Genomic DNA, 1,100,196 nt, shown 5'->3' with positions numbered 1-1,100,196 from the left:
TAAGGTGTGAGCGAACTGATGGGATGAGCTCTGGCAGTTTAGTCCAGACCCCAGTACGGGGACAGGTGAAAAACCAGATGAACAGCTGAGATCCTTCTTCTCACCAACGGCTGGCCTGGAGTAAGATGTAAGAACCAAGGGCCTCTATATTTTCCCTGGCTACCCAGATAGTAAGATACGAAGGCTGAACCCAATGCTTATTGTGTGTGTGTGTGCTGGGGAGTTACAGGGGTGTTGCCAGAGGACTGAATCTCTCCGAGGCATCCCAGGAATGAAAACACAAACACTGTCCAGAATCTCAGTATATGCCCTGCACAGAATAGATGCTCAACGGATATGTTCTTCAAAATCTGATGTGTTTAAGGAAGATTACACTGGAGGTGATCCTCAGGTTGGCTGATTAAACATGGCAGATTAATGTAGGTAGTTACCTACTTTCTAAGATTATAATAAAGGAATGAAAGAGCACATAAACTTTCCAGTACAAAGAGAAAGGAGGAGAAAATCACATTTAGGAAGCTGAATGAGGATACCTGAGCCTTAACTGACTTCAGCAGAACTAAGTGAAACAAGAAGGAAGCTGTTTTTGTGTTACTACCCCTGGGGAAGCTGCAAAATTGAAGGCACCAGGGCCAGGTACCTCTGGAGGACAGAGTGAGTGGATGACATTTGAGAATGACATTTGAGGAGGTGGGGGGGGTGCTGAAAACACAAGGACTGGCTGCAAGTTAGAATTGCCTGATTTAGCAACCCTACTGAAAGTGCATGGAAGCAGTAGTTATAACTCCAGAACTCAACCAAGAAACTGCCCCTCCCCACACCTAGTGGAAAACAGGAGCTTTATTTTCTGGACAGGGCATCTCTGGATTCAAGAACACCTGTCATAGCTGAATATAAGCTCCAAAAAGTAGAGATTTTAGTCTGTTTTTTTCACTGATGAATCTCAAGTATCTAGAACAGTGTCTGGTATTTAATAGTCACTTGGTAAATATTTGTCAAATGAATGAATGAATGAAACTCATTAAACAAAGGGAAATTAATTAAAAGCTTGCACACTGAAAACATTCAGCCACCTTCGTGGGCCGAGCTTCCAAAATGCTGGTAGTCAAGCTCTTATCCTCTAGGCAGGAGACTGAAGGATTCATAGGGTGAGGGATGGGAACCCACTTTCTAAGAGAAAGGCTTACAGCCATTGACATTTAGGGGTTTCCTCATCAAAATAAGTAGATCCCTGCCCAATCACTTCCTGTGGAGACCACCCACCAAGTCCTACCAATGGGAATAAAAATTCCATCATTCATTCACTCATTCAGCCATTCTACAATTATTTAGCATCTATGATGAGAACGTCAATTATTGAGCACCTATAATGGTCCAGGCACTAGGGATAGAAAAAAAATGAACAAAATAAGTCTCTGCTCTCATAGAGCTTACATTCCAGAGGACAGACACAGAAAATAAGCAGGTTGTTGAGTAAGCTCAGTATATAGTATGTCGGAGGGTGTTAAGTGCTAAAGACAAGCATAGAACAGGGTAAGGGGACAGGAAGTGTGGGGCTTGAGGTGTTATATTGAGTGTTCAGGGATGTAGTGGACTTTGAGCAGAGATGTAAAGGCAGTGAGGGAGCAAGTCAGGAGCCTATTTGGGCAAAGTGTTCCAGGAATTAAAAAGAAGCAAGTACAAAGTCCCTGAAGTGGGAAAACACTTGGCATATTTAAAGAACACCAAGTCTTTTAAAAGTGGTCAGGCTCTGGACATATTTTAAAGAAAGATGGAACATTTGCTGAGAGGCAGAAGACTGGGACGGATCAGGATTGGTGGGGGAAGGAATCAAGAACCAGAAATTTTGGACATATTTGATTTTGGAATTTTATTTGCCTATTGATAGCTAAGTGACAATATCAGGCGGACACTGGAATGCAGTCTGGGATTCACGGCAGAAGTCAGAGCTGGAGCTGTTCATTTGTGAGTCATCATCTCATCACAGAGATGGTAGTTAAAGCCACGAGACTGGATGAGATCATCAAGATTTGAACATGATTGAGCCCTGGGAGCACTCCAGCACAGAGATATCAGGAAGATGAGAAGGAGTCAGCAGAAGAGATGGAAAAGTGAGGTGGCAGAGTAGGGAAAGGGGACCCATAGAGGATGGCATCCTGTGACCAAGTGAAGAAAGAATGGCTCGGAGGAGGGGTGATCATTAGGTTAAGGTTAAGATATGATCAGTTGTGTCAAAGCGGCAGCTAGATCAAGTAAGATGAAGACTGAAAATGGACCATTGGATTTGGCAGCACGAGTAGACAGCCAAAGATTGCTGAGAGTTCAGGAAAGTTTCCAACACCAAAGACAGAGCTCAACACAGGCAGGGAGGAAGGTACTTGGAAGAAACCCAACATCACTGGGAGGTGAACAAAACTTAATCTGAAAGAGAAGAAAAGATATTGCATGCATGACACAAAAATAGAATTCTATTTTTTGAAAAAGGAAGAAATAGGTCATTCCCTGGTGGTCCAGTCGTTAGGACTCTGCACTTTCACTGTCATTGCCTGGGTTCAACCCCTGGTTGGGGAACTAAGATCCCGCAAGCCATGCAGTGCAGCCAAAAAAATAAAAATTAAAAATTAAAAAAAATGAAAAAGGAAGAAACATCCAGAGAAGTAGACTGGGCTAGATAGAGAGAATCTTGAGTCTGGGAGGTCAGTTAGGAGACTATTTATAATAAGTTAGAAATGAGGGCCAAGGACAGGATTGGAGCTCAAAATGGGGAAGAGAGGGTAATTAGAGAAAACTTTAAAAAATATTTTTTCTAAAAAATGTAGTATATGCTCCCTTGTAGAAAATTTCAAAATAGAGAAAAATGTATTTATAGGAATAAAAATTAATATTGCCGCACATTTAACTACTCAACATTTCAGCACATGTGCCTCCAGTCTTTTCACATATATATTTTTGAACATGGGATCATACTGTAATATATAGTTTCATGTCCTTCTTTTTGCAGTTAACCTCATATAATAAATTCCCATGTTTTAAATATTCTTTGGGAGCTTGATTTTAAAATAATTACTGAGATATAATTTACATAAAGTAAATTAAAAAGTAATTTAATTTAAAAGTAAAAGTAAAAAGCACAAATCTTAGGTTTATACATCAATTGATTTTTACTTGTGTGTGCATATAGTTGCATACCTCTCCCTAATGGTAACCACTATTCTGATTTCTATTATGTGGATTAACTTTGCCCATTTTTGAGCTTCATATAAATGGAATCATACAGAACAAACTCTTTTGAATCCTACTTCTTTCCCTGAGTATAATATTTAAAAAATTGGTCTTTGCTATTGTGTTTATCCCTAGTTCCTTTTTTTTTTTTTTTTTTTTTTTTCCGGTATGCGGGCCTGTCACTGCTGTGGCCTCTCCCGTTGCAAAGGCTCCGGACATGCAGGCTCAGCGGCCATGGCTCACGGGCCCAGCCGCTCCGCAGCATGTGGGATCTTCCCGGACCGGGGCACGAACCCGTGTCCCCTGCATCGGCAGGCAGACTCTCAACCACTGTGCCACCAGGGAAGCCCCCTAGTTCCTTTTTTTATTGGTATGTGATATTACGTTGTATGGCTGTATCAAAATGTGTTCTCCTGTTTATGGCCATTGGATTGTTTCCAATTTGGGGGGAAGAGGACTAGTGTGAATAAAGCTGCTGTAAACACTCTTGTCTTTTTGTGGACATATGTGTTTACTTCTCTAGAAGTAAATTGCTGGGTCATAGGGAAGGTGTACATGTACTTTTGTGAGAAGCTACCAAACACTTTTCCACAGTGGTTCTGCCATTTTAGTTTCCCACTACCTATGAATATGAGTTCCCATTGCTCCACATTCAAACCAATGAGAATATGATTTTTTTAAATGGCTGAATGGTATTATTTCATATTATGTGCCTAGACCAGTTGTTAGACATTTTAGGCAATTTTTAATTTTTCACTATTATAAACAGGAGTTCTTTTTTTTTTTAATTTTTATTTTTTTATTTTTTGCTTTATAACAAATTAAATCAGTTATACATATACATATGTTCCCATATCCCCTCCCTTTTGCGTCTCCCTCCCATCCTCCCTATCCCACCCCTCCAGGCGGTCACAAAGCACCGAGCTGATCTCCCTGTGCTATGCGGCTGCTTCCCACTAGCTATCTACCTTACGTTTGGTAGTGTATATATGTCCATGCCGCTCTTTCACTTTGTCACAGCTTACCCTTCCCCCTCCCCATATCCTCAAGTCCATTCTCTAGTAGGTCTTAAACAGGAGTTCTTGATTATAAATCCTTGACTTCATCTGTAAGAAATGTTTTCAAGGGAAAATTCACCTGACTTACCATTTCTATTTCATTTATCATTCAGTTAGTACCTGGTTAGTTAAATTCATTAGCAACAATAACAGAGCAGATAATGCAGAACTGTGGCCACATTTCAAGGTGGCTTTGAAATGCATTTCTTTAAAAGTTACATTTGGGGCTTCCCTGGTGGTGCAGTGGTTGGGAGTCGGCCTGCCAATGCAGGGGATACGGGTTCATGCCCCGGTCCAGGAGGATCCCACATGTCGTGGAGTGGCTGGGCCCGTGGGCCATGGCCACTGAGCCTGCGCGTCTGGAGCCTGTGCTCCGCGATGGGAGAGGCCACAGCGGTGAGAGGCCCGCGTACCGAGAAAAAAAAAAAAAAAAGTTACATTTGAAGTGGATAGGTGACTACAATTCCACAACTTGAAAGCACTTCAAACACAGAACTAGCACAAAGTAATATCATCTCTTTCTTCTCTCTCTCCTTTTGTCCCTTCCCCTCTCCCCCTTCTCCCCCTCCCCACTCCCCATCAAATGACAAAACTGAAACAGTTTAGTAACAACTTTGATGTCCTTTATTCAAGGGAAAACAACCCATGGATTGCAGGGGAGTTCAATGCTCACTAGCAGCGAAGCAATCTTCCAAGGGATTTGGGGCAAGAGAGAATTTTACAGAATGTTAGAACAGGCAACTGGGAAGCAGGGTGAGCTTGGCTAGGAGGTCGGGGATTTCCCAATAAGGCCTGCAGGTCCTATTTTCTAGAGTGAGGTGAGCTCGCTAAAGCTGAGTTGGAGGATTGATTGGGATTAGGTTTCTTTGACAGGTGTGTCCTGTTAAGTGCAGACTGACAGGTTTGGGTTTGTGGTATGGGTGGGGTCCCTGGGGTGGCCTCCATTTTGAGGTCCTGATAAATGAATTAACTTTATCACTCCACATATACATATCTACTCATAATGTCTGGATTCTGAAATAAAGTTCAAGTGAAGTCAAATAACTTAGATATACCATGGATGTGAGATACCTTTGACCCTTTCAGCCATCTGTATAGTAACATTTGTAGAATCCGGGCAAACAAGCTGGAGGGTTGCTGCCAGGTGGATCCACTTCCCTTTCCTCCTCAACTTTCTCGGGTGGGGGTGGATGGAGCCACCTTTTAGTCAGGCTTATGGCTGAGCAGAACTAAACTCCCGAATCAAAACTGGGAGAGGAGGCCGAGCCTTTGCTGGTGAAGCTCTAACTTTGCCACAGATGCCGTACGGAGAGAATATTACAGGAAAGGAGGAGCGATTAAAGTCAGATCCTGAAGCCGGTAAAGCCACTACTGTTTTGGATTGTGTTGGTGTGATGTAGCTACCCGAGACCTGCAGACTTCTCAGCTTGGGGTCCACAAACACCCCCAGAAAATATGAACTAAATGGTAAGTTGTATATGTTCACTTTCATCTGGAGAGAAGACTTATCTATAATCTTCTATAACTGTTGTCATATTCTCAAAGGTGTCCATGATCCAAAGGAGGTGAAGATTTGCCAGAATGACCTACCGGTGCTAAATTGAAAGAAACCTCATAATTTGTAGTCATTGCCTGAGATGTCCTTTGTAGAAGCCTAATTCTGTAGCTCAAGCACCTGGCCTTCTCATATTCCCTTTTTTCCCTCATCTAACTTCTTTTGTTTATTTTCTATCTATTTCCCATCTCCTTCCTTCCTTTGGATTCTTCTCTCTTCTTTCTGGTCCTTTTCCATACCCCCTTTCTTCTTCTTTCTCTACTGTAATAGACCCACTGGGGAAGCTTGGCTTGGAGTGCTGGGGCAGTCATGTAGGCAGGAACTTCTCCAATTTATTTCTCTACCATCTTTTCCCACTGTTCCCAGTAGTGATTATAAGATATTGGCATTAAGTAGATGAACTCATTTTGAAAGTACTTGCTTAGTGTTCTTTCAAGCCATGTAACATTTGACCATGATATGTACTAAAGCATGATGATGAGCACCCCAGGAAGATAATGTTGACATCCTTGAGAAATTAATGGAAAATACTATGAGGTACTGCGAATAAATAGCCATAAAGGCTGGTTGAATATCATCACTTAAAGAACCATTAAAAATAATGCTATTTATATAACCAAAGTGAATCCCATTTCTCTGCAGATCAAATAATTATGCACAGCAAGAGCAAGCATCTTGGCTTTCACTAATTACAGAATTTTTTTTTTCACAAATAGCTTTTTATATTTTGACAGTGCTGGTTGTTTTAAAGTTGTTCCCAAGAATGCATGTTCAAAAATCATCTTTCAGTCTTTCACATTTTTAAGAATGATGTAGTGCTTCCTTGATTATTTCAACATCACATGGAATTGAAACTCCATGGTTTGGGTTTTGCAGATTCTTCCTTTTTAATCTTCTTTAGGAACACATTTCATAATGAGTTCTGGTCTAAAATGTGATCCTGGTTTTCATCAGAATTTCTCTCATTCTATTTTTGGCTGAAATGGGGTAAAGAATCAAATGACTTTTGGCTCTTTTTTGTCCAGTGTTTGTGGTTTCACACGGTTTTAATATGCTTGAGGATAAGATTTCATTTTGTAGAGAAGGGTTTAAGGCCCCAGTGGTCCAACATAGCCCTGTGAGCTGCACTCTCTCTAATGAAGGCCATAATATTTTTATCTTCTTACAGAAATTGAAGACCATAGCTTTTGTGGATGGATTCATCAATGTATTTGGGATGAAATTGGTCTTTAAAACATACAAATGTTATTTCACTCCTTATTTAAAACTCCAGAGATTTCTGCATTACTTGTCTATCACTGCAGAACAAACCACCACTAAATTTTCATGATTTTGAAACACAAAACTATGTACTGGCTCACAGCTCTATGTGTCAGTGACTTTGTTTGGGCTCAGCCAGGCTGTTCTGTTGGTCTCCCCTGGGGTCACCCTTGTGACTACAGTCATCTTGTGCTTGACTTGGTTTAGATGACCTACATGGCCTTACTGGCCGTTGGTGCTAGCTGTTGCCTGTGGTGCCCAGGTTCTCCACCACATGGCCTCGCATTCTCCAGTTGGCTAGACCAGGCTTCTTTATACGGTGGGGGCAGGGCAGCATTATAAAAAGGAGAGAATGGAAGCTGTAGGGGTCTCTCGAGGCCAAGTCTCAGATACCCCACACTGTCACTTCTTCCAGATTCTCTTGGTTCCAGAGCCAGTCCCAGTTCAAGGAGAGGGAAGATAGCCTTCACGTCTTGATGGAAGGAGCCTCAAAATCACCTTGCAAAGGGACATCCATGTAGGGTTGCAAGGATTATAGTGATCATCTTTGCAGGCAATCTTATTATCACAATTAAATAAAAACAAAATTTTCACTATGGCCCCCAAGTCCCTACATCATCTGACTTCCTTTTCAATCTTGTATTGTTCCACGCTTCCCTTTGTTCATTGCCCTCCTTTCTGTCACTCAAACAACCTCACCTTGTCCTCTCTGTCTCAAATGCTCCTTCCTCATATCTTGGCTCCTTGTCACTCAGGTCTTAGTTAAATGTCACTAAGAATATATATTTTTAGAAAAATACTTTATTGAGGTATGATTGGCATATTAAAAAGCTATACATATTTAATGTATACAGCTCTATGAGTCTGGGGAGAAGTACACACCCTTGAAACCATCACCAACATCAGTGTCACAGACACAACCATCACCTCCCAAAGTTTTCTCCCACCCCTATTATTATTATTATTATTATTATTATTGTGGTATGTGGGCCTCTCACTGTTGTGGCCTCTCCTGTCGCGGAACACAGGCTCTGGACACGCAGGCTCAATGGCCATGGCTCACGGGCCCAGCCGCTTCGCAGCATGTGGGATCCTCCTGGACTGGGGCACGAACCCGTGTCCCCTGCATCGGCAGGCGGACTCTCAACCGCTGCGCCACCAGGGAAGCCCCACCCCTATTATTATTATTAGTGTGTGGTGAGAACACTTAACATAAGATCTATACTTAGTAAATGTTGAGTATACAATACAATATAGTTGGCTAGACACTATGCTGTATAGTAGATCTCCAGAATTTATCTTGCATAACTGAAATTTTGTATCCTTTAACCATCACCTGCTCATCCCCCTCCACCCCCCGCAATCAGCCCCTGGTAACCACCATTCCACTCCGGTTCTACGAGTTTGACTATTTTATATTCTACATATGAGAACCCTCAGAATGTCTTAAGTTACCTCTTCTACTTTCTTAGCAACTCTTTATTACTTATATGCTTTTATCTATTTTATTTATCACTCTCTGAAATTACCTTATTTTTTAAAAATATGCTTATTGCTTATTTTCCCACTGGAGTATTAAGTTCTACGGGAGCTAAGGCTTTGTCTGTCTTGTTTATTCCTATATGTTCAGGGATGAGAGTATGTCTACCATAATGGTCCTCAACCTTGGCAACACTTTAGAACCACCTGGAGGTTGTGGGGTGATGCCCAGGCTGCACTCCAGACAACTGGAAAAGCCAAGGGATCCCAAAGAGCAGCCAAAGGGAAGGACCACTGGCCTAGCCTGAAAAACCTCAGAGAAGAGCAGGAACCAGGGCTGGGTATTAAAGAGAAGGCAAGATTCAGAGATGTGGAGGAAAGAAGACGGCCTCCCTGTCAGAGTGGACCTAGGAGGAGCAACAGGGAAAGGAAATGGGTATTGCCAAATGAGTAATGCCAGGAATAGGCTTGTAAACTTGATTCGTTAAGTGGTTGGTACATCGGCCATTCTTCCTGAATTTTCCAAACTAGCTGATTTGAAATACTGTATTCTCTTTTCCATGTAAATCAGCAAGGCATCTTCTAACATTTCAGCATCTAAAGTCCACTTCAAAGGCAGCAGCAACACAGTATCATAGTAAAATGATGAATCTTTTTTTTTATCAGCAAATATATACTCTGATATGAGAAATCTTATCATTTAAGAAAGCAACTTTATATTCTTAAGAGGGGCACAGGAGTGATAAAGGTGATGTCTTAGGATTGTTCTGTAAGAAAGGATTGGAGATTAGAGGCAGGAAAAGGAAAGAGATAGGTACCATAGCCATGCTGGCGCATTTATCCAGGTGAAGTGGATAAGGGTCATAGTGATGGGGACATAAAGTCAAGGGTAGATGTGAAAGGCATTTGGAAAAAGAGAAGCAAGACACAACTCATGATGATGGGTCAATAGTGTCCCAGCTGGAAGAGAAGGGTGGCCTTATTCTCCTGGGTTAAATTATTCCGGTGAGCATTTATATTGACCAATTTCACAGAATTAAATTCACATAGTGCTGTGTGTTACCTGAGTGACAGGGCAAAGAGCAGAGAGCAAAAGACATTTACCTGGTACCAGTTTCCAAAAGCCTAAATCCTTTATTTTTTAAATTGAGATATAATTCATGTACTATAAAATTCACTCTTTTAATGTATACAGCTCAGTGGCCTTTCATATATTCAAAAGATTGTGGGACCAACATCACTGTCTAATCCAGAACATTTCTATCACTCCAAAACAACCCTGTACCCATTCAGTTACTCCTCATTCCCCCCTCCCCGTCTCTTGGCAACCACTAATCTAGTTTCTGTCTCTATGGATTTGCCTGTTGTTAACATTTCATATACATGGGGTCATATAATATATGACTTTTTGTGATGGACCTCTTTCATTTCACATAATTTTTTCAAGGTTTATCCATGTTGTAGCATATATCGGTACGTTATTCCTTTTCATGGTTGAATAATATTATATGGATATACCACATTTTGTTTATCTATTCATCAGTTATTTGGATTATTTCTACTTTTTGCCTTTTATGAATAGTGCCTAAGCCCTGCAGTTTTGAGATTGCCTTTACTACGTTCATGAGCCATCTTCAATATTTCAAGGATACTACTGGAAACATCCCTTTGGCTCACACAAGTGTTAGAATGATGCCATTAAAATGGAAGATCAGGCCATTCCTTTTCTCAAAATGCTCCAGTGGCTCCCTTCTCACTCATAGTAAAAGACAATCCTGAGCACAAACTCTGAGACTTTCTTCAGTCTATTCTGTGTCTCCTGGTTCCATCCTCTGTCTCAGCTGCCCTGCCTTCCGTTGATATTCAACCACGCTGGGCATGCTGTCTCCTCGGGGCCTGTTCTCCTTGCTTGCCCCTCTTCTCCCAGGGATCTCAATGGATCACTCTCTCCTCTCCTCCAGATCTTTGCTCCAATATCAACTTCTTGGGAAAAGAACACCCCTGTACCCACACTGTGCTTTTCACATCCCATCTCCCTCCTTGCTTTGTTTCCCTTAGAACTTATTCTATCTATATATTTCATTTATTTATCTTGCTTATTATCTATCTTCATTAAAATGCAAACTCCAAGAGGGTAAGAACTTTGATGTGTTGTGTTCACTGCCATATCTCCAGCACCTAGAATTGCGTCTGCCAGATAACAGATGTTCATTAAATATATGCAGAATGAATATACTTCAAATTAGGCTGCTCAGGCTATCTAAAATATCATATTTCTTTGTTTTTGACTGGAAGGATACCCATGCAGTATGAAAGTATGTCTAACTCATGCTGACCGAAAGTTCTAATGAGCATAAGTCTTTGACTATACTTATTAGTTTGACTAATGTAAAAAAAATACAGGCATTATCACTTAGATGCATCAGTTTATTTGGTAGAAAAAAAATTCAGAAACTTTGGTTTATGTGGGGGGAGGTTATGGGGAAAGGGGGGTGCCTCGTGGTAAGAAGTTTGGGAACAACTACCCTAAACAGCTGTCTCAAAGGATCTTGGTTAATGCAGTTGGTTAATTACCGAGACATTCCAGGAAAAATAAAAAAGCTTCATTCTAAACACATGTTTATCAGCACATACCATGTGACTGGACTACTGTTCAAAGGTTCCTGTTGCGACTCTGTTTGGCCGCACTTGTGTAAAACTGAGGCGGCAGTAAGTGACAAAGGTTTTATTTATCTCCTGTTCTTACCTGTTGACTTTCAAAAGGCTCAGGAAGGAACAGCGGCGGATTAGCTAACCCATCAGGAAGAGTGAAGCAATGTCTTGTGAGGCCCAGTGTTCCCACCAGACCCCTTGGAACCTCTCAATGAACTTTTTATCACATAGTTGTGTGAAATGAGGCTCCAAAAGGGGAAGTAAGCCACACTGTTAAATAAGAATCTGCCAAAGTAAAACAAAACTAGCACTAATTTGAGAGAGTTCACATTCATTGTACTCTGATGACACTGGACATTTTCTAGACATATATTACATCGCTTCATCAGTAGTGTGACCTTTGAGATAGATATTATTTTTTCCTTCTACATTCAAGAGACCTGAGACTCACAGAGGCTAACTTGCCCCAAACTTTAATGGCAGAGCTAGGATTCAAATCTCATTATTTGGACCATGAAAATCTTTGATCTCTTTCTCTGAAGTCTAGTATCTCCAGGTGGGAAAACCTCTTTCTCTAAAAGTCTCTTAGTTCCTGCCCCTTGACATTCACAAATAATAATGATGATGATAATAATAATGATAAGGATAATGCATATTTACTGGGTGCCTACATGAGTCTAACCTCTGGGATATGTTAAAAAAAGGAAGAGGGCTTCCCTGGTGGCGCAGTGGTTGAGAGTCCGCCTGCCGATGCAGAGGACACGGGTTCGTGCCCCGGTCTGAGAAGATCCCACATGCCGCGGAGCGGCTGGACCCGTGAGCCATGGCCGCTGAGCCTGCGCGTCCAAAGCCTGTGCTCCGCAACGGGAGAGGCCACAACAGTGAGAGGCCCGCGTACCGCAAAAAAAAAAAAAAAAAAGGAAGAAAAATTCCTGCCTTTGTGGGAGAAGAAAGACAATGAACATAATATAGAAACAATTTATGTAGTTTTTAAAGAAAGTGATATTTGTGATGAGGGAAATAAATAGAACAAGCTAAGGGGCAAGATGAAATAGAGTGGTCAGGGCAAGCTTCATTAAGATAATACTTGAACAAAGACTTGAAGGAGCTGAAGATGCAGATATCTGCGGTGAAATGTTTGAGGCAGAGAGAAGAGCTAGTGCAAAGGCTCTGAGGTGGAAACATGCCCTATGAGTTTGAGAGACAGTGAGAAGGTCAGTATGATGACAATGGCTGGAGTGACAGCAGAGAATGGTGGGAGGTGAGGTCAGGTGAAACAGGGGCCAGACTGTGCAGGGCCTTGTAAGGTTACTGTAAAGACATTGGTTGGCTTTTACTCTCAGTGAAATGGGGGTTCTTTGTAGGATTTGGGGTAGAGGAGTGACAGGATCAGATTTACACGTTAGAAGTATCCCTTTGGCTGTTGTGGTGAGGAAAGCGAGGGGGAGAAGGATGGCCACCCCAGATGGGCGCCTCCTTCAATGATCTAGACAAGAGGTGATGACGGCTTAGACCAGAGTGGTAGCAGTGGAGGGCGAGGGAAGTGACTGGGTTCTGGGTAAGATTTGCTGAGGGATTTGATAGAGAGAGAGGAATCAAGGATGCCCATGGCTTTGTAGTGGGCATCTCCCCATTAAACCTTCTAAGCAACACGGCCACAGGGGAATGCAGGGTTCAAGAATCTTCACAATGTGCGTGCGACACATGGCAAAATATTTTACAGCCTGAGGAGGAACCAAAATACTTTAAACTATTTCATCAGAACAATCACTCTATACCAGACACAATATTTAAAATTCTAAGTATCAAGGATCAGACTCTAGTGCTGTTATCTCTCCATTTGATCAGGGTCAGAGTTACTTCATCTCTCTGAGCCCCAAGTTCATTTCCTGTGAGATGGGGATTACTGTTCTGCTGTCTCAGGTGTGAGACAATGGGATCTCTATGGGAGCAGTGACTGTGTTTGGATGATTGCTCTACTCAGGCACTTAGAATGGTGCCTGGCACATAGTAGGTGCTCAATAAACTCAAATGACTAAATGGAAGAGAATGTACTCAAGACTTTTTGGGGAAAAAATATAAGTAGGTTAGGTTTATTATTAGTGAACTAAGACAACTGCCAAGACAAGCAGCTTTGGGGGAGGCCTAAATTAACAGGGTAATTACTTTGCTTTGACTTAGCCTGTCACTTCTAGTTGTTCATATAATGGAATAACGAGGACATCCCCTCAGAGTTTCTAGCCTCTTGTGCTCATGTGCATTTTCATAAGCCAGCAGCACCTGGACAACTTATGTAAGAACAGCTTTGATGAGCATCCTCCTTTTAATTAAGGACATCTGCTTTTTTTATTGGTCTCATTAGAGAGTTTCTTTGCACCATGAATCTGATCACTGGTGAAGCTGATAACAAAAATAGACGCGGTACATAAAGCCCGGGGGAATTGAATTCTACTCTCAAGTCAATGAATTAATACATGAAAGCACTTAGAATAGTACATGGTAAGAAAATGCTCCAGAAGTACTAGTTATTCTTATTGTTATCTGTTCATTCACTCATTCATTCATTCATTTTCCTCCTCTCTCCCTCTCTCCCTCCCTCTCTTCCTTCCTTCCTTCCTTCCTTCCCAATTCACTAGTCCATTCATCTTATGGCTGTTTCCTGAGACCTGTTTTGTGGCGGGTCCTGTGGTAGGTGTAGGGCATATGAAGATGAGTGAGATAACTACCTCTACTTATGAGATATTCACACGAAGCCAATTAGAAAACAAAGCAGAAATGGCATCTGTCCAGCCCATCTTTTTCCTGACATTATATTAATGTAACATAAATGCCTGAGTGGGTGTCCTTAAGTTCCCCAGACTTTTGAGGTCCCCTTTTCTGTTCATTTAGGAATAAAATGTCTCCAGACCCATTGCATGGGATGTAGGAAATTCAGCACCCTACCCAAGCTTTCTGAGGATTCCTGTTGGTCACTTCTTACTCCAGTTTCTTCCCTGCTCTTCATTTGTCATCTTGTCTCCTACTTTTTCTGTGCTAGATCTGAACGGATTGACCACAAGCAACCCAAAGTACCACTACTCAAGGTTACTATGGATAAGAGATTTTTGCTATGTGTTTTGTGTGGATAATGGGAGATGGGGTGCTTAATTTAAGCACAGAGTAGGACTATAACTTCATATGTGATGTCAGAGTGCCTTCAAATTATGTCTTTCCTGCAATTCCCCCATTAGAAATGCTCCTCTTTTATACTTTAGCTTGTTGCTCTAAATGGACTCTGTTTTACTCCCTGTAATTTTCTCTTATAACCCCTCCTTCTGGTCCTTCTGGAGACTGGGGTGGGGGTGGGGGGGAAGTATGGAAACAGGAAGACCAGAAAGAAGGTTGTGGTAGAAATCCAGGCGGCCAGTGATGATGATGTGGACCATCATAAGGGGAGGAGGTTAGTGAACAAATAGATTCAGAACTTCTTTGAAGGTAGGGTTGACAGGTTTGCTGATGGAGTGGATATGGGATTTTAGAGAAAAAAGGTCAAGATGGCTCTAGGATCATTGGCTTGAGCAATAGGAAACTTAGAATTAGTAAAAGTAACTCATGTTTCATGCAGGATATCTGGGAAATATCTAAAATATAAATAAGAAAATAATTATCCACAGTTTCTATTACCTAAAGATAATCATTTTTATCTTTAATATTTCCCTGTATTTCCATCTAGTCATTTTTTTCTTCCTTGTTCTAGGCTTTTTTTCTATGAGTGTATATATGTACATATATAAAAAAGATATAAATATACATATAGAGCAATGTATATGTATATATACACACACACATATATTGCTTTAACTGTACAGAATACATATTCTGCTTTTTTAAACAGCCCAACGTAATGATAATACCTCTGAGCTATTGATACCCAGCATTTCTCTGTTAGCAAGCAGCATAATACCACCAAACTTCCTTGTAGCATTATTTTTCTAATATTCTGAGTATTTCCCCATATCATTAAATGGCTTTGGAAGACATTTTTAATTGATGCATAATGTACCACAGTATAGCTACAGCATAATGTCTTTAGTTATTGCTCTATTGTGTATATCATTTCTATTTTCATGCTATGAAAAATAATGCTGCAATCTTTGTACTTAAATATTTGTGTGTGACTGATGATTTCCTCAAGAGAAATCACTAAACAGGAAATCAGCAGGTCAGTATTTTTTAAAGGTTAAAAAAAATGACTTCTTGATTATTGATCATTTCTCAGCATTATACCTAACACATTATGATGATAAGCTGAGAGTTGAAGGTCCCCAACGGTGAGTCACTGAAACACTCACTTATTCAGTTTCTCACCAGGCTTTTAAAACCTGTGCCTGCTTCTCTTCTAACTTTGATTAAACTGAAAAGGCTAACTATAATTAATCTGTGTTAATGAGCATGAAGAGCATTTGAAAGTCATGTAGAAACTGATGATTATGAAATCTTTTCATCCACCTCAGTGCCCTTTATTTCGTAGAAGAATTTCCTTTTCCACCCACCCTATGTCCGTCTCTTTCCTTCTCTGCCCCCAGTTTGGCAGGGCATGGTCCTGGGCCCAATAGTAGATATTTCTAAAACTAAGAGCCAAATCTAAAAATAATGAACGTTTTCTTAAACTTTCAGCTTCTCCAGATGCTAACTAAGGATGTCACTTAGGACGATTACAAATAACTGAAACCCAGTAAAACTATTGGAGAGCTCCAGGCGTTCAGGCACAGAAAGGCATGAGGACAAAGTTAGGTCTCTGGCTAAAAGGCAGTCTTAGGCTTGAACAGTAAATCTTTGCTGTATGGTTTGGATTCTGATTTGGCTTCACAGGGGTGCAGCAAGTGTGGCTATATTATTCACTTATAATACAGGTTCACTTGTTACTATTGTATTCCATTTTGGGTGCCACCCCCGACCACTGCCCCCCTGCTCTCATTCATACACTCATCTTATGATGAGTTGATGTTAATTGATTATTTTTGTCATATGAAACATTACCATGATTCTAAGAGTCAAGGCTATCCAAAAGGTATGTCCTAAGATTCAAGGCTGTCCAAAGGAAGTATTACTACCTACCTCATCCCTACTACCCCAAACCCCTTCCCCCATTCTTTCCACCTCATCCCACCCACTCCTCACAGGTAACAATCTCATGAGTTTCTGGTTTATCTTTCCTGTATTTCTTTTGCACAGCAGCATGTATGTCTTCTCATACAATTCTTTCTTACAAGAAAGGTAGCACACTATATACATTCTTTTGTACTTGGCTTCTTTTTCATTTAGCAATATATACCGGAGACTACTCACAGTAGTATTAGCTCATAGAAACCTTCCCCTTCTTTTTTTTTTTTTTTGCTGTACACGGGCCTCTTACTGTTGTGGCCTCTCCCGTTGCGGAGCACAGGCTCCGGATGTGCAGGCTCAGCGGCCATGGCTCACGGGCTCAGCCGCTCCACGGCATGTGGGATCTTCCCAGACCGGGGCACGAACCCGTGTCCCCTGCATCGGCAGGCGGACTCTCAATCACTGCGCCACCAGGGAAGCCCCCCTTCTTTTTTATAGCAGCATAACATTTCGTTGTGTGAATGTGTCATAGTTCATCCAACTAGTCTCCTATGTTTGAGCATTTAGGTTGTTCAGTATTTTGCGGTTGTAAACAACGATGCAATGGATAACAAAATGAGTATATATATATATATATATTTTATTGTTGAAGGTGTATCTTCAAGGTAGATTTCTAGAATTGGGATTGTTGGTTCAAAAGATAAGCACATATGTAGTTATTGTAATGTGTTGCCAAATTTTACCATTTGTATCCCCACCAGAGGGTATGAGAGTACCAGTTTTTCAACAGTCTTCTTAAGAGAAAATGTGGTCATAATTTTTAATTTTTATCAGTCTGATAGCTGAGGAATAGTACCTCCCCAAACTCTGACTTCTGTCTCCTCAACTCAGCCAGATTGCTAAGTGAGCTCTGTTTGGTTATATCCTCCCTGCACTGTGGCCTGGAAACTGCCTCCCTGAAGAAGTTTGGCCAATCATAAGGCTCACCTCATTTCTTTCACTTTTCTCAGGGATGATAGTCCTGAATTCTATTATCCATGTCTAAAAAAGAAAAACCTTTGTTTCATATATTTTGTCTAGTTTTCTAGTTGTTTAGGGCAAGAGCATATATTCAGTCTCTGTTACTCCATCAGTGGTGGTAGCAGAAGTTGATCCAATATTCATAGGATAAGATTTCCAGACACAGAGAGGAAATTACCAAAGATTATCAAAGCAATTGGAAAAAAACTCTAAAACTGAATAAACACTTTGTCTTACACTGAAAGGGCTCAAAGACTTACAAGCAGAATGAATGCAACCAAATCCACTCTGTGAAAATTCTTAACTCTAAAAGAATAAAGAAAAAATGGAAAACTTCTACAAAGGGAGAAAAGAGAAAGGGAAGCTCTCTCTACAAAAGAAAGAGAAGCTGAGTGGTAACAGACCTCTCATTGGCAGAATGCTAAAAGACAGCTGACCAAATTTTCAGAGACCTGAAAGAATTTGATTTTGCAAATTAGAATATAAGTGATAATAAAATTTTAAGAGAACACTGTGAACAGCTTAATAGGAACAAATTTGAAAATAAAGTTGAAATGGATGATTTTCTTGGAAAATATAGATTAACAGAATTGATTCAAGAAGATATAGATTGCATTGAAACTGTAGATTGCTTTGGGTAGTAGAGTCATTTTCACAATGTTGATTCTTCCAATCCAAGAACATGGTATATCTCTCCATCTATTTGTATCATCTTTAATTTCTTTTATCAGTGTCTTATAATTTTCTGCATACAGGTCTTTTGTCTCATTAGGTTGGTTTATTACAGATATTTTGTTCTTTTTGTTGAAATGGTAAATGGGAGTGTTTTCTTAATTTCACTTTCAGATTTTTCATCATTAGTGTATAGGAATGCCAGAGATTTCTGTGCATTAATTTTGTATCCTGCTACTTTACCAAATTCATTGATCAGCTCTAATAGTTTTCTGGTAGCATCTTTAGGATTCTCTATGTATAGTGTCATGCCATCTGCAAACAGTGACAGCTTTACTTCTTCTTTTCCGATTTGGATTCCTTTTATATCCTTTTTCTTCTCTTATTGCTGTGGCTAAAACTTCCAAAACTATGTTGAATAAGAGTGGTGAGAAATGGAAATAAAAACAAAAATAAACAAATGGGACCTAATGAAACTTCAAAGCTTCTGCCCAGCAAAGGAAACCATAAACAAGACCAAGAGACAACCCTCAGAATGGGAGAAAATATTTGCAAATGAAGCAACTGACAAAGGATTAATCTCCAAAATTTATAAGCAGCTCATGCAGCTCAATAACAAAAAAACAAAAAACCCAATCCAAAAATGGGCAGAAGACCTAAATAGACATTTCTCCAAAGAAGATATACAGACTGCCAACAAACACGTGAAAGAATGCTTAACATCATTAATCATTAGAGAAATGCAAATCAAAACTACAATGAGATATCATCTCACACCAGTCAGAATGGCCATCATCAAAAAATCTAGAAACAATAAGTGTTGGAGAGGGTGTGGAGAAAAGGGAACACTCTTGCACTGTTGGTGGGAATGTAAACTGATACAGCCACTATGGAGAACAGTATGGAGGTTCCTTAAAAAACTACAAATAGAACTACCATACGACCCAGCAGTCCCACTACTGGGCATATACCCTGAGAAAACCATACTTCAAAAAGAGTCATGTACTAAAATGTTCATTGCATCTCTATTTACAACAGCCCAGAGATGGAAACAACCTAAGTGTCCATCATCGGATGAATAGATAAAAAAGATGTGGCACATATATACAATGGAATATTACTCAGCCATAAAAAGAAACGAAATTGAGCTATTTGTAATGAGGTGGATAGACCTAGAGTCTGTCATACAGAGTGAAGTAAGTCAGAAAGAGAAAGACAAATACTGTATGCTAACACATATATATGGAATTGAAGAAAAAAAAATGTCATGAAGAACCTAGGGGTAAAACAGGAATAAAGACACAGACCTACTTGAGAATGGACTTGAGGATATGGGGAGGGGGAAGGGTAAGCTGTGACAAAGCGAGAGAGAGGCATGGACATATATACACTACCAAACGTAAGGTAGATAGCTAGTGGGAAGCAGCCGCATAGCACAGGGAGATCAGCTCGGTGCTTTGTGACTGCCTGGAGGGGTGGGATAGGGAGGGTGGGAGGGAGGGAGATGCAAGAGGGAAGGGATATGGGAACAGATGTATATGTATAACTGATTCACTTTGTTATAAAGCAGAAACTAACACACCATTGTAAAGCAATTATACTCCAATAAAGTTGTAAAAAAAAAAAGAAGATATAGAAAAATCAAATAGACTGATATTCATAGAAGAAATTGAAAATTAACTTCAATATATACCTATTAAAAGGCACCAGGCCCAGAAATACCTATAGGAAAGTTTTATTGAACTTCAAACTACAGATGGAAAAAATATGAAAAGCTTTCTAATTCATTCAAAGAGGATACCAGACCCAAAGCCAGACAAGCATAGCGGACCAATGAAGGTCCAGCCAGAGACAGAAACCTTGCCAATTGTTGAAAATGATGGAAGGAATTGATAAGTAGATGTACAGTTGTTACCCGGGTAACCAAAAGGATAGAAAGAGAAGTCTAAGGTATCAGAATTGTAGCAGCTGCAGAAAGCAGTTTACACACTAGGGTGTGAAGGAATAAAGAAAGGCAGTTGAATGTATTAAAATATAGAAGTATAAAGAAGGGTCCCCATGAACGGAAACTCGTACCTCTGAAGAGAGGCTGCTGCCACACCTGGGCTGGTGTATCTGAGTGGTGGGGAAGGAGGGGCGTGGTGGATACTGAGGCTGGTTCTGCAAGTGTTAGAAACACAACAAAGTGGATTCAGCTGTTGGTATGGGAAGAAACTGCCGTGGCTGAGTGAAGAAGTGTTGCCAGGATACTACACACAGGAAAAGGAAGCAGACAGGAAGATCACAGCAAGCTGTTGGAAGGAGCAAGTCCCTTCTTCCTCTCTTAGCCTTTGTTAGTCAGAGACTAAGAAGAAACCACTTGGCAAAGCAGAAATGTGGTTTGTGGGGTTCCAGCCCCAGCATCACAAATCAAAGTATAAAAGAGTGGGCTTGGAGCTAAGAGAGCTCAGAGAGCATAAACACAAAAGAAAATTTACACCCACCCCATTTATAAATGGATGAAAAAAATCTTAACTAAAACATCAGTATATTAAATCTAGCAATGTAGAAAAAAGTATATATCACAACAAAGTAGGGTTTATCCCAGGAATACAAGGATGCTTCGACATTCAGAAAGCTATTTATTAGCAGATGGAAGTCGATAGATCCTGGAAAAGCATTTGATGAAAGCCAATGCCTGTTCCTGATAAAATCTCTTAGCAAAACTAGAGTTAGAAAAAAATCATTATATGTAATGGTGATACATCAGAAGAATTCCTACCAAAGTCAGAAAAAAGACAAGGAGGCATATTATCACTGCTTCATTTCAACATTAAACTGGAGGGCTTAAAAAATACAATTAAATGAGAAAAAGAAGAAGGTATAAATATCTGAGTGGAAGAGATGAAATTGTCATTTTTAGTAAAAAGCTGATGTACTATTTTTAAAAATCCAAGAAAAACAATGGAAAAGCTAGTAAGACATATAAAAATTCAGAAGGTCACATACATGAGCATACAAAAAACTAGAAACCATGTCTTTCCTGTGTATCAGTGATGACCAATTAGAAAATATAAAACTCCTGTTTATCTTACAATAAAACTATAAAATGTGTATCAAAAAAACTAACAAGATTTGTACAGAGCAATAAAAACTATAAAATATATATGAATGAAATTAACAAGAAATGTACAGAAAGCTCTATTAAAGGACACAAAAGAAGGTCTGAAAAAATAGATCTGGATGGGAAGGCTGAATTTCATAAAAATATCAATTTAATTCAATCCCAATAACAATTACAGCTGGATGTTTTTAAAAGGAAAACTAATAAACTGATTTTAAAGTTCATCTGATTGAAAAAATTGGGCCAGAATAAAAAAGTTTTTAAGAAAGAAGAATAACGAAGTTCTCACTTCACCACATATCTAAACATATTATAAGGCAATTTAAGTAAAATAATGTGACACTTATGTGGAAATAGATTATTTGGTCAATGAAACAGAAGACAACATTTGGAAAGACAGGCATACATTTATGGAATTTAATCTATGGTAAAATTATCATTTCAATAATGTTGGAGGGCTTCCCTGGTGGTGCAGTGCTTGAGAGTCCGCCTGCCGATGCAGGGGACGCGGGTTCGAGCCCAGTCTGGGAAGATCCCACATGCCGCGGAGCGGCTGGGCCCATGAGCCATGGCCACTGAGCCTGCGCATCCGGAGCCTGTGCTCCGCAACGGGAGAGACCACAACTGTGAGAGGCCCGCGTACCGAAAAAAAAAAAAGAAATAGTGGTGGAAAAGAGAGATTATTGAATATTGATTTGGAAAAAAATAAGAAGTTTAGATCATAATTTAACACCAAGTCTCAGATTAATGGGATATGTTTAACTAAGAAATCATTAGCAAAAACACATGACAACATATTTAAATCTTGAAAATTAGAACAGCTTTCCTAAGCAAAACATAAACACAGGAGCCATAAGGAGAAAGAATGGGTAGGCTTGACTACAGAAAAATGGAAATTATTTTACCCAAAGAAAGACACTATATTTAAGTTAAGAAATGTATGACTGCTTAGCAGAATGTTTTTGCAACGTAGTTAACAGACATTTAGCCTCAATAACCTTTTCCAGTATTAAAAGCAATCTATGAATGTGCTGATTTAGAACTTTTAGTTATTTATCAAAAATGTACTTATAAGCCAGGCACTGCGCTAGCTCTTTGCAGACATGGTTTAGTCCTCAGAACAAGAGGACTAATTGGAGTTGATATTATTGTCCCCATCTGGCAGAGAGAAAACTGAGATTCAGAAAGTATAAGCAACTTGCTTCTCACAGTTTCTAAACTGTGGAGCCAAAATTTCCTACCAATTCTGTTTGACTTCAGAGCTCTTTCCCATGACCTTTTCTTTTCCTAGCGCTAACTTAGTTTACCTTTAACATTTCTAAAATTGCACTATTATCTCATATGAAGTATTCTCTGACCTCATCTTTTATGCTATGGTCCTGCAGAGTATTAGCCCCTTAAATCACCCATAGCACAATGAAAGAATAAATGGATTATATAGATAGTGGAAAGTCAGAGAGTCTACAAATATTTATTCTAAGAGAAGGGAGAGGGATAACCTTATCATCTCCATTCACAATTAAAAACTTGGCAAAAACAGGAGCTAGTAGGGAAATTTGAATTTGGCCCGTTCTCTGATTTGTTGTGTGGTGTTGTCAAAATTATTCATTAGCCTAGCTTCATGCTGACAAGCGATAATTTCTGCAGGGCCAAGTGAATTTCATGACCCAAACGCATAGGAAACTCTTAAGCATGGAATCTGAAGATGCTCACTTTATCTATCAATGAATGACCCCAAACAAATTCTTGATTGGGATAATGTGGTGAAAAAAAGAATGAAGTTCCCAGAATTTGAAAAAAAAATTTATTTAGATAAAAACCTACAGCTCCCATTTTCTACCTTATCTTTGGCCAAATATTTGAACAGAGTTGCAATAAAGGAGCTAAACTGGAAGTTTTCAGTTACATTTCTTTTCATCTATTTCCTTGTGGTGTTGCTAGATTATGACTACTGTTACCTTTGTTATATGGGACTGTTAACATTTCCTGGGCTAATCTTTCTCACACCCCTTGGCAGTTTCCCTTCTTCTCTGTCTGTCCTTTTAACATTGGTAGTTTTTAGGCCTCTACCCAAGGCCTTTTCTGCTGGTCTCATCCACCCTATAGCTCCAATTACCAGGATGTGCAGGTGATATCTGTATTATTTAGGGAGATTTTGGTGGCAAATATCAGAGGACCCAGTAATGACCTAATGATGATATTAAGTACCTCATAGAAGTGAAATCTGGAGATAGTGTGTTCCATGGTTGGTTCAGGGGTTCAGAGATGTCATCAGGTACCAAGGTTCTTTACACCTTTCAGCTCTGGCATTCACAGAGCCATGTCACCAGTTTCTAGATGGCAGCTGAAGCTCCAAACCTCAGGTTCTCATATAACACATTTAAAGTGGGAAGGAAGGGGTTTTGAAGGCAGAAGTGAGCTTTCTTCTCATGTTGCTCTCTGCTTTATCAGGGAGGAAAAGTTTTCCTAGAAGTTCCTCAGTGGATTTCACTTGCCTCAGAAATGAGTCACATATCATACCAGTGACAAAGAGAAATGGAGTTACCAGGGTTGACTTAACAAAAATTTTTTTTTCATAAATCAGGTTCCTCTGTGTTTGCTTAATATGAATTAGTTCCTCAAAGTTGTTTATTAATTAATTTATTTATTTTTGCTGTGTTGGGTCTTCGTTTCTGTGCGAGGGCTTTCTCTAGTTGTGGCAAGCAGGGGCCACTCTTCATCGCGGTGCATGGGTCTCTCACTATCGTGGCCTCTCTTGCTGCGGAGCACAGGCTCCAGACGCGCAGGCTCAGTAGTTGTGGCTCACGGGCCTAGTTGCTCTGCGGCACGTGGGATCCTCCCAGGCCAGGGCTCAAACCCATGTCCCCTGCATTAGCAGGCAGATTCTCAACCACTGCACCACCAGGGAAGCCCCTGACTTAACAAATTTTCATTCCATCTTTTGTGAACTGGGTGCATCAGTGCCTGAACAAAATTGAAGTTCTGTTAGCAAGGAAGATGGGAGGGTATGGTTGGTGGTCAGTTAATAAATAATGTCAAGCATAGCACCCCAAAATCAATGTCTTCAACCCAGATCTTCTACATGAAGTTTAGCCCCATTTATGCAAATGCCTGCAAAACATCTCAGACTTCTCAGATTCCATAAACTTGTCACTTTCCCTGACAGTCCTCTGCCTAAACCCTGATATCCTGTCCTATTGCATGCACAGACCTCCTCCTGCTTTAATGAAGTGAATGGCATTGCTGTTCATTCAGTTGTCCAGAACAGAAACTTAGGTGTAATCCTTAACATCTCTTATCCCTTAACCTTCACATTTTAGTCAATCACAGATTCTTATCCAATGTATCTTCTAAATATGGCTCAGATCTTGTATTTCTCTTTATCTTCCTTTCCATGGAAGCAAGCAAAATCACCAAATGATTGATCTGCCAACAAACCAACTCATTATACAATAGTTACAAAATTTACAAATTGTGTTTTTAGCATTTTAATAGGCCTGTTTACCAGTTTTAATAAAAATTTTGAATTTTAGTTACTGATGGATAACACATGTTTTTTTTTTCAATTTTCAAGTAAACTCTGTTAGTGTAGGATCCCTAGAAAAGAGAGTATGAAGCAAAATTTACATACCAATGCTTATTGGAGAAGAGGATGCAATCCTGAGGACACAGGAGGGAGGGAAAAGAAGGAATAAGGTAGAAGGAATAAGGAATAAGGTAGAGAAGGAAGGAAAACAATATAAGTTGGTATATTGGCAAGCTTAGGCACACCTTCTAAAGAAAACACTGCTAGCTAATGTGGGGCATCTCCTGAGTGCTCACGTGGCTTCACTACTTTTCAGAACTGTCCACTCTGGAACAAGAATAAGGACATGATATTTATCTGCAGTCTTGTTTCCATCTTCCGGCTCATTGGTGAAAACCCGCCTACAAGGCATTGAGTCTCCCTCACTTGCCTCTTTATTACCCAGTCCTTTTAGGCAACCACTGCCTGGGAAAACCAGAGTCTCCATGGAGGTCAGCCAGGTTTGGCCTTACACCAGACTTGCTGCCGCTCCTGTGCAGCTGGCTCAGAGGAGTCCATGCCTCAGCCCGGTCCTTGTCCCTGGGGAGGCTGAGAAGATTGGAGATGTTAGGATGTGAGGTGATGGTGGCAACAGCCGGGACGTGAGCCATCTCTGAGAACAGCCTGGGAAGAAGGGCAAGTAGCCAGGGCTGAAGAGTACATGAGGATGAGCAGATCTGGCATGGTGCATGGACTAGACATCACATGCTGCATGAGAAATGGATGAAAGGATCCTAAAGCTATTTAAAAAGTGACAAAAAGGGAAATAAGTACACATGACAGAATTCTTTCAGCTACTCTTGATATTTTTCTGGATGCTTTTGGATGTCATTTCCACCTTTTCAAACTATGATCATGTTTTTTTCACTTACCCCTTAAATGTCAGAAATCCATGATTTGGTATTCTCAGACTACCAAATTTAAGTTTATATTTATTTTTCCATGGATTAAAGACCCGTATTTGAAAAGCAAAACTTCAAAATTATTGGAATAAGATATTAAAGAATATTTTTATGATTTCAGACAGGAAAGGATTTCTTAATCAGAAGACAAAAGCACAATTCATAGAGAAAAAGAATTGACATTAAGATGTTTAAATTCTGTGTATCAAAATTAAAAGGTAGCCCATAAACTGGGAGAAGATATTTCCAATACATATAACCAGAAAGGTTTAAGATCCCAAATATATAAAGAATAGTTTAAAATCAGCAAAAAATCGAGACAACCAATGCTAAAATGGGCAAAGAATATAAAGAGACAAGTTACAGAACTGCAAAACTGAATGGCAAATAAACCTAATCAGTAATCAGAGAAATGCAAAAAAATGAGTTACCATCACACCCTCATCATATTGGCAAAAAGTAAAAAAAAATCTGACTATATCATATACTAGTGAAGATACAGGGAAATAAGTATAAATTGATAGAGCAAGTTTGTAGAGCAATTAAACAGTCTATTAAAGTTGAAACACTGCAACACTACAATTTTATTTCTACTTACCTATCCTAGAAAACATTTGAACCTGTGTGCCTGGAGTTAGATATAAGAATGCTCATTGCAGCACTGATTGAAATAGTGAAAAATTTAAAACAACCTTCATGTCTGTCTATGGGAGAATGAAGACATTGCAAAATAATTATAAGATAGAATTAAAACAAATGAATTAGAGCCTAGTGTTGAATGAAAAAGCAAGCTGCAGAATGATGTGCATAAAATTTATTTCAAGTCTGAAAGCACACAGAAGAGTACTGTGTACCATTTGTGATTTGGTATATTATAAAAATGTAAAAATATGCGTAGGAATGATAACACACAAAGCTCATTATAGTGACAAACTTCAGAGAAGAAGGAAGGAGAATGGGATTGGGGGTTGACAGGGCCTTCAACTACATGTAAGGTTTTATTTCTTTCAAATAAAAAAATGAACCAAATGTGACAAAATCTAAAGATCTCTTGACTTTGATTGATTAGTGATTTCTAGGGGTTTTTAAAAAGATATTCTGTTTTTCTGTATGGTTGAAGACTTCATGCTAAAAACATTTATAAAAGATAAAAATCTAAAAGAAATTAAAATTGTAAGCTTATGCAATTTGAACAGAAAATTTTAATTTAAATGTAAACTAAATTTATATTCAGAAGCATTCATTGGAAATGGTTGGAAAAAATCTTACCCCATATAAAATGCTAAAATTTTTATTTATAACCCAAAACAATAGAGATCCATCAACTTGATAAGAGTCTGAAGAATGATTCTACATGAAAAAGGAAAACAAAAAAGCAACAGAAAGGAAATGAGCAGGGCTTACTCTAATGGATAATCTGATTAGAATGCCTGTCACAGTGTTTATTGATGCTGCTGATGTTTGCCAATATCTGTGTAAAGAGGAGTATTAAGCAGGATACAGTTTTAGTGGCTGACACAAAGAACCAAAATAAAAGTAGCTTAAACAAGGGAAAAGTCTGTTTCTCTCTCATAAATAGTCTGGGTGTAAGTAGTTCAGGACTGAAACAGTAGCAAGACAGTGTCAGGGACTTGGACCCCTTCTATCTTTTTTTAAATTTTTTAATTTTTTAATAAATCACAAATACAGAGTCAAAGGGACATTCCATTATACCACAGTACAATACTTCTTTTATTTATTTATTTATTTTTGGCTGCATTGGGTCTTCATTGTCGCACGTGGGCTTTCTCTAGTTGCGGCGAGCGGGAGCTACACTTCTTTGCGGTGTGCGGGCCTCTCATTGTGGCGGCTTCTCTTGTTTCAGAGCATGGGCTTTAGGCGCATGGGCTTCAGTAGTTGTGGCTCACAAGCTCTAGAGCACAGGCTCAGTAGTTGTGGCACACGGGTCTAGTTGCTCCACGGAATATGGGATCTTCCCAGACCAGGGCTCGAACCCATGTCCCCTGCACTGGCAGGCGGATTCCTAACTACTGCGCCACCAGGGAAGCCCATACCCCTTCTATCTTTTTGCTCTGTCATTCTCAACACACAGCCTCTTCTTATGGTCCAAGATGGCTGCTCCAACTTTCACCATCAGGGCCACATTTCTCCAATAGGAAGAAGGTGCAAAGAAAGTGGAGGGCATGCTCCTTCCTTGTAAGGACATGACTAATAAGTTACTCCATCAGTTCTGCTCTTATTCCATGGCTACACCTGGCAGCAAGGGAGGCTGAGAAAGATAGTCTTTTTCTGGGTGTCGTGTACACAGCTAAAAGTCAGGAGTTCTCATTGGCAGCACATAAAGGGAGAACGGATAGTAGGAAATAATTAGGAATCTCAGATCAAGTGGCAAAAATCATTCCTTAACAGCTAGTACAAAATTCTTCTTAGGGTGGGAAATGCCTTGTTTAAGGAAATATCTTTGAGTTGTTTGGGTGTGAAAATATATGCAGGGCAGAGACTAGAAAGAGAAGATAGAATAAAAGGAGATTGACTGTTTCTCTGCATAGGTAAATTTGGATTTTTTTTCCTACAAAGAGAAGAGAGGGAGGGGTACCAAGTTACTTGACAGAAGTCTGGACTTCCCAGACTTTTATCAAGTCTGTCACTTAAAGAAAGGCTCTGTGAAGTTGGGTTTTATATATGGGTATGTGTGGAAATCCAGGAAGGAGCTGAGTTTCTGTATGAGCAAGTATTGTGCATGACAGGGAGACCACTTGAGAAAGCAAACAGTTCACGAATAGAAGTATTCAGAATCACCCCTCAGCTTTCCATTGGCTTGTTGTCCTTGAACCCAATTTTGGAAGAGTTATTTCCCAAGAGCCTTCTAGGTTTTCATAGTGAATGAAGCCCTGGCAGTTCTCTTTCATGTCTCCAGATATGCCCGAGTTCTAGGAAGAGCACAGCACAGGCTCCAGCTGCAGGCTTTGCTAATCTCAGTCTGATCTTGGGGGAATCCATTCACCCCCTGCCCAAACTTCTCCTATCACTGAGAGACAATGTGCAACATCAAGACTCCACATCGGAACTCTGTATGAACTCATTAAGATTTTTTTTTTTTTACTTTCAACATATCCCCATTATTATTATTTTTTAACATCTTTATTGGAGTATAATTGCTTTACAATGGTGTGTTAGTTTCTGCTTTATAACAAAATGAATCAGCTATACATATACATATATCCCCATATCTCCTCCGTTTTGTGTCTCCCTCCCACCCTCCCTGCCCCACCCCTCTAGGTGGTCACAAAGCACAGAGCTGATTTCCCTGTGCTATGCGGCTGCTTCCCACTAGCTATCTATTTTAATTTTTTTTTTTTTTTTTTTTTTTTTTGCGGTACACAGGCCTCTCACTTCCGTGGCCTCTCCCGTTGCGGAGCACAGGCTCCGGACGCGCAGGCTCAGCGGCCATGGCTCACGGGCCCAGCTGCTCCGCAGCATGTGGGATCTTCCCGGACCGGGGCACGAACCCGTGTCCCCTGCATCGGCAGGCGGACTCTCAACCACTGCGCCACCAGGGAAGCCCTATTTTACATTTTGAACTCATTAAGATTTGTTTGCGAATTGTTTGTGAACATAGTCACAAAGAAGTCCAAACTCTTAAGTGCTGGCCATGACTTTGAAAGTTCTCTAAAAAAAAGTCAATATTTTGTGGTATAAAGTTAAAACTTGTATTTAAATTGTTATTATTTAAAAAGTTATTTGTATTCTAAGACTCAGCTAAACGATATTCATTCATTCATTCACCATAACAGGTGTTGTGGAAGATAACACAATGTATTAAATATGGTCCTTGCCCTCATGTAGCCTTTCATGAATTGATTGATTCATCAAATATTTATGGAGCATCTGCTATATGCCTGCCACTGGGTAAAAAGTCCAGTGGGGAATAAGATATACGGCCAGCTCTCAAAGAGTTTCCTATGAATGAGGCAGACAAGGAAATAAATAATTACATGATGGTGGGATGTATGCTATCAAAGAGGAAAGCTTAAGGTGCTGTGCTTGTCAATAGCAAATATACAACTTTTAAAGCCAGTCATTTGTGGGATCTTTAAGATGAAAAAACCCTGCAGATTGGGAGAGCCTTCCCAGTTTTCAAAGCATCTGTGATTTCTCTGATATTGTTTACAGAACAGAGCCTGAGAAAATCTTTCCTGCTAACAAGCCAGAATTTAGTTTATAATTAGACAAGAGGGCTCAACAACCAGGGGTGATGGAACATTGCCGAGAATCTTGGAGAGGACCAAGGGAAACAGCTTAAAATTATTTTAAATTTTGAGGTTTTAAAAATGTCCATTAATTTTCCATGGAAACCAAGATCAACCCACCTCAGAGTGGAATTATTAAAGGTGTAATTACTTGTTGTATCATTTACCTGCTTTAATCACAAGTAGTGATTGTTAAACACTTACTATGTGCCAGGCAGTGCTGGATGCTTTATATACATTATCTTATTATTTTCTAAGGAGGATAGAGGGAAAGAGGATGCAAGTGTGGGATTCAAGATTTTGCCTGAATCAGTCTCTGAGAAACCATCTCATCAAAAGGATTTGTGGTAACTTAAATGTATTGATTTGTAGCCCCACTGAGAAGTAGCACTAACTGGCATCATTTCCGTTATGTAATTAAGAATGCATTTGAACCAAACCTTCTTGCTGACCATCTATCTATGCAGAATGGAAACAACAGATAACTGTGGGAGAGAAATTGGCTATATAGGTATTTTTAAATCTAATCTGGGCTTTGTGAACTGTAGTCAAACAATTTATTAAAGAAACTGTTTTACCTTGCTGTTCTTTCTTGTCAATCAAAAATGGGAAAAAAGGTAAAAGAAATAGAAAGTAGCTTCTGGACTTAGAAGGGGATGAGAAAAAATATTTGTAGCATTATTAAGGCTGTTGGAGCTATTTCCTCTGCCACATTGTGTATTGTTTTGTAAATTCCCTCATCTTGCTCTCTTAGCTCATGAAACACAGTTATACTGCTGTCCTTGAGTCAAACTTTCTTGAGGAAATCCTTCTTTTATTTATTTTTAATTTCAATTTATTTCAACTAAAACCAAAAAAAACCCCTCAAACCACAATTCACCCATTTCTCCTACTCCCCACCCTCTGCCTCTGGCAAATACCAATATGTTCTATGTGTCTATGAACTTGTGCCCCCCACAAGGTGTGTGTGTGTGTGTGTGTGTGTGTGTATATATATATATGTATATATATATATATATATTTAATTTATTGAGTTATGTTTGATTTACAATATTTACAATATTATATTGGTTTCACAACATAGTGATTCAAAAATTTTATAGATTATACTTCTCTGAATGTTACTATAAAATACTTGCTATATCCCCTGTGCTATACAACATATCCTTGTATTTTATTTACTTTACAGACAGTAGTTTGTACCTCCTAATGCCCGACTCCTATCTTGTTCCTCCCCACTTCCCTCTCCCCATTGGTAACCACTTGTATGTTCTCTATCTCTGTTTCATTTTTGTTACAGTCACTAGTTTGTTTTATTTTTAGATTCCACATATAAGTGATAACATATACTGTCTTTCTCTTTCTGAATTACTACCCTTAGCCTAACACCCTTCATCCATGTTGTCACAAATGGCAAAATCTCATTCTTTTTTATGGCAGAGTAATATTCCATTGTATATGTATACCACATATTCTTAATCCATTCATCCATTGATAAACACTTAGGTTGCCTCCATATCTTGGCTGTTGTAAAAAAAATGCTGCTATGAACATTGGGGTGCATATATCCTTTTGAATTAGTGTTTTCATTTTCTTCAGACATATACCTATGAGTGAAAGTGCTGGATCATATAATAGTTCTATTTTTAGTTTTTTGAGGAATCTCCAAACTATTTTCCACAGTGGCTGGACCCATTTACATTCCCACCAACAGTGTGTGAGTGTTCCCTTTTCTCCACATCCTTGCCAACACTTGTTATTTCCAGTCTTTTTTATAATAGCTATTCTAACACGTGTAAGGTAATATCTCATTGTGGTTTTCATTTGCCTTTTCCTGATGATTAATGATGTAGAGCATCTTTTTTATGTACCTGTTGGTCATCTGTATGTCTTCTTTGGAAAAATGTCTATTCAGATCTCCTATTTATTTTTTAATCAAATTATAGTTGATATAGTTGCACTTATTTATTTTTGCTTTTATTGCTTTTGCGTTTCATGTCAGATTCAAAAAAAACATTGCCAAGACCTATGTCAAGGAGCTTACCACCTATGTTTTCTTCTAGGACTTTTATAGTCCTAGAAGTTTTTTAGTTTCAGGTTTTACACTTAAGTCTTTAATCCATTTTGAGTTAATTTTTGTGTGTGCTTTAAGAAAGTAGTCTAGTTTTGTTCTTTTGCATGTGGCTGTCCAATTTTCCCAACACCATTTATTGAAGAGACTGTTCTTTCCCCATTGTGTGTTCTTGGCTCCTTTGTCAATATATTATTTGACCATATATGCATGGGTTTATTTCTGGGCTCTTTTTTCTGTTTCATTGATGTATGTGTCTGTTTTAATGCTGACATCACACTGTTTTAATTATTATAGCTTTGTAATATGGTTTGAAGTCAGGGAGTGTAATGCCTCCAGTTTTGTTCTTCTTTCTCAAGATTGCTTTGGCTATTCAGGATGTTTTATGGTTTCATACAAATTTTAGGACTGTTTGTTCTATTTCTGTGAAAAATTCCATTGGAATTTTGATACGGATTTCATTGAAGTTGTATATTGCTTTGGGTAAATGTACATTTTAACAATATTAATCTTCTAATCCATTAGCATAGACTATCTTTCCACTTATTTGTGTCTTCTTCAATTTCTTTCATTAACACCTTGTAGTTTTCAATATACGGGTCTTTTACCTCCTTGGTTAAATCTATTTCTAGGTATTTTATTCTTTTTGATGCAATTATAAATGAGATTGTTTTCTTAGCTTCTCTTTCTGATAGTTCATTATTAGTGTATAGAAACATAACAGATTTTTGTATATTGATTTTGTATCCTGCAAATTTACTGAATTCATTTATTAGTTCTAACAATTTCCTGATGGATTTTTGGGGTTTTCTATATATAATATCATGTCATCTGCAAATAATGACAGTTTTACCTCTTTCTTTCCTATTTTGATGCCTTTTATTTATTTTTTTTCTTGCCTAATTGCTCTGGTTAGGACTTCCAATACTATGTTAAATAAAAGTGGCAAGAGTGGGCATCCTTGTCTTGTTTCTGATCAAGATTTCAGCTTTCCATTGATGAGTATTATGTTAGCTTTATGTTTGTCATATATGGCCTTTACTATGTTGGATATGTTCCCTCTATGCTCACTCTGTTGAGAGTTTTCTTTGATTATAAATGAATATCGAGTTTTGTCAAATGCTTTTTCTGCATGTATTGAGATGATCTTATGATTTTTATTCTTCATTTTGTTAAAGTGGTGTATCTTATTTAATATTTATGAACATATTGTGTGGAAATTCTTAGGTCCCATTTTACAAATGGATAAACTGAGGCTCAAAGTATAAATTGTCTCCATTTACACTGTGAGTGGGTAAAGCTGAGATTTAAACTCAGAATCTGTGAAATTCCAAGCCCTGTTCTCTTAGTCCCTAAGATGCAGTGTGTCCCAGATGCTATCAGTTTTTACAATAAAACATTTTCGTTTTCTCCCATTTATGTTTTATACTCTCCTACTTTTAAAAAACATATAATAAAAAATATAACAATAAACATGTAATAGAAAAGCAGTTACAATAAAGATAAAAAAGAAACCAAAAGCCCTTCGAGGCAGGGACAATATCACACTAAAATAATCACACTAAAGTAGTCATTTTCCATAAATGTTTGTTGAATAAGCAAATAAATGAATTAAACTAAAATCAAAGATTTTAAGCTTAGAAATTCCTAGAAGCTAGAGCATGAGGAGAAACATGATGAGTTATATGTCTAATATAAGAAAGCATATAACCTTCATGAAACAAGTTATTGTGTGGACATTAATAACAGGGTGACATAAATGATGATATTGTTTACTGCAGTATTTCAGAAGAACCAGAAATGATCTATATATTAAAGTTATTTTTCTAATGGTTGTTAAAAAAACAGATGATTAATCCTTATGAAGCATTTCTATGAGGAGCTAAGCTAATATACTCTAGATAGGTCTCCTTCTGTTAGCTAATGTGATGATTCTGATTCTTAGTTGGAAGGAAAAGCCCTCTTCCCAGAGTTGTTCCAGTATAGAGAAAGAGTGTGGTGCTGGAAGGCTGATTAGTCTTGGTTCAAACCCCACTGCTTGAACTTTCTAACCTTTGGCCTTAGGCAAGCCCCTTAACCAGCTTCAGCTTCCTCAGCTGTAAAAAGGAGAACAGGATCTACTTTGGAAAGCTTTTGTAAACATATTAGAGTAATTATATGCAAAATGGCAGACCACAATATAACAAGAATGATGATGATTATCTAATTTTCTTTGATTCCTCTCTTTGCAGTCATGGAGGTCTAAATTAAGACTTACTTCAATTCTCTTCAGTTGTTTTTTACTTTTGTACATTTTCCCCCCATTTTGTTTCATTTATGTGAGGTAGATTTGGAGTTTACTACATAATATGCTTCATAAAGATAGAAAAGGCATCAATCTTGCGCACTGTTGTTCACCCGGTAACTGGCCCAGAGCAGGGGCTCAATAAATATGCATTAAGTGAAAGACTGAATGAATGAATTAGGGTAAAGTGGGAGGGCTGTTGCTTAAAATTACACTCTTCCTCATCATACCGTGTGCCAAATATTAGAAATATTTGGAAATATTAGGAGTACATTGTACCCAAGGATACAATGTCATATTACATTGTAATATATTCTTCTAATATTATATTGCACTTGAGTATGAGGTCTTCTATTTTTGAAGAGGCCGAGGGGTCTGGACCCTCCCCACACCCTCACTGGTCTGATTGACATTCACAGGCTCTATTTTCTGCAACTGCTGAAAATCTGTTTGATTTTCATAATCTCCTTCTCCACCTTACTTTCTTTTATATCTCAGAGGAAGAAGATAAACTCCAGATATGATTATAATTTTATACTTTATATGTTGTTTGCTATAGACACATTTTGCTCATTTTATCAGATAGATAGTAGTTTTGCTTTTTCAGTATAGTTTACTCAGCAATTAAGCCCAGAGAAGCCCACATTTGCAAATAGATGGTTTAATATTATGCTAAAGAGCAATATTTTAACAAACTATCCATTAATGGATAAGCCCACAATTAGTTGTATTTAATCATTGGTGATGGATTCACAGAGACAATACTACCAAAGTGATTCATAGAGACTGGTGTTTAGAACTTCATTTTTTTAATCAATTGAGAAAAAATGTTAACAAAACAGGTATTCAGTACTCATAGACAGGGAATAATAAAATCACAAAGAATGGGAGAAATTTCCAAAATTTTTCTTCAGAGGAAGAGAATGGAAGGAGGTGGCATTGATGAAATTAAACCCAGTAGTTAAAACCTAATGAGTAGGGAGTCAAGATGGCATGCCAGGAGGATGGAGAATTCATGTCTCCTCACAACTAGGGCACCCACCAGACACCAGTGGGGGACCACAGACACCTAAGGGGATGGGAGGAACCCCAAGTGACTGGGTAGAACATGGGACATGGGGGGAGTGAAGGGGGAGGAGAAGTGGAGGTGGGATGGGACTGGCAACCCTGGCAGCTGGGGGAGGGGAAGGGATCCCATGCCTGAAGGAGGAAGTTGGGGAACCATTGGGAGGACAGAGGATAAAAAGGGAGCATGGCCAGGTTTCCCCTGCCCACTTGAGCCCCCAGGAATCTGTTGAGATCCTGGGCCTGATCCTCTGTCCACCTAGGGCCCCTCCAGCCACACAGGTCCTGAGGGAGGGGGAAGGAGGGAAGGGGGAGCAAAAGTAATGGCCCAACCTATGGGACTGGCACCCCTGAGGGGTGGCTTGGGGAGGGGAGGAGTTCCTACACCCAGTGGGACCCACCCATGGTTAGGGGTCCAGCATCATCGGGGGAGACCGTGGGGGAGACAGTGGGGGAGGAGCATGAAGGAAGGAAGGAAACGGAGCCAGTGCTTTCCCTGTCCACTTAGGCACTGGGAAGCCTGTTGGGTGCCCGGGCCTAATCCTCTGCCCTCGGAGCCTCCCTCCTGCCACTCAGAACCCAAGCTCTGTCCCTACAACCCCACCCAGGCCCCCATCTCTACACTCGGAGACCCACTCCAACTGCGCTGGGCCTAAACCCCACCCACACACCCTCACCCAGGACCCTACCTCTAAACTGCAGAACTCCACACTCCAGAGGCCTTCCTTTCAATGTGCTGCCTCTCCCCTACCATGCAGGTCCTAAGCAGAGGCCTTGTCCCATGCTTGAACATCTCCGCACCTAGGACCCACCCCACACTCAAACATCACCCGCCCACCCGCCTAGGTCCTGCCCCACCCTAAACCCCACCCCTGCCTAATTTCCACCCTGCCTTAAACTCCACCCCCATAGCCAGGACTTTTTTTCCTTTTATTTTTTCTTTTCTTTTTTCCTCTTTTAGATTGGGGTTCTGTTTTACCTTGTTGATTCATTGTTGTTGATTCTTTATATTTTTATTTTTCCTATTCTTTTATTTTTCTAATTTTATTTTATTCTTTATACTTTGCTAGTGATTTCACCTTTTGGCTTGTTGCACCCCCCCACCCCATTTTTTTTCTTTTTTCTAATGTGGTTTTTTTTTAACATCTTTATTGGAGTATAATTGCTTTACAATGTTAGTTTCTATATTATAACAAAGTGAATCAGTTATACATATATGTATATCCACATATCTCTTCCCTCTTGCATCTCCCTCCCTCCCACCCTCCCTATCCCACCCCTCTAGGTGGTCACAAAGCACCAAGCTGATTTCCCTGTGCTGTGTGGCTGCTTCCCACTAGCTATCTATTTTACATTTGGTAGTGTATATACGTCCATGCCAATCTCTCACTTTGTGCCAGCTTAACATTCCCCCTCCTCGTATCCTCAAGTCCATTCTCTAGTAGGTCTGTGTCTTTATGCCCATCTTGCCCCTAGGTTCTTCATGACCATTTTTTGGTTTGTTTCTTAGATTCCATATATATGTGTTAGCATATGGTATTTCTGTTTCTCTTTCTGACTTACTTGACTCTGTGTGACAGACTCTAGGTCCATCCACCTCACTACAAATAACTCAATTTCGTTTCTTTTTATGGCTGAGTAATATTCCATTGTATATATGTGCCACATCTTCTTTATCCATTCATCTGTTGATGGACACTTAGGTTGCTTGTATGTCCTGGCTATTGTAAATAGAGCTGCAATGAACATTGTGGTACATGACTCTTTTTGAAGTATGGTTTTCTCAGGGTATATGCCCAGTAGTGGGATTGCTGGGTCATATGGTACTTCTAGTTTTAGTTTTTTAAGGAACCTCCATACTGTTCTCCATAGTGGCTGTATCAATTTACATTCCCACCAACAGTACAAGAGGGTTCCCTTTTCTCCACACCCTCTCCAGCATTTATTGTTTCTAGATTTTTTGAGGATGGCCATTCTGACTGGTGTGGGATGATATCTCATTGTAGGTTTGATTTGCATTTCTCTAATGATAAATGATGTTGAGCATTCTTTCATGTGTTTGTTGGCAATCTGTGTATCTTCTTTGGAGAAATGTCTATTTAGGTCTTCTGCCCATTTATGGATTGGGTTGTTTGTTTTTTTGATATTGAGCTGCATGTGCTGCTTGTAAAGTTTGGAGATTAATCCTTCATCAGTTGTTTCATTTTACCTTGTTGCAATTGTTTCAATTATAGTTTTATTTTTCCTAACATATTTTTTATATTTCTAATTTTATTTTGTTTTTTTATCCTCGATATTGTACTGCTCCTTGTTTGCTTTCTTTCTTCCTTTTTTTTCTTCTTACCGTACCACAAAGCTTGCGGGATCTTGGTTCCCAGGCCAGAGGTTGGGCCCGAGCTCCTGTGGTGGGAGTTCTGAATCAAAACCGCTGGACTAACAGAGAACCTCAGACCCCAGGGAACATCAGTTGGAGTGAGGCCTCCCAGAGGTTCTCATCTTAGCACCAAGACCCAGCTCTATCTAACTGCCTGCAAACTCCAGTGCTAGATGTCTCAGGCTAAACAACCAGTAAGACAGGAATACAGCACCACCCATGGAAAAAAAAAAAAAAGAAATGACAATAAAACATGTTACAGATGAAGGAACAAGGTAAAAACCTACAAGACCAAACAAATGAAGATGAAATAGGCAACCTACCTGAAAAAGAATTCAGAGTAATGATAGTAAAGATGATCCAAAATCTTGGAAACAGAATGGAGAAAATACAGGAAACATTTAACAAGGATCTAGAAGAACTAAAGTGCAAACAAACAGTGATGAACAACACAATTACTGAAATTAAAAATGCTCTAGAAGGAATCAATAACAGAATAACTGGGGCAGAAGAATGGATAAGTGAGCTGGAAGATAAAATGGTGGAAATAACTTTCAGGAATCAGTATAAAGAAAAAAGAATGAAAAGAATTGAGGACAGTCTCAGAGACCTCTGGGACAACATTAAACACACCAACATTCAAATTATAGAGGTCCCATAAGAAGAAGAGAAAAAGAAAGGGACTGAGAAAATATTTGAAGAGATTGTAGTCAAAAACTTCCCTAACATGGGAAAGGAAATGGTCAATCCAGTCCAGGAGGCACAGAGAGTACAATACAGGATAAACCCAAAGAAAAACATGCTGAGACACATATTAATCAAACTATCAAAAATTAAAAACAAAGAAAAAATATTAAAATCAATGAGGGAAAAGCAACAAATAACATACAAGGGAATCCCCATAAGGTTAACATCTGATCTTTCAGCAGAAACTCTGAAAGCCAGAAGGGAGTGGCAGGACATATTTAAAGTGATGAAAGGGAAAAACCTACAACCAAGATTACTCTACCCAGCAAGGATCTCATCCAGATTTGATGGAGAAATAAAACCCTTACAGACAAGCAAAAGCTAAGAGAATTCAGCACCACCAAACCAGCTTTACAACTAATGCTAAAGGAACTTCTCTAGGCAGGAAACACAAGAGAAGAAAAAGACCTACAATAACAAACCCAAAATAGTTAAGAAAATGGTAATAAGAACATATATATCAATAATTACCTTAAATGTAAATGGATTAAATGCTCCAACCAAAAGACACAGACTGGTTGAACGGATCCAAAAACAAGACCCGTATATATGCTGTCTACAAGAGACCCACTTCAGACCTAGGGACACGTACAGACTGAAAGTGAGGGGATGGAAAAAGATATTCCATGCAAATGGAAATCAAAAGAAAGCAGGAGTAGCAATTCTCATATCAGACAAAATAGACTTTAAAATAAAGACTATTACAAGACACAGAGAAGGACACTACATAATGAGCAAGGGATCGATCCAAGAAGGAGATATAACAATTGTAAATATTTATGTACCCAACATAGGAGCACCTCAATACATAAGGCAAATGCTAACAGCCATAAAAGGGGAAATCGACAGTAACACATACATAGTAGGGGACTTTAACACCCCACTTTCGTCAATGGACAGATCTTCCAAAATCAAAATAAATAAGGAAACACAAGCTTTAAATGATACATTAAACAAGATGGACTTAATTGATATTTATAGGACATTCCATCTGAAAATAACAGAATACAATTTCTTCTCAATTGCTCATGGAACATTCTACAAGATGGGTCATATCTTGGGTCACAAATCAAGCCTTGGTAAAGTTAAGAAAATTGAAATTGTATCAAGTATCGTTTCCGACCAGAACGCTATGAGACTAGATATCAATTACAGGAAAAATTCTGTAAGAAATACAAACACATGGAGACTAAACAATACACTACTTAATAACCAAGAGATCACTGAAGAAATCAAAGAGGAAATCAAAAAAAACCAAGAAACAAATGACAATGAAAACACGACGACCCAAACCCTATGGGATGCAGCAAAAGCAGTTCTAAGAGGGATGTTTATAGCAATACAATCCTACCTCAAGAAACAAGAAACATCTCAAACAAACAACCTAACCTTACACCTAAAACAATTAAAAAAAGAAGAACAAAAAAACCGCCAAAGTTAGCAGAAGGAAAGAAATCAAAGTTCAGATCAGACATAAATGAAAAAGAAATTAAGGAAATGATAGCGAAGATCAATAAACTTAAAGCTGGTTCTTTGAGAAGATAAACAAAATTGATAAACCATTAGCCAGACTCATCAAGAAAAAAGGGAGAAGACTCAAATCAACAGAATTAGAATGAAAAAGGAGAAGTAACAACTGACACTGGAGAAATACAAAGGATCATGAGATTACTACAAGCAACTCTATGCCAATAAAATGGACCACCTGGAAGAAATGGACAAATTCTTAGAAAAGCACAACTTTCCAAGAAAACCAGGAAGAAATGGAAAATATAAACAGACCAATCACAAGCACTGAAATTGAAACTGTGATTAAAAATCTTCCAACGAACAAAAGCCCAGGACCAGATGGCTTCACGGGCAAATTCTATCAAACATTTAGAGAAGAGCTAACACCTATCCTTCTCAAACTCTTCCAACACATAGCAGAGGGAGGAAAGCACGCAAACTCATTCTACGAGGCCACCATCACCCTGATACAAAAACCAGACAAGGATGTCACAAAAAAAGAAAACTACAGGCCAAAACCTCTGATGAACATAGGTGCAGACATCCTCAACAAATATTAGCAAACAGAATCCAACAGCACATTAAAAGGATCATACACCATGATCAAGTAGGGTTTATCCCAGGAATGCAAAGATTCTTCAATATACACAAACCAATCAATGTGATACAGCATATTAACAAATTGAAGGAGAAAAGCCATATGATCATCTCAATAGATGCAGAAAAAACTTTTGACAAAATTCAACACCCACTTATGATAAAAACCCTCCAGAAAGTAGGCATAGAGGAACCTACCTCAACCTAATAAAGACCATATATGACAAACCCACAGCCAACATCATTTTCAATGGTGAAAAACTGACACCATTTCCTTTAAGTTCAGGAACAAGACAAGGTTGTCCACTCTCACCACTATTATTCAACATAGTTTTGGAAGTTTTAGCCACAGCAATCAGAGAAGAAAAAGAAATAAAAGGAATCTAAATCAGAAAAGAAGAAGTAAAACTGTCACTGTTTGCAGATGACATAATACCTTACATAGAGAATTCTAAAAATGCTACCAGAAAACTACTAGAGCTAATCAATGAATTTGGTAAAGCAGCAGGATACAAAATTAATGCACAGAAATCTCTGCCATTCCTATACACTAATGTTGAAAAGTATGAAAGAAAAATTAAGGAAACACTCCCATTTACCATTGCAACAAAACGAATAAAATACCTAGGAATAAACCTACCTAAGGAGAAAAGAGACCTGTATGTAGAAAACTATAAGACAGTGATGAAAGAAATTAAAGGTGATACAAACAGATGGAGAGATATACCATATTCTTCGATTGGAAGAATCAACATTGTGAAAATGACTCTACTACCCAAAGCAATCTACAGATTCAATGCAATCCCTATCAAACTACCAATAACATTTTTCACAGAACCTGAACAAAAAATTTCACAATTTGTATGGAAACACAAAAGACCCCAAATAGCCAAAGCAATCTTGAGAAAGAAAAACAGAGCTGGAGGAATCAGGCTCCTGGACTTCAGACTATACTACAAAGCTACAGTAATCAAGACAATATGGTACTGGCACAAAAATAGAAATATGGATCAGTGGAACAGGATAGAAAGCCCAGAGATAAACCCATGCACATATGGTCAACTAATCTATGACAAAGGAGGCAAGAATATACAATGGAGAAAAGACAGCCTCTTCAATAAGTGGTGCTAGGAAAACTGGACAGCTACATGTAAAAGAATGAAATTAGAACACTTCCTAACACCATACACAAAAATAAGCTCAAAATAGTTTAAAGACCTATATGTAAGGCCAAACAGTATAAAACTCTTAGAGGAAAACATAGGCAGAACACTCCATCACATAAATCACAGCAAGATCCTTTTTGACCCACCTCCTAGAGAAATGGAAATAAAAAGGAAAACAAACAAATGGGACCTAATGAAACTTAAAAGGTTTTGCACAGCAAAGGAAACCATAAACAAGATGAAAAGACAACCCTCAGAATAGGAGAAAATATTTGCAAACAAAGCAACTGACAAATGATTAATCTCCAAAATATACAAGCAGCTCATGCAGCTCAATATCAAAAAACAAACCACCCAATCCATAAATGGGCAGAAGACCTAAATGGACATTTCTCCAAAGAAGATCTACAGATTACCAACCAACACATGAAAAGATGCTCAACATCACTAATCATTAGAGAAATGCAAATCAAAACTACAATGAGAGGGCTTCCCTGGTGGCGCAGTGGTTGAGCGTCCGCCTGCTGATGCAGGGGACATGGGTTCGTGCCTCGGTCTGGGAAGATCCCACATGCTGCGGAGCGTTTAGGCCCGTGAGCCATGGCCCCTGAGCCTGTGTGTCCGGAGCCTGTGCTCCACAACGGGAGAGGCCACAACAGTGAGAGGACCGCGTACCACAAAAAAAAAAAAAAAAAAAAAAAAACTACAATGAGGTATCACTCACACCGGTCAGAATGGCCATCATCAAAAAAATCTACAAACTATCAATGTTGGAGAGGGTGTGGAGAAAAGGGAACCCTCTTGCACTGTTGATGGGAATGTAAATTAATACAGACACTATGGAAAACAATATGGAGGGTCCTTAAAAAACTAAAACTAGAAGTACCATATGACCCAGCAATCCCACTACTGGGCATATATCCTGAGAAAACCATAATTCAAAAAGAGCCATGTACCACAATGTTCATTGCAGCTCTATTTACAATAGCCAGGACAAACAAGCAACCTAAGTGTCCATCCACAGGTGAATGGATAAAGAAGATGTGGCACATATATACAATGGAGTGTTACTCAGCCATAAAAAAAACGAAATTGAACTATTTGTAGTGAGGTGGATGGACATAGAGTCTGTCATACAGAGTGAAATTAGTTAGAAAGAGAAAAAGATATACTGTATGCTAATACATATATATGGAATCTAAAAAAAAAAAAAGGTTCTGACGAACCTAGGGGCAGGACTGAATAAAGACACAGACGTAGAGAATGGACTTGAGGACATGGGGAAGGGGAAGGGTAACCTGGGAGAAGTGAGAGAGTAGCATTGACATACATACACTACCAAACGTAAAATATATAGCTAGTGGGAAGCAGCTGCAGGGCACAGGGAGATCAGCTCAGTGCTTTGTGACCACCTAGCGGGGTGGGAGGGAGACACAAAGAGGAGATATGGGGATATATGTATATGTATAGCTGATTCACTTTGTTATACAGCAGAAACTAACACAACACTGTAAAGAGATTGTACTCCAATAAAGATGTTAAAAAAAAATAAACCTAGTGAGTAATGATCTAGTTTTCTCTTTAAAATAATACTGGACCTTGTTCTGATGATAATCTGATCTCTTTGATAAGCATAGGAGCAGAAAGCGATAATGCTTTGAAAACGGGCTTTGTTGAATACAAAGCATTCACTGTTTTCAGCTTCATCTGTGATACCTGATCCCCAAATCTGATACAGACACACTCCCTTTGCCTGGAGACAGGAAAAAGGGGGCTGGGCTGACAACATCTTAAGTCTAAAGTAATTCATCATTCTGCAGTGAGATGTGTCTCCTTAAAGTGTCACCTTGTCTTACATCCTCCCAATATAATAGATGATGATGAATCATTGTAGTAGGAGTATGACTTTATTTGTGAAACGTAAGCTCCAGAGATCAGTATAGTGAGTCTGCTCATCTTTTGCATATTGCCCCAGTCCTGCTTTAAAGACACCAACCTGAGGGCTTATATCCAAGGGGTAGAGTCTGATTAGTTGGGCTGGATCAGGGGAGAAATTTGCCAGACATGTTAAAAGCAATGCTCTCAAAAGCTATAGGCTGCATGGTCCGGGAAGGAAGATTTCAGCCACACCTGTAGACATACCACGGAGGTTTCATATCCAGAAATGAGCAGGTTTAAATCTCAGGCCAGAAACTCAAGTGTGTGAAAAATAGTTCTGTTTTCCATTCTGCCCCATTGCCAAGAAGTTAAATTTTGGTCATCACTGGGACTCTACCCCAGTGTTGTGTCAAGATCTCACACATAGTCAAAGCTTCACAAACCATGGAACATCACCTGCAGTGTTCACCGTTGAGCTGCCCTTTGTTTCAGCCTGCAGGGAGCCTACAGCTCAGTTGCGTTTGTGCCATATTCAGGGTACCTGAATCTTTGGCAAGGTTTGCACTGCTGGGCCCAGAGCCCAAACTTTCTAGAAACCCCTTGAAGCTATACCTCAGAAGTCCTCCCCACTACCCAAGACCAAGTGGGGCATGAGTTCTCACTAATTTTCCCCCACTTTCCCGTCTTTGGAATAGCTTCCCTCGTAAGCACTCAGCACTAGAAGAACCCATAGACAGAATAGCAGCCAATCAGGTTACTAGTAGGGCAGGGGTGCACATGTGCACACCCCTCCACACACACACACACAGAGAGACACACAGAAACCTTGAAAAGAATGGATATTATTAAAAATCATTAATCAAAAGGAAAAATCCAAATTTAATTGGATTTCTTTGTTTTTGATGTTATGGATCAGTATTATTTCTATTTTGAATTATTTTCAGAAGACAGTGGTATTGGCACCATATTCCTCTCAGTACGGGTCTCTAAAAGTCTTAATCTTACCTAGAAGGCACTTCTCTTCTTTCTCCATTCTCAGATTACCTTTAAAATCCCCTTGAAGAGGGCTATTCTCCAGCAGCTTCTGCTTTCTTCTCAGTTGGATGACGTGTGTGCGGCAAAGAAAGGAAACACACAAGATCTACCTGCTGCTTAGAGTGGTGGCCTTTTTGGAGGGAAATTGGAGAGCAGGGGGACGACACATGCAAATCATCATTCCATTAATATCCTGTTGCCCTGGTCATGGTTAGAAGTGATAAACATGATAGAAGTCAAATTTGAAAACCATTTGTATTTAGTTCGTTCGGGACCAAGGGAAGGAATTATAACTGCCAGGTTAAAGGGGGCCTGTGGGATACATGTTTATGGACGAAATGCCCAACTATTTTTTTCTGCCAGTTTATTTCAAACAACAGTGATATTTCTTTCGTTTGCCTTAATTATATAAAGAGCTCTGTCACATTAACTTTTCAACAGCTAAGATGTATTCCTTTAAGAAACAAAATATTTAGTTAATTTTTGTACTTTTGCCACTTGGACCAGGTTTTTTATTTTTTTTCCTATAGATATATTGTGTTCTACCCTGTCTTTTTTTTTTTTTTTTTCTTTGCTGTACGCGGGCCTCTCACTGTTGTGGCCTCTCCCGTTGCGGAGCACAGGCTCCGGACGTGCAGGCTCAGCGGCCATGGCTTACGGGCCCAGCCACTCCGTGGCATGTGGGATCTTCCCGGACCGGGGCACGAACCCGTGTCCCCTGCATCAGCAGGCGGACTCTCAACCACTGCGCCACCAGGGAAGCCCTACCCTGCCTTTTAAATGGAGAAGGCAAGACATAATTTACCTGTCTTTGCAGCTCTTGAACACAATTTCTTACCTGGGCTGTAATACTAATGCACTTTTCTCGTATTTTAAGGAGTGCTTTGGTCTCTTGCATTGCTGCTGCCTTTTACTTTGCTCTTACGTTCTTTTCTGGTTTGCTGGTGAGCAGATGCTCTTAGTGGGAAAACCAGGTGACCACAACTGGTGAGGATACTTACCTAATAATAGCGAATAAAGCTCTGGCCTGGGACCTGTGCCCAGCTTTGGTGCAGGGGCTTTGTGGCAGCCATTTTAATGACATAATCAACTTTTACTGAGGATGAGCTATTAAATAAATCCTAGGCACAATGTACTTGGTGTCCTAACTAAAACTTCTTGAGACACTAGGAGATAGATACTCTAATCCCCTTTTTATTGAGGAGCAAGTAGACCCCAGAGTAGTTAAGAAAGTTGCCCAGTGATGCCCAATGCAGTCAGGCGTCACAGATCTAAGACTTTACACAAGCTTTGCAAACTATGGGTCACAATCCACTGGTGGGTCATGAAATCAATCTAGTGGATCAAAACCAGTATTTTTAAAAATTAGAGCAAAATAAGATAGAAGATATCAAAATAGATGACACATAGAAAGCCTAAGAATTTTCCCACAAACTTCATTTCAGTTACACATCGATGAGTGTGTGTGTGTGTGAGTACTGTGTTGTGATATGAAATTTATTTACTACTGTGGGTCACAGTCCAAAAGATCTGAAAAGCTCTGTTCTGTACAGCCCCCCTCCATGGAGAGGCTGTTAGAAATGTGATTTTTGGGAACATGGCTGACAGTAGAACTCTTTACAATCAAAGCCGATAGGATGAATAGTCTAATACTTATTCCAGAAAAGCTAGCATTTCATTATAAAACTGTGTACATAAAACTATTGATGAAGCATCTGGGATGTTTGCTTGAATCAAAGAGACCTTCAGGGACCATCCCAGGTAACCATCTAAATCACTTAAGACCTTCATGTTTAATAAACACCATTTTACCGTAAAGGACAAGAGCTGCAATTTATTCAGAATTTACTATATGTTAGGCCCTGTTCTAACTTTTTTTATACACAGGATCTCTTTTAATCTTTATAACAACTTTGTGAGGTTGGCATTATTACCCACAGCTTAAGATGAAGACACTGGGATGCAGAAAACATGACTGATTCGAACCCAAGTTGATTTCTGCAGCGTCAAGTCTAATTTAGAGGGAGGGCTAGCAATACCCTACCTTCCCTCAGAATCTTTTAGCAACTTAATTTTTTCCTGATGGAAAGTTTTTCTCTGAATCTAATTTAAATTGCTCATGCTACAGTTGAAGCCCTTTTCTTCTTGTCTCCTTTGTGGCTGCAGAGAACAGCTGGTCACCATCCCACTGACAACGATGCGTCATCAAGGAGGGGACAGTAATTGTTCTCCTTCAGAACAGACAATCTCAGCTCCTTGAACTGTTTTCCCTTGGCCCTATTTCCCCCAACCCTTCAATTACATCTTTGTTTCTTGCCGGTCCTTTGCGGATGGCTCCACAGCTTAACTCTTTTCCCGCACTAGATGTGTGACAGGGCGAGGTTCAGGCACTTTGAGTTTATGTTCCTCTGAATTTCCTTAAAATGAGCACCACTGGGCTGACTTCTAATCTGCAGTCAGCCTCAGGGGCCCCTTACAGCCCCTCCCAGGTCCCTCCACACCCAAATCTTAGCTTCCTGTGCATCTGCTTCCAACTGCAGAGGGCACACAGACCTCCAGTGAAACTTCCCCTCATTTTGTGTTGTCAAAGTCTCAGTCACAGTCTCCATATCTCTGCCTCTTCCCTTGGAATGCCCTTCCCCCACTCTCCAAATATCCTCACAACTTCCTCATCTTCAAAGGTTCTGCTCAGAGGCTCAGCACTCCCTGATGACCAGGAGGATGGATTCTCTCCAATCTCCAGCCAGCTGCATGCCTTTTCTATTTCTCTGTAAGCTCTTTTGACTTTCTGCCTCAGAATCTTTGTGTACATATCATTCATTTAAAAAATTAATTTGAAGTTTAATTTTTAAAATAGGCAGTATGTACACATAGTATTCAGTCCAGAAGGTACAAAAAGCACACACAGCAAACATTTTTCCTAATACCTTGTCCCCCTAAAGACTGGCAACCAATGTTATCAGTCTCGTATGTATAATTCCAGACATAGCCTGTGTATCCAATTTGTGATTTTATATATGTATATATATATATTTAACAACTACACACATTTTTCTATACTTTCTTTTCAATTAGTAATATAGCTTGGATACTATTCCATTGTGAGCTCATAAAGAGCTTCCTCATCTTCATGGCTGTATAATATTCCATTCCATGGCTATACTGTAATTGATTTCACCAATCCCTACTAAAGGACATTTTGTTTTAAGAGGAGAGGACTTAGAATCAGATTACCTTGATAGAATTCCTCTCATCACTTATTAGCTATATGACCTTGAGCAAATTACTTAACTTCTCTGTGCCTCTGTTTTTGCATCTGTAAAATGGTAATTACAATAGTACCTCCTTCCTAGGGTTGTTGTGAGGATTAAATATGTTAATCAATGTAAAGTACTTAGAGTAATGTATGGCACATAGTAAGCTCTTAATAAATGTTAGTTTTTGCTCGGGTTGTTTCCCAAGTTTTGCTATTGCGTTCTATGCTACAGTGCATAACCTTGAACACAGGAGTGATATCCAAATATTTAACAACACTAACAGCACAAGAACCCACCAATCAGAATGAGGCTGGCCATAGTGCTGAGCATGATCCTGGGGCCCCTGCAATATCAAGCATTACCTCTTGAGTTGCTGGGTTGCAGCAAGGTCTGGGAATTTTGGGGTAGGGGCTGGATGACAGGGCACCAGTAGGATGCCAGGTGGACTCAGGTCAGCAGTATTTACCAATGGGCAGGTAACAATTTCAATATTTTAACAATTGGTACAGCAGTTCTGGAGCATACTGGTGAATTCAGCTGTGTTCACACATCATTTCACACATCTGTGCACATATCTTTTCAGTGTGCTTTTAATTTGCATTTTTAAAATTATGATTGAGTTTGAACATCTTTTTATATGTTTATTGGTTATTTGTATTTCCTTTTTTGTGTTTCATCTTCTGTGTGCTTTACCCATTTTTCTTTCGTGTTGTTGATCCTTTTCTTATTGATTTGTAGGAGCTCTTCATATATCATAGGACACTCATTCATTTACTTGACTGTAGAGATTCATTGCTCACCTACAGCAGGCTTGGTGCTGTGCTAGGACTAGGGATACAGATATTAAAAACAATCACAGAACTTCTCTTCAAAGAGCTTACAGACTAGTGAAGGAAACAGATAAGGAGATAAACCATTGCAATAAAGAATAAAAAGTGCTTTGAGAGGGGTGAGCCTCGGATGCTTTGAGAGCACAGAGGAGAGAGAACATTTATGTTGACCATGTCTGATTAGGAATTGCAAAGGATGTACAAATCATCTGAGTAACAAATACTTAAATGCTGTCCTTTCTATTACATCTTTTATTTGCTTTATTGTGAACCTGCTGCAAATATTTCACATCTAATTAACCCGTATAGCAGCACATGGCATTAAATGGGTCATCCTATATTAAGACCTTTTTTTTTTTTTAATGAGTTGAATGCAGTTTGGGCAATCTACTCCAGCTGTGGCTGGAACAATGGAACACAAGCCTTGGGCAGAACAAAAGTTCTAAACAGTTTCTCTTACGAATTGTTCTAGTGCAGAGTAGAATTTTGAGATGCTGTGTGTCATAAACCCTCTAAGCGGATTGTCCTTCATCCACTGAGGTGGAGAGTCACTGCTTCAGCTCTCAGCAGTGCCAAAGAAAAGAATTCCACATTCTTTCTTTTTTTTTTTTAACATCTTTATTGGAGTATAATTGCTTTACAGTGGTGTGTTAGTTTCTGCTTTATAACAAAGTGAATCAGTTATACATATACATATGTTACCATATCTCTTCCCTCTTGCATCTCCCTCCCTCCCACCCTCCCTATCCCACCCCTCTAGGTGGTCACAAAGCACCAAACTGATCTCCCTGTGCTATGAGGCTGCTTCCCACTAGCTATCTACCTTATGTTTGGTAGTGTATAATGTCCATGCCACTCTCACTTTGTCACAGCTTACCCTTCCCCCTCCCCATGTCCTCAAGTTCATTCTCTAGTAAGTCTGTGTCTTTATTCCCATCTTACCTCTAGGTTCTTCATGACATTTGTTTTTTCTTCTTAGATGCCATATATATGTGTTAGCATACGGTATTTGTCTTTCTCTCTCTGACTCACTTCACTCTGTATGACAGACTCCAGGTCCATCCACCTCACTACAAATAACTCAATTTCATTTCTTTTTATGGCTGAGTAATATTCCACTGTGTATATGTGCCACACTTCTTTATCCATTCATCCGATGATGGACACATAGGTTGCTTCCATATCCTGGCTATTGTAAATAGAGCTGCAATGAATATTTTGGTACATGACTCTTTTTGAAGTATGGTTTTCTCAGGGTATATGCCCAGGAATGGGATTGCTGGGTCATATGGTAGTTCTATTTGTAGTTTTTTAAGGAACCTCCATACTGTTCTCTATAGTGGCTGTACCAATTCACATTCCCACCAACAGTGCAAGAGTGTTCCCTTTTCTCCACAACCTCTCTGGCATTTATTGTTTCTAGGTTTTTTGATGATGGCCATTCTGACTGGTGTGAGATGATATCTCATTGTAGTTTAATTTGCATTTCTCTAATGATTAATGATGTTGAGCATTCTTTCATGTGTCTGTTGGCAATCTGTATACCTTCTTTGAAGAAATGTCTATTTAGGTCTTCTGCACATTTTTGGATTGGGTTTTTTGTTTTTTTGTTATAGAGCTGCATGAGCTACTTGTAAATTTTGGAGATTAATCCTCTGTCAGTTGCTTCATTTGCAAATATTTTCTCTCATTCTGAGGGTAGTCTTTTGGTCTTGTTTATGGTTTCCTTTGCTGTGTAAAAGCTTTAAAGTTTCATTAGGTCACATTTGTTTATTTTTGTTTTTATTTCCATTTCTCTAGGAGGTGGGTCAGAAAGGATCTTGCTGTGATTTATGTCATAGAATGTTCTGCCTATGTTTCCTCTAAGAGTTTGATAGTGTCTGGCCTTACATTTAGGTCTTTAATCCATTGTGAGCTTATTTTTGTGTATGGTGTTAGGGAGTGTTCTAATCTCATGCTTTTACATGTACCTGTCCAGTTTTCCCAGCACCATTTATTGCAGAGGCTGTCCTTTCTCCACTGTACATTCCTGCCTCCTTTATCAAAGATAAGGTGACCATATGTGTGTGGATTTATCTCTGGGCTTTCTATCCTGTTCCATTGATCTATCTTTCTGTTTTTGTACCAGTACCATACTGTCTTGATTACTGTAGCTTTGTAGTATAGTCTGAAGTCAAGGAGCATGATTCCTCCAGCTCCATTTTCCATTCTCAAGATTGTTTTGGCTATTCGGGGTCCTTTGTGTTTCCATACAAATTGTGAAACTTTTTGTTCTAGTTCTGTGAAAAATGCCAGTGGTAGTTTGATAGGGATTGCATTGAATCTGTAGATTGCTTTGGGTAGTAGAGTCATTTTCACAATGTTGATTCTTCCAATCCAAGAACATGGTATATCTCACCATCTATTTGTATCATCTTTAATTTCTGTTATTAGTGTCTTATAATTTTCTGCATACAGGTCTTTTGTCTCCTTAGGTAGGTTTATTCCTAGATATTTTATTATTTTTGTTGCAATGATAAATGGGAGTGTTTTCTTAATTTCACTTTCAGATTGTTCATCATTAGTGTATAGGAATGCCAGAGATTTCTGTGTATTAATTTTGTATCCTGCTACTTTACTAAATTCATTGATTAGCTATAGTAGTTTTCTGGTAGCATCTTTAGGATTCTCTATGTAAAGTATCATGTCATCTGCAAACAGTGACAGCTTTACTTCTTCTTTTCTGATTTGGATTCCTTTTATTTCCTTTTCTTCTCTGATTGCTGTGGCTAAAACTTCCAAAACTATGTTGAATAATAGTGGTGAGAGTGGGCAACCTTGTCTTGTTCCTGATCTTAGTGGACATGGTTTCAGCTTTTCACCATTGACGACGATGTTGGCTGTGGGTTTGTCATACATGACCTTTATTATGTTGAGGATAGCTCCCTCTATGCCTACTTTCTGGAGGGTTTTTATCATAAATGGGTGTTGAATTTTGGCGAAAGCTTTCTCTGCATCTATTGAGATGATCATATGGTTTTTCTCCTTCAATTTGTTAATATGGTGTATTACATTGATTGATTTATGTGTATTGAAGAATCCTTGCATTCCTGGAATAAATCCCGCTTTATCGTGGTGGATGATCCTTTTAATCTGCTGTTGGATTCAGTTTGCTAGTATTTTGTTGAGGATTTTTTTTTATTTTTTTTTGCTTTATAACAAATTTAATCCGTTATACATATACATGTTTCCATATCCCCTCCCTTTTGCGTCTCCCTCCCGCCCTCCCTATCCCACCCCTCCAGGCGGTCACAAAGCACCGAGCTGATCTCCCTGTGCTATGCGGCTGCTTCCCACTAGCTATCTACCTTACGTTTGGTAGTGTATATATGTCCATGCCGCTCTTTCACTTTGTCACAGCTTACCCTTCCCCCTCCCCATATCCTCAAGTCCATTCTCTAGTAGGTCTGTGTCTTTATTCCTGTCTTACCCCTATGTTCTTCATGACATTTTTTTTTCTTCAATTCCATATATATGTGTTAGCATACAGTATTTGTCTTTCTCTTTCTGACTTACTTCACTCTGTATGACACACTCTAGGTCTATCCACCTCATTACAAATAGCTCAATTTCATTTCTTTTTATGGCTGAGTAATATTCCATTGTATATATGTGCCACATCTTCTTTACCCATTCATCTGATGATGGACACTTAGGTTGTTTCCATCTCCGGGCTATTGTAAATAGGGCTGCTATGAACATTTTGGTACATGTCTCTTTTTGAATTATGGTTTTCTCAGGGTATATGCCCAGTAGTGGGATTGCTGTGTCATATGGTAGTTCTATTTGTAGTTTTTTAAGGAACCTCCATACCGTTCTCCATAGCGGCTGTACCAATTCACATTCCCACCAGCAGTGCAAGAGTGTTCCCTTTTTTCCACACCCTCTCCAGCATTTATTGTTTCTAGATTTTTTGATAATGGCCATTCTGACTGGTGTGAGATGATATCTCATTGTAGTTTTGATTTGCATTTCTCTAATGAGTAAAGATGTTAAGCATCCTTTCATTTGTTTGTTGGCACTCTGTATATCTTCTGTGGAGAAATGTCTATTTAGGTCTTCTGCACATTTTTGGATTGGGTTGTTTGTTTTTTTGTTATTGAGCTGCATGAGCTGCTTATAAATTTTGGAGATTAATCCTTTGTCAGTTGCTTCATTTGCAAATATTTTCTCCCATTCTGAGGGTTGTCTTTTGGTCTTGTTTATGGTTTCCCTTGCTGCGCAAAAGCTTTTAAGTTTCATTAGGTCCCATGTGTTTATTTTTGTCTTTATTTCCATTTCTCTAGGAGGTGGGTCAAAAAGGATCTTGCTCTGATTTATGTCATTGAGTGTTCTGCCTATGTTTTCCTCTAAGAGTTTGATAGTGTCTGGCCTTACATTTAGGTCTTTAATCCATTGTGAGCTTATTTTTGTGTATGGTGTTAGGGAGTGATCTAATCTCATACTTTTACATGTCCCTATCCAGTTTTCCCAGCACCACTTATTGAAGAGACTGTCCTTTCTCCACTGTACATTCCTGCCTCCTTTATCAAAGATAAGGTGACCATATGTCCGTGGGTTTAACTCTGGGCTTTCTATCCTGTTCCATTGATCTATCTTTCTGTTTTTGTACCAGTACCATACTGTCTTGATTACTGTAGCTTTGTAGTATAGTCTGAAGTCAGGGAGCCTGATTCCTCCAGCTCCATTTTTCGTTCTCAAGATTGCTTTTGCTATTCGGGGTCTTTTGTGTTTCCATACAAATTGTGAAATTTTTGTTCTAGTTCTGTGAAAAATGCCAGTGGTAGTTTGATAGGGATTGCATTGAATCTGTAGATTGCTTTGGGTAGTAGAGTCATTTTCACAATGTGGATTCTTCCAATCCAAGAACATGGTACATCTCTCCATCTATTTGTATCATCTTTAATTTCTTTCATCAGTGTCTTATAATTTTCTGCATACAGGTCTTTTGTCTCCTTAGGTAGGTTTATTCCTAGATATTTTATTCTTTTTGTTGCAATGGTAAATGGGAGTGTTTCCTTGATTTCACTTTCAGATTCTTCATCATTAGTATATAGGAATGCCAGAGATTTCTGTGCATTAATTTTGTATCCTGCAACTTTACCAAATTCATTGATTAACTCTAGTAGTTTTCTGGTAGCATCTTTAGGATTCTCTATGTATAGTATCATGTCATCTGCAAACAGTGACAGCTTTACTTCTTCTTTTCCGATTTGGATTCCTTTTATTTCCTTTTCTTCTCTGATTGCTGTGGCTAAAACTTCCAAAACTATGTTGAATAAGAGTGGTGAGAGTGGGCAACCTTGTCTTGTTCCTGATCTTAGTGGACATGGTTTCAGTTTTTCACCATTGAGGACGATGCTGGCTGTGGGTTTGTCATATATGGCCTTTATTATGTTGAGGAAAGTTCCCTCTATGCCTACTTTCTGCAGGGTTTTTATCATAAATGGGTGTTGAATTTTGTTGAAAGCTTTCTCTGCATCTATTGAGATGATCATATGGTTTTTCTCCTTCAATTTGTTAATATGGTGTATCACGTTGATTGATTTGCGTATATTGAAGAATCCTTGCATTCCTGGAATAAACCCCACTTGATCATGGTGTATGATCCTTTTAATGTGCTGTTGGATTCTGTTTGCTAGTATTTTGTTGAGGATTTTTGCATCTATGTTCATCAGTGATACTGGCCTGTAGTTTTCTTTCTTTGTGACATCCTTGTCTGGTTTTGGTATCAAGGTGATGGTGGCCTCGTAGAATGAGTTTGGGAGTGTTCCTCCCTCTGCTATATTTTGGAAGAGTTTGAGAAGGATAGGTGTTAGCTCTTCTCTAAATGCTTGATAGAGTTCGCCTGTGAAGCCATCTGGTCCTGGGCTTTTGTTTGTTGGAAGATTTTTGATCACAGTTTCAATTTCAGTGCTTGTGATTGGTCTGTTCATATTTTCTATTTCTTCCTGATTCAGTCTTGGCAGGTTGTGCATTTCTAAGAATTTGTCCATTTCTTCCAGGTTGTCCATTTTATTGGCATAGAGTTGCTTATAGTAATCTCTCATGATCTTTTGTATTTCTGCAGTGTCAGTTGTTACTTCTCCTTTTTCATTTCTAATTCTATTGATTTGAGTCTTCTCCCTTTTTTTCTTGATGAGTCTGGCTAATGGTTTATCAATTTTGTTTATCTTCTCGAAGAACCAGCATTTAGTTTTATTGATCTTTGCTATCGTTTCCTTCATTTCTTTTTCATTTATTTCTGATCTGATTTTTATGATTTCTTTCCTTCTGCTAACTTTGGGATGTTTTTGTTCTTCTTTCTCTAATTGCTTTAGGTGCAAGGTTAGGTTGTTTATTCGAGATGTTTCCTGTTTCTTAAGGTGGGATTGTATTGCTATAAACTTCCCTCTTAGAACTGCTTTTGCTGCATCCCATAGGTTTTGGGTCGTCGTGTCTCCATTGTCATTTGTTTCTAGGTATTTTTTAATTTCCTCTTTGATTTATTCAGTGATCACTTCGTTATTAAGTAGTGTATTGTTTAGCCTCCATGTGTTTGTATTTTTTACAGCTCTTTTCCTGTAATTGATATCTAGTCTCATAGCATTGTGGTCGGAAAAGATACTTGATACAATTTCAATTTTCTTAAATTTACCAAGGCTTGATTTGTGACCCAAGATATGATCTATCCTGGAGAATGTTCCATGAGCACTTGAGAAAAATGTGTATTCTGTTGTTTTTGGATGGAATGTCCTATAAATATCAATTAAGTCCATCTTGTTTAATGTATCATTTAAAGCTTGTGTTTCCTTATTTATTTTCATTTTGGATGATCTGTCCATTGGTGAAAGTGGGGTGTTAAAGTCCCCTACTATGAGTGTGTTACTGTCGATTTCCCCTTTTATGGCTGTTAGTATTTGCCTTATGTATTGAGGTGCTCCTATGTTGGGTGCATAAATATTTACAATTGTTATATCTTCTTCTTGGATCGATCCCTTGATCATAATGTAGTGTCCTTCTTTGTCTCTTCTAGTAGTCTTTATTTTAAAGTCTATTTTGTCTGATATGAGAATTGCTACTCCAGCTTTCTTTTGGTTTCCATTTGCATGGAATCTTTTTCCATCCCCTTACTTTCAGTCTGTATGTGTCTCTAGGTCTGAAGTGGGTCTCTTGTAGACAGCATATATATGGGTCTTGTTTTTGTATCCATTCAGCCACTCTGTGTCTTTTGGTGGGAGCATTTAGTCCATTTACATTGAAGGTATTTATCGATATGTATGTTCCTATTCCCATTTTCTTAATTGTTTTGGGTTCGTTATTGTAGGTCTTTTCCTTCTGTTGTGTTTCTTGCCTAGAGAAGTTCCTTTAGCATTTGTTGTAAAGCTGGTTTGGTGGTGCTGAACTCTCTCAGCTTTTGCTTGTCTGTAAACGTTTTAATTTCTCCATCAAATCTGAATGAGATCCTTGCTGCACAGAGTAATCTTGGTTGTAGGTTTTTCTCCTTCATCACTTTAATTATGTCCTGCCACTCCCTTCTGGCTTGTAGAGTTTCTGCTGAGAGATCAGCTGTTATCCTGATGGGGATTCCCTTGTGTGTTATTTGTTGTTTTTGCCTTGCTGCTTTTAATATGATTTCTTTGTGTTTAATTTTTGACAGTTTGATTAATATGTGTCTTGGCGTATTTCTCCTTGGATTTATTCTGTATGGGACTCTCTGTGCCTCCTGGACTTGATTAACTATTTCCTTTCCCATATTAGGGAAGTTTTCAACTATAATCTCTTCAAATATTTTCTCAGTCCCTTTCTTTTTCTCTTCTTCTTCTGGAACCCCTATAATTCGAATGTTGGTGCGTTTAATGTTGTCCCAGAGGTCTCTGAGACTGTCCTCTGTTCTTTTCATACTTTTTTCTTTATTTTGCTCTGCAGCAGTTATTTCCACTATTTTATCTTCCACCTCACTTATCCGTTCTTCTGCCTCAGTTATTCTGCTATTGATCCCATCTAGAGTATTTTTTATTTCATGTATTGTGTTTTTAATGGATGCTTGATTCATCTTTAGTTCTTCTAGGTCCTTGTTAACTGTTTCTTGCATTTTGTCTATTCTATTTCCAAGATCTTGGATCTGGGAAATAGAATCTTGGATCATCTTTACCATCATTATTCTGAATTCTTTTTCAGGTAGACTGCCTATTACCTCTTCATTTGTTAGATCTGGTGGGTTTTTATCTTGCTCCTTCTCCTGCTGTGTGTTTTTCTGTCTTCTCATTTTGCTTATGTTACTGTGTTTGGGGTCTCCTTTTTGCAGGCTGCCGTTTCGTAGTTCCCGTTGTTTTTGGTGTCTGTCCCCAGTGCCTAAGGTTGGTTTAGTGGGCTGTGTAGGCTTCCTGGTGGAGGGGACTAGTGCCTGTGTTCTGGTGGATGAGGCTGGATCTTGTCTTTCTGGTGGGCAGGTCCACATCTGGTGGTGTGTTTTGGGGTGTCTGCGGACTTTTTATGATTTTAGGCCACCTCTCTGCTAATGGGTGGCGTTGTGTTCCTGTCTTGCTAGTTGTTTGGCTTAGGGTGTCCAGCACTGTAGCTTGCTGGTCGTTGAGTGAAGCTGGGTGCTGGTGTTGAGATGGAGATCTCTGGAAGATTTTTGCCGTTTGATATTATGTGGAGCTGGGAGGTCTCTTGTGGACCAGTGTCCTGAAGTTGGCTCTCCCACCTCAGAGGCACAGCACTGACTCCGGGCTTCTCAATTTGGGATGATGTGTTGTCTATTCATGTATTCCACAGATGCAGGGTACATCAAGTTGATTGTGGAGCTTTAATCCGCTGCTTCTGAGGCTGCTGGGAGAGGTTTCCCTTTCTTTTCTTTGTTCTCACAGCTCCTGGGTCTCAGCTTTGGATTTGGCCCCGCCTCTGCGTGTAGGTCGCTGGAGGGCGTCTGTTCTTCGCTCAGACAGGACAGGGTTAAAGGAGCAGCCTCTTCGGGGACTCTGGCTCACTCAGGCTGGGGGGGAGGGAGGGGCACAGAGTGCGGGGCGAGCCTGCAGCGGCAGAGGTCGGCGTGACGTTGCACCAGCCCGAGGCGCGCCCGTGCGTTCTCCCAGGGAAGCCGCCCCTGGATCCCGGGACCCCGGCAGTGGCGGGCTGCACAGGCTCCCGGAAGGGCGGTGTGGGCAGTGACCTGCGCTCGCACACAGGTTTCTTGGCGGCGGCAGCAGCAGCCCCAGCGTCCCACGCCCGTCGCTGGGCTCCGCGCTTTCAGTCGCGACTCGCGCCCGTCTGTGGAGCCCCTTTAAGCAGCGCTCTTAATCCCCTCTCCTCGTGCACCAGGAAACCAAGAGGGAAGAAAAAGTCTCTTGCCTCTACGGCAGCTCCAGAGTTTTCCCGGACTCCCTCCCGGCTAGCTGTGTCACATTAGCCCCCTTCAGGCTGAGTTCTCGCCGCCAGCCCCAGTCCTCTCCCTGCGCTCTGACCGAAGCCCGAGCCTCAGCTTCCAGCGCTGCGCGCCCCGGCGGGCGAGCAGACAAGCCTCTCGGGCTGGTGAGTGCCGCTCGGCACCGATCCTCTGTGTGGGGATCTCTCCGCTTTGCCCTACCCAGGTATGTGGGGAGTTTCTTGCCTTTTGGGAGGTCTGGGGTCTTCTGCCAGCGTTCAGTAGGTGTTGTGTAGGAGTTGTTCCACGTGTAGCTGTATTTCTGGTGTATCCGTGGGGAGGAAGGTGATCTCCACGTCTTACTCTTCCGCCATCTTACCCGGAAGTCTGTTGAGGATTTTTGCATCTATGTTCATCAGTGATGTTGGACTGTAGTTTTCTTTCTTTGTGACATCCTTGTCAGGTTTTGGTATCAGGGTGATGGTGGCCTCGTAGAATGAGTTTGGGAGTGTTCCTCCCTCTGCTGTATATTGGAAGAGTTTGAGAAGGATAGGTGTTAGCTCTTCTCTAAATGTTTGATAGAATTCGCCTGTGAAGCCATCTGGTCTTGGGCTTTTGTTTGTTGGAAGATTTTTGATCACAGTTTCAATTTCAGTGCTTGTGATTGGTCTGTTCATATTTTGTATTTCTTCCTGATTCAGTCTTGGCAGGTTGTGCATTTCTAAGAATTTGTCCATTTCTCCAGGTTGTCCATTTTATTGGCATAGAGTTGTTTGTAGTAATCTCTCATGATCTTCTGTATTTCTGCAGTGTCAGTTGTTACTTCTCCTTTTTCAATTCTAATTCTATTAATTTGAGTCTTCTTCCTTTTTTTCTTCATGAGTCTGTCTAATGGTTTATCTATTTTGTTTATCTTCTCAAAGCACCAGCTTTTAGTTTTATTGATCTTTGCTATCGTTTCCTTCATTTCTTTTTCATTTATTTCTGATCTGATCTTTATGATTTCTTTCCTTCTGCTAACTTTGGGGATTTTTTGTTCTTCGTTGTCTAATTGCTTTAGGTGCAAGTTTAGGTTGTTTATTTGAGATTTTTCTTGTTTCTTGAGGTAGGATTGTATTGCTATAAACTTCCCCCTTAGAACTGCTTTTGCTGCATCCCATAGGTTTTGGGTTGTCGTGTTTTCATTGTCATTTGTTTCTAGGTATTTTTTGATTTCCCCTTTGATTTCTTCAGTGATCTCTTGGTTATTTAGTAGTATATTGTTTAGTCTCCATGTGTTAGTAGTTTTTACAGATCTTTTCCTGTAATTGATATCTAGCCTCATAGCATTGTGGTCGGAAAAGATACTTGATACAATTTCAATTTTCTTAAATTTACCGAGGCTTGATTTGTGACCCAAGATATGATCTATCCTGGAGAATGTTCCATGAGAACTTGAGAAGAATGTGTATTCTGTTGTTTTTGGATGGAATGTCCTATAAATATCAATTAAGTCCATCTTGTTTAATATATCATTTAAAGCTTGTGTTTCCTTATTTATTTTCATTTTGGATGATCTGTCCACTGGTCAAAGTGGGATGTAAAAGTCCGCTACTATGAATGTGTTACTGTCGATTTCCCCTTTTATGGCTGTTAAAATTTGCCTTATGTATTGAGGTGCTCCTATGTTGGGTGCATAAATATTTACAATTTTATATCTTCTTCTTGGATCGATCCCTTGATCATCATGTAGTGTCCTTCTTTGTCTCTTGTAATAGTCTTTATTTTAAAGTCTATTTTGTCTGATATGAGAATTGCTACTCCTGCTTTCTTTTGATTTCCATTTGCATGGAATATCTTTTTCCATCCCCTCACTTTCAGTCTGTATGTATCCCTAAGTCTGAAGTGGATCTCTTGTAGACAGCATATATATATATGGGTCTTGTTTTTGTATCCATTCAGCCAGTCTGTGTCTTTTGGTGGGAGCATTTAATCTATTTACATTTAAGGTAATTATCGATATGTATGTTCCTTTTCCCATTTGCTTAATTGTTTGGGGGTTGTTATTGTAGGTCTTTTCCTTCTCTTGTGTTTCTTGCCTAGAGCAGTTCCTTTAGCATTTGTTGTAAAGCTGGTTTGGTGGTGCTGAACTCTCTCAGCTTTTGCTTGTCTGTAAAGGTTTTAATTTCTCCATCAAATCTGAATGAGATCCTTGCTGCACAGAGTAATCTTGGTTGTAGGTTTTTCTCCTTCATCACTTTAAATATGTCCTGCCACTCCCTTCTGGCTTGCAGAGTTTCTGCTGAAAGATCAGCTGTTAACCTTATGGGGATTCCCTTGTGTGTTATTTGTTGTTTTTCCCTTGCTCCTTTTATTATGTTTTCTTTGTATTTAATTTTTGATAGTTTGATTAATATGTGTCTTGGCGTGTTTTTTCTTGGATTTGTCCTGTATGGGACTCTCTGTGCTTCCTGGACTTGATTAAGTATTTCCTTTCCCATATTAGGGAAGTTTTCAACTATAATCTCTTCAAATATTTTCTCAGTCCCTTTCTTTTTCTCTTCTTCTTTTGGGACCCCTATAATTTGAATGTTGGTGCATTTAATGTTGTCCCAGAGGTCTTGGAGACTGTCCTCAGTTCTTTTCATTCTTTTTTCTTTATTCTGCTCTGCAGTAGTTATTTCCACTATTTTATCTTCCAGGTCACTGATCCGTTCTTCTGCCTCAGTTATTCTGCTATTGATCCCTTCTAGAGTATTTTTTATTTCATTTATTTTGTTGTTAATTGTTGCTTGTTTCCTCTTTAGTTCTTCTAGGTCCTTGTTAAATGTTTCTTGCATTTTCCCTATTCTATTTCCAAGATTTTGGATCATCTTTGCTATCATTATTCTGAATTCTTTTTCAGGTAGGCTGCCTATTTCCTCTTCATTTGTTAGGTCTGGTGGGTTTTTATCTTGCTCCTTCATCTGCTGTGTGTTTTTCTGTCTTCTCATTTTGCTTATCTTACTGTGTTTGGGGTCTCCTTTTTGCAGGCTTCAGGTTCATAGTTCCCGTTGTTTTTGGTATCTGTCCCCAGTGGCTAAAGTTGGTTCAGTGGGTTGTGTAGGTTTCCTAGTGGAGGGGACTAGTGCCTGTGTTCTGGTGGATGAGGCTGGATCTTGTCTTTCTGGTGGGCAGGTCCACATCTGGTGGTGTGTTTTGGGGTGTCTGTGGCCTTATTATGATTTTCGGCAGCCTCTCTGCTAATGGGTGGGGTTGTGTTCCTGTCTTGCTAGTTGTTTGTCATAGGGTGTCCAGCACTGTAGCTTGCTCGTCGTTGAGTGAAGCTGGGTGCTGGTGTTGAGATGGAGATCCCTGGGAGATTTTCGCCATTTGATATTATGTGGAGCTGGGCATTCTCTTGTGGACCAGTGTCCTGAAGTTGGCTCTCCCACCTCAGAGGCACAGCACTGACCCCTGGCTGTAGCACCAAGAGACTTTCATCCACACGGCTCAGGATAAAAGTGAGAAAAAGTAGAAAGAAAGAAAGAAAGAAAGAAAGAAAGAAAGAAAGAAAGAAAGAAAGAAAGAAAGAAAGAAAGAAAGGGGATAAAATAAAATAAAGTTATTAAAATAAAAAATAAAGAATAATTATTAAGAAAAGAATATTTTTTAAGTTAAAAAAAAAAACGGACGGACAGAACCCTAGGACAAATGGTGAAAGCAAAGCTATACAGACAAAATCTCACATAGAAGCATATACATACACACTCACAAAAAGAGGAAGAGGGGAAAAAATAATATATCTTGCTCTCAAAGTCCACCTCCTCAATTTGGGATGATTCGTTGTCTATTCAGGTATTCCACCAATGCAGGGTACATCAAGTTGACTATTGAGATTTAATCCGCTGCTCCTGAGGCTGCTGGGAGAAATTTCCCTTTCTCTTCTTTGTTTGCACAGCTCCCAGGGTTCAGTTTTGGATTTGGCCCCGCCTCTGCGTGTAGGTCGCCGGAGGGCGTCTGTTCTTTGCTCAGACAGGAGGGGGTTAAAGGAGCAGCTGATTCGGGGGCTCCGGCTCACTCAGGCCGGGGTGAGGGAGGGGTATGGATGCGGCATGAGCCTGCGGCGGCAGAGGCCGGCCTGACATTGCACCAGACTGAGGGCGCCGTGCATTCTCCCGGGGAAGTTGTCCCTGGATCCCGGGACCCTGGCAGTGGTGGGCTGCACAGGCTTCCAGAAGGGGAGGTGTGGATAGTGACCTGTGCTCGCACACAGGCTTCTTGGTGGTGGCAGCAGCGGCCTTAGCCTCTCATGCCCATCTCTGGGGTCCGCGCTGTTAGCCACGGCTCGTGCCCGTCTCTTGAGCTCCTTTAAGCAGCGCTCTGAATCCCCTCTCCTCGCGCACCAGGAAACAAAGAGGGAAGAAAAAGTCTCTTGCCTCTTCGGCAGCTCCAGACTTTTCCCCGGACTCCCTCCCGGCCAGCTGTGGTGCACTAGCCCCCTTCAAGCTGTGTTCACGCCGCCAACTCCAGTCCTCTCCCTGTGCTCCGACCGATGCCCGAGCCTCAGCTCCCAGCCCCGCCCACCCCGGCGGGTGAGCACACAAGCTTCTCGGCCTGGTGAGTGCCGGTCGGCACCGACCCTCTGTGCGGGAATCTCTCCTTTTTGCCCTCCGCACGCCTGTTGCTGCGCTCTCCTCCGAGGCCCCGAAGCTCCCCCCTCCGCCACCCGCAGTCTCCACCCGCGAAGGGGCTCCTAGTATGTGGAAACCTTTCCTCCTTCATGGCTCCCTCCCGCTGGTGCAGGTCCGTCCCTATTCTTTTGTTTCTGTTTTTTCTTTTTCCTTTGGCCCTACCTAGGTATGTGGGGAGTTTGTTGCCTTTTGGGAGGTCTGAATTCTTCTGCCAGAGTTCAGTAGGTGTTCTGTAGGAGTTGTTCCACATGTAGATGTATTTCTGATGTATCTGTGGGGAGGAAGGTGATCTCTGCGTCATACTCTTCTGCCATCTTCCTCCTCCAAGAATTCCACTTTCTTATCAGGAAGACTTCATGTTGTCTGAATTAATACACTGGACCAACTGTATACTGTGTGGGACTTAGTGGAAAATGAAAATATGGAGACCTTTGTTGAAAAATTAAGAATTTCAAAAGAATGACAGCAGAGTATTAAATCAAACATAGGGTCTTCTAAGTGAGGGACCCTGTGGACTGAACAGGTCACTTGCTCATGAAGCATCCCTGTGAATGGGATGCAGGAAACTACAATGGATCAGCATAGCACAGCTGACCCCCCCATCAGACTCTTGGCACCACAGATGGAAGGAACCTTGACTATCATCTGGTTGAACATCCTCATCTTCCAGGTAGGGAAACTGAGGCTTGGAGAGATTGGGTTGATAAGTTCCAAACACAGCTGGGCAGAGGCAGAGTCAGAGCTATAACCATAGACATAATGTGACTAAAATATATGGAGAAGATAGCTCCAGACTACCTGTCACACCCTGAAATTGATCATATCTCCTATCGTATGACCATGACTTAGGTTATGTGTACCTTTGAGAATTTTATCACATTTCTATCAACATTTTTCTACCGGAGAAAGTAAATGGGATGTGTGCCCTTTCTCTTTGCCCTTGGTTTCCTTCTCCACCTAAGTATGTCCAGAATCCAAGTCCATGGGCACTGATTCAATGATCTTTTGACTGATCCCCTGCCTTTCAAACTTTCTAAACTTTGACCTTACAACCGTGTTATACTGAAATCTAGGTCGCGTCAACACACACATATATAAGCGAACAGCTCCATTAAGCAGTACTTACCTTTCTACTTGCAAAGGAAATATTTGCTATGCTATTTAAAAATACTATTTCATTGAAAACAAACAAATGCTGGTCATGACCCCCTAAATTGATTTTGGGAACCACAGTGGGTTATATCACACAGTTCAAAAACCCTGCTTGAATGTCCATGTTGATTCTCTACTAGGAGGGGTAGGTGAGGACTGGAGGCATCTCTTAAGAAAGCTCTTCTGAAGAAAAGAATCGCCAAGGCCCCCACATGCTGGCAAAGGGGCAAGAAATAGACACATTTGGATCCTACGGGGGGGATATAAATTGCCACCACCTTTCTAAAGGCAGTTTACTATAGCATCTTAGAAACGTGTTCACTCTGACCAAGTAATTCTACCTCTAGAAAACAAGGCCAAGGTCATAATCACCGATATAGCCAAAGATTTAGCTACAAAGGATGACCAATGCAATATCATTTATAATAGAGGGAAATTAGAAACAATTAGAAGGTTCAACAGTAGGGAATTGGTCAAATGAGGGCATATCCCTATGAATTCAATAGTATACCTCCATTAAATTATTTTGTATATGTAATGAAATATTTAGTAATATCAAAATAGTTATGATACATTAAATGAGAAAAGCAGATTCAGAGCCGTATATACCACATGATCCCATTTTCTTATGAAAAGAGAAGACTTGGGTGTATCTATTTTTCCTTAAAAGTCTGGAAGAAAATATATCGCAGCTTTGATAGTGTATTCTATGAATATGTGGGTTGTAGGAATATAGGTGAATTTTATTTTCTTTAAGATTATCTATTTTTTCTACATGACAATAACCACTTGTGTAATTAACAACACAACAACAACAAAGGACTCCTCAAAAAAATAGAGGGGCAGGGAAGATACAGAAAGCAAAGTGCATTTGATCTAGGATGAGTGGAGAAACTCATTTGAATCTTCCTAAGTAAAATATAGTAATGTTTTCTCTTATGGGTTATATATTCCACAAAACAGGTTGTAAGTATTTTCTTTTTAAAAAGTTTGAGCATTAGGACTGGCCATCCAGGTTCAGATGAAGGTTCAGCTGTATTCTTCAACATTTACAGGAGGGTTCTCTCTCCATTGTAGACCCAATGATTTCAATGAGTCACTTAGAAGCTTTTTTTTTTTCTGGGGTGCCATGTGGCATGTGGGATCTTAGTTTCCCAACCAGGGATCAAACCCATTCCCCCTGCAGTGGAAGCACGGAGTCCTAACCACTGGACCACCAGGGAATCCCCCAGTGAGTCACTTAGAGTAGCTGAATACAGAAGTGGGTGGAGTCCCTATAGAGCTTCTAGTTTCTGGAAAATTTCACATCTAATGGGGCCTGCCAGATGCTTCCCTTTGATTTTTGTACCACACATATTCATGTGACATTTAATGTTGATCTTCACAATAACCCTATAAGATAGGCATTCTTTTCTTGTTATTATTAGGGGTGGGGGAGAAAATTAATACCCAGATACTGGCTTGCTCAAGGTCATATGGCAAGACCAGTCAAGGTCATATGGCAGGACCAGTCAGGACTCAAACCCAAGCCCCTGACACTAACACCCATTCTTTCGGCACTGCCCCTCCCTCGTTGTCCTACGTCTTGAAAACGTTTTCTGTTTCTGAAAGCACAGCTTCTTGAAGGTTGTGGTGCCTTACTAGGGAAAAGCGGTTACTCAAAGCTATAGTGTAAGGACCACTGCAGACACACTGATAGATTCAAAGTTGGGGCAGAGATTTATGCTCACAGCCAGGTCTGAGCCAGTAGGAAAAGAGGCCAGCTTGATTATCCAAGCTCTCCCTCCTTTCCTTCCTCGGTGCATTTCAGTGTCCCCCTGTGGTCACCACCCTGTGAAGTTGAGTGCCCTGGCTCTGTTCTCTGTCTCTGGTGATTACTCAGACTTCCTAGGTGGGGTTGCACCCTCACTACACCAATATCCAAAGTTCACCCATTCTACTTCCCTTTCGCTTCAGGATCTTTTACAGTCCCTGATCTGGGGTGAACTCAATCATTAAGGTTGGAGGGAGAAATTTTCAAAAAAAGGAGGAATCCTGGAGAAGATAAGGAAGCCAACATATTAACCAAGAAATAACATCTATGAACGGAGATCATTTTTTTTGGCAGAATGACTTTTCTACTATATACTCAATACCATTCCAGAGTTGGTCACTAACAATATGTTAATGACTTCCTTCATCTTTATTCTATTCAGCAATTAATTAAAATAAGCCAGTATTGAGAAGCATTTCATAGAATAAATATTTTGATCTCACTTTGCCTAGGTTGATAGTGGAACAAAATATAGAAGAAAATATAGCAGCTTTGGAGAAAACAAACTTAAATTTAAAGCCCAGCTTTCTTGCTTTGATGAGTTGTTGAATGTCTGAGTCTTACTTTCCTCATTTGAAAAATGGAGATAGTACTTGGTAGCTCCTAACTTGTAAGGACAACACGTAAGAAGCCCTCATTCCCCCAATGGTGTGCTGAGTCAGCTTGCCCTGGCTCAGAGAGCCAATGGTTAATTTAAATTTTCAGGTTTTTCTGAACTGGTTGTTAAACATAGTCACCATTAAAAGTTAAATTACATAAACTTATAATTAAATACATTTTAAATCAAAGGTAATAAATACTTAAAACTCATCACATTCTAATTATTTTACTATATTTCACAACTGTCTATGCTCTCATAGCTATTCACATCTATTGTATCTGAACAGTGGAAACCCTAAGTAACAGTGCGCCTCTGTACATCTCTTCCCAAGTCTGTTCAGTGACATCACACTAATAGTTTGAAATTGGCCACAATGAGAATATTTACACCATGGATATGAGCAAAATCCACAAGTCAGTACTCCATTTACTGCTTTGGTGATTGTCTAACACAGTGTTTCTCAACCTCAGCACTATCGACATTTGGGGCACAATAATTCCTTGTTCTAGAGGGATGTGCTGTACGTTGTAGGATGTTTAGCAGCATCTCTGGTCTCTACCTACGAGATGCCACTAGCATTCCCTCCAAGTTGTGACAATCACCACTGTCTCCAGATACTGCCAGATATCCCCTGGTGGGCAAGATTGCCCCCTCTTTTCCCCATTGAGAGCCACTGGTCTAAAGGGTTGGCAACCTAAGGCCGGTGCACAAAATTTGGCCTGTGGATGTTTTTGTACAGTCTGTAGGCTAAGAAGAGGTTTTAAATTTTTAAAAGGTTGAAAAATATGACAGAGACCAGATGAGGCCACAAAGCCTATAGTATTTACTTTTGGCCCTTTAGAGAAAAAGTTTGCTGACCTCTGGTCTAAGTTGTGGAGATGTTAATAATACAGATTATTTACATTGTGAAGAGCACACACAAAAAAATGAAGAAATGTTCTTCCAGTATTTGAAAACTGTTATTTAATTCAGCAAAGAAGCTGTTTATGTTTCTGATAAATGAGTGAATTTCCAACCTATGTAGTATTGGAGCTGAAAGAGGGTCCGGTTTAATGAATGCAATTTGTGTAAGACTAAGAGTTTAACAGTACATCGCATGTGTGATTTCAGGAAAATAAGTGTATTGGGAAGGAATTAGTGGAATGGAATGCAATTCCATTTGTCAAATCATGCTTGAACGGTAGCCAAAAATTGGCTACCGATACAAGAGTTCAGCAAAACTCAATGAAAGCATGCTGTGAGAATCAGTTGGCCACCTGGAATTTATAATTCACAAAATTGTATATTTTATTATTATTTGTAAAACGTGTGTTAAACATCTGCTATATCAGAAAATGTTTAAATAAGTGAGTGTATATGTATGTGTGAGTGTGTGTGTGTGTGTGTGTGTGTATCCCCAACTCTGAGAGCTTATTGTTAAACACTTCCCAACACATCACTGCCCCTACCTGTCCTACCCCTATTTCTTCAAGTCTCCTCCATACTCTTAGTTGAGAAACATTGGCCTTCTCTTTGCTTCATGGGATCCTCTAAGCTACCTCCTGCCTCAGAGCCTTTCCTTAGCCTGAAATGCTCCCTTTTCTCCTCCTCAATACCTTTCACTCTAGATCTTTTAGATCTAGTCCAATCATGCAAATATGATTGTGTGAAATGCTCAGAGAAAACAATAGCAGCTAATGCTTATATAGCACTTCTGTGTATCAGATACTCTATATGTACCAGCACTTTGCATATATTCATTCATTTAATCCTTACAGTAACACCACGAAATGGGTAGTATTTATATTACCATTTCACAGATGAGAAAATTGAGAGATGGAAATGTTAAGTAAAAGGTCTAAGGTCACAGAGCTCATAAGTGACAGAGCTGGGATTTGAACCCAGGTGGTAGGCTCCAGAGTCCGTGTCCTCAACCCATACCTTCCACTGCTGATGAAGAGAATGAGATCATAACACAGTCTCTCACCATCCAAGAAGAATTTGTCTGGGAGTCTTGCAGGAGCCTCTCGGGCAGCCCAGAGCTGCAGAGCCCAGTGAATGTCATGGCAAAGACTCTTCAAATGGGCAAGGGAGAGTTTACAAGGGCTGGGCTCCCCCTCTTCCTTGTGAGAAAGGGTGTGGATGGAGTGCTCAGTATAGAGGGAGCCCACGGGGGTAGGGAGTCTGAGCCTGCAGGACCTATACATGCTATTTAATAAGAGAAGTAAAAAACAGCTTTCCTAACAAATTTGACCATAGGCCTTCCACTAACTTTACAATGGGGGACATTGGTGCACACACACACACACCCCAAGTGTGTGCACAGGCTTACTACTTTGGAAAGTTATCATTTTCTCAGCTCACTCATTGATTCAATTAAAAAATAGTTATACAATACTTTGTCCATGAGAAGCACTGTGCTAAGACCAGGGATTGATACAGAGGCAAGTCTGCTACTGTGCTTGTCCTCCAGAAATTTTGTTCTTGTCAAAGAGCTAAGTAGGTAACTATAATGTACAAAGCCAGAGGAATTAAGGGACAATGAGAGAATTATAAATAAAGGATGAGGGGCGTTTGGTGGGCACCATAGGGGCAGATGAGAAACAAGGTTGGCTTCAGGGGAGACTCAGCATTTGAGATGGGTCTGTGTATATGAAAGGAAGGCTATTCAGGTAAAGGGAAGAACATATGCAAAGGCATGGAGGGAGGAGAGCTTGGCATAGGTGGGCAAAAGGTTGGGGTCTCTGAAGAGACAGGATGTGAGAAAATGCTAGATAGATAGACTAGGGCCATCAGGGTGGAGGGGGCTCTATAGATCAGGCCATAGCATTTAGAGTATATTTTTTAGACCATGGGAATCCATTGGAGATTTTTGATTAGGAGACCGTCTACCAAGCTGCTGGGTACCTAGTGTGCAGACAACCAGTATTTGTTCAATTGATAAACAATAGTGCCTAAAATTATTCGGTGCTCGCTGTATGCCAGGCACTTTTCTAAACATGTTATGTATTTTAAACTATGCATGTAATTTTCACCACAGCATGTAAGATAGTTACACTATTCCCATCTTATAGACAAAGAAACCAAGTCTCAGAGAGGCTGAGTGTCTTTCCCAAGGTTTCAACAAATGGGTAGGTATCTGACCAGAGCCCTACGCTTTACACTGCTGTGCAGTTTGGAAAACAGAAAAAGAAAAGGAGAGACAAGTTATGGGGCCAACCAACAGTGTTCTTTAGAATGGAAGCTGCAGTAGGCCCAAATTAGCAGAGGAACACAGTGGGCTGGAAATAAGAGACAGTCCAAAGATAGAATCCACACGAATCTGTTATTACTTGTTATAGAAAGCCCGGGAGAGGGAAGGGTCAAGAAGGCTCAGAGTTGCTAACTTCAGTCCCTGGGAGGTGGTGGAGCTATTAAAAGCAATTGGAGAGAGGGAGGGAAGATGACAATTCAGTTTTAGATGATGTGTGCAGAAATCTGGGTACTCAGGACCCTAAAAAGCAGCCTACGGAGAAGTGTTTTAAAAGGCGAGCTTCAGGGCTCCCCTGCTTTGTCACAGTCCCTACCCAGGGGCTCTGGGAGTTCGTCCTGGGAATCTCGAGGCTGTCCCAAGGTTCCTTTCTATGTTTATATCATTTAGCAGGGGAAGGATTGTTAATGACTAATCTCTGTCCATGAGGAACAGAGCCAAGGCAGAGATGCGGGTGCTGGGTGGGAAGGCCGCCTGTGATCGGCCACAGCTCCTGCTGGAACTCCCTCCTCCTCACCCCACTGTCTCCTGGACTCGCCCCAATGCAAAATCAGATTCTGAGCATTTGTAGCAAAATCACTGGGTTTTGGAGAGGAAGACTGGACTCAGAATCCTCCCAGGGCTTTGACAGTTCATCGCCAACCTAAGACAATCCGAGTGAGTATCTAATTCCTCTGGGAGTGCGGTATCCATCTCAAGGCAGCAGAGGAGAAACTGTCATTGGAAGTTTCTCTTTAGCATCAGGAAGTTTGGTCGATGAATGAATTCTAAGTTGGTAGAGTTTGATGTAAATCCTGATAATTTTTTAAAAGTAAAAGAAACTCAAAAACAAAGAAGCAGATGTTAATGGGTCAAAATTAATTGAAAAATAAGTTGGTTTCCTTATTGAAAAATTACTTAGGAATATCTTTTTAACACTGTGGTTGCCCAGGAGAATCACTGGTGTCCGTAAATTTCGGAAATGTCTCTGTTCTGATTCCATAGGCAATTTCACCTGTATAGCGTGCTGTGATTTATCAAATCCTGATGTGAGTTGAGAAATATTACTAATGGCAGATGACTTCAGATCTAGAGCTAGGATGACATTTAAGCTATGCTTTATTGAAATGAAATTTTTTCCTAGGAGGAGAGTGGGTTTAAAAAGCTTTCTCTTTTGACTTCTACTGTAAATGTTTCTATTGTTTTCCATTTCTTATGTTAGTATCAGATGGAAATATTAAAATAAGATGGAAAATGTTAGGAAGAACTTTATTATTAAAATTGTCCAAGGTCTGAATGTCAGATTCAGATGAGGCATCTCTTTGTCTGCTTACTGCCAAGGAAGTAGACAACTATTAGGGAAGCCTGGGTCATTTCTCTTAACTGAGTTTTATTTAGAAGGGAGGAGCTGGGGAAGGGGATGCAAATGACTCATGCTGGATTTTTTGTCTGAGAAACTCACCTGAGCTTTAAAGAAATCGGATGATGCCACTGATGCTGCCTTAGAACCACTCAGTGGTATCGACAAGAGAGATAGAGAAAGCCAACGCTGGGTTTTTAGCTGTGATTTTATAAAATGATAGACGTCTTGATCTCCCCCACCCTCCAAATGGTGGACCTGTGCCATTTGCACCGTGAACTTATCTGTTTTGCTGAGCATGTTGCAATATGGCTGATGCAACTCCGAGTTAGCTGATAAAGTACTGGCCAGACTCTCTTGTCCTGAGACCCTTCATCAGGATTTGCATCATTGTTTTCCACCACACACCTCTGCCCTCTCCCCCAAGCTGGAGAAGGAAAGTAATGTAATCCCTGTCCTTCCTCTTATTTCCACACCTCCAAAATCTGGCCATATGTTCATGGAATACTCAATAGTTGTGCTTGGAAGGAAAAGAAAAGAACTGTGTATGTGCAAGAGTGTGTACCAACATGTCACAGGCTTTGCCTAAATAGCCTGTTTCCTTCTCACAATAACCCTGAATGGAAGTTCTTATACTCATTTTACAGATGAGGAAACTGAGGCTCAAAGAGAACAAGTAACCTGTCTGCGGTCACACAGTTAGGAAGTAGCAGGACCTGAATATGAGGACAGGTCCTTCTGACTCCAAAGTCTTCTCCTTGCTACCCCAATATTGTTGGAGGCTAGGAGAACTTGAAATCTAGAATGATGGGAGAGCAGGTGAACCAGTCCACAAATGTCTCAGCTTGACAGGGGCAATTTGTTAAGACCCAGCACAATTGTGAAGATTCCCAAAAGCTCTTAGGGTATTGTCTAATAACTATACCGGGAGGAGAGGGAGTGGAGAGTTTTCAGCACTAACCCAAAGGTCAGTCTAGGAAAGCTGATTGGAGACTTCAGTTATCAGCATCTTAAAGACTTGGTGAACCCTCCCTGGTTGTTGTGATCTGCTGCTTGTATTTCCCTTTTGGTGAATTTCCTCTTTATATCCTTTGCCAGTTTCTCCCTTGGATTGTTTATCTTTTCTGCTTTTATTTATAGGACTTATTTATATATTGTTTGTACTAATTTTTGGCTGTTATTTATGTTGTAAACATTTTCTCCCAGTTTGTTTCATATATTTAGTTTTGTTTATGGTGTCTTGATTTCTGTCTTCTTGATTTTAGTGTAGTCAAATTGATTCTTTCCTATTTGTTTCTTGTTTAATGAGTCTTTCTCAGTCTCTAAATTCATAGAGATCATAAAGGTGTTTTCCTATATTTTCTCCCAATAATTTTTTATCATTTTAAAAATCTTTGATCCACTTGAGACTTATTTTTCAAGAATGATACGAGATAGGACCCTTTAATGTTTTTCCCCCAAAGGAATAGTCATTTTTCTTGACATTGTTTCTTGAATAGGCCATCCTTCCTCCACTGATTTGAGCTGAATCCACTCACTGCAGCACAGAGGACAATGTATGGTCGCTCGGAACACAGCATGTTATTTTCCTCCCATAACCATCCCCACTGCATGCCTTTTGCTTAGTCTAATGCCTACTCCTTTGAGATTAAATTCAAGAACCAGCCCTCCACCCTCAGGAAGACTTCCCTTATTCTCCTAGTCACATCCGTGCTTAACACCCACCAGTGATTCCCACTGAGAACACACCAGAACTCCTTGCCATAGTTGACAGGCCCTAGGGAGCCGCTTACTCTCATACCTCATCTCCTACGCTGCCTGTGTGCTCGCTCAGCTGCAGCCTCATTGGGCTTTGGCTGTTCCTTCCATGCCCCAAGTCCAGGCCCTTAGCGCTTGCTGACCACTCTGCCTGGACTTATTTCCCCCTTGTATGGCTCACTCCTCCTTCTCCTCCACATCTCCGGTCAAATGTCCTCTCTTTAGAGAGCTCTTCTAGGATCACCCTCTCTGAAAGAGTGTCCAGCCACATCACTTTATCCCTTATCTCCTTTATTTTCTTAGTAGCACCCCTGGAAGTCATATTACTTGTTTACTTGCAAATTATCCATCTCTCTCATTAGAATGTAATCCCCATGAAGATAGGATTTTTTTTTTCTGTTTCATCCATCCTCTATTTCCAAGACCTAGATCAAAGCCTGATACACAGTGAAGAATTAATGCATGTTCAATGAATGAATGCCCTTGCTCGTGCTCCTGAAGGGACTTGTGCTTACCTCTATCATAGCAATCCCCATACCATTTTTTAAAAACATCTTTACTGGAGTATAATTGCTTTACATTATTGTGTTAGTTTCTGCCAAAATGAATCAGCTGTACGTATACTTATATCCCCATATCCCCTCCCTCTTGCGTCTCCCTCCCACCCTCCCTATCCCACCCTTCTAGGTGGTCAGAAAGCACCGAGTTGATCTCCCTGTGCTATGCGGCTGCTTCCCACTAACTATCTATTTTACATTTGGTAGTGTATATATGTCCATGCCAATCTCTCACTTCCCATACCATTTTAATTGGGTTGCCCTTACCTGACTTTTCTACTAAGCTTCTTGAAGGATCATGATTTTTTTTTTTGCCTTTATCTGTCCAGTACCTGACAGAGTCAATAAATGTATATTGACTGAATAAATAGGTGAGTGAATGAATTTACTTGGCATTGCTATTGGAAATTGACATTGAAATGCCATTTTTTAAAGAGTAAATGTAGTATTTTTTTTTTCCGGTACGCGGGCCTCTCACCGCTGTGGCCTCTCCCGCTGCAGAGCACAGGCCCTGGACGTGCAGGCTCAGCGGCCATGGCTCACGGGCCCAGCTGCTCCGCGGCACGTGGGATCTTCCCGGACCGGGGCACAAACCCGCATCCCCTGCATCGGCAGGCGGACTCAACCACTGCGCCACCAGGGAAGCCCTAAATGTAGTATTTTTAAGCAAGTGCTCTCTTTTTGAGACCCAGTAGGACAAAAGACCACATGCCATACTGTTCATTTTGGGAGATGGTATCAGTTATCTAGTACTATGTAACAAGCCACCCCAAAAGTTAATGGCTTAAAATATAATGATTTATTATTTCTTATAATTCTGTGGGTTGGCTAGGTGGCTCTTTACTGGTTTTTCCTGGGCTCATTCACATAACTGATGCCAAATGGAGGGTCAAGTAGGTCTCACTCTCATGACTGGGGCCTTGATGCTGGCTGTCAGTGGGGCTAATGGGAACGGCCCAGTCTCTTTCTCCTAGAGTACTTCATTCCTGGCTTCTTCCTGGCATGGTGGTCTCAAGACATCATTCCAAGAGGGTGAAAGCAGAAGTCACAAGGTTCTCTTAAGGTTTACCCTCGGAAGTAGAACAATTCTATTGGTCAAAGCAAGTCATCATAACAGCTCGTTCGAGGGTGGGAAAATAGACTTTACTTACTTATGAGAGGGATTGCAAACTCAGCTTTTATTTTGAGATGGCATTGCTGTCACTAAAGCAATTTGCTCAAACACTTTGTGGATTTTTTTATGAGTCCTTCTGGGACTCACTCCATGCCTGGAAACTTACATCCATAATTTTTGTTTGTTTGTTTGAGACAGACTTTCTACTCTGGACATGTTAAACTACTGCGAAATAATGCTGTGAGATAATGCCCCGACATTCTTAGAAGTTCTTTTACCTGGATGAGAGGGTCTCCTAGGTACCTCCTTACTTTTTGTGAGCTCTTAGCAAAGGATCTTACAGCTGCACCCATGATTTGATATTTACCATGGAGTCATTTCTGACTTTGAGACTCTTATGCCAGATGGCGAGACCAAAAATGCAAAACAGTCTTATTTTTTGACCCAGCACATCCTGAACCTTTCATATTTACTCCAAATTCTGCTTTCAAAATGAACAGCTCCTTCCATAATCCATCTCTCTCTTCATTACCTTATCATGAACAGTTAAAAATACCACCTGACACATTCACCATACTACTTGGAAATCCCCTTAATCTCAAACTGAGCCACAGAGTTACCTGGAGTTCAGTCGGAAAGAGGCTCTGCCACTCCTGAAACCAAACCAAACCAGAGAGAAACAAACAAACAAAAACCCACAGGTACATTAGGAAATTTTGTATCTTCCAAGTTACCACATGTTGGACAGTTTTGCCAATTGTTTTGTGACTGCAAAATATGACCCATTCCTTTTCCAGCTTCCTATAGTGATTTCCTCACTGCTCTTCCAATTCTCACTATCACTGTCCTCACTGCCCTTCCAGGCTCTGCCCACCTCCCAATCCCCAAGCCAAAGCCATATGTTTTAGTTTCCTTTTTTTTTTTTAAACAGCATCCCCCTTCTAAGTGCCAATTTCTGTAGCAATTATTTATTTCTTTGTAATAGCTACCACAAAGCTTAGTGACTTAAAAGGGTAATGATTCATTAATTCTCATATTTCTGTGAGTCAGCAGATCAGTTCCTCTGCTGGTTTTGCCTGGGCTCACTCATGGGACTCTTTCTGATGGATGATCAAATGGAACAGAAGGTCCAAGGTGGACTCACTCATGTCTGGAGTCTTGGTGTGGCTGTCAACTGGGACAGTTTGGGTAGCTGACTTCTCTCTCCATTAGGTTTTGTATCTGGGGCATCTAGTTGTATTGATTTTTTCCCCTAAATGTGTTATTTTAATAACTATCTCATGAATGAGTTTGAAGTTTCAAAAAAAAAAAAAATGTTGCCCTGAGACTGTCATTGTAGTGTGACAGTCTCAGGGCAGCATTCCTAGACTGAGAGAACAGAAGCTGCAAGGCCTCTTAAGGCCTAGCTCAGAAATCTCACAACATCACTTCCACCATTCTATTGGTCAAGGAAGTCACCAGACCAGTTCAAGGGCTGGGGAAATAGCCTTCACCTATCGATGGGTAGTGGCAAACTCTCATTGCAAAAGGGCACGTGGAATGGAAGAAGTTGTGGTGGCTGCTTTTGCAAATAACAAATAATTTATGTAAATAATAGTCATAAAATTTCAGAAGATCTAATGAATTATTTGAAAAAAGATGACAGGTCAGTCATGGAGAAAGTATAACTTTTTCCAAATTCTTGACCATTTTGACTACAGCAGATAATGGGGAAAAACTTTCCTGACTATGAAGAGTGAATGTTAAGAAGATAAAAAAACTATTCCTGGTAGTTCTCAAGGAAGAGCAATTAACAAAAGGAGATTTGGGAGGATTATTAAAACTATTTCCTGGGTGGTCAATTCACTTATAAAATGTGCGGGGCTTACTGCTTAAGAGATTTCCAACAAGAATAAATTCAGTTCACTAATTAGGGCTACATTGTGGGGAAGCAGCCTTAGTTGTCAGGTTTTTTGTGTGATTAAAAAAAAAAAGTCCTTCTTCAGCTTTTATGTGCGCTGTCCTTCTACATCTCTATTTACTATTTATCCTATGGCTAAACAAGACTGATTCTAAAAATGGGTATCTAGTAAGGTATATTATTCATTCATTCATTCATTTATGTATTTAGTTATTCATTCATCCATTTATTCATTCAATCAATAAGTATTAACTCTGTATCTAATATGTACTTGGCAGTGGACTAGGAACTGGAGATCCAGAGTGAGCTCTCCTGGAGCTGATGGTCCAATGGGGAGACAGACAGCCAAATCACCAAAAAACAAAGGGAGAGTTACAACCGGACACACACTCAAAGAGGTACCCAGTGCTATGAAAGTCTTGCTGGAGTCTTGACTGCTAGTGCTGGTCAAGAAGGCTGAGAAGCAAGGGGACTTGAGTGAGACAAATGAGTTGCCTAGGGTACAAAATGTAAGGAGCCCTTACTTTCAGGTTCATGGCCCTGGGGGCCTCTACTGCAAGTGCTTCTTTTACATCAAGTTAAAAAATAAAGGTCAGCCACTCTTTGTGCCCCATTGCGTAACCTCCAGAGAACAGAAGTGCAAAAAGCTGTAGAGGTCTGTTGGGTTAAAAGCATTTTTATTGTACATCACCTGAAGGAAGTATACCTTTAAATGGAGACTTCAGAAACAGCAAAAGAAGTTTGAAAAGAAACAAAATAATATAACAGGCAAACGCTGGAGAGTCTTACTTAATTGTGCATGCGATCAGCTAATGTTGAAATGCTTTAGGCAGACGTGACCTTGCAGAAATGCCAATTCACCCTCACTAGGCATTGGTGAGCAGTGAGTGACAGTCTCAGTGGGAGCATTGTGTGAGAAAGCATGAATTTAGAGTCAGCTGGTGGGTTTACATCCCTACTCTGCTTCTTACTAGTGGCGTGACCTTGGAAAAGTTGCTTAATCTCTTTGAGCCTCAGTTTTCTCATTTATAATGTGTGTATATGAATACCTGCTTAGTTTATTATAGATTAAATGAGATAACATAGCATGAAAGCTGCCACATAGTAAGCACTCATAAAATGGTAGATCTTATTTTAATCTATCCACATAGTAAGCACTCATAAAATGGTAGATATTATTTTAATCTATCTCCACAAAAAATGTAAAGTTTACTATGATAGCAGTAAAGGCCATCTAGTTCCTATAGGGTACCACCCTCAGAATAATGCAATCAAAATGACCATATTATTTGGAGGACATCACGTCTGACATGTGGTCACTACTGGCCACACGTTGTCCTTTAAATCTCTCTGCACATCAGAAAGGATCTATTTTCTTAAATCTGTATTTTTGCCCTGTAAAGAATTATTGGGTTGGCCAAAAATTTCATAACATCGTACAGAAAACCCGAATGAACTTTTTGGCCACCCCGATACTTCAGTTTGATTGCTTCTGGGAAGACCAAATCCCTGGAAAGGTAAAACTGTTTTTTCTAGCGCTCCTTTCTCTTTTCCCTTAGGAACATTCTTCCAGCCTTGGGCTGGATCCAGGGCTTCCCCTGGGCATGAAATTATGATGGCTAGAAAAAGTTTACTTTTTTCCTGCCCTATATAAATGGACTACATAGATATCCAACAAAATGTATGCTTTGCCACCAACAACTGGGTTCATCTGAGAAAAATGTCACCAAGAATGGTGACTTTGGGCGTGGAGAGTTCATAGGGTACCAGTGCAAGTAACTGGTTTTTATCTTCATCTTCTGAGAGCTGAGATTCTTCAAAATCAGTCAAGGCTATTTAATTGGAGCAGGGTCTTTCCAAGGTCTCTTGCAAATGGTTTGTGCTAAATCAGAGGAACTCCATACACCATGAACTCCCTGTGACACACAGTATCTAAACAAGTACAAATTGATAACCAGAGAGTAGGAGTCCAAGCTACCAGTCACTCTGTGTCTTATCACATTAAAAACAAACAGTGCTTACCACTTCTGAAATTAATCCTGGGTCTTAAGTTATGGCTTATATTACACCATAGTACAAATAAACAAAAGTAAAATAAACATTTTGTCGCTGCTTCCACCCATACTCAAGGCTTAAACTTCATATCATCAGCCTGCTTTCTCCCCTTCCTCCTCCTCTTTGTACACTGTACTCAGGTCTCTTCCTTTCCATCTCTACAGAAACCACCCTGCTATGTACCTAATCATCTCACTTCCTGAATGAGAATTTCCTGAATCTTCCTCCTCTTTCACTGCTTGCCCTCCTCATCCTGCCTTCTCATAATAGTAATCTTCCTGAACATAGATTTCATTGTGCCACTCAAAATTTCCAACAGCACCTCACTGACCACAGTTTGAGTCCCCAGACATTTTATGGGAAGGAATTACTTCCTCTTCAAAGCCTCAAGAGTGTGTGTGTGTGTGTGTGTGTGTAAGAGTATGGAAGAAACAGAGAATTCCTGTAGGAGTTTGCATATCTTTATAGATGAGGAACATTTTCACATATAGAATTTCATTCAATCTTTTTTATTATGAAATATTTCCAACACGCAAAACTGAGTAATATCATCAGCTTTGTTGTAATTACCCCTAGTTTAAGGATAGCATTACAGATGCTATGGAAATTCCCTGTGTACCCGCCCAGTCATTCTGGACCACTGTTCTGAATGTGGGTTCAACACTTCCATGCATGTCTCTATAGGTTAGACAGGGATCACAAGCTTTTTTAAAATTTTATTTATTTATTTATTTATTTTTGGCTGTGTCGGGATTTAGTTGCTGCATGCGGGATCTAGGTTGAGGCATGCGGGATCTTTCGTTGTGGTGCGTGGGCTTCTCTCTACTTGTGGCGCACAGGTTTTCTTTAGTTGTGGCACACAGGCTCCAGGGTGCATGGGCTCTGTAGCTGTGGTGCGTGGGCTTAGTTGCCCCGTGGCATGTGGGATCTTAGTTCCCTGGCCAGGGACCGAACCCCCGTCCCCTGCATTGGAAGGCGGATTTTTTACCACTGGACCACCAGGGAAGTCCCACAAGCTTTTTCTATAAAGGCCACAGAGTGAACATTTTAGGCTTTGCAGACCACATGGACTGTGTTGCAACTACCTAACTCTGCCACTGTTGAGTGAAAACAGCCATAGACAATATGTAAACAAAAGGGCAAATTTGGTCCTGGGTGGGCTGGATTTGGCCTGTGGATCATAGTTTGCTGACCCTTGCATTAGGGTATCAGTAGTAATATGTAGCATTGTTTTGCATATCTTTAAATTTATATACATTTTATCAAACTGTCTGTATTATTCTGCAACCTAATTCTTTTGCTCAATATGAAGTTTCTCAGTTTATCCATATGAATACTTAGTTCATTCATTTTAAGTGCTGTATAACACTTATGAATATAATATACTTACAGCATAATGCATATATTATTTCTTTATTGTACCCAACCTCTTGTTGATTGACATTTATGATGTTTCCAGCTTTTTACTATTGGAAACAATGCAGTAAAAATTTTGTACATGTCACCCTATATATATGAACATTTATGAAGTGTTACTTTTTAATCTTTACAGCAGTCCTATTATTTAGATTTTTAAACATGCAGCTGAGGCTCAGGGTGCAGTATGGGGGCAGGATGTTAAGTGAATAGTTGCAGGTCATACGTAAAGCTATGAAAGGTCAGCACTTGTTCTCCATTCTAATGTTCCTTTTTTAAAAAAAATTTTATTGAAGTATAGTTGATTTACAATGTTGTGTTCATTTCTTCTGTACAGCAAAGTGACTCAGTTACACACACACACAAACACACACACATATTCTTTTTCATATTCTTTTCCATTATGGTTTGTCACAGGATATTGAATATAGTTCCCTGTGCTGTACAGTAGGACCTTGTTGTTAACCCATTCTATATAAATAGTTTGCCTCTGCTAATCCCAAATTCCCATTCTTTCCCTCTCCTTTCTAATCTTCTCATGCCTCATTGCCTCCCCACCCCGAATTTTTTTGGCCATGCCATGTGACATGTGGGATCTTAGTTCCCCGATCAGGGATTGAACCTGCACCTCCTGCATTGGAAATGCGGAGTCTTAACCACTGGACCACCAGGGAAGTCCCATGCTTCATCCCCCTTGACATCTGTACTAGATCACAGCTATTATTTCTGCATATGCATAACACTGCTAGCTGCGATGGGGGGATACAAAAGTAATGTAAGCTATGATTCCTGCCTTCTAGGAATTTACAATATAGTGGAGAAGACAACAGATGAAGTTAAATCATTAATGACCACATGAGGAGGGGGAAGATAAATGACAGGGGATGCATCCATGGAGAAGTTGGGAAATAAATGGAAAAAAATCTACAAAATTGAGTTATAAAAATATATTTGAATAAATGGAGACATACCTTGCCCCTGAAAGGCAAAACTGAATGTTATAAAGATATAAATCTTCCTACCTAAATATATAGGGGTTTGGTACCATATCAAACTCCCAAAGAAACCTTTTTTTTTTTAAATGTGATACAAGATGTGATAGTTTATCACAGAGAATGAGAAGGTGAGAATACCTTAGAAAATGTTGAAAAAGAATGAACAATAACAGGAAAACATGATGTTGAAACAGATGTAACTGTATGATCAATGGAAAACTAAATTCAGTCTCAATAAAAGAAAAATTATAAATCAATGGGAAAGGGGGAAAGTATTCAACAAGCAATTCTGACAAAATTCACCCTGTACTAAAAACTAAAAATAAAAAACAATAAAAGTAAGCTTTAAAAAAATCTAATATATTTAACTATATACAATGCAAATCTTTTCAAGTAAAGATAATTAAAAGACAAATGAAAATGTTTGTAGTAAATATACCAGAATGCTAATACATTCAATATACAAAGAACTCCTCTAAGTCAATTAAAAAAAAAGAACAGTTCCATAGAAAAATGGCAAAGGACATAAAAAATGGAAAGAAATTATCACATATAGACAATATAAAAATTTTTTTTCAATTTCACTCATATTCAAGGAAATGCAATTTAATACAGTGAGATAGGATTTGTCACTGGCAAATTAGAAAAGATTTTTGAAAGTGGGAGTAGGTAACGCCAATGAAGTTGTGGTGAGACAGGCACTCTTATCCACTGCTGGTGGGAGTGTAAATTGGAACAAAATTACAGAATGCCATCTGGCATTTTGTAAATGTTTTTCTGTATTGTCTGAATTTTCTGCAATGACCCTTTTATTTTAAAAATACTTTCATTTGGAAAATAAATTTTAACAAATTTTCAGGAAAACAGTGCATGAAGTTAGAGAAGGTATTTTTCTTTATCTGCTCTGATTCCAAACTTAATACTTTGTGTGTTAACACATACATGAATTCACCTGAATAGAAATGATGGCTTCCTGCTAGCTAGGCTTTTATTACTAACTCCAGAGAATTTTTAGGCTCTCTGTCTGCAGTTGCTCAAAGTTCATTATTTAGTCAGAACCTTTACCTGTATTTCTAAGAAGGTGTTCTTCACCTAGTGCGTGTGCTCTGCCAGTGCTGGCTAGGGCTGTTGCCCAACAATCCTGTCTTCTGTCTGCACGCTCTTTCCTCCATACCAAACTGCTTTCTTCACTTGTGCTGTGGCGTGGGACAGAGTGAACCACCCTATATGTAGAGAAAGTCTAATAAGCATTAATAATAATAGCTAATAATAAACTTAATCCAGAAAAATTTTTATCTAAACACTTAAAATCTTAAAGTCATTAGAAATTTTTAAAATCCAAATTTATATACAAAATTTAGTCATAGAAAAGTATGATAGAATGATCAATAATAGACATTCAACCATTAAAATGTGCTACATTAGGGTAAAATTCTGCAGTGAAGTGGAATGAAATGGGAACTCAAAAAAGGGCAGGAATGGTTAAAAATTTTTCCAAATTTTAAAGGACATTTTCTTGTATTTCTTAGAAGGATGAAAAAGGATATTAAGTTGCTGTGGTATTTAGATTTAATTGAATAGATCTGAGTAATGTAATGACATGTAAAAATGCCAATTTTTGCAATATGTCAGAAATTACATTTTTTGCAACTATTTTATTTTTCAGTGAAATACTTTTAGATGTCAACCCAAAAATGTGTTGAGGGAGCATAGTGTTTTTTAAAACTTTGTTTAGAGGGGAAACGAAAAAATTCAAAGGCCACTAGAGTAGAGAATACCCATTGCTTATTCTGAACCTATAAAATGACTCCTTATATGAAAGGGAGGATTCAAAGGGGAAAAAAAGACTCCAGAGCTAAGATCTTCCTTAGAACTTGCAGGGAGTTATTCTCCTATTGCATTTCTTCCCCTAAACAGAGGGTGAAGAGTATTAGAGAAAGGACACAGAAGTAACCCTCATGAAAGAAATAACATAAGTGGAAACACTTGCCAAATGCTTGGGACATAGTAGGTGCTCATTTAAATCACTTAAGGCAATTAAGGCTAAAGCTGCCAAACCCAGGAAGGAGCTGTTAAGAGGTAAAGAAGACCCTACTATCATGGGATGTATATAATTAAGTTGATTTATATCTCCAAGGTACTCATTACAGTTATTCATAGTTTACCTATGATGTTACTTTGTTTTGTTTTGTTTTTGAATTTCTTCTGTTATTTGTTTAAGGCAGGAATTAAACTTTTTCTGCAAAGGCTAGATGGTATATCTTGGCTTTGTGGGTCATACAGTGTGTGTTGCAACTACTCAACTCTGCCACTGAGAAAGAAGCCATAGATAGTCCAGAAAGAAATGGCTGTGGCTGTGGGCCAATAAAACTTTATTTATAAACAAATGTGAATTTCATGTAATTTTCACATGTCATGAAATATTTTTCTTCTGATTTTTTCCGAACTATTTGAAAATGTAAAACCATTCTTAGCTCACAGGCTTTACAAAACCAGGTGGCAGGCCAGCTTTGGCCTGCAGGCAATAGTGTGCCAGACTCCAGTTTAAGGTATGGGGCCCTTTATGCTAAGAGAGGGCATAGTATCAGAAGGATACACAAGAAACCAGCTATGGCGGTTGGTAAGGGAAATGCATGACAGAGCTAAAAGGAAGACTTATTTTTCAGTGTACTGTTTGAATTGCTTACCATGTGCTTGTGTTACCATTTCAAAAATGAAAGAGTTTCCTTTTTATTAAACCCCTTCAGCAATCATAAACCAACAGACCTGATTTGAACAGACTCGGTCAAATGTCTGAATTCTGGAGGGCTTTTTGTTATTGGCTAATCAGGGACACCCACATAGGGGATCTCCAGCCAGGGGTAATAACCCAAATGATGCAGAATTAGGAGAATTGGACTTTCATTCAGGCGAGAAACTGGTACATTTTGTCCCTTTTGCCAATAGGAGAATGAAATCCTAGTCTTGTGCCATTTCTCCAGGAAGAGCATGCCGAGTGTCAGAGAGTTTGGCAGAACTAAGCAGTAGAAACAATACAGATCATTTGATTGAGCCAACATTTCTTAGGGGCCTATTGTGTGCCAGTTACTTGAATTAAAGATGCCAAGTTTATATGAATATATAGAGGAAAATATAAGAATCCAGAATGAAAATGAGCATACATGGAAAATATTAGAGAGTTGTAATGTGCTGTGGAAGTGTGGGGGAGCTTGGTGACCAGGATGGAAAGTTAAAAAAGACAAATGTGAGAAAAAGCACAGAGGGAAACCCGAAGTAAGAGTCACAGAGCTGAAATCTCCTATTGTTTTTTAAAGACCAGAGCAAATATGTCTTAAATGACAGAGGGTAACTTTGGATTGAATATTAGGAAAAATTCCTGACTTTGCTCATTTGTGGATTCCTGGAAATTATTATTATGGGAAACTGTTGAATTTTCTACTCTAAAGATAAGGGTAACTATTTAAAACAATAATTGCCTAAGTTTGGGGGAGCTTTTCAACCTACTTATTATATGATATGCAGACACATATACACAATTGTTATACATAATTCATATATATATTAAAATATACACATTGAATAGATACCTATACAATTCATATGCACATTGTGAAAGTTGAATTTCCCTAGTTCTCAGCTAGCTTATAAGTATGAATGAGGTCCCATCAATAGTGACAACTGAACTTTTACTGGCTTGTTCCTCAGGACCTCCAGTTCCCTATCAGAGGCTTCCTCCCCCTGCAGGTATTTCAGGAATGCCCTGGGGTCTCTTTATGTTTTTTCATAATCAAGTCTACTCTGGCCACTTCTTCCACTACTTTTTGTGTCCATGGGGGAGAGCAGTGCCCAACCAGTGGTCACGGTTCCTCTGCTGGGCACATCTCCACAGGTTATGGTGATACCTGGAGTGGTACTGCTGTTTCACAATTGCCCCAGAAAGGCCTGGAGTCCTCTTGGAGTCAAAGCTCCACTGTGATACATGGCAGAGTTGTTTGAGGGTGAGGGTGGAGTTGAAATGAGCTCTCTCCCACTTGTTGCATTCTTTTGGGAGATCTATCTTACACTTCAGTACTTCCAGACTCATATTTATTTATAGCCCTTTCCCTCCTCACCTCAGGGTGGCAAGAAGGCCTCTTGAATCTTGTTTGGGTCGGTCAAACACTGTGCCACATTGAGAATTACACATTCCTCTAAGGACTGAGGCTTTACTTCGAGGTGAAGATCATGGTTCCTGGTTCCTTCTGACTTTAGGATGGGTTTTCTCCTAAAAAGCCCCTTGGCTTACTGGACAGTAGACTTTGGTAGGGCCAGGCCATTGGTTCCCAGATGGACCCAGATATGTTTGCATTCCCACAGTGGACACAGCTTGTATCGTTTCACAGGAGCTGCTCTCTCTGTCATTTCTTCAACTTCTCTGGTGTATTCTAGATGTGACCTAGTATTGCCTACCTTTAAAAATTGCCCTCAAAACCACATTTTCCTCCAGCTACTTCTCTACCTCAACTCCTTTTCACACCCAGCCTCTCCCCATCAGAGCATCCTCATCTTTGCCTTCATCAACAGCTTTTAAGTTAATACGTAATCATCTATGTATTCCTGTGATTGTTTTTTAATGTCTTTATTCCTCATTAAGCTTGATGTCATAGATTTTGGATGATTTTCTTTCCTTTAACCATTTTATTTCCAAAGATCCAACACAGAGGTTAGTTCAGAGTAAGTCCTCAATAAATATTTGTTGAAAACATGAATAAATGAATGAACGCAGCAAATGTAGTCTGGTGTATTACCTTACCATCAGCCAGATGTCTGCTTGAGCTGTCACTTCTGCTTGAGCTGGAACATTTTGCTGAGTGAGGGAGAAAGAAATAGAGACATGAATAGTAGGGAAGTTCTAATGAAATAAATATTTGTCCAAAAAAAACCCTGTATTCTTTTTCTGAGTAGCAAGTATAAGTAGGCATTTGTAAACGAAATGATTTCTTGGTGGAGATAGGATGAAAGGTTTAAAAAATCATCCTCAGAAAACAGCCTTGGAAAAAGGTTCTGATAGCATACATTTTCATTATTCAACTTTTCTCATTACTTTTTCAGGGAGGTAGGAGACATTGGAAGGAAGGAAGAAAGGAAGGAAGGAAGGAGGGAGGGAAGGAAGGAAAGAAGGAAGGAAGGAAGGAAAGAAGAAAACAAGACCTAGAGATATAGCTAGAAGTGAACACTGCATCTCTTGGATTTTTGGATGCATTCTGGACATCTCCTCAGGATGAAACTTCAGACATTTTGGTGAGATTTACCACATTTTTTTTTACCATAATTTCTTTTACCCTAGTTAAATATATGACCAAGGTAGACCATGAGAGTGAAAATGCAAACCCCTGAAATTTTCTCTAAAAGGCGAAATTAAAGATGATCTTGGGTGAACACTTTTTGAATTTTTTATCTGCTAATATGATGCCTGCTCGACTTAAGAAAGAAGGAAGGAAGGAAGTTGTCTTGAACCACTGTTGTGTCTTTGCAAAGACCTGTTCAACTTTAGAATAAAATTTAAGATAAGAAATCATCAACTCATCCCATTTTAATCAAGGCTTTTATATCTGTTTCTGTTTTTTCTACATGTAAAAGAATTAAAGACATAACTAAAATATCATCATATCTTGCCCAAATCTCCCAAGTGCTGAAACAAATGAAAACATATGGTGTTTTCCCAGATAAATTAGAGAGTATCTATTCTGAAAGCATATATCTTAGATATTTGTAAGTCCAAATGAGGTTTAAAAATGGTAAATGTTGAGGAAAGATATGTACAGAAAAGCTATGATAAAATGTCTACAAAGGGAGCCATATGTGCTTTTTAAAATTAGCTTGCTCTCTCTCTCTCCCTCTCTTTCATAATCACCTCCCTACCCTCCCCAAACACTCTATGTATTTATTTACCTTTCAGGGGATTTTTTTGAAGACCACCATAACGAAGATACATTCTCAAACAGAAAAGTTTGGATGGGATCAAAAATGAATCTCATTGAACACTCCCACTTACCTGCCACAGATGAATTTTCTCTTTCTGACAATTTATTTGGTAAGTTGTCAAGTTCATTTGAATATTAGCAAAAACAAACTGCAGTTTGGACATACATAAGAAAAAAAAAAACCTGACTAAGTCCAACAGAGAGTCCAGAAAATTTTTTTGTTCCTTCTAAGTACTCAATAGATGTTAACTACTATGCAGGGTTAGAGGTAAATCGGACCTTGGATTCATTGAACCTAATGGTTTTCTTTTTTATAGATGAGGACTGCAAGACTCAGGGAGCTTTGTGACTTGTCCAAGGCCATGAGGCTAGATAATTAACAGAGCTGGGAGTAGAAATGCATTCCTGTTCTAGGGCTAATTCTCATATTATTATAGCCTGTACTAAATTATGAAATCAAGATTCTTATGGTTTAATATTATACCTATTAAAGTCTGAGCTTACTTAGGTTATAGCTCTGCAATAGGTTTCCTTTCCACCATTCTTCTGGTGCTGGGGGAAATATGGCACAGTGTCAGGATTAGTCATTTAAGCTGGATTGAGGACAAATTGTACTAAGTTGTTTTCAGTAGATCTGTAACTAGATGATACCATAAAATGATCTATTGCTCCACTTTATGCATTTATAAAATAACATCTCATTATAAAGAGTCTGAAGTGAGAACATCAGCAAAATGCCAGCAGGGGCAATATTTTGGGTGGGGCAGGGAAGCTTTCTGCCACGCTTAAATAATTCCCTTCTGCCTTATAACTCTGCTGGGAGCCTTGGATGCTCCCAGTTTTTCACTCTATATTAATATATCAACCATGATTGATGATGATAGTGAAAATGCAAACACTTGAAATTCACAAAATTCAATGTGTTAAGGCACGATCCCCTATTTGCTTGCAGAAATCCCTGGGAGACATTAATCAATAGGTTATATTATTACCTACTAGTCATTAGCATTAGTGTGCAATGGTTTATCAGGTCATTTCCAAGGAGGGGTCATTATTTTATTATCTATTTACATGTCTACCAGCCGCCATTCAGTATAAGAGTATCTAAGGACAGTGACTGTATTTCATTAATCCTAGTATGTACTTGATAAATAAGAATCAAATAATAAATAATAGAGGGAAGGAGAAAAGAGGCTTAGGGGGAAAAGAGATGTTTATCAGTAACTCTCAGAGAGATCAAAGGCAGCAGTTATTATTTTTGCAATGCTAGTTCTCAGACATACTTGCTACATCTTATTCCTTCCAGTTGGCTTCTCTTCATCCTGTGGATACAGTCAGGGGCAGTGGGACACCTACCTCCATGTCTGGACACTTGACCATTTGCTCCTGGCCTACCCTTCTATGGGTCCTTAAAAAAATCAATGTATGGACATCTTTATAATTTGTGATCTACTCATCAGAATTCATAGGATGATTAGGACTGTAGGTGCATATCACAGACCAAAGAAAATTACACTTGAGATGATTTTTTTCACATATAAACTCCATTTCCTGCTCTGAAATTTTACGACTGCATCTTAAGATCTCCAAATCTAAACTCTGGTGTCATCATTATTAAACAAATCCATTCAGCTCTAATTTGTATATACATCAAGAGCAAAGGGTAAGATCTTTCTTACAAACTAGCCCACTTTAAGCAAGCCCATCAGGTTGAAAGTTGACCTCAGTTGTCATGAGGTGAAATAGATGTAAGTAGATAGAGAAAAAATTGTGAAGGAGCTGTCAAGTTAGAAGCATCTGAAAATGATTGCTAAGGAAGCACCGTGGTCCATGCTTTCTTTCAGTGGTGCTGTTCCCTCATCCCTCCTTTGCTGGACCACATTCTTATACAGTTTCCTAACACTTCTTTTAAGGTTTCTTAGAATATATAGCACAAGATGCATAAGCTGCAATGCATAGCTGTTATTCCCAGCTGGAGCAGTTTCTTCAAATCTTCATCTGGTCCACCTCTCTTGGGAAACTAATCAGAGCCATGTGACCATTGGGACTCCTTTTCTTCTTCCCCATTAAGTTCTAGAGCCAGGCCTAAGCACTTTTTTCCCCATGCCTCTTTCCCCCAGGGGAAAACATACCTGCGCTAAAGGTCCACCAAAGGGGAGGACAAAGAGTATTTTGACCCCTTTATTCCTCCTCCCCACCTTCTTTTATGTCCTGATGACACTGATGGATTCTATGGACCTCCCACCCTGAGCTTAGGGCACAGAGCACCAGGGAAAGGACTGTGGCTCATGGATGAGTAGCCCACGGTGCCTAACTCACCACTCCTAGATCCTGAGATGTGCCCGAGAGTCAGAAGTGTTAACTCATGGACTCAATTAGCCAGAGAGCTGTACTCTTTTCCAGTGGTCTAACTGTAATCAAAAATAGCCATCATGTTGTTATAACAAGGGCAAGTGAGGTTTACTGTATTGCATATGGATGGCTATAATTTCTTCCAACCAAACATTGAACACTGACCATATGCTGGATGTTGGAATAAAGCAGGGAAGAAGACAGGAAAAGAAACAGGCAAAGCAATGAGTAAATGAAATAATATCAGGTAGTGGTAAGTACTATGGAAACAACAAAACAGGGTGATGTCATAGTGACTGGAAGAATGAGGCTGCTCTAACTGGTGTGGTCAGGGGAGGCCTCTGGGGAGTTGACAACTGAGCGGAGAAAGACAGAGCCAAAGAGAACATTCTAGGTGGAAGAAATAGCAAATGCAAAGGCCCAAAGTCTAGAATGACTTGGAAGGGGCTTGTCTTCTCGTTTTTATTTAGGCAAGTCGAAAGAGTCTAGAGAACTGGCTCTGGACCCCATATTTCCATTAATCAGCGCTGGTAAAAGGAGATTATTAGGCTGGGAATTCTAGGACAACCTAGAATTAGCATTTGAGTCCACAAATTGCTACAGTTTTCGTGTCAGGAGGTGGTGACTTGGACCCAGTGGTACTCACCTGACATGACATGACTTTCAAGGTGGTCCTGGGCATGGTCCCCCTTCCTGCAGGTTACTCTAAAGGCCATAATTAAATCCCAAGACACTGGGATTTAATTTAAGACATGGAGAAGGTGACATAAAGATTACTCAACAAATACTGATGGGCACTCACTAATGGGCTGTGGAGACACTAATGACCTCTTGAGTGAGGCCTTTCAGCTGCTTCTAGAGAGGGCTGTGGACCCCTCACTCTCTAAAGGCTTTGCTCGAGAAGGGGAAGCAGCTCCACCCATAGAAATGGTTACCCTGAAAAGCAGAGTCTGAGGCAATGACTTGTGTGCAGGCAGTTTATGTGAGAGGTCATTCCAGGGAGCAGAAGCAAAGGACTGGTGTGATGAGACAGGGAAGGAGGGAAAACCAAGACGAGAAGAATTATGAAGATCGCTGCTGTGGGCAAGGGGAGCTTGATTCCACTGGGAGAAGCTGAAAGAAGTGTCCACTGAGGCACCGGGCATGGGGGCAGTTATTAACCGACCTCTGGCTCCCATTGGTTGAGGGTCGCCCTTGGGGGCATTAACTTCCCTGCACTTCTGGGCTGTGCTTCTGCTGCTCCCAATGGAATCAAGCCAAGTGGTCTCCTGTGGCATTGGAGAAGCTCTGGGGAGAAAGCAAAGAGATGTGCAGCAGAGTGCCAATGGGAAGTGAGTCTGAGCTTGCACGTGATTATCTGCTACAGCTGCAGCTGACATGAGAGGTGGGTCCAAGGATGTGCATCATCACCAGAGGGGCTGCCACACAGTATTAATGTGATTTTCCCCCAAAATCAATTGGAATGTTTAAAGGAAAGCTAAGATGGGTGGGGTGGTAGGTGAGGGGAAAAGGTGGAGATTTGCTCTATAGCTCTGTTTTCTTAGGCTGGCCCTTGTAGAAAAGAAGGAAAGAAACTTAGAATAGAATTACAGAGATGATGGGCTTCCCTGGTGGCGCAGTGGTTGGGAGTCCGCCTGCCGGTGCAGGGGACACGGGTTCCTGCCCCGGTCCGGGAGGATCCCACGTGCCGCGGAGCGGCTGGGCCCGTGAGCCATGGCCGCTGAGCCTGCGCGTCCGGAGCCTGTGCTCCGCAACGGGAGAGGCCACAGCAGTGAGAGGCCCACGTACTGCCAAAAAAAAAAAAAAAAAAGAAAGAATTACAGAGATGGGGCTGGAGTCACCTTGTGAGGTCCTTTTAACTTATTCTGCTGCCACATCCCTAACAAATCCAGATGGGAATCTAGCTCATTGGTAACTCAGTCCACATGCAGAACGCAGGATGGAAGGACGTGGTGACCTAAGAGAGACAAGTCTGCTTTCCTTTGGGAGATCCTGAAAGCCGGGAAACTTGGTCAAAGATTAATTTAGTGGGTTAATAAAGGCTTCTCTGATGAATGAAGAAGGCAGGTTCTTATGCAATTAGCGCATAATAAAAGGTAATAATGACAAAGTCCACAGCTTCCCATGGTTTAACATAGTGAATAGGTAGAATGTGGCATGTTAATTAAAATCTATGTATCCTTTAAGCAAACTGTGGTTTAAGAACTAAAGAAAAAAAATCACAGAATTTTAAAGACTCAGTAAATAGAAAAGCATTCTAATAATAGCACAGAATAAGCAAGAAAAGGTACAATCTTAGGTTCCCGTACCAAATGTTTCCAGTACAATGGGTCCAGTTCCTTTAGCTTGGTGATACTGGGAAACGTTCAATGAATGTGAGTGGAAATAAGCAAGGAAATTGAAAGAAATAAAGTCTCAGAGGCAGCTGAGACTCTCTGAACTTCAGTTTTCTCCCCTGTAAAATGGGAATAATAATGACATTCACTTCACAGTTTGTTGGAGGATTGAATGGCTGTGTGGAAAGTGTTCTGTAAATCTCAAGGCATCATAAAGCAGTATCGCTACTCCAGGGTTTGAAATGTAGTTGTTATTATTTAAATTGTTAGAATGATAAACACCACTCTACTTATTAAAGGGAGGAAGTTCTGTTAATCTTATCATTGTTGAGTGCTAAGAATTTTCAAGGAGCCAACAAAACCCAACAATATGGAACTAAATTTCTGGGTGCTCTAAGAAAAAAACACATGTTCTATCTCATCTTGGCATTACAGCATTGCTAACAACAGCTATGGAATCCACATTTTTGTATAATTTTTATTATTGTTTCTAGTAGTCTTTCCAAAGCCCCATTCTGAATGAGGCCTAGCAAGGGGCAGGAGGGCAGATTCTATATAATCCTATTCACTCCCACTTCATTTCCTTTAGCTACTTCTCATAACGTTATGCTTTTCTCAGCTGTTGATGCTCATTTTCTCTGGGTAGCTTTATTTTTATTGGAATCTGGTTCTTCCCTATGTCTTTTGCTTAAATTAAAAGAATCTTTCAGATGGTACAGAATCAGCTGGATGTTTTAAAATACAATTAAAGGTCTTGAGCTGCAGTGTTGTGTAATATTTCTGACATTTGATTTCAAGTCTTTTCCCATCTCACTGAGTTTAGCACAAGTGAATGTAGTTCTGACTTGATGGGTCAATCAAAGCCAAAAGTTTCCAGAAGATGGAAAGATACCACTGTCTCAGACAAAATGGAAGGTTGCTTTAGCATAATTTAAATATTTTGTCATGGGCTTCCCTGGTGGCGCAGCGGTTGAGAGTCCGCCTGCCGATGCAGGGGACACGGGTTTGTGCCCTGGTCCGGGAAGATCCCACATGCCGCGGAGCATCTGGGCCCATGAGCCATGGCTGCTGAGCCTGTGTGTCCAGAGTCTGTGCTCCGTAACGGGAGAGGCCACAGCAGTGAGAGGCCCGCAAAAAAAAAAAAAATAATAATAATAATATATTTTGTCACTACCATTTCTTATCCATATCTCTTCCACAGATTGAAGCAGTCTCTAAGATTTTTTACCAATTACCTGTGGCTTTGGTTTTTGATCTCCCAGGATTCTCAGATCTGGTGCTCTTGTTAGTGAGGTTAAGAAATGGGAGAAGGAAAAGAAATATCAGAAGAGCCTTTCCTTATGACAACATAAATTACTGCTTCTTTTAGATAGGGCATGCATAGTTTGGAAAATGCATGCAATGAGATGCATGTTGGCCAGCTAGTGGGCAAATCCATTGCCATCCAGAGCCTGGTTCTCAACCTTGCAGGTTAAGAAACAGGTCTCAGGGGCTCTCAGAATAACCAAAACTGAGAAAGGTTGACTATGAAAACAGACTGCAAATTTATACATTTACAGTGATAAAAAATATTTGTGATCATAACAGCTACCATTTCTTGAGTGCTTTCTATATGTCAGGCATCATGCTAAGCACATTTTACATTTGTTAGTGGACTCTCATTCAATCCCATCTCTGCCATTTACTGGTATGTGATCTTAGGCAAATTCTTTAACTTTGTGCAAGTTACTTGTCTTATTTAATAGAATTCTCAGAAGAATGCCTGGCACATTGTAAGTACTCTGTAACTATTTGCCATTAATATTAATTCTCATAACAGTCCTATAAGGTAGATACCATTACTATTCCCCTTTTACTGCTGAGAAAATGGAGATTTAAAAATGTTAAAGAATCTGCTGAATTTCCATAGATAGTAAATAGACAACCAAAATATAGTCAGGACAAGGAATCGGAATTGGATGATTATGGATTCAGGTTAAGAGAACACTCCTGTTCACCTTCTCAGTGGAGAAGGTCTTTCCAGTGAGATTATTTCACTCAAAGTCTGTTAGCCAAGTCTATTCTCAGGGATAGTTCTCAGAACAGCATTGCCAGCATTTGCGCTGGGACTTCCCTATTTTTTATACTAACATATCTAATGCCCCTCCTTGCTGTGACTGGCATTTTATTCACATTGCCCCAAGTACCGTCTACAACAGTGCTGTCCAATAGAACTTTCTGTGGTGATAAAAATGTTCTAGATTTCCTTTGTCTAATGCAGTAACCACTAATCACACATGGCTACTGATGCTTAAAATGGGACTAGTGTAACTGAGGAACTGATTCTAATTTTACATAATTTAAATTAACTTAAATTTAAGTAGCCATATATGGTTAGTGGCTACTGTTTCAAATAGCACAGACCTGTAGGGGAAAAATGTACCTTGGGAAAAAAAAAATAGCACGAAGCAGTTGGTCCTCACTGCAAAAGAAGCAAAGGGATTCAATCAGTCTTGTTATGAGAACATCCTGTGTGAATTTCACTCAGCAACAAGGGTTTCCTGGATCAGCTAAATGATCCTGCTCATTTCGTTTTTAGTATTGAAGTTTCTGAGGGCAACAGACAGGCTCATCTGTTTGACCAGTGAAAACCTCAGTAGAGAATTCTTGACATATAAAATTCAGAGGTAGTTTGTCCTGGTTCTTAGCCTTTGGGTAGCTCTTCCAGCTTAGAGTCCCTCAAGGCAAGTCTAGCTCTTGGGTTGTGAGGAGCGGAGAATGAGGTCAGAAGTAAACTGAGGACTGAGAACAGCTTTGCAAAGGCTGATTCTTGGTTGAGCAATCAAAGCTGAAATACACCTAGGAACCAGCACTCTTTCCTTTTTCTTGACCATTAGGGCAAGTGTACTTCAGTTTTTCCACCACAAGGTTTTGAGTGAGAAGACCTTGGTTAAAGCCTTTGCTTCATCCCTTAATAGCTGGGTGACTTTAGACAAATCATTTAACTTCACTGAGTTGACCTTCCATGTCTGTAAAATAGGGTAAAAGATAGTGGGCATCATAAATTATACCTTCCTCAAAGGGTGCAAGTAAGGATCCGATGAGATCATGCATGTAGAACCACCTTGTAAACCCGTAAAGGCTGTAGAAATGGCTTAGCAGTGATGATCACGTTTATATAGATCACATTTGCCTTTTAAAACTGCTTTCACACTTATTATGTTATTTTATCTTCACAACGGGTCCATGAGGGGAGTGGAGCAGGAATTATGATCTCCGTTTTACCATCTGTTGATGTAGACAAATGAAGTCCGCAGAAGCTGAGAGACGGTCCTAAGGTGACACAGTGTGTCTGGTTGCATTATCCCTAAGCTCAACCCTGGACCTCCTGAGTCCTATTCTGAAGCCCTCCCTTCCAAAAAATACCCAACAGTCACAAGCTTGGTATCCACAAGTTATGCTGCAGAAATTATTCCTGCTCAGGAAGCAAGCCACCCTACAACAAGAGTCCAAGGCTAAATAATTATAATATCAGTATAATGATGATGAGTAGCCACACACTCTGCTAAGCATTTAATAAATATTATTTTATTTAATCCTCATAATAACTCTGAGGTTGCATGATTATCAGTCCCATTTTACAGATGAGGAAATTGAGGCAGAAAATGGTTCAGCTAGGGGCAGGACAGCAATAAAGCGCATAGAGAATGGACTTGAGGACATGGGGAGGGGGAAGGGTAAGCTGAGATGAAGTGAGAGTGGCGTGGACATATATACACTACCAGATGTAAAATAGACAGCTTTTGGGAAGCAGCCGCATAGCACAGGGAGATCAGCTTGTGCTCTGTGACCACCTAGAGGGGTGGGATAAGAAGGGTGGGAGGGAGACACAAGAGGAAGGGGTTATGCGGATATATGTATATGTATAGCTGATTCACTTTGTTATATAGCAGCAACTAACACAACAGTGTAAAGCAATTACACTCCAATAAAGATGTTAAAAAAAGAAAAGAAAATGGTTCAGGAATTTGTCCATGGTCCACAGAGCTAGTGAGTGCCAAGGGAGCCTACATGTATTAGTTTGCTAAGGCTGCTGTAATAAAATACCACAGACTGGGTGGCTTAAATGACAGAAATGTATTGTTTTACCATTCTGGAGGCTAGAAGTCCAAAATCAAGGTGTTAGCTGGGCGGGTTCTTTCTGAAGGCTGAGAGGGAATGATCTGTTCCTGGCCTCTCTTCCTGGCTTGTAGATGACTTTTTCCTTGTGTATCTTCACATTGTCTTTTCTCTATGAGTTTCTGTCTCTGAAATACAAATTTCCCACTTGTATAACGACATCCGTCCTATGGGATTAGGAGGGGACACATTTCCACCCATAACACTGGATATAAACCCAAATTAGTTTACCTCACGCTGTTAAGTATTATGCTTTAATGCTTCCTGACATTACAAAATTATACCAATCTGTATCCTTTTGAGAGGAACGAATGTCAAGACGTAGAACATGGCATTTGACCCCCAAATCCACTTTTAGAGCCACTGAACAAAAATCTGTCCTCTAAAAATTCCTAAATTGGAACGTGCTCCCCAAAAATGTTTATCTAAGAGACTGGTTTCCAGCTTACTAGGCAATTTGGCATCGAGGACTTTTCTCATAAACATTTACAAATATTCTGCTCGGTAATGAAGTTAATCAGTAAACCCCACAACCTCTGGCCTCTGTCACTCCTTACCTAGTCTCATTTTCAGTTGCTGTGAGTAAGCTAAGAATGGTAATGCAGTTTCTGGAGTTAGAAAATCCAGGTCAAATTAGTCCTTGTCACAGCTGCACGTCGTTGGGATTTGCCATGGAAATTATGAGCATGAAGCCTGCTAAAGGTAGGCGGAGGTTCGCAGATGCTGGCGGTGGGGCTTCTGTAACTGGACTGAGGAAACATGGGGCACTTTTGCTTGAGATTCCAGTAACTTGAGATTCCAGTAACAGATCTCTGTCAAAGATGACTCAGTCAGAACCAGAAGACTGGGGTGAGAAGCTGGGGTGGTGTGATTTCTGTAGGGTTCCAGGCAGGTGTGTATCTCACTGAGACTAAATCTAAGTGTGTTTTCCCTATAATTCTTCACTGGATAGTGTGTAAAATTAGCACCATTCTTCCAAGTTAAACAGTAGGCAGTTCTAGCATTAATGCCTTGGACACTTGAAAAAACCTTTTAAAGTACATGATTTCATGCAGTGTTTTTAAAATGGCAAGTCTCAGATCCCAGTGGGTCATGATATCTATTTTGTGACTTGTGACCAGCATTAAAAATTTAGAATAGAATAGAAAAGGAATACAATAGAAATGTCAGAGTGCCCGTCAAGAGGTAAGGATAAGTGTTATTTCACGGAAATTTTGTTTCAATTATTTATACATATGTATAAGTGTATATGGGGTAATGATATAAGATTTATTTCATACTATGCATTATGATGAGAAAAATAAAAAGAGATCAAAAAACATTAATTTACTGAACTAATTTCACAGTAGATTTCTCCCAATAGTCAATGGAAAATCAGATAAGTAAAGAGTTTACCTTTAAGCCCGCTTTGTTTTCTCTGAAGTAAAATATAGATTATAATTAAAACATAAACAGTATAATATAATGTTGTCTGTTTTAATATTTTTTTCAGAATAGAATCTTACCTTTTGAATTTCCAGCTAAAAGAGAAGCTCAAATCATTTTTATAATAATTACAATTTTGAACATATTTCTGGTTGTAGACTTGGCAGCATGTTATTTTGTTTAAATGTGTTGTTTAAAAATGACTGACACTGTATTTTTTTTAAATAAATTTATTTATTTTGGCTGCATTGGGTCTTTGTTGCTGCATGCGGGCTTTCTCTAGTTGTGGCGGGCGGGGGCTACTCTTCCTTACGGTGCGTGGGCTTCTCATTTTCTCATTGCAGTGGTTTCTCTTGTTGCAGAGCACGGGCTCTAGGTGAGCGGGCTTCAGAAGTTGTGGCACGCAGGCTCAGTAGTTGTGGCTCGCGGGCTCTAGAGCGCCGGCTCTGTAGTTGTGGTTCACGGGCTTATTTGCTCTGCAGCATGTGGGATCCTCCCGGACCGGGGTTCGAACCCGTGTCCCTTGCATTGGCAGGTGGATTCTTAACCACTGCGCCACCAGGGAAGCCCCTGACACTGTATTTAGAGATGGAAATTAGTTGGAAGGCTGCGGCAGTAAATTTTCCATCGTTTCAATTTAATAAACATTTATTAAAGATTTACACTGTGTCAGGCTTTTTGTAAGGTGCCAGGAATGAAGGAGAAAAGGGAATGTAATATATAGTAATCTAATGTATTCCCCAGGAGTTCACAGACTAACCACAACAACAAAAATGTATTGAATGTTTATGCTTAGGCACTATGCAGTTTACATTCTTTGTCTTAGTTTATCTTTATTGCAACCTTTCATCTAGATACTATATTTTGTTTCAATTACTATATTATCCCAGCTTTTCTTTAAAAAATTTTTATTGAAGTATAGCTGATTTACAATGTTGTGTTAGTTTCTGCTGTACAGCAGTGAATCAGCTATAAGTGTGCATATAGCCCCTCTTTTTTGGATTTCCTTTCCATTTAGGTCACCACAGAGCATTGAGTAGAGTTCCCTGTGCTGTACAGTAGGTTCTCATTAGTTATCTATTTTATACATAGTAGTGTATTATATTATCCCGGCTTTATAGAGGAAGGAACAGAAGCTTAAAGAAGTTCAATGTCTTTCCCAAGTTCATACATCTAGCAAGTTGCAGGCGAACTGAATCCAGGTTTGTCTACACAGAAGTGCTCGTGACGAGTATGTCCTACCACCTCAAATGATATAGTATGAAAGAGAAGCCTGGAAACCAACAAAAATGATGGTACATGTTTCTGAGTGCTGCAGTAGAAGTGTGTACAGAGGGTAGGAGGGATTAATTCTACCTAGGAAAACTGGGACAGGCCTCACAGAGGAGGTGATGGGTTGACAAACCAGGTGGGGAGAGGCACCAACATTACAAAGGCCTGGCACCAGGAATGGCACACAACTTCATAAACCAAGTCATATCATCTGTTAAGAAACCATGGATTGGGAAATAAAGGAAGGCCGAGAAGGCAATTTTTCCATTCATGAAACATTTCAACAAACATTCATGAAACATTTACTAGAATCAGTGTTGTGCCAGGGCTGAAAAACTGGATATAATCTGAACCCTTTATCGGGCTCATCAGAAACTAACTGTGGGTTTATGAAGAAGTGCCATCCTTTGTACATGAAACTGATTCTCCCATTTGGGTACACAGTGGTTCTGGTCACAAACTCCTTAGAGCTGCGCTGTCAGATATGGCAGTCATTAGCCACATGTAGCTATTTAATTTTAAATTTTAATTATTTAAAGTTATATAAAATGAAAAATTCATTTCTTCATTATTACTAGCCGTGTTTCAAATGTTCAATATTCCATTTGGTTAGCGGCTACCATGTTGAAAGGTATAGAATGCTTGCATCTCAGAAATTTCCCTTTGATGGTACTCCTTTAGAGAAACTATTAAATGCTGCCAAATGACCCTCTACCCTGAAAAATGTTGCTTCCCTTTACAGGGGGTCTCAGCCTCTCCTGGAGTCCATTCAAGTGTTCGCATTTAAGAACTCTTCCCTGAACTCCCATGGAGAATTTCTGTTATAAAGAAATCCAAATTCTCCTATTTCTTGATAAACTGATTCTTAAAAAAATCACTCATAAACTGTATTAAAATAGAAATGAATTTACCTTTTCCGAAAGTGCACTCTAAAGTTGACCTACCTTTGCCCTCTCCACATCTTATGCTCTGTCAGAAAATTCTGTATTCGTTTACTTGGTTTTATCCCAGCCCTTGACATACTCCCACCCCTCCCCACCCCAAACACACAAACAAGAGAAAGTCTGGGGCCTCTTCTATCTGTTTTCTATCTGTCTTGTTCACTGTTGTGTCCTCGGAACCTAGGACAGTGTCAGGAAAATTGTAAGTGTTCAATATATTTATAAGTGAAAGTAGTATCCTATAACTTATAGCATCAAGACTGATGTGTATTAATATTTACTAATTAACTAACTATCATTACAATCAAGATTTTGCTAGGTTCTTTAGGAAACAAACATGTCTTTTTATGGCACTCCACTTATCAAAACTTTTTCTCAGAAACTGTATCTTATACTCAGAATTACCTTATGAGATAGCAAGGCTGGGTGTTAGTATCCCCATTTTACAGAAGAAACAGAAAAATGTTAGGCAGTTGTTCAAGGTCTCACAGTCAGTTCATGGAAGTTATTCTTGTCCCACCATTTTGGAGGATGTTGTCCATGCTGGGGCTTTTTATTGTAAGTTGCCTGTATATTTATTGCCTCTACTCTGTGGAAATTTGGTGGGAACACTGTGAAATACTAGAAGTGGATGTGCTTTGGGAATAGAGGCATTATTTAATAATATTGTGTACTGATCTCATATTCTTACCCTGTTTTGTGTTGTTTTCATATAGTAGAATTGATGTCTTTGTGAAAGCGTTCCATTTTAATTGAGATGATTCCAGATATTGATAACATGATTTGACTTGAGTTGAGACTCCATTGTGTCTCTTGATTATTAAAAGATTTGTTGAAATAATGCTCAGAGATCTTGGAATTGTCTTGTGAGGAGAAAACAACTACACATTTCCTTAGATTCTACAGAATCCAGATTCTGTCTTTAATTGATTATGTGACTTCAGGCAAGTTGCTTAACTTTACTAGACCTGTAGATGGAGAGAAACTGGGGCTGGGGGTGGGGATGGGAAATTGAGTGAGGGTAAGATGGGTTGGAGGATAAAATCTAGATGAAACTAATGATTTTAACGCTTTTAGCTCTTTTCAGTTGTATTCACTCCAGAAATTTTAACCATATTTAGTTATTAAATAGATCAAGATTTTGCTCATATTTTAGCTTCTGTTTTTTCTGTAATAATTCCATATTTTTATATTTTTCCATTTTGCAGTCATAAGACAAAGCCCCATTGCCAAAATTTTTGACTGTCAAATATACTGACTCAGTGCTGGTTTTATATGGATAAGTTGGGCATGAAAGAAACAAAATTGATTTTGCAGATATTGTATCCTTTGTGTTCCATCAGTGATTTCCCGTATCAATGCAGAAAGCATTTTATTTTAAGCAAACATTTAACATACATATTTTCCACTTTGTGTTGTAGAAAGGCCCTGAATTCTAATGCCCATAAACTGTTGGTCATACACTTATAAAGGTTTTAGACATAAAGAAGCACTATAACATCATGCAGCATGGAGTCTTCTCTTTACAGATTAGTAAAGGGAGGCCCATGAAGGGTAGGTAAGTACTATACAACTGGGTACAGACACCCAGGGACCTACGTTTAGGAAAGACTTCCCAAGAGAAGCTAGACTTAAAGGGAAATTTAGAGATAAGTGGAGAATAGTGAGATAATGTTCTTGGAGGGGATGGCTGTTGAGGAAAGTTCCAGGCTCAGGAAGCAGCATGTGGGAAAGGTCCTGAGTCTGGAAGCAGCAAGGCATATTTAAGGAATATGGAAGTCGGAACATGGGAAATGGCTGGAAAAGAAAGAAAGGGTAAGATCACGCAGAGTCTTGCAGGCCTAGCTATAGGTTACCTGAAAGCGTAGGCATTGGAGGAACTAACAAACTCAAGTACAGAGGGAGGAAGAGGAAAGCTTTAAAGCATCACACATTTGAAATTATCGCAGAGAGGAGCAATTCAGCACATGGGCTTTGAAGTCAGACTCAAAGTCCAAATCTCAGCTACTTAGGTGTGTAGGAATAAAGTTGCCTAATTACTCTGTGCCTCTGACTACTCAATTTTAAGTGGGGATAATACAGTTACCCACTTTATAGGATTTTGTAAGACAGAAATGACAAAAGATAGCATTTGTATATATGCCTGTCCTTTATCTTTGTTTTCTGTGGATTGTTGAATGTTTTCCATGTTGAATAGTTTTTTTAACTTTCCTTTTTTTCTTTTCCTTTTAAACATTCTTGTTTGTTTTCCTTTTCTCCATGTTGAATGTTTTTTATTGGTTTGCGAAAGCTCTTTACATATGAATGACACGAATGTTTTGTCTGTCCTCTATGTTGCAGATATCTTTCTGAGCATTTAATTTTGTCATTTAATCTGTTAATAGTTCTTTTACTGTAAAAAAGTTAATTTTATATTAAAATTTTAATGTAAATATTCAAATATTTCAATCTTTCCCTAGAGCCTGTACTCCTAACCATATGCTAAACTGCCTCTCTTATTTATAGAATGATGACATTAATTCCAGTTTTGTTATCACTTTTGTTCAGGTGTACTAACAGAACAAGCAGCAGGTCCTCTGGGACAGAATCTAGAAGTGGAACCATACTCACAATACAACAACATTCAGTTTCCCCAAGTTCAACCACAGATTTCCTCATCTTCCTATTATTCCAACCTGGGTTTCTATCCCCAGCAGCCTGAAGAGTGGTACTCTCCTGGAATATATGAACTCAGGCGAATGCCTGCTGAGACTCTCTACCAGGGGGAGACTGAGGTAGTGGAGATTCCTGTGACAAAGAAGGCCCGACTGGGTGCATCAGCAGGGAGAATAAAAGGGGATGAGCTATGTGTTGTTTGTGGAGACAGAGCATCCGGTTACCACTATAATGCACTGACCTGTGAGGGGTGCAAAGGTAAGCCTCTTTTGGTTGGCAATTTTCTCCTTATTAAAGTTTTTCTCTACTGGTTGTTGAAATCCCTCAAACTGGATTCTTCCCTTTTCCCAAATAACTTCCCATTTTCTCCTCCTCTGCTCTTACTTCTTCCTACATCTTCTCCTTCATTGGGATGTCATAGATTTCTAGGGAAAGCTTATTAGAGTATTTAGCTTGGATATAAGTAAACTTTTTCCTATTCACAACCTCACACATAGTTAGAAGGAATTTATGATTGTGGGTTTTGTTTGTTTGTGTTGTTTTTTAAAAGAAAGAGAAATTGCTGAACTCATCTCTTTTAAAATTAAGGTCAAGGAGAATAAGATTTTATTCAATAAATATTTTAATATACACTTTCATGTACTCTAGTTAATTGAGAAAGAGACAGAGGAAGAAAAACAAACAAAAGAAAACAAAAAGGAAGTAATGATAGCCTATATTCAACAAATATTTCACTTAGCAGGAAAATAGATCTGTGAGCAATTCTGTAGGGGAAATCAATGAAATTGTAATCCATTTAGGATGGATAAGGTATAACACATGAAACATGAAAATGACTCAATATAAAGCCCTATGTGATCATTCTCCCGATAAGGACACAGATGATAAGTTTATAAAATTTCAGAGGAAAGAACATAATGGACTAGTAGGTTCATCTATTTATTTTTGCATTTGTTCTTTCAACAAATATTCATGGGATGCCTACCATGTATTAGGCACTCTGTTAGCTTCCAGGACTTTGAAAGCTGATAAAGAACTGTCCCCGGAGCAGAATCTGTTGAATGGCGAGCCAGTTTGGTGTTCTCAGATGCCAATGATTGCCATAAAAATAAACAGAGGACCCAGCCACATAAGAATGGCTCTAGGACATTTCAAACCTTTGAAAGTTCAAGTGATCAGATTGTCTAAAATTATATTAGTCAGCTCTTTAAAACTTGGTGTGATTTCATTAGATTTTTAAAAAACAAAGTAGTATTTATGCCGCAAATTTAAAAATTAAAACAGATCTATAAAGAAAATTTCAAAGATCTCGTTTATGGCCTTTAAAATACTCTTATCCTTTTTGTGGAGAGCCAAGTCCATATGGGTAAAAGTTAACGTATAAATTCTTTGAAGACATAGATTGTGTCTTCTTCAGCTCTGTTAATACTCATAGCATCTAACACAGTGTCTGGTACATAGTAAATGTGTAAATAAATAAAAGCATAGTAAATTTGGAATGCCATAATGAAAATCCATGCTCATCGCTTCCTAGCTAAGAAGGGGTGTAGCTTCAAATCTCCTACTTCTAAATCTAACCCCAGAGACTCTATTATTAACCACCAAGTGATCATTCTGCTCTCTGAGCTATTTGTTCAAGGCTAATATTGACTGACTTGGTGGCCAAAGGAAGAGAATCAAGCGCTCCATTTAGATGTCAAGGTATCGGTATTATCCAAGCCAATGGGATAAAACCTTAAAGTTAGTAACCTGGGCCAGCTCACCTCCTTACAGGCGAACGCTGGAGTGAAACCTGGTCCTCCTGAGAATTCCGGGGCGTGGCCAGGTGAGTAGAGGGAGACCAGAGTGCCACTGACAATGCTAAGAAACGGCAACCCAAAGACAGGCAGAGGATGAGAAGCCCATAAAAGATAGAAAATAGAAGCCAAAGCTAGGACGCTACTAGGCAAGTGCAGGGTCAGGAGACCAGGGGATAGAAAACTGGTCTAAGGAGAACTGGTCCTCTGGGGAGCTCAGGGAGGAAAAGCTGGATCTGAATGTAAGTATATTTTTTTAAGAGCAGAGAAAGGCAGAGCTTTTTCTTTGATTTTGATTTGAGACTTTGCTCCCATGATGACAGCAGAAGGACAAGAGTGCAAGAGCAGATGAGATAGAGCCAGGCAGGTCCCATGTTCTACATCAGGGTTTGGCAATTTTTTTCTGTAAAGAGACGGATAGTAAATACTGTAGGCTTTGCACCATAGCGGCCTTGTTGCGATTACGCAACTCTGCAAACTCAGCCACGTAAGAGTGGCTTTACTTAGCCTACAAAACTAGGCAGGACAATAAAAAACAGGCAGTGGGCCGAATTTGGCCCAGGGCCTAGCTGTAATTTGCTGACCCCTGTTCTAGACCAATAACTCTCGATGGTCAGTATCAGAATTAACTGGAAACTATGCAGTGAGAGAGCACAGCACTCAGGGTATATATGCAAGAAAAATAACCTTTTTTGTACAAATGGATTTAATCCAATTTCAAGCCCTGGTGGAAACTTTATTTCATCAATTCAGGATGAATCTACTGAGTTTTTTGGGCCCTGGAGGTGGGGCTCTGGTTCTTGGTGCTGTTAACATAGTCCAGCATCTGTTGAGGGCTGTTCTCTCTGGTCTTCGCTCACCAGTGGGGAAGGTCTTTGAGGTGCTATCCTGGCATCCTGAGCACACTCCTGCTTCCCATCTGGCCCCACCTGCTTCCCAGCTGCTCAGATGGGAGGGCTCCTGATGCTCCTGCATTGTCACCTGGAATGCCTGACTGCCCAGGGAAACCACATGGCCATGTCATCCGTTCCTGTGCCTTGTGGGATGCAAGGAACCCCAAGGGCCTCCTCTGACTCTCCCCAGGAAAGAGCACAAGAATCCCTCTGTTCTAGGATTTCCCAATGATGTGGAGTTCCCATAAACTTTCTGCAAACCCAATCCCAGGACTCAGTCTGAGGATTAGGGGGTGGGAGAGACAGAGTTCAGGACCTTCTCATGTACTTAACAAACTTAACTCTTTGGTTGTCTGCCTCTCACAATTTGGGGAAATTTTGTTAGTGTCTGGGATCTTGGGGCTTAGGCTTTGGTGACTGAAAAGCCAATAATTGGCTCCTTTGTGCTTTTTAGATGTTCTCTCGAGAAAACAAATGAAAATCATTCTGGCTTAGTAAATGGGGAGGAAGCGCACAGAATAGGGTAGAGTTCAAGCCAAAGAACCAGTGCCTCTGGGCCAGGCAGGCCTAAAAGCTTGGCCAACTTCATCCCCCCCACCCACCACACCCCTTGGGTATCTACGCTTACCAGATACAAAATGAATTTCACGCCATAACTTTCCATCAGAGGGAGTATGAGCTCTGGGATTTGACAGGCATGAATTGAATCTAGGCACTATACCTCTTGGCTGACTAAGCAAGTTCTTTAATATATTGATTAGTCAAAGTTCAACAAAGTAAAGCAGAAACCAAATTTCAAGCAGAGAAGAATCAGTACAGGAGAACTTGGAAGGGCAGAGGAACAGGTTCTATGCTGAGTCTCCAAGACAGTGCTCCAAGCCACACTGCAGAACTCATTTGCCGGGGCAGTTGTTATTCAAGAAGATGGGGGATCAGGAAGCTAACATAAGAGTTATTGACTCCAGGAAGACGGCACCTTAGTTGACCTTTAGGGATCAGGAAGTTGCCTTCACTGCAATTACTGGCTCCAGAGCCATGGTGTACCTGCTAAATCTGTACATACAGAAGATGAATACCCTGTGTCTAGTCTCTCAGTGCCCTGGAAACTAACAACTGGAAAACAAGATGCTGCCACAGCAAAACCATGATCCTGCTTGCCAGCAGAAACAACAGAAACAACAGAAGCACAGCTCTTTCTTCACTTCCACTTTTCAAATATCTTACAAGAGCATCTGTTTGGCAGAGCTTAAATTGTATCCACATTTAGCAGCAAGGGAGTCTGGGAAAGATTGTGTTCAACTGTCCTGCCTTCACGGTAGAGGACGCACGAATCCAACTAGCCAACCTCAGTTGACAGAATATGTAACTTCTCTAAGCCTCCAATCTGTGAATTAGGAATAATATCTATTTTTTACAGGGTTCTTGTGAGGATTAAATTAGATTTTTTTATGTAAAGATCCTGGTAGTTCTCTTGCCTTAGGACTTCACTGCAGATCTTTCATGAATGTAATACTTTAAACACACACAGACACACTCATACATACCCACGAGAAATTTTTTTTTTTTGGTTGCTCCGTGTCTTAGTTGCGGCAGGCAGGCTCCTAGTTGCAGCTGGCAGTTTCCTTAGTTGTGGCATGCGAACTCTTACTTGAGGCATGCATGTGGTATCTAGTTCCCTGACCAGGAATTGAACCCGTGTCCCCTGCTTTGGGAGGCAGATTCTTAACCACTGCGGCACCAGGGAAGTCCCAATTTTTTTAAACTTAAAAATAAAACAAAGATCACGGTTAAACTTCCTGATTTCACTGGTGTTATATATGTTTCTGTTAGAAATACTTTAATTTTTCTTAAGGTTTTATTTGATATAGGTATTTATGGCATCAATGAAATAAATTTTGATTTTAAAAAAAAATAACAACTGCCGAACACAAGCATAATGCCAAGTGACACATGATAACCATTTGCTCGGTACTAGATTAAATCGAGAGCTGTCCCTCCCCCTCAGTTATCAGTGTGGAGCATATGGAAATATGCTAAGGTCCGGATGAATTTTGATTCAAACCTCAAAGCTCAGCTGACAAAACTGATCTGCATCTGACTGGATATTTCAAATGGCTGCATTCCCAAATAGGTCAATGTCAATGCCACTCACAACCGTCTCCATGCCAGGAGAGAATGGTGGAACGTTTAAAAGGCATCTTATGAGCAAATGGGGGACTTTTCATCCTTTGGAACATATTTTTATATAAGATAGTGAACCAGCATTAGACTTAGTTCTGAAGTTTTAGAAAAGATTCTAGAATTATTGAAACAATTGTGACATGTAGGATAGATGTAGAGAGTTTCCAACGGGCCTTTGGTTTATGGGTTACAGCTGAGGTGCCCTGACTTACTTATAAACTTACTGAAATCCTATTTGATTTTGAGGTCTGATTTTATAAAATTTAATAATGATCCCAATGAACTCTATAGGTCAAATTATCTTAGAGTGTGATTCAAGGGGTGGGGATTAAACGATTTCACTGCATTGGAAGACTTTTGTTATAAACGTCTTTGGAAGAGTAGGACTCTGAAGGCAGATAACCTAGATTCCAACCCCAGCTGATTCTCTTCCAAGTTACTTAATGTCTCTGGACTTCAGACTTCTTACCTATAAAATGAGGATAATAATAATAAAGATGAGGAGGAGGAGGGTGAGATGATGGCAATGTGATGATGATAGACAGATAGATAGCATACATCAAGTGATTATTTTGTGCAGGCTTTATAAGGAGACTTTACATGTACTAACTCATTTCATCTTCAAGAAAACCCTTTGAGGTAGATTTAAATAAGGTAATGTGTGTAAAGCGATTAACATAGTCTTTGCCAATAGGAAGACCTCAATAAATGTCTGCTATTATTACTATTATGACTGGGTTGTCATGAAGAAAAAATGAGACATTGGTGTTTTTTTTTGTTGTTCTTTTATTTTTTTTGTTTCCTTTTTTTTTCACAACTCACACACATACACACTGTATTTTATTTTTACAAGAGATAAATAAACTGACTCCAAGCATTGTAAATGAACAATGATTGCAACTACCAAACACGAAACACACTCATACTATGTCATAATATTGACATTCATTCCAGTAATCCTCCACTGTAACAGCTCCTTTACTTTTCAGTGAAAATTGAGTTGTATATTTTTTGCCTCTGAGTCCTTGTGAGATTTTTTTTTATTTATTCAAACAGAAAGTCACAAAAATTATAATCATCCTCATCAGTTCACTCAGTCCCATGTAATTAATTTTTTTATCTTGATCTTTTGTTAGCACTTTTATGAATTCATCAGTTTTCCATTAGAGTTCTGAAAATGCTTATTCATTCAGTTCAGCAGTATAGTCAGTTACCAGAAACCTGTAGTTGTCAGAGTCTTTTCCATGAATTCCTTGAAGATGAAACCCTTTTATAGGAATATTTTTGTGAAAGCATCAGAGTACACCCAGAACTGTCTCTAAATGACAAAAGACTTAAAAATGACCACGGTTAAAGATTTGATGAAAGTTCATAATAATGCAATTGACAAGGAAATTTAGTTATTTCTGAGATATACATTTTAAAGTAATAACTAGAATTATGACTTATAATATTATACCAGAACATATAAGATTTTTAGAAATTTCATGTAATGTCTGAAACATTTATATTAACATATTTCCATACAAATAACCCAAAGAAAGTTTAGTATTAGTTGTTTTTTTGTTTGGTTGTTTGTTTTTTTATACTGCAGGTTCTTATTAGTCATCAATTTTATACACATCAGTGTATACATGTCAATCCCAATCGCCCAATTCAGCATACCACCATCCCCACCCCACCGTGGTTTTCCTCCCTTGGTGTCCATATGTTTATTCTCTACATCTGTGTCTCAACTTCTGCCCTGTAAACCGGTTCATCTGTACCATTTTTCTAGGTTCCACATACATGCGTTAATATACGATATTTGTTTTTCTCTTTCTGACTTACTTCACTCTGTATGACAGTCACTAGATCCATCCACATCTCAACAAATGACTCAATTTCATTCCTTTTTATGGCTGAGTAATATTCCATTGTATATATGTACCACCTCTTCTTTATCCATTCATCTGTCAATGGGCATTTAGGTTGCTTCCATGACCTGGCTTATTATAAATAGTGCCGCAATGAACATGGGGTGCATGTGTCTTTTTGAATTATGGTTTTCTCAGGGTATATGCCCAGGAGTGGGATTGCTGGATCATATGGTAATTCTATTTTTAGTTTTTTAAGGAACCTCCATACTGTTCTCCATAGTGGCTGTATCAATTTACATTCCCACCAACAGTGCAAGAGGGTTCCCTTTTCTCCACACCCTCTCCAGCATTTGTTGTTTGTAGATTTTCTGATGATGCCCATTCTAACTGGTGTGAGGTGATACCTCATTGTAGTTTTGACTTGCATTTCTCTAATAATTAGTGATGTTGACCAGCTTTTCATGTGCTTCTTGGCCATCTGTATGTCTTCTTTGGAGAAATCTCTATTTAGGTCTTCTGCCCATTTTTGGATTGTGTTGTTTGTTTCTTTACTATTGAGCTGCATGAGCTGTTTATATATTTTGGAGATTAATCCTTTGTCCGTTGATTCGTTTGTGAATAGAGACATTGTTTTTAAAACCTCCAGCTCTGTACCTGGCACACCTTGAGTGCTCATAAAACATTTGCTATTGTTGTTTTGTTGATGAATTCCTATTATTTTATCATTGTTATTGTTCTCTTCATCCAGCCCCCTTAATTTGGATCATACACTATTTTCAAAACTATCTCTCTTCCTATTAGTTAACTAATTAAGTCTCTAGCTGCTGGGAGTTTGAATTAATTAATTCAATTTTTTCCAGTAAATATTATTAAGTACCAACTATATGCCAGCCACTATTCTAAGCCTACGCGATACAGTGGTGAACAAAACAAAATTCCTGCTCTCACTTTCACCATTTTAAAGCAAAGTAGGAAAACAGTTTACATAATTGAGCTAAAATAGACAAAAAGAGAAACCAGTAAAACAAACAAACAAAAAAGATTTAAAATACAAAAGCAATAAAATGGTATCTAAAAGAACATGCAGAAAAAGGAAGCAATAGAAGGGTGATTTCCAATAAATGAAAGTTGATATTTCAAATAAATATAGAGCAATGATATAAGACAAACTGAAGACAATAGAAATTAGATTTAAATAAGAAAAAATGTTTAAACTAAATATATAAGCAATATATAAATAGGAAAGTAGTGACTAGAGGCCACTAGTCAGTATAAGCCTCCAGCTCCTGGGAGTTTGCCTACCTGGGAGTTTAAACAGCTGTTAAAGGCCTGAAAAGCCCAACCCCTGCAGATGTTACCCTTGCCCTCAATCTCCCAAGGATACCCAGTAGGGGTGAGGGTGTCCACAGATTTTTGCTTTCAACTCCTTTAGACGACTTCGTCACTTGAACATTTTGTCAAAGTAATGAGTACATGTCATTCAAAAGTCAAATGGTCTGGACATATATACAGTACCAAACGTAAGGTAGATAGATAGTGGGAAGCAGCCGCATAGCACAGGGAGATCAGCTGGGTGCTTTGTGACTGCCTGGAGGGGTGGGATAGGGAGGGTGGGAGGGAGGGAGACGCAAGAGGGAAGGGATGTGGGAACAGATGTATATGTATGACTGATTCACTTTGTTATAAAGCAGAAACTAAAAAAAAAAAAATGTCAAATGGTAGAAAAGCCCCTGCCCAACCATTTCTGCCCCAAGTCCTGCTCCCCAGAGGCAACCACTGATAACCACTACTGGTTTTGTGTTTTTGTGTTTTGCATTTTGTTTTTTGATCATTTGGATAGGCTTTATTTCCACAGAACCATCTCCCCTCCTTACAAACACAGAATTAAAGATATAGAGAAAGCATACAATTTTTAAAATAATATTCCTTTATTATGCTTTTCATATCCATGGAATTAGTAGTAATGGCTCTCTTTTAGTTCTGATACTAGTAATTTGTGTCTTCTCTCTTTTTATTGGTTAGCCTTGCTAGATATTTTTCAATTTTATTGATCTTTTTGGAGAACCAGCTTTGGTTTCATTGATTTTCTCTTTTGTATTCCTATTTTCAATTTCATTGATCCTGCTCTAACTTTTATTATTTCTCCTCTTCAGCTTACTTTAGATTTAATTTGCTCTCTTTTCTATTTTCCTAAGGTGGAAGTTTAGATTATTGGATTTTATGTATTTCTTTTCTAATGTATTCAGTTAATGCTATGAATTTTTCCTCTGAGTACTGCTTTTGCTATATCCCACAAATTTTGATGAGTTGTATTTTCATTTTCATTTAGTTCATTTCTACATTTTTCCTTTGATAGCCACCTCTGTATTTTAGATGTACTTTATGTGTAGCATTGCAGAAACACTTTGTTACTGAAACAGGTAGGACTAAGTGTAAGACATATCATATTTCTATATTTCTGTAATCAAATTTAATCTTTCCCAGGCTCATAATCCCCCTGGCTGATGAGAAATTCCACTGGGGATATATTTGGGGATGCTCTTTTCCCCAGGAACATGCACAAATCTCAGGGGTCTTACACAGGGTAGAATATTTTGGTATTAGTTGATATGCTCCTTGTTCACCTTTGAATTGATCCCTTGAGAGTGGACAACTCAGCCACCTTTTGATATGGTTATTTTATCTCAGGGTTTCCAAGGTCATGGTTATTAGTACCTTCCTGTCCTCAGCTCAGAGCTATCCCATTAGAGATTTGTCACCTCTCTAGAAGCTCTTTATGGGTGCTGGTCCAATACTCAGAGAACCTGTGAGACTCATCCCATCCTCAGGCTCTGGTGAAGTTCCCCAAACCTCTTTCCAGCTAATCTGCCTCTGCTCCCCCAACTCTAAAAGCATTGACCTCCACCTCCATCATCTTTGATATGATGCAGTATAACCGTTTCAATGAGGGGTTGAAAACAAAAGCCCTATCCTAGAGTTATCTTTATCTAGAGGTAAAGAACTTCAGCTTTTGTCGTAGCAAGTGAGCATAAAAAGATGGCTACCCTCTTGGGGTGGGATAGAAAAGCAAAAGACAACAAAACAACACCCCCAAACCCCAAAACAATAGGACCAAGTATAAATCACACATGAATCACTTGATAAATCATCCTTTACATTAAAATTCCTAAAATTGTTGAAAAAATACACATTTATGGACTCAGACAAACTGGGGAAAATAATGATTCTCAGTTATGGGCTGGACAGTTTCCACTGGAGACTCTTTATTTCATTTATCCTTATAGTGGCTCCTTGAGATAGTATTATCATCTCCTTTTTCCAAATAAAAATACCAACACTCAGAAATTCACCCAGATCTCACAGCTATGAAAGAATGCATTAGAACTGGTACTCAAATCTGCAGGACTCTTGAACTACACTTTTTCCTCTGTACCATCCTGCCCTTTATCCTGCTGTCAGTGGCTTTCCAAAGACAGTCAGCACTAAAGTACATACAAGGAAAGTCAGTGTTTTAAAAGTCAGTTCTTTTGGGAAAAACACTAACACAGAAAAAACAAACAAAGCCTAGATGATGGCAAATCCAAACCCATTGGTTGTTTGACAGAATGGTCTCCTGGTGTTTTCCACCAACATACTTTCCAAAAGCAGTCGTAACTATAAATTAGTGAACAACATTCACTGTGTACAAAATAAAACATCGTCTAATAACTAAGGTTATCAGTTCCTTCCACACATAGAAATGAGAAACATCTGTCATATTTTTAAAAATAAAGAACAGCATCAAATATAGAAATTTATACATTTACAGACAAGATCTTGTTTGTTCATTATCACACATTTTAACAAAATATGAATAAACATGGAAAAAAATTTAAACCTCAAATATGAAATAAAGTCAGTCTATTATACTGACTTTTAATTTTGCTCAGGCTTAGATGAACTGTGTCTATAACCATTCTGGGAAATATAGGATACACATTGTCAACTAATATAATATTTTTTTATTATAAAATGTCAGGTAAGTGTAAAGGAGAATGTAGGTTCTGGATTTTTTTTTTTTTTTTTTTTTTTTGCGGTACGCGGGCCTCTCACTGTTGTGGCCTCTCCCGTTGTGGAGCACAGGCTCCGGACACGCAGGCTCAGCGGCCATGGCTCATGGGCCCAGCCGCTCCGCGGCATATGGGATCTTCCCAGACCGGGGCACGAACCCGTGTCCCCTGCATCGGCAGGCGGACTCTCAACCACTGCGCCACCAGGGAAGCCCGGTTCTGGATTTTTATTTGCAAAATACAAACCATTAAACATTGGATACCTCAAATCATATAGTTAATCAGAGAGAAAAACAAGGCATCTAGATATCTTCATTTCTAATTGTGTTACATATGAGATTTAAAAGATATACTTCGAGAACCTCATTTGAAAGATGCAGGGAGAGGCTAAGAAGCAGTTATGTTTTTGTTTGTTTGTTTGTTTTTAACTTCTTTATTGAAATATAATTGCTTTATAATGGTGTGTTCATTTCTGCTTTATGACAAAGTGAGTCAGTTATACATATACATATGTTCCCATATCTCCTCCCTCTTGCGTCTCCCTCCCATCCTCCCTATCCCACCCCTCTAGGTGGACACAAAGCACCGAGCTGATCTCCCTGTGCTATGCGGCTGCTTCCCACTAGCTATCTATTTTACATTTGGTAGTGTATATATGTCCGTGCCACTCTCTCACTTCGTCCCAGCCAAAGGTATGTTTTGATTGGTGATCTATTTAAAGTTTAGAAAACTGTTCACCTCAGAGGTACACCATACAATCATGTGTTATTATTGAACATTTAATTTTTAACCTACTTAAGCTAATGAGATAACTGTTAATAGTGTGTAGACTCTCTCCCTTCATTCATTCAACAACTATTCATTGGGTGCCTGGTAGGTACAGGACCACTCTTGGCCTAAGTGTATAACAGTGAATAAAACAAAGTTTGACAGAAGAAAATAAAATGTGACTTGCTGATGGTTTGGATGTGGAATGGGAGAGAAAGAGAAGATACAAAAATGACTCCAAGAATTTTGGTCCTAGCAACAGGGAGATGGGTGTGAGATCTACTGAAAGGGGAAAACTGGGGAGGAGCAGGATTGGGGATGTAAAAGCAGAAGATCCGTTCTAGACAGGTTAAGGTTAAGGTGCCTGTGAGATATCCAAGCAGAGAAGATGAATAGGTGGTTAGGTTTGTGCATCAGAGTTCATTAAAGAGACCTGGGCTAGAGATATAAATTTGAGAGGTCTCAGTATATCAATGTGTTTAAGCTACATTTAAAGCCAAAGGGGTTGATGAGATCACATAAGGATTCAATTTAGTTAGAGGACTGAGGACTTAGCCCTGGAGTGCTGGAATATTTAGAGGTTGGGAAGATGAAGATGACCTAAAAAGGAGAATGAGAAAGAGGGGCCAGTGAGGAAGAAGGAGAACCAAGAGAGTGGACTCATGGAGGCCAGTGAAAGAGATTGACTCAAGAGGGGAGAAGCACATAACTGTGTCAAACACTGATGGTGGTTCAATGAAGGGAAGCACTGAGAATTGAAGCAAAGTGGAGGATCCTTTTCGGTGGCATGGTGTGGGTAGAGCCTGATCAGCATGGGTTTAAGAGAAAAGGGAGGAGATCAAGTAGAGACAGCCAATATGGACTACTCTTTCAAGAAGTCTTATCATGAAGAGGAGCAGAGAAGCAGGGCAATGGATGGAAGGGTGGGGGTCAAGGGAGAGCTTTATTTTAAGGTGGGGTTTGTTTAGAAGGGGACCAGTCCATCTTTAGTAAAAGGAAGGAAGGCAGATTATGTGGTGCAGATACAGATAGACTGATGGAGTTCATGATGGTGCACGTGGGAATTCTCTTCTGATATGTTCGATTTTCTCAGTCAAATAAAAAGCTCAGTTGCTAGCTGAGAGTCAGAGGTGGAGAAGTGGTGTTGAGAGGTTGAGACGGAAAAGTTGTAACAAAGTCCAGGACGGGAGAGGGTGCTGACTAGGGACATGACATGATTGCCTGCAGTATGGAAACCCCACCCCAGATTTGCTGTCAGGAACACATAAAACTATTAGTATGGTTGTGTGTTTCTTCCTGGCACATTGAGGCTACTCAAGTGTAGGCCTGGAGTAGGTGAAGTGTTGGGTTTAATCAAATTCAACAGAATCAAAAGAATTAAAGGAGATAGATGCGATACATATACACAATGAAATATTACTCAGTCATTAAAAGGAACAAAATTGTGCCATTTGCAGAGACGTCGATGGACCTAGAGACTGTCATACAGAGTGAAGTAAGTCAAAAAGAGAGAAAAAACTATCGTATAATATTACTTATATGTGCAATCTAAAAAATGATTCAGATAAACTTATTTTCAAAGCAGAAATAGAGACACAGATGTAGAGAACAAACGTATGGATACCAAGGGGGGAAGTGGGGGTGGGATGAACTGGGAGATTGGGATTGACATATATGCACTACTATGTATAAAATAGATAACTAATGAGAACCTACTGTATAGCACAGGGAACTCTACTCAGTGCCCTGTGGTGACCTAAATGGGAAGGAAACCCAAAAAAGAGGGGATATATGTATATGTATAGCTGATTCACTTTGCTGCACAGCAGAAACTAACACAACATTGTAAAGCAGCTATACTCCAATAAAAAGTAACAACAAAAAAAAAGAATTAAAGGAGATAATTTTAAAATTAAAAAGCAAATAAGATTGGTTGTCAGTGGGAAGGATGACTGGGTGTCCTGGGGACAAATGTGGGAAGGAGATATTTTACTCTCTATTCTTTTATATCTATTGAATTTTGATCCATAGAAAAGAATGAACTCTTCAATAAGTTATAAGACAATTTTAGATACAGATAAGTGATGTGAAGAATGTAAAACAGAATGGAAAAAACATGGCTAGAGCACATGAAGGGTATGCTATAGATAAAGTGGTGATACTTGAGCTGACATAGAGGATGAGAGGGGTTCTGTCTTCTTTATTACTATCATCATCATTATGATTAATTACAGCTAACTACAATGCCTTTAATTCTGAGCTTGAGTGGGAGGTGATTTATTTTTTGGTTATTCAAAATCATTAGGCCAAATAATCAAACTGACCTTTTAAAAATTGTTAAAAGTTTATTTATGTTTATTTATGTTGCTAAAATGAGGTAGATTTGTTTTCTTTCCCAGTTCAGTTATGTGGTTGAGCTGATAAATAATTTTTTATCTTTGTAAGAAAGATGTTAAAAACCATTAACCTGTAGCTTGTACCAATCAACTTATCCACATGGTACCTGGCAATGTCTTACACCTTGATCCTGTACTTTCTGTTAATAGGTTAAGGCAAAAGGAGAAACAGACTCAGAGCTGCCTCCAGGGCACATGCCTGCAAAGGCAATTCCCAAATGAGTCTAGAAAGAGTAATCTCATTGAGTAGACAAGGAGATTCCTTGCCCACCTCTCTAAGGATGCTCTTTGTGTTTCTGAAGCCTGCTTTTACCCATCAGGAGGGAGGACAAGATGTGTTGTTAGACAGAATGTTCTGGTCCGTGTCTTCTGGGCTTGGGGACTCCCTGTTCCTCCTGGGCATTTCCCTCCCTCACTGGCTCATATTCATTGTTTGAGACTGCATGCTATCCCTGGCTTAGCACAGGGGTTGGCAAACTTTTCCTGTAAAGGACCAGAGAGTCAATATTTCAGGCTTTGCAAGTATTAATGTCTCTGTCTCAGCTCTTTGACTCTGCCATTGTAGTGCAAAAGCAGATATGTAAATGAAGATCTTGGTTTTGTTTCAATAAAACTTTATTTATGGATGCTGACATTTAAATGTCATGTAATTTTTACATATCACAAATATTCTTTTGATTTTTTGAAAACATTAAAATATGTAAAACCCACTCTCAGGTTGTGGGCCATACAGAAATATGCAGGGAGCCAAATTTGTCCTTAGGCTGTAGTTAGCCAACTCCTGGCTTAACAGGATGCTCCCTCTCAGTGCTTCAGGGCCACCTGCATCTCCTTGTATCTGAACTTGGAACTTCCCCATTGCTCCTACTCCTGCATTCTTCTGCACCTGTCTTGGGCCATGTTTCTTCATAAATTTACTCTGATATCTGTCTCTCTGAGATTCATCAACATTTTTGATACACTGACAGAGTAGCATTCAAACATTTTTATAGACTATGTTTTGTTTTGTTTTGTTTTGTTTTGCGGTACGCAGGCCTCTCACTGTTGTGGCCTCTCCCGTTGCGGAGCACAGGCTCCGGACGTGCAGGCTCAGCGGCCATGGCTCACGGGCCCAGCTGCTCCGCGGCACGTGGGATCCTCCCGGACTGGGGCACGAACCAGTGTCCCCTGCACTGGCAGGCGGACGCTCAACCACTGCGCCACCAGGGAAGCCCAGACTATGTTATTTTAATTAAGTTTTATTTCACAGTATTTTTTTTTTTTTTCCAGAGGGAGGATAGAAGTTTGATGAATGCCCTTTGACTACTAAGTTGTTTGTTGATTTGCCTACTTTGGAGTGACATTAGGCAACTTCCAAAAATAATTCAAAGTCAGTTCTTTTTAAATTTATTTAAGAAAAAAAATTAGAAATTATAGTGATAATAGTAAGTGTTGGAAAATCAGGTAGACATTTTTTTGTGGCTCCCTAATAGATAAAGGGGGAAAAAACCTTAAAAGCAACATTAACAAGAACTAAATAGTCAAGAATAATTTTTATCAACTGCATCTCAAAAGTTTGAGAATTTGCTTTTTCAAAAACAACGATCTAAAACAGCTCCTGCCAGGTGATCAGGAGTCTATTATTGAGTTCTAAAAATTTCAGCAAGCAACTCAAAGAGAGGAATTGAGATCCTAAAGTCTAAGAAATTGTGTGATGGAGACCAAAGCTTACCTGGTTTAGTATTGGCAGCTGTTCTCTCTAGTTTGTGCTACTTTGCAGTTTTCTACCAGTGAGACAGAGGTGGAGCAGACATCTGGAGTGGGGAGGGAGAACAGGATGTTTCTGAAGAAGTTTTGGAGATAGGGATGAAACTGTGGAGCACTTCACATGCAAAATGGGATTTGAGGAGATTAATGTCAAAAGACAATTTTTAGGAATGTAATCTCCTAACTAGAAGGACAGCATAATATAGTGGTTAAGAGCATAGAGTATGGAACTGAGCCTATCAGCGTTCAAATCTGAGCTCTATCATTTACTATCTGTAGGACCTTGAGCAAATTACTTAATTTCTGTGTAACTCAGTCTCCTTTCCTATAAGAGAGAGATAAGAATAGGTCTACCTCGGGCTTCCATGGTGGCGCAGTGGTTGGGAGTCCACCTGCCGATGCACGGGACGCGGGTTCATGCCCCGGTCTGGGAAGATCCCACATGCTGCGGAGCGGCTGAGCCCGTGAGCCATGGCCGCTGAGCCTGCACGTCCGGAGCCTGTGCTCCGCAACGGAAGAGGCCGCAACAGTGAGAGGCCCGCGTACCGCAAAAAAAAAAAGAATAGGTCTACCTCATAGGATTGTTATTAGTGTTAAGTGAAACGCCATATGCCAAGTGTTTAAAAGTGCCTACTACAAAATAAGTCCTGTAAAAGTGGGTGGTGGAGTCCTTCTTATTCTGTGGTCTGCTGAGGCAGAACTAAAAGCTGACTTTCTTTAGGCCATGTTGGATGTTAAGATAACTAATTCCTCAGTCCTATGTATTTGTTGCTGTTTAAAAAGTCAGGAGACACTTAGAGGTTTAAACATCAACCAACATTTTATTGATTTCGAAGTAATGTGTGGCCTACTGTCAGTCCCTGGAGTCCAGTATGTGCATGTGTGTCTGTGTGGGCACGTATGTATGTATGAGTTGGGAGTAGGGTATGGTATGGGTTCTATCTGTATAAAGAAGCAGAAAAGCAGGATGTCCAATATTCTGCATAACTGAGGGATCCATTTTACCATCCTATAGCTTATTCACCTGCCACCCCAGGAAGCCCCCTAGCGCTACACAGTCCCCTGAGTGCAATGCCAGCCCTGTCTATTCATCTTCAGTTACCAGGGAGCCTCTGTTCCTCAGTGAATTTCCTTTCCATTCATTTTCAAATGACTTTTCTGATATGGGCATTGTTGAATATGCACAAGATAGAGGCAGAGGTATGTGTATGGATTGATTTGCATAAATATAAATACAGTATACGTAGCCTTATTTAAATGATAGAATGATAATATTGTGTTGCCACCTCACAGTGAAAGCTAATTAATTCAGCTATTGAGATGATAACGATTCCTTTCTCAGTTAATACCAGAGCAAAAAAACCTGCAGAATTGTCCTAACACTGTTCCTTTGACTCATCCTGGAATAAGGAATTTTATTTCAGTTCATTATTGAGCTATCAATATCTATCATGGTTTTAGAGGGAATTGTTCCTGGGAGGGGCTGAAATTAGTGGGAAGATTGACTCAAGTAAGCTAAAGTGGTCATTGAGATCAATCATTTGGTATCAGGAAAAAATTCTTTTTTCTTTTCTTTTCTTTCTTTCTTTTTTTGTCTGTAGTTTCTTTTGAATTGCATGATGTGGTGTTTGCACTCCCAATATCAACACTGATCTGAAGCACAGTCTTTTTTTAGACTTTATGTGGTTGGATTTGACATTTAGGAAAATGGTAATACCATTCCTACTGAAAGTTATACCAGCTCACAAATTCAAAAGCAAGTCTATGACTTTTTTAACCTTGACATCTCTAACTTTTTCTTCAGCCTGTTTTCTTATTGAGTTAGTTATCAAGTTCTGAATGTTCCTCTGTTTCCTCCCCCCCCACCCCCCATATAGGTCAGGCATCAGTCACCCTCTGGCCATAACAGCCTCTTGCCTCCAGTCTCTGGTCTCCCTGTCCCACCTTTCTTGACCTTGCCCCAAGGAGTCTTCCCAACATGCAGGTTAGGTTAGAGCCTCCCCTGCCAAAACCCTTTAAAGGCTTCTCTCTCTCTCTACTTGATATAAAGATTCAACTTCTTTGCTTGGAGTTCAATGGCATTTAACCATATTCTGTCCCACTGCATGCCCTCATCAAGCTCCCACTAATTCTCCCCACACTCTACCCTCCCATCAAGATGGATTATCTACCCTTCCTTGGAATTTCCATAACTTCGTGCATTTGCTCATTTCCCAGACTGTCCTTCCTCCCTCAAAGTCCATGTTTCAAAATCCTACTTATTCTCTGAGGTCCAGCTCAAATTCTACTTCCTTCATGAGTTCTTCTGTGATTCCCCCTACTTGGAATTAATCAGGGCCATTCCCAGCCCATATAATGCCTTTTCCTCGAGACACTAGACTTTTAGCTGTTGGGAAATTGTCATATTATACTTATTTTACTAGGACAATTTTTATTGCCTTCTGCTTGGAAAATTGTCATAACAAATGTGCAAATCTCCAAGTCTATGATGGAATTGCTGTCTCCCTTTAATGTGGCACATCCTTCACAAGCATTTAGTGTGGCCATGAAATGATCACTTTTCGGTCTACATTCCAATAATTTATAACTTAATTAGCTATCCTATCACTCTACATTTTTATTGTGTTGTGATTTTACTTCTTTGTCTTCCCCCTAAGTTGGAAGCTCTGAGGGACAAGGGATGTTTTCTTCATCTTGGTATCTCCCTTGCATTCTCTGATGCAGCTTTCAGATAGTAGGTATTTAAGATTAACTTATTCTACTCTCTTGTGATGCAAGGGGGGCAATTATAGCATAGTGGTTAAGAGCGTGGGCTTTGGTGCATGACTGCCTGGATCTGAATCCTTTTAGTCCAATTATTAACCATGTTATCATGGCCAAAATACTTAACCTCTCTGTACCTTTTTTTTCATCTGTAACATGGGGACACATAATATTATCTTCATCATAAAATTGATATGGAGATTAGATAACTAAATGCAGGTGAAGTGGTTAGAACAACAGGGAGTGGGTGCTTAGTAAATGTCAGCTATTATTCCAACAGGCGGTTAAAATAGGAAGGACACTGCTGTCTCGATTTTGGCAAAGGCATGAAGACAATAGATGCTACATTCCAAAGTGAGTTCATCTTGCAGTGGGTAGTTAAGAACTAGTTAAATACCTCGCTTACTTTGAGGGTATGAAGTGAGTAGGAGGTGGAAATTAGAGAGTGATCTTTAAAGCTTTTGGAACATGTGATTAGTGTGCTAGGAATCCCACATTCCCATTGCAAAGGGGTGGGGTGGGGTGTGGCTGTCTGCCCCTGGGGGCCACCGCTGGAAAGTATGGGACTTTTGTGAGGATTAGAAAAAGGTGTCCCCCTTCCCCAGATAAAATCTGTACACTAAGGAGGCTCTGCTGCCCCAGGCCCAATGGAAGGGTCTTCAATAGGATCACTCAAGGAGATTGACATGTATTCCCTGCAGCTGAGGGACACTGAAGATTGGCGTCTGACTTTCACCTGAGAAGTTGAAAGGGCAAGAGGGTGGGTGGCTGACTGCTCATGGGTAGGTGGGAGCAATTTTCTCTGAGTTTGTTGGAGCAGAGAAAACTAGCATGGGGTTGAGTCCATGGAGTGGAGGGACCTCAGAAGAAAGAGGATGCGGGTGAATTGCCAAATTCCAAGATGCTGAAGGAGATGCAAGCCATGGGCTAGAAGAGAGACATATTTGCCCTCAACAAGGAACTGCAGAGGAAAGTATCCCAGTGATGGGAGGAGTTCTCAAAAGAACCCAAACCAAGGGAGAAAGAGTCCGTTTCCAAAACTTGCTAGATACAAACCAGCTTCTAACAACACCAGGCAAGTAAGCTCTTTCCTGTCACTTCTTCCCCTGCCTCCCCCAGCCCAATCCTTATTCACCACTCCACCTCGACTCCGGAAGTGTCAGGAACCATGGTCATCCAGGTCTATGGGTGGAGGAGGAAGAGGAGAAGCAGAAAGGAGGCCAGTCAGTCCCCTCCCCACCTCCAGGCAGCTGAACTGTAGTGGCTGTAGCTGTGGCTGCATCCTCTCCAGGGAGATGTTTATTTTAAAGGAAGGTTGGCATGTTTATTATTATGCCAAGCTGCGTATATTAAGTACTGAATTGAAACCTCAATGCTCACTTCCGAGTCTGACCTCTGCATCCAGAACTGATCATTCAGTCAGCCTCTCTGCCTCAGCACAGCCCAGGAACACGGAATTTCACTAGTTTGGTTGTTTGCCTCTCTTTGTTCTCAACCAGCGTGTAAACTGTAAGAGGGCATTGATAACTTATTCACCCCTGTACCACCAGCACCTAGAGCTCATTAGTACATAATGGTCTCCCAGCAAAGATACACTAATGAAAGTAATCTATCTTTTAAAACAAACAAAGATTTTTCCAAAGAGAGGCTATAATTCAAATGTGTCTTTATTTTTGAGAAATAAATAATTAACAACAGCTGCCATCTGGACCGCGCAGCACAGCCAAAAGTACATTTGTCACCGATATGGTCAAGGATGGCCTGGGTGCCCCGCAGGGGTTCATGAGAAAAATGCTCTGGAATCTCTCAATCCAAGTGTGTTGTTAGGAGCCTCTTACTTCTTTCTGTGTTTCTTCCCCAGGTTTCTTCAGGAGAAGCATTACCAAAAATGCTGTGTACAAGTGTAAAAACGGGGGCAACTGTGTGATGGACATGTACATGCGAAGGAAGTGCCAGGAGTGTCGACTAAGGAAATGCAAAGAGATGGGAATGTTGGCTGAATGTATGTATACAGGTATTCGCAACAAGCAAGTAAATTCCACTAAAAATCTCTTAAGGAGGCAGATGTCAGGTAACTCACATGATTAGAGTTGTACGTCACATATTAAAGAAGAGACTTACTAAGCCGTCTAAGTTCTTGAAAAGGGTAATGAACCACTGAAATTGTCGAAACTGTCGGCTAAAGAGCATCTTATGCACCTGAAAGAAACAGCTGTGCTTTGGTGTCCATTGTTGCCCTGAATTATACGTGAAGTGAAATGGCGTTAACATACAGTCAAAATAACATGTTTTAATAAGCTACAAAGAATGACAGTCTAAATGTTTCCTCCAAATATGATTTAATATCCTTCTTATTTATTGTTTAATCAGCATAAAAATTCAGTTGTGGGGAAAATTAAGAATGTTCTATAAGGTGTAACTGCCTGTGAATTGTCTAAATAGAGTTTTAAACCTAGTCATTTTATTAAGACTCCTTTTTCTCTTAGTGCGGCTTTGAACCAATTTGTATAGGTTTACACAGGAAATTAACTACTCCGAGTTTTAATATAATTCGGCCCTTCAATCAGATAAAGAGACACTGTATTAACTGCTGGCTTTGTGAGAAACCATAATCTTCATCAAAATTTGGAATGCATGTTCGTACATAACATATTAATTTTTCATTCTGCAAATTCTACAGACCACTCAGATTCTGAGATATGTCCTATTCCTGCTCAAAACACAAATAGACAAGCGAACGTCACCAAGGGGATGATAACATTCAGAGAGGGAATGCCACATGAAATAAAAGCCTTTGGAAGGTGACTCCAGTTCTATTGTTCCCCAACTGCAGGCAACTGGGATGGACCCAAAGAAAAAACGCGTGCAGGAGGGGGGGAAAAATAGGTCAGTGTAAATAATCCAGCTCTGGATGGATGAAAATTTTATAGTGCCCGATCACAATCTCTTCTTAGTGTATATGAAACAAGAGACTGCGGTAGGGGCTGTGGCTGGAATCCAATCTTGCAGTGGAAACACTTACTTCGATCCTGGGTGGTTCATGTTCCTCATCACTTAAATATGAACCTCTTCCAGCAAAGTCCTGAGGACATTTTTCATGACTCCACCTACAAGAGTCTATAATGTTATTTATGAAAACACAAACTTATCTAGTAACAGATATAAGAGCTTTTGTATGATCCTATAAAATAAATGCCCTGGACAAAGAAACTCTTGGAACTTCGTTTCATTAACATTGAGAGAATAAGGAAGTTAAATAGGAGCATGGGAGATTGTTCTTCATTATTTTAGTAGTTCTGTTTAAGTGTAAATTTATGATGATATTGTATGATTATTCAAAAGAAAATTTCAAAGTCCCCTGGAGTTATTTTCATCTGTAACTATATTCTTAATAATTTATACAGTTCTGAAAATTAACAGGACTTTAAAATTTTTCCCTAAAGGATGTTGACATCATTTTACTCAACACATTTACATTTGTGTTTAATGTGAAATTGGATCTACTTCTTACAGTACAGTTATGTAAACATCGATGGAAAACAATATTAATCCTATGTTTTGAAACACTAGCTTTCAAGGCCCCCTAGGCCAGGAAGAGGGTGAGTGTCATTCACCTTTTTTATTGAATACCTTACATTTGTACAATGCTCTGGTGTTACAAATTCTTTGCAGAAAGCTCATTTTAAAAAATGACCTAATGATATTTAATCTACAGATAACTCTGTGGGTTAAACATTATTCTCATTTTACCAAGGAAGAAACTGAGGCTCACAGGAGATACATTTCTTGTTCAAGACCAAGTCTTAAAGTGTCAGTGGGGCTAGAATTAGCTCTGTGCTAAATGGCAAAGGAGACCTTTTAAGCCGACCACACCTCAGCTGCCTTGGGACCACAAACCCAACAGGACTTTCCTTGGATGGCGAAGACTCTCTGTTTATGTTTTCAGGCTTGTTAACTGACATTCAGTGTAAATCTAAAAGACTGAGGAAAAACGTGAAGCAGCACGCAGATCAGACCATTAATGAAGACAGTGAAGGACGTGACTTGCGACAAGTGACCTCGACAACTAAGTCATGCAGGGTAATGACGGGCCAGCGCGTCCACCATAGCCGGCGGCCACTGAGCTTCTAGGATGTTGTGACTTGGGCGGGGAGCTTTCACACCAGGGCCACAGCCACAAGCAGAATTTCATTTCAAGTGTGCATCAAGTGCTTTTTAGTCAAGAGAGTAATACATGCTTCCATGTAAAAATTCAAAGGATAGCAGTTACGTAAACATGGATGAAGTAAAATAAGTGAAAGTTCTCCATCTCCCTGATCCCATTCTCCTCCTGCTTCCCAGAGGTAACCAGTGGGAATGGTTTGGGCTTTAAAATGAGTATCGATGACATTTTTTTCCCTGTCAATGAGAAGGAAGGCTCAGACTCAATGTGGACTCAATAGGGGTTTGTGGATTAGTCCTTATCAAGGGGTAAAACAGGGTGAATACACATCTGTGGGTCAATAGAGAAAGGCCCTTCTCCCTGAGGTCACAAATTACTCAAGAAATCCTTTGAGTGACTCAGGACAAAATAGAGGAACAGCATCTTGGATGCTTAGCCAAACATGTGATAATTCACAGAACATTTGGAGGAATTTTAATTTGCCATTAGTTGAAAAACCAATAATCCATGATTGATTGTCACACCCTTCTCAATATTTATTATACTACTGACAAAGAAAATTTCATCCATGTTTAGTTTTGCAAATATGTTATTTTGTGTTCATTTCAGAAAAAATAATTTTATGTAAAAAGTACAGTTGACCTTTGAACAACTTGGGGGTGTAGTTAGGGATGTCCACCCTCAGGCAGTCGAAAATCCACATATAATTTCACAGTCTGGCCCTCCCATAACCTCAGTTCTGCCCCTGTGAATTCAACCAACCACAGATTCTGTAGTGCCGTAGAACATGTTTAGTAAAAGAAATCTGTGTATAAGTGGACCCGTGCAGTTCAAACCTTGTGTTGTTCAAGGGTCAGCTGTATTACTTTGTCATAGTGCTTCATCAATAACACTTTGGTAAAGGAAGCAACAAGTCGACACTATTATTCACACTCACCAAAAGATGCTAATCAGGGGGAAAGAGGTGTTTGTGGTCTGAATTGTCCAGATTGATGACTCACTACTTTGGGGTTGGCAACATTTCTGTAAAGGGCCAGATATTTTAGGCCTTGGCCACATGGTCTCTATGAGAACTACTCAACTCTGCTATGGTAGTAGGCCTGATAGCCTTCATATCCTGATTATTATTTATTTGCAAGAAATACATGAAAGGAATATTTTGTTATCCCTGTTTTATAGATAGGAAAATTACCCACTTGGGACAAATTTAGTGAAATGTGATGTGGCTTGCCCAAGGAACTAGAGAAAGCAATTACACATTATAACAGAGTGCATGCACAGTTTCTGCCATATTTAGGGCTTTTTTCAACAATTTCTGCTAGTGGTTTACTCCAGATGAGAGTACACATGGGAAACATGCCTTATAACCAGCTTCCCTGACACCTTTCATTTTTTTGCCAGTGTAGGAGAAAACTGAACTCACCCCAGATCAACAGAATCTTCTTCATTATATTATGGATTCATACAGCAAGCAGAGGATGCCTCAGGAAATAACAAATAAAATTGTATGTACAATATCTGAAAATACATGGGTTTAAAGTTAATATTTTCTGGAGCTTTTACTACCTTGGGGGTCAAATTTATATATGAATATGTTATTTAAAATGATTAGGGCTTATAATTTAAGTTGTACATTTAAATTTTTGCAGCATTAAACAAAGAGTAAGGAGTCTCATACCTAGCTTGGTAATAGTAATTGTTCTCCAAGGATCTGAAAAATTTGAGCTGGGTCTTAAAAGTTATTATCTAAATATGGTTCTATAGTATAACAATATTATATTGATTTCTCCTTCTATCTACTTATCGTTTGCTTTTTTCTTAAAATTCAGTTAAAAGAAGAATTCAGTGCAGAAGAAAATTTTCTCATTTTAACTGAAATGGCTACCAGTCATGTACAGATTCTCGTAGAATTCACAAAAAAACTTCCAGGTATTTTTAAATGTAGTTACTTTTCTACTACACTGTACAATATTCTTGTGACATTGAGAGGCAGGTCTGTTCATTGTAAAAAGGGAATAATGCCACATCTGCTTTATAGCTTTTTATTTATTTACTTATTTTTTAAATTTTATTTATTTATTTATTTTATTTTTGGCTGCGTTGGGTCTTCATTACCGTGCACGGGCTTTCTCTAGCTGTGGCAGTCCTGGGCTACTCTTCTGTGTGGTGCACGGGCTTCTCATTGTGGTGGCTTCTCTTGTTGCGGAGCACGGGCTCTAGGCGTGTGGGCTTCAGTAGTTGTGGTACGTGGGCTCAGTAGTTGTGGCGCACAGGTTTAGTTGCTCTGTGGCATGTGGGATCTTCCCAGGCCAGGGCTTGAACCCATTTTCCCTGCATTGGCAGGCGGATTCTTAACCACTGCACCACCAGGGAAGTCCCCCACATCTGCTTTAAATTAATGTGTCTAATTACTATAGACACGAAATATTAGAGCCAGATAGGATATTTTAAATTATAATAATTCTCCAAATTGATAGATTAAAAAATTGAGACTTTCCAAAGTTGTCATTCATCCATTTATTCATTTAATAAGCATTTTTTGAAATGTACTCTATGCTAAGTACCTAGCAATTACCATCAAGGAGAGTGATTAAAGGTTAAAATTTAAAAAAACCCCAAAAAACCATGTATACAAAGTGCTGTTGGACAGAGAGAAAATGATTCCTAATTGTATCTGAGAAAGACAGGGAGGCTTCAGAAAGAATCATATTTGAGTGTAAAAGAAAAAATGATTTTTCCCAGTGGTATGAAAGAGAAGGGGCATTCCAAGTCGAGAGATCTGCTTGTGAAAAGGTAATGAGGCATGAACAAGAATAGGATTATTAGAAATGGAAGAGAAGATTCAGTGTAGCTATAGAATAATGTCTGTGGTGGGCTCCTTGGCTAGACATAAGGCAAGTTGGTACCAGACTGATAAGGATGCCCTGGATTGTAAGAAGTTTTTGGTGGCTTTTTTTTTTCTTTTTGAGAGGAACATAATGAGATTTATGTTATAGATATATGGCTTTATTGTGTTTGTATAAGATGGATTTGAATGAGGAGGGACTGCAGGCGGGGAGGATCAGTTAGTATGCTACTGCACCAGTCCAGGTAGAGGGCTTGAAATAAAGCAATAGCAGTGGGAGAGAGAAGAGGAAACAAAATGAAGAGACATTCAAAGGTTGGTAGGGCTTGATGAACAAGTGTATGTATGGGATCGGGGAGAGGGACTTATCCATAGTCATTTAGATGGTGCCAGTACAGAAAGTAGAATTCAAGGTTCTTGTCTCCCAGTGCCACTCCTCCCCCATTCTTTCAGCCGCATTATCATTGCTCTATAAGCCAATAGGTTTAAGTTGTTTCAGTGTTTTTAAAATATTTTAGTACATTAGAATCCATGATCTAGTAGAGTTTAATAAATATCTTGTATAGCAGCATAACACTGTAATATTAAATTACAGAAGGTGACTTCTGATGTAGGATTTTAATTAGACAGTTTAATTTGCTTTCTTTTGTCAGCATTATGCTATTATTTTATTAAATGTGTCATGGATAGACATAAGCTTATATAAAAGTCATAAGATGTGTGGAGAAAGTTCTTATTATCATTGAAACATTAATATTCTCTCATTTATTTATTAACAATGGAAGAGAAACTTAATTTGTTATATGCTAATTTGGCTGAAGACAATCATGATTAATAAAAGATTACACAAGAGTGATAACTGTGGGGGGAGAACTGGGAAAGGGAGAATATCATGTTCTTGGTTGTTTATGGGAAAAGGTTTTTCAGTTCAAATGGTCAGTTGGTATTGAATCAGGAAATAATTGAAGGCGAAAAAGTATCTTATTCATAAGAAGGTAACTTATCTGAAAGCAATGGCAATATCTTACACACTTCTTCATTTCCAGTGTCTAACCTATTTCCCGAGGGAGAGGAAGAGTACAATGAATGCATGTTTAACGAGTAAAGTAGAAGGAAAAAAAATTTAATGCAACAGGAAATAAAAGGCAAGAAAACCTTGAGAAAGAAAAAAATGTCTTTTAACAATAATTATAGAAATGACAACATCATTATATATAGTAATAATAGTGATATATAATACCAATATGAAAGGGTGTTTTGTGAAAGACCCAGCTGAGTCACTCCTTTCAGCAGTTCATTGAGCATAACCTGTGCCAGGCACTGTCCAGGGTGCTGGAGACTCAGCATGGCTCCTGCCCTCAAAGGAGCTCTTAGGTTCTCTAAGGTAGTGACTTTTTGAAGAGTCATAAAAAAAGACTCAAGTTCTCAGAACAGGGGAAGGTTATTCATTATCAACAGGAAAAGAGATGGTCAATGCAGAGCTGCTACTTAGAGAAGATGTTCTGCTGCTCTCATTAATCAGGCATTTGTGACACTGAGGTGAAAATAAGACTAGGACTGATTTAAGTTTCTAGGTTATATTTTAGGAAGAGAAACAAAGGGGCATACCTTCTAAGAGAGCAATTCAGAATCTTGGGTAGAGGGAGACAGGGAGTATAGATTGAAAAAGCCTGTTCTTTACTCTCACGATCTGATTTTATACTTGGGGAAAAATGCAAATTATAGAAAGGGACTTAAATATTTGCTTATCAACATAGGGGTTGAATTTAGAAGATCAATGGACTTTGATAAAAAGTCCTACCAGATACTGCTGAACTGAATGAATAAGCATTTTCAGAACTCTAATGGAAAACTGATGAATTCATAAAAGTGCTAACAAAAGATCAAGATAAAAAATTAATTACATGGGACTGAGTGAACTGATGAGGATGATTATAATTTTGGTGACTTTCTGTTTGAATAATAAAAAAAAAAAGTCCTACCAGAGGCCTTTCCAAACAAACATCCTTAAAATCATGCCTCAGAGAGCTGGACCATCTCGGAAGGCAGGCTCAGCAGGCAGGAAAAGAAGGAAATTTTCACCCCATTTTTAAAGTTTTGTATACAAAAACTCCAAATAAATTGGTACCCACTGTAAGTAATTCAGTCATGCAATTCAAACAATGCAGAAATTTATGGACCAGAAAGTTAAAGTCCCCTTCACAGCCATCCGTATCATCTTTATTATAGGCAACTATTGACAGAAGCCTGGTTTGATTTCTTTCATATATTTTGATCTATACACACATACACATACATAGATTGTTTTTAAACATGTAAGTGAGATTATATAGTACATATTTGTTTTGGGGTATCTTTTTTTCTTTAACACCTTCCCATATATGTAAATCAGCCTCATGCTTTTAACAGTTGCATAGTATTACATTGTAATAATAATAGTTAACATTATTTAAGTATTTGCTGTATGTCAAGAACTGTATAAGCATTTAATATGATTGCCTCATTAATATTTCTGCCAATCCTAAGGGGTGGGTGCTCTTATAATCCCTATTTTGGAGATGAGGAAACTGAGACACTAAGAGATTGAGTACGTTTCCCAAGACCACAAAGATAGTAAGTGTCAGAGACAGAATTTTATTCTAGGCAATCTGATTTTAGAGACCTTATTTTATACTGCCCTCCTATGGATCTACCATAATTTATTTAAGTAATCACCATTAATGGACTCTTGCTATGTTTTCAGTTCTTCAATTCATTCATTTATTCATTGAGCAAGTATTTTTGAATGCCTACCATCAAGGTAGTGACTTTTAATCCTTAGCATTGCTCTCTTCTCTGAACTCCATTGTTATTTAATGTTTTTCTAGGGCATTTAGACCCTGATGGCATTAGTTTATCTCTATTTGTGTTTTGTGTGTCTATGTGTCTGTGTGTACATATATGCATGTAAATTTGTGTTTGTTTCCCATTCATTCATTTAGTTATTATTAACTTGCTGAATAGTCATTATTCAACAAATAATTCTTGGATACCTATTATATGTCAGGCACTTGGGATACAAAAGTGAAAAACAGGCAACGTCTCTGTCCCCAAGAAGTTTATACTCCAGGAGAAGTGGCAGATAATTAACAAATAAGCAACTAAACTTATAATATCATGTCAGGCAGTAGTAAGGTTTTTTTTGTTTGTTTGTTTGTTTGTTTGCGGTTCGCGGGCCTCTCACTGTTGTGGCCTCTCCCGTTGCGGAGCACAGGCTCCAGACGCGCAAGCTCAGCGGCCATGGCTCACGGGCCCAGCCGCTCCGTGGCATGTGGGATCTTCCCGGACCGGGGCACGAACCTGTGTCCCCTGCATCGGCAGGCGGACTCTCAACCACTGAGCCACCAGGGAAGCCCAGTAGTAAGTTTTATGAATGAAAATAAAGCAGGTAGGGACTAGTGAGTGCTGGGGAGTGCTATTTTAGGTAGGGTCGCCTTGAAGCAGAGGCCTGCATACACTGAGGGAGTGGGGCATGGGGATAGCTGGGGAAGAGAATACACCCTGAGGCAAAATCAGACTTGTGTGTTCACCACAGAGCCAGAGGTCTGTGTGGCTGGAGCACAATAACTGAGGAGGAGGTGATGAAGGAGAAAGCGAGGTCAGAGAGGCCGCTGGGGACTATAGCATATAAGCCTGCATAAGGACTTTGGATCTTCTGGGAAGTGTTATATTTCTTCAGGTCATCAGTTTTTCCCCATATGTCTCTGATTTTCCCTACCCCACATGCACAGCGCTGAGCTCAGAGCAGATACCTCAGCATGACCCTGATTGGTTTTTTGGCGGGCAGGGTGGAATGCTACCCATTCTTCACATTGATTAAAGACTCACGAGTTGGCCAAATATTCATTTAAACCTCTGAATACATGTAAAATGTTTTCTGGCTTGTGGATGCTTCCATTGTGCAGAGTTGACCCTCTCTGACCCTCTCTGATGTGACAAGATATGACTAAAATAATGGCTCAAAGAGAATCTACTTTATCTCCAATATTTCATCTGAATCAGCCTGTCTCTTCCATAGTATATAAGTATACATATTCAGTATGGACTTGATATCCTCTTTAGCCTGGACTTGTTAAATAAATCCTGCTCAATGAAGATAAAAGTCAGCTTCTATTTGGGGGAGTACAGTAGATACTTATTGACTCAGTTTAACTGCTCAATCTTAAAACAATTACAAAATCACTTTATGGAAAGGTTTTATCAATGGGGATGATGGTGATGATGAAATATTGTTATACAACATTCACAACTTTTGATACTGATTTGATTATCATCTTCACTCAGGGTTTCAGACATTGGACCATGAAGATCAGATTGCTTTGCTGAAAGGGTCTGCAGTTGAAGCTATGTTTCTCCGTTCAGCTGAGATTTTCAGTAAGAAACTTCCAGCTGGACATGCTGACCTATTGGAAGAGAGAATTCGAAAGAGCGGTAAGTAATTTGGCTAATGGTAAAAAGTTTGTTCCTGCAAGTAAGAATTTGTACATCCCATGAAGGCAGGCCTCTTGCCTATCTTATGCAGTTATATGCCCACTGTGACTAGAAATGGCACTAAAAATGACACTGTCTAATGCAGTTATATGCCCATTGTGACTAGCATAGAGAATGACACTAAAAAGAATAGATGAGAATCTAGTGACTTGGTTCAAAAATTCTTGTTGTAATAGCAAAATACCAAAAATACTCTTTCACTGCATTAAGATGAAGGACCAAGGGAGAAATTTTTTAAAGATTGGAATATTAGTCTGATTTTTAAAATAGCATAAAGGAGCTGGGATTATTCAGTCTAGAAAAAGATTCATTTATTCAAAATCTTCAGGTATGTATGACTATGTATCAAACTATTATCCATCTCGATGCAAAGCAAAATAAGAAATAATACTAATAGCAACATTTATACATAATTTATTAGGTTTCAGACACTGTTCTGAATACTTTATATGTATTAGTTCATCAAATCCTCACAAAAATCCTATAAGTTCTGGTATTATTCCCATTTTATAGATGAGAAAACTGAGACAGAGAGTGGTTAAATAACTTTTCCAGAGACAGACATGAAGCCTGACTTCAGAAGCCATATACATTAACCACTATACTCTACTGCCTCTCAAGAGATAAAAATGAAATAATGAATGAATAACACAATTTAACTTACTATGGAGGAATACAGTGACAGGGAGGGTATGGAGATGACAATGTATGGTCTTTGTCCTCCAGGAACTCACAGACTAGTGGGGAAGGTGTACAAGCAAGTGATTCTAAATCAATGTGCAGTGTAATAGGGACTATAAGGAATGTGTATATAAAATGAAATTGAAGCATAAAGATGTGCCTGCCTTCCTGTGAATCTACTTGGTGAGTCACAAAAGGCATACAAAGTTGACAATCGAACCATGGAACTTGTCAAGAACAAGTTAAGAACTTGTCAAGCCACAAAACTCTGAGAAAGGCATTCCAAGAGATGTAGCCATTATAACATAATAATATAGAAATTGCAGGTGCAAAGATGTGGAGAAATGAGAGAGCATCTCTGTATAGGACTCACAGATACCTTGATATTGCTGGAAAATAATATTTGTGGAGCTGAAAATGTAGTGAGTACTAGATTATTAAAGACGGCAAATGCCACAAAAGTAGCTTTAGTTCTTATATAATGGGGATTCTTGGTAATATTCTGAGCAAATATGATATGACCATAGCCGTACTGTGGAAGATCTTTCTAGCAGTAATGTGAAGGAAGGTTTGGAGGAATTGAGACAAGAGGCACGTCTCTATAAAGAGACCAATGCAATAACTAGGTGAGAAAACATGAGGGTCTTGCAGGTTAAAAATATGTAGTGATCAAAAAGAAAAAACCTTGCTTGAGAACATAAGTTTCAGAACTTGTGATACTGCAAGTTTCAGAAGAGTTCAAGAATGAAGTTTTCCAGAACACAATCTGTATGAATAAAATGCATGCCTCCAGCTCATAATAAGATACTTTACCCAAACATCAACCACATATTGTGACAATAAAAACCATCCAAACTCACATGCTGCTTCGTATTTTATTATCTATAATGATGCTTCCATTTATTAATATTTACTAATTTGCTTCTCCCAGTGGATTTTCAGAACATTGCCTCTTCCCCACACCACAGAAAAACCTGACCTTGCAAGATGACCCTTAAGAATAACTTTTTATTTTTATATAAATATAACACATTCTTATTTCTACTGTACATTTAATTCCAGAATAACATAACATTTCAAAGTTACCCTGTTTAAGCCTACAGAACTCTTTAAAGAAAATCATGTGAAATTTCTTTCTTGTTCTTCAAATTCATACTCTTTTGTTTGCTTTTATCAAATCCCATCGTATCTACAAAGATACTGTCTCCTGAGACACATTTACTTAGTGAGGGTTACAGGGTTTATTTATATTAATTGAGGCTTCAGAACACATATCTGATACAACCTGTGGCTGAGTTGTCTCTACATAATTCTAGTGCATCAATTTTTTTATTCCTAATGTATTATGCAAAATTCATTTATAAGCTGGAATTTTTAATAAATATAGGAATAATCATACGATACCATAAAATATGATAGAACTGAAAAGGGCTTGCTAACACTGAATGATCTTACATTTTAGCATTAAGGAAATTAGCAATAACTTCTCACAGACTTAACAGAACAACTTGTTCTATGTTCACTTCAAATACAAATAACCTCTGAAATTTATAGTATTTTTCGGCCTTTTTTGATTCCCCGCAACAGACATGAGTGACATATTCAATTCAGTAAGTGTTTATCAGGATGAAAGTACACCTTGTGATTTCACAATGGTTTGCTTTTACATGCATCATCTCCTCAGTATTTCCAATGGCCCCTAAGTGAGAGCGCTCTGCTCCTATCTTATAGATGGGGAAACAGGCTTAGATAGGCTAGGTGACCTGCCCAAGGTCATACAGCTAATCAGTAGACTGCCAGGAGGTGAACACAGGTGTTCCACTCAAAGCCCAGTACTATTTCTACACATTGCACCTGTCACTCGCTAAGATATAATATTTGCCCAACTGTCAGCTGGTAGGGAATATTAAGACCCAGTAAGACATGGTTCCTGCCTTTTGGTTGAGTGAGAAAGCATAAGCAGCAGCTAGCAATTTGAAATTGCTTTTAAGCAAATGATAAAATGAATAAAGACAATGAGGTCAGAGGAAGGAGAGATGCTTATTAGAGTGATGAAGTTGTAGTAGATAGTAAAATATACTGTACATAGTACATTGGGCTTATTTTTTCTGCTCTTTAAATATATATGATTTTGCTGCTTTAACCTTGGCAACCTGCTTATTAGAGTGATGAAGTTGTAGTAGATAGTAAAATATACTGTACATAGTATATTGGGCTTATTTTTTCTGCTCTTTAAATATATATGATTTTGCTGCTTTAACCTTGGCAACTTGTGCAAAATGAAAATAAGAACTAAATTCTCTAATGAAGCCCATATAAGCTGATTATCAGTTCATAGACAGTCTTTGAAAGAAAGGTTGGAAATGTACAGAAACAAATGACAATATTTATGAGAAAGTTTAATTTAAGAATTAGAATTCTTACCAACTCTCATGTTGCTTTACTAAAGTTGTCACACAGTAATTTTGGCATGGACAAATTTGGGAGTCAAATTATAGGAAGAAACCTCTTCAAAGTAAAAGAGATTATTAAAGTAATAAAAGCGACAGTATTTCCATTGCCCCTCAGCTGTATTCCCCAAGGCTTCTGTACTGGTCCAGTTTAGGACATTATGTATTTATTTATGTATCTGCCTTATCCATTAATCTGTAAACTGTTTGAGGACTATTCCCAGCACCATCACAGTGCCTGGCACAGATGAGGCACACAAAAATTGGTGAATTTGGGGGCTTCTCTGGTGGCGCAGTGGTTGGGAGTCTGCCTGCCGATGCAGGGGACACGGGTTTGCGCCCTGGTCCGGGAGGATCCCACATGCCGCGGAGTGGCTGGGCCCGTGAGCCATGGCCGCTGGGCCTGCGCGTCCGGAGCCTATGCTCCGCAATGGGAGAGGCCACAACAGTGAGAGGCCCGCGTACAGCAAAAAAAAAAAAAAATTGGTGAATTTGGTTGAGATGAATCTGAAACCTGACAGTCCAAATCCTGGCAACTCTTAAGCATCATTATCCTAAGATAAATTTTAGCCAGTAGGACTACTGGAAAGTATGTTATTTATTAAATATCTTAAATATTTTACATTGAAAGCAGTTATTTTTTGAATTGCTAATGTGATGGCAGCTTTTTACTCAAGGCCAACAGTATGGTACAAATGACTCACTGAGTGGAGGTTAGCAATTGAAACAGAGGCCAAGGTCCAATCTCTTAGCACCAAGAGAATGTGTCCATTGTCTGAATGGCATCCTTTCCCCTAGCACATCTCACAGCTATGTAACCTTCATCACTAGGAACAAACAAAACATAACATTGCCTAATTTAACAAGCATTTATTAATCTCCTACTCTGTCTCCAGCAGGACGCTAGTTACTAAGGATACAGAGAGGAATAAGAAACATCTTTATTGGTCAGGCAGTCTGCCAGGCATTGGGAATACCGCAGTTGACTCCTGCTCTCATAAACTGTATGTGGTATTTCACACTCTAATGGGAGGGAGAGATATGAATTGTGAGACGTGCAATAGAATTGAACATAGAGAAGGGAGCAACTAATTCTGCTTCACCGTGACAGGTAAAGCTCCACAGAGATAGCAAAATTTGAACTTGGCCTTGAAACATGGGTAGGGTATCCTAGCCGAACAAGGATGCCTTGTATATGTGCACTTGTGTATAATACACACACATACACACCTTGGCTTTATTTTTGTCCCCAATTAAAATAATGTAAAAGAGCATAGTGTTAATTCTATCACTTGGTTATTCTCTCAGAGAATATTTCTTATCACTGGACAATTAATTTATCAATCACAGACCTCTTTTTTTTTTTTTTTTAAGGCAAACAAGAAACAGAGGGGCAGAAACAATGGTTTTTTACAACTGAACATTTCCATGGTAGTCTTTGTGATTAAGTTAGAAAATAGCCCCCTCTTGTGACCAAAAATCAACTAATTGGACTTAAGAGTAAGTTTCAGAAAGGAGGAGTAAACAGGAAAACAGGAAAAGACTGCCCCTTCAGGATGATACTATTGTTACATTTCTTATGTTAGAAATTGCTGGCTCATAAACACTTAAAACACCCTTTGTTTATGTTGGTGTGATTAATTCTGATTATTGACTCTAATTCCAAAAGCAGGTTTATATTTTATCTATCCTGTAGGAAAATTTTTTTTAACTCTTCTATTACTTATTTTCTACATTTTCTCTATATTCACTGTTGTTCTTTACAATGTGCACAAGACAAACAGTTGTAATAAACATTTTAACCTGTTTTTTTTTTTCCAAAAATTATCAATTGCAGTTAGATAGCTAATGGAGGTACCATCTTTGGAGGGTGAGAGAGGATTTAGAAAAACAAATAAAATAGAAAATTAGGTAGTCAAGATAATTTCATAAATATTTTCAAATCTGTTGCCTTTAATCTTATCTCCAAACCCTTATATACTATTTAAAATAATGACACAGTCGTGAATTATTATTTTAGGTAACCACAATTAATGGGTGTAATACCCAACTATTGAAGACTGCCATTTTTTGAAGATGAAAAAGAATAGCTTTATTAACAAATACAGATCTTAGCTTAGCTTTAATACTTAGAAAAATACTGAGGCAAATCACTGATCAGCCAATTTGTATTCATCCCTAGCAAACTGCAGAATGCAAAAACAAAACAAAAACAAAAATGTAGCTTTGTAAACACAAAAGTACATGAGCTTAATCGAAGGTTAAGATGGAACTAATGTGTTGACCCAATTCTCCTGAATAACAACATTAATAGTTCTTTTTATGATTATTTGCTCTAACATTTATTGAGGGTTTACTATGAGCCAGGAATGGTGCTAAGAACTCTACATATATTATCTCATATTATACTATTGATATAACTCACATTTCACAGATGAGGAAACTGAGGCTTAAAGAATTTAAGTAATGTGCCCGAGATCAAGTCATAGGTCAGCTTTTAAACTCAGGCTTACTACCTCTTAACCACTATGTTTGTTGGAAACCGGGACTAGTAGTCCTAGCCTCACATACTCCAACCCTCTGCATTTTAAGTTGTATCTAGTTTGGTCGTGGGTATTCAGTTCAGTCTGTAACAGTTGGATAGAGGGCAATCTTCCACATGGTGTCATCCCCAAGTTGCTCAACAAAGACACTGTCGTTAAGAGAGCCAACTGGGGTTGATTAAACATCAAAGGAGAAGAAAGTGTGTTACTTTGACTAAAGAGAGAAAGGCCAAGGATTCTGTTTGAGAAGATTCTTTAGATTCATCTAAAGGTGAGGATTCAGGCTTTCTGATCCTGTGAAGTATAATATTAGATGATAATTATACTCTTTAGCATCTGGAATCCAACTTTATTCTGGTGTGTTTCAACTGAAGCTCTAAGGCTTTTAGGTCGGGTTTGGGATGGAATAGAGTAGTCTATTCTAGTGTGGACCAATCCTGGTAAACTCATTCTCATCTTAATTCATCCATAAGTCACAACACACCTTTTTTTTTTTTTTTTTCTGTCTGCACAATTTCCCAGTCAAAGCTTTTCTGGAGTGGAGCCATGCACAGAACAGGCACCAAACTAATAGCTGTTGAATGATTGGAGGAAGTGGCACAAAGGAATCTTAAATTATGAAGAGGAGTAAGTTATAAAGGAGAAGGAAGATATTCCAAGTAGAGAGAACATGTACAAAACTGGGCAAAAAGAATTGTTTAGGGAAGTCCAAGTGCCTGAACATGGCTGGAGTGTAGGCTGTGTGATAGAAAGATAGTACCCCTTAGTCACAACTAAAAGCCAGGACCCTGGAGCCTACTAGCTTTGGTTGGAATCCTGGTTCCACTTCTCACCAGCAGTGTGTCTTTGGTCAAGTTACATAACCTCTCTGTACCTATCTCATGGGGCGTTAGAAAGATTAAATGAGTTCTAGCATAAGAAGTGCTTAGAACAGTGCCTAGTACATAATGAGTACTCAGTAAATGTGAACTCCTATTGCTATCATGTGGGTGAGTATTGGGTGGTGGGAGAGGCAGGGGACGGGTCCAGGAGTTTCCTACGTAAAAAGGAAGAACATTTATGCCAAAAGCCATGGAGAGTTTTTGAAGGTTTGTAAGAACTGGGGAGACAGGGTGTGGTTTGAATTTTAGAAAGGTGATTCTAGAATGGTTTAAAGAGGACCGCACTGAAGACAGGAAGACCAGTAAGGAGGCAATTGGAGTTATCCAGATGAAAAGAAAGAAAGACTTAAACTATGTCAACCAGATGCAGTGAAGAGGGGAGGGAGCACCAAGTGAGAGTTAGCTGGTCAAATACGCAGGACTTGACTCAATCCAGGCACTGGACTGAGTTAGAGGAAGGCTGAATCTTGGTTGTCAGGTGGCGACAATTGGATGGGTGAGGATACCAATAACTGCAAATGGGAACATCAGGAAAGGAGTGGATTTGGAGGAAGATGGGGAATTTAGTTCTATACATGGTGTCTTTGACTTTGGACACACTGAGTTTGAAGAGAAGGGCCAAGTACCATTGCCTAATAGGCAATGGATAAACAGGTTTGGTACTTCAGAGAGAGATCAGAACTCTGATAAGAATTCTAGCCAATGTATTAAGTAGAGTTTATATTTCTGGACTGAAGAACAATAATTTTTTGTTGGTTAAGATGCTGTCTTTGTCTTGATTATAGATAGTAATGTTAAAAAGATTAACTAAAGCCCATCTAGAACATGGTGAAGTTCAGAGATTCTTTTGGCAATTCGAGAACATTATCATTTATTGTTACACAGTAGTGACTAAAACAAAGGCACTGCCAAAATCAAAGACATACAAATCACTGATTAGGTTATATTTTGAGGATTTTAACTGATCTTCTTTGCAATGCCTCACCTTTGGCTGGGACATTTAATATATAGTCATTATTTAAATGTGGCTGGGACGTTTATCAAATGTCTGCATATGGGTATAAATATTAACATGTATGTAAATATATATAATGTTGTAATTTTACACTTTTCAGTCATTCAAAAATTTTACTATGCCTCTGCAATTTTTCAACTTTCCCCCATAGGTATCTCTGATGAATATATAACACCTATGTTTAGTTTTTATAAAAGTGTTGCAGAATTGAAAATGACTCAAGAAGAGTATGCTCTGCTCACAGCAATTGTTATTCTCTCTCCAGGTAATTTCAATGTTACATTTTTATTTTTATGCCATTTGTTGGTTTTCCCCTCAAGTATAGTAGTAATATTAAGGAAAATCTTGGATAAAAAACATAAAGAGAAAGTAAAATGGCATATAATTCCACCAGTCAAATTGAACCATTGTTAACATTTCAGTGTAGTTGTTCTCAGCCTTTTTCTAAACATCATATTCATTCAGTGATTTCATTTTGAACACCTTATATGCACTAAACATGTCTCTAGACATTGTGGGATATAGCAGCAAAGAAACAGGCAGGATACAGCTACATGGAGCTTACATTCTAGTAGGGTGAGAAAGACAGTAAATAAAGAAATGAATACAAATAATTTTCAGGAGGTGGTAATACTACAAAAAATATAAAGATATGGGTATAAGGAAAGAAAGTGGCAGCAAAATGCTGTTATAATCAGTGGTCAGGGAAGGATTTTTTAAGGGGTTGAAGTTTGAGCAAGGACATAAATTATATACTTTTAACATAATAAAGAACATACTGTCTTTAAGTGTACTTTTCCCATGTCATTAAATAATTATATTGGTAAAAGTTTGTTGTAACATGTACATCATATTCTATTGTTTGATGTACAGTTACATCAAAACATGTTAACATGTTTTGATATTCAGGATGTTTCCAGATTTGTTGTTGCTGTTGTTTTAAACAACGTTGAAATGAATACCTTTGTACATAAAATTTGTCTATATTTTTGATTAATTATTTGGGAGTAAGTGATGCCATGTTTATGATTTGTAAAGCTTAATTACAATGATAGCCTTAAACCACTTTTTTTTTTTTTTTTTTTTTTTTTTTTTTTGCGGTACGCGGGCCTCTCACTGTTGTGGCCTCTCCCGTTGCGGAGCACAGGCTGTGGACACACAGGCTCAGCGGCCATGGTTCACGGGCCCAGCCGCTCCGCGGCATGTGGGATCTTCCCGGACCGGGGCACGAACCCGTGTCCCCTGCATCGGCAGGCGGACTCTCAACCACTGCGCCACCAGGGAAGCCCAGCCTTACACCACTTTTATACATGATATTGAGGCAGAAGCTAGGTGTTAGTTTGTTTTACCATAAGAAATTATAATTTAAAAAAGAAAAACTTTTCAGTGGTACATACTAAAGTTACACACATTTATACCCTATAACCCAGCAATTCCAGAATATACCCACCAGAAATGATATTTATGCCCATCATAGAGTTTACCTTGAGTGAGTTCATTACCTAGTCTGACCTCGTACTGCTCCCTGCATGATGGGCCAATAAATCAAGAGGTGAGGTGTTGGCACAAGGAATAGCAACTTTATTTGGAAAGCCAGCAGACTAAGAAGATGGCGGACTAGTGTCCCAAAGAACCATCTTACCCGAGTTAGAATTCAGGCTTCTTTTCTACTAAAAGGGGAGAGGATATGGCTGGTTGCTGCAAACTTCTTGATGCTGGAATCCTTCGTTCTTGCAGCTGTCCATGTATGTGTGGTCACAATGTTCCTATAAACCTCCAACGAGATAAATGTTATTCTCTGTTCTGCAACTTTTTATCTCTATATGAATGGAAAAGTGTTATACCTTTAAAGGTCAGAACCTTGAGAATGGGATATCTTGTACATTTCAGGCTCTAGGCAACATTCTTTCACAAAAGGCACAGAGCCAGCATGACTAAGCACAAGCAACAGAACACAAGGGTTAGAGCTAAAGGAATAGATTCAGTATGGAGTCTTTCTGGTACACATTGATTGGAAGGAGAATTTAGGGAGGCCTCTGGGGGGCAGTAAAGGTCTTATAGCTTGATCTAGTTGTGATTACATGAGTCTAAGTACGTGTGTGTAAAAATTCATCAATTTGAATACTTAATTTGTACATTTTAAGTGTACATTTATAACTTACACTTCAAAAACGTTAACATAACTGCAATTATGCCAAATTATTACTCTTCCACTTTTTTTGTCATTTTATTTTAAACTTCTAAACAGACAGACAATACATAAAGGACAGAGAGGCAGTAGAGAAGCTTCAGGAACCACTGCTTGATGTGCTACAAAAGTTGTGTAAGATTCATCAGCCTGAAAATCCTCAACATTTTGCCTGTCTTCTGGGTCGCCTGACTGAGTTGCGGACATTCAACCATCACCACGCAGAGATGCTTATGTCATGGAGAGTGAATGACCACAAGTTTACCCCGCTTCTCTGTGAAATCTGGGATGTGCAGTGATGGGCATTGCAGGGGCAGGGTCTAGCTCTTCATTCTCCTCATAATATAAATCCTATATATAACTTTCCTTTATTTCATTTGTACCTGGTTTTATGCAAGAATTCTCATCAATATTTATGTGGTAGTTATATAACCTCCACAATTGTAAATGTGGGGCTAGGTTGAAATACTTTCTCTACATTGTATTCTACAAGGCTTCAGGGAATCTTTCATTCAAATTGGTATGCCCTGTTTGCCTAATTAAATTAATCATTACTTCAAGTCTATCTGTTGAAATAGGGAAAATCTCATTTTGCTCTTCATCTTAGCTTACTGCATATATTTTATTAAAAGGTTGTGTTCAATTTGGGCAATAAACTGAACATAATGGCAACAGGCTTTTCTTTGGGAACAAAATTTGAAAAATATACAACTTATTTCTTTAAATGATGAATAGCATCCTATTGAATCTGAGGGGGTAATTTCCAAAAAGGTAAACTCTTAGGACATAAATTGTGCTTTTCTCATCCCTGGAAGCCCTGGTGAATATTCATTCATTTTCCATAGCTCCCTGATCATTTCATATTCTTTGAAGTTCAAAGAGAATAGCATACAGAAAAGTTAATTATTCTCACATAAAACATTCCCTCAAGCAATCTCTTTCCTTAGTTAGGGTCTTGTGGCAGCATTTACAAATTCAGAGTACGCAGATAACTCCAGTGATGAGACATTCCATTTAGTCTCTTAAAAGTGCTCACTATTGGCTTTAGTGCATATAATTAATCATTTTTTGTTTGTTTTGTTTTTGGGAAACACTCCTTCAGCTGGGTGCACAGCTGTTGTATACTTCCCCCAAGGCAGGAATTAGTTCATTTCCTTCCTTCATTGTTATACTGTTGCATTCTTCTCCCTATTTTCCTTTGGTGAATACAATAAAACACCTATAAGTAATGGGCTTATATGTCCCTTTCTCCTGAAATCAGCCAAAATGGAGCTTGCTTAGCAAGCAAAGAGGTTTTCGTATTAAAATATTAGGGCAACTCTGAAGTCCTAAAAATGGCTAGTCAGTAGAAAATGGAGTGAGTTGGGGCTAACATTAGCTGGATTCCATTTGCTACAACAAAAAAGACTTGAGTCCCCGCTAGGTAAGATATTGTTGCTAATCTCCATAGGAGATACAAAGATGATTAAGACACAGTAACTGCCTGGAGGGGCTTACAAAGAAGAGCAAAGTGCTGTGGGCTCACCTGGGAAAATCTCAAGGAGGAGGTGGCATTTCCCCTGGGCTTGGAAGGATAGTCAGGACTCCATGGGTCAGGGTAAGAGGGGAGGGGATTCAAGGTGAAAGGGGTGGCAGGAGCAAAAGAAGGGAGAAAAGGGAGTTGTGCAGATGTTAAAAGACCACAAGTAACCTGGGCAAAAGAGGGAGGGTGCACGTACCTTTGTAAGCCACAGTTTCACCACTGCAAAATGAAGATCTCAGTACCCACCAATGAAAGGGATTTAGCTGATGAATGAAGAGCAAATGGGAAATTGCAGACCCACCAGGGAAGAGGGTGGTAAGGAAAGGACATTTAAGACAGAGAAGTAAATTTCTGAATGCCTGAGGAAGTAGGTCCAGTTTGGGGAACTGAGTGTAGTTTGGGGTTTCCAGGTCATAAGACATCTGTGGGGAAGGTGGTGGGAAATGAGCGGGAACAAAGGGGGCACTGTAGACAGAGCTAGGAGTTAATCCTCTAGGTCTGGATTTATGCAAGTGGTTAAGACCTTATAATAGCAAGTAATAATGCTTCTTATGTGGAAAATGAATTGTGATATAATGAGAAATATATATTTGGTCTTTGTCCCCAGTTTCTGACAGAGAGCTTCTAAATCGCTTGGCATTTCCTGAGCAATAGGAGCATCTTTCATTATTCATAACAAGACCCTTTCAACCACACCTGAGTTTATGCTAATAAGGTGACTCTTGGGAATTCCCTGGTGGTCCAGTGGTTAGGGCTCTGCGTTTCCACTGCAGGGGGCATGGGTTTGATCTCTGTTTGGGGAACTAAGATAACACATGCCACTTAGCGCGGCCAAAAAAAAAAAAAGTGACTCTTGGTGGGCCCCTAGATGCTTCAGGATGGGGGATGGCTGCCAGAGGAACCAACCATGTGATTAGAGGGTTAGAACTCTCAGTCCCATTCCTCAACCTCCAGAGAGGGGAGAGGAACCCAGAGATCGAGGTCAATTAGCAATGGCCGATGATTTAATCATTCATGTCTAGGTAATGGAACTTCCAATTAAAAAAAAAAACCCTAAATGATGAGATTTGGAGAGCTTCTGGGTTGGTGAACACATCAGGGTACTAGGAGGGTGATGTGCCAGAGCATGGAAGCTCCGTGCCCTCCTCTCTATGTCCTATGTCTCTTTCATTTGACTGTTCCTGAGATGTAACCTTTATAATAAACTGGTAATGGTAAGTGAACTGCTTTCCTGAGTCCTGTGAGCCATACTAGGAAATTAACAAACCTGAAGAGAGAATCATCTGCAAATATCTTATTTCCAAATAAGGGCACATTCTGAGGTTCCAGGTGGACATGAATTTTGGAGGGAACACTATTCAACTCACTATATAGATATAATATTTTAGTATTGATCACAACTGTTATCATACAATTTTATATCATTGAATTACAGATATTTGTTAATGTAAATCAATAACATTCCTTTATAATAGAACTTAATCTTGTTTTAAATGTAGTTGGCTCTCAGATCATCTGCTTAATGAGTAGTTTAATTGTGAATGAATCAAGATCTCTATTGTCCCAAAATTTCATCCAGCAGTTCATACAAGGCACAATCCACAGATAGATAGTCAATAATGTCAAAGCATTAAAAACAACAGCAGTAACTACAAAATGCAGGACAAAACAACTAATAAACCAATCAAAAGAAAAAAATTCTCCAACAACTACAGTAAACTTCAAGCAATAGAGAATTCTTGAAGAGCTGTGGGGAAAAAAATCATATTTCAATATTCAAAGGTTATATAAGAGACTCTTTTGTATTCGGTAGAGATGTTTAGTCCGATGAACGAATAGCCCTAATGTAATAACTTGAAAAATTTAGATCTCCATTCATGGTGCTTTCTTAAAGAGGGCACATAATCACAATCTCGGGAAAGTCAGAACTAAAATACTTTATTATCTGATGGAAGCAAACTGGTGAGTCTTGCTTTGCATGTTACAATCATGCCAATTTCAAGTGAGAACATCTAAAACATTGCTATTAACCTAACCAATTAGAAAATGTACACATGAAAGTAGATTGCAGCTCATTAGGTGAAACCTCAATTACTAATTGCAGTGTTAAAATAAAGGTAGGTAAGATGGTGAGTGTGCTTAGGGGGCAGGGTACTAACTGGGAATTCATGTAAAAGTGAGGTTGAGGGAGCAACAAGGGGAACTTTTCTCTTTTTCACACATAAGGGAAAAGCAACAAGAATCAAAGACTCTAGAAGGGAGCTCCTTACCCAATCCCCACATTTAACCAGTGAGGAAGACGGGCTTAGAGAAGAGAAGTGATTTGCACAGATTTCCTGACTTCGGATTCACTTTCCATCACAATGTCTTGTATCTTTTAGAGGAGTTACCAAGACAAACCGAACAGACAATGAAAATAAAAAGAAAGCAACCATAAAAATACCCTGCTGCCAAAGTTTCAGCAAATGGCTTAGAGAAATATTAAGTGGTGTGTGTGTGTATTTGAATGAGAATGTGTACATACTTCAAATAGCATAGTTTCCATTTTTAATAAGTGGTATTCAAATGTTTAGTTACACAGTATGCATGTAAGAAAAAATAAAAGAAATGTTAACTACAGGCTCATCAAACAAGATCCGTGTGACACAATATACTTATTCTTAAGGTTCTGTAGAGAAGTGTACATATTTTGATATCAGGGCTCAACAAATCCAATTTAAAACCAGAACTCCACTTGAAATTTGGCTAAATGAAATGGTATGGAAAATTGTCCTTTAGTTTTTTTTTTTTTTAATAATTTTTGCTGCGTTGGGTCTTTGTTGCTGTGCTGGCTTTCTCTAGTTGCGGCGAGTGGGGCCTACTCTTCATTGCGGTGCATGGGCTTCTCATTGTGGTGGCTTCTCTTGTTGCGGAGCACGGGCTCTAGGCGTGTGGGTTCAGTAGTTGCGGCACGTGGGCTTAGTGGCTCCATGGCATGTGGGATCTTCCCGGACCAGGGCTTGAACCCATGTCCCCTGCAATGGCAGGCGGATTCTTAACCACTGCACCACCAGGGAAGTCCTGCCCTTTAGTTTTAAATAGAAACACTATAAAACATAGGTTGATTTGAACAACTATTCCTGTGAAAAGGAATCTATAGCAGTCATGGGCGGCAAAGGGTTCTGGGATAGACTTCAGTAAAAAAATGGAGCAACCACTCTTGGGCATCAGGTTTAATGACCACTTAAATGTCAACTTTTGGATGACCATCTTCACCTGCTTAACCCAGAAGGTAAGCTCTGTGAGAGCAGGACCCCAGTGCTTAGGATGGAGTCTGGTGCAGAGAAAGTGCTTAACAGTATTTGTTGAATTGATTTCTCAAATCTGTATCTCTTTCACAAACTAATTTAACCAACTTCAGACCTAACTTTCCAACCATCTTCTGAACACCTCAACCTGCACGTTCCTCTCACATTTCAAAGTGAACACAACCCCACACCAAAATGCATTATTCTTCTCCCACAGTTGTTTTCCCTGTGTTCCTTAGAGCGCATCGCTGTCACATGATACCAAGTCCAGATAAATCAGCCTCTTGAATATCTCCAGACACCTTTCTCACCCTCCCTTCTGAGCTAGTTTATGTAATTATCATCTTTTAATTTTTAGAATTGCTGCCAGTCTTACTCCTTTCTTCAAAAATCCTCAAAAATGAATTCTTTTTCTTTTCCTGAAACACAAATCAATCACAATTGCCTGCAAGAAAGAATCTAAATTCCTTAGTACCTATGAGGGTTTTCATCTGTGCTTTTACTCCTCCAGCCTGATCTACCTCTGAATCCCTAAACTTTAATCATTCAGAACTACTATTCCTAGAACAACTGCCCTCACATCCCTGGAAGCTTGTTGTTCTCTCTGCCTAGAAAGCACTCCTTACTCCAAATTATCCTCTCTCTTGGCAGATTCTTATTCTTCCTTCAAAATTCAAGTCCTTTCAAACCTCTGACCATCACCCTCCAAGACTGTTAGGTGTTCCCTCTTTTCGCAGACTTCCACTGGTTTCCACTGAGTCTTTACCACGCTTCTGGGCACTTGAAGGCAGGGGCTGTCGTCTTCACTTTTGTCTCTTCAGCGAGCAACAGTACCTCCTCATTGTTTTTGATAGGTGAATGAAGGAATAAATGCTGGGGAACATCATTCCAGGCAATTCCACTTTACAGATGGGAAACTGAGGCCCAGAGAGGCAACATGATGTGACAAAATAAAACTAAGAAGAGGGGAAAGGCCTGGCCTTCCAGGCTTTCGGCACCGATTTTGCCCCCCATAATAAGCCACAATTAGTGATCACAGACCTACCTCTTGTTACATTCAAGACCAGTCTCCATACTTCAACTCTGGGAGCTAGTCCGCAGCTCTCATTGCGTTGAGGTTACGCCTTCTCCTCCCCTCCCCCAGACCCTGCTCCGGAGTTTCCTCAAGGAAAAGCCAACATCCTCTTTCCGCTTTCAGTTGTGGCCTGCAGCTACAGGATTTCTCTCCATCCCTCTCCCCACACCCCTCACAGGACTCCCATTCCTGCAGGGTGACAGTTTGTATCCGGAAACCGTAGCGCCCTCAGTACAGCCATATCGCGGGTGGATTTAGAATTGGGATGGGGCTCTTAACAGAACAGGATAAAACTCAGAGCAACTCTACCGCGCACTGTTCCGGGATGCTTGGAGAAGTTGATTCACCTCTCCTGCTAATCGGGACAAAAAGGGTTTGTTGCTGTCGCTGAGGGGCCAGATGAGAGGACGTACTCTGTGACCAAGCCATTTTCTGTGAGAAAAGGAGCTTGGCCCCCCCAGAGTTGTGAGACGCCAGGCGGAGAAAGGCGAGGCGCCCCACGACCGAGAGGCGCGCGGGTCTCCGGCTCCCCGGCGGCCTGGGGGCGGGGCCTCCAGCCACGCCCCCTCTCCGCCTTCTGATTGGTTCCTTTGAAACAGGCGGCGGCGAACCGCTGCGAAAGCTCGAGGCAGAGGCGGCGGCTGCGGCGGCGGTTGGGCAGGGGCGTGCAGGCCAGGCACAGATTGAGCGAGATGGTGCCCCACAGGGAGCGGTGAGCCTCCTGCGCCTGGGCGAGTGAGTATTTCCCTGTTTGCCTCCTCTTTCCTCGCGAACTCTTACTTGCCTTCTCGGGGCTGCCGCGCCTCAGCTTGCGCTTGAGGAGCCCCGAGCGCTCCGCGGAGGGGAAGCGGTGGTTCGGTTGGGGCCCCGAGCTGCGGGATCCAAGACGCTGTGCGATTGGCCCGCTGCGGGAGTCTCGTGCTCTGATTGGTCCCCGGGGCCGTCAAGGTGAAGTTATGCCTGCCTTCCCATGCCCACCCGGGTGCGGTGCGAGGGGCCACAGGTGTGCTGGGGCCGGGGACGGCAGGTGTGGGTGTGCTAGGTTAGGGGAGAGGTAGCGACCCGCTGCCGCTCTGCTTTAGACTCCAAGGAGGGATCAGAGCCTGGGGCTAGTTTAGGCTCTCAAGGGGCACCTTCATTTCCAAGCACCTAGCACATATAGGGTCACTTGATTCCTTAGTGTCTCCCTCAGGAAGAAGTGATGAAGTCACTGACCTTGGAAGGAGAGTGACACTTAGTCATTTTGCGCTCTGACACAGTTTACAGTTTCTTCCCTATTTGTTCCCTCCAGTCGTTGCAAGGCCCATGTCCCGAATAACTGGAGGCTCTGTTCGATGCTTTCCCCACCCACACGTCTCGGTTTGAAAGGCTGCGTAACGGGGAGGTTTGTAGATTGCCTTGGAAGTCGGAGGAAAGTTTTGGAGAGAGTGCTTGACCTTGCAGTCATTCCTGGTTCCTAGCTAATCTTTTCGAACCACGGGATTGAGTCTTATGGATTTAGAGTGCTTTGTGGTACGTCTGGTGAAGTTGAGTCGTTATTAAGTGAAGAGATTTTTTTTTTTTTGCAGGCCCAGTCTAGGTCAGAGTTTGGGTTTTGCTTCCTATGTGTGGAGAGTGCTCATACCTACTCTCTCAGAAGATAAGCAGTTTGTGAACTGCTGTCTGATTACCTCATTGGGACTTAATTAGAAATTAGAATTCTCACCACCTCAGATTCCCTTTGGGAGGAGATTGGAATGGATTTGAATGAAAAAGTGGAAACTGGTGATAGTCGTCTGGTGTAGAATCCTGATACATGTTGCCTGTCTGACTCATCTCTTTCAAAAATTCATTAAAAACCCACAGATTTTGAATAGTGGGGGTCTCTGCTATTTTGATATTAATGAATTATAAGTAATATTTCTTTTAATGTAGCAGAATTTCTAAACATGGGGGCTCTGAAGTCACACTTTACTATGTGTGTGACCTTAGGCAAGTTACTTAATCTTTCTAAGCCTAATTTTCATACTGTGCAAACGAAGGTTAATAATAAATAGTTCCTACCTTATTGATGTGAAGGTCGTTGTGAAGATCAAGTGAAATAATCCATAGTACAGTGCCTGACACATGGCTTGTATTATTTCTATGCTGTTTAATTTGGATTAAAAGTTTCAAGCGATCCCCAAAGGGCAGAGAGGAGCAGAAGGTGAAGGCAGTGCCAGAGGTCATGGTAACAATCATTCGTTGATTAGGTTAGTCCATGTAAAGCACTTAAAATTATTTCTGGCACATACTAAACACTCACTACTGTTTATAACGCATTATTACCTAGAATGTGTCAGGTACTGTTCTAGGTGCTTTACTTATATTATTGTTAAACCTCTTAATAACCCTGCAGTCTCCTTGGTGTTTTCTCCATGTTATAGATTAAACTGAAGCTCAGAGAAAGGAATTAAGCTACTAAGGTCCACCCAGAATTCAGTCTAGACTGTCTCCAGTGTCCAGCCTCTTCTTTTTTTTTTAAATCACACTACTCTTGCATTTATATTCCCAGCTATAAGCAATTTCTCTGCAGAGTTGTATGTGTGGCCCAGGTTCATTTCTGCTCTGGGTATCAGTTTATTTTGAATACTTCATTAAAAAATAGAAGTAACTTGTGATGGTAAATCGAAGTGTGTGATAAGGGAATAATGTCAACAGTATACCTGCTATTATACTAAAAAAACTAAATGAGTCCAGTGATGTTTGGATGATTGGTCAGATCAGAAGTAATGTTTCCTAATTTATATTTTCCCATTTAGTTTTTGCTCATTTACTGTACTTTTTACTAAGCAGCACTCTTTTTTTTTCTTTCCTGTCAATCTCAATTTAAGTTTGGAGATAAGAATGAAAGTTCAGTCATTTCAATAAGTTTTTTCAATCTGGCTGTTGATGAGGAAAGTAAAGGATTAAGGTTAATGTGTATTGTTATGTTTTGCTTTCTTAACATGGCTGTGTATGTATGTCTATGTATGTGTGTTTTACTTTCTTCCTATTATTTGTTGCTTCCTATACTTTGATATCAGATATACCTTTACATCCTTAATGAACCATGCAGTGAGAGACTAGGAAACTTGAGTCTGTCAGTCTGTTGTCTCACTTTGAATTTCCCTATTTTAGTTGAAATGTAACTGCCATAGAGAAATGCCTAAGGAGTAATGTTTATAAGATGCAGGCAATAATTATAATTGTATCTCTTTAGTGTTTCTCCTTCTAAAAACCCATAAAGTTTTATCATGTTTTTACGTTGTTACAGAGTAGGTGGTTTTAACAGAATGTTGCCATGTATTTCATAAGTGAATTACTAATGTACAAAGACCTAGCATGTATGAAATGTACCAGAGACATTAAATGCAGTTTTGTTTTTGCTGCTGAAAGTGTCACGGGGATTTACAGTATTAAAACCATCAGTTATATGTTAGATATTGCTGAAGTGCTGATAGAGACTTCTGCCTACTCTCACAAAACATAAACTTTTTTGTAAGAAAGTATAAGCTATGGTGAAGGACTCACTTTATATGGAATTTTAAACATTATGACTTTTGTTTTCCCTTGATGGATGACTTGTTAATATTTTTGATCCCCAAAATAAAATTTGCTCTTGGGGCTTCCCTGGTGGCGCAGTGGTTGAGAGTCCGCCTGCCGATGCAGGGGACACGGGTTCGTGCCCCGGTCCGGGAAGATCCCACATGCTGCGGAGCGGCTGGGCCCGTGAGCCATGGCCGCTGAGCCTGCGCGTCCGGAGCCTGTTCTCCGCAACGGGAGCGGCCACAACAGTGAGAGGCCCGTGTACCGCAAAAAAAAAAAAAAAAAAAAAAATGGCTCTTGAAAAAAATTATTTAACTTTGTTCAGGAGTTCTTCTTTTTCACACACACACACACACACACACACACACACACAGAGTTTAGAAAACACTGTGATCCCAGTAACATACTTAAATATTGTACTGCAGATTGCTTTTGGTTGCATGACATATAATAGACATCTTTTCACATCAGTACATACAGCTCTTATTCTTTTTTTAATGTTGTTTTTACATTTCTTTGTTACTGTATATGTATGTTTTCCAGAGTCTTTTAGTCTATCATATATAAAGGCAAACGGATTTTAAGTTTTTAAAAAAATTTTTGTATCCCACAAAATTTTATGACAAATAATTCTGTCTAATACAAAATAAAATTATTCAGGTTGGATCTCTGCCAAACATTGCAAAAGGAAATTTTCAAATAAAAAAGTAAAGACTCCCAACAAATGAAGAGCCTTTATATTTTGCAGATAACATGTGATGTTTTATTACATAGTAAGAATCTTATTTCTTTCTCTTAAAAATCTTCATCTGCTTTGGAAGCTACCTTTACCTTAAAGGAATATACCACAGATTTATTACATTATTGTTTCATATTTCCTTTAGTAATAAATACAACACTTATTGTTTAGGAGTAATTCCAGGGCTAAATTTAGCACTGAGTTCTCCATACAAGTGGAAGAGATGGAGAAGATTACCCCCTTACAAATCTTATTTTTTTTTTAAGTATAGAGTACCGCAAAATAGAAGCCTATATTGCTGTACAACCTAAACAGGGGAGGAGGTTCACAGAGGCTTTTTAGAGCAGTTGAATCTGAAGGGTAGGAGTGAGTCTGAAAGAGAGGGGCGGGGGAGCGTTCCATGTAGACGGATCACAGAGATGAGAGAGCAGCGTACTCCATGGGCCAAAAGAAGTTCAACATGGCTGGAGTGTAAGGGTCAGAGGTGGCCGAGGGGGTCCTGTAAGGCTTTGATGGCTTCTTCAAGGAGTTTAGGCTTCATCCTGAAGGCACTGGAGAGCCATTAAGGGTTTTAAGCAGGGAAGTGGTAACATCCTTAGATGAGAGTTTGTGAAGGCTCATTCTGGCTGCAGTACATGAAGAACAGGTTGGAGGCATGAAAGGGTAGAGAGAGGGCGACTGGTTGGAGGCTGTTTCAGTAAACCTGGAAAAGGATGGTGGTGGCTTGAACTAAAGGAGTGGCCATGGGTATTGAAGAGAAAATGTAAAGGTAGAAACAACGAGATATGGCCACTGATTGCTCTGGCTGAGGTAGGGTAGGAGCCTGGGGCGGAGCTGTGAGAGAGGAAGGAGTCCACATGACCTGGAACTTGGTGAGTGTGGGTGCTGTTCCCTGAGACAGTAAGCGCTAGGAGCCTTTGTAAATATTTAAATGAATGAGTGAATGAATGATCTCAGATGTGCAAAGGCAGGGCCATTGTTGATGACGATAGCACACACAATGGCTTTTACCTGTAAATTTTGCATCTTTTTTTTTTTTTTTTAAGTATACTATATGCAGCTGGTGTCCTTTACTCGTTGCTTCAATGCATTGGCCTTGCTACGTCTTCTAACCATGTTTGGATACATATCGCTTTCTCTAGGTCAAATGTCTTGACCCTTTGGGAATATCTTCCTTTCTTCACTTAAGATGTGTATTAGTTTCCTATTACTGCTAGAACAAATAACCGCAAAGTTGGTTGTTTAAAACAACATAAATGTATTTTATGGGAGTTGGGAGTTCAAAATTCTGAAATGAGCTAAAAAAAAGAAAAAGACATTAGTAGGGCTGCATCCATTTTAAGGGTTGGGGGTGGGGGGGTAGCTCTCTTCTTCCCCTTTTCCAGCTTCTAGCGGGCACCTGCGTTTCCTGGCTCCTTCCTCTCCAAGCCAGCAGCATAACAGCTCCAGCCTCTCTCTTTCTCTGCCTCTTGTGTCATGACATCTCTTTCACTCTCTCTGCTTCTCTTCTCACATCCCCTTCTCTGGCTGTGACCTTTCTCCATCCCTCTTATAAGGACTCTGGTGATTTCATTGGGCTCACCAGGATAATCTCCCATCTCCTTAGGCCCTTAATTTACTCAATCGGCAAGATCCATTTTGCCCACGAAGGGAGTATATTCACAGGTTTTGGGGTTTAGTAATAGACATCTTTGGGGACCATTATGTGGTCTACCACAGCGGAATTTATTTAAAAGCCGTAATAAAAATGTACCTGTCCAGTAGGGCAACCCTATGAATTCCTGAGTAGCACATTGCTCCCAGAGTCCTTGCACACTGGCACAGCTCTTCTGTCCCGTTCACTTGGACCCTCTGCCAAATACACCAGTTTTAGTCATTTTTTTCTTAGTGATTCCTCTGGTATATCAGGCAACTCACTTAACCTGCTGGTACCTTGACTAGTAACCACTCCACATATTTCACCTTGGACATTTTTGGTGAGAGGCAAAATTATTTATCGGGTCACATAATAAATAAAAGTGAAAAATAATACCCCAAAAAAGTCTCCTGTAAGACATGTGTCTGCTGTATGGCTATTTCCAAGCTTTGCTGTCACATTTCACCTACCTGGTTTTTCCTAGAGATGTTCACATATCTCCCACCAGAAGTGTTTCCTAAACTTTCAGCTTGAATACTTCTCTCAACACTACTTCCGACAGCAATCCAGGAACTTAAAATATACTTGGTCAAGCAATGTACAGAAACAACGAAAAAATAGTATAAAGCACTGTAAGGACAGGTAGTTGAGAGAAATGCTATGTGAATTCAAGAGCTACAGATATAGGCAGAATTAATTCAGGCCAATCAGGAAGGGCTCCTGGGAGGAGGTAAATCAGAAGAGTTGTAAACCTGGATTAGTCGAGGTGAGGACTCTATCTCCTTTGCTGACTCTTTCTCTCTTGTCTAAATGTTGGTTTTTTCCAGGACTTGTTCCTAGATCCTTGTCACTGCTTTCTCCATTTCTTTCTTGGATGATCTCATTCTTTCCAGTGGTTTTATCCCTCAAGGATTGCTGGCAATTTCTATCTCCTCCTGATCTTTCTTCTTAGCTCTAGGTTAGTATTTCCAACTGCCAACCTGACATTTCCGCTTGAATGTCTTTAAAGGCTTCTCAAATTAGACATGACCAAAACATAGCACTTTTGCCCTGTCTCTGCTGGGTTCCCCGCTTCAGTCTGTTCAGACTCCCATCATCTTCATCGCAGTAAATGCTGCCACTATCCATTTGCTCAACTGCTTAAGCCAGAAACCCAAGAGTTGTTCCTGACGCTTCACTCTGCCCTTACCTCCCTCGCCTTCACCCTCCATCTCTAACCATTATCAAGTCTTGATTCTAACTCCAAAATAGATGTCAAAGCCATCCACTTTTCTCCGGTGGATACTTTGTCAGCATCCCTGCCCAGTCACCATCATTGGTCACTGAACTGCTGCAGTGGATCCCCTCCTCTTCCCCTTCCAGGCTACTCTCCATCTCACTTCCTGTGTGCTCAGTTTCCTTTGCTCTCACTGTTTCTACCCCTCTATGCTTCCCCTTCTCTCAGTGTTTCCGCTAATTCTTTTTCCCACATCTCTACCCACTTCTCCTTCTGTTTTCTTCCCCCTTTCTCTGTTAAACTCATCACTATTTCACTCCCATGTTTCTCTCTCCCCCGCAGGGAGCTCTGTTAAACTATGAAATACATTATGTCTCTCCCTTGGTTAAAACTCTTCCATGGCTTCCCACTGCAATTAGAATAAAATCTACTTTCCTCAGTATGGCGTCACGTGGTGTGACTACTGCCTGACTTTCCAACCCTATCCTAAGCCACACCTGCTCCACGCTTCAGCCATACTGGCTTCTTTCAGTTCTCGGAATGCACCAAACTCTCTCCCCTTCTGTACAGAGTCTTTGCAAAAATTATTCTCTATGCATAGAACTCTTCCCTGTCTCTCTCCCTGGCTAATTCCCACCATTCTTCAAGTTCATGTTTTTCCTCCAGCAAAACCATTTGTAAATCACTCAAAGTCTTAAAGTAGGCCCCTGCTGTCTCTCTCTGTTTTTTCTTTCAAAACAATTACCATGATTTAACCTTGTGTATTCACTACATACACAAATGAGTGTAGTAGCTCCATGAGAGTATCACGTCTGTTATGTTCATCACTGCGTCTGTTGCCTGCGGTGCCCAGTTTAATAAAGGGTGTGAATAAATGATTGTTTAATAAATGAAGGAGTGGACACTGCTTGGACAAACATATAGCTTGAACAGTGATAGAGCCACAGAAATGAGTGAAACCAATAGAGTGGATGGTGAGGAGACAGCCTGAATGGAGCAAAAGGCCTATGTGTGACACAATCTTAAGACTTATTCTAGCAAGAGACTTCTATGTTACAAATTCATATTTGAGTATGGATGTTGGTATTTTAAAGTTTTTATGTTCACTTACAACCGTATTTATTTTATCTTAGTAAAAGAAGCTTTCCAAATTACATTTAATGATTTCTCAGTATTAGCTTTTTCTTACCTCTTTTTAGTTTGATGAATTATGTTAAATGAACTATAATTATGTCCTATCATAGTATCATCATAACAACTCATTTGTTAAGTGCTAGCTACGTGTCAGGTACTTTATTTGTATCACCTCATTTAATTTTTACAACAAGCAGACAAGGGAGGTGGTGGTATCCCATTTTACAAATGAGAACACACGAGGCTCAGAGAAGTGAACTATCCCAAGATCATCTGGAACTCAAAGCAGATGGGTCTGCTACTTTCTACTACCCCAGTGGTGCCTTTATGGTGATTTATTTTAGTATACATTAAAAAATATGAAATATGTTTGGTATGGATACAGCATTTCTATTTTTTCTTCTAGGCAATTAGGAAATATTTAACTCAAAATTTTAAAGCTGAGAAAGTTGTTTTTTATTCCCCTGAACAAATCAGGATATCTTCTTTAACTGCTTTTCTAAATGAAACATTAAAAATGATGAAATGCTTTTTTGACACACAGAAGGGCATACAGACCAGTATAATAGTACCTGTGTTCTCACTGCTTATCTTGAACTAAAATCTTACCGGTTCAGTTGAAAGGCCTCTGTGCATTCCATCCTAATCTCATCTCCTTCCCCTCCTCAGCAGTAACCACTGCGCCAACTGGGGCATTTATCATATCCCTGCAGCGTATGTGTCTTGGCAGTAATCTGTCGGCTGGGTGCTGAATGTATATGTGTTGCAGTGGCAGGTAATGTTGTTATTTTTCTGAGGAAACTTACTTTATTTCTTTGCTTTTTTGCCATTCTTTTCCAAGTCGGCCCCCAATTTGTACCAGGACTGAGACATGCCACCTTGTGCTCTCCCCACCACATTTTATAATGTGAGTGAGGAATTAAAATATACTCAGTTTCAGAACCTACAGCTGTGGAACAAAGGAGCAGCTCCACGGGCTGGCATTTTTTTCCCATCATGATCTGAAGTCAAACTGGTATGAAGAGCCTTACCATAAATAATCTTGAGGACCTCATGGCTGAAACTGTTTCTAAGTGGGCTAGGCCCAAATTCTGTTTAAGTTTCAGGTGGATAACTGCACTCTGTGCTTCTAACATTTTCTCCAGATTTAAAAAATTAAGTATAGTATTCACTTGTGATCTCTGCCTAAGCTGTTTGTCTTGTTAAAGCAGGGTTAGCAAATAGTTTGGACTTGGTCATTTGAGAGCTCTTTTTTTTTTCCCCAAATCCAAGGGAAAAGACTTCCTCAAGATGGCACAGAATTAAAGTAGTCTTCTCCAAAAAGACAGACAAAAACCAGAAAGCAAAAAAAGCCAATAAATTGCTAATCAAGGTGCAGATCCAGAAATGAAGAGTTGCTGATTCAGTATAATTGGTTTATGTGGAAAAAAAAAATGTAGAGACTGAGACTTTTAGGGAAAGACAGATAAGAGGAAAGCAGGTAATAAACTGAGTAAGAAGCAAGAATTGGGATTGTGATGCAGATTGGGGACTGGGCCAACTGTAGACAAGAAGCTGCTTTTGGGATTCAATGCTTGAGACAAAAATGATTTGGAAAGAGAATAGTGAATGACTAGAAAGTATGAATAACTGGCTCTTAGGATCTGGAACACAGTAAATACTCAGGAGTTAATGATGATTCACTGATACAATCTCATCAGTTTATAAAAGTTTTCCAATAAAAGCATATATTTGTGTACCTGATAGTTTTTCACATATGAAGATATATTATAACTTATCTGAGTACCATTTATTAAATAACTTCTTTTTAAAGGTAATCCAGATGGTTAATATTTTGTTATCTTTAAAGTAGTTCTTTCTATTACGTAAGAATGATGTGGGGGAAGATATATATATATATATATATATATATATATATATATATAAAATAGACTCTGCTAAAGTTCAGTGATTGAAGGTTGTGCACAAATTCTTCATTTCTTTCATAAAAGTAATTTTGTTGAATTTTCCATAAAAACTGCAACTACTAAACATTCTTGTGATAGCTTCTTTGTGACTGTGTCACTGTTCTTGATTTGCACACGCCTTATAATTCAGGCCTTCTTTTGTTTGGGGTTGGCAGTTCCAGCTGTTCAAGCTCTTGTCTGATTATGTGAGACTCCTTATTTTAATGGGAGCAGCTTCTTTGCTGTATTTTTAAAAAATGGTCTCGGAAGCTTCTTACTGTGGATCTTTGTTGGGGACAAAGGATTATTTATGCTAAAGGAAAACGTATTCCCCACTGAGTTAGCTCGTGGGAAGCATAACAAACTCATTAGTAATGCTCAATTGTACTTTGGCCTTTTGCTAGGGTAGAGAGAAAGAAAAATGACATCAAGGACATTCTGCTGTCCTTTGCCTTCTTGCGAAGACAATGTGATGTGTAACATCAGACTTTTCAGTTAGGTTTAGCTCCAGTTCAGCTTTGGTACTGGAAGAAATGTTCCTGAGAGGAAAGTGGGATGTGTAGTTGGCACTGTACCTGAGGTATGTTTGGTATAACTTAGGGGAGAAAGTAACTTTTCCTTGGAAATTGATAGCCTTATAAGCCATTTTCTATTTTTTCTTAGAATACTTTAATGGTGGTTTACAATAAAAAATAGACTAGTATATTATGCTGCTATAAGCAATCTAAAATCCTAGGTTTTATATAGTCTATTATTCTGAGTGTTTTCAAACTCTTCACTTTCTTTCCTCTGAAAGTACATTAAAGAATTGTATTAATCTAACTTAAAGTTGTGGTTTTTTTCCTTGTATGTTTCAAGAATAGTCCTTTAGAGTTCAAATTCCTTTTTTTTTTTGGTCTTTAGCACCTCATGGAGAAAATAACTTATGGAAAATTATTAAGGAAAGGCATTGAGTATTGTTTCATAGTTAAAATTGATATTTTTCTTTATTACCTTGTCATCTGGTGGAAGAAGCTTATGGTTAAACTTGAGAATTTATACAAAGTTCGGATGAACTTATCTCTTTGTAAGGATCAGATGAGAGATACTTGACTTTCAGTATCAGTTGTTGTGATATTTGTATTTACATTATATTTACAGTGTGTTTACAGGGGAAAATTCTGGGGCACTTTTAAGGTAAGCTAAGTTTTATTGTTAGTTTTATTTTACTAGTCAGATGCTTCAAGAATTACTTTGATATTAGTGCCAGAAACTACATATTAAAGTGTGTTTCAGATTTTCCTCTTTCAAATGAGGAGTACTTTTATGAAGTAAGAAACTAGGAGTATGATTGCCTTCTCCTATGGTCAAATTATTCCAAATAGAAAAGTATTAGGTTTTCAGTCAGATAGGAGAATAAAGCAGATTCCTTGTAATTTGAGGGTTTGGGGGAGTAGGAAAGCTACCATTGTCTGCATATTAATGTTTTGTTTTATTTTCAGAGCAGCAATATCATTTCAGCATAGATGACCATGCTGCCTGCAATTCAAGTAAGTGGTTTTCTTGGGAAAATATATATTTAAGTTAATGAGATTAATATAATAAGATTACAATAGTTAGAAAAAAACTAAAATTATCACAAAAATTTTCTATTTTACTGTTTTTTTAAACATCAAATTTAATAACAGGAATACTATATTTTCACTTTCTAGTTCTGAAAAGACTTTAATATTAAGCTTTCATTTATACTGCGTATTTGTAAGATCAAAAATATCTTAAGATTGGTGGGTTCATCGTATTTGTACTACCCTGGGAAAAGAATTGGAATAGTTTGTGATTTTCTTCTCATTACAATTTAGTATATGTTTATAGTTAAAAGAGCTTTCAATGGAAACAAATATAAATTCTTAATTTTAGATAATTGTACACATGCCCTGTAATGCCTGTAAATAATGTGGCATTAAAACTTAAAATTTAGAGTGGTTTTTTTTGTTAGTATTTTGGTGAGGGGAAGCAAGATGGAGGTAATAAGACAAACCAGAATAATCTTACATTTGAATGATTTCCAGAGTTGGTATTTATTCTTAGATCCTTTAAAAGTTTTCTTTCTTTTGACATAAATAGAACATGACTGAATTTTAACTTAAAGATAAAAATCACCTTGAAGGTCTACCTAGGAAGACGTAAGCAGCTGATAATAAATTTGCCTTTGAAAGTGAGAATTTTAGAGTCAGTCAGATCTTGTGTCTGATTTTTGTTCTGCCACTCTGCTTGTGAGATCCTGGCAAGTTATTTTACCTCTCTGAGTCCCCGCTCCCTTGCCTCTGAGGTGAGGATAATAGCGTGTATTTTTCAGGGTAGTTGTGAGGAATCAATGAGATAACATGAGCCAAGTTCCTCCTGGAATGTGTTGTTACATAGTAGGCACTTCAGAACTTTGGTTGTATCATTGATACAACAAAATTATCCGGATGTAAAGCTGGAGATTATAACTGTGTCGTGAAAGTTTTTTTTTTTTAATTAAGAAAGAAGGCTTATCAAGATAGCAGTGTGTGATAGCCTAGAGAAGATAACTTATTTATAAAATGGTTAAGAACAATTCTGAATGGGATGCTGCTTTCTCCCTCCTATGCTGTGCAGCTATATCCTCCTACTCTACTAATAAAGAGTTCTTTTGTACTGTTTTCCTTTGGGGACTTGGGAGTCCATGGCAGTCTCCCAAAAGGTCTTATTCTTCCCCTTTGGGTCCTCTCTAATCCACATTGAGTATGCTCAGAACTCCTTATTTCTCAGCCATTTTTCATCTGATTACTTCTATTCATCTCTTTTTATCCAAGTCTCAGAAATGTCATCAGTTTCATGTTGATTATATTTTCTCTATTCCTTATAAATTTAATCATTGCCACATTGACCATGTTTTTCTCATTTCTCTCCTAATGGCCATTAATACTTTCTTAAATTGGTGATTTTTTTTCATAGGGTTGTCTTATAGTTCCATGAACCCGTCTCTGACCTAGATTCCACAGATCTGTCCCTATTGATTCTTCTCCAAGAGTACCCTTGACATCCCTCACAGAAGTTTTTGCTTTTCTCCCTGGTGAATGTGAGAACTTCCTCGGATTTTCACCTCTTTGCTAATAAGGCTTCGTTTTTCATAAGTGCCTTGCAGAGAGGAGACACCCAGTAGATAGCTGGGGGTTTCTTATTCGTTTAATCCATGAAGGTCTTCCTTGCCCCTTTTTTATGTCCCTGATTCTGATTAGTAAATAAACTTACAGTCTAAAAATCAATGAACTAGATAGTTCCTACTCTCTTTTGGGTCACAGACCCTTTCCAGAATCTAACAGAAACTATGAACGCTCTCTCTCTGAGAAAAGGCCCATTTGTACGTAGGCCTAAATTTTTGCCTAAATGTAAGTTAAGTTTATATACTGATTCAAGTTCTTCTGTAGACTGCCTATGGTTAGGAATCTCTGCAATATGACAGCTTTCAGCATGATTGAGAACAATCTTTGTGCATTCAGGTTTTGTTATTAACATCTAGCTTTTAACAACATCAATATGCTACTGACTAGCCCAGGTTTTTATAGTTTTCTGCTTGCAATAATAGGAAAATCCAAGTACTCTTCTCCCTAATGTGGCAAGAACTTAGAATGACTTTTGTTAATTTTAGCTTCTCCATTTTCATAATGATATTTTCAAAACCACCTTCCTAGATAATGTACATCTTTCCTTGACAAACATTTGCATCATCTCTGCCTTTTGTCAGCTCAGCCAAATGGTTAAAGGACAAATAACATTCTGTTGACTGTAAAATACCATTTATTGTAAGATGCATCTTGATTTTGATGGTACAAAGAGTCATTTGCTAGTATCTGTTCCTCAAGTATTCAACTAATATTTTTGACTGCTTATCATGAGGTAGGTCTTATACTGAGTCCTGGGATTACAGAAGCACAACATGCTTATTGAAGGGAAGATTTAGATATTATATCTTTGCTATACTCCCTTTGAAGTAATTCTAAGAGAATTTGGGTAAATAACATCTTGGTTTTTTCCAAAAACTTTATGGGATCCTCATGTATTTAGGAGTTCATTCCCCAGTCTCTACCCTCAGTTTCTGAAATGATGCCCCTCGAATAACAATGTTTTTCTTAGTCTTTGGGTATTTTTATTAAGTTTTGCTACTCCTGCTTGCCTCTTGTGGTATATATTCATTGTCTTTCTTTGCCTGTGAGATTTTTAAAAAATGTGTTTATTTCTCATCATAGGAGATTGGAAGCAGCTCTTTTTTTTCCCCTCTATGTTTGTCTGGATTAACAATGGTGTTGTTATGGCTTTTGATTTGGTATAGTAACACTTGCCTCAAATAAACCTCAGTAAGTTTAATATATTTCAGGGGGAGAAATTATCTACATTGAAAAATCAAGACAGAACTAGATTCACTTGGTATTACCTATACTTATGCCTCTTTTTTAAAAAACTTTTTAAAATTTTATTTTAAAGCAATCACAAACTTGCAAAGTGGTTGTTAAGTGTAGAGTAGAGATATTTGTTTGCTGAACCATTTGAGAGTAGGTTGCAAATCTAATGTCCCGTTACCTCTGGTACTTTAGTGCATTTATCGCGTGCAAGGACTCCCTCCTATACAGCCACAATGAAATCATCAGAATCAGGATATTAGCGTTGGTACGGAACTACTATCTAATACTCAGACCACATTCAACTATTTGTCAGTTGTCCCAATAATGTCCAGTTCAGAATCACCTGTTGCGTTTAGTTGTCGTGTCCCTTAGTCTTTATTAGTATTTGCTTTCTTTAATGACCTTGACACTTTTGAGTATTACAGACCAATTATTTTGTAGAATGTCCCTCAATTTAGATTTGCCTGATGTTTTCTCACGACTAGATTCAGGTTATGCACCTTGGCAGGACTATCACAGAGGGATGTTGTGTTGTCTCCTTGTATTCTGTCAGGTGCATATGATTTTGATTCATCCCGTTGTTGATCATGTTCACCTGTGTCACTTGGTTAAGTTGCTGCCTGATGAGTTTCTCTACTGCGAAATTACTCTTTTTTTCTCTTTGTAGTAGGTATTTCTGGGGAAGTACTTTGAAAGTATATGGAAATCTCATTCCTCATCAAAATTCCAGTTTATTGATTTATTTGTATCTATGTGGACTCAGAGTTGTCCATTTTATTCAGTGTGTTATAATCCACTTATGTCATTATTTTGATGCTCAAATTCTTCTTGATTTAGCCAGCAGAAGTCCCTTCAAGCTGACTTCTGTGTCCTTTGCATGTCCCCATCATTCTTTGAGCACTTCTTTGCTTTCTGGTAAAACTTACTCGATTCCAGCACCATAGGGTTCATTCTAGTTTTCTCTCAGTCCATAGTTGTACCTCTTTTCTTTGGCAGTGAGAAACCTGGCTCCCATTGGATAAATCCCCGTGTCTGTAACCCGTCTCCCTTTGTTGCTGCCACCCCTCCCTGAGCTGATGCCCTTCTCTGCTAGGTTGGGTTCTGACACCCTGCACTGGGATGTTCCCCCGTTGTCCCCAGTGGACACCCTCTTTATCCTGCTCAGGGTCTGATGCTGCACAGGGCCGTTGCCATGCGTGGATGCCCGGTCACCTCACTCAAGCTCTGACCCTCCATTTCAAGCTGCCCTCCTGTGAGGACCCCTTTATCACTTCACTTGGGCTCTGATACCCCTTCCTGAGTTGAGATTTGACACAGTCTTTTCTCTAACTAATCTTATATTAAAAGTATATCTACTTGTATTTCAGAATTTTGCAAGTGTTGGTTTGATAGCATGTTTCTGTCAGTTTTTATTCTTAACCAGGGATTGACCAGGTAGTAAACATTTTTAGCTTAGTGAGTCAGTAGGCAGAATCAAAGCTATTATGTAGGTACTTGCATAACTACCATTTTAAAATGTGAAAACCATTCTTAGCTCGTGGGCCATGCAAAATCAAGTGACAGACCAGATTATTTAGAATTTTTTTTTAGATAACACTGTTATTATGATTTAAAGTTTATAAAATGCCAACTATGCATTCATTCATTTATCCATTATTCAACAAATATTGTTAGGTCCAATGCTAGATTCTACAAAGATGTATCTTATAAGGCAGGTATTATTAATTCATTTTACAGCCAAGATGCTGATACTCTGGTCAAGTAACTTGTTAAACTTATGCAGCTAACAAGTGAAAGAAAAAAATTATTTGTTGACTTTCATCCCCTCGGTTTGATGGTAGAATCCATTCATTAATTAGGGATTCACTTACATTTATCACAGAATTGAATACGGAAAGTGTCAAGTATCTAGGCTAATAGTTTGCTTCTAGTTTAATAACTTTCTGTGAGCTGCTGCAGCTCTGTATGTGTGTATATTAAATATGGTCTGTAATTCATTATTTAAATATAAATGTTAGGCATGCTGACTTTTAACAGGGTTGCACGCATTCAGTTGGTTGGTGTTTTCTCTAGGTGTGGTTTGGAGAAGACCTGCCTCTAAGTCCACGGAGTCCTCTGACTCCCAGACACGGGCCAGGTTTGGCTGATGTTTGTCAGTATGATGAGTGGATAGCTGTGAGGCACGAAGCTACCCTGTTGCCCATGCAAGAAGATCTGTCAATCTGGTTATCTGGTTTATTAGGTAAGGCTTGCAAAGATGCTCAAAATTGTAATCTCTTATTCAGTAAATGTTTATTGAGAATCTTACTCTTTGTCAAGGAATGATAGTTCCAGAGGCTGGGGATCCTCTAGTGAAGGAAATATTTGATGTCATTGTTCTCACCAAGCTTACATTCTAGTTGGGAAGATATTCTGATTCACCCTGACCCTCGGGGCTTGAATAGTAAAGCAAGTTTGAGGCTTAATGGAAGAGGTCAGTAGTAAGAGCTGTGAATAATCAACGTTTTAATTGTTAATGTTAAAAAAATTTTTAAGTGTATAGGTCTAATTTGGGGGTCTGTATTTTTTTGATTTTTTTTTTCCTCCTTAAACTTGTGTAGGGCATGAGATTCTGGGTGGAATATATGCTGTAGTTAAAATGATTCCTGTTTCTGAGGCTTCGAGGGGCAGAGGTATATGAAACCTAGGAGGAAATGTCAGCTTGGAGAATGCACGGCATCATATTTCTTTACTCAGTTAGAGGACATGAGTGCTCTGAACTTTCTCCCTAGAAAAAAATTCTCTTTTAAATAACAGAATTTCATGTAGCATTGTAAGGTTTTCGTGAAAAGGAATATATATGTATAAAGCTCATCTATGGTCTTTGAAGAGAATTAAAAACGCACTAAACACTCACTCTTATATCAGTTTGAAGATTTGGATAATTTCTTAAAAGTTTATTATGTAATAATGCTTCCAAATAAGGGATTTTAGAGGTGAAAAGTTGGTATTTTCTGAGTGCTTGTTACATTGTTATCTGTAATTTTTAAATTGCAACAAAGACCATCTTACTTATAGAGAATCTTTCTTGTGCAAGCAGTTGTAATGTGCAGTGAATCAAAACTTAACCTTAATAGTGGATCTTGAAATATAAAACACTTCGGTGTTTTTAAATGAAATAAAGTAGATGTCATTTATTTTTTCTGTGCGTCTTCACCACAGATATTTTTTCAGTTGACTTTCTCTTAATTTGATATTATCTGCTGTTTTAACTGTACCTTCTAAGAGTGAATGCTCGGTGTCTGATCTAATATTTGTCTAGTGTTTCAGTTATAATCCGATTACATTTAATTAAACTTTAACCATATTATTTGAATTTACTGTTTCTAGAAGGCTCTTAGCTTTGAAATATGTTTTTAGGTATTGAAGTTAAGGCAGAAAGGTTATTGGAAGAACTTGATAATGGAGTACTGTTATGCCAACTGATTGATGTTCTTCAAAACACGGTGAAAACATGCAACTCTGAAGAACCAGTGGTAAGAAAATGTTTGACAGTAGTGATTTAATACCTTGGTACATATTGATTTGCTTATGTACATTTCTTATCATCTCTACAAGGTTGTAAACTTCCAATGCAACTATATGTAAAATCTTGGATAATTTACTTAATCTTTTTGAGCATCTGAAAAAATATTCTCACTTGTAAAATGGAGATATTAACATTTACCTTGTAGGATATATTTTTGAGGATTCAGCAGCATTAAATGAGATAATATATAGATAGTGGTTCGCTTATATAGATAATGCCTGGTGCATAGTAAATATCTAAATAGCTAGTTCTTCTTGAGAACAATAATAGTACCTTCCTTATAGGATTCCTGTGAGAGTTAAATGAAAAAAGAAAAAAGAGGTTGTGATGGTTCCTGGCACACAGTTAAGAGCTATTATCATCATCTTTTTATTCTTTATATATTGTCTTCATGGTAAATTCATAAATATTGGTTGAATGAATAATACTTTTTTTAGACACTTTTCTACCGTTGACCCTGAAGTTGGGATTTGAGGTAGATAAGGTTTCCTCTCTTTTCATCAAATATGGGTATTTTCACTCATGGGATCTGGTGTCTGTGAGTGTGTATTCTAGATATTAACATAGTGCTGGTGGAAATATAAAGTAGTACAATCTTTCTTGGGGGACAATGGGTAACATATATCACATTGAAAATAAAGCACATCCTTTGATACGTAACATAATTCTAATTCCAGGAATTTATTCTAAGAAAATAACCACAAATTCACAAAAACAACTATGCAAAAAAAATTAAGAACAATCTAAATGCTCATCAGTAGAGAAGTTGTTTAAAATTAATTATGGTACCTAAACAGAGTAGAATATTATTTATTCATTAGAAATGACTATTTTAAATTTTTTTTTTAACCCCCAAAGATGCCTGCAACCTATCATTAAGTGTGCATGCACACATACACAAATCAGATTGCAGAATAGCCTGTTTATGTAGCATTCTGTAGGTACAGATACACTTGTGTATGGAGATGTCTTACTGAAATGTGGATGAGAAGATTTCAGTTGATACTAACCATCTTTGTATTTGGCTGTGTTGATTTTTTTTCCTATATACAACTAGAAAAACTCACAAGGTTATTGTAATCCTAGAAAATAATAGCAACAGGAAGGAAACATAAGGAACTGGTAATAGTGTGGTTCTCTCCAGGGAGAGAAAGGAACTGAGGGGTAGTGGTAGGAGAAAGACTTATACTCTACTGTGCCCATTGCATTTTAAAAAATCATATGTGTGAATTTCTTATTCAAGTAAAAATTTGAAACAAAACTAAAAACCCCTCAGCCGGGCTTCCCTGGTGGTGCAGTGGTTAAGAATGTGCCTGCCAGTGCAGGGGACGCAGGTTTGAGCCCTGGTCCGGGAAGATCCCCCATGCCGCAGAGCAACTAAGCCTGTGTGCCACAACTACTGAGCCTGCGCTCTAGAGCCCGCAAGCCACAACTACTGAGCCCACGTGCCACAAGTACTGAAGCCTGCACGCCTAGAGCCCGTGCTCCACAACAAGAGAAGCCACTGCAATGAGAAGCCCGCGCACCACAACGAAGAGTAGCCCCCGCTGGCCACAACTAGAGAAAGCCCATGCACAGCAATGAAGAACCAATGCAGCCAAAAAAAAAGAGATGAATAATTTCTAAAAAAAAAAAAAACAAACAAACCCTCAGCCTCAGCAGGATTATCTGAATACTTTTGGTCCAGGAAATAAAAAATTAGGATTCTTTAAAACTTAGCTTGTCAATTTTCAAAGAACTTTAATTAAGAATGGGCTACTACTTCCTTGTTTGAAAGTCTCCTCAAGAAACTCAGAACCATATTTATGAATCTGCAAATGAGGAAGTTAGCAAAATTGAGACTGTGTAAACCTTTAACATAGCAATAATTTTGTGTTTGTATTGAACTGTGTTTGGAGAGATATACTATACAGATGTGCTTTGGAATTATTAGACTGTCATTTTTTATCTTAACTAAGACTCTCATGTCATTTTAAAAAGAAAAGTTAGAGTTGTGTGATCTTACTGCTAATTTTGACCTGACTGTTTTCCTAGGAATCATTTTCTAGAATATGCTTAATGAAAAGCAAAATAAAATGATTTTTGAAGATGCCTTTTTCCTCTAGTGCTATGCACTTTTTAGTTACATTCAATGCACTGAACATTTATTTAGTAATATTAAAATGGATATTTAATGAAAATATCCTTGATGCATGTTTGAAATTATTCTTTTGTCTTTTCCAGAATTTTCCAATGAGAAAAGTGCCCTGTAAGAAGGATGCTGCATCAGGTTCGTTCTTTGCTAGAGACAATACTGCGAACTTCCTTCACTGGTGCAGGCACATCGGGGTTGATGAGACTTACCTCTTTGAATCTGAAGGTTTAGGTAAGTGTTGTTGTTGTGTTTAATGTTTATTAGGATATTTTTGTATGCCTCACTTCTAATTTTTCTTTCCAAATAAGGACTCAAATGCCACATCGCATTTTACTAGAAACATTTATACTCTAAATATATGTAAACAATTGGAGAATCAGATTCCAGATCAAATGTATGATAAAAGCTTTTCATTTATGTTTTAGATCCTATATATCTAGAATGGCCTGGACATATTTTACTTCCTAAATGAGTTGGCTATGGGAAGGTTTTGGACTGATGCTTAACTAATTAATGTTTTCATCAAGAATTACTCTATCAAGTCTAAGTTACTAGTAATTTCTCTTTAACTAGATAATTACAGAAATAACAGAAGGCCAAATGATGTATGTTCATGGTGTTTAGATTTACCTCGTAAACAGTAGCTGCCAATTTGGTTATCTAAATGGGCTAATGCTTTTTAAAAGTCATGCTCTATTGAAGAATTATTGATGTATTTTCTCATTTCATTTAAGTCAACAGAAACATCTGTGCAGTGACCAAAGTGAAAGCTATCTAAGTTTTAGACTATATATTTCCTCAAAGTATTTATGTGTGTGTGCGCGTGTGCATGCACACGCGCACACACACACACACACACACACACAGAGAATTTATAATGTTTTGATAAGAGCAGTAGCATACCAAGGGCGGGGGTCATGGGAATAGTATTCGGCCCTGGTAGAGAGAAGTATTTTGTCACTGACGTTGCTTAGATTTGCTGGTTCATGGTGATAATAAAAAGCAAACCAACTTTTTAGTTGGTTTCATTATTGTTTTAAGTTATTAATATTGTAAATATTTCTATTGACCATGCACACCCTGTTGCCTGCAGACAGGTAGCTGTTCCCCACTGTTACCTGTTTAGTATGCCTCTGGATATTCTTATCCAGTGTAGAATTAAAACTAATGGATTGCTCTTTTACCCCCCAGTTTGCACCCTGCTTTAATCCAGGTGTGCTGATCATTAAGAATATTAGGTTTCTTTTTATTCATAGCATTTAGAAAAATTGAGGTATGTTCACATAACATAAAATTTATCATTTCAAAATGTAGATTTCAGTGGTTTATAGTATACTCACGATTTGTGCAGATATCACCACTTATTAATTCCAGAACATTTCCATCACTCCAAAAAGAAAACCCATACCTGTTAGCAGTTGGACCCAGTTACTCCCTATCTCCATCCTCTGGCAACCACCAGTCTACTTTCTTTCTCTATAGATTTGCATACTCTGGACTTTTCATATAAATAAAATCATGCAATATGTAGCTTTTGTGTCTGGCTATTTTCAGTTAGCATTATGGGTCATTTATGTTGTAGCATCTAACAGTACTTCATTCCTTTTTATGGCTGAACGATATTTCGTTGTATGGATATACCACACTTTTTAAATCTACTATCAGCTGATGGACACTTTGATTGTTTCTGTTTTGGGGTTATTATTAATAATGCTGCTATGAACATTTGTATGCAAGTTTTTGAGTGAACATATGTTTTAAATTCAGGGATATACCTAGGAGTGGAATTATTGGGTCATATGGTAATTCTGTGTTTATCTGTTTGAGGAACTACCAAACTGTTTTCACAGTGGCCACACCATTTTACATTCCCACTAGCAATGCGCAAAGGTTCCAATTTCTTCACATAGTTGTCAACACTTGTTATTATTTTTTAAAATTACAGCTGACCCTTGAACAATCCAGGAGCTAGGGGTAGCGGTCCCCTAACCCTGCAGTCAAAAATCGGGATATAACTTTACAGTCAGCCCTTTGTATCCACGGTTCTGAATCCACAGATTCAACCAACCACAGATCTTATAGTACTGTAGTATGTATTTATTGAAAAAAATCCATGTGTAAGTGGACCCACACAGTTCAAACCATGTTGTTCAAGGGTCAACTGTATAACCATCCTAGTGGGTGTGAAGTGGTATCTCATTGTGGTTTTGATTTGCATTTCCCTAATGACTAATGATGTTGAGCATCTTTACATGGGCTTATTGGCCATTTGTATATCTTCTTTACAGAAATGTCCATTCAAATCTGCTCATTTTTGGGGGAGTCAATTGTCTTTTTTTTGTAGACTTGTAAGAGTTCTTTCTTTATTCTGGATATTAGGCCCTTATTAGATATATGATTTGCAAATATGTTCTTCTGGTCTTTGGGTTGCCTTTTCACTTTCTTGATAGTGTCCTTTGATGCATAAGAGTTTTTAATTTTGATGAAGTTCAGTTTATCTTTTCTTTGATTGCTTGTGCTTTTGGTGTCATATCTAAAAAACCATTGCCTAATCCAAGATCACACAGATTTTCACCTATTTTTCCTTCTAGGATTTTTATAGGTTTAGCTTTTACATTTTGAGTTATTTTTTGTATACGGTGTGAAGAAGGAGCCTAAATTCATTCTTTTGCATGTAGATATCCAGTTGTCTTAGCACCATTTGTTGAAAAGACTGTTTTTTCCCCTTTGAGTTGTCTTGGCACCCTTGTTGAAAATCAATTGGACATAAACATATGAGTTTATTTCTGGACACTTTCATTCCACTGCTCTGTATGTCTATCCTTAAGCCAGTAAACACTGTCCTGATTACTGTAGTTTTCAAATTGGGTAGTATGAGTCTTCCAACTTTGTGCATTTTAAAAGTTGTTTTGGCTATTCTATATTTCTTACAGTTCTTTATGAATTTTATCATCAGCTTGTCCATTTCTGGAAAAAAAAAGGCTTTTGGAATTTTGATAGGGATTGCACTGAATCTGTAGGTCAGTTTGGAGAGTATTACAATAACAATATATGTCTTCCAATCCATGAACATAGGATGTCTTTCAATTTATTTATATCTTATTTAATTTCTTTCAACAATATTTTATAGTTTTCAGTGTACAAGTCTTACAATTCTTTTGTTAAATTTATTCCTAAGTACTTTATTCTTCTTGAAGCTATTGTGAATGTAATCATTTCCTTAATTACATTTCAGATTGTTTATTGCTAATGTATAAAGTGCAATGACTTTTGTATATTGATCTCATATCCTGCAACTTTGCTGAACTTGCTTATTAGCTCTATTAGTTTTTTTGTAGATTCTTTAGGGTTTTCTAAACAAAGGACCATATCACCTGTAAATATAGTTTTCCTTCTTCCTTTCCAATCTAGATGGCTTTTATTTATTTTTCTTGCCCAAATGCCCTGGCTAGAACCTCAAGTACAATGTGGTAAGAGTGGACATCCTTCTTTTCCCCGGTCTTAGCCTCGAGGAAGACATTCAGTCTTTCACCATTAATAATGATGTTAGCTATGGGTTTTCCAGAGATGTCTATTTTCATATTCATAAAGTTCTCTTCTGTTTCTAGTTTGTTGAGTCTTTTTTTGTCATGAAAGGGTGTTTGATTGTCAAAAGCGTTTTCTGTGTCTACTGAGATAATTGTATATTTCTTTTCCTTTATTTTATCAATATGGTGAATTATATTGATTGATTTTCATACGTTGAACCAACCTTGCATCTCTGGGATAAATCTCACTTGCTGCTGGATTCAGTTTGCCAGTATTTCATTGAGAATTTTTTACATCTGTGTTCATAAAGGATATTTGTCTTTAGTTTTCTTGTGATGTCTTTTTCTGACTTTGATATCAGGGTAATATAGGCCTCATAGAATGAGTAGAGAAGTGCTCTCTCCTCTTCTATTTTTGGAAGAGTTGAAGAAGGCTGTTAACACATAGTCCTGTGCTAAAGATAGTTTAGAATAAAATTGAAGTGATACGTTTCTTCAATAATATCTCCTGTTAAGAGATCTGAAATATTAATAATTTAATGTTACTAAGCTCTTAGTTTTTTAGACTTAAAATACTACACAGGTAAGCATCCATGGTAAATTTTAATCTTCTTGTTAACTATTTTCTTTTTAATTTCGGGAAGATGATAATATGTAGAAAAAGTAAAAGTCTTTTCTAAGTTTCCAAATAAGTAACACTACTGTCTTTTCTTTTACTTTACTTCTTTCATGCCATAAATATATTTGCCTATTTAATTTGCCCCCTAAAATATGTGGTCTTATTTTTCACAGTTTTGCACAAAGATCCAAGACAGGTGTATCTTTGTCTTCTTGAAATTGGTCGAATTGTGTCAAGGTATGTATTCCACAATATTTCAGAATTTCAATGTCATAAACATTTTTTAAGCTGCTTTATTTTATCTAGAACACTTTTCTATAAATGAAAATAATTTTTGATTGGAATAAAGGTAACTTAATTTACTATTTTTCTTTCTTTTTGTTTCTTTATTAACTTTGTTCTGTTCACGTGAGCCATGTCATGTGTCAACATCTGCTTGCTCATGTAGCTTGCCTTCATTTAGTATTAAACTGTACAAGTGGGTACTTACATTTTTCAGATCAAAAGTAGAGTAAGAGCATGCAATCTTTAAGCAGTTCAAGGCAAGGCAAGTCCTTTGGACCCAAAGAGGGTCTGACCAGAAGGCTGAAACCTGGTATCCTCCATACCTAGCTCGACCCCATCTTCACTCACGAGATGACTTGGTTTTTGGTTTTTGTTCTTTTTAACAAGCTGATTTTTAAAGGTATGCTTAGGATCCCTGATTGAATATTGGGAGCATCCAGTAACCCAAATATATATATGCTATGATGTAAAGATGATAATCTGAATTTGTGGCAATCTGTGGGACATTATAAAGCATTTCCAGATGTCCCAGTGAAACAACTGGTAGAAGAGAGTCATACAGACTCTATTTAAAAATAAAAGATAACCTATTGTGATATACATGGAAGTACTTGGCTCAGACTTCACTTGTTTGATGAGATCTCATGATTGGTTTTCAGCTATGGGGTTGAGCCACCAGTATTAGTAAAATTTGAGAAAGAAATTGAGCTAGAAGAGACCTTACTTAATACTTCTGGGCCTGAAGATTCCATCAGCATTCCAAAATCATGCTGTCAGCATGAAGAGCTGCACGAAGCTGTAAGTAATTGCACACTTTGTTTCAACTATGATGCGTCAGAATCTCAGAGTTCGTCAGAAGTGTTCCTCTTTCATTTTTATTGTACTTGAAGAGGGAAAAAAAAGTAGCATGAATGAAAGTATTTACTGCAGTACTATTTATAAGGCTGAAAAATTGGAAGCAATGTAAATACTCTCAAATTGGGCAATGGTTAGGTAAATTAGGAGTTACTATTTTAGCAGAATAATCATTTTTTGTAATCATTATGAAGACTATATAGCAACAAGAAAAATGTTAATTTTGTGAAAAGTATGTATCAGAACAAGGAGAATGAAAATAATTGATATTAGGGTAGTACCTTTACAGATGATTTTAATTTATTTAGCTGTTTCCTTTAATGTTAAAATGTTAATTACACAATAGCTAAAACCAGAAGAGAACACTTTTTATTCACAGCACTTACTCCTTTTAGGCTCACCAACTTATTTAGATTGTGGGTTAGTGCTGATTTGTACTGCTGAATATAAGTGGTATTTGGATATTTTAAACAAAGAAAATAAGTGACCTTTCATGCCTGCAAGCTTGTTATGAAAACTAAAAGGAACACATTTCTTTAAATATATATGTGCTATATGAATATATTCAGAATCCACCTATACATATGTGACCTGCTGAGATCTTATGGTCGTGTTTAAAATTAAGGAACAATTATCTGATTCATTATTTTGAGTGCTGTTAAGAAATATACAACTGCAATTCTGTGTACCTAAGAAACCTTAATGGATAGAAAATAATGACTGATATAATTACCTCCTTTCAAATTACTTTGTTATCTAACTTGTAAATGGTTCAAATAAATGTAAATTCTTTACCCAAGTTCAGAATGTTTTTTAGCCATCTTATGCATGTGGTATGTATGTGTGTGTATGCATGTGTGTACATATGTGCTCATATAACCAGACTGTGAACAAGATAAACTTCATTGAATGGCTTATGAAAATCAGTTCCGTTTATGATCATGTTATTTTGTTAAATGAATGATGTAGGGAGATAAATCAGGATCCTTCTGATCAGGGCTGGGTGAATCCACATGTGTCCATTTTGTGTAGATAATTAAGACACTCATAAATTTCTGTTAGTGCTCAGGTAAGTTGGGTATATCTGAAGAGACTTTCTTTAACATCATGCCTAAGTGTAATTAAGTGAATTTGTTTAGATATACTCTGTGTGACAAGTAGTTGAGAAAAATATACATGGCCTTGCTTTTTCAAAAATATAATTTTAGGAAAACAAAATGGTTTCCATAGTGGCTGATATGTGACTTTTTTTCAAATCAAACATATCTCAGCAAATATTTTCATTTAATCAATTTATATTAATTTCCATGTTTTAAATAAAGAATTCCTGAATTTTAATTTTTATTCCAGTTTTTACCATTTTTAAGATATTTACTGCAGTTAAAAATTCTGTAAGCCCCTTGAGGAGTAGAGGTAGGATTTTCGCCTCAGTTCTCATCTCCTTAGCAGACTATTGAAACAAAGTGAGTGCTTTTAGAAAAATGCCTCTTTAGTTGAAATTTTTAGAATTTACCTAGTCTTGGGTGAATATTGGATTGGCCAAAAAGTTCGCTTGGGTTTTTCGTAAGATGTTACGGAAAAACCCGAATGAACTTTTTGCCCAGCCCAATAGCTATAAATGCATCTCTGCCTATTTTAACAGTAACTTTGGAACAAATCTGGATATTCCCCCATACATACAGTATTACTTTCACATGGTGTTAAGGGACAAGTGAAAATTCCTGGTTAAACTTTATCTAACTGGTCCATCTTTGATTTGACAGATATATTAATCCAAGTCTTAAAACAATTCAAGCTTAGTAACGAACTGTTTCCTATGACTGAATGAATGTGTTTTGAATTGACTTCACTGTGTACACATTCACAGACCTCCTCCGGTGATCAGTGAGTACGAGACGGGCCTGATTGCACTTGGGCAGAGAGAGAGAGAGACTCCAGACTTCCTCACTGTTAGGTTTTATTAGATTAGCTAATGTCTAGTCTCAATATATGACAACAAGTAAAAGAGAAGAGATAATAAATAGTTGAACTGTCTTTAAATATTTATCTTTGAGTTTGATTTTCCCAACTATCAAATAACCTTGCATTTTAACATTAAACAAAATAGTATTTGTCACAAGCACTAAATCTTGTTTATTTTTAATCTTAGGTTAAACACATTGCTGAAGACCCTCCTTGTAGTTGTTCTCATCGATTTTCTATTGAGTACTTATCTGAAGGACGGTATCGACTAGGAGATAAAATACTTTTTATAAGAGTAAGTCCACCGTTTACATCCTGTTTAATCTTGTTTTGAAATTGAATTTATTGCTTGACCAACCTTCTTTTGTTCCCCTTTTACTTTTTAAAAAATTGGAATAGAGGATGTTATTAATGGAAGAATTTCACTGTATAGGAGGAAATATATGGAATATTTTCAAGAGTGTATAATGTGTTTAGGTAAACACGCTTAACATAGCAAACAACTAATTAAGCTAAGACTATTTGGACATTGAATATAATTGGGGGAAAAAATCTTTGAATACCTCAGGTAACTTATTCCATTTTTTAGATTTCCTAAAGAGGAATAATTTTCTATCATCATAAGAAGAAAAAAGCAAAACCAGAACATCTAATAAGATTAAATGTCAGTAAGAAGAAAAAGAAATAGAAACATTGCAGTTGATAATAATATAGACTTTGGGTCTTAAGTATGAAGCCTTTTTTTCACTGACACAGCATCAGCATCTATACTAATATGCTAATATACATGCTTATTTTCTTCCTTTGTCCCATCTGCAATCTGCAATTGATTAATTGTCCCCTTTGCTGATAAGGAGATTGAAGTTTACCTGTTCATCATTCTGTCCACTTATAGATACAAGAGCTGTTTTATTCCCAATTTAGGAATGTAATATAAAAGTATGTAAAAAATATAATTTTACCGGGCTTCCCTGGTGGCGCGGTGGTTGAGAGTCCGCCTGCCGATGCAGGGGACACGGGTTCGTGCCCCGGTCCGGGAAGATCCCATATGCTGTGGAGCGGCTGGGCCCGTGAGCCATGGCCACTGAGCCTGCGCATCTGGAGCCTGTGCTCTGCAACAGGAGAGGCCACAACAGTGAGAGGCCCACGTACCGCAAAAAAAAAAAAAAAAAAAAAAAAATCTATCTATCTATATATAGATATATATATATCTATATATATATATATAATTTTACCACCTATATTTTCTTTTATTTCATATATTATCATTAGTTCCCCATACCCTGTTCAACTCATACAGAAACAGGTATATGCATTTTGTCTTTTAATTAGCTTTCTTTTTTTAAGCAGTATGATATAGTGATAGTGCACAGAGCATGGGATTTAGAGTTAAAATTTGCAGAGCAGTCACATACAACTGTGCAGATTTGTCTGCTGAATGAATAGGGGCCTGAATCCGTCCAGCTTGGGCTGCGCTGGCAGACCCAGGATATATCTTGTCAACACAAAAACAGCTTTTGGGTTGGGCAGCCTGGTGCATTTGGGGCCAGGCCAAGCTGTGTGGTTTGGGACAGTTTCCTTAATCTCTCAAAGCCATAATTTTCTCATCTGCAAAGAAGAACTAGTAATAAATTATATCAAAGTTTTTGAAAGATTAAATTGATATGATACATATGAAAGTAATTTGTTAAATTCTAACATACAAGTTTTGGTAGTTTTTATGTTTCTTCTGTAATTATGTTTTTCTTTAGTATGAGACTGTTTCTCTCCTCCCCTCCTTTACTCTCCCTTTTCCTTTCTTCCTTCAATATTCAGTCCTTGCAGTTTTGCGTATTAGTAATTTGGATTTTTAGGATGTGTAAATATCTTCCTTACAAACTGGAGGATTCTCTGTTGTTAGTTGCATGATTCAATATGAATTAAATTTGTTACTTTAGTAATACAAGGAAGAGACTGGCAATTTATAGTGAAGCTGTTGGCAAATACACTGAATTTCATAGTCACAGACATCACAGACTATGACTGCTAATGAACCGTAACTGCACCTTACAGTTTTACAGCTTTATTTTTTACTTTCTTTTGGGGGAAAGATGCTTCATGGAAAACATGTCATGGTCCGTGTCGGTGGAGGCTGGGATACTCTTCAAGGATTTTTGCTTAAATATGACCCCTGTCGAATATTACAGTTTGCTACACTAGAACAGAAAATTCTAGCATTTCAAAAAGGAGTTTCTAATGAAAGTGTGCCTGATTCGTCCGCCAGAACACCTCAGCCTCCTGAAATGAATCCTTTGTCAGCAGTTAGCATGTTTCAGAAACAAAATTCAAAACCTGGCACACCAGTTGGTATTCCAAGGAGCAAAGAGAAGCAGATACGTCTGCCAGGTGTGTTGCCACCAGCATCTTCCCTGAAAGGAGGCAATCTGGCCTGTGGGTCAGTCCGTTCTAAATTTCCAAATTCTCCAGCAGTGTCCTCTCATCTCAAACTCACATCTTCAAAGGGCGTAACAAAGAAACCTCAGTCTCCTTCAAACGATGCATCGTCTTCATCTGCTTCTTTAAATCCAGTAGGTAAAAGCACTTTTTCACCAGCTTTATTAAGAACTGCGCCTTGTGTATCTGAGTCGTTGAGAAAATGTATCTCATCACCCAGTACTGCTAAGGCCAAGCTTATTCCAGCCCAGAAGTTAAGAGATGTGCCTGAGTCTACACTTTTGCCAAATAAGTGTTCTGGAAAAATTGAACCAAAGCATTTGAAACACCATCATGTGTCTTCCAGGGATTATGCAGTCTCTCACTCAGCTGCACATTTAAATTCATCATCAAAGTGTCCAAAGCCACCTAAGGCAAATCTGCACGTAAGGCCTAACCCTTCTCCTTCTTTCCAGTCTCCTGCAAAAGTGACAACATCCAGTTCTAAAACGATAACCACGGGTCTGAGAACACAGTCTCAGCCACGTGTTGGAGCTCCGCAAGCGGGGGCAATGCCAGCACAGAAACTTAAGTCAGCCTTGAATTTAAACCAGCCACTTTCTGTATCCTCAGTTGCTCCTGCAAAAGCTGCAGAGAAGTCAAAAGATAATATGGTTTCAGTTGCCAAAAAGCAGCCTCAGAATAAAAGCATGTCCCAGAAGACAGGACCCAGCTCCTCTAGGTCCCCAGGCCGTACCCCGCTGTCCATTGTGAGTCTTCCCCAGTCTTCTGTCAAAGCACAACCTGAACCAAAGTCAGCACAGACTGCCACCAAGAACCAGTGCTTAGCCAAAGGTCCTCCCAAAAGTGGCAAAGCCCCAGTTGCAACCAGGAAGCCACCCTCATCTGGCAAGGAGGCAGTTAGTGGAGATAAAAAACCTTCTGCAAAGAAGAAGGAAGACGATGATCATTATTTTGTTATGACTGGAAGTAAGAAACCTAGAAAATAAACATAATGTGTCATTCTAAGAGAACAGAGGAAGGAAAGAGAGTGAATGTGTTAGCTGCACACCTTAAAAGTTTCTTCTATTTGTGTTTATCCAAATAGGTTCAGACATTAAGTACAATAAGATGGGGGTAGAGGTTGGGGCGAGGAGGGGACTCGTCAGAATTCACACACCTGAATTCACCAGAAAGTACCCTTTTAAGGTGAACAGTGGTAAAATCACTGGGAGATTCTTATTAGTTATAGACATTTATATGATTTTCAGTCCATGACATCTTTGTTAATGTCTGCCCATTAATGGAAATGTAAAGCCAAATAACACTACTAGGTTTATAACTATAGTTGCTGTATTTTGAATATGTGTTAAATATGGAGGTTATTACCTGCTAATAGAAACAGAGGTGCTCTTAATATAAGTTATTGCATTTTAGTTAAAAAGCAACGGTTTGGCACTTGTCTTACAAAAGACATCTTGTTTTGCTTCCTGATCAGGATTGCCTGATGGAACAATACTAAGTACCAATGGCTGCTGCTGATTAGCTTACTGTTACTCTGGGTTTGGTAGAATTGCTATTATTTAAAATTTTTTTAAGCTTTCCAAATCAGAAGGAACTGATTTTTGTAACTGACTTCTATTAACCTTGGTAATATTTTGTTACCAATATTTTTGGTAAAAAAAATAAAATTAAGGTATTGAAATATAAATTGAAACTTGGAAAAAAATTTTTTCACATATTATTTATAAGAACTTATACCTTATATTTTAGATGGACATTGTGCAATGATTTAGTAGCTTTTAGCATATTAGAAATATTTTTTAATAATGTAATTTTCTGTGAGTGCAGATATCAATTTTTACATTAAAATAATGTTTAACATCAGAATTATGTTTTAACAATCTTAAAATTAAGGTGATATTAAAGAATATTAAAGTGGTGCTACATAAAAATTCTGTCATGTGATTACTGTTTTTCTTTAGCACAATAATACAAATTTTAATTAGAGTTTTCCAATTATGTTAATTTTCTTCAATAAAGTCATGCTGCCTTCAGTTTTCCAATGGCAAATGGACAGTATGTATGCAGCGTTTTCTGTTCTGTAGGCAGATTCTCCAAGGAACTTACCCAGATCATGTAGTGACTATATAGACTCTATCGATCTGGGATGATATTTATAAATAATATGTTTTTTAATAGATTATGACTATTTAAAAAATTGTTAATGTACTTTCAGAAGTTTTAGGGGTGTGTTTAATAACTTTACAGTATTATCAGCTATCATAGGTTATTATATTCAGTATTGAGGTCTGTGTTTCCCTATTTTAAACTAAACTGTTTTTTCTAAAGAAAAATAATGGTTCACACAAATGTGCAATCGTAGAATAAGCATCTTAAGCTGACTACTGATGTTTGTAGATTTTAAAGCAAGAAACTTTTGTATAAAACTAAGCTATCTTTTGTCTGAGAAATACAGTTAAAATCAAAGCTGTGTGCAGGCTAGTTTTTGAAATAATTGATGCTTCTCTTCTTAAAAGAGACAGTCACCAAATATTTAGTTGAGTTCCACTGTTGATCTGGGCATTGAGGGAGATAATATTTACATCTCTGGAAAGTGAAGTCAGTGTTCAAGAAGTACCAGAAGCTTTACATTTTTAGTGATGAGAAATATTTAATGCATCTTTCAAAGAGGAATAATTTTACCTTTAAGAAGGAGTTTATTCCTTTGTAAGACCAAACAATTCTGTATCAGTAACTTCAGGAATAAAAGTATCATCTGGCAGTTCCAAGAACTGGTTTTATTTTTTTGAAAAATTGTAAGTTAATTCATAAATAGCCCTATCTTCATCAGGCTACTGATGGTAGGAATTTCCATCTCCTATAGCTCTGTTATAATTTCACGCTTTGATACAGTGAGAATATTCTTGAAATACACATTTTATCCAGTATTCATGATCAGGGAACTTCTCCAATTATATTCACATTGGATGAATTTTTATTTATATATGGCTTACTCTTCCAAAATAAATTTTTTTTTAAGTAAGCAGTGGCTGAAAGATACTTTTTTCAAATATATTTTGAAATGCCCTTAAAGACCTAGTGTTTCTAATTGTTTTCACAATTTTAAAAGTACATTGTTGAAGTTAGAAAGAAATTATCATTTCTTCTTAATAGTAGTGCAAGATTTTAAGTTCCTTTTTGTTTAATATTTAGTAAAATGAATATTAAGCTTAAATTACTGACGTACCTGGAAGAAGAAATAATGTGTACTTTCAAAAAATAATGAAATATTTTAATTTTTCATTTCTATAATTTATTAACGTGACTAACATATCAAATAAATCTTCAGAGGAAAATGAAATGCTGATTACTTTTGCATTATTTGAGCTTACAGTAGATGTTTAAGGCTTATATCTTTAAAATGCTTTGATAAATTAGATGATCTCTAACTTTCCTCTCCACACTGAGTTAACAATTCTTAATAGATAAGGGAAATTTTTTGAAAAAAGAAATTACTGTTCCTTCTGCAATATATATCTGATACAAAAATCTGTTACTTCTTTAAAAGGCTTTATTTACAAGTTGTCATGATACAGTCATATCTAGGTTTATGTACTGACTCCATTTGAATCCAGATTTGTGTATATTTTCTTGTGTCAGCAGTGTTTGTATCAGATTTTAACTTATATTTTCTCAAGTATTAAAGTTTAAACATATATACCAAGTCCTCAGTTTACATTTTTGTGTGTTCTGAATACATTCTGATCACTTGGTTCATGTCAGAAATTGCATATATGAAGCATTCATAATTTGAGGATAGTTTTAATTTTATTACTATTTAAAATGCCCTTCTGATACCTGTGGAATTTATTTCACTGCTCCTAGGAGATTATCAAGGTTTTGCCATTAATAACGGTATTTGTTCCGCAAGTTGTTGTATTTGCTAGAAGTTTGTCTCAGTAAGGCTAGACTCATATTTAATAATCTCTGATGACAGAAATAATTTATAAGTTATGAAAGCAGAATTCTATAGATCACATAAGTATTGTGTTCACAGAAGGCTACTGACAGTAGGAATTTCCAATTCCTGCAATTCTGTTTTAATTTCACACTTTGATACAGTGAGAATATTCTTGAAATATTCATTTTATCCTATATTCATGATCAGAGCAATTATAAAAAGCAGTTAATTAAATATGTATTTTCTGTGATGTTTCCAAATGAAAACAAAAACACCACTTAGACAAAATCAAAATTCTTATTATATTTTCCTAATCATTTGTGAATGTAAAAATTTTAAACAAGTTCATTTTATGAAATTTTGGGGAATATTAGGAAAATATTAAACACTTGCCAGTAAATCTGAAAATATAAAGACACATATTTTATTCAATTAGCTATTTTCCTATAAATATACTGTTTTCTTGTAGAAAAACACAATATGACTCGATCTTGAAAAAATAATACATGCAAAGATTTAGCTATAAGGATGTTAGTCATAGCACATCATTAATATTGTTATGACCATAAAATAGAACACCATACAGACATTAAAAAATGATGTAGGTGTTGATTCTTTTTCTTCTTTCCTCTTTTTTTTTAAACCTTTTGGTTTATTTATCTTCATGTAGGTTATGTAACAAAGTGTATTTCAGTAGTCACTTAAAACTAAATTCCTGAATTCTCACATTGTTTAGAAATATCACAGGAATCCTTTATGGGTTGAGCAAGACTTTTGTATCAGTTCATGAGGTATAGTGATATATTCTTGAAGTTGGCTGTGGCTATAGCCAGTTTGCATATCTGAATATGATGACACTACTTTTGATTAGTCACAGCCACTGGTGAGGATAATTGACTAATTTAAAAAATGCTCGGCAAACACCTGGGATTTATCTTAAAAGATGTATGTATGGTGATGAAGTGATTTGTTTTGAGAGATAGCAATGATAAAACAATATATAATATTTCTGAATTGTCTGTGTTCTGCCAGGCACAATACTTATTGCATGGTGTGTGAAAGGATTTTTTCCTGAGGAAATGTTGTGGTAGAGTTTGAAGAAGCCTGCAGATATGACCTGCTTATTTCTGGAGGGGAATGGACAGGAGAGGGGAAGAGGGCAGTAATAAGAGAGGCCTTGAAGTTATGGATTTCTTCCATTACATTAAATAACAGAGAGTGCTGCACTTTTACAGAAGAAAAATGTTAGGAACTTTCCAACTTACTATCCAGGTTTTTGTTTTAAAATATTTATTTTCGGGGTTTGAGAAGATACTCAGAGCATCATGTATAGACTTAGATTAGCAAGGGTCCTGCTACTGCCTTATTCAATCCTCACATTGAACAGATGAGGAAACTCAGCCCAGGGAGTTTGTTGATAGAGCATGTTAGCTACTGAAGTCACACCAACCTGTGAGCATCAGAGTGAAGTCAAGGCAGTGGTCCCAGGGAGCTATGTGAGTTACCCTGAGTGCTGGCCCCTTCAGTGGGTCCTAAATGCATTGGGTCTAGCCCAGCAGATTCCTTGTATTACCTGTATTGATGATTATTCCAAAACAATCTACTCAACCACAAGGCACTGAAACACCAACTCACTCATTTGCTCATTTAGCAAACAATTTTTCTGAGTGTCTGTGGCAGACACTAAGCTAGATGCTAGGGATACAGTAGTAAGACTGGTCACTGCTCTCCAGGAGAGGACAGTCTTCATTCAAGTGGTTAAAAAAAAAAAAAAAGTATGATGTTCTTTTTGACCGTAGCCCACTCGGTTCTTTCTGGGATAAGATACCTTGGTGAAAACTGCCTGTCTTTTCTCATACTGCTTCGGATCAGGAGCCCATAGAAAAAAGTGAAAAACTTGTATTTGTATCTGAGCCTTAAGAACAAGAGTCATTCACCACCAACTGTTTCTCCGAAAATAGAGCAGAAAGAATCAAGTCCTAAACAAGGGATGGGAAACAAAGAAATCTGAGCTTTCTCTGGATAAGCCATCAAGAAGCACACATCTCTAATACAAGGATGCTCTTCTAACTCTAGAATGTTTCCTGTGACAGTGGGGATTGACTCCCACCCTGACCCCTCCACAAGCTCCACCTTGGCCTTAACAAGTGTGCCACAGACTGAGGTGGGATCTCAAACCAGCTGCCTGTGGGAAGGCTGGTCTCCCTCCAGCCACCTCAGTCATGTTGGAGGAACACAGCTTCGAGCAGATGCTCCCTGGGATTTGACATCTCAGTGCCCCCTCCTACCGCCTCAGCAGTTGACAGGAAAATTGTCCTGTAAAATGCATTGCTATGACTCAGAACAGCACCTTCTGGGCCTTTGCAGCATCTTCCTGGCTGGCCTGTAGCCCCAAGGGACCCATAGGTGTCCTGGGAAGACCTGGTGTGTTAGGTCAGCTCTTTTGGTTGCAAGAAACAGATTCACTTCAGTTCTCTTTAGTACTGTGTTGTTTAATGGATACACAGAACCTAAAAAGGACAATAGGAATCCGGCAGCAACCCAGAAATATCTGTTTAGTGAGCCTCACAGAAATCGGAACTGGAGTCATTGAGAAACATAGGGAGCTCTAGAGATAGGTAATCTCATCTCCCTTCTGCAGCCCGAGTTCCCCCCTTCACTGTGGTGTTCTGCCAGGAACATACTCTAGCCAACCTCCAACCTTCTGATCCTCTTTGTGGGTTTTCTTGCATCTTTGAAAAAACCCAGCCAACCAACCAACCAAACAAACAAAAACTACCTGATACCATTTACCCGTTAAAAGTCTCCAGAGAGAATCTGATTGGTTTAGTTAATTACCATTGTTCTATTTGGGGCAGTATTTTGCTCCAGGCCACTGCACAGGTCACTAGTCAACCAATGGTTGGCTGCCCTCCATATACCCATCCCCCTGATGAACCAGCATGGTGAACAGATAGGTCACGTGGTCTAGAGCTCGGCTACCTTGATGTAAGGAATAGCTTGGTTCACTTGTCTTAGCAGAAGCTGCAGCCAGTTTCCCTTAAAAGGCTAGGCATGACTGATTTGTCCAGTTCTCTTGGTAAAGAAGCCCAGAGTTGGGTTGAATTTGGCCTGAGCTACCTAGGGAGGTCTCTTTGCATCAAGGAGCCTTCAATTTCCAGCACTGACCTTTTCTTTCAAGGTTATTGAGGCCAATATGACCTCCGAAATCCAAATCTGCACTTTTCATGGCTGGAAATGCTCAAGTACATGGATGTTACTGAGGACAGGTATAAATAATGTTCAAATCAGCAATGTTTGTTTTATCCCTGGATCTTGGAGACTCACCAGCTTTCCCTGAATTGGCCCACTCTGGGATATTTCAAAGCCTTTTTCTGAGTGGGAGAGAGAATGTTCTAGACCCTCGCTTCCCAATTTCTAAAGAAGCCTCTCCAGCCCTTACACTACAGTGTCAAAACAATCAATTGATTTATCAATTTTTAAAAACTATCAGTGAAACCAGTGCTTGGGAATCATGTTAAAAAACAACAGATCTTTTGACTTTTTCTGTTGGTGGTTTTGGTATTTTATAGATACCGTCTGAGATGCCCAGAATGTATTTTCTCAGCCAGAATCATTTCTAACCCTGAAATTCTGTCCCAGTATGATTTTCAATGACTCTTTGAAAGTATTCAAGGGCTTTTACCTGTGCTGAGTCTTTGATTTTTCCCTAAGAAATTCCTATTAGGTGAAATGTCACAGCTGCATAAGATAAATTAAGATTGATTTTTATTTAATAACACTAGTTTTGAAGCTGGTAGAGATGTTAAATATATTCATCAATGCCTGTTTGCCTCCTTGGAAACCAGAACTTTGCTGTTCCTTATAATTCTTCCTTGCTGTTTAAGTGATTGCAGGAAAAAAAAAAAAAAACTATTAGTAGATTTCACCACCATATTTAGAGCTTATCCTAAAACCTGAAGGGGTTCTGAAATCATACTTAAATAGAGCTCACTTTGTGCCAGATGCTGTTCTAAATGCTTTATGTGTAGTAACTTATTTAATTTTTACAACTCTGTGAGGTAGACTCTATTACTATCCCCATTTTATAGATGAGAAAACTGAGGCACTGAGATGTTTCTTCCATTCCTCTGTGTGTTAAATTAGAAGGCCTGACACTTAATCATCTCAGCAAATACTTGATCATCAGCTCTTTAGCTTTCTCCAGAAGTGATTCAGTGGGCAGAGAAGTGTGCTGGTCACAAATTGCCTGTCACAAGTGTCTCCTAGTTAGGTGTGTTGGCAGTGTATCTAGTGTGTCTGATCTGTGGTATGCTGGTGTGCACAGCAGTAATACAGCCCTTGGCCTCCTCCAGAGCCAAGGCTAACCAGCTCTACCTTCTCTTACATCCAATTTCTCTCTTTTCCCCAGCCTTTCCCCCTTAATCCTACAAACATGCTCAAGTCTCTAATCACACTTTCTCTCTTCTTTGTCTCCCACATCCCCAAGTGGCCACATGTTGGTCAGGATGGGCTAGGCTTTGCTGCAAAAAAGAAAACACTCTTCCTGGCTTATAGAAACAAAGGTTTTACTTCTCAGTCATGCTAGATGTCCCTCAGGGACATCTAGGGCTCTGCTCATCTTAGTTGCTTGGGGACCCAGGTTGATGGAAGCTCCATCTTGACAAACACTTCAGGGATTACTGTGGCAGGGAGGAGGGGCATGGGAATGGCCAGCCCCTCCTTTTTGAAATTCCTCCCTTGGTCCTCGTGACGCGATTCTGATTTTGCTCATGATTCTCTGATCCCTCACTCCTGTGTTCTGACTTGTGTTCCCTCTCTGCCCTTTTGATGTAGCTACTCCTTAAGGACCATTTATTCCTTGGCCCTCTTCTAACAAAAAAATACTTCCCTCCTTCTCTTCCTTCCTTCCTTCTTTCCTTCCTTCCTTTTTCTTTCTTCCTTCCTTCCTCCCTCTCTCCCTTCCCTTCTCTTTCTCTTTCTCTTCTCTTTCTTTCCCCTTCCTTCCTCCTTCTTCCTTCCCTCCTTCCTTCCTTCCTTCCTTCCTTTCTTTCTCTTTCCTTCTTTCTTCCTTTCTTCTTCCCTTCCTCCCCCCCTCCCTCCCTCCCTCCCACCCTTCCTTCCAGTTCCGTGTGAATGATTTCCAGATCTTTATTTTCAGCCCAGTTTCCCTGAGTCCCACTTCCACTGTCAGTAGCCATCAGCCTTCTCCCATTACTACCTCAAAACCTCTTACCTAAAAAGAAAATTTCCATTTCCACCAAATCTACTCTTCCTCCCAACTCCCCTATTTCTGTTGACATCCCTTCCTCTCCTCACATTGAATCTTTCAAATAATTTTAGAATATGTCTCAAATCCATCCCCCTCCCTGTGGTACTTCCCAAGTTCACGGCCTTCTCACCTCTCTCCTGGAAGACAATAGCCTCCCAATAGCTCTTTGACCACGCTTTCAGCCTCTCTGCATGGCTCAAGGCTGCACATTGTACAGCTCTAGGAGCATCATTCATTGTGTATTCTAGGTCAATGGCTCCCCCTGGAGTTGTGCAGTTGCCCTGCAGGCCCACACTGAGCCCACAGTAATCTGCCTACAGCTCAACTTGAATCCTGACACACCACTGCTCAAAAACCTTCCTGGGCTTCCATTCCAACCTGAATAAAGGCCAAATGCCTTGGCTCTATTCCCCCCACAGGCCCCAATGGGAGTCACCCTCTCTCTTCTGTCTCCTACAGCAAATGGCATTTTCTACCCTGCTTTATAGTGATTTAAGAATAGTTTTCTTCACTTACTTTATGAGTGAGAAGGTAAATTAATTGAGGGATTAAATTAATAAAGATTATTTGTTGCTAATGGTAGAAAAACTCAAGCCAAAATGGCCTAAGTTTTAAAAGAGAATATCTTGGCTTGCATAAATGAGAATTGCAGCTGATGTGTCTTACTGCTTCAGGAATAGCAGGGTGCGGGGCTCAGCAGAGATCCTCGGGACTCCTTCCCTCTCTTTCCACCTTAGGAAGCTGAAACCACAGCAGGCCAGTCTGGCGGGAGCTACAGCCAAGGAGGAGAGGGAGCTGCTGCCAGAGATGCTGCCCACTGCACTGAGAAGAGGACAAACACTCTGGCTTCCCCCTTCTCCTGTCCTCTAGTGGCCCACTGCTGCCTTCCATTGGCTGACGCTGGAGTCTAGGAAACACAGCCTGAAGGGGAAAGGGAAGAGGTGGGTCTGAGAGCAAACAGGTGAGTCACCAGCCCAAGTACCTCACTCAAAGTCAAACAACAGTAAGTGGTGGAGTCTGTCTTGAGCCATAGCTGAAGTTCTGAATCCTGCCACTCCGGCTGCAGCCAGCACAAAAGAGTATTCCAGCCGGAGGCATCTGTGTGAGCAAAGGTAGCAAAGTCTGGAACATGTATGGAAATAGCAGAGGGTTCCTTTGGGCTACAGTGTAAGGTGCTTGCAGAGGAACAGCAGGGAATAGGATCCATACTATGTAAAATCTAAAGGCCTGGCTCAAGAATTTGACCTTGGTTCAGGAAGCAAAAGGAAAGTTATCAAAGGAAAAGAAAGAGTTAAGGTAATTTAGTTATAGCTATAACGGTGTCAGAGAGAGCAAGGAAATGCTTGGACTCTCTTCAAACAAAATCAAGATACAAAGTGAAATAATTCTCAAGAATAAAAATTACAAACATAGGGCTTCCCTGGTGGTTCAGTGGTTGAGAGTCCGCCTGCTGATGCAGGGGACACAGGTTCGTGCCCTGGTCTGGGAAGATCCCACATGCCACGGAGTGGCTAGGCCCATGAGCCATGGCCATTGAGCCTGCACGTCCGGAGCCTGTGCTCCGCAACGGGAGAGGCCACAACAGTGAGAGGCCTGTGTACCGCAAAAAAAAAAAAAAAAAAAAAAAAATTACAAACATAATAAAGAGTTGCTTTTTTCCTAATTTTTGTATAGTTGCCATCTTTGATACTGGTAATAGAAATTAGGAAACCAAAAGCAACAAAAACAAAAATAAACAAGTGGGACTACATCAAAGTAAAAACTGCACAGCAAAGGAAACCATTAACGAAATGAAAAGGCAACCTATTGAATGGGAGAAAATATTTGCAAATCATGTATTTGATAAGGGGTTAACAGCCAAAATATATGAAGCGCTCATACAACTCAATAGCAAAAAATGGGCAGAAGAGCTGAATAGATGTTTCTCAAAAGAAGACATGTAGATGACCAACAGACACATGAAAAGATGCTCAACATCACTAATCATCAGGGAAATGCAAATCAAGATCAAGATGAGATATCACTTCACACCTGTTAGAATGGCTATTATCAAAAAGACAAGAAATAAGTGTTGGCCATGATGTGGAGAAAAGGGAACCCTTGTACATGGTTGGTAGGAATGTAAATTGGTGTAGCCACTATGGAAAACAGTATGGAGGTTCCTCAAAAAATTAAAAATAGAGTTACCATATGATCCAGCAATTCTATTTCTGAGTATATAACTGAAAAAAATGAAAGTAGTAACTTGAAAAGATATATGCACCCCAACTTTCATAGCAGCATTATTTATAATAGCCCATATATGGAAGCAACCTAAGTGCCCATCAATGGACGAATGGATAAAGAAGTGCCATATAAATACATGATTTATAATTATGGAATATTATTCAGCCATAAAATAGATGGAAATTTTGCCATTTGCAACAACATGGATGGATCTTGAGGGCATTATGATAAGTGAAATAAGACAGACAAGTACCATCTGATCTCTCTTATATATGGAAGCTAAAAAAAAAAAAGTGAAAAACAAACAAAAAAAAACAACAAGAAAACGAGTCTCCACTCTCTTTGCAGTATCTAACAAAGTACTTAGCACCTAACAGATGCTCAATAAATATTTGTGGAAAATATGAATTTAAAAAAAGTGTGGTAATGGTAGATCAAATGCAGAGAATTTAGAAATAGATCTACACAAATACACCCAATTAATTTTTGACAAATGTGCAAAAGAAATCCAATGGAGGAGAGATAGCTTTTTAACAAGTGGATTAATTGTGGTATATTCTTAAAATTGAGTAGTACAAAAGCAATAGCTACTGCTACACACAACAACATAATGAATCTTACAGATACAGTAATTGTCAAAAGTAGCCATATACAAGAGCTTAATAACAACAAATAGCAATGAACATTCATTCAGTCAAGTGAGGACCTACTATGAGCTGGGCACTGAGTCAAGGCTTTAGAGCATGTCAACATTAATAATTTGTTGGGCTCTTCTAATGTTTCCCTTTCCTTTTGAAGTTGCAGGAGAACACCCCATGTAATGACGTTTGATCTGAAAAGAGATCTGTGGTATCCAGAAAGTACACAAAATGATTGTTCACTTTGTTCTCATTTTGTGGTTTTAAATCTCAAGGTCATATGCTCTGGCTGGCTTTATTTGAAGTTAAATGGCTTGACCTCGCTTGCAAATGAATGGAATGTGCACAAAAAAAGAAATGTCAGCTAAGAAGGAAAATGTCTCTGGGTGAGGGCAGTAAACTGGGAGATTTTACATCTTTTTTTAAATTTAATATTTATTTATTTATTTGGCTGCGCTGGGTCTTAGTTGTGGCACATGGGATCTTCGTTGCCGCGTGCGAGATCTTCATTGTGGCATGGGGAATCTTTAGTTATGGGATGAGACTGAGTTAGTGATTAAGCCCCTTGATACTGCCATTTGTTTAATCACAAACTGAGGATACTTGTTATTTAATAATAAGTATATCATCATCATCTTCAACAGCACAGATACGCCAACTAAAGGTCTGGCTGTGAGCCATACAACATTAGGCATGTCACAAAGGGGACACTAAATATTATATAAACTGGGTTCCTGAAGGTGGCTAGCTTTACAAATTTTAATCAATAGGCAGTGAGTCAAAAAATATGAATCCCTAGGTGGTTGTAAAATTTAGTTCAGCTTCCCTGCCATGACCTTACACTTGCAACCTGTTCAGTCATGCATTCATTCAACATTTATTAAGTACTTTCTATCTTCCATGATTTCAACAAAGATTTATTACTGGCACATATGTGCTCAGCTTTGGGTAATGGTGAATAAAATAGATATGAGTCGACCCTAATAGAAGTACTGTTTATGCCCACGGTTTGACAGAGATCGTGCTGTCAAAAAACTCACTCTTTAGCAGGAAGACAAACTGGTAAGCAAACCTGCAGACACAATGTCATGAGTGTATGGAGATGTTCATTGGGAATGAGTGGTAAACTCTCCATGTGTCATGGGAAGGCTTCTCTAAGAAGCTAATGCAGTAGCTGGACCTTGAAAGAAAAACAAGAGATTTCAGACATTTGAGGAAACATGGTTTTTTAAATAATTAAATAATTAATTAATTTATTATTATTATTTTTTGGCGGTACGTGGGCCTCTCGCCGCTGTGGCCTCTCCCGTTGCGGAGCACAGGCTCCGGACGCACAGGCTCAGCGGCCATGGCTCATGGGCCCAGCCGCTCCGCGGCATGTAGAATCTTCCCAGACCGGGGCACAAACCAGCGTTCTCTGCATCAGCAGGCGGACTCTTAACCACTGCGCCACCAGGGAAGCCCTCAAACAGAATTTTGTTAAAAAAAAAAAACACAGAATTTTATATCCCTTAGATTTCAAAGTCTTATTTTCAAAGACTTATTTTCAAAGTCTGATAATACCAAACTTTGGTAAAGATGTGGAGAAATAGCCACCCTCAAACACAGCTAATGGGGAGGAAAATTAGTCCAATCATGTTGGTGGGCAGTTTTCCAGTTATCTAGTAAAAGTGAAGATGGGTGTATAAGACAGTCCAGTAATTCTACTCCTACACAGGAAAGTTCTCAGACATGTGCTTGGAGACAGAAACAATAGTGCTAAATGGTAGCACAGTTTGAAACAAACAGCTAGAAACAACCAAAATGTCTCACCAGCAGCAGAATGGATAAATAAATTGTGGTTGTATCCCGGTGGTGGAATCTTCTGGAGCTGTGACATGAATGAACTTGAGCTATAATTATCCACATGACTCAATCTCACAAATGTTATATTGAATATTTTAAAAAAGCAAGGTGTAGAATAATAATGCATAAGGATCCTCTTTACATAAAGTTTAAACATAGAATATAATACAATATATTATTTGTGAATTGATATAAATGTAGTAAAAGTATAAAATATGCCTGTTAAGGTGACCAACCATCTCAGTTTGCCTAGAAATTTGTTCTACGACTGAAAGTTCCATATCCTGGAAACCCTCCAGTTTCAGGCACACCAAGACAATTGGTTGTCTTACCTGAAGAAAAGAAACATCAGGCTTAGAATGGGGGTTACTTCTTCAGGCAGGGAAGGAAATGGGATTGTATAAAGCTACGCTAGGTATAATTCAGCTGAATTTGTAATGTTCTGTTTCATAAACTGGATTATGGGTATGTGGGTATTTGTTATATTATTCTCCATTTGTACATCTTAAATATTTCATAATTAAGAAACAACCCCCCCTCCCAAACCTCCTATAATGGATGCACCCCCAGCTTTCAGGACTGAAGCACTCACTCCTTCAGCTGCCTGGAGTGCTGGCAGGTTCAGCATCTTACTCTCACCTGAGTTTTGAACTTCCCCCATTCCTAACTGGCTTTGTTAGAATGGATACACTTCATTTCTGGGGGCAGCCTGCAGTCAATGACTGCTTGATACATGGGTGTAAAGGCTCATTCCTCGTTCCTCATTTCGGGACCCCTCTGAAGGGCCACCCAGGCTTCAGAGCTCCCTGCAGGGTCAGCTGAAGTGTCTGTTGTGATAGCATCACAGCCCACCTTCTTCTGCCCAGTCCTGCCTCTTCCCTTCCCTTCCAGGTGTTGACCTGAGAGCACTCCCCGGTAGACAGGATGCATGCAGACCTCCATCTCAGAGTCCTTTTTCCAGGAGAACTTGACCTGTGACACTGTCCTTCCAAGAAAAAGTGAAAGAGAGAGGGAGAGACACTGAGATCACAATTAAATTGTAAAATGACTCCCCTGCCTCTTTTTTTCTTTAGCACCTGCCTACCCCGCCTTGTATCCCAGTTAATTTTTAAATCTCAGGCCTATATGTTACACAGAATTCTAGGTCTGGATGTAAAAAAGAAACAGAGAAACACTGATTATTTTTTAATGAACAATAACAAAATGATATAATTTTTCTTTCCCACAGAGGGGTTTTGTGGGTTAGAGAACATTCTAGCACCTGGTTTTGCTGTTCCCACCAAATGAGTCATTGAGAGGGATCAGGTGATTCCATCTGAGCAGAGGTGTATGACTGAAAAAAAATAAACAGAGGGGCTTCCCTGGTGGCGCAGTGGTTGAGAGTCCGCCTGCCGATGTAGGGGACACGGGTTCGTGCCCCGGTCCGGGAAGATGCCACATGCCGCGGAGCGGCTGGGCCTGTGAGCCATGGCCGCTGAGCCTGCGCGTCCGGAGCCTGTGCTCCGCAATGGGAGAGGCCACAACAGTGAGAGGCCCGCGTACCACAAAAAATAAAAAATAAAAAAAATAAACAGAGTCTAAAACAATACATAATGAACCACTGACTTGTGTCATGTGGATAATAAATCCTCTCAGAACAGAGAGGATGGGAAAGTCAGTGAGGTAAAGCAATGGGATCAGGTTCAGAACACTGATACAGAATAAAAATAAATGAGAAAAAGAAGGAGCATCTCAAAGCAGTCATCTTTCCACAAGCCTAGCAGATCTAGGAGAAAGGTCAGTCATTTGATCTTGGACCCTAACCTAAAATCTGCCAAGACCACTCTCACCACTATCCCCTCCCAGTCCAGATCCCCATAACCTTCCAAACTCCAAGACTGCAGGGCTCCCTCCCCCAGAAAAACACACACTCACACACACACACAGCCAAAATTCCTACCATGTTTCCTAAGGCCCCTGATGTCTCGTGTCTTCCTCGCCAAGTTCCCTAATGGGAGGAGGGACGGTTTTGTACTGCTTTCTAAATTCTGCTGGCAGGAAAGGGCTCTGGAAGTCAGCTAGATTTAAATCACAGCTCCACCACTCACTAGCTATGTGACCTTGGTCAAGTAACCACACCTCAATTTCCTCAACTATGAATTGAGAATAACCCTCCTAACATAGGTAGGAGGACTAAGCAAGAAAATGTTTCCTAAGCATTAAGGGCAATGCTTGGAAAATCTGTGTACGGTTTAATAAATGATGGATTAGTTGAATAGTTTTAAATGTAAAAATAATGATTCTAAGAAGGTGCAGGAACAAAACACATACATATTTCAATACTATGCAAATTATTTTAAACTGACTGTGATGTAGGATTAAAATAAATCTAGTGAGGAAAGAAGGGAGGACTAAACTTCACGTTCCTACCAAACCATCTGTAGAAATGTTAAAATTAGAACATTCTTGAGACAGAATTGTCATGTACATTGAACTGAATTGTCAGGGGGAAAAAATGGTCAGGTTCTGTTTAATGTTACAATTCCTATGAGAGTAATTAAAATCTGAAGTTCTGTTTCTTTATTTAGAAATAATGTCTGCTTGAAAAAAGAGCTCTAATTGTCCCTATTTACACACTGGCTGCAAGAACCCATTCTAGGCAGACAGACAACTCTGTAATTAGCCCCCTTCAAGAACAAAGCAGTGACCATCTTTCAGCTGCTTTCTGGCTTTTGAGCTTAGGAAGCAAAGGAGAGTTTTTGGCTCGCTTGCAAAATGGAATTTAAATCTGCCCCAAGCAGTCAGTTGCAAGAATGATAATTGCACAGTTTGTTACAATTGATTTACACAGGCCCCAGGAAAGAATGAAGAGCTTCTAGCTAAAATTGTCAAATGAATAATCAGTGATATGTGAAATTTTCTCTAAGATTTTAATGGCTGTTATTTAGAATAAAATGGTAATGTTGACCTATTTCTCATGCAGTGAATAAACCAGCTGATATTTTGGAGTCTATATGTCTATAATCATGCTTATAGACACCACCCTTTCGAATATCCACTATGATCTGCTTTATATTAGTATTTTGCACATTTCAGATGAACTTTCGATGAAACAAATTTCAATTAATTGAATTACGCCTTGTAAAAGAACGTATGCAAAAGTTAAAATTGTGCTACTTGGACCAACAAAAACTTTTATGTGCCACCAGAATCTTCTGCAAAGAGCGTATAGACTGAATTAACCTACCCTCTCTCCCTTGCAAAACACACATATAATACACACACGCATATATACACACTCAGCTCAAAAGCAATGGAATGATTCCACTTTGGTGTGTCACATGCAAATATTTTGCTTGTTTCATTCAATCTAGAAGTCTATTATGTGAATTTAATCTAGCTACATTTATTGTGATTACTGATGTAATTTGGACTATCTCTGCTATTTTACTCTCTGCTATTTTATTTTATTAGTAGTTTTTCATAATTCTTTGCTCTTGATTACAGCCTCCATCCTTTATCTCTTTTAAGATTTTAACATCAGTAAAAATCCTTTGGGGATTGCTATATTTCTATTTCTTTGGCTAATAAACTTTTCTATTTGTTTGGTTTGTTAGTATCTTTCCTGAGTTTGGGTTACTGCATGAGTTTGTAAGCTTGTGGCCTCATCCCTCGCTCATTACTCTGGATGACTCTTCCTGTTCTACAATGACTTTTTTTTTTTTTTTTTTTTGCGGTACGTGGGCCTCTCACTGTTGTGGCCTCTCCCGTTAAGGAGCACAGGCTCCGGACGCGCAGACTCAGTGGCCATGGCTCACGGGCCCAGTCACTCCACGGCATGTGGGATCTTCCCGGACCGGGGCACGAACCTGTGTCCCCTGCATCGGCAGGTGGACTCTCAACCACTGCGCCACCAGGGAAGCCCCACAATAACTTTTTAAAAAATTGTGAGTATAGGTTTTTAAATTTGAGACTATATAAGCTATCATTTTAATGTATCTGGGCTGGAATGAAAAGATTCCATGTACTCTTACTTCTCTATTGTGACTGGAAACCAATTTATTTGACTTTTAAAAATCAAATATTGAAAGAAAAGATAAAGCAGAAAAATATATCAAAACATGTTTATAGAGTTAAATAGGACACTGGAGGAACCAGCAATGAAGCCCAGATCAGATTTTCAGCTTAGCAACCAAGAACTTGCTGCTGCTACTTATGAAGATAAGGGCCTTGGAGGAGGAACAAGTTCGCCTCCGATTTCCTGCCTGTATATTAGGGAGAATCAAGCTATTGTGAGGGACCAGGTATAACAAGCCTCTTAGGAACTAGTCGTGTGCTTCACTAGACGAACCAGTTCCGAGCTCTCCTCTGCAGGGGCTCCGGGGGAAAGCAGAGGGCCCACACAGTATGGGGAGTGGGATGGGGGCCTGAGGCAGAAATGTGCAGGAGGTCCCTGGGGGATTTCTTGTCACCTTAGAGTGACAGTAAGAACTGCACAGAAGGAAGGTGAAGGAACTTAGAAGCCTTTTAAGAAACATAACAGTAGCCACACGCTGCTTGAGAGCTGAGAGAAAGAAACCATCCACAAAGAGGTCTAACTCTTGACCTATGATTTTTGGTTAGGATTTTGTGTAAGTTTTTATCTGCTAATACCATAACATCATGCTTAACAGTTTTTAATGCTGCATTATTTTATGTCATCTTGTAAAAACTTTGGAGGGTAAGAAGAACAGATATTATCTCCATTTTACAGATGAGAAAGCTGAGGCTCAGGGAGATGGTCTTATTTGTTTAAGTTTTCATGGCTAGAAAATATGAAAATCAGGATTAATGCCAAATATTTTGATGTTTATTTCCTTGCTCTTCCCATTTCTTGTTATTGCCTCTCAACGTGCATCTTGTTAGTGGGGAAGCCTTTTTCTCGTCTCCTGATGTTTCCTTCCCATGAAGGACACTCCATCAGTTTAACTCCTGACCTCTCTCCCTTTCCTCACTCCACCCCGGGGAGGTAGTAATTTACTTGACAGGTAAATTTAGGAAGAATTCTCCCCTTATTCCTTTTGTGAAGGAGTTTGCCTGCCCAGAGAGAATATCTACTCTACTCTGCAATTCTAAGAGGTATGGGGGAGATGGGTGGTTGAGTGGGAGTCGGGAAGATTTTCTAGTTCATTTCTGCCCAGAATTTGGTACTTAAATTTGCCTAATCCAGTCAACAGGCCCATTTGGTTAATACCCTAAACTCTACCCTCCCATCTAGCTTCTATTTTGAATCACATTGGTATTTTGGCTTCTATCCTTACTCATTATTTTAGTTCTCATCTTGCTCAGAGCCTGGACAAAGAATAGGGTTACTATTTATTGGAGACCTCCCATATAGTCTGCAACACCCTAGGGAGTTTGAAAATAAGAATGAGGTATGGGAGCAAACAGTCATGACCAAATACTACAATAACCACAGGAATATTGCATAACTCAGAAAATATATTAGGGACTTGCTTGGCAGTCTATTGGTTAAGACTCCGCGCTTCCACTGCAGGGGCCATGTGTTTGATCCCTGGTCGGGGAACTAAGATCACCCCGCAGGCCATGCGGCACGGCCAAAAAAAAATTATAAAAAAAAGAAAATATATTAGACATCAACAGAAGTTAGCTAGGAGAATCCATTTAAGTATGAGTAGCAATTGATAGATGGAAATGCTGAAAATGAAACCCATTCTCTTAGGAGAAAAATCAGTGGACCAGATAACAAATTAACCTCTATTCACGGCTTAAAGTTTCTAGGAGCAGAAGTAAAATCAATGCATACCAAGTATGCAGTGGTTCAAAGAAATAGCATCAGAAATGAACACTAAGGTGAAGCATTAAGCTTATGGCAAAAATCAATTTTATAAAATAGCCTTATACATGAGCTTCTTTCCTTAAAAAGCACCTTGATAGTCACTTCTTCAGTGCAGCCTGCCTGGATTAACCTTACCCAAACAACCTTTTTTTAAAGTGCTTACTATATACTAGACACCTTTTTATACATAAAACGTACACAAATACATGGGTAAAAGCAGAATGTGGCTCCTTACTGAAGAAAGAAGTTTAGCAAACTTCTGAGTGGGGAATGAAGATGAGTTTACCATGAGAAGCCCTTCCACTTTGGACCAGGGCTGGCAAGCCCTATGAAAGTGTATTTTCAGATCTTGGTTCTTGTGGATAGTGGATTCATGTGTTAAAACACCAAACACATCCCTGCTCAGGTCAGAACAGATATCACACAGCTAATCCCAGAGGGAAAGGAGAGGTTCAGTATCTCTCTGCATCTTCCCACCTCTCCTGCTTCTCTCCTGGAACTGCCAGTGTGTGTGGTCCATGTGTGTGGGGTCACCTTTTGCTCACCACCTCTGAGCCTCTGACGAGGACGTTCACCTCAGGATGCTTATCTCTACGGAGTTTCTGTTGCTTTTTCACTTACTAATGAAGTAATATGAGATTAGCACTGTATGTCATTCTTGAAACCTGCATTGAAGATGGTGTGATGTGCATACAGTAGATATCTCAAAACAGAAGTGTTGTAAAGCATTTGGTACTTTTCATAGTGATTTTTTTCTTTTCTACTTTGGATTTTTGCCTGGATGCTCCTGAAATGACATATACACTCCTCTGCCAGGCTCCAAACTTCCTGCGGGCACGAATTGAGTCTTACTAATCTATGTAACCCCTCCCCAGTGTGTGCATACAGATCGTGCTCAATAAATACTCGTCAGATGAAAGACTGGTCACATTACTGAGGGAAGAAAGAATTCTAAGCCACCTTGAGATTTACTAGTTACTCTAACTTAACATCAGGCTCAGGATACTCCGCAAATGCATTCATAATGGAGAACAAAGATGTCGGGCTGTAGGGAAGAGTGGTTCTGGCAGTGGGAATTTTTTCTTGATATCTAAAAAGTTTGTGCATCAACTTTAATTATGTGCTAGTAGCTTCAAACAAAAGAAAAACACTTTAGTGCAACTAATCTAAAAATATTTTTATTTGTTAGAAATAAAATTAATTTTATTAGGATTACTAATCAGTGTTAACATGTTTTTATATTTATTGGTAAATATCACCAACTGCTTTTCAAACAACTTTTCTCGGTTTCCTGCGCCACCAGAGGGATCAGAGCACACCTTCCACATCACTTCTCTCCCTTCCCCAACTCTGGGTAGTAACCTGTTTTCCCTAAAGTTTTACTCACTTAGTGAAAAATGCTAATTTGCGGTTCTTTTCCTTCTTATTTCTTTGACTACACTACTGAGGCTGAACAATTTCTCCTTTTAATGTCCTTTGCTCATTTTTATCCCCAGCAATCATAGTGGTCTTCATGCTAATGTGCATAAATGTTATTACCTAAAGGTAAAAAATATTAACTGCTGCCTATGTCCTTGTTGTATAGATAGTTTTTCCAGTTGACCTGTCTTTTCCTTGGTTATATTTTTTATGTGAAGAAGTTTCAAAATTGTGTGCAGTAAAATCTCTCCCACTCATGACTTCTTCAATCACTCCCAAGCTTGGAAAGTTGCACTGCCCCCAGAAGTCTGATAAATTTTAATTTAATTTAATTTTACTTTTAAAAAAATGGTCTGAGTTTTGTATTTAAAGACTTAATCCTTTTGAAACTTACTGGGGTACATGTGTAACATAAAAATCTAAATAATTATTTTTCTGCCAAATTGATAGTCACGTATCTTAGTACCATTTGTTGAATTATTCTCTCCTCTACGTTATTTGGTGATGGCTTTGTGAAAAATCATTTAACTTCTTATATGTAATAGGATCTCCATCTTCTATGTTTATTCTAGTCCAATGATCTGTTGTTGAAAGATTACCACACTATTTCAAATTTTGCTTTAGAATCTTCTACCATGTAAGACTTTTTACCACCAATGACATTACTACTGCTTTTTGAAAGTTATTCTATATTTACCTTTGTTTACTGCTTCACATGAACTTTAAACTATTTTCCTTTTTTTCCCACGAAGGTGATTCTCTTGGAATTCATCTGTGAATGAATCTGCAAAGAATTGACATGCTATTTAGTTTTCCAGTATGGTATACCTTTCCATTAATCAAGTATTTTAACTCTTTAAGCAAAATTTTGTATTATCTTTGAAGAGGTCATACACATTTCTCATAGAAATTACTCCCAAGTATGTTTTTTTCTTGCGACTGCAACTGGAATCTCTTTCTCATTATATTTCTTAATAACTTCTCAGTGGTTTGCAGAAATGCTATTAATTCTCACAAAATGCATTTAGCTCTTATCCAGCCTTTTCAAAACCATGGGTCCTATCTTTTGTAGAGGAGTATTAGGAGAAGCATTCATGGAAGAACATTTCTGTGCCATTTATAGAAAATCCAGAGTCGCCGTGTGACTCAAATGCCCTTTATATGAAAGATGAACATAGGTTTCTTTTATGGGGTGAAGAGATATCTCTATGCCCTCTGCATCCCTGGTCTTAAAAATACTGCTTTCCCTCCCAAACCATGGGAACAATCCCAGCTGTTCTTCAGGAATGCTCTTGCCTAGTCTCGTTGGTGTTCCAATCCTTGCTCTGGGCCTCTTGGCTTGGGTGGCCCATTCACAGCGCTCTTGTGGCTTTTAGAGTGTGGCCTCTCACCATGCCCTCACAATGCTACTCCTCTAGTATTGTTGTCACCAGCTGCTACCACTGAGCGACTCCTTGTCTCCATTTGTCCTGCTCACCTGGGAGTCCTTCCAGCCAGACTAGACCCTGGTGCAGAGCCAGAAGCAACAGCCCATCTTGTTTCCTTTTTGTTCCCCAAGAAATCCAAAGCTAAACTTGGATGATTTAGCTTACCCCATGCTCTTCTCTTCTTTTGATGGTTTTTCAGTCTTCTAAATATTTTTCATTGTCTTCTTTTATGTGATTTAGCATAATAAATCACATCAAGTCTTTTCTAAAAATAGGCAAGATATAAATCTTAGCAAATTTTGCTAAGATTTATGGTTTTATGGTTAAGATTTTATGATTTATTAAATAAACTACACCATGTATGCTATTAAGATTAACAGCATTAAAAAAAAAAAAGAATGAAGCAGTGGGGAAAGGGTACATGTATTACTATGTAACCAATTTTCCATTCAGAAAACAAGCTAGAATACTTCCTGGGTGTCTATGTATGTATATATGTGTGTGTTTATTTTTTATATATACCCATGTGTATGTACATATATAGGTTATTCAAAACATACCTGTGCACACACGTGATATTAAAAATAGTTTAAAACAACAGTCACCTAAATTCGCATATAAATAAAAATTTAAAAATACATTCCCTTTTGTTCTGTAATAAAACTGCTTTAAACAATGTAAGTTATAGTGAAAACGATGCATCAAATAATTTCTAAATTGTTTGTTGATTTTTAGAAATTGCTGGTGTGACATTCTATATGACCTAGCTGTCACTGGCTAAATGATACCCCCTTCTGAGCCCGGAGCTGTGTCAAACCCTTCCAGCTACTTCCCTACTGCGTGGATGGACATTAGGTTCCCATAACCAGGGACTTTGTTGCAGGCAGAGAGCAGCTAAGCCTGCTGTTCACTGTCACAGCCAGGCAGCCTCCGGGCGCCAGCGCTTCCCACATAGACTGGACCCAGACTGCCTTCACCTCGACCCCTGCCCACGAAATGGTCTCCTTGTTTCCAGAATACTCCTGGCCACTCTCCCGAATCGGGTCAAGGAAATGGGTGCTACTTCCTAGTGATTCCTGGAATCACCACTGATACAGGACCCAGAACAGTCCCCATCCTTATTTAAGCTGAAGCAGACAACTGCCACCAGGTGGCGCCAACCTCAGCGGCCTGGACGTGAACAGATATGGCTCTTGCAGCTCTGGCTGTTAAAACTGGCCTGTCATTTAACTAACCTGGCAATAATGACCCCGCATTTACACGGTGAGTTTTTCGGGCTTCACTTACTGTATTATGGGTGAGGGAGTTAGATTTTAGATTGTTATGAGGCTGTACCTAAATTTTTTTCCCCTTTCTCAACAATATTTGATTTGGAAAAATTTGAAACCTAGAGAAAAAGTATAAGAATAGAATATATTTAATGACACCCATATACCTTTCACCTAGATTCACCAATTCTTAACATTTGGCCACATGCTCACCCTCTCGCACTCTATCATCTCTCTCACCTCTATCTCTCCCTGTCTATGTGTACATTTTTTCCCCCTGAACTATTTGAAAATTAGCTGCATTATCCTGACTCTTTATCCCTAAATACTTCAGCTTGTTCTCCCAAGACCAAGGACATTCTTCTACATAACCACAATCACACTCAGAAAATGCAACATTGAAAACGATATCATTACCTAATATATAGATCTTAGTACTGAACTTCCTAAATTGTCTTAATAATGCCACTTATAATTTTTTTTTAAATCCAGGATCTAATCAAAGATCTCACACTGTATTTAATTATTTAATTGTCATGACTCTTGAGTCACTTTAACCTGGTGTGGTTCCTCAGCCTTTTAGAGTGTGTGTGTGTGTGTGTGTGTGTGTGTGTGTGTGTGTGTGTGTGTGTGGTCTTTTATGAAATTGACTTTTTTGGAGAGTCCAAGCCAGTTTTTTGCACTTGTCTGATTCTTCCTTCATGATTAAATTTGGGTTAAACATTTTTGGCAAGAACACCACAAGGTGATGCTGCATTCTCTTAAAACAGTTTTTAAAAGATTTCAGCAACTCTATTTTAACAACATACTTTTTGTTCTAGAAAGAAAACCGGTAATCACTGGCTCTTTAATTTTAAAACACATACGCAAACCTTGGGGCTTCCTCCTTTGTCATTCTGATCCCATTTCCATGAGTATACCACAGATAATGGAGAGCATGTAAAACAAAAGGAAATTACACCATGAAACCCAGCAGATCCAAGTTCATAAGGGATTACATCTAACTAAAGTCCCTAGTAGTTCTATTAACACATGGGTTGTCTGTACAGCAACCTTCCTTTCAGTGGGCCACCAAACTTCCCTCTCCATGTGGCCTTGGTTGGCTGTCAGTCATGGGACTTAACCTCTCCACCATAGTGATTGGTTTAAGGATAAGCAGGACGTGACCTGAACAGAGCCAGCCTCTTCTTGGAGAGATTACACATGGATTCTGAAAGGGAAGTCTCTCTCTTCCTCTGGAATTGTGAGAGAAATGGTAATGTTGGCTGGAACCATTTATGGTCATCTTCCTGGTTTTATGGAGGAAACTCTGCAGGAGAAGAAAGTTCACATACACAAAATGAAGCAGTGGCAAGTGGAGATAGAAAAGATCAATAAAAAGAGACAGAGTTAGTCCATGTGACATATGTTAGTCCCTGGATCTAGCCATGCCTGAAGTTGGGTCATCTATAAATTCCTCCCCTCACCACCCCCGTAAGCTAGTTTGAGTTGAGTTTCTGTCTCTTGCAACTGAGTTTTGAGTAATGCAGTCATGATTTAAGGACTTGGTCAGAATCTCAAGGATCTTTTTCTTTGCCATTGGCAAAGCCATGGCCAGTCACCAAAGAGCCCCAGTTTCCTGGGCTATAAGTAGGGATGATAATTCACACTTCAGGGTACCTGCTGTGCAGATTAAGAGGGGACCTGGGTAAGCACTTCACAGCACCTGGCTCATATTAGGGAATCGATGGTTGCTAGAACTGTGTACAAAAGTCTAGGGCATCTCTCAAGGCTTCTGCCGTTTGCTCTGTGCCCTTGAATTTCCCCTCACTCTACCCAGACTAAACCAGACTGCGCTGAGAACAGTGCTTGCTCAGGCAGTAATCATTGCTCACTGTCAACATCTTGGTTATATTCTCCCCATTTGTCCTATAAGTGCAACAACATGAACAGAGCATTGAATATGTGTTGAGGGTATTCCGTGTTTGTCAGGTTATTATTTTTCCAGGTGAGAGAGAAGCCAAGGGTGAGGCTAACAGATAGCAACTGCACTGACATTTTTGTCAGCAGGCACTCCCCGCATGAGCTGGAGTTGAAACTCGAGGGTCAGGGAAATACAAACATTGGAGTTGGTATGTTTTGGGGGGCTACCATGTGTATTTGTTTTGGCCTCATTTATCCTCTTTCTGCAACTGTTTCCAGGAGGAAGTTTGTCCTATCAGAGCCCACGGTATTTGTTGCTGTCAAAGGGGCCAGTTGCAAACAGTCTTTCAGAAAAGCAAAATTTCCAAGAAGGAATCATGAGGTTTATTTATGTAAGTACCATCACAACGCAGGCATATTGCAGGGATTCCAGAATTGCAAAGATTCTCACAATTGCTGCATTCTTCTGGATTCTTGCTCTAAAGTACCTTAGCAACTGATAAGAAGGGGGCACCTCAAGCAGGAGCTAACAGATGTCCTGGCTGATTTCAGGCCTGGAAGATCAGTGGAGGTGACACAGAATGGCTGTCCCTGGCATGAGTTTGTGGCCAGCGTGAACTTTCCACCCAGTCCATGGTGTATTTAGAGTGGGGATAAGGGTGCAGCAGTGACCTCTCATGCCTGAAAATTTCAGTGTCAAGTGGGAAGAATCTGCTGGACTTGCTTTGTGGAATTCAACCAACCCAGTACCCCAACAAGTTCTTGTATGTTTTGGAGTTGAGTGCTGGTAACCCCAGGGCTGGAAGCAGGTGTTTTGAGCACACCTCTTTTTGCTACTTGGATTCACCTGTACCGGGAAAAGGCTGGTGGGTGGACCCAGCAGGATCCTCTTTTTTTTGCGGTAGGCGGGCCTCTCACGTTGCCGAGCACAGGCTCCGGACGCGCAGGCTCAGCACAGGCTCCGGACGCGCAGGCTCAGTGGCCGTGGCACACGGGCTTAGTTGCTCTGAGGCATGTGGGAACCTCCCGGACCGGGGCACGAACCGGTGTCCCCTGCATCGCCAGGCAGACCCTCAACCACTGCGCCACCAGGGAAGCCCCAGCAGGATCCTCTTTGCTTGAAGGGCCATTAGATCCTCCTGGGGAAGAACTGGTGCTAAGGACAGAGGTGCAGGCACACAAATTCAGCCCAAGAACAATGTCCCCGCGGCCTGAGGCAGGAGTGGTTTGAGTACAGGGCAGGCCACCTCCCAGTGAGAGGAGAAGCCACCGTAGAAACCCAAGAGCTGCTCTCACACGTCTCTGAGTGTCTGGAACACAAGTTGGCCCTGCTTTGGGCCATGCCCTGGGGAGGGTCCAAAAGGCACAGAAAGAGCGCTTCCTCCTTCTAGCGAAGCAGCTGGGGCATCATGGTGAGACCTGAAGGGCCAGCGCAGAGACTGTGAAGGATGGCGGCAGCTGTGGTCGCCACAGGGAGGGGCCTGCAGACAGCTCTCCTGGACCCCAGTGCCTCAGGAGCAAAGGCAGGCAGTGGTGTGGTGGGAAACAGTGCCCTCTACTGGGCACCAGAGGGAGTACCACACTGGGCCTGCTCCCTGGGGTTCGACCTGGGCAGAGACTTCAACAATGGGGCTGAAATGGTGGCTGGTAGGAAGATGCCCAGGATCCTGTACTGGTGAGTCCATGAGGCCCCACCCCAGGCTTTCCAGAACTAATTGGGGGAAACAAGGTGGGACAGGGGAGTGGGAGAGATGTAGAGAAATATGATTTGTTACTGTAAATGTAATCCCATTATTACCCTTTAACTCCCAAGAAGTGTGGCCTGGGGTGGAAGGGAGAGAGGAGACCATGGGCTCCACCTATAATTTCAAGTCTGCTTATTCTTTTTTTAAAAAATAGATTTATTTAATTAATCAATTTGTTTGTTTTAGTTTTTGGCTCCGTTGGGTCTTCATTGCTGTGCGCGGGCTTTCTCTAGTTGTGCCGAGCAGGGGCTACTCTTCGTTGCGTTGCGCGGGCTTCTCACTGCGGTGGCCTCTCCCGTTGTGGAGCACGGGCTCTAGGCGCGCGGGCTTCAGTAGTTGTGGCTTGCAGGCTATAGAGCACAGGCTCAGTAGTTGTGGTGCATGGACTTAGTTGCTCCGCGGCATGTGGGATCTTCCCAGACCAGGGCTTGAACCCGTGTTCCCTGCATTGGCAGGCAGATTCTTAACCACTGCGCCACCAGGGAAGCCCAAGTCTGCTTATTCTGATGATAAACAGCTTGTGCCACAGAAGAGTAGAAACGAGTATGACATGGGGTTGTTTCACTTGATTGGCAGAGAAGCAGAATTAGGAGGAAGCCTGATCCGGTGCCCTGGTGCCCCAGACAGCATCAGGAACTCACAAAGGGACTTCTGATGACCAACTTATAGCTTTCCTTTAAATTCCTCTGAGGACCAAGAGTCTCACATTAGCTCTAGAAATGTCTAGGGATTTATAAGCAAACATTCTCGGGAGAAGGTTTGAGCTGAAATATTAACGAAAGAGATGATCCCATCTAAATCAACATAAGATTTCAGGGCATCATCTACTCACCAGTTGCAGCAGAGGGGAAATTCCATAATTAAAATAAAGCAAAGTAAATGAAAGGGAGTAATACTTCCATAGGTCCAATACAGACTCTTTGGAATGACTACTTGCAGAAATATTGACTACTTTGGATCATGTCAATCTATCATTCTCTAGTGAGACTAATTTGCATGCAGAAGTGTAAATCTTTAACAGGATTGCTGAAGCCATGAAGTCTAGTTTTATGATTTGGTTCTTGGGAGATTCAGTATGGACAAAGGACATTTACTTGTAATCATAACTCGGTTTGCTCTACTTTTTACTAGCTTGTGTGATCTTAAGGAGATCACACCTCTCAGATTCAGTTTCCATACAGGTAAAATATGGATAATAACTAATTTGCTGAGTTCCTGTTAATTGTATGTAAGAAGCAAACATCTCTAAGTTTCAGCATGGGTTATTAACACAATATAATATTTATTGTGATCTGATTTTAACAAAGTCTGTATAAGCAGAAATAGATCTGATAAACACACGTTGCAAATTAAGCTAACCACTGAAATGATCATGACAGGTGTTGGCATTTAGGGCCTCAGGTTAGGTCAACACTGTTTGCTCTCACTTTTCTATTGGCTGCAACTGTGGGGACGCTGAATCTAAGGCTCAGCCACTGAAACCTGAATCAGAGCAATTATAGTGTTAAATCCTTTGAACCTTGGTCTATCTAGAGCTGAAATGGTTTGATACTTTAGAAAAATAAAACACCAACACTTGGATTAAACATTAAGTTTTAAAGGGCTATGATTATGCTACACTGAGTATCCAGAAAACCCAAAACTCAAAGAGGAAATGAAGTTAAGGTCTCGTTGCCCTGTTTAATTTGAGCTTCTACCCTGGAAGTCATTCTCCTTGACTGTACCTTGTAGTTCAGGCCCCGCAAAATCTGGATCCACCCCTGAGTAGGATAAATAGAGCACCATGAGGGCACAGAGATGGGACACAATGTCAGGCTAGGAAAACTTCCAGGAGGAGGTGAAATTTAAAAATGAGACTTGAGGGTTGAGATGGGGGATAGCTCCACAGTTATGGGGCGATCAGAGCAACATTCCAGTCAAAAGGAATAGTCTGTGTGAGGAAATGTATGGAGGGATGGATGGATGGATGAGTGGATGGGTGGGTAGGTGAATGGATGCACTTTGCCTAGAAATAAAGATATCTCCTAAATATGACTAGATGCACTTTGCCTAGAAATAAAGATATCTCCTAAATATGACTAGAGCTTACATTAGTTAATGGCGAATACCGACTCTTCTCCCACTGGAGGTGTCATAGTGGCTCAGGGTATCCATTGTATGATTGGTGAGACCCCAGTTTGAATCCTGGTTGTGCTGGTTACTTATTACCTGTGTGGTTTAGAACTAGTTATTTTCTGCAACTTCTTAGGCCTCAAGCATCTCAGTTAAAAAATGAAGACATTGGGCTTCCCTGGTGGTGCAGTGATTGGGAGTCCGCCTGCCGATGCGGGGGATGTGGGTTCGTGCCCCAGTCCGGGAAGATCCCACATGCCGCGGAGTGGCTGGGCCCGTGAGCCATGGCCGCTGAGCTTGCGCGTCCGGAGCCTGTGCTCCGCAAAGGGAGAGGCCACAACAGTGAGAGGCCTGACTACTGCAAAAAAAAAAAAAAAAAAAAAATGAAGACATTAACATCCACCTCAGAGTTTTTCTAAGAATTAAATGACGTTTTGCAAAGTTGTCAGCACAGTCCTTGGCATGTAATAAGTACTGGGTTAATCATAGCTTTAACCATCATCATCATCAACAACAGGTGATTTCCATCCAAGAAAAAGCAGTGACTGACTGTAACAGCCACCTGAATAACATTTAGCAAACACCAAGGTGAGCTAGGTCATCTCAAAAGCAGAGATTTTGAAAAGAAATGCACAGGACTGTCATCTGAAGATCTTCATTAGTCCGAACACACGACTCAGCCTTAGAGACCACAGACGGGTTTGGGATGCCGGCTGTTGACCCGGGGACAGGGAATGAGATGTGATGCATGGTATAATAAATTCTTGGTTCTATCCAGGCAGTACAGAGAAGCAGAATGGCTCATCTGGAAAGAAATCCCAGGGATTGTTGTCCTTTATAAGAGCTGACAGTTATAAAGTGGACTGTAATTCTTCCCCCGCACAGAGAGTAGAGGTGTGCCCGAAAGAGACCAGTTACAATACTGTCTCCTGGACTTACAGGCTCTGTACACTTATTTAATAACTCTTGTGTTTCTTCATCTTTAAAATGGAGACACTCTTCCTAACTCCCAAGGTTGCTTTGAGCAGTAGACAAATGATGGAAAGCAACAGAGTCTATGATTACTGGAGCCGCTGGTACCCAACAGCATCCAATTCTTAGACAAGTTGCTTTTCTCAGAGAGCAGAATGCTACCTGCCTATAATAAATGTTTCAGGGATGCTGAATTATTTATTTATTATATACTTGGGTTTACAAGGAAGGAAATTGGTTCCTTTAAAACAATAACATTGATTGGCTTAAATAGCAGAAACAGCACTCTCCCTTCCTTATTTACGGACCCTGGACTGAGTTCAAGTGCACTGTGGCACATTATGGATGTTCCTGCTGACCTGCAGACAAGTAGGAGGGTTAAAAGATCAATTAAATAATCTTAACTCATGAGCGGCAGGGAAAATATTTCAGCTGCAACACTGATTGTCGTTCTGAAAGGTAATACAGCGGAGCTAAACAAGTTCATGTATTCACAGAGAGTGTGTCCCATTTCCTGGCTTGTATCCCAGCCCTGGGGGCCTGTGACTGATGGAAGGGAAACAGAACCCAAGGGTAGGAAAAGAGGAGAAACAAGTATTTATTAAGCGCCTCTTCTGGCCAGGCAGTCTACCTAGCCATTTCACACAGGTAGGTCACCCAATGGCTTTTAATATCTGGGAGGTTAAGTTCCTTGTTCCTTGTCCTCAGGTGATACAACTGGTCATTGGCAGGTGTCACTAAAACCAGGATCTGACTCACAGACCAGTGTTCTTTGTCACCACCAGCCTGACCGTTCATTTTGGCAGTCAACAAACATCCATTGAGCTGCTTCCACATACCAGGCACTTGGGATGCAAAGACATAGCAGGTAAGTTATCTGCCCCCAGGGGTCTCACAGTCTAGGGAGGGAGATAGACAAGGGAACCTCCAATTCTCCACACGGGGTGGAAGGAGTGGGATCAGAGGGCAATTTACTGCAACGCCTCAGGACTCCTCATTTGTATGTGTCCCTTCTAAGTAAATATTCACTCTTATACCTAAATCTGTATTTGAAATCTTGTGTTATTTTTCTTTTTTTTTTTTTTCACGGTACGTGGGCCTCTCACTGTTGTGGCCTCCCCTGTTGCGGAGCACAGGCTCCGGACACGCAGGCTCAGCGGCCATGGCTCACGGGCCCAGCCGCTCCGCGGCATGTGGGATCTTCCCGGACCGGGGCACGAACCTGCATCCCCTGCATCGGCAGGTGGACTCTCAACCACTGCGCCACCAGGGAAGCCCATGTATTATTTTTCTTAAAGAGTATCCTCAAATTAGTTAAGATTTGGGACCCACCACACCTGGATTCAGCCCTTAGCAGGATACAGCGAGCCCCATGGACGTGCAGATACAATATCTATATCACCCTGCAAGGCTTCCAGGAGGTAGCCCTTGAAATGAGACTTAAGCAAGAGAAGTATTTTAGCGACACGGAGAAGTGGAGGCGGGGATAGGATGGGCAAAGAGAACGGATGTATGAAAGCCAGTGGTGGGCGATTTAAAATATCTCATCTTATTCAGGAAGCAATGATGCCGTAGTGCTGGATGGTTGTTGAGAAAGATGTGTTGGCTGTGAGGGCAGCTGGTAGATAATGGGTTGCTGGTGCAGGAGGGGCAGGAGAGACCCTGAGGCCAGTGTGGGAGGGACTTTTTTGCTGAGTTCTACAGAACTTTAACTTTGATCCTTCATGCTAGAAGGAAAAACTGAAGGATTTTTAGGATCTGTTTTTTAGGATTATATTTTAGAAGCATCCCTCTGACAGAAAGATGCAGGATGACCTGGAATTAGGGTGAACAACTGTTTGCACCCAGGACTGTCCTGCTTTTAGCACTGAAAGTTCTGTGTCCTGGAAAACCCTTCAGTCCCAGGGAAACCAGGACAGTTGGTCACCTTACCTGGAAGAGGGTGAGCCCAAAGCCAAGAGAACCACTGAGAAAGTCTTCTCCATAATATGCATCCAGCTACCTACTTGACAGCTCCACTTTGATGTCTAATTGGCGTCACAAAATCAGTGTGCTTAAACCCTCAGGGCCTTTGCACTTGTTTCCTCTGCTGTTCCCCAGGATAACCACGCGGTTCACTCCTTCAGGTCTTTATTCCGATCTTATCTTCTCAGCAAGGACTTCCTGAAACCCTCTTTTATAATTGCAGTCCCTACTCCTGACATTCCCTATCCTTGTTTTGGTTTTGTTAGCATGTCACCACCATCCAGAATACCTAACATACTGAATATTTGCATTTTTTATGGTCAGTTTCCCCCACTAGAGAAAACCCTTCATGAAGGCAGAAATTTTTTTTTGTTGCATTTGCAGCGTCCAGGACAGTGTCTGGCATGTAGTACAGGTTGTTTTACTGAGTAAGTTGAGACTCCCTTGATGCCTCTCTACTCTCTCATACCCCACATCCAATTCATCTGCAAATTCTGTTGACCCTCTCTGTTCACAGTAGATCCAGAATATGAATAGCTCTTACCACCACCATGACCACCCTGGTCCAAGCCACATCATCACTCACCTGGATTATTACAACCAAGGACAGAGGATGACCCTGCCTGAAAAAGTGTCAGGGTTACACCCCCTACCAGACTCTTACGTGCCCTCCCCGCCATGTTGCGATGGTTACGAAATTCCTGAGCCCACCTGGGTGATGCCCACCTGGGCAACGGGACCTGTCCCAAATAAGGAAAGGCATCTGGCCTGTCCCACTCCCACCCTATAGAAGGAAGGTGTATGTGCCTCGACCAATCAGTAAACGAAATTTTCACCTCGGACCATTCCTTTGTTTTCTGTCTATAAAAACTGATCAGTAGCACGTGTTCGGGCTGGACTCTCCCAGACTACTAGGAAGTCGGACCGATGTTCTAACAGCGACCCCTCCCTCTAATAAGTTCCATCTTCTTTACATTCTGCCTTGTGTCTGGAAATTCTTTTCCAACCTGCTTTCAGACCAAGACACCTCCCTCCCTGGGCTTCCTGTGTCCACCCTTGCTTCTGGACAGCCTGTTCTCAAATCAGCAGCCAGGGGGATCCTGCTAAGATGTGAGTGTGATCATGTCATTCGTCTTGCTCACTGTCCTCCCCTCCCCTCCCCCACTTCCCTCCCCTCCCCTCCGCTCCCCTCCCCTCCCCTCCCCTCCACTTCCCTCCCCTCCCCTCCCCTCCCCTCCCCTCCCCTCCCCTCCCCTCCCCTCCCCTCCCCTCCCCTCCCCTCCACTTCCCTCCCTGCCCTTTCCTTCCCTCAGGCCCACCTCAGCCTCTGGGAAGGCATCTTCAGGTGTGTCCAGGTTCTATCCATTCCAGCCACAGAGGCTTCCTTTGTGTGCTTCAAACACACTAGGCACTTTCCTGCCTCAGGGCCTTTGTACTTGCCATTTAATACTCTTCTCCAGGCGTTTGCATGGCTGATTGATTTCTTTCAGGTCTCAGCTCAAAAGTCTCCTTAGCCTTCTCTCCCACACCCAAAGAAAATAACAAACCCACCTCCACACAGCTGAAGGCCCTTTGTTTTCTCTCCAGCACTTTGTACCTCCCGAGGCACAAATGGCGAATTGTCTCCTGTTTCTCTTCTCCCCCTACCCAACCCTCCCCTCACCTATGGACGTGGAGCTACAGGACTTGCTGGAAAGAAAGAAATGCCTTTATGAACTAATTTTCTTTCCTTCTTAGAAAAGGCAGAAACGTGTGTGCTTGTCATATTGAAAGAACTGATTACCCTCCTCATGGATAAAGAGAGTAAGGTAGAAGCAAAGTTTCAGAAAAAACAGATCCTTTCCCTTTTTTCCTCTTTCCAGCCTCTGTATTTACCAGCCTTCAGGGAATGGTGGGTTTTGCTGTTCAAACTTTCTTCCTGACTCTCAAGAAGCAAATCTCTTGAAAATTCTTTGCAGAAAGCCTGTTTGCTGCTGGAATGTGCTGAGAATATTGCTTCTTTCACAAAGTCTGTTTTGTATGTTTTAATTCATAAAAGTTTTTTTTTTTTTTTTCCCATTCACCACCGCCCATTTCTCCCTGCTCATTCCTCTTGGGCTTTCCATGTGCTTCCCTCTTTGTCTCCTTCATGATGTTCTACATGTACAAGCTCTCTGTGTACTCATGTGCCACGCAGTTACACACACATCATCTCATTTAATCTTCATACCCACCCTGTGAGGTGCTATTATTATTATGCTATGTTACACATGGGGAACCTGTTGCTTACAGAGCTAAGTAGTGTAGTGGGAGCGGTCAGTACTCCCTCCCGTGTCACCATTTCAGTGGACACTGGCTGGCTCTCCACTGCCAGGGTCTGCATCTGTTTCCCTGGCCGCTGGAGGAGGCCAGAAGTGCTGGGGAATATGTCCATTCCGATCCCAACAAACCCCCGCCCCCCCAGCACCCTTTAACCAATGACTGATGGAGTTGGTGTCTAAATACCCCAGCTCCCCTGCTCCTTGGGTGGGAGAGAACTGAGGGGCATTTTCTGTGCTGGCTCTCAGAGACTCCTCATAGGATTGTACCCGGTGGCCCATAGTTCCCTGTATTGATAAAGAACCTTCTATTGGCGGCCTCCCCTTCCCTCTCTCTTCCCCTACTGGTGTTTCCTGTGATCACTTCCGAGACATATATTTGCACTAGAGTCCTGTCTCAGGGTTTGCTTCTAGGGGAACCAAAGATAAATCTTTGCCTAAGATTGAATAGCTGCCACATGGCAGAGCTGAGCTGCAGACTCAAGCTGTGTGATTCCAGAGTTTGTGTGTTTCATTGTGATGTTCTAATCCCTTCCTTCTCTTTAAGAATTTATTTATTTTTATCCTATCCCTTGTAGTGGTGGTAACTTCTTCTTCCTAATGTGTCAAATCATAGCAAACAGTGGTTTTGCTTAAAGAAACAACTATCCTGATAAATCAGTTGGAAAATGCTAACATTTTCTTCAGACTGAAAATTTAGTGTTATAATGACAGATTATTTTAGCTATGAAAGGACAAATTCCCACAAGTCCACAACTTAGCATTAATGGGGACCATATGATATGAGTCATGACAAGAAGAAGAGCCAGGGTGGTTGATGATAAGTTAGGGGTGCTTTGTTAAGTTAAAAATAAATTTACTGGAAAGTCTTGGTGAGATTATGGAATTGAAAGAAGAGCTAGATAGTCAAGATCCAGAAAGGACAGACACCAGGGCAGCTTTGGGGAACCAGGGACCAGAAGCTACTGGACAGTCTTTTTGAGGAGCCCTAGTCAAGTTGATTCAGCCTCAGTTCATCTTGGTGAAGACTAATTCTAGGGACAGACAGTGTGATTGGTTGAGCTGAGGCAGCCGTGGGGAGCACTTTGATTGACAGAAGCAAGGGGAGAGATGCTCTTTCCAAAAAAAAAAAAAAAATCACCTTGCTGCTTTAGAAAAGGAGGCGTGGGATTCTGGGCAGTAAAAAGGACAAATATTCCTGAGGAAGAGAAAGGACAATGTCTGCTGAGTAAAGGTAAGAGAAGCAGGAAATGACAACACACAGAGGAGGCACATAAGGTGACTGACTACAAAGACACAAATTGCGAATATTCCCAGCTCCCGACAGGGACCTTGCATTGTCTGTTCCCTTTTGATGTAATCTCCTGTTATTGTCCCTTTTCGTCTTTCTGCCCTGGACACACTGGGTTTCTGGCCTTCCTCTATCACACCAGATACATTCCTCCTCAAGACATCTGTGCTTGCTGCTGCAGTTTCTGGAACAGTCTTCCCTCAACGATCAGCATGGCTGTTCCCTTATATCCTTCAGGTCTTTGTTCAGATTTCATCTTCAAAGGGATGCCTTCCCTGATCACCCATTTCCTGCTCCCCTGTCCCTCCATCTCTGCCTATATGTATTGGATAGTATTACCATCTCACATTATGTATTTATTTGCTTAATATGTGTCTCCCTTCATGAGAATAAAAACTCCATGAGGGCAGAGATTCTGTAACCCCAGTTTCTAGAATGTTCCTGACATGTTGTAGGTTCTTGATAGATATTTATCGAATTAACAGTGAATGGTTTCTCCTCTCTCCCTCCATTAAGGCTATCAAGTGTGAACATAAGGCTTCAAAATGACTGAGAGAGACAAACCCAAAACTGAGGTTCTGAGGCAGGCGAGAGGGGGACCAAGAACATCCCATAGAGGCCTCTGTGGGAAATATGCCCAGAGAATTCTCTGCCCCCCCCAACCACTGCACACGACGAGGAAGCCACAGGCAGATGGGGATTCTGGCTAGGGATGGAATTCCAATTTCTTTACACCATTACTCTTTCAATGTTTTTTGTTTTTGTTTTTGTTTGTTTGTTTGTTTGTTTTGCCGTACGCGGGCCTCTCACTGTTGTGGCCTCTCCTGTTGCGGAGCACAGGCTCCGGACGCGCAGGCTCAACGGCCATGGCTCACGGGCCCAGCCGCTCCGTGGCATGTGGGATCTTCCCGGACCGGGGCTCGAACCTGTGTCCCCTGCATCGGCAGGCGGACTCTCAACCACTGCGCCATCAGAGAAGCCCTCTTTCAATGTTTTAATTGATTCTTTTTGACATCTAGTTTCATAACCTTGTGGTTATTATATATATACAATAATAATAACCCCAAGAGGAGTGGTTGGCATGATCATCTGTTATTTTATAGATTCCTAGGGGCTCTGGGAAAGTGGGAAGACTAGCCAGCAAAGAAATGAGATTAATTGAGAAACTCATCAAAGGGTGAACTGACCTTGTCTAACTCAAATGAAAAATAATCCTTACCGATCTTGCAGACCCACTCTCTATGTGGTGTTGGTGGATCCCTTTTATCTTACAGTTTTCAAATACAAAAGTTGACTTATATTTCTTATTTTCTAAGTAACCAGACAGCAGTATAAGTTTTTGTTGTTGTTGCTGATTTAGGTACAAGTCTGCAAAATAATGTTTCTGAGTTAAAGGCATCTCCAACTCTAATTTCAAGTTTTCTGAGAATTAAGTAACAGTAAATTAGCTAAAGTCTGAGGAATGATGAAAGCTAAGCATATATCATCAAAAATTGACTTAATGACCTTGAAGACATAACCGCTAATGCTTATTGAGCACTTAAAATGTACCAGCACTATGCTATGTGGGTAGGGTGGAGAGAAATGATCTTATTTAGCTCAGAAGACATTTCATTTCAGATCTATAAACATTTACTGGGCCCATATGTTCCAGGCAATGGATATACAAAGAGAAATTATCATTTCAGTCTTCAGTTTTCTTTTGTGTTAGATTCATTTCTTTAATGTCAATGAAATAGCATGGAAAAATCTCCTTAAGTGTGAAGATACGCGTGCCCGAATTATCTTCGTTTGGGCACACAAAGACCTTCACGCTGGCTTCACGCTTGCCCATCTTCCCTGCCGCACTGTTTTCTCCTCAAGTCATATCCTAACCCTACTCATTTCCTCTAAATAAGCCACGTGGTCTCACATGCTTAGGTCTGTATACACAGTCTTCCCTTTGCTTTGAAATCCCTGATCTGTCAGCTGAATTCCAAAGGCCCTTCAAACCCGATTTCACGCATCAACTCTTCCCTGAGGCTTTCTTTCAAGCCACCTCCCCTACCTCATGTCTAGGTTCAAGAGCTGACCTCTAGTTGTGTGTGCCTTCTGCTTTTGCCTTCCCAGTGTCCAGCCTCCCTTCTTTTGGTATTAGCACCCCACTCTTCATTAAGGAAGTCACTCCTCCCACTCTTCATCCATAAGGCTTGGGTGGGACTGATCCCACCTCCACCTCCACCAGGGAGTGGGTGCTTGAGCTTGAAGTCCCAGTTCGGAGGCACACGAGTGGCTCAGGGATGGACACATGACTCACCCGGACCGCTGAGGACCAGCCTCAGCACTTTTGCCAGAGTTGTTGAGAAAGAGGCTCCCTATTTCAGCTGAGGTTGCTAAGCTAGCAGACAAAGCCGGGGGCTGTCTTTGGCCCATGTGAAAAGAGCCTGTCAGAGGAAAGTGGAGCTAAGGGTGGGAGAGAGAGAGAGAGAGAGAGAGAGAGAGAGTTCTAAACATGCAGACCCAGCTTTGAAATGTTTGAAAAATTTACCTCTAGATAGTTCAGCAATTTATTGTTGAATAAATGAATGAATGAGCCAATAAATGCTCCCTGTCCTTTAAACTAGTCTGAGTTGGGTTGCAGTCATTTGCAACAGGAAGGATTCTACAAAATGGACCCTTTCTCACTGTTACATGATTACTAGATAGAGAGATGAGAGAGAGAGAGAGAGAGAGAGAGAGAGAGAGAGAGAGAGACAGCGATAGATAGATGGATAGATAATGTAAACTGAGGTTCTTAAGGAAGGAGAATGTCTTGTTCCTCAGCATATCTTTAATACTAGCATAGTGTTTGTTGAATGAACAAAGGAATGAATTTTCTTTATATAAAGACATAGTAGAATGCTACAGAATTTTAAATGGACATAGGTAATCCCAGGAACTTTCTGAGTCATGCTTAGCGCATTTATGTCATATTGGTGATGACTTATACAAGAATAACCCTCAAAATCTCCTGGGAGAAAGTATTAAGATGGCCACTCCTATCATTTTGTTACCATTCTTTTGATAAAAGACAAAAATCCCGCTTTAGAAAATTATAGTACCGTGTGATATGGGCCAGAGTTAAGTATAATAATAAAAAAATGTATATGGTACTTGCTGTGTACCAGGCTCTGTTTCAAGTGTTTTGCATGTTCTAACTCATTTAATCCTCACAACAACTTTATAAGTTAGATAAAATGATTACCTCCATTTACATCTTGGAAACAGAGGTATAAAGAGGTTTACAACCCCAGTTCTCACAAATAGCACATGGCCGGCCCTCCCTGCAGTAAAGGATCCAGTAGAGGCTGGTAGGCGGTGAGTCAAGAAAGGCACCTAGAAAATGTCCTAGTGGAAAAGAAGGAGAGGAATATGAGGGAAAGCTTCATTTTATAGGAAGAACGATGCAAAGGTCCAGATTCTTAAAAATTCAGTGCCAGCTTTTTGCAAAATAAGGAATTAGAAGAAGTTTGTAATTAGCACTTCCCCTTTCAACATCGAGCCCTTATGGTGACTGCTTACTGTGAACAAAGCTGTGTCTAATGTTTATATGGTGTGGCAGAGATGATTAACTTCCTCCCAATATCTGTTATTCATTTCTTCCATATTACAAGAAATCCTGGGTTTTAGCTGTGCCTGTGGCTGGCTGGAATAAAAAAAATTCCCAGCTTTCTTTGCAGTTGGGATGGCCATATGGTTAAGTTCTGGCCAATGGGATGTATACATGTGTCATGTGTAATGTTTAGGAAGCATCCTGAAAGGAAGGAGGCATGCCCATCTCGCTGCCTGCCTTCCTCTCATTGGCTGTGCTGTGTACATGATAGGGATGCTGTGATATTGTGATTTATAATAAGAAATATATACTTGGTCTTTGTTCTTGCTTCTGGCAAAGAGCTCCTAAAGCCCTTGGTATTTCCTAAGTGATGAGAGCAATAAAAAAAGTCCTTTGTTACATTAATGAGGTGAGTTTTAGAGGCACCTATGGATGGGGGGCAAGGGTTGGAACTTCCAGTCCCACTTCCCTGACCTCAGGAGAGGGGAGAGGGGCTGGAGGTTGGAATCAATCACCAATGTCCAATGATTTAATCAGTCGTGCCTATGTAATGAAGGCTCCATAAAAAACCCAAAAGGACAGGGCTCGGAGAGCTTCCAGGTTGGTGAATATGTGGAGGTTCTGGGAGAGTAGCGTGCTTGGATAGAGCATGGAAGCTCTGATCCCCCTTCCCCATACCTTGCCCTGATATCTTATATTAGGCTGTTCCTAAGTTACATCCTTTTATTTTATTTTTTAAGATTTTTTCATGTGGACCATGTTTAAAGTCTTTATTGAATTTGTTACAATATTGCTTCTGGGTTTTTTTTTTTTTTATGTTTTGGTTTTTTGACCTTGAGGCATGTGGGATCTTAACTCCCCGACCAGGTATCGAGCCCATACCCCCTGCATTGGAAGGCAAAGTCTTAACCACTGGACCACCGGGGAAGTCCCCTATATCCTTTTATAATGAACTGGTTATCTAGTAAGTAAAATGTTTCTCTGAGTTCTGTGAACAGATTAATTGAGCCCAAGGAGGAGGTTGTGGGAACCTCTGGTTTACAGCCAGTCAGTCAGAAGCACTGGTGTGGATCTGGACTTGGCTATTGGCATTGGATGTGGAGGGCGGTCCTGTGGGATGGAGCCGTTAACCTGTGGAATCTGACGCTCTCTCTGGTAGATAGTGTCAGAACTGAGCTGGATTGTAGGCCACTCAGCTGGTGCCCAAGGACTGCTCTGTGGTGTGGGGACACCTCCCCCTGCCCCCCCATTGGAATTTGGTGCAGGACCTTTAGATGCTCAAGCAACTATCTTGGCCCATGACGTTTGGTGCCATTTGCTAGAACGGCAGTCACACATGCTGAGCTTCTTCTATTAAATTCACCATTATGTAAGTCACTCCTCCTCCCTTGGGGATCAGAGAAGAACCAGGAGTGTGACTCTAATGGAAGTTTTCCAAGTGGAAACATGAAGAATGGGAAATCAGTGTTACATGACGTAGTATTTTTTTTTTAATCTCAATTTTACTTTGGGAAACTAGAGTTAAATAATATAAGTGTGAGGCTAGGACTCTAGTTCAAATCAGCCTGATTCTAAAACCGGTGTGCTTATCTACTATATAGACTGCATAGGTTACTATTACTGATAGTAGTGTGCTGGTAAAGATTTAACCAGCTGGGGCTGAGAGGAAGGACACTGATTTTTAGTGTTTTCCAATTTCTTTGGTGTAAATATTCCCACCAGGCCAATTTCAAGCTACCAATTGTTCAACAATTGACCTGCGAAATTCCTGAAAATTTAACAGGCTGCCCTTGTGAACGCATATGAGCCAGCTCCAGTGCGCTTCTGAAATATACTTAGCTGAGCCTGAGAGAAGACACTCCAGGCAAACTGCAGGATGTCTCCAACTGTCTTTCCTAACCTCCGGGTTGTAGGACTTTGGGTCTAATTAGGATAACAGCATTCCAGAGCAAGCAGAACACCTGGGGAGCCCAGAAGATGACCTTGGGCAAGAAGTGATTGAAGAGTAACCGCTTGACCTATGGCCTCTGAGGGATGTTAGTGGAGCTTCATCAGAAGTGTTGTGGCTGCCCTGTTTCTTTCTTTTTTTTTTTTGTGGTACGCGGGCCTCTCATTGTTGTGGCCTCTCCCCTTGTGGAGCACAGGCTCCGGACGCGCAGGCTCAGCGGCCATGGCTCACGGGCCCAGCCGCTCCGCGACATGTGGCATCTTCCCGGACCGGGGCGCAAACCCGTGTCCCCTGCATCGGCAGGAGGACTCTCAACCACTGCACCACCAAGGAAGCCCTGCCCTGTTTCTTTTTGATGGGCGATCCATTTTCAGAGAGATCTTCTGGCCAAAAAGATTTTCAAATTCTCCTCCAGCTGACAGAACGCTTACAATACCATCACTGGAGTAGAGGGAGTATAGTTCTGCAGAGAGAAGCAGGACCAGAGCACATGGGTGTGAGAGAGAGAAAGCTCCATTGTCACAAATCTGCAAGCAGCATCTTGCAAGGCAAGTTAGAGGGACACTGATGTTTCCTCCTGTAATCAGTGGATACAGTGAGGGCTATAATTTGAGCAAGTGCTGGAGGGAAGACTGAGAGGCTTTAATGGGGTGTCTGTGGTGACAAGGGCAATGCAGGACGCACAGACGAGGATTTGGACAAAACCTGCCCCGAGAATGTTCTCTTCCCACATCCTTAGGAGGAAGGCTGGAAACTTATTGGAACCCACTGTACATCCTTTGTAGTGTGTGGACGGTGAATTTATGCCACAACTATTAATAGTTCTCCTGACAGAGTGGGTTCAGTTACACTCAATAAATCATTTTGTTAACTACACAAATTCCTGAGCTAAAGAAGCTCTTTGGCTTTATGGAATAAGGACGCCCGTCCTGGAGGGCCCTGTGTGAGAATGAGAGTCAAAGTTCTCCACGTGAGCAAAAGTAGGCCATCAGCCCCCTCCCAGAGTTCTCGCTGGACCGAGCCCTAACCCTGTCATTACGTAAGGGGGACATTTTGACCTAGCTCTGTTCTCCTTTGCATCTCTCTGCTCTCTGAGAGAATCTGTTCCAAGGTCCTAATGTTTGTGATCCAGCTCACTTGTTTTGAATCTGTTTTATTCCTCCCAAGGTCTCTGTGTGGATTCTCTTTTTCTGGTGGTAGCATAGTGCTTCTCCAGGGACAGAATTGTGGACATTTCACATGGAGGTATTGGAGAGTGAGGGTCCTTCCCCATCCTCGAGTATCACTGTTGTATGGTCAGGCCACCCAAGGTGGCTATTCTCTTGTTCTCTGTACATCTCCTGCCCCACCAGTGCCTGCTTCACCTATACCCTACTTACCTGACTGACCTTCCTACATACTTGCTCCTGGCCCCAGCTAGTGACTGTTCTAACTTTAGATTAGAGCATCTCCACTATGATAGCTTATCAAAGGGAAAGTGAGGGGCGTGCCCCTCGGCTGGTTTCCCTGGTAACTGATGAGTTCCCCCTATAACTGGTAATCTCCCCCTGCCACCGGGAGCAAAGACTGCCTCCATGTCCTGCCCCCCCTCTGCTGCACACAGCGGGATGTCACTCCAGGACCTTGCTTCAGACATGTAAGGTCCCCCATCCTTTAAACCACTGATGTCTCTTTTGCTGAATCCGGCTCTTTCTTTGGTCTTGAGGCTAAGTAAGTAAGGCTTTGCAGACCTGTAGAATACAGCCCAACAAATATGGACTCATTATTTCTTTTAATTCAATGCTTCTTTGTCCTTTTGACATAGCCACATCCATCTTTGAGCACTTCCTTGCTGTCTGGCACAAGATGTTTCCATATCACCTTTTACTTTCCCTGCCCCAGACTAGGAGCCAGCCGTGTTCATAAGAAGCCCTGGTTTCTTTGAGTGGGAAATGTTATTTGGAAACAAAGTACTGAGTGTGAGGTATGCTTATTACTACTGGAGTATCATTGCTTCTGGCCCTTTTTATAGACAGAGCTAGAAAAAAAAATTAAATGATGAATTCATAATGCTTCCTTAATTCGAACAAAAAACGGCCCCAAACCTTAATTCTCCCATTCCATATATGTCTTTTCCTTATCCCACAGTGAAAACCTCGGTTTCTGACATCAATATTTTTACTTGTTTATACTATTATACATTAAACACAATTTAGTTGCAGAAACATAATCAATAACACTATCAATTATGAATCTTAAGTAAAGTTCATACTTTATAATTCTTTAAAATTATAAAGATGTCTTTATAATTCTTTTGACCTTAAGATATATTCTATTAATGGTATACAATCTTAGTATTATATTTAAAAGTTATTTGAATTAATTCATTTTTCTGTGTGGCTATGTTATCTATGTAGTATACAGTAACATTCACTTCTTCCTGTATTTAATGTTAAGGTTTTATCTTATCTTTCTTTTTATTGAATTTTATGTTTGAATATGTAAAAAATGCATAGCTTAAAAGTAAAAACTAGTAAAAAAGTTCTAATCAGGGAAATTGTGCTTGCACCCTTATTCCCTATACCCCACTCATCCACCCCTACAGGCAGCTGTATTCATTAGTTTTAGATTTATTGTTCTTGACTTTCTTTTTGCAAAAATAAGGGAATATATACACATATGTTTTTATTTCCTCTTCTTTCTTATACTAAAGAGCATACCATGAGCATTCTTTTGCACTTTGCTTTTTATCACTTGACAATATAGTCTGCAAATTATTCCATATTAGTTCATAGAGATCTTCCTCATTCTTTTTTTATGTGTTTTTTCTATTTTTATAATAATGAAATAAACCTGCTTCCTCATTCTTTTGACGGCTGTATAGTATTCTGTTGTACGGATGCACCATAATTTATTTGTAATGCCCTATGGATGGGCATATGGGTTGTTCCTAATACTTTATTACAAATAATATAATGAATAACTTGTAATGAATAACTTTTTTTTGTATTTGAGAAGGTATATTTTCAGGGTAAATTTCTAGCAGTGGGATTGATGGGTCAAAGAGTTAATGCATATGTAATTTTGCTAGAAAATGCCAAATTTCCCTCCATATGGGTTGTACCATTTTGCCTTCCCACCAGCAATATATGAAAGTCCTTTTTTCCCCATAGTCTGGCCATAAAGTATATCATCAAAGTCTTGACTTTTTTGTCAGATAGTTGAGAAATTGTATCTCAGTATAATTTTAATTTGCATTTCTCTTATTATGAGTGAAATTGAGCATTATTAATATATTTAAAAGGCCACACATATATCTTTTTCCATGAACTACCCGCTCATGTCTTTTGCTTTCTAGTAGGTTTTTAATGCATATTCTAAAAATCATCAAATTATATTTATCACATTGGAGTTTACAAAAGACTTTCACAAATCATCTTTTTGATCCTAAAAGATTTTGAAAACCTCAGAAAGAATAAGGACAGCACTGCTGAACTAGAACAGTTTCAAAGGTAGTCTTATTAATCTGGAAAATACAGAGTACCTGAAATTATATGCATGGACTATCTTGTCTGATGGTGTTAGAAACTTTGAACAGAATATTTCACGTAGAAGATTATTAACACTGGCTGAGGGAGGGTTGTCACATCTTCATAATCATTTAATAAATATTCTCAGAAGTCTAAATTTGTCACAGAAAGCCTGACTTGTTTCCTGCTTACAGTTGCACCTAAAAGGAGCCTTGAGATGGAAATGGGGGGGGGCGTGGCAGAATAGCAGGTACACCTATGAAATCTCACAGTCTGATGAGTTTGTTCCCTTGTCTACTTCTGCGGTTTGTTTTTGAATTTTTGCTTTTATTCCTGTTTTTATTCAGAAAGTAACTTGAACTCTCCCCAATATGTGTAATGATTGCTAAGTCCAGCCATTTTCCTTAACAGGTTCCCTGCTAGGAATCTTTCATTTAGCAAAACCAAACCTCTAAAGGCAAGAGGGGTTGAACTATTGGAGTTACTGCTTGGCAAATGCCGAAGAGTCAACCCTGCCACACTGTGACCCAGAGAAAGATTTTTGGAAAATAAGGATCATTCTCTTCAGTTGGAATAAAACTGCTCTGCAAGGAATCAAATTGGCCTTCTGTCAGCATGATCTTCATAAGTCAAGAGAAAGATGAATGTGCTCTGTCCACAAATGAAGTTGGCCAAGCAAACTGGGGAAGGATGGGGGTTGGAAAGAACCTCACCAGCTTCCCCATTGATCTGAAAATCACCTCGAAGAGGTATGGTGAGAGAGAGCACCCATCTCTAGTCTACAAACTGCTTTCACTCACGGGCAGGAAGAAGGAAAGAATATCGTGTCTCGTTAGTACAATCCTTAGAAATCATGCCAAAAATGTACACACAGTTGAAATGGAGGGAAATGAATGACTCAGAATTTCTCATGAAGGATGCAAAACAGTTACCCTCTGGGGCATTTCCTTGACTAAAGCTGAGGTCAGAAAAGACAAACCATAGTTACCATGTGAAGGTAAAGCACTGACCACAGGGAATGAAGTGCTTGAGACCTCAGAATTTCTATAGAACAGGTTTGAAGGTTACAAGGGTAACCGACAGTGCCTATAATAAATACGAGAGAGAAGTTATAGATTACAGGGAGATTATAGGAGATTAAGAGTTGGATGCAGGAGAATTCATATATTTTTAAATCAACTTGATTAAGTATAATTTATAAACAATAAAATGCACACATTTTAAAGGTACAGTTTGAAGAATTTTGACAAAAGGTTATGTGCATGCCACCACCACTATCCAGATATAGGCACTTCCATCATCCTCAAAGTTTCTCTTTTTGCCCCTTCCTATTCCTGGGCTAAGGTAACCACTGATGTGCATTTTGTCACCAGAGATTAAATTGAACTTTACTGTGAGTTTCATGTGCATGGAATCATGCAGTATTTGTGTCATGCATTTGTGTCATGCTTCCTTCACTCAGCACAACAATTTGGGATTCATTCTTGCTGCTACTTATATCAGCAGTTAGTTCTTTTTATTTATCCTTTGTCTGGGTGTACAACAATTTGTTTATCCATTCACATATTGATGGACATTTGAGCTGTTTATAGTTTGGAGCTACTATAATAAAGTTGCTGTGAATATTTAGGTACAAGTCTTTGTGCAGGCATGTTTTCATTTCTCTTCGATGAACACCTAGGAGTGGAGTTTCAGTGTCGTACGGTAGACATATGTTTATCTTTATAAGAAGCTGCCCAAGAATTCTCTGAAATGGTTGTACTATTCTACATTCCCACCAGCGACGAATGAGAGTTCTGGTCACTCCAATCCTCCCCATCGCTTGGTATCTGTAGTCTTTTAATTTTAGATATTCTGATGGTATCTTGATTTGCATTTCCTTGATAACTAATGTTTCTCTAGCACCTTTTAATGTAATTATTGGCTATTTATATATGTCCTTTTCATATTTTTTGCCCATTAAAAATGGATTCTTTGCCTTGTTATTGTTGTAAATTGCTTTATAAATATTCTTGTTACAAATGCTTTGTCAGATACGTGTAGTGCTAATATTTTCTCCTAGTCTGTGTCTTGCACAGGGTGCTATTGGTGGACCAAAAAAAATGAACCCAAACTAGAGACATGAAGAAACACATTTTCCAAGAGAACGTGGCTCTTGAATTTAGACTTTAAAGAAGAAGTTAGTAGGTAGGTAAGTAGAATGGTGTTAAGGCCCCCATGGTGGGACTTTCTACTTCTTTAATTTTTAAAAAGTTTTTTACAATTTTTAAAGCTTACTTTCCATTTACAGTTATTACAAAATATTGGCTGTCTTCCCTGTGTTGTACAATATATCCTTGAGCCTCTCTTACACCCAATAGTTGGTACCTTCCACTACCTCACCCCTATGTTGCCCCTCCCCCTCCACCGGTAACCACTAGTTTGTTCTCTATATCTGTGAGTCTGCTTCTTTTTTTTAGGTATTCACTTGTTTGTTGTATTTTTTAGATTCCACATATAAGCGGTATCATACAGTATTTGTCTTTCTCTGACGTATTTCACTTAGCATAATGCCCTCAAAGTCTATCCATATTGCTGCAAATGGCAAAATTTCATTCTTTTTTATGGCTGAGTAGTATTCCATTATATATATATGCCACATCTTCTTTGTCAATTCATCTGTTGATGGACACTTAGGTTGCTTCCATACCTTGGCAATTTAAATAATGCTGCTGTGAATGTTGTGGTGCATGTATCTTTTCCAATTTTTTTGTTTGTTTGTTTCTTTTGGATATATAAATAAATATAGGGAGTTCCCTGGTGGTCCAGTGGTTAAGACTCTGTGCTTCCATTGCAGGGGGCACGGGTTCGATCCCTGGTCGGGGGACTAAGACCTCTGCGTGCCACATGGCGCGGCCAAAAAATAAATTAAAAAGATTGTTTAAATGTATATGTAAATTGGTTCATCCACTGTGGAAGACAGTATGGAGGTTTCTTCAAAAACTAAAAATAGAACTACCATATGACCGAGCAATTCCACTCCTGAGTGTATATCCAAAAGAAACGTGGTAGACTTTCTTTCTTCTCTCATAGATAAAGCTTCAATCCAGGCTGATTATATCCAGGTGTGGATATCATTAAATTAATTGATACTAATATTTGAATCACTAATAAATATATCCTTCCAAAGGGCTATTTGAAACTAGAAATAACAATTTGCTTACCAAATTACTTTCTATTTACTTTTTTCCATAAATCTGCAACTGGTGAAGTTATAGAGGAGGAATTTGGAGGTAGGTTACTTCTGGTTTTGCCTATAAATATTTGTCAATAAGTGTCTGTCAATTAACTTAAATTCATAGGTTAGGCCAACCCTAAGCAACACTTAAGCAATTTGTTTCAACTTCCTTCATCACCATATTAACAATGAACTAACCATGCTCTGTAAACAGTTATTGTCAAAGTGCTAAAATAATGTATCTATGAGTCAGCTGGACAGACCATGGCCTTGATGAACTGTCGCTTCGTTCCCTTTACTGTAGTAGCAGCTAGAAATATGAAGTGAAGAAACTCACTAGTTCCTGGTCACAGAAGCTGGGACATAATAGTGGCTCTTTCTTTGGAGGAGTTGTTTTTCTGTTGGTGTTGCCAGGAAGTGAGCCCTTTCCTTCCAAAATGATGGGGATTTCTGAGGTAGATAATGGATAGATGTATAGATGGGTAAATAAGTGGATAGAAGGCTAACCAGCCAGCCAGAGGGGCTTTTATCTATCTCTCTTGTAAGATCATTAGATGAAGGAGACATGGAATGAGTATGCATTGAATGGGAAGGAGTGAAAAGCGAAATCAAGAGATAATAGATAATTGTTGTTAGCAGATAAGAAAAGGAGAAATAAAAGCACACAGAAGAAGCTATTTACAGCAGAGGATCATGTGCCTCTTTCAACATATACAGCCACAGAGACTATGAAAGGGTAAAGTTGTTGAGAGCTGGTTTAGCAGCCAGCCTTGCTGTACAGTCTCTGATGAGAGGGTGATGGGCAAGGTCCTAAGGCAGGAGAGACAAATACCTTTGCTGGTTCTCTTCCTTCTGTACTCCACTGTCCTGTATTGTATCCAGTGGTCTCCTGGTCAAAAGAAAAGAGGTGAGATCTTCATTATACTCAGTACATGTTTCTTTTTTTTTTCTTTCTTTCTTTTTTTTTTTTTTTTTTTTTTGCAGTACGCTGGTCTCTCACTGTTGTGGCCTCTTCTGTTGCGGAGCACAGGCTCCAGACGCGCAGGCTCAGCGGCCATGGCTCACGGGCCTAGCCGCTCCACGGCATGTGGGATCTTCCCGGACCGGGGCATGAACCCGTGTCCCCTGCATCGGCAGGCGGACTCTCAACCACTGCGCCACCAGGGAAGCCCTAGTGTTAGTTTTTTAAGGAACCTCCATACTGTTCTCCATAGTGGCTGTATCAATTCACATTCCCACCAACAGGGCAAGAGGGTTCCCTTTTCTCCACACCCTCTCCAGCACTTATTGTTTGTAGATTTTTTGATGATGGCCATTCTGACCGGTGTGAGGTGATACCTCATTGTAGTTTTGATTTGCACTTCTTTAATGATTAGTGATGTTGAGCATCCTTTCATGTATTTATTGGCAATCTGTATATCTTCTTTGGAGAAATGTCTATTTAGGTCTTCTGCCCATTTTTGGACTGGGTTGTTTGTTTTTTTGATATTGAGCTGCATGAGCTGCTTGTATATTTTGGAGATTAATCCTTTGTCAGTTACTTCATTTGTAAATATTTTCTCCCATTCTGAGGGTCGTCTTTTCATCTTGTTTATGGTTTCCTTTGCTGTGCAAAAGCTTTGAAGTTTCATTAGGTCCCATTTGTTTATTTTTGTTTTTATTTCCATTTCTCTAGGAGGTGGGTCCAAAAGGATCTTGCTGTGATTTATGTCAAAGAGTGTTCTTCTTATGTTTTCCCGTAGGAGTTTTATAGTGTCTGGCCTTACATTGAGGTCTTTAATCCATTTTGAGTTTATTTTTGTGTGTGGTTTTAGGACGTGTTCTAAGTTAGTTCTTTTACATGTAGCTGTCCAGATATAACATTGTATAAGTTTAAAGCATACAAAGTATTGATTTGATACATTTATATTGCAATATGATTGCCATTGTAGCATTAGCTAAGACCTCTATCACTTCACACAATTATCATTTCTTCTTGTGGTGGGAACAATTGAAGATCTAGTCTCTTAGTAAGTTTAATGTTTATAATATAGTTTTGGTGTCTATACTCACTGTATTGTGTTTTAGTTCTGCAGGACGTATTTATCTACTGGTTACAAGCATATACCCTTAAACAACATCTCTTTAGGAAGGCAATGAAGCTAAGAGAGATTAAAGCACTTGCCCAGATCCCCCATTTTGCAGGTGAATTTAACCCCAGAGTCAAAGTATTCAAGCACTCTGCTGACCTGGGAGTTGGATCCAGTAAGTTCTCATCCTGATTAAGTGACTTATGTAATTGGGCCTCATTTGCCTCGTCTGTATAATGAGGATATTGGACCATATCCATGATTTCTAACCTTTGGCTGCCTTGGAGATGTGCTGCCCCATCTCCTTTAAAACAAGCTACCGTGGGGAACTTGGTTAACTGACAGCCCCAAGCTACTGCCCCTGTGAATCTGAGGCAACGTTTATACCAGGCTGCACCGAGCCAGTGACTGAGCATGGCAAGGGTCCTGGTGCTGGCCCAGTGGGAGCTTCCTCTAATGGGCAGATTTGGCTCAGGGACTCCCCATCAGCTGGCAAGGACTGCACTGAATGCAGTCTGAGACTCTTCCTATCCAATCCTTCCCTCCCGATCTCCTTCCCAGGACCTGCATTGTGATGTGAGAGCTCTCCCTGCCTCCTCTTGCCCACATCCCATTTAACCCTCACAGAAATTTCCCTCAATAAGTCTTTTGCACATCTAATCCTGTCTTGGCATCTGCTACTCAGAGGACCAGAACTGACAACTTCCAACTTGAGTGGGAGGGTCAGGAAAATATTTCAAAGGGTCCAGAAATTCCAAGTTCAGCAAGAAATGTCTTTAGACTCTATAAATCCTAGGTCTCACATTTATATGAACTACTACCTTCCAAATGAATGTGGATGATTAATATAATGTAGAGTCATTTAAGAGACAGATACTTTTGTATCTGTATTTACAGACACTTTTGTCACTAAGTATGTTTTCAACCAGTAAATTTTGAAAACATGATTGATAAAAGGGGTCTCCATGCTTGAAAATATTGGGAGCCACTGGGCTGGGTGCCCACTCAGGGTCTGTCAGGCCTGACATCCTTTGATCCATGGCAACGGCGGTACAGCACAACGGTTAAGGAGCGGTGCTGAGAGCGTGGCCTTTGGCATCAGACGGCCCTGGGTTTGAGTCCTTACTTTTCTTCTCACTAGTTACATAATCTCAGGCAAGATGCGAAACCTCTCCAAGTCTTTGTTTCCTCTTCTAAAATGGAGATACTAAAAGTGACTTCTGGATGGTATGGTTGTGAGAGTTACATAAGAAAAATGACTGTAAAATACTTTGCATCATAAAAGTTCATTGGAATTATTATCATTACTCATCCTTAGTTTCATTCTGTGTATTCATCTTCAGCTCTAACCAAAAGATTGTTTATAGTGTTTTGGTTTTTTTTTTTTATAGTTTTTTAACTCTTACTTTATGAGAACGGGAGATAGTATTTCTTATCTTCCTTAATTACTTGGGTCATCCTTCCAAAGAAATTGCATCTCATGTTTAATACACCTCTATTCCTTTGAGCTTAGACCTTTGTAACCAACTGAGCTTTCATTTAATCATCTGGAATAATCTTGCCCTTAGAGTTTTCCTTGCTGTGTAATTTCCTTTCACAGCCAATTTGTCCTTAATGCTCAGACTAGAGCCATAACAGCAACATGAAGAATTGAGGACAATCTTCTGTCAATCACACAACCCCATCTCAAATAGAGGATGATTTCAGGCAGATGTAGGGGTGTGAGGTTTGTGAGTAGGGCAGTTTTTTGAATAATGTGAATAATTGCTTTTTTGAGTGCTGATTTTGTAGTTGACAGCAAAAAGTCTTCTGGGGTGGCTCATTAGTGGCACAGGTGCAAGAGCAGCTGTTCTAATTAATGTATTAGGAATCCCCATTCTTGATTTCTGTTAAGGATTAGAGAAAAGCTTTGTTATCCACCTGATTACACAAAAAGACTGGACAGAGGAGGGGTAACCAACAGGAATGTTTTTAGCTGAAGGTAATAAAATACATGACTTCAGTGTTAAACAAACTGGAGTTTATTTTTCTCACATAAAATGAAGTCAGGAAACAGATGGTTGCTGGTGTTGGTTTATCAGTTCAACAATGTTTAGGATTATCTCCCTGAGATAATTTTGGCCTTTCTTTCATTGTCCCAGAATGGTTACAGGAATTCCAATCATCTTGCTCACAATCAAGGCAAGAAGAAGGAGGAAGAAGCAGAGAGTAAGTTCCGGGGGATCCCCAGCAGACCATCAGTATGAGCAAACCCTGTGTGTATGTTTCATTGGCTAGCACGGTGCGTGCAGCCCTCACCTAGCCGCAGAGGAGCTGGGAAATCAGAATTTAGCTGGGCCCCTTGCCATCCTGGACACAATCAGGATTGTATTAGTCAGAGAAAGTAGAGAAAGTACATTGGGAAGGCAAGCAACACAGTCTGCTCTCGGAGGCAAGCCTAGGGATGTTATTGATGTTTATGTCTTGGTTCCAATTTTTTCCTCATGGGAAGAATGAGAGGAGTAATAAATGTTATAGTGAATATATTGGAGATCAAAATACATCACAATCAACTTCAAAGAGGTGTCCACAATGTTCTTTCTCTGTAAGCTTACACTATACTGAGAAATACTTGTGGGAAAACTTAGAAGTCATCTTCTTAGTCACAAAGAAATTTTTTTCTTTAACAATGTCGTGGTAATATGCTTTACTTGAAATTACAGAATGTAGCAAAGATTCTTAGGAAATTGCCTTGATTTCTCTGAAACAACATGTTATATGTAGGGAAAAGTACATCCTGGAATCTATTTGAGAATTCAGTAGTAATTTGCTGAAATTAGTTGTCCCCAAATTCACAATTTAATTTTAAGTTTTAAAAAAGATTCAAACTACATCAGGAACTTAAGCAGAATATAAATAGATCTTAGAGTCCTGAAGCATGCAGTATAAAATAGGCCACGCCTCAAGAGTTTCTCATGAAGATGCCCGCAACATGAACTTTTGGACCCTGATTCTGCAAAAATTATCTTCAGAACTAGGTAAAATTGTGAAAGCTGGGCAAGTATCTGAGCTTTTTCGCATTTGTATGGTATGTAACTACCTTTGTCAGAAATTACAATCTAAGTATGTAGTTTTCATTTCATTTTTATTTTAAATACTACCTGAAAGTTAATCAATTATATGTTTGTCATGGGTAAATAAATATAGCTATTTGACTTGTAGCATATTTCTGTTACTTATATAATTCTCCTCTTTCCTGATATCTTTGCTCTAATATCTTAAAATCATTTAGCCATCATATTTTCCCTTTAAAAATTTAGTGATATTTTCAAATTATGTTTTTCATGGAAAACTTGAAAACCATAGAAAAGTGAAAAAGAAAACCTCAATTATTTATGACACATTTATATGCATTTATTTGTTTCACCCCTGATGACCACATGTGTGGTGTCCAAGATGGGATGTATATATACAAAGAGATATGCAGGGCTGGTGTGTGCCTGGAACAAACTAGCACCTCCCTAAATATGGACAAATAAAATCATATTCCGACTTCAATTGATGCATTTGGTGAGAGCAGTGAGTTTTCAGGCCAGTTTGATAATGGGGAGTAAGAAGAAGCATTTGATCATTTATCACATTGTGAGTAGGCCTGGTACCTTATTAGTTTGAAAATCTATGTAAATACATATTATAACCAGAGAAACTGTGATGTAACAGGACACAGAGACAGAGAATCAGAACTAGAATTTGGGCTTTCTCATCCTTGCACTAATGAGTTCTCCCAGAATGGATGTCCAGGTCACACAAGTAAACTGCAAACTCTTGCAGCTAAAAGGCCCCCTTTTTGTATTTTCATAGTTTGTGTGTATGTACTCGAGAATAGGTTGAGGAGACAGAGCTGCTTTAAAATGATGCCCTTATTTCTTGCTTTGCTATTCTATCTTCCTCCGTCCATCCCTTCCTTCCTTGGAGGTTAGGGGCAAGGAGATTCAGTGCATGGACTTTGCAATCAGACAGACCTGGATTGGAATCTTGGGCCTGCCCCTCACTGGATATGGGACTCTAGGCAGTTGGTGTAAACTTTCTGTGCCTCATTTTCCTCATCTATAAAATCGTCTCATAGTATTATTTACTGTGTTTAGGCCCAATTAGGTTTGATTCTACTACTGTAACAAATAACTCCAAAAATTTCAGTGGCCCCCATAACGCAAGTTTATTTCTCACTCACTCAAGCAAAGTTTGCTCTGTGTCCGGGTGACTCTCCAGGGCTCAGCATTTCATGTTGCCTCAATTTTATGGCACCTGCACATTAACATGTTCTTATATGATCACCATGGCAACTAAATACTTCAGCCTAGAAGTGGCACATATAATTTCTGCTCACAGTTTTTTGTTTGTTTGTTTTTTACTAATAAACAGTTTCATGGAAATGCCTAACTTCAACAAGCTGGGAAAATGCAATGCTTCTATGTACCCAGAATGGAAGGAGAACTGGAAATGTTGGTAAGCAGCATTAATATCTACCTCACTCTACTTTCCTTATCACCAAATTTTCAATGTGCTCTTTCTCACACACAGAATCCACTCATGCTTTTCCAGGGAAACAACCCAGTAGTTCCACCTCTCTCAGAGTCCAGGATGAAGCGTACTTTGGATCCACATTTTACCTTTCTTGGTCTGGAGCACTATAATGTAAAGTTCACGAAGTGCCAGTGCTTGGCACAGAGCAAATTCATTATGATTAGTAATCAGAGTAGGTTAACAACAGCAGCACCAGTAGTATCTTGCCAGTCATGTTATAACATAGCATCTTCTTCATTAGGACATTTTTACAGCTAAGACACCCATTGTTTTGGCAGTTGAGCATCCAGTCCCCCATCTTAGGGAATTCACCCCTTCTCATCTGTTTATGTGATCCAGGAGGAAGTATTCCTGTCCTACTGCTAAGGGTGGGTATGTGAACAAGTCCTAAAGAATCAATTTATTCCATCTTACTGGCCACTAAGATAGGTTCAGAGAGGCATGTTCTGCTTTCATTGGTCAAGGAAGATCGTTGGTCAAGGAAGACTCAATCCTTTCCACTGGAAAGGGGGAGAAAACCCACTTTTTCTCTATTAGGGTTGTTGAAAGCATAAGATGAAAGTCTGTACCTATCAAAGGTCCCCTTGTGACCAAAGTGAGAACCTTCCAGGAGTGAAGTCAAAAAAGAAGGAATGCCAAGAAGTGATGAAAATGAGATTGAGTTCTGCTAATAGCGTTTGAATCCCTGGATTCAGCCATGGTTGGTTGTCTGGAGTTTTCAGTAACTTGAACCAATAATTGCCCCTTTTGCTTAGCTCGGGTTGATTTGAATTGTGTTACTTGTAGTGGTAGATTGCAAAAATGGCCACAAATTCTTCTCCTCCATGTATTCCTACCCACTTGCCGTACACCTTTGAGGACCCTCCCACACTGACTCTGGGCCTAGTCATGTGATTTGCTTTGGAAAAAAGATGCCCACAATCATGACATAGAAGAGGTTTGAAAACCATGTGTGCACTACCATGTGTAAAATAGATAGCTAGTGGGAACTGTGGTATGGCACAGGGAGCTCAGCTTCATGCTCTGTGATGACCTAGATGGGTGGGATGGGAGGGTGGTGGGAAGGAGGCCCAAGAGGGAGGGGATATACGTATACATATAACTGATTCACTTTGTTGTACAGGAGAAATTAACACATTGTAAAGCAATTATACTCCAAAAAAAAAAATACAAGAACCCATATGTGTAGCAGAGCTTGTCCTCTCTAGGCGCTCTTCAGGCTCCTCATCACTGCTTCCATGTGAATAAGTGCATGTCACCTCCTTGCTGAATAACAGAGCAGAGAAGAGTTGTCTCAGCTGAGCCATCTTAGATTAGCCAACCCCAGCCAATCCACTAACTCATCTTAGACACATGAAAAAGCCCAACAGAAATCAGCCAAACTTTTTCCAGACCTGAAAAACTTCCCAGAAGAATCATGAGCCAAATAAATGATTGCTATTTTAAATTACTAAGATTTGGGGTGGTTTGTTATGCAGCAAAAGCCAACTGATGCATTTTCCAATGAAAGAGTTCTACCTGCTACAACCATGTTATGGTAGTTCTTTTATATCTCTCTACCCATCTTTAAAATATACTAGTTTTGTGATAGCTTAATGAGCATGTAAGTAGGTACTCAACAACTATTCCCTAAATAAGTGCTTGAAATGAATAGGGGAACGAGAGAGACAATGTAGCAGTCCACTGAACTGATTGCAGTGCTGAATATTTTAGGCATCAAGGAAGAAGTACCAAGAAAATGAGTGTCTACTCGTACACTTATTGACTATTTGCAGCCTTCTTTTGGGAAATGTCTTTTCAAATATTTTGCCCCCTCCCCCGCACTTTTTTTTTGGCAGGAGGAATTGTTTGTCTCATTGAGTTGTGAGAATTCTTTGTATATTCTAGATACAAGTCTTCCCTCAGATATAAGTATTGTGAATATTTTCTTTCATTCTGGGGCTTGCCTTTCTCCTTTTCTTAATGGTGTCTTTTGAATAGCAAATTTTATAATTTTGATGAAGTCTAATTTATCAATATTTTAAATGGTTCATGATTTTTGTTTCATTTTAGAAATTTTTACTTAACTCGAGATCACAAAGATTATCTCCTATACTTTTTACTGGAAATGTTAATGTCAAATTAAAATTTGTATTTGGTGTGAAATAAAGGTCAGGGTTCTTTCTTTCTATTTTCTCTCTTCTTCCTTCCCTTCCTTCCTTTCTTCTTCTTCTTTTTTTTATATGGGTGCCCAACCATGCCAGCATAATTTGTTGACAAGACCATCCTTTCCTCATTGAATTACCTTGGCATCTTTGTTGAAGGTCAATTGACCATATAAGTGTGGACCTATTTCTGGATGCTCTATTCTGTCCCATTGATCTATATGTCTATGCTTATGCCAATACCACACTGTCTTGATTCTGTAGCTTTAGAATTAGTCTTGAATCAGGTAGTGTAAATCTTCCAAGGTGGTTTTTCTCTTTCAAAATTGTTTTGGTTCTTCTAGTAGTAGTTTTATAAAAATCTTAGAAATAGCTTTTTAATTTCTTAAAAAAAAAAATCCCTGCTGGGATTTTCACACAGACTACAATGAAACTACAGTTCAATTAGGGGAAAATTGATATCTCAACAACTGAGCCTTCCAATCCACAGAATAATATATCCTACTACGTATTTAGATCCCCTTTACTTCCTTTCAGCAATGTTTTCTAGTTTTAAGAATACAGATTTTGTATAACTTTCATTAAATATATTCTTAAGTGTTTTTATGCTATTGTAAATGGAAATAGTTGCTGGTATATAGACATAGAATTAATTTTTGTTCAGTTTTGATAATTTGTATCTCTAAAGGAATTTGTATAATTTATTTCAGTTGTCAAATTTACTGGCATGAAGTCATCATAATATTCCCTTAAAATCCTTTTAATATCTGTAAGATCTATAGTAATGTCCCTCCTTTCGTTCCTAATATTGGTAATTTGTTTCTTCTCCCATTTTTTCTTGGTCAGTTTAGCTAGATGATTTCAACTGCATTAATCTTTTCAAAGAAACAGCTTTTGGCTTTATTGACTTTCTTTACTGCTTTTATGGTTTCTATTTCTTTGGTTTCAATTGTTATCTTTATTATTTCCTCCTGTCTACTTGCTTTGAGTGTAATTTATTCTTCTTTTGTAGTATCTTAAAGTGGAAACTTAGGTTATTATTATCATTATTATTATTATTATTTTTTTGCAGTATGCGGGCCTCTCACTGTTGTGGCCTCTCCCGTTGCGGAGCACAGGCTCCGGACGCGCAGGCTCAGCAGCCATGGGCCCAGCTGCTCCATGGCATGTGGGATCTTCCCAGACCGGGGCACGAACCCATGTCCCCTGCATTGGCAGGCGGACTCTCAACCACTGAGCCACCAGGGAAGCCCGGAAACTTAGGTTATTGATTTGAGACCTTTCTTATTTTCTAATATAAGCAGGTAAAGCTATAAGTTTCCCTTTACATGCTGATTTAGCTGTACCCTACAAATTTTGATGTGATTTTTTTCATTTTTATTCAGTTCAAAATATTTTGTAATGCCTCTTGTTATTTGTCTTTGATCCAAGAGTTATTTAGAAGTGTATGTTTCATTTCCAAGTATTTTGGGATTTTTCCAGAAAAAAAAATCACATGATCTTATCAAGAGATGCAGAAAAAGCATTTGATAAAATCCATCACCTATTCAAACAAAACTCTCAGTAAACTGTGAATACAGGGGAACTTCTTAATAAACTTAATAAAGAATATATACAAAAAGCTTAGAGCTAATATCACACTAAATGGTGAGAAATTCAAAGCTTTTCCATTCAAATCAGATACAAGGAAAGGATATTCCCTCTCACCATTCCTTTTCAGCAACATACTGAAAGTTTTGGCTAATGCAGTAAGAGAAGAAAAGGAAACAAAATGTATACAGATTGTGAAGGAAGAAATAAAACTCTCTTTGTTCACAGATGACATGATCATCTATGTAGAAAATTCAAAAGAATCAACAAGAACAACAACAAAGCACTCCTGGAATTAATACGTGATTATAGCAAGGTTGCAAAGTATAAGGTTAGCATACAAAAATCAGTTGCTTTCCTATATATCATCAGTGAACAAGTAAAATTTGAAATTAGAAACATAATACCATTTACATCAGCACGCCCAAAAGTAAATTACTTAGGTATAAATTTAACAAAATATGTACAAGAACAGTATGAGGAAAAGTATAAGACTCTGAAGAACAAAACCAAAGAAGAAATAAATAAATGGAGAGATATTCCATGCTCATAGATAGCAAGACTCAATACTGTCAATATGTCAGTTTTCCCCAATTGGATCTATAGTTTCAATGCAATCCCAATCCCAGAAAGTTATTTTGTGGATATTGACAAACTAATTCTAAAGTTTATTTGGAGAGACAGAAGACCCAGAAGAGCTAATACAATATTAAAGGAGAAGAACAAAGTTGGAGAACTGATGCAACCTTATTTCAAGATTTACTGTAAAGCTATAATAGTCGAGACAGTGTGACAGTGTGATACTGGTGAAGGAATAGACTAAGATATCAATGTAACAGAACAGAGAGCCCAGAAATAGGCCCACATAAATACAGCAAACTGATTTTTTACAAAGGAGCAAAGGCAGTATAATGGAGCAAAGAAAGTCCCTTAAACAAATGGTGCTGGAACAACTGGACATCCATATGCAAAAAAGAAAAAAAATCTATACACAGACATTACACCCTTCACAAAAACTAACTCAAACTGGATCACATAGCTAAACATAAAATGCAAAACTATAAACCTTCTAGAATGTGACATAAGAGAAAACCTAGATAACATTGGGTATGCTGGTGGATTTTTAGATATAACACCAAAGGTATGATTGATGAAGGAAATAACTGGTAAGCTGGACTTCATTAAAATTAAAAACTTCTGCTCTGTGAAAGAAAATGTCAAGAGAATGGGAAGACAAACCACAAATGGGGAGAGAATACCTGCAAAAGACACATTGATAAAGGGCTGTTATCCAAAATATACAAAGAGCACTTAAGATTCAACAATAAGAAAACAAACAACCTAATTAAAAAATGGGCCAAAGACCTTAACAAACCTCACCAAAGAAGATAAACAGGTGCAAATAAGCATATGATAAGATGCTCCATATCATATGTCATCAGGGAAATGTTAATTAAAACAAAATGAGATACTACTACATAACTATTAGAATTCTAGGCCAAAATCCAGAACACTGACAACACAAAATGCTGGCAAGCATGTGGGGCATCAGGAACTCTCATTCATTGCTCCTGGGAGTGCAAAATTGTACAGCCACTTTGAAAGACAATTTGTCAGTTTCCTACAAAACTGAACACACTCTTCCCATACAATCCAGCAATTTTGCTCTTTGGTGTTTCAATTCCAAAGTAGTTGAAAACTTATGTCCACACAAAAACCTGCACATGGATGTTTATAGCAGCGTTATTCATAATTGCCACAACTTGGAAGCAATCAAGATGTCCTTCAGTAGGTGAATGGGTAAATAAACTTTAGTATATCTAGACAATGGAATATTATTCAGCACTAAAAATAAATGAGCTAACAAAAGACATGGAGAAGATTTAAATGCATATTACTAAGTGAAAGAAGCCAACCTGAAAAGGCTACATACTGTATGAGTCCAACTATATAATATTCTAGAAAAGGCAAAACTATGGAGACAATAAAAAGATCAGTGGTTGCTAGGGGTTGGATTGGGGAGGCACAAATAGACAGAGCACAGAGGATTTTTAGGGCAGCGAAAATACTCTGTATGATACTATAATGATGGATACTTGTCGTTATATATTTGTCCAAACTCAGAATGTACAATACCAAGAGTAGACCTTAATGTAAACTATGGATTTTGAGTGATTATGATGTGTCAGTGTAGGTTCATCAGTTGTAACAACTATACCACTCTGTGGGGGATGTTGATCACGTGGTGGGCGCAAGAGTCAGGGCCGGGGGTATATGGGAAATCTTTATACTTTCCCCTCAATTTTGCTGTGACCCTAAAACTGCTCTAAGGAAAGTCTTATTTAAAAAAAAGAAATTCTTTCTGATTCTTTCTTCAATTTTTTTTTTTTTTTTTTTTTTTTTTTGCGGATGCCCCAAAAGGCCAAAAGCAAAATGTGTAGAAAATATCTCATTCCAAAATAAGATGTTACACTCCTCACAGAACTTACAAATGAGGTGGTCAGACACGGGTTTCACAACCCCCAGCACACACCTACCTTAGGGGTATATTGTTGAAAATGAGAAGGGTGAACTACGAGACTCCTGGGGGCTGAGAGAATCACAAGCAGCCAGCAGAGGAGATGCACTGCCTGTGTCATGGACATTCAGATGGATGTTCTCTGAGGAACCTACAAAAGTGCCCCATGAGAGAGGAAGATCTATCCTGACATGAAAGACTAAATTCGCTGTGATCCAGTGTTCACTCTTTGGACTTTAGATTGTTTGACCAAATGGAGAAAACTCAGTTCAAGTCAGTGAATGGAGGATTGGTGATTTCTTTCATTAACATGATCTTTTCCCTTCAGGACTTTGCTGCCACTGGTTTTTAAATCTTCTCTGGGTTTTGTTTGCCTTTTATTTCTTAGTCTGCTTTTCTGCAGTGGAGGCAAATATTTTCCTCCCTAATGATCGTATTCTTCTTGCATGAAATTTATTCTCGGTAGGCAGCTAATAAAAATCCATTCAGCATTTCTCTTTGTTATTATTAATTTATTTATTTTGGATTATTTGGTTGATGTTATTTTAAAATCCCTTGGCTCTTACCACCCCATATATGTCCTATTAAACAGATATTTAAAATCTCTTATTAAGAAGTGCTCATAAATAGAGGATTTACATGTGTCTCCTAAATATCAATTATTATGTATATTCTGATTATTCCATTATGTTTGCTTTCACCTCTCTCAGTAGGGAATTGCTCTGTGGAGTGATTAGAAAGTTCAGTGGTTTGGATGTCTAGGGTGGGAAGGTGGGAAGCAGAACTGATGTTCAGCCAGGACATGGTGCCAGTCTTAAAGTCCTGAAATCCTCCATTCTTGTTATAATAAACAGCACTGCCCCAAGACCCCTATTGCCTGGCACCTTGTTTCCCCGGGACTTCCCCACAACCCAGCAGCTAAAGGGTTAAGCCTGGCACACCTGGGGTCCCTGTTTAGGGCTGTATGTGCAGTATTGGCTGTTCAGTATTATGAACATCATTAACCCTTATGAAAGGGATTACTACTTGGTTGGGATTCCTAAGAGAATCCCGGAAAACTGCGTATAATAAATAATAGGGGTTAACATCTATTGAGAACTGTTCTAAAGGCTTTGTACCTATTAACTTGTTCGACACCCTCAACAACCCTATGCTGTAGCTATTATTATTACCCCATTTTGCAGATGAGGAACTGAGGCCCAGGTCATACAATGAATACGTGGTGCAGTTTGGAATTTGAATTCAGGCTGACCCCAGAACCAGTGCTCTTTTCTAAGTCTCCTCTTGGATCTGACCTTCCATGATTCTCTGAGCAATACACATTTATTTGCCCATTGACTGTGGGCAAAATAAAGAAAAATAAGATATAATCCAGTCTTTTGCATAGTTTATCATCTAGTGAATTTGGTCAAGCTCCCCTTCTCCTGTTCTGGACAACACAAGTCCCACACAAATTCCTTTCTATGTCAGAGAAACTATTTAATGAACAAACTCCAGAGGAAATATTTTTTACATAAGACCCTTGTTTAATGGTGTTCGTTGCAGATTAGAAAGGTGATATTTTCATATGTTGCTTTCTAGGAGATGGGAAATAGGTTTTTTTTTTTTTTTTTTTTTTTTTTTTAGCTGCGTTGGGTCTTCGTTGCTGCACACGGGCTTTCTCTAGTTGTGGCGAGTGGGGGCTGCTCTTCATTGCGGTGCACGGGCTTCTCATTGCGGTGGCTTCTCTTGTTGTGGAGCACGGGCTGTAGGCACACGGGCTTCAGTAGTTGTGGTGCATGGACTTAGTTGCTCCGCAGCATGTGGGATCTTCCCGGACCAGGACTTGAACCCATGTCCCCTGCATTAGCAGGTGAATTCTTTTTTTTTTTTTTTTTTGAGGTATGCGGGCCTCTCACTGTTGTGGCCTCTCCCGTTGAGGAGCAGAGGCTCCGGACGCACAGGCTCAGCGGCCATGGCTCACGGGCCCAGCCGCTCCGCGGCATGTGGGATCTTCCCGGACTGGGGCACGAACCCGTGTCCCCTGCATCGGCAGGCGGACTCTCAACCACTGCGCCACCAGGGAAGCCCGGCAGGTGGATTCTTAACCACTGCGCCACCAGGGAAGTCCCAAATAGGGAATAGTTTTTTAATATAGAAATTTTTGCTTTTCACATTGAGATGGAAGTTATGGTAATTTTTTCATCAATATGAATTCAGAATAATTCAAATCCAAATGAATCTGAATATAAAACATTTTCACCCGTACAGTCATTGCAACACTCATAGTTTCAGGATGAGATACACATGTCTGTTTTCAGAAGGGAGTCATATGGCATTTATATAACAAAATAAAGCATATTTAAGGTAAATATTATTGGATCCTCTAATAAAATTTCCTTGTTATTAATGCATAGGATTTAATAACAAGATAACGTCCCTCCAAAGCAAATTCTATTTTATGCTAAATTCAGTTAAGTTGGCTGGAGAATGATTAGTGAAATATGTTATAAAAGGCATTCATACAAGGAAAGAATGCATGAAGCAGTCTCCAAACACATTTAACTGTGAGGGGCTAACTGCTTTATATAATTTGAATGTATTTAATTTTGGAATTTTGAAAAACAAAAGTTGTCATTTCATTTTATCTACATTTATTTCTTGCAGGTGTAGCAAATTATAGCAGAGCTCCAAGGGAGCCCTTATTGTTATAGAAACGGAACTGTTATGTAGCTATAATGCTCCATTGTTGAAATTAGTTATTTTAAAACATTCAATTTGTTAAATCTTTAATAATGGATCACATTCTAAGTCAAGCTGATGGTGGTCATATGAAAGCTAAATTAGTTTTCAGCTGCAATAGTTTTAAAGAATGAGTATTTGCAGAGTAGTTACTAAACTAAAAACTTAAAATAAGTTATTAAAAATGTTAATCACCAAAAAATGTTAATCACAGAGAGGTGGCCACTCCCAGTGTCAAATGCAATATAATCACGTTCAGAGCAGTTAATAACACCTCAAATAGGTCAGGTTCAGAGCGTGCTGAAAAGTGAAGGAAACTAGTTTTCTTCAGTCTATCATCTGAAAAAGGCATTTTCCTGGAAAGATTTCGAATACAGCTTTCATCAAGGTTGTGACAGTTCATGTTTTACTCCTGAAGACATGGTGAATGAATAAAACATAAGAAAATCTGAATGACAAGCTTGTCTTTAAGAAATTTTACCGACAACAACACAAATCCTGGACCTCATCTTTCAAACGTCGTTTCCTCAGTGAAGTCATCTGTGAACACTGCGAAGAAAGACCCCTCTCGCTCCTTGCAAGGTGTCTTTACCACCCCATGCTTCATCAGAGTATCATAATTTTTTTGGCCTGTTCTTCTCAAGAATGAGCCAGGGTGAGGCTAGCCCTCCTGCTGCAGACCAGGAGACAGGGAGGCTGCTTCAAGACCTCAGCCCCACCTGACAGCGCAGGGCCTGAGCACAAGGGAAGGCTCTCGGCAAACCTGACAATGAAAGAATGAGGTGTATTTGTCCATTGATTCCCCAACCAAGAGGCCCAGGATTCTCAACCTTAATTCTGTTGAGGAGACCGAATATCTCAAGGACTTGGAGTGGTATTATGTGGACAGAAGTTCAGGTGGCCTTCAGGTAGGTTAATTAATTAGACACTACTTTTAAGTTCCTGCTGATTAGAAAGAGCTGCCAAGAAGAATTAAAGTGCAATTTGTAACACATTTTGATCGTCCTTCCTCATGACCCTACCTGACCTAAAATGTGGAGGCAGAGGGAGAAGAAAGGCCGGGACCTGGATGGCAGAAGACAACTTGCAGATGGACTTGGGTTCCAGCGGAGGCACGAAGGGGAAGCCAGGGAGCAGCTCCAGGCTCCGGCCCCAGGGCTGGCACAGGAGTGGGCACCAGAGGTGGGACAGGCTGACAAGAGCACCCAGCCCAGAGTGTTGAGGAGTTGGATCCCTGCCACCCGGGCCCTGCCACCGTCCTGTGGGGTGGGCACAGTGCTAACTAGCAACGGTGACCGCCACTTTAGAGATGGGGAAAATGAAGGGTCACACAGGGCGTCTTGACTAAGGGTCACCTGCTGGTAGTTGGCGGACCCAGCAGGAATAAACTGTCAGATCACGTGATCTCACTACCCAGGGCGGCCGCGCCCTTCTCCCGGCCTGGCTCCACCGACCACAAAGTGCCATTTCATGCTAGAGCCTCGCCCACCGGTCCCCCTCTGCCGCCTCGCCGCCCTCCCAGAAGAGCCGGAGCGCGGGAAGGGGAGGGGAGGGGACGGGAGGGGAGGAAGGTCGCAAGCGCGAAACCACCTGGGATGGGCCGGCGAGCACCAAGGACAGTGGCGGTGGCTAGAGGGGCGCTCGGAGACCTTGCTAAAGAAACGCCCTGTTTTGCCTGAGCCAGATTTCTCTGCCCTCCCTGTGCCTCCACCAGGGTGGGCACAGCCCACACGCGGTTAAATAGCCTCGACAGCATCGCCCCACAATTCGTTGGGCGCTGGAGTTTTTTAAGACCGAGATACCCCGGTGACCAGGACAGTCAGCCCCGCGCCAGGAAGCCCCGAGGGCCCTCACTGTGTCTTCGCGACTCTGCACTTGGGACTTGCAAAGCCTCGGGTGCTCCTGAACCCGAAGGGGACGTTAGGCGGCCTCCCCTTTTCTCTTGTCCCCATCCCCATGGATACTACTGGCTTCTTGGATCTCTTTCTCGTTCCCCGTTTTCCAGACCCTGATTCAAAACAAAGAACTCTCACAATAGGATGGGTAGGCTTCCAGCGAGGGCGAGCAAGGGGCTCAGACATTCAGTCATTTCGACAAATAATGTTTGAGTTCGTGCCCTGATCGAGGCGCAGGGCAGTCAGAGTGGAATAGGACACTGGTCACAGCCTCGTGGGGAGACAGACGCACGAATAAAGGTGACAGGATGCTGCTGCTGCTGCTGGGACAGGTATGAACTGTTGGGGTCAGAACTCGGTACTTAGCGGTCATTAATAAAAGTCCTCAAGGCAGAGCTGCCACTCGCCCCTGGGCTTTGGCCTCGGAGGCAAAGCCTTCTCGAGACTGCCGCCTGGGCTGGGAACCGCACCCTAAAGTCACAGGCGGCCGGACCCAGCCCCCCATCCCCAGGCACGCTCTCCAGGGGAACTTCCCTAGCAAGGGAGCTGAAGGCTCGAGGTCCCGGAAGCCGTGGCGCGCTCGGGACTTCCCGATCCCGCGTCTGCCCGCGTCACCCCTGTCGCCCCCACCCCGAGGGCCACCAGGCTTGGCGTGGACTCAGCCGGGGTCCCGCCCGCCGCCGGCCGACTGGGGCCGCAGCAGCCTCGCGCTTCCGCCCGGCCCCTCCCACCGCCTGTTTCGCCCCTCCTCTCTCCGGGTCGCGCGTCCTCCGGCGCAGGTTCAATCCCCGCCGGGACCCGGAGCGCCGCGGCCCGTTTGCGCCCTCGCTCCCCGCGCCCTGGCAGCCGAGACCCGGCCCCGGGTGTCTGCGCGCCGCTGGCACCTCTCCGGGGCGGCCGCGGCGGGCTGACTGGGCGTGCTCGGGAGCTGGGCGGCCGGGCGCCGCGGGAGCCGAGCGCATGCCTTCGCGGGGCGGGACGCCCGCCGTCCAGGGGCGCCACGCGCAGGCGGCCGCTGTCGCCGACGCCCTGGCCAGCCTGGGCAGGACGCGGGCCAGGATGGCCTCCCTCACGGCATACGGTAACGGCGGGCGGTCGCGGGCTCTCGGGGCTCCTGGGGCGGGCAGACTCGGGAGCCGTCTGATCACCCCGGGAAACTTCGGGGTTCGGCTCCCGGGAGGGTCTGGAAGGGAGGGAGCCGGCTGCAGCGCGCGCTGGCCTGCGGCTGGGGGACCGATGCGCTGTGCAGTTGGAGGCTGCCTGGAACCTGGGAAGGGGGGCGGGGGTTGTAGAAAGAGTCGGTGGAGTAAAATCGCCTAAAATTTAGGTGTTTTCGAGCTTTGGCACTCCAGTAAAATTCCGTTCACTTCAGACCACCGAGGGGAAGGTATACGGGTGTTGAGTCCTTTTCTAGCGGTGTGAGGCTTGGAGTTAGATCTGCGTTCAGTCCTTGCTTATCTTGTCCCTGACTGACCTTGGGCAAGTTATTTAAACTTTTCTGTTCTTGCATATCTCCATCTGTAAATTAGAGATGAGAACATCTCTCTGACAGATGCTATGGGGTTAAATTATATGCACCAAAATATGTTTTTAATACAAAAATAATCAGCTTGGAAATAAAAGTTGCGAAGACATTCCTTTCCCCCCTTTTTTGTTAAAGAAATATATTTTTTAATCATTATTTTTAAGGCATTGTACAGTTCTGAAGGAAAATGAAATCACAGTGTGAAGGTTTCAGACTCAGCTAGAAATGCCAGACACTTGGGAAGCCAACAAGCCTTTTTTTATCAACATTTCTGCTTGCGTGGAAAAAGCAATTCTCTTTAGTCCTTTATCAGAGATGCTGCCGAGACTGGGTTATAGGAGGCGGAAACTCAAGTAGACCTCCCTCCCTTACCCTGGCTTGCAAGCAGTTGCTGTGATAACATCTAGTTTTGGCGTTTTAAACGCGGAGGTACTGAGCAATTGTTGGGGAATGTTCTGCGGGGACATCTCTGAGCCAGGGCTTGATGGGAGGGAAATTGCTGCCCTTTGGCATGGAGGCTTCATTCTCCAGACCAGTGATGTCCCCTGCTCATTTTCCCAAGGTTAAAGGGGTCAGTCTCTTTTTCTTAAAATTTAAACTGTGTAAAATGATCACTCAGGTGGCTCTGAGGGTTTGCAGTTGATGCTTGGGAACCTAACAAATTGTGAGCAGATTACAAATTGCATACTAGTGGGCTTTTTTTTTTTTTTTTTAACTCGGGGCATTTTCTGCTGGGATTTGGGTTGTTCTTGCCCCTGCTGTACATTTAATACATAACGTTGTCATTCTTGGGTTACCATTTGGGGATAATTCAACATTCTGACGGTTTTTTAGTCATATTCATTGGCAGAAACCTATTTTTACACCTTTTTCTATCAGAGGGATCTAACTTCTGGTTTTTACATGATGTTGGATTTCACATGCCATCCTGTGGATACTGGCAGTAAGAGGTTTACATAATAATCAGTTCCATAAATTTCTAGGCGCTTTAAAAGCTTAATTGGGCACCCAGGTGGAGAAAATGAAGTCAGAAGAAGTGAATTGTTTTTGAAAAGCAAGTATATTTCAGTAATTAAACGAAAAAAGGTGGCAGATCATTTTTTTTGGCAACTAAGAATTACGTGGGTTTCTCTTTAGAATCTTAAAGGGAACTGAGACAGATTTAAGTAAATATCTCAATTAGAATTTGTGCTATTTTCAATATATTTTTGACACACTCTTCTCCCTCCCCCACCCCTAAAGTGGTGAATACACTTGGCCGCTAAATGCACATTAGTTTCTTGGTCTGTAGCGATGTGACCCAAGACACGACAAGGTAAATTAGTCCATCAGGGTTTTCAACCTGGTGAAAACAAAACCAAGCACATTCAATATATTCCTCATCCACTGGATGCTGAGATTATTTTCTGATGAGAGTTTGGTCCAGCTCTGGAACCTTCATCTCTCTGAAAATCGAACTGCTTTAAAAAAAGTCTCCTTTCAATTCTGTTGGATTTGGGTTTAGATATCATGATGGGGATGATCTAAGTTTCTTGCCTGGGATTTAGAGGGTTCAATTTTTATATTCATTTGACTGATTTAATAAATGCCTTAGTCCTGTCTTTAGCACAGGGGCTGCCAAGAGAATGAACAGTTACAGTGTAGACCGTGTGTTTTAGGTTCCTAAGAAGAGAGAGAAATTTGGCTTATGTATGCATTTCATTAGCAGCAGCCTCCGGTTAAACCTCATTAGCTTCCCATCCAAATATGCATTTTTTGATCCTATGTTGGAACTTGTTTTTTCTGTATTTTGGCATGAACTTTTACTTTCGGGCAACCATCTAGACATGTATCCTCTGGAAATGTGGAATGAGATTAGGATAATCGATAACTGTGATATGTCGTCTAATAAATATATGTTCAATGGATGATGCACTTTTAAAAAATTCTGGATTTTAAATGTCTCAGCCTTTCGTACTCACCAGTTATCTTTCTTTCCTCGTCCTTTACATGGTTTAGGTTCTTAAACGCTTTTAGCTCATTATGTAACCACGTGCATGAGACCAAGGAGGGTGACAAGAGAGAAGGGACCGAGACGATTTATTCTTGGCCGTGCAAAAGAAGGCACAGGGGGCCATGTCCCAGGCTGCACCAGGAAGGGACTTGTGGTTGGACCTGCCAGCCTGGCATCGAGCTGTCAGCGGGGGCTCTGAGGAGCTTATGGGACACAGTAGGGGCTCTTCCAGATAAGGAAATCCTCTCTGAGGAGATATTTGAGGGAAGGGCTAAATGAAGGAAAGGAACAAGCCATGTCATTATGAGGGGAAAGCGCATTCCTGGCAAAGGGAACAGTAAGTACAAAGGCCCTGGGACAGGAATGAGCTTGTCATGTTCAAGGCTAGCTGGAAGGTCAGTGTGTCGAGAGCAGAGACAGCAAGTAGAAGATGAAGGAAATGCAGTTAGAGCCAGTTTTGTTGTTATAACTATTCTCCCCTCATTTCCCTTCTGCCTCTTAAAAGGCTTCTTCTTTGTGGACTCCTGCATCTGTTTATTGTTGGTGTTTGCCTGGGTTCTGTCCTTGGCTTTATAATCTCACTCTCAAACATTTGGATGACATTGATTAGATATCTACTAAACGAGAGACAATGGCCCTGAGGGCAGAGTCAGTCTCTTAGCAGGAGGCCTGTAAACTGGGGTGACAAAGTTGTAAGTAGAAGTGTGGGCTATGTTGGGACACAAACAATAACAACAGCACTTTATGCGAATTAGCTCATTTAAATCTCTCAACCATCTCTTTTTTTAAATTTATTTAATTTATTTTTTGTTGCATTAGGTCTTCATTGCTGTGCGTGGGCTTTCTCTAGTTGCGGCAAGCGGGGGCTACTCTTTGTTGCGGTGCGTGGGCTTCTCATTGCGATGGCTTCTCTTGTTGCAGAGCACGGGCTCTAGGCACGTGGGCTTTAGTAGTTGTGGCATGCAGGCTCAGTAGTTGTGGCTTGCGGGCTCTAGAGCACAGGCTCAGTAGTTGTGGCACATGGGCTTAGTTGCTCCGCGGCATGTAGGATCTTCCTGGGCCAGGGCTCAAACTCGTGTTCCCTGCATTGGCAGGCAGATTCTCAACCACTGCACCACCAGGGAAGCCCCTCGCAACCATCTTTAAGAAACTAGTCCAATGTAGCGCTGTATTCACTTGAAGAGCTTGAGGCCCAGACAGGTTGAAGAATTTACTTAGTCTCACCTAATGAGTGGGGGGCCTGAAGGCAGGCTGGAGAGTTTGGCTGAAGAGCCTGGGGCTAGGGGCAGTTAGGAAGAGGAGAAAATGTGCTCGTTCATGCAGACATTCACCATATATGGACAGCTATGTGGGTAATCCCAGGGTGAAGGCATGGCTTGAGCAAAGGCTAAAGGGCAGTGTGTGAACAGGAGTTCAGGACTTCTGACTGGAAGGGGGTATAGGAGACGGGTGTAATGAGAGCCAAGCCTAACCAGGCAACACAGAATGGAGCGAAGCAAAGAGATGAGAGCCTAGGACATAACTGCCTCACCTGTCATTTTGTCTTTATTCGGGTGACTCCTGAATAAATAGAAATCACCAACTCAGAACTTCTTTCTTGTATGTGCTATGCTTGTCTACCCAGCTGTCTGCTAGACTTCTTTACCTGTATACTCCTCTGGCATTGCAAACTCATTGTGTCCAAAACAGAATTCCTCTCCCATACCTGTGTCCTACAGAATCACTCCAGCTACTGAGCTCCAGCTACTGGACCATGGAGTACCAGAATAAATGAGATCTCACTCTTTCTCTCAGGATAGCACAGTCAGCTGGAGGAAATAGGCTCCTAACGAGATTTATAATGCAGTGCTGCGGGAGAGGGGATGGGGGGAGTGAGGGATAGGTCAGGAAGAGTTACCTGGAGGAGACGATGTTAAAAGGACAATTGGGAGAAGAAGGACATTCCAGGGAGGGGCAACAGCGTGAACAAAGATGAAAGGGATAGATGGCAGGGGGCATAAAGGCAGCTGCCAGCAGCATGGTGTTGGTGGAGCATGACATCCAAGACAGGAGACATTGGCAGGGGCCAGCATGCTCTATGCAGTCACCTAGACTAGAATCCTGGGAGTTGTCTTTGAGTCCTCCCTTACCAGAATATACTAACAGTGACCTTGGGCAAACCAATTCACCTCCTGTGCCTCAATTTTCTTATCTGTAAAATGGGGTCACTCTGAGGTTTAAATGCAACAGTACTTGTAAGCGCATATGAGTGACACATAGTGAGTACTCAGTAAGCACAGCTGTTACTGTCAACTGCCTCTCCCAGCCCATATACTCTCAACTACCAAGTCCCATTGGTTCTTCTTCCTTAAAGTCTTTCTACTCTGTTTTCTCCTTTCCCTGCCCCCTCCTCTTATGCTGGTCGAGGCCACCGTCACTGCCTAGTTTGACTGCAGCAGCAGCCTCCCAGCTGTCTCTCTGCCTCTTTCCCCGCCTCTCTGATCCCAGTTGCAAATCTGATCCTGTTATTCCTCTGCTTAAAACTCTCCGAGGGCTCCCCTCTGCTTACAGGTCAAAGTCTAAGCTCCCTAGGTTGGCAAACAAGGCCCTTCCGAAGCTGACCATCCTGCTTTCCTGCTGCCCTCGGCCCCAGCATCCCACCTTTTAGGGAGGGAGGTGGCTGGGCGTGGCTGATTGCACCTGGTTTTCTCAGGTGTCTGAACCTTGGCCCCTGCTCTGAAACACAGCCCCTTCCTCCTTTATGAGACTCACTCCCCCTCTCCTTTGACCTCCCCATCCTACTGGGTTCCTCTCTTGGAACCTTTCAGGGTACTCCTCTCCCCAACAGCTTTTCATTTTGTACTGTAATGAGGACTCCTCTCTGTGGGTTGTAAAATCCCAAAGGCCAAGGACTACATCTTTATCTTTATATTCCTGGTGCTTAGCCCAGCACCTGGCATATACTGGGTGAGCAATCCTTGGCTGTCTGATCGACTGAAGGACTGAATGGATTCTAGCAAGGGGTAGTACACCACACACACATTTTTAAAACTTCATTTTCCTATTGCAAATAAGCAATAGAAATTTTACTCTTCAGAAAGTAAGAATGAACAAAAGAGCAAAAGTGTCCACACTACGTGGTGAAATCAGATGTTTGCTAACGGGCTGGAAGTCACACTTTAGCTGCAAAATAAATGCAAGGAGCTGTTTGAGGACTTCTCTTGTTTTTGCCCTCTACCACCTGGCATGCTTGTCATTAAGCAATCCAGACACTCATGGTCAACATTGATTTAGGATCCTTTTTGATTAAGGAGCTGCAGCAAAGCCTACACAGATTAGTTTCTGACCTTCAGCCCTTCTCACTTTAAAAGTTTCTTTCTGGGGCAAAATTAAAATTTTATTTTGATCCTGTGAAGGAGCACTTTAATCTTTTCCTTTAAAATGTGATGTTCTTTGTAATAGGCGTGTGGATTTTTCTATTAGAACTTAGTCCTAGACAAACAGTCCGTAGCTACCAAGGAAGTTTCTAGAACAAACAATTCAACATATGTTTTGTGAGTGCTTACTATGTGTCAGGTACTGTTGTGGGTTCTGGAAGTAAAAACAAAATTAAAAACTGTTCTCATGAATCTTACATTGTAATGATGAGGCATAGATCTTTACCTTCCGGAAAAAATGAAAAAGAATGTGGGATTTTCAACACTGAATCAAATAGGTACAAGGAGGAAAGAAAGGAAAGGAAGGGCTTTTCTCTAATTAGGGTTCCTGCAGGGTCTTTTTGCCACTGTGCCTGCAAGGGTGGAATCAAAGGGAAGCTGAGATAATGAGTATCAGGCCCAGTGTTTGAAATGCAGGAATGGTGGCTATAGTATTTGAAAGCTTACTAGAATCTTTGGCAAACATTTCTTGTGCTTTTTATGCATTAGGCAGAGCTAGGCACTGTGGACAGAAGGTGAGTAAGGGACAGCCTTGCCCTCCAGGGGTTTGGGTCTAGCTCAGGCCCAGTGGGAGACGCAGAGGAGGGAACAACTAGTACTATCACAGCTGGTCCCTGCCCTGCTTGTCTCCTAATGCTGCTGCAGAGTTACATGAAAGAGCAAAGGTGAAAATGTTATGAAAACCTAGAAAGTCCTAGAGCAATGTAGTACACAGCACTCTGGTGTGTTTATTGTCATTACTGTAGGGAAAGCTCTGTGGAGTGACGCATACTCTCTACACTTTGATTAATTCATCAACACCCTAGGGGAGACCTTCCAAGGGACCAGTTCCTACCTGGTGCCAGCCTGCATCTACTGTATGTACTAGGCACTCAATGTTTTTTAAATGAATGAATTTCAGTCACAATGTAAAGGAGGAATTGGAGGCCCAGGGAGCTTAGGTGATGAGATACAGGCTACACAGCTAGGAGGAGAGGGTTGGACTTGAATATTAACTTTTCTGTAATCCTATAAAATACACAGCAGACATAGAATAAATCACACCAATATTTCTGAGGGACGTACATATGCACACACATACACACGCACACACACACACATCCCACACTGTTTTGTTTTCTTACCAGTGGATTCTCTAGAGCCTTTTATAAACAATTTTAAGTGATTTACAAAAAGACAAAAAAAAAAAAACCCAACCAGATGTGGTAAACAGTTGTAGCTCACTCTGCACAATAAATATGTATTTTGTAAATTAAATGGTATTTCCAGTACACTTGTGTAGGGTAGTAATTAAAGGAATCATATGGTGAATTTTTTGGTAAAGTCAATAGTTATGCATCATTTATCTGTTTGGTAATTCTTGAGTTTCATCTGTCCATATGTATAAGCAGACTTCTAATATGTTTTTAAGGGTTTAATGAAAACATTTTCTTTTCCTTTTTTAATTTGTCCTTCCTTTCTTGCCGGTGAGATGTTCTCCCAGGCTTTGTGGATTGTGGATTCCAGGGGAGAATTTTACCAGGACCTGGAGGTCCTAGACCAGTAGCATTGCCACCACCTGGGAGTCTATTAGAAATGCAGTTGTCAGTTATATCTCAATAAAATGGAAAAAAAATGCAGAATTCCAGGCCCACCCCAGAGGTAGTAAATCAAGCTCTTCACTTTAACAAGATACGCAAGTGATTTGCAGTCTCAAATTTTCTGTATTTTTCCAAACATTTCTTGCTCAACCAATCAGTTATTGTGTTAAAATCTCCCCCTCTGATGATGGATTTGTCAGTTTCTCCTTGTAGCTGTATTAATTTTTGCTTCATATATTTTGAGGTTATTTTATCTCAAATAACTCAGATGTAACATTTTTTAATATCTTCCTGAAGAATCAGACCTGAACCTTTTATCATTATTTATTGACTGTCTTTATCCTTAATAATTGCTTTTTGTCTTAAAGCCTTTTTCATCTAAAACTAATATAGCTACTCTAGCTTTATTTTGATTAATGCTTGCTGTATCTTTTTATATCTTTTACTTTCAACATTTCTGTGTCCTTATGTTTTAAGTGTTTCTCTTATAAATAGCATTTAGTTGATTTTCTTTTTGCTTTCCAAATCCATCTCACAATCTCTTAAATAAGAAATTTAGACCATTTATATATATTGTTATTACTAGTGTAATTGAACTTAATTCTACCATTTTACTTCAGATTTTCTCTGTCTTGTTTTTTTCCTATGCTCTAATTCTCATTTATTTCTCTTATCTAAGTAGAATTTTTTTTTGTTAAACTTCTTCTCCCGTTCTTCCCCACCATCTTTCTCCCACCCCCTCCAGCATAGTAAACTGGTTTGGAAATATAGTTTATTTCTGTTATTTTAATAATTACCCTTCTACTTGTGGTTAAATCTTACCTAACAAATTCTACACATATTCATTACATTTTGTTTCGCTAACTCTAAATTTAATATGCTAACCTCTCCCCTGAATAATACTTTGATTTTGAGCACCCAGCTCCTGGCTTTGTATACTATGATTATTTTGCATTTTAGTTATATTTCTTTTAAAAATTTTCCCAAATTAGATATTATAATTATCATTTTATATTGACAATTTTTGTTACTTTTGCCTACATATCTACCAGAATTCTGCATTCGGTGGAAAAATGAAAATAGGCATGGTACCTGCTTTTTTTGCTGTGGTTAAGATGAAGGATAGGTTGAATGTTGAGATGGGCCTGATTTTATTTGGTTATAAGATCATCCTGTTTATAAGTATACCCAAAATAATTTGAGACAAAGAAAATTGGGTTAATTTTGTCACATGTTTCTGTTAAGTGGGCCTCTGAAAACAGAATCCCCGAGATGATGTCTATCTCATTCCCTGCAGAACCTCATCAAATAAATGACTGTCAAAGATGTAGCACCAGATACAACAGGAATCCACCTAACACAGCTTATGATGTTAATCTGTCCTCCTCTGTCTTTGCCTTTGTTCTCAAATATTGGTCTAGTGTAAGACAAACCTAGGTTTTAATTCCAGCTTTGTGACTTCCCTGAAGTGTGACTCTGGGCAAGTTCCCTGATTTTGTGAGCCTCTAGTTCCTCATCTGGATAGTGGGATAATCACATCTACCTTAAAAGAGTTGTTTTGGAGCATAAATGAAATAATGATGTAAATGAAATAATGAATGTTTAGCATAGTGCCTGGCAAGGAGTTAAGTACTCGATGACTATTGTTGTATGAATCCACCACCATCTCATTTTCTTAGACATGTTTTGCAGAATTTGCATTCCTAATTTGCCCTACTGTGATTTCTGCCCCCTTTGCTTCTTTTGAAAAGCTATTGTACATACAGACAGGTGGGCAAGACAAATTTATAATTTAACAAATAGTTATAAAATGAATACTGTGTTACCACCACCTAGGTCAAGAATAGAACATTCCCAGCACCATAGAACCTACCCCCACTCCCTGTACTTTTTCACAATTTCAAACTGCTTTCTTCCTCACCAAATGGAATCACCATGCTGACTTTTGTGCTAATTATTTTGTTACTTTTCTTTACTGTTTTACCATTTATATATGCATCTATAAACAATACAATTTAGTTTTGTTGTTGAAATTTTCATAAATATAATCATATATCATTTGGGTGTTGCTTCTTTCATTAAACATTATGTTTGTGAGATCCATTGATAGTATTTTGTGTAGCTTTGCTTCATTCTTTTCCTTTGCTATATGGTATTCCATTTTATGGGTATCTTTGTTCTTTTTAAGTATAAAATAAAAATAATAGCTAACACTAATTGGACACTTTCTATGTACTACTTTATAAAGTAAGTGCCTTTATTATTTGCGTTGTACATACAAGGAAACAGAGCCCCGTAGAGATAAAGTATTGTGCCCAAGGGTTGGAACCAGGTATCTAATCTGGATACTGACTTCAGAACCCACGAAGTTTATTAACCTCATTCATAGTCTCAAGTTTTTTCACTAGGTACCTGATTTTTTTTTTTTTTAACTACAGTTGGTTCCTAAAGGATTAAATGGATAGTCAGGCCCTCCCACAAAAATCTAACATTTTTGTTTTAATTCTTATATAGGAAAACACCTTCCTTTACAGAGTCACTTTGTACCAAAACTACCACAGGTCTTTGTACTTCTGCTCTTTGAGTCTTTTCAAAATATTGCCACCCAACCTATGCCCTAGTTTTACCATTCAGATTCAAGCCAAATTTCAGTAATTCTTCCTATTCAAATGTATGCACAGCCTCTTCCCAAGCATTCATTCCTAATTCAAGCATTCTGCTTCTTTATTGATTACTGATTTCTCAATGTGCTTTTCTTCTTCATTCCTTTTCTCTCCATTCAGAGACATTTCTGTGGCTCTTGAATCTCTCCCTCCACCCTCCTCCTCCCTTTGATGCCATTGACATTGTCCGTGGGAGGTCTCCTCCCTTCCAAAATCTTTTAAGGACAGATCATTAGTGAAGGGTTTAAAAAAAATTAGGAATGACAAGTTTAGAAAAGTTAGTTTGATATGTTTTAGGTCTGGGTTTTGTTGATTCAGCTGATTCCACAAATATATACGGAATGACTTGCTAACATTTTGTGTAGCTGACTTATTTTTATTAGCCATGCCTCATCCTCTTCCACCTCCCAACCCCTAGCCCAGAAAAAGTGAGATAAGCATTATTGTCACCATTTTCAGATGGAAAGACCAATACTAAAGGAAGTCAACAGCTTGACCAAGTTCAAGGAGTTCATGTGCAGCAAAGCTGGGGCTTCCAACCCTAGGTGTGTGTGCTGACTCCAAGCCCAGTGCTCTTTCTTTTTGATCACGGCAACCTCTACTGAAGTTATAACTAATAGGAAGGGGAAATGGTCATTTGTTATCCTTTCTTTAATTTCATGCATTCCTTTGTTCTTTCAACCAACGAACATATATTGAGGATTCACCTTATGCCAGGCAAAGCACTAAGCTCTGGAGATAACAAACTGAAAAACGTGTGGATCTGCCCTTGACAAGCACATGGTTTGGGATAGCCATAAAACGAGTGCAATCTCGCATGCGCAGTGCTGTTGGACGTGTGTCTACTGTTCCCGGAAGCCCCCTAGAGAGGCGGGATGGTCTGGGAATATTTCTTAGAGAAGTTGGCCACATGCACTTGCTCAAATTAATTTTCCCCACAATAAAAATAGTCTTAAAATATTTTTTTACCTCCCTGTTTGTGGACCTACAGTGGCCTTGATGTGACCTCTAAGGGCCCCCACTACTTCCCCGCCCTCTGGCTCACTACCTGCTTTTGTCAATACTTTCCAGCTGCTTTCAAACCACAAGCATATCCGGACACCCCGGCGGATGACTCCCATTTCCTGCCCTCTCTGTCCAGGTACCTGCGGTTCTTTCCTCCTAGAATGTTCATCTGCAAAGCCATCTTCTCTAAAAATCCGCATTTCTCTCTCATTGAAATATGACTCAGTACGTTTATAGAAACCCTTTCTCTTTGACTACATTTGACATTCTTTTTTTTTTTTTGCGATATGCAGACCTCTCACTATTGTGAGCTCTCCCGTTGCGGAGCACAGGCTCCGGACGCGCAGGCTCAGCGGCCATGGCTCACGGGCCCAGCCGCTCCGCAGCATGTGGGATCTTCCCGGACCGGGGCACGAACCCGTGTCCCCTGCATCGGCAGGCGGACTCTCAACCACTGCACCACCAGGGAAGACCCTGATATTCTTAATTATTTCTTTCCCTCGGACTTCTAATTTTCATCATTATAGATCAGAGTTTCAAAGTTTTCCTGGTATCACATAACATGTAATATTCAAATATTTCCTTCAGGTCAGTTTCGCAACCATTCTTATAGTAACTCTGTGTGAACTGTAGCGTTTTATATTAGACAATATGTATTTATTTTGATATTTTAAATCACGTATGCCCTGCCTTCTTCATAAACAATTTGAAGCAGTTCTGATCTCGATTTGAGCTCTGTTCTGCCACATGCTGTCGTGTGACCTCGGGCAAGGTGCTTGGCTGCCTGGAGCCTCAGCTTTTCCATCAGAGACGTGGGGTGACGCTCGCCCAATTTCACGCCGTGCATGAGACGATGTGGCTGAAAATGCTAAGGTGCTGTGTGAATGGGAGGTTTTGGTGTCTTTGCCCCTCTGTCGGGAACATGGTCTGCTCACGGTAGTGAGGACTGCAGTGCAGCTGGCTGCACTCGAGCCTTGCAGGGAATTGCACCCACTTCTCTGTCTCCATGGCTGCTCCTTCCATGGTTTGGTCACCACCATCTCTCATCAGGATGACTGCAGTGGCCTCATAAAGGCGTCTTTCTGCCTCTCCTTTCATCCTCCTCCTGACTGTTCTCCTTGCTGCCTCAAAGTGATCTTTCTGAAATGAAAATGGGATCCTGCTCTCTTGGCAACATCCAAACTTGTTAACGTGGTTTATAAGACCCCCTCGTAGTCCAGCGGCTGTGCACCTCTCTTGTACTGTGTTCAGCTGCTAACTCATGAAGCAGAGGCTTCTGAGTCTCCAGACAAGATGATAGCACTCTGCCTGGATCCTTCCCCTCAATTCATCCCCCTTTTGCCTAGTTCACTTCCCTCAGGAAGCCTTACCTGATACCCTCTGATCTGGGTCAGGTGTTTTCTCACCTTCCCTTGTAACCCTCCCCCAGCACCCTCCCTCCATTATAATAAAGTGACACCAAACTGAAATTGCCTGTGTGACAGTCTGGGTTGTTTGTTGAAATGTTCCAAGTGCCTGGCACCTAGCATTCCCTAAATGTCAATGAATGAACCAATGCATAAGTATGAGATACTCAGACACAGCTGGTTTATTTACCAGCAGTCATATATTTACTTTGTGGTCATGGTGTTTACCAGGATGTAATTAACCTTCTCCTCTTTTGTTTTCTTAAACAGACAAAGATATAAGCAGTGGGAGTTATAACCTTTCCTCCGCAACGACCGGCAGCTACTACAGTTGTGTCAGCCAGATCACCATAGGTGAGCAACTGTGCCAGTTTTTAATGAAAACTATTATTGCCTATAAAGGTTGGGGGTGCAGGGCTATGGAAGGAGTGAGTAGAAAGGGTAAGCGCATCAAATTTATTTTCAGAATCAGGGCAAATACTTGTGGACTCACCTTGTTGGGGTGCCCTCTTGTGGATCCTTATTGCTTTTGCATAGAGATGGATGGAGGAAATGTGATCCAGAGAGATTAACAAAACAAAACAAAACAAAACAAAACACAGGTTTCCCAACTTTTCTTCATTTGCTTTCTCTTTCATTTGTGTATCACCTATATTATTATGTACTTAATATTAAAACTGACTCTTTAAGATTTATTTTCATTTATTTTAAAAAGAAAATTTATATCACAACTGCAAATAGAAAATGTACATTTCCCATAAGTATAAGTTAATGCATACATGCATAAAATAACAAATCAGTGTTACTGAATGCTAGCTATGCTTTGGGGGATTCTGTGTGTGCCAGCTGTCCTGTTCCCTGACTTCACAGAAATAAAATTCCATGTCATAGCACATGGCCTTCTCAGAAACTTGAAGTCTGCATTTTGGGGTGTGTGGTTCTCTATCCCTTCCCCCCTGGATGAGGGACCCCCCTATGGAGACGGTAGGATCCTGGCAGAATATACTGTGTTCACCTAGCACTCTCCCAGCCGCCTTCCTGCTCACCCTTAAACGTGTTTTATTTTGGTCAAAAAGGGAAGAGTGACCATGATTATTTTTCTGTCTGCTGAATCTTTCCTTTCCTTTCCACTTCCTTTCAAACTTTTCTTGATTTAAGAATCTTGGCTATGACTTAGAAACAAAAGAATAATGGTGATACTTGCAGCTAACATTTATTTTGCACTTATCATTTGTCAGCTGCTCTTGGCCCTTGACATACATTATTTTACTTAATCGGGACTCTATGAGGAAGGTACTGTCATTTCCCCATCTTACAGATGAGGAAACTTGCTGTTTGCCTCACAACCAGAAATGGATGTGCCTAGGATTCCAATCCAGGTCTGTTTGACACAAGCTTATGCTTTGAAACACAGTGTCATGGTTTCTCAGACTCCAGCAATGTGGACCCTTGTAAAAAGAAGTAATAATTATGAGCCTCTAAAATGGATTTAAATTATTTTTATTATAAGGATACCTAAGTATGTTCCAACATAAAATGTAACTATAGACACCTTATTTTCCAAATAGCTATAAAAATCAAATCAAATTTATAAATGAAATTTAAAACACTGAGAAGAAAAACAACCACAAATTCACCACCTTAATTTAAGATGATGGGCATTGTTATTTTGCTGAAATGTAGTCACTGCTTGTAATGCAACGTGGTCCTGGCTGCAGCAATGAAGGTTCTTTGCACTGAGCTCAGTATTTACAGTATTTATGGTAACTCTGCTGTGCCACCACCTCTCTCTGTTCAACCCACTCTGAAATCTCTGTTAATGCTCACTCAGGTGAGATTATTGGATCTTTGTTTGGTATGGATGCACCTTGACATTCCCATCTCTCTCCTCTTCTTATTAAGTGTATCAACTGGTGGCAACTTGATGGAAACACAAAAGCAAACTCAGGCACTAAAATTAAGTGGCAAAATTTGGTCCATGGTATGCACATATTCATTTTTAAATGATTAAATTGACTTTTAAACGAAAAATGAAAACAACTTAAAAATCCCTGTGGAGAGTTCATGGACCCTGGTTTGAAAACACGAAATAACCTAAAATGACATTCCTAAAGACATTTGTTAAGTAGTGGGAGGTTGTTTAGAGTTCAGAGTAGGAGGGTGACAGGATGAATGCATGTATGAAAGGTTATTTGGGTGGTGAACAGGATGGATTTCATGTGCAAGAATCTGGTGTTGGGCCTCCCTGGTGGCGCAGTGGTTGAGAGTCCGCCTGCCGATGCAGGGGATACGGGTTCGTGCCCCGGTCCGGGAGGATCCCATATGCCGCGGAGCGGCTGGGCCCGTGAGCCATGGCCGCTGAGCCTGCGCATCCGGAGCCTGTACTCCGCAACGGGAGAGGCCACAACAGTGAGAGGCCCGCATACCGCAAAAAAAAAAAAAAAAAAAAAAAAAAAAGAATCTGGTGTTATGACAGAGTAAGTGGCTCTGACTGTGGTCTTGACATGAGACAGTAATGAACTTGGGAAGTGGGATAGAGAGGCAGCTCTGGAGGGAGAGGCATGGAAGAGCCAGGAGGACTAGTCATCACCTGGATGTGCCTCAGATAGTGTGCCCTGAGACTTTGAGTCAGGTTGACAGGGAGTCTGAGCCGTTCATTGAAATACAGAGGTCAGGAAGAGGACTGCATGGCTCTAGGGTCCCAGTGTGTTGGGTTTGAGGTCCCAGTGAGACCCCCCACCTCAGAATGACCCACAGGAAGTTGGAAATGTGGAGAGAATGGGCAGGAGATGAAGATATTGGCATTCTCTTCACAGAGAGTTCAGTTGAATCTTTGGAAGAGGATGAGATTATAAGAGTGGGCATCAGTATATTGTGTAGAGGATCAAAGACCAATCTTTGGGAGAAGCACAATTAGGATAGAAATAACAGCAGTGGTAGGAAAACCTAGCAAGTACATTTCTTGAAATGCCCAGAGAATTTCTAGAAGGGGAGACTGAGGAAGGTTAAAGTTAAAAGTCTGCCCTGGTGACATCCCATGTCAGTGGATGGTGGAAGGGGAGCCAGCTTACAAGGCTCTGAATAAGGAGTGATGAGCTGTGAGTAGAGACCTCTATTAAGACACTTGTCAGTGAAAGTGTAGCAGTAAACAGTGAGGACCATATGGGAGCTTTCTGTGCCAAGTGCTGCTCTAGTTGTTTTTCCTGTATTTACTCATTTAATCCTCATAATCCCATGTCCCATTTTACAGATGAGGAAACTAAGTTCTTGAAAGGTTAAAAAGTAATAAAGAATACATGGGTAGTAAGAGCTGGGATTTGAGCCCAGGTAATCCGACTCCCATTGGATGTCACTCTTTTTAAATTGCTGTGGGCCTAGTAGCATTCCCTGGTCTAGTCAGCTGTGGCCACCATGTCAGAGTGTTTCGAATTGAATTTGTTCCACTGAAAGATATATTGAAGTTCTAACCCGTGGTACCTTTGACTGTGACCTTATTTGGAAATAGGGTCTTTACAGATGTAATCAAGTTAGGATGAGGTCATATTCACTTAGGGTGGGGCTTCTAATTCAGTGTGACTCATGTCCTGCCTTATAAGTAGAGGAGAAGAGACACAGATATATACATACAGGGAGAGCATCATGTGATGACAGAGGCAAAGGTTAGAGTGATATGTCTACAAGCCAAGGAACAGCAAGGATTGCCAGCCACATCAGAAACCAGGAAAAAACAAGAGACAAAGAAGGACACTACATAATGATTAAGGGATCAATCCAAGAAGAAGATATAACAATTGTAAATATTTATGCACCCAACATAGGTGCACCTCAATACATAAGGCAAATGCTAACAGCCATAAAAGGGGAACTCAACAGTAGCACAATCATAGTAGGGGACTTTAACACCCCAATGGACAGATCATCCAAAATGAAAATAAGTGAGGAAACACAAGCTTTAAATGATACATTAAACAAGATGGACTTAATTGATATTTATAGGCCATTCCATCCAAAAACAACAGAATACACTTTCTTCTCAAGTGCTCATGGAATATTCTCCAGCATAGATCACATCTTGGGTCACAAATCAAGCCTTGGTAAATTTAAGAAAATTGAAATTGTATCAAGTATCTTTTCTGACCACAATGCTATAAGACTAGATATCAATTACAGGAAAAAATCTGTAAAAAACACAAACACATGGAGGCTAAACAATACACTACTTAATAATGAAGTGATCACTGAAGAAATCAAAGAGGAAATCAAAACATACCTGGAAACAAATGACAATGAAAACACGATGACCCGAAACCTATGGGATGCAGCAAAAGCAGTTCTAAGGGAGAAGTTTATAGCAATACAATCCTACCTCAAGAAACAAGAAACATCTCAAATAAACAACCTAACCTTACACCTAAAGCAATTAGAGAAAGAGGAACAAAAAACCCCCCAAAGTTAGCAGAAGGAAAGAAATCATAAAGATCAGATCAGAAATAAATGAAAAACAAATGAAGGAAACAGTAGCAAAGATCAATAAAACTAAAAGCTGGTTCTTTGAGAAGATAAACAAAATTGATAAACCATTAGCCAGGCTCATCAAGAAAAAAAAGGGAGAAGACTCAAATCAACAGAATTAGAAATGAAAAAGGAAAAGTAACAACTGACACTGCAGAAATACAAAGGATTATAAGAGATTACTACAAGCAACTATATGCCAATAAAATGGACAACCTGGAAGAAATGGACCAATTCTTAGAAAAGCACAACCTTCTGAGACTGAACCAGGAAGAAGTAGAAAATATAAACCGACCAATCACAAGCACTGAAATTCAGACAATGATTAAAAATCTTCCAACAAACAGAAGCCCAGGACCAGATGGCTTCACAGGTGAATTCTACCAAAAGATAGGCTAACGCCTATCTTTCTCAAACTCTTCCAAAATATAGCAGAGGGTGGAACACTCCAAAACTCATTCTACAAGGCCACCATCACCCTGATACCAAAACCAAAGATGCCACAAAGAAAGAAAACTATAGACCAATATCTCTGATGAACATAGATGCAAAAATCCTCAACAAAATACTAGCAAACAGAATCTAACAGCATATTAAAAGGATCATACACCATGATCAAGTGGGGTTTATCCCAGGAATGCAAGGATTCTTCAATATATGCAAATCAATCAACATGATACACCATATTAACAAATTGAAGGAGAAAAACCATTTGATCCTCTCAATAGATGCAGAAAAAGCTTTCGACAAAATTCAACGTCCATTTATGATAAAAACCCTCCAGAAAGTAGGCATAGAGGGAACTGACCTTAACATAATAAAGGCCATATATGACAAACCCACAGCCAACATCATTTTCAATGGTGAAAAACTGAAACCATTTCCACTAAGATCAGGAACAAGGCAAGGTTGTCCACTCTCACCACTATTATTCAACATAGTTTTGGAAGTTTTAGCCACAGCAATCAGAAAAGAAAAAGAAATAAAAGGAACACAAATTGGAAAAGAAGAATTAAAGCTGTCACTGTTTGCAGATGACATGATACTATACATAGAAAATCCTAAGAATGCCACCAGAAAACTACTAGAGCTAATCAATGAATTTGGTAAAGTAGCAGGATAAAAAATTAATGCACAGAAATCTCTTGCATTCCTATACACTGATGATGAAAAATCTGAAGGAGAAATTAAGGAAACACTCCCATTTACCACTGCAACAAAAAGAATAAAATACCTAGGAATAAACCTACCTAAGGAGACAAAGTATGCAGAAAACTCTAAGACACTGATGAAAGAAATTAAAGATGATACAAACAGATGGAGAGATATACCATGTTCTTGGATTGGAAGAATGAACATTGTGAAAATGACTATACTATCCAAAGCAATCTACAGATGCAATGCAATCCCTATCAAACTACCAATGGCATTTTTCACAGAACTAGAACAAAAAATTTCACAATTTGTATGGAAACACAAAAGACCCCGAATAGCCAAAGCAGTCTTGAGAAAGAAAAACGGAGCTGGAGGAAGCAGGCTCCCAGACTTCAGACTATACTACAAAGCTACAGTCATCAAGACAATATGGTACTGGCACAAAAACAGAAATAGAGATCAATGGGACAGGATAGAAAGCCCAGAGATAAACCCACGCACATATGGTCAACTAATCTATGACAAAGGAAGCAAGAATATACAATGGAGAAAAGACAGCCTCTTCAGTAAGTGGTGCTGGGAAAACTGGACAGGGACATGTAAAAGAATGAAATTAGAACACTTCCTAGCACCATACACAAAAATAAACTCAAAATGGATTAAAGACCTAAATGAAAGGCGAGACACTATAAAACTCTTAGAGGAAAACGTAGGCAGAACACTCTATGACATAAATCACAGCAAGATCCTTTTTGACTCACCTCCTAGAGAAATGGAAATAAAAACAAAAATAAACAAATGGGACTTAATGAAACTTAAAAGGTCTTGCACAGCTAAGGAAAACATAAACAAGACAAAAAGGCAACCCTCTGAATGGGAGAAAATATTTGCCAATGAAGCAACTGACAAAGGATTAACCTCCAAAATTTACAAGCAGCTCATGCAGCTCGATATCAAAAAGCAAACAACCCAATCCAAAAATGGGCAGAAGACCTAAATAGACATTTCTCCAAAGAAGATATATAGACTGCCAACAAACACATGAAAGGATGCTCAACATCACTAATCATTAGAAAATGCAAATCAAAACTACAATGAGGTATCACCTCAGACCAGTCAAAATGGCCATCATCAAAAAATCTAGAAACAATAAATGCTGGAGAGGGTGTGGAGAAAAGGGAACCCTCTTGCACTGTTGGTGGGAATGTAGATTGATACAGCCACTATGCAGAACAGTATGGAGGTTCCTTAAAAAACTAAAACTAGAGCTACCATATGACCCAGCAATCCCACTACTGGGCATATACCCTGAGAAAACCATAATTCAAAGAGTCATGTACCACAGTGTTCATTGCAGCTCTATTTACAATAGCCAGGATATGGAAGCAACCCAAATGTCCATCAACAGAGCAATGGATAAAGAAGATGTGGAACATATATACAATGGAATATTACTCAGCTATAAAAAGGAACGAAACTGAGTTATTTATAGTGAGGTGGATGGAGCTAGAGTCTGTCATACAGAGTGAAGTAAGTTATAAAAATAAATTCCGGGGCCTCCCTGGTGGCGCAGTGGTTGAGAGTCCGCCTGCCGATGCAGGGGATACGGGTTCGTGCCCCGGTCTGGGAGGATCCCATATGCCGCGGAGCGGCTGGGCCCGTGAGCCATGGCCGCTGGGCCTGCGCATCTGGAGCCTGTGCTCCGCAACGGGAGAGGCCACAACAGTGAGAGGCCCGCATACCGCAAAAAGAAAAAAATAATAATAATAAATAAATAAATAAATAAATTCCGTATGCTAACACGTATATATGGAATCTAATAAAAAAAAAGGTTCTGGGGCTTCCCTGGTGGCACAGTGGTTGAGGGTCCGCCTGCCGAGGCAGGGGACGCGGGTTCGTGCCCCGGTCCGGGAGGATCCCACGTGCCGCGGAGCAGCTGGGCCCGTGAGCCGTGGCCGCTGAGCCTGCGCGTCCGGAGCCTGTGCTCCGCGACGGGAGAGGCCACAGCAGTGAGAGGCCCGCGTACCGCAAAAAAAAAAAAAAAAAAAAAAAAAAGGTTCTGAAGAACCTAGGGGCAGGATAGGAATAAAGACGCAGGCGTAGAGAATGGACTTGAGGACACGGGGAGGGGGAAGGGTAAGCTGAGACGAAGTGAGAAAGTAGCATGGACATATATACAATGTAAAATAGATAGCTAGTGGGAAGCAGCTGCATGGCCCAGGGAGATCAGCTCAGTGCTTTGTGACCACCTAGAGGGGTGGGATAGGGAGGGTGGGAGGGACGGAGATGCAAGAGGGAGGAGATATGGGGATGTATGTATATGTATAGCTGATTCACTTTTTTATAAAGCAGAAACTAACACACCATTGTAAAGCAATTATACGCCGCTAAAGATGTTAAAAAACAAACAAACAAACAAGAAACCAGGAAAAGGCAGACAACAAATTTCCCCCTAGAGACTTCAGAGGGAGCACGGCCCTGCTGAAATCTTGATTTCAGACTTCCAGCCTCCAAAACCGTGAGAGGATAAATTTCTGTTTTTTTTAAGCCACCCAGTTTGTGATCCTTTGTTACAGAAGCCCTAGGAAACTCATGTTAACAGGTTCTTACTGACCTATGAAGTCACCTCTGAAGGGGCAGTGGGTATGTCACACAGTTTCATCACAAGGTGATGGGACAACTGAAAGGCCCTTGAATGTTGCTTCTGTTTCAACAAACTCAAACTGGCTGAGACCATAAGGAAAGTTATTATTTCATATAATAGGAAGGCCTGTTGGGAGGACAGGTTGAGTGGGCTGCTCGATGATGTTGTGAAAGACCTTCTCCCCTTTGCCTCTGCTTCACAGCCTCTTATGTCACCTAAGGCTGCCGTGGTTCCAGGAATTTCACTCAGGCACAACAGTGATCAGAGAGAAAGGAGCTTTCGTGCCTTCCTCAGGTGTTCACTTGGGGAGCTGAAACTTTCCCCTGAAGCACCTCAGAGACTTCTATCTCATTGCGTGGGATTTGGTCACATGACCTCCCTTCAGCAAATCACTGACAAGGGAGATAAGATCGTGGTCTTTACACCCATCATGGCCCATGTGGAGGTCGGGGAGTGTGAGGGCTGTCTGCCCTGAGTCACAAGCTGCGTGGGAGTGGGATGAATTCCCAAACACAATGTGACTCTGTTGGGAGGAAGGGGTGTGGGTGGAGGATGGATTCAGCACAGTCATCAGGCAGTGTCCACAGCCCACAGTCTGTCCAGTACAAAGCACTTTAAAAATATTTATAGTAAAAGCAGCAAATAATTAACAACTTTATGCTCAAAGTACTGGAGGGAGGACATCTCTGAGTCATCCAGCAATTCTTTTTTAAAAGCTCTTTTTGTTTTCTTTCATCTCCTGTACTTCCGTCCTTCTCTTACAGGATAGTCATCCCACAAAGAAGTGTCTCATTTGTGAGGGAATTCCATTTAAGAGAACAGAACACTTCTGGACTTCCTATTAATGTAGTTCCTTATAGGAACCTATGTCCTGACCAAAGAATTGCCAAAAGAATTGCCAAAAAATCCAAACAGAAAAAGTGACACCTTCTGAAATTTTTCTACCTATCCATGAGACCCTTGGAAAACTCCTTATTTTCTTCTTCTTCTTCTTTTTTTTTTTTTCTGGCCGCACGGCATGGCATGTGGGATCTTAGTTCCCCGACCAGGGATGGAACCCGCGCCTTCCCCGACCAGGGACCGAACCCGCGCCCCCTGCATTGGAAGCGTGGAGTCTCAACCACTGGACCACCAGGGAAGTCCTGAAAACTCCTTATTTTCTGATAGTAAACTCCCATTTTTTCATGTATGAAAGATTTAAGAACTTTAAAGTTGATTAATATCATTTTTTTTCTCAAGACAGCCTATAATTTTGAGTGTTCCTTACATGTCTCTGTTTAGGAGTTGGGGGCTAGTGGGTGATAGTGTTGGCGTGCAACTCAGAGAAAGCTGAGACCCCTGCTTCTCCCCCACCCCCGACCTGGGGACAGGATGGTGGGTGAGGGAGAGTGAGTACACTGCCAATGTGACATTCCTGTTACTTGCCTCTTGGGCACTTGGACACTAGCTGTTCCCTTGGATGGTTGAATAACCAACCACCCAAATACGTTGACCTCATTGTTGCTTTTAAATTTAGGCTGGTCCATTTCTATTCCATCATAATCATGTAGATCTTATCATAGCTCATTTGTATCAATGACATGAATTAATATATTTGCTAATGAACTCCATTTCTGGATTAAATGATGTGGTAATTTCCTAAAGTAAAAAAAAGGGGGGGGGTGGCTTCTTAGCACTGTGAACAATATTTTTTCAAAATTAAGTATATGTTATAAATTAGCTATCATTTTATGAAAGAAATGGTAAAACCTGAAATTATGGAGAGTCCAGAGTTCCTTGGGACTTTTAAGCCTAACGCTTTCACGGTGTGTGATATATATTTTACACCCTTCTCTGTATAATGACTCTCAAGGAGCTTGGGAATATGGAAAGAGAAGAGGCATTTAAGCAAGTTTCCGAATGAAACAACAAGGCGAGGGAAAACATGGTCCTGTAATTATTCTTCTTGTAAAAGGATTCTCTGGTGTGAGTAGGAGGTAATATGTTTTCACATTTTTAATAAAAACATAATGGAACATCAATTCAAATGGTGCCTCCTAGAATTTCATTTCTATGCCCCAGTACACTCTTAGGAGCTATGGGAGATCCAAGAGTGTTGATCACAAGATAAACACACAACATCAGAGGTTTAGTCCAACAAACAGGATCGGGGGGGCAGCCTTGGGGTCAGTAGTGTTCAGTTCAGCTTCCACTGCAGCTGTGGCTCCATTGCAGTTCTGAACATTAATTTGTGTTCTCTGTGATTATCTTCAGAGGCTCCATAGCCCTTACCAGAGAAAGAATCACTCACCTCACTGTATTCCACTTACCTTTTAGGAAGGTGACTGACCAAGAAGTGTTCAAGCAGTCCAGTCAGCATGTTCTCAAGGGTGTCAGCATTCCCCTTTCCTTGTGCATTCTGGTCCATTGAGCTCCCTCTATAAAAAATTGTTCAGAAAGGAATAAATAACCTAAAAGCAATTTGAGGGGGAAACAGGCCCCGATTCCATCTCCTAGAATCCTTCTTGTTGCCTGTGTTCTCAGTGCGAGGCAGGAGACCAGAGCACCCATGTTGTCTTTGATGAGCCTGGGCTTGAATCTGTTATTTCTGTGTAGTTATTGACCTTGCGGAAGTAATAATGTCCCTTAGCCTTGGTTTCCTCATCTGTCAAATGGGAATATTAGTACCTTCCTGACAGGGTTATTGTGAGGTTAAATGAGGTGGTCCTGATAGATCCCTTAGCACATTGCCAATAAGCATTAGACAGTATTGTAACTTTTAGTGGATTTATCATTTTATGACAATGAAGTAGATTGTTCATTCCTGGGCCTCAGGCGTGGCTTCAATGTGGATGAGTTCCAGATTTCAGCTCTGGTCCTATGTCTCCTAATCCTCATTTCCGTTGTTTTTTTCAGTCTACTGCCAGACATTTCCGCATAGATATTTCCACTAAAGCTCAACCTCCTCGTGTCTAAAAAAACACACTCAACCTTCTTCAGCCCTTGCCAGGCCAGTCCTTCTGATGGCCACAGTGAGGATGAGGAAATCCACCATTCTGTTTGCCATGAGTCTTCTCTGACATCTTGCCAGCAAAAAACAAAGCTACCTGGTGGCCCCAAACTCCTTTCTTTCCACGTCATTGTTGCGTATCTCTCTGGACCTCTTTTCCTTTCTTGCTGCCAACATTTAAATTTGGTCCCTTAATAATGTTTGCCTGGCCTCTGCTTCACAGCCTCTTATGTCACCTCCTTGCCGCTGGTCTAGGAAGAATTCAGTGAACAGTGGGTATCTATTGAATGCCAGGGGAAAGAGCCAAATAGAGAAATGCTGGGAGGGAGTTTTAAAGATGACTAAGACACCCTCTGACCTTGAGGGATACTCAGCTCATGAGAGAGACACATAGAGAGAAGGAACACTTGGCTGCGAAGTGTGGGCAGGGACTGTCTGACACATATCCATGTTCAAGTGGTTTCCCACATGGTGTGGGAGGGCTGCTCCAGACAACATCGTCCAGTCTGCAGGATCCATGCACGCCTCCTCCCTTGTTGCCCCTTTTGGGCTTTCTTGGTGCCTCAACACCCCCTCCCCAATTTGGACTTTCTCCCCACACACCTCCAGCCCCTGCACACCAACACCTTTTACTGGGCCTCCCTTTACCGTGGTTAAGACAGCTTGGGGGAGTCAGAGGAATCTCCCCAGAAGGGGTCACCACCAGAGGAAGGAGGCACAGATTCTGCCTTTTGCTGCCGTCCATTTGATTATGCCAATCCCCACTTCACAAACTTTTAGGGATATTGCTTTGCCTAGCAAGTAAAATCTAATTTTCTTACCTTGGCATTTAAGAGCCTCAGCTGTCTTGTATCAACCTACCTTTCCATTCTTGTTTTTTTCTGACTACACTTACATTATATTTCTAAATTCTGTACCTTGGTTGCAAATGCAAAGGCCTGCAGAGATCAGGCATGCAAGACAAATAAGTGAAGCAGGCTGGGAGTAAGGTATTAGGGAATGGTGGGGACTGCGGCAGACAGGAATTCCTTTACTCCGCTTTAAAAGAGTGGCTCTGTGCTTACTTCAGCTGACAGTTGCCACATGGGAATGTGGTCCAGTGTTGCTTGATCTTTAGGAGAAGATCAAGAGATTTTTAAAGAGAGGACAGAAAGCTGGATTTTTGTTGAGAATGCTCTAGACTTTTATTGTTGTCAATTTTAATTTGAACTTTACTTCAAATTAAGAAAAATGTGGGCTAACAGAACACATCTACAGAACAGATCTGTCCCTCTGATTGTTTTAGGTGGCAACTCTTGCCTAGAAGGCCAAGTTCATGCCATCTTTTCCACGACCTAGTTCCTCCACCTAGAAAGGGCTTTGTCCCCTGAAATCCTGGGGAATGTTTTTGTCCTACTTTAAACTATTTCTTTCATCTTGCTTTGTACTGTTGTTAGTTGGAAAAAGGGAAAAAACATAGATTTTGGAGCCAGACAGATCTGGGCTTAAATTCTGCCTCTGGCACTTAATGGCTGCTTGACCTAGGGCAAGTTGAGGTCCAATTTCCTATAAAACAGAAATAGTAATTGTATTCTTGTACAGTTGCAGTAAGGATTACAATCACTTATGCAAAGTACCTAGAACATAATAGACTTTCAGTTATCTTTTTCATTATGATCACAAGTCTTATCTCCTTTGTTGAACTCTGAGCTCCTTAAGGGCAAAGACTGGGCACCTAGAACATAGTATGTGCTTAATAAACATAGGTTGACTAGTTAACAAGATTCATCCAGTGTGACAATTCCTGCCTATTTATTGGTAACATTCATCCTTATCTCAAGTGGTGTTTGATTTGACGCTCAGCTAAGACTTTGGGGGAAATACAGAAAGAAATACGGTATAAGGCTTTGATTGCTGATCCTGACCTTATGTGTTTGTCTTGCCAGGTTATGACGTTGCTGGGCCTGTTGCAGTTGGGCTCACCCACTGGAAAAATCCATATGCACAAGACAGACCCACCCTCCCATCAGATCTGCCTCTCTTCGTCTCCAAAGATGCAGGCATCCCAGTATATCACCAATCCTTCACTCGCAAGATTGAGCTGGCCACACCTCTGTCTTGTCCAGCCTCACTGTCCATCACTCCAGTGCCTTCTTACAGCAGCAGCAGCCAGGAAACCCTGAGCCAAGACACAGCAGGTAACAGTGCTAGCTTCCTGTTGGAGATTCAGGACTCAATGTGTTTAAAAGTTCCTTCATGCATTTGCCTGCTGAATAGATTGAATCTGCATTTCTGCTTGTGTGATGCTATGGACCCCAGCAATTCTCCCATATTCACTGGCCTTTAATAGCTTGGCTGTATCAGAAGGAAGGTTAGATGTGTTTAGAAATATTTGACCTAAGCGTTAGTTCTATTTGGTAAGATGTCGTCTGGAAATCAACTCTGAATCAGAATTCCAAGTTTTGTCATAGGACTTTTTGTTTGTTTAATTTTTATCCTCTGTTTAGTGACAAGGCATTGATCTTGGATTACAGTCTTATATTCAAAAAAGTCATTTTTGAATACTTACCTCAGTTACTAGCAATACATGATGCTCCACAAATTTGATCTGTGTCATGGGTCTTCGAACCACTGCCAATGGGCCAAATCTTGGCTGCCACATGTTTTTGTTCAGCCCAAGAACTAAAAATAGTTTTTACTTTAAATGGTTGGTGTCTTAGTCAGTTCAGGCTGCTATAACAAAAGACCACAGACCAGGTAGTTCATAAAAAACAGAAATTTATTTCTTACAGTTCTGGAGGCTGGAGGCTTGAGATCAGGGTGCCAACATAGTTGGGTGAGGGTCCTTTTTTGGGTCGCAGACTTCTCACAGTATCCTCACGTGACAGAAAGGGAAAGGGGCCTCTGTGGGGTCTTTTTTTATAAGAACGCTAATCCCAGTCATGAGGGCTCCACTCTCATGAACTAAGCACCTCCCAGGGGCCCCGCCTCCTAATACCATCACATTAGCCATTAGGATTTCAAACGTATGAATTTTGGAGGGACACAAACATTGAGACCATACAGTTGGAAAAAATTAAAAGGATAAGAGTATTTTGAGACACATGAAATTCACATTTCAGTGTTCATATATAAAGTTTTGTTGGACACAACCTCTTATGTATTGTCCATGGTTGCTTTCAGGTGACAAAGGCAGAGCTGAGTAATTGTGACAGAGATAGTACGGCCTGCAAAGCCTAAAATATTTATTATCTGGCCCTTTGCAGAAAATGTTTGCTGACCACTGATCTGTGTGATCTTTGGGGCTCATAACTTAAACAATCAGGGCAAGAAAAATGTTTACATCTTGTCTTAAAATTTGTCACTTCCATTACACATTGAATTGTGGACAGCTTTACTCATGCAAGGATGGCCACTTAATTGTTTTTATTTCTAAAGTCTGAGTTGGAGGTTTAAGTTGTGCAAAATCTATCCTGCCACTTTTTTTCATTTTTCTACAGATAGAGTGCTTAGAGGGGAAGGTTTAGTTGGAGTAATCCAATGTGTAATTCCTGTTCTGGAGATAAATTTTTGAATGTTGACCTTCAACATTCACAATGACACTCAACAAGTTACAGATGCTGCCACCTAGAGAAGAGACACTGATGTTGCAGAAGCTCCAGATTATCAAAAGCAATCTCTAAAGCAGCAGACTGCAGACTCACTAAATGTTCAGAATCCCCACAGAACTGGTTAGAAATGAAGTTTCCTGGGCTCTACCCCAGGGGATGCTGTGTCCATGGCACAGAGTGAGCTTCAGCATCTGCATTCCGCAGGCTGCTCCCTCCTGGAATTTTGACTCCCGAGGTTCCTCCACACACACCTTGGGGGACACCCTCGAAAGTGTCTTTGGTTAAGTGGTTGGATGATATTGCAGAGCGTTGGGGGATATTTGCATACCATTAGCTCTGCCATGGCAAAACTGAGTATCTTTCTGATTGTCCTGATTGAATGTCAGTTGGAGAGTAGAAAAATCATGATCTGAAGTTCAAACATTTTCCATATTTAAGTTTGAAATCTCCTGGGTTTTGATGTTATCATGATTGAAAACTGACTCTGCTTGCTTTAAAAAGTTCAGTAAAATCCAAAGTTAAGAATTAAAGTCCTGCCTTTGGCCAGGGGTAGCTACGAGGTTATGGCATTTCATGGTAAAGAGGAGTGTGAAATGGCAGCTGCCAGAATAACATTTGATCACATTTCCCTTTGAGTTGGCTTTTTCCTTTCTTTTTCCATAGAGCGTCACACTCAGAAGCAATCTGATTTTTGGAGGAGGTTTCTATTTGTAACTTGTAGGTTTTCAAAAACAAATTAAAAGCCTGTATTTCTCTTCTATCCTAGGAACTTTCCATTAGCAATAAAATATTTAATTTTTCCAAAAAACTTTTTTAATAATAATAATTTGTATACTTACAAAGTAAGTCTGACACTTAAGGATATATTAAACAAGCATGGGGTATTTTATAATAGAAAATTATAGATGCTGGTGTAGCTTCTGTAAGTCTCAATTATGATTATAGGTTAATTATTGCATTTATTTGATTTCTTATAGCAATTTATTGATTTTAATAGTATTTTTTGTGTGAAAGCTTCCAGTTTCCTATTTTTTAATAGAGTTAGTTTATTTTATATATATATATATGTATATATATGTTGCTAGTTTGAAGAAAACGCTGAGGTAAGTCAGTTTAACTATAGCAGAATGTCCTACAAATTCCAGAATTTGCTAGACATCCCTTCATATTTCTAATCTGTCTTTCTTCTGCATAAACTTCAGGTCTGATGTAGAGGAGCTTACAATTTGTAGGCACAAAATCGCCATACAATTATTTATTGATGGTTGGAGTCTTCTCATGTTTAAGAATTCTACAAACATATTGAAAAATCATTTTTCCATTTATAATCCCTACAACTCTGCAATTCTAGAAGCAACTGGAAACACACTGAGTGACTAGAGCTTCTGAAATTCTCCTTTTTATTGAGCTGTTTCCACTCCTGCCACTACCTTATCCCATCATTCCTTCCCTTCATCGTGTGACTAATTTCATCGTGTGTAGAAGTTTCTTCTTGGGTTGGACTTTACTTAATCCTGTTTGCTACCTTGTGCAGTTAACAACCTGTGAAACTGCATGGTGGCCCTGGACGCAATGCTCCTTCTTGGTGGCAGAGAATGTTTTAGTCAGTAAATTAATTGTAACAGGTTAAGTTGGAAAAACAGTGTCTGGCTTGTTTTATCCCTCCATTCATCCATCTCTCCATCCATTCATCCATCTCTCCATCCATTCATCTATCCATCCATCCAATACATACTAAATTTCCACTGTGTGTCATGTACTACAGTAAACCCTTGGGATAGAAAATTGAGTAAAGCATCACCTAAGAAGCTCAAAGTCTGCAGGAGGAGAAAGATATGAAAATCAAGTATTTTAATTCAGTGTTATAAGTGCTAAGATAGAAGTTTTCACATTAGGTGATCACACACACGTTTTTGTTATTAAATTATTTAATTAATATGCTATTAAAATACTACTAATAAAGTATTAAAATGTGATATAAAATATAACATTAAAATATGTAAGTAAAAACACATTGAGTGCAAAAGATATTATTAAATTTTTTCTTCAATTAAAAGAAGATGAATTTGAGAGAACCACAGGAGGAATGTTTGGAAACTGTCTCCATCTCAGATATTCTGAGTAGGTTTGATACCCAATTTTTGCTAACCAAGCTTTACAACTTGCATCATCACTACCACACAACTTACATTTTTGGTCACTTTATATCACCAACTGATTCTCAGCCACTCTCTTCCATTGTATTTGGTTCCCAGCTGTGTGCTGATGACTCCAAAGTGATATTTCCATGTGTTATTTCTCTGACAAACTTTAAAGATATATTTACAACTGCCTACCAGAACTTTCAGCCTGGATATATCCCAGACATGTCAAAACTTATGTGTCCCAAATGGAACTTTCTTTTTGGTAGCGCTCAAAACTGAATTTCTTTTTTTTCCCCCCTCCTATCTTTTTTTTGTTTCTATAAATTTATTTGTTTGTTTCTGGCTGCATTGGGTCTTCGCTGCTGTGCGTGGGCTTTCTCTAGTTGCAGCAAGTGGGGGCTACTCTTCGTTGTGGTGTGCAGGTTTCTCATTGTGGTGGCTTCTCTTGTTGCGGAGCACAGGCTCTAGGCACATGGGCTTCAGTAGTTATGGCTCACAGGCTCTAGAGCGTGCTCAGTAGCTGTGGCATACAGGCTTAGTTGCTCCACAGCATGTGGGATCTTCCTGGACCAGGGCTTGAACCCATGTCCCCTGCATTGGCAGGTGGATTCTTAACCACTGCGCCACCAGGGAAGTCCCAAAGCGGAATTTCTTACTCTGTTTAATGGTGCCACAGCCCATCCAGACTCCCAAGCCAAAAACTGGGTGTCCTCATGCTTTAACCCTCTGCTGGCCATCAGCCTCCACAGCCAGCTGGCTAACATGTTCATTGTCTACTTTAGAGACAGCTCTAATTCAGAGCATCCTCTCCATCCCATGGCACCATCTCAGCTCAATCTCTCATCATCTCTACTGGACTAGAGCAGCCTCCCCACATCTTAATTCTTCCATGTCCTCAGGGTTAGTTTGCCAAATTCATCTCTTTCTCTCTTTTCCACTCTTCCTCCCTCCCTGCCTTCCTCCCTGACTTGAAAAATCTCTGTTGTTTCCCCATTGTCAGTAGAAGAAAGCCTAAACACTTTATACGTGGTACATGAGGACCTTCCTAAGTAGCTTTAACTGACTCTAGCATCTCTCGTCACTCTCCACAGATGCAGCCACACAGTAGCTACACCTAATGCTTTACAGTTCCCTAAAGATCCATGATTTTTCACATGTGCCAACTGCTTGGATGCTCTTCCTTACATTCTTATTCTAGAAAATTTATTGAAGACACCTAGCTAAGAGTTGAGCTCCTCTGTGAATTCTTTCCCTTTTCCCCTCAGCATATTTAGTCATTCTTTCTGTTTCTATTGGGAATTCCTATTGACATCTTGAATTCTGCTCTTATTTGACTGTAATATAATTTTATTTTTATAGTTCTTTTTATGGCTAGCCTACTAGATGGAAAGTTCTTGAGCTGAGAATTAATGTCATAATCATGTATTTGTTTGGTCAGTGTAGAGCCCAGCATATAGGAAGTATGTTGTCTAGGACCATTTAAACTGCAGATTAGACACTGTTAAAGAGAGAATTAGGCCTGGAAGATAGATCTGAAGAAATTACTTCAAATGCAGTATAGAGAGATAGAAGATAGCAAAACAAGAAGGGGGAGGTTGAAATATAGAAGACAGAATGAGAAAGTCCAACATACTTTTAATAGAAATCCTGTCTGGATTAAGAGAATAGAAAGAATGGAGAGAGATAGAATATTTTTAAAAACACAGCTGCTGAGAATTTCCCAGAATTGATGAGAGACACAAATCTTTTGAGTCAAGAAACAATGAATGCCAAGCAGAATAAGTAAAAATAAATCCACATATAAACATATTTTGGTGAGTCAGCAAAAAACAAAGAGAAAAATCTTAGGAATCTGAGAGAAAAAACAGATTTCCTACAAATAATAAACAATTGAACTGAGGATAGATGTTCCAATAGTAATTATAGAGGCCAAGAGACAGTGCATCGATATCTTCAAAGTGCTGAAGGAAATAATGGTCAATTCAGAATTCTGAAGCCACCCAAATGATCATTGAAGAGGGAGATCATCATAAGAACATTTTTTGGAAAAGACTGAGAAAGTGTACCAAATGTACACCTACTGCAGGAATGACTGAAAAGCCTATTTTAGAAAAGAAGGAACTTGAACCTAGAAGAAAGGCTAAGATGATAGAAATAATAAGAGGAAGAAATACATTCTTAATTTAAAAAGGTCCTTCTAGAAGAATGGTTTTCAACCAGGGATGATTTTACTTCATGGGTACATTTGGCAATGTCTGGAGGTAGTTTTGGTTGACACAGCTGGACAGGAGGTATTACAAGCACCTAGTGTGTAGAGACCAGGAATGCTGCTAACCATCTTGCAATGCATGTGACATGATCCCATGTTCATCATTAATTCTTAACACTGCTTCCTCTCTTTGAGTTTCTCTTCCTATGTGTTGTACCTTGCCCTTGCAATGGGCCCCCACCTTTATGGCATTTCCAGGGCTCTGCTCTCTCTGCTCTATCTGGGGCTATCCTTGATAAAGTGTGTCCTTCACACTTTTGAGTTTCCCTTTTCTATGTTTCTTTGTGTCCTTTAACTCTTCTTAAATTGTATCTCATGCTGCACCTAAGCCTTTTCTCTTGTTGTTCACTTATACCAATTTCTCAACCTTGACACTATTGACATTTTGGGCTGAGTAATTCTTTGCTATGGGGGGCTGTCCTGTGCATTGTAGATGTTTAGCAGCATCTCTGGTTGCTACCGACTGGTTGCCAGTTGTGACAAACAGAAATATCTCCAGACATTGCCGAATGTCCTCTGAGTAGGGGCAAAATTGCCCCCAATTGAGAACCACTGATTTATACTAATTAAGTCCAGTTCTGTTCTCTGGACTTCTGCTTAGTGGGAATAATCTGATAATCTAATCATTGAGATAGGGTACATGGATTATAATGACTTTTACCCTATATTTAACAAGAGCCTTTTGCAATCTGTGCCCTAATCAAAAACATGAAGGGAATCCCTTTCCAGAGAGGGAGGTTTTCCCCCTGAGAATTTAGTTAACACCTTTGATACTTGTCCATCAGCCCCCCATATACAGTCCTCTGAAATTATGTCATAAATCAGAGCTCCTCCATTTGTGTCCAAGAAGACCAGTGATAATTTCCCTGCATCTACATACACAGAAATAAGCAAAAACCTTCCCTTTTTTCTTGTGCCTTCCTTCCCCTGTCTCCTGTGTCTCACAAGCTTCACACAGTGGTCTCTTGGTAGAGCTGGGTTTTAGAAAAAGATCCTAAATGAATTTCATACATCTCTTATGGATTTTAAAGATGATCCTCATTTGTGAAAGGGAAGGGAGATGTGAAATGACTATTCTTTGTTCCTGATCAATGATCATTTCCCAAGAGCCTGTCTTGTCGTTGGGATGGAAGATGTTCACTTACCTTTCCTAGTGACCTCGTAGGGCATATCAGTGCTTCTACATGTGCAGACTTTGAAAACTGTGCTATGAATTTGCCTGAGGTGTAGAGTACCTGGGAAGTGGTACCCACTTAATAGCACGAATTCAATTTCTTTCAACAAATCGTGACCAGATATATTCAGAGTGGATGCCAAAGGAAATAGGGGGGAATTAAATTTCAGAGCTAGGGTGCCACAAAAAGTGACCCTTCAAGTTGAGCTACTGATATGACCAGGAGATGAGAGTAGTTTGACCCAGCCAGGAGATAGGCATGCTCCCTTTTAGAGATGCCCAGAGATACTCATGGACTGCCCCACTCGCAGGGGCAGGCCCAGCCAGTCTAAAGCCAAAATTTCTGCTTCAGTGTTAGCTCAGCTGAATTCACAGTGCAGAGTAATGGAAAGGACAGCTACCCTCTACAAAAAAACAGGACAGTATAAATGAGACACAGTTTCTAAACCATTATATATACAGTGGGTTTCTTGTAGACAACATAGAGTTAGATCTTGTGTTTTTATCCACTCTTATGATCTATCTTTTAATTGATATAGTTAAACCATTCACATTTAAAGTGCTTACTGATATAGTTGGGTGAATATCTACCATGTTTGTAACTGCTTTCTATTCATTGCATTTGTTTGCTGTTTCTTTTTTCTTCCCTCTTTCTCTGCCTTCTATAGTTTTTTTTTTTTTTTGCGGTACGGGGGCCTCTCACCGCTGTGGCCTCTCCCGTTGCAGAGCACAGGCTCCGGACGCGCAGGCTCAGCGGCCATGGCTCACGGGCCCAGCTGCTCCGCGGCATGTGGGATCCTCCCGGGCTGGGGCACGAACCCGTGTCCCCTGCATCGGCAGGTGGACTCTCAACCACTGCGCCACCAGGGAAGCCCCTTTCTCTAGTTTTAATTCAATATTTTACATGATTTTTTAAATGGAATGGGTACCTACCCACTTATCTCTCTGCCTTTAAATTTTTTCCTTTTGTCAAAATGTCCCTGAAGGGGTATTTCAACTTTAATTGTATGTGGTGGAATAAGTTTCCTGGTAAAGTTTATATGGAATGTGGGTATCATGGTTAACTTACTAATGTTAGGAAGTAATAATAAGTGAAACCACTTGCCCTGGTTTTCTGGAAGGTGATTTGTGGTTTTCTAGAATCCTGCCTGGGTAGAAAATGTCACAGTAGAAGGGCAGGCATTTGAGTAGAGGTTGTTCAGGTGAGGAATTGGTGTTGCAAACATCGGGACAGTGTATGGAGACTGATGCCAGAGCAGCTGGGGGTTAAGTGTGTCCTTCACATTCAAGGTCAAGCACTGAATGCCTTATACATAGAGATATTGTTACATGGGGTGGTTGGGGTTCTCTGGGACTATTACTCTGGTATTCAACATTTTTGGCATTCCATGAATTAACTAACATTTGTGAGGGGGCCCAGAATCTTAACCACCATATATATACCACTTCTCTGAGAAAAGCTGAGGTTTGTTGGGGACCACCTGCACTTTAAGAACTAACAGGATCATTGGAAATGTTTATTTGACAAGAGAATTGGCTAAGAGAAATAAATCACTGAGCTTTCTTCAAGTTTCCTAATTTCCCCTTGTTCTCAAATTTGGCTGTATCGTCCTTTTCGGAATTCAAGATCGTGTCCTGTCATTTAATTTCTGATTCTAGCACAATCCTGTTAATCTATTTTCCAGGTGTGGTGGTTATTTAGTTGTAGAAGACTGAAAGCATCGGTGAATCAGGGAATGATTAATGGCACATGAGCACAAAGTCAATTAAATGATGCAGCTATGAAGTTGCTTGAGGATTTCTGACATAAGAAACTGAAAAACTTGATTTAAAGCTGTATTAAATCTGATTTGCAAAGGATAATATATTTTAGAATCAAAAGACATTAAAGTGCTCCAATAAAGTCATCCATTCATCCAGTCATCTAGATTCTTGTTACTTGAAGTGTGGTCCTCTAGAGATAAGAGGGCTTGAACTGGGATTAAGCAGTATAATCCAAAAGGGGTGCATCTGAGGGATATTTTGGAGGTAGTTTCAGTACATGTTGGCGATTAATAGATGTGGTATGTTGAGTGGATATTACACGTGTTTCCAGTTAAGTTAAAATATAGTATTGAAGCTTTGTTGTGTAGGCCAGTTTTCTCTAGCTTTAATGTGAATACAAATCACTTGGAGATCTTGTTAAGCTGCAGATTCTCATTTAGCGGGTGGGTGTCGGGGGTGACATTCTGCTTTTCTAACAAGCTCCCATGTGATCACTGTGGAACTTAGAATTTAGTACGAGATGCAGATAACAATATTACACCAAAAAATGTATGGTTACCAACAGGCAGGTGCTGTGAAGGAAAGAGTTCTTCCTAAAGATCCTTGGAAGTATTGTTTTTTATCAAAACATGTCTCTTAGTTCCCAAAACAGCGCTCCATAAAGACATTTGCTTTACCACCAGCTGTAAGTGGGAAGTTTGCTTATACTGTGTTAGGGGAAAATGATTGACCTGTGTGGTATAAGTGTTCTAACTTTCTCGTAGACATGGTTTAGATACAAAAAACCCAGCAACCATAGTACTGCTTGAGGGAGGAATTAGTTAGCTTGGTTTGGGTTCCCTGGGAGAGAGATTCTGAGCCAGAGATGGGCAGGTAAGAAGTTTATCAGGGAGAGCCCTTGGGACTCAATGAGTGTATTTGTGTGTGTGGGCGGGGAGGGGAGGGAACGGGGAAGGAAGCAGGACTGGGCAGGGAGAGGATTTGGACTGTGATGATATACACAGGCTTCAACCCATCGCAGAGGGAGATCTGGAGCTGGGACGGCCTTCAGAATTATCCCACAGTGGGGCTTTTGTACCCTCCCATCACTGCCTGGATACAGTCTGCTACAGGGAAGGGGTATGACCTTGAGAAATTCTCTTGGAGGGCAAGGGCCAAAAGACAGAGACTCAGCTGAGAGCCATCAGCACCAATACTTACAGCAGCTGGGGGAGTGAGACGGTGCATACAGCCTCTGTTACATCAGCTGATTGAAATGAAGGGATTAAGAAGTTATAAATGGGAAAGGCAAGTTGGCTGCATGCATAGTGGATTCCTCAAGTCACGGGTATGGTAAGTCTGTAGATCTCTGCCGGAATGGGGAGGCTCTGACTGGTAACTTGTTTGTTAAACTGAGTCCTGAGTTGAAGTAGGTTAGGATTTTTGAGATGTGGTTCATCAGAGTTCATCCAGTGGGTTTGTGGACACCAGCTGCCTTGTAAATTATTTTGAAAGCCAGGAACACATAGAGCAGGGGTCCCCAGCCCCCAGGCCGCACAGCAGGAGGTGAGTGGCTGGTGAGTGAGCCAAGCTTCATCTGCTGCTCCCCATCGGTCCCCATCGCTCCCCTCTCCCCCGTGGAAAAATTGTCTTCCACGAAACTGGTCCCTGGTGCCAAAAAGGTTGGGGACCGCTGACATAGAGGATCAGGGCTTTGAATTCTATGGGGAAAGAGGTCGTGCATCCGGCCAGATTTTCTCAGTACCCAGTTTCAGGTTCAGCTTGTATTTCTTGCCAGCAGAGGGGCACCTAAAGGATTGGGTAACACACCCTTCTGATGACTGTGCGCCTGGTTAGGAGGGTGGCAATTTGGAAGCTTTGTACAGCCACTGTCTTTTCAGCAAAATAAGGATACAACTGGTTTATGGTTGTAACCAGAGAATGGGCAAGTTCCCTCCAGTTTTCTCATCCGAGGTTGTGTGTTTCATGTTCATTTATTCAACGGCTGTTCCCAGAGTGGCTAGTATGGGTCAAGGACATAGGCTGGACTCCTTTCTTGTTGGAACGACAGTGGAGCGGGCTAGTGGATTAAACAGATATTAATCACACGTATAAAATTTGATTAGCTCAATGAAGGGGAAAAAAACACTATTATGGATTCCGCGCGGGCGTTGCTGGCTGGGGAGCGGCGCAGTCACTGGCCAGGGACGGGATCCGCGGCTGACAGGCCGCCTGGGCGCCACCTGGGGATGCGCTGAGGGGGGCTCCGCGGAGGCGGCGTCGGCGGCTGCAGGGGACGAGCTAGCGCCTGAAGCCCGTGGAGCCCGAGCGGCGCGCACAGGTAGAGCAGAGGCGGGAGCTGGGGCCCCAGGGCCGCGCGCTCACCTGGGCGGCGCTGTGGAACCCGGGCTCCAACAGCGAGCTCAGCGCCTACCCGTCCCAGCAAACAAACAAAAGCAAGACACTGTCAGGGGGTAAATCAAGAGGGGGTTTATTTAGATTTGGAAACGGGTAGAGACTGAGAGTGTGATAGTAAGTTGAGAGGTCTCAAGGATGTATTGGAGCTGGTGAAGATTATAATGAGAATGTGGGCCAGGAGACCAAGGACCTGGCTTGTCTTCCCAGTTCGGCCACGTATCAAGGTACCTTCACACGAAGGACTTAACCTCTTTGAGCCTTGATTGCTTCATCTGTAAAACGGTGCTGATATGAAACTCAAAGGAGATGAAATAGACAAAAAGTTTTCTTAATCCTAAAATTTAAGTGAAAGCTGCTATTTCTATTAATTACTCTGGCCCTCTGATTGCTTCTCTTTTCTTACCTGTCTCCTGTGTCCTGGATTGAGCTTGGATGTCGAGTTTAGTGAGTTGTAAAATGCTATTCAGCTACCTTGTCTTAGCTTGTGGCTTTCAACTTTTTCTTTTCTTTTCTTTTTTTTTTTTACCGCTACCTAGAATAAGAAATACGTCCATATTGTGATCTACCACTACTACTTTTTCTTCTTCCTTCTCTCTCTCTCTCAACTGAAAAAATGTTTCAGGAAATAATACTTATCCTCATGTGTTATGTACTCTGATATTTCATTCTTTTCCCCCCAAAAGTGCTAGTCGTAATCCGTTAAATTGATGCCATTGCCTACTAATGATTGCAGTTTATAATTTGAACAGTATTGATCTAGATAAGACTGTAGTACCTCAGATCCTCTGAAACCATATTAAGGTGGCAGAGATAATTTTTTTTTTTCTGGTGTGTGTGAGGTCTGTTGTACAAGGAAATTATTTCTCTTTGGAGACTGATCAATAATGTTCTTTAAAAATCATCTGACGCTTATGGCAATCAGGCTGTCTCCCAGCGTTGGTAAAGCTGTGATCCATTAGAGGGGCTCTGTGTACCCTGAGGTTCTCAGTGTTAAGTCAACAAAGAACTATGGCAAAGGACCCCGTATCAGTTAACCATTACCACAATAATACTGCCCACCAAACAACCCCCAAAGCTCAGTGGCATACCATGCTGAGCATTCACTCATGCACCTGGGATGAGGTAGCTCTGCAGGTCTTGCCTGGGCTCACTCAGTCTCTTGGAGTTGACTGGCTGTTGGCAGATCCAGGCTGATAACCTGGAATGAGGAATCTCCATACTGTTTTTCCATAGTGGCTGCACCAACTTACATTCTGATCAGCAGGGCACAAAGTTTCCCTTTTCTCCACACACTTGCCAATACTTGTTATCTCTTGCCTTTTTGGTGATACCTCACACCTGTTAGAATAGCTATCTCACTGTGGTTTTGATTTGCATTTCCCTGATTAGTAATGTTGAACACCTTCGCATGTACCTGTTGGCCATTTGTATGTTGTCTTTGGGAAACTGTCTATTCAGTTCCTCTGCCCATTTTTTTAATCAGATTTTTTTTTCTATTGAGTTGTATGAGTTCTTTATATATTTTAGATATTAATCCCTTACCAGATATATCATTTGCAAATATTTTCTCCCATTCAGTTGGTTGCCTTTTTGTTGATGCTTTCCTTTGCTGTGCAGTAACCTTATAGTTCAATGTAGTCTCACTTGTTTTTTTGCTTTTGGTGTCAGACCCAAAAAAAACATTGCCAAGACCAATGACAAAGAGCCCCTCTATGCTCAAGAAGTTTTATGGTTTGTACTGCTAGCCTTGAATTTTTACATAGTATAGGCTGCTACAGAAAACGTTTTTGAGCTATTTTCCTCATTTAATTTTGGAGGGGCCAAGATTTCAATATTTTGTGTCCTAAAATACCACTTTACTTTGGAGCCTTCCTACATAAAAAGTAGACTAGCAAAGATTCAGGATGAAACTAAAGGTGTCACTTTAATTTGTGTACATATCATTTTATAATGTGATTTAATGATGGAGCAAGCATTGACCAGGAAGCCCAAGTTAACAAGAGACAGGAGAACAAGAAATTAGGTGATGACTCTTCTCACTCCACCCCAATATTTAAGCTTTAAAACAAAATCTGCCTCATATCTTGAGGGAAAATTTGCTATACAGATTCAGTTGTACTAATTAAAAAATACTTTCGGGCCTCCCTGGTGGCGCAGTGGTTGAGAGTCCGCCTGCCGATGCAGGGGATACGGGTTCGTGCCCCGGTCTGGGAGGATCCCATATGCCGCGGAGCGGCTGGGCCCGTGAGCCATGGCCGCTGGGCCTGCGCATCCGGAGCCTGTGCTCCGCAACGGGAGAGGCCACAACAGTGAGAGGCCCGCATACCGCAAAAAAAAAAAAAAAAAAAAAAAAAAAAAATACTTTCATCGTTTGGCTGAAACAGAAGAGGAGCCAGAAAAATCTGAGTTTTCTATATGGTCTCATCACTTATTTTCTATGTAACTTATTTTAAAATAAAGCAGGGATAAGAGTACCTACATCATGGGTTTTTGTAAGGAGTCGAAGAATCAATCAACTTAAAGCCCTTAGAATAGGGCTGCATGTAATCACTACTATTTTCATGATCATAAATCTAGTTACAGGGCTTCCCTGGTGGCGCAGTGGTTGAGGGTCTGCCTGCTGATGCAGGGGGCACGGGTTCGTGCCCCGGTCCGGGAGGATCCCACATGCCGCGGAGCGGCTGGGCCTGTGAGCCATGGCCGCTGAGCCTGTGCGTCCGGAGCCTGTGCTCCACAGCGGGAGAGGCCACAACAGTGAGAGGCCCGCGTATCGCAAAAAAAAAATAATAATAAAAATAAATAAATAAATCTAGTTACGTATGTACCTAATTCATCCAATGTGTAATGGGCACCTCCGTGCCTGCAAAGTGCAAAATGGTGTGCATGCAAAAATGATGGCCTCTTTGGAGCTTCCAGCAGAGACAATAATTTCACACATGGTTATAATTCACTAGAATACACTCACCTCTCATCACTTTCTTCCCTCACACCCCTCATTGGGTCTATGTCTGCTCTTTATAGTAATGGATCCTGTCCCTTCAGCCTCTTCAGGGACTTTTTCAGCTTCTTTCCAATTAGTGTGTACATTCACTCAAGTCCTACATCCTATAAACAAAGACAAAACCCAGTTCTCGATCTATAACAAAAATGAGCAAACCCAAAATACTAACAAAACAAGCAAAACCCAACTCTTTAACTCTAGGGTGCCCTCTAGCCATCGCTCCCCACCCCTCTCTTCACAGCCAGACTCCAAAGAGAAGCCTGCATTCATTCTCTTCCCTTTTCACCCCTTTCTTCCCTTAACTGCATCTGACACCTTCACCCACTCCTGTATGGGCTATATTAAGTCATCAGTGACCTCCTAATTGCCAAACCCTGTAGGTGTTTTCCCATCCTAACCTCTCTCTGTCTCAGTGGGGTATTTCAGCTCTTGGGAGATCTGTGTGTAGCCCGTCAGGCCCTGGGTTCTATTCCACTTCTGTTCTTCACCTTCACTAGACCCTCTCTCTATGGCCCTTAAATATCAATGTAACCATAGAGTCTGCCCATTTCTCCTATTCCATCTGTGCTTGCTGGTTTGTAGCCACTACCCCATTTCACCTGTGATCTGTATTCTGTATTGTAGGCTCAAATCTCCTGCCTGACCTTTTCTGACTTCTTTCTAGACATATCCATGTAGATGTCCCACAGGTACCCCAACTCAGGTAAACCAAAACCGCCTTTTTTTTACCCCAAATTCTTTTTCTTCTGTATTTTCTGTCTTGATGAATGTACCCAGTTGTCCAAGCCAGAAACCTAGAATAATCCTAGACTTTTCTGTCCTTCTCCGACATCCTGGTAGTAAGCTGTGTTGAATCTATCCTTATTCCTACTCTCCCTGCCTTGGTTCAAACCTTGTCACTTTTTTTATAAATTTATTTTTTGTCTGTGTTGGGTCTTCGTTGCTGTGCATGGGCTTTCTCTAGTTGTGGTGAGCAGGGGCTACTCTTCGTTGCAGTGCCCGGGCTTCTCATTGCAGTGTCTTGTCTTTGTTGCAGAGCATGGGCTCTAGGTGCATGGGCTTCAGTAGCTGTGGCATGCAGGCTCAGAAGTTGTGGCTCGTGGGCTCCAGAGTGCAGGCTCAGTAGTTGTGGCGGACGGGGCTTAGTTGCTCTGCCGCATGTGGGATCTTCCGGGACCAAGGCTCAAACCTGTGTCCCCTGCATTGACAGGTGGATTCTTAACCACTGAGCCACCAGGGAAATCCCAAACCTTGTCACTTTTGTCTGGACCAATATGTTGTCATTAGTCTTCCCAGGAGTATCTCCAAACCATTTTCTTGATACTGTTGATGATACTATTCTTTTTTGCCCTATTATACTTCTTGCCCAACTACTTTGATCAATGTGTATCTATTCTCCACTCCATCAAGTACTACAGCTTTTACTATAAAGGAAAATAATAAATTCAACACTCAAAACTCCCTTTAAAAAGGAAAGGCCAGAAAATATTGTGAGGATTACATCATGCCTGGAAATGTCCTAAATGAGACACTTTGGATCAGCGATTGGCAGTTGAGGGCCTTGCAGTGAGCCTTTCCTCCTTCAGTGTTGAGTTCATCTGCTCTGAAATGCTCTGACCCAGAATTTCACTCTTCACGGAAAGACTCTGACCCCAGAGTCACCTGCTCTTGGTCCTGGCTCATTCAGGAATAGAATAAGGCTGACATTGAACTGTACTTGGATATGAGTTGTTAGCACAGATGGTGGCCTCAGTGTGTGATGTTTGCCATGTGACCAGTGTCTGAGAGCAGATGGGTGCCTTCTTTCTGCACCAGCTGACACTTGAATCCTCCTCAAAGGCATAAAGTACAAGTGGAGTAAGGCGATCTGGAGCCTGTAAGGCAAGGAGTCATATGACAGCATTCTGTTCTCTCTGGCAGGAGCTTCTGGGTGTGTGTCCTAAGGCCAGATCTGGAATTTCGTTTCCCATAGGGGACATGTTACTCTCCCAAATTTTGATTTAATAATGATAGCTGCCACTTATATCCCTCTGAATAGTTCACAATGTGCTTTCCTATGCATTGTCTCATTTGATGTTCACACTGACCCTGTAAAGTAGTGTATGGTTTCCTAGGGCTGCCGCACAAACTTAGTGGGATAAACAACAGAAATTTATTCTACCTCAATTCTGGAGGCCAGAAGTTTGAAATCAAGATGGCAGCAGGACTGTGTTCCCTCTGAAAGCTCTAAGGAACAATCTTCCCCTTCCTCTTCCAGCTTTTGGTAGCCCCTGGAATTTTTTGGTTTGTGACAGCATGTCTCTGCCTCTGTCTTTATATGGTCCTGTGTGTGTGTTCCTCCCTCCTGTCTCTTGTAAGGACACCGTCACTGGATTCAGGGCCCATTCTAAACCAAGATGATCTCATCTTGAGATCCTTACCTTAATTACATCTGCAAAGAACCTTATTCCAAATAAGTTCAGATTCTGAGGTTCTATGTGGGGATATATTTTAGAGGGCACTCTTCAACCCACTGTGGATAGGTATTAGTATACTCATTTGAGGATGTAGACGCTTCGAGAGGGTAAGTGTTTTGCTCAGACACATCGGAGCATGGACTCAAACTTGAGTCTTTGGACACCAGATCTCACATCTTCCCACTGGGTCACGTTAGCCCCCAGTCTCTCAATATGTGGGTATCTTTGTGCAGCAGGAGCATTGCTTTCCTTCCACGTGTTAAGCACCACTGCAGTCTTGTGAACTGCGTGTATCCTTGTCAAATCAAGAACAGACCAAATTGGAGCTTTTTTACTGTGGCTGAGACTAGAAGGGGCAAAGAGTGAGTTAATGATGGATTCTTGGCTCAGTCATTTCTCTCTGCTTTATCCTTCTCCTTCCTATGTCTTCAGGACTATCAGCAGGGGCTGGCAAAGTGTAGCTGCTAGAGTTGTGTGGTCAGTGTGGCTGAGCTGACTTGGCAAGGACTTGAGACCCCCTCCGACATGCTGTTTCCCTCCTTCCTTGGGCAAAAGGCACCTATACTCCACACCTAAAGCTTGAAAGGAAATGCAAATGTAAACAACATTTTCAGTTTCTCTGTACACTGCTGAGGAAGGTCAGATGAAGGTCAGATAGAGGTCAAGGTTGTGGGGTGGAACACCCCAGTATCCTACTGCTGTCCAGGACCTCTCCATTGGGCCTGTCCCCCTGGGATGGCTCTCTTGCTCCAAAGCTTTTCCTTTTTTTGCTTCCTGTATAAAGACTTTCTGGTCCCATGTGCCATTTTTCTGAAGGATTTTTTTGTTTATTTAAACCTTTTATTATGAAATATTTCAGACGTGAAAAAGCATAACAATATGATGAAAGCACATACCCATCACTTACCTGTGAAGACATGAAATATTACTGATACGTTTGAAGCCCTCATGTACCCTTCCTTTCCCTACAGAGGTAACTGCTATTCTGAATTGGGAGTTTACAATCCTCATGCATTTCCTTACATTGTGACTTCATTGCCTCTATCCCTACATGACACAAAATCTTGATCCCAAGGGAATACAGAGCTTCTTTAGGCTTTGAAGAAGGCCATTTGGGGTGACATTTAGGGGAAAGATATGGGGGCTAACATTTATTGAGCACATACTATGTACTGGTTCTGTGTCAGGTGGTTTCCATGCACTCTCACTGACACCAGCCATCTGCATTTGGGCTCATTATCCTTGTTTTACGGAGAGTAACGCCCCAAGGCCTAAAAGCTAATAGCCGTTTGCACCATGTTTCTCCTCAAATTGCAATTCGTCTCTCGAAGCAGGGTGGTGAGGAGGGTGCTGGTCTGGAGCATTCCGTTTGAACTGGCTGTGTGACTCTGAATGAGCCCCCTGACCTCTGATCTCCCCTCATCTCTAAAGTGAGAAGTATTGAGTCAATCCCTAAGAACTCTGTTTTTAAAATTCTAAACTCTCTTAAAGACATAGATATAAATGCTTTCACCCTGTGGAGTTTTACCAAAGGCCCTTTCCCCTCCAAACTCCCCCTAAGACATTCAGGTGGACACTTTCCTATCCCTTTGAAGTCCTTTCTGTGGTACCCACGTGAGCTTGCAAAGCAGTATATGTCACCTTGGCCCACCCCTGAGAGGTGAGAAATGTGAAATACTCCAGCTGTCCTTCCCGTCTTTCCTCTCCCTGTATACCTCTGGGCTTGTTGAATGGTGGAGTCAAGGTGGACCAAACTCATCAAGGTTGAACATGGTCTTTCCTTGGTGAAGAGAAACTTCAGGTAAGTTTAAAGTAGGTACACTCCTGATTCTCTTCCCATGCTTCTCTGCTTTCTCTCTTCTTTCTCTCTGCAAATTCTTTACAAGAAAGATCACTAGGGCCTTTCTTGATGCCTTTTGGCCACTTAAAGCCAAGCCCACCTTTGCCATATGCTTCATCCTCCTCTTCTTTTCCACCTCCTACCTGTATTCTCTCCTCACTCCACTTAAAACTCCATTTTTCCAGCACAGGGGTCCTCAGTGGTGTAGGAAGAAAGGCATTTGTCCAGAGGGCATGCATGACTTTGGCCCCAGGCCCATGTCTTGTCCTTGGGCTGATTCCTGCAGGTCCTTAGCATCAGGGTCCCCAAGGCCACCTCCAGGTTCATTGATTCACTGGGAGAATTCACAGGACTCAGCACATAGTCATGATCACAGCTAAGATATATTTTGATGAAAGGATACAAAGCAATATCAGCAAATGGAAAAGATATGTGGGGCAAAGTCCAGAGGAAACCAAGCGCAACCTTCCAAGGGTTTTCTCCCAGTGGAGTTGCACAGGATGTACTTAATTCCTCCAGCACCAAATTGTGACAACATGCATGAAGTGTTGTTTACCAGGGAAGCTCATTAAAGACTTGGTGCCTAGGGGTTTTTTTGGTCACGTGGGTACCCTTTTCCTGGCATGTACCAAAATCCCAGACTCCCAGAAGGAAAGCAGGTGTTCAGCATAACCCACATTGCTTGTACAAACTGAGGCACAGTGAGCCATTCTGTCGGAATGGAGGGAACCCTCCTGAGGTCCAAGTTTTCAGGTGCCAACCAAGGACCAGTAGGCCTTTCTAAGGAGAGCAATCTCAGGCCTGCAACGTTAACTCTTCTCTATACAATCCGAGTCTTCCTTCTCCAGTTCCTAAATTTTCAGTTGCTGACAGTTTCTCTTACCTGTCTCTAAAGTGGACCCTCTTTCTCAGCATCCTGGGCTTCCTTTCCCAGGGCTCAAGGTGGAAGAAGAAATGTTCCCCCCGTCCCTCCAGTGTCCTTGTTCCCCCTTCACTAAGCACATAGAGGCTTTTATCATTAATCACTAGGGGAAAAGGGGGATAACAAAAGCAGTAGAAACCTTATAAAGTTCCCTTAATCATGAGCGTATCCACTTCCCATTTCTTACTACCCAGAAGTCATAAGGTGCCGGAGGCTGCCCAGATGATTCTAGATGCTGGGACGTTTAGAGCCCAATAACTAACCCACCAGATTTCAGGATTGGTTGAGAGGTAAGTGCGGGTGCTTGGCATGTAGAGATTAACATTTCACCTCTTTTTCTGATAGAATGGTTTGGAGAATGTGGCCTAAGTTGGATAATGCTCCCCTTTACACTTTCTATCCAGGCCTTGGGACAGCCCAACTCAGGCAAAATTCAAGCTACTAGGGTAACCACTGCCTTGTGCTGGTCCAGGTGGAGAGGGAAGAAAGGGGCCCAGAATCTCTAGTGCTTTTGACTTTCAGCCAGATTACCTTTTCCCAACTGAAAAACATGGCTCCCTTGGAAAGGAATAGAATATCAGAAATGTCAGTTATCTTAGAAAGTCCTCTATGTGGAAACCTAGAGACTTGAGGATGGGGAGGATAAGTGTTCATCTTCAACACTAGGTGAGACCATGGTCAGGAAAGTCCAGCTCTGCTGGTGGAATGCCCAGACCCTTCTAGAACTTGCTCCTTATTTCTCTCTGGATGAGGTCTTAGACCAAAAAGTAGTTCTGGTATTGACTGTCCTGAACAACCCACTCTGTGCCGTGGCTGATGCAGTTTCCATGAGGGCAGAGAGTTCTTACTCTGTTCACTGCTGAGTCCCCAGCATGAAAACCTAGAACATGATAGGTGCCCAATGGATACTTGTCAGATGAATCCATTATTCCATTTAGTCTTCAGAACGGCCTTTTGAAGTAGTGTGTTAGATAGATTCCTCATCTTTAAGACAAGAACAGTGTCTTAGTAAGATTAAATAACTTGCCTAAGACATATACCATAGTAAGTGGGTGAGCAGGGATTTGAACCAGCTTCACTTGGGTACGAAAAAGGAGTTCTAAACCATGCCTGCTTGATTTGCCTGGAGTATTTTGTTTTTTAAAAATTTTATTTATTTACGTTTGGCTTCATTGGGTCTTTGTTGCTGCGCACGGGCTTTCTCTAGTTGCGGCAAGCGGGGGCTACTCTTCGTTGCAGTGAGCAGGTTTCTCATCGCAGTGGCTTCTCTTGTTGCGGAGGATGGGCTCTAGGCGTGTGGGCTTCAGTAGTTGTGGCTCGCGGGCTCTAGAGCACAGGCTCAGTAGTTGTGGCGCATGGGCTTAGTTGCTCCACGGCGTGTGGGATCTTCCTGGACCAGGGCACGAACCTGTGTCCCCTGCATTGGCAGGCAGGTTCTTAACCACTGTGCCACCAGGGAAGTCCTGCCTGGAGTATTTTGGGTGCAGCGTGCTACAGGGGGGAGTTTGTCTTCTGTGACCTTTGTTCAGTATAAACGTGGGAGCCTAGTTTTGCTGGAGTCCACATGGCCACAAGAGTCTGCCCCACTTACTGGAAACCCACAGGCCTGGTGGCACTGTCCCTGCACCAGCTTCAGACAGCCTATCCTCTTCTTAGTTTAAAGAGCTTTGTTCCACACTGAGCTTCCTGGTTCTGCTCTGTGGGACATCTCTGCTTCCCAGCCCCTTTGCGGAACCTAATCAGTCATGGAGCCATGCTCAAGTTGCCACCTCCACTAAGGCTTTCTGACTTACTAGACTTAGAGTTTTACAATCTTAAAGCAGTTTAGCCATAACAGAAATAAAATGGGCATATCTCCACCAAGGAGAAAGCTTGAACAAACACGGCTAATTCACACTAAGGAATAAGTGCCCCTGAGGAGATTTATTACCCAAGCCAACCCAAGTGATCCTCTTCCATGCCCAGCTCCCCAGCCACGTCCACACTGTTTCTCTTCTCCAGCCAGTCAGCTGTTCACAAATGCCCGACTTTCAAATGGGCAGCTCTTACTGAAGAGCTGCTGTGCTCAGTAGTCTATTCTCAGTGCATGTAAGTCCAGGCACTTTATTTTAGTCATGGGGGCTTTTGTGAACTGGCCTTGACTTTTACCATGGCTTATAACCCCACTTCTTCCATACATCTATCAATCCACCCCACATTCACTGAGAGTACGTACCAGGCTTTGTGTTATTTCCTGGCAATATACAACTAAATACATGCTCCTTAGTCACATGGGGAGCTTGTTATGAGTTCTAAACAAAGGCCTAGTAACTTCTCTTTCCCTAAATTGAGGACCACCTGTTGGGCATCTCAAGGAGAAGCAGCAAGGATTGGGGTCCTATTTGGGTATCAGAGGCCTCTAGGGAAATCTGATACTCAGCTGCAGGCTGCTTTTAAACTGTGGAAAACCTCCTGACACCCGTGGACGGCTGGGTAATTACTAGATGATCATTTTTGTTCATAGGCTTCTTTGGGGCATCATTCAATCAAATGTGTGTTCTAGAAGGAATAGTACTGATTATGTATAAAGTGGAAACTAAGACTATTGGTCACACTCTTATTAAGGGTGACAAGAGGTGAGTCCAGTAGCCATTGCTGATGACAGGTGAGTTAAGGGTACTGCTTGCTTGATGATACTGTCATTATAGTTGTTAAAACACTTTCTCCTTGCAAACCCCATCTGAGAAGGACATCGATTAAAGTAAAAGTGTCACATGGCTTTATTTACTTAAATGTGCTGAGAAAATGAAATTCTCCCAACACCTTGAGTTTTCTTAAAGCTGAGGAATGAAACACTTTGTCCTGGGGGAATAGAAAATCAAGACTTTTGTGGAGAAGGGCACGTTAGAAAGTCTGGACTTTGAGTTGCGCTCTGAGTTTAAGTCCCAGCTCCATAACTGATTTGCCAGACGACCTTAGAAAAATCAGAGTAGTGCATGTCTGATAATGACACATTGAAGAGTAAATTAAGCTGCCTTTGAGTACTGTTGTTACCGAATCAGGTCCGGCTGTTCGCCACTCAAAAATCAATAATGAAGAGAGACAAATGTTGGTAGAAAGGAAAGTTGCTTTTAATCAGAATGCCGGCAATCTGGGGAGATGAGGGACTCAGTGTCCCCCCAAAACCATCTCTGAAGATTCTGCTTGGCCATGAAAGTTTTTAAAGGGAAAAAAGAAAGTAATCTCAGTTAATCATTGAGATAGGGGGTCAGAGTTGTCGCCATCCCCCACTGTGTGCAGGCTTGTCGACTTGTGATTTCTATTTAGATGCTATCTTATTCACACTGTTTGTGAGATTAATGAAGGTGAAGCTAGGGAAGAGATCTGATCATCTGTTAGTTACTTATTCTTCATATCTACTTCTTTGATTTACAGAAAGAACCAATAGATTAGGCAAGGTAATGTGTGGTCAAAAGATCTGAAAGGTGTGCTAGGGCTGGAGATGAGTAGAGCATAGGGTGCCTGGTTTAAGGATAGTGACAAGACAAAAGGGCCTCCTGCAGCTCTTTCTGCCAAAAGCTGCTTACACCATTTTTATGTTGGAAGCATGAACACAGCCAGTGTAATAAGGTTGTATAACAAAATGACAGTAGGAGGAGATAGTCAAGATATGATTTGAAGAATGCCAAAACACATGCTACTTAGGGTATCGTGGAAGATGAGAGTCTTAGTACAATGCTCACCTAAGAGTCTTCTCCTTCTCAACCCCAACAGAAAACAAGGTCAAAATCAAATCCTGGAAGGACCATAGACTAGTCCTCACTGCTTTGCAATACATGTATTTCTTAATCATAGGTGGGGGCTTGTGGAGTGAAGGTGATGGAGAGTCCACGTTCTTTGAAACCCATGGAAAAAGCTGTGACTCTGACCCTGTGCCTTTTACATTTATTTCTGTCCTCATCACACTGCGCATCAATATACACGCTTACATATTTGACTCTCTTGGGTCTCTGAGTGCCCCTGAGTCAGGAACTTGTTCTGTATTTCCAGTGTTGGTTTTATTGTTTGTTTATTTTTAACACACGGTCTCTGCGTTGTCATAGGTCCTCAATGTGTTTGTTGAATTGAACTGCTTTATTTGGTTTGTTAGAGCTTTGAGTTGCAAATGACATACTTAGATGTTAATGTTTTGACTAGTATTTTCCTGTAACTTAAAGTCCTACAGTTTCCCCAGATTTTCAGAGTTCCCCATAGTGAGTTCACGTCACACTTAGACGTTTCAGGAAGACAGGACGTAGCATTAAATTTGGTAGACTAATTCTGTCTTTATAAAATTTCAAAGAGACTTTGAATCCCTTAAATCTAAGTGATTAACAGCTATTAAAAATGTCATGTCAGGGCTTCCTTGGTGGCGCAGTGGTTGAGAGTCCGCCTGCCAATGCAGGGGACATGGGTTCGTGCCCTGGTCCGGGAAGATCCCACGTGCCGTGGAGTGGCTGGGCCCTTGAGCCATGGCCGCTGGGCCTGCGCATCTGGAGCCTGTGCTCTGCAACGGGAGAGGCCACATCAGTGAGAGGCCTGCGCACTGCAAAAAAAAAAAAAAAAAAAAAAAAAAAAAAGTCATGTCATAAATCTCTGTGCCTGTGAGAGCATCTAATTGTGCAAAGTCATCTGTTTAGGTAGCTATTTACAATGTGACAAATAGCTTCTCTGTTGAAAACAGGAAACAACCAAAATTCAAAGACAAAAAAACCTATCCACACAGTCATTTTTTTATAAATATCTTTATTGGAGTATAATTGATTTACAACACTGTGTTAGTTTCTGCTGTATAACAAACTGAATCAGCTATATGCATATGTATATCTCCACATCCCCTCCCTCTTGCATCTCCCTCCCACCCTCCTTATCCCACCCCTCTAGGTGATCACAAAGCACCGAGCTGATCTCCCTGTGTTATGCAGCTGCTTCCCACTAGCTATCTACCTTACATTTGGTAGTGTGTATAGGTCCATGCCGCTCTCTCACTTCATCCCAGCTTACCCTTCCCCCTCTCCGTGTCCTCAAGTCTATTCTCTATGTCTGCGTGTTTATTCCTGTCCTGCCCTTAGGTTCTTCAGAACCATTTTTTTTTCTTTTTTTTCTTAGATTCCATATATATGTGTTAGCATACGGTATTTGTTTTTCTCTTTCTGACTTACTTCACTCTGTATGACAGACTCTAGGTCCATCCACCTCACTACAAATAATTCAATTTCGTTTCTTTTTATGGTTGACTAATATTCCATTGTATATATGTGCCACATCTTCTTTATCCATTCCTCTGTTGGTAGATACTTAGGTTGCTTCCATGTCCTGGCTATTGTAAATAGTGCTGCAATGAACGTTGTGGTACATAACTCTTTTTTTTTTTTTTTTTTTAACATCTTTATTGGAGTATAATTGCTTTACAATGGTGTGTTAGTTTCTGCGTTATAACAAAGTGAATCAGCTATATGTATACATATATCCCCATATTTCCTCCCTCTTGCGTTTCCCTCCCTCCCACCCTCCCTATCCCACCCCTCTAGGTGGTCACAAAGCACCGAGCTGATCTCCCTGTGCTATGCGGCTGCTTCCCACTAGCTATCTATTTTCATGTCTCTTTTTGAATTATGATTTTCTTAGGTTATATGCCCAGTAGTGGGATTGCTGGGTCGTATGGTAGTTATATTTTTGGATTCTTAAGGAACCTCCATACTGTTCTCCATAGTGGCTGTATCAATTTACATTCCCACCAGCAGTGCAAGAGGGTTCCCTTTTCTCCACACCCTCTCCAGCATTTACTGTTTGTAGATTTTTTGATGATGGCCATTCTGACTGGTGTAAGGTGATACCTCATTGTAGTTTTGATTTGCATTTCCCTAATGATTAGTGATGTTGAGCATCCTTTTGTATGTTTGTTGGCAATCTGTATATCTTCTTTGGAGAAATGTCTATTTAGGTCTTCTGCCCATTTTTGGATTGGGTTGTTTTTTTGATATTGAACTGCATGAGCTACTTGTATATTTTGGACATTAATCCTTTGTCAGTTGCTTCATTTGCAAACATTTTCTCCCATTCTGAGGGTTGTCTTTTCGTCTTATTTATGTTTTCCTTTGCTGTGCAAAAGCTTTTAAGTTTCATTAGGTCCCATTTGTTTATTTTTGTTTTTGTTTCTATTTCTCTAGGAGGTGGGTCAAAAGGGATCTTGCTGTTATTTATGTCACAGAGTGTTCTGCCTATGTTTTCCTCTAAGAATTTTATAGTGTCTGGCCTTACATTTAGGTCCTTAATGCATTTTGAGTTTATTTTTGTGTATGGTGTTAGGGAGTGTTCTAATTTCATTCTTTGACACGTAGCTGTCCAGTTTTCCCAGCACCACTTATTGAAGAGACTGTCTTTTCTCCGTTGTATATTCTTGCATCCTTTATGAAAGATAAGGTGACCATATGTACGTGGGTTTATCTCTGGGCTTTCTAACCTGTTCCATTGATCTATATTTCTGTTTTTGTGCCAGTACCATACTGTCTTGATTACTGAATCTTTGTAGTATACTCTGAAGTCCAGGAGCCTGATTCCTCCAGCTCCATTTTTATTTCTCAAGATTGCTTTGGCTACTTGGGGTCTTTTGTTTTTTCCACACAAATTGTGAATTTCTTTGTTCTAGTTCTGTGAAAAATGCCAGTGGTATTTTGATAGGGATTGCATTGAATCTGTAGATTGCTTTGGGTAGTATAGTCGTTTTCACAATGTGGATTCTTCCAATCCAAGAACATGGTGTATCTCTCCATCTGTTTGTATCATCTTTAATTTCTTTCATCAGTGTCATAGTTTTCTGCATACAGGTCTTTTGTCTCCTTAGGTAGGTTTATTCCTAGGTATTTTATTCTTTTTGTTGCAGTGGTAAATGGGAGTGTTTCCTTAATTTCTCTTTCAGATTTTTCATTATTAGTGTGTAGGAATGCAAGAGATTTCTGTGCATTAATTTTGTATCCTGCTATTTTACCAAATTCATTGATTAGCTCTAGTAGTTTTTTGGTGGCATCTTTAGGATTCTCTATGTATAGTATCATGTCATCTGCAAACAGTGACAGCTTTACTTCTTCTTTTCCAATTTGGATCCCTTTTATTTCTTTTTCTTTTCCGATTGCTGTGGCTAAAACCTCCAAAACTATGTTGAATAATAGTAGTGAGAGTAGACAGCCTTGCGTTGTTCCTGATCTTAGTGGAAATGGTTTCAGTTTTTCACCATTGAGAATGATGTTGGCTGTAGTTTGTTATATATGGCCTTTATTATGTTGAGGTAAGTTCCCTCTATGCCTACTTTCTGGAGGGTTTTTATAATAACTCAGTGTTGAATTTTGTTGAAAGCTTTTTCTGCATCTATTGAGAGGATCAAATGGTTTTTTTCCTTCAGTTTGTTAATATGGTTTATCACATTGATTGATTTGCGTATATTGAAGAATCCTTGCATTCCTGAGATAAACGCCACTTGATCATGGTGTTTGATCCTTTTAAGATGCTGTTAGATTCTGTTTGCTAGTATTTTGTTGAGGATTTATGCATCTATGTTCATCAGTGATATTGGCCTATAGTTTTCTTTTTTTGTGGCATCTTTGTCTGCTTCTGGTATCAGGGTGATGGTTGTCTCGTAGAATGAGGTTGGGACTGTTCCTCCCTCTGCTATATTTTGGAAGAGTTTGAGAAGGATAGGTGTTAGCTCTTCTCTAAATGTTTGATAGAATTCACCTGTGAAGCCATCTGGTCCTCAGCTTTTGTTTGTTGGAAGATTTTTAATCACAGTTTCAATTTCAGTGCTTGTGATTGGTCTGTTTATATTTTCTATTTCTTCCTGGTTCAGTCTTGGAAGGCTGTGCTTTTCTAAGAATTGTCCATTTCTTCCAGACTGTGCATTTTATTGGCATTAGTTGCTTGTAGTAATCTCTCATGATCCTTTGTATTTCTTCAGTGTCAGTCGTTACATGTCCTTTTTCATTTCTAATTCTGTTGATTTGAGTCTTCCCCCTTTTTTTCTTGATGAGAAAAAAAGTGGTTTATCAACCTTGTTTACCCTCTCAAAGAACCAGCTTTTAGTTTTATTGATCTTTGCTATTGTTTTCATTTCTTTTTCATTTATTTCTGATCTGATCTTTATGATTTCTTTCCTTCTGCTATCTTGGGTTTTTTTGGTTCTTTCTCTAATTGCTTTAGGTGTAAGGTTAGGTTGTTTGAGATGTTTCTTGTTTCTTGAGGTAGGATTCTGTTGCTATAAACTTCCCTCTTAGAACTGCTTTTGCTGCATCCCATAGGTTTTGGGTCGTCGTGTTTTCATTGTCATTTGTTTCCAGGAATTTTTTGATTTCCCCTGTGATCTCTTGGTTATTTAGTAGTGTATTGTTTAGTCTCCATGCGTTTTTGTTTTTAACAGATTTTTTCCTGTAATTGATGTCTAGTCTCATAATGTTGTGATCCGAAAAGATACTTGATACGATTTCAATTTTCTTAAATTTACCAAGGCTTGATTTGTGACCCAAGATATGATCTATCCTGGAGAATGTTCCATGAGCACTTGAGGAGAAAGTGTAATCTGTTTTCTTTGGATAGAATGTCCTATTAATATCAATTAAGTCCATCTAGTTTAATGCGTCATTTAAAGCTTGTGTTTCCTTATTTATTTTCATTTTGGATGATCTGTCCATTGGTGAAAGTGGTGTGTTAAAATTCCCTGCTATGATTGTGTTACTGTCAATTTCCCCTTTTATGGCTGTTAGCATTTGCCTTACGTATTGAGGTGCTCCTATGTTGGGTGCATAAATATTTATAATTGTTATATCTTCTTCTTGGATTGATCCCTTGATCATTATGTAGTGTCCTTCTATGTCTCTTGTAATAGTATTTATTACAAAGTCTATTTTGTGTGATATGAGAATTGCTATTCCAGCTTTCTTTTGATTTCCGTTTGCATGGAATATATTTTTCCATCCCCTCACTTTTAGTCTGTTCGTGTCCCTAGGTCTGAAGTGGATCTCTTGTAGACAGCATATATGTGGGTCTTGTTTTTGTATCCGTTCAGCCAGTCTATGTCTTCTGGTTGGAGCATTTAATCCATGTACATTTAAGGTAATTATTGATATGTATGTTCCTATTACCATTTTCTTAATTGTTTTGGGTTTGTTTCTGTAGGGCTTTTCCTTCTCATGTTTCCTGCCTAGAGAAGTTCTTTTAGCATTTGTTGTAAAGCTGGTTTGGTGGTGCTGAATTCTCCTAGCTTTTGCTTGTCTGTAAAGCTTTTGATTTCTCCTTTGAATCTGAATGAGATCCTTGCTGGGTAGAGTAATCTTGGTTGTAGATTTTTCCCTTTCATCACTTTAAATATGTACTGCCACTCCCTCCTGGCTTGCACAGTTTTTGCTGAAAGATCAGCTGTTAACCTTATGGGGATTCTCTTGTATGTTATTTGTTGCTTTTCCCTTGCTGCTTTTAATATGTTTTCTTTGTATTTAACTTTTGATAGTTTGATTAATATGTGTCTTGGTGTGTTTCTCCTTGGATTTATCCTGTATGGGACTCTCTGTGCTTCCTGGACTTGATTGACTATTTCCTTTCCCATGTTAGGGAAGTTTTTGACTATAATCTCTTCAAATATTTTCTCAGTCCCTTTCTTTTTCTATTCTTCCTCTGGGACCCCTATAATTCGAATGTTGGTGCATTTAATGTTGTCCCAGAGGTCTCTGAGACTGTCCTCAATTCTTTCATTCTTTTTTCTTTATGCTGCTCTGTGGTAGTTATTTCCACTATTTTATCTTCCAGGTCACTTATCCGTTCTTCTGCCTCAGTTATTCTGCTATTGAGTCCTTCTAGAGAATTTTAAATTTCATTTATTGTGTTGTTCATCATTGTTTGTTCGCTCTTTCGTTCTTCTACATCCTTGTTAAACATTTCTTGTATTTTCTCCATTCTATTTCCAAGATTTTGGATCATCTTTACTATCATTACTCTGAATTCTTTTTCAGGTAGACTGCCTATTTCCTCTTCATTTGTTTGGTCTGGTGGGTTTTTACCTTACTCCTTCATCTGCTGTGTGTTTCTCTGTCTTCTCATTTTGCCCTACTTACTGTGTTTGGGGTCTCCTTTTCGCAGGCTGCAGGTTCATAGTTCCTGTTGTTTTTGGTATGTGCCCCCAGGGGTAAGGTTGGTTCAGTGGCTTGTGGAGGGGACTGGTGCCTGTGTTCTGGTAGATGAGGCTGGGTCTTGTCTTTCTGGTGGGCAGGACCACATCTGGTGGTGTGTTTTGGGGTGTCTGTGACCTTATGATTTTAGGCAGCCTCTCTGCTAATTGGTGGGGGTGTGTTCCTGTCTTGCTAGTTGTTTGGCATGGGGTGTCTAGCACTGGAGCTTGCTGGTCATTGAGTGGAACTCAGTCTTAACATTTAGATGGAGACTTCTGGGAGAGCTCTCACCAATTGGTACTATGTGGGGCCGGGAGGTCTCTGGTCCAGTGTCCTGAACTCGGCTCTCCCAACTCAGAGGCTCAGGCCTGACACCCAGCTGGAGCACCAAGACCCTGTTAGCCACACAGCTTACATGTAAATGAGTTATATCTCCAATCCAGAGGTACAGGGTTTCCGGCCTTCTGCTCTCTCCTCGGTCCTCCAGCTTGGCGTTGTCCTCCAGGCCTGGTTGATATGGAGAGCCTGCTTTGGATCCAGGTCCAGCTGCATTCCCTAGTGTCTAGAAGAAGCAGCCGACGCCCTCATCCTCCCCTATTCCCAGTTAAATCCTGGAGTGCCCGAGGTTCCACCCCTCATGCCCACACAGTCATTTTTAAACCTGTTACAAAACATCCCTGCTTTCTCAATGGAAGATTTTTTTAAATAAATTTATTTATTTTTATTTTTATTTATCTTTGGCTGCTTTGGGTCTTAATTGTTGTGCGCGGGCTTTCTCTAATTGTGGCGAGTGGGGGCTACTCTTCATTGTGGTGCGCGGGCTTCTCATTGTGCTGTCTTCTCTTGTTGCGGAGCATGGGCTCTAGGCACGTGGGCTTCAGTAGTTGTGGCTCGTGGGCTCTGGAGCACAGGGTCAGTAGTTGTGGCGCATGGGCTTAGTTGCTCTGCGACATGTGGGATCTTCCCGGACCAGCACTCGAACCCATGTCTCCTGCATTGGCAGGCGGATTCTTAACCACTGTGCCAACAGGGAAGCCCTCAAAGGAAGACTTCTGAAATCAATTTTCTTGGATGGCACTCACTTAATTACAAAATTAGGCATCCTTATCAATCTCATTTTCCTCATCAAGGGTGCAAGGATGTCCTGTGAAGTATGCATTTGTGATTTTAATACAGAGGAAAGAAACTTGTGATCTAGCTGGCTCCTGCAGTTGATCTGACCTCATAATAAATAATGCAGAGAGATTAATAGCATATTCATTGTTGTGGTCCAAAGGCAGGTTGGAAAAGAATTTCCAGGCACAAGGCAGAATGTAAAGAAGACAGAATTTATTAGAAGGAAGGGTCACTGCCAGAACAGTGGGCCAACTTCCTAGTAGTCTGGGAGACTTAAGCCCTAACATGTGCTGTTGATTAGTTTTTATAGCCAGAAAACAAAGGAATGGTCCGAGGTGAAAATTTTGTTTACTGATTGGTCGAGGCACATATACCTTCCTTCTATAGGGTGGGAGTGGGCCTGGCCAGATGCCTTTCCTTATTTCGGACATATCCTGTTGCCCAAGTGGGCTCAGGAATTTTGTAACCATTGCATCATGGTTGGGAGGGCGATTTAAGAGTCCGGTAGGGGGTGTTAATGCTGAAACTTTTTCAGGCAGGGTCATCCTTTGTCCTTGAAGCACCGTGTCCTTAGAGCACCACATTCATGAAGATAATAAAAACCACAACTGTTATGTTAGTGTTTTGTTATGTTAGTGATCTAACAATGAGTATATAGTTTGGTCATCCCACTGGGTAGAAAAGGATACCCTGCGGTTTTATTCTTGCATCTTCCCTTACCAGCTGTTGCCCATAGGCAACTCCCTTAGCATCTCGGAGCCTAGTTTCCCTATTTGTGATGCAACTTTGTTAGAAATTCGCATACAGGGTTGTGGTGGTGCTTAAATGAATTTGGGAAATCTTGATATGAACTGTAAAAGGATATACAAATATAAAGAATCTTTATTGTAGACAGGCAGGTCATCTGGATTGTAGATTATTCCTAGGAAATCTTTGTTAGCTTTTTTGGACATAATCAAGTACAGATACATCCTAGAATAATAATTTCACTCCCATGTCTAATATGATCTCTTAGCTTCCTACCTTATAACTCTGTGGTAGGGCTCCATTAATTTACTTGAACTTAAATATGTCGACTGGGGAAAAAAAAAAAGCACAAGATAAAAGTTGAGAATTATGTTTTATTCAGCCAACTTTCTGAGGACTTAAGTCCCAGAGGCCAGCCTATCAGATAGCTCTGAGGGACTGCTCCGAAGAGGTAAGGGAGGAGCCACGATATATGAGAGTTTTGCAACAAAAACCAGGTAGTTAGAACATCAAAAGAGTACTATTAATTAAAGAAAACCAGATGTCTCAAGTTAATGAATTCAGTGCTTTTCTATGTATGGGAAGATGAAGGAGTCTGAGCTCATTGAAATCATTCCTTTGATATATACCTTATCCATGTAAGGCCAGTATGCTGTTCTTCTCATCCTGGATACCCTCAAGGTATACAGTTGGGAGTGGCTGCAGTGGCTGACGGCTTGATGGCTGTAACATCCTTTGTCTACTGATATGGCAGGTGACATTCTTTGTCCACAAATAATTAACATCGAAGCCATCTCTTGGGGAGGCTTAGGAGTCAGACAGAATTGTAACAGTTAGTTATAGGCCATTGGTTTAACACATTTCCAGGAATATAATGAACTTAGAATTTTATTGAGCACTATTTGTTTTTCCACAAAGCTTTTTTCTCAACCAAATTGTGTAAACTTTCAGGAGATAACATTTACAGACTTTAAATAATTCAGCTCAGGGGTTGTTATGCAGATAGTAATAAAAACACATGTTACTTTTAGAATTTATAAAATGTTTGTCTCTCTGAATAAATATAGTGATGGTTATGTAATACATTGTTACTCCATTTTGCTTTGGGTGCCAGGAGACTCAGAGCTCAACTGTATAGTAACTGTTTTAGCCAGTGTCAGTGTTAAGAGGGCTCTCCTTAAGTTTAATCAGTCCCATTTGTTTATTTTTGCTTTTATTTCCTTTACTTCAGGAGGCAAATCCAAAAAAAGTATTGCTGCAATTTATGTCAGTGTTTTGCCTATGTTCTCCTCTAGGAGTTTTATAGTATCCAATCTTACATGTAGGTCTTTAATTCATTTTGAGTTTATTTTTGTATATGCTGTGAGAAAATGTTCTAATTTCATTCTTTTACATATAGCTGTCCAGTTTTTCCAGCACCATTTATTGAAGAGACTGTCTCTTCTCCATTTTATATTCTTGCCTCCGTCGTTATGGATTAATTGACCATAAGTGCATGGATCTATATATGTACAATGGAATACTACTCAGCCATAAAAAAGAATGAAATTTTTCCATTTGCAGCAACATGGATGGACTTGGAGGACATTATGCCAAATGAAGTAAGTCAGAGAAAGACAAATACTGTATGATATCACTTATACATGGAATCTAAAAAATGTAACAGACTAGTGCATATAACAGAAAAGAAGCAGACTCAGATATGGAAAACAAACTAGTGGTTACCAGTTAAGGGGCCGGGGAGGGTAATATAGGGGTGGGGGAGTGGGTGTAATGTAGGCTACAAGGATGTATTGTACAACACAGGAAATATAGCCAATATATTGTAATAACTGAACGGAGTGTAATAACTGAATAGAGTATAACCTTCAAAAATTGCATTAAAAAACAGGAATAATTATAGTACCCCCATGGGATTGTTTTGAGAATTACATGAGATATATTAAACTGTGCAGACTGTTAAAAAAAAAAAAAAAGCTCTCCTTAGACTATTAGCATCAGAATCACTTGGAGTGCAGTTCATATGGACTCTGGACCTCACCCTAGATCTACTGATGGAAATCTCTTGGATCCTGGGCCTGGAAATCTGCATTTTAGATAGAACACTGGTTATTCTTAGGCACACTAAACTTTGCAAGTTACTGGCTTTAGACTTTCAGATTCTTCTTCCTCCCATTACATGAGTTTTGATTTTGCTTCTATCTTAAGAGCCATATTATATCTTGTAAGCACCCACAGCCTTCTTGGAATTAGGCAGGACAGAATAACTAAAAACATAAATGTTCATTTGGAAATGATTATAAAAACCAAGACAGTCAGAGTAAAGGAAGCTTCTGCCAATTGCACTGTAAGGGCTTCACATCAGCTCTTGCACTGAAGGAGGTAGGAAGGACTCGTGGCTGGGAGGTGCTGGCTCATATTTGACCCCTTCTCTGTGGCAGGAGTGATGGTGTAGATGATATCAAAAGGCACTAGAGAGCCATAGATGTCATAGTTCACACAGTGCAGGAGGCCGTGTCTTGTGTGTGTGGGTGGGCAGGGACTGTTTTGTTTTACATCTCAGGCATAACTCAGAGCCTAGCTCTTAGGACACGGTGGGAGAGAGGGAGGGAGGATTAGTGCTGTTGATGGGCATCCAGAATCTAAACTTAAGCTATTGGTTTAAGTTGCTGAGAATTCTTAAATCATTGGCTATGCCTATCTTAAAAATACACATTTTAGAGCCAAATCTATGTGATTTTAAATTTTACCCTGTAACACTCCCTATACCACTGACTCTATTGAAAAGGAATGGGTTAAAATAGAACTAGCAGGTTTGGGCGGAGAACCAAGATGCTCTTTGGTTTTCTTTAAATGCTTGTACTACTATTGCCCCTCTTTCTGGCATGCAGCATTCCCTCACACCTGAATCTCCGCATCTCTTTAAACACCCAACACAGTTGACATGTGAGTCACAGGGAGACCATGTCTCATAATAAGGATAAGTTGGAAGACCTCAACCCAGGGATGACAAATCCTTCTGAGATCTATGACCAGGGCAGACACTGCTAATTGGTTGCAGATTCCTTTTTCCCTTGGAGTCTGATGCAGCTGTAGAGTCCCATGGCAGTGCTTCAGTAAACTGCTACCAAGTAGTTGATACAAAAGAAGAATTCTGTTTGCCATGGTGACCAACCTCTCCAGTTTCTGTCAGAAGTAACCTCTCCGTCTCCTTTAATTCTTTTTTTAAAATAGGTTTTTATTAATTATGGAATAGATATAAAATATTCATAAAGTGTATGTAATATATAAAGGATCACACAACCTCAAACACCTGTTTATACACCATCCAGCTTAAACAAAAGAAGGTGAGCCTTGTCTCTGAGTGCTCCTGTGGCCTCTCCCCGATCCTATTTTCTTCTCTCCGTATTAGAGGCAACCACTCTCCTAAATTTGGGGTTTCTCATTTTCCTGTCTTATTTTATAGTTTTGCTCTACATTTGTATCCTTAAACAATGTAGTTTATATTTTTGAATTTTATGTAAGCAGCATCATACAGTATATTAAGACTTTCTCACTTCAGGATAAATCAGATGAGATTCATCTACATTGTAGACAAGTGTAATTCATTCCTGCTATGTAGTATTCCAGTGTATTAATATACCCAACACATTGATGCATTCCACCATTTATGGACACTTTCATAATTCCAGTTTGGGGCTACTAAAAACAACTTTGCTGTGAATTATCTTGCATGTCTTTAGGTACAAGAGTTTCTCTAGGGTTATACCTAGAGAAGTGGAATTGCTGGGCTATAGGGTATGAACCTGTTCAGTTGTATTAAAGGCCAAATTGATTTCCACATTGGTTGTATCAATTTACTCTTCCACCATCAGTACATTATAATTTAAATGACACTCATGGTGATGATGATGACTGATAGCTAACTCACATAGTATTGACTGTGTGCCTGGCAGAACTCTAAGCACTTGACATATATAAACTCAATTCCCACAACAATCCTGAGTGTCCTAGTTCTACATCCTTGCAGATGTCTGAAATTGTCTAACTTTTACGGTTTGCTATACTGATAGATGTGACATGGTACCTTATGGTTGTACTATGTGTTTCTGTTACTAATGAGGTTGAACATTTCTTCATATGTCTGGAGTGCCTGTTCAAGTCCTTCCCCAGTATTTGTTTTTTTGTTGTTTGTTTGTTTTGGCCACGCCATGAGGCATGCAGGATCTTAGTTCCCAGACCAGGGTTTGAACTCATGCCCCCTGCAGTGTAAGCAAGGAGTCTTAACCACTAGACTGCCAGGGAAGTCCCCTTCCCCCATATTTGAATTGGGTTATTTGTCTTTAAGTCATAATAAATTTCTGATTTTTTCTATCTTTTGTTATAATTTGTGTCCTGTCTTATTCCTTTCATTAGACTGTAAGCTTCTTAAGGGACTGACAATGACTTGCATGTTTGTTTATATAGAGCCAAACATTTATTTTTTACTGAAGTATAGTTGATTTACAGTGTTGTGTTAGTTTCTGATGTACAACAAAGTGATTGTTACACATATATATTCATTTTCATATTAATTGAACATGGTCATTGTACAAGACTATCTAGTTACCTATTTATTTTTGAAAGTTTGTACCCTTTTACCAACCTCTTCCTATTCTCCCCTACCACCACCGCCCCCCCTGCCCCCCGCCCAGCAAGCAGTTTTCTACTGTTAGAAAAGTGATGCCATGTGGTATTTGTCTTGTCTGGCTTATTTCACTTAAGTAATGCTCTCAAGATCCATCCATGTTGTTGCAAATGGCAGGATTTCCTTTCTTATGGATGCATAACATTCCACTGTGTATATATGTATATACTACATCTTCTTTTTTAAAAAATTTATTTATTTAATTTATTTATTTTTTGGCTATGTTGGGTCCTCATTGCTGCACGTGGGCTCTCTCTAGTTGCAGAGAGTGGGGACTACTCTTCCTTGTGGTGCATGGCTTCTCATTGCGGTGGCTTCTCTTGTTGTGGAGCGCGGGCTCTAGGTGCATGGGCTTCAGTAATTGTGACACATGGGCTCAGTAGTTGTGGTTCGTGGGCTCTAGAGCACAGGCTCAGTAGTTGTGGCGCATGGGCTTAGCTGCTCCGAGGCATCTAAGTGGGATCTTCCCGGACCAGGGCTCGAATCTGTGTCCTCTGCATTGGCAGGTGGATTCTTAACCACTGCACCACCAGGGAAGCCCTACCGCATCTTCTTTATCCATTCATCCATTCACGGACACTTAGGTTGTTTCCATATCTTGATGTGATATTGTGATTTATAATATATATTTGGTCCTCATCCCCATTTCTGGCACAAAGCTCCTAAAACTTTTGGTTATTTCCTAAGTGATGAGAGTGATCAACGTGTCTTTTGGAAAGCACCTAAGGATGGGGGTTGGTTGCCAGAGGAGCCAATCACATGATTAGAGGGTTGGAACTTTGTCTCCTCTCTCCCCCTCCACCTCCAAGGGGGAGAGAGGAGATGAAGGGTGAGTCAATTGCCAATGGCCAATGGCTTAATCAGTCATGCCTATGTAATGAAGCCTCCATAAAAACTAGAAAGGACAGGGTTCAGAGAGCTTCCATGTTGGTGAACAGGTGGAGGTGCTAGGAGAATGGCATGCCTGGAGAGGGCATGGAAGCTCCATGCCCTTTCCTCACTCCTTGCCCTGTGCATCTTGTCCCTCTAGCTGTTATAGAGTTGTATCCTTATAAACCAGTGATTTAGTAAGTAAAATGTTTGAGTTCTGTGAGCTGTTCTAGTGAAGTAATCTAAGCCAAGGAGGGCAGCATTGGAACCTCTGACTGGTGGGCAGTTGGTCAGAAGCACAAGTGACAACTTGGGCTCGCAGTTGGCATCTGAAATGGAGGGCAGTCTCGTGGGACTGAGCCCTCTACCTGTGGGAACCTGATTCTATCTCCCAGTAGATAGAATCAAAATTGACTTGAGTGGTACATATATACAATGGAATATTACTCAGCCATAAAAAGGAATGAAATTGGGTCATTTGTAGAGACGTGGATGAATCTAGAGACTGTCATACAGAGTGAAGTAAGTCAGAAAGAGAAAAGCAAATATCGTATATTAATGCATATATGTGGAATCTAGAAAAATGGTACAGATGAACCAGTCTGCAAGGCAGAAACAGAGACACAGATGTAGAGAACTAAAAGTATGGACACCAAGCGGGGAAAGTGGGGGAGGGTTGGTGGTGGTGGGTTGAATTGGGAGATTGAGATTGACATATATACACTAATATGTATAAAATAGATTAATAAGAACCTGCTGTATAAAAAATAAAACAAAATTCAAAAACCAATTGAATCAAATTGAATTCTCAGACACCCCGCTTGTGTCTGAGAATTGTTTTTTTAATTAAAAAACTTTTTAAATTTTAAATTCTTAGTTTGTATTGGAGTATAGTTGACCAACAATGTTGTGTTGGTTTCAGGTTTATTGGTGTGGGGAAGCCTCCACACACACACACACATTGGAATTGGGTCCAAGAACCTCTTCACTTGACTATTGTGAATAATGCTGCAGTGAACAGAAGAGTGCAGATTCCTCTTTGACATCTTATTTTCATCTCCTTTGGATATATACCCAGGTTGCTGATCATATGGCAGTTCTAGTTTTAATTTTCTAAGGAACCTCCATACTATTTTCCATAGTGGCTGCACCAACTTACATTCCCACCAGTAGTATACAAGGCTTCCTTTTCTCCACATCCTGGCCAACTCTTGTTATCTCTTGTCTTTTTATTGATAGCTATTCTAACAGGTGTGAGGTGATATCTCATTGTGGTTTTGATTTGCGTTTCCCTGAATACCTTTTCATGTACCTGTTAGCCATTTGTATGTCTTCTTTGGATAAGTGTCTATTCAGTTCCTCTTGCCCATTTTTTAAAAATTTATTTATTATTTATTTTTATTTTTGGCTGCTTTGGGTCTTTGTTGCTGTGTGCGGGCTTCTTACTGCAGTGGCTTCTCTTGTTGTGGAGCACGGGCTCTAGGCGCATGGGCTTCAGTAGTTGTGGCATGCGGGCTCAGTAGTTGTGGCTCATGAGCTCTAGAGCACAAGCTCAGTAGCTGTGGTACATGGGCTTAGTTGCTCCGCAGCAAGTGGGATCTTCCCGGGCCAGGGCTCGAACCTGTGCCCCTGCATTGGCAGGTGGATTCTTAACGACTGTGCCACCAGGGAAGCCCCCTCTTGCCCATCTTTAAATTGGGGTATTGGGGTTTTTTTGCTATTGAGTTATATGAGTTCTTCATATATTTTTGGCTATTAACCCCTTATCAAATACATGATTGGCAAATATTTTCTCCCATTCAGTAGGTGGCCTTTTCATTTTGCTGATGGTTTCCTTTGCTGTGCAGAACTTTTTAGTTTGATGTAGTCCCACTTGTTTGTTTTTGTTGCTTTTGCTTTTGGTGTCCACAGGATTATTTATTGAGTGAAATAGAGAGCCAATCTTGCTTTATAGAAAGGTAATCTTGCCCTCTAACCCAACCCTAGACATATTCCCTCAGAGGTTAACTGAACACCCACCAGGGATATTGCAAAAGGAATTTCTCCATCGGGAGGAGGTTGGACTCTATTAAGTTTCTTCCTACTCCAAAATTTCTCAATCTCTGAAAATCTTTGAACTATCCAGGAAATTTCCTTTTGTATCCTGCCTCTAAGCCTTGACCAACCAGCTTCCCTGGATCCCTTGGTCACTTAAAAAAAACCCAAACAAACCCTAACTTTATCATGAAATATAACAGATATGCAGACAAGTGCATAAAACATAAAAGTACACTAAAATGAATAATTACATAGCACCCAAATCGCTCAGTTTTTAAATATCCTCTTTTGCGATACCACATAGATCAGCCCCCCTTAGAAACTCAGCCCCTTGGTATGATCGAGGGAGGGTTGGCAGACTGGCCTGTGGATGACATACGGCCCACTGCCTGGTTCTATAAACTCTTAATGGAACAGTCATGCTTAGTTGTTTCCATATTGGCTATGGCTGCTTTCATGCTACCACAGCAGAGTTGAGTAGTTGCAACAGAAACTATATGGCCTGAAGAGTTGAAAATATTTATTCTCTGGCCCCTTATAGAAGAAATCTGCCAAACCTGTTCTAGAGTCTGACTTGGAAAAACATAACTGCCTCTATGTCCTGCGTGGTTTAATCCTCTCAGTAAAACTAGTCTAGTGAATCTTTGTTTGAGAAAAGGAAGTTAAATAATTATAACATTCAAAAATATTAAACTCTAGGATCATTTTAATGAAATCTTAAGAATAGCCAGAAACTAAACCCAAAGCAAATTATGTCTAACTTTTGACCTCCTTGAGTGCTGAATTGCATCAATAGCATTCTGTAACAAAGAGACTGGAGCAACCTAATAATTTTTTAGGTCACAGGGTATAACTAATTGAATAGGAAAAGAGACCAACATCTTGATTACGTCCCTGAAGAAGGTAACACCTGAGTGTTTTGATTAACGTATTCCTTAGTGAGTAGAGGTTAAACATCCAAACATATGAAAAGACTTAGTAGGAAATAGAGCACACATCACTCTGTAACTGACATTTGGGAAGTGCATATGTACGCTGCACCGCCTGTACCGCTGCCTTCCCTGTAGCAAAACCAATTTAGTTTTCTTTGGACAATCTCATAAATGAAAATAAAAAATAGGGAATAACATACCTGCCTAGGGGAATTGCAGTTGAAGACAAATGATTGTATAGAGTTCATTTTGAAAATCCAGTGTAATCTCTCCTCCAAGCTGTGTTTCAGTCTAAACGTCTCCAGGAGTGGGGCAGGGGTTACATTTTATTGTGCTTCTTTGAGGGAAAGAGTGAGTTGTAATCTGGGAAAGAGATAATTCAAAGCCTGATGACATCACTGTCTTCCTCCTTCCCCCTCTTAATTTAAAAAATTATATATAAAAACACCTTTTCAAATTTGCATTTAAAGAATGTTTGTTTAGGGCTGTCTGAGTGAAAAACTGAACACATTAAAATAGCAGTCTTTCAAATATATAGAGAAGTATTTTTCCTGCCTCAAAGGAGTGATTGCTGGAAGTGAAGCTCCTTGGAAATGTGTTCCTTAAAAATAAGGTGTAGAATGTGCAGACGAGTTTGAGATCAGGAGACAGGAAACTCAAACTGAAACCCTCTCGTTTAAGACAAGATTGATCCATGTGCATGTGGATGCCTCTCTTTTATTATTAGTTCCTGTAAATCCTTTAACAAAGTAGGGTACAAATGATACTTGGCAGTGGTTGGGAGTTCAGTGTTTGTCATCAAACAGATCTGGGCTGGATTCCTAGATCTAGCCAATCATAACTATGTGACTTTGGGGGAATTGTCAGTCCTCTCAAGAATTTCAGTTACCTCACCTGAAAAGTGAAAATAACACTGATCCCCACCATAGTGTTGATTTAAGTATTAAACAAAATAATACATGTAAAGGTCTCAACATAGTGCCTGGAATATAGTAAAGGAGTGAGAAAAGTGATGCTCATGTGCTTGTTAGTGACTGCTCCAGGGCTGGGGCTGCTAACAACTAGTACAGATTTTTTTCTGATTGCATTCTGACATTTGGGCTTTTTGCTTGTTAAGGAAAAAAAAATGAGTGGCTTTCTCCCAGCTGTGTTTTTAGACATCTTTATAATCTGTACTATAACCACAGACTTTTCTTACCAATTGATGAATATAGTCATCACTGAGAAAAGGAGCCAGAAGCTTAAATGACAATAATAGTTAACACTTACTGAGTGCTTACTATATGCCAGATGCTATTCAGTCATGAATTGGTTCCCTTAATCTTCATAAAACCTTATAAGGTAGCAGTATGGTGCCCGTTGTATAGGAGGGTAATGGAGACACCGAGAGTTAAGTAATGTGTTTAGGTTACACAGCCAGGAATGGGTAGACCCAGAACCCCCAAGCCTGTTCTGGGCATGTCCTTGTGTCCTGGGTGCTCAGATTTCCCAGCCTGTTCCTGGCAGTGAGTAGAGTGGTGGCTGGAGTTCAGGTGGTCAGAAGCAACTCCTGAGAGCCCTCTACAGCGATCCAGACCCACCCTAGAGCTCCTAGAAGTTAACGGTTTGGTTCAAAATCACCCCAGGGACTCCTGGCACCAGAAATGACCCAGGGCCCTGCCTGCCTGGGAAGACGGGGCCTTGCCACTTTAGTTTACTTTTCTTTCTAGACTTTTCACTGCAAGCATTGAGGGGAACAGGCTCTAGTATAATTGGTGGAAAGTGTTGATACCTTTTTGGACCGTGTTTGACTAGGAGACTTTTAATGTGAAGGGGCATTTTGAATTTGACATAAAAATACTGGTAGCCTTTAAGAGCTGGTTCCAAGACTTAGTTAAGTTTAAAAAAAAATCCCCGTCATCTTCAGGGCCACCTACTGGTCACTGGACTTTTTGCCTTTATTTCTTTTACAAATACTCATCAAAAAATGAAAAGTGAATGTCTTTTCAAGTAATTCCTGGCCCTTTCCTTTGGAGGCAACATTTTTTTTTTTTGCAGACTACATTTAAGGACTGGTTGGGGATGAAAGGAAGATGAGCAAGAATGATAAAATATGAGAGGAATATCCAGGTAGTGGTATTTAAGCTAATCCTCTGGGGACACTGCTTACCAAATGGCTTAGATGGAACACGCAGATGTTCAATCCAGTTTTAGAGCTCTGAGGCACCTGAAAGACCATTTAGTCACCACTTTTGCAGGTAAAGAAACAATTTAGTGACAAAGCTAGGACTAGAAACTAGGTCTCCTGATTTCTGTCCCTATTTATATTTTGAACTGACTGCTGGGAAGAACAAAAAGCTGTAAGAAAGAGGCAGCTCCCAGAATACTCCTAGGCTGGCAGATGCAGCCCTAACCTTCAGTTTCCCTAATGTTTGGGTTGTTCTAAAAAGGGATTCTGTAAGTTAGACTTTTTCTAAACTTTATGTGGGAAAAGGAAAAAGTTGCCTCTGTTGCATATGCCATTGTTTTGTTAGGTTTTTTCTTGGAATTCACATTTATAAATTTAAACCTTATCTTTCCAGTTCCTCCTAAAAAACAAATTTTAGCATCTGTAAAGATTATTTTCCAACCTTTCACTCATACTAATATCCCCCATTCAGCAGTTGCGATTCACTGTCTTGACATTCACTTATGATCAGGAATGTTCTTGCACTGTCGTCACATTGTGAGGTTCCCTCACTGATTTTAGGAGACAATGCTTAAAGTTTTTGAAAATGTCCTTTTCCTCCTCCCTTGCCACAGCAAGGAGTTTTGATGGACGAGGGTGAATGTGTGCTTGAGTTTTCTCCAGTCTTAAAGTGCTTGAAGGCAACGTGAATCGGTAAGGTAGATGAGTGTAATTTAACCCACTTAAATACAAAATAAAGATGATAGTAGCTTAGTTCTAGAATATTTAGTGTTGTCTTCTGCCACAAGGAGGAATCAAACACAAAAATCCCAGTCATTTGATGTCCAAACAAGGCAACTTCCATAAGCTGCCTTTCCTGAGCTGTTTTGGGATTGCCTCTTCTGTTGGAGACTGCATGGTGTGTTGGGAAGAACAGCAGACAAAGTCAGAAGGTCCAAGTTCATGGGCTGACTCTGCTTCCACCCTGTTAGCTTTCGGGCAGGAAACTTTACCTCTACAGCCTAAAGTTCTCTTATTTGTAAACTTGGATTATGGCTTAGACCAGTGTTTGTCAACGCTGGCTGTGCATTCTAATCAGTTGGAGAGCATTTGTTTCCTGGCCACTTACTTATAAAAGTCTTAAAGCATACAGAAATGTAGCAAGAATTTTCACCCACCACCCATTAACACATCTATTTGTCCATTAGTTGGGGAGCCTTTAAAATACACACACACACACACACTCATACCTGTTGAAGGATAAATCCCACTGGGGTTAGGGAAGGTGAAGAAGGGAGATTTCTCTCCTTACTTTATATTCTTGGGGTGTTTGAGATTCTAACAGCGAACATGTGACTGCTGCTGCTATTACTAAAACCCACCATAACAAAATAAATGCATATACATATTCTGGGACTCCAACCCCCAGACAGTATGATACAGCAGGTCTGGGGTGGGGCTTTGGTATCTATAATTTTTTTTTAAGTGTAGCCAGGATTGAAAACACAAGACTACAGTCTCTGAAGTGCCACTGAGGTTTAATAATCTGTGCGCATGAACTCTCCTTCATTGTCAATCTGGAAATTCCTCTCTTTAGTAGACTGGTTCCAGCTTCTTCCAGATTGGTTCTGGATTCTTCTTGGTTCACATAGGCATGCAGCTGAGTACTGCTAGTGGCATAAGAATGAGCTCCCCGCCAGCAGAAGGACTATCCCTGTGTAGGTGGAGAAAACTCCAGTTTCGGGCTTCCCTGGTGGCACAGTGGTTGGGAGTCCGCCTGCCGATGCAGGGGACACGGGTTCGTGCCCCGGTCCGGGAAGATCCCACATGCTGCGGAGTGGCTGGGCCCGTGAGCCATGGCTGCTGAGCCTGTGCGTCTGGAGCCTGTGCTCCACAATGGGAGAGGCCACAACAGTGAGAGGCTCACGTACCTCAAAAAAAAAAAAAAACCCCAAAAAACCCCTCCAGTTTCATGCAATGCAGCCTGGCTTCATTGCAGCAACTTCTCTTTCATTCTTCTTGACTCTGCTGTGGCAGCAGTTTCAGACCTCTATTCTTAAGCAATTAAAACCACCTCCTTTGCCTCTTTCTCTGTAGACAACAACCTCGTTTGCTGTGATGGAGACCCTTACCAGCCACTGTTCTCGGTGGCGCTCCATCACATTGCATTGGCTCGGTTCAGAAGCTCTCCTGGGAGACCTTCTCTAACCCTCATTGGGGCTCGTTGTGCCGTGCTCCCCACATCCTGGCCCTTCCTCTTTGGAGGTACTTTTCTCACTCATGTTGCAATTGGCCATCTGTGCTTCTGTCTTCCCCACCGTGTTGTCTTATGTATCTGTATCTTTGTTTCCCCCGTGAGGGCATGCAGTAGGTGCTTGACATATAGGTTCTAGACCTCTAGAACCTCCATATCTAGATGTCTAGAACCTTCATATCTGTGATCCATGTTCATGTAAGTTTTTTGATATCCTTGATGGGACTTTTGCACTCCCCAAAAGTATTTGAATTTGCTAGCCATTTAAACATTAATAGTAAAGTTATAAGCGCAAAAACCTAGTTTTTCCTTAAACTTTTAAGTTTAACTCACAAACCTTACTATTCAATTCTAAATTTATAAATGTTAATAACTTATAAGGAATCTGTTGGTTACAGTTTGGCCTCATTGAGCTAACGAAATTATCCTAAACATTTTAATGCATTAATAATTTTAATATCCTGTTTTCTTTAAGACCTCATTTGCCTGCCTAACAAAATTTTCTTAATTCTTATAAATCTAATAAATTAAATGTATAAACCTGGTGAAACTTAAGTTCTCCTAAACATTCCAATACTGTAACAAACTTAGCGAATGTCTACCATACCTTTTTAACTTGAAATCACAAGTCTCAGTTACTCAGTCACATAATTTACATTGGAATCACAATGCTTGCTGGCTAATGTGTCACACTCCTTAACAAAATAAACACTTTAAATATCAAACATAAAAATATTGGACATATTTGATTTATGACTTATTTCCATGTCTTTCTAAGTTTAGGCTTAACAGATGTTTACCCACCAAGGACGTCATTCTACCATCAATCATTCTGTTAGTTCTTGCGGTCAAGAGGTATGGATGTTCAGGCTGATTTTTTTTTTTTTCTTCCCTCAAACTGTGAGGGACACATGGACCTCTACTCCATTGTTGCTGTGCCAGTAAGGTCTCCAAATCCACATGTTCACATGGAATGATTTTATAGTCCCCATCCTTTGTGTTTTGGTTTGACCTTCCCTAGTCTAACTTAGGTCCGCACTCATCCACCCAGGTTGCTTCACTACTAGACTGGATTTAACTAATTACTGCTTGATAGTCTATTTTCCTGGTCACAACATTTGTAGATATCTAATATCTGATTCTGTGAATTTCTAAAATTCTGCTGATACAGTCTTTAATTCTAATGACAGTAATTGTTTTGCGGAGAGGGACCTCTTATCTTATCCCCTACTATTGGTGTATGTTTTGGAAGATTATGATTAAAGGCAGCATTCAAAAAATGATAATTAGTGATCCCTTTCTTTTGGCTACCCCAAGACAAATTTAACTTCCTCTCTGAGCTTCCTGTCTGCATGAGATAATCAATGTGACAAAATGGGCTGATAGAATTCCAGCGACAAGGAAAGAAATCGTTTGTGTTCAGACTGATCAGCGCAAATGTGTAATATCTGTTAGACTTGCTGGCATACTGGAAGTCGTTCCTCAGATCCCCATTGCTTCTTTCGTAGGTATCAGGTTGGGGACCACAACTCAATCTTATCATTTATCTGTCTTTTCTCCTTTCTTGACAGCTGGCTCATCCATTCTTTCCATCTTTGGGGGACCTTTCTTCCTGCATCATTGCCTTTACTTCCTACATCTCTGATTTCCACATTTCACTGTTCTCTTTGGCCCATAAGCATCTTGTTTATGTTAAACTCACGACTGACTTTGTTTCTCCCTCTTACAATGGTCTTCCCTCCATCCTTCCAATTACCATCAAACCTTTTCAGTGTGGCTGATAGAAAGTACCTATCCTTTCACTCAAAAAAATGATTGGCGTATAGTTGCTTTACAATGTTGTGTTAGTTTCTGCTGTATAGAAAAGTGAATCAGTTACATGTATACATATATCCCTGATTTTTTAGATTTCCTTCCCATTTAGGTAACCACAGAGCATTGAGTAGAGTTCCCTGTGCTATACAGTAGGTTCTTATTAGTTATCTCTTTTATACATAGTAGTATATATATGTCAATCCCAATCTCCCAATTCATCCCACCCTCCCCTTCCCCACCGGTATCCATAAGTTTGTTCTCTACATCTGTGTCTCTATTTCTGCTTTGCAAATAAGTTCATCTATGCCATTTTTTTAGATTCCACATCAAGCAATATTATACGACGTTCGTTTTTCTCTCTGTGACTTTACTCTGTATGACAGTCTCTAGGTCTATCCACATCTCTGCAAATGACACTATTTTGTTCCTTTTTATGGCTGAGTAATATTCCATTGTATATATGTACCACATCTTTATCCATTTATCTGTCGATGAACATTTAGGTTGCTTCCATGACCTGGCTATTGTAAATAGTGCTGCAATGAACATCGGGGTGCATGTGTCTTTTTGAATTATGGTTTTCTCTGGGCATATGCCCAGGAGTAGAATTTCTGGGTCATATGGCAGTTCTAGTTTTAGTTTTTTGAGGAACCTCCATACTGTTCTCCATAGTGGCTGTGTCAATTCACATTCCCACCAACAGTGCAAGAGGGTTCCCTTTTCTCCATATCTTCCCCAGCATTTATTGTTTGTAGATTTTGTGAAGATGGCCATTCTGACCTGTGTGAGGTGATATCTCATTGTAGTTTTGATTTGCATTTCTCTAATAATTAGTGATGTTGATCATATTTTCATGTGTTTGTTGGCCATCTGTATGTCTTCTATGTAGAAATGTCTATTTAGGTCTTCTGCCCATTTTTGGATTGGGTTCTTTGTTTTTTTGATAATTGAGCTGCATGAGCTGTTTGTATATTTTGGAGATTAATCCTTTGTCAGTTGCTTCATTTGCAAATATTTTCTTTCATTCTGAGGTTTGTCTTTTTGTCTTGTTCATGGTTTCCTTTGCTGTGCAAAAGCTTTTAAGTTTCATTAGGTCCCATTGGTTTATTTTTGTTCTTATTTTCATTACTCTAGGAGGTGGGTCAAAAGAAATCTTGCTGTGATTTATGTCATAGAGTGTTCTGCCTATGTTTTCTCTAAGAGTTTTATAGTGTCCAGCCTTACATTTAGGTCTTTAATCCACTTTGAGTTTATTTTTGTGTATAGTTTTAGGGAGTGTTCTAATTTCATTCTTTTACATGTAGCTGTCCAGTTTTCTGAGCACCACTTATTGAAGAGACTGTCTTTTCTCCATCATATATTCTTGCCGCCTTTGTCATAGATTAGGTGACCATATGTGTGTGGGTTTATCTCTGGGCTTTCTATCCTGTTTCATTGATCTATATTTCTGTTTTTGCGCCAGTACCACACTGTCTTGATTACTGTAGCTTTGTAGTATAGTGTGACGTTGGGGAAGCTCATTCTATGTGGCCCACCATCACCTGATACCAAAACCAGACAAAGGTATCACAAAAAAAGAAAATCACAGGCCAACATCACTGATGAACATAGACGCAAAAATCCTCGACAAAATACTAGCAAACAGAATCCAACAACACATTAAAAGGATCATACACCATGATCAAGTGGGATTTATCCCAGAGATGCAAGGATTCTTCAACATACGCAAAGCAATCAATGTGATACACCATATTAACAAATTGAAGGAGAAAAACCATATGATCATCTCAATAGATGCAGAAAAAGCTTTTGACAAAATTTAACACCCATTTATGATAAAAACTCTCCAGAAAGTGGGCATAGAGGGAATCTACCTCAACATAATAAAGGCCATATATGACAAACCCACAGCGAACATCATTCTCCATGGTGAAAAACTGAAACCATTTCCTCTAAGATCAGGAACAAGACAAGGATGTCTACTCTTGCCTCAATTACTCAACATAGCTTTGGAAGTCCTAGCCATGGAAATCATAAGAAAAAGAAATAAAAGGGATCCAAATTGGCAAAGAAGAAGTAAAACTGTTACTGTTTGCAGATGACATGATACTATACATGGAAAATCCTAAAGAGGCCACCAGAAAACTACTAGAGCTAATCAATGAATTTGGTAAAGTTGCATGATACAAAATTAATGCACAGAAATCTCTTGCATTACTAAACACTAACAATGAAAGATCAGAAAGAGAAATTAAGGAAACGCTCCCATTTACCATGACAACAAAAAGAATAAAATACCTGGAATAAACCTACCTAAGGAGACAAAAGACCTGTATGCAGAAAAATATAAGACACTGATGAAAGAAATCAAAGATGACACAAACAGGTAGAGAGACATACCATGTTCTTGGATTGGGAGAATCAATACTGTGAAAATGACTATACTACCCAAAGCAATCTACAGATTCAGTGCAATCCCTATCAAGTTACCAATGGCATTTTTCACAGAATTAGAACAAAAAATTTTACAGTTTGTATGGAAGCACAAAAGACCCCAAATAGCCAGAGCAATCTTTCCCCTTTTACTACAAAAAAATATAGCTTCTGTAGCTCTCTCCTACTTTGCCCTATCCAAGATCAGCTGCTTATAGTTAAAGACCATGGATTCATCCTGGCATTTTCTAGTCTAGCCCTCCATTTTTTTTTTTAATCTTCTATTTGGCTTTTATGTCATAGCATTTCTCTGCTTCTCTTTCCTCTCTGCCCAGTCTATAGTCACTTTCTCGACTCACTTCTTTCTCTCGTAGAGGCTGGGGTGCATGAACAGCATAGGTTTCGGAGTCAGGCAGATCTGGGTTTGAATCTCAGCTCTGTCATCACCAGCTACGTGACTTTAAGCAGTGCTCATCTTTGCTGAGCTTCAGTTTTCGCATCTGTAAAATGGGGACAATATACCTCACTTATAAATCGTTGTAAGTATTAAAAGGACAATGTGTATGTAGTGTATACTATGGTGACTGATATTTTGGACACTCTTCACTTTGTAGTTATAATGTGGATGTTACCCAAGGTTTGCTGAGGCATCCTCTTTTCCTATGAAGCAGTTAGTTCTCATTCTGTGCAGCAACTCCCAAATTTATGTCAAATTCATCCCAACCTCTAGACTCATATTTCTACCAATCTGCTAATCATCTTCACCGTGATGCCCCACGTAATCCAAGATTCAGCATTATTCAAGGAGTTCTCAGCCTGTGGTTACTTCCTTGGTTAATAGAATCTCAGTCCTCACAGTAGCTCTGAGGTTGGAGGTTCTCTCTCCTTCCTCACTTCTATCCAGCCATCCTGTGTGTATTGAGCAGCTTATTAAGAGCCATTTGCTATGCTCTGTACTTAGGATGCAACAAAGTGCAAAATGAGACAGTCTGAACCATAAAGAGAAGGTCAAATTTAAGGAAATGTGATGGGTGCGGGGATGGTAAAGACCAGAGTGCAATGAGGGTGCTCCAAAGGGCCCCTACAGAGCTGGGATGAAGCAGTGGCCCAAGTTTAACTTTCTTCTCCCATCCCACCCCATTTCCAATAGATCCTGTAAATTCCATTAAATACTTTATTTCCATCCCTTTTCTATTCCCACTATAACTGTTTTGTTCTGGTCAAGTGTTCCAGGCACATTAGTTCTGGCTGAAAACTCCTAGCAGTTTCCTAAACCTGTTTCTGATCCATCTACCTTGCCAATCCATCTCCTAAGCAGCTGCCTATGTTACTTCCTGAAGCACAAATCTGATCACCTCTCTCCGTTTCCTAAAAATCTGTATTTCCTATACCAATCAAGATTCAGTATGGAAAAGAGGCCGCTCTAGCTATTTTAATCAGGAAAGGATTGTCTGTGAAGGTTAGGGATGATAAAATCAGAGGAGGGTTAGTGGAACAGGCATAGGAAGAATGCACCAAGGGTCTGCCTCTCAGGCTGTACTAGAAGTCTGGAGTTGGAGAACTTCTGGCTATAGCTATTATTTGTGGATCAGGAAGCCAGTGGTGCTACTGCCCCTGACTGCCTTTCCTCACCAGAAAGATGACAGGCCCTGGAATGGTGCTGCAGGAAAACCTCACATATCTGATCTTACTTGTCAAAGGGGATTGGAGCCAAAAGGGGTCAGGAGCACGGTCTTCATCTCATTTCCGCCTTCTAAGTTTCATACAAGTGCATTGAACGCGTGGAACTGAATTCTGCTTCAGAGTCCTAGCTTCAAGGAGTGTGGTAAATAGACCTGGGTTTGCCAGCCTCTGTATGGGAAGGGAGGCTAGAAGGAGGTGAGCAAGGCGCCCAGAGCATCTAAATTGTGGGTATCTGCATTGCCTGCAGCCAGTGCAACCTAATGTTCAAAGCGTGTGCAGTTTCATCACTGTTCTTCATGTTTTGTTTAACCCCTGTCTTCCATCTACAATGTCTGTCACTGGCAGGTGCTAAACAGATATTTTGTGCACGTATGAATGAACAAATGCATCCATTCCTGATGCAGTTCTCTTACCTTCTGGCCATAACTTTAGCAGGAAGAACTTTCCTGGCTGGTCCTGACTTCCTGCTGAAATCCTGCCCCCAACCCTTTTTTTTTTTTTTTTTTTCTGTGGCCCAGACAAGTCTTCCCTCCTCAGAGGGTCTTCTGAAATCCTCTGGAATCTTCCCACCCCATTTTCTTGTTGCTCCTTTCACCTCCGTCCTAGAGCTTATCATCTGCCAACATCAGGTGTAGCTATGTATAGTTGACTCTTGAACAACGCAGGTTTGAACTGCGCAGGTCTACTTATACGTGGATATTTTAAAAAATAATACTGTAGTGCTCTACAATCCAAGGTTGCTTGAATCCTCTGATGGGGAGCTGTGGGTACAGAGGAACCCTATGCAGAAGGCTGATTATGAATTATATACGGATTTCCAACTGTGAGGAGGGTCAGCACACCAACCCCTGAGTTGTTCAAGGGTCAGCCGTCGTCATATTTTTTTTTACCTGCCATATTGTGAACTTCAGGGTAACAGTGACTGTTGCATTCATTGCTGTGGCACACCGCCCCCCATGCTTACCTTCAGTTTTTCTCATCACTTTCTCCTTTCCTCTCCCTTTTTTCCAGACGTATCACCTCTAACTCTTCTTCTAATGACATTTCTTTCACTCTTATCTTCCTGTAATTACAGGTGAAATTCGATGATTTGTAAGTATAGCTAAATCTCTGTTGCTGCTTTTCTCCTGTCCTTAACACCTGTGTACAGACCTGTGTGCTATTTTCTTAACACACTTTTTTCTGTTTTAGTCCTAGGCAGTAATAAAATATAAACGTAAAAGGGGAAAAGTTTAGAAAAGAATTTTGTTTCCTCTCAGTGTGTTCGTGAAATTCACGGTATGTTCAATGTTCTGGTTCGCTAGGCCTTGACAGTGGAGACTGTATCAGTGGAATATTCCAATCAATATAACATTCATAGCTGGAATTCTGAGTTGTCAAAACATGGCCATGCGATTTGTCTGAGTTTTTGTCACAGAATTTCTTAGAACTTCTCTTTGCTTTGTGTGGTTTATGGGGAATCCTCTTTCTTCCTCTTTAAGTCGTTTTTCTTCCAAACATATTTACTGAATAAGACAACTGAAATTCATAAAGACTACCTAGTTACCTAGTCTTCAGGAAAATTCTTTTTTTTTCTTTGTATTTAAAACAATTTAAAAAGAAAGAAAAAAGTCTATTTAACAGTTTTAGGTTCCCAGCAAAATTGAGCAGAAATTACAAAGTTCCTGTATATTCTTCCCCCACCCCCACTGGTATATTTGTTACAATTGATGAACCTACATTGACCTCATCCAAAGTCCCGAGTTTACATTAGGGATCACTCTTGGTGGTGTACAGTCTATGGTTTTGGACAAAGGTATGATATCCATATCTGTTACAGGATCATACAGAATAGTTTCACTGCCCTAAAAGTCCTCTGTGCTTTGTCTCTTCATCCCCCCTTCCCACTTAACCCCTGGTAACCACTGATCTTTTTATTGTCTCCATAGTTTTGCCTTTTCCAGAATGTCATATAGTTGGAATCATACACTATGTGGCCGTTTCAGAAAGTAAATACCACAATAAAGGGAGACACACAATTTTTTTTTGGTTTCGCAGTCCATATAAAGGTTATGTTTACACTATACTGGAGTCTATTAAGTGTGCAATAGTGTCATCTCTAAAATGTGCATGCCTTAATTCCACTTATTGCTAAAAAATGCTCATCATCATTGACTAGGTTGCCACAAATCTTCAATTTGTAAAATACAAACTGTATCTGCCGTACCTGTGAAGTACAATAAAATGAGATACGCCTGTATTCATTTAAGGTTCTTCCATGTCTTTCCGTGGCTTGATAGCTCAGTTTTTTTTTAGTGATGAACAATATTCCATTTCTGAATGTACCAGTTTGTCCATTCACCCATTGAGGGACATTTTGGCTGCTCCCAGGTTTTGGCAATTATGAATAAAACTGCTATAAATATCCATGTGCAGGTTTTGGTGTGGATATAGGCTTCTTTTTTTTTTTTTTTTTTTTTTTTTTTGCGGTACGCGGGCCTCTCACTGCTGTGGCATCTCACATTGCGGAGCACAGGCTCCGGACGCGCAGGCCCAGCGGCCATGGCCCACAGGCCCAGCTGCTCCGCGGCATGGGGGATCCCCCCGGACCGGGGCACGAACCCGTGTCCCCCGCATCAGCAGGCGGACTCCCAACCACTGCGCCACCAGGGAAGCCCTGGATATAGGCTTCTAACTCATTTGGGTAAACACCAAGGAGTACAGTTGCTGGATCATATGGTAAGAGTATAAGAGTGTGTTTAGTTTTGTAAGAAACCAGTTAACTGTCTTCCAGAGTGGCTGTACCATTCTGCATTCCCACCAACAATACAGACTTATTTTTGTTGGAGATTCAAGGGACTTCTTAAAAATTCATAAAAGGAAAAATCCATCCCTACAAAGTTGTAGAATGGTCAGTACATGGCCTAGTTTCATTTTACGAAAATATGAGCATGTCACAGTCCTTTAAAATGCTTATTCTGCTTTCTCCTCTCAGCTCAAATAATAGAACTCAAAACTGGTTGCAGAGAAATGAGGAGAAATGGTATAAAAAGCAGACTAGATGATCATATCTGTAGCACTGATATTATAGCTCATTCTTGATTTGCTACTTGTAGATCCACAACATTGGGAGGATGGGGGATGCAGGTGTTCTTGTGCCCTGACCCCCAACTGACTTAGCCAGGTGTCTGCAATCTCTTGAGTGGGCTTCCTTGCTGATGTGGATGTCCCCCGTTCAGCCACACTAAGGGGAGATTAGTTCTTTAGTGCTTATGGCAACTGCAGCTATTGGCAGAAAAGTGTTATTCCAGTTCGTTGGCTGCATCATAGCTAATTTCCTGTGAGGGAATGGGTGAAGAAATTGAATAATCCTCTGGCTGGTGTGGAGGGTCCATTGCAAGCCCATGTCTTGGCCTATGTCATCAAACCAGAGCCCTTCTTGTAAGTGTGCCTGTGTGTTGGGTGGGGCACTGGGCTTCTAAGGAACATCAGCAATCCTAGTCTCAGCACTCAGGCAGACAGGGCTCTTTCCCCTCCAAACTTAAATGCTAGTGAAATCTCTCAAAGAAGCCCCTTCTGCCTAAGAGAATCAATAACCTTTCCTCTGCCTGACAATTCAAAGTAGAAGGGATGTTTGGAATGCTTTATTATCCCCAAGATGCCCCAATTAGTTGAGTTACCATTAAGAGCCAGGAGTTCCAGAGGTTGAATCTTTGGAGTAAATTAATGCCTGTGGTGTTTTATAATTTCAAGAAGGAGAATTTTTATATTTAAACTTTAAAAAAAATGAGCTAATTAGAAATCAGCTCAGAGGGATTTTTAAATTCTTTGAACTGAAGGGGGTTTTGGCCAATAGTATTCAAACAATTCCACAAATATGCACTGAGTATCCATCGATGCCAGGCATTGCAATAAGCAGAGAGGTTAGAAAGATAGGTAAGATACTCTCCACCCCTCAGGGAACAGTCTAGTAAGAGCATCAGACATACACGGAAGCTCAGTCTTTCTATAACCATTTATGTGAGTGTCTGCAGGGAGGGTTCCTCTCTGGGGATGCAAAGATGAATAAAACTCAGGACTAGTACTTTCCTGAAGGAATCAGATAATAAGACGTTATTAATACTGTGTGATCCATGCCATAACTTGAGGATGATGAACTCTATTAGAGGGTAGGGAGTGAGTGTCAGGAAATGCCTGGAAGAGGAGGGGGAGGCTTGGTCTGGGTCTTGGAGAATAAGTAGGAGTTGAGGAGGAAGGGGGCTGGGCTGAGAAATTCTAAGCAATGGGAAAAGCTGCTGCCAGGACCCTGACATTTTAAACAGCTTGGTGAATTCTGGAACTGAGTATTAGGGCATGGATAAATGGGAAGATGCAAGTGGGGAGTGATAGAGGAGGAAAGGTTGAAGAGTCATGGGGGGGCTCTCATGTGATAAAGGAAGGAGTGCACTTCATCCTGCACATGGTGATGAAGCAGAGAAGAGGTTTCAGTGGGAGAGGGCAGGCTGGTGTTTTCACCTAAAAATCCTCAGGTGGATGCAAAGGATGCATTGGACAGAGGGAGATGCAAGGCAGGGAGACTGCTTCTGGGACTATCTCATTAGCTGCAGGGAGAATTTGTAGCTAGGCTAGGGTAGTGGCAGTGGGAAGATGATGGAGGAAAGAAGTGTTCGGGAGGTGATATGGACAAGATGAGTCAAGCAAGGATGACGCTGAGATTTCTAGGTACCCTATAAAGTGGCCAGAATAGTCTTGCACATAAGAGTTCAATAAGTGTTATATTCCTTGGGCAACAGAGTAGATAGTGATGCTCTTAAGTGGAGAAAAGGAAAGCTAGAGGAAGATTTGGGAGATAAAAGATGTATTTGGTATTGGGTCTAGGATGTTTGTTCCTTTAAAACAAAACAAAAACTACCTGCTTCCTGTTTCCTGCCCATGACAAATTCATATGCTTCTTTGATAGACTGGTATATTATTGCTAATTAAAAGTACTCTAATTGAAAACTATGTCCTTCCAGATGACCATTGGAAAATATCCTTCATATATTATGCATGATTGCCATGGATATTTATTTATTAGGCCTCCTCTTGGGCCAGGCTAAACAGAAACAGGGATGATGTGGTCAGGCTTGGGAGAATTTCTGTATTTTGCCTTTCCAGACAGCTTCTTGGGAGGAGAGAGAAATTGTCTAGATTCCCGGGCTTCTGATATTCTGAAACCATTTGTTCTAGTTAGTGCTTCAGAAACCAAGGACCTTGTCAATTTCTCCTTGGGATCAGCTTGGACCAGAGCAATTTTAACATAAAATAAAGGAAGGAGGACGTGAAATAAGGATCCAGTAAACCTCCTGATTTATAAAATAAACATAATTTAACATTTTTTGCTCAGTGTTTCAGTTCCAGTTACACAAGTGAGGATCAGCATGCTGATTTTGGTAGTGCCTATTTCTAATAGAGGCAGGAGTTGCATATTGCTGGTAGGTACCCCTTGTCCCTGGATAGTGTTTTAATGCCTGTTAATGATTGACACATTATTAAATGCCTATAATAAACTTGAACATTGTGGTACTGCCCTGAATACCATATTAAGTGACCTCAAAGATTTCATTCCCCTTCAAGAGTCAAGATAATTGGAATTTTGTCTAGATGTAGAGAAACTTGGGAACAGTTGTACAAACATTGGTCATGCTGTAAATATTCAAGAAGTGGATGCTGAGTGTATATTATGTTCTGGACACTCTGTTAGGCTCTGGGGACAGGATGAGAAGCACAAGAACAGTGCTTGCTGGAGAGGAGCATATGTTATATTGCAGAGGACAAATAGGCAATCAAATAAATAAGATGGAGGTAAATGTTGCAAGAAGAGTGAAGAGAATCATGTGCTGAGAAAATGATTGACAGGGTCAAGGAAGCCTTGCTAAGGAGCCATGCTGAGATCTAAGGAAAAGGATGGGGCAGAGGAAACACGTACACAGTCCCTGGGGTGGGAATGAGCTCTGCAAGTTCGAGAAACAGAAAGAGGGCAATGGTTGGGGTGTATGTAGATATTGTAGAGTGAGGGAGAAATGGCTACCTTGTTCCAAGCAGTCACGGAAGGCTTATTAGAGACTTAGAAATGAAATAGATGTATATTTACTACATATAGATATATACCCCACCTAACAAGGTAGGTGTTGTTACTCCCATTTCCTAGATGAGGGAACTGGGTGTCTGAGACCAGATCTACAGAGCTAGGGCCCGAGTCAGGGCTGTCTGACTCTTCCACTGCACCCTAACTGCAGACCCACAGAATCGGAGCAAGGCACTTGGAGTGATTAAGTGCTGAGTCATTGGCCTCCTAGGCTGGCTTCCCTGTGATACCTGGGCTTTGGGATATTAACAACAATGATCAAACAATGATGACAGCAGTGGCAATAACTATACCTACCATCACATACTTCATAGTTCGTAAGTACTTTACTGTGCAGTTTCTTATTTGTGGCTCAGAAGAACGCTCAAAGGTAAGCAGGACATGTTTTATTCTTCTTTAGGTTAAGAGATGACCTGAGGTGACATGGGACAGGGCTGGGACTTGGCTCTTCTGATTCTAATCCAGGGCCCTTTCCTTAAACCACAGAAACTCCTGATTAAGGAGGAGGTAAATATGGCTCATAAGCTTGTACTCCTTCAGACTTCCAGAAAACAAATATGTACTTTTTTTTTCAAAGCACTTTTGACTGTGAAGATGAGGCATAAAAGATGGACTCACTCTCATGAGTTTATTGAGCTTCTATTGTGTGCCAGACACTGGGACTGCCAAAAGATCCCAATAAAATAAGTTGAAAGGTACTAATTTAGCACAGTGTTAATTGCCCTATGATACAAGACTAGAAAAAATGCTATGGAGATACAGAGGAAGAAGTAATTAAGTCACTTTTGGGAATCTGGGGAAGACCTCACCAAGAAGATGACAGTAAACTAGGCCTTGAAGGATGAATATTAGGGTTTCTCTGGGGAGAGAAGCAAGGAAGATTATTCTAGGAAAAACAGATAAGAATACTATAATAAAAGAGTATGATGGCTCTGAAGAATAGTAAGTAATCAGGTATATCTGCAGCATAGAATATATAGGATAGCATAGTGGGAAAGGAGGCTGGTAGACTGAGATCTGATTGCAGAGGGCCTTGAATTCCAGGCTCAGGTGGTGCTGTATTTGGCTTGACCATCTCAAGTTTACTAGCAAGGGGATGACATGATTCTATTTTCTTTGTCTTAGAAAGCAAGTGCTGTATTGGCAAAGGGAGATGGGACTGGAACAGAGCAAAGGTTAGAAACTATTGTAGTAGTGAGGGAGAAAGAATGAAGCCCTGAATTGGTTGTAATCCCTAATTATGTGTTGAGAGGAAATGTGACACTGGGACTGAAGGACTGATTGGATTTGAAGACACACTGATTGGATTTTGGACATACACACTAGTGTTACATTTGTACACATACATACACTCTTTATTTTGGCCTCCCTAGACTCAGCCCAGTTCTCTCTGACTCTTCCAGGCAGCCATTGATTTATTTTTTTTTCATCCTCAAAAAAGGAGAAAATGTTATAGGTCTGTGATCTTATAGATCCTTTCTGTATGATTTAATCTTTGATCCCATAGGAATCTTCTGGCTGAGAAATGCTAAATGCAATCAAATTTTTGAAGAGTTGGAGGCTATGATAATATTTATGTCCTGCAGATTACTTACCTTTTATGTATTTGGAACTGTTGTTGCATATTTGAAAGCCCTCCTACTAAGCACTTTAGGGAAATCATTCTCAGCCAGTGACCTCTAGTAGGGAAACATTAGCAGAGCAACCTATTCTCTGTTTCTGGCCTCCTGCTGAATGCTGAAGGAGAATTTAGGTATTAGATAAAGGACTATAATATTTATGTCAGATCCCACACATTTCTAAAATATTCTTTCCTTCTACTTTTTTATTAATTGAGGACTACTCATCCTGGCTTTAAAAATGTAATGTGGGGTCAGAGTTAGAAAAAAAAAAAAGTCAACAAATACAAATTGCTTGCTCTTTAAATTATAAGCATCAGGAATTTATTTCTGTTGCAAAGTAGGGTTACATTTAATCTCTGAGGTAAAATGGGTTTTTCTGTTTTAGCTTGGATTCATTTCATTCCTATTTCACCCAAATTCATGTAACACTGTGGAAAGGGTCCCAAAATAATCTCTACATTCAGTCAAAAACATCTGCAGGGGAATCTTCCATGTTCAGATCAATGTTTCCATGAAAGAGAAGCAGCATTTTGAGGCTATTCCGGTGGTTCAAATACTGGCGTTGCCACCTGGGAAAGCTTTCAACTCCCTGCACCCCAGTTACTTCAGTGAAGATGATACTCGTGTCCTACGAGTGTTGTGAAGACTAAAAGAGGTGTGAAGCCACTGGAATTAAGTCTGGCACAAATGAGGGTTCAGTAAATATTAGCTCCTTTAGACACCAGTTTATAGAAGTTAGACAAAAGAGACACAGGCTTTTTCCTTTAGGGAGATTATAACTTAATTTTCAAAACCATTGCTTGGCAGAATGTTGTTTAAAATTCCTACTGTTGCATTGATCTGTGTGTCTGTACCACAGATGCCAGTGCCATAGTGTTTTGATTACTGTAGCTTTGAAGTATAGTCTAAAGTCAGGGAACGTGATACCACCAGCTCTGTTCTTCTTTCTCAGGATTACTTTGGCTATTCAAGGACTTTTGTGTTTCCATACAAATTTTAGAATTAATTGTTGTAGGTCTGTGAAAAATTTCTTTGGTATTTTGATAGGGATTGCATTGAATCTGTAGATGGCCTGGGTGTTATGCTTAGTGAAATAAGCCAGACAGAGAGAGACAAATACTGTATGTTATCACTTATACGTAGAATGTAAAAAATGAAATGAATGAATATAACAAAACAGAAACAGACTCACAGATACAGAGAATAAACTAGTAGTTACCAGTGAGAAGAGGGAAGAGGAGAGGAGCAAGATAGGGGTAGGAGACTAAGAGGTACAAACTCCTATGTATAAAATAAGCTACAAGGATGTATTGTAGAGCAAAGGGAACATAGCCAATATTTTATAACATTAAATGGAGTATAATCTACAAAAGATTTGGGTTTTTAAATTTTTTAAATTTATGGCTGTGTTGGGTCTTCATTGCTGTGCACAGGCTTCTCATTGCGGTGGCTTCTCTTGTTGTGGAGCATGGGCTTCAGTAGTTGTGGCTCACAGGCTCTAGAGCACAGGCTCAGTAGTTGCCTGGGCTTAGTTGCTCTGTGGCTTGTGGATCTTCCCGGACCAGGGCTCAAACCCATGTCCCCTGCATTGGCAGGCAGATTCTTAATCACTGTGCCACCAGGGAAGCCCTCTACAAAAGTTTTGAATCCTGTTGTGCAACTGAAACTAATAGAATATTGTAAATCAATTATAACTCAATAAAAAAGAAAATTCTTGATTCTCATGCCTCCTGTTAAGTGTCTGATGTCAAAAATGGAATTACACAGCCATTTATCTCCTTGGTGATCTAGAAAATAGGTATGTTTTTACTTTTTCTCTTTGGGCTGGTTACAGAGTAGAATCCATTTTCAGTGTTGAAAGGCTGAGCTTTAAGAATCCTTGGCTTTCAGACTTTATACAGCTCTGTCAGCATGCTACTCAGAAGCAAATTTCCTGAAAGAGCTATCTTTTTTTCTTTTTCTAACAAATGACAGGTGTAGGTACATAATTCAAATTACCTTGTAGTCTTAAAAAAAAAGGCATTAAATCATATTGTTGTAGAATTTTAGCCAGATTCTCTTGACCATTGAAATGGCCATCTAACAAATGTTTTAGTAGTGTTGTTACTCCAGTGAGCAAGATACAGTCCCTGAAATTGTCCATGTTTAATTGACTTGGATAAATATTTTGAGACTTAAAAAATTAATTGTTGCTACCTGAAATGGGAGGTATTTCTATATTTTGAGGAGGGAGGAGTGAAGTGGCCAAATTTTAAAAATTAATTGCATTTCAGCAAGTGACTGGAATACTTGTTTTCATTGACCCGATTGTTATATAGATATGCAATTATTTAATCAACTAAGTAATTTGTACTTCTGTAGCTTTATCATTTTCATGCTGCATATAACCCTGTGTATTCAAGGTATTGAACCTGTTCCATAAACAGTATTAATCTCAATTACTTTGGGAGCTTTAAATACTATTCCCTTATTAAATATATTCTTTGTTATGCTGCCCATGTTTTTGCAGCATCACAAACTAATGATGCTGGTAAAAGCAAACATTCAGTTAAAAAACCTTTTCATGTTTTAATTAATTAAAAAAATAAATTGTGCATTTATATTTCTCAAATGGTTTTGGTTATGGAAAACACCTGATGGGGCTAATTTAGAACTTTGAGTCCAAAATCCAACTTCATGGCTTGGTTTTATCTGAGGGACATTAAAATAGTAGAACATTTTCTGTCTTGGCAAGATTTGCAGTGTTGAAATTTTGAAAAGAAGATTTAATTTTGTCCATGAAACTATAAACTTCTTGAAGGCAGGGCCTGCCCCTTTTATTTCTGTGCTACCAGCACATTGTCTGTGGTTAAAGATTTGCTGATTGGAGTTGAACTGAAGTGAATAACACAGCAGAATTTGAGACTCAATCTCCCAGGTCTTCCTTGTTTAATATACATAGGATGAACCTGACAAAACCGTCCTGTTTTCATTTCAAAAATTTCATTTTATTCTGTTCATCTTTGATGTGGAACATCTTTACGGCCTCCTGCTGTAACTCATTTGGGTAGTGAGTTAACTTCTTCCTTGGAACTTAGCCCTTCGTTTTACTTCGCAGTATTCAGGCTCCTCAAAGTTAGCTTGCCTCTAGGTCGAGATTGCTGCAAAATTTCCAAATGATCCTTCAACACGTAGGTTAAAGCAGAACTAAAATTAAGGACTCTGTCATGTAAGCCACCTGAAAAACAAACCCAGGGACATTTGTGTCTTCCTATTAACGCTTGGCTAGCACAAGGAGTTAGTATTTCTTGCAAAGATAAAAAGATGACCCAAGACAATCTCCCCAAGGTAAACAGTTCTGAAGTTTTACTGTGAAATCCAACTCAACTGGCATTTAACTCTAGAACCTACTCCCATATTTAGTTTAATCATCACAGCCAAAACCAAATTAATACATACATAATGAGGTTACAGGTTCAATATTAAAATAGAATGGGGAGAAAGGCAGGCAGGAAAAGTATAATATTCTCTGCTTAGTCACTACTAAAGAATTTGCTCCTTTGCCTCTTTCATTAGTCTAGCTCAGAGTTTTTCAAACTTCAGTGTGCCTGTGAATTATTATACAGGGATTTTTACCCAAATCCACATATTCTGTCTTATGGGTGATATCAGAAACCTCAAAAACAAATGTTACTCTTTATAAACTGTCTCTAACAAGTACTTCTATACATATATTATACAAGAAAATATACTGAAACTGAGAGACAGATTTCAGAGAGACCTTTAACCCTTTTCTGTCTAAATGTCTCACCTGTGAAACAGGGATCCTGGTCCCTGGTATTTCATCCTGTGCCTTGGGCATAAAGCAGCCCACGTCCAAAGTGTCATTATTGTACTCGTGGTGACCTCTCTGTGCACATCATCCGGGCTGTCTGGTCTGTGAAATGCCATTGATATCGTTTAGGATGGGTTTCAAGTCTGGCTTCTTGCAGAGATGCAGTGGGATGCTTAGGAAACTTCCTGAGTGGTTGGTATAACTATGGGGCTTTGGGTCTTATTTTTAATAACAAAGCAAATATTATCAGCATCTGGGCAGAGGAGGGTAAGATGCCAATCCTGCCAAACTCCGGTGGAGGCAGGGGGCTGTCCTGCCTCTCTGAGAACCGGCTGTCATCCGCTGCTGTCTTGTCACACTGACACGGCCCCCTGGCTGGGCTGATTGGTCGCTGGCAGTAACTGATAGGGAATACTGATATTCTCGCTGGCAGTTCCTCACAGTCCAAAGAGGCTCCTTTCCACCTCTCTTCTCACCTTCCCGACCCCTGCCTGGTGCCCAGCCTCCCCCAGTGAGGCTGCCCCTGCCCCCCCCCCCGCCCCGGGGGAGGAGAGCCCTGGGCGTGATGCTCTGAAATCCACCAGGCTGCTTGCGTTCATGCTTGCTGGGAGAGTCCTGTTCCCGACTTCTCAGGGTTTTCACGGCACAAACAACTGCATGCGGGCCCGAGGGGAGGCTGAGAAGGACTTGTGTGTGTTGGTTTTACCGTCTTTCATCACTTTGTTGGCTTCATCCCGTGTCTGGAGCTCCGCGGTGGATTTCTTTCTGCCTACGACACTGAGGAAGGATCCCTTCTTCTGTTGACTCTTTCTATTTTTATGGTAAGTGCTCGCATTCAATGAGCAGCACTGCTGCAGTGAAGTGAACGCTAGCTCTCTTTCCAGCTAAGCTTAGTGACCTTCTCTCTGCGTTTCTCCTGTTTTCCTGGATCCACGTCTGGGGTGATCCAGCTAACGAAAATGCCGGGGGCCATGTGTCTGGATTGTTTGTCTTTTTATTTTATTTTATTTTATTGTTTCCATAAACCTGAGCTCCTCGCCTGTGATGGAAACATAAGCGCTCTCTCTTTGTCCTTGAAGCGGCAGGCAGGGAAATGTGTGCACGATGGTAAACTGCAGCAGTGTGCAGGTGATCTGTGGAGGGTGACTGACACATTTGGGCAAGATGAATCCTCGGCGTGCTGAGGTGCACTTCTCAGAATCCGGAAGGGCCGGGCTGATCGGCCCACCTAGCAAACTATTTCATCTTTCCCGGTGAACACAGCACACGTGTGAGTTATGTCGGAGTCAGCTGTGGGCAGTGGCGCCTTAAAGCACCTGCCTGTGGGTCCAGAATGGCCCTGTATCTTTCTTGTGGGCTTTACAACTTGGGCAGTAGCATTTGTGGCTGCGGGAGGAACCCTGCGCTGGCTGGCGGAGTAGACTGCATGACCTCATTGCTTCTTTCCCTTTGGAATCTCAGGGTGCCTGTTCTGCAAACTGTGTCTTCCATCCTCTTCAGAGGGTGGTAGGGCAGCGATGAGAGGGCACGTTTCTGAGTTGACAACATAGTTTCAATCCTCCTTCTGGGAGATAAAAGGCTTTGAGACTGTTGGAATGGTTAGACTTTCCTAAGAGAAGATAAGCAGGTTTCAGAGGAAGAACATGCATGTTGCAGTGACATCAGGCTGACTGTTTGTTCCAGGGCATTTACTCTTAGACTCGTGTTCTAATTTTTCGCCTGGTCTCCCGAGGCGTGCTGCAGAGAGCACCACAACTTCAATTACTGGCTGCCCCTTGAAGCCCAAAGGAAACAAATCAAGAACATTTTAGTATAGTTCTCACTTTGTGGAACCTGGGGTTGAGGGGGAGTCTCTTCTCACAGGGAGTTGTCTTTATTTTCCTTTTCCTTTTTTTTGGTAGCAAGTGTGTTGGATTATTTTGGTCAACGTAGCATTCTAAAGAATAAGCTTCACAGTTCTAATTCTGCTTGGTTATTTTCCCGTCTTGGACTGGAGATGGGTTATTTGATTTGATTTTGTGTGGATTTTCCAGTTGTGGTCCATTTAACTCCAGTGAGGGTGAAATGTGGAGTGAAATTTCTGGTCTTTCTCCCTGTTGATTGGGAGTTTGGAATGTAAAGTTCCTTAACTGTCTTGCTCTTTCTCACCACTTTTGTTTCCACTGTGTGGATTTTTCTCAAAATAGTGGTGATGACATCAGGCATATGCTTTTATCCTGTTCCCTGGGTCCAAAGGAGATACTTTGGTTGTTTTGGGTGGAGGGTTCTTTAAATACATGAAAGCATACATTAAAACAAAGAACAAGAATTGTAGATGTTTACATTATCACCCAGCTTCAGAGTGAAACCAGCAAATAGGTTAACAGCAACAGCAACAACCAAAAATTAGGATCCTTGTATATTGTAAACTCTGAATCATTAAATAATGTCTGAAGTACTTTTCATCATTGTTTGGATTAGCTGTTCTAATATGGACACTTCCCTACACTCAGCTATGGCTGGGAGCAGTGTTGTCATTTGACTGGCTGACTTCTCTGCTTCCTTTGATTCTAATGTTTAGTTGTTTACTTTCATTTCTACTGGTGTTTTCTTTGCTTAATTTTTTTCCTCCAATCGCAAGGATTTTTATCAGGTGCTTGGCAACTCAACTTGAGGAATTCATCAAGATGGAAAGGGTTAGAGTCAGCTTGGGTGTCATGGAAATAGACTCCGTATTTCACACTGCAGGCCATTTCAGATGCCTTTAGAAAATTTTGTTTTAATTAGTAGCAACTTTAGCTTTGAGAGAGGAAACTCAGTGGGCTTCCTTTATTTTACTGAACAGAATATTCACTCATGCAATCAGAATTGTATATATGCAAGCATATACACAAGTGTACTGTTTACTTGTGACTGTTAAGTGTACATATTTTCAATAGTTGTAGTGTGCTCATTTAGAGAGGAGGAGAAAAAATTGAGATACTGCTTTGCATTCTCTAGCTAGCTTTTTTTTTTTTTTTTTCCTCCTTTTGGTAGGGATTTCCCCGATTTCCCTTCCACCCCCCTCCAGATAACCGCCTTTGGGAATTTCTTTGAATTGGGAGAGTGCATTCTTTAGCATTTGCTTGTCTCACAACATGGTGTCAGGTTAATTCCTTTGTAGAGTCTCTGAAGGCAGCATACACAATCACTGCAGAAAATATCCGTAAAAGCTGTGCTGAGTGGAGCCAGTAACTCTTAGCCTCTTGATGTGATGAAGTCACTGCAACATTTTTTGCGTTTTGTGTGTGTGTGTTTATTTAGCTGCTGTGCCTTGTAACCAATTTTGCTTGCAACCCTAGCAAGTTGTACTTATTTGAAATGGGTCTAGAAATACCTAGATAGGTGTAGATGCAGTTACTCATTTTTCACATTTCTTTTTTTTTAAATTTTTGGCTGCATTGAGTCTTCATTGCTGTGCATGGGCTTTCTCTAGTTGTGGCGACTGGGGACTACTCTTCGTTGCTGTGCATGGGCTTCTCATTGCGGTGGCTTCTCTTGTTGCGGAGCACGGGCTCTAGGCACGTGGGCTTCAGTAGTTGTGGCACGTGGGCTCAGTAGTTGTGGCGCATGGGCTTAGTTGCTCCACGGCATGTGGGATCTTCCTGGACCAGGGATCGAACCCATGTCCCCTGCATTGGCAGGCGGATTCTTAACCATTGCACCACCAGGGAAGTCCCTTTTCACATTTCTTAATTACAGCTATCATTAAAACAGTGCTTTTACTGCTTCTTTTGATGGTATTCTATTCAATAATTTGAAACCTGTAGTTTATATTCTGAATCAGTATTCAGAATTCTCCATTATCTTCCTTTCTACTTTTTCCCAGTTCTGCTTTATTTACATTTCTATGCATGAATAGGCATTCGTGTACACATATAAACTCAGTGAAGATCGTTGGATTAATCAAGAGTTGGTAAACACCTTCTCTTTTTTTTATTTTTATAAATTTATTTATTTTATTTTTGGCTGCGTTGGGTCTTCGTTGCTGTGCGCGGGCTTTCCCTACTTGCGGCGAGCGGGGGGTAGTCTTCGTTGCGGTGCACGGCCTTCTCATTATGGTGGCTTCTTTTGTTGCAGAGCACGGGCTCTAGGCACGCGGGCTTCAGTAGTTGTGGCACATGGGCTCAGTAGTTGTGGCGCATGGGCTTAGTTGCTCCACGGCATGTGGGATCCTCCCGGACCAGGGCTCGAACCCGTGTCCCCTGCATTGGCAGGCGGATTCTTAACCACTGTGCCACCAGGGAAGTCCCAACACCTTCTCTTTTAGTAACCAAAACTCTAGTGCTCAACCTGTAATCATGTAACTGAGAGAAGAAATTGTCCCTGTTAATATAAATATAACCTCATGTGTCTGCAGGCGTTCTTCTCATTGAAACTCTTTTCCATAGTTGATTACCAGGACCAGAAATAAAATCAGTTTTGCATTTTAATTAATGACATTCTAGATTTGTCTAGGTTGGACTGACCTCAAATCTTGAAATGTTTACTATTTAAAAGGTCTTCTTGTAAAGAGGGGGAGTTTATGGATGATACAAAAGGAAACCACTTGATTATGTGATATAGCCTTTCTTTGGCAATTGAATGAACCATATCATTAAGGATGTTGGCTGTGGCTTTTTACAATATAATTAAGGCAATATATTCTCTTTACCATCTCTCTAGGAGCCTTTTTTTTTCCACAGAGTAAAGAGAACATACACCTCCCCCATAAAGCTGCTTAGAGGGAGAACCATTCTTTAACTGAGATTCAAAACCACTTCCAACACCAGCTATGGTGATCTACTTTGAAAGGAACTTGCTATTCAATTGGCAACTCAGACAGATTGTATAAAAGAGGAGAAATTCTTCATGAGCTGTTGAAGACTGCATTTTTGAAATGCGTCTCCCTACAGAATTCATTTAGGACTGTAGTCACTAGACCAGCTTCGCAGAAAAAAATCATGTCCTTAAGAGCATAATAATCTGCCCAGACTGTCATAAATGTTTATGTGCAAGTTATATCTCTTGGGTGGTAAAGGGAGTTGGCAGAATTTTGGAGGAGAATCAAATCACAGCCCCAAAATAACGTAAGACGAAAGGGGAAAATTCCTCCCTATACTTAGCATTTAATTCTCCAGTCAGGCTGTTGGCCCTTAAGTCTGAAGAGCCAAGAAATTGTTAAAAACACATAATGACAGATTTTGTGGGCTGTTCTGTAATAGAAATCTTTGACCCTTAATTAGGCATCTGCTGAGTGACCTTTTGGCTCGCAGGCATTCTTATAGGAAGCAGACATATTGTAATACAGCAGGAATTCACTTACATTTTTCCTGTTGGTCTCCCACTGGAGACCTCCTGTGAGTGTCAGAGGGAATGAGTGTCTGGAGACCACGGCCAGTCACAGCAGGATGTCTTCAGGACCCCGGGTGCCAGTGTGGCCCCAGCCACTAACTGGTTGTCAGATTCAAAGTCATATCTGCTACATTGGGCTTGGTGGGCCAGATAATCTGAGGGTTCCCCCAACCACTAAAAATCATGAACTGTTGTTCCAGCTCTGTCTTTTTATTAGATGGGTAATTTCTAAGGCAATTGATCTAGATGAGACATTCCTAGAGGGGGTGGGCTATACCTTCCCTTGATTTACAAAGCCCCCAGCACTACTACAGTGACATGAGCAGCAGAGTTACTCAGAAACATGTGATAATGGTGATCCTTCATGAACAGGGCTCATGTGTGTATGATGACGACCTGCTGCCCCTGGGACATCTTGAAATACCTCTTCTTATCAAAAGGGACCTTGAGGAGCATCTTACCTTCCCTCTCGTTTCATAGACAAGAAAGCTAAGGTCCAGGGAAGTTAAGTCCTCAAGAAAGTGATCTGGTTAGCACCTGGACAAGACAGTTGAGTGCAATGTGCATGGATTTACTTAGGCTCCAGCTCCACTCCTGGTGTGGGACCCCTTCCACGATACACAGCTGACACTTACTGTGTTATTCTTTGCTCACAAAACTGCTTTGTGGCATCTCACTCACTGGTGTCCATTATTTCTGGGTTTATTTCATGCAGATTACGTGGCTGTACCAGTCAGAGTGAGTCACATCAAGAAACTGTTTATGGTCATGTGTTCATGCTTGTGTGGAAATGCATTTTTTTTTAATATTGAAACTGCTTTTCTTATGAACACTTAAAGAATTTTAAAAACATTATGCTTAATTCCCCCCCCACCCCGTGCTTCAACCATTTATTTCTGTTTTATAGAGGGGTGATGTTTATGGATCAGTTCCTTCGTCCATTCATTCACCTAATACTCACTGAGCACCTATTGTGTCCACCCTAATGCCAGGCAGTAGGGATCCGGTGGTGAAACAGCTGGATGTGGCCATTGCTCTGAGGGAGTTGAGTCTAGTGATGCTTTGTGGAGTTTATCTTCTCTTGATTTTTCAGCCAGTAATCTGCTTTCTGTTTCTCACGGTTTCTCAGAGTCCAGTTGAGAAACAGTTTGCTCGGGCAGTTCTTTCCTGTGATTATTGCACTGAGAAGTTCTTTTCATAAAAAGGTACCTTTGCTGTCATTGCAACATATATCTTCCCGTTTTCCAAAACAGTATTTTTAGCTTGTGATTTTGTTACCTGACTGAACAAAAGAAATTAATTAGCTGAATTTGTTTGGACTATTGTTGTGATTCACAAGATGACTGTTCCATTCTGTGGCAAAACTAGCCTGATCCTGGAATCCTAAATTTATCGTCTGGATAGCACAGCGTCCATGGAACTAATTGCAGGTTAAAGACCAAACTCCTTGGCCTTGTATACCAGGCCCATCATAATGTACAGCCATTGCTTCTATGCTCTGCTCCTTGTTCTGCAGCTCCCATAGAATGTTCCAGAAGTAACAAAACATTTGCCGTGCTCAGAAATAAGGAGCTGTCTCTTGCTTCAGTGCTTTTGCACATACCGTTTCCTCTGCCTGCAATGTCTCTCCTCTCTTGAGACTAACTTTCAAGTTCAGATATCATCTCCCACAGAAGCTTTTTGACACTTACAACCTTTATTGACCCCTGTGCCCAAAGCTGAGCTAGGTAGACCCTGTCTGTCCTCTTACAGACCTCATAGGACTTTATAAACTATAATTACTTGTCTACTTGGCTCTCTCCCAAATAGACATCTTGTTCCTTGAGGGCAGGGACCATGTTTTCATCTCTATATCCCAAGGCCCAGCTGAGTGACTGCTGATTAACAGATATCCAATAGTTCTTGAACAAATGGGTCGTGAATCACCATAGAAAACCTAGGGTGCTGGTATTGACAACTACTGCTCTGTGTGGAAAACTTAATTTTTCAAAACAATGTGACTATATGAATTGTACGGAGAAGGATATAGAGATTGGCAGCCATCCTGATGTAATCCATTAGAAATTCTATGCAAAACCCCAGAAAATGTCTCTGCCTCCAAATGAGTTTCAACAAAGTAAATGACAAGAATTGTGTCTTCTATAAGCAAAGCATTGTTAGGTCCACAGGAATGAAAGATTTAAATACAAAAAAAAGCAGCTGTGTAATTCCTGTCTTCCAAAAGGCCGCAAACTAGTGAGAACTTGTTCTGCGTGCAAATGACCTTGTTATAAGGCGGACAGTTACAGAGATTCTAGTAGGCTGTAGGCTCGCAGATGAGGTGGGAGTAGAAAGGTCATTCCAGGCAGAGGGGCTGGCTTGAGCAAGAACCTAGACATCGGATGGTGGGTCAGCAATTAGGTGGCTTTGGTTGGGAAGTAGAGGGGGTGGGGTAGGGGTGGGGAGGAGAGTGGAAAATGCAGAGGAAGACAAGGAACCTTTGGGTGGCGGAGATGGGAATGGTATCAGAAGATCTGAATGGTAGTTGATTTTTTTCTGTAAGTTGGGAGGTAATTAATAGGGTCTAGAAAAAGCCAGTTGGAAATTGTTTGGAATCTCTCCTTGGGTTTAATTAAATCAAAAGTCTGAATTCAGCAGGGAAAGAGAGCAGTTGCTTAGTGTAAGACATTTGTTTCTCAGCCATCCCTTTTGCCCTTGAGGGTATAGTTTGACATTCAAAGTCATCACAAGGAAATGAAGCTGGGAAACCTAACCTAAATCAATCAATTTTAGACCTAGAGAGAGTTGAGGATGGAGGTCACTGAAGTGCCTCTTAACACACTGTCCAGAGCGTAAAGAACCCCCAGGGCCCTTTGGTGCTTTTATTACTAGTAAGTTACTTTTTTTTCCTTTTTCAATTAGCTTTGTGCTACTTACAAAGAATACAATCATCTTCTGAACCAGTGGGTATAGGCGTGCATGAACTAGTTTCATGTAGGGGAAGAAGTGGTTTAGAAAATTTTCTGCTGTGCCTCTTCCCTCCTTTTTTTTTTTTTCTTTTTCTTTTAAGAATCAGGGAACATATGTGTAGGGAGTGGTGAGTAGTTAAGTTTTGTGTGTCTCAGAACTGGATCTGATCAGATGACTCTCCATCTTGAAAGTAACCTAAAAAGAGATTGAGGAGTTAGGAAAATCTCTAAAAAATCTTGGCCAGAGTGTGAAAGCAAATCTTGTTTATGGAGCGAGAGATGATGAGGCAGAAGCTTCATTCACTAACTTACTCACTTAGGTACTATTGAGCATTTACTATGCTTCTGGCTCAGTTCTAGACACTGGAGAAACAGTGAACAAAACGGTCAATGTCTTGTCTTCATGGAGCAAACATTCTGGTAGGAAGCGAAGAGGAAACATATTTTAGCATATGCAAACATGTCAGATGATGATAAGCACTGTGGAGAAAAAAAATTAATGATTTTGCTATTATCTTCACATTTTGGCTTTCTTTCGATTTATTTAACTTACGTATTTTTGAATCATTTTTTCATTCATTGTTTTCCGCCTACTGTTTTTATATTTACTTTCTGACTAGTCTATCATAAATAAATCAAAATCTTGAGGGTTTTTTCCCCTAGATAAGTGCAACTGTTGAAACCATTGGAGTGCTATGAACAAAAGTTGTAATCAGGTGTTCAGTTCTTGAATTGACTTATAGGAAAAGTACTGTGGACATCAAAGCCCACGTGTATGTTTCTCAAGGATAAAATTGTCAGAATTTACAAGAGCAGTATATGGGATAGGAACAGATCTGCCTCTCACCTGAGTCTGAGGGGAGCAGGTTAGGGCACTCTGGAAGACAGAATGTGGAGCTTAGGGCCCTAGAGGGGACAGAGAATTGGTGGGCATCACCAGGGAGCACAGCTCACGAGGAGAGGAAGATGGGATTGAACTGAAGTGAACACACAGGAAATTTAGCAAGGAATCTCAGTTGGGGAGGGAGGATAAATCCAGAGAGACATATGTATGACAACGAGCAGTGCTTCCAAAAACAGGTTCTGCCTAATGTAGAACACCTCTGTGAACTGGTTAATGGAAATAATGACTTGAAACAAAAAGCAGTATTTATGGATTTCTAAAAATTCACACTCTATATTCTGTGTGATCTTGAATTCAGTATCAGTGTTCCATTCTACTCCAAGCAAGCTTTCAGTTAATACTTTCTACCTTGCTTCTAAAAGAATTAGGCTTTAAAGAAAAATATCTCCTGGTGGTGGAGAGCCTGGGCTCTGGGGCAGATAGTCTGCTTCCCATCCTGGATCTGCCAGTTACTCGTCTTTGGACCTTGAGCAGGTTACTTAGTCTCTTTGTATGTCATTGTCCTCAATTATAAAAATGGAGGTAACTAATATTCTCTATCTTATAGAGCGGCTGAGTTAAATGAGATGGTACTTAGCACAGTGGCTACAAGATGGTTATACTGCTGAACAATTTTAACTCATTATTATCATCGTCTCTCTGCTGTTAGGAGTTTGGAGAAATTCTCATATGTATGTATGTATTTACCTGCTTAGCAGAACTTTTCTTTAATAGTTATGATAGTGCTTTCTTCTTCATGTTTGTGATTAATGATTTTACACTGAAGCTTTCTGGAGGGATCTCACAGGTTTCGTTCTCAGTCTCTGAGATGCTTATTGTGATTAAAAATTCACTTGGATTATAAGTCTTGGATCATAAGTCAAAGAGATGTATGACCCAGGGAATTGAAAGACCATGTGGCCACAGAGGTCAATGGGAGGAGGATCTACTAGACACAGGAGGTGACTTTCTGGCAGGAAAAGAAAAAGGTGAGGTCAAAGAGAAAAGCGCAAGATGGCAGCAAATAGGGTTACATTCCTTTGACTCTGTTGATATTCTAGAGGGTTTAGGAATGGTTGCTCTTCAGGTGCTGTACGGTTTAGGCAAGCTACTGCTGCACTGTAGCTTGCAGTTTCCTGGAGAGAACTACCAAGGAAATGGGGTTGGTGGAGTTGGAGGCAGGGTGGTTAGGGAGGAGTGGTTACGTGCCAGTAAGTTTATAGGAAAGATTTGTAAAAGGGGAGTACTGGGTCACAGGGAATATGAATTTAAAATTTTGATGCCTTTTAGCAAATTGCTATTGACTTAAATCATTGCTAATCTGCTAGGGAGAAAGTAGCATCTCATAGTTTAACTTGAGCATCTTTTCATGTGCTTACTTTGTATCTTCCTCTTCTGTGAATAGTCTGTTCATGCCCTTTGCAAGCTCACTTTTATTTATTTTTATTTTTATTTTTAAAATATTATTATTTTTTATTAGTTTCTGCTTTATAACAAAGTGAATCAGTCATACATATACATCTGTTCCCACATCCCTTCCCTCATGCATCTCCCTCCCTCCCACCCTCCCCATCCCACCCCTCCAGGTGGTCACAAAGCACCGAGCTGATCTCCCTGTGCTCTGCGGCTGCTTCCCACTATCTATCTACCTTACGTTTGGTAGTGTATATATGTCCATGCCTCTCTTTCGCTTTGTCACAGCTTACCCTTCCCCCTCCCCATATCCACAAGTCCATTCTCAAGTAGGTCTGTGTCTTTATTCCTGTTTTACCCCTAGGTTCTTCATGACAATTTTTTTTTAAATTCCGTATATATGTGTTAGCATACGGTATTTGTCTTTCTCTTTCTGACTTACTTCACTCTGTATGACAGACTCTAGGTCTATCCATCTCATTACAAATAGCTCAGTTTCGTTTCTTTTTATGGCTGAGTAATATTCCATTGTATATATGTGCCACATCTTCTTTATCCATTCATCCGATGATGGACACTTAGGTTGTTTCCAGCTCCGGGCTATTGTGAAACAAGCTCACTTTTAAAATTTGAGTTTTGGCTTTGATTTTTAGGAGCTCTTTATATATTAAAGAAATTAATGTTTCCTATAAGATTTTTTCCCAAATAGTTTCTGCTATTCTGTCATTTATCTTTTGATATTTTCTATAATATCTTGGGCCTAAGAGTTTTGTTTTTATGTAAAGTTGTCATATGTTTCCTTAGTACTTTCTGGATTTTGCAGGATAATCAAAAAAGCCTATCCAACTCTGGGGTCATAAAACTTATTCTTCAACAGTTTATTGTTGGAATTTTATGATTTTAGTTTTGTATATGTCTTTGGTTCACACTTATTTTGCTATAGTAATGAAATAGAAATCCGATTTTATTTTTCCCCATAACTACCCTATTGTTCTCTCCAAAATTTTTTTTAACATCTTTATTAGAGTATAATTGCTTTACAATAGTGTGTCAGTTTCTGCTTTATAACAAAGTAAATCAGTTATACGTATACATATGTCCCCATAACTCTTCCTTCTTGCATCTCCCTCCCTCCCACCCTCCCTATCCCACCACTCTAGCTGGTCACAGAGAACCGAGCTGATCTCCCTTTGCTATGCGGCTGCTTCCCACTAGCTATCTATTTTATGTTTGGTAGTGTATATATGTCCACGCCACTCTCTGACTTTGTCCCAGCTTACACTTCCCCCTCCCCGTATCCTCAAGTCCATTCTCTAGTAGGTCTGCATCTTTATTCCCGTCTTGCCCCTAGGTTCTTCTGACCCCCTAGGTTCTTCTGACCATTTTCTCTCTCTTTTTTTTTTTTTTAGATTCCATATATATGTGTTAGCATATGGTATTTGTTTTTCTCTTTCTGACTTCATTCTGTATGACAGTCTCTAGGTCCATCCACCTCACTACAAATAACTCAGTTTCGTTCCTTTTTATAGCTGAGTAATATTCCATTGTATATATGTGCCACATCTTTATCCATTCATCTGTCGATGGACGCTTAGGTTGCTTCCATGTCCTGGCTATTGTAAATAGAGCTGCAATGAACATTTTGGTACATGACTCTTTTTGAATTATGGTTTTCTCAGGGTATATGCCCAGTAGTGGGATTGCTGGGTCATATGGTAGTTCTATTTTTAGTTTTTTAAGGAAGCTCCATACTGTTCTCCATAGTGGCTGTATCAGTTTACATTCCCACCAACAGGGCAAGAGGGTTCCCTTTTCTCCACACCCTCTCCAGCATTTATTGTTTGTAGATTATTTGATGGCCATTCTGACTGGTATGAGATGATATCTCATTGTAGTTTTGATTTGCATTTTTCTAATGATTGATGATGTTGAGCATTCTTTCATGAGTTTGTTGGCAATCTGTATATCTTCTTTGGAGAAATGTCTATTTAGGTATTTTGCCCATTTTTGGATTGGGTTGTTTATTTTTTTGATATTGAGCTGCATGAGCTGCTCCAAACATTTCTTGAACAATGTATCTTTCCCTGGCCTTCAGTGTGATGATTCTTGAGAAAGATAATATTTACTTGGACCAGGGTGAAGGTGGCATGAAAGGGTAGCATCATCTATTAAACCCCCTCTGCAGTTAGAGCTATTTTTGGAAAGTTTACTCTGTTTTGTTTACTGTCAGTTTGTTGGCTAACTCTGCACCATGTTAATTTCTTTAGTTTTTCATGTTTTAATACCTGGGATGGCACATCTTCACTTACTACTCTTTTTTCGTTCCAGGATTTTCCTGTATCTTCTTACATTCTTATTTTTTCTATATGAACTTTGAAAATTGTCTGGTTCTTAAAAAAATCATGTTTTAGGGATAGGGTTAAATTAAGTTTATAGATTAATCTAGGGAGAATATTTTACAAAACTGAACCAACCTGTCCCCAAACAGAGTATATGTTCCCATTTATTCAAATCTTATTTTGTGAATCTCAGTAGTGTTTTAAAGTTCTTCAGATATATCTTGATAGTATCTTTTTTAAAAACATTTAATTTTATTTGTTTGTTTATTTATTTATTTATTTATTTACTTATGGCTGTGTTGGGTCTTCGTTTCTGTGCAAGGTCTTTCTCTAGTTGCGGCGAGCGGGGGCCACTCTTCATCGTGGTGCACGGGCCTCTCACTGTCGCAGTCTCTCTTGTTGTGGAGCACATGCTCCAGACGCGCAGGCTCAGTAGTTGTGGCTCACGGGCCTAGTTGCTCCGCAGCATGTGGGATCCTCCCAGACCAGGGCTCGAACCCGTGTCCCCTACACTGGCAGGCAGACTCTCAACCACTGCGCCACCAGGTAAGCCCAGTAGTATCTTTTTTCTGAATAAATTATTTGATTTGATATTATTATAAGTCCTTACTAGTCTTCACATATTTCCAGAAGTGTTCAGGGATGAGAAGGAAATGGGAGTGTTTGTTCAGCACCATAGAATGAATAAATTACCTGGGGAAAAATATTTTAAAATCTGTATAGATGTGATTGACTTTTGTTTTTTTTGGTCCCTCCTTTAAAACCCCATATTCTGAATTGTTGATGTAACCATAAAAATGTATTTGTTTTAAATTTGCAATTGAATTTGTTTTTCACACTCCCAAATTCAGAGGACCAGTTGCTCTGATCCTTTTGCACAGTGTTCTGTTAACATTCTTACGTTAACTCATTTGTCTATTAATTAACTCAGGAGGCATTTAATGAGCACTTAACATAGGCCAAGCATTAGGAATATGAATACTAATAAGACATGGTTGCTTTCATTAAGGTGTTTGCTGTTCACTGGGAGACTGACCTGCAAACAAATAGCTATAATAATACAGCAATGTGCTTGCTTGAAAACCTATGCAAGGTGGAACTGGAGCATGGAGGGGAGGGCCTAGGGCTGTCCTGGGGCAGTCAGAGAAGGCTTGCCTGAGGAGGTAGCATCTGAACCATGTAGATGAGTTGCTTTCCAGGTGGACAAAGCAGAGGAGGCTGCTCTAGGCAGAGAAACTAGCAAGTGCAAATACACTGTGGCATGCCTGATCTACAAGTAATTTAGTCTATGGGACTGGGGTAGGAGATGAGGCTTAGCCAGTAGGTAGGTGCCAGATATCAAAAGGCTTAATGTGACATGCTAAGCAGGTTTTGCTATATTCTGTAGTTGTTGGAGAAAACTTAGCCTTCTTAACTCAGTTAAGTCAATTTTATTTTTTAAAGTAGAGATGAGAATATCTAATTGCAGAGACAGAAAAAATTTAGATATTTATCCTGGGGGCGGGGCATGACTAAGGAATAGTTTTCTTGAAGGCAGAGATATTACACGTAATTACTTGTCAGTTTGCCTTGGTCATTATTGTATAAGAATCTGGGAAAACACAATTTAATTAATGGGCATGATTGGATATTTAAATAGTTACTTAAGTGTATGCTATAGAGACCTTTCAAAATATGTTAAAAAGGTAAAAAGTACTTGATTATCTGACTGTGGGGTATACTTAAAAAACTTGCTTACTTGGTAAGGTTAAAACAGGCAGATATACAGTTTACATTGCAGCTGTAAGTGTGGTATCTGAGTAATTTACCTGGTTCCCAACAGACAGAACCAAGGGTAATTGCTGCCTAGGCATAGCCTAGTTAGAGTCTGGTTAGGTGGTCTTGGTTTGAGTATGATTGGAGATTTTGAAAATGAAATAATTGAGAAGAATCAAAGCAATATTATAATGAAGCTAAAAGCGGTTTATTACATAGCTAACTTAGCCATGTATCTAACAAATTATAATATATGCAAACTGTGGGTTTTACTGTAATATCTCTCAAACTATGTACTATTACTACATACCCTTACTAAAGGATGGGCAAGCTTTATAGCCGTGAGTGACAAAAGGATCTTGCTTGCTGCTGCATGGAGAACAGATGGTAGGGAGTCAGGGTGGAAATAGATCAGTTAGGAGACTGGTGGAGAAGTCCAGAAGAGAGATGCTGATGGACCAGGGTGGCGGCATTTGAGGTGGTAGGATGCTGGCTCTGTCTCCACGCTGGAGCTGAAAGATGCAAACATAGAATATTTTAAAGGGAGATGAGGAAAGGCTAGCTGGGGAGGCTACTTAAGCAAGAGCAGTCAGTGCAGCTGACAGGCTGAATGGGCCACCATGACCTCTTGCAGGGTCAACTTTTGTGCATCTGTATACTTGCAAACACTGGAATGTGTGAAATGATTCAGTAATGATTTCCCAGAATTGCCTTACTCTGAGAGTCTGCGTTAAGTAGGGTTAATTGGAAGTATATAAATGGTGTCTACTTCCCTGAGCAATAAAATTGATAAAGAAGAGACTACACTAAAATTTTAACCTTAAGCAATTTCACAGCCTGAGAATTTTCAGCAAATAGTAATCAGGGCCCTGATAATAAGAAATTGGCAGCCCATTTGGATTGACATGGGAGAGGAACAAACTGGGGGCACAGAAAAGGACCCACAGATCATGATTGGGAGTGTGTGGAAAAAATGAATGAAATGTGGCTGCAAATTATAAATTGTGTAACATTTAATTCAAGTGCTTTTATTTATTTTTAAACATCTTTATTGGAGTATAATTGCTTTACAACGGTGTGTCAGTTTCTGCTTCATAACAAAGTGAATCAGCTATACATATACATATCTCCCCATATCTCCTCATATATATGGAATCTAAAAAAAAAAAAAGGTTCTGAAGAACCTAGGGGCAGGACAGGAATAAAGACGCAGACGTAGAGAATGGACTCAAGCACTTTTAGCTAAAGAGAATTCTTTCTAAAACCTAGGTTACTCTTCTCCATTAGCAAAAGGTTATAAAATGTTTCAGAGAGTTGAGTCAAGGCTAGTTCCCTTATCTTTGGAAGTTATCTTTGATGCAGAGCTCTCCGTTCCAAATAGTAAGTATATTTCTGTATATCATGTGGTATGTCATGAAACTGAAAATACAATCATGAAAGTTTTTACAGATCCCAAACTTTTGTCAGACCCTTCCTTTTTGAAGGATTTTGGGCTTCTTCTAAGAATTTAAATTTTCTCTGCAAAATTGAGGGTGAAAACCATGGCCAAAACTGCTCTAGTCATCACGGACTGCATACATTTCCATAATATAAGATAAATAGTGGTCAAAACTGGTCAGGAACGGAGACTGTTCTCTTGGCCACATTGATCAAGGGATATAATTTGACAGATATTCTCCGGTTAACTATTCATACAATAAGCCACACACAGTCCTCATTGAATTGGGTGGATTCATTCTTTCTTGAATTAACCTGTTACTGTCATCATAAGTCACAAAACTAAAGACCTTTACAATTGTTGTTGTAGCCAAAGCGATGGATAAGGAGTCCCTTAAATAATGGCGGTCAATATGAAACCTTTATCCATGACTAAGCATGAAGTGGCATTAACTGGCTGCTGTTTTTGTAACCTGATATAGATTTAAGTAGACTTACGTCAGTGTTAATGATGCATGTATGTGGGTGTATGTATGTACATACATGCAGGCACGCATATGTACATATATACATATGTAACTCCTCATGCATGGACTGTAGTGGTCTTTTTGAATCATGAACCATTCTTTTAATTTCCTTTTAATTCCTTACATATAGCTTAGTGTCTGAAACAAAGTAGGAACTCAAACAATGGTTAATTAAAACCTAGAATTAGATTTTGGTTTTTTGTTATTGTTTTGTTGATTAAATACTCCTGTATCCTGTCTAGTTTTGTATTACTTTTGGAGGCCCAAATGATTGTACCTTATGCTCTTGGTACCCTGGTTTGATGTGACAAAATATAGCATATTCATGACTCTAAGCATTAAAAAAAAAAGCAATATTTTAAAGGGAAGTAGCTCTGTAGATGGATGTAGAAGGATGTGGAAGGGGCATGAGATTATAGGACAAAATTGCCGTGTGTGTGTACATATATAGGTATTTATATGTATATTTCCTCATGCCAGAAGCAATTTTGGCTGCTAAGAATACATAATATTTGACATAGTAAAAATCAAAAGTAAGAAAATGGTGGGAACGAAGTAGAACCAAGAATACAATTAAATTGCATGTCAGAATGACCTAAGCATAAGACACAGGGGCCAAAACTTCACCTCTGGGTTTTCTATGAGATAGCGGGAAGAGGAAACACTTGGAGGAGTAAAGAGAAACCATTTTCTCAGGATGATAATAACTACTCTTGGCACCAACAGCAGACAAGAATTTCTCCCAGGAGTCTCCATAAAGAGTACACTGTGTTTTGTTTTGAAAATCAAGTTTTGTAAGGCTGATCCTCCTAAAACATTTTTGAGTTAGTAGCATCACTTCAAAGCAAAATTTTGTAAAAGCGACTGCAAGGTTCTGTTGAGGTACCCTGTTCTCTGCTGATCTGATTTGGCCCACCGACAGGAAGACTAGATGGACTACTTGTCCTCTCAGCAATCTTCCCTGTGTATTGTTTTTCTCAGCTGAGGGTTTGAGAATATTCATTGCCTTTGAATTTGAGGTGGCATTACTCCCTGGCACATAAGGCCTAGAGTGCAGCTTTTCTGTGTGGCTGATTAAAGAGAGGCTTGGTGCCCTAGCAGAGTGTCAGATGAAAGCTGGGGTTAGCATCCTTTAGAGTGAGCTGAGCTGCTTACGAAGACATTTGTCCGGGGCTGCCCTCCTGATTTCTTATGGCAGCATAGGCGAAACCAAGCAGCTAGCCTAGGATTATACATAGAAAATACTTTTAGTTGTCAGACAAATGGGTAGTCCACTGCAGGGGGCTTTAAACAGGTATTCCTGGGGTATACCCAAACATCTAAGGTGTGGAAGGTTTTTGAGGGCAGCAGTTCGCAATGTCCGGACTGTATTTTTCACTTCCCCTTTCACAATTACTCCTTCCCCATTTTAGCCAAGAACGGCATCTCCTTATCTATCCTGAGTCTTACTGTATTGTGCAGGGGTCTAGAATCTACCTGGGCACTGAACAGAGCAGCAATCTGAAATATTTTCTTGCAAAGAAGTATGGTAGCATGAGCAATAAAAGACTTTCCGACATAAACGTGTGCTACACTGGGATAAAGTTCTGTGGGGAAGTAGACTGAATAAAGAGTTAATGGAAAAAAATTACATAAATTTTCCAGCTGATAAGGAGGAGCTTGAACTGGGTTGGTTTTATTTGAAATGGATGATGGTGTTTATATTAGGATTCTCTGGAGAAACAGAACTAATGACATACATACATACATACATATATACACATCCACACATGGGAGAGGGGGTTATGGGCGTGGGGGGAGAGAGATTAAGAGATGAGAAGGAATTAGCTCATGTCATTTGGAGGCTGAGAAGTCCCAAGATCTGCAGTTGGCACGCTGGAGACCCAGGAAAGCCAGTGGTCTAAGTTCTGGTCCAAAAGCTGGCAGGCTCAATACTCAAAAAAAGCCAGTGTTTCAGTTCAAATCCAATGACAGGAAAAGACCAACATCCCAGCTCAAGACAGTCAGGAAGGAGTTCCTTCTTACTTAGGGTTTTTTTTTTTTTTTTTTTTTGCGGTTCGCGGGCCTCTCACTGTTGTGGCCCCTCCCGTTGCGGAGCACAGGCTCCGGACGCGCAGGCTCAGCGGCCATGGCTCACGGGCCCAGCCGCTCCGCGGCACGTGGGATCCTCCCGGACCGGGGCACGAACCCGCGTCCCCTGCATCGGCAGGTGGACCCCCAACCACTGCGCCACCAGGGAAGCCCTTTACTTAGTTTTTTGTTCTATTCAGGTCTTCCATTGACTGGATGAGGCCCTCAGATTATGGGGGGAGCCGGGGAGGGGTGTGCAGTGGGAAAGACAAACTGCTTTACTCATTCAAATGTTAATTTCACCCAGAAACAGACACACCCAGAATACTGTCTGACCAAGAGTCTGGGTCCCTTGTGGTAAAACTAACCATTTAGGTGATATAGAAGTTCTGTTTTAAAATTTTACTGTTTACATTACCAGAAATTACATTCTTTGTAATCTTATATAAATTTATGATGTCAACTTAAAACTTCATGGGGGGGGAATCAAGACTTCAGGAGGGGATACATAGGTTTTTGTTTTTAATCTTTAGGGCATACATGAAGACCCCAAATCTACTCCGTGTAGTATGACCAAAAGTAATTTTAGCCTGATACCTGCTTTACCTGAAACAAAACCTCAAAGATAGAAGGGGTAGCCCGTCTTTAGGCAAAGAACATAGGTTCAGGATATATCAGAGTATGACACTTGTCACTGCGTATTTCACCACCCTCCTGGTCAAAGCCACTCTCATCTCTCGACTGGATCATTGCAGCAGCCTCCCTCCTGTGACCTTGACTCATACACTGTGTTCTCAACACAGAAGCCCAGAGTCATCCGGTTAAAACGGAAGTCATGTCATGTCAGTTCTAACTTAACATTTTATTGACTTTCCATGGACCTAAATAATTTCCTCACCCCACATTTTACTATCTTTCTCTACACTTGGCTGGCTCACTCTGCTCCAGCCGCAGTGGTTTCCTGGCTTGTCCTTCAGCGTGTCACAATGCACTTTCCAGCCCCAGAGTTTTGTGCTCTTTACTCCCCGTGCCTATAACACTCTTCTTTATTTATCTTCTGGGCTGACCCTTACCTCCAAGTCTTTGCCCAGCTTCTCAGTGAGGTCTTCCTCAACCACCCTATTTGCAGTTGTGCGACTTCCCACTTCCTGGTATTCTGTCTCCCTTGCAGCTTAATTTTTCTCCAAAGTACTTACTGTCTTCTAACGTACTCTAAAATTTACTCATTCGTCTTGATATACTTGTTTCCACGGACTAAAAAAGCAAGGATTTGGTGTGTGTTGTTCATTGGTGTTCCCCAGTGCCTGGAACAGTGCACAGTAAGCACACAATAGGCACATAATAGGCATATAGTAAATATTTATTTAATGAGTAGGCCTGCATTTTATATAGTTTTCATAGGTTAAGTTCAGTATTTTATCTACATTTTATCAACTAACAAGTTATATAGTAAAGAATAAATAGTGAATATTAGTATAGAATCTTTTTTTTACTTTTTACTTTATATTGACATTCAGTTGATTAACAATGTTGTGTTAGTTTCAGGTGTACAGAAAAGTGAGTCAGTTATAGTATAGAATCGTGACACAATTACTTAACGTTATACTGAATTTGAGTTTAAATTTTCCTTTACCCTTATTTTCCTTTTTCCTTGAAACTAATTTTGCTTAAGTTTTTCATGTGTTTATCTTGTTTGAATTTTTTATGTAAAAAATGTGTATTTTAAAATCGAGGTTGAATGCCTATATTTCTTAAACTGCCTCAAATCTGTTTTCGAATGAGTTGAGGTCGACGTAACCATGCACAGCTGGGCTCTCTGGGTGATTGCAAGGCGGAGGAGGAGGAGATACTGCTCAGGGATATCGGGTGTTGACTTTGCTTCCCCAGCTCTCCAGCACCTCTCTACCTGGGGAATATGACCTTACTCATGACCAGTTGAGTTCAAGAACCAGATGTTTTTAGTGCCACTTCAGAAAGAAAAGCAGGGTTGTTAACATAAGTTCCTTCAGAGTGGTGAACTAAGTCTGGGAAGGAAGAGAATCCTGGTGAGAACTAGGTTTCTCTCTCAATTCTGGCAGTATCCTGGTCACTTGGAGGAGGAGGGTCCTTGGCAACACCAGCAAGCTCTGGGAACCAAGGAAGAAGGGAAATCTATGCAAAGATATGCTGCATCCCCCCCATTTTGTGTAACTACTTTTTTTCTGTTAAAGTCTCTATTCTTGGCTAAGTAAATGAGGAATTTATAGCAGAGGTTTGTGTGTGTGTGTTGGTGATGGTGGTGGGGTTGTTATTGTTGGTGATGTTGATGGTGTTGGAGTTGGTGGTGGTGGTGGAGATGAAGGAGGAGGTGGTGGTGGGGTTGTTATTGTTGGTGATGTTGATGGTGTTGGAGTTGGTGGTGGTGGTGGAGATGAAGGAGGAGGTGGTGGTGGGGTTGTTACTGTTGGTGATGTTGATGATGTTGGAGTTGGTGGTGGTGGTGGAGTTGCTGGTGGTGGTGATGAAGGAGGAGGTGGTGGTGGGGTTGTTATTGTTGGTGATGTTGATGGTGTTGGAGTTGGTGGTGGTGGTGGAAATGAAGGAGGAGGTGGTGGTGGGGTTGTTACTGTTGGTGATGTTGATGATGTTGGAGTTGGTGGTGGTGGTGGAGTTGCTGGTGGTGGTGATGAAGGAGGAGGTGGTGGTGGGGTTGTTACTGTTGGTGATGTTGATGGTGTTGGAGTTGGTTGTTGTTGTTGGTGGAGATGAAGGAGGAGGAGGTGCTGGTGGTGTTCAGAGTGTTTTCTATGAATCCATAATGCCTGTTGTTCTACATGAACTCAGTACAATTTTCATTTCTATATGATTATTTTGGAATAGCTCTAAAGTAATCATGGTTCTTATTAAGAAAATGACTGTATTGATGTCTTTCATGTCATCTGAAGATTTTCAGGAACTTCTTTGAGTCAACGTTAAGACCACTTTTCTATCTGTGGTCCTTTGGACTCACTCCAGGCTTGAACAGGTTGAGTTGTTTGTGCCTCTGATGGTTGCTCATGCACACATGCTGTCTTACTCACATGGGTTCTCTGTCAGGCTAAGATACTTTCAGCCTAGTGTCTTATTACCATCCCAGATCCCTCAAAACAAAAGCAAAAGCCTTTGTTTCCTCATTAAGCCCATTTGGAGTTTTAGCCTTTTAATGCTACATTGCATTTTCCAGCATGCTTCATATGCATTGTCTCGTTGTGTCCTTAGGATAGTTATGGGAGGTAGGCAAGGATTATTATCTTTGTATCATTTCTAGATAACAAAACTGAGACTCAGGTGAAATGAATTACTCAAGGTTAGTTAATTCAAAACAGAACCAGGACAAAGACCCAGGTCTCCTAACTCCTGATCCATTGAGCCTTGTTCATCCCTTTCTGATCCCCTGGGACCCCACCTCAGCCCCCTCAATGTTAGCTCCTTACCTGGATCATCAGATCCTTGCTCTAGATCAGTTCTTTAGCTTTGGCACTGATTATAGAAGGTCAGCCTCTAGCTATAATTTTTCTCCCGTTCCTATCAGCACTTTGCTGTGTACTTAAATGAAATTTGTTTGAATTATATTAGTATCTATTCTAATTCTTCTGTCAAATGAAAACTTTAGTTGTAAAAAACTGTATAATATATACTCTGCATTTTCCTGGAATTTTTTTTTTGGTAGCTTATGTATTGGTGATATTGAAAGACACATTTTAAAAATATTAACTTTATTGAGGTGTATTGTGCATAACATAATTCACCCATTTCAAACATAGAAGTCAATAAAAAGTTTTAATATATTTACCAACTTGTGAGATCATCACCATAACCAATTTTAGGATATTTTCATCACCCATTTAGATTTATCATGTCCATTTACATTAATATGTTTTTTCTTCTTGAAGGGACTACAAATTTACATGAGAAAGTGTGCAAGAACAGGATGAGGGAAAGGAAAGCAAGAGGGGCAGGACCAGTATTTTACCTTTTATCAAAACATGAATGCTAACACCTATTTTTTTCTAGTCCTTCATATATTTTTATCAATATAAATACAATGAGGTATTAAAGTGGGACTCTCAGTTTTGCATGCGATCCCAAATGCCAAGAATAGTATAATAGGTTCCTCCATATCAGTTACCCATACACAACATGCTAAGAGTCTTACCAGAATTGTCTGCTCCATTCTGTGTATGAGATTGAAGTTGGGGCCCTGGTGAACATGTTGGTGGGGTGGGAGAATGGAATGGTGGGAGGGTGCTCATCTGTCACTGTAAACCAAGTGATATGAGCTTGATATGAATCCCCTGGCTGGAATTTGGGGGTGCTGAGGTTCTGGAATCTCATATACATCTAAAACCTGAACATGTGGAAGGCTGTTACTAGAGCTGCCCGTGAGAGTGAAGAGCAAGGAGGTGACTGCAAGTTGGTGGGGCAAGGATTGTGTGATTTTTTTCATGTATCCAGAGGATGCTCTGGGATAATTTTAAAAAGGGAATGCACTCAAGAGCACTGCCTGTAGAGGCTTTGGGGGAAGTGTAGGGGAGAGAGAGAGAATATGAATGAATATGAATATAAATGATGATCAGTTATCTAAATATTCTGGGTACGTAGGAATGTAGTCTAAACAGATCATACAAAAAAAACGACCCATTTGCAGTCTGGCCACCTGGGAAGCATTATTGTATAGAGCTTTGGAATCTGACAAGCCTGGACTTAAATCTGTGATCCTCAGCAAGTTACTTCTCTGAGCTTTCAGAGTTATGACCAGTATTTGTCATAATAATACAGTCATTGGCTTTGACAAGTCCTGGGTCTTGCATTTTAAATATTGACATTTTTGATACTTGACATTGGTTGATGAAAGCCAAATATCAGTATTCTGTATTGACAATTAATATCCATCATGTAGCTAGGGATCTGAAATAGTCATCAATAGGTACCACGAGCATTTAGCATACAACATTCAATATTTAGCAAAACCCAAGGTACTTCGCTTACTATACTGCATTTACTTACTTGGATCAAATTTGTCAATTTTTATAAGCCTGTTTTCATATACTTTGAGAGTGGAAATAAAATGAGTATAAATGGTAATTCTGACTTTATCTAGAGTACAATTCAGATTTACCAACTTTAAAATAAGAATATTTTAGGCATTGCTAATAAGACTTTTTAGCGGATAATATTGTGTGTGTGTGTTTACTTATGCCAGCCAACTAAAGTCTTTTGAGGACAAAATTGAATGTTTACGACCACAAAAGTGTAAACTCAAAAAATTTGGTGTAAATACTGCAATAAGCAATAATACTTTTAACTGTGTATGCAACTTGTATATAGAAACAGATTTTTCAGATAGGATCCTGGATGTTAAGAAAAAAGTTTGGTAAGATTTTGAAGGGAATGCAGTTTAATTAAAAAAAAATCTGCTTTCATTCAATGTTCTTTGTTTTCCCAAAGCATTTAAAATTAATTGTCACAGCACTAACCAATGGTATAATATTTCATTCATTCACTGATTTATTTAAAAATACTTACTCAGCACCTACTCTGTGCCAGGCAAACTGCTAACCAGTGAGCATACAATAGTGAATAAATATGGTCTAATTTCTGTCGTTAAAGACCCTAGAGTTCAGTGGGATAGAAATATGATGTAAACACATGAATAAACATAATTATAAATTGTGATCATTGCTGTGAATAAGAAGAAGCAAATGACAGGATAGAGAATAACTGAGGAAGCATAATTTAATTTGTTGTATCAGGGAAGAACCTCTCTGACAAAATGGAATTTACATGAAAGCCTGAAAGATGAGTAGGCATTTTTCAGTCCAGAACAGATAAGAGTTTTTTAGATGGAGGGAGTAACATATGTAAAGGCCCTGTGATGGGAAGGAGTTTGACTATTTAAGAAGGAGGCAAGGAATGGATATGGGTGGCTCAGTTAGGAGGCTATAGGAGTACTTCTGTCTAGAAATGAGGTAGTGTAGGAACTAGACCACACTAGGTTAGTGGCAGTAAAGTTAGAAGTGAATGGATTTTAAGAAACAAGTAGAAGGCAGAATCAACCGTGACTTGGGGATTCATTGGGTATAAAAATAGCGGAAGAGGGTGGTGTTGGTAAAATAAGGCTCTTAGTAAAAGTGGATGCATTGGAATCTTGCAGATGAAACTGTTATTGTCATGCCATACTTAATCTTGTATGAACATTGCCAGGTGGTTTATGCACTTATTTTCAAGTTGCAAGTGGCATATATTCTTAAAATACTATTCATTTTTTTCTGAACTTTTCAATTATAACCTTCTTAGAATTGAGGATTTGTCATCTTTTCTTGCTATAACACCAGAGTTCTTAGCCTTCTAAACTCAGTTAAGTCAATTTTATTTTTTAAAGTAGAGATTAGAATATCTAATTGCAGAGACAGAAAAAATTTAGATATTTATCCGGGGGTGCATGACTTAGGAATAGTTTTCTTGAAGGCAGAAATATTACACATAATTACTTGTCAATTTGCCTTAGTCATTATTATATAAGAATCTGGGAAAACACAATTTAATTAATGGACATGATTGGATATTTAAATAGTTACTTAAGTGTGTGCTATAGAGACCTTTCAGAATATGTTAAAAAGGTAAAAAGTACTTGATTATCTGACTGTGGGGTATACTTAAAAAACTTGCTTACTTGGTAAGGTTAAAACAGGCAGATATACAGTTTACATTGCAGCTGTAAGTGTGGTATCTGAGTAATTTACCTGGTTCTCAACAGACAGAACCAAGGGTAATTCCTGCCTAGGCATAGCCTAGTTAGAGTCTGGTTAGGTGGTCTTGGTTTGAGTATGATTGGAGATTTTGAAAATGAAATAATTGAGGAGAATCAAAGCAATATTATAATGAAGCTAAAAGCGGTTTACTACATAGCTAACTTAGCCATGTATCTAACAAATTGTAATATACGCGAACTGTGGGTTTTACTGTAATATCTCTCAAACTATGTACTATTACTACATACCCTTACTAAAGGATGGCAAACTTTATAGCCATGAGTGACAAAAGGAAACTGTTGTTCAAAGGTTGGATTCCATACTTGTATCTGCTCTACTGTCCATTCACTTTCGTCCTGTAGACTTTCTTTTTTTTTTTTATTAAGACAGTTTTTTTAGAGCCAGTTCTAGGCTCACAGCAGAATTGAGCAGAAAGTACAGAGTTGGCATACTCAAGACCTCACACACGCAGAGCCTCTTCCATTACCTGTATCCTCCACCAGAGTAGTATGTTAGTTACAGTTGGTGAACCTATATTGACACATCGTAATTGATCAAAATCCATAGTTTGTTGTGGTTCACTCTTTTTTTTTTTAAATTTTATTTATTTATTTATTTATGGCTGAATTGGGTCTTTGTTGCTGCGCGTGGGCTTTCTCTAGTTGTGGCGAGCGGGGGCTGCTCTTTGTTGTTGTGTGCGGGTGTGATGGTTCACTCTTGATGTTGTACATTCCGTGGGTTTGGACAAATGTATAATGATATGTATCCAATGTTATAGAATCATACAGAGTATTTTGCCTGTCCCCTAAATCCTCTGTGTTCTGCCTATTCCCAAACCCTGGCAACCACTGATCTTTTTACTGCCTCCATAGTTTTGCCTTTTCCAGAATGTCATATAGCTGGAATTATATAGTATGTAGCCTTTTTGGATTGGCTTCTATTAGTTACCAATATGCATTTTAATTTTACCCATGTATTTCATGGCTTGATAGCTCATTTCTTTTTAGCAAAGAATAATATTCCGTTGTCTAGATATACTACAATTTATCCGTTCACCTACTGGAGGACATCTTGGTTTCTTACAAGTGTTGGCCATTATGAATAAAACTGCTATAAATATGTGTGCAGGTTTTTATGTGGACATAGTTTTCAGCTCCTTTAGGTAAATACCAAGCAGTGCAATTGCCAGATCATATGGTAAGAGTATATTTAGTTTTATAAGAAACCATTCATTAAACTGTCTTCCAAAGTGGCTGTATCATTTTGCAGCAATGAATAAGAGTTCCTGTTGCTTCATATCCTCACCAGCCAATATTCTGCATTTTGGCCATTCTAATGGGTGTAGAGTGGCATCTAATTGTTTTAATTTGCATTTCCCTGGTGACATATGATGTGAAGTCATATGTCAGACTTAATATAGCCAGAAATAATTAGAAGCCCTCTTACTCTATAATGCTTAGAACTGATTTTGTTGGCTAATTGCAAAATATGTTTAAATGAGAGAATCATTAAAATAATACATTTCTTGAACATTTAATTTTAACTGAAAACATAAATTCAGCTGACTACTCTTTTGATGTCAGGCTAAGGTCATTTTTTCTACTAAGAATCTGTTAATTTACTTTGTATGTTATCTTTCTTGTATAAACCATGCTTGTAATTCATCATTTATGAGGACTTACACACTTAATGAATTCTACACTTGGGTTATTTTCATAAGCATTTTATTATTTCTCTCATTACAGAACAGTTCCTTTTTCAACAGTAATTTAAAAAATATATGACTCAGCTTTATCAAATGTTTCCAAAGCTTTTAGCCTTTTTCATAGAAACACCAACTCTTTTTTTTAAATTGATTACTTTATTTATTTATTTTTGGCTGCACTGGGTCTCCGTTGCTGCGCACGGGCCTTCTCTAGTTGCAGTGAGTGGGGGCTACTCTTTGTTGTGGTGCGTGGCTTCTCACTGCAGTGGCTTCTCATTGTGGAGCACGGGCTCTAGGCAGGCGGACTTCAGTAATTGTGGCACGCAGGCTCAGTAGTTGTGGCGCACAGGCTTAGTTGTGAGTGGGAGCTACTGTTCATTGTGATGCATGGGCTTCTCACTGCGGTGGCTTCTCTTGTTGTGGAGCATGGGCTCTAGGCATGTGGGCTTCAGTAGTGTGGCACACAGGGTCAGTAGTTGTGGCGCACAGGCTTAGTTGCTCCGCGGCATGTGGGATATTCCCGGACCAGGGCTCGAACCCATGTCCCCTGCATTGGCAAGCAAATTCTTAACCATTGTGCCACCAGGGAAGTCCCAAAACACCAACTCTTTACACTCATATTTTATTGGTTTACATGCTATTTAATAAAATGACAAAATTACAATAAGTATAATTGGCATAAAAAGGTTTAGGAACAAGCACAACTAATTCTTGAACCATACAACTTAAAGTGAACAGAAGTAGATAAGTGTGCCAACAATTAGCCAGTGTAAGCTATTTTGGTGAGCTATGGTATCAGTCTTTACAGTTTACGGAAAGACTGAAGATTGTTTAAGTTGGTTAATTTAACACCATCTATAAATCATGACCTAGTAGATTGTGATGGAAATGATTGGCTTGTGGGAAACTGATTGGATAATCAATCGCATCCTAGTGGACTAGATTTTCCTAATTATTTCCTAGCTTCTCCTCTACAAAAGACTGTCATAGCTCAGTACTCAGAACACGTGACTCGTGCAAAAACATAACTCTGGCTTTACAACCATGTGTAGGTTTATAATATACTTAATATAAATATATAATTCATATGTATTAAAATTTTTTTAATGAAGAAATGTATGCTTTGGAACATATTAGTGAATAATTAGCTCTTTGAAAACCCTTGCATCCAGGCCTCCTCTTAGTTCTCCAGCCGAATCTTTGATAATTGCGCTCATAGTCGGAAAGATTAAATAGCAAATTGCAGTTCCCACTGTTTCATGGTCCCTTGCCTTTGCTTTTACCATTTTCTTTGTTGATATGCTCTTCCCACTTTTGATTGGCTCTTTAATATTAACTACCCTTCAACACTCAGCTTATGTGTGGCTTTCTTCAGGAAACTTTCCCAAACACCCCAGTTCGGGCTCATACCCCTGATTTTGTTACCATGGCACCCTTTTATAGCATTATTTTAAAATTAACTGTATACTATACACTGGACTGTACATCCTTCAAAGGTAGGCACTGTATCTCATTTACCTTTGTACACAGGACTCAGCAAGATGAACATGCTAGATACTCAGTGTTTAACTGAAGAGCAAGGTGCCAAAGTTCATGTTTTGCAAAGTTCACAACCACCATTTAGGTATAGAATTTTATGACAAGACTTAGGAAGATTGGATGTAGAGAGCAGAAACCTGGCAGATGACTAAAGAAGGTTAATGTAAAAACTGCATTTTTAAATTGCTGGAAGGATAATAGCTTTGTATCTTGGCTACATACTAGTATTATGTCAGGCCTTGAAAAATTGGGGTCAGCTTCAGTAGTAGATATACAAGTGGTAGAAGCTTATATATGTTCATTTAAGGTTGGGCATCTTCTTAAATCATCCCAGGCTAATATTCTGTAAATCTTAGATTGCCCTCAAATAGCTAAAGAAAACGGAGGGTGGGGGAGTTTTCATGTAGTACAAATAGAGTTAATTAATCTTTTAGGGTTTTAAAAATTGTTTATTAGTGATATCATCATTATAAGCTGGATGAATAAAACAACCATTTAATTGCCTAATGTGCTAATATCTAATGGGAGAAACAGAGACATTATTGAAAGAACATGAGTCTAAGATTCAGATCATTTGGCACTATTTCCAGTGATGCCTTGCTCTAGCTTTGTGGCCTTGAATGTGTTCCTGCAACTCTCTGTGATTCAGCTTTCAAATCTGCAGGCTGATAGTTCTCAGCTGAGGGTGATTTTGTCCCCAGGGGACATTTGGCAATGTCTGGAGACATTTTTGACCATCACAATTTGGGGGCTGTTATGGGCATTTAGTGGATAGAGGCCAGGGCTATTGCTAGGCATCCTGCAGTATGCAGAACAGCTGCCAACAACAAAGAATTACCCATCCAAAATCTCAGTAGTGCCAAGACTGAGAAATCCTGGGCTATATAATCTATGAGGGGCTTTTCTAACTTCACTATCTCTTTCTCAAACGAAGGCTGATAATTTTTTTTTAATTTTAAATTATCTGAGTAAACATAAAAATGAGGACATTCCATGAATTCAGTTGTCCAGTAGATTTTTAAATGGTATCTTAGTAATTTTCAATGAATTAAATAACATAAGCAGAGAAGAATAAATACAGTCAAAATGTACTACTCTACACGTCTTCTGATTCAGCATTCTCAAATGTGAGTTAAATATAGTTGTAGAAAACCCAGGAGAGATGAAGATGTTTATTTTTTTCAGTAGTGTGACAGTTTCCCAGTGCTGTCAGATAGGTACCAGTCGTATTTATAGGGAAAGGGAAAAAAAGTAATGTTGAAGAGCTTAAATACTATAATTTAGTTGAAAACCATATTTCAGTACATAGCAACTTTCAGGGATGAATACACATCCCTATGATTTAAAGTAAGATTTATCAGTGGTATAAAAATATTTCAGTATACTGAATTTCATGACTTGGGATCAGTTAAGAATGAACATCAGTGCTAGTAGAATTCTCACTTACTTTGGAGGAAGTGTGTATTTTGAAATTCTCAGTGGTGATTAATGGTTAGGTCCTATCTGCTCCATATCTTCATGACATACTCACTTAAAGAGCCTGAGAACAGGTTTCAAAAGCAACAACATAAATACCAACCACATTTTTCTAAGCGTAAGACAAGGTTTTCGTTTGTTGTCTAAAATGTTTTTTAAAGACCAGGGTGACAGCATGCAAGGCTTGAGGTAGTTATGGAAGGGGAACTGGAAGTGGTTCTCTGACTTTCTTCCAGGTTCCTCTGCCTTAGTCTTCTGTCTGCCCCCTTGCACACTTGACTCATCAAGTACGGATCCCAAATTGGAGCCCATGCCAGGTTCCTTAGGCAATGGCGCCGTGTCTTATTTCTGTTTCTCCCCAGTGTCTGGCATGCAGTGGCTCTAAATCACCTCCCTGCCCCCAGGCCTCAGGCTCTTTCCCTCCATTCCCCTTCATCCTGCTGCCCCTCCTCCCTTCCATCTTGGCTTGGTATGTACAAACTCTGTGGTGGTTTAGCTACATTTATCTACCACTTCTGGATGTTTAGAGAAGGGGAGCCCTCCCACCTGATCTCAACCTGCTGCATTGCTGGAACCCATTCATTATTCAATCTATTAAAATCTTATTTCTTCATTTTATTACCAAAACATTCTTTCACACAGCTCATTGATGGGTCTCTGGTTTTCTTTCCACCCCAGCAAGAAAATTGGTTTCCCAAAACCAATGCCCCCTTTCCCTACCCCGATTATTATGTATAATGGGAATTGACAGAGCACACACAGGGCATGATTATGAAACATTTTTTTTTTTTACTCTGTTGAAATATAGTGGTGGCATTACTGTCTCTTGGAATATCAAACACTTGGCTCAAGATTGAGAAAATTGTAAGTTAGCAAGGTTATCTCTAATTCCCCATGATAAAAGAAATCAAGTGTTTTAGAGCTGTCAGTAGTACTTGGACTTTGTCTACTGCTGTGTCATTTACTTTTTCCCCCACAAAATAGAACTGGTGTGTAGGCAGAATTGAAGCCAGCAGTTGAGATTCGGGACTATCTCCAACATCAGGTTCAACTTCAAAGTGTTTCTCAAGGGCCTATTCATCCCTGGTTTGCAGTGCAGAGTTGTGGTCCTAATCATTTTTCATGTGCTGATGAGGAAAATGAAGGAACGGATACTTCCCCTCCTTCTGCTTTGTCATCCTGACCTTGGTTGTGCTGGTTGAGTTTCTCATTAATGATGCAAGGTCTAGTGGTCTGTGCTGTGTTCAGTTGGGGATCATTTCTCATAACTTATTTTTTATTGGCCAGCACTCTATGGAAGAGTCTTGGAAATGATTTACCTAGCACTCTATGCCATAGGGCAGTGCACTTTTGAATAAAAGTGCTAATGGTCAGAACTGAAGGGACATTCCTGTGTTTTGGATTGGTTCCCAAATTCATTGAATTTCAGGATGCCTTGAAGGTAATTGTCAACTGTTTTATTTATAAAAATGGTTTATTCAGTATAGTCGTGTCTAGTAAGCTGCCATATGGTGCCTTAGTATGCCATCAAATGGGTAATCAAAGCTTAAGAGCAAATTTCCAAGAACTAATAAAACAAATGTGATGAATAGAACGAGTGTTATTTGGGACAGCAGACATCAGTGGCTGGATCGCTTTGCTTTTCTCTTAGCTATTTAGTAGATGGAAATATTTTTGAACCAGTAGGCCCAGTATAGTACCTTAAAGTTTTTTTAATTATAAAAGCAGTACACATTTATTTAAAAATCAGTCTGGAATGGAAGAATAAAAATGAATTGATTCAATTTATCCACCTGCTACCCTAATACCTTGGGGAATATGCTTTCAGATAATTAAAGGGATAGAAAAAGAAAGAGATGGAGTCGAATATGAAATTTTAAAAATATAAATGAATCATAATATATATAGTTATCCTACTTGTTTTTTTCAATATGTCTTAGTTTTTTTTTTTTTTTGTGGTACGCGGGCGTCTCACTGTTGTGGCCTCTCCTGCTGCGGAGCACAGGCCCTGGACGCGCAGGCCCAGCGGCCATGGCTCACGGGTCCAGCCGCTCCGCGACATGTGGCATCTTCCCAGACTGGGGCACGAACCCGTGTCCCCTGCATCGGCAGGCTGACTCTCAACCACTGCGCCACCAGGGAAGCCCATGTCTTAGTTTTGAGTGTCAGGATATGTCAGTCCATCTCATTGTTTTTACAGCAGTTTAGTATTCCAGATCACAGAGGAACATGCCATGAGTTAGGTGAGTCTTCTGCTATTGATAAACTGAAGGTAACTGCCAATGTTTCACTGTTATAAACAGTGACTTAGTGAACATCTTTGTATCTTAGAATACATAGGCTGACATTTCTGTAGGATTAATACTTAAAAATGGAATTTATCATCACCAGTTATACATATTTTGAATTCTGGTTGATATTCTTAAATTGCCTCTCTCCAAAGACACTTTTAATTGGCATGTTCACCAGCACTGAATGAGAGGGCTTATTTCCTCCATACCTCAGTGCCCAGCTTTTTTTTTTTTTTTTTTCCAGCTTTTCTTGATGGAAGAAAGTTTTGGGGTTCTTTGGTGGTTTGACCACACTTACCAGATAGATTCCTATTGTACTATTGTTCCTATTGTACTCCATGGAGAGAATAAAATAACAAAAATAACAAGAAACAACTCTGAGGATATGGATCTTCTGAGCAGTTTAACCAAAACCTAAGCAAAGCAAATTAAGTGACTCTGTTATCAGCAGAGGCTTCTGCTTACCCCTGTGCTAAATGACAGGCTGCTAGGCTGGATCACAGGAACTCCTGTACAAACAAAGGTGGATACCTTGAACCAGTTAGTAAATCAGAGGTGTTTCTCCACTTTTTTCCCCAAATTCCCAGCCTGAGTCTTTCATCTAACCACTTCCATTTGAAGAAAGTCCCCAACTACCAGTTTTCAAGTCCCAGAGCATTTGCTCTAAGACTTAGCAGTCACCCTTCTCAGATCTCAAGGGAGACAACAGCTCCTGGACCTGGCATGTGAGAGTCTAAAAAAGGCCATCCTCCTCCCATCCCCCCCAACACCCCCCCCCCACCGCCATGCACAGAAAGAGATGGAGGGAAACATTTTTCTAAGGAAAAAATAGGCAAAAAGAATGGATGAGAGAGTGGCAACTGGGTGATTTTCCAGCTCCTGGGATAGAGGAACAAAGAGAAGCCTTAAATCTTATCAGCCATAGCTTATACTTGATAGAGTGCAGGGTGGAGGGGCAGATGGGAGAAGATCCTTAAACTTCCAGTAGGGACCAGCAAACACTGTAGTAGCTGTGTACCCCTTATCTTTGGGGTCCTTACTCATACTTCCTTGTGGCTAAAATTTGATATATTTCTATTCATTTCTTTTCAGATCTTAACTATTTACATTTTTTGGACTTTATATTTCCCTTTCCCTTCTGCATTACTTGCTTTAAAACAACAAATCCATTGAAGAAATCCAACCTTAACCTTTTCATTCAAGTACATGTTTTTTTAAATAAAAAACATATTTATGGATAATAATAATATAGAAGTAGTTTGCACCTATAAGCAGATTCAGTGTCATCTTTGCCACCTACTTCCTGTATTATGTATACACTCAGTTTATTAAAGACATAGAAATCCTTTTTATGTCCCTTATCAGGAGATTGGCAGCCAAATTATGTCTTAAAATTTTTTAAATTAATTTACTTTAGAATACTTATATACATAGTAACTTCTAAGATGAGCTAGCTCAAATTCTGCAACAAATTCAGTTGTTGTCTATAAGTAGATTATCATGAGAAAGAAGAGAATTGATAAAAATATCTGTTACCTCACTTAAAGGTAGAAGTAACAGTGTTTGTTATTTAAACACTAAATTTTCTCTCCTTTTCCACACCTCCGATTCTCTCTCTTTTCTTGTGTTTGCTAACAGGCAGTTGGAATATATATTGCTGCTACCTTTCACTTTCACATGTAGGATAGAACTCTGGAAAACTGAAAAAGGCTTTGCAGTTTCTTCATTGACTAAAATCACAAGCCAGGCATTTAAAAACAATTTTTTATTAAGTAATTCTTTAACGAATTTTTTTGTGTCTGTAAATCAAGAAATTTCCTTTTTTTCCACAAAGATTATATATATATATATATATATTTCTCCTATAAGCCACTTAGAATGGAACTACAAACTGTACAGTCTCAAGTACTTTATAAATCTGAAAGCTATGTCCTGTAGTTTGTGATGACTTTGCAGGTAGGCACTGCAACCACATCTATTTGGAGACTAGATTTGAAGCTATTATTATACACCCACAGTGTGTATTTGATGAAATGGTAGGCAATTAAAGTTTACATAAACATGCGTTGTATTAAAATAGTATGTATATAGCAGATATTTTTCATATAGTAACTGGCCAGTTTTACAGTGGGAATAGAAATGCTATAAAACTTATATATGAAGAGTGCCATTAAAAGATAGCCCTTTTTAATATTACCTGAATTTTTGGGGGTGTGAGTGGGCAGATGAGTAATTGAAAAATAACATCAACATAAAAATTAAACCAAGGATAGCCTGAGCTTGTTTGTCATAATTGGGAGCTTTTGTGGCTTTGTAGGAGACTGTAGGTTCTGGAAAGAGCACTGGGTTAGGAGAAGGAAGGCCTGGTGTTAGACTGGCTTTCCTGTAAATTAGTCATGTCATTCACTCCTCCAAGTCTCAAATTCCTCAACTTAAAAAGGACCCTATACCACAGAGTAAAAGCTTAATAAATGCTTGTTGAATGAATGAAAGAATGAATGAAGCTTTTAAAAATTCCTTGCCAATATTAGGAAATTCCACCAGGAATAAAACTAAAAGAAAAAGTCAGCATCACAGATTTCAAAAAACCTCCAGCCAAACATTCTTTATATTTAGTTTAAATTTGTTTGTAGATTTACAGATGTTGTATAGAGCACATTTTCTCAGGCACAAAATGACTTCTGGTCTCAGAGTACAGTGCCACATTAACTGGTTTGGAGAGAAAGAGTCTCAGGTGCTACAGAAATGTGACTCTGGATAATGCCAGTTTGACACAGATGGGGATGAATTAGTTGTCCAAAACATCCAAGTATGTGATGCATAAAGCAGCATTGACAGCCAGTGGGGAAGATCTTATCAATGAAGTTCACAAAGCTCTGAATGTTTACTTCACAGTGGAAATGTGATCAGAAAACTGAGTTGTCATAGAAACCCTATGCTAGGGATAAAACGTTTTAATACTACAGATTAAATTCAGTGACAAAGGAGCTGTATACTGAATTTTGAACTCAGGTATTCTTTTTTAACTTGCTTAATTGACACTCCTTTTTATTTTTATTTATTTATTTATTTATTTATTTATTTATTTTTTGCGGTACGCAGGCCTCTCACTGCTGTGGCCTCTCCCATTGCGGAGCAAGGCTCCGGACGCGCAGGCTCAGCGGCCATGGCTCACGGGCCCAGCCGCTCCGCGGCACGTGGGAACTTCCTGGACCGGGGCACGAACCCATGTCCCCTGCATCGGCAGGCGGACTCTCAACCACTGCGCCACCAGGGAAGCCCTGATACTCCTTTTTAAAAGGACTTTTTTTTTTTTTTTTTTGTGGTACGTGGGCCTCTCACTGTCGTGGCCTCTCCCGTTGCGGAGCACAGGCTCCAGACACACAGGCTCAGCGACCATGGCTCACGGGCCCAGCTGCTCCGCGGCATGTGGGATCCTCCCAGACCGGGGCACGAACCCATGTCCCCTGCATCAGCAGGCGGACTCTCAACCACTGTGCCACCAGGGAAGCCCTTAAAAGGACTTATAATATCTAAAAGGGAGTCAAGTATTTTTGTGTAAATTGTCCATAGACTTCTGTTGAAAAACTGTATGAAATCAAATATATTTTTTATGAAGAGGTAAGCTTTCTCATGTTTATTTCTCATGTAGAATTATCTTGGAATCAAAATAATTTTACTGATATCAATTAGTGACATAGGAAGGTAGATATCCCAACTGTCTACATTTTCATACACAGAATCCTAAATCTCTAAGAATCAGGTAATAGCTGCTATTGGCTTAGAAATGAAAATTAATAGTTTCCCAATCTACTGAAGAGTCAACCATTTAGGAAAACAGACAAATACTGAATTACTTGATTATGTGGAGAGCCGGTATTTATTGAGGGCCTGCTGTGGGCCTGCCAATGCTAGACTCTGTGTACATGATTTCATTTAATCCTCCAACTACTCTGAAATGTCTTCATTTCTTGATGTGTAAGCTGAGGCTAAGAGATGTTAAACAATGTGCCCAAGGTCATACATAGATAAGCAGGCTGACTTGGAATTCAAACCCGTTGAACTTCCAGAATGGTTCCATGCTGCCATATACAGTTACCTAGACACAAATTTCTAAGGAACAGAGTAGACAATTTATGATAAATAAAATATAGTTGAGGTAGGGTGGAGACTCTATAATAAGAAGAACTAGAAGAACGTCTAGATTTTACACGTGATGGTCTCTACTGGACCAATCTGTTAGGCATGGAATTAAACAACCAGCCTCCCAGGCTGGTATGAAAAATTTGAAACAATTATGGGCATGAACATATTTTCACATAATTCACACTAATGCCATTTTAATAAATGATCCAAAATATGCCTGCATGTGTTTTCAGCTTTTTGAAAGGGACTGATGTGATTCTTGGTTTTTGATTATGAACACCCTGCTGACTGGACATGTTTCCCTGGAACATTATGTGTTATTGCTTATAATACATTAGCTATTTATTAAATTAAGTTTAAATTGTAGAAAACTTACTTTATCATGTACTTTATCATGGGACCTGTTACCAAAATCAACCATCTTGAGAATATGCATCACTGAAGAATTTGGACTAATCAAATCATTAGGCAGAGAATTTAATCATAACTCAGCCAATCTCTGATGGGCAAGTTAGTTGCATCATTCTCAAATCTACTGTGGTTGGTTGATGTGGTGTTTATACTGAACATAGATTAGTTGAAAAGGAGTAATGTTTTCAAGTGAAAGATTGTAATTGAGAGTGAAAATTTGATTTGGAATATGAGAAATGACAGAGAGCAACGTTGGAAAAGATATAACCAGATATTCTGAAATACGTGTTTAAAGGCAGAAAAAATAAATATATCTGAAGATGCAGTTGAAAGAAAAATAAAGATATGAACAGTGGTGATTGGCCCCAGAAAAACGTTCACAAACCTTATCCATTCAACATGATATAATGATTGGATGGATGGATAGATGGATGGATGCAACTAATAAAATGGCTACAGAAAAACCAGTGATATCCATTAAGAGTGATGCAGTGAGTTCTAATCTTACTTATGGATGTACTATCAGTAACCTCCCCCTCCTCCCTCTTCCCCTCCCGCTCTCCACCCCCATCTCCCTCCCTTTCTCTCTGTATTTGGCCCTTACCAATATGTTGGGAGCTGTCCATGGTTCTGAACCAGTGTTGTCTGTAGAAGTCATAGGGATGTTTTCCTTCTCTCAACTACAATACCTTATTTCTTTTTTTTTAAAACATCTTTATTGGAGTATAATTGCTTTACAATGGTGTGTTAGTTTCTGCTGTATAACAAAGTGAATCAGCTATATGTATACATATATCCCCATATCCCTTCCCTCTTACGTCTCCCTCCCACCCTCCCTATCCCACGCCTCTATGTGGTCACAAAGCACCGAGCTGATCTCCCTGTGCTATGCAGCTGCTTCCCACTAGCTATCTATTTTGGTAGTGTATATATATCCATGCTACTCTCTCACTTCGTCCCAGCTTACCCTCCCCCTCCCCATGTCCTCAAGTCCATTCTCTACGTCAGCGTCTTTATTCCTGTCCTGCCCCTAGGTTCATCAGAACCTTTTTATTATTATTATTATTTTTCGATTCCATATATATGTGTTAGCATACAGTATTTCTTTTTCTCTTTCTGGCTTACTTCATTCTGTATGACAGACTCTGGGTCCATCCAACTCACTACAAATAACTCAATTTCATTTCTTTTTATGGCTGAGTACTATTCCATTGTATATATGTGCCACATCTTTTTTTTTTTTTCTAAATTACAGATAACTTGGAAAACAGAAATGAACAAACTATAATCCGGTCACGTTAATATAATCGGCTAAGTTTTCTTTTTTCTTCTTGTTCTTTTGAATTTTATTTATTTATGTTATACAGCAGGTTCTTATTATTTACCTATTTCATACATATTAGTGTATATATGTCAATCCCAATCTCCCAGTTCATCACAGCAGCCCCCCACCACCACTTTCTCCCTTGGTGTCCATACGTTTGCTCTCTACATCTATGTCTCTATTTCTGCCCTGCAAACCAGTTCATCTGTACCATTTTTCTATGTTCCACATATATGCATTAATATACGATATTTGTTTTTCTCTTTCTGACTTACTTCACTCTGTATGAAAGTCTCTAGATCCATCCACGTCTCTACAAATGACCCAATTTCGTTCCTTTTTATGGCTGAGTAATATTCCATTGTATATATGTACCATATCTTCTTTATCCATTTGTCTGTCGATGGGCATTTAGGTTGCTTCCATGACCTGGCTATTGTAAATAGTGCTGCAATGAACATCAGGGTGCATGTGTCTTTTTGAATTATGGTTTTCTCAGGGTATATGCCCAGTAGTGGGATAGCTGTGTCATATGGTAATTCTATTTTTAGTTTTCTAAGGAACCTCCATACTGTTCTCCATAGTGGCTGTATCAATTTACATTCCCACCAGCAGTGCAAGAGGGTTCCCTTTTCTCCACACCCTCTCCAGCATTTGTTGTTTGTAGATTTTCAGATGATGCCCGTTCTAACTGGTGTGAGGCGATACCTCATTGTAGTTTTGATTTGCATTTCTCTAATAAGTAGTGATGTTGAGCAGCTTTTCATGTGCCTCTTGGCCATCTTTTATGTCTTCTTTGGAGAAATGTCTATTTAGGTCTTCTGCCCATTTTTGGATAGGGTTTTTTTTTTAAATATTGAGCTGCATGAGCTGTTTATATATTTTGGAGATTAATCCTTTGTCCGTTGATTCATTTGCAAATACTTTCTCCCATTCTGAGGGTTGTCTTTCTTCTTGTTTGTGGTTTCCTTTGCTTTGCAAAAGCTTTTAAGTTTCATTAGGTCCCATTTGTTTATTTTTGTTATTTCCATACTCTAGGAGGTGGATCAAAAAAGATGTTGCTGTGATTTATGTCAAAGAGTGTTCTTCCTATGTTTTCCGCTAAGTTTTATAGCGTGCAGTCTTACATTTAGGTCTCTAATCCATTTTGAGTTTATTTTTGTGTATGGTGTTAGGGAGTGTTCTAATTTCATTGTTTTACACATAGCTGTCCAGTTTTCCCAGTACCACTTATTGAAGAGGCTGTCTTTTCTCCATTGTATATTCTTGCATCCTTTATCAAAGATAAGGTGACCATATGTGTGTGGGTTTATGTCTGGGCTTTCTATCCTGTCCCATTGATCTATATTTCTGTTTTTGTGCCTGTACCATACTGTCTTGATTATTGGAGCTTTGTAGTATAGTCTGAAGTCAGGGAGCCTGATTCCTCCAACTCTGTTTTTCTTTCTCAAGATTCCTTTTGCTCTTTGGGGTCTTTTGTGTTTCCATACAAATTGTGAAATTTTTTGTTCTAGTTCTGTGAAAAATGCATTGGTATTTTGATAGGGATTGCATTGAATATGTAGATTGCTTTAGGTAGTATAGTCATTTTCACAATGTGGATTCTTCCAATCCAAGAATATGGTATATCTCTCCATCTATTTTTATCATCTTTAATTTCTTTCATCAGTGTCTTATAGTTTTCTGCATACAGGCCTTTTGTCATCTTAGGTAGGTTTATTCCTAGGTGGTATTTTATTCTTTTTGTTGCAGTGGGAAATGGGAGTGTTTCCTTAATTTCTCTTTCAGATTTTTCATCTTTAGTGTATAGGAATGCAAGAGATCTGTGCATTAATTTTGTATCCTGCTACTTTACCAAATTCATTGATTAGCTCTAGTAGTTTTCTGGTGGCATCTTTAGGATTCTCTATGTATAGTATCATGTTATCTGCAAACAGTGAAAGCTTTACTTTTTCTTTTCCAATTTGTATTCCTTTTATTTCTTTTTCTTTTCTGATTGCTGTGGCTAAAACCTCCAAAACTATGTTGAATAATAGTGGTGAGAGTGGACAACCTTGCCTTGTTCCTGATCTTAGTGGAAATGGTTTCAATTTTTCACCATTGAGAATGATGTTTGCTGTGGGTTTGTCAGATATCGCCTTTATTATGTTGAGGTAAGTTCCCTCTATGCCAATTTCTGAAGGGTTTTTATCATAAATGGGTATTGAATTTTGTCAAAAACTTTTTCTTCATCTACTGAGATGATGATATGGTTTTTCTCCTTCAGTTTGTTAATATAGTGTGTCACATTGATTGATTTGCATATATTGAAGAATCCTTGCATTCCTGGGATAAACCCCACTTGATGATGGTGTATTATCCTTTTAATGTCCTGCTGAATTCTGTTTGCTAGTACTTTGTTGAGGATTTTTGCATCTATTTTCATCAGTGATATTGGCCTGTAGTTTTCTTTCTTTGGGACACCTTTGTCTGGTTTTGGTATCAGGGTGATGGTGGCCTTGTAGAATGAGTTGGGAGTGTTCCTCCCTCTGCTATATTTTGGAAGAATTTGAGAAGCATAGTTGTTAGCTCTTCTCTAAATGTTTGATAGAATTCGCCTGTGAAGCCATCTGGTCCTGGGCTTTTGTTTGTTGGAAGATTTTTAATCATAGTCTCAATTTCAGTGCTTGTGATTAGTCTGTTTATATTTTCTATTTCTTCCTGGTTCAGTCTTGGGAGGTTGTGCTTTTCTAAAAATTTGTCCATTTCTTCCAGGTGGTCCATTTTATTGGCATATAGTTGATTGCAATAATCTTTCATGATCCTTTGTATTTCTTCAGTGTCAGTTGTTACTTCTCTTTTTTCATTTCTAATTCTGTTGATTTGAGTCTTCTCCTTTATTTTCTTGATGAGAAAAAAAGTGGTTTATCAATTTTGTTTATCTTCTCAAAGAACCAGCTTTTAGTTTTATTGATCTTTGCTATGTTTCCTCATTTCTTTTTCATTTTTTTCTTTTCTGATCTTTATTATTTCTATCCTTCTAACTTTGGGGGTTTTTTTTGTTCCTCTTTCTGTAATTGCTTTAGGTGTAAGGTTAGGTTGTTTGAGTTGTTTCTTGTTTCTTGAGGTAGGATTGCATTGCTCTAAACTTCCCTTTTAGAACTGCTTTTGCTGCGTCCCATAGGTTTTAGGTCCTCACGTTTTCATTGTCATTTGTTTCTATGTATTTTTTGATTTCCTCTTTGATTTCTTCCGTGATCTCTGGTTATTAAGTAGTGTATTGTTTAATGTCCACGTGTTTGTGTTTTTTACAGATTTTTTCCTGTAATTGATATCTAGTCTCATAGCATTGTGGTCAGAAAAGATACTTGATCCGATTTCAATTTTTTTAGATTTACCAAGGCTTGATTTGTGACCCAAGATATGATCTATCCTGGAGAATGTTCCATGAGCACTTGAGAAGAAAGTGTATTCCATTTTGGATGGAATGTCCTATAAGTATCAATTAAGTCCATCTTGTTTAATGTGTCATTTAAAGCTTGTGTTTCCTTACTTATTTTCAATTTGGATGATCTGTCCATTGGTGAAAGTGGGGTGTTAAAGTCCCCTACTATTATTGTGTTACTTTTGATTTCCCCTTTTATGGTTGTTAGCATTTGCCTTATGTATTGAGGTGCTCCTATGTTGGGTGCATAAATGTCTACAGCTGTTATATCTTCTTCTTGGATTGATCCCTTGATCATTATGTAGTGTCCTTCTTTGCCTCTTGTAATAGTCTTTATTTTAAAGTCTATTTTGTCTGATATGAGAATTGCTACTCCAGCTTTCTTTTGATTTCCATTTACATGGAATCTTTTTCCATCCCCTCACTTTCAGTCTGTATGTGTCCCTAGGTCTGAAGTGGGTCTCTTGTAGACAGCGTTTATACGGGTCTTGTTTTTGTATCCGTTCAACCAGTCTGTCTTTTGGTTGGAGCATTTAATCCATTAACATTTAAGGTAATTATTGATATGTATATTCCTATTACCATTTTCTTAATTGTTTCGGGTTTGTTTTTGTAGGTCTTTTCCTCATCTTGTGTTTCCTGCCTAGAGAAGTTCCTTTAGCATTTGTTGTAAAGCTGGTTTGTTGGTACTGAATTCTCTTAGCTTTTGCTTGTCTGTAAAGGTTTTAATTTCTCCATTGAATCTGCATGAGATCCTGGCTGGGTAGAGTAATCTTGGTTGTAGGTTTTTCTGTTTCATCACTTTAAATATGTCCTGCCACTCCCTTCTGGCTTGCAGAGTTTCTGCTGAAAGATCAGGTGTTGTAACCATATGGGGATTCCCTTGTATGTTATTTATTGTTTTTCCCTTGCTACTTTTAATAGTTTTTCTTTGTATTTAATTTTTGATAGTTTGATTAATGTCTGCCTGGCATTTTTCTCCTTGGATTTATCCTGTATGGGACTCTGTGCTTCCTGGACTTGATTGACTATTTCCTTTCCCATGTTAGGGAAGTTTTCAACTGTAATCTCTTCAAATATTTTCTCAGACCCTTTCTTTTTCTCTTCCTCTGGGACCCCTATAATTCGAATGTTGGTGCATTTAATGTTGTCCCAGAAGCCTCTGAGACTGTCCTCAATTCTTTTCCTTCTTTTTTCTTTATTCTGCTCTGCAGTAGTTATTTCCACTCTTTTATCTTCCAGGTCACTTATCCGTTCTTCTGCCTCAGTTATTCTGCTATTGATTCCTTCTTGAAAAAGTTTAATTTCATTTATTGTGTTGTTTTTCATTGTTTGTTTGCTGTGTCTGGTGGTGTGTTTTGGCGTTTCTGTGAACTTAGTATGATTTTTAGGTAGTCTCTCTGCTAATGGGTGGGGTTGTGTTCATGTCTTGCTAGTTGTTTGGCATGGGGTGTCCAGAACTGGAGATTGCTGGCCGTTGGGTGGAGCTGGGTCTTAGCATTGAGATGGAGATCTCTGGGAGAGGTCTCACCAATTGATACTACATGGGGCTGGTAGGTCTCTGGTGGTCCAATATCCTGAACTTCACACCTCAGAGGCTCAGGCCTGACACCTGGCCGGAGCACCAAGACCCTGTCAGCCACACAGCTTAGGGAAGCCTTCAGCCAAAGAGAAACATCGTGAACGGAGCATACACCTGTAGAAACCCTCTGGTGGTTTCCATTCCTTTCTCTCAGTACCTTATTTCTTTACCTTACACTTACTTGGATTGTAAATACAACACATCAGCCTTTTAGTAATGTTTCTTGTTATTGCCATTTCCAAGTGTGTGATCTCAGTAGAGATCCCAAACTTAACATGGCTAAAACTGAGCTGCTGGTATTTTCCCCAAACTAAATCTTCCTTCAGTTTTCCTCATCTCAATTAATGGTGGCTCTCTTCTTTGTTACTCAGGCTGACCCCGCATCTATTGCGTCTACCTTCAAAATATATTCAGAATCCAACCAGTTTCACCACTCCACTGTGACCATCACTGTGCAAGCCACCACCATCTCTCACTGTCCGAGACCTCTCACTTGTCTTCCTGCTTATGTCCTGCTCCCTCCTCGTTCCCACTTCCAAAGTCTGTTCTCAGTATGGAAGCCAGTTGTCAGATCATATCAGTCCTTTGCTGAAAATCCTGTGATGGCTTCCTGCTTCAGTCAGAGTAAAAGCTGAAGTCTTTATAATGGCCCTTGCATGATGTAGGTTTCTTGACTGTTCTGTATCTAAGTCCTCTACTTTTCTCCCTCTCATGGCAGCCCATTTCAGCCACATAGGCCCTTTTGATGATCCTTGAACCCACTCAATTAGGTTCTTGCTTTAGGGCCTTTGCACTTGGTGTTCCTCCTCTGGATAGTTTTCCAAAGTTACATGCACAGCTCACTTCACTTTAGGTCTTTATTCAAATTCTTTTTCTCTTTCTTTCTTTTTTTTTTTTTTTTTGCGGTATGCGGGCCTCTCACTGTTGTGGCCTCTCCCGTTGCGGAGCACAGGCTCCGGATGCGCAGGCCCAGCGGCCATGGCTCACGGGCCCAGCCGCTCCGCGGCATATGGGATCCTCCCAGACCGGGGCACGAACCCGTATCCCCTGCATCGGCAGGCGGACTCTCAACCACTGCGCCACCAGGGAGGCCCTCAAATTCTTTTTCATTGATGTTCTTCCTGGTCTTCCTATCTAAATTTGTTTTTTAAAAAACTCTCCATAACAGTTTATGGCTCCCCTTTCCTGATTTTTTCCCCTTAGCATGTCTATGATCCAACAAACTGTATATTTTAAACATGTTGTTGTTTCTCTCTCTAAAATGTAAGCTCAGTGCAAGTAAGGATTTTTTTCTGCTTTGTCTAGTGTTGTGCCTAGAATATAAAGCCTGGCACATAGTAGGAGCTCCATAAAAACTTACTGAATGGAATTACATTCACAAATAACTGATTTGTGGAAAATGTCAATATTTGATATAAATAGGCACATCTCATTCTATCAGATTATTTTAGACAACAAAGATGTTTTTAGTTTTTAGCATTAGTTGCTTTATAGTTTGGATCCTGGTGTTTGGAGGTGTTAAAATGGGTATGAAGTCCAGCCGTATAAGATTCAGAGGACTTCAGCAGAAGCTCCAGAGCTGGTGAGGTCCCAGGAAAATGTTCACATGAAGCCCCTTGACCCTATACTTCTTGCTTTCACTATTTACCGCCACTTCTAACACATATATGTCCTAAAGAAACTGAAGGTTTCTAGTGGTGTGGGCAAATAGAAGTGTTCCCTCAAACCATTTCAAGTGGAAAGAGGTAAGTTGTATCTGGAGTCTTATTTCTATGAACAAGGTTTGATAAATGCTCTTGATTTAAAAAATTTTTTTCTTAGAAAGGTGAACCAGCCACTAGGGGGTGCTGGGCATTCATATTCAGAGTAGGGTCCACAGTCTCATTGGGCTTGGCAAGTTAAGATGTCTAACCTCCCCCAAACCATTTCCTTGTCTGTATTCCTTTTGGCATTTTGTATAAAACTTATCATTGTTTAATATTTCTCTCATTCCTCGTTTCTCCAGTATTTTCTTCAGTTGGAGAGGGCAGTTATGGAAGTGTTTGGTTTCTCACCTTTAGGAATATGTGTTTAACCATTGCTAACCTCATTTCCATTTGCTAGGTAGCGGTGACTCATGCAAAGAGGGTCATGGCACTGGAGCCCTGTTAGTACTTTCTCATTCTTTAGCATTTCCTCACTTTCCTAAAAAGTGTAAAAGTCTTTTAAGTGACTTGGCTATCTCTGTAGGAGAGAGATTTTAAGAGAAACAATGGTCAAAATGACTAGCATGTATACTTACGAGTATCAGTTCTTTCAGGTGTTTAGTTTCATACTATTTCAGTTTAGGAAAATAACAGCCCATGTAGCCCCACATATTTTTTATAAATTTTACACATGCTTGTAAAGGTAATGGGGACACCAATATCTCATTGCCAAAAGTTAAACAGGAATCAGATAAGAGCAAAGAGTGAAAGGTGGAGAGGAATATATATTTACAAATAATCATCTTCTCTCAATGTAACATAGCATACTAGATCTTTAATTTAAACTTTGTTCTTCTTTAGTTAAGACAAAGTACCCTTATACAGTACTCTGCTGGTAGAGATCCATGTGGGAAAGAAACCTATATCTTTATTTCGTTAAATAATTTAGTAAATGGAAAAGCTGAGTCAATACGTTGTCATAATGTAGTGGTTAAAATTAGGCTCTTTGGTGTTGAAGACCTTGGTTTGAAACTCAGCTCTGCTGCTTATGAGGTGAGTAACGTCACCCAAGTTACTTTTTAAATCTCTCTTGATCCTTAATTTCCTTATCCATCCAGTAAGTTGAATAATCCCTACCCTATGAAGTTATTTGTGAGGGTGTCTGGAGACATATATATTGTGATATATCTAACCATCAGCACAAAGTATGGCATGCAGTAGCTGCTCTATAGAATCTAGTCCCTTTCCACTTTCATATAAAGATTTTTATTTTGGTTGTTAGATTATCCCCGTCCTAGTGGGAAAGTTTGACATCGATTTTGTCCTCCCTGAGCAATAGTACAATATGTGTAAATTCATGTGTAGGAATTCTGTTATTAGAGTTCTCATCATGTAAGTAAAAAATCAGCATTTTGCTTTTTGAAGATATCTTTTGTTACTCCTGGGTGGACTTCAGAGAGGACATCAAGGTGATCACTTAATATTAAAGTTGTGTATAGAATTATGCCTTACTGAAACAGCATGGGAAGAATCAAGTTAAAGTACAGTGAGCCACACCAAAACCTTATATGCAGTCTGTCTTTGTCTTAATACATGCCAAGACCTAATCCTCTGAAGTGGGTGCCATAGCTTTCAGTGAAACATCATCCATGTACAATTACATCACTCCAGCTTATATTCTATGGGTTTTGGAGATCATGTGTCCACAGTTTGTGTAAGATGCCCTTCTATGGTAGAGAATGATGACACTATTGTATGTAAGTCTTGGATCGTCTGCTCAGTAATTGTATGATCTTGAACAAGTCCATTAATTTGTTTGAACACAGCTCTTGTGCATAAAGAACAGTAGTAATTCTGCCCATTGTACATCCTTGTATTGGGGCAAAAGTGTGTGTGTGTATATATGTGATGGTTTCTCATTGCCAGACTGGTGTCTGCCTCTTTCACTTGTCAACCACATTTCTGAAACAATATAGGTTACTGTTCAAGTAGAGAATATGTAAGGGGCACCAGATGATGTGGGGAAACCATTTTTCTCTACTTTCTTTTCTAAATGCTAGTGGTTAAGAGGTCTGTGAGATGGGAAAACGGGGGATTAATTAGTGGCTGATTCTACATTTGCCTAAGGAAATGAATGATGTCTTTAGGGTGCTTTGGAAATTAGTTTAGTAGTTTGTCTCATTTTTCTACTTTAGTATTTCAATGTGTTAACTGAGTAGGATCCAGACAGATTCTCCTACGTAATCCCAGAATGCCTTTCCCTTTACTTGGGGATAGCACCAAAGTAATTTGTCTTTCCAGACCATCAGCCCTCCATCTTTGTAGCAGATGAACAGCCCCTGTGGCTGCTTCTGGGCAACAGTGAACATCACATGGGTGCTCCAGCCTCCCTGCCAGGGCTCTTAGGTCATCCTTCCTGCTTAGGCAAAGACTTCTTACAAGGCTCTTTTCTTGCCATCAGTTGTGACCTGGCTGCTGAGATAATGTTTCTCACATTTTCTTTCAATATTGTTGTATATTTATCCTAAGATAAATTTGACTTGCATTCATTGGTGGCTGTACCATGAGTTCATTTTTAGCTTATGCATCCACTATTTTTTAAAATAAATTTATTTATATATTTAGTTTGGCTGCATTGGGTCTTCATTGCTGCACATGGGCTTTCTCTAGTTGCAGCGTGCAGGGGCTACTCTTCGTTGTGGTGCGTGGCCTTCTCATTGTGGTGACTTCTCTTGTTGCGGAGCATGGGCTCTAGGCACAAGGGCTTCAGTAGTTGTGGCACGCGGGCTTCAGTAGTTGTGGCACATGGGCTTAGTTGCTCCAAGGCATGCGGGATCTTCCTGGCCCAGGGCTCGAACCCGTGTCCCCTGCATTGGCAGGTGGATTCTTAACCACTGTGCCACCAGGGAAGCCCATATGCGTTCACTTTGAGTACAAAAGTCTGTCTTTTTTTTTTTTTTTTTGCGGTACGCGGGCCTCTCAGTGTTGTGGCCTCTCCCGTTGCGGAGCGCAGGCTCCGGATGCGCAGGCTCAGCGGCCATGGCTCACGGGCCCAGCCGCTCCGTGGCATGTGGGATCTTCCCAGACCGGGGCACGAACCCGTGTCCCCTGCATCGGCAGGCGGACTCTCAACCACTGCGCCACCAGGGAAGCCCTGTCTTTTTTTTTAAAGTTGATTTTTGTTGTTGCTTTTCAGTGAGTATAACAGGCTCTTATACATATTATACAGAAACCTGTCTGTTGTGGAAAGTAGGCTAGACCTACACCTTGGCGACTAGCATAAAATATATTTCCCTCTCACTAAGAGCTTAACATGTGTACAGTACATTTTTGTATTGTTTACAACTTCTTTTGTTGCAGTGCCTTTTATAATGCATTGTAACTTGGCTAAATATGCCATTTTGAACTGACATTTAAAACTGTATAAAGATCCTGTGGTATTGATAAAAGCACTTTAGTAGGAAACACTGTGACATTTAAAACATTGCCAAGCTGCAGCGGATGACTTTTCCTTGAGGTTGTTGCAGACATCCCACAGTCGACATTTAGCGGCTTCCCCTGATGTCAGGTGTTTTGCATAAGGCCTTCTGAATGTGTTGATGCTTGTGGATTGTATGTTTCAGAGGTACCTGGAGAGGGCTCCTTTCAAAAAAAAAGTTTTCTCCATCAGCCCCCTGATGGAGATTTGCTAAAATTTCAGATAGATTCCTTTTGTTTTTGAACAGGTAGTTTCATAAGTCACTGAATGAGTATTTCCTGTGTGCCTAGTATGTGTTAGGGCCTGTGCTGGTACTAGAGTCACTCATTTCAACCTATGTAAAAATGATTAGCTGGCTGGATGGGGATGGGGAGAAAGAACACAACTTGAGGGCAGTAGGCTCCTGAGTGTGGTAATAAAGGCAGAGAGGAAAATGGTGTCTGAAAGTTTGACCATAGAAGATGTTTAATAAATACTTACTAAATGTAGTTAGTAAAATCTGTGCTTCTGGCTTCATCAAGTTGTGCTACAGTGGAATGCCTACTGGCCTGGGTGTAGAGAAGCATGAGTATTGCATGGCCGTCTCTGCCACGAAGCCCCTTAGCTGTGACCTCTTGAGCAAGTTGCTTCACTTCTCTGGGCTACCACTTCCTTATTAGTGGAGTGATGGAGTTGGACTTAATTTCTAAAATTCGATGAGTCTTTTTTTTTCCTGAAGGATGTACACCTGAATTTTAAGGAAAATGTTGTTAATATTTATTGGGAAGTTAAAATGTAGCAGGCACCATCTTTATTCCCATATTACAAATAATGCAACTTGTAAGTTAACAATCCTAAAATCTTTTCTGGTGTCAGAGCCAAGATTTGAACTGAGACCTACCAGTCTCAGCCACCCCTGTGCTTAACCATTATGCTATTCAGCTTCTAGAGTGAAGGCTGGTGAGGACAGGAAAATCCGTCTTCCCCTTTTCCTTTGTAAGTTTCCAAGGTCTGTTCTGGAATATGCCACCTACCATGAAAGAACACAGATGACCTTTTCAGGAAAATAGCCTTCCTATTGCAGGATACCCACGGGGCTCTCTAAGGTTCTAACTTATTTCTTGTTCAATGCAGGAAAACTTTCTATGAAATCTATGATTAAATCTGTTTTTGCTAAATGGTGGGTAGAGGCAGGTGTTGGGGTCGATCAGCAAAGAAGCAAGACCAGTAGTTTCTTTGAAAAACCTGTTAGGGATAACTAGCAGGGAGCGAAAAATGTCTCTTTAAAAACCCAATCCCCCAGTCCACATAGAACTGATGACATTTGCCAGCTTTTACTCATCACCTCAGAAGTCATTCCGGTTTCTCAGAAACATGGGCAAAGTGTCCACTTAGGCAAACATTGTTTTATGTTGCTAATGTTGGAGCATCTGCTTTAGTCAAGGATATTCAGTCAATAGTTGCTGTCCTTGCTGTGCTTTGCGCTTATGAAATTGTTCAGACCTATTCCTTAATGATTTCAGCTAGCCAACTGCCAAGTCAAAGCCGTTTGCCTCTCAATATGTGCTGAGCCTGTTTTATCTTATCACATTGGAAATGAATTCAATGGACCATTTCAGGCTTCATGGTCTTAAAGTTACCATATCTTAAAGAGAAGGCAGAAGGAACAAGATTTCAATCATTGCTTTCTTTCTCAGATCCATTTCATCACCTCTTATTTATTGAATTAAGTGTTCATTTTCTGCTAAATAAGCTAAATAAATATTTAAGTTTTTGTGTAAGCAACTGGCTTTTAGACTTTCTTGCAGGTTGATTGCCTGGGAATGACACTACTAACCAAGTAAAATACTTTTTTTCAAAATACTTTATAGTTTATTTTCTCCATTTATTTGTGAACACTAGAACTAAGCCCATATGAAGAGTATTGAGGAAGGGGGATACTGAGGAACTAGACAGAGTAATGCAAATGGAAAATGTATCTTATAGTACCCAGTCACTCTCTCTATATATGTGTATATATGTATATTTAATTTTTTTAAGTAATTGAGAAATGAAAATCAAAGCATAATTATTCTTTACATTAAATACCTCATTCTAAGACCTGATGAGTCATTGGGGTTTGATGGAGCTCAAAAAAATTATATGAAAAGAGTAATATACATATGGAAGATGTTGCCATTAGTATGCATAAATACATTACTATTTTAGAGAACTCATTCACTATTTCATATTCAGATTTGTGTTTCTTACCAAATGTATGTCTGTAGCCTCACTCTTATTCCTGAATCCTATTCAGAAATGAATAGTCATAGCCTGAAGATTCACATTTAGAGGCTCTACAATTTACTACCTCATATTAAATCTCAACTTTTTTTCAGCTCCCCTCCAAGGAAGTGGTTCCTCTGTTAGTCACTTAATCTTATATCCCCTTGAAACTGCACTGAGACCTTGCCTCCAGTCTAAGCTCTACCAATTCCGTTCTAGTTGTGTGTTCTTGAGTAAGGTATTTAGCGGAGTGCCTTGCTCATTGTAGGAGTTTTGAAAATACTGGTTTTGTTTCCCTTGACCTAGCCTCACACTTCTCTACCCATCCAGATCCTGTGTATTATTCAAAGACTAGGACTGGTCACACGTCTTACATGAAACCCATGGGATTTACATCTTCCTTTGATCCGAATAAGGAAACTTAATTGTCACTTAACAGATACCCCTCTGAATTACTTTCTTTTTCATGGTGTATTACTTGGCGATCCTTCTGTTAAAGCATTAAAAGTGAATTTGGCTAACTTGATTGAAAGAGAATTTTGGCAGAAGCTGTGGTTAGCTCGCGGGCTTCACCACAGCATGGAGAACTGGGGCTGGAAAGGGGTGGGAACCAAGGCAGTGTACCATGGATGAGGAATGAGAAATCTGATGCATGGTCCCATAGCAGGAGCAAGCCAGGCTGAGTTAAATGAACCCCAGCTGCTTCTTCCACTACTGTGGCAGATACTCAGAATGCAAATAGGAAAAGACTATGTGATGGGCTCAGCCCAGCCATCCCAGGGCAATGAGTGGAAGGATCTGTCCTTTTGACTGCTCGAGTAGAAGGTTAGGCACCTGGATTCATCATCCCAGAAGACTTTACATAGTGGAAGACAGATCACCCTCTCAAAGGAAGGAGAAATAGGTGTTCATTGGCCCCTAAAACATCATCTACTGGTTTTGCCCTTCACTCTCCAGAAACTTTAATTTCCTTGAGAGCACAGCTTATATCATACTATTTTTTAGAGCTCTTATAGTTTATTCACGACATAGTTACTAATCCTTTATGTGTGCACCAGCACCCATTTTAGGTGTCATATATGTAGTATATACAGCAGTATAGATATGTGTGTGTATATATATATATGTATGTATATATATATATATATATATAAACCTACCTTCTGAGAGCTTGCATTCTGGTGATGGGGTGAGACAGACGTGAGCAAGATGCATAAAATTTGGGTTGTGTTAGTGATGTGTGTTATGGAGAAAAATCATGGCAGGCTGATAGAAAACGCTGTGATACAGGACTTGCAGGTTTAAAAAGTGGCCAAGGAAAGTCTCACTCAGAAGGGGACATCTGAACTAAAGCTGAAGGACATGAGGGGGCAACCGGTGTAGACATCTAGGAGAAGAATGATCCAGGCAAAGGAAACAGCAGGTGTAAAGGCCCTGAGGCATGTGTTTCCTTGGTGTGTTGTGGAACAGCATGAAGGCCAGTGTGTCTTCCAGGACACAGTCCTGAAGGCCAGGAGTGGAGTTGAAGGACAGGGAAAGTAGTTGGAGATGAGAGCAGAGATGTTAAAGGATCCAGAGTACCATAAGTGCAATGCATGAACAAGATGTGGCCTTTGTTTCCAAGAGCCTTGTGGTCTACTAGGAGTCATAGATGTGTTAAGGACATACTGCAGTACATTACAGTGAATGCCAAAATCAGGAGTGTGGGTGGGGCAAACTGTGCCCAGGCTGAGGGACAGGCCTGGCTAGGTCTCTGCTTGCCCATGAGTTCTTTGAGGGAAGGACATGTCTTAATTTACATCTTTTTTTAACAGTTGATTTTTTTAAATTGAAGTATAGTTGATTTACAGTGTTGTGTTGTTTCGGGTGTACAGCACAATGATTCGGTTACACATACATATATCTTTTTTTTTTTCAGATTCCTTTGCCTTATAGGTTTCAAGATGTTGAGTAGAGTTCCCTGTGCTATACAGTAGGTCCTTGTTCTTTATTTTATGTATAGTAGCGTGTATTTGTTAACCCCAAACTACTAATTTATCCCTCCCCCCTGCCCCCCTGCACCTTTCCCCTTTGGTAACCATAAATTTGTTTTCTATGTCTGTGAGTCTGTTTCTGTTTTGTATGTAAGTTCATTTGTGTCATTTACATCTTGAGTGGCTTGTAGAGCGCTGGGCATATACCTTTTGTATGTTTTTTACTTCACTTTGAGTAACTGAACAGTGGCTAGTATGGGCACAATACGTAAGGAGGAGCAGGTTGTTCCTTAGTCACACATAAACAAGATTTAAGGACATTAAGGGAAACAGGAAAGTCATAGGGGATGGAGGAGCTTAGATTTGCATCCCTGCAGTCTGTTCTCTCCTCAACACTTTGCCTGTCCCTGGCATCATTGCTTTGATGTTGTGAAGTACTGAAAGCAAAAACTGCTGAAAAGATTTTGGAGAGGTAAACATCATGTCTGTATTAGTGGCATGATTTGTAATGCCAATATTGTTGATCCTTTTACTGCAATATAGAGATTTGATTTATTGCTTTATTTGTGTTTTTTATGCCCATGAGGAAGTTTTTATGCTTCTTGTTGTTTGTTTTTCTTTGCAATGTACCCAAAGAACACCTAAAGGTAAAATGGAATCACCTTCCTGTATGGCTGCAGGCAGTTATCAGAGAGGCTGATAATTTTGAATTTTTCTATTGTGCCTGGTACTGCCAGTATATTCAGCTGTTTAGTGTTGTCTAAGGCTGAGTGGTTCCTTCCACCATGGCCTCTTGAATTGTGAAGTGGAAATTTGGTGCCCTTATATAACCAAGCACTTGTATTATTTAATTAAGCAAGGTGCTACATGAATTAACAAAGCAGCTCAAACTGAAAATTAGGAAAATACATTTCAATTAGTAACAGCAGGACCAGTGACTGAGGGCCCCAATTCTCGGGAAAAAGAAGACAGTGCCAGAAAAATGCAAATGCATTTCTTATAATAATTCTGTCTGCTGAACTACTATTTATTGGAGTCAGTCATCTTTGCATATGTATCTCATTTACTTCCCTTCATATTCCATCTGTCAAGAAGCTTTTGGAGTCCCCACAGATGGAAATGTTAATGTGTGTTAAATATTTAAAACATCTAGTAAAGGTTTGCCTGGGCTCAGTAGCCTATTAATCAATTTGAAAAACATTTTGTGTCAGGCACTGGACTAGGCATAAGGCCTGCAAAACTGAACACAGTATGAAGTCTTTACTCAGCTCTTAGAAGCAGATACTATCACACAATGTGATAAGGGCTATGGTACTAGAATATTTGAAATGGAATACTTAGAGTCTGGAGGAAAGAGAAAGGTATCCTAACAGAACACAAGAGATGCTTCCCAGGGAATTTACTTTAAAATGGGGTTCTGGGTGAAGGGAACAGCATGAACCAAAGCCTGGAAAGTTGAAAGGGATGGCAGTTTAAGAATGTTATGTGACATAGAGATCAGACTTGTGGTTGCCAAGGGGAAGGGGGAGGGAGAGGGATGGACTGGGAACTTGGGATTGGTAGACGCAAACTATTACGTTTAGAATGGGTAAACACCAAGGGCCTACTGTAGAGCACAGGGAACTATATCCAATCTCCTGCGATAAACCATAATGGAAAAGAATATTTAGAAAAGAATGTCTATATGTGTAAAACTGAGTCACTTTGCTGTACAGCAGAGATTGGCACAGCATTGTAAATCAACTTACTTTAATAAAACAAAACAAGCAAACAAACAAAAATGTCATGTGAGATGTACACAAGAAGTGCTGAGGGATTTGTATTTATTTTGTAGGGGGTGAGAAGCCAGGAGAGGGGTTATATTTGAGGTCCCTGTGGAAGGCATCCAGGTAAAGATGTCAGAAGACAGGTAAAAGTGCCTTAGACCATAGGTCTGGAACTCATGAGGGAAGCTGGGTTGGTACCATCCCCAGAGGAGAGACTTGATATTGGAAGAGAAGAAAACTGATGACAAGACATTAGAGAAAAGTACTCTTTAGGGGTTGAAGAAAGGATGTCACAGAAACCAGGCTTTGCCTTGTGTTTAGAACCAAGCTGCTAGCTACACCTTCAACAAGAAAAATAATAACAAAAAAAAAGTGATGATAGTGGGAGCTGATATTTATTGAGCACTTAGTCTCAACTAGGCACTATTCTAAGAATTTTTCATTTAATTCTTAGAATGATCCTATGAGACAAGTAATACTGTTTTCATTCTCATTTTACAGATGAGGAAACCAAGGCACAGAGACTTGAAAGTCATTTGTCCAAGGTCAAATAGCTAATAAGTAGTGCATCTGGGACTTAACTGGAGGCAGTCTGGCTCCAAAGTTTGTATTCTCAACCCACTACCATATTCTATTTCTTAATAGTCTAATAATTGTTTGGGTGAAGGTTTCTAAATAAACATTGCTCTCATGCTGAAAAGTTGGGGCAAAAAGATTTTAGTGGTTAAGTCACATAAAAGTATAGCTTCAACAGATTTTTTCCCCCTCTGGATTTCCAAGTCAGCATGAGTTGGTCTGACACAGGCATCATAGACATCATGATAAAGCAAGTTCCTTTCTCAGAATGCTCCATAGACATCATGATAAAGCAAATTCCTTTCTCAGAACGCTCCCAGAGTTCTTGTAACTGCCCCTTCCTAACAGACCAGCCTAGTCTGATCAACATGAGTGACCCTTAGGTATTCAGTATTCCACAGGAACATATCTGATGTGTTGATGGTACAGGACATGGTTGATTTGCTGATTCTTGTGATTATGAAGTATGGAATAAGATGCCAGCTAGCTGAGGTTGGTGATGGTAAAGGTGAGGGATGCAGTAGCAAATGGCTGGAAGGAACATGGACTAAAAACAACTTGGATGCCAACTTGGCAGGACATGACTGAGCCCCAAGGTTTGTTCAGTTTTGATGAGCCTAAGCTGATGGTCTCACAGGGAAGAAGAATAAAAGTACACGTTCAGTCTAAGGCCGAAATAGATTTGCTATTAGTGTAACAGGAATTCAGAAGTAGTAGTTCACAGGGCCTAGAAAAGTCAAGGAAGACTTCATCAAGGGAAAGGGATTGGAGCTGGATCGGTGGAGGGGGGGATAGCTTGAGCAAAGATGTGACGCTGGGTGCAGCCTAAGCATCAGGCCAGATGTGTGAAGAAAGTGGGAAATAAAGTTTTGATAAGTCAAGGGAATTCCCTGGTGGTCCAGTTGTTAAGACTCTGACCTTCCACGGCAGGGGCCACGGGTTCGATCCCTGGTTGGGGAGCTAAGATCCTGCATGCTGTGCTGTGCAGTCAAAAAAAAAAAGTTTTGATAAGCTGAGCGAGGTCAGATCATGGGGGTCTTCAAAGGAGTTTGGTGTTTGAACGATGAGAAAAGGGAGCCAATATAAATGCTTGAGCAATGAATTAATGATGAAAGGGGTGTTTTAAGGTCATCAGTTCTAATATGTTGTATTGCACAGAGACTGCAGGATAGGAAAGGCAGTTAGGAGATTGAGATCCTGAAGTGTACGAGATGGATTGAGGTCTGGACAAGGATATTGTCATGGGACCAAGGAGCAAGGGCTGAGTGGTTTGGGCAGTGAGAACTGAAAAGGACGTAGTTGGATATAATAGATGAAGGAGAAGTGAGATTAAAGTAGTTCCAAATCCAGCCTTAAAGGATAGAGGACAGAATTGCACCAATGAGGTACCTGGGAAAGAAACCTATTTCATTATTAGTTATAAGATATTTTTGATAATTGATTTTCTTAAGAATTATATAGTATGTTTTACTGATGCCAAAATGCACATCTTTATCTCTCTGGGATCAGGGTGCATGTTATACTTGCTGTTGGCTGGACCACAGTTGTGATATCACTGACCTTAAGAGTGGATTTGTACCAGCACTTGCAGAATGGGTGTCCGTGGCTCAGAAAAAATTCTCAAACAACATGAGATCCCTCTCAGTGGCGCACAGGATGATTTTTGTGTAGAAAGCCCAGATATTGGAAACACCTAGTCAAAACTGATTTGGAGATTCAAACTCTGCAAATGAAGTAAGTTTAGGGATGCCTTAATCAATTTCTTTTTAATGTATGTACAAGAATGATATATGATTTAAAAAATCAGTCCGTTTAAAAAAGCCTTTCAATAAAGATAAAAACTATAAGTGATAAGAAAGCATCATTTCAGAGTTTAGTTGGCAGCTTGTTTTATTTATTTTTTCATTCTCAGTCCATATAATGGGCTTTTTACCATCAGTGACATCTTCTGTTCAGTGAAATAAGGTAAAATATCCAGAACCCACTGCTTGTTTGAAATTTGTTTACTTGGGAATTGAGACACATGAGTGTCAACTACAAACTGGCACTTGCTATCTACCTCTACAAGGATTCAATCATGTGCTGCTGCAGCTGCTGACTTTCAACATCCCCTGAAAGGAGCTCAGGGTGGAGAGCAGAAATGAGGCCCTCTGTGCTCTGGGAAAAACTGGCAGAACAGGTCTTCAGAGAGCTATTTTCAGGAACCGATTTTATGAGCCCAATTCTTGTATCTCCTCATATCTAGAAAAGCACTAAAATCCTTCATGGTGACATCTGCTCCTCATGACTAGAAGAAACCTTCTTCAAAACATATGTGCTTGATTGCACGCACTCGCCTTCACCCAGGTCACACATAACTGGCCTTCCCCCCTAGCTCTTTGGAGCAGTTTCTCAGAGCTCTCTCCCAGGCTATAGTTCTTACTTTGCCCCAAATAAAACTTAACTCGCAACTCTCACGTTGTACATTTTTGTTTTCAGTCGACATGAGGGTTTTAAAGACTTTTTCAGGCACAACTTTTTTTTTTTTTTTTTCTTTTTTTTTTTTGCGGTACGCAGGCCTCTCGCTGTTGTGGCCTCTCCCGTTGCGGAGCACAGGCTCCGGTCGCGCAGGCTCAGTGGCCATGGCTCACAGGCCCAGCCGCTCCGTGGCATGTGGGATGCTCCCGGACCGGGGCACGAACCCGTGTCCCCTGCATCGGCAGGCAGACTCTCAACCACTGCGCCACCAGGGGAGCCCTCAGGCACAACTTTGTTTCATTTGTGTAGGCTGAGTGGACTTGGGTGCTGCCCACTGGTTGATTTACGGTGGCAAAAAAGCAAGGATTCTGTGCCAGTGGGCTTAGACTCCATGAAAACTAATAAATTGTTTAACATGTGCCCTAGTCCAAAATGTGTATTTGCCTTCTCTGAAGTCTGAGCAGTAACGCCTTGTGCATACCTGCACTGTTCTTCACATGGACATGGATCCCGTAGTGCTTTTACATAGTACTTTTGGTTATTTTCAATTTTCCTAATCAGGTGCTGGTCTCTCTCCCTCTCCTCCCACCTCCTGTGTATGTGTGAGTGGTGTGCTCAGTGAAATTTTTGACGTGCAAAAGAAGTCTTCAAACTAAAATAAAAAAGGAACCACTGGCTTAGAGAACATCCGTTACCCAATCCTTCCTGTTCTCGAGGAAGAATGACTTCAGCGACATTGATAATCTGTGCCTTGCAGCCCCGTTTGAACCCTCTCAGTTGGAAACAGCTTGTGTGGGCTGGGTTGGTTCAGGAAAGGCAGCATGATGCCATTTACAGTTGGGGAACTGAGACCCAGGGAGGGGAGATGGCTTGTTCAGGTCATACTGGTTACTACTAGCAGCGTTAGCACAGAGAGGGACCTGGGTCGGGTGGCTCCTCGTTCAGTGCTCTCTTTCTACTTCTCTCCTTCCTGTTGAGTTGTCCCAGAGGCTAGATTTAGGAGCAAGTTAAAACTGTATCCCCTTTTCTGAGCCGCAGCATTCCCCCACACCACGCCCGATAGGTGAATGCAGCTCTCCTGAGCTGTCGCTTTGTTTCCAGGCCAAGCACGTCCCTTTTCCAGACTGTGGCAGTATAGGGACTCCCTCAAAGGTCCCGGAAGTGACAGAGGTAAGGACCCTTACAGGGGTAACAGATCAGCTTTCCTCACCCGTGAATTGGCCAAGGGGCCATATTGGGTCATGGAATGTTATCTCCTGCATTTCTCTGGCCAGCCTCCTCTAAATATACCATGAAACCACCTTCACAGCTGCCAGTTCATATTATTTTTGAGTTGGGTCTCCAGGCCTTGCCAGAATCTTTTAGATATGCATAGAACATTGGTTGACAAAGCCCAATGAAATGGCCATTTCCATTTGCGTAGCCCCTGGCTCTTAGTAGGAAGTCAGCAATGGACATTTCCATTAAAAAAAAAAAAAAAAAGGCGGAGTTTTACAATGTATCTACTGGATTAGAAATTTGGAGAGAGCAACCCAAAGATGGATATCATGAAGGTAAATAAGCTTGAGGGATTCTAATGTATCCATGAGATATTACTGTCATGCTAGGCCTAAAATGACATTAAAAAATAATCCTACCTCCTAACTTTATTGGTTCATACTAATCTTATCATTTGGTTCTATCATGACATTCTCATAAAGCCTATTGCTGAGCTAGGTCTGTGTAGTCATGTACATGTTCAATTATTCATTTATTTGTTTAACAAACACTCATTGAGTGCTGGGTACGTGCTAGGTGCTGTGGATGAGACAGTGAATGAGACAAATACATGTTCCCATGGAGCTTATATTCTAATGAGGCAGACAACAAACAAGTAAGCAGAAGCATCTCTTAGGAAGTGGTAGATTCTATGAAGAAAGATGAAGCTGGGTAAAAAGATAGAGAATAATGGACAGGGGGGTTGCAAGCTATACACAGAGAATGCTCAGAGAAGGCTGGGGAGGTAACAGGAGAGTCCTGAATAAGGTGGGAGAGCAAACCATAGTAAGATACAGGGTGAAAGGTGGTCCAGGCAGAGAGAACAGCAAGTGCAAAGACCCTGAGGCAAGAAAGAACTTGAACTGTTACATTTTATGTTGGTTTAAATCCATTGTTTGATTCTGTAAGACAGTTGGACTAGTCTTTAAGAAACATAGGATATAATTAGAGCCCAAAGGTTGAAATTGATTGAAATAGTTTAGAGGTTTCTCATTATCCTTTTCTTAGCTTAGCCTTAAGTACTCCTTAACGATATTTAGTCTGCCTTTTCTATTTGCTCTTTGTGGAAAACAATAATTAGAGGTTGGATGGTTGTGCATCTTCTGTGACATTTTTTGGTGTGTTTTAAGAAAGGTACATTGCTTCCTTGTGGGTGTCTAGAATCCTCCTGCTAGCTGAGTCAGCCAGATTGATGGACCCAACAATGGCATTTTCACAGCCAAATATCCTGTATAACTTCTGACAGATGCCAATGCTGTGCTGTCTACCTGCCACCCAAAGCCAAGGACATAATATTCTTTACTCATTTTCTGGCTCTGAATATCTTTTTTGTTTTTGTTTTTGCAGCCTAACCTTTTTGTCATCTTTGGCATCTTCACAGGTTCCAGCTCATTCCTGGCTTTAGTTAAACTCTTCTGACATTCTTCTTATAGGTCAGTGTTACTCATCTATTTCATTCTTTGTTACTTGTTTCCTTCCTTACATCTTTTATGTGTTTGTTTTGATATCTGAGCCCCTCAGAAAGTTCCCTAGGCAGCCACACTATTTTCTCAAGAAACATGCTCTTTTGCCTCCTCTTCAGAGCTGTGCGTGTACGTGTGTGTGTTCTGAAATGTCATTCTTTAGAGCCTCTGGTTCCTTTTGAGGTAGGTAGGTTCCCATTTAAAACTTGTGAGTATAGCATCATCCGTGTTTTACTTCTAAGTTTAATGAACACTTTTATTAAAATTCTAAGTTCGTGTTGTAACCTGGCTTTTCTCTTCTTTCGTGGACAGAGTTCAAGATGACACAGTTTCTTTTCCCCACAGTCTGTCACACCAGCATCACCAGCCAGTGGTTCCTTGTTGTTAGAATTACGATAGAGGAACTGCGCTAGCGTGGTAATTAAGAGCGTGGGCAAATCCAGGTTCAAAGTCAACTCCATCATTTACGCTCTGGGTGACTAAGCAAATCTTGGGGAAGACTGAATGAATGCACTTCAGGTGCTTAGGATGGTGTTCGGTGTCTGTTATTGACTGTTAGTGGCCACCACCATCTTCACTATCATGATCATCGTCAAAGTCATGACTCTGAGGGAAGAATTCATTGTCAAGGCAAGTCAAGAATTAACAGGTTCTCTGAAGAAGTGTCTGGATTATTGATGTTCCCCATCGCTATAATGTTGTGGTAAAAATGTTTCTCATCTATATTAAGGAAATATCCTTCACACCTTCTGTTCCTGGGAACTTCAATTTCTTTTTATAGAGCAGTTTAATTCTCCCCAACTTCTGGCCCCAAACTTATATATCCAAACCCTCATCAAGCTGTTCAACAGAATAAAGGGCCTTACTGGTATCAAAAGTACCACATAGTTTGGAAGGCAGGTGGACTAGGACATGGCAAAAGAATTCTGTTATTGTTAGGAATGACGGCCGTCGCTTCAATATATACAAGATCACCTTTAGCTTGGTTAGAATTTTGAATCAGGAGAAAGGAATGGTTTAATTAGTCATTTTAAAGTTAGTAATTATACCATGCTGATAGAGTGGCATGGAATAATTAGAGAGTAGTTGTGGGAGTTTAGACTTCAATCTGAAATATGTAATGAGTTGGGAAAATGACTGAAAGGAAAGAATTTTGGGGTATTAGACACGTCTCTGCAGATAGAAGTTAAGCTAAAAATGTACTGCTCACTTTATTTCTGTTTCTTAAAGGCAGGACAAGGCACATCAATAACTGTGCTGCATTCATTCATTCAGCAGTTATTTATTGAGTATCTGCTGTTATGGCAGACATTGTTCAGAGCATTAGGGTTACATAGGTGAAGGAGACAAGCAAAGTGCCTGCCTTCATGGAACTTACTTTCAAAGGAGGAAAAAGATGTTAAAGGAATAAATCAAAGACAATTTCAGCTAGTGCTCAGGGCTATGAAAACAGGATGATGGAATGGGGTAGTGTCAAGAGGCAAGAAGTGAGATACTTAGGAAAGAGACAGGAACGATGAGAAGGTGCAGATCTGGGGGCAAGAACTCGGAGGTAAAACTGGATTTTATATTTTTATCCTGTTGTCGATTGGGAAGCTATTTATGGATTCCAAGCAGAAGAGTAACATACCCTGAATTTCCTTTCACAGCGATTCCTCTGTCTCTTTTGAATAATGTGTTGGAAGGGGATTAGGCTGGATGTGAGGAGGCCAGTTAAGAGTCTTGTCCAGAGAAAGGAGGTTGGTGGTTTGGACTGGAGTTGGGGAAGGTGGAGATGGGGAGAAGGGAATAGACTGAAAATATATTTTGGGAGCTGAGATGACAGGACCTGCCAGTTGACCAGCTGTGTGAGATGGTAGGAGAGATTAAGGTTGGGGCTTCTTATGCTTAAAAAGCCTATGAGGCATCCACGTTGAGGTATACATAGCCAGCCGGAGGAATAGTCAAAGAAAGATTTACATTTGGGAATGTCAGTATATTCATAGTAATACTAAGAGAGTGGGGTAAGTCAGCAAGGAAGAGAGAAGAGGGCCCTGGACAAACCTTGGAGAAATCCTGTTTACTCAGTGGGTAGAGGAAGAGGAAGTTGTTTTAAAAAATTGAAAGGGGACAGCCAGGGAGGGAAGGGGAGAAGCAGGAAAATATTTTATTGCTGAATCTAAGAGGAGAGGTTTCAGAAAGGTAGTTATTCATTATGTCAAATTCTACTGGAAGATTAAGGAGCTGAGAGCAGAAAAGGCACATCATGTAGGCAAGACGGAAGTCATTGTGCCCTAAGCAAAAGTGGTTTTGGTGGGATGTGGGGGTGGGAGGAGATGGGAGGGATTAAAGAGTGGACAGAAAGTGGGAAAGCAGATGGAGACAGTGAGTGCACAGAGTTCTCCTAAGAAGCTGTGAAGGGGCTGGAGAGAGTAGGAGGGGAATGTGAGTTAAGGGAACCTTAGACATTTCTGAGATGGCACCTAAAAGGAAACGTTGATCTGGGCAGAGGACTGGCTGGCATATAGGAATTACTCTGGGGCCTAACGGGTAGAAATGGCTTGGGGTCAAGGTCTCTGTCCCCTTTTTGGTTTAAGGCAGTCTCTCTTTCTCCCTCCTTTGTCTCCTGAAAGGGGATGCTGTTTGAGCATCCATCCATGACTGAGACTAGCCCGTCCCTGCACTTTACAGTAACATGAGCCAGTAAATTTGCTTACTTTGCTTATATGGCCTAAGGTACCTGCTGTAGAATCTTCTAATTGCCTATATGATACGTATGTGTATATTTATATGATGCATGTCTGTATGAGCCTATAGATCCTATAGGATGAAGTTTCAAAGAACTAAAATAATTTTTAAACTATATTTTATAGGTCATTATAGTAGCCATCCAGACTAAAGGAAGGGGGAAAATGAAGATGTATTATATTTTATTATAGCATTCTTAGATGGCATATATAGCATTTATCCTATCATTTTGATGAAAGTTAATAGATACTTAGAACTGGAAACTAAGTCAGAGGTCACCCGGTTCAAGTCCTTCATTGAGAAGAGGATACGATGCCTAAAATGAGTGAGTGATCTGTGGAAGGAAAGAACTTAGGACCTGGCTTGTAACTTAGAAACCAGATTTTGGGGTCACATAGACATGAGTTCAAATCCTGGCACTACCACTCAGAAGCCCTGAGACTATGAAAGTTATTTAACTATTCTGTGTCTGTATTTGAATATTTAAACTGAAATAATAATACATTGATCTTACAGTTACTATGAGGCATAGATGAGATTGCAGATTAATTAGCAAGGCATCTGGAACCTAGAAACCCCTTGATAAGTGTTAGCTCTGTACAGTCCCAAGAACTTGAGTGAATTAATAGTCAAAACACTGAAAAAATGAAGACCTTAATATAGAAAGGTCAGATTTTCCTCCCATCTTCTTCTTGTTAGTTTTTGGGTAAACCAATAATTTGACTTTACAATTGAAATTATTATCCAGGTAATTGTAGATTCACATGATGTTATAAGAAACAATACACAGAGAGTGTGTATCTGCAGGTCAGGTGGAATTGTGGGTGGTATTTCTATTTAGTATGTGACTCATGTAGATTTAAGACCGTGAAGTGTTTAAAAATATCTTTGTCGGATGGTTTTGTTTCCCTCATTTTTTTCCCTTTTGTTTTTATGTCACATTTGCTGTGTAATTATGTCTTGTAAAATACCTCAAAGTGTGGCCAAGCTGAGTTTTAAAAAGGAAGGTGCCCAAAATAGAACTGAGTATTTACTTTGATGCATTTAAAGAGTTGTGAGTGTGAAGCTCTTGCCTCTCCTCAGGAAAGCGTGATGTTGTCCTGGTACAGGAGCGAGTTGCTGCTTCTCATTTTGCCTCAGATGGTGAAAAAAACCCACCATTTTTTCACTGTTTTTTCCAGGCCAGTTGGGGTTGTATGTACTACATGCATCTGAATGCCCAGTGTGAGGCTGTAACTCTTAACCATGTGGCTGAGATAAAATAATGTTCAAGTGTGCTCCCTGCTTTGGTGTCTTATGCTGACTTAAAGCAAAATCAAAGTAAGAAGAAATTTTTGTATTTATATCAGCTGAACTCTCACTTGTTTTTTCCCCTTGTAGGATGCGACTTGTGAATATTCCCCTTTGAGGGACTGGCCTTGATTTATCCCATTGCTCCTGTTGTCTATTTTCTCTGTCTGGGGTGTTGAGAACAGCCCAGGGAAGCCAGCTTTCTGCTTACTCAACACTTTCTTTGGGCGGGGAGGAGCCCGGGAGACCTACTCTCTTTGTCTCTTTCTCAGTCACCAGCAGGGTATTTTGAATCATTGTGTCAGGAGATCTAGATACCAGTGGTTCCCGTACTTGGATTGCCATCAGAATCACCAGGCAAACTTGGAAAAAAAAAACCTTAAAAAAATTCCAGGGCCCCATGCCCCAAAATTCTCATTCAGTATGTCTGGAGTGGGACCTGAAAATCAAGCTCTGTTGGTAATACTGATACACAACCACATTTGGAAACTACTGTTTGGAAATCCCAAGTACTCACTTCTCATTATTTGTCCTGCACATAGTGGGTCCTAAATAAATAGTTGTGGACTTGAAGGAGTTGTCTGTTTACTTCTCTGTCTTCCCTACAGTACTGTGAGCTCCTTAAAATAAGACCTGTGTCTTTTACACCTTGTAGCCCCAGTGCACTAGTTGGCACATGGAGCATGCTCAGCTAGTAATAGTTAAATGAATGATTGTATGAATTAACTGATAATGAAAATAAAAGAATCCTGTCCTTTGGGTAGAAGGATATGGCGCTAGTTGCCATTGTTCTGAGTTGGAGAACATATTTGCCTCTTACAATAGACACATATTTTAGAATAAACAAAGAACTTGGGCCATTAGCAGTAATTGTTATCATGAATATTAGATAGGGCAGCAGAGAAACATACAGGTGAATTGTCCTGTATGTATTGGGTTGGCCAAAAGGTTCGTTTGGGTTTCCCGAACGAACCTTTTGGCCAACCGAATATTTGTTTTTCAAGTTTTTAATTTTTATATGGATAATACAGTCACCTGTTATAAATTCTAAAGGTATACAGGGAAAAGTCTCCTTTCTGCTCCTGTCCCCCAGCAACCAATTTCTCCAACCCAGAGGCAGTGTTTCCGTTTTATGCCTTTTAAAAGACAAATGGTAACATGCTACAGCTGTTCCACTCCTTGCTTTACTATTGTGACTTGGTAATGAATGAGTACACAGGAGCTTCTTATCTCTTTTACAGCTTCAAAGTATTCCACTGTACAAGTGTATCCCAGTTCATTTTATTAGTCCCTTATTGGTGGATATTTAGGTTACTGTTTCAAACACTATATCTATGAATTACTTTTCTTGTACATGTCATTTTACATGTGTAGGCCTATAAGTAGGGAAATTTCTAGCATTCTACTTGCCAGATCATTGGCCACATGCCTTATAATATTGCCAAGTTGCCAAAGATGGGGATTATAGCAGTTGTCCTTTAATTGTCATCACAAAGCTCTGGTGGTACCTCAAATATCCAGGACCTGTGGGCTCTGGCCATCAAGCACCTGGTCTTTCAAGTTCTGCAATACGTCCTTAATATGCACAGTTGGTTGAGATGAGTTGAAGGTATTTGCGGGCAGCTGAAACTCTCAGAGCTCTCTATGTGTTACCATCGAGGCTGAGTTTTTAGAATATTTGTGTTTATAGATTAAATTCATCATTTATTTAGAAATATTTGATTAATTAATTACTAATTAAAAATAAACCCAGTATATTTTCTCATGGGAGTTTTGGCAGTATTTCTGCCATTGATCCTTGGAGAGGGGACTTTTGTGTATATGATTAAAGGAAGGAATTTGGAAATGGTAGGAAGTAACAACAAGGTTGACAGCTGACTAAAACAATTTAAAAGTTGGCCTAGATGGACATGATTCTTTGTACCCCTACTGCTCATGCCCCCTAAAGGGAATCATTCTCTTTCTCTTTGCATTTTGATATGAGATCATGATAATGGGCAGCACTTTCTGGTAAAATTTCACATAGTACTGGTGCCAGGTTCACCATCACTTTCTTGTGGTTTGTATTTCTGTTTTGGACCTATCGATTTTTTCCCTTAGGTAATATTTCTGGCATTAGAAAATGATGATGTCTGTTATTCCTTATATCTAAGTGACGGCCATACATTTTATATGAACTACCCAATAGAATGATTAATGTTCATTGTAACTTGTAATTAAAACACTGACAGGGGCTTCCTTAGTGGCGCAGTGGTTGAGAGTCCACCTGCCGATGCAGGGGACACGGGTTCGTGCCCCGGTCCGGGAAGATCCCACGTGCTGCAGAGCGGCTGGGCCCATGAGCCATGGCCGCTGAGCCAGTGCATCTGGAGACTCTGCTCTGCAATGGGAGAGGCCACAACAGTGAGAGGCCCGCATACCAAAAAATAAATAAAAATTAAAAAAAAATAAAACACTGACAGAACTTAGGATCACGAATGCTATATTTTAAAATATGGATTTTAATTTTCTTTTAAATAAGATTCATTTGTTCTGGGTTTTCCTTTTTTCCTGATCATGGATGAAAGTTTAGGAAACACACACAAAATATATATTTTAAGGAAGGAAAATGCCCCTAATTTTATGATATAAATGCAGAAATTACTGATATTTGGTATATTTCCTTTTACCTTTTTGATGATAGTTATTTTCACACACTCAAAACCTTATTCTGTGTAGTCTATGTGGCATCTTGCATTTACCATACTGTTATAATAAACACTTTCCCAGGTTGTTAAGAATTATTTCAATTCATTTTTATGGGATGTTAATATTCTATGTTATGTGTGCAACATAATTTATTTAACCTTTCTATTATTGTGGGATATTTTTTTCCCATTTTTCGGCTTTTATAAAATATGTTGCAGTGAATAACAACATTATCTATGAATTTTAGTGTGAATATATGCTTACCTTGCATATATTGTCATTTTAAAAAATGATGCAAAATTATACCTTCCTCTTTAAATTTAAAATTTTATTATTAGTGAAGTAGAATATTTTGAAAGTTTTTTACCCATTTCCCCCCTTTTTGTTACATATTTATCCCTACCTATCTTTTTATATTTCTGTATTTAGAGATTTACTTCTTTTCCTCATAAATTTTAAAGCTTTTTCTATATAAACTATATTTCTATGGTCACAGATTTTTCCAGACAATTCTAATTTGCTTGCCTTTTAATTTTCTTGAGCAAATAAGCAAGCTCAAGAAACTTTATGTAGATCAAATCTGTTGATCTTTTTCTTTGTGAATTCTTCCTTTGCATTGAGTTTAGAAATCCTTTTCTCATCCATAATGCAGTTGGATATTTACCTATATTTTTCTCCTATATATTTCTATAATTTCACTAAATAATTAAAATTTCTTAAAGGAGTAATTCTGTAATGCCTCAGGTGGTGGTCAATGCAAAGAAGCAAAGGAAATCAACCAAGGGGGATATTTGAAGTGAGGCTGTGAGGGAAGACCTCACTGATTCAGGACACATCTGAGAAGAGACCTGGCTCGGGGGGGCGGGGGGAGGGAAGTGAACAAATGAATGTACAAATGTATGTGTTCCAAGAAGAGGGAGCAGCAAGTACCAAGGGTCCTAACTGGGAGCGCTGCGCGAGCTTACTGAAGGAATATCAAGAGGGCCCGTGTGGGTGCAGCAGAGTGAGCGGGAGAGAGCAGGAAATGAGGTCTGACAGAGAATGGGCTGGGGGCAAGGGGTACTCCAGCTCTCAAACCGTTTTGTGTACTTGGGTTTTTACGCTTAATGACGTGGGAGCCATTGCAAGGGTTTAGATAGAGGAGTGATCTGACATAACTTACTTTTTTTTTTTTTTTTTTTTGCGGTACGCGGGCCTCTCACCGCTGTGGCCTCTCCCGCTGCAGAGCACAGGCTCTGGACGCGCAGGCTCAGCGGCCATGGCTCACGGGCCCAGCCGCTCCGCGGCATGTGGGATCTTCCCGGACCGGGGCATGAACCCGTGTCCCCTGCATCGGCAGGCGGACTCTCAATCACTGCGCCACCAGGGAAGCCCATAACTTACTTTTTAAATACAGTAATTGCTGTAGCTGTTTGATAAAGCATAGGTATCTAAAGGAATACATCCAGGCAGAGGGAAAAGCCATAGCAGTTGCTCCCTAAGGTGAGAGCAGCCTGGCATGTGGGAGGAATGGCAATAAGGCTAATGTGGATGAGAGGCAGGAGAGGGAGAGATGGAGGTGAGGTCAGAAAATGTGGGAGGTGGGCGGCCGAAACTCTGGGGAAGCAATATTCTTTTCATGCGTTTTAAAATGGTTATTTAGTTTTTACTCCTTGAGTTAATTTTGCTAGTTTATCAGAAAACCGTCTATTTACACTCCCCACTTGTTTCAGTATTCAACTGTGCTTAATTTTCTCCTAGAACTTTACACAAAAATGTGTTTTCCTGTTTATAAACTTGCTAAAAATCTATTTGCAACATTAATGAAAAGAGTAATATACTTCAAACTTACACTCATCCTTTCCTATTGATTTGTAGTATCAGTTAGGATGTATTCAGATGTATATGATGAACCCTACTGAAGAGGCTCAATCAAATGGGGCTTAATTTTTTTCACATGAAAGGAAGTTGGGAAGTAGGCAGTTCAGGGCTAGTTCAGCGGCTCTAGGAAAGCATCAAGGATACAGACTTCTCCTACTGTCCTTAACGTGTATGTGGCTGTCATCATCCTGTTCACAAGACTGTCCTCCAGGCATCAAGTTCTGCATTCCAGACAGGAGGAAGGAGGAGAAGGGTAGAGGGCAGCCGAGACTATCCTTTTTACTTAGGAAACAAATCATTTCCCTAGAACCTTCAGTAGTAAGCTTTTGATTACTTCATAGCCAGAATTGAGTCACATGACTGCTCCTAGCTTCAGGGATGTCTGGAAAGCAAGAAGTTTGAACTGGGCATGTTGCTGCCTTGAACGCAATCCATACTTTCTTAGTTAAGATGGAACTAACAGTGTTTGCCACAGGGGACAGCCTATGGTAAAACATATACAGATAAGTCTCAAAAGAAAAATATACACGGTCTCTATGTATATGCAATATATATGTGAAAATTACAGAATCTGTAAGTTTCCAAAATGCAAGTTGAAACAACAAATAGTTACAGCTTTTGTGCATCAAGTTGGCAATTTAAATAAAAGTGATCATTCCCACAGTTAGCAAGCATAAGGTGAAATGGCATTCCTTTATTCTGCTGAAGGAAGTATAACTTGGTATAACCTTTCTGGGAGCAGTTTAATAATACATGTGGTGTGTGTGAAGGTATCTTGTTGAGGGTTTGTTTTGCATTTCCCTGATGACTAATGGAATTGAGCACCTTTTCATGGGTTTCATCTGAATTTCCCCCCCTTTGGTGAGTTGCCTGTTCAAGTCTCTTGCCTATTTTTCTACTTAATTATTGTCCCTTTCTTAGTATGAAGACGTTCTTTATATTTCCTGGGTACAAACCATTTGTCTGCGGTATGTGCTGAAAACATCTTCTCCCAGTCTGTAACTTGCCTTTTCAAAGCTCTCCTGATAATGTCTTTATGTACAGAAATTCTTAATTTCAATGTCTCACTTTCAGTCTTTTCCTTTGTTCGTATATTGTATGTCCTCTTTAAGAATTTTCTCTTTACTCCAAGTTCATGAAAATATGTTCTAATGACCCAGAAAATTTGCCATATTCACCTTCATATTAGATCTAAATACACATTAAAAAGACTGTCCTCTCTCAATGACTTGGTATCATTACCTTTTCCATAATTCAAGTGCCTGTATACGCACTGGTTTCTTTCGGAGCTCTTGCCTCTGCTCCATTGGTCTATTTGTCAGTCACTGTACCAGTACCACTCTCTCTTAATTACTGTACTTTTTAAATAACTTTCGATATCCAAGATTTGGTAAGTGTTTCCACATTATTTTCCTCTCATAGTTTGGAACCTATAAATTCCTTTATTTACATTTACCTTAGAAATTACAGCATACTTCCCTTAACCTATTAGTCTAATGATAATTGAGGCACACGAACATGTTTTCTATGTATACTTAAAGTTTAAAGATAGTGTCTCTATCCCAAACAACACAAGGATCTTGTCTTTCTTTTTCAAGAGGGTCTCGTATTCTTAGCCGATAAATACATGCTAGGATAAGTTTGTCGTATAAAGCCTGTTAGGATTTTGACTAAGATTGCTTTATATTTGGAGACCAATTTGGGGAGAATTGATATGTTAAGTATTTTGAGACTTTCTGTACAGTATAGCTTGTCTTAAGGCTGCTTAGTTTTCTTAATTATGTTTTCCAGTTTTTTATACAGGTATTATTTAACATCAGGTTTAGCCTTAGATATTTGGTATTTTGATACTGATACAATAATATTCTCTTTAACTTTATTTGGTGTTAGAAGTATAATTAACTTTTAAAGTATTGACTTTAGCAACATTGCTAAAGTTATGAATTCTAATTATTTGTCAATTCTCTTCAATTTTCTATGAACATAATCATATCATCTGCAAATAATAATAGTCTTGTTTCTTTCCTTTCAAACTTTGTGTCTTTTATTTTCTTGTCTACTGTCCTGGCTAACTACATCAGTTCAGTGTTGAAATGATGGTAGCATGCATATGTGCCTTGTATCTTTGAGAAAGAAACAAAACTTTGAGTAATTCACTGTTAAGTATGATGTTTTTGTATATTTATCATTAGATTAAGAATATTTTCCCCCTAATATGCTAAGGGATGAGCATATGACTTCTCTCCTTTATTATGTTGACTTTTTAAATGTTTTATTTTGAAAAATTTCAAACTTACAGGAAGGTTGCAAGAAAGTGCAATGTAGGAGGTTAAAAAAGATCTTGCTGCAGCTTATGTCAGTGTTTTTCCTATGCTTTCCTGTAAGAGTTCTATAGTGTCTGGTCTTACATTTAAGTCTTTAATCCAGTTGGAGTTCAGTTTAGTGTATGGTGTTAGGTAGTGTTCTAATTTCAGTCTTTTACATGTAGCTGTCTAGTTTTCCCAGCACCACTCATTGAAGAGGCTGTCTTTTCTCCATTGTATGTTCTTGTCTCCTTTGTCATAAATTAGGTGACCATATGTGTGTGGGTTTATCTCTGGGCTTTCTTTCCTGTACCATTGATCTATATTTCTGTTTTTGTGCCTGTATCATACTCTCTCGATTACTGTAGCTTTGTAGTATAGTTTGAAATCGGTGAGCCTGATTCCTCCAGCTCCATATTTCTTTCTCAAGATTGCTTTGGCTATTTGGGGTCTTTTGTATATTAAAAAAATTAATTAAAAAAAATAGAGTGACTAAAAGAGACTGTTAAAAAAAAAAGAACAGTGCAGTGTACTCCTTGATACTCTTCACTTAGATTCACTTATTGTTAACATTTTGTCACATTTACTTTATCTTAGATTCACTTATTGTTAACATTTTGTCACATTTACTTTATCACTCTCTATTCATATCTTTATTTCTATTGTTCCCGAACTACTTGAAAGCCAGCTGCAGATATCATGACTCTATAATCCTAAATATCTTCTAAGACCAAGGACATTCTCCTGTAAATCACTATACAGTTGTCAAATTCAGGAAGTAAGATACTGATATCACTCTATTATCTAATATATAGTCCATAGTCAAATTAACCCAGTTGTCCCAATAATGTCCTTTATAGCAATTTGTTTTTTCTATCCCTGATCATGCATTGCATTTAGCTGTCTTATATCTTTAGTCTCCTTTAATCTGGAACCTCAACTTTTCTTTTTCTTCCATTTTACTATGTGCTTCCCATTTTTTTGGCTCCCTTTCTTGCTTTCTTTTGGTTTGGGTATTTTTTAACTTGTTTTTTCCTCTGTTAGTAAAAGGCTATAGTCTTTTACTTACCTTACCTTAGAAACTATAGCATGCTTCCTTGACTTGTTACAGTCTAGTGTTAATTGTAGTTTCCATAGATGTTTAAAATATACAGTAGTCAAGGGCTAAAGATAGTATCTTTACCCTTTTCCCCAACAGCACAAAGATCCAAGTACTGTTTAACTACACTCTTCCACTCCTTTAAGTAATATTATGGTTTAGCATTTTACTTATACCTGCTTTGTAATCACCCCCAAATTAATCATTATTTTTGTTGTTGTTGTAGTCAGTTCTATGTAGACTTATCAACACAATAACTAGTTTATTTGCTTATTATTGCTTTTTGCATTTCACTTATTCCTTCTGGATTCTGCTTGGTTTTTAACAAGGAGCATCTTTATGGCTCTATGAGTGGTAAAATCTTATTTTCTTGAAAATGTCTTTGTTTTGCTTCTTTCATCAATAATATTGTTGTTGAGTATAGAATTTTAAAGGGAGTTATTTTCCCTCAGTTCCTAGAAAACACTTTTTAGAGTTCTTAGAAGATATTTTTTCATTGCTTTCTGCACATTTTGTAGCTGATGAGAAATCTGTCAATCTGATTATGGTTTCCTTGTTGGTAATTTTCGTGTTCTCTCTTGTTTTAGCTATTTTCCTCTTTCCTTTGAAGAAGTGCAGTATTCAGTTGTGACAGCTGTAGTTAGAAGTGTTAGAGACCCATGTATTCCTTCAACTGTGAATTTTATTCAATTGTTATTTTGAATTTTCTCTCCCCAATTCTGTCTTTTCATTTTAGAACCTGAGTATACACCTATACACCAGGTTGAATATTCCAACCTTCATGCATGTTAATGGATCTTTCATATTTTTCATTTCTGTTTCTTTAGTTCTTGGAGTATAAATTATTTTATTTTTATCTACTTTATCTTCCACATGTTCCATAAATTTGTAGCTTTCCTATGTGACCTTACCTTCTGCAGGAGTTTAGATTATTGTGGTTGTTACGTGTGCATTAGTGGGGAGGGGGTTCCCTGTGTTCTCTTCTAATTCTCTTCTGGTTCCTTCCAGAACCAATTCATGTTTGCCCTCTAACTGGCCTAGAGCATGAACTGACTTCTATTTTAATTTCTCAGCTCACGATCCTTACTCCGTACAGATGTGAGTTGGATTCTATACCCACCCATGCTCAAGCCTAGGGTTTGGATTTCTCACAGGTAACTTTTTTCCTTCCTCATGGCATTTTGCAGTCACCAAGATTCCTTGCCCCTTTCTTGGGTGAGTGGGCAGAGCTTATCTAGTACCCTTTTCATGGACTGGGTGACCTTCTGAGTTCCTGGGCTTTGTTTGTGGGTGTGTAATACCAGCTCTCACCTCATGTGGTCCCAAGTCCATTCTTTTTATCTCCTCATATGCTTTATTCCCCAAGCTCCTAGGTTCTTATGTCTTAATCTGAAACCCATTTGGACCACGATTCCTGCTTCCTGATCAGGAGTTAAGTTCTTTCTTTGTTTCTGTAGATGGGCTGTTCCATTTCTTATAGTTTGGTTCTGGCCACTTTATTTGTTATATCTTGATTGTCATTTCTTTTTTTTTTTTTTTTGTTACGCGGTCATCTCACTGTAGTGGCCTCTCCCCTTGCAGAGCACAGGCTCCGGACGCACAGGCTCAGCGGCCATGGCTCACGGGCCCAGCTGCTCCGCGGCATGTGGGATCTTCCCAGACCGGGGCACGAACCCGTGTCCCCTGCATCGGCAGGCGGACTCTCAACCACTGCGCCACCAGGGAAGCCCTGTCATTTCTGTTATTAATGTCAGCTTGGTTCAGAACATCCTTTTCTCTTTATTTTTGATTATCTTCTATTTTCTGTTCTTAAGCTTTTATTATTATCATTGTTAGTATTATTTACTAAAACAACATTATGCTAACATTGGAGTTTTTATAAAAACTAGAAAAATTTCCCCATAATCTCATAATTGGGGCAGAATGGTCTATCTCTAGTCCCTGGATATCTTTCAAATCTTTAGTCATAGGGTTCTGTAGTTCCAACTGTGCCATATATTTAATTTTGTGTTTTAATTCTCTTCTGGTTTACCTTTTTGCCATATTTCTAAGTAATCTTCATTTTTAATGGCACTACGGTAGTCTATTGAATTGATGTACCCCATCATGCTTAGAGTTTCTTGTTTGTTTTTCATTGTTTTAAACAAAATTTTCCCAGAATATTTTTTGCATATGTAGCTTTTACATTATTTTCTAAGGCTAAAGTCTGAGAATGGAGAATGTTAAATTAAAAGCTCTTGTTTGGGCACTGCCAATTTGTCCTTTGAGTGGACTTTCTCATTTTACAGTGATGTGAGGAATACATTCACATACCAACAACAACAACAACAAAAAGCATTTATTTAACACCCACTGTGTGGGAAGCTCTACACATTTTGAATGCCATAGTGATGAACAGGACCTCCTTCAAGTTTCAAGGAACTTACAGTGAAGCCAAGGATATAGACATGTTAACAACTTCTGTAATATTAGGGCAAAAGGAACAAGTATGGCAGTCAAAATCTAATCAAGGAAGAGATTTCACAGAAGAGCTTGCATTGTAACCATGGATAGAGGAAGGAGTAGGATTTCCCTGGACAAGGAGAGGCTGGACAATGTTCCATGCTGAGGTAGCTTAATAGACCCAAGAGCCAGAGGTATGAAGAAGTCTATGGTGCATTTGGAGAACATTGAAATTGATGATGTGGCTGGAACAAGAGGTGAGGGAAAGGAGCAGATAGGAAATGAAATTGAAAGAAGGTTGCTAGGTTGTAGTTCTGGAGGACTTGTTAAACGATCTTGGACATAATCAGCCAGAGTTTTCATTTCTGCTTTTAATGGCAAATGGTGGTTTTAGGAAAGCATGCATTGTAGAATCATGGTACCTTATGGTTGGGAGAGGACTAGCCAGCCAGCTCTTTATTTTACAAATGGGGAAAATGATTACTGTAGGAGTTAAGGAAATTTTCCAAGTTTATATTGATAAGTAGGAGTATATATGAAGGTAAAATTGCTCCCTCTTTCAGAGAATATTTGTTGAGCATCTGTTCATGGCTCTGTACTAAGCACTGCAAGGTGAAAAGATGAGTAAAGTATAAGGCCAGCTGTCACAGCCAGTTAGGGGAAAAAGGCAATCAATAGTTGTAAAAACAACAGGGTGAGAACACTGAGAGATGGGTCAAGGGTATTGTGAGAACACAGAAGAAGAGCAGCGTTTTAGCTTGGCAAGATGATAGGGGAGTGTTTGTGGAAGATGCCTGTATTGTATTATAAAGGATGGGTAGGAAGAAGTTTGCCAGCTGTACCAAGACCATGGTTGAGGAAAGGGTGTTCCAAGTGAGCAAAGGCATGGGATGGAAAATAGAAAAGCGAATATGGGAACCAAAGTGGTTTCATATTGTGGGAGAATCACGTGTAAGGCAGAGGGCGGCAGGATGTTAAGTGGGGGCTAGATGCCTAGATCATGTTTGCCCTGGTAAGCAGTATGGGCTTTATCTTTTAGGACAGCAAAGGATCTTAAAATATTTAAGAGGAAAACTTGGTAGGACTTTCTGATTGATTGGATGTAGGGGTAAGGATGTGGGAGAGATGAGCAAAATATGATTCTCAGGTAGACTTATCCTTTCTTCTAGTTGGCTTCATCAGGATTTAAGGTGGTGGTGCTTTTGTTTCAGTAGAAGTGGTGCAGTGTGGTGTCATGTGAAGGTGAAGAAGGCTTCACTGGCATATGGTGACTAAAGTGTTCTCGAAATGCCTGAGAGGATATCCAGGTACTTCTGGAGGTCACTGCCAGCGGCTATGCACATTGCCACATTTTTAATAGCCCCTCCTTACTGTGGAAGTAAAAATGCATTTGTAAGGTTCAGAAAACCTTCTTAAATGGACAACCTCAATTGTACAACAGGTAAAGCAGAACCAGAAGTTTTTATGGGTCGTGGAGTTTTTATGGGTCTTGGAGCTCAGCATTACAGCATGGCAGTACTAGGTGGTAATAATAGAAACTAACATTATAGGGCCCTCACTATTTTCTACATATGGTGCTAAATGCTCTATATTAATGATCTTATTTAATCCTCACTACACCCTTCACATGGAGAAATAAGGGCACCAGAGAATTTAATTACTTGCCCAAGGTCACTAACTCTAATGCAGATCCTGGAGCCTTGACTCCAAAGGCCCTGGCTCGTCAACTCCAGGCCATCCTGCCTCCCCATGAAGCTCATACACAGGCAAGTGGGCTGCATGGAGACTTTTGGGGTTCAGCTATCAAAATGATGGCATCATTGAACCACTGATGTGAAATAAGAGGTGGGGTGCCTTACATCAGCTGTGTTTGAGGAGTGGTAGGATGTGGCATGGAAGGAAGAAACTGGATTGTCTCTGAAGCTCTCTGAGTTTGTATTAAACTACAATCTCCATAAACCAAAACTATAAAATTACCTATGGCACTTCTTTTCTTATGAAAGAATTTCCTCACTAAATCAGTTAATGGGAGGGAAGACTAAATGAAACAAATTAAGATAACACGAAAACCAAACCATTAGAACCAGAAAAAGAAGTGCAACCATCTCTTAATTCCTTAAGAAGGATATATATATATGAAAGCATAAACTCTGTCATTGGTGGCAGAATTTGAGATCAAAGCCTTCATGGGTTGAGAAGAGCAATTTTTTAACTAAACTGATGAAAATTCATATAATTAATATTTTATATTTGCTAAAATAAGCTATAGACCTATACTAAATAGAGAAAATGGACATTTTCTATATTAATATAGGCATGGATTCTATAATTAATTGCTGCTTATCATCCTTTGCTTCTTAGAAACTTTATGCTCCCTCACAGTTTAAGGAAGTTCCTTCCGAATTTCTCCTGTTTGGTTACAGATAATATGTACATATGAATATTTTTGTCTTTCTTTGCCTGGTTTCCTGTTCAAATAGTCAATGCCCGTGTGACGTAGGGTCTTCTCTTCTCACAGATATGGAGTGGAGTTTCAGGATTTGGGGTTCATTTTCCTTCAGCTTCCTGTTTCTTGTCAGTAGCTTCATTGCAAGAACCACCACTTCTCTGCCATCTGCCCTGCTTTGCTTCCTTGACTATTTCCACCTCCAGTTCCCTCATTTTCTAATTACTCCCAACAGCAGTGTCTCAAACATATATTGGAAGCAAGATTCCCACCATGGCTAAATAGGAATAAGAAAGTGTCACATACTAGACTTTTCCAAAAGGAGCCGTTGTGCATCTGAATTTTCTTCTTCCAGACAAAGAGAAGGAATTCTCAAGGGAAGTCAAGCCTTAGGACAGAAAGTAACACAATAAACATATTCAGGAATAGCACTTTCAAACTTCCATTTTGTTTGGTAGAGGTACCAAGACTACCTCTCAGGTAGTCTTCAGGGCTGTTCACAAATATTTTGATTCCCTCCCTCTTTGGGGGGTATAGTGCAGTTGCTCTTTCTTTACTCAGCTCAGCTGAACTCAGATATGGCCGTATGTCTGTGCTAGCCAATGAAATGTTAGTGGCAAATGCACTTCTGAGTAGAACCTTTAAGAGCCAGTATGTGCTTTGATGTCTTCTAATTTTTGATAGTAGCTGCTCTATCAGCTTGAGTCTGAATGGCAGTGTGAACAGAGTCCCTCAGTTGATTCACAATGGAACATGAGCAAGAAATAAATCTTTTGTTGTCTTAAGTCACTGAGATTTTGGCAGGTTGTTTCTGTGTCATCAGCAAGTCCATCCTGACTAATACACCAAAACACTTCTAGCATCTGAAACCCGTAAAAAATGTGTAACAGATACAAATGTCATAATATCTCTTAACATGTGGATCAAAGATGATTTGAAGACTTAGAAATTAAAGCGTTCTTAAAGCATTCACTCTAAGAGAAGGTGCTTCTGCATCCGTATAGTAGTGCATAATCTATCACACCATAGTTTTGTGTTTATAGATCTGCAATGGTTCTGCAGGCTCTTTGAGGGCAGGGATGATGTCTCATTCTTTTTCAATCCTGGGCACCTAGCATGACATATGCTATTTAGTGAGCACTAGATGATGTTACATCAATAAAAAGGACCAAAAAATTGCCTGGCACGTAATAGGTGCTCAATGACTATATGGTGTTAAATATCTTAATATTTTAGTTGTGTTTCTGTCCTCCATGGCAGCTCTTTGGCTAATTTTCCGGGCACAAAGAAGCAGTTTAACGTGGATTCTCAAGTTGTATCTTCCCTGCCACCAAAGCCTTTAAAATGTCTTATTTAAAGAAGTACCATTAGCACATCTTTGGCTGGAGGGATGACGTATTTGCATATAGGATGGTTTGGAGCTGGATGCTGAGCTTGCATCTTGACCATCTTTCCACTGGGCATTATAATGAGGAGAAAATTCGGATGCTAAAGCTTGTCTAATGCTTAGTTATTGATTCAAAGTTTATTGCTTCACCAGGGATAGCATAGAATTTTATTTGGTTAAAAAGTGCTTAGTGCGTGTTATTCTGGGGTGTTGAGGGATCATGACTTGGCCGTTTCGTGTGCTCGCCTTGATCCAGTGATAGCTCTGTCTCCGTCCCCAGCCCCCTGCCAGCCCCATTTTGTTCCTTTTCAGAAAGGATTTCAGGCATCTGGGAGAACACATGTACACAAGGCTGATGTGATTGGGTCCCTGCTTGCCTACCTCTCCATACTCTCCCTCCTAAATTTAAATTCCCTAAGTGGAGCACATTTTCCCTGGTTCTGCCCTTTGGCTAAGCAGTTTCTCCAGTGCCCAAAAGGCCCTTCCCTGGGTTCATTCATCCATTTTCATATGTGTATTAAGAGCCTCCTCAATGCCAAGCATTGTCCTAAGCCTTGTGAGTACAGCTTTCCTGGAACTTAGATTCGATTGGAAGAGACAGATGATTAACAAGCAAATATATGATATGTCAGGTGGCTGTAAGTGCTATTGTGAAAAACAGAGAGAATAAAGGGGATCATGATTGTGGGAGTGGGGTGGGCCAGTGTTGCTAATTGCTGCAGGGAAAGGAAAGCCTAACGGATAAGGTGCTTATCAGATGCCTTAAGGAAGTGAGGAAGAAAGCCATGAGCACCTGGGGTGGAGAGGAGCTAGAAGGGGTCCTAGCAGAAAGAACAGTAAATACAAAGGCTCTGAGGCAGGAGCACGCTTGGAGGGCTTGAAGAAGAAGGAAGCCAGAATCAGAGGGCTGGGATTGGGGGATTGGGTGGGGGGCGGTGTATGGATCATGTAGGGCTTTTTGGTTGGTGCAATTTGGTCTTTAGTCTGAATGAAATGGGAAGCTATTGTGAGTTTTTGAGCAGAGGTGTATCTTAAAAGGATCTGGGTGAAGAAATGAGAATAGACAGCGGGGTGGCTGGAACAGAAAAAGGATGATGGGTTAGGAACCTGTTAGACTAATGCAGCCTGAGATGACGGCTTTGACCTTCCGCACTCAGCGCAACTGTTGGCTCCTCTGGGAACCCTCTCTTCACAGCCTCAGCTGAGCTGGATCCACCTCTTCTGAGCTCCCGTAACAAGCTTACTCTCAAAAGTAAATTGGGTAGTTGAGTCCACTTAAGTCTATAACTGAGAGCTCTCAGAATTAATTTTTAATTAGAATACAAAGTTTAGTACAGATAATCAATAAAAATAGGCTATTTCAAAGCTTGCATGTATATTTTTAAAACTTAAGAGTAACGGTAATGATTGTTTAGAACTTTGACTAATCAGAAGATTTTTGAGGGAGGGATATTTTGATAAGGTTTAAAATTGCCAGTGAATGGTAATAATAAAAAGCAGACGGACTCATAGTGGGTTCTATTACTGTTTTTAAATTCTTTATAACCTACCCTCTTAATGCCTGCACCCAGGGTGGACTGGGGACACCTGATAAGTCACTGATCGTAAGAACTTTTTCAATTGCAGGCGACAAAGCACCCAACTCGAAGTGCCTTGAGCAAAGGAAAAGTCCCATAAAATCTAGCTTCAGGCATGGTTTGATCCTGGGGACTCAAACAGGATCATCAGAGTTGCTCCCCATCCTTCCAATCTGTTTTCCTCTGGGTTGACATCCTTCTTAGGCAGGCTGTCCACTCGCAGTTTCAAGGTGGCTGACAGTGGCTCCAACCTTTTGGATGCCTTGCTCCAGGTCACTGTAGTGAAAGTTCCACAATATGACTCTAATGCTGTCATATGATTCCTCTTGACTCAATTTCTGTGGTCAATGGGATGTGATACTCGAACTGGCCAGACATACCTGGGTCTCTTTCCCCCTTGTAGGTCTGGGGGGATGGGTTGGGTCCATTTCACTTAAAGCCTGTGGAACAGAGCAGGGGAGGGCAGGCCCCCAAGAACAATTAGGATGCTGTTAGCAGAACAAGGAAGAATACCTACTAGGTAGTCAAACAACAGTCATGTACCACAAGCAGTTATTTCCTATGTCTGTCCAAAATTCTCTCCTAAAGAGGTTCCCAGTTAGATGTGAAGTTCTCACCCCTAAATTGATTGTCACTACAGCTTCCTCTCCCTTTAGGCTTAGGATCTCAGTGGGAATCCCCTCTTCAACCCTCACACACATACATGCTCTCACACAGATGCCTTTCATAATAAGCTCTACTTTTGCCTCAAGGACTTTACTTGAACTTATATTTATTGTGTGTGTGATAAAAAAAAATAATGCCTCACAAAAGCTGTATTTTATTTTACCCTGTTGATGCTATATAAATCTGGGTCTCATCCGGAAACAGATGGAACACTCAGATTAGAATAATTTGAAGAATGCAATAGAGGGACCATTTGCAAAGGTGTGGGCAAGGTGCCAGGAAACCACAGGGACAGTACAGCAGTCCTGGGTTAGAACTACAGCTGTGTTTACCTCCGCAGGCCTGGAGGGGAGGGGGGAGGAGGGAGCCACTGGCAGACTTGGCTGGGAGAACACAGCCGTCTGTTGCTGATCCTACAGGGAAGGGACTGGGGGTGTTAATATCCCCCCCTCTCTCCCCTTTAGCCCTCCTGTCTTCTACTGGTGCCTCCCATGGGCAGACCCCACTGGAAGCCACAGGGCAGGGGAGCTCATGGATATTATCCAGCCAGCCTCTCAATACATAGGGCAGGATGGAGAGAAGATGAGGAGGGGCAATGGACGATCCCCAGCAGGGCTACACCTTTTGTGTTCCTCAGTAAATGCTCTTATCTCCTGTCTAAGTGAAAAGTCCTTATTCCCTTCACAAGGGACGAAGGAAGTCCCATCAGCTGTGGCTCATTGTTGAATAATGTCACTTCAGTGATACTCCCTCCTCAACCTAATAGCAAGGGAATAAAAGAACAATGTAAAACATAGCAGCTGCAGTTCTTGATTCTGAGGCACAAGCTGTTTTCTCCCATCCCTGCTCCGTGTTCCCCTTACTTTCTCCCAGCTCTTCAGCTAGATGCGGCTGGAAGGGGGTCTCAGTCCCGGCAGCCCCTTCTTCACTGGGTTGCTTCAGTGTTCCCTGGTTCCAGGCATAGTCCTCCATGTTGTCTTGGCAGCCCAGTTTCTCCCTGGTAATTGGAATTAATCAGTGAGTCCTTCTCTGCCTGTTGGTTCGGTAGTATGACCAACCCAAACTACCCAGGGGTAAACTCAGCTTCCAAGTCTATGGAACTCTTGCTGTGTTTCCTGATGGAAGCATTTCTCCCTTAGGCACTGGGACTTCCAAGGTCAGGTGGTCAAGGTCATGAGGGTGAGAAGCAAAAATTCTGCAAGGGGGTTACTATGTGCTCAGGTTAGAGTTAAGATAGGAACACTCTCATTGTTTCTGGACGTAGGCATTTTGGTTGAGGAGGAGTAAATTATGTAAAATGCTGTTGACCTGGGAAACCTGATAAAACAAGTGAATCCCTGGATGAGAGTGCAATGCGACACTTCCGTTGCCTAGACAGAGGCAGTGTTAAATGAGATACCACAGCAAATGGGCAAGGCATCCTGCAAGTCCTTGGACAGTGGAGCTGGCAGAAGTGTACCAGACAGTATTTCAGAGAGGTCTGATGCTAATAGTAAAGGTATACTGTTTTTTCTCCCCTGAAACTGAAAGCAAACTGATTCTGATTTACTTTATTTATAGGATGGGGGAAAGAGCATTTGTCCAGTCAGTAGCTGTGTACCAGATGCCAGTCTGTGTTGATTTCTACAGTAAAAATACTACTTCTGGAGCCACAGCTGTGATTGGCAGTGCCACTTGGTTCAGTTTGTGATTGTCTCTTAATAGTCTCCATAAACCATCTGGCAATTTTTTCCGAGTTAAATGAAGATAAGATAGGAATCGATACCCTTTCATTCTTCAAGTCTTCAATAGTAGCACCAGTCTCTGCAATTCCTCCAGGTGTGGCAATGATTTTAGTTTATTCTGTCTGGTAGGGTAGTTCTAGAAGTGCCTGTTTGCCCCTCACTCAGTGAATCTGTGAAACAATGTGAGGGTTTCGCCAGTTGATACATGTATCTATTTCTGCTCTGAATTCTGGGACAGGGGAAATAGCCCCAGGCTGGGTCTCTGTTGCCATTGAACCCATTATGGGCTGGACTCAAGCCAAGACTCTCTATCGCGTATCTCCACAAGCCCTCCTCCCTCACATCTGAACCGTGCACCACAGCAATATTTCAGAGAGCTCTCTGAAGTGCAGTGTAAATTCAGACCCAGGATCTAAGTCGTGGAAGATCTGAGTAGTTCCATTTCTCCATAGTCTGCATAGTCATCTGTTTTGTTTTTTGTTTTTTTGTTTTTTTGCATAGTCATCTGGAAACAGCTACCAGATTCTCCGTGGAAGGCTTGAGGGACGCCTGAGGCAAGACTGCAGGGTCCTCCTCAAAAGGAACTTAGTAAGAGACTGAAAATCCCCGCTATTAGGTTTCAGTCTATCAGACCTAGAATTTTTCCACTTGTGTGTTTCAGGTAGCACCTTCATAGGTTGCCCATCTTTGTCTGTTTCATTTGTTTGAATCCTGTGACCCTTAGTCATCACCACAGATCCTTGTGAATCAAGGCTGTGATTATCATCTCTGTGGTTTGTTACATCCGTCTTGTTACTGACAGTTACGTGCTACCTGCTGCCTTTTTCCACTCTTGGATCCCTTTATTTCCATAGAGACCGAAGAAACTGATTCTATTTCAGCATCTTCCCCCTCACATACACACCCCACCACCATCTCCAGCCTGCAGAGGACAGCCACCGCAAACTTTTCAAGGGTGCCTGCCCCCTAATATTGGTGAAGTGTGGGATTTAGGGTTAGGGAGTGGCAGTTGCTCATAATAGGTTCACTTCAGCACTCCCATCTCTCGAAGTCTTGAGACTCCTTCCCCTACGGCAGGAGTCAGCTCAGCCAACTTCTCTGCAGGGCCAGATAGTAAATATTTTAAGCCTTGTGAGCCAGGAGGCAAAATTCAGCAACTGTTCTTGTGAAAGGCAGGTCATTGTGTATTTGTTTTTGATATTTAAGAATTATAAAAACAATTATTAGTTTTCGGACCATCCCAAAACGGACAGGAGTCCAGATTTGGCCCATGGGCCATAGTTTGAAGACCCCCGCTCTACAAGATGGCAGGAAGTTGACCACATAAACTTAGGCCACCTTTGAGTCCAGGCTTTAATTTGACCTTTTGCCAGATCACTGATGCCACTCTCAGGCGATCAAGCTAAAACCTAAATCCTGGGTGAATGTACGTTGTCAATGATTTGAACCAGATCAAGGCTTCTATTTTGTCCTTGGTCCGGTGCCCTTGGGAGCTCGTAAATTCTCTCCTGATTCCTGCCAGTATAGATTGGCGAGATTCCGTCAATCTTAAGGTATGTAGTCTGTCTCCTACTTCTCCCTCTAGGCTGTGCTAGGACCTAACCTTAGAGGTGGACCTAGAGGCAATGAGAAGTGGTAGCAGTGGGTCCTGAGGGGAATAACCCACTAACAGATCATTGTGCAGGGAGAGGCCATTTTTCTTAGGGAGGAAATATCTGTCGCCACGTGCAGCAGGACCTTGTGGGTTCAGTTTTCAGCTTTGTCTGCTCACATGATCCCACCCATTTATCAGGATCACACTCCCTCCCCACCAGTGCTTTATCTTACTCCAGGACCCCTGGTATCACTGTTCATGCTCTTGGCACCACAGTTCTGCCACCTTTACAGTCAGGCTCTGGGCTTGGGCCTCAGCCATGTCTGCCCTGCGACTCTAGAGGATGAAGGATTGCTGAGATTGTAGGAGATGAGTGGCTATGGGGATTTTCTGGCTTATCCATGCATGTTCTCAATTGTATATTCATAGATTTCAATTTCTCATTTTCCTTCTGTACACCTTCCAGGGCTCTGAGAAGCAGCCAAGAGACTTGATAATTTTATAATCACTGCCATCACCACAGCAATTAAGTGCCTCAGCCACTTGACCTGCCAGTACCTACCCTTCCACCTGACCTTCATCCTGGGCCACCACTGGTAACCATTTGAGTGACTGATGTCACCACTTGCCCTGGGTCACTGGTCTTTCCTTTCTTCCTGGCAAGGAGGTTCTGCCTGCGCTTCTCAAATATATGAGCAATTTCAATACAGCATCCCACTTCCAGGTGTCAGCAGAAAACAGCACACTCAAATTAGGATAATTTGAGAATTTTATAAAGGGCTCTAGAGGCCTGAAGCAGTGATGTGAGGGAGCATTTACTGGAACCCAAAGCAGACATAACTGTGTGGAAAGGGCTGCCAGAAAGGAGCTGAGAGGATTCTAAGTTGAGGCACATGGTCCGTACTCTTGAAGTTTTCCTGTAATATTTTATGCGGCAAATCTCATTTTAAATGTACCTTGTTTAAAACTCCAGAGCATCGTGTGACTCCGGTTTTGAAAAGTCCACAAAATAATTATTTTACTTTCTTTAGACATCCTTATCATATTCTGCAGCTGATGGAATTCAGTTAAGCAGAATTGGTTATCTATTGAAAAAATAAATGGATTATGGTGAGGATTCATTTTAGTTTAATTTTTATTTTTTTTTACAGCATAGTCCTTGAAAGATGAGTTTGTCATTCCATATAGTTGCAGGATTTTTTATTCTTTTATTTTTAGAAAACCATCCTGATCTTCTATTTTCTTACTTTCAAATACCATCACAGCATAATTTATTTTAACCCATTAGCCTGTGGGTCACTTTTATCTGATTATTTCTCTCATTTAAATTTTAATTAGGGTTTTCAAGCCCTACTTTTAGACATTGCACACTGCAGGACAATAAATATACTTTTGTAGTGTGGCAGGGTGATCCATAGTCCAGGAAATCAATATCCAGGCTTCTATATGCATTAGTTCAAGGCAGGAGCAACTTTCTCATTTGTTCCTAAGATTACTTTGGGTTTCCAAACATAATTATATTGGATTCCATCCATTAAAGGTATAAGTCTGTTGTTCCAAAGAAGTCTCCTTCTCCACAATGGTATTTTTCAGGTATTATTGGGATATGTTCTTATTTATCTGGAGAATGGGTACACTTACTTTCTACATCCTTTACTCATTCATTGCATCATTCCTACCCAGTCAGAGGAGATGACAAAAAAAACCTCATTTAATAGGTGACACACATACCTCTTAACATCACTGTCCCCATATATGATGCAATTAATTGTCTCCTAGAAATCCTTTTACTAGGACTGTTCCTTGAGGTCTGTCTCCATCCATCACTTTGTGATTACTGAATGTTTGAATCACCTTAAATCTAAGATCTGTCCCTAAAAGAAAAAAGGTCATTTGTCATGTCTCTTTTATTAAAAGAAGGACTAGACAAGACAAAGAGGTGTTACATAATCCATTGCACCCGTGGAACTTTCTAAATCCTATTTCAAAATGAATAACAATTTCTGTAATCAAACTCTGTACAAAATAAATGGGATGCTGTTTGTGAGAAACCCCTCTCTCTATAGCGAAGTTCTTTGCAGCCTTCAATTTACAGCTTAAAGGTCAACTTCTCTGTGAAGTTTTTGAAACTGCTGGAAGCAATTAGCTATTCCCAGAACTGTGCCCCAGTGCACTTTGTATGTCCTTCTGTTATAGCACTAAACACCTCGTGGCTTGTAAAGTATCTTTTTACAAGTTTTTCTCCTACTGGAAACTGCGTACCCCCAGAGCAAGCACAGACTGTTAATTATTCATCATTCTGTACCTGGGGCTGCTTTAGTGCATGTTGCCCAACTGAGTAAATTCTGAGCCGCAGGGTTAGCTGACATATCTTGCCGATTGCCACTAATACCCCCAAATTACTGAATTTATGATGCACTAGTGATGCAATTTTCCTAACCCAGCAGCCAAATTTTTCACTATTTCTTCATTCATTCAACATGTATTGAGCACCTACTGCATTCCAAGTTCTGATCTAAGCTTTGAGAATCAAGCAAGAGTAAGATCTTGTTCTGCCTGGCCCTTCAGTTAGGAAGACAGACATAAAAACAAACAATTATTAGAGGCTGTCACAGGGCAGAGAGAGAGCAAAAGGAATTGAGGGGGGGCAGGGCGGCTCACCAACCCCAGGAAGAGACACGTGACCTTGAGATCTGCTCGATTTTCTGAGCAGCACTGGCAAACCAGTGTAGTCAGGAACGTGGGTTTCTGAGTCCAGGTAACCATTTGCATTTCACTTTTTGTTGCTAAGTGATTACGAGGTTAGCTGCGGAATTAATGGGCATTTTCAGCTAAGCAAGTCATTAAAAATAAATGGAAGTCCAATTTAGCTACTCTTTTAGCTTTAATAAACTAATATGTTACAGTAAGAGCCTTGTTAATTTGTATGTTGATAGGAAAAAGCCACAAAAATGACCTGATTTGCACTTTAATTTAGATTCAAGCAACTATAATTTTATAAAAATGGGACATGGCCATCTAAAAAGTACTTAGTTACGTAATTTCTAGAAGTCATTGAGAGTAATTGTCGTATCGTAATCTAAATGCTTCCCTGAGGTTCCCATGGGAAAGAATATTCTGTCCTAAACCACCTCTAGGGCCTTATTTTCCCCCACTGACATTTATTTAACAAATACTGAGTACCTACTATGTGCCAGTGAACAAAAAGACAAAAATCCCAAGGTCACTCGACCTAAGTGAGGGCACATATTATAATTACTGAAAAAGGTACCCTCAGAGGGTCCTTCCGACATCCTGCACACTGGGATTCCTGAGCCAGCCCTTTGTGAGGCCCCCTCTCCTTTTAAAACTGCATAGACCCCGGAGACCTGCTGCCGGAGAAGTGGTGAGTTTGTACTGGAGTAAGTCTGGTTGCTATAGCAGATAAACATCAAAATCCCTTTGGTTTAGAATAGAGGTTGCTCACTCAGGTGAAGTCCAGCTGCCCAGCAGGAAGGGGTGAAGCTCTGCCCCACCTCCAGGGATCCAGATGGCTCTGTTTTGCCATCGTGGACAAGTGGTTTCCAAGGTCAACCTGAGGTACCCCAACCAGCTGGCTGACCACACAGAGAAAGAACAGGTGATTTCATGCGAGAAGTTTCTCTGAGCCAGAATGGCACATGATACATCTGCCCTTATTCCACTGGCCAGAACTTAGGCATTTGGGCACACATACTGCAAGGGAGGGAGCCTGGGAAATGTAGTCTAGCTGTGTGCCCAGGAAGAAAAGGGGGGGAACTGGGTTTGGTGAACAGCCAGTCTCCACCACAATGATGATGACCTTTTTTAAAAAAATCATGTTATATGCAACTACCATTTATTGAATACCAACTTGTGATAATAAGGACTTTATACCAATTACATAATTTTCATAACAGCCCCCTTCACCATTCATTTGTTGACAGATCTTTATTGTGCTCCTGTCATGTGCCAAGCAGTGGATGTGATAAAAAGTTGGTCAGATTAGGGACATACCACTGACCCTTGAACAATACGGGTTTGAACTGTGTGGATTTACTTATGTATGGATTTTTTCAATAGTAAGTAAAACGGTACTACACAATCCATGGTGGGTTGAACCTGCAGTTGCAGAATCCCAGGAATGGACTTGAGGTTATGGGAGAACTTCCTATAAGGAGGGCTGACTATATATGCAGATTTTTGACCGCCTGGAGGGTCTGTTCCCTTAACCCCCATGTTGTTCAGGAGTCCACTGTATTTTGAAGGTAAAGCTGGTGGGATTTTTTTGATAGATTGATTCTGGGATATAAGAGCAATAGAGGGATCATGAAAGACTTTCAAGTTTGGGCATGAGCAATTGGGAGAATGAAGGCATCATTGACTGAAATTGGGGCACCGAGGCAGGGGCAGGGTGTGAGGTGGATAAAGGGAGCTTAAAAATTTTTTTTGGCCACGTCAAGTATGAGTTACCTCCTAGTCATTCTGGTGGGGATGACAAGGAGGCAGTTGTCTGGGGCTCAGGGGAGAAATTTGGGACTAGAGATTTAATTTAGATGTCACCAGTATAGACATGGTTATTAAGCCTTGAGAGCAAGTGAGATCCTTAGAGTGGGGAGTGTAGTTAGGAGAAAAGAGTTTGAGATGGTGCCTGGGGACCCTCTCATCTTTAGACACAGAGGAACCAGAGCTGGCTTCTGGGCATGAACAGACGACTCCTACGCTTAGAAGGGCCTCACGCTTGATTTAATGGTTTGCCATTATGGTCTTGAAGTTCTTACTTTTTTAAGTCCCTCCCCTATTTGCATTCTAAAGCGAGTCCTGCGAATTATGTAGCCAGTCCTGGGAAGAATTCCTAATGAGACAGGAAGCTGTGAGGGTGTGAGGTCCTGAAGGCAAGGAAAAGGAGGGCTTTCAAGAAAATGTGTGAGAGATCAAGGAAAATCAAGACAGAGGAAATCACCATGGGATTTATCAAGATGGAGATTGCTGGTGATGCTGACAAAAGCCATGAGAGCAGAGTGGAGAGGATGGAAAGCCCTTTGGAGCTGGTTGAAAAGAGAATGGTCCTAGAGCTGACTGTGCCCACAGTTTTGCTGATAGCAGGGATCAAGTAAGTGGAAGGAGATGCTGGGTCAAGGCATGCTTTTGAATGGATGTTTATCTGTAATATGATTCAGTAGAGAGGGAGACATGGGTGCTGTGGTGAGAAAGTTGAATTACAGGGGAAAGTGTTGGAGGAAGTAAGAGGGCAGAGACTCAGAGGACAAGTGGAGGGATTGTTTTAAGAACAGACATGTTCTTCCATTTCAGAAGCAGAGAAGGCAGAGTCTATGGGCTTATGTAAGTTGGTAATTTAGAGTTGGTTCCAGTCTGGGTGCCTATTTTTTTCTTAATGGAGTATGAGGTGAGGTCAGCAGCTGAGATGGTGAGAGAAAATGTCATGAGTTTGGTGAGTTACTTCAGACCTGAAAGGTTAATTTACTTTATAGAAAAAGGTAGAATTGTTGGGCAATCCCACAGTGAGTTCCCATTTGAGATTTTGTGAACATCCATTTACAGTCAACATGGTTGAGTGATTCTTCTTCAGGTGCAAGTATAGAGTAGAAGGATAGTTGAGTTTAGACAGAATTGGTTCTTGTGGTGCTATTATTGTCCTTGTTTTACAGGTGAAGAAACTGGGGTTCAGAGAAGTAAACAACTTGCTAGTAATCAACAGAATTTGGACATAAATCTTCTGACCCCAGGCCCCCAGCTCTTGAACATTATGTCATATTTCAGAGCTGTTCTTGATATCATGCAGTAATCAGTGTAGATTCTGCAATATTCTGTTCCTTCCTTCAACAGATGAGTAATAAAATTGAGATACAGACTATGCACTGTAATTTGTATCTCAATTTTTCTGGCATTGTCCAAAATGTTACATTTCTTAGCTAGTTATCAAATCCTGGCCTTTGGAATTGCAAAGCAATATCAGCCATTAAAGATATGCTGGTGGGGTGAGAAAGTATTGCAGAGTTTGATACCACTTCTGCTGCCTACTGGCCAAGTGACTTGCAGCACTGTGTAAAAATCCATTCAACAGCAATTGAGCATCTATAGTGGGCCAATCAGTACAGAAGGTGCTGAGGATACTGTGGTGAATCAGACTAGTTGTGTCTCCAAGGAATTAGAGTCTGGTGAATTCAGTGAGATAATGTATGAACAATGTTTGTATATTGAGTGTGGGCACTGGACAGGTGTTAATTCTTGATACAGTTGGTCGGGTACATGATGACACTTCTTGGTGAGAACATCAACAGCCAATTCCAGTGGGAAGTTTGTTACATTTCCTGATCAGATACTAAGTGAGGGTCCCACTTATGTGTAAATATCCAATGATGTTACTGTTTAAAAATTGGTCTAGGGGGCTTCCCTGGTGGCGCAGTGGTTGAGAATCTGCCTGCCAATGCAGGGGACACGGGTTCGAGCCCTGGTCTGGGAAGATCCCACATGCCGTGGAGCAACTAGGCCCGTGAGCCACAATTACTGAGCCTGCGCGTCTGGAGCCTGTGCTCCACGACAAGAGAGGTAGCGATAGTGAGAGGCCCACGCACCGCGATGAAGAGTGGCCCCTGCTTACCCCAACTAGAGAAAGTCCTCGCACAGAAACGAAGACCCAACACAGCCGAAAATAAATAAATAAATTAATTAATTAAAAAAAAAAAGAATGCAACACAATTCTTAAAAAAAAAAAAAAAAAATTGGTCTTACCCCACTGAGTCAGAATCAACAACTTATAGCCAAGGCAGGACTCTTACTGAATTGACTCTCCCTCTAAAATCTTTTTCCTAAAACAATAGGAATGAGCACAGGTTAGCATGATTGTCTGTTGGCAATGCTGGAATAGTCTCCCTGAGGAGCACTGTTCTCTAACTGGCAGTTATTGTATTTCATTTTATTTTTTTTTTAATGAAAGGAGCAGCAGCTTTTCTGGTTTATTTGCTTTTAAAAAGCAATGAGAATTCTTTAGTAAAATGAATCAACCATTGATCTTAAATTTTATCTTCTCAAGGATGCACGTTCTAATTCACCAGTCAATATTTATTCCTGAGCCTCAAACCTTGAAAAGGTCTGTCCATAGTACTTGAATTAGTGTGTCTCCAGAAACCAACCCCTGGGAAGGTGCTTGTTTTGTACCACACATGAGGCTGGATTTTGCACTCCTGGAGGGGAGACATTTTGTCCTTCATCTCTGTATTGGAGTGCCCACAACAGCAAGTTCTGTTCAATGAATGAAGGAATGGACCCACCTTGGGGAAAGGGGTTTGTTTGATATCAATGTATTGAGTTTAGTACTATAAATCTTTTTAAAAGTTTTTAAATTTTATATTGGAGTATAGTTGATTTAACAATGTGGTGTTAGTTTCAGGTGTACGGCAAAGTGATTCAGTTATACATATACATGTATCTATACTTTTTCAAATTAGTTATAGAATATTGAGCAGAGTTCCCTGTGCTATCCAGTAGGTCCTTGTTGGTTATCTAGTTTAAATATAGCAGTGTGTACATGTCGATCTCAACCTCCCAATCTGTCCCTCCCCTCCCACCCCCCTGAATACCATAAATCTTGCTTTCTAAAAGTTCTAGTGCCGTTAAAGTCTCTGACAGTGAAGCAAGCGATTGAAACACATCCTTGTGAATGTTAGATGTATTATTATACACTCAATTTAGCTTTTTGTTTTTATATAATTCCTCTCTGAGTAGAAATCATGTTGTAGGTAAAGGAGCGAGAAGTGAAGTCTGGAGACCTGTTGATTAGTCTCAACCTCCACTAATAGAGGAGATAGCTTTGGATAACCGTGGGGCCTGATTTGGGGATATGGGATTGGAATAGAGCCTGTGAATCTAACTGTGGTCTACTTTGGAGGTCGGGAGTCCCTCAGGGCCGAGAGCAGATCTTTTGCATCTATTTCAGCACCTAGCACAGTACTAGGCACATTATAAATGTATCCTGTTTATTCTTTGGGGAAAGATATGTAAGTAGACATTTTTTTGTATACTTGAAAGTTGTTGAGAGTAGACCTTAAGCATTCTCACCACAAAAATACCACTTAACTATGTGAGGCGATGGATGTGTTAATTATATTGATCTTGGTAGTCATTCTATAATGTGTATGTCTGTCAAATAATTACATTGTACACTTTATAAATTTATTTATTTATTTATTTTTGGCCACCTTGGGTCTTCGTTGCTGCGCGTGGGCTTTCTCTAGTTGCGGTGAGCAGGGGCCACTCTTCATTGCAGTGTGCAGGCTTCTCAGGGCGGTGGCTTCTCTTGTTGCAGAGCACGGGCTCTAGGCGTGCAGGCTTCAGTAGTTGTGACTCACAGGCTCTAGAGCGCAGGCTCAGTAGTTGTGGCACACGGGCTTAGTTGCTCCGTGGCATGTGGGATCTTCCCAGACCAGGGCTTGAACCCGTGTCCCCTGCATTGGTAGGTGGATTCTTAACCACTGTGCCACCAGGGAAGTCCCTGTATACTTTAAATATATACAATTATTTGTCAATTTTCCTCAACAAAGTTCGGGAAAATAAATGAAGGCACAGACCATTTCTTGTTTTTCATGTATTTCTAACATCAGGCAAAATAGGGACATAGTAAATGTTCTGTAATTCCTTCCTTCCTTCTCTCTTTTTCTTTCATCTTCTACAAAAATTTATTGAATGCCTTCTAAGTGCCAGACACTTGGGATACATCAATGAAGAACACAGTCCAGATGGGACAGTTGAATGTGTAGGCAATTACAAAATAATATAATAATAGTTATAGTAGAAGTATAAGAGAAGATAATGGTTATAACAGAATTTCACTGGAGCACAAAGGGAGGAGAAGGTATATCTGCGTAGCTGTTGGGGAGGGCACTTGAGAATGGTATTGGCTGAGCTACCTCTAGAAGGAAGAGTAGGGGTTGTTATGGTGGACCAGGATTGAAGGGCCGGGGGCACTCGAAGTAGAGAGGATGGCACACACATGTTTATGGAGTTATGACGTAGTACAGTACACACCATGGGGGTAGTTTAGGATGGCTGCAGGTAGAAGTGGGTAATGGGGGAAAGAGTGTGGACAGAGAGCTGAGAAATAAGATGATTCTAGGAGCTCGTTAGAAGTCAGATCCTGAAGAACATCACAAAATAGGAAAAATTGAATGGTATGTGTGCTTTTCTGGAAGACTGAAATTAAATTCTTTAGGTCCTCTATCAGTAGTAATAGTGGTAGTAATAGCATTGGCTAATTATTATTGGGTGTTTCCTAGAGACAAATACCATTCTAAGCATGTGACTCATTTAATCTTCATAATAACTCTTAAGAGTTTATCCCCATTTGACAGATGAGGAAACTGAGGCATAAAGGTGCTTCATGCAAGATCACAGAACTAGTCTAGACTTTAACCCTGAGGGTCTGGATCAGGAGTCTGTTCTTAATTGCTGTGCTATGCTGCAGCATGGAAAATAAATCCTAATATTGCAAGCCTGAAGTTAATTTATTGAAGAAAAAGTCACATATATCGTTTAATTCTCATTTCATATCCAAAGGGCAGCATGAATCACTGCTTCTGGGCTTCAGTGTTTTTTTTTTTTTAACGCCTTGACCATGTTTCTTCCTAATGATGTGATATTTCTGAGGTGAATAGGTTAAGGTCACTGCCAATAGATCCTCACCACCATTGCCCTCATATAAACATGTTTTACTTCAGTAAAACATGTCAGTGTGTTTAGTGCAACTTCCAATTAGGCCTTTGTGCTGCAAGTGTGCCTAGTCTGTCTAAGCTGTGAAGACATTTATGTGACCATCTGCCCTGAAATTTCCTTCTTTACATCCACCCAGTGTACCCTTAGGAGGAGTCAGATATTGTGGACAAGTATGCCTTTCCATAAGAGTTCGTTTGCAGAATATATGTCAAGCATTGATTGGCTCTACTTGTCAAACTCTCCACCACTTAATAATGAGTAGACCACAATGAAAAATGATTTCCATTTAGGTTTCTGGCATTAAACCTTAGCGGTCTGTTGTGATGGAAGGATTTCAGACCAGACTATCTGATCTTAGTTTTTGCTCAGATGCTAAAATTGTTATGTGGTCTTGGGCCAGTCATTGAACTGTTCTGGACCTTGGTTTCCTCATTTGGAATATGAGGATTTTGGAATAGATATCTGTAGACTTTCTTCCAACTCTAACGTTAACGTGCTTGTGGAGTGTTGCAATCCAACACAATTTTTTAAAAGGGAGGAAAGCAGTTGTCATGACAACTGTTATTTAGTACATAACCCTGTTTCTTTTGTTTTCAGCTTATATAGGTATAATTAACAAAATAGTAATATACTTATACATCATGTAATATACTACATGATGATTTGAAATACATATACATTATGAAAGGATTCCCACCATCAACTTAATCATCACCTCACAGATTCAGATTTGCTTTTCTTTTGTGTGTGTGTGTGTGTGACAACACTTAAATTCTACTTTCTTAGCAAATTTTAATTCTATAATACAGTATTATCAATTATGCTCACCATGTTATACATTAGATCCTCAGACCTTACTCATCTTGAAAGTTTGTACCCTTTTACCAGCCTCACCATATTTCCCCCATCCCCCACCCCCTGGCAACCACCAATCTTCTCTGCTTCTATGACTTTAGGTTTTTTTAGATTATACATGTAAGTGAGATCATATGGTATCTGCCTTTCTGTCTAATTTATTTCACATAGCATAATGCCCTCTAGGTTCGTTCATTTAATGCAAATGGCAGAATTTCCTTATTTTTATGGCTAAATGATATTCCATTCTATGTTTATACTGCATTCTCTATCCATTCATCCATCAGTGACATTTAGGTTGTTTCCATGTCTTGGCTATTGTAAATAATGCTGCAGTGATCATGGGGGTGCACGCATCTCTTTGAGAAAATGCTTTTGTTTCCTTTGGAAACGTAGCCAGAAGTGGGGTTGCTGGATCATACAGCAGTTCCATTTTTAAGTTCCTGGGGAACCTCTTTCCATAGTGGCTGTACGGATTTACACTCCCACCAACAGTGTACAAGATTTCTCTGCATCCTCACCAGCACTGGTTATCTCTTGTTTATTTGATACTAGACATCCTAATAAGCATGAGATAATATCTTGTTGTGGTTTTGATTTGCAGTTCCCTGATGATTAGTGATGTTGAGCATCTTTTTATGTACCTTTTGGCCATTTGTATGTTTTCTTAGGAAAAAGGTCTATTCAGGTCCTTTGCTCATTTTTTAATTGGGTTCTTGTTTGTTTCTTGCTGTTGCATTATACGAGTTCTTGTGTACTCCATAACCAAAAAATGAAAAAAAACAAAACCTCTGCACAGCATACCAGGGTAGCAGAGAGGTCCATCCATCTGTGCACCTGAAAGTGGGTGGATTGGACTCTAGAGGAGGCAGCAGATTGAGGGAAGTGGTGGTGGAGCCAGTGGTGGCAGAGGTGGTGACAGCAGAGAAGGTGGTGGCTGGTGTGGCAGATGAGGTGGAGGGTGAAGGTGGTGAATCGGGCTCTACCTAGCCATGCGCACTGTAGCTGGAGGGACCAGTTGCTGTCTCTGAAGAGAGACTGCAGTGACTAAGAGGAGAGAAAGGAAAGGGCAGTAGGCAGACAAGAGAGAACTGAAGGAAAGTATCTTCTGCTTTCTGCCCTGGGAGACAAGAGGACTGCCCATGGACCTCTGGGATTCCCCTCACCTGAGGATCAGCCTACCAGGTCCTGGGCACACCCAAAGCCCCAGGTACTAAGTACAGACCTTCTCTGCTCTGTCAGTACCTCTTGCTTTTTTTTTTAATGCATTCCTTCCTTACCTTAGTGGTAAGGAAACCAAAAACTTACGCTATAGTGTTACCTTCTAGAAAATAAAAGGAAGACACCTAACCATCAATCTATTGAACTGTTAGAATCGAAGTAAACAGAGCCTTATCTAAATAAGAAAGGTGCTTGCTACTTCAAATGCAGCAGCAAAGGCACTTCTCCTTAAACACCATGAGAAATCATAGTAATATGGTGTCACAAAAAGAAAATGACAATTTTCCGGCAACTGAAACCAAAAACATGGAATATGGTGATCTAAGTGGCAAAGAATTTAAAATAGCTGTTATAAAGAAATTCAGTGAGCTACAGGAAAACTCAGAAAGGCACTACAAATGGGTTCAGGGATAAAATTAGCAAATGGAAGGAGTACTTTACCAAAGATGTGGAAATTCTAAAAAAGAACCAAACAAATTCTGGAGCTGAAGAACTCAGATGAGATGAAGAATGCTTTAAGAATGCATTGGAAATAGAGCAGATCATAACTGAATAAAGAATTAGCAAGTTCCATAACAGAGATATAGAAATGAATTAGGTGGAAGAGAGAGAACTAAGAGTTACAAGTGAAGAAACCCTATGAGGGCTGTCTGACTCCAATAAAAAGCCAACATAAGAATAATGGGGGCTTCCCTGGTGGCGCAGTGGTTGAGAGTCCGCCTGCCGATGCAGGGGACACGGGTTCGTGCCCCGGTCTGGGAGGATCCCACATGCCGCGGAGCGGCTGGGCCCGTGAGCCGTGGCTGCTGAGCCTGCGCATCCGGAGCCTGTGCTCTGCAAGGGGAGAGGCCACAACAGTGAGAGGCCCGCCTACCGCAAAAAAAAAAAGAAAAAAAAAAAAAAAAAAAAAAAAAAGAATAATGGATATCCCTGAAGAAGAGAGGGAAAAGGGAACAGAGTTTATTTACAGAAATAATACCTGAGAACTTCCCAAACCTAGGGAAGGAACTGGATCTGCAAGTCCATGAAGCTAATAAAACACCTAATTATCTCAATGCAAAAAGACCTTCTCCAATATACATTATATTAAAACTGTCAAAAGTCAGGGATAAAGGGTTTTAAAGGCAGACAGGAAAAAAGGCAGTAACCTACGAAGGAAACCGCCCCCCCCCATCAAGGTATCTGCAAAAACTCTACAGGCCAGGAGATAGTAGAATGACATGTTCAAAATATTGAAAGATAAAAATGCCAGCCAAGAATATTCTATCCAGCAAAATTATCCTTCAAATATGAAGGAGGGATAAAGCCTTTTCCAGACAAATGGAAGCTGAGAGGGAGTTCACCACCACTAGACCTACTTTACAAGAAATATTGAACAGAGCTCTTCAAGCCAAAATTAAAACATGAAATCACCCAGAACTCTGATTAAGTTGATAGTCAGAATTAGAATACTAACTCTCTTTTTAGAATAGTATATTAAGCTTTTAACTATAGCAAAAGTTAAAGGAAAAGAACATTAAAAATAACAGTAGCGGGCTTCTCTGGTGGCGCAATGGTTGGGAGTCTGCCTGCCGATGCAGGGGACGTGGGTTCGTGCTCTGGTCCGGGAGGATCCCACATGCCGCGGAGCGGCTGGGCCCGTGAGCCATGGCCGCTGGGCCTGCGCGTCTGGAGCCTGTGCTCCTCAATGGGAGAGGCCACAACAGTGAGAGGCCCGCGTACCGCAAAAAAAAAAAAAAAAAAAAAAAAGCTACTACACATTTGACTAGATCATAGTCATAGCTACTACAACTTGGTAATGAAATTACAACATCAAAAATATAAAAAGGGAAGTGTAAAAGGTTGGAAACTTTATAGGTGTATGAAGATACATTGCTATCAGCAGAAAAAGGACTATTTTATCTATGAGACATTTTATGTAAACCTCATGGCACCCACAAAGCAAAAATCTAAGGAAAAGACACAAAACATTAAATATGGTATTGCCACCAAAAATAGACACATCAACAAATGCAACAGAGTAGAGAGCCCAGAATTAAGCATCAGCATATATGGTCAACTACTATTCAACCCAGGAGACAAAAATACCCAATGGGAAAATGATAGCCTCTTCTCCAGCTGCTGGGAAAGCTGGAGAAACACATTTAGGACAATAAAATTAGACTCCTGTCTCACACCACTCACAAAAACTAACTCAAAATGGATCAAAGACTTAAACAGGATACCATAAAACTCCTAGAATAAAACATAGGAAGAAGCTCATAGATATTGGTCTTGGCAATAATTTGGGGCACATGATGCCAAAAGCACAAGCAACAAAAGAAAAAAATCAACAAATGGGCCTATATCAAATTCAAAAGCTTCTGCATGCAAAAGAATCAATGAAATGAAAAGACAGCCTATAGAATGGGAGAAATTTTTTGCAAACCGTATATCATGTAAGAGGTTCATACCCAAAATATGTAAAGAACTCAGTCAACTCAATAACAAAAACAATCTGATTTAAAAATGGGTGGAAGAACTAAATAGACATTTCTCCAAAAACAATATGGCCAACAAACACATGAAAAATACTCAACATCACTAATCACCAGGGAAATGCAAGCCAATACAACAAGGAGGTAATAACTCACAAAGTTAGAATGGCTGTCAAGAAGGCAAGAGACAGTAAGTGCTGGTGAGGGTGTGGTGAAAAGGGGACTCTTATACATTGTTGATGGAAATCTAAATTGGTACAACCATGATGGAAAACAATATAGTAGAGGCTCCTCAAAAAGTTGAAAAAGTTGAAAATGATCTATCATATGATCCAGCAATTTCGCTTCCGGGTATATACCCAAACAGGATTTCAACAAGATATACATACTCCCATGTTTATTGCAGCATTAGTCACAGTAGCCAAAATATGGAAACAACTCAAATGCCCATCAACAGATACATGGATAAAGACATGGTACATAAACACAATGGAATATTATTCAGCTATTAGAAAGGAAGATACCCTCCCCTTTGCAACAATATGGATGGACCTTGAGCACATTATGCTAAATGAGGTAAGTCAGATAGAGAAAGACAAGTTCTATATGATATCACTTATATGTGGAATCTAAAAAAAAGTCAAACCTGTAAAAAAGAAAAAGAAAAGAGAAAAACAAAAAAAGCAAATTGGTAGTTACCATGGGATTAGGGAGGTATATAAGAGTGATGGTGTTTGGGAATTCCCTGGCAGTCCAGTGATTAGGGCTCTGTGCTTCCACTGAAGGGGGCATGGGTTCAGTCCCTGGTCAAGGAACTATGGTTCCACAAGCTGCGCAGTGTGGCCAAGAAAAAAAAAGGAGTGATGGTGTTTAAGGGTACAAACTTCTAATAATTAGTAAATAAGCCATACAGATATAATGCACAGTATAGTGAATAGAGAGAATAACATTGTACTATAATTATATAATGTGATAAATATTGGTAAATCAGCAGTCATATTACAATATGTAAGTATATCAAAGTAACAAAACTGCACATCTTAAAGTTGTACAGTGTTACCCATCAAAGTTGTTTGACAACAAAAAAGAAAATTAAATGAACATGTATGCATGTCTTTATTTCTAGCTCTCTATTCTGTTCCATTGATCTATGTGTCTGTTTCTGTTCCAATAATATATTGATGAGTATAACTTTGTAATACAGTTTGAAATCAGGAAGTGTTGTGCCTCTAGTTTTGTTCTTTGAGATTGTTTTGGCTACTTGGGATCTCTTTTGGTTCCATACTGATTTTAGGATTTTTTTCTGTTTCTGTGAAAAATGCCATTGGAATTTTGATAGGGATTGTGTTGAACCTGTAGATGGACATTTTAACAATATCAACTCATCCAGTCCATAAACATGGAATATCTTTCCACTTATTTGTATATTCAATTTCTCTCATCAGTGTTTTATGGTTTTCAGTGTACAGATCTTTCACCTCTTTGATTAAGTTTATTTCTAAATATTTGCTTTTTTTGTTTTTTGAATTTTATTTTATTTTTTTATATAGCAGATTCTTATTAGTTATCTATTTTATACATATTAGTGTATATATGTCAATCCAAATCTCCCAATTCATCCCACCACCACCCCGACTTTCCCCCCTTGGTGTTCATTACATTTGTTCTCTACACCTGTGTCTCTATTTCTGCTTTGCAAACCAGTTCATCTGTACCATTTTTCTAGATTCCACATATATGCATTAATATACAATATTTGTTTTTCTCTTTCTGACTTACTTCAATCTCTGTGACATCTCTAGGTCCATCCATGTCTCTACAAATGACCCAATTTCGTTCCTTTTTGTAGCTGAGTAATATTCCATTGTATATATCTACCACATCTTCATTATCCTTTTGTCTATCACTGGGCATTTAGGTTGTTTCCATGACCTGGCTATTGTAAATAGTGCTGCAGTGAACATTGGGGTGATGTGTCATTTTGAATTATGATTTTCTCTGGGTATATGCCCAGTAGTGGGATTGCTGGGTCATATGGTAGTTCTATTTTTAGTTTTTTTAAGGAACCTCCATACTGTTCTCCATAGTGGCTGTATCAATTTACATTCCCACCAGCAAGGCAAGAGGGTTCCCTTTTCTCCACACCCTCTCCAGCATTTGTTGTTTGTAGATTTTCTGATGATGCCCATTCTAACTGGTGTGAGGTGATACCTCATTGTAGTTTTCATTTGCATTCCTCTAATAACCAGTGATGCTGAGCAGCTTTTCATGTACTTCTTGGCCATCTGTATGTCTTCTTTGGAGAAATGTCTATTTAGGTCTTCTGCCCATTTTTGGATTGAGTTGTTTGTTTTTTTAATATTGAGCTGCATGAGCTGTTTATATATATTGGAGATTAATACTTTGTTGATTAGTTTGCAAATATTTTTTCGCATTCTGAGGGTTGTCTTTTCATCTGTTTATAGTTTCCTTTTCTGAGCAAAAGCTTTTAAATTTCATTAGGTCCCATTTGTTTATTTTTGTTTTTATTTCCATTACTCTAGGAGGTGGATCAAAAAGGATCTTGCTGTAATTTATGTCACAGAGTGTTCTTCCTATGTTTTCCTCTAAGATTTTTTATAGTGTCTGGTCTTACATTTATGTCTTTAATTCATTTTGAGTTTCTTTTTGTATATGGTGTTAGGGAGTGTTCTAATTTCATTCATTTACGTGTAGCTGTCCAGTTTTCTGAGCACCACTTATTGAAGAGACTGTCTTTTCTCCATTGTATATCCTTGCCTCCTTTGTCATAGGTTAGTTGACCATAGGTGTGTGGGTTTATCTCTGGGCATTCTATCCTGTACCATTGATCTATATTTCTGTTTTTGTGTCAGTACTATATTGTCTTGATTACTGTAGCTTTGTAGTATACTCTGAAGTCACGGATCCTGATTCCTCCAGCTCCGTTTTTCTTTCTCAAGATTGCTTTGGCTTTTCAGGGTCTTTTGTGTCTCCATACAAATTTTAAGATTTTTTGTTCTACTTCTGTAAAATATGCCATTGGTAATTTGATAGGGATTGCATTGACTCTGTAGATTGCTTTGGGTAGTATAGTCATTTTCACAATACTGATTCTTTCAGTCCAAGAACGTGGTATATCTCTCCATCTGTTTTTGTCATCTTTGATTTCTTCATCAGTGTCTTATTGTTTTCTGAGTACAGGTCTTTTACCTCGTTAGGTAGGTTTATTCCTGGGAATTTTATTCTTTTTGTTGTAATGGTGAATGGGATTGTTTCCTTAATTTCTCTTTCTGACCTTTCGTTGTTAGTGTATAGGAATGCAAGAGATTTCTGTGCATTAATCTTGTATCCTGCAACTTTACCAAATTCACTGATTAGCTCTAGTAGTTTTCTGGTGGCGTCTTTAGGATTATCTACGTATAGTATCATGCCATCTGCAAACAGTGACAGTTTTACTTCTTCTTTTCCAATTTGTCTTCTTTTTATTTCTTTTTCTTCTCTGATTTCCGTGGCTAGGACTTCCAAAACTATGTTGAATAATAGTGGTGAGAGTGGACATCCTTGTCTTGTTCCTGATCTTACAGGAAATGCTTTCAGTTTTTCAGCATTGAGATGATGTTTGCTGTGGGTTTGTCATATATGGCCTTTATTATGTTGAGGTAGGTTCCCTCTGTGCCCAGTTTCTGGAGAGTTTTTATCATAAATCAGTGTTGAATTTTGTTAAAAGCTTTTTCTGCATCTATTGAGATGATCATATGGTTTTTCTTCTTCAGTTTGTTAATGTGGTGTATCACATTGATTGATTTTTGTATACTGAAGAATCCTTGCATTCCTGGGATAAATCCCACTTGATCATGGTTTATGATCCTTTTACTGTTTTGTTGCATTCTGTTTGCTAGTATTTTATTGAAGATTTTTGTATCTATATTGATCAGTGATCTTGGTTGGTAATTTTCTTTTTTTTTGTAGTATCTTTATTTTCTTCTTTTTGATCTATTTAAATGGGATTGTTTTCTTAATTTATGTTTTCAATAGTTTGTTGTTAGTGTATAGAAACATGACTGATCTTGCATATTGGTTTTTATATCCTGCAACTTTACTGAATTTGTTTATTTTAATGGGTTTTTTTTGGTGGTATCTTTAGGATTTTCTATATATAATATATCATGTCATACAAACAGGGACAATTTTACTTTCTTTTTTTTTGGTTTAGATGCCTTTTATTTCTTGCCTAATTCCTCTGGCTAGGACTTCCTACACTATTGAATAAAGGCAAGAGTAGGCACCCTTGTCTTATTTTTGATCTTAGAGGAAAAGCTTTGAGCTTTTCACCATTGAGTAGGATGTTAGCTGTCGGCTTGTCATATATGGCCTGTATTATGTTGAGATATGTTTCTTCCGTATTTATCATGAAAGGATGTCGAATTTTGTCAAATGCTTTTTCTGCATCTGTTCAGATGATCCTATGATTTTTATCCTTCATTTTATTAATGTGGTGCATTACCTACATTTATTGCATACATTGAACCACACTTGCATCCCAGGAATAAATACTATTTGATCATGGTGTGTGATCCTTCTAATGTACTGTTGAATTTGATAATATATTGAGGATTTTTGCATCTATGTTCACCAGAGATATTGGCCTGTAATTTTCCTTTCTTGTCCTTGTCTGTCTTTGGTATCAGGGTAATGATGGCCTCATAAAATGAGTTTGGACCTGTTCCTTCCTCTTCAATTTTTTTTGGAGCAGTTTGAGAAGGATTGGTATTAATTCTTTTTAAAAAATGTTTGAAGAATTCACCAGTGAATTTATCTGGTCCTGGATTTTTTTGTTGGAAAATTTTTGATTACTATCTCCTTATTAGTAATTGGTCTGTTCAGATTTCCTATTTCTTCATGATCCAGTCCTGGTAGGTGGGTTATATGTTTTTAGGAATTTATCCATTTCTTCTAGGTTATCTAATTTGTTGGCATATAACTGTTCATAGTAGTTTTTATGATCCTTAGTATTTCTGTGTTTTCAGTTGGAGTATTCCCCTCTCGTTTCTGATCTTACTTAATCTTCTCTCTTTTTTCTGGATATAGCTAAGGTTTGCAAATTTTATTTATCTCTTCTAAAAACAAGCTCTTAATGTCATTGATGTTCCTATTGTCATGCTAGTCTGTTTCATTTACTTCTACTCTGGTCTCTATTTCCTTCCTTCTGCTAGCTTTGGGCTTTGTTTCTTGTTCCTTTTCTAGTCCCTTGAGGTGCAAAGTTAAGTTCTTTGAGATCCTGTTTTTCTTAATATAAGTGTTTATTGCTATAAGCTTCCCTCTTAGAACTTCTCTGGCTGTATTTCACTACATTTTAGTATGTTGTATTTCCATTTTCATTTGTCTCAAGATATTATTTTATTTCTCTATTGATTTCTTCTTTGACCCATTGGTTGTTAGGAGACTATTGATTAATCTCAAAATATTTGTGAATTTTCCATTTTTCTTATTGTAATTTATTTCTAGCTTCATATCATTGTGGTCAGAAAAGATGTTTGATATAATTTCAATATTCTTAAATTTATTGGGATTTGTTTTGTGGTCTAGCATATGACCTATCCTGGAGAATGTTCCATGTGTACTTGAGAAAGGTGTGTATTCTGCTGCTGTTGGATGGAATGTTCTATATGTGTCAGGTTCACCTGGTCTATCATGTAGTTAAGTCCAGTCTTTGCATATGATTTTCTATCTGCATCATCTATGCATTGTTGAAAGTGAGATATTAAAGTCCCTACTATTATTGTGTTCCTTCCATTTCTCCTGTCAGATCTGTTAATATTTGTTATATATTTAGGTTCTCCAATATTGGGTGCATAAATATAATTTTTATATCCTCTTGAAGAATTAACCCCTTTATCATAATAAAATGATCATCTTTTTTTCTTATTACAGTTTTTGGCTTAAAGTCTATTTTGTCTGATATAAGTATAGCTACCCCTGCTTTCTTTTGGTTTCCAATAGCATGGAATAATTGTTTCAATCTACTTGCTTTCAGTCTCTATATCTTAAAACTAACATGAGTCTCCTGTAGGCAGCATACAGTTGTTTGTTTTTAATCCATTCAGCCACTCTGACTTTTTTGATTAGAGAATTTAGTCCATTTTCATTTAGAGTAATTATTGATAGATACAGACTTACCATTGCCATTTTGCCAATTGTTTTCTGGCTACTTTATACTTACCCCATTCCTTTCTTTCTCTCTTGTTCTCTTCCTTTGTGTTTTGATGACTTTCTGTAGTGATGTGCTTTGATTCCTTTTTTCTTTATATTTTTGTACCTACTATATGTTTTTGCTTTGTTGTTACCATGAGGCTTACATAAACCATCTTATAATAGTCTATTTTAAGCTGATACCAGCTTAACTTTGAACATATATAAAAGGTCTGCATTTTTACACCTCCCCCATATTCTGTTTTTGAAGTCACAATTTACATGTTTTTATATTGTGTATACATTAACAAAGTATTGTAGTTATAGTTATTTTAATACTTTTGTCTTTTAACCTTTATACTAGAGTTATAAGTGATTTGCTCACCACCTTTATGGTGTTAGAGTATTCTGAATTTAAGTATATATTAACTTTGTCAGTGAGTTATGTGTTTTCATGTTACTAATTAGCTCTTTCATTTTGGCTTTAAAGAACTCCCTTTAACACTTCTTGTAAGGCCTGTTTAGTGGTAATGAACATCTTCAGCTTTTGTTTATCTTGAAAACTCTTTATTTCTCCTTTAATTCTGATGGACAACTTTGCTGGATAGAGTATTCTTGATTAGCAGTTTTTTCTTCCATCACTTTGAATATGTCATTCCACTTTCTTCTGCCCTGCAAAGGTTCTGCTGAAAAATCTGCTGATAGTCTTATAAGGGTTGCTACGTGTGTACCAAGTTGCTTTTTACTTGCTTATTTTAAGACTTCCACTTTGTCTTTAACTCTCGACAGTTTAATTATAATGTGTCTTGATGTGGGTCTCTGGACTCATCTTGTTTGTTACTTTTTGGACTTCCTGGATCTGAATGTCTTTTCCTTTCCTCCGCTTAGGGAAGTTTTCAGTTGTTATTTGTTTGATGAAGCTTTTTGGTGCTTTTCTCTCTCTGTTCTCCTTCTGGGACCCCTATTATGTATGTATTGTTCTTCTTGGTGTCCTATAAATCCCTTAAGCTATCTTTACTCTTTTTCATTTTTCTTCTTCTTGCTCCTATAATTAGAAGAATTCTACTGCACTGTCTTCAAGTTTACTGATCCTTTCTTTCCCTTGATATAGTCTGCTGTGGAACTCTGTTGAATTTTTCAGTTATTGTATTTTTCAGCTCTTTGATTTCTGGTACTTTTTAATACTTTTATCTCTTTATTGAAATTATCACTTTATTCATGCATTGCTTTCTTGAACATCTTTATGTCCATTATTTCAAACTCTCTATTGGGTGTTCTCTCATCTCCATTTTGTTCAAATGTCAGTTTCTGGAGATTTACCTTGTTCTTCTGTCTGGAACATAGTCCCTTGTTTCTTCATTTTTCTTCACTCTCTGTGTTGGTTTGTGCATTACATAAAACTGCCATGTCTCTCAGTCTTGACAGGTTGGCCTCATGTAGGAGATGAACCTCATCAATCAGCCTGACCCAAACTCCTCATTGTCTCTGATGTCTTTGTGATTGTCCCAAGCCATCATCTTTTTTTTTAGTGACAGTCAGTAGTTCAGGGTCTGCCAAGACCTGTCAGTATCTTAAAGGGGAGGATCACAATTAGCCCCTTGATGCAGGCTGATTAGAAGCCGGATTCTGAGTCAGCAGCTGGGAAAGTATACAGTTAAGCATCTTCCAGGGATAAACTGGGAGCGGGGCATTTTTGCCTGCTCCTTTTGCACTGATCCTAGGTGGCAGGATGCTCCTGTGTCCATTTAAATACTGTTTTTATTTGCTATCAGAACTAGGTGATATCAGGGCCTATCTGTCTGATTGCACTCATAAAAATTGTTGTGCTAGATGCATGGACATGCTCCTTCCAGGGATTTACTGACAACTTGGATTTATTGTTGGAGCAAGCCAGAGGGAGAAGGTGGGAGAAGTGCCCACTGACTCTTTGGGGCTCCAGGAGGGTTATAGTCAGTACTAGATGCAAGCTACTTAGAAGTCAGACCCTCAGACAGCCGTTTGTCAAGTGTGTGGTCAATCCCCTTCCAGGAAAAGACTGGGAGATAGGTGTTTTGCCTGCTCCCTCTGTGCTGAGCCCAGGGGTGTGTGGTGGGGAAGGGGTGGTGGCCGCAGCAAGTGCTCACGTGCCTGTTAAGAATTGCTGTATATAGTCCTATGGATCTCATGGACATAAGCTGCATTGCCTTTAGAGTTAAGTGTTTTGGGAACCTGTGCCTTGGGTGGGAGCCTTAGAAGTTGGGGCACTAAGTATGTGGTCCAAACCCTTCACTCCTCAGGGAGTAGCTGAGAGTTAAAGGTTCCCTCCTGATTGTATGTTGCTCTGCCAGGGATGGGATTTATGATATGAATGTGTCTCAGCCTTTCCCACCTGTTTGGATGTGGCATTTTCTTATTAGACCAATATGTAGGAGTCACTCAGCTGGTTTCTGGATCCCTCTTAAAGGGAATTGCTCCCTGTGCAGCTGTACATTCGGTGAGTCTGTGGGAAGAAAGAAATTCAGGAGCCTCCAGTGTTGCCATCTTAGTCCCCCTTCTTCCCTATTTCTCTGTCAGTCCATTTTCCCTTGAAGAAATTAGCCTCTATTGTTATATAGACCCAAAGGTCTCCAAATGCTTTTAGAAAGGTTGAGTTTCCAGTTTCTTCATTCAATGAATGAAGTCAGTTACCTAATTTTCCTATGCCTAAGTTCCTGTACCCTTAAAATGACATTGATAATAATAGTGACCTCACAATGTACAGCATTTATCATCAGGCAAGATGTACAATGATGAAAATATTAATGAAGATAATACTAATACTGAAAATAATAAAAATAGCTACCATTTAGTGAGTGTATACTCTGTGTCAGGCACTGCTATATGTATTAACTCATATAATCCTCAAAACAGCACAAGAGTAGATGCTACTATTATTCCCCTAGTTGGGTCATGTTGTCCAAATTCGCATAACTAGGAAGCGGTAGAACCAGAACACATGCCAACCTGGGTAGATGGATTACAGAGCCTAACCATTAATCTCATTCTCAATAATAAGATTGTTAATATATCATTATAAATAGTCAACACTTTTTAATGGAACTTTCTATGTGACCAGAACTACTCTATTCTATGAGGTAGATACTATTATTATCCCCATTTTATATAAGGAAACTGAGGCCCCTAGAGGTTAATTAAGAACACAGTTAGTAGTGGCATGGGCCAGATTTGAACCCAGGCAGTCTGCCTCCAAAATCCATGTTCCTTACCATGATGCCTCAACGTGAGCCATCATCACCGCTAAACCCAGTTCAGTTCACTCTCTATGAACAGCATAAGAAAATTATTATTGTATATTATAATAATTATTATTACATCTGTTCACTAGACCATGTGAGCCTTTTTGTGGTCTGTTGGAGCTCTTCCTGTTGTTACCTATAACCCCCACAAAATGTGTTCCTAATTACCACATTAGTTTTTGAAAAGGCCAAGCAGCTACACAGGTATTTTGCCATGCCTTACCAAATAAAACAAGAGGAGGGAAGTACAAAAGTCTATGAATGTTCAAGCCATTAAAGTTTGAAATTTCAAACAGATATGGTCTGTAAAACATTTAAGAGATAGTTTACTTCAGTGGGTCATAATACCTGAGCAATGTTTTCCAAATACCCTAGCAATATTGATCTAAGACAGGGGTAGGCAAACTTCTGTAAAGAGCCAGATAGTAAATATTTTTTGCTTTGAGAGCCATACAGTCTTTGTCAAAACTGCTCAACTCCATTGTTGCAGTGCAAAAACAGCCATAGGTGATATATAAACAAATGTGTGACTGTGTTCCAATAAAACTTGATTTACAAAAGCAGGTGGTGGGCCTGATTTGACCCATGATCCATAGTTTGCTGACCTCTAATCTCAGAGAAAGTTTTCCCACTACAATAGATATTTAATGCAAGTGAATTTTGGGATCAGTAGCCACTCAGAGACATGTATTTAAAAACAATGTTAACGGCGTGTTTATTTTCTCCTTACTTCCTTTTTTTCTGTGGGACCTGACCTTGCTGTGATCCCACATTTACTGAACAAGGTACTTGCAAAGTATGGTTAGCTAAGGCTCACAAAATTCACATTGCTATGAAAGTGTACATATCTGATTCTAGCCATTTGAGTCATTAATATATTGAGGTTTGGCTTTAGGGACAGACTTTCAACACCATGTAACAGTGATGACAAAGCAAATTTTTAAAGATCACATAGAGTGAGAATGTATGAATATATGCTTTGCTTTGAACAAATCCTTTTGCTAAATATTGGACATATTTTGGCAAGGTAGGGGGTAAATTATTTTAAAGAAATATTTGCTTAAGGAGAATGGATTACAATTTTTTACAATAATTTAAGGCATTTCAAAAGGGTCTTGAAATATAAGTTTTTTGCCAGGGGTTTTCATTAATTATTAACTCCATCAGAAATTTAATTGTTTATAACAAAATTAGTCAGGATCAACTTTAGAATTCAAATCATATAAATAACCTTCATTATTCCTTTGTAATAATCATTGTAAATTCGATTTAAAACTTACATTACAAAGGCCATATAATTTAATGCCATTTTGTTGCTGTTTTTCAAACATTTGTTAAACAAAGTGTCTATAGAAGTACATCATATGGCTGAAAATCTAATTGCACTGTTAGCATAGAGCTGTAATCAGTAAGTAGAGGGTTGTATTCTGGAGTTAGTTTTGATACATTTTTATACCCCTTTGAATTAACATTTGTTTCATGGGCAGTTAAATTAAATACTGATTAAGGAAATTCAGACAGTCAGCTTCTCCATCTCCCTCCTTCACTGGCCCCTCAGTGCACTGCCTTGGATGTCGTGAAGCTCGTGCTGACTCTGGGGAAGGCCCATTGTCAGTGGTCATGGCCTGGGATGGGCTGATGTGCCAGGGTCTTAGAATCATTATTGAGAATATTAATCAGATTAAGGAGAGATGTGAAGCTGAATTAGTGTTCTGTTGCTGTGGTAACAATTACCGTACACTCAGTGGCTGAAAATGACAGATTTATTTTATTTATTTATTTATTTAATCTTTATTGGAGTATAATTGCTTTACAATGGCATGTTAGTTTCTGCTTTATAACAAAGTGAATCAGTTATACATATACATCTGTTCCCATATCCCTTCCCTCTTGCGTCTCCCTCCCTCCCACCCTCCCTATCCCACCCCTCTAGGTGGTCACAAAGCACCGAGCTGATCTCCCTGTGCTATGCGGCTGTTTCCCACTATCTATCTACCTTACGTTTGGTAATGTATATATGTCCATGCCTCTCTCTCACTTTGTCACAACTTACTCTTCCCCCTCCCCGTATCCTCAAGTCCATTCTCTAGTAGGTCTGTGTCTTTATTCCTGTCTTACCCTTAGGTTCTTCATGACATTTTTTTCTTAAATTCCATATATATGTGTTAGCATACAGTATTTGTCTTTCTCTTTCTGACTTACTTCACTCTGTATGACAGACTCTAGGTCTGTCCACTTCATTACAAATAGCTCAGTTTCGTTTCTTTTTATGGCTGAGTAATATTCCACTGTGTATATGTGCCACATCTTCTTTATCCATTCGTCTGTCGATGGGCATTTAGGTTGCTTCCATGACCTGGCTATTGTAAATAGTGCTGCAGTGAACATTGGGGTGCATGTGTCTTTTTGAATTATGGTTTTCTCTGGGTATATGCCCAGTAGTGGGATTGCTGGGTCATATGGTAGTTCTATTTTTAGTTTTTTAAGGAACCTCCATACTGTTCTCCATAGTGGCTGTATCAATTTACATTCCCGCCAGCAAGGCAAGAGGGTTCCCTTTTCTCCACACCCTCTCCAGCATTTGTTGTTTGTAGATTTTCTGATGATGCCCATTCTAACTGGTGTGAGGTGATACCTCATTGTAGTTTTCATTTGCATTTCTTTAATAATTAGTGATGTTGAGCAGCTTTTCATGTACTTCTTGGCCATCTGTATGTCTTCTTTGGAGAAATGTCTATTTAGGTCTTCTGCCCATTTTTGGATTGGGTTGTTTGTTTTTTTAATATTGAGCTGCATGAGCTGTTTTTATATTTTGGAGATTAATCCTTTGTCCGTTGATTCATTTGCAAATATTTTCTCCCATTCTGAGGGTTGTCTTTACATCATGTTTATGGTTTCCTTTGCTGTGCAAAAGGTTTGAAGTTTCATTAGGTCCCATTTGTTTATTTTTGTTTTTATTTCCATTACTCTAGGAGGTGGATCAAAAAAGATCTTGCTGTGATTTATGTCAAAGAGTGTTCTTGGGCTTCCCTGGTGGCGCAGTGGTTGAGAGTCCGCCTGCCGATGCAGGGGACACGGGTTCGTGCCCCTATTCCGGAAGATCCCACATGCCGCGGAGCGGCTGGGCCCGCGAGCCATGGCCGCGGAGCCTGTGTGTCCGGAGCCTGTGCTCCGCAACGGGAGAGGCCACAGCAGTGAGAGGCCCGCGTACAGAAAAAAAAAAAAAAAAAAAAAAAAAAAGAGTGTTCTTCCTCTGTTTTCCTCTAAGAGTTTTATAGTGTCTGGTCTTACATTTAGATCTCTAATCCATTTTGAGTTTATTTTTGTGTATGGTGTTAGGGAGTGTTCTAATTTCATTCTTTTACATGTAGCTGTCCAGTTTTCTGAGCACCAATTATTGGAGAGACTGTCTTTTCTCCATTGTATATCCTTGCCTCCTTTGTCATAGATTAGATGACCATAGGTGTGTGGGTTTATCTCTGGGCTTTCTATCCTGTCCCATTGAACTATATTTCTGTTTTTGTGCCAGTACCATATTGTCTTGATTACTGTAGCTTTGTAGTATAGTCTGAAGTCAGGGAGTCTGATTCCTCCAGCTCCTTTTTTTTTTTCCCTCAAGACTGCTGTGGCTATTCGGGGTCTTTTGTGTCTCCATAAAAATTTAAAAATTGTTTGTTTTAGTTCCGTAAAAACTGCCGTTGGTAATTTGATAGGGATTGCATTGAATCTGTAGATTGCTTTGGGTAGTATAGTCATTTTCACAATATTGATTCTTCCAATCCAAGAACATGGTATATCTCTCCATCTGTTGGTATCATCTTTTTTTGTTTGTTTTAACATCTTTATTAGAGTATAATTGCTTTACAATGCTGTGTTAGTTTCTGGCTTATAAGAAAGTGAATCAGTTATACATATGTCCCCATATCTCTTCCCTCTTGCGTCTTCCTCCCTCCCACCCTCCCTATCCCACCCTCCCTATCCCATCCCTCTAGGTGGCACCAAACTGATTTCCCTGTGGTATGTGGCTGCTACCCACTAGCTATCTGTTTTACGTTTGGCAGTGTATATATGTCCATGCCATTCTCTCACTTTGTCCCAGCTTACCCTTCCCCCTCTCCATATCCTCAAGTCCATTCTCTAATAGGTTTGCATCTTTATTCCCATCTTGCCCCTAGGTTCTTCATGACCTTTTTTTTTTTTTTTTTTTTTTTAGTTTCCTTATATATGTGTTAGATTACAGTATTTGTTTTTCTCTTTCTGGCTTACTTCACTTTGTGTGACACACTCTAGGTCCATCCACCTCACTACAAATAACTCAATTTCATTTCCTTTTATGGCTGAGTAATATTCCATTGTATTTATGTGGCACATCTTCTTTATCCATTCATCTGTCAATGGACACTTAGGTTGTTTCCATATCCTGGCTATTGTAAATAGAGCTGCAATGAACATTTTGGTACATGCAGAAAATAATAAGATACTGATGAAAGAAATTAAAGATGATACAAACAGATGGAAAGATATACCATGTTCTTGGATTGCAAGAATCAACATTGTGAAAATGACTATAGTACCCAAAGCAATCTACAGATTCAAACTTGGTATCATCTTTCATTTCTTTCATCAGTGTCTTATAGTTTTCTGCATACAGGTCTTTTGTCTCCCTAGGTAGGTTTATTCCTAGGTATTTTATTCTTTTTGTTGCAGTGGTAAATGGGAGTGTTTCCTTAATTTCTCTTTCCGATTTTTCGTCATTAGTGTATAGGAATGCAAGAGATTTCTGTGCATTAATTTTGTATCTGGTGGCATCTTTAGAATTCTCTACGTGTAGTAGCATGTCATCTGCAAAGAGTGACAGTTTTACTTCTTCTTTTCAATTTGTATTCCTTTTATTTCTTTTTCGTCTCTGATTGCTGTGGCTAGGACTTCCAAAACTCTGTTGAATAATACTGGTGAGAGTGGACATCCTTGTCTTCTTCCTGACCCTAGAGGAAATGCTTTCATTTTTTCACCATTGAGAATGATATTTGCTGTGGGTTTGTCATATATGGCCTTTATTATGTTGAGGTAGGTTCCCTCTATGCCCACTTTCTGGAGAGTTTTTGTCATAAATATGTGTTGAATTTTGTCAGAAGCTTTTTCTGCATCTATTGAGTTGATCATATGGTTTTTCTTCTTCAATTTGTTAATATGGTGTATCACATTGATTTGCATATATTGAAGAATCCTTGCATCCCTGGGATAAATCCCACTTGATCATGGTGTATGATCCTTTTAATGTGTCAATGGATTCTGTTTGATAGTATTTTGCTGAGGATTTTTGCATCTATATTCATCAGTGATATTGGTCTGTAATTTTCTTTTTTTGTAGTATCTTTGTCTGGTTTTGGTATCAGGGTGATGGTGGCCTCATAGAATGAGTTTGAGAGTGTTCCTTCCTCTGCAGTGTTTTGGAAGAGTTTGAGAAGGATGTGTGTTAGTTCTTCTCTAAATGTTTGCTAGAATTCACCTGTGAAGCCATCTGATCCTGGACTTTTGTTTGTGGGAAGATTTTTCATCACAGTTTCATTTTCATTACTTGTGATTGGTCTCTTCATATTTTCTATTTCTTCCTGGTTCAGTCTTGGAAGGTTATACCTTTCTAAGAATTTGTCCATATCTTCCAGGTTGTCCATTTTATTAGGATAGAGTTGCTTGTAGTAGTCTCTTAGGATGCTTTGTATTTCTGTGATGTCTCTTGTAACTTCTCCTTTTTCATTTCTAATTTTATTGATTTGAGTCCTCTCCCTCTTTTTCTTGATGAGTCTGGCTAATGGTTTATCAATTTTGTTTATCTTCTCAAAGAACCAGCTTGTAGTTTTATTGATTTTTGCTATTGTTTTCTTGTTTCTATTTCATTTATTCCTGCTCTGATCTTTATGATTTCTTTCCTTCTGCTAACTTTGGGTTTTGTTCTTTTTTCTCTAGTTCCTTTAGGTGTAAGATTAGATTGCTTATTTGAGATTTTTTTTGTTTCTTGAGTTAGGCTTGTGTAGCTATAAACTTCCCTCTTAGAACTGCTTTGGCTGCATCCCATAGGTTTTGGATCATCATGTTTTCATTGTCATTTGTCTCTAAGTATGTTTTATTTCCTCTTTGGTTTCTTCAGTGATCTCTTGGTTAGTTAATAATGTACTGTTTAGCCTCCATGTGTTTGTGTTTTTTATGGTTTTTTCCCTGTAATTCATTTCTAATCTCATAGTGTTGTGGTCAGAAAAGATGCTTGATATGATTTTAATAATCTTAAATTTACTGAGGCTTGATATGTGACCCAAGATGTGATCTATCCTGGATTATGTTCCATGTGCACTTGAGAAGAGAGTGTAATCTGCTGTTTTTGGATGGAATGTCCTATAAATATCAATTAAATCTATCTGGTCTGTTGTGTCCTTTAAAGCTTGTTTTTCCTTATTTATTTTCATTTTGGATGATCTGTCCATTGGTGTAAGTGAGGTGTTAAAATCCCCCACTATTATTGTGTTACTGTCGATTTCCTCTTTTATGGCTGTTAGCAGTTGCCTTATGTATTGAGGTGCTCCTATGTTGGGTGCATATATAATTGTTATATCTTCTTCTTGGATTGATCCCTTGATCATTATGTAGTGTCCTTCCTTGTCTCTTGTAACATTCTTTATTTTAAAGTCTAGTATATCTGATATGAGTATTGCTACTCCAGCTACTTTTGATTTTCATTTGCATGGAATATCTTTTCCATCTCCTCACTTTCAGTCTGTATGTGTCCCTACATCTAAAGTGGGTCTCTTGTAGACAGCATATATACGGGTCTTGTTTTTGTATACATTCAGCAAGCCTGTCTCTTTTGGTTGGAGCATGTAATCCATTCACGTTTAAGGTAATTATCAATACATATGTTCCTTTGACCATTTTCTTAATTGTTTTGGGTTTGTTTTTGTAGGTCCTTTTCTTCTATTGTGTTTCCCAGTTAGAGAATTTCCTTTAGCATTTTGTAGAGCTGGTTTGGTGGTGCCAAATTCTCTTAGCTTTTGCTTGTCTGTAAAGCTTTCAATTTCTCCATTGAATCTGAATGAGATCCTTGCCAGGTAGATTAATCTTGGTTGTAGGTTCTTCCCTTTCATCACTTTAAGTATATCATGCCACTCCCTTCTGCTTGTAGAGTTTCTGCTGAGAAATCAGCTGTTAACCTTATGGGAGTTCCCTTGTATGTTATTTGTCCTTTTTCCCTTGCTGCTTTCAGTAATTTTTCTTTTTCTTTAATTTTTGCCAATTTGATTGCTATGTGTCTCAGAGTGTTTCTCCTTGGGTTTATCCTGTATGGGACTCTCTGCCGCTTCCTGCACTTGGGTGGCTATTTCCTTTTCCATGTTAGGGAAGTTTTTGATTATAATCTCTTCAAATATTTTCTGTGGTCCTCTCTCTCTCTCTTCTCTTTCTGGTGCCCCTGTAATGTGAACGTTGTTGCGTTTAATGTTGTCCCAGAGGTGTCTTAGAGTGTCTTCATTTCTTTTCATTCTTTTTTCTGTATTCTGTTCTGCAGCAGTGAATTCCACCATTCTGTCTTGCAGGTCACTTATCCGTTCTTCTGTCTCAGTTATTCTGCTATTGATTCCTTCTAGTGTAGTTTTCATTTCAGTTATTGTATTGTTCATTTCTATTTGTTTGTTCTTTAATTGTTCTAGGTCTTTGTTTAACATTTCTTGCATCTTCTCGATCTTTGCTTCCATTCTTTTTCTGAGGTCCTGGATCATCTTCACTATCATTATTCTGAATTCTTTTTCTGGAAGGTTCTGTATCTCCCCTTCATTTAGTTGTTTTTCTGGGGTTTTATCTTTTTCCTTCATCTGGTACATAGCTCTCTGCCTTTTCATCTTGTCTGTCTTTCTGTGAATGTGTTTTTTGTTCCACAGGCTGCAGGATTGTAGTTCTTCTTCCTTCTGCTGTCTGCCCTGTGGAGGAGTCTTCTTAAATCCCTGCTCTGATGATGCACCCACTCACCTTGCTCACATACCTTCAGTGATTCCCCACTGTCTTAAAATGAAGATTATACTCTTCAGTGCAGCATTCAAGGCTCTTCACAAATTCTCTAAAATTTAAAAAATTCCACACACAAGTTTTCACGATCATAACTTTCAGTCTAAGCGGCCAGTGTTACTGCTCACACATCTTACACATACTTGAAACTGGATACATTTTCCTTTCCTGAGTTGATTCTGTTCTTCCATGCCTTCATGCCTTTGCTTCCAGGAATGCTCTTTCCCTCCATCTCTGCCTTTTAGAAACTTGCCCAGCAATCCAGGCTTAGTGACAATACCACCTTCTTTGTGGAACCTTCCCTGATAGCCTTCTTCCCAACCCTCTAAGTCAACCCATGGACAAAATCCAGCCCACCACCTGGTTTTATAAGTAATGTTTTATTGGAACTCAGCTACACATTCACTTACAGATCATTTATGGCTGCTTTGGGCCTACCATAATAGAGTTGAGTAATTGCAACAGAAGCCATATGGCCTGCAAAGCCAAAAGAAAATTTACTATCTGGCTTTACAGGAAAAGTGCGCTGAACGCTTTTTGCCCTTGGAGCGTATGTAGTCTGAACTGTACCTCCCTTAGGGACTTTTCACATCTCCCTTCTATCAGAGTTACTTCTGTATAACTTTTTTCCTTCTGACAGCATACTCCTCTTACAAACACAGCTTCTGCCTTCATCATCCTTATTTCTGTCTTTGGGCCCAGCATGGTGTAAGGCTCACTAGTTGCAGTAGAAATAAATTCATTGTGTAAAATATTCTTTTTAGTTAAATTTTACTCACTTGCCATATGACCAAAATCTTATATAAAGCACTGTTCCCTCTAGGGGTTAGTGCTTATCATTTGGTGTTACTGATAGGAAACCATCTTGTGTTTCACTTCTAGAAGCATTTTATTGACTGCCAAGATAAGTTACAAAGTTGAGTCCAAGGATCTTATGGAATAGTATTCTTATACTAATTTAAGTTGCTCGCTTGGTAATATCATTTAGTAAGTGGTTCCACTGAAATTTTTCAGTGTATACTTTTTCACCATGTGTGGGTTTCACCATGTGAAGTAAATACCTAGTTTCTACTTAGCTATTTTGTTGCCTACCCCCAACTTTATGTACCTGGGGTGTGATAACATTTAACCATGGTACTCTGTTATGAAAAATATCAAATAATTACATTCATTTTAGGAAAAGCAGATGTGCTTTACTGGCTTCTTAAAGAGAGATAATTGAAGATCTCAAAAGAACTCTTTTCCAAGGTATTAATTTCAAGCTATATACTCGTAATTGCCTATATCCATCTTGTTCACATCCTTAAATATCACCTGTGACAGTTTTCTGATAAGTTTGATATCAATCTGTGTGTGGATGGGGCAGGGGGGAAGGGGAGGGAGTACCTTGTGCCTAAGTGTATGGAACACAAGGAAAACCCTTAAACTTTCATAAGATGAGAAGAAATCCAGTGTTTTCCTGAGTGATAATTTGGTAAAGAATTAGGATAAGTTAAATATCACAGGATGAGGTGAAGTGAGAAATTCACAGTTTAGATTAGCCTTCAGAGTAGTGAAGAAAAAGATGACCCCCAGATGAGAAAATCTTGGGGAATAAAAGTAAAGGATAGCAAACATGAAGTTTTTGAGAAGCTTCCAAAGAACTTTTCAGTGATACTGTTGAGTTATGAGAATGTAGAACCTTTAACTGGTAAAATTGAAGGAGAGGGATTTCCAAGACACTAATCATCAAGGTTCAGGTAAAAACAGAATTTGAGTTAATGAATGGATTTTAATAAAAGGACTTCCTATGTTGCAAAGAGTGGTTGGGTTAAGGAAATTAATAAAGGTGGTGAAGTGCCCTGGGTCTACCAACAGTGGGAAGCCTTTACGATGTCAAAAGATGCAAGGAGAGCATTAGAGCCTAGCAGAGTGGGAGCCATGGAAAAGGGACCACCTGACAGGCGAAGATCTTGTGTGGGGCCCTCAGAAGTGCCGAAACAGGGAGCAGGGAAAAAGTAACTTGGCCAACACCATGAAAGCATGTTTTATGTCTCTGTTTTCATCATGTTCAGTAACATCCCCTTGGCTGAAGCAAGTCATAATGATCAAGTCCAAAATCAACAGAACAGGGAACACACTTTCCCTTTCTACTGGGAAGCACTGATGGGTCTCATGGCAGAGAGAAATTATGAAGAATTGGGGGTAGTAATCTATTGTGTCACTGTAGTTTCCTAAAATGAAGTTCTTCTAGAAGAATTCTGTAGCAAGGGAAAAAAAGGAGACTCTAAATCAGCCCCAGCGGTAGGAGAGAGAGAAACTACCAAAAATTTTATAAAGAATCTAAAGGTGGGTTTGGAGGAGAGAAACCCTGGTAATTTATCCCCAGCACTTTAGTTGACTTGAAGTAATGCTGGTTGAACATTCTTTTAGGCTCTTATCCTTTCTGACTCTATAAATTATTCATATAGGCATTGAACCAAAAGTTAAGTCTGGATAGTATTATATTTATCCTTAGCATTTCGGTCTCTTTTCAATGTGCTTGAATGCCAAGGTAATGTGGCTTTAGACAGACAACTGTCACAATATTACAAATAACAGCAATTTGGCCAGAAGTCCTTCCTGGTTTTGATGTGTTGGTACTGCCAGATTTGTGTAACGTATGGATGCCAATCCATCAAGTAGCCTATTCCAATGCAGGAAGACCAAACAGAAGGAGACAGCACATGCCCAAGGACCTGGTGTGTTGGAGGAAGGTGGGGCTGGAGCAGGTCCTCTCATCAGGCCTCTTGAGATGGATTTGTTCTCTACTTTGTCATTAAATCTGAGAACAAAAGAAAACTAGAAATGAACATTCTCTTCCACAGATGATTTTTTTCTTAACTAGGAAAAGGTGAGTCTTATGTTTAGCTCATGGTGATGACATTCAAAACATAGTTCTTCAGTGCCTTGAAAAGTAATTGATCTAAGAAGTGACAAGGAGAGTGATGCAAGACATAGGCGCTATTTCTGCAAGTTGTAGCACATTGACAGAGCTACAAATGTTCCTGTAGCACAAAGCGCCTCTGAATCACAGGGATGACATTTAGATGAAAGCAAATCACTTACACAGGCACGCTTCTACCGCACAGTGTGGCCAGAGCTAGTGCACCTTGGAAGTGAGCCAGAAACAAAGAGCACCAAAGAATTGTATTTTATTGAGAAAAATACTTGTTTTAGCTAGAATTTTTGAAAACAAAATATATAAGGAGCTTAAAAGAAATCTAAGCCTTGTTTTGTTGTCAGGATATTAAGCATTTATTGTGTTCTGTGGACCCATTAGGAGAAAACTCAAGCCAAGTAGGAAAGGTGGGCTTGACGTTTAGGAGACAGAGCAAAGTAAGAATGACGTGGAGTGACTGTCACAAGGTGACAGCTGGAGACATAGAATGCATGAAAGGATGGAGAGAAAGGGAAGACCAACGTCAAAGCCTTGGGAAATGCCCACTGTGATAATGGCTCCCAAATATACATCCATGTCCTAGTCCCCGGAACCTGTGAACGTGACAGTTGGAAAAAGAGTTTGCAGGTGGGATCTTGTTTGCAGATGAGTTTGCAGCTAAGGATCTTGAGATGAAATTATTATCCTGTATTTTCCAAGTGCGTACTAAGTGCCATCACACACGTCCTTAAAAGAGAGAGGTGGAGGGAGATAGACACAAACACAGAGGAGGAGGTGACATGACTATGGAGACAGAGGTTACAGTGATGTGGTCACAAGGCAGAGAACACCAAGGAATGCCGGCACCCATGAGACGCTGAAAGAGGCAAGGAACAGATTTCTCCGCCAGAGCTTCTGGAGGAAGCACAGCCCCTGGAAACATCTTGATTTCAGATTTCTAGCCTCTAAAACTATAAGGTAATAAAGCCCTGTTGTTTCAAGCCACCAGAGTTGTTGTAATTCGCTGCAGTAGCCCTAGAAAGCTAATAACCCGCACCTTTGGGAACAGGAAGGGAAAGCGAGCTTAGAGTTAGGAGAGGTAGCAAGAAAGTTAAGTGTCATGGAAACCAAAGCAAGAGTTTAAAAAACAGATGAACAGAGGCAGTGGTGTTAAATGTGAGGGCCTAAGGGGTGAGACTGAAGAGCAAGGGGAAGGCGTTGATAGGATGGAAGGTATTGATGACAGCTGACCTGTACCAGGCACCCGCCATGAGAACTTCATAGGTATTAACTCACTTCATTCTCACAACAACTCTAAGACATATAAACTGTTATTATCACCATTTTATAGGTGAGTAAACTGAGGCACAAAAAGATTAAATAACCTGAACTCAGTAAAATAGGTAGTAGATGGTGTGGCCAAGAATTGAACCAGAAACCGTGTCTCTAGCACCCACATTTTAACCACAGACCATACTTTTCCTCCCTAAAAGTATGTGTTTCTCAAGGTTCTGACTTCAGATCTTTTATCAAGTAAGGTAAATGATAGGTCTTGAGAGGAAAAGGCATTTTTGAAAGTCATTTTGGGGTAGAAAGGAGGGAGCATGAGAAACTTGACATCCCCTGGGCTCCATCTTTTCAGCCAAGGGGGAGAGGAAGCAGTGCCATAGCTGAAGGAAGCAGCCAAGCTTCAAGCCTCAAGGAGTCTAGGGAAGAGGATGAGGGTGTAGTGAAACAGGGGGCTCTAAATTAAAAATGTGTTGCACAGGTTAACATGCTCCGTGTCATTTCCTTGACCAGCTTTTGACTCTGTGCTGTGTCTGTGCCCATGGAGCCTTCACACCATGCAGAACACGAGGTGCAGAGGGAGAAGTAGCTGAAGGGGAATTGTCACCGCCATTTCTGCATGGAATGTGCTCTGTTCGGAGCTAAGGAAGGAGTCAGAAGTACACTGTATGATCCTTGTCCTTAGAGACTCTGGAGCTAATTGGAGAAATGGGACATCCGTGTGCCAGAAGGTAACAGAGAGTATGTGGCCACTGCGTGATCAAGGCTAATGGCAAAATTAAAGAGACTGGAGTGTTGACCATGGGCCAGGGAAGCTAGAAGGGCTTCAAGAGGAAGGTGCAGTTTCAGCTGGTTCTTACTAACGAAGGCACTGATAGCTGGTCAAGAACCACGGGGACATTTCAGATGGATGGAAAAGTCGGAGGGAAAGATTGTTTTACAGGAGTTTGGCTCAAAGGAGTGTCAGCATACTCTACCTTCCAACCCTGCCTTGTTAAATTATTTAGAACCACTACAGACTTCAAACAATTCGCCTATGTATTGGTAGTTAACTCATCAGGCTACATGCTACAGTGGAAAAGATTAGAGTTAAAATTTGTTGCTCACTTGTGTGGCCTTGTGTGAGTAACTTTACCTCTTGAGCCTCAGGTTTCCCATCTGTAAAATGTAGAAATGATTTCTGTATGTTAGGGTTGTGATGAGGCATTAATGATCAATATTGAGCATGGTACCTGGCATTGAATAGTGTTTACATTTTTTTCCAAAGGAGGTGACAAATTGGATGATGCAATTTATTATTATTACTTATTTTTATAAATTTATTTATTTTTGGTTGCGTTGGGTCTTTGTTGCTGCGCAGGCTTTCTCTAGTTGAGGCAAGTGGAGGCTACTCTTCCTTGCCATGTGCAGGCTTCTCATTGCAGTGGCTTCTCTTGTTGCAGAGCTTGGGCTCTAGGCACGTGGGCTGCAGTAGTTGTGGCAGACGGGCTCAGTAGTTGTGGCTCGTGGGCTCCAGAGCGCAGGCTCAGTAGTTGTTGCGCACGGGCTCCGCGGCACGTGGGATCTTCCCAGACCAGGGCCTGAACCTGTGTCCCCTGCATTGGCAGGCAGATGCTTAACCACTGGACCACCAGGGAAGTCCTGCAATTTATTATTTTTGTTGTTGTTTTTTAACATCTTTATTGGAGTATAATTGCTTTACAGTGGTGTGTTAGTTTCTACTTTATAACAAAGTGAATCAGTTATACATATACATATGTTCCCATATCTCTTCCCTCTGCGTCTCCCTCCCTCCCACCCTCCCTATCCCACCCCTCTAGGTGGTCACAAAGCACTGAACTGATCTCCCTGTGCTATGTGGCTGCTTCCCACTAGCTATCTATTTTACATTTGATAGTGTATATATGTCCATGCCACTCTCTCACTTTGTCCCAGCTTACCCTTCCCCCTCCCCATATCCTCAAGTTCATTCTCTAGTAGGTCTGCACCTTTATTCCCATCTTGATGCAATTTGTTGACTAACAATTCCTTTCTGAAGAGGTGACTGCTGAATCTCCTGTAAATGTTAGCTTTTCGTAAGACTGGAGTATATTTGCTGGCTTGTATACTAACTATTTGTGTACACGTCTCTTCCTCGTTGACTTAGCCTCTGTATGAGGAGAGCTCTGATGGTCCAGGCTCTTCATCTGTACCTCTGAGAATTCTTAATTCTTGGAGGACCCAGATGGGTTTGCTCAGATATCAGGGGTTTTGCCCAAATTCCCCTATAACATGCCAATCTTCCTCATATCCATCCTCTCCTGGTAATACTTGTGAATTCTTTTTTATTTTTGACATTTTCCCCATGATCTACATATTAGATTTTTTAACAAGGAGTTCAACAGTTTCAAGTACCTGTGGCCTTTATTTCCACTGTGTAATTTTTCTTCTTATCTGTCATTTTGTGCTCCTTGAGGGGAGTTATTCATATAAGAGCTAGAAGTTCCATGCTGAGTCACAATCCTGGTCCCTTCAACCCAATAAGCCTTGGCAAAAGGGACAAGAAGGAATGGTTCTGGGGGGAGATTGGTTCAAGATGGCAGAGTAGAAGGACATGTGCTCACTCCCTCTTGTGAGAGCACGGGAATCACAACTAACTGCTGAACAATCATTGACAGGAAGACACTGGAACTCACCAAAAAAGACAACCCACATGCAAAGATAAAGGAGAAACCACAGTGACATGGTAGGAGGGGCACAATCACAATAAATCAAATCCCATAACTGCTGGGTGGGTGACTCACAAACTGGAGAACAATTATACCACAGAAGCCCATCCACTGGAGTGAAGGTTCCGAGCCCCACATCAGGCTTCCCAACCTGGGGATCTGGCAATGGGAGGAGGAATCCCCAGAGAATCAGATTGAAGACTAGTGGGATTTGACTGCAGGACTTTGATAGGACTGGGGGAAACTGAGACTGTACTCTTGGAGGGCACACACAAAGTAGTGTACATATCAGGACCCAGGGGGAAGGAGCAGTTGACCTCATAGGAGACTGAATCAGACCTACCTGCCAGTGTTGGAGGGTCTCCTGGAGAGGCAGGGGGCAACTTTGGCTCACTGTAGAGACAAGGACACTGGCAGCAAAAGTTCTGGGAAGTACTCCTTGGTATGAGCCCCCCCAGAGTCCACCATTAGTCCCACCAAAGAGCCTGTAGCCTCCAGTGCTGGGTCACCTCAGACCAAACAACCAACAGGGAGGGAATTCAGCCCCAGCCAACAGCAGACAAGCAGATTAAAGTTTTACTGAGCTCTGCCCACCGGAGCAACACCCAGCTCTGACCACCACCAGTCCCTCCCATCAGGAAGCTTGCACAAGCCTCTTAGATGGCCTCATCCACCAGAGAGCAGACAGCAGAAGCAAGAAGAACTACAATCCTGCAGCCTGTGGAACAAAAACCACATTCAAAGAAGGATAGACAAAATAAAAAGGCAGAGGACTATGTACCAGATGAAGGAACAAGATAAAAACCCAGAAAAACAACTAAATGAAGGGAAGATAGGCAACCTTCCAGAAAAAGAATTCAGAATAATGATAGAGAAGATGATCCAGGACCTCAGAAAAGGAATGGAGGCAAAGATCAAGAGGATGCAAGAAATGTTTAACAAACACCTAGAAGAATTAAAGAACAAACACCTACAAGAATTAAAGAACAAACAAACAGAGAAGAACAATACAATAACTAAAATCAAAAATATACTAGAAGGAATCAGTAGCAGAATAACTGAGGCAGAAGAATGGATAAGTGACCTACAAGACAGAATGGTGGAATTCACTGCCATGGACAGAATAAAGAGAAAAGAATGAAAGAAAAATGAAGACAGCCTAAGACACCTCTGGGACAAAATGAAACGCACCAACACTCGAATTATAGGGGTCCCAGAAGGAGAAGAGAGAGAGAAATGACCCGAGAAAATATGTGAAGAGATTATAGTTGAAAACTTCCCTGACATGGGAAAGGAGATAGCCACCCAAGTGCAGGAAGCACAGAGAGTCCCATACAGGATAAACCACAGGAGAAACACTCCAAGACCCATGGTAATCAAATTGACAAAAATTAAAGACAAAGAAAAATTATTGAAAGCAACAAGGGAAAAACCACAAATAACATACGAGGGAACTCCCATAAGATTAACAGCTGATTTCTCAGCAGAAACTCTACAAGCCAGAAGGGAGTGGCACAATATATTTAAAGTGATGAAAGGGAAAAACCTACAACGAAGATTACTCTACCTGGCAAGATCTCATTCAGATTCGATGGAGAAATCAAAAGCTTTACAGACAAGCGAAAGCTAAGAGAATTCAGCACCACCAAACCAGCTCTACAACAAATGCTAAGGGAACTTCTCTAGGAAGGGAACACAAGAGAAGAAAAGGACCTACAAAAACAAACCCAAAACAATTAAGAAGATGGTAATAGGAACATACTTATCGATAATTACCTTAAATGTGAATTGATTAAATGCTCCAACCAAAAGACACAGACTGGCTGAATGGACACAAAAACAAGACCCATATATATGCTATCTATCAGAGACCCACTTCAGACCTAAGGACACATACAGACTGAAAGTGAGGGGATGGAAAAAGATATTCCATGCAAATGGAAATCAAAAGAAAGCTGGAGTAGCAATACTCATATCAGATATAATAGACTTTAAAATGAAGTATATTACAAGACTCAGGGATGGACACTACATAATGATCAAGGGACCAATCCAAGAAGAAGATATAACAATTATAAATATATATGCACCCAACATAGGAGCACCTCAATACATAAGGCAACTGCTAACAGCTATAAAAGAGGAAATCAACAGTAAAACAATAATAGTGGGGGATTTTAGCACCTCACTTACACCAATGGACAGATCATCCAAAATGAAAATAAATAAGGAAACAGAAGCTTTAAAGGACACAATAGACCAGATAGATTTAATTGATACATATAGGACATTACATCTGAAAATAGCATATTACACTCTCTTCTCAAGTGCACATGGAACATTCTCCAGGATAGATCACATCTTGGGTCACAAATCAAGGATTGATAAATTTAAGAAAATTGAAATCATATCAAGCATCTTTTCTGACCACAATGCTATGAGATTAGAAATAAATTACAGGGAAAATAAATGTAAAAAACACAAACACATGTAGGCTAAACAATACATTACTAAATAACCAAGAGATCACTGAATAAATCAAAGAGGAGATCAAAAAATACTTGAGACAAATAACAATGAACACATGATGGTCCAAAACCTATGGGATTCAGCGAAAGTAGTTCTAAGAGGGAAGTTTATAGCAATACAATCCTACCTCAAGAAACAAGAAAAATCTCAAACAGCCTAACCTTATACTTAAAGCAACTAGAGAAAGAACAACAAACAAAACCCAAAGTTAGTAGAAGGAAAGAAATCATAAAGATCAGAGCAGAAATAAATGAAATAGAAACAAACAAAACAATAGCAAAGATCAATAAAACTAAAAGCTGGTTCTTTGAGAAGATAAACAAAATTTATAAACCACTAGCCAGACTCATCAAGAAAAAGAGGGAGAGGACTCAAATCAATAAAATTAGAAATGAAAAAGGAGAAGTTACAAGAGACATCACAGAAATACAAAGCATCCTAAGAGACTACTACAAGCAACTCTATGCCAATAAAACGGATAACCTGGAAGAAATGGACAAATTCATAGAAAGGTATAAGCTTCCAAGACTGAACAGGGAAGAAATAGAAAATATGAGCAGACCAATCACAAGTAATGAAATTGAAACTGTGATGAAAAATCTTCCAATAAACAAAAGTCCAGGATCAGATGGCTTCACAGGTGAATTCTATCAAACATTCAGAGAAGAGCTAACACCCATCCTTCTCAAACTCTTCCAAAAAATTGCAGAGGAAGGAACACTCCCAAACTCATTCTATGAGGCCACCATCACCCTGATACCAAAACCAGACAAAGATACTACAAAAAAAGAAAATTACAGACTAATATCACTGATGAATATAGATGCAAAAATCCTCAACAAAATACTAGCAAACAGAATCCATCAACACAGTAAAAGAATCATACACCATGATCAAGTGGGATTTATCTGAGGGATGCAAGGATTCTTCAGTATACGCAAATCAATCAGTGTGATACACCATACTAACAAACTGAAGAATAAAAACCATATGATAATCTCAGTAGACGCAGAAAAAGCTTTTGACAAAATTCAACACCATTTATGATAAAAACTCTCCAGAAAGTGGGCATAGAGGGAACCTACCTCAACATAATAAAAGTCATATATGACAAACCCACTGCAGACATCATTCTCAATGGTGAAGAACTGAAACCATTTCCTCTAAGGTCAGGCACAAGACAAGGATGTACACTCTTGCCACTATTATCTAACATAATTTTGGAAGTCCTAGCCTTGGAAATCAGAGAAGAAAAAGAAATAAAAGGAATACAAATTGAAAAGAAGAAGTAAAACTGTCACTCTTTGCAGATAACATGATACTATATGTAGGCAATCTTAAATATGCCACCAGAGAACTACTAGAGCTAATCATTGAATTTGGTAATGTTGCAGGATACAAAATTAATGCACAGAAATCTCTTGCATTCCTATACACTAACAACAAAAGGTCAGAAAGAGAAATTAAAGAAACAATCCCATTCACCATTGGAATAAAAAGAAAAAAATACCTAGGAATAAACCTACCTAAGGAGTTAAAGCCCTGTACTCAGAAAACTTCAAGACACTGATGAAGGAAATCAAAGATGACACAAACAGATGGAGAGATATACCATGTTCTTGGATTGGAAGAATCAATATTGTGAAAATTACTGTACTACCCAAAGCAATCTACAGTTTTAGTGCAATATCTATCCAGTTACCAATGATATTTTTTACAGAAGTAGAACAAAAAATCTTAAAATTTGTATGGAGACACAAAAGGCCCTGAATAGCCAAAGCAATCTTGAGGGGAAAAGCGGAGCTGGAGGAATCAGACTCCCTGACATCAGACTATACTACAAAGCTACAGTAATCAAGACAATGTGGTACTGGCACAGAAACAGAACTATAGATCAGTAGAACAGGATAGAAAGCCCAGAGATAAACCCACACACCTATGGTCAGCTAATCTATGACAAAGGAGGCAAGGATATACAATGGAGAAAAGATAGTCTCTTCAATAAGTGGTGCTTGGAAAACTGGACAGTTACACATAAAAGAATGAAATTAGAACACTCCCTAACACGATACACAAAAATAAAGTCAAAATGGATTAAAGACCTAAATGTAAGACTGGACGCTGTAAAACTCTTAGAGGAAAACATAGGAAGAACACTCTGACATAAATCACAGCAAGACCTTTTTTGACCCACCTCCTAGAGTAATGGAAATAAAAACAAACAAACAGGACCTAATGAAACTTAAAAGCTTTTGTGCAGCAAAGGAAGCTATAAACAAGGCGAAAAGACAACCCTCAGAATGGGAGAAAATGTTTGCAAATGAATCAATGGACAAAGGGTTAATCTCCCAAATATATAAACAGCTCATGCAGCTCAATATTAAAAAAAAAACAACCTAATCAAAAAATGGGCAGAGACCGAAATAGACATTTCTCCAAAGAAGACATACAGATGGCCAAGAGGCACATGAAAAGCTGCTCAACATCACTAATTATTAGAGAAATGCAAATGAAAACTACAATGAGGTATCACCTCACACCAGTTAGAATGGGCATCATCCAAAAATCTACAAACAAATGCTGGAGAGGGTGTGGAGGAAAGGGAAGCCTCTTGCCTTGCTGGTGGGAATGTAAATTGATACAGCCACTATGGAGAACAGTATGGAGGTTCCTTAAAAAACTAAAAATAGAATTATCATATGACCCAGCAATCCCACTACTGGGCACATACCCAGAGAAAACCATAATTCAAAAAGGCACATGCACCCCAATGTTCATTGCAGCACTATTTACAATAGCCAGGTCATGGAAACAACCTAAATACCCCTTGACAGATGAATGGATAAAGAAGAGGTGGTACATATATACAATGGAATATTACTCAGCCATAAAAAAGAATGAAATTGGGTCATTTATAGAGATGTGGTTGGACATAGAGAGTGTCATACAGAGTGAAGTAAGTCAGAAGGAGAAAACATATATCGTATATTAATGTATATATGTGGAATCTAGAAAAATGGTACAGATGAACTAGTTTGCAAGGCAGAAATAGAGACACAGATGTAGAGAACAAATGTATGGACACCAAGTGGGGGAAAGTCGGGGGTGGTGGTGGGATGAATTGCGAGACTGGCATGGACATATATACACTAATACGTATAAAATAAATAACTAATAAGAACCTGCTGTATAAAAAATAATTTAAAAAATTAAAAAAAAAGAATTGCTTTTGGGAGAGCCGTCTATTTCATATATACAGACTGAGACTGCATGTACCATCTGATGTTGACTTCAAGTGTCCCTCCCAGCCCCTTCATCTGTCACCTGAAAATCTGTGTGCATTCTTCTGAAGCCTTTTTTTTTTTGGCTGCACCTCGAAGCTTGCAGGATATTAGGTCCCTGACCAGGGATTGAACCTGGGCCACTGCAGTGAAAGCGGTGAATCCTAACCACTGGACCACTAGGGAATTCCCGTCTTCTGAAGTCTTGATGCATCTATAGACATTTGTTTTGCACCTTTCTGGAAATGTGGAGCATAGAATGGTAGTAATGAGCAAGGCAGAGTGGAAGAATGCCGGGCTGATGCTGTAGTGCTAGTCCTGCCCCTAGAGAGAAACCTATGAGTAAGGCTCATACTTGCTCAGGCAGCTGAGCATCAGAGCAGGGCAAACAGTGTGAGGGGAAGGCTGCCAGGCTGTCTCCCAAGGGGCCACCTAGCATGGCAGGTCTTACCAGGGTGAATCTCCCAAGGACAAGTCTCAGGCTCACAGCTTGTGTGCTTAGAAACTGGATCGTGGGGGCAGAGTATACTAAGTAATTTTTGAGGAGGTGGATGTGTGGAAACCCAGGGTGCCAGTTTGTTAATCCACACCGAGAACCCTCTCTGCCAGAGAGGTGGGAATACTCGTGTGATTTCTCTCTCCCTGCCCTGGAAGCCACATCCTAATCCGAAGGTTGTCTGGTGAGCATTGTCAGAGTGAGGGCAGTTAAGTGGATAAAGGAGAGAAAAATTGCGCGTCAGTGCCGTCTGGCTATGCATTTGGAAACTTTGAACTTTGCGGCTGTTGCCTGGATGGGCACTGCCCGGGTTTGTCTCCCTTACATGTTTTGTTTATTGTTGTTGTTTGTATTGTTATTGTCTTTTCCTTGGCTGACCAAACCTCATTCTGATTTGAATCATCCTTTCTTAAAATTCCTTAGAACTTACAAATTGGCCCAGGTCACATCCTGCCCCACCCCAACCTTGGGAAAATTTAAAGTAACTCTTCATCCCTCTGACATGACCTATGATTGCTGATTTATAATTTACCTCTGAGCAGGTTTTTAATTTCCTTCATTTCTGGGTGTGTAGTAGACTTCTCACTGAGGCCTTCCAGTACTGATAACATGTAAATCGATTGTTTTACCCTGCCACTGCTCCGTTTCCTCATCTGTGTAAGGTACCAGATGAATTAGCTAACCGCTAAGGTAACTTCCAATGCTAAATTTCTACCTTCAAGTTTCAAGAGATTTTCCTCGTTTTTTTTTTTTTTTACTGAAGTATAGTTGATTTACAATATTAGTTTCAGGTGTACAGCACAAGTGATTCAGTGTTTTTAGCTTATACTCTATCAAAAGATATTACAAGATAATGGCTATAATTCCCTGTGCTCTACAATACATTCTTGTTCTTATCTATTTTACACATAGTAGTTTGTATCTCTTAATCCCATACCCCTAACATTCCCCTCCCCACTTCCTTCTCCCAACTGGTAACCCCTCTAAAAAATAATACAAAGGAACGTATAGAGCAAAACAGAAACAGACTCATAGAGATTTTCCTTTTAATGAAAAACTTTTGTGGTTTGGTGAAGCTTAGCTTTCCTTCATCAGATGGCATGATTCCTTAACAAATCCCCCTGGCTGGTTGGCTTCAAATAAGGCTAACACCTTTCCTTGGCTTTTTTTTAAAGAACAAATCTGGATTCAGTCCACCATGAGTTTGAATTGCAGCTCCGTACTCACAGTGCTTCTTTGGAAAAATCATATAACCTTTCATATTTTACTTGAGGCTTCTAAAATGATTTTCTAATTCTTTTTTCCATCAGTAATTTATTAACTGGAATTCTTCTGTAGTGAAGAACTTTGTCTTATCAACTATTTGGCTTAAGTATGGTTAGTAAAGGAAAGGCAGGATAAATGCTTTCTTCTTTCCTTTTATTTATCATTTTCTTAATAATGAATTGGTATTTTATCAACCTCCAGTGGTGATATGAGTGTTTTTATCTTTTGAGCTCAGAATTGTAAAATATAATTTGTATGTATCAGCAGATGTAATCCGTATCTATATAATCGATATAAGTTAATACAATCAATATTGTTGCTGATGAAATTGACATGAAGTCTGGGATTTGCTTTAAACTACTCTGGCACCTAAAAAGCAAACCGACAGCAAAGGGAGTGGAATAGGTGAATATTGCAAAGGTTTTTTTTCAGCTTTTTGGGAAGATCTTTATTTAGTGACGCTGGGTGGTAGGTACATCGAGTCCATTGTACTATTCTTTTCACTTTTAGTATGGTTGAAATTTTCCCAGATAAAATAGCTCTAAAAACATACATAATTTTAAGGTTATCAGAGGTGTAAATCTGAGTTCAGTCTTTAACTCTGGCCTATACATGAATACTGTGGAAAAAGATTCTTCGATGTTTATTGAAATGCCAGATATCACAGCAGTTTCTAATCCTCATGCCACTGACAACAGCATGCCAATTATGTGCATATTTTCCAGGACTTTGGAAGAATTTTAGTATTTAACTTTATTGGATCTGTTTATAAAACTCTTGTCACAGTAACTGAGGCTGTCCACTTTTGAATGAAACAATGTTCAGGAAATAATGTAATGTGAAAATCAATTGGTATCACAGTTCTTATATTACTAGCATCCCTTAAGAATTTGAAACAAAGTTACTTAATGCTTTCTGGATTTTATGCCAGAAAATAATTTGGCGTTTTAGCCATTCTGCACTGACTTCTTCAATATAATGGTGCTATTTCTTATTCCAGGTTTAAGTTTATCTATTCATGGGGCTGAAAAGTGTTTGCAAATCCACCAACGGCGAAGTGTGGCGAGCCACCCAGGGTCACGTCGCCTGCCCGTGGTCAGGCATTCCTCACTCCCACCAGGCAGAAGGTCAATAAAAATGGAGGCAAGGTCTTCTGGAATCACTAATGGGAAAACCAAAGTCTTCCACCCAGGTAATGCATGGGGAAGGGTCAACAGGGACCCGTGTTAGCAGCAGGCTGACACAGCCTGCATTATGTTTTTATTGTCTAACTCTTCCATGCTTCCAGTTAAGCTTTTTTTTTAAACATCTTTATTGGAGTATAATTGCTTTACAATGGTGTGTTAGTTTCTGCTTTATAACAAAGTGAATCAGTTGTACATATACATATGTTCCCATATCTCTTCCCTCTTGCGTCTCCCTCCCTCCCACCCTCCCTATCCCACCCCTCTAGGTGGTCACAAACCACCGAGCTGATCTCCCTGTGCTATGCGGCTGCTTCCCACTACCAAACATAAAACAGGAAGCTTGCTTTTTAAAAAGAGTCTTGTTTTTTTTCTCTCTCTCTCTCTTCACTTCAGTCAGTGGTAAATGTCACCAAGACCAATAGGAGGAAAGAGAGCTTGATGTGTCAGAAAAGGTTAAGGCAACATTCCACTTACAGTGGGAGAATCTAAATGAAAAATTTCAGTGAATAAACTTGCTCAGTTCAAAAAAGCTTATCGTATAATAAAATAATACAGAGATTTGGCCAGTTTCTTGAAAATTTGCTCTAAGACAGCTTGGGGAAAAAGTCAAGCTGAAAATGTCCGCTTTGAAGCCTCAGTTATGTGGCTTGACTTGCCTGTATTTCCTCCTCAGGTGAAGGGAGAAGACTAAAGTCATATGAAGTTTCAAGGCTCTGAGAAGCATCTGTGATCTCTTAAAAATGTTAAAATGAGTGTATATCAAAGTTGGTAATTACAACTAAAAGTATTTGGGTGAGAGGCTCATTTAAGTATTCATTCGTTCATTCATTCAACAAAGATATTGAGTGCATACTATTTGCCAGGCATTGTTTTGGGTGCTGAGGAAAAACAAGTGAACACTGTCTTTCTGACTCACAAAAACATCAAATTGTGAGGAAATTCTGAAGTCACTTAGTATAAGTCTCACCCAATCCTGATTTCTCTGTGTAATGTCCTTGCAGGTGGCCACCCAACCTCAACTAAAGTCAAGTTTCCTTCTCTAGCCATGTCATCTTCTTTCTCTCAGCTGATAACCTTGTTTCCTAACCTCATGGAGAAACCCACAAGCCACTGGGCCTGAATGATGCAGTTCCCTTACCCTGCATCTCCACGTATATCTCTGTTTACTCCCATCCTTCACCCTTTTCCTGTGGTTTTCAAAACATGAGGGTCTTCCCACTGTCCTTGACCAAGCTTTCACCTGTATCCTTCACCAGTGGCCTTGGCCACCCTTTTCCTCTCTTGGACCTTGCCCTTTCCCCTCATCCTGTGAAGAAGGCTAAAGCTTCTCTCGTCCTCATCATCTTCATTGGACACTGCATCCTTTTCTCTTCTCCGCCACTTCTCCCCTCCCTTCGGAGCCAGACTTCTGAAGGAGTAATCTGCTTGGCTGGGCTCTACTCTCTGCCTTTCCAGCCACTCTTCAACCCAACACCGTCGGATTTCTGCCTTCTCCTCTCCATCATGGTGATTCTGGAGGCCCTTAGTGACCCCCTTTTACCATAATGTGGTGAGTAACAGACTCTTCTGATGCACCCGACCAGAATGGACCACGACTTCTTCCCAGAGCACTTCTCTGACTTCCATGATGGCCTTCTTTCTTGGTTCTCATCTCACGTCTCTCACAGGTAACTCTTGACAGTTTCCCAACCTCCAGCATCTCTCTCATCCTCTTGCCTCCTGTCATAGTGTATCCTTTACACCAAAGGCAGAATGATTCATTTCCACCCCTGATCATGCCATTCATCTTGCTTGTCCTACTCATTCTAGGGCAAAAGCCAAACCTCTTAGCATGTTAAAAACAAATGCCCATCATGATCTAGCCCCTAGTGCTTCTCATCCGTTTTTTGCCCCCTTCTGCCTTAAACTTTATACTCTAATGTATCAGCTGGGGTTCAACCAGAAAAGCAGGGCCAGTAGAAGATTTATACTAGAGATTTATTAAAAAGAATTGACGTACATGATTGTGAGGGCTCTCTAGGCCGGTCTGAAATCCATAGGGCAAGGCTGTTAGAAAGGGCAGGCTGGTACTCTTGGGCACAGTGGAGGTCACTGTCTACAGGTGGAATTTCTTCTTCAGGACAACCTTAGCTCTGGTTTTAAGACCTTTTGGCTGATTGAATCAGCACCCCAACCCTCTTGCTTAGGATAATCTCCCTTATTTAAAGTAACCAATTATGGACTTGTAAAACGCTTTCACAGCAGCATCCGGATTAGTGTTCACCGAGTAACTGGGGACTCTAGTCCAGCCAAGTTGGCACATCAACTAGACCATGACGTCTGATCAGACTGACTTGCTTTCAGCTCTCCAGACACGTGATGCTATGTCATATCTCTCAACCTTTGCTCAGGCTGCTCGCTCTAGGATACCCTGGTTTTGCTCCATAATTTTTTAATATTTTGAAATCGTCTGTCTCTCCACCATAAGGTCTTTAAAGGCATGGATTCTGGGATATTTATCTTGTACCTCCATTAAATAATTTGTAGGGTAGGACTGAACTGACCCTTCATTAGCTGTTTTTCAGACTATTATTATAGAGTTCCTTAAACTTTTTTCTAGGTTTATTAGGGTATAATTGACAAATTACAATTGCATTCTAGTTGCTCTACTTGCTTTTCAGCAAATATTTATTGAGGGCCAATTTGGTTGCCAAGCACGCTTCAAGTACTTGGAATACATCAGTGAATGAAACAAAGATCCCTGCCCCTGGAGAGTTAACATATTATATGGGGGAGATAGGTAATATATAAACATAATAGGGCTTCCCTGGTGGCGCAGTGGTTGAGAGTCCGCCTGCCGATGCAGGGGACACGGGTTCATGCCCCGGTTCGGGAAGATCCCACATGCTGTGGAGCGGCTGGGCCCGTGAGCCATGGCCGCTGAGCCTGGCGTCCGGAGCCTGTGCTCCACAAGGGGAGAGGCCACAACAGTGAGAGGCCCACATACAGCCAAAAAAAAAAAAAAAAAAAAAAAGCTATAAACATAATAAATAGTGTTTAGGAAGAAGATAAATATTATGGATAAAAGAAAAAGTAGGGGAAATCAGGTGGTAGGGTTGCATGTTGCAATTTTAAATAAGGTGGTCAGTATGTAGGCCACATTGTGGAGAAGATGTGTGATCAAGGGCTAGAAGGAGCTGAGAGGGCCGCTGAGATGGGCAAGTTCACCCCAGCAGAGGGATAGCCAGTTGACAGGCCCTACAATAGGAATGAGTCTGGCAGTTTGAGGAAAAGCACGGAGGCCCCTGAGCTTGGAGTGAGAAGGAAACATCAGCTCAGTGAGGTCAGAGGGACCAGATGGGGCAGGGCCTTGCAGGCCATGTAAGGACTTTGAGCCCTATATGAAATGGGAGCTTTTAAGGGGTATGTATGTATGTATGTATGTATGTATGTATGTATGTATGTATGTATGTATGTATTTATTTATTTATTTATTTATGGCTGTGTTGGCTCTTCGTTTCTGTGTGAGGGCTTTCTCTAGTTGCGGCAAGTGGGGGCCACTCCTCATCGCGGTGCGCGGGCCTCTCACTATCGCAGCCTCTCGTTGCGGAGCACAGGCTCCAGACGCGCAGGCTCAGTATTTGTGGCTCACGGGGCTAGTCGCTCCGCGGCACGTGGGATCTTCCCAGACCAGGGCTCGAACCCGTGTCCCCTGCATCGGCAGGCAGACTCTCAACCACTGTGCCACCAGGGAAGCCCCTTTTAAGGGGTTTTGAGCAGAAGAATCCCATGATCTGACTTATTTTTTAACAGGATCACTTTAGCTATTATTTGAGGTTAGACTATAGGGGTAGAGGGTGAAAGGAGGAAGGTCAGTTAGGAGGCCACCGTAATAATCAAGTCGAGACATGATGGTAGCTCTTACTAGGGGTAGAAAAAGGCACATGAAAAGTGTTAAACATCACTAATTATTAGAGAAATGCAAATCAAAACTACAATGAGGTGTCACCTCACACCAGTCAGAATGGCCTTCATCAAAAACTCTACGAACAATAAATGCTGGAGAGGGTGTGGAGAAAAGGGAACCCTCTTGCACTGTTGGTGGGAAAGTAAATTGATACAGCCACTATGGAAAACAGTATGAAGTTTCCTTAAAAAACTAAAAATAGAACTACTATATAACCTAGTAATTCTACTACTGGGCATGTGCCCAGGGAAAACCATAATTCAAAAAGGCACATGCACGCAAGCACTATTTACAGTAGCCAGGACATGGAAGCAACCTAAATGTCCATCGACAGATGAATGAATAAAGAAGATGTGGTACATATATATATAATGGAATATTACTTAGCCATAAAAAGGAACAAAACAGGGTCATTTGTAGAGATGTGGATGGACCTAGAGACTATCATACAGAGTGAAGTAAGTCAGAAAGAGGAAAAAAAACATTGTATATTAACACATATATGTGGAATCTAAAAAAATGGTATAGATGATCTTAATCTGCAAAGCAGAAATAGAGACACAGACATAGAGAACAAACATATGGATACCAAGGGGGGAGTGGGATGAATTGGGAGATGGGGATTGACATATATACAATATTGATATTATGTATAAAATAGATAACTAAGGAGAACCTACTGTAAAGCACAGGGGACTCTACTCAGTGCTCTGTAGTGACCTAAATGGGAAGGAACTCCAAAAAAGAGGGGATATATGTATACATATAACTGATTCACTTTGCTGCACAGTAAAAACTAACACAACATTGTAAAGCAACTATACTCCAATAAAAATTTAAAAATAAAATAAAGTTGGGCCACAGAGTTTCAATGGATTAGATGTGGGATAAGAGAGAGGAAAACTAAGTATGGCTGTATGGTTTTTGACTTGAGTAAATGGGTTTGGTGTCAACTGAGATGGAGAAGGCTGAAGGCAAAACGGACTTAGTGGATTTGAGGGCAGAAGTGGGGTCAGGATCGGAAGTCTGTGGGCAACTGGAGAGATCACGTGGGTGGTGGGATAAACATATTTGGAGTTTGAGAGATTGGTCTGGGAAGGAGATATAAAATCGACTGTTGTTGACAAGTAAATGACAAGTAAATCATCTTTAAAGCCATGAAAGGGAAAGAGATGACCAGATGGAGAAGGGGGAGAGGATTAAGGGCTACAATCTGGCACACCCCAATAGTAAAGGTCAGAACATGAACCACCAGCAAAGAAGGCCGAGAAGGAATGGCCAGCAAGGCTGGAGAGAAACCAGAAATTACATGTCTTGGAAGTTCAGTAAAGAAAGTTTATCACAAAGAGAGGAGTGATTATCTAGGTTAAATGCTGCTGAAAGTCAAGTAAGATGAGAAATAAGAATTGGCCATTGATTTTAGTAAAGTAGAGATTTTGAGAAGAACAGCTTTGGTGAAGTGGTGGGGATGAAACTCTGATTACAGTGTGTCTCACACAGAATGGAAGCATATGAATTGGATACTGGGAATACAGACAACTTTTTTTTTTTTTTTTTTGCGGTATGTGGGCCTCTCACTGCCGTCGCCTCTCCCGTTGCGGAGCACAAGCTCCAGACGCGCAGGCTCAACGGCCATGGCTCACGGGCCCAGCCGCTCCGTGGCATGTGGGATCTTCCCAGACCGGGGCACGAACCCGTGTCCCCTGCATCGGCAGGCAGACTCTCAACCACTGCACCAGGGAAGCCCCTGCAGACAACTTTTTAAAAGTAGTTTTGCTATGAAGGGTAGCGAAGAAATAGAGCAGCCGCTGGGGGAGAAGCGAGGTCAAGAGAGTTTCTTTGCAAAATAGCAAATCTCCAGCAGATAACTGGCGCTGGGGAGGGGGAAGAATTCACGATGTGAGGATCGGTGAGAGAAATGAGAGCTGTGTGCACGTGATAACAGATGGGAAGGGAGAGTGTGTAGACGTTGGCAATGTGAGGAGGGTCTGAGAAGTTCTTTTGCCACTGTTTCAGTTTTATCTGTAACGTGGTAAGGAAGGTCATAACTGAGAACGAGAGGGAGTAAGATTGATTGAGAGGATGGTAGGATGGTGTCAACGGTGGAATATGGTTGCCGGCCCACATTAAATGCCTATTGGAGGTTCATGATCATGAAATTAAACTAGGACTAGTTACCATGGTTGTGTGTTTCTCTTTAACCTTGTGTAGCTACGTGAATGAAAACAAAGAATATATCAAAATAGAGAGTTATATTTAGTCAGGGTTTTGATTTTGCCAAGGAATTAGGAAAAGAGAGAGAGGGAATCAAGGGTGCACTAGAGAGAATGATGATTAACAGTCGATCATGTGTTTTAAGGGGAGTGAAGACATCGGAGCGGGCAGTGAGTTTCAGTGGAAAGTTGATAGGATCACTTGGTTGGAGGTCCAAGAGGCGATTAAAGGGTACTGAGGCTAGGACAGGGGAAGAAGAGCTGAAAAGATAAGAGGAGGTAGTGAAAGAGTAGAATGCAGGGCACTGATACTAAGAAGGGCGTTGCTGTTATTAGTAATGATGGGGTTGAGGCTAGGGTATGAAGTTAGTGTAATGTGATGGAGGGCAAGATCAGTGGAGGAAAGTATTCTCAGAATGAGAAGCCAGGGTTTGGGAAGGATCATCTACGTAGATACTGAAATTGAATTGAATAGTTTTGGGAGAGTGACAATAAGCCAGGAGGTAACCTCATCAGGAAATGAGGGAGCATGATCTGGAAGGCAGCAGGTGGGTGCAGTGATGACGGAGAGAAGGTGATATAATAAAACAACCTGAGATTCAAGGCTGGGAGAGTTTAGGGAAGGGGGAAGAACAGTGGTCTGAAGGTGGCATGAGGACTCAAGGAAGACACGCCCCCTCCTCCTCCAGGTCCTTTGGTGTGGGACAAAAATAGTAGCATAGGAACGAGCCAGGGGGAAGCTGTGACCTCTGGGAAGAGCCAGGCTTTCATGAAAGCAAGGAGATGAAGGGACCAATCTGAGAAAAGGCTGATGGGAAGAGAATTCTGGAAGGCCCAGTGAGCCCAGTGTTTGAAACCTCTACCGTTTCACCTCTGCCTATTTTTCCTGGCATCTTTTATACTGTGTAACCTGCCTTGTTCTACGTTATCCACAGCTCTGCACTGTTTCTCAAGTAGGCTTTTACGCTTCCATTTCTCTGCTATTATTCAAGTTCCTCGCTCTTTTTGGAATGCCCCGACCTCAATGCATCTCTCTCAAGCCCTTCTCATACCTCAAAGTGTATCCCAAGTCCCCCCTCCTCCCAAAAGCCTTTCTGATCCAACTGGTCAGAACTTGGAAGCCTTATCAAAGGCTGATTATTTGCTGTTTGTCGAAATCTATTGCACTCACTGGGTATAGGTTTGCATTCTGAAGTTATGCAGGGTAAATCTATTCTTCTTTCAGTGCTGATCTTTTAGTTGTTCAAAAACTCACCTTGAGCTATTTGCCAACTGAAACATTTTCTAGTTCCTTCGATGCTTCCTTCAACAGCATGGTTTTCACCTTCTTTACCATTCTACCCACTTCACTCTTAGAAAAAGTCTTATTTCATTACTGCATCTTTGGAAATACAGTGCCCAGAATTGTACAGAATATTCTGTTTGTGTTTGACCCAGGCAGAGAAGAGTCAGTCTTTGACATCCTCTACTGATATTAATGTAATAAACATTTGAAGAAATGTTAAGATATTTCCTAATGGTGTGATGTCAGCATATCTTGTCACTGCCCTTACCTTAAAACACACATCACTACATTTATCTATCATAATTTTATCATTGATTCTTGAACCCTGCTTGCATTGGCTATTGGTTGAAAATATAAATAAAACCAATTCTTTAGCACATAATTATCGTTAAGAAAAATCATATTAAACAAATTATGATTAGAAACCTGGTTTTGAAATATATGTATTTAAAACTAACGTTATTAAGATAGATGTGACTTCAATCCCATCCTTTTATTTTTAGTGTACTTTTACTAATGCATCATAGTTCTCTGTTGGGAGATGATAGAAGAGCTCTCAAACCGAGTTTCTTATTTGCAGTGCATCATAGATCTTAGAAGCAGCATGTGCATTTTAGTCATAGTGAGGCCTATTAAATCATCCATCTACTTTTTACAAAGTTAATAATCTCGATTCTCAAAGCACTTTCTAAAAGCCTACTCAGACTGGTTGATAAGTACGAAAAGAAAGAACAAGAAAATCTTGTAGATCTTCTGTGCCATCAACCCTGAACAATTTCAGTTCATTTATTCCCCTTTGAGTTTACAAACATTTCTGAGTGCCTACTATGTCCTAACAAATACTTATTTGGAGGGTACTTCACTGGGGCTGGAATGGTGTAGAACTCTATTGGAGCTCACAGTCATGTCCAGAAAGACCATCAGGGCTCTTTGGTTATAAATAACTGAAACCAATTATTTAATCCAAGCAAAGGAGGAATGTAAATTTGAAGGCTATGGATGGAAAGGCTGGAGAACTGGCCTTGGAAAAGGAACAGACACCAAGAAAAGGACTATTTGACTTTCTGGAATAAATGAACCCTTACCATTTTTCTTTGTTTTTGCATCATTTGGCTCAGTTTTTGAAGACCTGGAAGAGATTCTATCAGCCATGTGCCTTTCCCTTGGTTGGGCAGAGAGTGATGAGAGATAAAAGGATAGGACAGAGAAGGCCTCCCTCTTCAGCTTTTATAATAGGAGGATAGGACCCCTTGATTTCTCCTCCCACCCAGGCTGCACACAGTAAGGGAAAGACATTTCCCCAAAAGGAAATAGAGGTGATGTTAGAAAAGGGAAATGTATGTGGAAGAATATCCACTACAGGGACCTGTACTTAACCCGCTATAATAGAATTCATTGTATTAAGGGCTAGAATAGAGATATAAATAAAATTATGGAAACATTATTACTAGGGAAAAAGATATAAGAAGGATTCTACAGATTGGACTTTGAAGGTCAGCTAAGAAATCAACAGGAAGATGGAGGGATGGCCATTCAGATATAGGAAAGAGCGTAATAATAGTGCATTATAGTGGTGATCAGTGCAAGCTTTGTTGTTAGATGTTTTAAACCCACATATGTTCCCTAATAGCTATGCAGACTTGGGCAAATGACTTAATTTCTCTGAATCTTCTTCCTCATCAGCAAAATGAGAATATTAATACCTATCTCACAGTGTTAGGATTGCCAGATGAAACACAGGACTCACAGTTAAATTTCAGATAAACAACAAATACCTTTTGGTGTAAGAATGTCCCATGAATTGCATGAGGCAGACTTATGATAAAATATTATTAGTTTATTTGAAATTCAAATTACCTGGGTACCCTATATTTTTATGTGTTATATCTGGCAACCCTATGTGGCATTGTTATGCCAGATAAATTCATTCATGTAAAATGCTCTATATGATCCTTGCACAGTAAGGTGACAGGATCAAAGGATCATTTTTGTTGTCACCATCATCATAGACAAAATTCACAAGCCTGAAAGTACTTATGACCCAGAATCATTTCTCACTTGGTCCTTGAAGCATAGTGCAGTTTCCCAGTTAACTTGAGCCAGGTTAACAATTAAGACGGTTTCCCTTTATGCTGCACTGACGCAGGAGCTGTTCACCTTCATCTTGTATTTGTATGGTTTCTCTTTCCTTCTGATTGTTTCAGATGTTTCTCTTGTGTATTGATTTCATTTTGACCTTATCTTTTAGCCGCTCATAATTAATGAATATTATTCCACTTTATAGGCCAATAATATAAGTATTAAATGGCACCAGGCTTGGAACTGTCTTTTAAGGGTCAAGAACAGAGTCAACTGAAGCACTGATTGCGAATTTTTGAATTTGAAAGTGTAAAGCTTAGTGAGTATGGGTCACATTATTCCAGTTTAATGACTGTGCCACACAAAATAGAATTAGAAACTTTGTGAAATCTAAAATATTTCTTCTATTGCTTTTCCTTTATATGTTAGGCCCATCGTACAGTCCTAGAGAAATGCCATTAGTCACAGAATTTGTCCTTTATTCTCTTCTAGAGTTGGTAAAGTGATGTTTTGCTGATATATTTCATTAGTTTCCCAAGTAATTTCTAACACAATTCCTTTTATCTCCCTTTAAAAGCCTAAGCAGCCCTTTCCCCTTTTATGCATGATTATTTTTCCCTTATATAGGTATGTATTTAAATGCTGGGACAAGTTGATTTCACAGGAGAGAAACTCTAGGATTTTGTTGTTTCCAGTCAGCTAGAACAACATGTATACATGTCGTCTGTATACTGTCGTCTTATGCTATCTGTATACAGACGGTACTAAATGTTTGACAATAATAAAATTACAGCCCCCCTTAAGTACTCTACCATATTCCCAACCTCAAAAACTGTTAAGCTATTTGCATTCATTATTTTATTTAATTCCATAATATCCTCATGCTGTCAGCCTTATTTTATGGTTGGGGAAACTAAGGCACAGAGAAGGTTTAAGTAACTTGCCCCAAAACACACAACCATTAAGTGGCGGAGGCAGGATTCCAACTCCGGTGGTTTGATTCTCTCATTACCTTCTTCAAACAACTTGGTAGCAATATTTCTGGCAAGTTTGTATACCAAAGCTTTGGAAAATTTAAAGCCCTATAATAGTTCAACCCGTAGCATAAGAAGACTGTATTGAGGAAGGGACCAGTTAGATTCCACTGAAAACACATAGTCACTTTAACCAGTTATTTCTTTCTATATCAGTGATGTTCCACTTTGTAGCATCATTGTTGTTCTACTCTACATTAGACCTTTTTTTTTCATCTTCCCTTTTTCAAATTCCAGTATTATGTCAAGGCCTGGTCTCAAATTAGGGAAACAGAATTAACTCAGCAAGTACCTTTCACATTCTGTTTAACGCAAGTACCAGAGGCTGTGGGGAAAAGGAGAGAAAAGGAGCAATTAACGCAGAGATTTGAAAAAGAAAGACTTGTGTGTTGGCTGACTTGTTTCTAGTTCTGCCAAGATGAGAGTCAAGATTCAACTCATTCTTTAGGGAAAAAAAGTAAACGTATGGCTAATCTTGACCACAATAATAATCATGATACCACCACCTTACGTTAGATGATGCTCCATTGTCTCCAACGGGCTTCCACAAATATTTCTCCTGCATCTCACTGAGTTCTCACAGTGGTCCGTGAGGCAGAATTAGCCCTGCTTTACTGTGCCTCAGGAAATGAAATTGCTTGACGAAAAGTACAAAATTAGTCACTGATGGACCCTAGCTAAAACCCATGTCTTTAGTTTCTTACGAGTGTTTTTTCCCCCTGAGCCAATTTTTTTTCCTTGAGGGTGAAAATAGTTGAGTGTGAAATTTAGTGTTTTCTCATCACCTTATCCAGAAACAGACATTTTACTGAGAAGTGTGCCTGAAACTTCTTTATTGAACCTGAGGTATCTGGCTACTCTTCTTGAATGAATCTGAAGCTTGGATGAAGATATGTATTTATTTTTCTATTTGTGAAACGGATTTTTGGTGTGGCTGGAAGATAAGATCTTCCACATGGCTTTGAGAATATGTGGGAGAAAAAGTATAAGAGCTACTTTGGACCTCTGTTTTATTTCTCATTGCCTTGAAGGTGAATGTGGTATCCTTCTAAACTATGGTTTAGAAATAACACTAATCATCCTTCATTTGAATCTCTTCCTCTTTAAGTGTTTTTTTTGTAAAATGTGTGATGTGAGTTTAGTAAATAGAGGGGTGCTTAGGAAAAGAAGCTATCTTGAGCCTTGAAATGTGGGCATTGGGATCTGTGTTCCTTGCTATCATTTGCTGAGTAACAAAATTGAGTTTTCTAAAAATACATACCAAATTCTTCCCTTAGAAATTTTCACTTTTTCCCCTTTGCTGAGGGACATATGCACATATTTTGACCTATGTAGTGCATTTAGAGAGAATTTTCTGAAGAATCTTTTCACAACCATTTGAATATACAAAGTGAATAAAGAAAAGGTATCCACAAAGACAACTATTTCTGGAAAGAGTATTGTGTTTTAATGGAATTTAAAACTGTATCTTCTGCCCAAGTCTATTTCAAATAACTTTATATTTAAGAAGCTTGGAGAGATTTAAATAACTACTAACTCAAGATCATATGGCTCTAACTAGTGGCCTGAGCCCTAACCCTAAACTAAGTTCTTAATCGTGGTAGATAGACGGTTAATAGTAAGCTTCTGCTCTACTTACTTAATTCCCTGAGTTAGAGATAAGAGGCCGATGCACAAGATGGACAGAGCCCTGGCTCTCAAGAGGCTTGTTGTCTTGCAAGGCCATTCTCTTTCATACATTCATCTCAGGCCCTTCTGAAGATTTACTGTGCAAGTTAAAAGAGTAAACAACATTATAGTGATGCTGAAAGTATCATGGTTTCTACTCCGTAACCCCTCCTAATCCTGAGTTTCTCTCTTCCCTTCCTCGGCAAGAGTCACTGTTGTCATAGCAACAGACCTCAGCATCTAAAAGATTGGAAGACCCCCATGGAGCCCTGCCTACACTCCCACACAAATCCTTCCTGCCATTTAAAGCTTTGCAGCTCTGGTTTCCAGGCCCTCTTTGGAACTCTTAATGCAGCCATTCTGTATAATTTAGATCACTATCTTGCCAATCCTGGGAAACATAGAAGTAATTTTGTTGAAGGTCAGCCATTACTGGCTGAAGCAGTGGGATTATTATTTCCATTTTAGACCTGAGAAATATCCACCCGCTGTTAGCTAAATGTGGTTCTCCAGTAAGGACCCAGTCCAGGATTGGGTCCTTAGAACTACTCAGTGTTAATCATTTGAAGAAATACCTTTAGCTTTTATAGTGACGAGTGTGGGTGAATCAATCTGTGTATTCCTGCTAATACAAAGCCGAGATTTCTTCTGTAAAAGAATGATCTTGCAATATCACTAGATTTATAGTTAAGCAACACTAATATGAAAGAGTGGGATTTGTGTGTCTTTTTACAATAGCACATATGAAGCATCTTCTGTTGTGAAGGTTTTTTAGCTTATGGTACACTAAATAGAATTTGGTAAGCACTATAAATGAAGTTAAGAAACACAGATGGAAAGTTTTTCCAGAACCAGTGAAATATCCCACAAGTAAATCTAGGGTTTCCAATGTCAGACCCTCCACAAGAATTGGGTTCATTTCCCCGCTTCCTTCCTAGAAGACTTATTGTGGACACTGGCTGATATAGGGAAAGTCTGAAAAGAAGACAGACTATACCTCCCTCCCTTCTTAATATCATTCTCCATCTTAACACTGTCATAGGAACACTGAATTCATTCATGGGGAATTGAAAACACACTCCCACTTTCAAAAATGGTGTCTTTGCAGCCTCTTAAGTCCAAAAATATTACATGTGAGGGTTCATTTTAGATATTTATATCAAGTGTTGAAATATCACTGCTCTCTATTCTGTAGAAAATGCTGCTTTTGAGGATTTGTATTAAATATACCTCTCTGGACAGGAACTACCAATTTTATTTGCAGAATATAAATTGAATGTAGACAGAAGCTTAGATAGAGCATCATTTATTATGAGGTAGTCATGGAAAATACCATTTGTCCCCTTAAGCTTACTTTACAGGGTCCTCCATCTTTTGTGTTTCATGGGGAAGTTAAGATTTGATTTGTCACACTTTCATTTACTTGTTTCAATGTGGGGTAACTATTCCAAATCCAAATTACAGGATTTTTTTTTTTACTAAATTGTTTTTATTTAGTATAGGTCCTAAACCTGGAACTGGCCCTCATTTTGCAGAGAAGGAATATATCACTTAAAATTTTTAGTGGATCATGTTGGCTTAACACTATGGACCAAATTATTTACATATGTGTAAATGATTGATAATTTTTAAAAGAGCTCAAAAAATTGTCTCTTCATTTTATAAATGAGAAAAATGAGGTTCATTATTTAATAGCTTAGGAACACATAAAAATGGAATTTAAATCCAGGTCAGTGTAGTGTCAAAATATGCTTTTTATATCATTTTGTGTTAATTTGCAAATATAAGATCATCTGTATTTGATTGAACAAAAACATTGAATTTTAAGTAATTTATTTAAAGCCACTATACTAAGGCAATATAATAGAAAAGTTCTATTGATAATAATTATTTGATGGGTGAGTGGGGGGCAAGGAGGAGTGGCAGTAATAGTAAGTTATATTGTCTTGTATCATAGCAGAAAACTATGTAACATATATTTGATCCTTAAACAATGGGGGGAGGCGGTTAATCTGCATATAATATATAGTTGGCTCTCCCAGTCAGTGGTTCCTTCCCATCAGTGGATTCAACCACATGCACTTTTAAGTACTGTACTATTTACTCTTGAAAAATAGTCCTGTATAAGTGGACCTGTGCAGTTCAAACCCGAGTTGTTCAAGGGTCAACTGTATAAAATTGATCAAGAAACAATGGGATGCACATATAGAGAGATCTAAAGGAAGTAAAAACAGAAACTCTTAAAAGTGGTTGGACTGAGGAAATAGGATTGGGGTTGAAGAAGAGTCGTCCACTGCTGATTTTCATTACAAGCTCTTTGGTACTTACTTGAAGGTTTTCTTTATTGTTTGACAAATTTTAAGAAGAAGGGAAGGGAAGAGCAAATGTATGATTTAGAATATGTCTTTCATAGTCATCTATAGTGGCAGTCCCCAACCTTTTTGGCACCAGGGACCAGTTTCGTGGAAGACAACTTTTCCACAGACCGGGGTCGGGTGGTTGGTTCAGGGAGTAACGCGAGCAGTGGGGAGTGGCAGATGAAGCTTCTCTTGCTCCCCTGCCACTCACCTCCGAGGTACCCGTCCTCGGCCCAGGGGTTGGGGACCCCTGGTCTATAGATAACCTATCAAGATGTGTTAAAGTTGTGGACTAGAAAGGAAAACTGGGACATTTTCTTAGTCTGTATCTACTGCTGTTGCTAGTAATGTGAAATTGCTGTAAAAGAGCTTTAACCGAGAAACTAATACGTTCAAGGCCTTGTCCTAGGTTCTGTAGGAGACAAAAAGGTGGACGCAGTTTGGTGCCAGGCCTGCATCAAGTTACAATCTAGTCGAAGGTGCTAGAGATGAGGAAGAAATCTAGACAGGGAGGACTAGGAACTCACATTTGTCTGTGTCTACACGGTGCTAGGTAACTTTGATGGAAAACATGTACTGTAAAAAAGATAAAATATAGATAGTTATATGGGTTCAGTGGGTGAAAAAGGGTATTTACTTGTTAGAATCAAGAAATGCTTGAAGCACAGAGCATTTAGGAGGGGCCTTAAAAGTAGAAAGGGATTTCTGTAGACAGAGATGGTTGGGATGGGAGAGGAATTGACATATTTGGTAACTAAGAAGTTCATATTTGAAGCTATTTTTGGTCCCTTTTGTATATAAGCATTTAGCTAAAATCCATCTATGCTAGGTACAAATCGAAAGTGAATTTTTAAGATGTTTGCTCAGCTGAAGACGTTTTATTGAATGCACATGCTGTTATCAAGGTTACTTTTTATCGAAACTACTTTCAGTTTTACTCATACTACAATCACAATTAAGATTTGAATTTAATGACTCCTATCAATCAAGTGTGAGAAAAGCTAAACGTAAATTTGGGGATCACATGAATTTTGTTCCTATTTTTCATTTTTAAAAATTGTTCAGTAGGTTCTCCACATCTTTAGGAAATCTTTTTAGCTTCCCTCTATAATGTAACTTATTTGTTTCCTTTTCTTCGGATGGCACTTAGTTGCATGTCAATTACTGAGGCCCTTCAGTTTGAAACCATGGCATCTTCACCCTCTTGACTAGTTTTTTCAGAGCTTTGTGTTTTGACTCAAAGTCAGAGACATCCACGACCATAGGAAGAAGTCCAATTCTCAACTTTTAGAAATCACACCAACACTACAGGATTAACAATGATTAATTAAATATCAAAAGTCCAAAGTAGACACACAACTTCTTGTACATTGAAGTTATTCAGTCTCTTTCACTTGGGCAGTACGTGCTAAAGGTGAAAATTGTCACCTTGACGGATTCATTTGAAAATATCCTCGTCCAGTGATCACTCTCCATTTAGGAAAGTGTACAGAAGTCCTTGTTTTACAGCATCCCCTACTTCATCATCTTAGACTTTAGTGAATGACTTACTGCCAGAAATTCCAGACCATTATATTTTATGAAAGTGTATTTTCATAAAATACACTTTTTTGTACTTTATGAAATACGTCTTGTATTTCATAAAATAAATAAATTTTGTATTTCTTCTAGAGCAGAGGAAGAAAAATGCCTTATATTTTAAGGATTCTAAATGCAATCTTAATGTTTAATATGAATAGAATGTTGCGTCTTGCAATTTAGAGCTATTTGAATTATATAGGTTAAGTGTATTAATTTGGAAAAACTTTTATTATACTTTTATTAAATTAGTTCCTTAATGGTTTAACATCTTAGTCTTTAAGTCTTGAATCCTTAATTTTAAAAACTTAATATCCTGTACTGCCACAATCTGAATTTTTAAATAACTTTAAAATATTTTGTGTATTGTGACAAACATAGAAAAAAATAAAGAATAAAACAAAATATACTCATTTCACAGCTGAGAGAACTTCTGTACCTAATGCAGTATTTTCTTCCTTTTCTAGTCATATAAAATGGTGTGGTTTTTAGTATACTTGAGATATATCTATATATTTATCTGTATCCTTATATCCACTTTCTTCACTTTTTTCTTCCCCACGTCTTTAATATTTTTTAAAGACAGACTTTGATGACCTGAATGCCTCTTTATATTGCTTCTTTTGTGACTTCTTATGCTCTTACCTGTCCTCTAACAAAAAAATTATTAAAAATTATGGAATTTTAGTTATGAAAAATTACAGTTATTTCATAGTCATAACTACTTCCACATGAATTTATGAACTCCTGTGACAAACAGCAAGTAAATAAATTGGGCTTCTATTTATTAGGCTATTTTAGAAGTCATTTGCTTTTTAGGTTATGTAATGACTTTTGTCCTGGTCCGAAGTCGTGGACTATTGTTAAGTCCAGTGAAAATTGGTAAATTTTCTTATTTCTAACAGCCTGTGTTTTTGACTGCTTGGGTATGTGTGATTTTAAAGACCAGTTAAGGGCATGGGTTGGTATTACATCTTTACAACTTAGTAGCTTTTTGGGGCAAATTACTACTTCTTACTGCACCTCCTTTTCAAGGTTAGAGTAAAAACTAGTGAGATAATAAAGTACATAGCACGCAGCCTGGCTGAAAAGTGGTATTCAATTTTTTTTTTCCCCCTGTCAATGTCATTGTGAGGTCTTTGGGTCTTTGGTTATTGAGCACAACAAAGGTGACTAGGCTTAGTAGAGGTTGAAAAGCATCAAAACTTTTCCCTACCCATTCAAGGTAGCTGGCCATGGTGGAGAAAAAAACAGATAGCCCATTTAAATTCTGGGCCAGCAGGAAGACATCTTTGTTCCATTCCATTGAGAAGCTTAGTCTCACCGATAACTTCAGACCTTGCAATGAGCCAACTGAATGCATGCATTTAAAAATTCACTTCTGTGTCTGCAGTGCTTAACTGTCACTTTAAATGCATGCTGGTCCCAAATAATTGACTTATGGATTCCTTCTCATTATTCAATGGCTGGATAGTTTCTGTAGAAATGCCAGTGTTGCTATAATAAATTATTATGGATGATAATAGTAATGGCTTCCATTTACTGAGTGCTATGACAGCTAAGAGCTTTTCATGCATTATCTCATTTAGTCCTCATGGCTACTCTGTGTGACTGTTACTATCACCCATTTCATGGATGAGGAAACTAAGATCTAGAGAGATTTGGTGTTCCCTAGTAAGAATTTGAATGCTGGTTTGTCTGCCTCCAGAATCTGAGCTTATAGCTTTACTTGTTACTCTCCTGCCTTTGTTTCATAAGTACTGCATATCCTCATAAATTTGTTCCATCTACATTAGTTGAGGGCCTACTCTGTGCTAGACACTGTTCTAAGTGATGGGTTATAGCATGCAGACAAAGGTTCCTGCCCTCCTAAAGCTCACCTTCTATTATAGTTACTTGTGTCCATCCCCCTTCCAGAATGAGTGTTTTTGTAAGATAGTAACTGTGTCTTATTCTTCTTGAGTTTTAGGGATGTAACTGAAATTTTATTCAAGGCTAAGAATAATTCCTGGGCTTATAAAAGAATTATTTCTACAAAAATTTTGGAAGCTAGAGTGTGCCCCATTTTATTTATCAGGCTCTCTGTTTATTTTAGCACTGATGTTTAGCCCTTCCAGACTCATCAGATTGGAGATGTTCTTACTGACTATTTTAAGAAGCATTCAGAGATTTATTATTATTAATGATAAAGCTACTTTTTGATATCTTGGTTTCTTTGACTTCCTTAACTATTGTATAGGTGTGTGGAGCAGCATAAAAAAACCCTCTTTCTTTAGAACACACCAGAAATACATTGGGCAAACCTAGTACAAGGACCTTAACTACTTCATAGAATAAATTAAAGTATTCTGGTATAATTGAAAAGTAAATGATATAACAGGGGAAGTCCAACTGTGAGAGAAAAAATTGATACCGTTTTTCTGTGATATCAGGAATATTAAATCCTTTCCTTTAAATAAATTATTACCATTTTAAGGAAGATGGTTTCATAAAGTATTAGTGGTGAATGTCCCTTTTTAGCCATGTAGAAGCTGAGAATAATTTTAAATGTCCTTGGGTGGAGGCTAGCATATTATATTCTTCACCTAGGAAATCATCCATAAATACTATGAAGTATGTGGTATTTTAATAAAGTAATTGCCTTATTTTTGCCTTGGAAATACAATTAAACCTTTGTGGTCCCATAAGGGGCAAATGGCTGGTAATGTTCCTCATTTTTTAAAAGTCATTTGTCCACGTGGGAGGATCATTGGCAAACCAGCTGGCTGTTCTTTTTAGATTTTGACATTGCTTCTCCTTGGGACCCTGATGCTGGGCTATCTGATAACCAGTGCAAATTCCATGAATATCTTTCCTTTCTCTAGAAGGAGGTGTGGATTTGCAAAGCTACCAGCTGGATATGCAAATACTACCTGACGGGCCAAAGAGTGATGTGGACTTTTCAGAGATTCTTAATGCAATACAAGAAAGTAAGTTTCACTCCAATTTTAAACTCACGTGAAAGGAGAAACTGTTATAACACTTGGGAGGGGTAATTCAACTAGAAACCTTAGATGCCAAGCTTTAAAATAAAATGATGTCTTAAAAGAGATGCTGTGTAAAATAATTTTGATACCAGAAGAGATGGTTAGTGAAATGCTGGTTTAATTTTTGAAACTGAACCACATAGTTTTGTGGTCTTCGATGAAGCCTAGTGGGAAAACTGTAGAGGGATTATAAATTCTGTATATTTAGTATGCTATAATATTTAGTAAGTAACTGGGTATTATATTTTTTTAGATTCCTTGATTAATCATAATCAAAGAAAAATCTTTAAGAAAACAGAATACTATTCCTTCACTCAGATATCAGTAGTAAGAAGTAAATGTTGACGCAGTAAGCTGAAATCAGGAGAATTTTATTCTCCAAAATGGGTATTGGAGTCATTGATGCTGGGCTGTGACCGAGAAGTAAATTCCTCTTTTCTAAGCATTTTGATTAATCAAGGTTTACTTTTCTCCCACTATTTTATTGTTACACAGTTTTCACTAAGAACTTTATCATAATCAATACATTTGCTCAAGTTAGAGATTTAGCATTGAGGATGGGGCTGCAGTATCACATACTAAGTCATCAGCATTCGTGTTTTGCTTACAGAGCTCTAATTCTAGATAATGTTAGTCTTTTAATATCAAATAATATTATGTAATATTGGATTTGAAGGCTGTAGACTGGAAGAGCATTGTATAAAGAACTACTGCAGTCTTTTGCTACTTTTAGTTTTTTGACATTGCATTTCTATACAATGAAATACATATTTCTAAATTATATTTATATTTCTATATTTTCTGTGAACATTTTAAAGCATTTTAGTACTATTTATCCCCTTTTGTCATTGGACTACCCTCCTGACCTTATGGGGTAATTACTATGTCCACTTTACAGGTAGGACAGCTCAGGGTGGGAGAAGTTAAGTGCCGACGTAATAAGATAAATAATGGAGACCAGAGTGGAATGGAGAGTCTCCTACCCTTCATTTAATTCCTTCATGAATGTACTTGGTATAGGGTTTAGACACTGAGGTGAAGGATCCTGGAATTGATGAAGATGAGGCTACTTCTGAGAGAAATATTTTTAATGAAGACTATAAGAGGACCAACTATTTGTTCTGGGTGGGCAATCCCTTCATACTAGGTTACTGAATAAAAGCGAAAAAATGTCCCCGGGAGAATAAAAATCAAATTAATAGACATTGGAAAGAAATTAACTTTTCATGGAAAGTTATAAAATTGTGTAATTACTTCCTTTGATTTGAAAGATGATAGATTATACTTTGCTTAAAGGATTTTTTTAAAATAAATGATAAAAGCTGGCTTCTATGCAGATATAGGAGATGAACTTCAATTTTTTTAGGGCTGAATGAACTTATATCAGGATGGGAATAAAGACGCAGACCTACTAGAGAATGGACTTGAGGACATGGGGAGGGGGAAGGGTAAGCTGGGACAAAATGAGAGAGTGGCATGGACATATATACACTACCAAACGTAAAATAGATAGCGAGTGGGAAGCAGCCACATAGCACAGGGAGATCAGCTTGGTGCTTTGTGACCACCTAGAGGGGTGGGATAGGGCGGGTGGGAGGGAGGGAGACGCAAGAGGGAAGAGATATGGGAACATATGTATATGTATAGCTGATTCACTTTGTGATAAAGCAGAAACTAACACACCATTGTAAAGCAATTATACTCCAATAAAGATGTTAAAAAACCTTACTTATCAAAAAGCTAGTATTATTGTAAAAAAAATGAACTAAATGTTCATAAGACTATTTTTATCATAATTTTGTGAGCACACCTTAGTAAAAACACATTTGTTTATGATGTTAACTGTTTTATAGTTTAGAATGGTGATCTCTTTATGAACAAGTAGAAGAGTACAAGTTTGTGAGAACTTGATATTTAAATTTAAAAACAAGAAAAAGGAAATATTCATTTTAAAAAGCAAATCAAGTTTTTATAGGTTTAAGAATTTTCCAATGTTTGAGAATTAATCTGTTTATTTTCTTGTTTAAAAAATAAGTTTTATGCTAAGTAGGTTTGGGAAGCCGTCCACACAGTCTGGGGCAACTCTGGTAAGAAAGATTTGGGCCGTTTATCTACCTTCAGAGTCTAACTAGAGATTCCAAATATGATTCAGATGTTTAACCAGTTCATTGAAATTTCTAAGTATAAAAACGCATGGTTTGGTTCTTCAAGGGACTGTGCCTTAGATTATTGTTTATAGAAAGCTTTGAAAGACCAAAATATTAAAAATGTAAAAAATATAGGATTTGAACATAAGTAAAACTCCATGTCTGCTACAAATGTTTTTATTGGGATTAGCAGGATGATGGAAAGATTTCACTGTTTCTTAGAATTTGTGGACATATATGTATGACCTTCAAGATTGGGCTAGAAGACTCTGTGTGTGTGTGTGTGTGTGTGTGTGTGCACGTTTCAAACATTTCTTGAGTGTCTTAGCAGCCATCATAGTAAGTGCTCTCCCTTACTATCTCTTGTCATTGTTAAGACAACCGTAATTAATAGATACTATTTTCTCCATTTTAAAGGTGAATATACCTCCCCAGGCGATATGATTAATATATGATAAAGTCAATATTTCATTGTATGTCAGTCCTTGTTATGCTAAATAAAAAGTGAGATAAAAATGATTAGGAAAAAATGAACTACTTTGGATTTTTACAATTTGATTCTTATGTGGTTACATCTTGATGCAAGAATTCCTCTACCATGCTTCTACACTGTAAAATACATTTACATTTTTTCCTATATTGCTTATGCCCTAAGTATAGCTTCATCTGTTCAAAAGAAGATGCCTCAGAATGGTTAACCATCCATAAGTTGTTTTTCAACTTCCCCCAGATGTATGGCTTATAGGAAGGAAAGAGTTATCTTATCCATCCATTCATGTATCCATCTCACCTGTCCTATGCCAGGTACTGAACTAGGCATAACACTTTAAAGCAGTGGTGAATGTTTTGGTGCACAGTTGGATTCAGGAAAAACTTTGTCTTATTGTTCAAAATGAAAGCAACCCATTTGCTTTCTAGGAGAAAAGCCTTTATATGTGGCAGTCTAATGTAAGGGGATACTTGTGTTTGGGTGTGTGTGTATTTTTTCCTTCATGTTTTTTTCCCCTCCCTTTCTATTCTCATCCCAAGTTAGCAGCCAAGTCTCTTCAATGCCTTTGTTTCAGCAGAGTTTTGTTTTTTTTTTTTTAATTTTTTAATTTGCTTGTTTTTGGCTGCATTGGGTCTTCTTGCTGTGCGCGGGCTGTTCTTCATTGTGGTTCTCGGGCTTCTCATTGTGGTGTCTTCTCTTGTTGCGGAGCGCAGGCTCTAGGCACGTGGGCTTCAGTAGTTGTAGCATGTGCACTCGGTAGTTGTGGCTTGCGGGCTTTAGAGTTCAGGCTCAGTAGTTGTGGGTCACGGGCTTAGTTGCTCCACGACATGTTGGATTTTCCTGGACCAGGGCTTGAACCCGTGTCCCCTGCATTGGCAGGCGGATTCTTCACCACTGCGCCACCAGGGAAGTCCTCTGCAGAGTTTTGAGTTGCCTAAAGTTCCTGCCTTTTGTTCTCTGAAAGTCTGATCTCCTGAGTGCCTGATGCTTAGAGAGGAGAAGAAGAGAGAGAGAGAGAGAAATAGACAGGAGGAATGTCCTAAGACAGGCTTCCTTGGAGTGTCCTGCAGTGGTAGCATGGCTTCTTGTAGGTGGGTGGGAAGAGAGGGAGTGGCTGTGTTGTGTGCCTGGGGGGACTGTGCCTGGGCCACCTGAACTGCCAGCCATGGCTGAGATTCTGCAGCCTGAGGAAGGAACAGATCCTTCAGCATTCAGGGAACTTTGGAGGCTCTGGGAAGGCAGCAGTCTCATCTTCCTGTTTCTTTGTTGTATACCCAGTTCCTTGAGCAGAGTATGGAGTATAGTAGCTGCTCAGTAAATTTTGTTAATGCATGAGTGAATGAATTCCACTGTAGACTCACAAAGGGGGCAGCTCAGCAGTAGCCAGTGGAGCAGCTTGGAGACCAGAGTAGTTTGCAAAACCTCTAGAACCTTTGTGCAGCTCTGGATGTGTGAGGTAGAGGAGTGGGAATGTCAGCAATGACTGAAATGAAACTGTATGCTGCGGATGGGTTGGTTGTATCCTCAGATGGGAAACCTGTGGATATAGAGGACCAACTGTATAGACTATGGGGCCTCCTGAGTGGCATTCATACCCTGACAGGCTTTATTGTGATATAGTCCATTAGGTTCTAATGGACTAGGGAACGAAAGAGAGCAAATAGCAAAGTATTTGGAAGGAGAACTGGGAGGTTGGAAGGATTATTGGATGATTGTTACACTGTAGTGTGACCCTTTGTGCTTGCATATGCCCCTAAGCAATCATATAGCTGTTCCCACATTGGTGGTGCTCTTGCTTCTGTGGGTGATGAGACTTAGTCATTTCTCAGTGACATCCAGTGAGTCATTTTGAATCCAGTGTCTTGAGCCCTGATTTCCCATTGTATTTTTAATTCACATGGCTATGCTGTTTCAAAGAGGAAGATGGGGGAGAGGGAGGAACTGACATCAGTTGAACATCTTGTCTGGCAACTCTGTGGTTGACTATTTACCTGTATTATTTTATTTAGTCTTAAACTCTCTTTGCCTTAATTTCCACATCTGTAAAAGGGAGGTAGTTGTAGACAATCTATGCAAAGCCCTTAGTGCCTGGCACATGGTAAGAGCTGTGGACATGTTGGCGGCCACCTTGTCTTCATTTCTCTCAACAGTCCTCTCTGGTACGTTGTATTATCCCCACTTAAAAGGTAAAGAAATTAAAGCTTGAACAAGTTAAAGAACCCAATTTAATAGTAAGTGGGAGGACTAGTGTTTGAACTCAGGTTTGTGTAAATCCAAAGCTCACACTCTTTCCAGAGAAGGGACAATTATGGTCAGTAGACTTTTAGGATTTTTAATGCACAACATCACTGATCTTGTTTCTAGTTGTGAAAAGGGAACCGAGGCTATTGAGCAAAGTTTGCATCAGGTATACAGTCCTTCTCTAAATATCGTTCCCAGTGCTGTAAGAGGTGCCATCATTAGCTGCCTTGTTACAGAAGTGACCAAGGTGTCTGTCTTTTCTTTAGAATGGAGCAGTTGCAAGAGAAGCTCTTCTTAAGAAACACGCTGTCTTGGGAACAAGTTAATGATCTTGGCCCCATTGCAGAGTGTATTGTGGGTACCCCATGCCATCGTGTATGCTCTGTAATTTTATAAACAGCATCCTTCCCAACCACACATTTTTAAAAAACTCATGACTTGTTTTTTTAAAGGCACATTTTGAATCTTAAAGCTAACTAAAGCTAACTAATCTAAAGTTAACTTTCCACGGCAGAATAAAAGTGCCTGCTCTCAGATCTATAACCATTAGAACCCCAGCTTGCTTATCCCAGTTTTTATTTGGGGAAATGTTAACAGACCCATTTAATTGTTGCCATAACACACTAGCAGAGGTCTCCAAACTTTTTAAAAGTTGGAATCTGTCTCCCCCTCCATATATTTTTATATATAATATGAATAATATTGATATTATGTAATATAAATATTATATAATTAGAATATAATTATATATTATATTATCACGTATAATATCTGTGTAAGAGAGATAAATGAGCTGCTTGGAGTAGGTAGGGGTAAAAGGTGTAGGACTTTGCGCAGTTTCCTTTTTGGCCTCCATGGCCCCTGAAGTTCCTCAAAAGAATCCTGGGGTTCCCAGGAACACACTTTGAAAACCACTGACCTATTAGAAAGGAATAAAGCCAGCTAAGGAAGGATTTATGTCCTTTCCAATTATTTATTTTGAGTTTTCTAAATTAGGCTTACTTTTTCTTCTTCTTGGTCCACCAGGCAATCTCTGCTTTAGGGACGTTATCAGATTCATTTGAAGAGTAGTGAACTTCTAGAGGGTCCTAGTCTTGCTAGTGCCATATAAATGCTAAGCAGTGTTTGGTTTTTAAAATCCCAGCCTAAGGTGCTCAAAGCTGTGCTGAGGCTGTGTGTTTTCCTGAATTTTTAAAAAACATTTAATCTGATCTATTCGTTGAATTTGTAAAAGTGTCAGACTTGTCGGGCTACAGATGTAAAGTATAGCTTTATTCAGATAAATGTTAAATCTGTGACAATTGTTTGCTGGTTAAATGACTTCCTGTTCTTGAAAGCCAAACATGATTTAAGAACAGTAGAATGCTTTCCACAAAACCAAGGAGTCAGCTAGAAATAGCCTGGATTTGGGAGTCAGACCTGGGTTCAGATTCATCTCTGTCACTTATGAGCTGTGTGACCATACTTAGCACCTCTGAACCTGGCTTCTTTCTCCTACTGCCTGTCTCATAAGGTGTTCTGAGGATGAAAGGAGAAAACAAGCCTCACCATCCTTCACACCTGGTTGGCTCTGAATAAATTGTCGTCCTTTCCCACTTTCTTCCTATTTAACTCTGAATCCAAGAGAAAAACAGATTCTTTCAAGCAATGGCACTGGGATAATTAGAATAAGAAGAAAATGGCAATTGATATAATCTTAAACTAGCTTTTATTTTAAAATGGGCATTGAGCACCTCTTCTTTGCTAGCTCTTGTGTCAAATTTGGAGCTCCCTTGGGCCTTCACCTGAAAGGAACCCTAAATGTAAAGATGAACTGGTTATAAAACAGCCAGGTAAGTGTTTAAATTGAGACATGAACAATCTTTTTTCTTTTTTTTTCTTCTTCTAATGAGGCTTTGAGGTCAATATGTAATACCTTCAGAATTCTGCCCATCAGATGTAATAATTTGGAACTCGGGATAAAAATAGTATAATGAACTGGCACGCTGGAGAACAAATATAGATACTTGGATTATACTGCACAGCCCTTTCATGTCTTCTTCAGTGACCTATAATTTCACTTTATTTTCTCTGCATCAGAAAATACTGAGATTAAAGTACTCCTGAACTATAATGCCAAGGCGGGGTTATTTTTTTAAAAGAGCAGGGAGTCGAACTATTTGATTTTTTGGAATTTATTTTTTACTCTTTTAGACTGTTTCTAAAACAGTCTAAACATTTGCAATTTGTTTTTTTGTTGCCTTTACAGCACTGATTCCTCAATTTAATCCTCTTGTCTGGAAGTACGAGGCTTCCCACTCATGTCTTGGTCATGTTTATACCTCCCGCACCTAAACTAAATGTTGGTTTAATAAGTGACAGAAGATAATCAGTTCACTTGTTTGTTTGAGCCCTTGCGATATATTTGCAGTCTCTTTTCCCAAGAGAATCGAACAATCGCTAACATCCCAAATGATTTTCACTGAAGGAATAATTGAAATAATTGCAGATATTTGAGGAGTAGATTCAGTACTCCGGCGGCAAATTTGCCTTCCCACACAGGAAGAATGTCAGCATCTCCTGCTTCCTGGCCCTCTGCCTTCTCTGTTCTGCCTCCATTCTGTGAGAGTATCACAAGCCAGCACTCAGAAATCTCTTTTCTATGCTGAGTTTGTGGCTTTACTCAGAGGCTGTAGCTGATTTTTGGTCTCCCAGGCAATTTGAGTTTCTTGACCCTTGTTCAGTTGTTAAATGTGATTCCCTGCTGTTTGGTTCCTGGGTCTCTTTAGGCTGAGTGCCTGCTTTTTGCAAAAGAGAATCATTTGGGGATCTCCCTTGCTTTCCCAAATGCATGGTACCCACCTACTGGGACCCATGTTAACTGCCAAGTTCTGTTCACACAGCCCTTCCTGAGTCTGAGTACAATGCAGGTCCATACCTGGTCTGCATGGAATTTTTAAATCCTCTCTCTTTCTCTCTCTTGCCATTCTTAATTGACTTCTCTGAACATTGGACTCTCTTATTTAATGAACCTAATTGCAGAATTCTACCAGGCAGATAATTATCAAACATTTTTTTATTCGAGAAAAGAAGTATGAGGGAGGTAATGGGATCCATTAACAAGTGACCTTGTTTGGTTGAAGAGGATGTTTGTCACGTCTGTGCCAGAGAGGGAGAGGCCCTGCTCCCACCTTGGCTGGACCATGAGCTCTGTGAGGTCAGGGGTCCTGCCTGTCATGTCCAGTACTTAAGCCCCAGGTTTTAGCCCAGCACAGTGTCTGCCCAGGGTAGGTACTCAGTAACTACTTGTTGAATAAATAGATTTCTAAAAATAGGTGAACTTCAGAGTTGGGGGTTTTCTTAAAGAAGAGAATGAAAGTTTGCATCAAAGGAGGTTGTACTTTGTTCTTAAACCTTACCTTGTAGTTAAAGTGGATCTATCAGTGACAATGGTGAAATACTGACAAAGGGCACATGTTTATTCTGTGGAGTGTTTACATGTTCTACAGTCTTCTTACTGACCACATGTTCAGCTGAGCATTTTTAAAAAAATTTTTTTTAATTTAATTTTATTTCTTTTTTTATACAGCAGGTTCTTATTAGTCATCAATTTTATACACATCAGTGTATACATGTCAATCCCAATTGCCCAATTCATCACACCACCACCCCCACCTCCCCACCGCTTTCCCCCCTTGGTGTCCATATGTTTGTTCTCTACATCTGTGTCTCTATTTATGCCCTGCAAACCGGTTCATCTGTACCATTTTTCTAGGCTCCGCATATATGCGTTAACATATGATATTTGTTTTTCTCTTTCTGACTGACTTCACTCTGTATGACAGTCTCTAGATCCATCCACATCTCAACAAATGACCCAATTTCATTCCTTTTTGTGGCTGAGTAATATTCCATTGTATATATGTACCACATCTTCTTTATCTTCATATGTCGATGGGCATTTAGGTTGCTTCCATGACCTGGCTATTGTAAATAGTGCTGCAATGAACATTGGGGTGCATGTGTCTTTTTGAATTATGGTTTTCTCTGGGTATATGCCCAGTAGTGGGAATGCTGAGTCATATGGTAATTCTATTTTTAGTTTTTAAGGAACCTCCATACTGTTCTCCATAGTGGCTGTATCAATTTACATTCCCACAAACAGTGCAAGAGGGTTCCCTTTTCTCCACACCCTCTCCAGCATTTGTTGTTTGTAGATTTTCTGCTGATGCCCATTCTAACTGGTGTGAGGTGATACCTCATTGTAGTTTTGGTTTGCATTTCTCTAATAATTAGTGATGTTGAGCAGATTTTCATATGCTTCTTGGCCATCTGTATGTCTTCTTTGCAGAAATGTCTATTTAGGTCTTCTGCCCATTTTTGGATTGGGTTGTTTGTTTCTTTAATATTGAGCTGCATGAGCTATTTATGTATTTTGGAGATTAATCCTTTGTCCGTTGATTCATTTGCAAATATTTTCTCCCATTCTGAGGGTTGTCTTTTTGTCTTGTTTATGGTTTCCTTTGCTGCGCAAAAGCTTTTAACTTTCATTCGGTCCAATTTGTTTATTTTTCTTTTTATTTCCATTACTCTAGGAGGTGGATCAAAAAAGATCTTGCTGTGATTTATGTCAAAGAGTGTTCTTCCTATGTTTTCCTCTAAGAGTTTTATAGTGTCCAGTGTTACGTTTAGGACTCTAATCCATTTTGAGTTTATTTTTGTGTATGGTGTTAGGGAATGTTCTAATTTAATTCTTTTACATGTAGCTGTCCAGTTTTCTGAGCACCACTTATCGAAGAGACTGTCTTTTCTCCATTGTATGTCCTTGCCTCCTTTGTCATAGATTAGTTGACCATAGGTGCGAGGGTTTATCTCTGGGCTTTCTATCTTGTTCCATTGATGTATGTTTCTGTTTTTGTGCCAGTACCATATTGTCTTGATTACTGTAGCTTTGTAGTATAGTCTGAAGTCAGGGAGTCTCATTCCTCCAGCTCCGTTTTTTTCCCTCAAGACAGCTGTGGCTATTCGGGGTCTTTTGTGTTTCCATACAAATTTTAAGATTTTTTTGTTCTAGTTCCGTAAAAACTGCCATTGGGAATTTGATAGAGATTGCATTGAATCTGTAGATTGCTTTGGGTAGTATAGTCATTTTCACAATATTGATTCTTCCAATCCAACAACATGGTATATCTCTCCATCTGTTGGTATCGTCTTTAATTTCTCTCATAAGTGTCTTATAGTTTTCTGCATAAAGGTCTTTTGTCTCCCTAGGTAAGTTTATTCTAGGTATTTTATTCTTTTTCTTGCAATGGTAAATGGGAGTGATTCTATAATTTCTCTTTCAGATTTTTCATCATTAGTGTATAGGAATGCAAGAGATTTCTGTGCCTTAATTTTGTATCCTGCAACTTTACCAAGTTCATTGATGAGCTCTAGTAGTTTTCTGGTGGCGTCTTTAGGATTCTCTATGCATACTATCATGTCATCTGCAAACAGTGACAGTTTTACTTCTTCTTTTCCAATTTGTATTCCTTTTATTTCTTTTTCTTCTCTGATTGCTGTGGCTAGGACTTCCAAAACTGTGTTGAAGAATAGTGGTGAGAGTGGACATCCTTGTCTTGTTCCTGAACTTAGAGGAAATGCTTTCAGTTTTTCACCATTGAGAATGTTTGCTGTGGGTTTGTCATATATGGGCTTTATTATGTTGACGTAGGTTCCCTCTATGCCCACTTTCTGGAGACTTTTTATCATAAAAGGGTGTTGAATTTTGTCAAAAGCTTTTTCTGCATCTATTTAGATGATCATATGGTTTTTATTCTTCAGTTTATTAATATGGTGTATCACATTGATTGATTTGCATATATTGAAGAATCCTTGCATCCCTGGGATAAATCCCAAGGATGATCATGGTGTATGATCCTTTTAATGTGTTGTTGGATTCTGTCTGCTAGTATTCTGTTGAGGATTTTTGCATCTATATTCATCAGTGATATTGGTCTGTAATTTTCTTTTTTCTGTAGTATCTTTGTCTGGTTTTGGTATCAGGGTGATGGTGGCCTCATAGAATGAGTTTGGGAGTGTTCCTTCCTCTGCAATTTTTTTGAAGAGTTTGAGAAGGATGGGTGTTAGCTCTTCTCTGAATGTTTGATAGAATTCACCTGTGAAGCCATCTGATCCTGGACTTTTGTTTATTGGAAGATTTTTCATCACAGTTTCAATTTCATTACTTGTGATTGGTCTGTTCATATTTTCTATTTCTTCCCTGTTCAGTCTTGGAAGCTTATACCTTTCTATGAATTTGTCCATTTCTTCCAGGTTATCCATTTTATTGGCATAGAGTTGCCTTGTAGTAGTCTCTTAGGATGCTTTGTATTTCTGTGATGTCTCTTGTAACTTCTCCTTTTTCATTTCTTATTTTATTGATTTGAGTCCTCTCCCTCTTTTTCTTGATGAGTCTGGCTAATGGTTTATCAATTTTGTTTATCTTCTCAAAGAACCAGCTTGTAGTTTTATTGATCTTTCCTATTGTTTTCTTTGTTTCTATTTCATTTATTTCTGCTCTGATCTTTATGATTCTTTCCTTCTGCTAACTTTGGGTTTTGTTTGTTCTTCATTCTCTAGTTCCTTTAGGTGTAAGGTTAGATTGTTTATTTGAGATTTTTCTTGTTTCTTGAGTTAGGCTTGTATAGCTATAAACTTCCCTCTTAGAACTGCTTTTGCTGCATCCCATAGCTTTTGGATCGTCATGTTTTCATTGTCATTTGTCTCTAAGTATTTTTTGATTTCCTCTTTGATCTCTTGGTTATTTAGTAACGTATTGTTTAGCCTCCATGTGTTTATGTTTTTTACATTTTTTCCCTGTAAGTCATTTCTTATCTCATTGTGTTGTGGTCCGAAAAGATGCTTGATATGATTTCAATTTTCTTAAATTTACTGAGGCTTCTCTCCCATTTCCTTAAATTTACTGATGTGTGACCCAAGATGTGATCTATCCTGGAGAATGTTCCGTGTGCACTTGAGAAGAAAGTGTAATCTGCTGTTTTGGGATAGAATGTCCTATAATTATCAATTAAATCTATCTCATGTATTTTGTCCTTTAAAGCTTGTGTTTCCTTATTTATTTTCATTTTGGATGATCTGTCCATTGGTGTAAGTGAGGTGTTAAAGTCCCCCACTATTACTGTGTTACTGTCGATTTCCTCTTTTATTGCTGTTAGCAGTTGCCTTATGTATTGATGTGCTCCTATGTTGGGTGCATATATATTTATAATTGTTATATCTTCTTCTTGGATTGATCCCTTGATCATTATGAAGTGTCCTTCCTTGGCTCTTGTAACATACTTTAAAGTCCATTTTATCTGATCTGAGTATTGCTAATCCAGCTTTCTTTTGATTTCCATTTGCATGGAATATCTTTTTCCATCACCTCACTTTTGGTGTGTATGTGTCCCTACGTCTGAAGTGGGTCTCTGATAGACAGCATATATATGGGTCTTGTTTTTGTATCCATTCAGCAAGCCTGTGTCTTTTGGTTGGAGCATTTAATCCATTCATGTTTGAGGTAATTATCAATATGTATGTTCCTATTACCATTTTCTTAATTGTTTTGGGTTTGTTTTTGTAGGTCCTTTTCTTCTCTTGTGTTTCCCACTTAGAGAAGTTCCTTTAGCATTTGTTGTAGAGCTGGTTTGGTGGTGCTGAATTCTCTTAGCGTTTGCTTGTTTGTAAAGATTTTGATTTCTCCATCGAATCTGAATGAGATCCTTGCCAGGTAGAGTAATCTTGGTTGTAGGTTCTTCCCTTTCATCGCTTTAAGTATATCATGCCACTCCCTTCTGGCTTGTAGAGTTTCTGCTGAGAAATCAGCTGTTAACCTTATGGGAGTTCCCTTGTATGTTATTTGTCATTTTTCCCTTGTTGCTTTCAATAATTTTTCTTTGTCTTTAATTTTTGTCAGTTTGATTACTCTGTGTCTCGGCGTGTTTCTCCTTGGGTTTATCCTGCCTGGGACTCTCTGTGCTTCCTGGATTGGGTGGCTATTTCCTTTCCCATGTTAGGGACGTTTTCGACTATAATCTCTTCAAATATTTTCTCTCTCGCTCTTTCCTTTCTCTCTCTCTTCTCCTTCTGGCACCCCTATAATGCGAATGTTGTTGCGTTTAATGTTGTCCCAGAGGTCTCTTAGGCTGTCTTCATTTCTTTTCCTTCTTTTTTCTTTATTCTGTTCTGCAGTAGTGAATTCCACCATTCTGTCTTCCAGGTCACTTATCCATTCTTCTCCCTCCGTTATTCTGCTATTGATTCCTTCTAGTGTAGTTTTCATTTCAGTTATTGTATTGTTCATTTCTGTTTGTTTGTTCTTTAATTCTTCTAGGTCTTTGTTAAACATTTCTTACATCTTCTCAGTCTTCGCTTCCATTCTTTTTCCGAGGTCCTGGATCATCTTCACCATCATTATTCTGAATTCTTTTTCTGGATGGTTGCCTATCTCCCCTTCATTTAGTTGTTTGTTTGGGGTTTATCTTGTTCCTTCATCTGGTACATAGCCCTCTGCCTTTTCATCTTGTCTATCTCTCTGTGAATGTGGTTCTTGTTCCACAGGCTGCAGGTTTGTACTTCTAGCTTCTGCTGTCTGCCCTCTGGTGGATGAGTCTATCTAAGAGGCTTGTGCAAGTTTCCTGATGGGAAGGACCTGTGGTGGGTAGGGCTGACTGTTGCTCTGGTGGGCAGAGCTCAGTAAAACTTCAGTCCATCAGTTGACCATTTTCTGACACTTCAGCATTTCTAATCTAGGCTGAATCTCTGGAGAGACTGGCAGGTAATAATGATGCCTTCATACCACTCATTCTCCAAAAATCAGATTGCCTGACATACTGATTTCCCTTGAGTGGAAATCAGGTAGCATCAGTCCCATAATAACTTCCAGACAGTAATTCTTTTGGGCAGCAATAAGGATAGCAAAGGGCCTCTCTCCCATTTCCTAAGATAGCTGGTCCCTCTAGAATCAAATAGTTGGGCCTTTAATGTAGAGCAGAATTTCTCAACCTCAGCACTATTGACATTTTGGGCTGGAGAACTCTCTGCTGTAAAGGCTATTCTGTGCATTGTAGGATATTTAGCAGCTTTCCTGGCTTCTTCCCACTTGATATGACTAGCACCACCCCTCGAGATCAAAAATGTCTCCAGACCATACCAGATGCTTTCAGGGTGACAGTTTAGGGCCAGTTGAGGACCATAGATATCAAAGGCTTTCTTGAACAGATTGTGCCAACACCAGAAAGTGATACTGGTGGAAGATGACATGGTAATTTTCTCTCCTTGGCAAAAGCATAGGGGCAATTCTCATGGATGGATGAATGGATATTCAAGAGTTTCTCCCCAGTGAGAGCCAGTCACCAAGACAAAAATCTCAGTGTCCTCTTTAGCTTCCCCCTTTATCTCGCATCTCATCCCAATCCATCCCTCTGAATAACCATTCCAACTTGTAAATGCTTCCTCTGCCTTTTTGTATTGATGATGCTAAAATGCTAACTTAAGGTCCCAGAGTCTAAAATCAAGAAACCAACATTTCTTATGCATCTGCCATATGTCAGCCACCCTGCTAATGTGTACATAATCTCACATAATACTCAGCCACCCTTAAAGAAGTTTTCTGTACCTGTCCCACCAGTGAGAAGTTGGGAACACAAATTCACACCGCTAAGCGGTAGAATTTGGAAAATAGTAAGCAGGTCTTCCGATGTTGTTAAAAGAATATTTTTACCCCATTGTTCAAATATAACCAATATCTACTTAGAAAGTCATCACTATCTCTTTGAAAATTTAACCAGTATCTACTTGAAACTCTGGAGCTCCTGGCTTGTAAATAAGAATTGTGTTTGGAGAAATGTATATGCAAGGTCCCAGAGGCATAGAACAGTGGAGAAAATAGGACTCTTACACATCATTAGACAGTGACCACTTCGAGGTCATTCTGTTATTCAACAAATATGAGTTGAGGGCTTACTCCATGCCTGGACCTCTGAACACAAGTCAAGACAGACAGGGTCCCTGCCCTTATGGAACTTATATTCTAATAGGGTAGACAGCCAGCATACAAGTAAACAAATGAATAAATAATTACAGTCTATGATACATGCTGTGAAGGAAATGAGCAGTGAGAGGAGGAGATGGAGAGTAATTGGGTGAGGGGCAGCTTCTTTACATAGGATGGTCAGGGAAGTTGTCTTTGACTTTGACATCTCCTACAGCATACTGTACTTCCTCAAAAGTGTTAGTGCTTCTTCTTTATCACCTGGCACAGTGCCTGGCCCAGTGTAGATGCTCCTAAACCTTGATTGTATGAAACGATTATGATGTTTTTCCTTTGTAGCCTCAGAGCCTAAAAACCTCTAGTAAGTGTATTAGTTACGTCTTGCTGCTGTAACAAGTTACCACAAACTTAGTAACTTAAAACAGCACAGATTTATTATTTTGTAGTTCTGAAGGTCAGACATCCTCAAGGTGTCAGCAAGACTGTGTTCCTTCTAGAGGCTCTAGGGGAGAATCTGCTTTCTTGCCTTTTCTGTCTTCTAGATTCCTTGACTTGTGACCTTGTCCTCTATTTTCAAAGCCAGCAGCATAGCATCTTCCAGTGTCTCTCTCTCTCTCTCATTCTGACCTTCCTGCCTCTCTTGTAATTATATTGACCTACTCATATAATCCTGGATAATCTCCCCATTTTAAGATCCTTGACTTAATCAAATCTATGAAGTTCCTTTTCCCATATAAGGTAACACATTCACACATTCCAGGGATTAGGTCACCTTTGGGGTCCAGATTCAGCCTATCACAGTAAGCAATAAATGTTCATTTTATTTCCATGCCTGTTTTATTTTACAAATGAAAAACTTGCAGTTAAATGAATTGCCCCAAATCACACACTTGGATACAGCTTTAGATCCTGGTCACCCCGTCTAAGTACATTATCATTATTCTCTCTATATCTATATTCTCTCTATATCTAGACTCTGTTCTTTATAGCACTCAGCACACTTCACATTTCTTTGATTATTTGCTTTGTTGTTACCAGAAGGGCAGGAAGACACATCACTTTTATTCACCAAGGTACAGTCACTGCACAGCTCGGTGCCTGACACATAGTGTGCACACCTCTAAAATTTTTTTAGATGAAAGAACGAATACTCTTTTGTATGCTTGGGTAAATAGAACTCAAACTCCTATAAATTATACTGGTCAGCAGCTTCTGATAGGTTAAAAACCCTTAGCTGTTTTTAAAGCACCAAAGAAAAAAGTGAACTTCAATGTTGGCATATAATTTGAGTCAATAAAGAAGGGGCCTCAAAAGCAAAAATAAACAACTGGGACCTAATTTAACTTAAAAGCTTTTGCACAGCAAAGGAAACCATAAACAAAACAAGAAGACAACCTATGAAGACAACCTATGAGAGAAAATATTTGCAAACAATGCGACTGACAAGGGCTTAATTTCCAAAATACACAAACAATTTATACAGCTCAGTATCAAAAAACAAAACAAAACAAAACCCAAAGAACCCAATCAAAAAATGGGCAGGGCTTCCCTGGTGGCGCAGTGGTTGAGAATCCACCTGCCGATGCAGGGGACACGGGTTCGTGCCCCGGTCCGGGAACATCCCACATGCCGCGGAGCGGCTGGGCCCGTAAGCCATGGCCGCTGAGCCTGCGCGTCCGGAGCCTGTGCTCCACAATGGGAGAGGCCACAACAGTGAAAGGCCTGCGTAACGCAAAAAAAAAAAAAAAAAAAAAAGGGCAGAATACCTAAATAGACATCACTCCAAAGAAGACGTACAGGTGGCCAACAGGCACATGAAAAGATGCACAACATCACTAATTATTAGAGAAATGCAAATCAAAGCTATAATGAGGTATCACCTCACACCAGTCAGAATGGCCATCATCAAAAAGTCTACAAATAATAAATGCTGGAGAAGGTGTGGAGAAAAGGGAACCCTCCTACACTGTTGGTGGGAATGTAAATTGGTGCAGCCACTATGGAGAATAGAATGGAGTTTTCCTTAAAAAACTAAAAATGACTCTGCAGTGCCAATCCTGGGCATACATCCGGAGAAAACTCTAATTCAAAAAGATACATGCACCCCGATGTTCATAGCAGCACTATTTACAATAGCCAAGACATGGAAGCAACCTAAATGTCTATTGACAGATGAATGGGTAAAGAAGATATGATACATATATACAATGGAATATTACTCAGCCATAAAAAAGAATGAAATAATGCCATTTGCAGCAACATGGATGGACCTAGAGATTATGATACTAAGTGAAGTCAGAGACAGAAAGCCAAATATCATATTTAACTTATATGTGGAATCTAAAATATGATACAACTGAACATATTTACAAAACAGAAATAGACTCACAGACATAGAAAACAAACTTACGGTACCAAAGGCGAAAGAGGGGGAAGGATAAATTGTGAATTTGAGATTAACACGTATACACTACTATATATAAAAATAGATAAACAACAAGGACCTACTGTATAACATAGGGAACTATATTCAATATCTTGTAATAACCTATAATGGAAAAGAATCTGAAAAAGAATATATATATGAATGTACATTCTTCCTGTACAACTGAAACATTGTAAATCAACTGTACTTCAATAAAAAAATAACGAAGGGACCCATACCTGGCATTATATTTTCCCATCCACTAGTGTTGAACTTTGCTATCTGGGGTACTGCAACAGTGTGTGCATTTGAGCGTGATATTCTGTATTTATGACTCCATTTACAGTACTTTATCTGTTGACATATTAGCATCAAGAGTCTTTTGGGAGAGTTCCTGAGTGGCTCAATTCATAATTTCAATTCATGATTAGAGGAAGAAGAAAGGCAAAAAACCTAACTGCATGCTTTATTACTGCATCAGCTTTTCTCTGTTAGGCCTTAAGAAGTAACAAAGGAAAAATAAAATCACAGTTCTTACTGAACTATGCAAGTAGCACATTTATGGGTTCACTTAGCAAGTTGTATGGCATTTAAATAAAAACAAAAAATTTTTAAAATATAGGTCATCTCCAACACAAAATGAGTTCTTAGAAGTCTTAAAGAACCTTATACTAAACAACTATATGAAGGAAAGCTAAACAAACACAACACCTCCTGTTATCATGGAAGACAAGTTATATTTACACTGTGAAGATACTTTGCTTCACGTTGTCCATCTTGCCTAATGAAGACACTGTTTGGTCAAACATGTTTTACATCTGACATCCGTTTCTCTTAGGAGATAATATACCTGTCATTCAAGGGGTTATTGAAACAATGAAAAAATATGAAGCCAAAGGGAGATGTCTTTACTTTTTTTTTTTTAAGTCTCTTAATTTTTTTTAATTAATTTAATTTTTATTTTTGGCTGTGTTGGGTCTTCGTTGCTGTGCACGGGCTTTCTCTAGTTGTAGCGAGTGGGGGCTACTCTTTGTTGCAGTGTGCAGGCTTTTCATTGTGGTGGCTTCTCATTGCAGAGCACGGGGTCTAGGCATGCGGGCTTCAGTAGTTGTGGCCTGCAGCCTCAGTAGTTGTGACGTGCGGGCTCTAGAGTGCAGGCTCTGTAGTTGTGGCACGTGGGCTCAGTTGCTCCGCAGCATATGGGATCTTCCCGGACCAGGGCTCAAACCCCTGTCCCTTGCATTGGCAGGCAGATTCCTAACCACTGCACCACCAGCAAAGTCCCGAGATGTCTTTACTTTTAGTATTGCTTTTAAGATCCCAGGTTCTTACCCCGACTTGTATTTACTTTGATTCTAGTGGCCAAGGATGTCAATATTCTTTTTGATGAATTGGAAGCTGTCAACAGTCCTTGCAAAGATGACGATTCTCTCCTTCACCCTGGAAACCTGACCAGCACTTCAGATGATGCTAGCAGATTGGAAGCAGGGGGAGAGGTAAGCGTGTGCGATTTCTTAAAAACACGATTCTTGATCCAGGCAGGAACCTGAGAAGCATAATCCAGTAGATTGTTTAAAGTCATCATCTCATTGAACTGTGGGTTCCTGAGGGAAAAAAGGACCAAGTCTTGTAATCCTGTGATGTCCTCTACGAGTCTAGCACATTTCAGGGATCTGAAATCTACTTACTCTCAAAACAAACTTTCAGTGGGTCATGCACTTACCTTATACCTAAAGGCATTTTGTTTTTATAGAGAAGATTCTTAAAACCACCCATCATTTTAAAATGATCTACACTCTGGGTGTCGCTAACTAGTAAAAAGTTAGCTTTACAAGGATGTTGAAATCTTGTAAAATTGAAATGAAATCAATTTCTGTTGAAATCTTCCAGCATGTAGAACAGTGGCACAGAGTGGACCAGACCTCAGTAGGTGTTGTGTTGTCTGAATCCTCTCTGAGTTTCCGTTTGCCTCTGTAATCTGGGAACTCACCGCAATTGTAAATAGACCCATCTGTTCATGTGTCATTTTGGGGGGAAAAAAAGTATTTTGTTAAAGGCATTCACTGTTGCTCAGCTGTGTCTCAGTGGAGTTTAATATCTCCTTTGTATATACACTAGGTTTAGGTGATAGGAGCACAGATCAGAGTCACTAATTTATTGTGTATTCTTAACATTTTTATTATTCCAGAGGCTGTTAACTAGTGAAAGGATAACACCTTTGACCGGGGAAAATTGTTTACTTCTACCAAGCTTCCCAGTCCTCTCTATAAATACCATATGCTACTTATCTATGTGTGCGTTTTTTTTTGTTTTTTGTTTTTTGTTTTTGTGGTACGCGGGCCTCTCACTGTTGTGGCCTCTCCCGTTTCGGAGCACAGGCTCCGGACACCCAGGCTCAATGACCATGGCTCATGGGCCCAGCCGCTCCGCGGCATGTGGGATCCTCCCAGACCGGGGCATGAACCCGTGTCCCCTGCATCAGCAGGTGGACTCTCAACCACTGTGCCACCAGGGAAGCCCTATGTGTGGGGTTTTTTTGTTTTTGTTTTTTGTAAGAAAAAACTCATTCTATCATCATCTCTTCACACAGAAACTTTGGATGCCATAATGTGGCATAAAGGAAGGACCTTGAAAGGTACCTCAAAAAGCAGCTAGTGTAATCCCCTTAATTTATAGATGATGAAACAGTCTCAGGTAGGTTAGGGCTTTGCTAACCCTCCTCTTGAAGCCTTGGCTGGTTTTGCAGATAGATGCTAATGTGTTAAATCTACAGGATAGTTCCCTTCCCTGGCAGATGATTGTTAAGAAAGTGTTTATTTGGGTAGACTTCTGAGTACTTCTTAAGGCAGAAGCCAAAAATTGTCAGTGAGGATTGGTCCTCAATGATAAATACCTACACCAGGTATGAGACATGTTATTTCCATCACTCCTGACTGAGATTTTCCTTTTGGATGAGGTTGCATGCATGTCACTTGTGCATAAATATGGATTCTAGCAATGGCCTTGGAGGTCTGGCATGTGTTCCTTCTTCATACTACTGTTTGGAAACTGATGTGTACTGTGTCCTCCAATTTTTTGCGTGTTTATAAATACAGTTGACCCTTGAATGACGTGGGTTTGAACTGTGTGGGTCCACCTATACATGGGTGTTTTTCAATAGTAGACATTACATTACTACATGGTGTGTGGTTGGTTGAATCCATGATGTTGAGGAACTGTGGATATGGAGGCCCCACTATGACTATAAGTTACAAGTGGATTTCACCCCGTTGTTGTTCACAACTGTATACACAAATATCAAAAGAAGAATATTTTTCTTATTGTGGGCAAAAAATTTGAGAAACCCTGAACTAAAGTATTACTAAAACCATCAAACCACTTGTGGTCCCATCCTTCTCTCCTACCAGATGGACTGTCTTCCTGAATTTTTGTGTTTTTTATTCTCTTGCTCTAAAAATGGTTTTACCATGCATACATAAGTAGCCTTAACAACTTATTTTACATTGATTTTATTTTGTGCTTTATAAAAAACGGTATCATGCAGTATAAAGTCTTTTGTGACTTGCTTTTTTTCTGTCAATATTGTTCTTAAGATTTTTGCTTACTATTAGATGTATCAGTAGTTCATTTTCACTGCTGTATAATATTCCACTGTATCACTGTTCTACAGTCTATTTATCTATTGGCCTGTTCATTGATTTGCACTGATTCCTATGTTTAAATTTTTTTCTCTTATGAATAATGCTGCTGTGAACATTCATATACATGTTTCCTAGATGCTTTACCAGGAATTTCTGTAGGGATATATGTTATGTAAATGTTCAATTTTACAAGATGATGCTAGTGTGTTTTCCAGAGTAAATATATCAATTTTCACTCTCACCTGTAGAATGTGAGAATTCTCAGTTGCTCCACATCCTTGCCAACAGTATTGTTAGCTGTCTTAAGTTTTGCCCATTTGACTGCTTTTTCCAATTTTTATTTTGTTTCCTCGTTTACATTTTTCATTAATAAAAGTGTAATTTTGATAAAACCCAAGGAAATGCATTTAGTTTTAATTGTTCTTTAATATTACTCATCCAAGGCTCAGTTTTGAGTGTCTTAAACTGGTCCCTTTCTCTTTGTGTGCAGACAGTACCAGAAAAAAACAAATCAAATGGACTTTACTTCAGAGATGGAAAGTGTCGAATTGACTACATTCTTGTGTACAGAAAATCCAACCCCCAGATGGAAAAGAGAGAAATATTTGAAAGAAATATTAGAGCAGAAGGATTACAAATGGAGAAAGAGGTAAATAGTTTGCTTGGATGAGAAAAAATATAAATATACATCAATTCATATTGGGAGACAATTAAAAACTAAGCAGTTAGTCATTATGTTAACTGAATGTTTCATTTGCTGTGGTTTTGCCAATCTGCAGTGTATGGAGAATGTTCTAGCAATTAGATTTTCGCAGCACAGTTTGCCTTTGAGAGCATTTTGATGCCAAAAGATTCCGTAAAAATCAAAATATTCAAATTAAATGGATTGTTTCAAAGTGTTATAATTTACCTGATTTCCTACACCTACTGCTTCTCGATGTTAATGGCGGGTTCTATTTGCATGGATTAAAGAAAACTTCGGATAAAATGCAATCACCCCACCATAGAGGCTCTTTTTACATTTCAGGAAACATAATGGGTTTGGGTATCCTCACACACAGCAGAAGAGACTGGCTGATTTGGCACAAAACAGCTGGGACTTACAAAGTGATTCTGTTTTTAAAAGACATTCAGGTTGGTTTTATCAAGTTCCCAAACTCAGGGCTTACCTTATCAGTGTTTACTCTTCCCCTTCTCTCCTCTGCAGGGGAAGGTTGAGGATGGTACAAGAGGCCCAGCCAAGCCTCTGATAATAATCCACAATGGGATTATTGTGTACCCAGAAACGCTGTGCACATTTCTAGAACTTGGCCCTGTTAGCTGGATTATGTAACTCTTCTTAGATTTTCCCTAAACACTGTGCACAGCTTCTGGAGCTTTCCATAGTCCAGAAGAACATGTTGCCACAAGAACATGTTGCCAATTAAAAGTGTTTGCTTCTGATTCTGCTTTTCAAGGCTAAAGTATAGATCTTTGAAGTCAGACATCCATGTTTTTCTTTATACGGTGAAGGTTGCATGCTAATCTTGGTACGCTTTAGATAAATAGGATTTTTCCAGGTCTGTTAGACTAGCCTCAACTCTGGAGCATTTATAAAACAGAAGCAGTATTTTTCTGGAAGTCTCCAAAAAGAGAATTAGAAAAACAGTGAGATGAGTATAGCCTTAAGGGAACAGGTTCTCATTCTCAGGAAAGTGGAAGCAGATAGCTCAAAAGACTGCTTCAGCTGGAGTTTCCCCCAGAGCAACAAACAGAATTAAATATGTTGTTTTTTCCACTTTTATGGGGTTCCAGAAAATCTTTCCTATACCCACTGAACATGCCTTTGATAAATCTTGTTCCTTAAGTTTCTATTGAGACAGTTGTGTATTCTTTTCTTAACATTGATAGTGCGTTAATATTTTATCCCTAAAAATCTTTTCTTCATCTTTTATTCTAAGTTTCAGAATTTTTATGTAAAAAAATAAAAGATCTGTATTGCGACATGATCTGAAATAACGAAAGTCCTTCGTGTGATCCGTTCTGACTCTGTCAAAGTTTTGATTCCCATCAAAACTAGGTAGTTTTCTTCAATTAATGAAAGATTTCTATTTTGAGCTTCATAACTATTCTCTTCACTCCTGGGGCTTCTTTTGTGTAGGTCTTTTCAATGTCATCTTGTGGCTTACAAGTTAAAACTCAAAAAGCCTAATACTTTTCCAAATAAAATACATTACTAAAGAAATGACAAATCTCCTGTATGTCTCCTAAAAATCATCTGTACTACAGTATTCAGCTGCCAGAATTAGAGCGGGTAGCTGAGGACGGTAATTCTGTCTTTTAGTGTGCAGTTGGTTCTGTGTAGTCCAGAGTTGACCGTAGTGTGTTAGATGTTCAGCTCATATGATTTTAGTGGTATACCAGATAATTTTGTTTGGTTCTAATTTAAAACCAATTTTAATACCTAGGTATTTATTTTAATGTTTACTGGAAAAAAATAGCAGTTGGGAAAAGGGCAATATCACCATATGGCAAAACTTCATAAAAACTTATCTGAGTATCTCTTTCTCTCCCTTCCCCCCAAAAGTTCTTCTCTTGATGGCAGCTTCCCTATAGTCCTCTATCCACTACCAACAGCTTGGTTTTCCTCTTTCTGGAAACTTCTTCCTAAGCAGCTTTTCCCTGTGGCTCAAACTCTGCATAAGCAGCACAGTTTGACTCTAACTCTGTCTCTGAGCTCTGCCTTGCGTCCCCACAGCCACAGCCAGTTCAGCAAGAAGCGGGGGATCTCTGCACTTCCTTCCTTGCTTAGAGGCGGCAGGAAATTATAGCTAAATTAATTTTCCCCGTCACAGCGAATTAAAATAAAACGTCCCTTGTATGAACAGGAAATCTGTATCTCCATCGTAGTATTAGATTTAAAACCCATCAGAAGCACTTTTATTTAAATCTAGTGTTTTCATAAACAGTTTCAGTAGAAAGACAGCAATTTTAACAGCTATTTCAGCTTCCAGAAGTTACTTCTACCTTTTATACATAAAACAAAGAACATAGTTCAAGGTGGAAAAGAAAAAAGAAAACCCAGGGGGCTTCCTGTGAATCCACATATACCTGATGTGTAATCAGTGATGAACACTAAGTACGTTGTATGAATTATTAGTATCGTCTTCATTAGCTGTGTGTCATGATGTCCAACAGTTATGGAAAATGTTTCACAGACTTAGAAGCTTTTGTTTCCAAATCGGTAAAGACAGGCTCCGTAGTTGAACAGTTTAATAGAAAGAGAATCTTTATCTCTTTTAACATTAAAAGTCAAGAAACACCGCCAGGAAAATCTTTAATTCATGATAAAAGTGAGGATGTAGTCAAATTTCATCTTTCGTGGAAACTATGCCCCCCACCTGATTAGTCAGCAGGTAAGTGCTTGTTTTGGCACCCTGGGTCTTTAATATTCTGTAACTCATCTTTCATATTAGCCCAGAGAAAACAATTCACAGCAAAGTTCCCAAATAAAGTATCAAATCCAAGTGATTTTCTTCTTAAGTGTCTGTCTGTTTAAAGAGATTCCCTTCTTTAAAGGTAAACTCATATTTATAAATTCACATTCTGATGAATTTATAAATAAAAAATAATTTTTTTTCATTTCTAATTTTATGTCCATCATTGACTCTTTGGTACCTATTTTTAAATCATTATCAATAAGAGGTTTATATCTTCCTTCATATAAAGGGTCAGGTTGTGGATGACTTTGGAATTATTTGGGATGTATGAGTACCAGTTAGATTAATGGAGCACCCTTCCTCTTTAGATTCACACAGAACATGAGGGAAAACCCATATCATCAGTTGTTTACCAAATAACTGTATTTATATATATCATACCATCTTGATGATAGTTACTTCATTCAACACATATTTATTACACACTTACTCTCTGCCAGGCACTGCTTTAAGCACTAAGAACTCAGCAGTGAATAAAACAGACAAAAAATTCCTGCCGGGCTTCCCTGGTGGCGCAGTGGTTGAGAGTCCTCCTGCCAATGCAGGGGACACGGGTTCGTGCCCCGGTCTGGGAAGATCCCACATGCCACGGAGCGGCTGGGCCCGTGAGCCATGGCCGCTGAGCCTGCGTGTCCAGAGCCTACGCTCCGCAATGGGAGAGGCCACAACAGTGAGAGGCCCAGGTACCGCAAAAAAAAAAAAAAAAAAAAAAAAGTTTTTCAAGGCAAAGTTTTTGGAAAATTTTTCATGCAGTTTATAAATGCCTTAAAATGTAACCATTAGGATAGCAACATCAACTGACTATATATTGCTAATAATGTATATGCATGAATGAGATTAATGATTACCTTCAATGCTCTTGGAAGAACTTAGAATACCTTAGGTAACATGTTTAACATGGTCAACGTTCAGACATTTATCTGCCCAGAGGATTTGGTTTTAGATTCATCAGGGAATAAAATTATAGAGCAACCCAGAACTGAAAAACTGTACTTGATTGCCCATCCTAGTCTTGCTTTACACCTATTCAAGGGAAAACTATACAAAGATTCCCCATGGAAGGTGCTAATCTCACCTAGATTGTTCTCTGCCTTCACAGGCTTCCTGCCCATCCTACCCTTCCTATTTTCATCCCTGTTTATGTTCTGCAACCACTGTTACTATAGATGTTCTCTCTGGATCCAGAGCTCTGAGAATGAAGGGGAAAGAACCAGAGTCTCCTCCCTTCTTTTATAGTTCAAACCATGATGAGTGTCTAAAATAAATCTGTCTGGACAAACTGAACTATCCAAATTCCTGTCCTCTAGTATTTTCTGGACCCTCAAAAGAGACTTAGACCTTACTTGACTTAATAATCTCCATTTTCTGATATGTCATATATATGTATTACCGAGGGTCTCAAGTTGGAGTTGAAGGGAAAGGAAAATTAAGGACAGTCCTAAGCAAAGAGTGAAGAAGGCAGATTTTCTTTTGAAAACCAAAGCCCTGGAAATTCCTTGAGTATTTGTCTTAATCTAACTGGGCCACTATAATAAAATACCATAGGCTGGGTGGATTGTAAATAACAAAACCTTATTTCTCACAGTTCTAAAGGCTGGAAGTTCAAAATCAAGGCACTGATGAGGACCCTGTTCCTGGTTCATAGACAGCATCTTCTTGCTGTGTCTTCACGTGGTGAAAGGAGGTAGAGAGCTCTCTAAGGTCTCTTTTTTTAAAGGAGCTAATCCCATTTTTGAGGACTCCATGACCTAATGACCTCTCAAAGGCCCCACCTCCTACTACCATCACATGGGGTGTTAGAATTTCAACATATGAATTTTAAGGGGATACAGTTCAGATCAGAGCAGTACCTTTCAGGAGTTCATTGTTGATCTGTACTGGCAGTGGACTTTTTAAAAAGTGGTGTCTGAGGTTGAATTTCTTTCCTAAACAGAAACAGAGCCTGAGGCAAGGATTCTTGCTAAAGTTGTTGATGGGTGGAGTGCTCTCAGGAGAAAGAGGATTGAGGGAAGTAGAAGAGGTCAGAGGAGAAAAGCTACACTGAGAGTATAGTCTCTGATCCAAGCGGGAAGCTCTGGAGCAGAGGGAGTACCACAGAGCTGGTTCACCTTTAAAGCAGAGGTCCCCCTGCCTATCAGTCATTGGCTGAGGCTGGGGGAGGTGATGGAAGGTGAGCGCTGCTCCTGTTTGGCAGAGGGTAGTTCTTCAACACCCACAGCTGCTCGACTTCTGGACTGTAAACTATCAGAATTCATTACCACTGACACTGTTATCTCTACTGATAGTAGAGCTGCTGCCAAATATGTGGTCTTAGATGGCCCACTTTGAGATTGCAGCAGTCAGGGAATTCATGGTGGTCTTGATGGAAGTGAAAAAAAGAGAGAACAGGTACACAGGGGCATTTATTCTGCTTTAATTTGTTCAGTTTTTCCTCTAAGTTTAGGATCCTCCATCTTAAAGGCAAGGATTCCATGTGGCTGGTGTAATCACTTTGAGGGCAGAGACGGTGTCTTACGGGTTTTTTACAGTAAGACCGAGCCCAATGCTTAGCTTGTGGGATTTTGAGTTTGTCGCAAGAGATTGTAAATAGCTGTGTAAATTTCCATGTAAATTTCCATGGCTGTGTCTGGGTAACATCAATCGATTTAGCTCTAGGATTTCTCAACCTCAGCACTATTGATGTTTGCCGCTGGGTAATTCTTTGTTGTAGCAGGCTGTTCAGTGTACTGTAGGATGTTTAGCAGCATCCCTAGCCTCTATCCACTAGATCCCAGCAGTATTCCTCCCCCCACTTCACCAAGTTATGACAACCAAAAATGTCTCCAAGTATGGTCCTGTGTCTCCAGGAGCAGGTGTATAAAATTGTCCCTAGCTGAGAACTACCGAGTTAGACTCTTAATGCAACAAACTGCATAAAGTTGTATCTATGAGATAGCTAGAGGAATTCAAGGCAGCTATTCCGTCTTTCATCCACCTGGACCAGCTAACTTAAGCACTCTTAATATCAGACTCTTGAATCATGAAGATGCCTATGTCTTTGAGGAGAGAATAGGGTAAATTAAGATTGGCCTTTCAAACCAGACAACAGGGATTTAGATCACTTGCTACTTTCTCACTTACTGAGTAAATATCCAGGCAAGGCTCTTAACCACTCTGTGCCTTAGCTTCTTCTCACTTACTGAGTAAATATCCAGGCAAGGCTCTTAACCACTCTGTGCCTTAGCTTCTTCATTTATTAAACAGTAGATAATCCTAACTAATGGGGCTACTATGTAGATAAATGAGCTAATACATTATAACACGCTTAGAAGAGAGTCCAGCACATATTAGGTGGTTGTTGGTATTGATAAAAAAGGGAGTGGCTCCACCCCTGCTCACCCTGTGTTCTGATCTCAGGCATTCAACCCCGTCCCCTCTTGGACTGAGGGTCCCTGGCTTGTGTCTAGGGAAACCTGAGGGGATCTGGTGAGTGGCAAGACATACCAATAGTAAGTCCCACCTCATCACCAGGATTTGTTCCTTCTGGTGTCACCTACCATTGCCCTAGATCAGTCCATCAGAATTAGAGCCTCATTCTCACTGGTCGCTCTTCTTAAGGTAGTTTCATCAAAAGGTGGGAGCGAGGGGGCTCTCTCCTTCTCTCCCTCTCATTCTCTCTTTCTCTGTCTTTGTTTCTCTCTCCCTCTTTCTGTCTCTGTCTTCCTCTCCCCACCACTCCTCCTATTCTCACTCTAATTTTTGAGACCAGTTTAAAGAGCTGAGGGCCTACTTATTTTTACCTCAACTGCTTTTGCTTGTTTAGGAAGACAGAGTTTAATCAAAACATTTCTGTTGCCAGGTCAAGATGACCAGTACAAGTTATCCTGAACTGATTTACTCAAAGGATCATTCTAAATCAATACATATTTCATGTGACTCATGCATATTCCTTTGCTCAAGACAGAACAATGTTAGGGAAAATATATACCCATTATATAAGGCACAGCTGAAGAACTCATGTCACGTTATGAACTATTGTTACCAATCCCACGAGAAGAAAATTAATCTAAAAGATCTTCTCACTGGTCTAAAATGAACTTGTCTGATATAAAACACATTTTGCATTGTCATTTGTTACTTACCAAATGTGGGCATCGTAGAGTTGCAGCTGTGAAAGGAACTGAAAGTCTTTTCTTGACAGTGTTATTTTTGTTCCTGTTGTTCTTACTATGTGTTATGTTAAATTGCTGAAAACTACACAAAGTATATACTAGGGATATGACATTAATTATTAATTAATGAGATGGAGTGATTTCAAAGCTTTGAAGCAGTCTGGAAAACCATAAATCCATGGTCTCCTGCTTGTAATCCTTACAAGTGGAAAACTTGAAAAAGGTGAACTGCAAGCTGAAGTTTATGAACCAAGCCTGATGTACTTCAATTGCAAAAGTGATGATGCAGCAATGTCCCTGGAGGCAGAGACCAAGGCTTAACTCGCTTCCTGTTGTGTCTTAGGCATACTTTAAGAGCAGTCAATGGCATCCGATGATTCCATTTCCAGATGGAGTCATTCTTCATTCATTCATCAAATATCTAATGAGCATCATGTCTACTGTGAGGGAAGAGAAGCATTAAATGTGTCAGGTGCGATGAGTACTGTGGAGAAAATATGCAGGAATCCTGGGAGGGAGTCACTGTTTTGTTCAGGAGTTCAAGGCAAGTCTCCAAGATAATGAGCAAACTAAGAGAGAAGTTGGCATGTACATTCCTAAACCTAGCTCTCAAAAGCCCCTCAGAGTTTTCCCACTGTTGGGACTACTTTTGCCTTGCATTTCTCCATGTGTGGACTGAGATGAGGGTTGGAAGAATAAGTGGAACCACTAAGTAGGGTGAGCGTGTGTCCTATAGAAGGAGGGAAACTGGCTGGATTTGGCTGGGGTGGGGGTGGGGAAGATGACAGGGTTTGCATCTCCACGACCTCTCCCAGGGCACAGAGCAGGGACAAATCAAGTGCCTAAGCAGTGTTGGGACCTTTGCGGAGACCTGACCTGGTTGCAAACCCCTCCCTAACTTGTCCTTTGCTATTCATTAGTTTAGCTTCCACCCCTTTTGGTGCTAGTCTTTCATGGCCTTCCACACTTTTGTCTACACGTACATCAAGTTTCGTCTTTGGAGGTCTTCCCTCGTGCTTGTGACTGCTTGGCCCCTCTTCAGTTAGAGTTCTGCAGAAAACAAGCCACTCTGTGTCTTCCAAGAGCGAAGGCTTTGATACAGAGGCTTACACCATCGATGAAAAGGGCAGGGAAGTCACCTCCAGCTACTTCCTGAAGCATCGTAGCGGTGGTCCCAAGCGCTGGCCTGGAAGCCCCTAGGGGTCCCAAGAGTGTTGGACTGTGACACAGATGATTCTCAAAAGACTTACCTGAAGCTGTCTCTAACTTACACAACTGTGTCTAGCTGCCTGCCTGGAGGAAAAAACAGCCTCTTCCACTTTCCAGATTTTACTTACCCCTTGTTGTTAACTCTAACCCAGAGCCCCCCAGAGAAGGGGATTCTGGGAAATGCAGTCCCAGCTTCTCCTCAGCAATGCAGAGGAGACTTCAGAAAGAGGGGGGACAGAGATGCCAAGAGGACAGCAAACAGCATGGCACAGCCACTAGTCCTCCTCCTACCAGGTTTGACTGGACACCTGGCCCTTCATCTAAGGCTATGTCAGCCCCTTCTCTGTCATACCCAAAGGGTTTACAGTTGTAAGTCATGAATCCTAATACTGTCCCTCAGGGTGATGGTGGAACAGCTTTTTCTGGTGTTTCACGTGGCCATAGCTGGATACCTTGACCGCAGACACAGGACCTCCCTCACACCCACACCTTTGTTCTGATGCTACCACTAGGCAATTCTTTGTTCACAGCAGAGCTGAATTCATTGAGACCAAATCTTTGGGAGTCAGACAGCAGCAGTCACAAGCCCACATAAGGAGACATCTGTGGGTCTGTGCTGCAGGAGGAAGGCAGAGGACAAAGGAAAGACAAGCTGAAAACTCCTCTCACAGTTGTGAAAAGAGGAAGGTCCCCTCCACCACTTGCGGCTCCCGTGGTGTTAGAGCGTCAGTCACCACGCATACAGATGTCTATCACATTCCAGGCTCTGTGCCAGGCAGAATCAAGAATGAAAGAATGCTCCCGTTATCCATTGTGGCCTAACAAACAACTCCAGAACTTGTGGCTTAAAACAACGGTCGTTTATTTTATTCTCAAGTCTGCAGTTGGGCAGGGCTCTGCAGGACCAGCTCTTCTCTGCTCCATGGGCATCAGCAGGGCCCGTGCTCCCAGGGAGGCTGGCGGACCCCCTTTCAAGGTGACTCTCAGCTGAGAGCTCAGCCAGGCCTGGGGGCTGTAGGCTTGGTTTCTTTCCCTGTGGATCTCTGCACAGGCTTCTCTGAGGCTCCCCTGCCTCAGGCATCCTTATGATGTGCTACCTATGTTCCAAGAGAATGAGACAGATGTGCATTTTTTTAAAGTGAAGTATAGTTGATTTGCAATATTGTGTTAGTTTCAGGTATACAGCAAAGTGATTCAGTTACATATTTTTCAGATTCTTTTCCATTATAGGTTACTACAAGATATTGAATATATAATAGTTCCCTGTTCTGTACAATAGGTCCTTGTTGCTTATCTATTTTATGTATAGTAGTTTGTATCTGTTAATCCCACCCTCCTATTTATCCCTTCCCCTCCTCCCTTTCCCCTTTGGTAGCCATATGTTTGTTTTCTATGACTATGAGTCTGTTTCTGTTTTATGTATAAAGTCATTTGTATTATTTTTTAGATTCCACATATAAGTGATATCATACAATATCTCTTTCCCTGCCTGACTTAACTTCACTTAGTGTGATATCCTCTAGGTTCATTCATGTTGCTGCACATGGTGATATTTCATTCCTTTTTATGGCTGAGTAATATTCCATTGTATATATACACCACTTCTTCTTAAACCCATCAATAGATGTGCATTTTTATGACCTAGATCCAGAAGTGTTTATTCTGCTCTCCATTGGCAGAGGTGGGAACAAAGGGAGGGGACATAGATCCCACCTCTTGATGGAGAGAGGCAAAGTTCTGGAAGACATGTGGATTGAAGGCTATTGTCAGGGCCGTCTTTGGAAAATACAGCCACGTTATACTCAGTGCGTTTGAGGAGCTCGTTGACTAGAGGTGAAGACAGGCGTGAAACAGATGATTCGGATACAGCCTGAAAAGTTCCTATGAAAGCACAAAGGGAACTTCAGATTCTTCCCAGAGGTTTTAGGAAAATTAGAGGAAGTGACCTAGATCTTGAAGGATGAATTGACAGAGCAGCAAAATACAAGGGCATGGTGTTCAGACAGGAGGCAGTATGAGCAGAGGCGCAGTGACTTGTGATGGAGACATCACAGCTCCTCCGGCAGCTCTGCTTCCCCAGCTGGAGTGGGAATCCCATGAGGACCACACGGGTTTCCCCACAGAGCCTTGCATAGTGCCTGGCTCATCACTTCACCTCGGCTTTCAAGCTGTTTATGCTCATTCAGCAACTTCCCATGAATGTAATCTACATCAGATATAATTGTCCTCCTAGGCCTTGATGACTGGACTGATACTGGCCAGATAAGCATTTTTTAGTCACTTTTCTCCAAAATGGTCTAAACTAATATCATTTAGCTTCTTTGCAACCAAATCCATTACACTGTACTTCTGTTTAAGTAAAGTGTCGTCTTGTTGCTGGATCTCTTTCAGGCCAATTGTTTTACTAAGCCAACCATACCGCTATCACCTGAAAACTCACCCAAGACCATGATGGTCTTCCAAGAAGATGGTATTTATTGCTCACTAGAGTTCTTTGTTTTTCATCTCCATTCTCCATTCTGACTTTTTCTACATAGGTTGAAATTAAAAAGAGCTTTATAGAAGGTTGGGAGGAGAGCAGGCAGGAGAATGAAACTGTACTGCGCACAGTTGTCCTTGACTTTAGCAGTCCAGTAGGCAGGAAAGAAAATGACACATGGTGAGACCTGGTGTCCGTTAGTGTTTCAGAAGTGTGTTATGTCTCCTCTCAGGGCCTCTCCTCTCCTGCAGTCTGTCGGTTCCTTGGTTTAGCCAGTATATTATTTTGGATTGCACAGCAGTAAATCACTTTGGCATTCACTTGAGGCTGTCTTGATTCAGGTTTCCAGACTCTAATAAGTGCCTGTGGGTCTTCTAAAATCTAGTCCTAAATTCGGTGACTCATGGATTACACTGTACACATTATGTCTGACGTGTCCACTCTTGCTTCTGATTGCCAGAAGGGCTCTCCCACCCTGCAGTTCTCTATACAAACTCCAGTCAAATGAAGAACCCCTAGTCTTGACTCTTTTTGTCACACAGTGCTTTATTTGGTTGGCAAAACAAATATAGCAATTAGCCGGTAAGTACTGAAGTTTAGTTTGTAGTTGTCCTTTTCTTCTTTTTCTGTTTATACTTAGCAAAGCTGTACCTTAATCTCTCTTTGAAATGAAGTCTCTTTAGGGAAAGACAGTTCTAAGTAAACCCTAAAATACTTGCAACTGAAACCTGCTTTTGAATGGGTTTAAATATTTTTAAATGTCACTGGAGTGTACATTGACTAGGATGATTAATTGTCCCAGCCACTCTTTTGACCATCATTTCATTCCCCTCATTACTTCTCTTTGATTCTATGGTCCATCATTATGACCACTCATTTACAAGCACCTCAATTCTCTTATCCCTTTGTTTCTTTGACTTATTTGCCTGGCAAAGCCTTGACCTTGATTAAACCCCACCTTCTTTGTGCCTGCACCTGAGCATGTTGAATGTCGCTAGAAAAACATGCTGACTGGTTCACTTTATGGCCACCATCTCAGATGAGGACCAGAGTAACAAAGAATGCCAGGTAGCCTAGTAGGTTTGCTTCCCCCATCACCATAATGAGGAATTATCTTCATTTCTCCTTCCCATCCTTCCTTTCTTGGCCTCCTCCTTTCATTCATTCATTTTTAAAAGTTTATTCATTCAGTAACTAGACAGTGCCTGGCATAGTTCCAGGCATTCAGAATACATCAGGGAACCAAACAAAGAGCCCCTTTCCTTGAGGTGCTCACCTTCTGAGTGAGACAGTGAACAATAAACATAAGAAAATAGCATAGTATGTTAGAAGGTGATATGGCAAAGGAAAAAGTAGAACAAACTGTGAGAGTACTGGGGGGTGAAGGGATATGCATTCTAAATAGGGTGTGATGTAGGGGGCTCACTGAAGATGACATCTGACCAAAGACTGAATAGGTGAGGGAGTTGGCCACCTGTGATTCCCCACCATCTTCTTGCCCCTCCACCATCTCACCTCTCTCTATATCTCCACCACCCACACACAGGCTCTGCTGATAACCTTGTCTATACTTTGACAGAGGATAGACTCAATCGGACAGGGTCTTCTGAGGCCATCCCCACACTCACTCTCTGCCTTCCCACCATGACTACGCTCGAAGTGTCTGCCACTGTTCCCAGAGCCCTCCTGTTGTGTGCTGAATTCCCTCCCATTTCACCTTCTCAAGGACTTGGCTTCTGTGATCATCTCTTCTCTCTCCTGCATCATCAATTTTTGCTCTCTTTCAATTATTATAAATATGCTCCTGTAACTCATATCTTAAGAAAAATCCCTTGAGCCCCACATTCTCCTCCAATGACCACCTCGTTTCTCTTCTCCACTTCACGAAAGTCTTCTTCAAAGATTTGTCCAGCATCATTGTCTCCATATCCTCACCTACCATTCTCTCTCTTTTTTTAATTGAAGTATAGTTGATCTACGACATTGTGTTAGTTTCAGGTGTACAGCAAAGTGATTCAGTTACACATTGTTTCAGATTATATTCCATTATAGGTTATTACAAGGTATTGAATATAATTCCCTGTGCTGTATAGTATGTCCTCATTTCTTATCTATTTTATGTATAGTAGTTTGTACCTGTTAATCCCATACTACTAATTTGTCCCTCCTTCCCCCCCTTTCCCCTTTGATAACCATAAGTTTGTTTTCTATGTCTGTGAGTCTGTTTCTGTTTTGTAAATAAGTTCATTTGTATCATCTTTTTTGGAGTCTACATATAAGTGGTATCATATGATATGTCTCTTTGTCTGACTTACTTCACTTAGTATGATAATTTCTAGGCTCATCCATTTTGCTGCACATGGCATTATTTCATTCTTTTTTATGGCTGACTAATATTCCATTATAAATATATATACCACATCATCTTACAGCAGTCGTCTGTTGATGGGCCCAGTCTCTTTTCAAACTACTTGATCTGGGCTTTCTCCCTCTATAGACACTGATTTTATTAAGGTCAGCTTTAACCAAGTCCAGTGCTCATGCCACCTCTGTTATCTTACTGGCTTTGTCAGCAGCATTTGTCCATATGGTGGATTGTTCCTCCCTTGAAAAACATTCTTTTCTTGACTTGGGAGACATCTCATGCTCTCCTGGAGTTCTCCCTTCTTTACTGGCCCTTTCTCAATCTCGTTTGCTCACCCTCCTCTTCCATTTGACCTCCAAATGTTAGTACATCCTAAGACCTGGTCCTGGGTGCCTTTCCTTCTATATCTCTATCTCCTTGTGATCCCATGAAGTTCCATGCAGAGCTTTTATATAACTTCTATATTGCACTCAAGGCTTGAGCCAACAGGATTTACTACTTGATCTCAGGATAGCAGGGGAGGGGGAAGAATTACCAGTTACTTGCAGTTACCAGGGACCCAGCATAACAGTAGCTTCATCCAGAAACCTTCCTCTGTGGAAGGGAATGGCAAATCACACACCAGTCTTCAAGGCTTCTAATCACAGCTCAATGGCCATAGCTCATTATATGGCTCCAGATGAACACTGGGCCAGGAAGCTCCGATGTCCATGTGCCCAGAGATACACTAATGGCTCCCACAAAACACGGTTTCTTGCATTATATAATTTTATATGTAACTTATATCTATGTATACTTATCTATATATAGATATCTGGCCATATCTGTATCTAATTATCTATCTTAGCCATATAAAGTAGGCAAAGGTGTTATATCAGCATTACACCAATGAGGAAATGATATGGGTTGAGGTATAATTTATCAGCTACATTTTTGTTATTAAAGATCATATGAGCCCCATTTCTTGACAGCTTTTTCAAAACCTTTAGGTAAAAAGCAGTTTGTAAGCTACCACTACATGTGCTGTTACTGCATCCTCTAATTTTGATCAGCATTCCACCAAGAGATAAATAGAATAGGCCGAGGAGGGATGTCATAACCTTTCCAAGTACATTAGAAAGTATTTCCAAAGTTAAATTGCTGCTTCACTGGCAGCAGACAACCTGCTTACTTGTCCTTTCTGGCTCACTCTTTTTTGATGGCTGTTAATCTCTGCAGCTTATTAAAGGCATAATGACACATGGGTTATTGACTGGGTCACAACTGTGAATACTTATCAGCAGTTCAATCATTTGTGATAATATAAAGTATAACTGTGATGATATAGTTGTCCCCAAGTTCAACTTATCTAATACACCACCTTGAAGGATGAGAGAAATGTTATGATGAGGACTTTTGTTGGAGTTGGGTAGATCGGAACTGACATGGCTTACTTCTGAGGAGAGATTTAGTACTGCATGGAGGGAACATCCACAAAGGGAGCATTTTCTCTCTTGTGCTCCCACAGGACATGAGACCAACTTCTGTTCATATTCATCACATGTCTTAGCCTTCTCTGTATCCCAACATAGTACCTAGGATGTAGTTAAGTTTATCTTTAGGTATTTGTTGAATGACTTTATGAGTGGTTATGTTGTGAGGTAGATAAGACATTTGTTTTACATAATAGATGCACTGTGATACTAAGTAGGTGTTGGAGGAAGGATATTCTGCATCAGTGTGTATTCATTAGCACTACTCATCAGGTATAATCCCTCTTCCTGGTGGCCTCATAGACAAGTCCATATGATGACGTCTGTCCCGTGAGCTAGGCGCAGAAGTGGTGCGTGTCCTTATGAAACCCTCTGAGCTCTGCCTTCCCTCTGGCACAGTGACCCATCAGCATGAATCACTGAGTCACTGCAGTAAGCTGACCTGCAGTGGACATGTAGCATAAACAGGAAGTAGACCTTTATCATAGCACCAGGCAATAGAACTAATGTAATTTAAATTTTTTGGTAACAATATATGAAAAGTAAAAAACAGATGGAATTAATTTTCATGTTTTATTTCATCCAGTAGATCTAAATTATCATTTAAACATGTAATCAGTAGAGAAATTGATGAGATACTTTACGTTCTTTTTTTTCAGACCTCTAAGTCTTCAAAATCTAGTGCATATTTTCCCCAGATCTCAATTTGGACTAGCTATATTTTAAGGGCTTAGTAGCGACCATATGGACAGTACAGCACTACCATTTAAAGTCACTGATATTTAGAGTTATTTGTTGCTGCAGCATAACTTAGCTTATCCTGACTGATAACACCAAGCATGGATTTTCTTCAGATATCCTGATGCAGTGAGTTTCCTAGTTTTTTTTTTTTTTTTTTTTTTTTGCGGTACACGGGCCTCTCACTGTTGTGGCCTCTCCCGTTGCGGAGCACAGGCTCCGACGCGCAGGCTCAGCGGCCACGGCTCACGGGCCTAGCCGCTCCGCGGCATGTGGGATCTTCCCAGACCGGGGCATCAACCTGTGTCCCCTGCATCGGCAGGCAGACTCTCAACCACTACACCACCAGGGAAGCCCAAGTTTCCTAGGTTTGATGTAGGAATCACCAGGGTTGATGCAGAGTAACCAAGAGCATGTTGCATCAACGTTCACTTAATTGAAACACAGGGAACCTCTGAAGAAACATGGAAATTTGTGCTTGGCTCTTCAGCTTTGGACCTCTCCTGGTTGTGATCTAGAGGAGTGTTTACCTAAGCTTCTCATACCTAAATTTAAACCACCTTGAAACCTTTGTGGTGGCAAGAAGGTGAATTTTTCTGTCTAATAATAGTGTTTTAACAAGGTAATCAATAACGTGAGAAAGTTACTCATCTCAAGTAATTAATTAGTTATTAATTAATTAATTGAGGAATTAGTTAATTCCTCAATTAATCTGTGATCCCAAGATGTTCACAGATTAATTGAGGAAATGTTCCTTCTCCATGACTACATGCTTAGTAACATACTGGGTTCTGGGAATATAGTTGTGGGGAAGCTGTACACTTTCCTAAAGACAGCAGTGAAATATGTAATTTCAGAATTAATGGGGATATAACCTGTATTAGTTTTATATTGCTGCATAAGAGATGACCTCAAACTCAGAGGCTTAAAACAGCCCATGTTTATGATCTCATAGTTTCTCTGTGGGTCAGAAGTCTGGATAAAACTCAGTGGGGTCTTCCAATCAGGATGCCACAAGGTTGCCATCAGGGTGTCAGCCAGGCTGCGTTCCTTTCTGGAGTTCAAGGTCCTTTCACATGGTTATTGGCAGAATTTATTTCCTGGTGGTTGTCAGACTGAGGTCCCCCTTTTCTTGCTGGCTGTCAATCAGGGGCTGCTCTCAGCTGAGGCTGTTTACGACTCTTAGCCCTCCTGGGCCCTCTCACATGGTACCTTACTTCTTCCAAGCCAGCAGAAGAATCTCCCTGACCTCGAGACTCTCTTTTAAGTACTGACCTGATTGGTTCAGGCCATTCCAGGATAATCTTTCTTTTGATTAACTCAGAGTCAACGGATTAGTATCCCAAGCCCAGGAATGCCATCCCTCATATTCACAGGTCCCACCCACACTCGAGGAGTGGTGATTATCTGGTTATTCAGGATGTGTAATCCAGTGGGGTGGGAATCTTGGGGGCCATCTTAGGATTTGACTTGCCACATAACTTGAGATCTAAAGAAGCAGAAATTTATCAGGCAGAGAAAATAGCATATGAGAAAACCCCAAGACTGTCAGGAGTTTGGTGATGTGGAAAGAAGAAGAGATGAGGGCCATGTGACTGGAACCCAGAGAAAGGAAAAATGATACAAGATAAAGGAGTAGCCGGATCATTCACTGGCCACCTTAGTGATTTTCCAGAGGGCCATGGGAAACCATAGATCACAATGCATTTTTAAAGATGTCTCTGATGTCAGTGACAATACACAAGGCAAGAATGGAACTGGAGGGAGCCCAGCTTCTAGAAGTCTTCAAGGAGCTCGATGATGGAGACTTACAGGGGGATGGTGTGGTGGAGATGGAGAGAAGTGGACGGATTGGAGAGAGGTGTAGGAGGTAGAGTCAATCAAACACAATGATTGACTGAATGTGGGCTAAGGAAAAAGAAGTCAAAGGTGACTCTTGGAATTGAGGGACTGGGAGGATGATTGTGCCACTTCCTGAATCTGGGGACACTGAGGAGAAGAGCATTTTTTTCCAGAGAAGTGGATCTCTTTTAGACACATTGAGTCTGACGTGCCCATGCAACAGCCAGGGGTAGATACCATGTTGGCCGTTGGATTGGAACTCGGAAGAGGGGTCTGAGCCAAAGATAGGGATCTGGAAGAATCAGATGATAGGTGACATCTAAAGCCATTGGGAAGGGATGAAGTCATGCAGGGGGAACAGGTGGAATGAGACTAGAGCCTAGATGGAGTCCCTGGGAAGCCCCATTTAAAGATCTGCCAACAAGGAGTGAGTGGCCATTTCACACACCTATTTCCTGTCACTGATGGTAATGTCATCTTCAGGGGGTGAGCATTGTGACCATTTAGGAACATACAGTAGCTCAGAGGCTTTTCTCTACCAGGGCACAATAAGTGTGTGTGTGTGTGTGTGTGTGTGTGTGAAAGAGTGAGTGAATATGTGTATGTGTCACGCATGTACATGAGTTGTGGAGAGTGAACTGCGTCAGAATCAGCTGAAGAGTTTTTTTGAACTACACTCAGAAATTCTGATGAGTCCTCAGGGAATCGAGAATTAAAAAAATAAAAAGAAAAAAGTCTTTTTAGGGACTTATGCCCTCATTTTTCAGAGAAAACAAACTCAGGAAAGTGCAAGTCATTTGCCTGGTGACACACAGCTGAGTAGATGGCGGCCCCACTGAGAGGAGTTGAAATTGCTTAGCAATTACTTTGAGCCCTTTTAACCCTCCAGAAATGTACATTTCTCCATCCATTTCAGAGACTGGATTCCAGATCCACCAAAAAAATTCTGCCATTAGCTATAAATTAGCAGAATGTTCACCGAGCATTCTATGGGAGGAAGAAGGAAATTCTTACCTATTGAACCACTTGCAGTGGTTGTAAGCTGACAACCGTGTCAGCTTCAGAACAGTCATGCTTGGTATTGTCCTCATTTTACAGAGGAGGAAACAGGCTCATGAGCTGGTATGGTGCCAGAAACACCCAGGGAGTGTGAGTGGCAGAACCAGGCTTCAAGTTTGTTTTTACCGCTGGCCTTACATTCATTTTAGGATGTTTAGAAGGAACTGTATGCACTGCACCTTGGATTTCAATACGTAACTAAGTATTTTTCAAAAAAAATAAAATGACAATGGAATTGAATCCACAAAGAAAATATATTCATGAGCCCCACTTTCCTCTTGTGAAGCAGCGGTTCTGAAGCCCAGCTGCCTTGGTGAGAATCCGGGCTCCCTCCTTACTCACTGTGTGATCTTAGCCAAGATCTTTGTGCTTTAGTTCCTCGTCTGCAGTAAAACAGGATAATGATGCTGGCTGCATAGGGCTGGTGTGAAGATTAGGTTATTTAACATGCGTAAAAGCCCTAAAACACTATGTAGCATGTGGTAGCACTATGTAACTGCTCCCACCTCTACTGCTCCTATTTTTTTTCTCCAAGAGGCTTATCTGAGTTCCCAAATTGGAAATTCATCTCTCCTTTCTCGTCCCCAGAGTGTCAAGGGTTTGCTTTGTTCTCCTGGCAACATAGTTATGAAAGAGTGAAATCCAGGTAGTTGCCTGAGCAGGTAGATGCAAGTGGCTATCCTGATTCGACCCTTTGTGCCCAATAGATGGAAACATGGAGCGTCTGTATGTCTCAGGTTTTCAGCCATTAACTCTTGTCCCTGCCCAGAATGCACTCTCCCTGGATAATGGAACAGCCTTCTTTCCTACTTCTTCAGGTTTCTGTTCAAACGTCACCTTATCAGAAGGCCTGTCTGCAGCACTCTGTCTAAAATAGCATCTCCTTCTCACCTGTAACCTTCTGTTTCCCTCCCCTTCTTTATTCTTCTTCGAAGCACACCGTCAGAAATATCGTGTGTCTGTTTATTGAGGGTTGTGTCCCCAATAGAACCTGAGCTCCATGAGGGCAGGGATTCGGCCTGTTTTGTTCACAGCTGTACTCCCAGCACCTAGGACAGTCCCTGGCACATAGAAGGCCCCCAGTGAAGGTTTGTGGACGACGTGCATGGATGAGTGAGTGAACGCTAAATTACAATTTACGTGATGAGATGCGTGGTCAGCTGCAGAGACCACCAGGATTTCCAGGTGCCCTTCTGCTGAACAAGTTTGGAACAAACCGAATGATTCTAGCCCCTCCTTTGCAGGTGAGGAAACCGAGGGCAGGGAAGAGGCCAGGCTCCAAATCTAAGGTGTAGCCAGAGACAGAGCCAGGATTGGGCAGTTTTCAACATGTTTTCACAGGCCATTTTAGTCTGCGCCTCAAAATAGCCCTAGACGTGCGCAGCCCCGGGAGTCATGTTGTCTCTGTGTGGCCAGTGAGAGAAGTGAGGTGACTTACCCAAACTCGCAAGGCAGAGCTGTGACAGGACCTGGCCCAGGTGTTCTGTCCACCACAGAGCAGCACATGGTTGGCTGTTGGCCAGTGATCACCTAACAAGTCACATCAAGGAGACTTCTAGAAGGTATCTAAGCCTAAGTCTCCTGTAGTCTTCTGTGCTCTAATGAAGTTCCAGCTCTTTTAAAACGGTTTTCTTCAAGGCTAAAAAAGGATTGGGGATCATCTTTGGAGCTGAGTGGCTTTTTTAAGTTCAACAGCCTCTTGCAGGGTTCCCGGTTGACATAGGGTACTCTGGGCTGCCGTAGACCCATGGGGGCTATTTCCAAACAGACCCCTGTTTCGTTCCCCGTTTCCTGCTCACCTGTTCCCTGTCCCTGTTTGGCAGAAATGTAACCCCAGGAAGCACTTTGTGTCTTAGATGAATGAAATGAGCTTGCAAGTGAGAGACAGGCAGCTCCCTTCAAGCCAGGCATTCACTCTGTGATATCTGTGGAGAGGAACATAGTTCAGTTTGCAGATGCAGCTGCCTCTCCTAGGCCCTCCCAGCAAGCACCTTTGTGTTCCTAATGCTCCATGGCTATACTTTCATGGCCAAGATTTGGAAACCAGGTGGGAAGAAAGAAATCTTGTTCCTCAATTAAAGCTTTAACTTTAAAAAATATTTTTACCTGCCACAATTAATTACAAGCCTTCCTTCTTACTGTTTAAAGAGTATTTTTAGTGCACAAGGAACTAGCTAAGTACTTTGCATACATTAAAGCTTGTAGTCCTCTGAAGAAATCTGAAGTGCTGCTGTTGTTCCCATTTCACAGATGAGAGAATTGAGGGTTACAGTGGTTAAATAACTTGTGCAAGGTCACCAGCTACTAATATCAGATCTGGCACTTGAACCCTAACTCCAAAGCTTGGACTTTTAACCACTACACTGTGTGCTTTCTCTACTCTGTTTTCCTTCAGTGTCTAAAGAAAGGTTGCATATCCTCATGCAGCTCTTGTTTTGTAATTCTACTTAAATTCCACATATACTTTTTTATCTCCATGGCTAGGGTATTAGCGTCTCAGGGGCAGTAATGGTGTCATTTTTGTATAGCCCAAAGCCAGTTGCCTTATTATAATATAAATGACCCTTTCCCAGCACAAGGCAAGTGGTTAATGCACTTGGAATAAATGTTTGATGAAGAAATGATTAACCAAATCCTTTTAAATTGCTTTCCTTTCTCCTGCTACCTTTTAAAAAGTGCCACCATCCTGTTTCAGTATAACCCAATCAGTGAAAGTGGACCTGAAATGAAAATAGATTGATAAAAATTTCCCAGAATAAGGTTTCTATGGCAAACGTGATTTCTAGTACATTTCCTTGATGCATGCACACACATTATCCACGTGTGACTGTGTACAGTATCATGATCTCATTCAGGCAAACATAATAGATGTCAAACAGAACCCAAAATTGCAATGAGTTTTTTCTTTGAAATCAGAGATGTGTGTCTAATGAGGGCCTGCAGGGGGAGGGAGGTCCCATCTGCATGTCTACCTGGGGAATCCTTGGAGGTTGCTAGGGGTGTTCATTGCCTCGGAATCCCTGGCAGGTGTGCGAGAACTACAGCCTAGGAACCTTGGGCACAGAGCGGAGACTGAAGCCGCTTCTGCCTTCTTGACAAGATGCTCTGAAGCGGCGACAGCTTTCCCCAGCATGGGCCAGGAGAGTCGCACATGGGCTTCGTTCGCTGGTTTGTGGGTGGCAGGGAGGTGTGCTTGGGAGACAGACACAGCTTGGTACCCGTGTGCCCTCCTCGAACTCAGCTCTGACTCAGGAAAGCCAGCCAGAACATGGAAGTTCCAAGTTTCCCTTCAGGGGACAAGCTGGACACTGTTAGAAGTGGAGTTCCATCTCAGCTCTACATCAGCAGCAGGACGGGGGCCAAGGGCAGTGTCAGCAGGCAAAGGGGAGGCGGCCACAGCAGCAAGGCTGGGACAAAGGACACTGCTGAATGGGGCCACTTCTAGCCAGCAGCCCAGGCGTAGCTGCGGGAAGGGTTACCTGAGCTGCCCCTGGCTTATCTGACACAGCTCATCACTTCATCCTTCTAGAAACCCATTCCTCCTGGATTCTGCTTTGTCTTTGTCCCTCTCCTTGTTTCCCTCCCTCTCTGATGGCTCCTTCTTAGTCTGCTTTGATGGTTGCTTTCTCCTCTTCCAAACCTCTAAATGTTAGTGTGCCCCGGGGCTCAGTCCTTCCCTGTACTCCTTCCTTAGGTGACTTCATCAAGTTCTATGCTTTTAAATATCAGCTACATGCCTGCAATTCTCAATAAGTCCCACCCTCTGAGAGCCAGACTCCCATATCCATTTGCCTACTTCAAACTTCTGTGTACCTGTCACCCAGGTACCTCAAACATGCACATCCCAGAGTAAACAGCCAACTTCTCCCTGACTCTCGTCTACATCAGCGTGGTATTAACCATCCCAGTTTCCCAGACAAAACAACCTGCACATGATTCTAAGAGGCCGGATTCTCTTCTCACTCTCCTCATTTGATCAATCCCAAGTCCTTTCAAATCTACCTTTAGGTAGATCTCAAGTCTGTCCATTTCTCCCTTCCTTGCTGCATTTACCTTCTGGTTCCAGCCACCATCTTGTCTCACCTGGCTTCCTGGAATAACTTTTCTAGTGAATTTTTCAGCCCTGTGCTCCCTCTGGGACATTCCCCACAGGACATTCAGAGTGTACTTTCTGAAACAAGGGATGCCGTCACCCCTCTGTCTTTAATCCATTGGTAACTTCCCATTGACCTTAGGAATAGAATCCAAATTCCTTACAGCGCTGAGCGTGGCCTGGCAGTGTTTGTCCCCAGCTCTCCTCTTCAGCCCTATTCTCAGGTATTCTCCCTGCCTCACACTTCGCAGTATCCAGTCACCTGAGCCTTTTCAGTTCCTGGTGTCACCTCCCATCTCTGGGTCTTTGTACTTGCTGTTCCTTCTGTTTGGAATGCTTTTCACTTGGCTTCTCCCATAGCTGACATCTTCTCATCTTTTGGATCTGAGGTTAGATGTTATGGCGGCAGGGATCAAACAGCTGATCTAATGCAAGAACCCTGCTTCTGCTGGCCCACAGCACTGTATTCTTGTCCTTTTTACCACCTTTCGTAATTTTAAATCATATGTTTATTGGTTGTTCAATGTCTGTCTCCTGCTTCAGACTGTAAATTTGGGCTACTGTAATATATCCAAGCACCTAGCAGAGTACCTGGTATATAGTCGTCACTTAATGAATGTCTGTTGAATGAATGAATGAATGAGTGTCCTTGGAGGAACATGTAGGGGACTGTGGAAGGACAGGAGATGGGAACTGGGGGCTTGACTCTCAGGGTTTCTTCTGGTGTAGCCTTGTGGTCAAAGACTGGAAAATCCTTTTCAGGTATTAGCTCCTTATCTATCGCATTCACAGGTTGTAACTAGGTAACTAGCTGTGTTCTTCCCACCACTGCCAATGTGGTGTGGCCCTTCTTAGAAATGACGATGACTAACATGTTTTGGATGTACTGTGAGTACCCCACCTGTCTTATGCCATTTAATACAACTCAATAGGTAGCTATTGCTATCATTTCCCGTCTTACAGCTGAACGGACTGAGGCACAGAGAGGTTAAATAGCTTGTCCAGGATCACAGAGCTGGTGAGAGGTAGACATATGAATATGAATATGTGCAGTCAAACCTCGGAGTCTGCATTCCTAACTAACGTCTGGTCCAGCTAGCCATGTGGCTCCGTACCTGTACTCTCTCCCAGATTGACCTCATCCAATCCCATGGATTTAAATATTGTCTATGTCCTGGCCACACTTACTGTGTATCTCTGGCCCAGACTGCTCCCCTGAGCTCCAGACTCATGTATCTACACACAGGACATCTTCTCGTGACCATCACAAACTTACTTAGCATTTCCTAAACTGAGTTCATGATGCACCTCCATGCACCTGCTCCCAGACCCTTTTCCAGCCATGGTTTTGGGGGTCGTGAGATGTGTGCATCTACATGTCTCTGAGAGGTGTGTTGCTTGTGTTAGATAATGACGTGCTATTTATTTTTTTCCTTACTGTTGCCTTATCTAACCTTCAGGTCAAGGACCATGATTTATATATCTTTGCATTCCCAGCATCTAGTACATAGAATGTGTTCAATTTGTTCTTGTTGAATGAACAAGAAAGAAGGAATGTTTTCTGTGAATCTTACCTATTTCTACTCCAGGTGTTTTCCATGCTACTTCTTAATTTCTCCAATCTTCTCCAAATGACATTATTTATAAGTACATTATTTATAAGCCTAGCCAGAAGACCCTGAATGAAAATACAAGAGATGAATTACAATTGCATTTCATCTACAATATAAAAACAATTCCCTGTAGTGCAAATGCACCCCAGCTAAAGCATAAAGTTGAGCTTTTTTGTCAGCTGTGTAAAAATATTGGCTTGTTTATAAATACTATTATAAGGAGAGTTCAGCCACAAAGGCCTAACATATCTTAAACTATGAAATTTTAAATTGATACTCTTAAACTGTAAAAATTTAAATAGTATGCAGTTCAGAACGACTGTGTGTGAGAAAGATATGGATACATAATTGGCCGTTTTGCTAATTTAAACTGCTCTGGCTTACTGCTTCTCATCTTTCTTCTACTTCCTTCCACAACTCAGCCCTCCCCCTGGGAAATGACTTCTAAGGAGTCATTTGGAGAAGATTGGAGAAATTCTCAAATTCTTCTCAGATTTTCCAGACTCCTCTAAATGGTCATTTTTCTTCTCCCCAGTGTTCTAACCTAAGGGATTTTTATTGCAGTATATTAATGAAACAACTCTATGTTTCAAAAAATTCATTTTTATTTCTCTTCATTTTGGCACTTGCACACTTGGATTTATGTGGAAAGGAATACTTAATAACAAGGAAAAACCTATTTAAGCACAGTAGCATAATCATTCAGCACTAGAGAAAAGAGTGATATATGAGCTATATAATTAGCAATCATCTGTTTCACATTTATTTGCCTGGGCTGAAGTTCAGTTTCTCCTTAAAAACAGAGTATAAGTAATAAGTCCCATATACATAGACACAGGTGTGTATGCATGTGCACACACACACACACACACACACAAATAGACACTCATCATCATTAATGGGAATTCAGTTAACATTTTTCTCAAGATTATCAAGATAATCTTAAATATAGCTTAATTTTCCCTCTTTGTTTTTGTTGCTTTGTTTTCTGAAATATGAAATTCTTTTCAGATTAGTCCATGTAAACTGATAAAGAGTTCAGAGATTGTGTCTTCAATGCACATAAAAGCCATGGATTTATTTAAACCTCAGAGTTTATCAGATAAAATTGACAAGGGAGTCAGGGGATGTGGGTGTGGACTCAGCTTTGCCTGGGATAAACTTTCAGTTTGGCTATGGGTGACTTAACTTGACTTAGTCTCTTCCTTCTTTAAGAAATTGAAGTAAAGCCTCTCTTACAAGTTTGAGAATAAGATGAGGTAATGTGTAAAAGTGCTTCTAAAATTATAAAGCACTAAAAAATAGAATGATGGTTTTATAATTATTGTTATAATTGAAATAATAAGAAAATGGAGTTATTTTTATCATGCTGAATTAATCAAAGCAGTTGCTCTTTTATGCAGAAAATGGTTGAGATCCCACATTAGAAGTTTAGTTGACTCAGTATGTGTTCAGATAATGAACTTGGCTTTTCCAACACACAGAAGTATGGCATGTAAAACGTGCCCTAAATGGAATATAGTATTGTATTCTCCTTAATATTTTCATACATTCATGGGAAATCTACAAAATGATTATTCTTGCAATAGATTGTATATTTTCTGTAAAAGTAGCAATCACAGTAATTCCATGAAGAGAATATATTCTAAGATTATCCTCTTCTCTAAATCAAGGTTTGATTGATTCTGTAAATCAGTCACATTCCCATCTTCTTTATTTTGCACAATTTTACTCCTTCTCTCATGGGAATATGAGAGAAAGAAATAGCAGGAAGTGAGAACCTTGTTGGAAAGCTAGGTGAATTTAAAGCATTCCCGGTATTACCATGAAACCTCCCAAGTGAGGAAGCTACAAAACCTTCCCAGACTCTGAAGTGTATCTTTAGTATAAACAAAAAGGCCCATTTTAAGGAAGAATAATCTTTCTTTTGCTTTTTAACTTGGAAAACTATATTATATATGGAAAAACAAGTGGCAATCTTTTCCAAAGCACAAGAATACTCAACTGATAAGCTTTGAGAACATCTCAGATCAAGGCATCAGCACATCCACAGACATGAATGGGACACAATGGAGAGTGTGTGTGCTATGTTTCTATATATTCCTGTATGGACACTGCCACCCATGAGCTCATTCACACTACCCCTGACTACCTGGCTCTAAGCATCCACTGCAGGGAGGTAATAGGTTACTAAACAGAAAACCAGTTTGTGCAAAGAGACACAGCCCTAGTCATTGCTTCTTCAGTGGCTGCTGGCGTGTTCGTTCCCTGCGTGGGCATCTTATTTGCAGTAACCGGCTATGTGGGCTCCAAGAGTCACTTAATCTTCATCACTTCTGGCTTCATAGGACTCCCAACTTTCACTTGGGCCAGGACTAACTATTCACATTTCACTAGACAAATATTGGTTGAGTGTACCGTCTATAACAGGCACTGTGCTAGGCCCAGAGGATTCACCCATGAATAACAGAAACTTTCCTTGTTCTCAAGGGGCTTAGAGACAGGGGTCTGCTTATCCTAAGCTGAAAGATAAAACCTTACTTCAGCCTGAACTGCCAGAAAGTTTGATTTTTCTAACCAATATCAAAGGGTACCCCCCCACACCATTGTGGATTTGGGCCTTGGCCCTCCTCCCCATGGGAAATTCAGCATCACCAAAGTCCCTGAGAACACTGAGGTTGACACCAGTTTGATTTTCATAATATCTTGAGGAGTTCTTATGAGTTAAGTACATTATTTATAAGCCTAGCCAGAAGACCCTGAATGAAAATACAAGAGATGAATTACAATTGCATTTCATCTGCAGTATAAAAACAATTCCCTGTAGTGCAAATGCACACCAGCTAAAGCATAAAGTTGAGCTTTTTTTAGTCAGCTGTGTAAAAATATTGGCTTGTTTATAAATACTATTATAAGGAGAGTTCAGCCACAAAGGCCTAACATATCTTAAACTATGAAATTTTAAATTGATACTCTTAAACTGTAAAAATTTAAATAGTATGCAGTTCAGAATGACTGTGTGTGAGAAAGATATGGATACATAATTGGCCGTTTTGCTAATTTAAACTGCTCTGGCTTACTGCTTCTCATCTTTCTTCTACTTCCTTCCACAACTCAGCCCTCCCCCTGGGAAATGACTTCTGAAGGAAAGCTCCTAATTGGAGATGTCCCCTTGGCCAGAGGCATAGACCAAAATGTGGTGGGGGGTTAACAGAGTATGAAGCTCTAGTTTTACTTGCTTGTCTAAGTTCTGTGTTGATAAGAAGCCCCAGAGGAGGCCAAGGTTTGGGGCCAAAGAACACAGTCCTTTGAAAAAACCCTTGCTGATACTGACCCAGATTTAAGACTCACATCTCTTAGGTCCCTTTATCTCCACCACCACCAACTATTGCTTTTGCCTGGATGATTGAGAGCCTCTCTCTTTCTCTCTGCTTTCCCTTGTTGTTTATCCTCCACGCAGTAGCCACAGTGATCTTTGAACGCCTAAATCAAAATGACTTCCCCGTGTCCCTAGAATAAAGTTTAACCGTCTTGTTGTGGCCTGTGAAGCACTACATGTTCCTGCTCACCTTTCCACCCTCTGCTCGCTCCAGTCTCCATGATTAATCCACCCCAGCCCCTCTACTCGCCTCCCTGTCCCTCGACCATAGGACATACCAAGCTATTTCCCAACCTAGGGCCTTGGCACCCAGAACATTCATCCCATGCTCTTTATCCAACTGGCTCCTTCTCTATGTCTCAGTTCACATGTCCCCTCCTCATAGAGGACTTTCCTTGACCCTTTGCCCAAAGAAATGGGTACCCCACCCCAACTCTTCCTCCTAAGACTTTGTTGTCTTCAGAATACTCGTAGCTCTGAATCTGTCCCTCTCTCTTTAACTTGTTTTTGCCTGTCTTCTTCTGTGTGTGTTTTTGCAGAATGTAAATGCCATGCATCTCTCTTTTGTTCCTAAACTGGTTCTCTAGTGCCTGCCACACAGTGGTGTATTGGTTGAGTGGATATATGCACACATAAGGAGCCAGGTTATTGCTGAACAATGCCCCCCATCTTAAACTCTGTACAAGTTCATGTGTTCTAAGTTCCAACTCAATTGAAACCATAGGAGACTTGGATATACTTTTCAATTTAGTTTCTTTTTTCTGTTTCAGTCCTCTCTAATAAATAGTGACATTATCTTTGTGAAGTTGCATGCCCCATGGGAAGTGCTCGGAAGATATGCAGAACAAATGAATGTAAGAATGCCTTTCAGGTAGGTGTAAAAGTATCCCTGCCCCCCATTCTCTCTGCTACTAATGTACTCCTCTCTCAATACAAATAAAACTGAAATACGGACTGGAACACTCTAAGAAAGTCCTTTAAATGTTTAGGGAATGCAATAAGTACTTCATGGCTAATAATGACTTCATGGCTTTTTGTGAAAATGTCTGGCTAATTCAGTCCTTAGAAGGGCAGATAGTTCACCTGCCTGTGAGAAAGAAATATTTTCCAAGTGGCATTTTCATTTCCAAAGTGCCATTTTTAGAAGCCCTGTGTACTGCTTCTTTGAATGGCCAGACCCCAGGATCAGTGGTGCAGGTCCTTACTGACTGGTCCCTTCCAGAAAAAAAATGAAAATCTACTTCTATTGAAACAAGTTCAAGAAATTTCAGGAAAATGTGGTCTTATTTTTTTAAATAACCTATTTTTAAATTTAAAAAAGTCAGGTCATAAATACTACACAAACACAAGCATTGATATTTATTCCTAGGGGAATAGAAAACACTTTGCATGGATTTCTCAGTTATTTAAAAGGATTCATTTTCCTCCATCTTACAGTGAATATTCTTATTTTCCCTGTAGATTAAGAAAAAGTGATCATTGGCTAGGTGGAAATGAAATAAAGTATTAAACCTCAAATTATAAATGCCAAGATATGTGGAAATAATGGGATCTCTTAAAGGAGGTGGAGGGGTGTCATACTAAGGACAGTTCCAAAGGGACTAAAGAATTCAATTTTAGTTCACAATTTGCCCATAAAGACCAAGTCAGTGGGCAGATATTAGACAAACTGCCAATTCTAAAATATACCTCTTAATGAGCTGTGGAAAGTTATCCACACAAAGAACCATCTACATTCTTAGAAATGAAGAGGAGCTAGGAACACACTTAGAGAAGGGCAATTTCCATTCATAGGCCTGTAATATATCTCCTTGGTGCACCTTATTTTCTTTGTTTATTGGTCTTTATGTCCTAATACCAGTTCAAAATAGAGGCTGGATTTCTAGCGTCTATTTTCCTTAAGGCAAAATTCCCAAAAGAATTGAGACAGACATAGTTCTAAACTTTTCAGTTATTTATCAATGTGAATTAATAGTATATCACACAAAATGACCAAAAATAAATCTATGCTTAGAGTCATATATCAGACCAACATCTTATAGCCAACAGAGCTAAAAAGTCTACCTTTTGATAGTAGTAGTAGTTTTACAGTAGTAAAACCTAGTGAAACGGATACCCCCCTCCCCAATAGCAATCTCATAAAGCCTTTTGCCAGAACACACTTCTCAAGCACAGAACCTGAGCAGATTGTAGAAACATGAGCAATGTGATACAAAGCAAATTCCCTTAGTACCTGGAAGCATTTCATCTCTGAAGGGCCTGGCTGTATCATAGATAACACCTCTGTGTGCTCATTGCATAGCAGAAAAATGCTACCTGCAAGCAGCATTAATACTTTTCTTATGCACTATTCAGAGACTGTGATCCAGGCAATAAAATGAAAACCATAATAGCTATGAATAATAATCTTAAATGTAGGAATTCCTACAGGGCAATATTTTAGGAGGAAATACTGTTAATGTGTGGCCACTAATTGGCCTTATTAATATTGATGTGATTTTACCTAAGCATAGCTTCACTTGATGCAACTTGGTGCATTTAAAATTTATGCTTTCATTTTGTCTGATGTTTTAGACAAATAACTCTAGCCTAAGGAGACATACGTATTTCCAAAGCAGGAATTGTCCTGCCATGTCAGTTCAACAAAATGTTCAAATGTCAATTTAGCTGACTATTTAAATGCCTCCAAGAATCTTTATGTATTATTTTCTGTAGACTGTACTTCTGAATCCTAGGTTTAGTCTCCTAGGATTTTTATGTCTCCAATGTTTAAAAAGAAGTGAGTAATAGGTTTCTTATGGGAAATTGTCGATAAAACCTGCTTCTGCTAAATACCTGTATGTCCATGGATATGGGTTTTTTAAATAGACTGTTTTTAAAACAGTTTTAGGTTTACAGACAATTAAATAGGTAGTACAGAGTGTTCGCATATACCCCCTCTCACCCTACTTACAGTTTCCTTATTATTAATATCTTGCATTAGTGCGGTATATTTGTTACAATTGATGGACCACTATTGGTACATTATTACTATCTAAAGTCCATAGTTCACTTTAGGGTTCACTTCTTGCCTTGCACAGTTCTATGGGTTTTGACAAATGCGTAGTGTCAGGTACCCCCTATTATAGTATCACACAAAATAGTTTCACTGCCCTTAAAAATCCCCTTTACTCTGTCTATTCATCCCTTCTCCCCCCAACCCAAACCCCTGGCAGCCACTGATCTTTCTCTTGTCTCTATAATTTGCCTGTTAACAACATGGGATATGTTTTTAAGTTTTCACAGATATGCAAAATAAATTTTGGTGTATAAACTTCCCATTCTCTCTAAGTGAGATATCTCAGTAACAGTTCAGAATCCGTACAAACCGTATTCATTTCATTACCACCCCATTGGTTGAAGCCCACACTATAGAAAGGGAGACTGCATTTTAATAAAGCATCTAATACATGTCTTCTCCATTCACACGACACCCAGAATTTACATTTGTAATACTTTTTAAAATGCAGGTATATAGAAGTACAACAGATCCTTAATAAGTCTGATTTTTAAAAAGATTTTTTTCCAAGATTCCTTGGTTCATCTCTTTAATTCACCTATATGAGGGCCAGTGGTTAGGCAGTATGTTCTAGTGTGGTTTTTTTTGCAGCAGGATGTTGATGCTTCTTTGTTAGTGTCCTTCCCATACTGATTGTAAAATATAAATATGTATTTTTATATTACCCTTGTCTATATCAGATGAGAGAAGCATTCTCTAAACTTAAAGTGCTATATAAATATTAGTGAATGTAATCCTGTGCCCACTAAATTATGTATGTTGCCAGCAGGCTGGCAATCCATCTTGGCATCCTGAAAAAAGAGCTGACCTCAGCCGAATTCCTACAAATACCAATTGCTCCAAATTATTGCTCTGCACAGTTTCTGTAGGCAAAGAGCAGCCATAAACAATGATGGTAACACGGAGAAGGGGCGCTATCAATGGAAACGATTTCATATGATTTCATGACTCAAAAAATGCATGCCCTCCGTCCCCACTACATTTCTCACTGTTAATCTCTTTTTAGTTTTTTCTTCTTCACCTCTTACAGGCTTCTATCTTCAATCTCCTTTCCTTCCTTGCTAGTTCAAACTGTAACTGACGATGGGTTTTCTTCTCGACTGGCTTCATTTTTGCTGTTCTTCCAGGAGAAAAATCTATTACCTGCCCCGCCGGTACAAGTTCATGAGCAGGTTAGTAGCATGCTCTGTCATGATGGCGTTTGTTTTAGCTGTTGGCCTGTGTGCTCCGACAGTGACAAGGAATACAAGCTGGGGAAGGTGGGCCTTTGTCCCATGGGAAAGCTGGCTGCCGGGCCAAAAACCGCTATTTCAGGTTAGGGAAATAGCCTAGGGGAAAAAAAAAAAAGCCAAGATGGAAATGTTCCTCTTAGATTCTTCCCTGTGACTTCACACTTGGGCGGACAGAATTTATCTGCAGGTCTATTGAGGCTGGGTTTGGGGTTTTTTTTCTCCCCATTCTATTAGATAAATTACCAGAAAGACCCGCTGTTTAGAAAGCATCTTTGGTCTGAATGTTACTCTTTTCCGCACACAGACTCCTCCCTCTGCCATATGTAACTTGAAATCTAAGTGCAGAGACTCACCCTCTCAAAAAGCAGATGGCTTCTTGGCCCTCCATGGGTGGGGTCCGCCTATGTTAGTAATAGTTTGTTAATAAAGTCGGCGGATGTACGACCTTATTCAGAAGCCCTCCTACCCTCTTTTTACCCCTCCTCCCCAAAAATACTACTGGATGAAGATTTCCTTTACTGTGCTATGAATCCTTCCTAAGCTTGTTTCTCCTTGTTTTTTGAGAAGCCAGGGATCAAGGGGAGGCATCAGTGATGTCCTTTAATTTGACTCTGTGGTGATCACTGGCATTCTAATTTCAAGCTTTTAATTGGTCTTATGTAACCATTCACCCTGAGCTGAGCTGATAGTTAAACTTGGATACCATTGCATTTGTCTGAAAATCTTAGAGTTCAGTTCTGTGAGATTTAAGATTCCTATTCACTCTGTTTATGTGCTATGCAGAAGGATAAGTAGAAGAGTAGTTGATATATTTTAGTGAGTTACTCAAGTACCCGTGCACTCAACAAAGTATGACATGAGAATGGGCTTTTAAAGAAACTAAGACGTGGTTTCCAAAAATTTCCCTGAGCAGCATCCTTATTAGCAATCCTTCTTTCATCAGGCAGTTGCCATGGCATTTGGATTCACCACAATGAGATGAATCCCTTTTCACATAATGACCTTCTACAAAAACTTGGTGCACACTTTAGCCTATTTCAGTAGTTCTCAAACTTTAGCCAGCATCAAAATCACCTGGAGGGCTTATTAAAACACAGATTACTGGGCCTGTGCTGTAATCTATGATGTAGATGTCCAACTCTCCACCTGGAAGGTATATGAAGGCAAGGATGGCTCATCCAATTCTTTGTCTCCAGCACCTAGCATGTAGTAGGTGGGGCAAATGAATGAATGAATCTCCATACACAGGTGTGAGAATTTGCTTGGGGGAAAAGGAGACCACAAAGAAAAGTATAGAAAAACCAGGACTGCCTGAAGTGTCAGACATAGACTGGGGACTGAGACATTTGCTCACACTATGGGGAAGAGGTGAGGGCTTGAAAGAAAATGGTGATAAAAGGACCCATATAATCTCAGGGTTGGAGGGATATCAAATGTCATCAAGTCTAACCACTCATCAGCTACTTGAACCTCTGCTATATCATCAGGCAGCCTGTGTTTGAACATCTCTGGAGACAGCGTTTTCCTGAACCCATCTGTGAACACTGACTTAGAAAGTGCTTCCTTAAAATAAGTCATAATCTCTCTCTCTTTAGCTTTCACTCTACAACACTCAGATTGTAGTTCTCCCTGAATAGCCAAAAGATACTCTACAAAGTAAACAGCAAAATATATGAGAAAGATTGTGAACTTATAGGCAAAAGGACTTAGCAGGTATTTGGAAAACAAGAGATGGTGGCGGACAGAAAGAGGTTTCCGTATTAAGGGATCGGGAGGCAAAAGAAGAGTAGAAATTCAGAGAGATACAGGTGTGGTAAGGAAGGTGGTGAATTTTGGTTTCATAATTCTACATTGACTCACAGTAGGTCTTTGAGGTGTTGGTGTCCTGAAGGCTTTTGAAACTGATGGCACAGCAGTTGAAGCTAGAGGTGACGCTAGAGAACCCAGTTTGGGAGACAGAGCCGTAGAGGTCCTGACCTGAGCCAGGGGAGTAGATGGAATTTCCCAGGAAACGATGCAGGGAGTGAAGAGAAGAGGACCAGTAGCAATTGCTCAGAAAATCTGCTTTGAGGAGACAGGAAGAGATGGGGGAGGATGAAAAGGAACAATTGAAGAAGTAGGAGGAGAACTAAGGGAGGGCAGTGTCAAAGGCACCACGTATGAGTTCCCATAGGAAGGGGTGTTCTTCAGCTACTGATGAAGGATGAGAGATGAGAATTGATTTTTGGTCACCATGGTAACCACCGTGCTAGCAGTCTCCATGGAGTGGTGGTTCTCAAACTTTAGCATGCATCAGGATCACCTGCAGGGCTTTTTAATACTCGTATCGCTGGGCCCATCCCCACAGGTGAGGCTCAAGAATTTGCACTTGTATCAAGATCCCAAGTGATGCTGATGTTGCTGGTCTGGAACTAGTACATTTTGAGAATGATGACTACAGAGTAGAGGGTAATAGAAGCCAAATTACAGCTGGTGGAGAATGGACAGCGTCCTGATGAATCAGAGGCAGTGAGGGGTCACTACTACCTTGATAAGTTTTGTGACAAGAAGAGAGAAAGGGGATGGGATTTAGAACAGGAGCAAGAGGAGGAACACAGAGGAGGAACTGCAACCACGTGACTCATCATATGTACTCTATGTTTACAGAAGGGAGGCTGGGAGTGAATAAGAGCTGGGGAAATCCTTGTTTCTGGAACTGGAAGAACAGCTTACTAAATACTAATTTTTGGCCTGAAAAAGTTGATGCTACTTCCTTAGTAGAGAATGGACTTGAGGACATGGGGAGGGGGAAGGGTAAGCTGGGACGAAGTGAGAGAGAGGCATGGACACATAAACACTACCAAATGTAAAATGGATAGCTAGTGGGAAGCAGCTGCATAGCACAGGGAGATCAGCTCAGTGCTTCGTGGCCACCTAGAGGGGTGGGATAGGGAGGGTGGGAGGGAGATGCAAGAGGGAGGGGATATGGGGATATATGTATCTGTATAGCTGATTCACTTTGTTATAAAGCAGAAACTAACACACCATTGTAAAGCAATTATACTCCAATAAAGATGTTAAAAAAATAGTTGATACTACTTAAGTGCACACATTACAACTGTAGAAAAATCTAGGCCTTAGGAGGCACCGAAAAACTCTGGGTCAAAATAAAGGGGAAAAAAGTCCGAACTATGGTTTTATGACACACTGATTCAGAATGACCTCTTAAGCTTTACTGCTTACCACATAGGATTAAATCTGGGACATCACTTTGGTGGTATAACTTATTGAAGCCCAGTGTCTGGTGCAACTTTTTAAATGCAGTTTGTCAGAAAATTTTGTATCTACTTTAACTCTTCACTTCACCTCAGAACAGCCTGACTTAGATGATGAAGAGTGTGTGTCTCTTTGTAGCCAGGGATGACATTACAAATTGAAGGGCACATCTATAACTTGTTATCCTAGTTGTACATCAGCAGTAAAATATTGACTTCCAGTATTCTAAAGTTCTCATGTCATGCTATGTATGGATATTTAATTTAGCTTTTAGTTTCATCCTTACAAATGATATTTCACTTCATTAATCTGTGAAAGCACCCTTGAAACAAACCTACCTCCTTTCAGGATAAGAGAAATGAATTAGAAATTGTGAAGTTTCTGAGCAGGCAGAAAAATAGAGCGTCATTTCACAAAAATCTTTATTTATGAAAGGTCACCTGACATCATAAAGCACACTCATGTAATTCAGATATGTATTTCTGGAGTAAAGGCTCTTTTCATTCACATACTTGGTCTATTAAAGGCTACTTCAACACTTACCTTTGGGCAGACTTACAGGTATTACAAATTACCTATCCAGTCAGGAAGGGAAATTTATCATCGTTCTTCTGCCTTATTATTATTATTTTTTGGCCTTCACCAGATCGTACAAATATAATCTGCAGAAGCTATGCTTACAAAGTAATAAATCTGTTGACTGTGGGTGGCTTGTAGCTGCCGTCTCATTACTACTCATTCCTTTTTCCTCCACGCCCCCGTACACATCCTGCCTGCTGTTCTCCTTCGCGGTGCTTGGCAGAATGAATGCTGGTCCCTCCTGCATTATACACTCAGTGCCGTCGTAATCTTATCAGATGAGTATACAGGCAACATGACAAAATGGCTTGGATGTTTCCATCCTCATCTTAAACAAATTAACATACGTAAATGTTCCAAACCCTTTGGACTCTTCTAAGCTGTGCCCCAGTTAGCAGCCTTGTGACCTAAAAGATTGGCAGTAGCTTCCCAAGATCCCTAACGATCCAAGGAGAGGCTGCAAACACAGGGGACTTGGCTCTGAGAAGAGGAAAAAGAAATGCAAGCCTCCTGTTGTCTGTTATCCATCCAGGAGGGCTTCATTTCCTGCAATGTAAGCCTGTGTATGGTGCCTCCATTAAATTAAAAAAAAGAAAACCACTCATCTGTAGGTGCTCTCTGGGCATATTATCTCTGAAAATGTAATCTAACTGTTCGAAACCTGATGCTATTATTATAATATTCTGGTCTGGGGAAAAGCAGGTGTGTCTGAAGTAGCCTGTTTCATTTAATTCAGCCTACTTAAGTTGTCATTAGTACAAACTCCCTCCTGGGTTGTTAGTGGCTCCAGGGAAAGGCCCTCGTTTTCTGCTTCTTCAGGGTATACCCTCAGCATCCAGGTTGGGACTCTGTGCACAGCCAGTGATTTATAAAAGCCTGCAGACGGGTTAGCCTGTTAGGGGTGAAGTCCTTTGCATGTGGCCTTTTCTGTAATCATCACCACTCCTGAAGGTGGGTAGGATTGTCTCCCCTTTACAACTGACATAACTGAGGTCAGGTTGTTTTAACCAGGACTTTCCCAAGGCACATTTCCAAGGCACAGCCTGGGAGGAGTGGCAGGTCTGTGCCCATGTGTCTGTGCTTGTGCTGTGCTGGGAGCTCTTTTCGCTATGCAGAACCTCACCTGTCATGAACTGGCATTTGGTCGAGGACCCTGGACTTACCATCGGAACCACCTTCTTAAGAAAGTCACTCACCTTTTAGTCTAGATACTAACTTGGCAAGTCAAGGCCGCAAATACCCAAGTGGATGATCCATCTGTATTGAGTTGCCTGTGTGGTCTGTGAGACAGCTTTTGCTCAGTAAATGGCAGAAATGGAACAAAGTGACAGTGTATCCAACCAAAGTCAGTGCTCCATCATTAAGCTGACGTTTTCTCTTTTCCCCCGTCAGAGGAGACTTTACTAAGTAAACCCTACTCCTATGTTGGAGAGACAGACAGGGTGCTTCCTGGTTAGTTGGTTTCTTGACTTTTACAGGCCTAAGTAAATTTCAGGATTGCCTGTTTAGGGATGTTTGTGGGACATGGAAGCACAGGCCTCAATATACAAGGGAGAATCATAGCTCTTGCACGTCTGCTGAGAACTCGGTAAATAAAAGTTCATTGTCATCATCATTTTCTTCATCCTAGAAACCACTACTTAACTGAGCATTTTGTCCATCCAAGGCATTGTGCAGACACTTATGCATTATCCTTACCACTTCCTTAGGTAATGGGTACATTAGCTCAGAGGAGTTTAGTCCCTTCCCCAGCGTGGCACTCACCATTTTCATTCTGGGCAATGACGATGTGAATCCACTTCCCAGCTGACTCCAGAGTCGTCATTCTATATGAAAGGTTATCCATTGTGCCTCTTGAAAAGGAAAGCTCTTTTTTTTTTTTAAATAATGACTAACATTTATTTATTTACTGTGTTCCAGACACTGTACCAAGCACTTTTATTTTATTTTTTTATTAGTTTCTGCTTTATAACAAAGTGAATCAGTTATACATATACATCTGTTCCCATATCCCTTCCCTCTCGCATCTCCCTCCCTCCCACCCTCCCTATCCCTCCCCTCTAGGTGGTCACAAAGCACCGAGCTGATCTCCCTGTGCTATGCGGCTGCTTCCCACTAGCTATCCACTTTAGGAAAGCTCTTTTTTTGACCTCAGCATGCAGGATCTTCGTTCCCCAGCCAGGGATCGAACCCACACCCCCCTGCAGTGGAAGCGCAGAATTTTAACCACTGGACCGCCAGAGACATCCCTAAAGGAAAACTCTTTATTAACTTGTTTGTTTAAAATGGTATAGCCAAGATATTATTGCTGAAGTCGCCACCACGTATTGAGAAGGCATCTGAGTTTTCATCTTAGAGATGAGGATACTAAGGCCCCGTGAGGATAAAAGGGATAAAAGGCTTGTCCCAGGCACCCAGCTTAAGTCTCATGCTTTCCAGCCTGGTGGCTTTTGCACTATGTGTCTTTCCTTTGCAAGGTGGAAGGGGATCCTCCCTGATGTCTGAGTGGCACAGTTTGGGGACAGGAGTGGGTTTGTGGAAGAGTGACCATTCATCTCATCCTGCCACAGAGGGACAGACCCTTGTTCCCCGAGCCACCTACCTGGGAGGTAGGGGCAACGTGAAGGACGTCAGTCTCAGCCCATGGGGACCTGGCTAGCCAAGGTCGGGTCTCAAGGGAAAGACGGACCCAAGACTGGAGAGGTGTGTTAGTCTCCCATTGCTGTTACAATACATTCTCGCACTTAGCGGCATAGAACAACGCAAATTTATTATCTCAATTCTCCAAGTCACAAGTCTGGGCTGGGGGAGGTTTCAACTGGTTTCTCTGCTTGGGGTCTCACTGGCTGAAATCAGCCAGCCGGGCTCTTCTTTGCAGGCGCTGGGGGAAGAATTGGCTTCCAGGCTCAGCCAGGTGGCTGGCACAGTTCAGTTCCATGCAGTCGTAGCACTGGGGTCTCTGTTTCCTGACTGGCTGTTAACCAAAGGTCTTTCTCAGCTTCTAGAGGCTGCCTACACTCCCTGGCTCCTGGCCCCCTTCATCTTCAAAGCCTGCTGTGGCCGGTTGAATCCTTCTCATGCTTTGAATCTCTCTGACCTCCCTTTTGCCTCATCTCTCCTGTCTCCAGCCAGAGAAAGTTCTCTGCTATCAAATGGCTTAGTGATTAAATGGGTCCCTCTGAGTAATCCAGAATGCTCTCCTTAATTTAAGGCCCATCACCTTACACCTGCAAAGTCCCTTTGCCATGTCACACAACATATTTACAGGTTCCAGGATTAGGGTGCAGAAATCTTTGGGGGGCCATTCTGCCAACCAGAAGAGAACACAAACTGTGGATCCCATTGGAACATTTTTTCTGTCATTGTGAGCACACAGCCTGGACTGGCATATGTGATGGGACCAAGGCAGCCCCTGCTTTGTCTCCCTGTTTCTTCTCAGGCTGCCCCGACGAAGGCCGCTTCACACCCTCCACCCCCAGTTAGTGTCTCGGGGGGCTTGTTTTTAAGATATCTTTTGAATATCTTTCTTCTACCATAGTGTTTCAAAAGCCCACTTCCTCCCCTTTCCATCCCTTTTACATTAGCCTCCATGGTCCTCAAGGAGTTATTAATAACACTGCTCTCTGCCTAACAGCTTCTTCAAAGCATTTCATGCACGTCCTCTTTTATAAGCCGCCTAGCAACACTGTGAGGTCAATAAGATGATGATGATCGTAATGATCCAATTTTAAAACCCTTGAAAAATAAAGCTCAGAAAGGTGAGTGATTTGTGGAAGGTCACACAGCTGATAAGCAACAGAGCCAGGATTTAGGCATTCCAAGGACAAATCCCAGCTCCTTTCCACCATGCCAAGCAGCCTCCCCTCACTTCCTTTCCCCCCCACCCTCATTTTTCAGTGAACGAATCACTTTCATACTCTGTTCTCTCTCTCCACCATCTCCACATTTCACTTAAATTGTGGTGCCACAAGCTGGTTGCTGAAAGCTACCATTTCATTCCCGTGGAGTATTTATGCCTGAATTTTTACAGCTTTGTTTTTATCCACACTGAGCACTGTACCCATCTGGATTTAATTCATAGTCATTGCACGCAGAGCCCAGATTGTGTGAGAATGCGAATTTTGCAAAGTGTAATCCGATTAGTGCTGCAGACTGGAGAGATGTGGGAGGTGAAAGCTCTATTACGGAAAACCTCTGGGCCAAAGTCTTCTTTCGTGAACAACTTTTAAGGCAATCAGATGAAATAAAGCCAACAGCCACAGGGAAGGCAACCAGCTTAACCTAGGAAGTCTAATTTAAGGACTATATCATTGAACTTGGACGAGTGATAGATGCCGGTGAAGCATAATTAACCTTTTGAATTGAAAGGCAGAAGGTCAAAAATGTTAAGAGGCAAACTGGTTGCTCAAATTCTTGTCCTTGGGAAAAAAGAAAAGATAGTGAAAATAGCCAGTGTTCACTGTGCACCAGACGGCGTTCTGGAGACTTTGTATACGTATCAATCAGTTAATCATCACAACCCTATGAATTGAGCATCATTATCATGCCCATTTTACAGATAAGGAAATTGAGGCATGGCAAAGTTAAATAACTTGCCCAAGGTCACACTGCTAATAATTACAGAGCCAGGGCTTGAATCTGGGCACTCCAGCCTCAGAGTTCATGTTCTCAACCACTGTGTCATATCACCTCTCTGAAGCTTATCATCTCACTGTATTTTAAGTGTCTTTAAAGAGATGATGGGGGAATGGGGTGGACTTGAAGGATGAAGGAAATGGGAACTTTTTCCCTTTCTTCAGCCTTTGGGCCATTCTAATCTATTATTCTTTTCTGGGTATATGACCCTGAGTAGGGTCTTTACTTCTGTGTGTGTATATGTGGTGGGGACAGGTCCTCTTGGAGAGGAGGGTCTTAAGGAAGCTGGAGGATTCTTTCCAGTTTGAACTTTCAGGGACTCTGGAAAAAGGACAGCCACCATCAGGCAGTGTGTGTGTGGTGGTGGGGGGGTGTTGTGGTGAGGCTGGAACAATGCTGAGGATAAAAGGTGGTAGAAGAGAAGTTTACTGTTATTTTTCACTTTGGAGTTGATTGGTTATATAAAAAATAATCCCTTCAGCTGAGAGTTTCACGGAAAAGGATGAATTGCCATGTAAATGATTTTAATTGGGAAAAGAAACAAAACATACCCAAATTCCATATGTTTTCGGTTAATAGACTTAGAAGGCATTTAAAGATTTTCATCCCCAGAGAAATGTGTCCCTTGAATAGCCCCTAAGTGAAGAGTCCCATTATCAACTACTTTGATGGGGGTGATCTTTAAAATCAAGAGTGCAGAATCTGCAATTTGGTTCTGGCTTTATTCACGGGCTGGATAGTCACCCCTGCCGTGGGTCTCTTTTGTGATGTGTAAAACGCAAATGGTACCTGTTCAGTCTGCTTCACAGAGATGCTATTTGATATGTACCCTTGGAGAAAAAACATTTCAGGGGTACAGATACCTGAGGTAGCATAACCATTTAAAAGTCTGCTGTGGTATTTGCTCCTTCTAATGGTTGGCTGTGAGTGGGTGAGAATCTGGTCACTTGGAAGCCAGATGTTTTCATCAGCAGAAATCAGAGGGAACAGGGAGGTAGCCAGGGGGTAAACCATGGCTTGAAAACCACTTTGGAGACAGTGTTGTTTCCCTTGGCTTGGCATCATCGTGTGCCCTGGCCAGAGTGACACGTGTGTGTCATGATGCCCCAGCACCTGGAGAACTTTCATATCTTAGCTTGAAAAGAGACATGAAAGTTAAACAGCATGCCATCTGCTGTGAGGCTGCTTGGGGAAGGCGTGAGGGGCAGGAAGCAAATCGTGACATTGGGTTCTCTGTGCACAGTCCACCCCCTGGTATGCACTGTCACCCCTCTCTCAAAGCTAACTATAGCTACAGCTCTTCCCTGACCTCAGATGGGGAGATTTTCCAAGCACACAATGAGTTTCTGGAATCTGCAGGATGGACAAAGTTAAGGTCTCAGCTGCTTTGCTTAAGGGACTGTCCACATCCTTTCCAGAGCTTTCCAGCCTTGTTCTGTTCCTTGGTCATTCACTGGCATGTGTAGACATATGACTCACAGCTGTGATATCATGGACAATCATATCAAAGCCCCTTGGTGAAATCCCAAGAGCACTGAGTCTCGGCTCTCTTCTTTCTGTCTGTTGAGTGGGAGTTTCGTGAGTGCAGTGAGCATGCCCAGAGTGTGTGGGTCATATTTACGGCTCTGTGGAGACTTCCCTCCCGTGTTTTGGGGCAATGCTGACATGCTGTACCCTTTGGTCTTGCCTTTCATGTACCACAGGATCGATAAACAAATAAGCAGTTTTCGGAGATGGTTACCTAAGAAGCCAATGAGGCTGGACAAGGAGACACTGCCAGACCTGGAGGAGAATGACTGCTACACTGCCCCTTTCAGCCAGCAAAGGATCCACCAGTGAGTGTTTCCCGTGAAAGCCCTTGTCTTACTAAGGACACGCAGCTGTGGAAGAGCCCTCTCTGCGCGCCTTTGATTCCTTGGCCCGTGGAAGGAACAGCGTAGTGCCCTTCTCCCGTGATAGTCCTGTGAGTGTTCATATCCCCTTTATATTAGTCAGGGTAAGCAAACTGCTCTAACAGACAATCCCCACGCCTCAGCGACTTAACACAATTGAATGCTCGTTCGTGTGTGTGTTGGTGAACCACCTTCTGCGTGGTGATTCAGAGACCCAGACTTCTGTCTTGTGGCTTCGCCAAAGCCCAGTGCTTGGAGCCCCCTGAAGGCTCATCTGCCTTGAGCCAGCAGGTAAGGAAGCTGGTCTATACCTTGCCCTGTTAAAAAGAGGGATTGTTGAGTTAAAAAAAAACAACAACTCGGTTCACCTTTCAGTTTCCCTTTCTTTAACAACTCACCAAGTTGCCCCAGGAAAAGCCACAAAACCTAGCAGCCAGCTTCCTGGCTCATCTGTCAGTCTCTGAACAGTAATTTGTCACTTTTTACATGTGTGGTTGGGGGAGGGAGGTTAGCTAAGTAATGGAGTATTTGAGGAATTGTGAAAGTGATAAAGAATTAACTCTGAAGCTTCTGATTTGACAAGAAATCATGGCCGGATGGCAGGGTCGGTGGTAGGAGAGAAAACCATGCCAAAGGCTGTAAACAAGCAGGCAAAGACAGCCTCTTAAAAGGAGGATAAATCAAGTCAGCCTGGCCTTGCTCCCAGCCAGGCTTCAGGAATTCCTGGCTCTCCCTGTTCCAGCCATATAATAACAGCCTCAGTAAAAATGACTTACCTGAAGGGAAGAAAAGGGGTGACAGATTTTTTTTAAAAATAGGTTGCCAACTTTGAGAAAAAAATAAACCAAATGGCAGTTGCAGGGAGTGCAAGCTGGGGGCACATTTCAGCAACAGAAAATCAGTTAAAGCCTGTGGACTTCTAGAGGGCGAAGGAGAGAAGAAAAATCAAAGAGTAGATGCTCTGCATCAAAACGTATAATGCACGGGAAGCAACCCCATAAACTACTGAAATAGCCAAACTTTGGATCAGGTTAGGATTGATGCCAAACAAGCCCCATTATGTCAATGTTTAAAAGGGTTATTGAAGAAGACATGAAACTCAGAGCCCAGCCTCAGAATCCTAGTTAAATCCTCCACGGGAAATAAGAACTGAGCGAGATTTCATGTTAACTCAGAGATCAGGACCTAGCATGTTTTCTGAAAAGAAAAAGACAGATGAAAGCTGATGTGTTCCCACTCTTAACTTAAACCCTCACTGTGCCTGTGTTGTTCATCTTGAAGTTTCTTACACAAGTGGGTGGGTGGTTGTTTTTAAATCCTCCTGGAGAGTCTGGTTTACATGCAGGTTTTCACTTTGCATCTTACTCGCTCGAGAGAGTGCCTAGCACAGTGTAGGAGGGTCTCAAAAATTTTAGATGGATGGCTGGGTGGAAGAATCAATGAAATATATGTTGTGTGCCTGGGGTTTGTTTTACTTCAAAGGGACACAGGTAAATGGAAGAGGAAGATTTCCTACTCATTTTCATGCTGGTTATGTTTCCTAATGTTCTGGCTTTAGAACAGAGTTTCTCAGGAGGGTTCTCAAAATCAGAAGCACCTGGGCACCCATCAGGATCTTTAGGGACTAGAACTGAGAATCATACCTTTACAGGTACTTTAAACTATATAATAAATGAGAGATGATAGCGTGTGGGATGGCGGTATTCAGCCATCTCTCACATATATTTGAGAAGCTTTTTTGACATGTTTTGGTATTCACTCACTGAATTATTGATTCATTCAGCGGTCACTAATTTGATGCCAGCTTCTTGCCAGACACTGTCTTGGTACAGGGAATGTAAAGATAAATTAGACACAGCCTTGACCTTACCTAGTAAATAGATCATTTTATTTTATTTTAAATTTTGTTGGAGTCCAGTTGATTTACAATGTTGTGTTAGTTTCAGGTGTACAGCATAGTGATGCAGTTACACATATATTCATTCTTCTTCAGATTCTTTTCCCATATAGGTTATTACAGAATACTGAGGAGAGTTCCCTGTGCTATACAGTAGGTCCTTGTTGGTTATCTGTTTTATATATAGTAGTGTGTATATATTAATCCCAAGCTCCTGATTTATCCCTCCCTCACCCCCCTTTCCCCTTGGGTAACCATAAGTTTGTTTTCAAAATGCGTGAGTCTGTTTCTGTTTTGTAAGTAACTTCATTTATATCATTTTAAAAATTAGGTTCCCCTAATTTTATGATATGAGTGATATCATATGATACTTGTCTTTCTCTGTCTGACTTACTTCACTTAGTATGATCATCTCTAGGTCCATCCATGTTGCTGCCAATGGCATTGTTTTGTTCTTTTTATGGCTGAGGAATATTCTTTATCCATTCCTCTGAGAGTACACCATTTTAAGTAATTGTAGATAGTATGTTGGGTGTGACTTAAAAGAAGGAGTGCTCCATCCTCCAGATTTGGAAGGAGGTTGGTAAGAGATGAGGGTGAGTCACAAGAAGAAGATGTTTGAGATGGATCTTGAAGGATGACAGTTGTCCAGGTAGGTAAGGGAGAAGCACATCCTAAAAAGAGAGAATAACATATGTATAAAAGTATAAAGACATGAAACAGAACGGGGTGCTTGAAAAACCACAAGTAGTTTTCTGTGATGGGGTGTAGGGCGTGAGAAAACCTGGCATTAGTGTTTGAAAAAAGAGAGTGATCGGTGGAAAATGAGCTTTCAAGATAGGAGAACTAAGGAGGAAAAAGCAGAGGGCCAGTTGGAACAAAGCAAACCTAACAACCAGACCTCAGTGGGACCAAGAGAATAGTGTAGGCAGTTCTGTTGTGCCATTGGGAGATGAGAAATTGAACAAGTGTCTTGAAGGTTATGGACGGGGGGATTTCTTTCTCTTTGAAAATTGTCATGCCACATGGACAACATCTCTTTAATGATAGTATAAAAGTAAGACTTGAAGAACACTGGCTGTCAAGTTGGAAACAGTTGTTTGGTACAATTAGAAAAAGATTTCCCTAGGATGGTTCGAGAGTGATTTTAGTGGGTTTAAAGTAATCAGAAGTAACTGGTTAATGAGCTCTGGGACTTATAACATGATCTCTTGGTTTTCCAAATGCAGTCAATAATCTCATGTGACTTCTTAGTTTTGCAGAATGTTTGATATTGTGTTAATCTAGGAATAAAAAAGGATAATAGAAATTTAGGTGTGTGTGTACATGAATGTAGGAGAAAGAGAAGACAATTGGAAATTTAATAAATAATGACCAAAATGGAAAAGAGCCTTAAAAATGCTCTGCTCTCAGGATAAAACCCAGAATCCTAGCTTGGCCCACTAGCTCCTGCTTCTGTGGGCTTTGGCCACACTGAGCTGCTTTGACCTCATTAACTGTGCACTCTTGTCTCTGTCTACACATGCTCTTCCCTTGCCTGGAATACCCTTTCCCTTAGGCTCCCTTCTTGCACGTTGCATCAGAGACGTTTCCTCCAGAAAACCTTCCATAATTTCCAACCTTCACCCCTGATTCTGGGTGTGGGGCGCTCTTCTATGTCTAAGTAATAATGTTTTTCCTATCATAGCTCTTAACAGTATCACCCATTTTCATAGCTTTCTCCTAGACCATAAGCTCCTTGAAAGACCATCTGTATCACCACTGAGTCCCATAGTTGGTACTTAATAATGATTTGTTAAATGAGAAAATAGATGAATACATAGAAATGAAAATAGGAGAATCATATTATGAGCAAAGAATAAAGATGATGTGAAGTTAGTTCACTGCATACTCATCTCAAACGAAACTCAACATTTTCTCCTCAAACGTGGTCCACCTTCATTAGCCCCTGTCCCGTAAATGGCACTAATTTTTGTCCAGTTGCTGAAACCAAGGCCTGAAAGCTATTCTAGACACCTCCCTCACCTCCGCTTCCCACATCTAATACATCTCCAAAGGCTGTGATTTTATGTCCCAAGTGTCTCTTTAATCCAGCCATCTCTGCCACCGTGCTCTCACCTCTAAAACCCAGAAATAATATAACAGGTCCCCTGGCTCTACCCTTGCCTACCTCCATTCCATTCTCTTAAGTGCGTACAGAATGAGGTTTTAAAGATGCACGACTAATCATGTCACTTCACCCAGTTTAAAAACCTTAGAACGAATATGAAAATTATTGAGAATGACCTACAAGGCCTTGAATGGCCTGGCCATGCTGCCAACGCCTCTCCAGCCTTATCTGCCTTCACTGCCTTCCACCCCTCACTTCTTATGATCCAGACACATACAGCCCCCCTCGGTTCTTTGGATGTACTCTGCCTCAGGACATTTGCACATGATGTTTCCTCTCCTAGCATTCTCTTCCCATTCCTTCCCCGCTTCCCCAAGTTTATTCTTATTCATCCTTCAAAACTCAGCTCCAGAGACTCCTCCCAGGGAAGCCTTCCTCCCATCCTTCCAAAGACCAGGTCTCTTTGCTTTAGCAGAATGTTTCCCATGTAACATTTTTCATATATTAGATTTTATAATTATTTGGGTGTTATATGATTAATGCCTAACTCTCCAGGTAAACTTTGAACTCCATGGAGGCATAGGCCATGTCTGTTTCTGCTCACAATTATATCTCCAATACTTAACACAATGCTTAGTGTACAGTAGATGCTTCATACTTGTCTATTAAATGAAGTAAGGATAAAAGTAATAAAGATAACATGGAATAATCATAATTTTTTGTACTTTGAACTGCATTGTACAAAAGAATTAAAAGTTGAGACTCAATTAAAACACAAATAGCCTAGCTTTCTAGTTTCTAGTTACTTCAAACAAATACCCATGTTGGGAAGCAATAAAAGCAATCCTGTGGGTACACACCTTTATATAAATCAATGTGTAGTGCCGTCGGTCATTTTATATGGTGTCACCGAAGGTGGTCCTACAGATGGGAAAACTTTATTTGATGCTAGATGCTATTTTAAAGACTTTAATCCTCACAGCAACCTGATGGGAGAGGAGGTATTATTATCACCATTCAACAGAGGAAGAAATCGAGGCACAAAGAGGTTAAGGAACCTGCAGTAGGTTACACAGCTAGGCTAGTCCACCTGCCTGAACAACCCCCAGGCATCAGTGGTTTAACTCTGTAGAAGTCTGTCTGTTGTTCACATCGTGGTCTAGTGCAGGTCACCACAAGGAGGGAGGTGCATTGTCCCTTCTCTGTACAGACATTCGGGTACCCAGGCTACTTCTGTCTGGTGACTCTGCCATCCCCTAAATCCCTTCCATCTGGTTTACTGAAGGGGGGGAAAAGAGAGATGAGTGATTTTGTAGGAAGTTTTATGGGCCAGTTTTAGAAGTGGGGTACAGTACTTTTGCCCACATTTCATGGGCCTGAGCTCATCAGTTAGTGACCCCTAACTCGAGGGATGCTAACATAAATACCTGTGTGCCCAGGAGGAAAAAGGAAATAGGTTTGCTGAATAACTAGACAGTGATGGATCAGGAATTCAGATTCAGACAGAGAGGCACTAACTAGGTCCCACACTGTTCAACGTCGTGCTCTGCTGCAGGATGTCTCAACCACGGCGCTTTGATATTTTGGGCTGAATAACTCTGCTGTGGGGGCCTGGCCTGTGCATTGTAGGATGGTTCATAGTATCCATGGCTTCTATCCATCAGATGCTAATAGCAATTTCCTGCCGCTCCCCTTAGTTGTGAAAATCAAAAATGTCTCCAGACAGTGCCACGTCTTCCCTTGTGGTGGTTGGCAGGGTGAATGCAAAATCCCACCCCCTCCCTCCTTGAGAACTGTCTCTCTACTGTCTTTTATCACATGCCACCCTTCAGGCAGGCCCAGCCACTCTCTGAGATAAATTAAACTCTGGTCGAAGCTGATGGCTGTGACGGACAAGTCCATTCAGGAATTAATTTCTTCCTCTTCTCCTCCTTGCCTGTGAGTGTTGGCCCGCGTCAGTAGCACGGCCCTTCATTCTTAAAATGGCATCAGCAGTAATACCCTTGAGGCAATTACTTTCTAAGGTCGATACTCATAATAAAGTTTTTCTGCTGGGAGACAGAGAAAAGGAAATGTGCGAAAAAGAGTCATGTCATTTTTTATAATATATATATATATACGGTGTATTCTTTCAAGAAATAGATCGATTCTAAAATGCCTTTCAGAAAAGTATTTGTGTAAGGTACAGAGAAAAATGTTCCTTCCTGAAATGGAAAACTTCTATCATTACCATTATTTTATTTTGATGAAAACCCATAAAAAGTGAGGTGACATTAAATACTGATCACTTCCTAATGGAAGAATCTGAAATGTTTGTTTGTTGTGTGTGCATGTGTTTAAATAAATATTCCTTCATTCACATGCTCCATGCCTGTTGTTGTTCTGGGGGCTTGGGAATCAACAGTGAATAAATAGGCCAAGATTCCTGCCCTCCTGGAGCTTCCATTTTAGCTGGAGGTAACCAACACTAAGTTATAAACCAGTGGTTCTCAATCAGGGGAGTGATTTGGCAATGTCTGGAAACATTTTTGGTGGTCCCAACTTAGGGTGAGGGGTGCTACTGGTATCTAAGGGCAGGGATGCTGTTCAACATCCTTCAGTATGCGGCAGCCCCACAACAAAGAATTATCCAGCCCGGGAGGTCACTAGTGCTGACATAAAACTTTTTGGAGTCTAGTTGATTTATAATGTTGTGTTAGTTTCATGTGTACAGCATAGTGATTCAGTTATACATATACATAAACTTGGAATGGAATTTCCTGACATGCCTTTCTCCCCCTGCTAGACTGAGCTGCTGAGTGCAGGAACTGTGTGTCTGGCGGCCGGGGCCACCCGGGGCTCGATCGTAGGACCAAAAACAAAGGAGAGGAATCAGCAGAGTTGGCATTCTTGCCACCCCTGGAGGACAGAGCCTGGGCTCTGGAGTCAAGTTCGCTCATCTCCTAAAGCCAGGACACCCAGAGGAGGGGTTGAAAAACATAAATAGTATGTCATAAAACATAAACATAAAAAAACATCAAGAGTCAGTGGTGGTCTCCATGTTCAGCTTGAAATTACCGCTGGCTTGCTGATTTATTTTTTGTCTCAATTCTGCTGAATGACCATTTTTCCTTTCCGTTAAATTCTGATGTCAGGACTAATGCCTGACCCCAAGATATTTAACTCATGCCTCAGACATTTTAATTTCATGTGTCATGTGCATATATGAAAAGGACAGTATAAAAAGACCACTTGACATGAAATTGGCTTACATGCCTTTTTTCCACCTCTAGACATTGAGCTAGGAAATCATGTAAAAGTCTAGGGAGTAACAGAGTGGCACATCTCTTGGTGCCCAAGAAAGCACTAACCATGGAAATCTGGGTGCTGGGCCAGCAAGGGCTGGTAAGGACAGGAGAAAGTTGCTGAAGGGGATGGTGGGTGGAAGTTTCTCTGTAACTGCCCCACCCCCCGCCTTTTCTTTAACATCTTTATTGGAGTATAATTGCTTTGCAGTGTTGTGTTAGTTGCTGCTGTATAACAAAGTGAATCAGCTATACATATACATATATCTCTGTATCTCTTCCCTCTTGCATCTCCCTCCCTCCCACCCGCCCTATCCCACCCCTCTAGGTGGTCACAAAGCAACGAGCTGGTCTCCCTGTGCTCTGCGGCTGCTTCCCACTAGCTGTCTATTTTACGTTTGGTAGTGTATATATGTCCATGCCACTCTCTCACTTCGTCACAGCTTACCCCTCCCCCTCCCCGTGTCCTCAAGTCCATCCTGTACGTCTGCATCTTTATTCCGGTCCTGCCCCTAGGTTCTTCAGAACCTTTTTTTTTGAGATTCCATATGTATGTGTTAGTATATGGTATTTGTTTTTCTCTTTCTGACTTACTTCACTCTGTATGACAGACTCTAGGTCCTTCCACCTCACTACAAATAACTCAATTTGGTTTCTTTTTATGGCTGAGTAATATTCCATTGTATATATGTGCCACATCTTTATCCATTCAACTGTCGATGGACACTTAGATGTAATCCCCCTTTGATTACATAATCACTTGAACCTTCCTGTCAACCGAATAGGCCAGCAGACCATGGCAGTGAGGTGCGGACGAGAGCGGCCAGCCAAACGGCGGTCTTCAAGTAGTAGCGGCAGCCATTGCAAGATAAGAGTGACAAGTGCCCACTGTTAATAAACAATCCTGTGTTCCAGAATTATAATGTAGACGCATTACAACTCTGAGGGTACAGGCAGTATGATGAAGGTCAGAGAGACTAAGTGGCTTGCTCAAGGTCACTCCAGTCAGTGGCAGGTTAGTGAACAGGAGAGAAGTGTGTGTTCTCCACAGTGCTGCTACCTCAGGTATGTGCCACGTGAATGGGGCCAAAGTACATAGAGTTTTTCAGCCACATGACACTAGCGTGAGCCTGTAAATATAAAAATATTGGATCACCTTTGGAGTTTATTGTTGAAGCATTTGAGGTGGGGTAAAGAGAGAAAGAAAAGAAAATGGTAAAATATAAGCAAATATTCAAGCCAAGGAAAATATCTTTTAGAGTAGGCATTCAAGTTTGGGGGAAAAAAATAGGCTCAGATCTGCAGACCTTGATGGCCTATATAGCTGTAATGGTTGACAAATAAGCCAATAAATTGGGCCCTAAGCCTAGTGGGCAGAGCAGAGGGAGAAATCTGCTTAGCAATCCCTCAGAGAAGTAGTGCATTTCCTAGCATTTTCCTAGCATTTGCAAGAAATAAAGTTCTTGCACAGGGAAGGGGGGGCTCTGAGTGAAGTATCCTCAGCAGCGTCCTAGAGTAAACTCCTGCTAGGGTTTCTCCAGGGACTGTTTCTGGCAGGCCCCTCAGTGTGGTTCTGGAGAATTAATTGCTCACGGCCATAACCTTCTGTAGGAGTTTAAGCACGTCTTCAGCAGAAGGCTACAGTCTACCCTAAACTAACCTCATTATAAATCTCTGTTGTTTGAACTACACTCTACAAAAATTAAAGTTGAGAACTTATTAAAAAGCAAATAGCCTCACATTCCATTTGAACATATATTCATGCTTGAGAAGCAATAAAAGCAAACCTATGGGTAGGCATGTTTATAAGCCAATGCATATGCCATTTGGTCATTTTATGTGGTATTGCCAGAATGGGGCCCACAGGCTGTTTACCAGCCGTGATTGTATGGGCACCTGAAATTTGATGCCACAGAGGACTCTCCTGCACTAGCCACCTGAGGGGCCCAAAGTTGTCAGCATTAGGGACAGTCATTTTATTGAAGAATTATAGTTCAGAAGACCCCTCTCAAACTCAGTTTCAGAGAAGGCAATTCAACACAACAGTAAGGAGTTTACTGAAGGAATAATGACATCTAATATTTATATGGTGCTTACTAGCTTCCAAGTACTTCACAGTTACAAATTCATTAGCCCTGTGAATAAGGTATAGCCATTATCCCCATTTTTATAGAGGAGGAAACTGAGGCACAGAGAAGTTAAGTAACTTGCCCAAGGTTACACAGTTGGTAAGTGGCCGAGCTTGGATTCTCAGGTCCCATATTATGGCTCCAGTCTTATCCTCTTAACATTATGTATTTGTGGCCACTGTAAAAATTACATCAATTCCACGGCTTAAAACAGCACAAACTGTTTTACGGTTCTATAGGTTAGAAGTCCAACATGGGTCTCACTGGGCTAAAATCAAGATGTGGAAGGGCTGCATTCTTTTCTAGAGGCTCTGGGGGAGAATCTGTTTCCTTTGCCTTTTCCAGCTTCTAGAGACGGCTGCATTCCTTGGCTCATGGCCCCATCTTTCATCTTCAAAGCCAGCAACAGTCCTTCTCACATCACTTTATTTCACTCCTTGCCTCTGTCCTTACATCTCCTTCTCTGACTCTTCTGCCTTTCTCTTCCATTTTTAAGGGCCCTTGTAATTACACTGGCCCCATCTGGATAATCCAGGCTAATCTCCCTGTTTTAAAGGCAGCTGATTAGCAACCTTAATTCCCTTTTGCCACGTAGCTTAACATGATCACAGGTTCTAGGGATTAGGATGTGGACATCTTAGGGGACTGTTATTCTGCCTAGCTCAGCTATGTAAATGTGCCAATCTCTAAAGCCCCAAGGATCTAGAACAGGTAAGTTTTGATGGGGGAAAAGAAGGAAGAAAGGAAGGGATGGAGGGTTTGGGCAGTAGGATTTGGAGGCGTTAAATGAAATGACATGTAAAATACTTAGCCTGGTACCTGGCCTATGGTAAAGCACTCAGTAATTGATAGCTATTATTATTTTTATTATTAATGCTAACAGTATTAGTAGTTAGTATTACTACTCCTATAAACCAGGAGCACAGGGAGAATCCTTGGGAGAATCTCTGAAGACTTGCAGTTGGTGTATAAAGGGAAGGTTTGAGGTACAAACAGTGATTTTTGCAATGGTAACTATCTGACCCGAACTGGAATAGCATTACTTTTAAACTAAATTCTACTCAGTGTTCCAGATATGGACTGAATGTTTGTATCCCCCAAAATACACACGTTGAAATCTAATCCCCAAGGTGATGGTATTAGGAGGTGGGGCCTTTGGGAGGTGATTAGGTCATGATGCCCCAATAAAGGGGATTTGTGCCCTTCAGAGATCTAGCTCACCACCTTTCCACCAGGTGGGGATACAGTGAGAAGTCTGCAACCTGCAAGAGGGGCCCTCACTGGAACTTGATCATGCTAGCATCCTGATCTCAGATTTCCAGCCTCCTGGAAATAAATTTCAGTTGTTTATAAGCCACTCAGTCTATGGTAGTTTGTTATAGCAGCCTGGACTAAGCCAGGCTGTATTACCATTTCACATCTATTTATCAGTAACAAGTGCATATTTGTTTTCTAAACCCTCTCAGCCTAGCTATCTAAAGATACTGATTTTTCTAGTGTGTGCCTTTTACTGTATTTTCTTTTCAGCGTTTGGAGGTTTTGTGTTGTTTTCATTGATCTGAAATCTTGAGAGAGTCCTTTAGGCAAAGAGAGACTGAGATTGATTTCAGTAGGATTAATGTTCTTTTAGTGCCCCCATGACTTACAGCTGTCTCGGAGCCCTTGTTGTATGACAGACACGTATTCTGCATTAGGCTCGTCAATGTGCAGGTTGTTGGTATTGATCCATAGAGTCAGGGGAAACAGATCTTTCCTGGAAAGTTTTAAACTGAGATGAAAGTGAAACAAGCTGCATAGCCTGAGATTTGTGCTTCTTGATGATGTGGCTCCTTTTAGGTAGCACATAACTTAGTGACTCCAGTTTTAAGGCACAAAGAGGGCACCTAGTCATGTGGGAAAAGTGTACCTTTGGGTGTCTGGAGATCCAGTGGTTAGTTAGCTGTGTTCTCTTAGTATTTGTGGGACCAGCTTTGGATAGTCCCTTAGAACTCTTTTATTGCCATTTATCCATCTGTAAATAGTTCTTTAACATTTATCAACTTATTCATTTAACAAATGCTTTTGTATTATTATGTGGCAAGTATTGTACTATATAGTAGGGTAATATATATGTTACTATGTATTCATATGTATATTTATACGTATGTACTTTTTGTGTGTGTGTGTGTGTGTGTTACACGGGCCTCTCACTGTTGTGGCCTCTCCCGTTGCGGAGCACGGGCTCCAGACACGCAGGCTCAGTGGCCATGGTTCACGGGCCCAGCAGCTCCGCGGCATGTGGGATCCTCCTGGACCAGGGCACGAACCCGTGTCCCCTGCATCGGCAGGCGGACTCTCAACCACTGTGCCACCAGGGAAGCCCTGTACATATTTATTTAAAATTTTAACTCGAGCGTGTCAAATTTGACAGGAAAGAGGCTATTTGACTCATCAAAGTGGTACAAGGCAATTTAGAGCACCTTTGGGAAGAGGGAAGACTTGCCAAATTTAGGTACAATAAAATAAAGAAGGGTTAACTTAAAGGAGAAGGAAGGAGCCTGGGACCACATCTGTGGGTGGATTGTCTATGATGTAATGACACTGTGCACGATGTCACGTGGAACAGTAGTGGTCAGAGGGGGAGGAGACCACTGTGCCTGGTAGGTACCTGTGCCAGGCTCTGTGCCACGTCTTCTTCATTCATTGTGTCCTTTGACCTTTGCAGCAACACTGCAACATAATTTTATGATCCTCACTTTACAGAGGTGGAACCCAGGCTCTGAGAATTAAACGGTTTACCCAGGGCTGCATAGTAACAAGCAGACTTTGGGGTTAGAGCCCCAATCTGCCTGATTTCAAACTCCTGCTTCTTCCATGATACCATAGCTAGCATTTACCAAGTACTTACTAGACATTGGGCTACCCATGAGACTGATATATAGTATTGTGATTTCCATTTAGAGGTGGAGAAATGGAACAGAGAGAGAAAGTCAGTTATCTGACAGAAGCACAGCTGGCAGAAGCAGGAAACCCTCTTGCCTGAACAGTCAGATTCCACGAACTCAGTCTTACCTGCTCTGCTGGCGCACTCACACCCTGGCTCTCCTTTATCTTTATTAGGGTTTGGGGATGAAAGACAATAGACTCACCTCTTTTAAATCACTAGTCTTGAATCTAAGGGAAGGGCAGGCCCGCTGGTAACAATTGTAAGGCCTCGGGCAAGAGTACAAATGAACCCTATAGCCCGTGTGTCTCAATAATTAAAAGTAATAAATGATGTTAACAATTAAATACAACACCGTCTCTCCTACCTCGACAAATACACCTGCATAAAGACCTGGAAGTCCAAGTGCTCAGGCTCCTCAGAGGTCCTTTCCACTGTTGGGTGCGAGAAACAGCACCCCTACTGCCCCATGGCCTGCCCTCTTCTCTTCCCACCCATAGTTCCATCCCACACTGGGCTGCTGAGACTCATACAGGTGGATACCCCAGCCCCCGTCCAGGCGCCATCCACAACCCCTGCTTGGCTACCATCAGAAAGAGCGGTGTCTTCAAGAGGCCCACAGGGGCTTTCCTGGTGGCGCAGTGGTTGAGAGTCCGCCTGCCGATGCCGGGGACACGGGTTCATGCCCCGGTCTGGGAAGATCCCACATGCCGCTGAACAGCTGGGCCCGTGAGCCATGGCCGCTGAGCCTGCGCGTCCGGAGCCTGTGCTCCGCAACGGGAGAGGCCACAACAGTGAGAGGCCCGCGTACCACAAAAAAAAAAAAAGAGGCCCACAAAGACCTGGAAGTGGGCTTGGCACTTTGGGGGCGGGCTCCGGTGGGCACACGCCCTTGGCCTTGCCGACAGCTCACCTCGTGAGGAGCAGTCAGCTCGGGGAGGCCTACGTGTGAGCCCTGTGAGGTCCTGGGCCTGGGCAAGGTACTTCTTACTTCTAAGTGTAGCACTAAGGAGGGGATAGACGTTAAACCTGTGGCCTTCGGGAAGAGTGCTTTATTCACATGCCGGCTGACCCAGGACCATGTCTTAGAAGTGTCTTTATCCCTGGGGATACACCCTATTCTTCTCGTTTCCCACTTCTTCACAGCACCCACACCATCAGTTTTGTGTTTCCCTCTCCTGACTAATGCTGCCACCCCTGCACGATGACCGCCTTCCTCACCAGCCGCCATCACTACCAAATCCCTTTGGTCCTAGATCCTCCTTTCTGACCTCACTGCCACTGCCTTGGTTGAACTGGCCACCACCTCTTGGGGGAACAGTTATAAGTCTCCTCGCTCCCTCTGTCTCTCCCCACTCCCCAGTCTGTTCACCACACTCATGTCACAGGTCATTGGCCAGGCTCTGGTCACCAGCCCATACAGCAATTTGAACAATTCCCTTCCTCCACAATCCACAGCCCACAGATTGGCTAGCAGAGCCTGGGCCGGATTCCTCCCTTTCCTCAGCTCCTTAGCCAGGCACCCTCGGCAGGGAATTCCACGCACTGCTCCATGTGGCAGCATTGCTTCCTTGCTCAAGACCTTTCAGAGATTCCCTACGTCCTTTGAGATCAAGTTCAAACTCCTTCGCATGGCACCGAAAGCAGCTTCCCCAGCTTCTCCCCTCCCACCTAGCCTCCCGGGCTGGACAGGCTGGATGATCCTACAACATGGCAGCGGGGGTTACCCGAATGCCTCGTGACTGATGCTCCCTCTTCCTGAGGTGGGCTCTCATTCTGCTCATTGCCTGGTGAAAGCCTTTCTTCCCCCAGGAGCTAATCCAGATACCGCTGTCTTTATAAGACCTCTTATGTCTCATGCAGACGGCATTAGACTTCTGGGCCCATTAGCCTTCGTAAATGTTGTGATTATGGCACTGATTATATACAATTATTTGTTTCCATCCATGTGTGTGTGTGGCACAAAGCTCAATGCAGCAGCCAAAAGTAATTAGAAGGGAGTTCCAGCCTTTACTCGAGTTTCTCAAAGGACACAAAGAGAAGCCAAGTACACGGTCCTCAGAAACTCCTACTCATTCTCCTTCCTTCATACCATCCTGTACTCAGGTGTTGCCCTTTTTCTCCCCCGACAAACCCATTCCTCCTTCACCCCAGCCTGCACAGTTTTTCTTTCCTCTTCCTTTATTGTTCCTCTCCTCCTCACAAGCCTCACTGCTATCTCCCATCGCTTTCTTATGAGGACTGACATAGCTTCTCCACCAGGGGGAAAAAAAAAAAATCCATCCTTTTCAGGAGAGGGTAAATTAGACCATAAATTACAGGATTGTCTTTGTTGGGTTAGAGACTGTGCCAGTCAGATTATGCTACATCCTGCTGCAGTAACAAACAACCCTCAAATCTCAGTGTCTGGCTTCTTTCTTGCTCACCTAACACATTAGCTGTGGGCCACCTGAGGCTCTTCTTCACAGGTCTCCTTTCTTATGAGATCTTGCCTGAAGAAGCAACCTGTGCCTAAGGCACACATTCTCTCTCTCTCTCTTTAATTGAAGTAGCGTTGATTTACAATGTTATGTTAATTTCTGCTGTACAGCAAAGTGACTCAGTTATACATACATATACATTCTTTTTTATATTCTCTTCCATTATGGTTTTTCTCAGGATATTGAATATAGTTCCCCATACTATATAGTAGGACTTTGTTGTTTATCCATTCTACATTATATATATAATAGTTTGCATCTACTAATCCCAAAATCCCAGCCCATCCCTCCCCCCACTCCCCTCCCCCTTGGCAACCACAAGTCTGTTCTCCATGTTTGTGAGTCTGTTTCTGTTCTGTAGATAGGTTCATTTGTGTCATGTTTTAGATTCCACATATAAGTGATATCGTATGGAATTTGTCTTGCTCTTTCTGACTTAACTTCACTTGGTAGGTAAGGCATGCATTCTCATGGAAGAAAAAAAAAGTAATTGTCGAGCCACACAATGGCTCTTAAAATTTCTGCTCATATTGCATCTGCCAAACAAGTCTCACAGCCAAGCATGGTAATAGGGAGAGGAATTATACTTCTCCCCAGGGAAGGGGGCTGTAGGTCCTTGATAATGGGTAGGGATATATAATCCTCACAAAGAAAAGCAGCCAATTAGGAAAAATAATGCAATTTACCTAGGAATAACCCACGTTAGTATTTTTTTTTTTTGTCCCGTCACATTTATATAACACAGTAGTCTGTGAGCTCTTTCAGGGCTCAGATGATGTCTTATGCTGTTTTGTTTTGTTTTGTTTTAGAAACCTTTTAGTTTTTTAGGAGAGGAAGTTTCCATGAAAGTTAGCAAAGATTCAGGCAGAAGAGAGAGAAACTCTGTGGGACAGAAATCAGACATGGGATTGGAAGTTTTCAAAATTCAACTTCATAGACCATCTTTTTCTTTTTCTTTTTTTTTAAATTGAAGTACAGTTGATTTACAGTATTATATTTCATGTGTACAGAATAGTGATTCAGTATTTTGCAGATTATACTTCATTAAAAGTTATTCCAAGATCATGGCTGTAATTCCCAGTGCTATACAGTAGTACATCCTTGTTTATCTATTTTATGCATAGTATACCATGGTGGTATTTCTTTCAGGTTAACAAACAGGACAGGTAGATGTCTGCTTATGTGGTATGTGATTTCTAAGAGAAGGAGTCAGCCTCTTCCCCTGACCTGTTTCTTTCTCTACAGTCCTGTACCACTCAGGCTCCATTCAGGAAAACTGAAACTCAGCAGTTATTTTAACAGAGGTTAAGGGGGGGAATTGATTAGGTAGATATCAGAGAACTAACATGTCACCCAGGGAGCGCTGAGGCCACACAGAAAATAACTTCAGGAAGTGAAGCAGCTACTGCTCCAAGGGCCAGAGGAACAGAAGGAAGAGGGTGAGGTTCTCGGAACCTTTAGAAGCTCAGAGGAGGAGCCCTGGAGCTGAGCCCTATACCTCTGAGGAGATGTTGCCCTGGCTGGCACCTCTGGGGTATGGGACAATGTAGTGAGTCTAGTTTGGAGTATTTTTTAAAAGATGAAAACTGGAACCAATTGCCACGATGAGGTTGAAGAATCACTGCTGGGGTGACATCGACAAGGAGAACGGGCAAACAGGAAAGACCGAGTCCCCTTGCCTCCATTTTTTTCCCCTTCCAGTGCCTCCTACTGGCAGAACATATCAGAGAGCCAGATGCAAAGTAGAATTGTCGTTGGCAGGGTCCCTGCTCCAACACATAGAGAATATAGAAGAGGGAAGCTAAAAGATAACTTAGTAAGCAGTACACTCCCTAATACCTGGAATTTTACAGTACGAACTTTAATCCTTTGGCTAAAGTCATCTGCATTTAAAATAAAAAACGTCCCTGGGAAAAGTGAAATTTTTAATGTTATTTTTCCTTTATATCCCATTATGAATAAGTTTATCAGATCTTTCCTAGAGAGTTAAAAACAAGGGGAGGAAGGAAGAGCCCTAGAGGGGGTACTGTCGCTGTAGCAGGAATAGATAGAGGTTGCCACTAAGATGGAAGAGAGGGGGAAAATGGTCAAAAAAGAAAAAAAAAGACAGGGATTAAGGAAGATAAATTTTTACCAAATTCCAAATTTTGTAGATGCTTGATGTAATTTCTAGGTCTTTGCTGGTCACAACAACCAAAATAAACTGCAGGAAAGTAGACAAATCTGTCCCTTTGGTCAGCACTCGGACCTACTGAGCTCCAATAAGGGAATATAAAAACAAGATCCATGACCAAGACCAGACTAAGACAATAGCCATGGATGAGTCACTGAATGATTAATTTACACAGTGACAATTACTTAGGTAATTCAGGAGAAACCTTACTATTGACTGAATGACAGTAGGCACCCTAATTAGTAGAAAGCTAAGGCCTGGGTTATCCTAAATTGGATTTTTCTGGTCTGAGGAGTAATTAGGACATCGCTTATGTTTCCAAACTTGCGTGTACAGATTTTTAAAAAAATTATTTCCTCTTCATTCTGGCTCACTTGAGTGGCAGATAAAAGTGATCTCTAATAAATTTAAATATTGCAGTGCTTTCATGTTTCCATTCTGAATATCCAGTTCAATTCAGTCAGCGTCTGACAGGCACTGTGTAGGGCTGGACAAAGATGAATGAATCACAGTTTTTGTCCTTAAGTGTTAATGGTTGAGCTCACAGAGGCTCTGGAGTTTTGGGGTCCTGGACCCCAAATCCCAGCTCTGCAAATCACAAGCTGTATGATTCTGAGCTTCAATTTCTTTACTCATAAATTGGGAATAATAATACCCATGTAATATTGTAAAAAGTAGCAGCACAGTATTTAAGTACATATGATAAATGTTCAATAAATTTGTTATTGTTAATAATATATGTACCTGATATATAAATAGATAATTTTGATATATGTGAACTTTCTCACTAAAGATGGAGATACTGTAGGATTGGGCTGAATTGTTACTAATTCCAGGATATCACTTTTTTCTCTCTTCTTCTTCCCTCCATCTTTTGCTCCTCCTGCCACCTCCTCTTCCTCCAGAATTATCCAGATAACTGTCCATCTCCCTAGTTCGCTTGGTTCTGTGTATATCTAGCCAACATCAGAGATACTGTTTGGCCTACCATGTCTTAACAATAGGCCAAGTGGATGCATATTCTCCTGTTAGGTGACTGACATTTCAAAAATATTTGATTCAAGCAATGATTCTCCAACCTTTTTTTACAATGACACACGGGAATGGTTACTTATGCAACACACTCCTTTGTGCTTTACTGTTCCTCTAAACAGTACATTGGTTTTAAAAAATAATTAGAATGGATTTGAGGTACCTTTATAATAACATCAATTTACTCCCATATATTCCATTCCCAAATTTAGGCACTTTAACTGTTACTAGTGTCAAATTAATTATGACACACCTCACCACTAATCATGTCCTGATGTGACATGTGGATGAGACTCCCAAGTTTGTCTGTTGCTTCTTTCTTAAAACCTGTCCAAATGAACATACCAGAAATGCCACTCTTAGATATGTTCTTCTTTGAGAAACACTTGCTCATGTGCATTTCGTAGCATTATTTATAATAATAAAACATTAGAAATAGCTTAAATATACACCAGCAGGAAAGTGAACCAACAAACTGTAGTGTCCTCATACAACAGACTTCTAAGCAGCAAGAAATATGATTGGACGAGAGCTCCTTTTGTCAACATGAATGAAACTCACATGGTTGCACAAGGAAAGTAAGTTGCAAAAGAATGAGTAGAGCATGATACCATTTCTGTAAAGTTTCTAAACATACAGTCTAATGCTGTATTTTTAGGAATACAGCATTTTTGTGTATCTGAAAATATTTTATTAAAATAAAGATTTTTTAATACTTGATTTCAAAATAGCAGGTACTTATTTATCAGGGCGTGTTAGAACTTTGAGGATCAGTAATCTTTATAAAAAGTGTCAAAGAGAGAGCTAATAATATCATAAACCTGCCATTTATGAGCACAGTGTGTACATGAGTACACTGCAGGCAACACCTCCTAATCTTCAAACCTCTCTCTGAAGTGGGTATTATTGTTGACCCATTTGAAAGATCAGGATACTGGGGCTTAGAGAAGTTACTTTTTAAAATTCAAATAGTTAGTACTTGGCAGAACCAAGACTCTAACCCAGGTTTGTTTTACCTTGAACCAATAAAGTAGATGCTATTATAAGAGCTCTTGGGTTCATAAAAAAGTATTCTATCTATCCATGAGGCAGCTTCTTCCTTCTGAATTGTGAGAAAATAAGTTTCTATTGTTTAACTTACCCAATCCATTGTACTTAGTTATGGCAGCTGTAGCAAACGAATACACGTAGTTGTTATACTTCGTTTGTAATGATAGTTTGACTAGGTATAGAAATCCTTTTCCCTTAGAATTTTTAAAGTCTTGATCCTTTGATTCTAAAACTCAATATGGTCACTGAGAACGTCAAAAACATTCCAGTTCCTAATTCCCTCTATGTAACTTGTTTTCTCCTCTATGGAAGCTTTGTATGATCATTTCTTTGTCCCCCATGTTCTGAAATATCATGGTTATGTATCTTGTTGTGGCTCTGTGGTCATCTATTGTACTGGTCCCTTTCAACTTGACTACTCTTATCTTTCAGTTCACAGAAATTTTCTTGAATAATTCTTGAATTTTGTGGATGAGTTGTTCTTCTCCTTCTAGAATTCTTATTTTTCAGATATTGGACTTCCTGAGCTGAGACTCTCACATCCTTATCTTTCCTCTTCATTTGTTATCTATACTTTTTTGCCCTGGGAGATTTCTACAACTTATTTTCAAATTCTTCTATTGAGCTTTAATTTCTACTCTCATTTTGTTTTAGTTTCAAAGGACTATTTTATTCTCGTAAGGTTCTAGCTTTTTAAGATCATATTTTGAGCTTTTTTCACAATTGCATTATCTTCTTAACTCTGAACATAATGATTTTTTAAATTGAGGTATAATTGACATATAACACAGTAGTTTCAGGTGTACAGTATAATGATTATTTGTATATACTGCAAAATGATCACCACAATAAGTCTAGTTAACATCCATGACCATACATAGTCACCATTTTTTTTTCTTGTGATAACTTTTAAGATTTACCCTTAGCAACTTTCAAATATGCAATGCAGTATTATTAACTAAAGACACCATGCTGTACATTACTTCCCCATAACTTATTTATTTTATAGGTGCAAGTTTGTACCCTTTGATCCCCTTCACCAACTTTGTCCACCCCCACCCTCAGTAACCACCAGTTTGTTCATTTGTTCTCCGAATCTAGGAGCATGTTTTCTTTTTTAGATTCCACGTATAAGCAAGATCATAGGTTATTGGTCTGTTTTCCTCTGACTTACTTCACTTAGCATAATGCCCTCGGTATTCATCCATGTCATCACATGGCAAGATTTCCTTCTTTTTTATGTCTGAGTTATATATATACAACAACACACTTTCTTTATTATTCATTTATTGATGGACACAGGTTGCTTCCATATCTTGGCTATTATAAATAATACTGTAATAAATATGGGGGCACATATATCTTTTCAAGTTAGTATTTTCATTTCCTTCAGATAAATACCCAGAAGTGGAATTGCTGCATCGTATAGTATATGGTAGTTCTATTTTTAATTTTTTGAGGAACATCTGTGCTGTTTTCAATAGTGGCTGTACCAGTTTAAAATCCCACCAGCAGTGCACAAGGACTCCCTTTTTTCCACATCCTCACCAACACTTGTTTCTTGTCTTTTTGATAATAGCCATTCCGATAGGTCTGAGATGGTATCTCATTGTGGTTTTGATTTTATTTTCTCTGATGATTAGTGATGTTGAGCATCTTTTCATGTTGGCCATCTGTATGTCTTCTTTAGAAAAATGTCTATTCAGATCCTCTGCCCATTTTTTTATATCAGATTGTTTTTTTGTTTGTTTTTTGTTTTTTTTGCTATTGAGTTGTATGAATTCTTTATATATTTCAGATATTAACCCCTTATCAGGTATACGATTTACAAATATTTTCTCGCATTCCGTAGGTTGCCTTTTCATTTTGTTGGTGGCTTCCTTCTCTGTGCAGAAGCTTTTTAGTTTGATGTAGTACCGCTTGTTTAGTTTTGTTTTTGTTGCCTTTGCTTTTGGTGTCAAATCCAAATAAATCATCACCAAAAGCAATGTCAGGGAGCTTACTGCTTATATTTTCTTCTAGGAGTTTTATGGCCTCAGGTCTTACATTCAAGTCTTTAATCCATTTTGAGTTAATTTTTATGTATAGTGTAAGATAGTGGTCCAGTTTCATACTTTTGCATGTGGCTATCCAGTTTTCCCAACACCATTTATGGAAGAGGCTGTCCTTTCCCCATTGTATGTTGTTGGCTCCTTTGTCATAAATTAATTGACCATGTGTGTGGGTTTATTTCTGGGCTCTCAGTTCTGTCCCGTTGATCTTTGTGTCTGCTTTTATGCCAGTACCATATTGTTTTGATTACTGCAGCTTTGTAATATAGTTTGAAATCAAGGCATGTGATACCTTTAGCTTTGTTTTTTCTCAAGATTGCTTTGGCTATTCAGGGTCTTTTGTAATTCCATACAAATTTTAAGATTTTTTTTCTATCTCTGTGAAAAATGCCATTGGAATTTTGAGAGGGACTACATTGAATCTATATATTGCTTTGGGTAGTATGGACATTTTAACAATATTAATTTTTCCAGCCTATGAGCATGGAATATCTTTCCATTTGTGTCTTCTTCAATTTCTTTCATCAATGTCTTACAGTTTTCAGTGTACAGGTCTTTCACGTCCTTGGTTAAATATATTTCTAGGTATTTTATTCTCTTTGATGCAATTGTAAATGAGATTGTTTTTTAATTTCTCTTTCTGAGAGTTCATTATTAGTGTATAGAAATGCAACAAATTTTTGTATATTGATTTTGTATCCTATAACTTTACTGCATTTGTTCTGACAGTTTTTTAGTGGAGAATTTAAGGTTTTCTATAAATAATATCATGTCATCTGCAAATAGTGACAGTTTTACTTCTTCCTTTCCAATTTGAATGCCTTTTATTTCTTTTTCTTGCCTAATTGCTCTGCCTAGGACTTCTAATACTATGGAGTTTGGCGGGGGAAAGAGGGGGTTGTCTTTTTTCCTCCCATTTTTATTGAGATGTAATTGACATACAGCACTGTATAAGGTTAAGGTGTACAGCATAATGATTTGACTGACATACATCATGAAATGATTATCACAATATGTTTAGTGAACATCCAATAGTATGTGACTAAAAGTTACAACAGTTGGCCTCTTGTCTTGTTCCTGATATTAGAAGAAAAGCTTTCAGCTTTTCATCATTGAGTGTGATGTCAGTTGTGGGCTTGTCATATATGGCCTATTCATAATTATTTTTTAAATATTTCATCACTCTACATAGCCTAATTTCCTCTAATGTATTTCTTTCTGATTGTTTTTGTCTCTTTGCATTTTTCTCTATCTTTTGTGTTAATAGATTTCTTCAGATATGTAGTAATCTTTGGCTGGCTGTCCATATTTAAGAATAGGAAATGCAAAACTTGAGAAGAAGTTTAGAGTATAAGGTAGGGCCTGTCAACTGTGGGCTTTGTGGCTGGGTAGTTTTATTTTGGAGTCTCCGATGTCACTTTAGATTTTTCATCTTAGGCTGGTCGAATTCCCCAGAGAGGTCTCTGCCAGTCTTCTGCCTGAAAAGTCAAGGCCTGGCTGCCAGTGTTATAGAGCCTAAATGAATGAAGATAGCTGGGAGTCTCAGCATCCAGGATGCAAATATTCACTTGATCCTCCGGAGTTCACTATGGTACCCCTACTCCTAACCATGCCTGATGTCTCAGTTCAGAGACTATATTACCCTATCAAAAAAAACAAAAAACAAAAAACAAAAAATACCTCCAGTACTCTGTTAGGGTACAAGTGAGGATCTAGGGATCTGACTTCTTCCTAAGCAGCTTTCAGCCAGTACTTATTTTAGCATCCCCTTCAGCCCACTTCTAGAGGTCACTGGTGCCCCAGTTCTACGATTTTATGAGATTTTGTAGCATAAATATAATTTGTCTTGGTTCTCCCCGGAGCTGATTTAGTATTCAGCTTTTTCTGGTCTCCTAACTGTTACCACTTATCGGTCTACTTTTCTCATTCTAACATTTTCTTGCTATTTTCTTCTGCTATCCCCATCCCTTGAGTGTTACACCTTTATTTAAACACAAACACACACACATTGCTATTATTTTCATGGGGTTTTGAGAGAGAGAGAAATTGAATACAGGTGTTTAATTTTCCATCCTTACCTGAAAGTCTCAAGAGCACGTATTTCTTAATTTGTATTTAACATTCAAATAGAAAAGGTGAGATTGTGAAGTACAATTAAAAATGACCATTGGAATAAAAATGTCTCACATTGCTTTTTATTCCAGTAGCTTATCGCCTAAAAAGAGGCCTGAAAATTTTTACCAGTCAGGACTCTGAATATTATATATTTAGTTCGATAATCATCTCATCCTTTTCCTCATAACAAGTATACTTAAGAAGTTAGGGGAATTCCCTGGCGGTCCAGTAGTTAGGACTCCGTGATCTCACTGCCAAGGGCCCAGGTTCAATCCCTGGTGGGGGAACTAAAATTCCACAAGCTGCGCAGTGCAGCCAAATAAAAAGGTTATTGCACTGCAGTTGCCTAAAGCCCCCAAAACTATCAAAATAGGTCTTGTCACATAAAAAATTAATTGGTTGCTTTGTTCCTACTTAGATTTTCACTAATTTGAGGACACAATTTAAGTGACAATTAACTGTATCACCTTTGCTTCTCTTTGTTAAAAAAAAAAGGGAGGTCTCTATTTAAAAGTCTAATTAAGAAAGTTTCCTGAAATATTTATCTTTAAGGTATTAACCTTCACTTTTCTTTTTGTATTATGAAATAGTACAATTTCAACCATCACGAAAGACTGGTCTGTTGGTCATCTACTGCTATGTAACAGTAAAACTTACTGGCTTAAAACAGCACATGTTTTATTTGCTCATGATTCTTTTGTTTGAGCAGTTTGTGCTGGAATCAGCTGGTCAGTTCTTCCACTGGTTTCAGTTGGGGTCAACACATGGTTGCAATCATCTCTTTGCTCAGCCAGGCTGGACAGTCTGAAATTCTCTCCCTTACATGTCTGGTGGGTGGTGCCAGCTTGTGGCTGGGTTTCTCTCTACGTGGTCATTTATCTTCAGAGAGGCTAGCTCAGGCTTCTGTATGTTGGCAGTCTTGGGGCAGTGTTCCAAGTGGACAGGAGTGGGTGCTCAGAGCTTGGGCCTCAGCTCAGAACTCAACAAAAATCACTTCTTCCACATTCTGTTGATGAAAGCCAGTCACAAGACATACTCAGATTCAAGTGGTGAGGAGATTGACTCTATCTCTTGATGGAAGAAGCAAGAAATTCACATCACAACGGGATGTGTATATAGGAATGGGAGGAAGTGTGACCATTTTTTGCATTCCACCACAGTCTTCCCTCTGGCATGTATTTTATTCACATTTCTCCCACAGAGAAAATATGCTCATTCCCATTTCAGGATCCCCAGAGTTCTCATCCCAATATGACATTAGGCTCAAAGTCCAGGATCTTTCGTTCCAACATCAGGTTTAATTGGGGATGAGAATCCTTGGAAGCAGCTCTTCAGGTATAGTTCTTGGACCAGAGACCTGTTAATATAAAAGTCAAACTAACTGCCCCTTAACTTTGCAACAGACGGTGAGGAGAGATGGGCCAAGATAATTACAATAGATGCTTCTGTTCAAAATGGAGAGCAACAGAAGCAGAGCAGTTCTGAAATCCAGTGGGGCACATACTCCAAGCCCCTGTGCTCTAGGGCCAAGAAACATGCCTTCATTAATAATCTGTTTCTGTTTCTTTCTTTGCCATATGCCTTAGATTTTTAAATTTATAGAAGTCAATAAGGTGGCTATGAATCTAAAATACTTACACAGCACCATCTATAGGTAGTTAAATGCTTCTTGAGAAAGTTTCCACTTGAAGTTTTAAACCATGGAGATTTTCATATCTTGGAGGATACTTGTTTATTTTATCAATTTCAGAAATTTCATAAGGTAGGTATTAAGCCAAATTTTTAAAAACCTCTTCATTGCCTTTATTTCCCCCAAAGTAGTAACACATACGAAGAAAGCATAACTATAAAATAAAACTGATTTTCAGAATCTTTAAGTTAGAGAAAAATGTAAAATTTATCTGTGATATAATCTGATGATTTCTGCAACATTCAGTGGGTCTCTAGGTATGGGAAAACACATGGTCTGATTATTTACCCGGGCCCTAGAATAAGGAACAAGGCAGTCCAAGCCCTGCCTGCATTCTGCAGGAGAAGGGGGCAGACAGTGAACATGTAGATACATCTCTCCCCACCCCTGCCCCAATAAAAAATACAAAGTAAAACTTAAGAAGAAAATAAAACAAGGTAATAGAACAGAGAGGGAGTAACTTGTGAAGCAGGAGAGTGACAGTCCTAGCTAGGATGGTAAGGAGGTGACATTTAAGTTGAGACCAAAAAGTGATGCAAAAATCTAGGAACAGCATGGGCAAAAACCCTAGGCAATAACAAACTGGATTTTTTCCAAGGACAGAAAAAAGGGCAATGTTGCCGGTTTACAGTGACCGAGGGGGAGAAGAAAGGAGATGAAGTCATTGGTGTAAGCAAGAACCAGACTATGTATGAGCATTTAGACCATGGAAAGGTGTTTGGGCTTTATTCAAAAATCAGTGGGATGTCATTGAAGAGCTTTAAGCAGAAGAGGGATAAGATTTTATTTATGTCTTAAAAGATCATTGCCTCATAGATTCATAGAGAATGAACTAAAGGGAGAAAGAGTGAAATTAGAATAGTCAGGCGGCTACTGCAGTAGTCCTGGAAAGAGCTTTGAAGCAAGAAGTGTGAGAAAGAATCAGATTCAGGGTAACATTTGGGAAGAGGAGCCCAAAGAACTTGATTGGATATCAGATATGAGAGCCAGAGGATCAAAGATAATTTCAAGTTTGTGACTTGAGAAATTGGGTGCATAGTAGTGCCATTTTTTAAGATGGAAAAGACCAGGGAGAAAGGAGGTTTTTCTTTTACAAAGGTGCAGATCAAAAGTTCTGTCTGGGACATGTTGGGTTTGAGTTGTCTCTTAGACTACAAATGTGATCTCAAATAGATGATTGGATGCTATATCCAACTGCCTACCAACTAGGTTTAGTGATCTATTTCAATAATTTATTGTCTCACTTTGTGACTGTCTAACCCTGTCCTTGGGCAGTTAAGGCATTATGACTGTCATTTTCCTGACAGATTACTGTGTCTCAGAGAGGCTCAGTGACCTCCCCAAAACCACACAGCTAAAGGAGAAGAGCAGGACTTGAATTCAGGTCTTCAGGCAACCTGTACATGGACCTGGAGGGCACGCTCACCCCTCGCCCAGTTTCCTGCTCCAGTTACTGTAGTCAAAGGGGGATTCAAGATAAGGACCCCATCATTAGGCTCTGCCTGCATACTCAAAGTGTCATCCACAGTTTAGGCAATTGTTTATCTGCACTGTATCAGTTAGCTCCCAGCCACATGTGGTTGTTTAAATTTTAATCCGTTTAAATTAAAGTAAAAATTCACTTTCTCAGTTACACTAGCCACAGTTCAGGTGCTTAATAGATACCTATGACCAGTGGCTACCATATTGGATAGCACAGATATAGAACATTTTCATTATCTTACAAATGTTTATCCAACGGTACTGGACTCTAGCTAATTCAAACTAAAGTAATTGTGAAGACAGTGTAGTCTTATCCTCATAGCTGTGGCCTAAGAGGAAAGTTTAGGAAAAAGAAATGAGTTGTTATCTGCTTTAAAAGTGGCATGCTGGGCTTCCCTGGTGGCGCAGTGGTTGAGAGTCCGCCTGCCGATGCAGGGGACACGGGTTCGTGCCCCTATCCCGGAAGATCCCACATGCCGCGCAGCGGCTGGGCCCGCGAGCCATGGCCGCGGAGCCTGTGTGTCCGGAGCCTGTGCTCCGCAACGGGAGAGGCCACAGCAGTGAGAGGCCCGCGTACAGCAAAAAAAAAAAAAAAAAAAAAAAAAAAAAAAAGTGGCATGCTTCATAAGCTGATTTTATACCCGGCTCTAAAAAGCACCTTTCCCCAGTTCACACCCTTGAATGTTGGCGTGTTTCTCATTTTATCGAATAGGAATATGTAAGAAAGGAGCTGGGTTCTTCCCACTTTTGCAGTCCCCTAATTAAAATACATGCATACATAACATCCACGTCCCTTCCCACCCTCCACCCACCTCCATGTATAACACCCTCAACACACAGTGCTTTGCACAGAGCAAACAGAATGCTTGACTGCTAAACAGCCAGCATATTGTGATACTCTACAACACTGCCGTGGACAGCTGGCCCCAGGAGAACATATCAGTAAAGAGCAAATAACCACAGCCCCAGGAGGTCTGGAGTTAAACCTCAGTTTCACAGCGTTTTCCTTTTCTATTTCATCCCTCCTTGAGTAAAGGAGGTCGGAGCCTTCCCAAGTAAAAACCAAGAGCTGTTCTCCTCCAGGGAAGGCAGGAGGGTAGAGGTCCTGGAGGGGGTCAGCGGGAGCTTCAGGCTCAGGTCTGCCCATTACTTAGTGAGCAGGGCCTTCCTCATAGGGCAAGATGGAAGCATTCAGAAAGCCCCCTTCACACACATGCACACAGGCAGACCTTCCAGCAGTTCCTTTTACAAAAGAATGGGAAGATTTGGAGCAAGGCATTTGTTTTTTTTTTTTTTTAATTATTTAATTATTTATTTATTTTTGGCTGTGTTGGGTCTTTGTTGCTGCTCACAGGCTTTCTCTAGTTGCGGTGAGTGCGGGGCTACTGTTTGTTGTGGTGCGCAGGCTTCTCATTGCGGTGGCTTCTCTTGTTGCGGAGCACAGGCTCTAGGTGCGCGAGCTTCAGTAGTTGTGGCATGAGGGCTCAGTAGTTGTGGCTCGCGGGCTCTAGAGCTCAGGCTCCGTAGCTGTGGTGCACGGGCTTAGTTGCTCCGCGGCATGTGGGATCTTCCCGGACCAGGGCTCGAACCCGTGTCCCCTGCATTGGCAGGCGGATTCTCAACCACTGCGCCACCAGGGAAGCCCAGCATTTGGTTTTTTAACCCTTTCTCAACACCTGCTGGTTGTATGACTTTGGGCACATTACAGAATTCCTCCAAGGGGTAGGATAAGGAGGTAGGTGCTTACAGCCTTAATCATATAGTTGATCCTCCACCAATTCAGCAGTTTATTCCCCTCCTCACCACTGAGGGTGAAAGTAAGAACAACCTAGAAGAGAAATTGCATTTTCCCTTTAGATTTTCTTTTTTCTAGTATTTCAGGGGTTTTTTATAGGTAGTGCTTATGATAAAAATGTCTTAAGTGTGTTCAGTGAAGTTTCCTTCCTACCTTCCCAGTCACCTAGTCCTTCCCATAGGCAAACAGTCTTTCCAGATGTTTATATATCCTTCCATAGTCATTCTATGCATGCACCGGCAAACATATATGTCAACACATATATCTATGTACTCCTTTACATGTGTATGTTTTCCTCTAGGACACAAATAGCTGTATGACTGTTTTGAACCTTATTTTTGCCCTGTAGTATCTTGGAGATTTTTTATATCTACACTGAGCATCCTTAATCTCTTTACAGCTGCAGTGTTCCATTGTAGAGTTGTACCATTATTTGTTTATCCACTCCTCTGCTGATGAATTATTTAGGTCACTTCCAGAGGTTTGCTATTATAACCCATGCCACAATGAACATTCTTGTACATCTGTCACTTTGCACATGGGTGAGCATACTTGTAGAATAAATTTCCAGAGAGGAATTGCTAGATCAGAGGAGATGTGATGAGGCTATATGAATAATTTTGATAGACCTGGTCAAGATGCCTTCATACAATTTGTACTTGTTTGCTGCCCAGCAGCAATGTGTGAAAGCAGAGCTGAGTTTCTAAGCCTGGGTGGAACCCTCATACCTCAGAGACTGAGCACCAAGTCTTACATTTCCCAAAACAGCTCCACTTACATGGTGTTTGTGTGTGATTTCATTTGAAGAGGGTTGTTTTGTAAGTGGCTAAGAAAAGCCTGAGAACCGTGATGTGGGAAGTCATCACTGTTCTTTCTCTTAGCCCTCCAGTTTGAAGGAGTGACAGAGAAAATGAGATTGCTCCCCACCCTACAAGAAGATCCTTAGACAAGTAACGTGGAGAGAATAGTTCATATGGTAGCTGGAAAGATGGAGTGGGTAGAAAGATTTCCAGGAAGCAGAAATAGAGGCCAAGGTATAATGAGATGAGAGTTAGTCTCATAGGTCCCCACGTTAGCTGGGGTTCTCCAAAAGATCTCATTTGTTCTCATTTGAGCCAACTTTAAGGGCTTATCATATGCCAAACCCTGTACCAGTACTGGAAACAGCGATGCACGTGGTCGGTCCCTGCTCTGAAGAAGCTCTTACAGAGAAGACAGTCATGTAGGCAAACAAGTTCTATATAATGTTATAGAAACAACAGCAATGGTGACAGCTAACTCTGAGAGCTGATGAAATGCCAGACTCAGGCTCAGCGGTGCTCCTCATCTCAGCTAATTCTGCAGAAACCCTATGAAAATGATGACAGTGCTATCCCATTTCACAGATGAGGAAACCAAGACCCAGGGAAGTTGAGGGACAGTCCCAACACCACACAGTAAGTGGCAAAGCTGGGGTTCAGGCTGAGGTCTGTCTCACTTCAAAGTCTTAAGGGAAAGTGGGCGTGATGCTGAAGCTAAAATTTCATCTCTCTCTTTCATGAAATGGTTTTCTGCTCCCTTCTCTTTTCGTAGCACCACATTGCTCTTCAGGGTGCGCATGGGGGATTCAGGGAAGGCCCCTGGAGGGAGATGTGACCTGAGCTGAGGCTCTAAGGATAAGTAGAAACAAGGAGAGCATTCCCAGCAGAGCAACTCTTGGGCTGATCCCCAGGAGAGCCAACGTCCAGGAGTCAGAAGTTTCTGCCCCAGGGAGGCAAGTGAGTGGCATGGATAAGATGACAGCCTCCAGAGCCAGACTTCCTGAGTTCAGATCCTGGCTCTGACCCTTACTGAGTGACTTGGGTGCATCACTTAACCTCTCTGGTTCTTCACCTGTAACATGGGGCTATACAGTACTGACCTCCCGGCTTTTTATAAGCGTGGAATGAGTTACCATATCTGGAGCTTAGAATAGTGCCTGGCAGCACATGCTCTATATATTTGTTCCCATTGTAGAATCTCCAGGATCCAGGTACAACCTAGATGTAAAGAAGAGGAAAACAAAATTGTGAAGCTCACCTGTGGTGCTTATTATAGAGAACTGTTACATGAGCTCCCAAAATGTAATGGGGTGCTATCAAAAACAGAAGGAAGCGGAAAACCATTTAATGGAGGAGAGACATGCGCTTTTAGCCCAGAATTGTCTTGTCAAGCATGGTCATGCTTATCAGCTTTCAGTTATCTGAAATTGTGAGTCAAAAATGGGCTTCTTTATTTGTTATCTACTTCTTTATGACATCTTTATTGGTATTAAAGTGTAGTGGTCTGTCTCAAATAAGGTGAAAAAGCAGAGGAGGATAAAATAAAAGGAACCACATTTGATGTAACTCTTAGTTTTCCCCTCTTCCTCTTTGATGTCATAAAATGTTTTCAGAAAACCCTAGAGAAGACATAAGATAAATGCTGCAGCTTTCTCATTTACCCACATAGCATTTGTCTCTCCTCCACCAAGTCAAATTACTTTTTTCCGAGAACAATATTCTATAACAGAATACAAGAGAAGTAGAAATGAGAGGAAAGTCCTTCTCCAAGAAATCGGTCCATGTGATTTACATTTTGTCTTCATATTCTCTGGCCTTTTTCTCCTTCACCCCAAACTCACATTCCCAGTTCTATTCCCAAGCCAAACCCCATGCTTGGACCACCCTTTCTCCAGGCCAGTTTTATCTCCGAATGATTTGAGCAACACCGAAGAATTCATCTTCTTGGGAAAAGAAATTTTAATAGAGAGAGAGGAGAGAGTACTGAACTCTTTGGGTGGCAGAAGTGCAGCTGGAGGGGTGGCAAGACTTGCTGAGGAAGGTGACTTCTGAGCTGGATTTTGAGGGCGATGGCTGCTACCATTGATAAGCCTTGCATGGTGTCCAATTCATGCCAAGTACCAAATAAAAGTTTGCTGAGTTAATAAACTTTATAATTTATGAAGCAATTATACTTTCCCAGTATCTCTAATATTCTACCATTTAACACGTTCTTGGTGGGGGAAGACCTGGCCACTTCGTGCTGCATTGTACAGTCCTGGAAGCTCTATCTGTTACCTGGAAAACCTCTCAGTAGGGTAGGAACACCTACTGGGAACTCAGTGTTGGGGGGGCGTGTGTGTGTGTGTGTGTATGAGTCCTGTGAGAAACTGCAGAGGCGGGGTGGGCCCTTGGCTGAGAGAGCAGCAATCTTAAGTACATGCTCTAGAAGAGAGGGGGGCCCCTTCCAGGAGAGGAGGAACATGGGAAAGGAGCGGAGAGAGGCAATTTCTAGAGACACGCCTCTGACCTCACCCCTGAGCCAGGCCAGAGCTCATTACCTAACTCTTGTGTCTATCACCCAAACCAGTTTCAGATATTAAAATTCCTGAAAATGACATGGGAGGGGATGAGGTAGACGACAAAAGGAGATAAAAACAAAATGAATTTTTAGTTAAATTTATCTAATGACCTTACTGAGAAAAAAAAAAAAACAAGATATGAGGCTTAGCCTTGGTATTAGTTGAAAGTGACTTAATTTCATTTAGCTCCAGCTCTTTCCTGACATAATGATGTGAACGTTCTCAGGAGGCTGAGAACCAAACTGCTGAGATTTGTGAGCCTCTTGCCTCTGGTGTGACCTCTGGGTTCTCTCATGCTGTTCCAGACATACGCTCTCTGTGACAGATGGAAGACACCTCTATCTAAGTCACACCAAATTATATCAAAGATTAGATCCCTTGCCTCCAATTAATCCTCAACTTGTGCTTTCAATATGTGTGTGCAGCTTCATCATACACAACAAAGACACTTTCTTCAACAATGCCACGAGAAGTAGAATTGTACATCATATTTTACAAAGAATAAAGTATGAAGAAGGAAAAAACAAAATTGGTAAGTAGTATATTAGTATAACAAGCTACATTTGATTTGGGGGATTACAGACTCTATCGTTTGGTTTTATTAAGTTGATATCAATTCTAGAAATGCTCATCATTCATAAAGCCTCTAACTGCATACTCCCCTGATGGATAACTCAGAAGTGTAAAATCTTAATAGAATCCTTAGATCGCTTTTTAAAAAATAACATGGCATCTCATTTATCTAAGATCATGGAGAAGTTCTCTCAATTCAACAAATATATAAGGAGTGCCCATTATGTGCCAGGTGCGGGGTGAGGTGTTGGGGAGATGAGCACCATTCTCTCCTGGAGCATATGTTCAAGGAGCTAAAAATGGACAATAAATAAGTAAACACAACACATAACATGAAGAAATCGAAATGGATGATGTTTCAGAGATAGACGGCTAAGGGGTGGGGGTGAGTTCAAGCTGAGATGGATGGAGTGGTCAGGGAAAGCTTTTCTGAGATGCTGAATTTGCACTGAAACCTGAATGACAAGAGGAAGCCAGTGTGGGAAGTTGGAAGAGCAGGTGTTCCAGGCACAGGGAGCAGCAAAGGACAGAGAAGAGCCGTCACACACAAGTACATCCTCCAAATAATCACCACCCCCAGTAAATAACCTCCACACATTACATTTGGGGCATTTGTACGAGAGTCTTTCCATAATATATTACCAAATATCCTTCCTTATTAAACAGATTACTATATATCAGGAGGATTTAGGTGGCTTTGTTTTTGGGTATCTCTGTCCCAGTGAGATTTTTATCAATACTTTGAAGAATGACCTATATCAGTCAGGGTCTAATCAGGACACAAGAGCCACACAGAATTTGAACAGGGAAAGTTCATATAAATAACTAACTGTGACAGAGGTTTGGAGTTCATGGAGGATTGGCTAGTAAAGGGTAAGAAGAACTCTAAAGAATAGAAGAAGAGCAGATATTAGGAGCAGCCACCACCCCTACAGACACTCCCCACAACAAAGCTGAGATGCAGACCTTGTTGGAAAGCGTGCAGCTGTGGTTCACTAGATGGCAGAGCGGTTTGCTGGGGCTTCTGTGCCAGGAGGACTCTCTGCGGATCTGCCATCTCACGTACTGGGAGAAGCTGCCTGGAGGGGTTCCAAGGAAGCCATTCATTGGGAGGCATTACACCAGCATTATTACTCTGTGAAGCTGTTCAGGGGGACACCCGCCCTTAAGGAGGTGCCGAGGCTGCTGGCCACCAGGCACGGCAGGCGCTGGATTCCACAGAAGCTATGAGCTGCAGAAGCCTACTGAGAGGAGCATGCTAGCACCAGGAGGACAAACTCCTTCCTCCCCCATTGTCCCTGCAGTGCCTTCTACTGACAAAGCTTAACATTGTACCACCTGGCAAAGGAGAAATATTTACAAGGTCCAGCTCCATTATTGCAAAGCAGGCAATGAACCTGTATTTGGAGCTAAGGGGCAATAAATTGATACCTGGCACATAGCCTAAACGGTCTTCTCATCGGGCTTTCAGGTGGGATGGAGGCCGGAAGGATGCATTATGTTAGTCATTGCAGTCAGCTCCCCATAGATCTCAGTGATCTGGAAATCTCAGCCACATCCAAAAGATGGCATTTAATAGTTTGTAAATGTAAAGTGCTGCACTCAAACTCAGCGAAACAGCTACCCTGATACCATGTGGGAGAAATGTTGCTCAACACATCTTGAAGACGGATAGACTTGGGAGGTTGAGTTGAATGCAAGTGTGAGTCACTGGTATGCCGAAGCTGCAAAACACTACTTTGATCCCAAGCTGCATAAATTAAAATACTATAGGGAGAAACAGATACCTAGTCCAGATCTGAATACACCTGGAATCATATGTTCAGTGAGAGTCAATGTAGGTGGGTATGGTGAAGTTGAACCTGATTTAGGGCTTTCTTGACTTCGATGGGGTTGTAGGTTAGCACGTTCTGATATTCTCTGCAGCAGTCATCCATCCTTGGGACACATTCCGCCGCCCCACCTCCCCCCGTCCCCAGTAATGTCCTCCATGGCCATTCTAGCTCCAAGGATTTCCTCTTCTGAATTCCAATGGCAATTATTTTTGCAGTGTCTATTTGACAATCATGTACAACTCTTCTTTCATTATGTTGAATTATTTACTTTCAATGACATTATGAAAATTCTACCAACTAAAGAGAACCACTGTTGACATTTTTGGGTACCAAATAACTTAAGTATCACATTAAGTACTCTTTTCATTTTTATACCCCATTTGTCCACGTGATTTTTTTTTAACAAACTTAGGATGTGCTGTACATACTTTTATCATACTTTTCTTGGTTAACATCATATCAGGAACATGCTAGAAAACAAGTGAATGGAAGTGAAATGATTATGGCAGTAGCTATTCTGGATTATTTCATAACATGCAAATAATTTTTAAAAACAGTCCCTTCACTAATATTGGTAGTATAATACCAGCACACCTCACAACTCATTATAACATACTAGGGTATTGAGAATCTGCAGCTAAAAATGGCTGATCTAGATAATAAGCTCCTCAGTTGTAAATAAGTTGCCTTATTCACCTTTATATCATCATTGCCTAGCACAGGCATATAGGAGGAGTGCTTGTTGAACTGAATTGAAAATCTTTTAAACATGATCAATGTCTAGCCATCAGCATTCTTACACAATCAAAAACTGTGTACAGTGAGGCCACATAGCAATTATTGTGCTTAACTTTTGCATCTCAAAATATGGGCTATTTTTACAACTAGTCAAGATGGAGACAGAAAAGGGGCAAAGACAATAATTTTTAAATGTTTTGAAAAAACACGAGAAGTGCAGTATTGTTACTAGTAAGAAATGATCATTGTAAAAGTTTCTCTCATTTGATGAAAGAAGGAGAATTCTCTTCAAGAACCTCAGTGCTTTGAAAATCAGTAATGACGAACTGAAAAAATATCTGGTTAGAAATAACCAATCTCAGAATAAATTACTAACCCAAGATCAGACATTATGCTGAAAAATATGGAGTAGAACTATAAATGCTCTGTTGACCCAATGTTTCATTATCATCTTTGGTTTCATAGATAAAAGAAACAACATGTTAGAAGAAAATTTAATTTATTGATAGAATTAATGTTTATCCTGTGTTATTTTCTGCCTGAAACTCTTTCTGAAAGTGGCATCTTGCATGAGCGAACATTGATTAGAGATAATACAAAAATACTGTCTGTAAACATGATTTATAAGGGTATTTCAGTGGAGCAAAAATTACCACTGTGTAAGTTTTTCAATTTCACTCTGAGTTTATTACAACTCTGAAAATCAAACCTAGTGAAATCCATTTTCAAAATAGAGCAATTAATAGATCAACAAAGATTTATTTAACAATATAAGTGCATAAAATAAATCTTGAGATGAAGGCATATTTTCAAAACTGGTGCTCAAAGGGGAAGTTAGTAAGGTGATAGATTTTAAATATTAACTACTTTCTTACTTTTCAGGTCTGTGATAAATTATCATAAATTTACAAAGGTCATCATGAGAAGTCTCTTATTAGGTCCCCGTGAATCTTATTTTTTCTGTTATTCTGGAATATTTGAAAGTTATTGATGATATATGTAGAATTATTGATAGAGGCTCCAGAAAATCAAAGCTTTCTACATAATCATTTATTCATTCATTACAAAGGTACTTATTGAGGGCCTTCTGTGTGCTAGACAAAATACAAAGCCCTATGGATATTTGTATTTCAGATGCTTTTCTTAGACATTTAGTGTTAATGTCAAAGCATCTTAAAATACATTTAATCATGTTACCATGGTTAAATATACCTAAACATTAATTGACCCTCCATCAATAAAAAGTGAATCAGTGCACGTTCCATTTTCCAGTTAGGCTAAGCCTCTGGACTCTAATCAGTATCTAAAGCATGGAGAGTACTCACCTATAAGCCACTTGGGAGACATCCTTCCAGTCATCTTCTTTGAAGTACATTTTAGGAAGTAGGTAGTATTCTTGATCTGAAAGAAACTTTAAAGATCAAAACATTACACTTCCACTTCCGGCCAAGATGGAGTAACAGGCACAGGATTTGCTCTCCCACCTGAAACAGTCAAAAAAGGAAAAACAAAAAATGTATGAGACGACTATTTTCAAGACACTGAACATTGGGCAGTCAAGAACAGGGAAGCCCGAGGACAGAAAACAAATGAGGTGAGCCCTACAATTGCCCCAGCTTACTATAGTGAGATGGTTTCTGGACAGCAACACAGGGAAAAAGAATCCAGGCAGAACCTGGTAGACTCCATGAGTTGACAAGATGTTACTGAGAGTCCAGGGAGACCAAGGCAGCCAGAGTTCACAGGACAACATACCAGAAAGCAGAGAGCTTCCCAGAGAACCCTGAAGATCTGCAGAGGGCCATCTCAACTATTTAGTAGAGTACCGATTAGTACACACATCAGGAAACTACCCAAGGCCAGAGAAAGAGCAATCCAAAAGGATTTCCAATGAGATTGGAACACCTCGTAATTCACAAAGGATTAAATAGAAATGGTCTGAAAATCCCAGTCCAAAATTCAGAAGTTGCCACTAAATTTAAAAAGCAAGACCTGGGCTTCCCTGGTGGCACAGTGGTTGAGAGTCCACCTGCCAATGCAGGGGACACGGGTTTGTGCCCTGGTTCAAGAAGATCCCACATGCCGCGGAGCAGCTGGGCCCGTGAGCCATGGCCGCTGAGCCTGTGCGTCCAGAGCCTGTGCTCCACAACGGGAGAGGCCACAACAGTGAGAGGCCCACGTACCGCAAAAAAAAAAAAAAAAAAAAAAAAAAAAAGACCTAATTTTTTTGCTGCCTGCAAAAAAACACTTTAAAGACACAAATAGGTTAAAAGTAAAAGGATCAAATATATATATATAGCACACTAACCAAAAGAAAGCTGAAGTGGCTATATTGATATCAGACAAAATAGATTTCAGAGCAAAGACTATTACCAGGGATAAAGAAAGCCACTTTACAATGATGGAGGAGTCAGTTCATCTGGAGGACATAACAATCCTAAATGATTATATGCTTAATAACAGAGCTTCAGACTACATGAAGCAAGAACTGCTAAAAGAAATAGGCAAGTCCATAATTATACTCAGAGGTTTCAATACCCCTTTTTCAATAATTTATAGAACAAGTAGACAGAAAATCAATAGGGGTTAGAAGAACTGAACAGTACAGTACAAATAACTTAATTGATCTTTTAGACCACTTTACCACCAACAGTCGAATACCCGTTTTTTTAAGTGCACGCAGAACATTACCAAGAGACCATACTTGGGGACATAAAATAAGACTTAATAATTCTTTGACCACAATGGAATTAAATTAGACATCAGTAAGACCATCTCTGGAAAATTTACAAATATTTAAAACTGAATATATTTTTAAATAACTCATGGGTGAAAGAAATCAAAAGGGAAATCAGAAAGTTGCTGTATTCAATGAAAACACAGTATATCAAAAAGTGTGCAGTATTTAGGGAGAAATTTATAGCACTATATGCCTATACAGGAAAAGAAATGTCCCAAATAAATGACCTCTCCTTCCACCTTAAGAAACGAGGTGGGGAAAGGAAATTAAATCTAAAGTAATCTAGAGTAGGTAGATGAAAGGAAATAATAAAAATCAGAGAAGAAATCAATGAAATGGAAAACAAAAAAATAGAGAAAATCAATGAAACCAAAAGCTGGTTCTTTGAAAAAAATTCATAAACCTGTGGTGGACACACCCTAGGGTGACTCCCCAATGTGTAGTCCCTTCCCCTTAAGTGTGGGTGGAAACTGTGGCTTATATCTAACCAATAAAACATTGCAAATCCACATATCCAATACCCCTCTCCCATTTTATGGATGAGAAAATTGAGGCCTGAGGACAAGAGGACTTTCCAAAGTCATCCCACTAGTCTAATGCAGAGGAGTTAGGTTTGTCCATATTAAAGCTTCTGGACGAAAATGGGAGAGCTCCTGGTGGAAAATCATCTTTTTGGTATGATTAATTCATCCACTTCTCTCAGCGCACACGCTTCTCTATGCCAAGCACCATGCTAGGTATGCTTCACTGTTTTGTTTCTGTTTGAAAACCTGATTTTCTAGTCCTTGATTCCAGTTTCCTAGCAGGTAGCAAAACTTTCTAAGCTATTGTCCCCAAGTAGTTTTGAACCACTTTTGAAAACGTAGATTGTTTTCTCCAAAAACTACCACCCTTACATTAGTCTTACATTGTGAGGATTTAAACTCAGTATTGATTCACATTGGACTTTTTTATTGTTATAGGTCTGAATCGTTTGCTTACTAATGGCTCCTATGAAGCTGCATTTCCTCTGCACGAGGTATTGTCCTGCCTTTTCTCCTTCTCTGTCAATTCCGTGTTATTAAATCAGCTTCTGGGGATAGTGATTAATTGAGTTTGTTGATATATTTGTTCAGAATAATTTGCTCAGTGGGTAGTTGGGGAGGGCCTATTTGCATTGTGATACCTCTCCCCCAGAGTAGATTTATTTCTCTCTGTCTTTTTATTCTAATTGCATGAGTACTTGAATCAAGAGTCACTCAGCGTGAATTTAGAGGAATAGCTGAGGGACCCCAAGTCATAAAATTAAAGAGACATTGAAAATTTGCATGAGGTGCCAGACCCGGCGGGAAAATGTCTCTGAAATATATAGTCTCTGCAACAAAAAATTTTATAGCTAATCCTTAGAGAGTGGGAGGAAGCCATTTTGCAAAGTCTCTAGGAACTAAAGGATGATAAATAGAAATTAATAGTATTGTACTTATTGTTGCTTAAGATGTATAAATTTTTATATTCTCCTTAATTACTACATGGTCTGTGTCATCTATTAGGACTTTTATAAATGTAACTGTGATTACCCTTAACTCTGTTTCCCCCATTAGACTTTGGGTAATTTAACCCAGAATTCACTTTATATACATGGGTTTTCAGGGACGTAATTCTCATGACTGGTGAGAGATTACTGTCATTTTCATGGTATTGAGCCTGTACCAGCCGCAGTACAACACAGAGAACACAAAGATAAATATCATAGCCCATATCCTCTAGGACCTCACACAGTAGCCAGGGTGAAACTACTGTTAGAGAAATTTTCAGAAAAATCTTCTATGAGAAACAATGTTAACAGTTGGCCAATTAAGCTTGGAGGACAGTTCCAACTATCCACCAATGGCAAGTCTTTCCAAAATATACTTCTTATTTGGCTTATGGTGTTTCTTCTCTTGATTTTAAACACCAGGAGGATGGAGAGGAGGGTGTAGAATTTTTAGGCCTTTTTCATTAAGGAGACTAGAGGCTTTCATCTGAGGCCCTATTATAGACAGCCATGAAACCCTTTTGGAGTGATCCTTTTTTGTGTAACAGAAGCAAATATTTTGACACAAAGGTTTTCTGGAGTCACACACAAGTGTTTCTGAATGTTAAAGACAGATGTCCCCAAAGCATATCATTATTAGTTGGCATTGCCCCCCAAAAAAGGGTTTCAGTGATGACTGCATCCTCCCCCTGCCCATCCCTTGCCTATGGTAAGGGCAGTGTCTGAGCAGTGGTAGGTGGACAGAAGTTTCTGTGCAGGCAAGTGGGTGGTGGACATCTTGCTAAAGCCCTGTATTTTATAAAAAAGAGAGCTTCCAAATCAGTAATAGCAGCTGCAGCAATAACATAATCGCTCTTTTGACTTTTTGCTCTCAGTTTAACTTGATTATTTTATTTGACCACATAACAGCCTTCGAAGGCAGGAAGCGCAGCTCTTGTTGCCTTGTTTTATGGTAAAAATTTAAATAGAGGTTTAGAGGAATGTTAGAGTGAGTTGGTGTTGAGCTGAGCTAGAACCTGAGTTCCTTGTCTCTTGGGCCTGTTCACTTTCCACTAAGAAAGGGCTTCTCAAGTTAAAATGTCAAAAATTAGTTCACCTCCAGAAAGTACCTGTTCTGTTTGTGAAACTAGCAATTCCGCTAACTGAACTTAGAAACGCCCTACTCCACTGGCCCACGGTCTCCTCATTTGTTCCATGAGGAGGTTGAATTATAGTTGAATTATTGTAATTTTTAGCTAACTTACCACTCTTGCATTCTAGGGTTTTCTTATAGACAAGACCATTTGACCAGGTTACAGCTGTGGCTGTTTACCAGCTACTCTATCTTGAGACAAGTGGGAAAGAGAACTCATAAGTCTTGGGCATGGCCTCTGGGGCAGGAGGCTCTATTCATTCAAACCACAGAAGAAACCTAATGAGGCAGATGTTGTGAGTTCCACTATGACCTGGGAATCCAAGGCTCAGAGAGTATAAGATCTCCTAGCTAAAAAGTAACAGAACCGAATTTTAACTCAGTTCAGACCTGCCTGATTCCGGCAAGCGCGGGCTTCTTACTGCATGGCATCAACATCAAGATTATGTCCAGAATAACTAATCATACTGCTTTCCCTTCAATAGAATGGATCTGTGTTTTCTTCATATCACCCCTATTGCTACTCCTGCCATAAAGGCTAATATTACTATCAGCTTTTCCTTTTGGTTTTTGTGGGTATTACCTCACCAGCAGTGGTGTTTTTATCCAGGGAAGTTACAGAAGTAAAAACTCCATTAGAACCCACGGAGCAGTAAACCACCGCCATCTGCTCTATGAGTGCTGGGCCTCCTGGGGCGTGTGGTATAAATACCAGCCTTTGGATCTTGTAAGGTGAGTTTTGAACCAGATGCAAATATAAAGCTTACACAGGTTGATGAGGGCAGACTGTCAACTGGGACAAGCCAACATTGGGGGGGGAAAAAAAAAAAACGGTCTGAGGTGCACAGCTGACACTCAAATCTGACTTCTTCCCAAGAGGGCAGCCTATCAGAGGACATGGGTCGTTCTTGGTAAACCTGACCTCCCTCTGATGAGGCTGGCGTTTCCTCCAAAAGAGCCTTGGAAAGGGGCATGTGAGATCAGCCAGGCCTCCCCCAGGATTCCAGAAGAAGTTCATCACGCATGTGACTACTAATGACAAATTATCTATAACAGTTATAGAGAGGTAACACTGCTTGCATATATTAGTGACAAATGGAATATTAGTCACTATTATGCAAGTAGGAAATAGAGGGTGCTGTCGTTCTAATAAATTTCAGGCTTACTTTAATTTTCACTTAAAACTAATAACCTTTAAAGATTGTTTTAATTCTGCAAGTCAAAAGAGTATCTCAGCTTTTAACCTATGATATTTGTGCAGTAAAAGTGTGTGTTTTCTTTAACTGTCTGTATATGCCCAGCTTTCTGCCATGGAGGCATTATACTCTGACATCCCATTATTTATTTAGAGACTGATTATTAAGATTGAGTAGTAACAATCCACACTTCATGGATTCCTTATTAAAAAGAAAGTCATGTCTCATTTCCTAGACTAGCCAGATTTATTTCACTTTCCCCCGAGCCCTTAAAAAATGATGCCAGAGGAAAATAAAATAATAAGACAACTCAGTTTACATTTCGTCTCCCCGGGGAGTCATTCTTCCTTCCAGAGTCCTTGTTACAAGGGTTTACTCCTGTTGACCCAAGGCCATTGACGAATTGTGTCCCCTTCTCTGTGTGAGTAACGAATGATCCAGATGATCTGGGTGAGTGGACAGTATTTTCTGAGATGAGGTCACTTGCCTTTGACGAGTCTCAATATACAATAAAATAGTCGGGAAAAAATATCAAAGCCAATTCTCTTTCCAGCCTGAGTCCCATGTTACAGGATTACATCGATTAAAAATTACAGAAGATTGCTGCAGGCAAAGCAGCTCCCATCTGTGACAGTATCTTGATTAAGATGTTATCATTTTTCAGTGAGTATTAATTAACTGCCCATTGTGTTCCTAGTACAATGCTAAGTACTATTGGCAAAGACACACAGAAGCCATGGTCTCTGGCTTTGAGAAATGCACAGTTTCTTTCAGGAAAACCAGCCCTGCAAACTTGAGACAACTGTAAAACAAGACCATGCATAATTTGGTAACATGTGTGATGGAGGCCAAATGTTCTACAAAAACTAAGAAAAACGGAAAGGATGGATATGGGCCAGTGCCCCTGTGGAAGGTGCGGAGCTGAGCCCTGGAAGAGCAGTGGGATTTGTGTGGGCCAAAGGGAGGGGACATGAAAAGCACAAGCAAGGTTTGAGTGGAATGAAGTTGTGGAGCAACTGGGAAATCTCATCTCTTAAATAGTTCTTGTCCTATATCTAGATTTTGCTTCCTCCATATCTCTGGAATCTGGCCACACCCCAGCATCTCCTCTACCACTGCTGCTTCCTTCACCCATGACCTGGACTATGGCTGTTTTCCCCTACGTGGTCTCCCTTTTTCCTTTCTGGCCCTTCCTCTCCATTCTCCACCCTGGAGACAGAATGTGAAACTGGTCATATCCCCAGATTGGCTACAGTCCTCTCATGGCTTTTCATTTTTCTCAGGAGAAAAATCAATGCATTTAGCATGGTCTGCAAGGCCCATCGAGGCTTATCCTGTGCCAACCTCACCAGCCCATTTCTTATTATCAGTGTTCCAGCCACACCACCCTTATTTCACCTGGTCCCTCCTATCACACGGCCTTTGTAGGTTCTGTTCCCTCTGCTGGAAACACTCTAGCCCATCCCTAACCCCACCCAATTAACTTTCATGCATCAGCCCAATAGTCACGTCCTCAGAGAGGTCTTCCCTGGCTAGAGTTGTCAGATGGCTTTGTTATATACACTTATCGCATTGTGTTCCCCTCCTTTGTAGCTGTTTTCCCAGTTTTGTGATTATAAGCTTATTTCTTTAATTGATTTATGTGTGTCTCCTCTGTCACCCTAAAAGCTTCATAGGAGGAGGGACCAAGCTTATTTTGCTCGCCATTGTGTTCTCAGAACTTAGCACAGTTTTTGACACATAGTAGGTATTTTTTAATTTGTTGAATGAATAACTGAATATTTGTGTATATGAATATATGTTGGAAAAGTCTTCTGGAAGTGGAAGGCTTCTGTTGGGACACAATAGAAGATGGGATAAATAAATAATCCATGCTTTTAGGAGCCATTGAGTACTCTAGGGGGAAAGCAGCAGACAGCATTTGGAAACAGATGGTCAACATTCGTTTAGAAGGAGAACAAAAAATAATTCGAATATTCTTACATTGGACTAAGAAGTAATTAACTTCTAAGTTATGAAATTTAGCTGTTGAAAAGCATAGAAAACACAATAATGATATTTAAGAAATAAAAACCAAACTTCACAGACCACAGGGCACTAGGCAGGCTGGTTAGTCTCAGGAAAATATTTATAGAGGTAGATGTCAATGCCTGTGAAGAGTCATCACTTAAAAGGGAAAGTTGCTCTCAGAATTGATTCATGTTGAATCTCAGTAATTAGAGTCCTTTCTTTGTAACATCTTATGATTCTAGCATTTTAAACATCTTGTAAAACTACAAAATATTGAAAGGGGTGTTTAAAAGTTTTTCACAGTACTTTTGTTTACTATTTTAAAAAATGTATGTAATTATAATACATGCATTACAAACAAACACACACTCAGAAATGGCAAAAATGAGATTATGTGTTGGCACCGACTCTTCAAATTCCCCTGGTTCCTTGTCAATAACAGTATCATGTATAACTTCCTGAATGAGCTGGGTTTATTCTGTGTTTTCAGAACAAGCTTGCATATAATCCTGTTTTTTTATGGAAAGGTTTATTCTATTTCTGATCTAGAGTAATAGGAAAAGAAATTTAAGTCCAGAGCTTAAATCTGGTCAAACGTTCCACTCTCTTGGCTTACTTTGTCTGCATGGTTATCAGCAAAGCCACAACAAAGTAAAATGACTGAGCAAAGTGTTATAATGCCTAACTTTAAACACTTCAGTATAATTTGCAAGGCTGCTGTGTCTTAAACAGGCGGTACTTCGGAGAGAAGATTGGGCTGTATTTTGCCTGGTTGGGCTGGTACACCGGCATGCTCTTCCCAGCCGCTTTCATTGGATTATTTGTCTTTTTGTATGGAATCATAACTCTGGATCACTGCCAAGTCAGGTACGGGGAGCTCTGGGTGAGCCTGCCTTTGCTTATATTTGGAGTTGGGCATTTGTGTTTTTGGGGTGTTCACAAACGATCGGCCTACCTAACTATTCATTTTAACTTCTTTCCAATCTCTCCTGGAAAAATTCAAGGCGTTCAATTCACTAGGTCTGCCCATCCATTGCCCTTGTTGCTGTGGTCTCCAGCTACCAAGGAAGCAAAGCTCACATTTATGGGTATACAAGCCACTACATATCCACAGAACAAATCACTTTCCTTCACTGTCTCAAAGTTGCTCTTTTTCTGACTTTTTCACCTTTTTCTTTCTAACTAATACTGCAAAATAGTGGGTTAATCATCCTTTTTTATCAATTATGTGTTCTTACAAGGACCCTGTAAGCTGGAAAGACATCTCACCAACTTGCTGAAACCTTGTGAATGATTCACTGTTAACAATTGTTATCTTGGCTCTTTTGCTAGAATATAGTTTAAGGTATTCATAGAGATCTTCGTACAAGGCCGGACAGTAATCTTAAATAATAAATAAATGTGCCTTTTAGAAGTGACTGCAAAAATAAAAGTGACCTGCAAAAATATTTTAATTTCTGGGGAAATTGTTAATGAGATGTGGTTTTCTCCCAGAACTACTCCCTAGTATTTTTATTTATTCCTCCATAATTTCTTCTTATTTATCATGCACATAGAAATTAAGACTGGCACTGTGAGGTATCTCATTGTGCCCATAATTCAGTATGAAATTGCTTCCAACCTGTGCAGTGTTGTGAATGACTTCTGTATAACCTGAGGTATAAACAATCAATGTTTTGCTTCATGTATTTTCCTGAGCTTAACTAATTAATATGTAAAAGCCAAGAAACAGCCTCACAAATACGCAGGTTTATCAAACTATTAAACTGTGCAGGCACTTGTTTATATTAATAACTAAGAAAAGGCTAAGAAGCTTCTGAGGGCAAAAATTTAATCTACTGAATCTTATTTACTGGTTGACTGTTCTGGTGAAATTGAAGGGGAAAAAATGCTGTTATGTCATCAAAAAGTGGTCCTTTTTTGTTCTCTTTTCCAGTAAAGAAGTCTGCCAAGCTACAGATATCATCATGTGTCCTGTGTGCGATAAATACTGTCCGTTCATGAGGCTGTCAGACAGCTGCGTTTATGCCAAGGTAATTTCAAATATGCAGCATTTTAGTCAGATTGAACTTAATTATGTTTGTGTGTTTGTTTATATAAATTTATTTATTTATTTTTGGCTGTGTTGGGTCTTTGTTGCTGCGCGCGGGCTTTCTCTAGTTGCGGCGAGCGGGGGCTACTCTTCGTTGCGGTGCGGGGCTTCTCATTGCAGTGGCTTCTCTTGTTGCGGAGCATGGTCTCTAGGCGCGCAGGCTTCAGTAGTTGTGGCACGTGAGCTCAGTAGTTGTGGCTCGTGGGCTCTAGAGTGCAGACTCAGTCGTTGTGGCGCATGGGCTTAGTTGCTCCATGGCATGTGGGATCTTCCCGGACCAGGGATCCAACCTGTGTCCCCTGCATTGGCAGGCGGATTCTTAACTACTGTGCCACCAGGGAAGTCCCAGATTGAATTTAATATACACCTTCCTGAGAGGTGGTGGTGACCACATTCTCTCCGTCCTTTCTGGTCTTTGATTCTCAAGTTTACCTTGTAGGAGAGACTTACCTTCATCATTCAGTATTCTAATTCAGATATTTGTTTTACTGTATATATATTTAAAATGTATTGGCTCTAATTATTATCACAGGAAGCAAATAGAACAGTTGATGGAATCAGAGAAAGTTAGCTTCAAATCTTGACTGTGCTGTTCACCACTTGTTACTAGAGGAACATGTTATTTAACCTCTTCTGAGCCTCAGTTTTCTCATCTGTAAAATGGAGAACATGATACTCGTTTCACATGACTGTTTTATAAGAAATGTGATAGTGAGCATAGTGCTTAGCAAATGGTAAGGTCTCAGTAAGTGACAACTGCCATCATTTTCCTCCTCTTCATCATTATTATTGTCCAAAAGACCTAGATTCAAGTTCAGCTCAGCTACTTACCTCCTTGACCTTGCACATGTACAGACTCTTTGAGCCTGAGCTTTCTCTTCTCTAAAATGCAGGCAGTGATACCTGCCCTCTCTGCCCCATGGCATGTCATGAGGACCAAAGAAGATAGTATATGTGAAAGTGCTTTGAAAAAAAGGTACATAACACCATTATGTCTATATGTTATTACATACCCCTTTCTGATGTTACACCTCGCTTTATTAAAATTTTAGACACATTCATCAAATTTCTAGAGTTCATTACTGAAGGGTAGTATCACTAATGCAAAGCAATGGCTGGAGTATAGACTGATGAAGATGTTTTAAGACCCACTGCCTATCAGCTCACCCAGATTCCAGGTATAAAAGGGGTTGGCAGGGCTTCCCTGGTGGCGCAGTGGTTGAGAGTCCACCTGCCGATGCAGGGGACGCGGGTTCGTGCCCTGGTCCGGGAAGATCCCACATGCCGCAGAGCGGCTGGGCCCGTGAGCCATGGTTGCTGAGCCTGTGCGTCCGGAGCCTGTGCTCCGCAACGGGAGAGGCCACAACAGTGAGAGGCCCACATACCGCTAAAAAAAAAAAAAAAAAAAAAGGGGTTGGCAGATTTTATGTAACCTCTACAATCACTGCAGCTTGGATCCATCTAATTATACTGTTGGCATTGCAGAGTTTTGCTCAGTTTAAGTGTGGGAACATTAGATAGGCAGCCCAGGATCCCACCCATCCACGCCGTCTCTAGCCCTGTAGGTGGCCAGTCTGGTGGGAGGAACAGCAGCCAGCTGTGATTTTACAAAGATTTGGGCTTTTAGTATGTGCTGCAAGGGACCAAAAAAAGCCCAAAATACTCTCCCTTCCTTTGGAGAACATACAGATAGACCTGCCTGGATGAGGACAAATTCAACAGAGTGAGCTTGGGAAATAGAGATGTGGTGAGAATCAAAAGAGGTTGGTCAGTGATATAATTTTGTTTAAAGATCATGAGTTAAGCACGAATGACTCAGGTGTAAAAATCCTGCTTTTGGGGAATCTCAGAAGCCCAGTTTTGTTTGTTTGGGCGGTTTGTTTGTTATGTGAAAGATCTGCCTTGAGTGAAATTCTTTTTTTTTTTAGGGGAGCTGGAATAATTCCTTAAAATGATCATGAATAGTTTAGAGGGCTCAGATTTTATAGGGCCTTCATTGGTCGGTTGTCCTATCACACTCCCTAGATCTAAAATGATAATAATTATAATAATACATTTATTATTTCTAATTATTTCTATTATTTCTAATTATTATTTCTAATTCTCACAGCAACTTCAAGGTAGGTGTTATTATTCCCATTTTACTCAGAGACTCAGAGAGGTCAAAGCTGTTTATCTGTGGTCACACAGCAGTAAGTAGCTGGCTCTTAGTTTATCTGAGTGCAAAACACATCGTTGTGCCATACTGAGCTTCAAGATGCTTAGATTCTAAATTTTGGATTTGGCCTGGCCTAGAAACTTAGTAAAAGGAAGGCTTAAGAGCCTCAGAATGAAATAACTGAAGTTATACAGAATGTCCTTTAGAAAAATTTATTAGAAATGCCAGACTGATTTAATGAGACTGAGGATGCATAGAAATATTGGATCAAGTAGGAGCCCAGATCCAAGTCAGTCAGCAGCTCTTGTGCTCATCAGGAATGTTTTATCCCTGACCCTCGCACTTGTACTTGCACGGGTCAGAAACTCAATCAAACTGGCTTAAGCAGAAAGGGATTTACTGGCTCATTTCACCGCAGAAGATACTAGACCAGCTCACACTGTCTGAGCAGGAGGACCTCATGCCTAGAACTGGTCGTCCAGGTCCTCAGATCTCGCTCTCTGGCCACCTGTCTACGTGATCATTCTGTAGCCAGGTTCTCCTCATGACGGGAAAGATGGCTGCTGACTGTCACAACTCCAGGCCTCCATCTTCCTTCCTGTATCTCCCTAAACATATTTGTATGCTTATTTTAAATTCTTGATCTGATGTTACAGAATGTCTGTTTCAGAAGGTGTATATTGCCTACTTTGGAATTTTTGGGAGGCAGCTGTCTTCCCCAGATATTCTGTTATTTTGGCCTGTGGGTGCTTGTCCCATGGAGGTATCGACCACTTTGGGTGAGGGTCAGAGGCCAGGTCAGTCCTGGTGAGTTTACAGAGAGAAGAAGACAATGTGTCCCAGGCACCACTGTGTGCTGTCACTCTGTCAGAGGACTTTTCTGGTCAGAGTTTCATTTTTAAGCCTGCTTAGAACAAAGCAGAATTGGAAGGAGGCGCTCTCCCTTAATTGTAACTACCAGCCCTGGGGTTTAAAAGGGAAAGGACTGAGAAGTGAATGTTTGAGGCCAGCCTGCCAGGCAGCACCTACATTCATCATCTCTCCGACAAAGCGGGACTCTGGGCATCCCTGATATTACCCCCAAGAATACCAGCACTTGTGATTTGACCTGTTGCAGCTGATTTCTGAGGGAGGGGAAACTAATTTTCCAATGCCACTGTGGGAGAGGCTAGACTGGAACTTACGTATTTCTCTAACCTGTGTTCTCACTCTGCGTGGGAACCACTGCCACTCCCCACCATCAAGCGCGCGCGCACACACACGCACACGCACGCACACACACACACACACACACACACACACCTTAAGGCAACTTCTGTTTCCCCTGGCATTTCTCAGGATCGTGGTTTGTGTTTTGTCAGTTCCTGAAATCTACTCTCCTGCTTCTCCAGGTTTGATTGTGGCAGAGGGAGCCATCAGCCTGTCCTAGCTTTCCATCTTAGGAGGAACTAGAAGTCCCTATTAATTCACCCTGATTCACATATTTCCAGATCAGTAACTGCAGCGGGAAAATGTGTCTCTCCAAGTGTTTTCATACCAGTTTTAGGGAAGGACTCCGATTGGTTGTACTTGAGCCATGTTACCCAGAGAAGGAGGAAAAATGATCCCTACAGCCTAAAACAATGACAACCACAATCCATTCCAGAATCTTCCCTGATAGTGCAGGGAGTGTCCACCAGGAAATAACCTAGGAGGGGGTACAAACCAACCACTTACCACCAAGGCTTTCAGGCTTGATTTGATGCTGACCACCTGATATACATAGTGTAACACTCCTTCTGGCATCGAAATAAGTTGGCTTTAGACTTTTGTCTCACACTAGGTGTTTGAATGCTCCCCATCTCTCCTGTGTTTAAAGAAAGAAAAGTCATAAACTTTTGGAAAATTTTAAAATACTTCACAATCTGATATAATAGGAAAAGACCTGTTTATACTTGGCACGTTCTCCAAGGGACAGTAAAGTATACTTTATAGAGAGCTATAAAGCACCAAAACAAAAAAGGTTATGCTTTACGAACGTATCAGTCATCATTTCAATTTGGCTTGACGTTGGTGTGATTTATCCTGGAGGTGGAAATGAGCTTGGCAGTGTTACAGCACAAAGAGATATTTTTGCTTTCTGCTATGATGCTTGCAATAGAATATATTATTCTAGCAATAAAGTATTTGCTAGCTGTCTTTGTGTTATGTGTAAGAGGTAAATGTAGTGATTACCTGAGGCTTTAATAAAGGTAGAAGTGGTTTGTGTTAATGGGTTGCTCTTCTTTATAATGCCATGGTCCAGAGGGAAGCCCAGAAGATGTTTGCTCAAAACTACACACACAAAATGGCCATGTTTTCAAAGAGAATAAATGAAGCATTAAAAATAGTGCTGGGGAAATCAGAAACCTTTACAGCAGCAACATTAATACCTGCCTGGTCTTTTTTTTTTTAATTTATTTATTTTTGGCTGTGTTGGGTCTTTGTTGCTGCACACGGGCTTTCTCTAGTTGCGGTGAGCAGGGGCTACTCTTCGTTGAGGTGCACAGGCTTCTCATTGTGGTGACTTCTCTTGTCGCGGAGCACAGGCTCTAGGCGTGTGGGCTTCAGTAGTTGTGGCACGTGGGCTCAGTTAGTTGTGCCTCATGGGTTCTAGAGTGCAGGCTCAGTAGTTGCGGTGCAGGGGCTTAGTTGTTCCGCGGCATGTGGGATATTCCTGGACCAGGGCTCAAACCCATGTCCCCTGCATTGGTAGGTGGATTCTTAACCACTGTGCCACCAGGGAAGCCCCCTACCTGGTCTTAAATATAAATCTATCCACATGAGATATGCATGTGTATTAGCTTTTATAGTGTGCAAAAGGAAATTCTTAACAGCACCATTGGGTCTGCTGATAAATGCTCAGCTAAGTGATAGCCACATAAATGGAACAAATTCTCCTTTCCATAACCAAACTATTTCACAGAAAAAAATCCCTTCTTCCTTATGGTCCAAAAGGAATATGCCCCAAAGGAACCCTGTCAAATTCATTGCATTGTCAGAGCTATTTTTACAGAACGTGAAAAAAAAAGTGAATTGCAATATTATATATAGTAAATTAGTTTAACTATGACTCATAATGTTCCCAGGTAACCCACCTTTTTGACAATGGAGCCACTGTCTTCTTTGCTGTTTTCATGGCAGTCTGGGGTAAGTGTTCTATACTCGTATAACTTGTTCCCATCATCTGCTCTATGATATGTTCCTTTAAAGTCTGATTTTGGACATGAGAGGAAGAAGCTTGAGTAAATTCAGTTGGCTGTTGTATTAGACACAAGTCGATAAATAATTCATTTGGTTTATTTTAAAAGTGATGTTGTAGAGGAGAACATGTCTTATTTCTCTTAAGCCTTCAACAGTTTCATCAGCATTCCATTATTGGGTAAAATTCACCTTCTGTTGGAGACAAAAATAAAGCCTATGGTATACCAAAAGGTCTGCTGACACCTGAATACCCATCTCAGTATATGTAGGACTTTCTGTTGTGAGTGGAATCTTTTCATCTGACTAATATGTGAGTACCCACCTCTAGGCTTCTTCCAGTTCTGGTCAAAATGACTCCTCATAAACAAGATCTACTCACAATACTGAATTGAGTCCTTCTAAATCACTTCAAGCCAATAGCCCTATAATAACAAGGTATGATGGAACATTCACTTAAAGAATTCCCTAACCCAAAGAATTTACTTAACCCACTTTTTGGTAAAATGGGTTTAATAATATCTTCCTAGTCAAATAATTATAGAGCTCTAATTTAATAGTATAGAAAAGAGTCTGGACAAATACATAATAAACGATGAATGGTGGTTACCTTTGGAGAGGAGGTTACCTTTCGTGGAAAGGTAGGTGGACAGTGATGAGAGTCAGGCCTTTCACACTATATATTTTCCATTTGGTTTGAATTTTTTGACAATGATTATGCATTTTTTTCTAGAACTTAAAAAGCCAAAATCTGAATTTTCAGGTTATAGAACTCTACTAACTCAAGGCTTAGGTCCATGTTGTTCCTTATGTATGGAATGAATTTCAGAATCTTTGCCATCTTTAAGGGCCTAGCTGAAGTGGCATCTTCTCCAGCCAGAAGATGTCTTCCTCCTTTGAATTTCCATAGCATTTGCTTTATGCCATTCTTTGGGCACTAATAATGATTTGCATACACAAGTTTTCTCCCCTAATAGGTTCATGGTCCTCAAGGACTATTATGGTCATGGAAAACCTTACGCATTTCTTTTGAAGACAGAGAGATTAATATTCATTAGATGGATGGATGAATAAATGGATGGATTGGGAAAAAAGAAGGGAAAGAGAAGAAAATTACCAAAAGAGTTTCTTTATAAGACAGTAAATATGTTAAATGGTCTCTTTGGCATGTAGAAATATAAAACCTTGTTTTCTTTGGGAGGTTTGTGCTAAATATGTTATGTCTTCTTTACCTCGAGCTCTTCAAAAGCAAATTGTCCCACCCACCGCAGCTCTGTTGAAGGAAAATTTTTGAACCCTATGACTCCAGCCCCTTTCACCCAGTGGGCATTTGTTCCAAGAATAGTCAAACCATAGGTTGGTGAGTGGCCTGAGAGAAGGTTCTGCCCAAACAGGAGCTGGCAATGCCACCCAGAGTCTTATTCTTAAGAATGTGGATTGGCAAATGTGGAGTGACACAAGAGAGTTAGCAGTAGAAAGAGGCACTGAAAGATGCAGAAAGGGAAGAAACGGGAGGGAGGAAGGGAGAGAGGGAGATTGAGATTGACCAGCAGGTAGAATTGGGGACCAGGAGGAATTATGAGCAGGTTGAGTTTATGAGAAATTGAACCTAGAAATAAGCAGAAGCAAAGAACTAGTGGAAAAAATTAGAACAGAGGGTACAGAAGCCAACTGGTAGCCATCTGGGAGAAAATGCAAGACAGTCCCCCAAGAGAAGCAAAGAAAGAATGTGGCCAAGTCATGTTATTAGTGGAGTATCAGGGTGAAGACCCAGGGTCTCTTGTGGCTGTAGTCTCTCAAGCTGCTGGCTTCCATATCCTGTCTGAATAGGTCCAGTCTTTTAATTCCCATGGGATTTCTGCCTCCCTTGGTGGACCTTGCAAAAGCCCTCACTATTTGTGCTACCCCTTACTGCATCTCTTGCAAACAAAGGAAGCTAGCCATAATAGAGTTTTGGTTACAGGAATGACCTCTCAGATCAAGAATGTGTATCTGGCTTTTCTAGAACATATTAGTATTGGTAACCATGATCATGAAATATAAGACGACATCCAGTATTTCAGCTTTGCCATGATCACAAATGAGGAGACTCTGGAAAATGTATTCATTTCCTAAACCAGTGGTTCCCAAACTTTTTCAAGTCATGACACACATAGGAAATGATGATATTTGCACAGCATGCTGATGTCCATGAAGGAACCTGCTCATGGCCAGGGATAATACTGCCCTAAGAACCTTAGCCTCCCCCAAAACTGATGGGATTATCACCTCTGGCAGACCTATAATCCATTCCTGGCACACATACTGGGAAGCTCTGTTTTGGGCTACTGTTCTACTGTGTAATAGGTTAATACTTCTGTAGAGAGAGTGGCATTCCGAAGAATTAACACACGAAACTCCCTTATCCGTTTCAGTGTTCCACCCATTTTACATATACTTTGACTGAAATAATATTTTCTTCTCCCACAGTTACCCAGAAGTAAAATTCTGGTAGAATGATCATAGTCTATAAGGTAGAGGTTGTCATCTCCACCCCTCACCCAGTACCACCATTGTAAAGGGGATGGCATCCCTTTCTTGCAAGTTGGAATGTCTTATACTGGGGAAAACAGACAGACTTTATTATTTTCTCTCTGCCAACCTCAGTGGACTGGCAGTGATTGCCTGGAGCATGGAGGTTTTAAGTAGGTGGGCTGGAGATCCGACAGTCCTTGTTCCTTGGAGGGCACTCAGTAGGAAGCCGATAGATGTTTTGTAATAACCTTTGAGCAAAGGGAACAATTTAGGGCCATTCCAAGCAACGCAAGCCTGGAATAATTCATTTTCTGAATTGCTTTGTCTTCATAGACAACTTATAACTTAAACCTTGTATTGTTCCCAGCTTGAGAAAAAGAATCATTTACCCCAGGTGTTTCTTTGCAGATAGGGCTCTGCCTTCTGCAGAAATCTAAAATAGCCAATAACAGTGATAGTTAGAATAATAGCATACACTTATTGAGGGCTTACTATATTAAGATTGTTCAGTATCATCTCACTTAATCTGTATAGCAACCTTTGAGGAAGGGACTATTACTATTCCCATGTGATAGATGGGAAAATGGAGGCAGTAGCTAGAAAAAAGTGGTGAAGCCAAGAGGTAAACTAGACAAGCTCTTACCTCCTCCACTCCACTGCTAGGACCATGTGCTGTCTGTAATCCTGTTTGCTTCTGTTTCACGGATCTGAACTTTAAAATAAAGGACGGTTACACTTGTCCCGAGCCCAGTATAAACACTGCTTTGTGACGGTGGTGTTCTATAAAAGCGTATCGGTTCTAACGGAGCTCGGTTTAATGGTCTCAGGATCATCCTTTACAATTGACACGTTACAACATTTAGGAAAACAAATGCACTTTATTTTCGGGAAATTGCTAGATATGGAGATGATGAGAACGGATGTAAGGGGTTTACAAGTCCTCAGAAGGGATGGGGTTGGTGTGTCTGTTTTGTTGCCTTTTGCTTTGTATGTTCACCAGAGAAACAATAAGGCTCCATTTGGAAACAGTCTGTAGTTGCTGGAAGGGCCTTTGTGTGGGGTTAGAAATCTTGACAGAACTCCACCACCTTTGTTCTTGTTCACACTCGTGTGATGGCAGGGCCTCCTAGGGACTATTCTGTGAGCCTAGGGCTCTGGGCTTGAATCAGAGTGGCTCTTTCGTCTAGAAAGATTCAAGGGACAGAACAATTATGGTCTATATTAGCTCTCTACCTAGGGGAAAAAAAATGAGTCATTAAGGAGTTTGATACTGGCAGAGACATGCCAGGAAGCATATTATTTCGCCGTTCTTTGTTTCCGTTTTCTTTTTTTCTTTTTTTTTCCTCTTTCAAGTGTTGCCAAAAATTAAATTATCCCCAGTAAACAAACAAATCGAGGTCCTCAGAGGTTTCCAATCAAAATCACAAGATTGCGGTTGTTTAAATGCAAATTCAAAGATTCTGCATGTGGTCCCATCAGTAATTTAAGAATGAAGTATGTCTCATTTTTTTAAAATAAATTTTATAATAATTTGCCTTTTGTTTTTAGATATTTACACTAATTTTATTTTTATAATCTTATCTATATATCCAATGAAAAACGGTGATTGTATATTCAGAAAATGAAAATGTATACATTTACTAAATGCCTACTAGGTGTGTAGGTGCAGTCACATATGACACCTCATCAATTTCTCATAACCCACCAGGAAGAAATTCTTATCTCCATCTTATAGATGAGGATATTCAGGCTCAGAGAGGTTATGCAACTTACCTAAGATTACCCAGCCCCTGGTTAAGTGGTAGAGTCTGGGTTTTAAACCAGATTTCGTCTGCCAAACTCCAGAGTCATTCTGAAGTGTGTCCACTGTGGCATGCACCTCCTATAGGATGTTATAAGATTTCATTACTCAGCAGACAGTGCATATTCACTGTCCCTTGGCACTGGGTATATCTAAAAAATGAGTAAGGTGTGATCTCTGCTTTCAGAAGTTGGTAATTATAATACTAGGTGATAAGTCCAATTTATAAAGAGACAGTGAGGGTCCATGCAGCCAACCTCCTGAGGCAAAAAGGAAAAGCAGAAAAGCTTTTACCCAAGAATAGATATTAGAACCAAGTCTTAAATTTGCCAGGCAAATAAATGGGGTTGGGGGTGGTATGAGTAACATTCTGAGCTGAGAACAGTGTAAGCAAAACTCTGAAAAGGAATGCTTAGACATTACATGTGCTAGGGACATAGAATGTGTCCTACTTTCCTAGGGGGTGCTGTAACAATATACCACAAACTGGGTGGCTTAAAACCCCAGAAAGTTATCCTTTCACAGTTCTGGAGACTAGATGTCCGAAATCAAGGTGTCAACAGTGTTGGTTCCTTTGGGAGACTGTGCGGGAATCTGTCCCATGTGTCTCAGATTCTTGTGCTGGCCAGCGAACCTTGGCATTCCTTGGCTTGGAGAGAACATGGCTCCAATCTCTGCCCCCCATCTTCACCTGCATTCTCCCCGTGTCTCTGTTGTCTTCACATGGCAGTCTTCTTATATAAGGACACTAATCATAATAGATTAAGGGCCCACGTTACTCCAGTATGAACTCAACTAGTTAATCTGCAGTTATTTTATTTCCAAATAAGGTAACATTCTGAAGTTGGAGCTTAGGACACCAACGTAATTTTTTGCAGGGGGGCACAATTCAACCATAACAGAGTATATGTTGAAGCCTGAGTTCTGCTTATCACACAACATCTGTACCACAACAGAGAACCATGGCTTCACCCTGTAGGCAGCAGAAAGCCAGCTGAAGTTGTAAACTGGGGAGTGACATCATCAGCTGTGTTTGGGAAGCAACTGTGGCAGCAGTGTGGGGAGGGGTGAAAGTGGGGACCAATAGGTAGCAGGTAGCCACTAAGAAGGCTGTTCCAGTGCTCAGTTAAAACATTATGCAGAATTGGGTGTCAGGGAAGATCTTAATTACAGAATAAAAACAAATATATTGGGCTTCCCTGGTGGCTCAGTGGTTAAGAATCCACCTGCCAATGCAGGGGACATGGGTTCGAGCCCTGGTCAGGGAAGATCCCACATGCCGCGGAGCAACTAAGCCCGTGCACCACAGCTACTGAGCCTGCGCTCTAGAGCCTATGAGGCACAACTACTGAGCCCGCGTGCCACAACTACTGAAGCCCGCGCGCCTAGAGCCCGTGCTCTACAACAAGAGAAGCCACCACAATGAAACGCCCACGCACTGCAACAAAGAGTAGGCCCCGCTCACTGCAACTAGAGAAAGCCCGTGCACAGCAACAAAGACCCAACACAGTCACAAATAAGTACAAATAAATAAATTTAAAAAAACAAATATATTATAAACATATATAAACATATATTATACATAAGTATATTTTCCTTGCTTTAGTTGTTTGTGACAGACAAAAATTGGAAATAACCGAAATATCCAACAACAGAATGGTTAAGGAAATTATAAGTGCCATTAAAAATTGTCTTTCAAAGCATATAATAACGTAACACAAAGCTATATTTAACTTTTTTTAATGTAGGATACAAAGTATACAAATAAAGTGTGATTTCAGGTATAGAAGCGTCACCGAGTCCAAAGTCCTACTGCTCACTGCATGACAGGCCAGTAAATCGAGGGATGAGATACTGGGGCAAAGAATAGTGACTTTATTTTTTATTTTTTTATTTTTTTGCGGTACGCGGGCCTCTCACTGTTTGTGGCCTCTCCCGTTGCGGAGCACAGGCTCCGGACGCGCAGGCTCAGCGGCCATGGCCCATGGGCCCAGCCGCTCTGCGGCATGTGGGATCTTCCCGGATCGGGGCACGAACCCGTGTCCCCTGCATCGGCAGGCGGACTCTCAACCACTGCGCCACCAGGGAAGCCCAAGAATAGTGACTTTATTCAAAAAGCCAGAAGACTGAGAAGATGGTGGACTGGTGTCCCAAAGAACTATCTTGTCTGGATTTCGATGCTAGTTTCATTTGTAGAACAAAGAGAGGGGAGGTGAGGAGGAAGAATAAAAAAGGCTATAAGTCATTGCAGATATTTCCTAGTTCTGGCCAGACTCTGGAGGGTATGTGTTAATTTCTTCTTTCCTGCAGCCATTCACAGTTGGGCCTGGTCAGAATGTTTCCTGTGAGCTAAACAAAGGTATTTTATATTATATTAATGGTGGTGTCCTCTGGGTGATAGGATTATAGGACATTTTTATCAGTTTTAGTTAGGTATAATTCACATAAAATAAAATCCAGTGATTTTAAGTGTACATTTTGACCTTATGTCAAACATATATAGTCATGTAACCATCACTGTAATGATGACATAGAACATTTTCATTCTCCAGAAAGTTTCTTCAAGCCTCTGAAGTCAGCCCCTTGGCAATCTCAAACCTGCTTTCTATCACTATAGTTTACTCTGTTCTAGAATTGCATACAAATAGAGTCTTTCAGTATTCAGCATTTTGTTTCTGGCTTCTTCCACTAAGATTCAAGCTGTTGAGATTCATTTATATTGTTGCATATGTTGGTAGTTTGTTCTTTTAGTACAGAATAGTATTCCATTGCCTGAAATATACCAAAATTTGTTTATTCATTTTATCCATTTCTTTACCCATATGTTGATAAACATTTGGATTCAATCCAGTTTTTAGCTGTTAGGAATACAGCTGAGACTTAACGGCTATTATAAAATTTTTTGCACATTTGCATAAAAGTCTTTGTATCTATTTCTCCTGGGAAGATAATTAGGAGTGGCATTGCTGGATCATAGAATAAGGGAATGTCTAACTTTATAAAAAATTGTCTTCTGAAGTAGCTGTGCTGTTGTGCATTCCCAATAGCATTATATGAGAGCTCCAGGTGTTCCACATCCTCACAAACACCTGGAATTATTAGCCTTTATCATTTTAGTCATCCTAGTGGGTATATAGTGTTATCCCATTGTGGTTTTAATTTGCATTTCCCTGATGACTAGTGATGCTGAAATCTTTCCGTAAGCTTGTTTGCAATCTTCACATCTTTAGTGAAGTGTTTGTTCAAATGCCCACTTGTTATTGGGTTGTTTGTCTTCTTATTTTTAAGTTAAAAGAGTTATGTACATAATCTGAGTACAAGTCCTTTAGCATACATATGTTTGCAAATATTTTTCCCAGTTTGTGGCTTTCATTTTTATGTTCTTAATGGTATCTTTTAAAAAGCAAGTGCTTGCAGGGAGATCAGCTCGGTGCTTTGTGACCACCTAGAGGGGTGGGATAGGGAGGGTGGGAGGGAGGGAGACGCGAGAGGGAAGAGATATGGGAACATATGTATATGTATGACTGATTCACTTTGTTATAAAGCAGAAACTAACACACCATTGTAAAGCAATTATACTCCAATAAAGATGTTAAAAAAAAATAAAAAATAAGAATAAAAATAAAAAGCAAGTGCTTGGAATTCACTGGCAGTCCAGTGGTTAGGACTCCATGCTTCCAACTGCAGTGGGCACAGGTTTGATCCCTAGTTGGGGAACTAAAATCCCACGTGCCTTGTGACATGGCCAATAAATAAATAAATAAATAAGTTTAAAATAAAAAATAAATAAACTAAAAATAAAAGGCAAGAGTTTTTACTTTTGATATATTCCAATTTAATTTCTTCTCTTATTCTGTGATTTTTGTTTTTTTAAGAAATCTTTGCCAAACTCAATGTCCCTAAGATTTTCTTCTAGAGAGCTTGTAGTTTTAGATCATATATTTAGGTCCATGAGTTATTTCAAGTTGATTTTTGTATATAGTGTAAGGTAAGGGTCAGATCCATTTTTTTGCATATATGGATATCCAATTGTTCCAGTACTACTTGCTGAAAGATTATCCTTTTCTTCCTTGAATTTTCTTGGCATATTTTGGTTGAAAATCAGTTGGCCATGTATAGGTCTATATGTGAAATTTTTTTGTTTGATCTATATGTGTACTTTTATGTAATAGCATTGTCTTGATTATTATAGCATAATAGTAAGCTTTGAAATCTTCCTCTTTTAAAAAATTGTTTGGTCTACCTTAGGTCCTTTGCATTTCCATATAAATTTTAAAATTAACTTGTCAATTTTTACCCCCCAAAAATGCTGCTATTTTATTGTGATTGAGTTGAATCAATAAATCAGTTTGGGAATACTGAAGACTTACTATCAAATATTTCTACCCATGAATGTCATTTAGCTTTTCATTTATTTAATTGTTCTATAATTTCTTTAAGCAATGTTATATAATTTCCAATGTACAGGTCTTGCATGTTCTTAGAAAATTTTCCAGAATCATATTGTCTAGTACTCCAATTACATGTATGCTAGACTGCTGAATATTGTCCTACAGGTTACTTATACTTTGGTCACCCTTTTTCAGTCTTTTTAGTCTTTGTGTTCTCCATGCTCCTTTTGATATTGTTTCTATTGATTTGTCTTCAGGTTCACTATCTTTTCTTCTCAAAAAGCTAATCTTCTGTTAATCCTATCCAGTGTATTTTTCTTTTCCTATCTTGCATTTTTCATCTCAGATTTTAATCAATTGGGTCTTTTTGTATATTTTATCACTTTCCCCATTGTGTTCAGGTTTTTTTTTTTTAATATTTATTTATTTATTTATTTATTTATTTATTTATAGCTGTGTTGGGTCTTTGTTTTTGTGCGAGGGCTTTCTCCAGTTGCGGCAAGTGAGGGCCACTCTTCATCGCGGTGCGCGGGGCCTCTCACTATTGCGGCCTCTCTTGTTGCGGAGCACAGGCTCCAGACACGCAGGCTCAGTAATTGTGGCTCACGGGCCTGCTTGCTCTGCGGCATGTGGGGTCTTCCCAGACCAGGGCTCGAACCCGTGTCCCCTGCATTGGCAGGCAGATTCTGAACCACTGCGCCACCCGAAGGGAAGCCCGTGTTCAGGTTTTTATCTACCTTCTTGACATACGAAGCATATTTATAACACGGTTGATTCTTGAACAGCACAGGTTTGAACTGCACAGGTCCACTTATATGCAGATTTTTTTTTCAATAAATATGTACTGCAGTACTACATGATCAGCAATTGGTTGAATCCACAGATGTGGAACTGCTGATACGGAAGGCCTACTATAAAGTTATATGTGAATTTTTCAACTGCATGGGGGCCGGCACCCCTAACCCGCACACTGTTCAAGGGCCAACTGTAGTTGTTTTGTCATCCTTGCTCTATCATTTCTAGGCTGTCAGTCTGAGATTGATTGAATTTTCTCTTAGTTATAGGTTTTATTTTCCTGCTAATTTGCATTCCTGGTAATTTTTTATTCAGTGCTGGAAAGTGTTGAGTTTTGGGTTTTTGTTGTGTTTCTTTATTGCTGGACTTTGTTCAGGCATGCAGTTAACTAACTTGCAGCCCTGTTTGATCCTATTGAAACTTGTGTTTAGCTTGTTTATTGTAAGTCCAGAGACTTACAATAGTCCACAACTAAGGCATCACCTGTATTAGGCCTCTTATAATACTTATGTATTATAATACTCTGCATTCTGATTAGTGGGATTGTGAACTACTTCTGGCCCTCTGTGAACTCTGAGGATTGTTTAGCTACCAAGCAGCCTCATGTAGTTTCACCCCATGCATGTCAAGAGTAGAGGGGACCTTGTTGCTGATATTGCAGCTTTCTTTTAGTATAGCTCCTTCCTCTCTGGTATTCTGCCCCATAGATAATTGCCAACTCACCCTCCCTACTCAATCTCTGTCTCCCCAGCTCAGTAAGACCACTAGGCTCTGTTTTTGTTCTCCCTGCCTGAACTGTAGCCTGGGAACTGCCTAGAAGCAATGAGTTGGTATGCTCCTAGGGCCCACATCATTTATTTCTTTTCTCTCGGTGTCACAGGTTTGCACTGTCTCTTGTCCAGTGCTGATAACAGCTATTTCTTATATTGTAATAGTTAATCCTCATGAGTGGAAGCGAAAGTCCTCAGCCTGCTGCAGTTTAATGGCTTTTTATAGAAGGGAAGCATACACTCAGATAAGGCCTCAGAGAATTGTGGTTCCCTGGAGAAACTGCCATGATCCATGGTGTCTCCTAGGCATTACCAGTTCAGAAACACTGTTGGAATACCCAGAGCTAATCTGACCTGAGGATACAGACTCTTCTAAACTCTGCAAACACCAGTTCATAAGCTAGTATGTGAAAATACAGGTATATGGTAGTGAATATTATATTATAATGACCATCACATTATTCCTCTGTCAGGAAACTTGGGAAACCAAAGTAATCACCATATGTTGTTTGAGCATGGGAATCAGTACAGCTAGCAAAATCCCTAGAACATCAAAAGAATGCAATTAATAATTGTTAAATGAATAAAAGAGGGGAGCAAGAACTATTTTTTTTCTTCTTGATTAATCATTCTTATCCCATGTCAGGATACCTTTCTAATATCTACATTAGATGAAACTACCAAATTTGTGTTCTTAGACCCTTGTTTTTCCTCAGCTACCCTTGTTTTTCCCCTATCTGGACACACTGACTTTCTCCAGAAGAGGTCCCAATGCCAGTAATAGTTTCAGCTTCTTAAAATGGAGTCACATTCCTGTCCTTCCTGGATCCTGAGATTACCCTCATCTTGGCATGTTAGAGTGTTTCACAAACTCTCTAGTCATTCATTTATATTCATTTGCGTTATTACTTCCAATGGCCTACCTCAAATATTGCAAATGAGCAACCCATAAAAATATTCTGTTTGGTTTTCACCAATTTTTAAAATATACGAATAAACTCTGAACATTTTTAAATTGAGATAGTCCATGTGAAAATACATTTTCATAGTTCCTTTTGAAACATTTGAAGAACTGGCCACAGCAGAATCAATGAGAACTGAGAAAAACCTACCACTTTACATGGTGCATACGCTTCCCAATTTGTCCCAAACCCCACCACTCCCTATTGTATGGCTTCTTCCAGGTTTTGTACGATTTGGCCCATTTAGCATTTGAGTTTGTGACTTCTGACTAAGCTCACTCATTGTGTGAAGATTTTACACGTTAAGCTCTCAGGATGCGACTCATTCCTTTATCTCTAGGTTCTTGAAAAGCACGTCATTTAAATTCCTCTGCTCTACCCAGCATGGCTCTCATTCAGATTCAGTGGAAAAGCCAAACGCTTTCCAGACAGGCAAAAGCTAAGAGATTCAGCACTACCAAACCAGTTTACAACAAACACTAAAGGAACTTCCCTAGGCAAGAAACACAAGAGCAGAGAACAAAAGAGGAAGGGAAGAAAAAAGACCTATAAAAAAAATTAAGAAAATAGCAATAGCAACATACATATCAATAATTACCTTAAATGTAAATGGATTAAATGCTCCAACCAAAAGATATAGACTGGCTGAATGGATACAAAAAACAAGACCCATAGATATGCTGTCTATGAGGGACTCACTTCAGATCTAGGAACACATACAGACTGAAAGTGAGAGGATGGAGAAAGGTATTCCATGCAAATGGAAATCAAAAGAAACTGGAGTAGCAATATTCATATCAGACAAAATAGACTTTAAAATAAATTCCTCTGTTCTTCCTCCAAATGAACATTCTCAGAAAGTTATAAAGGACTGAAAAGATGAAATCTGTTAATATTATTAATTTTACTTTTAAAAATTAAAATTAGCATTGGGGAAAAAAAAGACTGAAGGTGTGTATGAAGTAAGTCATTCTGCTTTCCTAGGAAGTAAGAGAATCATCTTGACCAGGTTTCTGAAAATGCTTTGAGTCATCAGACAGCAGGTCATCATTCTGAAATTAAAATCATAGGTACTCACTCATAGGTACTGCTCATTTTATTCCTGGCCAGAGCTCAATTCTTGTTTTTCTCCAAACAAATGGAACATAATCTTTTCTCAAGGAAAGAAGTTAGACTGTAGGATCTTTAAGCTCCTTGTTTTTTCAAAAATAAGAAAAATGCCTTTAAAATTATTTTCTGCGATTAAACATAATTTTCCTCTGGACTACCAGTGCAGACATTTTAAAGTGAAGAATCAAATTAGGCCTCTCAATACCTGTTATGTTACCAGAGGGCAAAAATTGGCAGCATTGTATCCCTAGTAGCTTTGGGAATAAGTGTGGACTTTTCCAGGCCTCCCAGAAGAAGAGTATAGATCAGAGAGAAGGATCCAGAGCTAATGTCAGGCTCCCACAGTGAACCTATAACCCTGGGGCACAGCACTTCTGATTTATAACTAGTTTCAGCTCCTGTGGTTGGGAGAGTAGGCTCTCTTTGTCTTCCTTTGTCTCTCTTTTTGGCTTTTCCCATTTCAATAGAAGTTAAAGCTCCCAGATTAGCGTGTGGCCTCGTAGCTAGGAGTCATGTAGTCAGCACCTCTGCTCCTACTCTAAATGCCAGTTGTGCCCCGAGTCCTTGTGACAGCCCAAACATCCCTGTGGTGGGTTGCACTTTGTCCCCCCAAAAAGGATATGTTGAGGTTCTGACTCCTGATACCTGTGAAAGTGACCTTATTTGGAAATAGGGTCTTTGAAGATGTAACCAAGTTAAGAGGAGGCCATAATGGATCACCAGTATGACTGGTGTCCTTATAAGAAGAGAAAACAGAGACACAGATACTCACAGGGGAGAATGCCATGTGAAGACAGAGGGAGAGGAGCAGTACCTCTACAAATCCAGGGATGCCAAGGATTGTGGGAAACCACAAGAAGCTAGGGGAGAAGCATGGAACAGACTCTCCCTCAAAGCTTCCAGTAGGAACCAACTCTTCTAACACCTTGATTTTGGACTTGGAAGCTCCAGAACTGTGAAAAAATAAATTGCTGCTGTTTGAAGCCAAAAAAGAGGCAAATCAGGTTCAAATCTCAGTTCTGTTTTTTACTAGCCTTGTGAGTTCTCTGTACCTCAGATTTTTCATCCATAGAATAATGAAAATAATACCAAACTTTACAAGCTTTTTAGAGAATAAAGATTAGTACCTAAGATATAATAAATACTTACTATACAGTAACTAAATAAATGGTACAGTATTTCGACGCTGCCGTGGAACCTGAGATATGCAGCTGAAAGAGGAGATTTCCCTGCATAGGTCTCTATAAATGCCTTAGGAAGATGATGAAAGATAGTTATTCAATGGGTTTTTTTCTAACTATTTGCAGAATGTTAATCATGGCTATGCTTTCCAGAAAAAACCCTGTATCAGTTAGGATGAGTGAAGTTAGCTGCTGTAACATACAAACTACAAAACCTTGATGCTCAGTAGAACCCACAAACTTAAAACCCAATCAGGTGTTCCTGGTTGTCAGATAGCCTTCTACGTGGTCATCCAAGTACTCAAATTCCTTCCATCTCATGGCTCCATCCTCTTCTAGATCCTCAGAGTTCTCTCCATTCATCTAGCAAAAGGAGCAAAGAAGCATAGGGAGGATACACCTACTTTTTAATTCCTCAGCCCAAAAGTGATGCACGTCACTTCTACTTACTTTTCATTAGCCAAAATTTGGCTCATGGCCACATATAACTGCAGTAAACCTGGGAGATATAATCGCACTATGCTTAGAAAGATGATAAATGGTTTCAGTACATGCATAGGAGTCAGCCACAAATTGATTTGAAATTAACCATAATTATTCTACTTAAGAAAATGATAATAGAGTGTGGCCTGCAGAACACTCTATGTCATGTCTTCCTTTTGTGTCCCTTATGGGCTGCATGTGACAAACTTCTCAATTGTGTGTGATTTGGAGCCAAGAGTGTCCTGCTATTTGAGCACTAACCTACCTGAACACTAATCCCGACCCTGTCTGCACTGACAGAAGTCTCAGAATTTCCTAATGTGTCAACTCCTGTTGTGAGAGGATTGTTGTTTGGGATTGGCATTAACATCTCAGGTGAACTTGTTTGTGGGTAGATCAGGTAGAAGTACAGGGTGGGGAGCTGGGCACAAGCAGGGTCCTTAGGATCCTGGGCTGGTAACAGGGCTTTATTTTATGGGTGATATGACTTTATTGACCAGCCCCCACTCGGAGACTTGGTTAGATTGGGGTTTAGAAAAATCATTAGCAGCATGGAAAGATAGATTGGAATCTAAGAAGTTCAAAATGCTAGCAGTAAGTAGCTGAGAAAAAGGAAATTTGGGGGCCAAATAATTGCATATATTAGAAAATGTTGACAAAACACTTCAGAATGTTCAGTCTTTTGAGAATCAATATATAAAAGAAATATACTTTTTAAAATTTTTTTTAAAGATTTTTTTGATGTGGACCAATTTTAAAGTCTTTATTGAATTTGTCAAAACGTTGCTTCTGTTTTATGTTTTGGTTTTTTGGCCCCGAGGCATGTGGGATCTCAGCTCCCCGACCAGGGATTGAACCCACACCCCCTGCATTGGAAAGGCGAAGTCTTAACCACTGGACCACCAGAGAAGTTCCAAAAGAAATATACTTTTAATCAAACTTAATCATAGTACTGGGCAGTATAAAAGAAAGATATAATATAAAGATATATATATAGATGGATAGATATACATATAGCATAAGCCAGCTTCAAAGGAGACAAAGAGGAAAGTGTGAGCTCATGACATAAGGCAGCATATAACTTACCACACCCAAAGCACATGGGCTCCCAGAGCGGTGTATTTAGACAAAGGACTTAAATCATGGAGTTACAGGGGTGGGGGATTGGAGCTTTGCCTTGAGAAGAGATCACCTATATTAGTTTGATTACGTCCTAGTTCATACATAGAGATAGAAGCAGATTCCTCCTCAGATGAATGGGGATTTTCACACACAGACACAAGAAAATGGCAGCTGCACAAACAATTCATTTCTTCTTCTCATCTTCCCAAGTTCTAGAATGGAAGAGAGGAGAGGATTATTGGCCAAAGAAGGGAATTACTGCTTCAAGTTTCTTTCTCCTTGATGCAGGGTTCAACACATGCTAGGGAGAAGGAAGCTGGTGGAATAATTCTTACAACCACTGGCTTATCTTGGAAATCAGTTCCTACAGACGAGAACCACAGATGGGTCGGTGGGGCTTGTTGGGAGCAGCAACAGCCTTTAAGACAGACTAGATGTGTATCCTGTGGCCTTAGGCCATCCCAGAATGACCCCCGAGCAAGCCTTTCTGAGGCCAAGGGGTCCAAAGCTTTTCTTCTTACGGAGAAAAGCCACACATTCAAGGCTTGGCTGCCTTGTCTCTTCAAGGTTAGGAGGGACTCTGGAGACCAAAGAGAGAAAATCAATAAAGTTGCATTTGTTTGAAGGGTCAGAGGACCTAATCAAGGAGATGTTTCAGGGACCCCATGCAAGGACAAGATAATTTGGTGAGGCAGAGGGCAAATGTGCAGAAAGAAGTTAACACAGCAGGCCTGCCTTAGAGAGTCCTACTTTACAGGGCTGGCCTGTGGCTGGCGTCTGGGAACTTAAATTTCAGGAGAGTTTCTACCACCCTAACTGCTAAGAGTAACTTGTTTTGCATTTTAAATGGTTTGCTCAAACATTATGGTTTGTGCTGAATACCTACCTGATTTTTTGTGAGGCTTGGGAATTTTGGAACGTGCTAGGCAAAGGATGCCTGTATGACCAGCCCCTGATAAAAACCCTGGGCACTGAGTTTCTAATGAACTTCCCTGTTAGACAACATTTCATGTGTTGTCACAACTCATTACTGGGGAATTAAGTACATGCTGTGTGACTCCACTGGGAGAGGACTCTTGGAAGCTTGCACCTGGTTTCCACCAGACTTCAGCCCATGTGCCTTTTCCCTCTGCTGATTTTGCTTTATATCCTTTCACTGTAGTAAATCTTAGCCATATGTACCACTATATGCTGAGTTCTATGAGTCCTCCTAGTGAATCATCAAGACTGGAGGTGGTCTTAGGAACCCCTGACACAATAAGACTCCTGGCAAGGATTCCAGTGGAAAATAGCTGCTCAGCTTTTGGCACTTTTCTTTTTTCATTTTTAATTAGAGTATAGTTGATTTATAATGTTATGTTAGTTTCAGGTGTACAGCAAAGTGAATCAGTTATACATACACATATATCTATTCTTTTTTAGATTCTTTTCCCATATAGGTCATTACATAGTATTGAGTAAAGTTCCCTGTGCTATACAGTAGGTCCTTATTAGTTATCTGTTTTATATATAGTAGTGTGTATATGTCAATCCCAATCTCCCAATTTATCCCTCCCCCCTTTCCCCCTGGTAACCATAAGTTTGTTTTCTACAGCTGTGACTCTGTTTCAATTTTGTAAATTAGTTCATTTGTACATTTTTTTTAGATTCCACATATAAGTGATATCATATGAGATTTATCTTTTCTCTGTCTGACTTACTTCACTCAGTATGACAATCTCTAGGTCCATTCATGTTGCTACAGATGGCATTATTTCATTCTTTTTTATGGCTAATATTCCATTGTATATATGTACCACACATCTTCTTTATCTACTCCTCTGTCAATGGACATTTAGATTGCTTCCATGTCTTGGCTGTTGTAAGTAGTTTGACACTTTTATTAACCTCCAAAGACATATGTTTATTTCCATTTCCCACTTCTAGAATTAAGCACTTGATTAGTTTAGGCGTGACTTTCTTAACAACTATACTCTGAATTTTTCAGATTTTAGAGAGGCACTGTGGTACATATATCATATATTCTGTAATACCTCATGAGGTCTGGGAAGGACTCCATATTCAAATACATTAATATGGCTGCTTTCAACGTATGTATACTCTCACTAAGAGGGATACATGAAGACTTTGAGTAGCCTCACCTCAGTCCAAGTCACAGCTTGCCACAAGATGAATTTGTGCCAAACTTAGGGGAAGAAACTTACAATTTTTAGAGCATTTTGAATTTTGCCATTGTGGATAGGGATTATATTGCCATCCCTCATTTGCTTAGCAGGAAATTGAGAATTAGAAAAGTTAATTCGTTTGCCAGTGGTAGCACAGCTTGTATCTGAACTGGATTTCAAATCTAGGAATGTCTAGGTCACAAGCCAGAGAGCTCTTAACTATTACCCTATACTGTCTTTCCAGTTACTTATTTTTAAATATGTCTTCTGTGTCCAAATACCACTAATAAGCAGGTAGTGTGAGAGCAAGGGGGAGTAGAAAAGGAGGAAGTAGTTATCTCTCATTGGAATGGACATTTGGATGTTTACCTTACCCCATGAAACTGATTCCAAATATATTACATATTTTTCCCTTTTGAAGTCTGACTACACAGCAAGGCCCAAGAGAGATGGTCAACAATTACCTCTCCTAGGGTATCTCTGTGATATCCTTAGTTGCAGTCATCCTCTGAGTGAGTAACTGAGTGTATGTGTTCCCTCATTGGGCTTGTGACTTCCAAGGCAGCAGGAATGTGTCTTGATTATTTTTTGATCTCTCTATCATTTTATAATGCTCAACAATTCATTTGTGTTGATATTTTTAAATTGAATTGAGTAGAAAGTTACTTTGGCTAAATGAAGATCACTTCCAGCTTTACCTGAGGCCAACAGGTTGGGAAAGGTTCTTAACAGAATTTACACACTTTTGCCTTCAATGTGACAATAAAGAGATGGTTTGGAGAAAAGAGAAGCAACAGGACAGCTTCCTCCAACAAAATAGCTTCCTTCAGTAAAATAGGAAGATACAGTCTACACAGATATTTATCCTGAGAAGAATTTGGGGGACAAGAAATCACTGGCAATCAAATACATGTGAACTGCTAAGCTTTGCTTTTCCTTTTCTGCCCCTCACTTTTCAAATGATGTTGGTAACCTAGTTTTCTGTATTCTTACATCTCAGGAGCTTCGTCATTCTAGTAAGTCTGCTCTGCTGTGACTTGCAAATCAGCTTAATTTAAATCTCTGAGTTTTCATTGTATTTGACACAGACTTAGTAATTCTCAGAAAATGATCCTTGTTAAAATTTATCTAGAAATTCTGATATTCAAGAATGCTTACACAAAGTGTCATTCTTTACAATGGCTTCATTATCCATTGGCACAGTTAAAGGCATTGTTTTATTTGAAAATGTCTGCCTTTCTCTGCTTGTTCCAGCGACAGTTTTCCTGGAGTTTTGGAAAAGACGGAGAGCAGTAATTGCTTATGACTGGGATTTGATAGACTGGGAAGAAGAGGAGGTTTGTATCATTTACCTCAATTTTTTTTTTTTTTTAAAAGCCAATAATCAAGAAATACACAGTCCCTCTTGAGTCATCGCTCTCTGGCCTGTGATGGAAGTCAGGTTGATTCATAAAGCATTTTTTATACCTGTCTTTACAGGAAATTTCAAGAGGAATTAAAAAAAACCCACAACATTTTGATTTCTTAGTGGAGTAAAATTCCATGATTAAGTAAAGCATTTCACTTGTACGTAGAGGCATCAGAAGAATTGGTAGTAAGATTTGTTTAGTTTCCTTAAATATTATCCATTCTCTTTACTTTATCAGAAGGAGAATATTAGTTTCACAATTGTAGGCACATGGAAGCAGACCTCCTAAGTACTCCAAGGAAATGGTTCTGTGAACTCTACAGGACCCTGGACAGTGACCAGATGTGCACAGGCTGAGTAGTGTTCCCGTAAGTGATAAATACTGAGGGGAAACCACTCCTCAAACAGCCTCTTTGGTGGATGTGGCTAAAAGCAGGACCAGCTCTAGATAAAACCATCCAGGAGAGGTAAATTCAGCCCCACAGACTTCACTTTCTCAGCATGTCACTCTCCCTTTATCGCCTTCTAGGCCAATACACCATGCCCTTTCCTAACCTGTGTCTGGTTTTTATCCTCTCTCTCCTTGCCCCATTCCTGTCAGAAGTCTCGAGGACCCATGGGTGGGTTTGGTCACCATGTGCCCGGCCTGAGCTCCCCTTCCCTTCCTCTCATCCATTATCTCCTACCTCTCCTGAGTACCATTTCCTCAGAGCCTTGCTGGGCCAGTAAATCAAATACACTAGTCATACATGATATGATAATGGGTATCAATGGGTGTTCTCCTTCCAAGAGACACAGATATATATTTTTATAAATTAAAAGGAATCTTCTGTAACTGAGAAGATTTAAAATTTAGAATTTTAAATTTAAAATTCTCAGATAACTGAGAATTTTAGCCCTGGGATAGGCTTGGTGGGGGGAGATAATTTTCAGGGGAGTGTTTTTTTCCTTCAAATCATGCCTCGTGGATGGCTGCCTTTTCTCCTCACACCCATGAACACATTTGGGTAGTTTTTAAATCTAGAAATGATACTGGGATTCTCAGCAATCCCTGTTCTTGTGATGAGGCCTCTCTCATGCTTTTATAAGCATGCATTCTCTAGAAAATGGTTTTCTGAGTTGGAAGAGACTGCCCAGGTGACTTCTGGGGGCTACCAGCCACAGCCAGGCTACATTCAAGACTTCCTCCTGGGTGGAGCTGTTCTGGTTTTTGTTACATGTGTTTATGGGAGTGGCTTTCAAGTGGGATGGAAAATGCTCTTTCCTGGGAAGCCGAGTCACCACTAAGCAGCTGTGTCATCTAAGACAAATTACTTCCTCTTCGGACTTTTTTCATTTCTAAAGAAAAATGTTTCTAAATTTTCCCCTTTCAGCTATAAAGTGGGGCATTAAATAACTTTGACTAAACCAGTCTAAAGTCACTGTTGGCCCTTGTGGTGGGCCCGCAATGTGAGTACCCTTAGGGTAAACATATCCCTTCAGAAGTCTAGAGCTTCTGAACTCCCAGCCCTGTTAAAAAGCGTGGAGTGCAGAACCCTGCTTTCACTCAGCACACCTGTGGACCAGAATCACATCAGGGGCCATGTGCAATTCTATTTCTGTTTGGAATTCATTGTAGAAATGCCTCTTACTTCTAGCCTGTGGTTCTCAGCTTGCTGTACAGAAGAGCCCAGACATGCTGCATGCCTTCTTCACGGGTAACCCAGGATGTTACTTTGCTAGGGCTGCCGTAACAAAGTGCCACTGACTGGGTGGCTTAAGCAAAAGCAGTTGACTGTCTCACAGTTTGGAGGCTAGTCTGAGATCAAGGTATTGGCAGGGCTGGTTTCTTCTGAGGGCTGTGAGGGAAGGATCGGTTCCCAGTCTCTCTCCTTGGGTTGTAGATAGCCATCTACTCCCTGTATCTTCACACTGTCTTCTCTCTGTGCATGTCTCTGTCTAAATTTCCTCTTCCTATAAGGAAACTAGTCATGTTGGATTAAGGTCCACCCTAATGACCTCATTTTAACTTAATTACATCTGTAGAGACCCTGTCTCCAAATATAGACACATTCTGAGATACTGAGGGTTAGGACTTCAACTTATGAATCGGGGGGTGGGGTGGGGACACAATTCAGCCTGTAATACCCAGGATGACAGGTCTGGCTCCATGACTGGCCTCATTTTCTGGATGATTAACTCAGTGACCCTTGATGACACTTATAGCCTAATGAATTGAGTTTCCCAAAGAAGCAGAATATTCTAGATCTGTTTATATCCTAAAGTGTAACTACCTAAAATAAAGGAGGCAGAGGCTGTTTATAACTGTATCTCCCCCTGACCTTCCCCATTACCTGCCACTGTGTAAAGTCAGCATTGGGCTTATCCTGTGGCAGGAGACGGGCTGCCCTTCCTCCTACACAGGGAGGCCACTACCAGACTGTGCCCATCCTCCATAATCTCTCTTCTGTCAGCTCCTTCTTTGCTTTCTGTCAGTACCTTCATCTAAGTCTTGAGTATTTCTGCCTGGACTAACTCAATCTCCACTGCACCAGAGTTTCTGCTTATTTTCCCTCCTCTTCCAAGACACTCATGTAGAACAAGTTGTTAATTAACCAGAATGACTTCAAAATACCCTTTCGCTGATTATCTTTTCCTAATCCCATAATTGCTTTTTAGTCAGAAGCTTTTCACATTGGATGGGGCTCAACTCAATGAAATAAAATCTCAGCTTGATTTAGAATTAGAGGAACCTTGATTTTAGCTGGATTTGAAAGGTATTTACCTTGTTTTCAATACCAATTAAGAATACATTTCAAGGGCTTCCCTGGTGGCGCAGTGGTTGAGAGTCCGCCTGCCGATGCAGGGGACACGGGTTCGTGCCCTGGTCCGGGAGGATCCCACATGCCGCGGAGCGGCTGGGCCCGTGAGCCTGGTGGCGCAGTGGTTGAGAGTCCGCCTGCCGATGCAGGGGACACGGGTTCGTGCCCTGGTCCGGGAAGATCCTACATGCCGCGGAGCGGCTGGGCCCGTGAGCCATGGCCATTGGGCCTGCGCGTCCGGAGCCTGTGCTCCGCAACGGGAGAGGCCGCAGCGGTGAGAGGCCCGCGTACCGCAAAAAAAAAAAAAAAAAAAAAAAAAAAAGAATACATTTCAAGTCCCTCCCATCAAAAAACTTGCACAAGCCTCTTAGATACCCTCATCCACCAGAGGGCAGACAGCAGAAACAAGAAGAACTACAGTCCTTCAGCCTGTGGAACAAAAACCACATTCACAGAAAGACAGACAAGATGAAAAGGCAGAGGGCTATGTATCAGATGAAGGAACAAGATAAAACCCAGAAAAACAACTAAATGAAGTGGAGATAGGCAACCCTCCAGAAAAAGAATTCAGTTAATGACAGTGAAGATGATCCAGGACCTCAGAAAAAGAATGGAGGCAAAGATTGAGAAGATGCAAGAAATGTTTTAAAAAGACCTAGAAGAATTAAAGAACAGAGATGAACAATACAATAACTGAAATGAAAAATACACAAGAAGGAATCAATAGCAGAATAACAGAGGCAGAAGAATGGATAAGTGACCTGGAAGACAGAATGGTGGAATTCACTGCCACAGAACAGAATAAAGAAAAAAGAATGAAAAGAAATGAAGACAGCCTAAGAGACCTCTGTGACAACATTAAACACAACAACATTTGCATTATAGGAGTCCCAGAAGGAGAAGAGAGAGAGAAAGGACCCTAGAAAATGTTTGAAGAGATTATAGTCGAAAACTTCCCTAACATGGGAAAGGAAATAGCCACCCAAGTCCAGGAAGCACACAGAGTCCCAGGCAGGATAAACTCAAGGAGAAACATGCTGAGACACATAGTAATCAAATTGACAAAAATTAAAGACAAAGAAAAATTATTGAAAGCAGCAAGGGAAAAGTGACAAATAACATACAAGGGAACTCCCATAAGGTTAACAGCTGATTTCTCAGCAGAAACTCTACAAGCCAGAAGGGAGTGGCATGATATATTTAAAGTGATGAAAGGGAAGAACCTACAACCAAGATTACTCTAACGAGCAAGGTTCTCGTTCAGATTTGATGGAGAAATCAAAAGCTTTACAGACAAGCAAAAGCTACGAGATTCAGCACCACCAAACTAGCTCTACAACAAATGCTAGAGGAACTTCTCTAAGTGGGAAACACAAGAGAAGAAAAGGACCTACAAAAACAAACCCATAGGGCTTCCCTGGTGGCGCAGTGGTTGAGAGTCCGCCTGCCGATGCAGGGGACACGGGTTCGTGCCCCGGTCTGGGAAGATCCCACATGCCGTGGAGCGGCTGGGCCCGTGAGCCATGGCTGCTGAGCCTGCACGTCCGGAGCCTGTGCTCCACAACGGGAGAGGCCACAACGGTGAGAGGCCCGCGTACCGCAAAAAATAATAAAATAAAATAAAATAAATAAAGATGATGACAGCACCCATCTTTGTGGGTAGCTATGACCATTAGGAAAAAAAAAAACAAACAAACCCATAACAACTAAAAAAATGGTAATAGGGACAGACATTGATAATTACCTTAAACGTGAATGGATTAAATGCTCCCACTAAAAGACACAGGCTCGCTGAATGGATACAAAAACAGGACCCATATATATGCTGTCTACAAGAGACCCACTCTTCAGACCTAGGGACACATACAGACTGAAAGTGAGGGGATGGAAAAAGATATTCCATGCAAACGGAAATCAAAAGAAAGCTGGAGTAGTAATTCTCATATCAGACAAAATGACTTTAAAAGAAAGGCTATTACAAAATACAAAGAAGGACACTACATGATGATCAAGGGATCAATCCAAGAAGAAGATATAACAATTATAAATATATATGCACCCAACATAGGAGCACCTCAATACATAAGGCAACTGCTAACAGCTCTAAAAGAGGAAATTGACAGTAACACAATAATAGGGGGACTTTAACACCTCACTTAAACCAGTGGACAGATCATCCAAACAGAAAATAAGGAAACGCAAGCTTTAAATGACACAATAGACCAGATAGATTTAATTGATATTTATAGGACATTCCATCCCAAAACAGCAGATTACATTTTCTTCTCAAGGGCACACGGAACATTCTCCAGTATAGATCACATCTTGGGTCACAAATGAAGCCTCAGTAAATTTAAGAAAACTGAAATCATATCAAGCATCTTTTTTGACCACAATGCTATGAGATTAGAAATCAGCTACAGGGGAAAAAAAATGTAAAAAACACAAACACATGGAGGATAAATAATATGTTACTAAATAACCAAGAGATCACTGAAGAATCAAAGATGAAATAAAAAAATACCTAGAGACAAATTACAATGAAAACACGATGATCCAAAACATATGGGATGCAGCAAAAGCAGTTCTAAGAGGGAAGTTTATAGCAATACAAGCCTACCTCAAGAAACAAGAAAAATCTCAAACAATCTAACCTTACACCTAAAGGAACTAGAGAAAGAAGAACAAACAAAACCCAAAGTTAGTAGAAGAAAAGAAATCATAAAGATCAGAGCAGAAATAAATGAAATAGAAACGAAGAAAACAATAGCAAAGATCAATAAAACTAAAAGCTGGTTCTTTGAGAGGATAAACAAAATTGATAAACCATTAGCTAGACTCATCAAGAAAAAGAGGAAGAGGACTCAAATCAATAAAATTAGAAATGAAAAAGGAGAAGTCACAACAGACACCGCAGAAATACAAAGCATCCTAAGAGACTACTACAAGCAACTCTATGTCAATAAAATGGACAACCTGGAAGAAATAGACAAATTCTTAGAAAGGTATAAGCTTCCAAGACTGAACCAGGAAGAAATAGAAAATATGAACAGACCAATCACAACTAATAAAATTGAAACTGATTAAAAATCTTCCAACAAACAAAAGTCCAGGACCAGATGGCTTCACAGGTGAATTCTATCAAACATTTAGAGAAGAGCTAACAGCCATCCTTCTTCAACTCTTCCAAAAAATTGCAGAGGAAGGAACACTCCTAAACTCATTCTATGAGGCCACCATCACCCTGATACCAAAACCAAAGGTACTACAAATAAAGAAAATTACAGACCAATATCACTGATGAATATGGAAGCCAAAATCCTCAACAACAAAAAGACTACGTTTCAAACCTATGGTTAAGGGTGAATGACATCTATAGGAGCTTATTAAAAAATAGATGCACCATGTTTTTAACTGCCTACAACAAAAAATTTAAAAATAGTAGAAAACTAAGAATTATATTATAACTCACAAAGCGAATTCTGAACATTTTGCTGTTCAGAAGCTTTCTTTGTCCTGGTGTCCACATCACTCCCCGGTAATAAAAGTAAAAGCTTATTAGTTGTTTCAAACCACTAGGGACAGGACAAATTGGTCCCTTTTCTCATTCTCAGTTTCTTCAAGTATAGTTTAAAAAGATAATAGAGACACTTAACTATTAGTCTAAATTACATAGCCTTGATGATAAAAAGTCGAGATCATCATTCTGCAGATTCTCTTTAAGTGGCCAGTTTCCAAGCCCATGTCATTGACTGTGGCATTTGTTGACTCGGTTTTCCTGTGGCATAAAATGATTTTTTTCTTATTGTCTGAATAGTTCTTCAGTACATAAAAATGTGTCTGCTTGTTCTTTAGGAAGAAATACGGCCCCAGTTTGAAGCCAAGTATTCCAAGAAAGAGCGGATGAATCCCATTTCGGGAAAACCAGAACCATATCAAGCATTTGCAGATAAATGCAGCCGACTTATTGTTTCTGCATCTGGAATATTCTTCATGGTCTGAAACTTTTTTACAAAACTCTTTCTTTCATAAAGTACAAACCTGTAGCATGGTAACAACAATAATCATATCAAGTGTTTGGATATATTTTTGCACGTTCTGTTATTTAGTCCTCACACCATTCTACGTGGTGGTCAGGGATAGCATTGCTGTCTGCATTTTACAGGTGGAGCAACTGAGACTCCAGGAGGGTAAAGGGCTTGCCCAGATTAGCCAAGAAATAGACAAGAGCTCAGATCCTCTAATCTGCTGTTCTTTGCATTTGTCTATGTCATAATGAAAGGAACTAAAACTATGAGATAGTATTAATACCTACAGCAGCTTTCCAAACTTTTTTTTACAATGCCCATACAGTAAGAAATACAAACGTTGTCATAACCTAGTATATACTATGCAAATAGATGTATAAAACCGAATATGGTAATTGAAACAATGTTCATCTTTACAATATGCAAGGAACTCTGTTACCCCAGTGTTACCCCATAGCTTAACGGTTTATCAGCTCTGAAGTTCTGTGGCTTTTCTATTTGGGTAATAAAGAACATACAAACAGACAAGAGAAAGCATCAACCACATGAAAAGTGTGCATTTTGTTGTGGTGTCTTGGGTCAGGACCACTGCCGCTTTATCTCGTTTCCTCATCCGAGGATTTTCCAGATGGCAGGAGCCCCTTCCTCCAACTTTCCATCACAGTGCTCACTGGGTGTCCTCTGTCTTCCTGCCAGATCTGCGTGGTGATTGCCGCCGTGTTTGGGATCGTCATTTACAGGGTGGTGACCGTCAGCACTTTCGCTGCCTTTAAGTGGGCGTTAATCAGGAATAATTCTCAGGTTGCAACCACAGGGACTGCCGTGTGCATCAATTTCTGCATCATCATGCTGCTGAACGTGGTAAGTGAGCTGCAAGGTAGCTAGTCAAATGGATAAAATGTGTGTGCTACAGGTGAGTTTTCTTCTGTTTCTAAAGGGACCTGGCCTTAGAGAGGCTGGTCAATTATGTGGCACTTATGGCCTGGCTGCAAAGTGCCTGGCATAAGGTGTACTCATCTGGGGATACCGAAGGCTTGAGTCAAATCTGGCCTCCAGGATTTTCTACATTGTAAGACTGGGCAAGGCACCTGCCCTCTCTGAACCTCAGTTCCCTTATTTATCCAGTAAGATAACACTGTATACGTCTTGGGGAAATTTAGAGAAAAAATATATTTTAAAGGCCCAGCTCAGACTCTGTGACATAGCTCAGTAGTGTTGGTTCCTGTTTCCTTTTGCTTCTGAATGATGGGAAATTAGTATCCAAAGCATTTCTTGCGATAACCCAGCAAGGAATATTTCAGGGTGGTACTTGTAGCTTGTGTTGATTTCAGGTTTTTTTCAAATGTATATTTCAGCCCAGCTGTCTCCTTTGAACCCCAAACATCCTCACCTAACACACAACCCCCAACTCCCCATCTTCCCTCCAGAATGAGCTCCTCCTGCAGCCCCATTGTAGTCACCCAGGCTGAAACTTCTCTGCTTCTCTCAGCATCGAAATGTAACCAGAATTTGATCACTTTTCACACATCCCCAGTCCCCACCTTGGTCCAGGTCCCCAGCATATCCCACCTGGATTATTGCAGTGCTTTCCGAGCTGGTCTCCCAGCTTCCACGTCTGCTTCCCTCAATCCAGGCTCATCATAGCAGCTAGAGCAAGCAAGCTTCATCCATGTAAGTCAGCCTCTGTTCACTGTATCCAGTGGCTTCCCTCTCGCTCAGAATAAAAGTTCTCTCTTCACATGGAGACCCAGGGTCTCCCTCATCTGGCCCCAGCGAGGTCTCTGACTTTCTCTCCTCCCTCCTCACCTTGACTTTCCTGCTTCTCACTGGCCTTCCCTTTTTTCTTCAATGTGCCAGGCAAGCTCTCACCCTAGGACTTTTGACTTGCTCTTCTCTCTACCTGGAACATTCTTTCCCATGGGGTCTGCAGAGTTTACTCCTGCACCTCCTTCAAGTCTTTGTTCAACTGTTACTTTTCCAGTATAAGGCTTCCCTCGTCACTCAATTTAAAATTGCAACCCACTCCTGCCGTCTGACCATTTCCTAGCTCCTTGCCTGCTTAATTTTGCTCTATGGCATTAATCGCCATCTAATAGGCTATTTTTTAAATTTATTTTGTTATTTATCTTCTCCATTGGAATGTAGCCCCAAGAGGGCAGAAACTTTTGTCTCTTCTGATAAGAGTAGTAGATCTAAGTTTCCAAACTCTGGCAGCCTCTGTTTCTGGCAGAGCCTGCCAGAAACAGGCTCTGGCTTATAGTAGGCTCTCAGTAAACTGTTGTTACTATTTGCAGAACAAAAGGCAATGGCTGACATTGTTAGACTTGAGGTTTGTAGGAGGGAATAAATAACGTATGTAGAGTATCATGTATAGTGTTAGGCGTGGAATAAGTGTTCAATTATAGTTCCCCTCACCCTTATTTATACTGCAACTTAAATCTGGGCCGTTGTGCTGAAATCACCGAGATAATGAAATATAGGTAACTTATTATTATTGTTAAAAATACAGGAACTTCTTTATTATTTTAGAAAAAAAGTTTAAAAATCCAGAAGGTAGGAAAAAAAAAAGCACTTGCAGATCATTTTGACATGATGACTGTGTAACTGCTTGGTCAAGTGGAGATTTTTTTTTTTTAATTTTTAATTTTTTTATTAGTTTCTGCTTTATAACAAAGTGAATCAGTCATACATATACATCTGTTCCCACATCCCTTCCCTCATGCATCTCCCTCCTTCCCACCCTCCCCATCCCACCCCTCCAGGCGGACACAAAGCACCAAGCTGATCTCCCTGTGCTCTGCGGCTGTTTCCCACTATCTATCTACCTTACGTTTGGTAGTGTATATATGTCCATGCCTCTCTTTCGCTTTGTCACAGCTTACCCTTCCCCCTCCCCATATCCTCAAGTCCATTCTCAAGTAGGTCTGTGTCTTTATTCCCGTTTTGCCCACAGGTTCTTCATGACATTTTTTTTTTTAAATTCCGTATATATGTGTTAGCATACGGTATTTGTCTTTGTCTTTCTGACTTAGTTCACTCTGTATGACAGACTCTAGGTCTATCCACCTCATTACAAATAGCTCAGTTTCGTTTCTTTTTATGGCTGAGTGATATTCCATTGTATATATTGAAAGTGGATGTTTGTCACTCCCTTGCACTCCCCCTGTCCCAGGTTCAGCTAGTCTCAAAGTTAATTGTGGAATGAGTATTCATTGTGAAGGGGAGTGATTCATAGTGAAATTAACCGAACAGCCCGAGCAGTAAAAGAAGATTCTGTGGTGTCCGGGTAGGAGGCAGTGAATTAAAGCTTACTGTATTTTATCCTCTCTCTTCTCCAATGTCTTACTAAACTTTAATTCGCACATCTTAAGAAATAAATTTCTGCATATATGCAGTGGGTCTATAAGCACATGCTTGCTGGTACACTTTGACCAGGAGCCAGTGTTGTCACTTCAGTTAACTGAAAATCACTTATCCAAAACCTCTGCTTCGTGGAACACAGCCAAGAAAAGAAGAAATAAACTAAGAACAAAGCAGGAGGGGAGACGAAACAGTATATAAGTAGGGCCACTACAAAGCACCTACTGTGTGCTAGGAGCTCGACAGGTAGGCATTTTACATGTTTTATTTAACAAAGGGTTTCTGAGTCACCAAAATGGATGACCAAGCCCACACACTCAAGCTGACACGTATCATTCTTAGGAATGCCCTTAAGGTTTCTTTTCTTTGTTTTTAGATATAATGTGAACACATTTGGTGTTCTGATTTCTCAGCCAACATCAAACTAAAATAACAGAAGGTTACTAAGGCAAGAATACCGACAGGGTCAGAAAATGACAAGCCATAGCAAGGGGAAGGAAAGAAAATAAAAAGCATACACACTCTAAAACTAGCATCATCCAGGACCCTTTTGTGCAGTGACCAATTGCCTTACCCTCCTCGGCCATCTCTGAGGACATCCTCATCCAGCACACACCTTTACACTCCTGTCTTATGCCCTGAAGCCTTGCAGGTTCCATTATGAAGGCAACCAAGTGTGTAATATAGCTGGGAAAGCTCTTCATCAAAATAGATTTTTAAAAATTTTAAGTCCTTAAAAAGCAAATATTGAATAAAGGACAAACGACAGACTAATGACTATAACATAGCTTTGACCAATTCAGAACTAAACTATTAATGACTGCTGAAATGACTCAATTTAAGACATTTTTATGACTCAATAATATAGTTTTTATAGCTATATAAATTGTTTTCAATTACTTAAAATTTTGGCCATACTGGTCTTGCAAAAAAAAAAAAAATCATTTGGACATTAGTCATGAATACTTTTTCATTAACTGAATATAAAAATCTTGAGAGCTAGATTGGTATTTATGTTCATTAAAACCTCTTTCAAATAATTATTATAGATCATATATCCTATTTCTGACTTTCTTCCAATCCTAACTGAAGAAGATCTATAAGGAATGCCTATTTTCTGGATTTGACAATGTGTGTTTACTTTTATGTGCATTTAAAAAAAAATAAAGCTCATATTATTTTACAAAAGTATTCTGGATCCTAACAAACTATTATGCCTCTTAGTGACTAGTTACGGGGTTTTCATTTTATTCCATGTCTTGAAAAATAAATAGTTCAAAGACAGAGTGAATAGATAGATTTCCTCAATCCTCCTTGTCATGCTCTTTCAATTTTATTCTGCTTCACTAGTGACCAAAGAACATCTCAATATAGTGGTCTCAAGCTATATATGCCAAGAAAGGAAGACATTAAAAGTTATTACCATCCTTTTTATTCAGCCATACCAAAATGAATCTGACATTTCATTATAATCTGTAAACAGTGAAAACCACAATGACTTGTTCCAAAAAGAACTAAACCAGAAAATATGGCTTGCATCAGAACAAACCCACATATATTGATCAGGTGGACAAGATAAAATTAGAAGTGCTCATAGCTTCTTTTGGACATATCCTTAGGATCAGAAAGCTTGCTGTTAGTTAAAGATTCTAACAGTAACCATTTGTGGCATCCAGTTTGGAAACTTAGATCTTCTACTACCCTTATCAGAACAAACTATCCGTGCTTTCTGTCTCAACTGGCTAATGAGAAATCAGGCCTTTTCCAGAAACCACTCATGTGACGCTCTCTTGTTGGCTATCAGTCCCTTTGTTTATGTGCTCTTTTCTGTTGCATCCTGCTCAAAGGCTCACTATCCATCTCATTGTATCATCAAGATAAAATGTTCACAGATGCCATGAATCCCAGTGTCCTCATACACTTTACCTTACTTTTCAAAAGGTTAATAATAATTATATTTCAACTCCTGTGCTGTTCCTTTTTTAAATTCCAATTTTTTCAGTTTCCAAACAAAAGTAACGATGGCATGTCACCAGCTCTCAAGGCCTTTGACACAAGTGTGCAAAGCGAGGCGCTTTAACAAATGTACATCAACATGAAAGATTAAAGGATGAACTAGGTAATCAAAAATTATATTTTTGAGAAAGGTTGTCTCACCAGCTGAATTTAATTTTCCTTGATAATTATGTAAGTAACTTTAATAATACCATGCCTTTGTAATATTAAAATAACTTTGATTAGAATATCTGTCCTAATATGTTTACCAGTATTTTATTTTTATGATAAAATTGAGATGTATGACTCATCTATAACACAAGATTTCTTATTGAAAATTATACCAGTCTGTTTTAACATTGGACTCCAAGAGTCTGAGATTTCTATATACAAACTTCGATACTGTGGCCATGTGAATTATTTATATCTTAATATAACAAACCACAGTCTTTGCTGAAAGTTTAGAGTCATACAATCTGAGTATTTAGACTATTTCTGTAGTTAGAAGAAATCTGGGGTAAGAGAATGCAGAAGTTAGGAAGGACCTCAAGATGAGTGTGTCCAATACCCATTCTCAACCACATGTAAAGAAAACGACGGTCTAAAGAAGAGGTGAGGTAACATGCCCAAGACCTACAGCTTGCTGGCAGTAAAGCTGTTATTCCAGCCTGGGGAATTTTAACCAGTGAAATTTCACTACTTTAGTCTAAATGTGATCTTAATTTTCATATTGTTCAAATCCATTTGACTTCTTTTTCGTTTTCATTTATCATCTTTCATTTTAGAGAAAGCACTTGCTCTTTTCTTTTTCAATTTATACCCTCCCTAGGGAATCTCCTAGAGCTGGGTTTGCCCTTAACTGTACCCCCTATACTTCCATACACACACACAAGCACAGGGACACACACCCCTTCCATCCTATTAGGACCCTCCATTTACCAGATGGCTGGGTGAGTTAGGGATGCATCTAATTCACTAATAGAAAAGCAGAGTACCATAAGTTTGGCGGTTCCCAATAATGTTTGATCACTTTGGTGTTTAGGAATGCTATAATCTAGAAAATCAGCCCATAAAAACAATAGGATTACAGACTCTTATCAGAAGCAGTCTTAGAGATTTTACATTGAGGAGATTTTACATTGAGGAGGCCCAGGAATGTTGTGACTTGCCCAGCATCCCTTAGCAAGCTGATAATTAGTGGCAGCTGGCCTGTTGTTACAGAATTATTCACCCCAAAACAAGAAGTGAGACTTTTAAAATATTAAAATGGGACCTTGTACAATTCTTTCTTGTCCTGAAAGGACACAATTGTTGATGATGTTTTCATTGTTTGAGCAGTGGATGGTTAATGAAATTATTTTCATTTATGACTTACTTACCTATTTATTTCATAATTACAGATTTTAGAACATCTACAGTTTGTTAAATGTATTAAATTTATTTTACAGCTCTATGAAAAAGTTGCACTGCTTCTGACAAATTTAGGTAAGTGGAACCCTCTTTACTTCACAGTACAGTATTGTGGCCTGAAAAAATACCTTCTCAAAGATTCATTTCTGAAACACTGCTGAAAACAAATATTCCCTTTATTTTGAATTGCATACAACAATTTGTTCTTTGCCCTCAACAGGACATGTTAAATATGTCTAGGAATTGAGAGAATCTTTCCTACCTAAAGCTTTAAAGCATTTAGACATTATGTTTCATGAGCTAATATAATTTAAAGTAGGTTTTCTCTTACAAAAGTACATGTGTATGAAGTACCTATAATCATTTAGAAAAGTGTTCATTTGCTGTTGCCTACAATTTTTATTTAATTAAAAACACAGCAAGTTTTAATGGCATATAAAATCACAGCAAAGTTAGTTGCTTTGAACACTGGGAGTCTTTTATGTAGACAGGCTAACCATTACTGACATTTGTGGAAGTGACATTCATCTGGACAAGTCATCCCTAAGAACGTTTCTCTGACTTTGTAAGGCACCAGAACAATCTGGTAACCAGCTATGAGCTGTACATTTACTACATTTTCAAGATAGAGGAACTGTCCCAATTTCATTAATGAGATATTAGTCATTTTACTCTATGCAGTTTGAGAAAATTACATGCTCCCACACAAAACCTGTTTTAGCACATTCCCATATGTAGCTTGCCAAAGGGAGAAAAAAATCACAAAAGTGTTTTTATTTATAATAATCATTATAATAAAAGATGCCAGATACATCTGGCACCTCATCTGTTTGAGCCCTTCTATGTGCCAGATACAGAGCTAGGCACTTGGCATATCTCCTTTAAATTCATTGAAATCTTCCATCACCGCCACTCTTTGCCCAAAAAGATAAAAGTTTATGTCCACAGAAGAGGTAACTGCCCATTGATAGACTGTGTCCAGGGGGGACCTTGCTCCAGGCTGGAAAAGATGCCTGTGGAGACAACAGCCATGGTCCATCTGTGGTTGGGCCACCTGGGAACCCACCCAGCTGGCTGATGAGCTAGGAGACCTTCCTGTGTAACCAAGAGTTCATTAGCAGAAGTGAAGTAAAGCTAAAGCCCTTGAAGCATCCTTTGTCATTTCTTCCCTCAACAGCAGTATGGCCTTGCTCTGAAATTGACATTTAAACCATTTTAAATCCGATTCTCATTCTTTCTCCCCTCCCTTCTCAGATATACTCCTGGGAAGCATTCTGAGCTATAATTTGTGGGAAAGGAATGGATGGGGTGAAATGGTAAATGAGTAATTAGAAGCTCAGGGAATGTGGAACCAGAAAGTGCTATTGCATTAAATGCATTTTCTTTGATGTTGTTTGAGGTGAGGATGCAACTTCCAGGGAAGGATAAGCGCATTTGACATGAGATTTCAGGTTGGAGGATTGATCCATATTTTTGGTTTGTATCACAATGTCCAAAGGGCATTTGCTGTATGGAAATTGAAATACAAGAAGATGAGAATTGGTGCCTGACTGAGGTCAGGAAGTTGTAAGACAAAGATGCTGCTATACAATAAAAGCTCTAAAGATGAGGTCACCTCCTCGGTACTTGTCCTTGAGAATGAAAATGATGGTGGATGAGGGTGACAGGTAACGGGGTCAGATGCTCATTCTGAGATGGGGGGGTCTGACTCCCTCTCTCCCAGTAGCACCTCACATCACAGCAGAAATAGAAGTCGAGACCAAGGAGTTACTAGGAGATGGGAGGGGACCTGACGCCACACAGGCCCCACCCCACAGGTGGAAACTAAGAGCGAAAGGAGAGGCTCCTGCAAGGAGCCAGGGCCGGGAGTGCGGCCCCTTCAGCCTGGCTGTCTCTACTCCAGGCTCTCTGGGCATCCTGGAAGAGCGGAACAAACGATATTCCCTGCCCTCAGACAAGTCAGTAGTCACTTCCCACCAAAGCCTCGCTGGGGCTGGTCTGGGAGCTTGAGGAACCCGTGGATGGTCCATTCCGTCGCATGTCATCTGTAGGCAAGCTGGGCCCTCCTGCAGCCTCCTTAGGAAGCCTGTGCTCCCACCCCGTGCGTCTGGGGAGCTGGACAGAGGGAGTTGAGAAGGGGTCAGACGCAGCCTCTCAAAGTCTGCTCCCCTTGTGTCCACAGAACAGCCTCGCACTGAGTCCGAGTGGGAGAACAGCTTCACCCTGAAAATGTTTCTTTTTCAGTTTGTCAATCTGAACAGCTCCACGTTTTACATCGCGTTCTTCCTCGGAAGGTAAGAACCCATTCTCTCCACACCTCCCCCGGCCAGGGACAGAGGTCACTGACCAGGGTGACAGAGAGGCCAGCCTTTAGGGTGACTTTTATAAAGTGTATAAAGAGGAGATCAGTCTCCTTTCCTTTCCCTTCCCATTCTGGGGAATGGTCTCCATCAAAGTCCCTTGTACCTTTTCTTGTTAAGGTGAGTAGAAGAAAATAGTTTGCACACGTGAAGTGTGAATGTAAAACTTGCAGGCTCCATCTGTACCTGAATCAGGCCTCTGGATCTCACACCTATAAGAGCAGGTGGCATGTCCCAGATCCCTGACCTCACAGAGGAGGGAAGGACATTCAGACAGGAAAGGGGGCTGACGTAGGATGCCGAAGGAGACTGGGTAGCTTCTGAATCCAGCAGTTCTGAGGATTTGGAACGTCCAGGAACGTCCAGGTACCATGAACTTCATTACACCAGGCAGTGTGTCTGAGGAGACGAGAACCAGGGAAGAGCCGAGTATTGGGTTTTAGTGAAATGGATGAGCAGCCTCTCCGCAGTTTCTAGCTACTTCAGCATGGAATGCTAGTCAAATAGTTTAGTTTTAAAAAATAAAAAACACGGCATTACTAATATTCAAAAAGATCTGATGTGTTTAAACCCAACCTGCTGCTTACACAACAGCCACTTGATATTCAGCAGAAAAAGTTAAAAGTCACAGCAGGCAGCAAGAACTGGCCTCTGTGGTCAGCAGCCAGACAGAAGGGCCAGGAGAGAAATATCCCCCAGAGAATTCCAGAAGCTGCCATTATGCCAGTTCCAGAGAGTTTTCCTAATTCCCTGAGACCTGTTCCTTACTGCGCCAGTAATTTTCACTGGAGGATGTGCTAATCTGAATATAATATTCACTGAAGGCTACAGGATGCTAATGGTTTGTTTTTCTGTGTGTGTTGAAGATTCACAGGACACCCAGGTGCCTACTTGAGGCTGATAAACAGGTGGAGACTAGAAGAGGTCGGTATTCTCCCATCATTCCTTGTTTCCTACAGACGTGCGTTAAACAGGTTTAAGGCAACTTTGTGCAGATTAGAAACCAGACAGCCTTTCTTCCTGTCCATTGATTCTTGAATTTCTGTGTTTGCTTACCTCGCAGTGCCACCCTAGTGGATGCCTTATTGATCTCTGTATGCAAATGGGTATTATAATGGTGCTAAAGCAGACCTGGAATAATTTCATGGAACTTGGCTACCCGTAAGTACCTTAGATATCTATACTTGAGAGGCAGCATGTCTCGTTGGCTTTTCTAGGTGTGGCAAGTAAGATAAGCAATGCAGACTCAGCAGTTAAGCCTGTATGTGCGTGTGTGTGTGTGTGTGTGTGTGTACCTGGAGCTAAGTCTTCATGCTTAGATATTCAAAGACAAATCATGAAAATAATAAACATTAGCTCTTTTGGAAGATTTAGCACAAATCCCATAAACAAAAGTGAATATTCTTTAAGAAGTCTCTGTGGGCCCCTAAATAAGTGGATACCTGCTTCCAAGCTGCTTTAAATGATGACGACACACTAACGAGGTCTCTACTCCCCAACCCCTGCAATAAATCAGAAATGGTAATTTCTTTAAACTTCCTTAAATTCAACTGTACAGGAAAGGAACTTATGAAAAGAAGACCTAAAGAAATGATTCAAAAAAGAAACTGGAATATTTCTAAGTAAGCATATCCTAACCAGTAAAAACATCATTACCTGATGATAACAGTTTATGTTGATGGCAATGGGCAAAAACTTGCATCACCTTTGTAAGGATAACCTTGAATTTGGCTGTGTTTGCTCAGTTCTGGTCAGTTAAGTTTTAAAGGGACATAAATCAGCAGCACTTCTATTTCTTCTTTAATTCTATACCTACAGGTTTCCAGGTCAGCTCAAGTGTCTCCATAGAGAATTCCAGGTTTCAGGGAAGACCACTCAGCCAGAACAATTAGCTGGAACTTGGTTCACTTCGAAAAGTCATCTCTTAGCTCCCTGTCAGAACCACTGCCAGTAATTTTTCTCTTCTTAGATTTATTTTTAGAAAATTTCTTCCAAGTGTTGATGTTTTCTATAAAACTTAAAAAAAAGCATAAAATTTAAAAATTAGAAGCATTATATTCTCTTTTAAAGTATCATCCATAACTTATCAAACTGTCATAGACATCAAGGGAACTATATTTATCTTCTACTAATATGGACATAGAGCAAAATTGTGAAGTAGGCAAAATTGTCTTTGATACCCATCCCCTTATTTAGTTTATTTCACATTTGTTTTTGCTTTGGCATCGCTACTCTCAGATACCCCTCAGCTTTCTCCTTGCCCCCTACAGTACACAAAACTGACCCCCGCCGCCCCGATTTCTTCGACCCTGTTCTGTATCGTAAGATGCACTTCTGAACACTGCCAAGGATTAATGTACTAACCTCACCAGTGTGAGATGCATTTTATTGGGAATCAGAGCCTCTGTCAAACTCAACCCGAAAGCAGGCAGATCCAGTTGTCGACCTGCGGGCTTCTGTATGCCAGGAGAGGAGGAAACCTTTGTGGGTTTGCAGACCTTCTAGGGCCCTCGAGTCAGAGTATGCAGGTCAGCACCCCATGGTAAGACTGCTCACGGGTCCTCAACTAAGCCAGCTAGGCCAAACCATCTTCTTCTCAGAGGCCTGCGGGTTGCCTTTGTACTGGGGGATCAGGTTATCAATGTTCTCAGTCCTCTACCCAACCCTCCGAGGCAACACTGGACGAGAGACAGTTTCGTGAATGATTAAAATAAGTTCATCAATCATTCTGTTCACTTGCAAGTACAAATGCTTGAAGTGTAGCCTCCATTGTTATTTCCTTGCTAATCCAAGGCTTCATTTCCTTGGCAGCCTGTCCTAAATTTTTAAAACTATTGTTCTATATTCTAATTCTATTTCTTATTACTTGTCTTATGAACAGCTATATACATTTTTTTAAATAAATTGATCTTGTTGTGCAGGTTAATTCAGAATTGGTGGACTAGAAGGAAAGTAAGACAAGAACATGGACCTGAAAGGAAAATAAGTTTCCCACAGTGGGAAAAGGACTACAACCTTCAGCCGATGAACGCCTACGGACTTTTCGATGAATACTTAGAAATGAGTATGAAAATAGCCTATTTTATCTGATTTTTAAAAATTTTATTGAAGTATAATTAATTTACAATGTTGTGTTAATTTCTGCTGTACAGCAAAATGACTCAGTTATAATTCTTTTCATATTCTTTTCCATAATGGTTTATCATAGGATATTGAATATAGTTCCCTGTGCTATAGAGTAGGACCTTGTTGTCTGTTTTAGCCTATTAATTATAAATGTAAATTCTAGCTACATTTAACTAGACATACACCATTATCATAGAGGCTAGCAGTATGGGGGGATTCTTGAGCTAAATGCAGAGGAAGGGTGTTCTTGCTTTAAGAAGCTTTATTGACAGAAATAGTGCCAAGTCACTTCACATTCTTCATGACATTGTGTCCTGTCCCTTGTAATAAATCACCAGGAAAAAAAGAGCTGAAAACTTGGTGAACCAAAGAAAAAGGAGTGATCACTCATGGTGTGATTGATTCATTCACTCAGCAGACATGTTTTTTTTTTAATTTAAGTATAGTTAATTTACAATGTTGTGTTAGTTTCAGGTGTATGGCAAAGTGATTCAGTTATACATATATACATAAAAGAATATAAACATTCTTTCTCATATTCCTTTCTATTATAGTTTATTATAAGATATTTAATATAGTTCCCTGTGCTATACAGTAGGACCTTGTTGTTTATCTGTTTTATATATAGTAGTTTGTATCCAGCAGACATCTTTTGAGCCATGTTATGTCCAGGCAGACATTATGTTTGGCACTAGCGATACAAGGAATCAGGCACAGTCCCAGCTCTGAAAGAGTGCACAGTGGGGGAAAGTCAGAGATATAAAAGGTAAGTGCAATAAAGTGGCATAGATGCTGCAGTATGAGTCAGTAGGGGGTAGACTGGGGACAGTCATTTCCCTTGAGGGGGTGGCAGGAAGCTGGGAATGCTTAAGCTATGCTACACTTTTATTGAAGGAATCTGATTTCTCTATGATCAAATCCAAGCTACTTATTTTAGCATGTATCTGAGAGCATGAGCTTTAGAAACAGATTACCTGAGTTCAAATCCCAGTCCCTCACTTATTAACTGTGAAACCTTGGGCAATTACTTAAACTCTTTGTCTCACTTTCCTCTTCTCTACAATGGGGATAAAAAAGTAACCACTTCAGAGCATTTTTATGTGGATTAAATAAATTAACACATGGAAAGGGCTTAGAACAATGCCTGGCTCATAGTAAGTACTTGATATATGTCATCCATGTCATTATTATTATTTTTCTATTCTTCTTATCTTCCAGGGGAGAAAAGCTTAACAAAATCCCTTAGCAGATACACTGAGCGTGTTTCCCTTTTTTTCTAATTATGTTTAAGCTCTGTAACATTGGGGTGAAAGTGGGGGTAGGGATGGGCAAGATACATTACTTCTGAAAGAAGTTCTTTCTGGACAAATCTGAAAATTAAAGCAGTAGTAGAGTTGATACTTAATGTTTCTTAGATTGCTTATGTCCTAACTACCTACCAATGTTTTTAGAGTTTCAATTATAGAATGGCAGAATGATAAAACTTGGAGAAGAAATCAATTTGGGCAGTAATAATAACACTTAATAAAGGGAATTCATTAAGAGAACTAACCACTTGGAGGTCTCTTAATGGATTCTCCTCCCATAAAGAAGGAAATGAACAATAATGTTGGTATATAGAGTGCATGAAAAGAACTGGTAGTGCTCCAAATACTCCAGTGTCTTTGCAGCAAGAAACAAATCTCAGAAGCAGCATTACAAGCAGACCAGTGAATCCTAACTGCTTGCTTCTGTTCTTGTTGTTTTTGTTATTTTCTTAATGACTTTCCTGCTTTGTTATATTTTTTAAATGTATTCATTGAAGTAGAATATATAGTGAGAAAAGCATATAAATCAAAAGTGTCGGGCCTCCCTGGTGGCGCAGTGGTTGAGAGTCCACCTGCTGATGCAGGGGATACGGGTTCGTGCCCCGGTCTGGGAGGATCCCATATGCCGCGGAGCGGCTGGGCCCGTGAGCCATGGCCTCTGGGCCTGCGCGTCCGGAGCCTGTGCTCCGCAACGGGAGAGGCCACAGCAGTGAGAGGCCCGCATACCGCAAAAAAAAAAAAGAAAAAAAAAAAAAAAGTGTTACAGATCAATAAATATTCACAAATTTATGCACAAATGTAACCAATCTATGTAGGTGAGGGGTTAACACACTACTGCCCTCAGACCCAAAGCCAGTCCACTGCCTGGCTTTGTAAATAACATTCTATTGAAACACAGCAATACCCATTTATTTGCACATTATCTACAGTTTTTTAATTTAATTTTTATTTTATATTACAGTTGATTTACAATGTTGTGTTAGTTTTGGGTGTACAGCAATGTGGTTCAGTTATACATATATATATATCCATTCTTTTTCAGATTCTTTTCCCATATAGATTATTACGTAGAGTTCCCTGTGCTATACAGTAGGTCCTTGTTGATTATCTATTTCATATATAGTCGTGTGTATATGTGAATCCCAAACTCCTAATTTATCCCTCCTCCCCACCTTCCCCTTTGGTAACCATAAGTTTGTTTCTGAAGTCTGTGAGTCTCTTTCTGTTTAGGAAATAAGTTCATTTGTATCATCTTTTTAGATTCCACTTGTGATATCATATAGCACTTGTCTTTCTCTATCTGACTTGTTTCACTAAGCACAATATTCTCTGGGTCCATCATGTTGCTGCAGGTGGCATTATTTCATTCTTTTCTATGGCCGAGTAATATTCCATTGTATATATGTACCACATCTTCTTTATCCTTTCCTCTGTTGATGGGACATTTAGGTTGCTTCCATGTCTTGGCCATTGTATATAGTGCTGCAATGAACATTGGGGTGCATGTATCTTTTTGAATTATGGTTTTCTCCAGATATATGCCCAGGATTGCTGGGTTGTATGGTAATTCTACTTTTAGTTTTTTAAGAAACCTCCATACTGTTCTCCATAGTGGCTGTACCAATTTACATTCCCACCAACTGTGTAGGAGGGTTCCCTTCTCTCCACACCCTCTCCAGCATTTATTGTTTGTAGACTATTTGATGACAGTCATTCTGACCAGTGTGAGGTGATTCCTCATTGTAGTTTTGATCTGCATTTCTCTAATAAATAGAGATGTTGAGTCTTTTCATGTGCCTGTTGGCCATCTGTATGTCTTCTTTGGAGAAATGTCTATTTAGATCTTCTGCCCATTTTTTGACTGGGCTGTGTTTTTTGTTTTGATATTCAGTTCCATGAGCTATTTGTATATTTTGGCGACTAATCCCTTGTAGGTCACTTCTCCCATTAAGGGTTGTCTTTTGATTTTGTTTATGGTTTCCTGTGCTGTGCAAAAGCTTTTAAGTTTAATTAGGTCCCATTTGTTTATTTTTGTTTTTATTTTTATTACTGTAGGAGGTGGATCCAAAAAGATCTTGCTGCAATTTATGTCAAAGAGTGTTCTGCATATGTTTTCCTCTAAGAGGTTTATAGTACCTGGTCTTACATTTAGGTCTTTAATCCATTTTGAGTTTATTTTTGTTTATAGTGTTAGAAAATGTTCTAGTTTCTTTCTTTTACATGTAGCTGTCCAGTTTTCCCAGCACCACTTACTGAAGAGACTGTCTTTTCTCCATTGTATATTCTTGCCTCCTCTGCCATAGATTAATTGACCATAGGTGCATGGGTTTATTCCTGGGCTTTCTATCCTGTTCCATTGATCTATATTTCTGTTTTTGTGCTAGTGCCACCCTGTTTTGATCGTAGTATAGTCTGAGGTCAGGGAGCCTGAATCCTCCAGCTCCATTTTCTTTTCTCAGGATTGCTTTGGCTATTCAGGGTCTTTTGTGTTTCCATACACATTTAAAATATTTTTGTTCTAGTTCTGTGAAAAATGCCACTGGTAATTTAATAAGGATTGAATTGAATCTGTAGGTTGCCTTGGATAGTATAGTCATTTTGACAATATTGATTCTTCCAGTCCAAGAACATGGTATATCATCTTTCCATCTGTTTGTGTCATCTTCATTTTCTTTCATCAGCATCTTATAGTTTTCAGAGTACAGGTCTTTTGCCTCCTTAGGTAGGTTTATTCCTAGGATTTTATTCTTTTTGATGTGATGATAAATGGGATTGTTTCCTTAATTTCTCCTTCTGATCTTTCATTGTTAGTGTATAGAAATGCAACAGATTTCTGTGTATTAACTTTGTATCCTGCAACCTTACCAAATTCATTGATGAGATCTAGTACTATTCTGGAAGCATCTTTAGGATTTTCTAGGTACAGTATCATGTCATCTGCAAACAGTGATAGTTTTACTTCTTTTCCAATTTGGATTCCTTTTATTTCTTTTTCTTCTCTGATTGCCATTGTCTAGGACTTCCAAAACTATGTTGAATAAAAGTAGTGAGAGTGGACATCCTTGTCTTGTTCCTGATCTTAGAGGAAATGCTTTCAGCCTTTCACTGTTGAGTATGATGTTAGCAGTGGGTTTGTCATATATGGCCCTTATAATATTGATGTACGTTCCCTCTATGCCCACTTTTTGGAGAGTTTTTATCATAATTGGGTGTTGAATTTTATCAAAAGCTTTTTCTGCATCTACTGAGATGATCATATGGTTTTTATTCTTCAATTTGTTGATGTGGTGTATCACACTGACCGATTTGCTCAGGATGACTTTAGGCAGCCTATCCGCTGATGGGTGGGGCTGTGTGTGTTCCCACTCTGCTGGTTGTTTGGCCTGAGGTATCCCAGCACTGGAGCCTGCAGGCTGTTGGGTGGGGCCAGGTCTCAGTGCCAAAAAGCATCTGCCACCAGTGTCCTTGCCCCCACAGTGAGCCACAGCTGACCCCCGCCTCCCCAGGAGACCCTCCAAGACCCGCAGGTAGGTCTGGCCCAGGCTCGTATGGAGTCACTGCTTTGCCCTGGGTCTTAGTGCATGTGAAACATTGTGTGCACCCTCCAAGAGTGGAGTCCCTGTTTCTCCCACTCCTGTGGAGCTCCTTCACTCAAGCCCTGCTGGCTTTCAAAGTCAAATGCTCTGGAGGCTCCTCCTCCTGATGCCAGACCCCTACCTAGGCTGTGGAGCTTGACATAGGGCTCAGAACTCTCACTCCTATGGGAGAACCCCTACGATATAATTATTTTCCAGTTTGTGGGTTGCCCACCCAGCAGGTATGGGATTTGTTTATATCATGAAAGTGCCCCTCCTACAGTCTTGTTGTGGCTTCTTCTTTGTTTCTGGGTGTAGAATACCTTTTTTGGTGGTATTGTGTCTTTTTTGTTGAGGGTTGTTCAGCAGTTAGCTGTGATTTTGGTGTCTTCATGAGAGGAGGTAAGCTCAAGTCCTTCTACCCTGCCATCTCGTCTCCAGGCCTCTACATATTATCTGTAGTTACTTTTGCACTACAGCAGCAGAGCTGATTAGTTGTGACAGAGACTTTATGGCCCACAAAACCTGGAATATTTACTATCTGGCTCTTTATAGAAAATGTTTGTCATCCTGTGAGCTACATCAAGAAATAGGATATTATCACTATCAAAGAAGGCTCCCTTGTTTCCTCTCCCAGGTATAACACCCTCCCCAAGCACTTTCCTGACTTCTAATTTTTTTTAAGTCTCTATAGAAATGGAATTATACATTTTCTTTTGTAAATGGCTTATTCCATTCAATATCGTATTTATAAGATTCTTCCATGTTGCTACAGGTAAAATTTCATTTTCATTTTTGTATAGTATTTGTAGAATGTGTACCTGAAGCAAAATTATGAAACAAGGGAGTTTGTCTTTGATACCCACCTCCATCTTTCCTTAGTCACATGTAGTTTTTTTTTCATTTCCAATACCAGATACTTTCCATTCCATCTTTCTCCCCTTCCCCCACCAATCCCTCAATCCTTTCCCATATCATGAAATGGACTTCTGAGCACTGCTAAGGATTAATGAGCTAGATAGTTGCATTTTAATAAGAATCAAAGCCTCTGTCAAACTTCAGTCAAAAAAAAAAAAAAAAGAGGCAAACTTACTTGTGGATGTGCAGGCATCAGTGTGCCAGTGGATGAACTAGTTTGTGAGTCTGCAGATCTTCTAGACCCCTGAAAACAGGAATTCACCACTATTTACGCATCCATTCTACTGGTGATAGATTTGTGAGTTATTTCTAGGTTTGGGTTCTTACAAACAATATTGCTATGAACATGGGTTTTGGTTAACGTTTGTATGTATTTCTGTTGGGAATTTATGCAAGAGTGGAGTTACCAGTGGAGTGGCCATCATAATGTATGCATTTGTGAATCTTCGGTAGACACCTGCAAACAGTTTTCAAAACTCCAACTAGCAATATAAGAGCTTCAGTTATTCCACATACTCACTAAAACTTGTTAGTGTCAGTCTTTTTAAATTTTGGCCATTCTGGTTCGTATGTAGTAGTACCTCATCATTGTTTTAATTTGAAATTTCATGGCAACTTAAAATGCTGAATACCTTTTCATATGCTTCTGGTCATTTGGGTATCCTCTTTCGTGAATTCCCATTCAGGCCCATGATTCTGTTCTGTTTCTCTTTCTTAGTGATTTTAGAAGTTATTTATATATTCTGGATATGAATCTTTTGTCAGCTGGACCTGGAATGTCTTTTGTAGGAAAGTTTCTAATTATAGATTTAATTTAGTTAAGAGATATATAACTATTCAGATTTTCTATTTCTTCAAGTAACCATTTCAGTAGTCTGTGGTTTGTGTTTTTCAAGAAACTTATGTTTCATCTAAATTTTCACATTTAGTGGAATAAAGTTGTTTATAATACTCTTATGAACTTTTAATGTACATAAGGTCTGTAGTGATGTTCTCTTTTTCATTTATACTTTCATAGTTTGTGCTTTTTGCTTTTTTCCTTTAACAATCTGGCTAGAGGTTTATTAATTTTTTCATTTATTTCTGCTTTTATTTCCTGCCTTATTCTTTCTTTGGGCCTAATTTTCTCTTTTCCAAACATCTTCAGATGGAAGCTTAAATAACTGATTTTCTACTTTTCTTCTTTTTCTAATTTAGGCGTTTAGAACTATGATTTTTCTCTAAGAATACTGCTTCATAGCTGGATCCTATAAGTTTTGATATGCTATATTTTCATCATCAAGGCATTTGCTAATTGCCATTGTAGTTTATTTTTGACCTATGGGGTTTTTTTAGAAATGTGTTGCTTAATATCAAAATATTTGAGGATTTTCTGGCTATCCTGCTGTCACTGGCTTCTTACAGTTTTTTTTTTTCCTTGTAGTTGATTTCTAATCTCATAGTGTTGTGGTCAGAAAAGATGCTTGATATGACTTCAATGTTCTTTAATTTACCAAGGCTTGCTTTATGGCCCAGCATGTAATCTATCCTGGAGAATGTTCCACGTACACTTAAAAAGGATGTGTATTCTGCTGCTTTCAGATGAAATGCTCTATATCAATTAAGTCCATCTGGTCTAATATGTCATTTAAGGCCTGTGTTTCCTTACTGATTTTCTGTCTGGATGATCTGTCCATTGATGTAAGTGGGGTGTTAAAGTCCCCCACTGTTTTGTGTTACTGTCCATTTCTCGTTTTATGGCTATTGGCATTTGCCTTATGCTCCTGTGTTGGGCACATGTACACAATTGTTATATCTTCTTCTTGGATTGATCCCTTGATCATTATGTAGTGTCCTTCTTTGTCTCTTATAGCAGTCTTTATTTTAGAGTCTAATTTGTCTGATATGAGTATTGCTACTCCAGCTTTCTTTAGATTAACACTTGCATGTAATACCTTTTTCCATCCTCTTAGTTTCAGTCTATATGTGTCCACAGATCTGAATTGGGTCTCTTGTAGACAGCATATATACAGGTCTTGTTTTTGTATCCAGCCAGCCAGTCTATGTCTTTTGTTTGGCACATTTAATCCATTTGCATTTAAGGTAGTTACCAATATGTATGTTCTTACTGCCATTTTGTTAATTGTTTTGGATTTGGTTTTGTAGTTCTTTTTTCTTCCCTTCCTCTTTTGTTTTCTTCTCTTGTGGTTTGATGACTATCTTTAGTGTTGTGTTTGGAATGCTTTTTCTTTTTTGTGTGTTTACCTATTGAAGATTTTCAGCTTGTGGTTCCCATGAGGTTTTGATATAGCAGTCTATATATATACAGAAGATTGTTTTAAGTTTCTGGTCTGTACATTTCAAATGCATTTCCAATATCCTGCATCTGTACACTCCTCTTCTCACAGGTGCTGGTTTTGATATCCTATTTGTGTTTAGATGGTTTCCTACCTTTACTGTATGTTTGCCTTTACTGGTGAGCTTTCCCATTTGTAATTTTCTTGTTTCTAGTTGTGGCCTTTTCTTTCCACCTAGAGAAATTCCTTTAGCATTTGTTGTAAAGCTGGGTTGGTGGTGCTGAATTCTCTTGGCTTTTGCTTGCCTGTAAAGCTTTTGATTTCTCTGTCAAATCTGAACAAGAGCCTTGCTGGGTAGAGTACTCTTGGTTGTACTTGGTTGTAGGTTCTTCCCTTTCATCACTTGAAATATATCATGCCACTCCCTTCTGGCCTGCACAGTTTTTGCTGAGAAATCAGCTGATACCCTTATGGGGATTCCCTTGTAAGTTATTTGTTGCTTTTCCCTTGTTGCCTTTAATATTTTCTCTTTGTCTTTAATTTTTGTCGGTTTGATTACTGTGTGCATGTTCCTCCTTAGTTTTATCCTGTATGGGCCTCTCTGCACTTCCTGGACTTGGGTGACTGTTTCCTTTCCCCTGTTAGGAAGTTTTCAGCTATTATCTCTTCAAACATTTTCTCAGGCCCTTTCTCTCTCTTCTCCTTCTGGGACCCCTATTATGCAAATGTTGGTGCATTCAATGTTGTCCCAGAGGTCTCTTAGACTGTCTTCATTTCTTTTCACTCATTTTTCTTTATTCTGCTCCATGGCAGTGATTTCCACCATTCTGTCTTCCAGCTCACTTATCCGTTCTTTTGCCTTACTTATTCTGCTGTTGATTCCTTCTAGTGTATTTTTCATTTCAGTTATTGTATTGTTCAACTCTGTTTGTTTGCTCTTTATAACCTCTAGCTCTTTGTTAAACATTTCTTGTATCTTCTCGGTCTATGCCTCCATTCTTTTTCTGAGATCTTGGGTCACCTTTACTATCATTACTCTGAATTCTTTTTTGGGTACATTGCCTATCTATCTCCACTTCACTTAGTTGTTGTTCTGGGGTTTTATCTTTTTCCTTTGTCTGAAACATATTTCTTTGCTGTCTCATTTTGTCTGACTTTGTGTTTGTGGTCTCTATTCTGCAGGCTGCAGGATTGTAGTTCCTTTTTTCTGGTGTCTGTCTCCTGGTGGGTGAGGCTGGTCTAAGAGGCTTGTGCAGAATTCCTGGTGGGAGGGACTGGTTCCTGCCTACTAGTGGGTGGAGCTGGGTCTTGTCCCTCTGTTGGGCAGGGACATGTCTAGGGGTGTGTTTAGAGGTGGCTGTGTGCTCAGGAAGACTTTAAGCAGTCTGTCTGCTGATGGGTGGGGCTGTGTTTTTGCCCTGTTGGTTGTTTGGCCTGAGGCATCTCAGCACTGGAGCCTACTGGCTTTTGGGTGGTCATCAGGTCTTGGTGACAAAATAGCAGTCTCCAGCAGAGCTCACGCCAATGAATACTCCTTGTTACCTCCACCACCAGTGTCCCTGTCGCTACAGTGAGCCACCCCCACCACCCCAGGAAACCCTCCAAGACCAGCAGGTAGATCTGGCCCAGGCGCCTATGAAGTCACTGCTTTTTTTTCCGGGTCCCAGTGCACACAAGACCTCCTGTGCACCCTCCAAGAGTGGAGTTTCTATTTCCCCTGAGGAGTTCCTGCAATCTAGCCCCACTGGCCTTCAAAGCCAAATGCTCTAGGGGCTCCTCCTCCTGCTGCCAGACGCCCAGACTGGGGAGCCTGACTCGGGGCTTATAACTCTTACTCCTGTGGGAGAACCTCTGTGATATAATTATTTTCCAGTTTGTGGGTCACTCACCTGGTGGGTATGGAATTTGATTGTATCATGAATGCACCCCTCCTACCGTCCTGTTGTGGCTTCTTCTTTGTCTTTGGATGTAGAATATCTTTTTTCATAGGTTCCAATCTTTTTTGTCCATGGTTGTTCAGCAGTTAGTTAGTTGTGATTTTGGTGGCTTCATGAGAGGAGGCAAGCTCAAGTTCTTCTACTACACCATCTTGTCTCCAACCGGCATCAAACTTTTTTCTTCTAATTCTACTGTAGTCAAGGATACTCTGTGTTATTTTAGGCTATTAATATATGTTGAGATTTGCTTTATGCCCTTTATGCATACTGACTATTTAGATAAGTGCTTCAAGTGTGTTCTGCAGTTGTTGAGTATAATGTTGTCTGTCAATTGGCAAGGTTAATTGTGTTGTTCAAATCGTATATGTCCTATTAAACTTTGTCTATTTTATCTATTAGTTACTAAGAAAAGGGTCCACAGTCAACCTGGGAATTTATCTTATGCTCCTTCTAGTTCTGTCAACTTTTACTTTATATATTTTGAAACTGTGTTATGTGCAAACAATTTAGGATTATTCTAGCTTGCTTACTGTTGAGTTGAAATTTTATCTTATTTAGAGCCATTCTTCATCTCTAATAATGTAATACTTTGAAGATGTGATGGGCAAGAGGCTAAGGAACTAACTGCAAAACCTCCCCAAGGACAGAACTGAGCCTCTTGTAGTCTTTCAGGGCCAAGATAAAGGCCCACCACGTTCTCAGTCACAGCCAGAGAGGTGGACTGAGCTTTACAAATTTACTGTACCCCATTACCAGCCTGGCTTAACTCGTGACCACATTGAAGTGATCCTCTCTTTCTTTAGCTGCCTAAGCGCAACATGAGGAACCTTTTCTGCTGGAAAAGAACACTGAGAGCAGAGACTAATAACTTGTTCTTAAAGGGCTAGTAGTAAATACTTTAGGCTTTGGGGGGCCAAGAGGCAAGGCAAGATTGAGGCTATTATATTTTAAATGGTTGTATAAGTATTTATATAACTACTTAAAATGTAAAAACCATTCTTAGCTCACAGGTGGGTTTAAAAAAGGAACAGAAACAAAGCAGAGGGCTATTCAGATGTGGCCTTCAGGCTATAGTTTGCTGACCCTTGATCTAGAGCTTCTATATGTCTGGCATACAATAAAAGTTACTAGGCTTATAACCTACTGAAAGCAAAGTAAGTATAAATTCTTAACTGGGGAAGGTGTCTGTTACTTCAAATGTGAACGCAGAAGTGCATATGGTCAAACACTGAAAAATCAAGGAAATACAGTGTTTCGTAAAGAAAAATAATGTTGCACTTGAAGTGATAAATAATTCAAAATAGATGTTATAAAGAAATTCATTGAGCTACAAGAAAACACAAGAAGGCAATTCAGTGAACTCAGGAATAAAATTAATGAACAGAAGGAGTTCTTTACCAAAGAGATTGAAATTGTAAAAGAGACCAAACAAATTCTGGAGCTGAACGATGAATGAGATGAAGAATGCAACAGAGATCACAGGTAATAAGACAGACCAGATGGCAGAAAGAATAAATGACTTGGAGTATAGGAATATAGAAATTATTCAGTCAGAAGAAGAGAGAGAAATTAGATTTTTTAAAAATGAAGAAACCCTATGAGAACTATTAGATTCAATCAGAAAGACAAATCTAAGAATAATTGGTGTGCCAGAAGAAAAAGAGAGAGCAAAGAGGCAGAGAGTATATTTAAAAAATATTAACTGGGAACTCCGCAAACCTGGAGAAGAAATGGGACATACAAGTCCACAATGCTACCAGAACACCCTATTACCTCAATGCAAAAAGACCTTCTCCAAGTACATTAATGAAACCACCACACATTATAATGAATCTTAAAGGCAGCTAGGGGTAAAAACTAACCTTCAAAGGAACCCCAATTAGGCTGTCAGTGAATTTCTCAGCAGAAATTCTACAGTCCAGGAGAGAACAGAATGACATATTCAAAGTGCTAAAAGATAAAAATTGACAGCCAAGAATACTTTATCCAGCAAAGTTATCCTTCAGCTATGGAGGAGAAATAAAGGCTTTCCCAAACAAAAGCTAAGGGAGTTCACTACCATTAGACTTGCCTTGCAAGAAATGTTGAAAGAAGTCCTTCAAGCTGAGATGAAAAGACACTAATCAGTGACATAAAAGCATATGAAAATATACAACAATGATAAAGGTGAAAAATAAACAATCACAAAATGGTAACTCTGTATTAGAATGGTATAAAAACCACTTAACTATACTATAAAGGTTAAAGGAAAAGATCATTAAAAATAACTATAGCTACTATAATCTGTTAAAAAATGCACAGCATAGAAAGAGGTAAATTGTGACATCAAAAATGTAAAAGGGTGGAGCCTTTGTAGGCAAATGAAGATAAGTTGCTATCAGCATAAAATGGACTATTTTACCTATGAGATGTATGTAAGCTTATCGGTAACCTCAAAGCAAAAGTCTGGAGCTGATTCAACAAACATACAAAAGGGATAGACTGAGCATATCACCACGGAAAACCACCAACTTACAGAGGTAGGCAGAAACACAGGGGAAAAGGAACAAGAAAGATATAAAACAACCAGAAGGCAAAAGGTAAGAAGGCAGTAGTAAGTCATTACATATCAATAATCACTAAATGGAAATGGAAATGGATTGAACTCACCAATACAAAGGCACAGAGTGGCTGGATGAATGAAAAAACAAGACCCAACTCAGTCTCCCAAGGCAATAGAAATAGCAAAAATACACAAATGGGACCTATTCAAACTTATAAGCTTTTGCACAGCAAAGGAAACCGTAAACAAAACAAAAAGACAACCTACGGACTGGGAGAAAATATTTGCAAATGATGTGACCGACAAGGGCTTAATTTCCAAAATATACAAACCGCTTGTACAACTCAATAACAAAGAAACAATAACCCAATCGAAAAATGGGCAGAAGACCTAAATAGACATTTCTCCAAAGAGGACATACAGATGGCCAAGAGGCACACGAAAAGATGCTCAACATCGCTAATTATTAGAGAATGCAAATCAAAACTACTACGAGGTACCACCTCATACCGGTCAGAATGGCCATCATCAAAAAGTCTACAAATAATAAATATTGGAGAGGGTGTGGAGAAAAAGGAGCCCTCCTTCTGTTGGTGGGAATGTAAATTGGTGAGCCACTATGGAAGACAATATGGAAGTTCCTCAAAAAACTAGAGTCGCCATATGATCCAGCAATCCCACTCCTAGGCATATAATGGGACAAAATTATAATTCAAAAAGATACATGCACCCCTATATTCATAGCAGCACTATGCATAATATCCAAGACATGGAAACAACCTAAATGTCCACTGACAGATGACTGGATAAAGAAGATGTGGTACATACATACAATGAAATACTACTCAGCCATAAAAAAGAATGGAATAATACCATTTTCAGCAACATGGATGGACCTAGAGATTATCATACTAACTGAAGTAAGACAGAAAGAGAAAGACAAATACCATATGAATCATTTATATGTGGAATCCAAAATATGACACAAATGAACTTATCTATGAAACAGAAACAGACTTGTGGTTGCCAAGGGGTATGGGGTTGGGGGAGGGATGGATTGGGAGTTTGGGATTAGCAGATGCAAGCTATTATATATAGAATGGAAAAACAACAAGGTCCTACTGTATAGCACAGGGAACTATATTCACTATCCTGAGATAAACCATAATGGAAAAGAATATTAAAAGAATGTATATATATGTATAACTGAATCACTTTGCTGTACACAAAATTAACACAAACTGTAGACCAGTTATACTTCAGTAAAATAATTTTTTGAAAAAATACCCAACTATATGCTGCCTTTTGGAGACACATTTCAGCTCTAAAGACAAACATAAGCTCAAAGTCAAGGAATGGAAAAAGATATTTCAGGTAAGTGGAAACCAAAAGAAAGGGGAGGTACCCATACTTATATCAGACAAAATAGGCTTCAAGCCAAAAACAGTAAGAAAGAAGAGACAAATAAGTTCATTATATAATAATAAATGAGGTCAATACACCAAGAAGATATAACGATCATAAATATATTTGCCCCCAATGCCGGAGCACTTAAATATATTAAGCAAATACAGTTGACTCTTAAATATATTAGGCAAAAACAGTTGACCCTTGAACAACAGGTTCAAAGTGCACAAATTCACTTATATGCAGATTTTTTTCAGTAAATACATACTGCAGTACAACATAACCTGTGGTTGACTGAATCCATGGATGTGGAGCCATGTAAATAAAGAGCAAACTGTAAAGTTACATGTGGATACTGTGCAGATGATTGGGGCCCTAACCTCCATGTTGTTCAAAGGTCAACTATATTAACAGATCTCAAGGAGAAACAGACGACAATACAATAATGGGGACTTCAGTGTCCCACTGTGAGTGACAAATAATCCACACAGAAAATTAACAAGCAAACATTGGAATTGAGGCATACTTTAAACCAAATGGACTAAACAGACATATAGAGAACATTCCATCCAATAGCAACAGAATACACATTCGTCTCAAATGCACATAGAACATGCTCTAGGATAGATCATATGATAGGATACAAAATAAATCTTAGCAAATATAAGATGATTGAAATCATACTATCTTTTCTGACCACAGTGGTATGAAACTAGAAATCTACCACAAGAAGAAAGCTGTAAAACATAAAAACATGTGGAAACTAAACACATCTCTGAACAAGTGACGGATCAAAGAAGAAATCAAAAGGGAAATTAAAAATTATTTCAAAACAAATGAAAATGGGAACACAACATATCAAAACTTATGGAATGCAGCAGAAACAGTTCTGAGAGGAAAGTTTATATAAATTAATGCATATATTAAGAAATTAGATCTCAAACACTCTAACTTTACATCTCAAGGAACTAGAAAAAGAAGAACAATTTAAGCCCAAAGTTAGCAGAAGGAAGGAAATAATAAAGATCAGAGTGGAAATAAATGAAATAGAGACCAGAAAAACAATAGAGAAGATCAATGAAACCAAGAGCTGGGTTTTTTGGAAAGATAAACATAACTGACAAACCTTTAACTAGACTAAGAAAAAAGAGAGGACTCAAAATTGGAAATGAAAGAGGAGACATTACAACTGATACTACAGAAATAAATAGGATAAGAAGCTATGAACAATTATATGCCAACAAATTAGATAACCTAGAAGATATGGATAAATTTCTAGAAACACACAACCTACCAAGAAAATCAGCAAGAAATAGGAAATCTGAAAAGACCAATAATGAGGAAAGCAATTGAATCAGTAATCAAAAGCCTCCCAACACAGAAAACCCTAGAACCAGACAGTTTCACTGGTGAATTTTCTAACAATTAAAGAAGAATTAATACCAATCCTTCTCAAATGCTTAAAAAAATTGAAGAGGAGGGAACACTTCCAAACTCATTCTGCAAAGCTAACATTACCCTAGTACCAAAACCAGATAAGGATACTATAAGAAAAGATAACTTTGGATCAATATCCTTGATGAATATAGATGCAAAAATTCTGAAAATATTAGCAAACTAAATTCAAGAACACAATAAAACAACTGTACACTACAACCAAATGGGATTTATCCCTGGAATGCAAAATTGGTTCAACATACACAAATTTTTAAATGTAATATATCACATTAATAGAATAAAATATAGGAGGAACCAAGATGGCAGAGTAGAAGGACATGCTCTCACTCCCTCTTGCGAGAACAACAGAATCACAACTAGCTGCTGGACAGTCATCAACAGGAAGACACTGGAACTCACCAAAAAAGATACCCCACAACCAAAGACAAAGGAGAATCCACAATGAGATGGTAGGAGGGGTGCAATCACAGTAAAATCAAATCCCATAACTGCAGGGTGGGTGACTCACAGACTGGAGAACACTTGAAGTCCACCCACTGGAGCGAAGGTTCTGAGCCCCATGTCAGGCTTCCCAACTTGGGGTTCTGGCAACAGGAGGAGGAAATCCTAGAGAATCAGACTTTGAAGCCTAGTGGGAATTGATTGCAGGACTTTGACAGGACTGGGGGAAACAGAGACTCCACTCTTGGAGGGCACACACAAAGTAGTGTGTACATTGGGACCCAGGGAACGAGCAGTGACCCCAGGGGAGACTGAACCAGACCTACCTGCTAGTGTTGGAGGGTCTCCTGCAGAGACGGGCAGGAGGGGGCTGTGGCTCACCGTGGGGACAAGGACACTGGCAGCAAAAGTTCTGGGAAGTACTCCTTGGCATGAGCTCTCCCAGAGTCTGTCATTAGCCCCACCAAAGAGCCCAGGTAGGCTCCAGTGTTGGGTTGCCTCAGGCCAAACAACCAACAAGGAGGGAACCCAGCCCCACCCATTAACAGTCAACTGGATTAAAGTTTTACTGACCTCTGCCCACCAGAGCAACAGACAGCTCTACCCACCACCAGTCCCTTCCATCAAGCCTCTTAGATAGCCTCATCCACCAGAGGGCAGCCAGCAGAAGCAAGAAGAACTACAATCCTGCAGCCTGTGGAACAAAAACCACATTCACAGAAAGACAGAGAAGATGAAAAGGCAGAGGGCTATGTATCAGATGAAGAAACAAGATAAAACCCCAGAAAAACAAATAAATGAAGTGGAGATAGGCAACCTTCCAGAAAAAGAATTCAGAACAATGATAGAGAAGATAATCCAGGACCTCGGAAAAAGAATGGAGGCAAAGATCGAGAAGATGCAATAAATGTTTAACAAAGACCTAGAACAATTAAAGAACAAACAGAGATGAACAATACAATAACTGAAATGAAAAATACACTAGAAAGAATCAATAGCAGAATAACTGAGGCAAGAACGGACCTGGTAGACAGAATGGTGGAATTCACTGCTGTGGAACAGAATAAAGGAAAAAGAAATGAAGACAGCCTAAGAGACCTCTGGGACAACATTAAATGCAACAACATTCGCATTATAGGGGTCCCAGAAGGAGAAGAGAAAGGACCCAAGAAAATGTTCTAAGAGATTACAGTCGAAAACTTCCCTAACATGGGAAAGGAAATAACCACCCAAGTCCAGGAAGCACACAGAGTCCCAGGCAGGATAAACCCAAGGAGAAACACGCCGAGACACATAGTAATCAAACTGGCAAAAATTAAAGACAAAGAAAAATTACTGAAAGTAACAAGGGAAAAACCGCAAATAACATACAAGAGAACTCCCATAAGATTAACAGCTGATTTCTCAGCAGAAACTCTACAAGCCAGAAGGGAGTGGCATGATATACTTAAAGTGATGAAAGGGAAGAACCTACAACCAAGATTACTCTACCGGGCAAGGATCTCATTCAGATTCCATGGAGAAATCAAAAGCTTTACAGACAAGCAAAAGCTAAGAGAATTCAGGACCACCAAACCAGCTCTACAACAAATGCTAAAGGAACTTCTCTAAGTGGGAAACACAAGAGAAGAAAAGGACCTACACAAACACACCCATAACAATTAAGAAAATGGTCATAGGAACATACATATCAAAAATTACCTTAAACGTGAATGGATTAAATGCTCCAACCAAAAGACACAGGCTTGCTGAATGGATACAAAAACAAAACCCATATATATGCTGTCTACAAGAGACCCACTTCAGACTAGGGACACATCCAGACTGAAAGTGAGGGGATGTAAAAAGATATTCCATGCAAATGGAAATCAAAAGAAAGCTGGAGTAACAATACTCATATCAGATAAAATAGACTTTAAAACAAAGAATGTTACAAGAGACAAGGAAGTACACTACCTAGTGATCAAGGGATCAATCCAAGAAGAAGATATAACAATTATATATGCACCCAACGTAGGTGCACCTCAATACATAAGGCAACTGCTAACAGCCATAAAAGAGGAAATCGACAGTAACACAATAATAGTGGGGGACTTTAACACCTCACTTACACCAATGGACAGATCATCCAAAATGAAAATAAATAAGGAAACAGAAGCTTTCAATGACACAACAGACCAGATAGATTTAATTGATATTTATAGGACATTCCATCCAAAAACAGCAGATTACACTTTGTTCTCAAGTGCACATGGAACATCCTCCAGGACAGATCACATCATGGGTCAAAAATCAAGCCTCGGGGCTTCCCTGGTGGTGCAGTGGTTGAGAGTCCGCCTGCAGATGCAGGGGACACGGGTTCATGCCCCGGTCCGGGAAGACCCCACATGCCGCGGAGCGGCTAGACCCATGAGCCATGGCCGCTGAGCCTGCGCGTCTGCAGCCTGTGCTCTGCAACGGGAGAGGCCACAACAGTGAGAGGCCCGCGTACCGCAAAATAAAAAAAAAAAATCAAGCCTCAGTAAATTTAAGAAAATTGAAATCATATCAAGCATCTTTTCTGACCACAACGCTATGAGATTAGAAATGAATTACAGGTGAAAAAAAGTAAAAAACACAAACACATGGAGGCTAAACACTACGTTACTAAATAAACAAGAGATCACTGAAGAAATCAAAGAGGAAATCAAAAAATACCTCGAGACAAATGACAATGAAAACACAATGATCCCAAACCTATGGGATGCAGCAAAAGCAATTCTAAGAGGGAAGCTATACAAGGTATACAAGCTTGTATATATAGCTATACAAGCCTACCTCAAGAAACAAGAAAAATCTCAAGTAAACAATCTAACCTTACACCTAAAGCAACTAGAGAAACAAGAACAAAGAAAATCCAAAGTTAGCAGAAGGAAAGAAACCATAAACATCAGAGCAGAAATAAATGAAACAGAAACAAAGAAAACAATAGCAAAGGTCAATAAAACTAAAAGCTGGTTCTTTGAGAAGATAAACAAAATTGATAAACCATTAGCCAGACTCATCAAGAAAAAGAGGGAGAGGACTCAAATCAATAAAATTAGAAATGAAAAAGGAGAAGTTACAACAGACACCACAGAAATGCAAAGCATCCTAAGAGACTACTACAAGCAACTCTATGCCAATAAAATGGACAACCTGGAAGAAATGGACAAATTCTTAGAAAGGTATAACCTTCCAAGACTGAACCAGGAAGAAACAGAAAATATGAACAGATCAATCACAACTAATGAAATTGAAATTGTGATTAAAAATCTTCCAACAAACAAAAGGCCAGGACCAGATGGCTTCACAGGTGAATTCTATCAAACATTTAGAGAAGAGCTAACACCCATCCTTCTCAACCTCTTCCAAAACACTGCAGAGGAAGGAACACTCCCAAACTCATTCTGAGGCCACCATCACCCTGATACCAAAACCAGACAAAGGTACTACAAAAAAAGAAAATTAGAGACCAATATCACTGATGAATATAGATGCAAAAATCCTCAACAAAATACTAGCAAACAGTATCCAACAACAAATTAAAAGGATCATATACCATGATCAAGTGGGATTTATCCCAGGGATGCAAGGATTCTTCAATATAAACAAATCAATCAATGGGATACACTGTATTAACAAATTGAAGAATAAAAACCATATGATCATCTCAATAGATGCAGAAAAAGCTTTTGACAAAATTCAACACCCATTTATGATAAAAACTCTCCAGAAAGTGGGCACAGAGGGAACCTACCTCAACATAATAAAGGCCATATACGACAAACCCACAGCAAACATCACTCTCAATGGTGAAAAACTGAAAGCATTTCCTCTAAGGTCAGGAACAAGACAAGAATGTCCACTCTCACCAATATTATTCAACATAGTTTTGGAAGTCCTAGACATGGAAATCAGAGATGAAAAAGAAATAAAAGGAATACAAATTGGAAAAGAAGAAGTAAAACTGTCACTATTTGCAGATGACATGATACTATACATAGAGAATCCTAAAGATGCCACCAGAAAACTACTAGAGCTAATCAGTGAATTTGGCCAAGTTGTAGGATACAAAATTAATGCACAGAAATCTCTGGCATTTCTATACACTAATGATGAAAAATCTGAAAGAGAAATTACAGAAACACTCCCATTTACCTTTGCAACAAAAAGAATAAAATACCTCGGAATAAACCTACCTAGGGAGACAAAAGACCTGTATGCTGAAAACTATAAGACACTGATGAAAGAAATTAAAGATGATACAAACAGATGGAGAGATATACCATGTTGTTGGATTGGAAGAATCAATATTGTGAAAATGACTATACTACCCAAAGCAATCTACAGATTCAATGCAATCCCTGTCAAATTACCAATGGCATTTTTTACGGAACTAGAACAAGTCATCTTAAAATTTGTACGGAGACACAAAAGACCCCGAATAGCCGAAGCAGTCTTGAGGGAAAAAAATGGAGCTCAAGGAATCAGGCTCCCAGACTTCAGACTATACTACAAAGCTACAGTAATCAAGACAATATGGTACTGGCACAAAAACAGAAATATAGATCAATGGAACAAGATAGAAAGCCCAGAGATAAACCCATGCACCTATGGTCAACTAATCTATGACAAAGGAGGCAAAGATATGCAATGGAGAAAGGACAGTCTCTTCAATAAGTGGTGCTGGGAAAACTGGACAGCTACATGTAAAAGAATGAAATTAGAACACTCCCTAACACCATACACAAAAATAAACTCAAAATGGATTTGAGACCTAAATGTAAGACCGGGCACTATAATAGTCTTAGAGGAAAACATAGGAAGAACACTCTTTGACATAAATCACAGCAAGATCTTTTTTGATCCACCTCCTAGAGTAATGGAAATAAAAACAAAAATAAACAAATGGGACCTAATGAAACTTCAAAGCTTTTGCACAGCAATGGAAACCATAAACAAGACGAAAAGACAACCCTCAGAATGGGAGAAAATATTTGCAAACGAATCAATGGACAGAGGATTAATCTCCAAAATATAAAAACAGCTCATGCAGCTCAATATTAAAGAAACTAACAACCCAATCCAAAATGGGCAGAAGAGCTAAATAGACATTTCTCCAAAGAAGACATACAAATGGCCAAGAAACACATGAAAAGCTGCTCAACGTCACTAATTATTAGAGAAATGCAAATCAAAACTACAATGAGGTATCACCTCACACCAGTTAGAATGGGCATCATCAGAAAATCTACAAACAATAAATGCTGGAGAAGGTGTGGAGAAAAGGGAACCCTCTTGCACTGTTGGTGGGAATGTAAATTGATACAGCCACTATGGAGAACAGTATGGAGGTTCCTTAAAAAACTAAAAATAGAATTACCATATGATCCAGCAATCCCACTACTGGGCATATACCCAGAGAAAACCATAACTCAAAAAGACACATGCACCCCAATGTTCACTGCAGCATTATTTACAATAGCCAGGTCATGGAAGCAACCTAAATGCCCACTGACAGACAAATGGATAAAGAAGATGTGGTACATATATACAATGGAATGTTACTCAGCCATAAAAAGGAACGAAGTTGAGTCATTTGTTGAGACATGTATGGTTCTAGAGACTGTCATACAGAGTGAAGTAAGTCAGAAAGAGAAAAACAAATATCATATATTAACGCATGTACGTGGAACCTAGAAAAATGGTACAGATGAACCGGTTTGCAAGGCAGAAGTTGAGACACAGATGTAGAGAACAAACATATGGACACCAAGGGGGGAAAACCACAGTGGGGTGGGGATGGTGCTGTGCTGAATTGGGCCATTGGGATTGACATGTATACACTGATGTGTATAAAATTGATGACTAATAAGAACGTGCAGTATAAAAACAAATGAACAAACAAAAAAGAACAACTAATACTAAACTTTTTTGGGGTTATTTGTATGGAAATATGTTAATGTAAATGTTTCAGACATTACATGAAATTTCTAAAAACCTTATATATTCTGGTATAATGTTATAAGTCATAAGTCTTATTACTTCAAAATGTATCTCAGAAATAACTAAAATTTCCTTGTCAATTGCATTATTATGCACTTTCATCAAATCTTTAACTGTGGTCATTTTTAAGTCTTTTGTCATTTACAGACAGTTCTGGGTGTACTCTGATGCTTTTGCAAAAACGTTCCTATAAAAGAGTTTCATCTTCAAGGAACTCTTGGAAAAGACTCTGACAAGTACAGGTTTCTGGTAACTGACTATACTGCTGAACTGAATGAATAAGCATTTTCAGAACTCTGTGGAAAACTGATGAATTCATAAAAGTGCTAACAAAAGTTCAAGATGAAAAAAAATTAATTACACAGGACTGAGTGAACTGATGAGGATGATTATTAATTTTTGTGACTTTCTGTTTGAATAAAAAAAAATCCCACAAGGACTCAGAGGCAAAAAATATACAAATCAATTTTCACTGCAAAGTAAAGGAGCTGTTACAGTGGAGGATTACTGGACTGAATGTCAATATTTTGACATAGTATGAGTGTGTTTCGTGTTTGGTAACTGCAATCACTGTTGCTTTTGTTGTGGTTATCCACTTACAATGCTTGGTGTCAGTTTATTTATCTCTTGTAAAAATAAAGTACCATGTGTGTGTGTGAAAAAAAAAGAAAGAAAAATGAGAGACAAATTAATCCCATCAAAATGGCAAAGATTCTTTAAAAGTTATAAGATGAAGTTTTGCGAAGAACGAAGGGAAATGAACTTCTCGTAATTGCTTGTGGGTTTTTAAATTGGTACAACTGCCACAAGGGCAATTTGGCATATTTATAAAAAATCCTAGATGTATGCATTATCATATATCTGTCTTCCTGTGCTAGGTCTTATGCTAGGTAGTAGGAGAGTGATGGATGGTAAGTGAGATATTATTCCTGCCTTCCTGGTAGGAGAGACAACTAAATAAGCAATCACAATAACGTGATCATTTGATGAAGACTATAAAATAGATTTTCATATTTTTGCAATAATATCTGTGTATGTGTGCATGCAGAATATCAAATACACTAAAAGAATATATACCAGAAAAAAAATCCTCTAATGCTAAAAGCAGATAACTGACAACTCCACTTTAGACTCTTCTAGGAAATGACACATTTTGTCTTATTTTTTTTTTCCCCAAAACTATGGTTCGGAGTTGAAGCCCTGAGTAGGTCCAAAACTGTTTTGATAAACACCATCTTATTCTTGTTTGGGGACATCTTGTCCCTCCTCCCATTAAAATTTTAAGTGGTTTTGGAATTAAGTGGACTTGAGTTTCAGGACAGGCTTTGATTCTAATTATTAAAAAGATCTTGTACTACCAAAACAAAAAATAGAATAAAATATAAAAATCATGATTATCTCAATAAATGCAGGAAAAGCATTTGCAAAATTCAACATCCTTTCATGATAAAAATCTTGACATATTGGGCATAGAACAAACATACTTTAACATAGTAAAGGCCACGCACAACAAACTCACAGTTAACATTATACTCAATGGAGAAAATTGAAAAAATTTCCTCTAACTTCAGGAACAAGACAAGAATGCCCACTCCCATCACTCTTATTCAATATAATACTGGAAGTCCTAGCTAGAGTAATTAAGTAAGACAAATAAATAAAAGTCATCCAAATCAGAAAGGAAGAAGTAAAATTATCACTATTTGCAGATGATACGATTTTACATACAAAAATCCCAAAGACTCAAAGAACTGTTGGAAGTAATCAACAAATTTCATAAAATTGCAGGATATAAAATCAACATACAGAAATCAGCTGCATTTCTGTATACCAACAATGAAGTATCTGACAAAGAAATTACCCCATAAACAATAGCATCAAAAACAATAAAATACCTAGGAATAAATTTAACCAAGGAAGTGAAAGATCTGTATAACAAAAACGACAAGACTTTGCTGAAAGAAATTGAAGAAGACACAAACAAATGGAAAAACATCTCATGTTCATGGATTGGAAGAATATTGTAAAATGTCCATATTACCCAAACTGATCTATAGATTCAACACAATCTCTATCAAAATATCAAGGGCATTCACCACAGAAATAGAAAAAACAATCCTAAAATTTGTATGGAACAACAAAAGACTCCAAATATCCAAGGAAATCCTAAGGAGAAAAAACAAATCCAAAAGTATCACACTTACTGACTTCAAACTATACTACAAAGCTAGAGTAATATAAAAACAGTACAGTACTGGCATAAAATTAGACATATAGACCATTAGAACAGAATACAGAGCCCAGAATTAAACCCTCCGCATATGTGGTCAACTACTTGTTGACAAGAGAGCCAAGAATACCCAATGAGGAAAGAATAGTCTCTTCAACAAATGGTGTTGAAAAAACTGGATAAACACATGCAGAACAATGAAATTGAATCCCTATCTTACACCACTCACAAAAAGAGCTCTAATTGGATCAAAGACTTAAACATAAGACCTGATACTATACAGGTAAAGAGCCATAAAATTAAGACAAAATAAGCTCTATGATGATAAGCAGAGTTGTGGGAGCTACAGAGGAAGCAGTAGTTAATTAAATGTGCCCAGAAGAGGGCACACTTGAGCTCACACTTGGAGAAAGAATAGAATTTCACTAGAGTATGAACAGAAATACTACATGACATGACCCCATAAAAATAGAAGTGTGGTGTGGATGGGCAGAGGATTGTTTGGGACACCTGTCTGGGTCATGGGGCATGTTTGGACATGAGGTTTGGAAGACCCTTGAATGGCACGGAAAAAGTTGGGGATTTAGTCTACAGGCAACAAGAACCGACTGAAACATTCTGAGTAGGAAGGTGATGAGTGATGGGCTTTAACCAACATTAATAGTAGGGCAATGGGGGAAGGAGGAGAAAGCCTGAGGCAGAGAAGCCAGTTAGAAAATCAGAGTCTGATTTGGGGACAGTGGAGAGGAGGGACAGATGAGAGACATTTTTGAAGGGTAATTAATTTTGGGGACTTGGAGGCTATTAGTTCTCAAGGCTGAGCTAGCTAAAAGCTGGTTTTTATGTAAGACAGCTCCGAGGGGAGGTGGGGAAGAGAGACATGAAAGGTGGAGCAGGTTTAAGGATGAGATTGAGAGACTGGTTTGGAAAGTGTTGCTTTTGTAGCATAGCAGCAGACAACTGGTCAGGGTTAGAGAGAGAATTGGGAAACCTCATCAGACAGATAATAAAGTCATGAGAGCGGATGGACTCACCCAAGGAAAGAGGGAAGTCAGGAGAAAAGTGGAACCAAGGGAAAAACCGAAGGGAATGCCTGTGTCTATTGGTGGGTGAAGTGCCAACCAGCATAGTCACTGAGTATGAATGTAACCAAAGATGGGGGATACCCTGGAGGTGGCAGTATCAGAGAGATGAGGTAAATGGACTCTTCAGGATTCTGGGACCATATCACCCATGTTAGAATTGCTTCTCAGTGATGTGTCTTGGGCAAATTACTTGACTTCTTTGTGCCTCAGTTTCCTCAGCTGTAAAATAAGGATAATAATAGTATCCAAATAGAGTGGTTGTGAAACTTGAGTTAAAATAGGTGAAGTAATTAGAACAGTGCCTGTTACATAGAAAATGGTGTATGTGTTAGTCATTGTTTTGTTGTTACTTTCTAAAATAAGGTTTTAAAAGTAAAAACAGTAGAAAATATGCAGTCATTCATTCAGCCAAGTGCTTTTAAATTTTTTTCAATTATGCCATCTGGTTGTTTTGCGTCAGGCACTGCCTTTTTAGAAACTTTTTATTTTGCAAAGTTGCAAACATAGTACAGAGTTCCTAAATACTCTTCACCTTGTTTCTCATAAGGTTAACATCTTACATATATATTGAAGCCAGAAAATTAACATTAATACAGTACTGTTAACTAATTACCTTATTTGAATATTGCCTGTTTTCCACTGTCTTTTTTTCTTGTTCATGACCCATTTCAGCATCCAACATTGCATTTAGTTGCATCTCCTTGTTCCCTCCATTCTATGACAGTTCTGTCTTTTTCACGATCTTAACATATTTTAAGACTACTAGTTTTGTAGAAGGTCCATTTGGTCTTATCTAATGGTTTCTCATGATTAGGTTGAGGTTATGCATTTTTGGCAAAAATTCCACAGAAAGGATATTGTAGCCTCCTCAGTACACCATCTTGGGGGTATGATGTCAATATGTCTTATTACTGGTGGTATTAACTTGGATCACTCAGTTAAGGTGATGTCTATCAGCTTTCTCCATAGTAAAGATATTTTTTCCTTTGTAATTACTAACATGTAGGGAGATACTTTGGGAATGTAAAAATCATTTTTTCCATATAATTTCCCCAACTAATTTTAGCATTCTTTGATGGCTCTTGCCTGCAACAATTACTACTGTGGTGTCTGACTACTGGTGATTTTCTATTTTTAGTCATTCCTTCTACATTTATTAATTAGAATTCTGTCATAAGAAAGAGCTGTCCCTTTCCCCCCATTTATTTATTTCAGTATATATTTATACTTGTATTTATTTCAGTATGGACTTGGATACTTGGTCTTTGGGTTGTAATCCAATACTATCCTTATTTATTTTGTTATACAAATTTTGCCAGCTTTGGCCATTGGGACCTCCTTCAAGTTTGTCCTGTGTCCTATTGATGTGTCCCCATCATTTCTCAAGCACTTCCTAACTTTCTGGCATCACAAGATATTCCAGACTAATCTTGTCTTTTCCCTGCCATAGCTCTGGAATCAAACATTTCTCTAAGGAGCCCTGGGTTCCTTTTATTAGAGAATGGTATTTAGAAAACAAGCTCTGGACTCTAGGTATGATCATTGCTCCTAGGATGCCACTGCTTCCAGGCTCAGGGAGTACCTCTTTTTCAAGTGTCCTGGCCGTCTTTCTAGAAGAGATGTTCCCTGTGCTTTGGGGAAAAATATGGGTTAAAACAATGACACATTCAAATTATTATCCTTTTGAAAATAGTACTGGAAAACCAATACTCTTTGTTCTTTTTCCTTTTTCCTTCCCTAGTTCTCCAGTTTGGATTTACAACTATCTTTGTGGCAGCTTTTCCCCTAGCACCACTTCTGGCCTTACTGAATAATATAATTGAAATTCGACTTGACGCTTATAAATTTGTCACACAGTGGAGGCGACCTTTAGCTTCAAGGGCCAAAGACATAGGTAAGTTGGATTTGGGGTGTTTTTAAAAGATATTAACCACCTGGTAGATAAAATAAAACAGCTACCAGCTTTAGATTTTTACATATGGTTTTCACGTAAGATGACTCAACTAGCTCTTGCAAAAGAATAATTGTTAGCTTTAAATAATATTAGATAGGGCTTTCATGGTGGCACAGTGGTTGAGAATCTGCCTGTTAATGCAGGGGACACGGGTTCGAGCCCTGGTCTGGGAGGATCCCATATGCCGTAGAGCAACTAAGCCTGTGAGCCACAACTACTGAGCCTGCGCTCCGCGACAAGAGAGGCCGCGATAGTGAGAGGCCTGCACACCGCGATAAAGAGTGGCCCCCGCTTGCCACAACTAGAGAAAGCCCTCGCACAGAAACGAAGACCCAACACAGCAAAAATAAATAAATAAATAAATAAAAATAATAATAATAATATTAGATAACAAGTACAGCTACCTATTTGGAAATTTATAATTTCCAGTGCTAGGGAATTTGTGCTTAAATAGATTTTCAATTTGGTTGTTTCTATCCTAAGACTTTGGAATCTAAAAATTTGATTTATGACCACCTATTTCCTTTTTAAAGTAGATCTCCCATTTGCTTAACTTTGTTTTGCTCTTTCCTAAATGTTTGCCTGAGTCATAGGAAGTATGATCCAGTTTTTATAGAGGCAGAGATGGCCTTTGGTTTTTGACTAGAGATGCTGAGTTGAATCAGGTGCAGCCTCTCAAAAGCTGGCAGAGATCAGAGATTGTCTTTTATTCATTTCTGCATCCAGTGCTTAGGATAGAGCAGGCAGGTGCTCAGCCAGTGTGTGTAGAAGAGAATTCAGTGCATATATGCTTAACTCAGCGGTCTTTGAACATCCCGATGAAACAAACACACTCAATGAGCACCTGCTCTGGGTCAGTGCATCAGGAACTTGGTCCATAAAGATTAACTGGAGAGACCCTATAGGTACCCCCAAGGAGCTCCCAGTCTGGTGGCATCTTAACATTGCATGTGCCAATCTTATCAGATAGTGTTTGGTGCCTTATCATTGACCAGAATTCTCTACTTATATCTGAACCCGACTGATTTTTAAGTCATGAGCATGTGCACTTCCATGCAAACTCCTTCAATGCCAAGGTTTTTGAAGGTACAAATTCTTCCTCCTGGTTGCAAGAATCAGTATTTGGGATGGTGGAAGTACCTGTGCAAAGGACTATTGAAAATGAATTACCCCAGTTGTTTTTATAGTTATCACCTCTGCTGTTGTGTCTGGAATTAATTCAACACTTCTCTTTGAATAGGAATTTGGTATGGAATTCTTGAAGGCATTGGAATTCTCTCTGTTATTACAAATGCATTTGTCATAGCGATCACATCTGACTTTATCCCTCGCTTGGTGTATGCTTATAAGTATGGACCTTGTGCAGGCCAAGGAGAAGCCGGGCAAAAGTAAGTGTGCCATAAAGCCATCATGAAATCCCCATTTCCTAGCCATTGTGTGCTGTTGGACACTCAGACAGAAGCCTCTGCATTGGAGTACATGGGACACAAGCCCAGGACAGAAGGCCTGTAGTGGGGAGGTGGAAATATGATACAATAACACTTCTGGCCAAAGAAAACACATTCTGATCTATTGTAGGGTTGGAAGTCATACAAGTCATAGAAGTTTTAGGTGGAATCCAGTGTGAGAAAAGCAAATAATCATTTTCCCCCCTCCTGCTCACCATGAATTCAGAAGTGTGTGGTATGCTAATGTGTGTAGCAAAAAAAGTGTTCCATGATGTATAGTTATGCCATTTTTATGAGTTCATAAAAGTATAGTTATAATTTGATTCCTCTTGTGTCATGTGTAGACTCTGCAAATTTTACATGAGAAATGTGCAATCATGTGCCAAGTACTCACAAGGTATTCCATAAATATTTGTGGAATAAGTAACTGAATGATTCTTTCCTGGCTATGGACTTGACCAGTGTCTATATTACCACAGGCAAATTGGGTAAACTTAACTTGCTGAGAGATCAATACTATGGCATCACCTCAATGGTTCCCAAAACCAAGGCTCTGTATTTCTGGTCAGCCAAAGCCTTGGCAAAATTATAACATGTCCCCTAGCTTTCATTCCTACACCCTTGGAAAAAAGGTAAAAAGTCCCAACATACTTTAATGGGAAAAAATAAAACAACCCTGTTTGGCTAATGTCAAAATAATATAATTAACTGTGGGATTTAAATGTCTGTAGGTCAGAGTGGAATGTGTGTTGGGATCATAGAGTCCTTCTGGTTCCCCAGAAGTCATCTCACTTAGGCTCCTGCATATTCCTACAAGCAGCCCTGCCTCTTAGTTTACTAGTCTGAGCCAAACTAATTCATCCTCTATAGCCAGTGTAGTTCCATCAGCCCCCAAGGAGTACAGTGCCACCAGATCAAGTCAGCTAAATTTATACACACCTGACCTAGGTCCAATTTCATTATTCATCCTACATAAATGCTCTAAGGCATAGATAACTGAATGAGATAAAGCTCACAATCCAGCTATTTGAGGAAGCTTCTATAAAGTTCTTCACTAACCACGTGGCCATTAAAGGTGAATTATCTAGCCACTGTGAGCATACCATCCCATTTCAAGAGAGATTTAAAGACTTACATTGTACTATGCATGCATTTCTTTCTACCTGTAACTGTTGTGAACATTCTCTGCTTGACTCAGCCTAGAAATGCTTACCTTTGTTCAAACCACTTTCATGTATGTTTTGCATCTGATTCTCAAAACAACGCGGGTAGCGGGATATGCATTATTAGCCTCGCTTTGAAGAGCAGAAAGAGATTGAGAGAGGTTAAATCCATAATCACAAGGCAGAGTAACTGATGGAGCCCACACGAAGGTAAAGCCTAGACTCAGACAGTGCCCTTCATCCTGAACCTCACAGCCCTCGGGGCCCTTGCCAATAAGTGCTTATCCAACTCATCCAACAGTCAACTCCCTGGCGTTTAAATCTTGATGGTTATTTCCATTCTTCCGCTACTTCAAATATGGTAATACCTGTCTTGTTCTGGAGGAAACCAAAAAATAAAGTGGGAACATTTATGTGCTGTTGATAATGAATCAAAGCTTTAGAATTTTGACAGCCTATTAGATTTAAGACAATGTTCATAGTGATTAGAATTTCTCTAAATAGCCTCCTTAATTCAGTTTTACTGAGCTCTTTGGGCCTTTTTTTTTTTTTTTAAATAATGTTTCTCTTAAGAGCCTGTTGCTACCTTCAATATTTGTAGACCTACTTTTTATCTTCTAATCCATTAGTCGTTTTTCTTACTTTCAAATAGTTACATTTGTGTATGTTTCTTAATGAATCTTATTTTCTGCCCCACCAGCTACTCTATTATCCTTTTTAGGTTTTTTTCTTTTTCCAGTTTAAAAATGCTTCAGAGATGACTGAACTCATAGAGGAGCAGCACTGTCAAATTTTAGACATCATAGGCTTTTAAGGTAGCATGTGCAGTCAGAGTGAGATCCCACTTAGATTAAATCCGGCTGTGGAAATGCCATATTTCAATTTAAATTGACCCTAAATCAACAGTATTCCAACCAAACCAATCACCTTTCTCCAGAACTCCAGGCTTCCCTCACCTTACAGGTTTCCCTGGCTCCTCCATGGATGAGAATTTCACTCCTGTGTCCAGGGTCATTCAGTTCACAGGCCCCGTGTCCCTATGACAGCGTGCTTCAGTTATTCCTGGCTGCACATTCCCACCAGTCTCAACACTCGTCTGCTCAGCAGACGAGTCTTTAGCAGCACAGTGGGGAAGACATTCTCATTTTTCAGCCAGATCTGTACGTGAAAGGAATACTGTGGTTTGAGGCAGTGGTCTCCACACAGCGGGTACACAAGAATTTTTCAAATGTTTTCATCTTCCCTCTTAAGACATTCTGTCTTTCCAGCTGCCAGTGATCAGAGTGTTGTTCATTGCCTACAAAATGAAGTCACTTCGTCTTTCAGGGTATCTTCCCAAGGGTCCTTTAGAAAGAGCTTAGAGAACTAAAATCACCTCTAGGCAGACATCAGGAGACAGAAATTGTGAGGTCAAGTTGAAGGTGTATATTATAAAATTGTTCTGTCAATCAGAGTTAAAATTTCAATCAGCAAACTAAATTTTATTTCCAGAAAGCACAAATAACCAGTTTGATCCCTCACCCTCAATGAATGCAATAAACTAATTACTTTGTTATCAGGTAGACATGGCTTAGAGTTTGGGAACATTCTCTAAGGATATATGCAGGCCTTAGAAAATTACTGTGAGGTATATACCTGATCTAGTGGTATAAATCAAGCTGATTTTCCTGTAAAATAGTTATACCATAAGGAGTTAGAGATTTGATCAAGGACACAGTGCTCGAATTTTCACAGAATGAGCTACAAATACCTTAATGAACTATAAATAATGTATTTATATAAGCTATAAATCTATTAAATCGATCAACAACAAAACCAATTGCAAAGTTGTATTTCAGAAGATAAAGCTTATGGTTACAGAGGGCTACTCTTCTTATTTCATAATGTCTGACATTTTCAATGCAAGAAGTCAGAAGTCCACTTTCTTCTGTGCTTATCTCACTAGCCTAATTTATTACCTATAAAGTTATCTACAAATTAACCTATAAATAAATTAGTCATTTGTTTTCTACAAAGCATGTCTGATTTAAATGCACAAACCTGACCTTATTTCCCCTTGCTCTTTTGCCCTTTCAACCCTCTCCCCATGCTATTTGAGTCACAATGCCTAAAACCTCAAAAGCAAATTTAGTAGCAGAATTCAAAGCAGATGTGGCACATATATACAATGGAATATCACTCAGCCATAAAAAGAAACGAAATTGAGCTATTTGTAATGAGGTGGATAGACCTAGAGTCTGTCATACAAAGTGAAGTAAGTCAGAAAGTGAAAGACAAATACCGTATGCTAACACATATATATGGAATTTAAGGGGAAAAAAATGTCGTGAAGAACCTAGGGGTAAAACAGGAATAAAGACACAGACCTACTTGAGAATGGACTTGAGGATATGGGGAGGGGGAAGGGTAAGCTGTGACAAAGCGAGAGAGACGCATGGACATATATACATTACCAAACGTAAAATAGATAGCTGTGGGAAGCAGCCGCATAGCACAGGGAGATCAGCTCGGTGCTTTGTGACCGCCTGGAGGGGTGGGATAGGGAGGGTGGGAGGGAGGGAGATGCAAGAGGGAAGAGATATGGGAACATATGTATATGTATAACTGATTCACTTTGTTATAAAGCAGAAACTAACACACCATTGTGAAGCAATTATACTCCAATAAAGTTGTAAAAAAAAAAAAAAGACACTCTGCAGTGAGTTTGATCTGGAATCTACAAACTCAAAAGTCACCTGATTCTGTTCTCTCCCTTGAAAATGGTGATAATGATCACTAACTCATCCTTTTCCCCCACAGTAAAGGATGGAAAGCAATAAGTAATGAATGGTTTTAAAACCAGAATTCTCACATTTAAATAAATGTCTTCTCAGAAGTTACTTGGAAAACATATGCATTCTCATTCAAACAATGCTGCCCTTGCATAAGACATTTTTCTGAATCTTCTTTCTTGGAAATGCCTTTAGAGGCCATCTGCCAACCCCTTAAGAAAACTGATGACTTCATTATTTTATATTCTCAGGAAACTCTTCCTCTGTCTGATACTTTTTTCTCCTTCCCTCTCACTTCTCCCTGATCATCAGTGTAGCCTCGTCTTTCCTGTGTCTCACCTGGAGCTGGGGGTGTGTCACAGTGAGGATACATAGACCTCCTGCCAGCAAACTTAGCAGACATGGGATCCGCTGCTGCCTGTGACCTTCCTGATGTAACAATAGGTCACTGAGTTGACCCATGGATGCCACTGGCTGAACTCTATACGATGAAGTGTGGGAAACCTCATTTCCCTAAATTGATGATGCTCTCAACTGTTTGATGTTGGCAAGCTAAGATTCTACCACAGTGAAAAGAATTAGATAAATGCCTAGAAAATTCAGCATTAGCAGTTCCTCTTCTTCCTTGATTATGGAAATTATATGGAAGGAAGACTTACTAGTTCCATGTGTAATGCTTTGCACCCAGGAGTACATGCCCACTAAAGGCACATTTTCAACTAGATTCATGACTGACATTACATGAATATGCTTAATGAAGAGTTCAACTATGTCTCCCTTTTATCTTTTATTTTGAATGTAAGGTATTCAGCCTGTGAGACGGGTATTTCATTCGAATTTAGGCTCTCTATTGAGTTTTTTAAGAGTAGCCATGAGCAGCTTTAATCTTAGTAAAGCTCAGGGCTGCTGTTTGAGAGAAGAATGTAGGAGGGGTTGTAATTATTCCATTTCAATGCTGGGCCTGCTTTTGCCAGTTTCCAGAGCACCTTTCCCTTCCCACAGCTGAGCTCCTGAAAAGACTCTGTCCTATTCTGTATTTCACAAAACCGGTTCCCTCTCTGTGACAGCGAATCATCATCAAGCTTCTGTTTTCATGTCATATTCCAGGCAGTTCATAGATGAGGGAGAAATCATTTCAAATTATCTTTTTATGGAGTGATGGGAGAGGCCTGCTGCCAGTGGGAGTAGGGCATGTTACACACGCACTGACCATTGGTTTCACCCATGAGTGACTGTTGACAAATGGGTCCTTCTGCTTGGTTCATTTCTTTTAAGGCCACGATGAAACCAGTGACTTGTCTTGAGCAAGACAACACATGCACAGAACCCATGTGCTCTCAGAACTATGTTTGTGTTATCACTTGGGTTTGGTATTCAGCAACTTTGGACAATCACATCAGACATGTTAATGAAGAGAGTCTGAAGACCATGATTTATTCTTTCAATTAATAATTAAATATTTATTGACCTCCGAGGTGCATGAAATTAAATGAATAATACCACTCACATTTATTAAGATCTTGCTATAGGCTAAGCATTATATCACTTGCTTTACATATATCATTTCATTTCACTCCCACAATGACCCTATGAGGTGGACACTTCTGTTGCTTAAAGAGTTGCATAATTTGCCAAGATCACATGGCTAGAAAGCAGCAGAGCTACAATTTGACCCTAAAGCCCAAGTTTTTTGTATTGTAATATACTGACCCCCATTCCCCAACACAGAAAGAAAGCCATGTCCTCAAGAAGCTTATATCCCTGGGAGGTCCAGGCAATAGTTTTATTCCTGATCCATCTTCAAGACCTTGATAGAATCTCTGGTACTTTAATTTTCCTCCAATCAAATAAATTGAATTCAATATTTACTGGATTCCTACACTGCACGAGACTGTCCTAGGATACCAAAATATCTATCACACCTCTTCTCATCCAAAAAAGAAAAAAACCACTATAGTCCAAAGGAGAAGGCATACATGTATGCAGCCAACTCTAATATAAGCTATATGGCCATTGTGAAGTAAATAGAGCTGCACCACAGAGAGAAGGGAATGAGTCTTCTGACTGGGGGGATTAGGACGTTTTCACAAAAGAGGTGACATCTCAGTTGGTGAACACTATTACCACTTGTAAAACATGAGTAAGGAATCCCAAGAGAAAAGACAACATGAGCAGAGGCATGAAAGTATATGATACGTGAAAGGAACATAATCTAGCATGACTGTAGCATGGGATGTGAGTTGGGAGGGGGGTTATATTCATACTAGTTATATTCAGGGCATTATGAGAAATTATAGATAATCATTAATGAAGGAATGTGATTATGTGTGCATATGTGTGTGTGTCATCAATGAAAGAAGTGGTGACTTACTTATGCTGATCATGCAATGCTTTTGCCCATTTTACTGAAGCACTGATTGGGGTAGTGATGGTCTAGATGATGATTCTGCACATAAAGGACTATAACAAAAGAATGACTTGTTCTTCGTTCAACATACCCAGGGCTTTTCAGTGTATTCCAACTTGAGTGCTGTGACAAGGCAGGTCCAAGTAAGGCACCTATAACTGCAGGGATTTCTAGGAAGTAGAGCCTTGGTGAATTGGATGCAGAGGAGATCAGAGTCCTAATTAGAGAATCTGTTTTCTTTTGTAGGTGCATGGTTGGCTATGTGAATGCCAGCTTGTCTGTATTCCGAATTTCTGACTTTGAGAACCGATCTGAGCCTGAGTCTGATGGCAGTGAGTTCTCGGGGACTCCTCTCAAGTACTGTAGGTAAGTGTGGCACTCTGAGCCTCAGCTGGGCTGGCTCTGCCGTGGGGAGGTGTTGCTCAGACAGTGGCCCTTTTCGACTGAGTGGATTTACAGCTGTGGTTCTCAAACTTGATTATGCATTACAATCCCCTGGAGAATTTTTAAATCTCTTTTACACAGATTAAAACATAATCTCTGGGTGAAGCCCAGACTTCCAGATCCAGGAAGCCCATGCAAGAGGAACCCAAAGAGACCCCCACTAAGACATTATAATTAAAGTATCAAAAGTTAAGACAAGGAGAGAATATTTGAAGCAGCAAGAGAAAAACAATTTGTTACACACAGACATATGTCATTTTTGTGCACTTCGCAGATATTGCATTTGTTAAAAATTGAAGGTTTGTGGCAATCTTGCATCGAGAAAGTCTGTCAGTGCTGTTTTTCCAACAGCATTTGCTCACTTTGTGACTCTGTGTCACGTTTTGGTAATTCTCGCCATATTTCAGATTTTTTCATTATTATTATATTTGTTGTGGTGATCTATGATCAGTGATCTTTGATGTTACTATCATAATTGTTTTGGGGTGCTACAAACCCTGCACATATAAGACAGTGGACTTAATGTGTTCTGACTGCTCTGTTTCCCCATCTCTGCCTCTCCGTGGGCTCCCCTCTTCCCTGAGACACAGTATTGAAATTAGGCCAATTCAATTAATAACCGTACAGTGGCCTCTAAGTGTTTAAGAGAAAGGAAAGCCACACATCTCTCACTTTAAATCAAAAGCTAGAAATGACTAAGCTTAGTAAGGAAGGCAAGCTGAAAGCAGAGATAAGCCAAAAGGTAGGCCTCTTCCACCAAACAGTTTGCCAAGTTGTGAATGCAAAGGAAAAGTTCTTGAAGGAAAGTTAAAGTGCTACTCCAGTGAACACCCAAAAGATAAGAAAGTGAAACAGCCTTACTGATGATCTGAAGAAAGTTTTAGTGGTCTGTACAGAAGATCAAACCAGCAAAAACATTCCCTTAAGCCAAAGCTTCATCCAGAGCAAGACCCTCACTCTCTCAATTCTGTGAGGGCCAGGAGAGGTAAGGAAGCTACAGAAAAGTTGGAAGCTAGCAGAGGTTAGTTCATGAGGTTTAAGAAGCAGCACCCATAACATGCAAGTGCTGATGTAGAAGCTGCAGCAATTTGGTTCAAGTTGGCGGAGTGGAAGGACGTGCGCTCCCTCCCTCTTGCGAGAGCACCAGAATCACAACTAACTGCTGAATAATCATCGACAGGAAGACACTGTAACTCACCAAAAAAGGTACCCCACATCCAAAGACAAAGAAGCCCCAGTGAGATGGTAGGAGGGTCGCAATCACAATAAAATCAAATCCCATAACCACTGGGTAGGTGACTCACAAACTGGAGAACAATTATACCACAGAAGTCTACCCACTGGAGTGAAGGTTCTGAACCCCACATCATGCTTCCCAATCTGGGGGTCTAGCAATGGGAGGAGGAATTCCCAGAGAATCACACTTTGAAGGCTAGCAGGATTTGATTGCAGGACTTTGACAGGACTGGGGGAAACAGAAACTCCACTCTTGGAGGGCACACACAAAGTAGTGTGCTTATCAGCACCCAGGGGGAAGGAGCAGTGACCCCATAGGAGAATGAACAGACCTACCTGCTAGTGTTGGAGGGTCTCCTGCAGAGGCTGGGGGGCAGCTGTGGCTCACCATGAGGACAAGGACACTGGCATCAGAAGTTCTGGGAAGTACTCCTTGGTGTGAGCCGTCCCAGAGTCCACTATTAGCCCCACCAAAGAGCCTCTGGCTCCAGTGCTGGGTCCCCTCAGGCCAAACAACCAACAGGGAGGGAACTCAGCCCCATCCATCAGCAGACAAGCAGGTTAAAGTTTTACTGGGCTCTGCCCACCAGAGAAACACCCAGCTCTACTCACCACCAGTTCCTCCAATCAGGAAGCTTGCACAACACTCTTAGATAGCCTCATCCACCAGAAAGCAGGCAGCAGAAGCAAGAAGAACTAAAATCCTGCAGCCTGTGGAACGAAAACCACATTCACAGAAAGACAGACAAAATGAAAAGGCAAAGGACTATGTACCAGATGAAGTAACAAGATGAAACCCCAGAAACACAACTAAATGAAGTGGAGATAGGCAATCTTCCAGAAAAGGAATTCAGAATAATGATAGTGAAGATGATCCAAGCCCTCAGAAAAAGAATGGAGGCAAAGATCGAGAAGATGCAAGAAGTGTTTAACAAAGACATAGAAGAATTAAAGAACAAAGAGAGATGAACAATACAATAACTGAAATGAAAAATACACTAGAAGGAATCAACAGCAGAATAACTGAGGCAGAAGAACAGATAAGTGACCTGGAACAGAATGGTGGAATTCACTGCTGTGGAACAGAATAAAGAAAAAGAATGAAAAGAAATGAAGACAGCCTAAGAGACCTCTGGGACAAAATCAAATGCACCAACATTCTCATTATACGGGTTCCAGAAAAAATAAAGAGAGAGAAAAAGGACCCAAGAAAATATTTGAAGAGATTATAGTTGAAAACTTCCCTAACATAGGAAAGGAAATAGCCACCCAAGTGCAGGAAGCAGAGAGAGTCCCAGGCAGGATAAACCCAAGGAGAAACACACCGAGACACACAGTAATCAAATTGACAAAAATTAATGAAAAAGAAAAATTATTAAAAGTAACAAGGGAAAAATGACAGATAACATACAAGGGAACTCCCATAAGGTTAACAGCTGATTTCTCAGCAGAAACTGTACAAGCCAGAAAGGAGTCGCACGATATATTTAAAGTGATAAAAGGGAAGAACCTACAACCAAAATTACTTGACCCAGCAAGGATCTCATTCAGATTCGACGGAGAAATCAAAAGCTTTACAGACAAGCAAATGCTAAGAGAATTCAGCACCACCAAACCAGCTCTACAACAAATGCTAAAGGAACTTTTCTAAGTGGGAAACACAAGAGAAGGAAAGGACCTACAAAAACAAACCGAAAACAATTAAGAAAATGGTCATAGGAACATACATATCGATAATTGCCTTAAATGTGAATGGATTAAATGCTCCAACCAAAAGACGCAGGCTTGCTGAATGGATAGAAAAACGAGACCCATACATATGCTGTCTACAAGAGACCCACTTCAGACCTACGAACACATACAGACTGAAACTGAGGAGATGGAAAAAGATATTCCATGCAAATGGAAATCAAAAGAAAGCTGGAGTAGCAATACTCATATCAAATAGACATTAAAATAAAGAACGGTACAAGAAACAATGAAGCACACTACATAATGATCAAGGGATCAATCCAAGAAGAAAATATAACAATTATAAATATATATGCACCCAACATAGGAGTACATCAATACATAAGGCAAATGCTAACAGCTATAAAAGAGTAAATCAACAGTAACACAATAATAGTGGGGGACTTTAACACCTCACTTACACCAATGGACAGATCATCCACAAGAAAATTAATAAGGAAACACAAGCTTTAAATGACACAATAGACCAGACAGATTTAACTGATATACATAGAACATCCGAAAACAGCAGATTACACTTTATTCTCAAGTGCACATGGAACATTCTCCTGGATAGATCACATCTTGGGTCAAAAATCAAGGCTTGGTAAATTTAAGAAAATTGAAATCATATCAAGCATCTTTTCTGAACAAAACACTATGAGATTAGAAATAAATTACAGGGGAAAAAAATTACCAATGGCATTTTTTACAGAACTAGAACAAAAAATCTTAAAATTTGAGGAGGGGGAAGATGGCGGAAGAGTAAGACGCGGAGATCACCTTCCTCCCCACAGATACACCAGAAATACATCTACACGTGGGACAACTCCTACAGAACCACCTACTGAACGCTGGCAGAAGACCTCAGACCTCCCAAAAGGCAAGAAACGCCCCACGTACCTGGATAGGGCAAAAGAAAAAAGAAAAAACAGAGACAAAAGAATAGGGACGGTACTTGCACCTCGGGGAGGGAGCCGTGAAGGAGGAAAGGTTTCCACACACTAGGAAGCCCCTTCGCGGGTGGAGACTGCGGGTGGCGGAGCAGGGAAGCTTCGGAGCTGTGGAGGAGAGCACAGCAACACGGGTGCGGAGGGCAAAGCGGGGAGATTCCCACACAGAGGGTCAGTGCCGACCAGCACTCACCAGTCCGAGAGGCTTGTCTGCTCACCTGCCGGGGCAGGCAGGGCTGGGAGCTGAGGCTCGGGCTTCGGTCAGTCGGAGCGCAGGGAGAGGACTGGGGTTGGCGGCGTGAACACAGCCTGAAGGGGTTACTGCAACACGGCCAACTGGGTGGGAGTCCGGGAAAAAGTCTGGACCAGCCGAAGAGGCAAGAGACTTTTTCTTCCCTCTGTTTCCTGGTGCGCAAGGAGAGGGAACTAAGAGCGCCGCTTAAAGGAGCTCCAGAGACGGGCGAGAGCCGCGGCTAACAGCGCAGACCCCAGAGACGGGCATGGGACGCTGGGGCTGCTGCTGTCACCACCAAGAAGCCTGTGTGTGAGCACAGGTCACTCTCCACATCTCCCTTCCGGGGAGCCTGTGCAGCCCACCACTGCCAGAGTCCCGGAATCCAGGGACAACTTCCCTGGGAGAACGCATGGGGCACCTCAGGCTGGTGCAATGTCACGCCGGCCTCTACCGCCGAAGGCTCGCCCCGCAACCGCACCCCTCCCTCCCCCCGGCCTGAGTGAGCCAGAGCCCCCGAAGCAGCTGCTCCTTTAACCCCGGCCTGTCTGAGTGAAGAACAGATGCCCTCCGAGGACCTACACGCAGAGGCGGGGCCAAATCCAAAGCTGAGCCCCAGGAGCTGTGCGAACAAAGAAGAGAAAGGGAAATCTCTCCCAGAAGCCTCAGGAGCTGCGGATTACATCTCCACAATCAACTTGATGTACCCTGCATCTGTGGAATACATGAATAGACAACGAATCATCCCCAATTGAGGGGACTTTGAAAGCAAGATTTATTATTTTTTCCCCTTTTCCTCTTTTTGTGAGAATGTATGTGTATGCTTCTGTGTGAGATTTTGTCTGTATAGTGTTGCTTTCACCATTTGTCCTAGGGTTCTATCTATCCGTTTTGTTTTTTTGTTTCTTTGTTTTCTTTTTAAAAAAAGTTTTTTCTTAATAATTATTTTTTATTTTAATAACTTAATTTTATTTTATCTATATTTTATTTTATCTTCTTTCTTTCTTTCTTTCTTTTCTTTCTACTTTTTCTCCCTTTTATTCTGAGCCATGTGGATGAAAAGCTCTTGGTGCTGCAGCCAGGAGTCAGTGCTGTGCCTCTGAGGTGGGAGAGCCAACTTCAGGACACTGGTCCACAAGAGAACGCCCAGCTCCACATAATATCAAACGGGGAAAATCTCCCAGAGATCTCCATCTCAACACCAGCACCCAGCTTCACTCAACGACCAGCAAGTTATAGTGCTGGACATCCTATGCCAAACAACTAGCAAGACAGGAACACAACGCCACCCATTAGCAGAAAGAGGCTACCTAAAATCATAATAAGTCCACAAACACCCCAAAACACACCACCAGATGTGGACCTGCCCATCAGAAAGACAAGATCCAGCCTCATCCACCAGACCACAGGCACTAGTCCCCTACACCAGGAAGCCTACACAACCCACTGAACTAACTTTAGCCACTGGGGACAGACAACAAAAACAACGGGAACTACGAACCTGCAGCCTGCAAAAAGGAGACCCCACACACAGTAAGATAAGCAAAATGAGAAGACAGAAAAACACACAGCAGATGAAGGAGCAAGATAAAAAACCACCAGACCTAACAAATGAAGAGGAAATAGGCAGTCTACCTGAAAAAGAATTCAGAATAATGATAGTAAAGAAGATCCAAAATCTTGGAAATAGAGAAAATGCAAGAAACGTTTAACAAGGACCTAGAAGAACTAAAGATGAAACAAGCAACGATGAACAACACAATAAATGAAATTAAAAATACTCCAGATGGGATCAATAGCAGAATAACTGAGGCAGAAGAACGGATAAGTGAGGTGGAAGATAAAAATAGTGGAAATAACTATTGCAGAGCAGAATAAAGAAAAAGGATTGAAAAGAACTGAGGACAGTCTCAGAGACCTCTGGGACAACATTAAATGCACCAACATTCAAATTATAGGGGTTCCAGAAGAAGAAGAGAAAACGAAAGGGACTGAGAAAATATTTGAAGAGACTATAGTTGAAAACTTACCTAATATAGGAAAGGAAATAGTTAATCAAGTCCAGGAAGCACAGAGAGTCCCATACAGGATAAGTCCAAGGAGAAACACGCCAAGACAGATATGAATCAAACTGTCAAAAATTAAATACAAAGAAAACATATTAAAAGCAGCAAAAGAAAAACAACCAATAACACACAAGGGAATCCCCATAAGATTAACAGCTGATCTTTCAGCAGAAACTCTGCAAGTCAGAAGGGACTGGCAGGATATATTTAAAGTGATGAAGGAGAGAAACCTGCAACCAAGATTACTCTACCCAGCAAGGATCTCATTCAGACTTGATGGAGAAATTAAAAGCTTTACAGACAAGCAAAAGCTGAGAGAGTTCAGCACCACCAAACCAGCTTTACAACAAATGCTAAAGGAACTTCTCTAGGCAGGAAACATGAGAGAAGGAAAAGACCTACAATAACAAATCCAAAACAATTAAGAAAATGGGAATACGAACATACATATCGATAATTACCTTAAATGTAAATGGATTAAATGCTCCCACCAAAAGACACAGACTGGCTGAATGGATAAAAAACAAGACCCATATATATGCTGTCTACAAGAGACACACTTCAGACCTAGAGACACATGCAAACAGAAAGTAGGGGGATGGAAAAAGATATTTCATGCAAATGGAAACCAAAAGAAAGCTGGAGTAGCAATTCTCATATCAGACAAAATAGACTTTAAAATAAAGACTATTAGAAGAGACAAAGAAGGACACTACATAATGATGAAGGGATCAATCCAAGAAGAAGATATAACAATTGTAAATATTTATGCACCCAACATAGAAGCACCTCAATACAGAAGGCAAATGCTAATAGCCATAAAAGGGGAAATCAACAGTAACACACTCATAGTAGGGGACTTCAACACCCCACTTTCACCAATGGACAGATCATCCAAAATGAAAATAAATAAGGAAACACAAGCTTTAAATGATACATAAAACAAGATGGACTTAATTGATATTTGTACGACATTCCATCCAAAAACAACAGAATACACATTCTTCTCAAGTGCTCATGGAACATTCTCCCAGATAGATCATATCTTGGGTCACAAATCAAGCCTTGGAAAATTTAATAAAACTGAAATTGTATCAAGTATCTTTTCCGACCACAACACTATGAGACTAGTTATCAATTACAAGAAAAGATCTGTAAAAAATACAAACACATGGAGGCTAAACAATACACTACTTAATAATGAAGTGATCCCTGAAGAAATGAAAGAGGAAATCAAAACATACCTAGAAACAAATGACAGTGGAGACACCACGACCCAAAACCTATGGGATGCAGCAAAAGCAGTTCTAAGAGGGAAGTTAATAGCAATACAATCCTACCTTAAGAAACAGGAAACATCTCGAATAAACAACCTAACCTTGCACCTAAAGCAATTAGAGAAAGAAGAACAAAAAAAGCCCAAAGTTAGCAGAAGGAAAGAAATCATATAGATCAGATCAGAAATAAATGAAAAAGAAATGAAGGAAACGATAGCAAAGATCAATAAAACTAAAAGCTGGTTCTTTGAGTAAATAAACAAAATTGATAAACCATTAGCCAGACTCATCAAGAAAAAAAGAGAAGACTTTAATCAATAGAATAAGAAAAGAAAAAGGAGAACTAACAACTGACAGTGCAGAAACAAAAAAGATCATGAGAGATTATTACAAGCAACTCTATGCCAATAAAATGGACAACCTGGAAGAAATGGACAAATTCTTAGAAATGCACAACCTGCCAAGACTGAATCTGGAAGAAACAGAAAACATGAACAGACCAATCACAAAGCACTGATACTGAAAAACTGTGATTAAAAATCTTGAAACAAACAAAAGCCCAGGACCAGATGGCTTCACAGGCGAATTCTATCAAACATTTAGAGAAGAGCTAACACCTATCCTTCTCAAACTCTTCCAAAATATAGCAGAGGGAGGAACACTCCCAAACCCATTCTATGAGGCCACCATCACCCTGATACCAAAAGCAGACAAGGAAGTCACAAAGAAAGAAAACTACAGGCCAATATCACTGATGAACATAGATGCAAAAATCCTCAACAAAATACTAGCAAACAGAATCCAACAGCACATTAAAAGGATCATACACCATGATCAAGTGGGGTTTATTCCAGGAATGCAAGGATTCTTCAATATACGCAAATCAATCAACGTGATACACCATACTAACAAATTGAAGGAGAAAAACCATATGATCATCTCAATAGATGCAGAGAAAGCTTTCGACAAAATTCAACACCCATTTAGGAAAAAAAAAACTTGCAGAAAGTAGACATAGAGGGAACTTTCCTCAATATAATAAAGGCCATATATGACAAACCCACAGCCAACATCGTCCTCAATGGTGAAAAACTGAAACCATTTCCACTAAGATCAGGAACAAGACAAGGTTGCCCACTCTCACCACTCTTACTCAACATAGTTCTGGAAGTTTTAGCCACAGCAATCAGAGAAGAAAAGGAATCCAAATTGGAAAAGAAGAAGTAAAGCTGTCACTGTTTGCAGATGACATGATACTATACATAGAGAATCCTAAACATGTACCAGAAAACTACTAGAGCTAATCAATGAATTTGGTAAAGTAGCAGGATACAAACATAATGTATAGAAATCTCTGGCATTCCTATACACTAATGATGAAAAATCTGAAAGTGAAATCAAGAAAACACTCCCATTTACCACTGCAACAAAAAGAATAAAATATCTAGGAATAAACCTACCTAAGGAGACAAAAGACCTGTATGCAGAAAATTATACGATACTGATGAAAGAAATTAAAGGTGATACAAATAGATGGAGAGATGTACCATGTTCTTGGATTGGAAGAATCAACATTGTGAAAATGACTCTACTACCCAAAGCAATCTACAGATTCAATGCAATCCCTATCAAACTACCACCGGCATTCTTCACAGAACTAGAACAAAAAATTTCACAATTTGTATGGAAACACAGAAGACCCCAAATAGCCAAAGCAATCTTGAGAACAAAAAACGGAGCTGGAGGAATCAGGCTCCCTGACTTCAGACTATACTACAAAGCTACAGTAATCAAGACAGTATGGTACTGGCACAAAAACAGAAAGATAGATCAATGGAACAGGATAGAAAGCCCAGAAATAAACCCACGCACATATGGTCAACTTATCTTTGATAAAGGAGGCAGGAATGTACAGTGGAGAAAGGACAGCCTCTTCAATAAGTGGTGCTGGGAAGACTGGACAGGTACATGTAAAAGTATGAGATTAGAACACTCCCTAACACTATACACAAAAATAAGCTCAAAATGGATTAAAGACCTAAATGTAAGACCAGAAACTATCAAACTCTTAGAGGAAAACATAGGCAGAACACTCTATGACATAAATCACAGCAAGATCCTTTTTGACCCACCTCCTAGAGATATGGAAATAAAGACAAAAATAAACACATGGGACCTAATGAAACTTCAAAGCTTTTGCACAGCAAAGGAAACCATAAACAAGACCAAAAGACAACCCTCAGAATGGGAGAAAATATTTGCACGTGAAGCAACTGACAAAGGATTAATCTCCAAAATTTATAAGCAGCTCATGCAGCTCAATAACAAAAAAACAAACAACCCAATCCAAAAATGGGCAGAAGACCTAAATAGACATTTCTCCACAGAAGATATACAGACTGCCAACAAACACATGAAAGGATGCTCAACATCTTTAATCATTAGAGAAATGCAAATCAAAACTACAATGAGATATCATCTCACACCAGTCAGAATGTCCATCATCAAAAAATCTAGAAACAGTAAATGCTGGGGAGGTTGTGGAGAAAAGGGAACACTCTTGCACTGCTGGTGGGAATGTGAATTGGTACAGCCACTATGGAGGACAGTATTGAGGTTCCTTAAAAAACTACAAATAGAACTACCATATGACCCAGCAAACCCACTACTAGGCATATACCCTGAGTAAACCATAATTCAAAAAGAGTCATGTACCAAAATGTTCATTGCAGCTCTATTTACAATAGCCAGGAGATGGAAACAACCTAAGTGTCCATTGTCGGATGAATGGATAAAGAAGATGTGGCACATATATACAATGGAATATTACTCAGCCATAAAAAGAAACGAAATTGAGTTATTTGTAGTGAGGTGGATGGACCCAGAGTCTGTCACACAGAGTGAAGTAAGTCAGAAAGAGGAAGACAAGTACCGTATGCTAACACATATATATGTAATATAAGAAAAAAATGTCATGAAGAACCTAGGGGTAAGACGGGAATAAAGACACAGACCTACTAGAAAATGGACTTGAGGATATGCGGAGGGGGATGTTTAAGCTGTGACAAAGTGAGAGAGTGGCATGGACATATATACACTACCAAACGTAAAATAGATAGCTAGTGGGAAGCAGTCGCATAGCATAGGGAGATCAGCTCGGTGCTTTGTGATACCTGGATGGGTGGGATAGGAAGGGTGAGAGGGAGGAGATATGGGAACATATGTATATGTATAACTAATTCACTTTGTTATAAAGCAGAAACTAACACACCATTGTAAAGCAATTACACTCCAATAAAGATATTAAAAAAATCTTAAAATTTGTATGGAAGCAATAAAGACCCCAAATAGCCAAAGCAACCAAGAAAGAAAAACAGAGCTTGAAGAACCAGGCTCCCTGACTTCAGACTATATTACAAAGCTACAGTAATCAAAAGAGTATGGTACTGGCACAAAAACAGAAATAGATGGAACAGGATAGAAATCCCAGAAATAAACCCATACACCTATGGTCAATTAATCTACAACAAAGGAAGCAGGAATATAAAATAGAGGAAAGACAGTCTCTTCAATAAGTGTTGCTGGGAAAATTGGAAAGCTACATGTAAAAGAATGAAATTAGAACACTTCCTAACACCATACACGAAAATAAACTCAAAATGGATTAAAGACCTAAATATGAGACCAGATAGGATGAAACTCCTAGAGGAAAACACAGGCAGGACACTCTTTGACATAAATCGCCACAATATCTTTTTGGATCCATCTCCTAGACTAATGGAAATAAAAATAAAAATAAACAAATGGTGCCTAATTAAACTTAAAAGCTTTTGCACAGCAATGGAAACCATCAACAAAATGAAAAGAGAACCTACGAATGGGGGAAAATTTTTGCAAATGATGTTACTGACAAGGGATTAATTTCTAAACTATACAAACAGCTCATAGAGCTCTATATCAAAAAAACAAACAACCCAATCAAAAAATGGACAGAAGATATAGACATTTCTCCAAAAAAGAGATACAGATGGCCAAAGGCACATGAAAAAATGCTTGAAATCACTAATTATTAGAGAATTCAAATCAAAACTACAATGGGGTATTGCCTCACACCAGTCAGAATGGTCATCATCAAAAAGTCTATAAATAAATGCTGGAGAGGGTGTGGAGAAACGGGAACTCTCCTACACTGTTGGTGGGAATGTAAGTTGGTACAGTGACTACTGAGAACAGTATGGAGATTCCTTAAAAAACTAAAAATAGAGCTACCATAGATCCTTCAATCACACTCCTGGGCATATATCTGGAGAAAACCATAATTTGGAAAGACACACGCACCCCAATGTTCATTGCAGCACTATTTACAATAGCCAAGGCATGGAAGCAACCTAAATGTCCATCAACAGAGAAATGGATAAAGATGTGGTACATATATACAATGGAATATTACTCAGCCATTAAAAAGAACGAAATAATGCCATTTGCAGCAACATGGGTGGACCTACAGCTTATCATACTAAGTGAAGTAAGCCAGATAGAGAAAGGTAAATATCATATGATACCATTTAAATTTGGAATCTTAAAAAAAAAAGACACAAATAATCTTATTTCCAAAACAGAGACTCACAGACATAGAAAACAAACTTATGGTTACCAAAGGGGAAAGGGGGGTGGGGGAGGGATAAATTAGGAGATTGGGATTAACATATACTCACTACTATACATAAAATAGATAACCAATAAGGACCTACTGTATGGCACAGGGAACTATACTCTATATTTCATAATAACCTAGAAGGATTATTACAAAATCTGAGGAAGAATATACATATATATATTCTGAACTGCTGTGCTGTAAACCTGAAACTAACATGATATTGTAAATCGACTATACTTCAATTTTTAAAAAGTTGCTAAGGAAGTAGATCTTAAAAGTTCTCATCACGAGAAAACAAAATTTTTTAATAATAAATAAAAGCAGAATCCAGAGTACTATGTCGAGCACTGCAACCAACTTTTACCCAAAGGGCATTTGCTGAACTGGGTAGACTTAACACGTTTTTCAAAGCTTTACATGGTTAGGGAATATGAAAGCAAAGAGAGAAATGACCAGCTTGTGAGTATAAATTGAAATATACACTACATAAAACAACAATATATGCATACTGGAGTCTGTTGTACAGCAATGGCCACATGCAACAGCACAGATAAATCTTAGTAGCACAATGCTAAAAAAAAAAACAAGCAAGTCTCAGAAGGCTGCATACCATATAGCATCCTTTCTAGAGAGTTCAAGACAAAACTGAACAATATCATATTCAGACAAATGAATATACATATACATAACAAAAATATGTTAATGATAAAAATGAAGTTCAGGATAAGGGAAGCAAGGAGATGAGATGAAGGAGGAGCCCAGAGGTGGATATAAGTTCCCGGTAATATTTTAATTCTTGGGTTGCATGGAGGATTTATGATCGTTCATTATGTTATTAACCTATTAAGTACATAAACATAAAAATTGGAGAAAAGAAGAACATGAATGGACTAATAAGATCAGTTATAAAAACTAAGAATTGTGATTAGTCCAATTTTGTGCAACAGAGGGCCAAAATAATGTTATAAAGAAATGCAAAGGATGAAGAACAGTCAAGATATTTTTGAAGAATAACAAGGTGGATATTTACCTTACATTAGATATAGTATAAAATCATAATAATTATATCAGTGTGGTGTTTAACATATGAATAGAAAATGGAATAGAAATGAGAACTCAAAAATAAATTGTGCAATTAAAATGTACTCACAAAATAAAACAGTATGATTCCATTTATATAGAATTCAAAGCAGATAAAACTAAGCACTGTTTTATTTAGGAACACTTGCATAAGTAGCATAATTATAAAGAGAAGCAGAAAATTACAATAGTCCTCACCTCTCGGGGTGTCTGGCTTTGCCAGTGAGTCATTTCTAAGCCACTGACCGTGTTCTGTGGCTTAACTTGTATGAAGTTCACTTATCGTTCTTTGAAATGTACATATGTTTTTATTTTCACAGTTTTAAAAAATGGGAATGAATTAACTGGTGCTAGAATATATCTGGTGCTAAAATTGAAGCCAAGAAATTTAAACTTTTACTTTCTGAAAACAGTTCTGACTCACTTGGAAAAATCCTCCAAACATTAACACCACTGGGCTACATTGTATCTTGGAAGGTACTAGGCTAAAAGATCAGAAGAGTGAAACTGACTGATTATCTTGAGGCTTGGTGTCCTGGCTGTTTCTATAGAAGGGCAGGGAAGTGTATTCTTTGTACAAGTGCCAGAGAACATGCAGCCGATCATTTTGCAAAAAAAATTAGACTGCATCAAAAACAGAAACACGGGGTATAAATGACATCTGAGCACGGCCCTCACCAAAACTGCTGCTGAGTGGAAAAGGCCAAGAGACCAGGGGTAGACTGCGGTGTGAACTGAGAGCTCCACTTACAACAGTCATCTGCAAGCTCATAGAAGAAAAGAGTGAGTCCAAAATTTTACAGCAGGGTGGGACACACCCTAAGTTTGCTGATAGGGAAAACTGATGTCCAGCGACGCTTCATGAGTTACCCAAGATCATTATTAGTCAGGCAAACCCCAAACATGGTTCCAGTATACTTTACAGCACGTAATTCTGGAGACAGCTGCCAGCAGCAAAGCAAATGACAAACTCATTGGCACCACTGAGTTTTAATTCCCTTAGGGTAGCAATAAGAAATTTTCTAGAGAGAAACTTGACTTTATGGTACAATGGCTTAAGAGAGTAGGAAGCTAGAAACCTGCTGCTTCTGAAAACAAACTTCCTAAGAATTTCACAACTTCTGATTCTCATTCTCAGAACCTAAATGCCAACGTAGACACGTTGTGTTCCTCTGAGTACAGGTTAGCAGAACTCTGTGACAGATCACAAATGGATGTATATGACACACAGGCTGAACAAATAGATGCATATTCTCAACAACTTGATCCCTACATAGAAATTATCTAAAATGTTGCCAACTTACCATAGCCATGAGTATGTGTTTCCTAAATATTAAAAAGCACATGTAAAGAATATTAATTTTTAAAATACTAAAAAACCATAAATTAACATTTAAAACCCTTTACCTTTTGCATATCGTATGTGTACAGTTTTACAAATGGTCACTGTGTTTGATAATCTACTCTCATTGAGTGATAAAAGTATTTCAACTTTCTAGTTTTCATACTTATATTTAATGGCTGTTTATATTTGATGCATACTAGTTTATTCAGCTATGCTGAATAAAGGAATTCATTTATTTGCTATGAGTTTACAGCATGAATTTTAAGAATGACACATCTGAATTGTATTTTTTGGAAATGGTCAAGGAAAATGGTCTGCAAGATCAAGGAAAAACTATGATTTTCCATGCAGTGAATTTAGAAGGTATCTGAGGAGGAAGAGATTTGTCAAAATTCTTCAAATTAAAAGCCAAACAAGGGCTTCCCTGGTGGCGCAGTGATTGAGAGTCCGCCTGCCGATGCAGGGGACACGGGTTCGTGCCCCAGTCCAGGAAGATCCCACATGCTGCGGAGCGGCTGGGCCCGATGGCTGCTGAGCCTGTGCATCCGGAGCCTGTGCTCCGCAACGGGAGAAGCCACAACAGTGAGAGGCCCGCATACCACACACACACACACAAAAAAAAGCCAAACAAGATCTGAGAAGCTAGGAGATGGAGCAGGCAAAACAAAGGGCAAAAGTCAAGAGCAGAGAAGAGCATAAATAGGAAAGGGACCAGTGGGTCCTGAAAAGAACTTCCCTTTTCTAATGAACACTATTGTGTAGAAAGTTTAAGGAGTCAGTGATGGTGACTCTTTTTTTTTTAATTAATTAATTTACTTGTTTTTATTTTTGGCTGTGTTGGGTCTTCGTTGCTGCAATGTGGGCTTTCTCTAGCTGGGGTGAGCGGGGGCTACTCTTTGTTGCAGTATGCGGGCTTCTCATTGTGGTGGCTTCTCTTGTTGCGGAGCACAGGCTCTAGGTGCATGGGCTTTAGTAGTTGTGGCTCACTGGCTCTAGAGCACAGGCTCAGTAGTTGTGGCACATGGGCTTAGTTGCTCCGTGGCATGTGGGATCTTCCCAGACCAGGGCTTGAACCCATGTCCCCTGCATTGGCAGGCAGATTCTTTTTTTTTTTTTTTTGGCAGGCAGATTCTTAACCACTGTGCCACCAGGGAAGCCCCAATGATGGTGACTCTTGAAGCAATTCAGGTTCCCTCCTTTTATATATACTTTTGCCTGATAATTAACCATGTGTATAATAAAAAGCATACTGCTCCTTTTCCTTCTAGAATACTTACTTGGACTATATTTGAAATATAGGTAGCTAAAGACAAATAAAGGAATTACATGTTATCTTAATTGGAAAACACAATTCCTGGTTCTTGACTACCTGTGCTCTGCAAAAAGTAAAAGAAGGTTAGAATAGTCTATGCAAACTTTTAGTCCTGAATAAAATTATTCTTCCTAAAATTTCAGGCATTGTTTATTGGACCTATGACAGGAGCAGATTATGTAACAATATATTAGAATGAGTGTTTTCAGTGATTATCTAATCCTTATCATCATAGGGAGAACCAACAGTTTGAAGGCACTAACATTCACTTTTTTTTTAAAGTATGGTTGATTTACAACTTTGTATTAGTTTCACGTGTACAACATAGTGATTCGATATCTTCACAGATTATACTCCAATTAAAGTTATTATAAAATATTGGTAATATTCCCTGTGCAGTATGTTACATCTTTGTATATTATTTATTTTATACCTAGTAGTTTGTACCTCTTAATCCCCTCCCCTATCTTGGCCCTCCCCCCAGTCCTCTCCCCACTGGTAACCACTAGTTTGTTCTCTGTATCTATGAGTCTATTTTGTTACATTCATTTATTTATTTTTTAGATTCCACATGTAAGCAAAAACATGCAGTATTTGCTTTTGTCTGACTTACTTCACTAAGCATATGGGTATATATCCGAAGAAAATGAAAACACTAATTAGAAAAGATATATGCATCCGAATCTTCATAGCAGCATTATTTACAATAGCCAAAGTATAGAAGCAACCTAAGTATCCATTAATGGGTGGATAAAGGAAATGTGATATATAATTAGATATATGTGTATATACACACACAATGGAATACTACTCAGCCATAAAAAAGCATTAAATTTTGCCATTTGCAACAACATGGATGGACCTGAAGGGTATTATGCTTACTGAAGTAAGTCAGACAAAGAAAAACAGATTCATTCTTAATTTCAGCACCAAGTACTCATCATAAATATCACATTACTGGCAAAATAATCATGATACATTACTATTATATTCCATAGACACTAATAATAATTAAGATGATATTGATGATGATAATGGTCACAGCTCATATTTTTGTAGTCCTTGATATTTTCTAGGATGCCCTGCATAGAAATTATCCTGTATCCTCATATGCAAATTAGTGCTGACCTTAAGGTTAGGTACCTGGACAATCATAGTTTTTATTCGGATAAGGGAAATTTAGTATGTCTACACAGCAGAACTGTTGTAATAACCAATATTTCCATATCTTCTCACATTTCTGAGCGAATGAAAAGAACATTCAAAACACATGAAAACTGTATGACGTTGAGAGTCACTTCTCAGTTTTTCCACCTGAGAATAGTAATGATACGGTAAGGATAAAATGGAGTCTCACGGATCTAAGTTCCTAGGATAGTGCTTGGCACCTAGTAGATAACAGACATCTGTGGAAGTTGATGCTTACTCAGAAGTTACAGTTGGAGCATATTTTAGGAAGGACTCTAGTGGCAAGTGGCAGAAATCCAGTATAAACTGACTTAAAAAGAAATTCATTGGTTCAGGTAACCAGCAGGTTGGAGGGGTGATATTAACATTAGCAATGACTAGATCCCAAGTCTCCAGCAGTGTCAGCAAGAGACCACCTTTCTGCTGGCTCTGCTTTTGTTCTATTGACTGCATTCTCAAGCAGGCTCACTTCACAGTTTGTGATGTCCACCAGAAGCTCCAGGCTTTTACCTTCTGTGGGCTTCGGGATAATTCACTAAGTAAGCATTCTAGCAGAAGATCTGGTGATGAGTCTTACTGATCAGGTCTGGCTCATCTTCTGAGCTGGGGTCAGGGAGGGGGAGAACCCTGCCCAGCCCACACGGATAATTCTCCAGAGAAGAAGAGAGATTCTTTTACCAGAAGAGATGCTGGACAAGCAAAAGAACAGATGTCTAGTATACAGAAACTCTGTATACTTTTCTCCCGCGAATGAGGACTACATAGTGGGGATGGAAGAGATTTGGGAGTCAGGAAAATCATAATTTGGAATGTAACACTCTCCTCTGTGTTTATAGATACCGAGACTACCGTGACCCTCCTCATTCACTGGTGCCCTACGGCTACACACTGCAGTTCTGGCACGTCTTAGCAGCCCGACTGGCTTTTATCATTGTGTTCGAGGTAAGTTTTCTCAACCAACTCCTTTATTTCCTTTGACATAATGAAGTAACTACAAGTAATGAATGAATGTAACTTATGAGAACTTTCAATATGATTATTTACGTCCAGAAGCAGGATAAGTAATACTATGTAATCTCTTTCTCTTCTTTTTCTTCTCCTTAAAGTACTTGAATTTTCTAAGAAATATTTGAAAGTCCAGGGTTGACTGTTAAAGAATAAGTCAGGAATCATTGGTCCTAAATTTATTTTTTTAGTATTTATTTTTTTAATTAATTAATTAATTTAATTTTTATGGCTGCGTCTGGTCTTAGTTGTGGCACACGGGATCTTTGTTGAGGCATACAGGATCTTTTGTTGCGGCGTGCGGGCTCTTCGTTGCTGTGCGCAGGCTTCTCTCTAGTTCTGGCACATGGGCTCCAGGGCACATGAGCTCTGTAGTTTGTGGCATGCGGGCTCTCTAGTTGAGGTGTGCGAGCTCAGTAGTTGTGGCGTGCAGGATTAGTTGCCCCACGGCCTGTGGGATCTTAGTTCCCCAACCAGGGATCGAACCTGCGTCCCCTGCATTGGAAGGTGGATTCTTTACCACTGGACCACCAGGGAAGTCCCATTGGTCCTAAGTTTAATATTCTAGGGCTGCTGTTCTTAAAATTCAGGAAATTTGCAGTTTTTCCATCCCCACTCCCAGAGATTCTGACACATTATGTCTGCAATTTGCTTTTCACAGCTCTCCAAGATGCTTCTGACATTTAAGGGCAATGTTTGGAAAACACTGAACTGAGTGTTACAAGCGGTAGCCTCTGGTTATGCATCATCATGACACTACTTATAAAGTATAATCTACCTAGTAATTGCCTGTATTATGTGTCCATAAAAATACACCATCTAGGGCTTCCCTGGTGGCGCAGTGGTTGAGAGTCCGCCTGCCGATGCAGGGGACGCGGGTTCGTGCCCCGGTCTGGGAGGATCCCACATGCCGCGGAGCGGCTGGGCCCGTAAGCCATGGCCGCTGAGCCTGCGCGTCCAGAGCCTGTGCTCCGCAATGGGAGAGGCCACAACAGTGAGAGACCCGCGTACCTCAAAAAAAAAACAAAAAACAAAAAAAATACACCATCTATTTTCTTTTACTCTTTAAGAAAATTGCTACTAAAAATAGTTTGCATTCCCATAACTATACCCATAAATGGAACTTTCATCTCTCTTGTTACATACTTATATTAAAGCCAGATTAATGCAAGTGAAGGCTGCCTCTTGGCTCAGACTAGAAGTTTCCTATTCAGGCATACCTCGGAGATATTGTGGTCTTGGTTCCAGACCACTGCAATATAAAGTATTTCACAATCTGTGAAGCATTTCAAAATATTTTCTTAAAATTTTCATAAGAACACCCATTTTGTGGATGAGGGAATTGAGGCTCAGAGTGACTTATCCTCAGGTAAACAGATAACTCTTCAGTGGTAAAAGTAGAGCTGGAATTCAAACCTGGCTTTCTGATTCCGCAGTGTATTCTTCTGGCTCTCCTTTGCATTTTCTGGCCATTGCTTCTCCGCCTTCTTCCCTGAGTCCTCTTCTCATTTCCTGTGTGGTGCCATGACACCAAGTTCAGTCCTCACCCATCCCTGTGACTCTGTTTCCTCTCACACCCACCCCCTGGCCTTGTTCCACTTCCCAGACACACCAGAGGCTCCATGTCCCTGTTCTTGACCAGCTCCCAGAGCTCTTTCCGCTAAGGTTGCACAATAGACCTGACTCTGTTGTATTCTCCCGTGTTTTTAGCACCTCGTGTTTTGTATAAAACACCTCATTTCATATCTGATCCCAGACCTCCCAAAAGATCTAAGGGATCGAATGAGAAGAGAGAAGTACTTGATTCAGGAGATGATGTATGAAGCAGAACTGGAGCGTCTTCAGAAGGAACGAAAAGAGAGGAAGAAAAATGGAAAAGCACACCACAATGAGTGGCCATGACCAGGTCGGTGAGAAGTGTTTCATGGTCTGAAACCTCTCCTCGGCTGGGAGGGACGCTTTCAACTCCCTGAATCAAAGCTTGCCATTGTTCTCCTGATAGGGATGCAAATAAATCCTTTAGAAGCTTTCAAAACCAGCTTGTTTCTTACTAAAATTGCAAATTTAACTTAATCTTCCCTTTGCACACAACTCCTGCAACTCTTCTCTGTCTCCATGTCACACTCTGGCCTGGCAGCCAAGGTCTTCATGAGTTGGCCTAGGTGTCCCCTGAAATAAACCCTCCTCCCCCTTCCACTCTAGCCTGGCTATTCTCCTTCATCAGAAAGAAGGGGCGTGTTACCATGGGGATATTAAAGTCACTTTTTCATCTCACCCAAGATGGCCTTCCCTCCATCACCCATTTATTGTTTCCTCCCAGGCTGATCCATGTCAGGCCACACCCGCTAAGAAGGTTTCCTCAGACTCATCAGCCCACTGAGACTTACTCCTTATAAACACCCCTGGTTACTGCATCAGTACCACACGTATTGACAGATATTTATATGTGTTGTTAATTTCTGATTTTCAAATAGTTAGGCTTCCCCAGCACAACTGTAAGCATCTTTAGGAAAGTCTCTAGGGACTGTAATTTATTCTTCCAGCTGGTGAGCACAGCGGTAAGTACATGGCACCCACTAAATGCACATTTAATTAATAAAGGTTGGGTGCATTACGCTTAAAAACACTGTAAGAAACTTTCATGATGTTCCCACGTATCAGAAAGTTCTTCTGAAACCTTCTCTCTGGCAAGGCAATTACTATCTGTGTGTCCTTGGACAAGTCACTTAACTTCTCTGCGCCTCAGTTTCTTCAGTGATAAGATGAGCCCTCAGTTTTTATACTCTGTGAATCTAGTACTCCAGCATTTCTTTTGCCTTCCTTGCCTTCATTCCTCTCTCTTCACTTTTTGGAGACTAACTTTGAAACATTTTCCAAAATTTGGCCTCCAAAAGAAAAATGACACATACAGAAAAAACTGTATGTTTTTCACTTTTCATATAGGTTACGATAGAGCAGATATCTGCAGAGATGCTTGTTGTTAAATTAGTGAGGTTTTATCTGCATTAAGAGTCCAGGAGGTTAGTGTGAGTTGGGTGTGAGGGTGGACTTGGAGGATATCACCTAGACCCCAGGCCACAGGGATAATATAAAAGGATACAGATGTTGAATTGGTTCTGCCCTCCATTGCAAAGTAGGCCTTGGCTTCACTAAAGGCAAGAAATGTTTTGCTACTTAGTAATTTTGCCATTTTCCAGATCTGCCATTTGGCTATATGAGTTCAGGAAAATTACTTAATGTTTCTGAGCCTGCTTATTGGGTGGAACTAATTTGCAGCTCAAATAAGGTTATGAGTGTGAGACATTACAAAACAAAATGCTATCAAATACTACATTGGATTTGCACTGTTGTTAAGCGTTGCATTGTAGTCCAGCGGATTCTAGATCTGGCTGTCTGTTCTCTATCTGTATGACCTGGGGTGGAGCATTCCCGTGGATTCGGTGTCCACATCTTCAAGAGAAAAGGAGTTGGACTAAACAATACTTTAAGAGCCTATCTGGCTTTAACCTTCTGGGATTCTATCATTTGCTCCAAGCCCCTGGCCCCCTGCACCCATTCTGACCACCTTTTCTCTGGCTCTGGTCAGCTTTCAGAGGAGAGAGGCTGACTATCCAGACGGCTTGAGTTGGGGTAGGAGGCACACACTATTAGTGAAGAGAACTGCTCCAGTGCCCAGAGACCAGCGTGCCGCGGGGGACTGTCCTCACCTCGGGGCTGTGCTGGGCTGCAGGGCCCTTCACACTTGAGAGTTCCTTCTAGCCTCATCATTATGGGTTGCTTTCTCCCCAAAGAGGACATCTGTGCATTTTGCTTGAAAGCATAGTCTTTGTCTGTCTCTATTCTCCCAACAGTTGGCAGGAAGTCACCTTCCTTCAGACTGCCTTTCTGACTCAGTCTGTTCATCTGTAAAGCAGGCACAGTAATGTTTATACCATACCTGACTTAGTTCAGGGTTACAGATTCTTCGAATGCCTTTGATTCACACTAAGTACAGACCATTGTACATAATGTCCTTTAAGCCATCATGTGTACTTTGGATTTTAATACCTTTTTTTTTTTCTCCCAGGTAACAGTTCATTTGCAGGCCAAGGATCTGAATTCTGTTTACTTCTCCCAGCTGTGCAAAAGCACATTCAAGTGAATGACTAAAATGCAACCGCAGTGCATGTCGCCGAGGTCGGCAGTGGCGGGGGGTCAGCACCCTTAAAGGACTGCCTGGGAAACCATGCTGCTGTGAAATCACATTGCAGCCCAGCACACAAATGCTATCTATCCATAGACCATTCTTGACCAAGCAAGCATGCACATCATGGGCAGTTACATTCTCAAGTTTTTAAAACCAAGGGGAACTTGTATACTGGGCCTGTTTTCCAGCCTGTTTGCTACCTTTTTTGCATTCTATCCCATGTGAATTTTACAGACACTGGGCTGAAAAGGGTATTTGGACACCTGGACACACATTCCTAGAATGTCATATGGTCCTAATTCCGTGTCACCGAACAACACAAACAAGACCCTGTTTACAACTTTTTCTTTCTTTTTTTTTAATTTCAGATCTTTCTGAGGAGATTATATATGACATATCTATAGCTATGTGTATGGCCATAGATGTATTTCTGTGTGTACATATGTATAGTCATGTATTCTTACATATGTACATACAAATACAGAGATATATAAAAGTACATAGAACTTCCTTACTTGTAAATAGCCAAAAGGTACTGACATGAATGATGAATTTTCACATTTAAATAGTCATCAACATGAAGCCATGTTTAATGCTTGTATAATGTGATGCAATAAAATTTAAAATAAATTTATGCACATGGAATATTTTTAGCCGGGTCTTCTGAAATTCTGTTGTAGTTTCTTCTCACAAAATATGAGGAATCATAGAGTGGGGTCTTTAAAGAAAGTCTGTCACTCCCAAACACTGCTGAGAAATCACTTCATCCTTCAGAGAGACTACATTTTTCTTCCTAACCTACCTTTTCCATATTGCTTCCATTCTACCTTCTTAGAGAGGGTACCAAGCCAACTAATTAGAAATCACTCAGAAGAGTTTGGAAAATGCCACTGATGCACTTTGTTGAGGAAATGTGAAATATAACCAATGATACATACGATGCTTTTGATTACCCTGCCTGCTAGTATGCTCTGCTGATCCTAGCAAAGGGACTATCTGTCTGGATGGGGGAAGGGGGGCTGGTGGTGGAGTTTCCTTCTAAGTAATGCCTGTTATTGTAATTACTCTTCTTCTAGAGATTGCAGAACCTGACTTTGAATTATGTTATCAGCTTGCCTGTGCCAGTCAGGGAAATGGGAATGCTCCTATTACCGCATCCATCAACACTGTCTCATTTTTGCTGTGGATTCCTGAGCTGTTGGATTCCCAAGAACCTTAAATGTTTCCTTAGATGGGAACAGTTGTCAGAGTGGCTTCGGGCAGGCTAGAACTTCAGCCATTTCGTAGTTTCTTTCTAGTACTCCTTCTGACCTGATGTTCCTAGGAGTGAAATGCAGTTAACCCTTGAACACCACAGGTTTAAACTATGAGGGTCCACTTATAAACAGATATTTTTTCAATAAATACATAATACAGTACTACAGGACCTATGATTGGTTGAATCCATGAACTGTGTATATGGATGGCCAACTGTAAAGTTATATGCAGATTTCTGACTGCACGGAGATTGGCACCCATAACCTCTGCACTATTCAAAAGTCAACTGTACTAACCCTAGCAGAGCCTAAACTAAGGAGATGTATTTTATGGGAACTGAACACAAGTGGCCATTAGCAGAGTTTTCTTTTCAATCATGGCTAAGAAGTCTATGAAATATTTCACATCAGCCCTGGGGAAAGGAATTTCCAAGGAAAGTCTCAAAAGATGAAATACAAAGAGATGCTCCAAACAGACAAATTGCTCTACTGACCCAGTATTGTGACTTTTGCTTGTTACACCTGAAGCTCTACGTCTAAGCATCAGGAACCAATAGATCTTTGGATTTAATACATCCATAGCTTCTCTCCTACTCCTTGGAGCAGGAAGAGTGGCAGACGCAGGGGGAAGGAATGTGAACCCTCCTTGGGTTTGCAATGGGCCATGAACATTCAGAACTAGGTAGAGGACCACCCAACGCACTGGTCAGGATAAGGAAGTAAACATTTGTTAAGTATTGCTTTCTACCTGATCTGAGTATAGACTGAACCTAAGACTCTGGCCAGAAATATCTTTTGCCCATGGAATTCTGCCTTTGCTATTGCAAGTGCCTCTGGCAATCACAATCCCTGATACATTTCTAGCATATAATTCTTCTCTTTCCTCCCTTCCTCTCTCCCTCCCTTCATTTCTTTCTACCAGCGCAGCAAATACAATCATTCATCTTCCCTGTTTTTGGTACAAGGAACACTTAGTGAATATCTTAAGATGTGTTTAGGTTTGTAGAAGAGAAAGGCAAAGAAGGTTGTAAAGGCTAATTTCTGAGGGACTTTGTAAGAAATCAAGTGTTGGAAGTGACATCACCAAAATAGAGACATAGTTACTTTCTGACTTCCCTCCTGTCCCAAGAAGAAAACTAACAACTATTCATGGATAAGACACCACTAAGAAAATCCTAGAACATGGCGGTGAGGCTGAAGCACCTCCCCCGCACCACAGAGACCGAGACAGACAACAGTATGGAGTTCCCTTAAAAAACTAAAAAGAGAGCTACCATGTCATCCAGCAATCCCACTCCTGGGCATATATCCGGAGAAAAACATGGTTTGAAAGGATACATGCGCCCCAATGTTCATTGCAGGGCTGTTTACAATAGACAAGACATGGAAGCAACCTAAATGTCCATCAACAGAGGAATGGATAAAGAAGATGTGGTACAGATATACAATGGAATATTACTCAGCCATTAAAAATAATGAAATAATGCCATGGACGGACCTGGAGATTATCATACTAAGTGAAGTAAGTCAGACAGAGAAAGACAAATACCTCATGATACAAATGAACTTATTTACAAACAGAAACAGACTCACAGAGAACAAACTAATGGTTACCAGGTGGGAAGGGTGGTGGGAAGGGATAGATTGGGAGCTTGGTACTGACATATACACACTGCTGTATTTAAAATAGATAGCCAACAAGGACCTATTATATAGCAGCAGGGAACTCTGCTCAGTATTCTGTAATAACCTAAATGGGAAAAGAATTTGAAAAAGAATAGATACATATATATGTATAACTGAATCACTTTGCTGTACACCTGAAACTAACACTGTTAATCAACTATACTCCAATATAAAATAAAAATTAAAAAAAAATCCTAGAACATAGGGGTGAGGCTGAAGCACCTCCCCTACACCACAGAGACCAAGACAGGTGATATTAGAAGAAGAATGGCTACATGCTGACCACATTGCCCCTCCCCCAGGCCAGCATAGCATCACATTGAGAGGTCCTTGCCTGAGCCTGGGGTTCCTTTATTGGGAAATGAGACCCCGGGGTGAATATATAGCCCCCACTGTGTTGTGGGTCGCTTCTTGGAAGCCCCCACTCTCGTCTCACCCCACAGGAATTGGGGGAAATCTATGGGGCTTGACCACTGAGAATCTAATTATGATAAAGAAGCGGGTAGGGGCTTGCAACAACCAGCACTCGGATCTGGATAGACCAAGTTCCTACCTGCAGGGCCCAACCAGCAGTCCCAGTCAGAGGCTTTGCTCACCTGCAGAGCCCCGACTAGGGAACTCAGTGGGGTGCAGGTCTGCCTGATTCAGGTCCTCAAATGAAGAACCTTGCTAGCCCTGGAGCCTGGTCTGCCCTACCCAGGCAGGGGAGCTGAGTCATAGCCCAGCCCACTGCTGAGTACAACTCCCAGCACCCCCTGACCACAAAGCCTGGAAACTACATAGCTCAGGAATGCTTGAGCACAGAATGGCAGGCTGAGCTGAAAATCGCAAAGTCTGTGTCACCACAGGGCCAGGGCACTTGGGAAGAGCGGATCAGATTGAGTCAAGACCACAAACAGGGAGCCTTGCTAGGCCTGCAGGTGTCCAGGGCTCTGTCCGGGGAGGGAAACTAATTCATAGTCCCACCCACTACTAAGTGTAGCTCCTGGCCGCTCCTGACCAGGAAACCTGATCCAGAACACCTGAGAGCACGCTTGGAGCTGGCCTTCCCATTTCACCCAGGCAGAGGAGTTAAATCATTACTTTATCCACTGCTGACTGTAGCTCCTGGCCCACCTGACCAGAAAGCCCGGCCAAAACACCTGGAAGCTACATAGCTCAGCAACACTCAGAGAGTATGGCAGGCAGAGATGATTGACTGCAAAGCAAAGGCAGCAGCCCTGTTTGGCCCCCTGGGGCATGGGTTGACCTGTGTCAAGACCACAAACAAAGAGCCTTGCCACCCTTGGAGACGATTCTCCTGCTCTATCTGGGCAGGGAAACTAATTGTTGCCTGCCCTTTGCTGAATACAGCATTCAGCTTGCCCAATCAGAGCACACTGGAAACTGTGCAGCCCATCCAACAGCCTTGCATACAGTGGTACTTGAACAGAGAACACAACCCGTGGCTTTTCTGTCTGCAGAGCAAAACCAGTGACCTCATCTGGCCATAGAAATCAGTGCACACTCTTGCCTGATTCAGATCCCCAAACGATGAGTTGTGCAGGCCCTGGAGCATGTCCTGCTGCCATACCAAGGCAGAGAAGCTAATTCATAGTTCTGCCTACTGCTGAGTATAGTACCCAGTTCCAACTATCTAGTAAGCCTGACCAGAGAACTCCGGTAACCATGGAGTCCATCCTACAACCTCACCTAAGTAGGGAACAGAGCCAGAATTCTTATCCAACTGCTTTCAGCCAGCAGTACCCACCCCAGACCTCAGTTTGGGCAGTGGGCTCACCTGAAAATACACCCTGATAGCAAGCCCCACCTGCCCAAAGTTGTTACCAGCAAACATGTCCAGAAACCCAAACTGAGCCAAATGGTGAAGAGCTGTCTGTGTCAAAGAGAACCTATAAAGTCTGGAATTGGAGACCATTTACTAAAATGCACAGATGTCAACGTAAGGAATCAAGGTTCAAAAAAATCAGGTAAACATGACACCGCCAAAGGACACAAATAAAGGTCCAATAATTGAACCTAAAGAAATGGAGATCTATGAATTGTCAGAGAATTCAAAATGATCCTCCTAAACAAATTTAGTGAACTATAAGAACACACAGCAGACAAGTTTGTTTCCTAATTGTTTAATCAGGAAAACAATGCTAAACAAAACAAGAAGTTCAACAAACAACAGAAACCATAAAAAAAAATCCTAGAGCTAAAAATTACAATGACTGAACTGAATAATTCAAAAGAGAGATTCAAAACAGACTTCACCATGCAGAAGAAGGAATCAGTGACCTAGAAGACAGGATATTTGAAATTGTCCAGTCAGGGGAGCAAATAGAAAAAAGAGTGAAGAAATAATATGTGACTTATAGGACACAATTAAAAGAAACAATAGTGGCATTATGGCAATTCCAGAAGAAGAGTAAGAGAAAGAGAGAATATTTAAAGCAATAATGGCTAAAAACCCCCCAACCTGAGGAAAGAAATGGATGCCCAGATTCATGAGGCCCAAAAGTCCCCACAGAGGTGAACCCAAGGAGGGCTACACCATGACACATTATAGTTAAGTTCTCAAAGTGAAAGACAAAAAGAATTTTGAAAGCAGTGAGAAAAAAGAGTGGAGTTACATACAAAAGAACCTTCCTAAGACTATAGGCAGATTTCTCCACAGAAGCTTTGCAGGCCAGGAGACAATGGGATGATATATTCAAAACACTGAAAGAAAAAACTGTCAACCAAGAATTCTATACCTGGCAGAGCTGTCCTTCAGAAATGGATAAAGACCTTCCCAAACAAAAGCTGAGGGAGCTCATTAACACTAGAACTGCCTTACAAGAAATGCTAAAGGGAGTTCTTTATGTGGAGGTAAAAGGATGCTAATTAACATTATAAAAACACAAGAAGGTAGCATAAAACTCAGTGGTAATGTTAAATATAGTGTCAAAGAAAGATTCTATAATATAGTAATGGTGGTGCATAACTTATTTACAACTCTAGTTTAAAAATTAAAAAACAAATGTAGTAGAAAATAACCACAACTACAATAATCTGTTATTGGATACACAATATAAAAAGTATGTAACCTGTAACATCAATGTGAGGCAGGAAGTAAAAGTATAAAGTTTAGGAATGCTAGCAAAGTGAAATCGTTATCAGTTTAAAATAGGGTGTTAAAATTTTAAGGTTTTATATGCAAATCTCATGATAACCACACGGAAGAGCCTATAGTAGTCACACAGACACACACACACCATGATAAAGAAATAAAGCATACTGATAGCAAAAGACATCAAAATAGAAAAAAAGATAGCAGTAAGAAGAAAGAGTAGATCTACAAAACCACTAGAAAATAATCAATAAAATGGCAATCCATTTAAATGTAAATGGATTAAATTCTCCAATCAATCAAAAGACACAGAATGGCTAAACAAGATCCAAAAACAAAAGAAGAAAAGAAAAAAGGTCCAACAATACGAGACTCATTTAGTCTTAAAGACACCCATCAACTGAGAATGAAGGGGTAGAAAAAGATTTCAGCAAATTGTAGTAAAAAAATTAAAAAAAAAAAGGCAGGGGTAGCTCTATCAGACAAAATACATTTTAAATTAAAAATGGTAAAAAGAGGCAAAGGTCAATACATAATGATAAAGGGGTCAACCCATCAAGAAGATATAATTGTAAATACATACCCAATATCAGAGCACCTAAAAATGTAACCCAAAAACTAACAGAGCTGCAAAGAGAAATACACAGCAATATAATAATAGTTGGGGACTTTAATACTCCACTCTCAACAACATAGATCATCCAGATAAGGAATCAATAAAGAAACAGGTTTGGACAAAATTATGCATCAAATGAACCTAACAGACATACACAGAGCATTCTGTCTGACAACAGCAGAATACCCATTCTTCTCAAGTGCACATGGAACATTATCTAGGATAAACCATATGTTAGGTCACAAAACAAATCTTAGCAAGTTCAAGGAGACAGAAATCATACCAAGTATCTTCTGTAATCACAATGGGATAAAACTAGAAATCAGTAACAAGATGAAACTGAAAAATTCACAAATACATGGAAATTAACACTCCTGAACAACCAATGGATCAAAGAAGAAATTAAAGGTGAAATAATAAAATCTCTTGAAACAAAAATGGAAACACAACCTACCAAAATTTATGGGATGCAGCAAAAGCAGTGCTAAGAGGAAAGCTCACAACAATAAATGTCTATATTAATAAACAAGAAAGCTCTCAAACAACCTAACTCTAAAGCTAAAGGAACTAGAAAGAGAAGATCAAACTGAGCCCAAAACTGACAGAAGGAAATAAAGATTAGAGCAACAATAAATAAAATATAGAACAGGAAAACAATAGAAAAGAGTGATGAATTAAGAGTTGGTTCTTTGAAAAGGTAAACAAAATTGAGAAAACTTTAGCTAGACTAACCAAAGAAAAAATAGGAAACAAATCAACAAAATTATAAATGAAAAAGGACACATTACAACTGATACTACAGAAATACAAAGGATCATAAGAGACTACTATGAACGACTATACACCAACAAATTAGACAACTAAGAAAAAATGCAAAAATTCCTAGAAACATACAACCTACCAAGACTGAATCAGGAAGAAACACCAAATCTGAACAGACCAATTACTAGTAAAGAGATTGAATCAGTAATCAAAAATCTCCTGATGACAAAAATTCCAGGACCAGATGGCCTCACTGGTGAGTTTTACCAAACATTTAAAGAAGAAAGAATGCCAATTCTTATTTTTAAACTTCCAAAAAATCAGAGAGGAGGGAACACTCATTTTATGAAGCCAACATGGGCCTGATATCAAAGCCAGAATAGGACACTACAAGAAAATAAAACTACAGGACAATGTCCCTGATAAATATAGATGCAAAAATCCTCAATAAAATAGTAGCAAATCAAATTCAGCAGCACATAAAAAGGATCATTCACCATGATCAAGTGGTATTTATCCTTGGAATGCAAAAATGGTTCAATATACATCAATAAATGGGATACATCACATTAATAGAAAGAAAAAATATATGATCATCTTAATAGTGGCAGAGAAAGCATTTGACAAAATTCAACATCCATTCATAATAAAAATTCTTAACAAATTAGGTAGAGAAGGAATGTTCCTCAACATAGTAAAGGCCATATATGACAAAGCCACAGTTAACAACATACTTAATGATGATCCTCTAGGATCAGGAAAAGACATGGGTGCCCACTATCACCACTCCTATTCAACATAGTACTGGAAGTCCTAGCCAGAGCAATTAGGCAAGAAAATAAATAAATAAATAAAAGCCATAAGAATTGGAAAGGAAGAAGTAAAATGGTCTCTATTTACAGATGACATGATTTTATATATAGAAAATCCTGAAGACTCCACAAAAAAACTGTTATATCTAATCAATCAATTCAGTAAAGTTGTAGGACACAAAATTAACATACAAAATCAGAAGCTTTTTATACACTAACACAAATTATCTGAAAAAGAAATACAGAAAACAATCTCACAGAGGCAACAAAAATAAGATATTTAAAAATAAATTTAACTGAGGAGGTGAAAAATCTCTACCCTGAAAACTACAAGACACTGATGAAAGAAATCAAAGACACAAATAAATGGAGAAATATCCCTTGTTCATGGATTGGAAAATTTAATATTGTTAAAATGTCCATACTACCTAAGCCATTTATAGATTTAATGCAATCCCTGTTAAGATTTCAATGGCTTTTTTTTTTTTTTTTTACAGAAGTAGAAAAGACTATCTTAACATTTATATAGAACCACAAAAGACTGTGAATAGCCAAAGAAATCCTGAGAATAAAAGAACAAAGAGGGGGGCAACACATTTCCTGATTTCAAGCTATATTATAAAGTTACAGTAATCAAAAAAAAAAATATGGCTGGTTCAAGATGGCAAGGTAGGGCTTCCCTGGTGGCGCAGTGGTTGAGAATCCGCCTGCCAATGCAGGGGGACACGGGTTCGAGCCCTGGTCCGGGAAGATCCCACATGCTGCGGAGCAACTAAGCCCGTGCACCACAGCTACTGAGCCTGCGCGTCTGGAGCCTGTGCTCCGCAACAAGAGAGGCCGCCACAGTGAGAGGCCCGCGCACCGCAATGAAGAGTGGTCCCCGCTTGCCACAACTGGAGAAAGCCCTCGCACAGAAACGAAGCCCCAACACAGCCAAAAATAAATTAATTAATTAAAAAGAAAAAATCTTTAAAAAAAAAAAAAAAAAAAAGATGGCAAGGTAGGAAGATCCTGAGCTCACCTCCTCCCACAGACACACAATCTACAGCTAAATATGGAACAATTTCCTCTGGAAAAAAAACAAAAAACAGAAAACCCCTAAAACTAGGTGAGCAACACATTGGGGAAAAGATTAAAAACCCACAAAGTGGGTAGAAGAGGCTGAGACAAACTCACCCTAAACCCCACCCCCAGTGTGACAATCTACAATCAGAATTCAAAACCTGGACCTTCTCCCTGAGGAGGAAAGGGTTTGAACCCCACATCAGGCACCACAACTTTTAAGACCTGCACCTGAGAGATGAGCCCCCAAAACAGCTAGCTGTGAAAACCAATAGGACTCACATCCCTAAGAGCAGAGCAAACTGATAAATGGCTCTTAGAGGGCTCACATGCTCAGACTCACTCATCCCAGGGACTAACACAGAGGCAGCCAATTGTGAGGTGCATAGGATACTCATACAGAAAACAAATTGGTGGTAGCTAGAGGCAGGGTCAGGGAATGGGTGATATGGGAGAGGTAGTCAAAAGTTACAAACTTCCAGTTATAAAATAAATAAGTCATGGGCATATGATGTACAGCATGGTGATTACACTTAATCATACTTTATTGTATATTTGCTAAGAGAGTAGATCTTAAAAGTTCTCATCACACACAAAAAATTTTATAACTATTTGTGATACTGGATCTTAACTAGACATATTATGGTCATCATTTAGTAATATACACATACTATATAGAAATATCAAATTATTATGTGGTATGCCTGAAACCAATATAATGTTATATGTCAATTATATCTCAAGAAAAGATAAATAAGTATAGGGATATAAGGCACATGATGACTATAGCTAACACTGCTGCATGGTATATTTGAAAGTATTAAGATCCTAAGAGCTCTCACAAGGAAAAAACTTTATTTTTCTTTTTCTTTTTTGTATTTATATGAGATGATGGATGTTAACTAAACTTATTATGGTAATCATTTCACATTTTATGTGAGTCAAATCATTATGCTGTACATCTTAAAACTTATACAGCACAGTATGTCAATTATATCTCAGTAAAACTGGGAAAATAAAAAGAAAGAAATCAAGTGTTTATTGAACGAATGCATGCAAAAACAAACAACACAGCCAGCAAAAAAATTAGCATATGTTTCTGATGAACTCTATTTCCCAGTGTTGATGGTGGAATATGTTAATTATCAGGTGTAATGAGTAGGCCGTCATTTGAGGATTTTTTAATATACCTAACGAGTCTGCATAAGACTAAAATATTAGAAATATCCTACTTCAACACTATAATCTTCATTAAAACCTCACCTGTGTGGATATAAAGTTATCCAAACAGTTGGCAGGGGGGTTAATCGTGGAACTGGCAAAATTTTATTTTAGCTGATTTTTTAAAATGGAAATCTCTCTAGAAATAACTTTCTATGTAAATTTTCTATAAATATGCTTTCCAGGGTGTCTTAAATAAAGGAAATTGGGGCTTCCCTGGTGGCACAGTGGTTGAGAGTCTGCCTGCCAATGCAGGGGACGCGGGTTCCTGCCCCGGTCCGGGAAGATCCCACATGCCACGGAGCGGCTGGGCCCGTGAGCCCTGGCTGCTGAGCCTGCGCGTCCGAAGCCTGTGCTCCGCAGCGGGAGAGGCCACAGCCGTGAGAGGCCCGCGTACAGCAAAAAAAATAAAAATAAATAAAATAATAAAGGAAATTGCAACCCATTTATCCTTCCTTTGATGATGCATTGCATTACTATAAGTATAGTCTAATGTACACTAGAGGCAGATTAAGAATACAGCAAATGCCCCTGGCAGGCAGCAGACCCTCCTGGATTCAAAGGGAAGTTCTGGTAAAAGTCCTAACTCCACATCTTAGTCCTTCAAACCAGCCATACTACTTACATAATGTTTCTTCACCTCAGTACCAACCTCCATGCTACTAGCCAGGATCTCCTCACATCCCCTAGAAGATCAGGTTCCTTCACTCCTTCCCAAGCTTTACTTACACCTCCCTCCAGGCACCACACTCCCTGGAAAAACATTTTTCCTCTCTTCTTTACCTAGTCAGATTATCTCTAGTTTTAAGGTCTAGCTCAGACTTCAACTTTTCAGCAAGTGTGTCTCCCAGAGAGTCCTGTCCACTGGGCTCCCCTCTCCCCAGAAGTCTCCTATCGCACAACCTGCCCCACTCACTCAGACTCTTTCCCCGTGTGTTATTCCTCCACTGGTGCATGCATATCTGTCTATATCCCCAGAGAGCTTGCAAGTGACAGAAATCAAGAATCCCACCTTCACTTTCCCCAGTGCCTAACAAAGCGTCAAGGATTTAGTGCTTATAGGATGCAATCAGTGTTAACTCATTTTCCTGTAAATAAATTTCAACATGAAAGAGCCAAGTGTAAAACCTCAATTCATACAATCCTCTATCTTAGTGAAGAAGTTAAACCCACTTAAGTCCAGCTATTGTTTTCCTAACAGGGATACTGAGCAATTTCCCCAGATCACCCATTGACTACCTGGTTTTAGACACCAATTTTATAATATTTTCAACAAAAAAAATTAAGGAAGCTTGCTGAATAATGTTTCTATGGCAGTAGTGGTTTTAAATACTTGAAGTATTCAATTTGGAGCCCATTAATATCCTGGTAGGGAGGGGTAAATACTAAAGGTGTTATCAGTGGGACCCTATGCACAGCTGCACTCAGCTTGCCTAGACCTTAGCCCTCAAGGAGGTAATCTTTAACTTTCATTAATTCAGACCTCACTAATTAGGAATTTGTGATCATTTAGAAGGGCTGGGGTCCAATATGCAAAGCAAATCCAGTGAACAAATAGAGGAAATATTCAAACCATTTTTAAAGGAAACACTTATATACAGTTTATTTGCTATTGCAAATGCAGTTTCTTTTTCCTACTAATTATCACTATCTAGTCCAGTATTTCTCAAACTAAACTCTAGCTTGTATTAGAATCACCTGAACCCGACCACTAGCGTTTCTGATTCAGGAGTTCTAAGGTAGGCCCAAGAATTTCAATTGCTACAAGTACCCAGGTGGTGTTGATACTGTTGGCTGGGAGCCACACATTGAAAACCACCCATCTACTCAATATTTTGCCATAATTTGAATACACTCTACAATGCAAGCTGAATGGTTCCGTTTTATGACTGTATAATATTTTAAAGAATATTACCCTGGTGGAAAGGTCGGCGGGGAGCAATTTCAAACTGTAATAGTTACCAGTTAATCATATTTAATACAAAGCACTGTCACTGCAGTTTCCTTGCTGAGCAGGGCACTGGGCGTTGCTTAAAGGAGTGGGTCAGGGCCACACAGAGGTCTGCCACTTTGACTTGCACTTTGTATCTCAGAAGCCTGAGAATAAGCCCTCCTAACTCCAAGCCCCACCCTCAGCAATTTAGGAGTGAGCTTACATCAACACGTTCAATAGAGCAAAATATCAAGGTCTTGGGCTTTGGCGTCAGACAAAACTAACTTCAGATCCAAGGTGTCTGACCTTAGACAAATGATTTAACGTCGCTAAAATGCAGTTACCGGGGTTTCCCTGGTGGCGCAGTGGTTGAGAGTCCGCCTGCCGATGCAGGGGACACGGGTTTGTGCCCCGGTCCGCGAAGATCCCACATGCCGCGGAGCGGCTGGGCCCGTGAGCCATGGCCGCTGAGCCTGCGCGTCCGGAGCCTGTGCTCCGCGGCGGGAGAGGCCACAACAGTGAGAGGCCCGCGTGCCGCAAAAAAAATAAATAAATAAAACAAATAAATAGATAAGTTACCTTGTGAAGTGGACACCGTAGTACACTGCCGAGATCCCCGTTCAGCGAAGGACTGCTAGCCCCTGCCGTTGGGAGGGCTACGGCAGACAGCTTTTACCTCTCAGCTCTTCGGGAAGGCCTTATTGCAGAGGATCACGTGGTCCAAGACCACGCCTCTTCCTTGCCTACCCACATCAACGACTGGTTGACGCCGGGATGTGAAAGCCTGACTACCTTGGCCCAATGGGGTTAACTCTGAAGTTAACTCCCCGCACTTCAGAGCCTCTGTGGGGAGACCGTCCTTGGATTGGCATTACAGCTCAACTTCCACCTCCGCCGAAACGTGCGTCTCTCGTCTTCCTTCCACAGGCGTGGATCCTAAAGGCTCCCCTTAATAAACATTAAGCACACCAAACTCCGTGTCAGACTGCTTCTCAGGGAATCAAACCTGTGACTCATTTAAAAACAAACAAGTGGATGAAAACTCTAAGAGGCAGTAATTTTATAGATTCATTCATTCGACAGTATTTATTGGGCCAGGCTCTTATTCTAGACGCTCAGAATACAGCAGTGAACAAAGATGACTAAGTTTAAGAAGAGAGATCGTGAAAAGCATTAAGAGATTGAAATCAATTTTTAGCTACAGTATTGACTGACTACTCGCTATAAAAGGGAATAATACTTCTTCCCATCCTCACTCCCCCATCTGCCTAGGTTTTTTTTAATTGTCTAAGCTTTTAATATTCATCTTCTGTTCGGAAACCATAAAATACTTGTCAATCTCAGCCGGTCTCAGCCTGTTTGAGCCTAATTCCCCTGTTGTTTTCCTTCTTTACTTCCATACTGCTCTTACACTACACTAGGTTGTACGAAACTGTGAGGCTAAAATCCTAGTCACCTAGACATTTCATGCAGTAATTTCTGCTTCTGTGCTTATAAACCATGGTAAAGTCTAACACCCCAAGGTCATATGCCTGCCCAGATACACCATTCAGCTGTGTATTTACTGGGGTCTTGTGGCTCTCAGCTCTAAGCAGGAGACGGGGCACAGGTTTTGCTGTTTCTCTCAAATCCCACAAACCTATGGTGGTTTGCTGCCGCCATCCCAAGGCTCACCACATAAAGTGGGACACAGACCCTTCCTCAGAGACTCATTAATATATTAACCCTCCTGGCTTCCTCTAAACCCTCCTAGCATCAGAAATCCATTTCTACTCTAGGCATTTGAGAATTTAGCTCTTACCTCCCAAGATATTTTATCCTGTCAACCTAAGAGGCTAGACTTTTGACACTTAAAAGCCAAGAAGAAATCTCTTTTTTTCTCTGGTATTTGTGGAAGCATTCCTTTTCTGAGCTATAAACATCAAACACCTGATTATTTGAAAGTGAAGAAGAGCCAAGGAGGCAATCAAATGCTCCAGGGAGTGGGTAAGATCATTGGTTAAATTTTCTGAATATCTTTTTCTCTGCTTGATCACTTCCCCTGTAGATGGCCTTCTTGAGCCAGCCTCTTACCTCTCCAACAGCATGTAAACCAAGGTATACCTTGGCTCTCCTATCATTTTTTGCAGTCTTGCCTTTGCCTGGGTATCCTGGCTTCCACCCATGCATGGCCTCAGTGGAGAAATAAGTCTATGTGTTTATCTTTCTCCTATTTCTTATCTCTCCACCTGCTTCACCTGTCTCCTTTTGTTTCTCCAACTACCGCCACAACTGGCCCTATTTTAAATTGCACTGTACTTTGTCTTATTTACTGAAACATCATGCTTCCTACTCTATCTTAAGTGTGTGAATAGGAGGCTTTACGTTCTCTACTTTGAAACTTGAGATCTGTTTAGATCACGTCACTTTATAACTCAGAGACTTAGAAAACTCTCTCCAACCCACGGAGTGGAGGAAAACATTTGTAAATTATATATCTGATAAGAAACTTGTATCTTGAATATACAAAGAACTCTTACAATTCAATAATAAAAAGACAAGCCACTGAAAATGGACAAAGGATCTCAATAGACGTGTCTCCAAAGATGATATACAAATGGCCAATAAGCATAAAAAGCTTCCAACATCATTAGCTATCAGGAAACTGCAAATCAAAACCACAATAAGATACCACTTCACACCCACTAGAATGGCTATAATAAAAAATACATTTAACAACAAGTGTTGGTCAGGATGTGGAGAAATTGGAACCCTCATACACTACTGATAGAAACGTAAAATGGTGCAACCACTTTGGAAACAGTCTAGTAGTTCCTCAAATGGTTAAGCATAGAGTTACCACATGACCCAGCAATTCTACTGCTCATATATACTCAAGAAAAATGAAATCACACATCCACACAAAAACTTGTACACAGTGTTCAGATCAGCATTATTCATAATAGCCTAAAAGTGGAAACAACATAAATGTCCATCAACTGATGAATGGATAAATAAAATGTGGTATAGCCATACAATGGAATATTAGTAGGCCATCAAAATGAATGAAGTACTGATGTATGCTACATGAATTAACCTTGAAAACATTATGCTATGTGAAAGAAGACAGTCAAAAAAGACCACTGTGGTCACAAAAGACATACTGGGGTCTTTTGATTTTCATGTGATTTCATTTATATGAAATTTCCAGAATAGAAAAATCTGTGGAGATAAAAAGTAGATTAGTGGTCAGTTAGGGCTAATGGGGTTGGGCGAAATGGTGACTGACTGCTAATGGATATGGGGTTTCTTTGGGGGTGATTAAAATGTTCTAAGATTGTGATGAATATAAAAATATAACAATTATGAACCAGATCAGGAGACATGGGGGATGAGATCAAAAGTTACAACATTCATCTAATAGGAGGTAAGGAGATACAGAATAGAGAAAGTGGGAGAGGGGGAATATTCAAAGAGATAATGGCTAAGAAATTTCCAGTATTAAATATGTTATTTTCTATTGTATTTTCAGATATAGTCTTAATTGCTTAAAATATAAAATATCCTTCAGTGATATGTTCTACATGTTTATTTGCTTACACTTTTATAATCCATACATAGTACATAGTAAGAGTCCTTTGTGTGGTAAATAGAGTGGAAATAACTTTCTGTAAAAGCTGATAAAGTTAATTACATTCAATTTGATACTTATCCCCCAAGAATAGACAGCTGAAAGACACTTGTAGAGTTTAATCAGCAAGTTGAAAAGTCAGAAATGCAACCATGTTTTACATTATAATGTTCAGTCTCCTCAAGTTTTTTCACAAACAATGGGCATACAACTTAAATGTAAAAGTGAATTTTACAGTGATTAAATTATACAGTGAATTTCAGTAACTAAAGGGTCATTCACTTAGTTGACTCCATATCAACAATCGTTATTGGATAAAACTCAGAATTTCCTATAAGAATCAACACAGAGAATTACCTCCCCCATCTCAGCTCCATCTCTGTCCCATGTATCTACATCATGGACAGACACTCAGTTGTTAACAATAAACTATATTTTCTGGAGTTATCATAAATAAAATTATGAAAACTTCATACTCACATATTTAATACTTCCTTCATCCTAATATGTGTTAATGTTGGAAATCATGTTAAGAAATGAAACTCTTTTTTTAATAAATTTATTTGTTTATTTATCTGTTTGTTTGTTTTTAGGTGCATTGGGTCTTCGTTGCTGTGTGCGGTCTTTCTCTAGTTGCCGCGAGCAGGGGCTACTCTTCATTGTGGCGCACAGGCTTCTCATTGCGGTGGCTTCTCTTGTTGTGGAACACGGGCTCTAGGCACGTGGGCTTCAGTAGTTGTGGCAGGCGGGCTCAGTAGTTGTGGTTTGCGGGCTCTAGAGCACAGGCTCAGTATTTGTGGCGCACTGGCTTAGTTGCTCCACGGCATGTGGGATCTTCCAGGACCAGGGCTCAAACCCGTGTCCCCTGCATTGGCTGGCAGATTCTTAAACACTGTGCCACCAGGGAAGCCCAAGAAATGAACTCTCTTAAGAGTTGTTTTCATAGTTATTCACAATTCTACAGTCCTTAATATTTTCAAAATGCTGTGAAAATATATGGTCATTATTCTGCATCATAACATTCCATATGCTAGTGATACTTTAATCCTCACCTGTAGATGAGTCAAGGCAATTTCCCTAAAAGAACACAACCAAGGTGTGTGACTTCAGGAAAATCAAGATTTCAACCTTGGCCTCTAGGGCAGGATTTCTTGAACTCCACACTATTGATAGCTGAGGCAGGATCATTTTTTGTTGTTGTGGAGGAGAAGGGCTGCCCTGTGCACCATAAGACATTTAGCAGCACCTCTGAATTCTATCCACTAGATGCCAGTAGCACCTCCTCACCAGATGTAACAACCATAAATGGATCCAGATATTTCTACATGTCCCCTGAGATGCAAAATTGCCCCATTGAGAACCACTGGTCTAGAGAGAAAATGATTGCATAAGCAACTAAATAGATGAATATACATGTATACTGTTTTATATCCTACATATAAAATTTTCTTTGCTCTATGGAGTGAATATGATTGGTCTGTAGCTTTCTTTAGAGTTTACATTCTCTCTGTTAGAATAATCCTGCTGATTCCTAACTACATTTTAGTATTTCTATGGCATATATTTTTTTAGAGTAAGGAACTATTTCCATATCATTACACTGCAAATTATTAACGGCTTATCTTTTTTCAAAACTAGCAAATAAACTTTGTCTCAAATTTTGACTCCCAATCAATTTCAATTGAAATTTTAAGTAACACTATTTGAATTAATAAAGCACTATCTGATCTTTGATGGTCACATTATTTTTGTGAGGTAGGTATGTGTTTAGTGTTAAGTTCCATCATTAGAGGAGATTAAGGATAAATTCAAGGTCATACAACTTATTAGTGGCAAAAGAAATAGGTAACTTATGTGGCTTTTCCCTCCCACTAGCACTGTTGTGATTCAAAATAATTAAGAACATTAGATTTTTAAATTTACATTATATTAACATTTTACCTTTATTTGGTTTAACCCAAAGATTTAGATAAGATAAATAATTTTTAATTATTAATAGTAACATTACTTTGATTTCTCAAGATAGAAATCTGGTACTCTCATGTGTTTATAAAAGTAAAATATCGACAATTCCTAATGTCACAAAGACATATTTTCCTAAAAGAAAGTGGACAAGAATGGAAGTATTATATCTCTCATTAAGAATACAGGGCTTCCCTGGTGGCGCAGTGGTTGAGAGTCTGCCTGCCGATGCAGGGGACACGGGTTCGTGCCCCGGTCCGGGAAGATCCCACATGCCGCGGAGCAGCTGGGCCCGTGAGCCACGGCCGCTGAGCCTGTGCGTCCGGAACCTGTGCTCCGCAACGGGAGAGGCCACAACAGCGAGAGGCCCACATACCACACACACACAAAAAAAGAATATATTCCATAACTCCTTGGCAGTCAGAAAAGAGAAAAAATTATTTAAATAACCTGATTTTGATTTCCAAAATTGAAGGAAAGTACACACATGTGCATTTAGAATTACTAAATAAATAACAATTGTTCAAATCACACTCACATAAAACAAATAAGATTATATCTTCCTACTCATTAAAAAATCATAGAAAGAGTTACAAAGTTTGATGGATGCTTACAAATATGTTGATTAAAAAATAACAACTATACACATAGAAAATATGTGACTATATCATTAATTTAAATGTATAAATCTCTTTGCTTTAGATTAATGCTATTTCTTATTTTTTTATTAATGTTTCTTAATAACATGAATAAAACATTAAAAACATTAACATTAAAAACATTTCTTAATGTTTTTAATTGTCAACCTCTGTACAGCATGCTCACCTAAATATCAGACAATAAGCAAAAATTATTTAATCATAAAATATTTTAATGTACCTAAATATTTCACACATTATTATTTTGAAACAATGTAATGCTAAAAAAATACCCTTCTAAACAGTATCTAATGTGTGAACTGTAGAAAAAAAATAAGTTATTGATGAAAGCCTGTAACCAAAGTCTTAGCTAGAAATGTAGGAAAATAAACAAAATAAACTTTGAGATTGCTACTTGAAATTTTAAAGCATGGAACATAGCATATATTCAGTAATTCCGGAACACTAAACAAAAATAGTAGTATTTGCCCATGTAATTTAGCTCATCAACCAGGTGGATACATTGGAATTCAATATGTCTAAGCATATGTACCTTTAAATTTAAATCATTGCAAATTAGTTGACATTCAGCTTCATAGCATTCAATGGAATCATCTAATTCCACAGAGCTTACCCATTTTTAATTGTGTAAATGTTCTTGGATCACCAAATCTGTAAGTACCTAGCTGAAAGTACTTTGGTCAGTATAAGCCTCATGGGAGTTTATATTTATAGGCCAGGATGCAGTGAACCAGGACCTGGGGTAGCATGATTCACATTGGGTGTCTCAAGACATACACAAGCCCAAAGCAATAGAGTGAACAGGAAATTAGCAAGGTGAGCAAAGGTAAAATGTTCAACAAAACCAAAGTTAGTGGATGAGAAACCAGGAATCCAGATAAGAACCAGAGTCTAAGAAAGGCAATATAAGCAGCCAATGGCCAGGAACTCTAGTTAACAAGCAAAAAGGCACAAGAGATGCATAGCACCAAAAAGACCTTGACCATTGCGCCCATGTTCTGTCCCAAACAGGATGCTTCTTGATTACCACCCTCCCGAGCCAGAATCAATTCCAAGATTAAACGTGCCCTGGGCTGACAGGGGTTGATGAGAAGCAAAGATTGAGACAGCACAGACCTGTCACTTCATTGCTCCCTAAGAATAGAGTATGTGGTAGGAGGGAGAAAGGTTCTTTTCAATATTAATTATGGTTTCAGCAAACCCCAAAATATATGCTAGCACCAAATGCAGGGAAATATTTTTAATGATGCCCTAATTTAAGAATATGCTTTTGACCATCGAGTATGTGTGTATATGTGTGTATTAGCTTTTCAGCACATATGTAGTCACAACTTTCAAAACTTTCACAACTACAGCTTCACTGAAATAATAGTAGAGAGACAGGAAAATACTGATGCTGAAACTCTTACATCCAGAGTAGCATCAATTAATGAGTATAGAAAGTAAAAGTCAAAATTTGCTTTAATAAAAATGAATCCCCCCAAAGTTCCCCCAAAACACTCATGATAGGACAAAAAAAAAATCTAAACCTGATCCAATTATCTTCAAAAACATAAAACTGGGACACTGTTTAAGATAATTTAGCATCACAGCTGCTTCACAAACGAGTCCCATTGATCTTGCCACTTTGATCTGTGCAGTTCAATTCAATATGGTTGAAGCCAGGATTATCAGTTCCACCATCTTTTACTGGATGAGATTTATAGTCTAAAACTTGCTTCTTCTAAAAGAAAATGTTAACATGGTGATTAGAAAAAAGAAACTGTTCGTTCAACTCTAAATAATTGTTACTACTACTTTTCTTTCTCTAAATCAGCTTCGTAGTCTATTGAGGCAGAGATAAACAACAGAAATAAATCATTAAAAAAAGGAAGGCAAATACCTTCCTTGTCCAAAAGAAAGTCTGAGGATTAACTAGTATTCTGTCCTGGTGATAAAAGCACAGTCTTACTAATTTAAGGAAAAAGAAAGCCAACTCACTTTCTTAAAAATGTCAAAATTGAATAAAAAGTCCTCTTTGGTTAGTAGGAATCTGCGGTCTATGTTTTGTTTTCTTCCTCCTGAAAAACATACATTATTTACATTGTTAAAAAGATATCTGTAACTACCCAGTGATGGACCATCATACACACATTTAACTTGGGCACATTCACTTCTATGCATTTATAAAACACAAAGAGAAAGAGTCTTTTAAGTAGTGCTGGAGACATAACCTACCATTTCTCTTCCCTCAGTCAGTCTCAGATTCTGCAAGCCTGTCACTGGGGTACATATGAGTCTAGTGTTTAAAGATAAATAAGGTGGTTCTTAAATGCAAGCCAACTGTCTCATCTGGTATCAACTAGGGAAGAGTCATCTGGCCCAATACTGGTAGGAAAACTGGTTTAAATGCATCCTTCATGATCTACCAATAAAATATCAAACCTCTGCTTGATGGAGTTGCCCTTCCCCAGTTTAGTGGCTATGAATGTGTGAAGAAATGCAGGAAATTATGAATTGTTGGATAAATTATTTAAATGAAAACCAGTATGATGATAGGTGCTTGATCCAAATTCTTTTCCCTAAAGTTTTGCTCTACAAAAATTATTCTTTGGCTCAGTATTTTATTTGTGAATCAGAGAGGAGGCTTTTAAAACTGTGTATCTCAAAGAGTTGTTCTCCAACTACCTCTATCCAAATCACCTAGGAGATGTACCGAACATGCAGATTCCTGGATTCCAACCTGGACTGACCCAATTAGAACCTCTGTGGGTGGAGCCACTGAGTCCTGATTTTTACCAAATTTCCAAGGTGATTCTTCTGCCCTCTAAAGTTTGAGAAACACCATTTTAGTATAAATACTAGGTTTTTAATTAAGGGAACCTCTGTTGTTCAGGAGATGGGTTCAACCTTAAATTAATTCATTCAATATTGTTGAGTGCCTACCATGTTCTAGAGACTCTGCCAGGTGCTGGAGAGTCAGAGATGAATAAAATAATCACTGCACTCATAGCTCATAGTCTACATAGGAAAAAATTTACCCCACTTTACCAGTGAAGAGACACATTCATCGTGCACCATCTGTGATTAGGTGAAGCTGAAATGCCAACCAAGTCTGTTTGGCCTGAATTCCTACATGTTCCTAGTATCTTACAGTAGATCTTTAAATATATTTCCCAAGGAGCATCAGGATTTTATGCTTCTAGACTTTTTTTGCAAGGTTCTCACTGATGGTATGAAGTGGGAATAAGTTATATATGAGATTAATGAAGTTGAAGTGTTTTTAAATCACTGGATGCCTGTTCACCTTCACTTTTTAAAGCAAAAGATAAAGTTGTAGAAGGTTATCAGAATCAAAGTATTTAAGGGGGGAAGAAAGGAGCACTCAGAGGGAGTACACTGACACTCCCATTTTTTTAAAGGAAAAAAAAAAGGGTTGAAAAAGGACCAAAGGTCAAATAGGAAAATGAGATTGGTTAGGTGTGTTCCAGATCTGAACAGTTGGGTTATTGGTGAGAAAAGTTCAAGATCTGTCTTAAAATATATCACAACGGATAAGAGAGTAAACCTACTGTGCTGGAAATTTTACTTACAAGAAAAAGCATAGTCCTTTTTGAAAAGAAAGAGAATAGTTTAAACAACTGTTTGAGAGGTAACAAATAGTTACAAACATTATTATAAGTTTACAATAATTATAAATTATAATGTCTAAAATAATTATAATTATATAATGTTAATATAATCATTGATACAATTATATTAATATCACCACTAATTATTAATATAATTTATTAATTATAAATACACATCCTGTGATATAAGTATCACAAAAGTTTCAAAGACAGTGCTATCCAGGTGCCAAAAAACAATGAGAGATGGTAGAATTCTATAAAGTAGCACCATGCTGGTAGATTTACAGCATAAAGCAAACAAAGACATCAGGCATACTTGGACAAATTATAGGATTTCTGACTACTCATAATACATTTGATAAAGAAGGCAGGGGAGCTGCCTCCCGCCGCTTGGTTGCTCTGGATGTGTATGTGTGAGGAAACGTAGGAAATTAGGGAGCCCAGCACTTCTCCCCAACTCCACACTACTGCCCTGCTCCAAGCCACCGTGATTGCTCACGTGGGCTACTGCAATAGCCTCTACCTGCCCTCCTTCCCTTACAGAGTATTCTCAAAACTGAATCAGAGCACTCCTTTGAAAATTACTGGAAAAGTCATTTTAAAAATAACCCATGTAGTAAACCTAAGAGACAGAGATGGAAAATAGGAGAGAAAAGATAAGAAAATCAGAAGGACTGTCCAAGTTTAAAACATTTGACTAACAGGAGTTTCCAGAAAGAGAAAACAGAAAATGGCAGAAAATTACAAAAGAAATAATATCGGAAAGTGCCCTAGAACTGCAGGACATGGGTCTTCAGATTGAAACCCTCCTGAGAGGCTAGGGCAAGGCAGTCATTGTGAAATGGGTCACATGCGAACGGCCAGCAGGCAGCAGGGCACTGGTATCCTCAGCGGCAACAAGGCAAGTCGAAGAGAAGTAACACAGCCTCCAGGAACAAGAAAGTTACTCTCAACCTAGGATTCTCTACTCAAATTATCAGCAATTATCAAGCATAAGGAGGAATTAAAGACTTTTTTTTTCAGCTATGCAATGTTTCCAAGATCTCTTGTCCACCCTTTCTCGAGAATGTGCTGTAGGATGTGCCCCATTCAGCTAAGGGTGTAAACAAGAATTAGGAGTAATGGGATACAGGCAGCAGGGAATCCAACACTGGAGGGAGACCAAGAGAATTCACAGAACGAGGACAAAATGAAGTCCCAGGGTAACAGTTCTATAGCAATCCCAGAGAGCTGTGTATGCTATGTGTATTATTGGTTTGATTTCCTTTAAAAATTATTTTTTTAAAGTTTATGAACATCTGAGAAAAGCCTTCACACTATGTTTAGATATAAAGATCATAATTATTATTCCTTACATGTGTATACTTCTGTACAAAGAGTCAGTGCAGGACAATGAGAAGATCATGGCACAGAGCTACTGTAATGGTATGTGTAAAATCCCTAGCATTGTAGTAGCTATACACAATTTCTTCAAGCATTTTATTTTTATCTTACAGAGACCTGTGAGATAGGCAGGTCAATCATTATCCTCATTTTATACATAGGATAGCTAAGGCTCAGAGTAGCTATGTAGTAGCTATATAGACTTATAGCTATAAGTTTTTTCAGCTAATAAATGGCATAACAAAGATTCAAATTGAGGTGGGTCTTCTGTTTTCAAGACCAGGCCATAAAATTTCCCATGAGTAAAATGGAACAAATAATTAAACTAGTTGTTAGGACTATAGTAAAATAACATAAATACCTATAAAACAGATATAGTAAAAACTAATGTAATGGTAATACAGCAATATTAATGTTTAGTTACCTATTAATAAACTGATAAGCATTCCCACAAATAACGTTACCAAAGTTCCAACAGTACTGAAGTATAGATATGATAAAGAATACCAGTTATCCATCAGTGGAGTCCTAAGAGAGAGAAAAACATAACCGTAAGATTTCATGCATGCTACTAGCAGCTAACAGTATGTGTCAATAAACCTCATGGCAAAGTCAAAATATAATATTTAATCATGTTTTTAATGTCCACATCTGCTGTTCCAATTTTATCTTATTGGATCAGGAACTAAAAGTATGACTTAATCTTAACCACATACTAGAATACTAAATGTCCATGTTTATTCATTCAACTCTGCTTTGTGTCCCAGGTACTGTTCTTGTTATTGGAAAGTCTGCCATAAAAAAGCTGGATAAGGTTGTTCCTGCCCTCAGAAAGTTTACATTCTAATACAGAAATGTAATGAACAAGTAAACAAATTAATAAACATAATAATTCCCACTGGTGGAAAGTATATAAGGAAAATGAAACAAGGTAATGTGACACTAACAGGGTAGAAAAAAGGAACTACACTACAAGGAGTGGTCAGGGAAAGTCTTTGTGAAGAAGAGACATTTGAACTGAGATCTGAATAACAAAAGTTCTTGAGAAAGCATTCCAGAGAGAGGTAAACATCAGCAGATGGTAGCATAAAGAACAAGATATAGAATGGTACAAGATGAGTTAGAGGTCTTTTCGTAGGACTTGGATGAGTTTGGATCTTACTCTCTGGATAGCGGCACACGTTGCAGTATTTTTATTATTTTATTTTATTTTTATTTTTTAAATTTACATTTTATTAGAGTTGATGTGTAATATTATATGTTACAGGTGTACAATATAGTGATTCATAAGTTTTAAAGGTTATACTCCATTTATATTCATTATAAAATATTGGCTATACTCCCCGTGTTGTACAATATATCCCTGTAGCTTATTTTATACCTAATAGTTTGTACCTCTTAATCCCCGACCCCTATATTGCCCCTCTCCCCCTTCCCTCTCCCCACTGGCAACCACCAGTATGTTCTCTATATCTGTGAGTCTGCTTCTTTTTTGTTATAGTCACTAGTATGTTATGTTTTTTAGATTCCACATGTAAGTGATATCATACAGTATCTGTCTTTGTCTGACTTATTTCACTTCCATTTGCAGCAACATGGATGAACTTGGAGGGCACATTGCAGTATTTTAAGTGGAGGAGTGACATGACCTGATCTGCTTCTACAACAACTGCTCTAGGATTCCACTTTCAGCTTTGATAGAGTAGACCCACCATTCTGCCAAGAACAAAATATGGAAACTGGGAAATGGGAGGAGGCAGGTTTTTGAAGGCCTCAGAGAGATCATGGCAGTTAGAACTTGAGAAGCCAACATCCCAGAAAGAAGGGAAAAATAGAGGTGAGCTAGTTAAATTAAGATAATGTGATATATTGGGCCAAAGACAGACAAAATAGAACTGAATAGAAAACTGAAAAACAGACCCACAGAAAAATAGACATTTGGTTTATGTCAAAGTTGCCACTGCATTGCAAAGTGTGGTAAAAGGAGGCTCCGTTCAATAAATGGTGCTTGGTTAATAGAATATCCATATGGGTCATTTTTAAGTCTTTTGTCATTTACAGACAGTTCTGGGTGTACTCTGATGCTTTCGCAAAAATGTTCCTATAAAAGGGTTTCATCTTCAAGGAATTCATGGAAAATACTCTGACAAGTACAGTTTTCTGGTAACTGACTATACTGCTGAACTGAATGAATAAGCATTTTCAGAACGCTAATGGTAAACTGATGAATTCATAAAAGTGCTAACAAAAGATCAAGATGTAAAAAAATTAATTACATGGGACTGAGTGAACTGATGAGGATGATTATAATTTTTGTGACTTTCTGTTTGAATAAAAAAAAATCCCACAAGGACTCAGAGGCAAAAAATATACAAATCAATTTTCACTGCAAAGTAAAGGAGCTGTTACAGTGGAGGATCACTGGACTGAATGTCAATATTATGACATAGTATGAATGTGTTTCGTGTTTGGTAATTGCAATCATTGTTGCTTTTGTTGTGGTTATCCATTTACAATGCTTGGTGTCAGTTTATTTATCTCTTGTAAAGATAAAATACAGTGTGTGTGTGTGTGTGTGTGAGTTGTGAAAAAAAAACAAAAAAAACGGTTCTTCTAGTCCAAAAAAAAAGAATATCCATATGGGAAAAAATGAATCTTGATCACTTGAAATCAATTCTAAAGTGGATTACATTTCCCAAATGGAAATGGTGAACAAGAAAACTTTTAAATAAAAAAAAATAGAGGAATAGCTTTATGACCTCAGGGTAGGCAAAGATTTCTTAAACGGAATTCACAAAGGACTAACCATATAGGAAAAGACTGATAAGTTGAACTCAATTAAAATTAAGACATTCTGACCACTAAAAAGCATCACTAAGAGAGTAAAAAGGAAAGCCACAGAGTGGGAGAAAAATATTTTCAAAACTTATCTTGTATCTAGAATATATCAAGAAATCCTAAAGAAATAAGAAAAGGACAGAGAACCCATTTAAAAATGGACCAAAGATTTCAACAGACGGGCCTCCCTGGTGGCGCAGTGGTTGAGAGTCCGCCTGCCGATGCAGGGGATACGGGTTCGTGCCCCGGTCTGGGAGGATCCCATATGCCGCGGAGCGGCTGGGCCCGTGAGCCATGGCCGCTGGGCCTGCGCATCCGGAGCCTCTGCTCCGCAACGGGAGAGGCCACAACAGTGAGAGGCCCGCATACCGCAAAAAAAAAAAAAAAAAAAAAGAAAGATTTCAACAGACAAGTCACAAAAGTAGTTATATGAATGGCCAATAAACGTGTAAAAAGGTATTGAACTTCATTAATCATAAGGGAAATGCAAGTTAAAAGCACAACAAGCTATCAATATGTACCCATCAAGTACTAGAAACTTAAATAAAAACTGAATCTGGGTAACTGAAACCCAATACCTAGGCAACCAAAAAGTATCTTACTTCACCTTTAGCTGTGTGTTCGTTCCCCTTGGACTCTAGCCATACTGAACTATGCATGATTTCCTAAGATGCCATGTGGCTTCAGGCCTTCATGCCTCTGCATATGTTGCCTTCCTTCTGCAACATACACTCCATCTTCCTTTGGTCCCCTCTGCCCAATCCTGTTCACCTGAGTAACTCCAGTTCATGGAATACTTCTCTAAGAAGCATCTTCCATCCAGGAAGAGTTAGGCTCTTCCTCCTCCTGGATCCCATGAGAGCCTATGAATACTACTGCTCACAACATTGTTTAATTGTTTATTCTCTTGTTCAATTTCCCTTCTGGTCATTTTCTGTGACAAGAGTAACTTTCCAGACCTTCTCCTCTAGCCAACGTCTGCATTCTTCAAGTATTAGTAGATCCTGAAGTCTGTGCTAATCTACACTCCAACTTTGTTTATAATCATTCTTTTAACAAATACTTTCAACTATTTATTAGCTAGTTATTATACTTATCATGCGTACTGAGTTCCTTGTTTTGTATATAGTAGCATGTTCTCTCCAGCTAGATTATAATTGCCTGGAAGGCAGGAACCACAGTGGATGGGAGGGGAAGACTGTCTATGGATATTACATAAATGGTCAGCCCAGTGCCGGGTGCATAGTTCATGCTCAAAAATTCTTGTTTATTAGCTGAGTTATTTTATAAATAAGCTAACATATAAAAGTGATTGTTATGGTACCAGGCACATAGTAAACCTCAGCTAATTCATTTGTCTCAGAAATCCGAATAACCAATTTGCCTTACTCTTTTAAATTAAAAGAGACATTTACATAATCAGGACAAATGCTAAGCAAAATTTTAAAACAAAAAGCACAACTTCAACGTCCTCCTACTTACATTTAATTAATTAATAATTGCTCCCTTTTTCACTCTCTAATGACTTCCTGACTACACCCCCCACATTAGTGCATTCATGCTTATCCGGACTACTCACTGTATTTCTGTGCACCCCTCTCACCCCAGCACCCCACCTAGTCAAACCTTCCCCCATATATGCCTCAGGCTCTGGAACTATCTTTTCTCTCTACCCATGCAGAGTTTACCAGCCTTGAACTCCCACTGACAAGTGTCCTCACTGCTGAATTCCCTCTGGGACATAAATCACCAATGATGTTTATATGTATGGTCACATTCTTTCTCCCAGGAGTGTGTCCATTTTAAGAGGGAGATGCCATGTCTTGTCTTAAATGGAATGATTCTCCAGTGGTTTCATTCTAGGCAAGCTGGAACTGGGGCAATACTTTAGGGGAAGTGGCCTCATCTTTGTATTCCTTGAATGTATCCACGGGTTTTGTGCTTTAAGGCTGGAGATGTATTGATATATATCCACTAAGGGTAGTCTTGCCCTCACATCCACTGTGCAGTGAAATAGTGATATAAAAAAAAGGTCTACATCATTTCATTAAATCAGACAATATCAATATCCAGAAGCTCAAAAATGTACTGCATAACTGAAAACTCTAGCAGGAAGATCACTGCTGTGACTTATTGCCAATGCTCTAAAGATTTGGAATCTTTAAAACTGAACAAGTAGCAATTATCCAACATATTTAGATAAACTGTAGCTTTTAGTTGGTAAAGGCTATACTTCAAAAACTATATATGCAATGTGTCTTTTATCATTTTACTTTTCATTTTAAAGGTTTTTCAGTGGACAGAGGCAATTTTTCATTCAACTGGAGCCAGTATTTATCAGCATTTACCCATAAAATAATTTTTTTTGTTACTATTCAAGTCTTCTCTGCATCTGTAGGTGAGGTAGACGTTTCTATTGAAACTAAGAAAATATGGCATTTTTTGCTATTTCTGAACAAAATATAATAGCCAGAAAGCCACATGGGCTCTCCCCATTTCAGAATTAGGCAAAATCACAGCACGGAAGGCAAGAAAAGCAACTGGGGTTCTCTACCTGTCACACACATTTTTAAAAAATACATCATTATAAAGCTCAATTCAATACCTTTCAATGTTGTATACTTGAAAAGTACTGGTAGAAACTGGCATTTCTGTGGTTGTCATCCAATCTGTCCCATTGTATGTGCTGTTACAGCCATAGGTTTCAAGGCTTAATGGCATAGTTCTCTCAGGAAGTGGAGGATAAATTTGAGCTCCAATTCCGACCCACAAAGAAATGGTAAATCCAGCCAGCAGACCCACAAGTGCTCCCTGCAAAACAGGATTGCTTTTCAAAAACAATAATACAGTTTGCTTTGAAATGGAAATTAACATTAGGAGCTTAAGCTCAACATTGTCCAAGCCAAATTTACCAGTCCCCTCCTAAAACTCTTTTCCCCTGTAAGCTCCTTGCATCTTGCCAAGAGCAGCATGGGTCCCTGGTCCCTCAGCCCAAAGCCCTGGGGTCTCTGGAACCCCACCCCGTAATTCATATCTCTATCTCGCCAATCACCAATTCCTGCCCATTTTTCTTTTCCTTTGTCTCATAATTCCATTCCTTCCACTCTGTTTCCATGGCCAGCACTCTGCTTTGGCCTCCTTGTCTCTTTACACCCAATAACTACAACAGTCATGCAGCTGACTTCAGGCCAACTGTTCCCTCTATTTTTATTTAATCTGTGAAAAAAATGGCATGCCATCTGAGCAGCAACAGATACAAAGAAGAAAACATCCACAGAATTTATTCCTATACATAGCAACATGCATGACTGTAATTGTACTGCAGGAAAATTAGGGGAAAATAGCCAGCTGTTTTCACAAATGACAGCAATGGTACATACAACCAAACCATCTCTAGAGATAAGTGGAGATTTCCTCTCTGAAGACATTTGGTTTCCCAGTCTTTGGAAGACGTGGGTTCCCCTGCCTGCTTTTCACCAGTAATCCAAGTATTTTTGATCAGTCAGTCAGTCCTTGAATGATTTAAGCCCTAGTTCCAAATGATGGAGATGAAAGCAAATCTTGAGCTGGGAAGCTGCTTCCTCTGTGGTGAAATTTCTCCCGTTTCTTTAAGAATAATGATCAGATATTACGACAGGAATAACAGTTCTTACTTCCCCTTCTAAGGGCGTGTTGGACCTAGTCAGCTATAGCATTTCTGGAGGCAACTCATGGTGGAAATAAATGTCAAAAATCAAAAGGCAGTCTTCTTTTAATATTTCAGGCATTCAACAAACCACTATGCATTTCATAATGCAAAGAATCTCATCAAAGCTTCAACATTCTGAGGTGGACACAAATTGCTCTCTTTCATTTTGATTAATTTCTGCCAAACTAGCTTTTCATAAGACACTTTGTTGAGAATTATTGTTAACAATAATAACAATGATAATAGCCCTTAGTAGTATCTGCCTTACCAATTCCTAATGCCTCATGAGGAAAATGGAATTCTAAATGTAAAGTCATAGTTCTGCAGTTATTCTCCATCTGTCTGAAACAACCACACATACATTACCAGCTTTTCCTGAACTTCAGCTTATAGCAGGACTGAACTAGTGGAGTTCCTCCTGGATTTCAGAGAAGTAATTTCAATTTCACTTATTCTAAACAAAACTTGGCCTCAAAGCACAGATATGTCTATGTAGAAGAAATGAGCTATTACCTCTTCCTGAATACAATTCCCAGTTATAATCACCCCTTTGGGTCTAAAACCATGTTGGTGGAGCTACATCTTTAAATATCAGGAGTATAAATTTTCTGACCAAAGTGGTGAAGATCTTATCCTATTTCTTCTCTTTACTGTACTCCGGCTAGTCACAGGTATCCTCAGCTCTACTGCCCTGAAATCTTGTATATCTGAGCCTGTCGATCTCCTTTGAATCCTAGTGATTAATTTTCAAGAACAGCAAAAAAGTAGATGCGTACAAAATATTGTTCCTTTAGTTATATAATATTCATAATATATATTGTAATATATATTACATATCATATTGTATATTGTTTCATAATATATATCCTTTAGTTATGTTATATAATACTCTATAATATCATAATTTAGTTATAAATATCATTATGTTATTATATAATTTAATTATGTGATATTCATAATATATATTATTCTGGTAGTTTCCATTTAGTTTCACACATGCAGGGTCCCAATGCATAGTATGTTCATTGTGTATCCCAGCAAAGTCAATATGAGTAATTTAAGTCATCAAGACAGGTCACTAATGACAAATATCGAAGGAACCATATCTTTTTTTTTTTTTTTTTTGAAACTTCAAAATTGAATTTTAGTACATCTAAAAGAAATTACATTAAACCATCTTTGCAAATTATTGCATCCTTTTTTTTTTTTGATTAAAGTTATTTATTTATTTATTTATTTTTAAAAAAATTTTTTGCTTTATAACAAATTTAATCAGTTATACATATAGGAACCATATCTTTACAATTGAGAAAACATTATAGAGATGCTACTGCAGTTGGAAAAGTAGGCTTTACACATATTCATTTTTAATACTTACTATTGAGTTGGCAAAGGGAACCAAAATCCCCAAAGCAAATAAGCCCAGAAGTGGTCCCCCAATCATGCCAAATATGCTGAGTGAGGCCTACAAAAATAATAAGAAGTCATCAATTAGTAATCTCAAATCCAAAGTTAAAATGCTTTAAAGTAATTTCATCAGGATGAGGATTTAAAGTATTCAGCCTCCTCCTGACAATCATGGCAGCCTTGCCATTGACAAAGAGATAATCAGAACTTGGAAGCTTCTGCTTCTCAGTCTCAAGTTCATCAGTTCATTCAAGTACCCTCAATAAAAAAAGCAAAATGTAAAGAGGTTAGAGACTCATGAGACAAGAGGGACACTACTCCTCCTGGTATTGTTCTTGTAGATATTAATAATCAACCACGTCACTTCTTTGTGCCTTGGTAGTCTCAAAATCCCCTGCAAAAGAAGATTGTGGATAATTACTGCTAAGAGACCAGAGATGGCAATGAAACCCAATGCTATCCTTGATTTCCTAAGGATAGAACTAGAATGAGAAGTATGGTTAAAAAAAGATGGATCAAATCATGTAGAAAGATTTAAACCTAACTAATTGCAATCTTTGCTTTGATGTAGAGATGCCAAAATCATGATAGTGAAAAAAAATGTACAGTATGAAGAATAGAGAAATGCAAATAGCTGAAACTTTCAAGAGATGTGTGTACCCAATATTCAAATGGCTAATTTTTGAAAGTGGACAGAACCATAAAAGAAGAATCAGGGACACACCGGTTTGTCCACAGAGTAAAAGTGACAGAGAGAACAGAATGAATAAATCAAAAAATATATATATCAAGTCAAGAAAAATTTTAGAGCATACAGACTACAGTCCTGGGTTAAAAAAAAGAGGCTTAACTCGTGGACTAGGGAAAGGAGTGAGGATATGATGACAGAGGAGAACTAGTGTTTGAGGAGGATATGGACTCAGGATATGATCCTAAGGAGTCATTTCACAGCATCTCTTGAACCAGAGTCCAGTAGGAAGGAAGGTAGACTTTATGTAAAATGTGAAAGAAGTCACTTGGCCCATGTAGTGGTCACTGCGACAGTATGACCTAGAGCCAGTTTTGGAGATATAAGGAATACACCCCCCAAAATACCCATCTCAGGAAATAAGACCTTGGCTAGAGATAAAGCAAGGAAGAGTTGCCTTGGACCTATGATGACTCTCCTAATATCTCATTATCTATACTCAGGCCAGAGCTGGTATATGAAAAAGGGGAAATCAATCACAATAAGAACTATAAGTAATAATGCAGACTATGGAGGAAAGCACACAAAGAGGAGTTTTGTTGGTTATGGCTTACTTGTACCAGGGAAGCTTAGAGCTTCCGGACCTAGTTCATTCATTCACTAATTCATACACTCAGAATGAGATCACACTATTTTAACAACTGGTATGCCTAAGCAACCACCACCAGAAAGGACCCAAGTTGGGGCTGAAGCAGGAGCCTGGAGGACTTGCTGTGCCCAGCATTAACCTTCAAGTTTCTGGGTCCTGGTCCTAGAGTTGGAGCCCAGGTGGCCATGGAAGTTTCATGGACCACTTAGGTGTGATCAGATAAGTAGGTATTTATGAACCAATACATAAATAGGTACATTCAACCTGAATCTGTAGAATGTCTACTTTGTCCTGGACACTGCAGTAGGCACCAGGTATTTGATACAGTATCAAAGAACAATGTCATAATCCTCACCTTCATGGAGTTATAAACTATTTAGTAAAACAGACATTAAATAAATAACTGCAATAAAGTATTGTAATGGGGATGATACAAGAAATACAAGGTGCTCTGGGAACATTTGGTAGAGGGGAACTCAAACCTATCCAGGGAACAGAAAGGGCCTTTTTGAAAAATAATGTTTAAATTGAAACTTGAAGAACAAATAAGACTTAGACAGTTGAAGGACACTTAGACAGTTGAAGGGTACTCCAGACAGGGAGAAGAGTCCATGCTGAGGCTTGGATGCTAAAAACAGTGAAGTCCACTCAAGGTTCAGAAAGAAGAGGCTAGGGGACTTCCCTGGTGACGCAGTGGATAAGACTCCACGCTCCCAATGCAGAGGGCCCAGGTTTGATCCCTGGTCAGGGAACTAGATCCCACATGCATGCCACAACTAAGAGTTCACATGCTGCAACTAAGGAGCCCACCTGACACAACGAAGGAGCCCACCTGCCTCAACTAAGACCCAGCACAACCAAGTAAGTAAGTAAATAAATATTTTTTTTAAAAAAGAGGCTATTCCAAAGATTAATCTGTCCTCTCCATTCCAACACCTCCAAAGAAGCAAGACAGTTTTCCAACACAAAAATGCTCTCTAACAAAAATTTAGCAAATGCCACAAGACATGAAGGACCCTTTAGGCAATAAAAAATGTATTTCCACTCATAGGAAGATGGAGTAGGTGTACTTTTCCCTATTCCTCCTGCTAATAAAACTAAGACTCCTGGACATTACATATAAAACAAACATAAGAAGAATCTAAAAGGTCGAGAGAAGAAGGCAGACTAGCTAGGACTTTGGGACCTGAAGAACAATATAATGGTGAGGTCTCTGAGTTTTCTTTTTGGCCCACATATCCCAGTCTTAGAGCTGAAGAAGCTGGCAATTCAGAAATGACATGTGCAGGCCAAAAAAATCCAGCAAAGACCAGAAAAGGAGCAACTTAGCAAGAAAGAAAACTTTTAGATAATAACTGCTCAATTCCAGCCAAATGCCACAGAATAAACTGTTCTCCCACATACACATGCCAGAAAAGGCCAAGTAGGGGGCCTAGATTCCATCCCCTACCAGCCTATAACAAGGCACCCCATTCCCTCCCTGCTCAGGCAATGTCATAGGAGGCCTAATGGAGAATTAGGACTTTCACCATTGCCCAGCAGGAACAAGACCACCTTCACCATGATGTCAGTGGAGACTGTTCCCACCCAGCAAAATAAGAAATTCCTCCCTTGGGTGTCAACAGAGGCCAACTTGGGAACCTAGACTTCTACATCCACCTGGTAGTAATGAGACAGCTCCCTCCCTTACACTGTTAAAGTGGTATCAGAGAAAGAAAATCAAAACAGAAGGTGCATGTAAGATCTAGAGTCTCATCACATAATATAAAAATGTCCAGGTTTCAACTGAAGTTCACTTTTCAGAGCAGGAATTAGGAAGATCTCAAAATGAATGACAAAGGACAATCAATAAATGCTGATAGAGAAGTGACAGATATATTAGAATTATTTCACAAATTTTAAAGCAGCCATGATAAAACTGCTTGAGCAATTAGAACATGCTTGAAACAAATGAAAAAGTAGAAGGCCTTAGCAAAAAAAAAAAAAAAGAAAGAAAAAGAAAGTATCAGCAAAAACATAGATGATATAAAGAAGAACAAAATGTAAATTTTAGAACTGAAAATATAATAACTTAAATAAAAATCTCAGTGGATATGTTCAACAGCAGAATTGGGGGGGACAGAGAAAAGAATCAGTGAACTGGAAGATAGACCAATAAAAACTGCCCAATCTGAAAAAATCAGAGAGAAAATAGGCTTAAAAATTAGTCACTAGGACCTATGTGAATATAACAAAAAATCTAACATTCATATCATCCGAATCTTAGGTAAGAAAAGAGAGTGGGGCTGAAAAGTACTCAGAGAAATAATGTTTGAACTTCCCAACTTTGGCAAGAAACATAAACCTACAGATTCAAAAGCTAAGCAAACTACAAACAGAATAAACCCAAAGAAAAACATGCCAAGACGCATCGTAATTAAACTTCTGTAAACTAACTTCAAATAAAAATTTCTGAAAGCAGCCAGAGAAAAAAAAATGACACCTTACCTATAGGGGAAAACAATTAGAATGGCAGCAGATTTCTCCTTAAAAATAATGGAAGCCAGAAGAAAGTGGCACAATATTTTTCAAGTGTTGGAAAAAAAGAACTGTCAACTCAGAATTCTATACCTGGCAAAAATATCATTTGGGAATAAAGGGGAAATCCATACATTCTCAGATAAAGGGAAACTAAGAAAATTTGTTGCCAGCAGACTTATCCTTAAAGGAATGGCTAAAGGAAGTTCTCTAAATAGAAGGGAAATGGTAAAAGAAGGAACCTTGAGAAATCAAGAAGAAAGAAAGAACACAATAATCAAAAATAAATATAATAGGCTTTCCTCCTCCTCTTGAGTTTTCTAAATCATGTTTGATTGTTGAAGAAAAAATTATAACACTGTCTAATGTAATTCAAAATGTATGCAGAGTAAATATTTAAGACAAGTGTGTTATAAACTGGGTAAAGAGACAGAAATGAGGTAAGATTTCTATACTTTACTCGGATTGGTAAAAGGACAAAACAAGTAGACTGTGATAAGTTATGTATATACACATAAAGCAACAAATGAAAATGCTACACTAAGAGACAAACTCAAAACAATATAGATAGATCAAAATGGGATTCTAAAAAATGTTTAAGTATCCCACTTAAAAAAATGAAAACAGAAAGAACAAACATAACAAAAAACAGCAGACTTAAGCCCTAATATTCCAATAATTATACTAAAATTTAAAAGTCTAAATACCCCAATAAAAAGACAGAGATTGGCCGGATGAGTTTGAAAACATAACCCAACTATATGCTGTCTACAAAAAACTCACTTAAGATATAATGATATAGGCAAGTTCAAAGTGAAAGGATATCATGCAAACATTAATCAAAGGAAAGCAGTAGTAACTATTTAATATCAGATAAAGTAGTTTTCAGACAAAGAAAATTATCAGAGAGGAACATTATATAATGATAAGAGGACTAATTCACCAAGAAGCCATAGAAATCCTAAATGTATATGCACCAAACAAGAGAACTGCAAAATACAAACAAAAACTAATAGAACTAAAAGGAAAAGAGACAACTACACACTTTAGGTTGAGAATTCACCACTTCTGTCAACAATTGATAAAAACAAATAAGTGTAAAATCAGAAGGATACAGAAGAACTCAGCACCATCAATAAGCAGGATCTAACTGACACCTGTAGAACACTATGCTTAACAACAGCAGAGTACACATTCTTTTCAGGTGCCCATGTAACAGATACCAAAATACTATATTCTGGGCCATAAAACAGACCTCAACAAATTTAAAAGAATTAAAATCATACAGAACGTGTTCTCTGACCACATTGGAATGAATTTCTAATTGAAATTAGAAATCAATAGCAGAAAGATAACAGGAAGATCTCCAAACAATTAGAAACTAAGTAACATACTTTAAAATAATCTATGGGTCAAAAGGACATATCAAAGGAAATTTTAAAACTCCAATACAAAATATGAAAAGTTATGGGACATAGCTAAAAGTGCTGAGAGGGAGATTTTTAGCAATTAGTGCACACATTACAAGAAAGTCTAAAATCAGTAATCTAGTGTCACACTTCAAGAAGAGCAAAATAAACCCAAAGCCAGCAGAAGGAAGAAAATAATGAAGATAATTTTAAAAAGCAATGATTTAAAACCGAAAAATGATACAGAAAATCAATGAAACAAGAAACTAATTCTTTCAAAATATCAATAAAATTGACAAATCTCTAGCAAGACTAAAAAAAGAGATAAAAGATAAAATTACCAATATTATGAATAAAACAGGAGATATCACTAAAAACACTGCAGACATCAAAAGTATAATAAGGGGATACTATGAATAATTCCACACACCTAAATTTGACAACTTAGATGAAATGGAGCAATTCCTCGAAAACACAAACTACCATGATTCATCCACTATGAAGCAGATAATTTGAACAGCTATAACTATTAAGGAAACTGAATTCATAATTTGTAAACTCCCAAAAAAGAAATCCCCAAGCCCAGATGGTTTCACTAGAGTATTCTACCAAACACTTAAAGAAGAATTAACACCAATTTTACACAATCTCTTCCAGAAAATAGGAGAGAATTCTTCCCAATTTATTTTATGAAGCTGGTATGACCCTAACACCAAAACCAAGAAAAGGCATTACAGAAAAATATTACCACAGATCAGCATCTCTCATGAATATAGATGCAAAAATTCTTAGCATAATATCAGCAAATAGAGTTCAGCAATATATAAAAATAACTATACACCATGACCAAGAGAAGATTATTCCAGGAATGCAAGGCCAGCTTAAAATCTGAAAATCAATCAGCATAATGCACCATGTTAAAGGGCTAAAGAAGAAAATCATATTGTCATATCGAATGCTGCAGAAAAGCCATTTGACAAAATTCAACACTCATCCATGATGAAAACTCTCAGAAAAATAGGAATAGAGGGGAATTTCCTTAATTTGGTAAAGGGCATGTACAAAAATCCTACAGCTAATGTACTCAAGAATGAACCACTGAATGCTTTTCTCATTCAGATTGGAGAACAAGGCAATGATGTCCACTTTCACCACTCTTATTCAACATAATGTGGAAGTTCAACCCAGGGCAATAAGGAAATTAAAGGTACATATACAGATTGGAAAAGAAGATATAAAACTATCCCAATTTGAAGATGATATAATTTTATCTGTAGAAAATCCCAGGAACTAATAAGTTCAGCAAGGTCACAGGATACAAACAAATATACAAAAATCAACTGTATCTTTATATATTAACAAACACATGGACACCAACATTAAGAATGCAATACTGTGTACAATCACTCAAAAAAATGAAATACTTAGGTGTAAATCTAAATAAATATAAACATGACTTGTATATAAAAATTACACAGTAGTGGTGGAAAAAAATCATAGAAAATCTAAATAAATGAAGAGGTACACTACGTTCATGGATTAAAAGATTCGACACAGTAAAAATGTCAGTTCTTCCCAAATTGTTTCACAGGTTTAAGGCAATCCTATCAAAAACTAAGCAAGATTTTTTTTTCAGATATAGAAAGATTATTCTAAACTTTATATGGGAAGGCAAAGGAACTAGAACAGTTAAAAGAATTTTGAAAAATAAGAATAAAGTGGGAGGAATCAGTACTTCTGAATTCAAGACTTATTACAAAGCTATAGTAATCAAGACTGTATGATCTTGGCAGATGGACAGACACATAGACCAATGGAACAAAACAAAGAAACCACAAATAGACCCACACAAATATGCCCCACTGATTTTTCACATAGGTGCAAAGGCAATTCAATGGAAGAAAGACAGCTTTCACAACACGTGGTGTTAGAGCAACAGGACATCCACGGGGAAAAGGGAAAAAAAGAACATCAACCTAGGTCTCATACCATTGAGGGAACTGGGTAAAGGGTATATGGGGTCTCTCTGTATTATTTCTTAGTATTGCATGTAAATCTATAATGATCTCAAAATGGAAAGATTAATATAAAAAATTTTTAAGAATTTAGTCATCTATGTTCCTTGGTATGTCTATGTGTAGACATATAGAGAGAAAAGTCTGTTAAGGATGGTCACATCAACACTTAAAAAAAAAATGGAAAAGAAGAAGAATTTAGTGATTATGACTCAAACCTTCCAGGATTAGCTCTTACCTGCAACAAACCTCCCATTAGTGATGCCAGCGCAGCCATTCCAATACACAAAGCTCCAAACAGCACACCTAGATGGATGATGTAAAAGCCATTGTAAAATCCAGACTTAGAAGATTAGGATTCTCAATAGAATAAGCTACCACACCTTGATTCAAAGTACATAATATGACTATAATAAAGAATGGCCACCTACCTCAGAGCCAGCTAAAAAAGGAAAGGGGTGTTGTTCTACAGGATCAGCAGTGTGCAAAGAGGAAAGAAAACACTGATATTGTGGCCCAGGATTAATTACATTAGGTTATATTGGTAAAGATTCCCTAAGATTAACTATAGGGATTTAAAACCTAATAACTATTGTGTTATTAATGTAATCCTCCATAAACATTTCTTGGTAAAGGAAGGCTCAGGGAGCTTCTGGGTTGGCGAACACGCGGCATGCTCAGAGAGGGCATGGATGCTCCATGCCCTTTTCCATATCTTGCCAAATTCATCTCTTCCATCTGGCTGTTTTTGAGTTATATCCTTTTACAACAATCCAGCAATCTAAAAAAGTCTTCCAACCTCTGGCCTGGCTTAGAACATCACTGGTCCTAATGATGTCCTACATCCTTCCCAGATTGCATGCCAGCATGCCACTGCTTCTCAGAGCCGTGTGTCTGACAGGATGGTGCTCTGGCCGGCTGTCAGACCTGAGCCTCTGAGGTGGGAGGGCTGAGTTCAGGACATTGGTCCACCATACACCTCCTGGCCCCACTTAATATCAATCGGCCAGAGCTCTCTCAGAGATCTCCGGCTCAATGCTAAGATCCAGCTCCACTCAACAACCAGCAAGCTCCAGGGCTGGACACCCAATGACAAACAACTAGCAAGAAAGGAACACAACCCCACCCATTAGCAGAGAGGCTGCCTAAAATCATAATAAGTTCACAGACACACCAAAACACACCACCGACGTGGTCCTGCCCGCCAGAAAGACAAGATCCAGCCTCATCCACCAGAACACAGGCACCAGTTCCCTCCACCAGGAAGCCTACACAACCCACTGAATCAATCTTACCCACTGGGGGCAGACATCAAAAAAAACAGGAACTAAAAACCTGCAGCCTGCGAAAAGGAGACTGCAAACATAGTAAGTTAAGCAAAATGAGAAGACAGAGAAATACACAGCAGATGAAGAAGCAAGGTAAAAACCCACCAGTCAAACAAATGAACAGGAAATAGGCAGTGTACCTGAAAAAGAATTCAGAGTAATGATAGCAAAGATGGTCTAAAATCTTGGAAATAGAATGGAGAAAATACAAGGGACGTTTGACAAGGACCTAGGAGAACTAAAGAGCAAACAAAGAGGAACAACACAATAAATGAAATTAAAAATTCTCTAGAAGGAATCAATAGAAGAATAACTGAAGCAGAAAAATGGAAAAGTGACCTGGAAGATAAAATAGTAGAAATAACTATCACAGAGCAGAAAAAAGTAAAAAGAATGAAAAGAATTGAGGAAAATCTGAGAGACCTCTGGGACAACATTAAGCACACCAACATTCGAATTATAGGGGTCCCAGAAGAAGAAGAGAAAAAAAAAAGAGACTGAGAAAATATTTGAAGAGATTATAGATGAAAACTTCCTTAATATGGGAAAGGAAATAGTCAATCAAGTCCAGGAAGTGCAGAGAATCCCATATAGGAAAAATCCAAGGAGAAATATGCCAAGACACATATTAATCAAACTGTCAAAAATTAAACACAAAGACAACATATTAAAAGCAGCAAGGGAAAAGCAACAAATAACATACAAGGGAATCCCCATAAGGTTAACAGCTGATCTTTCAGCAGAAACTCTGCAAGCCAGAAGGGAGTGGCAGGACATATTTAAAGTGATAAAAGGAAAAACCTACAACCAAGATTACCCTACACAGCAAGGATCTCATTCAGATTGGTCAGAGAAATTAAAATCTTTATAGCCAAGCAAAAGCTATGAGAATTCAGAACCACCAAACCAACTTCACAACAAACGCTAAAGGAACTTCTCTAGGCAGAAAACACAAGAGAAGGAAAAGACCTACAATAACAAACCCAAAACAATTAAGAAAATGGTAATAGGAACATACATATCGATAATTACATTTTTTAAAATATTTATTTATTTATTTGGCTGCACCGGGTCTTTTTTTTTATTAGTTTCTGCTTTATAACAAAGTGAATCAGTCATACATATACATCTGTTCCCATATCCCTCCCCTCTTGCATCTCCCTCCCTCCCACCCTCCATATCCCACCCCTCCAGGCGGTCACAAAGCACCGAGCTGACCTCCCTGTGCTATGCGGCTGCTTCCCACTATCTATCTACCTTACGTTTGGTAATGTATATATGTCCATGCCTCTCTCTCGCTTTGTCACAGCTTACACTTCCCCCTCCCCATATCCTCAAGCCCATTCTCAAGTAGGTCTGTGTCTTTATTCCTATTTTACCCCTAGGTTCTTCATGACATTTTTTTTCTTAAATTCCATATATATGTGTTAGCATACGGTATTTGTCTTTCTCTTTCTGACTTACTTCACTCTGTATGACAGACTCTAGGTCTATCCACCTCATTACAAATAGCTCAATTTCATTTCTTTTTATGGCTGAGTAATATTCCATTGTATATATGTGCCACATCTTCTTTATCCATTCATCCAATGATGGACACTTAGGTTGTTTCCATCTCCGGGCTATTGTGAATAAAGCTGTAATGAACATTTTGGTACATGTCTCTTTTTGAATTATGGTTTTCTCAGGGTATATGCATAGTAGTGGGATTGCTGGGTCATATGGTAGTTTTATTTGTAGTTTTTTAAGGAAACTCCATACTGTTCTCCATAGCGGCTGTACCAATTCACATTACCACCAGCAGTGCAAGAGTGTTCCCTTTTCTCCACACCCTCTCCAGCATTTGTTTCTAGATTTTTTGATGATGGCCATTCTGACTGGTGTGAGATGATATCTCATTGTAGTTTTAATTTGCATTTCTCTAATGATTAATGATGTTGAGCATTCTTTCATGTGTTTGTTGGCAGTCCGTATATCTTCTTTGGAGAAATGCCTGTTTAGGTCTTCTGCCCATTTTTGGATTGGGTTGTTTGTTTTTCTGCTATTGAGCTGCATGAGCTGCTTATAAATTTTGGAGATTAATCCTTTGTCAGTTGCTTCACGTGCAAATATTTTCTCCCATTCTGAGGGTTGTCTTTTGGTCTTATTTATGGTTTCCTTTGCTGTGCAAAAGCTTTGAAGTTTCATTAGGTCCCATGTGTTTATTTTTGTTTTTATTTCCATTTCTCTAGGAGGTGGGTCAAAAAGGATCTTGCTGTGATTTATGTCATAGAGTGTTCTGCCTACGTTTTCCTCTAAGAGTTTGATAGTTTCTGGTCTTACATTTAGGTCTTTAATCCATTTTTAGCTTATTTTTGTGTATGGTGTTAGGGAGTGATCTAATCTCATACTTTTACATGTCCCTGTCCAGTTTTCCCAGCACCACTTATTGAAGAGGCTGTCCTTTCTCCACTGTACATTCCTGCCTCCTTTATCAAAGATAAGTTGACCACATGTGCGTGGGTTTATCTCTGTGCTTTCTATCCTGTTCCATTGATCTATATTTCTGTTTTTGTGCCAGTACGATACTGTCTTGATCACTGTAGCTTTGTAGTATAGTCTGAAGGCAGGGAGCCTGACTCCTCCAGTTCCGTTTTTCGTTCTCAAGATTGCTTTGGCTATTCGGGGTCTTTTGATTTTCCAAACAAAGTTTGAAATTTTTTGTTCTAGTTCTGTGAAAAATGCCAGTGGTAGTTTGATAGGGATTGCATTGAATCTGTAGATTGCTTTGGGTAGTAGAGTCATATTCACAATATTGATTCTTCCAATCCAGGAACATGGTATATCTCTCCATCTATTTGTATCATCTTTAATTTCTTTCATCAGTGTCTTATAATTTTCTGCATACAGGTCTTTTGTCTCCTTAGGTTTATTCCTAGATATTTTATTCTTTTTGTTGCAATGGTAAATGGGAGTGTTTTCTTGATTTCACTTTCAGATTTTTCATCATTAGTGTACAAGAATGCCAGAGATTTCTGTGCATTATGTTTCTATCCTGCTACTTTACCAAATTCATTGATTAGCTCTGGTAGTTTTCTGGTAGCATGTTTAGGATTCTCTATGTATAGTTACATGTCATCTACAAACAGTGACAGTTTTACTTCTTCTTTTCCAATTTGGATTCCTTTTATTTCCTTTTCTTCTCTGATTGCTGTGGCTAAAACTTCCAAAACTAGGTTGAATAAGAGTGGTGAGAGTGGGCAACCTTGTCTTGATCCTGATCTTAGTGGAAATGCTTTCAGTTTTTCACCATTGAGGATGATGTTGGCTGTGGGTTTGCCATATATGGCCTTTATTATATTGAGGAAAGTTCCCTCTATGCCTACTTTCTGCAGGGTTTTTATCATAAATGGGTGTTGAATTTTGTCGAAAGCTTTCTCTGCATCTGTTGAGATGATCATATGGTTTTTCTCCTTCAGTTTGTTAATATGGTGTATCACGTTGATTGATTTGCGTATATTGAAGAATCCTTGCATTCCTGGAATAAACCCCACTGGATCATGGTGTATGATCCTTTTAATGTGCTGTTGGATTCTGTTTGCTAGTATTTTGTTGAGGATTTTTGCATCTATGTTCATCAGTGATACTGTCCTGTAGTTTTCTTTCTTTGTGACATCCTTGCCTGGTTTTGGTATCAAGGTGATGGTGGCCTCATAGAATGGGTTTGGGAGTGTTCCTCCCTCTGCTATATTTTGGAAGAGTTTCAGAAGGATAGGTGTTAGCTCTTCTCTAAATGCTTGATAGAATTCGCCTGTGAAGCCATCTGGTCCTGGGCTTTTGTTTGTTGGAAGATTTTTAATCACAGTTTCAACTTCAGTGCTTGTGATTGGTCTATTCATATTTTCTATTTCTTCCAGATTCAGTCTTGGCAGGTTGTGCATTTCTAAGAATTTTTCCATTTCTTCCAGGTTGTCCATTTTATTGGCATAGAGTTCCTTGTAGTAATCTCTCATGATCTTTTCTATTTCTGCAATGTCAGTTGTTACTTCTCCTTTTTCATTTCTAATTCTATTGATTTGAGTCTTCTCCCTTTTTTTCTTGATGAGTCTGGCTAATGGTTTATCAATTTTGTTTATCTTCTCAAAGAACCAGCTTTTAGTTTTACTGATCTTTGCTATCGTTTCCTTCATTTCTTTTTCATTTATTTCTGATTTGATCTTTATGATTTCTTTACTTCTGCTAACTCTGGGGGATTTTTGTTCTTCTTTCTCTAATTGCTTTAGGTGCAGGGTCAGATTGTTTACTCAAGATGTGTCCTGTTTCTTAAGGTGAGATTGTATTGCTATAAACTTCCCCCTTAGAACTGCTTTTGCTGCGTCCCATAGGTTTTGGGTCTTCGTGTCTCCATTGTCATTTGTTTTTAGGTATTTTTTAATTTCCTCTTTGATTTCTTCAGTGATCACTTCGTTATTGAGTAGTGTATTGTTTAGCCTCCATGTGTTTGTATTTTCTACAGATCTTTTCCTGTAATTGATGTCTAGTCTCATAGCATTGTGGTCGGAAAAGATACTTGACACAATTTCAATTTTCTAAAATTTACCAAGGCTTGATTTGTAACCCAAGATATGATCTATCCTGGAGAATGTTCCATGAGCACTTGAGAAAAATGTGTATTCTGTTGTTTTTGGATGGAATGTCCTATAAATATCAATTAAGTCCATCTTGTTTAATGTATCATTTAAAGCTTGTGTTTCCTTATTTATTTTCATTTTGGATGATCTGTCCATTGGTGAAAGTGGGGTGTTGAAGTCCCCTACTATGAGTGTGTTACTGTTGATTTCCCCTTTTATGGCTGTTAGTATTTGCCTTATGTATTGAGGTGCTCCTATGTTGGGTGCAGAAATATTTACAATTGTTATATCTTCTTCTTGGATGGATCCCTTGATCATTATGTAGTGTCCTTCTTTGTCTCTTGTAATAGTCTTTATTTTAAAGTCTATTTTGTCTGATATGAGAATTGCTATTACAGCTTTCTTTTGGTTTCCATTTGCATGGAATATCTTCTTCCATCCCCTTACTTTCTGTTTGTATGTGTCTCTAGGTCTGAAGTGGGTCTCTTGTAGACAGCATATATATGGGTCTTGTTTTTGTATCCATTCAGCCAATCTGTGTCTTTTGGTGGGAGTATTTAGTCCATCTACATTTAAGGTAATTATCAATATGTATGTTCCTATTCCATTTCCTTAATTGTTTTGGGTTCGTTATTGTAGGTATTTTCCTTCTGTTGTGTTTCTTGCCTAGAGAAGTTCCTTTAGTATTTGTTGTAAAGCTGGTTTGGTGGTGCTGAACTCTCTCAGCTTTTGCTTGTCTGTAAAGATTTTAATTTCTCCATCAAATCTGAATGAGATCCTTGCTGGGTAGAGTAATCTTGGTTGTAGGTTTTTCTCCTTCATCACTTTAAATATGTCCTGCCACTCCCTTCTGGCTTGTAGAGTTTCTGCTGAGAGATTAGCTGTTATCCTGATGGGGATTTCCTTATGTGTTATTTGTTGTTTTTCCCTTGCTGCTTTTAATATGTTGTCTTTGTGTTTAATTTTTGACAGTTTGATTAATATGTGTCTTGGCATATTTCTCCTTGGATTTATTCTGTATGGGACTCTCTGTGCCTCCTGGACTTGATTAACTATTTCCTTTCTCATATTAGGGAAGTTTTCAACTATAACCTCTTCAAATATTTTCTCAGTCCCTTTCTTTTTCTCTTCTTCTTCTGGAACCCCTATAATTTGAATGTTGGTGCATTTAATGTTGTCCCAGAGGTCTCTGAGACTGTCCTCAGTTCTTTTCATTCTTTTTTCTTTATTCTGCTCTGCAGCAGTTATTTGCACTATTTTATCTTCCACGTCACTTATCCGTTCTTCTGCCTCAGTTATTCTGCTATTAATCCCATCTAGAGTATTTTTCATTTCATTTATTGTGTTTTTAAATGTTGCTTGATTCATCTTTAGTTCTTCTAGGTCCGAGTAAACTGTTTCTTGTATTTTGTCTATTCTATTTCAAGATTTTGGATCATCTTTACTATCATTATTCTGAATTCTTTTTCAGGTAGACTGCCTATTTCCTCTTCATTTGGTAGGTCTGGTGGGTTTTTATCTTGCTCCTTCACCTGCTGTGTGTTTTTCTGTCTTCTCATTTTGCTTATCTTACTGTGCTTGGGGTCTCCGTTTTGCAGGCTGCAGGTTCGTAGTTCCCGCTGTTTTTGGTGTGTGTCCCTGGTGGCTAAGGTTGTTTCAGTGGGTTGTGTAGGCTTCCTGGTGTAGGGGACTAGTGCCTATGTTCTGGTGGCTGAGGCTCGATCTTGTCTTTCTGGTGGACAGGTCCACGTCTCGATAATTACCTTAAATGTAAATGGATTAAACGCTCCAACCAAAAGACATAGACTGGCTGAATTGACAGAAAAACAAGACCCGTATATATGCTGTCCACAACAGATCCACTTCAGAGTTAGGGACACATACAGACTGAAAGTGAGGGGATGGAAAGAGATATTCCATGCAAATGGAAATCAAAAGTAAGCTGGAGCAGCAATTCTCATATCAGACAAAATAGACTTTAAAATAAAGACTATTAGAAGAGAGAAAGAAGGACACTACATAATGATCAAGGGATCCATCAAAGAAGAAGATATAACAATTGTAAATACTTATGCACCCAACATAGGAGCACCTCATGCATAAGGTGAATGCTAACAGCCATAAAAGGGGAAATCGACAGTAACACAATCATAGTAGGGGACTTTAACACCACGCTTTCATCAATGGACAGATCATCCAAAATGAAAATAAATAAGGAAACACAAGTGTTAAATGATACATTAAACAAGATGGACTTAATTGATATTTATAGGACATTCCATCCAAAAACAACAGAATACACTTTCTTCTCAAGAGCTCATGGAACATTCTCCAGGATGGATCATATCTTGGGTCACAAATGAAGCCTTGGTAAATTTAAGAAAATTGAAATCATATCAAGTATCTTTTCCAACCACAACGCTATGAGATTAGATGTCAATTACAGGAAAAAATCTGTAAAAAATACAAACACATGGAGGCTAAACAATACACTACTCAATAACCAAGATATGACTGAAGAAATCAAAGAGGAAATCAAAAAATACCTAGAAAGAAATGACAATGAAAACACGATGACCCAAAACCTATGGGATGCAGCAAAAGCAGTTTTAAGAAGGAAGTTCATAGCAATACAATCCTACCTCAAGAAATAAGAAAAAATCTCAAATAAACAATCTAACTTTACACCTAAAGGAACTAGAGAAAGAAGAACAAACAAAACCCAAAGTTAGTAGAAGGAAAGAAATTATAAAGATCACAGCAGAAATAAATGATACAGAAACAAAGAAAACAATAGCAAAGAACAATAATACTAAAAGCTGGCTGTTTGAGAAGATAAACAAAATTGAACAACCATTAGCCAGAGTAATCAAGAAAAAAAGGGAGAAGGCTCAAATCAACAGAATTAGAAATGAAAAAGGGGAAGTAACAACTGACACTGCAGAATACAAAGGATCATGAGAGATTACTACAAGCAACTCTATGCCAATAAAATGGACAACCTGGAAGAAAGGGACAAATTCTTAGAAAAGCACAACCTTCCGAGACTGAACCAGGAAGAAATAGAAAATATAAACAGACCATTCACAAGCACTGAAATTGAAATTGTGATGAAAAATCTTCCAACAAACAAAAGCCCAGGACCAGATGGCTTCACAGGTGAATTCTATCAAACGTTTAGAGAAGAACTAACACCTATCTTTCTCAAACTCTTCCAAAATATAGCAGAGGGAGGAACACTCCCAAACTCATTCTACTAGGCAGGCCACCATCATCTTGACACCAAAACCAGACAAAGATGTCACGAAGAAAGAAAACTACAGGCGAATATCACTGATGAACATAGATGCAAAAATCCTCAACAAAATACTAGGAAACGGAATCCAACAGCACATTAAAAGGATCACACACCATGATCAAGTGGGGTTTATCCTAGGAATGCAAGGATTCTTCAATATATGCAAATCAATCAATGTGATACACCATATTAACAAAGTGAAGGATAAAAACCACATGATCATCTCAATAGATACAGAAAAAGTTTTCGACCAAATTCAACACCCATTTATGATATAACCCTCCAGAAAGTAGGCACAGAGGGAACTTACCTCAACATAATAAAGGCCATATATTACAAACCCACAGCAAACATTGTACTCAATGGTGAAAAACAAACTATTTCCACTAAGATCAGGAACAAAACAAGGTTGTCCACTCTCACCCTTATTATTCAACATAGTTTTGCAAGTTTTAGCCACAGAAAACAGAGAAGAAAAGGAAATAAAAGGAATCCAAATTGGAAAAGAAGAAGTAAAACTGTCACTGTTTGCAGATGACATGATACTATACAGAGAATCCTAAAGATGCTACCAGAAAACTCCTAGAGCTAATCAATAAATTTGGTAAAGTTGCAGGATACAAAATTAATGCACAGAAATCTCTTGCATTCCTATACACTAATGATGAAAAATCTGAAAGAGAAATTAAGGAAACACTCCCATTTATCAGTGCAACAAAAAGAATAAAATACCTAGGAATAAACCTTCCAAAGGAGATAAAAGACCTATATGCAGAAAAGTATAAGACACTGATGAAAGAAATTAAAGATGATACAAACAGATGGAGACATATACCATGTTCTTGGTTTGGAAGAATCAACATTGTGAAAATGACTCTACTACCCAAAGCAATCTACAGATTCAATGCAATCCCTATCAAACTACCACTGGCATTTTTCACAGAACTAGAACAAAAAATTTCAAACTTTGTTTGGAAAAACAAAAGACCCCGAATAGCCAAAGCAATCTTGAGAACGAAAAACGGAGCTGGAGGAGTCAGGCTCCCTGCCTTCAGACTATACTACAAAGCTACAGTAATCAAGACAGTATCGTATTGGCACAAAAACAGAAATATAGATCAATGGAACAGGATAGAAAGCACAGAGATAAACCCACACACGTATGGTCACCTTATCCTTGATAAAGGAGGCAAGAATATACAATGGAGAAAAGACAGCCGCTTCAATAAGTGGTGTTGGGGAAACTGGACAGCTACGTGTAAAAGAATGAAATTAGAACACTCCCTAACACCATACACAAAAATAAACTCAAAAGGGATTAAAGACCTAAAAGTAATGCCAGACACTATAAAACTCTTAGAGGAAAACATAGGCAGAACACTCTATGACATTAATCACAGCAAGATCCTTTTTGACCCACCTCCTAGAGAAATGGAAATAAAATAAAAACTAAACAAATGGGACCCAATGAGACTTAAAATCTTTTGCATAGCAAAGGAAACCATAAACAAGACAAAAAGACAACCCTCAGAATAGGAGAAAATATTTGCAAATGAAGCAACTGACAAAGGATTAATCTCCAAAATTTATAAGCAGCTCATGCAGCTCAATAGCAGAAAAACAAACAACCCAATCCAAAAATGGGCAGAAGACCTAAATAGACATTTCTCCAAAGAAGACATACAGATTGCCAACAAACACATGAAAGGCTGCTCAACATCAGTAATCACTAGAGAAATGCAAATCAAAACTACAATGAGGTATTACCTCACACCAGTCAGAATGGCCGTCATCAGAAAATATACAAAGAACAAATGATTGAGAGGGTGTGGAGAAAAGGGAACCCTCTTGCACTGTTGGTGGGAATGTAAATTGATACAGCCACCATGGAGAACAATACGGAGGTTCCTTAAAAAACTAAAAATAGAATTACCATATGACCCAGCAATCCCCCTACTGGGCATATATCCTGAGAAAACCATAACTCAAAAAGATTCATGTACCATAATGTTCATTGCAGCTCTATTTACAATAGCCAGGACATGGAAGCAACCTAAGTGTCCATCGACAGATGAATGGATAAAGAAGATGTGGCACATATATACAATGGAATATTACTCAGCCATAAAAAGAAACAAAATTGAGTTATTTGTAGTGAGGTGGATGGACCTAGAGTCTGTCATACAGAGTGAAGTAAGTCAGAAAGAGAAAAACAAATACCATATTCTAACACATATATATGGAATCTAAAAAAAATTAAAAGGTTCTGAAGAACCTAGGGGCAGGATAGGAATAAAGACGCAGACGTAGAGAATGGACTTGAAGACACGGGGATGGGAAAGGGTTAGCTGGGATGAAGTGAGAGAGTGGCATGGACATATACACACTACCAAATGTAAAATAGGTAGCTAGTGGGAATCAGCTGCATAGCACAGGGAGATCAGCTACGTGCTCTGTGTCCACCTTGAGGATTGGGATAGGGAGTGTGGAAGGGAGACACAATAGGGAGGGGATTTGGGGATATATGTATATGTATATCTGATTCACTTTGTCATAAAACAGAAACTAACACACCATTGTAAAGCAATTATACTCCATAAAGATGTTAAAAAAAAAAAAAGGAAGGCTCAGGTGTCTGTTTTCAGTTTGCCAGAAACAGGACACAATTCAGCTCTGCTCTGTATAACATAATGGGGGAAGGGAGTAATAAACTTCAGAAAGTCTTCCGAATTTAAGTGTTCATTTCTCCTGGGAAGTAGCAATCCACACCAAAGAGTGTTTTAGGACCTTTAACCTTCTCATAATCTCCATGAACATTCACAAACCTTTCCTGTTAATCTAGGAAAGAAAGGCAGTTTCAAGACAAGTATTATATTCCTCCTTCTACCAAACTATTTTCCTGAAACTTTATACAAATTCTCAAGCCACCATCAGTGGTCAGCTTACGGGATTTTTCTTCTCTTTTGGCTTTCAGTATTTTCCAGATTTTCTCCAAGTATACATTTTGCTTTCAAAATTACTATAGGAAAAATTTTTTTTTATTAAACCCACCCTCTATTCTTATTTTTAAAGACTTCCATTCAGCAAAAATCACCTGAAATCTGTTAATATAATTTTCCACATATAAACTTCAAAATACAAAAAATAAAATGAATGAGAAATGTGTTCATCAAAAAATTACTGAATTCCTTATGTTATTTCTATCTTACTTAACACAAGCACTCACACCTTTGTTAAGCGTAGTGAGTAAATAATCTTATTGCACCTGAATGGAAAAACTTACATAAATTTTTTTCAAAGTGCTTTTGTTGCAATGATTTTTCATACCTCCAAACTCTATTATAAACAGTATTTCCAACATATTTAGCTAAATTCTTCTCTAATTGGCAGCTCATGAATGGTCACCATTGTGGTTTTTTGTACTCAAAGTCATCGGAAACATTCAAGTCATTTGCCGTGTTCTTCTCTATGATGTCCTTACTGTATATACCTCAAGATAATGACTATATACAACCTTTCAAAATGAATGAAAGCCTCATCTACACTAGCGGAGTTGATTTGTTATTAATCATCATCAACATCATTCCTGAGTACCAGTTAGTGGCTCTTGTTTTACATGGATTATCTCTAAACGTCATAGTACCTGCAAAGTGAATATTTTTTGTTCTCATTTTCCATATAAAGAAACAGAGGCTCAGATGGGTTTGCTCAAGGCTAACAGCTAGTTAACTGGTGAAACAAGACGGAGTCTGTCTAGCTTCAAAAGCTTCTATTCGTTCTACTAAACCACACAGCTTCAACAATCCCATAATGAACCCATCTAAAATTAAAATCAGGTACATAATAAAATGATGCAATGCTAGTTAAATTTAGGGGACACTGAAGAATATAAATTAAGTACTTATTCCAGGCTACAGTCATGGCAATTATATATAGAGCTATGGTTTAAAACAGAATATTATTTACTATGTCTTTGACAGTCTGTTAGTGCTATTGAGGTTAAAGATTATTTTTAAAATAATAAGTTCGTTAGTCATTCATCCCCAAATATGTATACCCAAGATTTGAAAATGAAGAAGGAAGTACGCTAGCCAGGTTTTTTTGAGTCAGCTATTACAGCTGGGACATCTGGGAACTGAGGTTAAAGACTTTTCCATTCAATATGATATTTAACCCCTAATAAGGTCCTATAATCTATGAATTTAAGCATTCATATTAAATGAAGGAGTTGAGCATACCTTGGACAATTTTATTGATTATCTTCTGGACAGTCTACATGTGCAGAGAGAACAGACAATCAAGACCAGTAAAAAATCATAATGCTCTGTTCCTTTATCTTCCATCCATACACACAGACTGTATCTTAAACTGGCAGTGCCCTCTTAGGTAATACAGAAAAATCACAGCTCTTGGTTCCAAACTAAGAATATTTCTTAAAACTGTGGTCTAAGTTTCAGATGGTAAAGGGTTAAATTTTTAACTATGGCTAAGAATTTTAACATAGATTTGGGATAGGAAGAAGGTAGGAAAGAAGGCTAGCCAAATAGCACCCCCGGCAATTGTTTTTTGTGGTGGCCTAACAATTGTTTGAAGTATGTCTCAAATCTTGATTGCAAATATGGCCATGACTGCATTAAGTCACATGAATGTGAGTGTATATACACTCACACTCACTTACTCTATATTTTCCATGGAAAAGAATTTCTGGTATTTCTAAAAATCATCTCCCAGAGCTAAAATGGAATTGTGAAACAAAAACTTACTCATTCCTTGGGAAATCCGAGAGAGAGATCTTTCTGAGAGACATCGGAAGTGAGGTTTTACTAGGTCTTCCACAGTTACTGCTGCTAAGGCATTAATACTGGAGGACACTGTGCTGTAAGGGAAAATCACAATTTTGATGAATAATGTTTAAACTTTAATAATACTTTAACAAGGTAAAAGAAAAGGGAAAACATATTGTCACTTCTGAAATATAACCAGATTTCTACTACATTACTTTAAAAAAATTTTTTTTATTGAAGTATACTTGATTTAGGCCCAAGTGCCTAGAGCCCGTGCTCCGCAACGGGAGAAGCCACCACAATGAGAAGCCCACGCACCGCAACGAAGACCCAACACAGCCAAAAGTTAATTAATTAATTTATTTATTTAAAAAACAAAAGAGACTGATGACAATATCCAGCCCGTAGAGAGAAGAGTTGGACCAACAGAGAGAAGACACGGAGTACTTTACCTATATGGGGGCCATTTGTGCTCATGTCCAGAATTCAGCTTTATCCCCCCCAAATATCCAATAACAAAAGAAAGATCCCAAAAGGGAAATCTTGTATTATTAGAGTCATAGTTCATACCTTAATGTTCCACTGTAAGCAGAGGCCACAAAAAGTCCAGGAAGTCCCGGATAATCTTGCAGAATGTCCAGTACCAAATAAGGCATGAGCTGAAAAATTCCAAAATTTACTCTTGAGTACTATTTGCTATGAAATGAAATTAATTAACACCTCCTTTATCTTGTGTTCTTCAAGAACTGGAGGAAGCTATTCCACATAACTGAAATGTCCAAATATATAAAATTAAACTCTTTACCTGCTAACACTTAAAGAAAAGAATAGCACAGTAGTTAAGGGTACAGGCTCTGGATTCAGACAGATGTGGTTTTTGTTAGTTAATTTCTCTGAGCCTCAGTTTCCCCATCTATAAAATAGGAATAATAATCCTAACCTCATAGAGTTGCTATAAAAGTTAAATTAGATAATCTGTGTAACTTCTTAGTATAGTACACAGAATAGGCTCAGTAATAGGTAGCTGTTCTCATTCTTTGGAATAATAAATCAATTTAAAGGAAATATTTTACATACCTCTGTGCTTAAGTAAGAAGAATTCACTTAATTTAACTTTACTTGATGACTCAAGATTATATTTGTGAACGTCAATCACTGCTCAGGATTGAAAATGTAATTATAGTTGCACATACAGTTGACCCTTGAACAACACAAGTTTGAACAGTGTAGGTCCACTTAAATGTTGATTTTTTTCAATAAATACAGAAAAATGTACGTATAGAACATTGTATGCATGATTTGTATTACATAGTATGTATGCAAGGATAGCCTACCCTTACATAGGCATGAGGTGAGTGACATTTAATATAAAAATAATGTGTTAGGGTTTTTTTTTTTACTGTTTTATAACTTTGCTTTCAAAGAATTATATTTATATAATTATATTTATATAATTATACTACACAGTATGCCTCTCTCATAATTGGAGAAACTGTGCATCAACCGATGATCACGGGTGAGTTAAAAAAAACAAACAATCTTTCCAATGCTGTATGATCAATATGACTGTAATACTGTATGCCATCCAAACTTTATAATGATTCATTTATTATTATAGGCGAGGCTACCACAAAGCAATCGTATCGATTACACTAGGCTATAATAAAGCAATCATATTGCTGCTTTTTTATCAATGCATGACTTGTTATACCTGTAAATGAATATGAATTTATTTTGTACATTATCTTCCATTTTTGACATCCTGTGCTAGTAAAAAGTGTAACATCTGCAGTGTTTTGTGTCACATAAGACAACATTGATGTAGGTACTGACAGATGATTCATCTTGTAAACAGACAAGGTAAACTTATGGTATCAATCAGTACAGTACTGTAAACGTGTCTTCTTGTCTTCATAATTTTCTTAATAACACTTTCTTTTCTCTGGCTTACTTTATTGTAAGAATACTGTATATAATCCATATAACATACAAAATATGTGTTAATGAACTGTTTATGCTATCAGTAAGGCTTCTGGTCAACAGTAGGCTATTAGTAGTTAAGTTTTAGGGGAGTCAAAAATTATACATAGGTTTCTGTTGTGCAGACGGTCGCTACCCCTAACCCCCATGTTTTTCAAGGGTCAACTGTTGTATGAGACATAGTGATGAGTGGAGAGTAACCTCACAAAATCCCTCAACTTGCTTCTTTAAAAAAAAAAACCTCCTAATACTTGCTTTTTGATAAGTTACCTTTTAAAAAATAAATATTAAATAAGGATGGGAAGGTGTATGCCTTCAGCATGGTGTTACGTGGCAGTCTTTCGGCAAAACTGGTTTTTCAATCAAAAGAGTCCTAAGAGGATAATTTTCTAGAAAAATGCCCTCTCATTTCACTGAAACATCATTGATTCCTTCTCCCAATAGTACACAGTGGATGCTATGCCCATTCTCATCAGCCTCTTTGATCTCGTTTAACAACTAAAGCTTATTAATTCTTTATTCTCAGAAAAAGAGAATAACACTACTCTCTCTATGAGTTCAACACCCATTTTCCCAAGACATCTTACAAGTTTAACTTCAAGAAGTATTCTATACATAAGCCAAAGTTAAGTTTCCATCATTAGTATTAAAACGAGATCCAAAATCCTCTACCCTATCGTCAACTTTCTCAAAAATCTTCAGCCTTATATTTTAGATTCTGAATGACCCCTCAGGTATAGGTAGAATCCACCAGGTAAGATTGATAGAAAAATAGTAAAACTATAACTAGGCACTAATCTGGCTTCCTCACTGTGAGCTACAGCGGAGTGTAGCAGAAACATATCTTTGCTCTCTTGGGTTAAGCTTTTGACCTGATCTTCTACTGACTGCCTTACTTCCATTGTAACCCCAGGAAAATGTCAATTGAATTAACTGGTTAATAATCAACACACTAGTGGAATCATTCACAGAAAATCTCTTTTTCAAAAATTTATCACATGCTCTCTAAATGATAAATGCACGCATGCAAGACACCCCCTGTGTACAATTTATGACAAGTGGTCTCAAGGTTAGGAAGTTGTAGGTTAAAAAATTTTTTTTTGTTGTTTTTTGGTTTTTTTTGGGATTTTTTTGGCCCAGGGTAAGAGGAAGCCATATTAGAAAAAAAAATTAGCCCCTATGGTCTTCACAGATAATTACGATTGACAAAAATCACAAAATATTCTTGACTAGAGAAAATATAATGGAATAGTGCCTCCATCTTCAGAGTAAATACGATTCTTGGATTCTCTGAACAAATAGAAAGATCCGTTTATCAACAGGAGGGCAAAGATTAAGATAGGGTTGAGGGCTTCCCCGGTGGCGCAGTGGTTGAGAGTCCGCCTGCCGATGCAGCGGACGCGGGTTTGTGCCCCGGTCAGGGAGGGTCCCACATGCCGCGGAGCGGCTAGGCCCGTGAGCCGTGGCCACTGAGCCTGTGCGTCCGGAGCCTGTGCTCCGCAACGGGAGAGGCCACAACAGTGAGAGGCCCGCATACCACACACACACACAAAAAAAAGATAGGGTTGAGATACACAGATCAAGGATGCTCTCATTTCCTAACCCCACAAAGTTGTATTTTTCTGGGAGTATGTTATTCATTTACACCAACATAAAGTTCAACCTGTCATCATTCTAATAAGTCCCCTGGGCCCTTGATTTACAATCGACTCTGGCAGTCCTGAGTTTGGATTCTAGCTACACTTTCTGAAAGATGGTCTATGGCATAGAGGTTCAAAGTTAGAACACTGGCGGCAGCCTGCCTGGGTTTGAATCCTGGCTCCAGGTTTACCAGCTGGCTATTTAAGTTCTCTGTGCCTCAGTTTCCTTATTTTTGAAAGGGAGATCATCACGGCACTGTTTCTGTGAGGATTAAAAGTTAAAATTTATATAAAGCACTTATAATCGTGCCTGGCCCATGGTATTTGATGAGTGCTTGCAGCTATTCTTATTCATTAACTACGTGAACTTGGGCAAATTGTATAACCTCTCTGAGATTCATTTCCTTGTCTATAAAATTAGAATTATAGGGTTGTGAGAATTGAAAGAAATAAAGCATGCAAAGCTCTTGGCACAGAACCTCATCACATAGCTGGTGCTCAATAAATGTTCACTTTTAGATCCATTTCCCTATCATTTAAAAACTGGAAGGTGGGACTTCCCTGGTGGTCCAGGTTAAGACTCCGTGCTCCCAATGCAGGGGGCCCTGGTTTGATCCCTGATCAGGGAACTGGATCCCGCACACTGCAACTAAAAAAGATCCCACACGCGGCAACGAAGATCCCGTGTGCCGCAACTAAAACCTGGCGCAGCCAAATAAATTAAAAAAGAAAAACAACTGGAAGGTAAACTGCTTATCAATGAACAATCTAAACCCACAAAATGTTCTATGGTACCACAGTTTGTATATAGTTTTGGGCTTTTTTAAAAACTGTGTTTATATTTCTATTCCCAGCCTTGAGCTATTTCTATTTAACACTTACCTTGAAACTTTGCCAGGTATTTCAATATTTTTATTGGATGTAGCATTCTTCATTTTTGCTATGGCTGCTAAAATAAATTTTTTCCAAATGCTTTATAGAAACTAAAGATGATTATATTGTGCCTATTTTCTCTTACTTTACAAGAACATGAACACTCTTTCCTCCCAGCTAATAAGCTTTCTGAATGTCATTCTTGCATGTGTAAGAAAGGCATGGTACTGGACCTGGTCTGGTGCAGACACTTTCTTGGCTGTCCAAGGATCACAGTCACGGTATCTGGAATACATGGCGAGCCCACATAGCACTGTGCAGGTCAGGATCAACCAGAGTGCCACAAGATTGATGTAGAGAGACCTAAAGAAGTGAAAACAAACCAGCAGATGACAATTTAATTTCCATCTCAAAGATGAGGAAAATTGTTACATAAATAGACGAGACTTTCATGATTATATTCAATAGATGTGCATTCTCTTTTGGTTCTTGAAAATGCTACGGATTTTATTCTGGCCTAACTTTCTGTTTATGATGTCGGTCAACACTGTATTTGGAAATACTTGGAACAGATGGGATTTTGCCATTGAATGAATGTATCCTCCTGGTCAGAGTTCCATGGGCATTATTAGCTTTATAATTGTGTCTAGTTACCGTCCTTCAGGACGTCTTGTCACGAAATAGAGGTTTTAATAGTCAACAGGGCAGTGACTATTACTCCTTTTACCTTTAAAAGTGATGCAATTATAAACTGGTAAACACTGTTAGCCTTTACATAGCAACTCGTCAAGCTTGTTTAAATGTAGTTTGTGATGCCATCCGTTAAATAGGAAAGGCAAACCTGTATTCCTTGGACAGGTATCTTCCAAAACAATGTCCAGCATTTTAATAAATGGTGTGTGCTCCAGTAGAGTGTAAATGTTTACATAATAGCACTGGAGTCAGTCCTGAGCATAAATCTTAGCTCTCCCTACCATATGTGACCTTGGGCAAGTAATTTAACCTCTCTGATCCTCAGTTTCTTCATTTACAGCTAGAAATAACAATGCCTACCTCACCAAGTTATATGTGAAACTAAATAAAATAGTATATATCATATAGTACAACGGCATGTAATAAACACTTGTTAAATGGTAGTTATTGATATTATTAGTGTTAATATCATTGAATGCTATGTCTTAATAATCAGTTGATAGTAAATATTTCTCCCACTAGGGTGGCTACATTTTTACATTCCCCCCCCCGGGGGGGGTGCTGTAGTGGACACTGATAAGCTGCCCTAGGCTGAAGAGAGGTCTCCCCACACCCACCAACTCGTACCTCCTTCCCCAGAGAAGCCTGCATAAAATGACAACTGGATTCAGAGGTTTAAAGGCTAAGTCCCCTCAGGCCAACTTGGGACAGTCTGAAGGGTCATCCCAGCTCTGGGGCTCCCCTTGAGGCCTCTGTTGAGACCTCATTACAGTCCAACTTCTCCCTCTGGCCAATCCTTCTTCCTTCCCTTCCTTCTCTGTTCCAGTGGTGATCCCCTAGTAGACTCTGGCATGCTAACCTCCATCTCAGAGTCTGCTTCCAGGAGAAGCTACCTTGCAGCAGGTCCCACAACAGATTGCTAGCCTTTTTCCTTGACTGACTACATTCACCGCATGTTTTGTTATTGTCTAAAAGTACTGTAACTATATCTCATCTCCAAATCATCAGAAAATATACCCAGACACTTTCTCAGTCACCACACCTCACTTATATATGAGTTAACACTTTATTATATTGTTTTATTTTACTTTAATGCCATTCATGTAGATCTGATATTGTACCCAGTCAATCAATGTCAGTAGGTCTTGACTTTTTGGCTGGGACTCATTCTTCCCATGGAGCCAATGTTAAAAAGTGGGAGAAAATGGTCCCCCTGAGCTCTTGTTAAAGAGACACATTGGACTATTCTGAAGGAAACTGTTTCTTACTAAGAAAGCTCTAATGCTGTTCTTTCAGTTATAAAATTGGCTTTTTGAATTCCATGTTCTCAAAGAAACGTGTTCCCAAAGAAGAGCATGTGCACAATTACTTTGGGAGAGGCATCAGTGCTAACGTACATGGATTAATAGATATATGAATTATATTCCTTTAGAGTGTCTTAAAGTAGCAGAACTCCTAAGCTCACTTTTGGGGGATTCCATATCCGGTTATTATACTCATATTCATATAGATTTTTCATTGTGGAATTTACCAAAGACAGATAATGTCTAAACCAATTTACTCTCATATATTGACATGTGACCTCATATATTTCTCACATTCCCCTTTGAATAGCAACAGAACTGCCACTCCCCCTACTCCAACCCCCTTGTTACAATTAATGAAGCTACTTAGAGTTTTATAGCCCCTAAATGCATAGCCTGATATATCAGCATGAAGAGCACTAGTCACCAAGCTTATCTGAGGCCTCCTGACAAAGAACCAGATACTGTTCGTACTCTTCGCTGAAGCCAAGATGGGCTGGAGAGTCCCCTGACCATGCTGTCCTTCCCACCTCTGTGCTTTGCCCAAATCACTCTGCCTACTCAGAATGCTCTCCCACACTTCTTCACCTGCCCACATATGGTCATTCTTCAGGACCTGCCTGCTTGACAGGAATCTCTCACTTATCTCCTGCCTTCACATCCCATGATTTGAGGTGGAAAAAGGAATTCACATTTACTGGATCCCTACCACATGTGTCCCAAACCCAGTATTTTATAATACCTCCACGAGATGTGTGATATCTTTTTTTTTTTTTTGAGGGCATTTCTTTTTTTTTTTTTAACATCTTTATTGGAGTATAATTGCTTTATAGTGGTGTGTTAGTTTCTGCTTTATTTTTTTTTTGGATTTTTATTTTTTATTTATTTATTTTTTTACATCACTTTTTTTATTCAAACAGAAAGTCACAAAAATTATAATCATCCTCATCAGTTCAACTGATGAAAGGATTCATCAGTTTTCCATTAGAGTTCTGAAAATGCTTGTTCATTCAGTTCAGCAGTATAGTCAGTTACCAGAAACCTGTACTTGTCAGAGTCATTTCCATGAATTCCTTGAAGATGAAACCCTTTTTTTTTTTGTTTATTCCTGTCTTACCCCTATGTTCTTCATGACATTTTTTTCCCTTAAATTCCATATATATGTGTCAGCATACAGTATTTGTCTTTCTCTTTCTGACTTACTTCACTCTGTATGACAGACTCTAGGTCCATCCACCTCATTACAAATAGCTCAATTTCATTTCTTTTTATGGCTGAGTAATATTCCATTGTATATATGTGCCACATCTTCTTTACCCATTCAACCGATGATGGACACTTAGGTTGTTTCCATCTCCGGGCTATTGTAAATAGTGCTGCTATGAACATTTTGGTACATGTCTCTTTTTGAATTATGGTTTTCTCAGGGTATATGCCCAGTAGTGGGATTGCTGGGTCATATGGTAGTTCTATTTGTAGTTTTTTAAGGAACCTCCATACCGTTCTCCATAGTGGCTGTACCAATTCACATTCCCACCAGCAGTGCAAGAGTGTTCCCTTTTTTCCACACCCTCTCCAGCATTTATTGTTTCTAGATTTTTTGATGATGGCCATTCTGACTGGTGTGAGATGATATCTCATTGTAGTTTTGATTTGCATTTCTCTAATGAGTAAAGATGTTGAGCATTCTTTCATGTGTTTGTTGGCAGTCTGTATATCTTCTGTGGAGAAATGTCTGTTTAGGTCTTCTGCCCATTTTTGGATTGGGTTGTTTGTTTTTTTGTTATTGAGCTGCATGAGCTACTTGTAAATTTTGGAGATTAATCCTTTGTCAGTTGCTTCATTTGCAAATATTTTCTCCCATTCTGAGGGTTGTCTTTTGGTCTTGTTTATGGTTTCCTTTGCTGTGCAAAAGCTTTGAAGTTTCATTAGGTCCCATGTGTTTATTTTTGTCTTTATTTCCATTTCTCTAGGAGGTGGGTCCAAAAGGATCTTGCTGTGATTTATGTCATAGAGTGTTCTGCCTATGTTTTCCTCTAAGAGTTTGATAGTGTCTGGCCTTACATTTAGGTCTTTAATCCATTTTGAGCTTATTTTTGTGTATGGTGTTAGGGAGTGATCTAATCCCATACTTTTACATGTCCCTGTCCAGTTTTCCCAGCACCACTTATTGAAGAGACTGTCCTTTCTCCACTGTACATTCCTGCCTCCTTTATCAAAGATAAGTTGACCATATGTCCGTGGGTTTATCTCTGGGCTTTCTATCCTGTTCCATTGATCTATATTTCTGTTTTTGTGCCAGTACCATACTGTCTTGATTGCTGTAGCTTTGTAGTATAGTCTGAAGTCAGGGAGGCTGATTCCTCCAGTTCCATTTTTCGTTCTCAAGATTGCTTTGGCTATTCGGAGTCTTTTGTGTTTCCATACAAATTGTGAAATTTTTTGTTCTAGTTCTGTGAAAAATGCCCTTCGTAGTTTGATAGGGATTGCATTGAATCTGTAGATTGCTTTGGGTAGTAGAGTCATTTTCACAATGATGATTCTTCCAATCCAAGAACATGGTACATCTCTCCATCTATTTGTATCACCTTTAATTTCTTTCATTAGTGTCTTATAATTTTCTGCATACAGGTCTTTTGTCTCCTTAGGTAGGTTTATTCCTAGATATTTTATTCTTTTTGTTGCAATGGTAAATGGGAGTGTTTCCTTGATTTCACTTTCAGATTTTTCATCATTAGTATATAGGAATGCCAGAGATTTCTGTGCATTAATTTTGTATCCTGCAACTTTACCAAATTCATTGATTAGCTCTAGTAGTTTTCTGGTAGCATGTTTAGGATTCTCTATGTATAGTATCATGTCATCTGCAAACAGTGACAGCTTTACTTCTTCTTTTCCAATTTGGATTCCTTTTATTTCCTTTTCTTCTCTGATTGCTGTGGCTATATCTTCCAAAACTATGTTGAGTAAGAGTGGTGAGAGTGGGCAACCTTGTCTTGTTCCTGATCTTAGTGGAAATGGTTTCAGTTTTTCACCTTTGAGGACGATGCTGGCTGTGGGTTTGTCATATATGGCCTTTATTATGTTGAGGAAAGTTCCCTCTATGCCTACTTTCTGCAGGGTTTTTATCATAAATGGGTGTTGAATTTTGTCGAAAGCTTTCTCTGCATCTATTGAGATGATCATATGGTTTTTCTCCTTCAATTTGTTAATATGGTGTATCACGTTGATTGATTTGCATATATTGAAGAATCCTTGCATTCCTAGGATAAACCCCACTTGATCATGGTGTATGATCCTTTTAATGTGCTGTTGGATTCTGTTTGCTAGTATTTTGTTGAGGATTTTTGCATCTATGTTCATCAGTGATATTGGCCTGTAGTTTTCTTTCTTTGTGACATCCTTGTCTGGTTTTGGTATCAAGGTGATGGTGGCCTCGTAGAATGAGTTTGGGAGTGTTCCTCCCTCTGCTATATTTTGGAAGAGTTTCAGAAGGATAGGTGTTAGCTCTTCTCTAAATGCTTGATAGAATTCGCCTGTGAAGCCATCTGGTCCTGGCCTTTTGTTTGCTGGAAGATTTTTAATCACAGTTTCAATTTCAGTGCTTGTGATTGGTCTATTCATATTTTCTATTTCTTCCTGATTCAGTCTTGGCAGGTTGTGCATTTCTAAGAATTTGTCCATTTCTTCCAGGTTGTCCATTTTATTGGCATAGAGTTGCTTATAGTTATCTCTCATGATCTTTTGTATTTCTGCAGTGTCAGTTGTTACTTCTCCTTTTTCATTTCTAATTCTATTGATTTGAGTCTTCTCCCTTTTTTTCTTGATGAGTCTGGCTAATGGTTTATCAATTTTGTTTATCTTCTCAAAGAACCAGCTTTTAGTTTGGTTGATCTTTGCTATCGTTTCCTTCATTTCTTTTTCATTTATTTCTGATCTGATTTTTATGATTTCTTTCCTTCTGCTAACTTTGGGATGTTTTTGTTCTTCTTTCTCTAATTGCTTTAGGTGCAAGGTCAGGTTGTTTACTCAAGATGTTTCCTGTTTCTTAAGGTGGGATTGTATTGCTATAAACTTCCCTCTTAGAACTGCTTTTGCTGCATCCCATAGGTTTTGGGTCGTCGTGTCCCCATTGTCATTTGTTTCTAGGTATTTTTTAATTTCCTCTTTGATTTCTTCAGTGATCACTTCGTTATTAAGTAGTGTATTGTTTAGCCTCCATGTGTTTGTATTTTTTACAGCTCTTTTCCTGTAATTGATATCTAGTCTCATAGCATTGTGGTCGGAAAAGATACTTGATACGATTTCAATTTTCTTAAATTTACCAAGGCTTGATTTGTGACCCAAGATATGATCTATCCTGGAGAATGTTCCATGAGCACTTGAGAAAAATGTGTATTCTGTTGTTTTTGGATGGAATGTCCTATAAATATCAATTAAGTCCATCTTGTTTAATGTATCATTTAAAGCTTGTGTTTCCTTATTTATTTTCATTTTGGATGATTTGTCCATTGGTGAAAGTGGGGTGTTAAAGTCCCCTACTATGATTGTGTTACTGTTGATTTCTCCTTTTATGGCTGTTAGTATTTGCCTTATGTATTGAGGTGCTCCTATGTTTGGTGCATAAATATTTACAATTATTATATCTTCTTCTTGGATCGATCCCTTGATCATTATGTAGTGTCCTTCTTTGTCTCTTCTAGTAGTCTTTATTTTAAAGTCTATTTTGTCTGATATGAGAATTGCTACTCCAGCTTTCTTTTGGTTTCCATTTGCATGGAATATCTTTTTCCATCCCCTTACTTTCTGTCTGTATGTGTCTCTAGGTCTGAAGTGTGTCTCTTGTAGACAGCATATATATGGGTCTTGTTTTTGTATAAATTCAGCCACTCTGTGTCTTTTGGTGGGAGCATTTAGTCCATTTACATTGAAGGTAATTATCGATATGTATGTTCCTATTCCCATTTTCTTAATTGTTTTGGGTTCGTTATTGTAGGTCTTTTACTTCTGTTGTGTTTCTTGCCTAGAGAAGTTCCTTTAGCATTTGTTGTAAAGCTGGTTTGGTGGTGCTGAACTCTCTCAGCTTTTGCTTGTCTGTAAACCTTTTAATTTCTCCATCAAATCTGAATGAGATCCTTGCTGGGTAGAGTAATCTTGGTTGCAGGTTTTTCTCCTTCATCACTTTAATTATGTCCTGCCACTCCCTTCTGGCCTGTAGAGTTTCTGCTGAGAGATTAGCTGCTATCCTGATGGGGATTCCCTTGTGTGTTATTTGTTGTTTTTGCCTTGCTGCTTTTAATATGATTTCTTTGTGTTTAATTTTTGACAGTTTGATTAATATGTGTCTTGGCGTATTTCTCCTTGGATTTATTCTGTATGGGACTCTCTGTGCCTCCTGGACTTGACTGACTATTTCCTTTCCCATATTAGGGAAGTTTTCAACTATAATCTCTTCAAATATTTTCTCAGTCCCTTTCTTTTTCTCTTCTTCTTCTGGAACCCCTATAATTCGAATGTTGGTGCGTTTAATGTTGTCCCAGAGGTCTCTGAGACTGTCCTCTGTTCTTTTCATTCTTTTTTCTTTATTTTGCTCTGCAGCAGTTATTTCCACTATTTTATCTTCCACCTCACTTATCCATTCTTCTGTCTCAGTTATTCTGCTATTGATCCCATCTAGAGTATTTTTTATTTCATGTATTGTGTTTTTAATCGATGCTTGATTCATCTTTAGTTCTTCTAGGTCCTTGTTAACTGCTTCTTGCATTTTGTCTATTCTATTTCCAAGATTTTGGATCTGGGAAATAGAATCTTGGATCATCTTTACCATCATTATTCTGAATTCTTTTTCAGGTAGACTGCCTATTACCTCTTCATTTGTTAGGTCTGGTGGGTTTTTATCTTGCTCCTTCTCCTGCTGTGTGTTTTTCTGTCTTCTCATTTTGCTTATGTTACTGTGTTTGGGGTCTCCTTTTTGCAGGCTGCAGGTTCGTAGTTCCCGTTGTTTTTGGTGTCTGTCCCCAGTGGCTAAGGTTGTTTCAGTGGGTTGTGTAGGCTTCCTGGTGGAGGGGACTAGTGCCTGTGTTCTGGTGGAAGAGGCTGGATCTTGTCTTTCTGGTGGGCAGGTCCACGTCTGGTGGTGTGTTTTGGGGTGTCTGCGGACTTTTTATGATTTTAGGCCACCTCTCTGCTAATGGGTGGCATTGTGTTCCTGTCTTGCTAGTTGTTTGGCATAGGGTGTCCAGCACTGTAGCTTGCTGGTCGTTGAGTGAAGCTGGGTGCTGGTGTTGAGAATGGAGATCTCTGGAAGATTTTCGCCGTTTGATATTATGTGGAGCTGGGAGGTCTCTTGTGGACCAGTGTCCTGAAGTTGGCTCTCCCACCTCAGAGGCACAGCACTGACTCCGGGCTCCTCAATTTGGGATGATGTGTTGTCTATTCATGTATTCCACAGATGCAGGGTACATCAAGTTGATTGTGGAGCTTTAATCCGCTGCTTCTGAGGCTGCTGGGAGAGGTTTCCCTTTCTCTTCTTTGTTCTCACAGCTCCTGGGTCTCAGCTTTGGATTTGGCCCCGCCTCTGCGTGTAGGTCGCCGGAGGGCATCTGTTCTTCGCTCAGACAGGACAGGGTTAAAGGAGCAGCCTCTTCGGGGACTCTGGCTCACTCAGGCCGGGCGGGAGGGAGGGGCACGGAGTGCGGGGCGAGCCTGCGGCGGCAGAGTTCAGCATGACGTTGCACCAGCCCGAGTCGCGCCGTGCGTTCTCCCAGGGAAGCCGCCCCTGGATCCCGGGACCCCGGCAGTGGCAGGCTGCACAGGCTCCCGGAAGGGCGGTGTGGACAGTGACCTGAGCTCGTACACAGGCTTCTTGGCGGCGGCAGCCGCAGCCCCAGCATCCCACGCCCGTCTCTGGGCTCCGCGCTTTCAGCCGCGACTCGCGCCCATCTGTGGAGCCCCTTTAAGCAGCGCTCTTAATCCCCTCTCCTCGCACACCAGGAAACCAAGAGGGAAGAAAAAGTCTCTTGCCTCTTCGGCAGCTCCAGAGTTTTCCCGGACTCCCTCCCGGCTAGCTGTGGCACATTAGCCCCCTTCAGGCTGAGTTCGCGCCGCCAGCCCCAGTCCTCTCCCTGCGCTCTGACCAAAGCCCGAGCCTCAGCTTCGAGCGCCGTCCGCCCCGGCCGGTGAGCAGACAAACCTCTCGGGTTAGTGAGTGCCGCTCGGCACCACTCCTCTGTTCAGGAATCTCTCCGCTTTGCCCTACCCAGGTATGTGGGGAGTTTCTTGCCTTTTGGGAGGTCTGGGGTCTTCTGCCAGCGTTCAGTAGGTGTTCTGTAGGAGTTGTTCCACGTGTAGCTGTATTTCTGGTGTATCTGTGGGGAGGAAGGTGATCTCCACGTCTTACTCTTCCGCCGTCTTTCCCGGAAGTCCAACTCGAGATGTGTGATATCTTATGCTCATTTTACAAGTTTAGAAACTGAAGCTCGGAGAGTCTAAGTAACCCACGCCAAATCACTCAAGTAGCAAGTATTAGAACAAGGTTATAAACCCACGACTGTGTCTGAAAATAAAATGCACCAGCACATCTGGCAATATAATGCTCTAGAACATTTCCTCTATATTGTTATACTGTTTCACAGAACTGTTATACCTCTAGTGTTAGTTTACTTTTCACATACTTGCATATATTTTCCTAATTTGATGCTAAGCTCCTTCATGACAAGAGCCATATATTTATCATTTTTTATTCTCTACAGTTCCTCATACAAACAAATGCAGAATAAATGCCTATTTATTTGATAAGATTTGTTTTACTTAATAATTGATATAAATATTTTTAAATATCTGATTTAAAACATACAATGCCACTTTGTTCTATGTGATCCTTTTGTAGTATATCATTTATCTCTCAGAATTTCATGACACAAAAGACTTAAACTTGAGCAAAGCTTGACTTTTGAAAGAGTTTCCATAAAGGCAACTGATAGTTATTGATGATTCATATACCATAGTTTGTCTTACATTTTTGCCTGGAATCTGCTTTTACAGGAAATATATCTCTGCACTTGGGATTGGTTGACTCCATAGATGCTGGTCCATGTGAAGGTCCCTCCTATAACAATCGTCCAGAATGTGTGTCTTTGCAAAGGGTTAGGATTAAAACTAAATGAAAACAAACAGAAAACAAATTTGAAGTCTCAGCCAAACAGTACAGAAATCTTCCTAGAGTAATTTTGGAAACAAGCAATGTATACCTACATAAATATAAATAAATATTTATAAATATACATACATAAATATGTACCGATTAAGTAATATAAAAGGTAGAAATATTCTTAAGTTCAATGAAATAAAAATGGATACTTTCAGAGATTTGGAAATTCTGGATGGGACTGGGGGAAAAAATGAATTTTCCAATCATTCTGAGCATTTACAGAAATTGTTCTCCCATGGCCATAGGAAATTATTTAAACAAGTTTGCCATGCTGTAATCAGAGAGGAGCATGAAGCTGAAAAAAGAGAGAGAAAGAGATTCCTAGGTACACTGCAGCAGTAGAAATTGTACTAAAATGAACACAATATTGACATATTTTGTGTGTGTAATTCCTCTCCTAGCACATGTATAGTCATAGTTCTACTTTATATTCAAGCTTAAGAATTCAATTAATGCAGTTTAATGGTTTTCATGTCATTATAATCTGTTCTTAAAATGCTGTGTGCACAAATTAAGTACTCATAGTTCAAAGTCATTATGACATTTACAAAACATTGCTACAAAGAAAGCTCAACTTCCACATTCAACACATCTTTTAATCCTTCTTAACGTATCACCTTGGAAGGAATGAGTCTGTTCATCTCTCATACACAATATAAGCTTGAAAATTTTCTGCAGAATTAGTTTCAATGGAAACTCTCTGAAAATTATGAAATTCTGCAATTCCACTTCAAAGCTTATATTTGAGATCAGTTAAGTAAAGTGCTACATTTTTATGCATTTTTCCAGCATTCATATGGAAAGATAAGAGCCTCTATTCCCTTCTCTAACACTTAATATCAAAGTCTAAGAGTTTTAAGGGTGTTGGCCCTTTCTCCCATAGAGAAAGTAGCTACTATACTAGCTAATAAAAGTCAAGAACCAAAGGGTTCAGTGAGTTACTTGAAGGAAGTAAGACAAGATTTAAAACATCCAATTCAGTGGTTTTGGCAATACAGAATACATATGTCAACTATAGACCATACAGAAAATACCAACACAAAATCCTTCCCTTCATTTATCAAAACAAGAGCAGATCTATTGCCCACCATATTCTCAAAACATATTTGAATAACAAGGGATATACAATAAGGCTTTTCATTATTTCTTAATTGCTGGCAACCTTGTAACAGTCATAAAAATGTCTAATCTTTTACTTTTTAGAATCTCTTACTGATGTATAAGTTATCGTTTCAATGCAGCAATGTATGTACTCTTTGTATAAAGTGACAGTTATTTTGCAGAAAAATGATTGACTCCACACCCTTTCCCCTCAACCTAGCTGACTAGGAAGAGATTTGGGAGTAATCCATGTCTCCCAAGTGGCCACTGGTTGTTTCTGCCTCTTGGTATCCGTTCCCCCTTCTTCTGGTAACAGCAACCTAGGTTTGTCTTGGGGAAACTACCATTTCTCCATTAAATAGTCTAAATAGTGGTCAACCAAAATGTTCTGCTCTGCACTAGCTACAGGATGGAATCATGCCCACGCTAGGCCAACTGGAGGCTCTCTTCCTTGGAATCTGAATCTTGCGGTAAAAGAAAAAAAACTATTAAGAATAGCTGAAGTTGATTCACTGTAATTCATTCTTGCAAATTAACACATTGACCCTGTTCAATTTCTGACATTCTTCTCATACATTAGCTCCTATTTTCAGAAAACTGGGAAGAGAGCCACCAAGTGCAAAATGATTTTCTTTCCTTTTGCCAGTGATTTCAGCTTGCTCATCTCAGAACAGGGCTGCTGAAAGAGAAAATAAGTTGGTCTGTGTCAAAATGAGCCCCCCCTGCATGTTGAATGTGATGTACAAGGAAGACACTATTGATCCCAAAGAGAAGGTGTTTAAAATTTCTTTTTTTTTTTTTTTTTTTTTTTGCGGTACACAGGCCTCTCACTGTTGTGGCCTCTCCCGTTGTAGAGCACAGGCTCCGGACGCACAGGCCCAGTGGCCATGGCCCATGGGCCCAGCTGCTCCGTGGCACACGGGATCCTCCCGGACCGGGGCACGAACCCGCGCCCCCTGCATCAGCAGGCCGACTCCCAACCACTGCACCACCAGGGAAGCCCTAAAATATTTTTTTTAATTGTGTGATATATTTGTGATGAAATATCTAGTTTCTCCATTAGCCTTCTTTAAGAAAAGTAAATAGTTGTTGAAGATGTTATATCTTATGCTATCCTGAGACTTGAGGCATCAGCTGTAACTTTTCTAGTCAATTTTCAATAAATAATATTTAATATATAATGTACATTATGTAACATTTATACACATATAATACACACATATATATGTAGCATAATAATAATATACTATACATTATCAGGGTAATATTAAAAGAGAAATTCTCTAGGCTGCTTGAAACAAAGAACTGTCAAAATGGAATCACTGTCTTTTAGTGTTTTTTTCTTAAGAGGTTTCCTTTTCTTCTCTCTCTAGTATGTCTTCCCTTATTTCCCTACCCACACCTTTGAACCTATTCCAGACTTTAATATCTGGAAGAAAATACTCTTTTGCTATCAATCCCTTCTCAGGAGGAAGCACCATCCTCAGCTCCATGTAGCTAACTACCAACTGACTAACCCCTTAAAGACCTGGTGGAAATTCCTTACGCATTAACTTCCCAGCTTCAAATTTTTGTACCACATCCTTAAAGGTTTGTTTGTTTTCTAATGTAAACTTACTATTTCAGCCAAGAGATTTTTTTAACAGAAAAAAACAAAAGGAATGTTATATTAACCAAGAAGTAAATAGCAACTTACTTCCAGAAGTTTAATCTTCCTCCATTATAAGCATCATTTAGAATAGTGCTGACTCCACCTTGAATCAATGCAGCCTGTATAATCACAGATGCAAATCCAGCCACCATGATCCCAACTTGAAAAACATCCGTCCAGATAACCGCTTTAAGACCACCCTTTGAAGGGAAAGTACATTAGGATTAATGCTTCTACCAGACATTATTAAGCATCTACATGCTTATACACCATGCTGGACAAAGATAACGAAAACATGGATCTTGGCCAAGAAGTGCACCCAAGGGAGATAGGAAGGTAATACTTAGACCAAACTTTCAAATATAAGCAGAGTCCAAGATGTAAGGTCCCCCCAATAGAGAAAATAGCATGGGCAAAAGCTTAGAGAAGTTAAAATATGTGGCATGTTGAGTGCAGCCAGATATATATTTTGGAGTGCCGTAGAGTGGTGTGGGAATACTGTTGGGAAAAAAATTCAGAGTCAAATTGCAAATGGCAATATCATAGATTTTATCCCATAGGCAGGGCTGAAATTCAACCAGTATGCACAAAGAAGGACATACCAGTTGTTGAAAAAACTAAAATTGTTTTGTACTAGCCACCACCACAAACTTCCCAAGTGTCCCCCTCCAGTCCCTGAACCAGCCCCTCCTTGAGGGCCTTGTCTTCCAAAACACTGAGCAACTAAAGGATTAAGACCTAGAATATCAGGGGTTGCATAAGACTTGCACCACTGCTAAGGATCAGCATCCATGATAATATCAGTGCCCATGCCATACTGGTTCTTACATATTTTGACTGTTGCTCCTGCCTAAAGGCAATGGGAAGTTATCTCAGGTTTCTAAGCTGAGGAATATTATGAGCACAGCTATAGTAACACAGCAACAGTGAGAGTGAACTAGGAGACAAGGTTGGGGACCACGGCATGGCTCAAATGAAAGAAAAAAATATCAGTTATGATCAACGTCCTACAAAGGATCAAATTTTACCCTGGACTGAATATTCCTTACAAAAAAAGTTATACTGTGGGAGGCAGGTATGAAGAACCCAGATTGCAGCATGCAACGATTGAAATTTTCAATTTTGCAAAGCAAGTGTGTAGAGTGAAAGGAGAAATAATTTTCTTGACATACCATGGTGCAGTAGAATGTGCAGACCACACCAGTAGCCACTACAGCACCCCACAGATTGAATCCTGTGACTGTAGAAGAAAAGAAAATGCATGTGTAACTATGAAACATATATAAGCACTTCTCAAAAAATCATCAGGGGGAAGCTATACCATTTATTGGGCACCTACCTCTATACCTACTTGCCATAAACTAGGTCCAAGTATCAAAAAATGTACCAAAACAAATGGAGTTTAAAACTTTATTTGATGAGTTAAATAGACCTGGCTTCTACCCTCAGGTACCATACAGTATCCAACATGGGCTAAATCAATTATATGAAAAAGCATTTATATTGTAATTAAGCTAAGACACCGCTTGATATTGGGAGGTAGTTACCCAGACTGAATGGGGTCATAGGATATTTGTTGTCATGGTTCAAATAAACACATTATTCTACCAGTCCATGAAAGGCAAGTTGTGCGTGTTAAAATGGGGCCAAGATAGAGAAAAATCTATATAATTTGTTACCATTTATTTAAGAAGTAAAGGGGCATATTATATTTTTTTAATGAAAGGATAACAACTCTATGCCCACAGATTGAAAATCCAGATGAAATGACCCAATATCCTGAAAGACACAATCTGCCAAAACTCACACAGGAAAAAAATAAATGATCTGAATAGACCTATATTTACTTTAAAAATTGAACCAATAGTTAGTAACCTTCCAAAACAGAAAGCCCCAGGCTCAGAGGGTGATGAATTCTACTGAATATTTAAGGATGGAATTATACCAATCTTTTTCAGAGGATAGAAGCAGAGGGAATACTTTATAACTCATTCTATGTGGCCAGCAACACCCTAATACCAACCAGACAAAGACATTACAAGAAAAGAAAACTACAGACCAATATCTCTCATGAATATAGATGCAAGAATCCTCAACAAAATATTAGCAAATCAAATTTTAAGAGCATAAAAATAATTAAACACCATATGCAAGGCTGGCTCAACATTTGAAAATCAATTAATGGAATCCACCACATCAACAGACTAAAGAAGAAAAATCATATTATCAAATTAATAGATGCAGAAAAAGCCTCTGACAAAATGTAACATGCATTCATGATAAAATCTCTCAACAAACTAGAAATAGAGGGGAACATTCTCAATCTGATAAAGATTATCTACAAAAACTTACAGCTGACATTATACTTAATGGTGAGCCACTCAAAGACTTCCCACTAAGATCAGGTACAAAGGAAGGAAGGAAGACATAAAACTCTCTTTGTTCACAAATGACATGGTCATCTTTGTAGAAAATCTGAAATTATTGGCAAAAAAATCTCCTAGGTCTAATAAATGATTATAGTAAGTTTGCAGGATACAGGTTAATAAACAAAAGTCAATCAGCTTCCTATATACCAACAAAAAACAGGTGGAATTTGAAATTTAAAGCACATTTCCATTTACATTAGTACCCCACAAAATGAAATACTTAGCTATAAATCTAAAAAAATATAATATATACAAGATGTATATGTAATATATACAAGATGTGTAATATATACAAGATGTATATATGAGGAAAACTACAAAACTCTGATGAATGAAATGAAAGAACTGAACAAATGGAGAGATATTCTATGTTTATGAATAGGACAACTCAATACTGTCAAGATGTCAGTTCTTCCCAATTTAATCTACAGATTCAGTGCAATCCCAATGGAAATCCCAGAAAGTTATTTTGTGGATAATGACAAACTGTGGAGAATTGACAAACTGATTCGAAAGTTTATATGGAGAGGCAAAAGACTCTGAATCGCCAACACAATATTGAAGGAGAAGAAGAAAGCTGGAGAACTGACTGTACCTGACTTCAAGACTTAATATGAGGACTTCCCTGGTGGTGCAGTGGTTAAGAATCTGCCTGCCAATGCAGGGAACACAGGTTCAATCCCTGGTCCAGGAAGAGCCCACATGCTGCAGAGCAACTAAGCCCATGTGCCACAAATACTGAGCCTGTGCTCTAGAGCCCGCAAGCCACAACTAAGGAAGCCCGTGCGCCTAGAGCCCGTGCTCCACAACAAGAGAAGCCACCACAGTGAGAAGCCCGTGCACCGCAATGAAGAATAGCCCCTGCTCACTGCAACCAGAGAAAGCCTGCATGCAGCAACGAAGACCCAATGCGGCCAAAAATAAAAAGATAAAACTAAAAAGTAGAAAAGACTTAATATGAAACTAGAATAATCAAGAGAGTATGGGGCTTCCCTGGTGGCGCAGTGGTTGAGAATCTGCCTGCTAATGTAGGGTACACAGGTTCAAGCCCTGGTCTGGGAAGATCCCACATGCCACGGAACAACTAGGCCCGTGAGCCACAACTACTGAGCCTGCGCGTCTGGAGCCTGTGCTCGGCAACAAGAGAGGCCGTGATAGTGAGAGGCCCACGCACCGCGATGAAGAGTGGCCCCCACTTGCCACAACTAGAGAAAGCCCTCACACAGAAACGAAGACCCAACACAGCCAAAAATAAATAAATAAATTTAAAAAGAAAAAAGAAAAGAGAGTGTGATATTGGTGAAAGAATAGACAAATAGATCAATGAAAAAGAACAGAGAGCCCAGAAATAGACCCCCATAATTAAAGTCAACTGATCTTTGGCCAAAGAGTAAAGTCAATTCAGTGAGGCAAAGATAGTTTCTTCAACAAATGGTGCTGGAGCAACAGGACATCCACATGCAAAAAAAATGAATCTAGACACAGACCTTACACCCTTCACCAAAATTAAATCAAGATGGCTCATAGACCTATATATGATGTTGCCTTTTTAGATACAACATCAAAGACACAATCTATAAAAGAAATAATTGACAAGCTGGACTTCCATTAAAATTAAAAAACATATGCTCTGTGAAAGATAATATCAGATGAATTAGAAGATAAGCCACAGACTGAAAGAAAATTTTGCAAAAGACACACCTGATAAATGACTGTTCTCCAAATTATACAAAAACTCTTAAAACTCAACAGTAAAAAAAAAGCCTGATTTTAAAATGTACCAAAGACCTTAATAGACACCTCACAGAAGAAGATATATACATGGCAAATAAGCATATGAAAAGATGCTCCACATCATATGTCATCAGGGAAATGCAAATGAAATCAAGAAACTTATTAGAATGGCCAAAATCTGGAACACTGACAACATCACATATTGGCAAGGATGTGGAGCAACATAACTCTTTCACACATTGCTGATAAGAATCCAAAACGGTAACAGCCACTGTGGAAGACAGTTTGGTGGTTTCTTACAAAACTAAACATATTCTTATCATATAATCCCACAGTTGCGCTCTTTGGTATTAACTCAAAAGAGTTGAAAACTGCATATGGAATAGTCTCTCCAAAAAGTTGAAATGAAGTCTGAGAAAGCTTCTAGATCTAGCTCACAAGAAATACAGTTCACCAAAATGACTCAATAAGAACAAGAAAATATGAATAACTCTATATTTATTAAAGAAACTGAATCCATATACCAAAACCTTTCTACGAAAACAAACAAATATCAGGCCCAGATGCCCACATTGTGAATTCTTTCAAGCATTTAAGAAAGAAATACACAGTTTTATACAAACTCTTTCAGAAAATAGAGGAGGGAACACTTCCCAAATCATATAAAGCCAGTATAATTGATACCAAAATCCTGACAAAGATATTAAAGGAAAAGTAAATTTCAGGGCAATATTCCTCATAACCTGTAAAAATCCTTAACAAAATATTGGCAAATCAAATCCAGCAATATATAAAAAGGTTAATACATTATGACCAAGTGAGGTTTTTCCCAAGGATGAAAATTGGTTTAACATTTGAAAATCAATAAAATTTTCTACATTAACAGTGCATTAAGACAAAGAAGAGAAATTAGAGGCATGCAGACAGGAAAAGAAGTAGTAAAACTGTCTCTATTCATAAACAACATGAAAATCATAAGGGATATGCCAAAAGCCTACTTGAATTAACGAATATATTTAACAAGTTCTCAGGATAGAAGATCAACATATAGAAGGCAATTGTATTTTTCCATACTTGCAAATGAATAATTAGAAAATGATATTATAAAACAATACCATCTGCAATAGCATAAAAACATCAATTATCTAGAAATAAATCTAAGAAATATGTACAAGACTTCAATATCAAAAACTAAGAAACATTACTGAGAGAAATTTTAAAAGACCTGGGTAAACGCATAAATAGGCTATGTAATGGGGTGGTAGAATATTTGCTTTTGCAAAGTGATGGGTCAAGTCTTTTGCCTACTTTTTGCTAGGTTATTTGTCTGTTTTGTATTCATTTTATTATTCTATGAGCCAGTAAACTCAACATCAACAGTCGTCAGAAAAATACAAATTAAAACCATAATAAGATAATAGATCATACAACTAGAATGGCTACAATCGAAAAGACAAATACAAAATTTGGCAAGGACACAGAATAACTGGAACTCTCACACATTGTGGGGTGGGCATGCAAAATGATATAACCACTTAGAAAAGCTATTTGGCAGTTTCTCTTAAATTTTTTACATGCACCTACCCTGTGCTGGGTCAGAATAGTGTGTATTTAACTGTATATTGCTTCCAGGTATTCATCCACTAAAAATGAAAACGTGTGTCAAAAAGCAAAGCAAGACAAAACAAAACCTGTACAAGAATGCGCTTAGCAGTCTTAATTCAAAATAGCCTAAAACTGGAAACAACCCAACATCCATCAACAACAGAATGGATAAACAGATTTTCGTAGATGTATATGATAAAATACTAGCAATAAAAAGGAATGAACTACTGATACATGTAGCAACGTGAATGAATGCCACAAAAACATTTTGTTGAGCAAAAGAAACCAGATGCAAAAAGGCACTATATAAAATCTAAGAACAGGAAAAACTAATGTATGGTGATAAAAACTGGCTGCTTGGAATGGAAGGGGGGATTCATTAGAAAGTATCAAAAAAATTTTTCTGGGATTTGCTGATAGAAATATTGTATATCTTGAGTTGGGTGGTTGTCACACAAGTACACAAAATTGTTAAAACTCATCCAAATGTGCACTTAGGTTCTGGGCATTTTATTGTATATAAGCTACAATATATCTCAATAAAATATGGTTTTCGATTTTAAAAAGCAAGAAAGAGAAACATAAGAGACAAATGAAATAATTACAATTACATAAAATTATCTGGATCCTGATTCTAACAAACACTGAAAAAAAAATCAGGGAAATCTGAACACTGACCTTATATCGATGACAGTAAGGTATTAATGTTAATGTTTTAGAAATGATAAAGGTACAATTGTGTTTAAAAAACACATCCTGGACTTCCCTGATGGCGCAGTGGTTAAGAATCCGCCTGCCAATGCAGGGGACACGGGTTCGAGCCCTGGTCCGGGAAGATCCCACATGACGCGGAGCAACTAAGCCCGTGCACCACAACTACTGAGCCTGCGCTCTAGAGCCTGCGAGCCACAACTACTGAGCCCGTGCACCACAACTACTGAAGCCCACATGCCTAGAGCCCGTGCTCTGCAACAAGAGAAGCCACCGCAATGAGAAGCCTGCGCACCACAACGAAGAGTAGCCCCAGCTCAACACAACTAGAGAAAGCCCACGCGCAGGAACGAAGACCCAATGCAGCCAAAAATAAATAAATAAATTTATCAAAAAAAAAAAAAAAAAAACACACATCCTGGTACAAACATCCAGTCATGGAATCCATAAGTCATGGGAATGTAATGTACAGCATGGTTAATAATAACGTATTGCATATTTTAAAAGTTGTTAAGAGAGCAAATCTTAAAAGCTTTCATCACAAGAAAAAAAATTTTGTAACTATGTATGATGATGGATGTTAACTAGACTTATTGTGGTGATCACTGTAATATATACAAATATTGAATCATTATGGTAAACCTGAAACTAATATAATGTTATATGTTGATTATACCTCAATGAAAAAAAAAGTATGTAAAAGACATGGAATTCAGATGAAATGATAAAGTATCTCAGATTTACAGCAAAATAATCTAGTGAGGGAAATAGGAAGTGAATTAAACCAAGAGTTGATAATTATTAGTGTAGAGTTAAGGGTCCATTAGGGTTCAATACACTATTCTATTTTAGTGTATGTTTGAAGTTTTCTGTAATTAAAAAAAAAAGTTTAAAAAAATTGTATCTAGAGAATGTTAAGTTCCAACTCAGCTAAACAAGTTTCTATGGAGCATCTGTTGCACACCAAGTACCCTGTCTATGCTTGTGTCTACTCCCTTGGTACAGTAAAATACACAACTGATACTCAAATAGTCAAAATGCAGTCTTTGGATCCTAATTTACTCCTAGGGAGTGGCTCAATAACTGATAAGAACAGAGTTCTTGAAGCACTGAAGGCAGTGCTTTCTTATTCCCAGAACTGCACTTTAAAACTCTAAAACCGGCCCGTGGGCCATGACCACTGGGCCTGCACGTCCAGAGCCTGTGCTCCGCAACGGCAGAGGCCACGGCAGTGAGAGGCCCGCGTACTGAAAAAAAACAAACTCTAAAGCCAACATCTTTAGTTACACTTAAAGCCAATAGGTAACTTATGAAGTTTATAGTTCAGCTCTTTACATATGAAGTGATCCAACCATGATGTTGGTAATATCGACATGGAACATGCCTGACATTCAGAATTCAATAGCACATTATATAATGGAGTTCTTTGTAACAGTACTGTTGTGCTTTATTATCTATGTATTATGAAATCAAGAAATTAGAATGTGGAGTTAGCTGGCGTTTTCCATTTTCTTTCTTTTTTTTTCTTGTTTTCTTTGGGGTTGTCTGTCCATTTTATATTAACTTGAGGAACTGTACCACATTGTTCCCATCACAGAGTCCACTTGTCCATTTTACAAGGAAGTTTTAGAGATAAATTCACTTCTGATTGATAAGAATTCAGAGAATGTAGAGTTCCCCTGAAGCCTTTTGAAGGTATGACTAACACACACATTTGCCACAGTAAACAATCTCAGTTTCACAGCTGTTATCTGCCCAAATCTAGAAAGTATAGTAATTTGTTGATCACTAGAATCATCACACATTTGTTTACAGGGATACTATAGCCATCTGTCCTTTGGTAACTAGGAGCAATCTGATATTTCAAATCACACAGATCTCTTTTTCTTCTTTTTGGGCCACATTAGAAATGGGGAGAAGAAAAGTTTCTCTCCCTGCCAGATTTTACAACAGGACCGAGTCTGAGCTGAATAACGCAGAAGCCTCTTGGAGAAGGGCTCCAAGTTAGAGCCACAAAGGGAGGAAGTGCAGTCTTTCATGATTTTGACTACAGGGGGCGTTCATTCTGAAAGGATGGAGAATGGCTGGTTGGCACATCCCAGAGAAACACCGCCCAGTGAAGTCTACAGACCTTTTGAAGCTATGATCCAGGAACCCAGAGAAGCTGCTAGTGTAAACACTGAACCCACCTGGCCCGCCTCAAGCTGATGCAGGTTACTGGAAGCATTCCTCCACCTCCCCATCTCCCCAAAGATAGAATAAGGTCTGTGAACCCCCAAATGTGAGTAACATATTGGTAACTCTAAAACGTACCTTGATTCAAAGCCAGGGCAGGGGCATAAATAACAATTCCAGTATACAAAATCTAGGGGAAAAAAGAAAACCAAATAAATGGTTTATGAATTACAAAATGAAATATTGATATTTTTCTATAAATTTAATTATGAATTAAAACTACAGTTTCAATATACTTAATAAAATTTGCTTGTAACTTGAAAAATGTTATTTAAGTGAAGTTGACTCTCCTTTTCCATTTGTGGTGTGGTCATAGGTCACAAAAATCTTTTATGACCAATTTTGTGTAAAAATATGGACTTTTCATGTTGTGCTTAGTGCAGATAGTCACTGATACATCAATTCAAGTTTGAAATCAATTTTCCTAGATCTAGAACAATTAGAAAGAGAGAAAGAATACAAATTTAAAAGGGGATGCTTCCTCATTCATATGCTTTCAAGCTGTTGTTAATCACTGCATAATTAATTGGGAAAACAGTGAAAATTGTGAAACCTTGTTTGTAAAAGTTTGTATGACCACTAATTAAACAAAAGTGTAAATCTGCCCTAAAATTTCCTGAAAGCCAACAAAAATTCTATTCTACCTTTTTAATATTATTTATTATTTTTCATTCATACACTTAACAAATATTTATTAATCTGGGGTACAACAGTAAGATAAATATGTTCTTTTTTCTCAGAATACCATTTTCATTGCATTTGATCTTTCAAATACATAGAAGCTAATTCTATGATTACTGTATAAAACATATGAAAAAAACATGTTATACAGTAGTTGAATGATTAAATTGCATGAGTGATCTATGGAAGTAAGTCTTTCAAATAGCATATTCTAAAGCTCCCCTCTTTTTGCAAGAATGAACTAGCTTTTCACAGTCATTATTCTGTCCAAGTTAAAGATTTGAAAATGTGACCACAGGCCACCTTCCTAACATTTGTCCCCACTTTTTCATTTCTGTTGGCACTTCTCACAATGATCCAAAGAGTGTCTGAACTCCGCTGTCGAATGAGAGCTACCAGCCTCAGCTCTGTGTCATAATCTCTACCAGACCCCAGAGGGCTCTCTCCTTTTATACTGCAAGTGTTAAGGACAGATACAATTTAAGTTACATAATTTACAAAGATGTAAAATGGAGTCGAGTTAAATAATTGCAAAGGCACTCTGTCCTGCTGTAGCAAATGCTTGGGTAGCTTTTGAATGGAGAAATGGAATTATAAAAACGGATGAGAATGAAAACTCCTTCCTGGACCTCCATTATCAAACTCATTCTTAAAGCACTTAGCTACCAAGAGGAAGATAGATCTAAATGACGTGACAATGATCGTGATAAGCCTCTAGCAGCCTGGATGAAGGGTGGGAAGCATTCTCTGTCACTGATTGCTTGGCAAATCTTTGCTTTCCGTTTGTGCCAAGCAGTAAATCTACACTTGCATATTCTTGAAGTACTGGATTGTGTACTTGGCTTTAAAAACTCCGCCAGAGTGCATGGTTTTGTTGTTTTATATCAATGAGTGCATCAATTGGGTTTTACAGTTCGATTTTTAAAAGAGAGCACTGATTCATTTTTTAAAGTATGCTTTCAAACAAAGAAAATTATTTCCTAATGTCTTCCTATGTCAGTTAATTTTCCTACTAAATTTATTGCTTAACATGTTGCAAAATACTATGAAACATACAACTTGTTTTCCTTTTATTACAATTCCTACTATCAGCTACTACAGTCCCTTCAAATATCTTTGTCATCTCAGTAATGCCCTTACTGTCACTTTGGTGGGGACAGAGGGAGGTGTGAGAGGGAAAAGCATACTTTCCTAAAGTAACGTAAGTGTTGCTTGATCAATATAATATTCCATGTTTACTTAAATCATTCTGTTTTCCCAGGAAGTAATGCATTTGCTGAAACACTGTTTAATGATCTTAAGGATTAATGCTATGTAGTGACAAGTGTTTGTCCTTTTTTGTTTCCTCCTATTTTCAACATCCCTTTTTTATCTGTCATGTATTTACCAAATAAGCTTGACCCAGATGCCCTGTTTAAAAACACTGTACATGAAAAAAAGAGAAAATAAATGAACTGAGGGCTACTTACTGTTTGAACAATGAAGAGGATTACTCCACAGAAACGAATATACTTGTTAAATCGGAGTCCTAAATACTGTTTCCAAAAAAGGAAAAATGGTTAATATGTAAAACTTCTGGACACTTTTTAAAAACCAGCAGCTTAAGAAGTAAAGGAGTTAGAAATTTAAAGCAACTTCATAACTAATTCGTATTCTGCATTCCTATTTCACCGTTATTTTAAATTACATAGAGAAAAATTGACCCTTGCTTTAGAGTACTGTTCAATGGGTTTTAACACAGAACAGCTCCATCACCCACAGGAAACTCCGTCAAAAGTTTCTCCTTTCTTGCTCCTTTGTAGTCAAACTCTCCTCTCACCCCTAAACCTTGGCAATCACTGACCTGTTCTCCATCCCTACGAGTTTTGCCTTTTGCAGAATGTCATACCAATGGAATTATATTCTGCATTTTTAGAATGAGCAAAGTGTTGTCCTCCCCTTTCTCTTGGTATCTACCCAATACATTTCCTTTGATACACTTAGGGAATCAACCCTTTCCCACTTTAGGCAATTGTGGTGGAATTGTCAATCAAGGTGCCCAGCCTCAGCCAAAAGATAGTCACATGACCCACGTTCAGCCAATCAGCTTCTCTTCTCAATGGGTATTTGAATCTTAGAGGCAAGATATAAAGACAGAAAATGATTGGAGCAGAAGCAGGCTGATACTGACAGGGTGGCCTGAAGAGGCTGCCCTCGCTTCTGTCCTTTTCAAAGTCTGTTTGCTCAGCTTTTCCACCTATTCTATGAGCTACTCCCATATCCTTACAATAAAAAATTTTAACTTAAATCAGCCTAAGTAAGTTTCTGTTCAGAGCCAAGCGTGACATCTGCGCTATCTTATAATACACAAGCATACCTCATTTTATTGCACTTTGCTTTTTTGTTCTTCACAGGTACTGCATTTTTTACAAATTGAAGGTTTCTGGCAACCTTGCGTGAAGCAAGTCTATCGGTTCTATTTTCCCAACAGCATTTGCTCACTTCATGTTTCTGTGTCACATTTTGGTAATTCTCGAAATATTTCAAACTTTTCATTATCGTTATATTTGTCATGGTGATCTCTGATCAGTGATTTTTGATGTTACTATTGCAAAAAGATTATGACTTGCTGAAGGCTCAGATGATGATTAGCATTTTTTAGCAATAAGGTACTTTTAAATTATGGTATATGTACATTGTTTTTTAAACATAGAGCTATTGTACACTTAATAGACAACAGCATAGTGTAAACATAACTTTTATATGCACTGGGAAAGCAAAAAATTCCTGCAACTCGCTTTATTACAGTATTCCCTTTATTGTGGTGGTCTGGAACTTAACCTGTAATATCTCCAAGGTATGTCAGTAGTGTGCTTATCTCCAAAATTATATATCAGAATGTATTACAGATTTAGAATCCTAGGATTTTAGAGCTGGAAGGAAGCTGGGGTCCAAGACATTCTTTAACTTGAATATTATTACTACACATAGAGAGAATTCTAAGGCTGACAGTAGTCTTTTCATATAGCAGAAAAAATGAGGAAGGAAAAACTGACATTAGGTAAATATCAGAGGAAAAGACACCAGATATTTTTGCTTCATAATCACAGCTAACATTTATAGAGTTTTTGCTGCATGCCCTGTCCTCCCAACAACTCCATGAGGCAGTTACTATGCATAAGTGCATGTTGGAAACCAGGACACTGGGGCACAGAGAGAATACCAAGGCTGCAACCTAATAATTGTTGGAGACACAATGCAAATCTAGGACCATTTGATGCCAAACTCTGTGCACCTAACCACTCTGTTATTCAAAATAACAAGAAAACTGTCCATGTGTCTAAGATTCATCCAGAGTGAGTGAGTGGCACTGACATAATAGGAACTCCTAAAATAACTGATGAGTAAAGAATATACAATGCAGTGTAGTGAGTGCTCTGGGGCAAGAGTTCCAGCCCTTGTTCCAGCCTTACTCTTTTTTTTTTTTTTTTTTTTTTTTGCGGTACGCGGGCCTCTCACTGCTGTGGCCTCTCCCGTTGCAGAGAACAGGCTCCGGATGTGCAGTCTCAGCAGCCATGGCTCACAGGCCCAGCCGCTCCGCGGCGTGTGGGATCTCCCCGGACCGGGGCACGAACCCGTGTCCCCTGCAACGGCAGGCGGACTCTCAACCGCTGCGCCACCGGGGAAGCCCCCAGCCTTACTCTTGACTCTACGAGCTTGGGACACTCTAAATCTCAATTTCCTCCTTTTGAAAATGTGGATCATAGTAATCATTCTTTCCCCACTTACCTTGCAGGATTTTGGAGACTATCAAATGATGTAAGTGGATGGGGAAATGTTGTAAACTGTTCACTTAAGAGTTAAGACATTAAAAAGCTGGTAACCAAATCCATAGGCCTTGAGAATTTGAATCTCAGTGAATTACATGAGTCGAAATCATCCAAGTATATTTTGGAAGACTTTTTAGAAAACCCAAGAAGTGTCTTGAAGCATGGGAACAGAGCTGTGTTATTTCTTCTGAGTTGTTTTAGTAAAACTCTATTAAAAATAAATGTCCATGAATTGACAGAGAAGTCTTTGCCTTTTCTAGGTACGTGTATCCATACCACTGGAGACTAAAGAAAACTGAAGAGGAAAATGTGATGGAGGTAAGAGTGTAGCAAGTTGAACAAAAATATATATATATATTTTTTTCTTTTTTCCCCCTCTCACAATACTAACTCAAGACAGAACCAAGAATTCTATCACTATCTCAGTGTCGAATGAAAAAAGTGCATAACCTAAAAGTTGAGAATTATGTTTTATTCTGAGGCCTTACTGAGGACTATAGCCCAGGGTGGCAGCCTCTCAGACAGCTCTGAGGGACTGTCCTGAAGAGGTAAGGGAGGAGCCAGGATATATAGGAGTATTTGCTGGGAAACAAAACAAAACAAAACATGTAGTTGAACATCAAAAGATTCCTGCTAATCACAAAGAACTGACGTCTCAAGTTAATGATTTTAGTGCTTTTCTGTGTATGGGAAAATGCAAGAGTCTGAGCTTACTGAAAGCCTTCCTTTCATATACATCTTATCTATCTAGGGCCACTATCCTATTTTTCTCCATCCTGGATTCCTCTCAGGGTGCACCATGGGGGGTGGCTGCAGTGGCTGATGGCTTGGTGGCCACGACATCCTTTGTTTACTGAATGGCAGGGGCAGTCTTTGTCCATCTCAGATACTGGGCTGCTAAAGAAATACCTAAAGATCAAGTCACTGATCAGTAGGCTCAGAGAATAGCTCTAGATTTCTAGACAAAACTACAGAATAACAGCAGGTGTCTATGTTACCAAGCAGGACCCTATGGACCTTCCCGGGACAGACCCCTGCCCCCATGTCCTCTGCCTGCCTCTTGTTTATAGAAGAGCTGTAGTCTTCCAGGCCTCCCCTGAGTCACAAAAGCCTGGGTCAAGAATTAATGATTGAAAGGGTGTGAGCATGTAGTGACAAAGGAGCAGGTGGGCCTGGAGAACTAGTAACAATTCAAAAGTAAATCAGCAATATGGCAGTCACCGAATCTTTAGTTCCTCCCCAAGGTACCAAGATAACAGTATCTGATGCACATTTCCTGAGTTGTTTTACAGATGCTAAAAGCTCCATCAAATGGAAGAAGTTAATTACTTGATGACCATGAGCATGTAGCCCCAGACCTACTGAAGCCTGAGGACTGATCATGTGAACCCCTGTGACACTGCCCTATTACCTCACCACCAATCTATCAGAGAATTGTGCACAAGGTGGTCACAAACTCTGTGACTTCCCTCCCTCACCTTGCCTTTAAAAATGCTTCCCTAAAACCCACTGGGGAGTTCAGGATTTTTTTTATCATTAGCTGCCCCAGACTAATAATAAAAGCTGCACTTTCCTCCACCGCAACCTGGTGTCAGTAGATTGGCTTCACTGCACATGGACAAGAGGACCCAAGTTTGGGTCAGTAACACCTATAGTCAGTTGAGATCTCTCATAGTCCTCAGTACTTTGAATAACTTAGGGACACTAAGATTTCTATTGAATGTTTTTTAAAAAGAGAGAGAGAGAGAGAGAGAGAGAGAGAGAGAGAGAATCTGGCAATGTAGTTCAAACACATTGATTTTGCTGGATCCAGAAACATCCTGAAGAAACGGTGAATGCAGTTGGGCTCCTGTATATTTCTTCTCTGTGAATCTGGAAGTTGCTATACACCTATCAGGACTACACCTTGAAGGCAGTGATAAATAGATAACACAAATGCTTCTGAACAGCCAATTGTAGCTAACAATCTGGAACTAGGGAAAGATTTCATACTTGCACAAGAATGCCAGGGTATCTCAATGCTGGACTTCTTATTCTGTATAGTTGATTCCACCTCTCAGCATAAAACAAACAAAATATGCCACAAGAAAGTGTTTTCCATGACCAACTGCCAGGGACATAGCATGTTACCTAACTTCCCTGTCCCCAGTGGTCTGGCATCCGCTAGGCGTGGACACCCCCAGTGTGTCCACAACCCCTTGTGTCCTGCACCACATCCTTTTTGCCTGCACCATTCTAAGCTCCGCTCAGGGTTATAACACTCACCGGAGCCTTCAGAAGCAGCCAGTATGCACCACTGCACAGCCTCTAGGCATGTGTCCACTTTGCTTCAGGCTCTCTTGTGTAGCTTAACTTACTCGGAATCTCTGTCTGCAAAATGGGGCTCTCACAGTATAAGAATTATTTTGAGTATTGAGTCAGATAATGTATGTCAAACAGGCAGCCCAGTGCCCAGCCTGTATTAAGCATTCAGTAAACGTTCACTTTTTGCCATTTTTAGCTGGAACCCTGCTAACTTAGCCTCCACCCCTGCAAATGTGTGGGAAATCTGTTTCTGGTTGAGTTAATGTTGCTGACCCAAAGAGGCACACAGGTCAGTGATTATGAGAGGAGCATTCACCTATGGGGACTGAAGTCCTCTTGCCAGGTTCTTCAAACCCTTTCTGGGTTTTGGAGTTAACTACAGATCAGAGCTCACAGACTCAAAATGCCTACAGATCTCATCAGGTAAAATACACCAACTGGATCAGCCAGGCGTTCATATATTACCAGGTTGAAATATTCCTCATATCCATTAAGAAATATGTCCTCTGACATCTCCCTCAAAGCAAGAACTCCCTTCAGTCCTTTCCATTTTCCCTTTTGCATTTTTGATAAAGACCTAAATGCAGATAGATTTCTCTACCATAAGACAGTAACCATGCAGATACAATGAAGAGACCTCAATATAGAAATTAATAGGGAATGACAGCAACAGCTATAAAATGGGGTTCCCATTGCCACAGGGAATGTGAGCCCAGTGTCACTAGTCTTTTAAGTTTCAGAAGAAGTCAGAATCTGGAATTTTATTTGACTTCTCATCATTAAGTGCTAAATTAAAATTTTTTCAAAACACTATAAGGGCCAACAACAACAAAAAAGACCTAAGACTGAGTTTGTCTGGGGTAATCAGTTTGTCACTTTTGAGCAAAACAAAGAAACTCTACCCTGCTCACTTCTGGGGCGATGACTAAACGCTCTCAAACACAATGTCCAGAGTGCAAAGAAGGCAATGCTGCACCAGGGGCACCTCACCCTGCAATGAGTTCATTAGAGCCCAGGCAGTGTGTCACCAACACTTGTTGTGCCTTTGGGGCCCATCCCCAGCACCAGTTGAACCAGCCTCACTAAGAAACCACCATCCAGTGGCTCTGGGTTGGGGCAAACACTACATGAACTCAAGGACAAGGTGGCTGCTGAGAATGAGGCTCGGGGTCCTTGGATAATGGTCTGTTAGAGGGAACACTTCTGCATGTTTGTCCATGGAACTCATGGAACTGGGCCCGACCACTCCTCTAAACTTTTATCCCCCCACCCCGACGCTCCCATTCAACAGCTCTTTAAACTAAACCAAACGTTCACACTATCTTTGCAAAGCCCTTTCTGGCAGACAATTTGAGAAAATTTATAACCAGGGGACCTGTGCAATTGGAAAGATGGTTTCCCTTAATCATCTCTCCACAGAGAAGGCAGAGACGCTTAAGAACTCTGCAGCCAAATTTTCCTAGTGATCCCAAGGGAACAACCTCTACCACCATCACTCCAATACTTATGGTCAACATTTATTCAGCACTTACCCTGTGCCAGACACTATTCTAAATGCTGCCCTTGCATCATCTCATTTAATCCCCCCAACAACCAGATGAGGTAGGTAGTATAATTATTCCCATTTTGAGACTAAGAAAGAGGCACAAAAGGTTAAATAAGTCAGCCAAGGTTACCCAGCTAGTAAGCATAGAATCTGGTCTCAAACATGAGATTCAGAACCTTAACCATGTGGGTGCCTGACTCTCCGTGGAAGGCATGTTTGTGGAGAGGGAAGGAGCGGAGAGTACCCATACTTCCTGGAGAAGTGAGTGGACCGAGGACCCGGAATGAGGGGATTCCTTTCAAGGAGGAGGAGCTGAGACTTACCCTTCCCCAAGATAATAAGTTGAAAAATCTTTCCCCTTGACTTGGAATCAAAGATGTTAAAGCAGAAATGGCCTTACTGAGCACTAGTCCGGATAACTCCGTCTACTCTGGGAGCCTCTCTCTTCCCCTGAGCTCATGCAAGTTAAGTCCCAAGATTATTTTTCGCCTTTACAAGACACCTCTCCCCAAAAGGGGCGGGCAGAAGAGGTGATGGATATGAACGGAGAGAGACTTGGATGTGGTGGAGAGTCTGCCCCCAGGAAAACCCCTCCAGGAGCCTGAAAAGTACTCCCCTCACCCCATCACCTCTCCCTGGGCCCTCCCTCACCCTGTACCTCGTAGGTGCTGGTAACTCCCAGTTTGTAGAATACCGGGAGGAAGACCTCCGCGCTGAGGACCACCACAAGGAAGTAGGTGATGGCAAAGATGCTGAATATGGCCCCAAAACGGTAGACCTCGGAGGGGGTGCCCAGGACGGTGACAGCCGACATGAAACTGGCGCTGAGGGACATCGCCACTGGCACGGCGGTCATCCTGCGGCCGCCCATCAAGAAGTCCCCGGAGGTCTGCTGGCCGCCCCCCGCGAAGGCGTAGTAGATGCCGATGGCGGCCGAGATGAGCAGCATCCCGGCAAACACTACGTAGTCCCACACCACGAAGGTGCCGATGCCCCGCGGTGAGTCCATGGCCGCGCGGTTGCCGGGGCCCTGCGCGTAAACTGGCGGCTCCGCGGCTCGCAGCTGGAGCCGGAGCTTCACCTGCGCGCCCTGCTCTCACTGATTCCCGAGCCGCGCGCGGCGGGCGCGGCGCCCTAAGGGGATTAGAGGCGTCTGGCAGGTGTCGGTCCCCGCCGGCACCCAGCGTCTCGCGAAAGGGGACGGAGGGTACGCTCTGGCAGCAGCCTCTGCGCCCACCGCAGCCAGCAGAGCCCCCCGAAATGGGACTTCGGGGACCCCACCCCCAGGTGCCAGGTCAGGGTGGCTCCCCGAGCGCCGCGGACACCTGGGCAGGTGAGAACTTGAAGCTTCCAGCCGCCTCTGGCGAATCCTCAAGGAGCGCTCAGAGAAAATTTTATCAAGTGGCACCCTAGGGAACGCACTATTTAAATGAGCAGGTGACCTATGGGAGAGGTGGGTCGAAGGGCAATTGTCACGCCTTTATTTATTTATTTTTAACATCTTCATTGGAGTATAATTGCTTTACAATGGTGTGTTACTTTCTGCTTTACAACAAAGTGAATCAGCTATACTTATACATATATCCCCATATCTCTTCCGTCTTGCATCTGCTTCCCACCCTCCCTATCCCACCCGTACAAATACCGTATGCTAACACGCCTTTACTTTTAGCTTTCCAGTTCAACAGACCGGGTCCTTACGGAAAGATACACCTGGAATTTTTCAATTGCCTTATGTGACAAATTGATGGGCGATTCGGGTGACAGTGTGCAGTGAGCTGAGGACCCAGTCCTTAGGCACGTAAGCAGTTACAAAGGACAGGAACAAGCCTGTGCTACTGGTTGCCTGCGCTTTCATTCAACAAACAATTTTGATTCCCAACAGTCTCTGCTACAAATGATAGTTGCTATAATATCAGAAATACCTACTATTTAATGAGCCTTACCATGTGACATATAACACGCTTGGCACCTTGTACATTAACTAGTGTAATTCTTACAATTACCCTTGGTATAGAAATCATCTCCATTTTTCAAATAAGGAAGCTGGCCAAAACACTTTCCCAAGGAAACGGTAGAGATTAAGATTTTTAATCCAGGTCTGTTACAGAATTTGTTCTCTTAATCACAATGCTATACCTTTGTAGAGTACAAATGTAGACACATGTTAAATGTAGGCACAAATATGTACACCTAAATGAAGATACCTGAAAGCATATGAAGACAAGATCATTTGCAGTAGTAGCACTCAGTGTTTTAAGTGGCTTGTCTTGAAATATTACTAACAACATGAGTCATGCCTGTAAAGCAATGTGATCCTCAGGTTTTTCTTCTAAAATAGGCCCTCTGGCCAAATAAGCCCTGGCATAGGTATATTTCAAGCCATCCTTGTTCATCTTCATACATCTTTATAATTTACCTGTTGACCCTTGGTAAACAACCCACAGAATGCATTTAGCCCAGCCTACTATGTGAAGAAAGCTATATCAGACTTTATTTTTTTGTAAACTGACGTTATGTGTATAACACTTTTGAAAGGAAATAAAGAAGGAAATATAAGCTAAATCCAAGTGATTTAATTATTTAAACAATTACATGGTTTGGAATTATGTCCCAACTGTGTGAAATTTACTATGTTTGCACTTATTATGACTCTCTTGGACAGAGACAGTATTTTCTCCTACTGTCACCGCCTGGAGCTCAAACTCTCACCATGAAACAGCACCATAAAAGTTATAGCATCCACTACATCTGGGGTTCTTCCATCTCCACACAAACTATTGTGCTTTACTTTACGACCCCTCCCAAGATTCACTGTGTGCTGCCAGTGTACTCTACCCCATTAGCATCCTGCCAGAGGATTAAGTGAGATGATATGTTCTCCGGAGATGATGGCCTCTGATTGCACGGAGAGAGAGGCATTTTGGTGGAAAACACCCAGACAACAGAGGGTTGGCTGTCCAATTCTCTGATGATGGGAGATGTTATGACTTTGAACCCAGCATAGTAGTAGTAGTTGTGGGGAGGACAAGTGGTCTTCCCACCTACTTTTAGGGAGACATTTCCTTTTCAAAATGGACCACGATGCATGTTTTTAGTCCAGTTAAATGTGACTTCCTAGCAATTCATCCTACATTTTCTGGCCCTTGACCAGCTCTCAGACATCTTTTCCTACCACTTCTTTTCTCCATTTACTCTACTCCAGCCACATTATCTTCTCACTGTTCCTGGAACATGTCAAGCCTGTTTCTGTCTCAGGGCCTTTGCATGTGTTGCAGCCTCTGCCTTGAATGCTCTTCTTCCAGATATCACCATGACGCCGACCTTCACTTCATTCAGGTCAAATGTCATCTCCTCCAAAAACCTTCCCTGCCCATTCCACCTATCGCTTTCTACTCCCCTTACCTTGTTGTTGTTGTTGTTGTTGTTTAATATACAAATACACTCTGACATAATTCTTTGTTTATCTTGTTTGTAGTCTGTCTTCTCCCGCTGGAATAGAAGCCCCATGAAGGCAGGGACTTTCTCTTTCTTTTGTTCATCACTATACTCCCTGGGTCTAAAACCTGGTACATGGCAGTTATTTTTAAAAATATTTGTTGAATATGTGAATAGACAAAGGAAGGGATTATTAGGAAATTCTCTCAAATAAATTGACTCAGTCTTGGGTTTTTTGTTTTTGTTTTTGTTTTTGCGGTACGTGGGCCTCTCACTGTTGTGGCCTCTCCCATTGCGGAGCACAGGCTCCGGACACGCAGGCTCAGTGGCCATGGCTCACGGGCCCAGCCGCTCCACGGCATGTGGGATCTTCCCAGTCCGGGGCACGAACCCGTGTCCCCTGTATCGGCAGGCGGACTCTCAACCACTGTGCCACCAGGGAAGCCCAGTCTTGGTTTTTAATGTTGCAAATTTCATCTTTTTTCTGTGTTTCATAGACATTTTGGAGGAAAAATGAGCGAAGCTACATCAGGAACTACTTTTTATTTTAAAGCTACATTTAGACCTACAGCAGTTGTCTTTAATTTATCATTATGTTTTCTTTACCCATTTTATCAATTAATATTGCATTTGGCTGAGAACAACAGGAACCAAAATAACGATGGTGTAAGCAAGATAAATGTTTACTTCTCTTTCACACTTAAAGATGTCCAAAGATAAGTAGCTGAGGATGGAGGTGGGGAGAGGGGTGAGGCTACATGAAATGATTTGGGATCCAAACTCCTCTCTTACAGTTCTACCATCTTCAGATTTGATTTCCATCTCAGCAAGAGGAAGGAAAGGGCTGCTTAGGGTATGTCCACATCCTTCAAGGACATTTCCCATCAATTTTATGTGACAGTTCCACTTATATCTCATTGAATAGAACTTAGTCACATGGTCACATCTAGTTTCCAGAGAGGCTGGGAAATGAAGTCTTTGTGCTAAGGGGCCACGGGCCAAACTAAATTTGGGGGCCCTACTTCTAAAGAAGAACAGGAGAATAGACACTGGGGGATGACAAGCAGTCTCTGCCACATCTAACTTAACCACAACCTTCACCAAACAAACTTCTTTCTCAGAGTTTCCCAGGAATTTTTACTATTTCCCCATGGGTCATCCTTAGCTGACAAAGTTAGAAGTCCTCAGGTTTAAAAACACAAATCAACTATGCCAATGACTAGTTCCTACCTTACCCTTCTCTACTTAAAGTTGATAGTCTCTGGTTTTTCCTCTTGTTTTGACAAACAGCTATTCTCTCCTCAAGAAACCACTCAGAAGACCCCTAACACTAGGGCCACATAGAAGCAGACAGGAGCACGAGTGAAGTGGCTGATTCAGAATGGGGGACACAGAGGGACGCTGCAGTGCCCAGTCACAGCGGGCTACCCCTTACTCAGTTGCTCACAGCCCTTGAAGAAAGCATTTCTCAAGTGCATTTTGACATGTGATCTGCTGGTTTTATAATCAATATGCATTGATTTTAGGAACACACTTAGTACACAGGATGTTGTAAAGTCAAAGCTCATTAAGATTAGGTACAGGCACTATCCCCAACTGTCTTGTTATACAAACTACATCCTTTTAAGGAAGAGTCATGGCTGCAATAGGAAACACTTCCCGTGATACACAGAATGTTGCAATGACATCTGTTGTAATGGGATTATATTTGTGTCAGACACTTGCTGAAGGAAGGACAGGATTTCAAGCTCACAGAAGCTCTAAATACAAGGCTATGATAAAGATTGGTTTGGGGGACTTCCCTGGTGGAGCAGTGGTTAAGAATCCGCCTGCCAATGCAGGGGACACGGGCTCAAGCCCTGGTCTGGGAAGATTCCACATGCCGCGGAGCAACTAAGCCCATGCACCACAACTACTGAGCCTGCACTCTAGAGCCCATGAGCTACAACTACTGAGCCCACGTGCTGCAACTGCTGAAGGCTGCATGCCTAGAGCCTGTGAACCACAACAAAGAGAAGCCACTGCAATGAGAAGCCCATACACCACAACGAAGAGTAGCCCCCGCTCGCTGCAACTAGAGAAAGCCTGAGCATAGCAACGAAGACCCAATGCAGCCAAAAAATAAATTAAAAAAAAAAGATTGGTTTGGGAACAAATAATATTTAAAATTATTAACAAGTCAGCAGTTAAGAAAGTTACATGAGCTGCCTTCAAGTTTAAAACATTATTGTCTTGTTGCCTAAAAGTTACTTTAGTTTATAAACCAGATCCCTCCCTAAATAAGGTAAATAATATTAGCTATAGGGTAGAAGGTCTCACATTTTTTGTTTCTCTCCAGACCTTTCCTACTGAGTTCACTTTTATCCCTCTCACTAATCAGTGTACTTATAAACATATAAAAATACATAATAAGCTTATTCATGCAATGCCTTATAACTGCACAGTTCATTCAGGTTTTAGAAGTATATTCACATTTAATATTTTGTGAAAAATAGAAACTTAAACCACAATAGGTTTATATTACACCTTTTTCCCAGTCCCATTTATGGTATGTTTTTAAAATTTGGCAAAATAAACTTTTTCCCCAGAAAAGTAATCGGTGGCCCTGAAAATTGGTGGCCTGCTACATCTGAAGGCCCTAGATATAGATGGCCAACAGAGCCAAACAGGTTTCCTTGGAGTGAAATAATGTTTGGTATTCCTATTACTCACCTCACACTGCTGGGAACATGTTTATTTACCATTTATCCCAAGGAAATAAGAAATTTATATTGAAAATTATAGCACTGTATTATTAGTTGCTTCACACATCCTTTTGTCTTCTGTAGAAATATAGGAGTTTTTCTGAATGGCCTCTTTAATTTTTTTTAAAGCAGAGTAGCTAGGGAGGTCAATGAGAACAGACTGACACTTGCTGGTAATTATGCTCAAGTGGAAAAACGACCTAGAATGTGCTGACATGTGTCATAGCTCATGCGAGGAACTCAAACCTTCACAAGAAGACAACCATCCCCACTCACCTTGGCACATGCCTCCCCCCTAGTTTTCTCTCCCATCTATGGTTCTGTATAATTGCTCTCACCCCCACCTCCTCCTGGGTGAGATGGGTGATAGAGTCTCACCCATCATTAAAGGTGGACTCAAGACTTCCGGGTAAGATGGTGGAAGAGTAAGACGCGGAGATCACCTTCCTCCCCACGGATACACCAGAAATACAGCTACACGTGGAACAACTCCTACAGAACACCTACTGAACGCTGGCAGAAGACCTCAGACCTCCCAAAAGGCAAGAAACCCCCCACATACCTGGGTAGGGCAAAGCGGAGAGATCCCCACACAGAGGATCGGTGCCGAGCGGCACTCACCAGCCCGAGAGGCTTGTCTGCTCGCCCGCCGGGGCGCGCAGCGCTGGAAGCTGAGGCTCGGGCTTCGGTCAGAGCGCAGGGAGAGGACTGGGGCTGGCGGCGAGAACTCAGCCTGAAGGGGGCTAATGTGCCACAGCTAGCCGGGAGGGAGTCCGGGAAAACTCTGGAGCTGCCGAAGAGGCAAGAGACTTTTTCTTCCCTCTTGGTTTCCTGGTGCGCGAGGAGACGGGATTAAGAGCGCTGCTTAAAGGGGCTCCACAGACGGGTGCGAGTCGCGACTGAAAGCGCGGAGCCCAGTGACGGGCGGGGGACGCTGGGGCTGCTGCTGCCGCCGCCAAGAAGCCTGTGTGCGAGCGCAGGTCACTGCCCACACCGCCCTTCCGGGAGCCTGTGCAGCCTGCCACTGCCGGGGTCCCAGGACCCAGGGGCGGCTTCCCTGGGAGAACGCACGGCGCGCCTCGGGCTGGTGCAACGTCACGCCGACCTCTGCCGCCGCAGGCTCGCCCCGCACTCCGTGCCCCTCCCTCCCGCCCGGCCTGAGTGAGCCAGAGTCCCCGAAGAGGCTGCTCCTTTAACCCTGTCCTGTCTGAGCGAAGAACAGACGCCCTCCGGCGACCTACACGCAGAGGCGGGGCCAAATCCAAAGCTGAGACCCAGGAGCTGTGAGAACAAAGAAGAGAAAGGGAAACCTCTCCCAGCAGCCTCAGAAGCAGCGGATTAAAGCTCCACAATCAACTTGATGTACCCTGCATCTGTGGAATACATGAATAGACAACACATCATCCCAAATTGAGGAGCCCGGAGTCAGTGCTGTGCCTCTGAGGTGGGAGAGCCAACTTCAGGACACTGGTCCACAAGAGACCTCCCAGCTCCACATAATATCAAACGGCAAAAATCTTCCAGAGATCTCCATCTCAACACCAGCACCCAGCTTCACTCAACGACCAGCAAGCTACAGTGCTGGACACCCTAAGCCAAACAACTAGCAAGACAGGAACACAACGCCACCCATTAGCAGAGAGGTGGCCTAAAATCATAAAAAGTCTGCAGACACTCCAAAACACACCACCAGACGTGTACCTGCCCACCAGAAAGACAAGATCCAGCCTCATCCACCAGAACACAGCACTAGTCCCCTCCACCAGGAAGCCTACACAACCCACTAAACCAACCTTAGCCACTGGGGACAGACACCAAAAACAACGGGAACTACGAAACGGCAGCCTGCAAAAAGGAGACCCCAAACACAGTAACATAAGCAAAATGAGAAGACAGAAAAACACACAGCAGGAGAAGGAGCAAGATAAAAACCCACCAGATCTAACAAATGAAGAGGTAATAGGCAGTCTACCTGAAAAAGAATTCAGAATAATGATGGTAAAGATGATCCAAGATTCTATTTCCCAGATCCAAAATCTTGGAAATAGAATAGACAAAATGCAAGAAACAGTTAACAAGGACCTAGAAGAACTAAAGATGAATCAAGCATCGATTAAAAACACAATACATGAAATAAAAAATACTCTAGATGGGATCAATAGCAGAATAACTGAGGCAGAAGAACGGATAAGTGAGGTGGAAGATAAAATAGTGGAAATAACTGCTGCAGAGCAAAATAAAGAAAAAAGAATGAAAAGAACAGAGGACAGTCTCAGAGACCTCTGGGACAACATTAAACGCACCAACATTCGAATTATAGGGGTTCCAGAAGAAGAAGAGAAAAAGAAAGGGACTGAGAAAATATTTGAAGAGATTATAGTTGAAAACTTCCCTAATATGGGAAAGGAAATAGTTAATCAAGTCCAGGAGGCACAGAGAGTCCCATACAGAATAAATCCAAGGAGAAATACGCCAAGACACATATTAATCAAACTGTCAAAAATTAAACACAAAGAAATCATATTAAAAGCAGCAAGGCAAAAACAACAAATAACACACAAGGGAATCCCCATCAGGATAACAGCTGATCTCTCAGCAGAAACTCTACAAGCCAGAAGGGAGTGGCAGGACATAATTAAAGTGATGAAGGAGAAAAACCTGCAACCAAGATTACTCTACCCAGCAAGGATCTCATTCAGATTTGATGGAGAAATTAAAAGGTTTACAGACAAGCAAAAGCTGAGAGAGTTCAGCACCACCAAACCAGCTTTACAACAAATGCTAAAGGAACTTCTCTAGGCAAGAAACACAATAGAAGTAAAAGACCTACAATAACGAACCCAAAACAATTAAGAAAATGGGAATAGGAACATACATATCGATAATTACCTTAAATGTAAATGGACTAAATGCTCCCACCAAAAGATACAGATTGGCTGAATGGATACAAAAACAAGACCCATATATATGCTGTCTACAAGAGACCCACTTCAGACCTAGAGACACATACAGACTGAAAGTAAGGGGATGGAAAAAGATATTCCATGCAAATGGAAACCAAAAGAAAGCTGGAGTAGCAATTCTCATATCAGACAAAATAGACTTTAAAATAAAGACTACTAGAAGAGACAAAGAAGGACACTACATAATGATCAAGGGATCTATCCAAGAAGAAGATATAACAATTGTAAATATTTATGCACCAAACATAGGAGCACCTCAATACATAAGGCAAATACTAACAGCCATAAAAGGGGAAATCGACAGTAACACACTCATAGTAGGGGACTTTAACACCCCACTTTCACCAATGGACAGATCATCCAAAATGAAAATAAATAAGGAAACACAAGCTTTAAATGATACATTAAACAAGATGGACTTAATTGATATTTATAGGACATTCCATCCAAAAACAACAGAATACACATTTTTCTCAAGTGCTCATGGAACATTCTCCAGGATAGATCATATCTTGGGTCACAAATCAAGCCTTGGTAAATTTAAGAAAATTGAAATCGTATCAAGTATCTTTTCCGACCATAACGCTATGAGACTAGATATCAATTACACGAAAAGAGCTGTAAAAAATACAAACACATGGAGGCTAAACAATACACTACTTAATAACGAAGTGATCACTGAAGAAATCAAAGAGGAAATTAAAAAATACCTAGAAACAAATGACAATGGAGACACGACGACCCAAAACCTATGGGATGCAGCAAAAGCAGTTCTAAGAGGGAAGTTTATAGCAATACAATCCCACCTTAAGAAACAGGAAACATCTTGAGTAAACAACCTGACCTTGCACCTAAAGCAATTAGAGAAAGAAGAACAAAAACATCCCAAAGTTAGCAGAAGGAAAGAAATCATAAAAATCAGATCAGAAATAAATGAAAAAGAAATGAAGGAAACGATAGCAAAGATCAACCAAACTAAAAGCTGGTTCTTTGAGAAGATAAACAAAATTGATAAACCATTAGCCAGACTCATCAAGAAAAAAAGGGAGAAGACTCAAATCAATAGAATTAGAAATGAAAAAGGAGAAGTAACAACTGACACTGCAGAAATACAAAAGATCATGAGAGATTACTATAAGCAACTCTATGCCAATAAAATGGACAACCTGGAAGAAATGGACAAATTCTTAGAAATGCACAACCTGCCAAGACTGAATCAGGAAGAAATAGAAAATATGAACAGACCAATCACAAGCACTGAAATTGAAACTGTGATTAAAAATCTTCCAGCAAACAAAAGGCCAGGACCAGATGGCTTCACAGGCGAATTCTATCAAGCATTTAGAGAAGAGCTAACACCTATCCTTCTGAAACTCTTCCAAAATATAGCAGAGGGAGGAACACTCCCAAACTCATTCTACGAGGCCACCATCACCTTGATACCAAAACCAGACAAGGATGTCACAAAGAAAGAAAACTACAGGCCAATATCACTGATGAACATAGATGCAAAAATCCTCAACAAAATACTAGCAAACAGAATCCAACAGCACATTAAAAGGATCATACACCATGATCAAGTGGGGTTTATTCCAGGAATGCAAGGATTCTTCAATATATGCAAATCAATCAACGTGATACACCATATTAACAAATTGAAGGAGAAAAACCATATGATCATCTCAATAGATGCAGAGAAAGCTTTCGACAAAATTCAACACCCATTTATGATAAAAACCCTGCAGAAAGTAGGCATAGAAGGAACTTTCCTCAACATAATAAAGGCCATATATGACAAACCCACAGCCAGCATCGTCCTCAATGGTGAAAAACTGAAACCATTTCCACTAAGATCAGGAACAAGACAAGGTTGCCCACTCTCACCACTCTTACTCAACATAGTTTTGGAAGATTTAGCCACAGCAATCAGAGAAGAAAAGGAAATAAAAGGAATCCAAATTGGAAAAGAAGAAGTAAAGCTGTCACTGTTTGCAGATGACATGATACTATACATAGAGAATCCTAAACATGCTACCAGAAAACTACTAGAGCTAATCAATGAATTTGGTAAAGTTGCAGGATACAAAATTAATGCACAGAAATCTCTGGCATTCCTATATACTAATGATGAAAAATCTGAAAGTGAAATCAAGGAAACACTCCCATTTACCATTGCAACAAAAAGAATAAAATATCTAGGAATAAACCTACCTAAGGAGACAAAAGACCTGTATGCAGAAAATTATAAGACACTGATGAAAGAAATTAAAGGTGATACAAATAGATGGAGAGATGTACCATGTTCTTGGATTGGAAGAATCAACATTGTGAAAATGACTCTACTACCCAAAGCAATCTACAGATTCAATGCAATCCCTATCAAACTACCACTGGCATTTTTCACAGAACTAGAACAAAAAATTTCACAATTTGTATGGAAACACAAAAGACCCCGAATAGCCAAAGCAATCTTGAGAACGAAAAATGGAGCTGGAGGAATCAGGCTCCCTGACTTCAGACTATACTACAAAGCTACAGTAATCAAGACAGTATGGTACTGGCACAAAATCAGAAAGATAGATCAATGGAACAGGATAGAAAGCCCAGAGATAAACCCACGGACATATGGTCACCTTATCTTTGATAAAGGAGGCAGGAATGTACAGTGGAGAAAGGACAGTCTCTTCAATAAGTGGTGGTGGGAAAACTGGATAGGGACATGTAAAAGTATGAGATTAGATCACTCCCTAACACCATACACAAAAATAAGCTCAAAATGGATTAAAGACCTAAATGTAAGGCCAGACACTATAAAACTCTTAGAGGAAAACATAGGCAGAACACTCTATGACATAAATCACAGCAAGATCCTTTTTGACCCACCTCCTAGAGAAATGGAAATAAAGACAAAAATAAACACATGGGACCTAATGAAACTTCAAAGCTTTTGCACAGCAAAGAAAACCATAAACAAGACCAAAAGACAACCCTCAGAATGGGAGAAAATATTTGCAAATGAAGCAACTGACAAAGGATTAATCTCCAAAATTTATAAGCAGCTCATGCAGCTCAATAACAAAAAAACAAACAACCCAATCCAAAAATGGGCAGAATACCTAAATAGACATTTCTCCACAGAAGATATACAGACTGCCAACAAACACATGAAAGGATGCTCAACATCTTTACTCATTAGAGAAATGCAAATCAAAACTACAATGAGATATCATCTCACACCAGTCAGAATGGCCATCATCAAAAAATCTAGAAACAATAAATGCTGGAGAGGGTGTGGAAAAAAGGGAACACTCTTGCACTGCTCGTGGGAATGTGAATTGGTACAGCCGCTATGGAGAACGGTATGGAGGTTCCTTAAAAAACTACAAATAGAACTACCATATGACCCAGCAATCCCACTACTGGGCATATACCCTGAGAAAACCATAATTCAAAAAGACACATGCACCCCAATGTTCATTGCAGCACTATTTACAATAGCCTGGAGATGGAAACAACCTAAGTGTCCATCATCGGATGAATGGACAAAGAAGATGTGGCACATATATACAATGGAATATTACTCAGCCATAAAAAGAAATGAAATTGAGCTATTTGTAATGAGGTGGATAGACCTAGAGTCTGTCATACAGAGTGAAGTAATTCAGAAAGAGAAAGACAAATACTGTATGCTAACACATATATATGGAATTTAAGAAAAAAAAATGTCATGAAGAACATAGGGGTAAGACAGGAGTAAAGACAGAGACCTACTAGAGAATGGACTTGAGGATATGGGGAGGGGGAAGGGTAAGCTGTGACAAAGTGAAAGAGCGGCATGGACATATATACACTACCAAACGTAAGGTAGATAGCTAGTGGGAAGCAGCCGCATAGCACAGGGAGATCAGCTCGGTGCTTTGTGACCGCCTGGAGGGGTGGGATAGGGAGGGTGGGAGGGAGACGCAAAAGGGAGGGATATGTATAACTGATTAAATTTGTTATAAAGCAAAAAATTTAAAAAATTTAAAAAAAGACATAAAAAATAAAAAAAAATAAAAAAATAAAAAGGTGGACTCAATTTTCAACATTCTTCATGAAATATTTCACTATTCCTAATCCTACCAGCCCACAACCAGATGTACTCTCTCCCTGTCTTGAGCATTTTTACCATGTTTGTACTGCATTTTTGGCCTTCATACTGGTATGGTCTTGTAGTCGTTTTAATCAAGGCTATTAATGCAGGATAATCTCACAGATTCCATGAGTCCAAAAGCAGAAACTAGGAAGCCACTCTACATACCTGCTTCATTTTCCCCTCTCTCTCCAGATGGGTTTTCTCTGCACTGCCACAGTTATGGGGCCAGAAATGTCCAAGCCAGTGCTTATATGCCCTTAATTCAGTAAACAACAGAGGTTGATTAGCACCTTTGAATTTTAATTTTCAATCCCTTGGAGAGGAAATCTGATTGGTGCAGCTTGGGTCCCATGTCTCTGGACCCCAATCTCATCAGCAGTGGCCAGAAGGGCAGGGTTCCCATTGTGGCTGTACAGATTCACCCTGAGAGTGGGGAAGGGGGACTAGTTTCCCATATGGGAGGTGGTGAGCTGGTGAGCTGCTCTGAAAGGTGCCTCCTCTATCAAACATCTATGCCATTTTGTTATCTCCTGTGAGAGTAAAATAAGCTCCTTGGGAAAAGGGACTGGGCTTGCTCATCGTCATAAATCCCCACAACCCAGCACTGCTTGTTGCCTAAAAGAAAATGCTAAACATGCTGTCGTATTGACTCTACTTTACCGTGCTTGTCAGCATTAAGATTTTTGCCTGCTTTCAAGATGGAGGAAGAAGCCACGAGCCAAGGAATACAGGTTGCCCCTAGGAGCCGGAAAGGGCAAGAAAACAGGTTCTCTGGATAAGAGGAGCGGCTGTAACAACACCCTGATTTTAACCCAGTAAGACCCATGTCAGACTTCTGACCTGCAGAACTGTAAGATAATAAATATTTGTTCTTTCAAGCCACTCAAAAAAAATAAATAAAAGAATTTCCCAAGAATTTCTAAAAGTGAAGTTTGGAAACCTGAGAGTGATCTAATTGGATCTTGAAATCATCATACCAAGTTATTTTTCTTGCTGACAGATTTGCAACAGATATAACAAGATTTCATTTAACTTCTATTAAACCTAGGTGCAGTAAACGTATTATACTTAATGTTGATGACTCTAAAGACAGATCTATATTAATTAGATCAACAAACTTAAACTAACCTTAATATCAGGTATTAACTTAATAGAGTATTTCCCTGTTCATGTGAACTTGAAACTCATTTTGTCTAGCTTCTTTTATATTTACTTTGTAAGCACTTAAAGTCAATTAAATAGAGCTCTTTATAAATTCAATTTTTTTTTTTTTTTTTTTTTTTTCTGGTACGCGGGCCTCTCACCGTTGTGGCCTCTCCTGTTATGGAGCACAGGCTCCGGACGCGCAGGCTCAGCGGCCATGGCTCACGGGCCCAGCCACTCCGCGGCATGTGGGATCCTCCCGGACCAGGGCACGAACCCGTGTCCCCTGCATCTGCAGGCGGACCCTCAAACACTGCGCCACCAGGGAAGCCCTACAAATTCAATTTTGATAATACTTTCCAAAGGCAGAGATATCTCATGTGTATAATGTGTACACAGACATATAAACAAACAATACTAGAGATCTCATAGCGTCACTTGAAAAAACTCAGTTATGAATGGGGTATTACAATACAAACTTACTAGCTTACAAAGAACAGTTGGAATACATTAAAGTTGCTTGCTCAGATGACTAAGGCTTTACTATTTGTTCTTGACTCTTATGAAGCTTATGAATTAAAGTTTGGCTGAGGGAGCATTCCTAGCAGTTTTGAGGGTTTTTTTTTTAAATGTTATTCCTGTATCCCTTTTTTTCTTCAGTTCCAAGCAATATAGTTTGATTAGATAAGCTCCAGAGATCCCAGGTAGATCATTTACATCTCAAAGGCACAGGAAGAGAAATGCAAATTCCTCCTTTAACCAATACAAAACCTAGCCATCTCAGGCTATTTTCAGGGAACTTTCTTTTTTTTTCCAGTTCCCAAATATCCACTTCAGTTTAAACAAATAACAGTAATAGACAATAATACATATCATCTGCTCACATTCGCATGCCTCACTTTCAGCAAAACCAGGAAGAGAAAAAGGGATTGAACTCAGGTACCGAGACACTCATTCACACACACACACACACCCTCAAGATAAAAGCAATTGCAAAAGACCAACTTTGATGTAATAGCCGAGCCCTTAAGGGCTTTTGCTCTCCAGATCTCAGAGAGTATAGAGGCATTTTCTTTCATTTAGGGAGCATAGCTAAAGATCTCCTAGTTTTGCAAATATACCCCAGGGGACTGTAAGATGGAACAGAGCTCTGATCGTCCATACTTAATTACTCACGGCCAGTGTTATCAAATATCAAGCAAACAGCAATTCAGATCGGTCTCTCAGGGTCACAGTTCCCTAGCCCCAAAAGGAAGATTCCCAACCGATGCCCCATAAGTCCAAAAGGAGAGAATGCCAACCAATGCCCCATAGGAGATGAAGCTGAATGAAGGACCAAGGCTAGTTCACAAGGGAAAAGCCCAATGCTCTGCCTCGGGTGAAACTAATGCAACAGGGAAGGATACCCTGGGGTCATCACACACGAACCCCATTATTCTCCAAAGACGTCTCAACTGGTCAATGCAAGTACTCACACACAAACATATGGTCCCACAAACAAAGGATCAGACGATGCATGGTCCAGAAATTCCACGTTCATTCCCAGACGGAGGCTCCAGAGCAGCCTGGCTCCTGAAAGAGGATGGACCATGAGTGGCTCACCCCAAAATGATACACACAAAAACACAAACCACTAAGCTACGGTCACAAAGACAGAAAATCTGAGGAGGTATAGTCTAAAATTCCGCTTCCACTCCCAGACGGAGGCCTCCAAACAGATTGGCCCGGCTCTCAAAAGAAAGTGGACCCAGTGGCTCACTTCCCGCAAGGGAAGCAGCCCAGATGCAGTGGAGAGAATTCCCAGCCTGCGCAAGCTGGAGTGACTCACCCAAGGACACCGAATGTGGACTGCGGCTCCAGACGTTTCTCGGCTCCAAACAGCCTCGTGCCATGGGCGGCCGGCGCCTGTTGGGGACAGTGCCTCCAAGATTTCCTGAGCGAAATGGGCTCTGGCAGCTGCTGGAGGCTCAGGGAAGGGGCTGCCCTCTGCTGGGGTCGACCTGCCACGGGCACAGACTCCTCGGCTGGCTTCGCCAAAATTGTTAGCGCAAGTTTGTGTGCCCGACGCACAGTGAGGCCAAACAAACCGAAACGTTGGAGTTTGGAGCAAAGAAAGGTTTATTGCAGGGCCCTGCAAGGAGATGGGTGGCTCATGCCCTAAAAAGCCCCGAGCTCCCTGAAGGGTTTCTGCAAAGCATTTTTAAAAGCCAGGTGGGTGGGGCGGGGCGTCACAGGGGATGTGATCAGCTCGTGCACAATTCTCTGATTAGCTGATGGTGAGGGAACAGGGTGGTATCACAGGGGTTCACATTGTCAGTCCTTAGGCTCCAGGAGGCCTGGGCCTGTGTGCTTATGGTCATCAAGTAGTTAACATCTTCCATTTGGTGAGGGGGGTTTCACATCTGTAAAACAACTCAGGAAATGTACATCAAATACTGTTATCTAGGTACTTTGGAGAGAAGCTAAAGCAGAGGATATGGGGGAAAGGCCTGTCCTGGGAAGGCCCCACAGTGTCCTGTTCGGTTACACTTCCACCTAGGAACACTGAGTAAAGTTGGGAATTTAAAGCAGTACAAGAGTCAGTGCTGCCGACTGAAGAAAATGCACAACCTGAAAGTTGAGAATTATGTTTTATTCAGCAGACATACTGAGGACTTAAGCCTGGGAGATAGTCTCTCAGATAGCTCTGAGGAACTGCTCTGAAGAGGTAAGGGAGGAACCAGGATATATAGGAGTCTTTACAACAAAAACCAAGTAGTCAGAACATCAAAAGATTACTGTTAATTAAAGAAAGCCAGACATCCCAAGTTAATGCATTTAGTGCTTTTCTATATATGGGAAGATGCAAGAGTCTGGGCTTACTGAAATCACTCCTTTGGTATACACCTTAACTATCTAGGGCCAGTATCCTGTTTTTCTCCATCCTGAATCCCCTCAGGGTGCACCGTTGGGGGGTGGCTGCAGTGACAGATGACTTACTACATCCTTTGTTTACTGATGTGGCAGGTGACATTCATCATCCACAGGGGTCACCACAGGGCTTGAGGTGGGAGAGGTGTAAATGACTCAGAACTACTCCCACAGGTCTTCTTTTATTTTGTTTCTTATCTGAGTTTCACTCTAACCAACTCAGTGTAATCAATTCTGAGTTGCAGTATTAGGTACTTGATTAGGTGATAGGATCAACCAGCTCAATAAATTTAGTAGGAGGAGTTTTATCTGATGCCCTAGTGTGCTTCCTGTTAGGGAATGAGGGCTATGAAACTCCTTATGTTTCTGTTTTTAGCAGAACTGCTATGGTAGCTCAGTAAGGCCAACTTTTGTGCTATTACAGTCCACATCCTTAGCCTCGTTTTCTGCCACAGATATTTCCCTTCTTTTGCTGCTTGACTTCTGTTGTTTTCCCCAGATTTCAATCTTTTTTGCCTATGTATCTTTTATTGCAAGCAATCTCAACTCCTCTTTTGGATATAGAAAGTTAAACACAAAGAAGGAACAATGTCTAATAAAATATGTTGATTGCACATACTCCACTACTTCCTGAAACAGCACTAAGATGACTAAAACGGCATCAAAGGAATTAAAAAAAATAAAGACAAAAAAAAAAAAAACAAAGAGAAGGTGAGAAGATATGACTGCCAATGAAAGATTTAGGACAATTTTGGAAGAATGAATGCAGATAAACAAGTGGAAATTGACTTGGGTTTTAGCTTTCTTCACCTATTAAATACCTTAAGGGAAGGAGGCCAACAAGAACAAAACAGATTGTAGCACAGTACCCCCCAGGAAGAGTCAGAAACAAAGGTGCCGTATACCTTTAAAGGTAAGGATGGGAGGTAGAATGGAAACCTAGAAGGCTTTTCTGGGCAGCCAGGTAACTCCCTCTCCATTTTCTTGTCAGAAAACTAAAAACACCCTTCCTGGAAAGGTTAAATTAAAGAACCTCTGGCTGAGGAACCAGTCACAGCTAAGGCCTGGAGTGAGGTGTTTTCCTAGAAAACAGAGATTAGAAAATGTTTGCCTAAAGAGTGATGAGCCACCCTCCCCATCCTTTCCACTATTTGGATACCAGCATGCTGACTGCCAGATTTTTATACTCTCTCAGGCAGGATGGGAGAGGATTCCTTTCTGGAGAAACCAACCAGCCCAAGAGAACACTGGCATTTAGGGGTTCTATAAAAAGACAGGGCCCTCACATGATCATCCTAAAGTGAGACCCTTTCATCCACAAGCCCAGCCTCCACACAGTTTCTGATTAGCTTGTGGTGTCTCTCTCCTTAATTGAATGACAGCCGGGGATCACTATCCGTTTGGGAAAACCTTTCACGTAAAAGACAGAGACCAAAACAAACTGGGAATGAAACATTAAGAAAACAGTGTCACTGCAGAAAGCAGAGGAAAACCTTCAAAAGAAAAAAAAAAAAAAAAGCTAGAGTTATCATTTCCTGAGAAAACAAGGAAAATTCCATATTTATGAAATGTGAAGAGTTGGCTGTTAAAATGTCACATTTAGGGAATAAGAAGGAGCTCCTGGAAATTAAAAAATAAGGAACAGAAATGAACAACTAGTGGAAGAGTTAAAAGGTAAAGCTGAGAAAACCTTTTATAAAGCAGAACAAAAAATACAGAGAGATGAAAAACAGAAGCTAAAAGAAAAGAAATTTAGAGGTTCAATCCTGGAAGTCTAAAACACAATTATAGGAATTCTAGAGAGAGAATGGAGAGAATGAAACTTTCAAAGGAAAATACAAGAAAATTTCTAAAAATCTTAAGAACGTGATTCTTCAGGTCGAAAGTTCTCACTGTGTGTAGACAGTGAATTTAAAAACACCCACTTGAGACCCAACATTGTGAAACACCAGACCACATAGACAATCCTAAATGCTTCCAGAGAGAAAAAAAAAAGTCACATAAAAACATCAGATATCAGGATGGCATGAGATTTCTCAACAGCAACATTGAAAGCTAGAGGACAATAAAATAATATCCTCACAGTTCTTTTAGGAAAACTATTTCCAATCTAAAATTCTAGAGCAAATCAAACTGTCAAATCAAGAGTGAGAGGAGGATCAAGATGTTTTCAAATAGGCAAAGCCTCAAGAGTGTTATTCCCTACACACCGTTTCTCATGAAGCTTCTGGAGAATGTGCTCCACGAAAAGAGGGAGAAAACGCAGAAAGGATGACAAGAAACAGCAGGTGGAGAAGGACGAGTAAGCAGCTAGTCCAGATGGGAGCAGGAGGTCAGAAGGCTCCACGTGGAACAACTACAAGAAATAACAATGGAGCAAACAGATTGCCTTACAGATTTGGCCTTTATGAGAAAAGAGTTTCAGAAATTCTTTCAAAAAGCATGGTGATAAAGTGATGGCAAGTACATGGAAAACAAAGCAAAATAATTCCTACGATACATGTTAGGTTGGCACAGCCACCACATTGACAAAAACTAAACTCAAATGATATGAAGTGTTGGCGAGAATGTGAAGCACTGGGAACTTGCATATAACGTTGGTAGAAGCACTTTGGAAAATGATGGGTAATAGAAAGATGAAGATATCCATGTAATGTGACCCAGAATGTTCACTCCCTGCTGTGTACCAAATGAAACTTGTGTACATGTGCGCTGAGGAGTATGTACAAGAACGTCCACAGCAAGGAGACGCACTCCAAACTGGAAACAACCCAAAAGCACATCCACAGAAACACGGATAAATAGTTTGGGGCATACTCATCCAATCAAAATGGATGTGAACAATGACATGAGTGAATTTTACAGAGCTGAGTAAAAGAAGCCAAACACAAAAGAATATTCACTCCATTTATATAAAATTCCAAAACAGATCAAACTAAACTGTGTTGTTTCACAATGGAGACTTGGGTGGTAAAACCATAAAGAAAAAGAAGGAAGCTGTAATAGTCAGAGGCAGACTAGTGTTACCTCTGGGGAGAGGTAGCTAGTTGCCATCAGGAAGGGGACACCTGGAGGGCTTTTAGGGTGCTAGCAAGGTTTTATTTCTTGACTTGGGTATTGGTTAATGACTGTTCACTTCATAATTATTCATTAAGCTCTAAGAAAATATTTTACAATTTAAAAGAAAACTACTTTTTAAACAGCATGGCAGACTGAACACATATATTTATCTTTTGTTTCCTCCCAAACCTCACTAAAATTGATTGTAGTGGGATAAAAACAGCATAAACCATAAAAGATAGAGTGAAAGACAAAAGAACTAGGATAAAACTTTGGAAGCTGGAAAGCAGATGAATAACTAGAAACCTACTTAAAAAACCAGAGGAAGCTGAAACTCAAGCCAGCAGTATGGAGGGCCCAGAAGTAGGCTTATTTGTGACTCAGAGGCCACCAAAGGATTAGGATTTGGAGGTAACAATAATTCTTAAAGAGAGACAAGTTGATGGGGAGGGGTCTGAAAACAACTGGTGGAAATGTGTACATAAGGAAATTTTATCCCAATTCCTTGCCTTCCCTCCCGCCCCCCACAGGGGGCAACTGTCCCTTCCCCACCTCAGCAGAAAACTGAAGTTTCACTCGCGGAAGAGGTCAACCCAGAGCGACTGTGGACAGAGGTCACTGGGGACAACTGTGGCTGGGCTTCTATACCGAAGACTGGGAGATTGAGGGAGTATCTACATACTCACAAAAAGAGACCCCCTGCCTCCTTCCCCCAGTCATTTCTTTCCCAAACTCTTCCCCAAGAGTGTAAATCTCCATCAGTATGTCTCAATACAACGTGTAATCACTGTGGACTTAACTGACCTCCAGACCCGCTGCACACTTGTTGCCCTGGGATCTCAGTGTATCAGACTCCAGGGACTTCCCCAGTCTTTATCCTTTCGGTCTCTTATTACCTGAATCTCAGGTTTCTTTTCTGGTAGACTCCCTTTTCTGGGCTGCGCACACTACCCAGAAGCTTCCTGAGAAAGAGTCCATGGGAGGTAATTCTTTTGAGAGCCAGTATGCCTGAAAAACCCTTTATTCTCCCCTCCTACTTGATGAATCATTGGGCAGAGGCTTGTGAATTATCCGGCTTTTTGATGCGGTGTCGCGGCTGGGTTCATTAGGCAAACCCCACAGGCCAATATCATTAATGGCTTCTTCTTCTTCCTGCTCTGGCTCCTTTTCCCCTCCTCCCTTTCCTCCTCCTCTTTCTCTTCCTTCTTGCCTGATGCATTCTCAAGAGCAAGAACTCTGTGATTCCCTTACCTCTGTATGTCTGGTGCCTAGTACCAAACCTGATACCCAACAGACATTTAATTTGAATTCAAATTAACAAATTAACATTGACGTCAAATGAACTTTATTCCTCTACCTGGTCCCTTATCCTTAAATGCCATATATATGCTGATCATTCAGCCCTGGCTTCTCCCCTGAACTTCAGATTCTTTACATCCAACAACCACACAACAGCTCCAGTTGGAGGTCTAATAGGCCCCAGATATTCCTGTCTTAGTTGATCACAACACCACCTACCCAGTTGCTCAGGTCAAAACCTTGCCGTCACAAGGTCTTGTGTGCAGCATTTAGGAATCTCGACCCTGCATCCAGAACGCCAGGGGTCAAAGCTCATCTCCACCGTTTCCTATTGGGTCACTCTTACACACACTACTGAAGCCCTCTCTGCCTCCATTTTTCTCATCTGAATGTGGAGACAATAATAGTGCTTACTCTATGGGACTGTTGTAAGGATGATGCGAGTGACGTGTGTTCAAGCATTTAGAATCTGGCATAGAGAAGGCACTAGGAAGACATTAAGTATTATTGCAGTTGTGATTAATACATGTAAAGCATAGAAACAGGGCCTGGCACAGACCATGCATTACGTAACTGTTAGCTGTTGCTATTGTTAATAGTACAGATTCCTTTTTTTCTCTGATAGGTCACATTCAACTCAAAGCAAATCCTGTTGGCTGTATATTCAAAATACAACTAAAATATTCAATATAACTACTTCTCTCTGTCTGAGTCACTGTAACCCTGATCCAACCTACCTCCTTCTCTCAGTTGAATCCCATGATATTCTCCTAATTTATCTCTCTGACCTAGAGTTTATTTTTCACATATGAATCTGTTTGTGTCACTCCTTGCTCAAAATCTTCCACTGACTTCCAAAGTACTCAGGTCTTGAGCACAGCCAGCAAGGCCCTTCCTAACCTAGCACCTGGACACCATTAGCTCCTACCACCTTGCCTCTCTCACTGGGCTCCCTGACACCAGCCTCCTTGCCATTCTTTGAGCACATCCAGCAAGCTCTGCCACATGGCCTTTGCACTTACTTTTTCTTTCCCAGCATGGTCTTTTCCTAGATAGTCCCATGGCTCACTCTCTCATGTCATTCGCAGCCGTGCTGAAATGTCACCTCTGAGCAGTCAGACCTTCTTTCTCTGATTATTCTATATGAGATGTGACTCTCCTAACCCCATCCCTACTCCTCATCCCCTATCCTCTTTTATCTGGAGATGATATATACACATATGTACACTTTTCCCCCATCACATCACTACCTGCCATTATACTGGTTAGTCCCTGGAGAGAACTGTGCTGTAGGGGTAGGTGGTGTTACAAGAATTAGACTTAATCAGTTTGGTTTTTTTTTTTAACAGCTTTATTGGAGTATAATTGCTTTACAATGTTGTGTTACTTTCTACTGCATAACAAAGTGAATCAGCTATACATATACATATATCCCCATATCTCCTTCCTCTTGCGTCTCCCTCCCACCCTCCCTATCCCACCCCTCTAGGTGGTCACAATGCACCGAGCTGATCTCCCTGTGCTATGCACCTGCTTCCCACTAAATATTTATTTTACATTTGGTAGTATATATAAGTCCATGCCACACTCTCACTTCATCCCAGCTTACCCTTCCCCCTTCCCATATCCTAAGGTCCATTCTCTATTTCTGCGTCTTTATTCCTGTCCTGCCCCTAAGGTCTTCATAACCATTTTCTTTTTTTAGATTCCATATTTATGTGTTAGCATACGGTATTTGTTTTTCTCTTTCTGACTTACTTCACTCTGTATGACAGACTCTAGGTCCATCCACCTCACTACAAATAACTCAATTTCGTTTCTTTTTATGGCTGAGTAATATTCCATTGTATATATGTGCCACATCTTCTTTATCCATTCATCTGTTGATGGACACTTAGGTTGCTTCCATTCCTGGCTATTGTAAATAGAGCTGCAGTGAACATCGTGGTACATGACTCTTTTGAATTATGGTTTTCTCAGGGTATATGCTCAGTAGTGGGATTGCTGGGTCAAATGGTAGTTCTCTTTTTAGTTTTTTAAGGAACCTCCATACTGTTCTCCATAGTGGCTGTATTAATTTACATTCCCACCAACAGTACAAGAGGATTCCCTTTTCTCCACGCCCTCTCCAACATTTATTGTTTATAGATTTTTTGATGATGGCCATTCTGACTGGTGTGAGGTAATAACTCATTGTAGTTTTGATTTGCATTTCTCTAATGATTAGTGATGTTGAGCATTCTTTCATGTGTTTGTTGGCAATCTGTATATCTTCTATGGAGAAATGTCTATTTAGGACTTGTGCCCATTTTTGGATTGTGTTGTTTGTGTTTTTGATATTGAGCTGCATCAGCTTCTTGTACTTTTTGGAGATTAATCCTTTCTCTGTTGCTTTGTTTGCAAATATTTTCTCCCATTCTGAGGGATGTCTTTTTGTCTTCTTTATGGTTTCCTTTGCCGTGCAACAGCTTTTAAGTTTCATTAGGTCCCATTTGTTTAGTTTTGTTTTTTATTTCCATTTCTCTAGAAGGTGGGTCAAAAAGGATCTTGCTGTGATTTATGTCATAGAGTGTTCTGCCTATGTTGTCCTCTAAGAGTTTTATAGTGTCTGGCCTTACATTTAGGTCTTTAATCCATTTTGAGTTTATTTTTGTGCATGGTGTTAGGAAGTGTTCTAATTTCATTCTTTTACATGTAGCTGCCCAGTTTTCCCAGCATCACTTATTGAAGAGAGGCTGTCTTTTCTCCATTGTATATTTTTGCCTCCTTTATCAAGGATAAGGTGACCATAGGTGCGTGGATTTATCTCCGGGCTTCCTATCCTGTTCCATTGATCTATATTTGTTTTTATGCCAGTGTCATACTGTCTTGATTACTGTAGCTTTGTAGTATAGTCTGAACTCAGGGAGCCGGATTCCTGCAGCTCCATTTTTCTTTCTCAAGATTGCTTTGGCTATTTGGGGTCTTTTGTGTTTCCATACAAATTGTGAGATTTTTTTGTTCTAGTTCAGTGAAAAATGCCCTTCGTAGTTTGATAGGGATTTCACTGAATCTGTACATTGCTTTGGTAGTAAAGTCATTTTCACAATGTTGATTCTTCCAAACCAAGAACATGGTATATCTCTCCATCTGTTTGTATCACCTTTAATTTCTTTCATCAGGGTCTTATAGTTTTCTGCATACAGGTCTTTTGTCTCCTTAGGTAGGTTTATGCCTAGGTATTTTATTCTTTTTGTTGCAGTGGTAAATAGGAGTGTTTCCTTAATTTCTCTTTCAGATTTTTCATTACTAGTGTATAAGAATGCAAGAGATTTCTGTGCATTAATTTTGTATCTGCCTACTTTACCAAATTCATTGATTAGCTCTAGTAGTTTTCTGGTAGCATCTTTAGGATTCTCTATGTATAGTGTCATGTCATCTGCAAACAGTGACAGGTATACTTTTTTTCCGATTTGGATTCCTTTTATTTCTTTTTCTTCTCTGATTGCTGTGGCTACAACTTCCCAAACTATGTTGAATAATAGCGGTGAGAGTGTGCAACCTTGTCTTGTTCCTGATCTTAGTGGAAACGGTTTCAGTTTTTCACCGTTGAGAACGATGTTGGCTGTGGGTTTGTCATATATGGCCTTTATTATGTTGAGGTAAGTTCCCTCTATGCCTGATTTCTGGAGGGTTTTTATCATAAATGGGTGTTAAATTTTGTCAAAAACTTTATCTGCATCAATTGAGATGATCATATGGTTTTTATCCTTCAATTTGTTAACATGGTGTATCACATTGATTGATTGGCGTATATTGAAGAATCTTTGAATTCCTGGGATAAACCCCACTTGATCATGGTGTATGATCCTTTTACTGTGCTGCTGGATTCTGTTTGCTAGTATTTTATTGAGGATTTTTGCATCTATGTTTTTCAGTGATATTGGCCTATAGTTTTTTTTTGTGACATCTTTGTCTGGTTTTGGTATCAGGGTGATGGTGGCCTCATAGAATGAGTTTCGGAGTGTTCTTCCCTCTGCTATGTGTTGGAAAAGTTTGAGAAGGATAGGTGTTAGCTCTTCTGTAAATTTTTTATAGAATTTGCTTGTGAAGCCATCTGGTCCTGGGCTTTTGTTTGTTGGAAGACTTTTCATCACAGTTTCAATTTCAGTGCTTGTGATTGGTCTGTTTATATCGGAAGGTTGTGCTTTTCTAAGAATTTGTCCCTTTCTTCCAGGTAGTCCATTTTATTGGCATATAGTTGCTTCTAGTAATCTCTCATGATCCTTTGTATTTCTGCAGTGTCAGTTGTTACTTCCTCTTTTTCATTTCTAATTCTGTTGATTTGAGTCTTCTCCCTTTTTTTCTTGATGAGTCTGGCTAACGGTTTATCAATTTTGTTTATCTTCTCAAAGAACCAGCTTTTAGTTTTACTGATCTTTGCTATCATTTCCTTCATCTCTTTTTCATTTATTTCTGATCTGATCTTTATGATTTCCTTCCTTCTGCTAACTTTGGGGCTTTCTTGTTCTTCTTTCTTTAATTGCTTTAGGTGTAAGGTTAGGTTGTTTATTTGAGATGTTTCTTATTTCTTAAGGTAGGATTGTATTACTATAAACTTCCCTCTTCCCTGTGCACCCAATAGGTTTTCGTCGTGTTTTCATTGTCACTTGTTTCTAGGTATTTTTTGATTTCCTCTTTGATCTCTTGGTTATTGAGTAGTGTATTGTTTAGCCTCCATGTGTTTGTATTTTTTACAGATTTTTTCCTGTAATTGATATCTAGTCTCATAGCATTGTGGTTGGAAAAGGTAGTTGATACAATTTCAATTTTCTTAAATTTACCAAGGCTTGATCTGTGACGCAAGATATGATCTATCCTGTAGAATGTTCAATGAGAACATTCAAGTTGAGAAGAACTTGTTCTTCTCAAGTTCTTCTCCACTTGGGAAGAAAGTGTATTCTGTTGTTTTTGGATGGAATGTCCTATAAATATCAATTAAGTCCATCTTGTTTAATGTGTCATTTAAAGCCTATGTTTCCTTATTTATTTTCATTTTGGATGATCTGTCCATTGGTGAAGGTGGGGGGTTACAGTCCCCTAGTATGATTGTGTTACTGTCAATTTCTCCTCTTATGGCTGTTAGCATTTGCCTTATGTATTGAGGTGCTCCTATGTTGGGTGCATAAATATTTACAACTGTTAAATCTTCTTGGATTGATCCCTTGATCATTATGTAGTCTCCTTCTTTGTCTCTTGTAATAAACAGTCTTTATTTTAAAGTCTATTTTGTCTGATATGAGAATTGCTACTCCAGCTTTCTTTTGATTTCCATTTGCATGGAATATCTTTTTCCATCCCTTCACTTTCAGTCTGTATGTGTCCCTAGGTCTGAAGTGGGTCTCTTGTAGACAGCATGTATATGGCTTTCGTTTTTGTATCCATTCAGCCAGTCTATGTCTTTTGGTTGGAGCATTTAATCCATTTACAGTTAAAGTAATTATTGATATGTATGTTCCTATTACCATTTTCTTAACTGTTTTGGGTTTGTTTTGGTAGGTCATTTTCTTCTCTTGTGTTTCCTGCCTAAAGAAGTTCCTTTAGCATTTGTTGTAAAGTTGGTTTGGTGGTGCTGAATTCTCATAGCTTTTGCTTGTCTGGAAAGGTTTTAATTTCTCTATTGAATCTGAATGAGATCCTTGCTGGGTAGAGTAATCTTGGTTGCAGGTTTTTCCTTTTCATCACTTTAAATATGTCCTGCTACTCCCTTCTGGCTTGGAGAGTTTCTGCTGAAAGATCTGCTGCTAACCTTATGGGGATTCTCTTGTATGTTATTTGTTGCTTTTCCCTTGCTGCTTTTAATATTTTTTCTTTGTATTTAATTTTTTATAGTTTGATTAAAATGTGTCTTTCGTGTTTCTCCTTGGATTTATCCTGTATGGTACTCTCTGTGCTTCCTAGACTTGATTGACTATTTCCTTTCCCATATTAGGGATGTTTTCAATTATAATCTCTTCAAATATTTTCTCAGTCCGTTTTTTTTCTCTTCTTCTTATGGGACCCCTATAATTCGAACGTTGGTGCATTTAATGTTGTCCCAGAGGTCTGAGACTGTCCTCAATTCTTCTCATTCCTTTTCTTTATTCTGCTCTGTGGTAGTTATTTCCACTATTTTATCTTCCTGGTCACCTATCCATTTTTCTGCCTCAGTTATTCTGCTATTCATTCCTTCTAGAGAGTTTTTTATTTCATTTATTGTGTTGTTCATCATTGTTTTTTGCTCTTTAGTTCTTCTAGGCCCTTATTAAATGTTTGTTGTACTTTCCCCATTCTATTTCCAAGATTTTGGATCATCTTTACTATCATTACTCTGAATTCTTTTTCAGGTAGACTACCTATTTCCTCTTCATTTGTTTGGTCTGGTGGGATTTTACCTTGCTCTTTCTTATGCTGTGTACTTCTCTGTCTTCCCGTTTTGCTTAACTTACTGTGTTTGTGGTCTCCTTTTCACAGGCTGCAGGTTCATAGTTCCCGTTGTTTCTGGTGTCTGCCCCCAGTGGATAAGCTTGGGTCAGTGGGTTGTGTAGGCTTCCTGGTAGAGGGTACTGGTGCCTGTGTTCTGGTGAATGAGGCTGGATCTTGTCTTTCTGCTGGGCAGGACCACCTCTGGTGGTGTGTTTTGGGTTATCTGTGAACTTATCATGATTTTAGGAAGCCTCTCTGCTAATGGGTGGGGTTGTGTTCCTGTCTTGCCAGTTGTTTGGCATGGGGTGTCCAGCACTGGAGCTTACTGCTCATTGAGTGGAGAGGGGTCTTAGTGTTGAGACGGAGATCTCTGGGAGAGGTCTCGCCAATTGTTATTAAGTGGGGCTGGGACGTTTCTGGTGGACCAATGTCCTGAACTTGGCTTTCCCAGCTCAGAGGCTCAGGCTTGATACATAGCCGAGCACCAAGACCCTATCAGCTACACGGCTCTATAACTCTGTCCAGTGCATTTTTTGCTTTGATAATTCATATCCACAAGGAAAATGAATTATGTCCCATAGGATTCCACTGGAGGTGCCATCTGTGCCAGTCACAGGTAGAGAGACTTAATCAGTTTTATTTAATACTGCCAATTTAGCTTATGAGTCATTCTTCACATTTAGGAGGATGGATTTGGATTTCTGGGGTTTAGGAAGCTTCTGAGCACATTTAGTAGATGCACCCATGTATCATCCTTGCAGTCTTGAAAATGATGAGGGGTGCCCTAAGTTTCTCCTTTTAAAGGATGGACCTAGAGTCTGTCATACAGAGTGAAGTAAGTCAGAAAGAGAAAAACAAATACCGTATGCTAACACACATATATGGAATCTAAGAAGAAAAAAAAAAAGGTCATGAAGAACCTAGGGGTAAGACGGGAATAAAGACACAGACCTACTAGCGAATGGACTTGAGGATATGGGGAGGGGGAAGGGTAAGCTGTGATAAAGTGAGAGAGAGGCATGGACATATATACACTACCAAACATAAAATAGATAGCTAGTGGGAAGCAGCCGCATAGCACAGGGAGATCAGCTCGGTGGTTTGTGACCACCTAGATGGGTGGGATAGGGAGGGTGGGAGGGAGGGAGACGCAAGATGGAAGAGATATGGGAACATATGTATATGTATGACTGATTCACTTTATTATAAAGCAGAAATTAACACACAATTGTAAAGCAATTATACTCCAATAAAGATGTTAAAAAAAAGGGACTCACGGAGGTGTTCATCTTGTGCATCATTTCATCCATATTTTTAGTCTTTATTATTCATCTTTTCTTTTTTTGCATTAAACGTCTAATTACATAAACTCTGGGTATCACATGGATGCTTTGTGAACACAGACATAAATCCTATGATAATTACTTATTTATGAGATCCTTGTGTCTATTTTGATGGGTTTGGTGTTGTTTTTAACATAAAAGGGAGGCTCAAGAAAAAAATGTTTTTCTTGTTGAAAATTAATGTTAATTACATTTTCAGCCTATGAGAATTCACCCCACAATTCACCCTTTTTCAGGCACAAATTATCATCATTGGTTGGGGAATGTCATATATTACTTGTTTATATGTTCTATGTCCACCCCACTAAAATGTTAGTTCTGTGGCACAGGGACATTGTTTTATTTAGAACAGTACCTGGTGCATGTAGACATTCAATAAAGAAATAGGAACGAACATAAAAATTACTGAAATTGTAAGAAAATGTTTTTTCTTTTGTTTTAAAAAATGGAAATATGTATGGTTAATGATTATGGTAATGTTAAACATGAAAATAAAGACATGGGAAGAAAATATACAAAAATGATAATAGTTATTGGAAAGTTGTGATTATGGGTGATTTTTGTTGTTGTTGCCAAAATTTCCAAGTTTTTTGAAATGTTTCATTGTTTTATTTAAAAAAGAAAACTAACTAAATAAAAAAGGAATATCCCTGGTGAAAGCACACTGAACCGGAAGTCCAGTGTGCTTTGGACTTCTAGATTCCAATAGTACTGACTGTGCTGTGTGATCTTAGGTAACTCCCTGAGTCTCTCTGTGCCTCTGTTTCCTCTTCGGGAAATGGAAGATCTTAGGGCTTCTCAGCTCCAAAATTCCGATTCTCCTTTCTATCAACACTAGTCACTCCCACTCCTTCCTTCTTTAGTGTCTGTTCTTCACTCTGGGCCTGACGGCAGAAATGTCCTAGAATGTCAGGAGGCTGATCTACAGTAAATAAGTGAAATGGTTTTCAGTACTAGCACTCTTTATCATCATTATTTTCTTTAACATAATAAATTCTGTTGTACTGCAGTGACTGCTCCAGTTTATGGCAGTGATGGTCTGACCTGTTCTCCCAATTCCATCCTCCCTGAGTTCCAGGAACATATCAGGAAGTCCTGCATCCAGCTGGTGGGTGGCTGGTGGGAGGGAGAGGCACAGCACATTCCATGGCATTAGGCTCCTGATTTTCTGGTTTGGGTGGGGTGATGGGTTGGCCCTGGATTTGCACGGACTTCTCTTTGCTTTCATCATGCATGGTTTTTGCTTCCCTGGAAACACTAGAGAACCGTGGGTAGGGTAAACTAGCTTCCACTGCCCATCTGATGGGGGAATTCTCAGGGCTAGAAGACCAACCTCGAAAACTCTGTATATTACAGGCTGTATTTTACTTTAAATAGAATCATTTTAAATGCATGTGTGATCACTCCATGCCTTCTAAGATGAATTAGTCAGGGTGGTACTTGGAGAATTCTCATCTAGTGAGTCAGTCCTCTTTATGCCACAAGGCAGTGATGTGAGACCCAGTAGACTGTCAGTTTCAAAATCTCTACTCATGAAAAACAATTTCAGGACTTCCCAGGTGGCACAGTGGTTAAGAATCTGCCTGCCAATGCAGGAGACGTGGGTTTGATCCCTGGTCTGGGAAGATCCCACATGCCACGGAGCAAATAAGCCTGTGCGCCACAACTACTGAGCCTGCGCTCTAGAGCCCACAAGTCACAACTATTGAGCCCATATACCACAACTACTGAAGCCCATGCACCTAGAGCCCGTGCTCCACAAGAAGAGAAGCCACCACAATGAGAAGCCTGCGCACAGCAACAAACAGCAGTGCTCACTCACCACAACTAGAGAAAGCCTAAGCACAGCAACGAAGACCCAACACAGCCAAAAATAACCAAAAAAAACCACATAAACAATTCCTTAGTTTGTTTGCACCTCTACTTATAACACATAATGTGGTGATGAATAGGATTGTACAGTAAGTATGTTATTCTGCTTGCATAAAATCAGGAAATAACCCAGTTTTTGAGCACAGGATATTTAAGATGATTTTGAGATGGCTGTGATTAGCTGTATCATTTTTAGGATTAAATGAGCTAACACATTTAAAGAGCTCAAAGCAGTTCCTGACATACAGTAAGTGCTCAATAATTACCTTTGATTATTTTTATTTATGTTTTATTATTACATTCAAATATATTTGTGGCCCATTTGCCCTCTTAGGGGAAAGAATGTTGTCGAGGGCAGAGATTCTCACCCACCCCCAGTCATTGTAGAAAAATTAGAATATGCACAAAAGAAAAAAAAAGACCTAATATACTCTTAATCTAAATCTTATTTTTTGATGGCTATTCCTCAATATTTTGTATAAATAAAAGAATGTATTTGTAAATGTCATTATCAACACACAGAATATATTGAGAATTTAGTATGTATAAGATCTAGGTCAGTTGAGGATATGGGGAGGGGGAAGGGTAAGCTGTGACAAAGTGAAAGAGCGGCATGGACATATATACACTACCAAACGTAAGGTAGATAGCTAGTGGGAAGCAGCCGCATAGCACAGGGAGATCAGCTCAGTGCTTTGTGACCACCTGGAGGGGTGGGATAGGGAAGGTGGGAGGGAGACGCAAAAGGGAGGGGATATGGGAACATATGTATATGTATAACTGATTAAATTTGTTATAAAGCAAAAAATAAAAAAAGAAAGAAAGAAAGAAAGAAAAAAGATCTAGGTCAGGAATTGAGATAAAAAGAAATGAGTCATATAGTCCTTGACTTCAAGGATCTTATATTCTAGTTGTGGAGATAGGATTTATGAGGAAAGTTAACAAACTATTATTTCTATAATAGCAGAAAATCATCCATAAAAATAGTTGAGGGCATTTTTTTTTTTTTTTTTTTTTTTTTTGCAGTACGCGGGCCTCTCACTGTTGTGGCCTCTCCCGTTGCAGAGCACAGGCTCCGGATGCGCAGGCTCAGCGGCCATGGCTCACGGGCCCAGCCGCTCTGCAGCATGTGGGATCTTCCCAGACCAGGGCACGAACCCGTGTCCCCTGCATCGGCAGGCAGACTCTCAACCACTGCACCACCAGGGAAGCCCGAGGGCATTTTTTAATTTAGCATTTATACCCAGACCTAGCACTACTGTGCTATACATGTCTGAGAAAGTTGTATTTTAAGTAGAGTTTTAATCAGTCTAATAGCCCAAGTTCCATGGTGAAGCTTTTTATAAAGACACCTATCTCAAAATAGATACCCATTCTCTAATTTACTAGGTAATTCAACTTTTGCATTTCAGGCTTAAGTGAAGATGTGCTTCTACTGTTCCTGAAACCTGGAAATGTCTAAGGGAAATGTCTTATGAATGCGGCACCAGAGAAACAAGGTTGTCCTTGACTCTCAAGCTCTATGTGGCATGGGCTGCTGTCACTGGAGATTCAGGCAAAGGTCCCAGGCCAGTCCTCTCTGTGATGGAACTAGCAGAGAATGATCCTTCTACTGCAGTGAATGGGCCCAGAGCTTCTACGATGAGGAGAAGGGCCCATAGCAGAGAACAAACACACCAGAATGTCCCTTCTTGTAAAGGTAGAAGGGAAGGAGTGTCTCCCTACACTGCAAGAGCCCTGCTCACTGGCTCTGTGAGTGTCCCCTCCACTCCTTTCTTCTCCTCAGGGCAGCCACCTGGATCAGGTGATACGTTGGAACTTTCTCTGACCAATGGGTGTTTGATGGCAAAGGATAACCGGCTCCTGGGGGAAGCCTGGCCCAGCACAAACATGAGAAATGCTCCCAGCTCAGCCCTGGCTGCTTTTCAAATTCTAGCAGTTGGAGGGATTTTGCTAGCCAAGCGGAAAGCACCTGCAACCTAACCTAAACCCAAGTATAAACCTAGGAGACTAAGAACTTTCTCTTTTCCCCAGAGACTTGAAGTCTGATTGAACAATTCTGGAAGTTTGCAAAGTCCCACTAAGCTGAATGTATTGTCCACTTTTTATTTTCCATGGCACCCCGTTTGCTTAATCTGGAAAACGTCCTCCCCCTTAAGCGTCATCACAAGTCCCTTTACTTCCTTGAAAAGAGCAAAAAAAGGAAGGAGGTTTGAGTTTCCCAGCTCATTCTCAGATCCAAAACGGGCCATTGGGCCTCAAAAGTTCAGTCCCATGTTCACTTCTAGGAAAACTGAGTTTGATGGACCTAGAAACATTAGCTTTGTTAAGGTTGGTGATTTGCAATCCTCCGAGAGGTAATACTGTTTATTCCCAACATGAAACAGGAAAGAATTGAACAAGGTGACAAGGTGGGGGAAGCCAGGCTGTATCTAGAACCTCCCAAGGCAGATCTCACACCATTGCTGGTTTGAAATGTAGAAAGGCCCATCCTTATAAACAGGTTATGTTCCTGAAGTCTTATTTATTTGTGGAACTTATTTGAAACTAAGAATATATTCCATATCCTGCCCCCAAACAGTCATCTCCTCTTTTTGTTTTATTATTATTAAAAATTTTGATATTAGTTTAGTTTTAGAAGAGGTCCTTGATTTTATGAAAGTTTTAATTTTGTTAAGCTAATACGTGTATATGGGTAAGAAAGTCAAATGGTATCACAAGGCTTATCACCAAGCCAGCAATACCCACTCCCACAAGTGTCCTCACCCTTGATTCTCACTCTCCAGAAAAACCGCTTTATGTTTTTTTAGCTGTTTCTTCTAGCATTGACCTCCAGATTTCTAAGTAGCTATGTACTATAACTATTTCCTGATGTTTTATAGTTTAAGTATGTTCTATTACCTTCCTGCCAGGGAAACTGAAGACTTAGCGCCCTTACCAAGTCCCTCCTTCCCCCACCTTCACACACATATACACACACATCGTGTCTCCAATTTTTCTGGTAGAACTATATCATGATTTGTGTTAGAGAAAATTCAGCATGTATTTTGTATAAATATTCACAGCCAAGGCACATAGTGTACTAAGAAGAAATTGACTTTCTTATGTATGCTGTTGCTTTTCTTAGAGTTAACAATTGTTTCCTTCTCTTTTCTTTTTCATTTGGTTGTTTTCTTTGAACCTCTTAGCAATTCTTTCATCTTTAACATCTCAGTTACTTTCTACCCTTAGGCCAAGACTCAGATTTGCCAAAGCAGTAACAATTCTCAACTTTCTTCCAACTTTAGGCATCTCACTTTGTAATTAGTAAGATACGATTGTTGAAAAACAATAATTGGCTAATCAAAGAAAGTCTAAGTTTTTAAAAGACATTTCCTTTTGACAGAATGAGAAAAGATGCCTTATTGCCTTTCCTGCTTTCTGGCCAAATTCTTCTACTGATTGCCTTCTATAGAAAAGTAACTTTTTGGGACTTCCCTGGCAGCACAGTGGTTAAGACTCTGCGCTCCCAATGCAGGGTTCAATCCCTGGTCAGAGAACTGGTTCCCACATGCATGCCACAACTGAGAGTTTGCAGGTCACAACTAAGGAGCCCGTGAGCCACAACTAAGGAGACTGCCTGCCACAAATGAGGAGCCCACATGCCTCAACTAAGAAGCTGGAAAGCCACAACTAGGGAGCCTCTGCAACTAAGACCCGGTGCAACCAAATAAATAAGTAAAATAAATATTCAAAAAAAGAAAAGTAACTTTTTGCTTTGAAAAACAAAACTGGAAACTACTGGAAGCACAAAGAAAATGATTCAAAGCAAATTCATGTTGAGTATAGAAGGCGTACTATGTCAGGAAGCACTGACTATATTTTAATAAGCATTATTAAAATACTTGAAAGTATACAAAACACCTGGCCATATGCCTCAAACCTCACAGCCTCAGACCTCTTATTTCTATAAGCTGGTGGTGTTTTACTGCTGGGTTCTTAACGACAAGTTGCCATCACTAGATGATGGGTAAACAAAGGTATGAGTCACTGGGGTACTCCCTTAGACATTCTCATGCTTCTTCACCACTGAAGTTAGAGGAAACAGAGTTAAGACCAGGAACTGGTCAAACTTAAGGCCAATCTCTAATGCGGAATTCCCCTTTTCATTTTTTGTTATGGTAGTACAACTTTTCTGTTTGTTTTATTCATTGTTCCCTAAGATACTTGAATAAAACTAGTTGATCTGACCAAACTCATTGAGTTGTATGCATTAAATATGTACAGCTTTTTACATGCCAATCTTACCTCAATAGAATGGTTTCTTAAAAAAAAAAACAGTTGATCTGACTCATTAAATAAGCATAGGTTGATTTTAGAGAGGTTGCCAGGAAGTAGTTTGTTTTAAAATTTAAGAAATTGGTCAAGGTATAATAAACAACGTATACTAATGAAATCCACACGCTTTTTGTAGCTTGTTACCTCCTAATGTGTGCTTTCTTGGCTATGATGTTATGAAGTCTGACAATAAGATAAGGTGAACCTTAAAAAAAATCTCATGATCTAAATGTGTAAATGAGGATTATCCTCTTTAAGGTAGTTACCTTGAGAGACTGTATTTTAGTCCTGTAATGCCACCACTACACAAAGCAGTTACAGAAACTCCTCTTCTAGAATTATCTTCAATACCTGGGTAGGGATGCTAACTAAAATACAGGGGCCCAGTTAAATCTGAATTTAGTATAAGCATGGTACATACTTATACTAAAAAAGTGTTCATTATTTATTTGAAATCCAAATTTAACTGGGGATCCTGTATTCTTATTTGCTAACTCTGATAGCCCTACCCTGGGTATGTCTATGAAAACAACTAGTCGGTGACAGTCTTCTGTGGAAGGTGGTTGTGATTTCAGACACAGTCTAAAGTCTTTCAAAGTGAAGTCTGATGCCAAGAAGGGTAATGCCACTTTTAGTTAAAATAACGTCAATAAACAGACAGGTTTTCTGATAGGCCTTGTAAACTGGCTTTCACAGAAGTGCTTAGAGTTTTCCAAAATGTATTTTTTTTGTGGCTGCGCCACACAGCATGTGGGATCTTAGTTCCCTGACCAAGGATCAAGCCTGTGCCCCCTGCACTGGAAGCACAGAGCCTTAACCACTGGATCACCAGGGAAGTCCCCAAAAATGGTTTTAATCAATGGCAGGCTTTGAAAGAGTATTTTCCCTTCCAAAATAAAGAAATAGCTGAGCAGGAACTAACAAAACAGAGCCACAGATATGTACATAGTATCAAGTGTTAGTGTCAGACTAAAGATTTGCATTCAACTACTGAAACTTTTATGTATTTGGCTTCATAAGTCCTGTATTAGTTTTATCATTTGCATTTAACTCTATAGAGTCTTTTGCTGTTGGGAAGAGCTGTACAAAAAGAGAACATTTCTCCAGAGAAAATCAAATGAGTTTACTCCCTGGTGCATTAACTTTCTCCATTAAAAATTTCAATCATTTGTGATACTTTTCTGTTACTCCTGGTAGACAGTAAACCTGAGATTCTATGTCATACTCACTGTTACTTGCCAAAGTTCTTGGCAGTGTGTCCTCCAAGTATGGTAGCTACCCCACAAAGTATTGGTGCATTGTAGGTACTGTATCATCTTATTGTTACTGTCGTTGTTATTATTTTCATAGGAGGACCATGACATGGTAGAAATTACTCCTGACTTGGCAGAAATTATTCCAGAGCTTTTGCAGAAGAGAGTACTGTGACTCAAAGAGAGTGGATGATTTGCTACTAAAAAGCATCAGACAAAAGGCCACTGCACTAAATGGATGCTTTTTTCTTTAGGCCAAGATGTCTCTGGAAAAAAAAAAAAAGTCGAGTAAACAACATTTTGAACTTTCTTCTCAATTTGACGGTTAAAAAAATAACCCACCAAAAAAAAAGTAAGATGAAAACAATATTTTACTGAAATGTAACATCCCGAGACATATATGTTGGCTACTGGACTCTACACAGAAACAAAAACTCAGGGATCTTTCCAAAGTTACTGAAATATAAACCCAAATTGATGCCTGTTATTGATAAGGCACCTGAAGTTGTGGCCCCTAAAAGAGCACTGTGATATGATAAAAACATCACTGAATTAGTTTGCAAAGGTTTCTTAAATAGGATATTAAAACCACTAAGCTCAAAAGTTTAAAAAATTGATGAATTAGGTTATATTAAAACTGATAACTTTCTTCATCAAGAAACATAATTAAGAATGAAAAAGTAGCCATAAAGTTGGAGAAGATATTTGCAACAATTATAAGGCACAAATGAACAGATCCAGAATATATAAAGAACTTCTACAAATCAGTAAGAAAAAGACACTTAATAGAACAGTGGCTAGAAGACTTACTAAAAAAGAGATATACAAATAGCTAAGAAGCATATTTAAAAGTATTCATCTTGACAGTGCCCCTGCCCACCATCCACTACACACACTGGAGTTTCGCCTCCAAAACCTTCCTTCAGACATATTTCCAGCTCTCCTCCAGCCATCTAATTCATTCACTCTGAAGTGACGCAAAGGAATCAGGTAATTCTTAATGGAGTCGATTTTGAGGAAAGACTAATGTAGCTCATCTACATCACCTTCTCATTTTATAGGCAACACTGCAGAATTTGGAACAGAGCCGCTCCCAGTTGGAAGAACTCATTACTTCCGCACAGAATTGGAAAAACAAGACGAGTAATCAAGAGGCTAGGACTATCATTACTGATCAAACCGGGTGGTTGACAGGGTCTTGGTACTCCGGTGGGGTGTCAGGCCAGAGCCTCTGAGGTGGGAGAGCTGAGTTCAGGACACTGGACCACCAGAGTCTTCCCGGCCCCACATAATATCAATCGGCCAGAGTTCTCCCAGAGATCTCTGTCACAATGCTAAGACCCAGCTCCACTCAAAGACCAGGAAGCTCCAATGCTGGGCACCCCATGCTAAACAACTAGCAAGACAGGAAGACAACCCCACCCATTAGTAGAGAGGCTGCCTAAAATCATAATAAGGTCAGAGACACACTAAAACACACCACCAGACGTGGTCCTGCCCAGCAGAAAGACATGATCCAGCTTCACCACCACAACACAGGCGCCAGTCCCCTCTAACAGGAAGCCTACAAAACCCACTGAACCAACCTTACCCACTGGGGGCAGACACCAAAAACAATGGGAACTATGAACCTGCAGCCTTCAAAAAGGAGAGCCCAAATATAGTAAGTTAAGGAAAATGAGAAGACAGAGAAATACACAGCAGAAGAAGGGGCATAGGAAAAATCCAACGGACCAAACAAATGAAGAGGAAATAGGCAGTCTACCTGAAAAAGAATTCAGAGTAATGATAGTAAAGATGATCCAAATTTTTGGAAATAGAATGGAGAAAATACAAGAAACATTTAACAAGGACTTAGAACTAAATAAAGAGAAAACAAACAATGATGAACAGCACAATAAATGAAATTTAAATTTCTCCAGAAGGAATCAATAGCAGAAAAACTGAGCAGAAGACACATAAGTGACCAGGAAGATAAAATACTGGAAATAACTACCACAGAGCAGAGTAAAGAAAGAAGAATGAAAAGAATTGAGGATAGTCTCAGAGACCCCTGAGACAACATTAAATGCACCAACATTCAAATTATAGGGGTCTTAGAAGAAGAGAAAAAAAGGGTCTGAGAAAATATTTGAAGACATTATAGTTGAAAACTTCCCTAATATGGGAAAGGAAATAGTCAATCAAGTCCAGGAAGTGCAGAGAGTCCCATACAGGATAAATCCAAGGAGAAACATGCCAAGACTCAAATTAATCAAACTATCAAAAATTAAATACAAAGAAAAAATATTAAAAGCAGCAAGGGAAAAGCAACACATAACATACACGGGAATCCCCATAAGGTTAGCAGCAGATCTTTCAGCAGAAACTCTGCAAGCCAGAAGGGAGTGGCAGGACATATTTAAAGTGATGAAAAGGAAAAACCTAAAACCAAGATTACTCTACCAAGCAAGGAACGCATTCAGATTCAATGGAGAAATTAAAACCTTTCCAGACAAGCAAAAGCTATGAGAATTCAGCACCACCAAACCAGCTTTACAACAAATGCTAAAGGAACTTCTCTAGGCAGGAAACACAAGAGAAGAAAATGATCTACCAAAACAAACCCAAAACAGTTAAGAAAATGGTAATAGGAACATAGATATTGATAATCACTTTAAATGTAAATGGATTAAATGCTCCAACCAAAAGACATACACTGGCTGAATGGATACAAGAACAAACCCATATATATGCTGTCTACAAGAGACCCACTTCAGACCTAGGGACACATACAGACTGAAAGTGAAGGGATGGAAAAAGATATTCCATGCAAATGGAAATCAAAAGAAAGCTGGAGTAGCAATTCTCATATCAGACAAAATAGACTTTAAAATAAAGACTATTACAAGAGACAAAGAAGGAGACTACATAATGATCAAGGGGTCAATCCAAGAAGAAGATTTAACAGCTGTAAATATTTATGCACCTAACATAGGAGCACCTCAATACATAAGGCAAAGGCTAACAGCCATAAGAGGAGAAATTGACAGTAACACAATCATACTAGGGGACTGTAACCCCCCACTTTCACCAATGGGCAGATCATCCAAAAATAAATAAGGAAACATAGGCTTTAAATGACACATTAAACAAGATGGACTTAATTGATATTTATAGGACATTCCATTCAAAAACAACAGAATACACTTTCTTCTCAAGTGCTCATGGAACTTTCTCCAGGATAGATCATACCTTGGGTCACAAATCAAGCCTTGGTAAATTTAAGAAATTGTATTAATATCTTTTCCGACGACAATGCTATGAGACTACATATCAATTACAAGAAAAAAATCTGTAAAAAATACAAACACATGGAGGCTAAACAATACACTACTCAATAACCAAGAGATCACTGAAGAAATCAAAGAGGAAATCAAAAAATACCTAGAAACAAATGACAATGAAAATATGACGACCCAAAACCTATGGGATGCGGCAAAAGCAGTTCTAAGAGGGAAGTTTATAGCAATACAATCCCACCTTAAGAAACAGGAAACATCTCGAATAAACAACCTAAGCTTACACCTAAAGCAATTAGAGAAAGAAGAACAAAAACCCCAAAGTTAGCAGAAGGAAGGAAATCACAAAGATCAGATCAAAAATAAATGAAAAAGAAATGAAGGAAATGATAGCAAAGATCAGTAAAACTAAAAGCTGGTTCTTTGAGAAGATAAACAAAATTGATAAACCATTAGCCACACTCATCAAGAAAAGGGAAGGGCATCCCTGGTGGCACAGGGGTTGAGAGCATGCCTGCTGATGCAGGGGACACGGGTTCGTGCCCCTGTCAGGGAAGGTCCCACATACTGCAGAGTGGCTAGGCCCATGAGCCATGGCCACTGAGCCTGCGCGTCCGGAGCCTGTGCTCCACAACAGGAGAGGCCACAACAGTGATAGGCCCATGTACCGCAAAAAAAACCAAAAAAAGTGAGAAGACTCAAATCAACAGAATTAGAAATGAAAACGGGGAAGTAACAACTGACACTGCAGAAATACAAAGGATCATAAGAGATTACTACAAGCAATTATATGCCAAAAAAATGGACTACCTGAAAGAAAGGAACAAATTCTTAGAAAAGCAGAACCTTCCAACACTGAACCAGGACGAAACAGAAAATATAAACAGACCAATCACAAGCACTGAAATTGAAACTGTGATGAAAAATCTACCAACAAACAAAAGCCCAGGACCAGACAGCTTCAAAAGCGAATTCTGTCACATATTTACAGAAGAGCTAACACTCATCCTTCTCATACTCTTCCAAAATATAGCAGAGGGAGGAACACTCCCAAACTCATTCTACGAGGCAACCATCACCCTGATACCAAAACCAGACAAAGATGTCACAAAAAAAGAAAACTACAGGCCAATATCATTGATGAAAAAATAGATGCAAAAATCCTCAATAAAATACTAGCAAACAGAATCTAACAGCACAGTAAAAAGATCATACACCATGATCAAGTGGGGTTTATCCCAGGAATGCAAAGATTCTTCAATATACACAAATCAATCAATGTGATACACCATGTTAACAAATTGAACGATAAAAACCATATGATCCTCTCAATAGATGAAGAAAAAGCTTCAACCAAATTCAGCACCATTTATGATAAAATCCCTCCAGAAAGTAGGCACAGAGGGAACTTACCTCAACATAATAAAGGTCATCTATGACAAACCCACAGCCAACATCGTTCTCAATGGTGAAAAACTGAAAGCATGTCCACTAAGATCAGGAACAAGACAAGGTTGGCCACTCTCACCACTATTAGTCAACATAGTTTGGGAAGTTGTAGCCACAGCAATCAGAGAAGAAAAAGAAATAACAGGAATCCAAATCGGAAAAAAAGTAAAACTGTCACTGTTTGCAGATGACATGATACTATACATAGAGAATCCTAAAGATGCTACTAGAAAACTACTAGAGCTAATCAATGAATTTGGTTAAGTAGCAGGATACAAAATTAATGCACAGAAATCTCTGGCATTCCTATACACTAATAATGAAAAATTGAAAGAGAAATTAAGGAAACACTCTCATTTACCATTGCAAGAAAAAGAATACAATACCTAGGAATAAACCTACCTAAGGAGATATAAGACCTGTATGCAGAAAACTATAAGACACTGATGAAATAAATTAAAGACGAGAGGGCACACAGAAGAAGCAAGAAGAACTACAGTCCTGCAGCCTCTGGGACAAAAACCACATTCACAGAAAGACAGACAACATGAAAACGCAGAGGGGTATGTACCAGATGAAGGAACAAGATAAAACTCCAGAAAAACAACTAAATGAAGTGGAGATAGGCAACCTTCCAGAAAAAGAATTCAGAATAATGATAGTGAAGATGATCCAGGACCTCACAAAAAGGATGGAGGCAAAGATAGAGAAGATGCAAGAAATGTTTAACAAAGACCTAGAAGAATTAAAGAACAAACACCTAGAATAATTAAAGAACAAACAAACAGAGATGAACAATACAATAACTGAAATGAAAAATACACTAGAAGGAATCAATAGCAGAATAACTGAGGCAGAAGAACAGATAAGTGACCTGGAAGACAGAATGGTGGAATTCACTGCTGCAGAACAGAATAAAGAAAAAGAATGAAAAGAAATGAAGACAGCCTAAGAGACCTCTGGGACAACATTAAGTGCAACAACATTTGCATTATAGGGGTCCCAGAAGGAGAAGAGCGAGAGAAAGGACCCGAGAAAATATTTGAAGAGATTATAGTCGAAAACTTCCCTAACACAGGAAAGTAAATAGCCTACCAAGTCCAGGAAGCACAGAGAGTCCCAGGAAGGAAAAACCCAAGGAGAAACACACCGAGTCATGTAGTAATCAAACTGACAAAAATTAAAGACATAGAAAAATTATTGAGAGCAACAAGGAAAAAACAACAAATAACATACAAGGGAACTCCCATAAAGATAACAGCTGATTTCTCAGCAGAAACTCTACAAGCCAGAAGGGAGTGGCAGGACATATTTAAAGTGATGAAAGGGAAGAACCTACAACCAAGATTACTCTACCCGGCAAGGATCTCATTCAGATTTGATGGAGAAATAAAAGCTTTACAAATAAGCAAATGCTAAGAGAATTTAGCACCACCAAATCAGCTCTACAACAAATGCTAAAGGAACTTTTCTAAGTGGGAAACACAAGAGAAGAAAAGGACCTAAAAAACCAAACCCATAACAATTAAGAAAATGGTAATAGGAACATACATATTGATAATTACCTTAAATGTCAATGGATTAAATGCTCCAACCAAAAGACACAGGCTCGCTGAATGGATACAAAAACAAGACCCATATATATGCTATTTACAAGAGACCCACTTCAGACCTAGGGAAACATACAGACTGAAAGTGAGGGGATGGAAAAAGATATTCCATGCAAAGGGATATCAAAAGAAAGCTGGAGTAGCAATACTCATATCAGATAAAATAGACTTTAAAATAAAGAATGTTACAAGAGACAAGGAAGGACACTACATGATGATCAAGGGATCATGCCAAGAAGAAGATATAACAATTATAAATATATACACACCGAACATAGGAGCACCTCAATATATAAGGCAACTGCTAACAGTTATAAAAGAGGAAATCGACAGTAACAATAATATTGGGGGACTTTAACCCCTCACTTACACCAATGGACAGATCATCCAAAATGAGAATAAATAAGGAAACACAAGCTTTAAATGACATAATAGACCAGATAGATTTAATTGATATTTATAGGACATTCCATCCAAAAACAGCAAATTACACTTTCTTCTCAAGTGCACACGGAACATTCTCCAGGATAGATCAGATCTTGGGTCACACATAAAGACTCAGTAAATTTAAGAAAATTGAAATCATATCAAGCATCTTTTCTGACCACAATGGTATGACATTAGAAATCAATTACAGGGAAAAAAATGTAAAAAACACAAACACATGGAAGCTAAACAATACATTACCAAATAACCAAGAGATCAGTGAAGAAATCAAAGAGGAAATAAAAAAATACCTAGAGACAAATGACAACAAAAACATGACGATCAGAAACCTATGGGATGCAGCAAAAGCAGTTCTAAGAGGGAAATTTATAGCAATACAAGCCTACCTCAAGAAACAAGAAAAATCTCAAATAAGCAATCTAACGTTACACCTAAAGGAACTAGAGAAGGAAGAACAAACAAAACCCAAAGTTAGCAGAAGGAAAGAAATCATAAATTTCAGAGCAGAAATAAATGAAATAGAAACAAAGAAAACAATAACAAAGATCAATAAAACTAAAAGCTGGTTCTTTGAGAAGATAAACAAAATTGATAAATCATTAATCTGACTCATCAAGAAAAAGAGGGAGAGGACTCAAATCAATATAATTACAAATGAAAAAGGAGAAGTTACAACAGACACCACAGAAATACAAAGTATCCTAAGAGAGTACTACAAGCAACTCTATGCCAATAAAATGGACAACATGGAAGAAATGGACAAGTTCTTAGAAAGGTATAACCTTCCAAGACTGAACCAGGAAGAAATAGAAAATATGAACAGACCCATCACAAATAATGAAATTTAAATTGTGATTAAAAATCTTCCATCAAAGAAAAGTCCAGGACCAGATGGCTTCACAGATGAATTCTATGAAACATGTAGAGAAGAGCTAACACCCATCCTTCTCAAACTCTTCCAAAAAACTAGAGAGGAAGGAACACTCCCAAACTCATTCTATGAGGCCATCATCACCCTGATACCAAAACCAGACAAAGATACTACAAAAAAAAGATAATTACAGACCAATATCACTGATGAATATAGATGAAAAAATCGTCAACAAAATACTAGCAAACAGAATCCAACAACACATTAAAAGGATCATACACCATGATCAAGTGGGATTTATCACAGGGATGCAAGGATTCTTCAATATATGCAAATCAATCAATGTGATACACCATATTAACAAACTGAAGAATAAAAATCATATGATCATCTCAATAGATGCAGAAAAAGCTTCTGACAAACTTCAACACCCATTTATGATAAAACCTCTCCAGAAAGTGGGCATAGAGGGAACCTACCTCAATATAATAAAGGTCATATACGACAAACCAACAGCAAGCATCATCCTCAATGGTGAAAAACTGAAACCATTTCCTCTAAGATCAGGAACAAGACAAGGATGTCCACTCTCACCACTATTATTTAACATAGTTTTGGAAGTCCTAGCCATGGCAATCAGAGAAGAGAAATAACGAACAAGAATCCAAATTGGAAAAGCAGAAGTAAAACTGTCAGTGTTTGCAGATGACATGAGAGTATACGTAGAGAAACCTAAAGATGCCACCAGAAAACTACTAGAGTTAATCAATGAATTAGGTAAAGTTGCAGGATACAAAATTAATGCACAGAAATCTCTTGCATTCCTATACACTAATGGTGAAAAATCAGAAAGTGAAATTAAGGAAACACTCCCATTTACCACTGCAACAAAAAGAATAAAATACCTAGGAATAAACCTACCTAGGGAGACAAAAGACCTGTATGCAGAAAACTGTAAGACACTGATGAAAGAAATTAAAGATGATACCAACAGATGGAGAGATATACCATGTTGTTGGACTGGAAGAATCAATATTGTGAAGACTCTACTACCCAAAGCAATCTATAGATTCAATGTAATCCCTATCAAATTACCAATGGCATAGTTTACAGAACTAGAACAAAAAATCTTAAAATCTGTATGGAGACACAAAAGATCCCGAATAGCCACAGCAGTCTTGAGGGGAAAAAAACGGAGCTGGAGGAATCAGACTCCCTGACTTCAGACTATACTACAAAGCTACAGTAATCAAGACAGTATGGTACTGGCACAAAAATAGAAATATAGATCAATGGAACAGGATAGAAAGCCCAGAGATAAACCCACGCACCTATGGTCAACTAATCTATGACAAAGGAGGCAAGGATATACAATGGAGAAAAGACAGTCTCTTCAATAAGTGGTGTTGGGAAAACTGCACAGCTACATGTTAAAGAATGAAATTAGAAAACTCCCTCACACCATACACAAAAATAAACTCAAAATGCATTAAAAACGTAAATGTAAGGCCAGACACTATAAACCTCTTAGAGGAAAACATGGGCAGAACACTCTGTGACATTTCTCCTAGAGAAATGGAAATAAAAACAAAACTAAAGAAATGGGACCCAATGAAACTTAAAAGCTTTTGCACAGCAAAGGAAACTATAAACAAGACGAAAAGAAAACCCTCAGAATGGGAGAAAATATTTGCAAACAAAGCAACAAAGGATTAATCTCCAAAATGTACAAGTAGCAGATGCAGCTCAATATCAAAAAAACCAACAACCCAATCCAAAAATGGGCCAAAGACCTACATAGACATTTCTCCAAAGAAGATATACAGATTGCCAGCAAACACATGAAAGGATGCTCAACATCACGAATCATTAGAGAAATGCAAATCAAAACTACAACGTGGTATCACCTTACACCGGTCAGAATGGCCATCATGAAAACGTCTACAAACAATAAATGCTGGAGAGGGTGTGGAGAAAAGGGAACCCTCTGGCACTGTTGGTGGGAATGTAAATTGATACAGCCACTATGGAGAACAGTATGGAGGTTCCTCAAAAAACTAAAAATAGAGGGCTTCCCTGGTGGCACAGTGGTTGAGAGTTCGCCTGCTGATGCAGGGGACACAGGTTCGTGCCCCGGTCCGGGAAGATCCCACATGCCGCAGAGCGGCTAGGCCCATGAGCCATGGCCGCTGAGCCTGCGTGTCTGGAGCCTGTGCTCTGCAATGGGAGAGGTCACAACAGTGAGAGGCCCACATACCACAAAAAAAAAAACCCTAAAAATATAGTTACAGTACGACCCAGCAATCCCACTAGTGAGCATATACCCTGAGAAAACCATAATTCAAAAGGAGTCATGTACCACTATGTTCACTGCAGCTCTATTACAATAGCCAGGACATGGAAGCAACCTAAGTGTCCATCAACAGATGAATGGATAAAGAAGATGTGGCACATATATACAATGGAATATTACTTAGCCATAAAAAGGAATGAAATTGAGTTATTTGTAGTGAAGTGGATGGACCTAGAGTCTGTCATAAAGAGTGAAGTAAGTCAGAAAGAGGAAAACAGATACCATATGCTAACACACATATATGGATTCAAAAAAAAATGGTTCTGAAGAACCTAGGGGCAGGACAGGAATAAAGATGCAGACATAGAGAATGGACTTGAGGACATGGGGAGGGGGAAGGGTAAGCTGGGACGAAGTGAGAGAGTGGCATGGACATATATACACTACCAAACATAAAACAGATAGCTAGTGGGTAGCAGCCACATAGCACAGGGAGTTCAGCTTGGTGCTTTGTGACCACCTAGAAGGGTGGGATAGGGAGGGTGCGAGGGAGATGGAAGAGGGAGGGGATATGGGGATGTATGTATATGTATATATGATTCACTTTGTTATACAGCAGAAACTAACACAACTTTGTAAAGCAATTATACTCCAATAACGATGTTATAAAAAACAAAGATAAAATAAAAAAATTAAAATGTCAAGAAAAAGAAAAAGAGGGAAATGTGAAAGACTTAAAAAAAATAAAAGTATTCATCTTTATAAGTCAGCAGGGAATTACCAATTAAAGCCCTAATTTAACATTTCTACTCTCCCACCAGAATGGCTAAAATGAAAAAGATGGAAAATACCAAGTCTTGGAAAGGACGTGCAGCAACCAGAATCCACATACAACACTGGTGGGAGTGTAAATTGGTACAACCTTTTGCAAAACTGTTGTACCAAACAAAAGCTGAATGTACGCAATCCCTAAGATGCATCAATTCTGTTCCTAGGTATATACCCAAGGGACATGGATCCATGTGTTCACCAAAAGACATGCACTAGCATGTTTGTAGCAGCACTGCAAATAGTAGCCCCAAATGGAAATTTCCCAAGTACCCATCAATAGCAGAATGGATAAATACATTGCGATATTTCACACAGTGAAATTCTATGCAGAAATGTGAATGAATAATTTACAGCTACAACAATAATATAGATGAATCTTAGAAACATAATGTTGGCCAAAGAACCAACCAGAAAAGACAGTGTATAGTATTGTTCCCTTTATATAAAATATTAAAATAGGCAAAACTAATCAATGTTGTTAGAAGTCAGGACAGTGGTTGTCTTTGACAGGGGGAGGGGAATAGGGACAATGACTGAAAGGGAGCATGCAGCAGGGCTTCTGTGGTGTTGGTAATGTTTCATGATCTGGGTGCTGGGTATAAGGGTGCATTTAGTTTATGAAAATTCATCTATCTGTACTCTTATGATATGTGCATGTTATATATTATAGTTTGATAAAAATTCTCACTGGAATTATAAAGAGATCCGATATTCCATATTTACCAGAATTTTCTTGGAAACCAAACCAAAAAGGGTCACTCAGAATCCTTTTTAGTAGCTCTGAGGTTGAGGGTGCTTGGTACACCCTTAGATTTTCAGGTATGTCAGACAATAAATTCCATTTTTACATAAGCTAGTTAGAATGGGTTTCTGTTGCTTGCAGCCCAAAATTTCCTTTTGGAGGAAATTGTATATATATATTATATATATATAATTTCTATAATTATTATATTTATAATTTTTATATTTTATACAATACATATAGTACATTCTATATAATAGATAGGACACATTGTTTTCCTGTTAGTTTATAAATTAATTCTTTATCTCTACCTTACCTCCAGTTCAAATTTCACCTTTTTGAGATTATGGGAAGGAATGGAAGAAAAAGATTGCTGTATCTACAGTTGAGTGGTTTAGCACAAGGGAATTTGTGTCAGTCAAACACAGGGATAAAAAAATAAAACCCTGGGCTTCCCTGGTGGTGCAGTGGTTGAGAATCTGCCTGCTAATGCAGGGGACACGAGCTCGAGCCCTGGGCTGGGAGGATCCCACATGCCGCGGAGCAACTAGGCCCGTGAGCCACAACTACTGAGCCTGCGCTCCGCAATGAGAGGCCGCGATAGTGAGAGGCCCGCGCGCTGCAATGAAGAGTGGCCCCCACTTGCCACAGCTAGAGAAAGCCCTCACACAGAAACGAAGACCCAACACAGCAAAAATAAATAAATTAATAAACTCCTACCCCCAACATCTAAAAAAATAAAAAAATAAAAAATAAATAAAACCCTGTTGGCTCATGTCCAATATAGCATGTCTAGTCAGTTCAATGCTGGAACACATTCCCAAATTCACAGGCAATTTCCAACTTATAAATAGGCAATGTTTCAAAAGCTCATTTGTAAGCATTCATTAGATGGTGCCTACTGTTATGATCAGAGGTACACATGACCTGTGATAAATATGGAACAATTCTGAAGATATAGTTATAGCAGTTTTCTGTCACAGAGAAAGCCTGTGTATGTTCTGGAAGGTCTGAATCAATAGCATGGAGACCTTGGCACTAGGTTCTAAGTGCTGGGACTCATCAATAGTGTGACTTAGGTGAAGTCCCAGTATCTCTGTGGAAACCTGTGCTTTGAGTCCTATGTCCATTCCATCTATTGAGACCCTAATAAGACCAGCATATAAAGGGACAGTGGTAGCAAGGAGAAAGGGGGAAAATAAAGAACTGCAAAAATCCAGGGTCTCCATTCCCATCAAAGTATAAGTGAATGTTACCTTTGGGGCAGACCCTAAATTCCCCACAGTTAGAAATATATGAATGAGGTCACTTTTGGGGGACACCTGTAATGAACATCTGTTGTTTTGCTTGCTCAGCATCACCTCCTCACTCTTTCCTTTTTTTTTTTTAATAGATCTTTATTGGAGTACAATTGCTTCACAATACTGTGTTAGTTTCTGTTGTACAACAAAGTGAGTCAGCCATATGCATACCTATGTCCCCATATCCCCTCCCTCTTGAGCTTCTCTCCCACCCTCCCTATCCCACCCCTCTAGGTCATTGCAAAGCACCGGGCTGATCTCCCTGTGCTATGCGGCTGCTTCCCACTAGCTATCTATTGTACATTGCGTAGTGTATATATGTTGATGCCACTCTCACTTCGTCCCAGCTTCCCCCTCCCACCTGTGTCCTCAAGTCCGTTCTCTATGTCTACATCTTTATTCCTGCCCTGCAACTAGGTTCATCAGTACCAATTTTTTGTTGTTTTGTTTCCTGGGTATATATTCTCCCACACTATCAGTCCATGCAGTTCAGGTGACTGACCTGAACCTGTACACGCCAGGGTGTATAGATGAGTGACTCAGACCTAACAAATCAGAGTCACAGTGACTGGTTCATGGCTTGGAATGTGGGCACGTGACTCAATTTAGATCAATGAGTCAGCCCTGAGACTTTTGCCCAGACAATTCCAAAAGAGGCATTCACTTTTGGGCTTGTAAAACAGTAGGATGTAGAACCAGCCTGAGAATTAAACTCTCCTGGGACAGGGTTGAAGCAATATTTGAGGAGCAAACCCCAGTGTTGTACCAAAATTATTGCCAGTAATGAATGAATGGCCTAGGCACTTCAACATTCTCCTCACTCAGGGTAGTGTCCTTTGGATTCCCCCAAAGGCTGAGGATGACTTCATCTCACCTTTGCTAAGGAGCTGGACCTTACGTCCCTGGATCTAATCTCTACTTTCCAAAGTCCTTTTTAATATTTTTTCCAGATGGCCAGTTGTGTCTCTGTACTCTAGAATTCCTGATAACCTGCCTTGATATTGCCATTGTTCAGAGAAACAAACTTAGCATAGTGAAATCCACTATCTAAGAAACAATTTTCCAACAGAACTCCCCAAAATGCAATGGAATGTCTCATAAAGTTCACATCACTAGAGATGTTCTGATGTTCTGTTTCACTAAGACTCAAAAAGGCTAAGTAAGTTGCCCAAGATCCACAAGTGGTAAGTGGTAAAGCTAAATAATAAGCAATCACCTCTGGTTCTAAAGGCCATGCGCCTTCCACTATGCCAAGCTACACTGCTTTTCTAGTCTCTCTAGTATAGACAGATTGAGACGGTATTTTGGCTTTACTGTCTCTCACTTCCCTAAATGATCAGGGGTGTGCATTTTCAAGATGGGTACCTAGTATGTGACCACAGAACAATGTGGACTAAATTACACATGATCCAAAGTTATGCCTAATTCAAAGCATAAGATCAGAGATTCTCAATTTCTTCATTAGTAAAATGGGTATAATAAAGAGTCTGACTCCATTTTCTGATGTTTGACTACTGACAGCTTTTAAACCTCACCTCTTCCTCTTCCCCTTCTGCGCTGCATCTGGGGAAATGGATCAGAAAGCCCAGGTGCCCCTCCTTGGTGTTGGTGGGAGGTTCAAACCATGTGTGGGAACCCTCACCCTGATCCCAACCCCTAACCACCAAAAAATCCCAAGCCAGTCTCATTTCCTTACCCTCGCTCAAGCCAGTTTTTGCTCTGTTTGGGAGCCACTCTGCTCTCCCCAGAAAGCCTCATTATGTGAGTAATAAACGTTTTCATACCCTCTTGGTGTGTGTGCGACATCATCAGTCTTGACATCCAGACCAAATTTTGGCCATTTCTCAGGAGTAGTCACAACAGTGGGAACAATACTAACTACCTTCAAGGATTATTGTGAGAATTAGAGGTAATGTAATAAAGTACAGTACTTTACAATCACGTAGTGGGTGCTCATAAGGTTATGGTAAAGTCAAAATGAGTTAATAATTATAAAGCAACTTAGGACATAGTAAGTGCTTTCTAAGTGATAAAATAAAGAGCGCTTATTATTATTTCTGCTAGTGTGTAATCAATGTTTAAATTTTTGCACATGAAAGAAAATCCATGGTTGATATCTAAAATTGCATCTAGAAGCATTTACTTAGAATATGATACATACCCAATCCACTTATAAGCCCATTTAAGAAAAACAATTCTGGGACTTCCCTGGTGGCGCAGTGGTTGAGAATCCGCCTGCCAATGCAGGGGACATGGGTTCGAGCTCTGGTCGGGGAGGATTCCCACATGCCGTGGAGCAGCTAAGCCCAGCCTCCACAACTGCTGAGCCTGTCCTCTGGAGCCCGTGAGCCACAACTACTGAAGCCGGCGCACCTGGGGGCCGTGCTCTGCAACGTACAACAAAGAGTAGCCTCTGCTCACCACACCTAGAGAAAGCCCCATGCAGCAACAAAGACCCGATGCAGCCTAAATAAATAAATTAATTAATTAAACAAAAAAGAAAAACAATTCTGATTCCTAGATGTCACATTTATGAGGTCAGGTATAGATATATATTGAATATACATTTATGCTCCCTTGTGGTAATAAACTGGAGAATATGTCGGGGGGGCTGGCATCATCAGCACAGATAGAAATGCAGTCTGTTCAGGAATGGAGACCTCCCACCAGGATTCTAATGACAGTGAAACAATGGAGTTGGAATAAGGTTCAAGTCACCCCAGCTGGGGGAGAAGTCAGTGACAGAGATTCACACACACACACACACACACACACACACACACACGCACAACACCCTAACAAACTGTCCACAGGATGGAACTTAGGAGGAGAAGGTGAGGGCAGCCTTGGAAGAAGCCTTGGTAAAGACCAACCATGGCAATTTGGGCAAGTTTCCAATTTGTACTCTCTCATGCAAAAGTTAAATATGCATTTAATGTGGTTGCAGCTAATCTGTAATCCTTTATCAAGTGAATGTCTGCAGCCCTTGACTTGAAGTATCCGTGAACTGCAGGGAGAGATGAGAGACCTGAGCTGCACCAATGAGAACTACCAGGACCTATCTGGAGAAGGCACTAACAGATACAGACCACAGCTGGCAAAACCTTTAGGAAGAAGAACCCTCAAGGGCAGAAACATCATCAGAATTGTGAGCCGATGTATAGAAGAGATCAATTTAACCATTCCCGCTCTTTCCCCTCAAGAGGTGGGAGATGCCTCTATGAAAGAGGACTTCCTCCTAAACCAGTAGCGATATTAGGACTACAATGGGCCATTGGTCCCTTATTCCCATTGACTAGTATTGCCTTTCTTCCCTTCAAAGAGATAGAAGGAGGATGAGACATTGGGGCCAATGTACTTTTAACTGGAAAATTTCTACCAGACACATTAAATCGAAACATCTAAACCTCTACATGGAAGACTACTTCTTCCATTTTTCATGACTGGTGTTTCTAACAAAAAAAACCTGTGTATATGCAGCAAACGTCAAAATCATGAGAAGTTTCTTCTGTGATAAAACGTTTTGCAATGTGTGGGATGATGTATATTACTGGAGATAATTTTAGGTGTGGCTCAGATAGGCATTAAAATTTTTAATTAAGTTAAAATTTAATTTAACTTAATTAAATTAAGTTATTCCTTTCTAAATTGTCCTGATTACTTCCAGGGTAAACTCTCGGCTTGCTGCTGGCCTTTTAGCAGCTCTCTAAATAAGGGGCAAGCCTCGGGCTTAGAGAACAGGAAAGACAGGTTTAGTTAGAATTTTTTCTAACGTTTTGTTTTCATTAGATTTAATTTTATAGTTACATTCAATTTTTAGCAAGTGATGCCTGTCTCCAATTTTATAGTAACAATATGAAAGTCCCCTTTCCAAAAAAAATTTAATTTTAAGTGAGTTGATTTAAAAGTCAAATCAATACACATACAGGTAATAGAAAGGTATAGCAAATGTGAATTTAGTCATCCTGCAGTGCAGAATGACTAAACTTTGGGAATCAATCAGTGACCTAATATATTTAAAGTATTATAAGACATAAAGAATTCCCAGAATGATGTCTCCAATTAGTTCATCTTAATTCTAAATCGTGACCGAAATATCTAAGAAGTGTAGAGAGGGGTGAAAGCTGAGCCTATTTGCTCCCTCCTGCGACTCCACTTTCTCTCTCCCTCCCCATTCAACTTTCCAATATGAATGCTTCATCTTCAACTGCTCGTAATGCCAAAATTTCACCATAAGAAGACTGGAGAGTCCTGTTTTATTGGTAATGAAAATAAAGTCAATGTAAACATTTTTAATTAAAAAGTAATATTTTCATCAAACCCACAGATGTATCCAATTTACACTTCTGAAAACATCTTCAGGTTCAAAAGTTAATTAGCTCTGCAGTTACATGAAATTCAAGTATAAAATCAACTACTGCATAAAGAAATAATGGGATGGCCTTCAACTCAGACCAAAGTGCAAACTAAAGAATGTCGCTCGCCATCTGGTTCTAAAAGAATGAAGCCACTAGCCACTGCAGTTGCTGACGTTTAACCTACCCTGAAAGGAGTTCAGGGCAGAGATCAGGAATGAGGCCCTCTGTGCTTTGGGAAAGACAGGCAGAACACATCTTCAGAGAGTTAGATATTTTCAGGAGAAAATTTCATGAATCCAATTTCTTGCATCTTCTCATTCCTAGAAAGGCACTAAAATCATTGATGGAGACGTCTGCTCCTCGTGGCTAGCAGCGACCTTCTACCAAGATGTATGCTTGACTGCATAGACCCACTTCACCAAAGTCATCTATACATACTGACCTCCCCCTCTCCACACCTCTTTGTGCGGCAGTTCTCAGAGCTATCTGAGAGGCTGTCTCTCAGGCTATAGTCCTCAGTAAGCCCCAAAGAAAACTGAACTCACAGCTCTCGTTGTGCACTTTTTTTTCAGTTGACAAAGGTCAATGTAATTTTAAATGACCTGAGCTTTGGCAAAGATTAGATAGACAGATAGATACATAGGCAGATAGACAGACAGACAGACATGGGTGCATAACATATACACATATATATTCATTTCATTCAATAACATGAGACACTTGCTACAGATAAGGCACCGTGCTAGCAGATAAGTAAGGCATGGCCCCTGGCCTCGCAGACCTCAGTCGAGTCTAGGTTCCCCAAAAGATAACATATATAAACTTCCTGGTATAGAGCAAGTGCTAAATAAATGCTAGTTCTCTTACCCACTCCCCCCTTCCCACATTCTCATCCTTAATGCAAAGTGAAAGGGCCCCATGAATTCCTCTTAAATAAAACTAAAAGAAATGCACTGCTGAGAGAGTGGCATGGACTTATATACACTACCAAATGTAAAATAGATAGCTAGTGGGAAGCAGCCACATAGCACAGGAAGATCAGCTCTGTGCTTTGTATCCACCTAGATGAGTGGGATAGGGAGGGTGGGAGGGAGACGCAAGAGGGAGGAGATATAGGGATATATGTATCTGTATAGCTGATTCCGTTTGTTATAAAGCAGAAACTAACACACCACTGTAAAGCAATTATACTCCAATAAAGATGTTAAAAAAATTAAAAAATAAAAACTGTTCTAAAAAAAAAAACAGAAATGCACTGCTAGAGTCTCTTGGCTCTCCTAATAACGCAAATCATTTAACATGTACTAAAGATTTACCTGGAAGAGAGTCAGAATTTTCAGAGTAAATAATTTGTAGCCTCATTATCCCAGCTTTAGACTAGCTGGAGGAAAGTTTTGGGAAAGTAGGACAGAGGCCACCTCATGGGAGGCCAACAGGGCAAATTCCAGGAACTGTGTGTCCTGTCCCCACACACCAAGCCCCAACATGATGTCACCACATACTTCCAGTGTGGGCAGCTCTGGCTGCAGCAGGGCTGATACAGATGCAGATTTAGGAAGAGCTGGCATTGGGCAATCCCAATACAATCCCCACATGACCGATTCTTGCTAAATGACAGGTGAGCCACAGAGCATGGTCACATTCCCAGGATACCCACTCTAGTTACAGGGAATTCCTAGTCACAAAGGTTCTTGAGAAAACAGGAAGGGTCAGCTTCTCTTTTTTAAGGAAATGGAAAATGGGCATTTTCTAGTTGCCCAGGGCCTATCATAGTACCTGACATATCTAGCAGAAGCAAAGCTTCTGCTTATACTGTACCCTTCTTACAAAGAGACACTTGAACATATGTATGGCCATGTGTGTTTCAGTAAACATACACCCACATTCTGTGAAAGTGGCACAGTCTGAAATCCTGAACTCTCTTCAATCCAGTGAGGGTTGCAGAACTTACAGATATATAGTCTCTTTCAACTGGATTAGGAAGAAAAACCTCACAGTCCAAACTAAGTAATAGTTTGCAAACACACACCTTTACATACTAACCACACATAGAAATTCACGAACCAGACTTTGGTTTGAGATCCTACTGTGAAGAATAATCATATATTTAACTTACGGAAGACCCCAGACTGCCTTCCTGAGTGCAGTCGTTAGCTCCAAACAGGTCAGGGCTGATACAGAGCCATATAGAAAGAAGTCCAGGTACTACAATACATCGTGAAGCTCCTGACAGTATAAAAAAGTAAAGAAATGGGGCTTCCCTGGTGGCGCAGTGGTTGAGAGTCTGCCTGCCGATGCAGGGGACACGGGTTCGTGCCCCGGTCCAGGAGGATCCCACATGCCGCAGAGCGGCTAGGCCTGTGAGCCATGGCCGCTGAGCCTGCGCGTCTGGAGCCTGTGCTCCGCAACGGGAGAGGCCACAACAGTGAGAGGCCCGTGTACCGCAAAAAAAAAAAAAAAAAAAAAAAAGAAGTAAAGAAATGCAAACACATGGTTACTTGATGTGTAGGTTTTCTTAAATATTTATAAGTTAATAAGTTAACAAGTTAATTTTTAAACAGAACATAATATGGAGTACAAATCGTGTTATTTAAAAGGTAGTTAGGGGACTTCCCTGGTGGCCCAGTGATTAAGAATCCACCTTCCAATGCAGGGGACTCGGGTTCGATCCCTGGTCGGAGAACTAGGATCCCACATGCCACAGGGCAACTAAGCCCATGTGCCACAACTACTGAGCCCACGTGCTCTGGAGCCCGAGCATCACAGCTAGAGAAAGCCTGCACGCCACACCTAGAGAAGCCCACACGCCGCAACAAAGAAGAAAACGAAGACCCAGTACAGCCAAAAAAAAAAAAAAAAAAGGTGGGCTTCCCTGGTGGCACAGTGGTTGAGAATCTGCCTGCCAATGCAGGGGACACGGCTTCAAGCCCTGGTCTGGGAAGATCCCACATGCCACGGAGCAACTGGGCCCGTGAGCCACAATTATTGAGCCTGCGCATCTGGAGCCTGTGCTCTGCAACAAGAGAGGCCGCGATAGTGAGAGGCCCGCGCACCGCGATGAAGAGTAGCCTACGCTTGCCGTAACTGGAGAAAGCCCTCGCACAGAAATGAAGACCCGACACAGCCAAAAAATAAATTAATTAATTAATAATTTTTTAAAAAGGTAGTTGCAATTTATAAAAACATTAATTCAAAATATACTACAGAAGATGTGACTTGGTAATGAGGCACAGTTTAAAGTTGCTGGTAAATGCAGTCTTTGTGAATGGGCATAAAATCTCATTTGGAGGTAGAATTTTGAGACTCTTTTTGAATGTCATGCCCTGAGCCAAATGGCCTTCCTAGTACCTTGTAGGAGACCCTGCTGGAATCTACGCATGGCTCTTTCTTCCTGCCTTCTATTCATTTAACGTTTCAAAAAGATTATATATCATTATGTGTTCACCTGAACAAAAAATCTAAAAGCCTAAAAATAATTACAGTCAAAATTCTCTCTCCCACCTCTGCCCCCCTCATCCAGCCAGCTCCCACCTTCCCCCAATAAATACCACTCTCACTAGTTCCTTAAATGACATTCCAGAGATTGTTTTTCTATATATACAAGTGAATACCAATATATATCTCCCCTCCTTTATACCTAAATTCACAACATACTATAGACATCCCTCTATACCTTGCTTTCTTCACTTAATATGTCTTTGAGTTTCCTCCGTATCAGTACATAAAAAGCTTCCTCATTGAACAGCTGGAAAGTATTCCATTGTATGCTTGTTGGAAAATATATTTGGCCAGTGCCCTATTGATGAATATTTGTCTATCCCATAATTTTCTCATTTCCTACAAGGTTACAATGTACAAACATGCCAATCATCATTTTACTTGTGTAAGGAAACCTTATGGAAGAATATTAGTGGCTAATAAACAAAGACCTCCATTCAAAAAAAAGAATTATATTTGATAACGTATAGGAAACATACTGAAAGAACTTTGTGATCAAGTACCCATCTAGAATGGCCTTATCTTTCTCTACCTTCCTTTCTGTTCAACTCCCCCCAAGGCTGAGGGTCTACTGCCATCTGTTTCTTAAAATGTGCTCTGTGGCTTATCTGTATCAGAATCCCATGGGGGTAAGGATAAGAAAATGTGGCTTGCTGGAGGCCATTCCAGGCCTGATGAATCAAAATATGCAGGAATGGGGCCTTGGAACCTGCATTCTAGACAAGTGCCTCCCACTCAAGTCATAATTCATATGCATACAAAGTGCCCACTGTGGCTAGTCCCGCCTGTATCCTTGAAGCCCCTTTGAGGGCATGAGCTCCCTCCTCTGAATCCCTGAATGGTATTTATCTTCCATAGATTCACTTAGAGCACTGCCTTACCTCTCACTGTTTTGCTGTGACTTAGAAGTGAAATACATATCTGAACTCTGAGCCGTATTCTGTAAGTCTTAGGACGTGGCATTTATTTAAGGTTTTAATTTCACATTAACTGATTCACAATTTGGCCAGTTTGCAAGTTCCAAGTTAATGTATGAGGACTAGCTCACAAATGATCATTGGATAAATAAATGACCAACTTACCTTCAAAATGTTACTGGTTTTGTTTTCCTCAACTTAGCATAGGTTTCAATTTATGTTCTATATTCTTAACCACCTCTTGTGGTTCTGAGAGCAACATTTGTTGCTCTATGCCTTTGGCTAAATAAAGTTCATAACGATTAACCCTGGTTCTTAAAAAACATCAGTATCAATCAATGACAATCACCACTGATTGGGATGCATAATATTTTGCCACAAGCATTTCTATTAATAATGGTTTCGGAGGCCCTTTATACTGTTAAAAAAAGAAGAGCCAATTTTTGTTGAATGTCTATTATTGCAAGGTGTTTATTATGAGAGGTGGTGTAACATAGTTAAGGGTATAGACCAGAGATAGACTACCTGAGTTCAATTCCTGGATCTGCCACTTTGGAGCCCTGTGAGCATAGCAAGTTATTTAAATTCTCTGTGCTTCAGTTTTCCCTTTTATAAAATGGAGGTAATAAAACCATGTTGTAGATTGTAAAGATGGCCACAAATTTTTCCCCTTCCTCCATCTATGTATGACTTTACACAGATGTGGAACCTGTTTCTCCACCCCTCAAGTCTGGGTTGGCCATGTGACTTACTTTGGCCAATGCAGCAAAGGCAAATGTGACACAACATCAAACATGACAGATGCTTGTAAAGCACTTGCAGAATCAGAGAAGCTGACTGCAGCTGACTGCAGATGCAATAAGCCCAGGTGAGGCCAGCAAAGCACCACCCCACAGAACCCAGTCCAAATTGCTGACTCTGATTCATTTACTTCCTAACCATGTCTGTTTCCTTGCTGGACTCCTTCCACTCTTTACTTTAAATATTGGTCTTCCACAGGGTTTTATTTTCTTTTACTACTATTGTTTCTCTTTAGGAAGTCCCAACTACTTTCATATCTCAACTACTACCCACATGATTATAGCTCTGAACTTACATCTTCAGCTCCTACCTCATTACTGAGCATCACATATCCAACTATCTAAAGGACATCCCAAACCCAGCAAGTCTAAGTATAAAGCTACTACTTTCCCCTTTCCTCCTGTATTCCTATTTCAGTTACTGGTTTCATTTGATAGCCCAGGTTGTAAAACTAGAGTCATTCAAACAGATACCAAATACTTTATTCTGCATCCTATCAGTTCTCAAATCCATCCCTCTCCTCTTCACTTCTATGTGTTTGCCTTAGTTCAGTCTCTGGTCATCTTTCACCTGACTTTCGACCTTCTAACTGGCCTCCAACTCCAGAATAGGTGTTACAAACTGAAATGCCTACAGGTGCCAGGCACATAACTAAATGAAATAGGTCAGGTGTAGATATTTCAGTGTGGTGGCAAACCGGAGAACACACGCCTCATCTAAAGAACTTCCAGATCTTTAAGACTGACGCAGGAGCTTGGGTTGCCAGATTTAGCAAATAAAAATTCAGGACATCATGCAATATTTAGGAAATACACTACAAATTTATTGTTTATCTGAAATTCAAATTTAAACACGTGTCCTATATTTTATCTGACAATCCTATCCAGACATTTCTTTCAAGATAAGAAGGAGGAAGGTAGAGGTGACTGACAATACATAACAGACAGTGGAGTTATGAAAAGTTAGGCTGCTGACTCACGAAGGTCTCCGGTGAATCTCAGGAGGTAGAAAAGTCAAAGAAGGAAGAGAACTAGTAAAATTGTTAGAATTTTGTGTAGTGGATACTGATTGGTTGTGGGTTGAATTGTGTCCTACCCACCCCCCACCCCCCGCAAAAGATATGTTCAAGTCCTAAGCCTCAGAACCTGTGAATGTGACCCTATTGGGAAATAGGGTTTTTGCAGATGTAACCAAGTTAAGATTAAGTGATACTGGATTAGGGTGAGCCCTAATCGAATGACTAGTATCCTTATAAGGAGAAGGAAACTTGAACACAGAGACACAGAGGAGAATGCCATGTAAAGATGTAGGCAAAGATTAGAGTGCTGCAGCTACAAGGCAAAGAACGCCAGGATTGCTGGCCACCAGCAGAAGCTAGGAAAAGGTAATGAAGGATTCTTCTCTAGAACGTTCAGAGGGAGCATGGCCCTGCAGACACCTTGATCGTGGACTTCTAGCCTCCAGAACTGTGAAAGAATAAATTTCTGTTTGTGATCATTTGTTACAGCAGCCCTAGGAAATTACACCACAGTAAACTAATTGGCCTCTTTCCCTCCATGATCTATACATGGTTACAGAGGATGCTTTCTGGAGAGATGCTGGTATATGATTGCTCTGAGGCAGGGACACCAGGAGTAAAACCAGCGATGGCAGCTGAGCCAATGTCCCTTCCCCCAGTTTGTTTTGGTCATTCGCAAGTAACTGGACCTCAGCTATGTAAACTTGGGAACCTATCTGTCTGTCCTACTATAAGGTCTGTCGACTCAAAGCCAGTCCATCTGCAGAGATATGACCAGCTCTGATAATAAATGAGTCCCTGGTTCCAATTTGTCCCTGGTTGAGGTCCAGACCATACCTTTGCCCTTGGGTTTCTAAGATGACCATCTGCCATTACAACAGACTCCCACTTTTCACTTAAGTTCTATTACCTGCTACCAGTAGACCCCTCCCATACAGTCTATAATTGCCTCTGTGGGGAATGGGAAAGAGTCCGTCTAGGTAGGTATACTAGTTTGTTAGGGCTGCTGTAACAAAGTACCACAAACCGGGTGAGGCTAGCAGTCCAAAATCAAAATGTTGGCAGGGACGGTCCTTCTGAGGGCTGTGAGGGAAGATCTGTTCCAGGTCTCTCTCCTTGACTTGTAGATGGCCATTTTCATGTGCATTTGGTGTTCTCTCTGTATACATGTCTGTCTCCAAATCTCCAAACTTTATACAAGGACATCAGTCATATTGGATTAGGGTCCACCCTAATGATCTCACTTTGACACGATCCCCTCTGTAAAGAACCCATCTCCATATGGGGTCACATTCTGAGACACTGAGGATTAGAACTTCAACATATTCAACATATACGTTTTTAGGGGGACACAATTCAACCTATAACAGTAGGAGGCCCATCTGAGACGAGAAGTCCTGTGACTTCTAAAATGTATTAACTTACCTTATATGCAACGGTCAAACAAAGGACAGGTTATTTTTGGCAATGTCCCCCACCTTGTTTTCAGAATATAGCTGGGACTCAGGGCCAAAGAAAACTGTGCCAACTCTAATTTCACTAATGAGCTAAGCACAGAAATTTGGTTTAAACCTCCCTGCTTCTCTCACCACCACTGAAACAGTGTTCTTCAAATACCCCCTCAGACCTCCAAGGTTCCATTTCTAAACTCACAAAGTTTCACTTTGTTTAGGTCACCATCTTCGATTTTACAACTATTTTAGATATCGATTATTTTAAAACTATTGAATATTATCAATGAAGGAGAGGCTGCTTGTTGTTCAGGCAGGACTTTGGAGGTTACTTTAGGGCCAGGGGTAGAAGGGGGTCCTTAGTCTAGGATCGACTTTGCAGCGGTTGAAATAACAAAACTTGCAACCTCAGATTTTTGCATATTCATTTAAAATTTTCTCTGCAGATAACTACATTTCTAAGAAATTTCTATTGCTCAGGAAATGCCAAATTTATAGAGAGATAGTTGAATGGAGAGCCTTTCCAAAGGCTTCTCAATACCTTGGCAGGCTCTCTAAGATTCCAGTCTTGTCCTTCATTAATTTTAGGTTCAGAAATATACCTAGACAAAACTCATGCTCACCAAGCTAATGAAAACTGATGTATAAACCAGAATGTCGAGCTCTTTACCCATGTTGGTGTACAGACCTTTCAGGACAGACTGTACTCACGTTTGCTACTCAGGAGAACCCCTTTATACGAAGCAGGTGAATCCAAATACAAAGCAGCCAGGTGTGGACGATGATAGACACGGCATGCCCCAGTCAATCTCAGGACTGAAGCACGCATTCCCTCAGCCGTGGAGGCCAAGATGCCCGACAGCTCACACTGTCCTCAACTGAAGAGAGCCTCTTCATCAAAGATCATGCCCCCTTCTCAGGGGCAGCCTGCATGTTTTGACTGATTGATACTGTGGTGAAAAGGCTTGGTCCTTTGCTCCAATTCAAGACAACTCAGAACTACTCTGCAGGGCCATTCTTGTTCCAAAGAGATTAGCTGAGGCCTTCGTTGTGGCCCAACTTTTTCCTCTGCCACATCTTGCTTCATTCATTACTCTAGAGGTGTTGATCCTGACAGCCCTCCCCAGTACCCTTCTTACACACAAAACTCCATCTCAGAGCCTGCTTCCCAGGGAACTCAATCTGCAAATATGCGTAGTCGGAGGTGCTTCTACTATCATTTTTTTTTCTACTATCATTTTTGACCAAAGATAAGAGGGGTAATAAAAACCAAAATCATAACAGCTGCTATTTGTTAGGCACGGCCTGGGGATAAGAGATGAATAAGACCATTCCTTCCCTTCAAGGAGCCTAACATACTCACAAAGTCATAGGGCAGGGATGTCTTATAGAAGCTCAAGGTAGGGTCAAGGAAGGTTTCCTGGAGATGATGTCCCATCTGACGTTAGAGGGATTAGGAAGAGGTCACCAAGAAAAGAAGGATAAGAAAACATTCCAGGTAAAGGAAAGCATGTTCAGGGCAGTCATAATTATTACTAAATGTACCAGAACATGGCACTGGCTAGAAGTTTTATGCCACTAAATTCAGCTCATTCAGTAAACCAGTCACAGTTACAGAAGTGGTAGGCAGGTGGGTGGTGTGGCACCCTGGCATTCTCAGTGCTTAGGTCTTAAACCTTTAAGAAGGGAGATGAGGGCCTCCCTGGTGGCGCAGTGGTTGAGAGTCCGCCTGCCGATGCAGGGGATACGGGTTCGTGCCCCGGTCTGGGAGGATCCCATATGCCGCGGAGCGGCTGGGCCCGTGAGCCATGGCCGCTGAGCCTGCGCATCCGGAGCCTGTGCCCCGCAACGGGAGAGGCCACAACAGTGAGAGGCCCGCGTACCGCAAAAAAAAAAAAAAAGAAGGGAGATGAGCGTGGAGAGGGAAGGGGTGAGTGTGACCATCCACCTCTTCACCGGGCTCTTCACTTGGGGTACTCTCCACCGAGCAGGCACAGAGGTCTTCCCTTGGGCCATCTATTAGTCCACACCACATCCTCGTGAACTGGGATCAGGGAATCCCTTCCTTCTGCATGTCTTCTCTCCTCCTTCTCCCAAAGTCTCATCAATCTTTTTGTCCCTCTGTTCTACTTCAAGGCCTCACTTTCTAGACTATGACTGAGGCGAAGAGTAGATTGGAGCCATCCAGTTTCCCTCTGGCAGAGCCAGGGGCAGTCTTTGGCTGAGGAAGAAAAGGGGCTTCAAGACCCCTGCTTAGGTGACGGGGATGAAGGAAACATCCCCAGCCTCAGAGAGAAACATTCACAAACAAATCAATCGCCTGCTCGTAGTGGCCTACTCAGATGCTCTGGTATGCAAATGGTCTTAATTTTTTCTCCTCTTCTTTTTTTTTGAGGTACGCGGGCCTCTCACTGTTGTGGCCTCTCCCGTTGCAGAGCACAGGCTCCAGACGTGGAGGCTCAGCAGCCACGGCTCACGGGCCCAGCCGCTCCACAGCATGTGGGATCCTCCCGGACCGGGGCACGAACTCGTGTCCCCTGCATCGGCAGGCGGACTCTCAACCACTGTGCCACCAGGGAAGCCCTTTTCTCCTCTTCTTAAGAACAACTTGCTCGCTTGCTCGCTCGCTCTCTCTGTCCCTCCTCCCTCTTCTAAATCCTAGAGGTAGGAGCCAGAACCCTAAAAGAAGTGTGGATAGGCACCCTATCCCAGGAAAGGACATCCTCATACATAAAATGAGGCTTGGAGATGCTCCAACAAATAAGTGATAAGCCAGTGTTCAAACCCTTGTCTGTCTGACTCCAAAGCCTGTGGATGTTTCTTACCACTGTCATGAGGAATGGGGGCAGTGACTCTAACACGCATGGAGCATTTTCTAAGCGCTAAGTGTTAGGCATCTCACATGGGTCACCTCATCTAATTCTCTCAACAACTCGATGAAGGAGATATACATTGAAGAGCAATTCTTCTCAAGCAATTTCACCAAAATGCCCTTAACACGCAGAGGAGAGCCAGCTCTCAACCCTGGGTGATCGGGGCTGTAGGTGTGAGCAGATGCTGCAAGCAAGAAATATTCGTGCGGCCTCATGTTTCCTCTATAATTTCGTTAAAAATGTAGGCTTCAACTTCACAGAATGTTTAAGGTTTGTTTTCATTTTAAAAAGTGATGTTCTTTCCCCTTTAAATTCTCAAGTGAAATTGACATTCTGATGCATCACCAAGTGGAAGTCTTAGAGTCATCAGCAATAAGTTTATAAATGTTTTTTTATGGTGGTTTACGTCAGCAAACAGCAGGCTATAAGTTGCATGGGAAGACAAACCCTGCCTGTCTTGGTTTTTTTTTATTCTTTTGGCCACGTGGCGTGGCACGTGGGATCTTAGTTCCCCGACCAGAGATCAAACCCATGCCCCCTGCAGTGGAAGCACTGAGTCTTAACCATGGGACCGCCAGGGAAGTCCTGTCTTGTTTATCATAGTACCCCTAGCACAGAAGACAGTGCCTTGAACACAGTAGGAGCTCAAACAATACTTGTTGAATGATAGTAAGAGGTAATACCTGAAGTAGGCCTTTTATAAATAGTTGGATCTGTCTCTTAATCCCCATCTCCATCTGAGAAATTGAGAAACAATGTATACAACTGCATACTATGCAAATATTATATTGTATCTATTGTTATAGAAAGATGGTCTGGATTAGTCTAAGGCTTGCCCAAATTAGGGATATAGCCCCTCTCTTGGCAAGATTTTATTCTGATTCTTGTCTTCTTTAATAAGAAAGATATTGAGGATACAAGAGATAGTAGGTGGACCACTAGGCACCATTCTACCTTGGTTCCCTACAAAATGCTTCACTAGTATACAGATGTAACCTGTACTGCTTCTATCTCTCAGCCAGGGGTGAGATTCATCAACCATCTAAATAGTAGCCTGGTTGCCTGTTCAATTCAATTATTTTTTCCAACAAGATGGATCATGGAAGGTAGTGGTATTTTGCCCCCTTTTATTATCTTTTCTAGAGCAGACGTTATGGACCTGTAATAATATTTGTTATGGTCTGAATGTTTCTACCCTCCCTCCATTATTCACATGTTGAAGGTGGGCCTTGGGAGGTAAGTAAGTTTAGATGAGGTCATGAGGGTAGAGCCTCATGATAAGATTAATGTCCTTATAAGTAGAATAGACCAGAGCTCACTCTCTCTCTACCATGTAGGGACACAGCTGTAAGATAGCCAGCCATCTGTAAGCCAGGAATGGCGTTCTCACCAGGAACCAAATCTGCTGGTACCCTGAACTCAGACCTCCATTCTCCAGAACTGTGAGAAAATAAGTGTCTGTTGTTTAAGTCTCCCAGTCCATGGTGTTTTCTTATAGTAGCTCAATCTAAGATGATATCCAATCACAAATCTCTTTTTGCCTTATTTTGAATACAAAGGGATAAGTTTCTTTCTAGTTTTTATAAAACTGTTAAAAGAAAACAAACATGATTTCTAAACAAAGGAGCTTCAAAAATGGTATCTGTAAATGTCATTTGCTTTTCTTTCATTATAGCAGCTATCTGGCCTTTCTCTGGGAAAAAGTCACTGAAGTTTTGGTATAACTTATTTAATAACAATAGACAATTGCACTAGTGTGTTAATCTCAACTGCTTCCCATGACAAGGAAGAGTTGTTGCCTCGCTTGTTAGGAAAGAGATTTTTCCCTGTCTTTTTAAAAAGCAGGTTATAAAATAATATGTATCGTATAATTATATTTTAATAATAAAAGTATTTATAAAAAATGTTCTGGAAGGATACCTCCAAGGGTTTTAACAAAAGCTATAACTACATATTGGAATTATGTGTAATCTTTTTAGTTTTTTCTTTATCCTTATCTAAATATTCTAATTCTTGTGCTACAAAAATACATTGCTTTTGTGGGACTTCCCTGGTGGCGCAGTGGTTAAGAATCCGCCTGCCAATGCAGGGGACACGGGTTCGAGCCCTGATCCGGGAAGATCCCTCATGCCAGGCAGCAACTAAGCCCGTGCGCCACAACTACTAAGCCTGTGCTCTAGAGCCCGTGAGCCACAACTACTGAAGCCCGCGTGCCACAACTACTGAAGCCTGCGCGCCTACAGCCTGTGCTCCGCAACAAGAGAAGCCACCTCAATGAGAAGCCCGTGCACTGCAACGAAGAGTAGGCCCCGCTCGCCACAACTACAGAAAGCCCACACACAGCAAGGAAGACCCGGTGCAGCCAAAAATAAATAAATAAATAAATTTATTAAAAAATATATTACTTTTGTAATAAGACAAAATGTTTCAACTACTAAAATAATGCAAGATTCAGAAAAGCTACATAAACAATTTCTAAGAATACCAGAATTGCACTTGGATTCTACGCTTTCAGAATAGGGTAAGAAAATGAACACATATTATGTACTTGCTATGTTTCATCAATCCTGCAGGTGAGTGGTATTATTCCCATTTTATAGATGAGGACACTTGAGGATCAGAGGTTGCATAAATAGTCTAAGTCATATACCAGTACAAAGCAGAGCCACGATTAAATCAGATTCATCTGATCCCAATGGCCTCACTCCTTCCACCTGACTGGACAGCTTCCAGCACTGCGTAATAGAAAGCACCAGAGATGCTTTGTGACTGCCTAGAGGGGTGGGGCAGGGAGGGTGGGAGGGAGATGCGAGAGTGAGGGGCTATGGGGACATATGTATATGTATAGCTGATTCACTTTGTTATACGGCAGAAACTAACACAACATTGTAAAGCAATTATATTCCAATAAAGATGTTTAAAAAAATTTTTTTAAATAAAAAGAAAGCACCAGAGAAATGGTTTAACTCATCACCGCTCAGGGTGCCTTGTATATAACATTCTGTCAGTAAGGGCTGCACCTAAGTTGCATCTGAGTCAAGGTCTTTTCTTACAGCTCAGGGAAGGAGTGCACGTCAGGCTCCCAGGCATGCTATTCACTCCCTTAACTCACCCTGAGTAAAGACGAATGGCTCTGAAACTCTTGTTACAACTGCAGTGCCAAGTGCACTAAATGTGGCTTACATTCCCTCTGCCTGTGGTAAAAACCCATTATTAGGGTGACTTAGAGCCTTTTGATAATTCTGAGATACATATGCTCTTAAGGGAAGTATCTCTACATCATGGTTGACGGACAATTGGCCTTTTATTTTAACAACTGCCAAAGCATCACAGCATTGCCTCAACTGTCCTTTGTTTTCCTGTCCTGTTGGATGTTTTGTTAAGTGTTAATATGACTTTGATTCCCCGTCACACCAAGGAGCTTCGGACAATTGATTTACAGTCTCTCCTTGCCGTCACATCACAAGGAGATGAAGAACATAATTGCTAAACACTGTTTCCCCATCATTACAATCAAGGCAGTGAGGCACTGCATGCTGCACCTCTTGGAATAAATTTGGCCAAGTGGCAAGTGATTGGCAAGAAGCCAGAGTGGTAGGTGGAGGAGAAGCAAACTATGAACAGAACACGGACAAGTGCTGACACTTAGGGAGTGGAGGAAAATGATGTGGGACCTGTGGTGAGGGAGGGAAATTACCTGCATTACAACAGGGACTATTTATGAAGCTCTTACAATGGGCCAGACCCTGGGCTAAGCGTTTTGCACGTGTTATATGATTCAGTCCCACAAGCAGGAGCTGATCCGAGTTGTCTGAGTCTCTGAAGATTATATACTTTGTGGTGGGGGTGAGGGGTGAAGTTTATGAAGCCCCCACGAGGGGCTCATACAAGTGAGGTGCCTTAACGCTTAAATTTCCTTAGCTTCTGGTTAAACTCAAGTAGGTATTATTCAGTCTACATATAAGGAAGCTCAGTGAGGTTAGGTAACTTGCCCAGTGACAGAGCTACCAAGTGACACAGCACGGATTTCAACCAGGCTTCCAAAATCCTTCCAGAATTGCCCAAAGTCCCCAGAGAGGCAATTCATAAGGACAAACTCCCTTGAAACAGCAGCGTGACACCTTGATGTGGTTCTGAGAGCTTCTGGGCAGGGCCCAGCCCCTGGCAGGACCTGCAGGGCTTGGGGGTGTGTAATCCTCCCAAAGATCTCTACAGGAATTTGCATCTTTCAGATTCACAGAATCTGTAAAGAAAACCTCTGTGGAGGGAGAGAGAAAGACAGGTTTTAATGACTGATTGTTGTGTCCACAATCCAAAAAGCAGGGGAGAAAAAAAAATCTTTTTAAGACACACATACTTAATTTAGCCACAGTCCTGGATAAGAAGCTACCAGTGATCAAAGCTGGATGTAGTGATGGGCTGGTAAACCAGCTCCGGCGGTAGAGGGAGCCCCAATTTCAGCATTTTCCAAGAGTACTACGGTGTCAGTACTCTTCCCAAGGCTGGTTTCAAGCTACCAATGATTGTTTGGCTTGCAAAATTCCTGAATATTTAGGAATCAGCTCTCACAAGCAGGTACAAGGCGCTCTAGCACACCACTGGCTGTCATGTCATGGCTTCAAGTTCTTCAGTTTTTTTTTTTTTTTTTTGCGGTACGTGGGCCTCTCACTGTTGTGGCCTCTCCCATTGCGGAGCACAGGCTCCAGACGCACAGGCTCAGTGGCCATGGCTCACGGGCCCAGCCACTCCGCAGCATGTGGGATCTTCCCGGACCGGGGCACGAACCCGTGTCCCCTGCATTGGCAGGCGGACTCTCAACCACTGCGCCACCAGGGAAGCCCTAGTTCTTCAGTTTTTATGAAGATCTTTCTTAAAAGTTAAAGGCAAATCTTCTTGGCCCTGAAATCTTGTCTAGTTGGTACTGTGGATACATTTCCTGATAATACCTTTAAATGATACCGTATCTTCCAGATTAATTTTGTAGCAACATCAGGAAAGTGATAATTTGGCTATTTGGGGCCCTGACTCATTTCCTCTGCCTCTGCGTTTTTTAGTTTTCTAGAGCTGGAAACACTCATCACTGCATAGGGAAGCTCAGAGCTTCCCAATTCAAAGACCAACAGAAAGCAGAGCCTGAGACAGGGGCTTGCGTGGAAGTAGGTAGGGAAAGGCAATTCTGGTGTGTTATTAAGCTCTGGGCATCTGGGACTTGACCCCCACTGGAACCTCATGAGAAGTCTTGTAGAACGCCTTTCAGAATTTAGGGGGTTCCTGCAATGTGGCACTCTCGGCGTAAAAACCAGGCAAGTCCCAGGAAAACCAGGATGGGTTGGTCACCCTACCAGAATCATCTACCCAAGAGCTGGAAAAAAAGGAACTTTTATCCACTAGCTCCTGTCCTTCACTGGTTCAGTTGCCCCATGAGATGCCAACTCCTTGCACTCTCGTGTTTGCATATGTGAAAGTCAAAACATATTTCTGCAGGTGTCCAAAGAAGTGGAGTGAGAGCAGCCCCAGGGAAGAATGAGACGCGGGCACCTGAGGTGAGGGACCGTAGGCTCACACCTCTGGCAGCCAGAACCTGCAGCAATGGCTGGAGTAAAGCTAGGCTGAGAGGATGTGAGGCGGTGCACAAGGGCAGCCAATGCAGGGTGTGAAGGACATGCAAACAGCCTTGGCCCCTGAGCTGGGAGGAGCTCAGACCCTCTGGGAGCTGGGGTATGGCGATGACTGAAGCCACTATGCAGTTTACCAGGCGGCCCTTTCATGAATCTACCCATGACAAGATGTTGACCCTTACATGGTTTTCCTTCCTCCCTCCCTCCCTCCTTTCTTCCCTTCCTTCTTTCCTCCATAGACTTTTTTTTTTTTAATGACATGAAGAACTTCCCCGACCAGGGATCGAACCCATGCCCCCTGCATTGGAAGCGTGGAGTCTTGGACTACCAGGGAAGTCCCCTTGACCACCAGGGAAGTCCCCTTCTTTCCTCCATAACTTTTCTTTTTCCTCCTTCAATAAATATTTAGTGAACATCTATCATATCCCAGGGACTATGCTAGGTACTTGAGATACAAAAATAATTAAACCCACTCCTTGCTCTCAAGTAGCATGTAGAGGAGGGACCAATCATACAACAGTTATAATACAATATAACTCTGGGAGAGAAATGGGCAGGAGGGGAAAGGGAGAACCGAGGCTTTACATAGGAAGTAATACTTAAGCTGAGTCTCTAAGGATGATGATGATGATGTAATGATAATAACAACAACAACAGATAACTTTGACGGTTATGGATGGATGCTGATTATGTGCCAGGCCATGTTCTAAGGTTGGTTTAAAGTACAGTACGTTTAATCTTTATAACAGCCCTAAGGAGATGCTATTATTATCCTTAATTTAGAAGGGACTAAGTTAAACTGTTGAATAATTAAGTTTTCCAAGGTTTAAGGCACAACGGCACAGACTGATGTTCACCAAAACCCATTTTTTTCCTTCCTCCTGGGCACACAGCTAGACTACGTTTCCCAACCTCCTTTGCAGTTAGATGTAGCCATGTGACCGAATTCTAGCTAATGGAATGGGAGCAGAAAAGACATTTCTAGGCCTGACCCATAAAAACCCTCTATGTATATCCCCCATATGCTTTTCCCCTCCTGGATGTCTGGAAAGGTGAGCTTGGAAAGCACATGTTGAAAACGGTTGGGTCTCCATCAATCTGGGTCCCTAAAAAGAGGAGGGCTTGCTCCATTGATTATTCACCTGTCCAGCACTGTTCTTTGAGCAAGAAATAAACTTTGATTGTGTTTGAGCCACCATAGATTTTTGTTTTTTTTGTTACAGCAACATTTCCACCTTTTTTATGTATCTAGGCAGTTAGTTTACTGTAATTAGTACAGGAACATATGAGGAAGTGGCAGAAAATTAGGTTGAAAAGGTAAATAAAAGGTGTCATGTACCACATAAAAAAGTCTTATCTTCTTTTTTTCTAGAAGTACAGAAGAATTCTTTTAAGATGGAGCAGAAGGAAACAAAAAGGGTAGCTATAGCTCCAGTTGGGTAGAGAGGATAGCTGAGGGACGTCATACCCAACACATTCTTTTTTCTGAGCAATAAGAAGCAGAGTCATCTTCCTAGGGGCATGATGGGTGTGTGGGCATGTGGGTGGGGTGTGGGGGAGCAGGCTGGGAGCATGAGAAAAGCGGTGAAGGTTAATAATGTGAGAGACAGCAGTGAAGAGAACAGACTTTGAAGTGTGTATCAGTCAGATTCCTATAGGGAAAACAGATACTCTAGGTATTTCAAGTAGAAGGGTATTTAATACAGGAAATTAGCTGCTCACAGAACGGGTAGAAAGACCTGAGGAGCAAAATTCAAGGGGACCCCCACTAGATTTCAGCGTCATTGCCTCTGAGCCAGAGATCTGCTGGTGTCCGACTCAGAAGTGTGCAGGAAACCATTGCCAACTTCAGAGGCCTCCACAGTCCAAGGCAGGTGAAATGCAGTGGCTACCGAAAAAAACTCCTGTTTGGGAAGTCCAGTCCATTTTTAAGAATGTAACTACAGGGCCTCCCTGGTGGCGCAGTGGTTGAGAGTCCGCCTGCCGATGCAGGGGATACGGGTTCGTGCCCCGGTCCGGGAGGATCCCATATGCCGCGGAGCGGCTGGGCCCGTGGGCCATGGCCGCTGGGCCTGCGCGTCCGGAGCCTGTGCTCCGCAGCGGGAGAGGCCACAACAGTGAGAGGCCCGCATACCGCAAAAAAAAAAAAAAAAGAATGTAACTACAAATTCTTTGAAATTCTTTCCACCAAGGCATGTGATCCCTTCCCTTGTGTCTAGGTAAGCTTCTGACTGCTTCAACCAAAGGAGCATGGCAAAATGAAGCTATGTGACTTCTAAGGTTAGTTCATAAATGGCCTTGAAGATTCTGTCTTGCTTGCTGAGGACACTCATCTAGGAGCTCGGAGCCGCCATGTAAGAACTCTGTCTACCCCAGGCTACCATGCTGTATGGAAGCACAAGCCACATGGAGAGGTCTGAACGGGAGGCAGGAGGTTCCGAGAAGGCAATGAGACAACGGAAGCAGAGGGACAGGAGGAGAGGTGATGATAGAAGCAGAGGGTGGAGTGGTGCGGCCACGAGCCAAGGAATGCTGGGAGCCTCCAGAAACTGGAAAAGGCAGGGAAACAGATTGTCCCTAGAGCCTCCAGAAAGAATGCAGCCTGGAGGTCCTTGTGACCTCCAGGACTGAACTGCTTTACCATACTGCTTTAAGGCACGACGTTTGTGGTAATATGTTGCAGCAATAGCAAACGAATACAATGCCTGACTGAGTACACCCTCAGGAAATGTGTGTTAGTAAAGAAGCAGATGAACTAGGCTACAAGCATCTCTTCCTATAAGAAAATGTGGAATTTTAACCTAGTATAATTTTAAAAGATTAATTAACTCCCTGATATCTAAATATTAGGAGTTGTGATACGTTCAGTTCCCCTAAACTCCTAAACCCAGACTAAACGTAGACAGGAGTAAGCCAAATAGAAAAATGCTGTGTTTTAAGAAACAATGACAGGCAAAATTTATTGAACACTTACTGTGTGCTTTATTTACCTTCTCTCATTGAACCCTCACAACAACCCTATGTGATAAGCACTACTGTCATCATCCAGAGAGAGGTTAAATAATTTGTCCAAAGTCTCATAGCTCATAAGTGATAAGGCCTGGACTAGAACGCAGGCTGACTGACTCCAAAGCTCAAGCATGGACTGCCTTGGCGTGGGAAGGGAACAGCACGAGATGATGGAAAGCCTGCTGTCACCAGGTAAGGGTCCAGATCCACCTCTGCATGGCCCTGGGAAAGTTCCCTAATTTTGGGGTCTGGTCTCCTCTTCTGAAAAATGTGGCGATTGGGCCAGATGACCTTCAAAGTCTCTTTTTGGAACAGAGTTTCTATAACTCTTTCCAACTTAAAGGAAAACCACACATGTCAAATGGGTGAAATAAGGACAGGTAAGCATCATATCCTGCACTGAAGGAACGTGCTACCTTTGGTAAGCAACTGGTAATTTCCAGTATGCATTTGCTTATTTTATCTCTTTACCACCACTGTTTTATAAATGTAACAAGGAGGAGTGTGGTGGACTGATTACAAAAATGGTTCTAATTCTCCACTCCTCCCTGTAGCTATGCCCTTTGCAATGAGAACTTGCAGCTCTTCCCATCAAGAGATGGAGACCATTTCCCCACCCACTGAATATGGGCTATTCTTGTAACTTGCTTTGCCAAATAGAATAAGGTCAAAGTGGTGTATGACAGTCCTGAGCCTAGGTCTTACACTCTTCCAGGCTGTCTCAGGCCTCTACCTGTCCATGAGAAAAGCTCAGGCTAGCTTGCTGGATGATGAGAGACCACACAAAGCAGAGCTATGTAGCCAAGTAATCCAAGCCAAGGCCATGCTAGATTAGCCAGCCCCCAACCACTTGGTCAGCAAACCACAGATGCCAGCAAGCCCAGCCAAGATCAACCAAGACAAACCCAGAACATGAGAACCACCCAGCCATAGACTTGTTGCACGTCACTGTGGTTGTTTTTTTATGCAGCTTTATTGTGGCGATAACTGATACAGTTCACTTTCAGGCAAAGCAGAAAGTCTGGCATATGAATTATGTCTGTATTAATCAGAACAATTAATTAATCAATCAGGAAAATTAATCTAGGTTGCAAGCAGCAGAAATCTGACTCAGATTTGCTTAAACACACAAGGGAATTTATTGGTTCATATTATTGAAAAGTTCAAGGGTAGACACAGCTAGATTTAGATGCTCCAAATTTGTCATTAGGAACCTGATTCTATCTCTTCATTCTATTTTTATCTGTCTTAGCTTCATTCTAATGCAAATATTACCTCACAGGTCAAGATAGCCACCAGTAGCCTCCAGTTTGCGCTCTATTATATTTAACCATTAAATAGAAAGAGGGTTTCTGTTTCCCAACAGTTCAAGTAAAAGTCCTAGGGACGGGCTTCCCTGGTGGTGCAGTGGTTGAGAGTCCACCTGCCGATGCAGGGGACACGGGTTCGTGCCCTGGTCCGGGAAGATCCCACATGCTGCGGAGCGGCTAGGCCCATGAGCCAAGGCTGGAGCCTGTGCTCTGCAACGGGAGAGGCCACAACAGTGAGAGGCCCGCGTACCGCAAAAAAAAAAAAAAAAAAAGGTCCGAGGAACAACATTCACTGGACTGACTAGGATCACAGACCTATCCCCAAACCAATCACTTTGTTTTTTCAGGGAGATACGCTGGGCCTGGGTATGGATCATGCATCCAACCCTGGAGATAGGAGATGGGTTGGAATTAAAACCACATGCCCCGAGAATAAATAAAGAGGGGATTCCCTAAAAGAAAATAAACGTAGTGCTACCAAAAGAATATATGGAAACTATGCATGTCTTCTATACTCCTCCATATTACTAATGAATTAAAGAAAAAGAGAGTGAAGCAATGACTTCTCAGCATTGATTCTTCTGCAGAACAGTAGGCTGTTCACTGTTACCTGTAAAAACTTTTCAACATTCATGCCAAAGTAACTATTGTTATGCCCAATTTTCTTCCACCCCACCCAGATGAATGTCTAAAAATCAAATCTTGATCACATCTCTCTATCATGTAAGTAGATAATATCAAGTGGCCATACACATTAAGGAAGGTCTTAGGATAGGCATTAGAACGATGAGGCATCTGAACTTGATCTCAAAGACTCTTGATGTGTGTCCATGAAGCGTAAAATTGCTTGCAAGTCCTAACTGGAGAGGTAGCACAGTGCAGTGGCCAAAAGCACAGGTTCTGGATACGGTCTATGTATATTTGGGTTCCAGCTCTGACTGCTTTATGAAACTATGTGACTTTGGGTAACTCAGTCTCAGTTTTCCCATCAGTAAATGGGATAATAACAGAATTTACCTTGTAGAAAGAGTATATGAGTCATAATATGCAAAGCACTTAGAACAGTATCTGGTACATAGTAAGAGCTATAAAGTGTCAGCTATTAATCATCTGGGCAGACACATGTGGCAACAAGTCTTTTGAACCTGGAGTAAGAAAGTCTGGCACCATCAATCAAAGATGTGTGACCTCAGCGGAGTCACTTCTTGCCTCTGGGATTACTTTATCTATAATGTGACGGAAATTATATCTACCCTGCTTACCTTGCAGGGATGCCATAAGGATCAGAGGAGTTGATGGGTGCTAAGTTCGTTAGAAACCTCCAAGTCCTTTATAAATAAAAGGCCCTATTAACACTAATCACCTCCATCTAGATTATCTGACTGTGTGCAATCAACGCAGATTTTCATCCCACACTGCTTTGCGCAAAGAATCATTAGGGGACCTGCTGACAAATAATGGATACCCCAACCAAATCCAGTGCAAATGTCCTTAGGGATTGTTTTGTGACTTAATATTCACCATCACCTTTTATACCTAGCCTGAATTAAAGTTAATTGTAATGGAAAGGGTATTAAATTGGTGGTCAGGACACCTGGATTCTAGTTCCCAATTCTGCTGTTAATTTACTGTGCCATCTCAAGTGAGTCATTTGATTTCTCTGGGTTTCCCTAGTCTGTAAAATGGGGAATGCTTATAACGTTGTGACTGCATAGCTCTTGTGACAGAGATGTTCCTGGGCATTGGCATGTGGTCATTCTTGGTGGAGGATTACTCATAACTTAGGTTAAATCCCCACTGAAATTCTGGAAAACACATCTGCCCAGACAGCATTTTATTACAAATACAGTATTTGCTTAAGAGAATACATCCAAGAGTATATGTTGAAATCACAATGTCTTTGTCTCTAGAATTTCCCATGAATATAAGCAAAAATCATCTTACAGATGACCAAGAAGAGGATAGCAATCTTCCTTTCTCTGGTCCCACAAGGCATCTGGTGATGTCCTCTTCCATGGACCTTCTTCCACTGTCCTTGCCTTGGGACCACAGCAGCTCTTTCTAAGAGGCTGTTTCAGCAATTTCCTAGTATGGTCTATTAAGCCCTATGTGATCTGCTCCCCAACCCTCTGACTTCCCCTCCTACTTGCTGTGTTCTTGATATGCTGGGCTCCTGGCTATTCCTGGAACAGACTGAAGGTCAATCCTGCCTCAGGGCCTTTGCACTTGCTGTTCTTCTGCCTGGAATTATCTTCATCTCCAGAGGTCCCTCCCTCCCTTCCTTCACATTTCTGCTTCCCTGATTACCTTATATAACATAGCAAACCCTTCTCACTTTGCTCTGGTGTTCCCTGAATTAAGTACCAGCTAAGCTGAAATAATAAAGAAATCCAAACCCGAAGTGGCTTATATTAGATAGACGTTTATTTCCCTCTTGTGTAACTGTCAAGAATTGAGCAGTCCAAAGCTGGGGGCTCTGCCATCTTCCACACTTGGCTTCCAAGGATGCTCCAGTCAATGCCATCTCTTAGCCAGTTGGAAGGAGAAAGAAAGGGTACAAAGCAAGTGGCTTTATCCTTCAGCTAATGACCTGACTGAAAGTTACACAAAACATTTCCACTCATAACCCCTTGGACCGAACTTGGTCACAACACTATATCCAGGTACAAAACGGAGGGTGGGGGGGAAATGTAGTCTCTAATGTATGGTCATGTTACCAGCTAAAAGTTGATAGGGGTTCTTTCTTAAAAAATTTTTTACACAATTTTTAAAGGTTACACTCCATTTACAGTTATTACAAAATATTGGCTATATTCCCTGTGTTGTACAATACATCCTTGTAACCTATATTACACCCAATTGTTTGTACCTACCACTCCCCCTCCAATGTTACCTCTCCCTGCCTCTCCTCACTGGTAACCACTAGTCTGTTCTCTATATTTGTGATTCTGCTTCTTTTTTGTTATATTTGCTAGTTTGTTGTATTTTTTATTAAGTGATATGATACGTTATTTGTCTTTCTGTGCCTGACTTATTTCACTTAGCGTAATGCCCTCCAAGTCCATCCATATTGCTGCAAATGGCAAAATTTCATTCTTTTTTATGGCTGAGTAGTATTCCACTGTGTGTGTGTGTGTGTGTGTGTGCGCGCGCGCGTGCGTGCAGGCTTTCTCTAGTCGCGGCGAGTGGGGGCTACTCTTCGTTGCGGTGCGCGGGCTTCTCATTGCGGTGGCTTCTCTTGTTGCGGAGCACGAGCCGTAGGCGCATGGACTTCAGTAGTTGTGGCACATGGGCTCAGTAGTTGTGGCTCACAGGCTCTAGATCACAGGCTCAGTAGTTGTGGTGCACAGGCTTAGTTGCTCTGTGGCATGTGGGATCTTTCCGGACCAGGGCTCGAACCCATGTCCCCTGCATTGGCAGGTGGATTCTTAACCACTGCGCCACGAGGGATGCCCTTAAGATGTATTTTTAAGTGTATCTTTAAAGGTATTCTATCACCCAGCTCAAAGAGTTATATATAAGAAACAGAAGCGTCCCGTTCTCGGCCTCCCCAACTGATACTGAAAACATACCATTGTATATACATAAGAAGTTTTGGGAGCAACTCATAACTACTTGACTTCACATAATGCAATATTCAAAGCATATATGTGTACATTACTTCTTTCGGTGCAGGGTTAATTTTACAAAGTCACACAGCTGAGTGAACCTCCTAGGATTAGAACCCAGGTTTTATAACTCCTGGTCTGGTATTCTTTCCAATCCATCACATTGACTCCTATTATCAAGATTTTGTCTTTGATTCTTTTGACTCTTATTCACCATATAAATGTTTATGTTGAGAGGAAGGCTTAAGTTTCCAGTCTTGTTTATCAGCAACACAAAATTTTTTTTTCATAAATTTATTTATTTTTAATTTTATGTATTTTTGGCTGCGTTGGGTCTTCATTGCTGTGCGCGGGCTTTCTCTAGTTGCAATGAGCAGGGGCTACTCTTCGTTGCGGTGAGCGGACTTCTCATTGAGGTGGCTTCTCTTGTTGCAGAGCATGGGCTCTAGGCGCGCGGGCTTCAGTAGTCGTGGCTTGCGGGTTCTAGAGCGCAGGCTCAGTAGTTGTGGTTCACGGGCCCAGTTGCTCCGTGGCATGTGGATCTTCCTGGACCAGGGCTCAAACCCATATCCTCTGCATTGGCAGGCGGATTCTTAACCACTGCGCCACTAGGAAAGCCCCAACACAAAAATTTTAAGTCAGCTGTATAAGTATTATTTTGGATGGAAGTGACAGAACCCAATTAAAATTGGCTTAAGCATAAAAAGTGTAATTAGTGAACTAAGGTGACTGGAAAGTCCAAGGACTGGGTGGATGGATCCATTGGCTCACATAAGCTCATCTCAACCAATCTCTCTCCCTCCCTGTCTCTCACCTACTTTGCACAGAGCTCATTCTCAGGCAGACCTCTCCATGAAGTGACACAATGGCCACCAACAGCTTCAGGCTCCTATCATCTTGCAAAAATTCAAGAAAAAGAAGCACCTCTTTCCCAATAGCTCTCACAAAACTTCTAGATAGGGTCCCTGGCCCAGCTTGGGACACATGCTTGCCTCTGAACCAGTTAGTTGGCCAAAGAAATACAACTTAGGACACAGGCCCTCCTAGGTGTCTAGTCTGAACTTCAGACAGTAAGAATGAGGGAAGAGTGATTCCTCAAAGGAAAATAAGGATGCTGCTTCCAGAGGAAGAGAGAACAAACACTGTCAAGAAATCAACAAATGTCTACCATAACATCCAAGCATTTATTTCTCTAAACCTGTCCCTTCTAGTTCACACTCTTAAGCTGTGGGGTGGCAAAAAGGCAAACTGAAATTAGAAGACCTGAATTCAAGTCTTTCCACCACTTAGCAGTTCTCCGAACTTCAGATCCCTCATCTTTAAAGTGAGGATTATACGACCTACCTTGCAGATGTGGATAGGAGAACAAAATAATGATAATAGCAAGTACTTATAAAAGACTAAACAGTAATAATAGTAAACACATTCTATAGCACATGGGATGTGCTAGACAAGGTTCTAAGTGCTTTAACATACAGGAGGTGAGTGATGACCAAACTTGAGCCTGCAGCAGAATCACCTGGAAGGCTTGTGAAAGTACAGATTACTGGGCCCCATCCCCAGAGTTTTTGATTCAACAGGCTTGGGGTGAAGCCTGAGAATTCACATGTCTAACAAGTTCCGATCGGGTGCTGATGCTGCTGTTTGGGGACCACACTTGATAACCAAAGTAGTAGGTTAGTGACTCTTTGGAACAGCTCCATGAGGGGCACCAGTATTACCCTTAATTTGGTGGTGAGTAAACTGAGGTTCACATAGCAGTGACAAGGGTGTGAGCCTGGGACACCTGGCAGCAGAGTCCAAGCTCTCCTCTCCTTCAAAGAAGCAACTAAGACGTAATAGAACAAAAGCCAATTCGGATGCAAAGATATAACCAAGGGGAGGGTGGGAAAATGGAGAAGGGGAGATAAATCCAAACTGTGAGACCTTTATCCTTCCTACAGAAGATGTCAAGTTAAGGATAAAAATAAAGAGTAGAAATCATGAAAGTGAATATGTAAAAATATGTAGGTGTTTAAATTGTTCAAAAAGCAGGTTAATTTAGGTTATCCTCTGACATCTCTTAAAAGAAAATAAGGAATTTAAGGTTCACGACACAAATGCCAACAGTGAGTGAAAGTGGGCAAGGAAAACAAGCTGAACACAGAAGGCAGTAGCGTGTGTGCATGTCTGTATGTGTGTTTCAGGAGGTGGGGAAGGGTGTTCCATATATTTTCACACCGACGGAAAAACTGCACCAGCTCCCCTGTAAAATGCTGAGTCACTCACTGTATTAAACAGTAAAAATGGCAGCAGCGTCAATGATCTGCTCTCTGGAAGAGACATATTTAAAACCGAAGACAACAACAGCCTTCTTCTTGAGCAGGTGCTGCAAAATGAAATGCCTGAGGGAGCCAGGTGGGTACCTCAGACATAGACCAGCGAGGGGGTCAGGGCTTGGAGTACAGGGAGTGATTGCTGCTCTTCCAAATGTGGGCCCAGTGTTGTGGATTTTTTAAATTTTTCAAGAGAGGCTAGAAATCTGGATTTTCACTTGAAAGCTCCAGATTTTTTACAAATTAAAATATTTCAAAGGGCCTCCCTGGTGGCGCAGTGGTTGAGAGTCCGCCTGCCGATGCAGGGGATACGGGTTCGTGCCCCGGTCCGGGAGGATCCCATATGCCGCGGAGCGGCTGGGCCCGTGAGCCATGGCCGCTGAGCCTGCGCATCCGGAGCCTGTGCTCCGCAGCGGGAGAGGCCACAACAGTGAGAGGCCCGCGTACCGCAAAAAAAAAAAAAATATTTCAAGAACATTTTTGGTAAGCAAAATATATCTGTGTGCCACACTGGGCTGGTGAAGCCTACCACTTGGCAATTTCTGGTCTAATGTCTCTGATGCCTGAGGCATAAACCAGGAAAGGAGAATAGAAGCTCAATGGTCTCAGTGCTAAAAAGCGATCATATGGTTGAAAAAGAAACAATAAAAATAAGAAAGACTGTTCATATAGGCATGTATAAGTTACAAGAGACTTTGACCTGCTTTATGTCAAAGGATCTCCTTACTAACCAGCAAGTAAAAAGGCAGACTTGGTTATTAGTTAAAGGTGAGGAAACTGAGGCTCAGAGATTAAGTCACTGGTCCAATTATCAGCTAATACATGGAAAATCCTAGAATTGGGATCCAAATGTTCTTCTGAATTCAAACTCCATGCTCTTGCTGCCTCCCAATTTATACACAACAGTGAACATGGTTCTCACAAGAACGGAACGATCTTTGGGTCAGCTTCTCTTAACTACCATAATTAAGAGTTATTAAAATATCTTCCTTGGCCATGCTTTCTTCTTTTCCCTTCACTCCCCTCTATCGGTTTGAGAGCTCACTTCCTTGGTTCCTTATTCTGAGTCAGAATCATTTCCCGTTTGATATACTGCATCTTTTGAGCCCCACCATGCAGACCTGCCCCCTTCCTGACATCACGTACAATATCTTACTAATCTTTCAAGAGCCTTGGATTACTGTTGTCCCCACTTTACAGTTAAGGAAACTGAGGCTCTCCCTACCTCTGAGTTTCACCCTGTTCCTTGTTTTATTTTTATTAGCCCAAGGATACTAAGAGTGATACCAATGCCCAGTGCTAACTTGAGAGGATGTGGCTTTGGATTAAGAGCTAAAAATAACCAAATGTGTATTTGACTACTTTGAACCCTTGCATATACTGCTCCTTCCCTTGTTCCCTCTACCTAGATAACACCATTTGTATCCTTGCTCCTCCCTTGCCTGGTTTTCTTCTATCCATCTTCCAGATCTCAGCTTAGATGTCACCTCCAGCTAGAAGCCTTCCATGACTAGGCTAGGCAAACTTCTCATGTGTTCTTGTAGTCCCTTGGGCTTTAAATTAGAGTGTGCACTAAGGAAACAAACATTAAAAAGCAAAACTTCCTAATCAAGCTTAAGAAGGAAGGAACGAAAGAATTATGTGTCTAAGTGAACTAGCTGGAATGGATGCGGCAGGCAGAATCATTGTGGTAAAAAGAAACAGAGGATTGCAAGGGGTGTTTAAGGCCTTGGCATGGAGGGCAAAAGCTGGGGGGCAAGAAGACTCATAAGTAAACAGTGATGTTTTTCATGGCTGCTTTGGATATTCCACAGAACCTCAGAAACAGCTTTGGGAGAAACCTTAAACATCCTGTGGCACAACCCGCATCCAGTGCAGGAGTTACATTAGTCTTGAGTTTGTCACGGTCAAACAAAGTACTGTAGGCTTTGTTAATTCAACAAACATTCATTAAACTCTTAAGTTCAGGGGATACACTGGTGATACGAAGTTGAAAAAGTACATGGTTTCTTCCCTTAAGGACCTTGTCAGGTAGCCGGACAGTAGACTACTTATCCATTCAGCAAACATTTATACCATTCTCTGTGTGCCAATACAATTCCTTGAAAAACTGGTATTATTATGACTTCCTTTTAATAGATCAGGAAGTTGGGTCTCAGGAAGGTTAGGTAACTTGTCAAAGGTTGTACAGTTATGGTACCTGGCACCTTTCATCCATTAGCTTCTTTACTCTGCACAGCAACGCCCTATAAGGTAGGTGCTTTCATTAGCTCCATTTTACATAAAAGGAATTGAGGCTCAGAGAGGGTAAGTAACTTCCCCAAGACTACACCAGTAATAAATGGCAGAGGTAGGATTCAAACCCAGGCAATCTGGTTCTAGCATCTATGCTCTTAACCACCATGTTGTATTGATAAATTGTTCAACCAGAGCTGTCGATATTATACGGATCATATAATGAGTAACAATGCAATATATAACTTGTGTCAGTTTTTTGATTTTCATGTTTCTCTCTACTCCTTATTGTCCCACTAACTCCATTACCAAAAATAAATAACAGAGAAGCAAAAGGACACAATTATCTGGGGGTAATTTTAGCAATAGGTTGGGAACATTGCTTAGAGTAGGGGCTCTTACCCTCAGGTAACTGCAGACTTCTCTTTGAAATCATCTACATTTTAGTGTGAATGAGCTTATTAGTATTTTTCTGAAGAGAAGGTCTACAGCTTTCTTAGACTCCTTGAAGGCTCTGTGACCCAACAAGGTGAAGAACCACCTAAGGGAAAAAAAAGAAAAAAAGCCAATTAGCTTACTGGAAGCCAGTCAAACATTGGGCACTTCTATATTTTATTATTAAAAAATAAAATCCATAAATGCTATGAATCCATTAAAAATATTTACAGCAACCCTGTGATAACATAAAAACATTGATGTTGTAATGCCAATAACAATATGAAAGTGTTTTATCTACTTTACTTCTTCACCTGATTCCCTCCTCAATCCATACATATTTTGCTTCCTTTCCTCTACACCGGACCATACTTGTCAAGGTCATCAGTGACCATCACCTTGTCAGGTTCAGCAGCTACTTCTCTCTCCTCAGTTTTCACTATAGTTGGCCACTGGCTCTGCTTCCAGGCTAGGACTAGTCTGTTTCTACCTCACTGGCTCTCTTTCCCAGTAACCTTTCTGGTCACTGCTAAATGTTGGAGCATTCCAACGCTCAACTTGGGTCCTCTTCTCTTCTTTGTCCTCCTTTTCATCACTCTCTCCCTAAAACATCTCATCCAGTTCCATGGCTTTAAATAACTTCACACTTTCTGTAAAGTGTATTTAAGTCACACCTCCAGCCCTGACCTCTACACTGAGGTCTAGGCAGGAATATATTCAATTTGTCTACTGAATATCTCTTCTTGTCTATCTAAGATGTAAGCACCTCAGACTGAACATTTCCAAACAAAATTATTATTAATATTATTAGTCTCTTTTTCAGCTCACAGAACAGAGCCTGGCCCATAGCAGACTGTCAAGAAATATTTGTTGAATGAGTAAGTGAAAACACACACACACACACACACACACACACACACCTGTTTGTATAATTACGCTTAACAGGACATAAGAATGGTAGGAAAATACCAAAACGTTAACTGGTTGTGCATGAAACCATGAGTTTTCTTTAAAAGTCCTTTCCAATTTTAAATGGAAAAATAGTGGTTAAGAATATCAGACATTGCAGGGGTGGGATAGGGAGGGTAGGAGGGAGGGAGATGCAAGAGGGAAGAGATATGGGAACATATGTATAACTGGTTCACTTTGTTATAAAGTAGAAACTAACACACCATTGTAAAGCAATTATACTCCAATAAAGATGTTAAAAGAAAAAAAGAATATCAGACATTGGAACTCAGTGACCTCTGCCAGACTGCCACTTACCGGCTGCACATCCTTGCTTTCTCCGCATGCCAGAGGGACTTAGAAATATGTACCTCATCTGTAGTCATGCAACATTCACAATGCGCTTTACTGTGAAATTAGGAATGTAAAGAACTTTGCCTGGTGCAGTATACATAGTGAGAGGTAGTAGCTGTTGGCTGTTAATGATGACAGGCATGTTTTCTTTTATGATAAAAATACACATTTTTCTTATAAACCTTTACTGAAGAGAGTTCAAAAAACGCCGCGCCCACATACCCACTAAGCCAGAGCCTCCCAGCTTCCAGCCGGCCGCAGGGGGCGGGCGCGCCTGCTCCGTCCGCTTCTTCCGCCCACGTGACCCGCTCAGCCGGCTACCCGTCTCCAACATGGCGGCGCCCAGGGGTTCAAGCCGCACGTGAGAAAGAGTCTGAGTACGTGGGAGTGCAAGTGTGGGAGCCAGTTTCCCTTGTCTGCAGTCAGTAGCATCCCTTCAACTCCTCCCGAGATCCTCGCGGGCCGCCGCCCCTCTGCAGCCATGAAGCCAAAGCCAGTTTCTCACAAGATCGAGAACACTTACCGGGTGAGTGAAGAAACTTGGCCGTGGGACTAGTTCTGAGCGGGACTCCCGGGGCTACAGTGCTCTGGGCCGAGCGGAAGTCATTTGTCCGGAGGCTCTAGCAAAAGAGCCTCTCTCTCTCCGGGTGTAGTAAATATGGGATGGGGAAGGAAGCTTCAACTGCAGATTTCGCCCATGTTTTGTGGCGTCTGGCCTGGCTGAGACTTCTCTTCAGGCCAGAGTTAAATTCAGTGTCACAAACTAACTGTTTAGGAATTCTTTCCTGCTCTTTTATCCTTGAAGACCGAATGGGGGGCGGGCCGGTGGGAGGAGGTGAGTGATTTCCAGCTACTGGCTACTAACCACTTTCCCGGTTTGCTCCTTGAGGGTTTCTTTGTTAGTCTACAGCCGTAGGTCTGTATATGTTTAAAAACACTGTTGTTGCCACGACTTAGCCAGATCCTGTACCTGCAGCAGGGTATGAAACCTAGCAGTAGATCTGGCGAGGCCACGTTGCTAGCTTTTACCTAGGTCAATCCATCAGTCTAGCATGGAAATTTTGTTTGAAATGACATTTTGCAAATATATCCATAGAAATATTTCATTATCTTCGTACAGTAGTGCAGTGCATTTGTCTTTCAGTTTGTTTTTAAAATTAACTTTTGTGATTTATCAGTGATGTCTACTTCTAGTTGTAAAACTCAGTTATACATTTTACGATTGATTGAAAATACAACTCTGAAATTGTAAGCGAAGCATAACATTATTTCTAATGATAGAACGTAAGGAGGCACATTGAACCTTTAAACTTTATACTGCCACAAGGACATTGTCCACGTATGATTTTTATACAGCACTCAAACAGATATTCAAGATATGATAAGTATAAAATGTGGATGTGTTGTAAATATACTTCTCCCCCGCAGTTTCTTACGTTTGCTGAACGATTGGGAAATGTGAATATCGATATTATTCACCGGATTGATAGAACTGCAAGCTATGATGAGGTAAGAGAATGTTAAATGAGCTGATCTTCAAGTATTCATAGTTGGATTTTTAGATTCTCTTTGAAGTGAATTGTTTCTCAAGCCATTCTTTTATGAACATGAAATGCATTAGACCTGTGCTGTCTCAAACAGTAGCCACACATAACAAATTAGATTTAAAGTAAAGTAAATTAAAAATTCTAATGCTCAGTAGCCATATGTGGCTAGTTGCTACCATACTGACCAAGTGCAGATATGGAACATTTTCCATCATTGCTGAAAGTTCTATTGGGTGATGTGGTGTTAGAAAATTTACTTGATTCTCAGGTGGCTTCTGATTCCAACCACTCGCTTCCCATGTGCATTCCGAGCACTGCTACAGATCCGTATTCCTGAAACTACAATTTTCAAGAGGTTTTGAGCAAGTCACTTTCCTGGGGCTCAGTTTCCTCCTTTATTAAAAAACATGGGGGAGCTAAACCACATAATTTTTTCCAGTTCTAACCATGCTGTAACTCAGTCACACCTCTACTCAAAAATCTTGTTTTCGGGCTTCCCTGGTGGCGCAGTGGTTGAGCGTCCGCCTGCCGATGCAGGGGACGCGGGTTCGTGCCCCGCTCTGGGAGGATCCCACATGCCGCGGAGCGGCTGGGCCCGTGAGCCGTGGCCGCTGAGCCTGCGCGTCCGGAGCCTGTGCTCCGCAACGGGAGAGGCCACAACAGTGAGAGGCCCGCGTATCACAAAAAAAAAAAAAAAAAAAAAAAAAAAAAAAAATCTTGTTTTCGCTGCATCAAGTCATTATTTCTCTGCCAGCCTTTTAAGGTCCTGTATAACATGCCTTTAAATTAGGGATTCAAGGTCAGTTTTTACTATTTTTCACTTGACTCTAGTCAGACTCCGCTCACTATCTCTTTGAATGCCTTGTCTCCAATATGTGAATTCAGTGTGTTAATGATGTTATCTAGGTAGGCACATAATGCTTTGAGAACTCACCATGAAGTGATCCTAACCTAGATTCTGTGAGGGTGTAAGGTGAGGTGTCCAGAAAGGTGAAGTAGACAAGGTGATACCTGAATTGAGTCTTGTTTGTATAGGTTTTAGCATGGCAAAGAGAACAGGAAAGGCTGTTTCAGGCTGAGGAAGAAGCCTTTATAAAGGAACAGAGGCTAAAGAGAGCATGTCACATTCAAGAAACGCCAAAGCATTTCAGTATGCTTATAATTGCATGTGGGATGTTTGTTTATGTTGATGGTGACTGCAGATGGGCGAAGGGGGTAGCTGGTGAGAGATAAAGCTGAAGAGATAATCAAGGACCATGAAGGGCTTCATATGTCAAGCTAAGTTTGGATTTATCCTGAAGCTATGGGAAGTCATTCTAGGATTATAAGGCAGGGGAATGTGTGACATGATCAGTTGTAAAGTTTAGATCTCTCTCTGGCTTTAATGTGGAGGAAAGAACAACCAGTTGCTCTGGAGTCAGGGTAACCAGTTGTGATGATTCGGTAGTCATCTAAGTAAGAACTTTTCTCTCATATAAATATGTGCAAACACTTATAGAGGTTTTTTTTTTTTTAAAGAAAAATTGGTTCCTACCATTTACTTCACTATGAAACTTGCTTTTCTCACTTTGAAAGTATACTATCAACATCCTTCTAATTTAATAATAGATATAATTCTTTTTAATAGCCACATAATATACCTTATTATGTAGAGACCATAATATGTATACCAACCATTTTCCTTTTGTTGGATATTTAGGCTTTTTTATGTCCCCACCACCACTACAATAAAGCTGAATGAATGTCTTTATACTTGTATATTTACAAATTTTATAAGAAATATCTCCAAAAAGGGAATTGCTGGATCAAAGGACATACCTGTTTTTTTGTTTTGTTTTGTTTTGTTTTTTGCTGTACGCGGGCCTCTCACTGCTGTGGCCTCTCCCATTGCGGAGCACAGGCTCCGGACACACAGGCTCCGCGGCCATGGCTCGCGGGCCCAGCCGCTCCGCGGCACGTGGGATCTTCCGGGACAGGGGTACGAACCCGCGTCCCCTGCATCGGCAGGCAGACTCTCAACCACTGCGCCACCAGGGAAGCCCGACATACCTGTTTTTAATTTTAATAGAAATGCCAGATTACTTGTCTATAAGGTTGTAGCAATTCATATTTCCAAAAGCAGAATGAAAGAACTGTAAGAGTCAACATTTTTCTTGGCCTAAAATTGTGAAAAACAGAAAAAAAAAATTTTTTTAGTGTGACTGTTACATAGTTTTAAATCTTCTGCCCATATTTTACACCTGATTGCTTTTTTAGATGTGTTAGTTAATGCCCTGTTTAAAAAAAAACTAAGAGGAGTTTTTCAACTCTTGACTATCATCACTGTCTTAAGGTATTAATATATCATTATTCTTATTTACTTTGATTATAGTTTTTCTTTGAGTTGTCTGATTAATGAACTGCTTTAATCTTGGCAGGAAGTTGAAACCTACTTTTTTGAGGGTCTACTGAAGTGGAGAGAACTGAACCTTACGGAGCACTTTGGTATTTTCTATTTTGTTTCTATTTTATTCACCCATCATTTGTACTATATATGGTCAAAACAGCTAAATATTGGTGTGATGGAAAAGCAGAACTTATTCTTTTTTTTCCCCCCCACCCAGGGAAATTTTACAAAGAAGTTATTCACAAATGCCAGTCTTTCAATCAGCTAGTCTATCATCAAAATGAGATAGTTCAGAGTTTGAAGACTCACCTGCAAGTCAAGAACAGTTATGCCTATCAACCCCTTTTGGAGTAAGTAGCATGTTCAAAGAAAGGCAACAACATTTACCTGAATTTTAAGAAAGGTTGTTTTATAGCTACATATGCTTTAGATCTGGTGTTTGTAATTTAGAAACAAGAATTTACCTTTTTTTGTTAGATGAAAATATTAGTACATTACTGTAAAGCAGAATCTTAGGGGTATACTTTTTTGCTTTTTATACTTTTACAAGAACCTGATTTTTCTTTGACACTATAGGAATGACTGACTATAACTTGTGATGGAAGGTACAAGCTCTAGCCTGATTTCTTTGCTCAACTCTTAAAACGTGAAAAATTTTATACCTCTCTTGAGACTTGGTTTAGTAGCTTTAATTAATCCTTTCATCATAGGCGATAGGTTGTCATTTGTGAAACAGATTTGTAGTATTTGGTTTTTGATCTACATGTATCAGAATCAGTTACCTCTCCTTCTTTCTTTCATCCAGTTTAGTTGTACAGTTGGCACGAGATCTGCAGACGGACTTCTATCCACATTTTCAGGATTTTTTCCTGACTATCGCTTCAATCCTGGAGACTCAGGACACGGAGTTGTTAGAATGGGCTTTCACCTCACTGTCCTATCTGTACAAGTACCTGTGGAGACTAATGGTGAAGGACATGTCCAATATATACAGGTGACCATTCCTCTCTCTCACATGGGTTTTTCTTTTCTTCTTCTTCTTTTTTTTTGCTTTAAAATTTTATTTTATTTTATATATGATTCAGTGCTGTTTAGTAAATTTATAAAGTTATGCAACCATCACCACAATCCAGTTTAAGAACATTTCCATCATCTCCAAGGGATTTCTCATGCCCATTTGCAGTCAGTTCTGCTCCCCATCTGCATCAGTTTTGCAAGCAAGAGCAATATACATATATCGAATAGTGGAGATTGCCTCTGGGGAAACAACTGTGTGCTTGAAGCCCCTAAGTAGAATGATCCTCTTCTACAATGATATTTTTTAGCATTTAAGTTTTTAATTTTTAATTTTTTGGTCAAGGGCAGTTTTTATTGATACTGACAACCAGCAGAGACTTTCTGACTCCCATCTGTATTTAATGAAAACACGCATAATACCTGTCACTTGCACCTGCTGACATGGCTACCTAACTTTAATATGTTCTTTAATTGCCTTTTCCCTGTCTTCAGTCTGACGCCAAACTTCCTTTCAAGCTCAGTCTCTAATTATTTCCTTATAAAAAGTTGGTTCTCCAGCCAAAGTGGTCCATCAGTCTGCATTGACCTGACCTTCTCTTATCTCCAGGTATTGAAATCAGACCCCCCACTATCAAAGCCTGACTTGAATCCATAGCTTCCATATACATGCCCGGGCACCTTGTCCAGAAATCAGAGCTTTGTACTCTGAATATGTCTGGCATTCTCTACCACTTATGTCACATGACTTCTGTTATAATCGTTTGTTCTAATGTAATGGTGTCCTCTGCAAACCTATAAACTCTTCAAGAACCCCATGTTAAATATTTGCATTTTCCTTGCCCCTAAAATATTGATTAAGACAAAAGAGACACTCAGTATTTGTAAGTAAGTGTGGACAGGGAAAGAGAATGAATTCTGTACCAGCTTTTTGTTTAAACTAAGGCAAAGATTGTTTGTAATCTATTTCAATCTGGGACTTAATGGAATTTTCTACTTGGCGTCCTGATTACTTCTACATACTTCAACTGGCACAGGAACACGTAAGATTAACCTTTTACCCCAACCCAGTATAAGTATGGATATGGGATAGGACTGTCGATTTTGTTTGTGTACCACCTCCCTTCACTCTACCCTCCTTTGAACACGGAATGAGAAAGAACTATTTTTCTGACCTTTACTAGTTCTCTATGAAGATTTTGGTAAAATCTACCGAGATTACTTCATTAAAGACCAGCAAGATCTTGGGGGATATATAGTTTTTTTGGTTTCATGACTTCTGCTGTTACTTTTTTATCTCCTGAGTCAGGCTCTCCAGTTATAAATTTATTTGCTTTCTGTATGACATCTTCAGCAGCCTGGATATTTTCACTTGACTGTTGTTGAAATCAAAGTCTGCACACTCCTGTTCAAGCCAGCTCTTCTCATTCATTTGTGTGATCAGTAAATATGTACTCAATGCCAGGCTTTGTTTGGTCACCCAGTTTCTAACGGTGATACCATCACTCTTCCCATCACTGAGATTTGGCCACTTAGAGGCATCTTTGACCCAGTTGTCTTCAAACACTTCACATTTTCTTGATTCTGCTATTCCCGTGCTCAATCCAGTGACTACTTATTGTACACTGTGTATCAGGCTTGAGACGCACTCACAAATAAACCAGATAAAAATCCCTCTTACGAAGTTTACATTTTATCAGGGGAAGAACGTCTTAGGCATGGGGCTTGCATGAGCGAGGAACAGTGAGGAAGCCTGGGTGGTGCAGCAGCGTGTTTGGGGGAGAGTAATCAGGTGATGTCAGAGATGTGGTGGTAGGGGGCCTGGCCATAACGGGCCTTGGGGATACTATAAGGTCTTTGGTTTCATTGCAGGGACCCTTGAAATGTCTCTTGGGTTCATCCATTACCATTTCCCTCTGCCACTGGCCCTCTGTCATGCCCTTGTTTGCCCAAGCTTTTATGACTTGAATAACTTCCTAGTTGGACTGCCAGCCTCTTTCTTCCTTTATATCACCCTATACTGGTGCCCAATTTCTCTTTCTGAAACTATTCATTTCTTATTCAGCCAACACTTATTAGTACCTGCTATGACCAGGGAACAATTAGGGGCTGGAGATATGGCAGAAATAGGAGAGATATATTCCATGCTCTTCTTTCATTTGGGAGACCAGTTTAAACAATGTGATTATATGAGTCATTATTTAGTTACAGCTGCATGGCTGTATGACCTTGAGTATGTTGCGTAGCCTTTCTGCCCCTATTTCGTTATCTATAGGATAGGGATAATAGTTCCTACCTCACAGAGTCGTTGTGCTGATGAGATGAAGTAACATAGTAAGTGCTTACTTAAATGTAAGCTAGAATCCCCACTCCTTTGCTTAGTGTTCAGAGCCACCTGTTGACCCGAGCACCTGTATCTGGAGCTGCCTTCCCCACCCATATCATCCTTCCTTTAGACAGACGAGCCTCTCTGATACCTCTCTCTCTTTTTTTTAAATTAATTAATTTATTTATTTTTGGCTGCGTTGGGTCTTTGTTGCCGTGCATGAGCTTTCTCTAGTTGTGGCGGGCAGGGGCTACTCTTGAGTGTGATACCTGGGCTTCTCCTTGCGGTGCTTCTCTTGTTGCAGAGCACAGGCTCTAGGCGCGGGTCTGAGTAGTTGTGGCACGTGGGCTCAGTAGTTGTGGCTGGTGGGCTCTAGAGTACAGGCTCAGTAGTTGTGGCGCACGGGCTTAGTTGCTCTGCGGCATGTGGGATCTTCCCGGACCAGGGCTCGAACCCGTGTCCCCTGCATTGGCAGGTGGATTCTTAACCACTGCGCCACCAGGGAAGTCCCTCTCTGTTATCCCTTGACTGTGATCACTTCTGCCCACCCCGTGTTTGCTCTTGCTTTGATCTCTGGTCCCCAGTCCCCACCTGGATTCTTCCTGTCATTCAGGGATCACTACAAGTTTCATCTTTTCATAGTCTTTCTTATATGACCAGTGCCACCAATCCTAGGATTCTTAATGTCTATGACCTTCAGTCTTCTGTTTGACATGTGGGTGTCATGGTAATCGAATGAGATTTTAAACATCTGTGTTATTATAGCTGCTACATCTTTCTTGCATACCTTGCACAGTGTTGGGCATATAGTTAACATGTAGTACATCTTTATTAAAATGATGATTAATTAAACATGTCTTATTTTCTCATTTATAGCATGTATAGTACACTTCTGGCTCATAGAAAACTACATATAAGAAATTTTGCTGCTGAAAGCTTTACTTTTTTGATGAGAAAGGTTAGTTTGATCATTTATGTGTTTATTGCTCATTAATCCTCAAGAATCTGATGAACGGAAGCAGATATCTTTTATAATATAGTTATTATGGACTAATATTTTTTATATAAAGAGAAACCTGTTACTGTTTTGAGTTTATCTCACCATAAGGTGGTTTTTGCTTACTAATGTGAAATAATTGGGGTTACTCTTTTATTCTTACTTAGTGTATATATATATATTTCTCTAATTCAAGTCGGTCTATGCATGAACAGTGAGATTAACAGAAATTTTTATAAAAATTTCCTGGAAGGAACTGATTGTATAGTGTCATTTGTGTTTGTTTTTAATAGAGTTTTTGTGATAAAACAAAAACATTGCTATTAAATTTCTTTTATACTCATAAAATATAAGCATACTATTTACCTTAAAAGATAGAATGTTGCCTTATGTAGTTTTTCTTGGTACATACCTTCATGTTATACCAATGAATTAATCACTCTTTTGTGTGACATTACAAGTGATAATATACTCTTGCAACAGTTTGAAATCATTGCAAGTGTCACTATTCCTTTTAGAATTTTTATCCTAATTACGTTTAAATATGAATCTTTAGAATAGCAAATCATAATTATTCATTAGGATATGTTTATGTTGTAAATACAGTTTTCCATTTGCATTTTGTGTTTTAGGTTTCTGATAAAAATGCACTTTTCAACTTAATGTTTCTTGATCTTGACGAACATCCGGAAAAAGTAGAAGGAGTTGGACAGTTGCTCTTTGAAATGTGCAAAGGAGTTAGAAATATGTTTCACTCCTGTACAGAGACGGTAAATAACTGGGAGGAGTTCCTTGAATCTATGTGAAAGGGATTAAAAGAAAATAGTTAAGATTTACACAGACGACATGGAGAGAGGATTGCCTAGAATAAATAGAAAACATTCAATGGGGCGCATTAGGGCTTTAAAAACAATGCTTACCTACTGTAGGCCCTGGGTCATTAGGTATTTTTCATTAAAAAAAAAAAAATCACTGCTCGGGACTTCCCTGGTGGTCCAGTGGTTAAGACTCTGCGCTTCCACTGCGGGGGGCATGGGTTTAATCCCTGGTTGGGGAACTAAGATCTCACTTGCCATGCAGCACGGCCAAAAAATCAATCTGTCAATCAAAAAATTTTTTAAATCACTGCTCTCTTCATCCTGGATGCTAGAAGGTGACATAACTTGATCGATGGGGGACGGGGGGATATTGTGTGATAAAATTCCCCATCGTAGTTTGGAAATTTCTTCTGGGACACGCAGTTAACCACCAGAGCTGCCATATCCTTGATTATCCTGGATCAGATTTTAAGGTAGCTTAAGCAGAGTGGGGAATAATCAGAGAGGGAAATACCAATGTAATACTTGAGAACAAGAGTGTGCATGTTCATTTTCATGATTCTTGGATTCCCACAGGCAGTGAAGCTAATTTTGCAAAAGCTAGGACCAGTTACTGAAACAGAAACTCAACTTCCATGGATTTTAGTTGGAGAAACACTCAAAAACATGGTCAAATCCACAGCATTCTACATCTACAAGGAACATTTTGGTATATTTTTTGAATGTTTGCAAGTGAGTTCTGATTTTTAAGTATTTGTGTGTAAATAGGAGTCTAAGAGTTGATTGTTGTTCTTAATTAAGCAGATCACTCCTGGATATTGTATTTTATAATTGTTGTCATCATATTTTTATATACTTACTAGGATTTTCCTTACCTCTATCCCCTGTACTATTTTTACTTGCTTTGATAGCTTGAGATGCAGTAGAGCATAGTGGTTAAGAGCACAGGCTTTGGAGCTTGAGGCCTCTGTTTGAATCCTGGCTTTGTCACTTACTGCTAGTGTGACTTGGGAAAATTTAAGTCTCTGGTCCTTAGTTTTTTCATCTGGGAAATGGGGATAATAGTATTCCCTGCCAGTGAGGATTACGAGGAAATACTTGTAAAGAACTTACAATAGTGCATTCAGAAATGTTAGCGGTTATCATCAGTGACTCCCAGTAAATGTGTCCTTTTCTTTCACAGAAAAAGAATGAAAATTTGAACTGCTTCACACAATATTTTCGTTATTAAATTAACAGATGAGTTTGATCTTTGGTAATTATTCTTTCTTATAAATTCTTCGTTTACAGGAATCACTCCTGGATCTACATACGAAAGTAACCAAGACTAACTGTGGGGAAAGTTCTGAACAGTTTAAAAGGTTGTTAGAAACATATCTGATACTTGTAAAACATGGAAATGGATCAAAGATAACCAAACCTGTTGACGTTTGTAAAGTGAGTTCCCAACTTAATTTGCTTAGAGCTTATTCATTAGAGGCTGATTGCTAAGTGTGCATTGTTTTTCCTTTTATTTTACAGGTATTGTCTCAAACATTACAAACAGCCCATCTCTCCACATCTTGCCGGGCGACCCTCTTGGATGTAATTTCTGCTTTGATCCTAGGTGAAAATGTTTCCTTGCCAGGGACCCTCATCGAAGAAACCATAGAAAAAGTAATTTACTTTTGCAAATATTAACTGAGTAGTTAATACTGTGTTTAGTGTTGAGTAAGCCTTCTGGGGAATATAAATGAAGCTTGGCAAAGGCTCTGTCTTCAGGGAATTTATAATCTTGTTGAGATGTGAATCGCGTGCTTTAAGGGAAATAAGCAAAACAAAATGTGATAAAAGCTAAATCTGTTCAGCAGATATTCAGCAAACAAATATTTACTTAACCAAGTTCAGGCTATGGACTAGATATTGCAGAGTGGACACTTTTATTTTATTTATTTACTTATTTTTGCCTGTGATTTAAAAAACTTTTTTATTTTAAAAATTAATTAATTAATTTTTATTTTTGGTTGCGTTGGGTCTTCGTTACGGCGTGCAGGCTTTCTCTAGTTAATGGCGAGCGGGGACTACTCTTTGTTGCGGTGCGTGGGCTTCTTATTGCGGTGGCTTCTCTTGTTGCGGAGCACGGGCTCTAGGCACGCAGGCTTCAGTAGTTGTGGCACACGGGCTTAGTAGTTGTGGCTCACGGGCTCTAGAGCTCAGGCTCAGTAGTTGTGGCACACGGGCTTAGTTGCTTGCAGCACGTGGGATCTTCCCAGACCAGGGCTCGAACCCATGTCCCCTGCATTGGCAGGCGGATTCTTAACCACTACACCACCAGGGAAGTCCTGCCTGTGATTTTTTATTGTTAGGGAAGTGGGGCCCTGGGAGTATGTAGTTAAAATCTGTTGAGTCAGTCTATTTATGTCACGTCGAAACATAAAGGTTAATTCTGTCTGGGGTTGAGGGACAGAGAAAGCTTTTCAAAGGACTAATATTTTAGATAGTCCTTGATGGTTAAATAGCAGTCTGCCAGTCAGAGAAGGTGTTAAAAACTCTAGGAGAGAGAATGGCAAAAATATGTTCAAAAATCTATGTTGCTGGGCACATGGACACATGAAGTGTGATGTATATCAGCAAGGCTTTGCCTGGCTTTGAAAAGTTAGGTTGGATTTTATCCTCCAAGTAGTGGAGGGCCCTGGAAAAATGTTAAGCAGGGAAATGATTTAATGAGATTGGCATTTTAGTGAGTTTAGAAGATGAATTGGAGGGAAGTGGAATTGAAAATAGATCAGTTAGGTTCTTCCTAGCTTCATGTAGTGCAACAGTATAAAGTTTAGAGGAAGGTGTAAAGTCGTGCTACTTGCCCTTTTGTAATTCTCTGTAGCTGGGAAAGAATGGAGCAGCTCTTAGGCAATCACTAGAAACACAGCCCTTCACATTTGTAAGTCCCTTTGGAGAAGGCCGAGCACTTAGAATACTGGTTGAAGTGTGCCCACCGTACCTTTACTCTAGTAGCTTCTTTCCCGAGGAGGAAGGCCCAGTGCCTGTGTCTCACACCTGGTGTGTCCATCTGCACAGTGGCAAATTCAACAATCCAGTTCTTTTTGCCTTCCATGACTATTTTAACTTGTATCAAGCATCCCACACTTCCTGCTTGCAACTTAGAGGACCTTGAAGGTCTCGGATGTTTTTATTTTCAGGAATGGGAAAGTACTCTCTTTGTATTTACATTACTATTCTTTGCCTGTGGTCCACAGATTTTTGAGAGCAGATTTGAAAGATGCTTAATTTTGGACTTTTCGGAAGTCATGTTTGCTATGAAGCAGTTTGAGCAGGTGAGTGAGATGTTAAGTCTTGGATTTGTTTTGTTTTAAATTTGTCATGATATAATCAATTTAAAAATCCTATGATTTTGTTTTTTGAAAGGAATAGAATAAGTATTTGATGTTTTAGTTCATGTATTTTTTTTTAAAGCAGTTATATTCCAGTTCTAGGTCATATGTGAAACTTTATTCCACATGCTAAGCATTTTAAATGATACTAGGTAACCAATTTGTTTTTTTAATAATCTTTTAGGAAGTTATAGAACCATGTGATAAATTTGAAAAAAATGGCTTAAGGAGCTTAAACTGTGAATTTGAAGCATAGAAAGTAGTTTCTGAAACAGTTTGCATTGGAGGAGGGTTATGAATTCATTTCATTGCTACAGAATGAATTGCTCCCTGATAGAATGAGGTAGAAATCTTTCTCACCAAATCCTGAGTTTATTTTATCCTTGCCCCTCACCCTCATCAAACACTTGCCACTCTTTCTAACTGGTGATTCTACAGTACACTTCATGGAAATCTCTGTATCTCTTCTCTCATTTTTCCCTTTAGTCTTTAATATATATTTTCATTTGTCTCAGAAAAACACTTCTTTATACATGTCCTAGCCCTGTTGCTTCCTGCCCAGTGAGGGCTCTTTATTTCTCTCTGGTTTTCTTAGCAGCTGCATCTTTTCCGTCTCCCCTGGTCCCTGTGACCTTTTTTTAAAAAACTTATTTTTATCAGAGTACCCTATGTATGTTGTTTAAAACGTTGCACAGAGCTAAGAGGCACTCACTTCATTCCCACTCCCATCTTCCTCACCAGGAACAAGCACATCTAATGATTTTTAGCTATTTTTTTCTAGTATTTACTTTATATTTTTAAATCATCTGAACATACTGCTTTTCCTTGACTCATTAATTTTAGTCCTCATCTTTAGGCTTCCTCCTGGGTAGGTGGACTTCTAGTTCTTTTACGCTTCTCATCTGCTCAACAAAGTTGCATTATAAATTTTGGTTGAATTCATATTCATTAAATACTTAATCCCTATAATCAAGGAGTATTTTATAATTACATTTCCTTTTTTGTATACCCTTTCATTTTTCCTGAAGTTACCAATTGCCTCATTCTTTAAAAACTTGAAATTGCTGGTGAGTCTGCCAACAGCATCATAGAATGCCTTTCACGTGGCAAACCGGCAGATCATTTGGCAGCTCTTTGTTGTTCTATTTTCTTTTTAGGAGACATCCCTCCTAGAGCCATTCAAGTCTGAACAGGTTGCTTTCTCTGCCCACTGCACAGATGTCATACTAGGACTTGCCTCTCTCCTGTTTCCTGGGTCCCATGTCTCTTTCTCTTATTGTAGTTTCCACTCTTATTTTGATGGAACACATTCTCCAGAGGTTCCTGAGAAAGGGTGAATGGAAGTAAAATTTTGAGATTTAGTGCATCTGTAAGTGTCTTTATTCTCTCCTCAAACTACATTACCAGTACGCTGGGTACAGCATTCTAGATTCTGTCATTTTCCCTTAGTTTTTCAGGCATTGCTCCATTGTCTTCTGGCCTCCACTGTTCCTTTGCAGAGGTCTGATGTCATTATGATTCCTGAGCCTTTATCTATGATCTCTTTTTTTCTCTGTGGAAGTGTTAGAATCTTCTCTTCATTAGGTGTTCTGAAATTTATATCTGTTGTTAATAAATGTGATTTTCTTTCTTATTTTTAGCTTTTTCTACCCAGCTTTCTCTTGTATATTGAGAATTGCTTCCTGAGTGATGACGCTGCAGGCAAAGATGAAGCTCTGGCCATTTTGGCCAAACTCATTCTGAACAAAGCAGCACCTCCCACCACTGGCTCCATGGCAATTGAGAAGTACCCTCTGCTTTTCTCAGAACAGACAGTGGGGTAAGTTCTAAGTCTTTATTCCCTGTATTCTTGGTAGGATTACCCATTTAAAAATAATGCATTCAGAATACTGTAAAAACTGAAGATCTACATGTATTAACTGGAAAGATGTCCGTGATACATTGTTATGTGAAAAAAGCAAGTTGTAGGACTTCCCTGGTGGCACAGTGGTTAAGAATCCACCTGCCAATGCAGGGGACACAGGTTCGAGCCCTGGTCCGGGAAGATCCCACATGCCGTGGAACAACTAAGCCCGTGGACCACAACTACTGAGCCTGCTCTCTAGAGCCCATGAGCTACAACTGCTGAGCCCGCGAGCCACAGCTACTGAGCCTACATGCCACAACTGCTGAAGCCCGCATGCCTAGAGCCCGTGCTCTGCAACAAGAGAAGCCTGCACACCGCAACGAAGAGTAGCCCCCGCTTGCCGCAGCTAGAGAAAGCCCGTGCACGGCAACAAAGACCCAATGCAGCCAAAAATAGATAGATAAATAAATTTTAAAAAATAAATAAACCAAGTTGTAGAAGAGTACGTGATCCCATTTTGCAAAGTTAAAACCAAAAGTATATATAAGCATAGGAACACGTGTGAAAGGATACAGAAACAGGTTATTTAACTTCCAGAGTGTGGTAAGTGAAAGAAAGAGGTCACTATTAATTTTCTCAACCTTTTATTTTAAAACAATTGTATATTCATGTGTGGTTATAATAGGACAGAGAGTTTCCATATACGTTTCACTTAGTTTCCCCTGGTGGCAACATCTTATTTGACTAGGCCAAAAAGTTCGTTCGGGTTTTTCCACACGATGTTACGGAACAACCTGAATGAACTTTTTGGCCAACCCAATACAAAAGCTGAGTGCAATATCACAACCAGAAAATTGACATTGGTACAATCCACCAACCTTATTCAGATTTACCAGTTTTACATCACTCATCTCTGTGTTTGTATGTATATGGATATGTAGTTCTGTGCAGTTTTATCTCATGTCTATTCACAACTACCACCAAAGTCAAGATACAGAGCTGTACTATCACTGCAAGGATCTCTCGTGCTACTTGTTCTTTTTCTTTTCTTTTCTTTTCTTTTTTCTTTTTTGCGGTACGCGGGCCTCTCAACTGTTGTGGCGTGTCCCGCTGCGGAGCACAGGCCCTGTATGCGCAGGCCCAGCAGCCACGGCTCACAGGCGCAGCCACTTTGCAGCATGTGGGATTCTCCCGGACTGGGGCACAAACCCACGCCCCCTGCATCGGCAGGCAGACTCCCAACCGCTGCGCCACCAGGGATCCCTCGTGCTACTTTTTAATAGCCACACTCACCCTGCCACTCCCCACTCCATCCCTAACTGCTGGCAACCACTAGTCTTATTCTCCATTTTTACAATTTTGTCATTTCAAGAATATTATATAAATTATGCAGTACAGCTTTTGAGATTGGCTTTTTCACTCAACACAATTCCCTTGAGACCCATCTAAGTTGTTGTGTGCATCAGTAATCCACTCCTTTTTATGTTGAGCGTCTTTGTGTGCTATTCCTGAGTAGTATTCCATGGTAATGGATGTAGCCGTCTGTTTAAACATTCACTTGTTGAAAGGAATAACTAGGTCATTCCTGGTTTTTGGCTCTTATGAATAAAGCTGTTATAAACATTCATGTACGCAGCTTTCCACTTCTCTGAGATAAATGCCCCAAAGTGGACTTACTGGGTTATAGGGTAAGGGCATGTTCAGTTTTGGGGCTTTTGTTTTTGTTTTGCAGTTTTTTGTTGTTGTTGTAGTTTTGTTTGTTGCTTCGTTTTATTTTTCATGTTCAGTTTTTGGGGGTTTTTTTGCGGTATGCGGGCCTCTCACTGTTGCGGCCTCTCCCGTTGCGGAGCACAGGTTCCGGACACGCAGGCTCAGCGGCCATGGCTCATGGACCCAGCCGCTCCACGGCATGTGGGATCTTCCCGGACCGGGGCACAAACCCATGTCCCCTGCATTGGCAGGCGGACTCTTAACCACTGTGCCACCAGGGAAGCCCCATGTTCAGTTTTATAAGAAACTGCCAAATGGTTTTCCAGAGTGACTGTGCCATTTTACGTTCCCAGCAGCAGTATGGGTGATCCAGTTTCTCTGCATCCTTGCCAGTATTTGTTATTTTCACTGTTTTTTTGTTTTTGCCGGCCTGATAGGATATAGTGATATCTATCTCACTGTGGTTTTAATTTGCATTTCCCTAATGGCTAAGGATGTTGAACATCTTTTCATGTGCTTATTTGCCATCTGCATGTCGTCTTTACTGAAATATCTGTTCATTTCCTTGGCCCATTTTCTGATTTGATTGTTTCTTTGCTGTTGAGTTTTGAGAGTGTTTATATATTCTAATACAAGTCCTTTTGTCTGCTTCGTGATGGTGCAAATATTTTCTCCCAGTCTGTAACTTGTCTTCCTTTGCTTAACAAGATTTTTCAGTGGTCAGTGTTTTAAATTTTGATGAGGTCCAATGTATCAACTTTTCCTTTTATGGATAATGCTTTTGATGTCAAGTCTAAGAACTGTTTGCCTAACTATAGGTCCCAAGTATTTTCTCCTATTTTTTTAAGTTTTATCATTTTATGTTTTACATTTAAGTCCATGATCCATTATGAGTTAATTTTTTTTTTTTTTTTTTTTTTTTTTCTCTTTTTGCAGTATGCGGGCCTCTCACTGTTGTGGCCTCTCCCGTTGCGGAGCACAGGCTCCGGACGCGCAGGCCCAGCGGCCATGGCTCACGGGCCCAGCCGCTCCGCGGCATATGGGATCCTCCCAGACCGGGGCATGAACCCGTATCCCCTGCATCGGCAGGCGGACTCTCAACCACTGCGCCACCAGGGAGGCCCCGAGTTAATTTTTATATAAGGTGTGAAGTTTAGGTCAAGTTTCCTTTTTTGCCTCTGAATGTCCACTGCTCTGGCCACATTTGTTGAAAAGGCTGTTCTTCCTCATTGAACTGCTTTTGCTTTTGTGTCAGAAATCAGCTGGGCACAAGTGTGTGGGACTGTTTCTGGCTCTTATTCTGTTTCATTGATCTATGTGTCTGTCCTCCTCTAATGCCACAATCTTGTTACTATAGCATAAAATAAATCTGGAAATCTTTAAAAAAATTCCTTACACTGTATTCTTCTTTTTCAAGATTGTTTCATCTATTCCTGGTCCTTTGCCCTTTTGTATAAATTTTAGAAGAAACTTGTCTATGTCTACCAAAAAAAAAAAAAAAAAAACCTTGCTGGGATTTTGATTTGAATTGCATTAAATCTGTAGGTCAATTTGGGGAGAATTGACGACCCCCTAAAGAGACACAAAACTGTTACCTTTGTTTATGACAAGAGGATGGTAAAGAGAAGAAAGAAGTGACTATTAGCTTTCAGATTATAAACCTTTGCATTGTTTGAATTGTTAAAAGGTCTATGGATTACTTTCTCAATTTCATTAAAAACAGTACATACTCTTTGGAAGTCGAAACAAAGTTTATGTAAATATTTGAGAGGATTCTGCTTACTGTGTTTCAAATAGTTGAGTGGGTGTGCCTCTAGAATTTATAGATCAGGAAATCAGTTCCCTTATCATTCCTAATAAATGGAAGCATACTAACTTAAGGTGAGTGCCACAGTTTCTGTATTTCTTTGTCTAAGAAAACTTCCATCACCCCATAGAATAATACGTGAATGGTCACCTTTGTCTGAATATTCCTGATCACACTCCATCCACTTATCTCACAGATTTATTGTGAGAATAAAAGGAGATAATCGATGTGAAAAGACTCTTGAGAAGATAAATTTATTCCGTCATTTGACAGATACTTATTGTATCAGACACTGTTCTAGGCACTGGGATATAATAATGAAAAAGAAAAAGGTTTCTTCTTTGGGGGAGATGACAGTCTTGCGGGGACAGGCGTGTGAGGCAGATAAACAAACAAGTTAATTTTAGATAGTGATAAAAAGAAAAATAAAACAGGGCTTTGAGACAGAGTAGACAGAGAGGCAGCACTACTCCTGTCTAGAAAGGGGACCTTTGGTCCGATTGTAATGGTGGAAGGATCCAACCTGGCAAAGAAAGGCTGGGTGAAAGGCTTTCCAGGCAGAGGGAAGCGTGCCGGCAAAGGCTCTGGGATGGGAATAAGCCGAGTGTGTTTGAGGAACAAAAGGAAAGCCTGTGTGGATAAAGAGCATTGAGTAAGGAGGAGAGTGGAATGAGAGGAAGTGAGTGAAGGAGGGGAGGGTCGTATCACCCAAGGCCTTACAGGATGAGGTGAGTATGGATTTTATTGGAGGAGCTCATTGGCAGGTGTGACGAAGCAGGGGAATGACATGGCAGCTAATGAGTCATCTTTATAAAGCATCTCAATATTTTATTCGTAAGATTTTTGCCGATTATTGAGTTATGGTTAATACTAGAAAGACTGTATATCAAGGTATAGTGACTTTTAGAAATTACCAGTAAAATTAACTTAGTTATCTCTCATAATTTCCAAGCATTCAGTATCCTGATAAGTATGAAATAAAAGAGAATGCCACTTTTTTGGTTAACTTTAATGATAAAAAGGTATAGAAATAAAAACCTGATATTCTACTTCTATTCCACAATAAGTTAACCAAACTGGACATGGAGGATTCATTATAAAAACAGATCAATTTACTTATTGTTTCTATGACTTTTCTTTCCACTGGATTTCTGTCTTTTACATAGGACTGAGGTATAGTTCACTGGCAAAAATAGAGGCAAACAAGAATACCACCAAAGTAACAGATACCTAAAACTGAATGTCATATTAGAAAATAGTGTTGAGTAACCACTGATCAGATTAAAGCCTCAGAGGAAGTTACTTCTTGCTTTTTTTTTGGCCACATGGCATGCGGGATCTTACTTCCCCAACCAGGGATTGAACCCACACTCCCTACAGTGGAAGAGTGGAGTCTTAACCACTGGACCGCCAGGGAAGTCCAAAAGTTACTTCTAAGTCATAATCATTTTAGTGACATTTGTCAAATTCACTGTGATTCCTTTGCAACATCATTCTCCACATTTGTGAAGCAGTAAAATTCATGTCAGAAAGGAAAGGGGGGATGGAGGAAGTCAGTTCATGCCAATAAATTACCTCTCCAGTTCTTAAACACATGTTCATCAGCACAAAATTCAGAAATAATACCTAAAACTGGAAGAGAGTTGCTTTTAGTTATGAAGCAAATTAAAATAGAAGAAAGTAGAACTAATGGGGTTGAAAAAGTCTGTCGCTGAAAAATCAGTAAATGAGTCACTTTTGTTTAGTTATTTGTATTCAACTGTCACCACCAGTTCCTTCCTTCCCGCTAATGCTCCATGCATGGAAAGGAACCAATTTTATTTCAAACTTCAGAGGGCAAGAGCGATTATATCCTCTCTTATTTTAAATATTTGTTTATCTTTTCTTCCTTCAGATCCAATATAAGGCAGAAGAAGACCAGATCCAAGGGAGGAAAGGAACAGATCTCAGTATTAGATCATCTTTTATCTATAATTCAGTTACCCCCAAATAAAGAGACTACTTACCTTTCATGGTCTTGGGCGGCCCTTGTCGTGTTACCTCATATTAGGTGAGAAAATCAACTGTGTTTAATTGTGAAAGGTGTTTTAGCAAGCTGATGAAAACATTTATGAGCCATTTTTTGCCATTTCATGAAAAAGCCATTGAATGCTAGTCTGAGCATTTCCCTTTTTCTCCCCACTTCTTGGACAGACCCCTGGAGAAAGAGAAGGTGATACCCCTAGTCACCTGCTTCATAGAGTCACTCTTCATGACTGTTGACAGAGGGAGCTTTGGAAAAGGTCAGTTAACAATCACCATTTGTTCTCTTGTCTGTCTTTTCTGGCACACCCAGAGTAACTGTAAACACACAGATACCAGAGAATAGTACTGCCGTTGTGTTCTGGCAGAACCTCCTGTATGTAAATAGGAAAAAAAGACTGAGATGGAGGCGTTACCCTTGTACCTCATAATGTGGTGACAAAGTCAGGACAGCTTGAACACTTGCTGAGTCCAAAGGTGAAGTAGTAGAAGGCTGCCATGGTCTAAGAAATCAGACTCAACTTCGAGTCCCAGCTTGTGTCTTGTTCCTGTCTTCCACGCCCAGTCTAGCCCTGGTATACACTTGTGCTACAGGCATTTGCTTACCTAGAGCAAGACACTTTCTTGTATGTCCCTCTGGCTACCATTGCACATGTGTCCCTCCTGCCTGGAGTCCTTTCTAGGTCTTTCATCATTTGGTGAACTCATACTTAGCTTTCAAAACTCAGCTCAGGGCTTCCCTGGTGGCGCAGTGGTTAAGAATCCACCTGCCAATGCAGGGGACACGGGTTCGAGCCCTGGTCCAGGAAGATCCCACACGCCGCGGAGCAACTAAGCCCGTGTGCCACAACTACTGAGCCTGTGCTCTAGAGCCCACGAGCCACAACTACTGAAGCCTGCGAGCCTAGAGCCCGTGCTCTGCAACAAGAGAAGCCACCGCAATGAGAAGCCTGCACACCGCAACAGAGAGTAGCCCTCGCTCGCTGCAACTAGAGAAAGCCCGCGCGCAGCAAAGACCCAAGGCAGCCAAAAATAAATAAATAAAATAAAATAAAAAACTCAGCTCAAACACAGTACCTCTAGAAAGGTCTTCATGACTCATACAGGCAGAATTAGACTGCCCTGCCCCAAACACCATTTCCTGTTGTATACTTGTCCATCTCCCCCAACTAGCTGAGAACAGCAATTTAAAAGTAGGTATTTTGATCAAAATAAGATTAATAAAAAAAAATTTTGCTACAAAAATAAATAATAATAGGTGTTTTGTTTTATTCTAGCATGGCATTTTTCTTCCTAACACATGTGTATAGTACTCATTCGTTTAAATATTAATTGCTAGGTTCTGTGTTAGATACTAAACAGACATGTTAGAGAATAAAGTAGACCTGCCCCATTTCCAGTGCTCAGTAGCCACATGTGGCTAGTGGCTACCATATTGGGTTGTGAGTACATTTGGCAGAAATATAGAGCCTTTCTACCACTGCAGAAAGGAAGTTCTGTTGGATAGCCCTTTTCTAACTAGAGCAGGTGTTGGCAAAATATTTGTGTAAAAGACAATACAGTAAATATTTTAGCTTTTGTGGGCCACATTCAGTCTTCAGTCTTTGTGGCATATTCTGTTTGTTTGTTTGTTGTTTTAAACAACCCTTTAAAAATGTGAAAAGCATTCTTAGTTTGCTGGCCATATAAAAACAGACTACCCGCAAGATCTGACTAGTGGGCCATAGTTTGCCAACCTCTGGTCTAGGATTAAATGATTATCTAATTAATATAAATTGAGTCAATTATAGGTAGTAGCCATTGGATATGTGATTTCTTATAAATTGGAGTCATAAAATCAACATGAGTTTTACACAAAGATAATTTCTTAGCTTTTGAAAAGTCTAAGTCTATTCTCAAAAGTTCTAATTTTGATAATACCAGTTGGTAGAACCGTTGAATTTTCTCCTCATCTCAGTTGAAGGGAACGTATATTTTTATTCTCTATTTCTGAATATATTTTTCTCTTAAGAAAGTTAAAATATAAGACTTGGAACCCCTTTTCAGTTCCTTTCTGTTATATTCTGACATTTGACAGATAATCCTTTAGAAGGCACAGATTCACTTTAAGAACTCTGTATAAATACCAAGTGGTAGATAAAATGAGATGTCTATAGTTACTGTGTCAAAGAAGTAATGGGTTTTCTCCTGTTTTTCTGCCTTAAGGAAACTTATTTGTTCTTTGTCAAGCTGTAAATACTCTGCTAAGTTTGGAAGAATCTTCTGAACTTCTTCATCTGGTTTCTGTGGAACGTGTGAAGAATTTAGTATTGTGAGTAAACATATCTTACATTGAGCTTAATAATGAATGGAATATAAAGGCTTCTGTGTTGGCAAAATCTTGGATCTATTTTTTACCTGAGTTGTATTCCTGTAGGAAATTTATTATTGATTTAAATCCTCCAGTTAAAATAAGAACATTTTTGGATACAGTCTTTAAATACAGATTCATCTTTGTGAAAGGGTATTTTACTGTGTATGTAAATTAGTGTTGCAGAGTGAAGTGGGTGTATAATGCTGGTCACATGACATGGCACCGTGGCTCCAACATACACGTTTCTGCTTTCACAGTGTTTCTCAGCTTGACAAACTTAGCACTTCAGAAAACTTTCCTGTGGTCCTTTTACTACATACCAAAACAATCCAGTTTTGGGGTTTTTTTAAGTTTATTTTGATTTGGGTCATAGCACAGGGCCGTTACTGGGAGCCGTTCATTGCTCGGCTTAGCACCCTTTCTAAAGGTCAGGCGTTTTAAATATCTTGTGAAGTAGTAGTTTGCTTCTGTTTCTGGAGTCTAGTCCATTTTATTTACATGCTTTTAACAACAGATTTGCTCATTTACTTCATTCAATAAGTATTCATTGCTTTTCTCATGTACCAGGCCCTGTTCTTGGCACTGGGAGACACGGTAAATGAAACACACAATTCCCTGCCTTCATGGAGCTAACACACTAGCAAGAAGATATACTAAACAAAATAAACAAGTAAAATATATGGCATGTTAGACAGTAGTAAAGTCGGGACAGCGAGAGTCTGGAGGCTGGGGACAAATAGGAGTTTTAACTAGGGAAGGCCTCACCAAGGAGATATTTCAGCAGAAACCCAGAAGCAGCAAGAGAGTAAGCCCTGGGGATGGGATATCTGGGACCTGGGGCACTCTGTCCCAAACCCAGGGAAGATGTGAGTGCTGAGGCTCTGTGTGGGTGCCTTGCTTGAGCAGCAAGGAACTATTGTAGCTGAGTAGGGTGAGGAGAGGGTAGAAGGAGAGGAGGATATGGGGCGCGTGGTGGCAGGTAGTGTTTGACCTTTGGCCATTGTAGGGCCTTGGCTTTTACTGTGAGTGAAAGGGGAAGCCACAGGAGGTGTTTTTGGCAGGAGAGTGGCGTAGGCCAAAGTAGGATCACTCAAGCTGCTATGTCGAGAAGAGAGTGAAGGAGGGTAAAGGAGACCAGTTAAAAGACTTAGTGCAGTAATCCAGAATCTCTGTACATTCCCCAATCTGGGCAAGGCCACTGTCTCTCTATTGTTAATTGAATTGCTTTAAATTTTTTTAAGGAGGAGTTTTTCTTTGTTGTCTTCCTACTTACCGTAATCCGTATGTGTTCCCTTTTTTTTTTTTTTTGCGGTACAAGGGCCTCTCACTGCAGCAGATGCGCAGGCTCAGCGGCCATGGCTTATGGGCCCAGCCGCTCCGCGGCATGTGGAATCTTCCCGGACCGGGGCATGAATCCGTGTCCCCTGCATCGGCAGGCGGACTCTCAACCACTGTGCCACCAGGGAAGCCCCCCCTTTTTTTTTTAAGTCATTCTGTTTAAAGTTCTCACACTGTATTCTTTGGTGGGAACAATTTAAGGCATCTGTGGAGGTTTTAAAACGGAAAAGCATGCATAACAGAGTGGGATTTGTCTGTCCCCTGTGGAAGGCCAGCTGGCATCCCGGGCAGGTGCTTTTAACCTAGGAGGCCCAGAAACCTCTAATAGGAGCGAATCGGCTTGGAGGGTGGCAGTGCAAGTTTTCATTTGTGAAAGTTGTAGATGCAGGCCTCAGTGCTGGGTGCTGCACTAGCTACTGGTTACGCCGGAGGTTTCACAGCCAAGACAACCCGGATTTGAACCTTGTCTTCATCACTTACTAGCTAGATAGCCTTGAGTAAGTTAGTTAATCTCATTTTATTCTCTCTCAAAAGGGAGTAGCAGTACTTACCTCGTGGAGATTGAATTAGACTGTGCGTGCAGTAATAACAATACACAAATTGCATTTATTGAATTTTTATTATGTGCCGGTCACTCTTCTGAGTACTTTCCGTACATTATTATTACGTTATTATTGTAATCCTCACAACAACTCCCTGAGGTATAGGTACTGTTAACATTGTAGAAGGGGGAACTCGAGTTCTTAAATAAATCCAGAACCCCAGCTGCTCAGCACCCGCTGCCACCCTGGTCTCCACCTCCATCTCTCATCTGGATGACTGCAGTAGCCTCCTAACGAGTTTCCTTGCCTCCATCCTTGCCCTGCTGCTGTCTGTTTTGTACCCAACAACAAGGGTGATTCTTTTCCTTGAAAGAGAACATGTCACTCTTTTGCCAACAACCCTCGGAAATAGTGATTTTCAAACACGGGCCATTCTGGAGACGTTTTTGGTCATCGCAGCTGGGGGCTGCTACTGGAGTGTGGTGGGTAAGGAGCGCCCTGCTGTGCACTGGACAGCCTCACAACAAAGAGTCACCTGGCCCGCGTGAGCAGAGCCACTGATGAGAAACCCTGCTCTCGTGGCACCCAGCCTGCTCGGGATAAAACCCACAGTCCTCATCATGTTCCTCGGGGCTCTGTGTAGTCTAGGCCCTGGCTTCTGGCCTCACCCCCAGCCACTCTGCCTTGTTCGCTCCGTTCCAGCTGCACTGGTCTCCTCGATTCTTCTCACATAGGCAAGCACACCTGTCTGGGACTTGGCATCTCTGCTCCCTCTGCCGGGAATGCTTTTCTTCCAGATGCCTTTTGGCTCACTTCTTGACTTCCTTCAGTCTCTGCCTTCCGTGACCACCCCCATATCAAACAGCACTCCTCTCCACCCCCTCGCCCTCTCGCCTTCTCCCCCATGCACCAGTCTCTCAGTCCAGCCTCCTTTTCCTGATTCACTTTTCTCCATTGTCCTCGTCACTGTCATTATTTATGGTTTATATGTGGGTGACCTTCCCCTATTAGAATATAAGCTCCAGGAGGATAGGGACTTTTTCCTTGGTTTCCTGCTATAGCCAGTATCTAGAAAAGTCACTGGTACATGGTAGGTACTCAGTAAATATTTGTTGGAGGATAGCACATAGTGGCTAAGTGGCTTGTCCAGGGTTACATGGATGATGATGATGATGGGCTGGCTTCAAGCCTGGGCTGCCCTACCCCAGAGCTGATGTGCCGGCCCCCTGCTCTGTACTGCTTCCCTCATAGCTCAGTACCCGGCACATGGAAAACACTCAGTGAATATTATATATCCCCCCGTATGTCACTGTCAATTATGAGTATGTGGATTGAAAAGACAGCATTTGACGTCAGTCAAAATACCATATTATAATCCTGCCTCTGCCTCTGGCTGTGTGTCTTTCCTTGAGTGTGTGTCTCACTGTTGGTGGACCTCAGCTTCTTCATGTCTCAAGTGATGCTAAATGTCCATGTAAAACTTTCACCTGTTCCCTCTTACATTTCCTTCATCAGTGATAATTTTCTGTGGTTTCTAGTATAGCCTAAGTTCTCTGTGGTGTATGGTACAGTTTGGGTCTAATAAATATCTCATTGCAGAGCGTTTCCTTTGGAACCATCTGTGTTGCTGTTGGCTGATCTCTATTATCAGAGATTATCCTTATGTGGCTGCAGGGGGCCACTTTCAGAGGAAGCTCTAATGGAATTATTTCCCAAGTTACGAGCAAACATTTCAACTGGCATATCCAAGGTACTGCGGCTTCGTGGTGTGTTCTCTGCCTCTCATCTTTTGTTTTATACGTGTATTGCCAGTGGTTGTCAGAGCTCCTTAATCAGAAAATGCTGCTTTGGGGTGGTTTCTATTTAAAGCAGTGATTCCTAAACACTGACCTACAAACTGATTGCAGCAGGATTAATTGGGGCACTTACTAAAAATATAAATTCTGGGTTCCAACACCCTCAAATTCTGATTCTGCAGGCATAGGGTGGAAGTGACGTATCTGCATGATTTTTCAAAGCTCTGTAGGTGATCCTGCTGCTCATTCAGGTGTATAGAAATACCTGAACATGTTATTTAGAAAGAAAAACCATTAATTTCAGTGGAATTGTAAGCTTAATCAGATTCTTTGCGCTTATTTACAGAGATGCTTATAGTGTCATAGTTCAAAGAAGCAACACCATTTTATGAGCAACCTTATCTTCTCAGTCTAGTCTGGTCATTAATTGTTCCACGTACCATTTGAATAAGGTGTCGGTTGGTGTTGAATATGAAATAAGGAATAGAATAAACATGTATTACTCTGACAAGTGGTATATCTTTCATAATTCCATGAAACTTAGGTCTCACTGACTCTTAATCAGTTTCTTATGTTTAAACGTTGGAGTTTGAAACATGCCTTTTAATTTCTCTAGATTCGGCTTTTGACAATAAGGATCCTAAACCACTTTGAGGTTTGGCTTCCGGAATTAATGGAGGTATTTTAACTGTTCATTTTGGGTAACTTTTAAAAAATATAACTTGACATATTGTTTTCCAAAATGATAATTTTACAGAAAATTCAAATACCGTGTAAATATCTATCACAAAGTCTGAAAAAAACTTTTTGCAATTCTTATTCCCATCCCCTCAGCAAGGCCACCACTGAAAATCCACAGTTAGTTGGTGACTATTCTTTCAGACTTTTTGTATATACACACATCATTTAAACAAATGGTGTCATGTAAGTTTTTCCATATCCGTACCTCTAGCCCTACCTCATTTCTTTTGAAGTTTGAATAGTGCCCCACAGTTTAAAATATTGTATTTAACCAGTTCCCTCTTGATGGATGCTTAGGTGGGTTGTTGGTAGTTTTTCAGCATTTCTAATAATACTGCCGTGAACATCCTTACACAGATATCTTTGTTCAGGGAAACATTTCAGTAATGCAAATGACTACTTCCAGAAGTAGAAATTACTTCTACTTAGAAGTAGAATTGTACAGTGAAAGTATATATACATTTTCTTTATTTCAAAAGATATTGCCAATCAACTTGAGTGATTTTGAGAATTACTTTCCTGTTTTTTACTTGTCATGTCTATGCTAGACACTAAACCTAGATGATCTACCAAAAAGTAAATGACGTGAGGAAGAATGAATCATTTACTCAAAAAATGTGTTGCTTATTTAATTTAAAACGTTAATATATGCCAGTTTTTCTTTTTTAGACTTCTGTTCACATTTAATGTTCTTTTTGGAAAATCAAAATACTGACCTGCCTCCTGGTTTCCTCTGGTTGTTCAGGATGACGGGCTCTCAGAGCGTCAGTCTGTCTTTGCTATATTACGCCAGGCAGAACTTGTGCCAGCAACTGTGAATGATTACAGAGAGAAGCTTCTTCATTTGAGAAAACTAAGACATGATGTGGTACAGACTGCAGTCCCTGATGGGCCGTTACAGGAGGTAAAAACAGTGTTTTTTGGGTTCTTTTTTTAACTCAGTTTATACTTTAAAGTCTGTTTAGCTGGCATTTGAAAAAAGAGAAGCGTACTAAATAGTCACCAAAAAAAAAAGAGAGAGAGAAAGAATTTTTAAAAGCAAGAATTATAAAAAAAAGAAATTAAAACTAAGTAAATACCCAGTTCTGTTCAATGCTTTGAGTTAAATGGCTCTGCAGCCTTTTCAACAGTAGAAATAATTTACTATCCTCCCTTCTCCTGAGTATGTGTGTAGTGTGTGAGGGTAGGTAGTAGGTGGCAGCAGGAGGAACAAGGTCAAGTTGACAGCCTGATACTCATCTCCAGATTTGTTCACTGCTGCAGGACGTCAGCCCTCTACCTTTTGTATTAGGGATTTTCCATCCATGACCCTTGAGGATACATCACTATCCCTTTGGGAAGAAGGCCAAGTGGAGGCATTCCCCTTTCAAGCAGAGCAGTTCTTTCCTTAACCTGTTCTGTATATCAGCATCCTGTGTTACGTTCCATTTGGAAAAGGGCTCTGCTGCTAAGGTAGACACAAGCACCCCACCCCTAAATAATAATAGAACTACCACTTTACCTGATGTTTCCTGAGCAAATGGGGATGCTAGTGACAGTGACTGTCATTCCAAAAGGAGACTGAAAACTTCAGACCCTCTGAACTGAACTCTTTTAATGCCTAGTTTTGAGAACTCACACATCTGCTTATAAAGCCTCAGCTGCCATTCACATAGTGCTTTGCTGGGTTCTTTGGCACCTGTGCTTTACTGATTACCATTCAAGTTTTGTCTTGTCAGGTGATGGCAGTATTTGTTAGGAGTGAATTTAATCATGAATCAAATCTGTTTATTCAAATATATCCTTTATTCGTGAACATCTGGAGTGAGTTTGAGTACTATGTTTTCTTAAGTGATTCTTCTCTATTAAATAGCGAGTGACATTTTGGGGAGAGGAGGAAAATGACTGTACCTGAATTTTGGATTGGCACCTGCAAGTTTTTTCTTAAAGCAGAAGCTTCTTTCCAAACCTCAGGTTGTCCAAGTCAGGATCCTTGTATTTTGGTGCTAATCTAAACTAATTTCCTATGCTTGCAGGTACCACTTCGTTATCTGTTAGGCATGTTATATGTTAACTTCAGTGCTCTCTGGGATCCTGTTATTGAACTCATAAGGTAAGCCTGGGTGAAATGGATGAAGCTGTTGTGCTTTCACTACTGCAGAATGATGATGGAGCCAGTATTATACTCTGGGGTGTGATTTAAGTGAATGGGTGTGTATGGTATTTATAGCTACCTTAAAGCCTTTGTGGGACAAGGTGAAGAAAAAGTAAACATTAATTATTCTATCTGGTGCCAAGTTTTTGACAATTCAAGTGTTTTATATATGTTTCTCTGTACTTTGAAATAACTTCAGAGAACTTTCTCTTTTCACTTTATATTATACACCTGTATTATTGAATTTTTTTACAGTAATAAGTACTGTAAAATAATTGTATAATTTTATTTATATATATTGAGTCATTGAGCCAAACTTTAATTTAAAAATTAAAAATTTAATTTAAAACCCTTGCTGTCTAGTATCCAAAACCCTTTAGCCCTAAAAAGGACCTTCATAATCACATAAAAAATACATATGTTGTGCCTCATTTATAGACAACTGTCCTTCTGCAGGCATTTGTCTTCAGAGGGCCTACTCTGGCTTTTTGTCAGATTGGAAATATATTATGTGTGGCCTCTCAAAACCCTAAATATTAGACCTTAGCAGAACAGGCATTTTAAAAAATAAAGTACAAAAGTTGTTTATTACCCCACATTCAGGGATAGCTTAATTAGTACTTCAGTTATATCCTTTCACTTTTTTTTTGTATGAGATATCTCAAAATAGGGTCCATACCACATGTTTTGTTTTATGATCTTTACTCTTAGTTCTCATGCACACGAAATGGAAAATAAGCAATTTTGGAAAGTCTACTATGAACATCTAGAAAAAGCAGCTACACATGCTGGTATGTAAAGGGATATGAAGGAGGGGGCTGCAGGGGGAAATGGTTGTTTAACTATTTAATTTCTACTGCGTAATTACACATGAAATTGGAAAGCGGAAATGAGAAATGTATTATTTTGATAACCTTTGGATACTGTTATCGTTTGCTTGTATTACTAGAGAAATGAATGCCGTTACTGGCAGAAACACACAGGGTAGTTGTTAACATTTCTCTAGTGGTTATGATGACCTTTTTTCTTTCAGAGAAAGAACTGCAAAATGACACAAGAGATGAGGAGAAGTCCATTGGAGATGCAAGTTCGGAGCAGACTCAGGAAGGAAACGTTGGAACTCTTTATCATGAGCAGTTCGCATTGAAAACCGACCTTCAGGAAAGATTGGACCATACCAATTTTCGGTTTTTGCTCTGGCGAGCTCTGGCAAAATTCCCAGAAAGGGTAGAGCCACGGTCCAGGGAGCTTTCCCCGCTTTTCTTGAGATTTATCAAGTAAGTATTCTTGCCTAAGAATATGTCTCTGGTAGGGTGTGAGGAAGAGAAGGTGCAAAGTATTAAATTCCCAGATTGGCTGAGTTCTTTTCTTACATCTGTCATCTTTTCAAATCATTGGCACCTCTCTAAAGCACTGGCTCCATCAGATAACAACTAAACAACTTTTGTTTACCACTTAATCTTACATGAATCAAAATTTAACCAGCCCACAAATGCTGTTAATAATATATATAATATATTAAAGTAAGAAAGGCCATACTGAGTTAGATCAGTGTACAGTGGCCTTGTTATTTCTTGCCCTATTGTTGTTTTCTTGCCTGCCTGGGGCTTAAAAGTACTTTCCAGTAACTCAACCTCAGCCACCACTCTGTTTTGAACCTCTTGACTGTTTCCCATGATGCCAAGGAATGTGCTCTCAAAGAATAACAAGAACTTTCTGGAGCACTGTTTTATTTTGACTAGGTATGCTGTGTGAGAGTCAGATTGCTTTAAAACTCTAAAGATAAGGGATGTGGTATATAGAACACTACAAGTCAATTAATAAAAAGTTATGTTTTCTGGAATCATTTCATTACATGGGAAAATGCTGTAGGCTTAGGTTAGGCAGGCTACAGACCACAGCCTGCCAGGCTTGTTCAAGGAACAGCTAGGGAGTCTCGTGGCTACAGCAGGGTGATCCAGAAAGAAAGTAGTTGGAGGTGAGGGCAAAAAATTAACAGGAGACTGAATATGTGTAGGGCCTTTAAGTGATAGTAAGGACTTTGGTTTTTACTGTCAGTGAAATGGAAAGCCATTGGGAGGTTTAAGCAGGATGACATGACTTAAGTTTTCTTGAGGATTTTTCTGGCTGCCATGTTGAGAATGGACTGTGGGATGGCAGTGGTGAGAGCAGAGGGACTGCAGAGTAGAGTTGGGAGGAGATTGCAAAAATCTGGGCAAGAAGTGATGGTGACCAAGGTGGGAATAGTGTAGGTGATGAGAGGTAGTTGAATCCTGAACACCTTTTGAAGGATTTCAATTCAAAAAGATATATTTTTGAAGAATTACAACTAGATTAGCCTGTGGGACTTGCCAGCAGATCACTCGTGGGATGGGGGTTTGCGGGGGGCGGTGCATGAAGGAGGAAGGGGAGGAATCAAAGATGTCTGTAAGGTTTTGGCCTGAGCAACTGGAAGAACAGAGTTACCATTTACTGAGATTGGCAGAAATGCAGAAGTATGCTGACTTGTGAGGAAGATCAAGAGTTCATTTTTTAAAGACATGTTAAGTTTAGGATACTGAATAGACATCTAAGCACAGATCTCAAGTAGGCAGTTGAATGTAGAGTTTAAAGTTCAGGGGAAAGGTTTGGTTTAAAGATAGTAAATTTGAGACTCATCAGTATATAGATGGTTTTTAAAATTAAGAGACAAGCAATGAAATCACACCTGGGGGTATAAATGTAGAGAGGGAAAATTTCCAAGGACTGACAGCAATATTTAGAGGTTAGAAGATAAGGAATCAGTCAAGGAGGCCAGGAAAGAGTGACAGAAGAACTAAGACCACTTAATGTCCCTTGAAGGAAGTATTTCAAGGAAGGAGTAAACAGTGGAATCAAATGTGTCTGAGACATCAGTCAGATGAAGAATAAGAATTGACCGACACAGAAAGATAGACAAGATGAAAAGGCAGAGGGCTATGTACCAGATGAAGGAACAAGATAAAACCCCAGAAAAACAACTAAATGAAGTGGAGATAGGCAACCTTCCAGAAAAAGAATTCAGAATAATGATAGTGAAGATGATCCAGGACCTCGGGAAAACAATGGAGGCAAAGATCGAGAAGATGCAAGAAATGTTTAACAAAGACTAGAAGAATTAAAGAACAAACAAACAGAGATGACCAATAACTGAAATGAAAACTACATTAGAAGGAATCAATAGCAGAATAACTGAGGCAGAAGAACGGATAAGTGACCTGGAAGACAGAATGGTGGAATTCACTGCTGTGGAACAGAATAAAGAGAAAAGAATGAAAAGAAATGAAGACAGCCTAAGAGACCTCTGGGACAACATTAAACACAACAACATTCGCACTATAGGGGTCCCAGAAGGAGAAGAGAGAGAGAAAGGACTCGAGAAAATATTTGAAGAGATTATAGTCGAAAACTTCCCTAACATGGGAAAGGAAATAACCTACCAAGTCCAGGAAGCACAGAGAGTCCCAGGCAGGATAAACCCAAGGAGAAACACGCCGAGACTTGTAGTAATCAAATTGACAAAAATTAAAGACATAGAAAAATTATTGAAAGCAACAAGGGAAAAATGACTAATGATGAAAAATCTGAAAGAGAAATTAAGGAAACACTCCCATTTACCATTGCAACAAAAAGAATAAAATACCTAGGAATAAACCTACCTAGGGAGACAAAAGACCTGTATGCAGAAAACTATAAGACACTGATGAAAGAAATTAAAGATGATACAAACAGGTGGAGAGATATACCATGTTGTTGAATTGGAAGAATCAGTATTGTGAAAATGAATATACTACCCAAAGCAATCTACAGATTCAATGCAATCCCTATCAAATTATCAATGGCATTTTTTACGGAACTAGAACAAAAAATCTTAAAATTTGTTCGGAGACACAAAAGTCCCCGAATAGCCAAAGCAGTCTTGAGGGAAAAAAATGGAGCTGGAGGAATCAGACTCCCTGACTTCAGACTATACTACAAAGCTACAGTAATCAAGACACTATGGTAGGCACAAAAACAGAAACATAGATCAATGGAACAAGATAGAAAGCCCAGAGATAAACCCACACACCTGTGGTCAACTAATCTATGACAAAGGAGGCAAGGATAAACAATGGAGAAAAGATGGGCTCTTCAATAAGTGGTGCTGGGAAAACTGGACAGCTACATTTAAAATAATGAAATTAGAACAGTCCCTAACACCATACACAAAAATAAACTTAAAATGGATTAGAGACCTAAATGTAAGACTGGACACTATGAAACTCTTAGAGGAAAACATAGAAAGAACACTCTTTGACATAAATCACAGCAAGATCTTTTTTGATCCACCTCCTGGAGTAATGGAAATAAAAACAAAAATAAACAAATGGGACCTAATGAAACTTCAGAGCTTTTGTACAGCAAAGGAAACCATAAACAAGACAAAGAGACAACCCTCAGAATGGGAGAAAATATTTGCAAACGAATCAACGGACAAAGGATTAATCTCCAAAATATATAAACAGCTCATGCAGCTCAATATTAAAAAAACAAACAACCCAATCCAAAAATGGGCTGAAGACCTAAATAGACATTTCTCCAAAGAAGACATACAGATGGCCAAGAAGCACATGAAAAGCTGCTCAACATCACTAATTATTAGAGAAATGCAAATGAAAACTACAATGAGGTATCACCTCACACCAGTTAGAATGGGCATCATCAGAAAATCTACAAACAACAAATGCTGGAGAGGGTGTGGAGAAAAGGGAACCCTCTTGCACTGTTGGTGGGAATGTAAATTGATACAGCCACTATGGAGAACAGTATGGAGGTTCCTTAAAAAATGAAAAATAGAATTACAGTATGATCCAGCAATCCCACTACTGGGCATATACCCAAGAAAACCATAATTCAAAAAGACACATGCACCCCGATGTTCATTGCAGCACTATTTACAATAGCCAGGTCATGGAAGCAACCTAAATGCCCAGCGACAGATGAATGGATAAAGAAAAGGTGGTACATATATACAATGGAATATTACTCAGCCATAAAAAGGAATGAAATTGGGTCATTTGTTGAGACGTGGATGGATCTAGAGACTGTCATACAGAGTGAAGTAAGTCAGAAAGAGAAAAACAAATATCATATATTAACGCATATATGTGGAACCTAGAAAAATGGTATAGATGAACCGGTTTGCAGGGCAGAAATTGAGACACAGATGTAGAGAGCAAACATATGGACACCAAGGCGGGAAAGCCGCAGGGGGGTGGGAGTGGTGGTGTGATGAATTGGGCAATTGGGATTGACATGTATACACTAATGTGTATAAAATTGATGACTAATAACCTGCTGTATAAAAAAATGGTTATCATTAATTTGTGAGAAAATTTTCTAATTATTTTCCTGTATCTAATAAGTTAGTTGTATGCTTTTTTCTTCTTTATTCTCTTAATGTAACTAACTACACTGATTGACTTTAGAAAGTTAAACCTTTCTTGTATCATTGGAATAAACCTTACTTGTCATGATAGATTAAAAAAAAAAAAAAAAGAATTAACCATTGGCTTTGGAAGTGACCTTAACAAGAGTTGTTTTGGTTGACCTGATAGGGATGAAATTCTGATTAAAATGGCTTAAGAGAAAATGGAGAAGAAAAATGGAAACAGCAAGTATGGGCAGTTCTTGAAATAAGGAAGTAGACATAGGTGGAAGGAGGTGTGGGAGCAGAAGGGGAGCTGTTGTCGTCTGGGTTGACGTTGAGCTTAAACAGCCTGTGTGTAGGCAATGCTAGCATGAATGATACAGAAAGGAGGGGAAATGGGTAATGCAAGAGAGAGGATAAAATCGCGAGAGCCCTGCCTTTGAATAGACAGGAGGAGACAGGATTCCGTGCATAAGCGATGAGGTTTGCATGGATAATTCATTCTGGGAAAGGTTACAAGCAAAGATGCACACAGGTCAGTAGATATGGTGGTGGAAGGGTAATGATTTTCTCTTTTTTTCACATAGGTCTTTGGGCTTTATGTCTAAACAAGAGCAATGACGTTCAGCTTCCTTGCCTTGTTTTGAAGATCATGTAGTGTTTATCAGTTGTTTTGTGAATTGCAAGGGGCTGTACATATGCAAGCTGGTATTAAAGGTGTTAGTAGGATGTGAAGTTCCTTTCGTGTTAATTTTTCAAGTTTTTCCCCAAAGAAATAAATTACTCCTTAGCTTAATGTAAAGACCTTCCTCTAGTAGCACAAGGTGCTGTGAGGTGTGTATGGAGAGCAGAGCCTGTAACAGCATGTGAGTCTCTGAGTTAAAGAAAACTTAAAGACTGAAAAGACACAATTTTAAAAAAATGTTGAAGATTATTTGGTACTGATTACCTATAACTAATACTTTTGTAAATGATCCAAACTAATGAAAAACCCAAAGGTCACCTTTAATTCTGACTTTGAAATATATTATGGGCTTTTAATTTGGGGGGTTATAGATTTATACTTCTAAATATGTTTCAAATAATTTGATATTAGGGACTAATTGTGAATTCCTTGTAAACATGCCCTGAGAAGAACCAAACCAGAAGCAGAAATGAATGACCAACAATAGCAACAGTATCTCAATGATAGGTGACATTTAATGAGTACTTGCTGTGTGTTAGACACTCTTATAAGTGCTTTGTATGAATTATGTAATAAATGACTGAGTGAACATGCTGTGCATGGAGGTAAAGGTTAATATGTCATGTGGTTAATTGAGGGCTGAGAGTATAGTACACACGTTTTTAAATGGATAATGGTGCAGTTTGTAAAGGACAACTTTGCTCATTTCATTCATTCATTTATTTTTTACTTATTAAGGGTAAGATCCTGCTAGCTAAGAGTACAACATTGAGTATGGTAGTGTCTCAGCCCTCTAGGTGTAGTGTTGTGTATTAACCTATAGTGTATTTCTTCCAGGTGTGCTGGTAGGATGCTATCCTCAAATATGTATTGTATCAGTGTATTTTTAAATTAATTAATTAATTTATTTATTTATTTTTGGCTGCATTGGGTCTTAGTTGTGGCGAGCGCGGGCTCTTCTTTGTTGTGGTGCACGGGCTTCTCATTGTGGTGGCTTCTCGTGGAGCACGGGCTCTAGGCACACAGGCTTCAGTAGTTGTAGCACGGCGGCTCAGTAGTTGTGGCTCATGAGCTCTAGAGTGCAGGCTCAGTAGTTGTGGCACACGGGCTTAGTTGCTCCACGGCATGTGGGATCTTCCCAGACCAGGGTTCGAACCCCTGTCCCCTGCATTGGCAAGCGGATTCTTAACCACTGTGCCACCAGGAAAGTCCCTATCAGTGTATTTTTGAGTGAGGACTTCAAAGTCTATCTGATCAGTTTCCTTATATCTGTAGCCCAGTGTCATGCACAAAACAGACAACAAAGTAATAATTGTTGGATGAATGAACCAAAGTGACACAAAATTAATGCACTGAATGATAGCCTTCAAGATAACATTAGTTACCTACAGCAGTGGACCAAAATTAAAAGGATGGAATTCAGTAAGAACAAATGTGAATACCAACTGCACAAGCTTAGTTTAGAGGAGCCACAACATAAAGCCTTACTGATTTTCATTGCCTGGACATTTAGTCTGAGTCTGTGTCATGTTGTGACCTCCCTCAAAAGCGATGAATTGATAGTCCCACCTGTCTTACCAGGTCATACCTGGAGGACTGAATACTATACTTTAATATAATCTACCCCTATCCCCTCCTCCCCAAGTTGTGGTTCCAGAGACAGGGAGGCTGATATCAGCTTAGTCCAAAGAAGACATTTCAAATATTTTCAACAGTGTAACAATGAAGTGGCTGTCTTCTGCAGTTAGTGATTGACTTGTCAAATTAGGTACTTAAGAGGGGCTGAGTTTAAATGTTGTAGAAGATGCCTCTGATGTCTCTTCTGTGTGTGAGTCTGTGAACTGGGGACATACATCTGCCATAAGCATTTAGGATATTTAGCTTCATCTGTTTCATATTACTCTCCTTCCACGGTAGCAATGAGTATTACCCAGCAGATCTGCAAGTTGCACCAACCCAGGATCTGCGAAGAAAAGGCAGAGGGCTGGGGGCAGAGGAAATAGAAGAGGAACCTGTTGCCGGAGAGGATGAAGAGTTGGGGGAAGAGCTGGCGCCCCAAGATGAACCCTCACAAAAGAAAAAGACAAGAAGAGCTGCAGCCAAGTAAGTTCAGCGTTGCTGAAAGGTTACAGATCCACGGATCTGTGGAGGAGGAGCGGGAAGAGACCTCTTGTGACCTCCTGTGAAACAGTCTTTGACAAGATGAATTACTCAGATAATTATTTACCAAAGTGCTGAATCTTCCTGAGATTTTCTTTTACAACCTGAAGAAAACTGCCAGTGTTCTGAGTTTTTTCTTCGCTTGCTTACTGTTTATTTTTTCTTGTTTAGCCACAGAATGTTAGAGTTTGGGGACTTTGGAGTCATCTGATCGTACCACCTTTTTATAGATGAGAGCACTGGGGCCTGGAGCAGTTAAATGCCCTTGACCTTTGTCGTTCACTTTCATAGCATCGGGACATTATGTTCGTGTGCTGGGGCAACACAGAATGGAACATCTTTTCCCTTATAAATAAGTGCATCAGCACTCTTAACTTTGCCTTTTGACTTCTTTCCTGATTACTTTCGGCTTTCTTTTTTTTATGCTGTTAAATTCTCTTTCTGACTCTCTGGATTACTCATTTACCTGAATTGTTAGAAACGTTAGAAAAAAGAAGTGACTCTGCTTTCAGAAGGTACTCCAGCTTACTTGAATATTGTCTGAATTGGGGTGTCAGAGATCCACCAGACTGATGCTGCTGTGTTATTTTAACACTTGACATCTCAATCTGATATGCACATGTGTTGAGTCTTTCCCATGAGCCGTTTGTTAGCTCATCATTCAGCAACTGTATCGAGGTCCTTTTGCTAAGTGCTGGGCAACAGAGATGAATGGTACCTAGCTTCTGCAGAGCTAGAAGCTCAGTCTCATGCCTGGTGAAATATTTTAACGGAAGTATTTTTAAAGGAGTTACAGGAGCACAGTAAAAAAAATGACTTAATTCTATCACAAAGGGAAGACTTTTACAAAGGGGAGGGTACCTTTGAAGCTGCAAGACAAAAGTTTGCCAAGCACAGAAGGGCTTACCAGCTAATGGAAATAGTGTATAAAGCACAGGAGTTTATATACTAAGATCATGGCTAAGCTTCATGGAACCATAGTTCCTTCTCTGCTCCTACCTTCTCACAACTCTGAGCATTCTGTCCCCTACTACTTCCTCTAAGACAGAGATTGCTGTTTTCGTCTTTGTATCCTTCAGCATAACAGCTATCCAAAGGTTTGTCCTTGTGTTTATTTGTTGAATAAACGAATAAGTGATTCATGCATTCATACCTCTTCCATTCTCACCCCTGGACCTTTGCTATGTCCTTCTTTCTGCAGTCCCCTTTGCCTCATTGCTGCCAAGTGAAATTCTAGTCATACTTCAAGGCACAGTTCTCATTCTGCTTCTTCACTGAAGCTCTTCCTGTCTTTTAAACTAGAAGTTATCTTACCCACCTTCAAACTTTGATAACAGTTGTTCATACCTCTAATCAGGTGCTGCTCCTTGCCTTGGGTACTAATTTTTTTTATAAATCATCTATGTAAATTAAAAACTCTTTAAAAATACGTTCCATGTCTTAATTAATTTTCCTGCCCCCTGTAGCCAAACCTAGAATGTTGCTAGCATTCCCCATCATTGAAAATGTAAGGAAATGGATAATCACATTCTTGGGGCCATCTCAGTATATTCATAACCCAATTTTATAATCCATGGAACACGTTCCTCACTGGCAGGTATTTAATGAGAATGTGAAAATTAGCTCCTGTTCTCTTTGTCTCCTGAAGGCTACATGGCACATAAAAAATAATAAATGTTGAGGGAAGGAGTGTATGTTTCAGTAGGAGATTTTAAAAATTTATTTGTAAAACTGCAAAGGCTCAGTGATAAGTAATTACAGAGACATTGTATCAGTCAGAGCTTTCCAGAGAAACAGAACCAGTAGAATGGAGATATATATGGGGTGTGTGTGTGTGTGGAGAGTATTGTTTTAAGGAATTGGCTCACGTGATTATAGGAGCCAGCAAGTACAGAATTTGTTGGGCAGATAGCAGGTTGGAAACTCAGGCAGGATTTGATGCTTGTAGTCTTGAATGTGAAGTTCAAAGGGTAGGATTTCTGTGTGACAGTCTTACGGCAGAATTCCTTTTCTGAGAAACATCAGTTTTTGCTCTTATAGCTTTCAGTTGATTGGATGAGGCCCATCCACATTATTGAGGGTAATCTCCTTTATTTAAAGTCCACTAGTTGTAGATGTTAACAACGTGTACAAAATATTTTCATTGCAACACCTAGATTAGTGTTTTGTTACATAACTGGGTACTGCAACTTAGGTCGACACATAAGACTAATCATCACAGGCATTTAAGCTAAATATAAATAATAGTGCTTCCCTTACCCCTATTTCTCTACAATATCTTAAAGAGGTCATAATTTCCAGCCATTTTTCTCTACATTAACTAGTAGGGCTTTCAGAGTTGTGCTTTCTTTTGCCTAAAACAGAGAAATGCGTTGTTTGCTAAACCCTTGGGAGCTGAAGCACCACAACTTGTGGTCTTTCATTCAATCCTCGCAGAAAATCTGGGAGGTCTTGTCCTTGTCAAGATGAGGAACCTGAGACTCTGAGACATTCAGTGACTTTCCCCAAAGTCAACAACAGCTCAGAGTGGCCGAACCACACATGCAGCTTGGTTCCCACCTCTCTTCACTTCTCCCTGCTTAAGTATTTTTAAAGCCTCGTGGAGTCTATGGATTAGGAAGTTGAGCATGTTAATGCAGTAGAAGCGCTCTTCTCGTTCGTCTTGGTAGATGATGGGGTTTGTCCGAGGCAACCCCATCTTCAGATTTAACTTTTACCACAGAACATTGCTCTTTCTTCCTCCTTCTTGGTAAGCAAGAGCCATGGTTACCCAAACTTGGACCTCTGTTGCCTGACATCAGTTTTTATGTTATATAAAAGTGAGGAAGTGTATATTTTTCCACTTTCCTGTCTACTGCATAGGAACTAGATAAGGAATCCTTCCAAAAATTATCTGTGTTCAATTTTGGAACGTATTACCATTTTGATTACTTTCTTTCTACATTTGGTTTAATTTATGGTTTATTCTGAGGACATCCTGAATGATTTTCTGGGGTGGGGAGCCTGGATTTCAGGGGAGGACCTGCCTGAGATTTGGAATTCCTGGAGAATGATTCCCTAAATGCAAATAATTAAAACTTGTCTGTGTAATTAACAGTGACGCTGTAGTCAAGGTGTTCAGGGTACCTGTCAGCGACTAAAATTAGTGGGTACTGTCATCTCAAGAAAATAATGTCTGTTCTTTAATTCTGTTTTTTTCTGTTTTTCTCGGGGTTTTTTTGTTTGTTTTTTGTCTTTTAGGCAGTTAATTGCTCATTTGCAAGTTTTCTCTAAGTTTTCGAATCCACGAGCCTTATATCTGGAATCCAAATTACATGAGCTGTATCTTCAGGTAAGTAAAATAAATTCCTGCCACTACGGTTACTTGTGAACTCTCATCTCCCTTTTTCTTTGCCAAAATAACTTCTAGGTTTTCCGTGATTGTTGGAATAGGGCCCATATCTACACTTTTAAGTCTAATTTTTTTTTAATTAACAGATATTTTCTGTATCTTGAGAAACAGTTTTACACAGTTCTAATTTAGCGGATTTTTAAAGAAAGTTGGGGTGACTAAACATTGATCAGCTGTATTAACAGTGAGTATAACAAAGCGTTAGTTTTCTAGTGAGAATTCGTTTTTAGAAGGGAGTGAGGGTTTATGCCGAGAGAGCTGCTACTTTTCACTGCTAGGCAAGTTAGCCTTATGGAGCACCAGGGTTTCAGGATCTTTTCGACTGAATGAAAAACGATAGAATAATAGTCCGTGGAAATCACAATATATGACCTTGAATTCCAAAAAACGTTGCAGAAAAAGATTAACGTCAGAAGCAGATTGGATGTCATTCTAAACCATCTGGGGAAACGAGATTTTCTCTTTTCATTTGGATGTTTTTTAAATGAAACATGTTATTTCATCAGAATTTGTCCTTGTTTTGCCCGTAATTCAGATATAACTTGTTCGTAGAGCCAGAGCTCAAAACTCTCAGTTGTCCACAGGAAACAAAATTCTGAACTGACTGATCAGAGAGGCTTCAGAGCCAGGTCTTCTCTCCTGGCATCTTCCTGACTGCTCTTGCCTTCACGGTATTAGAAGAGCTCTGTCTCGTCACAGGACCAGCCCAGTTGGTGTAAACCTAGATTCATGTAGGGAATTGGCCTTGGCCAAAAGACAGACCTGAGAATCCGGCCTGTGGGAGGCAGGTGTCAGAGTTGTGTTTCTGTTTTGTTCTTTGCATATATTCTGTTCATCTTCCTTTACCTCCAGGAAAATGTAAAGCTATTATCAGGAATCATCCTTAACCCACGTCTAAGAATTTAGATTCTAAGAATTTTAATTGAGCAAATTAGTACAGGTAAATTGTGATCCCATAGTATGTGTATATCTGACTTCCTTAATTTATTCTATAAAATATCATTCCTAGTTGTTGCTACACCAAGATCAAATGGTGCAAAAAATAACACTGGATTGCATAATGACATATAAACATCCACATATCCTCCCTTACAGGTAAGTTATTTGAAGCTAAAGAAATATTTGGGGGGCTGATTTTTAATCTTTCTACCAGACATCTTCTTATAAAGTAATTTTATAAAGGCCTAGGAAATTTCCCTCCTTTCTAAGGTGATCATAATGCTATTTTCAGGTAAGAAATGAAAACTGGAAGTATATTTTTTTGTTAAGAGTGCTTCTCCATAGATAATAAGGTAGGAGAGAGAATATTAATTGAAAAGTATGTGTTGAGGTGGCTGTATCATTTCTTCTTGCTTATACAATGTCATAAAATCTTGGTGATTACTTAGGGAGTCATCATAATCACACCCTAAGAACTGAAGAAAGCTTTCATATTATGCTTTTATAAACAGCTGAATTATTGACTAACCCCTTATAATCCCTTTTACCTTTTAAAATTTGAAAACTTGCCATTTTGGAAGGTGTTTGTGTGAAGACTTTCCTTTATGGATGTCAGCTACAGTATAAACTATTCTTAATACCTATTTCATTTATAGTTCATTTATGTATAGTACTCTATTATATTTTTTTAAAAAGTATTATTGATTAAGTGATGATTTGTGCTGAATTCTATTTTTAAAGGGAAAGCTTACAAAGATTGCTTGAAGACAGAAGCTTTAAGGAAGAGATAGTGCATTTTAGCATTTCTGAAGATAATACAGTAGTGAAAGCAGCCCACCGAGCAAATCTGTTTCCTATTCTGATGAGGTATTTACACACTTTCAAAACTGATTTTTTAAAAGTTGGTCACAAAAACAGTTGTGAGTATCGTATTATGATTCTTTCAGCAATTGTAATGGAATATTTCATTTTGAATTTTATTTAATTATTTACTTTTAAAATTGGTCTTTTGGGGAAGTCAAATTGTTATAGAGACTTACTTTAAATATTTTGTCCCTAACATGAGGAAGGATCTTGCCATGGTGTTATTTTAATAATAGTGTTGAAATTAAATCCAGTATTTCTCTAAGGTTTGCTATTGAGAAATAGTATAAATAATTCATTTGTTTGGTATGTAACTAATTATGAGATATAAAAACTATTGATTTGTTTTATTTAACCATCCACGTTACAAAACTTTATTACTAGTTTTCATAGTTTTCATTGGATTTTCTGGGTCAAAAAATAATAGTGAATAACAGTCATCGGTCAGGTTGTTAGTCCCCTGTTTCAAAACCCTTTGAGACCCCATTTTATTGAGTGTAGCAAAGGGAATCCTTACTACGCCTTTAAGGGCCTGGTATGACCTAGGCCAGACCCACCTCTCTAACGGCACCTCTTCCATTTACCACCCCACTCAGAGCCCATTGCACAACCTTTCTTCACAATTCTTAGTCATCCAGCGTAGCCTCTTTTCTTATTGTGTATCTCCCCTGCTAGAAGGCAGACTCCATGGCTCTTAGTAAATAGTGGTCAAATGAATTTTGTGTTCTCTTTTATGATATAAATCCCACTTTTTCTGTGTTTTAATTTACGAATTCCTTACAGAGCCTAGAAGAATTAACTGGTAGTAGTGCTTGGGTTATCCTTGTCTTGCTACTGGCTTTAGCAGTAATGTTTGTAAAGCAGTCGTTCTTAAAGTGTGGGCTGCTCCTTCCTGGTGGGGGCTGTCCCAGAGATGTTCTCAGGAGGTCCACGAGGTTAAAACTTTTTTCATACTACTACTAAGACATTACCCTTTCCATCGTGCTAACATTTGTGCTCACCAGGCAAAAGCAATGGTGCGTAAAACTCCGGGTGCCTTAGCATGAATCAGGACAGTGGCTCCCCACTGTGCTAGCCATTCTTCATCGCCACAGACCTGGAGTTTAAAAAAATAAAATAAAAAGCTGGTTTCATTCAATGCCCTTAGATGAACCTTGAGCCTTGAGTACTTGTCTTTTTATTATTCTATATGCAAAAATGGGAGGTATGCATAAGACACTTCTGCTGCTCACTTGTTCCCATGGAATTTTTTTCATGTTTTCCAAGTAACTGATGCATGTTACAGGATCATTCATGGGTAAAGATCTGTTCAAAGTGCAAGATAGACAGATGGATTTTAATGTAACAGAGTTCACAAAGTTCACTGATATGGTTTCAGATTCCACCTTGCAACCAGCCTTTAAGAAACTGCTTCCTGTTGAGGTTTGGTGTAGTATCAAAGTGGAATATCCACAATTATCTGAAAAGAATTATCTGAAAGTTTATAAAACATTTTTCTCTTCTCCAACTACATATCTGTGTAAGGCTGGATTTTCTTCAACCACAATATATTGCAACTGATTGAATGCGGAAGCAGATATGAGAATTCATTTATCTTCTAATAAGCCAGGCAATAAAGAAATTCAGAGGAAAAAAAAAAGTAAAACAATGCCTCTAGTCTCACTAATTTTAGGAGGGACAGGTTTGGAATATATAACTAATTTTTATTAGAAATGTTACTTTTGCTAACTTGTTTTAACCTGTGCTATGATAAATATCAATAGATAAAACTCACGTATACAAAAGCTCTCCAATAATATTTAAGATTGAAAAGGGATCCTAATATTGAAGAGTTTGAAAACCATTGTCTTTAAATTTTGAATATTAAGTCAGTAGTTTTATCATGCTCAGAAAGTAGCTTTTATTACTATGTTATTTAGTATTTCTGCTAAATGGATGTTGAATTTTATTAGAATGACTATTAACCATGTATTAAAATGATCATATTAACTTTTTTCTATGAGCTATCGATCTGTATTAATCTAATAGATTTTACTAATGATTCTTTCTTGCTTTCCTGGGATAATCCTTATTCAGCTTTAATATCGTTTTAATGCAGCACTGGGTACTGTTTTCAGAAATGTCGTGGGGTTTTTTCCCCCAGTTATTTATTTATTTATTATTACTGAAGTATTTATAATATTGTGTTAGTTTCAGATGTACAGCAAAGAGATTCAGTTATATAGTTGCCTGTGCTATACAGTAAATCCTTGTTGCTTATCTATTTTATGTATAGTAGTTTGTATCTGTTAATCCCCAACTCCTAATTTATCCTCCTCCCCCTCCCTTTCCCCTTTGGTAATCATAAGTTTGTTTTCTATGCCTGTGAGTCTGTTTGTTTTGTATATAGATTCATTTGTATTATTTTTTAGATTCCACGTATAAGTGATATCATTTAATATTTGTCTTTGTCTGACTTACTTCACTTGGTATGATAATCTCTAGGTCCATCCATGTTGCTGCCAGTGGCATTATTTCATTCTTTTTTATAGCTGAGTAATATTCATATATATATATATACACACACACACTATATATATATATATATATATATATATATATATATACATATATATATATATATTTATGTTTATATATACACACACGCCACATTTTCTTAAACCAGTCATCTGTCGCTGGACACTTAGGTTGCTTCCGTGCCTTGGCTACTGTAAATAGTGCTGCTATCAACATTGGGGTGCATGTGTATTTTCAGAAAAATTAGAGTTTTCTCTGGATATATGCCCAGGAATAGGATTGCTGGATCATAAGTTAGCTCTATTTTTAGTTTTTAAGGAACCTCCATACTGTTCTCCATAGTGGCTGCACCAATTTACATTCCTACCAACAGTGTAGGAGGGTTCCCTTTTCTCCACACCCTCTCCAGAATTTATTATTTGTAGACTCTTTGATGATGGCCATTCTGACAGGTGTGAGGTGATACCTCATTGTGATTTTGATTTGCTAGAAATGTTGTGTTTTTTGTTTCTAGGCAATATTGGTATGTAGTTTATTTCTCTTCCTTAATCCATCTTGATATGACAACTATACCACCTTCATAAATGAAAAAGGACTGTTTCCTTCTTTCTCTCTGCTGTGAAACTATATCACGGGGATTGTTTTTCCTTGAAAGTTTAAAAAATTCATCTGTAAAACTATGTGAGCTCCAAGTTTACTGATCTATTCAGGGTTTCTTAAGTTCCTTTTGCTTATTTATATGTGTGTTTTTTCCAGAAAATTATCCATTTAATTGAAATCTTTCCAGTTTCCTTATTTTACCTATAGTTATGCTCTTATTTTACTTCCTTTTAATCTATATATTCTTGTTTTCATTTTTCCTTGATTAGACTTATCTCTGGCTTGCCTATTTTATTGCTTTTTTTCTCTTCCAAAGAACTACCTTCTAGTTATTGTCTTTATTATTTCCTTCTTCCTGCTTCTCTTAGCCTTGTGTTTGTTGTTGTTATTTTAAATTTTCCATATTAAATATCTAATTTTTATTTTCATTCTTCCTTGTTTTAGAATGTATCCATTTAAATCTGTTGAGTTACTATTCTAGCCTTTTAGGAAAATGAAACAACTGTGTTTTAGGGTTAATGTGCAGATAAATAATGTTTTAGGATGAATGTGCAAACAAATAACATTCTTTGGACTTTTTAGAATTTTGTATGGCCGAATGAAGAATAAGACTGGGAGTAAAACTCAGGGGAAATCTGCTTCTGGCACCCGCATGTCCATCATTCTGAGGTTCCTCGCTGGGACCCAGCCTGAAGAGATCCAGATATTCTTAGACCTGCTATTTGAGCCTGTGAAGCACTTCAAGAATGGTAGCTATCAACTAGCTGCCTCTCTGCATGCATGTTGTCTGCTCAGACCTCTGCTGTCTCAGGCTGTTTCCCACGCTCTTGGGCATCTTTCTAAGGGGGTCACTCTTCCTAATCTCGAAGGTGGTCTTTTTGCTGACATGCAGTTTTTTTTAAACTTTGATTGAATTAGGTGGAGCTAATAAATGATCCTGGGGATTATCATCATCCCTGTGCTAATAAGCCCCTGATTAGAAAATGTGTATTTTTTGTTGTTATTGTACATTTAGGCCATTTGAAAAATGATACTTATCCATATATGATGAATAAGTTTCTCCTTAGAAACTTAAAGCATGCTGCAAAATTAATCTTAATTGCCTTGGCATGTATTCATTCACTGAATCATTCATCTATTGCGTAACGATTTGTTGAATACCTCCTGCGCCCCAGACACTCTGTTGAATATAGAAAAATGAGGATTTATAATCTCTGCTCTCAACCTCACAGTCTAAACAAAGTGGATTAGTAAGTGTATACAATGAGCTGTGATGCTCTGTGGTATGTTCTCCAGTATGCGATCTTAGTAATTAATAGTGATAATAATGGCTAACATCTACTGAGTTCCTACTTCATGCCAGACATTATGACAGGCCCTTTACGTATAACTCAGTTGACTGTTAAAACAGCCACATTAGGTTTCAGTACTTGATTGTCCCCATTTTATACATAAGGAAATTGAGGCTTAGAGAGGTAAGTGTTTTTTGCCCATGGTGAACCTGGTATTTGAACACAGATCTTCCCAACCATAGTATCTCTGCTCTAGTCTTAAAATTGCTTTGTTTTGGGCAAACATAGATATTTATTTATAGGGTAATGTGTTGCTTTCCCCCCCTGCCTCGGGGGGTGGGGGAGAGGAAGGGATGATAGATATAGCTGTTAAAAGGTTTTCATTCAGTGTAATATGGTCCTGTGGAGGAAGTTGGCTGTAATGAATAGAAGAGTTTTTGTTCAGTGTAATAGCCTCTGTTGTAAGAGGGTAGCTATTAATGATACCCTTATGGATAGACTGTTTTGGTGTATGAATCAGTAAGCTCATGATCTCCTACCAGGTGGTTTGAAGTAAAGTTCAAGCAATAACAATTCAAGTCTCTTAAGTAAATTATGAAATCAATATGGTACCTGTTTATAAAGGACCATTGTTTTATTTATTTATCAGGGGCTGCAAGAGAAATAAAACACTTGATTCTCAGCCTTAAAGGAGCTTATAATGTAACAAGACATTTTCCTTGAAATGGCTGAAGATAGCATAGTCCATGAAAGCTGAGAGGGAGAAAATGTGTGGAAAGTTGATGGATGGAATAAAATGGAATTCCTTAGGTTTTGAGGAATAGTATAAATAGGGTGAGAATTGGGCTTAGAGGCTTCGTTCTGTCACAAGTTTCTTACTTTCCTTTACTCCTCAGTTTCCTCATCTATAAAATGATAGTAGTACAAGCTATCACATCTAGCTCATTGAATGTTGGGTAAGAATCAAAAGGAGAAAGATACAAGTAAAGTACATTATCATCTATAAATCATTATAACAGTAGAAAATGCCGTATTACTGAGGGAAAGTGAAAGGAAGCTATAATTATAAATAGTAACAAACTAATATTTCCCTTCCCATGCTATCTCTGCTCCTCTCTGTTTCACTAGGAGAATGCCATTCTGCTGTCATTCAAGCAGTAGAAGATTTGGATTTGTCTAAAGTTCTTCCTTTGGGTCGTCAGCACGGTATCTTAAATAGCCTTGAGATAGTATTAAAGAACATTAGTCATCTGATCAGTGCATACTTACCAAAGATTTTGCAGATACTGCTCTGCATGACCGCAACTGTATCCCACATCCTTGATCAACGAGAAAAGGTGAGAGAGATTCACTTTACACACTTGCTTCTAGGGTAAAAGTCTGTGTCTTACTTGGGAAATTGGTTGGGGCCTGAATATCTAACATCCTTCTAGGTTAATTCTTTCTTATGTAAAGTATCTCTTTATTTATTTATTTTTTAAGTATTTGTCTTTCTTTCTTTTTTTTAATTTAATTTAATTTATTTATCTTTGGCTGTCTTGGGTCCTCGTTGCTGTGCGTGGGCTTTCTCCCGTTGCGGCGAGAGGGAGCTACTCTTCATTGCAGTGCATGGGCTTCTCACTGCAGTGGTTTCTCTTGTTGCAGAGCACGGGCTCTAGATGCGCGGGCTTCAGTAGTTGTGGCGCGTGGGCTCAGTAGTTGTGACTCGTGGGCTCTAGAGTGCATGACCAATAGTTGTGCCTCACGAGCTCTAGAGTGCAGGCTCAGTAGTTGTGCCTCACAGGCTTAGTTGCTCTGTGGCATGTGGGATCTTCCCAGACCAGGGCTCGAACCCATGTCCCCTGCATTGGCAGGTGGATTCTTAACCACTGCACCACCAGGGAAGCCCAAGCATCTCTTTAAAATGGCCTTCCCTACAATGGGAATCTTCACTGTTATAAATATTTATGAATAGCTAGAAAATGCTGATTATAGCAAGTGTCTATTTAAAAAGGAGGTGAAATGGTAGGGAGGGGGTTAGTTCTGTATACATCTCAGAACAAAGTCAGAGGTCGTTGAGCTGATGTTTCTTAGATCTTAATTTCAGGAACCTAAAAGTGTAGGGCATCTTCTAACTCTCATTTAATTCAAAGTGGTTGGAGAATGAATAGAATACTGTTAGCACTGTCCTTGTTATTTTGAGAGAGAGTTTCCCAGACCTCTTTTAAAGGTAAATGCTTGCCTATTGTAAGTGCAATGTTTTAAGTAAAGGTAAGTAGCAAGATCGGGCAAGACAAGTCAGCTAGCTAACTGCCAGGAGGCTTCGTGAGTTGGTGCTTAGGAAATGTTTTCTGAATTATATTCAAGACAGTATATTTATGTTTTGTTGAAACAGGTATGTGGACATAAGTATACTCATTGGAGTTTAGGGAAACTTAGTATGTTTATGGACTGACTGAAGGCTTGTTGGAGAAAATGGGACTTGAAGTGAAAACCCAGACTCAGATGTCTGCTGTCGATTCTCAGTTAATGACAAATAGGCACAGTTTTAATTTGGCTAAAGTTCATCGCATTTGTTTTAGGGATATGCCTGATGAACTGCCTCTCAAATACAGTCATAACTAAAAATCGACAGCCAAAGTTTTACACTGCTTTTTCAGGCTATGCATGGATATAAATCTGCTTTAGTAATGAAATAATATTCTCTGGTTAACAAGATCTACAGATTTAGATTATACCTTCCATTTTGCTTGGCACTATTTTATTTTCATCCTTCTTTCATTCATTCCTTCAACAAATGTTAATTGAGCCCCTACTGTTTGTCAGGCACTGTGCTAAGCATTGGGATGAAGCAGCAAACAAAAGTTCCTGTCCATTTAATTATACAGTGAATACTTATTTCACACCTACTATCTCCCAGACATTGTTGTAAGTGGAGAACGAGGTGGTTAGGACTCCGTTTCCTGGGGAGAAGACTATAGATAAATACAAAAATAATCAGAATAATGCCAGATGGTAAGTTCTAAGAGGAAAATAAACTCAGGAGGCTCCTCTGCAGACCTCTTAAAATCCTTCTCTGTGTCGCTGTCTCTTCTCCAGTACTCGGCCCTGTGACTTCTAGCCACCTTGGCCTCCCCAAGTCGCACAACTGTCTCCTCATTTTAAGAAGATTGGGCTCTTCCTTTCCACACCAAGGCCTGAAACTCTGCAGGCAGGAAGCCGGGGAATGTGTAGGACTCATCTCATCTGTTTCCCCTCTCTCAGGGATTACTGTCCTCTGTTGCCTGCTGTCCAGTGTCCAGAAATCATTGTTTCATATATTCTGTTAAGCTTTTTAGTGTCTTGAGAGGGGAGAATAAAATCTGGTCCCTGTCACTCCATCTTGACTAGAAGCAGTAAAACCACGCTAAAGGAGCAGGCAGAACAGTCCTCTGACTAACACAGGGCTGGGAACAGTTCATGTTCCCAATAGCCAGAGCAGAAACCTCATGAGACCTGGGGCATCAGGGAGAGTCCTTGGAAGGGGATTGCCTCAGTAGTGGAGCCAGATTAGCCCAAGCATAAAGGCTGCTATGACACCACCTAACAAAGCTTAAGAAGATCAAACCTTTTCCTAAATTAACTGCATCCCTGTTCAGAAACTTTTAGATGATTTAAATGAAACTAGAATTCACAGTGTCTGACATCCAGTCAGGTGTTACCAGGCCTGCAAAGAAAGGAAGATTTTGCCCATAATGAAGAGAAAAACCAATGGATAGAAGCAGACCCAGAAATGACACAAGTAGTAGAATCAGACAAGGACATTAAAACAGCTGTTAGAAGTACACTCCATATATTCACAAAAGTAGAGGAAAGCATGAGTATGCTAGGGAAAGACATAAAGAAATAAAGAATTTAAAATAAAATGAGGGAATGTGGTAGGAAGTGACCCATCTGGAGGTGGATGGGTGCTGCTTTTACTAGGTGTTCAGGGCCATCTCTAAAGAGGTGATATTTGAGCTGACACCTCCCCAGCCACTGGAAGAACATTTCAGGCAGAGAAACTGACTAGTAGTACAGAGTCCTGAGGTGGAACATTCTTGACACATCCTGAGAAGAGACAGAAGGCTGAGGTGGCTAGAGCACAAGGAACAAGATGTGTAAGATGAGGTCAAGAGGTGGGTAGGGCCTCGTAGGCTATGACGAGGAGCTGGATTTACTCTGAAGTGTACTCGGAAACCTCTGAGAGGTTTGAAAGCAAGGGAATGACAAGGCCAGTTTGATGTTCCAAAACTGTCGCTTTGCTTGGTGGAAAGAGGCTGTGTAGGGCCAGGAGTGGAAGCTGAAAAGGGGTCTTAGAAGTTTTTTTGTCTGTGTTGCATGAGAGCTTCAGGGCCATAGAGAGAATTGTGTGAGAATTTTAGTTTTTACCTTATAGTGAGGGATAGTGACTACCTATACATGGCTATGTTAAGTCATGAAACGCTACAGGTTGTATAAACCCTCTGTAAGTCCTCTGACTTTCTGGTTAACTTAGAAGACGTTACTCAGGAATGCAGCCTTTCTCCTGAGTCAACAATCAGTAACTCAAAGGATCATTTATGCAATTTCACAGTTCATTAGACAGCAAGGTGCTAGCCTTCCAGACACGTAGGAGCTTTCTTTTCTGTTCTGTTCTTCTTCTTTTTTTTTTTTTTTTTAATTCTTGGACAAGTCCAAGGAATTCCTTGAGGTTCTGTAATGAATTATTGCACGGTAATATGCTCAAGTGAGTTAAAGTTCTACATTTGTGTGTTTGAGCTAAGTTACACATTTACTTTTTTATATCTTTCAGATCCTCCAGGGCATTGACTGACACTGAAATAGGTGTCTTGAGGGTTCTTGAGGGTCGTTTTGGTTTGTGTTTGTTTTTGTACATTTAAGCAATGAAGTAATTCATAAATGTCCATAAACTCAGTCATATGGACTGTTCCTCTAGGAATTAAAGTCTCCAGTTGCTCATTTTCAGGATTTTTCTCCAGTTTACTCAACAATTACTGAGAAGTCTGGGCAGCTGATTACAAAAGAGAAGAGTACATGCAGATCCTACTTGATTGGATGGGAATAGGGGAAAGGGAGGGGTCTGACTTGGTGTCATGTTTGCCAAGGTTAGTTTCTTACTACTCTGGGGGATCGTGATACCATGCTTTTTCAAATATCAGTAATAGTTTCTATTTGTCACCAAACGTGATCTAGCAGATAATGAAAATATTGCCAGTAGAACTGAAGCAGAACAGAATGGCTTGTAATTGTGTCACCTTCTTATGCTTGCCTGTCATCTCCTCTCTTTGTAACTTGTATAATGAGGTAATTAGCTAAAAGTGAATGGTAGAAACTTGATGGGTATGTGAACTATCATGATTCCTCAGACTTTTGCATAGCAAAGTAATGGCATCCTTGTTCATATTCTCTTGAATTTAAAATGTACAGTTTCAGAAAAGTAAAACAATGTAGAATACAAAACAGCTGTTCCCACTGAGATTTTGTTTTTCCCTAAGGACACAGTGTGATTTTACTGGGCCTGATAATAGAACACATCTCACCACTTGGTTTTTTTAAGTATGCTTTCCCCTCTTGTTCAGTAAGAAAAGCAATATGACTTACTCAGTTGGCGTTTCCATGTGGATCAGAGCTTCATAACAGGATCCCAGCTTGATTCTTCACCACCTGAGCAGAAGTGCCTCCCTGAGGAGTCGAGAATAAAAGCGATATCTTTTTAATAGAAGATCTTTATTTTACAGATACAGCTGAGGTTTATTAACCCACTGAAAAATTTAAGACGTCTTGGCATCAAAATGGTAACTGATATCTTTTTGGATTGGGAGTCCTATCAGTTCAGAACAGAAGAAATTGATGCTGTATTTCATGGTGCAGTTTGGCCCCAGGTAAAGCTTGATTTCTGTGTTCTGCCTGGACACCTTCTGCTTTTTCTTTTAATACTGCTTCACCAGCACAGTCTGCACCCAGCCACAAATGCTAATCCGGGTCTTTTCTTTCACATCAAGCCTTTCTTTGCTTCTGCAAGTTTTAGAACACTTTTCTTTACCTCCACCACCACCTAAAGCTCCAGAGCTAGTTTCTCCAATACCATAGTGTTTATACTTAAGGCTAATTTGAATATGACTGTTGTCTCTTAAGCAAATGTACCCTAACTTTTGTAGCACCTCACATAGTATGCCTCTGGGTTTTGACAAGCATGAGGGAAAATACACAGGGTTTTTTCTTACTTATTTCCTTGTTTGATTTCTCTGGTTGTCCCCACTTGGTGATAATAACTGGTGTAGTTATAGCTAAGACTGTAGAAGAGACTTGATTTTAGGAAAGATTGCTCACTACTCAGTTTGTCCTTTAAATGTTTATCTCTTAGCTCTTTTATCCTCTGGTGTGATTTCTGTTCTTGTTCTGCTTTTCAGTTGTTTGGTTTTTTTCTACGATTCTGTGTATGTTCTTATTTTGTATTCTGTTTTTATTTTGTGTCCTAGATCAGCAGGCTTGGATCTGAGAGTCAGTATTCTCCTACTCCTCTACTGAAGCTAATTAGTATCTGGTGCAGAAATGCAAGGTATAATTTTTTTTTTTTTTTTTTGGCCTTTAAAAAGGGCAGTGTTTTAGACTAACTGGTCAAGGGAACTAATAGTGTAATTTATGCTCTTACCACACCGTGACCTACTTTCAGTGCAGTTAAAAAGAATAAGGCAGTTGAATCTCAAAATACATAGTTTGAAGAAAAATACAAGTTGCTGAATAATAGGTGTAGTGTGTTCCAGGAAAAATGCTTTTATATGTGTATGTATGTGTGTATAAATACAAAATGAAATAGAAAATGGATCAAGGCTACATGAGAAACAATGTCACCTTAGCATGTGGAGGTTTAGTGAGCTGGAGAGAGGAAGGGAGACTTTTCATGATATATCTTTGGAGTGTTTGAATTACTTATAACAATAAAAAAAGGAAAAAATAGATAAAACAACATTTTGCATTTTAATATAAATTAAAATTGTAGAGTGTATATTATATCAAGACTTACACATTTTTGGTTATTTTTACGATTTCATTAAAACTTGAAAATTAGGGATTTCCCTGGCGGTTCCCTGGTTAGGACTCTGTGCTTCCACTACAGTGGGCGCAGGTTCCATCCCTGGTTGGGGAACTAATATCCCTCAAGCTGTGTGGCATGGCCAAAAAAAAAAATTGAAAATGGAAAATGAGTAGTATTGAGGGGCTTCCCTGGTGGTGCAGTGGTTAAGAATCCACCTGTCAAAGCAGGGGACATGGGTTTGATCCCTGGTCCTGAAAGATCCCACATGCCACAGAGCAACTGGGCCCATGCACCACAGCTACTGAGCCTGCGCTCTAGAGCCCGTGAGCCACAACTACTGAGCCCACGCGCTGCAGCTACTGAAGCCCGTGCGCCTAGAGCCCGTGCTCCTCAACAACAGAAGCCACCACAATGAGAAGCCCGCGCACCACAACAAAGAGTAGCCCCTGCTCGCTGCAACCAGAGAAAGCCTGCACACAGCAACAAAGACCCAGCGCAGCCAAAACAAATAAATTTTTTTAAAAAAGAAGAAAATTAGTAGTATTGGGATTGATATGGCTGTTCTTCCAATGTGTAGTGATTGTATCAGCAGTTTGATTTGACCTGGCAAAGGGAAAAACAGATGTGAAACACACTAGGTAGTTACATCATCACCCAAATATTACAATTTTGCGTGTTTGCTTAAAAATAAAAGCTGATTTGTAATTCGCATTCTGTCTTTTCCCCGGTTCCCACTTAAAAATTTCACAAGCTTTCTGGATTTTCTAGGTCATTGTCTTCTGTTCTTTGTAAAACTCCATCTAAATATGCATGCAGCGCTCATGGTCACAAATCAGTATCCTTTTGTGGACATATGAGCCATTTACAGAACCTTCATCTGCTGATGGTTCAGAGATGCTGTGTTACAGGCCAAATGCATATTTACTGAAGAATGTGGGAACTTTCAGTAAAGTGGGAATGTGAGAAACCTGTTTTGTTTATCTCAGTGATGGAAACAGACTTAAGTTTGCCCTGATCTATTTTGATGAATGAAAGATAGAATAAAAGAAAATGTATTTATTATTGATTCAGTGATGTTAAAATCTTGGCATCCATTTTTACAAAATTGGGATCATACCTTATAGCTAGCTTTTGATTTTGTTTTTTTCATGTAAATTATGTCATGAACGTTTCCCCGTGTCATTAAATAGTCTTCAAAAACAATACCTTGCCATTGTCTTCCTCAGGAAAGCCTGTTTTATTTTTACTGTCATAAGGGCTCTTTTCATTTATTTCCCAATTTGAGAAAGCAATTTCATATCTTGTTTTTTCATTGGACATTTATAAGCAGCACTTCATAGGCATACTTGAGAAATATTTTATAGTTGTGTCATTGTTATACAAATAAGCCATGAAGGACTTTCATCCAAGAAGACTTTACAGTAGTGACTTGGTTTATATATTAGTTGGGTCCTTACTCAAGTATAGATCCACATCATTGGATGCCACCTCGTTCTCTTCTACAATTTCTTTCTCGTTGACAGTGGAGATATAATATGTAAAGTATCTTGCTTGGTGCCTGCGCATAGTATCCCCAGTATCTGTTGGACAAAGATGTATGAGTATAACCTCTTAGAACTTTTCTTTCAGTCTGTCAGGACTAAGTATGTTAAAGTGCTTGAGCTCTTTTTCCAGTGATGATGAATTGGTAAAGCCAAACTATTTGAATTTTTTCAGTTTGGCCTTCCTACTGATTGTTAGGATTGCATCTCTGGCCGTAAAACAACTGCTAGTTTGCCTGTGGCTGGAAAGCTTTTGTGTTCTCTACCTTTTGGGGTATCGTTCGTGTGAGTCTTTCATTACTGGGGATGGATTCATCTCCCTCCCTTGACAAATGATCCTAATCTGAATGTTGCATATCCTAATTCAGCAAATATTTGTTTGGTCTGTGGTCTGTACTCCTAATTTTCATGTTGTAGTACATGGTTTTTATGTGAGCATATAAACATTCATATTCTAGAAGGCTTATAATTGAAAAATAGCCTGTCTTTAATACATTTCCTTTAGAACTAGGGCTTAGACCACGGTTCACAGCTCAGCTCTATGACTTATTAACTCATTGGCTTTAGACAATTCTCAGTTTCTTCATCTGTAATGTGGAGATAAGGATACCACCTTAACATAGAGATGTTGTGAGGATTAAATGAGAAATATACATAAAATGTGTAGATAATATAATGTTTGTATGGTGCCTAGAATTATTATCCATCAAATTTTAGATTTTAAAGTAATTTCCCTTCTGAGTAATCTTATTAACATTCATATATACACATATATATTCATTAAACTCTATGAAAATTTGTATGGAACATGTTTTTAGAAATAAACGTATTGAAAAAGAAGATGACTATTTTAGTGTTTTTTCTTGCAGATATTTCCCTTTCCTGGCTAAACAGAAACCTGGGCACCCGGAATGTGATATCCTGACCAATGTTTTTGCAATTCTCTCAGCAAAGAACCTCTCTGAAACCACAGCTAGTATTGTGATGGAAATAGCCGATGACCTTCTTAGCCTTCCAGATTTTGAACCCACAGAAACAGTTTTGAGCTTACCGGTGACAGGATGTGTATACACAGAAAGTGCAGATGGTATGTAAGCTGTACAGAGCAAACGATTCTTATACTTCTGAGGTATCATTTGTGCCCTCAGAATGGAAAAGTTGATAGAATCTGACTCTTTTTATAACTTACGCTATTAAAAGAGTTTCTTTTCTCTAGGAATTAATACCAATTTATATAAGCTGAATTTTCTTTGCAGTAGGTAGAAATTCGGATTATTTACGCTCCAGAAAGCTCAACTCTCCTTCAGGACATTATCAGATGATTTCCACTGTCATGTCTCTGAATTCTTACCATATTATCTTAACAGTTCTCTTACTACTACCCAAAATGGTTTAAATCCTCAAGGGTCTCATATAAAATTTTAATTTAGCTAATGATATAGATGTTTTGACTAAGAAGAAAGTTATTTAATATTTAGTTGAAATTTATTAAATTTTCATGGTAATTGAGTGCTTTCCTTTTCTGTCATTAGGAAGATATTGTACAGTTAGCTTTTAAGAGCGTAGTTAATTAAAATCAGTATATTTATCACTATTTCAGAGTCTATCACAATAGGAGGACGATTAATTCTACCTCGTGTACCTGCAATTCTCCAGTATCTCAGCAAAACCACAATAAGTGCAGAAAAGGTGAAAAAGAAGAAGAATAGAGCACAAGTCAGTAAGGAACTGGGCATTCTTTCAAAGTAAGTGATACATTGGTCCTTAAAAGATAACATTACCACCTGTAGTTTTAATTTTTTTTAATTATGCTTGGTTTTTCATTTGTTTTAACAAGGTAATAAGCTAAAAAAGTTTTCAGTAGGGCCTCCCTGGTGGCGCAGTGGTTGAGAGTCCGCCTGCCGATGCAGGGGATACGGGTTCGTGTCCCGGTCTGGGAGGATCCCATATGCCGCGGAGCGGCTGGGCCCGTGAGCCGTGGCCGCTGGGCCTGCGCGTCCGGAGCCTGTGCTCCGCAACGGGAGAGGCCACAACAGTGAGAGGCCCGCATACCACAAAAAGAAAAAAAAAAAAAAAAAAAAAAAAAAAAAAAAAAGTTTTCAGTATTTTAAATGCCCTCCATTTTTAAGTTAATGTAGAATTCTCTTTCTCTGCTGGAATAAACCTTTTATGACATATGCCTTAATTATAAAAGATAACAGACTTTTCAAAATTCTAAGGTAGACTAATAGATTTGCCTGTTTATTAGCCTTTACATATTTTGTTCAACTAAAATGTCGAGTTATGTGAGATCACATAGTTGTGATTTTTCTTTTAAGTGTGATTGATAAAAATAATTTAAAAGAGCAGGTTGCTGTATTTGTTCTTTTAAGAGTCAAGAAGATCTTGCAAGGGTTTTTAAAGATTCTCTTTAAAGATTCTCTACATACTACTAGACCTGGTAATATACAATTGTGATTTCTATAAAGTGCCTGGTTAGTAAATCTGAGTGCACAAAATGATTCTATCTTAAAATCTAAATTGTTACAGGACTTAGTTGTTGAAAGTTTATTTTTTGTTACTTTCAGCAACAATAAAAAATGATATATTAGAATCTTCCAGGAACTTCTTTTAAATGTTTTATTTATACTAGTGTATTTCTAAGTTTTGCAGAATGGGAAACCATGGGAAATATACTTACTAAATTTTATCATAGGCTACGTGATAGTGAGAAGATGATGAGTGATTAGGCACCAGAAAGACTAGGTTTGAAAGACCTGCTCTGTGACATCAACTTCTCTGAGCCACAGTTTTCTCTGGGCAAAGTGGGGTTAATAATTCCTACATTATAGGGCTGTTTTGGGAGTTATATGGAAATGTTGTATATAAAGCCTAAAACAAGTCTCAGCACTTAAAATGTTGTTTCCTTGTGAAATAAGTAATTATCAATTACTAATTATAGGATTGGAGTTTACTATAACCCACCTACACAATCAGATGTTACAAAAGCAATAGAATAGTAGCCACCAACCTGAAGTTGGAGGGAAATAAGAGTGGGCACTGCTAAATAACTGAGTTAAACTTTTTACACATACTTAAAAGCCACCGGGGTCTTTCATCACTGATGTTTTTTTACGAAAAGTTTAACTTCTTGGAGAAATACTCTTAACTTATAAATCTTCCTTACATATTCCATTTTTTTTTTCCTTCTCCAGGATCAGCAAGTTTATGAAAGAAAAAGAACAAAGTTCTCTGCTCATTACACTGCTCCTGCCTTTCCTCCACCGTGGCAATATTGCTCAGGCATGAATTCACAGCATATTTATTTGTCTTTGAAGTGGCACTTTATTATTAGGTTTATTTGTAAACAATAATTTTATTGGTTAGATTCTGTGATGTATTTATCCCAGAGTATTTGTGGAAAGACTTCATACAGAAACATAAAACTGAAAACAGAGGAGAAAAATTGGGACAGGAAGAGGAATGGGGGCAGGCAAGAAGGTGGAGACCCCATCATCTACCATTGCAGTAGAAGTCTTAAACCCTTTACTTTCCTTTGTTTAGCTTCTAATCCATTTCAGGATTTTTTCCCCTCTCTGACTTTGATCAATAACAAATCTGCAACCTGAGATGTGCATTGATCTTAAATATGGTGACAGTGGCAAACTGAATGAAAAGTCAGACTTTTAATATTCAGGCATAGTTTAGAGTTTCTGATATGATTTTCAAACCGTAGTTCAGTCTTGATTAAAAGAGTCTTCCCGGGCTTCCCTGGTGGCGCAGCAGTTGAGAGTCCGCCTGCCGATGCAGGGCACACGGGTTCGTGCCCCGGTCCGGGAAGATCCCACACGCCGCGGAGCGGCTGGGCCCGTGAGCCATGGCTGCTGAGCCTGCGCGTCTGGAGCCTGTGCTCCGCAACGGGAGAGGCCACAACAGTGAGAGGCCCGCGTACCGCAAAAAAAAAAAAAAAAAAGAGTCTTCCCATTTTGCACACTCATTTATAAGGCCTCAGGAGTTATACTGAATGACTCCTACTCTATAGTAATTCAGTTTAGAAGACCACAGATTTGTGAACAACCAGAAGTGTGTATTTTTCCTCAGCAAGTTCATTTTTCTTGGCTCTTTAACTAGAAAATAGAAGAAATTATTTTTCAAAACCATGCATATTTCCTATTAGAATTAAAGGAAGAAACTCTTAATGGACACTATTATAGGTTTTTGGTTAAGTTAAAATGCTAAGAACTTTTAAAAGACTATGAAATAACTTTTCTAAATACTACTACTTTTACTTCTTATTTATACTTATTTGTTTTCTGTGCTGTAATATATTAAAGCCAATTTGACCAGTTTTATAAATTACTGAAATATGATTTCTCTCAATATTTTTTCTTAAGGATACAGAGGTTGATATTCTGGTGACAGTACAAAACCTGTTGAAACATTGTCTGGAGCCTACGAGCTTCCTCAAGCCTCTAGCAAAACTCTTCTCAGTTATTAAGAACAAGTTGTCAAGACAGTTGCTTTGTACAGTTTTCCAGGTCTGTAATATTCATTTTTACCCCAAAATCACCCCTTTTTCAAAAGATAACTATGATGTGGAATGCATATTAGCAGCTTGCTTGGTGCTGATATGATGTTTCCATATATATTTGAGTGTGGCAGGGAGTCAGAGGGAGGCGGGCAGACAAGTTAAGGTTTTATTCACTAATAATATACTGCTTTCATTCCTTTTAGACTCTTTCTGATTTTGATAGTGGATTAAAATATATTACTGATGTTGTCAAGGTAAGAAAGAAAATCTTATGTCTCTTGCTTCCAAAGTATTACTATTCCTTATTTAAGATTTATATACCTTCATTTATATGGTTTCAATGGCATTTCTCATAGCTTAACGCCTTTGATCAAAGACATCTTGATGATATCAACTTTGATGTTCGCTTCTCAGCGTTCCAGACCATCACCTCTTACATTAAAGAGATGCAAACCATGGATGTTAACTACCTAATTCCTGTTATGCATAACTGTTTCTATAACATGGAGGTAGGTTTTTATAGCAAAAATTTATTAATTTTTTTTATTGTTTTGATAATATGACTAAATGACCTCATTTCTTAATTTGGTTTGGAGGGGGATGGGATGTTTAATATAAAATTTCTTTTGGTTGTAGAATATTTTGTTCGGCAAAGACCATACTGTTATGCTCATGATTTGAAAAGCAGATATTTTGAATAAAATAATATATATGTGGAAGCACTTTGAAAAGTCGAAAAGCTGTGTATTAGAATAGGAAAATCCACAGAGACAGAAAGTAAATTAGTGGTTACCAGGAGCTGTGAGGGGCGGGAGGAACGGGAAGAGTGACTTCTAATGGGTTTCCTTTGGGGGTGATGAAAATGTTCTGAAATTAGATAGTGGTGATGGTTGTAAAGCCTTCTGAATATACTGAAAACCATTGAGTTGTACAATAAAAGGGCGAATTTCATAGTGTGTCAGTTAAATATCAATTTTTTAAGTTATGTAACTATATTATTTAACAGTTTGCCCTCTTTTATTGATATAGTAGAAATAAAAGGGGTTTGCAACTGTATTAAGTGCCATGTTGCTAAAATGAATTAAAACTCAAAAATGTGGAAAATGAAACCCTTGGTTAATAGTTAACTATGTAGTGGCATCAGTAATCTTTTTGTGGCATTTTATAGTTGTTCATCTGATATTAAGGATTAAATAATATAGGAAAAAGTAATCTCCCCATTTGGGCTCATTCTTCATATATCTTATCAAATTTCAACATGAGGGATCCCGAATCACTGCCTGGTTGGCTGAGTTGGGAATAGTTTCTCTACACTCACAACCTACATTCCTTAAACCAGGAACTCTGAAGCAGCTAACCAGAATTATACCAGCCAACTGTGTCATTGTAAGTGATCACCTGATTTTGAATATTGAAAACTGGCTTTAGTGAACCTTTTGTTCTGTTTGCTTTGAGAAATAAAGCGAATTAAAAAGTACATCTCTACATCAACTATACTTCAATAAAAAATGAAAAAAAGAAAAAAAAATCCATGACGGATAAAATACCAAATTTCTAAACAAAGGCAAAATCAATAATAAAAAAATAGTACATCTCATAGTATTTTCTGAAATTACTGACACTTCTCAGTAAGCATGACTTTTCAAAGTCACTTACTGTATTCCTCACAACCCTATGTTTGGTTCTTCCTTAAGTATGAAGTACCTGTGGGACATTTCTTAGTAGCGAGTTTTATACAGAACAGTGGCTAAATATTATAAACTCTTTCACTGGGAAATAATATTCAATATTATAGTTATTATACAGAATAATTTGAGTTTTTTCCTGTGTCCAGTTAGGAGACATGTCTTTAAGCGATAATGCAAGCATGTGCTTGATGAATATCATCAAAAAGCTTGCTGCTTTGAATGTCACAGAGAAAGAATACAGAGAAGTCATTCATCGTTCACTCCTGGAGAAATTGAGGAAAGGATTGAAGAGCCAGACAGAGGTATTGGGGTTTGCAATTAAGTACTACTGTCTGTGGGTTTTGTTTTTGTTTTTGTTTTTCCCTTCTTCTGCTATAGTTGTGTAGAAAAGCAGTCAGGCTTAGTACATTTAATTAAAATACTTGATTGTATAAATATTCAGCAAACTTTTAACAGGGGAGGAGGAACAGAAGAGGGCAGTCACTTCTGATTTTATATAGTTTGTTGTTTCAGTGGGAATGTTTTACTTTTAAAAAAAATTGTAATGACTTTTTTGGTGTTTCTTTGTATTACCTAAGAAGCAAATTCTTTTTAAAATTAAAAAAAAAAATTTTCTCAACTCCATGTTTTCAGAGTATTCAACAAGATTATACCACACTGCTTTCCTGTTTAATTCAAACCTTTCCAGATCAACCAGAATTTAAAGACTTGGTACAGCTAACTGATTGCCATGATCCAGAAATGGACTTCTTTGAGAATATGAAGCACATTCAGGTAGAAAACAATTCTGCTTTTTTTTTTCTTGTCTATAAACAAGTATTTCGAACCGTTCTGTCTCATTTAAAAAGATATATTTTAGGGAATTCCCCAGCTGTCCAGTGGTTAGGACTCCGCGCTTTCACTGCCAAGGGCCGGGGTTCAGTCCCTGGTTGGGGATCTAAGACTCCACAAGCCGCACGGTGCAGCCAAAAAAAAAAAGTAAAAGGAAAAAAAAGAAAAAGGTATATTTTAATTTTCCAGAAAGTTCTGAGCTTCTCATTCCTTGGTCTTTGTGATCATCAAATTTGCATAGGAGATGATTGTTTCCTGGGGTCTGATTTCCTTGGTGGTATCACAAACCACAATAATAGTGTCACCTTTCCCTGCCATTTCCTAAGAAGTTTAAATGCTCTAGGATCCATTGGTAAAGAAATACTATGGATTATGTCTCTGAAAGCAAATCAAGGCACAAGTGTTTGCTCATGTAACACATGGACTGTATTTCACTCTTTTAATATTTTCATGGAAGAGGAACATGATACTGAAATGGAGCTGGCTGTAGGTGAGTTTATTTAGTAACTAATTCATATTTTATCTGACTCGTAGATCCACAGAAGAGCAAGAGCCTTGAAGAAATTGGCAAAACAACTAATGGAAGGCAAAATTGTGCTGTCTTCTAAATCTCTTCAGAATTATATCATGCCTTATGCCATGGCTCCAATTTTTGATGAGAAAATGATCAAGGTAGGGCATTAGATCTAGAAACCAGTAAGCTTCTCCTTGTACCATGACACACTGTTCCAAAATGTAGATGGGATTGGTGGCATCCATACTGATATTGTCACCATAATTACAGGCCTAGAATAGTTCTAAAGCCCTTAAAATTGTGCCTGGCACTTGCTCTAAATATGGTGGCTTTTATTTTATTTTCGCTATCATTAGCTCACAAAGGCCAACCACAGAATATTTCCTCGCTTAGAAATGATCACGTTACTAAGATGGCATACTATTATTTTTGTATCATAGGCCTTAATACTCAGTGTTTTCCCAAATGGCTCATAAGAAATGAAATAAACAACAGCTGCCTTTTCTTTAGCTCTATACCAGGTACAGACACAATACGAAGTACTTTAATATGTAATCTGATTTCATCCTCACAACAGCTCAACCCTACCGGGTAGGGACTGTTATCATTGTTTTATAGGGGAGTAAACTGAGAATATGTGAGGTTATAGAACTTTCTCAAAAACATAGAATCAGAACTGGTATTTGAACTCAGAATGTCTTCACTTTTATACCTCATAGTGGGTAAGAACAGTGCCTGGCACTTGGTAAAGACTTGATAAATATTTAAGTCTAACTGAGATAATATCAGGATTTGTGACTTGAATTTATACTGTTGATTATATGATCTTGTTCAAGGATAGGTTTCCTCTATTATCTCAGGATATTCAAAAAATTTTTAAGAATTTCTTAAGTGGATAAAAAAATGTATCCCTAAATTCCAGTTTGAAGAGCCAGTAGGCAGCTCAGAGTTAGATGGCAGTAAAATAGGAAAGAGGTGTAGATGAAAAAAATTAATTATATTTAGCTTTAATTGGTATTGTTATGGTATACCTTTCTACAGTCTTTTATTTTTAACCTATTTGTGATTTTACTTTTAAAGTTGATTTCTTGTAGGTAGCATATAGCTGAATCTTGGGGGGTTTTTTATCCAATCTGACAGTTTCTGCTTTTTAATTGGTTTTAGACCATTTGCATTTAATATGATTATTAATATGGTTGGGTTTAAATCTATGATCTTTTTTTTTTTTTTTTTTGTGGTACGCGGGCCTCTCACTGTTGTGGCCTCTCCCATTGCGGAGCACAGGCTCTGGACGCGCAGGCTCAGCAGCCATGGCTCATGGGCCTAGCCGCTCCGCGGCATGTGAGATCTTCCCAGACCGGGGCACGAACCCGCGTCCCCTGCATTGGCAGGTGGACTCTCAACCACTGCGCCACCAGGGAAGCCCCTACAGGCGGATTCTTAACCACTGTGCCACGAGGGAAGTCCTGTCTGGTCCTTTTGAGGCTCGCTTTTAAGCTCTGTTAGGCAGGAGCAGCCTTTAGTCTGGTGCTTATTTGAACCCACCACCGAGGCACTAACTTTCTGAGTACCTGAATACCTAATGCTTCATGTATCATGAGGTTTTTTTACTCTGGCTGATAGGAACATGATCTATTCTCATCCCTGTGTGGTCTTAGATGAGTGTTTCATCTTTTCCTTTTTGGTGGTTCTTTCCCTGTCTCTTCCTTACTTGTGTGTACTGATCAGTTCTCAGCTGAAGCTTAAGGAGCTCGTTCTCTGGGCAGCTTTTCTCTGTGTAGCTCTCTCCTGTCTGGTTCTCTGCCCTGAGGACTCTAGCTCCACAGCCTCAACTCTGCCCCCTTAACTCAGGGAGACATGGGGCCCTTTTTGGGTTTCTTCTCATGTGCTATGACCTGACAGTTATCCCCACACAATGAATTGGGGTAACTATACGGCTCATTTCATTTGTTTCCTTTCTCTCAGGAGTCACTGTCCTGCACTATTTGATGTCCAAAGTCTGAAAACTGTTTCATATATTTTTGTCTACTTTTCTGGTTTAAGGTGTGAGGGTAAATCCAGCTCCTGTTCTCCATTGTGGTCTGGAAGAGCTGTCTCCATTGCATCGTACTTACGAATGCTCAGCGGTGCAATCTGTGGTTGATTCTGACATTTGTCAACTTCTACACATTGAATTTACTTCATTCAGTCTGTAGTCTTGAACCAATTAGGGAGGTCTGAGTGGAATAGAAAACAAAATGTGTTAATATCCTTTAATGAGAGGAAGATGTCATTCCTTTCATTGACAGCATCTTTTCCTAGAGCTAGGAGAAAACAATGGAGTATAGTTAGGGAGTTCTTTCCTTTCTGTAATGCTGATCCCCTACTGTCTAAGCTTTTTAATGCACCAAGTTAGCTGTGTACTTTATTTGCAAAAACTCACTGATGCTCTTGATTTGTTTTACAGCATGAAAATATAACCATTGCTGCCACAGAGGTTATTGGAGCTATTTGCAAACATCTCTCTTGGTCGGCATATATATATTACTTGAAACATTTCATTCATGTCTTACAGGTGGGACAGATCAATCAAAAGTTGGGTGTCAGGTATGGTCAAACTGCTTATTTTTGTTTTGTTGTTAAAATGTAAATTTTGGATTATTTTCTGAAACAACCTTTGTACAATCTCAGTTTACTTTTACCTTGTATCAATGAGGTGATACTAAGACTTGTTAAACTGAAAAAATACCTAAGACTGGTAAAAATAATTTTAATGTTTATAAGTCTTTAACTTTCCTCTCTTTTTAATAGTCAAGTGATATTATTAATCAAATGAACATTTCTGTGAAAATTTTTTTAACAGTTTGCTAGTGATAGTGTTAGAAGCGTTCCACTTTGACCACAAAACTCTGGAAGAACAAATGAGAAAACTTCAGAGGGAAGAGAGTAAGTTTTTTAAACTTTCTTAAACTAGATTTCCTTCCTATCCTTGGATACTTTATGATCATGAATTAAAGATAGCAAAATTCAATTTACTCCCTTTTTCTGCTCTTATAGCAGTGACCAGTGAATGAGTCAGGAGGAAGTTAAAATGAATGGTTTGAGTATTTTTGTGAAAAACTTATTTAACAGTAGAGAAGTCCAGACTAAATTGTATGGGTGAAAAAATCTGACCTGTTAGATTATTTGCGCAGAAATTCAATTATATCACCTTAATGTGTAGAAAGAACGTTAAGCAGTGAATGCAAAGAACGTCTAAGAATTAAAAATTAGAGCAACAGTTAATGAAATATGAAGTAGATACAACAGAAAGGATCATCAAAAATAAAAATCAGTCTTTGAAAGATCATAAATTGGCAAACCTCTGACAAGATTGACCAATGACAATAGAAGGCACAATAAATATTAGGAATTTTAAAAGATCACAATTAAATGAAAAAGGTAAAATAACATTGTAATCTTTGCACTTATAAATCTGAATACTTGGGTGAAATGTTCAAATTCTTAGAAAAATAAAATACAAAAACTGACTTTAGAAGAAATAGAAAATCTGAAAAGATCTCTAATGATTAAAGAAATTGAATCTGTAGTTAAAAACTTTCTTCTGATGAAAATGCCAGATCTAGACTGTTTTATAGGCAAGTTTTACAAACACTCAAGGAATAGATCATTTCAACCTTATATCAGCTATTTCAGGTGACTGAAAAAGAGGAAGCCCCCACTAACTCATGAAGTTGGTGATTGGTTAATAGAACTTAACACATTAGCAAACAAAAAAATGTGATCATCTATATAGACACAGGGGGAACATGTGATTAAATTCAATATCCATTCATAATAAAAGCAATTATCAAACAAGTAATAGATAGAAATTTCCTTAACCTGTTAAAAGATGTGTTTTAAAAACCTAATGATGGGGGACTTCCCTGGTAGTCCAGTGGTAAAGAATCCACCTTCCAGTGCAGGTTGCGCAGGTTTGATCCCTGGTTGAGGAACTAGGATCTCACATGCCACGGGGCAACTAAGCCCACGTGCCACACCTACTGAGCTTGTGTGCCTCAACAAGAGAGCCCGTGTGCCACAAACTGCAGAGCCCACGCGCTCTGGAGCCCACGGCAGAACTAGAGAGAGAAAAAACCCATGCACCACAACTAGAGAGAAGCCCGCACGCCACAACTAAAGATCCCGCATGCCACAACTAAGACCTGATGCAGCCCCAAATAGATAGATAGATAGATAGATAGATAACCAACCAACCAACCAGATAAATGATGGGACTTCCCTGGTGGTCCAGTGGTTAAGACTCCCTGCTTCCACTGCAGGGGGCACCAGTTCCATCCCTGGTCAGGGAACTAAGATCTTGCATGCCGTGTGGCGTGGCCAAAAAAAAAAAAAAACCTAATGAAACATCATACTCAATGGTAAAACATTAAAAGCCTTTGCTTCAAAACCAGAATGAGGTAAAGATACCTACTACTACTGCTTATATTGAACATCAGACTCTGAAGGATTTAGCCATCCCAGAAAAATAAGGAAAAGAATAAACACTTAAGTAGGCCAAGGTATTTATTCTAATTGTTTTGGCTAAAGACATTGAAATATCTTGGCCCTTAGTTTGCATTACTGCAGTGTTCCTACTCAAAATTTTCTAATTCTTTGATTCATTATCAAATCACTCAAGAGCCACACTGATGAAGAGAAAAACTGTTTTAAATTTGTAGAAACCATTTGTGTTTTAAATAATTAATGTACTAAAGCCCCTTAGTTTATCTTCAGTCAATTGAATCTGCGTTTTGAAATTTTGCATAAACAGAAACATTAAAAAATTAAAATATTAATTCACTTCACTGTTTTCTTCTTAGGTATGAATGGAGTTTGAAACAGTTAGTGAGCATCTACTGTGAAATGTGCTTTTATAGACATTATCTCATTTGTCCTCATAAGGACCTTACAAGAACCTTAGGTTTTGGTTACTGCATATTTTTGACACGAGAAATTGAGATTCAAAAGTAAAGTAACTTTCCCAAAGCTACACGGCCAGTAAAAAAAAAATGAAGACTAATAGCTATCATTTTTTTGAAAGTCAATGAAGTGGCAGAAATATATTTTAGGTACAGTATAGACTTTGTCACATTTAATCCTAACAATAGCCTTGCAAGTAGGTGCCATCTACAGTTTACTGGTGAAGAATCCAAAGCCCATGAGTGTTAAGTAATTGACTATAGTCACATGGCTTGTTGGCAGAGCCAAGTCTGGACTTTCTCTACAATACTGCCCAGTTTTCTTTAATAAATTGAATCCTATAATAAGATACGTTTCTGCATTAGACTTGTTGGCTGCCATTAGGATTTTCATGTTCATGAATGTAGGTTTTTGCTTTTGGAAACCTCCAACCACAGTACTTTGGAAGCTTTCTTTTGGTTAAGAGCCCTCCTCCCCCCAGCCTCTCCATGTGATCCCAAAGTACCCTGTACTTGCTTACTATTCCACACTTTTTTTTTTATAATTATCAGTTTACTTGTCTCTATTCCTCATTAGGCTAACTGTAAGAAAATGAAGGACCATAACACTCTCACTTACTGCTGTTTCCTCAGCCCTTATCTTGCCCTTATAGTCAGTGATACTTTTTATTAGATGTTAGTAGAAAAGACTACTTAACACAACTGTGTTGTTTCCTTATTTAATTTAAAGTGATTTTTGTTGTTTACTAAACATAGACACCATAGAAGAGATTGAGTTGCCAGAGCATGAAGCCATGGAATTAGAGCATATGGATGAGGATGAGAAGGAAGATGGATGTAAGACTTTGTCAGACAAGCATGAAGAGCTAGAAAACCCTGACCCAGATGATTGTGAAGGAACAGGAGCTAAGGAATCCAAGTGTATCACGAAGTCCATCTCTTTCCTTCCTTGGAATAAGGAAGAATTGGAGAAAACAATTAAAAATATCCAAGGAACCATAACTGGGGACATCCTACCCAGGCTCCATAAATGTCTGGCATCTACGGTAATCATTCTGTTTGGGGCCCAGCAGGTCTGTGTGACTCTGTGGGGTGTCCGTGGGGCCCTGTCAGACTGAGGCTCCTAATAACTATGTGGATTGACATCAGCTTTTGGATTTTCTTTTATCTCTACATTTCACAGTTCATCTCCCTTCTCTTATCTCATCATCTTCAGGTTCATCTCGTACAGCTAAGGTAGTAATGTTTCTTCTTCATTATGATTTTGATACTGGTAGATATATGCTTTTCTATCTCCAAAGTAGATATTAAGATGACTCCCATTTCCAAAAAAGGTTATTAAAAATTAGAGTATGTTTCCCTTTTCTACTTCTTGGCCACTTCTCTGCTATTCAAAGATACATCTTTTTCAGTAGTTCCCTGGCAGTCCAGTGGTTAAGACGCCATGCTTCCAGTGCAGGGGGCGTGGGTTTGATCCCTGGTCGGGGAACTAAGATTCCCGCATGCCATGCAGCGTGAACAAAAAACTAAAAAAAAGAAAAAAAAAGGAAGAAAACAAAAATACATCTTTTTCTTGTTTAATAGGGGTAACATTTTAGGAGTGCATTCTCATGAAGCCAGAGCCTTTCCTTCTCAGTGTAAAACTTGAGCTGGCAAACTGTGGCCCATGGGCTGAATCTAGCTTGCAGCCTGTTTTTGTAAATAAAGTTTTTTTGGAACACAGTTACACCCCATTCATTTACATATTGTCTAATTCTGCTTTTGCCTTACAATAGCAAATTGAGTAGCTTCAATAGCGGCCATAAAGTCAAAATTACTTACTATCTGACCCTTTATAGAAAGTTTTCCAACCCCTGATGTAAAATACCAACTTCATCATTTTGTATATTTGTAAATAAAGTTTATTTGAGGCACCGTATTTTTTATGTACCAACGATGTCACTTAAACACCTGAAAGTCCCAATTAACACAAATTTTATGTGACTTTTTAAATATTACACAGCAGCAGTCTTAACCCCACATCAGTGAATACTTGGTTTTATTTATTGATTGATTGGTTGGTTGCTCCTTTGAAAAGAATATTCTTATTCATATTATTTTTATAATTTTTGGAGGGTTATCAAATTGTATAATTGAGTTTGTTTTTTAAGACATTAAACTTAGAAATGGATATAAGATATATCAAAAGAGCTTATCTTTCAACTGCAAGGTTGTAGTGTTGGTAGGTCCCTAATCCATTTATTTTTGTTTTAGTTTAACCTAAATTTTTCTTACAGACTAAAAGAGAAGAAGAACACAAACTCATAAAATCAAAGGTTGTGAATGATGAAGAAGTAGTTCGAGTTCCTTTAGCTTTTGCCATGGTTAAACTAATGCAGTCCCTTCCACAGGAAGTTATGGAAGCTAATCTGCCAAGGTATGTTGTGTGACAAATCAGAAGAGTTCAGTGAAACTCAAAAATTGGTTCTATCTTCTCTTTTGTCAGGAAGAGAAGTACTGTCACAATTTGCTGTAATTTAGAATCCTAATTGGCATAATTTGGGTGATGAGTAATTCAGAAACAAAAGGATATTTATATTTTTGTTTGGTTCTGTTAATTTAATTAGTCAATTAATTTCTCATGTTCTAGTATTTTGCTGAAAGTGTGTGCCCTCCTCAAGAACAGAGCACAGGAAATCAGAGACATTGCTCGCAGCACTCTCGCAAAAATAATAGAGGATCTGGGTGTGCATTACCTACAATATATTTTAAAAGAATTACAGACTACCCTTGTGCGTGGCTATCAGGTAAATTGCATCATGTACTTTATATTCAAATTGGGTTGGGGTTCAAATAGTTGCACTTTAAACACTAAGTCATGATACTTCGGGTCTATCTTTTGTAAAGTTGATCTACTGAGAGAGCAAGCAAGAATATTTAAAATTTTTTAATCAGTATTTTAAAAAATATGTTTTTTAAAAAGCCCTTATATTTAATTTTTTAAAAGATCCTTGTAGACCTGCATTTCATAACCTGTGTTTTTCTCTCAAATCACTTGATATCAAGTTTTGTATTCTCTGAGTTCTTAATAAAATTCTTATTGAACGTATAGCCACACATGTGAACAATAAAGAACATAGACATTTGTTTAAGAGTTGAAATGTATGACATGTCATAAAATTAATAAGAGCACCAGGTGGAATGCAAAGCCCTTTGAGTAGTTACCTGGCTGTCTTGCTACTCCAAGTGTGGGCCCCAGATAAGTGGCATCAGCAGCACCTGGGAGATTGTTAGAAGTATGATTAGGACCCTACACCTGACCTACAGAATCTGCATCTTAATAAGATCCCTGAGTGATCTAAAGTTTGAGAAACACTGCAACTTGTTTTTCTCAAGTACCCAGCCAAGACTTCTGGTAGTTAGCTTGACCTTCCAAGTCCTAATTTGTTCATAGGTAGGTTCCTATTCTATAGGTTATAAGTAACACACTAAAAATATCAGTATACATTGTCACTGTCTCTCTTTGTATAGTGTTTTAGTGGTTGCTCCAGGTTACCATATCCATACTTAATTTTTAATAATCTATTTAGAGTCAGTATTTTACCACTTCAAGTGGAATATAAAAACCTTATTACCCTATAGATCCCTTCACCCTTCCTTTGTTTAAAAGTTGTTTATGTACTACTTTGATGAAAACTTATATGTTGAAAACTTATCAAGCAGCGTTAGAGTTTTTGCTTTTAATCCTCAAATATGCCCAGATATTTATCATTTCTACTGCTCTTCCTTCATTTCTGAATTTCCAGATTTCTTCCTGGTATCATTTCCCTTTGGTCTAGGCAAGCTCATAGAGCAAGTGTCGTGGCAACGGATGCTCTTCGTTTTCCTTCCCCTGTGAATGTCTTTGTTTCACCTTCATTCCTGAAGGGTGTTGTCACTGGATATATACTTCTGCATTGACAGTTATTTCTTTTCTTTCAGCACTGTAAAAGTGTCATGCGCCTTCCTCTGGCCTTTCTGATGAATAATCAAATTATTCTTCCCCTCTAAGTAATGCATTATTTTTCTCTGGCAGCTTTAAAGACTTTGTCTTTATTTTTCAGCAGTTAGATTATGAATGTGGATTTCTTTGGGTTTACCCTGTTTGAGGTTTGTTGAGCTTCTCAACCACACTGGCGAGTTTTCAGCCATTATTTCTTCAAATACTTTTTCTGCACTGCACTCTTTCTCCTCTCCTGGGACTCCTGTTCGACTTTTTTGGGGGGTCCCATCCATCGCTGAGGCTCCATTTTTATTTTCTTTTTTGGTCTCCTTCCTTTCTGTTTAGATAGCATAATTCCTATTGATTCATCTTCAAGTTCACTGACCCCTTCCTCTTTAATCTCCATTCTGCTATTGGACCCATCTAGTAAATTTTCTTATTTCAATTATTGGTCTGTTTGGTTTTTTCCATTGTAAAGTTTCCATTTAGTCCCTTATATCTTCTGATTCTTTGCTAACACATTATTTTTCCACTTATTTCACACCTCCAGCTGGAAAGCTGGGGCTTTATTTTTCCCACTTTGCCATGCACTTCCCACAGCTGTACCCACACAGAGGCTAAGTGGTGGCAAGACAGAGAAGGAGAAAAGCAGCTAGTTGGCCCATCCTCTCAGAAATGCAGTCCGGATGGGAAAGGAAGGTCTCCCAGCAGTGTTGTGGCTACTGCAGTCCCCACGTCTATAACTGTATAGAAAACAGGGGTAAACGCACTGGGAGTTTGGTGGTACTTGCACTCTGGTGTTCTTCCCCAGTTGCAGCTCTGTGCATCCTGTCTGGGGCTTATAGCTGCACTCAGTGGGAGAGACAGGATAGAGTGTGCTTTCTCCATCTTACCTGGAACCGGAGCCCCTGTCAGTGTCCACGTTTATTCTTTCAACCAGCCTGTATTTCATGGCTAGTTTCTGTGAGGTGCTCTTGGGCACTGAGCATACCAGGGTGAATACAGTACAGCTGTCTTTGAGGATTCATTCACACATTTAATTGAGCACCTGAGGTATTTAAACAAGTAGCCCTTTTTTCTTTAACCACCTGTTCTTCCAGTCTGTCTCATTATTCGTTAAAGTAAGTAAAATAAGGATGAGAGAACAGCAGTTCGGGTATTAGTATTAATCATGTAGACAGAACCAAAATTGTACTCTTCGAGTTTCATTCTTCACCCCCCAAAAGGATTTTTAAAAATTATATAAAGTCCTCAGCAAATATTTTATATATGTAAAAGTATTTAAAGATCATAAGTAGATACATATGAAATTATGCCTTTAAAATCCAATCTGTATATTGACAGCCAGGTGTATTTTCTTAGTGTATGATCATTATCTGATGTTTACCTTGATAATTTACAGCACCAGAAGCAGTATACAGAATACACCCTTTTGTGTACTCTGTATACTCTGGCATCACCTGGTTTCAAATCCTGACTCCACCATTTCCTATTCATGTGACCTTGGGCAAGTTTGATTGACCTTTTTGTGCCTCAGCTTCTTCATCTGAAAATGCTGATAATGTAGCACCTATGCCATAGATAGAGTGGGTGAGGATTAAATGATTCAGTACATGTGAGGTATTAATACAGTGCCTAGCCCATAGGAAGCTCTAAGGAATGTTAGCTGTGATCACTGTGAAGGGCAAAAACTTGTTTCCTTCATAACACTTTTTGTACCAGGTTTGACTACATTCAACGTTGGCAGGCTCCTTAATTCACAGGTTGGTTTTTAAAAGTTCAAGACTTGTGCTCTTCTTTATAAATCATTGGCCTGATTCAGTCACAATAATAGAACCTAAGCATGGTGATGTGTTTCTGAGCATCTTTTCCACAAAGGGACCATCTGGTTAAAGGATTTTAGGCAGTGATATAAGTATGTGTCATTTGTCAAAGCTTCTCCCTGCAATAATTACAGATATATAATCTGAGTGCGCACCCACCGTACTTCTGAATCTTGTTTTTTCTACTGTGGTGTTCTTAGCCATCCATATTCTTATTATACATTTCGTTTTAGGTCCATGTGCTAACTTTCACTGTTTACATGTTGCTGCAAGGCCTCACCAACAAGCTGCAAGTTGGGAATTTGGACTCTTGTTTGGATATAATGATTGAGGTAAGATTTAGAGAAAGGAATTCTAATTTTTTTAAGAGGTCAAAGAACACAAATCCATTCACAAAATAAGAAATAATAACCTATAAATATGAAAATAATGTACTATCTCATCTCTTGGGCTAGCAGAGGTTTAAAAGTTGAGACCTAAGTGATGTGAGATGGACACTCTGCTGTTGCTAGTGGGTCTCAAGCTGGTAAAGTCAGAGGTGTGGTCTGGGGTTTGTACAAAAGTATATTCATTAGAGCTTTATTTAGAATAGTGAAAAATTAATAACAATTTAAAATCAGATAATATGATAATTTGGGGGGAGGATTAGAAAGACATTAAATTTGGCACACAATCGTTTGTTTATTCATTAAAAATGTAGATACTACATTTTTAATTAAATGCATTAATTTTGATAATTAAGTTACAAATATGAGAATTTCTTAAAGAGAAATTAAGCTACTCTGATAATATCAAAGAAGTGCCTGTTTATATATTATACAATTATATATGTAAATCTACCTGGTATTTTTCTTTTGTTTTCCATTGGTGTAAGCCTTGAAGTGTTTCTGTATTTGTTTTTTAGTAATTGGTCCCTAAACTACATTGAAAAAAGTGAAATCTAATAGCAATTCCTATTGTCTAATTTTAGTCCTTGACTTGGACATACCACGCATTTTCAAAGACTGCTTATGTTGGCATAAGTTGCTGAGTGCACATAATTGCCATTTGGCTTTTTTTCTTTTAAAGATTTTTAACCACGAGTTGTTTGGTGCCATTGCTGAAGAAAAGGAAGTAAAGCAGATCCTCTCCAAGGTCATGGAGGCACGAAGAAGCAAGAGTTATGATTCTTATGAAATCTTGGGCAAGTTTGTAGGAAAAGATCAGGTTATAAAACTTATCCTTCCACTAAAAGAGGTAAGGACTTGAATGTAATAAAGGGGATCCCCACCTTACAGTATCATGAGTTCTTGAAAAGAGCCTTGAGCATCATGATTTGCTTTGGTGCTAAGGGCACCGGTACCATGTGGCTGGCAGCTCAGTGGATTCTGGTTCCACTGATTCTGATTCTTGGATTCTGATCCAAGAATCAGAGTCCCTGATAAACCATGAGATGCAAAAGGAAAGGCAACAGGAATTGAACCACAGGTGAATTATACAGCTGGGTCCCGTCAGCAGCTAAGAACATAGCCTTTGGAGTCAGACTGCTGCTCCCAGATTGCCAGGAGGAAGAGAACTGGCATTTATTGAACAGATACCCATGTTCTTAGCACTGTGCTTCATTATCTCTTCTAATCTGCACAACCGTCCCCTGAGATTGACAGTACTTCCGTCTTACAGATGAGAAAATTCAGGCTTAGATAGAAAGGAACATGGCTAAGGAGAAAAGTCAGGATTTAATTCCAGATCTTTCTGATCCAAATCTCACATTCTTTCCACCATTTTCATTCTGCCTTTCCTATTGGGCAGGGACTGTCATTTACCTACCTTCATAGTGTTCTCTGTGCTAATTCCACATGTTTATTGCTAGATTAACTCCCTAATTGTTCCTAGAATGCATTTAGCTTATCTGAGCCTGATCTAAGAATGTTAGATATGTTTTGAGGATGAAAAAGAGTTGACAAAGCACACTTATTTTCCATGTAAATTATCAAGTCCCTCCAAGGTAATCAAAGTTACTAATCCGTGTCCTATGCAGGGGAAAGCACTGTAAATGACATGCTGAGGGTTGTACTGGGGTTGATGGTGCTGGGGTCCCATTAAGTTCCTCTGATTTGGCCCAATAACTAATATCCAACCCTGAGGCCTGGCCGTCACACCACTTCCTTAGCATGGTTTCCTGTGAGTAGTGACTGCATTTTGTTGATGTTGTGTTATATGTATGTGCTTGCCTATAAACCACCCCATTTAATGCGCTTGGAAGGCTGACATCTTCCAAGTGTCACATCCTATCTCCAGCCCTGTGCCCAGACCTCATCAACAAAGAGAGTGCCAAGGAGGCACAAGAAATCCAGCGGGATACACAGCTGGCAGTGGTTATCTCTGGGGCTGAGGTCATGGGTATATTTGACTTTATATGTTATATCTATGTTTGAAATATTATTAAGAATGTGTTTCTTTTTTAATTAGCAAAAAGCATATTTTAAAAAGTAAATATATAAAAGAAAACTACTATTATAACAAATCAAAATGCAGTTCTTTGTTACCTCAGCATGCATTTATGTCTGCCTTTAGATCTTGCAAAATACCACGAGTTTAAAACTGGCCCGGAAAGTTCATGAAACCTTACGTCGAATCATAGCAGGATTACTTGTAAACCAGGAAATGACAGCAGAATCCATTCTGTTGCTTAGTTACGGTTTGGTCAGCGAAAATCTACCCCTGTTAACAGAGAAGGAAAAGTAAGTTTGAAAAAAACAACAACTATCCTTTAGGTTCATACTTCTAATAAGCCATTCAGTACTCAGTTACTCTTAAGTGGGTTCATTTAATAATTTGCTTTAGTAGGGAAAAAAAGGTATATTTGTCTGAGTTGTAAGATGGTTCTACTTTGTGGTGTTTGGGCTGAGGTCTTTCCAGGTAATACATGTCAACACAAGATTGTTTCTGCTGAATGCGGTAGCTGTGAAGGCAACCAATTATTTTGACATTTACTTAATACCACTTTCGTTTTAGATATTTATTGAATCAAAGTTGGGATAGACTTAAAATATATACTTCTTGTTCTGATCAGAGATTTAGACCTCCAAAGATTTTAAATACCTTATTTGTAAACTTCCTTTGAATTTTGCTTCTGTATTCTGAAAGAGACTCGTTGGCATTTGTTTTCAGAAATCAAAGGAAGGGAGTGTCCCCTTGCTGTTCATCTTCATTTAAATGTGTGTTCATCCCTCTGACCTCTGTTTCTGGGCTTCTAGAAACTTTGATCAACAACCTAATCCTCTCTTCGGTGTCTTGTGGTTAAGGGGGAAAAATAACCCAAGCAAAGAGCACATTATTTGGTACTGGACTCACCTCACCAGAAGGGGCCATAGTAGCTTCCAGGGATGCAGCATACAGTGTGCCTTCTACTAGTTTTCATTCCACTTGATTGACAGAAATCCAGCGGCCCCTGCACCAGATCCACGTCTGCCACCCCAGAGTTGTCTTCTGCTCCCCCCAACTCCAGTTCGAGGCGGGCAGAAAGCTGTTGTGAGCAAGAAAACCAACATGCACATATTTATTGAGTCTGGACTTCGGGTAAGAATTAACCTTAAAGTGAGACTTGCTGCACACACTGAGTCTGTGCCTTTTAATCCTCTACTGAATTTCCAGTACTGCTCATTTCCGCTGGAAATGCTGGTACTTACTTTGATGATATAACTTTCTCAGAATTAATGATTCTGACCTAATATTTACAGTGCTTTCACTGTTGCTTTGCCCATGAGTGTGCACCTCTGAACTACTCTAAATTTTTTGAAAACACAAATGTGATTGTTTTATTGTATATGTTTTTTTTAATCCTTCATTGGCTCCCTTTTTTCCCAGGAGAGAGCCCTGTCCTTCATTTGGGCCACAAGGGCATAGCCTCATCCTGTACACGTGGCTTCCCTTCAGTTCTCTAAAGTCACCACACTTTTCCCACCCCAGGACCTCACCATCTACTCCTCCCTCTGCCCAGGTCCCCCCAGAACTCTCACAGCACCCTGCATTTATAGTGAATTATTCCCTAGAGTCTATCATCCTGGCTAAGATCCGTGAGGGCAGTGACCCTGCTGATCTTGGTTATTGCCATGTCCTCCACGCCAAGCCAGTACCTGGAATCAAAGCAGATGCTGAGTAATAACCATTTGGTAAATGAACTTCGAATCTCAGCTGCACCGTGAGCTCCCACCTTCTTCACTTACTGAGACTCTCCCAGGTGGTTCCCTTTTCTTCACACTTTTTATAATTTCAAATAGAAGCATCTTAACCTTTCACATTGGTCTCTTAAAATCATTTCACCTTTACCTCACTCATTTGGTCTTAGGGGCAACTGATATGAAGTGTCTTTTTAAATCTTCTAGCTGTTGCATCTTAGTCTGAAGACTTCCAAGATCAAGTCTTCAAGTGAACATGTTCTGGAAATGTTGGATCCTTTTATGTCTCTCCTCATAGACTGCCTGGATTCCATGGACGTGAAGGTGAGCATCTGTTCCTTCGCGGGAGCTGTGCTGTGCGGTATACCTAGAACTTGTTTCTAGCCTCGTGCTTCACAAGATGATTGAGTTTTTAAAGAGATTTACAACATCATGAACCACCTCTGTTCTCTGCATTAAATGGCTCCCTTAACAGCAATTTAATAATAGTAGGTAGCGCTTAACAGTTGTAAAAGCCCTTCATTTGATCCTCACAACTTCATGAGGGTGAGTGGTGCTGTCCCCACGGCAGTAATCATCATCTCATCATCATCATCCTTGTTGCTACTGCTCACTGCTGTGAATCCTCATAACAACCCATGACGCATATATTATTAATGTGCCTCTTTCATAGATGAGAAATCCAGGCCTTAGGCTAAGTGACTTGCCTCATATCACAGATCCAGGATGTAAGACTCAGTCTGTCAGACTCCGAAGCCCACACCTTTCCCACTCTCTCAGATTGCCTGTTTTACAGCAAAGGTGCCAAGAGGTTAAGTATTTAACAACTCTGTGGTCAAACAGGTAATAAGCTGCAGAGCTGGGTTGTTTTTTTTGTTTTTTTTTTTTTTTTGCTGTACATGGGCCTCTCACTGTTGTGGCCTCTCCCGTTGAGGAGCACAGGCTCCAGACGCGCAGGTTCAGCGGCCATGGCTCACGGGCCTAGCCGCTCCGCGGCACGTGGGATCTTCCTGGACCGGGGCACAAACCCGTGTCCCCTGCATCGGCAGGCGGACTCTCAACCACTGCGCCACCAGGGAAGCCCAGAGCTGGGTTTTAAGCCCCGGTCTTTTTGACTCCTGAGCTCTTTGCTTTATCTTCGTCTAATCCAGCCCAATAAGGCCATCCCGGCAACCAGAGTGTAGGGGTCTGTTAGGTAGAGGTGAACCAGCTGGTCTAGGTAATCTAGAAGGTTTGGCCTGGAGGTTCAGGGATTCTTTTGTAGTCACTTGGTCCCAACACATTTTTTCATACCTTTGGCACTGCACTTAACTATATTAAATTATAGGTCACAGTTCCCGTGCTGAATTTCAGCTATCTGCTCCTTAAATGCGGAAAGGCATCCTTTTTATCATCGTATTTCTAACACTCTGTAGAGTGCCTTGTGTACATAATATAAGCTTAATAAGAACGGATTAAATTGAAGTACCGTTCTAGAAAATTGGAAAGGCATTTATAATGTGTTTTTCAGGGAAAAAAATGCTAAAATTAGCCAGCCTATCTAATCATTTACCCATAATAGGTTAAGAATATGAGCACCTTTTCTCACTTGCTTGGGATATACCTTCACTTACTGCTATGGAGAAGCAGTAAGTTCTACAACAGGGAAGAGGAAATGTCCCTATTTCCTTACACTTTTAGCACAGTTCTCCCTGAGTGGACTGGCAGAGCGCTTCGTTCCTTCAACTCGGTCGCTCAGTGTCTACACAGCCTTAGGTGCTGGATTGTTGAGTTTGGTCACTTCATCAATTGATTGGCTTTGTCTGACTTTGTTTTTCAGGTGATTACAGGTGCTTTACAATGCCTGATCTGGATCTTGAGGTTCCCCCTGCCTTCCACAGAAACAAAAGCGGAACAGCTAATGAAACACCTTTTCCTTCTGCTGAAGGACTATGCAAAACTCGGGGCTGCCAGGGGCCAGAATTTCCACCTGGTGGTAAATTGTTTCAAGGTGAGGTGCTTTCACTTGCACTTAGAAAAAGCCAGGACCAGGATTAACATCATAGTTACTTTTCCTCATCATCTTTTGTGGTCGTGGTCAAAATTTCTTCCAAATTAATTTGCTAAGGCCAGAGTGTTGGTATCCTGTGTGAAAAAACATTGCTGTTGTGTTGAGTCCTTATCATTCCACTGTATACTGATTTGTGGGATGTCCTGGCTGCTAACCTCACTGTTATAACTTGCAGTGTGTGACCATACTTGTGAAGAAAGTGAAGTCTTACCAGATAACTGAAAAACAGCTTCAAGTTCTACTAGCATATGCTGAGGAGGACATTTATGATATGACAAGACAAGCCACCGCATTTGGTCTTCTGAAGGTATGGTGTCACCAGAATGTTGGATTGTGCAGTGAATGAGCCTCATGTCAGATATTTAGAATAACATGGAACATAGTGTTCTGACTAGCTGTAGATAATTCTGAAATTAATTTATAAAGATTATTGTGATTTGATTAATTATAAGCTAACATATCTGCTTATTAAAATGTTTGAACATGAGCTCTATATTAAACTTCCAGGGAATTCTGTACAAATGCATGTAGTCTGCTTGTATGTATCATAAAATTGACCATTTTAACCATTTTTAAGTTTATGTTCTTTTTCTTGTGGAGATACTTTCATTATGTTTGAAAACTGCCTGTGACTGCTTTTAACATCAGGTCAGCTTAGTAAACAACGGGCCATCTTCAGTAAAACATGAAATAAGTATGTCTTTTCCTTTTGTATTTTAGGCCATTTTATCAAGAAAGTTGTTGGTTCCAGAAATCGATGATGTCATGCGCAAAGTGTCCAAGCTGGCAATTTCTGCACAAAACGAACCTGTCAGAGTCCAGTGCAGACAGGTTTGTACAGAGAGCTTATTCCCATGGCAAGGGTTGGGCCCTGCCTTCTCTGTTTGGTTTTTAGGTAGAGAGATGTCAACACTGAATTCTGAAGACTTTGTGTCATACTGTTGCTTTATTCTAAGACTCAGGAGCCCATTCACATACCAAGTGTAAGGCCATTTTTCAGTATAAAGAGCATTTTGAATATAGCCCATATGTGGCATGTTTCAGATGGATGAAGAAATACATTTTCCTTCTGCAGCATGATAACCTGCAGCAAAGATTTCCATCCAGTGGTCCAGTCATTGACCACTTAATGTGTATCACTGGGTACCTGGTATTTCTGGAAGAGTGGTTAACAAAATTTTTATAGTCCCTGTCTATCCTATAGCAGAGATGCACAAAGCAGAAATCCCACAAGTAGTTATTTAATTACAGACATCCTAGGTGCCAGGAGGGAGAAAGTACTGTTGTATTTCATCACTTACAAGACACACCATTACTTACATACCTCAAAGGAAGGAAAAAGAAACTATGACAGTGGTAAGATGGCATCAATTGTAAGACATCCCAATTTCAGATATGTTAAAATGTGGAAAACTGTGCTTCTTAAAATTGACAAAGTATGGAAGAGTATATGATAAGAGCACATGACATGGTGGAGGACCACCCTAATGTGATAGTGGGGGAAAGCTTTCCTGAGGATTGGCATATAAGCAAAGTTTGGAGGAAGAATAAGGCTTAGCCTTGCAGGCTAAGGAAGATAAGCCTTGAAGTGGGTAAGAGCTTAGCTTGTTGAAGGTGAATGACAGGGGAGGGGGCCAGATCAGGCAAGACCTTGTGGTCTTGTTAAAGATTTAGGGCTTTGTTCTAAGAATAACAAAGAGCCAGTGAAATCAGTAGACAGAGGAGTGACACTAGCAGATTTGTGTTCATAAATTTGTCCTGATCTTATGAGTGCCTATCAACCCGGGAAATGGAAGGGTCTGAATTGGAAATATGAACTCGGAGTTAAAGGAGGGCTTGGGCTGCGGAGGCCATCTTTAGAAAAAGTTAACTCATTTAGGAAGAAGGAGGGTCAGCTGCTATTTATTAAGCACTAGCTGCATGCCCAGCACTTTACATACATGACTTCTATTTGTAACTATCCTTCGAAAGAAACAGTACCACCATTTTATGGTTGGGGAAAAACAGGCCTTAGTAAGTTAAATGATGTGCTTAGTTCCCACAGTTTATTAATAAAGGAAGCTGAATAATACAGTAGTTTGCAAGCAGAGCCTTTGGATGCAGATAGGCTAGGCATGGGATTCTGGCAGTGTCACCTGAGCAAGTTGCTTACCTTCTTTGCCAACTCCATTCTCTTCATCTGTAAAATGGGATCATATTACCTACTTCCTAAGGAAGTAATGAAAACCAACCAAGAAACACTTAACCCAGTGCTTAACACAAAGAAGTGATTTAGTAAATGCAAAAGTTAGTAGTATTATCTCTATTATTGTTATTATTTCAGGGGAAATACAGGGTTGAACCACAGTCCATACTCAGTTCACCACAGCCTCCTATCAGAGAGATGAGCTGCCAGTGTGTGAGCTGAGATTTAGAGCCCTAAACAGCCATGCTAATGGTGGGCCAGGACTTGACGCTTAATCAGGCAAGACCTGAGGAAGTGAAGTGGGAGGAGAGAGGAGGGGCACAGTTATTGACTCAAGAGGTGGACTTCACCTAACTGATCACCCTTCTGAAAGGTCTTTGTAGCCTACCAGTGTGTCCCAGAAAGCAGCTTAGGAAAGAGGAATCCTGGAGGGACAGGATCCAAATAATCTCTTGTGTGACTTCTGTTCCTAGGTTTTTCTGAAATATATTCTTGACTATCCCCTGGGTGACAAATTGCGACCAAACTTGGAATTCATGCTCGCTCAACTGAAGTAAGTTGAAGCCATAAACTACACAAGGCAGTGGGGTAGGTTCTTCTCTCCTTTTAATGTGTGGACTGTCTTGAAAAGAACAAAGCCGAAATGTAATGGCACATCCTTTGAGGATGCTGTCCTATGAATCACTGACTTGATTGTCAAGCACTGTGCATGGCTTCATATAGCAGGTCTGCAAGCTGCTTTTCAGTTCACTCTGACCTTCGATTGTCATTAGAGTCCACTTAGGAGAACAGTAAAAATCTAACAAAATTACATTTACAACTGCATAGTGGCATGGTAAGTACATGTATTAAAATTGGGAAAATGGAGTTTCTTTCCGCTTTTTAAGAAATAGACTGGCACCTTGAGACAACATTTTAAATTCTTAAAAATAATTATTGGTAAATTTTAAAGTTACTAACAAGTCCTTCTAATGTTCTTACCCTAGTTATGAACATGAGACCGGGAGAGAGTCTGCCTTGGAAATGATCGCTTATCTCTTTGACACATTCCCTCAGGTACCGTGAATCACAAAGACAAACTCTGTGTTTGTTAACAAGCTGTGGCTCCCGGGAGCCCAGGGTCCTCTGTTTGTAGGACATCTGTGAGAATTCCAGTCTGAGTGTGCTCATAAGTGTCTGTTTTCTTTCAGGGACTGCTCCACGAGAACTGTGGAATGTTCTTTATTCCTCTTTGTCTGATGATGGTGAACGATGACTCTGCCATGTGTAAAAAGATGGCATCCATGGCAATCAAATCCTTACTCAGTAAAATCAGCCTTGAGAAAAAAGATTGGCTCTTCGATATGGTTACCACCTGGTTTGGGGCAAAGAAGGTTAGGGTTGCTTTTAGTCATACTGCAAAGAAAAGTCTGAGCTTTTGGTGTTCATACTTTAAATAAGAATACATATTATACATTGTTGAATTAGTTTTTCCCAAATAGCTTTATTGTTTTTACTTGATTATGTTAATAATATATTCTTACAGTAAAATTTCAGAAAATATAAGAAGTTACAGAGAGTAACAGAAATCACCTGTATTCCCACTACAAGGTCAATGTCACCCAGTTACTCTACATGAATGTATTATAATTTACTTAACCAATCCCCATTGATGAGTATCTTTGTTTCCAATTTTGCTTATACAATTTATAGGATGTAACTTTTGCCGATAATTATAAGCACTTGCTGACTCTACCCTCATCATCACTGGCCCATCTTTGTGGAATATAAACAACACATGTCATAACTTAATATTGGCTTTAAGTATTAAAATCAGAATGGGGTCGGGGGGCTGAAACTTCTTCCTTTTTTTTTTTTTAATTTAAAAATGAAAAAAAAAATGAGAAAAAATGTATTATTCAGTGGATACCACTTTTTTTTAATGTTGTTCTGGGTGGTGAAGATTTCTCTATATTTTTCATGTTAGCCACCAAAAATCCACATTCTCTTGACTTCTGGTATCATAAAGAACTACTGAGGACAGAGTCATGCCCACCTTCATTTAACAGTTTTGGAAACAGCTTCCCAAGTTGTGCTGATATTGTCTTGTGATGGTTTTATTTTCGGTAGAGCTTAAATAGACAGCTAGCTGCCCTGATCTGTGGCTTGTTTGTGGAAAGTGAAGGAGTCACTTTTGAGAGAAGACTTGGAACTGTTCTCCGTGTGATTGAAAAGGAAATTGATCCTGAAAACTTTACAAATGTAAGTTATTTGCTAGGGAGTAAAACTCTTGCTTATTTTAATAGTTTTACTTGAGGTGGTATAGCTAATAGATTAAATATTATTTGAGTTCAAAAGTTTTTTTATTAATAAAAGCAAGAACTCAGTGTAGTTCTATCTTCTTTTTAAAGTGAAGATTAAAGTAAGTTATCTTCCATAGTATATGATGATCACAGTTCCTTAAGCCCCCCAGGAGACAGCGATGTCTGGAGGCATTTTTGGTTGTCACAACTGGAGGCTAGAGGCATGCTACTGTCGTCTAGTGGGTAGAGGCCAGGAATGTCGCTAAACATCCTCTAGTGCACAGGGTAGCCTGCCAAAGCAAAGAACTATTTGACCCAAAATGTCAGCAGTGTTTAGGTTGAGAAACCCTGGTATAGATGTACCTCCCGGAGTAAAAATGTCCATCAAACACTTAGAAATTATTGTCTTAATTGATTTAACATCCCTCCTAATTTTAGATAATGGAAGAGACTGAAGAAAAAGCTGCAGATCGCCTTCTGTTTAGTTTTCTTACCCTGATAGCTAAACTCATCAAGGGATGTAATATTATTCAGCTTATCAAGCCCTCTGAGACTCTGAGTAAAATCTGGAGTAAGTATTTCCTTTTTATTTAAATCTAAAAATAAACACTTTAGAAATATATAATGTCAGGGGAAAAGTCCATGAGAAAAAGATTTAAAAGGCCCTTGCAGATTGATTACAGTGAAAATATTTTTTTCTGGGGGAAAAAACAAACAAATAATATATGCATGTATATATGTATCCTCATAAACAATATATTTCATTTATAAATAAGAATATTAATTATGGAGGAGTAAAAGAAGGGAAAAAATTTCCCAAAGTCCTCCTTGCTACTTGATTATTTGTTATACATTTCCATCCAGTCTTCCTTTTGACAAATAACCATAGGTTTTTTTTTTTGAGGTTGCATAATTCCACATAAACTTTTATATCCTGTTTATACCTAAGTAGGCATATTATATGTAATATACTGTAACATACTTAGTAGATATCCTTTTAAATGGCTATAAATAATCCATAGTATAAATGTGCCATAATTTACTAAACCATTTCACTTCTGTGGGAATATTTAAGTTATATATTATTTAAATGAAATAAAATAAAATGAAATAAAATTCATTTCTTTAAATGAAAAATAAGATCCTGGAATTTTTAATTTAACATTTTAGTTTTGATTAATCAGTAGGAAATAGACATTGCAATGAATGTTTTAAATACCCACTTGTTTTAAGAGAACTCATATGATTTTATGAGAAATAATCCAGTTACTAAGTTACTATATGGCCTACTCTGGTATGGCTCCACTGAGATAATTACAAAGGTTCATATAGAAAAAAAAGTAAAACCATCTTCATGAAATAAAGCAGCAGAGACTAAAACTCAGATATGAGATGGCTCATTTAGAATTTCAGTCTGTTACCACAAGGTTTTTCTACTGTACGTTTCAAGTGTGGTATGTGGAGAATGGCCCTGTAGCATAAGAGTATGATCTTAATGGCTCATCCTTAAGATAGTTTAAGGGGTCATGTTTAAGGATATGAGCTCTGGGGCCAGATTAAATTGGGGCCCAGGCTTGGTTCTGCCTGTTACAGCTTGGCACATTACTTAGCTCCCTCTGGAACTATAAAGTGGGAATGACAGTTCCAACCTCACAGAACTGTTGTGAGGTCTAAATCAGGTAATATGTGTAACACGTTTAGCCTATGCCTGGCACATAGAACACCTCAATAAATGATACCTTTCCAGTCAGCTACTTGGAGCCACTGATTTCAATAGTTATGAGAAAAGAATATGTACGCATGTATATATTTACCTTAATTTTAGTTTAGAAATTGTAGTTGTTAATGCTACCTTATCTCCTTGAGTCTTCAGCTAGTTCTTATGAAACTGGTCTGTTTTCAGGCTGACTCGAAGCTCTGTCTTATCATTTACCATGGTAGAATTGGTTCTCTAGTAGCTTCCAGTCTCCCCACGTCACTTCCGGGAAGCAGAGGCTATTTTGTTCATCTTTGATTCCTAAATCCAAGCACATAATAGATACTCAGGAAATGCCTGAATTAGTCACGCTCACCACCACAGAGTCAGGAAAACCTTGACGTCTGAGGATGCGCTTTGGCTCCCTTAGGTCACGTGCACTCTCATCTGAGACATCCGCACAACTGGGTTTGGCTCACTGCAGCCCAGATTTTTGGATTGCTCTTTGCCTCTTGCCAACCGGAGGAACTTATCAGAAAACGGAATGTCAAAAAAACTAAAAAGAAACTCTCAGAACCTGTAGCAGTCAGCTTCCTAACAAGTGACCTTGACCAAAAGGTAAGTTTTCTCTAAGACTCTTTCCTTCCCTCATCTACATGAGATGTTCATTCTGGTTCCTGTAACTGTCTTGGGGTTGGCCTTGGGATAAACTCTTACAGTCAACAACTTGATGCACGTGTGGATCCATAGGAGTGTTAGTAACTAGAGAGGGGTCACCCTAAAGGCCAAGATTTTTCAAAGATAATTTTTAGACCATTGGTCTAGTCAGACTTCTGATTTGCTTATTTAGCATATTTATCTTCCATTATATATTTAAGTTCCTTATCAATACTGGCAAATAAGATACTGTCTGTCCTGCCTCCATAACCTTGTTGATGACTTAATGAGATCATGTCCTGAAAATGTTAGGTAGGGACCGTGTGTTATCTGTCTCCGATTTCGTAGGGCCTAGCACAACGCCTGTCTTATAGTGGGATCTCCATAAACATGGAATGAGCAGAGAGTGGAAGGGAAGAAAACGGGGCGGGGGGAAGTATTTGAATGTTGTAAAGTTGTCTGCCAATAATCTAAAGGATTATGATCTATATCTCCCCATGTCCTGGAGCTAAAATTCTTATGGCAAATAGAAGGGAACATTTACACAATTTCTGGTCATGAACCTTCCCTCTCCAGATCGACACAGGTGGTCATTCAGAGCAAAATCTCCTACCTTAGTTGTATCATTATAGTTACTTGGAGTTTTTAAAAACAGTCAGAAATACCCTGCATTGTGTCTGCCAATGTCCATTTTCTTTTCACAGATGAAAAGTATCTCCCTAGCCTCTTGCCATCAGTTGCACTCCAAATTCTTGGATCAGTCTCTAGGAGAGCAGGTAAGTATTGTAATCCTCCCAGTTAAATAGAAGGGACCTATTCTACCAACAGTATAGGAATAAGCTTATGTTTGGTTTTTGGTTTGGTTTGGTTTTCCCTAGTTAAAGCTTGGGGAATTAAATGAAATATAAACAAACACTTAAATACCTGTTCAATTAGGCACATGTATCTCATTGACTCTGGTGTCCATACCGGGATTACTCCTGGCTCCGTTTAAAATTCCCAATAAAGATGATGCAGTGGGAGGCTGGCTGTTTATCTTTTTCATCTTCAGTTTTAACATACCTACTCCATGTTGCAACTGAAGCTTTGAAGGACAATGATTGATGTTGGGGTTTTTTTAAATTAATTAATTTATTTTTATTTATTTATTTTATTTTTGGCTGCGTTGGGTCTTCTTGCTCTGCACGGGCTTTCTCTAGTTGAGGCGAGCGGGGGCTACTCTTCGTTGTGGTGCACGGGCTTCTCATTGTGGTGTCTTGTCTTTGTTGCAGAGCACAGGCTCTAGGCACATGGGCTCAGTAGTTGTGGCACGCGGGCTCTAGAGCACAGGCTCAGTAGTTGTGGCTCATGAGATTAGTTGCTCCGCGGCATGTGGGATCTTCCCGGACCAGGGCTCGAACCCGTGTCCCCTGCATTGGCAGGGGGGTTCTTAACCACTGCGCCGCCAGGGAGGTCCCTGATTGATTGTTTTTATATTAAACTGTAATATTGAATTTCCTTCCCTTATCCCTGGAAGCGAAAGAGAAAGCAGTAATGTTCATGCTACAGTGTGGTCTGAGAATTGTCTGTCCTTAACAGAAGGCAGATAAATGATTCCATCACTAAAAAGCTTTATGTAGTTTCATATAAAATGTAATTCTAAGTAAAATATGGAGAAGAAAGCATCTGTAAATATGCGATAAATGTGAATTGCTTTTGAATAGTTGGTCTACTGCTCCATTTTACTTTTTCCTCTTGATAGAGCAGTTGGGCTGGTAGATGATGAAGTGACACGGATGTGGTATCTAGATATAAGCAAAGCACTTGACCACGTCTCTTGTGAGCCATTATGAACAACGGAGCAATGTAGATTAAGGGACGGGGCACTAGAAACTAGGTGAATGTTGTATCTGAAGAGTGATCTCAGGTGGCATGCCGTGAACATTGATAGTTCTCTCACTTTTTTAAATGGCAGGGTTGGGGAGGGAATGGATAACAAAGTGAGGCCAAAGAAATCATGCCAGGGCGGACAGTGGGTGGGGTCTTACACAATATGGTTTTAATAGAGGATGACAAACCATACAAACTCAGGACAGGTAGGAAGAGATTTACTAGTACCAGCCCAGGTTGAAAGAAATTATGGATTTTACTTTACCTTAATCTTAGAGTGAGTTAACAGTGTGAAGTGGCTGCCACAAGGAGAAAAGGCCTCCAAATCTGGTACTGTCCTCATGCAGGCCCAGCTTCCAGAAGGAAATGATAATCTTGGCATTAACTCTTGATGGCCAGGCTAGCCTTGGACAGTGTGTGGTATTCTGAGTACCACATTTGGGGGAACTTTGGGTACACAGCTCTTCTAGCAGAGTTGCCAGGATAGTGAAGGAAATCAAATTCAACTTGGTTTCCTCTTCACATAACGGGTGTGAAATACCCACGTCAGATTTCATGGATGTTGCAGAGTTAGCACTCAATAAATGGGTCCATTATTATAAGACTAAAAAATCACCCCTGGGCAACTGGACCAGATGGTATATGCGGGAAAGAGGAGCTCAGTGTTTAAGAACTTGGGCTGGAATTCTAAAGACCTTTGAATCCTGACTGACCACTCACTTTGTCTTTGGCTGAGATTTACCAACTCTGAGCCTTGGTTTTCTCTCCTGATAATAGTACCTAATAGGGATATTTTAAAGTTGAATTGGAACGCTGTATACAAGGCAACTAGTCAGTGCTCAGTAAATGGATCAATAAAGGGAAACTCGGGCTTCCCTGGTGGCGTAGTGGTTGAGAGTCTGCCTGCCGATGCAGGGGACACGGGTTCATGCCCCGGTCTGGGAAGATCCCACATGCCACAGAGCAGCTGGGCCCGTGAGCCATGGCCGCTGGGCCTGCACGTCCAGAGCCTGTGCTCCGCAACAGGAGAGGCCACAACAGTGAGAGGCCCACATACCACAAAATAAATAAATAAATAAATAAATAATAAAGGGAAACTCTTATTTCAGTGAAGAATGGATGAAGGAATTTAATGGAATGAGGATCAGAGCTCTCTTGAAAAATGTAAATGGATGGTCCAGAATGAAATTATTTACTCAGTGGAACCTTAAAGAATAGAAGTAGGCCAAATGGATAAAAGTTACATGGAAATAGGTTTGGACACACTGTAAGGTAAACTGAAGAATAATCCAAAAAAAGGTTCGATCATCAATTTAACAGTGCAATACCCAGTTTTCTGTTCTCTAATTGTAGGATAACTATTTTAGCTTCTGCAAAATCAGAATCCAATTCTTACCCTTCCCCTCTCCCCCTTTTTTTAAGGTTGTTAAGAATTTGTTGTTCGTAGCCAAAGTCTTGTATTTACTGGAACCTGATCCTGGGGATAAGCAAGGTAACATAAAAGAAGACATGGAAGAACAGGAAGTTTTAGGTGATGGCATGGCCAGAGAGGATGGGGAAGAGCACAAGACACGTGCAGATGAGAAGGAAGAGCGGAGCGAGCCAGCCACACTGCTGTGGTTGATACGGAAGTTGTCCCGGATCGCAAAACTGGAAGCTGCTTATTCACCTAGAAACCCGTTAAAGGTGCGATGCATGTGCAAAATGACTGAAAGTAGTCTTTTTTTTTTTAAAGTATTTTAATGGTTTTAGTTATCCTCCTAAGTCCCTAGGAACTTTTGAACCCAGAACTGCAGCAATAACATCTGCCCCCAAAGAGACCTTGTTTTCTAAATTAACTCTGTGTAGCTGCAAGTATAAAAGAAAAATGATCTGTACTTTCAGAGAACATGCATCTTTAAGTTTCTCGGAGCTGTAGCAATGGATCTTGGAATAGACAAGGTGAAGCCGTACCTCCCAGTGATCATAGCTCCTTTGTTCCGAGAACTGAACAGCACCTATTCGGACCAGGGTAATTCTGCGGCCTCTCTTCTGAATACTTGCATGTTAGGATTCCTGTCTTCTCTCCTGAATGCTTCCTTCTTCCTTTCTGTCCTCCCTCTCTGCCAGAGTTTAAGAAAGAAAACTTGCTAGGTATCAAGACAATTAATAGCAAGCAAATAAGGCATATTTGTGTTATTTTTGACTGTCTTCTCCTATATGCTTTCTTGTGTCTAAGAGTGAATGTTTCTCTCCTAAAAGATGATGTTTTACTCCTATGCATAGATTAAATATTCAAAGAAAAATAATTTGGGGTGGTTCTAAACCTCATAGCGCTGCGAAAAATAATGAACAAATGTCATTATATTCTCAAAAATTACAAGGCAAAAATATGAAATAGTTTTTAGTTCAAATATTTTAAATTTTCCAATTTTTTTTTTCTTGCCTGGTACATTTGGTACATTTCCCTTGCTGATCCTAAGTTACCTCTTTTGATATTAGGAAAAGTGGGAATTAGGGGTTGGAAAGAGAGGCAGTAAAGTGGATGTTAAGAATTTTAAAATAAAACAAAAATGAAGTGAATGTCAAAACAGAAGCTGTTTTAGTCCTATAGCCTGGAGAGTTTCCTTCTTAGAGGTCAGGTTGACTTTGGTTCTCAGCCAACATTTATTGAGCACCTAAATAAGGGTTCAGTGGTGGAAAAGGCCCAATCCTCATCTTCAAGAAACTTGCAATCTACAGTAGGTGTCATGAGCTTTCCTGAAGTTGAACGCAGAAATCCTGGACTATTTGCATTTGGGAGAGAGGAGACAGGGAAGGGTGGGAGAATATGGCTTTTTGTCAGCTTCTCAAAGGAGTCTTTGATCCAAAAAAAAGAGGTTACAGCCAGAGCCAAGCTTCTATGACCCGGGAATTAGAGAAACACAGTTACCTTTCTTTGCCCCCATCTGCACAGAGCTGAGCAGGTTAATAAAAGTAACCCAAAACATTTGTCAAGTTCTCAAATTACTTTGATGTCTTCTGAGCCGGGATTCCCTTGGGTAGTTGCTTCATGGTCTCTGATCTCTTGCTGCATCCTGGATGAGGTGTGGCTCAGAGTGCTGTGTCCAGCACTTCTGCTTGTTCTCCCATCTCAGAAACAAAGAGGCTAGTTTTAGATCAGTGTTTAATGTTGAAGTGATAAAGCCTCGAGAGTTTAAATTTTGCGTGTTGTTAATTTTGTACATATTCAAATGTGTCCTTTCCTACATGTTTCTGATTATTATTGTGTGTGTGATTAGATCCTTCACTGAAGAATCTATCCCAGGAAGTCATAGAATTACTGAAAAAGCTGGTTGGGCTCGAGAGCTTCTCCTTAGCCTTTGCCTCTGTACAGAAACAGGCTACTGAGAAAAGGGCACTCCGGAAGAAGAGGAAGGCTTTGGAGGTAGGCCTGCTCTTTGAAAACATGGCATGTTCATTAGGCTTAACTATTTTTAACCAGGGGTGTGTGCATGCGTGTCAAACTTACCCAGGGAGGATAGAGGAATTGGATGTATTTGAGAAGTGGGACTTTATAACTGGGGCTCCAGATTTTCTTTAATGGGCATGTATTGCATTTGTGATGTTTAAGGTGAACAAAATGGTCCATTTCTGCATTTGATTTTTATTGGTTTAACATTTACTTTAAAAGTAGTATAACATTTCTATTCTTTTTTCAAGTTTGTAACTAATCCTGATATCGCTGCCAAGAAAAAGCTGAAGAAACACAAAAATAAAAAGGAAGCAAAGAAGAGAAAGATCGAGTTCCTGCGTCCAGGCTATAAGGCCAAGAGACAAAAGAGCCACAGCCTGAAAGACTTAGCAATGGTGGAGTAAAGTGCTCCCTGTGCTAATACAGTGTCCCAACTTACCCCGAAACATGAACTTTCTAGTGTATCTGCTGGTCCAAAATCATAGATTTTATTATTTAATTTAAACTTTGGCACAGGTTGTATATTATACAGTTTAATATAATTCATGCTTATTTTTAATTAAAATATTTCATACCACTACTGTATCTTCACTGTCTAAAAAACATCTGACACTAATGATAAAGAGCTTAAAATGTATTTTTCTTTTTAAAAATACACATTAAAATAGCAAGACAACATGGAGAAGTTAGGAATAAATCAAATGATTTGCAATACCTTTATGGAGGAAATTATAAAACTTTATCAAAAGGCATTAAGAAAGATCTGCACAAATGGAGAAGTATAGCCATGTTCATGAGTAGGAAGATTCAGTATCTTAAGTTGTTAGTTCATCCCCAGTTGGATCCCACTGGGTAAATGTGTATCTGAGCAAAATCACAAAGGAGTTCTTCATATTATCCCAACAAGCTGATTCTAAAATTTATATGGAAGATAGTAAATCGAGAATAGCCATGATGCTTTTAAAAAAGGATAATAGGGTGAGGGGCTTGCCCTCTCAGATATGAAAAATAAGACCAAAAGTGCTGTCTGTGGAGGGACGATGTGATAAACTCTACTTCATTAAAATTAAGACCGTCTACTTACAAAAAAGATACAACTGGGACATAGTATGTACCATATACTGATAAAGGATTAGTAGCACCCAGGCTATATAATGAATACCTATGAATCAACAAAGATAATACAGTAGGAAAAGTGGCAAAAGAGAGAAATAGGCATTGCAGAGGAAATATAAATGGCCCTTAAACCTCAACGTTTAGCAAATATGGCTATATCAATATTACTTATGTACTGGTTAGTAAGTAGTCACTATCTTGAGACCCCCAAGTGCCACCCTGGCTATATGAGTCCCTAGACTCCATGTCTCCCTACACCAGAAATTAAAGGACTAATACCTGGACTAGTAGGGGTCCTCCTGCATCAGCTATGTCTAGTTGTTAAATATTTTTTTGAGTCACTCCTCCTGTATTTAGCCTCATTAATAATTAGGAAAATGCAGATTAACATCAGAATGAAATTCCATTTTGAACCCTTCAGACTTATAAAGCTGACAATACCAAACGTTGGCAGGCATGGTGGAGGAAAGGGCACTCATAAACCACTTTGGAAAACAATTTGGCATTATCTTGTTCAGCCATATCTTTTGCCTCTTATACACTTGATGTAGAAGCAATATTCTTTAGTGCCCAATATATTTGGGAGGGGGGAGAAAGAATCTCTCCTACCCTTTACATTTTATTTAATTCTCATAGTCTTCCTGAGAGCTTCCTAAAACTCATTATTTTACAGATGAGGAATCTCATCTCGGATTAAATAATGTACGTAAGGGTGACACAGGTTATAGGTGGCAGAGTTAAGATTCAAACCCAGGATTAAAAGCCCATGCTCTTTGTAATTTGTAATTATGGGATTAGAAATATTACAGCATAAGGCATAGGAATCAAATGTTCAAACATTCATGAACTTCAGAATTTGTGTTTTGATGTAGTTTATATATCAAACAAGAGTTCTCATACTTCTAAGGTGTTTGTAATGTGCCAAAAGGATAAACATAGGGCATCTTGGAAGGCAGACTCAATTCTAAGTGATTTAAAGTGCATGTATTGCTTTTATAAAAATTTTTAAATCAGAAAACAAAAGTTAATACAAAAGCAAAAATCAGGAAGTATCTCAAGTATATTGAGCACAGCTTTGTTTTAATCAGTAAATATTTATTGAGTGCCTAGTATGTGCCAAGTGCACCATACTAGATGCAAGGGATTCTAACAGTAAATGATGTATGGTCCCTGCCCTCAAGGAGCTTACATTTCCACAATTTAAAGTGCATCTCAGGTATTCTGGTAATAGAATTCCACCTCAGTTTCTCATTTTTAAAAATTTAATCACATGACACAGCACAACTACCAACCAGAATTATAAAATAGAATGTTAGAGCTAAAAGAAAACTTTGACGCTATTTGTTCAAAAAGAAAAACCAAACAAACAACTGATGGAGTGTGGCCCTTTGTGCCTAGAACTCATGTGTTCTGATTTCAAGTTTGGTGGTTTTTTCATTTTCAGGCTTCTCACAAAACAATACTCGGTAGATTTTTATAAACGAGAACTTTCAAACTCCTGTAACATACCTGTACAGTTGTTTCCTGCTAGATAAGGACCTTATAATTCATACCATATTAAAATAAGTGTATGCTCTATTTATCCCATCCTATTCTTTGTGACAAACCAGAGGGATCAGGATCATCCAAGTGCTGGCCTTTGCTACCAGGGCTATACGTCAGGCAGCACTTGCCTGCCAGGGCCGCACCTCCACCGACTTCTACTTTCACAGTGTTCCTGAACCACTGGGGAGTATTTAGCCATTTGGGTACAAGCCCAGCACTAGATATGTGCCACTGACCAGACCCAAGTATAAACTGCAGATGTACTATTTCCTAGCTGACAAATATAAAAGCTTACTATTTGAACCATGAACATATTCTGAGGTGCCATAATGTGCCAAGCACCATACTGGATGCTAGGGATACAAACATGAAAAACAGTCTGCCCATCAGGAGTGCCTTGGAAGCTATGAAACAATGTTAGTTATATGCTCAGTTAGTAATATTAGGTGCGCTGGGAACACCTGTCCCGGGAAGAAGGTCTCCAAAAGATTTCCAAGAAATCAAATTAGGAATGGGTGCTAGAGAATAAGAAAAGTCCCACAGATTAGAAAAGAAAGTCACATTCATGTGAGCTGAATGACCACTAGCTTTCCTGAGACCTGAGGGGCACAATGGTATTAAATTCTCTTTACTGGCATCTAATTTTTTAAATGCTGCTTATCCAACTTAAAAAATGAAAAAATTGCTCCCAATTTTAGTAATTACTAAGGACTCTTATTTACTTCTGTCATACTGTAGACTGGGTTGTTTGAAAAGTTCCTTTAAAAAGTCCCTTAGAATATAATTGTTTTTGACAGCCTAGCAGCAGTAAGCCTAATTTTTAAAGGAATACTTAATTTCTCCCTGTAGAATCAGTAAGATTTTGACTTTTCACCAATCAAATTTACATGTTCAATTATAGGTAGATAAAAGGAATCAAAGGCAGCAAAAACATCTTTTACAATGCTTCTTAAAATATTTTAAAAATTTCCTTTCATGTGAAATTTTCTTTAATGTGTTGTGAATTCCAACAAATATAACCATTTTGGATTGTTTTTACTACCTCTACTAGTCAGGACAAATAAATGTATAGACATTATTTTGATTGTAATGTGTCTACTTCAATTAGCTTAATTTTATATAAGGAGTTAAGCTGTGTTGTCAATGTTGGCATTTTCAGGAATTTATGGTATAGTTTATGGGACAAGCTTCTGACCCTGTGAAGTCTCACTTTAAGCCCTCTTCCCACTTCCCTAGCAGGTGACACTGGTCAAGCCAGTCTATCAGAATTTTGGGTCCATATCCATAAAAATGAAGATGTAAAAATGATGCCCTAGCTACCTCACAGGGTTCCTGTACAAACTGACTAGGAAGGCCCAAATGTGTAAAAATTTTCCAACAACCATAAATACTATAAAATGATAATTACAGATAAGTCAGTGAAGATAGCCACCAAAATAATTACTTCAACTTCATGCCTATAACCAAAAGCTTTTAAATGAAACAGCTTAAAGTGGTCATTAAGCAAATGAAGACTATAATTAACCCACGCTAGGTTCCTAGCCTACTCTATTGAGCCTGATCTTTGGAAAAACTTAATTCATTTTAGGGGGAAAAAAATCTGAGTTAAGATATTTTTTAGTGTTAATACAAACAAGCTGCAACCACTAATTTAAAATCGGAGGGCTTTTTCCTCAATAAGAGTACATTCTTTAACAGGACTGTATCTGAATAAGAATTCCATACAAATAGAATATATACCTTAACACAAGATAACAAGGAAGGAATATTTCACATTATACAGAACACACATTTAGTTGATTCAATCACGATGAGTTACCCTTCCAACCAAATACTTATTTTTAATACTTATTACAAATGTTGCAGTCAGTTTGGTATATGCTGACAATCATACAGTTTTAACATTTAGTAGTGTAAAGCACACGTGAACTGTTTCCAAAGCGATATGTGATGTGGTCTTCGTTTCAAAGGAGCAGAAGTGACTGAATTACTGTCTGCTCTTTAATGTTTCAACTAACCTGTGAAGAGAAAATGAACAGTTTCATAAGATTAACTTCAAACTTTCAGGTATAGATCATTTATTATATAAATTTTATGCTGGAGGTGGATCCCAAAGCACTTTAAATGATGAAGGCTAAGACACTTATATTAAAAGAATGAGGTTATGGACTCAATTTCCATGAGGGTCTTTTAGCTTTCACTTTCTCTATGCTTTGAATGAATAATCAAAAAAGACCAGGGACTTCCCTGGTGGGGCAGTGGTTAAGAATGTGCCTGCCAGTGCAGGGGACATGGGTTCAATCCCTGGTCCGGGAAGATCCCCCATGCCACAGAGCAACTAAGCCCGTGAGCCACAACTACTGAGCCTGTGCTCTAGAGCCCACATGCAGCAACGACTGACCTCACGTGCCGCAACTACTGAGCCCGCGTGCTGCAACTACTGAAGCCCATGCACCTAGAGCCTGTGCTCCACGGGAAGCCACTGCAAATGAGAAGCCCATGCACTACAACAAACAGTAGCCCCCGCTCGCCACAACTAGAGAAAGCCCGTGGGCAGCAATGAAGACACAATGCAGCCAAAAATAAATAAATAAATTTTAAAATAATAAATAAATAATCAAAAAACACCAGATATATACTTTCCAGGCTGCTACTACTACAGCCAGGCCAGATGTGGATTAATTCAGAGATGAAAACTAGTCTCAGTCTTCAAGGAGATGACAATTTAATGAGCAGATGCACAAACCAACTACAAGACAGTGTAACAAGTACTATTATATCACTGAACTGTGACAAAGACCTCTGTGTGTGGTAAGGCAGTGGGCATGAAGTTACGTCAGGGAAGGCTCTTGAGAAACACAGAGCCTTAACCTAAGTCCTGAAGGATAAGGAATTGGAGGGTGCAGTGAGGTAGGGGGAAAAGCTAGAAATACAGCAGAGAGCTGGCTTATCTAACTATAATTAGAAGGTGTGGTTGAAATAAAAGCAGACGTACATGAAGACCAGTGGAAGAAAAGGGTGGAGGAACAATATGATAAACCGATAAATAATCTGAATTTCATCCTTAAGACCAAAGGGAAATCACACATGTATGTGCACAGCTGCATGTCACACAAATGCACAAACGGCTCCTGGAGACATACTTACCATTCCATTGCCTCATCAAGGCCAGTGCCTTTGGTTGCTGAAGTTTTGAATATTTGCCATTTTCGGTCCTTCAAGGCAGGTAACCCAAGTGAATTTGCCATCTCCGAGGGAGTCATGGCCTGTTCCATGTCCTGCTTATTTGCAAACACCACTAAAATGGCTTTTCTCAGCTCTTCTTCCTAAATAACATAGAAAAGGCTTGATTTCTTCTAATCAATTTGCTCCCTTGAGTTTAGGAAGAAATGTCAAAAAAAATCTATTATTTTAAAAGCGTATTTCCTAATTATTAATATATAATGTTCATTATAAATTATTTGAAATTATAGAGAAGTATGAAGAAAAGAAACTTCACCCATAATCCTATCTCCTAAACATGATCACTGTTCAACATTTTGGGTATTTTCTACTGCTTTGTAATTCAGATACTTATAGTTTATTTAGTATATATATACATTTAAGATCACATTTAAATACAGTTCCATACCCTGCTTTAAAAAATAAACTAAACATTAAATTGTGGATGTTTTTCCAAACTATCAAAAAAAATTTTTTTTATTAATTTATTTTATTTATTTATTTTTGGCTGCACTGGGGCTTCATTGCTGTGCGCGGCCTTTCTCTAGTTGTAGCGAGCAGGGGCTACTCTTCATTGTGGTGCCCAGGCTTCTCATTGCTTTTCTTGTTGTGGAGCATGGGCCCTAGGCACACAGGTTTCAGTAGTTGTGGCACGCGGGCTCAGTAGTTGTGGCTCACAGGCTGTAGAGCGCAGGCTCAGTATTTGTGGTGCATGGGCTTAGTTGCTCCACAGCATGTGGGATCTTCCCGGACCAGGGCTTGAACCCATGTCCCCTACATTAGCAGGCAGATTCTTAACCACTGCGCCACCAGGGAAGTCCCTCAAAGATTTTTTTAAAACATTAATGGTTATACTCTACACTAAGAATTCATGCACCATAAACTATATAACTGTTTTCCAGTATTAGATTCTTCCTAGATTCTTTTCACTCGACTATTAGAGAAACCAAAGTGACAGAATCATAATACAGAAATCTTTGTATAAATCTCTATTTCCTTAACACAATTCTCTAAAAATGGAATCAAAGTATGAAATTTTTTTCAGGTTCTTGTTACATGTATTAATAAACTGCTGTCCAGAGAGGCTGTAACAACTTCAACTCCACGAACAGTGTATGACAGTGCCCATCTCCAATGCAGCTTTGGTAGAACTGAAACTATATATTTTTCCAAACATAGCATTTCATTATATGCTTATTTATTATTAGGGTATTAAAAATACAAATGTTGGACTTCCCTGGTGGCGCAGTGGTAGAGAGTCCACCTGCCGATGCAGGGGACATGGGTTTGTGCCCCGGTCTGGGAAGATCCCACATGCCGCGGAGCAACTGGGCCCGTGAGCCATGGCTGCTGAGCCTGCACGTCCGGAGCCTGTGCTCCGCAACGGGAGAGGCCACAGCAGTGAGAGGCCCGCGTACCGCAAAAAAAAAAAAAATGTTATTAGCAATAAATTCTTCTCCTATAAATTGTAGGTTCATGCCTTTTGCTCACTTTTCTATTGATTTGCAAAAGGTATTGATACGATTAAGATCACTAATCCTTAGTCACTGGCTGTAAAACTGTGTCTTGGTTCCCCATTTTACCCTAACTTGTATTGTTTGGCATCTGAGCTTTGTGGATTTTTTGTTTGTTTGTATAATATTAATATAATTAAATCTATCTTTTCTTTTGTAATTCCTTCCAATTCTTGGATTTAGAAGGACCTTCTCAATCCAGAAATTTTAAACATATTCCCTTATAATGACTTCCATTTTACATAATTCTTTACTCCATTTAGAATTTTTGTGTACAAAAGTAAAACAAATTGATTTTGTGTAAGTTTTAATATAATAGTCCTGACTCATATTCCACATGTACTTTATATCACTAATACATAAATATTAATTGATTGCATCAATTAAAAGTTACTTCCTAAAGAATGAATATAATTTTTAGTTCTTTCTTTTTATTTTATTTTATTTTATTTATTTATTTATTTTTATTTAATTTTTTTTTAATTTTTTGCTTTATAACAAATTTAATCAGTTATACATATACATATGTTTCCATATCCCCTCCCTTTTGCGTCTCCCTCCCACCCTCCCTATCCCACCCCTCCAGGCGGTCACAAAGCACCGAGCTGATCTCCCTGTGCTATGCGGCTGCTTCCCACTAGCTATCTACCTTACGTTTGGTAGTGTATATATGTCCATGCCGCTCTTTCACTTTGTCACAGCTTACCCTTCCCCCTCCCCATATCCTCAAGTCCATTCTCTAGTAGGTCTCTGTCTTTATTCCTGTCTTACCCCTATGTTCTTCATGACATTTTTTTTTCTTAAATTCCATATATATGTGTTAGCATACAGTATTTGTCTTTCTCTTTCTGACTTACTTCACTCTGTATGACAGACTCTAGGTCTATCCACCTCATTACAAATAGCTCAATTTCATTTCTTTTTATGGCTGAGTAATATTCCATTGTATATATGTGCCACATCTTCTTTATCCATTCATCCGATGATGGACACTTAGGTTGTTTCCATCTCCGGGCTATTGTAAATAGGGCTGCTATGAACATTTTTCCATAAGATTATACAAGTCAAATCCTAATACCACAAATAACCTAACAACAATCCAGTACAATTTGAGAATTGTGAACTTAAGTTAATCCATTTCTTTTATGCCATACTTTATATGATAAAAATCTATTATAACATGTGAATTACATCTAAATCAAGCTTTTATTTTAAAAATCTGTTATACCCAAGGCAATTAACCAGTCCCTTAATACTCCTTACACTTTGAATTTGGTCTAAGAAGCTCTTATGATAAATATGATGCTACGTTGTAAAAAAAAAAATTTGGCAAAACTTTAAAACTTTAGGTCTGCAATTTATAACTCAGAAGCTACTAAGAAGTTAGTTGTCCAAGAACTCTATTCTAGCATTCTAAGAATGCTTCTAACTAGGTAATCAAGTGGCCTAGAACTTATATTTAAACATTCAATGATCGGATAATTCAGAATCATAGTTTTGGTGGGAAAAGGAAACCTATGCATCTAATTTTCTCAAGCAAAGGCAATTTCATTATTAATTAATTAGTACATTTGAGAAGCTTATTTAACAAATGGAGATATTAAAAACTTTTAGTTGATTAATTAATGCATCCTCTGAATTCAGTCAGTTAGCCAATAAATTATCTTACAAACCTCAGTGAATATAATGTATTGAGTTCTTAATTAACAGCTATACACTGTTCCACACATCAGGGGTACAGGGTAAACTCAAAGAACTTTACACTTTTGGGTGGGAGGCATATATAAGTAAACAAACATGTTTAAAATAATGGAAAGAAACAGTAAGTGGTTACAAAGAATAAAGTAGGATAAAGGGTTAGAAGATAGCTGAGACCCCCTCTCTGAGGAAGAAACATGTGAGATAAAACATGTCAAGAGGGCTTCCCTGGTGGCGCAGTGGTTGAGAGTCCGCCTGCCGATGCAGGGGAAACGGGTTCGTGCCCCGGTCTGGGAGGATCCCACATGCCGCAGAGCGGCCGGGCCCGTGAGCCATGGCCGCTGGGCCTGTGCGTCCGGAGCCTGTGCTCCGCAACGGGAGAGGCCGCAACAGTGAGAGGCCCACATACCGCAAAAAAAAAAAAAAAAAAAAAAAACATGTCAAGAAGGTAGCCACACAAAGACTTGGGGAAAGAGCATTCCAAGCAGCAGGAGCAAGTGCAAAACCCTAAGCCAGGTGTCAGCTACGCAAGCTCGGTGTGAAAAGAACAAAAATCAGTGTGACTGAGGCACTGTAAACACGGGGAAAAGTAAAGAATGTGAAAGCTGGGAGAGGCAAACAGGGGCCAGAATTGTGCCAGAAATCCAGGAAGATATATTTCTCTGAACTTTACATTTCTAAAGCAAACAAATATACTTTCTTACTATTTACATATTTATACTATTTATATAATAAATAAGTCTGCTTCCATAAGCTAATTTATACAACTGGAATAAAGACATTTTAAAACAATCACTTCATAGGGGTGACTTAGAATAGTAACTTCAGTTTAGAAAGAGTTTAGCTCAGAACTTCCTGGAAATCAAGGAATCTAGTTTAAAGGAAGTTACAAGACTGGAGTTTTTTTTGTCTCCAACTCTCTCCCCGACAGTATTTTTGGAATAGAAAGTAACTTGCACAAAAGGAAATGACACTGAAGGCATAGGGGGAAAAGACCCCTGTTTTCCTTTTAATTATTCCTGCAAATGACAATAAACAATAAAAACAGCAAGCAAATATAAATGATTTACCCACATTTTAATAAAGTTTTCTTACCTCCAACATGGCAACTAACTCTGATTTGGAAATGCCAATTCGGTCTCGGTCACAACTGTCTACTACATAAATGACTGCATCTGTGTTTGAATAATAACATCTCCAGTATGGCCTGAAGAAAATTCAGAAAGGGAGAATATATTATTATTTGAAAGAAGAAGAAACTGGTATGTTAATTCATATGCTAGGACTTGGCAATGATGGGGTGGGGTGTATTACTTGCCAATCCTTCCCCATCCATGCCAGAATCAATGCCATAATGATTCATTGTTTCTGATGGACATATATCATATCCCTCAGATGGGATGGGGTGGAAAGAATATTGAGAAACATAAATCACAGGACCAAGGAGCTTCAGAATGAGTTCAGACTTTAGGCTGAGAGAATATATTTATAATCTATAAAATCACTAAATGTACCGATAAAAAAAGTTCCACACAGACCTGATCGTTACATCTTAACTAGAAACTCCTTAAGAGGAATGAGTTCTTTTAAAAAAAAAATTTAATATGATTTTATGTAACAGACATTAAACTGATCACTGAAGACACGAAGTAGAAATGGCTAAAGTAAGAAATTGACTCAAATGTGGTTCAAGAAATAAAATGAGTTACAGGGCAGCAGGATGTCTGGGGAATACACTACTGATCTTTTAAGATGGTAAGTACCCTAGTGAGTGAGCACTGACAGTCACTAAACATTCACAGTTGCCATGTCAAGCACAGAATGCTGGGCAGGAGACTTGAATTCCAGAGGGCATCTATGTTCACATTAGTCCTAAATGGTGGGCCCAAAAGGTATTTTTAGGAAATCCAAAACAGTCTGTCACAGAGGAAGGGACTGACAAGAATTAACTAGAGGACCCTTTTTATTTAAAAACTACTGAAGTAATTAGGTCTTGAGATTTTCATGAAAAGATTTTTCATTGAAGTGATATCTGAAAAACTGGCTTCCTTAGATTTTAATTCTTTAGTTAAAATCTTTAATTCTCAGATTTTAATTGAGAGAATAAGGCCGTTTTACCTCATTTTAAACTAGGTGTCTCCTATTAAATTACAAAAGAAGACAGATTTTGGTTTACTCCTGTAACCCTAAAAGAGCCAATAAAGAAAGCTTCAATACCACAAAATGATCTGGCCTTTGCACCATACCTGATACTTGTCTGTCCTCCTAAATCCCAGACTTGGAATTTTAGGTTCTTGTATGTTACTGTCTCAACATTAAATCCAATGGCTGGAAAAGAAATCAAAATAGCAGTATATGTAGACTAATACATTCTGTCTTCAAAGTATCCAATCTGAGTTTCAGCAATTAATAGTAATTGCTGAATCACATTGTTAGTTCAAATATTATCCCATTTAAGATAAGACAGTATGCTGTGCTACACACGCACACATACGCACACCAATTAGCAAGATCAACACCACTTTCAGGGTATATAAGAACCCCCAGCTACCTATGCAATTATATAATTCTTAGCTCAATGGAAACCCTATTATGTTAAACTCCCTTCAAAATACAGTACTGGCATACAAAAGTGTTCAGAAAGTTATATTTAGAAAGGACAGTTGTATTACAAAAAAATGGAATTTTGGTAGGTTGCAAATAAACAGAGAACAAAACCAAGAAAGCCTAGATAGACTCTAAACTTCAGTAGGTAAGGGCACAGCAATGGCTGTATACCTCTTTATGGAAGCTGAGTTCTCTAAGGCTGGCAATCTCACAGACCCTCTGAAGACTTCCTCAAGAGCTCATCTGTAATAAGGTCATAGCTAGATGGTCAAAGGGGAGGAGTCCCATCCCTTTTGCCTGCCATCCTTCTTAGCTGGAGCTCTCGCATCACATGCCTAAGGCAAGATATTACTATTTTCCATTGAAAGGAATCTGAAGGAGGTGGAAAGGCTACTGAAAAAAACTTGGGAGCTACATATACAAATATTACTAAGATTTCACAAACTTAAAAAAAAATCAAAGTAAAAAATGACTTAACAGCTATAACTGGACAATTAATTTTTTAGATTTAAGTTTATACTGGTAAATGATGATTATGAGTATATGGCAAGTATAAAAAAATTACTATAGCAAACCTGAGTGAAAAACTAAAAAGCGAGTTCATGATGTCTCCCTTAGAATTAAGTAGCAGGGTAATCACTGTCTTCAACCTCAGTTAGGAATGTTGTTTATTTGCAAAGGACAAGGGCGTGGTATGAACCACATTTGCTGAAATGCAATCCACTGGGCTATGTGTATTGCAGGGGCCACGATGACTCAACTGTAGCAGATTGAGTTGGGTGATTTTGAAAAGCAAAAACCAAGGAAACTGAAATTTACTGAAGGTGGCATAAAGAAGTAACAGATGACACAGGGTTTGAAAAGTTCTTCTTTCATAAAAGCTACACTTTTTTTAAAATCTGGAAATTTAAATAGTACTAAATTTAGAAATACCTTGAGTGACAGAGTAACTTTAAAGGCATAATTTAAATATTCTTGAGCAAACTCTACAAACTATTAGTTTAAATGTACTAATCTTACTAATCTAAGTAAATTCAGGGCAACAAATGAAAATAGCATAAGTAACAGAACAGTCTTATTATGTAGTAAATTAAGACTGTTGGAGAATATTCTTCTAGGATATTAATTGATTTAAAGTCAAGGTGTTTCTTTTCTTGATATTTTTAAGTACCAGATTCAACACTCAGTCTCTTCAACTCAGATCTTTAAAAATAATCAATAGAATTACTAAAGAGAAACTAATCTTAATCAAATAGTAACAAATACAGAAAAAAACCCACTTCACATGTAATAATATCACTTCATATCTATATAATTCTTTACACAGGTTTACAAAGTATTTTATATACTAGATTTATTTTCCCCTCAAAGCCAATGTATATTTATTATCTTCATTTTATCAACAAAGATACTGGCTCTCAATGAGATTAGGTGGCTTAACTCTACCCAACTTTTAAAACAGCCCTAAACAGCAGAACCCAGCCATGCACAGGGGTTCATAAATTACACCAAATTGTCTGTAAATTTATGAAAAAAAGTGTTATAAATATTATGCTCATAGTAGAAGTTTACGAACCTTATCAATTACATTATATATTTATTCAGAAATAAAGTTATGTTTGATGGAAAGAGAAAGCCCCTATAATTAGTTTATCATACCAACACTTACTAGGAATAGTAGTAACGACTTCTCCAACCTGTAATCTGTATAAAATTGTAGTTTTTCCTGCTCCATCTAATCCCAAAATTAAAATCCTCATTTCCCGGGTTCCAAACAGACTGGAAAAAATGCTTGAGAAAAAGCCACCTTAAAAAATAATAAAGATGTATTTCAATATCATTTCATGAACTAGGTCCACAAAACATTTAATCTTACCCTTTGAAAGCTACAGCAAATTAAATAATACTGTAATATTTTCTTCGATTCATAGGTGCATATTTTTGCTTCCAATGAAATACATTATTCAACATCAAACTAGTAATTACTGATTGTTACCATGTCCTGGATACAGTGTCAGGCAGGCACAGAAGATACACTCAAAAATAAGAGAAACAGGACCACACTGCCCTCATGGAGCTCACTTTCTAATCGAGAGAATATGGATATCTTAGCATGGTCCTCTCACTACCCCCAGAAACCAAAGGGCAAATCAGAATGACAGTGGGACAATGAGGTCCTTGAACATGAAAAGCAATTACTGTTGTACAGCAGCAGTACCATCGTAAGTACCTTCAATCACTGATGCCACACACAATACCTGGTTATTTTACCAAGAAATGGCAAAATTAAGAGCTGCAAGTCTGGAAAAATGAATCCACCATGGGTTAGAGAACCTTGAACATTTGTAACACAAGGGGTGTGACTTGACAAAATCCTTTCTACCTTTTACAGGTTAAAAAGAAGCAGAAGAAAAAAACTGAAGGGGTTATGCAAAAAGACAAGAAACCGCTTCTGACGTTCCAGACCAAGAAGTAAACTCCCCAGAAAATCGCTGAGGTATTTAAATAAGGCAAAGAATTTGCATCATTTGGAGGGTTGTAAGCAAGTTAAGAAATCTGCACCTTCATTTGGGCTCTAGCGGGGAGGGAAGCTCTACCTGATGCTTGTGATGACAATGTAGTTCCCTCAATTAGCACTCCAAAAATTGAGATTAAAATGTCATCGCTGACTAGTAATACACTCCCTGCCCATTTCCTCCTCCACCTTATCTACAGGAAAAGCTACAGGTAAGCAGACAAATGCCAAGCAGTAATAAAACATTACGAGCACCACCTTCTTTTGGAGTTTAAACTGACGCAGTCCCAGCGACCAGGGAGAATCCAGAAGCTCATCCTTCACCCAAGAAACCTGAGCGAACCTGCGACTGACACGCTGCCAAGCTTCGCAAGACCAGCTCCATCCAGCAAGTGGCGCTGGGTCCGAGGGGATGAGGGAAAAGTTCACCGACCCGCGCTGCCCTCACCTCGGACCCCGCCGGGAGAAAGGAGAAAGGGATAAGACGGGGGCGAAGGTTCGAGGCAGGGTCCACGCACACAGGTGAAGAGCTAAGGTGAGTTACGTCCTCAGCAGTCAGCGCCCTAAGACGCTAGCTACTCTGGGCTTTCCAGGCCGGCCCCTCTCCTCCTCCTCCAGACCCCAGCCCTCGGCCTCGGCCTCTCAGCGCGCCCAGGCTCCCTTCTCAGATCCCTCACCCATGATGAACTGCCTGTCCTCCCTCGTCGACCGGCAGAGACTGGGCCCGGCCTCGGCAGCGACTCCTAATCGAGCCTCAGCGCCGCCACCTCCCCTCGCCTAGGCCTGCGCTCAGGCTCCGGCTCCGGCTCGGCCTCGGGCTCTGGTTCCCAGCGGGTTTCCTTGGAAGCCTGGTCAGCCAGCAACTTCCACGTCGGACCTCCCGGCGGGGGCGGGAGCGAGGCCGCCGCGACTGCGCGCCGGGAACTGCAGCCTGAGCGTCCGCGCCGTCACTTTCGACGCAAGTCCCCGGCGCGCAGGGTGTAGATACTGCGGAAGCCGCAAGGGAAAAAAAAAAATTCAAGGACTCCAAGTCTCCCCTGATTCTGTTTTCTTGGACAGGAAAGGCTTCCGAAATAGGGAAGTTCGAATTTTCATTTTAAATTCTGACACCAAGAAGTGGTGAATCCGCCAACCGGGAATGCGCGTCGGGCCTCGATGCGGCAGTCTGACTGGAAGCGGACGCAGCTTGCGGCATCGCAGAAATTGCTGGTCCTGAAGCACACTGCGGGCGTTGACCCGATTTTCCCCTGGCTCCTTCCTCCGACTAGGAAAGAGGGCTACCTTATAATAATAGGAAGAGCCCCGCGCCACCAATGCGGAGCCGCCTTACACTGAGGCCGCCAACGAGATTTTTGGCGTCGCAGTGGCCTGCAGGGCCAGCGTTAGCGTCCCTCCCTCCTTTCTTCTACCTGTACCTTCTCCGATGCTAGCAAAAGGCAGTCATTACTCTATAGGAAAGGTATGTATCTTGAGGGCAACATCATTTTTCAAAATGCAGTCATTCCTGTTACTATTGACCTGGTTTTACAGTTACTGCTTACCAAAAAGAAACGTTTGAGGAAACAGGTATAGCAGCGTGCTAGAATTAAAGATAAACATTTAGTTTATAAGTCTGTGGAATTTTATTCTTCAGACTAACATTTGGAATTGACCTCACCTCTTTCAAGTCTTTGCTCAAATGTTATTAATATTTAAAATTGCAACCTACTCTACATCCCCCTTATCCTGATTTTTTAGAAGTTACCACTAAACATAATTTACTTATTATGCTTATTTATTGTCTACTGCCTCTCACTAGAATGTATCATCTATGAATGCAAGTATTTTTGTTTATTTTGTTCACTGTTTTGTTCTTGTACTTGGGCACTAAACAAATATTTGAGAGAATGTGTTGAATTATACGTTTTTAAGGCCAATAACATAAACATTAGTTAACTTAAACATATATTATGCAATATTATTAAACTTGTTTCCTAAACTAGGCATATCTGAACCACCTGTCCTATTTGATATGAGAGGCCATGCTCTCTTCTTCAAGAAAGTTGTTATATTTGAAGAGAAACCACCAGATGGTGGTATTGCTTCAGGTTCATTCTCAGCGGAATGAGATCAGTTGGTCTAATTGATTAAAAGTGGAGTAGATAATTTAATCCTTTTCAAATCTTACGGTCCAGTAATAATTTATTAAATTTTAAAACGTGAATGTTTAAATGCAGTCCAAGCAAGTAACACAATTTCAAAATTCTTTTGACTATAAAGCCACAATACGATCAAATTAGTTTAAAATTTTAAAGCTGGAAGGAATCTCAATTCCAAACATCTCAATTGCCCATGAAGAAGTAGAAACAAGCTAAGTGATAGAGCCAGGACAGCAACTCTGATCATTTGACTTCCAGGCTGGAGTAACTGCATTATGATGCCTTCTGTAACTGAGACGTGATCTATACATTTGGTAAATTGATTTGCAAACACATGACCATACTGTAGTTTCCTAAGTTAGAAACGTAAACATTTCTGTGCGTTACATTACCTAGTGGACGTTACTTTCTTTTGCTCCGATTTTATTCCATGAAGCAGAAACCTATGAAATATAATAAGTATAAATATATAAGTATAATAAATATCAGCTTCAGAAGGACTTAACGCTGGGTATTTATAATTGTCTTTTAAACTAAGGAATGTTTTGAAATCATAACTAGGTGTGTGATTTTTCTTTTTTTAATACATCTTTATTGGAGTATAATTGCTTTACAATGTTGTTTTAGTTTCTGCTGTACAACAAAGTGAATCAGCCATATGCATACATATATCCCCATAGCCCCTCCCTCTTGTATGTCCCTCCCACCCTCCCTATCCCACCCCTCCAGGTGATCACAGAGCACAGAGCTCATCTCCCTGTGCTATGCGGCTGCTTCCCACTAGCTCTCTGTTTTACATTTGGTAGTGTATATATGTCAGTGCTACTCTCTCACTACGAGGTGTGTGATTTTCACAAATTACGTATTGTATTTCAAATGTTTCCTTTCAATAACATGTACTTTGTCGTCAAAGAATTTCTCTTTAGACTAAGGGGTCTTTTTTTTAATTGAGAAATAATTCACATACAGTAATATCATTTTTAAGTGTACAATTTTAGTATATACACAAGGTTTGCAACAGTCACCACTGTCTAATTCCAGAATGTTTTCATCACCCCAAACAGAAACTCTATACCCATTAAGCCATAACTCCCTACTGCTCCCCTCCTAGCTACTGATAACCTTTCTGTAGCTATCTATGAATTTGCCTATTTTAGATACTTCATATAAGTGAAATCATACACTGTTTGTCCTTTTGTATCTAGCTTATTTCACTTACCGTAATGTTTTCAAGGTTAATCCATGTTGTGGCATGTATGAAATACTTCATTCCTTCTTACTGCTAAGTAGTATTCTGTTGTGTGGATATGCCATGTTTTGTTTATCCATTCATCAGTTGATGGATATTTGAGTTCCCATTTTTTGGCTATTTGAATAATGATGCTACAAACATCTGTGTACATGTTTTTGTGGAAATACATGTCTTCAGTTCTCTTAGTTATATACCTAGGAGTGGAATTAATGGGTCATATGGTATCTCCACAACTACAGAAAGCCCGCATGCAGCAACGGAGACTCAACGCAGCCAAAATTAAAATAAATAAATAAATAAATTTATTTTAAAAAAATAATAATTGTCTTGGCTGTTCTGGATCCCTTGCATTTCCATATTGAATTTTAGGATCAGCTTGTTTGTTTATGCAAAGAAAGGCAGTTGGAATTTTGATAAGGATTGTACTGACTCCATAGATTAATTTGAGGATTATTGCCATTGTAATAGTCTTCCCCATTCATGAATGTGGGATGTCTTTCCATTTATTACGGTCATCTTTACTTGTTTTCAACATTTTGTAGTTTTCAGTGTACAGGTCTTGTACCTTTGGTTAAACTAATTCCTGAATATTTTGAGCTTTTTTGAGACTAAGGGTTCTTAACCCTCAGTCAGCACTTCCATCGTATTCTTGTTTGATATACAATTTCAAAATTCATAATATACTTTTGAGAGAATAGTTAACAATGAGCACCCATGTACCTAACACCCATCTGTAATAATCATCAGTTTATGGCCATACTTCGTAGCCACTCTTGTTTCATAATTATCCCTACCATTTGCACCCACTCACTAAATTCTTTGTAATCAGGTGCCCACACTTGGACCAGTCAGCTGTGGCTAAGGGAACAGTGTCCACTGGAGGATCATATTTGCTTTCATATGCACCATATGCATGAATAAGGGTGCAGGAAGGGGGAAGTTATAGTAGCTGGACACACTAGGTATTCACAGTTATTTTCTAATACCAGTATTTGTCCCCTTGGGGTGGATGTAGCTGGCATTAAGTACACTATTAATGGCTCTTCCTAAACTGTGTCTTGCTGTGATTGTCTTCTGCCCTGGAGAGCTGAGGAAGCAGGACCTCATTCACTAGGGAAGACATAACACATGCCACAGTAGCCCAATGTCTATGGTCTCAGATCTTTTATAGACCACCTCTTGACCAACCCAACCCCTTCCTCCCACCTTCCTCTTTTTCCTGAGGGCAAGACCAGCTTGTCTCTCTATCGAAGTTATTATACCAGAAGTGAGAGTTTCTCTCTCATTGCTTTATTTCCTCTCAAATCTCATTATAGAAAGGTGGGGGCATTTCTTATTTTGAAATTCTTGCCAGCTGGAGAAACCGGGGATAAGGAACCGTTTTATTTTCTAACCCAGGAAGCCTGGGCTCTCTGTATCTCCTCCAAATTCTTCTTACAAACTGAACAGTTCTGTAGTGTCTTTCTCTCTTCCCATAGCTCATACTCAGCTCTAAGAAGCCAAATGACACTCTCAATATTCTGCCTGGAAATATCTCAGCCAGCTAGGCAAGTTCATTCACTATGTTATCTATATTTCAAGTTACTACAGGCAACATTTTTATCCACTGTTCCACAACGGTTTACCCTAAAAGATTTTTGCCAGTCCTTCAGCTCTCACTAACAGCCTCTTCATTTTACCAGCCTCCACCCACAGTATGGTTCCAAAGTCAATGCCATGTATTTTAAATTTCTATGTACCCCATCTCTAGTACCAATTTCTATATGTCAGTTGTTTATTGCCATGTAACAAACTGATTCAAAATGTAGGGACTTAAACCAGCAGTAGTAGTTATTTATCACAATCATATGGATTGGCCAGGCAGTTCTTTTTCTGATCTTGCTGGAGGTTATTCACACAGCTATATTCAGCTGGTACATTGGCTGACTTGGTTGGCCTCTCTCTCCATGTGGTCTTTCATCCTCCCAAAAGCTAGACTGATCTTGACATGGCTATGGCAGTGCCATACTCCTAGGTATAGACGTAACAGGAATGCATGCACATGTGTACCAAGAGACATGTATAAAAATATTTACATAGCATTATTCATAAAAATAAAAAACTGTAAACAACCCAAATATCTGTCAATAGTAGAATGGATTCATAAATTGCAATGTATTTACATGATGGACATCTATATAACAAGGCAAATGAAAGAACTACAGTTGTATACTGGAGAAATATCATAAACACATAATTGAACAAAACAAGCAGACACCAAAGAAAGCACACTATGTATGATTCCGTGCATATAAGTTCAAAATCAGGCAAAACTGAACTATAATGTTAATTTTTGGAAAGGAGAAAGTGGGTAGGTGGAAGCATGAGGAAAGTTTCTGGAATGTTCTGATATTCTGTTTCTTGACCTGATTTGTTTGCTTCTTTGATACTTCATTGAATAGTACATTTATATTTTGTGTGTTTTTCTGTCTATGTGTTATATTTTTAAAAACATTTGAAGAAACCACATTAGGATGACATTTCCACCTATCTAACTGGTAAATTTTTTAAGAAGTGGCATGTGGGAAAATTGTCACTCTCATCCACTGTGCAATCCTTTGGATGACCATTAGGCAGCATCTACATACAAAATTTTAAATGCACATACCCCTGACAAAAATTTCGTTTACAGGAATTGACATAGATATGCTTGCACATTTACATAGCCGCATTTGTATTATGCTATGCATATGCATGAAATTCTGAACATTTGTACAAGAAACCTTAGGAATGGTTACTCTGCAGAGTAGACTGCAGATCTGAAGTGCAGGAAGACACTTTTTCTTGTATACCCTTTGTACTGTTTGAATTTTATACCATAGATTACTCTTTTTTTTTTTTCTGTACGCGGGCCTCTCACTGTTGTGGCCTCTCCCGTTGCGGAGCGCAGGCTCAGCGGCCATGGCTCACGGGCCTAGCCGCTCCGCGGCATGTGGGATCTTCCCAGACCGGGGCACGAACCCGTGTCCCCTGCATCGGCAGGCAGACTCTCAACTACTGCGCCACCAGAGAAGCCCGGATTACTCTTTTAATAAAAGTAAACTAGTTGGCTTTTTTTGCTTATTTGTTTCTACTTACCCAAGGTCATCTGGTTAAAAGTGACAGAGCCTGGATTTGAGCCCTAGTCTAACACCAAAGCCCATACCATCAGCCATAACTCTGAATTTTCTCTTGTGGAGTCTCTGTTTCCTCTCCTAGAAAGTGAATGTATTTGTCTAGATTGCAAGGGTCTCTTTGGAGACCGACATGGAAGCTCTGTTATATAAACTGAGCCAACACCGCAGATATGTAGGAGAGATCTACCACTGAGAAATGGCATTAGTGCCCAGGTATCACCCCTGGACACTCCATCCACCAAGCCTACCACAGTAAGATTCATCCAGTCCCTACCAGATGAGAGATAATGCCACACATGGATATGCCAGATAGAGGAGCTTACAGAAGCTGGTAGTTTGAATAGTCAATAAATCTTGCCAGGAGCTGGGGGAGAGCAAGAGCATAATAGGTAAATATAGCACAAAGTCTACATATTAAAATTAAATTACACAATTAACTTTTTTTTTTTTTTTTTTTTTTTTTTCTTTTTGCGGTATGCGGGCCTCTCACTGTTGTGGCCTCTCCCGTTGCGGAGCACAGGCTCCGGATGCGCAGGCCCAGCGGCCATGGCTCACGGGCCCAGCCGCTCCGCGGCATATGGGATCCTCCCAGACCGGGGCACGAACCCGTATCCCCTGCATCGGCAGGCGGACTCTCAACCACTGCGCCACCAGGGAGGCCCCACAATTAACTTTTGAGGAATTTAAACCACTCAGCTATGCATTGACTATAATAACCATTTATACAGTTCAAATTTTGTATGATACAAGATAGCTGTGGTTTTTGAAGTTAACCAATACATTTATTTATTTAGTTAGTTAGTTAGTTATGTCTGCGTTGTGTCTTCGTTGTTGTGCACAGGCTTTCTCTAGCTGCAGCAAGCAGGGGCTACTCTTCGTTGTAGTGCGTGGGCTTCTCGGTGCGGTGGCTTCTCTTGTTGCGGAGCACGGGCTCTAGGCACGTGGGCTTCAGTAGTTGTGGCACACGGGCTTAGTAGTTGTGGCTCGCGGGCTCTAAAGCACAGGCTCAGTAGTTGTGGCACATGGGCTTAGTTGCTCCGCGGCATGTGGGACCTTCCTGGACCAGGGCTCGAACCTGTGTCCCCTGCATTGGCAGGTGGATTCTTAACCACTGCGCCACCAGGGATGTCCCAGCCAATACATTTAAAAAATGAACACACAGACAAAATGTACTAGAGTAAGACTTTGAAAATGGAATTAAAAAAAAAAACTTAGTTATTGTCATTTTTTGCTGTTACTGTTGCACTAACAGGAAAAGGAAATAAAGCCATATTAGTGAACATAATAGTCATGATTGAGATCACTAAACTTGCTTGTGTTGTTCGCAGCAAAGAAAACAAAGGTTTGGAGCTCTATTTAAAAATAAACAAAATGTAATTAACCATCAACGGACAACTTCAAGCTGCACAATCAATCCTATTTACTTTCCAGTGATTCAAATGGGTTGTTAGGAGGAAAAAGCATCTGATCAATAATTGCTTCAGCTCTGCTTTTCTCTTCAGCTCCAGTCCTGAACCTCCTCCTCCATACTAGAGGGTTCTCTATGAACATGCATTCAAGATCCACACATCTAAAATTGAACATATCTCTCCCCCAACTAAACAAACAAACAAACAAAAACCCCCAAATATGGTTCACTCTCTCAACTTCCCTATTTCTCTGCTCAGTGATCCAAATTCTACTCTACCTTACCACTTATGGGTAATGCAGACGTGCTTCTTTCTCTGGCCTTCCATTGAATTCACAGTGACCAAACCCTATTTATTCTTCCTTTACTTCCTACTCTTAGATGGTAGCCACTTAACTGATCCATCTCTGCTTCTCCCCAACCCCAAATATGCTTGAACACCATCATTTTGCATATACTAAATATTCAGTAAATGTTAACAGAATAAATCATGTTTATTTCTCAGTTATAACGCTTTAAAACTCATTTGCAGAAAGATATTTATAATTGTTGGTTACTTACTTTTCCATAAGATTGTGAGCTCCTTAAGGGCAGGGCATAGGTGGGCTTATTTTTCTCTGTATCCCCAGTGCTACCACAATGGAGTTCAATAAATGTTTATTGAATTCATGAGTGGATGAGGCGTGAGCTACTTAACTCAGCAGTCAAATACTTCCACAATCATATCTACCTAACTACCTCTCTCCAGATTATGCAAACACTGTGGAATTGGGGGGAAAACTCACTGTTTCCAGGAATGTCTAGATTTTGGTTCTAGAGTGAAGTTTGCATTTTCATCAGGGAAGACATCCAATCTTCAAAGCACCCAAAGACCTTGAATATGTGGAATTAGTTTCTGGTTCTGCATATCTACAAGTTCCCAGGGGATGCTAATGCTACTTGTCCACAGACCCCTTCAGTAATTAAAGAGTTCTATGCTCTGTGACCTATTTCTTCAATATTATCTTCAGGACATGCCTTCTGCCTGACTAATACTATAACGTTTTATATATGGCTTCTCCTCCCTGGGATGTTTTCTCCATTTATTTCCCCTTATTTGAATCCAACCCATCTTTTCAGGATCTTTCTCCCGGGCAAAGCCTTCCCTGGCTATTCTAGTGCTCCTACTCCAGAATTTTTTTTTTTTTTTTTTACTCTATTAAAGTATCCACTGTTGGTGCTTCGAGTTTGACCCATCTACAGTTATTGGTTATCATTGTGTACATGCAAGTACCCAGTTATATGCTTCTTTTTCTTTCCTGTGAGGCTTAGCACAATAGTAAATACTCAATAAATGGTTGTTGAATAAATGAATAAATGAATGACTCACTTCAGCATTATTATTCCAAAGAGAAATCAAATGCTTTACTGTTCTATACTGTCATTTTCCAGAACATGGAGGAAAGAGGCAATATGGAATTTCCCCAGTCTACTCAAATGAGGCAGTCCAATCTAAACAATCTATTCAAAAATTAATGATATTAAAATACCTAAAATGAGTTTATATTAAAATTCAAAATTTTCTCTTCAGTATCTGAAACAATGAAATTTGCTGCTGCTGTTTCTGTCCCAACTTCCAAAACCAAAAACAAATATAGTTTGCATGAGAACTTTGGCATTATAGAGAATAAAAGTTTGGTCCTATAGCATATGAATTGGTATTATAGCGCGATTTCAATAGCCTGGTTAAACAACACGCTTGATACCAAATACCATGTTGCATATCAAATATTGAAGTGACCTCCCTGCCTGGTGAAAAACAAAGAATCTTTATTATTTATATAGAGAAGTTGTTTTAAATTTTAAAGTTAAAATAAGGAAGTTCTTTGAATATTGCCTAACTCACAAACATTCCAGAGCATACCACCCTATTTTGCATTTCTATTGAACAGTTTTTTATTTTTTTTACCAACTTGCAATATTTGCTTTATAAAATAAACTCTAACTCAAATATCAATTTATCATTTTAACAAGAGAAAAGAGCTATATTGTATATTATCAAATTCCTGACCAGATAGACGTTTCGGTTGTAAATTATTAAACTACAAAATCTCTTGGTAAACTATGAAACACCAGCTCCACAAATGTAAAGCATTTTAATCGTTATTATACATAAGGTATAACATTTCTGCAAAATGCTGGAAAATATGGGCTAAATGAGTACGCCTATTAAAAGTACTGTATCAATTGAATGGGAGACATAAAGCAAAATGAATCTTATTCTTAGTAAATTTTAGTAATTTAAATCTGTTTCTTTTATTTACACTCTGAAGGATTTTCATTCTTAATTTAGTTTAGCCACCTCTGATGGAAACTTCTGTTCACAAAATGAATAACAAAGTGAAATTCTCAGAATACAGACATTAATACTGATTTTTAATTACCTTTTATTTTATTTAGCTCTCTAGCTTCTGATAAAATATTTATGGAGGAGGTTATTTTTAGTTCAGGCTTTGCAAAGCTCTCTTGTCACCTTGCAATCTGAGTTCATCAGAATGGAGCAACACAGGATATAGACTCAGTAGCGACCAGAAGGGCTAAGCAGGCATGGCATTTTTGTAGAATTGTTAGATCTGGAAGAAACTCGGTGATCATCTGGGCCAGTCTCCCGGTTTTGCAGGTAGGGGCAGTATGGCCCTGAGGTCACCCAGCTCATTAGTTATAGAGTCAGGCTTAAATTATTCTCTTTTCTCTTCAGTCCATGGTTCTTTCCACCTTGTTAAATGACACATGGGGAAACTAAGAACAGTAAGAGCATCCAGAAAGACAAGTAGATAACATAGGTAACACAGTCTCTTCTAAACTGACTGTGAAACTCTGCCATTTTATCCACACCCCATTCAACTCTCAAAGGTCTGCCATCACTGAGAGACCTAAACTTCAACCAGTGATTGAAAATTACTAGATTGTTAATTACACAAATGGAACGTCTCTAAATGTGTTTTATTATCCATGTTTGTCACTGGCTGTCCACATTTTTCAAAAAGGAAAACAAATATTGGCTTCCCATGAATCCTCACTGTTGTGTCCCCTTTATTTTCATCATATGCATTTCCTAATAATATTTATCAAGTGCTTACCGTGGGTCAGCCAGTATGGTAGTCACTTCAACTGTGCTACTTCATTCACTCTTCATAAATAACCCTAAAAAGTAGATACTATTATTCTCCCACATTTTAAAGGCAATGAAATTGAAGCTTAGACAGGTTAAGTTACCCAAGACATGTAGCTAGTAAGTGGCAGAGCTAAGACTGGATCCCAAGCTGTTTGACATCAGAACCAGACTTCTTAAGCACCATTGCTGTGTTCTGCTTCTGGGGAAGAAAGCAGCCTACCCAAAATAAGGAACTTCCTTATTAATATATATATATATATATATATATATATATATATATATATATTTCATATATATATGAAAATATTTCTCCTATATAGTATATATATTTCATATATATATATTTCATATATATGAGAAATATTCTCATATATATGAAAACTGAAAATATTTACATATTTTCTAAATGGTATGTCGTTTTCCTTTTATTTGGGATAGATAGTAATAGTCAATATGAGAAAGTTCAGACTAACTTAGTTATTTTCAATTTAAATTTTATATTTTGCAATGCATAGGTTTTAAAAAGTTACATATATGTGATATGTAATAACATATATATGTAGATATATCCAAAAAAAGAAATTCAAATAATACAAAAGAGTAAATAATGAAAAGTCTCTCTTGCCCCAGATATCCACACCCAGTCACCTTCTCAGAATTAATCACTATAAATGGTCTTGTGTATCCTTCCAATGTCTTCCATGCATATATATGTATAATTCCTTTATTTTCAATGGATGCATAATATTTACATTGTTCTGTATCTTTTTACAATTAACGATAATATATCTTAGCGAATATTCTATATCAATACACATAGATTTACCTCATTCTTTTTAACATTGGCAAAATGTTCTGCTGGGGAGGCAGAACAGAACTGAACAGAATCCGTTGATTCTTTCTGTAGATCAAAGAAGTAGAAATGAAGAACAAGTGATTAACAGATGACCAGATCTCTTCCCTAGCTCCCCCTTCAGTAACCTCATAAACAAACTGTGTGAACAAGATAGCATCTAAAGAAAAATCACAGGTTGACAAGCCCGCACACAAGCCTGCACACAGTGGGGGATGGCGACAACTCTGACCCCCTATCTCAATGATTAACTGAGATTACTTCCCTTTTTCCCTTTAAAAACTTTCATGGCTGAGCAGAATCTTTGGAAATGGTTTTTGGGGAACACTGAGTCCACCATCTCTCCAGATTGCCAGCATTCTGCTTAAAAGCAACTTTCCTTTCTAGCTACATTTGTCTCTCTCTTTCTGTATTGATTTTTGAGCAGCGAGCAGCCGGACCTGATTCGGTAACACTATCACTGCCCTACAGAGAACAGGACATTCCTTCCCTTACCGTGTCCTACTAAAACTTTTGTGTCAAAACAGCTTGTCCAGTTCTTGGTTTTGACACGATGCACAAGTTCTTCAAATCTGAGTGATAGACAACACACAACACTCGAAATTGGCTCTCTCCTCCAGTAACTAATTCCCTTGGAATAGTAAGAGCCTTTTTAGGAAGCTCCTGAGTCTTTCATGCAAACTGGTAGGCCCTCTCCAGTTAAAGTCCAAATATTCCCAGTTGGGTCTCAATACATTTAATGACACTCTATTCATTGGCTCAAGATGAGTCATCCCACCCCCTCCCTACTTCCCATCCCCTAAGCACACAGGATGAGGCACTGCTATAGAGTCCCCTTAACCTCATGTGAACCCTATTGGTATGCATGGAAAAAAGGGGGTTTTATTAATGGACATCAAAATTGATGTTATTGTTCTCCTTTACAGCTGAGGAAAGTGAGATTAAGTACCACAGATGGAAAGAAGTGGGTCTGGGGTGTTCAAACAGGGGACTGATATTAATTGATATTAAAGTCTTCGGTCCCTCCAACTCAAAATATACTTCTCAAATGAAAATGAATTCACTTTGCTTTGCCAAGTACTAAAATGTGTCTTAAGGCTGTTACCTGGCCAATTACTATTATTGAAAATAACACACTAGTTTCCATTATTACACTATTTATTTTTTAATTTATTTTTTTCTTTTAGTAACGTATACTTGGTGTACAATATTATATAAGTTACAGGTGTGCAATATAGTGATTCACAATTTTTAAAGGTTATACTCCATTTATAGTTATAAAATATTGGCTATATTTCCTGTGTTGTACAATATATCCTTGTAGCTTATTTTATACCTAATAGTTTGTATCTCTTAAGCCCCTAGCCCTATGTTGCCCCTCCCCTCTTCCCTCTCCCCACTGGAAACCACTACTTTGTTCTCTATATCTGTGAGTCTGCTTCTTTTTTGTTATATTCACTAGTTTATTGTATTTTTAGATGCCACATATAAGTGATATAAGTGATACAGTATTTGTCTTTCTCTATCTGACCTATTTCACTTAGCATAATGCCCTCCAATCCATCCATGTTGCTGCAAGTGACAAAATTCTATCTTTTTTATGGCTGAGTAGTATTCCATTGTATTTATGTATACCACAGCTTTTTTATCCATTTATCTGTTGATGGATACTTAGGTTTTATTTATTTTTGTAAATGTTCTAATATGTATTATAAGTGATGATCTCTATTTGATATTGACTGAGGCAGCATAATACATTCAACAGATCTTTCTGCCAGATACTTTGATGGACTCTGGTGATAAAGTAGTGAAGCAAAGTTTATTTGAAATGAATACTGGATTGAGTTTGGGTTGGGGTCCTCAATCCCCTCTTCCACCAGGGCGACTTTCATTCCTCATGAGAGTCTTAACATAGAAACTAGTTCCACTGATTAAAAAAGAAAAAGCTGTGAAAATCACTGGGTCCCCAAAGTCCCTTCAGAATCCTAGATATGTGTATTATCATGGAGAAATATGGGGTTTTTTTTTCTTTTTTCCTTGGAAGAGTTACTTACAAGCTATATGTGGACATAATGTTTGAGACAACTCAACACTAATATGAAGTAAAGTAAATTACTTTGCTTGAATGAATGAAAACAACATATTTACTTTTAACAAAATATAGCATTTTTCCTCAAGGATACAGAACATTAAAATTCCTTGCCTTCTCAAAAAAAAAAAACCCTCATATTTTATTGTTTCTGAAATCTTAAATTTGCCTGTCCTATCAGCATTTTTAAAGAACAGTCTAAATGCATTTTAATTGACTTCTCTCCTTTCAAAATGTCTGACAATCTTTTAAGCAATAAAGGAAGGAAATACCAAACTGGCAAGATGTGGGATGTGAAAATGGTTCTATGGGCATGAGAAAACTGCTCCTATTATGTTAGCAAGTTTCGAGTCCTTTACAAAAAGAAGAACTGGCCTTTTAATACCAGCTTTGCTTAGTCATGTAATTTTTCTTAAAGTTATTTTGCAGTTATGTATTGGCTTTTTCGCTGGCATCAACGTGGGAATCAAAGTCACATGAATTGAAGCTTGTGCTAATTTTTTTGTTGTTTGCCTCTTTGACACCTATCTAGGGTATACAAGTGTTATGAAACTCATAGCAAAGACCTCCAGTCATTACAGGGGGAAAAAAATCATACCCCTTATTTTTCTGACTTAAAGTACTTTGTTTCTTTCTTTAGATTATGTAAGACCACTATTTCACATTATTATGGTGCTTGGTACAAGGTAGTGAACTTCTTTGGTAATAAACATGCAGGTACTCATTGTTGGCCCTTGGCAACATTGTGAGGTAGTGTTGTTATCCCTGAATCCTTCATTGCAGGTGGTCTCTTCAGCCTGGCAGCCAGGGCCTTCCTAGAGCACAAGACCTCTGCACACAGACTCATATCTGCATTTTCTGGCCAAGTCCCTCAAGCTCCAGATCTTTCTGAGTTCTTTCCCTTCCTTATCCCTCAGTGACTTCCAGCTACCATAAGACATTCACACTGAAGCATTAGAAAAAAAAGAACAGTGTTGTTCCCAAGTAAAAACTTTCATTGTTGTTCTAGGATTTTCTGAAGTTACAAATATATGGGAATTCAGGTAGCTAGAGGGGGAAATATTTCCCCCACCCTCAGATTTCTTCAGGGGCTTTTCAAATTCTACCCCCAGAGAGGGTCATCTTTGCTAAATGGATGTAAGCCTCCTGCCTTTGTCACTCAATGAAACTTGCTTACTCATAGCTCACAAAGTCCCCCTGAAGATGATTAGTAAGCATTATTCCAAAGTTTCAGCAAAAACATTGAGGGAGGCTGCCTAACACTACTGGATTTAAATTAGCAGTAAGAAAAGAAGTCACATTGCCTCATGTGCTAGCCAATGTTTCTGCTAAATTAGTTTTTTTTCAATTAAAAAATGCTCACACAAACAAGGAAAAAAGAGGAATCCACACAAAAATATAGACTATGAGAGCTGGAAGGGACCTTCAGGATCAGCTAGGCCAATGTACCCATTTTACAGGGAAACTACTAGGCTATTAAGCCAAGTTTCCCAAGATCCCATTGCTAGTGATAGATCTATTTCTCACTTTCAGCCTCTCATAGCACTGTGGTCCTCTCCCTTCTTCATAGCCTAAGACTGGTTACACTTCTGCATTTGCCTATGCCATTGTTTGATTAAGGCCTGTCTCCCTGACTAGACTATGACCTTCATGATTACAGGAACTCTGCCTGGTTTTGCTTGCCACTTGCCAGGACAATCAGGCATGCAGTTAGTGCTCAAGAAATATTTGTTGAATGAGTATCAGTAAAAACACAGACTTAACTGTCGTTAAAGGTAGAATCAACAGTATATTTTAGTCTTTTGCATAATTATCAAATCGTTGTTTATACATTATGTGGACATGCTACTTAAATTAATCAAGGAAATGTTAGATTCTACTATAGTAAAATATAATATCCATGGCTTAATCAAGGAAATGTTAGATTCTACTATAGTAAAATATAATATCCATGGCTTAAGACAAAAGGTGTACTTCTTATTTATTTAAATTCAGTTTTCCACCTATGTGTTTCTTCCCTGTGAGTCTCCTTTACTATTCACACAGAACACTTAGGACACTTCTGGTCACCAAGAGACTTTTTTCCCACACCAGTTTAAATAGGCAGCCTATCTCCACCTTGTAGCTACTCCATCTGGAACATGCAGCCTTCAGGGTCACTGTGGCAGGGGAAGAGCACCAGCTTGTAAGGTCCTCAGCCCAGAAGTGGCACATGGCACTTTCACCTACAGTCCTGTGGCCAGAACTGATCACGTGGCCCCTTCCCAATGGCAAAAGAAGTCAAGAAGTTTTTAGGGAGAACTAGCTGTCTCTGCTTGCCATTGTATGGGTTAATTATAATAATAACAATCACTAGTTTTTTTGAGCACTTATTTTGTGCCAAGCCAAGAGCTAAATGCTTTATTACATTTACTGCTTCCTTGAATCCTCATTACAGATGAACAAACTGCAGACACTCTCATTATGATCAGTTTCCAAATGAGGAAAACTAAGGTGTCAATTTGTTCAAGGTCACAATTGCTAAGTGGAATCAGGGATTTGAACCAATGTGTCAGGTACTGAAGCCTGTGCTCTCTCAGGTACTGAAGCCTGTGCTCTCAGCCACTCTGACTAAATCCCACCTATGGGATTCATCAGAGTAAGATTTTGAAGAACAGACTGGTTTTTAATAATACAAATGGAGGATAAGAAAGAATTATAAAAATCCATGTATATGATTATGTGTCCTCAATTTACCTACTCAGTTCAAGAAGCATGTATTGTTAACATTGCCAGTAGTGGAGAAAACTGAGGTCATTAACATCCTGATAGGACACACTGAGAAGACAATATGTGTAGCATTTCTGCCCAAAGTGCATGATCTGAATCTAATTGTGAGGAAACCAAATTAAGGGACAGTCTATGAAACAATTGGCCTTCAAAATGTCAATGCCATGAAGGACAAAGGAAAGCTGAGGAATTTCTGCAGATTTAAAAGCTATGAAAGGGGACTTCCCTGGTGGCACAGTGGTTAAGAATCCGCCTGCCAATGCAGGGAACACGGGTTCGAGCCCTGCTCCAGGAAGACCCCACATGCCATGGAACAACTAAGCCTGTGCGCCACAACTACTGAGCCTGTGCTCTAGAGTCCGCAAGCCACAACTTCTGAGCCTGCGTGCCACAACTTCTGAGCCTGCGTACCACAACTACGTGCCTAGAGCCCGTGCTCCGCAACGAGAGAAGCCACCGCAATGAGAAACGTGTGCACTGCAACGAAGAGTAGCCCACGCTCGCCACAGCTAGAGAAAGCCCGCACACAGCAACGAAGACCCAATGCAGCCAAATAAATAAATAAAATAAATTTAAATAAATAAATAAATAAAAGCTATGAAAACTAAAGAGAAATCTCACTAAAATGGAGTCAGGCGACCAGAAGGGGGACGTCTCTTGCATGTACCACTCAACATCAATACAGATTCCAACAGGAAGAGACGCAACTTACATCTCTGTCAGGAAGTGACTACTACCACCAGCAGAAGGAAGAAAGATTTTGTTGGCTGGCAAGAGCTCAGCCAATGAGAGACTATCATAACTCAGCCAATGAAAAGCCACTATACTTCTAACTCCCAGTTTCTTCCAGTGAACATTTTGTTTATAAAAGCCCCTCCCAACTTCCCCTTCTCCTCTACAAAATAGTTTCCCCTTCTTTGCTTTACCGAACTTACATGTGGGTTCACCACAGATGCATGTCCAGAATTGCAATTCTTTGTTGCTCCTGAATAAACTCATTTTGCTGGTAAAATAACTGGCCGTTTTATTGTTTTAAGTTAACAGGGGACTAAAGAGAACAGCTACAAAGTGCAATGTGTGATCTTGAATTGGATCCTGGAAGAGGAGGCCAAAATTGCTATAAAGGATATTCTGGGGGCAGTTGATGAAATTCAAATATAAACAATATGTTAGGTGAGTATTATAACTATAATACATTTCCCAAACCTTATAATTACACCATGGTTATTAAAAAGCTCAGTTTTCCATCTGTGTGTTTCTCTCCCTAAAAAAACTCAGTTTTCCATCTGTGTGTTTCTTCCCTGTGAGTCTCCTTTACTACTCACACAAAACACTTCACTTCTGATGCTTCTGGTCACTAAGAGATTTTTTTCCCCACACCAAGCAATTCTCTGTGACACCAGCCGGGTGTCCTGTAATTTAACTCAATTCTGAAACTGTTTATCTGGAGATAACATCAGATTCCACAGGTTAAGGGCTCAGTTCCACAAGACTGCCCCCCATGCCCTGACCTGACATATTCACTTCGGACACCAGTTGCAATCCCAGCTTATCACCTGTGCTTCTGACCAACTGGCTGTAGATGGGAGGTTCCAATGACCCCCTCTTTGGGTTCAATTAATTTGCAAGAGTGGCTCATAGAACTCAGGGAAACACTTACTTGTGTTTATTAGTTTATTAAAGGATATGATAATGGATACAGATGAACAGCCAAATGAAGAACATAGAACAAGGTCCGGGAGGATCCTGAGTGCGGGAGCTACTGGCCCCATGGAGTTGGAGTGTGTCACCCTCCCAGTGTGGATGAGTTCACCTACGTGGAAGCTCTCCAAATCCCACACTATTGGGATTTTTTTTTAACTTTTTAAAAAACTATTTATTATTTATTTATTTATTTATTTATGTCTGTGTTGGGTCTTAGCTGCAACACACGGGGTCTTTCATTGTGGTGTGCAGGCTTCTCTCTAGCTGTGGCATGGCTCAGTAGTTGCAGCACATGGACTTAGTTGCCCTGCGGCATGTGGGATCTTAGGTCCCCCAGGGATCGAACCTGCATACCCTGCCTTGGAAGGCGGATTCTTAACCACTGGACCACCAGGGAAGTCCCGCTATTGGGATTTTATGGAGGCTTCCTCCCGTAGGCATGATCAATTATTAACTTCGTTTCTAATCCCTCTCCTCTTTCTGCAGGATGGAGAGTGCGGCTGAAAATTCCAAGCTTCTAATCGTGGCTTGGTCTTTCTCGTGAACAGCCTGCCTCTAGGAGCCATGCAGGAGCCCACCCAGAGGCACCTCAATAGAACAAAAGATATGCCTAGTGCTCTCTCATATCACTTAGGAATTTACAAAGGTTTCAGTAGCTCTGTATCAGGAACTGGGGGCAGAGACCAATATAAGTTTTCTGTTATTTCACAGCTATATCAGAGAATGTCCTTGTTTAAAGGACATAGATACTGAACTATTTAGACATAAGGGAGCATGATGTTTGTTGATTCATTAAAATTTTATGTATAGATAAAAATAGAAAGTGAGATAAGCAAATGTAGCAAATCATTAACAATTGCTGAAGCTGTACTATTCTTGAAGCTCTTTAAAGTTTAAAATTATTTTAAAATACAGGTGGTTGTACAGGTGGTTGGCAGGGGACATGAATTTTTATGACTGTTTGTCCTATGGCAACATAAAAATTGAGGAGAAATGGAAATCCCATTTGAAAGTAAGGGCATTCTGGCAACAGAAATCCAAGGATCTGGTGGATGGTTGAGAATTCCATTCAAATCCATTCTCCCTCAAAGCATTAGTGCTCTAAGTCAATCTTTCAACAAAGACCACAGATGCTGGTGGTTTCTCATTCTCCCCTAAAGCATGGGGGACATATAAACTGCCTGATAAAAACTTTAAGAACAAGCAAACAATCAACAGCATTTCCAAAGCTCCTTTACACCAAGATCACGAGTTTCTAAATCACCAAGAACACTTCCATAGAAGACCTTTGACTGGGAGAATGAAATTGTGTTTAAAAGGGACACAAATAGGTTATAAATCAGAATATTGCAAAAGCAGAGATTAGTTGTGAGAAAACAAAATCACTTATATACTAGGAGAAATACTCATTGAAGCATCAATATATGTTCCATCCCCCATGGACTTATTTTATCCAACTAGCCATCACCAATTTTGAAAGAGAATGAAAAACTAACTTTCAAATTTCTCTTCTTCAGCAGGCATGTATATGACTAATACAAGAAATAAGGATTAAATGATTTAATATAGGCAATGTGTTCAGAACAATGCCAGGTGCATAGTACATTCTCAACTAATGATAATTATTTTTTAAAAGAGATAAAAATATTAGCTAAGCAGTGTTGAGATTCAGTCCCATTTAAACCATAGTTGCCTGGGAACAAGTAAGAACCCATTGCAAACTGTCCTAAGGATCTAGAACTTCATCCAATGCAGGAGGAATTTTGCCCTAGAGAGTCATGGATTTGGGAGTCGAGAAATGCTGGGATCAAACTAAAAGACATTTTTAATGCTTTGGTTCTCAGGTCTGACCCTTCCCATTTTCTTGGGGGATCCAAGATCCTCAGCAGCTGGCTATTTGTTTGCCCAGGATAGGACAATGGTGTAAAAGGTCAACCCTAGCAGGACAATGTCTGGGTTTGGTCCCAACGCTTCCCGGAAGCATGACCTTGAAAATTTCTGTGCCTTGATTTCCTTCACTGCATAATGGAGCTAATGATAGTATTCAAATGGGGCTTAGGTTATTGGGAGAATTAAATGAGCAAACGTGGAAAATTCCTAGAACAGTGTGCATCTAACGCATTACAGGTAATCAACAGATGTTAGCAAGCATTGTTATAGTTTACTTCTGCAGCAACGACTAACTCTTCCAGTTTGCCCAGGGTTGCTTTGACTCTTCAGTTTCAAAACTGAAAGTCCCACATCCTGGGAGAGGCTTCAGTCCCAGGCAAACAGGGACAGCTGGTCACCCTATGTACACCAGACTAGCTTTGCCAATCCACTTTGGAAGGGCTACTACAAAAATTGTGTTAGCAGATGTTGGCAGAGTCCGTTGGTTCAAGATGATTCTGAAGAGTGTGTTTTAAGGCTGCCTTTCCAATATTCCTCCTCTTTGTGGCTTTTCCTGATTCACTCAGGGCCCTCACCCCACATCCATGCTTAAAACTAAGCTCCCCGAACTTTTTTCCCATGTCATTTCTCATGCATAACTAGTTGGACTCTTTCCTCATTCATCTCCTCTTGAGACTATCAAGGTCCAAAGGGCAGAAGTCTTGTCCTGTTTCTACACATGCAATCAACACTGGTGGGTTGAATGTAATTTTGCTTTCCCGGATTTGAATGGGAGGGTCTGGATTAATTTGCCTCTGCATAGTATTTCCATAAAGGTGAGGCTTTTTCCAGGTAGATAGTGCTATGTGACCTTGGCCAAGTTACTTAACCCCTCTGGGCCATATAATAAATAATGTCAGTGATGTTGTCATTGTTATTGTTACTCATATTAGGCATAGGAAAAACTGACTTTGGAAAATGGCAGAGCGAGGATTTCAACCCAAGTAGTCTGTCCCCAATCTTAAGAGCCTGGGCTCTGGACTTCCCTGGTGGCGCAGTGGATGAGAATCTGCCTGCCAATGCAGGGGACACGGATTCAAGCGCTGGTCTGCAAAGATCCCACATGCCATGGAGAAACTAAGCCCATGTGCCACAACTACTGAGCCTGTGCTCTAGAGCCCACGAGCCACAGCTACTGAGCCTGCGTGCCACAACTACTGAAGCCCGCGCACCTAGAGCCCGTGCTCTGCAACAAGAGAAGCCACCGCAATGAGAAGCACGCGCACCTCAACGAAGAGTAACTCCCACTCACCGCAACTAGAGAAAGCCCGCGCAGAGCAGCAAAGACCCAATGCAGCCAAAAATAAGTAAAATTTTTTTAAAAAAAGAGTCTGAGCTCTTAACGATTTTTCTTGATTTCTTAAGTTGAGAAAAAAGAAAGAGCAAGAATAGATGAGAAGACATACAGGAGGAAATATAGTATGTTAATGGGTTTGAGTGCAGATACACAGAAGCAAGGTCAATAATTCACAGATTCAATTTTAGCTTTATCTTTTTTTAAGCATAAGAAAAATAGGGGAGGTGTAATTTCTTTAATAGTTTTCTGTTTAAAGGAAGCAAAAGTTCAGTCCAGAGACCTGCCTTTCTCTCTTACCCACTACCAGATGTTCATAAAGACATATTAAGTAAGATTTGATTTTCTACCAAAGCCAAACTGGGAATTGCAAAGACAGGATGAAAGAAAAAAAATTCTTTGAGACTGTTCTTTCTATCATAATTTTTTAATATCTTGTGTATATACTTATTTTCACACTGAGTTATATATGTCCTTAACATATTTAATCATTTGTTTTTCTTTTGTGCTTTTATAATTAATTTTGGGGGGCTTTTATAATTAATTTGAACAATACATGTCTCCAGGTTTCTGGTAAACAAATATAGCAATATAGCTGAATTTTTTCTGAAAGCGATATAGTATTCATTGATAAAGTTCCTAAGAAAATGGAAGGATAGGGAGTTCCCTAGTGGTCTAGTGGTTAGGATATGACACTTTCACTGCCATGGCCTGGGTTCAATCCCTGGTCAGGGAACTGAGATCCCACAAGCTGTGCGGTGTGGCCAAAAAAACAAAAACGAAAAAAAATAGAGGGATAAATATGGTTTCAACATATTAGCTCAAAACAAAACAAACAAAACAGCAACCACAACAAAACGTCCTAATTGTACCCTCTTCACACTTCTGACATGTATGACGCTGGTTTGTTTGCCAACATTAACTTCTTTTTCACAAATGTACTTAGTTTAGAAAAACCCTCCTATTGATGTCACCTCAGTAAGTTGTGTTTTTCAAAGAATTTGCCCATTTCATATAAATTTTAAATTATGGACATAAAGTTGTTCATTATATCTTCTGATTATTATTGGTTCAAATGTATAGAGTTATGTAACCATCACCACAATCACAATATAGAACATTTCCCTAACCCCCCTCCCCTCAAATTTTCCTCATGCTCCTTTGCAGCCAGTCCCTTCTCCCAGTCTCCCCAACCCTAGACAGTTGTTGATCTGGACTCTGACACTATTGTTTTGCTTGTTCTGGAATTTCATATAAATTGAATCTTAAAATTTGTAGTCTTTTGTGTCTGGATTCTTTCACTTAGCATAAAGCTTTTGAGATTTATCCATGTTGAACGTGTGTATATCAATAATTTGTTCCTTTTTCTCCTGAGTAAAATTCCATTGGATGGCTCTACAGCAATTTGTTTTTTCATTTATGAGTGACAGAAATTTGGGTTGTTTCCGATTTGGGGCTATTATGAATAAAGCTGCAATGATCATTTTCATACAAGTGTTTGTGTGAACATGTTTTCATTTCTCTCAGGCAAATATTTAGGAGTGGAATGGTTGGGTCATAACAGGAGGTGCATGTTCAACTTTATAAGAAACTAACAAATTACTTTCCAAATAGCTATACCGTTTTACCAGCAATGTATGAGTTCCGATTGCTGCATATCCTTGCTAACATTTGGTAATTTTCAATCTTTTTAATTATAGCCATTCTAGTATACGTGTAGATGTAGCTCATTGTGGTTTTGAATTTCTCCAACGACAATGATGCTGATGAGCATCATTTCATGTTTATCATTCATATATTTTCTTTAGTGAAACGTGTGTTCAAAAATTTTGTCCCCTTTTTAAACTTGGATTTTAGTCTTTATATTGAGTTTTAGAATTTTTTAATGTTCTAGATATAAGACTTTTATCAGAAATAACTTTTGCATATGTATTCTCCCAGTTTGTGGCTTGGCTTTTAATTTTATTCATGGGACTGTTTGAAGAGCCAAGGTTTAAATTTTGATGAAGTTCAATTTATCAATTCTTATTATTTTAGGTTTTGTGTGTTTTGTGCCCTATTTTAGAAATTTTTGGACTTCCCTGGTGGTTCAGTGGTTAAGACTCCGTGCTTCCACTGCAGGGTTGTGGGTTTGATCCCTGGTTAGGGAAGATACTGCATGCCACACGACGCAGCCAAAAAAAAAAATTTTTTTTTTGTTTTGCCTAACACAGGGGCATTAGATTTTTCTCTTCTGCTTTCTTATTGAAGTTTTATAGTTTTACCTCTTCAAATCTTTGAATCAACTAATCAACTAATTTCTGTATATGTTATGAGGCAAAGATCAGGGTTCACTTTTTTCCCATGTGGATATCAAATTATTCCACCTTCATTTTTAAATAAATAATCAACCATACACGTGTAAGTCTGTTTTTGGACTCTCTATTCTGTTCCATTGATCTGTGCCTATTCTTATGCCAATATCACACTATGATGTTGATTACTGTAGTTTTATGATGCCTCTAACAGAAGTTCTTCTTTTGAAAAATTGTTTTCTTTTAGATTTTTTGGACTTCTATATAAATTTTATAATCAGCTTGTCAATTTCTACAAGTCATGTGCTGAAATTTTGATTAGCATTGTCTAGACTCTATAATTAAATTTGAGAGATTTGATACCTTAACAATATTGTCTTCTAATCGATGAACCTTGTATAACTCTCCACTTATTTAGGTCCTCTTTCACTTCTCTCAAGAATGTCTTCAGTATTCAGGTCTTACACATATTTACCCTTAAGTATTTTATGTTTTTAAAATGCTATTATAAATGATATTTTTTTATTATAAATCTATTTATTTATTTATTTTGGCTGCTTTGGGTCTTTGTTGCCACGCACGAGCTTTCTCTAGTTGAGGCGAGCGGGGACTACTCTTTGTTGTGGTGTGCGGGCTTCTCATTGCAGTAGCTTCTCTTGTTGTGGAGCAAGGCTCTAGAGCACAGGCTCAGTAGTTGTGGTGAACAGGCTTAGTTGCTCCATGGCATGTGGGATCTTCATGGACCAGGGCTTGAACCTGTGTCCCCTGCACTGGAAGGCGGATTCTTAACCGCTGCGCCACCAGGGAAGTCCCTATAAATAAATGATATTTAAAAAATTTTAATGTCCAATAGTTTCTTGTCAATATATAGAAATACAACTGATTTTTGTATATTAATCTCATATTCTGCAGCCTTGCTAAATTCATTCCCTAGTACCAGCAGTTTTTTAGTGGATTTCTTAGAATTGTATAAATAGCTGATCATATCATCTTCATTTTTTTTTGGCCAAGGTGCACGGCTTGTGGGATCTTAGTTCCCTGACCAGGGATTGAACCCAGGCCCTAGGCAGTAAAAGCTAACCTAGTAGTCCTAACCACTGGACTGCCAGGGAATTCCCTGATCATATCATCTTCAAATAAAGACAATTTTACTTCTTCCTTTTCAGTCTATACATTTTTTTATTCCTCTTTCTTGCCTTATTACAATTGTTAGGACCTCTAGTACAATATTAAATAGAGCTATATATTGAAATGGGTAAATTTTATTGACCGTAAATTATATCTGTTAAAGTAGCTAAACAAAAAGACTATTTTATGCTGAGGTGGCTCTAATGCCTTGGTAGCCTCCATAAGCAAACCAAAACTTAAGCCAGAATCAGTTGGAAATGCTCTCATATCCAAGAAGACAAGATTTAAGAACAACCAATCACAAACAGGCAACTAGCCTTTCCCAAAACAAGCAAATGCTTAAGCTATAGCCAATCAAATAACTTCCTTGCTTTGCTTCCTTGTCTGCTCCACAAGAACCTTTCTCTTAGCTCCTGTTGATAGAGTGCTCCTAACAATTTTCTAACCACTTTCATGTTGGAAATTGATGTTTGCTCAAATAAACTCTTGTAAATTTTAATGTGCCTCAGTTTATCTTTTAGTGTACCTCAATAACACTGATTTTTTTAAAAAACTGAACTGAATATAACACAGAAGTGAACAGTTAAAGAGACCTTTTATGGTAGGATGGACATTGAATCATAGATGCAAAAGAATTACAGATCTTGATCTGAAAAAAAATAATAAAAGAAATGGAAACTGATGACTGAAATTAAGAAAGAAGTTATTGGGATGTGTGAAAATGATTGAAAAAAGTGAAAGAAAAATATTGAAGATTCTCAAAAGTATTATAATGGTGGAACAGGAAGACTAATATTAAGAATGGCAAGGTAGGGCTTCCCTGGTGGCACAGTGGTCGAGAGTCCGCCTGCCGATGCAGGGGACACGGGTTCGTGCCCCGGTCCGGGAAGATCCCACGTGCCGCGAGGCGGCTGGGCCCGTGAGCCATGGCCACTGGGCCTGCGCGTCCAGAACCTGTGCTCTGCAACGGGAGAGGCCACAGCAGTGAGAGGCCTGCGTACCGCAAAAAAAAAAAAAAAAACAGGAAAAAAAATGTCAAGGTAATATTTAACTTGTGATAAACTTTATGAAATGTTTGAAGATGCTGTCTATAACAGGGATAGAACAATAAATGAGAAATTATTAAGAATGGTTAAAAAACTTTTTATCAGTATAGGGAAATTTTTATCTTTTTAGAAAATTGTCAGTATCGTGTGTGTGTGTGTGTGTGTGTGTGTGTTTTCACAGTTTAATTTCTGAGTGTATACCTCCCCAATATTCAGCTTAATGTAGAGATTAAATTCTGACTTTTGGTTTCTAAACCACGTTGGCACACAATTTTCTTTTTTCTTTCTGGTAATATATTTCTAGTCTACAGCATGTAGGAGCAAAAATAAATAAAGCTGGCTACCTTGAACTATGAACTAAGAACAATAGCAATCCTAGTTGCTATGTTAAAAGTCCAACTTCTAAACACTTAGAATACCTTTTTGTTTTTTATGTTTAATAAACAGGGTTTTGCTGTAAAGAGGTAGAAATGAAAGGGCAACTAATCCCTTTCTTACTCTATTAATTTTTCCTTTCACAACTCTAAAGACACCTGATAATCATTTGCTTTTTATAAGTCATTCAGTTGTTTATAAGATAAAATTGCTCGGCAAGTATATTATTTTATCATTTTCTTCTAATTATAAAAAAATTTGAAGCAGCATTTATATCATCATATTTCCTTCTATGTGACATCATACCAAGGGAAGAGGGAGAAAACCAACACTTGTTCAATACTCCATCTCTGGGACGTGTGTTCTCAGTTGATCCAGAACAGCCAAGGAGACAGGTAGTTGATAAACTTTACAGATGAGAAAACAAACCAATAGGTAAACCATTATTCAAATTCCAGTAGCTACTACATGGTAAAAGATTTCCAAAGTTTATGCTCTTGCCCTACCCTCTGCTGATTCTTTCATAATGCTTTTGAAGTTTAACTTTTCTAACTCATATTAAGTTCTATGACTCTTCGACTTTTTCTGCTAGATTTTCACTTTTGTCAACTGTTTAAAAGAGCTAAACTCTTCTGGAATATGAACAATATACTTGGGACAAGAGTAGTTCTGTTAAAAATAAAACTTTTAATGGCAACTAACAGCCAGTTTTTAAAGGCAGACTTAAGGTTTTTTTTTGTTTTTCTTCTGTTTTGTCAGCATCTAAGAGGGTTTCTTTATTCTATTGAGACTAGGTGTTAATGAAATAGTCTTAGCTGTTTTCACAGTAACTTTTATTCCTAACTGTGAAAATTTTCTTCTGGACAAGGGAAGAAAGTATATATTAAAAAATGTTATATGATAAAAATGCCAGCCTATAATTTTTAAAAGGTTTTATACTTTTTAAACTAGGTAATACAAATTGTAAAAAAGAAATTCAGAATACTAAAAGTATATAGTGAAAAGTAAGTCTCCCATCTTTGGTACCCAAACACTAGTTTTCCCCAGAGATGCTCATTTTTAGCAATTTCCTATGTATCCTTCCAGGATATTCCATGCATATGTAAGTACATATAATATTTAATATATCCTTTAAAATATAAATTGAATTATCGTATATACACTAGCATCTTGCATTTCTTATTTTATAATGTAGCTTAGAGTTCCATATAGATATTTTAAAAATGAGTCATTGTAATGGGTACATAACATTCCATTAAAGAATATACCACAGAAGGGAATTCCCTGGCGATCCAGTGGTTAGGACTCGGCATTTTCACTACCGTGGGCCCGGGGTTAGATCCTTGGTTGGGGAACTAAGATTCCCACAAGCCGCTCGGTGTGGCCAAAAAAAAAAAGGATATGCCATAGAAACTATACATTGTTTTGCAAAGCCTAAAATATTTACTACCTGGCCTTTTACAGAGAAAGTTTGTTGAGTTCTGTTTTTGTTACTAATTTTTAACTCAATAGTGAATGATTAGAGAACATGGTCTCAGGGTTAAAAATTTATAACAAAAAACATATTAAAAGGACTTCCCTGGTGGCACAGTGTTTAACAATCCACCTGTCAATGCAGGGGGCATGGGTTTGACCCCCGGTCTGGGAAGATCTCACATGCCGTGGAGCAACTAAGCCCACATGCTGCAACTACTGAGCCCATGTGCCACAACTACTGAAGCCCATGTGCCTAAAGTCCAGGCTCTGCAACAAGAAAAGCCACCACAATGAGAAGCCAGCAGACCACAACAAAGAGTAGCCCCGTTCGCTGCAACTAGAGAAAGGCCACGTGCAGCAATGAAGACCCAACACAGCCAAAAATAAATAAATAAATAAATTTATTATTTTTTTTAAATTAAAAGCCCTTGAGATATTGTATTTAGAAATTAAAAACATTAACTTCAGGGTAAAAAAGAAATAATAATGAAAAGTTAATAAATAATTGGAACAGAATGATAGTAAAATAGAAAATTCTTTTGTAATAGAAAAAATAGAAAATTCTATTGTAGAATAGAAAAAAAATGAAACAAAAAAAAGAAAAGAAAAAATAATACTTGTGGAATAGATTAAAAATGCTACTTTTAGGGCTTCCCTGGTGGCGCAGTGGTTGAGAGTCCGCCTGCCGATGCAGGGGACGGGTTCGTGCCCCGGTCTGGGAAGATCCCACATGCCGCGGAGTGGCTAGGCCCGTGAGCCATGGCCGCTGACCCTGCGCTCCGCAACGGGAGAGGCCGTAGCAGTGAGAGGCCCATGTACCGCAAAAAAAAAAAAAAAATGCTACTTTTAGCCTTATATGCTCACATTAGTTAAAAAAACAAACACAAACAAACAAACATTAAAGACATGTATCTCAAATAAGAGATTAGAAAAGGAACATGGGATAAATCCAAAGAGAATGAAAGGAAGGAGATAATAAAGATGAGGATGAATAGAAAAGAAGCATACAATAGAATCAACAAAGTCAAACTTTTTTCAAAAGGTCAACAAAATTATTTTGGTTTGTTGTATTTTATAGAATATAGAAGACATGAATGGATGTATTGAGTTCTTATTTTAGGTTATTGCATTTTTCAGTTCTAGAATTTCTATTTGGTTTTTCTTCACATCTGCCATGCCCCTAACCTCTGCTATTAACAAAAATAATAATTTCCAGTTTTCTGCTGAGATTTTCAATCTTGTGTTTTATCTCCTTAAACACTCTCAAACATAATTATTTTAAAGCCTGTGGCTGACAACCCCAATATCAGAAGCCCTGGGGTGTGGCTACCTCTATTTTCTGTTGTTACTACTTATTTCCCTTCAAATTGCCTAATCTCCTTAGGGGCTTATTGATTTTTTAATACCTGTGGGTGTGATATTTGAAACACTGTAGAAGTAACCTTGTAGAAGCCATTGTGTTATCTTCTATCTAAAAGTGCCACAGGGCATTTGCAACTTGGATTCCCTAAATCCAATTTCAGGAATTAAAATGATAGCTACAAACTGGGCTAAAATTACAAGCAGGGTAATTTCACTTCCAATTTTGACTTAATTGCAGTGTAGAGGCTTACGAGCTCTCAATCCAAAGCTAGAGGGAAAACTTATGCCTCCACCACCACAGCAAGCCACTCTGAATGTTTAATGGCATCAGAAGAGAGAGAAACAAGTGGGCAGCCTGAGTAGGCATATCAATTTTGTGCACACTCAAATCGATATGCCTGAAATAGTAATGTGACATTTAAGGCATTTAGAAGTGTTCTGAGTGCAAGAAAGGTGGAATAAAGATGACTTTCTTCAGTGTCCCCAAGCAACAAATATAATCCCAGTAGTTAACTGTGACTCTCCCTCCTTCAAGAAGCCCTTGGTCCTAACCTGTCTTTCAGCCCTTGACCTGCTGTCTGACTGGCTGCTGAACAGTTCACTTCCTCACCTCCTTCCAGTCTTTACACAAATGCTACCGTCGTAATATGGCATGGCTGATGAGCCTATTTAAAAGGGGAACCTCTCCCCTTCCTGCTTCTCCTTACTCTACTCAGCTTTCTTTTTTTCATAAACTACTTATTGTCTACTATGCTATGTAATTTACTTAGTCATCATGCCTATGTTTATTATGTCTCCCCCTGCAGAAATGCTACAAAGAGGAATCTTTGCTTTGTCCACTGATATATCCTGGCATCTAGAATAGCATCTATGTGAAGGAATAAATGAAGGCAGCTCTGAGACCGCCATGGATACAAGAGGGAGTGTCTCAGAGGTCTCACTTCTCACCTCTAGCCCACAGTTTATTAAACCTTTTTTCCCAACTACTTACAATCCTGTCCTCAAGAAGACCAGCAGCTTCTGGGAAGAACAACTGTCAGAAGTAAACACGATCTGAAACACACTAGGTAGTTACTAGCAAGTGTGCAAAGAAAAAGTGTCTAGGGAGTTCCCTGGTGGTCCAGTGGTTAGAACTCTGTGCTTTCACTGCTGGGGGCCCGGGTTCAATCTCTGGTTGAGGAACTGAGATCCTGCAAGCTGCGCAGCAAGGCCAAAAACAAAAAACGTGTCTACATTTGAGTAAAATTTCGACACAGATAATATTCAGTGATTGGAATACAGTAAAGGGCAGACATTTCAAACACACCTGAAGTCTTTTTCCTCATTAAGTTTCTTGTTAAAGAATCACTGAGGTGCATGATTTCTATTCATACTGAGTACTCTACATTTACAAAGGTACCTGGCTACCTGTGTTCATGTGACGTAGTTGGGGAACGGGAGGTAAATAAAAGATTTTGCTGAAAACCAGAAAAACAAACAAAACCAAAAACATGTCCCTTACCTCTGTATATCTGTGGTCTTATTTTAGATTTAGATATTGTAGGTTGTTGTTCTTGGATCCTGCCTGCCTGGCCCACCCTTAATCTGGCTCTGCGCTCACAATAAAGATGGTTTTAGAGATTTCTGCAGTATTCTAATACTCATGTGCTACCACGCCCTGCATCTATCACCACAATATCGATTCTTTTGCCCAGAAGCAGATTACCTCTCCTTCTGGATATGTCTTGTATTGTTCTAGAATAGGCTGTTCCTTCAGTAGCAGCCCTCCCGTCTGAATGACTCACTCTCCTTTTGGATATTCCACCTTGCCCTTCTCTTTCAGGAGACTTTGAGGTTGGTTTTATTCTTCTTGCTGTTTCACCTAATGGGAGCAAGATCTTCCCTTTTCCAAGTTCCTGGAGACTCTCACTTGGACCTCAGCTGATAGTGATACTCTCGAATTTATGAACATTCTGGCACAGTAGCATCTAGTACTGCAGATCTGACAACTGAATCTTAACTTCCTCTTTTCCACAGAAACCTTGGGAATTCACACCATGAATGCAAAAGAAAAATAACCGAGCTCTTTGGTTTCTCATTAAACAAAATAAGATGGCTTGCCAAATGTATTTAAAACCAGGTGGGTCTGCTTTTATATTTTTCCAAAGTAGCATGCCAAGAAACATGAATCTGGGGTTCATATGTGAGGTATTTTGTTATCTGATGGCAAAATTATTCCCATTTGAGTTTAGGGCTTCAAGTAAGAAAGAATGCTAGGAATTGATTGGAGGCTGAGGTGAGGGGGGCAGAACTGGTTTTCTAAATTTTATACATCTTTATTACTGCCATACTTCTTTATTTCTGTCATAAATTTATAGATTATATTTAAATAATGCAGGAGTTTTAATAAAATTAAAAATGTAATTTGGGGAAATTCTCTGGTGGTCCAGTGGTTAAGACTCCATGCTTCCAATGCAGGGGGCACAGATTCGATCCCTGGTCAGGGAACTAAGATCCCACAATCCACGCAGCACGGCCAAAAAACTTTAAAAATTAAAAAACATTTTTTAAATTAAAAAGATAAAAATGTAATTTTATAACACCGACTAATGAGTGTTTTCATTGCCCAAAGCAAAATTGTTTCCTTAGAATTTTCTTTTTTGGAATTTCATTTGCTTTGTTAGATAACCTTTCTGTAATCCCTTGTTCCCTTTGTCTATTGTTTACTATTTTAGTATGTTATTTGAAACACATAAAAGCATATGTATGCTTTTACTTTAACAAAATGAACACCTATAAAACCATCCCCTGGTCCAAAAACTAAAACATTTTAAATAAATGGTGTGTTACTCCCTAGATGATCTCCCTGCTTGCCTCGTCTCGGGAGTATTCACTGTCTTTAAGTTTGTGTTTATTATTTACTTGGTTTACACACACACCATATAAAGATAGATACATAGATACATAGATACATAGGTGATAAATAGAAACAAAGAAAAGAAAAGCTGATTAAAAATATATTGTTTAGTTGTTTATTTTTGAAACTTGTAAAAATCCTGTCATATTTAAAGTGCTTTTCTGGGTTTTATTTTTTCACTGAACTTTATGTGTTCAAGATTCTTCCATGTTATTGTATTTTCACTTTTGTATATTATTCCATTATGTGACCACACCTCAATTTATTCATTCTCTTGTCAGTGTGTATATATGTATATGTATATATCTATGTATTATTTATCTATCCTGTGTGTGTGTGTATATATATATATGTGTGTGTGTGTGTATATATATGTATATAGATTGAAAGAGAAAGAGAGAGAGATGAGTTGTTTGCAGAGCTTTTCCATTATTAACACGGCTGCTAACATCTTTCTACATATATCCTGGCATTCATATAAAAAAGTATCTCTTGTGTATACTCCTAATAACTAGTTATTTTCCTAAATGATTGTCCCAGTTTAGACTCCTACCAGTAATGTGAAGAATTCCCACTGATTCACATCTTCTTCATTTAGTTGGTATTGTCAGACCTCTTAATTTTTGTTAATCTCAACCACAGCATTAAAAACAGAACAAAACCTTCTGTCAAAGTTGATGGATTTGTGGGGCTGCCCTGGTGGTGCAGTGGTTAAGAATCTGCCCGCCAGTACAGGGTACACGGGTTCGAGCCCTGGTCTGGGAAGATCCCACATGCCACGGAGCAACTAAGCCCGTGAGCCACAACTACTGAAGCCCGCACGCCTAGAGCCCGTGCTCCGCAACAAGAGAAGCCACCACAGTGAGAAGCCCACGCACCACATCGAAGAGTAGCCCCCTCTTGCCGCAACTAGAGAAAGCCCGCGCGCAGCAACAAAGACCCAATGCAGCCAAAAATAACTTAAAAAAAAAAAAAAGTTGGGCTTCCCTGGTGGTGCAGTGGTTGAGAGTCTGCCTGCCGATGCAGGGGACATGAGTTCATGCCCCGGTCCGGAAAGATCCCACATGCCGCGGAGCGGCTAGGCCCGTGAGCCATGGCTGCTGAGCCTGCGCGTCCGGAGCCTGTGCTCCGCAACAGGAGAGGCCACAACAGTGAGAGGCCCACGTAACGCCAAAAAAAAAAAAAAAAAAGTTGATGGGTTTGTTTCCAAACTGAAAGTTTTGTAACATTTGGCCATGAGAAACTGATTGTCCATATGGCAGCTCCCAATTACCCCCATGTCACCAGGTGGGAAGCAGCTGTCGCAGACCCTGCTACTCTTACTGGCAGCATCTTATTCTGTATACAGCATAATGTATACTAGTTAATACTTCAGAGTGACTTCAGCTATATCCAATCTGGGCATTAGAGTCTCATGATATTTTGATAACATGCACTTTTTTTCTTCCTTTATTTTCAAATAGATTTTTAAAAAACCCCAACAACAGGGCTTCCCTGGTGGCGCAGTGGTTGAGAGTCCGCCTGCCGATGCAGGGGACACGGGTTCGTGCCCCTATCCCGGAAGATCCCACATGCCGCGCAGCGGCTGGGCCCGCGAGCCATGGCCGCGGAGCCTGTGTGTCCGGAGCCTGTGCTCCGCAACGGGAGAGGCCACAGCAGTGAGAGGCCCGCGTACAGCAAAAAAAAAAAAAAAAAAAAAAAAAAAAAAAAAAAAAAAAAAAAAAACCCCAACAACAAAAATTTGACATGGAAAAGCAGTTATGTAATGCTTTCTTTGTGTTTTTTAAAACATTTTTTCTTATTAAAAATAAACCTAGTTTTACATATTAAAACTATTTAAATTTGTTTTTGTCCTCCACTTGGCATATTAGCTTCCTAAGAAAATACAAACTTAAAAGTCAGTTGGTGGGGGCCTCCCTGGCGGTCCCGTGATTACGGGACTCCTCGCTTCCAGTGCAGGGGGCGCGGGTTCAATCCTCGTTTGGAGAACTAAAATCCCACATGCCACCCGGCGTGGCCAAAAATTTTTTTTAAAGTGTGAATTAGAAGTTAGTTGGAGGCTTCCCTGGTGGCGCAGTGGTTGAGAGTCCGCCTGCCGATGCAGGGGACACGGGTTTGTGCCCTGGTCCGGGAAGATCCCACATGCCACGGAGCAGCTGGGCCCGTGAGCCATGGCCGCTGAGCCTGCACGTCCAGAGCCTGTGCTCTGCAACGGGAGAGGCCACAGCAGTGAGAGGCCCACGTACCAAAAAAAAAAAAAAAAGTTGGTATCTACCAATGTTCCCTAGAGATGATATCTGAAAAGCTGAATTGAGAACAAGGAGATCCCAATTCTAAACCTAACACTCACTCACTACTCACTCACTGAGTGACCTCTGATCTCCCTGGGCATCAGTTTCCTCACCGGCAAAATGGGAATAACACCTGCCCTGCCAGCTCTATGGGCTGTTGTAATACAATGTACTCATTCACCCATCCAACCTCCACTGAAGCCCTATGTTTTGTTAGAGTGTTTTACCACCTGCTGTGGGAAAGCAAAAGACATGTAAGAATTGCTCCCTCCACCTGCCCCCCAAAGTTGGCAAAGTACTATAGCAGAGATAATGCTGGAAATGACAGAATCTTATGAAAGTATAAGGTTATATGATCATGGTGGTTATAATGAAGATTATAGGAAAGTTGTAAAAAACTGGAGCAAAACAGTACTGAGAACCCCTTGAAGAAAGTCTTTGAAAGGTTTCTCTCTTTTCTAACCATACCAAAGTCACTCTACAGATTTCTCTTTTAATGAGTATTTTCATTGCTAATTGTAGTTATCTGATAAAAGTTAAATACAGAGAAACTGTAAATATCATGATGATTAGTAACTGGAACCAGAAACATCTAGGCTGTTATAGGCACACAGCTGCAACTTGGGATCCCATTAATGTGTCAGTTTCCCAAACTATTCTGAGCTCAGAGAATCCCCTCCCCACCCCATCCCTATCAGTTCTCTACCCAGTTAACTTCTGTAGGAATGGGATGCCGCTTCTCCATAATGAAAGATATCTGCCCTGCTAACTGATTTTGTTAAAACATGGGGAATTGCCACTCACAAATCGCTAGGAGAAAAAAAAAATCCTAGCCAAAAGGGCCTGGAGATGAAGCAGAATCACTTGCAAGCCTGTCTTCTTAGTGAACTAGAAAGTGAAAATATGCATAATGACCGCAGAAAGAGGGAGGAGACATTCCTCTTCCCTTTCCCAGGCTGGTGAATGGTGTAGGTTCAGAAGCTTCTGAAGCTGGAAGGGCTGAAGTGGAGAGGCATACTTGCTCTTGGGGCTCCAGATAAAGATGTATAAAAATTTCACAATGGATTAGCTCACCTCTGCCTGCCTAGAATGCAGTCAGGTACACCAGTAGGTTGTCAGAACTTAGCTGTTCTAGGACTAGAGACAGCCCTTGCACAGGCTCTGTCATGGCTCTGAACACAGGACTAACAAACCAGCACTCCTTCAGCGCCTCCACAGAAACCAGTAGAGGAAATCTGCTGGCTCCCCGCCTCTCTGTGGAGCTGGGTGGCTTTTTTTTTTACCAGTCCTGTGTCAGAGGAGTTTCCTCCATTGGTGTGAGCACTGGTGGGAGCTATTACAGTAATTACAGTAAATACTAGAGCCTATGGAGAATTCATTTTCTTGCCTTTGCCTTTTTTTTTTTTTTTTTTGCTGTACGTGGGCCTCTCACTGTTGTGGCCCCTCCCATCGCGGAGCACAGGCTCCGGACGCGCAGGCTCAGCGGCCATGGCTCACGGACCCAGCCGCTCCGCGGCATGTGGGATCTCCCCGGACCAGAGTATGAACCCGTGTCTCCTGCATCGGCAGGCGGACTCTCAACCACTGCGCCACCAGGGAAGCCCAACCTTTGCCTTTTTTAAAAATTTTATTGAAAAAAATTTTATTGGAGTATAGTTGATTTACCATGCTGTTATGGAGAATTTTTACACAACCTGTTTGCTGGGAAGAGGCACCAGACATGGCAGGAAAGACCTGGGTTTGAGTCCTGGCTCTGCCACTTGCCAGGTGGCTGCAGGTCCCAGGTGTGGTAAATAGGAGCAGTTTTGTGATTAATAGCTACCATCCGGTGTGTTTACTACTCTTTTCCTATGCTATCTCAGTAAAACCTCTCAAGAGCCCTTTGACATAAGGCCATTAGCGAATTCTTGTTCTCATGCTTGTTCTCAGTCTTACTCCATAGATAAGGAAGCAAATTCTGGTTGAATGGTTAAAAGGCTTTGGCTGGAGTCGGGTAGAACTGGTTTGAAAGCCTTCATTTCTATCACTCACTGTGTGATCTTAAGTCATTTAACTTCCCTTGAGGCTTTGTTACTTCATCTGTAAGACGGGGATAATTATAAAGCAGGACCTAACATTTGTTCAACATTTATTAAATGCTTGGACTGTCCAAAGTACATGACGTGAATTCACTCAGATTTTCACAATAACTCTATGTGGTAAGTAAAATCATTATCTACACTTTATAGAGGAAACTGGGAGGTTAAATAACTTGTCCAAGTTTACACAGATAGGTGCTATGGAGCCACAGTTGGAACCCAGTGCATTATTGTGAGGGTTAAATAATCTATTATGCTGGCCTATGTAGAAGTAAATATGTGACAGGAGTAGCACAAAGGATGGGAGGGGATGTAAATGGAATTATACTGTGGTAAGTTTCTTACATTATGAAGTGGTATAACAGTTTCTTATACATGAAGTGGTATAATAGTGGTAGACTTGATAAATTAAGAATGCATATTGTAACCACTAAAGATAAATTACAGAAGTATGTCATACCATTATTTTACCATGACATTATAAAGAGCTAATGAAGGAAATATAATGAAATAATAAAATACTTATTTAATCCAAAAGAAAGCAGGGAAGGAAGAACAAAGGAACAAAAAATAAACAGAACAAATAGAAAACAAATAGCAAGATGGTAGATTTAATCCTAACTATATCAGTAATTACTAAATTGGACTAATCACTAAAAAGGCAGAGATCATCAAACTAGGTAAAAAAGCAGCACCCAACTATATGCTGCTTTAAAGAGACATACTTTAAATATAAAGACACAGATAAATTGAACATGTTGAAAGTGAAAAGGATAAGAAAGCCAGTGTGGTTAATATCAAAGTAGACTTCAAGGATTACCAGAAAGGATTACAAAAAATAAAGAAATTTTATAATGATAAAAGGCTCAATTCATCAGGAACACATAACAGTTCTAAATGAGTCTGCATTTAATAATAGAGCTTCAAAATACATGAAATCAAAAATTGACAGAATTAAAGGGAGAAACAGACAAATCCACAATTATAGTTTGACATTCCTCTTTGTAATCTCTGTAATCTTTGTAACTGATAGAAAATGCAGAGGAAAAAAATCAGTAAGGATATGGAAGATTTGAATAACATTATCAACCAACTTGATCTAATTGACATTTATCCAGCACTACATATAATAACTATAAAACACACATTCTTTTAAGTGCAAATGGAACAAGATAGGCCCTATGTTGGGCTACAAAACAAGTCTCAATAAATTTCAAAGAATAATCTAGTGCAAGTTATTATTAAAATGAGGGTGAGGATTAGCTATTTGTCTCATAACCTATAGTTCTATGAATTCTACTGAGACATAACAAGTTTTCTAGCACCTTCTTCCCAGTCTAGCAAAATTATTTGTTTATTAGGTTTTCAGAGGTCTTACTGAGATTAAGACCCACTTCTTAAGTCCCCTAAAGCATTGAATTATTTAAATAGAAACTGCAAAGAAAGATAAGAGCTTGAATTTAGTCTCCCTTTTCTTGGGTGCTGAAGTTCTCTATTCTCAGAAAAAGCAATTTTCCACCTGAAGCTTGGCACCATAGGATTTAGACTCCACCACATCTGTTGCTTACAATTTTCTAAAATAATATCAGTTGCCACTAAGGACAATGAACTTGTGCAAAAGAGAATCTGTTGATCAGGGACCCTCTCTGTAGAGCTCTTGTTACTCAGCTCATTTCTAGAGTGAACAGAAGCACTGATGACCACCCCTAAAAAGATGCTTTGTGTGTGTATTGGGTACAAATGTCTCAAGAAGCAGTCCTTAGATAAGAAGGCTTTGAAAATATTACAATATATTAGGAGTTCCTAAACTGGGTTCTATTGGCCTGACTGAGAGAGTTTGCCTGAAAATGTGCTGATGGCATTTTCCTGGAGAAAGAGCTCATCATAGCTTTCATCAGGTTCTCAAGGAATAGGAGCCTTACTCTCTAGGATGTTAAAAGGACAGTGTATCATTTCTTTTTTTTTTTTTTTTTTTTTTTGAGGTACGTGGGCCTCTCACTGCTGTGGCCTTTCCCGTTGCGGAGCATAGGCTCCGGACGCGCAGGCCCAGCGGCCATGGCTCATGGGCCCAACCGCTCTACGGCATGTGGGATCCTCTTGGACCGGGACACAAACCCGTGTCCCCTGCATCGGCAGGCAGACTCTCAACCACTGCGCCACCAGAGAAGCCCTCCATTTCTTTTTTAAGTTGCTGAAAGCATTTTCATACTTTATCTTTACAAAGGACTCAAAACTGCATTTCTATTTTTCATCTGTAATATAGAATTGTGCCCCCAAAACATCATGTGCTCATTGGTTTTGCTCAACTCTTTTTCAGGGTCCATTTATTTATATCTTGCAGAATAAAACTTTGGAGACACCTGTTGGGGAAAATGTTGGCTTAGAAAATTGACTTGTTTTTTCCATTCATTTCAAATACATAACAAGCCTGTACTACTATGAGAATCTGCTGGGTGCTATGAAGTCTGCCATCGGGACTAAGAACCCTAGTCCAATGGAACCTAATCTGCGGACATAGGGCTCCAACATGGCGGTTGAGAGTGTGTACGTGAAGTCATTTGAGCCTAAATCTGGACCCAGCCCAGCCCATTTCTCACTAGCAATTGGACCTTAGAAAAAAAAATCGTGAAATGTCTTTGATCCTCGGTTTAGATTCTTCATCCGTGAAATGGAGCTAAGCAGGTAACTACTATTATATGTGATTTTTAGATTCTTTTGAACAATTTTTATATTATTTTTTGGCTTGATGTGTGGATTGATCTGGACCCTTCCTCCTTCCTCTCTAACTTTGCCTCTTGGACCCCAGACTCATTTTGCTCCAGCCCCACTGGCTTTCTTGTTTGTGCCTTGAATAAACGAAACTCATTTCCACCTAAGGCTCTTGGCGTCTGTTGTTTCTTCTGACTAGAGGTGCTTCACTGCATTTCTGCTTTTCTTTTGCTCACTCTTTCTTATCCTTGGATTTCAGCTCACCACATTCCCTTAGAATTTTTGTGACCGTTCACCATGACTGTATACACTTACTATGACCTTTCTCTTATTGTTTTCTCAGTATTTATTGTTAATAACACTTCTCTAGTTTGCTTTTTTTAAAAAATCATTTTTCCTCACCAGAACTTGTTCAGGGCTGTGGTCCCTGGACTCAGGACAGTGTCCAGCAAAGAGCTCATTTATATATATTTGTTGACTAAATGAACCAAACAAAATAAAGTGGCACGAAAAGGGCGTAGACTGGCAATGGTACAGATTAAAAACTCATCAACATTAGCGATTTGGTTTTATACACTTGCTACTTAAACATCTACATTTCAGAAGAGGGGATGTGCGTTTACATTTGCATAATAAAACTCGGTCAAAAAAGTAATTGGTGTAGAACAATAGTCCCATATCAAAGGTGAGCTCAGATTCCAACTATGCAAAAGAGAAAATCTCTCTCCCCACCCAAAACATTTACAAAAAATTCTTAGGTGGTTTTCCCCCTGGCTAAATGTGACATCCATTAAAATGACAGAAGGTTACAGTTACTTAAGGGTGGTGCCGACCTGCGCTTCAGAGGGGAAAGTCATTTCCACCTGGACTATACCTAAATGTTAGATTGGCCTCTGCTGGACAGGTAAGATAAAATGGGTAAATGGGCAGATGGATGGGCTGGGAAGGAAGCATTATAGGTGGAGGAAGTCCCCTATAATTTCCATCAGAGCCACCAAAAACCATCCCAAATAAACCTTCAAGCTAAATAAGAGAACTGGACCTGGTCTATAAATGCAGCAGCTTCAAGCATGTCCAATCAGATCACTACCCAGAAGCTTCTCCTGTTTTGGAGTCGTTACTGGATCCAGGTAAGGAGGGAAGACCATAGCATGGATTCATTTCCTCCTCTTAAATGCATGGTGGTAAATAAGGTTAAGGCTGGAATGAGGAGCCTCGAATGCCAGGGCAAGGGTCTGCGCCTTTAAGATCTCTAAGTAGGGCGATCAGTGAACGACATTATAAGTAAAGTGGTTTGAGAGGAAAGAGACCAGAGTGAAAGCTGTTAATAGTTCAGGCAAGAAAAGCAACGTAGGCTCCAGAATCAGGGGAGAAATAATAGAAGTAATAAAAAAAGAAAGATGGACAAGGGCTGTACAGGTCAGAGGTGCCCAGTGGGGCTGTGTAGGCCAGAGGAGCCACAAATTATGCTGGGTGGCAGGCGGGTTTCATGAGATTTGTTCTAATGCTTTTGGCCCATAGGATACAAATATTCTGTGCCTCTTCAAAATAATAGCCTCTGGTGTCCACTGGCCATATCATGAAATAGAAATAATGAAGGCACTGTATCTTTTAAAAGAAATCCCCTTTTGTAGCACTTCCTTAAAAACAGCTACTTAATGAAACTCTGCCAGTGAGCTCTTGACAGTTCTGTCTTATTTCTGATATTAATGAAACAACTTGGTAAAGGGCTGAAGTGTCTTCCTGGTAAGTGTTTAGTTTATGCTTTTCAAAATTCTTTGTAATAAGTGTTAATTTTCTTCTTTGGCCTAATAAGTGTTTCTCATTGACTGCCTGTTCCAATACTAGAAATATTAAGCAACTGAAGTGATCAATAATGTTTTTAAGCTTTTTTCTTCCCTTTGGGTTTGCTACTTTTAAGAGTCATGATAGTTTTGTGGGGTATTTTTGTCAAAGGGAGTAGTCTCATTTAAGTATTTAATTCAAAGTACAACACGCACCTGACTATGTATTTGCTTCGGTGCTTATGAGCTGAGGCATAATTAATTGAAAGTTATTGACATGGCTTTTTAAAAACATATGTACTCATAATATTCATTAGGGACTATAGCCCAAAATGTGATTTATGGATTTTCTTCTTCTTTTTTTAAAAGTTTTTGCTAAATTCTTCAACATCTCCCACATTGAGAAGCTGTATTTTTTTTCGGCTTTCTTGAGATATAATTGACATATAACATTGTGTAAGTTTAAGGTGTACAACATGATGATTTGACATACATATACACTGGGAAAGGATTACCACAGTAAAATTTGTTAACACATTCATCATCTCCCATAGTTACCTTTTTTTATGGTTTTTCTTCTCATATTCTCTTTTAAATGACATAGTGATTTCAAAGAGCAGAATAGAATTTCGACGTTTGACATATTTTATTGCTACATTATGGATATGTATAATAATAGCATTAGATTATATCATCTAATCATATTATGCAGTGTTAAATATTAAAGGGTAAGCTCATTGTGTTTGCAGGATAAATGCTAAAAACTTGTATAAACGGAGTTGCTTCGTGTGCTAAATGAAATGATAAGCAATGTGGACCCACCACTCGCTCTTTCTTGTTATGTGGATTTGTTTGTTTTGTGTAGTTCTATAGAACATAAAGTTTGAAAACATTTAATGTGGGTCAGTATGATAATTGTTTATTTAAAACAAAATCTACATTAGTTACAGAGATAAGAATGTAGATAATGTAAAATTATAGACCAGGGTTCTTAACCTAGGATTTTAGAAAGTCCACGGACAGTTTTCATAGAGTACATTTTATTTGTAATGTAAATTCACATTTCATGAGAGAAAAAGCATGTCTTTCACCAGATTCTCAGAAGTCCATATGACACCAGAAACTTTAAAAAAAAAAAATCACTGTTATAAATGGAGAGCCATGCTAAGGTAAAAAAGATTTTGATTTCCAGAACTTTTTAATGCTTTAATATTTAAAAGAATTTTAAAATACTTAAAAATACTCGAATTATTTCTATATTTTCATATCAATATAAATAGTCTGCGTAATTAACTCTAGCTATTTTATTTTTAAATCTCTTTTTATTGAAGTATAGTTAATTTACAATGTTGTGTTAGTTTCAAATGTATAGCAAAGTGACTCTGTTATACATATGTAGCTATTTAACATTTAAGAAGTTTTGTAGGACTTCCCTGGTGGCACAGTGGTTAAGAATCCGCCTGCCAATGCAGGGGACATGGATCCGAGCCCTGGTCCAGGAAGATCCCACATGCCGCGGAGCAACTAAGCACATGGCGCCACAACTACTGAGCCTGCTCTCTAGAGCCCACGAGCCACAGCTATGGAAGCCTGTGATCCTAGAGCCCATGCTCTGAAACAAGAGAAGCCATTGCAATGAGAAGCCCGTGCACCACAACGAAGAGTAGCCCCCTTTCGCTGCAACTAGAGAAAGCCCACACACAGCAGCGAAAACCCAATGCAGCCAAAATAAATAAATAAATAAATTAATTAACTATTTTATTTTATTTTATTTTTTGTAGTACGCGGGCCTCTCACTGTTGTGGCCTCTCCCGTTGCGGAGCACAGGCTCCGGACGCGCAGGCTCAGCGGCCATGGCTCACGGGCCCAGCCGCTCCGCGCGGCATGTGGGATCCTCCCCAACTGAGGCACGAACCCGTGTCCCCTGCATCGGCAGGCGGACTCTCAACCACTGCGCCACCAGGGAAGCCCAAATTAATTAATTTTTTAAAAAAGTTTTGTAATGACAGAAAAGCAAAAATAAATTCTTGTAGGAAATTTTTGTAGAAAGAAAATTTGTACTCATCAAAGAGAATTCAGACGATACTTTTGGTTTATATAAGGTATATTCAGAAAATATTTTAAGTAAAGTCTTTTAATTCAGAGGCAAATTAAATAGAAACACTATTTAATTTTGTTTTTTAAATATTAATCTTTTTCAGAATTGTCAGTTTATTAATGAAGCATGGTAAGTTGGCATTTAAAAATCTTTACTACTCCTCCATTTTGCATATAAAATATATGGGCTAGATTAATAAGGGTATGAAATGGTTTGCAAAACAGTTCAATTTTAGGTCTTGGAGGCATGCTTTTGAAATTAAGAGCATTTCATTTTTAAATAATGATTCAGATTCTGTTTGATTAAAGATATTTCCTTGATCCCTTTTTCCAAATCAGTCTCCTGCTATATAACTCCTTGCTAAAAATTTATAAAATGTTGAATACTATACTATAGAATGAGGTTGCTCTCTAAATGCTATGTTATAGAGCAGTGGATCTCAGCCAGGGTTGATGTTGTTCCCCAGGGTATATTTGGCTATGTCTGAGACATTTTTTGTTTGTCACAACTGTGGGAGTGCTACTGGCATCTAGTGGGTAGAGACCAGGGATGCCGTTTAGCACCCTGCAATGCACAGGGCAACCCCCCTGCAACAGAGTCTTTGTCAATCTAAAATGTCAATAGTGCTGTGGTTGAGAAACCCTCCTTTATATCAGGAAAATTAAGTTCTACTGGTAATTTCCTAACTCCAGAGTTCTGCAATTGTTCTAACAGGCTTGTGTTGAACAAGACAAGCTGGGTCAAGCATTTGAAGATGCTTTTGAAGTACTGAGGCAACATTCAACTGGTGATCTTCAGTACTCCTCAGGTAAAGATGTCAGTCCCCTTCTGCTGGTAGTTTGTATTTGTTTCTTCCATACTGCTAAATTGTCCCTCTCTGCTTTCCTCTCCCCTTTTGTAGCCCCAAGTTTGTTTTTGTTTCGTTTTGTTTAAATTTATTTATTTTATTTATTTATATTTTTTGGCTGTGTTGGGTCTTTGTTGCCACGCATGGGCTTTCTCTAGTTGCAGCGAGCAGGGGCTACTCTTGGTTGTGGTGCACAGGCTTCTCATTGCGGTGGCTTCTCTTCTTGTGGAGCACGGGCCCTAGGCGCGCAGGCTTCAGTAGTTGCGGCACACAGCCTCATTAGTTGTGGCTCGTGGGCTCTAGAGCACAGGCTCAGTAGTTGTGGCACACAGTCTTAGTTGCTCTGTGGCATGTGGGATCTTCCCAGACCAGGGCTCGAACCTGTGTCCCCTGCATTGGCAGCAGATTCTTAACCACTGCGCCACCAGGGAAGTGCTCCCAAGTTTGTTGTCTATATCTGAGAGTCTGTTTCTCTTTGTATTATTTTTTAGATTCCACATATAAGTGATATCATACAGCACTTGTCTTTGTCTGACTTTTTTTGTGTGTGTGTGGTACGCGGGCCTCTCACTGTTGTGACCTCTCCCGCTGCAGAGCACAGGCTCCGGACGCGCAGGCTCAGCAGCCATGGCTCACGGGCCCAGCCGCTCCACGGCACGTGGGATCTTCCCGGACCGGGGCACGAACCCGTGTCCCCTGCATCGGCAGGCGGACTCTCAACCACTGCACCACCAGGGAAGCCCTGTCTGACTTATTTTGCTAAGCATAACATTCTCTCAGTACATCCATGTTGCCACAATTTGCAGAATTTCATTCTTTTTTTTTATATAGCTGAGTAATATTCCATTGTGTGTATGTGTATATATATATATATATATATATACATATATATATGCACCACATCCTCTTTATCCATTTGTCTGTTGATTGGGCACTTGGGTTGCTTCCATGTCTTGGCTACTGTAAGTAGTGTTACTATGAACATTGGAATGCATGTATCTTTTTGAATTAGTTTTCATTTTCTTCAGGTATATTGAATATATCCAGGAGTGGAATTGCTGAATCATATGGTAGTTGTTTTTTTGAGGACCCTTCATACTGTTTTCCACAGTGGCTGCACCGATTTACATTCCCACTAATAGCATACAGGGGTTTCCTTTTCTCCACATCCTCTCCAGAATTTATTACTTTTAGACTTTTTGATGATAGCCATTTTGACCTGTGTGAGGTGATATCTCATTGTTGTTTTGATTTGCATTTCTCTAATAATTAGTAATGTTGAGAATCTTTTAATGTGCTTATTAGCCATCTATATGTCTTCTTTGGAGAAAGGTCTATTCAGGTCTTCTGCCCATTTTTTGATTGGGTTGTTTATTTTTTTTGATATTGAGTTGTATGAGCTCTTTATATATTTTGGATATTAACCCCTTGTGAGTCACATCATTTGCAAATATTTTCTCCCATTGTGTAGGTTGTCTTTGTTTTGTTGATGGTTTCCTTTGCTGTGCAAAAGCTTTTAAGTTTAATTAGGTCCCATTTGTTTATTTTTGCTTTTATTTCTTTTGCATTAGGAGACAGATCTTCCTATGTTCTTTATCCTAAATAAATTTAACATCTCAATATAAAAATGCCAAGAGCAATCACATATATAAGCATATAAGCATGTATAAGCATCACACACACACAAATATAAACTTTGACTTTGTCAGTTTCTTTCTCTGTTTTTAAATAGATTACAGAAATTACCTGGCTTTCATCAACCACTGTTCTCATATCAGAGGAAATTCCAACAGCTATGGTGTGCTGCCCACAGAGGAACCGGTCTACAATTGGAGAACAGTAATAGTGAGTACTTTTACCAGGGGACCAGCATCCCTCAGTAACAGGCAAATTTCCTATTTGTCCCAGCCTTCCCCTTGGTGAATTTGACAGTCAGTGTGGGGGACCATCAATGCTGTCAAGAAGGAAACTGTGCTTTATCATTGTTCTTCATCTGACTTCAGATGGGTTTGAATGATTTCTATAGAGGAGGTATTTTAGGGTTCTCACATCAATGCTTCTCCTCAGTCCATCTGGAAAACTGCAGGAAAGTTATGGATCCCCTAAAACGTTCCCTGCACTGGCTTTACCCACAATCTTGTATTAACCTGCTCTATTTCCCCTCCCAAGCTCAGAGCTAGGTATGTGTGTTGGACCAATTCATTTCTATTTTAGTAGCCTTCTGCAAACGTGAGTGTCCCCACCATCTACGTCTCCTTCCATGTGTTCTTTTACATTGTTTACTTTCTTCCTTTCTTCTTCTTCTTCTTCTTTTTATTTATCTATTTATTTATTTTGGCCATGTTGCGGCATGTGGGATCTTAGTTCCCTGACCAGGGATGGAACCCACGCCCCCTGCAGTGGACGTGCTGAGTTCTAACCACTTGACTGCCATGGAATTACCTGCATTGCTTCCTTGATGTGTCCCTTTTATCAAGCAGTCTTAATGTGGTAGAGTATAAATATTAAAAAAAGGTTTTTTTTCAGTTATTACCTTCAACCATACTATGTCAAATGTCCTTTTTCTGTCCCTGTAAATTATACTGTCAGGGCCTCTCCAACAAGACATTTCTTTAAAGAGGGAGTTTTGGTTTTACTTTAACCTCTCTCACCTCCTCTTAGGGTTGCCAGGTAAAATATAGGATGCCTAATATTTTTATTTGCTAGATCTGGCTACCCTATTTCCACTTCAGCTTCCATCCCCAGCATACACTGCACAGCCTCCTGTGGTGGGGACTGCTTGCCTGCTGGGCAGCCCTCCTGTATAGGGAGGGCTCAAGTCCACCCCCTTCCACCACCATGTCTAGTTAACCCGTGGACGCCCACATTTCCTTGCCATATGTAATGGTAGGAACTCAGGCTGCTTCTTCCTGCCTCTCTGGGCTCTGCCCTCCCTCAGCTGCCATCTTTCTCCTCTTATCTTCTCTTACCAGATGGGCATCCAGTTCAGGAATGGAAGCCCATCTTCCCTTTTTGCTGGCACCTCAGTTTCTACTAATGATTCTTTCGGATCTTTCTTGCTGGGCATTTTTAGGGGAAAGCAGAGAAGCAACACACTCTCCTTTCTCATAGGGAGGGGGAGATACAGACCTCCTCACAAAGCCTCAGATTACCCTCTGTCCCTTGGCCCTCTCCATATATGGGTTTGAGGCTAGCTCTGCCCTGGGAGACAGCAGCTGAAGGTAGTGATTTTCAGAATTTGAGAGATGCCCTCAGCTTTTGACTTTGGCCACCAACTGGGGGCCACACGGGAAGTTCCACTTAACATCCTGATACATTATTTATATAGAACAGTGCTGCGGACCTCTATTTTGAAGGAAATATTCATCAGTCTCTGCAGAACATCCCTGAAAACCAGCTGGTGCAACCTGCTCTTCTCCAGCAAAAGGGAGGAAAAGGTATGTGGATCCATTACTCCTTGCATAGGTAAAAGAGTCAAATCTTCATCATAGCAGCTTTAAGGGAATTTCATATCTGAGTTTGGAATTGATTTGCAAAATATTCTCTTCTCACAGTTGAGAGTAATTTAACTCTGACAGACAAAACTACTCCAAGCTAAAAAAAAAAAAACAAACTACTCCAAGCTGTTTATCTTGGGCGAGCTTTCCTATAGCTTCATAGAGGTGTTGTAAAGGTGCAAACTGTCACTTCACTCAAACAAATCTGTATTCAAGAATAAGGAGTGAGATATGGAGAACACACTAGTGGTTACCATTGCGGGCAGGGGCAGTATGGGAGTAGGGGATTAAAAGGTGTTATGTATAACATAAGCTACAAGGCTATATTCTACAACACAGAGAATATAGCCGTTATTTTAGAATAGCTTTAAATGGCATATAACCTTTAAAAATTGTGAATCATTATATTGTAAACCTGTAACTTATATACATCAACTATACTTCAATAAAAAAGGAATAAGGGATATAAATTTTAGGTATAGAAGGGGGAACTTCTCCATAAATTATTTTAGCAATCGTATTTCAACTGTGAAGCCCTCAGGATAGAAATCATCTCTATTAAGTTCTCCACAAACTTAATCATCTCTATTAAGTTTTCCAAGTTCCATAATAACTTTATTTCATAAATTTGAAATCCTGATTTCATAAATGAAGATGATCTCATCTAACAGGTAGGCAAAAGTGTTAAAGCAGGATAATAGCCTCTGTTGGCTAAGATGTGGGCCACACACATTCACGTGCATTATTAAAGAGAGTATAAATTTTTACAAACTTTTGTAAGGCAATTTAGCAAGACCTACCAAAATTTTAAATGTTCACCTCTTTTGACTCTGAGTGACTATATAACTCACTTAGTGGTTGAGTGTGAACTCTGGGTTGATTATGTGAGCCTGGCCAAATCACTTACTTAACCTTCTGTACCACAGTCTCCTTATTCAAAAAAAACCAAACAAGTAATAATAATTGTACAGACATTGTAAGATTGCTACAAAAATTAAGTGAGAAGATCCACGTAAAGCATTATGCTCATAGTCTGGCACTGTGGATATTTCCCAAAATACCTTAGATGCATGTGTGTGCATATATATGTATTAGGATGTTCCTTGTAATGTTGTTTGTGATAGTAAATTACCTCTGATATACAAAGACATATAAGATGCATCCCAATTTTATAGTGTAATTTAAAAAATGATACCTTATCATAGCTACTTAAAATTATTATTCTTTTACATTTTTATTTTATTTTTTAATTGAGGTATAGTTGATTTATATTATTAGTTCTAGGTTTACAACATAGTGATTCAAAATTTTTATAGCTTGTACTGCATTTTTATTATAAAATATTGACTATATTTCCTGTGCTGCATAGTATATCCTTGTAACTTATTTCTTTTATACATAGTAGTTTGTACCCCAATCTTGCTCCTCCCTCCTTCCCTCTCCCCACTGGTAACCACTAGTTTGTTCTCTATATCTGTGAGTCTGTTTCTATTCTGTTACATTCATTTGTTAATTTTTAAATTTTTTTGGTTTATTTTTTAGATTCCACATTTAAGAGATAACATACAGTATTTGTCTTTCTCTGTCTGACTTATTTCACTTAGCATAATACCTTCTAGGCCCATCCACTTTGTTGTAAGTGGCAAGATTTTCTTCTTTTTTTAATGGATAATATTCCATTGTATGTATGTATACATCTTCTTTATCCATTCATCTGTTTATGGACACTTAGGTTGCATCCATATCTTGGCTATTATAAATAATGCTGCTATGAACATTGGAAAGCATGTAACTTTTCAAATTAGTGTTTTCATTTTCTTTGGATATATACCCAAGAGTGGAATTGCTGGGTCATATGGTAGTTCTTTTTTGGTTTTTTTGGCTGTGCCATGCGGCATGTGGGATCTTAGCTCCCCAACAAGGGATTGAACCCGAGCCCCCTGCATTGGAAACGTGGAATCTTAACCACTGGACCGCCATGGCTGGTAGCTCTATTTTTAGTTTTTTGAGGAATCTCCCCACTGTTTTCCACAGTGGCTCTATCAATTTATATTCCTACCAACAGTGTACAAGGGCTCCTTTTTCTCCACATCCTTACCTACATTTGTTATTTGTGATTTTTTTTTTTAATTATAGCCATTCTGACAGGTGTGAGGTGATATCTCATTGTGGTTTTGATTTGAATTTCTGAATCTTTAGCAATGTTGAGCATAAACATCGCACAGATTTGAATGTGCCTGTTGGTCATCTGTACGTCTTTGGGAAAATGTCTATTCAGGTCTTCTGCCAATTTTTTAATTGGGTTTTTTTTTTTTTGCGGTACGTGGGCCTCTCACTGTTGTGGCCTCTCCCGTTGCGGAGCACAGGCTCCGGACGCGCAGGCTCAGCGGCCATGGCTCACGGACCCAGCTGCTCCGCGGCATGTGGGATCTTCCTGGACCGGGGCACGAATCCGTGTCCCCTGCATCGGCAGGCGGACTCTCAACCACTGTGCCACCAGGGAAGCCCGGGTTGTTTGTTTTTTGATATTGAGTTGCATGAGCTATTTACATATTTTTTGATATTAACCATTTATTGTTCATATCCTTTGCAAATATTTTCTCCCATTCAGTAGGTTGCCCTTTTGTTTTGTTGATGGTTTCCTTTGCTGTGCAAAAGCTTTTAAGTTTAATTAGGTCCCATTTGTTTATTTTTGCTCTTGTTTCCTTTGCCTTAGGAGACAGATCAAAAAAAATATTGCTACAATTTTTGTCAAAGAGGTTCTGCCTAGTGCTTTGTTTCCTTCTAGGAGTTTTATGGTTTCTGGTCTTACATTTAGGTCTTTAGTCCATCTTGAGTTTATTTTTGTAAAAGTGTGGAAAAATATTCTAATTTCATTCTTTTACATGTAGCTGTCCATACTTAAAATTATTTTAAATGAATATTTTTTGAGATAACTGCTTTTGTTCTTATAAAACAGTATACTGTATCCTAGAATTATAAAAGTCTAACTATGCAGTAATATTCTAATCCAGCAAGGAATAATGTATAAAATCACATAAGTAAAGTAAATCTACTGAATATTACTATTGAATATTAAATAATGGTAGTAATTTAATATGAGGACAATAACACTTCTACCTCTGTCACCTTTTTTTTTTTTTTTTTTTTTTGCGGTATGCGGGCCTCTCACTGTTGTGGCCTCTCCCGTTGTGGAGCACAGGCTCTGGACTCACAGGCTCAGCGGCCATGGCTCACGGGCCCAGCCACTCCGCGGCATGTGGGATCCTCCCGGACGGGGCACGAACCCGTGTCCTCGGCATCGGCAGGCAGACTCTCAACCACTGTGCCACCAGGGAAGCCCCAACCTATTTTTTTTTATTAGTTTCTGCTTTATAACAAAGTGAATCAGTCATACATATACATCTGTTCCCACATCCCTTCTATTTTTTTTTTTAAACAAACAATCCAACTAGTTACTAAATCCTGGGTGTGCCGCCTATATCTTTTCACTGATGTTTTCGGCTGTGGATCTTTGCCATTAGGGAATATATAATTTAGCATTTTCTGTTTTTAGAGCTTAGTCTTCCACCTGAAATAGTGATACATTTAAAACAATGAAATTTCAAAATAATTCAGGAATTCATTATTGAGAGAAAAATAGTACATGCATAAAAATAGAACATAGGTAGTTATCAGAGAGCAAAAGGCATACTTTAAGTATTGAAACAGAAAGAGCTCTAAATACATTTTGGGTTTTGTTTTAATCCTTTTTAATCCCATAATTCAAAAGTAATAATGCTCATTATTAAGAATTCAACTGATTCAGAAGTATGTAAAGAATAAGTGAAAAAGTGTTCTTCCTTCCCATGTTCTGCCCCACAAGTAACCTTTGTCAACAGTTTAGTATTTCCTCTATCTATAGCTAATCTCTATATAGTTCTATGATTTATTTAAGATATATTATTCACTGGAAAAGGTACAAAATACTGTGATACCATTTTTAATTTTTAAAGGCTATGCATATGTTTATATATGCAAAACAAATTTTCTAGAAATATGTAGGATAGATTGGAGTTTTTACTTTCCGTTTGTGCTTCTGTTTGAATTTTTTATCATATAATACTTTTAGTTTCAAAAAGTAAAAATTTAAACATTTTTTTTCAAAATTGAAAAACAAACTTTTAAAGATGAGGATCCATTATGATTGATTTGACCACTGGGTGAGAGCCAGAGAACTTCTTTAAGGCTGTGACTTTAATTCATGATGTATTTTTTGGTAAGTCCCTTTCATTTCTCAATTCATAAACTCAAGATAATATAACGCAAAAGATAATCTTTGTAAAAACCTTTGAGGTTTTTGGATGAATGATGACAGATGCATGAGTATTACACCCCAGAGACTGTTTAAAGCAGTTTAAGAATCCACTATTCTACTTTCTCAAGGGGAAAATGGAATTTGGCTGTGGAGCTTTTAGCTACTGACAGATCTGGTGGGACATGGTATTTACAGGCCAATTCAGAAGTCACAAAACTGGTTGTCACCTTTGTTCTCCAATCCACCAAACAAGCAAAAACCATAGCAACAAATCTTCCCAAAGTTTCCTTTCTAGTTATTCTGAAATATAAAGGGGGCTGTGCTCCTAAAAGAGATTAAAAACTCTGGCAGTACCATTTTATTTCACAGCAATGAAAAAATACTACAATGCTTGTCATTGCTTACTAATAATGTCAAAATGTCATGAAGATATTTTGGCATTTCGACTCTGTTTTTTTTCTCTTCTTTATTTTTTCAAGTAGTTATGCAGAACCAGAGTTAGCATTTTTACATGTCTGTTACTGATTTCATTTGTATTTGCACACTGTTTTACATTTTGCAAAATACATTCACCTTCCTTACCTCATCTGACTTAACTTATTTGAATAAAGCCCCTTCAAATGAGCTGCCTTTTGGAAATGGCTTTTGAGACTTCTCTTTAAAACCACTAAACTTTGCAGTCCATTTTGCTCAGTCTTGTTGTTCTGTAGACAGTTTAACATACAACATAAAATTAGAAGTCAAGATTTAACTGTGACAAAAGGCCACGTGACAAATGGGAGACTCGAGTAGAGAGGTGCCATGCTTCCCTTTTCCAGTGAAGGATGGTACAAAATTTTGGACAACTTCCCTAACAAAGAAAGGTTCAGTTGAAACTGCAGTAGGCCAAATAGACCCTTGATTTTCAAGTCCCATAAAATGGTACCATAAATGCATTCTAAGGGGTGAGTAGGAAGAAAACCAGTCCCAATGCAATTTTGAATTCTGTAGTCACTCAACAAACCCTTCCCGAGGATGTTCCTTGTGTAGAGCCATGGTGAAGTATGACATTGTTTTCCTCTGTTTTAGGCAGGAAGAAGCTCCGACTGTTTGAATACCTTCATGAATCCCTGTGTAATCCCGAGATGGCATCTTGTATTCAATGGATAGATCAAACCAAAGGCATCTTTCAGTTTGTATCAAAAAACAAAGAAAAACTTGCCCAACTTTGGGGGAAAAGAAAAGGCAATCGGAAGACCATGACTTACCAGAAAATGGCCAGAGCACTGAGGAATTATGGAAGAACTGGGGAAGTCATCAAAATCCGGAGAAAGTTAACTTACCAGTTCAGTGAGGCCATTCTCCAAAGACTGGCTCCATCTTATTTCTTGGAAGAAGAGATCTTCTACTCACAGTGTGTTCAACCTGATCAAGGATATCTCAGTTTAAATAACTGGAATGCAAATTATAATTATACATACGCCACTTACCATGATCTAAGTCACCCTGATTGCTAAATATACTCTTATATATCAAAATTTTCTGGCATCAGAAATCCCTACGAGTTTTAGGATTTTTCTCTGAAAGCAAATACTGAAAAACAAAACAAAAACCCCAAACTTCATTATTGCTATCTTTTATGAAGTAGCGTATAATCTATACTAACTTGGTGAAAAATTTTGCCAGTGAACAACTTTAAAATGATCAAGTCCCATTTGAATATATGGACTCAATGTCCTTCCTTTTACTATTGTCTATGTAATACTTCCTTCTAGATTAATAATGCTAGTGGAGATGCTTTGATTTACATATTGATTTAAACATTATTTTCCTGTCATACACTCAGACCAAAAAAAAATCATTCTAACATGTATCCAACGGCTTTAGCAACAAAACAAAAAATGATTGCCTGTGATAGTGTTCCTGCTAAGTTACATTAATGGCTTTAAAAATTTCAGTGACTAAAACTAGAACTACCATATGATCCAGCAATTCTACTACTCCTGGGTATACATCCAAAGAAAATGAAAACACTAATTTGAAAAGATATATGCACCCCAATGTTCACAGCTGCATTTTTCTTGGCCACACTGCGCAGGTTGCGGGATCTCAGTTCCCCAACCAGAGATTGAACCCAGGCCTCTGCAGTGGAAGTGCAGAATTGTAACCATTAGACTACCAGGGAACTCCCATAGCAGCATTATTTATAATAGCCAAGATATGGAAGCAACCTAAGTGTCCACCAACAGATGAATGGATAAAGAAGACGTGGTATATATACACAACTGAGTACTACGCAGCCATAAAAAAAGAGTGAAATTTTGTCATTTGCAACAACATGGATGGACCTGGAGGGTATTATGCTTAGTGAAATAAGTCAGGGAGAGAAAGACAAATACTGTATGTTATCATTTATATGTGGAAACTAAAAATTGAAACGAATATAACAAAATAGAAACAGACTTAAAGATATAGAGAACAAATTAGTTATCAGTGGCGGGAAGGAAGGAGGAAGGGGGCAAGATAGGGGTGGAGTTTTAAAAGGTACAGACTACTATGTATAAAATAAATAAGATACAAGGGTGTAATGTACAGCACAGGGAATATAGCCAATATTTTATAATAGCTTTGAATAGAGTATAATCTAGAAAAATATTGAATCACTATATAGTACACCTAAAACTAATATAATATTGTACATCTGAAACTGATATTGTAAATCAACTGTATTTCTATAAAATAAATAAATAAAAAGTAAAAACTTTAGTGGCTCTTCTGAACCTATCTTTCTTCTGCACTTCAGACTTCATGGTCTGTGACCCTGCGGTGCTAAAGACACGATGGTCTAGGGAAAATGCCACTTATAAACTCCAAAGTCACACTTCCCACAAATCATTTGCTTGCATTTCTCTCTTGCTTTGGGTAGATCCAGGAGCTAAAGTTTCTTGCTCTCCTGCCACTCAGCCACAGGGAGGTGCTCTTGCACTGTTACTTCTCTGGCCCAAACTTGGGCCATGATATCTTCTTTCCTTGAACTAGCCCAGCTAAACCAGGTTGGAACAGTTGGAGGAAAAAAAAAAGAAAGAAAAGAAAGACTTTGATAAAAGATGGAGGCTAGCAAATAATAAACCTAGAGAGGAGCCAGGATTTAGGCAGTCTTTCTTGGAAGCTATGGTTTATCCTCAACATTCCATAAGAAACCCTGGGAAGAAACCCTTTGTCTCCTACTTGCTGCTTGGCAGGTTTATGCATATGCCACCTGTATTACCATGAAACAAGAGAGCTTCCTAGACTATATGGGCCATCTTCAGTCCAGACCAAGAGGGCCTGGCCAGCAGGTCAAGAGCTCCTTGGAGCTTGTCCTATTAGATTTTCAGCACTGGGACTTCCCTGGTGGTGTAGTGGTTAAGAATCCACCTGCCAATGCAGGGGACACAAGTTCAAGACCTGGTCCAGGAAGATCCCACATGCCACAGAGCAACTAAGCCCATGTGCTGCAACTACTGAGCCCGCGAGCCACAGCTACTGAGCTTGCGAGCCAAAACTACTGAAGCCCGTGCGCCTAGAGCCTGTGTGCCTGGAGCCCATGCTCCGCAACAACAGAAGACACCGCGAGGAGGAGCCCATGCACCTCAACGACGTATAGCCCCTGTTCGCCACAACTAGGGAAAGCCGGAGCGCAACAACGAAGACCCAACACAGCCAAAAATAAAATAAATTAATTAATTAATTAATTAAAAAATGATTCGCAGCACTGCCACGATCGTATAGTGGTTAGTACTCTGCATTGTGTCCAGCATTCCCAGTCTCCCCTTTTCTTTTGTGCCCTCCTGGTCCCCTTCCTTCCCCAGGGACTCTTAAGAAAGCTCATGGTAGACCCAGAGTGACTCAATGGAGGCTAACTCAATATTGGCCATATCCACATGTAGTCTGAGTTTGTTATAGGCAAACTTTGTGTCCTCCCAAAATTCATGTTGAAACCTAGTCACCAGTGTGATGTTATTTGGTGGTGGGGTTTTGGAGAGGTGATTAGGTCATGAAGGTAGATCCCTGATGAATGGGTTTAGTGTCCTCATAAAAGAGATCACAGAGAGCTCCCTTCCCCTTCCACCATGTAAGGGTACGAGAAGACGGTTGTATGAACCAGGAAGTGGTCCCTCAGCAGACACTGAATCTGCCAGCGCCTTGACCTTGGACTTCCCAGCTTCCTGAACTGTGAGAAATAAATTTCTGTTGTTTATAAGCCACGTATTCCATGGTATTCTGTTGTTTATAAGCCATGTATTCCATAGTATTCTGTTAGACCAGCCCGGACAGACAAAGAAAGTTTCAATTAGTGCTAAAATCAAAGTAAGACTCAGCTTTTATACTCATTCTCCCACAAAGAAAATAGGCTTGATAAAATATTAATCAAGCACATAAATTTTGCCAAAGATTTGAAAGAGGAAATGGTGAAGAGGGTTTACAACAGAAATCATTCAACCAACAAATTAATAAAATTCTATCAACATTTTACCTCATGCCATAGTCCCTCCTATACCCAATGCAAGCCTGAGGGGTTCATCTTGACAATTTTCCCCAAAGTCCCCAGTCAGCATCAACTCTCTTTTCTACAGAGAGTTATACAGAGTTGCTTCCTCTTGGGCAAAAATCTGGGCTCTGCCTTTTACCTAAAATACAGTGATCAAAGCCCATTTTCACAAGCAAGTTCTTATAAAGATGCTCATACTAGCTGCTCAAAGACTAACCCTCTCCACATATTATGGGAAATGTTACTCCCTGCTACCACCCAAGGACAAGGAAGAGAGACTTCTTAGCCTTTATTCACGGCCCCTTATTTTCTGGTATATGAAATCCCATCCTCCATCTTGTCACTTTCATCCGGTTGAACAGATCAGTTAAACTCTTCTCTAGTGAGCAGGAGTTCCAAGAAGCAAACTCTAGCCAGTTACAGTGCATCCCATGGGCAGCTTCCCATTATTTGGTCTTTTGGCCCAGGTATTAAGCATGAAATCTTTCCTTCCTTTAAATCACAGGATCCTCCTCTGGGCTCTGGTCCTGGAGCTTATGGTTCTGGTTAGTTTATCCTCTTTTCTCTCTTCAGTTATTCCTATTCCTAAGGCATAAGTAAGGGCTGAGAATATTTTCTTTTTCCTCATCCCAGCCATTCTGTGGAAACATTCTATGGGGCAGCCTAGCTCAAAGCCATCTCCTTTACTAAATTAAGGAAAAGAACCAAATGCACAAAGTGGATGGCAGCATTAATTACACACATAAACTGAAAAATAGCTAAAATACAGTCCTTTCTTTCTCTCTCCCTCTGTTCCCTCCTTTCTGTCACCCTGTGCCTGGTAGAATATGTTGTGCTCTGGGTATCCAGTGCTAAGTGAAACAGATATATGTTCCTCTGTTATGAAGCTTCAATTCTATCAATATTTAATCAAAGATTTATAAATTCTATTATTATCTAACCAAAATGTACTTAATGGCTGACTGATGAGCAATTTCTTGATTAATTGGGTACACGTATGTAGTAAAGTATGTAAAGTGTATTAATATGACAGCATTAATTATATCTAAACTTAACTGTACAGATTAATGTATATACCCATATAACCATCATCCAGATTAAGGTACAGAAACATTTCTAGCACCCCATAAGTTTCTCTCACTTCTCTTCCCAATCTAGGCTTACCTTTTTGAACATCATATAAATAGGATTATACAATATATACTCTTTTGCATCTGGTTTTATTTTCCTCAATATAATATTTACGGAGTTTATCAATGTTGCTGGGTATATCAGAAGTTTATTCTTTTTCATTGCTTTTCAACTGCTGACTTTTAAAGGTTGGTACCAATTTTTTTTACAGCCCTGAAACTTCTTTTAATTTCCAGACAATAGACCCTGATTATTCCCACACTCACATGGATAGTATCTCTTTACTATCAAACATCATCCATACCTGTTCTTCAAAGATCTGGAATGACTTTTATACATTCATATAGCCACCACTTTAGTTTATATTTAGATATTTTGGTTCATATATTTTTTCCAACTCATATAATCTAGGTGGATTTGATTTTGTATTTTGATGGTGTGGATTCTGATAGCAAAGATTTTTTTTTAATTTTTTTATTAGTTTCTGCTTTATAACAAAGTGAATCAGTCATACATATACATCTGTTCCCACATCTCTTCCCTCATGCATCTCCCTCCCTCCCACCCTCCCCATCCCACCCCTCCAGGCGATAGCAAAGATTTTAATGTAAAATAGGCTTTAAAACTTTACTCCTTTTTCATACGTTGATGAATGTTAATGAAAACTTTTTTTTTTTTTTTTTTGCAGTACCCGGGCCTCTCACTGTTGTGGCCTCTCCCGTTGCGGAGCACAGGCTCAGGACGCGCAGGCTCAGCGGCCATGGCTCACGGGCCCAGCTGCTCCGCGACATGTGGGATGTTCCCGGACTGGGGCACGAACCCATGTCCCTTGCATCGGCAGGCGGACTCTCAACCACTGCACCACCAGGGAAGCCCAATGAAAACATTTTTAAAAATTTATTTATTTTAATTTACTTATTTTTGGCTGTGTTGGGTCTTCGTTGCTGTGTGCAGGTTTTGTCAAGTTGCAGCGAGCCGGGGGCTACTCTTCGTTGTGGTGCACGGGCTTCTCATCGCGGTGGTTTCTCTTTTTGCGGAGCACCGGCTCTAGGCGTGCGGGCTTCAGTAGTTGCAGCACGCAGGCTCAGTAACTGTGGCTCGTGGGCTCTAGAGCACAGGCTCAGTAGTTGTGGCGCACGGACTTAGTTGCTCCACAGAATGTGGGATCTTCCCAGACCAGGGTGCGAACCTGTGTCCCCTACATTGGCAGGCAGATTCTTAACCACTGCACCACCAGGGAAGCCCAGTGAAAACATTTTAAACAACTAAAATGAGCCAAATTTCTTCAAGTTATCGGCCCCCAACTCAGAGCTGAAGATACCTTGTGTTTGCCCTTGCAATGTGATGAAAAAGTACATTGAATGTGATGGATGGCTGACTTTCTAATTTATTTATTTATTTTTAATTAAAATTTTTTTTTTATTTATGGTTTTCGTTGCTGCATGTGGGCTTTTCTCTAGTTGCAGCGAGCGGGGGCTACTCTTTGTTGTGGTGCGCAGGTTTCTCCTTGCTGTGGCTTCTCTTGTTGCGGAGCATGGGGTCTAGGCGTACGGGCTTCAGTAGTTGTGGCACACGGACTTCAGTAGTTGTGGCACATGGGCTTAATTGCTCCACAGCGTGTGGAATCTTCCCAGACCAGGGCTTGAACCTGGGTCTCCTGCATTGGCAGGCGGATTCTTAACCACTGTGCCACCAGGGAAGTCCTGCCTTTCTAATTTAGATGTGGATGGATTTTAAGGGCAGAGGGTAGATAAAAGAAAGAAAGAGGACTGCAGCACAAAAAGGGAGTGTGTGTTCTTTTTCAAGCAAGAACCATGAGGTATCCCATGAATGTGTGAAAGAGTCCACTTCAAGAATTGTCTGTCAGGAGTAGCCCTGACTTACCCAGGCCACAAACTCATCTAGTAAAGAGCTGAAAGTGGAAAAAGAATCTAGAGCATCCAGGTCTTTTTCAGTGGTGGGCCACGTGATCAGAAATCCAGATATGGAGGGCACATGAATATTTTAATGGTGATCTGATGAGTTCATCACTGTTTCCAAAGAAGTAGATGTGGTTCAAAATAAGATATTTGCAAACTGTGCAAGAATAAAACTTTGTACAGTGCTTGGATCTGCTGTCAGAGGAAGCTTTATTCGCTGGAGCTGTAGGAGCTATTGAAGATTCCCTTTGATAAGCAAACCCATCCAGGATTTGTAGTGGTGGATTAATCAACAAAAGGCCAGGGAGTTCATGTACAGCTTAAGTTAACAAACTGAATAAACATTTTTATGATCTGTGTGAACAAATAAAATTTTACGTAACAAGTATGTTTTACATAAGCAATTAAATTATAACAAGTTCATGTGATGAAATATTGCATTTACAAGTTTTAGAGTCAGACTGATATCTTTTGGAACACTTTGTTTCTTCTCATTAACTCTTAGTAAAATCAGGGAGATCAGTTGGGATGCTCTGGGTTTCAAATAACAAAAAACCCTGAACCAAACTGGTTTAAACATTTGCTACTGAAAACACCCTACTTCCTGGTACTGAATTTTGAAGCAGTAAACTTTCTCGGTTGTAGCTAACTGAAATCAGCTTTGACTCACTGAAGTATTCACTGGGATTTATTGAAAGGTATTAGACTGCTTACAGAATTTCCGAGAAGCCTGGAGAACAAGGAGCCAGACATAAAGCCCCAAACCACATCAAAGATCTGGCCAAGTGACGACATCACTGTCATTGTTACCAGTCACTAAATGCCACAACTTTACATCATCTTGCATGTCACTGAACAGAGCTAGCGTAGCATCACTGCTGCCCCAGAAATTATCTAGCTGCAACTGCCATGGCATTCAGAGATGGATTTTTACCCTCCTTGCCTCTGTACATCACTAGATCCTCATTCAAATTCTGGGCAGGGAATTTCTTTTTTTTTAAATAAATTTATTTATTTTATTTATTTTTGGCTGCCTTGGGTCTTCAGCGCTGCACGTGGGCTTTCTCTAGTTGTGGCGAGCAGGAGCCACTCTTCATTGTGGTGCGTGGGCTTCTCATTGCCGTGGCTTCTCTTGTTGTGGAGCACAGGCTCTAGGGGCACGGGCTACAGTAGTTGTGGCTCATGGGCTCAGTAGTTGTGGCTCGCGGGCTCTAGAGCACATGCTCAGTAGCTGTGGTGCACTGGCTTAGTTGCTCCATGGCATGTGGGATCTTCCCAGACCAGGGTTTGAACCCGTGGCCCCTGCATTGGCAGGCGGATTCTCAACCACTGTGCCACCAGGGAAGCCCCGGGAATTTCTTATTGGCTGAGGCTTGGTCATGTGCTTATGCTTGGCTGCAAAGAAGGCTAGAAAAGTGACTATCTAGAACTTTCAATTATACTGGGAGACTGTTTCTGCATCTTATCAAGACTCATAAGTTCAAGAATTCCCCAAACATAGAAAGGGGTTCAGATGCTGGGCAGCCAAAAGAATAACAAAAGTTCATTAGAATTTTAAACTACAATAACAAGGATCAGAGCATGTATCATTTAATTTTAAAGACCTTTGCCCTACCTGGCTAATCTCCAAAAATACTTTGTTCTTAGTACTTCTGTGGTCACAGGAATTTAAACAGTTTCTAAACAACTTTGCCTTATCTTTCTGAGAAGGCAATTTTAGCATGGTATTTAAGCTCTCTAGATATCAAGTAAACTTGTAACATTTCTATAACTGAAGCTAATCTAAGAAATTAAATCCCGTAAGTTGTAACTTTCACAGTATGGAGTCTTTACTCATATCTATTTTCCTTTGTTCAGGGAATTCTTACAATGTTCCAGTTTCATGATTTAGTTTCATTGAGATTGTCCGAAGAGCTAAAACTAATATAATCAACCAGTTACAAGTATAAAAGTTAACAGATATTCTTTTCCCAAGAGCATTTTTCTGATTGCCAGAGCTGGCCTTGAGGATGTGAGGAGGACACTGAAAGCGCTCAGAGTTCAGTGGTCTCTTAGGACCAGCTGTCAACCAATGGAGGTTGGGGCTTGGTAGATACTTACCTCTGCTTCTGCACCTCTTAGTTAGAATAATGCTGAGACGTGTTCTTACACTTTCCTATTCCCCTAATGCTGTTTCCTGGAACCACCTCTCGAACTACTAACATTCACCTGCTTGTCTCAGTTTTGGCTTCTGGAGGAAGGGGAGGTCCCAACACAAGCCATTAAGTGAATCAAACTACTTAGGACACTCAGTTTTATCAATTATGGATGAGAACAGTGGACCAGCAGTTAGAACTTACTGGAATACTAGTATGTTTGATGTCTCCTCTCTCTCTCTTCCAGGCAGGCTATGCCATGAGTCACGCTGGGTGTTAACGGCCCCATTTGATAGATGGAAAAACTGATGCTGGAAGAATTTAAGTATCTTTTCTAAAGCCACCCTGCTAATGAGTGTCCCACTGTGAATTTGAACTCAGGTCCATCTAATTCTTTCTACTATGCCATACCATCTGCTGATGTCAAGACCATCTTAAGTATGCATGTATAGGTTCTCTACTGGGCCAGTGCTAGATCTTCATAGCACTATCATTTTGCAGAAAAGCCTTTGCTAAATTTATTAAACGCCATTAAGAAAAATCATATATAAAATTACCACCTGCTCTCCGTCACTGTTGATGGGGGTGTATATTAGTACAATCTTTGGAGGACAATGTGACGATATTAATCAAAGTTTTAAAACACATAGCTAAAAATTACTGTATTTTTAATTTATATCAAGGGTCTGATGTACAGAATTTAAACTTCAAATAGTTCTGAAAGGTCTTTAATGGGAAACAACAGAACCCTCCTCCAACCCTTTCCTCTTCCAGGCAACCACGTCACATTCTTTTAGCTGTTTCTTCTGTATTTATGACACATGTCTAAATAAATGTCATTTCTGCTTTTTTTTTTTTATTTCCCAACTTTATATATTGTCAATTGGCATTATCAACCTGCGCCCACTTATAGGATATCAGGCTTCCTCTCATTTTGCTAAGGCACATCTTCAAAGAGCTTCTTTTTTTTTTCTTAAGTTTATTTATTATATTTATTTATTTTTGGCTGCCTTGGGTCTTCGTTGCTGCACGTGGGCTTTCTCTGGTTGCGGCGAGCGGATGCTACTCTTCGTTGCGGTGCGCGGGCTTCTCATCGCCGTGGCTTCTCTTGTTGCGGAGCATGGGCTCTAGGTGTGCGGGCTTCAGTAGTTGTGGCACGCAGGCTTCAGTAGTTGTGGCTCGCGGGCTCTAGAGCGCAGGCTCAGTAGTTGTGGCACATGGGATTAGTTGCTCCGTGGCATGTGGGATCTTCCCAGACCAGGGCTCGAACCCTTGTCCCCTGCATTGGCAGGCGGATTCTTAACCGCTGTGCCACCAGGGAAGTGCCAAAGAGCTTCTTAATATAACTTCATAGCAGGTTAATGTTTTTAGCACCTGTAGGTATAAAAATACCTTCATTTTATTCTCATATAGATTTTTAGTTTGACTGGGTAGCAGGTGTCCTGAATTTGGGAGGCATTTTTCCATCACCTTCTCACTTTCACTGTTTTTCGAGACATCAGATGCCCTGCAGATGGTGGCTCCTTTTCTTTCCTTTTCTGAAAGCTTTTGGATCTCTTTTTTAACCTGGGTGCTCTAAAATTTCTTGATTTTGCCCTGGCATGGTTTTTTTTTTTTTTGCGGTACGCGGGCCTCTCACTGTTGTGGCCTCTCCTGTTGCGGAGCACAGGCTCCAGACGCGCAGGCTCAGCAGCCATGGCTCACGGGCCTAGCCGCACCGCGGCATGTGGGATCTTCCCAGACTGGGGCACGAACCCGTGTCCCCTGCATCGGCAGGCGGACTCTCAACCACTGCGCCACCAGGGAAGCCCAGGGTATTTTTTAAACATATTATGCTGAAAGTTTCGTGCAGCTTTCAAACCTGAAAACTCATGCTTTTCAGTTGTAGGCTATTTTTATTGTTGTTTCTTTGATAATTTCCTCCCCACTCTTTTCTCTCTTTCACACTTTGAAAATCTTAACTATTAGACCTCATGAATTGATCCTGTAAATCTTACCATTTCTCTTCTCTCTCTCTCTCTCTCTCTCTCTCTCTTTGATGAATGTACATATGCATTGCAATTATTCATTTATTTATTTTTAAATTAATTTTTATTGGAGTATAGTTGCTTTACAATGTTGTGTTGCAATTATTTATTGATGACCGGTCTGTGGGCTAATGCAAGCACTATATCTTTTGTTATTAATAAGCCTGGTAGAAACTGAACACAACAGGTCTAGCCAGGACTTACTGTAGATGCCATCACGACATTCATGAAAAAATTTTCAGTAGCTTGGAGAAGTCAGGAGAGAGAGATTTTTAATCTTTTGAGCATAAATGGCAATTAAAGTACTGGACATAAAATTTATTTTAGAAAGAATACAGAGTGAGAAGAGAACCAAACTGTGTAGTTAATAAACAGGAGATGACTTGAAAAGAGAGAAAATTGAATTATAACCCCAAGTGTATAATAAATATCTATGGGTCTATATTGGTATAAATAAATGATTTAATAAATTAATTAAGGATAGTAGACAAATGTTGGATGCAGAGGAATTCCGAATAATTGATGTAGATACTCTACCCTCAAGAAGGTGGAGGATAGGGCTTCCCTGGTGGCACAGTGGTTAAAAATCCGCCTGCCAATGCAGGGGACATGGGTTCGAGCCCTGGTCTGGGAAGATCCCACATTGCTGCAGAGCAACTAAGCCCGTGTACCACAACTACTGAACCTGCACTCTAGAGCCTGCGAGCCACAACAACTGAGCCTGCATGCTGCAACTACTGAAGCCTGTGTGCTTAGAGCCCGTGCTCCGCAACAAGAGAAGCCACCAGAATGAGAAGCCCGTGCACCTCAACGAAGAGTAGACCCCACTCACCACAACTAGAGAAAGCCCGTGAGCAGCAATGAAGACCCAATGCAGCCAAAAATAAATAAATAAATAAATTTATTTAAAAAGAAGAAGAAGGTGGAGGACAGCTTCCACCTTCCTTATAGTAGAGAAAACTAACACCAGGTAACTAAGGTTAGCAACATCAGTGGTAAGTCATATTGACAGTCTATACCCTGATTGGATGTGATGACGGTAGCACTTCGCCTCTGTGGTCTTCCTCCCCCAGAACACACAACCCTAGTCTAATCATGAGAAAACATCAGACAAATACCAGTTTGGGGACATTCTACCAAAATGCTTAACCAGTAATCCTCAAAAATGTCAATATCATCAAAAACAATGGAAGGAACTAAAGTAACCTCATGTTATCTCTTAGAGTCACCTCGTAGATTTTTGCTTTGTTTGTTTTTTAGTACATCCTTTGCTATTACCCACCACCCTTTCTCAACGTTTCCTTAGCTTAATTAAATTAAATCCTAAAAAATGCTGCTGACTTGTAGCTTCCAAGTCTGTATAACCTTGTAGCTCCTGAATCTACAAATAGCTGGTATCTTCTGCCTTTATTTCTAAATTCAAATCCCCAAACATATAATTGACTTGAGTAACCTGTCTTTGGTACTAGTTTTCAGATGTCATTAATTATTGGCTCATCTGTAAAAGGGCTCCTTCTTCAGCTGGGTGCTCACCCTAGTTCTATTTAACTGTGACTGGTGAAGATGGGCAAACATTATTTGGGAAAGTGTATGCTTAGGGTGGGCACCCCCAACACATTTCTACTGCAGCTCCTGTGGTTAAGAGAATACAACACCTTAGAATGGTGATATAGTTAGTATAATAACTGCCAGAGATGGCCATGTCCTCATCTCCAGAACCTGTGAATAACATGTTACATGGCAAAGGAGTACTTAGGGTGCAGATGCAATTAAGGTTGTTGATTAGCTGACCTTAAAATAGGGAGATTATCCTGATTACCCAGGGGGGTCCAATGGAATCATTCATAAGCATCCTTAAAGGTAGAAGAGGGAGGCAGAAGAGTCGATGTTAGAGTGATGAGATGTGAGAAAGACTCAACCAGCGGTTGCTTGCTTTGAAGATGGAAGGGGCCCAAGAGCAAGTGAATGTAGGCAGCCTCTAGAAGCTGGAAAATGCAAGAAAAAATATTCTCCAGAAGGGAATGCAGTCCTGCCAACACCTTGATTTCAGCCCCCTGAGACCGACTTTTTGGACATCTGTCCTATAGATTGTAAGAATATAATTTTCTTTTCTTGTTTTAATTGAAGCAGAGTTGATTTACAATATTGCAAGAGTTCCCTTTCAGGTGTGTGGCATAGTGATTCAGTTTTTTTTTTTTTTGCACATTATATTCCATTATATGTTGCTATAAGATATTGGATATAATTCCCTGTGCTGTACAGTAAACCCTTGTTGCTTATCTATTTTATGTATAGTAGTTTGTATTTGTTAATCCCATCCTCCTAATTAGTCCTTCCCCCTGCTCTGTTAACCATAAATTTTTTTTCTATGTCTGTGAGTCTGTTTTATATATAGATTCATGTGAATTATTTTTTAGATTCCACATATAAGTGATATCATACAGTATTTGTCTCTATTTTTCTCACTTATTTCACTAAGCATAATATTCTCTAGATCCATCCATGTTGCTGCAAATGGCAATATTTCATTCTTTTTTATGGCTGAATAATATTCCACTGTCTTAAGCCAATTGTCTGTTCATGGGCACTTGGATTGTTTCCATGTCTTTACTATTGTAAATATGCTGCTGTGTACATCAGGGTGCATGTATCTTTTCAAATTAGAGTTTTCTCTTTTCCTGTATATATACCCAGGAATAGGATTGCTGGATCATATGGTAGCTCTATTTGTAGTTTTTTTTTAAGGAACCTCCATACTATTTTCCCCAGTGGCTACACCAATTTACATTCCCACCAACAGTGTACAAGGGTTCCCTTTTCTCCACACCCTCTCCAGCATTTATTTGTAGACTTTTTGATGATATCCATTCTGACTGGTGTGAGGCAATACCTCATTGTGGTTATGATTTGCATTTCTCTAATAATTAGCTATATTGAGCATCTTTTCATGTGTTGGTTGGCCACCTGTATACCTTCTTTGGAAAAATGTTTATTTAGTTTTTCTGCCCACTTTTTGATTGAGCTGTTTTTTGATACTGAGTTTTATGAGCTGTTTATATATTTTTGATATTAACCCCTTGTCAGTTACATCATCTGCAAATATTTTCTCCCATTCTGTAAGTTGTCTTTTCATTTTGTTGATGGTTTTCTTTGCTGTCCAAAAGCTTTTAAGTTTGATTAGGTCTCATTTGTTTCTCTTCTATTTTTCTTTTTTTCTCTCTATCTCTCTCTTTTATTTTTCATTTCTTTTTGAGTTTCTGGGAAATTTCCTTAACTTCATATTCCACCTCCTCAACTAAATTTCATTTTAGATATTATATTTTAAATATCCAAATGTTTTACCTTGTTTTCTGACTTTTCATTTTCATTATGTCTTGTTTTTATTCTATGGGCACATTATCCTCTCTCTCTAAAGTTATTAAATATATGTATGTAGCTTTAAGTTTTTCTCCATTTCCAGTATAATCTCCTTTCTTTCCAAGCACCCCCCTCTATTTTATTTTTCTTATTTGCTTTTTCTTCTTTGCTTCCCTTTGCTTTATATGTTTGTGACTTTCTTCAAATGTATGGTGATTCTTATCTCTCCACTAATGTGTAAGGCACTGAAAAGCATTTTTGGATAGAACTTGCTGATGATGGGCTTCACTTCAAGATGTTATGGTTGGGAGCTGGCTATTTCTTTGGGGGTCCCAAATATCACCACAAGCAAATGAATCTTCCTGAGAAGAATATTACTAGGGAGACTGTAAAGGCATAAAACCAGTTCCTGGGGTTCTCAGAGCAGGTTGAATAAGGGTATGGAGATCCCACCATTCAGTAAGCAGATGTTCACTTAATATTAGTGTTTTCAGCTTCACACTTAACTCTACTTTCCAACCTAAGTTGGAGCCATTCTGATACAATTTCTCTACATAATAAATCTGTGACCTCCTATTAGATAGAAGAATTATTTTCTGGATAAAGGACCTGGGGATGCAACTTCCCCATTTAAAAACTTTCAACTAATCACTCTATTTTCAACTCAGTGTTGCTCACTGCTTTCCATGATATGTGGTGTTTCCAAGTTTTGAACTTCTCAGGCAGAGGCAAACCAGCTTGGTTCTTAAGTTTCTTCTTCTGTGTGCATGTGGATGGAAGCTTTCTCTTCTTGGCCAAGGCAGTTAATAACCCTCCATTGGTTCATTTGTGGGTCTGTTTCTGCCGTCTATTTTTGCTGTCAGTTCCATTTCTCGGTATGTCTGGTAATTTTAAGTTGAATGCCAGACACTGAATATGAAAAATTATAAACTCTATATGATATTATTTCCCACCAGAAAGGATTTATCTTAGCTTTGATTAGGAGATAGATTAGGAGCAGATCACCTTAATTCAGTCAGGGGCTGAACTAATACAACACTGGGTTTCAGTCTTTATAAGGTATAACTTATGTTTTATACAATCTCCTAAATTATAGCCCTGCATATATGTTATACCTAAATCTTAAAATTTCACTTTAAGGGCCCTGAACCAAGATGGCAGAGTAGAAGGATGTGCTCTCACTCCCTCTTGAGAGAACACCAGAATCACAACTAGTTGCTGGACAGTCATTGACAGGAAGACACCGGATCTCACCAAAAAAGATATCCCACATCCAAAGACAAAGGAGAAACCACAATGAGACGGTAGGAGGGGCACAATCACAGAAAAATCAAATCCCATAACTGCTGGGTGGGTGACTCACAGACTGGAGATACTTATACCACAGAAGTCCACCCACTGGAGTGAAGGTTCTGAGCCTCATGTCAGGCTTCCCAACCTGGGGGTCCGGCAACAGGAGGAGGAATTCCTAGAGAATCAGACTTTGAAGGTTAGTGGGATTTGATTGCAGGACTTTGACAGGACTGGGGGAAACAGAGACTCCACTCTTGGAGGACACACACAAAGTAATGTGTGTGTTGGGACCCAGGGCAAAGAGCAGTGACCCCAGGGGAGACAGAACGAGACCTACCTGCTAGTGTTGGAGGACCTCCTGCAGAGGCGGGGGGTGGCTGTGGCTCACTGTGGGGACAAGGACACTGGCAGCAGAAGTTCTGGGAAGTACTCCTTGGCATGAGCCCTCCAAGAGTCTGTCATTAGCCCCATCAAAGAGCCCAGGTAGGCTCCAGTGTTGGGTTGCCTCAGGCCAAACAACCAGCAGGGAGGGAACCCAGCCCCATCCCTCAGCAGTCAAGCGGATTACAGTTTTACTGAGCTCTGCCCACCAGAGCAACAGTCAGCTCTACCCACCACCAGTCCCTCTCAACAGGAAACTTACACAAGCCTCTTAGCCTCATCCACCAGAGGGCAGGCATCAGAAGCAAAAAGAACTACAAACCTTCAGCCTGTGGAACAAAAACCACATTCACAGAAAGATACACAAGATGAAAAGACAGAGGGCTATGTACCAGGTGAAGGAAAAGACAAAACCCCAGAGAAACAACTAAATGAAGTGGAGATAGGCAACCTTCCAGAAAAAGAATTCAGAATAACGATAGTGAAGATGATCCAGGACCTCGGAAGAAGAATGGAGGCAAAGATCGAGAAGATGCAATAAATGTTTAACAAAGACCTAGAAGAATTAAAGAACAAACAAACAGAGATGAACAACACAATAACTGAAGTGAAAACTACACTAGAAGGAACCAATAGCAGAATAACTGAGGCAGAAGAATGGAGAAGTGACCTGGAAGACAGAATGGTGGAATTCACTGCTGCAGAACAGAATAAAGAAAAAAGAATGAAAAGAAATGAAGACAGCCTAAGAGACCTCTGGGACAACATTAAACGCAAGAACATTCACATTACAGGGGTCCCAGAAGGAGAAGACAGAGAGACAGGACCCGAGAAAATATTTGAAGAGATTATAGTATAAACTTCCCTAAAATGGGAAAGGAAATAGCCACCCAAGTCCAGAAAGCACAGCGAGTCGCATACTGGATAAATCCAATGAGAAACACACTGAGACACATAGTAATCAAATTGGCAAAAATTAAAGACAAAGAGAAATTATTGAAAGCAGCAAGGGAAAAATGACAAATAACATACAAGGGAACTCCCATAAGGTTAACAGCTGATTTCTCAGCAGAAACTCTACAAGCCAGAAAGGAGTGGAATGATATATTTAAAGTGATGAAAGGGAAGAACCTACAACCAAGATTACTCTAGCTGGCAAGGATCTCATTCAGATTTGATGGAGAAATCAAAAGCTTTACAGACAAGCAAAAGCTAAGAGAATTCAGCACCAGGAAACCAGCTCTACAACAAATGCTAAAGGAACTTCTTTAAGTGAGAAACACAAGAGAAAAAAAGGACCTACAAAAGCAAACCCAAAACAATTAAGAAAATGGTCATAGGAACATACATATCGATAATTACCTTAAATGTGAATGGATTAAATGTGGGAGAGGCCACAACAGTGAGAGGCCCACGTACCGCACACACACACAAAAAAGAATCCGCCTGCCAATTCAGGGGACACGGGTTCGAGCCCTGGTCTGGGAAGATCCCACATGCTGCGGAGCAACTGAGCCCGCGAGCCACAACTACTGAGCTCCCGTGCTACTACTGAAGTCCGCGCGCCTAGAGCCTGTGCTCCACAACAAGAGAAGCCACCGCAATGAGAAGCCACCTCAGTGAGCAGCCCGCACACCGCAAGGAAGGGTAGCCCCCACTCACCGCAACTACAGAAAGCCCGCGTCAGCAATGAAGATCAAACTTAGCCAAAAATAATAAAATAAAAAATAAAGTAAACCAATTTAAAGTCTGTTGTGTGATTTAAAAAAATAAATAAGATAATGAGAGTTTTGTAAACATATACTTTTCAAACTGTATATATTTACTTCTTAGGAATAATAGGAAATGTAACATGTTGTTGGAATTGGTGTTAAGGTATAGGATTGACATGCTACTTCATTGTGGAGAATAAATTTTACTCACAGATAGAAATAATAAAAATCACTATTTTTTCATTAAAACAAATTTCATTGTATTAATGGTAGAATACAGTATTTCCATGAATTCTTATGCTAAATCATAAAATTATTTTTCACTTCTGTTGGATTGTTTTAGTTTACGTATCCCAGGAGTCATTCTCCTTGAAATTAAGGGGGGGATGTTTGAGAAGCACTGATTACATCTCATCTTCTTCTTCCTCCTTCTTTATTGCTTTAATGGCTAGGAAATTCAGAACATCATATCCCAGACATCCATTTATTTAAACACTCATTCATGACTTCTGATTTAATTATCACTCTTGTTTGTATTTGCTTTCTGTTTTTTTTTCTTATCTTTATTTATCAAATACATCTTTATGTATATTCATTATCTGCTGCTTTATAGACTTTTTGGGAAGTAGATGGGGGCATAAACTATATCTATTTTTATCTATTGATCGCATTATTTTAGTCATTGTCTTTTTGGGTAAGTTTATTTTGAGTTTTTCTTCAAAGACAGTGACATGACTTATTAATTTTGTATGGCACTTTTATTAAAATCACTAGGAAATTAAACTAATCTAATACAAGGAGGTTAGGTAATCAACATGAGAGACATTAGTATTCCTTAGGCTATCTAAAAGGAATAATTATATTGCTGTACTTTAAAATATGTAAGGCACTTTAAAATACAAGAAAAACCATCAGTTCTACGCATTTGGGTACAAGAAATTTGTATGTCTCCTAGCTTTTCCTATGCAAATATTTTCAGAGGCAAAAACAACCCAACATTTAAAATGGGTATTTTTAGAAGCATTTATATGTAGGGACCACATGATATCATGATGATGTAAAAACATTTTTGTAGAGCAGGAATATCCTTTCATGTCCCCTGAGTGGCAGAGGGAATATATCATTCCAACCCATAAAAATATTTTTGCTATCTTATTACCTCCATACTGAATAACTTAATCAGATCATTTGACTTTGTGGAGTACAAAGCGACTCATTTTGGCTGCAGTAAATGAGAGAACTTTTAAAATTATTTCTTAGATTGGCATATGACTTTTGATAGGGGAGTTGTGACTACCTGGGGGGGAAGTTGTAGGAGAAAGGAAATGACAAATAAATTAAATAGGTGAAAGAGCATTACAGTGAGGCTTATGGCATAGAAATATCATTCACATAACAAGGTATAGGAGTGTTATGCTTTTTAAAAATGAGTGTGAGTGTATACCAGACTTAGAGTAGAAAAGACTGTGTTTGAATCTTCAGAATTGGACAGTGACTTAAAAATTTTGACACAATTTATTCATTGTTATAATGTAGATATTACTCTCTCTGAAGGCTGTCCTGAGGGCTAAATGACATACCGATAATCACTCCATTTAAAAGTGGCCCCAGTATAACTTAATCTCTCATTTTCTCAATGCGATGTTCAAAAAATGTTTTAAGTCACTTGAAAACATAAACTTCTAGAGTGTACATTAGTTAAATAACTATGTTAAGTATAGTAATTTTGTTATGACTTCTGGCTTGACTGACCTTGGGCAAACTCTTTACCTATGACCTTTGGTGACATCCCCCATAACGGAGGAAAATATGCTGACCCAACTCAAATGTCTATTGGTAGAATTCAACACACACATATCCTTAGGATATATTGCACCTTGTATTAGTTTGCTAAAGCTGCTGTAACAAAGTATAACAAATTGGGTGGCTTAAGCAACAGAAAATCATTGTCCTACAGTTCTGGAGACTAAAAGCTGGAAATCAAGATGTTGTCAGGGTTCACAGATGTAGAGAACAAACATATGGACACCAAGGGGGGGAAAGTGGCAGGGGGGTGGTTGTGGTGGTGTGATGAATTGGGAGGTTGGGATTGACATATATACACTAATATGTATAAAATGGATAACTAATAAGAACCTGCTGTATAAAAAAATAAATAAAATTAAATAAAAAAAAGCTCATCTGCACAACATTGTAAATCAACTATATTCCAATAAAAATTTAAAAAATAATAATTAAAAAAAAAGAAAAGATGTTGTCAGGGTTGGTTCCTCTGAGGGCTGTGAGGGAAGGATGTGCTCTTGGCTTCTCTTTTTTGGCTTGTAGATGGCCATCTTCTCCCCATATCTCTTCACATTATCTTCTCTGTATGCATCTCTCTGTGTCCAAATTTCCCCTTATTATAAGGACACTAGTCATATTAGGATGACCTCATCCTAATGAATTACATCTGCGTAGATTCTATTTCCAAAAGGTCACATTCTGAGATACTGGGGGTTAGAACTTCAACATATGAATTTTGGAGAGACATGATTCAACCCATAGCATGCCCACATAGAACTCTGTGCTACATATCACAATTGTGTAATGTTGAATATGTTCTTATACCTTCCAAAGTATTAATGAAAAAGACAACCTCTTTCAGATTAAATATTTGCTCAAAATGTTATGCAGTTTAAATGAATCAACATTTGGGCAGAATATCCAGTCGAGGAAAAAGTTGAGGGGAAAAAACCCTCTCTCTAAATTGAAGAGGTAGGAAAACTGAACATGGAGGATGAATTTGACACTGGCACATGGTGCGCTAAGCTTTCTGTTTCCCCTCTGTCATGTGTCCTCCATGTTAACTCTCATGGTCAAGGTGCCTGAAGCTCTTTCATCTCCTACCTTGCAGGTTTCATCTTCTCCTCTCCCAATGTTCTATGCCTTTCTTAGACTCCTATGTAAACAACTGTCCTTGCCCCAAAGATTTCAATGTTAATTAGTTCCTATGAACTGACTATAAACTTGTGGATATGATGCCGATTAGTTTGTATTTCTTCTTTTTCCTCCATTGACTTTTCAGATGTTCTTTGAACCCAAATCTACACATCTACTCAACACAATATATAAGCAATTGGGGGATAATTTTAGAAATAGAACTTTCTTTCATGAGAATATTAGAAATAATGTTTGAGCCAAGGACCCTTACCGTACAGGATTTCCCTTAACCACTTGGTCAGGGACCAATTTGATCACCGTCTTTTCCCTTCAAGATGGAAATTGTTTCATTTTTTTTTCTGGTTTTACACACACAATCCATACTTCTTGTAATAAGTTCAAAAAATAACAGTATAAAGGCACAGTAACAACCTTTTATTATTTTTATATCCCCTTCCAAACTTTTTCTATACGTTTATAGCCATGCACATATTTTACAAAATGGTGCCATATGTGTACACTCTGCTTGTAATAATCTCTCTGCACAGAAAAATGCTGCATGAACATATTTCTTTGTGGCCAAAGGGAGCTTCATATTATCATTTTAATAGCTACATGATATTCCTTATGTAGCTATGTCATGATGCATTTAATAGACTGACCTTCAATCTTGAGCTATGATATATTTTTAGAAAAGTTTCCAGATTTCACACCAATTTTTACCTCTTTGTTAGGGGCCAGACTTTTAAGGTTCAAACTACTGTTAGGGGCTGGCCTTTTTAGATTCAAACTACAAGTTTTCACAATAAAAATAGAAACCCAGGGCACTGACACCTGAGCCACAACTCCTGTCAAGTCACATCCTGTGCAGAGTGCTACCGTTTTTCCACTGTGAAATATTACTTGAGCAGAGTCTCAAAATAGCCCTCCCTCTGTTTAGCATGCCAGGGTCTCACTTGTGTTATCTGGCCTTCCCAAAGCGGCCAGCAAGAATTCTCAACTCCTTGGCCTTGGAGTCTCCAAGTCCCTGTGACAGACCAGACTTAGCAATCAGGGTATAATGTCAGGGGAACTGTGGGCAGTTGGAACTTCGGGAGAGCAAGTGGGAATGCAGACACGTGGAGCCAGCCAGTCCCCTGTCTCCACCCGTGGCAAGAGATCCCGGCGTCATGCATAGAAGTATTCTGAGTTGGGGATAAAGGTCAGGGGTACAGGCTTATGGTGTGCCCAAAACCCAGCCTAAGCAGCTCACACTTTGTACATGCTGTTACCTATAAATGACAGACCAGGTTTAGAGGGATTATAGATTTTTCAAGTCTTTAATTCTTTAATTTCCACTAGTAAAACTTGGTCAAAGAACATGGGCTTCAAAATCAGACAGTCTTAAGTTCAAGGCTAGATTTGCCACTTATAGTTCATGAGAACCAATATTTCAGGCACTCAACAAATACTTATTAAATAAATGTGTTGAATGTATGTCTGTGAATAACAGTTTCCCCAGCTGTAAAATGAGGATGATAATCGTATGAATTCATGGGGCTGTTGTGAGGACAATTTGATGAATGTACAATTGGCATATAAAAGATGCTCCATAAATTACAGCTGGTACTTTATTATTCTCAGAAGAAAAATTAGAACGTTTCTTCCCAGAATCCTTTTTATAGTCCTCTCACCAGATTTATTTGTTCAACAAGTAGTTATCGAATAGGCACCATGATAAGTATGGGGAAAACATGTTGAATAACACACTGTCCAGGACTGCAACCTAGAAATATCCATTCATTCATTCATTCATTCATTCTTTCATTGAACACTTATTTCTTCACCACTTGTTAGTCAGGTACCGAGCACACAATCTACCTCCAAAATATTTTTTTTGTATCTATCTACTTGCTTCCATCACCATCATCATCATCCTATGGACCACAGCCACAGGTTCCTTACTCTTCTCCCTGCTTCCATTCTTGACTTTTTAAAACCACTTCACATCCAAGGGGATCTTTTAAGACTATAAATCAGAATGTGCCTTCCCTTTGTTAAAGCATATCCATTTAGAATAAGATACAAATGTGTTACCTTGGCCCACATGGCCCTACATGACCTGGTCCCTTCCTACATCTCCAGTCTCAGCTTAGCTCACTCACATCACTCTCTCCCTGCCCCTATGTTTCACAGCCTCAGTTCCTAGAACCAGTCAAGCTTTTTTCAACCTCAAGGCCTTTGCCCATGCTGTTCTTTCTGTCTGAAATGCCATCTCCTCGGCTTTTTTTTTTTTTTTTTTTTTTTTTTTTTTTGCGGTACGCGGGCCTCTCACTGTTGTGGCCTCTCCCGTTACGGAGCACAGGCTCCGGACGCGCAGGCTCAGCAGCCATGGCTCACGGGCCCAGCTGCTCCATGGCATGTGGGATCTTCCCAGACCGGGGCACGAACCCGTGTCCCCTGCATTGGCAGTCGGACTCTCAACCACTGCGTCAGCAGGGAGGCCCTCTCCTCAGCTCTTTGGATGACAGGCTTCTTCTCATCCTTCATGTTTCAGTCAAAGGTCACCTTTTCAGAGAAGGTCGTACCTAATGACCATTATTTATTCCTTCACACAGCATCTTTTTTATTTCCTTCTTACTGCTTTTTGTAATCTGCATTTATTGTTTTTATTTATTTGCTTACCATTTTATTGTCTGTCTCTCCCACTAGACCATAAGCCCCATAAGGACAGGAGCTTTGCCTAGGACTGTGCCTGCCACAGAGTAGGCACTCAATAATTTATTACATGAAAGAATGAATGAGTGAATTTCCATTGCTCGATAACCTCCAGGGATAGGAATTCTTTTTTTTTAATTTTTAATATTAAAAAAACAACACTTTTTTGGCCATGCCACGTGGCTTGCACTATCTTAGTTCCCCAACCAGGGATTGAACCTATGCCCTCAGCAGTGAAAGCACAGAGTCCTAACCACTGGACTGCTAGGGATTTCCCAGGAATAGAAATTCTGGACTTCATGTTGGTACATTCTAGGATTCATATCTTCTGATGTGAAAAGTTATTTTTATGTTGGAGTAAGTTTTAAAACTGGATAGAATGTGACCTGGAGAGGAGAAGGGAAAGTCAGTCTCCTCTAGGAGAACAGCAGAGTGGAACACACTGCAGCAGCAAAGAATTTTAAAACTCATTTGTATTTAGGGACACGATGACTTCCTTCTCCATTGTCCTCTAAGTAAGGTTAAGACTTCATGGTGAAGAGGATTGGCTTTGGTGCCAAGAGCCTGGATTCACATTCCTGCCCTACCGTTTATTAGCTGTGTGACCGCGGGCAAGTTAGATAATGGCTCTGAGTCCATTCGAGTGAGAAATGGACCCCTGAGCCCTCTATGGAGTAAGCACTCAGTTCATGTTAATTAAATATCCTTTTTATTCCACCCAAATGATTTTTTTAGGCTTACCATTGCAAGTTTAAAAGACACCAATAGCCAAGACCTAGCACAGTGCTAGGTATGTCATAGATGCTTAAAAAGTGGGAGTTCACTGGTGGGAATGTAAGTTGGTGCAGTCACTATGGAAAACAGTATGGGGGTTTCTCAAAAAACTACAAATAGAGCTACCATTTGACCCAGCAATTCCACTCCTTGGTATATATCCAAAAAAAAATGAAAACAATTTGAAGAGATACATGCACCCCAATGTTCATAGCATTATTTACAATTGCCAAGATATGGAAGCAACCTAAGTGTCCATAAACAGATGAATGGATAAAGAAGTTGTGGTATGTACACACACGCACACACACACACACACACACGCAATGGAATACTACTCATCAATAAAAAGGAAGAAAATTTTTGCCATTTGCAGCAACATGAATGGACTTGGAGGGTATTATGCTAAGTGAAATAAGTCAGACAGAGAAAGACAAATACTATAAGATATCACTTATATGTGGAATCTAAAAAATACAACAAACTAGTGAGTATAACAAAAAAGACGCAGACTCACAGATATAGAGAACAAACTATTGGTTACCAGTGGGGAGAGGAAAGGGGGGAGGAGCAGTATAGGTGTAGGGGATTAGGAGGTACACATTATTATGTATAAAATAAGCTACAGAATATATTGTACGACACAAGGAATATAGCCAATATTTTATAATAACTATAGATGGAGTATAACCTTTAAAAATTGTGTATCATTATACTGTATACCTGTAACATATAATATTGTTCATCAACTATACTTGAATTAAAAAAGAATGCACTTGTGAGAGAGGCACTAGCATCAAGAAAAAAAAGTGGGAGTGCAACATAAGGGTGCAGTGGTTCTCATACTTGAGTGTGCATTAGAGTTAGCTCGAGGGCTGGTTAAACCACAGAGAGCTGGGCCCCTCCATGAGTTTCTGATTCAGTAGGTCTGGTGGGGCCTGAGAATGTGCATTTCTAACAAGTTTCCAGGAGATGCTGCTGCTGCTGATACAGGGACCACACTTTCAGAATGACTGTCAGGGGTTAAATACACCAACCAACTCTAGGCGCCAGACTGGTGCATTCAAGTCCCAAGTACATCTCCTCACTAGGTATGTGATCTCCAGCAAGTTGCTTAATCCCTCTGGCCTCAGTTCCTTCATTGGCAAATAGAGATAAAATAGAGCCTTCCTCTAGAAGTTTTCATGAGGTTTAAATGAGGCCCTTCACCTTGTAATTGTTCAATACACATTGACTGTTATTTGAAAATAAAAACCAATGAAAATGAATTTGTAACAGTGCTATCCAGTAGAACTTTCTGGGATTATGGAAGTGTCCTCGGTGCCGTCCAGTTTGGCAGCCATTAGCTGCACGTGGCTACAGAGTACTTGAAATGTGGCTAGCACAACTGAAGAGCTGAATGTTTAATGTCAATTTCAATTAATTTGAATTTAAGTAGCCACATGTGACTAGAGAAGCACAAATGTCCAGTGAGCATTCCTCCCCGAGACCTGGGCAGAGCCATCTTGGTGGCAGCTCTTTGGAAAGCTGACAATGCAGGGTGGTGTGAAGACCTGGGTGTGTGTGGATCTGCCACTTTCTGACAGCTGACCTTAAGCAAGCAGCTCAACTTCCCAGTAACTCAATCCCATCTGTAAAATGGGAACAGTAACACCTGTCCTGATTCCTCAGGAATTCTGTGTGTTTTAGTGGGGTAATTAATGTAAAACCATAAATGCAGTACAGCTGCAAGGATTTCCTTAAAGTTTTATATCACTTCTTCAGATTTTCTTCCCTAGGACCTGTTTTAAGGGTTATGATTCTTCAGCCTTTTGTGTCCACAGTGTCCAACACATAGTAGGTCCTGAGTTAAAATGCAGCCTCCACACAGAACGTCTTCTCAGTTGGCCTGCGTATATCAGTGCTCTAGGACATGTAGTAAAAAAGGAGGAAATATCTATGTTATTTTAAATACACCAATATTCCTTTTAAAATTTTACTGAGGGAATTCCCTGGCAGTCCAGTGGTTAAAACTCCACGTCTTGGGGCTTCCCTGGTGGCGCAGTGGTTGAGAGTCCGCCTGCTGATGCAGGGGACACGGGTTCGTGCCCCAGTCCGGGAAGATCCCACATGCCGCAGAGCGGCTGGGCCTGTGAGCCATGGCCGCTGAGCCTGCGCGTCCGGAGCCTGTGCTCCGCAACGGGAGAGGGCACAGCAGTGAGAGGCCCGCGTACCGCAAAAAAAAAAACAAAAACCAAAAAAGACCCTCCACGTCTTCACTGTCGAGAGTGTGGGTTCAATCCCTGATTGGGGAACTAAGATCCTGCAAGGCACACAACATAGCCAAAAAGAAAAGTTATTGAGAAGACTCTGGGGCTGATGCCCACCACTGGCAGGTGAAACCAGGTCTTGGGGTTAGTTTAGTGCCGATCTACCGGCAAGCAGAGCTGGTTCCTGGAGTCCGGCTTCAGGGCCCAGGGATCCCAGAGCTCGTTTCAGATCGTTGAGGGAGGGTTGGTTCCTGACACAGTTGGGTATGTGTTCTTAAGTGTCCTGAAGGTGGCGCTGTTCTGCTAGTGGGCAGGGCCAGGGCTCAGATGGTCCCAGGACAGGATCTGGCCTGTGTTCCGGGAATCGTAGTTTCTTGCTTCCGGTGTCTGCCCCCTGGTGGATGCGGCTGGTCTAGAGGCTCATGCAGGCTTCCTGGTGGGAGGGGCCCGTGCCTAGGCCCTCCGGCGGGCTGGGTGAGCCCGGAGGAGGCGGTGGGCCCTTTAATCTTTAGAAAGCCTGTCAGCTGATGGGTGGGGCTGTGTCCCAGCCCATTTAGTTGTTTGGCCTGAGGCGTCCCTGCTGGCTGCTGGGTGGGCCCAGGTCTTAGAGCTAATGAGCCAAGATGTCGGCCGCCTGCGGCAACCGTGTTCATGCGGCTGAATGTTCCCCAGTGTGTCTGACACCAGTGTCGATGTCCCCAGGGTGACCCACTGCCACCCCGGCATCTCCAGGAGACTTTCCAAGACGAGCAGGTAGGTCTGGCTCAGGCTTCTATCAAATTACTGCTTTTGCCCTGGGCCCTGGTGCACGTGAGATTTTATGCACGCCGTTTAGGAGTGAAGTCTCTATTTCCCCCAGTACCTAGGGGCTCCTGCCAATAAGCCCTGCTGGCCTTCAAAGCCAAATGCTCTGGGGGCTTGTCTTACTGGTGCCAGAGCCCTGGGGAGCCTGTGGGAGAACCTCTGCAATGTAATTACTCTCCATTATGCGGGTCACCAACCCAGGGTGTGTGGGATTTAATTACATTGTGAGTCTGCGCCTCCTACGCGTCTTGTGGTTCCTACTTTATGTTTTTAGCTTGTGGTGATGCTGAAAGCTCGGCCTCTCTGCACCCAGTGACGAACTGAATCTCAGAGACAGAGTTTTGGGTGGAGTAGAAAAGAATAGCTTTATGGCTTTGCCAGGCAAAAGGGGGACACAGCGGGCTCCTGCCCTTGAAAACTATGTGTCCCAACCCAGGAGGATTTGATGAAGAGTTTTATAGTGATAGTTCAGGTGTGGGCTTGGTGACAAGATTAGGGTGTGTGCAGGGTCTCAGATGGTCAGTCTCCCAATCTTGATGAGCTTCTCTGGTGCCCCCCACCCCGCGCCTTTTTTTTTTAATTTTTTGGCCGTGCTGCATGGCATGTGGGATCTTAGTTCCCCAGCCAGGGATCGAACCACCACCCCCTTCATTGGAAACGCGGAGTCTTAACCACTGGACCAGCGTCTGGTCCCTATAATCTCGCCTCAGGTGGTTTCTTGCCTGCTCCTCCCTTGATTAGCAACTGTTCGAATCTGCCCTTTGGAACTCACGGAAGGTCATGGAGGCTGGAGTCTTGCCTACAAGAAATGGGGGACAAAAAAAGGCTTCCATGCCCAAGAGCCCCACAGGGTCCTTCTCGGTTTCAGTTGTTCTGCAGACCGTTGTGATTTTGGTGTGCTCGTGAGAGGAGGTGAGCTCGGGGTCCTTCTACTCTGCCATCTTGGCCGCTCTCCCCATTCTGAAAGGTTTTGCCTAGCGTTGGCACTGAAGGGGGAAGCACGTTGTAGGAACCAAGGGAGAAGATGCACCAGCGCAGGCTTCAGGGCCCACGGAGAGGACTGGCTGGGAGAGGACTGGCTGGAAGAGGGCAGGCGAAACACTGACTCTGCCCACCTGCGAGCCAGCACTAGCCCCGGGGGCTCCCTAGGATTCCACAAGCAGCCACCTGGTGACCGGGCCCTGCTAAGCAGCATCCGCTCAAGACAGGGCCTGGCGACCAACCAGACTCGGGGCCTACATGCCCACCCACGTAGTTAGCCCATGAAGGACCCGTGCAGCCCTCTTAGGGGGAGCCCCTAGAGCATAAAAAAGTTATTGTCCAGGGGCTTCCCTGGTGGCGCAGTGGTTGAGAGTCCGCCTGCTGATGCCGGGGACATGGGTTCATGCCCCGGTCTGGGAAGATCCCACATGTCGCGGAGTGGCTGGGCCCGTGAGCCATGGCCGCTGAGCCTACGCGTCCGGAGCCTGTGCTCCGCAACAGGAAAGGCCACAACAGTGAGAGGCCCGCGTACCGCAAAAAAGAAAAGAAAAAAAAAAGTTATTGTCCAAAAATAATGTTTATTTTGTCACAATTATGAACAACACATACTTATTTTAAAAATTGGAAAATGCAGGGTACTATATAAAAAATATTCTCCCACAATCCCTCCACCTGAGATAACCCTCATTAACTTTTTTTTTTTTTTTTAAACTTTGGCCACCCCGCACATCACGCGGGATCTTAGTTCTCTGACCAGGGATTGAACCCGTGCCCCGTGCAGTGGAAGTGCAGAGTCTTAACCACTGGACTGCCAGGGAATTCCCACCCTCATTAACATTTTGAGGCATTTCTTTCCAATTATGAGTATGGGTGTGTATTCATTCATTCATTTAATAAGTATTTTTTGAATGCCTGCTATGGGCCAGGCACTTTTCTAGATGATGGTAATACAGCAATGAACAAAATAGACCCCCCAAAAAAGTTGCCCTCATGGAGCTTACATTCTAGTAGATGATACTTGAAAACTCAGTAAAATATATATACAAATTTTAAAGCATAATTAGGCTAATATTGTTTACACCATTATATATGCTGCTTATTGTGTTTTCCCCTTTGCATTATGTTGGGAGAATTTTCTAATTTTTGTTTTTTTAAGTAGGCCTGTCCTTATACCCATTGCCTGCTGAGCCAATACACGGGGCTTGCTGGGGCAAAAGGAAAAATAAATACTTAAGTTATGTGTTTAGGATCTTGATAGCCTGGGGTGTGATGTTCTTAGGGGATCAACTGGACTGTCCAATACTGTCCCTTGGAATATCCTGTGCAAAACCAGAGAATCCGAAGTCCAGGAGTCAAGGTTCACATCTCAGGTTTTACTGAGTCTTCAGGCATCACCATTTCATCTGTGACTGACACATTTCTTTAGGTTTTAAAAAAAGTTTTCTGGAGTCCTCAGGACCCATATTGTTTGTGGTCCACCCTCTTCTATTCCTGCATGACTCAGCTGGCGAATTATTCTACTCCTTTGTAGGTTCAGGTGAAAACAACTAAAACTTAAATCCTGAAAGAGGCTTCTGAATCAGAGTAATGAGGAACATGGGTGGGGAGAGCAAAGCTCATACTGTGATGAGGGGAGGGTGTTAGCCACTGGACAGAGAGAGCAAGAAGAGCTTGTCCTGTTCTGTGCCCTGGACCTTGGCAACCATGGTCCCCTCCTTTCCACATGGAGACTCTTTCTTCTTATTTCTTCCCTTCCTCCTCTCTCCCATGACCCACAGACTTTGCCCCGTAGGGTCTGCAAAAGGAACCTGAAGGAACCCGTGTTTCCTCAAAACATCAAGGGCAGGGATCTTGTCTGACTTGAGAATAAAAGAACAAATCCACGAGTGAATGAAATTCACTAGGGTAGCCTTTGATGGGCAGCCAGTATATTCTGCTGATGGGCCCCAAGGTAAATCATCAAGAGGGGTGTTTTTTTTCTTTTTCTTTTCTTTTTTTTTTTTTTTTTTGCGGTACGCGGGCCTCTCACTGTTGTGGCCTCTCCTGTTGCGGAGCACAGGCTCCGGACGCGCAGGCTCAGTGGCCATGGCTCACGGGCCTAGCCGCTCCACGGCATGTGGGATCTTCCCGGACCGGGGCACAAACCCTCATCCCATGCATCGGCAGGCGGACTCTCAACCACTGCGCCACCAGGGAAGCCCCCAAGAGGGGTATTTTTTTCTATTGTCTAGAAGGCAATGAGGAAGATGTCCGTTGGTTGCTGGTGTCTGCCCATCAAAGGTTTCAGCCAAGACAGAGTCAGAAATGAAGACATTCTACATAATGAATAGCATCACAGAGCCGTATGTGCTGAAGACAATAGCCAACATGTCTTGCTGCTTTGGGATTTGACTGCTGATAATTTCAGATGACATCTCTGCTTCTCTTCTTTTGTTCCTTTCCACATTCTTCACTGCATCATTCAGGCTGACAATTCATTTACATTGCTAATAGTCATAAAAATGCAAAAATGGTTTTGCTAAAGCTAAAGGCTTTGCTACCAGAGGAAGAGACCGTATAATGTAGTATAAGAGTGTGGAGCAGACATGTCCAATAGTAATAGAATAAAAGCCATGGATAAATTTGAAAATTTTCTCATAGCCACATGAAAAAAGAAAAAAATAGATGAAACTAATTTTGATCATGTCTTATTGAATGCCGTGTATCCAAAATATCATTTTAACGTGTAATCATGAGAAAAATTATTAAAGAGACATTTTGTATATGCGCCTTCAAAATCTATCGTGTGTTTTACACTTAAAGTGCATTTCAGTTCCCACTGGCGACGTTTCATGTGCTCAACAGCCATGTGGGCCAGTGGACACCGTATGGGGCAGTGCAAGTGTGGGCTCTGCACCCTGTACTAGGATTATACTGGGGTATAATCCTAGGAAAGTAACGTAATCTCTGTGTTCAGTTTCCTCATCTGTAAACTGGAGGAAATGTTAGTCCCTACCTCATTTAGAATTAGATTTTATGAGGATTAAATGAACACTTAGAACATTGCCTGACACAAAGTTGGCGATTAGTAAATGTTAGCTCTTACCATCTTCAGATGTATGATGTTCACCACCATCCTTATAATGATCAAAGCTGTCTTTCAGTATGGTCTTACTCTGGGCTTTCTAAATTGGGACTGTATGTCTGATATCTTGCAATGATGAAATTATATGCCACTTCAGAATTCCTATCTCACTTCAAAGATTTTCAGGGAGAGTTGGGTCCTGAGCTATGCTTTCACAAAGCTGGATAACCTGTAATTTTACAAACTTCTTTAATACTATTAACGTCTGCATTTAGAGTCCTTTTGAATTTTCCAAATAAGCAGTATCATATTTTTATTAGGAGGTAAAATTAGGTTGACAGCTATAAAGTTATCCAGCTTGCTTTTTGATGATCTCTTTTAAAAAAAATTTTTTTTCATCCATTGTGCTTAGCACTCTGATGGGCCCTTTTAATTTTTTAAAGATTTATTTATTTATTTAATTTATTTTTGGCTGCGTCAGGTCTTAGTTGTGGCACACGAGATCTTTGTTGAGGCATGCAGGATCTTCACTGTGGTGCGCTGGCTTCTCTAGTTGTGGCGCGCAGGATTCCAGGGCACATGGGCTCTGTGGTTTGCGGCACGTGGACTCTAGTTGAGGCGCCCAAGCTCAGTAGTTGTGGCACGCGGGCTTAGTTGCCCTGCGGCATGTGGGATCTTAGTTCCGTGACCAGGGATCGAACCCACATCTCTTTCATTGCAAGGCAGATTCTTTACTACTGGACCTCTAGGGAAGTCCCTTGATGATCTCTTAAGAGACTGAAACCATGTTTCACTACAGGAAGAAGATAGCACTTGTCTTCTTGAAACTATGGCTTACAGCCACAAATCCTTATTAATATCTCAGGATGTATTTCAGGGCCTAAGCACCATGATATAGAAATTGTTACCTGCGGCGCTTTTATGACAGCTTTTGAATAAACAATGGAGTAATTTTACAACAGTTGTTTTGGACCACTTTAAAAATCAGATCTTCCTCGACTTATGATGGGGTTATGTCCCCATACACCCAGCGTTAAGTTGAAAATATTTAAGTCAGAAATGCGTTTAATACACCTAACTTGGGGAATATCATCACTTAGCCTAGTCTACCTTAGTGTAAGTGCTCAGGAACACTTACATTGACCTACAGTTGGGCAAAATTATCTAACATAAAGCCTATTCAATACCTTATAATAAGGTATTGAATATCTCAAGTAATTCATTGAATACCGTACTGGCAGTGAAAAACAGAATGGTCGTCTGGGTACAGGATGGCTGTAAATGTATTAGTAACTGCATGATTGCCAAGCCGACTGGCAGCTGCACGGGCTTCCACTGCCCAGCATCATGAAAGAGTATGTGAGAGAGTATCCTACTGCATAAGCTAACCAGGGAAAAGATCAAAATTTAAAATTCAAAGTACAGTTTCTACTGAATGTCTGTTGCTTTTGCACCATCATAAAGTAGACAAATCCTAAATCTAGCCATCGTAAGTTGAGGGCCATCTATATATCTTAGAAGTTTCCACATCTCTAATTCTTTCATTTATTTATGTATTCACTCATTCATTCATTCATTCAACTATTTGTTTATTCAACAAATATGCATTGAAGGCTTACTATGGGCCAGAAACTTTGCTAGTTACTGAGGAGTGGACAGTAAGCAGAACATGTAGTCTCTGCCCCCGCAAAATTACAATCCAGGTGGGGAGAAAGGTGATAATCAGATGATCATGCAAATATAGTTGCCAACTGTCCTGATTGCTATTAAGAAGAGGAATAGTTGCTTTGAGAGTCTGTGAGGAAGGAATTTGATTTGGTCAGAGAAGTTTTCCCCAAGGAGGTGCTGATGGGGCTGAGAGCTGGAGGAGTAGGGGGAGTTAACCAGGTGGAGATGGGAGGGAACTGCATTCCAGGCGGAGGGAACAGCATGAACAGAAGTCCTGAGGTGGCAGGGACGTGGTGAGGGGAGAGACGGAAAGAGGACTGTGAGCCTGAAACAGAGTGAGGGTAGGCTGGCTGAGATGGAGCTGGAGAAGTAGGTAGAACCAAACATTGCAGGTTCCTGATGGCCACATTAAGGATTTTACATTTATATTTTAAATTTTATTGAAGTAGAGTTGATTTACAATGTTGTGTTAATTTCTGCTGTACAGCAAAGTGATTCAGTTATACATACATATATACACGTTCTTTTTCATATTCTCTTCCATTATGGTTTGTCACAGGATATTGAATATAGTTCCCTGTGTTATACAGTAGGACCTTATTGTTTATCCATTCTCTATATAATAGTTTGCACCTGCTAATCCCAAACTCCCAATCCATCCCTCCCCCCAGCCCCCCTTCCTTGGCAACCACAAGTCTGTTCTCTATGTCTATGAGTCTGTTAATGTTTCAGAGATAGGTTCATTTGTGTTGTATTTCAGATTCCACCTATAACTGGTATCATACGGTATTTGTCTTTCTCTTTCTGAGTTACTTCACTTAGTATGATAATCTCTAGTTCGATCCATATTGCTGCAAATGATATTGTTTTGTTCTTTCTATTTACTCCATCTCTGCAAATATGCAGATAACTATTATTTAATTACATTTGCCCCTAATAACGAAGGGGAAGGATCCAGTAACTTTTTTTTTAAACATCTTTATTGGAGTATAATTGCTTAACAATGGTGTGTTAGTTTCTGCTTTATAACACAATTAATCAGTTATACATATACATATGTTCCCATATCCCCTCCCTCTTGCGTCTCCCTCCCACCCTCCATATCCCACCCCTCCAGGCGGTCACAAAGCACCGAGCTGATCTCCCTGTGCTATGCGGCTGCTTCCCACTAGCTATCTACCTTACGTTTGGTAGTGTATATATGTCCATGCCTCTCTTTTGCTTTGTCATAGCTTACCATTCCCCCTCCCCATATCCTCAAGTCCATCCTCTAGTAGGTCTGTGTCTTTATTCCTGTCTTACCCCTATGTTCTTCATGACATTTTTTTCTTAAATTCCATATATATGTGTCAGCATACAGTATTTGTCTTTCTGACTTACTTCACTCTGTATGACAGACTCTAGGTCCATCCACCTCATTACAAATAGCTCAATTTCGTTTCTTTTTATGGCTGAGTAATATTCCATTGTATATATGTGCCACATCTTTTTTATCCATTCATCAGGTGATGGACACTTAGGTTGTTTCCATCTCCGGGCTATTGTAAATAGGGCTGCTATGGACATTTTGGTACATGACTCTTTTTGAATTATGGTTTTCTCAGGGTATATGCCCAGTAGTGGGATTGCTGGGTCATATGGTAGTTCTATTTGTAGTTTTTTAAGGAACCTCCATACCGTTCTCCATAGTGGCTGTACCAATTCACATTCCCACCAGCAGTGCAAGACTGTTCCCTTTTCTCCACACCCTCTCCAGCATTTATTGTTTCTAGATTTTTTGATGATGGCCATTCTGACTGGTGTGAGATGATATCTCATTGTAGTTTTGATTTGCATTTTTCTAATGATTAAAGATGTTGAGCATCCTTTCACGTGTTTGTTGGCAGTCTGTATATCTTCTGTGGAGAAATGTCTATTTAGGTCTTCTGCCCATTTTTGGATTGGGTTGTTTGTTTTTTTGTTATTGAGCTGCCTGAGCTACTTATAAATTTTGGAGATTAATCCTTTGTCAGTTGCTTCATTTGCAAATATTTTCTCCCATTCTGAGGGTTGTCTTTTGGTCTTGTTTATGGTTTCCTTTGCTGTGCAAAAGCTTTGAAGTTTCATTAGGTCCCATGTGTTTATTTTTGTCTTTATTTCCATTTCTCTAGGAGGTGGGTCAAAAAGGATCTTGCTGTGATTTATGTCATAGAGTGTTCTGCCTATGTTTTCCTCTAAGAGTTTGATAGTGTCTGGCCTTACATTTAGGTCTTTAATCCATTTTGAGCTTATTTTTGTGTATGGTGTTAGGGAGTGATCTAATCTCATACTTTTACATGTCCCTGTCCAGTTTTCCCAGCACCACTTTTTGAAGAGACTGTCCTTTCTCCACTGTACATTCCTGCCTCCTTTATCAAAGATAAGGTGACCATATGTCCATGGGTTTATCTCTGGGCTTTCTATCCTGTTCCATTGATCTATCTTTCTGTTTTTGTGCCAGTACCACACTGTCTTGATTACTGTAGCTTTGTAGTATAGTCTGAAGTCAGGGAGGCTGATTCCTCCAGCTCCATTTTTCGTTCTCAAGATTGCTTTGGCTATTCGGGGTCTTTTGTGTTTCCATACAAATTGTGAAATTTTTTGTTCTACTTCTGTGAAAAATGCCAGTGGTAGTTTGATAGGGATTGCATTGAATCTGTAGATTGCTTTGGGTAGTAGAGTCATTTTCACAATGTTGATTCTTCCAATCCAAGAACATGGTATATCTCTCCATCTATTTGTATCATCTTTAATTTCTTTCATCAGTGTCATAATTTTCTGCATACAGGTCTTTTGTCTCCTTAGGTAGGTTTATTCCTAGATATTTTATTCTTTTTGTTGCAATGGTAAATGGGAGTGTTTTCTTGATTTCACTTTCAGATTTTTCATCATTAGTATATAGGAATGCCAGAGATTTCTGTGCATTAATTTTGTATCCTGCTACTTTACCAAATTCATTGATTAGGTCTAATAGTTTTCTGGTAGCATCTTTAGGATTCTCTATGTATAGTATCATGTCATCTGCAAACAGTGACAGCTTTGCTTCTTCTTTTCCGATTTGGATTCCTTTTATTTCCTTTTCTTCTCTGATTGCTGTGGCTAAAACTTCCAAAACTATGTTGAATAAGAGTGGTGAGAGTGGGCAGCCTTGTCTTGTTCCTGATCTTAGTGGAAATGGTTTCAGTTTTTCACCATTGAGGACGATGTTGGCTGTGGGTTTGTCATATATGGCCTTTATTATGTTGAGGAATGTTCCCTCTATGCCTACTTTCTGCAGGGTTTTTATCATAAATGGGTGTTGAATTTTGTCGAAAGCTTTCTCTGCATCTATTGAGATGATCATATGGTTTTTCTCCTTTAGTTTGTTAATATGGTGTATCACGTTGATTGATTTGCGTATATTGAAGAATCCTTGCATTCCTGGAATAAACCCCACTTGATCATGGTGTATGATCCTTTTAATGTGCTGTTGGATTCTGTTTGCTAGTATTTTGTTGAGGATTTTTGCATCTATGTTCATCAGTGATATTGGCCTGTAGTTTTCTTTCTTTGTGACATCTTTGTCTGGTTTTGGTATCAAGGTGATGGTGGCCTCATAGAATGAGTTTGGGAGTGTTCCTCCCTCTGCTATATTTTGGAAGAGTTTGAGAAGGATAGGTGTTAGCTCTTCTCTAAATGTTTGATAGAATTCGCCTGTGAAGCCATCTGGTCCTGGGCTTTTGTTTGTTGGAAGTTTTTTATCACAATTTCAATTTCAGTGCTTCTGATTGGTCTGTTCATATTTTCTATTTCTTCCTGATTCAGTCTTGGCAGGTTGTGCATTTCTAAGAATTTGTCCATTTCTTCCAGGTTGTCCATTTTATTGGCATAGAGTTGCTTGTAGTAATCTCTCATGATCTTTTGTATTTCTGCAGTGTCAGTTGTTACTTCTCCTTTTTCATTTCTAATTCTATTGATTTGAGTCTTCTCCCTTTTTTTCTTGATGAGTCTGGCTAATGGTTTATCAATTTTGTTTATCTTCTCAAAGAACCAGCTTTTAGTTTTATTGATCTTTGCTATCATTTCCTTCATTTCTTTTTCATTTATTTCTGATCTGATTTTTATAATTTCTTTCCTTCTGCTAACTTTGGGATGTTTTTGTTCTTCTTTCTCTAATTGCTTTAGGTGCAAGGTTAGGTTGTTTATTCGAGATGTTTTCTGTTTCTTAAGGTGGGATTGTATTGCTATAAACTTCCCTCTTAGAACTGCTTTTGCTGCATCCCATAGGTTTTGGGTCGTCGTGTCTCCATTGTCATTTGTTTCTAGGTATTTTTAAATTTCCTCTTTGATTTCTTCAGTGACCACTTCGTTGTTAAGTAGTGTATTGTTTAGCCTCCATGTGTTTGTATTTTTTACAGATCTTTTCCTGTAATTGATATCTAGTCTCATAGCACTGTGGTTGGAAAAGATACTTGATACAATTTCAATTTTCTTAAATTTACCAAGGCTTGATTTGTGACCCAAGATATGATCCTGGAGAATGTTCCATGAGCACTTGAGAAAAATGTGTATTCTGTTGTTTTTGGATGGAATGTCCTATAAATATCAATTAAGTCCATCTTGTTTAATGTATCATTTAAAGCTTGTGTTTCCTTATTTATTTTCATTTTTGATGATTTGTCCATTGGTGAAAGTGGGGTGTTAAAGTCCCCTACTATGAATGTGTTACTGTCGATTTCCCCTTTTATGGCTGTTAGTATTTGCCTTATGTATTGAGGTGCTCCTATGTTGTGTGCATAAATATTTACAATTGTTATACCTTCTTCTTGGATCGATCCCTTGATCATTATGTAGTGTCCTTCCTTGTCTCTTCTAGTAGTCTTTATTTTAAAGTCTATTTTGTCTGATGTGAGAATTGCTACTCCAGCTTTCTTTTGGTCTCCATTTGCATGGAATATCTTTTTCTATCCCCTTACTTTCAGTCTGTATGTGTCTCTAGGTCTTAAGTAGGTCTCTTGTAGACAGCATATATATGGGTCTTGTTTTTGTATCCATTCAGCCAATCTGTGTCTTTTGGTGGGAGCATTTAGTCCATTTACATTTAAGGTAATTATCAATATGTATGTTCCTATTCCCATTTTCTTAATTGTTTTGGGTTCATTATTGTAGGTCTTTTCCTTCTGTTGTGTTTCTTGCCTAGAGAAGTTCCTTTTGCATTTGTTGTAAAGCTGGTTTTGCGGTCCTGACCTCTCTCACCTTTTGCTTGTCTGTAAACGTTTTAATTTCTCCATCAAATTTGAATGAGATCCTTGCTGGGTAGAGTAATCTTGGTTGCCGGTTTTTCTCCTTCATCACTTTAAATATGTCCTGCCAGTCCCTTCTGGCTTGCAGAGTTTCTGCTGAAAGATCAGCTGTTAACCTGATGGGGATTCCCTTGTGTGTTATTTGTTGTTTTTCCCTTGCTGCTTTTAATATGTTTTCTTTGTATTTAATTTTTGACAGTTTGATTAATATGTGTCTTGGCATATTTCTCCTTGGATTTATCCTGTATGGGACTCTCTGTGCCTCCTGGACTTGATTGACTATTTCCTTTCCCATATTAGGGAAGTTTTCAACTATAATCTCTTCAAATATTTTCTCAGTCCCTTTCTTTTTCTCTTCTTCTTCTGGAACCCCTATAATTCGAATGTTGGTGCGTTTAATGTTGTCCCAGAGGTCTCTGAGACCGTCCTCAGTTCTTTTCATTCTTTTTTCTTTCTTCTGTTCTGCAGTAATTATTTCCACTATTTTATCTTCCACGTCACTTATCCATTCTTCTGCCTCAGTTATTCTGCTATTGATCCCATCTAGAGTATTTTTCATTTCATTTATTGTGTTTCGAATTGTTGCTTGATTCATCTTTAGTTCTTCTAGGTCCTTGTTAACTGTTTCTTGCATTTTGTCTATTTCCAAGATCTTGGATCATCTGTACTATCATTATTCTGAATTCCTTTTCAGGTAGACTGCCTATTTCCTCTTCCTTTGTTAGGTCTGGTGGGTTTTTATCTTGCTCCTTCTCCTGCTGTGTGTTTTTCTGTCTTCTCATTTTGCTTATCTTACTGTGTTTGGGGTCTCCTTTTTGCAGGCTGCAGGTTCATAGTTTCCGTTGTTTTCGGTGTCTGTCCCCAGTGGCTAAGGTTGGTTCAGTGGGTTGTGTAGGCTTCCTGGTGGAGGGGACTAGTGCCTGTGTTCTGGTGGATGAGGCTGGATCTTGTCTTTCTGGTGGGCAGGTCCACGTCTGGTGGTGTGTTTTGTGGTGTCTGTGGACTTTTTATGATTTTAGGCAGCCTCTCTGCTAATGGGTGGCATTGTGTTCCTGTCTTGCTAGTTGTTTGGCATAGGGTGTCCAGCACTGTAGCTTGCTGGTCGTTGAGTGAAGCTGGGTGCTGGTGTGGAGATGGAGATCTCTGGAAGATTTTTGCCGTTTGGTATTATGTGGAGCTGGGAGGTCTCCTGTGGACCAGTGTCCTGAAGTTGGCTCTCCCACCTCAGAGGCACAGCACTGACTCCTGGCTCCTCAGTTTGGGATGATTCGTTGTCTTTTCATGTACTCCACAGATGCAGGGTACATCAAGTTGATTGTGGAGCTTTAATCCGCTGCTTCTGAGGCTGCTGGGAGAGATTTCCCTTTCTCTTCTTTGTTCTCACTGCTCCCGGGGCTCAGCTTTGGATTTGGCCCCGCCTCTCCGTGTAGGTCGCCAGAGGGCGTCTGTTCTTCGCTGACAGGACAGAGTTAAAGGAGCAGCCGCTTCGGGGATTCTGGCTCACTCAGGCGGGGGTGGGGGGAGGGGCACGGAGTGCGGGGCGAGCCTGCAGCGGCAGAGGCCGGCGTGACGTTGCATCAGCCCGAGGCGCGCTGTGCGTTCTCCGAGGGAAGCCGTCCCTGAATCCCAGGACCCCGGCAGTGACGGGCTGCACAGGCTCCCCGGAAGGGGGGCGTGGACAGTGACCTGCGCTCGCACACAGGCCTCGTGGCGGCGGCAGCAGCCCCAGCGTCCCACGCCCGTCTCTGGGGTCCGCACTTTCTGAGGCGGCTTGCGCCCGTCTCTGGAGCTCCTTTAAGCAGCCCTCTTAATCCCCTCTCCTCACGCACCAGGAAACAAAGAGGGAAGAAAAAGTCTCTTGCTTCTTAGGCAGCTCCAGACTTTTTCCCCCGGACTCCCTCCCGGCTAACTGTGGCGCATTAGCCCCTTCAGGCTGTGTTCACGCCGCCAGCCCCAGTCCTCTCCCTGCGCTCCGACTGAAGCCCGAGCCTCAGCTCCCAGCGCCGTCCGCCCCGGCGGGCGAGCAGACAAGCCTCTCGGGCTGGTGAGTGCCGGTTGGCACCGATCCTCTGTGTGGGAATCTCTCCGCTTTGCCCTACCCAGGTACGTGGGGAGTTTCTTGCCTTTTGGGAGGTCTGAGGTCTTCTGCCAGCGTTCAGTAGGTGTTCTGTAGGAGTTGTTCCACGTGTAGCTGTATTTCTGGTGTATCTGTGGGGTGGAAGGTGATCTCCGCTTCTTACTCTTCCGCCATCTTCCCCGGCAGTCCTGTTTTGTTCTTTTTTATGGCTGAGTAATATTCAGTTGTGTGTGTGTGTGTGTGTATACACACACATACATACCACATCTTTAAGGATTTTATTTATGTGAAGAGCATTGGGAAGTTGTCATTGGGACCCCAAAACTTGGGGATGCTTTTCTTTGCTGGGTCAAATCTCACTGATTCTTTGTAATTATGATGAAATTAAAATCTCAGGACACCAAGATGTAGAGAGTAGGCAAAGGGCTACACATGACCCTTATTCCATACCAAGTGCAACCCAAAACAACAGCCACATTAACTCCTGCCTCTGGTCCTCCCTTAAGCTGCTTTTCTTCAGTTTTCCAACCAATTCTGGGCCTCGATCTTTGTGTTTCTCTCTGGGTGTTTGGAAGTACAGACAATAGAGGAGTTTTGACCATAGCTTAGATGTGAACCCCTGAAGAGACCAACTTTCTCAGAAAAGGAAGTAAAGCTCTTACATATTTTAAATCAGACTGTTGAGTCTCAATTCTGGATAGGAGACAACGAGGAAAAACATGATCATATTTGCCTTTTGAAAAGATAACTAGATACAGTGTGGAAAAAAGAGGTTAGAGAGGCTACAGAGAGACAAGAAAAACTGTTGCTGTCATGGTGATGTTAAGGCAGAGGTGTTAGGAGCTGATGTTAAGAGGTGATGCTAAATGTGAATGCAGGTAGACATATTTACAAGATAGAAGGCAAAACCAACTGGACTTGGAGATGGATCAGATATAAAAAGTATAGGAGAGGAAGATGTCAAGATGTCCTAGAATCTTAAGCTGTGTAACTAGATGAATGGTTATAGCCTTCAAGATATGGAGCACAGAGAGAAGATTTAAGGGGAAAAATCGAATTCAGTTTTCAACTGGTGGAATTTGAGATGCTTCAAAGATTTCCAAGAGATGGGATTTAAGCAGTGGATGTTAAGCTCTGGCATTCAAGGCATACATTCTCCAAGATTCTTGATGGATGTTTTCAGTCCAGAAGCTCAAATCCTTGAGTCTGTAAAATGCTCTTGAATTATTTCTTTGAGACTTCCCTTTCTTTCATTTTTCTCTGTTCCTTCTTCTACAGCTCTTGTTATTCAGGTGTTATCTTTTCTCTATTTAAAAAAAATATTTATTTATTTATTTATTGGCTGCGTCGGGTCTTAGTTGTTGCACGTGGGCTCTTCGTTGCAGTGCACAGACGTCTCTCTAGTTGCAGCATGCAGACTCTCTAGTTGTGGTGCGTGGGCCTAGTTGCCCTGTGGCATGTGGGGTCTTAGATCCCTGACCAGGGATTGAACCGGCGTCCTCTGCATTGCAAGACAGATTCTTAACCACTGGACAACCAGGAGTTCCTCTTTTCTCTATTTCTTATCTCTCTGTTTTTTTGACATATTTTCTGGAAGATTTCCTCAAATTTGTCACCCAACACTTCTCCTGAGTGTCAGAGAAAAAGAAGTAAATGTAGGCCTGGCCTCACAACGAGATGTCTAAAAATGATCACACAGAGCTTCCCTGGTGGTTCAGTGGTTGGGAGTCCGCCTGCCAATGCAGGGGACACAGGTTCAAGCCCTGGTCCGGGAAGATCCCACATGCTGCGGAGCAACGAACCCGGGTGTCACCACTGCTGAGCCTGCGCTCTAGAGCCTGAGAGCCACAACCACTGAAGCCTGCATGACTGGAGCCCATGCTCCACAACAAGAGAAGCCACCACGATGAGAAGCCCGCACACCGCAACGAAGAGTAGCCCCCGCTGGCCACAACTAGAGAAAGCCCATGCAGCAACAAAGAACCAACACAGCCAAAAAAAAAAAAAAAAAATGATGACACAAACCTGAGTGGTGATTGGTGCTGCTATAGACTAAATGTTTATGTCCCCACCAAGGTTCATAGGCTAAAACCTAATCCCCAGTAGTATTAGGGGGTGGGGCCTTTGGGAGATGATTAGGTCCTGGGGAGGGAGCTCATGAACAGTATTAGTGTCCTTATAAAAGAGATCCTGGAGAGCTCCCTTTTCCCTTCCACCATATGAGGATACAGTGAGAAGGCAGCTGTCTATGAACCAAAAGGCCATCTCTCATCAGACACTGAATCTGCAGATGCCTTAATCTTGGACTTCTCAGCATCCAGAACTGTGAGAAATAAAAGTATGTTGTTGTTTGTTTGTTTGTTTTAAATATTTATTTATTTATTCGGCTGCTCCCGGTCTTAGTTGCGGCATGCGAGATCTTCGTTGTGGTGTGCAGTATCTTTAGTTGTGGTACGTGAGATCGTTTAGTTGCAGTATGCGGGAGTCTTAGTTGCAGCACGCGGGATCTTAGTTCCCTGACCAGGGATCAAACCCAGGCCCCCTGCATTGGGAGCACAGAGTCTTAACCACTGGACCACCAGGGAAGTCCCAAATGTTTGTTGTTTAAGGCAACCCAGTGTATGGTATTTTTGTTATAGCAGCCTGAACTAAGACAGATGCTTTCCTAAAATCTGTCAATTGTTGCCTCTCTTGCTATGATGACTCCTCCTCCCTTCTTCTACTCCTTCATATTATATTAAGGTTGAGTTCTGCCATGCACCTATGCAGTGTCCATGGGTATTACTGGAAAATCGTATACTTAAGAGAGGAAGAATCTAACAGAGATTCAGAAAATGAAAAGAAGAGATAAAAGGGAGAATAGTTTGAGATGGGAATTTGGATAGCCTCTATCGATGCATATCTTTGATTAATTAATTTTTCTCTTAATTATTCTGTCATCATAATTTGGAGGGGGGGAAAAGCTGCTAGTTCCATCTAAAAGGTCATGATTTCAAAGCAGTCCAGGCTAACCAAACTCAGAAAATGACTTTGAAGAAAGTGTCTTCATGACTTAAAAGTAAAATTTGCAGCTATTGCTTCAATGGGAGATTCCATGAGGGACAATGTTTTGGTTTTTGTTTTTTGGCTGCATTTGGTCTTCATTGCTGCACACGGGCTTTCTTATTTGCAGCAAGCGGGGGCTACTCTTCTTTGTGGTCCGTGGGCTTCTCATTGTGGTGGCTTCTTTTGTTGCAGAGCACAGGCTCTAGGTGCATGGGCTTCAGTAGCTGTGGCGCATGGGCTCAGTAGTTGTGGTGCATGGGCTTAGTTGCTCCACGGCATGTGGGATCTTCCCGGACCAGGGATCGAACCCGTGTCCCATGCATTGGCAGACAGATTCTTAACCACTGTGCCACCAGGGAAGTCCCATGAGGGACAATGTAAGGTGGTGCATTGGTCCATATTTTATTTGAAAGAGAGGCTTGAATTGACATTTAACATATACTTAGGTTGACCTGCACCCTAACCTGATGCCCCTGATAGAGAAGAGAATCTCTATCAGGGGCATCAATAATGCCAAGTGAAAAGTCAAGTTAACTTCCTGGAATGATTTCCCAAAGTGGCCCTAGGCTTCAAGCTGACTTTTTTCAAAATTTCAAAATATACATGCCCCTCCACCACTTAAAAAAACAACAACACCACCATATAGATTTCTTCCTTTTATTTAAATCCCCATCCTCTAAGCTCCAGCATTTTGAGTTCACTAAAAAATATTTTTCAAGTCGCCTTTGCAAACTCCTAAAACAGAGTCCTGAAAATGTTACCAGGATAATAAAGGCAGTCCCGTCTCCAGATGGAGTGACCCTAAATAACTCTCTGTGTCTTAGTTTCCTCATCTCTCAAAGGAGAGTAATAATAGTACCTACTTCAGAGGGTTGTTGCAGGGAGAAAATCAGTCTATACACAGAAAGTGTCTATATGCTTAGAATAGTTTCACTCAAAAAGTGTTAGTGATACTTTGTTATTATTATCAATGTTATAATTATATGAGAACTGAGTGGCTGGTAGGAGACATTCCTGGCCCAACATTCTCTTGGGATGATATCAGAAAGAGAATGAAGTGGTACTTGAGGGGTCTTGATCTGTCCAGGATGGATGAATGTGTTACAGTGTCTTTCTGTACCCACCTGAGACTCATGTGGACCTTAAACTTTGCCCTTGAGATTTTCTAGGGTACCTAGAGTTGCCAAGAAGGCAGAAGGTTCCTTGAGATTCTAACCACTTGTTATTTAAACCTATAGATCCAGAAGATAATACCCTTCACCCTTATGAGGAGCCCAAAGGAGACAGGATTTTTTATCCACCCCAGAACCATAACACAAACTAAAGCAAAGGTGCCGTGACTGTGATATAGTTGGTGTGGCAAAGTACTGTCTCACGAAACAGGCCCTGCTCAGCTTTTTATTTAAAGAGTGTTGGGCCATTCTATTCCTAGGGCTGATCTATTTGCACAGCAACCCCTGCCCCTTGCCCCTCACACAGGGCGTGATTTACGCCTGGCTGAAAGCACACCAGCTAATTCTCTTTGAGCCTGACTCTTTCCCCAGCTTGCCATTTGAAGATGGTTTACAGGCACGGAGCTCTTGTCTGGAATGCTGAAAGAGCTAAAGGTTTGCCCAGTGGGCTCTGCACCAAAGGCAGCCCCAGCTTTATAGCTGGGATGGTTGATTCAAGGCAGGATTTTGCAAATCTATCTTGCAGCCCCCTTAACCAGAGAGATAGAATTCTCGCCTTTAGGAAGGCATGCAAATTTACAATTCCCTTTACCTAAACTGAATCAATTCTCCACTCCTGTCCCAGGTTCCTGATTCCAAGGGCAAACCTTTCATATTACTTCTGTAAATTAACTATACTAGAGAAGGGTCAAAGAGCTTCAGATAAAATTCAGTTTAATTTTGAAGTGCGAGATTATCGCAACTGAATTTGAGGAGGTCCATTCTTTTCAGCAGCTGGTGTTATATTTTCATGTGTTGTATAAAAGTATTCTGTACAAATGTCAATCCTACAGTTCTGGGGGCAGGACGTAAGGTAGATTTAACCAATCGGGAGATATTTTTCATGCCATCTCAAAGTAACTCACAGATGCCTGACAGCTGCAGCTGTCCAGGCCCCTCTCGATGGCATTGCTCTATGACTCAGAGGGATGTTTATGCCAGAGAATGCTGCCACTGCAACACTACCCCAGAGATGCCCCAGGAGAAACTAATTTGGAGCAATGAGTGAGAGAGGAAGGTCCCTAAGCAGATTTAGTCAAACCCAGCCTCATATCTGAGTGCAAACAGTGGTCTATGGAGAGGCGGAAAATGTATGAGCTTCGGGGTCGGATAGAGCCAGCCACCATTCTTAGCTCTGGGCACTTTATATTCAGTCAGTCAGTCATCCAACTGACAGTTATTGAGGCTCTACTATGTGCCATAAACTGTGCTATATGCTGGGATATAATGATAAGCAGGACTGACTACATAATTTGTGGGGCCGGTGCAAAAAAAAAAAAGAAATGCTGGGCCCCTTGTTCAAAGATTATTAAGATTCAGCATGGCAACATCAGAGTGTTAAAGCAAGCATGGGGCCCTTCTGTGCATGGGGCCCTGTGCAACTGCTCTACATGAAGCTGGTTCTCATGAAAAGCCTTAGGAAACAAGAGACTTTGTGCTCATGGAGCTGAATTTCTGGGGAGAAATTCTTTAATCACACCAATTAATCTAAAATTATGGCTCTATAAGGACTGTTGAAGAACAAGAGCATGGTTCTATGAATGCCTGTCAGAGCAAGTATCTTAGCTCAGACTGCTACAGTAAAACACCGTAGAAGGAGTGGCTTAAACAACAGATTTATTTCCTCACGGTTTGGAGGTTAGAAGGCCAAAATCAGGGTGTCAGCATGGTCGGGTTCTGGCGAGAGCTCTCTTCCTGGTTTGCAGATGGCCTCCTTCTTCATGTCCTCACATGGCAGACAGAGAGAGCTCTGGTCTCTCTTCCTCTGCTTATAAGGGTGCTAATTTCATCATGGGGACCCCACTCTCATGACCTCACCTAAACCTAATTGTCTCCCAAAGGTCCCATCTCCAAATACCATTGCATTGGAGGGGAGGGCTTCAAGATATGAATTCTGGGGGGATACAAACATTTGTACCTATCAAGGGGGTTTGATTAGTCAAGGAGACCAGGAAAGACTTCCCCAAGGAAGTGATGCTTAAGATAAGATTTGAAGGATGACTAAGCATTAACTAGCAAAAATGAGACCTGATCTTTGAGTGACTCCATCATTCCAAAGCCTGGTGGACAGTTATGAGCCTGCAAAGGAGAAAGAGGAGACCATGAAAACAGGAGGAAAATGGAAGGGGCTTCAGTCATGGGAGCCAAAGGAGGGAAGTGTTTCAGGAAGCACAGAAAATCTATGTGGGTGACCCTGGCAAGTGACGTCTTGTATCAACACAGGGAAACACTCCCCAAGGTTTAATGGGATTCCTGAAATACACATCATTTTTATTCCTTCCTGGTAATTAATTGTCTCTACCCAAAAGTTGGTGCACCTTTACCCAAACAGGTGATTCAGTTCTGAATCTTGGTGCATAGTTCAGAGAGGGAAGTTGAGGCATAGAGAAGCCAAGTTGAAGAGACTCTTCTAGGAGTGAGATAATGACCTTATAGGGACAGACCTGTTAATACATGGGGTGTGAAGCCACCAGGCACCACTTCTAGTTCCACCCCCATCACCCCACTCTCACTGTGCTTTCAATACTGGGATGTAGCACAGTCTCTGCCCTGCCACGACCTTTGCAGTGCTGTTGGTCTGCCTGGAACACTCCTCCGTTTCCATGCTCAGGCATGGCTCAGACTCTTACTCATCTTTCTGACCTCAGTTTACTAATACTTCCTTAAAGAGCCTCCTGCCCCCAAAACAAAGTAGGTGCTCCCTGTTTTCCCCTTTTATGTTATCATAAATTTAACACGTAAATAAATAACAAATACAAAATATAATTCTTCTCATAGCCCTTGTTCTTTTCTTGATACCATTTTTCTACTTATGTGTTTACTTTCTAGTGAAGGTGCATTGTTTCACCATCACCTCCTGGCAGGCAGATTCTGTGTCTGTGTTCCCCACTGTATGTACACCAATCACCTGGCACATTGAAGCTACTCAGTGAATGAGCATAGAAATGTGTTTGCCACAAGCCAAGGGAGCCCAGCAATGCTCTTGTCCAAGACTGACTTCGAGAGGAAAATGTTCTCGAATATTATTTAAGGGTCATTTACAGTCATTTCTGTAAGTGCCTCTCAATTCCATGGCTCTCTCATCACCATAGCAACCCACATATCCAAAGGGAAGTTTTCTGAAGCTTGCACTCCATCTCTTCATTGAGGTAGTGTGTGTGTGTTTGTGTGTGTGTGTGTGTGTTTAGAGGAGAGGTCTTACAATCCATCAAACAGGATGTGACATCAAGATCAACGTTGTACTCTGAGATCTCCTGTGACTCAGAATTATACATCAGTAGGGCTGGGTTCCTAACAGGGAGAAGGGAATGGGGTAGGGCTGGGGTAGGGAATGTAAACACTTGGGATTGATTATGGAAATGTCATTTTAGACACATTCATGCCAGACTCCTAACAAAGAAAAGGAAAAGGAGCAGCTTCCAAGTTTTTTGTTCCTCTGAGTTCATTCCAACACCGTCTGAATATTAGACCTCCTTATAGATGATGTTGGGCTCTGCAGCATTTGTTTTCTGCAAGCTGCATTTGCTGACACTCATCAACCAATACAGAAGCAAAGAAATGGAAAACCATATGACTAAGCTCACATGGGGAGAGACTCTAAGTGTCTTGTTCACCAGAGTATATTCAGCAGTTCACAGCATGCCTGGCTTAAAGTAGATAGTCCTAAAGGAGGCACTAATAAAGAGGGAAAGGCCAGAACTAAGTATCTGTTGGGCCTGTGTTTGAGTTCTGGCTCTATTGCTTGCTGGTTGTATGACTTCAAGCATGTCACTTAACATCCTTGAGCTTTAGTTCCTTCATCTTGAAATGGGGATAACAATAGTATCTAATTCAGGTTTGCTCTGAAGATTAGATGAGATATGCATAACATGTGATTACTAATACTACTTAATGACTTCTAAAGTGAATGAGTGAATAAATAGATGAATGAAGAACTCTATATGAGACACTGCTAAGTGAGAAAGTAGAACGGGACATGTGTGCTTTATATTATGTAAAAATTATTTACACAGTGATTAAAATAAAAAAATCTGTAAATGTTAGTAGTTGGTATTTTAATGTGGAATTATTTGCCTCTTTAATTTTATTGACCTCTAACTTTAAAGTTGGTTAATTATGTAGTAGCTTAAATACATATATAATACTGAAAGCAAATCTGAGACACAAAATTACTTAGCGGGCTGTTGTTTGACAATAAGAATAATGTGCTTGGGACAAATGTTTATTATGTCTCTCCCCACACTACTTCACACACACACATTCCAGAATATCCCCATAGTCCCTGGGCTGTTCATCGAACTTGTGGCTGGCAGTTGCTGTCTTACCAAAATATAGAGTCTTCTAGGATGTCTTACCAGAAAGACCAAGGTCCAGGCTGGCAGAGACATTTGGAGCAGATTCACTCAGATGGAGATTGGAGAGCAAGGAACACACAGATTTTGTGTACTTAGTCAGGAAAACTATATAAGCCTGGTTTAAAATAATAGAAGAGGGACTTTCCTAGCTGTCCAGTAGTTAAGGATCTGCCCTTCTACTGCAGGGGGCGCGGGTTAGATCCCTGTTAGGGGAACTAAGATCCTGCACGCCGTGTGGTGCCACCAAAAATAATAATAATAACATTAAAATAAAATAGAAGCAGCCCAAGTTCCTTAGCAGGACAGATAAGGCCCCTCTGAATCTGGCTTACCTCCTTGTTAGTCTCCACTCCTGGCACTGGGCAGGGCCGTTGCTCCAGTACCACCAGCCCTCTGGCCAGTCCCTGAGCATGGCATGATGTGCATGCCTCCACGCCCTTGTCCGAGCTGTTTCTTCTGTTGGGAATGTTCTTCACACCCTCCAAGTTCCCTCTGTAAAAATTTCCTGATCATCCTCTTCACCTTTTCTGCAAAAGATGGAATCACTGTCCACTGTCCCCAGCAGTGGATACATTTCTCCACCAGAGCACCTACCATCCTGTACTGTTAACTATTTGGTTCTATAGTGTGACACCCTCAACTAGAGTGGCATCCCTACCCATTTTTTGTTTCTCTTTCACCCTGCACTGTCACTCGTAAATAACAGGCATCCAAGCCTGTTGGCTGACAAAATACATGGGGAATGAAAACACAGGAAGAAAATTGCTTATTCACTGATATCCAAGGACAATTTAATTCAGCACCTTACTATTACACAACCAACTCTAACACAGAATTAAGTATAAACCTAAGTCATGTTCAGTTGTCACCCAGAGGGTCCTAGTTACAGGAAGCGCGAAAAGAACTATGAAAATAATTTCACCTAATTTTATCTCTGCCTTCCATGAAATCAAACATAGTAATATACACCACTAGATGTTGATTTCCTTTCTTTCTTTCTCTCTTTTCTTTTTTTCCTCTCCTATCCATTTCATTCATACAACAAATTTTGACCAAGCACCTAGTATTTGCTTAACATCATGATATGGGTGTATGAGCATTAATAAGATTTAATTCCTGCAGTATTTAGACTTAGAATCCTGGTACTATCACTTAAGAGTAGAATAAACTTTGGGAAAAACAATCTCTCTGACCCACAGTTTCTTCATCTTTGAATTGACCTAGCTTTTCTTCCACAAAGCAAGAATTCTCTCGCTTTGGGAAGAGGGAGAATTCTCTTTGGCAGGGGAGGGAGGAAAGGAAAGTTGTGGATACTCTTACATGTGGTTTTTTTTTTTGGTCTCATCATAAGGATGTTTGGCAACCTGCAGGAAAGAATGTGTCAGAGTCAAATGTCAGAGGAGAGTGGAAAGGCACATGACAGGAGTAACAACAGGTGGGTTTGCCAGGACGGACAGATGGAGTGACCTAACCATCTGATTGTAACTTAAAATATCTTTTTGACTCTATTGATATTGGATGTTACTAATATGGTAGAATTTGAACTGTTGATGAATGGATTCTATCCATGGATCTAGAGTAATCTGATGTCTTTGGAGAAAATGTTATTCCTTAAATTTTAAGTGCCATGTGTGAAAGAGAATTATTGAAGAATCAAATCAAGAACAAACACATCGGGCTTCCCTGGTGGCGCAGTGGTTGAGAGTCCGCCTGCCGATGCAGGGGACACGGGTTCGTGCCCCGGTCTGGGAAGATCCCACATGCCGCGGAGCAGCTGGGCCCGTGAGCCATGGCTGTTGAGCCTGTGCGTCCGGAGCCTGTGCTCCGCAACGGGAGAGGCCACAACAGTGAGAGGCCCATGTAACGCAAAAAAAAAAAAAAAAAAAAAAAAGAACAAACACATCATTGGATTGTGCTCAAAACATATGTACAAGCTTATTTTTAAGTGGGGAAGATAAAATGAGAGACTGAGGGTGTCATTTAGCTTGTGTTTTCAGAATTTGGGCTGGGAGCCTGGAAATCTAGAGTCAGATCTCATCTCCACCACTTCCTAGCTGTGTAACCTTGGGCAAAATACTGAAACCTTTATTCATGAGTGTCTTCATCTGTAAAATGAGGATAATAATACTACCCACCACATACAATTGTTGTATGTGATGAATAGTAGCCAGTAATATTATACTAGCCTGCTTGAGGTGGAGAGTTGTGAATGGTTTTCTTCATCTTTTTTTAAAAAATAAATTTGATTGATTGATTTTAGTTTTGGCTGCATTGGGTCTTCATTGCTGTGCACAGGCTTTCTCTAGTTGCGGTGAGTGGGGGCTACTCTTTGTTGTGGTGCACGGGCTTCTCGTTGCGGTGGCTTCTCTTGTTGTGGAGCGGAGCACGGGCTCTAGGCGCACGGGCTTCAGTAGTTGTGGCTCGTGGGCTCTAGAGCACAGGCTCAGTAGTTGTGGTGCACAGGCTTAGTTGCTCCGTGGCATGTGGGATCTTCCTGGACCAGGGCACAAACCTGTGTCTCCTGAATTTATAGGTGGATTCTCAACCACTGTGCCACCAGGGAAGTCCAGTTTTCTTCTTATATCAAACCTTTTGATGAACTAGAACTTGAGCATTATATATAAATCTAAATGGGATGAGGAAAGAAAGCAAAGAGGCCAGGAGAAACTTTCTTTTGGCTGAGTAGTTACTACTTGGATAATACAGTCGTAATATATCACAAGCAAATAGAGTACTGCAGAGTTTTGGCCAGGTATTCACGGAAACCATTAACACTTTGTATATCAGAAGTTAAAACATAACCCCATGAGTGAGGCAGTTTGAGCCTATATTTATGACTGTCCTGGAAGTCTGTTGCCGAGATGAAAGATCCTGACTTATTTGGGATCTTTGTCAAGTTCAGGCTAATGGAAGGAAGGGGTGAACGACTTCAGTTAGCTGGTGCTAATCTAACACAGGGCTTGGGATCGATGTCTTCACTTGTCACAGAGCTGTTTTCCAGAGCAGATACTGAGTGATGCTGAACTTGGAGGGAAGTTAATATTATCCAACTAACCATAGTGTGACTTGTTTATTCTTTTTAAAGTGTTTTTTGTCTGTATTATTATTTAAAACTTATTCTCCTGTATCTGTCATAGGAGAGGCTTAAACGCTTGAATATTCCTGAACTGCTTATCTGCAAGGGAAACTGACTTTGAACATACATTCTTGGTTTTGCTATTTTTCCTTTTCTAATTCACCTTCCACCAGCACCCAGTGCAGAGCTATGAGGACACAGTTGGCTAAAACCAAGTGTAACTAGAGTTACTAAGATTTTTTTTTACTGTACCTGTCACTAGCTATATCAGATGCCCACTCTGTGTTTCATCAGTCCTATCAAATGTTCCTTTAAGCAGACTATTATAAATGCTATGGGGAAAACAGGGCTAAACATAGGTGTGGGCTTTTAGGAGAAAGGCAGACCAAGAGAATGGAAAAGACTCCCATTCACTAGCCTTTTGATTGGGGTTTCACAGTTGCTTCAGATTCTGGGCACTTAAAACACTTTGCTCCTGTCTGCAATAGGATAAGGCAAGGAGAAGTTCTTTGTTCAGGGTTCAAGTACTCTTGCGACCATCTCAAAATAACTTGAGTGTAATACAGCAGGGCCTCACGTAGCTAAACCCTCAAGCCTTTGACCCGTCATGATTGTTACCCCAATCGTGCTTTGCTCCTTTGTTAGGCAAGCCAGGCACTTGAATAAAATTTTCCGTCAACACTCAGAGTTGCATAAACCCCCTCTTTTTGCTTTTCCAAATCCACTAGGAGTCTCCCTGTCAGTTAAAGAGAAGAGTACATAAGCTGGACTTACCAAGCACTTCTAATAAGTTTTCCTAGTGGCTTATACTGTTCTTCGCTCAGATTTGAATCAGGTTAAGTCCATCTTCCCAGTTGCTTTCGTATTACCAAAGGATCTTACTTTCTTAATTTGTCAGATATTGCAAGGATTGTGACCTTTTCAACCAGCCCTTTATTCATGGGGCCGTGTTTGTCACTGTTCAGCATGTATTTATTCCATCAGGCAAGTTGCTGTGCTGAGTTGGACATTAAAGAAATCTGATCATTTCCTTGCTCTCTATTTTGGAAGATGCTGGAGTTTTAGACTTGGTGACAGCATGAAAACAATACTTAACTAGATTGACAAAGAGAAGGGGTTGAGATGGGAGGGTAAAGCTACAAATATTTTGTTTTAAATTACCTCAAGTTGCAGCTGGGAAATGAAAAAAAGAGCGTCTTTAAAACTAGGAGTTTCTAGAGTTTTTGTAATGTGACACAGTAAAGCAGTGCATAAAATATACATGTGAATAGAACAGTGTGAAATTGACACCAAAAGGAAGGAAATATACCAGTAACATCAGATACTTGGAAAATAGAATCGCAGGTGATTTATTTTTTTCTTTTGTATATAGTATGGGATCTTTCTCCTCTTCATTTCTATAGCTTTTCTATTTCTTCTCTATATCTACATGATTTTACACAATCTTTGCTATTTTGTGCAGGTGTTTTTTGTAGAATAAATTCCTAGGAAAGGAAGTGTATATATAAACCAAAGTTTTTATAATAGGGTATAAACCATTTTTATTTTATAAATGTATAAAATCTAAATAATAAAACATTACATAAGCTAAAACCTTACAAATTTTTCATTTTCCTTTAAAAATCATTTGTGTTGGTTTCCTTTTATCCTGGTTGCAAATGGCATGTGTTACTACATTACTATAACAGTAACAGTAACAGTAATTGAAAACTGTTACTATTTTAGTGAACAATTCTCCATATTATTATTATTTACAAAACAGGATCATATTATAATACTGTTCTGCAACTTGCTTATTTCTCCTGACATATCTCTTAACATATCAGTCCATGTTAATATATATATAACTCAACTTCTTTCTTTTTGATGGCTGTAGCTCCCTTGTATGTCCCTTTTCATTGTGCAGCAGATATATATATATATATATATATATATATTCATAATATATTTAATCAGACTCCAATTACTGGGCACTTGGCTCATTTTCTTAGTAATTGCAAACAGTGCCACAGTAAACATCCTTTTACGTCATCTTTACCATCCTGTACACAAAGTTTTGTAGACTAAATTTATAGAAATGGAAGTTTCTAAATCAGGCTGGGGAATGGGTTAGACAGCTTATCATGACCACAGGGTAATGACTTGTGTATCCTGCACACTGTATTGTCCGAAAAGACACTCAGTTTTGTTGAAAAAATGGAAAAGTTTTCAGTTTCTTCACCAGTAGATGGCACCTAGTCTTCTTTTATCTTGACTAAAATCCCCCCTAAATTTAGCGCATTCCCGGCGTGTCACTACACCTGAACTAACAAAGCGATGATCGCACCACATACAAATGCCCCAGTCTCATTCCACTTATCCCATGTTTGTATTGTTCTGGTTCCAGGACGCTGAGACTTTAAGCTGGAGGCTCTAACTTGAGCAGGAAGTGTTTATTTCGGGATGAAGAATCTTCCCCCATAGGAGGGCCTCTCAACCAGCGTCTATTTCTTCATCTTTGGAAACTGGGAAATGCTGGAGGAGAAAATGTTTTCTAAATCTGCAGCATTGTGTCTTTCTCTCAGAAAATATCAGACTCATATGTTGGTCTGATTTTCTCAGTCTATAGAGGGGAACACAGAGTTTCAGAGAGGTTGAGGGGTCATGATGAGAGCGATTTCAGTCCATTATGCTTAGGAAAATGACCCTATAAATCTCCTTAAGTACATAGAGTTGATGGTTCAAATATACACAAAGTATCCATTTCATCAAACCTATAAATATACATGTTTAAAATGGCCAGGGAGGAAGGAAGAACAAACTGTAATTTAAAAAAATGTGATGACACATCATTTTGTTTTGTGTAGGTGTCAGTTTTCTTTAAAATAAATATATCTGAAAAGCTCAGGCTAAAAGTTTAAAATTTTACTTCTTAAACATTTTCATCAGAGTGACTGTAAATTTTCTTCCACCCAGAATACATTAGTATGACCTTGAATAAACCTTTAAGAGAAATACAGGAGAGAACTGGAAATTCATGATTTGCCTTTTCTATAAATATGGAAATGTCTCAACAGAATTCCTGTCTCTCCTAAAACAATGATTCAAACACCTGGGTTTTTCTCAGAATAGATAAGAAGGATGAGCTTTGGGTTTGGTAGGAGAAGACAGAGAGCAATTATGATACATTTGGCTAATTGTGCCATGAGCATTGTGAAAATTCCACTTTGGGCCCTCTGGGGACCATTTTACACTATCATGCACAGAATTTGCTTATTGTCACCATAACTTGCAAAAGTATAGTCCTTAAAAAATACCGAGATCTTCTTCCTCCCTTCCTCCCTTTTCCCTTTCAAATCCAGATAGAGAATGTAAGGCTAGGGTCTTTTCTAACAGAATATTTCATAAATGATTAGGCGATATGGCCCAGTAAAATACAAAAACATGTTTTGTTCTAAGTTAGCTGAACACAGTATTAGGTTGATACCCCTCCCCCCAGAATATCATGATATCGACATTGAGGAAAAAAATAAGTGGGGAATTTTCAACTTAAAAAGTTATAAAATGTAAAATTATTGGCTCCCATATTTATGCAACATTCTTTTTTGGCTATAACATTGTGTTTTTAAATCTTCTTGTCCAGCTTAAGTCTGATACATCAAAATCCCATCTTAGCCTAACTTGAGATTTTATTTTTTTAAATTTTTAATTAATTAATTTATTTATGGCTGCATTGGGTCTTCAGTGCTGCGCATGGGCTTTCTCTAGTTGTGGCGAGCAGGAGCCACTCTTCGTTGTGGTGCATGGGCTGCTCACTGCGGTGGCTTCTCCTTGCGGAGCATGGGCTATAGGCGCGGGGGCTTCAGTAGTTGTGGCCTGCGGGCTTCAGTAGTTGTGGCTCGCAGGCTTCAGTAGTTGTGGCTCGCGGGTTCTAGAGTGCAGGCTCAGTGGCACTTGGGCTTAGTTGCTCCGTGGCAAGTGGGAGCTTCCCGGACCAGAGCTCGAAACTGTGTCCCCTGCATTCGCAGGCAGATTCTTAACCACTGCACCACCAGGGAAGCCCCTAACTTGAGATTTTAAAGGAAAGGTAAGTGATAACTTTGGCAGGAAATGGGGAAGAAAACTGTTTTTTTTTAATGTGACTTATGAACAGAATATAACCTTTTATACTCAGCTCAGTATTAAGCTTTCTAAAAATAATCACAAAACTATTCACTACAAGATTCCTCTTATATCCTCTTTCTTGGTGGATTTAGTGATAGTTATTAGGTCATTAGCTACTTGACAAAGAATCTGAAGTGTCAATGAACAACCACAAATGAAAAAATAGGCCTTTTGAAATTATAAAGTTAGTGAGTAAGGGGTGCTCTAATACAGTGACCTTTCGAAAATACTTCCATTGTATAAAGTCAGCTATGCCTGTAGGAATCCTTCCTCTGGACCAATCAGCTACACCATTTGGTCCTTAAAAACTGTTGAGACCTGTGGTTACAAACCTGGCTGCACATTTTAATCACCTGGGTGTGTGGGGGGGGACATTCATAAAAAAAATACTGATGCTGAGCCCTCTCCCACTCACCCCAATTAAATCTGAATGTGGGTCTGGATAAGGGAGTGAAAGCCCTAGTCTGGGTACTTTTTCAAAGTCCCCCAGGAGAATTTGACCTGTATAAGGGTTGCAAACTATCGATCTAAACCTAAAAGAAATTCTCCATTTCAAATTCCCTGAGCAACTTACAAGCATCTGGTTAGAATTTGAAATTTCTTCCTCTCTTCCCTAGAAGGGGGCAACTGCACTGTGCTAATGATATAACCAAGACAGTTGAGGAGAGAACAGAATGTGACTTATGGAAAGGTCCAGAGATATCCACAGAAATTGTTTAAAGAAAGTAAGCTTTGGGCTTCCCTGGTGGCGCAGTGGTAGAGAGTCCGCCTGCCAATGCAGGGGACACGGGTTTGTGCCCCAGTCCAGGAAGATCCCACATGCCGTGGAGCAGCTGGGCCCGTGAGCCATGGCCGCTGAGCCTGTGCGTCCAGAGCCTGTGCTCCGCAACGGGAGAGGCCACGACAGTGAGAGGCCCGCGTACCACAAAAAAAAAAAAAAAAAAGAAAGTAAGCTTTTCTTGCTCAGGGTGCCTCATGGCTACTATTTATGATATCGTGCTTGCCAAGGTCTTTTTCTCCTTTCGGAGACAGTTTCCTAAGAAAAGATGTAGCTGGACAGTTTAGTTGGCTTCCTCCAGTATCTTGAACTAGCTCCCATTTAGTAAGCCCTAAAGACGACTTGAGCCTGTGAAACTTTCAAGTGGAGAACGTTTCTGGTCAAATGGAATCCTCCTAGTTTAGGTAATGGGAAAGCGTCTTTTCATTTCTTTCCAGCTTTCTGTGTGCATGAGAAGCAGTGCACCATGGGAGTTAAGGTGGGCATTGGAGACAGACCATACAGGTTCAAATTCTGACTTTTTTAAAAAATTAATTATTTAATTTATTTATTATTTTTGGCTGCGTTGGGTCTTCGTTGCTGTGTGCGGGCTTTCTCTAGTTGAGGTGAGCGGGGGCTACTCTTCGTTGTGGTGTGCAGGCTTCTCATTGCAGTGGCTTCTCTTGTTGCAGAGCACAGGCTCTAGGTGCTCGGGCTTCCGTGTGCGTTGGCAGACGGATTCTTAACCACTGCACCACCAGGGAAGCCCTCAAATTCTGACTCTGGTACTTGCTAAATATTTATATATTTGGACAAATTACTCAATTTCTCTGAAGTTTGTTTTCCTCATCTGTGAGATGGTGATATTAATTTTCAGGGATATCGTAAGAATTAAATGGAATAATGAATGCAGAATGTAAGGATTAAATGAAATCATGGATGCAAAATATTCAACATAGCGTTTGACTCAGAGTTAGTAGTCAAGAAATAATAGATATTATTATCTTAATTGTCTTTATCCACCTCCACTTAGCTGACTGGCAAAATTAACCAACTCTCTTTATTCCCTCTAAAAATACATACTGATTGATGCCTCTGGCACCCTGGAATACTCTTAAGCACGTAGGCTTACTTCTCCTACCAGCTGAATTATAGCCTTATCAAGAGTATTATTTGTTCCCAAACTCGTTAATGCCAGTTATTCTTGTTATTGGAATTTAATTAAATATTAAGTAAACCGATGAAATACAAATGTGGAGAGTTGTTTCTATGAAAACTAGGTTGAATGCATAAATAAATGCAAATTGCCAAAAAAAAGTAGGTGTGGTAAAACAACTAACTGTAACAGACTTAGAAAATGGTAAAAATCTAGAAGAGTTTAAGGCATAGTTTGATTTTTAAACGACCTTAACTCTTGTCTCTGTTTTTGAAAAACAAATATTGGCAGTCATATGAATGTTTTATGTAATAATGGTAAGAATCTCTAATCAGCGTATCTAATAAGGAAAAAAACTTGGTCTTACATCAAAAGGTTGATGATTGAATGCACACTTATAGAATTTACATTAAAATATTGGTACATATCATTTGTAAAATTATCAGATCTTTTTTGATTAACCCACCATCTTGTCATATCAGATAAAGGGGTTTTTACTGAATAATTTTCCAAAGATTTCACAATAGGAGAAAGGTGGGAAAGGTGGTTTTGTTCCCTCAGGGCAGCCTCTTTCCAGTTAAAATTAGCATGAGATAGATGAGAAGCTCTTTTTCTCCTGTTTTTGTGTTTTTACTACCCAAATTTTTAAACATAAGAATATTATAATGTACCCCCATTCTATAGGTATAATGATCCATCATCCAGATTCAATAGCAACTAGATTGTGTAGGCAGCATCTAGACTGAAAAGCAGAATATTATGACTTTTAACTGCATAGATTATTAGCTTTACCTATTTTGTTCTTCATAAGATGGAAGTGTATAGTGTGTTATCTTCTGTGTCCAGTAGCTTTTGTTTAGCATTAGTTTGTGAGATTCATCCATATCATTTATTCTCATTCCTATCTAGTATTCCTTTGTGTGAATAGATCACAATTTATCCATTATAGTGTTGGTGAACAATTGGATTATTTCTAGTTTTTTGATATTATGAATATTGCTGTTATCTTGTGTGCATAAGAATATATTCCTATTGGGTGGCGAGCAGTGGAATTACCAGGTCATGTTCAGCTTTTGTAAATGGTGCCAAGCATTTTTTCCAAGTTGGTTGTCCTAGTTTCAGTTTTTAAATATTTGCTTCGTGGTGTTAGCCTGGGGGATTCAGAGAGCACATGAGGATCAGAAGAAATTTTGTGGTAAAGTTCTTAATCTAAGAGGCTGTTGGATAGCATAACTGAACCTCCTCCTTCTTTAAGACCTTTCTGGAGAAAATTTTAAATTTCCTGATTGGGATTATAGAATAGATCCAAACTTCATGGGAGATGGCCAAGGTCCTGTGTGGAGGGCCCAGGATGACATGCAAACTGTAGGATTTTAAAAGTGCTACTGGATAGAGTCTGTCATACAGAGTGAAGTAAGTCAGAAAGAGAAAAGCAAATACCATATGCTAACACATATATATGGAATTTAAGAAGAAAAAAAAAAGGTCATGAAGAACCTAGGGGTAAGACGGGAATAAAGACACAGACCTACTAGAGAATGGACTTGAGGATATGCAGAGGGGGAAGGGTAAGCTGTGAAAAAGTGAGAGAGTGGCTTGGACATATATACACTACCAAACGTAAGGTAGATAGCTAGTGGGAAGCAGCCGCATAGCACAGGGAGATCAGCTCAGTGCTTTGTGACCGCCTGGAGGGGTGGGATAGGGAGGGTGGGAGGGAGGGAGATGCAAGAGGGAAGAGATATGGGAACATATGTATATGTATAACTGATTCACTTTGTTATAAAGCAGAAACTAACACACCATTGTAAAGCAGTTATACTCCAATAAAGATGTTAAAAAAAAAAGTGCTACTGGAGGTTTAGGTCATTTTTGTAAAATAAGTTTGGGATGTGACTCTGTTGATCTTCTACTTGGGAGTATGTCCCAGGAGGCAAGTTATACAGAAGCAAAGACACTTGAATGTAACAGGTGACTTGATCTATGTGTGCAATTATGGTAATCTCTCTTTGTCCCTGAGAAGGGAAATGACCAGGGTGTTAAGGTGGAAATAGACTTAGTAGATCTTGGAGAATGGCGGGGTTAATGAGGAGTTAAATTTTCTGGCTCAGATGATTGGGTTAATGGTGGAGTTATTAACCCTGATAAAGAATATGGGAGAAGCAAGTCATGCTGTGTGTCTAATGCAACTCTGACTCCAAGAAGTCTTTATGTTGGGAACGTATTCTTTAACCAGTGAAAGAAGTCATATCTGGCTTCTTAAATAGTTTCTTGGTTTCACCAGCAAACCATACTTAACCAACAATGGCAAGATGGCATCAGCAGCAGTGAGCTCTAGTCCACTGGGTGGTATTGAAAAGATGTGCAACCCGTGCACTACTTTGAGGGTGATAATGTGGTGAACTGCAAGGTGTCTGTCTCCCCAGCAAACTATAGGCTCTTTGAGGGCAGACGCTAGGTCCTTTCATTGTTGAATACCCAGTGCTAACACTGTGCTAGGCCCAGAGGACATGCTCCATAAATGGGCGTTGAGCTAAATTGAATTGAGGTCTCTTTTAAGGATTGGGCATAGGAGTCTTGTTTATTTCGAGACTGTAATTGAATTAAATGACAGGTAAAAGATGCTTCCTGTGCATGGAAGGTTTAGGGTGGAGCTGGAAGCTTTTGTATGCAGAAAAGATTATTCAGAGTTTACTTTGGAATAAAAAATCAGCATGAAATTGATTATAATCACACATTCATAAACCTAGGTTTTTCTTTTAAGCTTTCAAATTGAGCTTACAAATCTAGTGATTATATTTTTACCTCTGGCAAAATTTAGCTATCACTTTTAAGGAGATAGCATAATCAGATTGTTCCACTTACACATCTGGTTAGCTAAATTATCTCTCTAAACAGCACATTACTGTAATAGGCTAGATTTTATAAATTTAATATATTTGGTTTTTAAATATTTTACTTTTATGAATTAATAAAACTTTAAATACTTAAGTAACCCTGGGTGTATGTGTAAAATAAAATTCTCTGAGATCTGCTAATGTTGCCCATGAACTCAATGAGATTTCAGCTTAAAACCACAAATCTAAATCATTTATTCAATTACATATTTAAATTGGAATTACAAGACTGTCTCCTAAATAGCACAGTACAAATGCCAAATGCTAAATAAAGATATTATTACCATGGTTTAAAAATTTTTTTTATTGGATAAATTTGATATGTAACATTGTGTAAATTTAAGGTGTACCTCATGTTACTTTGGTACATTTATTTTTTTAATATGGTTGCCATTGTTTTGATATTTATCACACTACATACTTATAGTGCAGTATCATTGTCTGTGTTCAGTAAACTGTACATTAAATACCTATCACTGTTTTAGTACTTGTTACAAGTTTGTACCCTTAAACACTATTAATCTTATCCCGCCACCCCCTATCCCCTGGTAACAATCATTTTGCTCTCTGTTGTTGTTGTTTTTATATGTTTTATTTTTTTAGATTCCACATGTAAGTGATATCATACAGTACTTGTCTTTGTCTGGCTTATCTCACTTAACATAAAGTGCTCAAGGTCCATACATGTTGTTGAAAATGGCAGGATATCCTCCTTTCTCATGGCTGAATAGTATTTTATTGTGTATGTAGTCTTTTCCACATCTTTTTTACTCATTCATCCACTGATGGGCCTTTGGGTTGTTTTCATCTCTTGGCTATTGTGAATAGTGCTGCAATAAGTGTATTTACAATAATGAGTATATATGTCTCATCAAATTCCTGTTTACTTGCCTTTGGGTATATTCCCAGAAGTAGAATTGCTGGATGGTATGGTAGGTCTATTTTTAATTTTTTGAGGAATCTCCATATTTCCCAAAGCAGTTGGACTAATTTACATCCCACCAATAGTGTATAAGGATTCCCTTTTCACCAATAAGTGCCGGCACTTGTTGTCTCTTGATAGCCATCCTAACAGAATACCATGGTTTTGATTCTCTCAACCTTTGCTACACTTAGTTCTAAATCTTCCTGGAGTTTTTTAAAAAAATTCATTATTCTCACTTAATGAAGATGATTACTGTGATAGTTAACTGAGGTTGCCCTTTCACAATAAAGATAGATACCTTCCAGTTAGTGGTGGCCTTTTAGGACTGGAGATTTGGTCCAGACTTGAGACTTGGAACTCCAGAGATAGTTAGCGATTCTTCTCCTGACTCCACTGTCATGCTGAGCTTCTTCTTACAGTCACTGTGTTTTGGGTCTTGAAACTTGAAAGGCGGTTGCCCTCTCACCTGCATTACCCAATTCTCTGTCTGTTGTCAAGTATCTGAAACTCTGGACCAACTCCACACCCAGCTGATCACTTCCTTTCATTTTGTGTTTCTTCAGCTTTTAAGATATGCTCCTGGGTTTCTCAGTTATATCTAAAGATTTTTGGGCTTAACAGGATTTGAAGATACATAAATGTTTTTTCCCTTTAACTTAAAAGACTTCGAACTTGACTAAATGCTAAGATATGAAAATGTTTCTCTATTTTTCTTGATGGAAACTAAGGCCAATCTAACTTTCAGGAATATTTTATATGATTCTTATGACTTTGTCTGACTTGTGGTCCTAAGTCATGAAATCATTCTATTGATACATCCCTCAAAATTAAGACACTGAAACTCTTATTTCTGGAACTTTCCCCTTCATAATCAATAGATAGACATTCTGAAGGTCCTTTGCAGGCTTTGCTAGTTGATCACTGCATTTTCCTAATTTTTCCAGAGCCCTTAAAAAGTAGCATTGCAGGTGGCACTACGGAGATCTATGGACTGAGCCTAGACAGGACACACGTTTGCCACCTTGTTTGTCATGTTAAGGGATTAATGAACATCTTAGGATTGGGAGACATGTGTTTTCAAAGGAAAGATATTCACCTAAATTTATTTGAGGAAATATAGTTTAATGGTTAAGACCTTGGATTCTGGTAAACATACCTTCTTTCAAATATTGACGCCACCTCTTCCTAACTGTGAGCTATGGAAAATTATCTAACCTCCTTGTACCTCAGTTTCCTCATCTTAAAATGAAGATAGAAATGCAGCATTTTATCAGTATGAAAGGAGATAATGCATGTAAAATGCTTAGCAGAATGCTTGGGACACTGGAAATGTTTACTAAATGTTGATGGTCACTTCCCTGAATTTTCTGGGAGTGAGATGAGGGAAGAAGCACACCTTCAACCAGGGAGGAAATTGAGGGCACTGTGTGACAGCAGCAATAGTCCGGGCAGCTGAGCAGGACCAGAGTCTTTTCAAACAAAGGCACAGGGCGGAGAATAAATCTGAGCTGCAGAATCCCATCTCAGAGGCCCCAGCGCTGCAAATAGCAGCTGCAGCTGCAGACCAAGGGCTGGTATTTACATGTCCACAGTGTGAAAAGACTCATGGTGACAAACTGATCTTTTCCATCACACCCACACAAAGCCAGCAATCGCACATAGGAGTAAATTCTGAATATGTAGCAGCCATTTTTTAGTAGAGTATAGTAGACTAACTGATAATACAGATTACGTATATGGGAAATAGGGCTTGGTGAATTTTGCATACTGATTAGATGTTCTTATATGTTCTATAGATGATTCTGGACTGTTTAGCTGCCAGTAGTAACTCCTTCCATCTGTAGGCCATTTACCAGGTCCAGACACTGTGCCAAGGACTTCACACGTGTCAGCTCATTTAATCCTCCTGCATCTCTACGGGGCAGATGTGATTGTTGTCCCAGTCTAAATCTTGAAATGGGACCAGCAACAGATGAGGAAACGAATGCTCAGAAAGTTAAATACTTTACCATACATTGCAGGATGCTAAGTTCAGAGGCGAGATGTAAACCCAGCTCTGTCTGACTCCACTGTCTCATCTGTTAAAACTTTGCTGTGCTGCCTTGAAATGACAGTGATATCTTGCTCACAAATTATTTCACGTGCTTATTTCTTGTTGCCTCAAACAGTACCCCCATGGGGCAGGGCAAGGTGCCACACTTGCTTGTTTTGTATCTCCAAACTTTCAATGCCTAGTAGAAGGTGAATAAATACTTACTGATAGATAAGATGTTATGATGCAATAGGGGAATGGGAGAAATTGGTTGGATCCCATTGACATTACCTCAAAGTTACTCAAAAAAAAAATAAAAAAGAAAGACTTACCTGTCAATCCATAGGCATTTATTTTTTTCAGCTACAAATTACTACATGCCTGTTGCAAGCTATAAAGACAATTAAGACAAGATGCTGCCTCAAGAATACCAAAGTTTTGACTAAGTATTGCAAATTCACATGCCCACCTGGGCTCTATACTTAACACAAATGAGTGAAGTGGCCCAAGAAGCAAACTGGGGTGACCCCTCCTCAGCTCTAGCCTGTTGTTTCTGCCTGGACCCGGTATTTCCAAGAGAAGCCAAAAATTCATGATTTAAATGATTTTTATATTTTTTACATGAAACAAGTGTGCCGGCCAGGCAAAATTCACTTGCAGACTGGGTTTAGCTCACAGGCTACCAGGTCAAGCTCTCTGGTTTAAACAATAAGACACGTAAATAAGAACAATAGGAGTTAGACTGTAATTACCATACCAGGAATATATGTAAAGTATTCAGTGAAGTCAGAGATAATTTCTAGTTGGGGCATTAGAGAAGACTGTGTGGAGGAAGTCACCTTTGAGTTTATCCTTCCAAAATGCATCAGCTTTGGAACCACTATGGTGGGAAGAAATGCTGTTTCAGCTGCAGGAAATAGTAGGAGCCAACACCTGCAGATGGGAAATCATAAGTCAGGGTCAGGGACCTCTGAGTTACACTGTATTTTTTTTTTTTTTTTTTTGTTTCTTTTCCCGGTACGCGGGCCTCTCACCGTTGTGGCCTCTCCCGTTGCGGAGCACAGGCTCCAGACACGCAGGCTCAGCGGCCATGGCTCACGGGCCCAGCCGCTCCGCGGCATGTGGGATCTTCCCAGACCGGGGCACGAACCCATGTCCCCTGCATTGGCAGGCGGACTCTCAACCACTGTGCCACCAGGGAAGCCCTACTTTGTTTTTTTTTAATTTGTTTCATTTTGGTTTGTTTTTTCGTTTCTTACTAAAAATAAATTTATTGCACATGTAACCTATAGTCATCAGAATTAGGAAAATGTGTTTTTCCTATAAACACTATAAGCATGGAGAAGACATGGAGGCTGAAAATTGTTAGGGTCCATAAATTAAATGAAATTTTAAGGCAATGGAACTCTCAGTGATTGTAAACTACTGCATGGTGTGTGACAGGACATGAAGCTTAAAAGACTGTCCGAATCTTGGAAAGGATCCAGCAAAGGCACCAGGACTAATTTGGGAGATGAAGGGTATGTCTTATGAGGAGAGGCTTAAAGGGCTTAACATGCTTCAGCTTTAAAATAAAGCGGGTGAGCAGAGTTCTATTGATAGCCTGCAAAGCTTCCAGTATGAACTTGTACTTGGTGTGAGATAAAATTCAAAGTCACACTAGGGAATGTCAAGAAGGCGGGTTTCTTTCTTTATCATTTTAAGAATGGTGAGTCCAGGAACATTTTGTGCAAGAAAGTTTTTAAAAATGGAATGGATTTCCATAAGTATTGGGGGGAACAGCTTCAATTTTATCACCACCCATTCACTGAAGTGCTAAATTTAAATGTCAGTTATTCATGATATCAATTTATAATGTTGTGAGTAGAAACATCACTGTCCTGGTAGCTGCAAGTGCACATAGAATAAACTTGAGACACACACAGAGATAGAGGCAGAGATAGAGAAATGAGAGAGAAAGAGAGAGGGAAAGGGAATTTACTTAGCAATCACTTAGTAAAACTCTGCTAAAATTTTACAAATTCACAAAACCTGCACCACCCTCGCCACTTGTTCCGTCTTGTTTCACATATAATGAGGCAGTTTATGGCAGGGAGAACTGGTAGACCTAGGAATGTCAGTAACAATTCTGTGGGATCAGGCTTCAAATTTTAAATCACTTGGTAACCTGCTTTCTTTGGTATTTTGACTAATTTCATTTTGGATCCTGGACTTCTGCTCTTCACAACTTAGTTAAAGCTCAGAAATCTTCACAAAATATGCATAGGAAGAAACTGGGTGAAAATACTACAATTTTAACAATTTTTTATATCTGTTTAAATTTTTAATATTTACTATGCATTGTAGGTTCAGAAGTAGAGCTCAGGATCAAGGTCAGAGGTGGATTCTGAAAGTTGTTCACACAGTAATAGCTGAGGATGTGAGAAGGGACTAGCTCACCCAGGGAGAGAATGTACACAGAGAGGGAGAGGTCCAGGAGCAGAATCTTGGGCAAAGTTCCCCCACCTCTACCTCTGGCCAAGGGCCCAGGCAAAGGAAAAGAGGGAAAGCAGGGGGAGAGGCAGGGTCTCTCTACTGCCATTTAGATCCGTAAGCCCCTTCCTCCTGATCACTTATTGGTCATCTAAACAGAGCCCGTTAGCTATTCACATAGCTTTTGCCGTGGACTGAATTGTGACCCCTTCCCCCCAATACATGTGTTGAGCCCTACCCCACAATGTGTTGGTATTTGGAGATGAGGCCTTTTGGATGTAATTAGGTTTGAGGAGGTCATGAGGGTGGGAAGCTCATAATGAGATTGCTGCCCTTATAAGAAGAGTCACTAGAGAGTTTTCTCTCTGTCTCTCTCTGTCATGTGAGGACATAATGAGAAAGCAGCCATCTGCCAACCAGGAAAGGAGCTCTCACCAGAACCTGACCATGCTGGCACTCTGATCTCAGACTTCCAGCCTCAGAACTGTGAGAAATAAATTACTGTTAAGACACCCAGTCTATGGCATTTTGTTACGGCAGCCTGAGCTGACTAATGCACCTTCAAAAATTTTTTTTGAATAATCTTTACACATTTTCAAATTGAAATTTAAAATTTTCTATCATAAGTTTAAATCATTTCAAAGAATGTAATTTCCAGCCTTCTGTAAAAGATTACATTAAAAATAAAACTGTAACCTCATTATTTTAAATACCTCCCATAGAATAAAAATGTCATAGTAATAGGATACCCACCATAATATATTAAAGACATATAAATAAGATTATATCAGACAGAAGAGATTTTAATTCAAAAATTGTCACAAGAGACAAAGTCCATTATATATTGATAAAAGGGTCAATTCATTAAGAAGAGGCAACAAGTATAAACATATGCACACCAAACAACAGAGGCCCAAAACGTATGAAGGAAACATTGACAGATTGAAGGGAGAAATAGACAGTTCTACAACAATAGTTGGGGACTTCAATAATGAAGTTATTAATAATAGAACATCTGGACAGATGATCAGTAAAGAAATAGAGGACTTTAACAACACTATAAACCAACGAGACCTAATAAACATCTATAGAACACTCCACTAAACAATAGCAGAATGCACGTTCTTTTTAAGTATACATGGAGCACTCTCCAGGGTACACCAAATGTTAGGTCACAAAATAAGTCTCAGTAATTTTTAAAAAATTTAGATCATACATATATTTTTCTATGACTACAATGGAATGAAGCTGTAAATCAATAACAAGGAAAACTGGGAAATTCACAAATATGTGGAAATTATACAACACATTCTTAAATAACCACTGAATCAAAGAAGAAATCACAAGGGAAATCAGAAATCACTAAGAGATGAATGAAAGTGAAAACATAACATATCAAGATTTATCAGATGCAGTGAAATCAATGCTAAGAGCAAAATTTATAGCAATAAATACCTACACTACAAAATAAGAAAGATCTCAAATTAATAACCCACCGTGCACATTAAGGAACTAGTAAAAGAAGACAAACTAGATCCAAAGCTAGCAGAAGGAAAGAAATAATAAAGATTAGGGAAGAGATAAATTGAGAATAGAAAGAATCAATAAAACCAAAAGTTGTTTCTTTGAAAAGATAAACAAGAGAGAAATGTAAGTAGCTAAAATTATAAATGAAAGTGGAGACATTACTACCAACATTACTGAAATTAAAAGGACTGTAAGAGAATACTATTAACAACTATATGCCAACAAATTACATACCCTAGATGAAATGGGAAAAGTTCCTAGAAGACACAAACTACCAAAACAGACTCAGGAAGAAATAGAAAATCTGAACAGATTTATAACAAGTAAAGGCATTGAATCAATAAAAAAACTTCTCAACAGGGCTTCCCTGGTGGCGCAGTGGTTGAGAGTCCGCCTGCCGATGCAGGGGACATGGGTTCGTGCCCCGGTCCGGGAAGCTCCCACATGCCGCGGAGCGGCTGGGCCCGTGAGCCATGGCCGCTGAACCTGCGTGTCCGGAGCCTGTGCTCCGCAACGGGAGAGGCCACAACATTGAGAGGCCCGCGTATCGCCGAAAAAAAAACTTCTCAACAAAGAAAAGCCTAGAACCAGAACCTGATGGCTTCTCTGGTAAATTCTACAAAACATCCAATGAAAAATGAACACTAATCCTTCTCAAACTCTTCCAAAAAATAGAAGAGGAAACACTTCTTAACTAGTTTTTTGAGGCCAGTATTATCCTGAAACCAAAGCCAAACAAAGATACAAGAAAACTACATAACAATATCCCTCATGAATATAGGTGCAAAATCCCCACAGAATAGTTGCAAACCGAATCCAACAACATATTAAAAGGACTGTACACCATGACCAAGTGGGATTTGTCCCAGGAATGCAAGGGTGGCTCAACATAAGAAAATTAATCAATGTTATACCACATTAAAAGAATGAAGGGATAAAACTCACAAGATCATCTTAATTGATGTAGATAATGCATTTGGCAAAATCCAACACCCTTTCATGATAAAAACTCTCAGAAAACTAAGAATAGAAGGGAACTTCCTCAACATGATAAAGGGCATTCATGAAAAACCCACAGCTGCATCATACTCAATGGAAAAGCTTTTCCCTTAAAATCAGGAATAAGACAAGAACACCCACTCAATACTGCTATTCAAGATTATACTGTGAGTTCTAGCCAGAGCAGTTAGGCAAGAAAAGATAATGAAAGGCATCCAAGTTGGAAAGTAGGAAGTAAAAACATCTCTTGGGAATTCCCTGGCAGTCCAGTGGTTAAGACTCTGTGCTTTCACTGCTGAGGGCTTGGATTTGACCCCTGGTCGGGGAACTAAGATCCCACAAGCAGTGTGACAAAACAAAACAAAACAAAACAAAAAAACCCAAAAAACGAGGCTTTTCTTGTGGCGCAGTGGTTTGGAGTCCGCCTGCCAACACAGGGGACATGGGTTCAAGCCCTGGTCTGGGAAGATCCCACATGCCGCGGAGCAGCTAAGCCCGTGTGCCACAACTACTGAGCCTGCTCTCTAGAGCTCACAAGCCACATTTACTGAAGCCCACGGGCCTAGAGCCTGTGCTCCGCAACAAGAGAAGCCGCTGCAATGAGAAGCCCATGCACTGCAACGAAGAGTAACCCCTGCTCACTGCAACTAGAGAAAGCCCACATGCAGCAATGAAGATCCAACACGGCCAAAAATCAATCAATAAATAAATTAATTTAGGGCTTCCCTGGTGGCGCAGTGGTTGAGAGTCCGTCTGCCGATGCAGGGCACACGGGTTCATGACCTGGTCCGGGAAGATCCCACATGCCGCGGAGCGGCTGGGCCCGTGAGCCATGGCCGCTGAGCCTGTGCGTCCGGAGCCTGTGCTCTGCAACGGGAGAGGCCACAACAGTGAGAGGCCCGCGTACCGCAAAAAAAAAAAAAAAAAAAAAAATTTAAAAACAAAAACCTATCTCTCTTTGAAGATGACATAATCATGTGTATAGAAAATTCCAAAGAAAACACACACACACACACACACACACACACACACAGACTATAGCTAATAAATGAATCCAGGCAAGTAATGGGGTACAAGATTAACACACAAAAATCAGCTGCAATTCTATATACTAGCAAGGAGCAAATCAAAAAGGAAATTAAGAAAACAATTCTACTTACAGTAGCATCCAAAAAAATAAAATACCTAGGAATATATTTAACCAAGGAGATGAAAGACTTGGACACTGACACTATAAAACATTGTTGAAAGAAATTAATGAAGACCTAGATAAATGGAAAGACATCTCATGTTCATGAATTGCAAGACTTAATATTGTTAAGGTGGCAATATTACCGAAAGCCTTCTATGATTTCAGTGCAATCCTTATCAAAATTCCAATGACCCTTCTGAAGAAATGGAAAAGCTGATTCTTTTTTTAAATTATTTATTTTTAATTGAAGTATAGTTGATTTACAACATTGTGTTAATTTCTGCTATACAGCAAAGTGACTCAGTTATACATATATATATACATTCTTTTCTATATTTTTTTAAACCTCTAATTTTTTACATTCTTCTTTTTATACATTCTTTTCTATATGTATATATATTGTTAAATCTCTATTTTTTTTTTTTTGTTGGCTGTGCTACGTAGCTTGTGGGATTTTAGTTCCCTGACCAGGGATTGAACCCTGGCCCTCATCAGTGAAAGCACTGAGTCCTAACCACTGAACTGCTGAGGAATTCCCTTTTATATTCTTTTCCATTATGGTTTATCACAGGATATTGAATATAGTTCCTTGTGCTATACAGTAGGACCTTGTTGTTTATCCATTCTATATATAATAGTTTGCATCTGCTAAACCCAAACTCCCACTCCATCCATCCCCCAACCCCCTCCACCTTGGCAAACACAAATCTGTTCTCTACGTCTGTGAGTCTGTTTCTGTTTCAAAGATAGGTTCATTTGTGTCATATTTTAGATTCCACATATAAGTGATATCATACGGTATTTGTCTGACTTCACTTCGTATGATAATCTCTAGTTCTAGCCATGTTGCTGCAAATGGCATTATTTCATTCTTTTTTTATGGCTGAGTAGTATTCCATTGCATATATGTACCACATCTTCTTTATCCATTTATCTGTTGATGGACATTTAAGTTGTTTCCATGTCTTGGCTATTGTGAATAGTGCTGCTGTGAACATAGGGGTGCCGGTATCTTTTCTAATTATAGTTTTGTCTGGATATATGCCCAGGAGTGGGATTGCTGGATCATATGGTAATTCTATTTTTAATTTTTTGAGGAAACTCCATACCATTTTCCATAGTGGCTGCACCAACTTACATTCCCACCAACAGTGTAGGAGGATTCCCTTTTCTCCATACCCTCTCCAGCATTTGTTATTTGTAGACTTTTAAATGATGGCCATTATGACTGGTATAAGGTAGTACCTCATTGTAATTTTGATTTGCATTTCTCTAATAATTAGCGATGTTTTCTTTTCATGCACCTCTTGGCCATCTGTATGTCTTCTTTGGAGAAATGTCTGTTTAGGTCTTCTGCCCATTTTTCGATTGGGTTGTTTGTTTTTTTGTTGCTGAGTTGTATAAGTTGTTCGTATATCTTGGAAATTAAGTCCTTGTCAGTCGCATCATTTGCAAATATTTTCTCCCAGTCCATAGGTTGTCTTTGCTGTGGTTTCCTTTGCTGTGCAAAAGCTTGTAAGCTTAATTAGGTCCTGAAAAGCTGTTTCTTAAATGAAATTTCAAGGGACCCTGAATAGCCAAAACAATGCTGAAAGATAAGAACAAAGTTGGAGGACCCAACACTTCCCAATTCCAAAACTTACTATAAAGCTATAGTAATAAAAATAGGGTGGTACTATCGTAAGGACAGACATATAGACCAACAGAATAGAATTGAGAGCCTAGAAATAAACCCTCACATCTATGGCCAAATGATTTTCAACTAGAGTGCCTCCATTCAATGAGAAAAGAATAGTCTGTTCAACAAACGGTGCTGGGACAACAGGATATCCCCATGCAAAAGTATGAATTTAGACCCCTACCTCACACCTATAAAAAGTTAACTCAAAATGCATTAACAAAAGGAAGGAAGGGAAGGAGGGAGGGAGGGAGGAAAGGAGGGAGGGAGGGAAGGAGGGAGGAAAGCATTAACAACCTAAATATAAGAGTTAAAGCCATAAAATTTTTAGAAGAAAATAGCATGAAATCTTCACGACCTTGGAGTCGGCAATAGATTCTAAGATATGACACCAACAGCATAAGCATCAATAGAAAAATCAGACTTCATCAAAATTAAAAACTTTTGTGCATCGAAGGACATAATAAAGAAAGTGAAAGCGCATCCTACAGAATAGGAGAGAATATTTGCAAATCAACTATTTGATTATTGTTTAGTATTCAAAATGCATAGGACTCTCATTGCTCAACAACAAAAAGCCCAATTAAAAAATGGGAAAGGACTTGAATAGACATTCCTCCAGAGAAAATATACAAATAGCTAACAAGCACATAAAAAAATGCTGAACACCATCAGAGAAATGCAAATCAAAACAGCAGTGAGATATAACTCCACACCTTCCAGGACAGCTATAATTTTTAAAAAGGAAAATAATAAGTGTTGACCAGGATATGGGAAATTGTGACCTTCATACATTGCCACTGGGAATGAACATAGCGCAGCTACTAAGGAAAACAGTTTGGTGGTTCCTCAAAAAGTTAAATACGGAATCACCACATGATCCAACAATTAATCCTAAGTATTATCCAGAAGAATTGAAATCAAGTATTCAAAGAAGTACATGTACACACATGTTCATAGCAGCATTATTCACAAAAGGTGGAAATAACCTAAATATTCATTAAAGATGAATGGATAAGTAAATTGTGGTATATCCATATGATAGTATATCATTCAGCCATAAAAGGAGTGAAGTACTCCTTTTTACATACCACAATGTGAATGAACCTTAAAAACATTATGTTATGTGAAAAAAGCCAGACCCGAAAGGTCATATATTGTATGATTCCATTTATATAAAATATCTAGAATAAATAAATCCATAGAGACAGAAAACATATCATTGGTTGCCAGAGAATAAGCAAAGAGGTGAATGGGAAGTAACTGCTTAATGGGTAACAGGTTTCCTTTTAGGGTGGTGAATATGTTTTGGAACTAGATAGAGGTGGTGGTTACACAGCATTCTGAATGTACTAAATGCACCTGAAGTGTTCACGTTACAGTAAATGGTTAATTTATGTGATGTGAATTTCACCTCACTAAAAAATTAGTTTAAAAAATAACCAAAAAAACTTAATTCCTTAGAAATTAAGAAATGCCCTTTTAGGGGCTTCCCTGGTGGTACAGTGGTTAAGAATCCTCCTGCCAGTGAGGGGACATGGGTTTGAGCCCTGATCTGGGAAGATCCCACATGCCACAGAGCAACTAAGCCTGTGCTCTAGAGCCCGCGAGCCACAACTGCTGAGCCCGAGTGCCACAACTACTGAAGCCTGCGCGCCTAGAGCCCGTGCTCCACAACAAGAGAAGCCATTGCAATGAGAAGCCTGCGCACTGCAATGAAGAATAGCCCCCACTCATCGCAACTAGAGAAAGGCCACACGCAGCAGTGAAGACCCAATGCAGCCAAAAATAAAATAAATAAATTTTAAAAAGAAAGAAATGCCCTTTTAAATAACTCCCGGATCAATGAGAAAATAAAAACCTAAATCTAAGATTATTCATAAATTAATGAAAAAGTAAGAACTCTAAATCAAAATGTATGTGATACAACTAAAGACCTAGGCTGTAAATAAAGTCTAAATTAAATTCTCAACATAGAAAACAACAACAAACTTGACCAAAAGAAGTTAGGAGAAGAAAAGATAATAAAATCATAAACTGGTTCTTTCTCTCTTTCTTTCTTTTTTTTACATTTCATGGAAAACCTTTTGTTGGCCTTTTGGATAGAAATGGGAATATATTTGCCAGGAAGGATGATCCCATCAAACGTCTGCTGGAACCAGCTCATGGCCTCCTTTCTGCTGATTCTGTTTAGCAAAGGAATGCAGAATTGTATTAATAGAATAATATACCATAATGAAATAGGATTATTACCAGGAAGGCAAGGATTGTCCAACATTTGTCAAGTTTTCAAAATATGTAACTCATTATATAAACAAATTAAAGAAGAAAAACGTGATTACAATGATATATACAAAAATACATTTGATAAAATTCAGTAGTTGTTACTAATAGTTAAGTAGGAAAAAAAGGAAACTACCTAAAAATGATAGACTGTTTACTACAAATAGCAAATATCATATTAAAGTTTAAATACTAGATCCATTTCTATTCAAATCAAGAACAAGAGAGGAAGACCCACCCTCTGCACTATTATAACATATTTGGGCTTCTAACTAATGTAATAAGAAAATAAAATTGAAAATTAAAAAAACCAAAATTATTATTTGTGCATATTATATTACTATCATAAATTATAGTAAATAAATCCAAGTGACTTTCCTAAAAATCCTATTTGAACTAAAAAATTATTTGATTAGGTGTCTGGATACAAAATAATTATACAAATAACTTCATAGCTTTTCTTTATACTCTCAGTGACCAGTTACAAATGGAAATGGAAAGCTGAGATTCCATTTGAAATAGTAACAAAACTATAAAATGTCTAGGTACAAACTTAACATGAATGGTATAGGATTAAAAACAATTTTTTAAAATTAAGGTATAGTTGATACACAATATCATATAAGTTTCAGGTATAAAACAGAGTGATTCACAAATTTTAAAGGTTATACTCCATTGATAGTTGCTATAAAATATTGGCTATATTTCCTCTGCTGTACAGTATACCCTTGTAACTTGTTTATACTTCTTTGCCCTCTTTGGTTGTTGCACGGAACATTACTGCTTTTATTTTGAAAGATGTGGCAGAGATTGATATTTACCTATTTAACATTCATTCTCATTCTCTTTAGTAAAAGAAGCCCATTGCCACTGACAATGAAAGACTATATTTCCCAGCTTCTTTTGTAGCCAGATATGACGATGTAATCAAGGTATGGCCCATGGGAGGTATCAGATGTTTTATGTGAGACTTCAAAGAAGTCCCAAAGATATTAAGAACGTGAGGCCTTTTTTCTGCTGCCTGGAATGTGGATATAATGGCTAGAGCCCTAGCAGCCATTTTAGGCCATAAAGTTACCTTGGATGATAGAGCAGGACGAAGGAGTCTAGATTCCTGATGACAGTGTGGAGTCACTAGAATGACTCTAAACTAATTACTTTTGAACTTGCTTTATGTGAACGAGAAATACTACTATCTTGGTTTAACTGTCATTATTTTGTGGTTCTGTGTTATATTTAGCCTAATCTCATCCTAAATAACACAAAAGGAAAAACCCAGTAAAGGATTTAGTAAAAGAAAAAAAAAAAAAAAGAGCCCTATTGACCATTTTCCCTCTTCCTGAGAGTGAGGTTGGAGATAAGGAGTCTGCAACCTTCTAGATGAACGTAAGACATCTGAAATAGAGGTCATGTGTTCTTAATATGATACAGTCCTGGGAAAATTACACATGTCTACTTATTATTCTAATTTGAAATCTTACTTTAACCATCTAAAACACTCTACAGCTATTTATCTTGAAATTTGTCCATACTTCCAATTCCTCCAATAATGTTTTATCTTTTTATAATCAAGTCCTTAATTACCAAAAAGTTCCCTGGGTCATAAAATCTTTTCTCCATGGGTTGCAATATTTCCTGGCACATGTTCACTTCAGTAAAATGATCAGTGTGTTAAAAACCCAATGCAGTGTCTGCAGAAGCCAAAGATGGCATGACACCTCTTTTGTGGCATGTGTGAAATCTGCCTATCACTATAAACATTCTTTGCAACATGAGACTTTGCCCTTATGTCCATTTCGTATGTGGTATTCAGTGTGCTGGGAATGCTGAAAAAAATGATTTTTTTCTTTTTTTTAGGATATAGAGTCACAATGTTAAACCTAGAAGAGGCGTCAGAGGTCATTTTTTCAAACCCCTCATCTTACACAAAAGGAAACTGAGGCCCAGAAAGGCCACTTGACTTTCTTAAACTCTGCTGGTTAATGGCAGGTCCAGAAATAGAAACCAAGAGTCTGACTTCAAATTCTAGTTTCTTTAATTTGTTTCATCTATTAATTGATACTCTTATGATAGACTCGGTAAAAAAAAGTTACTGTTTTTTCCTTTCAATATATCTGACTTTGTATTACAGAATATGCTGTATTCTGGCTGACATTTAGCTATTTGGCATCTAAGATAAAGGAATATTTTAAAAAGCAAAACAATGTGCTCAGTAGCACTATGTGGTTGAGAAAAGGCTTTCTTTGTAGAAGATGTTCATTGACCTTCTTGACTGGCTTTCCTCCCCCCCACCGCCCCCACAAGTAGCTAAAGAAGGATGCTATTGAGTTCTAAGTTGAGTTTCCATCCTTATATGAAAAGTTAAGAGTTTGGTAGAGCTAAGTCTGACCAGCTGTGCTCTCAGCCGCAAGGGAAATTAAATGAGACAATGTGGCTGGTTCAGCACAGATCAATCATAGTCTCTTGAAAATGGTCTTGAAAACGCATAGCAATAAAAGCACACAAGTAGTTGTCTTTTCATGTAAACTAATTTTAGTCCTGGTCTCTAAGGTGCCATGCATGTGGACAAAGAAAGTAAGATGTCTTTTTTAGGTTGACCACTTGGTAGCTCAAATTTCTCCATCAGTTCCATGAGAGTTTGGGGAGAAAGTGGCCAAATCTGAGTCTACCAATACCTTAAGTTAGGTTTGTGTGTATGTTTGCCATCTTGAAGCAAAACAATAGCTACTGGTCTATCTGAATTTCTTTGCCCATGCCCTATATATATATATATATATATATATATATATATATATATATATTTTAAGAAGATGTTGGGGAAAGGAGTTTATTAATTAATTTATTTTTATTATTTTTGCTGTGTTGGGTCTTCGTTTCTGTGCGAGGGCTTTCTCTAGTTGTGGCAAGCGATGGCCACTCTTCATCGCAGTGCACAGGCCTCTCACTATCGCGGCCTCTCTTGTTGTGGAGCACAGGCTCCAGACGCGCAGGCTCAGTAGTTGTGGCTCATGGGCCTAGTTGCTCCGCAGCATGTGGGATCCTCCCAGACCAGGGCTCGAACCCGTGTCCCCTGCATTAGCAGGCAGATT

General features: G+C 39.8%; 7 protein-coding genes and 1 long non-coding RNA gene across 16 annotated transcripts; 6 read left to right on the top strand and 2 right to left on the bottom strand.

Annotated features, from left to right (window-relative positions):
* Positions 1 to 69,944: 69,944 nt before the first annotated feature.
* NR1H4 (nuclear receptor subfamily 1 group H member 4) lies at positions 69,945 to 144,275 on the top strand. 6 transcript variants are annotated; one of them, XM_081250038.1, is made up of 11 exons: positions 69,945 to 70,125; positions 85,694 to 85,882; positions 86,541 to 86,675; positions 101,597 to 101,962; positions 122,017 to 122,169; positions 124,102 to 124,235; positions 125,724 to 125,822; positions 126,147 to 126,246; positions 131,486 to 131,632; positions 139,414 to 139,527; positions 141,511 to 144,275. In XM_081250038.1, exons 3-11 carry the CDS (start codon positions 86,597 to 86,599, stop codon positions 141,747 to 141,749), a joined length of 1,431 nt encoding a protein of 476 aa, XP_081106164.1. In that variant the 5' UTR covers positions 69,945 to 70,125; positions 85,694 to 85,882; positions 86,541 to 86,596; the 3' UTR covers positions 141,750 to 144,275. The 6 variants fall into 6 exon arrangements, with proteins under 6 accessions (XP_081106164.1, XP_081106165.1, XP_081106163.1 ...); XM_081250039.1 differs by lacking the exon at positions 85,694 to 85,882 and having other exon boundaries at positions 122,017 to 122,157; XM_081250037.1 differs by lacking the exon at positions 85,694 to 85,882.
* A 3,098-nt stretch (positions 144,276 to 147,373) lies between these two features.
* On the top strand, positions 147,374 to 181,043 carry GAS2L3 (growth arrest specific 2 like 3). 3 transcript variants are annotated; one of them, XM_081247854.1, is made up of 9 exons: positions 147,374 to 148,069; positions 159,033 to 159,080; positions 164,028 to 164,196; positions 165,354 to 165,469; positions 167,746 to 167,887; positions 171,976 to 172,039; positions 172,747 to 172,885; positions 175,092 to 175,199; positions 176,995 to 181,043. In XM_081247854.1, exons 2-9 carry the CDS (start codon positions 159,057 to 159,059, stop codon positions 178,324 to 178,326), a joined length of 2,094 nt encoding a protein of 697 aa, XP_081103980.1. In that variant the 5' UTR covers positions 147,374 to 148,069; positions 159,033 to 159,056; the 3' UTR covers positions 178,327 to 181,043. The 3 variants fall into 3 exon arrangements, with proteins under 3 accessions (XP_081103980.1, XP_081103981.1, XP_081103982.1); XM_081247855.1 differs by lacking the exon at positions 147,374 to 148,069 and adding an exon at positions 158,012 to 158,131; XM_081247856.1 differs by lacking the exons at positions 147,374 to 148,069; positions 159,033 to 159,080 and adding an exon at positions 161,404 to 161,451.
* An 89,116-nt stretch (positions 181,044 to 270,159) lies between these two features.
* ANO4 (anoctamin 4) lies at positions 270,160 to 692,433 on the top strand. The gene is made up of 28 exons (XM_081248924.1): positions 270,160 to 270,287; positions 463,451 to 463,642; positions 482,662 to 482,766; positions 501,498 to 501,634; positions 504,270 to 504,428; positions 532,429 to 532,529; positions 535,844 to 535,888; positions 546,121 to 546,252; positions 578,307 to 578,413; positions 584,730 to 584,785; positions 587,023 to 587,144; positions 590,351 to 590,485; positions 591,555 to 591,651; positions 596,976 to 597,036; positions 615,636 to 615,718; positions 622,446 to 622,586; positions 623,315 to 623,479; positions 629,422 to 629,458; positions 631,566 to 631,677; positions 632,610 to 632,667; positions 632,807 to 632,904; positions 634,665 to 634,807; positions 661,814 to 661,966; positions 663,267 to 663,414; positions 670,062 to 670,181; positions 688,173 to 688,278; positions 690,052 to 690,247; positions 692,408 to 692,433. Exons 2-27 carry the CDS (start codon positions 463,588 to 463,590, stop codon positions 690,241 to 690,243), a joined length of 2,868 nt encoding a protein of 955 aa, XP_081105050.1. The 5' UTR covers positions 270,160 to 270,287; positions 463,451 to 463,587; the 3' UTR covers positions 690,244 to 690,247; positions 692,408 to 692,433.
* A 20,255-nt stretch (positions 692,434 to 712,688) lies between these two features.
* On the bottom strand, positions 712,689 to 780,942 carry SLC5A8 (solute carrier family 5 member 8; the record flags this gene model as incomplete). The annotated part of the gene is made up of 15 exons (XM_081250252.1): positions 712,689 to 712,926; positions 713,184 to 713,263; positions 716,622 to 716,725; positions 721,641 to 721,846; positions 724,102 to 724,188; positions 731,647 to 731,714; positions 745,408 to 745,520; positions 745,999 to 746,087; positions 750,155 to 750,284; positions 759,935 to 760,075; positions 762,925 to 763,079; positions 764,052 to 764,119; positions 771,672 to 771,723; positions 773,744 to 773,809; positions 780,592 to 780,942. The coding sequence occupies 15 exons, from the start codon at positions 780,940 to 780,942 to the stop codon at positions 712,801 to 712,803; spliced, it is 1,836 nt and encodes a 611-aa protein (XP_081106378.1). The 3' UTR covers positions 712,689 to 712,800.
* Positions 780,943 to 864,747: 83,805 nt separating this feature from the next.
* Positions 864,748 to 958,289, top strand: UTP20 (UTP20 small subunit processome component). Its single transcript, XM_081248276.1, has 62 exons — positions 864,748 to 864,953; positions 865,856 to 865,936; positions 868,392 to 868,458; positions 868,578 to 868,710; positions 869,166 to 869,354; positions 872,577 to 872,658; positions 873,330 to 873,467; positions 874,092 to 874,247; positions 874,806 to 874,952; positions 875,037 to 875,171; positions 876,749 to 876,826; positions 878,524 to 878,702; positions 884,141 to 884,296; positions 884,440 to 884,528; positions 886,474 to 886,579; positions 890,101 to 890,251; positions 890,914 to 890,976; positions 891,784 to 891,942; positions 893,054 to 893,130; positions 893,884 to 893,963; positions 894,206 to 894,449; positions 901,203 to 901,388; positions 904,686 to 904,776; positions 905,846 to 905,931; positions 906,517 to 906,642; positions 910,339 to 910,505; positions 912,177 to 912,385; positions 916,787 to 916,930; positions 917,528 to 917,607; positions 920,495 to 920,712; positions 921,226 to 921,370; positions 922,820 to 922,907; positions 923,999 to 924,142; positions 924,339 to 924,389; positions 924,492 to 924,644; positions 925,970 to 926,125; positions 926,457 to 926,597; positions 927,189 to 927,326; positions 929,615 to 929,754; positions 930,011 to 930,093; positions 932,865 to 933,154; positions 934,385 to 934,524; positions 934,738 to 934,894; positions 938,126 to 938,224; positions 938,961 to 939,128; positions 940,446 to 940,612; positions 941,309 to 941,450; positions 942,257 to 942,373; positions 943,869 to 944,039; positions 944,275 to 944,406; positions 944,820 to 944,930; positions 946,758 to 946,837; positions 947,271 to 947,340; positions 947,475 to 947,657; positions 948,394 to 948,525; positions 949,005 to 949,137; positions 950,693 to 950,880; positions 951,624 to 951,695; positions 954,211 to 954,474; positions 954,673 to 954,799; positions 956,049 to 956,194; positions 956,470 to 958,289. The coding sequence occupies exons 1-62, from the start codon at positions 864,909 to 864,911 to the stop codon at positions 956,623 to 956,625; spliced, it is 8,346 nt and encodes a 2,781-aa protein (XP_081104402.1). The 5' UTR covers positions 864,748 to 864,908; the 3' UTR covers positions 956,626 to 958,289.
* Positions 958,290 to 960,697: 2,408 nt separating this feature from the next.
* Positions 960,698 to 971,313, bottom strand: ARL1 (ARF like GTPase 1). Of its 2 annotated transcripts, none has more exons than XM_081248277.1 (6): positions 971,116 to 971,313; positions 969,593 to 969,730; positions 967,563 to 967,644; positions 966,412 to 966,523; positions 962,030 to 962,208; positions 960,698 to 960,900 (listed from the first exon to the last, which is right to left on the bottom strand). In XM_081248277.1, the coding sequence occupies exons 1-6, from the start codon at positions 971,117 to 971,119 to the stop codon at positions 960,870 to 960,872; spliced, it is 546 nt and encodes a 181-aa protein (XP_081104403.1). In that variant the 5' UTR covers positions 971,120 to 971,313; the 3' UTR covers positions 960,698 to 960,869. The 2 variants fall into 2 exon arrangements, with proteins under 2 accessions (XP_081104403.1, XP_081104404.1); XM_081248278.1 differs by lacking the exon at positions 971,116 to 971,313 and adding an exon at positions 970,697 to 971,091.
* Positions 971,314 to 971,440: 127 nt separating this feature from the next.
* LOC308624715 lies at positions 971,441 to 993,654 on the top strand. Its single transcript, XR_014016995.1, has 3 exons — positions 971,441 to 971,897; positions 988,294 to 988,429; positions 989,447 to 993,654. It is a non-coding gene; the product is annotated as an uncharacterized lncRNA (long non-coding RNA).
* Positions 993,655 to 1,009,598: 15,944 nt separating this feature from the next.
* Positions 1,009,599 to 1,024,756, top strand: SPIC (Spi-C transcription factor). Its single transcript, XM_081248941.1, has 6 exons — positions 1,009,599 to 1,009,811; positions 1,013,824 to 1,013,849; positions 1,014,435 to 1,014,528; positions 1,016,300 to 1,016,412; positions 1,017,896 to 1,018,004; positions 1,023,430 to 1,024,756. Exons 2-6 carry the CDS (start codon positions 1,013,847 to 1,013,849, stop codon positions 1,023,855 to 1,023,857), a joined length of 747 nt encoding a protein of 248 aa, XP_081105067.1. The 5' UTR covers positions 1,009,599 to 1,009,811; positions 1,013,824 to 1,013,846; the 3' UTR covers positions 1,023,858 to 1,024,756.
* Positions 1,024,757 to 1,100,196: the final 75,440 nt, after the last annotated feature.

This window comes from Mesoplodon bidens (genome assembly GCF_964165515.1).
Source record: "Mesoplodon bidens genome assembly, chromosome: 11".
Taxonomy (NCBI): Eukaryota; Metazoa; Chordata; class Mammalia; order Artiodactyla; family Ziphiidae; genus Mesoplodon; species Mesoplodon bidens.
Note: the sequence above shows the minus strand (reverse complement) of the source record. Positions and strands in the feature narration are given on the sequence as shown.

What these genes read in the sequence shown, in the direction of transcription:
- NR1H4 (XM_081250035.1), top strand. Translation starts at nt 96,005, where the DNA reads ATGGTAATGCAGTTTCTGGAGTTAGAAAATCCAGGTCAAATTAGTCCT. An exon ending in GAGCATGAAGCCTGCTAAAG is followed by an intron (nt 96,114 to 101,596) that starts GTAGGCGGAGGT and finishes ACTTTTGTTCAG; the next exon opens with GTGTACTAACAGAACAAGCA. An exon ending in GACCTGTGAGGGGTGCAAAG is followed by an intron (nt 101,963 to 122,016) that starts GTAAGCCTCTTT and finishes TTTCTTCCCCAG; the next exon opens with GTTTCTTCAGGAGAAGCATT.
- GAS2L3 (XM_081247854.1), top strand. Translation starts at nt 159,057, where the DNA reads ATGACCATGCTGCCTGCAATTCAA. An exon ending in CCATGCTGCCTGCAATTCAA is followed by an intron (nt 159,081 to 164,027) that starts GTAAGTGGTTTT and finishes TGTTTTCTCTAG; the next exon opens with GTGTGGTTTGGAGAAGACCT. An exon ending in ATGAAGAGCTGCACGAAGCT is followed by an intron (nt 172,886 to 175,091) that starts GTAAGTAATTGC and finishes TTTTAATCTTAG; the next exon opens with GTTAAACACATTGCTGAAGA.
- ANO4 (XM_081248924.1), top strand. Translation starts at nt 463,588, where the DNA reads ATGGAGGCAAGGTCTTCTGGAATCACTAATGGGAAAACCAAAGTCTTC. An exon ending in GATTGGAAGCAGGGGGAGAG is followed by an intron (nt 501,635 to 504,269) that starts GTAAGCGTGTGC and finishes CTTTGTGTGCAG; the next exon opens with ACAGTACCAGAAAAAAACAA. An exon ending in CATCTGGAATATTCTTCATG is followed by an intron (nt 622,587 to 623,314) that starts GTCTGAAACTTT and finishes TCTTCCTGCCAG; the next exon opens with ATCTGCGTGGTGATTGCCGC.
- UTP20 (XM_081248276.1), top strand. Translation starts at nt 864,909, where the DNA reads ATGAAGCCAAAGCCAGTTTCTCACAAGATCGAGAACACTTACCGG. An exon ending in GTCGTGTTACCTCATATTAG is followed by an intron (nt 884,297 to 884,439) that starts GTGAGAAAATCA and finishes CTTCTTGGACAG; the next exon opens with ACCCCTGGAGAAAGAGAAGG. An exon ending in ACCGTGGCAATATTGCTCAG is followed by an intron (nt 922,908 to 923,998) that starts GCATGAATTCAC and finishes TTTTTTCTTAAG; the next exon opens with GATACAGAGGTTGATATTCT.
- ARL1 (XM_081248277.1), bottom strand. An exon ending in GGAGGACAGACAAGTATCAG is followed by an intron (nt 966,524 to 967,562) that starts GTATGGTGCAAA and finishes AATTTTCTTCAG; the next exon opens with GCCATACTGGAGATGTTATT. An exon ending in AGTTAGTTGCCATGTTGGAG is followed by an intron (nt 962,209 to 966,411) that starts GTAAGAAAACTT and finishes TATGTTATTTAG; the next exon opens with GAAGAAGAGCTGAGAAAAGC.
- SPIC (XM_081248941.1), top strand. An exon ending in TGATCTTCAGTACTCCTCAG is followed by an intron (nt 1,014,529 to 1,016,299) that starts GTAAAGATGTCA and finishes GTTTTTAAATAG; the next exon opens with ATTACAGAAATTACCTGGCT. An exon ending in ACAATTGGAGAACAGTAATA is followed by an intron (nt 1,016,413 to 1,017,895) that starts GTGAGTACTTTT and finishes TTATTTATATAG; the next exon opens with AACAGTGCTGCGGACCTCTA.